Raw genomic sequence first — 989,790 nt, forward strand, 5'->3', positions numbered from 1 at the left:
TTCATCCCCCGCCTCAAAAAAAAGGATCCTGTTTCCTTCTTGGGCATTTGTTCACCTCTAGGCATTCATTCGTCTTGCTGTCATCGACGCCCTTTTCCAAGACGTTCTGTCCATCACTTCAAAATGGACCAATGAGGTGAGAGCTGACAGTTTCATTAAAAGGTGTTACGTTTTCATTGGAATGTTGCAAAATCACTCACTGAAACTTTTTACTTTATCGCCAATGAAGCGGACTCCTTTTTGCAAATGCAGCATGTTAACTCTGAACACTGCAATGTCCACAGCTATGAGAGGGTGTGCACACTTTTGCAACAACAGTTCTTTTTAATTCAATTGAGTTGTACAGGTTATTGTGTTGCATAGGGAACATGTTTTGTAATTTTTTATCTCATTTTTTTCCCCCCCATATTACCAAAATCTGGCATTGGAACAGCGAGGTGTGTGTGGAATTTTTTTGTATCCACTGCTTATTGACATTTGCTGAGTAGTAGTGAACTAGTTGCGTCCCTCTGTAGAAAAAGAAAACTGACATCCATAATTTAAGTAAAAGAACAATCTATTTTCTATCCTGCTGACAGCTCATTGGATTTCATTAGACAGTCCGTGTGTACCTAATGAAGTGTCCAATGACTGTTAACCACCGTCCACGGCAGATCGTAATACTGTACACGTATTCTGGTATGCGCTCCATCGAGCGGCCTTCCTCAATTTACGAGCGGCATCGCAAAACTGGAGAGGGATTTTGTTTACGCTCCTGCAATCCCACATGCTGTCTGCAACTGGATATTTCTATTCTAAATGTGTGACGCATGCACATAATGAAATGTAATGGTTAAAAGAAAGCGGCGGGTTGGTGGGGAAGCTAGTAAAAACGTGCCATAAAATCAAACAAATATCTGGTGGGAAGAGCTTAAGTGTGACGTCTAAATTTTTGCGCTAAATTTGAAAACGTTTTTTTTTTCTTTCCATTCCTGTATTTTTTTATCTTAGCGTTTTTCTTTACTTTACATTAGCAGAGCCGTAGTAACATGTTTTCCTCTCATTTCTTGGTACTAGCAATACATACTGTACGTTTTTGTAAGTCATCAAAAAAGAGTGAATTTATTTTGTGTTCAGAGTAAGTTTATTAAGTTATTAAAACAATTATTTCATACAGAGGTGCCCTTTGACACACAAACCTCTGCATAAAAAAACATACAGATATGGTGTACTTTTTCTGTTCATAACCATTTTACCACTTTTCATTCGCAAAGCTGTAGTCATATGTTTTGATAGCCTGCTATCAGCTACATGTAATGCAATTTTCTTTCCTATTCTTGGTACTCGCGATACAATATGTAGGTTATCAGAAAAGAGTGAAATTAGTACTTTGTATTTTGATCGGAGGAGTCATTTTTTCGTTGTGCCCAGAAAACAGGTATTTCATACAAGCTCCAGCGGTGTATACATTGTGTATCACAACTTAAAATCTGCTAGTTTCATGCTAACGCAAAAGGGAAACGCCACGGAAAAATGAACAAATAGCGTCTTAGGTCCCAGCTCATCGCTGAGCTTAGTGAGGATAAACTGTATAGAAAATGGATGGATGAAATCAATTAAAATGCTAATGAGTGTGCCAGTTATTTATTTATTTTTTTTAGGAGTTTATTTTGTTCTGCCGTGTCGAGTTGCTTTCAACCACAAGTATGGCTTTCCCGCCATCTCCCCAGCGTCTTAAATATTGCAGCCTTAAGTGGGAGGAATGGTGCGAACAACCTGGGAGGGACCCCTGGGGCCCAATGTAGTCACCTCAATACTGCAAACATTACTTTCTGGACTCCAACTAGGAATGGGAATAGAAAAAAAAGGTTTATTTTGGGAACCGATTCCCAGAAATTGGATTTCTAGGAGTTTGTTTGCTTGCCTGACGATTCGGTTCATTGATTCCCCTTGCAAGAAAATGTATCTTGGTTCTGAACTTTTCAAACATGACAGTATGGTAGTTACGGTATGAAAATGTCTGCCTTATGATATAACTCTCTGCTTCTTTTTAACCGAGTTTAATGAATTGATTTGGCAGAGAACCAGTCGTTGAAATAACAACAGTTGCATTAATTTCGTAAACCAAACAAACAAAATGAGGAAAAATAACAAAATAGTGTGCCGTCATCTAGTGGTCGACAGTGGGATTACACCCAAAATAAATGTGAGGCAGGAAAGTTATTCCAAGAGTTAAACTGCACCAAAAAAAATCTGCGAAATGGCAGCCACATGAACCCGCAATGGAGGAAGCAACCGTAAGCCAATTATTGAATTCCCATTAGAATCGGATCGGAAAGCATTATTGACGATGGAATCCCTCGACAAGGGTGACGCTACACTAAAGTAGGAAAGTTCATGTCATACGCATTTTATCAACATCTTATTGTTAGACAATTGCAAGATGTGCTACAATAGTGCATTTTATGTTCATCCTGAAATTTCACCCGAAAGTCCAATTTCTAGAACCTTTTTTTTTTTTTATTGTGGGGGTGACTGTTTTCTCCTAATAGTTGTACTCTGGTTGTATTAATAAGTCAAAAGTGTGTAAAGCTGCTGCGGTGCCATGCCCAGCAGCACAGTGTCACCTGCTCTATTTATATCTGCCGAGGAATCCTGGATTCACAGACTCAGCTGCCACTTCTATTATTACTATTAGCTAATGCTGTAAAAAGTACCCGGCTAACACGGACACTGTAGCTCCTTTATCCGATGCCTTACTGCCCACTACTAATTATGTCCTCACTGTCAATAGCGCTCGTGTCTTTCAATTCAACGTTTGCTCTTTGCCGGTCAATTTTGTTTGCGTCGCCATCTGAGGCAATGAAGCCTTCCTGTTCAGTCTTGACAGTCAAAAAGGCGAATACAAAATGAAAACACTCGCAAGGACCATTGCCGCAGATGCTAACGAGCTAGCTAACTGCAGCTCTTCTTGCCCTCTTAAGTGTCTTCTCTCTGACCGGCTTTTTATTCGCACGTTCTTCCATCCTAACTTCCTTCACTGCAGACTTGTTGCCTGCCTTGAGTCGTTTCCTATTTCCTTCGTTTCTTCCATCACACCTGCTTTTTGCTCATGCAACCTTCTGTTCCTTAAACCTTCTAGATTGCTTCCTTGCATCCTTCCACCTGGCTTCTCACCCCCCCTTCATTTCCCCTTCCTTCTTTGCTTCCTTCCTTCCTTCCTTCCTTAATTTCGCCATCATCCATTCCTGCCTTTCCAGTTCCCATTCTTCCTTCCTTGACTGAAAGCAAATGTTCTCCCTAGCCAATACCGACTCAAATCATTTGCAATTATTCACAGCAGCTGTGGGGGAAAAAAAAAGTGAATTCAAAAAGTGCATCCCCACTCTTGGCCCCACCTCTATAGTTGTAGTCTCGCACCTGAGCCTAAGTTGAGAAATGTGAGCTCTGTGGGGCCTGCATGGCTCACAATCTCCCGTTCTAGTCCAACTCAAATGTGTAATGGATTTGAAGTTGGGTTATGTAGGTCAGTCATCTCAAGTTCTTCCGCACCAAAGTCCTCCGAGCATGCCTTCACGGGCCTTGCTTGGTGCTCTGGGAACATGAAAAGCGACACTTGCCCATACTGTTCCCACTAGGCTAACTCACCAACACGCTCAATGTAGTAATGAGTGGGAGCCCTGCCCTTGTTCCTCTTTGAGCCCGTCCCACTTTGGGGTAATGGGAGACAGTTCCACCCAAGGTGTGTCACTCAAATCCAGTCTACTCCATAATTCAGTCGCCACCGGGTCAGAAAGTCCCGCTTCGCAAAGGTTTGAAATGGAAGCAAGGAAACGAGTGCTTTTGCTACCGCGCGGCGTCCGAAAGGGTCTCCTTGTTGGTCTCGTTTTTGCTTGTGCAAGTCAGCGGAGATGTTCTTCAGTTGCGTAACCCCGCCGTTCATGCAGCTGCGCCCCCCCCCCCCCCACTCCCCCTCCCCTACCACCCAACCACCCGCGCTACTTAACACTTGTTCAGAACTGGCAACACGGATAGCGCTCACGGATGATGGAAGGGCTGGGAGGGTTTGGCGTTTGGGGTTAAGGTGGCACACGGTAATCCCTCAGACCTGGCAAGATGTCCTGGCATGTTGCGCCCCAACGGGTGTCCCAGCTTGCACCGTGTAGCGACTTGAAGATGGAAGGGGGGTGCGGGGAGTCGCGTAAGGGGGGTAGGGAAACACTATCCTTCTGGGATATTGAGTTAAATGTCACTGCGCCGCCCTGAGGGAGACACTGACAGGCCGACCCCGATCTCAGCCCCCCCCCCCAAAATCTCAGAGGTCAGAACGCTTGTACAACAGCTGAAGACCAGCAGCAAGGTTCTTGGCCAAACACATATGGACTAAACGCCTCAAATTGTTAACAGCAATACATCCAAAACAATATCATCTGGCGCATTCATTTACGATTAAAGGATATGTCCAGCTAGCTAACTACAGGATGATTAGATAGCTAGCTAGCTACATGATCAGCTAGTTATATATATAGATATATAGTTATTTTCAATTGAACGTTTTAATGTATTAAAACGTATGCAATGTATGTTTAAAAATGTCATTTTTATCATGCGTCATTTACCTATGCCTCGATAATGCTGAATAGTGTAATGTACAGTACTGTAAGTGGGCGTTTATTGATGCGGCAACAAATGACAGGGCGGCGTCTTTTTAAACTGTTAAAAGCGTGTATAACGTCAATAGCACACATAGCTTGAATAACATTTCAAAATAAGCCCGGTGTAGAATTCAAGGCTGCACGGAGAGGCTTTATCAGTCCTAAAAGGCGACATCATCCCTTCACGCAATTATTTGTCACTCATCGAGGTATGAAAATGCAATGACACATAATTACAAATGATAAAAATACAACTTTCATTTGTAATCAATTTCACCAAGTCCATTCTGAGCACACAAGAAGTTAAATTGATTAAAAAAATAATGACCTTCATAAATCCTGATGGGGGGGAAAAAACGTGTCTAGAAGAGAAATAATGAGCTACGTGACACCTGATGTTTTATTGACTTGTAGCGCCAGCTTGAAGACACTCGAACGCCCCCTCGAGCCGCCCCCGCCTTTTTTACGAGACTTTAGTGCCGTTTAAACAAATAGTAAATCAACTTTTCATCTGCTTTTCCCTCCGCCCGTGTGACCCCCGCATAGGACAGTCGCACTCTCCATCTAGCTAGCTCAATTGAAAACTATGATAATACTGTACCTCCACCGTTCACATTTTATCATCACAATAAACGCTTATTTTTCTATCCAACTCTGGATCCCATAAAAATGTTGCAGCCGTGCCTAATGTTGTGGCCAATTCAATTCTGTGCCTCTGCCACAAGAGGCCATTGTGAGTCGCAGTGTGAGACGGGCCGGGTGCACCAAAGCGACATGAAATTGAATCGTTTCCCATGGCACAGCCTCTGATCTCCGAACGAACATTAGTGGGTGGGAATGGCGGCTTTAGTGAATCTGTTCACTACTGTATATCAACGGGGTAGTGCGGGGTTTTAAATATGCAAAAGACCTCCAAGTCGGCGCCGTCGATGATTCTCAAGCGGTGTTCTGTGGGAAATGATCCACTTTCACTTTCAAATGCTCTTCCACTAGGTGGCAGAAGGTTGACCTGTGTATCAACCTGTTGCCATTCAAACAACCGAATGGCTTGCGTTCAACTTGACAGGCCCAAATTTCACAATCACTACTGTTCATTTGTGAGTAGACTAAGACGAGATTATTATTCATTGCAGGATATACATGGCTCATAAAGTTAGCTTCCGGGTGAAATTTCAGGAGCATCCGGAGCATTTTCAGAATTCAAACAACCTTCCCTCTAAGTACTCCCAGGTTATTTCATTCAGATAAGAAAGGAAAAGTTCAGGGAGAAAAAAAAAAAAAAAAAAAACAGGACCCAAAGAGGCCCATTGAACAGATTAGAGAAAGTCAAAGTTCACCTGCAAATGTGCATTTTAAATTCATCCTGAAATTTATCCTGAAATCCCCAAATCGCTAACTTTGTGACTCGTGTATACTTTTGCGACATTTTTGTTTGATGCCATGAGATTATTTCGTCTCCCAAAAAATCCGCCCCTTTGGAAGCACTCCCGTAGATTTGATTGAAAAACTTTGGGGTTCGTGCATCCCCACGATTTGTTCTTAACACGTCTCCAACTTCCTCAGCAGAAACCAGTTGAGCTGTCACTCAATGAACGCCGCCCCCCACCCACCACCCCGGGAAAAAAAAAAAAAAAAAAGATCCCCTGCGTCGCTCTCTCACCTTCTCTCTTCGTCTTATTCCACTGACCATGCATGTTCCAAAAACAGATCCCATTTTCATCTGCGGTGACACCCCCCCCTCCGACCCACCACTAGCGCTTCACCTCCTTTCCCAAAATCCAAGTCTCCTTGTACCCCCTGTTCCTGTCTCACCTCCTCATCGCTCCACCTCACGCCACGCCCCACCCCGTCGCGAGCCCTCCCTGTCGCCATGTGCGCCCCCCCGCCCCTATGTTGGTATGCGAAGGCGTGTGCCGCCGCCGGGTGTCCACCAATCCCGGGGTCCCTTAGGTGGTATAAAACCCTGAGCAAGTATGCGCTTATTCGCTCTTTCTGTCAGACCAGCACTCCTGAATCGGAGGGTGCCACTTAAGGGCGAGGGCGGTGGATCACGGGTGCAGACACTTGTAGACGAGCAGACCCAACGAGAGAGCGCGGACAGGAACCGTCGTACGGCCCGTCCTTACCTATCCCAACAGGATGGAGAACGCACACACCAAGAACCCGGCAGAATGCCTGGCTCACTTCGGCGTCAACGAGCACGCGGGCCTGACCCCCGACCAGTTCAAGAAGAATCTGGACAAGTATGGCTTCAACGGTAAGACTGCATCCACTCTAGCAAGAGCGGGTGGGAGAGTCTCAGCTTGCACGGCGCTGGCTTTTTTAGCGAGGCCTTGCGACAGCTGCTTGACACGCGGCGAGACATTGAGAAGCGGAGATCTTTGAGGGCTTTGAGGGGCTATTTAAAGATAGCCAAAGAAGATGGCTGGAGAGCGAGAGAGACAGGTGACAGGCTCAAGAAGCTTCCTGGCTGATATATGGGCCCGGGGAGCTCGGGTAATTTTAGGCAGGGTTCAAAGGGGGCGGACCCTTGGATGGCTTTGGGTTAAGTGATATGTAACATGATTGAGCATTGATGACTAATTACTGCGCGCTTTGTTCTTCGGAGTCAACAAAGCGTTGTGCGCGTTCGCCTCGTTAAGGTGTAACACTGAACTTTTTCCTTGTCTTCCTCTTCTTCTCCTCCAGAGCTGCCCGCTGAGGAGGGTAAGTGTTTAAAGCCCACCCTCAAAACACCTCTCGAGTAGCACTCGATCGACATTCATCTTCACGCGTCCGTTGGGGATGCTCGATGATGGATCGAGGCAACCGGACTCTTCTTGTTTTGGTGAAAACGTTTGGCCGTACATCCAAAAGGCTTCTTGAGGTCTGAATTTTAAATGTGGAGTCTTCCAAAAGTTTGATTTGAAGTGTGAAATCTCTGGTTCTTCAGTTGTGAAGCCGGAGGTCTCACACTTGAAAAGTGAAACTGAAGCAGTCGTTTGCTGTTTTCAGATGTCTTCAGTTTTAGATATGAAGGGTAAAATATCCAGTCGTTCAGTTCTAAAACCAGGGATTTCACCCTTCAAATCTAAAACTGAAGCAGTCTTTTGGAATCTTCAGAGGTCTTACAGTTTTTGAAGTGAAGTGTGAAATCTCTGGTTCTTCACTTCTAAAACTGTCACACTTCAAATCTAAAACTGAAAGTGTTTTGGATCAATAGGTTTTCCTTAATTCCAGAACCAAAGACTCCACATTTAAGTTTTTGAACTGAAGAGGCCTTTTGATTTTTGGATTACAGGTGAAACATCTTCCCAGGAAGAGTCCAGTTGCCTCGATTCAAACTTTGCAGATTAATCGTTACTTCTTTTTTTTTTTTTTCTCCCAAGAGGTTGACTGCACAATCCTCACAATTTTGCATGCCAAAGACACGTTGTCCTCGTCAAACCTTTCCGTGCAAATACAGGCCGGATTTGTCCTTTGTTTGCGCATCTCAGGCAAGAGCATCTGGGAGCTGATCGTTGAGCAGTTTGAAGACCTGCTGGTCAGAATCCTGCTGCTGGCCGCCTGCATCTCGTTTGTAAGTAAACACCGGGCAGGCACTCTGCCCACCTATGTCTGTCAATTTAAATTCAGACTCAAACGCCGGTGGTGTGAGGGACAACAAGTCCTGTCAAGACTTCTTGGAGCCCCGCTCCCAAGTAACCCCCCCCCGCCCCCCCCCCATCCCGCCCTCCCCTGTTCGTCTTCCAAGACCCCTCAGTGTATTTTGGAAGATGACAACTTGAGACAAATTGCGTGTCGTAGGAGGAGGTGTATTAATTCCGGCAGCCGGCTTTCACCGCCAGCTGTCATGATGGCCTTAGAAGGCGAATATTGAGGGGCAAGAGGGAGGGTTGGGGGTCATGAAAGTGAAGAGGGGGGGGGTGTGGGGGGGTTTGACGGAGGGATGAGGGTTTTGCTGGGGTGGGGTGGGGGGGTTATTTTAAGGGCAGGCTGAAGCTGAGGAGAGAAACTGAATCCTTCGGGAAAGGTCAGGATTCAAGGAAGGAACGATGGGCTCTAAGTTGCAAGGACGTCCAGATCCAATTAATAATAATGATGTCACCTAATTATCTAATGGCTCCACCTGCCATACGGTGATAATGTGTCATTTTTATTACTCATTTATTAATGTTTAACATTACTTTTACGTCAATCAATTTACAATCTACACTAGGGAAATCCAAACTATTTCCACTGAAGGCCACAAAGAAGCGGGTGGCCTACGGATGCATATCGGTGCCATTGAAGTTTGAATTTCGAACAATGAATTTTCTTACTATCAAATTTCTAACTGAAATGTTTTACTTTACCAAAGTCCATTTTTATTTCTCTCTTTTTTTTTTTTACAGTCAAAATCGTCTTTAAATTCAACCTCAGGCTCAGATTTTTTTATTTTTTTACCATGAAACAATTTAGTGTCTGAGATTCAATTCACCTTGTGTTTATGAAACATACTAAAATCAATTCAGTATGCTAAGCATCCATCCATTATCGATTATCCTCACAAGGGTCGCGGGCGTGCTGGAGCCTATCCCAGCTGACTTCGGGCAGTAGGCGGGGTACACCCTGAACTGGTTGCCAGCCAATCGCAGGGCACACAGAGAAAAACAAACATTCACACTCTCAACCACACCGAGGGACAATTTAGGGTGACCGATCAACCTATCATGCATGTTTTTGGAATGTGGGAGGACGCCGGAGTACCCGGAGAAAACCCACGCAGGCACGGGGAGAATCGAACCCACGACCTCTCAACTGTGAGGCAGACGTGCTAACCAGTCGAACACCGTACCAGTATGCTAAGCAGTTACATAATTACAAAAAACTAGCTCAGCTTGCTGACTTTATTTGTCTAATAATAATAATTAGATATCATCAAAATAATGTAGTCATTTCGGTAATCTTCATTCAAAATAAAATGTGACAAATTTTGATCCATATTATTATTTTTTTAAATAAGTGGTGTCGAGAATGACATGACATTTAATAGAATGATTAAAAACAGCAGTTGTTGGTGCGACTTTTTTGCACAGTGCTTTTCTTGTAAAATACAACTCTTTACTTTTTTATTGAAAAATCGTTCACCAGTTTAACATTTTCTCATAACATTTAGAAATGGGTCATGTCTGACGATTGACCCTCACTTTGTCCTTCAAGGTTCTGGCTTGGTTCGAGGAAGGCGAGGAGACCATCACCGCCTTCGTGGAGCCCTTTGTCATCCTCCTCATCCTCATCGCTAATGCCGTGGTCGGAGTGTGGCAGGTCAGTGCTGTGGGTGGACGGGAGGGGCTTGGGGGTGCCTGGCACATTGGGCAATAACACGCCTATCCCGTTACGGTGATGTCAGAAGGCCCGCGGTCTCCGGTTACCTCCGCTTCATGCCCGACTGGAAGGCTATCACTTTTACAGCGGTGAGGCTCAAAATAGCTTTTGGCTGCTTGGGACGGTGGTGTTGCACCATTTAGCACAATGTACGTAAACAATGTCACACATGGCACTTTATATGCCACTAACAGGAAAACAAAATAACAGCTTGGTTGCATTGTTAGGTGACAAACGTGTACTTATTTCACGACTTTGCTCCAGTAAAAGAAAGGAAAAAAGCTTAGCTTAGCATTAATGCAGTATTTTTTTCCCTACCTAACAAGTACCCAAGATCTCAATCAACCAAAATTACCTATTTATTTATTTTTTGTACGTCATGTTGTCATCTGCAGATGTTGAAAAAAAGTAGCCTGCCTGCTTTGACAAAGTAAGGAGTAGAAAGTACAGGTATCTGTTTTCGAATGTAGGGAGTAAAAGTAAGAATTTGTCAGAAAAATATACATTCAAGTAAAGTACAGATACCTGAGAAATCTATTTAGGGCGCAGTAAAAAAGTATTTGCACTTGGGTAATTCCCACCACTGTGCATTGGACAGATGAACCGATGCACTCAAGTACTGCACTTTAATATCAGTAAAAACTGTAACTTTATTTCATGAGATGTATATATCTCAAAATAAAAAGAAATGAACAAGAGAAATACAGGTAATGTGAAATAATTTAAGTATATACAGTGCTTCAGAATTGTATTAGACAGCCAAAACCATGTTAGTTTTATGCTTTCTCAAAATTAGCTAATATTTTTATATTGAGCCCAGAATCTTCATATTTATGGTTTTGAAAATAATAATAATAATAATTAGGACATATTATTCCTTGATTAAAATGTCAAGCGACAGTTCTTTACTTGGATTCTTGAATGGAAGGAAATAGTTAAGTTGTTGAATGACATCCTGGCTGATTGTTCAAATTTCCCAGCGAGTCGAGAATTCACGTAAATTGAAAAGTCAGCATTGAAGCGCCGATGATGCTGGCTGGTCTCTTTCGAAACAGGTGGTCCAATAAATGCGTTAAGCCCGCCGTGCGTATGACAGATGTTGCAAAAGCAGGTATTGGCTGATTCCAATTGCGGTGCTATTCAAACACCTCTGCAGGCACGCCGTTAAGTGCTTGGCACCGCTGTCAGGCATTTGTCAGCGGAGGAACGTCATCACGCCCATGCCAAGGCTTTTTTCTGAATGAGAGCATTTATCATTCTTCGTTGTCAGCCGCAGAACAATGCGCGACGGAGGCGCGCAATAAAAGCACGCGGACGACCCGCAGCTTTTGTTTATATCCGACACGGTCGCGTTGACATCACTGTGGCTGCCCACCGCGGCTTAAACTAATCCGCGCCTTTTGTGACGCCCCGCAGGAGCGTAATGCCGAGGATGCCATCGAGGCTCTCAAGGAGTACGAGCCTGAGATGGGCAAAGTCTACCGTTCTGACAGAAAGAGCGTACAGAGGATCAAGGCCAGAGAAATTGTCCCTGGAGACATCGTGGAGGTGTCCGGTAAGATGCCGCCAGCTTCCTTTCGGGAAATACTGTCGAGAACAACCACTCATCCACAGGAAATGATCCAATTTCCTCTAAATGGGCTGTAAATTATCATTTATTTTCCTCACATAATGTATCATAGTTCATCTATCTATGCCAGCGTTTTACAGTGAAGGTAGAATATGCCTTAGCTCAATAATTGTTGGCGAACACTGGTTTGAACGCACAATGTATTCCCACGCTTAATAAATAATAATAATGATTTGGACCCCTGACCAAAAATATTCAAAGCAGCTCCCAGGAGGACATGACCGCCATTAAAACAAAACAAAAAAAGAGGAAGTAAATGCCTCCTTACAGAGGCAATCAGAACTGAGCATGTTTCTTTTTTCTTCTTAAAAATGTGAACTTCATACATTTATTGAAATATTAGAAACAGCTCTCTGTGATTTTGGTGTTGAGGTCAAAATATTGGAAACAGCTCCCCGCAGAATGCAACAACGATAATAAACAGTTAATTTTGAGCAGTTGAGTTAAATAACTACCTCGCTGACAGAGTCAATAGAAAGTTAAGACTGTTGTTTAATTTTTAAACATTCAACCTTATGATTAGATGAATATTGGAAACCGCTTTCAGTGTACAACCATAAAATAAACATAGTTAAACAAATATCTCTCCGACAGTGTCAGTCAAAGCTGAGCAGTATTAGATTTAACGTACAGTATTTTTTATTTTCAAATTTGGGTATGGGACTTTATTAGATTGTGCAGGTAAGTGCACCTAATGAAGTGTCCGACAACAGACGGATAGTGAAAGCGGGAAGCGAAGCGTCATGTCTTTTTAAGGCAATGCCAAGCAAGGGCCGCTGGAGCTGCCGCTGGCCTGTGAAAACATGCTGAGTGGAGGAAAACAAAATCACAAAGTATATAAATACCCTGACTAGCACCTGCCGCACCTCTTCTCCCCTCCCTTGTCCATGTACACCTGTTGCCCCTCTGGCTGACAAACACCCCCCCCCCCCCCCCCCCCCCGCCCCCGAAAAAAAAAAAAAAAAAACGGCGCTTCATTCTCACCAGGCATCGGTTTACCCTCCGCACCCTTGTGAAATCCATGGATCAAGTATAGAAATGCTGCGAGGGTCTCCCTTACAGTCACTTCAATATTATGGGGTGTGAAAATAATAAATGTTCTTGCAGAAGGTCATCATATTTATGCGGTACGTGTGCCTGGACACATTCGGGACACCTGTAAAATCCAATACAATAGTGTACGTATTGGTAAACTGGAATAGTTTGAGTCAGTCAAGAAATGGGGAAGGAGGAGGTAAATATGTGAAATATGATTTATAATTTTATCGGCGGACATAGTATATTTAATAATAAGGTCACAGCATCAGTCATATATGATTAGTATTATTGAATGGATTGTGCAAGTGTACCTAATGTAGTGGCCTATTTGTGTTTTCTGTTATGTATCCTATTGGCAAATGGAATGAGGTTTGAAGTTGATTGTGTTGATCCCCAGTTGGTGACAAAGTCCCCGCTGACATCAGGCTTGTTTCCATCAAGTCCACCACCCTGCGTGTTGACCAGTCCATCCTCACTGGTAAGCTGACAGCAAACATGTTCCGACGCTATTCACAAAACAATTTGGGATGAAAGTTCATCCTCCCCATTCATCCCTTTGTGCAAAATCTACTGCAACTTTGAACAGTCGGACATGAGCGTTAAGTTGACTTGAAAAGACTATCGTGCATTTTGTGTCTTTTGTACCAAACGTCCGTTGCCTCTGCCAGGTGAGTCCGTCAGTGTGATCAAGCACACCGAGTCTGTTCCCGACCCCAGAGCCGTCAACCAGGACAAGAAGAACATGCTTTTCTCTGTAAGCTTCCTCCCACCGCCTTGATTTCTTCCGTCCCCCTCGGCGTAGTCCTCAGCTTCATCCCCTCCTCCTCTCCACCGCAGGGCACCAACATCGCCGCCGGCAAGGCCATCGGTGTGGCCGTAGCCACCGGAGTCGCCACCGAGATCGGCAAGATCCGCGACCAGATGGCCGCCACCGAGCAGGAGAAGACCCCTCTGCAGGCCAAGCTGGATGAGTTCGGCGAGCAGCTGTCCAAGGTCATCTCTCTGATCTGCGTCGCCGTCTGGGCCATCAACATCGGCCACTTCAACGACCCCGTCCACGGAGGCTCTTGGATCCGCGGTGCCGTCTACTACTTCAAGATCGCCGTGGCCTTGGCTGTGGCCGCCATCCCTGAGGGTGAGGTGACCGACGGGCACAAAAAGTCTGCTGTCACGTTTGCCGCGCTCACGAGTTTCTCTCGCTGCTTTTCAAGCCAGCAAACAAGGCAGTCCTGAAATCGCTTTTGTAAACATGTTTTCCTCTCTACTGGGATAACTCCTCTTCATTGGGGACTTTGAGAACATCTCTACTCTTGAATTGACTGTTTTTTGAACATGGCCAAAATAGATAAAAAAAAAAACAAACAAAGAAGGTCCTCCTGTGCGTCTCAGGTCTGCCCGCCGTCATCACCACCTGCCTGGCCCTGGGAACCCGCCGTATGGCCAAGAAGAACGCCATCGTCAGAAGCCTGCCCTCTGTGGAGACCCTTGGCTGCACCTCTGTCATCTGCTCCGACAAGACTGGCACCCTCACCACCAACCAGATGTGTGTGACCAAGGTGAGTCCTTCCGGAACAGTCACGGAGGGCATAACAAGTTGTTGACCGCGCCACGTGACGCCTGATGAGTGCTGCTCTGCTCTGTAGATGTTTATTGTCAAGAACGTCGAGGGCAGCCACGTTGACCTTGACGCCTTCGATATCTCCGGATCCAAGTACACCCCCGAGGGCGAGGTGTAAGTTTTCAATTCTTTACCAGGATTTCTTACATTGTACAATATGTTAAGTCCGGGCCCTAAGAGAGACTTACCAGCCTTCATCCACCTCGTAATACCGCCACGACCACAACGCACTTTTAGGAGAAATCATCATTAAATACAAAGCGCACCTGGGATTTCTTTGCAATTCCTTCCTTGGTTTGCAGTTCCCAGGCTGGTTCAAAGACCAACTGCAGCGTCTACGACGGCCTTGTGGAGCTGGCCACCATCTGCGCCCTGTGCAACGACTCCTCTTTGGACTACAACGAGGTAAAGCCCGCGTTTTCCGCCTCGGAACATTCGCTTCCACCGTTGTAGCGACTCGACATGGAACAGTCGGGACCCACCGCCGCCTTCTGTCTTCGCAGTCCAAAAAGATCTATGAGAAGGTCGGCGAGGCCACCGAGACCGCCCTGTCCTGCCTGGTTGAGAAGATGAACGTGTTCAACTCCAACGTAAAGAACCTGTCCAAAATCGAGAGGGCCAACGCTTGCTGCTCTGTAAGATTCCTCTCGTTTCTTTCATTCTTTCCCCCGTGCACAGAATCCAACCGGTTGTAACAGATTCACGGCGTTCCAGTTCATTCCGATGGGGAAATAGTTCACACAATCCCGACATTTCTTCTCGACAGGTCGTCAAGCAGCTCATGAAGAAGAACTTCACCCTGGAGTTCTCCCGCGACAGGAAGTCCATGTCGGTGTACTGCACTCCCACCAAAGGTGAAGGCGGTGCCAAGATGTTTGTGAAGGTCGGTGCCTTTCCCTTGAGCCAAATGTTTCAACTTGCCTAGCGCTTGCGTCAAAGCAATCTGCCTCCGCAGGGCGCCCCCGAAGGCGTGATCGACAGGTGCATGTACGTGCGCGTTGGCACCACCCGCGTCCCCCTGACCAACGCCATCAAGGAGAAGATCATGACCGTCATCAGGGACTGGGGTACCGGCCGTGACACCCTGCGTTGCCTGGCCCTGGCCACCTGCGACAACCCTCTGAAGCCCGAAGAGATGAACTTGGAGGACTCCACCAAGTTTGCCGATTACGAGGTGAGGGCTCGATGACCTTGCTCATCAAATCGATGGTATCCCAGAGTTGACAAGGTCTGACGCCTCCTCTCCTTGGGGCCCTTTCGTCACAGACTGACCTGACCTTTGTTGGCTGCGTGGGAATGCTGGATCCCCCTCGTAAGGAGGTGACCGGCTCCATCGAGCTGTGCAGAGCTGCCGGAATCCGTGTCATTATGATCACTGGTTCGTATTCAGTTGTATTGGCTGTGAATGTTCCGCCCGCAACCGTCACCGAGTTCATTCCTGTCAATCTTCAGGCGACAACAAGGGAACCGCCATCGCCATCTGCCGCCGTATTGGCATCTTCGGTGAGGACGAGGATGTGGAAAGCAAGGCCTACACCGGACGCGAGTTTGACGACCTACCCACCCACGAGCAGTCCGAGGCTGTCCGTAGAGCTTGTTGCTTTGCCCGTGTGGAGCCAGCCCACAAGTCCAAGATTGTTGAGTTCCTGCAGGGTTATGATGACATTACTGCCATGGTAAGAAGTCCACCAAACGTGATGATGATGATGATGATGAAACTCAACCAGACGGCAAACACTGACTGGTGCTCTGACCGTAGACCGGTGACGGTGTGAACGATGCCCCGGCCCTGAAGAAGGCCGAGATTGGCATCGCCATGGGCTCTGGCACTGCCGTTGCCAAGTCTGCCTCTGAGATGGTCCTGGCTGACGACAACTTCTCTTCCATTGTGGCTGCCGTTGAGGAGGGCAGAGCTATCTACAACAACATGAAGCAGTTCATTCGCTACCTCATCTCCTCCAACGTGGGTGAGGTCGTCTGGTAAGCAGGATAATCGGGAACACAGTCTGCCCAAGGCATAAACCAACTTGTCGGGATTTGTAGACATGAGAAAGACGCTAGATGCTCTGTGTCTGGCCCCGAATTCAGTTTTGCTTCGGGAACCATGCCGTGACGCCACTCTGTTTCAGTTTCCGGTCTCCAGCTCTGCCTTTGCTTGATCGCTTGGTGTTTGTCTCGCCAGTATCTTCCTGACTGCCGCTCTGGGTCTGCCCGAGGCTCTGATCCCCGTGCAGCTTCTGTGGGTCAACCTGGTGACTGACGGTCTTCCCGCCACCGCTCTGGGCTTCAACCCCCCTGATCTGGACATCATGGGCAAGCCTCCACGTTCCCCCAAGGAGCCCCTGATCTCTGGCTGGCTGTTCTTCAGATACATGGCCATCGGTGGTACGTGGCTTTTAGAGTTCGTGGTCTTTTGTTGAAATGCTTTTTTTTTTTTCTTTTCTTGTTAACCCACACCGGAGCCTTCGTGCAGGATACGTCGGTGCTGCTACCGTTGGTGGAGCTGCCTGGTGGTTCTTGTATGACTCCACCGGTCCTGGAGTCACCTACCACCAGTTGGTAGGTGTTTGCCTCTCGATCATGTCACAAGCCCCCACGTTTCAGACATGCAGTTAACCCCAAATTCTCCTCCTCTCAGTCCCACTTCATGCAGTGCCACGACGAGAACGAGGACTTCAGCGGCGTTGAGTGTGAAATCTTTGAGGCCTCTCCTCCCATGACCATGGCGCTGTCCGTCCTGGTCACCATTGAGATGTGCAACGCTCTCAACAGGTACTTCCACAAATACAGGAGAAGAGCGAACAAGCAGTGTAGCAGATCTACGGAAGTAAATCCATTCTTTTTCATTCTTGTCCAGCTTGTCGGAGAACCAGTCCCTGATCCGCATGCCTCCATGGAGCAACTTCTGGCTGCTCGCTGCCATGTCCCTCTCCATGTCCTTGCACTTCATGATCATCTATGTTGACCCTCTGCCCGTAAGTTTGTTGATACAGATTGTTAGATTAATCCCGTTTGGCACAAATAATCAGACAGGTGACTTGATCTTAGGCCGTTGTATCGTCTGTGACCGCTCGCTTGCTTGGCTTCCTTATCGAAGGCAACTCTGCGGCACACATAGCCAGTTGAATCCAGTTAAGACCCTCGGCTCACACATTGGCACATGTGCGAGGCGGAACCAACCTCCTGTGTGGGGGCGGCCAATAAAATATAAAAGTAGAAACTATATTGGACAGATTAGACCTTCTTCCGCATGGGTCAGAAAAAAGGCTCCACAGCTGCGTGTCCACCTTTCTGGCATCTATTAAATGGTTTATCTGAGAATATCCAGTCTTCAGGTAGCTACTGTTAGTATAGTAGTAAAGGACTGGTAGAAGTTCGCCCGACTTTTCATTTTTGCCGTGAACCGGGCTTGCTGCTGTGGAGCCTTTTTCTGCCCTGTTATAGGGATTACTGCATTTTTAGATTTCAGTTTTTTCTTACGGGAATGTATTCTAAATCAAATCAAATCCAAGCCACACCGTCTCCTGTCACGGCGACTCGTGTACTTCCCGTTTCTGTGAGGCGTCGTTGTTGCTTTATGCGCCGCATCACTGACCCTCAACCCCTTCACATCCCCTTAGATGATCTTCAAGTTGACCCATCTGACTGTAGAACAGTGGCTTATGGTCCTCAAACTTTCCTTCCCCGTCATCTTGATTGACGAGGTGTTGAAGTTTATTGCCCGTAACTACGTTGAGTGTAAGTATTTATGCCTTCTGCCTCTTTCAAACAGCGCATAACAAAATGTGATTCCCTGATGTCTTGAAGAGAACTTTGACTTGAATATTTTAACATCATTAACACATTGTGATCCCGTCCTCCAGGTTCCGTCAGACCTATCATACCACTGACTTTCCATTCATTATCACTCATTAACCCTTTCTGTTGATTTCCAGGCTAATTCAGTTCAACATCACCGTTAGCCTGTAACTAAAGTAAGGTACTATATATCTGCCAAATACTGCTAGTACTTGTTGTTTTAATGCATGCCAGTGTTTCGTCCCACATGTCCTCATGCACATCCAATCAGGCACGTGCATAGTTTGCCTACTGTACTTTTTGAAATGTCTCTTGAGCCATGTGTTTGTGCGCATTCCTGCTGCCACATGACTGACGTCAGTGACTGTTGGTTTCCGCGGTTGGTTCAGATCCTTTCAGTTTTCTGCATTTGCATTAGTGCTCCTTTATGTCCCGCATTTGGAACGCAGTAGCAATGCTCGCTCTGTAGCGTTATTCAATACGGTGGTGCCTTGACTTGCGAGTTTAATGCGTTTCATGGCTACGCTTGTAGCTTAAAACGCTGGTGTGGATTCTTGTTGAAACAAAGAGCAGGACCGTCACAACTTAGCTGCAATAGTATTTGACATTTTCGCAGAGGATAAAGAATATCTGCCTGTGAGTATTGTATACTTGTGTTAAAATATAAGATGTTTAAAGGTTTGTAATTATCGCAACATTGGTGCTAGTTTCGTTTGCCCATTTATGGGATTTTGCATTTGCATTATCCAGCAGATAGTCGTCAAGACAAAGATGACATGTAATTCTCTTTGTTTTTAGTTTGAAAGTTATTTTTTTACTGGGGCTAGCAGTAAACAGTTTGAAGTACGCATTTTCTTTTTTTTTTGAGGGATTGTTCACTAGCTTCCAAAATGCTACTTGTGAACTTTGGTGCCACTATCCAGCCCTCGTAATGTAAATATCTGCTCTTAACTCAAAACAAGAAAATCTCAAAAACCTTGTAAATCGGGTCACTCTTAGGTTGAGGTACCACTGGAATTTTTTGTATTTTTTTTATATATGTATCTTTCTAGACTAGAACTAGCATAGTTGCTATAGTAGCTATTATTTTTAATCAAGCACATAATTAGTATAAGAAACCGCTTTACGTGTCACTTAATGACATATTTTCTGTCCTAAGTCGCTTGCTTTTATTACATTTGATGTGAGGGGGGGGAAAAAAGGAATTCACATCGATCCCCAATCATACAATGCATTGGAGAAAGCTTTTTTTTTTTTAACTGTGCTTTGATCATGTCCGTTTTTTGGCGAGAACATTCCCAAAAAACATTCGCCGAGCTACTTCAAGTCCTTGTCCCTCTTTTTTTTTTGTTTAGTACCGCAATTCTTTCCCCCTTTTTGACTGATTCATTTTCTCTCATCAGGTACAGAAGCTAAATAGAGATGTAGAAGAAGATCTTAAAAAGGTTGGATAGAAATAGTTGAAGAGCAAGACAGAGAGAAAGAGAGAAAGGAGCATCACAACCGTAAGGCCCAACTGAACCAACCAACAGAAGAGAGAAGAGAAAATACAGGGAAATGTGCAAAAAAAAAATCAACAAAATGTCTCAAAAAAATCTCTATAAAAATAGCCTCTATATAAGGAAGGAGATTGAAATTTACAAAAGGGAGCTGTCCCTGCAAATCCAGTATCAAAGTATTTAAGATTTTATTCTAAGAAATGATGTATTAAAAGTGACTTTTTTGTTAAACTTGGATTTTCTCAGCTGTTGTGTTTTTGTGTCCTCTGTCCATTTTCCAACGATAGATTTTTTCAGCTCATGACTTTTACTCTTTTAGTCTTTACTGCCTCGTGCAGGTGCCCTGCTTCAGGTGAGCTCTGCACAGTGTGCTGTAGGGTTGCATTAATGACCTCATAAAGGGCAGAAAAGTCAACAACCATCCAGCGGCCGGGGCTTCTACTCTCTAGGCTAGCTGCAGTCAGTGGTCTCTTGACATATGTTGGGCATGTCTCAACACTTTTTGGTCTTATATATTGTTTACGCGATGAGATGAAATAAAATGATGATGACAACCTCGTGTATCTGTATTGCTGAGCATATTTGATTATTAATGATTTTTTTTTTTTTTTTTTTTGGTATTAACCCATTTAGATAAGTGTTTTACATCCCAGACTTGAGAAAGGAGTCAAATACACGTTTATGTGATTGTTTTGAGATTCGATGAATGAATCACACTTTGCGTCTGTTGTCCTCATTTGTTCAGACTAATTCAGAGCTGTGATCTGAACCGTGTGTTTTCTTCTTATAACAACTCTGCTCAGGTGTAAAATTAATTTGCCAGTCACAGACTTCTGTTGAGGACAACAAAAAAGTAAGTGATGTACCTCTTTTTGTTAAACTGTGCTGATAAATATGAGGAAAATAACGGAAGCCTTAGCACTAGTGGGAAATTGCCCCTAAAAAAAAAAAAATCCTCCTTAAAGTGAAAGTCAACCCAAACATATTTTTTTCCAGAATATGTTCTATGCAGGCCTACTAGTTGAAACAAGGTATTCTGATAAGTATTGTGTTTGTGGAATAGGACTTAATCCACCTGTTTTTAGCCATCTCTGAGGGCGGCCATTTTGTCATTTCTGTCGACTGAAAATGACATCACAGTTGCTCAGGTAACGACCAACCACGGCTCACCTGTTTTCTGAAGCTGAGCCATGATTGGTCGTTTGCTGAGCCTTGGGCATTTGTGATGTCATTTTCAGTGGACAGAAGTGACAAAATGGCCGCCGCCAGAGGTGGCTAAAAACGGGTGGATTAACTCTTATTCCGCAATATTTATCAGAATGCCGTGTTTCAACTAATGGGCCTGCATAGAACGTACTTGAAAAAAATATGTTTGGGTTGACTTCCCCCTTTAAGGATAATGGATGAAAGTTTTTTGCTATCATAAAAATTGATTGAAAAATAAATGATTTATGGTGTTTACATAAATGTTTAAAGACATTTTCTCCAGAATTTGAAGAATGACTGATACTGTAAATCTGTTTTGGAAAGAAGCAGTAGTTGGCCATTGGAGTCTTCATGTTCTTAAAGGTGGTGGAGGGAAACTTCTAACTCAGGCAGGACAGCGGCTCTCGATGGACCGGAGTTGACTTACGACTGTTCTAACTCATAACTCGACACCAGAGGTGGGCAACACTGCCGGTGGCCGTTATGAAAACAACAAGGCTAAGTTAAAATTCCAATTATGTTTGCACAAACTCTGGGCGTGAATATGTTTGCTTAGTCAACCATGCTTCTTCATGAGGTAAATTCGGCAGAGCCAAATATTGTTTTATTGCACAATATTGGACTGAAGTACAGTGGTGCCTTGAGATATAATTTTAATGCGTTCTGTGACCACGCGGAAACAACAAGAAAATGTTGATGTAGCTCTTTCATTATGGTGTGTATGATGTCCTTTCTCCTCTGTTTGATGACATATCATATTCTAGGTCCTGTTGCATCGGTTTTTCTGTCTGGAGCCTTCTGATGAATTTGTTTAAGTTGAAGCCAAGTAGGAGCCACCGAAACGCCGCAAAGCTCGTTAGAACTGTGCTCTAAATGGTATGTTGACTTGCTTCATTTTCTTCTCGTAGTCCTCGTCAAACTCTGCCAACTGCTCAGGCGTGAAATGTTTTTTCCAGTCACCGATTTCTCCTGTTGGGCACATAAAGAGGAAGAGACATGCTAAATTGGATCCATACTCCTACTTAAAGACGGTTATGACTAGTTAATCGCCATTTTGAAGAACGTTTTAAAATCGCAGACCGTGCGTAGTAGCTTAATAGTTACATCAAAGTTGAATGACCTTTTCTCATGAATTTGGAGATGGACTGATCGAAAATGTCTTTGGCAAAGAAGCTGTAGTTGAGCATCGGGTTGTCCTTCATGCTATTGAAGGTCGTCAGCTCCACAATGCGGCTGATGACGTCGTCAGAGAGGCTCAAGTCCAGGTACCTCATGATTCGTTCAATTTCGCGCCGAGGATTCTGGGGTTGGGCGCACAGAAAATGGAACTGGTTATACGTGTAGAATTATTATTTCGACAGGATTCCGCTCCCAGCCGATGCAAGCGACCACGAGAGGCTTGACAACATATAAACCACCGAGCCACTGAAAATCTTATCGAGTTCAAAGAAGCCGGCGAATGACTTGGCAGAGGACTTAAGTCCCGACCTCTTTCATGTCTTCGTAGAAGAGGTAAAGGATGTTCCTCCTCTCTCGTTCCTCCCAGTAAAGTTTGACGTGATCGTACCAGGAGCCCCATCCCACTGCAGAGAAAAACGTTCAGGAAGTCGCTCAAATGGTCCAGCGGTCGTCATGTCACTCATACTTACAATCTCCACGCATGAACTTGTGGATGTATGCCTCCCAGGGTCCGGGCTCCGGACTGATCAGACTCATGTGTAGAAAGTGGTAGTAGCTCACCAGGGTGTCCTTAGCATTGCGCGCAGTGTAGATCGTCTTTAAAAAAAATGATTAAATGAGGGGACGGTTCAGAGTTGTCAACCTTGCAGGTGCTTGACCACGTCAACTTACTTTGCACTTTTTTTCCCAAAAGCCGGCCGGAACCAGCTGAAGGGGCAGATGTGTCTTTATGATTCTTGGTGGATCCATTTCCTTCAGTTGATCAAAACCTGATGATTCATAGCAAATATATCGTAAAGTAAGAGAAGGTCAACCCAAACATTTTTTTTTTCAAGAATATGTTTTATGCAAGCCCACGAGTTGAAACAAGGCATTTTGATAAATATTGCGTTTGTGGAATAAGAGTTAATCCACTCGTTTTTAGCCATCTCTGGCGGCGGCCATTTTGTCACTTCTGTCGATTGAAAATGACATCACAACTGCTCAGGGCTCAGGTAACGACCAATCACGGCTGACCTGTTTTCTGAAGCTGATCCGTGATTGGTCGTTACCTGAGCCTTGAGCAATTGTGATGACAAAATGGCCGCCCCCTGAGATGTCTAAAAACGGGTGGATTTTGCTGCTTAACTCATATCGCACAAACGCAATATTAATCAGAAGGCCGTGTTTCAACTAGTGGTGCCTGCTGGGAACATATTCTTTAAAAAAATATATGTTTAGGTTGATTTCCACTTTGAGTATCAATGTATACTATTACTCCACTGGGCACAAAGTTTTCTCCTATATTTGTTCAACCTGTGTCCTGTGCTGAGAGGGTTCGTCAGTTGGAGTAGCAGTTACAGTCTAGTGAGACCCAATCGCGGTCGACTTACCTGATTGTTTGCATAGCTTAGTGGAAGCCTCGAGGAAAGGATGTCGCTTGACTATTGAAGATCGCCTTGAGTTCTCAGCATCGCCGTTATGAAGGAGCAGGTCAACGATCTCCTGGGTCCACGTGGTCCCTTATCAAATGCACAAGAACGCGTGACATCTAGATCTAGAACACCTTACAACGAATGACGTCATCGTTCGGAAAATATTCACACGTACTGGTTATCGTTTTGCGAACCTTGAGTCAAATCATATGAGCAATCTGAGCTTTTTGAACCAAAATGTGTACGCTTTCAACAATATCCGTGTTTTCACAGTTTTCACAGTTAACTCCTATTTATGTGTCATCTCACAATAGCTCTAAAAAAAAAAAACTCTGGTACTGATTGTGAACTGTGCATGAATATACCTTTTTATAAAACAACTTAGGATCTAGAAATCATTTGAAACGTACATACATTTCCATTTGGAAATCTTCACAAGCAACAATGAATTGAAATGTATGAGCTGTCTATATAAAAATAAAATTTTATTGTATTGTATTGTATTCATTAGATGAATGCAAAATTAAACAGGCAGTGTTAGCTTAGCGTTGGGTGAATCCCCCTCCGCTGTCAATAAGTACCATTTAAACCGCAGCCTTTGCGATTGCATAATCAATCACATATATTGCAAATGCACTTAATCGTTAAGCCCTAGTCTACATGAACAATTAGAAACTCCCCTCCGGCTATTAGCATGCATCAAATTTGCTTGTGCATCTCACAAAAACATTTGAATAAAAAAACACCCCCTGTAACTTCACAAACTCATTTTTAACTGCACATTTGCACATGAAATTACTTGCCACACAACTTATGCCAAGTCAATATTATATCGGTGACAAAGCCCCGAGAACAAATATGCACTTGAATACTCAGAATGTCTCAAAAGGGAGAAATTCTGCCTATTTCCACGTTCCAATTCTGCCTAATAGATAGCTTTCCTCGTTCCGTATAGTAGGAACCGTTTGCATGCCCTGTATTGCTCTTTTTATCTCTAGGCAGCACGAGTTGTAGCATATATGACAAAAAGTCTGTTTTGTTTTTTTTCAAGCTGCAAACTCCCCCCCTTTAAGCCAAAAAGGTCGTTCGACGACCGCAAGAAGAAGCGTGACGATTATCAAACCTGATTTGGGATAGGTGGCGACGAGAATGTCCGACGGATCAGGAGAGAAATCAGACACGGCTTCAAAGGCTCCGGCGATGTGGTCCGGAAGAGAAATCCCTTTTACTTTGACAATGAGGGAGCGACGGATGACAGGCAGGTTGTCTGACATGGCAGCGGTCAATATGTGTTGTGGAAGAAGAAACACTAACTGCTGTAGCTATTTCAGTTTGGTTGTTCTGTATGAAGACATTTCTCCTCCGCACGTTTTATAAACATAAAAATATGGGTGTGTGTATGAATATCTTCCTCACAGCTCATTCGGATCTGTTTAAAATTCCATCAAACCCTCCGAGTGCTTTGTCAACAGCAACACATAAATTGTAAAGAGGAGACGCCTCAAGGTGCTGTTTGTCATTACGTGTTGGTAGGATGATTCATTGATCTGTTTGTTTCTAACAAAAATTTCACCTATTGGGGGATCGGAGCCAAAAGATCTTTGTTTTGTTTTTTTCTGAAATTTTAGAGATCACAAAGTGACCAAATAATCCAAAGCGACACACATCTTCTCGAATGGAGCGTTTTTTTATTTTTATTTTTTTATTGCATGTCATTGTCAACATATCGATTACATATTGATGGCTGTCAATAAATCAGGGAAACACTCAAATTGGTCAGGCTCTTGTTAGGTACAATCAGTATCGTGACAATCAAACATTGTATAATTTTTTTAAATACTTCCCAAAATGTGCTTGTATTACAAATTTTGGGCTACTGCTCCATTGAAGGATTTTCTACTATTAACCAAAGTGTAAATGTATTTGCATACTTTTCACGTGACCTCTTTATCTAGTGATCCAAATGACATCTCTTTTGCAGGCTTAACTGTAGATTTTTTGGGGGGAGAATTTGTTTCAACCAAGAAGCAAACACAACACGTTGTTGTGTAGCGTTTTAGCTAGCATCCCACAACCACGAAACAAAACTTCACATTTATTTTACTCTGACGTTATAACAAGAAGCAACGGTGAAATAACTCAAACCAATCAGAAGCCACTGGAATTCGGCACGCTATTACAACTGTGTTCTAAACTGTATGTTGACTTCCTTCATTTTCTTCTCATAGTCCTCGTCAAACTCTGCTGACTGCTCGGGAGTAAAATGATTTTTCCAATCACCAACTATTCCTGTTGTGGACAAACAAACGGAAAAGACACACCAGTTTGTTATGACGAACCTAGGTAGGTACCAACACACAAACACACACTTGGTGAGTCACTTTAAAGTGGAACATTTTTTTTTCCAGAGTATGTTTGTGTATTGCGTTTGTGGAATAAGTGTTAATCCACTCGTTTTTAGCCATCTCTGGGGGTGGCCATTTTGTCACTTCTGTCGACTGAAAATGACATCACAACTACTCAGGGTTCAGGTGAGCCGTGATTGGTCGTTACCTGAGCCCTGAGCAGTTGTGATGTCATTTTCAGTCGACAGAAGTGACAAAATGGCCGCCGGCAGAGGTGGCTAAAAACGGGTGGATTAACTCTTATCCCGCAATATTTATCAGAATGCCTCGTTTCAGCCAGTGGGCCCTGATAGACCATATTCTGGGAAAAAAAAAATGTTTGGGTTGACTTCCCCTTCAAAAGAAAATGAATGAATATTTATCGCAATTGTGAACATCAGTTGAAACGTGTCTATAGTTGCATTATTACATAAAGGTTTAATGACCTTTTCTCATAAATTTGGAGATGGATTGATTATACATCTCTTGTGGAAAGGTGCTGTAGTTAGCCATCGGATTCTCCTTCATGCTCTTGAATGTCGTCAGCTCCACGATGCGGCTGATGACGTCATCAGAGAGGGACAAGTCCAGGTACCTCATGATTCGCTCCACTTCACGCCGAGGATTCTGGCCAAGGGAAACGAAAGGAGAACAACAGAGTCAGTTATGCGTTCCGAAATATTGTTTATGTCCAGGCTACGATGACCCTCATGAATCCCCTGCCACACACAACGCAGCGAAAGTGCAGCACCGCAAACTCATCTCGAGCCCAAGAAGCTCCTGTCGAAATCAAAGGGCAGGAGGAGCCCATCTGGCACCGGCATCACCTCAAACAAGCGCCTTGATAAGGACCCGAATGCAAGGTGAGAGTAACAATGTGCTGCAAGCTCTTCCTTGCCCGATTTGCCAAAGCCACGTCGAGAATCGGACTTATTAACGGAGAAGTACTGATGTACTTGGGGGAGGTATTAGCTCACTACCTCTTTCATGTCTTCATAGAAGAGGTAAAGGATGTTCCGCTTTTCTTGTTCCTCCCAGTAAGCTTTCACGTGATCGTGCCAGTAGCCCCACGCCACTGCCGGGACAACATTTCGGAAGTCGCTCAAACGGTCCAGTTTTCATGTCACTCATACTTACATTCTCCTCTCATGAACCTGTGGATGAAACTCTCCCATGTTCCGGGCTCGGGACTGGCCAAATTCATCTGATGGAAGTGGTAGAAGCTCACGATGGTGTCCTTAGCGTTGCGCGCGACGTAGATGGTCTTTAAAACACACGTGGGCGTTCTGAAATGAGGCTTGGCTCTCAGTTGCCATCCGTGCAGGTTGACTTACTTTGCACTTTTTTTCCCAAAAGCCGGCCGGGATCAGCTGAAGCGGAAGATGCGTCTTAATGATTCTCGGTGGATCCATTTCCTTCAGTTGATCTAGACCTGTTGATTTACAGCCAATACATCTTCATGTAAGTGTCAATCTACGGTGGTACTTTCAAGTGTATTGGACATGCTTTTTTTTTTTTCTTTTTTACAAATTTTAATATGTTGTGTTCATTTCAATGAATTTTCCAATATATTTCTTTAAACTTCTCCCAAAGGTGAGTACTCGACAATTCAATGGTAAAAACTTGAACAATCTGAAGGAATTGAATTGGGGTCCACACACCTGATTTGGGACGTATTCGATTGGAAGCCTCGAGTAAAGCAGCTCGCATTGTTACCGGGGCTCGTTTGCAGCTGTCAACATCTCCGTTATGAAGAAGTAGGTCAATTATCTCCACGGTCCAGGTTGAGCCTTATTACCCAAAGGCACAAAAACATGAAATTAAATGCCTAGGATATGTCCGTTTTGTTGATTATGGCGACGCCATGTGCACAAAAACGGCAATGTTTTGACAAAAGTCAACCACATTTCCCTTTTTTTTTAATTATTTTTTTTTAATTAAGGTTGAATTCTTGCCCGGTGTTGCTTTAAAATGAATGATATCATGCATCGATCACATTCACAGGGTACATATAGAGAAACAACCATTCACACTCACATGTACATGTACATACTGTGCTACCCTAAATGGCATCATTCTTAAGTGACACATTAAGCCCCCCCAAAAATTGCCCAAGAACCACAAAAAGTTATCAAACCTGATTTGGGGTAGGCAACAATTAGGATATCCGACGGAAGAGGACAGAAAGCGGACACTGCGTCATAGTTTTGGGCGATGTGGTCCGGAAGGTGAATTCCTTTTACTGGGACCAAGAGGGAGTGAGGTTTAACAGTCTGGTTGTCTGCCATGACCGAGGTCAAAACGTTTTGGGGAACAACAGAAAATAGCTGCTTTAGCTCTTTCGCGAAGGTAATTCGGAATGAAGTCCTTTCTCCTCTTTTGGTCATATAAGTCCTGCGGCATCTGAATATTTGCCTTGGGTTGGTTTACAACCCACAAAACCCGCAATGAAAAGTGTCAACAGCACCACACCCAAAATAGAATCAAAAGAGTCGAAAGGTGTTTTTTCGTCCCGCCAAGGTGGCAGGCCGACTGCTTATCTGATTATCGGATTGTTCGTAACCCAAACCTTTCATCTCTACCCTACTCTTAACCGATAACGCTAAACTATTATCTGGGCTTTAAGATGGGACGGGCCCCTCATGATATGATCAAGACATTTACCTGGATTTGTATATTTTAATCACTTTTTCCTGCTCTTCTTTTTTTTTTTCTTTGACAAGAAACCTTCCCAACGCGTTCCTGCGCAGGATGATTAGTCTCGATAGCTTTCTCGCTACCGAAAAATTTTTTTTTTGGGGTGATATTATCCTCCACTTTTAACAAGCAACAAAAAGAAAGTAGTAGTAGCTCACAACGGTGTCGATATAGATAATCTTTAACTCGTTCACTTGTCTTTTTCCACAGTTGCAGCCATTCAATCCCAGGAATTTATTAATATTTTTTTTCTTTTTTTTTTTTTTTTAAACGTTCTGCGTTCATCCCTGCAGGTGCTCGGCAGCATCACCCTACAATGTTTGTTTAGTCAACCATGTCTTTCATGGAGTAAATATGTACAGTCAATATTGTGATAAGCCAATTACATTGCATTAATTCCTCAAATAATTCCTAAAGGACTGCGCCTTGCATAATTATGAAGCACAATGGAGTTAGCTTGTGCGTGAAATACGCTATATAAATCAAACTGCCTTGCCTTGCCTAATTTCGTCACGCGGCACTGTATTCCCACGTTAACCACAATCGTCCTATAAACTGAGGAGCCACTAGAGCAGTGTTTCTCAACCTTTATTGAGCAAAGGCACAAATTTCACATTGAAAAAAAAAAACCACGGCACACCTCTTAGCAAGACGATTCACAAAAAGTGGATATACGGGTAAATGATGTACCTTTTGCCTCTAATGGAAGAACATTTAATTGTTTTATGTTTTATGAGAAGCAACAATGGAGAAATCATAGGAGGCCGCTGAATGGACGCAAAGCCTGTTATAAGTGTGTTCTGAACGGGATGTTGACTTGCTTCATTTTCTTCTCGTAGTCCTCATCAAACTCTGCTGACTGCTCAGCTGTGAAATGATTTTTCCAATCCCCGACTTCTCCTGTTGAGGACCAAAAAAAAAAAAAAAAAAAAGAAGATATCCGAAAAATTATCTTCAAATATGTCAAATGTATTTGGAAAAAGCATCAGAGGAGCAGTTTTTAATTATCCCACAAATTCTTAGCAACTGATAATAAACGATTATTAGAATGTTGTGCCCTAATTCTTCATAAATTTATGACAGTCAAAACTCAACTCAACTGTATTTATAAAGCGCAAGTTCCCCACGCATGTTCAACAACTGCAGATGAAAATGTAGTAACTCTCAAGACCTCTAGAGGTCACCGCTTTCCTATGACTGGACTAAACTCATGTTGAATGACCTTTTCTCATGAAGTTGGAGATGGACTGGTCAAAAACAGTCTGGGGAATGCAGGAGTAGTTGGCCATTGGGTTCTCCTTCATGTTTTTGAAGGTCGTCAACTCCACGATGTGGCTGATGACATCATCGGAGAGGGACAAGTCCAGGTACCTCATGATACGTTCCACTTCACGTCTGGGATTCTGCATGAACAAGTAACACGCATGTGTGTGTGTGTATGAATTTATATATGTGCAAAGTATATACTTTTATATCTATATGCATATATGTATGCATACGTGTATCTCTCTCTCGCTCTCACGCTCTCTCTCTCTCTCTCTCTCTCTACTGTATATGTATAAATTGAAACTACCTCTTTCATGTCTTCATAGAAGATGTAAAGAATGTTCCTCTTTTCTCGTTCCTCCCAGTAACCTTTCACGTGATCGTACCAGGAGCCCCACGACACTGCCAATAGAGCACAAGTAGTGTGTGGCAAATCATCCAATTGCACGAAATGGATCCCAAACGTAATATTTTCCACAGGTTTATCTTGTGCCGTTATCCGTGCCAGCGATGCATTAGGACATACAGAACAATTAAATGCTGCTTGATGGCAGAAGGAACCAGTAACCTGTTACCATTTATAAAAAAAAAACCCAAACATTTTTACAAGTGTTAAGCTAAAAGAGGGTCCGATTTCCCACGGAGTAAGTACATTTGTGGGTACATTTGTATTTGAAATGGGCTGCACGATACTTCTCCACTTACATTCTCCACGCATGAATTTGTGGATGTAGCCCTCCCAAGGCCCCGGCTCGGGCTGAGTCATATTCATGCGATCAAAGTAGTAGTAGCTCACCATGTTGTCCTTTGCATTGCGTGCGACATAGATAGTCTGTAAACATGATAGAGAGTGAAAACCGCAATGCAAAGAACGCCGTCAATGAGAGCTCAAGTGGTTAGGTGGTTTTCGTCTCGTTACAGTATGTAATCCCTACTTACGTCAACTTACTTTGCACTTGTTTTCCCAAAATGCAGTCGGAACCAGTTGAAATGGCAGATGTGTCTTAATGATTCTCGGGGGAGCCATTTTTTCCAGAAGCTGAAGACCTGAGAATTTACATTGAAAAAAAAAAAAGGGGGGGTGGGGGGGGGGGGACTACAGATGTGACCTTGACATTTGCGATAAAGCAGAGGTCGACCGTATAACCTCGTCCACAGGTTACACTGGATTCATTGAAAAATACCGCCACCTTTTGGCGTATATGTGGCAGTGCAACTCCAGCCACTCCCAAGTTTTTAATCATCTAGTTCAGTTCAAATTAGCTCAGTATCAGTATTGTTCGGTATTTTGCTCACGGATACTTCGACATGGTTACAATGGCCGGGGATCGAACCCACAACCTCCGGGTTGGGGAAAACGACCACTCTACAAATTTGAATCAGAGATGGCTTTATGTATCCCGAAACCTGAATGGATTTATGATGACCATTTAAAAAAAAATGTCTTTACTTTTTTCTCAAGCACATGAGGTTTTTGAGATTTTCATTTTTTTGTTTTTAAGCTTGCGCAATATGGAATTTACCATGTGTTGTCATTTATAGCGATGACGTTTCAGAAAAAAAAATCCACCTGGTGCTGAACCTAACCTTGATTTAATTTAATTTTTTTTTTTTTTACAAATTTGTTGACCAGTGTTATTTAGGAACATTATTTAAAGGTTGTTAGCTCACTGCTTTTCTGTCCTTAATGTGAAATTACCATTTGCTCTAGCAGGACACAAAAGTTACTCAAATACATGATAGATTATCAAATCATGGACATCCAGTTCATAAACTGATGTTAAAGAATCCAGAGAATACAAATCTACCACAACTATTTGACAAGGAGTTGTATGCCTGACTGCCCATCAATAAAATTGTTTGCAATATTTTACTCTGACAATTGGTGACCCATTTGGGGAAAATATGACAAAAGCTCTCGGTATTATGAAGCTTATTTCAAAAGCACTTCCAACTACAAACGCAATACAGTACTCTTGTTAACAATATAATTCTCTTGTACCTATCGAGGAGTGACATTTAAGTAGTTCCTCGGCAGCCTTTCGCTTCTCCGGAATATTCAAATGTGTTTTCTCACAATCTCATCTTTCCTTACCATGTAAGAATTTTCCAATCGGGTTTGCCCATTGAAGTGAGAAGCACAAGAGAGCAAGTGCGGCTGGCCCTTTGTGGGATGCAGCCACGCTTCCTGCCTGGAAGGACCCAGATAGTTGTAGCTAAACAGATTGCCTTCCTTCTTGTGGCTGGCATGCCAATAAGCCTGCTCCTCCGTTTGATTGCAGTCACTTTCGACTGGAGAATGCAAAGTCAGGCTGCGCGTGTGCGCACATGTGCCAATTTGTCTTCCGGACAAACCATGAGGGGAAAAGCTGCTTTCCTACTATTTGGTATGTTTATGGTTGTAGCTTGCAGTGATGCGCTGCACCATGCCGAGGGCTGTTTTTCTATGCAAGGGTCATTTCAGTTTTTATAAAGTCAGATGAGAAAAAATGGAATCAAAACAGCAAGAGCGTTTGCTGTTGATTGTTTTGAGAATCGGCCGGCAGAACAGATCAAATGCTCTCGCCGCAGGACCTTGTTCGAAAATGTCCCCCCCCCCCCCCATCTAAGGTAACCAAAATGACTCTCACTATGACGTGGTGCAGAGCAGCATGTGTCCGGCGCCGCGGGTCCTGTTTGGGGTCGTGGGAAAGCTGGAGTCTTTACTTACATCTTCCATTGGTTGCCAGTCAGCTGCCGGGCAATTGTGAATGGGGGCATTGAGCGGGAACTGATCCCTGTATGTGAATCACTACACTACAGAAGGTCCAAAGTAAAATATTTAAAAGTGAAATTAAAACAATTGAATTGAAAATAAGATGTAAAAATACACGTTTGGTATTCGTATGGGCATTCGCCACCAAATGGACTCGAGTGGGTTACTCAATGTACTTTTGCTGAAAAAGACATCATCGTCCGTCAAATGAAACATCCAATTTGCTCAAAATGGAGTGCATTTATTTCGATCGTGCTTTATCTTGATCATACAAATCCATATTCACGTATCTCATTCAAACGTATCCGATTTTGCAACACTGATTCAATATCGATTGGCGAGCCGTGGGCAAGGAAATGTGCTAAAAAAAACAACCAAAAAAACGGAAGCGCCTGAACTGTCAAACGCCAATTACCTCAAATCTGTCTTAATGATTTCTGAAGCAAATTAGAGTAAATGAAGTGCAGTGCCTTTTATCATTATCACTTCAGAATAAAAAGGCTACGCTTTGTTTCATATCCAGTGAGACATATTTCAACAACACGCAGCGCATACCTGAGGGGATCGGTGGTGGGCTGCAGATCTCCAGGAAAGGACTGCGAACCGGCGTGGGGGCTCGTCTGCAGGCCTCCGCATCACCGTTGTGAAGAAGTAGATCGACTATCTCCTGGGTCCATGTTGTCCCTTCAACCCGCCCCAAAAGTACAAGAGCACAATTAATGACATCATTCCATCATGTGAATGTGGTGAGTAGCGGCACATTTTGTCGGACCCGCTTTTGGGTAGGTGGCGATGAGGATGTCCGAGTTGTCGGGAGAGAAAGCTGAGACGGCGTCAAAGTTTTTGGCAATGAGGCTCATTAAAGGAATTCCTTTCACGGGGATGAGCGGGAAGCGAGACATGGCGCTTTCAGCCTCCTGGATGGCATCGCGGTAGGAAAACTCCTTGTCCTTTGACATGGCTGGAGTCAAAAAGTTTCAGGGGACAGACAAAACTGCTGCAAAAAATACACTAAGCTGTTTTTTTCTGGAGTCCTTTCTCTTCTTCTGTCCGATATTCAGCTGGGCCTCGACTTTGAATCTTTTCTTGGAAGTCCTTTCCTCGATGGACTATCTCTTTCGTCAAGTCCACTAACATCTGGACTTTGCCTCTACGAGCTCCCGTGGGCTAGCCTTCCAGCCTCTCTGACATGTGAGTCTCAGTGGGCTGTCCCAACAGCATTTTGTTGTAAACAGAGTGCAGAGAAGCCTTCAGCTGTACTGTAAGTTCCCTCCTCTTGATACTTTATCAAGTATTTCCTGTGTAACTGGAGGGGAAGGACAAGGAGGGTCTTGTGTAAGCGCCAGGGCCCGACAAAAAGAAAACTTATGGTCACTGGCTCAATTGCACAATTTAAATGAAACTTGCGGTGGATTCATCAGCATTATATTTTAATTGGAGAGGTAAACTGCTTTCCTTCTATACTTTTGGCAACAAGTTAGGACTCCGAGTCAAGTCAAAGCATCTGTTTTTTTCCCCACGGGTCGCTGTCCTGTGTTGTTAAAGCATGACCACAAGACGGTTCGCAATGATTAAATCAAGATTATCAGTGCATAGTCTGGTTATGCATCAGGACAGTCTGCAGAATGAAAGTCATGTTGTGAGGACAGTCGGCCTCTGCAGCAACTGTTTAGAATTGGCGTCTTGTCAAAGGCTGGAACAATGTTTTCATTGAAAACAAGCTCAGAAAGATTTGGCCACAAAGCACTGTGTTATTAAACCCCCAAAAAAACCATCTGGAATGAGACAATGGACTCTTTGCATGTCTCTGTGTTGAGAAATGACACACAATGGCACACCAACATCTAATCTTAACTTCAGATCAGACTGTAAAAGACCTTTATTTTGTCACAAAAGATTCAGACAGTGGATAAACAATTACAGACCTAAAAGGAACGGCCCAGGGATGGATAAACTAATTTCTAATTACTACAAATCATTTTAGAATGCATCTTTTAACAATTCCTCTTTAAGTACTTTGGTTGTTTTTGTTTTTGCACTACCAAAGCTATACACTGAAACAGTTTCAATGGCCTAAAGAAATGCTACACTCGTGTGACCTGATCAAATTCTAATATAAGAAGCATTTATTTGTATTATACTGTTAACACCTGTCTATTCATTTAAATGTTTATCATTTTATTTTTTTCCATTTTGTTTAATTTAAGTCAAGTCAAAAAGTCAAGACACATTTATTTAAATAGTGCAGCCACTGCTTGATCACCAGAAAGTCTCATAGGGCTCCATGTGAAAAACACATACATCCGAGGTATATTTTTCAGTTACCGTTAACTCTATCAATTATTTGCTAATTAGGTGACAACGTTAGCATACTGTAGCTAATGCTTTGTTTTGATAGCGTCTCCACTGATGTTTCTCAATGAGCACTTTGTGAGTTAATAAAAGAGGGAAATTATTTTGTGTGCCAAAGTTTGTTTTCATTGTGCCAAGTTAAGTTGCTTATTTTTATATAAACAAAAAAATGGATTTGTATTAAATATAATTGATCTCTAAGTTTAAAAAGATATGCTGAAAAGGGATATTATTTTTAAAAAATCGAATCCATTTTTTGTTTGATTGCATAAAAGGAAACAAATGTGCTTGCTTCTAGTGGTATTTTTGCACAAGTATGAAACGCATGGGAAAGTCTTGCCTTTCTTTTATGGGATTTACGGTAATGTCTCCCCCAACACGCAGTCAGTAACCGGAAGTTGAATGATTCAACTTCCTTGGTAACAAGAAGCCCGTCGCAACCGCTCGTCTAGCAAGTTTATCTAGCTCGCTTAATATTTTATTAACATTTTTGATTTGGCCTTGGTTCACAGTGACGTTATGTTGAAGAATAAACGTAAGATGTCTCAAGATGCAAAATGAATAGCCAACTATAAACGTTGGCTATTTATTTGGTTGATTTGTGAGGAGATGAACAACCGTAAGTGGAGCCGTCTACGTCTCGCCTTCGTCCTGCTCTCGGTTGGTTGCTTGGCACAAACGCGAGCACAAACGGACGCAACGCCGACTGATGGGCAACCTGTGGACTTAGCGACCCCCTCTCCAGCCGCCACCGACGGCGTGAACTCCACCAGTCTCTCCATTGGCATCACAGGGTCGATAAATGATACAGTCGCCACCACGGAGTCGATAAATGATAGAGTCGCTATCACAGAATCGATAAATGATACAGTCTCCATCACAGAATCGATAAATGATACAGTCGCCATCACAGAGTCGATAAATGATACAGTCGCCACCACAGAGCCAATAAATGATACAGTCGTCACCCCTGGGACTCCTGAAGACACAGCTGCTAGTGCCCCAAATGTGGCGGCCCCCAAGGGTAATTTACAGCACCAAAACCTATTCTCTTTTTTAAAAAAAAAATGTGTATGTATGTAATTGTTATGTGTAGATTCTCAGTCATTATAATTGATCAAGCTTTGTCATTACATGTTACAAGTAAAAGGCAACAAAATGCAGCTCTGTCAATGCCAGGCTTGGAAAGTCTGATACTGAATATCTAAAGCAGAGTTATTGTACAGCGTGTGCCTGCGATTTCACTCCTGGTGTTTGCGACATCGGCTGCTGTTGTGACATTGCGGACTGTGGTGTTGCTGACCTGAGTACCATCTTCACGGGATGTCATCAGAAAGCCAAGTAAGAATGTGTCATTAGTGCATGTTTGGCAGTGTTTGAATGGCAACATTTATTATTGGTGTGTATTTTACAGGTTAGGAGACTGCATTGACAAATGGCTGATGTTCCGCGCCAATGTGGATTCTTCTTTAGTCACTGTGACCGAATCTTTGTTTTGTGTTCAATCAGCAGGTAAATGGTTGTGAATATATTCCAACAAAACAATTTACAGTGGTGCCTTGAGATAAATGTTGATTTTTTTTTTCCCTTTCTAAGTTAAAACAATTGTATCTCAAGTCATTATTCCCGATTGAAATGAATTAAAATGCCGTTAATTCGTTGCAGCCACCCCAAAAAATAAAAAGTATAATATAATGTATAAAAACACGATAAATAGCACCTTATAATGTGCTTTATAATAACATGCAGTGATGGCCTAATTAAATAGAATGTAAAGAATTAAATGGTTGCTGCCCCAGTTTTTGCTTCAGTGCAACGAACATTGTGCTGTTCCTCTGGTGTGCCTTGGCCATTTTGGGCAGCATAATACAGACAAAGATATAGATGGGGATGATCTCTCAGTAAACTGAAGTAATATCAGTCATTCTTTGCAGAGGATAAAGAACGTATGCCTGTGGGTGTTGTATTTTCTGTCTACATTAGATTACGGTGGCCTGGATGACTCAGAATCAACACATACATAAAGAAAAGAATTCTAGCAAGCACATTTATCTTTTGTTATTGAGACAGTAACTTAAAAATAACGTTCGCAATTATGCTATTAATATCAATTACATACCATGCAGATGATTATACATTTGACACGCAGGTTTCTCAAAGTGTGGTACATGGGCTCCCTCTAGTGATTAATGAAAGAATCTTTGCCTTAGTACAGTTGATTAACTTGATTTCACTTTTCAAGTTCAAAGTGCAAACTACCCACTCAGTTGCATCACAAGGAGACGAGCAGGACTGTTTTAACGTTGATTTAATTTTTCCCTTCCAGCAGTTGATCATTTCGAGGTCCCCGCTGCTCCTCTTCAACTTCCAGCTATCGGGGACTCGTATCACTTCGCAGCACCGCAACCAATCAGCGTCGGCCACAGCAGGCATTTTTATCGGGTAACAGAAACACATTTGTGACGTTTGCCGATATCTCCCACAGGCTTTGTATGCGGCGACTCAAAACCAGGTGCGTGACTCCCATTTGTTCTTCCTGTGTTTGTGATGATGAAATCCACCTTCTAGGCTGATGACGTCATCCAGACGTACTTCGGCAGTTCATCCGTGCGAGGTCTCCTCCGTCAGCCGTCTCCAGGAGTCGCCGGGGCATTCTGTCTTAATCGCAATCCCGCACGTAAGATGATGCAATCGTTAGTTGTAAAAAAACTCCACTGGATATACAGTGACCTTGTTTTCATTTTTCATATATCGCACCTTTCATTGCCTCTCCAGCCAGCCGCAACACTTCTAAGTGTTTTGCTCTTCTTGCAGGCTTCTTAAGATCAGAGTCTCGATCCTGTACTCGCGTGGTAACCCCTCAGTCGTGCACCAAAGACCCAAATCTCAGTGCGCTCTCCTACTTTTCGGACCTGAGTCTGATTAAAGTAAGCAAGTCTGCTCAAGTGTTCCCCAAAATGTCATTGAAATATCTGTTCTCTTACATCAACACAAATGTTGTTATTGCAGAGTCCAAAACCTGCAGAAGAAAACGTGTCCGGCCATTTGGTGAGAACACATTTGCCGCCGTTTCTTGCCGGTTTAAAAGACGGCGTCAGTGTCAAGAAGAATTGACTGTCCAATTAAGTAAGATGCTGAGCTTTTTTTTTTTTGCCCCTAGATCCCCATCTCCCCGCTTTCTGATTGGCCTGCACCAAGTGAGCGAAATAACCTTTGTGTTAATGTGACAAAAGAGGTGAGAGGCTTTCTTTTTGGTTCTCAAATGACGAGTTGAAGCGCAAAAGGCGAGGAGTTCCATTTCGCCCGAAATAGAGCCGCGCCAGACTGCCGCCGTGGCAACGGTCAATGTTGCGTTTCCAAACCCCGCCACGACAAACAACTCCGACGGAACAGCTCAGCAACAGAAACTACAATCACGGGCCCGTACCGTACAAACCTCGCCACATAATAGGCCACGTTTGAGATTACATAGTTGCAATAAACTCACCTGACATCAAGTCTTATTCACAAAGTATAATTTATCACTTCAGTGTAATTTTATCGCTGTGAAAAATTTTGGAATTTTTTCAGTAGTCTTTCATTTTTCACCCCAAATCAGCCTCTGAATTACTTGATTGACATGAATTTAGACTACCCACCTTAAAAAAAAAAACCATGAGGTTTAAACTTCACTGACTCAATTTGCAAAGAACTGAGATGTCTCCTTTTTGTGTTTCAACTCAAGTACTCCGCTCCCTATATTTTTGTTGTTACATTGCAGCTATGTGTCAATCCCTCCCATCTGTCTGGATGCTTTTGCAGGTGCACTTTGTCATTGTGTACACAGACAGAGGAGAGCTGGCAAGTGCGACGGTGAATGTCATTTTAGCTGACGTGAAGATGAACCAGTTGTTTCAACAAGTGCACTCAGTCCAATTCAAGGTGCTCACAGCTACAGGTGTTACCGCAAAACACAGATTATTATATTGCTTTCCCTTTTTTTTTTTTCTAGCTGGGGACACCTCGCCCGTCTCCAATGCCAGCAATTCCCTCAGTTGGACTGCGGGTGGGCTCGAGTGTCCTTGGTGGCTTTCACGGAGACGTGAAACCCGTATCCTGAACCGTGCCGTGAACCTCCCTCAGAACCGATTACATTGCGTCGTTTTGCCACTCACGCGCCCTCAGTTCCTTGACAGCGTGCCAGGTGACCATAATGGGGGCGTCGCAAGATGGCGAGTGCTCCTCTGACCCCTCCACACGGGCCAACGTCCTCTTCACGTACAACGCAATCACAGGCTGCACATTTAGGTGAGGCCGCGCAGTGAAAATAATGGTCTTGTAAATTTAACAGCGCACAGAGAAGAGTGCCGCGAAGCAGCGAACCTCTCAAATGGCGTGGCAGGGTCTTTGAATGTATTTGTGCGTTCCAAGTTCTCCTTCCAGGGACTGCGCCGAGCTGCGTTCCAACATTGGCGGGATCTTGCAAGGAGACGCTATTCCCGAGAGGATTGCCATGAGCTCGGGCTCCCAACCGGACTGGACCCGAGTCCTCAAGCAGGAGTGTCCCGTCAGCTCCGAGGTAGCAATCACGTGTTGAAATTGGATTAACTACCGGGATTATCTGAAGCCTAACCTGTGACTTGTCACATTTGAGTGTCATCTTTTCTGAAGTTCAGCACTATAATCTTGACGATCTAATGTTTTTCCCTCTTAGGAAACATGTGACTCAGGTTGTACCCTCCCACACTTGCTGATTGTGCAAGTGCTGTGGGCACGTATGGGCCTCCTAGACCTACCTCAGAGTTACATCCTGGGTGTTAAATATCTTTTCCGGTGTCAAAAGTTTCAGGTAGGCCAGTCCTTTTTTTTTTTTTTTTTTTTTTTCTCCCCCCTTCATTCTAGACTAGGGTGGCAGAATTTGGGGAGTGTTTACATTTGGAATGAAAAGGAATTGACAAAACTGAGAGTTGGGTACGAAAAGTAAACTGAACTGTCGTTCATATTTTAGCATATTATCGTAATGACCTCGCATATGGGCAAGGAGAGTTCTCCATTTTGCTTGGACGTCCGCTTTTGACAAAGCAAAAGGTGTGTGTGGGCCATTTTGCTGAATTGTTGTACCTAACAAATGTAGAGAATATTTCTTTTTTTTTTCCATCTCTAAATTTGATAATACACATACTGAATTACTCAAATTATGTATTGACCCATGCAGGCAACTGCATTATTTTTTTCCGCCAATTTTATTCAACTCAAACACCTCGCTTGAGCCACAAGAGTGAATTTTCAGCATAGCATTATCATATACATTAAATATAGCTTTTATGTTAATAGCATGTTGGTGACGTATGGCATTACAGTAGTTCGACAAAAATAATTATTTTAAATAATATATCAATGTATTAATACGGAATATTGCAAATGTTTCAGAGATTGTAATGTCTGCATAATACAACAGAGACATGACTAAAATGCACATTTTTTGTTTTGTTTTAAATAAACTCAAAAGTATAATTGTAATAAGGAGTAGCACAAATATTTAAAAAAAAAATATATGTCTGTCTTCAATGTGATGCTTCCAGTAAATGAGCCCCAACTGCCATGGAAAATGTCCAATTAGGAATATTTCCAAAATTCTCCATCTTAACTTGCAATAGGCTATTTGAAAATAACCCACCCCTTGTGTCTTGCAGTGTCCTCTGTCGTCAACCATCAGGCTAACCACCGAGGTCGCGTTCGCCGACATGACGGTTTACCGCAAACCGGTGCTGGAGTTGGGGTCGCCTTGACTGACGCGCTTTGATGTCGTCTTCACCGGCGGCACCGCAGACCTGGACGGACTCACTCTGAATGCAGTTAAGGTCGCTTAGAGTTGAGCGCTGTTCACGCTCTGGATCGTTAACAGGATTAGAATTCTTTAGGAACTCTTTAGGACAAGAGAAATTCTACACAAACACTGGCTGACAGGAGACTTCTTTATTGGAAGGTTAGACATGTCGTCAACGGTAACTTATTTTTGTACATTTTTAGTCAGGTTAGTTCCTGTGCATTTTTTTTCTCCTTCGTCCCCGAGCGCCGCACGTAGTTGAGAAGGTGGACAATTGCAGCCGGCGTTATTCCTTGCAAACGTGTAGCGGCACCCAGCTGAGGGACACAATCATCTTATTTCAAAGGATGCCACAACCGGTTGACAAAAATGGAGTCAGTTGCTCTTCCTCCTCAAAATAAAAATGGTTACGTTCAACGTGTGCTTGTCGCGGATGTTGTTGCAAAGCTGCTTGGTGGTAAATAAAAATTGGCGATTCAAAGAGCGTACTTATAAAGAAAAAAAAAAAAAAAGGTGGTTTTAGCGGTACTTTGATTCACAAGTTTAATTTGTTACATGATTGCGCTTCCTAATGAATTGAATGGAAATTCCATTTATTTGTTCCAGGCCCCGCATGAAAACAACAAAGGAAATTTTGTAACGTGCTCGTAATAAGAAAAATAGTTACTTACTCTTCTTCAGGTTTTTTTCGCCACAAATGCTAATAATTTATTTATTAAATAATTGACATCTTCTCATCACTCACTTTCTTAGGAATCACAGTTTTAAAAAAAAAAAGATGGCTGCTAGAGGTTGTGACGTTCACTGACATCATTTAGTGGTAGAAGTTCAACCCAAAAAATAAATACATCTGCAATCTCGTGCTGCCGCAGTAGGTAAAGTAAAAGTATTATAGTGGGGCGTTTCTTATTTTGGACTCACCGTGCTAGGCCGTACTCTGTCCAAAATCTCCCGAACCTCCTGTGACAGAGATGCGGGCAGGGCCAAATAGTCCAAGTCCTGTGGAAGAGACATGCTCTCCTCTTTTTGAATTCTCTCAATCTCCTTCTGCTGGAGGACGCAGTGAGGCCTGTACACCGCTACAAGGCACACATCCGCAGAAGACGAACGTCATGCTCCGCGACGGTGTTATCTTAAAAGAGCTTTCCATCATTTTTATAAAAGATCTATGCCGAGGCGCTTGTGGGTGGCACAAAGCCGTCGACTGCCATTTAACTTGAACTGAAAACAATATCGTCAATAGTTATGCAGCACCTTCTATCTTGAGCCTTTGCGAGAATTCCGCGTAGGGTGAAAGGCATTCTGGGAAGACGGAGGCCAACATCTCAAAGGTCGCGTCGTTGTACTGCAGCATTTCCAAGCCACTAAAAGAGAAACGGGAATGACTTCAAACGAAAAGAGAGGAGGAACGCGCGCGGGGGTTACCGCGCGTCCAGTCCCGACGGTTCGGAACTTGCGTCGGATTGGCGGCCTTCGTCTCGCTGATGCGCACGCGAGGCAGCTTAAGTCTCCATGCTGAGGCGGACATGGAGACATCCTCGAGAGCGGCAAGCGCATCCCGGAGACGGTCTCGGACCCGCGCAGTCTGCCGGTAGCGGCGGGATGACACGCACCCCACCTCGTCGAAGCCTGAAATGACACGCCTAACTTTTCATGTCCGCGCGGCGGAGTTGTCGGCCTTCAAAAAGAAATCTCTGAAATCTCATTTCGCAGTTTGAATCCATTCCCCCCCCCCCCCCCCCCCCCTTCCTTCCTTCACTGATAGAAAAGCAAATACAAGGTTGCTCCAATGACAGCTAATCTCCAGCGAGGCCCCGCAACGTTGTTTACCTTTCAGGGTCAGTCGCAGGTCAGCATTGTCCGGCCTCAGAGACGCCCGAAACTCCGCCCGGCTGGTGAACATGCGGTAAGGCTCCGTTACGCCTCGCGTCACGAGGTCATCAATCAAAACGCCGATGTAGCTCTCGGTCCGAGACAGCGCCACCGTGGGCGTGGAGAGCGCCGCGCGGGCTGCGTTGACCCCCGCCCACAAGCCCTGGAAGTGAAAGTGTCAGGGCCTTCTCCGCTGAAACATCGATCTTCATTTACAACGTGAAATGGTCATCTTTTCCAGCATGTTTTGGCGGCGCAGTGGGTTACTTTTATTTTATCCAATCAGATTGCAGCCTCTTCAATATGTTTCCATGCAACTATTATTTGCCCAGCGCCTTCACAATCACGAGTGCCGGCATCGACCGCATGCGCAGCGTTCAAATCTGAGTTTCTTTTTTTTCCCAAACAATCGCATTTTAGATTCTGTTCGCCTTCGCAAATCGACCGAATGGCGTCGGCATTTTTGTACTCCGCGCGCGATTGGTTCAGCTATGTTTATCCCTTTGATTGATTGGTCTTAAAACACGCACTAAGGAGTGAATTACAGGGGAGGAGGATGTCGGACATGATTAAAAAATCAATTTTCAAAGCATGCTTTTCAAGAAAATTAAGTTAATGAGGATAGATGCAGCGACATCATTGGCTAGCTTGTCAGAGCATTGTTAAATAGTATGGCTTAATATTTGTCGTAATACTTGATATAAAACGGCAATTTTTCTTTTTATATTTTTTTTCGGCGCCATAACGGATGAATGGCATTTCACTTGATATACGATTGTAAGTCCCACTTTATATCGATTTTTTTTTTTTTTTTTAATCCAAACGGCAGCTACCTGTGCAGCAGCCTCCTCGTACCCCGTGGTCCCGTTAATCTGCCCGGCAAGGAAAAGACCTTGAGTGCTTTTCACCTGCAGTGCAGGGCTCAGCTGAGTGGGGCACACAAAGTCATACTGCACGCCGTAGCCTAACACACGATAAAAACACAGACCTCAATCTCCACGTTTTGATTTGATTTTTGACGTTTTCAACATGGGTCGCAGCGCGTACCGGGTGTGTGGATTTCAGCCCTGTGCAAGGCCGGGATCTCTCTGATGAGGCGCAGCTGCTTGTCAGGGGGCATTGTCATGGAGAGACCCTGCGGGTAGACCAGGTCAGAGGTCAGCCCCTCAGGCTCCAGCCACACCTGATGCTGCCTGCCCGGAAAGCGAAGTACTCGGGACTCAATTGAGGGGCAGTACCTGAACAGAGACAAGGCCCTCTTATTCAGGAAGGGATTCTCAAATATCTCTCGAGTACATAATGTTTAGTTATCTTGTGATTTTTTTTTTTTTTTAAACCAAAACTTGCTAATTTAAACTATATAGGTAGGTAGGAATAAATCAAACATGTGCATGTTCACTAGTACGTGTGTACCTGGGGCCCTTTGTGTCCTGCTGTATGTGACAGTTGAGATGAAGACTCTCTTTCACCACTTTATCCACACCAGGAGTGGTTTTGGTCAAGTAGCATGGCAGCTGCTCCTCGGCCTGTTCAAAACTTTATTGAAAGTCGACCATAATAGGCTGCACTTGGCGTATTCACATGCGCTTGAAAGTACCTTGCAGTGAGTGCGGCTATTGAGGAAGCTGAAGGGACTCGGCTGACTATCAGGCGGGTGTAGCGTAGCCTGGTCAAAGTCCACCGAAGCCTTCACTATTCTGGGAGGGGTACCCGTCCTGAGTCGACCCATCTTCAGCCCCAGGCGCTCCCTCAGCGTGTGGGACATTCCGGCGCTGGACGGGGCGTCTCCGATCCGCCCACCCGGGGATGTGTTCTGACCCATGAAGAGGGAGCCGGACAGGAAAGTACCCGTGGTAAGAACCACAGAGTGGGCCGAAATCGGGAGGCTTGCACCTGCTGCCATCAGAAAGGGAATTTTTCATTTCTTTATTTATTTTTAAACAAAACAGCTCTTAAAGATTAAGTGCTTCCCACCTAAACGTATCCCAGTGACTCTGTGGCATCCAGGCTGTTCTGGGTTGGATTCTGTTACAAGAAGCTCCTCCACTGATCCCTCCAGCGCCGTCAGTCTGGGAGTGGACAGCAACTCGGACTACAGGCGAAAAAGATGAGTAGTAAAAATAATAAGCAGAAAGAGTGAGCTAAAAGATGACTTCTCGCTTTACCTGAATGAATTCACGGTAGCGTTGGCGGTCCAGCTGAGCCCGCGGCCCCCACACAGCGGGGCCCTTCCTGCGATTCAAGATGGAGAAATGGATGCCGGCCCAGTCTCCCGCTCGGCCGCACACGCCGTCCAAAGCGTCCACTTCCTTCACCAGGTGACCCTTCCCCACTCCGCCCAGAGAGGGGTTGCACGACAAGGCGCCTGGAAGGAACAAGATGGACGCCGCTTGGACCATGCACAGGACTTTCATTTCAAAGCTTGCTGCCAAATACTTGAAGGTCAAACCTTGTTCGCTTACCGATGGTATGAACTTTCTGTGTTACCAGGAGCGTCTGCGCGCCCACTCGGGATGCAGCCGCGGCCGCTTCGGTACCTGCGTGACCCCCGCCCACCACGATGACGTCATACTGCTGTCTAGCAAGGTGACTGGCACGTCTGATGACCAGCGAGAGGGAGCTCTCCAAGTTGGGAAGCGTCTTTCTCAACATGGACGATGCTAACCTGTGTGTGGAGGGCAAAGAATCACACTAGAATGGTCGCAGTCCAATGAAACGGACGTGCGTGTGTTTAGAGTGTGTAGTTCGCAGAGAAAACCCAAACACTAAGATCCGTACCCAAGACCTAGACGACCAGTAGACTAACCCTATGATCAAATCACATTTAATGACATTGTTTTTAACCTTAGTTTTTAAGTCAAAATGGAGTAAAACGACACATTAGGCTTATAGAGAACGAATACGTGAGTGAATGTTCACGAAAGTGGAGGAAACATTATAAATGTATTAAGTGTTCTCATGCCTTTCACCGCTGCACACTTAAAAGGACGAATGCATTGTAAGATTGCGGTTATCACAACCCCTAAAAACAACCTCCTTGTAGTACTTACAATTTCTTTAGTCAAATTCAGAGAATGGTTCTGGTTTCAGTTTTTTAAAAAGTAGTAATAAAGTCCCTGATGTAAGACAACGTTTTCCGGACATTAGGAGGCGGCCATGCTGTGTGTGGCTTACGGTCGTAATGTATGCACTAAAGACGCACACACAAATGTTTTAGCACTTTGTGTATATACCATTGTGCAAATGTGGAAATTGTTTAATCCTCTTTATTTACCACTCTTAACACAAAAAATATTACCTGAGTGTCTATAAGCTATACATTCACCCACTCACATAAAAGGAAAAGATTTGTCTACACATTTGCTACATTAATACACTTGAAACACGCAGACATAGCTAATGTGGTCAAAGCAAGATATTCCCCATCCACTGCCTTATTTGACAGAGTCAACTCCAATAATGATTCGTGGCGAATGTGTTGAGTCTTGCCCGAACATAATTAGTTTTAGCTCTTCAAAAAATCGTCTAATCTGAAAAAAAAACACTCGCACACACAGACAAGTAAGCATTTTTTTCGCTTGATATCATTACCTAACTAAGTTGTTTTTTTTGTCAGTTAACATTAGCAAAGCTATTGGAACATTTTGTTTTGATTGCGTGTAGTTTTTTTTTTAGTATGAGCGCTATGTAGGCTGATAAAAGAGAAAAATATTATCCAGATTTTTTTTCATTGTACCAAGTTCTCAAAATCGGTGTAATTTCACTGACAATATTATTTTACATTCGTACTTTTTTAACAACTTGTATTTATTGTTAGTTTTTCTAAAATAACTTGAATCAGTATTTCTACTTTTGCCGGGTTTTATTTTTCTTTTAGACAATTATCAGTTCTTTGGCCGCTTTTACGAAATCAATCAGAACAATCTGATTCAATCAGTCCTTCAGCGTGCCCCCGAGCGCAAGATCGCAGGTGCGCGCGCACGTCGAAACCGTTCCCCCTCCCCCTTTCGGACGTGTTTCCCAGTTAGCCGCGCGCGGATCGAGTCAAGTGAACCTACCGAGAGGTGGTGCTGACCGTCCGCTGCAGGTTTTCTCTACGAAACCTGAATCATTTCACTTTCGGGAGTGACTGACAAGCAACGCAAAGACCTTTTTTTTAATTGGGAGGTTTCGCTGGCACCGGAGTCAAGGTGACGCGGTTGAAGGAAAGAAAGTAAAACGCGGAGTGAAAGCGCCTGACTGCAGCTTGAGGATCAAAGCTAATGCTTAGCCACCTAGCCGTTGCTAAATAATTACACGAAAACGCGTGTCAGTTGAGCCGTCGTTTGCTTTGTCATAACCGCTGATATCACAAAGTACATGTTCGGGGAAGCATTTTGAGGGTGCACGCCACATTCGATTGAAATAGTGGGGTTTTTTGCTTGGACATTTTAGGCCACAAGCGACTGGTATTCGCTTAGCAAGATTAGCTACCATAGCCGGTACTACTGTGGTGACAGCGGCTCAACAACTAAAGATAGTTTACAACCGAGGCTACTTCGCGGCGGACGGTTAGTGTTGATTAGTTTCGATACTTTTGGTACTGTCCGAGCTCCCGTGCTTCGTAGCCATGCTGAAGCAACAGCAGCCCAGCTCCGGCGGGAGGAAAGCGTCAAATGGTACCACGGGCCCCGCCGGTATGTCTTCTCCAGTCAGCGGCAGCAGCGGCAACAGGACGCCGGCCGGGAGGTGAGTGAGCCCGGCTACACGCGTCAGGAAACTCCGGGGTGGGCCCTTTGCGACTAAGGCCTACCGGTTTTAAAGATCAGGGTGTTCAATGGGGCACGTCGCAGGCAAAGGGCTCCTCTCCTGCCCAATCCATTTCGTTTCTGTGAGATTGACAGGTGGGTTGAACCAATCGGATAGCTCGAGCGGAACAGAAAACGATTTGAAGGGGCGGGTTGAACTTTTGGGAAACCATTAAGTAGCAAATCAACATACAGGTGAAAGAAAGTTTATCTGGCCGGTCAAGACCCAGAAAGCGGACGTAGCTCGGCGGAAAACCAAATCTGTTTATTTGCAACGCTATCGTCAATGTGGCTCGTTCAACGAATCATCTTTGAAGAGATTTAATGGCTAACGCAAGGTCTGTTTTGCTCCGTTCTCGATGTTGTGGATGTGGTTGGTTTTGTTTTGGTCAGATTGGCCTCAGCCTTTGTTTTGCAACCGTGTATTTTTCTTGGCTTCGTTGCCACCTCATTGAGCAAGCCACATTTATCTGGTTGGGGTTGAACGTAAACATCGTTCTTTGTCCCCTTTTGTCGTTTATTTTACGGGCTTTTTTTGGTCGTTGTTGTTTTTGTACACGATGAGGTTAGTTTGGAATTTAAACATTAGCAAACTAGAGATATTAGCACCATTAGAAGGTCAAAGGGGGGGATTCAGAGCCTGCCATTGTCTTTGTCGAAATACAAAATAATAATAAAAAATATGCCAGGGTTTCTTTTGTTCAAATGTTTGTATTTAAAATGACTTTTATTGAAAATAGAAACAGTACATGCATGGCCTTGCATGATACATTTCTTTGTATTTAGCCAATTTTAAAAATGATTTGATAGTGTCAGCGAACTTTTTTTCCCCTTGTTTAATGTTTTATAATATATTAACATGTCGCGTTGTCACCCCTAAATAGACCATGCTTACATGTCTGTTTTTGTTCACTCACAGGAATCGAACTACTGCAAAACCGTCATTCCAGTCTTCTCCCGTGAGTATTGAGGCTCAGAACGTTTGGCTAGCAAACATAAAAAATTAAAATAATCTGAATAAAAGAGCAGCGAAGATCTAAACGTTGACTCTTTCTTAGCTGCATGAGCAATTGTGTCTCTGCAAGATTCTGTTGCTTTCCAGTCACCCAGCTAAAGTAGCAGCCTCCTTTCACCTCACTTCACCTGATATGATTAAGGTGGTTTGAGATTATATGGGCGCTGGCCTTTTTCTGTTGGTGAAAACAGGGTAAAGCCCGAGTCCCAAGCAAATAGATACAGATCCCATCTTGTCAGGACAGCTTGTTTGGAATGTGTTGCTGGAGTCTTGATGGATACTTTGTGTCTTGTCCCTTGTGCAGGTTTTTGAGGGTGTGTACAACAATGCTCGAATGCTTCATTTCCTCACAGCTGTTGTGGTGAGTTTTCGTTGCCGATTATCCATCCTCTTCCAGGGAAGTGTTGGCAGGTTCCTTGATAATTTTAATTTCCAAATCTTATCTTTTTCAGGGTTCCACTTGCGATATAAGGGTGAAAAATGGGAGTATGTTTGAAGGCATCTTCAAGACGCTTAGTTCACGGGTAAGGCTGCTACTTCTCTCTACATTAATTTTACTTGTCACATGCATGGAAAGGATCTATGTGAGCCATACTGCAGTGCTAACTTGATTTGTGATTTTAATTGGTTCGCTGACCAAAATCAAATCCATTTTCCCTATTGAAATGAATTCAAATGCCATTAGACCCACATCTACTTAACGCAATGATTCAGAAGTTCAATGGAACATTAAGAAAAAAAAAAGTGCAATTCTGAACAATCACACCCTAGGCCTACAATGAATCAACTTCCATGCAGTATAAATTTATTCACTGCCCAAATGTTCTTAGTGTGAGTTGGCCGTGGACGCTGTGCACAAACGAGAGGAGGAGGGCTCAACATCGGCTCCGCCGCGGAGGGAAGACATCACGGACACCATGATCTTCAGCCCTTCGGATCTGGTTACGATGATATGCAAAGACGTAGACCTCAACTATGCCACCAGAGGTGCACACTCCAGTGATTTTTTTTTATTTTTTATTTTATTTTTTCTCTTTTTCTATTTTTCTTCCCCCCCTTTTTTTTTTTTCAAAGCTACTGTTGTATTTGATTCACGGTCAATGGTTTACTAATCTCTGTGTAAACAATGATGAATGAAAGTGCACAGGGCAACTAAAGATTATTTTACCAACAGTGAGTTTGCAGTGTGTTGGTTTACAAAAATGGTTTACCAAATGAGCCATAAAAGACTAGGATTAAAAGCAATTTGCTATTGGTTGTTTTAATATTACATTACCTTGATTTGCAGATACCTTCACCGACACCGCCATCAGCTCCACGCGCGTCAACGGAGAACATAAAGAGAAGGTGTTGCAGAGATGGGAGGGCGGAGATAGCAACGGCGAGAGTTATAATCTGGATGCGGATGCAGTAAGTTCCTCGCAGTCTTTCATTTACAACATGAGCCTTTTAGCGCCAAATGTTGTAGGTTGATTACGCCACTGCACTTCTTTCCCCCCCCAAAATATTTTTCATAGCACTGCAATTGACAATTACTTTTGTACTTTGTTATAAAACAAGTTTGTTTCCCTATAGCCCTTTAAACATGTCATTTCAGTCTTTCTATAAACAGTGTTTTGATTTTTGTTGAATACAATTTGTTGTCCCCCCCGTAGTCCAATGGCTGGGATGCCAACGAGATGTTCCGCTACAATGAAGTGAAATATGGAGTCACGTCAACATATGATTCCAGCCTTTCGATGTATACGTAAGTTTTGATTGGAGTCTTTGCGTCAACCTTGCGAACACCGAGAAATCTTTTAATTGAGTAACTCACACATTTCCTTGTGTTTCTGTGAAGAAGCGCGTTGACCAATGGTAAAAACTATTGTCATATGTTGTGACGTGCATTTTCAAGAGGGAATAAGTAGAAATGAAAACTGGTCCCCCCCCCTCCCACTCAGCGTGCCACTGGAGAGAGGCACCTCCGAAGTGTATCGACAGCGGGAGGCCCGCGCCGCTCGCCTGGCCAACGAGATCGAGTCCAGCCCGCAGTACCGCCACCGTGTCGGCCTGGAGAACGACGAGGGTAAAAGCGAGGAGGACAAGTACAGCGCCGTGGTGCGCGACGGCACCGATCGGGACAGGGGCCACGAGAGCCCCCGTGAACGTGAAAGGGGCCGAGATAGCCCCGGGGCCAGGTGGGATCCACGTTCACAGTGGCGTCTGCACGCCGCAGTCAAACTAATCGAGTGGAGGTTTTACTGACAGTTGGACTGTTGTATTTTGTTGTTCAGGGAGGCCAAGTACATTCCTTTACCTCAGCGGCAAAGGGAGATGAACCGGGATCGAGCCGAGAGAGGTCCCGGCGGTCCCCCGCCTCACAGTCGTCTTAGCGGGGGTTATCGCTCCACCCCTCCGTCCTCCTCTTCCTCGTCTCCCAGACCCATGGCGGGCGGCCCCCAAACCGGTGTCTCCCCATCGGAGCGAAGCAGCCCCCTGTCGGGCCGAGGCGGGGCCTACGTTGCCCACCACCCCCAAGGAAGCCCCAGTCCGGGGCCCGGCTCTGGTCCTGGCAGTCCGTACACACCCGCTTCCCCGGGGGCGGCGCCCACCTCGGCAGCCTCCCTCTCTGCAGCCCCTTCCCCGACCAGCCCACCTGCCCCCCATGGATACTCAGTCCCACATTCCCACTCCCTACCACACTCCCTGTCAGAGGCTGGCAGACCTGTTAATGGAGGTAAAGCTCCGTTTTTGTCAATTAGGTCTTGTTTTTATCTTGGGCCCACAAAAGAACACAAGGGATGTCACAATATTGGCAATAATCGTGAAAACGCAATACTAAAATTGACACGATATCGTTGTCATAATGTTGTGATATTAATGGAAGCAAAGCTGTTGAAAAGCCCAAGTTGTTTTCCATTTGTGCATTTTCAGCACACTCTGGTGGTTCGTTTATTAGTGCAGTTTAATTTGACGCACGTTTTTTGCCACCAATGTTGAACCCGTTCAGGCCAGGAGCGCATAACCGCGTTTCTACCACTAGATATCGTGACATCTCTTAAGAACACACACATTATTGTGGTAGTGCTTGAAGTTGTTTTTTTTCCAATCTGTATTAATTTTGAGCAACACTAATTTTGAGCTTTTTCTTTACAGCAATGGAAAAATTGTTAAAATACCCCGAAAATCCAGTGTTTTTCATTTTTGGGGTATCTTAATATTCCCACCCCACAAGTTGTATATTATAATTTTAGGTTTTTTTTTTTTTTTTTAAACCATTACATCAAAGCTTCCTGTTAAAGGTGATGAGACAAATAGTTCAGGATTTAGGGGCGGCCACAGCATTGCATCCCACTAGAGTATTTCCACCCGCGCACTGAGCAGCAGCCAAATTCCATATGCACGTTCCGATCCAAAACAAGCATTCTGCTGTAAACTGACATGTTCCGATCAACTTTTACATAAGGATCTTTGTGATACGTCCACACGACCAGACCTTGACATGTCTATGCCACGTTTTTGCATGTGTAAATTGTCTTTATCAAGGGGGGCATTGGTGTGGGAAATGTTACTGTTTTAGTCGTAAACACTTTCTTTGTCTTCAAAAAAAAAAAAGCTCTGTGGAAAACTCGTTTATTATATTAAGCAGTCATATTAGCTGCGTGTGTCGCAACTCCCCCGACTTTTTCAACACTTTCCACGCCAGATCTGGGCACGTTGCTCATTCAATTGAAAACAAATGGGAATTTGTCTTTTCAGTTGCTGCCAGGACTTCTCCCAAAGCTCAAAGACCTCCACAGTCGAGCAGAACAGTGCGCACTCCAAACACACATGCTCAGTCCACCGGTACCGCCTCCTCCCTTAATAATACTTCAGCTGCTCAACAATGTAAATATAGTTTTCCTGCGTTTTGTATACTGATGAGTTGGACTCTGTCCTTGCAGCCACTCGCTCGCCGAAATCAGGCTCTTCCCAGGACACGCCTTATTTGGACACGTCGTCTATCTCCTTGCCTGCGCAGAAGACGTCGGGCCCCGCCCCTCTCTTCCCCGTGGACGGTACAGTCGACACTTCTACCTTCTCTTCACTTTGCCGAATAGAAAATTGGAAATTAAAGTTCATCCGCCAAATTGAGTCGGTCAACTCTCCCGATGAAGCGGCATGACTCATCACTTTGTCGTTTGTCTTGCCAGTGAATGAGATCCTTTGCGCCGCTGCAAAAGAACGCTCGGCCGAGAGCCCCGGCGGCACGGAGGAAAGCAAGAGCAGCAAAGGTGAGAACGTGACGCGATGACATTAAGCCGGAACACCACGACTCGTTTCCTAAAACCATGTTTTCATTACCGGCTGTTTCCCTGCTAGCGCCTTCAGTTCAACAAAGGTCGCAAATCGAGGAGCTACGGAAGTTTGGCAAAGAATTCAGGGTGAGCGTTTGCTTCCTTTTCAGTGAAATTGTCCTTTTGTACTCTGAGGACGCTTCATGACAATTATTTGGCGTAAAGATTTGTGCCTGATGAACGTTTTTCATAGATTTTTATCCTCCAAATCTGATGTGACGATACTTTGATTAAATGCGGCCCTTTGGTTTTCCGTCCAGCTCCAGCCGAGCGGAGGCAGCTCCAGCTGTCCCAGCTCGCCCGCAGCGGCGACGCCTCCTGCGGTCGGTGACGTCGCGCAGGCCGGCGCCGCCAAACCTTCGCCGTCAGACTCTCACGCGCCTTCCGAAGCCAAACTTCAGCCCGCGGCGCCCAGCCCGTCCCACCCTCAGCCGTCGCCGCTCCCGTCCGATGAAGCCTCCAAGGAGGCGGGCACGCCAGGTGCCCCCAACTCTGTTGCCGCGGGAGCTGTTTCGGACAGGCATTCACCAGCTGCCCCTCAGCCGGCCAGGACCCCGGGAAGTGAGGAGGGCACGGAGGGTGTGGCAGAGTAAGTTAAAAAAAAAAAAAAAAAGTAACAATGGATTTTGTTACTGTGATGGGAACCATTTTAATACCTTTTCTTGTCTTTGTCTAGCCAAGTGAAGAAATCCACCTTAAACCCCAACGCTAAAGAATTCAATCCAATCAAACCTCAGATGCCTATGGTGAGCTTTTACCTCCTCAAGTAAATGTAATGTAATAAGCGGTTTTATTCCAAGTAGCACATTTCTTTCTAACCCATCGCCTTGCTGCACAGACAAAACCCAACACGGCGCCCACCCCGCCTCGGCCCACCCCTCCAAGCCCGGTGGTCATTCAGCACCCAGGCGGGCAGGGTCCACTCTACAACGCCCCCTATCTGTCCTATGTGTCGCAGATTCACTCTGTACAGGTACACAAGCAGAAACCGTCCCATAAATAACAATTCCTGATTGTATTGTTAGACTTATTTTTTTTTTTCTTCCCCTTTTCCTTTAAATCCTTGATTTTTTTTTTTCTTTTTCCAGACCCCGCAAATGTACCAGTACACTATGTCTGCGGTCGGCCAGGGAAAGTACCCCAGGACCAAAGGTAATGCACGAGAAACCTCTTCTACGTAGAAGTTCAATCGCAAACGTATGGCGACCTCTCTATGCCCTCAATTAAAACACGCGGGCGGCCCGTGGCATTTCAGGCTCTGTGGTGGCGCCGCGCTCAGACCACGGCGCCTCGGCGCCCCCCATGCTGCAAGCAGCTGCGACAGCCGCCGGCGCCCCCCTGGTTGCGTCCCCTTACCCTCAGTCCTACCTTCAGTACAACCCGCAGCAGTATGGCCAGCAGCAGGTCATCCAGGCCATGTCACCCTACCCCGGACAGGTAGGAAAGGCCACTTAAGTGCTCATGTCTCCCCTCGATAGTTCAAATAATGTCCTTACGTCTCTTACAGCCTATGTACTCCATGCTGCAAGGGGGGGCTAGGATGATAGGGCAAGGCGGGGGTCCTCACCCACAAGCCCTCGGACCTCCGGGAGGCCCGCAGTTCCAGACACAGGGGGACGGGCCACAGGGACCTCAGCAGGGCATCTATGGTGAGCAACAAAGTGTCTTTATGCAGTTTAGATACCAAGCAGTGAAATTTAGCGGCATTTTGTATCAATTGTCCTTGAACCTGGCAAGCAGCAATCGTGTGGCCTCTGTCTTTTTTTTCTCTGCAGCTCCACAGTCCTTCTCCCACCACTCAGGGGCAGTACATCAGCCGCAGCCATCCAGTACCCCGACGGGCAACCAGCCTCCACCCCAACATGCTGCGCCCAGCCCCGGACAGGTGAGACCACCCCGAAGACTATGCAGAAGTTACCATAAAGATTCTCTGCAATGTAATACTTTTTTTTTTTTTTTTTTATTACACAAAAGCAAATGAATAGACACATCTTGGCCTAATAGCACAAATGGCCAAGTCATTTTTCAGTGTTTGTGGAAAACACGCAACAAATGAAAAAACAAAAGGCCAGTTGCCTCGATTCAACCTAAAACGACACAGACATAAAAAAAAAAAGGAAACACAATTTGTAGCCATTGTGTTTTGTCATGGTAGCAAAGTGAAAAATGACTTACATATATGATGCTATGATGTTTGCTTCCAGAACGCCCAATCAGGCCCACAGCCCCAATCCTTGTACCACTCAGGCCCACTGTCAGCACCGACCCCGCCCAACATGCCGCCTGGCCACACGTCCCCACAGGGCTCCTACCCCATTCAGGGCTACAGCATCCACGGCCACCAGGGCATCCCGCCCACGTACCCCCTGGGACAGTTGGCGCAGGTAGGAAACCATCTTCGTACCTCTCAAGTCCCTTTCCCTGTGTCACAATCTGAATTTGTCACGCCTCTTGTCTCGGTCAGGCCCATGTACAAGGAGCCATGTCAGGCCCGCACCACTCGGGGAGCCACGGTCAGCCCCAGTTAGTGATGCTGCAGCCTCCGCCGCAGCAGGGGCCCGGCTCGGTGCCCCAACACCCGCAGCACGGACCGCAGCAAGGGACGCACCAACACTTTTACATCGGGCATCCGCAAGGTAGGAACGACACAGTGAACCGCCGCCGACTTGAAAGTCAAATGTCCTGAACGAGATGGTGCCAAAGCACTACTTTTCAATTAGGCTTTTGGCACCATCTTGTGGCATCTATAAATAATTATAAACCTTTTCGGGGAAGTCAATTACACTCGGGTTTTTTTTGCCATTTGTGGTAGTGCTCAATCCCCATCACCCAAAAAATAGCTGAAAAACCGTTTTGTAATGCTCTTGAGATGCCATACTGATAGGAAAGTAGTAATTGGCGTCAAGAGATTTGTCCTGACAGAGATTGACATCCTTGTAAATCAGGAGGAGCTAAATTTAGTCTGCCTTGTCAGTGGAAGTTATGGAACATATTTGCCACATGTAGATGCACACTTCCAGGTGATTACAAAAAAAAAATCTGACATTCATTTTTAAGGGTCTAGTAAGATGAGTTCAAAATTATATGAATGTATTTTGCTTAGTTGGTGATACATTTACAATTTAAACTATCAGTATCGGGTGCGATAAATATTTTCACTATTCCAGGAGTTACTATCGTTTGGCCTGTTCACTGAAATCCACACTTTCTTCTTCTTCTTTGTTGACAGCAATGCAGGTTCAGACACACCCGGCCTCCTTCCATCCACCTGGAAACTAAACTTCTCTCTTCTGAAAATCTTCCTGGGATTGAGTGCCGACTGTCCCCGCGGCCTGCCGGATGACGATTCGACTGAACGTCCAAAAACAAGACTGACAGCAAAGCGCAGCGCGGCGGCGGGGAAGGACAAAGTCTCATGGCACCTTCTTGTTTTACTTCTTCTTCTGCTGTTACTGTTCATTGGCCCCAGAAGTGAAGGAGTGTTTTTTTTTTTTTTTTTTTTTAATGCATACGGAAGAAGCTGGTAAGACGATGACGAGCGCGGCATCGAACCTGCATTCAAATCCTGCACTCCTCTTCAACTTCTTCCTTTGGTTCAGAGAGGCAGGAGGCACCTTGCTCGCTCGGACCAGTCAGAGGACGAATGGTTTCACGTTCCAGCAAAGTGTTTTTGGCCTCCTCGGGTGTGTTGGCACACACACACAAAAAAAAAACAAACGGAATTAATACTTATTGCATGACAGGAGGCATTTGAAGAGGACGGGATTTTTAACAAATCATTTCTTTTAACTCGCCCCGGTTGTTTAAAAAAATAAATAAAATAAACCTCTGACCGTTCTTCTCTTCTTTAGGTAAATAAAATATTTAAAAAAAATGGACAAGACAAAAAAAACCTTTAAAAACAAAATGACCCAAAAATAAAGTTTTCAACTTAACTAGAACATGTGGTGCAATTTTATTCTATCTTTAGTTGCATAGGCTCAGTCACATTGAAGCACATTCATTCGAAAGCTTACTAATCAATTGTTGCATTTATGTATTCCATATAGCTTGAGGTCCATGTACTACTAGCATGCTCTGCGGCGTCGCTAGTAAAACATCAGCGCACTAGCAGAACTGATTTAATGGTAATGTTTTGTCCAATACAGTTTGACACTAGTCCAACAACTACGTCACTAGTGAGGCTAAACTGCACTAGTTGACATATGTGTGCTACTAGTACGACCAGTGACAAACGAAATTTGATGTTACTAGTAGTACACATTTGTCAACTAGTGCAGTTTTGCCTCACTAGTAACCTGCAGTTGTGACACCAAGGCCCTTAAGATGATTATCAAATGAAAACTGCACTTACTAGTAGCATTTTTTTTTCCACTACTGTGTGACATTTCTGCACATTAGTAGGACAACTACAAGAGGGTTTTGTTTTTTTAGTACGCTGAACTGTTTTGTGATGTACTTATAGTACATGGACCTTATATCGTTTGCAGAGTTATTTAAAACAGCCACTAGGGGGAGCCCTCTTGATACAGCAGCAGCCACGCTGTAGTAACATCATATGACAGCCGACGTCCTTGTTGCGGCGACTCTGCGGGTCAGTAGGACACGCTGTCCCCTCGGGGCGAGTGCGACACTAAACATGCGACAGCTCAGCTAATTCAGCTCGTCCTCTCCCGCGTCAACATGTCCGCGCGTGGCCTACTTTCCCCTCGCCGAGCGCCCGCGGTCAGTACGCCAGCGAGTAGAGCAGCTCGCCGCTCCGCTCCAGTCGCTGGCGGTACTCCAGGCTGCCGTAGTTGCCCTCGGGGACGCCCCGGGTGCCGTGGAGGAGACCCCAACAGCAGCAAGCGATCACGGCTGTGCTATCGCTGTCGCCTGGACACAAGGGAAAAGAAATGATCGTCACGCACAGTTTATCTAGTATCATTTGGGTGAAGCTGGAGCCTGTCTCAGGTGACGATGGGTCGCCCCGGACTGGTCTACAGCCGATCGCAGGGCGCATTTTGGCATTTTAAGGGCATGTATAGACAAAAGACTGGTCGCAAGTCAATGCCAATGCACGTAGAGAAAAACAAAATGACAGACTGACAGATATTAGCGGTTTTAAATTAGGCAAAAAATTGTGGATTTTTGCTGATTTAGTATTACTTTTTTGGATACATTAAGACAAAAATAATTACATTTAAGCATTCATCATTCTTAAATATCAGTAATAAATAAAATACTAAAATCACCAGATCAATCAGTTATCGTAATTATATTCAGCCATATGCCAGAATCAGCCTTTGCATTTTTTTAAAAATCCATATCGGTAGGGCCCTGGTATAAAATGTTGCCAGGTTGAAGTGTGAACCTCCGTGGAAGGCGGCTCTGCTCATGAGGTCTTCCCAGTCGTCTCCAGCAGCCAGCAGAGCGTCGAGTGCGATCATCGGAGCGTCGTGGCCGCTGCGGCCCGCCCAGCCCGCCAGGCTGAACGTTTTGTACTCTAGGTCTCTCTCGGCCGGCCCGTACGGGTCGGGCCAGATGACCGGACCCACGCCGTTCGAGATGCCCCTCGTATCCAGGTACCTGCGACAGAACAGTTTGAAAGGTACTTACAGTCTGTACTGAACTACTGCTGAAAGTAAAGACTGGTAAAAGTATAATGGGACAACATTTTCCTAGTTAACATCTAGCACTTAACTATCGGTACTAGTTGTGTGCTGATGTCAACTAGTGCACAGTTTCGTCTCACCGGTAACATGCGTTTTACGATTGTTAACTAGTAGAATTGTATCATGTTACTCGTGGTACATGTAGCATGCAGTTGTCAACTTGTTCAAGTTTGGCATCGCTACTAGCAACATGCATTCGCACCGTTAGTATAGCAATTGTTAGCTATAAAAAAAAAAGAATCATATTTTTCCCGTAATGCCACTGGGTATACGCTCATTACATTGTACGTCATCAAAGGTTGTGCGCACATCATTGGCGCAAAACGGGCGTCAGGTGCGCGTGCCTGTTAAGACTAGTGTTGTGTTTTTAATAGCATGAAGTTCCTTTAGTTTTTGGATAGTTTCAAACAATAGCAACATGCCTTGCTGTTGTGTGTACGAACCGATGTGGAAAGGAGTTGAAATATCTCTCAATTCCAAGAGGAAACCAGGCCATTTCAGAAAGACTGAGGAGCCAGTGGCAGCAAGCCGTTCAACGCACAGACTGGACCGAGAACATTATCAGGATTCAACGCGTTTGGAGTGCTCCTTTCATATCAGGTAAGTTGTCGTGGCCATTTGGTTGAACTTAACCTATATGTCTTGAAATGTCGAGTAAGTGGTCAGGAATTGTGGAACACTGGCGAGTATTTGCTACTAGTGCTAGGTCGTAGCTACTAACTCATTCCGTATCTTTTGTGCTTCGGTGCACACTCGCTCCATGTAACCGAAGCTCTGAAATCGTTCGCATTGTTGTTTGTATTGTTTTACCCGAGGCCGGTTTCCCTTGGGCATCCTAGAACACCTCAGCAACTTAAAAGTAGCGGTCCCACTGAGATCCCCTCTGCATTTTTTCCATAATGCCACAGGGTGACTTGCGCATACCCCGTGGCATTCTGCGAAAAATGCCGAACGGAAAAAAAAAACAAACATACAAATTACGAATAAACGATTTTTACTCACTCAATTTTTGATATAGCTTAGGCCAAGTGTTTAAAAACGAACATTTATTTTTACTTGCGCAGGCGTAAGTCTCCCGTGGCATTAGGAAAAAAAAGCTAGATTTTTAGCATTCAGCCTACAAATGCGTTCAAACGTATTTGCTATCAACAATGTTCAATCCACATTGGCAGTTCGACGCTTCTGTAAGAAGCCGACGATTTCGGCGACACGCGCGCCTCGTACCATTGCCACTTATCGCAAAAGTAGTTCCAGTCACGCTCTGTCTCGTCCACGGCAAAGCCCCGAGCCCGAACGAAGTTCCTGGCAATGGGGCAGGCCTCGTTGAGCAGGCCCACGCCCCACGTGGCCAGGGGTCGCCGCTGTGCCGCGTACGCGCTGAAAAGTGCCGAGGCCACGGCTCCCATGAAACCGGTGGGGTGAGGGTGGGTCATCCTGCCTGTCTCCACGGCAACGGCCACCAAGGACAACAGCTGGGCAGGCTTGGGGTACCTGGACAGAATGCCTGTCAGTCACCCCCATGGGCAAAATGTGGCTCATGATTTAAACCGATACCTATGCTGAGCTGATTCGTAGATGAGGAAAAAGTTAAAGTGCGTATGTCAAAATCCATCCATTCATTATCAGATCCTCAGTGAGGATATGCGGTGAGCAAAAAGGATGTATAGATCAGTGTTTTTCAAACTTTTTGGAGTTAAGGCACATTTATTTCATTGACAAAATCCCGCCGCACACCAGCACCTGAGATTGTGGGGAAAAAAGGTTATTTTAACAAGATTAGTGTTATATTGTTTATATAAGCATTTTTTAACATTGAAGAATGACGTTATATAATAACATCTTGAATAGGAATTAAACACAAAGAAAAAGGTATTTTATAATGTTTCATATTGATACTTAGTGTGAAACATGGGCCCGTTTGGATAAACATGCATCATTAATTCTCTCTAAAAAGTCTCTAAAAAAAAAAGACAATTGACTACCTGCTGCTGCCACCTGCTAGTATGGAAGAGTACTACAATGTAGTAAAGACATGATTACGCTGCCAGGCGCTAGACCGCACAGGCACACAAATTGATGATATATACCTTTACATAATTTTATGGAAAAAAAAAAAAAAAAAGGTAAGGGTATACTTTCCGCCTTTCAGCCTTACAACGCTTTTCGTAAAAAACGCCTTACTATACTCTTACCTCGTTTTTCGTAAAAAAGGTAAGGGTATACCCTTGCATCAAAAACGCCTTACTATACCCTTACATCATTTTTTGAAAAAAAAAAAAAAAAAAAAGGTAAGGGTATACCTTCCGCCTTTCAGCCTTACATCGCTTTTCGTAAAAAACGCCTTACTATACCCTTACATCATTTTTCGTAAAAAAGGTAAGGGTGTACCCTTACATCATTTTTTGAAAAAAAGGTAAGGGTATACCCTTACATCAAAAACGCCTTTATACTCTTACATCATTTTTTGGAAAAAAAGGTAAGGGTATACCTTCCGCCTTTCAGCCTTACATCGCTTTTCGTAAAAAACGCCTTACTATACCCTTACCTCGTTTTTCGTAAAAAAGGTAAGGGTATACCCTTACATCAAAAACGCCTTACTATACCCTTACCTCGTTTTTCGAAAAAAAGGTAAGGGTATACCCTTACATCAAAAACGCCTTACTATACCCTTACATCATTTTTTGAAAAAAAAAAAAAAAAAAAAAAAAGGTAAGGGTATACCTTCCGCCTTTCAGCTTTACATCGCTTTTCGTAAAAAACGCCTTACTATACCCTTACATCATTTTTCGTAAAAAAGGTAAGGGTATACCCTTACATCAAAAACGCCTTATACCCTTACATCATTTTTTGAAAAAAAAAAAAAAAAGATAAGGGTATACCTTCCACCTTTCAGCCTTACATCGCTTTTCGTAAAAAATGCCTTACTATACCCTTACATAATTTTTCGTAAAAAAGGTAAGGGTATACCCTTACATCAAAAACGCCTTTATACTCTTACATAATTTTTTGGAACAAAAGGTAAGGGTATACCTTCCGCCTTTCAGCCTTACATCGCTTTTCGTAAAAAACGCCTTACTATACCCTTACATCATTTTTCGTAAAAAAGGTAAGGGTATACCCTTACATCAAAAACGCCTTACTATATACCCTTACATAATTTTTGAAAGAAAAAAAAAAAAAAAAAAGGTAAGGGTATACCTTCCGCCTTTCAGCCTTACATCGCTTTTCGTAAAAAACGCCTTACTATACCCTTACATAATTTTTCATAAAAAAGGTAAGGGTATACCCTTACATCAAAAACGCCTTACTATACCCTTACATCATTTTTTGAAAAAAAAAAAAAAAAAAGGTAAGGGTATACCTTCCGCCTTTCAGCCTTACATCGCTTTTCGTAAAAAACGCCTTACTATACCCTTACCTCGGTTTTCGTAAAAAAGGTAAGGGTATACCCTTACATCAAAAACGCCTTACTATACCCTTACATCATTTTTTGAAAAAAAAAAAAAAAAAAAAAAAGGTAAGGGTATACCTTCCGCCTTTCAGCCTTACATCACTTTTCGTAAAAGACGCCTTACTATACCCTTACATAATTTTTCGTAAAAAAGGTAAGGGTGTACCCTGACATCATTTTTTGAAAAAAAGGTAAGGGTATACCTTCCGCCTTTCAGCCTTACATCGCTTTTCGTAAAAAACGCCTTACTATACCCTTACCTCGTTTTTCGAAAAAAAGGTAAGGGTATACCCTTACATTAAAAACGCCTTACTATACCCTTACATCATTTTTTGAAAAAAAAAAAAAAAAAAAGGTAAGGGTATACCTTCCGCCTTTCAGCGTTACATCGCTTTTCGTAAAAAACGCCTTACTATACCCTTACATAATTTTTCGTAAAAAAGGTAAGGGTATATACCCTTACATCAAAAACGCCTTACTATACCCTTACATCATTTTTTGAAAAAAAAAAAAAAGGTAAGGGTATACCTTCCACCTTTCAGCCTTACATCGCTTTTCGTAAAAAACGCCTTACTATACCCTTACATCATTTTTCGTAAAAAAGGTAAGGGCATACCCTTACATCAAAAACGCCTTACTATATACCCTTACATCATTTTTTGAAAAAAAAAAAAAAAGGTAAGGGTATACCTTCCACCTTTCAGCCTTACATCGCTTTTCGTAAAAAACGCCTTACTATACCCTTACCTCGTTTTTCGTAAAAAAGGTAAGGGTATACCCTTACATCAAAAACACCTTACTATACCCTTACATCATTTTTTGAAAAAAAAAAAAAAAAGGTAAGGGTATACCTTCCGCCTTTCAGCCTTACATCACTTTTCGTAAAAAACGCCTTACTATACCCTTACATCGTTTTTCGGAAAAAAGGTAAGGGTATACCCTTACATCAAAAACGCCTTTATACTCTTACATAATTTTTTGGAACAAAAGGTAAGGGTATACCTTCCGCCTTTCAGCCTTACATCGCTTTTCGTAAAAAACGCCTTACTATACCCTTACCTCGTTTTTCGTAAAAAAGGTAAGGGTATACCGTTACATCAAAAACACCTTACTATACCCTTAGATCATTTTTTGAAAAAAAAAAAAAAAAGGTAAGGGTATACCTTCCGCCTTTCAGCCTTACATCACTTTTCGTAAAAAACGCCTTACTATACCCTTACATCGTTTTTCGGAAAAAAAGGTAAGGGTGTACCCTTACATCATTTTTTGAAAAAAAGGTAAGGGTATACCCTTACATCAAAAACGCCTTTATACTCTTACCTCGTTTTTCGAAAAAAAAGGTAAGGGTATACCTTCCGCCTTTCAGTCTTACTTTGCTTTTCGTAAAAAACGCCTTAAAATATGGTAAGGGTATACCCTTAAATAACGTGAAAAACGTGGTAAGGCGTTTTTTTGTGAAAAATGTGGTAAGGGTATAGTAAGGCGTTCTTGGCCAAAACGTGGTAAGGGTATAGTAAGGCGTTTTTGGCGAAAAACGTGGTAAGGCGTTTTTGGCGAAAAATATGCTAAGGGTATACCCTTGAAAAACGTGGTAAGGCGTTTTTTGTGAAAAATGTGGTAAGGGTATAGTAAGGCGTTTTTGGCGAAAAACGTGGTAAGGGTATAGTAAGGCGTTTTTGGCGAAAAACGTGGTAAGGGTATAGTAAGGCGTTTTTGGCGAAAAATATGCTAAGGGTATACCCTTGAAAAACGTGGTAAGGCGTTTTTTGTGAAAAATGTGGTAAGGGTATAGTAAGGCGTTTTTGGCGAAAAACGTGGTAAGGGTATAGTAAGGCGTTTTTGGCGAAAAACGTGGTAAGGGTATAGTAAGGCGTTTTTGGCGAAGAAACGTGGTAAGGGTTTACCCTTGAAAAACGTGGTAAGGCGTTTTTTGTGAAAAATGTGGTAAGGGTATAGTAAGGCGTTTTTGGCGAAAAACGTGGTAAGGGTATAGTAAGGCGTTTTTGGCGAAAAACGTGGTAAGGGTATAGTAAGGCGTTTTTGGTGAAGAAACGTGGTAAGGGTATAGTAAGGCGTTTTTGGCGAAAAATATGCTAAGGGTATACCCTTGAAAAACGTGGTAAGGCGTTTTTTGTGAAAAATGTGGTAAGAGTATAGTAAGGCGTTTTTGGCGAAAAACGTGGTAAGGGTATAGTAAGGCGTTTTTGGCGAAAAACGTGGTAAGGGTATAGTAAGGCGTTTTTGGCGAAGAAACGTGGTAAGGGTATAGTAAGGCGTTTTTGGCGAAAAATATGCTAAGGGTATACCCTTGAAAAACGTGGTAAGGCGTTTTTTGTGAAAAATGTGGTAAGGGTATAGTAAGGCGTTTTTGGCGAAAAACGTGGTAAGGGTATAGTAAGGCGTTTTTGGCGAAAAACGTGGTAAGGGTATAGTAAGGCGTTTTTGGCGAAAAATATGCTAAGGGTATACCCTTGAAAAACGTGGTAAGGCGTTTTTTGTGAAAAATGTGGTAAGAGTATAGTAAGGCGTTTTTGGCGAAAAACGTGGTAAGGGTATAGTAAGGCGTTTTTGGCGAAAAACGTGGTAAGGGTATAGTAAGGCGTTTTTGGCGAAGAAACGTGGTAAGGGTATAGTAAGGCGTTTTTGGCGAAAAATATGCTAAGGGTATACCCTTGAAAAACGTGGTAAGGCGTTTTTTGTGAAAAATGTGGTAAGGGTATAGTAAGGCGTTTTTGGCGAAAAACGTGGTAAGGGTATAGTAAGGCGTTTTTGGCGAAAAACGTGGTAAGGGTATAGTAAGGCGTTTTTGGCGAAAAATATGCTAAGGGTATACCCTTGAAAAACGTGGTAAGGCGTTTTTTGTGAAAAATGTGGTAAGAGTATAGTAAGGCGTTTTTGGCGAAAAACGTGGTAAGGGTATAGTAAGACGTTTTTGGCGAAAAACGTGGTAAGGGTATAGTAAGGCGTTTTTGGCGAAGAAACGTGGTAAGGGTATAGTAAGGCGTTTTTGGCGAAAAATATGCTAAGGGTATACCCTTGAAAAACGTGGTAAGGCGTTTTTTGTGAAAAATGTGGTAAGGGTATAGTAAGGCGTTTTTGGCGAAAAACGTGGTAAGGGTATAGTAAGGCGTTTTTGGCGAAAAACGTGGTAAGGGTATAGTAAGGCGTTTTTGGCGAAAAATATGCTAAGGGTATACCCTTGAAAAACGTGGTAAGGCGTTTTTTGTGAAAAATGTGGTAAGAGTATAGTAAGGCGTTTTTGGCGAAAAACGTGGTAAGGGTATAGTAAGGCGTTTTTGGCGAAGAAACGTGGTAAGGGTATAGTAAGGCATTTTTGGCGAAAAATATGCTAAGGGTATACCCTTGAAAAACGTGGTAAGGCGTTTTTTGTGAAAAATGTGGTAAGGGTATAGTAAGGCGTTTTTGGCGAAAAACGTGGTAAGGGTATAGTAAGGCGTTTTTGGCGAAAAACGTGGTAAGGGTATAGTAAGGCGTTTTTGGTGAAGAAACGTGGTAAGGGTATAGTAAGGCGTTTTTGGCGAAAAATATGCTAAGGGTATACCCTTGAAAAACGTGGTAAGGCGTTTTTTGTGAAAAATGTGGTAAGAGTATAGTAAGGCGTTTTTGGCGAAAAACGTGGTAAGGGTATAGTAAGGCGTTTTTGGCGAAAAACGTGGTAAGGGTATAGTAAGGCGTTTTTGGCGAAGAAACGTGGTAAGGGTATAGTAAGGCGTTTTTGGCGAAAAATATGCTAAGGGTATACCCTTGAAAAACGTGGTAAGGCGTTTTTTGTGAAAAATGTGGTAAGGGTATAGTAAGGCGTTTTTGGCGAAAAACGTGGTAAGGGTATAGTAAGGCGTTTTTGGCGAAAAACGTGGTAAGGGTATAGTAAGGCGTTTTTGGCGAAAAATATGCTAAGGGTATACCCTTGAAAAACGTGGTAAGGCGTTTTTTGTGAAAAATGTGGTAAGAGTATAGTAAGGCGTTTTTGGCGAAAAACGTGGTAAGGGTATAGTAAGGCGTTTTTGGCGAAAAACGTGGTAAGGGTATAGTAAGGCGTTTTTGGCGAAGAAACGTGGTAAGGGTATAGTAAGGCGTTTTTGGCGAAAAATATGCTAAGGGTATACCCTTGAAAAACGTGGTAAGGCGTTTTTTGTGAAAAATGTGGTAAGGGTATAGTAAGGCGTTTTTGGCGAAAAACGTGGTAAGGGTATAGTAAGGCGTTTTTGGCGAAAAACGTGGTAAGGGTATAGTAAGGCGTTTTTGGCGAAAAATATGCTAAGGGTATACCCTTGAAAAACGTGGTAAGGCGTTTTTTGTGAAAAATGTGGTAAGAGTATAGTAAGGCGTTTTTGGCGAAAAACGTGGTAAGGGTATAGTAAGGCGTTTTTGGCGAAAAACGTGGTAAGGGTATAGTAAGGCGTTTTTGGCGAAGAAACGTGGTAAGGGTATAGTAAGGCGTTTTTGGCGAAAAATATGCTAAGGGTATACCCTTGAAAAACGTGGTAAGGCGTTTTTTGTGAAAAATGTGGTAAGGGTATAGTAAGGCGTTTTTGGCGAAAAACGTGGTAAGGGTATAGTAAGGCGTTTTTGGCGAAAAACGTGGTAAGGGTATAGTAAGGCGTTTTTGGCGAAAAATATGCTAAGGGTATACCCTTGAAAAACGTGGTAAGGCGTTTTTTGTGAAAAATGTGGTAAGAGTATACTAAGGCGTTTTTGGCGAAAAACGTGGTAAGGGTATAGTAAGGCGTTTTTGGCGAAAAACGTGGTAAGGGTATAGTAAGGCGTTTTTGGCGAAGAAACGTGGTAAGGGTATAGTAAGGCGTTTTTGGCGAAAAATATGCTAAGGGTATACCCTTGAAAAACGTGGTAAGGCGTTTTTTGTGAAAAATGTGGTAAGGGTATAGTAAGGCGTTTTTGGCGAAAAACATGGTAAGGGTATAGTAAGGCGTTTTTGGCGAAGAAACGTGGTAAGGGTTTACCCTTGAAAAACGTGGTAAGGCGTTTTTTGTGAAAAATGTGGTAAGGGTATAGTAAGGCGTTTTTGGCGAAAAACGTGGTAAGGGTATAGTAAGGCGTTTTTGGCGAAAAACGTGGTAAGGGTATAGTAAGGCGTTTTTGGCGAAAAATATGCTAAGGGTATACCCTTGAAAAACATGGTAAGGCGTTTTTGGCGAAAAACGTGGTCAGGGTATAGTAAGGCGTTTTTGGCGAAAAATATGCTAAGGGTATACCCTTGAAAAACGTGGTAAGGCGTTTTTGGCGAAAAACGTGGTAAGGGTATAGTAAGGCGTTTTTGGCGAAAAATATGCTAAGGGTATACCCTTGAAAAACATGGTAAGGCGTTTTTGGCGAAAAACGTGGTAAGGGTATAGTAAGGCGTTTTGGGCGAAAAATGAGGTAAGCGTATAGTAAGGCGTTTTTGGCGAAAAACGTGGTAAGGGTATAGTAAGGCGTTTTTGGCGAAGAAACGTGGTAAGGGTATAGTAAGGCGTTTTGGGCGAAAAATGAGGTAAGCGTATAGTAAGGCGTTTTTGGTGGAAAACATGAAAGATTTTTTTCGGTCCTAGTTCGGTCCTCAAGAGCCACAATCCAGCCTGTTCCAGGTTTAGGTCGGGGATTTGAACCGGGTTTCAAGCATGTACCACTCTGCATCTTTGATCACTCAGCTGCGGTGGACCTGTTCTCATTAAGAACTCGTCTTTGGCAAGCTGACGTCTCAAGGCAATCAATGAAGACAAAAGGATGACGAGGTCATTCTCTTCAGCTGCTCGCTGCTTGAGAGAAAAGCGTTCCGTTTTGTTTACCTGAGGCCCACGGTTCGATAGCTCTGTGCATGTATGAAACTTTAACCGAATCACTCTGTCCAATGTTTATTCAGTAGTTCTCTCGCTTTGAAAAATCATCACCGCTATTTTCGGACCAACAATAAAAAGCTGTGTATAAAGACAACAGCACAAATTTTATTCATTTCAAAACACCTTGGACCACTTTACATTGAAACAAATCTTATACTACTGCTGCTGCTGCTGCTGCTGCTGCTGATTGTCCTCCCCAAACTGCCCCTGGTAGCTGGGGTACCCCAACAGGGACATGTTCCCCTTGAGGAAGACCAGCTTCTGGAAATTGTGGCTCGCCAGGATGGCCCTCTTGCGCCTGAGGATGCCGCCGGCTATGGAGAACATCCTCTCCACGGCGGCGGAGCTCGGGAAGGGGGTGTTGTACTTGATAAACAAGTCCACCCAGGCCTCCCTGTGCTCCATGGGGAAGAGGGCCCAGGAGAGGGCTTCCCGCCGGGGTTTCCAGTCCTGCATGCTGGCCCTAAGCACCCGCTCCACATCCTGGCTGTTCACCTCCTGGTCAGTGCCAAACAGTTCGCTGTAATCAGCATTAGAAAAAAAAAAGAAAAAAAAAAAAGGGCATTTGTAGAAAAATGGCGAATAGAGAACGGCTTATTTTGAAAGTTTTCAAGATCGACATAAAGCCATACTTGAAAACCATGTCCTGGTGGCTCTTCACACCAGGCCGGGCCTGCATTTCCTGCGGCGACAGAGGCGCCGCCTCCTCCTCCTCCTCCTCCTCGGGCCGCACCATGGCCTTCAGCTCGCTGAGGATCCTGCCTTTGATGGCGTCGGCCTGGTCGGGGACGATCCTCGTCAGGACGGCAGGGGTGAAGGACGGGTGCAAGGCGGAGGCCATGAGCAGGTCTTGGTCCTCAAAGAGGGACCCAAACCTGCAAATCAGTTTGGAAAAGGTGAGAACAAAGTCAATCTATGTATACATATATACTATTAAAACTTTTTTTAATACGGACTTCAAAATGTGACAAATTGAGCCAAGTGTTGTTGGGTTTTTTTTCCCCACAGGACAGCACGAGCCTTGATATGGTCCGCGCACCTTTTGTCGAAGCCTCTGAGGAGGGACGTGACCAGGGGCTCCGCAAACTGCAGCTCGCCCCTCTGTTGGTGCTGCAGCAGCCACCTCTTCAAGACCAGCAGCGACGGGAGGAGGACGCCCATGTAGGCGTTGTCCTCCCCCTGCAGGCTGTCCAGGGTTTCCGCCACGGGGTTCATGACATCGCGGTACTCTGTCAGGACCTGAAAAGTTCCAAAAGGAAAATGACATGCGCGACTTGACTTTTGCCGAAATGAAATGAAGACGATTTTAAAAAAAAAAATTTTTTTTTTTTTTTTTTTTCATACCTTGATGTCTTGATCCTCAATTGCAGCTCCTGCCTTGCTTCTGGGCTGGTGCATTATGATGTTGTTGATGGTCTCCATCTGCTCAGGCACAGACATCACCTCCAATAGCATCTTCACGCTGTCCAAGTAGGAATTCCACCTACGGAAATGATTACATGGAGAAAAAAAAAAAAAAAAAAAAGAGAGAATAATTACAAAATAAAGAAATAAATAAAAGCACCAGTACATTATTAAGATATTAGCATGCAAATTTGTCCTGTTCCAAACGTGCCTATTTGCAACGGGAGTCGCCAGCTTCCTCTTGACGGCCTCCTTGATCTGATGCGCGGCAGTGGTGTTGCGGTTCTGGAGTTTCCACAGGTGCTGCACCTTGGCGGTGGCCCGGCACCAGGGGGTGTCCCCCTTGCTCCAGCCCACCACCTCGCTGACGTCCGCGCTGGCCATGAGGTTCAGCGTATGCCCGCTGGAACGAGGAGGTTGTCGCATTCCATCAAGTCCGTCGGGGAGCATTCGCTCATTTTCCGTCGGGACGCTTTCCCGATAAAGCGGCGGCGCGGGAAATCCACTTTTGCTTACCTACAGCAGCGGTGGGGCGGCAGAGCGATCCGGGGCTCGGCCTCCGCGCCGTTGTCGTCGAGCTGCCCGTGGATGTTGGCGGGCCGCCCCAGCACCACTTCGTCGTCGTCGTCGTCCTCGTCCTCCTCCTCCTCCTCCTCCTCCTCCGCCGCCGCCGCCGCTTCCCCGAAGGCGCTGGCGTCCGCGACGTAGTTGGCGCCGTTGTCCGTGGTGGTGGCGACCACCTTGTCGACAATGCCAAACTCCTGGTGGACCTTATGGATGGCTTCCCCCAGGAGCTGATGCGTCTGGCTGGCCTGAGAAAAAACAGGCGTGGCTTTTGAGCACCTCTTTAGGCTTTTGCATCCTGACACGGAAAATGAAATCATTCCAATCGATAAAGCAATATATTGTTCGATGAGAGCATGATCGCCTTACTTTCAACTCCCTGCATGCCAGGGTCGCCTTCTTCCTCTTCAGGCTGGGCCGGTCGATCCAGTGCACAGTCATGCCCAGGAATGCGCTGTGGGGGGAAAAAAAAAAAAAAGAGAATAAGATGAATGCATGAAATGTGCGGGATTTGACGACGTCGCCGTGGCGGCGCAGTTTTACCGGTTGTGCACCGTCCAGCTGTCAGCAGTGGTCGCCAGCCACTTCTGCTCCGACAGCAGCTTGTTGACCTCCAGCTTGGCCTTGTCCATCAGCTCGTCCAGGTCCCTGGACAGGGTCCGCCTGGACATGAGCTTGAATTCGGGGCTGATGTAGGCAAACAGCTCCCTGGTGTAAGGGTGCTCACAAAGGCTGGGGGGCGAAAGGGTCTCCACGAACCACCTTGCGAATGAAAATGAATCCAAAAAATCATTTGATGATCATAACCGTGCATGAGTACTACCAGTATTTTTTTTTTTTTTTTTTTTTTAATGGATTCGTCCTCACCTCGTGAACATCTGCCTGGCCTGGAACTGGCTGAACGTGCCCTGGAGGGATCCCTCCGGGTTGAGCCGGCGCTTCTTGCTGGGATGCTTTGCGTGCTGGCCACGCCTGCTGTTTCCGGCCAGCATCGCCATGAGCGCCAACTTCTTGCTAGGGTGCACCTATTTGAAGAGAGGAAAAAAAAAAAAAAAAATGCGGATTGAATGATTCTTTTCAGAATGAATTGTACAAGTGATTTGATACGTTATGTTTACTCCGTCGCTAAAGTAGGAAAGTCTCGCCTGTTTGAGCTCACCGTTTGATAGTGCATCCGAAGATGGGCCCTGGAAACGGAGGTGTAGGTCACGCCTTGGTTTTTGCAGCCGGGCTGCATGCACTTGGCCGTGCCGGTGTGCACTCTCTTTTTGCCTTCGCCTTCACTTTTCAAGAACGTTGAAAAGGTATAAAAACTACAAGAGAAGAATTTCAAGAAACAGTTGAATGTGTGACAAACTGGTGATTTTTTTTTTTTTTTTCACAGAAACAAACTTTTATTTATAAATTCAGGCGAAATATGGAAGAAAGAAAAAAAAAAAAAAAAAAAAGAGATTCTCTTACTGTTCGCAGTTCCGCAGGTAGCTTTTGAGCTCAAAGGTGGCCTTGGCTTCATCCGTCTCCTCAAACTTCCCGGCGGGCTGCTGGTCAAGCCGAGGCTCGGCATGGCGCAACATGCCGGCGTCCCTGTGTTGGCTCTGGTCCATTTCACTGTCACAGGTGAGCTGGCTCTGAAGCTCACGCTACTTAGCTCGCTATCAGTAGACACGCTCCTGTCTCTGCTCGGATATTTCCCCGCGACCAAGAATGGTGCGGTCGGACCGAACGCCAGCTTAGCGTTTCTTGCGACAAATGAAGTGAAATTTTTGCCGGCGGCGCGAACCTGCTACTAGGGCTGCATGGTTTTGGAATAAAAATGATTAAATCGATTTTTTTTTTTTTTTTTTTGGGATCGAGGTTGAAATCATGATTAATGAAACGATTTTTAATTGCCTTCAAAACTTTGTATTTATTCAACGACTAAAACACCCCAAACCATCGCCATAGCGCCACCCCCATTCACGCCTGCCCATTGAACTCTTTATTCTTGAACACAATTTTTTTTTTTCTTTTTTTGGGGTCAAATTCAAAATGAGCTTGAAAGTAAATGTGAAAGCCTGTTGCATTTTCATTCTGCTACACCCACACATTTGCACACATTAAAATAATTCACATATTTCATGCCATATCATGCAGAAATTGGTGTTTTTGATATAACTTGAAAGAACAACAAAGTAATAAGAAAGCAAAATAAAAATATGCTGAAATAATAGCACTTTAAAAAAAAGTAATAAATAGAAACAAATAAAGATAATGGATGGGTGGAAATAGCGGCTGTTCCTGCTATGCCCGCTTTGGCCTTTTAGGGGCAGTGTGGTGCCATGCATGCATGGAGTACACATTCACAATGACAACAGAAGAAATTGAGATGGAACTTAGTAATGCAACTCGTTTTTTCACAGTTTGGGAATACTTTGTAGCGCTATCTTGCCTGTGTGTGAATATTCGTTATTCGAAGGAATATGAATCCTGTAGTGGGATTTTACGTTAGCATTAGCGCTGGCAACGTTATTAAAATGAAACCTACACAATGAGTGCAATTCTTTTTGTTGTGTTTGGTTTGACAGTCTCCAACCTGGGTGTCATTAAAGCAGCTTAAAGCACGCTTAGGGACGGCAAAAATCACACGCTACACGCAAGCAATAATGTTGGGAACTTGGCCGTTCTGAACATTCATCGGGTTTCTCCGTTTTACATTAAAGAAGGGCCGGCGCTTGTAAAATTACTCGGTGATTGCACTTTGTCCCTTCAGGTTTGAAAGTTGTCAGGTTTTTGCAACTAAACTTGGTAGAAAAAGAAACTTTTATTTATTTTTTTATTTTTACCTGAGCCCTATGCACATGGATCTCATAGCGGCTCCGCAGCCCGTCGCCTCCGCGTTGTACGGAACTCTGCAGCCCCCTTCCTCGCCAGGCCTCAGCTGGGACACTCCTGAAAAGCAAGTGGAACATTTGGTTGTTGACGTATCACTGGCTTATTCTCGTAACATTCTGACTGAACTCTTAAAACTTTCTTTACAACTTTATTTGAATAATTTTTACCGACAGTGCATTCATTTTTTTCCAAAGAGACCACGTTGCGTTATGGTCCGTGTTGGAATCTTGATATTCTCTTGATAAAGGTGCAGCTTTTTATTTATTTATTTATTTTTTGAAGAAGAAGAAAATACAGGATTCTTGCTGGAAATATTTCAGCTCCAATAAGTAACTTTAGGACTTTTTTCCTTTTAATTTTACCCTTTGTACCTCTTTTCAGTGTGGCCCTGATGCATTTATATTTATGCGGGAATATTGAAATCTACTCACTGATATTTATTTGATTCAGGCTTTTTTCCAGGAAAAAAAAAAAAAGTTGAACTTTTTGTAACAATTCAACGATTCCCCTCAAAATAATCCTTTTACGCAATTTTACTGCTTTGTTTTCGTAACATTAGGATTTCGTCCTTGTAATTGTATCTCCTTTATTCTTGTCATTTGACATGTTTGCCTTTTTTTTTTTTTTTTTAGCTCACTTTAGATGCGCAATCGTTAGAATTGCGACTTTATTACAGCGAGACTTTGGTCAGACCTTTTTCTCGTGATCATTTTTATTTTGATGTTGACAGATTCCTACCTTGGATGCTTGAGGGTCCAGGTTTCCTCCCTTCCATGTCTTTCATTCCCTCCACATAGCGAGCGGCCACCTCATTCAGAAGCTCCTCCCCATTCTTGCCTGTGTCATGGAAAGTATGAGATCTTATTTCCGTCGTGACCCTTGGCATTCAGAAGCAGAATCAAAATCGCTTGATAGTCATTGTGTCACAAGTGCAACGAAATTGAATAGCAGCGTGCAGAAACAACAAAAGACAATATAAATACTAGAGGTGTAACCGTACACTAAATCATATTTTGGTTCGGTTTGTTTTTTTTGGGAAATTTCGGTTCGGTATATTTTCGGTACAAAAAAATGTATTTTTTTTTGTTTATTTTTAAAAGAAGACAAGTAAACGGTACATTTTTTAGAAAAAATAAATAAAAGCGAACCAGTCGGGTGATATTATAAGAAATTACACCAGAATAAAAATATACACACACAATAAAGATCTCTTAACACTTGGATTAATTACATTACAGTCAACCTCCGCCACTCAGCATTTGCAATTTTTTGGGGGCCCAATCTTCCAATATTTGCTGAAAATCTCAACTAGTCACTGTGTTTGCATTCAGGGCCAAAGCAGGTATAAATTTTTTCCCAAAACGTCGGCAAGGATGACAGCTAATAGGGTTAAAACATCAGCCGTGCTCCGTGTTACCATTTGCCCGAAACACGTGACACAGCTGTGAGGTTTGCAGCTTGTTTGCCTTCATCACTGTAAAGGTCACAGCTGGGCCTCCCATTTGCCCCAATAATGCCACAAAGGGCCGCAAATGCAATTTAACCTTCAGCCTTTATGAGGAGGGCAGATCGTGTGTGCGTGCGTGCGTGCGTGCGTGTTCCTGTCTGATGAGGCCTCATCACGACTACGCGGGCCCATCGCGCCAATCCAATCACGGAAAGGACAAGAGAGGCAGAAATGAGGAAAATGTGCCATTTAGAGCTCACCAGTGGCCAGTCCCTCGGCCGTGGCCAGATGCAAGACAGTGTCGTCGCTCACGGGCCAATCGGGCAGCTCGACTTTTACGTTCTTTAGCCCACCCAGTTCCTCTAGCTCCTGCAGGAGGAGAAAATGAAACTCAAACTCGAAAAAAAATAAATAAAATGGATCAATATTCCCACTTGTCCGATGTCACTTGAAGACTCGATAAAAGGGAAATCAGAGATTTGTTTCTAAATACATTTTGGTTTAGTATTCCGGATTTTTGGGGGGGCGTGGCTTAGTTATCGTTACTTTGGATAGTCCCCCGGCGTGGCCGCTTTAGAGCGCCTCGTTGTCAATAGTGAAATGCGGAAGAGCAACGGGTGGGAAAAATGTGAGACACAAAAGCGAGGGTGTGGACAGGGGCTTCAGGTTAGCGTGGCCACTTTAGAGTACCTGGTCAGCCGTTTTTTTTTTAATGTACAATGGCGTATACTCCTTGTCTTAATTAACATTGGGAAACACTGGCATACTGGATCTGACCTTGTGAATGTCTGGTCCAGACTCATTGTACTCCCACATCTGGTTCCTGTATCCCAGAGCATCACCTGCACCACTCAGCAACATGGCCGACTTGTAGTGGTCCACTGTAACAGTTCTGTAACAACAACGGTCATAAAAGATGCTTGATACTTCCATTTTTATCATTAAGTTCATAGTTATTACAAGCACATATATATTGGACACGTATGATGTATTTACTATTTCCATTTTGATCATTAAGTTCATAGTTATTACCAGCACATATATATTGGACACATATGAGGTATTTACTATATTGCGCTTGCTGCAGCACGGTGATCATAGACTTGAGCTTGCGCGTACTTTGTGGCATTATGGGGGGAAATGACGACGGTGTCTTAACTAATTTATGCATGTATTGGTATAATGCATGCCAAATTCTACAAAAAAAAATGTTTTTTTTTACTTGCGCATCTCAATACACCGTGGCATTATGGGAAAATGCTAAGAGTTAGTATCATTTCTCCCACAAGTACGTCATCTGCAACTAAATAAGTTCGAACGTACTCGTAAATAATTTCGAACGTCTTTGCCAGTCAAAAATATTTACTCCACATTGGCAGTTCGTGTCTTCAACAAACCAAATAGGCCTATGCATATTTTTGTGACGTCTGAATGCAGGGATGACATGCATTCAACACGGGAATAGATTGGAATCAGAATCACAAACCTCACAGTGAGGGAGACATGCTAGCAGCCACTATTCCGCTAGTTGTACTTTAACAACAAAAATGCAGACTGGCCAAGATATGACGCAGAGCTCTTTAACTTTACAATATCAAATTCATGCTTGAACATCGCTGAACACTCACCGGTCCATTACTGCGACTGGCCCAGCAAGAGTGCTAACAAGCTGGCTGCACGTAGTAGTCGAGGTCGGGGCTGTGAGGCCGGAAGCGGTGCTCCGGCGGTTGGCAAGAAACTGTCAGGTGCATTACCGCCACCTACCGGTAGGAAGTTTGATCCAGATATGCCACTTCCTCGTCCCCTGCGAAATTTGATCGTAAAAGTGGAACAGCAGCAACGGACCGACAATATTTTATTGAATGCTTTTGTATCTCGTCCTGACTCCAAACAAACGAGCAAGACTGTCTGGCAAAAATGCGGCCTAAAAAAGACAAGAGGGAAAAAAGACAACATTGCCACTCACTCGCTATCGGGAGAGGGAGGCCAACGGCGGCCATCTTACGTTGCCACTTGCTAAAACCGGCTTAGTTGAATACAGAGATTTGCCAGTTTGTATGGCATACCGTTGTACCAATAAGTCTGAGGGAAAGCCTACACACACATTTCAGTGGTAAGAACGCAATTTAAAATTTTCTCTCAGCAGGTATACAATCATAGATTCGTCTGTATTATGTTGTCAGAACCATCAACAATGAAATGAAAGCAAAGCCCATCGGGATAAAATTCACTGCGAACTAAAAATCTAAACTCCTTAAGGCACAATTCAAAATACTGAGAGAATATACTCTGACTGGTCAATGCAAACACTTTAGTTGTTTCTTTGAGAGGCTGTCATTACTCCATAGAGGGATCCTAGCCTGAAACACACACTTTTAGAACAGTGTTTTCAGCAAATAAAAGAAAATAACACAAGTTGTCAGTAACGGTGGCAACGTAAGATGGCTGCCCTCTGGCTCCGGTCGCAAGGGGCCTATTAATAGTCCATTCCTATGTAAATCCATGGTTAAATACAGACAGTTTCATTTTTTTCGTAAAAAACTTCACTTTTTACTGTCATAGGCTAATGTTACAAGATCAGGCTATGACTATTGCAAGATTGAATACCTTTTTTTTTTTGTACCGTCACAATTTCATGATACAATTTGGCTTGATCCTCAACTGAAACCCAAGAAATCCTCACCTTTTAAGTTCAGTCAACACAACATGAGTGCCTGCCACCTTTCCGCCACGACAATATCACCCTCTCCTCCCTCAAAGTGTCATCTGTGAGACAAAGGTTCCAACTTTATTCATCTCAAGGTAAAAGGAAAGTCAAACTTTGCTGAACTTTGACTGCTGTGACATTTCAAATCAGCTTTTGGCTCCTGAACAGCTCTTCAAACGGCTCCCGAGCTCCACGGGGCAGCACCCGCTGCCCACACAGCAGACGCACATGACTGCCGTCGATGATGGCCGCGAGCAGCTGTTGAACGGCGATGCCAGACTGATTCCCACAGCTGACGCGTCCACTTTTAGCCACCCTCAAAGCCAATGTGAATTTTGAAGCGGGCGTATCAGGTGAGAGAAGGATCATTGCACAGTTGGATGACATTTTCTGGCCCCAAATAAGAAATAGCTCTTGAGTATCCTCTAAAATGGCCTTTTTCCTCTTGGTGACCAACTTATCAAATGTAACAGATCAAGTTTTAAATTTCTTTTATTATTTTACTAATACGGCTTCCTTGTCATCGTTGATAAAAAGTAATTTATCACAGATATATTTTACATATTAGTATTAGGAATACAATATCATATATCACCTTTCAAGTAATTCAGCACAAAGTACTTTCCAAACAAATACAAAACATAAAAGATTATTTGTGTGCTGCAGGTTAAAGGTCAGATTAATGACATATGATACACCTGCTTTCATTTTCTTTAATCACACAAACCTGGCGTTTGATAACACCTGTAAGTCGATTCATTCCAGAGTTGACTGCCGGCCCGGCGAGACGCTTGACACACGTCACTGGAAATGCCCTCCCGACCTCGTCGCCTCATCCGTACCCTCGTCCGCCGTGGCCCACGGTAGCCGAGCGCTGGCGCCAGTTCCGGTGTTGCCTAGCAACTGGGCGGTGGAAAAAAACAAATCAGGGCCGTCATGTTGGGGATTGAACAACGAGCGGGATAATTTGTGCGTGCGAGGGGAAGAATTATAATCAGACACAAAGTACGCATACGCAAAAACAAAACGTGCTTGGGGATGACGTTTATTGAACATGGATTACCCTAACCCTAGCTTGAACACCCCTAATGGAAAACCTAATCCTAGTTTGAAACGCTACTTTCATACACCAACCTTAGCCTGTTTCTCAAATGAAAATATGACATTTTCCACCAAAAAACTCCTAATATAAACTTTCTCTTGAACAAAAAAATCCAACTTTTTATCTTAAAATGACAATTTTCCTCCCCACCAAAAAAATCTTGCATGGTTTTTAAGACTCCAAAAAAGGGGAAAAAAAACATCTCCGTCCTTACACAGAGAAGACCATTAAAAGGTTGTTGATATTGAAGGAGAAAATATTGGTATTGATTTCCTCACTTCACATTGGTTTGATGTATTCATTTTTCATCTATATCACCGCTGGGTTTTTGCTGCTTTGGGCTTTCAAAATCGGCCCCGCAGGCACAATGTCTGCGATGTTCATCCTTAAGACAAATGTCGAAATTAAATTGCAACAATTGGGTAGCAGATGCGTGCCTAATAAAGTGTCCGCTTGTGTCGGAATCCGAAGAGCAAGAGGCTCATTTGGTTGTGACCTTTAAATTTGGACTCGTGCGGTAAAGACAGAGAAACAACAGTCACACCATATGTGGAATAAAAATATGTTCATATTCATGTTCTCTATGCATCACTGAGCTAATTTTGTCTTTTTCGGAAGTGAATTTCTTCGCATTTCCTTACACGGAAATGAGACGCTTTTTCTTTCGAAAATTCTCCTCACATTAGACGAGAACGTCGGACCAATTTCAGCGTGTGCTGTTTGTTTACCCTGACAGGCCATTAGAGTCACTGGAGTGTTGTTTGTGTGGTTATCAAGTCTCACAAACACTAAAATGATGAATATTTATGTTCATTTTATCAGTGAGTAGAGAGCTGGTGCGCCCATTAGGCAATACAGTGCACCCCCATTATTCGCAGGGTCTGGGTCGGCCGGAAAAAAAAAAAAAAAAAAAAATCGCCAAAATCTTTGTCGAATTGATGGCCATTACAAATGCATTGGAATTGAAAAAAAAATAAAATAAAAAAAATACTTAAGAAATCAATGAAAAACGGGTTGCTTCCGCACCACCACAAAAAAAAAAAAAAAAAGATACTTTAAAAAAATATATATATTCGGGGAAAAAAGGTAACTGCAAAAAATCATGAGTTGAAAAAAAATCCAGATATAATTGAAAATAAATACATAAATTTAATCTATATTAATATTTATAATGATATTTAATAAAAAAATGCTGGTACCACAAAACAATCATTTTCCAGTAAGGACGTGGCTGTCCTCCCCAAACCATTTTTTTTTTTTTTTTAATCATCTGCGAAGACTTGAATCCTTGATTCTGAATTAAAGGCGTCATGGCCTTCAGGGGGCGCCACAAAAATGTAAAAATGAGCTTCCTTTTTTCTTGCTACTTTTTTTTAGCTTTCGACAAGTCATTCTTTTTGGGGGCGGGAGGGGTTACCATCTATATGATGAACATGCATGTACCCCAGCCCTGGGCGAAAGCCATTTTTTATTCTGACAATTTATTATCATTTTTTTTTTTGTTTTATCGTATTTGTAAGTGTGCCATTTGTATAATAGCTTCACCAAGACGCCAGACTGAAAACCTTTTTTGTTTCACTGCCCTTTGGAGTGTTTTTGCATACGAATGGCGGCTAGCCGCACATCACCCGAGGCTGCGCTTTTGCCCTTTTACGACGGCGTGCTCTCATTTGAAAAAGAACATTTTTGCAATTTAAACCTACGCTCGCATTCGGGACAAAGCCATACCTCCAAATTGCCACTTTGAGCATTTTTTTTTTTTTTTTTTACATGTTAGAAAACCGTTACTTATGAGCTGCACTTTCAATGCGCTTCACCCGTCCCTTTATTTTGATCCGATTCCTGCTGAGATGCGATGAAGTTTTATCGCAAATGTGAGAATAATGCCGTTCTTTTTTTTTTTTTGTCCTCTCACTGTATAATTGCACTCTTGTGGAGGTTTTTCTTAGCCACGGCAGTTATTGGCATGTGGTGCTAACGTGCTGCTAACAGGGCATGCATGATTGTGTTAGCACACTGCACAATTACATTATAAAAGTATTAAGACACATTTTAAGGTTCTATTTGAATCTTTTTTTTTTTATCTTTTACGGCGCATATTATGACAAGTAACTTGCATAAGTTGTGAGAGAGAGAAAAAAAAAATCGTATATATATATACGCAACCGGTACATGGTTTACCACAGATGGGGAAACAAACATGTTTGTGCTTGAAGGAGAATAGCCATTATGACTTGTAGCGAGCAGAAATTACAATCCATCCAAGCACTTTGACTAGTAAACGGCAAAAAGGCGCACTCTCGGCAGAATATTTTATGAGACTAATTGCTGCCATTTGTCTTTTTAAAATGCTTCAGCGTGTCGTGTGAGCTGCTGCAACACGCAAACAACCCTTAAAGAATTGACCACAGGACTTGTTGAACTATAGTAATGCCGCTCTCATAGCAAAAATGATATTAAAAAAAAAAAAAAAGAAAAATTTTGGCTCTCATTTCTCTGATAACTCCAACTGATCATGTTAAATAAAAAAAAAGGGGGAAAAAAGATGCCTTCTAATGAATTCTCTTTCTAATAATGCCCTTTGGGCTCTCTAAGGCCAATTTGGAATCTGATTGTTTAAAGAAACGATCCCACTGCTAATACAGTGGCGCCTTGAGATACAAGTTTGATTTGTTCTGTGGCCACACTTGTGATAACAAAACACTATTATCTCAAATCACCTTCCTCCATTAAACTGAATGGAAATGCCATTAATGCATTGAATTTATGGCATTTAACGGCATACTGCATTTGTGGCAAGTAATTCTTTTCAAGGTCTTTCAGCTAACGTTTTAAAATAATGCAAACACATTTAAACAAATATAGCAAGAACAATGGAAAACACAAAAGTATTGAAAGTAAACGAGTCCAATTTTTTTCCAAACCAACAAACCTATCAATAATCGTGGCCACATTATAAAATGAGCCGACAGCTGTCGTTTTCTGTAGGCGTAAAACGCAGGATTGAAGAGGATTTGATCATCTTCAGCAAAAACTAGAGTGAGCTAAAATACTTTGTTTTCATTCTTATTTCAGATTCAAAGTAAATGAAATAATGTCTCGCCATCTAGTGCTCGACAGTGGAATTTCACCCAAATGAACCAGGAGGCAGAACAAAATAGAGTTATAAACTATACAAAAAAACTAGATTAGATTGACATAGCATCTGAAATCATATTGGGGAAATTTTTAAAAAATATTTTTATTGGACGTTTTCCAGCAAAAGGCAGAATGCAAAAAGCTGGCCGGAGTTCTAAGTCACGCTTTCCATGTCTATTTTTTTTTCATCCTCTTCAACTTTCATCTCTGTTAAAAGGATGCACGGTCCTCTCCAATCGGTCACACTGCAACACAACAGCTTCCGCGCTTCTCATTTTCGATGAGGCTCTCCGCTCGATTCAGAGCGGGCTAATTTCACCGCCCCACGTTTAAGGGCAAGGGAATTATTCATTGCAACGTAGCGGCGCATCCGCGCGATATGATCACGTTCTGGATTACGGCGCATGGGAGCCCCACGGGAGACTTTTCTCCAGTTGCACCAAACACAAAGTCAAACAAACGAGGACCTGGAGAGCTCATCCATTACCGCTGCCCTCTAATGCAACCACTGTGCCGGGAAATTGTCCAATTCCTCGAATTTGGCCCCAAAACGATTATTTATTTATCATCCCACAACATACATCAATATTAATGGCCAAAGATGTACATTATAAAATGAACCTAAAAGCCATCACTTGATGTTGACGCAAAAAGCAGGATTAGAGAGGATTTGGCGTTCAATCGTTTTCAGCAAAAACGAGGACGAGCTGAAATAGCGGAGGAAGGTTAACGTCGTCCTTTTATGTCAACCCGCTCCACAAAAATGGCATTTTGTTACACTGAGCCCAAATCTGACGTCGACACATTAAGTTCCCTGAAAGTACGCCCCGGCAATACATGTACCGCTCGGAGGTACGGCACACGGTGCGCGCGCAGAAAGCGTTTGCTCACACGATTGCCAATTTGTTTCCTCGCAGCGACGCACAACAAGGCGTTTAGCCAACATTAGCCTCTTTGATCGCGCGCTCCCCTCGGCCAGAAAATCATCATCATAATTGTCGCGTTTTCGCTGTTGTGGCTGAAGCGCAGGTTTGCCGTTAATTGCCGCTGTGCGTGATCTCCATTTTTATGGCTTTTTGATGGCGGCCGATACTCAGGCGGCACTTGGCGGAGAGGGCGTAATTAAAAGCACACAAAGTCGGAGAGATTGCTGGGAGCTTTGTTCAATGTTTAACTGTTACTTTTTTTTTTTTTTTTTTAAAGGTCAGCCTTCAGTGAAACAAACAAAATATATTAAGTGTTATTTATTCATTGCAGCATTTTCTGGTGTATAAGACTTGACTGCCAGAGGGCAGCATGAAACAGTCATGCATACACAAAGGAAGAAGACTTTCACATCTACTATAAATGACTCAGGAAGCGGTAATAGTATAAGATGCTTTTGTGCAGAGGATAAAGAATATAGGCCTGTGAGTATTGTCTGTCTACATGAGTTGTTTGCTAGCCTGTCAAAGGTGTTGCCCATGATGTGTTAGCATTAAGCTAGCAGACGCTAAAGCAATGCTATGTGGTTGCTTTGAATACACATGTAATTGTCTTTGTTTTGGGGTTAGGTTGACAGGAAACTTCAACCAGGAGTGGAAATAAATGGCTTGAGGTCTCTTTTTTTTTTTTTTTTTTTTAAGAATTGTTTACTATCTGCCAAACTGCTGTGAAGTGAGTCGAGCCGACTTCACTGCCACCCTACGGAGCTCCTATCTGAATTTTTTGATTGCATCTCAAGGCACTACTATGTTTTGTTCATCATTTTGTATTTCTCAATTTTTTTTTTTTTTTGTCCTGTAAGGGAATGTAAAGTAAGTAATACACTAAGTAAAACAACGGTATGATTTGTTTTTTTACTTAGTGATTTGGATTTAAATAACACAAAATTGGCAGATTTTTTTTTTTTCCCAATTTATCATTACTGGGTATACATTATGTGTGTATGATCATCACATCGCTTTTTGTCAGCTATTATCCCCGAGCGAGCACCTTAACATTGCGTGCATTTGAAATCTTCAGTCGTCATAAGCGTAAAAAAAAAAGCGTAGAGACGTGATGAAGAAAAACAGCCACGAAAGGAGGCCGGCGAACGGCAAATATAAAGCACGGAGCCAATATGAACGTGCGGATGGAAGCGCGTGCGCGTCATCCCGCTCTGGAGGGTTTTTTTGTGCAATACGCCACCATGTTAATGCAGTCATGCATGACCGTGCCACGGCATCGATGTAATGCGAGCAAAGCATACATGACTGGCGTGTGTGCTACGCTTGGCTCGCGTGTACCTGCAGAGGAAGGACCAAGAGGATGGAGGAGCTGAGGAAGCCACTAAACGGAAGCATAAACACGTCTTCAAAAAAACCACAAGTGGAAAAGCATATTCATTGTTTTAGTACTGTTTTCCACCAGAAGATGCTATTAAAAGGCACAAATGAGTTCACAAAGACACTAATTGGTGTACGCGGGGACAAATAGCACGTTTCCACTCGTCTATGACCGACACTGACTCAAGAACGGTTAAGCCTAATTATAATGGAGGAACTATTGCTCAGCAGAGGAAGAAAGAGAGAACGTGCCTACGTTCGGTTCAAGACCAACGGGGGAGACGTTTGGCACCAAACAATTGCGCGCACAACGGACGGCTCGGTAAGTTACTAAGCTGGCGTTTTTACAGCAGAGCCGCTTCCACAAATGCTTTCTGATCCCCGAAGGGGCCGCCATACTCACAGTCTCCCAAAGTGGCACGCTAATGATCGTTAGCGACACCATTTTGTGAGAAGCAAAAACACGCTTAAGTGTTGATGAATCCTCGTTCCGGACTGCTAAATTGGCTCGTTAAAAAAGCGTTCCCTGCCAAACCAACCCTGTAAATTAGAAAACATTTCGATTGAAGTAAAAAATAATTGACCCTTAAATGATTGTTTAGGGTGACCGACTGGTGAGCACGTCCGCCTCACAGCGCAGAGGTCGCGGGTTCGATCCCGGCCTCCCTGTGTGGAGTTTGGGTTTTCTCCGGGTACTCCGCGGTATGGATAATGGATGGATGATTGTTTAGTTGCATTGTAATGTCTGTCGTCAAACTTGTATTTATGCCTCTCTGAAAGGAGATAGGCCAGACTCGAATAAGCGTGCGTATTAAATGGGATTTAAATGGGTAACTGGGAGAATTAATGAGGAGATTTTTTTTTTTTTTTTAAGAGTCCACTTAAGTCTAATTAAACATAACCTGCGACACTTTGCGGATAATTGCATTCTGGGGACGTAGCTCTCAATTAGGGTCAAAAAGGCTTCGGAGCAGTCGGAAGCTTAGCTGGGCGCTAAGGCGGCAATTTGGCTAATACGCAGGCGTCGGCGCAGGCAGCGGGGCTTCGGTTCCAAATGAGCGACGGAGATGTACAATGGTCACAGCCTCGGTCGATAGCCTCCGGCGCGGCGCCTCGACTACATCCCGTTAGCAACCCTTCGGCCGGCTTCGGCCCCTCTCCGCTACTCTCCGTCAACGTCGCCTCGGGTCGCTGCGCCCGCCCATCCGGCAGTGAACTTATCCGTGAAGACAGCTGAAGGCATGCGCAACTCTGCTCGAGGATGACCTAGCAAGGATCGTTGACCACCCCCCACCACCCCCCCCCCCCCACACCTCCCATGTCAAACGGCTGAGCATCGCACGTGTCATGGCTGCTCAAACCCAGAGCGGGCGGACGCCGTTTCAGGAACGGCAACAAGTGCCAGTTGGGAACGAATGCATGTCCGTCTCTTTAGGGGCCGGGCTCAAGCTCATCTGCGATTCTGAAGAGACGAAGCGAGGGGAAGACGGACGCCCGCATGGGTGTGGATTAGGCTCGGGTTGAGGGTTTGCTTTAGGTTTCGTGGCTCCGGTTTGGATTCGTTTGAATGGGTTGGAGTTTGGATTGGTTTCGGGCGAAGGGATCACGGGTTCGGATTAGGAGCCACATTCGGGCGTTACGGGTTGGTTCGGGTTGAACGGGTTTAGTGGAGCGTCAGCGGCCATTTGTTTGAATTTGTTTTAGGGGTTAGGGTTGGATTAGGGTTATTTCAAAGTGAATTTAATGTAGTGAATAATAAGGATATCATCATCATGCAGCATTTGAGCGAGTGAAGGTCGAGAGAGAGCATGCTTTTAGATTAATAAAAGAAATGTCCTCCCAAGCATCTGTGTGTGTTTGTCTTGTTGAATGAGAAGCCACACGCACACACTCCAGACTATCAAGGAATGACTCCCCGCTGTCTATTACGCCCCCCCCCCCCCCCTTTCAGTCCCTCCTCCTCCTATAGCTCTCATGTCGCCCCCTGCTCCTTATTCTCATCATAACGAACTATGGGCGCTTTTAATATTTCACCATAAACGCCGCGAGCCCCCGCTCGGGTCCTGCGAGCATCCCCCCCCCCCCCCCCCGTCCCACGCCCCCCCCCCGCCTCTTCCTCCCCTCCTCCTCCTCTTCCTCCATCTACTCTGCGCTCCTCTCTCCGCCACCTGTTAGTCCGTCTCCCTCGCCGCGCTGCGCTGGAATCCTCTCCTCCCCATCTTCTTGTCTTTTATGAGGAGTTTCACACTTAATCTGAGGTAAGGTCGCCGTCGCCTTGCACATGTCCTCTTTGCATGCATGCATGCATGCATGCATCATCATCGTCGTCATCTTGCATGCCCGGCCACTCGGAACAATATGAGGCGAGGGAGCCAACACAGATGCTGGCTGATGCTGGCTCTTGTTTAAACCGGTGCAACATGTGGCAGCTGTGCCTCACCTGCTCTTCCACATGCGCGCGCACGCACACACACACACACACAGACACACACACTGGTTGGAAGTTTACTCATCCCTGACTCGGTTCTAATTGACAGGAGCTGGCTGCGCTGTAGCTACAGTAGCGCTGCCTGGCGCTCAACTTGTGGCGCGCGGCTGTCGGCTTGTTATTTAAAGGTGAATACATGTGTGTGTGTTTAAGGGGGCGTGGGGGGGAGGTGTTGAGGGGATACCACAGGGGGCGAATGCATTTTCACATGTGCGCTGCAGGTGGACTAACATGAGTGACTGTCGCCTTAATGAGAGATATGGATTTAAAAGGAGGAGGGGAGTCATCCATGCTTGCGGTATGAGTCTAATTTAAAGTGAAGGTGCTAAAAGAAGAAGAGGAGGAGGAGGAGGGGGGGGCTTGTCGAGCACAAATATACTCCTCCAACCTATAACCTCGGCATCTATACAGTAGCGATTGTATAACTATAGAGCCACGGGGCCGCCGCTGCGCACAACTTGGGCATTATTATCCTCAGCCTGTCGGAATTCTGCTAAGTGGCTCTGATGCAAAGGGCCAGCCGACATCGTGGCGTGTTTACAGAGGAGAAAAACACAAAGTGGAAAATCTATACAGTCATGCAAGGAGTGACTGACTAGCGACCGATTAGACCGCTGGGTCTGTTTGCGGTCGGGGGGGTTGGGGGGGTGGTTCATGTTTGATTCAATCAGAGGAGGATGAAGTCAGACAAGACTATATTCCTGGGATGAGAAGAGAAAAATTGGTAGTTGGACACAGCAGAGGTGACAGGAAGCGCTCTGAGCATTTTTTTTTTAGATGGCCTTGATGGCCATGTAGGTTCCATGGATTAGTACACTCTTTGTCCTCATTAGTACGGACAATTCAGCGTACTAGCAGGGGTGTTGGCGAGAGGCAAGATGGAGGAACCATGGAGGAACCCCCCCCCCCAAAAAAAAAACAAATGGACTTTAAATTTAAGATACTGGTTAAAAAAATCACTGTCTTACTTTACTGAGTACTGGTACGTTAAAAAAATGCTGTTGGAATATAAACCCAGTGGGGTTCAAGGGTCAGCAGAATGGGGTGAATTAGTGAAGCCCAGAGTTCAAAGCTAACATGGCGCGTCTGCATTTAGCTGCTAGGCTGCATTGCGAGGGAGGACAAAGAGTGTACTAGTGCCTGGACCTTTCAGCTGGATATCGAGTACAAAAGAGATGCTCGGCTACGATTGTTGTTCGTCCTTCGAAAGAACGCCAAAATAATCTTCACCTTGATCTCCTCCATATTATTGAAGTCGTTTTAACTCTTAACAGTGAGTGAAGAGTTTCCACCCCCCCCCCATGTGAGGATGAAACAAAATTATGAAAGCTGGCGTCATGAGAGCGATCAATCAGCATCTCGCTGGGAGTTTTTTTTTTTTTTTTCTTCTTTTCCTCCCCGCCAGCCAACCGAGCCTGCGGCTGAATGTGTGCTCACAGCCACATGTGCCACTGACTGTGCCCGTCACGCGCACGCACACACACACACACACACGCACGCACGCACGCACGCACGCACGCACGCACGCACGCACGCACGCACGCACGCAAGCAACAACCGGCCGCAATGTCTGCGTGCGTGCGTGTGTGTGTGTGAAATAATGAACTGATGCAATCTGCATGTTGACTCGCATTTATGTGCACCTTCTGTCACGTTTTGCCAGAGTTCTATTTATCTTCTCTTCAGAGTAAATGAATCCTTCTGACGTTGCTACTGGGAATACCCCCCCCCGCCACCCCCCACGACTTGAAATTCATTAATGGGCTTCAACTTGACGTCGATGTCAGATTATTTGCTCCACTGGGCAGCTAGCGTGGTCTTTTTTTGGGGAGGCGGGGGAGAACGGTGAGATGCTTGTCGCGTGTGTTGATCATCCACTTTTATCCTTTCTGAAAACCGTTTCCCGTCGAGATGGGTCAGAACAGACAACAAGCTATTCAGATCCACCAACGGATGAAAATCAGCATTATGTGTGCCCTACACTTTTTCCCTTTGTGGTTTTACACCTAATCGCTTCAAAACACACTTTACAAAGTATTCCTTCCCGCTCGATCTCACTCTCTCGCCCGTTTGCTCAAATAAGAAGCGCAGCAGGCTCGCTACGATCTGTTTTGTCACTCAAGTTGAGGTTTTCTGTAAAGCTGGCGCATGAAACCAAAAGATGATTTTTCATTGTATATTTAAACTCCAACATGTTCAGGCAAACCACGCAATTTCATCTACTGAAAGTCCGCTAGCTTAGTGCTACTTTAACAAACATTGAGCAGCAATACATTGCATGTCCATTTTTTTTTTTTTTCTTATTTTTAAGTCGCGTTAGTGTTTCTTTTGGGCAGGCATGCGAAAAAAAACATTTGTGAGCATAGAACTCGGGTGAGAAGTGCGGCGGTAGCGATGGTCAGCCTTTTCGCACCCATTCATTGACAGGCATTCGGAGACTCTCCACACTTTGCTTTCGAGGCTGCGGCTGTCTTATCTGTCGAAAATGTAAAACTTTGAAATTCATTAGTAAAATACGCGGCGGGCCAATGACAAACGTGGAGCGGGCCGCAAATGCCGCTTCGGGGACTAAAATGGCCGTATATCATTTACGCCAGAGAAGAGCCAGTGGCCTGTCAACATGCTCTCAGTCAAATAAGTCAAAGAAGTTTTGGGGCTGGCAGCTGGCGCGCTGCCGTGTGCCTCTGACGATTGTTTCATCCTCAGCCAAGGAGACGCTGGCTGGGTGAGCTGTGATGCGCGTCGCCCGCTGTTTGCGCTCGCAGCGCAGAGACCGCTTGCCGCCGTGACAAACGACCCCGCCATTCTGCGGAAGGTCAACAATCACAGGCAAATATTTTTGGAGCCGATTTCCGGGCAAACGCTGCCGGGCTCCTCTCCTGATGACGGCAGAGGCTTCCGATTGAATGTGGTTAACGCGTTAATGATTAAACTCATTTTAACATATAGTTCATCCAAAAGTAAAGCGTTGAGTTTTTTTTTGTTTTTTTTGACAGTCTTTGGTCAAAAGTTTGTTGATTCACCTTTGGCAGCAATTACATCCTCAAGTAGGGGGTATATGGAATATTTACGGTAAAAGTTTGGCCCACGGCATAGTTTGGACCTTACTGACCGACGACAACGCTTTAAAACAAAGTTACGTCCACGTCAAACAGTCACCCACCCTCCCTGCGTTCCTCATTGCTCGGGAGCTACTGAATGCTAGCTGCTAAGCTAACCACACGAGCTGCGGCTGGCTAGCTATCGCGGCTAAACGCAGGTTGCTAATGCTCAACTTCGTGACGGCAAAAAAAAAAAGCCACATTTTCCGACAAGTATCGTCATCACTAAAGTAGGACAAAGTGTAGCTGCATGCGACACACAAAGCAAGATGAAGTCATGCTAACCGCTAAGCTAACATGAAATGTAGGGTCGGGAAACACTAGAATTGTGTGCTTAGGTGTATAGTCTACATTTTTCAGAAGCCTGTAAACGGCATTACTGCACAGTAACCAACCGTACAGCTTTGCCATGCGAATAATTTGGGGTCTTTCTTTAATCTAACTTAACCAATTAAAACAAAACAAAAGTACCATAAAGGGGCTTCTGACACCGCATCCGTTTTCCCAACTATCGTCTTGGACTGCACATCACACAGAGTTCGTTTTTGTCGGAATCCTTATCATCTGTATGCAAATCCTTCCCAAAAAACACTTGTAATCGATCACTTTAGTTTATGTAGCCTGAGTGCGCGGTGTTGGCTACTTGGACTGCTTCCATTATTTGATGCAAAGGCTTGCCAAAGCTGTGAGAAAGTGTGTGACTCACCTCATCTGCTCCAAGTCTCCAGCTTTTTTTTTTTTCTCTCTCTCTCTCTCTCTCTCTCTCTCTTCACACTAAATTCCAGAGATATAACACTCCTAGCATCTCGCTTCCAATCGATGGATGCTGCAGGTGGTCCAGAGGGGGATTTATCAACCTCCGAGGACAAAACGCCCCCATCGGGGCCAGCTGCGTTCCGTCTTTAGAAAACAAAAGCCGTCAGATCTTTTCCGCGCGGCCCCCTCTTATTTATTTAAGGTTGAGAACAGACGCACCGGCCCGGTCGTGGTCAACTCAGAGCTCTGCTAACGCAACTTTATATAACCGTCACGCCATTATGCTGAAGAGACCGCCGCTGTATGCAGGAGAATTCCATCCCATAATCACCTGATTGTCTGTGGAGGATTTAGATGACACGCTGGAATTTGAAGGAGGAGGACGGAGGCTCCAGGCGGGAGATTTGCTAAGCGTAATGCTTCATCTTTTATCCCAGTAGCCTCAAGTGAATTCCAATGTGGTCCGCGCAAATGCAAATTAGAGCACACCATCTGCCGTTTTCCGACAAGTAACTTCCTTTTTGCGAGATTGGCAATTGTCGCAGCCCATATCCTTACTTCCGCGCAAATAAAACCCTCATCCGTGTGAAATTCCCCGCATTGGGAATGGCAGGGAGTTGCCAGAGCAACACAATTACGGAGTAACTATCGCTTTCTGCGCTAACACAGTCATGTAAGACCTCACTAATCATATTTCTGGGAAGATTATACCGGTCGGCGGCACCATAATTGCACATACCTGGAGGTGGGAGTGTGATTAGGTGCCGACCGGTCCAGCGCGTAACCAGCCCATCGCCCAAAGTCAGTTGAAAAGGGCTCCGGCTCAGCCGCGGTCCTGAATAGAACAAACAGTGGAAAAAAGAATTCATACATCAATCAATTATGGATTTTACAGCCTCAGCAAAGCAAGGCAAGGCAGCTTTATTTATATATTTTTATAAGGTAGCTCAATGTGCTTCACATAGTTAAAAATACAACCATCCAAAGGCATTTATAAACCAAAAAAGCTTCATTATAGATATGGGGCGACAAGCATAGCATGTTTAACTTGGATTTGAAAGCATTTACGCTTTGGGCTAACGTCTAACTTAGGGCTAGCTTACTCCATTTGCATGCGAGATAACAGCTAAATGCTGACTCGCCATGTTTGTTTTGAACTCTGGGCTCCATTAATTGACCCCAGTCTAACTGACCTCAGAAGCACACTGGCAGATTTTGTTTATAAAAATAAACATCAACAAAAAAAAAACATCAGATGATTTTTGCAGATTTTTCCCTTTTATAAAAGGACAAAATATCATAAAACCGTTCAATGTTCTGCTTGTTGTTTGTAAGTGTTAAGGGACCAAAAAAGTTATTTTATTCGTTATATATTATTTGAATTAATCAGGTGATTAATCGGTTATCAGAATTTTATCCTGCCAAGAATCAGCATCACAAAAATCCTTATCGGTCGGGCCCTAATATATCGAGACCTTGGGGTGACCCGATGTTCTCTTTCTTGTCGACTCCGAATGAAATAACAGTTTTTGAATTCATTTGGGTGGGGAAAATTGAGTGGATGCACGGCATGAATTGAGTTGTGACGCGACGTTTCTTCTTCCCTTTCAGTCTGTCGACCTTCATCCCAATGACCGTGCGGAAAGGAAAAACTTTAGCCATCACCATCCAGGAGCACATGGCCATCGACGTCTGCCCGGGACCAATCCGGCCCATCCGCCAAATCTCCGCCTACTTCCCCCGCCTCTCGCCCACGTCCTCCTTCTCGGAGCCGCTCTCGCCCAATCAGACGGGAGCCGCCGCCGCCGCCCTCAGCCCTGGCGGCACGGGGCAAGGCGGAGCGAGCGGCGGCCTGCTGTCGCCCTTGTTGGCGGCGGGAGGCGGCGGGGGGGCGGGGGGCTCACTGTCCGCCATGAGCAGCATCGACACTTCCATCGAGGTGGACAGCTGTGACAGCGACGATAACAGTGAGTCACCTGGAAGTTGACGGGGCAATAAATAGAAAGCACCGGTCCAATACACCAGCGGCCCCCAATCATCGGTCAGCCGCCCCAATATATAGAATTTTTTTTTTCTTTTGGTACAGCAGAGCATATATTCCCCGATCGGTGATCAGATTCAACTCTGAAATGTACGTCTTCTACAAAAGTAAAAAATGACTTTTTACCTCTTTCTATTTACACTTTTTTTTTCTATATCATCAGCCGCAAAAGTTGAAAAAAAAAAGGAACTTTTAATCAGAGAAATAATAAATTCAAAAAAAAAAATCTGTATGAAAAAAAACATCTTTATTTATTCTCACTGCAAGAATCCTCCTAAATGCTCTTGATTAAGAACGTCACGGCCGCCGACATGATTTAACGTGTCACAATTGTCACGCGAGGCGCCAAAGAAGAACATCGCGGCTTAACGCATGATGTAGCCGACACGCTACTATTTTTGAACTGAAGAATTCGATCACGTTCAACCCCCGGGGACCTCAACACAGGCAACGTGCGTCACTGCCTTAAGTAAAAAGGGAAGAAAGAAAGAAAAAGAAAAAAGCGCGTGAAGGAGCATTTCACGCATTATTTGAAGTTGGAAACGACTGATCGCACGCAGTCCTTTAATAAGGCGCACATGTAGGTGTTAATAAGAGCTATTGCATGAATACAGAAAAGTTTAATGGAGTTTAAAGTAAAAAAAAAAAGTTTCACACTATGGAAGTATATTTCTAGATACAGTATGTGAATATATTTATTTTGATTGACATTGTGTATGTTTCCAATATTTTCCAACATGTGAATAGTTCACAAATCCCAAGATTTTTTATTTATTTATTATTATTTTTTTACAAGGCTTTACACAATCAGGGGTTTGAATATCAAATCTATTGACCAACTTGTTTATTAACTGCGGCAAATTCTCACAAAAACACCGATAAACATTCAATACATTCATATCCTCCCCCAAAACAACCAATATAATTGTTTAAAAATCTTGGTGGAAAAAAAAATAAATAAATAAAAAATCCATGTTCATAGTTGCATCTTTAGCCACTCGACAAGCGCACTTATGTCGGACCTACTTATTTGCCGGATCTGATCAATGATGTCGGTGATCGATCGGCAAATCATGACATAACAACGGATGCAATAAAATGCAAAGTATGTGCCGAACCGATCTGTGCAAAGTCATGATCACAGTATCGAAAGATTAATCGCCAGTCAGTTCCCAACAGATGACCAAATTCGCAACCTTTTCAGTTCATCAATTATTGAAGTATTCAATGAGTTTTTTTTGTTTTTTTTTTTTCAAAATGGTGCTTCCATCTCTCTCGTGGACACATTAATGGGCAACTCGGCTCAATTCAATAAATTCAATTCTATTCATAAAGCGAGCACAGCGAGCATAACCTCATTTCAAAACAATAAAAGACTAAGAAAATTGAAAACAACAACAAACAAGACACTAAAAATCAAATCGAATGCGCGTTCCAGTTAAAATCACTGCCAACGACACATTTTTCTTTTCACAGCCCGGCCATTTAATCCCAGGAATTTATTTATATTTTTTCCATTTTTTTTTTTTTTTTCCTCCCCAAACGTTAGGGTAAAAGAGGGTCTGAAAGTGTCTGGCATTGAATGAGTTCAGAGGTGAGGGGCAGCATTTCGAAATGGATGTTTGCTGGGCGACCGGCTTGCCCAAAGTCATTTCTGGCCTGCGTTGTCATTTCATGTCAAAAACCTCCAAATGTGATCCATTCACAGCATCTTTGGGGACCTTGGAGTTTGACCTGCTGTATGAGCGAGCCACCAGCTCCTTGCACTGCACCGTCCTCAAAGCAAAGGTAAGAAAACAACTCAATGATGTTGTTTTTTTTTTTAGGGGGGGCGGGCGGGAGCGGCTGCAAGAGATCAATGGCACTACAATTTCATTTCAAGGGGGAAAATTGATTCGATAGTAGTAATAGTAAAAGGTACATCTGCACGAGCTAAAATGGGACACGAAAATCAATCCATTCGGATTCGGGCACTCAAAATCAAAACGGAAAAATGGCATCAGGATCAAACGTGACTCTTTCCTATTATCTTCTTTTTCGGGCCGCTCGCGTGTCATCCGAACACATTACAAGCCTTGCGTTTGTTTGTTTCGCCGAGGGCTCGCCGCTTTGATGTTCGACGCCTTCAACAGAGCCGCCGGCGTGGCTGTAAAATGTCGATACCGGCGGATGAAGGCTTTGCGAACGCTTGGGAACGTTTGGAAGAGGCGCGTTGAAAAGACGCCCGCGTCAGGCGGTGGGAGCCGGAACAAACGGTCACGCGTCACCTGTTGCCGCTGTTGATGCGGAAACGTGTTAATCCAAAACAAGTTCAAAAAAAAAAAAAATAAATAAAAAATGGATGACTACGCATTTATTTCAAGTTTTACCGTACATCTGCAGTTTTGGAGAGAAGTTTGCTAACTCATGCTAACTTGCCGCGGTACTCACGCCATCCAGATGAGCGAATACTTTTAGGGCGAACAATCTTGTGTTTAATCTCAGTCCTGACGATGATACGAAGCTTAGAACTTGGTGTGAAAAGTTTGAGAAGCAATAGCCCCGGTCAAATCGCCGAGTGAATAATTCATGGCTTGACGTCCGTCCGAAGACCTTTTCATATATCCAGCGGCTGCGTCTCCATGGCGTAATTCGATCCCTAAACGAAGCCGCCACTTTTTCCGTCAGCTTGCCCTTAAACGGATCGCTCTTGCTCAAACGTTCTGCTCGACTCTTTTGTTCCCCCTCACGTCTTGTGCCTCCTCTCTCTGCGTCCCCGCAAGGGTCTGAAACCGATGGATTTCAACGGCTTGGCCGATCCCTACGTGAAGCTGCACCTTTTGCCCGGAGCCTGCAAGGTTGGAATTTCGCCGTGGGAACATACAGATGTTGTCATTCACCATTCAAGACTTGATCAAATTGAATGTTTGGAATCGAGTGGCCGTTCGTCATATCGAAAAATGGAGTGCACTACTCTACTAATTTGCTGTCTAAAGGATATTAGTGACGCTCGGATTTTGTTGTCGTGTGTAATTTTATTATTATTATTATTATTGAATGGAGAGCAGTGATTCTTTTTCCACTGCTAGCGCCACTTTTGGCCCACCCGCACGCAATTAAAGCCAGTAAACGGCTGTGCAAATGACCACTAGTGACCTGTGGCTGTCCGACTAGCATCACAAGCTGTCTTACTAGTGCGAAGAAATGTTATGGAATAAACATTACTAGTAAGACGCAGCCAGCGGTTCTACTAGTGCACCATCATTTTGCGACTAGTGCTCTGAATTGTGTGTGTGTACATCTGATATTGTTTATTTTAATATTGATTAATTTATTACTTGTATTTGTTTTTTAAAAAAAATACATGGGATGAGGTCCTAAAAGAAAAAAGAAAAAATTGAGAAGGGGGTGGGGTGGGTTGAATCACAATCAGATGCTCTTTTAAAATCGTTTTACCACTCAAGTAACGTGGTTGTCCCGCTAGTATGCAAAAAAAGATGCTATTAATTTCATAAGAGGTCTACTAGTGTGCCGAATCTTCGAGTCTTCCTAGTGAGGACAAAGAGGCGTGCTAGTACATGGATATGGGAGAAATGTCTTTGCAAATGTCTCCTTAACTTAGTTTGGCAGAGCGTCAGCTGGTGACTGTTGCATATTTTTCTTTTCTTTTTTTTTTTTTTCGGGGGGATTCTGCAGGCCAACAAACTGAAAACCAGGACGGTCCGTAACACTTTGAACCCGGTGTGGAACGAGACGCTCACATACTGCGGCATCACCGAGGAGGACATGTATCGCAAAACGCTGCGGTCAGTATCCCCGCCTCGCTCGCTCGCCCGCCCGCCCGCCCGCCGTTGACAGGAAGCGTCGCTCTGCTTCTCCCTTGCCGCCTATTTGGATGGCAGCCCCTCCGCGCGCTGCTCTGAGGCCTCCGATACCTTCTGTTAACAATGCGTTCCCACGCTCCCCGCCGCCGGTCAAGATCCCGGCTCATTCGCCCTCTCTTTGTCTCGCTGTGACAGATTGGGGTCACGCTTGAGCGCCACGGGGTGTTTTCATTTCCTAGACCCCCTGCCACCACCAAAGGTGAGAAAAGCTGCGGATGGTCACGTCCATGCGACCAAAACTTTGGCCGCGGAGGATTTAAACGGGATCGACGGACGATCCCCAGGGGGGGAATGGCTGACCTGTGACACTGCGGTCGGCGGAGGAGCTTTAAAGGGCGGGGGACGACGACGTATGCAATATAACTAGGGCGCGGCCGTTATGGATTTTTTTTTTTTTTTTTTTTCTGAGGCCGATGCCAATTCTGATATTTGGCAGAGTGAAATTCTGAAAACTGATTAATCGGCCACTTAATTAAAAAAAAAAAAAAAAATCAATGATTTTCAGCCCCGGACGCACTGTAACTGGGAAGTCATTGTCGAACATAGCATCGACAATCATTCCAATTAAAATCTCTTCAGAATTCTAAACGCTGCTCTTTACTTACTTCTTGACTTCTCAGCCATGTTGTTTGCTATGGCGTCAAAGTTAGGATTTTGATTGACATTGTCTTTTCTAAGGACAGCTTTGTTTCCAATTTGCATTCATATCAATTACAAATCTGTAGGTAATATGAATAAATTAAGGCAGAGTATCAAGGGATGTAAGGATACTGCATCCTTGTGACTCAGTGGCAGTCCCGGACGGCCCACCGGGAATTTTCACGGTATTCCAGATGGACCGGTCCAGGTCTGTATAATGACTAAAATATATATATATATATTTTTTTGTCCCTTAATGCTGACAACTGTCATGATGTGTGTTTTTGTTTTAAATTTGTATTTGGCTCAACTTATCAGTCGATTAAAGCGTGACAGGCTGGCTCAAATATGGGTACATCCAGTGCAATCAAATGCAAGATAAATGGAGGTTGACTGTGCCGTAACTGAATAAATCGTCTTAATATCCGACAAAGTCAATAACGTTCTGTATGCTTGACGAGCAAGATATAGACAGATATAGAACTGTATCTTAGATATGTTTTCTTGTAATAGCACCATCACTGTATCATGTTTTGCTTTAAGCCCAAAGGAAATATAATATCATATTGTGGGTTCGCTCCGATCCCTACACGTAATTTATATGTAGCATGAAAAGAATCCCGTTTTATTAAGAAGGGCGGCTTCAAATGAACCCGAGGACAGCGTTCAGTGATGTCTGTGAATAAATGAATAATAAGCATACGGTTACCATTAGTACTCTTTTTCTTTTTTTTCATTGCAAATACAAAAAAATGAATTTCTAGAGTTGGGCAAGTGCCTAATATTGTGGCCTAATGGTTTCCTGGAAAGATAAAACCCGGAGAGACACTTAATCTTTCCAAAATATGAACAGGCATCTTTTTTCCCGCCCCCAAAAGTTATAACACGAACACAGAAAGCAAATCATCCCATTTCTGCTCTGCTGCTTTATTCAAATGTGGCAAAAGAGCAGAACTCTATTTTCCTGTGATGCAATTTACTTTTTTTTTTTTTTTTTTTTTTTTCTTCCCCACCTACATGTTTTATCTCCACTGCTGAACAAAGCAGAGTCAGACGCGGGAATCTGCCAGAGAATGTCATTTAGAAATTGATTATGGTGCCACCTGTACATATCTTACGGGTATATTTTGGGGTATAAAATTGAAACATTGCAAGCAATATGCAATGGAAGCCCATTTCTAGCGGCTGGGGAAATAAAAACAAACGCAAGACATTTGTTCTGTCAAGTGAAAAAGGAACGTTTTTGCCACCATTTTCATTTTATTTTGACCCAGCCAATTGGGTTAAAGATTGATAATGTAGCACTGGAGCCAAGGCTTAGGTTAGCGATATGACCCCATTTGGGTTACTTTTGACCCAGCACTTGAACGACTGCGTGGAAGAATTGAGCATTTTACCGCTCGTGTTATGCTGCCGCACAGCGACAGCATTTTTTTTTTTTTTCTTTCCTCCCATTATTCAGACCCACGGCCTGACGACCCCTTTACGCTTTGCACGTCAGCGCCATCCATCATCACGTCTCGTTCCGTTGCCCTTTTCAAAGATTCCCAAAGTGTCCGTAATGTCAGAAAACTGGAGTTGATATTACCTCCGAGGTTCGTCACCTGTGTCCCGGAGCAATATCAGGCTCCCTTCCCCGCAATAATGTCTTTTAGCATCAGCGCGGACGGAAACGCTGCTGTGCCATCTGTCGCCATTCGTTTGTTTTTTTTTGTTTTTTTCAGACAAGCCGCAGAGGAGATCAAATGATCTTGCCTCATCCCTATTTTGGATTCTTTAAAGGCGGGGATTTCATTTGAAGCGCAGCGCTGCTTCTCTTCAGCGGCATGTCGCCTACTGCAAAACCTCTTCAGCACTGTTAAGATTGAAATGAATTCCGAGCCTCCGTACGGGCCCCCTCGCCTCGCTGTGTGCTTTGGATTGCAAAGATGCCTCGTGCGGGTGGCAGGTGTGAAACTTGGATAGATCCATAAATATGGATTGATTCGGTCCTGCATGATACACTTTTCTCTATCCCCGTACCAATGAATGCGGCTTTATGTGATAAATAGCATGTAGGAAGGGGGGGGGGCGATTTATAGCTGGATGAACAAAGTACAGTGGTGCCTTGAAAAACAAGTGAGCCAATGTACAAGTTGTTCAACATCCCGCCATTGTTTTGATTTTTTTTTTTTTTTGCTATGACTTGCGAGCAAAAATTTCAGATGCAAAGAGAAGCACTGTGACAGATCGTAATAATGGTTTGAAAAAGTAGAATCAAGCCACTCCTAGCTTGGGTTTACTGGTCAAACTAAACATAAACGTAAAGGACTTACACATGTATTTAACGCAGCACTGGGCAAGAAATCGACCTTAATAAATGTCATCACAACTCTTTTGATGAAACATTGACTTACACGTACAGTAGTTGAATGGGACTTCATGCCCTGAGGGGGTCCGTATCGTTTTGACTGGCACAAAGCAACTTTGAGCAGGATGGGTTCAACGCTGGCACACAAAAAAATACAAATGTCCTCAACACACATCCACATTCTCAGTCTTCATTCATCAGCTTCTACCTTGCATTCATGTGCTGCTCCTCCTCCTCCGTCAATTTCTATTTCCCTCTTTCTTCCTCTTCCAGGGTGTCCGTGTGCGACGAAGACAAGCTGACGCATAACGAGTTCATCGGGGAGTCGCGGGTGGCCCTGCGCCGCGTGAAGCCCGACCAGACCAAACACTTCAACATCTGTCTGGAGCACCCACCTCCTGTGAGAAGAAAATAACACGCTGAGAGGGACGGAAATACCCAAAACTCGACCTTGAACACCTTGCTGTGCCACGTCTAAGCATTTGAAGCCGCGGAAACTTTAATAAGATATAAGATAGATCATATGTGTATTGCAACGCATTTGTTTTTATTTTTTTTTTTTAATTAAATAACAGCTTTAAAGCAGAAGTCAACACCAACATATTTTTTTTCCAAGAATATGTTCCCAGCAGGCCCCATTAGTTGAAACATTCTGATTAATGCGTTTGTGGAATAAGTGTTAATGCACTCGTTTTTAGCCATCTCTAGGGGCGGCCATTTTGGTGAGCAGTTGTGATGTCATTTTCAGTCGACAGAAGACAAAATGGCCGCCCCCGAAGATGGCTAAAAACGAGTGCATTTTGCTGCTTGTTTTACATTCCACAAACGCAAAATTAATCAGACTAGTTTCAACTAGTGGGCCTGCTGGGAACGTATTCTTGAAAAAAATATGTTCGGCTTGACTCCCGTTTTAAATACACTCACATATTTATGTAAAACATCATCCGAGAAGTGCTTTAAGAATCTAATGCACCTACTTAGATAAACTTACTCGCAAATGATTATTCACTTAGCAATTCAAGTCACCAACGTATCGCATTAAGAAAAAGAAAAACACTCAAATTCTAATTGTATGATTATTACAAGCAGCATAAAAACTTTGAATTACATGGATAACTTTGAATGCTTTGCACAGCTACCGCCCAGGTGCAATGTGCTAGGAGTAATCTTGTATCACAATAATCATAATAATGTGATTATGTAGTAAACGCTATCCCCGCAGCATGACTTAAGAAAACGCTCAACACAGTGGCGCAAACGAATGAAGGCGTCAAAGTAGTTTGGCTCTCCCGAGGTCATCGGGCGTCTCTATCATTTCACGACACTGACGCGTGCCTCGTGGTTTTTCAAGCGGGCCATTGCTCAGGGCTGACTCGTCTCATTTTTTTTCACACCCCCCCTCTCCGCAGCTCCCCTCGCCCACGGCGATGAGCACGGCGCTCAGAGGCATCTCCTGCTACCTGAGAGAGGTAAGTTTGTTTTCTAGAGCGCTCACCGTGTTCAGCTCGGCATGCAAGCGGTTGAAGCTTTCCCCGGCTGACTTTGGCTGACTCATCACGTGGCAGTGGCGGCGAGTGACAAACAAGTAGTCACGCCCACGTTAGCACCCACTAGCAATGTGCGTTCTGCAATTAGCGAGTGGCGGGCTCCACTGGGGAGTCTGACGTTTTTTACGTAGGCGGCGTTTGGTTTTGCAAGGTTAGGAAACGATGTCGTGAAGGCAGCCTGCTGGTAGGCGTGGCTTTATTTTTGTCGAAATTTTGTCGGTTTTGGCGTCAGAACTACTACGGCACTGTACTTTCTTAGTCATAATGTTGGCGTTTGGAGAGGCGCGTACTATATATTTTTTTTCAATTTGGTCTTCATTTCACTTTTTTTTTTTTTTTTATCTAACTTAAAGCGGAAGTCAAGCCAAACATATTTTTTTCAAGAATATGTTCCCAGCAGGCCCACTAGTTGAAACACGGCATTCTGATTAATTTTGCGTTTGTGGAATGTAAATTAAGCAGCAAAATGCACTCGTTTTTAGCCAGCTGTGGGGGCGGCCATTTTGTCTTCTGTCGACTGAAAATGACATCACAACAGCTCATAACGACCAATCACGGCTGACCTGTTTTCTGAATCTGAGCCCCGATTGGTCGCTGTGAGCAGTTGGGATGTCATTTTCAGTCGACAGAAGACAAAATGGCCGCCCCCAGAGATGGCTAAAAACGAGTGCATTAACACTTATTCCACAAACGCAATATTTATCAGAATGCCCTGTTTCAACTAGTGGGCTTGCATAAAACATATTCTTGAAAAAAAATGCTTGCGTTGGTCTTTATTTCACTTTTTTTTAATCTAACTTAAATAGCGAAGTTAATTCACTCGCCTGTTTGCCACCAATCTGCTTTATTGATTCTAGTGATTGTTTTGCGTGACGTTCGCCCGCTCCCTCCCCTAATGGAAGACCCCCCCCCAAAAAAAACAACAACAAAAAACATTCCCATTGGTCTGTGGCCGTGCTGCGGCGGCCATCGACGCCGATTTGCTTCTGCCTCCCTAATGAGTTGCTCGCTATCGACCTGCGAAGGTCTGAGCTGTTTTATTAGCACACACGTCTATCAGTCAGACAAACGCCCTCACTTCCCATCCCCAAAATATGGGAACTTCTGGGGGATGGAATTATGAGAAGAGAAGCCGGGGAGACAATTAGCGAAGGCAAGATGAATGTGAGGCGTGCGGCATATTGATCACTCTACTCTGCGTCCTGCTCTCGCCTGGAGATGAGGCTTAATGAGAGATGGAACGATACAAAGGAGGCGAGAGGCTGGAAATACAGCTTCTGCTTTTCGGAGAAATTGCAAAGGGGGCTTTTCCGGCATCGATGGAGCTCCCATATATAACTAGAGCCGAGCGTAGCATACATGTGTAGATGCTTCTGGCCAAGCGGGTGAGTCACAGCCTCCCACTTCACCCCCATTTTCTTCCACCTGTCACTTTGGATCTTCTCTGTCGCCTGGCTTGTGTGTCAAAAGCTTCGGTGACAGTTTGCAGTCATCCATGTAAAAAAAAAGTAGTGAAGCCCGCAGCCATAAACAGCATTAATATGACTCGGGGCCGAGGCTGCGCTCACTCGGACTCGGACGGCTCCTCACCTCGTCCGAGTCGATTTTTAATGCAGGCGTGAGCTCAGTTAAATGTCACAAGGACCGTGGCGAGATTTTCAAGTCCCTGAAAAGAAATGTCTCGTAAACTTAACGCAGAGAAAAAAATTGCCAAGTATATCAAATGAAGCTAAAAAAAAATAGTTAGCTAAAATAGCTAAAAAAAAAACAACGTTCTCGCCTCTTTTGAATAAGGTGGGCGTGTCCGCTGAATGCAATGAAACCCCGCTCAACTGTCAATCAAATACCACTTCTATGATCTGGAAAAAATGGATGCTACTTCAACTAGCATAATCTAAAAATGTCAGATGAAAATATATTCACTTAGAGTCTTCGGTGGCTAGAATAGATTCCACTTTGTCGTTAACGCCGCATCTGCACGATTCAGTAGCATATAGATCTCAGTCTTTGCACATTTGCAGCAATTATCTTGAAACAGCTTTCAAAAACACATCTCGAGCTTCACTTTACCGGGCCTTTAAAGCAAACAAAGCCCCGCTTCCAAAACCATGTGCACATTTTTAACATCACCCAGGACGAGTTGCATCCATTCGTGTCGGCAGTGGACAGCGTGAAAGTGCTAATCAGGACGCGGTTTATGGCCACAAACTTTGCACACTCGCAGGAATTTGTCTTTGGATATATTGTTGCTGGCAATAAAACAGCCAAACGCGAGAAAACTTGCAGACTAAAGCGGGTAGTTGAAAAATGTTATTGCTCGTCCACAAACACACACGCACACAAAAATATACGTCACTATAGAATTTAAGCCTAACATACAAAATCCATTTTTCTTCTTTATTGACATCAAAACGCATCCCTGCAAGTTTGAGGACTGGACTCATAATGCATCAATACAAGTTGCGGCTCAGGCTACCTCATGCAATAAAGATTTGTTATTGTTTACAATAAATAGTTTTTCGCTTTCCAAACCACTTCATGAAATTTTGAGGAGGATGTTTTTTTCAAATACAAGCGTAGTAGCATAGTAGCAAGGACCAAAGTCCCGCAACTTTGACCTTTTGACCTCAGCTCCTTGATGCATCACAGATGGCTTATTAAAAAAACAATTTTAAAAAAAATAGATGGACTGTTGCTTGGACATTCGCTAAAAGATAAATTATTTGACAACAAATATAGAAACCACAATGTCTTACAATCATAATTGACTGAGCAAGTAATTTCGTTTTGAGGGAGGGCTGCGGCGCTATGAGAGTGGTCACAGCCAACTTCAGTCATGATCCTTTCATTCCCTTTGAATGCGACACGTTTCGCGACTCACTGGGTTCCTGCCACGGGTCACGACTGCTTCAACTAAACCGTGTTTTATCTACTTGACTTTGACGTCACGAGAGGACGAGGGCCCCATCTCATCTTTACGACGCATGGGGGAAATATAAAGCAGGAGTTACAGCCGCCGCCGCCGCCGCCTGTGTCGCGCGACTGCATTACTTTTGATTACATCCCGCCGGCTCAGCCGTCTGCTACTCCTCTCATCGTCGTGTCTCCTCGCCGTCCTCAGTGGGAGACGGAGCAGCAGAGGAGTCTGGAGGAGCGAGGCCGCCTGCTGCTGTGCCTGCAGTACATCCCCCCGGCCGATGCCGACGGCGAGGCGCCGGGCGAGCGGGCCCGCGGCGGGCTGTGCGTGGGCGTCAAACGCTGCGCCCACCTGGCCGCCATGGACGTCAACGGATTCTCCGACCCCTACGTTAAAACGTGAGCAGCACACCCGTGGCGTGGGCGGGGGGTGGGATTTATCAAGTAAATGACAGGGTCTCACAGTGGACCCCCGGACGGCCCCTGAATCACCTGTAGCCGCCAACCGTGAACGACCGCCCGATCCATCCAGATAACGACGACAGGCGACGGGCTGCTTCCACCCCCCCCCCCCACGCACGAGTGGGAGCCATCGCCAGTGCGTTCATTCATCAAGTTTAACGACGGCGAGCGTTGTGTGGAATGTCAGTCCGAAAAAGGGAGTGACGGACTCCGCGGTTTGGGTCGGGCGCCGTACCGGAGCCGACGCCAGAGTCTGCCCGGGTTGTTAGTGTCACAAAAGCCCCCCATCGTTTGATTACTCAGTGGCGAAAGGAAAGCAATACCGCGCGTGTCAGCGAGGTCAGCGAGGCTCCTCCGCTTGACTGATGCGCTGTGACAGCAAGGAGACAAATGAGCGGGGAAATGTTTTAATGCCACACTTTTTTTTTTTTTTTTTTTTTTTTTTGTTCTCCAGGGGCTTCCAGCTTGTTCCTGGAACGAGCGGATCGCCAAACAACCCGCGGTCACGCCCACACGCGAGCTCGCAAAATAAGACACACGCCGCACAAATTAAGGATGGGAGTCCGTTTTTTACGACTGTGAGGATTTGGCTCGATCGAACGTTGCTTGCGACGACGATTATGCTGCAAAGCTCCACATAGTTCGGCAAACAGTCCAAATAGAGATAAAAGAATGAACGTTGATGATGGATGATTAGATGGATCGGAATAAAGATTTTAAACAAAAATAAATGGAATGCGGTATGAACAAAAGTTATGAAACTATTTTAAACTGAATGAATTAAGAATGGAATTTGAAGATTTTTCTTCTTTTAAAAAAAATCCTTGAAATATATAAAGAGTTAAATGACTGTACAAAAACAAAATAATTTGTTGATTTGTTGTGGGATGGGATTCAACTAAAAATAAATACACAAATATGGAATTTGTTTTGTTTTTTTGTTTTTTTAAAAAAAAAGCTAGACAATCCATTTAAAATGTGCTAGTTAAAAAATATATTTTAAAATATACATGGAATTTTAGTAATTTAAAATTGTTGTAAAGGATAATTCATAATTAAAAAACAAACTCCCCAAAATATCTGGGACAATTTTTAAGTTAAATGAATAAAAAAATTTAGTTAAAAATAAATAATAAAATACATTTTAAACAAAACCAAAAATGTTTTTAAAAAGTTTACATAAAATTAAAAAAAAAAGACATTTTCAGGCCATTTTAAACTACAGATATTTGAGACTGTTGTATAGAAAAAATGCTGGACCATCTATAGCCCCCCCAAAAATGATGAAATATGTTAAAAGCCCTTTAAAAAAAAAAAAAAAAAAGAAATTGGTGTCATTTTGGGATCATAAAACTGTTAAAATTGTTTAAAAAAAAAAGAAAAAACTAGTGTCAACCTACAACCTGCTGCATTAACAAGTGTAAAGTACATATGAAACCCCTCAGGTGGTACTTTGTGCCGTTTTCCTTTTAAAACCAAACCAAACAAATCCCAACCCATCATTCAATTTCATCAACTTGGACCTTGAGGCCATTTCTTCCCGCAACTATTGGATGCACGTGTTGCCTTCCTTCAGCCGAGTGAGCCTCCGCATCCCACTCGTGCGCTCTGATGCGCCCGCCGCCTTGTTTCGTTCGACACGTACGCTCACATCGCTGGCCTTAAGCATCACAAGCAAGACGCTTTGTTGTGTCTGCGCGCGTGTGGGAACATACGCTCGCAGACACGACGAGCAGTGGGTGGAAAGCTCAAGAAGAGATTTCGCCGCGCTCCTTCCAACTGGCTCGAAAATATTTGCTATCGGATGGCAGCTCGCTGCTGACGGATGCTGATGCAATTTGTGGCATCTGTGAGACGACGGCACGCATCCCACAGGCAGTGGCGTGCAAAGACGATGATTAATATACCCCCCGCCCCCACCCCTCACACCACCATACCCGCTAAGTTGGGTCAAGTTGTTACTGTATGCGTGTTTGCCAGTACTGTAATTGGCCTTTAACAACATATGGACACAATATTCAAAGCTCCAAAACTAGCAACCAGAGATTTGCATAGCTAGCGAGGCTAGCTAGCGAGGCTAGCTATAGCTAAAGAGACTAGCTAGCGAGGCTAGCTATAGCTAGCGAGGCTAGCTAGCGAGGCTAGCTATAGCTAGCGAGGCTAGCTGCGATTCTACAACCGTCTTATTTTCTCAAACCAGCGCAGACGCATGTTGGCTGTGTCAAGTTGTTGGACGGACATTTTGTTGCTCCGCAGGACGTTACAGTCTAGCGACGGCACCAGACGAGCGAATCCAAAATGCAATTAGGCCGATTGGAAGACGAGATGGCAAAAGACATGTAATTAGCGATTCGGCGAACAATGGACTAGTCTCGTGACCTAATGGGTTCATCCCCACATTTAAACGATGATACCGCTCAGTTTTTGAGTTTTTAACTGAATAGTCTACGTAGCCGGTGTTTGCAGTGGTCTCCAACTGCACGAATCAGTCCCGCCTCAGAAAATCCAGGGATAACGCGCTTGGCTTTCCATACGAAATCAGCTTAGAGAAATCATTGCTATTCCTTGCAGCAGGTGGACAAGTCGCAGTCGACGATGACACTGTCACATTCTTTGTCTCAGGTACCTCAAGCCAGATGTTCAGAAGAAGTCCAAACACAAAACGGCAGTGATAAAAAAGACACTCAACCCGGAGTTTAATGAGGTACGCTGTCAATGTTCATACGCTCAATGCACAAACGCAGAGAAGGCTCATCTCGGCTCCTATAGGCCTCGGACACACTCGGCTGCATCCGGAGCCAATTACTGTTTGCGTATGATCATCATGCTGCCTCATTACGGCCGCAGCGGCCGCGCTTGCCGGAATAACGCCGCCACCTTTTGCTCCATCTTGTCAGGAGTTCTTCTACGAAATCTCCTTCTCAGAACTGGCCGCCAAGACGTTAGAGGTCACCGTGTGGGACTACGACCTTGGCAAGTCAAACGACTTCATCGGTGAGTCGAAATGCGACACGATCGCGACGTGCACGTACTTCCTTAGTTCCTTCTCCGATAGCGCCGCTAGAACAAGCCCTTACATGTCATTTGGCCAAGGCAGGGAAATTTTAAAAAGTGGGCTGCTGACTTTAACCTCCTTTTGAAGTGTCGTTTGAAAAGACAACCTTGCGTCGGGTAAATGGATCCCAAGCGAGACGGAATGCCAGTCATAATTTACGTAAGAAAATAAACGGGGTGGAAATTTAGACAGTAGTGAACATGATCGCTAAGGGATATTGGCTAATTAACTGACCTTTCTTTTGCTCGGACCCATGTTATCTTTTTGATGCTGAAATGGAAATGCTGGTCGTCGAGCCATTCTTGTTCTGATGGATTACTCAAAGCCAACCCCCAAAACATTTTAAACTCACCTGCGAGAAAATGTCTTCCGCCAGTCTCATGCTGGAGATCTGATTTGGGGGATGAGCAAGGAGAAGCGGCAGTAAACCAGGCCAAAATCCAGATATCTAAGGGGGAAAGACGGCGTAAAAGGCAGTTTGCGTACTAACGTGGTGCAAATAATAAACGTGAGAGTGTAAAAATAAGGCGGTGTCTCTGTGATGGGCAGGCGGCGTCTCCTTAGGTTGCCACTCACAGGGCGACACCCTCCAGCACTGGATTGACTGTCTGAAGAACAAGGGCAAGAAGGTGGAACGCTGGCACACGCTGACCAACGAGCTGCCCGGCTCCACCGCGCACGAATGAAGCGCGCCTCTCAGGAACTGGGACGACGACCGGCGGACGCCCCATCGCGGCGGCAAGAGAGAAGCGGCGGCGGAGGCTTTTTCTGCATGGCTGTCATCGGACTCCCCGAGCCTCACAAACGACTGCGTCATTTATGAAAGCAAAAAAAGGCCTGAGTGAGAGAAAAGCAGACACAGATCATGACAGGCCTGATCACCAAAGCTGTTTTTTTTTTGTTTTTGTTTTTTTTTCCTCTAAGTGGGATGCTTGTTGCTTTCTGTGAATTTTGGTGGTCCTAAAAGTCACATATTGGCAGATGTGAAAGGGTATTTAAAAAAAAAAAGGCCAAATTACTCAGAATATGAAAATATGAAATTAGAACGGCATTTGGTTTGTATTTCCTAACACTATACGTCTCTGGCATAGATATACGAGAAAAGATATTTCTACTCTTGCTAATTCAGGGGAATCGGATCATTTGCCACAAAACTCACCTGATTATCTCCAAAGTCGCAGAGGTCGGGAATCGCTGCTCTAACAGCTCTTCTGCTTTGACGTGAAACCGCGCAGGAAATAAGAACATTTTGCGAGACGGAGGATTTGTGTGCGCTATTAAGTTGGACCCGTTATGTTGAACAGAGAAAAGCGCATGCACGTTCCCGCTCGCGCCGCTACAACGCTTCCGCGGATCTTCAAATAGACATTTTGCATTTATTGGATTTGCGATGGATGGGGCTTGTCACAGCACGCGCCGCTGACAGTCTAATAAGCTGGAAAAGGGCAATCGGTTCTTCCACGTTAACCGATTTGTGGCAACTGTTTGCATGTTCCGTGTTGCTGGCGTCCAGTCGGATGAAGAAAAAAAAAACAAAACAAAAAAAAACAAAGCTGCAGGATGACATGCTCATCGTTATTGCCGGTTGCACTCCTTTAATGGCAAGATTATGTTCATGCTATTTGTTTTTTTCTAACGTGCTTCAAGTTGTGTAAAAAAAAAAAAAAAAAAAAAAAGTGTCAACGCGAATATCCCAAAGTTACAAACCTCGAGCGAGGTACACTCATTCAGATTTTTTTTTTAACTTCCAACACAACACAAATAACCAAAAGTTTGTTGTAGTACCAAGACTGACCTGTGAGAGGCAGCATGCTGCCACAGGGCATCCATATTGGTGGAAAATACACACAAAGAAGAATACTAGTAGTAGTAGTAGTAGTAGTAGGAGGAGGAGGAGGAGGAGGAGGAGGAGGAGGAGTAGTAGTAGTAGTAGTTGTGTGGAAAAAAAAAAAGTATCAGTAAGACAATTATTTCTACTAGCCATTCAAATTCGACGCGGTTCTTGGTATGCGCGTACCTCGCTTAAATCTGGTTGCACACTTCCTCATTGGCACCAGAGGAGATGCTGCACATTGTTTTCAGGAGGATGTTATGAAAATAAATACGAGAGGGAACCCCTTGCATACTCGTGGATGGCCAAAGCTGTCTCGCAAATAAAAAAAAAAAATAGTGCTTTGGCACCATCTTAATGCCAAAGGAGTATGTAGAAGTGAGGGGGGGCGCTTCATTTTAGTCTGGCCATAGCCTTGTCTACTTGGAAAAGACTGCGTTGCTGCCATCTTGTGGCATCTATTGGTAACTACAAACCAATTTCTTGTGGAAGTTTTGTGTTAATTTACATTTATTTAACAAAGCACAGAGCATTGTCCGCCCTTATTTGTGGACGGCGTTGAAGGGAAGCTGCACAGTTTATGTGTGGGGCATGCTAAAAGTACATTTAAAAAAATAAAATAAAATAGGTGTAATACATATATATATATTGTTGGGCGGGGGGGGGGGGGGGGGGATCTTGTCTTTTTGGGGTTGTCTTCTGGAAGTTCAAGTGAGCATGGTTTATTTTTTAGTCCATAAATTGTTCTTTCAGATTTGCTTTGTGCATCCCTCTCATTTCTTTCCATACGGCCAATAAATACAATACTGCCGCTCAGAGGCCACAATGAACGACTGCACATTCCCCCCCCCACCCCCACAAATCAAAAAGCTGATCTTGTCTGCCTTGTTGTCGAGTTTGACCTCGTTGACGTTTGTGAGTAATATTGTGTCAACACAGATACACACGCGGACACAGACACAGACGCGATGTCATAAAAGCGCAAATAAGACCGAGCAGCAACACAACAACAAGATCTTATCTGACATGTTACATCAACCAGCTGGACTCAAGGCCACTCGGAAGGCAAGACAGACAGATTTTAACAAGTGAGTTTAAATATAATATATTACACGTAACTTTATTCTTGTAATGTTATGCTTTTTATGGAAATGTTGACTATTTGGGCAGAAAAGTCCTGACCCCCCCCCCCCCCCCCAAAATATAATTACCTGTTCACATTTTCTTTTTTGTTTATATCATTGTAAATTAATGCTCACAAACTACAGAAAGTCCTAAATGAAACTTCCACTTTCAAGTAAGCTTGATGATGTGTTAACACCCAAAAATCAACACACATTGGCACTTAAACTTTGCAACAATGTTGCAAAAAATAAAAAATAAATTAATTAATTAAAAAAAAATGGCCACACTCGGATCAGAACGTCCTACATGGAAGAGAAATGTGTTTTGAACACATTTTCACATTAATAGAAAATTAGCCCAAAACCAAAGAGTCTCAGTCAGAAAAATACATTGGGGGGGGAGGGAGAAATAAACACTAGTCCCAGAGACGTGAACACCATACAAGCGTTCTGTTTACGACATCACAAAAATGACTTTGCTGTGTGTAAAAAAAATAAAATAAAAAAAATAGACACTGATGGCACTGAAGCTGACATCACAAATGCTGGTGAGAAAACGCACCGCAATGCCGTTTATCACATTTTCTTCAAACAATCTTTCGAAAACAATGTTCATTTTTTCAGGGTCGGCGCCCCAGGTGATATCATTAAGCCGGTAAGAAAGTAATGTTCGGCTCATATTCCATTTCAAATCGGCAACCTAGAGAGGACGCTACGTTCACTATGAACGAGTCCAGTGAGAGCAGGCAGCTCATTTGCCATCCTGTAATTGGGTGCATATTATAAACATATTCAATTAGAAGACCATTTCGTATGCGGACTGGAGGAAAACACCCTGCTCCCTCTTTTTCCACATGACATGTAATCAGTTCAAATGTGCAAACGGCAACGTAATTCTCTACGCACGAGTCACAATATTAGGGACACCAGCGCAAACAAAGTCAAAGCCTTTGACCAAATAATGTCCAGTTTTGGGAAGTATTTATTTAAGAGGACTGCACTGGATCATAAAGTGGATAGAAAAAGTCTACAAAGTCTTTAAATCGAGTCCGAGTATCCCTAATTAAAGCTCAGATGTTCTGCCAAGGCTTTTGTTTTACTATATCACAGAAACCTGATCTTTGACTTTAAATTCACTATAATTAGAGCTGTTGCCCACATTTTTGTAGTTGCACCTAATATTTGTAAAAACATAGCATTTGTACTTAGTGACTTTCACCACCGCTAATTGGTGACCAGAGAAAGACAGGCTAGCATTTAGCAAACGTGAAAGTGTCCAAAACATTGACACATATTGGTGAATTAATAAGTGCAGAATACCGACATATGGCTCCTCAATAAATTATTCAGTGGGCAGATTCACCTCATTCATAATGCACAACATCCTCGGTGGAGAGAGAAAAATGTAAATAACGCCGCAAAGAGAATGAAAGGCGACAAAATGTGATGTCATGATTGAACTAAAACATTCGGCAGTCTCACACTGGTGGGGAAACAAAACACTTTGGAAGCGGCGCGGTAGGTCAGAGCGTAACGTCCAAATGCGCGTGCTTCTTCTTCCGCTTGTAATTTGTCGTTATTGAGCCTGCCGAGCCACGGGATGCTGGCGGCCACATGCACCACAGAGTGGTTGCTGATATGAGCCAGCTGGATCTCATCCCACTGACCCACTTAGTGCTTATGTGGACAAATGCGAGCGGCTACTGTACAGTAGCTGCTGTCAAATTAGCTGACTCACTGCGCTGCACAGTATCGTTGCCTGTCAACATGTCAACACAGTGCAGGGGATTTAAAAAAAAAAACATTTTTTTTTTTTTTTTAAATGCTGCTCTGTTAGAGCTCCATGCTCCTCCTATGTTGTCGCACAAATGTATAGTTTTTAGACATGCACATCCATATATGGGTCTACGTGTTTTGCATATCGTCACTGTCCTGGGGAAAAATACTTGCGTGCAATTTTGGAACAAAATGTTAATTTTCACGTTAATGCGATGTCTCTAACGCGGAAACGCCATTCACGTAAAAATACGAACATTTTTTTTAAAAAAATGGACAAGTGTTTTTCAGGAGAGTGATGATATGTTAGCATTAAGCTAGCACTTGTTAGATGAAATTATATGGATTAGTTGAAGATTTTGTCATTTAAATAGTCCACTCTCTTTTGCTTTACGTGTCACTTTAGCTTTAACTTCAACTTGGGCGTGAGATATCTTGAAGCAAGCACTCTTTGCCTCTTATCGCAGGCGCTAAGGAATTTTTTAAAAATAGTTTTATTATGATTTTGCGAAATTTAGCAAGTTTAAATGTGTTTATAGTACTCGCCCATGCTTTAATTAGATTGTTGAAAAGCATTTGGTCTCTATAGCACTGATTTTCACATATTGTGGGGGGGGGGGTGTATTTTACCCTACGCCCCAGTGTTTCCTTCAACAAAGGTTGCGATAGACAATCCCTTAGCAGTAAAACAAGTACCATCCACCTGCATGCATTGTGCCTTTATTATAAATGTACTGCATAAGTATAATATTCCAAAGTGCCGACTCGTGGTTCATACATGAATTAAAAAAAAAAAAAAAAAAAAATCCCACGGCATGCCAGTCACCACAAAGACAATCAGAAGATAAGAAGAGTAGCCAGCTGGTAATAGGACGGCCTGGGTGACTACACCAGGTCAATTATTAAACTCATCACTATATCGATCAGTATATACACCTCTACAACTCATGATTACTAGAGCAAACATACAATTGGCCTCGACAGGAGTCGACCGAGTACAGTGTTGTTGTAAGAAGCCAGTTGGTTTGCATCACAGTGAGAATCACAGGCAAAGGGTACACAGGAGCACTCAAGAAAAGCCGCTTGTAAAATACACCGAAGAGGGAGTGAGCGAAGGCTTCACAAGTCTTTTGAAATATATATACACAACTCTAGAAAACATGGAGAGACCACTGCAAAAATGACCACTTTCTCTGACTTGGATTAAAATGAACATTTACTTATACTGTACTTCCCAAATTCCAAATGCATATATTGTCATTTACAGCATTTATCAATAGATTTAAAAAATTGGTTGAGTGTTTTGTTTTCACACGTTTTTTCCCCAAGCTGTATGTATACATATTTTAATTTAATTCATGTACTTGTGTATATAAATAATTTCAAGGGTGTCACTGTTAGCAATATGAATTTATCTTTCCCTAAAAGGCTACCTTGTGACCGAGCAGCGGCGCACGCAAGCTACGTTCACTACTTGGACGCCAGTCACCTGCTACTTTGTTGACCCCAAAGTACACACACAACACACACGCGCACACACGAGATCGTTTACAAATATTATCAAAAGATAACCTGTGACCGACACATTTGGAATCTTAAAGCGCACTCCATGGCCACTTCATTAGGTACACCTTCATAATTTCAGGACATCCAAAACAAAACAGGGTCATTTTATATAAAACAACACCAAAAAAATGGAATCGTGCACAAAACAACCCAGAAAGTTGAGTCAAACTGACCCAAATTGAAGTAGTGGATTGGTCCATTTGACCCAATGGGAATAATAACATTTTTTTTTTAAATTAAAAAAAAAGGGTCAAAAGGGTACCAACCCACTACTTGGGTCAATTTGACCCAACAGTCTGAAAAATTAACCCCCAAAAATTGGGTCATTTTGTATGGGGAAAAAAAAAAAAAAAAAATCACCCAGAAAGTTGGGTCAGTATAACCCAAGTAGCAGATCGGTCCATTTTTGACCCAAATGATGATTATTTTTTTGACTTGACTGTTTTTGGAGTGCTTGAGTGTATTTTCATCCAGGTGGAAATCTTTGCCGGTCTTGGATGTCCTTGGACTGCTGCAGGTGTCCCTAATGTTGTGTCCGGAGCGTGTACGTTGCTACACTTTAAATGGTGGAACTCACAGTGCTTCAAAAGGTGGCAGCATTAAGAAGATTGCGGAATGTTTTGGCCCTGTGTCAACAATTGAGACTTCAATCTTTTCATTTTTTTTTTTTTTTTTTTTTTTTTGGCACGTCGTTTGCTTTTTGACTTGCGTATAATCCCTTTGCATTTTGGCCCCTCCCCTTGGTAAGCCTCCGTTTGATCATTGGCAAGGCGAGGCACAGTCTCGGAACAAGGTGATGGAGACGCTTTCTCCTCTGGGAGCGAGATTGTGACGGGTGGGGCGGGTGGAGTCTCCGTGTATCTGAGGGGATTTGGCATGCCGCGAGCGCGTCCTGGGATCGCCGCAGTCGAGGTGTCCAATCCACGGCGACTTCAGGGACCAATCAGTTTGTCTCCATCCTCCTTCAACAATAAGCAGGTGGACGTTCCCAATCGCCCCCTCCCTCCTCCCCTTGTGACTCAGCAGCATTTTTTTTTTTTTTTGCATGTTGTCTTCCATGAGTAAAAGAGACTTCTGTAAGATCGGAGGGCTAGAAAATAAGTGGCTGCGGTTGGTTTTAGTCACACATCCAGGTAACAACTAGGTGGTAAAAAGACAGGCGGTGCAGGTGCGGGCCGGTCGGGATGCGGCTGCCTGATCCCGTTTCATGCCGGGATGAAACTCAGGTTTTCACATTGACTAAAAGAAGGAAAAGGAAGCGGGTTAGTTGGCGAGATGCTGCGCAACTCACCGGCCATCGTACAGTATAAGAGTGTTTATGACACAATGAGGGATACTGGATTAAGACCGATGTGGATATTTTGAGGCCAGAGCCGAAAAAAAATAATTCAGATAAGTGATTAATCAGCCGATACATTTTTTAAAATTATTTAAACAAAATAAATTATTCTTTGGTCACTGAATCCTTACAAAAATAAAGATGTGAATTACTGGCAGACTATTTGACCTTTTTTTTTTTTTTTTTTTACACAATACTTTGTCCATAGATTTTTGTGATAGTTTGAATGTCATTATCTTTGTCAAAGTATTCATTTGTTAATAAAAAAAAACGTGGCAAAAATCTGACAAAAGGCAGATTTTTCTCAATATTAAAGAAGCTAATATAATAATAATCATTATCACATTGCAACATTAAAAAATAGCATTTAAAATTTCCCCCCCAAAAATGAAGTGGCATGGGTACAGAACATATTAATCTCCAGGCATCACAAAAAAAAACAAAAAAAAAATCTCTCGGTTTAACGAGAAGCTGTGAGCAATTCCTCGACTAGAGGCCATCGCGGAAACGTGTGCAAAACAAACTCCGCCAAGGAAGATTATGCAAACTACTCAACCAAATTCCACAAAACGTAATCCGCATGAAGGTGACATTTTATCCGCGTTTTCCTTCATTTCTCAGGAAATGAATGAACGCGTCATCATGTCCAAATTCAAACACACGTGCGAAGTCATGACAATTTGGTGCAAACGATGCCTTGGCGGAGGTCTTCTGCACCGCTGCCAGTTCCATTCCAGGCTGATAAGTGAACTCATCACAGATGTGTTATGAGAATCCCTTTATTAGCCAGATACAAGAACATACATCATAGTCGGGTGGTACAGGGGATAGATAAGAGACTTCACGGCGTGTACAAGCAAACGGCACACTGCACAGCACTACAAACACACGCGCGCGCGCACACACACACACTAACATACAACTCTGTGGCATGCATCGTTTGGAGCAGGAGATCGGACGTGCAAACGATACGTCAGATGACGCCATGACAACGGGATTGAACACAGATGGAAACAGGAACCGAAGGTAAAATATCACTGAGATGGATTGGTTGCGTAGAAGAACGATGGAAAAAAATCTGGGAGTCCATATTTCGGTTCTCGATCTTTTTAAAAAAAATAAAATAAATTAAAAAAAAATGTCCTTGTAAACTGAAAATAAATATGTCTTCTAAATTTGACAGTGCAAAGTGTAAAATGTAGGTTGAAAACACGGGAGCGTGTGCCCATTTCTCCGTCTTTCCTACGTCCACACATCACCAAGGTTATTATAGTGAACGAACACTAAAGAAATAAGTCAAACTTACCAAAACATAAATCGTTAAATAAAATGTTGAAAAGAAAAATTGAAACGACTTCAATGATAAAATGTTCTCATTTTAATTGTTCTTAGAGGGGGTTCAAAAGTCTTGAGAAATGAAAAATATTATACCTATAACTAGTGCAACGTCATGTTTGAAAAATTCATATCCGGACAACGAGGCACTCTAAAAGAAAAAGCAACCACACGCCGCCAGGCTCATCTGACTTTTTTTTTTTTTTTTTCCCCCTCCTGTTCGCTCTTCCGACTTCTCCAAGTGACACGCGGACACTCACGGCCAACAATGAGGCGCTCTAAAGCGGCCGCGCTTAGCCCGTAGCCTCTGCCCGCATGTTCAGCACGACACTGTTCTAAGTCTTTGCACGTTTTGAGTAATTACCTTCAAGCATGCAATGCATTTAGGAAAAAAAATGTAAATACTGAAATGACTTTACACTGTTTTTGTCATGTTATGAGATGAATATTGATTCACACACAATTACGTTCTGTTGATCTGCATGTTTTTTTTTTTGCATAATATTGATGGTTTCTGAATGTGATAGTGGTGGGCATTAAGAGGTGGATTAAGTCAGTGAAATCCTCACTTAATGGGGCCTATTTATCAGGAGAATCTGTGTTCGGGGAAGGCGAGCATCTTTAGATCATGCTTGCAGCAATTAAAAAGGCCATTAGAAGGAAACGGCTTGCAGGGACTTTTAACACCAGGTGAACGGGTCAATATCATCAACACAGTGTCGGACATGGAACTATTAAATAGATGAAGAAATAAGGAAGAGTTATGTCAAGAAAAAAAGGGTGGAAACTGTTCACAGATGGGCGACAAGACAAAAGATTACATCACATATGAATGGCTGAGGGGGATAATGTGGCAATTCAGCTCTTTTGTTCTGTTTTTTTTGTGTGTGTCTGTGTGTAAGGGGGAGAGAGGCAGGGTCACTTTTATCCCTTTTAAAGATATATATATATATATTTTTTAAAGTTCTCAAGTGAAGAAAAAATTCATATGAGTGACTCAGCAAAAAGAAGGTTAAAAAAAAAAGGTGGGGAAGGAGATGGAAAGTTTAAAGGTCAGATTTGGGACACTCACTGGCCAGGTTGACAATGCAGGCGATGATAATGAGCGTCCCGCCCACTAGCGACACCACGGACAGCATCTTGGCCACGCGGCCCAGACGCACGGCGCCGTCCAGGTTCCCTTGCTCCAGGCTGTTCTTGGACTGGGAGGGAGGGAGGGAGGGAGGAGGCGGTGTTTTCCCAAATTGTGTAAACAGAGGTGCGCAAGGCACAGTGGCTGAAACGGCAAAGTCTCACCATGATGGAGTAGACGAAGCCCACGATGTTGATGGGCCACACGGGGCAGAAGCAGGCCAGCACGGAGAGCAGGAGGTAGTCCTTGACCTTGGTGCGGTCCAAGGGGGGGTTGGTGGCGATGCTGGAATGGCGGGACAGCGAGGGCCTGGGGGAGAAGGCGGTGTAGCCGATGGAGCCCGCCCGGCTCCCCTTCCTGGTCTTGGCGTGGTGCGGGTACGAGATGGAGTGCTGACGTCGGGGAGGCGACGAGACCACGGGGGAGGTGGCGTCGCCGGCGAGGACGCCGTTACCTGAGGGGCGCAACGGAGCGTCTCTGAATCCAAGCATCTCCAAAACCACAAATTCTCAGGGTTAGGGTTTAAAAAAAACAAAAAAAAAACAAAACGGGCACTACAGTGGACAGCTATTTACAAGTTGCTTTCGCCTATATGAATCCATCTAAAAAATATATTTATATTGTAAATAATAACATTAAATCATAATTAGTGCATGAAAGGGTTAAAAATATTTTTAAAAATTGTGATGAATTAATATAGGCGAAAGCAACTTTTAAATGGCTGTCCACTGTAGTAACCACTATGGAGCCAGCCAGCCAGCCCACACACAAACAGGTTGCCAGGTGGCTCAAATTTGGTATGATTTATGTCAAGACTCACTGCTCTTGAGCTTCTCGTTGATGACGATGACCAGCTCGCCTTTGGACTTGCTGCGTGGGGGTCCGGCGCCGGCCGGGCTGCTGTTGCTGCTGCTGCTGCTGCACAGGAGCTGCTCACCCACGCCTAGGGAGGGGCACGGCATGGCCACCGACACTTGGCTCAGCTCGGGCTCCTCCCGGTCCAGCAGGGACGGTCGCTCATCTCCGGGCCAGGTGGAAGGAGACGACGCGGGCATCATGTTGGCAGCCGTGAGGATTTTAAAAAAAGAAAATGGGGAAAAAAAAAAAAAAAAAAGACAGCAGGCGTATCTAAGGGAACAGAGGATGTTGCATCAGAAGAATGTGAATTGTTATTGCCATGACAACAAATGGTGCTGTAATGTGATATTTTTGTTGATGAAATGAGGAAAAATTCAGTGCATAATAGTAATTTTGTGTCCAAGCCCTAGTTTTCTTTGCCAGTCTTAAAGATTCATGACATAAATATGTATGATTTTGGTCCCAACATATTTACTATATTATAGTCGCTGTACATTGTCATATTATTTTCATTGATAGAATAGTAAGAACAATTATATATTGCAAATTACTCCATAATTTGTCTTCTTGCACATTCATCTTAAGAACAGGCTACTATACAGGTCCAGACCAAAGTAACAGGACATTTTAGGTGCTTTGACAGTTTATTTTCCACAATCAAATCCTCTAAATCAGTGGTCCCCAGCCACCAAAATCTGTGATTATGTGAATTTCCAAAAACCAAATACAGGGTTTGCTGTAGTGCTTTATTTATTTATTTATTTATTTGTCTAAGCCCTGGCATTTGTTTCTTTCAAGTGAAGAATTGACTTTTTTTTCCCCCAGATACCCATAATGCTTTGTTGGCAAAGAGATTGAAACAGATGAATGCTGCACAAATTAAACATTGCCATGACGACAAATGGCGAGATACAAACAAGCCAATAGAACACTCACATAATGAATATACAGCACAGTGCATATGATAAAAGCAGCAACGCAGGTGTGCACACAACCTATGTACACACAAACTAACAACACGAGAAAGGACAAAGCGGTGATGGGGGTGGGGGGGTGTTAGTGAATGAGGGTGAGGGGAAACAAAAGGACTAATCCTCACTAATTAGCTGGCTGCGTTGTAAACATGAGTCGCATTTGATTCTTTGGGGGGGAAAAAAAATGTGTTTTAAAAAAACAGCATGCTTATTTTAAGCCTCGCTCAATGCATACACAATGTGCCTAGTAAGGAAGAAACCCCACAACAAGAAACTGACCTTTTCCTTTTGTATTCAGGCGTTTTGTTGTCAACACAACAGCGGCGAGTCGAATGCTTGCATCGCACGTTAATGACCCGAGAAGAAAATAAGGAGAAATGGTGATGTTTTCGAGTGTGGGTGTTCGCGCATCCGAGCGGAGGGCATCCGTGTGTGAGGATGGGGAGGATGAGGAGGATGCTTGTAGGGAGGGAGGGAGGGAGGCGAAGGGTACCCCAGCACGCAGGGCGGGCCGAAGAGCCGGATGAAGGGTGTGCACAAGTGAAAGCAGACGACGTGCTGTTGTTTACAGAGATGATCGATAACATTTCATTGTGCTTATCGATCTGTGTCAAACTGAGTTTGGGACCGCCCGATTTTAATCATTTAAGAGCAGCAGTGTCAAACGTGATTCCATCGCGGTTATGGTTGCCCTCAGAGGGTCCGGACGGGTATCAGGGTTGTTTTATATATATATAGCAAGATACAACTGCGCACAAAATGCTTATGTGTGGCCTCAATTAAGTGTAACGAAATGGGTAGAACGTGCGTCCACGAAAGACTGTGTTTACAGTTTTATAAACAACGTGGACGTCTGGGTAAGCAAAAGGAGCGCACCTTCGCCAGAAATGAAGTCGTCTCGCCCTTGCTGAGGGTGCGTTCGATCTCTTATCCACGTGTCCAAGTATCATAATTTGAGAAAAAGAAAGAACTGGAAAGGGAGTGAGGAAAGGAGGAATAAAATTAGTTAAAGAGAGCTAGAGAAATAAAGATTTAAAAGGAGGGAAGGGGACTCCGGGCCAGTCAAACAACACAAGGAAGGTCGTTGTTGTCAGGATGCATAACATTTACTTCATGTCAAGAATACAAAAACAACCTCGGACGTGTTGGGATTTGTCTAAAAAAAAAAAAACCGAAAGAGATCGCACCATCTTCCGGCGCAAAAAGATAACTACAACATCAGCACGAAAGCATATGGTCACAAATCTACGTAAATTGTATTTAGTAGCCATTACTGAGTCGGGGGAAATTTTTTTATGTCCCCACATCTTACCAGTATATATATATATATTATATATATATATATATATATATTTGTTTAAGAAAAACAGGTAACAAAGCCTCATTTGATTTATTCAACTCAACCATAAATAGTTCCTTTTTACAGGTACCTGAAAACCTCGTTTAAATTTGGCTGGGGAAACCCTTTGTAATTAAAAGATAGTTCATTTTTATCTGAATGCCAATAATAGCATTACTCCAACTACTGAAATAAAGGTTGCAAATGAAAGCCAAGGTTAACGTTTTTGATTTATGCGTGTATACTAGCAGTCTAGGCATGACGCTAACTGGTCAAGAACACATTTTTGGGAAAAAAACAACAACACTGAAACACTCAGGGCTGAAAAATATAGAAGACTTACCAATCAGCATGGTGTCGTTCAGCTGAGTCAATTTTTCTCCATCTTCCTCTATGGTTAAAATGGATTTAGCAACAGGATTTTGTTTATACTGACAAAACGCCTTTTTTTAAATTTTTTTTTTACTACAGACAATTTACTACCGACTTCATGCCTGGTTTGTGCTTTCAAGGCACCGTCAACTGTGGGAGCGTACAGTATATAGAAAGGTGGATGCGTGCCATTCCAAATCCTGTCCAATCAGCTAATTTCTATAGTGTCGAAACTTCAAAGATGTAGCTACCGCTCAATTTGTGAACTTCTGGCAAAAGTCATCAATACTTCAACACAAAGTGATTTTTTTTTTTTTTTTTTTTTAATATCAAAGTTCAAAAAAAAAATTCAGGAAAAAAACTTTTGTAGAACTTTGAGGTGGTGGTGGGGGGGACACACTTCCATTTTCAAACAAGGCTGCGGGCAATGTGTAACAATTAATGCGCTTTGAAGACTTTTCAGGCGCCTTGTACGTCTATATATACACACACTGCAATATATTTGTATCGGCATCATAACCCAACCTCCCCCAAAAAACGAAGGGGATCACTTTCCCATCACACTCAAAAGGTTTGCCTGAAAACAGAAAGAGCAAAAGATGAGCTTGTTCAGCCGATACACTGGATTGGCCACTTGGTTCGGTCCACGTGCACAATACCACACAACTGTTCTTGACCACTTGCCTTCATGAAGGTGGAAAATCTTTTTTCCGTCATCCCCTCGACTTGACTTAGGTCTTCCAGCTGCGTGGTGACAGTCCAACATCACAAGCAGGAAGCGCGGCAGACCGTAGCAGTCGACGCGACACGTCCTGCACGTACCTTGGAGAAAACGCCGCGGACCTCCCGCCAGCCCAGGATGAGCTTGGCCTTCTTGTCGCCGATCTGCTGCAGACTTTTCAGCTCTTTCAGGGAGCCCGTGTTGAGGATCTGGAGAATCTTCTGCCTGGCCTGTTCCACAACAGACTTGTCCAGCTGGGACTCCCAGCCGCTCAGCATTATGTTCTCTTTGCCGTCCGGAAGCTAGACAAGGCGCACAAGTGCAACACACACTCTAATCATCATCATCATCATCATCTCTACAACTGTCAGGGGTGGGCGAAAGAGGAAAACAAAACAAACCTCCAGATGCTCCTCTTAGTATACTTCACTATGTAATTTGTATTTTTTTTTTCATGAATTTGAATTGTATTTCTCTTCATTTATTTCTGATCAATAACAGATCTGAAAGGAGGAGCTGACAGTCTGGTTTCTTTAAAAGGATGTAAAACAGAAAAGCAAGAGACAAGACGCCCATAGTCATCTGCGGCATGTGCGCGCGCACGCACGCACGCCGGTGACGAGCGGGACGCTGACCTCAGCCTTATCCGGAAGCGAGTCGGCCACTTTCTTCTTGACACAGACTGACTGCTTCCTGACGGTGAGCGGCTTGAGAGGTTGCAGCTGGGACGCTGCAAAAGGGGAAGCGAAAAGCCGGGTCACGTTGCGGCCACGCCGCCATGAATAATCCAAACTATTTTAGCAGTGACGCCGTCTTGCTCAGAAAGCGGTTTAGACCAAGAATGGGTCATTCAAGTCGGTAACAATGCTCGTCAGCATTTCGCCAAACGGGTGGCGGCCAACATGTTGGTCACTATATTAGGTACACTTGATCAATATAGGCGCAACATCAAACAGCATATATATATATATATATATTTTTTTTTTTAAAGGTCTTGGAGACAGGCGTGATAAACAGAATGTCAATCTGCAGTTCAAATAAACCGCCAAGCGGAGCACAAACTTGTTCCACCATGAAAAACTTACAGTGATCCTGCAGCGGTAGGACCATAGCTTGCTGCGTGTTGCCTTTGGCGACATTGGCCTGTTTTTGCTGCAGAGGCGCCGTGTTGCTCCTGAAGCCCGACTTCTCCTTCGGCAGCTGACTGAGGAGCAAGGCCTTTCTCGCAAACTCCCCGTGCTCCTGTTTGAGCGCCTGCACGGAGGGAAACAGAAAGAGCAGGTATCAGCGGCGGTTGCAAGTGAAGCACAACTACTTCGCTACAGTACTTCAGTTGATTTTTCCGTACATAGTTATCCTAGTAGCTAATCTATAAAAAAAATATATATATATTATATATATATATATATATATATATATATATATATATATATATATATATATATATATATATATATATATATATATATATATATATATATATATATATATATATATATATATATATATATATATATATATATAAATCTGTATTTGTATTTAAGTACAGAGTGCGAGTAATTTTGCCACCCCACGAACGGCATAAAATTGGTTTAAAAAAAAACAAAACAATGAAGTTACCTGGATCTCTTTGTGGGCCGCATCCTTCAGCATACTGACCCCGTCTTGGTTCTCGCAGCACATCACCCGCTTCTCCAGAGCAAGCAGCCTGTCCATGACTGATGGTTCGGACAGACTGAGAGCGTGTGTTGACAAGCAGAAGACACCAAAAAGTAGGCCGGCGGTCAGATCAGAGGCTTTATGGCTATACTAGTCACATGTGCACGCCTGCTGACAGATGGCAAGAAAGCAAGGCGGGGCGGGCAGATGGTTGCTTTTGCTTTCTGCATACGCGACCCAATCTTGGCGGAGCTCAACAATACGCAAATGTATCCGATTTTGCAAGACACCTGGGAAGGTCAGTCGATGGCGAGGTGGAGGCCTCCTGCTCTGTTTTCTTCACGTCCCTCTGCTTCTTCTTCTGAGGCTCCGTGCCAGACTGCCCCGGCTCGTGCGCCTCTCTGGCCCGTTTCACTGGAGACGAAGGAAGCGGGAGGGAAATGAGCAGTTTAGTATGCAGGGCACAAGACAGAGCAACACTGTTTGTCTGGAAAGATGCCACTGCATGATTTCAGGCCGCATTGCAGTGGCTGAGTGAAAGCCAACTTGAAGATCTGCAACTCTGACACTGCCTTCCAGACAACTGGGAAAGGTGTATTGGGGTGAACTTCACTTGGAAGAAAAAACAAAAATAAAAAAATCCGGTGGCGCTCAATGTGAATGTAAAACGTCACAAAGATTTCCTGAATTAAAGCGAAATGAAGCCCTTTTTAAAGACCACAATTAGACTGGCTTCAGAAATCCACAAACATCCTGCCATCTAGTGGTAGCACATGTAATTGTTCTGCCTGTCACTCCACATCGTTGGCATAGAAAAGAGGATCACAGATTTATTATTTGCAGTAAATGAGATTACTTTTAGAGCAATTAAATAAAACCGTTCTCCTTTTCAGACCTGCGAAGAACATGTTTGTGGGATCACAATTTCTTTTTGAAAAAAATAGTGAAAATCGTTCGCCATCACCTGGCAACACCGCCACAGTTTCACGTGTGAAGGGCTTGTTGACGATGAGCTTGGACTTGGCGGCAAAGTTGAGGGCGCTGACGGTATCGAAGCAGTACTCGTACTCGGGGGCGATGTTGACAATCATGAGCGAGTGCGCCGAGCCCCCGAGAGAGTCCTGCAGCAGGCGCGTCAGTTTGCTGTCCCTGTAGGGCACGCGCACCGACGCGCCCGACTTAAGCGAGTCCACCACCTTGCTGAGGGTGAAGAGCGACAAGTTGATGGCGCCGCTTTCTTTGAGGCGGATGCCCTGGTTGCCCGTGCGCCGGTTGTCCTCCGAGCCCGCCAGGTCCACCAGGTAAAGCTTGCCCGTTTGCTGGCGTCGGGGGAGGCAGCGCTGAGTGCGCACCACCTTGATGGACAGAAAGTTTGAGATTGGCCAGGAGCAAAAGGGAAGACGAGTATAGGACAAAAGAGAATGAATGTGAAAAAAAAAAAAAAGAAAAAAAAAGGATAGCAGACACCTGCTTGTACCTCTCCCAGAAAAGTCCCAGAAAGCCCAGCAGTTGCTAACGGGAGTGTTAGACGAGAGGATTGATTTTAGCACCGGCTACCAAATCCTGGCCTACTGCACAAAGGCCACGACCTGCTAAGATGCTCTAAGACCACATTCCTTAATTTGGACACCCCGTTATTGTTGAAGCCACCCATGAAGAGATTCAAAGAAAAACTATGAATGACAAAAACGCCAAGTGGTTCTGCTCAAACCTTTATGAGGAGGACCGCATGGCTGCGGCTGGAGCGCTGGTTGAGTTTGGTCGAGGCTGTGGTACGATTGAGGCTGGCCGGCATAAAATGGCGCTCAAAATCAGAGAAGGACGAAATTGTCGTGTGCGTGAGGCCGGGTATGAGGATGTTCTTGTCTTTGTCCTCCCGGATGGGCAAGTCCTGGCAGCTTGGTGACAGAAGATCCAGCACCTGAATAGTGCAGATAGAGGATGGTAAACAGTGCGACTGCGAACAACTTCCTCTCAACCAAGCTTGGCCAATTACAGTCAAACCTCTGCTCTATCGCAGTTCCTTATTTACGTCCCACTATAGCGCAGATGTGTATGGGTTTATACAAGGCCGGTTCCGATCGCATCATTTCCAGATCGGTATCCGTTGAAAAGAACCGGGTGGATTTGTAAGATATCACATGCAATAAACAGAGGTTGACTGTGCTATTCAAAAGGAGAACAACTGTGGAAGACCACCCATACCTTTTCATTGTAAATCTCTAAATAAGACATTCCAATGGAATAGTCCCAACCCTCATCCTCATTCTGAGCGTTGACCAGGTTGAAGACTTCCCCAACTGCACGAGGAATCACACCGGGTTGTGCTGAACTGCCCAACATGGTGTGCGTCTTGCCTTTAGGTGGGGGAAGGCAAAAAAAACAAAAACAAAAAAAAACAGCTCACAATCGCTAATTATAACACAGCACATTACTTGTATTGAGAAAGGCAACATACCAGCTCCTGTTGGCCCGTAGGCAAAGACGCTAGCGTTCTGGCCCCTGGTAATGTAGGGTAGAATGGGCTTTACCGATGTCAGGAAGACCTCTTTTTGCGTCGTTTGCTCACCGTGGAACACGTCAAAGCTGAAACAGGAAGTGCATCATTTTTCTGGAGATGTTTTATTGCAACAATATCACACATTTTGTCGGTTCTACAATGTTGCACTGTTTGAAACTGAGTCACTGACCATTACAGATCTTTACTTTGTTTCTGTAACAAGTGGAATTTCTGCTATTTCTTTTACATAATAGTTTAAAAAAAGACAACATTTCAAGTCAGAATATTTAAGTGACAATTGTCACTGGCCGGCCAAGGTTCTCTTCGTGGACAAATGTAACAATTCTTTTTATTATAATGTATTTTTGTTTTGTTAAACCAAGCATTTCGATGTAAATTTCAGTGAAATTGGACATGCGGAAAGGTATGCACGGAACTCGTTCGTAAATTGAGGACGTTCTGTATAAAAACGTGTCTGAGTTTAATTTACCATTCAAATGAGTATAATAATTAAAATGCACATGCCTTCTAAACTTTGGTATTGGTGATTTGAAGTTATTTGGCAAAATAAGTCCTGAATCACCTGTTCATTAACGCTTGTCGTGTGTATATTTGCTATGAAATTATAATCTAACAAAGATTTCACTGTAGTAGTTCACAAGGTAGTAGTTCAGAGACCCCTGATAGTTGATGTGCGGTTGATGGAAGGTTTGCAGACGAAACTTACTGGTATTTCAGCGTTTCTGTAGCATTCCTCCAGTTGACAATCTCCAGGTTCTGAGAGTCCAGGCCCCTCACACAAGGTCCCTCGCCTCGCTCGTCCTGTTTGTCCATGAAGGGTCGTAGACGAACAGCAACCCTCACCCGAGAGATTTTCTTGCGTCCGCGGTCTGAGACGGCCACGCGCTGGGCCATGTTTTGACTCCTGGACGATATGTGCAAAGTAAGTAACTGAGTAATACAAAAAAAAAATGCTAAAAATGTCACGGTACATAAAATTTTGACATATTTCAGAAAAAGCTCAAATAACGAGTCTTGTTAGCGGCTAACCGCTAACCCACAAGAGACGCAAACACCGCATTTTATGGAGTGATTTCAAAGCATATATCAATATGTACCCATCACTTACCGATGTTATGTACAAAATACCTGAAAGGATGCCTTTATTAATGTCTTAAATACCGTCCTAAACTCAAATTCAGCAGCATTGTGCCTGGCCGCTGTGGCCCTCTTTAACAATGGCGATCAGGAGCTCAAAACAATCTAACCGAAATCTTTTCAAACGAGGGCCCACGAACGCGGAAACGACAATCAGCCAATCAGAACGCCGGCCAAACGGGCAACGTGACAGTCAGCCAATCGGAACTCCCGAAATATTCGACACGATACTGCGCAACAATTGTTAAATAAAATATGCTCACCTTCACCAAAAACAATAGTACGTGTAAAATGTATATTTTTTCAAATTTAAATCAATCAATTCCCCCAAGTAATTCGGCTAAACACATTCCCGCCAGGGTCGGCCATACCGGAAGTAGATTTCCAAACACACTTGAAATGATTGGGGGATACGCAATATAAATATAATGTATGCACACCCCAAAAAAAAATTTGGACTACAACACGGGAACAGCGTGGCCATGAAATTCTAATTTGTAGTTTTAATGTCATTTCCATGGGGAATCACACAATAATGTGACCGTCTGTGTTGCCAAATAGAGCGCACATTGGGTATAAATGCCACACGAAATGCGCTAACCACAACAGGGTAGGTGCGCTCGATTTAGTTATTTATATTATTGAATTTGCATTTGGTGCGCACACAAAGCTAATTCGTGGCCACAAAATGACGACTTTGTTGGTGGTTGTGTGTTGCGCTTCGTACCACGAACCGTTGCCGCACTTTCGCCACAGCGCTATCTAATCCACATGATGTTGAAATCAGCGCGGGTGAAAACTCAGCAGGTTATGCTGTCCAAAATGGCGCTATGTTTACGTATGTGTATTGTCGGGTAGTTATAATGGAAAATTTCGCCGATTTCATTCTTCGTCGGGGATAACTTTACCTGAGATTTTAGCAACGACATCACCAATTAATCGGTAATGACGAACCAGTGCGCTAATATTTGTTGTGTGCGACTTTCCATTCATAACGTAGCATTTGCCAGGAAGTTAGTAAAATGAGGGTTTGATTCTTTTTGTGTCAATGCAATTTGCTTATTAAGACAATCTCCTCCTCTGTGCATGTTAAATGCATGATTTTCTTTCCAGCTTTTCCCTATTCTGGGGTCACTGTTTTGTATGAGCCTTCTGCAAATGATCCTTGGTAATTTCATTGGTCCACTGACATCTCGTTAAGATCTAATTTAATAGTATTTTGAACTATGTCATTTTACCTACTCCAGACTCAGCATTTACATTTCTCAAACAACAAGCCTCTTTTTTCTACTTTCTTGAGTGGTGCTCCTTTCAATCCACACTAAATGGCCAGAACATCAAAAATGTTAAAAAGTAGTGGGCTTAGACCGGAACCCTAATGGAGTCCAACACTTTCTTGGAAATGTGTTCTTAATGTGCCTAATTCCTATAGGATTCCACAATTATCCTCACATACACAGTAAATACAAGTTAAATATATACAACAACTGTGAAAGTTACTAACCTACTACTATAACATTTTTTTTTGCTTATTCCTTAGACTTTACCTTACTGAAGGATGCAGGCTGAGGCCCCAGATGTGTCCTTACATGAGGGCATCCAGGCTCTGGGTGTCAAAGAGACAGAAAGTAAAAATGAAGCGTGCAAACAGGAGGAAGAAGGCATGGAGCAACAGGATGCCAAGATGACCGTTGCACTGGTAGAGGAGACTGCAACCACGGACAGCAAAGGTCAAGAAAGTGAGGCAAATCGTACCACAGTTTGCATAACCGATTGCACCCACACAACTACAAACATTAAAAAATAATAAACTGCACGTAGAATTTTTAGTAGAAGTACACTTACTAGTGTAAAAAATAAAGGTTAAGGTAGCACTGATTTGACTCCTCAAGGAAAAAAGTACCATACTAACTCTAAATGTACTTTAGTTACAGAACTAAAAATGAATATTGATCGATGCACAAAATAAAATACTTTTGCTAAATTTACTGAGGTTTTGCAAAACTGAATTTTGCACAAATTCTCATCCATCCACTTAGTATAACACTTATTTCAATTAGGGAGGAGCTTATCCTAGCTGACCTTTGCCAGCCAATCACCAAGCAAATAAAAAGTGTCCTTTCCCCCCCACCCCCGGAGACCAAGATGCAGACGGGCTCGAGGAAGACAAACGCACAAACGCACCTCAGTCAGCGGCAGCCATCGAGGACGAGGAAGAGACACAGGCGGGGGACAAGGACGACGAATGGGAGCTGGTGTACAGCGATGAGGAAATGGAGGACCCCAAGAACTGGATGCCTCCTCCTGCCGAGATCAAGAGACTCTATGAGCTCCTGGCCAAGGGCGAGATGCTGGAGCTCAACTTCGAGCCCCTTCCCCGGAGGCCGCCCACGCCCGAACGCCCCCTGTCGCCCGAAAGGGAGGAAGAGGAGGATGAGGCGGAGGAGAGAGAGAGAAAGGAGAGGGAGCGCAAGTCAGTATGGCCACAATCTTTTCAGAGCCACTTTAGTCTTCAAGGATTATGGATTTCATGTCTTTTTGTTTTTTCCAAGGCCTCCAAGTCCAACTGAGTTTGACTTTAATGATGAGCAGCAATTGCAAGCCACCCCGAAAAATTCCTTCATTAACAGACGTAGAACACCAGGTTTGTTTATTACTCGGAAAAATTAAAGTGATATTTGCTCCTTTTTGTGAGTAGTGCATTTCATCACTTGCTTTTTCTGTGACCGTCATTGTCAAAGGAAACTTAATCCTTTTTTTTTTTGGTTTTCGGTAAAAGAAAAAAAAGTGTAATTCTAGTTTGGGTTACTTTGTTGCTTTTGCCCCTGCAGGGTCGTCAGCTCGCTCGTCCGTGAAAAGGGAGGCCAGGCTGGACAAAGTGCTGTCCGACATGAAGCGCCATCGCAAAATCGAGGAGCACATCATGCGCACGGGGCGAGATCTCTTCAAGAGCGACAAGAAGGTGGAGGCGGCGCTGTCGCCCAACAGCCAGAAGGAGCGAGACAAGGAACGGGAGCGAGACAGCAACCCCAATACCATCTTCTCACCCAGGCAGCGGAGATACTGAACACTTGTGACGCAATGAAAAATTTCCAAGAGGACCCCGTGTGTACATTTTCCATGGCGCTTTTGCTAAAGTTGGATTTTTTTTTTTTTTTTAATGTAACAAGCTTTGTATGTTTTCTATGTTTTTGTATGATGGCAATAAACATGTTAACCCCTGAGGACCGGTGACTTGTATTTGGGTGTTTTGTGCATGAAGAAATAAATAACATTTGCAAAAATTGGAAGTTAATCATGTGGTTGATTAGAAAAACTAAATCGTAATCATTTAAAACATTGTGGCGTTATAAGCGTCGAATCAAATGGTAGGGCAACACGTAGACAATCAAAAATACTCAGATATATATTCTTTCTCCTCTACAAAGAACAACTAATATTACTGATATTAACCATGTGCCTGTGTTAATACTGCCTCCAAGTGGCCAAGGCGCACACAGCAGGAGCAGCACAATGACCACTGAATTGAAGCAAAATGTATTTACATTCCATTTCATCAGTTGGTTGTTTTTACTTTCCCAAGTGAAGAACTCTATTTTTCACCTGAATTGTACAGGTTGGATTTTTTTTTTTTTTTAAATATCACAAAAACCTGGTATTTGAAGAGGCGTGTGTAGACTTTTAATATCCAGAGTAACACCCTGAGCGTCATTCCACCTCGCCAGTCATGACCTGACAATTTTCAGAAAATTAAATAAATAGAACAATCAAGAAACACGTGAGACACCATCAGGACAGATAAGTATATTTCAGATAAGTTTGAGTAACATTACAGCCTCCACATAAGGCTCAGAAGCATCGAGTATAATATGGATGCATAAATATGCATTCAGAACCACAAACCAAATAAATAAATAAATAAATAAATACTTACAAATAAATAACAAGCATTTGGTGGAATATACAGTACGTTCGGGTCGGGGTCAGGCTGGGGGCGGGGTTGATGGTCGCTCTGTGTTCGGGGTTGATGGTCGCTCTGTGTTCGACATGCCCGGTTCGCCGTCCAGATGTTTTGGCACACGCTTCTGTCGTCATTTGTTTCTTTTTTTTTTTTTTTCTTCAATTTTTTTTGTTTTTAAATACGTAGGTTTTTTTTTTTTTTTTTTTTTTTTTTTTTTAGCCATGACCCATTTCCAAGAGAGTGCAGCTGCAGCTTTAAAACAAACACATTAAGTGACAAAGCGAGCCGGTCTGTTCAACAAAGGTTCACAGAACCTGTGGCGCAATTTGCACAATGTAAAATGTCTAAAAGATAAAAATATTGAACTCAGTAAATTTTTTTTTTGTTTTTTTAAATGTTTAACACCAGGCTTCTTTGCTTTTGGCAAACACGCTGCATGTAAATTACGAGGGAATGTTTCCCACAATACTGTTTTCCCTTCAAACGGCAACATTGCAAGTCCCTTAATAATGCCCTTAACAATACTTAAAAAGAAAAAAAAAAAAAAAAAAAAAAAAAACAACATCTGTGAGATATTTTGGCCAACTGAACAGATATTTTCTTTTAAAACATCCGTCCTTTCAAAGTGTGCATTAACCTCCCTAACGTTGCGTTAGCCGTACATGGAATGAAGTCGTATCTACACTTAGCTGCGCGAGGGATTCGGGGTTCGATTGTGTAAACCAACTGAGGTGAGGTGTCATTGATAAACAAAAATGAAAATTTTGACACATTTAAAAAAAAAAAAAAAAAAAAAAAAAAAGGAACACCGCCCTAATACTGACGTGGAAATCGGAGCTATGTACACCTGTCACATTTTTCTCCTCTGAGGTTGGAAATGAAATAAAAAGCCAACTAACTGTGGAAAAGAGGGATAAGGCAGCAGAATACAGTCGTATGAAATTATCTCCCAGTCTGCAGGTTGCTTCTTACATGTTGTTAGAGTGACAGTGACTACATAGAGGATACAGAGAAACACTAACGAGCCGAAATTTCCTTTAGCCAGGATTTTTTTTTCTTTTTTTTTCTTTGTCTTCTTGGTTGCTATAATTGAATTCGGCCGTCCGTCTACAGCAAATGTTCTAACGTACAATATAATACATTCCTACGGACCTGCTCTTCCCGAGAGGTCGCGATTTGATCTACAATGAAGGAAATGCTCGCCTATGCTTGCTCTACATCCGGGCTAAATCCTCTCAGGTCAAGTGCGTGTTCCTTCCCGTCACAGTGCCCGATGACATCGTCAGAGTGCGACGGCACTCTTTTTTTTTTTTTTTGTTGTCGTTGTTGTTGTTGTTATTCCTACAAAGTGAGAAGCTGAAGTACTCGAAGGCACGCAAACAAAACTCCCGGCACGGACGAGGTTGTTGTTGCGTTCTGCCTGCAAAGACTCCAGCGCTACTTGAGGACATCGTCTGTAGCGTTTTACCCTTCGCCGTGTTGCTACTTGTTTCCCCACCTCGTGAAATTGGTACATTCGCCTCTCCTCCCGACGCGCCCCCCCCCCCCCCCCCCAAACTTCCGCCACCCAACCCCTACCCCCCCCCGACTCCTCTCAGTGGGTGGCCAAGTCGGGTTCCGTGGCGGGCGCTCGGTAGCCGTTGGCCGGCTGGGGCGCCGCCGCCGCCGCGCCGCCGTCCGTCGTGGCCGCGCCGGTGGGGCGCCGTCTCTGGGAGCGGGAGGAGCCCGTGAAGAGTCGCAGGGCCCCCCTACAAATGAGCGAGAACCAATAGAGCTGCGGGGCCATGAGCAGGGCGGCCCCGAGGTTACAGTGCCAGGGCACCGACAGGGGGACCAAGTGGAACGGAATGGAGGCGTACCTGCACCCCGACAAAAAAAAATAAAAAAATAAAAATAAAAAAAGGGGGGGGGGGGGGGGAGACATGAGGGGAACCGCGTGAGTAAATGCAAACGTCAACTCCCGGCGCTTAAGTAAGACTTGCGGGCTCCCAAGCTGAGCGGGAAGAGAAGAGAGGTGGGAAGAAAAGACGTACCTTCCATAGACGTAGTAGAGGTAAGGGAAGAGGAGGACTCGACAGATGAAAAAAGTGATCAGCATAAGAGCCCCGTTGACTTTGTGCAGGAGTGTGTGTTGCTGTTTGTACTGAGAGCGGGGGGAAAAAAACAGAGAGCAGAAAGAAACAAAGAGAAGCAAGCAGTTTGGTGTGAGTGGACTTTGCTCATCTTGGTTCTTTTTTTTTCTTCTTTTTCCTTGAAACCCTTACATACTGCGGGTGTCAAATTGACAGCAACATGCCAAATCAGTGGTTCCCAAAAACGTGACATTTCAGTAGCATAGAATACCGAAGTGCTCATTAAACACAAAACAGGTGTTTTATTTATATAAAAGTATATGCTCGCGATGAAGTGGAAGCTTCGCATGTCCAAATATGGTCACTTTCATATTTTTCCACAAAAGAGGTACTGCTGAACTGTCCCCACGTCTTCTGTTAGTTTTACGCTTTATTAATCGGCCTTACATGATCAAGATTTCGGAGCCGGTCGGCGGCTGTAATAAAAAACGATCAGCGATGCGATCAGAAGATGGACCATTCCATCCAATCTATTTGAAACAACGTGTTTATTTACGGTACAGTTGACCCTGCTCATCGCGGGGGGGGGGGGGGGGGGGGGGGGGGATCAGGACCCAAAAATACTCATTTGTTTCCGCCTGTGCAGATCCTTTCGAGGCTTGGTAATCCGCAAAGCTTTAATTGAGGCAACTCCACTCGTCTGATTTGTTCAATCGGTTGCGCCGCTTCTCAAAAACGACGACGGCAATCATGCTATCAGGCTAACAATTTAGCACGTGCATACTGTCTTGTCGGACGAGCTATTTATGTATTACAACATTTGGTCTGGCCTTCCGATGTGCGAATTCCTGACATGGGCCGTACGGTGACGTTGTGGAACAGTATGCAAGGGTTAATTGTGCCATAGACAACGTGACGTGTATGTGAAATGGACATCGAATGGAGAGCAGTGGCGAGCTAAGCGGCCTGCTTCGGTCAGATAACGCTGAGGAAACACTTTTTTTTTTTTTTTTTTCCCCTCCATCCACAAGAGCACATTGTTGTTGGAGGCATAAAAAAGATGCAAGAGGGCCTTTCCCACTTGATGTCACGGCCTTTGAGCTTATCAAACAAGCACACAGACAGCCGGCAGGGCCGAGCGCAGAGGGAGAGAGGCGATGATAATGTATCTGCTCGACATACAGTCGAACAGCTGTATGGTTGGGAGGGGGGGGGGGGTCAATGTTTACTTAAGCAAATGGCGTTACCAAGTGATGACTGGTGTTGTTTGAGAGGGCTGTTCGTGTTAAGAGACAGTCAACAGGAGCCATGTGCAAGGGCAAAACCAGTTGCATGCTGGGAACAAGCAGAGATTGTAGCATCGACCATGGGATGGAGAAGGAGAGAAGGCAGGCCAATGAAAGTGGGCAAAGCAGAATGAAGAAGACACGTTTCCACCAAATTCGGCTCTCCTTGATATGGCGTTCGAAAAGTCGCACCCTCCAGAACGGATCCGACTCGGAAAAATGGTTTTATTCAAAAAGGTGAAGCGGGATTTCCATTCCATTCCACATCCATGGAAATTACAGGAGACAGCTCTCCTTGCCAACATGTGAGGGCATCAGGATTTTATTAGCAAATATATTTTCCCTAACTACTTTTATTTCATAGCAGGGCTCAAGACTGAGACCAATTTAAGCGCCCAGGCAACCCAATTTCTCAATGGTACGCCTAAAAAAAAAAAAAAAAAAAAAAAAAATATCACTCTTACCCAAAAAAATGCAGCAAGTAATTTTGTTTTTCGTTTTATAAAACCACGGTGTTGAATGCTACGCAGTGGAAAATTTGGGTCCACCTAACTTAAGAAAAAACGAGTCTAGAGGCCTGCCTAGTAAGAGAAATGCTTCAATTTCAAAAATTCCTGGTTCAGCAGCAGTCACAGAGGACCGGGCATCTATTCGGAATGAAGCTTTTAATTGGGGTCTTTATTTGTACAAACACTTTTTCATAAATCAGGTATTTTTAATCACTATTTAGTGACAGCAGCTGTGGATGGCACACCTACCATTCAATAGAGTGGAGGTCATTTTTGGGGGAAAAAGTTGATCTTCCTTGTTTTTTTTTGTTTTTTTTTTTGAATGTCAGATTTGTCCTTCACGCAGTGCACTCGATGATGGAAACGTGGCTGTATGGCTGCAAATGCCTCACGCGCAGCAACAACATCGGCTTGGCCAGTGTCCACTTACCTGGATGAGAATTTTTCCCAGGCAGACCGACGGAGTGCTGAGCTCGGCCATGAACATGATGCCCTGGAAATAATCTCCCTTTCCTTGACGCACAAACTAGAGGAGGGAGAGACGGACAGAAACTAATCACCGGGCCAGAAAACAATTACACCTCGTGCTCCGCCGTAGGCGGGTTTGCAGAGTGCACCGCTTATAATTATCCTGCACTGTAAACACGCCTTTGACTGGAGTCAACAAGCAGTGTCTCTCGCTGACAAACGTGACGATCGAACCCATTTGGTGGATTATCTCGAATTTCTTCTGCGCCGCCGAACTATTACGCGTACATATTAGGAGAGTGCACCTAAATACAATTCTTTGCATCCAAACAACGCGGGCATTCAATTGAGCATTTCACACAAGGAGGAGAAACGGCAGTTACCACAGAAACGGGGAAGCAGACGGTAACCATGACGACGTGGTGCAGCACCATGAGGAACTCGCGCCGCAGGTAGCTGGTCAGCGCCGAGGCCACGTGCTGGGGTGCGGCCAAGGCCTCCTCGTGACCCTTGACCCTCAGCTTGTACCAGTAGCACATGAACATGGCGTAGATGTCGTACACAAAGTAGGGGACGGCAAACATGATGTACGTGCTGGTCAGCCAGTGCCTGAGGGGCGAAAGAAAGATTTTGCCCCACGACACAAAGCAAAAAAATAAAACAAACCATGTAGTGGTAATTAATAAGAGGTCAAACGAACCAAGCAACGGCTCCTAACTTATAAAACTTGTAAGGTGGGTCGCTATGAAGTAGGGCTTTTTTTATTGCGACTGCACTGAGGAAGTTCTTATTTGTTGACTCACTGGTCCTCGATGATGTCATCGCAGGAAGAAGCGATAATGTAGCCAGCTGAAGAAGCCATGACCGCCTGAACCGACGACACCAACCTAGAATGGAGACAACTGGCATGAAACCAAAGGCTGATTTATGGTCTTTAGCGCTTTTAGCGCCATGTTTCCCTATCTATATTGAGCCGAGGCACATATTTTACATTGGGGGGGGAGATCACAGCACAACACAAGACAAGACAAAAACGTCACAAAACTGTAAATGGGTTAATCATATATCTTCTGCCGTGTAGTGGAAACGCATTTATTTGCTGTGTCTGTCACTATATGTCCCTGACATAAATAGATGACCAAACACGCATTATGTGTTGTAAATAAAATGAATTTCAGACCAATGTAGTGAAATTGGATAATTTCCTATGGCACATCTGTCACATGACATAGTAGCTGGGAATCAAGAGTTTTAGGTTAATGTGGCTGAAAGGAAACAGCGTCTGAGGTCCAGAGAGTCTCACCTGGCCGACACGATGACGGCGTCGCCTTCGCTCCATCGCAGCGCCGGGATGGACTTGAGGCACTGCTTGGACAGAAGGAAGAGGCCCGGAAAGAACACAGAGCCAGCAGCGAGGATGGTCAGCATGGTCCCTGGCCGTCTGGCGGAGAGGCAAAACGTTGGGCTTGCAATGGGGTCCTGGAGATTTGGTGCTCTTTCTCCTGCCTGCAAGAGGGCAAAGAGTAAAAACAATCAGCCTGTATTGATCCTCCTTAGTCCAACAATAAGAACAAATCAAGAGAAGAAGTGTTGAAAGCAGTTTGCACGTGATGAAGTTAAGCTGGGCTTTTGAGCAGCTGATAATGATAACTTGATTTATATAGCACCTTTAAAAACATGTTTACTAACTTAACAGAACAGGAATAGGTACTCGTTAACAAATGTCTCAATTCACTTTAAAGGGTCTTTAAACAAAAACTGTACACAAATAAATGTTTTAAAACTCAGGAGTTCTAGAATATTAAACGCAAATGTATAGTACTTAAATACAACTGAACTGCACTGTAAGGCTGAAGACTAGCTCCTAAGGGGTTAATACTTCAGTTATGTAGCTTGGCGCCAGACCAACACGTGCTTAAAAAGTCATCCGCAAAATCCTAAAATCAATTTTAAGACTAACTGAAAGCCAATCGGTGATGTGACGTCAACCCCGCTGCTGCATTCTTTCTGATGACACTAAACCACACTTTCCAATTTATTTATGCCCAGTTTGCAAGTGGTTTCGCTTCCACTGGACAGCTGACTCATTAAAAAGTTGGGACTCCATTAGCAACATGCGCGTATTGCATCACAGGAAATGTGCTGAAATTCCTGGCAGCATTATCTTGGGTTGTGAATCTGAGCAACACGTTCCTACAATGTTGATTATTCAAATTTGACTGCAGAATTTGTGTATGATAAGCACTTTCCCATTTCATTAAATCGGTAATTTATTTTGGACCATAGTGTGCTTTGTGGCATAATGGGTCATACAATTTCACTTAAATTGTGTGGAAATTATTTATTCGAAAGTGTATTTTTGTTCTCCTATCTAGGCCAGCGACGTATAGTCACAGGCATAACAATTAAACGCTCTTCCATTAGATGGCAGAAGCTACTACTTTGTGTGACACTTTTGTTTGGTGGTGTGCTCTGAGATTTTTTTTAAATTAAAATGATTGCCTTAAGTCAAAGATTTGGAAACAATGCAAGAGTGCCGGTTATCTCAGCAATTGTGTGTTAACAATGACGCTAAACATGCCAGCTAACGTTAGCCAATGTCAACCACTAAGTCCCCGCCGGCTAAAGAAGCTTCTTACTTTGTAAGCAGTTTTTTTTCCTGAGAAATTACGGGGCAACGCGAAATACGAGGCGCCTAACACGTTAAAAGTGTGAAAAAATATATTTTGTTACACAGTGGCGACACTTTAGATGACATGTTATTTGTTTGTAGCAGTTAGCACTAGCCGCCACCGAGCTAACGCGTCGAGGCTAGCAGACAGGAGTTCAGTGCACATGTCTCGAGAGGGGGGGGGGGACTAGACAAAATAAGAGTGATATTTACACAGAGGCTTTGGTGGCGTCCAGTCAGCGGCCGCTTGAAACTCGCGTCCCGCGCAGTAAAGCTAGAGTGGTCCCGGGGGTCTCCGCCGCGACGATCCACATGTTTTGTGCGGCCACTTGGACGCCTGCAGGGTTAGCAGCCAGCCAGCTAACAGCTAGCTTGCAGCAAGTTAGATCGGAATCAGCAGCAAGCTCGCCTGCTCGCGCAAGTTTAGGCGTAGACTTGTACAAACGTCTAAGCAAAAGCACGAGATAAGCTTTGGGTGGTGAGTGTCAGTCGTCGAAGGAGCGGTCCGCTGCCCGTGTCATTGCATCTGTGTGTGTGTGTATGTGTGTGCGCGTCCGTGTGTGTGTGTCGCTCTCTTGCTGCTGTTGACTCAACAGTCAGCGGACTGCTGCGCCAGCTACTTGCTAACAGCAGCATCGAGTCATGACGAGGTTTTGCAACGCTCGCTGTCTCCCCTACTGCATCCTCTCTCCATGCATCCTCAGTTAACACCACCAGCTCTCTCGCATCGAGCCACACGGAGGGGTTTGCATCATTCTGCTCCATGGATGTTATTTGCACAGGTGGCAAAAGTACTCATACGCTTCAACTTTAGTACAAGTACTTATTAAACTCCTGTTCTTAAGTGTAAGTAAAAACAAAATAAAATAAAATACAGACTCAGAAATGTAGTTCAGGGGCAGGCACGTGTACACACAAATTCCATGGGGTGCTCAAGCATCTGTCCTTTTGCCCTGTAGAACAAAAGTGCCCTTAATTCTGCAGCCCATTTATTTGGGGAAAAATATCAGACAAATTATCGTCACTGCCTCAGGCTGACCAGTTAGCTTTGGTTTCTGGAGCTTTTCAGAAACTATTTTTGGAATATCCATCTCTGGAAAAAAAAAATACCATCCCTTGTTTAAATAATGTTTTCATCTCTCTATGTCAGTGACTTATAGTGACAGGCAGAACAAGGACAAATTCATGGTCTGGCATTGCAAATTTGCCTACTTTTTTTTGGGGGCATTAACAGCATTGCTTTGGTGCCATCTGGTGGCATGTTTGTACCAAGGGACTGTTGAGGTGAGTTGAGGAGGTTCCTTTCAACAGGAGTAGACCTTTGCCACCATTTTATGTCGAAGCTTTTAAAGCTAATCTTGTTTCATTTCAAATCTATTGTGGTTGTGAATACAGTCAAAAAGATAAGAATTGTTGCTGTGCCAATATTTATGGATCTGACTGTGTGGGCGGGCACAACACTACTCAGTAGATTTAAGACTTAATCAGAGATTCAAACGTTGCGGCTGGTTCAGGATACTCTTTCCCAATCCCAACTCTCATTGCTTTGCAAAATGTTGCATCCGCCCCAAGGAGATTGAAGACGAGATTAAGGCAAGATTACAGACAGAAAATCAGTGACGCTGTCCTTGTGCTTGTTAAAGATTCTAATCAGATTTCTCTGATGTCATCAATTTGGGGTCATTGCTATGAAACTGTTAGCCTCATCGTATAATCTTGTGAGGCATTTTCTAATTTACTATCACAATATTTAAAAAAAAAAAAAAAAAATAGTCCACCCATGAAGTTTGAATCAGAGCAACTGCACTCTTTGTGGAATCCTGTTTTTTTTTCTTATTTTCTAAAAAGTACTTCTAGGGAATTAAAATATTAAATTTAATGACTATTTTCATAAATTAAATCATCCATCACACCAAAACTGCCCAGTCTGATTTCTGCCTGACAAAGGAAGTTTTTTTTTTTTGTCTGTCTGTCTGGTTAAAAAAAATAAAAGGCAATGGGTGAGCAGATGAAAACACAACACAGTGCATGTTTACCCATTTTACTTGAAATTGTCCAAATTACAAAATAATCACATGATGTCTACCTCATCTACAAAAGAACCTAATATTTATGACTGTGATAAGCATTTTTTGTTTGGTTTTGCACTAACATTTTGGACATGCATACTGTTGAGAAATATAAAAATATAAATATAAATACATCCCATTAATATTCTTAATGAATCCCATGACTAAGATCTGATCATCATCATCATAAAAGAATTAAAATGAAGTTGAGTATGATAAGGCATTAAGATTTATCACATGAGCCGCACAGATGTCTAGAGGTATTTTTTTTTCTCTTTCTTAGTGTAAATGGAAGTAAAGTAAAATTATTGTTTAGTAAATGACAACTTTTCTCAACAGGGAGGAAGGAAGAACACATTTAAAACACAACAGAAAAGAAACGTGGCTGTAAATGTCAAGGAAACATTCGCTCAAAACTGAAAAAGAACAAAACCAGGAATTGTTGTTTGTCAACTTGCTGCGGCGCTTTTTTACTTGACTTTAAAGTCCTTTCTCAGCAACATACGTCCCGGATTAAAAGTGGATGCAACCGGTGAGATCCATGTCAAATTATAAAGATTAATATGTTAGGTGCTATACACACTAAATCTAATGTCTAACGTTTACTCATTGGACAGGCAGGTAGACAAAACAGACAAGAAAAAAAAAAAAAAAAAAGGGAAAAAAAAAAAAGACTATGGCAATGACGTTACAATCAAACAAATGGCCAACAAAGTTCATTTTTCAAAACAAAATCAACATGTATTATTGTTTAAAACCTTTAGTGAAACCACCCAAAAGTTCATTTTGCGCTGATAAGCTGAGCTAGCTTGCTTTCATGCAAAAGGTATTTTTTGTTTTTGAATCTTCCAGGTGCAAGAGTTGCAGTGTCAAAAGCTGAAGTTGATTCTTTTTTTTTTTTTTTCTTTCCTTTTTCTTGGCGTGATCCAGAGAGGAAGACTTTAGCGCAAGAAAACTCATTCCAAGCCTATTTTCATTTTGACTAACCAAACAATGACCGTGGAACCTCCAAAGTTGTTGGTTGTTCTCGTTTCAAAACAGGCTTCCAAACATGTTTTCCCTGGAGGAATTTCATTTCATTTTCATGTCAACATTCCTAACCGTCATACAGGTGTGAAACTGTGACACCATCCTTGACAGTCACACACGCATCGCTGTCAGTTTTGTTGGACTTTACATGGATTTTTGGTTGAAATTCACAAATTGTCCCACTTCAGGCGGGATAAACCTTTGAAGGTTCCACTTTACAGCATTCGGGCACTTACACACTGCACTTAAATTTGCCCACGATGGGGAAAGGGAGCCGAGATGGCGGCGTCGCCGTGCAAGGTTGCCCATATTTGGCGCTAGTTGCCAAGCAACCGAACAGGACGTAGCCTGGTGCTTTTACCCGCTGGCACTAAGTGCAGTGTGAAAGGGCCTTCAAAGTGCTTGAAACTCTATGGCGCCCTCGGCACCTTTTACCAAAAAGTACCTCCTACCATGCCTCATCCACATCCTGATCTAGAAACCGATAATTACTAATGTAACCACTTTGTATACAAACCATACAATTTGTGTTGAAACTCGGTGAACAAACAAGCTAACATGCTAAAGAAGCCCTGCCTCGTCCACACCCAACTTCCCTTCTAATTTACTTGTAGTTTTTTTTATTTTATTTTATTTTTTTCAGAGTGCTAATTCTCATTCTTAACACAAGCACTAAATAGTTTTAGTCAGTGACCTGCAAAATAAAAGAATAAAAATTGAAAAGAGGTTAAGATCAGCGCTGGTGTGATTTAAACAGAGCAGCCAATGCTAGAGGTGAGGGCAGAGACGAGACGACTTCTAATTACAGCGGACGTCCAGAAGAGCACAGTTGTCATCAGTCGAGCTGGATACGAGCATCCAGGATCAGTGGTGGGCCAGCAAGGCCTTCTCTGCTGGTCTAAACACCATCAAAAGCACTGACCTACATTTACAACATAAACATTTGTCCCATGAAATTGTCTGAATTTCTTCTCAACAGTCTATTCTCTCCATTTTTTTTAGTGTTTATTTGGCTGCATTGCTTCCAGTCAGTTTGTGGCTATTAAGATTTGTTTTGTCCAATCAGATTTCAGCCTCTGTGTGTTGCCATGTCAATCTAATCTGCCTAGAGCCTTCAGAATCAGTAGTGCTGACCCATGTCATTTCAACCATTTTAGTGATGGGACTGTTTTTCTTTTAATCCAATAAGATTTCACATTTTCCAAAAATGTCGGCATTTTTCTGTCCTCTGAGTTGGTTGGTCGGAAAAAGCCAAGTTCAACCGGCAACTCTTGTGACCCACACGCATTACTACATTTAATAATCAGCATCTCTGACGATTATTTTATTTCATATTTCATGTTTTTTTATCATGGATGAATATCAATAGCTGTTATATTGCGTTTTGTATAGTTTTTAATATCGCAAGGTGATATTAAGTCCCCGCTGAAGGCCCAGCTACCAAAATGCACGACCCGCCACTGTGTAAGATTATTAGGATGACACATCCAAGCTTGTTGAAATGTAACGCCTGTCTGATGCTCCGACTTTTGACCGACAACTGTAAACCGATTCGCATCTACGCATCTCTTCTCTTACCTTGCCCTCTTTTGATTTCAAGGACCGAGGTTATTGCTGCCGCTTCCGCTGCTGAACTTGGCTATCGCTAACTCTGCGACTGCGGCGCTGCGATGCTGGAGCAGTCCGTGACCAGGAGGTCCACCACCGTGCCGCCCGTGACGTACACGGTGGGCGCCGTCACCATGTTGCTGAGGGAAATGGAGCTGCTGGCGGCCACGTTGGAGGTGGCGGGGCTCTGGGCGCCCTGGCTGCTGCTGTGGGTGCCCATGTGGCCCTGGAGCTGGGTGGGCGTCTTGCAGTGGACGCCGCATAGCTGGCAGACGAGCACGCCGCCGGACGCCGTGCCGCCGAAGCCTCCGGGGCTGTCCTTCCATTCCTGGCCATGGTGCTTCTGTGCGTGGACGCGCAGGTAGGTCAGGGTGGTGAAGCCTAATGGGGTGGTGGGGGCGGGGGGGGGAAGAATCGGAAATCACCTTCAACACAATGAGGCAAGGGTGTCAAAGTCATTTTGCTAATTGCAACTTACTGCGGTTGCACAGATGGCAGACGTGGTGCTGCGACTGGTTGTGCACCCGCATGTGATCTGTGATGTAAGCGGCCGACAGGAGCTTGCCACAGATGTGGCACGGGACCTTTTCCTCGTGGCGAATCATGTGCGCGCGCAAACGGTCCTTTGTGGCAAAGCTGGATTCGCATGTCTAGGTCGGAGGAGAAAAAAAAAAAAAAAAAAAAAAGGGATCAATGTGTAATGTTGATTTTAATAAAAGTGTTCAAACTATCACGACTACTGTGCTAAATAGACAAATGAACTACAGCTTGATCAATAAGGTGAAGTGGAGCATGTAAATGGCGGATAGGAGATCACGTCAAATGTAAACAGGTGACCAGAGATCTTCATTCGGAATGATTTCAATCAGAATGACAAAAAAAAGTCTCCGTGTAAAACCGACTCGAGAGAACAGTCACCAAGGAATACTTTTAAAAGAATGTGACGTAAATTTTAATTAGTTTATATGCCTTTAATCTGTGTGAGAGGAATAAAACTTTTTTTCTTTCTTCTTTTAAATGTACAGTACCGGTCAGAAGTTTGGAAACACCCTGTAATTCTGCGTTTTTTCATTATTTAAAAACGCCCTGAATTGTGGATTATATTTAACGGGGATGTCAACCAAAAAAAAGGAAATAACATCACCATTTTTCAGGGCTCTGGTAATGACCAATCACAGCTCACCTGTTTTCTGAAGCTGAACCATGATTGGTCGTTACAAGAGCAACTGTGATGTCATTTTCAGTCGACAACAAGTGACAAAATGGCTGCCCTTTTTGCTGCCTACATAGAACAAAATCTTGTCAAGAAAATTTTGGGGTTGACTTCCACTTTAAGTCGTCGACATTATGAAGAAATACTGGTGGAATTTTGGGGCTAAATGAAAAAATGTTACTCAAAACCAAATGTTTTATAATCTATATTCTTCAAAGTTGATACCTTGAGACCAGATAACAGCTTTGCACATCTTGCAAAATATTTTCTCAGTCAGCTTTATGATGTGGATGACGCTTTATGACCTGGAATGACTTTCACTTGATAGCTGTGCATTATGAAGAGATAATATCTTGGATATCCTGACGTCGTAATGTGCTAAGAGACCATTAGGTGTTTCCAAACATTTGACTGGTACTGTGCGTCTCTTGATATTGCATATTTCCACCTATCGCTGGAAATATGCATGACTATCGATAAATAGTCATGAATATATAAAAGGCCATTTTTGGACAACTATAACAAAAACATGGATGCGGCAATCAATCGACAAGGCATACGCAATACTTGTGTTATTCTTATTCCATATTTCCATTACCCTTGTCACACAAATATTACCAAAGCCTAGTTGCCCTCAGAAAGAAGTGTTTCAATAACTAACCCCCCCCCCCCCCCCACAGAACTGCACTGCCAGATGGTAAGAGGGCCATATTTTCTGTGCTTTAAAAAGTTACACAGCCTTGACCTTTTGTCATCTGTAAACAGGATCATTGTTGTTGTGAATGAACTGTAAATGGTGGCCGTGTACAGCCGCCAAGTGAGCACAATATTACATACAATCGGCAACATGGACGTACCGGGCATTTGAAGGGCCGCTCTGAGGAGTGCACCTGTCGCACGTGGCTGTTGAGATGGTCAGGCCTTGAGATGGCAAAGAAAGAAAGGTTTTAAAAAAACAACAACAAAAAAAAACCACTTGATTTCATATGGGCCACGTTTGATTGATGTCAAAGCTCATCTGAAGAGGCTGAAAAGAAATTGTTGACTTAAATGCAGGAATTTATACAAGGCTTCATAGTGCTAAGCTGTGTTGGAATGTGCTCGGCAGACACAGTTGCAAGGTAATTATTGTACTTTATGAAAACTATGGAAATAACTAAAATTGAAAAACATTTAATGAAATCAAATGAAAACGAGAGTGCTTTTAAAAAACTATAACGGACTATAACGGCATTTTATGTTCATAAATGTGTTTTAAATGTATTGCTGTTGTACTGTACAAAACAAGGAAGGTCAAACGGTCATTTGGGAATTGTAGTTTACTTCATTACACAATAGTGACCTTTTTTTTTTTTAAATAAATATCGCACTCAACAAATATTCCAAACATAAAAAAACAGTACTAAAACTAATAAAAACAAAAAAGAATTAATACAAAGAAAAATCCAATACCATCACAACCCTGCAGTGTTGTTGATGAAACATTTAATTTTTGGGCAGATTAAGGATGGCATCCGATGCGAGTCATGTTATTCAAGAGTATCACCTTGAGAAGGCCTTGCTGCAGTGCGGGCAGATGTAAGGCTTCTCCACGCCGCCCTGGTGCGAGCGCACATGGTGACTCATGCGGTCCTTCCTCTTGAAGCGCTGCTGGCAGATGGGACAGGAGAAGGGCTTCTCGTCCGAGTGGGACAGGCGGTGGCGGTTGAGGTGGTAAACGTCGCGGAAGGCTTTGCCGCAGGTCTCGCAAGCGTGGTTCTTCCTCACTGGCGTGGGGTTCTGATTGGCGGGCCGCTGAGGGGACAGCGGGGGAGGCGGATAAAAACATGCCATAAAAATTCAAAGGAACAAAAAACAAGTCGGACTGTTGAAATCATGCAAAAACAGCCATGTTTAGTTTGGATTAAGAGGCAAACGTTGAATGGAAGGCAACTGGACTCTTTGTTGTTCAACATTATGCTCCCTTTAATCCAAAAAGGCTTCTTCAATTCTAAATTGACTTCTTTTACGCCTCTTTTCAAACACAGATTCCAACGATTCTAAAATTTAGAACTGGGGAAGCCTTTTGAATTTAAGGCGAAACGTCTTCAAAAACCAGCAAGTCGCATTGCCTCCATTCAACTTTTGCGGGTTACCATAACTTGCATGATTTACAATTAACACATACATTGCCATTTTATTACATGTGCTAATAGTCATATTAGCATACAGTCCCTTGTGTTAATAATATTTGCTCTGAACATTAGAAGACTTCTTTTTGTTTGCAGAGAACATGCAGGGGAGCGTGGTGGTGGCTTCTGGCACGTTTCTTAAACTTTACTACGGGGATGGAGTTGCTTATGGTCCCTCATTCCTTCACGGAGACTTGTACAGTGGATAGAAAAAAAAAAAAAATCAAGACACCCCTGTTCAAATGAGTTTTTTCGTGATATTAAAAAAAAAAAAACAGACCAAGATATGTGGCCTGTAACTTGTACTACCAAACAGAAAAAAGGAAGAAAAAAAAAGAAATATTTTAGCGAGAGGAAGTAAAGAGAAACAATTGAGATGTGGTTGGAAATAAAAAAATTGTTTTTCCCCAATTGAGCGTTAAAAGGTTTTCCTTCACATTGACGGTGGAAAAAGAAAATAATAACAAAAGCCTGGCATTTGTACAGGGGTGTGTTGACTTTTTAAAATCCACTGTGGTCAACGTAACACACGGGAGGTTTTCAGGCGACACACGAGAGCCAAACTCAACCATCCCTGTGGCCAGCAGCTCAAAAAACAACATGCTTGAAGGTTTGGGGTTGACAACAGCCATCCGCACAAGGCCCTGACCCACCTGTACTGTCGCCCCTGTGGCCATGACGACAGCAGCAGGAGGCGGAGCATGGGGGTTAACACTAGCCACTACATTGGGCATGGCGACCCCTTCACCATCCTGACTACCCAGGTGCGGCTGCTGGGCCCCCGCCAGCACGCCGGGAGGGGCGAGAAGGGGAAGGGCGGAGAGGTGCAGCAAGGTGAGGGGCACTCCGGGGGTCCTCTCCGCCCTCCCTCCAGCCCCCACCGCCATCACCGACGGGACCACCGCGACCACCTGGCCAGCGGCTCCCTCCTGCGCCCCCTCCGCCTGCTCTCTGGCCCTGTCCTTCATGCGTACCCCTGTGTGGACCGACTGGTGCCGCCGAAGGTTGTAGTTGTTCTTGAACTGCTTGTTGCAAATGGCACAGATGTGCGGCACGCGGGCTGGCCGGGACATGGGCTTCACTGGACCCAGGAAAGTGGGTGGGTGGGGGGGGGGAGAAAGAAAAGACAGAATATGAATAACTTCTCCAATGAGACACTGCTTAGATTTTTTTTTTTTTTTTGCGGTATGAAACCAGCCCAAAAATATCACAAATCGAGGGGAGGGGCGGGGGAAATTATGGTATTATACAGGGGGGTTAATTAAAAACAAACAATTTTCAAATGTTTTTAAATGTTTACCAGTACCTAGGGGTTGTAAAAAAATAAAATAGAATCACCGATTCAAGGCGTGTTTCATGCACAATGTAACTCAATGTGCTTTACACACTGTAATTAAAAGTAGGTTTAAAGGCAGTTACAAACGGAGTTCAAGAGATTTAAAAGCTAAATAGAGATTTTTTTTTAAAAATAGCTTACTAAAATTACTCATAGTATGTACAGTGCAAGAACGAGATTTTCGAAAACATGATTTCTGAAATACTTTGAAAGCCCTTAATCATAGGTATGGGAAAAGAGCATATTTTTTAAACCTGGATTTAAAAGCACTTGCACTTTATTGGTATGTTTATTTATTCATATTCTAATAAAGGATACGAGCAAATCAGGGGACCGTCTTATACACAAGTACAGAGAAAAAAATGCTCATTAAGTTGCATGTTATTCAGAGGGTTTTACGGTAATATTGATCATTCCTGTGAATATAGCAGGGATGCCTGATATTCTAAAATATATTAATATATATATGAATTGTTTTCCCAGCCCTATGTATTTGTCAAGGCCCCCCTTTATCCCCAGGAGAGAAAAGATCCCGGAGCCGTGCTTGGATTGTAGCATGACAGTGGTGGTTTCAAGAGGCGGAAGTCAGGTAACAAATGCACACCCGTCACTGTGTCCGTGTACCTAATGAAGTGGCAGCAGGGTGTGGATCAGCTCCATGGACCTCGATGGGCATGGGCTCCTCTTTGAGAGCGGTGGTGTCCACGGTGGAGGGAGGCTGAGCTATGTGCTCAGTGGGTGGGGTTTGGGGAGAGCTCGTGTGGACCGACATGAGCTCCGATTGGAGGCTCCCCTCCACTTGGTTTTGGGTGGGAGCATTCTGGAGAGACAAGGAGCCATCATCACACAAAGTGAACACAACTCGCCACCGCAGCATTGCTCGAAGCTGTTGCTACTGACGATGTGCGAGCAAGTCAAATTAAGAATAACAACAACAAAAGAAAGAAAGAGAGGGTCTCACCAAGCCTACCTGGAAGAGGAAATTGCTCCACGCAGCATCCATTTTGCGCCACTGAGATGGAGATTATAAAATCAGCTCCTGGTTGAGATCGAGGAGGGCAGCTTTCGCATGGTTTAGGTCGGCCCCCGGGGGGGAAAATGCTTGAGCCGCCACCCCCAACGTTTTAAAACAAAACAAAAAACGGTGGGTTTAAACTAAAAAAAAAAAGAAACGGTGACTAAAACGTGGGGATGTCACGGGGGCATGATGCAGTGAAACCAAATGGGTGCAGCAGTGAACGCACGCAGGCTGGGTAGCACCAAGGTCCCTTTCTCCCTCCGTACTCGGATTTTTTACTTGGATTAATTCAACGAGAATCAGGCCACCGCTAAAAATCACACCAACTCGATAGCCTGCATAAGCCCACGTCGGAATTTTACAACACTACTGTACACACACACGTGAAATAAAAGATTTTTTTTGTAACACGGGAGAGCTAATATGGGTTATTAGACACGTATCTGTCAGCCCGTCAAGTCATGCTTTGTTTTAATGAGTCAATTAATGAGTCAATCTCTGTTTTCCGAGCTCGTTCGTTAGGCCACTCGAGTGTTTGCCGAAGCCTCGTTGTCGGAGTCAAGCCGTGGCCCGGGCGAGCGGCGCTCTCGCCGGGCCGCGGCCCGTCGCCCCACCTCGGCCGCTCAGCCGCGAGGATGTCATCTTTCTTTTTTTATCGCCCGCTCTCCCTCCGCCCTCCCTGTGTCTTTCTTCCTTTTCTTTTTTAATTCCTCGTTCTTCTCCCCCTCCTCTCCTTTTCTCGCACCGCTATGTCCCACTCGCTTTTTAAAGGGATAGGGCTTCCTCTTCGGAGCAACCCCCCTCTCTCACTTCCGTCTCCCGCGGCCTCGAGTCCGGTCGGTCCTCCCCGTCCTCGCGGTCCTCCTCCCCCACCCTTCCTTCCTCTTTGCCCGGGCGTGTCGGCTCACACGAATTGCACTCACGGTTTGTTTTTCGCCTCCGTGCCAGCTGGATGGGACCGTGGGTCGGATTCAGACGGTTTCCCCCTGCCTCTCGGAACCAGCACCGCCGCCACGACTTTTTTTTTTTTTTTCATCAACGACCGAGCCTCGGACCCGTCTTAAAGGGCGGTGCGCAGCGATCCTCCCCGTCGGCCTGCAGTAATGATGTCAGAGTCGGATATAGCACAATGGAGGAGAAAAGGCGCGGAGCTATGGCGTATTTCGATCATGTACAACTCCGCGAAGAGGAAGCGATTTGTTATCAGGCTTTTTTTCCCACATTTACAGCCCCATGAACGAAGGCGAAAGTGTGAAATGACCGACAAAACATTTGGTACACACTAGCACAATCTAATGAGGTGTACTGAATCCACCTCCGAAAGTCGACCAGGAAGGCATTTTAAGATTCAAATTCCCTGCTAACCGCCATTTTAGAAACACCTCAGTCCGCCGCAATGTAATTTCACTGTACACAATAAAACCAAAACAGTAAACAAACCAATATTAAACCACTTAAATAATAAAACTTGCTTGGAACTTGGAGGTATTTATGTGTATCACTATTAACATCACATGTTGCTGTACTTTGAGTTTTTAAAACACTTACCTGCTTCTGTGCAGCGAATTATGTTGGCCACCATTATACAAGCACCTATGGACAACATAACCACAATGAAAAACCACAGTTAAATGAATACCTCTCAAAAACAATAAGAATAATAAGAACACAGGTATTCATATTTATCATTTTTTTCACTATCAATTCAGTTCATTGTACTATATATTTCCCTGCTTTTTGATTACCCTGACACCCTAAAGTAAATATCTATCCATCTATCTATCAGCTGGACAACGAAGCACACTTGGACATGACACAAGTGGCTGGAGGTTGGAGAGAGCTGAGTGGGAGACACGGAACAGGGCTGGCGAGAACAGGTGGAAAGAAAAACAGGGAACCATGACAAAACATTAAGCCAAACTCAATGTAATCAAAACAAAGTCAACAAAATCACAGAGGAATCCCGTTAACCTGTGACGTTCTGCATGTAGCGGATTATTTGCTCAGGATATGTTACATTCAATCATATAAACCTATTGTTTGATCATGATTGTGTGGTTTTGTGTCCACGTTCCCAAGCTACCTATTTATCTGTCCAGCTGGCTAATGGTTAACCACCATTTTAGAAGCACCTTTCGTATACTGCAGTGTAATTTTACACTGCACAATAAGCAATAATTACAGTTAAATGAGTTTAATAAGGCCAGTAAGCGACATTTTGAATACATATCTTGCATTAGATTACATCAGTGTACCTAAAGATGTGTCTTGTGAATATCTTATTGGCAATTGATTTTTTTTATTTAAAACATTACAAAAAACAAGGAATTCACCATAGCAGTACTATGGTTACCTCACTGCACGGTTAAAATCGGAGCTAAATTAAATCTACAGTATCAGAAGCCTCATGATAAGACTCCAGCAGTCAAATGCCAACAAAGAAAAATCCAAGCTATCATACGCCTCACTCCAGCAAGCAGCACACGAGGTCTCAATCGGGTTTAGACATTCACGAGTTACACTTGAACGCAGCATGACCAACGGTTCGCTTAAAAAAAACAAAAAAAAAAACGGTTCGCTCGCGAGAAATTCAAACTTTCCACCTTAGCCCCGCCCCCTGTTAAACTAGATAAGTACCCCTGCCTCCTTTTCCCCCACAGATCAGTTAACTTCTTCATCCGACTGCTCGACGTCTGCGAAGAATAACTACAAACATGGTCAGTAAGAAACTAATAACAATTACAACGTTACAGCGCTAATAAGAGGAATAATTTGCAAATGTGGGCAGCAGGTGTTGGTGCAGTGTCGTCGTAAGAAAACGCGGAACTTCGTCGTGTGTTGGGGTTATTTTACAATGGTAATGTCGATTTAAGAGTAATAATCCACAATCGGTTCAGATGATACAATTTGCCATTTCTGCGTTGAAAAAAAAAAAAAAAAAAGGGTGTCCTTTTGGTTGGGCGAGTGCGCGGCGGCTACAAAAAAACGTCTGCGCAGTTCAAATTGACGGGGGAGGAAAAGGGTTGTTTTAACCTAACAATGGCACCTCTTGATGTTTTGTTTTTTCTACCTGTTTAATGATTCTTTGCCGATTAATAAACTCGTTACGTATATAAGCCTTCCTGTTACCGCGCGGTGAAGCCGAAAGGTAATCCTCACCCACACAGGGCCTCAAGCAGAGAGCGCCATCAGATGGCCGCTTGCCCTTGAACGCAACACTATGACATGGGATTTCAAAAATGTACTGAATTACTTTACCTTCGAATATGACCAAAGTCAAAAGTACAGTCTTCTATAATTGCTCAAGTGTTCAGAGACAAAAGTACTGAGTAACGTTTTTTTTTTTTTTTTAACTGCATGAATCTGCAGAAAATGCAAACTCATGTTTCCCAACATGTAACTAGCTAGAATAATTTATCATAATGAAATGATACATTGATCTTAAACTGTAAATTAGTCACTTAACAACTTTGCTGTGCCTGGTTGCTTTTGATTGGTGGAGTGGAGTCACCACGGGTTACATTGGATTGGATGAAACAGTCACGTGACTGCAGAAGCCAAAGTAGATCATGGCTAGCATTAGATTGATAAAAAATAAAAGTAGCAAGCTGACTTGAGCTCAGTGTAACTAAGTAGCTTTTATCCTTAAAATATATAGCTGCCTGTTACATTATTTGTTTTTACTTTTTCAAATAAAACTTGACTAATTGTCTTTCCCACTTTTCCCCTCCAGCGTGAGTGTATTTCCATGCACGTTGGCCAGGCAGGCGCCCAGATGGGTAACGCCTGCTGGGAACTGTACTGCCTGGAGCACGGCATCCAGCCCGACGGCCAGATGCCCAGCGACAAGACCATCGGAGGAGGGGACGACTCCTTTAACACCTTTTTCAGCGAGACCGGAGCTGGCAAGCATGTCCCCAGAGCGGTGTTTGTAGATTTGGAGCCAACCGTCATCGGTATGAAGAATGTTTCACTACACCTGATGTGAAAAAGATTGTGTGAAAGGACAGTAGCGGGCTCTGCGTTTGGTACCTGGGCCTAGTGGGGGGGCTTGCGCAACGAAATCTCTACTATACAAAAAAACCCAACATCATGGGAATCTATTTTGATCTAATAACGTAAGACTTTAAAAAGACATCATACTCACCAGAGATGCTTAATGATTGTGTGCAGATAGCCACAGGCATGTTTTGCCAGTTGAATTTTAGTTGTCAGTGCTTCTGGTCGTGGCAAGGGTAATGATCTCAAAAATATTTTCTTTGCGGTCCGCGACAGATGAAATCCGCACCGGAACATACCGCCAGCTCTTCCATCCCGAGCAGCTGATCACCGGGAAGGAGGACGCCGCCAACAACTACGCCCGCGGTCACTACACAGTCGGAAAAGAGATCATCGACCTGGTCCTTGATAGAACTCGCAAACTGGTAAGTATTTTTGGAGTCTTTGCTTGAAGTAATGTTGCTGCGGTTGCACGCAACACAACTATTGGCAATTCACTCAACAAGCAGGCAAGCAGTTTAGCGGCCAGCCAAATGTACACTCGTTCGGTGACGCCCATGTCACTCACCAGAGCAGGCCCTGCCGTTTTAAAGCCATACACTTGCAACATCATAGATGCCGCAGTAGAATGTGAGGATGGCAAAGTAATACTTGCGCCTCACATGCTCGTGTTATTCGATGCAAAACCAGTTCTTGTTTGATTCTCAAATGTTTCCTGTTTTTGTTTTCCTCCTTTCCCTGCAGGCTGACCAGTGCACGGGACTACAGGGGTTTCTCATTTTCCACTCCTTCGGCGGCGGAACGGGCTCAGGCTTCACCTCCCTGCTGATGGAGCGCCTGTCGGTGGACTACGGCAAGAAGTCCAAGCTGGAGTTTGCCGTGTACCCCGCCCCCCAGGTGTCGACGGCCGTGGTGGAGCCCTACAACTCCATCCTGACCACCCACACCACCCTGGAGCACTCGGACTGCGCCTTCATGGTGGACAACGAGGCCATCTACGACATCTGCCGCCGGAACCTGGACATCGAGCGGCCCACCTACACCAACCTCAACCGGTTGATCGGGCAGATCGTGTCGTCCATCACCGCCTCGCTGCGCTTCGACGGCGCCCTCAACGTGGACCTGACCGAGTTCCAGACCAACCTGGTGCCCTACCCGCGCATCCACTTCCCACTGGCCACCTACGCGCCCGTCATCTCGGCCGAGAAAGCCTACCACGAGCAGCTGTCGGTGGCCGACATCACCAACGCCTGCTTTGAGCCGGCCAACCAGATGGTCAAGTGCGACCCCCGCCACGGCAAGTACATGGCCTGCTGCCTGCTGTACCGCGGCGACGTGGTGCCCAAGGACGTCAACTCGGCCATCAGCAACATCAAAACCAAGCGCTCCATCCAGTTTGTGGACTGGTGTCCCACCGGCTTCAAGGTGGGCATCAACTACCAGCCGCCCACCGTGGTTCCCGGCGGAGACCTGGCCAAGGTGCAGAGGGCCGTGTGCATGCTGAGCAACACCACGGCCATCGCCGAAGCCTGGGCCCGACTGGACCACAAGTTCGACCTGATGTACGCCAAGCGCGCCTTTGTGCACTGGTACGTCGGCGAGGGCATGGAGGAGGGCGAGTTCTCGGAGGCCAGGGAAGACATGGCCGCCCTGGAAAAAGATTACGAGGAGGTGGGCACCGACAGCCTGGCGGATGACGAGGAAGGCGAAGAGTATTAGAGGCGCGTCAAAGTTCGGCACATTCAAAAAAATGTCCTTTTATGTGTTCTGTTCGTAGGCCTGCTAAACGCACAAAGATCTTGTTGATTTTTGTGGGATCTGTCAGATAAGAAAAATCTGTCGTCTGTGTATCGTTCTGTCTCTTTCTATTTGTTTGTGCAAGCTAATAAACTCCAATTAATAACATTCATTGTCTCTGTCATTGAATAACAACGCAAGACCTTCAGAAGGACTGTCTGGTGAGTTTTGAACCTTGACCTACAACAGCTCAAACATTGAACAGCCATTTTTATGGGAATCCAATCCCATCTCAAAAGGGAAAATCAGGTTGTTGTTTTTTTAAACTGGTTAACTGTTCTCACATACTGTCAATGTGTTAAAATGTCAACTTAGCACGTGCGACAGCAAAATAATGAACATATACACTCAAGACTTGAACGGTGGTCATTTCAAACGCTTACAAACATAACTAATCGATTCTGTTGCAATAACATTTTCCAGACTTGTTAAACAGAAATTTGTCCAAAAATCTGCTTGAAGATGAATCGTGAATATGCAGAGGTCAACTAAATGTTTTTGAAGGAAAAAAAATGCATGCACATGCATGTACCTTTCAGAGGCGGGGCCTGGTGGGATTGTCATGACATCACTGGTTGAGTGCGGGAGCTGTGGTCGACAGCAGCTTCTGTTTTTGTGGTACTCTTAAGGTTGAAAAGTTGCTCTCCTACATGCAAACGCCATTAAAAACCACAATGCAGCAATCGAGTTCAAATGTTCACTTCTTGGATAAACTTTGAATGAAAATTCAAATTAGACAAGATATTTGCTCCAGTGCAATTGCTTAGTAATTCGATTTTTTTTTCTCTTGTGAAGATTAATAACTGAATAAAACACATCCAATTAAAAAGGGTTCATGTGTTAATATCAATTTATTATCTTTTGTTCAAATCGCCCCATTTCATTTCCAACTAAGCCCGGAATGCTTGACTGAAACGTTCAAAACAAAACCTTCATTCTGCCTCTGCCAAGTTGACACTGACAAGTCATCATCCACTGACACCGCCCCGCTTTCCTCCGGCCACAAACGAGCACGTTGACAGTCTTTGTTTGGATTGGGAGTCTTTTACGCATGCATGCACCGAGATCCCGACCGAAGCATTACACAGCGTTCTGTCTTGAGCTGGTGTTTCGGAGTCAAAACAAAACCACGGCGGCGATTGGATTTTCCTTTTCCGATTCAGATTGGTCTGTTTAGGCCTCCCGGGAGGGTTGTGGACAGGCCATGTGAGGAGGGGAAAGGACCTTTAGGGCCTCAGCGGCGTCACAGGCGCCTCGTCAACAACAAGCGCGAGCAAGCGACAGGCCGCTCCGGTCACCGCCGCTGGCTCGGAATCGGCCGAGCCGGCGGCTCAGTCGAGGCCTGGCCTGGCCCTCTCCTGTCCGCATGTCCTCGTTTTCAATGTCCCCCTCCTGTGCTTTGTGTGTGTAGTCCTGAATTGAAGTAAAAACACTACCCCCAAAAAAGCAAGAAATAAACATCATATACATTCCAGTGGCCAATTGTTTAAAAAAAAAAAAAAAAAAAAAAATTAGAGGAGGTCAAGAGTTCCCATGACTCAACTTGGCTTGCTATAAATATCTACTGTGTATATCGTATACATTACTAACACAATTTTAGGGCTATTCTGTTGGTGGATGAAACTTCAGGATGAACATAGAATGTAAGCTTGAAAGGTCAACCTAATTTAACCTTATCAATACATTTGCTGGTTGAATTAGAATTGGTAATTAACGAGATGTACAGGGAGTGGTCAATGAGTTTAGAATATCGGTTAACACATCGGTCACTCGCAACAGAGACTGGAAGAGTCACAGAAAAGCATACAAGTGGACACTCTTGTACATTTTCATGGATCAAACACCTGATTGTGTTCACGCTTAACTGTGAAGGTTATAGTGCATTTTAGGTTCATCCTAAAATTTCAGCAAAAAACAAATATCCCTTGAGTTTTTTTTTGCGTGTAGTGTATATATGCGTGTGTGTGTTTACAACACAATTCCTTTTTTTTTTTTTTTTTTTTTCTATTTTGTTTCAGGTATTATTCTGACAGACATGAGGCCACCAGCATTTGACAGCTTAGTATTTAAAAAAAAATAATATATATAAATAGCATATCATACCCTTGCTCATGGCTTGCCGTCAGCGTTGCAAATTGCCACCTGGAAAGAAGCGTCTCCGGCCCCCGACTACAGTTGAGCTTTATGGCCGCCACGCCTTTGGTTCTTGGCATATCGCGACCGATGAAAACAGCAAACTCCTAGAGCAGGCGCAGCCCAAGGGAAAAGCCCAGACGGCTTCAACAACATCTCAATTCGCCGGCACCTTTACCTGCACCGACTTGAGGTCGCTCAAGGCTTCGAGCAGACGATTGCCATGCTCCACAAATTGGAGCCCAGCTAAAGCTATCAAATGCCAATGGCCTCACGTGTGTCCGAATCACACCTGCAATGAAATGGGGAAAACGTATTAATGTATACGCAACAGGTTGCTGTAGTGTCTTTTGATTGGTCTTTCAAAAAAAAAGAGTGGCATCATAACTAGACTTCACTGTTCAACACACATACATAAATCATTAACAATTATCAATAATCCCTTATTAATAATCATTAATACCTCAACACAAACCATACCCGACAGTATTATTATTATTATTTTTTTTTTTCCTTTTTACAGCTTTGCAACCGCAGGTTGAAATAGTGAGAACATGATACAATGACAGCTACAATCAGGATTGCCTACGGTCATATTGACGACGCTAGAAAATGCATTTGGAGTCAGTTTGCTCTGAAATCTTGGAATTTCAACACTTATTTAAATACAGTACTGTATATCAAAATTACTTGTCGGCATCTGTGTAACTCTATAAAACCGGCTTATAATATTCCACATAAATATATACAATAGAGATCCCAAGAAGTGGCGCGGTGAGATGGCTACGTTACATTTCAAATATGTTTGGTGATGCTTCACGAACGTCTTTGCACATCGAGCTCATGCACTGAAGTGACGCCTACAGGCTGTTAAGATATTCAATACGTCATGTATGCCTGAATTATTCATATCATCTTCCTTATTTGTACACTGCTTTCGCCTCTTTACAAACATTCACTTGTGGTCATCAAGTACACCTTTTGATGACATGACATCCCTTTAAGAAACCCTTAAAGGCATTGGTGACGTTCCAAGCAACATCGTTTTTTTTTTTGTTTTTTGTTTTTTTTTAACCCCTACACTTAATACAAAAAATGAACAAAACATTAAATAAGAGTTGTTGTTTTTTTTTTTGTTTTTTTTAAACAGCCTAAAGTGGACATATTTTTAGCAACTCCTCTTTTGTTTTCTTCTTTCCCGGAGATTGAATTAGCGGCGCGTATATATCTGGACACTACATACAAGTACAGTGCGTACACCAAAAACAATGACAAAGTGGCTCTTGTCCTTCCTTTCCCACTGTCTTCTCTTTTTCTCCATTCCAACTTAGAACATCATAGAAGAAGACGTGCCAGCTCAATCTGCAGCTCTGATAGGGTAGAGAGCGAGAAAAAGAAAGTCCTACAAAGTATATCTATATGTAAAAAAACAAACAAAAAAAAAACCTCACACTATTTTGCTTGTTGTGTGTTTTTACATTCCTCTCTCCCAGCCTGAGTGGATAAAGGGAGCAGGATGCAGCTCAAAAATGGGCCTGGCTTTGCCTCACGTGTCCACCGAGGTCCTCGTGACGAAGGCAGGCAAGCTGACATTGGCATCGAGACGCAGCCTGTGATAGCTTCTGTCCGAAAACCGGGCTAGGACGCTTGTTCTCAAACTGGGGCTGGGGGAACCCTCGGGGTTCCGTTCCACAAAAATAACAACGTCAATATGATTGTGATGTACAGTGGTGCCTTGATTTAGGAATTGTATTCGTTCCATGACACATTTGTAAGTCAAAAATTCCCCCCCCCCCCCAATTGAAACCAACGCAAATGCAATTATTCCGTTCCAGCCCCACATTGCGCTCCTTGGCCACCGGGGGGCAGCATAACAAAAACGAACTCAATAGACCGCGCTATTAGCCATTTTCACAGAGGATAAATAATATATGACGGCAGTGTTCAAACATCTATTGCTTAAAGGGTTATAACTCGCAAGCTCCTCTATGGCGTTTTGAATTGTGCGGTAGCATTATGCTAGCAATCGTTTCTAAGGCAAAGGTATGTTGTTGTTTGACACGTGTAATTCTCTATTTATATGTGTAGTTTGACCCAAAATGTCAACTGGGAGTCACAATCAAGGGCTTAAAGCCTCAGATTTGACATTTGAAGAACTGTTGACTATTTGTCAATCCGCCACCAACTGGCGCTCGTTATCTAAAATAACGGCTGGCAATCTAGAAGCAAAAGAATCTGCCGAGCGACGGCTTGTATCTCAAAAACACATAAGTCAAAGCACCACTGTATTACCACAGTCATCGGAAGTGTTTCTTTTTTGGAACAAAATGGTCGTATCACACTTATAAAGTCCTAACTTTGAGAATAAGACGTTTTGGGGCGACAGTCCTATTTTTAGATACTAAAAAAAAAAAAATCACCTAAATGCTGTTTTTGTGCTCATGCCAAAGCCATGACTAGTATAAAATATTGCTTTGGCACTATCTTGAGCTCATTAAACGTTGACATGAGGGGAGGAGCCTCATTTTGTCAGGCCATAGCCTTGTTTGATCGAAAAAAAAAGTGCATTGCTTCTATCTTGTGCCATCTATTGGCAATTTCAAACCTTTACTCGCGGCTTTTTGGTATATACAGCTCTGTTAAAAATCACTTGTAAGAGACCACTGCAAAATCACCAGTTTCTACAAATTTGCTCTTGAGTGAAATGGCAAATTGTGTTCTATTGTATCAACCACTGACAATAGAGCTCCCAAATTCCAAATCAAAATATTGTCAAATAGACCAGTCGTTCTTGAACCATTTTACGCTGAGCACCACCTGAAAAGAAAAATACTTAGCTCCAAATGTGCCAACATAATGACAGATATTAAAATGCAGTGGGCCTCAAATACAAGACAGAGGTTTTATTCCTAAACAGTCGCAATTTAATATTGTCACTGTAACATTACGCAGTTTGAACAGTAGCACTGTCCTTAAATATAGGAAAAAAAAAACCTCAACTTAATAATGCAATTATAATTATTGCACATAAAAGTTAAATAAAAATTGTAGCTAGTTATAATACGTTGTATAATTTTGTATCTTAAATACAACGTTAAAAGTCAAATTACCATAGGCAGTGATTCTTTTGCGTACCACTAGAGTGAGCCTGCATACTACTAATGGTACTTGGCTCATTCAGAATGACAGATTTCTTTTGGTCTCTATTTTTCCCAGAGCTGTATATAGTGAGGCTTAACTGTATTAGCTGTATTGGATGAGTAATTGTTTTGTTAGTTTAACTAGCGTTCAGAATATGAGTGGTCCTTGTGGGGGGGGAAAAAAAAAAAAAAAATATCTCCCCTGTAAGGTGCCCCTGCACCCAAAAAGTTTGAGAACCCCTAGCCTAGGAGTAAGAGAGGTGCGAGCCGTTGGAGATGTGCGAGGTGACCGAGGTGCTCCGGCTCAGGACGGCGTCGGGGCCCGTGGCCGCTCCGGGCCCCCCGCCGGACGCCGTCCTCCTCAGAGGCTGGGGGCTGTTTCTCAGGGCCATCAGGCTGGGGGCGGCGCGAATGCCCCCGTAGACCCCCCCTTGCGAGGAAGAGGAGGAAGACGAGGAGGACGACGGGCCGGAGACGGACGGCGGGGCTGGGGGTGGTGGAGGTAGCATGGCGAGGGACTGAGAGGAGGAGCGCGAGGGCAGATGATGGGAAAAGGGCAAGGGCAGAGGGTGGACCAGATCCCCGCCGGGTCCTCGCACTCCGGACCAGTCCCTCTCCTTCTCCCGTTCCCGGTCCCGATCCCGCTCCCGTTCGCGGTACAACTGCGGCGTGCTCTGGTGGTGGTAGTGCTGGGGGAGATGGTGGCGCTGGTGGTGGGAGGAGGAAGAGGACGACGACGAAGAAGAGGAGGAATGGGACGAGTGGTGCACCTCCCTCCCCATCGCCAGCGCCATTGCCAAGTGCGAGGACGATGAGTCGCTCCTTCGCTCCCCTCGTTCTCCGCCGCCGCTGCTGTTGTGGCTGCGTCGCGACGGCTGTGGCGGGGGTGCGCCCTGGGGGTGCACCCCGTGGCTCCAGTGGCTGGTGGAGCGGGGGGCTGGGGGCGGCGCGTTAGGGTAACCCTGCTTGGAGTAGGCGTCGCCCGGGAGGCCCGTGAGGGACATGCCGGTGAAGCCCAGACGTAAACTCTCGGAGTCGAACGACTCGATCTCGCTGGCCTGACGCTCCAGGAGAGTGCGGATGCGCTCGGAACGCTCGTTCTGGAGGGACAGCATCTCCTCCTCGATCTGAGGGCACGAGAGGACACAATGAACGCTGTGGATCAAGTCCCAGTGACATGGAAGTAGTCTCGAGTCTTAACCTTCGAGCAAGACCCACCGCCGTTACTGTGGCAACAATCAAGCAAGTCAAATGGAGTCATCGATTCTTGATCGGTCACAACATATCAGAGGTATGACTCAGTCGCGGGTACCAGACAAAAACCTTTAATGCTACACAAACGCAAATGACTATAGTTACATCATCTCCCCAAACTTTTTTTCAAAGATCTTATAGCCATGCCGTTTTGGATAGATTAGACCATCTTGCGCATTTGGTAGAAAACGGCCCCACGGCCGCGTGTCGATATTTTTGGCATCCATTAAACAGTTCAATCGAGAATCTACAGTCTTCTTGAAGTTAACGATAGTATAGCGAGCATTGAAGATAACCGAACGGCAAACGTTGCCCCCGGCCGGCCCTTTTCACCAAAGCATTACAGCGAGCCAATTTTGATCGGAATCGGTTAACTCAAATGTATCTAACCAGTGTGTGACGTTATGGTGAAAAGGTCAACAACAAAAAAAAAAGAAAACTCTGACCCTCTGCTCCAGCAACGCGCGTCGGATGGAGACCCTCTGCTCCAGGTCCTTGACCTCCCTCTCATGCTGCGTGTCCGTGTGGATCTTGATCTTGCTCTGGTAGGCGTTGAGCAGCTCTAGTTCCTGCTGCAGCTGCATGCGCAGCACCTTGTACTCGGCCTCCTGCGTCTCGTCCAATCGCAGCTACGAGGAAGACAAAAGGACGGGCGGGGCCGGGGTTGTGAGGAAGACCGCAAACGTTGGGAGTGCGACGTTGAGGAAATGTGTTGTAGCGTATTACAAGAACTGGACATTTTATTAGGTCTCTAGATACGTTAATACTGTGACTCCGGGTCCTGGATCTACAAAGAGATGTTCAAAGAAATTGACTTGAGTGTCATTAGTAGACATTTGGGTGTTATGCCTGAGTGTGACCTGTGGCGTAAGGAACGCCAAACACGTTATATCACTGGAAAGGGACTTTTGTTAGTGGGATTTAAAATCTATTCAGGTGCCGCGAACGACTAATTCTGGCCTTACTCACAGCCTGCGTGGACAGCATGTCATTGATGGAGTGGTCGTACTGCTCGGCCAGGATGGCCAGCTTGCGGGTCTGCTCATCCTTCAGGCGCTTCAGCACGGCCTTGTGGTCCGATTTGGGCGTGTTCTCCAGGAGGTGGTTCCGCAGGGCCTTGTACTGGCGCGTTTGGATCTTGCAGGTGTCCTGGAACTGACGCTTTATCTGCAGCTCTTTGGACTGTGGGATCAAGGGGAGAGGAGAGAGAGAGAGAGAGAGAGAGAGAGGGAGAAAAGAAATCCAGGTCTCGCATGCATCAGTGAACATGGGGACGGATGCTAGATCACAGTCCCGCTGCATCACATTTTTGCGTTGTTGTAGTTGAAATGCTTTTGTTCTGAAGAACCTTTCATACATTTCGCTGCGATTACATTTGATAACTAAAGTGGTGAGGAGTATCAAATGAGGTGTAAAATCAAATTAACACCGTGAATGAGCATACGTGATGGTGGTTTGAAGGGACCATCTGTAGATAAACTGGCAAGGTTTTGTGCTCGAGGGCCACATTTGATTATTAAAATGCTTGGATTGACGTGCTCATTTGGAGATGAGGTAGAGCGTAAATCTCAAAAGAAGACATAAATGCTCATTCCTGTTTTTAAACTGTATTGTTTGGTTACCCAAGTATTTAAAAACATCTGTAAAACGCCACTAAATTATTAGTATTAGTATGCAGCATGTTTTTTTAATTTGACCAATATTAGGCATTTTATTTCCAATGAAATAAAATGATTGTGAATATGTAAAACTAATTTACTTTTGTTTTTACTTTACGATAAATCATTTAGTAATGTAGTAAACACTTAACTCTATATGTAAAACATTTTGAGTTTAAAGATGTTTTTGAATTGGATTAAACTAAATGCATCCAATTACTTAAGATAGATCAAATAATTATATGCAAAAAAAAAAAAATTCAACTTCATTTACAATAACATAGCCAAATATTTCATAAAACGTATTGAAAATGCCAAATGTATCTCTTAAATGGTTCATTTTACCACTGAAAAAAAATGTACTGAAAAAAAAGTAACCAGTTTTTAATGATGCAAAAATAAAAAACAATTGAAAGGGGAGGGGGAAAAAAAACTGATGCAGTAGATTAATGCCACTGTTGCAGGACTTTAAGCAGGGGGCGGAATTAAAGAATGGAGCGTTACTATTATGTATATTAAAAAAAAATACTAATCAAAGATGACAAATTATGGTAGTGGGGTCTTTGTTAACCATCGAAATAGAAAGTGTCCCGCAAATCATTAAAAAAAATGCAAATTGTTAAATGTATGAAGGGCCTTGACACAATAACCAAAAAGTGACAAAGACAACGGCTGGTATTAGGGGGAACAACAAATGAAAACAAAGGAAACTGAAATCATAAAAACAAACAAGACAATGAGTTCAACACAGCTGAATTTATTTTTGGTGTAAAGAAAAAGATGACAGCTTTTTTTTAAATTTTATTATTTTTTTTTTTTAAGCATGTGAGCAACACAGCCAAATGTGAATAAAAAGAACAAGAGGCTGCCAAACAAGGCAGTACTGTTCTTTAAAGAAATACTGCTTCAATTGGATATAAAAGTCGAGGTGACGTGTCAACAACACGATACGAACATGTAAACATACACGGAGGAGCACGGGACAACTCAAACACAAATGGAAATCAATGGCAAATAACTTACAAATTAAATATATCAAATGTCTCGTTTAAAGCAAAAAAAAAAAAAAAAAGCAAAGCTCAAAATGTTTCCCCTGAGGGAGTTTTGCCCCTTTTTTTTTTATTTTTAAATAACTTCTACTTCATACACTGTCCTTGCCGACGTGCATGACGCATTTGAACTCCTTTAGATACGCACCCTGTTGCACCGTAGACTTGAAATTAAGCATTTCAGCCTTCATTTCAATTACAGTGAACCCACACATATTTACGGAGCGGAATTTATGAATTTGTCCATTCAGAATGTTTTTTTGGTTTTTTTTTTTTTGGGACATATCTTCATTATTCGCTAAAAAACACAATTGCTTCACTTTGGCATTCTCTGGTGGCATCTATAGAAAATTACAGTACAACTCTTAAAGACCCAGTAAAATCAAAAGATATGTCTCGTAAATTCAAGAGTGTTCTTCAGTCCAATATTTTTTAGCCTCGCTCATCTCGTCGCACTTTATTCCAAAAAAAACCTCATGTGCAACAACGGGGCACTCTGAAAAGGGTGTAATCCAACTAACTGCAGGTTTTAGCCACAAAACAATAGAACGCTATCATCACAAATGAGTCTTAGATATTTTTCAGTCTTTGCATATTTTAAGCAATTATCTATGCACACTGATAAAGTATTTCAAAACAAATGTCTGAGTTCACTTTACCGGGTCTTTAAGGACGGGCGTCGATTGCGTTATCACTCTCAGCGGCAGGGCTTGGTCGCTATCCCCCACGAATAAGCGAGGGTTCACTGTATTTTGTTGCTTTTTTTGGTCCGACTTAATGGACGTTTGCAAAAAAAAATGAAATCCAAATCACTTTCACTTCAGACTTCATATAATTCACATTCAGGAATTTTGCCTTCCGACGCAATCTTCTGTGTAAAAGATTGTCTGCATGGCTTCATATAATAAAAACATTGAATATAGTTTGAATATGTTATGTTAGACTTTCCACTATTCACTTAAATCCCTCCCTACAATATTTGAAGGCATTTGTGCAAATATTCATTCAAAGGCACTCAATGGCTTTACGTGACTATTAATAAAAAACGATCTAAATGTTTACATGGTAAAACCTAACAAGATTATCGCATACACAGCAATAAAAAATTGAAATTGGACTCAAATATTATCTGATATCTGGATATTTATGTTGCACACTAGATTTGACTGTGATGTTTATTGCACGTAGTTACTGACCCAGGAAGCTCGTGTTCCATGTTCAGCGAAACGTTGGGACACATTGATTGTCCGCACTTAATACCGTCATATTTGTTCCAAGTATAAAGTAAGTACACCAAAAGAACAAAATAAAATTGCACACACATGGTAATAAAAGAAAAAATAAAAAACTTCAAATTGTCTTACAAATTAAGAACAAAGGGAACTTTTACAAAAAGCAAAATAATGAAATATTTAAGCTTGATTTGAGTTTGGGACAGTAACTGTGTGATGGAGGCCACAGTGTAGCAGCTAATAAAGGCGAGGCTGGGAGGGGCACGCATGGAAACTGACAATCCGCCAAACATTCCTTCTTTCAATTTTCAAAAGGGAATCGAAAATGTAGGTATGCAAAACAAAATCATCGGTAAGCTTTTCATTCAGATTTTCCTTCATGCCTACTGCTTTAAATATTAAAAGCAATTAGAAATGTTTTTTTTGGTGGGGGTGGGGGTCATTTATTTATGGGTTTTTTTCGGTATTTGTGGCAGGGCTTATTTGTGGCAAATATGTAAACACATTTTTTTTTTTTTCCATTTTTTGTGTCAAATTAAAAAAAACGGAGTCACTTTTTAATTTCGAATTGAGACTGGAGCGAAGGAATGACTCCCTTGTGCCACAAAGCCGCGCGGGCCGGCATCTCGACTAGCTGCACCTTTCCTTCTGCTCTCATCTCCACGGCCGAACCTTCCCCCTGACAAACCTCCCCGAGGACGTTCTCCTCAGAGCGCACTCCCACCGGGTGTCATCGCGGAGCACCCTCTCCCTCTCCTCCCTGCGCCGCCTCTCCCTCTCCCGCCTCACTCTCTCCCTCAGCCTGGCTTCCCTCGCCTCGCGGGGCAGAAGTCGGGGCAGCCGACTGGGCCGCCTCTTCTTCAAAAGCCCCGCTCGCCTCAACCAGCGATCAACGCTGACCGGAAGCCTCTGGACCAGTTTCCCGGCCAGATTCAGCACGAGTGAGTTTGCCAAGTCGGCGAGGACCCCTAGGGGGCGCCGGACGAACTGCTTCACCCAGAGGGCGGCCTGCGCAAGACGAGAAGCACGCCCGCTGCGAGCTTGCTGATTTAAGGGGAGGCTCTTGAGGGGGACGGGGATTTTGGAGCGCCGCACCCCCCAGTTGCGCCCCGCTTTGGGAAACATCTCGTAGAGGCTGCGCTCGGCCACGCCGCCGAGCAGCGACTGGCACACGGCGAAGAGCGGCCGCGGCAGGCGGAAGAGGACGCGCATGCACAGCCGGTTGACTCTGCGGGGGGCGCGCTGGAGGAAGCGGCGGGCCGGCCGCACCACCAGCACCACCAGCAGGTAGAGCGACAGGAAGAGAGAAGGCGAGCTGAGGAAGGACGCGGACACTAAAATCATGGGGATGTAGTACATCCCCAGGCTGAGGGAGAGCCCCAAACTCACGAGGCCGCTGGCCCACAGGCTGAGCGACAGGTAGGAGGAGAAGGAGAGCGAGACGCAGGAGCGCAGGAGGAGGTAGGAGAAGAAATGAGCCAGGAGGGCCAGCTCGGCGGAAAGGAGGAGCGAGCCGAGCGAGGGCGGCGGAGGCGAGCGGCGCAGGGACAGAAGGAAGACGCACAGGAGGAGCAGCGTGAGGTTGCAGGGCCGAGCGGCGGCCCACAGCGACAGGAGGAGGCACACCGAGTGAGAGAAGAGCCACGGGTAGGAGGACGGGGGAGGAGGCGGGGGAGGGGCGCCGGGGACGGCCTCCAGCTCCTCGGGGACGTCGGGGAAGTAGAACTCGGACAAGTCATCCGGCTCCGGCTCGCGGGCGCGTCTCTTTTCGAGGGGCAGCGGGGCGATGAGCTCGGACGGGCAGCCGTCAGCCACGCCTCTGCCTTCCTCCTCCTCCTCCTCCTCCTCCTCGTCATCCTCCCACTGAAGCCCTTCCACCTCCCTCGCCTCTGCCCAGCCCTCGCCGTCTTCAGAGCCTCTCCGCTTCAGCTTCATGCCGTGCTCAGGGTCTACATACTTGTTCGAAACGTCATCCTCTCCTCTCAATTCTGCCCCACTTTCCTGGTCTCCCTCTCCCCCGTTTGGCTTCATGTCATCATCAAGTACGTATTTGGTGCCCCGGTCATCCTTGCCCCTGGCCGAACGTTCACCTTCCTCTCGAAATTCGGCGCCGTTTTCCTCGGTTTGCCACCGAAGCCCTTCGACCTCCCTCGCCTCTTCCCAGCCTTCGCTTCCGTTTGGTTTCATATCATCATTAGGTATACATGTCATGCCCTGGTTACTCTCTTGGCCCAGTAGCTCTTTGGTCACATTTATGTTTTCTAACTCCGACCCATCGCGGTCCCTGCTAAGGTTGTCTGCCGTCTGAACTATCTGCCAGCCCTCTCTTCTGTTTGGCTTCGTGTCTTCATCATCATCATCATGTACACATTTAGTGCCTTGGTCATCCTCCTCCTCTCTCATCTCTATCTTTTCTAACTGGCTCCCCTCTCGAGAGCCCGCACTCGGGCCCTCCGCGCTCTGGTTGTCACTCACTTTGAGGCTCTTGGGCTGCTGCCGGACCTCCACGGCGTGCTTCTGCCGCAGTTCCTGCTCGCGCCGCTTGTTGTACTCCATCTGGTTGGTGAGCTCCGTCTGGTGCTGGGTGCGGATCAGCTCGGCCCGGGTGCGCTGCACCAGACTCAGCTGGCGGAACTCCAGCTCCTGCGTGGACTCGTGGTGGCGCAGCAGCATGGCGCACTCCAGGTCCTTCAGCGTCTGCTTCTTGTTCAGCTCCTGGGGGGGGGGGGGGGGGGGGGGGGGGGGGGGGGCGGCAAACACGGGAGAATGTTCGGAAATCTCTCAACGCAAAGTCGGCGTTCTCTTCAAGCCCGCTCCGGGTTACCTCTCGGAGGAGATCCTGCTCCAGGTTGTGGCGTGCCAGCAGCATCTTCCTCTTGTACTGGCGACTCTGGAGCTCATAATACTGCCTCTGCCTCCTCAGCAGGCCCGACTCCTCCTCGGCCTGGAGCTGCTGCAGACACTCCTTCTGGTGCACCAGCCACTCCTGCTTCTCCCGCTTTGGCGTCGACTGGTTCTCGTTCAACTCCTGCGGCGACGGAACCGAGGCAAGGATGAATTTGCGCTTCTGATTGGCAGAAAATGTTTTGACTACTGCTGACCTGACAAAAACAACGTGCGTTTGGGGGTCGCGCCACCAGATATACCCTGAAAGGTTCAATGGGGTACATATAAAAGATGCCGGGACATGAACTGCACCTCTTTGAGTTGCTCTTTGCGTTGTCGATACTGTCGTTTCTGCGACTCCAGCAGACTTGTCAACTCCTTCTTTTGCTGGCCGAGTATATGTTGCTGGAACTTCTTCTCCTCGGTCAGGACCGCTTTGGTCTGAGGAGACAAAGAAAGAAAAAAAAAAGTCTCAATTTCACATCTGGTGAATTTGATCAGGGTCAGATTGTCCATGAGCCAGAAATTTGTAGATAAATTTACAGTTTCATATAAGTAATTAGGAGCATTTTAATTGGGGGCGGGGGGTTACTTGCAGCAGGTCTCATGCCCTGATATAATTCGCATTTTTATGGTTTGCTCAGCAACGACAGGCACACTAGCATCCTCTCACTTCTGGAGCATTTATCAAAAATACCACACATGCTAACACCACATCGCACCTCCTTGTCCATGATGGCCGAGTGCTTCTTGCACAATTTTTCACCCTCCATAGAGAAGCTGTTCCTTTGGTTCTCCAGTTCCTTGTCCAGTCTCAGCTGGTGTTCATCCATCTCGGCTTTCAGCTTGTTTTCAAGACCCATCAACTGTTTCTGGTGCTGCCGGCGCATACGCTTGTACCTGCGCGTACCGAAAACTGGTGTTAGAGGAAGGACCAGCAACTCAAAGTAAGGTAGCGAGCTATAGTCTAACTCTGTTATTTGGACGTTGAGGCTTTCTTTCAACCTCACAATGTGTCGTTTTTACACATTGCCGCTTTACCCAGACATCTGCTCTCTCAGGGCCGATCCCTGCTCGTGTTCTTGGATCTGGCGGGTGACGAGCGAGGCGGTACGGATGGTGGCGAAATGGTCACGGCCTCGACGGCGCCTCCCTCCTCCTCCTCCTCCTCCTCCTCCTCCTCCTCCTCCTCCTCCTCCTCCGCCCCCTCCTCCTCCTCCTCCACCTCCCGCCCCACCTCCACCGGCAGATGAGGCATCTCGTTGCAAGTCCACCTCCGGCTGGTAGGGGTCATCGTAGATGTTATCGTGGCTCTGCAGAGGAAGACAACGGTGGAGAGGTGAAGTTCAGCTTCAATCGAAAAAGGACGGGAGTAGCATTATACAGGGCGGACCAAACATTTGTCCATTTAAGGCGTGCATATAATTTTGGCCCATCCCGAATATTAACGCAATGTGATTGTTCTGCTGTATCCAACAGCTGGAATGTCTCCCAAACCATGAGCAATGAGCATCTGTTGCAGTGACTTGATTTGTCCTGTAGGCGGTGCAAGCCTACAACTGAGTAACTTGTCTAGTCGGCCAAAAGTTAAAACGCCAAAGTGCCATTTATAATGGGACGCGCTTCCGACATATCGGGTAAAACGCGCCAGGGACTGACCAGGGGCTTGTGCAGGACGGAGCTGTTGGAGGTGACGGTGTGCTCGCCCTCCTGCATCATGGCCATCTCGCCGCTGTCGTCCGAGCCGTCCGCCAGGCTGTTGACCGAGCTGCTTTGGGAGCTGGCGCTGATGGACATGGACGGGAGCGAGTGGGAGCTTTCCATGCTGTTGACCGTGCCCGTGCGCAGCATGTACTGCTCCACGTCCTGAAAAGATGGGAGTCAAGTCAATTTAGTCGGCAAGGCTCGATGAAGGAAAAAAACATTTGCATGATGTTGACAGGTTTTTGTTTTGTTTCGTTAGGAACATGTAAATAGGAAAAACTGATTAGAGGAACGTGAACTTTGACTTGTGGTGAAAATCGAGCCTAAAGCGTGATGAAAACGACATCTGAGAAAAGTGCACCCCGACATTCCGCAAATTCCACCATTTCCTTTAGACGATGAGCCAAATGGCCTTACAAAGCCTTTTGTATGGAAGGGAAGTGGACTCGAGTCCACAATATATGCGGGGGTGGGGGGGGGGGGGGGTGGTCAGCTACAAAGGCAGGATGGACCAAACAAATGCGCTTCTTAGACTGTAGAGCAAGACTTTTTAAAAGGATTTTTACAGTACGCAAAGTCCAAATTTAGAGTTGCGTGCCTTCAGCAGTACCTCTGTTATGTGCTCGCTGCAAAAGATACCCCCCCCACCTACCTCTTCCTCATCCGCCCCTTCTGGCGCAGGTCCATTGTGTGCCTCGTGGAAAAGGATTTTCTTCATCTTCCTGTACTGAAGGTTGTCCAGCTCGCGGACAGCATCCTTGGTGCGTGCAATGAGGTCCATCACGCTGGTCATGGGACGCTCTCTGCATAGGAAATGGTGCTGCAGGGGAGAAAAGGGTTCAAGAAAATGGAGAGGTTGGAATAGCACACAAGGTGGTTAAGCCGTATGAGCTTTGTATGGACGTGCACCTTGAGCAGCACATCAGAGGTAGGTCTGTCCTGGGCAATCTTCTGCAAGCACGAGTCCACAAAATTGCGGAAATAATCGGACCTAAAAGACAAAGGCGGTATTTGAAGGAGCCAATCAAACATGATCATTTATCATCGAGACATGCTGCAAAATGGCCAACTGGACATTGTGGCCTGTTTTTCAGGGTTTTTTTTTCCACAAGAAGCAGAAATTCTAAAAGCGGTGTTGCCAGTATTTATTCCCTTTTTTTTTTTTTTTTTAAAACCTGTTGCCAATAAGAGAATGCGGGGGAGGGGGGCATCTCTTACCAGTGATTCGACTGCAACACGGGGCTCTCATTCTGTGCGATGTGGTATAAGGCACTCATAGCATTCATGTTGAACAGAGGAGGCTTCCTTTCCGCTGCACGGGAACAAAGCACAACAAAGTGTGAAGACGATGCATAGTGGCACATAAAAAAATAAAATAAAGCCGCAATTGGTTTCCTGTGCACTTTTTTTTTTTACCAATGGGTGTCCACCTCTTACCCAGCTCTATGCAGGTAATGCCAAGTGACCACACATCCACTTTTCCATCGTATTGACCCTCATCCATGGCCAGGATCACCTCGGGTGCCATCCTGCATGGAGGCGACAAAACAAACATTAAACCACTTCCTTCCTTGCCGACACACAACAGACCACAAGAGGCCATTCATGATATATGACGTCCTACCAGTAAGGTGTTCCTACAAAAGAGTTGGCCGGGGCGACGATGGAAGCAGAACCAAAGTCGCCCAGTTTGACCTGACCAGGCTCCGTTAGCAAGATGTTTCCTGCCTTCACATCCCTGAGTGGAACAATAAGAGAAAACGACAGCTCATCATAACAGCGACGACGGCAATTCCAATCCAGACCCGGACGGATTGACAAAGCAGCATACCTGTGGATCATGTTGTGAGAGTGAAGATAGACCAGTCCCTGCAGTGCACCGTGGGTAATCGCAGCTATTTCTACTTCTTGGAGGGGCTTCTTGTGGACTAAGTGAAGAGATGTCGCAAGATATCAAGCTTTGAGTACTAAGATGAAATGTAAACTAATGTAGCGTATCCGTTAGCATCACACATATGACAAGACCGCTTTTTTTTTTTTTCCCCCTCTTCTTACCTTCCAAAAGGTCCGAAGCTGAGCCCAAGCAGTACTCCATCACCAGCTAGCAGGGACAAAGTCAGTGTGTGAGTGCATAATGCTATTTTGGCTCATACAGAGCACCATGAACAACTTTCACACTTGAACCCGATGGAAATGCTCCAGCTACTCTTTTGAATGACAATATACCGTGACAATTGGCGGAGTGCTCGTCAGACACACGGGTTTCACAGCACTTACCCATGCCGTGTGCTCCCTCAAGTAGCAGCCATGGTACTCGACCGTGTTGGGGTGCCGCAGTTTCTGGAGGAACTTCACTTCCTTGATGATATCTTGCCATTTCTAAAACACCGGCAGAGCGCGGATGAGCCAGCATGGCGGACATTTGCGAGTTACCGAGGACCCCGCGTTACCTCATTGGACTGCTTGCCGCTGTAGGACATCTTCTTGATGGCCACCACCTCATTGGTGCGGATGTCATGGGCCTCATCACGAAAGAGATGATTACATGAATGCGAGTTTACGACATGTTAGCTTTTACATCCAATGTTTAAATCCCGGCTACGTTTCCACCAGTTTTGATCTGTTTACTAATTAGAGAAAAAGCACACGGAAACACAACTCACAAAGTAGACAGCTCCAAAGCTCCCATGTCCGATCTCCCTTAGGTCGGTGAAGAGCTTCTCAGGATCCTCCCTGCAGAAGAGCTCAGCCACCTCCGGGTCCTTCAGGCTCCCGGCCCGCACACTCGACGGCATGACCAGCGCCTGGCCAACAGGGGTGGAGGGACACAAATGGTGAGCGCGGTCGGGATTTCCAGGATCATTTTGTGACTGCAAACTACAACCAAAGCCATCTGACAACATTGTCATGGTTATCAAAAAGTTATCAGGTCTAACGATTCAAATGTGTTAATTGCTTTTGTACTCAGCTATCTGAAATAAGAAACACAATTAAATATAATAGCCCTGGCAGGAAGCAACTCGATTTTGACCAAAGTCCAGAATGGAAATAAAATACTGGCATATTACTAATGATCACCTAACGACATGAAATGAACAGACACCAGGCAGGAACGCTTTCGACGCTGCCGTTAATGAGGAAGCTTGTTGTTCCCTTTGAAGCGGACGTTTCAATTTTGCAACCGAGCCTAAAGTAAGCACTCAGCTCGATTATAAAAGGAAGCTATCCATCCATGGCAATGTCATTGCAGATATATGTTGCGCACACACCATCCAGTTCATTAAAAAAATAAATAAAAAAAAACACGAATCACAGCAAGCACATCAATCTTCTAAACTGCTTTTCCTCATCGGGGGTGAGCTGGAGCCAGTCCCGGCTGACTTTGGGCCAGAGGCGGTGTCCACACTGGAGTAGTTGCTAGATGCTCACTGCGCAGATAGAGGCAACCATTCACAACTCACATTCACACTTAGGGGCAATTTAGAGACTTCAAATCACCAAACATGCTTGTTTTTTGGAATGTGGGAGGGAGCTCATTTTGTATTTGAAGCAACAACATAACGTTGTCTTTGGAAATTACACTAATTTGATGCTAACAGACAATACAAAAAGCCATAGTAAACAGTGCAGCAAAGCATGTCGAGACAATACAACAATCCCTGGCATATATTCTTTATCAGGTAGGAAAACAACTAATATATTACTGCAGCATACAGAGCATTCGTGGCTGTCTCCTTGGTCTATATCCGTGCGGCTGGAATATACTAGCCCATGATAGACGAGGAGTCTTGCATAGGTAAAGGAGACGTGCAATTCATTAATCACGAGGCACAAATTGTTTAAAACTTAACATTTAATTTGATAGATTTAAGTAAGTAAAATACAATAATACTGTGCTGTTTTTCTTACTAAAAAGACATGACATTTTTGTTGGTACTTTTTTTCTGAGACTGGAATGGATTAATGGCATTTCCATTTATGTAAAGTCTTTTCTTCTTTTTGTTTTTTTTTACAAAACTAGACCACACAAACTTCAAACAGGAAGACCAAAAGAGGGATTACGCTAAAACAGCCACACTGTGTTACATAAAGCTATATTGCACCATGTGTTGTGTTGCATACAAAATATTAAACAAGTGACATTCAAAGTGTTCCTTTTAATCTTACTCTTACTAACATAGACTTTACATACAGGCGGCTGCAAAAATTAAGTATGCATTTTTTTTTCATTATGGAGGACCCCCTCCCCTCCACAACAACTTCATAAATTCATATTTAGAATAAGAGACAAATCATCATTAAATATGATCTATTTAAGTGCTGAATTTTCTAGCATTTAGAATTTTCACATATTGAGTTGTATATGGTTTTCATTGTCACAATGAACTTTATTGTCTTAATTCAATTTTTGGCATGCTTCTCACAAGTTTACAAGTTGTCAGAAGAGTGTGTTTCCCTCCTTTTATGTTTATGGTCATCCTTTTACTGTATCTAGACAAGCCCCTCAAAACCTAACAAGTGCATGTTTCTGCATGAACCTGTGCAAATGTGGTGGAAACAGACAGTTCAAGCGTTTCAAGTTCTCCCTTGAACACTGTTACAATTGTTACATGAAAAATACACATATGACATGTTCACTTTGACAGTTTCAAGATTCCTAATATTACCTTAAGTCAATTTTCCTTGATTAAAATTTAAGGGTCAAATCGGAAAACCCTGTAGCATCTGTAACTGTAAGACTGGATTTATCAATACAGTATTTTCATTTTCTGCATTTTTGGGCACTGCAAGTCAACAATTTCAGGATGAACTCGACTTTCATCTATTGCCTCCAAAACGGGTCAAATTTCCCCTGAAGAGAGTATAGGAATAAACGGTTTTTAGAGTGTCTTACCGTGGCTTTCGGGATCCACTGTAGCTAGCCAAAGCTAGCCAACTGGCCTGGCTGGAAAAATGTAGGTCTCACTCCCCTTTTCTCCCCACCCGCCCCCCCAGCGCTGCTGCAGTCTACTCAGCACGAGCAAACTGCATTCTGCCTGTCGACGCCGTTACCCAAACTCGTCGCCATCCCGACGCTGTCGGTGAATATCGGAGAGAATATTGCAGGCAACATGGATGAAAGCGGCCGGTCGAGTGCGCTAGTGACAGCTAGCAGGCTGTCAAGCTAACCTAGCTAGTGGCGAGAAGAGCGGCCGCTGTCGCAATCGCACGCTAATTATCGGCAGCGGTAGTTAGCGATTAGTGAGATACTAGGAGCCGAATGGCAAGTCCGCATTGTGGGATGGTGTCATAAATTCCCGCGGCGGCGCTCCATGTTCAGCTGGTCGCTGTCACTAGGTTTAGTGGTTTTCTTCCGCTGTCCGCCTTCTCCCCATTTTGATCGACATTGGTTTTTGTTCAGTGCTCCGTGATGGCGGAGGAGCGGGTGGGAGAGGAAAGGAAAACGGAAGTGGTCTTTTTCGCCGCAAGCAGTCTGTGACGCGTTCGGAGCAACACTGCCCCCATAAGGTTCCGCCATGTTGTGGCCGTACACTGGACCCCCGTATAGTCGCGGTTTGTCTCTCACGTAGTCACCTATTTGCCTATTTATTTTCAATTATATAAAAAATAATATTTAGATTTTTGAAGACAATCATCATTTTTCACGTGAAACGCTTACTGGTGGGAATTTGATGCTTATTCAAGAATTTCTGGTCTTAATTTTTTTTCAATGCAATATAATGGGTGTCAATTACAAGAGGATTTTCTTAATTTGCAGGTCGGCCCAGTCCTTATTCCCACTGTACTGTACTGTACTGTACCAGTGCAGTAGTGACTTGATTTATGAGTTAAATTCATTCCATGACCAAAATCTGCAACTCAAATAAACCTTTCCCAGTGAAATGAATGGAAGTGCAATTAATCCATTCCGGCTTCCCCCAAAATAGAAAACAAAAATTCTGTACCGTGTTTTTCAATAAGAAAAGTAGTGTATGAAAATTTTAAAAATCCATAGCAATTCATTTCTAACTATCTCTCTCTCATCCTGATACTACAGACATCCTTTTTACCCATTCCACATGAGACCTGGAACAACCTCTCAGCTGTCCAGTGTGCTGTGAGCGGGGGCTAAAAATCATCAGCGCTACTTCCCAGTGCATCGCCTAGCGGATTATGGCGCTTATGCAACAGATTGTTATTTATTTTATTTTATTTTTACATAAGAGGAAAGCAGGCAGAGGTGGAGATGTCACAGGGGGGATGACACTGAGCTCAGCCAGTTAATCAAGTCCAACATGTGGCTCCATACCGACGGAGATTAAGTGGATATTTCAGGGAAGGAATAATCGCTTTTATTAATTCGTTGAGTTTGCGTTTTTCTGACCAGCCACAACATTGTTTCTAATACTTAGGTTAAGCATACCTACTAACGTCTACCCACAAATGCCATCGGGATTAAAGTCGCCTATTTCCAGAAAAAAGAAAAAAGACAATGTTATGGTAGAAAACTCATATTTTTTTTAAAGAGAAAAAGTCATAATATTGTGAGGATAGTCATATTTTTGCTAGAACAAAAAAGTTGTAGTCTTTACAAGAACAAAGACGCACCGGGATGGAAAAAAAGGAGCCTATGAAGATAAAGATAATTCCAAAATAAAGTTGATAAAGTAAAATTCTGATATTAAAATCAATGCAAGGGAATAAAGTCAAAGTCAATTTTGACTATTCACATAATATTATATCTTTCATTATGTAAAACATGCCCTTGTTCTTAAGAAAAAAAGTTGTAACGTTACATGAATAAAAATGTATTCTTTCAAGAAAAATGTCAGTCTTTACATAAAAATGACAGGATTTTTAGGATAGATTAAATCATATTATGAGATTCGAGTCAAAGTTTAACAAGAGAAGAAAGTAATTTCAACATGCACCTTCCAAAAATACATGCATACGTGCGTTTAATATATATATATATATATATATATATATATATATATGTATACGGTATAAGTATGTTTTTAAATACAGTATTTTTCTGCATTTATTCTTTCTTTTCTCATGTTGTTTTGTGTGAGAAGCCTGAGATTAAGTACAATATTATGAAAGAATTATGATTGTTTTTGTACGTTCTTATGCAGTACCTAAAATGTGGAGCACAGCAAAAGAAGGTCAAGAGGTCATTCTAACTGACACAAGAGTATCCTCTTACTCGTGTCAGGTCCGGATGGCCGGAAAACTTCCACTGGATGACAACATGATGTCACCTTTCAGCAGTAACAAAGTACAAATAATTTGTTACTGTACTGAAGTAGATGTTTCAGGTATTTGTACTTCACTTTTTTTTTTTTACCGATTACTTTTTTACTTTTGGTACAGGTGCTGAACCAGTACTTTACTTACATTTACCCTTTTCTTTTTTAAACAACAGTATCTGTACTTAGGTATGGAGAGTGAGTATTTACCCTCCTCACATAAGACCGCCCTGCTGTCCCGCGGTCACTCTGCTGACTCCTCCCAGCACATGAACAAGACTGGACGCAGCTTCGGCACCCCTCATCGTCATCATCATCAACATCATCATCATCGCAGCATCCAGACGGAGTGGCGGACGTACTGAGAAACAGCGGGGATTTTAAACAGACGACCTTGCATATGATGTGATTGATTGGCTGAAAGCACAAGTCGAAGGTGAGCACAAATCAGATAGTTCCCAAACCTGTGAAAAAGTCACATCAGGCATCTTTTTGTGTATCTCGACTGAGGAATATTGCGACTGCTTCCTTTGACAGATATGAGCTTGGGAGAAGCGTGCATTTTCTTGCGAGGCGGGAAAAATATTGTGAGTACAACTAATATGTGTACTGTAATATCTGTCTCCATGTGTTGCTCCACATTGCGCGTTAGCATTTGTTAGCTTTCCTCGGGCAAAGCAATGTGGTTGTTTCAAATACGCAACGTGTTATCCTCCGTTTGCTATCTTTGTAAAGCGGTCCATCCCTTATTCCTACATTTCCTTATTCACATTTGACTTCCCCCATTTGACTTCCTCCCGTGCAGTCAAGGGATCTCGCAGATGATGAGATAGACGGTAAGCCGCATCAACATACTTCATGTTTCCAGCAGCATGTTTCCGTTTCAGTGGCTGTGTGCCCGACTGAGGGATTTGGTGTGCATTTCTGCAGAGCTGCGCGATGCGTTCAATGAGTTTGACAAGGACAAGGACGGCCTGATCAGCTGTAAGGACCTGGGTAACCTGATGAGGACCATGGGTTACATGCCCACTGAGATGGAGCTCATCGAGCTGAGTCAAAATATCAACATGAACCGTGAGTTCACCTGTGAAAAGCCACAAGGTGCTCTCTAAAAACAGTTGGGTTAAAAATAACACAATTTGGGGTCAAAAAGGGACGATCCCCTAATTGGGTCAATTTGACCCAACTTCTTGCCCAACTGTTTTTAGAGTGCATTTTTTTTTCACTGATTTGTTTTTCAGTCTTAGCACATTATCCACATACCTTTTTTTGTTGTTTTATTTTCTTCTCCAGTTGGCGGCCGTGTGGACTTTGAGGATTTTGTGGACCTGATGGCACCCAAACTACTGGCAGAAACAGCCGGCATGATTGGCGTGAAGGAGCTGAAAAATGCCTTTAAAGAGGTCAGACTGCACCACTAACTAGGGCTGAACAATTCATCAAATTCAAATCGGCAACATGGCGGAATACAATCTTCGACTTGCGACGACCACAAACGTATTGATCACACCCTGACCTCCTGCTCGTCTCGCTTTCTAGTTCGACGCAGACGGCGACGGCGAGATCACGACGGAAGAGCTGCGCTCAGCCATGACGAAGTTAATGGGGGAGCACATGAGTCGGCGAGAGATAGACGCTATCGTCAAAGAAGCCGATGACAACGGGGATGGCACAGTAGACTTTGAAGGTACAAACGTCTTGATCAACACAGTGGTACATTGTAGACTTGAGAGGTTTTTTTTTTTTAAATACAATTTAACTGAATATCACATCAGTTTTCCCTGTTGAAGTGAATTGAAATGGCCAAAATCTGTTCCGGTCTGATTTCATGGTGAAATCATTCTTGCTGTCTCCTACAGAGTTTGTCCGGATGATGTCGCATCAATGACAGCGGGGGCCGACCGGCGACTCACCTCTGCAAATGCGCAGCATTTGTCCATTCCCGTCCAAGCTTGCTTACTCTTTATTTTGTGTGTATTTAAAGGGCTAAATAGTGTGTGCTGATGGTAACCACAGCACAACCTGAAATCTAACCCAGATTAAATATCTCAAATCAGCCAAGATAGTTCTCACAGTTTTGGTCTTACTTGGAGCAAATTTAAGAAGTTTTTCTTTAAAAATCTAAAAATGTTGAGATTTTAGTTGACTACGTTCAGTTTAAAATAAGAACAACTGTAATTCTGTTGGTGCGGATAATAAAAACGCACTAGTTTTACGACATCTGTTACCCTTAAGGAATCTTGCCAATTCAAAATGTCCTCTTCTTTTGGCAGAAAATTTTGAAGGCCATTTTTTGCAGTGTACATGAAGGAAAAATGAATCTAAATTCCTCTTGCATTGCCTCAGCTATGCAACATAAATGATCATCATTAGACACTGCATTACATTAAATAGTAATCTGCTGAAGACTTTGAATGATGTTGCCAATTGAAACGGCAGCACCTACAAACAAAAACGACATGTTGTAAACAAGATCACTGTATACAGTATGGATGACTTAATAGAGTTCAACAGCACTTGTCACCATTGGCAGAAATACATCTGCTAAACATAGTACAAAGTAAATAACTTTCAGGAAAAAAAAATAATATTCAAAGATGTATTCTGCATGGGAAGCCCGCTGAAAAACAGCCAACTTGCATAACATCAAACTTGCCGGTTGTATAATAAAGCAGTATGATGATCTATGAATGTTCCAGAGATGGGATTTGGAAAATAAAAAAACAATGCAGTCAAACATTGTGGTGGATGAAATGTTTGGGATTAAGGAAACACGTCGGCCTTGGATTTGGAGGAGCGTCAGGATAAAGAGATTGCGCGGCCAAAAATGGAGAAGCCAGCCAGTTGATAAGAGTCTTTTTATACGTCCTCTAAAAAGTCATCTGACGTCATGCTTCCTCTCATAACAAGCTTTTGGGAGAGTATTAAGATATTTTTTTTCAAATTATATGCTTCTCTCAGAAATGGTTGAGCCATCACAGAATGTGGTTGCGGATTTGAAAATCAAAGACAAGATTAAGTAATGCAGTTTTTTCTTTTTTTTCTTAAAAGGTAAACCAGTTTTTCTCCAAGCTTTATTGAGCCATGGCATAAACTAAAATATTACAAAAAGTATCTTGAAACAAATACTGGTGGTAGTAGAAGAGCATTTAATTGAAGTGGCTGTCACTACTTGTGGAGATTTGGAATTTAGTACATCATTTTGTTCGGACCAATTAAAGACCGTGTAAAGTGAATTCAGAGATTTGTATCTAAATATATTCTAAAGGTTAAATATAATTGTTGAAAACATGGGCAAAAACTGAGGACCATGTAGTAGTGAATTATGGAGAAATAGCACCAAATTGTTTTCCTGATACTTTGGCCGTGGCTAAAATGGATGCCGCTATTCATGGGGGATAGGAGCCGAGCCCAACTGCGAATAGTGAAAATCTATGAATAACTAAAGAGTGAATGATAAAAAAAAAAAAATCCCCCAAAAATGCAAATAAGTAAGAAATCGGGTAAAAATATATATATATATATAAAAATAAGTGGGGCATGCACAAAGCCGCCAATAGGCGAATTTACGAAATCCAAACAAATATACAGAAGTCCTGTATATAAGAACTTGAGCATCTTCAGCAGTTATCCAATGTAATTACTATTTACTTAGTTATTATTACTATGCCCAATTTCAAACACTATAACATGCAGTTAGCTAGATAACCCAGAAACTGCACCATTCCTTGAGGCCATAATTTACAGAACAGTTTGGTGTCATTATTTGAATTCCCAATCGAGGAAGTGACGTCGTAGATGAACCCGCCGCCTTTCCGTGAAAGCCTGCTAGCTGGCTGGTGAGCTAGCTGGTGACTAGCACCTCACGTAAACAGAAAGGCAATGACAGAGAGTCTTAAAAGTGGATTTTGGAAATCGACCCAATGATATAGACTGAAACACAGATCCAAGTGTCATCATCTGCGATGGCGTGTTGAAACCACACAAGGTGACATGACCTGGACCAGATGGGCTGACCTTACGACACCGATGAAATCCAAATGAAGCCATTCACTTTCGAGCACATCTGTCATCCTCAATCTGCTGATTGGGTGGGCATTGACGTGACGGCTGTGTGCTAATACGTTACAAATCCTCTCTGATCAACTTTGACCGGTCATGTGAGGTCCATTTGCCAGTAGTAGGAAGTAATAAAAGGCTTTGTTACTGCACTTCGGTTGCTTTTTCAGGTATCTGTATTTATATTGAGGCGTTTTACTTTACTGACTATATTTGAAAACATATCTGTTGAGTTGAATCAGTACTTTGACACAAGTTTCTGCACTTCTACTTAAGTACAGGGTGTAAGAACTTTTGCCACCTCAGCCGTTTTGCTTATATTTGCTAGGAGTGACTGATTGGTGATGAGCAAACACCACATGACATAACATCGGACCTTTTTCCTGATCCTGCCCTGATCCATCCAACATCCAGCATCGACCTTTATCGCGTTAATCCCCAATAATCTCTCAGATTGGGCTTCAGTGCAGTCACTCTGGCCTCCCTGCATTTGACAGGACTTTCAGTTTCAGCCCACGCAGCAAGTCACCTCTAAACATTGGCAACCTTTCACTTTGTTTATGTTAAAGTGCACGGATCGCATGTGTTCACTGCAGATGATGCGATCATCCGTATCGTTTTCAGAAGAGCTGTGCCATCCGGCGGATCAGATGGCCCACACGCACAGAGTTGTCCTCTGATTTTCCCTGTTCACCCAATTTATTTATTTATTTATTTTTATAATACTTTACTTACAAAATGGTGTTACATAACGCCACCAAATTCTGCAATGTAATAGCTGCTACTCATCATGGGTTTTTTCATTAAATCCACCGAAATTGAGTTAAGCCTCTTCTCTGCATTGTCTGAGCCTCTGACCAGGGATGCTTCAGTCTAGAGATAGATGTATGGATGAAGGATACATGGATGATTAGATAGATATGAATAGATTATTTCAAAACTTTTTCTACCATTAATATGACCCATAAACTGTCCAACTCAATTGGGAAAAAATTAATCGTTTCAAAAGGGGAAGTGAAAATAAACAGATATAATGTGGTTGCAGTGTGCAGTTGTGCACACCCTCAACTCGGGCTGGGGCTGTGGTCAGAATTAACAAATCATATTCAAATCATGCTTGGTGGGAGTAAGAACACACCTACCACCATTTAAAGTGTTAGTGATTAACCCCAAATGTTCATGACATTTTTGTAGACTTCGCACACTGTTCAAAGGTATTCGTGAGAACGGTACAAAAGAATTTGAACAAAACATCAACGTACATAAAGAAATAGAAAGAAAGCTAGCTAGCAAGATAGGCAAACAGACACATTAATTCAGTCATTCACAAACTTACTGTAGTTTTTCTTAAATCACTAACACTTATGTATTTGGGGTTATTCTGTCCACCGTAATTCAGTTCCCAATTATTTTAGTCTGATCTCAACAATCAAGCGTCGTAGCGCAATATTATACGGACCAATCAACCGCGAGCGTGCGTTAGCGTCACCGGAAACCGGAAAACCAGCGCTCAACTTCTCATGTAAGTAAATATGTACGCGCGTGTCCCAGTCTGCTCATTAGCGTCATTAGAAATACTTTCATTAAAAATATCGATTAAAAATGATTATATGTGCTCAATAAGTAAGCGTCGGTTCATGTTATAGCTAGCAAATCCAATTCGCCACAGCTCGCTCCGTCGTGTGCTCACAATGTAGAAAGTGTGAACTAATGTTACGAGTAATATGTTGCACTAGAGCAAAAAAATAAATAAATACTGTAACAAAATATACAGCACGTTCAGGATATTAACACAAATGTCATTGAGCAATATGACTTGTCCAGTAGTGTTATTGCAAACAAATGCCCACCCCCGCAAAAACACAAACAAAAGTGTTTTTTTTTTTAAATACTAAAAATAGCAGTCTACAGTATTGTACTTTATGAAAACATACAGTGATGCATAATTACAAACAGACAGATTCAGGCATAGATTTGATGATAAAACAAAAAAGATTGTCGCATCTAGAAGATGCAGTAACAGTCGTTTTTCGCAGAGAATAGAGAATATATGCCATTGAGTAATGTTATATTGACTTGTCATGTGTTGCTACTGTTTGTGTTAAATATCTTTTTGAAGAATTGTTCACTATCTGAAACTGGTGCTCGTTGTAAAGTACCAATGTATTTCTGTCCTCGCAGGTCTCGCTTGATATTGACTGGTTGTAAGACCCTTCCAAAGATATTTGTATTGCAAAGATCCAGACGCGTTTGGACCAGGTCCATCCTTCAAATCGCATCAGCTCATTTCTTCTCCATCCTGCCCCGCTATCATAACACTCACCGCCCCAGTCCGATGGAGCTCAAGGACTTGCTAAAGGTTTTGGAGGATCTTGCGCCCCTCTCGTTGGCCGAGCCATGGGACAACGTGGGCCTGCTGGTGGAGCCGAGCGAGCCGCGGCCTGTCAAAACCGTCCTGCTGACCAACGACCTCACAGAGGCAGTGATGGAGGAAGCGCGGGCCGAAGGCTGCGATCTCATCATCTCCTACCATCCTCCGCTCTTTCGACCAATCAAACGTCTGGTCCAGAAGGACTGGAAGCAGCGACTGGCTATCAGAGCCGTGGAGGCCGGCATTGCGGTCTTCTCGCCTCACACGTCCTGGGACAGCGTTAGAGGAGGAGTTAACGACTGGCTGGTCGGAGGACTTGGTGAGTCGATGGAAAATGCTAACAGCTAAAGTTGCAAACGGTTGGACGATTTCTGGAATGTTTGTCAACCAAATTGGATAATTTCACTGAACGAAAGTCCACTAGCTTCATGCTAACATATAATGTGAAACGCCTTTGCCAGGCTAACAGAAATGAGCATAGATGTTAGGGTAATTCGAAAGCTTTCAAACTGCTACTTTGACACAGAGCAGCAACACATACAGAGTAATCATTAATCACAGGCATATATTCTATCAGCCCTAGCGAGAATTTTGCCACGTAAAACATGTTTGTGCCTTGGCACATTAAGTTTGGAGAGAACACTGACCTATTCTCACGAAGAATCCTCCATGTGGTTGTCTTTTTGTTGTCAGGTGGTGGTCAGGTGTCTGTGCTGAATCAGGCCAATGTGGACTTCCCTTACAGTCACATCGTGGAATTCCAATGCAAAAATGACATACTGGACGTTCTCCTGGAGGAACTGAAGGCTTTGGATCGAGTACTAGTTCAAGATCCTCTCAAGTTTGACACTATTACTAATACAATCAACTCAAGATGGGAAAACATGTTCATTGTTTTTTTTTGTTCTTTTTTAACAGATGTGATGCCACCAAGACTCAAGTCAGCCTATACTGCTGTGGTTCAGTACTGGCTCCAGTTTTTGATAAAGTGACACGATATATCATCGATATAGACAGGTCCCTCCGGATTCTTAAAGCAGAAAAGGTGAGCAACATATTCAACACCGACAGCTTCATTGGAATTATAAAATGAATTCACGTATTCAAAGCGACAGTGCAACCCGGAGGAAATAATTGTTTATGTATCACTTACGTTGAGTGAATTTGGATCATTTTCTATTACGGCACATAGAGCGGAAATAACTGATGTAGTTTTTCCATTGTTGTCTTTCCACTTTTGACCTCCTCTAGCCCGTTTGGCGGGGTCACGGTCAGGGGCGACTCAGTGTTTTGGACGTGCCGGTCACCGTGGCGACAGCTGTGAAGAAAATGAAGTCCCACTTGGGTTTAAGGCACCTCCGTTTGGCCCTCGGTCAGGGACACACGCAAGGTGAGGAGGCATACAAGCCAGGAAACTTTATAATGAGGACAAATGAGAGAGGTGGGGGGGAAAAAAAAAAAAAAAAAAAAAAAAAAAAAAGTTTTGCTCACTTTTTTGCATGATTCCCAGAATCGTTTGTGCGCACTGTGGCTGCGTGCGCGGGATCGGGAGCTTCGGTGCTGAATGGCGTCCAAGCAGACCTCTACGTCACCGGTGGGTGGGCCTCTCCTCTCTGGAAACTGGAAGTATCGCTATGACGACCACTTGACTGACAGTTCATTCTGATGATTATGGTTTTAGGTGAGATGTCCCACCATGAGGTGCTGGATGCAGTTGCCAAGGGAACCAGCGTCATCCTCAGTGATCACAGCAACAGCGAGCGCGGCTATCTGTTCGTGTTCTGCAAGAAACTAACTGAAAAGATTCCTGCCGATGTCGTCGTGATGGTCTCCAAGGCTGACAGGGACCCCCTGGAGATTGTGTGAAGAATATAATTACTGTGAACCCCCGCTATTCATGGCTGATCAAGACCCGACCCTGCCATGAATAGCCAAATTCTTCCAATAATTTACAGCCATCCTGTAAGGGCTTTGTAAAATAAATTCCACAATATGGCGCCAAAGCATTATTGTCGAAATGAAGCTCCTTCAGTAAGGATCTTACTGTATATCAGTGCTTGGTGTTACAGGACTTGATCCATACAGTATTTGCAGGGGACTACTGTCATAAAACCACATATTGCACCAATGATCTGCATGCATTGAAGGTTGTTTGTGTGTCTAAGATGGCCTCTAAGCATTAAACTGGCTTCTTTATCAATCCTCCTCTTTTTCCTCACTCATTACGGGTCCTTGTTTTAATAACACGCCAAAGTCACAGAGAGCATGGAAGCGTGCAGTCCAAATGTGTGTCCCTCTCAAATGAGTGCAGCGGATTTATTTGAGCAAGTTTTAATCCCGATAATCACTCACATCGTGTTGGCCTCTGTCCATCGTGGAGGGATTTTTTTTCTTTTTTAATGTGATGCAGGTTCAACAAGCCATTTTTTTTGTAAAACAAACAAAAAAAATCATCATTGGAAGGGAAACCTTGTAGAACTTTTTCAAAAGGGTCAAGGGAAATGGGTTGGATTGACACTAAATACAATGGTTGTAAAATATTACATCATTTAATAAAAATATATATATGTAGCAATTATTACTGTACAACATAATTATTAATTCTGCATCCAGCCTTAAAAGAGCAAGTTATTTTTTTCAGTTATCGTTTGCTAATGTAGGATTTTGGTAGCTAAAGTAGTCGTCTGACTGATAGGCGATGCCACAAGTAAGTATGTGTGGCACTGCTGCCACCTACTGTTGACAACAGAGCAGGACGCCAAGAGAATGTTTCTGTGCTGGCAGATTCATCTTCCAAGTGGGAGGGGTAGATCTGTCAAGTGAATCAAAATGTGATTCAAATGTGAAACAAACCTTAAAAGTGGGTTGCAGGTCGTTCGCGGCCAAGACAGTAACAGAGGACGGCTGCAGCGCTTGCGCCGCCGGGACAGGAACGGAGGCCTGCAGCTGACGAGGAGTCGCACCGGGAACAGGGACTTGCAGCTGCCGAGGAGACGGCGGGAAGTGGCCTGCAACCGGCGAAAATCTGACGTGCAAGGGGCCCTCCGATGAAAATCTGACGCGGAAAGAGCCTGCAACCGAGAAAAATCTGACGCGGAAGAGGTCTGTAGTCGCCGAAAATCTGCCGTGGAAGGGGCCTGCAACCGACAAAAATCTGACGCGGAAGGGGTCTGTAGTCGACGAAAATCCGGCGCAAAGGGGCCTGCAGTTGCAGGGGACGAGACAGATACAGAAACACTGTGCAAAACAAGAAACTGCAAAAAAACGAAAACGAAAAAACAGACCAAACATGACACTGAAAGAGCAGAAAAACTGTAAATAGGCATGTTTTGCAGCAAATAATGGATGATAGGTTACAAAATATCCTTTTTGTAAATGCACGGAAATAGGCAGGGTAACACAGAAGAGGTCAATCAATTTCCCAATATTTGTCTATTCAATTTTGTACTATGTGTGCTAAAATGTAAAGAGACGTTATAGACCACGTGTATTTTACCTCTAAATTTTACCAGACGTCTTCTTACCTGAACACAACATCTGCACTACCACGTCCTCAAAGTATTTGAGGTCCTTGTAAAACGGCACCGAGATCATGTGTTCCTCCGAGCCAGCGATGCGCAGTAAGCTGTCCCTCTGCACGTCCCCGACGCCGATGACAAATAGCAATACTCCATCCTCGCGTAACTTCCAAGCCGGAACCGGAGCGTCGCCACCACCCGAGCTGTCGGTCACCAGCACCACAGCCTTGTTGACGCCGGGACGGGCTCCCTTGGCCACGGTGAGGACGTCAGAGTGGACGTGGAGCAAGGCAGTGCCTGTTGACGCCACACCGCCGACATAGCTGGCCTGGGCCACCGCCTTAAGGATGGCGTAGCCCGTCTCATGGGTGTCCAGGTTGAAGATGGTGGTGGCTTTGCGGCCGTAGGTCACCAGCGCCACTTGGGCCACGTCGCGGTTGATGTCGAACTGGATGGTGAGGCTGCGCACAAAGTCGCGCACGGTAGCAAAGTTGTCACGGCCGACGCCACCAGAGGCATCCAGCGCAAACACCAGGTCCACCGCATGATTGAGACAACCTTCGAGGAAAGGAAAAAAAAAAAAAAAAAAAAAGCTTAAAAAATTATTAGAATTCCAGGCTATGACACAGTTTGTTTGCACTACCATTATTAAGCTATCATTTATGTTTTTTTACAGTATACAATTAAGTCTGAATTTAAGAGTGGCGTGCCCCAACATTCCAGGCAGCACTGAGGTCTACTGAAAAAGATGCGTAATTACAGAAAGAATAGGCGGCCAAATAACCTCCTGTAAGAGTCATTTGTTTGAATGTGTTGCTGTTTCGTGTATGTCAAAGTAGCAGTTGTTTATAATTACTGTAACATCTATGCTAATTTTCATTCACCCATCTATAGTGTTCCACATTATGTTCGCATTGAGCTAGCAGACTTTCGTCAGATGAAATTATACGGTTCGTTTGAACATTCTGGTGTTTAGATATACAATGGTTAATCCTATTTTGTATTTTTGGTCACATTGATAGTGAAATTAAACAGAGTGACTGACAAATTTCTTCACTTTTCAAGATGCAGTTGAGTGATTACGAACACAACCAATTATTTTTTTCTAAATGATGTGTCGTGACAATGTTGCACTCCAGTCCTGAAGGTGGCAGCAAAGCATGGTAGACAACTGCCAAACAAGTGAATAAGAAGCCATACTTGTTTTCACGGCAAGTAGAATGATTGTTAAAAGTCAACATTGGTTCTAAAAAACGTCTCTCATGACTGGTGATATTATTCCACAGCGCACATTTGTTTTTGCTTGACGTGCCCCTATTGCCATAATTATTTCATTGAGATCATTACAAGAAGTTTTTTTCGTAGCATATACAATCACAGAGCTCTACCTTGTGTATCCACACTGCAGATCTTAGCCTTGAGTTCAGGAATCTTGGAAGAGAGCTTTTCAGGAGAGGCATAGGTGAGGGTCCTTTGAGGGTTTCCTGTGATGTTGTCCAGCTCTCCTTTCAATCCGTCCGGTCCCATCGCGATGAGGAACAGCTCCATGTCCCGTGCGTACTTTGACGGCTCCACCACCGGGTCCACCGAGGGTGTGCCAGTCAGCAGCACTACCGCTCGTGGCAGCTCATCGCTGACGTCGGCAAACACTGGCGTGTTCACAAAGCCGTTGCGCGTGACGTATCTTAGTGCTTGGCCCGTTTTGGTCGGGCCGCCGATGGGTTCCAGTGCGTCCACGGCCTTAAGCAGACCCTTCAGGTCGCCTTTGAACTTCCCCACCTGAGCGTCCACCCGAGCCTCTCCGCCGAACACGGCCAGGCCTACTTTGCTGGGCGTGTTGGAGCCGATCACAGTCTGCAAAAAGCGATTCAGGAAAGACTTGAGGCGCAGGAAGCCTTCCAAGGTGAGCGTGGCAGACCCCTCCAACAGGAAAAGAAGGTCCACTGAACAATCCAGTGAAAAAGCTGGAGCTGAGGGAAGGACAGCATAAACATACTTATAGCAACAGAAAATGGGACACACGGCCATTACACCAGGTGATCTCAAACTTGTTTTTTCTTATTCCAATTAAAATAAATGCCATGTGAATTACAGCCATCCATTTTCTATTGCTTATCCTCCACATACGCAATCAATACATTTAATTTTATACATCGAGTGAATTTATACACACACATAGATACACTACCGTTCAAAAGTTTGGGGTCACCAAGAAATGTCTTTATTTTTTTAAAGAAAAGCAGTTTGTTTTAAGTTTTTTAAGATAACTTTAAACTAATCAGGAATACACTCTATACATTATTAACATGGTAAATGACAATTCTAGCTGCAAATGTCAGATTTTTGGTACAATATCTACATCGGTGTATAATGGCCCATTTCCAGCAACTCTCACGCCAGTGTTCTAAAGGTACAAGGTGTTTGTCCATTGCGTCAGAAGGCTCAATTATTAGAAAACCCTTGTGCAATCATTTTGAAACAAATTTTTGAACAGTAGTGTACATATATATTCTTCGTTAGTTTAAATTTTGTTCCCTTCCATTCATTTATTTTCTATAGTGTTTATCTTCATTACAGTCAATGGTGGCCATTGATTTTGCGAGTGTGTTTCGAAAACTTTTGACCATGTTGTATCTCAATGTACAGACCACAGTGGGGGTGTCCTCCATAGCCTGGCGGACACACACAAGTGTAATCCTCTCGACCTTCTGAGACGCACGTTCCTCCGTTCAGACATGGCCGCGAGTCGCAAGGGTCTGGACGAAGTTAAAGCAACAAATAATTAAAAACATTAAAATATGAGCAGCAAACGGAGAAGGAATTAAAACTCTACCAGTACAGATGGTCCGATGGCAGATGCTCGCCTGCCTCTTGTAGGCCTTCTTGTACCTGCCACACACAAATTCATTCAAGAGATTAACATGTAACAACTTCTTCTCAGTGCTTTGAGTCCATGTTTACTTGCCTGTAGTACGGACAGAGAGACACGCGTGGGAAATACCCTTTGGAGCCTTTCCAGCACATGAAATTCCCTTGCAGCTCCTTCACTGTCTCCAATGTCTTTCTTTCACACGGGAACGCCTCCACCTGGCAGCCTATGGGAAGAAGACAGGAGGTAATATGAGGGAGTTTTTAAAGTAAACAACTGAGATGGGGTTATACCAAATTGAACTGGCCCTTGAGCCACATTCATTTCACAATTCATCTTTATTGATTATAGATTTTTTTTTCTGACGGGGCATTGTCCTGCCTGCCTGCCCCCAAGTGTCCGCTGATAGGAAGAAGTGTGATGGTAACAAGGTGGCACCATGAAGGCACAAAAATGGCAAACAGATAAGTTTGCGAATATATGACAGATTTAAAAGAATAAAAATAAAAAAAGATGGCAAAATTGCAAATGCCATCCCACGAATATGTGGTGTTTCATTGTACCTGCAGGAGTGGCACTGCATAAGACGGTAGTGGTGAGCGTTGTGTACAAGCCATTGACGGCATCATAGAAATGCTCAGCAAAGAAAACGTGGCTCTCCATTGGCTCACTGGCCAAAGCATGAAGTTCCTCCCATCTGGAGCGACAAAAAGAGGCCTTAATGAATCATATCCATGCCAATTCGACCATCAGGCATACCTTGGATAGCGCAGGCCAACAACAAACAAGACCACGCCGCCTTCTTTGAGCTGCGTCGCCACCTGCGTGGCGTTGCCCTGCGACATCCCGTCGGATAGGAGCACGACGATGCGGGCCACGGCAGAGGCGTTGCGCCTGCCCAAAAAGCCTTTCCCAAGCGCGTACTTCAGAGCCAGGCCTGTCTGTGTGCTGCCACCTCTGTTGGCCAAAATACAAACTCTAATTGTAATTGTGACGTGAAAGGGAGTCTGCAATGATTGACAGCCAAAATAAACTCATGCTAATTCTTCTTCGCTGATTTCGTGTTTGAGCTTTTGAAATCGGTATGTGGGCTTGTCAGCGTGGTGACAGATTTTCATCACTTCATAACAGATTTTAACATTATTCTTGCTCAGAACTAACACGTGATATCATTTTCATCTATTTTGAAAGACAGTTTATATGGAAACAAGCTTGCTAATGTTGCTTCCAAAAATCTTGCACGTTGGCTTGTTTTCAAATATTTGCAGGTTAAAAAAAACAAAAAACATTGCCACACAAACAGCTATTGTTGTCTGAAGTGACACGATGGACCATGTAATGAAAATGATTTAGCCTCTTCTACAACGCTTACGTGTGAAAGCACGCAATTTTGCTGGTTCTCAGAATAAACCACACACCTGTAAGAAATCTTCTTCAGTCGTGTCTTCAGCTCATGTTTGGAGGTGCAGGAATCCAAATCGAACTCCAACCAAGGGACAGAACTAAACTGAACCACTCCTACACGCACCTGAATGGGACAGCGGTGGGACTCACAATGATTGCTGCCCAGTGAGAGGTGGTGTATGACAGGGAGAAAGAAAAGGGGGGGGTCAAACCTTATCTGGTCCAATGTCCAGGGCTTGACAGAGTTTCATTGCGAAACGTTTGGAACGCTCAAAGCTGCCCTTCCCTACACTGTAGGAACCATCCAAGAGGAAGAGGATGTCCATGACTGCAGAGCACTGCATCACTTCCAGAGGGAAGATACAAAAGTGTAAATTTAAGCTCAGTGGAAAACTATTATGGAGGAAAAACATGTCACCGCAAGCCCCAAAGAATCAAGCCCTTAATCACAAGAAAGTCTCAAAGGGCTTTACATGCCCATAATCTCAATTATTGCCTTCTTTAATGCATTTCATTCATTGAGCTTACTCACTCTCCCCTGCAGAGTTGATCTTTAGGATGTTCTCGTGGCTGGTTTGGATTTCCTGCACCGAGGCACCCTGCTGAACTAGGAGAGAACACACAGGTCAATTCAGATGGTGTAAAAAAAAATATATAAAAACTACAATTAAATAACAGCAATCACAATACAATACTCCCGTATTATATCCCGTAATATTCAACGTTAGAATATTGGGTGAACATGACCTGCTCTCCCGGGTTGTACCCGGATGTGGTCTATGCACCATTTGTCCATATTCCATTCCCCATCTCCCCATTTCAATAGGCAGAAAAGTGTTCCCTGGCAACCTAACACACATCTGTACAATTCAAAATTGAATGAATGTCTGTAAAAGATGGAAAAACGACCTGGAGAAGAAACACAAAATAGGTGTAAAATAGTGCATGGATGTACTGCACGAGGATTGCCGATTGCCGATGCTTTTTAAGTTCAAATAACTACACGATGTGACGGTTTACTTAGTCTACTAATGCAGTACAGTGAGCATTCTGCATTCATGTTTTGCTCTTCATGTTTGAAAGAAGGGCATTTTGACGAAGTGTCACAGTCCGGTTCTAAAATGGTGTGTAATAAACAGTTTATGTGACCACTGTTTTGCTGACAATTGACAGGAACATTTTTTTTTTTAAATGGAATGGATGAGAAAATATTGATTGAATTGAATTAAGTGAATGTAAAACAATTGCATACATACATTTAACATTTTTGAGTTGATGAAATAATTGGTTGATTCACTATACATTTTAAATGCAATTAAATGAAAATGAATAATTTTTATGAAAATAAAATACTCTACATATTTGTACTTTTTTACTTCATCTACGAATGACCTGGTCCTTCAGTCCGTTTTAAAAATCAAATGGCCCCTAAGTAGAAACATTTGCCAACGCCTGCATTAAACGTTTGCAAAGTGTCTTTTTGGGTAATTCCACTTTGCGATGTGAAAAGGCTGAGTATCATTAAAACTAGTGCTTGTATACGAGGGAGTGAAACGGAATGCAAAACAGTCATATAAAAAAAAAAAACTAAAAAAAAATTGTCAGCTGACCTTGAAGCAGTAACAGCACTGTTAGAAGAAAACCTTGATGGAGGTTAACGGGGAGCATGTTGGGACACCTGCAACAACAACGGAAGATCATGGTCAAGAAATATTTAACTTGAAGCGATCTTTTAGCAGAAGGAAAATAAAATTGCATACTTCTATTTGTGCTATCCCCCTGTCCTTTTACTGCTGCGTGTCAGTTACTTGGAAAACAGCTGGAAGAACAAAAAAAAATAAAATCATTCTCACAACATATATGTTCTTATAAATGTGACCAAAGAATACATGTTTAACTGGTTTTGAATGTTGAAAAACACCTATTGTGAAGCGCATGATTACAGAGAGCACTAAATATAGACTGTCAAGTGTGAAACAAGGGTGACTCACAACAGGCCATCCTTTTTTTCCCTCCAAAATCTAAAATACCGTGTCAATATTTTCAACGCTCCACCTATCAAAAAACATTCACATCAAATGAATTCAAAGACAAAAACTTTCTCAATCGAAGAATTTATACTCATGGTCCGACAAATACTGTATATTGCGACATTCCTTCAGTTTGTTTTGCACATAAACTCTCACAGTCAACATTAACTGTACCATTAACATTGTCAAGTTCATAGACCTTACTAATTACAATTAAGCATTACTCTTCTCAACTTTTTGATAACGCTCCTATGTACAGTGAGCTAAAATAACAGCTGATGTCATTAATGTAAAATAGCATAAAATAATGCTAGTCTGGTTTACAGCAAAAACATTGACTTACTTTAAAAAGCACAGTACAGTTAAACTCATTTGTCTCTACTTACCAAAGCTTGTCAAAGTCCACGTTCCGTGACCTCCTTGAGTCTTTTTCCCTCCTGCTGGCTTCACACACCTCTTCTCCCAAAGTGATCCAATCCACACGAAAACTGTTACCACACCTCCTCACCGTGCCCACCATTCATTCCACCAACAACGGTGATCCCCCCAGCGCACTACTTCTCTAATTTTGCTTAAAGTGGAAGTCAACCCAAACATTTTTTTCAAGAATATCTTCTATGAAGGCCCACTAGTTGAAACAAAGCATTCTGATCAATATTGCGTTTGTGGAATATGAGAAATCCACCCTTTTTTATCTCAGGGGGCGGCCATTTTGGCATTTCTGTTGACTGAAAATGGAATCACAGTTGCTCAGCTCTCAGATAACAACCAACCATGGCTCAGCTTCAGAAAACAGGTGAGCTGTGATTGGCCGTTACCTGAGCCCTGAGGAACTGTGATGTCATTTTCAGTTGACAGAAATGACAAAATGGCCGCCAGCTGAGATCGCTAAAAGCGGGTGCATTTTTCTGCATAACTCATTCCAGAATATTAATCAGAATGCCTTGTCTCATAGAACATATTCTGGAAAAAAATATGCTTGCGTTTACTTCCCCTTTAAGTGATGTACGGTACTTTGAAATAACACACTATACTATATGGACTTCTTGTGAGTGAACGTTTATGTAAAACGCAAAGGGACCACCTGAACGGGTGATAACGACCTAACAAAGGAAGCCATGGGCACAGCGCACTTACTCAACATAGGCAACTATTCAAACTTATAAAACAGAACAAACAATATTCTAACATGACTAAATGACCATAAAAACAGACGAGAGCTGTGTATGAGTACAACAATGGCAACAGCTGCTTTAAATCTGCAAGCGTTCAGTCAACTTTGTGAGTGAGGAAAGAAGCAGCTCCATCATGTGCTCCATACGCTCAATCATCCACTCCAAACGGCGCATCTATATTGGGGAAAATAAAGTTATTACTTATTTTGGGAAGTTAATTAACACATACAACAAAATAGTGAAATGCTACGATAGAATAAGAATTATATTCGTCAACGAAAGCAGCTCAGACCTCTGGCTCCACATTGGGGCAGCAACATGCAGAGGCATCTGGAAAAGACAATAGTGGTCAAAAAGAGGAATTGTATTTTGGGGTTTTTACCTGAGTTAGAGAAACATATTTGTCCTGTATGTCACGTGGAACTAATTACAGTGGTTATCAACACTGTCACCCTGGATCCATATTTTTCTATTGCTGCCAAGTTGTTAACAACATTTATAAGCGTTAATGAAGAAAATGTATTTCTCGAAAATAGCCTTGAAAAAAGAAGTCTACGAACCCCTGTTGAAATACCAGATTTTTGTGGCAAAAAAATGAGACGAAGATAAATAGTGGAACTTCAAAACTCGCTCCACCATTGCTAAGTGCAACCTGAACAACTCAAATGAAAGGGAAGAAATCTTTCTACTCGCTGTCCGCAAACCACCAGTTGAGAATGACGGATTTAGTAAATAGACGGAAGTACAATTCAAACTTGACCCACTCTTCTGGAATTCCGCTGCTATGGTTTTTCTCTGCTGTGGGCTTTGGGCGGTCTGCTCAACGCTTACAGCGGGCCCAGTTGCCTGCGCTGTATTTTCCGTAACCTTATTTACAGCAGGTGTCATTTTAGGCGGAGTGGTGCTGCTTCTCTCCATCTGCTGAGTCTTGGTGGCAGCGGACGGGCTCGGTGCATTATGGATTTTAGGGCTCTCCAGTGCATCCAGGATGAAAGCGCTGAGGTGGACCCCTCCCTTTTCGGCGGGCAGGCTGACAGTGAGGATGTTACTGAAGCCGTCAAAAGACAGCATGGTGGCAAGGATTTCGTCCAGCAACAATCTGAGGAACATCTGCAGCACTTCTTGCGGCCACTGGGCAGGGAAATGCTCCTTGCCTGCGGAGGAAGAGGAGGTGGCGTCAAGAACTAGGGATAGACCGATTATCGACCAGGCCGATTATCGGCACCGATATTTGGCTTCATAACAAATATCGGCATCAGCCTTTTTTGAAACTCTGCTGGATGATAATAAATCAATTTAAAACCATGGAAATCAAAACAAAGTTTAACATTTCTGTCATTTCGAAATTTTGATTTACTGTAGAAAACTACACTGAGTTATTGTTTAAGTTTTTCCTTTATCCTTTTTAAGACATGCTGAGAATCCAGGGTGCTCTCTGAACTTTTTGTTAGAATTTTATAACAGAAGTATACTGTCAAAAATCTATTGTAATAATGATTTTTTTTTTTAAAAAAAATCACCATTAAACCTGTAACATTGGTCAAACATGCTTAAAGACGTTACATCAAAGTTAAGAGTAATTTTTTCTTTAGATTTTGACGCCAATATTTTCCTTTTCACTGAAAATGAATATCGGCTCCAAATATTGGTTAACGGCCTCCTTGACTACTACTAATCGGTATCATATCGGCCCTGAAAAAAGCATATCGGTCTATCTCTATCAATAACGCAAAGTCGAGTTTATAAACGACGCCCTACTCTACACACCAGTCAGAGCACAGCGGGCGATGTTGAAGGGGAGCTGCAGCAGGTGCTCTGGGATGGGCAGAATGCGTGAGACAGGCAAATTTTCCGTGTTGCCATAGTCGGCGTAGACAACTGCAACATCATTGTCGGCAACCTCCACAACCACAGCACGGTACCAGGTGTCATCCACTGGTAGAGAAAAAATACATTTGGCTGAATATGAATGTAGCAAAATGAATGTATCCATCTATTTGCTACAGCACTCATCCTTCAGTTTTCCACACAATGACATGGTAAAAAATGATACAATGACAGAACTCTATCTAGATCAGACATTTGGAAATGCCCAATCACTATTTCGTATGTTTGGACACTTTTAAACCATCAGAAAAGTCCACAATTGGTTGCTGTATACATCATTGGATGAACATCAAAATAGAGTAATTTATATTATTTCCCTTACCATTCCTGTTGGCACACTATGAAGCATTTGTATCCCCAAATTTGCTTTGTTGCAAAAGCCGGAAACGTTCTACTTGACTTCACATTAGGCGCAATGTTACCTGCCTCTTCACGGCAGTGCTGTGAAAACTCCATTAAAGTGGACCCTGTTGTTAGCTGGCCAGAGGAATGCATGCCTGGGTGATTGCATGTCATGTTTAAAGGAGGGCCGCTCCTATGCTCGGTTGCGCGCACGCTGTGTAATTATATGTGCTCGCAGACACCAAATTACCTGCTTAGAGTACCAACTGCAGGTGGGGTCTTGAGTTAATAAACAGAAAAAAATGGATACATATCAAATGTCTTTTAAAGGACCAAAAATGTCATTTTGTTAAGCAGCAAGACTGAATGTGTGCTTTTCACCAGTGAACTGGGCGCAGCAGGCGGCCCCGGGGACGAGTTTGCTCTTGTCGGTGCATGAGGACAAAGTGGCCTGGTTGCTGCTGCAGAAGGCCGCCAGCTCCTGCATCACCTCCTGGAGCTTCTGCTGATCCACTGCAGCAACATCAGCAACAACAGAGAGTGGCAGATCAAAGCAAGTTTCTAACCGCTTTGTGGTTAGAATGACATGGAAAAATGTTCGGACCGTGGCTGGGGCCGAGCAGAAAGAAAAGGGAAGGGCTGCTAACAGCTGCGATGTGAGGCTTAAAGGATTCATTGATGGGAAACTCCACTGTCTTCCAGTCTGCTGGGAACGTCGGACCTGCAGGAGGAGGGTCACATTCTAATCATGTTCCTCAACTGTCAAACTTTCCTTTCATTCAAGATGTGAACTGCTGAGTCACAGACAGGTAGTAAAAAATGACAGGGTCTTCAGTCATAATTTTTTTTCCCTTATTGTTCTTAATAGGAAAGGGCTATTATAGTACAGGGTGACAGAAATTGCGAACTACTGATTTAGAGGATGTTGACACACTCGCTGACCTGATGGCAGCTTCTCCTCTGTGATCATCTGTTTGGAGGCCAGTGTTTGGCTGCACTCCGTCTGTCGTACGCCCACTCGGTGCTCGGCCTCCAGCGACAAGCGTGTATGCGCCTTTTGGGGAATTTCTCCAGGACATCTGGCAAAGAGATGGGAGACGAGGCCAGCTGCAATACTGCAGCATTTGCACTCCAGCTGCACGCGGTAACCTTGTTTTGTGACAGAGACGACGCGTGCGGAAAGCTTTTCGCCTTCCACTTGCGATCGAAACCACGAGATGGCTTGGCTGCTCCAATCTGAACCTATGGGCTCCACATCTGAAACAAAATACACACAAGAACCATTTTGTGGACGTTTGGAAAATCTAAACGATATTATGAGAATCAAACATTTGTGGCGGGCTACAGAATTTGTTGTACTGTGATTATCTTCCTATTCATCAATTCTATTTCACTCATCTGACTACAGGTAGCAGAGCTGCCATGATGAGCAAAATACAGCAGTTTCTGTATAAACTGCACCAAACATGGAAAGAGGGGGGAAAGTTGACAAGACATTTTCCAATCTTCTGAAGTAAAAAATACAAAGGCGGGATGCTGTCTGTGCGCAAAGTAATGACAAGTGTCTATTGTATAATTAAGGAAGGACATTTTTATGTACCTGAGAGGAAGCATCGAATAGCCTGGAAGGGCAGCTGGAGGAGTGGAGGCGTAATGGAGCAAAGGTTCTTTCGTTCCACTTCCATGCTGTAACCATAGTCCACAAAGTTCACAGCCACCTTGTCTTCAGACTGACCGCTGACCATCGCACGGTACCACACGCCATCACCTGAGGAGCCAAAGTGTGAGCAGAAACATTCCCAAGCATAACAAAGCATTAAAAATGCGTTTTGGTGGAAACACCTGGAAACATGGCACAGCAGGGCTCCCCCACTTTGGGTTCAAAAGCTGTCGCATCCGCCTTACAATGCTGCTTCAGCTGAGCTTCAAGATCCATCAGTCGCTGATTGTCTAACAAAAAAAAAAAAAAAAAAAAATATATATATATATATATATATATATATATATATATATATATATATATATATATACACACACACACACACACACACACACACACACACACACACACACACATAACCAAACATTACATTTGCATGCCTTGCCATCAAAACAATCTTGCTTCATCATCAGAAGTGTGCATACCCGCAGGATTGTCAATATGGCAGAAAAACTCTCCAGGGTTATTGATGACTGTGACCAGCACTACTGACTGGCCATCAGTGGGAAGCTCAGCTGAGGACCACGACAGAGGCTTGCATACAGGCAACAGCGCTGAGGATGACATCAATAAATCACAACAATCTCTAGTTTCCTTCCTTCTTTCCTTTATTTAATTTCATGGATGAGAAAAATGTCACCAACCCCCCAAAAAATATTAATGTATACATACCAAAAATGATGTCCTAAATGATTTTTTTTTAACACATTTACTTTAATATCATTCTGTTTTATAAATTGTAACAGGTAGTATTACTGCAGTAGTGTTACAATAAAGTCATAAAAAAAAGAAGTGACTCCACTGCATGTGTCTTACCAGGTGGTTCTGTAGCAGCCTGCTCAGCCTGTGGGGCCTTGTTGGCCTTATCCGGTCCAGCAACAGGAGCAGGGGAGGCATACCCGGCGGAGATGAGCAACTCAGCGATGTTGTCCTGGGGGTCGCTGGTCTCGTCAACCATGACAACCAGAGCTTTGCCCTCATGCGCCCCTTCAATCGCCACATGCAGGATTCTGTTGCACACTCTCCGCTGCAGGGCCAACAGGGACTCCTCGGACCAGCGCTCTCCATCAGGCTGTATCCCTGAAAGGATCCCGAAAACAGATCTAGTCTGAGAATGACTGCAAGGGGCACATTTATTGCAAAAACCTGACGATTTAAGCAGCAGCAAATTAATGACCAGCAGGGGGCAACATAACACCAGATTAAAGATTACAGCCAATTAAAAAAAGCTCAGGACCGACAATTTCTCTAAAATCAGGTTTCATAAAAAAATGGACAAGAACTGAAAAAAATCATAATACCTCCATCCATTTTTTGTACATCTTATCAAATAATTAATACCAAAACTTACCTGCGAGACCACAAGGAATGGCCTGCATCGGCAAGGTGAGCAGTGAAGAGTTTATGGGTCTCAAGTGGCGGATATCAACATCCTCAGAATTGCCAAAATCAATGTAGCCGACACACACGCGCTCCTCAGAGGAATACGCCAGCACTTTGGCCCGGTACCACTGCTTGTCATCTGGAAGACCATAAGCAGGCCACAGGGGAGGTACAGTCGCGAGATTATATTGAGCGTCACGATGTCTAACTCCAATGCGTCAAATTTACATGACGCAAGTTTGGTACCTGAGAACTGGGCGCAACAGACGGTGCCGGGTGCTGGTCTAAAGTTGTCGGGCGCAGGCATCTGATTGCAATGCTGCCTCAAACTAAACTGCAACTCCTGAATGATGGCTGCCAAGGAAGATCTCTCAGTCTCAAAATATCAAAACTCACTTGGTGCTCTGATGAAATACTAACCCGCATTCTCCACCTTCTGCACAATCATGTTATCAGGCGAATGGAAGTGTGTAATCATGACAGAGAAGGAGTCCCCCATAGCCTGCGTGAGCGGCTCGGGTGGCTGAGCCCAGATGTTGTCGTCCTTCCCCTGAGATTGGCGCTTATAGTTTTCCAAGGAAGCACTCAATATGGCATCTGAGGGGGGCCCCAAAAGGATACACATTACACACAGTCAACTTCTTGATTACACGTATATCTTCACTAATGCAAACCAGTGTGGAGTCAGCGAAAATAAAAAAAGTGAGTGATGCAGGCTTACTTATATCTTTCACTGTTGGTGAATCGACTGTTTTCTTCGCAAAACCGCGATCGATGAGAACTGAGCTCAGAAGCTTTCCTGAAAGAAAAGGTAGTGTCCTCTTTTTGCCATACAGCGGATGTACAGTACACTTGAGACGTGCCGTGCCGTACCCATGGGAAGCTCGATGTCCACGGCGTGTGCGTGAACATCCTTCAGTGTTTCCACCGGCCTCACAGTCACTACCTTGCCAGTCAGAAGTGCTTTCAAGGCCGAACAGCACTCAGTAGACCAGCTACCATCCAGCGGTTCCACGCCGATAACACAACACTCCATGGCCTGAGGAGAATCGTTTAGAAAAGTATTATCAACTTGGCAGTGTACCGTCACTACACACACAGACAAGCTGTATCACAAAATCCACCAATACAAAGATAGTGATGCACTGCCATTACGCATTTCATCAGGACTACATGTACTGTTACAGACGGGCAAGAGTAAGTACATCGGTTTAGCATTGTTTGGTGGTGTGCAATCAGATTTTTCTAACGTATGCACTGGCTCAAGAAAATCTGAGAAACACAACCCTAACAATATACAAAAGCTCTTTTTTGGGTACTAACACAAGGATGATATGGCTCAAGGTCGGCAGGCAGCGGCCTCATCCTATCCACGGGGACGTCTTCCTCATTTCCATAGTCGATATAAAGTATGCGAGCAGACTTTTTGTCAGCCAACTTCTGGACCAGGCCTCGGTACCAAATCTAGGCACGACGTAACAGAAGCAAAAATCATTACAGCAAACAGTCGTGTTGCTCTGCGAGTCATTGCCTCTTACCAGATCGCAAGAGAACTGTACAGCGCAGACCTCTCCGACGCAGGGGACGTAAGGGGGCACAGACGGACAGCTGGGGGTCTTTTGGAGTTGGCTGCTGAGACTCTGCAGAGTCTTCAGCAGCTCAGGGTTTTGGACAAGGAGAAAAAATCTTCCAGGGTTGTAGAACTCCACTATGAAGGCCTAAAATCCCCAATCAATCAAAACTTAACATGCACACAAATTCTAATTCTTGGCATTTAAGGTATAAGTACCTGAATATCTTCGCCCTTATTAAGCTTAATGGTATGCAAGTCCTTCAAATACACCCTGTGGGGCTTCATTGCATCTGCCTGTTTCATTTCACAGAGGGGGAGCAATCAGTAAGGAAATAAGATCAGTATTTATCCTACTGCGTTTCAGAAATGCATAACGCCAGACGTCTAAATAACCTTTGAATCCCGAAGGGTGGAGTTGTTTGCCAATGTTAGCAAAGAAGCAGTCTGATTCATCTTCTCCCTTCAAAATTGAATTCAAATGAATCTTTTACTTAGGAATAGATCGATTATCGGCCAGGTCGATTATCGGCATCAGACTTAAAAAAAAGAAAAAAAAAGAAATCTTGTCTAAGATTTTTTTTTTTTTTAAATAAAGGCTTCAAATTGGGCCCAAACATTGGTACCAGCCCTGAAAACCGTAACGGTCTCTCTCTACTTTTAGTGTTATGAAACTGTATGTTTACGGCTGTAGTTGGCTTACTTTGCGGGCTCCAGGACAGCGGGTATGCAAATCTGTCTGTGCCCATCCCAATCTTGCGTCTGGCACACCCCAGAGCAGTAGGTTGCCGTCTTGCAACGAGTACAACGGAAATTCCCTGGCAGATGAGCAAAACATCATGATTTAATATGTTGAATCTTATGTGCTCAACAAAAACAGCATGGAACAAGAGTAGGTATACAGTACACTCATTTTTATTTCATTTTTTAGCATTTACAAGTGTTTTGCTTTTGACCTCTTTCCTGCCTTATTTCCACTTAAAGAGAACTCAACACAAACATATTTTTTTCAAGAATATGTTCTATGCAGGCCCTCTAGTTGAAACACGGCATTCTGATTAATACTGCGTTGTATGGCTGCCGATGGCTGTATTTTTTCATTTATATTTTTTGAGTGCTTTTTGAAAACCGGCAAAACACTGAGGCCGCGTAACTCGAACCGCGAAGTAGAGAGGGATTACTGTATATATCTGCTTTTCGCCCAGCCTAAAAAAAGATAGGTATTTAATTGGATACATTACCTTGCTTACCACAAAAGTGGCAGAAGGGCACAGATGACTGCATGGAACCAAGTGCCTTTATGAAGGAAATATGACATCTTTTTATAGGAGTTAGCAGATATTGCCTGAGTGGTAATTAAATGTAATACATACAGCTGGTGTATCCCCTCTGGCCGGTGGCAATAGTGGACCTACAAACGAAGAACATTGGACTGACGTTGTCATTTGTAAAAGTGTTTGAGCCAATTAAAAAAAAAATGAGTTGAAGGTGTTTACCGGCTCCTTGTAACAACAAATCCGGCTCTACAGGGCTACCGGCCGGCAAGGCGAGCCCAGAAAACGTAGACACGACCGGGCTGGATGAAGGCTTCCGCAAGGGCTGGTTAGGCCTCACCGAGCTCAGGGAAAATGGGTTGTTCATCATGACAAAAGGCTTTCTATGATTCCTCCCCCCGAAAATAAAATAAAATACATATAAATACAATATTTAAGACTTAAGTGACAAGTAACTGTTAATAAGATTTGTATTTGCCATGACGAAGCAAAATTAGCAGTTAGCTTGACAATTAACTACTAATTGCTACTAATTGACAGCCGCGTGTTCGTTGGAAATAACGGAGCTAATACAATGTGACAAACACAATGTACAACCATATATCGCGTGAAAATTTTAATAATTCGTTACAACTCACAATATTCAACTAATAGTCCAACTTTTTAAGACGAATTGGCGCTTTCACCTGTATGAATCTGATGAAACACTGGAAGCCCACTGCGCATGCGCAAGTTGTTGCTTGGTAGAAAAGTCCAGAGGGAAATTGTCGATTGTGATTGGATATGCTGTAATGTGAAATACGTTTACGTGATTCTGAAATGGTGCTGAAATAGTTAAATCATAATATTTCAATAACATAACTTTATGATAAAGGTGACAAAAACCATCACAGTATGGAGTGATATAATTGGCGTTTTCAGATCTGTGGCTTTATCATTTCAGAGCACGAGTGTGCAAAGAGAGCTACATTATCTGGAATCCTGTAATATTTGTTGTCTTTTTTTCCATTTTTTAATTAATTCAAATGGATGTGTTATCCATCCATCCATTATCCGAACCGCTTATTCTCACGAGGGTCGCTGGAAAATGTTTTTTTTTTAAATTATTTGATTAATTGATCTAATTAAATTATTGCTTAGGTAATGTATTATAAAAAGTAAGATTTAAAAAATTACATTTGAAATGAGAATGTATTATTCTATATAAATTATTTTACGTATTTTACATGCATTTCTTATCGCATTTAAAAAAATCTTTCGATGACAGGGAGGGGAGGGGCTACCCTGCGATTTATGTCAGACGTCACAAAAAGCTTTGCTTTCATTGGTTCACGTCCTCTGTCCCTTAGCCCCCCAGCAGTGGCCATATTTGTTGATGTGTCATAGCAAAACGGACTTGTTGGGCTGATCAGCTGGGCAAGGCAGACAAGACTCAGGCTGCAAAGTTCACCATTAAATTAAATCCGAGCTGCTTGAAAAATCGTTCAACTATTGGATTTACCACACTTGGTGGGTGAATATAATCGCACCATTCTATCCAAACGCTTCTTTCCTTCACGGAAATAAGTCGTAATAGCTTAGCTGCCTGCATGTAGGCTAGCTAAATACTTTCATTAACGCTAGAAGCTAATCGAAACAGCTTAGCGTTACGTACGTATCACCTGGTATTGTTATATCGAAATACATTGTTCTGGCGTTTGTTGTTTATGTATATTTAATAACGGCGGTGTGGGTGCTTGACATGCTACGAGCAAGCTAATAACCTTGCGTGCTAACGTCTGCAGAATAGGCTCTATCTCGCTTTGAATGGCTACGAATTGAAACAAAATGTCAATTAACCCGGTTCTACACAATTAGTGTACAAGACACGGCTGCGACCAAAGGTTTCATAAGGGCTCGAAAGCCGACGTTCTGACTTGTTATCTTGACAGCTGACACCTGTCAAAAGGAACATCCACGCCTATTTCTACGTGAATACTGAGGATTTTTAACTGTGTCATTCATACGTTACAGACAGATGAAGTACTATTTTCATACTACATTTAACACCTTCAAGATCTGTGAGAAGACTAGCATAGCTTTCTGGTGTTCTGTGCCACATATCGGTAGCTGAATTTAATACAAGATGACCACACCTACCTTGGAGGTAGGCGAGGATAGTAGGCTAAAAGTCTCCTGACTGTTTAACAGACAAATGTGGGGAAATTGTTACAAAATTAGCAATAGAGTTAAGCCCTTTTTGCCTTATTTACTACTCCTTAATAAGGGCAGCATTCATTACATGAAGCATAACAAGACGTTACTCAATTTCATAATCATTGTCTTGATTGGCCAAACACTATGTGAACAACCCACAAAGAAGTTGTCTCTGGTGTGATACCAAAACAAACAAGCCACTATATCAAATGATACATTTAGGAATGAATGTAAGCGGTGCATTAGCGCGGTAATACAGACACGAAGACAAATGATGCAGGGAGTCATCGAGCAATAGAAAGTGTCCAGTAATGCTGATAAAATGACCGTTGTGCAAATATTGCACAGACTCATGAAACAATGTGTCCACTAGTGCGGTAACACTGATATTTTCGTGGCATGTTCATTGCAGCATAAACTCGTCAATTGTGGCGACAGTATCGGTGATCTTTTGCTTTCAGTCGTTGATGTTCCATATCATAGTTCAATACACTATACCGTTAATATAACATAGCCGGTGTGGAAATATTTGATTTAGGAACCGATACATGAAGTCTCCAATATGATTGAATTCTTTGAGTATCACTCAGAACAGAAAACAAATCTGATATTGAATTGCTTTTTAATATCTATTTTCCATTGAAAAGATAATTTTACAACGAATATTGCTGGGATTCTGTTCACAACCCGGCCGAGCATGTAGTCTGAGTTTATTCTAGGTTGAATAAATAGCCTAAAACAATATTTGGCGCCCTTCAGTCTCCCTTTGTGTCGTTCCTCTCCCTCTATTTGTCAGATGTGATGGTTAGAAAAAGGCACCATGGAGCAACCTGATCCAGCCTCGGATGCACACGTGATGGAGGGGTCCGACGTGGAGTTAATAGGTGAATTGAAGCTACTCCAAAACTGCACCTCTAAAGTAGAAAAACAAGATCCAACGTCTGGCGAATGTCCAGCAGAGGAATGTGAGCAGACAAAAGGTGACTTTATCAAAACTAACACAGATCATTTTGCAAAGACTAAGATAGAAGGACAAGAAGGAGGGGGTGAGCCAGCCTCATTTGACACCTGTGCTAGTATTACATGTTCATCAGAAGAGGAAAAGCCACCCCCTCTTTTAAATGAGGTGGCCCCAGGTGATGCAGGTGAAAGCTCCCCCTCTGTCGAAGCTGTATTGACTTTTGATAAAGGCAACGATTCTCCGAGCGTCAACGAGGAGTCGCCCGTCGGCACGGAGCCGACACCACGGAGCCAAAACGGATTAGCCGAGAGTCCGTCGTCCCCGCCAGTCCACAGCACTTCCAAAAACTCACCCACCGACTCCGCCGGCACCACATCCGGCATCTCCAACGGCCCGTCCACCCCCACGTCGGACACCGTCGGCTCCTCGCTCACCTCCAGCCCGCAAAGCGGCGCCAACATGTCGGCGCCCTCCGATTCGACGTCCAGCCCGTATGACACGGACTGCAGCCGCAAGCTGATTTCGCAGATCCAGCGGTCCCTGTCGCAGGAGTCTCTGTTGGACGAGCTGGAGTCGGAGCTGATGGCCTGTCAGCTTCCTGCAGGTGAAAGAGACGGCGGGAGGAAAGGAAGCCCGCCCGTCAATGGAGTCCCTTCGGAGCAGGAGGACTGCATGCTGGTCTTTGAGAAGTGTGTCCAGTACAAGTATACGCAGCAGGAAAAGTCCATCCAGAGGTAAACTGTCCTAAAATCTTCTTTTATTATGTTTATTCATCCTCTACTTTTTTTGACATACTATTCCCTTCGCACTTCTCACCCAATTCATACCCTTCTTACTTCCAAATCAGAAAATGAAGGATCTTCACTTTTCTCACAAGTTCTCCACCCGGGAACTAAAAAAAAAAAAAAAAAAAAAAACATTGCAATGAATGAGAGATTGAAAACAAAATGTTCCCCAAACTGTTCAGCTCATTCATCTTTGTAACTATTTGTCACATTGACATCGATTTAAGTACAATTGCTGATGTGTTGTGAAGGTTGCTGGAGGAAAACAAGAGGCATCAGGATCTAATCCTGGGCATCTGCTCTGAGAAGGACAACATGAAGGAGGAGCTGAAAAAGAGAGCAGAGACAGAGAAGCAGCACATGGGCACCATCAGAAATGTTGGTGCCGTTTGTTTTCTCATTTTCCTCTCGTTGGTTCGTCTACAGTCAGACAAAATTCAATTTATTTTCATTTGCCGCAACACAGAGCGTTACGGATATTATTTGCTAGTCACGAATTCCGTTGTTGTCTTTCTGCCTTTTTTTGGACTTCAAGTTTTAATTGGCTGAAATGCTGGAAACTGTTTTTATGATTTAAAAAAAAAAAAAAAAAAATTAAATGTCACGCTGATTAAAAAAAATTCATCAATTTGTCTATGTTTTGCAAACCATATCGCACACATTTTCCTCTGTCAATTCGGCGAGGACACAAGGACAAGATTGTATCAGCACAAACAGATTGACACTAATCACATCACAGCCCCCCCCCCAAAAAGGGCAGAAATTAAGGCAGACACAGGCCTGCCTCGACAATAAAAGAATTAAATTTCCCCGCTAATTCTCTGCACAGAGCGGCCGCTGTGTCGCGGGTTAGGTGCGGCCCAGGCCCGACTTTTTTGCCCGACGACACGCTCAACTGTTTACCATACAATCTGTGTCCGTGTTGACAGCTGGAGGGCAGGGTTAAGGAGATGCAGAGGGAGCTGAAGGAGACCCGGGACAAGCTCATTCAACAGGAACAGGCGGCAAAAGCTGGCCTGATGCAAATGCAGAAGGAGATGACCTACCGCCTGGAACAGGTAAAACAGGGCGCCGACGCAAAATGACTCTCTGATAAACGAGTCATGTTGGTCTGGTAATGCCTTTTTTGGCTCACTGGTCGGGCCGGTGCTCACGTGTAGCAGACACTACTACCTGCTTTTTAAAGAATTTGTCCCTCGGCTTCAAATATTGAGATGAGTGAACTGATTTGAAGGTCATGACTTCAAGTTGAGTCAACTCGATTAATGCTGTATTTCTCAAAGACAATATGTCGTACTTCCTCAACTTGTAGCCTCAGCCTTAAATATGAACCCAAACATATTCTTTTTCAAGAATATGTTCTATGCAAGCCCACTAGTTGAAACAAGGCAATCTGATAAATATGGTGTTTGTGGAATAAGAGTTAATCCACCCGTTTTTATCCCTCTCTTTGGGCGGTCAGCTGAAAATGACATCACAACTGCTCAGGTAACAATCACGGCTGACCTGTTTTTTGAAGCTGAGCCGTGATTGGTCGTTACCTGAGCAGTTGTGATGTCATTTTCAGTCGATAGAAGTGACAAAATGGCCGCCCTCGGGGACGGCTAAAAACGGATGGAGTTTGCTTCGTAACTCATTCCCAAACGCAATGTTAATCAGAATGCCGTGTTTCAATTAGTGCACCTTCTGGGAACATATTCTTGAAAAAAAAAAAAAAATGTTTTGGGTTTATTTACCCTCTAATAGCCACAATTAACATTTGATGCGTCCTCCTGATAAAAAGACATAATTTATTGCAAAAATATTTGTTCTTTTCTGTTAGCTCAGTGTTATTTTTTGTTGTTGATATTTGCACTGCGCTTAACTTACGCAACAAGAAAGGTGAGGTTTTAGCACGTCACACTTGTTATTGGATATAAAAACCTGGAAAAGCAAATAGACATTTTTTTTTTCATCCAGAACTGTGCACAGTGGGCTACCACATTTTCAATTTTTTTTTTTTTTTTTAATTTTCTCCACACCCGACGAGTTTTAATTTCACCGTCCGTTGAACAATAAGAGCTTGAGTAGCACCGCTTTTATCACGTACTGCCTCCGAGGGATTTAAAAAGTCGGGGATGAACACTTGGTGTCACAATCTTCCTCTGCTGTACAACAAGCTGATCACAGCCAAACGCCCTACCCCGAAAAATGAGAACGTGCCGCTGCTGTGAGCAATCGGCACGCATGCGTGAGACGAGAGTAGAAATGGCAGGCGGCCAAATGCTGTTCTTCGGATGTCAAGTCAAGTGCGACTGGCAACAAGGCTGATTCATTGTCGTTCTTAATGCTTTGATGATAAATAGCCTCATCAAATATGTCTCTGATAACTAAGATGCACTTGCAAAGTCAACGAGTGGCTCGCTTTTTGTTCCCTTCCATCCGGACCGACAAAAAAAAATAATTTTTTTTTAATCGGCCGAGCAACGACTTGTATCTTGAAAAACTTGTACGTGGGTGTACCTCCGTCATGAAATAAACCGCCCCGGCTCTCCCTACAGGCGAACAGGAAGTGTGAAGAAGCGCGCCAAGAGAAGGAGACCATGGTGATGAAATACGTGCGTGGGGAGAAGGAGGCCCTGGACCTGAGGCGGGACAAGGAGACTTTGGAGAAGAAGCTGCGGGAGGCCGCAAAGGAAGTGGACCGCCAGGCCCTGCGAGGGAACCAGCTGGCTCAGGAGAGAGGCCGCCTGCAGCAGCTGTGCGACGCCAAGGTCTTTTTTTTTTTTTTCTTTCCCCAAATGATCATTCCACCGAGCCAAGCCATGTTTGCACTCGCTTTGTTGTTGTTGTTGTCGTCGTCAGGAAGGCGAGGTCGGCCGGCTGACTCGCGAGGCGGAAAAGTTGAAGGAGGATAACAACTCCCATCTCATCAAGATCAAATGGGCCCAGAACAAACTCAAGAGTGAGGCCGATGCCCACAAGGCAGGTGTCGTTTTTTTTGTTCGCGGGCGGACGTTAAAGAGTTTTAACCGCTGAGCTGATTGGCTCCCTGCCCGTGTGCTCTTATGCGGAGATCTTGATGATTGGCGTTCCAGTAGGTATCGCCATCTATAGTTGGTGCAAATTTTTGGGCCGCCCAGAAAAAAAAAAAATGCGTTTGACTCACACACACACACACAGAAGAAAGAACAAGCGGAGCACAACAGCAATGCGGATGTTGAGAATCACTGCATTGATTCATTCAAGGTAAGGCGAGATACAGTTGGTAATTTTATACAGGCGGCGCATAAATCAAGGTCTCTAAAGGCGGGCTTGTCAGAGCTCAATGCAGACTAATAGGAAATTTATGTTCCCGTTTTTGCTTCACCTCATACATCGCTAATGCGCATGTGTTCCAATACTTTTGTCCAAATGATGTCAAACATGAATGAGGAAACGACAACCTCAAGTCAATGTAGATTTTCATCACCGGTGAATATGGGCATTTATGGTTAATGAAAGGTTATTCTTGACTGGCAATCAAGAATACAAAATGTTCAGATGGTTGATTAAAATCGACTCGGCCCGCATTTCCAGACAACATTTTGAAATGTTATTTTAATGTGTAATGTCTTCATTTGGATTCAGCCTTCTTGTTCTCAAGAGGGGAAAGAATAATTTTAAATTGCAGGAGCTCCTGACAAAAACATGATTAGTTGCGTGTATTTTTGATTTGATTGACAATGAAATAGGTTGACAATTACACAGTAATGAACTCGCGGGAAACAAGTCATTTAGGTTGGAGCCATTTCTTGATAATGACTGTTTCAAAAAAAAAAAAAAAAAAAAAAAAAGGTTTATTTTCAACTTCCCCCCCAGGGGAAAGCCAGTAGCAGCTTATGTGTAACAGGGCAAACATCCCTCTGTCTGTTGCACACACCCCCACAAAAGATCCAGAACCCATCATATCATCAAATCGCATCCCACTTTAAGACAAATTAAATGATAGCTGAACCAATTTGTTATGTGCGTCGCAAAAGTAAATCAAATGAGGACGAGTGTTTGGCAAAGGCTGTTCCTCAATGAATGAATCATGTTTCCATCTGTCACTGTGCGCAGGAGTCCAAAGACAAGCTGAGGGACATCACGTCCAAACTGACGCAAGCCAAAGAAGAGACGGAGCAGATCCGCAAGAACTGCCAGGACATAATCCGAACGTACCAGGTCTGACACATTTTCTATGATTCTATTCATTTAATAATATTTAATAATTTAATAATAAGGCGAATCTGTTCTCTGACGCTGGGCGACCGTCCAACTGAAGAAAATTCCCCTTTGCGCTCCATTATATTTGGATGTATTTTATATTATTTATATTTTGCCGGATAGTGAAAGAAATGTGCTGTAGTTTTCATATGCGCCTTGGGGTGGTGCTAAAGAGCTGCTTTCTCGTCTGTCGCATGTGATAGGCGGGCAAGACAATCAATGACCCCGTCTTGCTTTCTTACTTGGCCAACAGGAATCGGAAGAGATAAAATCCAACGAGCTGGATGCTAAACTGAGGGAGACCAAAGGAGAACTAGCCAAAAACAAGCAGGAACAAACCGACCAATTAGAGGTGACACCATTTTCCACACACAGAAATGACTCCCGCATCTACATCCTGGTCCCTTTTTTGTAACACTTTTATATTAAATGGAAATCAAAACCTGATAGTCATTGTCATTTATCGCTGGTTAACTGTTAATTTCGTCACTTTCACAGGCTTAATTGCCTTAGCAAGGGAACAAGTGATACGCATGTGCACAAGCATGGACTTAATCCAAACACAATGGCCTGTTTTTTTTTTTTTTTTTTTTTTCCGCTCATCCCCCTTTCTAAGAGGAAGAACACTTTAAAAATAAATGGCCTAGAAATAATCAATATGAAGCAGAGCATTCGGACGGCAAGCCCAGAAGACATCACCCAATTCCTGTCTTCCCACCGCCTCGCTCATTTACCCCGAAAGCCTCAAATTGAAACGCATAAATAAAAAGCTCTTAAAGCTGCTGTCGTTTTGAGTTGGACGACATTTCAATTTAGACGTGCCGCGCTACTTTGCCTTCCCCAACCTTCGCATTTAATGCCAACATAACATTGCTCTTCCTTGACTTTATAGTGTCTCCATTTTGACAAATGTTGCCACTCGCTAATGAACAAGTCATCCAAAAACCTCAGCGATGTTCTTCCTTTAGAGTAGTTTGCTATGCTCGAGAGACAGTCGTAAATTATACAACACAAAACTCCATTAGCATCAAAAGAAGCGGGTAAGTCATGAATTAACGGAGCAAATAGGAAATCCATTTTCCTCCATCTCATTTAGTGGCAGGTTGTCGTGGCTACCGCGGCCCACTAATAGCTTCTTGGAAAAGTTGACTCTCGCCAGTCCTGTTAATGGCTTTGTTTAAAAGATGAGACAAAACATCATTACACGCCGATTTCATGTTGCTAATGAGCACGCCGCGCCGCACAAACAAATTCACATGACGGCAACGCTGATGTAAATTGAGGCGGCTGTAAAATAAAAATAAAGCAGATGACGCTTTTTACTGGGCCTTTTTTCACAACCGCACAAATCAATTCAGACTATATTGCAAGTTGAGTTTTAGAATTGAGCAATATGTACCTTCGGGCTGTGCAATTAATGGACATTTAGTTACAGTTACTATTATGACACTCCACGATTACAACATTTGCATAATCGTAAAAACGATTATTATATGCATTCATATCCAAAAAAAGCAGACTTGAATTTATACATTTGCACCTTTTTTTTTGTATTTTATCATAACTCATTTTATAAATTTTGGTTGGAACTTTACATAATTATAGTGGTTCAAAGAAATGCATTTGTCTTTATATTTTATTTACGTTTCAACATTTTCTTAATTTTGTACCCAAAAACAAATGATCGTTTGAATAATCGTGATTAATCTTTTTTTTTTTTTTCCATAATCGAGCAGCCCTAATGAACCTTTCCATCCACAAATTATTGGTTTATTTGCTATCTATTCTTTGTTTTTTGATGGATCAATTTAGAGTCTGGATTATGGAAAGATGGATTTTTTTTTCCATTTTATTAATGAGTGAAATCCACTCATTGGTGGTTTCTAATATGAAAAAAAAGCCTTTGAGTATAATATGTAATACGAGATACGCTCGAAATTCCCATTATGGTATGTATGAAAAAATGTCGCAATAAAAGAATCCATGTTGAATAATCTTTTGAATGAAAAAAAAAAAAAAAAACATCTGACTGGTCTTTAGTTTTGATGTGCGCTATTATCAACTTCAATTTGCATAAAATGATATTCTTAAAAGGAGTCCCCATTAAAATTTGGCCAGATTACACATATTGATGGTGTCATAAAACATTTCAAACCTCAATAATCACAAAAGACATCTTTCGATCAAATTTCATCTGATTGGAAACGGACTTACAGATTTCACACCATCAGCTTCTCTTTGTCGTTCTTTTGTCGGATATGATGGTTAAAAATAGCTCCTTTTAGCAGACCCTCAAGTGCCCTTCCTTTGATAAGATTCCGAGGTTGAGAGCGTTGCGGCTCGTTGCAGGTGCATCGCGTGAAGGCCAAAGAGCTGGACGACCTGAAGAGGAGTTACAAGGAGAGCATGGATGAGCTGGACACTCTCCGCACCAAGGTTTGTGTCACGGCACATCGCGCCCTCACCGCCGCCGCCAACCGGCCCGCTTGTCGCGCTCCGCAGCTCAAGTGTCTGGAGGACGAACGGCCGCGCTGGGAGGACGAGCTGAGCAAGTACCGGGAGATCATCAACAGGCAGAAGGCCGAGATCGGACGGCAGCGGGACGAGCTCAACAAGATGGCCGCGCTGCAGGAGCAGCATCAACGGCAAGTTGACTGGCCTGCTGGATGGTGTCTATTCAAATCAAATATGAGCCACGTTCTAAGGTTACGTGAAAAAGTGAAATTGGTGAACCATAGCAAATTATTTTCGTATTGCATGCATGTCAATACAAAAAAAGTTGAATGTTACAAGATTTTTTATTATTTTTTTTTTTACATAAAAACTGATTAAAATGCCAACTGATTTTTTTTTTTTTTAAATAATTTTACAAGATGTCAGGGATGGCCAACTTGAATGCTCAAAGGGGCATGAACTTCCTAAAATACATTTCATTTCTGATAATACATTTTCAAGGCACGTCTAAAAGATTGACTACACTAACCCAACAACAAAAGCTTTGAGGCAAACAAAATAACCACATACTGTAATTTTTTTGGGGTTTTTTTTAGCACAAAGGGCTTTCTTGCATAAAAATTGCCATTCAAGGTGGAATTTTAATATTATGTTATGTTACGTAAAAAATTCGACCGACTCGCGTTGTTGAGTAAGGCCGTACAAGACTACGCAAGTCAACTAAGATGCCCGCCATCTAGTGGTGATTCGTGACATTACAACCTAAAACTACATGTCACGTCAAGCACTTTGTTGGCGTTGCCTGTATTCCGTGATCCTTCTCAGCCGTCTAATCCATTCAATTCAAAGCACCGCTCTCCCCAGCGGCTTGACGCCGCTCACGCGATTCATTGCAGGGACCGGCAAGAGCTCACGTCTCGCTGCGACGAGGTCGACTCGTTGAACAACCAGTTGGCCGACCTCCAGCGGGACGTGCGGGGGAGCCGGGAGCGCGAGGCCGAGCTGCTGGGCTTCACCGAGAAGCTCAGCAGCAAGAACGCGCACTTGCAGTCGGAGAGCAACGGCCTGCAGGCCCAGCTGGATCAGCTGGCCGGCCGCTTCGCCGAGCTGCAGGCCGAGCTGGAGGAGACCGGCGGCGCCCTGGACGACAAGGTTGGCGGCGCCGGCTGATGGCTCGCACCTCACGTAGCGCATGACCGGAACGGATTATAAGCATTTGGCCTCCGCCACGTGGCCGCTTTGTTTTTAAAAAAAAAAAAAAAATATATGAACATCGGAAACACTAATTCCCACTCCGTCGTCCGTCTTGCAGTCGCGGCGGCTCAAGCAGGAGGAGGTGCTGAGGCAGCAGGAGGTGCGGGCTCTGCAGGAGGAGAGGGCGGCGCTGCGGGGCGAACGGAGCCGGCTGGAGACGCGGGTGGACGAGCTGAGGGACGAGCTGGCGACTCAGAAGAGGAAACAGGCGGCCAACATCAAGGACCTGACGAAGCAGCTAACGCAAGGTCAGGAGGCCACCTTTAATTCCGGCCAATCAGGACGTCATTCACGGCCTTTTTGAATGGCGGGATTATCAACATTTTTAGATCCAGGGGATGGATTTTTTTCCAAGGGCGCCTCCATAAAGTGAACAAATGAATAGAGGAAATGCCATGTTAGGTGTTAAAAAGTTGACTATTTATTTTGCTACGAAGATTCCCTTCTCACTCATTCGTTAGCAATGCAAAAAAAAAAAAGGCTCTTGTTCGGTTTTGGTGTCAGCCCCGATAAAGAGCGAGGAATACCCCCTTAGCGTGCCAACTCCTGCTTGTTGCATCGGCCAAGTTCAGCGTCCCGATCGCGTATGCGGCGGGTAATGTGCACGCATGCTTGGAAGGGAGTTGACGTTTGCTGAAGGCCGCCGGTGATCATTCCTCACAGTTAATTCGACTTAATGGCAACTTTCGAAGCTTTCTGAAGTCTTTTTTTTTTTTCTTCTTCTTCCCAAGCTTTTCTCAGCTTAGCAGTTGGCATGCACTCTCTCAACCCGCATCACTTTTATCGGCGCAGACGCTTTGGCGTCGATTTACATTTCAGGATTTGAACATGCGCGTGAGTGAAGCGCGTTTTGAAGAATGAATACGGTCACGTGAAGGTTCAGGCAATTAGGTGAGGAATCAAAACGTTCGGGTTTGAGACCGAAATAGATTGCTGCCTGGAATGCTAATCGGTTGAGTGCTGAACAATAATCCTCTTTTGATTCGTACAAAAATTGTACACAGTTTCCCTGCCGTTGCCGTCTATTAATCACGCCCCCAATATATGGTGTTTCTTTGAAATAAATCTTTTTCATTTTTGTAAGCCTTAAAAAAATTAGCACTGTAGTGTAAAGTCTCGTTATATAAACAATGAACGAGAATTTAAAGAAGTGAATTTATAGAGTACGGTACAATGGCCTTTAGAGTGCCTTGTTGTCTCCTGCCCTCAACAAAATGCGGAATTTGGTCTTTTTCCGTTTGTATATGACGATTGTTGCAATAAGAAACGTATCCCCCACCCCTCCTTTTTCTTCCGCCTCAGCTCGAAAGCGACTGGACCAGGTTGAGAACGGAGGTTGCGAGCGCGACGGCGGCAGCATGGGCAGCCGCTCGAGTTCCTCAGGTGCTTCGCCTGGTTTGTTCCGAATCTTTCATCGCGCCGAAGGGGTTGAGCATTGCTTTGGACGCGAGAGCACTTCCCGTTAAAGGAGCAATGCCATTTGGTTTTGTGACTACTATGAAGCGTTAGCGGACTGCTTGAATTTTTTTTTTTTTTTTTTTTAAAAAAAGCCGTTACCTCCCCACAAGGCTCCCTGAACGCGCGCCACGGCGGCGGAGGCGACGAGCGCTCGCCCGAGATCCATTCGGCTCCTTCGGTGGTGGTCCTGGACAGCTTCCCGGAAGTGGACAAGGCCGTGCTGGTGGAGCGCATCGTCCGTCTGCAGAAGGCGCTGGCCCGCAAGCAGGAGAAAATCGAGTTCATGGAGGATCACATCAAGCAGCTGGTGGAGGAGATCCGGAAAAAGACCAAGTGAGTGGCAAAGGAAGCAGGGACAATCGATGGATTTGTCATGACATTGATATTTTTTTTTTTTTGGGAGGGGCGGGGGGGTTGTTTTTTGTGCATCCAGAATCACAAGTGTCACTTCTGTTCATAATGTGATAACTCATTAAATAAAAATTAAAAAAATGGTGGAGCAGATACTATGAAATTCATCCTATAATCTTAAGGAGCTTTTGTGAAAAACACTTTTAGGAGATACATTGCACTCCCCATAAAAGGTTAAAGCGGAAGTCATCCCATATTTAAAAAAAAAAAAAAAAAAAAAATGTTCTATGCAGGACCGATAGTTGAAACAAGGCATTCTAATAAATATTCCTCAGGTAACGACCAATCATGGCTCAGCTTCAGAAAACCGGTCAGCGGCGATTGGTCGTTACCTGAGCATCTGTGATGTCATTTTTAGTCGGCAGAAGTGACAAAATGGCCGCCCCCTGGGATGGCTAAAACGGGTGGATTTTCCTGCGTAAATCATTTTAATAAGGTTTCAACTAGTGGACCTGCATAGAACATATTCTTGAAAAAAAAAAAATGTTTGGATTGACTTCCCCTCTAAAAAACAAAACAAAAAAACAAAAGGGTCAAATATGTTGAACTGTTTATTTCACTAATACCGTTTAGAAATAAAAATGAGTAAATGCATTCTAAATCAGCCAGTATTGCGTAAATGGCGAAATGAACGCAACAGAATCCGACAAGCCTCTTGAGATGCATCGCATATCAATCGCCTCCTGATTAGCACACCCGTTGACCTTGAAGGACGGCATATGCTTAGACGCAGACACTTACAAATTCTTATCTATGCTTCGCCCTGTGCGCCAAGATTCATTAAAGCTATTTATAGCCGCGTCGCGGGCTTGGGAGGCCTAAGGATGAATTAGCATGCGTCTTTTGGCGATTCATCCTCGCGCCCGCGGGTGTCGGAGAAGGAAAAAAAAAAAAGGTGTGTGAAGGACGTCGCCCAAGTGGAGCGCTGCCAAGACGCGGGGGAGCAAGGGAGTCCCCTCCCCTCCCCTCATCGACTCTCGTAGCCGCGAAATCCATTTGAGTTTAATGAGCAAATCCGTGCAGTTAAATCCATTGATTAGCAAACGGTCTATGAAAACAGTCCACTTTGGCGCTCGACCCGATTGCTCTCAGCAAATATTTGTGAATTGCCATTTTGGCTCAACCGACATTACAATTCAGGACGGATCCCACGGTGGGGCGAGCTAAAAATAGCCTTGGAAAATTGTCAGCTGAGTGGCAAGGAGCATGTGGGGGCGGGGTGTTGCAAAGCACGGATAAGAATTTTTTTTTTTTTTGTTTCCCCTCCAACACGACATCAGCCGGCTAAACATTAGCAGGGAATGGTCATTAGTATCAATATGTGGGGGGGGGAAGAAATGTCCAAATATGATGAATTTGACATCGATTTTTTTTTTTTTTTTTTTTATACATCTGCGACCATATATTATGGTCACTGATCAATAAAACATTTTCAAGTCACTCACAAATAGATGACCTTTCTTCACGTTTTTTTTTTTTCTTTTGGGGCCAGTAATTTGTTGACACGGAAGAGTAGGGGGGGGGGCACGCTTTGAGGAAATGCGGCACGTGCGGGTAGACTATTGACACATTTAGCGCCGCTCAAGCGCGGGCCTTTTTTTTTTTTTCACCATTCACGTGCCGTCAGTACCAGCGTGCAGCCGCCTCTGTAATTTCTCCCACATTTTTGTTTGTTTTTACGAAACACGGCCGTGACGGAACCGGGGGTCCAAATACGGATCCCTGCAAGTCTAGTGTCAGGTAAGTGCTTTCAAACATTCACTTTAGTTAGCTCTTACTTTTAGTTTAGCCTTTTAGTTTGACTTTCTGGTGCGTAGGCAGAAGGAACAAATGTAAATGTAATTAAAGGATTGCACCTAAGGAGATATTTGCCATGATATCCTCTCGTCTTCGGTCAGCGTATTTATTATCTTCTTCCAGGTGAAACGCTGACTTCCCCTTTTTTGTTTCAGCTCTCGCTGCCGAAACTTTAGCGCCTTCATTTCAAATGAGTGCCAAGTGCACGCTTGGCTGGATTGTCCCTGGCAAAGTGAAATCTCGGCACTTGAAATGTAAACGGATCAGATTTGACATTTTATTTTGTTTACGTTTTACATTTGCCTTGAGAATCCTGAAAGGAATTACCAGTATGTCTGCTCCACCTTAAAAACAAAATAAAATAATTATCAGCACACTAACGACTGTCACTTTTAGGCCTCCTTGCACGACCTTAGGATGGCCGTTTAATAAACGCTGAAACGGCTTTCCATAAAGCCGTTTTGACGTCCGGGGTATCGAGTAACTGCCGAAACAGCTTTCCATAAAGCCGTTTGAGCATTTCTTCGATATCCTCGGCATCCCTCACGGGGAGGCCGACTTTGTCGGAGGACAAGCGCGCGCGCTACAAACTGGTTTCCCCTCTTCCTCCGCCGCACAGAATCATACAGAGCTACGTGCTAAGGGAAGAGTCGGGCGCCCTCTCGTCAGAGGCGTCCGACTTCAACAAGGCCCACCTGAGCCGACGGGGGGGCATCATGGCGTCGCTGTACACCTCCCACCCGGCCGACAGCGGGCTCACGCTGGACTTGTCGCTGGAGATCAACAGGAAGCTGCAGGCAGTGCTGGAGGACACGCTGTTGAAGAACATCACTCTCAAGGTGGCTTCAGTCTAGGGATATACCGATTCTCGGCCGGGCCGATTATCGCCGCCGATATTTGACGTTTGGACAAATATCAGCATCGGCCTTTTTAAAAAAAAATTTTTTTTAATCTGAAAGCCGTTAATCAATTTAAAGCTGTGTTGAAATCAAAACAAAGATATGTGAAAGTTTAACATTTCTGTCATTTTTTTTTTTTAATTTTGGAGGACACCACTTACGATTGTTTACTTTCACAAAGCTATAATAATAAAAAATATTGTCCAAAATGTATAATCATATTTTTTTACTCATTCACTCCCAGACATTTTTAAACTATCTTTTACCCTTACGTTTGAACATATTAGAAAAAATATACATAGGTTCCTGGGATTGAATGGCTGGACTGTGAATCGAAATAAATTCGGAAATGGCAGTGAATGAGTTAAAAATCAACATAACGCAAATCTGAAAAATTGTTCAATAAATCACATTAACGTGATTTTTTTTTTTTTTCCCCAAAATTGGACATAAGTGTTTTTCACAGGACAGCGACAATATGCTTGAAGATATTTCAACCAAGTTACATTTTGTTTTTTTAATTTGTATGCCAATATTTCCCTTATTACTGAAAATGAATAATCGGCTCCGAATATCGGTTATCGGCCTCCTTGGCTACTAATAATCGGTATCGGCCCTGAAAAAAAAAAACATATCGGTCTACGTCAGTGCATATAAAAAAGGCAAGGCTGCCGATTTGTCTGCATTTCAACATCATTTTCTTCCTTTCACACTTTGAGAATGTCCGATCTATGAAATTAGCATTCCGGACTGACGTCGGGGCTTTGCGTTTTCCAGGAGAGCCTTCAGACGTTGGGCGCCGAGATCGAGAAGCTGATAAAACAGCAGCGAGACCCCGTCGACGCTGCGAGGGGGAAGTAAGTGGAGGACTTTTCCAAGGATGCTCTCTTTAAAATGGAACGCATCTCGCATCCAACACATGAAGGACTCACAATTGCGCCAGTAGCATCTTTTTTTTTTTTTTTTTTTGGGAGACCACCACCTCTTCTTCGTCGTCTTCTCGTCACGTTCCGACTTACTTGAATTGCTTGCGGTACGACGCATCTTCCTCGCCATGAGCCGTGTCGCGATTCGTCTGTGGACTTTTTATGGCTGTGACAGGCCGTCATCCTGAATGTAGACTCACTCTTCTCTTCAGTGGAGATTCCTACAAAGAAAAATGGACCAAATGTGTGTTGGGATGGGGGGGGGGGGGGTCATTTTGTCTCCGGGTTGTGTGTTCAACAATGCCATCCGCCAATTAAACCTCAATGCCAAATTATTTTTGATAAGTTGAAAAGCTGCTTGCCCTCGACCCCGTCAAACCGTAGCACTCCGTGATGTGAAGCAGCAGCCATTTTGTGGCGCCGTGCCTGACCTTTGAACCCAGAAGCTCTTTAAAATGGAAGTACATGTACACAAGGCCAGTCTGAATGTGATTTCTTTTAAGTGGTTGTCTTTTTTTTTTCCCCCTTGTTCCATTATGATTTTATTTCTCCAAGTCTGATCGTTCCCGCCTTTTTTTTTTTTTTTTTTTTTTTTTACTTTTTCCCTCGCATAAGATATTTTAGAATATTGCTGTTAATTTAAATGGACTCTGGAAGGATTACCTCAAACATTTTTGCTTTTTCCTCTCACTAGTCACAACCAATTGATTTCAATCACCTAAAATTTCAATTTGGATTGGAATGATTCAGTTGAAGGTGACAGGAAATGGAGAAACGTTGCCATTCAGTGAAAATACCAAAATATATATATTTTTTTTATTGAAATCAAAAGAAACATTTTTCAACAAAAAAAGGGTTTTTTTTTCCTCTTAATGTTTATGCACAATTACTGTTTTCCCCCCCCACAAAAAAAATGCAGTTTTGCCAGTTAGCTCCTGGTTAATTAAGACACTAGGCTTGTTCCTGAGTTCACTCGATGCCTCCATTTCCTGTTTCCTCCATTTTGTTTCCCCCCCAAAAATAGATTAGAGTACATTTGGTGATATTGCAATTGTTCGACAGTACAGCAACTGGATGAGGTCAACAAATGCACAGCGTAACGTGAAAAAACACTTTCTATGCATTTTTTTTTTCAAAAAAGAAGTTAAACAATAAGGGTGTAGGCACACAGTACAGTGGTGCCTTGAGATAAAAGTACCTTGACTTGCGAGTTTCCCCAGATACGAGCTGTCACTAGACCAATCTTGTCTTGAGAAACAAACAAAATTTAAAGACACGTGTGCAATTCAGCCCCCCGCCGCTAGGTGGCGGCAGCACACGTCACAACGTCCAGCCTCGATCAGTTCACATTGGGTTCTGCTGGTGGCGCTAATGCGCCATTATACTGGTTTGCCAACTGCCACTAGACACCACAGAACAACAACAATTACAAATGGTATCTTTTTTTATAAAGTACAAAACTGTTCAGCACATTTTTCTTCTGCTAAAAACATTTTTTTAAATGAATTTTGGCTTTTTTGGGGGGGGGGGTGGAATGAATTTAAACTCTTATCTCAAGGCACAACTTAAAACACAATACTGAAGATCAGTCTGATGGTTCTAAGGAGAATTTACTGTGCACTGTAAATAGTATTTTGGTCAGGGAGTTGCTTTAAAAGCTTTTTTTTTTCCCCCCTCACTAAATCCACTTTAAAATGACACCTAATGATGCATTTTTGAGTCCATATTTGTCGAATTGACTTTGCTTTTCTTGGTGTGCTTCACAAGAGCCGATTTAAAAGCTTAGCGGGGAAATGGCTTAAATGTTGAGGTATTCCCGTCGTTCTTTGAAGTGTCACTTGAGACGACGTATCTCCTGCTTGGTAGCTGCACAACGTACAAAAAAAAAAAAAATCTATCGTGGGACAAAGTGCAATGCGTGTCCTTTCGTTTAGTTTGAATGTCGTTTGGTTCTCTGTGTTTGCCAGCCAACCCCGTGCGTGCGCGTACACGTTTGCTCCTCACGTCCGCGCTCGACCCGGCCGCTCTCATTGGCTCGGGCCACGTTGACTTTGATGATTGTTCCGTTCGGCGCCGTAATCGCTCTTTGCTTTTAGGTGGCACACGCGCATACGAGATGAAGGGAACGACGGCCGGGTCGATGCAAAAGGTCTTTATTTGATCCCATCTCACGCGGCGGCGCATGAAACTGCTTTGTGCGGGGCCGAACCCCCGCCAGGCTAGATTGTTTTGGAGAAAATAAGACCAAAATGGAAACGCTATGCCCTCTCTCGCACGGATGTCCCGCAAAATAGCCGCATGAGATTTCCGCGCCGGTGCTTTTCACACAGAACCCAGCGAAGCGGGTTATCGCCACTTTCACACGCTGAAATTGGTTCATTTGGAGCTGGAATTCAAACTAAATCACGGCGTCAACTCCGTCCTACTCATTTTGCCGTTTACGACGCCAAACAGCGGCGGCGAGTGGGCAACCGCCGGCTTTTAACGCGGAACCCAGCATCCTGCTCGTGCAGATTCAGAACATCAGCATCTGGTGAGAAGTATCAAATCCTTCAAACTATTACAAGGAGCGTGAAAGGGGCTTCGATGGGATTCCCACCCCTCGGATGAAACCTGATTAGGGTAGCTTTGAACTGACGCCACAAAATGTGATTTATGATTATCGTTTTGGGGGGGTTTTTTTCGCGATTTTTCTGGTTCTGTGCAATGATTTCAATGGGCTCTGTCAGTGTGGAATATTCAAACTGTGATTCTAATGCAACACTTGTGGATACATTTGTAAATACTGGATGATGTGTATATACTGTAAATATACAGTATGTGTGCGCATATATATATATATATATATATATATATATATATATATATATATATATATATATATATATATATATATATATATATATATATATATATATATATATATATATATATATATATATATATATATATATTAGTGACTCCAGGGAATAAAATGATATGCGTCTTAACCTTGTGGAAGGTTGTTGTTGTTGATTTTGCCGTTTTCCCCTCCAGTGAATGGCATAAAAATGGAACTGTGTGTGCCCGAGGTCGATTTAGATTCCTTTTTGTGGACGAGGCAGATTTTGAGTTACCCCCCCCCCCCCTCAAAAGGAGCACAGTCGGCGAAGCTGGAGGTCACACACCACAGCACAGCGCACGGTAAGAATTAAGCACGGCGAGGATTGCTGCCTAACATGGAAACGACGACAAGAGTCCGCACACCATCCGGCACATCATTCATTCATTAAATTTACTTTGACTTCATAATCCCCAATCCGCTGCAGCCGCAGTCACGGCAGGTTGGTACTGTGTAACCGTTTCAAGTCACCGGGAGGCTATTTTTAGCTGGCTGATAAAATGCCGACTCTCCTCCCGGCCTTGGATGACCACACTTGAAAATGGCCAAAGCCGACTTTTCTGATGGGAGCCCCCTGCGGAAAGAGATAACCGGCCCGACTGACGACAACTACAGCAGGCGCCATTTTCAAACGTGTTCATTTCATGTTTTAAGATTCACATCGTAATGCGATAGGTTCGGCGTTTTAGCGTGATAAATGATCACGTTAAGAAATGGTCACTTCCGTATTGCACAAAACAAACCGAAGCAATTCCTTCGGCTTCAGGTCAACGGCGGAGTCGGTTTTGTCTTACGAATCAAAAGTTACTAGCTTCGTAACTAAACTGTGGAAAAAAAATAAATAAATAAGGCCAAATGCTTAAAAATATTTAAGATTTAAAATTAAGACTCCACCAGTGACTTGAACCGGACGGAATTGCTCTGTTTTTATCACGTATTCATGTGGTAATTTATCACGTTAAAACGTAAAACTTATCACGTTAAAACATAAAACCTAGCGCGTTATAACATCAAACTTATCGGAAATGTATCACGTTACGTGAAATTTATCGCAATACAACATGAAATTCATCGCAATTCAATGCCAAATTCATCACGTTAAAACCTAAAATTCATCAGTTTAAAATGTGAAATTTGTCATGTTATGTCAAATTTATTCGAACGTCAAACGTAATCGCATTATAAGAAGAAATTTACCACGCCGTGACTTGAAATTGATCCCAATATAAATGTGAAATTTAGCACGTTGAAAGGGGAAATGTACCCATTTAAAATTGTGAGGATTATCACGTGAAATACATCAAATGGAAATCAGTACAGAACTTTATTTTTGTTCAAATGTTCCTTTGTATTATACTTGATTTAGTGTCCTGCCGCATTTCACCGAAAAACCACCCGTACGCGTTTTCCTCCATTTGCTGCGCATTCATTTGATCTATTTTCAAAAGGAGAAAAGTCAACAAGTCACGCGGAAGAATAACAGCCCCGCTGAATTAATTTCCCATTTATGCGCCGAGCTCGCTTCCACTTTGGGCACCTTTCAGCCGGAATTTGGCAGCATTCCCAAGCTTTGCAACAGACAGCAGCTACCGGCCGGGATTTAAAAAAAAAAAAATCTGTCGTTTGTCTAATGAGCTGTGAAATTGCGGCAAACATTTGCGTTAATAGTTGATGTGTTGTGGTGCGTGGCGGAGCCGCCCCGTGGCTGAACGCGACGACGCGTCGGTACACAATTGTTGAGCGGCTCGTGCTGCCTGCCGGCTGCTCTTTGAGCGTGCGGGAGCCAGATAAGCGCAAGAGGTCAAAGCCTGCGGCTCGCCGTTTCATGTGCTCGGCCGCTGGATTGGAGCAGAGATCATCATGGGCTGCCCTATTATGCAAATAGTGGAAGAAAAGCTGCAGCATATGAATTAACCATTCATATTCCAACTCATGTGATGCATAAGTGCCCCCATTTAAAGTGTATTTTAACTACTGATAAAGTGCAGCTGTTCACTTAAATCTGGCATTCGAACAGGGGTGTGTAGACTTTTAATGTCCAATGTGTAAGTTAGCCAAACATATATATTTTTTTTTCTGTTCGTGTTTTGTGTAAATCTTTTTGTTTTATTCTTACTTTTTACTGTTTTTTTTTTTTAATCCATTTGACATTTTTCTATTTTGGGCAATTTTCTTGACCTTTTTATCCATTTTTCTTTTTCCATTTAACTTTTTAATCAATTTTTGTTTTCTACTTTTCTTTTTGGATGAGTTGTTTGTCATTTCTGTTAATCTTTTAAATAATCTTAATCTTTTTCCCCTTTTTGTTTACTTTGTTTTTTTTTCCTTTTTAATTTTATGTTTGATCATTTTTCCTTCCCCCCCACACACTTGAATTTGTAAAATCTGTCTTCTACCCATTTTCTTTTTTATTTTCTGTGTATGTTTTTCTTGATCATTTTCTTTGCTCACTTTTTTTGTACCCTGTTTTAATTTTCTTTTTAAACCAACCAGCCTAATTGTAATGCAACACAGTGCACAACTGTAAGATTTCCGAATGAAGAAAACATTTTCTGAAAAGGAATAATAATCAAAAAATGTGTTTTTTCATTCACAATGATGATACATACTGACTGTATCATAGAGCATCCATTTAAAAAAAATAAAAAAAAAAAATCTGAGGATTGTGGCTTCATTGATTTGTTAGTGTGCACTGCCTGTTTCATTATGAAATGTGTTATTCCTCAAAATGCTAATGAGTGACTCCATCTGTGAGGGCGCTCTGTTGATCCCAGCACAGACATCCTGCCAAGAAAACAACCGTTAATAATAATCAAGCGCGCCTTTGTTTGCCAAGAAGTCATCTATGACGTGGGCCTTGTCCATTCACAAAGTTGCATTTGCCAAGTCTGGCTTGGTTCCATTCACAATTTTTGACTTGCCAAGCATATGTCTGGATCCAAACCCTATTGAGGATCTGTGGGACTGGAAAATAATTGCCATAAAAAAAAAAAAAAAAAATAGTGACACTGACAGTTGGGAGCCCAATTTCGGACATTTTCACGCGGGGGTGTGCTCACCTTTGTTGCCGGCGGTTAAGATATCATTGGTTGCGTTTTGGGTTATTTTTAGTAGTGGACATAATACAAGCTGTACACTGACTACTTTACATGGTAGCAATGTGTGGTTTCCTCAGTTTTGTCTTTGAATATTCCAAATGTCCAATCAGATTGCCCAATACTGCTCACATCCAATCGGGGGCTACTAAATTTGTTGCCGCTTGTATTCATTTAAAAAAAATGTTTCTATATATTCAACGCATACAAACCAGAAGAAATTAATGAGACCTCAAGAGACAATTAACAATAAATGTTTTTTTTATTTTTTTTTATTATTATTATTCCACGGGACACTCACAAACAGCATTCAAAACAATTTGGCAATTGAACCCACAACCTCGTGGGCATAAATAAATACGTAACATTTTCATAGAAACAATTTGTGCTGCAATTGCACTTGTTGACGGCTGTGAGGTAAAACACAAGGTGATCTTAAATACAATACGCACGCACGTACAATCTATACAACAACACATCCTTATCGTCCAGTTTGTGGGAACTATCGTCATCGCTTGACGTCATATCTGAAATTAATCAAAAGTGCACTCTTTGGACCTTTAGGGGCCATTTGGTAACTATTAAGTGGGTGTAAATAAAAATGCATAATTGAGCCATCTAATGTTATTTTTTGACATTTGTAAGGTAGTGTAAGTGAACGCTGGTGAAATACTGATGGATGGACATCGACCACTAAAATTTAATGGCAGCAGCCAGAAAACCAAATCAGTCTCCGGAAAAATGACAATGACACATTTCATTTTTGTACAAAAACATACAAAATTTTCATGGAGACGTACTTATTATAGTTTAGCTAATCAAGTGAAATATTTCAGGGTTTTATGAGTTTTAAAAAGGGAACAAAGTAAAACAGTTTGACTACATTCCAGCAATATAAGCCCACCTGCCCTTTTCCTCAATAACATTTAATAATACTTTATCAGTAAACCAAGATATGTCAGTGTTCTACTACTGTAAGTGCTTTTTTTATATATATATATAAAATCCTATTAAACCGATGTGGCATCAGGCTAAAAGGAGATTTGCCCCTTTGTTGTTCTCTACAGTACGACATCTGCATCGTGATTGAGCCCAAAGCGAATGAAAATTAAGTCAAACGTGCTTATTTGTTTACAGAAATGTACGGTGGACTGAATCAATCAACATTTGCCACCAAATGTAGATGGAAAGAGCCAATTTAACTTGCAAGAATTTTTACATACTAAAAATAATGTACCTTTATTCATCTACTAGTGGTAAGTGGGCTCCCTCAAGTGGTACCTAAAATAATCACTGCTTAAAGTACAGTTCAGTTGTATTTAACTAAGTTCAATACATTTGCATTTGATTTTTAAGTTGTTGTTTTTTCAAACATTGAGGTCAAAATTTCAATTTAAGCATTCAGTGTATAAACACTTTATTTTTCATTTTTGTTTGGGGGTATGCGTGAGCCTTTTCTACTGTAAAATATGTGCCTTGGCTCAAAGGTTTTATCCAATTTCACTTAATTGGTCCCCCTAAAATTACTCATGTCAAGCAATGCATCTTTGTTCATCTCTATGCCAGCGACACAAGCAGAGAAAATGAAATAAAATTGACAATAAATCTTCCAATCGATCAGCGATTCTCAAGTGTGGTATTTGAGCTCCCTCTAGTGGCACATGAAAGAATCACAGCCTAAGTAAAGTTCAGTTGTATTTAACTTTGAAGTTCAATACATTTGCATTTAACATGATAATTATTGGTATTTAAGATTTAATATTTTAGGACGGCGTGCCATGAGACCAATGTAAAATATGTGCCTTGGCTCAATAAAAGGTGTTCTCTAGTTTGAAATGTGGTATTCAGAACTTCAGGCTTTTAAATTGTACATTAGCTCCTTCGTGATCACACTTTAATGGGGAAGGGGGGGGGGGGGGGTTCATGGTTGGACTTTGGAGTCAGAAATGGGACTCAGAGCGAGGCAGCTTCCCGGTTCCGGCCGGGCTGCTGTCGCTATTGTCCATCACGGTACAGTCTGTCCACAGACCGAGCGCCCCTCCGCCTCCGCCGCGGCCGCGATCCAGCGAGGAGGCCGCCACGAAGCCGGCCGAGTAGCGGCTCAGGTCGCAGGAGCTGACGTGCAGCATGCGCTCCCTCCTCGGCCGGGGCCGGCAGCACAGCAGCCTCTTGAAGGCCCTGCGAAAGTCCGGACTCCGGCAGTAGATGACCGGGTTGAAGGCCGAATTGGCGTAACCCAGCCAGTTGAGGAAGACGAACAAGTCCTCGTCCACCAGCTCGGCGCCGAAAACGCGCACCACGTTGACCACGAAGAAAGGCAACCAGCAGAGAGTGAAGGTTCCCATGATGATCCCCAGCGTCTTGAGCGCCTTGTGCTCCCGGAGCGCGGCCATGCGCGGCGGCTTCCTTTTGCACCGCGCCCCGCTGGCGTGGATGTGGAAGCGGCCCTCGCAGCGGTCGATCTTCCGCAGCTGCTGCTTGGCTTCCCGGTAGACGCGCGCGTACACGAACACCATGACCACCAGGGGCAGGTAGAAGGACACCACGGAAGACGAGACGGCGTACGCGCGGTTGGTGACGAAGTCGCAGCACGCCGGGTCCTCGTAGCACGCCGCGTGCGCGCTATCGCGGGACCAGTGCATGAGGATGGGCAGGAAGGAGACGAGTCCCGAGACCCCCCACACGGCGCACACCGCCGCCTTGGCCCGGGCTCTGGTGAGCAAACTCTGGTAGCGAAACGGCGCCGTGATGGCCACGTAGCGGTCCACGGCTATTACGCACAGCGTCTCGATGCTGGCCGTGACGCACAGCACGTCCACGGAGATCCAGAACTCGCAGAAGAAAGAGCCGTAATCCCAGGCGCCGCGCAGCTGCAGCGCGGCTCCGAAGGGCACCACCAGGACGCCCATGATGAGGTCGGCGCACGCCAGGGACACCACGAACACGTTGGTGCGGGTTTGGAGACGCTGCGTCCGGGCGATGGCCACGATCACCAGCGCGTTGCCCAGCACGATGGCGAGCACGATGAGCGCCATCAGGAGGCTCATGCCCGCCACCCACTCCTCGGACGCGGACGGTCGGACGCTACCGCCGCCGCCGCCGCCGCCGCCGCCGCCTGGCTGCGTGCCGTTGCGGGGGTCCACGGCCCCCATGACGGGCTCCCGTCTCGGGCCAACTCCATCTGGAGCTCCGCGGCTGGAGCTCCAGACGACAGCATCGACCCAAGATGTCAATCGGTGGGGACGGCTGCGTCATGACCACGCTGGCCAATCAGAAGGCTCTCCTCACATCCCATACAACAGGAGCCAGGCCAGGGGCGTGCGGAGGGCACGGGCATCTGGAGCGTGGGCAGCCACAGTATGGTTTCAAATTACGGGTTAGGGTTTCAAACTAGGGGTTCGATCTTGGGTTCGGGTTTTCCTTCCCGCGTAGTGTCAGAAATTCTTAACAACTGTTACAAATTTGAAGTAAAAAAATTCAGGTGTGACCTCAGTACTTGGGGTTTTAAACTAAGGTTAGGATTTCAAAGTAGTGTTTTAACTGGGGTTAAAAATAAGCATTGACATAAGTGGCAAAACTGACATTTTAAAGAGTAATGAACTGCTCCACCTCAAAAGGCAGATTTTCACTTGCAAAGTAGTGGTTTAAACTCCTTTTCGATCGGCAATTATTCACCTCGGATGCTGACGCTGTAAAAACCGGATGACAAAATGAAAACGCGCGCGCCTCATCCCACGCGTGATTATATCACCACCCCCTCCACAGAATTACATTTCAGATGTCTTGGAAGGGGGTTGGCCAAGGCTGCTTTGCTTGTATACCATAAACAATTTTTATGTATGATCTGCCGCGGAGTTTGGATGGCAAAAAGGCACACTGCTCAAGAACAATCCAAATGAGTGCAATAAAGTTGACAAGTCAGAATGTTACAAGAAAAATCCTTACGATCCAAACTTCTGCTATAGGCCGACTTCATCCATTTCTATTTGTCATTTGTCACTGAATTTCATTCTGTAATTGAACTTGTGAGAAGCCATTTCCACAAATGATTAATACGCTTCGACTGCACAGACTACAAAGGTAGTTCAGTATTGTAAAAAAGTCCAACTACGGTGGCGTGTCATCACTGACCTTTATTGGAAGTCAAGTGTGCATCCAAACTTTGCTGCAGGAATGTGCGAGGGCCACAGATGTAAGATGACAAAACTGGCCAAATATAGTCAGTGTTATTTACAAATACATGCATATAGCAATATCACTTAAAAATAACATCTATGAAATTCAGATATGGCTAAAGTCGAATTTCAAATGTGACACACAGTCCACCAAACGAGCTTGTAACATTTGAATCGCAGCGTGTTGCATGCCAGCAAATCGTGGCATGTCTTGCCCCATAGCTAACAGCTAATGTACTAGCCTACCAGCTAGCGCAAGTGCATTACATGAATAGGTTTTACATAGAGCAATAAATCAAACGTAGAACATTTGCCTGAAGTCGAATTCAGTCTCCCACCCTCGAGACCCCTTGATAAAGTTTCAGCTCACCTTTTCAAGTCGTTGAGGCGTGGCACTTCGGTTCGTTTGCGGAGCATTCCGAATGAGAAAAAAATCCTCCAAGCACAACCAGTTTTTGTTTTGTTTGGTTTTTTTTTTCGTATACGAACCTCCTCGCTGCTATTTGACATGTTTGGTACACGGAACAGTCAGACGTCGTACGTCTGCACTAGTTTGAGTGTGGCGGGTTGTCATTGATTTGTTGATTTGCGTCACGTGCAAGTGCAATTAATGCATCGCTTACAAACGTGTCGGAATGTTCTACGTTTACGGTATAATGTGATATGTTTATACTTCTCATCCCAACACAATCAAAGTCACTTCATCTGTCCTAGCGCGATTTGGTGTTTTTCAAAAAAATATATAATTCCAAACTGGAATGAACACAATCCAAAATTAAATAGCAACGTGCGGGTTTTTGTGTTTAAGGAGTCCAACGTACGGATATTTGCGTAAAAAAAATGTAAGGAGTAAGTACAAACTAGGCTCAGAAATAACTAATCCATATATACCCCAAATATCTACTCAAGGTAACTAAGTATTTTTACATAAACGTACGAAAACGTCGAATTCTAAGGATTCAAGGGCCAAATGGCAGAAGATAATGTTCATTTTTTTGTCTTCTGCTGTCTAATTTATAGTTGCGATGTGCTTCTTCAAGTTTTCTCTATTGTATTCGTACCACTGTGTTTTCCATCTATGCACACTGTCCGTACAACACATTCATTCAAGTACAGGACAGTGATATGTCCAAAAAAAATAAAAATAAATAAAAAATAAAAATAAAAAAGTATGTGCCCTCTTTTCAATTGGGTACAACAAAAGTAGGAGTTCACATCTGTGCTATTTGGGACATGCGAGGTCGATGAAGAGACTTAAATTGACAAGCTCCTTTCGATTCTCTTCTCCTGGAAATAGGACCACTTTGTTGTGGTAATGATACTCACACACAGGTTATGTAACTGGCCACAAAACTGCATTCTGCCTCTTGACTGAATAGAGTTCACAGTAAACTTTAACATTTTTAAGCACTTTATAAAATAATAGCTTTGAGGCAGCTTTTAAAAGCCTGCCTGACCTTTGCACACACTGCTGCTTTTCAGACCGCAGAGGCAGTGCAGAGGTGGGGGAGAAAAAAAATGGAAAATATGTCAGCATTGTTTAAGGACAAAATGTTTTTACCGCCATGTGTGCATGTAGATAATTTCTTTAGCATATGCGTTGAAATACATACATGGGAGAAAAAGCATTTGGGACACGTGTATCAAAACGTCCCGACTTGATGATATGACCTTAAAATCTTCCATTTTGGCAGAAAAAACAACAAAATCAGATTTAAATACATTTTAAGGCCATATTGCCTTAATTTCAACCCCTTGAGAGACCAAAACTGTTTTAGGCATGCATTCTGTATTTTTTTTTTTTTTTTTTAAGTTGTTTTGACAGACAGAGTTCTTGCATATCGAAATCCCTCAGGAGGCAGAGGCACCACCATTCCGGACTGCCTGCGTGCTTACGTCACACAAAAGATAAATGATTCGGTCGGAGGGTGTGTCGTCCCCCTTGAGACCATCGCTGCGATTAGGACAAATTGAATAGCACCAAAAATCCACTGGCTTCTTGCGTTGACACAGCAGTGGTCCCTGAATGTTGACCTACTCGAGGGGGGGCACAGCTGAGAGGACACCAACCCCGCCCAGAAAACACTGCAGCCCCACCGAAGTGATCTGAGGCCCCACGGGCACCATTAGGAGACCCCATCCTGGAGTTATGCTATAATTCATCTCCCATGATATTATTACTTATTACCAGGTCCATAACTGGCCAGCATTGTCTCAAACAAGAAACAAACAAACAAACAAACAAGAGCTTCTTGAGAAGACTGAATAAAAAAGACTTTATTTGTTCTTTCTGTTCCATCTTTAAAGTGCGACGTAGACCTCTTAGCAAAGGGAGCCAACAAGATATAAAATTAACAACAAATCGCTGCCCTGACCCCCCCCCCCGCCAAAAAAAAGCAAAATGAATTAATTTTTTTGGAGGAATAGAGAAAAGTTTTAATGCATTTCAAAAAATTATTGCCAACCGTTTTTCAAGGCACTTTCGGGCCAAGGTGGGGTAAACGTGCTACCACAGCATCTTGTGACCGTTTTGTTCCTTTGGCCTGTTTGTTTGACGCTTTCAGAATTTCATTCAAGTTCTGCTCTTTGATATCAGCAACATTTCGCGCGCTACACTCGGAAACATAATGTTAGCTAGGGTGCCGACTGGAGCACAGTCGGTTTGTACAAAACTGCGGCGAGCGCTAACACAAACGACACGCTTCTGAACAGTAATGTTAGCTCTGATTTGAACTATAGTTGGTTCGTTCGCAATTCAAAGCAGTAGTTTTAGTGCTGATAACGCAAGAGCCACAACAATGTACACAACCTTGAACACTAACATTAGCTCTGGGTGCTAACTACAGAGTAGTTGGTCTATAAATATGAACAATGATGTTAGCTCTGATGCTATTGCTAACTATTATGACATCAACTAATTAGCCTTTAATGGGTACATAATTGAACAGTAATGCTCACACAAAAGAGATGCCAATCTATTAGAAGCCAGTGTAGCATAAACATGTCTTTTTCAAAGTATTTTTTTTTTTTCTCCGCTCCAATTTTGACATCATGTCACTTTCACTTTTCATCCCACGTAAATCCTGGCATAAAACAAAGCCTGGCGTTCATATTTCAAGCTGCAGCTCTCGTTCAAGGAGTGTTAGCGTTTTGATCTGTACCAATAAGCGTCCATTACGGCTGTGATGTAATGAAGTGCTTTTAGAGTGGTCTGTACAGCTTATGAAAATCGGGTTTAGAAGCGTCCCACTTTTACCCAAATGGACCAAGGCGGTTAGAAAGCATCTTCGGCTTCATCCGTCAGCTGGCTGACACAAGCCGGGTATGATGTTCGTTTGTGAGCATTTGCAACAACTTTTGGAGTTCCGTGCAAAAAGTTCATCCTGGATTTCATTTGACCGTAACACATTTGAGATGTTTATATCGAAAATGGATTGACTGATGGAAGACTGCTGTGAAAAGTTGCCGTAATAAAAACTAAGCTAGTGGTGACCTTTGACTTGTTCATTTTCTCCATAGAACCCTTTTATTTAACATTTACAGTATCGTATTTAGTTTTTTGTTTTAATCATATCGTACATTTACGGCTTTCTGATTTAAAAAAATTTTTTATTTTTTTTTAGAGAGAATGTGTCAGTGTCACAGTGACCTCGCCTGCGGCAGGAATGTCACTGAGCTGAAGAGGCTGATAGAAGGCCGCCGCTCTCATGGTGCAGGCCGCCCCCGCCGCCGTGCAGAAGTACAGCCAGACGCTCAGCGTGAGGCCCGCGCGCAGTTTCTTGGGAACCTCCGGAAGTTTGGCGGCGACGCGCAGCGGCTTCGACAGATCCGCGATGGCGCCGGTGACCGCCTCGGCGTCGAGTAGCCACTCGTCACCTAAGGCGAGGCCGAAAATTTTTTGGGGGGGATTATAATTATATGAAAATACATATATATATTTTTTTAAATAATCTAATTGGATGTCCTGAGGATGACACGTAAATTAAAATGGATGCCACACACCAAACCTCAAAAAATGTGACCATTGATAAAAGACTTTTTCATTTTGGATTGTCATACATTTGAAAAAAAAAAAAAAAAATGTGTAGGATTTTGAGGGGAAATAAATGACTCTTCATTTTTTGGGGAATAATCCTCCCCCGTCGGAGCGATATGGTTCTCACCTTCGGCGGAGAGCGCCCAGCAGCTCGGCGCCTCGTCGGTGAGTTTGGCTCCCTCGGGAAGCGCCAGCGCCAGCGACAAGACGACGGTCTGTCCGGCACAAACCGACACCGGCGGCATGTCGATCCTGACGGCCCCCCGAGGCATCTTGGGGATTTTGGCGGGAGCCTTCGCTTTGGCAGGTGCCGTGTCTGTACAGTCTACGGAAATAACCAACTAGGGGGGAGGGGTGTAAAATGTGAAAGTCAGCTACGGGAGGTGTAGCCGGGTGAAACGTCGCAAAGCGCCTCACCAGCGAGACGGCCTTCGAGCGGAGGTCCAGTACTTTGATTCGGTGGTTGTTGGTGTCGGCGACATAGAGGAGTTTTCCACCTGCGCCGACGCAGATTCCGCCGGGCTCGTTGAAGCGGGACGAGGCAAAATCAGGACCCACGGCGTCGCCGGCTTCTCCCGTGCCGGCCAGAGTGCTGCAATGCTTCGTCTTGGGGTCCACCACTTTAATCTGTGCACACGTTTATTTATTTATTTTTAATGGTACAATATGCTGCACATGCAGCCTCAAAAGCATATACAGGCTCGGCGTTTAACATCACAGGGAATCCATGGGTCAAATCGCTCAATGTGTTGGTGTGTGAGTTGCTGTCATTCTTCAAATGAAAAAAAAAAAAAAAAAAAAAAATACAAATAATAAAAAAGAAAAAGGTGAAACTCTAACCTTGTGATTGTAGGAGTCGGCCACGTAGAGCAAGTTGCGCTGCGGGGACCAGGCCACGCCGAGCGGATGCTGCAGCTTGGCTTCCACGCCTTTCCCGTCCACGTCCCCAAAAGCAAAGAGATTCTGGTTCAAAAATAGAAAACAGCATTCATCCAAGTCGTTCACATGCAAAATTCGACAGCAGATGAGTCATTGTAAGACTAATACACATAAAGTAGAATCGGCCCCAGAGATTCCCAACCACCGGGCCCCATCATAAATGATACAATTTCATTTCATTGGTCCAAAAATGATTGATTTACTACAACGAAGGCCTGGTTGTTAGTCACAGGCTTGATTAAACGCTCTTCCGTTTGATGGCAGAATGTACAATTGAGCAGGCGCAAATTTCCCACTAAGAGAATCTGTTGAGTGAATTGAGACGCTTGACAGATGAGGATTATTTCATCCGACGTCATAAAATGACAGCACATGAATATTTTTTTTTTTTTTTCTGAAAAAGGAAAGGAAGCCGTTCACTGCGTTTCACAATTATAGACCAGATAATCTGGTCGCAAAGCGCCACGGTTTGCTTGACGGATGCAAAGTGATCGCTTTGCGATTATAGCTCTCAGATTCGTAGAAGTGTTGTATTAAACGGCCAAATAAAAACTTCCAGGAAAGGCCAAAGGGGAGAAAGAAAAGAGAAGCCACTCAGTGTTAACATGAGTGTCGATTAGATAACGTTTTCCAAGGCACGATATTATTATGTAACGAGACTGCAATTTTTGTCAGACTTGCGTGTGAACGTGGAATGAATTATTTTGACAAATATAAAAAAAAAAAAAAAAAGTAAAAAAAGTGTAGTCCCCCCCCCCGACCGCACGGAAACAGACTGAGTGACCTTTGACCCACCGTGGGGTCTCTCTCGCCGCCAACCAGCAGCCTGACGGCGCCGTCCTGGAGCGCCAGCGTGCGCACGGTGCTGCTTTCGCTGTCGGCCACGAAAAGGCAGCTCCACGGCTCCTCGGGGGCGGCGGCCAAGCCCGAGGGCTGGGCGAAAGCCGCCTTGTGCGGGTAGGCGTTGTTGCGGTTCTCCTCGCTGCCGCTGCCGGCCCACCGCACGCACGTCCCCGCCTTGGACTCGCTGCGGACGCGATTAGCTCGTCATGCGCTGCGGACAATTCTACACTTCCCGCTTTGTGGGAACGGTTCGGGGGAAAACGCCATTTTCTGTCTGAGTGCACCAAGAATGTGGTGGTTAGCCCGTCTCACCTTCCTTTGGGCAGTTTCCCATCCGCTAGGAACAAAGCCCAAATCTGATGGGTTCCCGCCATGGCCACCCACAGCACGTTGTCCTCGACGCCGCCTTACACACAAACACGCGCACACAAGTTTGCTTACTCTCAAATGGAATCATTACAGTTGAATGCACAGCATTGACATTTCAAAGTTCAAAAGAGGGACTGAAGGGGTACTAATCGAATGTTCATGCAGCTTGGGGGATGGCAGGTAGAGACGGTTTGGAGCGACTAAGTAGTAGGGAAACAATTCAATCGACCGACACGCATTTTTTTTTTTTTTTAATTGCAAAGGCTGTCAGTTGGTCCATGTGAATTCAAAGTGTAACTTTAAGACCAAAACATTCACGTACAATAAATCTGATAGTCTATTGCGATATAGAATCATTTATTGCTTGTGTTTGTTGAAAAATACAGGTAAGGAAGGAAATAATAGGTAGGTGGGCAAGTAGGTAGGGAGGCAGACGGGCAAGTATCAGGACGCTTGGTAGTTCCTGTTTGTCAGTTCGGAAGCTAGGTAGGTCAATAGCTAAAGTCATTAAAATGTTAACGTCAAGGAAGGGAGAAAAGATAATGAGCGAGTCTGGAAGACATAGAAATAGACGGACGCAGCCAAGCAGTAGTGACTGCGGCGTCTTCCGAGTGGAAGTGGGTCAATATGCAGTTCCGAAGTAACGGCCACCTGCCCCATTTTGACCTCCAAGGCTGCCCCATATTAAAAGACCAAGCTCACTTGAAGTCCCTTTTGGATTACGGCCGTGGCTTGCCAGCGGGAGCAGGTCCACCCGAGGTTCGAGGCAATTACGTTTTAAGAGCCGCCACTCAAATCTGGGCTGGAAGACTCACCGGCCGAGCCAAGTGCGACATCCCAGGGAGAGCTGATCGGCTGCCGATCTCCCATCGCGCCGCCAGCTTTGTCCGTACCTTGGACGCCGAGGCCGGCGAGTGTGCTCACCCGCCCGTCTGCCAGGTCGATCTGCATTGATGGATGCACGCACATAAGCGGGAGGCACAAAATCCAGCAGAGTAGAAAAAGCGAGCGAGGCGTCTTTGTCTCGGTTTGACCTTTCGGATGAGGTGGTTCTCCGTGTCGGCCACATAGATCACGTCGCCCTTCATGGCCACACCCTGGGGGGAGTTGAAGGAGGCTTCAGACAAGCAGCCATCTTGCCTTCCACTTTCAGGCCCTGGACACAGAAAAAAATATATATATATATGTATAATAAAAAAAATAAAATATGCTCCGCAGTGTCAGTAGCCATAATATGAAGGGTGTGCAAACGTTTGCGCTCAAGAGCCACAGTTGTTGTGAAAAAGAAAAAAAGGATTTATTTTTGAAGACGTTCGTGGAGGAGGTGAAAGAAAATGTGTGTGTAAAATTTGTAAATTTTAAATAATAAATTGACAGACTACAACTTTTTGTAACAGTTTATGTTGTAATTGACCAATTGTTTAATATAATATAATAATTTTACCAACTTAATTAACCAATAATTTAAGGAGGAATTTTTTTTTTTTTTTTTTTTAAATGTTAAAATACAATTTAAAAAAACATTTGAAATAATTTTAAACATACGTATGTATCTTATACACATGTACGGATAAAACATTATTGTAATAAAATACAAATGAATTCAAATGTAAATGTATTATTAAAAATGATGTATTTATAATTAACATTGTTATATTTAAAAAAAAAAAATACTCCACTCATATTTTAATCATTTACAATACATGTTGAGGTATGATGATGAAAAATTAGGATTAAAAAAACAAACTGAATGTATTTGCAAAATATGTCATTTATAGATATATTAGCCACTCATTCTAAATAAAACATATTTGACTAATATTTTGCTTTATTGCTTACAATAAAGCCAATAAGAGAAAAAGGAATCCAAAGCAAATGTTTGGATTAACTGCACCAAAAGGCAAGGAGTCGAGTTCCTCCATCATGTGTTTGGAGAGCCCAAAGCAAACAGCAGCCGCCGAATGAGTTCAGCCGACAGAAATAAAAGTCCCACTGGGCATTTTTGTCCCCGCGATGGAGGTCGGTGCCAGTTCCCAGTGTGCGCATCGTGCCGCACGCTGCCAACTCGTGCGCTGGCCTGGGAACCGCAGCGGCGGCAAGGTGGCCCCTCGGAGGCTTTTTGAAGCATGGGAATCATCTAAAAATACCCAAAAGACCATGTTTTTGTTTTTTTTTTCTTCTATTTTTGCGAACGCACTTAAGGGTGTTAAATGGTAGCACTTTGTGGAAGGGCATGAGCCGAGCAAATCCGCATTCAGGTGTGAATCTGGAATAGCTTGACGGGTCACCGATTATATTTCTCTTAGCTATCATTTAGGGAAATACGGCACGTTACCTCCGATGGTGTGTAGCAGCTGATAAGTGGAGGACACCACCAGAATCCGGTGATGTCCCGTGTCGGCGATGGCCAGCCGGTCGCCGGCGTGCTCCGCGCAGACCTTCCCGGGAAAAGACAGGATGCTGGGAGGCAGCGAGTCCCGGTAGAGCTGGACACCCACCGGGTGCTCCAGCAGCAGCTTCTTCTCCCGGTAGTGCCGGAGGCTGACGTCGGCGAAAAGCGTCAACCTGTCGCGGTGGCCCTCGCCCACCAGCGCGAAGAGCAGGTTGCCGCGCGGGCCCACCAGCGCCAGCGTGGGCCAGCAGGAGACCTCCAGCTGGTGCCAGAGACGCGCCTCGCCGTCGTTCACCACCGGGTGGCGGATGTCGTAGCGGAGCACGGCGCTGCGGATGTTGTCCAGGACCTTGGAAGGGCACACACAGTAGGGCTGAACAATTTCGAAGAATAATAGAAACGTAATCCCCCTCCCCCTTATATTATATCAATATCGCAATTTCATACGCGATCGCTTCTTCCTTTGTTTTTACATGTTTTTCCTATGATTCTCGACCAATCTCAGCCGCAATAAGCTCCATCAAAATAACATTACAATACAACAGCTACAAATCTGTGTACGCTGAGTGTTGACTTACCTTTTCATTGGGGAATTTGGCCGAATGTACGCCAACAATAACCAGCCCATCTGAGATGACAAAAAAAAAAAAAAAAAAGAGACACAATGTTGTCTACGCGTAATTATTTCCAAATGTATTCAAGTTTTGCAGTATGTTTATTTTTGTTTGCAAAAAAGAACCACAATTAATGGCGTGGATCTAAGCCTTCCGTTTTGCACTCAACAACAAATTGTGTAAGCCGGCTCAAGAACAAGTTGTGCTTTCATGTTCTCAATGGCCCCCAAAGCACTTAATGTAACAACTTAGGTTGTTGTCAAAGGAAGCATCTCTATCCCGGTTAGAAATTCCGCATAACGATTTCCCTGAAATCAGCTGATTGCTCCCATGTTACACAACTTAATTGCTGTCGAAAAACAACATGTTTCGGAGCCTCGTGTTCGGCTGAGCGCGCTCCTTTTTATGCGAGAGAAGCCTGAGCCAGCAGATATCTCGATAGAGCTAAGTATATCTTACCAAACAGTTTTTACTACCATTTACAAGCCCGCCATTGATATGTAATTGGTTTGTTGACTTTTGAGACAAATTGTCCCATTTTGCGGCGGGCCAGACCTCAATAATCCTTGGACAAACAAAATATGAATCCGCAGTAGATGCTGCCTCTCTTCATCGTCTGCCAAAAACATATTGCAATGATGATGGGGAGAGCGGGGCCGGTTAGTATGGGAGTGACTGAAGTGAGCGGCTCCCACACCTCACGGAGCACAGCGGCAGACAGAATGTACCCGAAGCCGTGCCAAAGATAAGGCCGGCGTGATAGTGTGGCTGAGTACATGGCGGTGTGTGTGTGTGCGTGCGTGCCTCTGTGCGTGCGTGGCAGCCAGTGTCCGGTTGGACTGGCAGCTGAATTTCAAGCTCCGACATATTTTTAGGTACTCTTCCACACGCTGCACGGATGACAACGGATGTGGCGGTGGTGGCACAGAGTCACGTAGGGCGAAGTCTACTTGATTGAATAACACAAGGTGTCGTAATCACCGTGATGCTGGGAGCAATATACTGTCCTGTAACAGATCTTCCCAAATAGGGTCATCCGTGCAAATAAAAGAAAAACAAAATGGCTAACTTAAAATAAACAATTCCTTGTGCGTGGTTGTAATTACATTTACTATGGCATCCGAGGTATGTGGTCCCCCTGAAAAATAAACACCCCACCTCAAATACCCCCCTCTTTATTTGTTAGGTTATTACAATTACCTTTGCTATGTTAGCTCAGGTGTGGTTTGTTGCGGCATTGATGTAGATCTATAGAGCTGTTTTTACTCTTTCGCCCATCCCATTTGAATGTTAATGCCTTTGTACTTCAAAATACTGGACAAGCAGTACAGTACCTTGGACTGAGTGTCTCTGCTCAAGATGGTGAAGGTCCGGCAGGATGTGCATGCAATTGATGCAGCAATAGGTAAAGAAGTCCAGCAGCACCACTTTTCCCGCCAACTCCCTGCTGAAAGACAGCGGGCCCTGCGTGTTCAGCCATTCCAGTCCTGCAGTCAATCACAAAAGAAGAAAATCATCATTCATTATGCAACGAGGAGATCAAACTACTGATTGCAACACAAGCGGTTTTATTCGGGTTTAATGGTCAGCTCAAAATCACCACCCACTGGTGTTTTGAGGTACTGCAGCACTGCTCTCGGTAAACAAACACAAACTCATACTCTGTTTTGGATTCTTTATTTTAAAACCCAAATCCTGTATTGAAATTTTACAAATCCTTCCATGGAACCATGACACTTACCCTGAAACCTGAACTTTTTCTTAACACTAACACTTGCCTGATACTACTATAACTTGTGAGTTCATCTCGGTAGCTATATTCAAATTGATGCAGATGGATAAGCGGTTTGGATAATGGATTGATGCAGAGTTGAAGGAGGGAGGACTTTATTTTGTTCGGACATAGACTTATGTAATCACCGCTTTAGTTCACTGTATCACCTTTTCAGTCTTCTGTACTGACTGTGTATACTGAAACTCAATTAGACAACAATATCTGCTACACAGGGTCTTAGAATGCATTAACATGGATCTCAACAGGAGACAAACGACCTCACTCGAGAATCTCGAAAAGTGAAGCGACGAACGCGTCCCGTCTTGTTTATGCATGTAGCACTGCGAGCTAAACCCAAACATTGGCGTGTGTGCCAACATCAACAGCTTACCGGTGTCAAAGTCGGGCATCTTGAGGTCTTCCCTTTCGTCCATGTCTTTCAGATATTCATAGACGAGCTCTTCCATAGACTCTTGTGTCGCGGCATCATTTAAGGCGCCGTCGAGCACACTTTGAAGAGGAAACAGAGTTGATAAGCTGCACCCAGAAGCCATGTTTGAAACTTCAACTTCAGCTAGCCCAATTGGGTAAAGTCGTCATATAGATTCGCGCTGCTGCTTTCGTCAAAATTTGATAGGGTGGAATAAATCAAATGTATAACATCGCATGGGTCCATCTATCTTATTAAAGGAAAAACAATGTTGACTCTCCTGTATTTGTAAGTAAATTGTTTGAAAGTGCTGCTGCGTGCGCGTTTGAAGAACCGCATTTACTTACTTATGTGGAAAGTGGTCAAGTCGTCATGTAGAATTTACACAGCTGCTTTCGACAAATGTATGATCAATTTAAATTAACATTTTAAAAATTAAAATGTTTATATTTAAAATCATATTAAAGTACAATCATGTTTTACGCTCCTGTTTGGTGTGAAAGTGCGGCTGTGCTTAAAGTACTGCATTTACTTAATTCAACCTGACAGTTTGGCGGTGATTTACGTCAACCTGATTCAAATTCTTACGGTTAACAATGATACGCAGTTTTCGTAAATTGATATTTATACCTTATTATGGTTTACAGTAGTTGTCCGTATTATTTTTTTCTACCCGCAAATTAAACGGAATGGTAATACACGTTCATTCTCTTGTTGTTACGAGAGCTTTGTGCACGTCGTGTTGTTGTGTGACGCCCGGAAGGCTTCACTTTTGCTCCAAATGTCCCAGAAAACCGACACCGAAAGTGACATTTGGGATTATAAACCTCTCGCGAAGAAAAAGAAGAAACACGAGTCGTCGCCTGCTTGCAAAAATGCGATCAGAAGAAGATGCACGACGGAGAGAAAGTCTAACACACGGCATAGTACAACTACTTCGAGTGACGTCCCTGCCAATGTAAACAATGGACAATGTGATCCCAGCTCGTCGTCACTTGCAAAGGACGCACAAAATGTTGACAATGAAGTCAAGGAAGACTTTTGTCCCATTTGCCAGATGCCATTCCGTATTTTATTGGTGCAGTCGCACAGATGGCATGTCGCTGAATGCCTTGACACGCCAAGGGACACTTGCAAAGGTAAGGATGGGTCGGGGGGGGTGTGGGGTAGTGGCAATAAAACAGTCCAAAATACAGATGGTAGAGGGCCTGCCACTAACACAAAAAACAATGCTTCCCTCGTAGAATGTCCCGATGGTCTCGTGTGCTCGTCCTCCATTCCGAACCACTACAAGAAATTCAACCACACGCAGTTGGCCCAAGCTCGAGCCAACAGCCACGACACGCCGATCCGCTCACAAGAGAGTGAGCGCCATACTCCCAACCGTAATGCCTCCGGAGACCACATGGACGTGCCGCCTTCGCCGCCGCCATCCCAAGCCACTAACGGCCTCCTCCTCCTTCGCTCTCCGGGGCCTGACGACATGAAGAAGAAGAAAGGCTGGTCTTCCAGTGGCCGTTCGTCTGTTACCTCCTCACAAGGAAGTAGGACGGAGACGCCGGCGAAAAACCAAGCGTCTCAGGACAGCGAGGATTTAATATCCTACTCGCCTCTTTCGGAGCTCCCCGCTGAGGTAGACGCAGCTCATAAAGACACATCTGAAGACGAAGACTCCGTGGTTCACTTCAGCGAAGATGAGCCGCTTCCTGATTTAACGGATCACCTCGAAGACGCCAGCAGAATCTCGCCGACTGCTTGCGAAAGCCCAGTTCAATCCCCCCAGAGGATGGTTTTGGAACGCTTGAAGGAAAGTCTTCAAGTGTCACTTTTCGTACCCTCCCAGTCCAGCACAGTGCCTCCTCGAAAGGGTCAGAGCGGGGCGGGTCCAGGTTCCGGACTCAAGCAGACGGACATCGGAGTGTTTTTTGGCCTTAAAGCGTTGAAGGCAGAGAAGAAAGTCGAGGCTTCCGGGAGTGCGGCTAAGAAGAATTGGAAGAGGAATGCGGCTGGCGACGCTGACCAAGATGAGGAGGATGTTAGTAAAGGTGGCAACAAGGTGGAATTGGCAAGGAGGCAGACCAAAGAAAGGAGAAACAAATGGTGGAACAGAGACAACGACAATGGAGATGAACAACCACGGCGGTGTCCGTTTTACAAAAAGATTCCAGGTGCCAGCACCGTGGCTTCTTCTTCTTCTACATTTTTGAGCTCTTCTTTCTGTTTGTTTGGGGTTTTTTTTGTATAAAAATCCATTTCTAATGTCACTTTACCAGGCACGACGTTCGCCATCGACGCTTTCCGGTACGGCGCCATTGAAGGCGTCACCGCCTACTTCCTGACCCATTTCCACTCGGACCACTACGGAGGGCTCACCAGGAAGTCCACATTTCCCATTTACTGTAATAAAGTAAGCCAAGATGGGACTTTTTTTTTGGGGGGGGGTGTAATCTGATGGAGTGGGTGAGTGATGTTATTTTGGGCAGATCACAGGCAACCTGGTGAAGAGCAAGTTGAAGGTGGCGGAGCAGCACGTGCACATCCTCCCCATGAACACCAGGGTGAGCGTGGAGGGGGCCCAGGTCATCCTCCTCGACGCCAACCAGTACGTCAAAGCCATTTTTATTCTCTTGTCTTCTTTTGCAAGCCTCTTTTCCTCCTTATTTATAAAAAAAAAAAAAAAAAATAGTTTTAAAACATTGCGGAAAATGACCCGAAGGCTCGCGTGACTTTTTCAGCTGTCCAGGAGCGGCCATGTTGCTGTTCTTCCTGCCCAACGGACAGACCGTCCTCCACACGGGCGACTTCCGAGCCGATCCCTCCATGGAGGCTTACCCGGAGCTGCTGGGACGCAAAGTGCACACGCTCTACCTGGACACCACGTACGCAACGCTCTCGATGGGAATCGTGCAATAAATAAATCGGATTGTTAACCCACGTGGTCCTCGTAGGTATTGCGGCCCCGAGTACACCTTCCCCCGGCAACAGGAAGTCATCAACTTCGCCGCCAGCACCGGCTTTGAGTCGGTGACGCTGCATCCTCGCACGCTCGTGGTGTGCGGATCCTACTCTGTGGGGAAGGAGAAGGTCTTCTTGGGTGAGCGTCATAAAAAAAAATAAATTAAAAAAAAAAAAAAAGTGAAATAATTGGTTTTCTCACTCTAGCCTTGGCGGAGGTTTTGGGCTCCAAAGTGTGCCTCTCCCGGGACAAATACAACACCATGTGTTGTCTGGAGTCGGAGCACATCGAGCGACATTTGACCACCGACTGGAAGGCGGCGCGGGTCCACGTGCTTCCCATGATGCAACTCAACGTCAGAGTAGGAGAACACCCACTAACACATTATTATTATAATTATTATTATTATTATTTGGTGTGTCTTCACAGCATTGAAATGGGAATGATCTCTCCACAGAAGCTACAGGAGCATCTGGGGAGGTTTTCCAGCCAGTACGATCGTCTGGTGGCCTTCAAGCCCACCGGCTGGACCTTCAGCCAGCAGATGGCATCAGTGGAAGACATTCAACCGGTCGTCAGTGGCAACATCTCAATTTATGGTCCGCAGCCAGTGTAGCTTCTACTTTTTTGCCTTTTCTTGTGGCGCTTCTTTAGCCAGCAAAGCTTGTACCTATTATTATGCTAGCATAATTTCTTCTCATTCTTTTATCAGCAGAGCTTCCTCTTCTTTCGGCAGAATGATCATCATCATGAGCCCTGATTTGGTTCTGTTATCACAGCGTTTTTTTTTGTTTTTTTTTTCTAACTCCAGGAATTCCGTACAGCGAACACAGCAGCTTCGTGGAGCTGAAGCGTTTCGTCCAGTGGCTGCGGCCGCTCAAGATCATCCCCACGGTCAACAACGGCAGCTGGGCCGCCAGAAAGGCCATGGAAAAGCACTTTAGCGAGTGGCTCGGCGTAAACGCAAGCAACGTAAATAAATTTATGTCATGAATAAATCGTAGTTTGCACTGATGCATCAAGACTGCAATGGACGGAAACGAGTCAAGAAGCAGATCTGCATGCTAGGAGAAGCATGCTATGCAAATCTATTATGTCGCTGCACTTTTTATGATGCACTTGTCATTTTTTTTTTTTCCCCACAAAGTTCTCTAACAATAAATGTTTTACATTTCTCTCTGTGTTTGCTGTTGATATTTTAATTCCTTAGTGTTATTTAATTGTTTTCTTGGGCCAATGTTGTATGCGAATGAGGTCATGAAATCAGTCGCTGTAAAGGCTGCTGGGAAAATGCATTGGTAAACATCCTGGCTGACGCACTTTAAACGCGTGCGTGAGTGTGTACCTCGCTCTTGATTGACTTGTTGACGCACATGTTGAACTCCTCCAAGTCGTCGACGGCGACAATGTGGTCGCCTTTGTGGAAGCAGCGCACACTCTGAAGCTGGCCTGTTCACCTTGTTTTGTCGACAATAATTCAAGAGGCCTTAACAGAAGAACATAGTGAAAGATGCATGAGCACTTTATAATATCATTGAACTTAAAAAAAAAAAAAAAAACTCTAAAAAAAATCAAATGAAAGGGCAAAAAGTAGAGAAAAAAGGGCCGAGATATGGGCCGAGATTTGGACAGCTGCTCAATACAAAAAATAAATAAATAAATAAAAATTACCCCACACATCTCAATTTTAACTACTTACATACTGTACTCTAATTACTCAATTAGATTTGAAATGACCTATTTAAATAAATACAACAAAAATTAATAACAGAAACGTGATTTGGTATGAATTTGAAAAAAAACAAAACATTACAAATCCCCTGGTAAAAGTGTACGATAAAAATACGAATACGAAAAGTACAAAGTGACATAAGTCAGATTTACGCGAACATATTTTTACCTACCTCTATTGTGGGTTGCTCTTTTGACATGTACTTTAACATAAACATATATACATACATTATCATATGACTACAACATGGTGGATGTGAGTTTACCTCCACAGAGCCCTTTGTGTGCTTAAGCGCCTCAAAGACGCAGCGGAACCAGCCATCCACATCCTCGCTGGAAAACAAAATGACAAGAAATTATTTTCAGACTCCGCAAATAATTTCCCCAAAGGGAGCCATTATCACCTCATTTCCCTCTGACTCACCCAAATGGAGGAAATGATTCATTGAACAGCAATTTGAAACAACATTAACAGCTTTGCATTGACACAATTCGGGTTTCTATTTTGGCAGCACAAAAAAAAAGAAGGGAAAATGGGTTAAAACGTGTAAAAAAATAAATAATACAAAAAAAAAAAAATCTGCATACATTTATGTTATTTGTGCGGGGTAGGGACAGATCCAGAAAATATTTCAGCTGGTGTTCTTGCTCCACAAAATATCTTTTCTTCCAGGATTTCTGCAAGTCACACGTAATTAGTGTTACTCATGTAAAAATAATGTGCATTGTTATTTTATTTGCTGTATTATACTATGCATTTTTTTGTTTTTTTAAATGACCTCTGTCTTGCGATTTGAACAAATAAACACATCTTATCTCTGTCACTGTATTTCCACCTGCACGAGAACAATACTGAATTCTAATAATTTCTGTGTGCAAGAACGTACACTAGAAGAAAACAATAAATGGCATTTTGCAAGGGAGAATGACAACAAAATATATAGCCTTTAACCCCCCCCCCTCCGATTCCTGCTCACGGTGACACCAAAACAATCTCATTCAAACGCATTAGCTGGGATTAAAGTAGCAATTCAATCCCAAACACTTCTTATATCATTGTTATTAAAGGAATACTTACTCAAGTGTGAAGGGATGCCACTCATGTAGTCAATCTCTAAGACTGTGTGAGGAGGACTTCCTGAAGGCAGGACCACTTCCTTTATGCCATCCTTGACTTTCTGGATTGTTGACATCACTTGCTCACAGGATTAATAATACCAAATTTTGGTCTTGTCGAACTGAGGGTCGGAAGCCCCGCGGGTCATTTTTTCAATGGGCCGTCTTATTTGAAGTGTTAATAAACCGGTCTATGAGCAAAATAATGAGATGTGTTGAATATATGTAGTTTTTGTACATTTACGCACATTCAAAAGGAACAACCAATTATTTCACAAAAATAAATAAATAAAACGTTTTATTTGTGTGTGGTATGTGCGTGGTTGAGTACAGTATGTAGTATGTTGTGCTACAAACTACTCAGCTAAGCATAACACAATAAATTCATGTTTAATACAAGAAAGTTGTACATAAGCATTCTTCTGTTTCGATAATTTTTCTTTTCCTCCTTTTAAACAATCTTTACAATTTAAACACTGGTTCAGATTATATTTCCTTTTTAATTCATGCATGCATCCAAATTCAAATAAATTACTGAGGACAACAGCATTTAACACCATAAAGCATTTAAAATTGAACCCCTAAATAATCAACTTTTTTTCATTTTTTTTTTTATAAATGGAATAGTGGCGCAAACACTCCTTTCTGCACAGTTTGGGGCACCACGTCACTGATCAGAGATCCATGTGTCGAGAGGGATCAATACTCGGGTTTGGGTTTTTAAAATGGCAAGTTTGTCATTGCTCAGATGGATCGCACTTTCAGCACTGGTGTTCAGCATTCAATTGAGTGCTCAAATTCTTAAAAGACCGATTAAAAAAAAAAAAAAAAAAAAACGCAGACAACGTGTGAGGATGAGTGCGGCAACATGGAGAAAGTATATTGTGTGGTTCACACTTGCCATCGTCAATAGCTGCCTCTGTGATTGACACGACGACATACACAAACAATTGTCTTTTCTTTAGTCTATAGTTATAGAAATTCTATTTTTCTACAGTTAAATGGAAATGTTTGGTGTGTGTGGGTTTTTTTTAAGGCGCAATTTATAGGCGTTTCAAACGAGCTAGCGTTTGAACGGTGATATTTTCCATGCGCATCAACTAGATGAGAAAAATCAAAAGAGCCATTGTCACTTTGGTGAAGTGGCAAAATTATACAATTTTTACTTTTGGTGCTAAATTGGTCCATAATTGTATTTCCATGATCAATTATGATTTTTTTTTTCAATATATCAAATTACTTAAATTTTCACTTTATTCCCAATTATAGTGTCAAATTGGGTCGTAATTGTACTATCATCAATTAAAAAACAATTTCAGTTGTTTTAAATAACATTTTTAATGATATGTTACTTGATTTGTTATGTCATTATGTGACCAAATTGAGTCATAATTGTGTTCATATGATCAATTAAAAATTCTATTAAATGTTTAATTTACATACCAAATGAGCTGGTCCACATGTGCCAATAAATTGCCCATCAAAAAAATAAAAAATAAAAAATAAAAAAATTAAGGAGGTAGTTAAGCGTATAATCGGAAGAGACTTCACTTTCACCGTGATGTTAAAATTATTTTTTTTCTTCAATACAACAGATTTTGGTATTTTATTGTGCTCAGGTTCTTTTTACCGGAGTGCTACGGAGAAAATTCACAATTATTCTGAAATCTGATCACTATTGTGAGCTAAATTATAACCTGCAAAATTTACAGTATGCAAACATCGGTATTAATCTGAGTAATATTGTTATAATGAGTCGATATGAATATGATGCACAAAGCGGACCCTTTTCTTGCCATGTATGTACAGTAAGGAAATATTTCCAACGCTACATCAACCCACTTTACGGGACATGAATGAACCTGAGGATGGTAGTTTCAACTTGAAGTTTGCCGTTCTTGTCTTCAAATTGCAGCCAAGCGCATTAACAGGATTGAAACCACACTCTTGCGGTCGCCTTGCGAGTGAAAATAAAAAGAGGCGGACTAGTCGGACACGGAAATGGCAGCGACAAGTGCGGCAACAAAAGTGAAGTGGTAGTAGAAGAACATGCATATCTCACAATGCCTGCCGACAAAGATCCGATCAAACGTGACGCCACTGTTGTGAAGAAAAACCTGAAGAAGAGGGGTGGGGGGGGGGTGGGGGGGGGGAAGAAAAAAAAAAAAAAAGAGGTTTCACTATCAACACGTGAAAGCGGAGTGCCACTATAAAAAGATTTCCGTTTCGGGCCCAATCGACGTGCTGTAAAAAGTGCAGCGCTTTGTTCCCGCTGGGCCGGAATTATCCCTGAATGCTTCTCGGACTGCTCCATCCGTCCCTGAAGAGGTGGTGCCGGCGGCGGCGCTCAGTTGAAATAGAGCTCCTTGGTCAGCATGGAGACCACGCAGGGGATCTGCTTCTTCTCGCTGAAGCGCGGGTCCTCGGACCACGACTCGAAGCTGGTGGCTACCATGTAGTTGACGCGGGTCAGGATCTGCATGATCTCCAGCTGCTTGCCAAACTCGTTGAGCACGTTGCACAGCGCCTGCACGAACCAGGAGCCGCGCCCGGGGTTCCGCCAGGAGTAGTACCCTGCCCAGGTGGACGCCAGCGTGGGTCAGATAGGTTGGACTGACTACTCACCGGCACTAGCTCATCCGGTGACTCTCAAAGTGTGGCACGGCTACAATTCGTGGTGCACGAGAGTCACTGAATTGAAAATTCCAATGAATGAATTCATCTCATCTATCAATTCACGTTGTTTTGAATCCGGTCACGCACATTTGATGAAGGGACGGCCAGACGGCTTCACGGCGAGCCGAAAAATGGCCTCTATGGTCGATCAAGGTTTAATGATGCAAACAAATGAATTTACTCGGTATTGTTACCTATGGGAGGATTTGTTTTGAATTTAGAAATAAGTGGAAATCAGAATGCGTTCCACTTTGGAGGCTCCACTGAATTAGCTTCTGGCGGACCTAACGATGTGGCTCACCTGGCACGGTGGAGTAGGCAAAGAGGAAATCGGCCTCGACGGGGATCTTATGTCTTGGGTTGGCGTCCGTCTCCAGGGTGTCGTTGGGCGGACCCGAATCAGTCTGTATGCCGTCATCAAATTCGGAACCCCGGCAGGCCTGGTGACATCAACCCGTGCGGTAATTTAACACGGGAAGTATTCCATATGTGTCATAATGATGTGGGCCCGACCTGAATGAAGAAGAGTTTGGGCTTCCCCACTAGGCTTTTGCACTTGTCGCCCCTGAACAGCGAGGTCATGGTCTTGATGGGCATGGCGCCGTCCGTGCCGTAGATCATGCCCTCTTCGCCGTGGCTGAGCAGGATGCAGGCGAAACACGAGCTGTCGCTGTGGTCTTCCTCTGAAGCTAACACACACAGACACACTTCACTTGAATCCGTTTGGGACGGTGCCAATACTCAGGCGGAACGCTGGAACCAAATGGGGTCCAAAGGACCATGTATGGTACTAAAAAATAAACAAAAAAAAAAACGTAATATTCGCCTTTCAGGTCTTGCTTACCCTTAATTCATAAACATTCATAAAGAAATTCGGCATCAAGACTAGTTGTGCGAAAAGCACAGTTGGACCCTGCATTCAAAAGTTTAGAGAAGACCAAATTAAATTGACCTATTATAAAGGTTAAAGTGCATTTCAAGTTCATCCTGACATTTCACCTAAAATCGCCCAGGCCTCACCCTCTCTGAGGAGACGCTCCATCTTCTCGCAGGTCTGATCGTTGTAGATGAAGACGTTGAAGCCCAGACTCTTGAAGCACTTGAACAGCTCGCCGGCGTCGCGGTCCGTCCCGTTGCGTACATTCATCCCTGTTTTGGGGGGGACACGCGGGGGGGGGGGGGCGAGGACGGACACGCGGATGCTCAGAAGCCTCGCTTTTGACCAAACGGGCTCCCGTTGCTTTCGTACCTGTCTTTTCATCAAAGTTTTTGTTGTTGATGATGATGCACTTGCCCACTCGCCGGTGGCTCATCTTATACTGGAATGTTGGCGAGACAATTCTGTAATGGCTTTCAGAAGAGTAGTCCTGCTCCCGCGTCTGGCCATCCTTATTCTTCTTGCTGAGTACAGACACAGCGGCAGAGATGTTCATTATCAATATGCATGCACGCAACACGTTGTCCTCAAATGGTGGACAGTGTGCGCCGATTGAGTTCACTTCCATTTTTTTTTTTTGGGGGGGGGTGTTGAGCGGCCATTACGGTCACAACGACGGATGACCGCAGCGTGTTACAGGAGGTGTCGTTACCGCAACAAAATGCTTACGTAGCATGAAGTGGAATCTGTAAAGCTGGCATTGACGGCGGCGCGGATAAAGAGAGTTTTGACATTTGCAGCACAGCGGGGCAAAAATCATTTGAACATGACGGGGAGGTACATTTCCCTAAGCGATGGAGGCTTGTAATAAAACCTACTGGGACATATAATAAAGGATGTCCATGAAGTGCCTTTACAATTTGGACTTATTTAACACAAAAGCAAATACATACATACATAAAAAAATGAAGAGTTAGAAGTTGAAGATTTTTTTTTTTTCACTCATTTATTACAACGCTCTCTGGGTAGCAGCACTTGCGTCAGGGACATTAAGATGGTACTTGAACGAAACTGTAAAGAGACTGTGGTCTCAAGGATTATTCTACAAACAAATGCATTTTGTGTAACAAACAGTAAATGTATTTTTTTTCCTTGGGGTTTCAGATAAACTAACGACAATTGAAGTGATTGAATTAAAGACGGGTTATATCCGTGGTAAACATGTGTAAAATGATCATTTCCACACAATAATAATTGTCACACGCCGCAAACCGGGCAAAGTACTTACTCAGAGACCAAAAAGTACATAGGCTTTCCAATAAGGCATTAACGTGATGGCCAAATTTGGTCGCGGTAATCCAGCCTAAACTTGAATCCGATCCTCACACATTTTTAAAGTGTAAACAGCAAAATGGAAGTAGGAGTAGCGGTTTAAAGAATGCAAAGATTAGCACAGCAGCTAGAGCGGGAGGAAGCGTCCTTGTGGCTATTCCGCCGCGGCTGCCATGTTGGCATTCTTTGGCCGATCCATCCAGATGGGCGGCGTGTTCGAGAAAGGCCTGGCCACGGGGTCAACAAAGCCCTTGTTGCATAGCGCGCTCATATTCTATTAAACGTGCGATTTGACACGCTACCCCCCTCCCACTTCCAAATTGTGCCAACGCGCCGTACCGAACAATTGAGGGTTGGGCAGCAAAGAGCGGCGGTGGGCAGGGCGCGGCGGTGAAGAGGAGGGAGCCGAGGATCACGTGGCGTCGACTTACCTGGGTTCGTCATTGAGCGCTACGCCACTCTGCATCTGCAAAAGAGTTTGTTTCTCCAGCTGATTTTTGGGGGGGCTGAGTGCTAGGATACTGACATGCTCTCTGTGCTGGACGAAGAACCTGACTGGGGAGCCGCGTGTGCCCACGGGCCGAGAGGGGGGGGGGGGGGGGTGCCGCCGGAGGGGGAGGGGGGGCGGCGCGTTGCGATGACCCCCCCCCCCCCTCCATACCCTCCTCCTCCCTGAGTCAGCAACCTCGCCACCGCACCAGCGCTTTCTAAAGGCCTATTCAACCCGAGGGCCCCCCGAACCTCACGCCGCCGTGACCACACGTGGGGTCAACGGGGATAGCGCTCGGTTTGGAGGCGTATTAAGTCAACATCTATTATTGTGGTTGCACTAAACTGAATCTCATATCAATTTGTAAAATGTTAGCAAACACTTATTTTGGTTGTTTAATATTTTGTGTATGCCTAATAATTTGACTAATGGTACCTAATATTCTGACATTCTGTGTCCTCATATTTTGGTTGTACCTAACATTTTGGGTTTTTTATTTTTTTCATATTTTGGGTGTACCTCATAATATGACCAAGGGTGTACCTAATGTTTTGGTTGCACCTAATAATCTGGCCTCGGGTTTATGTAGTTTATGTATAATGGATAAAATATAGATTATGTAACTCATGCACCTTTTCCTAAATTAATTCAGCGTCATTGTATAGCTACACTGCTCTAGTTTATTTTTGTATTTGTATTTACAGTATGCTTATACTGTATGTACCTGCGAATGCATAAAGAAGTGTGATGAATTTTATAAACCGCACCAGGTTTTCTGACCTCACCTGCACAATATTTTCTTATGTTTGTGGCTATTTGGTTAGCCAACGTTGTGGTGACACTTTCTTGACCACATATTCATATCCCCTGCCCCACCCACTGTTTCTTGGGGCTGCAGAGTCGCACGTGAAGTGAAAGTACTATTTAATGGTCACTCACCCAAAGAGTAAAAACCTCCCCTTGCGGTCAGGTTTGGCGTCTGTTGTGTCCACCGACATCTCCTCTTCATCTTCTAAACATTCAAGTTGAGTCTTCTCATCGGGTTCTCCAGCCATCTGTTGTTAGCGCCCTTGTTAGCATCAATTCACTAAGCGTTCACGGTGTTTATTTGTTTATTTTTTTTTATAATACAACAACCGCACAATTACAATGGTTACTTTCACTCACGTTCAATTAAATTCTATTCATATTCAACCGGTTATGTGAGTAGCGTTACAATAGGTGGCTTTTAAACGCAAGTGTCATGATGACTGATTCCATTTTGCTAGCCTTTTACTTAGAAAAAAAAGTTTCACAACGCTTATCAAACTATTTTAGGTAGAAGTGGCTATGTTATCACAAACTCACGTTGTGTTGTTATAGTGGTATTACGCCAGGTCAACCAAGTTGTAAAAAAAATGTCGTTTGTTCACCAGCAACACGCTTTCACTTCCTCAAAAACAACAGCTGGAACTTCTTCGGTCAAGTTTGACTGGGGAATCTCGAAGGAGCGTCACGACGTCATACGTCAAGGCGTAACGTTGACGTAACCTACGCCTGCTACACTTCCTTGTCGTGAAGCGTGAGCATGGCAGCCATATTGGAACGGTACTGACCTGCATGGAACTACATAAACAAAGATGTTACGCTTAAAAAAATACAGTGACTTTATTATTATTTTGTGAAGTAATTTAACAAAATGATCCTTTTTTTAAGTTAATGTTTGATTACGAACAAGTGTTAGGACCACAATGAAGATGGGACAAAATATATAGTACTTTTTATTTAAAACAATAGTAAAATAATTATTCTTTATCTTACACTGATATCATTTTTAATAATATAAAATATTTTTATGAAAATAAAATGTTAATGAGTTTAATTGTGGTGTAAATTTAACAAATTACAACTGGCGATTGTTGAAACACTTGAATCAAAATGTAAAAAAAAAAAAGTCTATATATTGTTATTGTTGATTTTCATTTGTTTTGGATGTTTTTGTTTGTTTGTTTTAGATCTGCTCTATGTACAAAGTGCCACACACAACTTCTGTTGAAAAATATATGCATTGTAAATAAATGACTTGAAAATACTAAACGCAGATTTATCATTGTATGAATCAAGCAAGTGATACGTTTAAAGCTATTCCCATCGTTGGTCTAACTTCTATCTATAGCTATTGTTCAATGTGTAACGCCGTGTCACTCACTATGTGTCATAACAAGGTTGACCTAATTGTCCAGCAAGGGATCATTACACACCTACATTGACATGTCCTGCAGATAGGCAGCTGTGTCTACCAGTGGTCTAGCATGCTTTGTGACAAGGGTGGGTGGTCCATCATGGGACACCGTGTCAAGTAAGAGACCGCAGTGGTACAGTCACAGAACTAAGTTTACCACCAGCGGAGAAACACACAGGAGGGACTGCCTGTTAGTTGACTGCTTCTTGAAGTTTGCCTCAAGTTTTTATTTTTTAAGTGGGGGGAAAGCCAAAGGATTCAAAATGCAGTCTTGTGCAAGGTGTGGGTTTGTGGTGTACCCGGCGGAGAAGATCAACTGCATTGATCAGGTATTAAAAGAAAGCCTCTATTGATTGCTGTTTGGCAGATTTATTTTGTGTATAATTTGGTTTTTGTAACCAGATTTTTTGTACTTCAGTTTTCTCTCTTTGTAATGGGCCTTTCTTTTTTGTAATTTAGTATATCTTTGTTTTAAATCGATTGATTGTTGTTTGTCAGAAATTGCTCATTATTTATTCATCAGTTCTTTGTCATTTATTTGTAAGTTTGCAATTTACATTAAAAGCTGACATTCTAAAAATAATTAAAGCTATGGCAAGATTGACAACGTTTAAAGCAGTGGTGCGCAATCTGTGGCCCGTGGGCCATATAGGGTCTGTGATTGCGTTATACCAAAGTCTAAAAACAAACACAATCTCAGAGAAACTGTTCCACAAAGCTTAAAAACATAATATATAGTATAACACATAGGTAAATCAGAACTGGATGCTAATGGTCAGATAGACCTATAGATTTATGCTAATGCTAATGCTAAATTTGTGGTCCTACCCACATGCAAAACTGTGTGATTAAAACCAGATCCTGTCTGAGCTAATAATGTGATATTTCTTCGGCAGAACTGGCACAAAGCATGTTTTCACTGTGACGTTTGTAAAATGGTGCTGACAGCCAATAACTTTGTCAGCCACAAGAAGAGGCCTTACTGCTCAGTGTGAGTACTTTTAAACAATATTTGGTTTCTCCATTTTGACCCCAAAAAGTCCAAAGGTGTGTATTTCCCGCCTGCAGACACAACCCAAGGAACAACACCTTCACCAGCGTGTATGAAACACCCATCAACATCACCGCGAAAAAGCAGAGCAAGGCCAGCAGTGAGGTGAGATGATGTCATGATGGCTTTAGGACACGAGTTACTGTCTTTGCAAAGCATTTGGAACATGACACAGGTGGCTGCTATGCTTTCCTCAGGCTGGTTGTGCCCAGGTTTAATCACAAAAGCAGGAATTTGGTGGTCAGATTACTTCCCTTTTTTTTTGTTTTTAAAAAGCCCACCATGCCATCGTTTCCCAGAAAGGTAGCTATGCGTCTATAGTGACAGCAGCCTTATGGAATGGAGGAGTGAGTCTCAGGTTATTTTGGTGTTTCGCCCTCGTCGCCGACCAGCTTTATGCTTCAGCCGGCTAAAATTAAACTCCACAAAAAAGATCCCGGCATCGCTTCCTCTCCTCCACCTGTTCCCGTCTGTTGGATTCCGTCTGCGTCTCAGAGTCCACGCAAGGCCCCCGGCTTATATTAGCAGCAGGCTAGCGAGCTCATCAGCTACTGATAGATGCACCCAAAAAGACTGAGGTCTCCACATGTTGATATTTGATCCGACCGTTGACTTGCTTTTGCTTGCATGTCCCATCTTATTTTCCATAGTTTGTTTTTAACACATAACTTGTTTTACATTATTCTTTATTCGTTAACAGAGGCCTTCTGGCAGATTTTGCAGCCCAATACGTTCTTAATGGTATATTACCAACAAATGTGATGCACTTTCATATATATGATACCTACAGATTGTAGGTAAATAATATTACACAATACTGAAAACAGAAGAGAATCTAATACAGAATGGTGTGGTACTCCACAAGTAATCCAGTATTACTAATGCATTCTTATATGTTTTTCCTGTGTCACACACAGAAATATATTTTCATAAACTATTTTTGATTACTCCTACACTGCTTGATGAGATGACGTCAAATCCTATTGCATCATATTACAAACATATGGGGCCCTAATACGGACTCCTGTGGGACTCCACAGATCATCTTGCATCATCAGCGCAAATGCGTTCTGATTTCTTGCTGGAACTCAAACACTAAGTCCCTAAATCAACACATTCGGTAACATCAAAACATGATGTTTTAGAACTTCCAACTTCCCTTGAACAGCACCAGGTCAGGGTAGGCACATGTCCAGTGTTGCGCTTGTGCAAACTTGTGCTGGTCTTGGCTTTAACGTTTTGTCATCTATGTGCACTTGTAGCTGAAGTATCGCGAGGATGGCGATCGTTTTATGTCCACCTTCCACTATGACATGAAGTCCATGGAGCTGGAGAAAGCTCGTCTAGCCAATCAGATGGCCGGCCAGGTGAGCTCCCAAGTAGAGCAACTGGCCAAAAAAGGGACTTCCGGACAACATTTTATTGGCTACATCTTGAAATGTTGCCCGAAATGCTCAGAAATAAGTGACAGTGAGGAATTTTGTAAACCAAATCTCATTCTCTCAGATTTTGTGTCTTAAATGTCGTTTGAATGTCTTTTACATCCAAACAGTCCTTCCGGTCTCAGTCAGAGTTTTCCCAGCAGCAGACTTGGTACAACCAGGAGATGGTGACCATGTCACAAGCTCAGACAAACATCAGTGATGTGAGTTTCCGGAATATTTTGCCTAAATGGGTTGATTAAATGAGTGCTAATGTGACAGGCAGTATTATGAAGTAAAGTACAAATACTTTGCTACTGTCTCATAATGTTTTTTTGTCGAGTAAATGGAGTTGTATGAGTACCTCTACTTTCACCAGTGTCTTACGCAAGTATTTGTACTTCTACTTTTGCCACTTCTGATGACAGGTGAAGTACATGGAAGAATATGAGCAGTCCAAAGGCAAAGGCAGCTTCCCGGCCCTGATCACACCAGGATACCAGGCTGCTAAAAATGCCAACACCCTGGCAAGCAACGTAAGAGAACGTTTGCCAAATTTGGTGCATCATGACGTGCCCATACTGAGCTTAATTGTGTTCTATCCCTAAAAGCTTGAATACAAAAAAGGGCACGAGGAGAGAGTTTCAAAATACACCGCATTCGTGGACCCCCCGGAGGTGCTCCTAGCCAAGAAACAAGGGCAGATTGTCAGTGATGTGAGTCTTTGTCAATCTTTCATTTACACTCACACTTACGGAGATAACACTGCTAATGCTGTGGTGCAACGAGTCAAGTTACAATTCAACGTTTGATGGATTATTATTTTTTTTTTTGCTTTGAGTTTTTGAGCCAAAAGCGAGATTGATGGATTTACGGCATTTCAATTCATTTCAAAGGGGAAAATTGATCCTGAAGGCATCATTTTGGATCCAGTTCTTGTGCATGTGAGGCCGATATATAATATTCTTTTTGCAGTATGCCTACACAGAGCAGTATGAGCAGCACAAAGGCAAAGGCAGCTTCCCCGCACATCTCACACCTGGATACAAGATGTCAAAAAAGGCCTCTGAACAGGCCAGCAACGTAAGCATAAAAACACTCATCCGCGCATTGATGGGAAGTGACTAAGTGCAAACACTTTGTTAGCGTACTGAAGTAGATATTCAGGTATCTAGATTTGACCTGAGTATTTATTTTTCTTCTTATTTTTTTTTCGTTACTTTTTTTTTAGTCTTACTCCTAACATTGAAACAGATGTCTGTTCTTTCCATTCACAAGTATCTGTTTTTCTACTGAAATACACAGTGTGAGTACTTTCCCTAAAGTCAACTGGTCTGTGGTTTGTCGCAGATAAAGTATCGTCACGTATATGAGCAGGAGATAAAGGGCAAGGCCAGTGCTGACGCGGCCGCGGCCGAAATGATCCACGCCGGAGAGAATGCAGACAACTTCAGCCAGGTTACTCCTTTTTTTTTTTGGGGTGGGGCATCATGAAATTTAGTTGAACATTTGTAAGAGATGTAAGCACGAAAGGCAAGTCACTGGGCTTTCCATAGTGTTTTATGCTAATCTAAACGGACGCATTCAAAATGTATGCCTCGTGAATCATCTCCAGCGTTTTTAATCACAAAGTGCACTTTTTGTAGATCACCTACACCGAAGAGTACGAGCAGCAGCGGGGCAAAGGAAGCTTCCCCGCAATGATAACGCCCGGGTATCACCTGGCCAAGAAGGCTCAGGAAAACGCGAGTGATGTGAGTATGAAGTTCATTACGTGTTTTGGTTGTAGTGGGAATTTGGACGCTTCGAATTTGATGTCAGTGCTCATTGTGACTTAGGTTAGCAAAGACCACTGCTAAAAATCCACTTTCCTTCCTTCATCTGTTTTTCTTGCAGTTGAAATACAGAAAAGACTTGAATAAGATGAAGGGCACGTCACATTTCCACAGCCTGACCTCTGAGGACAACCTGGCCTTGATGAATGCCCGCAAGATCAACAAGCTTGTCAGTGAGGTGAGGCGGTCGCTTGGCTTTATGCCACCACGTAGACGCGACGCCAGCGGAAAGGGATGTTTAGCATCTCTGACATGCCGCAGATTACCTCCGAGGCCACGCGGCGCGTCCATCCGAAATGATGTCACCACACGAGCTTGCGGCTCTATTCTGATCAGTGAACATTTTGGCGTCCGTTACAAGTTTCTCGTGACGTACTGGTCACTTTATATTTAACGCAGAGCAAGGTTCTAGATCAGTGATTCTAAAGTGTGAATGTGAAAAAAAAAATCGGACATTTTTGCATAATGTCACCTGGTTCTAAATCCGGCACAGTACATTTGATGGGTGCAGTTCATGCATGATGTTGCTACTTGGAGAGCTATTATTTATTTTATTTTTTTAGGTGGTACTTAAGTGTCAAAAATGTTGAGAAACCACTGTTCTTGATCAAAAGTGTATTTCCTATACTGACTAACAGGTAGAGTACAAGAAAGACTTAGAGAACAGCAGAGGCCACAGCATCAATTTCTGCGAGACGCCCCAGTTTCAAAATGTTACCAAAGTAGCCAAGTTCACCAGTGATGTAAGTTCAGAGCAATTATCTATCATAGACTGGCCGCAATTCCAATTATACATTTACTGTGGTGATAGTGGAGATAACACGTCTGTTTTTTTTTTTTTTTGTGTGGTGTACAAGAACAAATACAAAGAGAAGTACATCGACATGAAGGGCCACTACGAAGGCTCGGGAATCGACAAGAAGACCATGCACGCCATGAAAGCCCGGATGCTGGCCAGTGACGTAAGCCTCGTCCTTTACTGACCGTAAACTAGCCTAGTGGCAAGTCTTAACCTTCACGTGCCAAGCAAGTCCCAAATTCTAAAATCAGCCATTTAAATCCGACTTGAGTCAAGTCATGTGACAAGGTCCCACGTCCTCTTCCGCGTTGACACGTTTATCTGTAAGGATTGAGAGACAATGATCTCTCTTATGCCATTCAGATTTCATACAAGCAAGGTCACGATCAAGATCAAGGCGAGTACACCTACCAAGCCACACTGACGCCAGGCTATCGCAGCCAAAGGAAGCTGGACCCACTTAAAGACGTGAGTTCTCGAAAGTCCGGTAACAGTACTCATTGAGTAAGTACCTAATTGAGGGATTAGCTCAGTGAAAAGGTCCGTTTTGTTTCCATCTCCTCAGAAGAACTACAGGCAGCACATTGACCAAGTCAAGTACAGTCCAGTGGCGGACACGCCGGAGATCCTCCTGGCGAGGAAAAATGCCCAACTTATCAGCAATGTGAGTCCAAGCCATGATCTCAAAAGTGTGGTTGTAGACCACTGAAATGTATGGGGGGGAAAAAATGGATTTTTAACAATACATTTGATAAAGAAAAATGCTCACAATTAAGCCATTACACTTTTATTCTGGCGTACCCCCTAAAGGACATTCGCACCATCCTTTTTTTGCTTTGTGTTGTGAGCCAATCTTGGAATTATGAAAACCCTTTTTCGCAATCATTCAGCTAAATTACAAAGCAGACTATGAGAAGACTAAGCATCTGTATACACTCCACGAGGACTTGCCCCAAATCAAAAAGGCCAAAGACAATGCAGCCTTGTGCAGTGACGTAAGTAGGCACCCATTTTTCTCCATTTTTAGCTACGTATATTCGCCCACTGACACTACACACTCTCATTCTAGATTAAATATAAGGAGGCGTGGGAGAGGACCAAATCCAAAGCGTGCGACATCGGTGTGGACGACCTCAGCGTCAAGGCGGCCAAGGCTTCCCGAGACCTCGCCAGCGATGTGAGAAAAAACAACATAGCCGAGTTATTTGTAACGCGTGATGAAACAAGTCACAATAAGCGTGATGTGCCCTAGCTCAAATACAAAGAAAACTATCTGAAGAACAAGGAATTGGCCGTGGGCGTCAACGTGAGCGACTCCAAGACTTTACATTCGCTTCAGGTGGCCAAGATGCGCAGCGACGTAAGTCACTCCGAGCGACCCCACTCGCGCGTCTGAATGAATTCACTCACACTGTTACGCTTTCTCCTGCAGATTGCATACAAAAAGGGCTCCAAGGAGAGCCAGGGTCAGTACAGCCTGTCTATGGACATGGTCAACCTAAGTCACGCAAAAAAGGCCCAAGCTCTGGCCAGCGACTTGGAATATCGTACCAGGCTGCACGATTACACCGTCATGGCTGATGACATCAAAGTCCAGCAAGCCAAGAAGGCGTATTCCCTGCAGAGTGAGGTGAGAAATACACACATGATCTTAAAATTACAGCTGAACTCGTGAAATCGCAGACGTGGTCCGTAGACATTTCAGGCCAGACCTCTTCTGTTTGTAGTTTCCTCCTGATCTGAAGGTTTACTCGTGATTGGAATACAGCATCTCAATGCAAGAACCCTGCAGATGTTATCTGTCACAGCAGGGTCAAATCAGTTCATGCCCTTTTTTTTTTAAGCGCGTTTAGCATTTCAATCAGTCTTCAAATTCCCATTCCATCCATCCATTTTCATGAGCTTCTAATTCATTTCAATGGGGATCTTAACTTAATACTTATAAATACATTTGATGATTTCATTCTTGTGGCAGCTGTTTTTCAGTCTGACTATACCCCAGTACGCAAAATAAGGTCCATAAGGTCCATAATAATGCGTTTTATTGAGAGGTTCTTAAAAGTGCTCTCCACGAACCAATCAGACATTTGAAACTAATGTTTTCCAGTCGACTGACCGATGACTTTTTTTTTTTTTCTTCTGCTCATCAGAACAAGTATCGCTCGGACTTGAACTGGATGAAGGGAGTGAGTTGGGATACCGAAGGTTGCCTCAACATCACCCAGGCCAAGAAAGCCGGAGATCTGCTCAGTGACGTCAGTTCTCTGCCATGTGTTTGATCTTTGAGTGAGCTCTGGATAAACGACACATTGTGTCACTGTCACTCTTTTGTAGAATAAATATCGGCAGAAGGTGGATCGCATTAAGTTCACCCAAGTGGCAGACAATTTGTCCATCAAACACGCCAAGAAGAGCCAGGAACTACAGAGCGATGTAAGGTCATGGCGATGAAGGCACACTTGCATTGCTGCAGCTCACCATTGGTCATCGGTTAACAAAAACTGCCCTTTTTTAGCTGGCGTACAAAGCAAACACAGAGCAGATGATCCACCAGTACACCATGACTAAGGACGAGCCGCTCTTCAGACAAGCAATCAATCAATCAATCAATCACATTTTATTTATATAGCACTTTTCATACATAAAAATGCAACTCAAAGTGCTTTAAAACATTCAAAGCAAAACATAGAATTCTCTTCAATCAAAAGAAAAGATAAATTATTTAAAAGTTGTTGAAAGCCAAAAGGGCAAATGCTGAGCTTCTCAGTGGGGTAAGTGCGCCGACCACCCTGGATATTATAACACTGACGACGTTAAAGGTCATGTTTTTACGACCTGAATGGGTAAAGTAAGGTAGCTTGTGTACTTAAAAGTGTGTTCCTCCCGTCATTCCCCTTCACTTTAGTGTTTGCTGGCCACCAATTAAGGCTGATAGTCAAAGAACATGTTTACCTAAACTGAAGAGTGACGTCGCTTATTGAAAGTAAAAGAAATTGGATTAGGATTGAAAATCTGCAGAATCCAGTTGTTTAAGGGGTCTTAACATCATTAAGACAGTACAATCTACAAAGATGTTCATTCAGGCTTTGCTTTCCTTACATGTTCAAATGCAAACACGTATCTCTCTGCCTCCACTTTCTTTTTCTTCTTTCAGAAAGTCTACAAAAGCCAATGGGAGAAACAGCGGGAAAAGGGCTTTGAGCTTCGATTGGACTCACTTTCGATACTCACCGCGAAAGCTAAGAGAGACCTGGCCAGTGATGTGAGTTTTCTTTTCTCAAGAAGGGTGGACAGATTTTGAAGACAGGACCTTTCATTAGTTTAGAATTCACGAAATAATAGTGTCCTAGGGCTTTCCATTATAAAACTTCTGCCTCGCTAACAAATCTACTTTCATCCCTACTTTTTCATAACTTACCGCTACCTTCTTACTCATCTACCTATTGGTAAATCAAGCTTGATACTCACACAAAAAGCTACTTAAATACCTAATAATCCACAACCCGTCTATGTATTATGTATATGTTATTTCAAGTTGGTTGACGTTCGAATCATTCAAGTTCTGTGTGTCCACTATAAACTGAACATCGTCCCATTGAGAGAGACACACTTTGGTAAAGGCTTGCTTAGGAAAACTTCATCTTGTTCCCTGGCAGGTCAAATACAAAGAGCAATATGAGAAAAACAAAGGCAAGGTGATTGGAATCAAGTCGGTCAGCGATGACTCTCAGATGGCTCACTCGGCTCTGGCCACCAAACTACAGAGTGGCCGCGACTACAAGAAACACTATGAGGACACCAAAACCCAATTCAAGTGAGGCCCTCAGCTGTATTTAGTGACATAACATGATGCATGGTAATCAGTGATCATGAGACAAATATTCCCAAAGTGCAATGACTTTTTCATATGTTCTGTTCCTCCGCCAAATGTTCTTGCTCTCCGGTTAAAGTTACCTCGAAGGGGGACACAGAGTCTGATACAAAAAATATTACTTCAATTATGTACTGTCACCCAGGAGCGGATTCAGCTTTTCCTTTTCTGACACTGGATATTGATATTGTAAAATAACACTACAATGTGTAAATCAATATTCTCTCCAGTGTTTCTCTGGACATGCTAAACATCAGTCAGGCCAAGAAGGCCCAAGACTTGGCAGCAGACTACAACTACAGAACATTCCTGCACGAGTACACCACGCTGCCAACTGACATGAATGTTGCCTGGGCAAAGAAGGCCTACGGACTGCAGAGCGACGTCAGTCCCATGGACAGAAAGTTTGAGAAACTTATCTAAGTACTGTGTGGTAAACAATTTAAGTCAACCACATGTATGTGTGTGTCTTTAGAAACTGTACCGATCCGATCTGAACTGGATGAAGGGCGTTGGCTGGGAGGCCTCCAAGTCTTTGGATGTCCAGCAGGCCAAAAAAGCTGGAGAGCTCTTCAGCGAGGTAATGTCCAACCATGTAACCTATAAGGCAATGCAGGTTATCTGATACAATTCCTTTAAATAAGATTAGCAAACTCACATACCAAATACCGAGGACCACTTGAAAAAAAGAGATCTATGAAGTGTACTGGAAAGCAACTACGGTAATGAGAAATTGATAGGTGCGATTGTGTAAAGCATGAGTGAAGGCATAAACTGACACAGTGACTTACTCGAGGTCAAAATTTATTTAAAGACCAGGGGACCTTTCACAAACTCTTTAAACTAGGTTAAGTGCCACGTCAACAATGGGCTTTAAGAAGAGACACGGCAAGAAAGTCCGGTGTCTGACTGCCTAATAACACTTACTCAAATGCCAAATTTTAAGTTTAATGGCCTGTGATTTTTGGATATAGTTGGGTCAGGGGTTTGTATGACACAGATTCCTTGACACTATCTTCTCCCTGGACTTGTTTTATTAGGGTTCGTAGGAGCGTAAAGGTATCAGCAATGAGCGTGACATGCTAAAAGCAGATACAGTAGGCAACTTGGTTAAAGTGGTGCCATCCCTGGAATAGCTCGACAGACAGAACGACAGACAGACCAACAAAATGAGAGACAAAGAGACAGAGATAGAATATAGATATGAACCGATTGTGCCACTAAAGTAACAAAACGGGTTCTTTTAGTCAAGGCTACCGACCATCAAAAACCCAGCGAAATTCTCAAGTCATGATTTAACCCCTCCTGGTTTAGAAAAAGTATCGCCAGAATGTGAGCGCCCTGAAGTTCACAAGTGTTGAAGACACACCAGAGATGGTTCAGGCCAAACTCAGCAACAAACTTGCCATTGATGTGAGTACTTCTGACCTCAGTAGAGATGTAATGAATGTGATTAGGTATGTTAATGTAATATGTTGGTTGATACTTTACAGAGATTGTACAGAGAGAAGGGAGAAAACATGAAGCACCACTACACCCTTAACGAAGAGCTGCCGGAGTTTGTCCAGGCCAAGATCAATGCCTTGAACTTGAGTGAGGTAAACGGACGCCCAAAAACAATCCGTCCCGTTTTTGTCTGACTTTTACAACTTAGAACTCTTCGATTTTAGAGTCGTTACAAGGAGTCTTGGACTAAACTACGTGACGGAGGATATAAACTACGTCTGGATGCTATTCCTTTCCAGTCGGCCAAAGCGTCTGCTGACATACTGAGTGATGTGAGCGGCCAGTGCTCTGGTCCTAGGAGGATGAATTTGACATTTGATGTCAAAGTCCTCAAAATTGTCATCATCTTGCCAATAAAAGCATTACATTGCCGTATTTGTGTCATTATAGCAAAAATACAAAGGGGAGTTTGAGAGGACCAAAGGGAAGATGATTGGACTGAAAGGGCTGCAGGACGACATAAACATGGCTCACTCCGTTTACGCCAACAAGCTGCAAAGCGATGTGGGTGCGGTTTCTCTCTTTTGCAGTATTTCTACCTCATTAAAAACACTTTTCTCCTACCACCGCCCAGATTACATACAAGAAGGAGTCGGCCAGCCAGCTCTCCAAGCACCACCTGCCAATGGATATGATGGAGGTGGCCCACGCCAAAAAGGCCCAGTCTTTGGTCAGTGATCACGACTACAGGCTCACCTTGCATCAGTACACCTCCCTGGCTGATGACATGAAACTGCAGGCGGCGAAGAAAGCGTATGCTCTGCAGAGCGAGGTAAGGCACACTCAACACTTATAAGGCATTCGGACTCACAACAGCTATGTAACGCTTTTGTCTATGTTGCAGAGGATATATCGCTCCGACCTCAATTACCTACGGGGTGCCGCATGGATCGCAACTGGGGCTCTGCAAATTGAAGGCTCCAGGAAAGCTACTGACCTTATCAGTGATGTAAGACTGTGATTATTTCTTAACTACCTACCAACCTACATATCTGCCTAAAAACATTTCAATACATCAATGCCTATAAACTGCAGCTTGGATGACTTGATATTTGTCCCGCTTTAGAAAAAGTATCGCCAGCAGCCATACAACTTCAAGCACACATCTGTGGCAGACTCCCCTGACATGATCCACGCCAAACTCAGTGGACTGATCACAAATGAGGTGAGTGTATGATTTTCTCTCAACGTGATAACACTGATATTTAAGGAACTTGCCTCTCTTCTAGCGTCTGTACAAAGAGAAAGGGGTGAGCGACCAGCACAGCTACACCGTCACGGCCGAGAGACCGGAGATCACTCAAGCAAAGATCAACGCGGCTAACTTTAGTGAGGTAAGACCGGCTTCTGCGGCCATGGCCTGTTTTCACCGGTGGACATTTTAAGACGGATGTTGCTTCCTCAGATACGATACAGAGACTCCTGGCACAATCTGAGGGCTCAGGGTTACAAGCTCACCATGCAGGACATCCCATTCCAAGCAGCCAAGAGCTCCACGGGCATCGCCAGTGACGTAAGATTACTATAACAAGACCAAGCGACAGTTTGCGACTGCAAAATCTCTTAACTTGGTGCACTTATCAGTCAAGTCAAAATAAAGGTCTTTGTATCAGTGTTAGCACAATTTCAGTATATTGTGTACCTCCCTCTCTGCAGTACAAGTACAAACACAACCACCTAATGGAAAAAGGCAAGCACATCGGCGCCCAAAGCGTTTCGGACGACACGTATCTGCTGCACTACATGCAGGCGAACAGACTGGCCAGCGACCAGGAGTACCGCAAGGACGCCCTGACGGCCAGCGGTCGCTACCACCTGACGCCTGACATGGTCCACTTAGTCACGGCCAAGAATGCTCAGGCCCTGGCCAGTGAGCAGGATTACAGGAAGAGGCTTCACGAGTACACGGTGCTTCCCGACGACATGAAGGTCAAGTGGGCCAAGAAGGCCTACGACCTGCAGAGTGAGGTGAGGCAAGGCGACGGAGGACCGAAGAACTCAATCACTGAGTTGGGAGGTCTGTTAAGTGATTTGACCAATTCCTGTCCAGACACTGTACAAGTCGGACCTGAACTTCATGAAGGGCGTGGCGTGGGATGGCGTCGGGGCGCCGCAGCTGGAGTCGGCCAAGAAGGCTGGGAAGCTTGCTAGTGATGTAAGTGTGCACGTTCAACTTTGTTTGTGTTTAAAAAGAAGCACATCACGAGAAGGCTAAACACAGCAAGGCACTTTTGGACAGAGAAAGAACGTCCCTATGGAAAAAAAAACGTAGTGGCAGTAGACCGCATGAAGCCGGAGGATCAGGAATAGCTTGGCCAATGTAGCAATAGCCTTTGCACAACACATTCATCTGAATGATGTCGTTAGAAATCAAGGACCAGATCTGGCAAAAGACGGTCTACGTATGTTCCACGATAACGTACAAAACATAAGAGTGGACTGCCTACCTACTGTACATACCTAAGTAGCTAGCTCGGTACCAAGCTAGCTACTTTCTTAACTACCTGCCTAAATCACTTAAACACCAAAATCATATAATTATTGTGATTATTATAACGAATGTCTGCTTTCTTAATGTCATGCAAAATTAGCACAGATGATGAGGCAATTATAAACATTCAAACAACTGCCAGTTTAACACAAACAGAGCAGCAACACATTCATACAATATAAACTACAACAATACTCACATACTGTCTATTATCTCTGCGATGTGGGAACAACTTAGTTAGAGCAGCTTGGTAGGGGACTTCCTCCGGTACACTGGAAAAAAAAAAAAAAAAAAACATAAAAACTGTCACAAAATGGGATGGAAATGAGTTGTCACAATTTAAAGAGAACACTGTACAATGAATGTATTTTTTTTTTGCCATGCCAGAAGCGATACCGTCAACTCCCGGACAGCTTGAAGTTCACCTCGGTGACAGACTCCCCAGATATGGTCCACGCCAAGACCAGCTACCAACAGTGCAGCGAGGTAACGTGAAGAAAATGACAAATGAAACGGTTATTGGCAGTATTTTTCCCACGTTTTGACACATGATTCCGGTTCTCCATCCAGAGGCTGTACAAATCGGGTAGGAACGACAATATGAACAGGTACACCTTACATCCAGATGATCCCGACTTTGTCCGAGCCAGGATGAACGCCCAGCACATTAGCGACGTAAGATCAATTCAAAACTTGATATTTAACATGAATAATTGGACCACAAGCAAAAAGTTTAGAGGAGGTCAAATGAAGTTTCGCTTGATCCTGAAATTTCAACTGAAATGTCTATGGATGGTTAGAAAATGTGACGATTTAACGATTTTTCTCCCTGGTGCAGAAAGTGTACAAGGCCTCTGGAGAGCAGCTGAAGATGCTGGGCTACGACTTGAGGCTGGACGCCATCCCCTTCCAGACGGCAAAGGCCTCCAGGGAAATTGCCAGCGACGTGAGTCTTGTCCGCTCTTCTCCCAGATTCGTCACACAAAGTTGGAAGCATAGAATTGTCCCCGCCCAAAAAGAAATTAGCGTTACGGAAGCGCTAGAAGTGGTGTAGTGTACAGACACACTATTTGTAGTCGCGAGTCATAATTTACGGATCAACTCCGCGGCACACGGTGGTGGGGGATCACTAACGATCACTTTCCCCTCGACCAGGTGCTCTACAAGGACTCTCACTTGCGTGAGAAGGGTCAACAGGTGGGGCTGCGCTGCGTGGAGGATGACCCGAAAATGATGCACTCGCTGGCGGCCAGCAAGCTGCAGAGCAACCTGGAGTACAAGCGGCAATCCAAGGAGGAGCGCTCCAACTACAAGATCCACGCCGACCAGCCCGAGTTCCTGCTGGCCAAGAAGAGCCAGTCGCAGGCCAGCGACCTGGCGTACCGAAGCAAACTCCACGACTACACGTGCGACTCGGAGCAGCTCCACGTCAAGCACGCCAAGCAGGCCTACAAGCTGCAGAGTGACGTAAGGCTCGCCGACTAGTCTCTGGACATTCTCGATCCAAGTCCAGTTTGCTCACTTTTTGCGAACTCGCCATCGTCGCGACGACGGTTCTGTAAGCGTTTGGTCGAAGTTTGAGCTGCTGTTGTAGGTGAACTACAAGTCGGACCTGAACCGGATGAGGGGAGCAGGCTGGACCCCCCCCGGCTCCCACAAGGTCGAGCTGGCCCGTCGGGCTGCCGAGCTGGGCCTGGCTGAGGGGGTGACCACAGATGAGGCCATCGCCAAGTACCAGCGCATGATAATGGTGAGATCAAATTGGTACACATGTCTATTGATTCACGCGGGGAAACGCCGTATACTTATTTAGGGAATTCATTACATAATCCTTCATTACACTGCATTTGCACTGACACGGCTAAAATAGTCCCTGGAAAGCAGTAATTGGCCACAAACGGCCAGCATAGAGCTCAGAGGGTTCAAAATCAACTTTTCTACCAACCTCTTCCCCGTCGCAGCTCCACTACCAGCAGCGGATGGAAGAGCAACAACAACAACAACAACAACAACATACGTCCGAGCAGGTGGAGACCAGCGAGGAGATCCGGCAAGGCATCAACATGGACGCCACGGAGGTGCTTCACGTCAACAGGACCAAGACCTACCAGACCGTGCAGAAAAAGACAACCACCACCACAACCACAAGTAGCGGCAGCGCCACCTTCAAATCCATGGAGAAGAAATCCAGCAGCACCTCATCGGCCGCCCGGCACAACACGCTCAAGACGTCCAGTCAGGCCAAAGCCATTAAAGATGCTTAGAAGTTTTGGAGAAAACGGGTCACACTGAACTGAACTGAACTGACGCTAGACGGATGATCAATGAAGGACACAAGCATGTTGAATGAAGACTGGATTTGTTATGTTGAGCAAAAAAAAAAAAAAAAAAAATCTTAACACAGTGGTGTGTTTATATGAGAACAAAAAAATAGATGGCACTCTAACCAAATTCGATTATAGCTATGAAAAGCCATTTGAGCATTTATTCGATATACTTGATATCCAGCTGAAGGTCCATGTACTAGTATGCTCTTTGGCCTCATGTTACTAGTACTACTTGAGTACTACTTGAGATATATCAAGGGTATGCCAGTCCTTTGTGCATACACTTGTTGCTAGGCAGAATCGAAAAATCGGATGTCAATGCAGAAAAAGTAGGATTGAAAAACAGTTATGTGATTGGAATTGTATTTATAAGCATTAATCCCGCCAGTATTCTGTAATATTTATAAAAATTGTATTGAACGCTAGATGCCGGTGGGGCACTCAACCACTTGCCCCGCTTTTAAAACCGCCACTGTTGTAAATGAGAAAGAAATGGAAAGAAATGTGGACTGTAACAGACACGTGACATTAAATATGATTTTAAGAACGGTGACACATGAAAGATTGTTACGATTGCTTTTAGGAATGTATTCACAGCAGGAGGTGGCCATTTAAACAGACATAGGCAGGCATATTTGATGCAACTTTTTGTTCGGTGACGATTTTTTTCCTAGCTCCGGCTTGATAGCGTACACTCGGAGCTAGGCATCAACTCTTTAAGACTGGCAGGTTCAGCTTTTGTGACGCAAAAACTCAAAGCTGGGCTCGGAGTAAATGCTCCATTTTACTGCATTCAAAATAAAAAATAAAAAATTCTCCCAAGAAGATCTGTTTTCGAGTCCTCTATATCAATTGTTCTTAACTGTTGTCACACTGGGACCTGACATCTCCAAGTTCGGGGACTTGAAAATTTTGCTCAATTGGTTCAGCCTTTACAGGTTTTGCTTGACTTTACCGCGGGGTAAAATACAGTTGGAAGCTTATTGCATCACGGTTCACCTCACCAAGATTCAGCTGATGTCGTGTGTCGAATCCAGTCAAAGTTGTAGACATCAACGTAGATACCGGACTTGTTAGGGAGTCCGCAGCCAATTCCCCAACTCACTAGTCCAGTCAGGTATTGTTTACCGTTGTGCTAGCATGCTAGAGGGCCTCCAGAGTCACCCTGCGCAATAAACCAAATGTCATGCACCACACAAAAAAAAAACTCCAAAAAAACAGGGGGCCTGAAATCGTGCCAAGTGGAACCTCCAAATGGTACAGTGGTCACAGGTGACTCGAAAAAGTATGACTTTTTCCACTTCCACGGGGAAAAAACTGTTTTGAAACAAGAACAACTTGGAAGTCAACCAGCATCATTTGCGTCCAAATTTGGATTTTAAATGTTCCTGGACATTTTGAAAGCAGAGCATTTTGCACAAGCAAAGTCTAAAGCACTTCAAAATTCAGACTTGTTCTTCAAGATATAAGACTTAATTCTTAAATACTTGAAAAGTCTTTTTTTTTTTCCAAGACATGACTTCACCTTCTGAAAATTACAACTTTTTCATTGACATACCACTTTATTCTCAGAAAATATTTTTTTTCTCCAAGATATAACTTTATCCTCCCTTTTCTAGATATTTTTCCTGACGTTAGAACACTTTATCCACCGAAAATTCAGAATTTTATGTCAACAATATACGTGCCTTAACTAACACTAACACTTTTTCTCAGGGATATAAAAAGATATGACTAAATTCTAGGAAAATTCTGACTTATGTCTCAATATTCTCAAAAAAATAAGTGACATTTTTTTAATGTGAAATATGTAAAAAGTATTACTTTCTCAAATATACAACTTTTTAATTGAAAATATAACATTTTATTCTCAATGAAAACAATGCACTCCTCTAGCATGTGTGTGTGCGCGTGTGTGTTGTCACCTAGGAAGCATTGCTTAACGTTGCTGTAGTCCCACTCCAACTTGGCCCTTTTTACAAAACACCATGGCTTGTTGTCCCCATCTGGATTCCTAATATTGCAACACTCAAATACAGTACTGAACACACTGAGCACAGTAAAAACTTACAGCAGTATATTTTTGAAAAAAAGTCATTCGACGTTTTTTTAAAATAGCATTCTATAATATACCTTATAAAAACAGTAATGACGAAATTACTTTTTGTCACACCTTCACCTTCAATTATGATGCTCATTCTGGTCTGGGACTTGGCCACTTGGGGGCAGTATAAGACATGCATACGCTGTGGCCCAGCTTTTGGTATGGCAGGAAAAGTAGTTGGTCACAGAGGATGAATAATATGCTTGTGGGTATTGTTATGATATGGTGTGACGACATGCACTGCCGCACGTTTGTATTCAAATACATGCCGCATGTGGAAACATCGCCACATAGATGCTAATTGTTACTGTGTGTCTCTGAGTCAGGCTGGCCGGTCATTTCAGAATTTCATACAAAACATTTCATTAAATAGTACCTTTAACACATTTTGTGGTTACTTTTGACAAATATTTTTCCTCCCATCTAGAAACGGCTAATTCTAGCTTCCCTCATTCCAAAAAGAAGGAAAAAATGCATGTTAGCTTCATTGAAGAATAAATTGTCCATAGGTGGTGAATGTGAGTCCGAATGCTTGTGTCTGTATGCGCCCTACGGTTGGCAAGTGACCAGTTCACATTGTACAAATGGCCTCTCACCCAAAGTTAGCCGGACTCTATTAAGGATAAGAAAAATGGATGAAATGGGGGGAAAAAAAAACAGTAAGTCAAAACAGTATTTCTCACATGGTTTTAATCAAAAAAGGTGTGATCGCACGCAAATATTCCATATACAGTATTACATACAGTATGTACACAGGGAGCAAATACGCTCTCCTTATTGAACCTTTTTTTTTACCTCATCTTAATTTCACAGTGTCACTCCATGTAAAAAAAAAAAAAATTTAAAAAAAAGGCAGGCCATTTAACGAACAGAAAAGCCAAGGAGTGCTGTTTTAAATCACTCTACACGCCATTAATCTCCTCAAACTGCAACCATAAGTGCTACACACTTTGATCGTTGCGTACAGATAGTCATAGCCACACCGTTCATCTGAAGCCAAATGGAGAAAGTGCAATGAACACAGTGGTCGGGTCAAAAAGCTTCCCTGATGTGCTATTTCTGTAATACTCAATGCTTCACAGGGTCCAATGGAAAGTACAAAAAAAAAATAATCTATAAATATAGGCATATGACGCTGGGAGCAAAAAGTCAGTCACTCCAAAAAATAAGCCGCTTGTTCGTGATTGTGTTGCGTACACGTAAACAGTCTCACCACCACCATGTCACAACCGCTCAGGTGTACTCAGATTTGCGGATGTAATTAGACGGCACGTAGCCTCGTCGGCCGCCGGCCTCGCCGAGCCACCACTCGCCATTGCCGTTCATGTCCTGGAACTCAAGTATGCGCAGACGCTGGTTGGCGGAAATGCTCAGTTCATTGGCGCAACGGGCGCTGAAGGAGTACAGGGCAAAGTAGATCTGAAAAACACAATTTCATGGTTACTTTTGATTGGTTTTCAATATGTCACCGTGCATTTTCCTTTTGGTATGAAAGTCAATATTTTGTCCTTGAGAAAAATGTGCCATTCTGGTTGTTAAATCAGTGGTGGGTAAACTTTAAAACAGACGGACGGGCCAGTATGTAGGTCAATAAAGTTTAAAAAAATAAAAATAAAACGAAAAAATGTGGATGTAAAATATAAATATAAACAACTGATCCATTATTTTAATAAAAAAAAAGTTGTTTTCAAATGGGTTTACCTTCTATTAATTTTAAGAAAATACAATAAATGGTTAAAAAAAACTAATTTTAAAACAGATCATAGAAAATAAATGAGTTGTATTGAATGAGATAAAAAAAACAAAATCAAAATCAGGATTACATTTTACTTAATTTTTTGAATAAATGGCAAAATTATTTTTTTTATAAATAAATGCTTATGTTATGTTAATAATTGGAATCAAGACATTTACACATTATCAATAAATTAACACAATTATAAATGAACAAAATATGCAAATAGGTGAGAATCGGCGAATTTCGTAACCACAAGCCCACCCTCCTGCCCTAAATGCAAACCAACCAAGGTAAACCTCACCTGGTGTCTGTCCAATTCGGCATCCTGCTCAGATTCAGGCTCGCTGAAGTCGTCTAGCGAGTAGGCGGACTTCTTATGGCCGCCGTTTCTCCACTGGTAAGAATTGCACGCTTTGTCGCCGTGTCTCTGCTGCGAGCCGTTTCTGCGCGAGGAATAAGAGTCTGTCTCCGACTGGTCACTTGGGCTGGCGTGACTGGCGTCGTACGGCTCCCTGTGGCGGCCTGAGTGCCGGTACGAAGACTCGACGCTCCTGTGACCGGAGGGGGCGCGGCGCTCGGCAAATTCCTTGCGGTCGTCGGAGGGGTTGCGTGGCGAGGAGTCGCTCTGACTGACCGAGTCGGGGTGAAGCCTTCGAGACGGGGTGGAGTCTAGAGACGGGTGCGGCGACGAGTGGCTTTGGGTTTGCGTCGCGGAGAAGCTGACGGCCGCCGTCTCGTGGTTGAAGGTCAGCGTGCTGTTGCTGTTCTGGCGCGAGAAAACGGGCGAGGAGCCGCCGTAGCCCGACTCGTTGGACGATTGGCTCTCGATGGACACGTCCGACTGGCTCCTGCGCGGGTTGTAGGGCTTGAGGAAGGAGCTGTACACGAAGCCCTTTGTGACTGCGGATCAAGAAACGGAAAAGTGAAAATGCGGTTCAGAAATATTCAGACATTTTCCTACCCGGTTTGTCAAATGGAGTTAACTGGACTCTTTGGTTGCGGAGAACGTTTCAAAGCTCAGCTTCGGAAACCAGCTGAGACGTGATTGGTCGTTATCTGAGCCCTGAGCAACTTCGAAGCGACAAAATGGCCGCCCCCTGAGCTAGCTAAAAACGGGTGGAAAAGTGAAAATGCTGTTCAGAAATATTCAGACATTTTCCTACCCGGTTTGTGGAAGTCAAAAGGAGTTAACTGGACTCTTTGGTTGCGGAGAACGTTTCAAAGCTCAGCTTCGGAAACCAGCTGAGACGTGATTGGTCGTTATCTGAGCCCTGAGCAACTTCGAAACGACAAAATGGTCGCCCCCTGAGCTAGCTAAAAACGAGTGGATTTCTCGTGTTCCACAAATTAGTGGGCCTGCATAGAAAATACTTTGGGAAAAAATCAGTTTGGTCTGACTTCCTCTTTAAGGTGAACCGTTTTCAAAAAAAATCCAGTTGCCTTAACATTTGCCGATCACCGTCACCTGGACTGAGAATCCACACAGGCAAACTTCCTAGCAGTCCGACCTACCGCCGTTATCAATCAGCCAGCGGTTGTTGCTACCCATCGGGTCCTGCTGCTTGATGATGCCCACCAGGTCGCCCTCCAGGATGGACACGTCCAGATCCTGGGCCGCATTGAAGTTCCTCTCAGCCTGGAAGAGTTTCTCGGGCCCGTAGCGCGTCATCAGGCCGGCTCGATGCTCATCGGTCTGCAAGATGCAGTCGGGCTGGACGGGGGAGAAGGACAACGTCCGAGGGTGAGGCGAATCTAGAAACTGTGGACGCTTTGAGGTTTTGCTTATTTACAATGCCGGACCAACATGTGAAAAGACGGAAAGAAACCCGACGGAGGACTTTTGAGCGTAAAATGGTTACAGTGGAGACGGGGTGGAATATTGAACTCACGGGTCCTTGGAGTTGCTTTTTCGAGCTCTGCTTCTCCAGGGTTTTCTTGTTGGGGTTAATGGTTGCGCTGGTTGCGGCGGTGGCGGCGGCGGTGGCTGCGGGCAGGTTTTCAGGGCAGAAGCTGAAGCTCTGCAGAAGCTGAAGAACGCGGCCATACTCTTCTTGGAACTGGGCTACCAAGTTGCCCTCTGTGGCCACCTTGCGAGAAAACTAGAAGAAAAAAAAAAAAAAAAAAAAACCCCACAGGATGTTGTTTTGAGGCCGTTTCCAGAAATCGCGGTCACCAAATTGTACTCACGACTTGAAGGAGAGGTTTCAGCTCCCCGAGGGTGGTCCTCATGAAGTCTTTCTGGGCCTGAGCGAAGGCCTTCACGCAGCCGCCGAAGAGCTCCTCGGCGGCGCCGTGGAACTTCGGCAGCTCGTCCAGGAGTTGGGCGTTGAGCGCCTCGTAGTTGCTGCGCGCCACCTGCAGCTCGTCTTGAACCCGCCGGTCCTTGAGGCGCTCGGCGCGCTCCTTGCAATTGTCGTAGTCCAGCAGCTTGTCGAAGCGCTTCTGGACCAGCTTGTGAGGCCCGGCGAACATGAGGAGCAGCTGGGTGAGCGGGTGGATGACCAAAGCTTCTGTGCGCTCCTTCTGCTCAACGAAAAGGGAGAAAGGGTCATACCTTGAAAGACCAAACTGAATCCGCCTGTTTTGATAGTCCGTAGTGACTCGATACTTGTCAATCTTTAGCTCAACTCATCCGTCCCCGCACCCGTTGTGTGTTTAAGCTTTGTTTTATCCACTTGCACTGACCACCTCTGGACAACGATCAGAGTGAAAGGTCAAACGAAAAAGAAAGTACGGTGGTCATTTCACTTATGAATTGATTTTTTTCTGCTGACTAACAATTTTGACTTTTGTATTTAAAGGGGAAGTCAAGGCCAACATTGTTTTTTCCAAGAATATGTTCTATGCAAGCCCACTGGTTGAAACAGGGCATGCTGATAAATATTGTGTTTGTGGAATAAGTGTTATTAATGCACTCGTTTTTAGCCATCTCTGGGGGCGGCCATTTTGTCTTCTGTCGACTGAAAATGACATCACAACGGCTCAGATTCAGAAAACAGGTCAGCTGTGATTGGTGGTTGTGAGCAGTTGCGATGTCATTTTCAGTCGACAGAAGACAAAATGGCCGCCCCCGTAGATGGCTAAAAACGAGTGGATTAACACTTATTCCGCAAACGCAATATTTATCAGCATGCCCAGTTGGGCCTGCTGGGAACATATTCTTGAAAAAAAATATGTTTGGGTCGACTTTCCCAAAAATATTTCCATTTCTATATTCATAACATTTGTGGAAAATCAACACGTTTTTATACATCTCAGGGGGCGGCCATTTTGTCACTTGCCGTCCACTGAAAATGACATCACAGTTGCTCAGGGCTCAGAGAACCAATCACGGCTCAGCTTTGGGGACTTCTACCAACCTCTGATCTACGCACAGGAGATCAGACATCCCGAGGCCGGACTTGACTTACAAATTCGGTGAACTCTTTGTCGCTGATGCAGCGATGGGCTCTCTGGAAGCGCTCCGGGTCGGGCATACTTCGCTCGGTGTAGATGTCGCAGAAGCTGATGGCCGCCAGCACCTTCACCGAGGCCGATTCCTGCAGACGATTCGAGATGGTCAGAACCTCACAACCCGCCTTTTGTCAATCGAGATCCATGCAAAAAGACCAGTACCCTGATATGCTGCAGGTACAAGGAAATATCTCGGATGAAAGACTTAATGAGTCTCTCCTGCAGCCGGAATCTCTTTTCAGCCTCGTCGAACGCCTCGTCTTTAATCTGAGCGGCAAAAGACGGAAAGTTTAGAGCGGCCCATTTCCCCCGCACTCGACACCGAGTCTCCAGCACCTGCGGGAAACCTCGTTTTTTTTTTTTTTTTACCTGGGGTGAAATTCCCGTCAGGTGCTTGATGTGACTGCTAACGCGGTTGGATTTCTTGATGATGGAATGCATGCTGAGTTTGGAGATTTTGTCAATGAATGTGTCCTCATCGCCCTTCCTGTACTTGACCACTGGCAAGAGGGAGTGGATGTGAGAATTGTTATTGAGGAGGAAGGAAAAAAAAAAAAAAAAATCCTACTTTCATGGTGACGCAAATGAAATTCTCACCGAGGTCCTTCCGGCGCTTGTATTCGTTGATGTTCACGTTGATTTCCTTGACGGCCTGCAGGGCCTGAGTGAGCTGCGGCCGGTCGTGGTGGCTCTCGGGCGTGGCCCCCAGTAGCTCCATGAGCAGCAGCGGGTAGCGCATGACCCGCTGCACCGGCTTGATGAGGAAAGAGCCCAGGTTGATGTAGTTTGTTTTGCCCCTGAACAAAAGCAAAGGGAGACGGATGAGCGCAAGCGGCATCGCTGACCGCGAATGGTTGCTCACATTGATAGCATCAAACGGCGCCGGACCAACACAATCAGGGGGAAAAAAAAAATGTCTAACACCATCAACGGGGACAAGAAAGCTCAACTTGAAAACAAAGCAGTGAAGCTGCGTCTGTTATTGAATTTGCCAGTTTTTAGTCCACATGATGGCGTTAGTTTCCCACTTCCCAGATTATGCCACACAGAAGCGGGACCGGCCATCTCAACGTCAACGTCCGCATGCAAAGATGGCAACAATTCCGATCAAAGGAGGGGAATGAGACACACACAGGCGAAACACGTACACACACACACACACACACACACTGGTCAATCAAAGGGTGTTAGCAATCTGGATGATTGACATGCTCATGGCAACACTCTTTGTGGAGACTTACCACTCTCGATATATGGCCCTGTGGAGTGAGGGGGGCGAGAAGAGATAACAGGATTCATGAGCCTATGAATGTTTACATTTGCATACATTCAGACCTGGATGGAGAGCCAATGTGGGTGGTCCTAGGTATTTTTTTACAGTGCGGCAAAATGGGCGAGTTCTCTACAGCAGTTACTCCCAACCCTGGTAAATTATCCAGTTCCACTTAAAGTCAACGCCATCTCTGGGGGCGGCCATTTTGTCACTTCTGTCGACTGAAAATGACATCGCAACTGCTCAAGAAGACCAATCACGGCTCAGATTCGGAAAACAGGTCAGCCGTGATGGGTCGTTGTGATGTCAAGACAAAATGGCCGCCCCCAGAGATAGCTAAAAACGAGTGGATTAACATTTATTCCACAAAGGCAATATTTATCAAAATGCCCTGTTTCAACTGGTGGGCCTGCTGCGAACATATTCTTAGACTTCCCCTTTAACTGGTCTAAAAAAAAAAAATTTTTTTAAATGTTCAAAGGAGATCATATCTATCTACGACAGCAAAATATAGTGACAATCAGGACAAGTAAATGCATGCTTCAATTAGCCTTTGCTCGAGAACAGGTTTGAAAACATTGCTTGACAGAAATGATACATTTTTGGTTTATTGCTTTTCTCAAACGAAGCGGCGGCCTTCCGCTTCGAAACCAACCCTGTGTGAATCTATCAACTTGTCGTGTCAACTCAAGTATCTGACTCATGCGGGCCAAACAGGTGCAACAAGGTAGGGCACATTCCCTAACTGCCCGACTTTTGAGCTCCGGCTTGCGCTGTCGACCAAAAGCCAAGCGGAAAAGTAGCAAAGCGTCTCTTCACGGGAAGTTTATCGATCCACTTTTGTGGTTTGTCTCATATCACAGTCTAAAGAAATAAAACAAACGTGACAATCGCTCAACTAGCTGCCGTGATTTAAGCAACATTACAGTTCCAACTCCAAAGTCTATCTGTAAAAAGTTACTTAAAAAAAAAAAAAAAACAATTGGCCCATAAAGGGAATAATGTAATTAGTCTGTTCTATGGAGATTCACATAAAAACGTCCGTTTTGACCAGAAAACGTACTTCAATTTTTGAGGCGTATTTTTCAGCAAGTTGGGGTTGAACTCAAAATTGTGCTAACTTTGGGGTATTCAACTGCCACTTCACATTTTTTTTTCCCCTCACCTCAGCCTCTCCAGACACTCCAACACATGACGTTGGATGTTTTCATCTTTCTCGTAGGTTTCCAGCAGCGAGATGGCGTCGTCGTGGTTCTGGCAATAGACGTTGTACACCGCCTCCAGCTCCGCTTTAAAGTCGAGGAAAACCTTTCCTGGAGAGTCACAGGAGTCAAAGATTTGAGCTTATGTCCGAGTGGCTGTAAACAAGCAAGCTACCAACAGAGACAATTTTTCGATTTTCGACGATTTTCTTCCTTCAAGGCCAACTGTGGTAGCTTACCTATCGAGTCCGTTTCCTCCAGCGATTCAAACAGCCGCTGCGACAGATCGATCACAGAGTTGATGTTGCCGAAAAGACCGTCAAAGTCCACGTTCTTCGCCTTGAAACAAAAACGACAGCTTAAAAACACTTGCATCCGAGACCACAGAGTCCGAGTTCCAGGTTGAAGCGTCTCCTTACCTGCTTCTTCTGCAGAGGCTCAACGATCTCCACCACGCACATTTGCAGGTCCTTGATGTAGTCCTTCTCTGTCTGCAGCAGCTCCTCGATCACCTTGGACCGCTTCTCCAGCATCCTCAGCTCGGGGTCCTCGGCGTCGGCGGCGGGCGCGGCGTCGCCGGCCGAGGCGGGCTTCGGGGGTTTGGGCTGCGACGACAGCTGCGTCATCTCTGAGAAGAGGAAAAATGAACATTTAGCGGCGTCGCATGGAAAAGCCGAACATTTTTTTCTGAGAGTGCTTTTAGAGGCTTCGTGTGGATGACGCTAATCAAAGGCCACGCCAAAAAATACCAACCAACAAATCCGTACGACGACTCCTCCCCTAGTCTGCCCGTTTGAGCAATGCGTCTCATTTCTCAGGGTGCCAAGGCCCAAAGGGAGAGCCCGGTTCACGCGCCACTGCTTTTCATGAATGGACCCAAAAGCGAGTGGACTCTGGCCCTTTGTGTGTGTACAATGTCCTGTGACAGCGAGCGAAGATTTGGTGGCTCACAGGGAGCCCAAGAAAGCAGAAGGGAGGGGAGATAGTAGAACCACAGTGATGGCACCGAAATAGACCAGTCCAGGAGGATCATTAGCATGTTTGTGTCAACAATAGCGGGTTGGCTATCATCTTCTCAGTTTGACCAGGGATTGTCAAGCCGGAGCCCGAACTTTGGGTTCAGCAAAACAATTGGTGACACTACGACTGAGTGGAACCTTGATTTAGAACGCCCCGTCGTTCATCCCATTTTTCATCAAGTTGCTAGCAAAAATGCACGTTACGACAGTGCTAAATGGTGGCGGCGAAGTTAAAAACAAGCAGCAGATAGTGACCAACTCTTCAAAAATGAGTTCAGTTTAATAAGTTAATGTTAAAATTTTTTTTTTTTAAATGATGGGCTAACAAAATCAGCATTGTCGTCGTAGTTATCACTGAAATGATTTAAATTAAAGTTCCTTTGGTTGAAATTCCCACGGATTGGGATTCTCCCTTGTAAAAAAGATCAGCGCACCCCCAAAATTTGAGAATGCCTTACTTTGGATGCAGATTGACCAGTGCTACATTTGACAGATGAGGGTGACATCACCATCAAGACTCCAACAGATGCTGTCGGACACTAATGACGTTAACACTGCTTATCCGCGCCGCAAAGCCATGCCAACACAGGAAATTATTATTGTACGATGCCACAAAATGGGATGCATTGGCTCGGACTAAATATCCATGAATGACATCAAAAAGCATAGGAAAAAAAAATCTGTGTGTCTACATAAAAGACACAGAACACACATGACACAATTTCTATTATGAAAACCTAATATTTGGTTATGTTAAAAGCTTTGGTAGTCTCAAATGTGCAAAATAAGTCATTTCCGATCCCTGGGGCCACCTGCTTTTTGTCTCCTTCCCAGCCTGACCTCATCCCTGTCGTTTTACCTTCACGTGATTTAGCTAAAGCTCAGCTCAGGGGAGCTTTTCTCCGCCCCAGCCGTCCGTCCACTTGTGCTCCGAGCCAAGCGTCCCCCAATGAGAAAGAAAAGTCGGCTAATGGTTTTGTGCCAGTCGGACAACAAGGCACAAAAGAGTCGCCAAACAAAAGAGTGCGCGTATAATTGGAATCAAATCGGCCCATTCCCACGTTTGATCAGCGGCACGTTTTGAGCTGACCCACTTTAATCAAGTGACACTTTTATTTGCTCCGCCATGTGGAATCAAAAGGGTCTGACACACGTATTTGCATTTGCACAATACATTCATTTACAGTACAAGTAGGGCAGCTTCCAAAAATACCTCCAGATACAAAATGCAGACCGGCCACTGCATTAGGTACACCTGGGATCCAATACGCAAGTTGCATCAAAATTTGTAGGAGAGAACTTTATGATTTCTCAACCACTTTCGGGAGATGGATCACTTCATCACCTTTCCAATTTAAAGACTACAATACACCTGTTGACAACTTCCGTAGAATACAGTGGGGTCCCTCAGAACCTCGAAGTCCAAGAAATCGAAGGCTGACAATTAAAATAAGAACGTTAACTGTTGCATCCCATCTGTACTTTGCAGTGTTTATTGTATTTTCTTTGACATTTGGATATCGGTGTAACATGCTAGAGGTAAATTCGCTCCAAGTTGTGAAATCAAACAAGCTCTGATTAATTATGTATCTAAATGTTTCTTCAAGTCTCTTTTCAAACGATTGCATGTAATACTGTATATCTTTTTTTTTTTTTTTTTTTGGCGTAAACAAATGGCAGTGCGTCTCGAAGTGTGGTACTCCCTCTAGTGGTACACCAAGAATCACTGAATTGAAATGTTCATAATGTGAAAATGTTAGTGGCGTCAACTTTGAAACTTTTATTTGTATTTGTTAAGCACACTTCAGTTGAACTAAACTTTTAAATACACTTAGAAGTTTGTTTTTACCTAAAAAAAAATATTTAACTAATGCAATACTTTTTGTTTGAATCATTTCAGTGTTTTTTGTTGTTGTTTTTTTTACCTAAATTTAGATGCAGTGTTCCGTACAAAACATTATAGCTGCTTACAAAAAAAAAATCATAATTTTTAGGACTAAAACATGGGCCTTGGTTTGATGGACAATTTTTAATTCCGTGATGACTGCAATATTGTAGAAAATCTCTCAAGAGAGGAAAGGATGTTTTTTCTACTCTTCAAACGATTTCACCTCAAATCTGAACATTTCACACTAACTTAACACAGCTTTTTAGAGTCACGTGAGTGGAAGGAGATGATGCAGTTTGACCCACCTGCTGCGAGCAACTTTTCTTCAAACCTCTTCCATCAAACAAGCACCACCGCTCCGACTCCCCCCCCCCTCCTTTTCCTTCTCATGCACTCCACAGTGGTTCAAACAACACCAGCCATTTTAAGGTAGTCCATTGTCAACATGAGAGTCCAGCTCACACGGCCGCTCGTCCAATGTGCGGAATCGCCATTCCACAGCTCCGATTACCATGAGAAAGGATTGCAAGCCACCGTAATTGCGCACACCAGAGAGGACGACCACTGTGGCGGACAATAAAAGCTGGAAGTGGATCGCGTTGATTACAGATTGTTTTTCCAACTTTTTTTTTTTTTTTTTTTTTTTTTTAGGCTGCACGTTTGAAAGGAAACTACTCATACCCACTTAATGCATGTTCGCATAATGTAGTATCGGACAGAATTAATGGCTGTAGTCCAGTCCAGGATTTGGATGGAACCATTTCATGTTTTCACAGACACCTGACCTGCTCCACCTCAAGATTGATATGCCAAAACTCCACATGAAACCTTAAATGCTCCACAGATATCTCAGAATTGGGGACTTTAAAAACATGTTTTCTTTTTTTTTTTTTGAATCAAACAAAACAGCCAATCAAAAATGAAAAAGTTAAAAGGTCAGGCAAAATCAAAGCATGTGAGTGTGCTTGCCTCTGAGGTTCACAGGAGACTGCACAGTCGCCCCGGCAACCGGGCCAGCAGGAGGGAGGGGGGGGCCCTCCTCATATCAAGCCAAAGTTTTTGGGAGAGAAGCGAGGGTGTGACTTTGCTTCCAGCAATCACAAAAACATTTTTTTTTTCTTCAGTTAGTACATGATATTACGTGAGAGAAGTTTCATGGAAACTTGAGCGAGTTCTAACTTGCAATTTTTCCTGAATGAACTGAAATGCTGGTAACAGACAAAATAACCCCTTTCACCCTATGACGTAATTGTATTTGTGACAATTTAGCACTTGGAGACAAGGTTATTTTATTTCAGTAACACTAACTAAAGCACTAAAACAAAAAGTTTAAAAAAAAAACATTTTCGGTGACAAAATAAAGCAACAAAATTGCTTATAAAAATTCATAAACTAATAAACTACATTTTACGTTTAGAGAGGAACTAGAACAAAGCTGTCCTTTGGTTTCGCAAAATGACACAAACAATGGCTGGAAATCTAACTTTTTAAAAGCACTTATGTAATTCATAATCTGTGGCATATTATACAGTACATGCATTTGATTTGTGGATGGTTGTTTTTAACATATTTTTAGAATATCTGTGTTGAATTTTTAACTATACAATACGTACCATAATGTTTTTAATTCTTACACGAAAAAAAAAAGGAAAACTAATACTAAAACTAATAGGCATTTTCAAAAGAACCTAAATGACTGGCTGCTACCTGCTACTTTTCTCCACGTTAATACAAAGTAGGATATTGCAACTGTAATGCCCCAAATGTGCCCTATCCAGGAAACCTGCACCCCAATCCCGACATTCTGACACCAACTTCAAAGCCTTTGGAGGTGGTGCGACAGAAAATCAGCAGTGAGAATAAAACATCTTTGAAGTGGTTGCATCCTATGGTTGTTGTCTAATGAGCTTGCACGGAGGGAAAGCTCATATGGTGACATCCCACATCCTGCTTATCTCTGAGGGTCAAATGTTAAAGGGTCACATTCCAGCTTGTGGCAGAATCTCACGGTAACCTTTTATGGTTCCGTCACTGGCAATACGTGCAAACAAACGCAGCTGCCACTGCAATGGGTTGACTAAATAAGGTGCTCGTGGGTAAAACAGGAACGTCCTCATTTGGCTGCAGTGCCTCATAAACAATATGCAGTTGATTGAAAAAGACGGCTCCTCTTTTGAGGAACCAGCTCATCTATTGGGGCTTTCACTCGAGCTATTTTTCATACGAGAAAGAAACTGCCTGAACGGTAAAGTACTACTTGCCTATGTGTCTGAAGAGCTACGGCTAAATCTGTTGTCATGCTAATTGTTGGAGACAAAGGATCCTTTTACACTGCACGGAAAAGCCGCCGTTTCTTCCGACGCCGACGCGGAATGGTGGCAAGACATTGATCCAGCAACTACGCTGTGACGTCAACAGAGGGTAAAAGTTCCAACAAATGGCCTTGAAAATGAACTCGCACTCATTTCAAGCATAACGCATAAAGTTTGGTTTCATATTCCAGTAAGAAGTAGAGGACCAACTCTGACATGGTCAAAGAGCAAGTCGATGCTTGTTTTTTCCCACACTTCAGTCTGCAGGTTTATCAGCGTGTCTATCAGAGCTGGCGCCGTATTTTGATGGATCAGTGTTTAAAATCCATCAACCCGCTTCTTGTTTTCACAAGTGGACCGCGTGCAGGGAAGACAAATTAAATCTTGCCACGTGAGACACGTGTGGAGTGGACCCCTGGAAGCAGATTTTCAAAAGTATGAACGCAAGGGTGGAGCCAAATGTAAATGGTGCAAAAATAGGTTGGATATTGTGGAAACACAAAGTTTGAACAACAGTTCCGTGGCAAAGCAAAGCTAGCATTAGGACTCGAATTGTTAACCGATACTCTCATGAAATGATATTGCGAGCATGTCAACAGCTTGGAAAATGTCGCAAGCTCTCATAAAGTGGCGTCACACGTGCGCACTGACTCACGCTGACTTTTGGACCGACAACGCGCTTAGCAGCGGGTGTGATAGGACTTTAGAACAATGTTGTGCTACAACTTGAAATATGGTCTCACGATTTGCTCGCTTAATTAACACCCCCCCCCCCCTACGTACCCCCCACCGCTCTTGCCCCGGGCCCAACCAGCCCGACAACCAACGGCAATGATTGTTAGCGGATTAGCGAGGACAACACAGCATATGCTGCTCGATCATAGCCGCATGACACAATGGCCGCAGACGCTAAAAAGTCTGAGTGACCATTTTGGTACTCAAACACATTTGTATGACTTGGGGATATAAATTACCCGTTCGATTTTTGTGATTTAAAAAAAATGAGACAATGAGATAAATGATTACTAATCTTTTTCTACCGTTTAATGTTACTCAATTGAATTAAAAAAAAAAAAAAAGTTGAGTCAAATAAACTGAAGTAATGTGTTTGCACAAGTGTGCACACCCTCATAATTAGGATATGGCTGTGTTCAGTATCAACCAATTCAATTCATTTGACAGTCAGCACACACATGCCACCATTAAAAGTAAAACACTTTCAGATGTTCTAGTGAGTTTTTTCCTGACATTTTGCTCTCAAGCAGAATCCTGAAGATTTTGTGCCAACAGTGACCACTATTTACAAGTCCTTCCAATGGCCCCAAGGCATGATGTCGTCACCACTGTACTTCATTCTGGAATTAAGACCTAAAAGTTCAACCGTGATTTCATTAGATGACAAATTTTCAAAACACATGTGGGAAATTGTGTTGGAAAATTCTCAACACAGCCTCATCCCAGTTATAAGAGGGTGTGCACACTTGTGCAACCATGACTTGTAGAGGTTTTGTGTCACATTAATGGTCGAAAAAGTTTTGAAGTGTTTTCATGGCATTTTAACAGGGGTGTGTAGACTTTTTATATCCACCGTAAGCAAATCCGCACCACTCATGGCATCTATTCTATCACTCAACAATAGCTGCGTCTTGAACTGAAATAGCAACGTAAAAGTCAACTAAAAGCCGTGAGATGTTCTTCCATTCGGTGTAGGATTATCAAAGACAAAAATCAATCCGTGTTTAAAAAAAACATCAAAATGCAACTCGGCCATCACCTCAATGTCAAAGAAATCCACTTGAAACCCGATACGTATCGGATCGGGATGGTCACATGTTTTTAGCCATGCAATCAAATACAAACTCCTGACAGGGCTGAAACACTTTAACAGGATTACAGGATGACAAGCCGGTAAATGTGCATGCGAGTGTTTTGAAAAATGGCGTCACCTCTCAAAACAAGGCCCCCCGTGTGCACACACACACACACACACACATGTGCGGTATCAGTCTCACGAAGGAGTCAGGAGTAGCTCTAGCCGGTGCCTGGCACCAGACAGACCCCCGCCATCCACTCGCCATGCTGACGCTAGGGATTAATACCCGGGCTCCTGAAAGGGGGCCGCCGCACAGACTTGTGTGTGCGGCAGTAGCACGTGTGTCTAGGTGACTGGGGGAGGGGTCTTGATGGGGGGGGGGGGGGGGGGGCGCCACCTGCTTCTTCTCAGACAATGCATACAAGCCAGAGTTTGGCTCTCTCTTTTGATCATTTTCATGACATACAGGCAGACTTTCAAATTGTTTTGATTCGCAATTTGTCAGGTCCCTGACGGGCGTGAATACACTCGTTTCCTCCTATTTCATAGCAACTAACAAAATATCCTGACTTTAGGGTGCTTTGTCCAAGATCATTTACGTGTGAATAAAGTCCACGACCTAAGATAGAATTGGTGTCAGTATACCAAGTTTTCCCATTCTGAAAAAAAAGCCAGAGCAGCTTTTGGTGCTATGTTTACGCTAAACGGACTCGTTACGTACGAAGACCTCTTCGGCAAACTCCACCACGACTACCTCAAGGGACAATGACAACAAAAACCAAGAAGCCGCTAAACTAGTTCCGCTGGTCCGTAGACGGAAGAAATTGCTCTCTTCCTGTGGGACAGCTGATGCGTATGCGCACACAAACACATTTGGTTCACGAAAAGACAGCCTGATGTAAAGAACGCTAATCTTTGTGCTTGAGGGCACTGATTGGAGGTCACGTGATATGGAAAGGGAGCTCACTTCTTCACCCTGTTTTATCTACGGTTTATCTTCTTCTATGTCTTCGGTCTTGTGGTGGTGAAGTTATCCGCGTTGCTTTTAATCAGTTTAATCGGTCCTTGTGATTAGTTTAGACAAGATGTTACAAACATTTGAAAAGACACTCAGAGAGAGGACATTCTGTCGCATTGACAACATCCAGGTATTTACCTCGGTTTGGCTTCCTGTTAGTGGCGAAGGGTGACTTTCTCAGGGAGCTGGGGGCCGTCTTCCTGTAGAAGCTATTGCGATCTAGAGAGCCCACATAAACAGGCTTCCGACCACGTTTGGGACCAGCGTTGCCGGCGCTCGATTCGTATCCTCTTTCCTGCTCCTCGCCGCGGCCGTATATGATGGGATCCTCAAACGAGCGCCCTTGCCTGAGCGCCAGCTTCTTGTTTTGCTCTTCCACCCATTCCTCGCAATGTGTCTTGCGTTGTTTTTTGGGGTATTGGTCGTGACACGAATCCACAGATAAAGAACGCAAATCTCGGTATTTGTCTCTAGGTTTGTGGTGGGAACGTCCATCTCTGGATTCGTAGGGTTCTGTTTCTGTCCGGTTGTGGCGGCACTCGTTCTCGAAACCGTAAGAGTCCCGGCGCTCGTACTGCTCCTTTCTGTCGTCGTCCCTCCGTCTGTGGTCGTAGCGCTCATCTGTCCTGTCATCACCTGCATCCTTGTACCTATAGTAGCGGTCCCTCTGTTGATCACTGCTGCGTTCATCCAATTCAGAGTCATACTGGACCCTTTGTCGATTAGAGTAGCTTTCTTCACTTCTTCGGTTGTAGAGCTCCTTGTCTTTGTAACTATGTTCTCTGCGGTCATATTCGTCCTCTGAACGCCGATCGTAGTAGCTGTCCTTGTATTTTCGCTCCCTGTAACGGTCCTCCTCTCTATATTGGTCTTTTTCCCTACAGCGTTTACTGTCGGTAGAATCATAATAGTCCCGGTCTTCGGCATAATAGCGATCACGATCTCGGTAGTTGTCTCTGCGAACGTCGTCTCTGCGAGCATCGTCATAGTAGTCTTCATAGTCATTGTCGCACCTGTCATGTTCCTTGAGATCATGTCTGCGATGTCTCCTTTCGTCATAATATTCTCTGTCATCATAGCGGTCATGCTTTCTTCGGTCATAATTATCCCTGTACTTGTATTTTTCCTTATAATCATAGTCCTCTAATTCTCTGTGACCCCGGTGGCCATAACCGTCAGTGTCACGTTGGCTGTCTCTACCTCGATTGTCTCGTCTTCTATCCTCACCGAATTTGGCATAACCTTCACGGCTCCTGCTGTCCTTTTCTTGCGGCACTTGGACGTAGTCCTGGTCGTAATCCTCTGGGCCTTGGTAGAAGCAATGTTTGCCTTTCCATTCTGATATCCTCACATCGAGGTGACCGTCCTGTGAACCTGGATGGTAGTAAACATTCTGTCCTTGAGAGCGCTTGTCTTTGTAGGGTGACTTCTGCTGTTCATCGTATTGCCAGCTTGTTTGGGTGCCCTGGCCCTGGTTATCCCATTGCACAGACCACGGAGCGGCCACATGCACAGGAGGCGCCACTGGGCCCCCTACAGCTATTGGGCCGCCCTGCACAGGCATCATTCCGCCATGCATTGGCATTGGACAAGCAGGAATTGGAACTGGGTTACCAGGAAGTGCTGCCATCATGGCTTGCTGCGGGTGGCCGGGAGGAGCTACTCCATAGGCGGGATATACAACCTGTTGCTGCTGAAACTGAAGTTGGTGGAGTTGCTGTAAATGTTGAAGATGAGCCACTCGCTCTCTTTCCTTAGCCCATCCAGCATCCCCCAGCTCTTCCACACTCTTACCCCTTCGTACTGGGGCCTCGGGAGGTAAATTCCAGTCCACAGGAGCAAACATGACAGGGTTGCCATAAACCGCCGGGCCCTTCATGCTTCTTGTTGTTCAAATCAGCCTCCCAGAGCTGATGCAGTTCGGTCTTCAATGGGGTTTATTCCTTCGCGCCAGATTCTGGCATTCCTTTACAACGCGCCGCGGTAGACTCCACCTGTCAGGCATTTTGTTGAGCAACTGTCTCCCACTTGTTTTCTCTGTCTCCTCTGCATGGACTCAGCAGGACTGCCTGGGCCAAGCACCTCCCAGCTCTCAGCGTAACTGAATCATCCACTCCCTGCTGTCATCTCAGCGAATTGTTGAAGGCAGAGGGAGGGCGACTGAAGGAGGGGCCTCCTTGGGTTAATGATTCAGTCGAGTCACATGAGCGGAGGATTAGCCCAATCGCCACTCCCATCGTTTCAATTGGCTACCACCACCGCTTGCAGGAAAACATCGTCCCTGGGGACAAGTCTTTGATGGGAGATAGACAAATTCCACAATATTACTGAGTAAGGCCGCAGACAAGTGATGTTTTTCTTCCACCGCTATGAACAATCCTCCATCCTTCAGTCTATCCTGTTTGCTTTGTTGTGCAATTTCCTGGTCACTATGTCATGCCGGCTGTAGTAACTTGGCAGTCCCTACGCCGATGCTGATCAACAATAAAGTTGACACACAGACAGAAATTCTCAGTTTGACAATTTGGAAGTAATTGTTTTAAGCACAAAGAAAGTAAGTAAGGAACTAATAGGTTAATCCATTTGCCCGAAACTTGAAAAAGTAGAAACCAGAGCGCACAATGAGCTATTGTGGAACACTGTCCTCACTCTCAGAGGCGACCTCAAACTTTTATGTGTGAGAAAAAACTGAGGCCTATTCATAAAGCTTGGGTATTATACATCCCTCCCCCTCTGCTCTCAATCTCATCTCTCTCTGACAAGAGGCAGCCACTACAAAGACTGGTTTAAACAACACAAATAGAAGGGAAATGAAGGCGTACCCGTGGGACAGTGTCAATTTACCAGCAATTTCAAACATCTCAACAGTGATAAGACACTGGCAATTGAAGGGGTTTTTATGTGATGACAAAATATTTTGCTGACAAACAATATAAACATCTTCACCGAGGCTCATTAAGAGATGTTTTACAGGGTATAAAAAAAATAACAACATCCTCCTGAAATGTCCTCCCTCTACTTGCGTAAGACAATTATCAGTCTTAGACATCTCAGCTTTCAGATCTAAATCACGACCGAAACTGTGTGTGTGTGTGTAATACAGCATTCCTATGGGGGTGTTAGCTTATGCAAATGAAGTTGTCGCGGGCTCACATGCAGTAAAAGGGTTAGTGATGCCCGTGTAATAAGATCATGTATCAAACTGTCTGCCGTCTCTAAGTGTCCCATTTTGTTTGGCTAAACAGTGTTGCCAAAAGACCTTGAGAACAGCGCTAAATACATCGGGCGGCAGTGTCATGGAAGCAGGGAGGGGGTGTTTTAATAGTGGGGTTTAAAGAATTAAAGCAGGCTGAAGGTCAAAAGGGCTTAAACACACGCACAAAAAAAAGAGAAAACTACGGTTTAGGAATGCCGTTACCATGCACAGTACACATTTACAGTAGTTTCATCTTGCAATGTAGCTGCAAGATATTAAAAAAAAAAAAAAAAAAAAACATTTATCAGGAGCGCGTATGCATGTGACTGCTTCTTTGCACTACAATGAGTGCCGGAGCAAACTTTGAAGTTGAACAAAAGCAGACAGAACTTAAGTTGCCGGCTGCGTAAGAACAACAAGCTGCCATTGTTTCACAAAATGTCTTTTTTTTGGGGGGGGTCCACGCCTTGCTGAAGTGCGGAAAAAACACTCACTCCTAGAGCGTGTGTTTGTGTGAATGACACACATTCGCTGCCACAAAGATCTCGGTTTGATGACAACAGACCTTTCTGGGAACTGAGCACGAAATGGGAAGTCTAATACAACTATTTTAACAAAGCAACGATCATAGTAAACAGTCAAATGAAAACCGATATGGGGAGGCATTATTAGATGTTATTGTTTCAACAGGAAGGCGTGAGAATTCCTGCCCAGTGACGAGTTATTGGTAACTATGTGGGCAATTGAACGGCTTCTTGCCCTGGAGCAGATTCCTGGCATTGACAGACAGCGTCATACATTGGCAGCCCTGTGAAATAACCTCTGAGATCCAACACAAGAGTTACAACAAAATATGGTCTGTCGACCTCAGAAAGTCGCCGATATGTCAACTTGGGTCCCTTATTTATCAAATTTGGTGATTAAAGTTAAAAAAAAAAAAATCAATAGTCTAAGGCTGTAATGTTTCATAATTGCGCTCTGAATAACTTGAAAGTCACATTTCAACAATGCTCTGAGTTTCCCAACATTCAGATTGTAAATGTGGCGGGAGTCCAAGCTCTACTTCTCCATCCTACCTGTCACTCGTCTGGACGCGGTCCCCACAGAGAGTCCAACGAAGCCAGCCAGGGGCCGTGCTACGATACTCCACAACCACACTTTGGATGCCTTTCCAAAGCGGAGCATGTCCTGTTCCCGCCGACACTAATGTGCGTCTTGGCTCTCTTTATTCCATTTATACAGTCAGTAGCGGCGCGGACAGCGTAAGGGGGGAAAAAAGGGGCCCAGATTGGCACTACGTGCAGGATTGCATCTGGTACCTAGGTGACAACACGTGGGTCTGCCTCATGAGAAGTTGGAGCCAATCGAACAAGAGAGGCAGCCACTAGGACAGTAGCGACATATTTAAGGGAAGTCAACCCAAACGTATTTTTTTCAAGAATATGTTCTCTGCAGGCCCACTAGTTGAAACAAGGCTTTCTGATAAATATTGCATTTGTGGAATAGGACTAAATCCACTTGTTTTCAGGCATCTCTGGGGGCAGCCATTTTGTCACTTTTTTCGACTGAAAATGACATCACAGTTGGTCAGGGCTCAGCTAATGACCAATCACAGCTGACCTGTTGTCTGAAGCTGAGCCGTGATTGGTCGTTACCTGAGCCCTGGGTATTTGTGATGTCAGAGGTGACAAAATGGCCGCCCCCTGAGATGGCTAAAAATGGGTGGATTTTGCTGCTTAACTCATATTGCGCAATATTAATCAGAACGCCATGTTTCAACTAGTGGGCCTGCTGGCAACATAGTCTTGAAAAAAATATCTTTGGGTTGATTTCTCCTCTTTAAGGAGTATTATTTTCTTTTTGATACGGTCCTTGTGCAGATAGTGCCCAATAGTGGACAATGAGCATGTGTTGTTGTCTGGCGTCAAGCCTTGTGACTAACACATCAAGACATGTGTCAAAAAAGAAAATGATGTACCGCAGAAAAGTTACCTTGAAGCTGCTGCTGCTCCAAGGCCAGCGTCTCCAGCGTGTAGTTGCAGAACTCGAGGTTCTCCATGACCTGCACGCGGGCCGCCTCCTCCTCTTCCTCCTCCAGCATGGCCCGGAGCTCCTCGGCGGTGTGCGCATACGCGTCCATGTCGCTCTCAACCTCTTGTAGCCGTAGCAACAGCTGGTAATCCTCCTCTTGCTCTCTCTGCCGTTGGCTCTCCAGCTCCGTCTCCAGATCTTTCTCGACTTCCAGCTGGAATTGGACCTCATGTTCCTTGGTGGCCGCGAGGTCACCGAGATCAGCTCGCTCCTCTGTTATTTGGTCAAAGAGGTTTACAGTTGGTTCGTCAGGGGAAAAGAAGACCGGGTTGTTGTTTTGGGAAGCGGTGGGTCTCGGGGTCGGTGGAGGCGGACGTAGGACGGGGCGGCCTGGTCTGCTCGCAGGCGCAGCTTGGGGACGAACGACTTGCGGACGAGGGGGCGGCGGGCGAAGGGCCCTGCGTCTCTCTAACGAAGAGGAAGCCGAGTCGGACCCCGGGGAATGCGAGGACCCCCGGATGATGTCGCTCTCGTCGCTGTAGCCCAAAATGGAGAAGTGTCTGGAGATGCGCGATTGCTGGCTGGGCTCCAGTGAAGCGCCGGCGGTTAGGCTTTTCTCAAATTCAAAAAGCTGTTGAGACAGTTTGGCCTCTAAGTCGCCGGCTGATGTCAGCAAAGCATCCAAGGTGAAGGATGACGGCATGAAGCCGTTGGAGCCGGAGCGCGCCCTCTGCTGGGAGCGACATGATCGGCCTTCGGCATCACTGACACTTGGCTTCCTCTGTTTGTGGTTCTCAACGAGGCTCATCAGCGCCTGTCCAAGCGTTGCACTCCGGCTACACGTGGCGGCACCGTTTCCCGTCGACCCGTGGTGGCTTTGACTGTCTTTTGACCAACCGGAATGTGTGCCGGGAAGAGTTAGGCTATGAGAGAATTTAGGTTGCGGTCGTGTGTTTCCGTTAGTGTGGTTGGTCTCTTTTGCATTGACACGGTTCATTTGGCTACGTGCGGGCAGGCTAGGCCGCGGAGGTGGGAGTCTAGGCCTGGCCGGTGGCATAGATTTGGGTCTCTGTGGTCTTTGATGTGTGGGGCCAACAGGTCTTTGTGTTTGAGAGCCAATCCCGCTGCCCGAATCGCTCTGCCTTCTGATTTCATTTCCATCAGTCTGTCTCGTACTTTGCCATCCCTGCTCTTCATTCCTCTCAAAGTAGTCCAGATCCCATATTGTATGATCTTCATGAGATGCCAAATGAAGGTCATTCCCGTTGGGCCACGAAGGAGCGGAGCTGGATTTAAAAGTGTTCCCCTTCTCTTCCGGTTCATCATGATTTGTTTCCTCTGCCATTTTCTGTCCAGAATCTTGTATTTTGACAAAACGATGTGGAAAGATACCACGCCGCCCTCTCAGTTCCCCCTCCAGCCAGCCATCTTCCATCGTGTTGACGACGCGTATGCGGTCGCCCACGTCAAAGTCCAACTCGCCGGGCTCCATGGCCCGGAATTCATATAGCGCCACTCCATAAACGACGCCTTCCACCTCCTCTTCATCTCCTTGGACCGACTCTTTCTGCTCCTCAACTTCCACATCTTCAACGGCATCCTCTTCCGTGGCCTGCGCCGCATCATCATGGTCATCGCTGACATACTGGCAGTGCGCGAGCTCCTGCGGTGACCGAAGAGGACTCAGAAGCTCCACAAACCCCTCCGGGAACATTCCCCTGCGGCCGTCTAGCTCCCCCTCGAACCAGCCCGGCTCAGGCAGCCCGGTGATGATGATCAAGTCCCCCTCGCGGAAATCCAGCTCCTCGTTGAGCTGGGCCTGGAGACTCATGAGAGCCCGGGCCTGGCCGAGGGCGTACGCTGGGAGGTCGGAAGCCTGAGCCTGGGCTGAGCGCTCCGATAGCTGCCTGGAGCGGCATGAGAGCTTCAGCTCTTTCACACAGGATGTGGGGAAGACACCACGGGCCCCCCAGGCGTTGCAGCCACGAAGCCAGGATTCTCCAAAGTCCATGGACTCCCCCGTCTCGCCAACGACCACATCACCTGTGGAAACACACAACCATGACGACTTCTTTCAACATCTACAATTGAGGTTCTTCATGACACCTTACAAATGTCTTCTTTTTTTCCAGACACATCAGGGTGGATCCATGTTCTCATTATTTACTTGAATTTTTAAGAACATCTCAATTCAATCTAGTTATTTATTTTATTCATTTTTCATTAAAGTGAAAATCAACCCAAACATATTTTTTCCAAAAACATGTTCCCAGCAGGCCCACTAGTTGAAACACGGTATTCTGATTAATATTGCGTTTGTGGAATAAGAAGAGCTAAGCAGCAAAATCCACCCCTTTTTAGCCATCCAGGGGGCGGCCATTTTGTCACTTCTGTTGACTGAAAATGACATCACAGATGTCAGAGGTAACGACCAATCACCATCTGTTTTCTGAAGCTGAGCCATGATTGGTCGTTTGCTGAGCCCTGAGCAGTTGTGATGTCATTTTCAGTCGACAGAAGTGACAAAATGGCCGCCCCCAGAGATGGACAAAATCAGGTAGATTTACTCTTATTCCACAAACGCAGTATTTATCAGAATGCCTTGTTTCAACTAGTGGGCCTGCAGATCATATTATTGAAAAAAATATGTTTGGGTTGACTTCCACTTTAACTGTTGTGTTCATAAGCCAAAGAAGTTACCATACCAGATCAATTGGTAGCAGAATTGCACTAACTTGCCACGGATAAGAAGTACTGAGTAATCAATATAAAACCTGCCATGCTTAAATTTGCTCCGCTTATTTTTCAACAGCATTTGGGATGCGCGGAATAACTGGCTAGCTCGAAGTTATGGGGGTCGCATTCCAAAGATCCTGCAGCTCCACCTCCCATTGTGTCTGCGAGCAGAACTGGGACGAAGCCAACAGGAGCATGGAAATACCTACTGGAAGTAAACATGCCACAGACAGCCAGTGCGGACGACTTCCTATTATGGAGGAAATGGCATTTGCTGTCTCTATTCAAAAACAATAACATACGGGGATTCTATATTATCATTGCTAGATATGAATGAACTGTTGTTTCAGCCACTACTAAGACTACAACTACGGTTAACACTTTAGAGTGTTAAATAAATGACAGCAAAATTTACGAGCGTGAAGTCCTGAGCGTGTTGCTAAAAGAATGACTCGCAAAAAAAGACTTGACTAAATAACACAGTATGACATTCCGTTCGAGTAATTCAGGGAAGCTAAAAAGAAAACAGAAAGCTAAACAGGTGAGTTCACTACAGTTTCAGTTAAGCATCTGAGGACATCTAGTGGGGAGTTTGGGGAAGTAGCCTGACAAAAATGACTGTACCTCGGTGCAGTGTCATCAAAAGTAGTGTTACACTGAGTCAGAAAACACAATTCATTAGAAATCATTTCACAATATGACCAATATATTATTATTTTTTTCAAAATAAAGTACAATCCAAAACATACTCGCATGTCACCCACATAAAATAATGAAATCAGGGCACAAATGCAAACGGGCGTTGTTTTTTTTTTTAATTCCATACCTCTCATTAGAGAAAGACTCCCCGATTGCGTGGAGCAGAAATCATTGATGCACACGTACAGTCGATCTCCAGGCTTGCAGCTGGGAATGGTAACCTCTTCCACAAAGGTGCTGGGAAACTGACCTGAGGACAGCACATATAGGGGAAACCCAACTTCCTTAGTTTTCATGATCTTTAGTCACTCTCGTCATATTTTATTTAAGCAACTCGGCATTGGCAGCGCACGGACTAATGTACGAATATCCCCTTCATGGCGTCCACACTGATAGCTGAAAGCTTCTCTCTTTGTTTACAGAAACCGTCGGCGCCTGTCGCCGCCTTACCGGTGACGCCATCTTTGTTGCCGAGCAACCAGAACTCATCCACCACGCCGAGCACCTCGATAACATCGCCGGTGAAGAGGGGCAGCTCCTCGGAGACGCTGGGGAGGAACTCGAAGACGGCGCGCACCAGCGACCCCGCTTCCATTACTCATAACCTGCATGGACAGGGAAGTCAGGTCACTATTTTGAAAGACAACCTCATGCGTCCACGTGATCCTTGCCAGTCCACCAGAATCACGAATAGCAACCATCATTTATAAACATTACCTTTGAATATAGGCAATTAGGAATGTACACAAATGGCATCGGTGACTGACTAATTCCAGGTGGGGATGGCCTGGCTGGACAGGAAATGAGAGAAGAGGGACGCAGTTTCCCAAAGAATCAATGAGGCCTCTGTTAGGAATGACGAGAGTAGCGAAAATGGAGCGGGAGGAACAGGACTCAATACCCATTAAGCGCTAACCTCAAAGGGGAGCTACCACAGCTCAGGTTAACCCAGATGTGCTTAGGAAATAAGAAGGATGGAAGCAAAAATAAACAGGTAAAGTAAAAAATACTAATGGTTGGAAGGATGGAGTTTTGCCAACATTTTTTTTTTTTTAATTGTGGATTCAGGAGAAAAATCTGTTGTAGCCCAAGTCTTGCTGCTTTTTTCTGCTAATCTTCCAAGAACAACAATAGTTGCATGCCAGAACATGTGACCATATAAACATGTCATGGCATGCACAAAACTAATATTTGGGTCTTATGAACAAGACTTGCAGATCATCCTGCAAGGGAGTGGACTACAAGTTGCAACATTTATACTTGACATGCCTAATGGGTTTGGCAAAAAAAAAAAAGGCAAGTGAAAGGAGCCAAAAAAATAAAATTAAAAAAATATATGACACAGACCACGAATATTTAGGCGGTGCCGTTGGCTCGCACGCTGCATTTTCCAAAACACAAGCTGCCCGAAGGACACCGTGGTTGTGTTCACCTCGACTTGCGAAGGGCCGCTGGGCTGCTGCAGCCGCTTTCTGCCGGCTAATCCACAGATCTGCATGCAGCCAGACAAGCTCCTTATTGTTATTTATGGGTCCGGGTGAGTGTGTCAAAGTGTTGCCTGGTGACTTTTATGCTAGGTCCAGGGAAATGATGACAACGAGGGGGAGGGGGCGGGGCAGGCGGATACAGAGTTGTATATTACAGATTGGGTCCGGTGGTCCATTGCAAAAAACGGAGCAGGGGAATATTGGAGACATATTTTAGGACATTTCAACTCATCTTTCAAGACCCACAAAATATTGCACCCCGTGACAATATAAGCACTGAAAAACCTTAGGGCAGGAAGAGGACAAAAATTTGCAGAGAGGAAATACTAATCAGTAGCATTTTTCAACCTTGGGATACACCTGTTCCTCTTTTAGAAAACGTTGGACCACACACAAAGGTTTTTTTTTTTTTTTCACTAAACTTGTTGAGTGTGTCAGATGCTTCTGACTCACCAAAAGTACCACATGAAGGCCAGTTTTATTTGGGTTTGAAAGAAAATAAGAGGGAAAACACGATCCTGGTTCAAAGACAAAACATTTCCGCACCTTGGTAGGCTTGTTTTGCTATGAACATTCAGGCTTGGCATCTCCTGGCTAGACCAAAACAGGTGTGTCTCCTCGAGGACGGTTTACAAGGTCCTGATAACGGGACGAACTTTGCACATTCTAACGTATCCTGGTGGCTCTCTTCTTGCAACACGGAGGAGGAAATTTCTTCCAAAATGGCCCACAGCGGTGAAAGAAGAGAGGGTGTAATTGTGGGCCACTTGGCACTATGACGGCGGACAACAACGTCAACAGCTGACACGCACACACGGCAGCTGACAGTGGGACAAAAACACAGCTGTTTATGTTCCAGGGACCACCGTCGTCATCATCACATTTTTACTAGGCATGCCCCGATACCATTTTTTTGGAGACCGAGTACAAGTTCTTACATTTGACGATTGTGCGATACCAAGTACCGATACTTAATGACGCCATTTTCGTCCCTGCGGCTTCTGATCAGGGTAATTTAGACGATCGTGACGAATTGCTAGTCAAAGAGATCGAGGCGTAACGGAGTGCACCTTCGGCTGCAAAAAAAAACAAAAAAAACAGATGTACTTGATACAGCATCAGAAACTTTGTGGCCACAAAGGAATGTATCCCCACCTGAGACCGACAACCGCACTGAACTCCTCCAGGCAGCGTTATTCTGCTCAACGCAACTCAGTTCAGAACATCATGAAAGGGCTTCTCCCGTCGCTCGATTGCAACCCTACACACGGTTAGGCTGGTTATGGCGCAGTTTGACGGCCATAAAAGCTTCTCAAACTGGTGCTGAACTGCAGTCAGGGACAGAAAAACATCATCAGATGATCACTTTAGCAGGCTGCTTCAGTGTCAATCGGCAAGAAGCAAAATAGAAAAAAGGAAAAAGTGACTTTGAGACCTTGTATTTTGTACTTTTTAAATGGGATGTTTAAAATAGAATTCACAATTAACAGCCTAGACTTGGTCAAATTCCCATCCCAGTGTGCATGCACAAAGTCGGCTGTTGCTGACGGTCTGCATCCTTTATTGACCCGATGCCAACAATGTAGACACACAACCTGCCCCATTGAGCCCCAATTCAGTGCGCCACAGTGGCAGACTGGCATAGACACGCATGCTGGCAGAAGCCTCTGGAGAGGGCTGGATATGTTTTGATACCATCTGTTGACTGCGTGGCTTGCTCATTCAGACTGCAGAGTCAGCTGCAATACGATACAATACGCAAACAGTTCTGACAGTTCTGGATATCAAAAAAAACAAACAAAAAGGTTCTCAGCACGTGCGATGTGAGGTGGAGAGTGAGGTGGGGTCGGGAGGAAGGGGGGGGTCATCTTTGGCGTTAACCCCCCCCCACCTGACAGCTGTCAAGCAGGCTGTGTGGTTTCCTTCATTTTCTTTCTTCTCAACTCAATTTTAACCCAACGCAGCTGCAATACAACAGCACACGCTTCTAACCTCCAATAAAACAAATGTTCATCCTTTTTGGGCTCATTTTAAATTTCGCTTAAAAGTAGCTATAATGACAGCTTCTTACAACAGTAAGACAACAACTCTTTTGTTTTGCTCTTTAGCTCTTTGGTGGTCGCAAGCTGATGATATTTAGCATCTCTAGCAGAGCAGCTACAGCCAAATGAACTATGCACGTTATTATACGAGCTCTTTGGCCTGATCCTCCACATCATTTGAGAACATCTCCGCTCTAAGCCGGAGTATTAAACCCGCATTTCAATGCGATGATGTCGCACTTTGTGACCTCAGCCACTTGGACAACACATCTGGCTGACTGAGTCAAATGCCTGCAATCAGTAAAACAACATTAATAAAGTCTGTTGTTGTGGTGTGCTTTCGTTAAATACTTTTGTTGGCAAACACTTTGGAAAATAAGAACGTAGAAGTGGGTGTGGTGAACCATCACGGACAGCAAGGCCTATGTTAACCGAAATTATATATTCCCCCCCCCCATTAAAAGGGGATCAACCCAAAGATATTTTTTTCAAGAATATTTTCCCAGCAGGCCCACTAGTTGGAACACAGCGTTCTGATTAATATTGCGTTTGTGGAACAACAGTTAATCCACCCGTTTTTAGCCATCTCCGGGGGCGGCCATTTTGTCACTTCTGTCGACTGAAAATGACATCACAACTGCTCAGGGCGCAGTTAACGACCAATCACGGCTCAGCTTCAGAAAACAGGTCAGCCGCGATTGGTCGTTACCTGAGCCCTGAGCGGTTGTGATGTCATTTTCAGTCGACAGAAGTGACAAAATGGCCGCCCCCAGAGATGGCTAAAAACGGGTGGATTAACTCTTGTTCCACAAACGCTATATTTATCATAATGCCTTGTTTCAACTAGAGGCTTTGCAAAAAACGTATTCTTGAAAGAAATATGTTTGGGTTGACTTCCTCATTAAATTGTATTAATTTATTGTAGCGTATTCAGCTTCCATTAGGTGAGATTTTTTGGGGACTAGTCGTGTACATGTCACAGTTGTACGATGTTCTATTGCATGTACGTATATTATTGATGGTTTCTATGATTGCAACATGATGGTGGTGGGATTAAGAGGTGGATTCGGTAAATCCCCACTGCAGGCCAGGTAATACAATGGCATTCGAACAGAGAATTCAGTCAAGACAACATGTCTTCAGTAATGATGAATCATTCTGTCGGCTGTCTAGCTGGAAATAACAGCTAAAGGATGTGTCAGTGAGGCTACAAGGACGTAGGAGGAAACTCTGGGTGCGTCCATTGGAAAAAAAAGGTTTTGTCGGCAGGACCGTCCAACACAGTTTTCATATTTGGTGAGCAAACGTCAGGGCATTCCACAAGAGAATGCCAGAATCTTGCACACTCCGCCTACTCTTTTCCATGTCCTTTCCCAAGCACGTGTTGAATATAAATGACAGAGTGAGTGGAACTGCTCCTTTGCATAAACATGAGAACAGCTCGGATGTCTGCGCTCACATCGCCTCGGAAACAGGGGGGATCGTGTTTGAAAAAGGCAGAGAGGGTTTTCCTCGAGAGGACCCAAAAGGGTGCCCGGGGATACGCCGCACCCTTGAAACACGCTGGAGGCTCTAATGGGTTGCATATGAGCTATTTTGTAGTCAACTCAACTCGAGGGGTGTAATCATAAAAAGACTGCGGAAGCATGATTGATCCAGGAGAAAAAAAGTGCCAACATGTAGATTGTGAGCTGCTCGAGCGCAGCTTTGTCCTGATTGACAAACCATTTGTCCCACTGGGACAAATAGAAAAAAAATAGAATGAACTATAGTCAGCATTTTAAAGGGAAGTCAACCCCCCCCCCCTAAAATTATTTGTAATAAAATGTTCTATGCACCTTCACTAGTGTTCACTGATTAATATTGCATTTGTGGAATATGAGTTAAGCAGCAAAATCTACCCGTTTTTGGCCTTCTCAGGGAGCGGCCATTTTGTCACTTTCTATCGAGTGAAAATGACACAGATACTACATTCACCTGCCTGCCACATACCTTCCGGGAAGGAACCTTGTGTGTGTGCGTGGAGGTATTTAAGGACACGGATGACGGCCCTTAGGCGACAGCAAATTATGCTCTGCAAAATGTATGAGGAAATGATATCCTCGGGCAGCGACGGGGTGAAACGCCCCGTGAGTTGCGGTGGCAAGTTTCGTCGCCGATAGTTCAGGAAAGGTTTTTTAATTACTTTGCGTTACTTGTACAACAATTTTTGTTGCTTTTTTGCTTTTTGGGGAAGGCTGGAACGAGAAAAGAGGATTTGCGATACAAGTGTTTTGAGACATGGGGTGAACACATATTCATCCCAATTGTAAGCCATAAAAACATGATCAATTATTGGTACTTTGTATCGGTGGGTACTCAAATTTAAGTCCTTGTACTGAAAAAAAGTGGTATTGATCCATCTCTATAAAATTATGAGGTACCGCAACTTGATGACTTAATGGAGCAGGATGGGAATAATCAGTCAGAGGCTTGACTATATTCCAAGTAAACTTCTGTTAAAGCTAAATTATTACAGTAGAAGCGACCCTCCCCACGGGTCCTGAAAAACATTAGGTGGTCAAAAAGGGGGAAGAAGCTGACCTTTTCCCACCACATGAATCGTATTAAGGAATGCACATGCCTTTACATAAGCCCAGCGTAACTGTCTGACATCATGTTAGATTCATTCTGCAACTTTACACAGCCTGTGCAAAGAACGCAAGAAAAATGACAGTTCCTCGCAATGAGAACCAACACTTAAGATCGACACAAAGTGGCCGTTTGTAGGCTTTAATCACAGTATTTAAATTACATGTTCACGCAGGACTTATTGGAACATGTAAAGCCAAAGTCGAGCATTTTAAAGCCAAGCATCTCCAGTTCCTTTATCAACGAGGGCTCAATATAACACGCCATTGTTGGCAATGAATAATTTAAACATGGCACTAAATACTGCAGTATGACATCCCTCACCTCAGTTGACAACTGCAGACATGGGCAGCATACACAGACAACAAGAGTAGGGTTTGCCAGGTATTCACACCTAGATTTTCATTTTTGGCCAATTTTGACCTATGACCTCAAGAGCTGTGAGTGCAGCCTGCGCCGAGGCATTGGCAGAGTATCTCAACAAGTGACAGGTGAGAGACAGCAGGCGGATTATTGGGTCTTGGGCACTTCTGTTCCAGGTCATCACTCATTTAAAGTAGTGATTTACAACCAGTGTGAGTATGCCTCTGGAAATAATTCAGTTTCACTTCAATGGAAAATTGTAAACAATGCATCTTTGTTTTTCTATCTGTGCCAGCGACATATAATGATAGGCAGAACAAATAAATGCTCTGCCACTAGATGGCAGAATATACGGAATTAATCGATGTGCATTATTTCAATGCATATTTTTCTAATTTAAATATATCCATAGGCTCAGCAAAGGTTGGGAATCACTGATGTAGACTGACATCTTATCATAGACAGACGTGATTGTTGTTATATTAAGCATGATCGCGTGTGTTATTACAAACGCACACACACCAAGACGCATGGATCCCCTACATTTTAAGGACGTAGCATTGTATAAATTCTCACCTATTCGGATGATCCAGCGACAAACGACGACTTTCGAGATCCAAGCAGACTCACGAGAATGCAACTTTTCCTCAGCTCCGCTGATGATGTGTTGGCACTCGTGTCCTCCCGACCCAACTTCAGCGGCTACACTGCGTATAGCTTGAAAACAATCATCATAAAGCGAGGATATACGCTATTCTTTCAGGGTAAAAACATGTTGGCGCAATCCTTCATGTGTTGCGGCCGGATCAGCTGTCATCTGGTCAGACGTCAGAGGCGCTGGACGGCGAGCTTGCCTTTTTGCGTGTCTACTCTCCATGCCTTCACTCACACAAACAGACCACCCATTTTTTCCAAAGAACTCCCGTTAGGTGCCCCACCTTGATGCCGGACTGAAAAGAAAGGGAAAGTGCACTTTTTCTAACAAGCTGTTGTAGCTGGCCCATGTAAAGCCTGACCCAAAATATAGTACGTACGGTACGTCTGCCTTTTTGCCTTTTTTCATGACGAATTAAACATCACTTTTATATCATTTAATGTCAAACAAAAGTTAATTTGTAAAAAATATATTTTGTCCAAAGAGCTTCCCAATGGAGCCTGGATGAAAAGAACCTAAACTTCGCCTCAAATAGTAGTGTACTGTACTGTAGTTACGGTTTCCCAATGTGTATTTTCCTCTCAATTGTAATACAAAAACGAATTAAAGGTTACTTTTATGTGCCTTCTAAATGTTAATACACTTAGCAGTGTTCATTAAAGGCACGAGGAGTTAGCTTCTGTCTGTTTCTGTCCAGGTAATGCTAATGCTAATAATCAGGTAAGCTAATAATAACAATAATGCTTAATTTCTTTTGACATTGTTATACACAGTGCAATTATGTTGAAGTCGTTTACAGTCACAATCCGCGAGTTTTTACTTCTCTGATGTATCTTTTAAAATACATTTATGTAATACTTGTATTATTTTGTAAGTTATTTCTGCATTTTGCTATTTTTAATGCTGTCCGTGCCTAGTTAGGAAGTGACTTATTCTTTTGATGAGCTCATTCATTTCCTTCATGATATGTTGCAAGCAATGACCACATCAAACTGATTGTTGAAAAGTATAATTCTCTTCTGGAATTTGCATTTGTTTTGCGTAGAACACAATTTTTAATCATAAAAAACATTGAGTTATATTGCAATTATTTTTACTGCAGATAAGATTACTGAAACCTCCTTTATTAGTTGAGCACATCGTCATGTGTTTGTGAAGTGAGAAAGGCTGTATGCATATTTTAGCTGATTCTGCATTACAGCTTCCTCATATGTAATCTTGTATGTGCAAAAACAATGGCAGGAAACTGAGACCAATCTCAAGTGTGAACATGGAAAAGGAATGAATTGAAGTGACACCAAAACTCGTGTGGGGAAATATACAAGGGTGGGTGGGGAGTCTACGGCTATACAAGGCCAGAAAGAGCATTTGATCTGACTCAAAGTGGGATATTGATCCATCTAAAACTTGTCGTACATCGCCATTAAGGTCTAAATACCTTGCTCAAAGACACTTATGTGCTTAAATGTACAAACTCAAAACGTTCCAGAGGATATACCACACCCACTGCATGATGGGATAGGCTCCCGGTTGCAGAAACTCTGCCTAGGATCAGCGCTAATAGACAACAGATGGCCTTCGATAGTAATACATTTGTTTGCAAAGCATTGCCTTTAACAAAATATGCTAAAGTACTTTGCCTAACCAGACCAGTTGCTTATATCTGCAGTTTATATTAAATCAATCTCATATTTCACTGTGCCAGTAGTGTAGTGGTTCATATAACGTTCATGATAATCAAATCATAAATTGCCAGTCAATGGACGTGCTTATGAAGAGTGTGGGAGATGCCCGGCAGTGTAGGTCCACATTAGGGCATTCGTGACGTCACTTTTTGTACACAAACGCAACACACACACACACACACACTGTATGCACACCAATGAGAATGCTCCAGAGTGTTGTGTCTGCATGAAACGCTTCCTTTGTGTCTCCTCTGGCACTGGCCAGTTTTATTCAAGAGTGATTTAGAGGTCCATTGTTGTCTTTTGAATATTTGCTGTTGCTCATTTTATGCACTGTAGGAGGACACAGTCGTTCTGTTGTGGAGACGCCGTGACCAGACTGGTCCTTCCGGTGGGTGAAAGGAGAAAGGTTCATCAGTACAAGTCAACTGCCACATACGATGAACCACCATAATTGCCTCACTACTTTTTTAAGTCCAGGTAAAAACTAATTTGTTGGCCGTTAGCCATTGAGAACCCCTTTTAGAATGTCACAGCCTAGAATGTCAAGTGTTCTTTTCCTCTTTCCTGTCCATGACAGAGGAGCTATTGTTACATTGTTTGCTTTGAGGAAAGCACCGGATAGTAAAATACCTTTCTAATGAAATGAGTCCATTGCCTTTGGACCTATTGGCTGTTATATTTGATGTGCATGGATGTAGTCCCAGTTTCAAGAGGAAGTCAACGCAAACATTTTTTTTTCAAGAATATGTTCCATGTAAGCCCACTAGTTGAAAATGGGCATTCTGATAAATATTGCGTTTGTGTTAATCCACTCGTTTTTAACCATCTCTGGGGGCGGCCATTTTGTCTTCTGTCGACTGAAAATGACATCACAACTGCTCACGACGACCAATCGCGGCCGTGTTTCAACTAGTGGGCTTGCATAGAACATATTCTTGTGAAAACACATGTTTGGGTTGACCTCCGCTTTAAGTATTAATTCACACCACTTTGTCACGGTTAATCCTCAGGAGACCATTGGGGAGTGTGAGGTATTTTATTTCGACATTTACGTACGTTTTATGTAACATCCAGTGCTATATAATTTCAACGCTGTCGGTTTGAGGCTTTATAACATATTGTCCTCTGCTGCCACCCTCTGGAAGAACTTACACTGAAGAAGTACTTCAGTATTAGAGAAAAATGATTTGTTGATGTTTGTTTTTTTCACAATTTACTGTAAAACAAATTCCAGATATCTTTAATGACATGTCTGCTATACTCTTTCATCCAAATAATTGAAACCATTTTTCCTGTCTCATTTGTCTGGCTGTAAGTGAGCCAGCCCTCATCATGAATTTATTATGGCCCAGAGGAGAAAAGTTTCCCAATCACATTTTCTACTAATTTGAAAAATATTATGAAAGAAAAACTACACTGATTTAGTCATGTAACAGCAGAAGAAAACACATTCTTTTATTTTTATATCCAGCAAACGACATCCCAAAAAAAGGACAGCCACCTTCATGTGCATCTATACTGTTACATAAATACTCAATTCTTGGAATAATTATTTGATAGAGACAAAAATGCGTATTAACAAACAAAAAGATCATCACAGGGCTACAAAGATAAAATACCATATTAATTTCTGTGCGTGTGTTTCCTAAATCACAGCCTCATCTTGGGCCCAGTTTTAAGGCGGACTTGGGAGATGACAGGTTCCTCCTGCCGTGGTGCTTCGTCTTCACGTTTTGTTTTGGCGCCTTTTTCAAGTAAAAATTATGCTGTCGTGGAGAGAGCACATGTGATCAACAGTGGTTCTCAAACTTTTTACGCAAAGTACCACCTAAGATACTTGACTCTCCAAGTACCATCGTCTTGAGCAATATTAAAATGCAGTAAATAGCCTAATTATAATTCAGTGGTTTTCTTTTACCACTAGAGGGAGCCCATGCGCCACTAAAACACCGACGTAAACCATTTTAATTTCAAAACATGAAGGGAGGCATATGAGGATGTTTTAAAAGAGTGTCTGATCAGGAACCCACCTGGGTGGCTCCAGCTGGTCCCACTGTGATGGTGCTCGAGGAGACAGTGTAAGCCGGGGCGGAGACTGTCACCGTGTACGTGCCGGGCAACAGAAGTCGGAAATAATCGCCATGCACTCCTAGAGAGCCGTTATCAATCTTTGAATGAAGTGGCACTTTGAAAAGACTTTTCAATTCAAACCACTAGAGGGAGGTGTCAGAGGAAAAACAACTGACCACTGGTCACATCATGGTTGATGCCTGACACTGAAATCTCAGCATTCTTGATCGGGTTGTTGTTTTCATCATACACCATGCCTTTTATCCCATGATGCACCTGTAATAGAGGGAAGCCCGCTGTTGATTGTGCTCGCTGTGCTAAATGTAATACACTCAGTTCATAATCGCTATTGTCCATGCGCGGATATCAAAAGCACCAACTATACCCCGCTATGCTAACCAAAACAGCAGCTCCTACCTAACATTCAAATTCAACAACATTGACACTCACAAGAGGCTTGAAGCTGTTTAGTCCCAGCTGGAGGTTGCTGTCAAACTAACATAAAACAAAGAGAATACCACTTTGTCTATACAAAGCTACCACATAGCCTCTGCTAACTGAATGCTAACATACAATGGGAAACTATAGTCACACAGGCTAACAATTAGCATCTATGTGGTGGTGTTACCCTTCAAGCAGCTAGAGTGAATCAAAGGCATCTCCATTCATTTCAACGGCGTCACTCTATTCCCAAAATTGCCCCTTTGCGGTTAAGAGAGATGGGCTTTTCTCAAAGATTCTGTTTCCACTCTCCCCGTGGGAATTGAAAATCGATTCATTTGGCCTTGAACACAATGTGCTTTTCTCAAGCGAGATTGAATGGTGCTCTGCTGACCAAGATTTGCTGACTTCCTAGTAACACACACACTTTTTTTTTTTTTTTTTTTTTTTCAGGTTGGGTGGCAACTCTTTTACCCCGTGTGACCACACATATTGCACATGCCAGAAACCACCGCTGGCCTCGCCTAAAGTCCCCCCTGAAATCATTGCTCCAGAATGCAAGTAAGAGTCTTTAATTTAGTAAACAAATGCTGTATTTTACTTCAGTCTGGTATGTATAATTACAACAAAAGGCGCTCGTCTGACCCTTCCATCATAGCTCTTGAAATCGTTTGTTGCCGTACTGTATACTTTGCTAAAGTGGACCGTGCACTTTTGCCTCTTTACCCTTGCACGCGTGCAAGCTGAAAGTCAATAGCCGTATCTAAAACCTTGTAGGCTCAATTTGAAATGTCAAATGTTTTTAGCGGTGCAGAATTGCGCTGAGGGTTTTTTGAAAGCATAACAAACCAACCTGTTCCACAAAGGAAACCAGCGCCTCGCGATTGCCCAGCCACTCTCTGGGCAGCGCAGACTCGGGAGGGAACTTGTCGCAGCTCAGCTCCAGCGTGATCTCAAAACAGTTGGTGTGCAAATAGTTGAAGTCCTGCATGCCTACAACACACCAAGATTGACGCAAAATGATGTCGTGCGTGTCGTGACATTCAAAATATGTAGCGCGTGCTCCACGGAGTTCATGTGTAACGTTCAACTGGCAGCAAATTGAGACATTAAAACAAATATAACACGCTCTTATCAAATGTGATCTTGCGCAAGCTCAAAGGCTTGCAAAAATAAAAACTAAAAAAAAAACTCCATAGCTTCAAATTCCAGACAAGGACTTTCAGCTCAAACAAGTCAGTATTTGGTGTTTTTTGCACACATGGATAAAGTGAGGCGAATACACGAGCCAACGATTTGATGAATGCGGAGCCCGCAGGGCATTTTTGTGCAAATGTATTACTGTAAATGTTCTACAGTACCGGTTTCGCCGCAAAGCACTTAGCCAAGAAGGATGAGGGCATTAGGTTTGCCGCCAGTGTTGAAGTTTGTATAAAAAGTCGTCTGATTGATGATACCCAGGAAATATTTCACTGTTTCTACTCTGGACGTGACCCCAAATCTATTTAAAACGATTCAAGGAGTAAAAAACTGGTAGTCAAGCTGCATACCGGGTAAAGTGCAGGATTGAAATTCGATGTTCTCTTCCAAATGGTAATACTAGACTGTAAATCTCAAAGACAACAAAAATGGGATGTGATTTACTATAAAACTTTATAACAGAAAGTCAAGTTCAAGATCAACAGAACTGCTTGGGTTCTGTCTTGTCTTCTTGACCACGTCACATTTGATTGGCCCCTTGTTGCTAGGCAGAATCCATGCCAATTTTTAATTTTAATTAATCACTCCAACTTCGCCATGGGCCCGGGAATAAAAGGTTCCCTTTGCCAGTCATACCTTCCCAACTTTTAAAATGACAATCTTGGGACTGACTGTGGCTCTGTATTGAAAAATAAAATCGATTAAAAAGTCTACACACCCCTGTTCAATTGCCAGGTTTTTGTGATGTAAAAAAATTTATAGCAAAGAGAAATTCAAACCTTGCCACCATGTGAGGTGCTTATGATTAACCACAAATCAAGTTCATCTGTTCTTTTCCTGTCATTTCCTTTGCTTTCTAGCAGAAGTGTGAAGATTTTTGTGATTCATGTATTGATGATTCATTAAGTGGCCTTTTTAGTATTCTGAACGCCACTTGTTCACAAGCAAATACTGTTTTTACACTAACTGTTTATTTACTGACCTTTGGACAGGGAGTACCAGCTGGCTCCGTTGGTGATACCCTCGTCAAAGTAGTCGCCGCAGTTCCAGCCCTTGTGCATCCAGCTGTGTGCGTACGAGTAAGTCCTCGCCAACTGACATCACACGCATATGCAAATGAGCGAAATTAGTTTCCGACGAGCCACAAGTTGTGTTGGTGGCTTACGTTTCTGAAGATTTTGTCATCCGGAGTGGCGGCGTAGGTGGTCCTCCCTCGGATGCGGGCGTCCCGCGACTTGTCGAAGGGGTAATTGGCCACCACGGCGCCGCCGTGGAGATTGGCAGACAGAATGAAATTGTGGTTTTGGCTCCATTTTATGACTGCGCGCGTCTCTGGTTCCACCTTTGAAGGACAGAGAGCCTGATTAAGCTACAACTACAACTTTAAAAAAAAAAAAAAACATACCATGGTTGAGTTTGACCCACAACATAACAGAAGGGTTAAAAGGCTGCTGTTCTGTTTTCTAAACACAGTCTGTGTTTCAACAAAATTGATTCATATGACTTCTGACCTTTTCTGCAAAAAATGCAGACCAGCGAACACATCTGGTTTTGTTTTTACCCCCATTTCACTTCTTGGCTGGTCAACCGGACAAATGTTCACTTTTGGTCAACTCGCATTATCTTCAGGCACGCATGCATGATTAAACCCACAAATTATCTTCTCAAAGCACTTTATGAACTCTTTGGCCTCGTCACCTGAAAAGATACTTAGCTCTCCTCGTATCACCGTTATGAGCAACGTGACAATCAAGCATGTTCCTTCAAACATTGCCTATAAATTTCATCAAGTTTTTTTTTCAGTTGTCATTACTTCATGTAGGAATTATTCAGACCATTCGGCCATTTATTTTCTGGAGCTGCCGCAAGAGCCGCGCTAGTGTGAGGTATGCGCAGCAATAAACACCGGCGCTCAGGATTACAGCGGCCTTGAACCAGGCGGTAGCAGTCTGGCAGCTATTTATTATGAGTGGCGCTTTGTTTAGCTTTGAAGCTAAATCCGTCGCTACGGCTTACATATGGGCACATAGGCAGCCGTATATGGCTGGGTGTTTCTTTTTCGTAAACACAAAGGAGAGCGGACCCCCGCGTGACCCAAAGTATGTACGTTTCAGTTTATTAGAGAGGATAATAGCAAGGGTGGGCAAATTTTGGGGCTCAGGGACCACATTTGATGTTTAAAAGAGACAAATGGGCCAGAGAAGATGTAGTTATCTTAAATATGTTTATTTTAATATATTAATTCATTCTCATTAAGCTATAAAGCATTAACCAATGATTTAATTAAATGTTTGAATAAATATATTTAGTAAAAAGTAAAATTGTTTATTTTAGTATTTTTATTCACAAAGCAATTAACTAAATGAATGTTTTTTTTTATCAAATCAATTAAATTTTGTACTTTCATATTTTTAATTATTATGATTAATTACTCAATTATTTAATAAAATAAAGAAAACATTTTGTTTTTGATACAAGTGTATTTAAAAAGTCTACACACCCTTGTTCACATGTCAGGTTTTTGTAATATAAATAAAAATACGTTAGTATTATATATTTTTTTGATTATTATTTTTTTTAGAGATGGGAGATAAAACAAAAGCAAAAAAATGTCAGGAAAGCCTATTTGAACATATGAACTTTTGGGGGGTGAATCAGAGGCACTTTAAGCGATAGTAGGTGTTTGCTGACTCACATTTAACATAAATTTGAATGTGATTGGTCAATTCTGACACTGCCATATCCCTGTTATAAGAGAGTGTGCGCACTTGTGCAACCACATTATTTCAGTTGCTTAGTTTTACCTCAATTTTTTTCCCCCATTAGAGTTGTGCAGGTTGTAGGTCACATTATTGATGGGAAGAATTTAAAGCTGATACCACAGTTAAGTCAATCTGAACAATGTGGACATTGAAGGCATTACAATTCAAACAATGCCCCCCCACCCCCCCACCCCCCCCCCCGACCGATAGCCCACCCCCCTCCTGTGTGCGTCTGACCTGTTGCTCCCAGTTGTCGGGCAGCGGCAGGTGGTGGTTCCGTCCGTTGGTCTTCTCGTAGTAATACATGAGCGCGTTCAGGTCCGGGAAGTTGCGGTTCAGGTCGATTTCCCGCACGTTGCCGCGACCAACCAGGTAGCCGTTGAACTCCGGACCCTGGTGTAGAGCCCAAAAAATAAAAAGTGATTTCACATGAATTCAGTGATTCATTAGGATTATGTTATTCTCATATTGGGAGTGTCTGTTACCTGTCTGGCAGCCACCTCGTAGCCGTCGGGGTTCATTGAGGGCATGATGTGGATGCGCGTGTCATAGATGAGCCTCATGATGCGCTGGTTTCCGGCCTGGAATTCCTCGCACAGAAATTGGGAGAACTTGATGAGCAGCTCGCGGCCGAGCACCTCGTTGCCGTGCATGTTGCCCACGTACTTGAACTCGGGTTCCACTGGGGAGGAAATGCGCAAGAGACAACGGGGTCAGCACGGCAAAACCGGTGCTCTCAGGCGCAATCTTTGAAAATGAATCGGGCAATCCTGTCCGAAGTATTTATTTTATCATTTGCGCATGGTGTCCCTCAAGGCTCTGAACACGAGCCCGTGCGATTTAGATGCATGATTTGACCAAAGTTGTAATAGTACTATTTTTTTTAAAATATTTTAGAAGGGAGGGTAAAGTTGTAAAGTTATAGGAATTTTTTTTTTTATTCCGCTTTGAAACAAAGCTGACTTGACCGATACTGTGGCCATCTATGGCCCACGGGCCCCATGTTGCCCACCCTTAGTTTAAAGGTTACAAGTAGACCGAGCCAAACAAGTCCACACAGGTCACTCCCTTGCGCAAAGTGCACGGTTCCTGTTTTTCTCCCCTGTGGCACCTTGCAGCAGAACAGCCACACATCCTTCAATTCTATTGAAGGAAACCCATGCAATGAAAATGCAAGATAAGCCCAAGTTATTCCTCTTAAAAAGGCACCAGTGGAAACGCTGGCCAACCCAAGCGGCGGCGGTTTCACATCGGTTGTGTGTAAAATAAACATGCAGCAGTCTTAATTTTTGTGGTCACGAGCAAGTACCTTAAATATCGTAACCAACCCCCTTGACGGTGATTTGAAATGAAATACAGATGTTTCTTTTCTTCCCCCCCCAAACGTGCCCATTTGTCTTCAAAAGTGACACATTGTGCATGTAAACAACTTTCCAGATGCCAAATCCAACATTCTTTGTTTCATTTCTTTCCCCCCCGGAAAAACCAACACGCTGCTCCGTCTCGTGCAAAAATAGAATGCACTGGCATGCAACCCGACCCAAACCAACCATGGGTTTCCCTTTGCCAAATGTGCTAAAACACATCATCTCTTGCCATCACGTTGACATATATTGTCGAGTGGATAGAAAAAGTCTGCACACCCCTTGTTCAAACGCCAGGTTTTTGTCATGTTGAAAAAAGGGGACCCAGATAAATCATTTCAAAACTTTTCCCACCATTGATATGACCTTTAACCTGTACAACTCAGCTGAATCTTTTTAGAAGAGACGTCAAAACAAACAACTGAAATAATGGGGTGGCACAAGTGCGCACACCCTCTAATAACAGGTGTTCAGAATTAACCAATCACATTCATGTTAAATCAGCACACACGTGCCACCATTTAACGTGCCTCAGAAATGGAAGTTTTGTTGTTCTAGAAGGTTTTCCTGACATTTTTTTTTTTTGCCTTCTAGCAGAATCCTGTAGGTTTTATGCTAACACTGACTGCTATCTATTTGGAACTGTTCATAACTCACAAGCTCACAAAAACGTGCCATTCGAACAGAGGTGTGTAGATTTTTTTTATTTTTTTAAATCCGCTGTACATCATGGCAAACATGAAATTGCCTTACCCTCAAAGTAATAAGCCGTAATTTCCTGAGAAAATCGGTTGTAATTTGTCAAAGAATTCCTTTAGTCCCTGAACCGTTTACCGTGACAATTGGCAAGCCGACGTAAAATACTGAGTGACCCATTTTGGCGGCGGAGGGAGGAGTTACTCACGCGCCTCGTGGATGCCCGGGTTGTCGCTGAACTCCAGCACGTATAGGTGACGCGCCTCCACGCTGCGGCCCACGCTGTAGATGCGCGTGACGTAGGGGCACTGGTTGTGCACGGCGAACAAAGCTCTCACCATGTCCTCGTAGCGGTGATGCTGGAACTCCGAGCCGGCCGCCAGCAACCCCGCCAGGAGCGCCGGGAGCCAGGGAAGAAGAAGAGCCCTCCCCCTGCAGTGCATGATGGCTGGAGTGGAAGGCGATGGAAGGTTGCCCCTTTTTTTTTTTTTTTTTTCCGCCTCTCTCTCTTACATGCGTTCGCCTGTGCACACAGCAAACATAAAATGACCGGGGCTCCTCTTTAGTCCCTCGCTGTGCCCCCTCCCACGCCAAGGAGAGCAAGTAAGGACAGCCCCCCCTTGCTCCTTCTTTGTCTCACTCTCCTCCTCCAACAGCTGCTTCTCCCTTTCTCCCCCCCCCCCCCCCCCCTCGTGGCTCCTTGTCAAGTACATGTTACTGGCTGTAACGCCGCAAGGAATGCTTCAAGGCCCACCTTCGCTTCCCCCTCCGCGCTTGTCGGGGTCTCGGCAAACAGGCAATTTTCATTTCGGGTCCCCCCCTCTCTTTTGTCCCCCGTGCTCCCTTCCTGGGAAAAGAGGCTTGTTTCCAAGGCGCTTGCTCCCTCTACAGCTTCCAGTCATCCATTCATTAACTCTTAAGTCAACACACAGTGCCACTCTTGTGTGTGTGTGTGTGTGTAGACCTGACCTGAAGATGAATCAAGAGTTTTCTTAAGCAACCTTTTTGTCAAGTTGGTTGCATACAGATACAGCTCAGTAGCCACAGATGTGTTATATCCAGATCGAACACTGCAAGGAAACTACTGAAAGACGCGCGGCCATGCCAAGACTGCCCCCCCTACCCCACCCCATTAGCCTCCCAACACACGCACAAACACGCAGAGACACACTCACACAGTGGACCAAGTGTGCAAGCAATGCTGTCAGTCGAACCTGGAGGAGGAATTAGGGGAACTTTTTCCTCACAGGGAATTGAGTAACTTTAGAAGTTAGGGGGGGGGGGAAAGCCAGGCAAAAGATTTTTCACAAGGACAATTGAGCAAGAGCAAGGCAGGAAGACAAAAACGGGGGGGGGGGGGGTGACTCTGAAAAGTATAAAGTAGTTTGAAAATGTTTCAGATTGATGAAAGAGTTGCGAAAGTGTTGTTTCGCCAGAATATCATTGCGATTTTACCAGAATAAAAACATGATATGCGGCCATGATGACATTCTAAATAAGTCAAGACAACCTTGTTGAAGTACTTCATTGTGGTGTCCCGCAAGGCTCTCACCACGAACACATGCTACTGTTTAGCAGTCGCCTTCACTATGATTCATTTGTTGAATATTTATGATGAGGTCAGCCTCAAACTATGCACGTGACATATAGAAATGAGCACACATTTGGCAATTTAATGCAACTATTATAATAGGCAACACTGTGAAGTCAAATGAAAGTGTTCCTCTTGTGACATCCAGTGGTTAAAATTAGACACTACAACCACTGGGATAATAATTCCTGTGGTCAGCTGCCACAGGAATGAAATAAAACAGAGTTCTTTTTTTTTTTTTTTTTTTTTAAGCTTTATGAAATTTAAATGAATCCCCAGAATTAACGCTTTCATTTTGACAGCCCTAATTAGAGTCCAAAATTGCATTAATGGACAATTTAATCTGCTATTTCCCCAATTAATAATTTGACATTCTAATGCAAAGGATTATTTGGGCCGGGGGAAAAAGAACAAACAAAACTGTGTAATCTTACATCGTCAATTTAAAAAAATTGTGTATTTTGGAAATGCAAAGTAATATACTCAGCACGTAATGTAGTGTTGCAAGGTGGCATTTTTACAATGGGAGGTAAAGGTATGAAATCAAGGGGAGCGGATTGCTGCCTGTTGGAGTCGTTTTAATTTTTGTGTATGTTTGAACAATATTCAACTGCTCTACCTCAGCACATGAGCGAAGCATTTTCTGTTGGAGGACTTTGAGGCCCTGCTCGAGCAGTCGGTTGAAAGGCCCAGGAGTTGCTCATTGGGTGGCAGGTGTGGAGAGAAAGCCACGGGCTGATTGCTCACACAGGTGCAGGATGTGTGTGGGCTCATTTGCAAATGTTAAAAGTGAAACTCTACCACCTCATTTCACCCGTAATACGACTTGAATCTTAACATAGGCGGTTCCAAAAAATGGAACTTTGATGTACAGAAGAGTGTGACTTACCGCTTTTGTTTTCTGCCTGACCAGATTTAAGGAGGAGGCTTCGTGCTCTAAGGTGCAGCCGGCGGACTTGTGGGGGGCATGCGGAAGGGAAGGGAAGGCCAAGCTGCATTTGGACCCGTGTGAGTATTGACCGGTGTCGAGCAGTGTCGTGTGCTCGAGGAGCTGATGTGTGATGTCACCTCTCACCACAAGGTGGACGTGAGTGCACTGAACTTCAATTTCTGCATCAACATGGTCAGACACTTCTGGACATGTTTTTTGAATGACAATGATGTGGGCCAAGATAGTTAAAAAAAATATTCTCATGAAAGGAGAAATTTCCACAATTTAGAGTTAAGTTGTCATTTTTTTTTTACATAAAAGAAGTTGCACTATTTACAAGGGAAAAACATTTCTGAAAAGTATAAAGTAGTTTGATGAAAATGTTTCAGATTGATGAAAGAGTTGTGAAAGTGTTGTTTTGCCAGAATATCATTGCGATTTTACCAGAATAAAAACATATGCGGCCATGTTGACATTCTAAATAACAAGTCAGACAACCTTCTGTTGTCTCTCACCGCGAAAACATGCTACTGTTTAGCAGTTGCCCTCACTATGATTCATTTGTTGAATATTTATGATGAGGTCAGCCTCAAACTATGCAGGTGACGTATAGAAATGCGCACACATTTGGCAATTTAATGCAACTATCATAATAGGCACAACTGTTAAGACAAATGAAAGTGTTCCTCTTGTGAAATCCAGTGGTTAAAATTGGACACTACAACCACTGGGATAATAAAAAATAAAAAAAGTTGCCCAGTGAATTCCAGTGACTCCCTTCTTAAATTTGACTGCAGGAGGTCAGCTGCCACAGGAATTAAATAAAATTGAGTTCTTTTTCTTTCTTTTTTTTCTAAGCTTTATGAAATTTCAATTCATCCCCAGAGTTAACGCCGACGGACTTGTGGTGGCATGCGGAAGGGAAGGGAAGGGAAGGCCAAGCTGCATTTGGACCCGTGTGAGTATTGACCAGTGTCGAGCAGTGTCGTGTGCTTGAGGAGCTGATGTGTGATGTCACATCTCACCACAAGGTTGACGTGTGTGCACTGAACTTCAATTTCTGCATCAACATCGTCAGACACTTCTGAACATGTTTTTGAATGACAATGATGTGGGCCAAGATAGTTAAAAAAAATATTGTCTTATTTAAAAAAAAAAAAATCTATTTTTGACTAACTTGGTTCACATCAGTATCATTTAAAGACATGTCCAGCAGTGTGTGATGATGGTGTTGTGCTGTACACTTAGTTTTAGCCCCAGTGTGCTCACGTCCCCCCTTTGGTGCCATCGGGCTAAGTGTGTGCGCGTCATTTCAAGTAAGTGACATCACACATGAGCTCGCCAAGCAGGCGACACTTAAGCTGTTTCCATCGTCAATGTCTGTGAGTGCAACTTGAGTTAGCTCACACAAACATTGACTGGTGAAATGCTTTCAAATTGTCATGTTAGCTTCTCTGTCCAATAAATTGTTCAACTTGAATTGGAGTCTTTGGGATTTATTGCTAAATCTCCCCTCATGCTTGAAGCTTGTCATGCGGAAAACTATTCCAAAGGCTGCTTGAAGTCTTGAGGTGACAGTTGCACGTCAGTCACGACTACTGTGGACACAAGTGACACATTACTAGTCCCGTTTTTCTCTTCATGACTCAAAACTCGATTGATCTTTAAATTCATCGAGCTTTGGGTCATGTGAGATTGAGGGGAATAGTAAAAGACAAGTGCAACTTTGACCTGAAGACTCATAAGTGCCTTCAAAAAAGCTATCTGCTGCTAGGACCGCCCCTAACTCCGCCCACATTTTGAATCCACCAATCACAGAGCGGCCTGAATTTGCATAGCCAATCAGAAAGCAGCAATTTGCATATCCAGGTCCACTTTTGCCATTCTGACCAATCAGAGTGCCCCAAATTTGCATAACCACACCCCCTCAGATCGCACCAATCACAGCACTTGTAATTTGCATAGCCCCACCCACCCTTTGGCCAATCACAGCCTTTTGTCTGCATTTCTCCACCCACTTCCAGACCCCTCAGCAAATCAGAAGGCCTTATTCCAGCCTTGCCACACCCACTTTCAGGAAAATTCTCCTCCCAGAAAAAAAATTTGGAAAAAAAAAAATTTGGCAAAAAAATTTTAGAAAAAAAAAATTACGAAAAAAAATTTTAGAAAAAAAAATTTTAGAAAAAAAAAATTTGAAAAATTTTCGATTTTTGTTTTTGTTTGTTTTGTTTTGTTTCTTTGCTTTAAGTAATTTTTTTGGTGATGTGTGTAAGAATGAAGTTGAGAGCTTAAGTGTTAGTTGTAATCAAGCTTTATTTCTTTTGCAGAGTAGACAATCGCAAACAAACAAGTCACAAGTTGGATGACAGTCTGCTCGTTGCTGCGTGCTCAAGTGGTCGGCCAGCCAGAAGAACGAAGACAAAGTCGCAAGTTGGGATGACAGTCTGCTCGTTGCTGCATGCTCAAGTGGTCGGCCAGCCAGAAGACAAAGTTGCAAGTTGGATGACGGTCTGCTCGTTGCGAAGTCATCTGCCAGCGAGAAGAACTTGGACAAGCGTGTGGACCTAAGACAAAAAAAAAAAAAAAACATCTGTGAGTCAAACGTTAAGTCAACGCCTGGTGCAGAAGATGTTTGGGGCTTGAAACCTACCAGCGATCAAGACTTCACAGGTGCGTTATCATGCAAGATGATGTTGTTCCTTGCTGCCTAGAAAGGGGAAGAAAAAAAACAAAAGTATTGGGTCAGAAAAGTTGTCATGATTGTGCATTGAAAAGAAATTCGAGAGCATACCGTCAAAGTGCAAATGTCTCCCATTTCTTCTCAGTTTGGCTTCGGCACCTCGTGGCTAAAGTGTTGCTGCTTGCCGCTGGCTGTGCGCAGGTACTCGATAGCGCGCCACCCTGGACACAAGAACAAAGCATTCAACTTTGTCGAGACAACTGGGACATGCTAGCTGAAATGAAATGTTCCTTTTCTTACTCATCCTCAGGCAGACGCACTTTGGAGTCAATGTTGCAGCACTGCAGTGGCGCCATCTGCTGGACAAGAAAAAAAATGTGAGTAGACAATTCTATTACCAACCTGAAATGCAGTTATGTTTAACAGTTACGCTTCTGCAGGAGCTCCTCATTGATGCAGTCATCCGGAACACGACGAAGTTGGACGACATGTAAAGACCGTCTCCTCGTCGCTGCACGGTGGAGTCGTCAGTTGGCCGGCGTGTGGACCTAAAGACAAAAAAGGTGAGTCAAAAGTTAACGCAAAAGCAACATGCCATCAATGTAGTGTTTCACCTTTAATGACAACATCGACTCATTTTTTTTAGTTGACTATAAAATGTTTTGATTCACTGCAGCAGCTGGTCGAGCTCCCGAAACTGGACCGGTGCAGAGACTTCTCCCGGATGGACAAAGCTGCAAATACCACAAACTACAAACCAGTCGAGCTGCTATTTTTTAGTACTTTTATTTGCGCGTCTTAAAATTGAAGATGTAGGCAGGTTTGAGGACCTTCCACATGGATGGAGAATTTTTCTTTGGCCAGCAGGTGGAAGAGTCGCTGACGGCACTTACTGGAAGCTGCAGTGCATGCCAAAGAAAAAGCAGGCCAGTTTTTTTTGTAGCCTGTTGAAACTGGTCAGCAAGTTGATCATAGCGCCACCTAGAACAAGAAAAAACAGTCAAGTAGTTTGAATTTTGCGACAGGTCCCAACTTTGACGAAGAGGAGCTCAACATCACGCGTTGAGCCATGCTGCGCTGGTCAGGTTCTTCAGCGCCATCTGGTGGACGAGCAGGACAAAAAAAAAAAAAAAAAAAAAAAAAAAAAGTAAAGCAACTTATTGACCAGGGTCTTCAATCCTTGTGGGTCGCCGTCCTGCCCATCTGCAACACACCCGATTCAAATGATCAGCATGCTCTTTAGGAGTCTGATCATTTGAATCTGGCGTGTCGCAGCAGGGAGAAATCATTCAGGTAAAGGATTGGAGATGCCTGATGACTGCAACTTTGGCGAAACTGCTGAGGAAAAAAAAAAAAAAAAAACTCACTTTATACACCATCTTGTTCCACAGCTCTCAATGAAGCTCTTGCCTGACTGGAGGAAAAGAGGGGGAAGAAAAACAAAAAAAGCAGAAGTTTGGAATGGACGCTGCTGTAAAGTCACATCAGCTCTCCCGACCTTCCTTCAGTTCCATCCTGAATCTTTGCTGGTGCTTCTTCCTGGAGTGATCCTGCAACAAACAAAGTTGACAAGTGTTTCCATTGAGTGCATTTCCCCCCCCCCCCCCCCCCCACCTGACTCAGGTGTCAAATCCAGGTGCGGAAAGTAAAACCCCTGCCGCCACAGTTTGCCAGTAGCCGCAGGTGCTTCCACTCAAGCGGCAGGTAAACGAGCTCCCCAGAAACCGCTTGAGTAGAAGCACCTGCGGCGCAAAGCAAACTGTGGCTAGGTTTTTACTTACCGGACCTGGATTTGACACACCTTTGCTGATTGATAAGATGGTCAGCACATGCTGAAATAATTAGTCAAACATTTTTGTACATGTATGAAAGAGTGTGTGTTTTTACAAGCGAGGAGAGCAGAGCTGGACGACTCTTCAACAGCATGGTGGCCTGAAAGACAAAACGTAAGGAACGTAAGCATTCCACTTGAAAACACTCAGCCTGACAAGCTAGCTTAGCAACCTGATATTTGGTAGACATTCAAAAGTCGCATGACGCCATGTCCCCCCCAAAAAAACAAAGTCAGCGATTTTAAGGGTCATTCTGTTAAAAGGATTTCGGCCTGTCAACAGAAATAATCAACACCACAAATACTTGATTTAAGTCTGTTTAATAATCATCTTTTGTATATAAAAACACAATTGTTTTGCAGTTGACCTGGCCGTTCTGTTCAAGGTGCAAGCCTGTGGACAGAAATGAGACAGTTAACACGCATGCATGTAAATATACTTGATTTATTCTGTTTAATTATGAAGTTTTGTCTACTTACCTTCGGCAAAACGGCACTTTGGTCCAGATGCTGGAAAAAGTTTGGAGCAAACGCTTGTTAGTCATCGTCACACAAAGTAGCTGCATTACTGTTGAATAAACAAATTTAACCATGAATAAATTTAACTTATTGCGTTCATCCATTTATATTAGTATTTACTTACCTAAAACGCGTTTTGGTGCAATTTAAGGTCGTAGGAAGCGTTAATTGCCAACGCTAGAGCAAACGCTTTAGCTTGCCATGTTAGCAAGGCGTGAGCACGCTAAAAGTACTACTTTTGTTCGAAGTGAGCAAAAGCAGTGAGTTTTAAGAGTATTAAAGATTGAGCACTCACCTTGTCAAAGTTGTCGACGGTCTTGTAGAGATGTGTGCGGAACAGCAGGAACACGACTGGAGGCTGGCAGCGGGCTGCGAAAGAATGAGTGTCTCTTTTTTCCCCGATTTAAATAGGTTTCCGGTGATGACGTCACGTTCAGAGGGGAAAAAAATAAAATAAAAACGTACTGAACAAAGCTTTACGCTCGCAAAGAAGTTATGTTACATTGAAATGCGGTAGCGAAATAATGAAAGCATTGTCATAAATGCTAGCTGGGATTCGAACTCGGGCTGTCCGCTAATGATGTGGGGTGATTTACCACTCGACTACCACCCTGTTGCAGCGTTTAGTCCTCGTTGTAGTATATATCAGATATGATGACGCAAAGAACCAATTTGTGGATTAATGCATATGTATATATAAAACCAATCGAACTTGATGCAGAAGGTCAGACTTAGTCGAGTGGTTAGCGTCGTGGATTGATCTTTGGGAGACCCTGGTTCGATTCTTGCTTTGGTCTCCATTTAATTTGTAAATGGAGCAAAGAGTGAGGATCGAACCAGGGTCTCCCGAACACCAAGGCAATTCTTATACCACTCGACTATCTTGACGGAGAAAATCCGAATTTTTTGGTTGTATTTATTTTGTCGAACGAAAAACGAAAAAAATGTAAATATCTATCTATCCAGCCATTACCCGAGCCGCTTATCCTCAGTTACATGCAAAAATCAAATGTAATTGGGGAGAGGGTTGGCATCCCTCGTGAAGTGGTCACTTACACCGCTAACATTCCACGTGGACATTGTGATGACACTCAAACCAAACAAACCCCCCCCACCAGTGTTTACTACCACTAACTTCATGATGTCATCCACCAGGACCGAGTTTGCAAAGTCAACTTGGTTTGAAATTGAAGACGAACATGACAAAGAGGCACTGTAGTTTATTACGTTGCTTTATTGGTGATCGTGAATAAAGCACATAAGTGTCTACTTGTCTGCTTCCGTCACAAACAGTTCGTGTTTTAGTTTCAAGATGCTTTGTCGATAAAGGGAACTCTGCTGGAAGGTTGAGAAGTCTCGTTGGTTGGGGGGGGGGGGTCGTACCGGTCCGACAGGTCTGTCGCTTTAACCTGCAACACACAACGAAACATGATGAAATCAAATTGAATAAGAATAACCATTGATACTATTGGGAAGTAAAAATGGGAAGACTTTGCGAGGGCCCGGCAAAGTATTACGTGTCATCGGGAATATACACCACCGCTCATTCAACCCAACTGTACCCCCAAACAGTGTCCGTGAAAAGATTAACGAGAAGAACTACGACCAATCGCCACCGAAATTCACGTGCACATCTCAACCTGTGCCCACATAAATCTCTTAAAATATCAAAACAAATCGCCTCACTGTCTGGACATGAAGCGTTTTTCTCTTTGAGTGCGCACCTATGGAGAAGAAAATTGTAATGTCCATAAAATCGCAAATATTGCTGCGATCCTTTTGATATTGACAAAACAAGTTTAATTTCCCGTTTCGTTTTGAAAAATGAATTCGGAATTCGGTTTTTACATTTTTAGTATCTGCTTCCAAACCCAATATTCAATGACCAAAAGCTAAACTCCTTAAACTTAAACTCCTGCCAGACCGAATCTGTTCTACCGTTTGACTATTGTACACCGACTTATTTATTGAACATACATATTTGACAAGATCGATATCATACCTCTGGTCAGTAATCCAGACTTCATGTTGACGTTTCTAAGGATCCAAATCTCCAATCACACCCAATTTCCTGCACACTCGCCTGCCTGTCTAAATTCTAAGTTTACTTCTCCATCATTACAAATCGTTGAAATTCACTTAAAACGTGTAATCGCGAAAACTATCAAAATATTTACACTCACGAGCTGCATTCGCAAAGGTGAGGCACGCCCCGCCGCATGGGATTGTGGGACAGAGGGTACCAACCTTTTTTTTTTTTCCAGGTTACAATAGTTCACGATATCGTCTTCAGGCGAGGAAGATTCAGCTCTGGACATGTCGCAATATAATTTATGCAATGCAAGGAAACACTTGTCCGTCAACAGGCCGCACACGGAACCAGATAGCTAATGAAGGTGACATAAAGACGTGAATCGTAACGTGCAATACATTTAATTCCACATTCAAATGTAGTCAGTCGCTTGACTGAACCACGAATGATGACTGACAACCAAAACAAAACAAAAACTTTATTCACAACACACATGTATAATATATAACAATGCAACAAAAAAAAAACAAAGTCCGACTACTAAAAGCTCAAATGTTACATTTCAATGCATGAGATTCCATTTTATCGTTTGTTACCTGGAACGAATAAGGAAAACTCGAATAACAGTTTAATTTGAATTTTTTTTTTTTTTATACAAGACAAAAATGGAATACAGCACGAGACACAATGAAATGGAGAATTACCCCTTGGGATTGCTGTTATTGGATCCCAAACCTTGAATTAGCAATCAAAGCATTTTTTTGCTGAATAAAGATGACGTGAAGGTCATCTTCATAAACAAACGTGCTTTTGGGCAAAAATAATCGTGTGAATAGCTGCTTTAAGTGGCCTTAAACATGCAGTCTACAATTGCGTCATCTTGAAACTGGACCCTTCATTAGGAACACTTATTGCATCTATTGAAGTGGCCAGTGAGCATTTAAAAAAAAAAAAAAAGCAAAGGACTAAAAAAAAAATCAAACATTCAAGCTGAATACACAGTTAGGAGATTCTTGTTGATTTTTTTTTTTAGGAAACTTATTTTGAAAAGGGGCAATATCGGCATGTAGAATCAGCTGACCGATTAATCGGTCGGGCCCTACTGTATATTGGGTTGCATATGATCCACGCGCAAAAGATACATTCATACATCAATGCATATTACATATGAGAGCAGGAGAGGCCGACAGGGCCTTTGCGCTACTTGCTGATATTTTAGACATATTGCCATTAAATGTGCGGAGGGCGGAGCATCAACAGCAGCATGTTGGTCATGCCGCGCTCAGTGACATCATCAATTGAAAGAAAAAAAGAAAAAAAAAAAAAAAGGAAGGAAGAGGGGAAAGATGGCGAGACATGAGAGCCGTGCACCCCCAAAAGGCGGGATGGTGCCTCAAAATGTCCCGCACGCAGAGTGAAAGACGTCTTTGTTTGTTTGGGACGAGGATCAAACGCCGGAAGATCTGAGGAGGAGACGAGGAAGAGAGCAGAAGAAGGAAAAGGAAAAGGAGTAGTGATCAGCAATAAGAAAGAAAAAAAAAAAAAAAAAAACGGGAAAAATGGTGATTTATTGTAATCGCATTTTCTCAATGTTGGCAGTCCAGTCGAGAGGTGAGCAAACCAGCATTTGATGTGTTAATACAAAAAAAAAACCCAAAGTACTTCAGCCACAAATGCTGAACATATATTACAGTGGATATAAAAAGTCTACACACCCCTGTTCATATGCCAGATTTGTGAGCTACAAAAAATTAAAACAAGAATAAAAACAATTAAAAAAAAAAAAATTTTAATTCCACCATGAATGAACCTATAACCTGCACAACTCTACTTTAAAAAAACAAAAAAAAGTGGTATTTGAACAGGCATGTGTTGACTTTTTGTTTCTAACATTTCTAAAAAAAAAACTGAATAGCAAAAATGACAAAGCAAGCTGGAATAATGCGGAATGTTAATAATATACGGCGGAATGGTAAATACAGCATACGTGTATGTGAACTATCTGAACTAAGTTCAGGACTCAAAGGCGGGGTCGTACCTTCCTCTCCGGATGTTTCTGGATCCGCAAGGTCGAAGGCAACAAGATGGAGAGAGACACAAACAGTTGAGGCTCAAAACAACGCGAGGCGGGATCATGCCACGGAGCCCAAGCACACCTGAACAACAATCTTTTAGAGCGCCACGAAAAATCGAAAGAGGCTTTGCACGGCATGCTGGGAATTCATCGCATTCAGACTCCAATCTATTCGCTGCCGCGGCAACAAGCAGCATTCCAGCACTCGCAGGCACTAAACTACATTTTGATGACGTTGACAAAATGGCGGCAGGTGCGCGTGCGCGCTCTTACTTGAATCCCCATCCGGTGCCTCCCAGAACAATGGCCGCCAGCAGGATGGCACCGGCCACCGAGCCAATGATGATGTTGGTACCACTCGGACCTGCAGAAATCAGCAATACAAATATTGAAGGATTGTGGGTAACGAGCCACATGCTGCGTCACCCTAGTCAAAATGATAAATATGTAAGGGGCGGGAATTTTTTTTTTTTTTATTATTGTTTTTATGTGGTGGGTGAAAGCAAATTACAGTAACTTAATGGTCGAACAAACCATTATTCTTGACTTTTGATTTCAAAACTAATTGTCCGTCAATTTGCTGTGTACTGTGTACGTGGCCCGCAGCAAAAATGACTTTTGACAGCCCTGCTTGGACTGAAAAGCGACCTTTGTACTTCTCGGGTCCCTCGGGTGGCGTGGGAACAGGAATGGGGTCAAACACGCTGCAGTCTTTCCCGGTGTAGTCGCGATCGCAGATACACTTCACCTCGTTGCTGCACGTCTGCAAGGGTTCAAAGGTCAAACGTGATCAGTAATCACAAATAAAATAAAAAAAAAATTGGAGGGTGTGTCCGTCTCACGCCGTGATGCGAGCAGACGCGCGCGACGGACGAGCCGGGACACATGCTGAGGTTGAAGGTGGCGACCGGCAGGCAGCGGCGTTCCAAGCACATCATGTTGGGCCCGCACGGCGTTCCGTCGTCCACGTAGCCCAGGTCCGAGCCGTCGTCCAGCACTGCGTGACCGCCCCTTTTATTGATCCCAAATCAAAGAAAAAGTCAACTTATAACTAGCGCTGACAAACGATTAAAATTTTGTAACAAATTAATCGCGACATTTTCCATAATTAATCGCGATTAATCGTGTTTTTCAACTACAATTTTTCACAAAGCGTGGAACCGATATTTACTTGAGTCAAATCTCGGAATCAATATGGAAAAAAAATTCAAAGTAGGTTTTGATTCAAAGAATGTTCTAATATCTTTGAACCTTCAATACGATTCTTTCCCTGTAAAATACAACAGTTGAACGATACACCAAAGACGTACAACTAATATGGCATTTGAATTTGGCTTTGCAAAGTGTGCAAATTATTTTGGATTTCTCCAACGAGCAACTTTTTAAAGTAAAACTAAGGTAAAAGCCCATCTTTGTGACATTGACTCTCCTCTAAGTTTGGCTGCAAAGTGAGCGGAGATCACAGACTGAATAAATTGAGTTAACTGAGTTAATTTTTTTAATCGATCACCTGCAGTCCAGGTATCTGTTGTGATGATAGATGGTCAAACTGGTGAGTTTGCCCTGCAGCTCGCCAAAGCTGGGCTTTTCCGTCACGTTGGTGCACAGCAGCAGACCGCACAGGACGTCCCTGAATTAAAATATATAAATAAATAAATAAATAAAAAACAGACCAATTTTGTTCGCCTTGCTGCAAAGTTGATCCAAGTTTTCCCAGTTTCAAAATTCTACACACAAGAGGCCACTCACTGCTTGTTACAATGCATCCAACCCTGGCCGCCGGGCTCGGGGCCGCAGTTCCCTTTCTCGGTGCCCTCGGAATTGAGCTTTTCGTAGCAGAACCTGTCAGCGGCGTCTGAGGGGGCGGGGGCGGGGATAATTGATGAAAAATCATTCTTGCAAAAGCTGGGCGTTTGGCTAAAACTTACTGTAGCCCCACAGGCTCCTGCACTGGCCGTCTCTGGTCTTACAGCGGCCTCCGTAGCAACGGCCCTGAGCGGGAGGAGGTCAAAGGTCACGGTGGAGGAAAGTGGAGGAGACGCCCGTTGAGCGGGGGCGACCTTACCTGGCCGGCCTCGCACGTGTAGCCGTCCAGTTTGTGGACGTTGTGAGGACACTGCCGGGCACAGAATGCACGGTGGACATAAAAAGTCGACACACTCCTCTTCTTGTGCCATGTTTTGATGTAAAAACAACTGATTAAAGCAACACTGTCATATGTCAGTTTTTGTTGATTTATGGCGGCGCCATGTGGACAAAAGCGGGAGTGTTTGGACAAAAGTCAACCACATTTCCAATAGTGTCGTGAAATCCTGAGCTTTCGCTCAGTCCCATTCAACTACTTGTAAGTCAATGTTTCATCAAAAGAGTTGGGAAATTTTGTTATTAAGGTTGAATTCTTGCCCAGTGCTGCTTTAATGTGACATTAATTGACAGAGAGAAAAAAAAATGTTTTCATACCTGGCTGGAGTCCCCGATGCACGTTTCAGGGATGTCACAGTCGTTGACGGCCTCACGACATGTCACGCCTCTCAGCTCATACTGGGAAGACAATGCGTAGGGCGATGTAGCGGACATCAACAAAACGTTAGCATGCTAGCATGAACTTAGCGACTAACCTTGCAGTCCCTGCAGCAGAGGCCGTTGCTGCACATTGCATTGTGGGTAAGCGTGCACTTCTTGCAGCAGTTGGCCCCGTTGCGGGCGCACCCCTGCGAGAGGCAACTTTACCGCGTGTACCCGATAACAACCGCTGACGCTAAATGGAGATTGAGCGGGTGGTTACCACGAGTGTGCCGCAGTCGCACTCCTCGCCCGGCTCCACGTAGCCGTTGCCGCACTCGGGCGGGTCCAGCAGCTGCAACGTTCAATGGCGGTTTTAGCCCCAAAAGACTTCTTTTCCCTCACAACTTTTTTTTCCTTTCCACAAGATGGCGCCAAAGCAATGGCTATTGGAGAAATTATTTGCTTTGGCGCCATCTTGTGGCATCTCGGTGTCAAGCAACAACGTTTCGAGTTTCAGGTTTATTGACGTGAGCGGCGGAGCTTTATTTTGCCGTCAGGAAAGTAGTTCTCAATAGAATAAATAAATAAGGAATAAAATAGCAATCATTGGACTATTATTTGAATGAATTTTCTCTCTCACCTTGCTGGGCTTGTTGAACAAGCAGCTGCCGCCGCCTTGCTGCAGAAAGCGGAGATATTCGTCGACACTGCAGCGAGAGAACTTCCTGGGCAGGTAGTAGCTGAGTGATACAAACCAAAAACACAACAGTTGGCACGTACGTTTGTGAGACGTTAGAAGACTTATTTGTACTTACCCAGTGTCCTCCATGATGCATCCCAACCACGGGTCTGGGCACCTGCAGTCTCCTGGCCACACAAATCATTAAATCTCAAAACTAGAGTAGCGGGTCAGTCCAGAGTCATTCATTAATTACGTAAATAATGGAAAATTTGAAATGAGATGGTGTTCATTAGAAAGAAGAATAACAGCAAGTATTTCACGACAACCTATATTTTGTTGAAAAACATTCAATGTTGTTCTCTACAATCCTGCTTTTTATGCCTACAAAGAAGAAAGAAAATTTTATCATCTATATATTTGGGCATGATTATTGATGTATATTGTGAGTAGGGGTGTGGAAGAAATTGATTTGCCAATATATCGCGGCCGCCCAATATAATATCGTTTTTTCAGCTTCTAATATCGATTTAATGATGATTTAATTCATTTCTCATCTCAACATGTAATTTTGATATTAACTGGCTAGAACATCAACATATCGTGATATCGCAATATCGTGATTATATCGTATCGTAACATCCTTGCCAATACGCACCCCTAATTGTGAGACAATAAATGAAGATTGTTAGTTTGGAAAAACAGGACTTGCAAATATTTGGGGAAAAAAATAAAATAAACATAAATAATAATGAAGTTGTACTACAGAAACATGGGCCACTAAAGTTCTTGCAGCTAACCTGCAGCAGGTCTGTCCTTGTTCCTCAGCATTCCGATGTTCTGGCCCAAGCTCTGGCACAGCGTGATGGCAACCGGCCCCACGGCGCCAAACTGAACACACAAAGCAAATTCGCGCTCGCGGGGGAAAAAATAGAAAATAAACAAGGAAGTTCGGGAGGGCCTCACCTCGTTGATGCCGCCGCCTCTGTTGAGCGAGCAGACTCCGCCGATGTAGGCGGCCTCGCTGCGGCCGCTCATGAACGTCCTCCCGCTGCGGGGACACGCGAAGCGTGAGCGGGCGGGCGGATTTTTTTTTTTTTGCGACGCCGGCGGAGGCGAGGGAGGGCGGCAAAAAAAAAAAAAAAAAAAAAACCTACGAGAGGAGGTGCACGGCGTCGCAGCGCTCGCGGACGCTCGCCTTGCGGTACTTCATGAAGTCGCGCAGGGTGAGCAGGGCGTCGTCGCCCACCGAGATGCGGTTTTCCGAGGACCAGGTTTCCATGGCGACCAGGACGATGCGCGTGTTGAGCTGCTCCTTGTAGATCTGAACGAGAGTCATGACAGCCTTTCATGATTTGATGGGTTTTTTTTGTGCTCAGGCCAATGTTGAAATGAGTTGAGGAGTTTCCCTTCGACATAAGTAGTGCTTTTTCGCCATCTTGGATCACTACACTCACAAATGGTGAAGACTTTTCCCTCTGAAACCAATTATTATTATTAATATTATTGACAGCTATATGTTATTGAGCTTTCGTGTGATATGTCAAGTCACGTGGTCCGCTGGCAGGGTGGGTGTCAGCCGGTTGCCATGGAAACCACTGAGCCCGCCATTGTATTTTCCAGTAGCAGCATCAACTATCATCAACGACTTGATCTTTATCTTCATGATGGTGTACTATATTTTTAAAACAAGAAGCCCCCTTTTGTGCGTGTGCGCAGGTGAAAAATGACTCACCGCATCCGCCATGTTGACGACCGCTTTGGCGAAGTTCTTCGTCTTAGAGGTCGAGCGACGCTGCTGGACGAACTGGAGAGGAGAACGTGCGCTGCTAAAAAGTGCTGCACGGTTGCCGAATGCCTTTTTTTTTTTTTCTAATAAAACAAAACGTTTCAGTACTCCAGCCGCTTGAGGGCAGTAGTGAGTACAACGTGGCTTGGCTCCGTACCAGTGAGGACGTGGCCCATCTACTAAGTCAATTATCTTAAATTCTCCCCGTTTGTCTCAGAAATGCATTAAAAAAGGGAGAAAAAGTAAGAGGGGCATGGTGACCAAGTACATTATTATTTCTTATTTTTTTTAATAAAACGAGTCATCCTCACCAGTTCATGGTCATTTACGACCATCAGCTCGATGTATTTGGTCTCCGTCTGCACTGTGCGCAGACCCCGACGCACCTGCCGGGGACAAAGACGTCTGAAAAGCAGGCCATGGTGGAAATGGCGAAAACCGACGATTGTACGTTCACAACTAAGTAGGGAAACTAGCTTACTGAATTTAAAAAAACAATATAATTGCAATTTCTTTCTGACTCGATATTGCAATTCAATATGCTTTTTATTTTTTTTCTTTCAAAGTCAGGTTTAAATTTGCTGCACCGGACAAAGAGAAATTCTGCATACAAATGAAAAGGAAAAAAAAAAAAACTTAATAGAATATGAACGACTGACTTGTCGTTTTGATCGTCTCGGGCTGCTGGCAGGCTTCTCCTTGGCCGCCGGCGCAGACCAGCCGTCTCCATCCCGCCTCTTCCCGTCCGCCTCGCCGCCACCTGTCTGCCCTTTAGGCCGGGTGCCGTTCACGCCGCATGCTGGGAAACGCAGACGGGATGGCGGGGGGAGGGAAAAGACGAGTGGGCTTAGTCATCAGCCGTGTATTTTTGGTCGACGGGAGAAATCAATAGCGAGCGCATGGGACGCGGAAGAAAACAAATGAAAGGGGGCGGTAACAGGATGCGAATGTGAGGACACGTCCGGATAGGGTAGAAATTGAAGACGGGGAACGTCATTTCAGCCGTAAGATGTAACGAGAAGAAAATAACGAAAAAATGATGATCGGGCTGGCTATGCAGCAATGCCTTGAGATACAAATTTAATTTGTTCCTTTCTTTCTTTCCTCATTCAAACTAATGGAAATTCCATTCATCCTGAAATCCCAACTTGTTTGCTATCGGCATCGGTGTCAACTCCTCCAAGCAGCGTTATTCTGCCCAATAAAACACTTGACGCGGTTCATTTTCCCCGTCGAGGAAGAAAAACGCAAATCATTTCATCCGCGGAAATAATTGACTTCCACAATCGGGAGTTGCAGGCCTACCCGGAGGTGGAAACAGGAGGAGGTCGATGCGAGGCGTGCGATACACAACGTGGTCCACCTGCAAAAAAAAAAAAAAAAAAAAAAAAAGCAAAAGTTAGATTGCACTTGATATAAAATATCCAAAATGTTCTAAAAACCACAAGAAAGGCTTCTGTGAGGAGAGCTGGGCTGATGCATAATTCATCAATCAATCACTCAGCGGGCGGTCATAATGGCACATAACACTCGCACACCGGAGCTGGGGATGAATACTTTATGAAAATCGGACATATAAAGCCAAGGGCACAACTATTAGTGGGGGGTGATTGTGAAGAAGGCCCGCTATTGATCCGCCTTCCCTCCTCTATGTAATTGAGCTCCATTACCGAAACAAGATGGAGCTCTTCCACTCTCTGCCATCACTTTTCACTGGTGCACAATCGCACCTCGCCAAAGTACTGGAAAGCACCTTAAAAATTTCCGGGGGGGGGAATTCCATCGACGATTCAAGCGCCTTTGTAAAGACTTCGCGACCGAGAGGGATTCGATGCTAATTCCATCGGGACTCACCTCGCCGCTGCCCGCGGGTTCGATCCCGTACGAGACATTCCCGTCGGAGAACATCCCCCTGGAAGGAGTACAACCCAAATTGTATAGGGGGAGGGGGGGGGGGGGGCGTCGCAACATGAGGTACAATGATTAAGAGGCTGTGCGCACTTATGCAACCACATTATTGGAGTTGTTTATTTTGGAATGAGTGTTTTTTCTCTCACCACAAGCCGTGGCAGGTGGAAACAGCCACCCAGGATTGGGGCAGCCCTCGCACGCGTCCGTGGTAGTAACAGTGTTCCCCTCCCTGGGCAAAGAAGCAACAAAGTCATAAATAGAGAGATAGATAAATAAAGAAACATTGCGAATAACAACAATTGAATGAATGCAATAAACCAAAATACAGCCAACCAAATCATCTTTCCCCACTGAAATGAATGGCAATGCAGTTAATCCGTTCCACCACCCACCCCAAAACTATATTTATTTATTTTTTACTGGTTTTTCATAAAAAATGTACTCAACAGGATTGTATTGTATAAAAACACTCAGTAAGAACATTTGATCTCCTCATGTTTTTTTTTTTTTTACACTTGCCAAACCATTTTAACGGTGCATTAGCGCCACCAACTGATATTGTCCTTCCGCTGCTAGGAAACCAATGTGAATTGATGTTGATCGCCTTTTAGGTTTGCCTCCACCATCTTGCGGTGAGAGTGTTATCTCAGATTTTTTGCTCCGTTTCTCATGGACGTCATTTCGATTCACTGCCAGTGGCATTCGTTGAGGACGAAAAATAATTTCCATCACACAAAGGGGGGGGAAACGGCGGGTAGGGGTGGAGGTGGGACGAACGAGGCGGCCTGCAGGACTTAGCGAGAGAGGGCTAATAAATAAAAAAAGGTGGGATAACAAGGCTTAAAAGGAGGCGCTGAAATTGCCTGACGCAGCACTCCTCGATGAACGTGGACGAGGAGACGCACCGTTGTCATATAATGGACGCTGGCAAGGGCAGAAACACATTACATCAAGATGCACAGTAAGCCCTCATCAATCTGTCAGAACATATCGTCAGTGGAGAGGACATTTGTCAGAAGTGCATTAGCATGTAGCGCAAAGACAAAAGCAACGTAACCGTGCTTGTATCCATTAGGGAGTACGTATGTCCTTATTGTTTCCCGGCCGTGAGCGACAATATATCTGCTATGTTGTCATATGTCAAAATGTTCATTCAACCTGACACTGACACACTTAAAAGGAGTCCTAATTCAATTCCTTTGACTTGTGTGGCTTGTGACTTGCAGTGGTCACCAGCTCAATGAAGTCGTGGCAGTCCACGGGGATCAATAAAGCAAAAGCGGGCACACAAAGCCAGAAGAATTTTATTGGCAGGTCATTCACGTGGAGGTAAATCAAGGCGGCGATGGCAGGAAGGAGAACAGCTGTGTACTTAACGTTCCCGGGAATGTCAGCGGGTTTGAAAGTTGCGTTGTGTTGTATACCGGATTTGTTTTTGAGCAGATAAGTACGAGTATGTGAAATACCCGAGTGGGCTCCGCAAAGGTAAACGTTAACAAATGTGACACCCTACATCCCTTAGTGTTACGACAAGGGCTGCCGTTCTTAAAATGGTGCCAGTTTGTTGGATGGCGTTCCACAGAGATCTGTTCTAGAGCAACGATTATTTACATATTATTATCTGACCTTGATATATTATTGAAAAAAAAAAAATCATTTCACTGACGACTTCAATAATTAACAAACTTGAATGTGGTACATTAAGTGACAAGACAACATTTTAAAATACAGACAAGGAAAACAATGGAATGCAAAAAGGAATTACTACCCCAATAATCAAGATATTTTACTCTAATAGCATAACTACCCAAGAATTTTTTTTAAGATACTGTCACAATTTCAATAAAAAGGGCCAATGTGATTGATAAATTGTGTTCTTTTCTTCATGTCTGTGTAGTTTCTCATTCATCCAGGTCATGATAAGCCACGAACGTTGAATCAAGGCATCTGTATTCAAAAATGACCTAGTCAATTATACTATTCGGCTAACAATATTGTTCAAATAATACAGTACATCTGATATTGTCAAAACGCTATCAAAACAGTTTGTTAATTCGTTTTTAATTAAAAGCAACAACAAAAGATACAAAAATAAATCAATATACTTTTTTTTTTTCAGATTTTTTTCCTGTCGGTTTTTTAAATAAATTGTATATTATTTCTAAATATATATTTTCAAATCCATTAGTTGCACAGTATAGCACAGTTTACGTGAGCTCAGGCTACGACTTCCCCTCCACGCCTCCGCCCATATCATATTGTATTTATTGTACTAATCTTTCTTCATTATCATTCCACTAATTCAAACCCTTTTTATACACCCGGAAGCTCCAGAGCTACTCCTACGATTTGGTTTAGCTCCGGAAAATGGAGCCTATTTGAATTCCCCTCACGCCACCGCCAAGCAGACACACTGTTGCTTGCTGCCGATTACCATGACAACCGTCCACTGATTGGTTCGGTGCACTGTGGCGGAGGAACCCGCGTGCGGCGACAGCGGGAAGACATGCGCTATTGTTTATTTGTATTCCGGAATACGACGAAGAATAACTGTCTGTTGGCCATTTGGCACAAGCGTCTAAACGTCCTTGGCAAGGGACACTTTGGCGTTACCTGAATCTGTGACGGCTGCCCGTCCGCTTCAAAGTGTCTCTCCACATAGTCTGTCGATAGGAGATGACTGAAGATGAGAGAAGGACGAAAACATGAGGGCCCGTTTTCGTTTTGATTATTGGGTATCACTTAACACAGTGTTGGCGACGGTGTCAGTGCAAAATAACGTCAATACTGGACACACACCGGCACACCCAGGACACGCAGTCGCGTCGATGGAGTGGCTTTACTTACTGGTTGAGTTCCAGGTCGAGGATAAATGAGCTGCCAAAGGCCTCCACTAGGAAGCTGCTCTGAGCCAAATGCACGGGCTGGTGGCAGAGCGAGAGAAAGATGGTAAACAGCAACAAAAATAGGCAGTCCATAAAAACTCTCAAATCATCTATTATCTAATTTTTTCTCAGTATTGCAATTTAGATTACAATATTTTTTTTCAGGGTCCTCTTCCCATGTATTGTGAACATTTTTGTGTAAGAGATTTAGAAAATTGAGAGAGGGAGTGAAGGAGGGGCGGGTCACCTCAGTCAATGTGTTCTAACAACATGGTATCCTTTTACGCTTGTGTCCCCTTGTAATATCGACCTCTAAAGGTCATTCACGTGATTGTTCCTACAGAGGACCGTCACATGAGGCGGTGAGACGGATGATATGTACTCATGTGCTACGTGAGGGGGATCTTGAAAGCACCCACCTGTGCCCCCGTCGAGTTCTGGACGCGAGTGTCGAGGCGGCTGTGGAGCAGCTCGTCCTTGGAGTGGATCTGTTGCAGGAGCCTCTTGGGTTGCACCAGATCTTCAGCGGGGGGCTGCAAAGCCTCGCTCAAACCTACAGGGACATCAGTGTACTTTATTTTTTTTACAGTGTGAAATGGAGAACCTACCTGCATAACTAAAAATGAAATACAACTTCAGAGAAACTGTGATAAAAAAAATGAAGATCTTCAACCCAATCTGCTGGGTCAAAATGATTAACCCAACCATGGGTAAAAGAAACCCAATCTGTTCAAAAGTAGGGAAACAACCCAGCATTTTTAGTGAGTATTGTGACAATTTGCCCCTGGTAATAGACATCGTTCATTCAATGCAACGACCACACCACAGGACTCGAAACTAATCACGCCAAGTAATTCCGTTCAAAATGCAATTCAAAAGCCAAGCTCACCCGTCACGGAGCACCGTGCAAACACTGCGCCGAACAGCAGGCATCTCACCGCCTGCATGGTGCTCACATAGTCCCGCTGGCGTCCTCCTCGGTCAAGCGAGCAAGCAGGAGGCGGGCAACCGGGAGCGTTGTGGACGGCTGCCAGACCGAACGAACGCGGTCCCCAGTAGACACCGTTCGGAGCGGTGTCATCCGGCGCAACACTCAGGTGGGGTCCATGGAAGAAGATTTAAACGGTTATTATATCTTCCTCCACCCGTGTCTGTAATTGTGTTTATGAGAGACAACGTGAGCAGAGGAAGTTACTTGGATGGTGCTTGGAGCTCCTTGTGGAAGTCCCCCGAGCTCCCAGCAGAGAAGCTGGCGCGTTTCAGTACTCCAGCCGCTTGAGGGCAGTAGTGAGTACAACGTGGCTTGGATCAGTACAAGTAACGACGTTGCATATTGACGTCAATTACTTTTAATTCTCCCCGTTTGTCTCGGAAATGCATTAAAAAAAGAAAGAAAAAGTAAGAGGTGCATGGTGACCAAGTGCAATGATTCCCAACATTACAACACATTGGTTTGTTGAAGAGGAGAAACTTAATTTCACTTAATTGGTCCCAAAAATATTTACAGCACATAATTTCTTTGTTCATCTATCTTTGACTGTGACATTTTGTTCAATTAAATGCTCTACCACTAGATGCACCTGTGCTGTTTCTGTAGATATCAGGAGACGTCGCACAGTTCTGTATTTCTAATATTTATTAGCCAACTTCTTACGTTACCGCTCCCGGTAACCGCCATACAACGTACTGCTCGCGCATGCGCTCAAGCCACTCTCTGTGTCCATCTCCAATTGGAGCAACCTGACTATTTGGCTATTTCAATGTACCTTCTGTACAATTAACTGTTTGGACTTTCAATGTTGTGGGGTCGCAGATTTCTTTCACATCCACTGTGGTGTTATATAAAGGCAAATACTAGTACTGTATTATCAACAACAAGGGACCACTGAGGAATAATGTTTACATCAGCTGACCTTCTCTTCTCCTGCACACCCGCCCTCACCGATTGCTGCTCTCCATTAACTCTCAAGCTGAGTCAGCCTTTATAACGCAGGTAAATCATTTCTACAGTCAGGGGTCATTTCTTGTAAAAACTGTGGGGAAATATTCGAGTTTAAAAACACTATTTATTTAAACGCAACACATGGAATTTTACTTCACATTCAGTCAGATGATTTGGGCCCGCCTCCAAAATGTCTTTTTTTCATATTGATTCCATCCTACAGGGAAGTGCGAGGGGGCTCCACCTTTCCAAGCGCTTTGCATGTCGGACCATCAAGACAAACTCAATTGGGATCTGCTCCAAAGCACTTAGAGTAATTGTATAATGCCCCTTTCAGAAAAAAAAATAACTCATTAAAGTCCCAGTGTGTGTTTCCAGACAGCTGATGAAAGACTGATGTCAGCACGATAACACTGGCAGCAGCTTCGCAGATGACAAAAATAACCAGATACGTGAACGTGAATTAGATTGTTTTTTAACAGGATCATTTGATGGCCCGTTGGCTGTGTGTTGCCCGGCTCCTGCATTAGCGCGTGAAGGTGTCTGGACGACTCACAAAGTTAGCAATATTGGGCTTTCGGGTGAAATTTCAGGATGAACCTAAAAAAAGTTTGCGCAATTATTTATTCACTGGCTTGCTTTGAAGCCTGCCCAGCTTGTTTAGTGAGGAGAGACGCGCAGCTGTAAACGCTTTTTTCCAAGCGAACGCACAGGGTCCAATGAGGTCATCATAACGATAGTCCATCAAAGTGCACCAGTGAAGTACCTCAACAATTTGCACCGGCGCCCGCGAGAAAGCCGCGGGCTATTCCGCGGGGTCGGCCGGCCGCAGGGCGCTGTGCAGCCGCGACTCGTAGCCGGCGTCGGCCATCCACACGCACGGCCGGTGGATGAAGTCCGTGTCCGGCTCGCCCGCCGTCACCTCGCCCGGGCCAGAGGGCGACCCGGTCTGCGTCGAGCCCAAGCCAGACAGCAGCTCACGGTCCCAGTCCGATTCGGACGAGGACGGCGAGAGCCGGCCCACGTCCGGTATCAGGGACGGCGAGAGCCGGCCCATGTCCGGTATCAGGGACGGCGAGAGCCGGCCCACGTCCGGTATCAGGGACGGCGAGAGCCGGCCCACGTCCGGTATCAGGGCCGGCTCGATGCACGCCGAGGTGGACTGTTGGCGGTCTTGACTGGGGAAGCGTGAAGGGACGTTTGAAGAAGGCGACCATCTCGTATCAACACCGTGACCCGACACTTTGAATGGAGAGAAGCGTCGTCGCTCTTCCACAGGCGGGCGCATTCTGTCTATTCGCGAGGCATTTCCATTTGACGGCACTACTTGAGCTGAGGCCCTCCCAGAAAAACACCACTCGTCCTTCGCCAAGATATGATTCTCGGACTTTGTGAGGTCCTTGCCTTCTGTCCTTTTCCTTTTCCTGCGGTTGTGGTCGCAGCTGGAATACCGACGGCGTTTTTTGGGGTTTGAAGTCGCTGGGTGAGATTGCTTAAAAGGACACGGGGCCTCCGTAGGGACTGGACGGGAGCCTTTCGCTTCTTCCGTATTGGACGCTGCCGCGGACGGAAATGGCAGGAAGGAGACGGGAAAAGGTCCGGACACACTTACCGTGCTCTCCATTTCACATTCGTTATCGTCAGTGTTGTAGTTCTGAGGACTGAGGATAGGCGGTTCCGAGTACAGACGACGGGGTTCCGTGTCATCGGGGGTGAAGTCTTGCGGGCTGAGGACCGGAGGCACGGCGTACGGGTCAGACGACAGATCTCGCGTAGCAGGCCAGGGGGAGAGCGATGGCGGGAAATGGACGGGCGGCGCCATGTCCAAAAGCGGCGAGGGCGCGCTGGCGGTGCGGGTGAGGTCATCAGGCTCGGGCCGCTGGGCGTCAGTCGATGTTGGAATTGGGACGGGCTCCATTTCCGCGGGTGACTTCCTGGACTGAAGCGGAGAATTCTGAGGAGGTATGGAGAAGGAGGATTGCCCTTTCAAGGCCTGGACTTCAAGTTGCGTCTCGGCGTCAGTCAGGGGCTCAAGTTCACAATTGTCTGGGATGGGCGAAGCGGCCGGCAGCCTACGAACGCAACATTTGGACAAATGAGCCGCAATTTATTTGACAAACAAGCTTTGTTGGCATGAGTGATGCAATTGAGATGTCAGGACAACACGAGTGAGCCAGGCTCACCTATTCAGGGCGACGTCAGCTTGCTCTGAACGATCGAGGTCAAACGCGGGCACCATTTTGACCACAAGTTGCTCCAAGGCGCTATAATTTGAGGTCTCCGCCGCAAAAGCGCGATGCTGATCAGACCCCAGGTGCTGCGACGAGACAAAGAAACACAAATCAAATCACGCAAGTCCAAAGAAGTCCGACAAAAGTGGCGGGGGAAAAATGCGCACCTCAGCCAGGTTAGCGAAGGACTGAAGGCAACATTCACAGTAAGAGATGTTCTTTTTGCGCCGTGGCCAAGTGGACAGGCTTTGAGATTTGTCCTTACTGCGGCTTTCCACTTTGCTCTTTGGCCTGATCGGGAAAACAACAGGACAAGAAAATACAACGGTCATCACATATTCGCGGTGGAATTCATCATGAGGCAGGCGAGCGAATTTGCCGGGCCAACCGTGATCGATTTTCTCCTCGCGCCGTCTTGTCAAAGCGAGGAGGGGGCGGAGACTCGAAGGGACTGAACCGGCCCAGGTAGCACAACGAGGGGAAGCTCATCGACTGCATATGCAAGGGCTTGTACTTCCTGGTTACATATAACAATAAAGTTGTTTTTTTTTTTTTGAGTGATGCAGCGAAATTACAAACGACAAAAAATACCACAGAGAAAGTTTTAAAAGGATCTTAATACGCAAATAAGCAAAAATCAAGGATAAACAAAAGCACATTTATTTCAAACCAGCAAAAGCGTTTCATCTGCCGAACAATTTCCCTCGTCTCACTTCACTTGCTTCTGTAATGTACAAGCATTTAGGCGAGAGCACTTCAATTAGCACAAATGAGAGGCGAAATGAAAAGAGTTGTTAGCGTACACGTCCCCTGCAGGAGCTCCACTTGGAAATGCGATCCGTCTGGGTTCGGGGGAGGTCTCCCCGGGGGGGGGGGGGCCGCAAGCTCATCATGTTACTTTCTGCTATTTTGTTAACGGGCGCAATAAAGAAAGTCAAAACTTCTCCACTCGAGCCCTGTGCGCTACACTTGCACAGTAGGACAGCCGGGCTGAGCTACTTTAATCCAAAATTGTTTTAGTCATCACACTGGCGGCAAAAGAAGCAGACTTGAAAGGGTTCCTTTCTACAGTGGATGCAAAAAGTCGACACAAAGTAGTCCTGTTCAATTATTTGACCTAACCTATCATCGGTAGTTGGTCTAATTTTTTTTTTTTTTAACATCACAAAAACCTGGCATATGAACAGTGGCGTGTAGACTTTTTTTTTTCTTCACGCTCACCTGCTGAGATCTTCAATTTTGAGGAAAGGAGATCTCAGAGGCGCAGCTGTCGGAAAAAAAAAAAAAAAAAAAAGGCACATAAAATTCAAGCAAATGACATCACAATATGAGCATATTTACGCCAACTTCACTGACCTTTGACAACATGACAAGAAGACTGCTTGGTGGAAATCCTCTGTGGAAAAGGCACAACATCCACTTAATTAGACACAGTTGCGCTTTTTAGCATTACATCCATGTTACAGATTTCAACTTTGAAGTTGTCCACACGATTTCCCTCTCTTACCTCGGCTCTGCTGGGTTTCGCGACACGCTCGCCGTTCAGCTTCTTCAAGTAAACGAGAACATCTGTGGCAGCGTTAAGGAACGGTACATTTCAAAGACAAAAGCAAACATTTATTAATCATCGCTCTACTTTTCTGCTTCAACCTGGACCAGGCCTTGAAGTCAGCACTCGCAAGGCGCCACCTGCTGTGAGCCGAGGGTCACTGCGCCGGGATCACAGCGCACACGTCACATTTCATTGCAAACTGCATCCACTTACAGTCCACGTATTGCAAACGAGTGCAAAGGATACCATCCACGTGGACAATGCTCACTCCCCATGAACGGGCGTTTGCCAACACGTTGCTCGCCTGCAGCCGCTCCTTACAAAATAAAATCAAAATACATTTCTGTTCAGGACAAACGGCAACGGAGTAAAAAGCCTGCAGATAACCCGACTCACATTGTTGCGAATGGCTTTTTCAAGCAGGGCTTTTCCTCGGCTGTCGCAAGCCTGGAGAAGACAGGCGGACAGTAGTAAATTGACGAAAACACTGACTTACAGTGCGCAACAGACTTGACATTTATTACCTGATACAGGTGGCGAGTGACCGCAGTAATTAACGATCTGTGTTGTACCACCGGCTGAGGAGTGACCGCTCGCCGCTTGCCGCTGTCAAGGACACTTTCTCGCTGCTTGACGGGCCGCTGAGGCTCATCGCTCGTCTTGCTTGCTGCACACGTTTTCTCCTCCAAGCCCTCTTGATTTCCCGTGACCACAAAGCTCACATCTCTGTGGAGGAAGCTTTCCACCCTCTTTCAAAAGAAGAAAAGATTCATTTTTTTTCTGGTGTCAACAGTCCTCCGTGTGGCTGATTAATATAGACGTATAACCTACCCCTCCAAGGAGAGAAATGGCTTCCAAAAGCAGGGCTGCAGGACGTTTCTTCACATTGTCCAGATAGAAGGTCTTCCCCTCTAGTTTCTTCTCCCCAGGATGAAGTTTTCCCAAAAGTCCCGGCTGCTCTGCACACTGCTGCAGCATGATATTCCTGTGGGTTCAGGGTTAAGTTATAAAACATAGTGTCACTTCTTAACCCTTGTGGCCTATGTGCTATGTAATACCCTTTGGACACCTCATGGGAATGTAGACAAATGACTAAAAATCAACATTTACAGTTTGTTTTTTTCCCCCATGTTGAATCCCTTAATGTCAGCCCTGATTAAAATCGTCAAATGTGATGACACCTCTAATATAGTGTTATCGTTGTTGTTTATATTTTATTATCGTTATTAATCGGTTGGTCTTTTAATTAAATACTAAAAAGAACTTACTGAAACATTTTACCATTTGAAATTACTTAATATTTGTCATGTCTCAGGTTGTAACAGTCAAAGTGGTCGTCGGATGAAAAATAACGTTTGAAGTACTGTACATTCGGCGGACATATATTTTCAAAACTCGTTTGTTTTGTGTGCATATGAGTGTATTGGATATTCTTGTGATTTAGTTTGAGATCTATTAACAGTGCATGTAAATGACTAAATGGCGTTAAACATATAAAAGAAGCAATGGGAGCCAACAAAGCCAGCCAACTCAGTGCTAGTTCTCAGAGCGGCTAAGCTTGTTAGCTGCAACTTGGACTAACCAAGCCGCGTCTGTCAAGTTTACTCGATGGAAACGTTCAATTTGGAACCCAAATATATTTGGTCTCACCAGGAGAAATCAAATCCCCGTTACTGACCTTTGTGAAGGTTTTATTTGATGATTTCTGGTTTAGTTGATGACTCCAAAAGGTTGACGGACGAGAGCTACCGCGGATTTTTTAAAAACACCGGCGGAGAACGGGTCACTTCCGGTACGATGTTGCATTCGAGTGCCCCCTACAAAACAGGAATTTTCACGACTTAGATGACATGGAAATACCGTAGTTATTCTTTGTAGACTTCAGGTGGTTTGTCGGCAGATTTACTTGATGCTCGAGGTGGTGGTCGTTGGGATGCCATTTCTATGAGTTTACGGGTGAAACGTTCAAAATTCATTGTACTTTAACGAACTGCGTTGTGATGTGCAGCCCAAGTGGGATGTGGTGGATTCAGGTGCAAGCAGTCACAAACTCAAAAATTCGAACTCAACGTCAGTCAGAACACACGGATTTTCGCAAGTGTTAAACTTCCCCTACTCGATTAAAGTCAAATTTCCAGCTGAATTCATCCTCTTCTTCAGCGTGATTCTTTCCTTAGGTGCTCACATACGAATGAATTTTCGTGGGAAAATTTGGTCCGATTATTGCCACTCTCTAAAAATAAAAATAAAATACTCTAATTACATTGAATGAATTAGAATTCAGTGAATTGAATGCAGTGGAGGACTGACATGCTATTTGGTGACCATAATGCTTGTAGGGTATAACTACGAATTGTAAAGTGGACCTACCTTACTAGGACCATGGGATCACAGGAGGCTGTGGAGCAATTCGTTGAATGGAGATGATGAAATTTTGCATCAGGCTCTAGGAAGAATAACAAGGAAAAAAATGGCAAAAAAAACATGGACAGTATACATTCATTTTAATAACAAATTGGCAAGAAAATAAGACTGAAATATTCCAAAATGTGACTCCAACATTGTTTTATGTTTACAATATTTATGTTCTTTAAAATGTTATTTTCATCAATCAGTTTTGGCACTGTATAATCTGTACAAAAAAAAAAAAAGGTAGCTTCTTATTGCATAGCCATATGTTAGTGGCACCAAAATGACGCAAAATAATGCGGCATCACTACTGAAAATAAGGCACTTGCGGTAACCTCACAACATGCAAAACTCTTGGCAAATTCAGTAATTTAAATGTCGATGCCTGCATTAGTGACATGTTCAGATCCAACCAGCATCCTTTCTCTTTTCGTCTCCGCCGGGGCTGCCGCTCCCGCCTCGGTTTGCCTTGCTGGGGCTACGCTTGGCGTGTCTGTGTTCACCGGGGTCACATTCACTGGGGGCTTTGCGCTTTTTGTCACTGAGGCTCTGCTGCCCGCCAGCCTCCTTCCGGGACTGAGGCGAGGTGGTCTTTTCGTGGGGGCCCCCAGGGGCCGAGGCCTTGAGGTCGTCTTTAGCGCTAGGTGGCGCTCTTCGTGGGACGCGTTGACGGCGTTCTGTTGGCACACTTTATCTTTGGTCAGTTTGCTGACCGGGAGAGGCTGGCCGTGGGGGTACATCATGAGGGGCTTGACGACCATGTTGTACTCTGGTGGGGCGGACGATGTGCTCCAATCGGAGCGAGACTTGTCCTGTCTCTCTGCCCCCCGTGTTTTCCCGCTTTCATAGATGGTGCAGATGCCCAGATAGATCATCTCCCAAACGTTGAGGGCCAGGCAGAGGAAGGAGACGGCGTACATGAGGAGCAGGAAGATGGTCTTCTCCGTGGGCCGCGACACGAAGCAGTCCACTTTGTGGGGGCAGGGCGAGGACGCGCACACGTAGGTGGCGGGCACCGCCAAGCCGTACAGGCAGAACTGCATGATCAGGAAGCCCACCTCCAAGATGGAGCGCACCAACAGCTGACTGACGTAAATACGCATCAGCCCGTCCTTTTTGATGCGTTGCCTGACATCTTGGCACGCCTTGGCGTCCGCTTTGGTAGCGCCTCCGCCCTTGCCCTCCAATTGCGCCTTCTCGCTGACGGCGGCTTCGTCGTCGTCGTCGTCGTCGTCGTCCGGCGCGTCCACGGCGCCGTGCTGCTTCTTCTCTGCCCGCTCCTCGGTGACGGCGATCCTGTTGAGGGCGTAGCCCAGGTACAAGATCGAGGGCGTGGCCACAAGAATGATCTGGAAGACCCAGAAGCGCTCGTGCGAGAGCGGCGCAAAGGCGTTGTAACAGACGTTCTGGCAGCCCGGTTGAAGCGAGTTGCACACAAAACCGCTCTGCTCGTCATCGTAGATGGACTCCCCGCCGACGACGGTCAGCACGATGCGGAATATGATGAGGACGGTGAGCCAGAGCTTACCCACAAATGTGGAATGGTAGTAGATTTCATCCAGCAACCGAGTCAAGAACCCCCAACTCATTGTCAAGAACACCTTCTGTTACCTCCCTGTGGAGAGAGTTTTATGATCAGCATTGACATAGAAGGCCTTTCTCAAACCTGAGACAAATTGCCATGGCGGATTTTGCGTGGGTCGTTTTTAGTTATTCTGTTTAATAACATAAACACTGCATAGACGCTGACTTGAAAGGGTTCCTTTGAAGGCATTTGGATTTCAGTGGATACAAAAAGACAACAACACATACCGTCAAATATCTGGGTTTTGTAAAACAAAAAATAGACCCAGATTTTAAATCAAGCTTGTATGTGACCTCTTGTTATTTAGTATTTTTTGGGGGTTTATTTTGTATGTCACTGATGTGTCACTTCTATGTGCTGATTTCTTTTTGTCCTTTTCTTTATTGTTGATGTTATTGTAATGTGGCTTCTTCTGACCTGCCAGGGACAGCAGATGGAAAATAGTCGTTGGCTAATTCTGACATATTTACATGTAAATATTCATTAATATGCACTGTCCCTTTCAAATAAATAAATTACAGATGACTCATAGCTTGAATTCCAAATTTCTACAATTTCCGAGGGTTCCTTTACAGTATTTACTGTCAAGTTGCTCATGATTTCGCTCTTACCTCGGCTCTGCTGGCTTTCACAATGACACGCTCGCCGTGAGTTCAGCTTCTTCAAGTAAATAAGAACATCAGTCCGGCAACATTAAAGAACAGTCAATTTCAAAGACAAATCAAACATTTCATCATCACCGCTCGAGTTGTCTGCCACAATCTGGAAGATGCCTCGAAATGAGCTCTGGCAAGGCGCCACCTGCTGTGAGTTGAGGTTCACTGCGCTGGGATCACAGTATGTGCATTCAGTAGTTTAAAACAGTCCATGACATATTTGGAAACCGCCTTCAAACTAACCTGAGAATTATGAGCTACTTACTTGAAATAATTTTTATTCTGCCTTTCTCGAATCATCGCGCCTCTTTCAAGGAGACCTCGAGTGATCTGTCAATCAATTGGGGTGGGGCTGGCTCCTGCCGTGTGACGTCACAATATTTTCCTCGGCGTGACCCGCTCTACTCCGCCTCTTATTGGATCGTCAGTCCTCTTGCCTAAAAAAGGGATTTAATATACTTTTTTATTTTTTTAATCAAACATTATAAAAAAAAAACATATTATGTATCTGTTTTTAACTAAGAATATGAAGTACAATACAGTGGGTTAATGCAGAAAAAAGACACGTGTGTTTTTACTGTGAGAATTAAACAAAAAATATTAAAAAACTACGAACTTAATGCAGCCACTATTTTTATGTTCAATAAGAAACATGAAGTTAAAAAAGTTAATAATTGTAATATTTCTATGTTAGAGTACAAATATTAAGGTGCATAAAAATATGAATGATCTTACTTTGTTCGGAGTTGTAAAATAGTGCATTTTATATGTTTGTGTTTAGAAATTTTATTTAATTTTAAATAAGTGCGTTAAATCTATAGCCGTTATGTGTGAATCAAGGTGTTTTGTGGCTGAGACTGGAATAACCACTCGAGAGGCATGGCGTATGACATGATGGCTTTTATATTCCTGTTACAATGTTGTGTTACATCCATTTATGAAATCCAAATAAAGCAAGTCAAAGGAAAGGAAAAGTCAAGCAGGGACACGCGCTCCTGAATTAAAAGCAAAAGCTGTAAATAAAAGAAAACAAAAATCACCTGTTTCCCTTATGTATCCTTGACATCGTATTGCGTATCATGTTGAATTATTGCACACGTTTCAATTGCACCCACATATATAAAAACACAAAGTGGAGACTTATGTCAATGATCTCATTTTGAGGACTTTAATGTAATATTCCTGTAGTGCAACAAAACAAAGTCTTCTCCCTGAGAAGCATCTAAAAGGGACGATTGTGGCATATTTCTAGAGTATAATGAACTCACTTAAAAGATATTTGCCGGTTTTCCTTTTTTATCCCCCACAATTGATTTGACCTCTCCCATACATTCTGCATTTACGACAAATCCAAGAATTTCGTTTAACTTAACACTGTCAGATTTGTTGTTTAAAGTGCGTTAGGGCAAAAGGTGCTTGCACTCTTAGTGGTACACAATTTTAATTTGATGAAAAATATTTGTTGGGAAATACTGATGAAATAACTAACACTGCACTTGTCCTTTAAAAGTGCAATTAAATATACAACGCACGTATCAAAATGGCCACGCAATAACAATACATGTAAAGCATTTTATTGTGAGAATTAGTGCACCCCTTCTCGGACCAAGAATGTGTGTTCACTTATATTTGACATTGCGGGGCCAAAGTGCAGAAACTGTAAACAGAGTTTCTTATATGCTGGTGTAGATTACAGCAGCGGTATCATCAAGACCTAGATTAGGTATCGCCTCTTTCCGTCGTCACCCGATCCGCTCGTCCCGACCCGATAGGCCGCACGTTTCGCACCTGATCCTATCACATTGAATGGCGATGGAAACCTGTTTGAGCGTCGACTCCCTGATATCTAGTTGAAGATGTACTAGCGCGCTCTTTGCTTTCACGAACAAAGTATTTCACACATTGGGAATTCTAAAGACAAGACGAGCTTCTGTTTTAAAACATTGCCAGTGTTAATGCTAAAGGGGATATATAAAATCCCATTGACATGCTAACGGGAAATTAGCATCGACTTTGGGAGTGATATTCGCGTTGATCAGGTGTTGAGATAAAAACAAAAGACGTGCGAACGGTTGGGGGTGATTGATCGCGTCACAATGAGCTCTTGACACGGGCTGATGAAGTCAAATCAATCGCTCCTTTGTGTCGTCAATACTGCATGTGACGTCCATTCGGAAGTGATTGTTTTGATCGGCGCTTGAACGCAAGCAAGACGGCGCAAAAACGACACGAGTGATTGCTGTGAAAAATGATACAATTCTTGTGTTTCCATTTCCCCCCCCCCCTCACTTCTTTCAGAAGCAAATTGTTTCACAGTGGAACTGTTTCCCCTGCCACAGAATTAAAAATGATACAGTGCAGTCGTTTGTAAACCAGGTAGTAGTCGGCTAGCTAACAAAACGTACAGACGTGGATGTCCACCAACAAACACAAATATTAATATTTCTGTCTTGAAGGAAGTCTGGAACTGTAGTTATTGTTATAATCATCATGAATGGCATATTTTCAACACTTAACACGGCTAATACACCATTTTGGTACCCTTGCAAAATAAGCATCCCGTTAGCCTAGCTTAGCATTAGCAAGAATAATGTGGCTCAGTAATACAAGTTAGTATTAAAAGAACATCACTTGAATATGCAGTGGGCTCCCACATATTTGAGGATTCACCTATTTGAACATCTCACAGAATTTTTTGCGGATGTTGACTAATTTTACACAGAATTTTTTAAGGCGCTGTTTTACATGATTTTTTTTTAATGGTCAATTGTTTCACACTGATTTAATTCTTTTTTTTTTCCTCAATAAAAATATTTTGATGCTTTCTAAAATTCAAAGTTTGCTTTTGAATGCGAGAGGTGTTGGAAATGAAAATTCAAAGTCAATTGGCATACATACGTAGATATATTTTCTTTCTTGTTTGGGGAGCGCTGGTAGATTGTTTGAAATGTTTAGGGTATTTCTCGATGATCTACTCTATACGATTACAGCACCTTTGTTAGGGTTGTGTTCGTCTCGCCGCTTATCATCTCCCCTCCACGATTTTCTCAAGATAGTCCTTGACGTCTTGGCCGCTGTTCCAGGGAACCATGTTGGCCTTGAACTCGGCGCCCTCGGACTTCAGCAGCGCGTGCATGGGGAAGCCCTCCCTCGGGAAGACTGTGTCTCGGGGCCCCAAGGCCAGCGAGGGGCACACGTCGTTGGCGCCGTCGCCCACGTAAAACACCTGCTGGAACGGCACGCCGCGCTCTTTTTGCCTGAGAGCCAGGTACTCCCTCAGAATGACCTGCTTGCACATGTTTGCGGGGCAACGGGGGCACGAGTGGGCGTGGAACGGCAGCAGCGCCAGCCGGCCGCCGGCGTCGAAACCGGCCGGGTTGCTGAAGATCTTCCGGAAGAGCTGGCGCACCCCCGCGCGCTTCAGCCAGGTGTCGATGAAGTACACGTTGGCGTCCGAGACCACCGCCAGCTCAAAGTCGTGCTGGTGGCTCTGCAGGAAGCGCAGCAGGGCCAGGGCGCCGGGCGTGGGCGGGATGCTCTCCAGGGCCGAGCGGATGGCGTCGCGCGACACGCCCTGCTCGGCCATGTAGGCCAGAATCTGCTGCATGTGCTCGTTGTAGTGGCCCTCGCGGTAGCTGTTCTTCAGCCAGTCGGGGAGCTGCTGCCCCGGCAGAGCCTGCAACACGGCGTCGTCGCTGTTCTCGTTCACGAGGGTCTCGTCGAAGTCGAACAGGATCAGGAAACGCGGTTGAGGCTCTGCGCTCATCTTCGCTCCTTTTTCGGCTCCCTGCAAACAAAAGTCTTACCGTTACATCGGCCGGAAATCGGTTAGTCAGAGCGAAGCGGAAATCCGTTGGCAAATGGCAGTTACGATTTTAGGACTATGAATTTGCCTAGCGACAACCGGACAATCAAATGTGCCCGGATATACTTTTACAACTTTATTACTATTGAACTATGTTGCTATGACTGTTAGAAAAAACAACATTTCATTTAAAGGGGAAATCAACCCAACACATTTTTTTTTCAACAATACGTTCCCATTACAGGCCCATTAGATGAAACACAGGATTCTGATAAATATTGCGTTTGTGGAAATATGAGTTAAGCAGCAAAATCCACCCATTTTTAGCCATCTCACAGGGCGACCATTTTGTCATGTCTGTGGGCTGAAAATTACATCACGTCAACTCGGGGCTCAGGTAACGACCAATCACGGCTCAGCTTCCGAAAACAGGTCAGTCGCGATTGGTCGTTGCGAGCAGTTGTGATGTCATTTTCAGTCGACAAAAGACACAACAAAATGGCCGCCCCCGGACATGGCTAAATACGTGTGGATTAACTCTTATGCCACAAACGCAATATTTATCAGAATGCCCGGTTTCAACTAGTAGCCTTGTATAGAACATATTCTTTCAAAAAATGTGTTTGGTTTGATTTCCATTTAACTAAGATTGAGCACTCTGAAGCCAAACATGCTCAAACATATTTTTACTACTTTATTACAGTTGAACTGCAGTGCGTAGCCAACATTTCATCCAGTTTTGAAATCCACTTGCCTTTGTGGAAGTTATGACCAAATCCAATGAACTTTGGCCTACTTTATCACACGCGTTCATCAGAACGTATACAAATGATTCCGTAATCCCATGATGCTGTGTTTACTAGACGGTTAAAAATGTAAATCTGTTGTGAAGTTAATTTGGCCTTCGGGAAAGTTGTGAGTGAGCCCTACAAATGCTGCCCATCAGCAAGCAGCCAATCAAAGTTGCACAAAAAAAACAACAACAACAACGACAATAAAAGTCTGTCATTCTTCTTTTCTGTGTATATTAGCTAGCTAGAATTGACTGAGCCCGAGCCACGTGAATTCTACCTCACAAGCAACGACAAGCCAATCAAATCTATACAGCAAAAAGAATTCTGTTGATCTACTTTTACAATGAATCACAGTTGTGTGATTTCATGACGGTGGAATTCACTACCCAACCAAGTGGTGCCATGTTAATTTAAAAACACCACTCCCCTGAACAAACCAGTTTATTATCGCTATTGCCTGAGGACAAAAAGCATTAATTAGAATGAGATGTTAAGTTAACACACAGAGAGGTGAAATGAGGTAATTTCGTGACATAAACTCTGTGTTTTAGGAAGGCTTTCTATGGAATGTTTTCTGCTAGCGCTTTGCATTTCCAACACAAATTAAGTCTTGCGCACAGCACACCCTTACAGAGGAGAGGGTGCGTGTTGCAAATGATTCTAGTTTCAGAGCTGTTTTTTTGCAGATAAGGTGAAAAGGTGGGGCAGGAGATCAAAAGATCAGGAGCAGAGGATCTCAACTCTTAATAAGGCGGACAAGAGGGGTAGATTGAGGGAAACATTTAATCGCCGATATATGCCACAAAATGGCGGCAAAGCAGTCTTTTCCATGAGACAAGGCTACGGCATGACAAAATGAAGCTCCTTCCCGAACTTCAACAGAGTTCCATGGCCCCAAGATGGCGCCAGAGTAACATTTCTATATTAAACAGGGCTTTATTCTGAGCACAAAACAGTGAATGGGTGAGTTTTTCAGCCAATAATGGGGGATAGGTTTCCCCACAAAATCCGCAAATACTCAAATCAAAAAATGCCGGCCTGCTGATATCAAATTTTTGGAGGCCAATGCCGATATTAGGAGGAACTCCGATAAACAATGAATAGGCCCAAAAATCTGCAGATTTTAAAAGACCTGATATCGGCCGATTAAATCGGGCGTGTGATTAATTGCTCGGTTCCTGCTCAGTGGACGTTTTATTTAATAAAGACAAACCCAAGATATCCAAAACACGAACAAAAATTACAGCCGATAAAAAGCATAATACCGGATGGGATATTAAGATAATTTGCTCAATCTAGCTAGCTATCCAATAACTGTGCATGTACAGTAATTGCTTTCTGAAAATAATGCTACAACTTTTTAATAAACAATGCAAAATGTTTGCCAAATTAAAAGAGGTGTACAAAAATACCAGAGACGTGATCCCAAAAAGCGTAACACAAGACACAATTTGTTGCAGCCCACCCTCGTTTTGACAACCCCCTGAGTGAATATAAGACATTCCACACATTCATAAATGTCCAGCATACACACGAAAGTATGTCCCGCACATATCTGCACACTCTAATTATAACACAGTGTTGCTATTTTGGCATACGAGGTCACCACTGAAAGTCATCATAAGCCGAACGTCGGCCGGTCGAAGTGAGGATTAAAAAGCTCACGTCACACACACACACACACAAACAAACATGATGGTTTTGAATGGACATGTTAAAACGAAGGCGGTTATAAACGCGTTCTAAACGCGAGAAAGAGGACCTTACCGACGAGGCAACAGCCGCATCCCAGTGACGACAGGATGTGTTCACAGACTTTTCACCACCGCTGCAGCAGCCCACTGGAGGGAGGAGGCGGCGACCGTAGATACACGCATAGAAAGAAATGCTTCATTGAGCGGGGGGGGGGCACACACAGTGCGTCAACGCGTTTGCCATGTTGGATGTGGCAAGCGCTACCCCCGTGAATAAGGTACAAGGCGAAATTATTACAACAGTGTTGGGCATGTTACTTGGCAAAAGCTAAGATACAAACTATTCTACATTAAATGTAGCGTAGCTACAATTGAGACTACAGAGCACTTTTGAGGAAAAAAAATCACTTACTGTATTGTCATTATGAAGACTTAGCCACAAAGTCAGGAAATTCTGAAGGCCAAATGACGTCCACATCAATCGAAAATCATTACTCCGTCTTAGCTGTGAAAGATAACCTCGTGAAATCCGGATTTAAGTGGAAAACGGTCGCTACATGAATGAAGCGGTATATCTTGTCCACTCGGCCACATCCAGGATGGCGGCGACGTCGACGTACGCTTCTGCATCAAATGAGTCGACGAATGTACGCCTATGATGACGCCCACGACTCACAGGAGGACATTCTCGCTTAAAGACACAGCGTCAAGGTGGACAAACAGCGGCAAGTCACTTTCGTTAAACCCTTTCAGAATTGAGAAATAAAATCCGTTAAACCCGTAAACAAGGTGATAACGTTTCGAGGGTACGAACGACGAGGGTTTAAATAGTTTGACGGATTTAATCTCGTCATTACAAAGAAATAACATCTTGAATTCTAATATTGGTTTCCCAAAATTGGCAGCACTGCTTCCAGTTCGTGAACACACGACTTTTACGATTTTTTTTTCCCCGTCCAAACAGATTTCAGCCTCTCTGTGTTGCCATTTCAATTTAATCTGCCCAGGGCCATCAGAACCAGTACCAATTTAAATTATATATACTATATTAGAATTTATAGGTAAATATATATTCCAACATAGCACTCACATACACATCTACTAGCCAATTTAGAAAAAATACTTTGTCTCTAATAACTGCAATACAATAAAGCCATTCAATACATTTTATTCATTAAAATACAAATGCTGCTAAAAATTATAGACATTGTGTGATAACTTGTTTACAAAAGCCCAAAAACTGTCAAAAGAAAAATCTTATACTTGATTAGTAGGGGAAAGCACTGAGAGGAAATCCAACATTACTCAACCCTTCAATGATGTCATTTCTTTCTCGTCATCTCGTTGTTCTGCTTTTTGGGCTCAGGGAGAAGGATGACCTTCCCGATATTTTGACGCTCTTGCATGCGCCGCATTGCATCTGTGACCTAAGGGGAAAGCCCAGAAAAACAAAAAAACGTAATTTTTCTAATAAATGTACACTCATTTGGGAATTTTAAACTTGGCACATAGAGCTGTGGAGGGTGAAATTTTGTACTCAAGAGCCACAACCAATGAAAAAAAAATCAATAGAAAAGATTAGGGCCCAACTGAATAAAACAATGTTGAGTGCAATTTTTATTATAAACAATGTTTAAAAAAACAAACAAACAAAAAACGATTTTGTTTATTTTTTCTCTTCAGTTCAGTGTGGAAAGATGCTTTGAGGTGCACGCTAATCTGCAAGTAACTGACAGCCACCCCCAAAAAGTTGCTAATAGTTGCCGCAACACGCCAGGGATTAACAAGCATCAGCGACAATCATCTTACATTTACACAATCAAGCACCCATGTTACATAAGCGACTGTATTCAGAAGGGTCACATTTCCAACAACCTTCACATGAGACTCATCGGTTAGCTAGTATATTGGCCTAAATGAGATATCACAAATAGCCTTTTTTGGAACAATGAAGTGAAAACGAATAATTCCCTGCGGAACACCTGATGGTCTCTCCCTGATGCAATCTTTTGAACATGTGTGTTATGTTCACCTCTCAGACACTTTTCGCCACAATACTTTTTCGACGCACCTCCTCAAAGCGGAAGCAGGAGTCGATGCGAGGCTTGATCTTGCCCTCGGCGTAGAGCTGCAGCAGCGAGGCCATGCCCGCGTCGATGTGCTTGTCATCCATGTAGCTCAGGTGGAAGCCGCACAGCGCCTTGTTGGTCTGCATCAGGTTCAGCGCGTTGACCGACATCTGGTTGTACCACGTCTTCACCAGGGCCAGCAGGCTCCTCTTCGGTCCCGTCACGCAGTTGGCGGCACCTGGTGCGGCGCAAACACGCACACAATATGAGATTCAGTCTTGAAATGAAAAAACAAACAAAGTGAGAAAAATATCCTCAAAATACAATTTAAAAATGAGTTTGAAAAAAGGTAACTAAGTGAAACTACATTTTACGCTGATAAAACTAAAACTAGTTATAGCGGAAATGTCCGTTGCGGTCTTGGTCAATTCATTTCATACATGAACTCTCAGCAGTACAATTAAAGCCATTTCATTACATATTTTGCTTACCAAATATAATGAGCGAGCCCAAAGGTTTCAACAAGTTGAAGCCCTTCTGTGTGTCGGCGCCACCGAGTGGATCCAGAACAATGTCCACTCCTGCAAATGAGAATACAATTGCACCCAAACAGGAAGTAAATTGAAATAAGATCATGTGCTACCTGCATCATCGTGGCTTTAAAAAGCAAAGGACAGTGTCTGACCTTTGGGACTAATTTTTTGAATTTCCTGCACATAGTCTCTGGTCCGGTAGTCGATGGGGTGGGTCACGCCCACCTGGGCGATGATGTCGTGCTTGGAGGCGGACGCCGTGCCGAAGACGGTCACGTCGGGCACCGTCCGACACAGCTGGGTGGCGGCAATGCCCACGCCGCCTGCGTGCATACACACACACAAGAGCAACGACGTAATGGCGTAACGTAAAAGATTGACTTTTCACTGGACGCTAGTGTGACTGCTTTATAAACAATTTTCCCTAATAAATCATCTCATAGGACTAAATACTGATTTAAATACAATGAGGTAGTCACATAAAACAAGCACCGGCATATTCATGGCACCTGCAAATGATTAACCACTATCAGTTATATTGGCAGCATAAATTCAAGGCCTAGTGGTTGTTCCAGGCTTACCTGCCGCCATGTGGACCAGCACGCTCTTACCCGGCGTGAGGTTGGTCATGTGGAAGAGCATCAAGTAGGCCGTCAGGTAGTTGATGGGCAGCGCGGCGCCCTCTTCGAAGCTCATGGACTCGGGCATGGGGAAGGCGCGGTTGGCGCTTACCACCACCAACTGCTGCCACATGCCGCTGCGGCTCATCACGATCACGCGCTCGCCAACCTGACGGGTTTGAGCAACAAAACAACATGAGTGGTTGATGGTTAGAGTCCACACATGGGTCGCAATATCAGGTAGCCTCGCACGATTGAAAAATCCTGCCGTTAAGATGCTGCAGGTTTTTTTTTAAAAGTGTAACAACGGACTAAAAATGAATTGCATCGTTCTAAAATCAACAATATAACATTTACTTATATTTCTAATCAATTGGTTCAATCCACATTTTAGACGGTAGTAAGTACCTTTTTTTTTTTTTTTAACAATTTAACTCATTTTAGAAACTAACTAATCGAAACTGAATCAACAGCGCCTCTTGCAGGTTGCATCCGAGTACTGCACTCCACACAAGAAGTAAATAAATACAATTTACAAGAGAAGTAAATAAGTGACATCAATTCCACGGGGGGATGAGGTCAAGCAACAATAACAAAACGCATGTACATCGCATGCATCTGGATCAGTTCAAACGTTACGAAACAATTACAAAAGGCGTGCGATGATATAACATAGGAAATAGCCACGCCCACATTTTATATCAATACGTCTGTAATGTGGAATGTTAACAGGAAGCAAACAACTTTGCAGGATGGAGCATGAAAGCCACAAAGAAAGACGGGCTGCATCTAATACCTGAAATTCAGCCCCGTGGACTGACACCAATGATGTCTCTCCCCAAGCACATATATTTTGATCTTACTTTATTACCTGAGATAAACACACCCGTCGACTTTGATCACACAGCACTTTTAATCATTATTATTATGTGACCTTAGTTCCCGCGAGAAGGGTCAGGTGAGGATTAGATGTGAAATAAAGGCAATTAACACCGTGTTTTTTTTTTTACCTGCAAACAGAAACAATCTTTAATCGTCACCTACCTGAAAATTACCTCTGCAGATTAATCAAAAACACAAAAAGTAACATTCTAAAGCACTTGATTTGAGTAAGCCTAAATTTTAGGCATACAAAAAGGACTCCAAATTTGAATATTACATTGAAGTGGAAGCAAGCGGTACATTCATTTATTCAGTTTTTTAAAATGTGACATGGTGGTGTACTATACCTTGACTCACCTTTCGACCCTGCACCCCTTCTCCAACCGCTTCGATGATCCCGGCGCCCTCCATGCCCAGGGTGACCGGCGGGGCAGGCAGCGGCTCGTAAAGCCCCTGCCTGCCCATCAGCTCGGCGAAGTTGAGCCCGCAAGCCTTGACCCGCACCAGAACCTCGTCGGGCTTCAGTCTCGGCTTTTCCAGGGGCTTCACCTGCAGCTTGACTTTGTCGTAGCCCCCGTAGCCGGTGAGCACCAGGGACCGGCACGAGAGAGGCTGTTCCCCAGGAGATGGATGCGGAGCCTCTAGGGCAGACATGACGACTTTTGGGGATGGATCCGGATCGATTGGTCGAGGCTGCGCGTGGCTCAGTGGGAAAACATGCAATCAAACTGGTTGTCAGCGTTCATGTGAGGTGAGGGTGGAGGAAGTCGGAGCATAAAAAGTTGGCCATTAAAGTGCACGGCACGATTTCACGTTAACACGCGCTCACAACAAGTGGTCGGTCATCAAAGAGGACGCAGTTTGAGCACCACTTCCGATTTTCAAAATAAAAGTTTTGAAAGATTGTCAAGAAAAACACGCATTCATTTATTTTCAAAACAAATATTGGCAGCGAAACAAACATTTTCCAGTTGCTATTCTTACAATAAAGGTCTTTTTGAAAACTCTCATTAATTCACTCCCATTAATTCCTGTGGGGAAATATACAGTACAGTACATTGAACACCGACTGTGGTGGTGATTTGTCAAAGGCATAACTAATAAATTACGACGATTGGAGAAAATTTCATAAAATTGCTCCCTCAAACAACTTCTGGTTGACATTATCTAATAAAGGTCCTTTAAAAAAACAATACTCAAGATTTTTTTCCCCTCATTAGAACAATTAAGCACAATGGTTTCTGGACAGGAACAGCTCAAATTTGAATATGATTACCTTGCTTTCCCTTTGACACGACTCACAAGGGTTCAGGTTACACATCGGCCAAGTTGGTTCCTCATATGTTTGTTGTAACATGACAAAATAAATGAATGAAATCTTAATGGATGACAAAAGCAACCTGAGAAGGGATCGTTGCCTTGCTACATTTTGGCACAAGAGGGCGCAAAAGGACACACCAAGACCGTAATAATGATCACAATAACGTAACTTAGCCGCCTTCAAAATAAAACAAAAAAGGCTATACCAAATGACTTACGCGTTTTGTTTTGAAGAATCGCTGTGATCCCAGAGCGGAAATCACGTAGCCAGGGACTCCCAGCTTGACTTTTCAGTGCCGCCTTGCTTTTGTAGCGCTTCAGAGAATGCAGCCCATCAAACCCTCCTCTTCTCCCTCCTCGTTCACAGTACACACCCCCTGTGTAGCTGAACAAGTTTGTTTTGTAAAGTCGTAACATTCACGGATGCTCGTCGACGCTCCACTTGTTTTTTGTTGTTGTTGTTGTTGATGTTTTTGTTGGCGACGGGCGGAAGTAGAAAAGCTTAAATGACAAGAGGCACACAGTGACACCCCGCACAGGACGCGCGATGGAGGGCAAAGGACCGCTCCGGTGTAAGATTGTGGTGGTCGGGGACACGCAATGTGGAAAAACGGCCCTGCTGCACGTTTTCGCCAAAGACTCGTACCCAGAGGTAAGCGTACAGGAACATAGAATATATTATTATTTAATGCGCTAATGAAGAGTTGGCGTCAAGTCCGTGCGCTTTTACGCGTGACGCAAGAGGAAAACGGGATTATTTGAGGTCATTTATGGACTACCGTTCAAAAGTTTGGGATCACTTTCTTAAAAATGACATTTTGTTTGATAGAAAAGCAACAACAGCCAAACTGTCACAGACCCCGCGAGAGAAGTTTTGTGCATCTTATAATACTGAAATCTTAATAGTTTTGACCCATTAGATGACATGAGCAAATTAGAGAATTGCAAAGTGCACCGATTTTAATTACACATCCGATTACGTTTGACCAATCAGAAAACCAACACTTTCATCAGTATTGTCTGATCCGTCTATTTTGTTCGTGTTTTGAAACAAATTTTGCAATTGAGTAAAAATAATATATACAGTATAAATACTTTTGACTTGCACATTATGTAATTTACTACCGCATAGATCTTCACTGAGGAAATTTTCCAGGTGCTTGGGAGACCTCGAGCTGACCTAATATTGTTTCTAATTTTGTCTCGTCTCAATGCAGAATTACGTCCCGACGGTGTTCGAGAACTACACTGCCAGCTTTGAGATCGACAAGCAGCGTATCGAGCTCAACATGTGGGACACATCAGGTAAGATGTTTGTTTGTTTGTCGACTGAAAGTCAACGCACACATTTTTTTTTTCAAGAATATGTGTTATGCAAGCCCACTAGTTGAAACATGGCATTCTGATAAATATTGCGTTTGTGGAATAAGAGTTCATCCACCCGTTTTTAGCCATCTCTGAGGGCGGCCATTTTGTCTTCTGTCGACTGAAAATGACATCACAACGGCTCAGATTCAGAAAACGGGTCAGCCGTGATTGGTCGTTGTGAGCAGTTGTGATGTCATTTTCAGTCGACAGAAGACAAAATGGCCGGCCCCAGAGATGGCTAAAAACGAGTGCATTTGGCTGCTTAACTTATATTCCACAAATGCAAAATTAATCAACTAGTGGCCTTGCATAGAACATATTCTTGAAAAAAAATATGTTTGGGTTGACTTCCGCTTTGAGGCCAGGGATTCTCCGGGTGTGTGTGTGCGATCAATGTCTGGCATAATTATACATTTACATCGTTTTTGCCGCTAACAAACAGGTTCGAAATGAGAATGCATTCTATTAAATGCAATTTTCAACTCATCAACAAACAATTCTGGACCCCAAAATGCAGTTCACCTACTGCTAGTTGGCCTGTCTAATATTTATTGATGCAGTTCCGGTTTAATTTGCCACTCAGGTCTTGTTTGACAGTTGTTGTTTTTTTTAGGGGTGGGCGGTGGTTGTGCGTGAGAGGAAGGGGGAGTGAGAGAGACTGACAGACAGAAAAAGAGCGTTTGGTGCGAGAAAAATTGTGAGTAAGAAAGAGCAAGTGGGTGTCAAAGTGTGTGTGTGTGAGAGAGAATTGTGAGAGTCTAAGTGAGAGAGGGGTGTGAGTGAGAGCAAGAGTGTGACCGAGTGAGAGATGTGTGTGAGGGGGGGGAAAAAAAAAAAAAAAAAAAAGTGAATATATGAAAACGTGATCGTGAGTGCACGTGAGTGGAAAATATGCATATTTGAGTGAAAGTGCGTGCGCAAAGTTTCCAGAGGAAGCATTTCACTTGGACTGATGTAGTAACAAATGGCTACCCAAAAAAAAAAAAAAAACCAACTGGTTTGCACACAATGAGTGTGCAGCGTACGTTTCATTTTTGTGTGCATCCTGCCAGACCAGCCTGACGGGCTTTTGACATCAATGCTGTGTGTGTGTGTGTGTGTGTGTGTGTGTGTGTGTGTGTGTGTGTGTGTGCGTGGGGTGACGTACATTGCGATGCTAACGTCGCACGAGGAAATCATCCGGCTCCTCTGAGCTTGGTAGAAGTGCACGCAGGGGGCAACCTAAACACACTCCCTCCCATACTCACTATTTTGATTCGGTGTTTTCTAAACTCGGGGAAATTTCATCGCAAAAGAGTCGCGCGGCGGCCGGGGGAAATGGAGAAAATGGGCGGATGAGTCACACGCACGCGTTTGCCGTGTCATTCTTAGCTGGCGTTAAACGCTATGTAATCAAGAGAATAGACAGTTCTGCCTTACACGGGAAAAAAAAAAAAAAAAAAAAAAAAAAAAGGCGCTTCTGCTACGACATATATCAAACGTGGCTGCTTTCATCCATCAAGCGGGATCATCCCAACAACGCATCCATCTTTCATGAGCGGCTCCGATGACCTCCGATTACTTCCCTGAAAGCCCCGGCGCCAGATCTGCTGTGTGCGCAGCATCAGGAAACGGGGCTTTTATTTTCTTTCGCGGTGCTTTTTTTGTTTCAAGCGCTGTTGTTTGCGAAGCGCTGCGAGAGCTTTGTACAACCAAAAATAGTGCGGAGACACTGGTGTCAAAGTAAAGTGCTGCGCTCTTAAGTGCTCGAGTGGAGGGCTGGCCAGGTTCTCCGATGCCGATCGGCTCCATTAGGAGAGTGAGGACACACTGACAATCAATGGAGTCTTCACGTCTAAGTCTCAATCCCGCGGGGGCTGGGGGGGCGTTGGGGGCTGGGGAGACGCGGGGGCTTCTGTAGCTTTCCTTTAGACGCGAGTGCAACTGTTGAAGAAAATGTTCTTGGGAACGCAGGCCGATTCAAAACCTGTGTAGTTGACAGTATAACTCCGACAATTCACTGAGCAGGATTGTGATTGACAGTAATATTTTCCGCTTTTGCAACATCTCCAACTATTATATATATGTGAAAAAACAACAACAACAATACCATCAAAAGGGCTCAAGTTGAACATTAGCGGCTTTTTTGCATGGCGTTCGTCATTCACTCCATGAATTGCGTCATCTTTTGCATGCGCTTTGGACTTCTTACACATTTGGACACATTCTGTTTTTACCATAATCTGTTCAAGTGTCATCCTGAATCTTGGCCCCAAATCCCAATAGCACGTTTTTGAGGAGTCTTGGGCTCAATAAGGGCTTTGAAAAAAGGGAACTTAATCTCCTCAAACCACAAAAATGTCAAGAACTGTCATCAAAGCAGACGTTAAGCCAAACATATATTTTTTTTCAAGAATATGTTCCCAGCAGGCCCACTAGTTGAAACACGGCATTCTGATTCATTTTGCGTTTGTGCAATATCAGTTAATCAAGCAGCAAAATGTACTCGTTTTTTTTAGCCATCTCTGGAGGCGGCCATTTTGTCTTCTGTCGACTGAAAATGACATCACAACTGCTCACAAGGACCAATCACGGCAAGCCTGATTTCCGAATCTGAGCCGTGATTTGTCGTGGCGAGCAGTTGCGATGTCATTTTCAGTCGACGGAAGACAAAATGGCCGCCCCCAGAGACGGCTAGAAACGAGTGGATTAACACTTATTCCACAAACGCAACATTTATCAGCATGCCCTGTTTCAACTAGTGGGCTTGCATAGAAGATATTCTTGAAAAAAAAAAAAAATTACATTTGGCTAATATGATACCACTATTAATTTCTTACTACTGAATAAAAGCGTTTCGCAAGAGTTATGGCGGTGAACAAACATGACAGGGACAAAAAAAAAAAAAGTGACATTTCAAGCGAGAGACGGAACATCATCTCTGCAGGTAATATAAAGATAATCATATCAACGCGCGGTTTGAGTCGGCGGAAAAACGGATCACAAAACACAGCGGCAATGTGTAAGAAAAAAAGAGTAGTCCCCCCCCAAAAAAAAGGACAAACACGCTTTTAATATTAATGAGAATTACTGCGCTGTGATGAAAGATGTCATCAGGGAGGATTAAAGGTGTGTGTGCGTGTGCCTAAGCGCACGCTCGTGAATTATGCAGAGCATCACCAAAGACGAAACGATAAAAGGGGCAGCCCGATTGTCTCTTATCAGTCATTTTACAGCTTTCAGCTCCGCTGACGAAATAAATGTGGATTTGCACTCCGAGCGGCGACTGAGCGTGAGAAGAAGTCGATAAGGGCGTTGAAAATTGCTAACAAGATTTTCTATAAATGTAGACTTAGATAAATAGGCCCCGCGGTTGTTTTTTTTTTTTTTTTTTTGGGCGTCTAAGAAGAGGTGCTCGGCAGGGCTCATTAAAAGGTGGTTTCAGCAGAGACATTCTGCCTCATTAAAAGTTTATATTCCACTTTGCTCAACTCTAAGTTCATGGTTACGCGCCCTGCTAGCAAATGAATGAGAAAATGTGAAGAAATGAGTGGGAAACGTCGCTGATACGCCTCGCGAGTGTCGGCGGCGGGAGATTGTTTAAGTGAGGGGAAAAAAAAAACAAAGAAGAAAAAATAAAAATCACTCAAAGTTTTTTTTCAAATTCAGAAAGATGATTTACGCTTCGATATCATGTTAAACGGAGCATGTGCCTACAAATAATCTGGCCAAATTCAAATTTTTTTTTTCACCCGTAACAATCCCAAATCAGATTCGATTATCCTGTGGTGTGAGGTGCGTCTTTTTCTCGCTAATCTGCTTGGAAAACTGCGAGGGGCCGACCGTCGTAAATGTTGAACCCGTTCAATATCTATGATCCGAAGACTGCGTGGTTGGGATGGTAAATCAATGATCTGATGTGCGGTGTACACACACTGATAATCAGTCCAAGTTTTTTATTTTTTTTCCCCCCCTGTCAGCGAATGCCCATTTGTCAACTGTCTCTAAAAGAAGATCAAGAGCGATTAATCGGAGACATTTTTTTCTGTACGATCTGCTTGCAAAATGGTTGAGGCCAACGATCGAAAATGATAAAACGGTTTAATACCTACGATATATGGAATCTGTTATTGAGATAGCAAACAAACAGGTCTAAAACTGAAATCTCTGAATTTGAGCATTTTTCCCACCGTTTCAGATCACACCCAGCGAAGGCCCGATAGTCGGGTGTATCGGAAAAGATTATCCAGAGCAATTATCCTGTGGTTTGGGGTGTGTTAAAAGTCATTTTTTCCCCGACTACCTTCACAGAAAACAGTGGCGGCAGACAATCATAAAAATTAATAATCAATATTTATGATTCATGGACTCGGGCTCACGGACTCACATACCGATAATCGGGCCAATTTTGAACAATAGAATGTTTGTAACGCCTAACAATTTTTGTGGCAAATTCTGCTCGCAAACACGGCGGTTGTGAGAACATTTCTCCGAATTTTCCGCCTCGGGTGAGTACATTATTTGTCACCCACTTCAATCCACCCAAAGGGCTCAAAACCCGGGTTTTACATAAGCGCGCTTTAATTGTGTAACATCGGCGGAAGCGCGTCAGAACAAAGTCGCTAATTTATTTATAAGTATTCTTGCCGCGCTCGCCTAATGTCCACTGACGTAGCGAAATGCCTGCTGCTCGCCGGCAACTGACGCCGGAGGCTCTTTAAGGGCCTTTATTTTGGATGGAGACAGATGGGCTGAGGCCTCTTAAAATGTGGCCTCCGGGGGCATCACACTACTACAGTACTACTACTGCTGTTACTATTAGTATAAGGACTCTAGGGAGTAGATTTTTTTTAAAAATGCTCCCGGATCAATACACATTAGCACAGAACATGGATTAGTGGACATCAGAGAAACCTTGAGACTTGAGTTGTTGCGCGGGTCTCTGCATGCTCTGCAGCAGGGTGAACTGTCTCTCCTCCAATCAGCTGCAGTCAACGTAGATGTTTTTTTTGTTTCTAATTCAAGAATATCTTCTATGCGAGCCCACTAGTTGAAAAATAATAAATGATAAATACTGCGTTTGTGGAATAAGTGTTAGTCCACTTGTTTTTAGCTATGTCTGGGGGCGGCCATTTTGTCTTCCGTCGACTGAAAATGACATCACAACTGCTCACAATCACCAATCACGGCTCAGATTCAGAAAATAGGTCAGCCGCGATTGGTCGTTGTGAGCACTAGTGATGTCATTTTCAGTGAACGGAAGACAAAATGGCCGCCCCCAGAGATGGCTAAAAAATGGGTGCATTTTTTTTGCTGCTTAACTTATATTCCACAAACGCAAAATTAGTCAGAATGCCGCGTTTCAACTAGCGGGCCTGCTGGGAACATATTCTTGAAAAAAATATGCTTGGGTTGACAACAAAAGCAAGCGAAAATGATCAGTCAGTGTTTTGTTTACTTTTAACAATTAGCTTTTACTGGCAGGATGGTTTCCTCTTTTGACAGTCATGTGATTTATTTCAAAAAAAAAAAGAAAAAAAAAAAAGGGAATTTATGAACACAAGTGATAGTTTGATCGCAAAATTAAACATTGGCTGTATTACATATACATTAGGGGTTTAACTCCCCCCCCCCCCCCCCATCAACCGTAATCAACAAATAAAAAGTGTGTATTTTTGAAAATCTTTAGACTAATGTGCCCGTTTGGCTCAGGCAAATACGGCATTACGTCGTGGAATGCTAGTGGAATCCTACGCTAATGTGCTGATGCTGTGCATTTTGGCCACAAAAGCACAACATGTTGCGGACGAGGATGCAAGCGGCGATGGAATGTTGTCACAATGCCCCTAATTCACCACGGGCCCCCTGGGAGAATAAAATAGCATTGTCAACTAGCAGGTGACCAGCCATTCATGATACGACGCTCGCTCGCCCCTCACTTGAGTAATGGAGCGCCCCCCTTGTTCATTTTCTAAAAAAAAAAAAAAATCACTTTCACCCACTCATCATTGTCATCCAGCAAGTACTTGAGAATCACATTTTATCAGAGTTATTAATGACTTGGCCATAAAAAAGTCAAATCCACAGCAAAGTAAGTGTCACAGATAGTGTCCGGGAGACATGATTCAACTGCCTAAGATAGAGTAAGGTTGAGGTTAGGGTTTGACCGATACGGATTTTTGGAGGTCACTGCAGGATAAAACGTCTTCTTTTTTGGCGCTTTAACGCTTACAACAATAAAGAACATTGGGCTGTTTTGCAATATTTTGTCGTATAGTATTTCAGATTCATGCTGAATGAATCTGAGAATATTGCGAGAGGTGCAGTAATCCATCTGTAAATGTTGGTTGGTTGGTCATGCCAATGTGTTTGTTTTTTTCCCGCCCTATTGACAGGTTCTGCCTACTATGACAATGTGCGGCCGTTAGCTTACCCCGATTCGGACGCCGTCCTCATCTGCTTTGACATCAGTCGACCGGAGACGCTGGACAGTGTGGTGAAAAAGGTCACTGTAGCATTCATTTCTAATTTTATTTTATTTTTTTATATTTTAGGGAAGAAATCAAAGATTCAAATATCGATAGTGTCAAAAATTTACTATATATGAACTGGATATATTTTTAAAAAATATTATTCCTTATTTTAGAATGAATTCATTTTTTTTGTCATTTCATCCGGGGCTGAAAAATGTTGAAAAATAATCAAATTGCGATTTTTACTTTTCCCCCATTATTGCGCGCGACTGCGATTTAATATGCGATTATTTTTCGAGAGATAAATTTGCGTCTTTGAGCACGCTTTGACTTGGCCGACATCCCTCATCAGTCACCATGTGACATCATCGGCAGAACTAAGAAAAAACAAACAAAAAAAACAAACACGCATCACAATGTAGGGTGGACAAATTCTTCAATTGGCTAAACTGAACTCTGCCCTCACGCAATGAGTTCAGACAGTTGCACAATGCATGCTGGGGATGCCAGAGTGACACATCGGGTGGAGCTTTTCAATTCAACGTCGAGCGCATAAAACAAAAACAAAAAAAAAAAGTAATTAAACGTGCTTGACTAATCCACACAAAGATGACAATGTGTTGTGATGCGTGTTTCACTGTTTTTTTTTTTTTTTTTTTTTAATCACAGCGCTTGACAGAGCGAGCCATCATGGTGCCCTTCAATTATCCTTTAACTCTCTCGCTTTTCCTCCCCAGAGTTTGAAAAATAGCTCCCGAGTTTTAATCGCTTCTATTTTTCAATTGCGTGCCCTTTGTTGTCTCGAAAATCTTTATTTTGGCAGAAATTACTCATCGGGCATCACGTGACGCGGGACCAAACTCCCTGTGTCACATATGATCAGCCACACTTGCAAAGTATTACTACATGGAAGCAATCACTTGGAATTTCACTGAGCTAAAACCAGACAAAAACAACATTTAAAATATTCACGATCTTAGTGAAAGCAATGACAAGCGGCGGGCAAAGCTAAAAATAGCAGAATCTTACATACAGTATGTGTCATATAGCATGAATTCATTAAATACTGCCAGAAGCGCTGGAACTCACTAGCTTTCGAAAGCGCCTCGAGGTCCACGTGTGTTCATTTGTGAAGCGCATTACGTGCACAGAACAATAAAATATGATGACAGTGAGCCCCAGTTCATCACATGGGACACACTCGGAACACGTGAAAACCAGCAATATACATCATATATATATTTTTTTCTTTTCTAGTGTTGTGCCTCCTAAGGAAACATTGTATAGTTCAACACACTAATGAAAGTCCGCTAGCTTAATGCTACCATGCGAAACGCCATGGCAGGGCAAATGGAGATTAGCATGAACCGTTACGGTCATTTTAAATCTTAAAACAACAGCCACCTTAAAGACACACACAGCCGCGACGCTTGGAAACAGAATACAAACAAAAGAGAATTCGAGCCAAAAAGTCAAGCAAACTGCATCATTTCGTCTTAGCTTAATGCTAACATACTGTATGTGCGCACAAATGTAAAAACGATTACAAATCCGTGATACAGTGTGGTTCACTGTACTGTACTATACTTTGAAGTAGTAACAATTAACAATGTAACAACTAACCAAAAATCGAATTAAAATCGATTCGATTAATCGAAAAATCGAGTTGATTAAAGTAATCTCGAAAATGATGTCTTGAAACGTTTTTTTTTCATTCCAGATGCATACCACGTTTTGATCGTGTAGATCAAATTACGCTTTTGCGGATGAACGCAGTACCATAGTAGTGCACAGAGACAAGCATGGTAGCAAATTTTATTTTTTTTAATTTTTTTTTTTTTTTAATCGAATTGAATCCAAAATCGCGAACTGAAAATCGAATCGGGGCTTGAGTGACTACATCCCTACTCTGAAGTGAACTAAGGACAGCCTTCATGTTCATCCTTTGATTAGCCACACTCGCAGCTCCGACAGCAGCACGCACACACACACACACACACACACACACACACTCTACCTCACAAAACGCTGATATTAGCGCAAGACAATAGAGCGCTTTATTCGCCTGGGATCTTTTGTGGCTCATCTCAATTGCTGCCATTCACCGGTTGCTCGGCGTTCGGCAAAGCGAAGCGAGCGACGGCGGCTCGTCGCGACGGTCCGGGAGAAAGGATCTCCTCGTAAAGAAGGCGAAAGGGTACAAGTGGAGCGTTTGCCAGTGCCAGGAGGGGAGGAAACAATGAGACATCCAACAGAGAAAGATTTGAATAGCGATGCTCTGTCAAAGTTACTGTCGCTCAACTTCTTTAACCCCCAAACGTATCGTGAACCTCATCTCAGATTGCTATTCAGGAATTCTTTGATGGTTTTCTAAGCTAATATCGTTTTGGTGATTCTGCAGTGGCAAGGAGAGACGCAGGAGTTCTGCCCCAACGCCAAAGTGGTGCTGGTGGGCTGCAAGCTGGACTTAAGGACGGACGTCAACATCATGAGGGAGCTTTCCAAACACAGACTCATTCCCGTCACCCACGAACAGGTGAGGAGAAATTCCCTCCCTCCATTTTCTTTCCCATTCCTACGTCAAACCCGTGCGCAGTGGTGACGCGGTTTGAAAATATTCCGCCACTCAAGACCGTCCCGCTGAACAAACGCAGCTGATTAGTTTGCGTCCCTCTGAAAAATAAATGTGCAAGTTGTGCAGCGGATTCGCTTCAACAAATACAAACTTGCAGGAAGACAAACACGGGGATGCGCACCAATTTGTTTTGTTTGTGTCTTGGAGGAAGGAGCAATGCCGTGCATACATTTTAATAGCCCATTTTCATGTAAATGTGAATTCCCTATTCTGAGAAGCCGACAAGTTATTCATTTTTTTTTTTTTTCAATTCTCCATCAAAGCAAAGGTAACAACCCTCATTGCCCTGACAGTAATTGCCGCGTTAAGCTTTTACATCCGACATCAAGCGACTTCAGTTGGAATTGGTCCTTTTCATTCAGACTTTTGGCAAGCCGACTTGGACTAACGGCTTACCGCTGCCCGTCTAAAAAGCAGCCCGGGCATATCTGAGCAGGCGAAAAGAGGAAAAAAGGGGTAAAAATGTGGTTGAAAAAAAGGTATTGTGCGAGGAAGCTTTTAATCCTGCCCACCAAGACAAAGGCGCACTACGACTGCGGTCACAGACGAGCTGAATCATATTTAACGGTGGGGCGAAATTATCTCCAATTTTCGCAACACGTCTAAATGCTTCAGGAAAGACTGACTGTTAAAGAAAAAGTAAAAGTAAACATTTTTTTTTTTTTAAAAAAGAATATGTTCTATGCAAGCCCATTAGTTGAAACAGGGCATTCTGATAAATACTGCGTTTGTGGAATAAGTGTTAATCCACTCGTTTTTAGCCATCTCCGGGGGCGGCCATTTTGTCACTTCTGTCGACTGAAAATGACATCACAGCTGCTCACGATGACCAATCACTGCTCAGATTCAGAGAGCAGGTCAGCCGCGATTGGTCGTCGTGAGCAGTTGTGATGTCATTTGTAGTCGACAGAAGACAAAATGGCCGCCCCCAGAGATGGCTAAAAACGTGTGCATTTTGCTGCTTAATTTATATTCCACAAACGCAATTAATTAATCATAATTAATTAATAAATAATTAATCAGAATCCCATGTTTCAACTAGTGGGCCCGCTGGGAACATATTCTTGAAAAAAATATGTTTGGCTTGACTTCCGCTTTAAAAATAGAGGCATAAGAAAACATTTGTCTAATCTTGGGCATTTACTGAGCAAAGCTAATACCGCAAATATGTTTGTGGGCTAAATTTTCCTGTGACAGTCTTTGGATTCCACTGAAGACGTACTACCTCTTTGATATCAAAGACGACCAAACTTGAACTTGAATTTGAATGAAATGTTCAGAGCAGTCTTACGGCCCCTTGAAAACAAACTACCATTTTTTAGGGTTTGGAGACTTTCCGCACAACGCCGCAACATTTTTTGATTATTTTTGACTTTATTTATAAACTCGCTCAATCTTTACCAAAGACTATAGAATCTTGAATGCACAAAAAGAGTCGATTGGGCTAAACTTCATGATCTTGACTAGGACATTGACACGCGTGAGTTGATCTTAACGTTCTTGGCTTTTATAACGGGGCCTTCTTGACCCGATTAAGAGTACTGCCTCGTGAATACAAACGAGTTTAGCCTTGGCACGTTATCTCCGCACTGGCTGACCACGGCTAGGGACATGTCGATCTTCACTTGGTTCGCCTAAAGACAACCTCACCAAAACAATGACTTTGATTGGTGGCTAGATTTTTTTTTTTTTTTTTTTTTTTGCTCAAGTTAATGTGAACTGACCCTTGAACTGAACCTCCCCCGGATGAGTTGCCCGCAGTCAAAGCGCCGAGATAAAAAAAAAAAACGGTGACGAGGGACTCTGGGTGACTCCGGGAAAAGGCAGACGGAGGAGAAATTCTATTCAAGGTGACAAACGATCACAAGCACAGTGAGTCGGACTGTTGTTGAACAGAGGGGGCAAGAGTACAAACACTTTGTACTTCTGTTTAAAAAAAAAAAAAAAAAAAAATGGCCAAGTGGAAGAACTGATTGAAATGCCGAAGACGAAAGCTACAGGCACGTCGTTTTAATATGAAAGGAGCTGCTGAAAGCAAAGAATTATCACTTGCCCAGCACTTGAATGTCCTTCGCCTCATTGTTTTGCTTCTTCATTCTTTTGTCAGGATGATTTATTTGAGGGTTACATTAAAACAAGACCTCCCCCCGCCCCCTCTTGTCCTTGTAGGGTACTCATCTGGCGAGACAGATCGGCGCCGCGGCCTACGCCGAGTGCACCTCCAAATATTCGGAGAACACCGTCCGCGATGTATTCCACGTCACCACCCTGGCGTCGGTGACGCGCGCCCCCCGGCCTGCGCTCAAGCGCGCCGGCTCACGGCGGGGGCTCAAGCGGGTCTCGCAGCAGCCCTCTCGGACTGACATTGGCGAGCACCCGCCCGCCATCAGGAAGGAGCGCGCCAAGAGCTGCGTGCTCATGTGAGCCGTGAGCAAACTTAAATTATTCCTCCAAAGTCTTTGCACTGCTTGAAAAGAAAAAAAAAAAAAAAAATTAAAAAAAAAAAAAAAGAGGACAATGTGAGCTAGACCATACAGTTTTGTTTTGGTGGAACTCCCGATCCATAACCAAGCACAACACTGGCAAACAAACCATCGACCTTGATAATGGAGACACACTCGATAAAGTCTACCACTAATTTCCTAAAACCACAAGTGCTTTGATTGTTAACATTGCATATTAATGTCGCTAAATATTGTTCTTTACGCTGGGAAGGTGACTCACAATGGAAGGGGAGACAGGTGGATGTTATTTTGTTCATGTGACAATAAAATTCAAAAAACTCAAGACTGGTGATTGACGGAAGGATTTTTGTTCACGGGTGAAAACGTTTCAAATTCCCCAAAACATTTGTTGTTATTATACCTTTTCTGGAAATCTGCTTTCTGCTGGTTTTTGATTATGGCTGAACAGTTTAAAAAAAAAAAACAAAAAAAAATTCTCCTCCGTATTGCAATTGCAATTTAATATGAAGTATAAAAAAATATTGTATATTCAAACAACAAAACGCAACCCACATCGGTTTGATGTTTCATGCTAACATACAATGCAAAACGCCCTAGACAGGCCAACAGAAATTAGCATCAATGTTATTGTAAACCTTCAAACAACTTCTACTACGACACACACGGACGGAGCAGCAACACATCCAAACCAGAGCATAAACCACTCAGGGAACACTGCAAAAAGTTCACCCCCTCCCTTACAATGCAATGGTGCACAAGACCCTTCCAGGGGGAACGCCAGATTTCAAGTGGAACGACACTCGGTATAATTATTTGTCAATTGCACACTTTTACTGACAATAAATGTGCTTTCCTCAATCCGTCCAAATTTCGGACTCTTTTCACAGTTGGAGGAAGCTGGAGGCGGACTCCAGTCGAAAAGGTGGCTACACCCCAGACTGACAGACTGATCCCCCAATCTAAAAAAACGAAACAAAAAAAAAAAAAAAAATTGGAACACGTGCATACATTATACATTCCATATTTCGCACCATCATCAAAAATGAATACAAAACTGCGGCGGCCATTATTCATGATCCTCGTTATGTGACCTTTAAGTGTGACTGTGCATCCGTGGCTAAAGGCTAAAGCGACCCCCCACCCCCCCGCCCCCAAGCTGCTGGCGCCGCTTCTTTGAGTGATAGCGAAGTGACATTTCGCAGTGCCACCACGTCGCCACGCGGAAGAGGTCACACCAGATGCCCAGAGCGAGACCCACAGTCCCGGGGATGGGCGCTCGCTGGTATAAGCTACCACGTGGAATGCTAAAAGAAAACAAAGAAAAAATAAATAAACGTCGCAGGATAAAAGTCCTAATTGCGTGACTGCTGAGGAGTGATTCAATAAATAATTCTCATCAAAATTCTTCCACTTTTCTCAAAACGACTCATCACATCACCCAATTGCCCTCATTTTCACATACAATATCCCAAATTAAAAGATATTTGACACATTTCTTGGCCAATCCAAACCATTCAAATCTGACATTCTCCACTTAACAATTCCAAAGTTCAGTTCCGCGCCAATTCTCTTCAGCACTCACACGCAATTCCAAATCTCTTTTTTTTTTTTTTCTTTCTTTCTTTTCTTCCGAGCCATTTTCGAATGCAGTGAATCAAGAAATGGCTCAAGGCAAAGCTCCAAAAGAAATATTTGTGGAGGGTAAGTACGGAGGACGCGAAACATGTCACGCTGCAGTCTTTTCTCGCCTCGGGCTTGAAAGGGGTTGGACGTGTTTTGTAAACAGTCATCCGTCATGCCCTTCTATCCTCTTCCTTGACGCTAACAGCTAGCATAACAAAAAGGCCACTCTGTAGTCATGTAAGCATGTTTCAGGAAGCGATGCTAACATCAAGACGGCGAAGTAAATATAACAAGGAAAATCGTCAGAAAGCTTTTCCGTTAAGGGGGAGGGGGCTAACACTTTCTTCTTCAGGTTGGAGGCTGTTGCGTTAAAAACGTTGACATGGCAACAGTAAAGTGTTGGAAGAAGGGAAGGCTGCAGCCTTCAAGGCGGCTTTATGAATGATTTTTGCCAGGGAGCTTTTATTCGAATAGTGAACGAAAACAACCGGGAAAAATTAGATGAGGCTAACAGTGTTGGCGACAGACTGTTGAATCTTGTGGATGAATGGATGCACATTTCAAAAAAAAAAAAAAATGACAAACAATTCTATCTTTAGGCAATAGTCTTATTTTTTGACAGAAAACTCTTTGAGTTGGTGAAAGAATGAATCAAAAATGCAAGAGACTTTTAAACAGCGTGTAGAACGGCACGGATTAAAAATATATGTGGCGGACAAAATGTGTGGGGTCAAACGCACTGACGCGGGCTGGCTAGAAAAAAAAAAAAAAGAAGAGGGAAAAAAAAAAAAAAAAAGTCTTGCTGAACAGTCGGACCAGAAATATGCAAACGTTAACATGGAAAAACGCTTGTGAATAAATGTTTTGAAGGACTTGAAATGATTTCCTGCTGGGAATCTCCCTTTCCAATTACTTGTATCTCATTGGATTGTGCAAGCGTTCCAAATGAAGATCACGCGAGTGTAAAAGCCCACGGTGCCGAGACACCGCGTGACCTTCAACAAACGCGCCCTCTCTCGTTACAAAGCGCTCAACAGGAACGAGCACTCTCCTGCCGCTGTTGCTGATGAAGAATTTTCGCCTTAGGGGAGGTAGTGCCTGGAAAAAGCCGCTCGCTGGCGTTTGCGCTCTGAGGCCGATTGGCCGGCCTACTACTCCGCCGGCGTCAATCGGCGCCGCGACGCCCTCGACCGCAGATGTCCAACTCGTGGGCTGATTCGCACGCGGCCTTAAACTCGCTTAAAGGGGACAACCTTGTGACCGACAAATTCCGCCGGCATTCCGAGCACTGTTAAAAAAAAAAAAAAAATTGCACTCATTTGAACGAGACTAGCACGGCGTTCCTTCCCATTCAGCGCTTGAACTCTACACTCCATTCATATTGACGCTATTGAACGTGGGGGGGGGGGGGGTGAAAAAAAAAACAACAAAAAAAACAGCTGACTGGAAGAAAGCGGCATCCTGGCACCAACACATCTGGCATTTAAAAAGAGCCTCCGAGGAGACGCGCTGACATTCCCGTTTTGTTTTCCCGTGCGTGCGTGCGTGCTCTTTGCAGCCAGCTGTTGTTCAAAACAAAACGCCTAATTGTGCCATTTCTGTACTGCGACCCAAAGCATGTCACTGTCATGTATGAACGCACTCGTTATTTCAAAAAGGTTATCAAACTATAAACCCTGGTGCAAAATGACGCCGGGGCCAATGACAATAAAGAGTCCTGACAATGAAACTTGAATGGCGAAAAAAATAAAATAAATAAATAATCAAATCATTTGCCTAGCTCGAGTTCCTCATGAAAAACCTCAGAACATTTCATTTTCGCTGCACTCTTTATTATTATGGTTTACATGTCTCCTAGCCTTTTCGTTGATGGACATTTTTTTACAGACTATTTAACAATAAAAATGTGGTCAAAGATGTCCTTAGCTCATGTTAGGTAGTTGGCGTACGCTTGGAGGGTGTAGGTGGCCACTGTGTCCAACAACCAACCGCGTCGCACAACTGTGGCCTGCTTTGCGAGACCTGTGCAGTGAATAACAATCTGGAGTCAATAGATCACATAATCACCATCATACTTCCGGCGCTTTCTTTTTTTTTTTTTTTTTTTAAAGATTTCTATTTGTTTGCTACTTTGTTTCAGCAATCATCCCCCTCGCAGACCTCCAAACCTCCCGTCTCACCCCTCTCTCTCTGACATTTGCTCTCGGCCATTTCTTTGCTGCCCGAGTTCTTTCACACTCGCTCTGCCTGGCGAATCCGTCTTGTCGGGGGGGTTGGGGGGGGGGGGAAAGAACGTCTGCCACCTTATCTGTCAGACTTGGTGAGAGTTTCGCACTAAACGGGAACACTAATTGAGTGTGAGACTTTCTTGTTTGCAAGGGGTGAAAAAGAAATGCAATTGTGGCAACTGTAAAGTTCACCAAAGAGGGGGATGACTATATTTACCCCCCCCCCCCCCCAAAAAAAATATTTTGCGGATTTTCACTTATTGCGGGCGGATCTGTAATATATCTGTGATACATGGAGGTTCACTGTGCGCGTGAAACTCACCGCTGTACGAGCATGGCTCTGATCCAGGCTGAACGATGACCAGCTGATTGGACGTCTGTGAGACACAAAACAAAGAGACTTGAAACAAATCAAATCAACACGTCTTGATGCTACTTTCAGCTTTCGTTTCTTTCGCATCTGCACGCGAGAGCGCTCGACTGCGAATCAAGCCGGAGGGGGTCATGAATAGTAATCATAATTGCGCTGTTGGCAGGGGGGGCAAGTGCTTCACCGACACGTACAACGTGGATGGTTGTACTTCATTTTAATAATACACCGGACTGTATATGAACCATATGCAGCGATGGAATCATTAAAAGTCAAACAGCCGCACTCACACCATTAGGCACATCGAATAACACACCGGCATTGCCGGAGTGGTATCATTTATTTAACCTTTGGCGATAGGGATGTAACGATTAATCGAAAATCCATTTCAAATCGGTTCATCTCGATGCGAGGAATTGAAAAATCGAATTAAATTGAAACGTTTTTTCAATACAGATGCATAGCACATTTTGAAAGCGTAGATCAAATTATGCGCTTGCGGCAAACATCAGTGCGTATTGCGTTTGTGGATGGCCGGAGAACCGCACGAGCAATTTTTTAAAAATCGAATCGAATCGGGGCTCGAGTGAATCGTTACATCCCTAATAGGCGATATAAGCAGTTTGTGATTTTCTGACACTTTTGGAAAGGTAAACGTGCCCCAAGTCAAATTGACCTGGGGACAATATTGCCGTTCCTGAGAAACAAACAAAACAGTTTTTGGGTCACACTTTCTCAAGAGCAAACAGCTGCAATCTATTTTCATTGCGACCAAATATCAACGGTAATTATTGCGACGACAGTCTCACCCGTTTACCGTCGAGCGCGAGCGGGTCTCTGGCCACCGTGGCTCCGCACAGCTGCACCATCCACTCCATTTCCTCTGGGAGACGAACAAACACAAACGCAGCAACATTAAAACGTATAAATGCAAATCGCAGGCGTCGAGGGCGACTCCGTAATTGTGTCTGACGCTACGATCCCTTTATTTTCTCTTCTGGCATTTCTGCTTAGCGGCAGCGTCGATTAGCATTCACGCGAGCGAACTTCCAGATAGCGCCGCGCACAACACAAAAATAACAAGCGTCTCCTATTCGATGCGCCCGCTTATCATTGTTACAAGCTAAAATGTGTGGGAAACTGTTTGGAAAAAAAAAAATCGATTTTTAGTTGATTGATTCTGCACAGTGTACAGAATGGTAGTAAGAGCTCATAGAGTGTTAATAATGTCCTGCGTATTCATACGCTCTTCGAGTGGGAGATGTTCAAACTTGTCTGACTTCCAACGTATTGGCATCGCTCTCCCTCAGAATCATGACAGTTGTGATTAAAACACCTGGGAACTGTTTCAAACAGCATTTCTGAGAGTGTTTACCTGTGGTCATGTTTGTGAAAGGTCCCCGGAAGCAGATTTTGTAGCCTTTCATGAGAAGCTGTGGGAAAAAAAAAAAAGGATTGGCTTGAATGGGAAGTCAACGCAAACATTTTCTTTTCAAGAATATGTTCTACGCAAGCCCACTATTTTGAAAAAAAAAAAAAAAAAAAAAAAAAAAAAAAAAGGCATTCTGATAACTATTGCGTTTGTGGAATAAGTGTTAATCCACTCTCCGGGGGCGGCCATATTGTCTTCCGTCGACTGAAAATGACATCACGACTGCTCACAACGACCAATCACGGCTCAGATTCTGAAAACAGCTCAGCCGCGATTTGTGGTTGTGAGCAGTTGTGATGTCATTTTCGGTCGACGGAAGACAAAATGGCCGCCCTCGTAGATGGCTAAAAAAAAAAAAAAAAAAAGAGTGCATTTTGCTGCTTAATTTATATTCCACAAACGCAAAATCAACCAGAATGCCGTGTTTCAACTAGTGGGCCTGCTGGGAACATATTCTTCATAACTTCCTCTTTAAACCTGGGATACGCTATCCTTGCGTGAAAAACAAACTAAGAGCCAACCGCGGCCGCCTTTGGCCTGCCATTATCATGCAAAATGAAAAACGAGCCCTCCAACAACAAGAGAGAGCACTTTGTTGCTTTCAGGGTCACCTCCGTTGGCTGTAAACAGCAATACTAAATGGCTTCCTTGAGCCGTGGCGGCCACATAAGTCACAAAACGTGAGGTTGGATGCATGCCGCACGGAGGGCCAAACGTGCGTGCAGAAAATTACCTTTTTTCTTTTTTTTTTTTTCCTCTTTTCGCCCCGGCGCTTGTCCGTTTATAATGCTCATCAGCCAGAAGTGCTTTATGTGATGAAAGTCTCCCTGGTGCAGATTTTCAATTTAGACAAGACTAATGTCCTACGGGGACATATTGGAGTGCCAGGTAATCGGCGGGCACGCTCATTTAAACGAATGCGGGGTCCCCGATAGCCGGAATGGACGATTCCGCCGTATAAAAGCCGCTGAAACACAACCTGAAATGCTTCCCTAATTCGTCTCAAAGTCGCGCACTCACATCGTCGTCGCCGGTGGTGCGAGCCCTCTTGGGACCAAGGTGATGTGACCCGTTCACCACGTCGCCTCTGACTTCAAATAAGCTCTGCATGGGGGGGGGGGGCAAACGCAAACAATGTGAATGTAGTGATCTCCATAGAAAACAATCCAAGCACGCCGCTATTCTAACATGGGCCGACGAGTGCAAGTTGGAAAAACACTTGCACGATATGACGGAGTTATTACCCCGGATGCCGGGAATGCCGAAGCAAACGGATGACAAATAATGCATGAGGGCTATCGTGGGGAAACGGCGTGGAAAGCTTCGTCAAGCGGCTTCGATTCAACATGGGAAATGTCACGCCGGGGGGTGGTGGGGGCGAGCGTACCTCATCCACGAGTTTCTTTTGCTTGAAGCATTCGGCAATCCCTGCGAGGAGGAAAATGAGAAGCTCGCTTTATTTTTCGGCGAGCCTCGCAATTGTCGGGTTCCAATTAGACGCTGAGGCAGGCGCAGCGTCGCCATAAAAATCACAAGCAACAGTGAGTAAGGCATAAAAAAAAATAAAAATAAAGACATTACTTACACTGGAAGCCCACCACCCACTTCCTGCCTGCAATGCCGAGGAAGTACTTGAGGGTGCGCTCGCATACCAGTTGTTCATCTAGGGAAGAAAAATGAAGGAGGAGGATTTTTGCGGGGTATTTATTATATATTTATATAAATATTTTTTATTTTTACTTTTTTTTTTCCCCATATTTTTTTATAATTAAGAATTCAATAATTCAAAAATATTTTTTAACATTTATATAAATATACAGATTACATTTACGAGACCTTATTATGTAACACAATTCAGCATTCTAATTACTCAGAAATGAACAATTAGGTTTTGGTGTTTTTGGCACGCCTTCCGCCTCCAGAATGAACCTAAAATGTGCGATAACCTGTCCAAGCGTTGATAAAGAGCATAATACATTTTTTAAAATGGTTGCAGAATCACACACACTGGCGGATGCGACTATTAAGTGAACAAGCATACCTGTGCACATGACAATGTGAGTCACCTCTGCGGTCACCTGGGAAACCACACGAGCGCCGACTCTCTTGGCAAACTTCCTCACCGCCATCTGCGAGACGGACGATTTGGCGCACGTCGGCCGTCACTCGACCCCACCAAACTGGGTAATTGCAGTCTCGCCGGATGAACGGGCACGCACCTGCTCGGCCGGTGCCAATCCAGACGACACCAGCACCATTTTAGCGCTGCCGCCGTCCCTCTGGGGAATCCTGTTCTCTTTGTCGTTGGAGGTTGACTTTGAATCGGCGCCGCTTCCCCCAGCTGGGCCTGCGTGCGGCGAAGGCGCTAAGCGGGAGGAAGAAGAAGATCATTCGGTCAAGTAATGAGTCGCAGGATGTGTGTTGGAGTGATAGCTAGGGCTGCTCGATTATGGAAAAAAAAAAAATGTGAATCGCGATTATTTTAGCAGTAATTGAAATCACGATCGCGCAAAGGGTCATTTATTTTTGGGTACAAAACAAGAACATTTTTTATCGTAAAAAAAAATACAAAGACAAATGAAATTCTTTGAAACACTATAATCATGTACGTTCCAAACAAAATGTATAAAATGAGTTATTATAAAATGAAAAAAGGGGCAAATGCATCAATTCAAATAGGATGTCATTGTGTGTAAACAAACATAGTGCTTTGGATGTAAATTCATATTAATAATCGTTTTTTTTTTGCGATTATGCCAATTTTGCAATCGTGGAGCGTAATAATTGAATTTCGATTAATTGCGCAGCCCTAGTGATAGCCTTACGCATCTCGACGGCGGGCTGAGGCAACCGTTCTCCATCATGAGGACGCTCTCGTTGCTCCTCTGTACCTTCTGCAAGGTCTTCCCTGCAAAATAATGGTGCAGCACTTAAATTTACCAATATTTTTTTTTGTTTAGATCAAGACAACACTGAAAAGACATCAGACAGAAGAAAAAAAAAAAAAGTACAGCCCTTGTTTTGCACACCATCATGCTTGAACAACAATTTGTCTCACTGAGGACGCCGCGTGTAACACCGGTTACAATTATTTCTGCCTGCTTTTTCACGTCCACAACAAGCTCATCTCGCTAAGCCCCTTTCACGTTATCGTCCTCTTTGCTCGGAGGAGAGCACTTAGAAACCTGCGAGGCGAGGGAGGCTGCGGCAGTCAAGCGGGAGAGATATATTACAGAGGCAACACAAGTTTCCCCTCTAAGTGCTCAGGAACGATAAAAGATACAGGCAGCAGTGACTTTTTTCTGTTTTAATCTCTCCAGAGCCGGAGCAGATTGGAGGTTGATCGTAGCGATTATTCGCCCATCACCTTGCCAGACGAGGGGCCGCCTTCCCAATTACCCGAGGCGGGGGGAGGTGTTATTGATAAAGACGATAGCAGTGTCAACAAACGCATACCGTATTTTAGTACAATTAGCGCAATTCACACGCGGGACATTTGAAGACTGTTGCTAGGCAAATCAGTAGCACATAAAGTGTGGAGTCTTAAACACCATGGTGTAAACGCAACAGTACACATATTTGGTTATGGAGAAATGGTTTTTCGAAGGCAAACTAGCATTCAAGTTCTGACATGTGGACACTCATCAATGTCGTACGCGTGCGTTTATGTTTCCGAAACGTTCTGCAATGACTAACCTGCCTCGTTCACGGCTCGCATCCGGGTCACACGGACCCGATTTCTGCAGGTCTGAGCCTGATGAAAACCACAAAGAGAAAACAAATGAAGAAACAAAATACAGTAGAGGACAAGGATTGTGTGAAATAAATGAATGTAATATTAAAGACGTTTTAAAAAGCTTCACTAAAAACTCGGGATGTAACGATTCACTCAAGCCCCGATTCGATTCGATTTTTAAAAAATTGCTACCATGCTTGTCTCTGTGCACTAGTGCTGTTCTGCAGCCATCCACAAACGCAATACGCAATGATGTTTGGCGCAAAAGCACCATTTGATCTACACATTCAAAAAGTGCTATGCATCTGGAATGAAAAAACGTTTCGAGGCACCGTTTTCTAGAATGAATTGAAGCAACTCGTTTTTCGATTAATCGAATCAATTAATCGGGGTGAATCGATTTGAAATCGATTTTCGGTTCATCGTGACATCCCTACTAAAAACTTTTACATAAACGTTACATGATACATTTGTATACTACTGTCTATTTGTACAGTGCACGGTGCTATATTGGCTAGATGCGTAAGTAGGTAGCTAGACAAACAGAAAGACTGTCAAATGGGTGACAATTGTGACAATTCTAGCACTGAACCCTCTCCGCTTATATTAAATGACAAATTTGACTGCTTTTCAGTCAAACGCGTGAGCCAGTGTGATCTGCTTACACGCGGCAGGATTGGCCTCCTTCTCCTGGAGCACCTCGGTCACCAGCGCCATCAATTTCTCCAGCCTCACCAGCTCCTTCTGCATCTCCAGCTTTTGCTGGCCAACCAAGGGAGGACAACAAAAGGAGAATTTACAATTGATTGAACGGAGGAGGAGGAAGCGGCGGAGAAGGAAAAGCTCGGAATGCAACCTTTAGTTGACACATGTACAATAATGAGTGTCAATCAGCAGGGGCGGGAATTAAATTTAGCTTGTTACACATCATAAAAAAATGTCATGGGTGTTTTTTTTGTTCTTGCTTTATGGTGTCATTTGAGTAGAGGCATGGAAGGAAAAAAAAAAAAAAGGGTGATTTATGCAGTATTTGCAGTCGAGTCAGATATGAAGCTAAATTTACTGAGGCGCGACAGTGGCCAGATAAAAAAAAAAAAAGGAGAATGCAGGATGATGGATGAGGAGAACAACAAGTATCGTCTCCTCTGCGGCCCATGTAAATAAAATGCAATTTAAAATTTGCTGAGAGGGGTGTTTGGTTTTTTTTTTGAAACAAAGCAAAGTCATCAGTCATTCTGGAGATGACAGTGCCATTGAGGACAATGAGGACACTGCCCTCTGTAGGATGTCGGCGACAATGCAGGCAGAGAAGCTAGCTTTTTATTTTGGGTACAAGGAAGACGAATGAGAGGAATACCTGCGTTAGACTTTTAGGGTTTTATTTCTATACCTATTAAGTCAGAAAGCCATTTTTGAACCTTGAACCTCCTTATTATAACAGGTCGAAATAAAATTGCCCTTGGAATATATCAAAAGGGGAAGTATAAATCTATGTCTTTACCTGTGTAACGGGAACCTCGCTTGCGAATTGCGACGACTCGGCAGACACGCTTGCATCGTTTACTGGCACGTCACCTGCAAAGAAGTATCCATCCAAAATTGAAAAAAAAAAAAAAAAAGCGCAGCTCATCGATGTAATCTTTGCAATCAGCCGAGCTCAACTCATGATTGGTATCGGAAATGACAGCATGAAACTAATAAACTCATAAAACCTTAACATTTTTGCAACAAATAAAAACAGAAACAAACCAGCTCTAAAAAACGAATTCAAACTGATTTTTTTTTTTTTTTTTTTTAAATGAAAAACTATTATAAGCCTGTATCTTACATTCATCTGGAGAGTCAAACAAGTCGACGGACGCCTGGCTGGCGGGGATGCAGTCTGGACTCTCATGCTGTTCAGCTTCGACGGTGTCCCGGACGCAGTCGCCCCGAAGATGCGGAGCGGCCCCGTGCGAGATTTGACTCAAAGCGCGCAACCCGTCATTGGAGCCGCTCAACGACTCTGACGAGTACTGCAGCCTGCGAGTCGTCCTCCGCGTCCTGCGGCAGGGGTTGCTGCGGACAGACCGGACGCTCGTCTGCGTTCCGTGAGGCGGTTGGACCGGCCGGACTCCGAGGCCGTCCGGAGTCAAGGAACAGTCGGCATCCAGGAATTGTTGGGATGTGCTTGCCGAAACGTTTCCAGTGGCGGCGGGGTTCTCCTCCGCCCGGCTCTGGGGTTGCTCCCTTGCGGCGGATTTCAACGGACTCTCTGGAATTTCCTGGCGCTCGTGAAAACGGAGGCCAGAATCCACAACCTGAGGGACGAAGGACAGGAGCGGGCTCTCCGTGTCACGCGTTGTCGCTTTGTTGGGACTGAGGGCGCCGCTGAGAGTACTCGCGAGGAGAACGGGAGCAGCCGCCGCTTGGGCGTCCATTTTTTTTATGGGCGATTCGTTCGGGGGGATCAAATCGCTACAAGTTGACGGGTCAGCGATGTCCGATCTCTGCGCCGTCTCCTGTTCGGCGCGGTGGAGTCCCGATCGAGTAAGTGTTCTCTTTTCTGGGTCTTCATCCTCGCTGCGACTCTTCTTCCCGCTTGAACGGGCGAGGCGGAAGGATTTCCTTTTGGTGGCTTTGAAGCTGCGCAGGATTTGGACAGTGTCCATCTCGCTGTCGTTGCAGTCCTCCTCCTTTTCCGTCAGAATCGAACGTGGGGCAGAATCTTCTGGAGCCGCCCCGAAAAGAGTCGGGGAACTTGGAACGGCAGGGGGGTCGCGATCTGCACCTGCTTCGTTTTCGGTGGGACGAACACCGTGAACAAGATTCTCCAGATGGGAGATCTCCATGTTTTCGATTGCACAGATGTCTTTGTCGTATATGCATCCGTTATTATTGCAAGCCTTTGCATCCGAAGTCTCCGACGTCCCGCGGTCTTTAGCGTCCTTTCCGAGTGTTTTCGCCCGGCGGCGGGCTACGGCTTTTTTGGGAGCCGGCTTGCGGAGGTTCTGGGAGGACAAGTGAATTCTCCTGGATTTCCTGGCGGCCGTCGTGACCGCCGCCTCCTGGTCCTCGCTGCTCGGGTAGTTCTCAATATGAACCTGAAGCGCCTCCGACGGAAGCTTACTCTTAGCGACGCCGTCTCCGTTTTGAACTCTGACGAGGACCAGGGGTTTCACAGCTCTGGTGGACTTCCCTCTCGCCGAGGGGCCTCGCCGCTTGTCGGCTTTTTCCCGAGCACAACTTTCCGTCCCCGCTTTGGCCTGCGACTCAGAGTCGACCTGCCGCAAGGCGATCCGCGACCTCTTTGTTGGCTTGCCTTCAGGCCGAAGGGCTTCGGTCATCTTGTCATTTTCCAGAGGTTTGTCCAGATCCGTCTCGGGAGTCTCACAATTTCCTACTTCTTCGGAGATGTCCATCATTGCGGGCTCGTGCAGATCTACAAGTTTCTCGTCAGGGCTGGTCATATTCTTTTTCTTCTTGGGTAGCTTTTTTGAGGAGTGGGATGGCGATGTGATGCTGGCACTTTCTCTTTGTTTTCGTTTGTAGGTGACCCCAAAAATGTGCTCCTCGAGCGTTTTGGCGACCTGCCCCTTCTTGTTGAACGTCTCGATGTCCAGCGTGGAGGCGGAGCTGTCGGAATCGTGGGAAACCCGGCCAGCTTCTGCGGGCTCCTCCAACTCGAGGCTCGCCTCGACGGGAACCTTCAAGAGCCACTCGGCGACCTTCTCCTTACTTTTCTTCTTCCTGTTCTCAAAGATCTGCTCAGGCTCCTCGTTCTTTTTCGGCTTTTGCCTGCAGGATCGCGTCAGAGGTTGGATTTCAGAAACAACCGGCACAACTTGGTCCTTTCGCCTTTTCCCTTGAGTTGCGGGTCTCGATGCTTTGACCGTCGCCTCCATCGATTCCATGCATTGGGACGTTTCAACTGGGACGTCTTGAACTCCGCCTTGTGTAGTCAAAGGATCGGAATCGCCGAATCCCATCACTCTTGCAAATCCATTGAGGGCTAAAAAGAGGACAAATTGAAAGCATTAAACAATTTTGAGCACAATATTTCCTGAATGAGGGGACCCATTCCTTCCTATTTATGAAGTAAATAAAAAAAAAAAAAAGAAAAAAAAAAGAATCAATGAGGGGTTGGGATAGGCCCCTCAGTTCCCTTTGAATCGCTGAGATTCCCTTTAATATTTCATCTTACCAGGATATTTTGGACAACTATAAGCTTCTAACTTTGTGCAAATATTTTGGGGAACACCTAATATTTCTTCTGCCCTCAAGCCCAAAACAAGGTCCCTTCACTTCCCGTAAGCTTTTGTCTATCATAGTGCACGTGAACATGCGCAACTTTTGTCTACCACCAAAATTTCACCTGCTATTGTTGATGAGTGAGAACTCGGAGGCGCCTTTTCGACACACTCCACATTGTCGGGTGTCCCGTCAACCCGTTGGTCATCATTGACCCTGCTTGGAAGGAAATGGATCAACAGCAGTCACACGACAAGCGACAATTACAATCAACTGGAATCCCGTTATGACTTTAAAGTCGCACTCACTGAGGTTGCCTTCCTTCCCGTGCCAGTCCAGTGAAGTCTGAATGGAGAAATCAAAGTCGTTCAGGTCTTTCCTTTTGAGATGGGCCACCTAAAATAATACAGTACTTACAATTCGTGCCAGTGTCATTTTCATAAGCCTGGATCATGTCTTGCAGTCCTGAGACGAGTCTCTGAAAACCCGGACTCTCCTGCAAGCTTCTGTGCGAGAGAAAAAAAATAATGTTTTGACTTTAGACACTTTTTGAGGCCGTGTATCTCTAAAGAGACTCATGCTTAATCACAAAGCCTCCTATTATGAATATTTTTGCAGAAGCTCTGTGCAAAAGAGACAGGTTGTTATTGTGAATATGGCCAACCTCTTGGTTATCTTTTCTTTACACACTGGGCAGTCGGCTCTGCTTAGCTTAGTGTTGTCCAACAGCTTCAGCATACAAAACCTAAGGTGGTGAATACAAATTGTTGAATACAACACTAATAAAAAGGACATGTATACAAGTACAGACCACAAAGCATTTGAATGGGGAAAATGTATTTGATAGATAAAGGTATGTGCTAATTAAATTACAAACTTGGGCATTGAATGTAGGTAATTCAAGGCGCCATTATATTATACCATTCTGCCACCAAGAATCACCCTAGCCACCAAGAATCACCCTATGTTTCCAAATATGAAAAGTTCTATTAGCAATAATGTTATGTTCAATCACAGTATTAAATGGTATTAGCACTACAAAACCAGTTATACTGTCGTGAAAATGATATGAAATGATACTTACTTGCAAAATCGATGGTCACACTTGGTGGAAACCGGTTGAGTCAATAAATCCAAACTATTTATGAAGGAAATAAACAATATTAGAACCACTTTTGGATTAAAAAAAAGAAAGGGTTTGTTTTGTGCAATTTAATTCCAAAATGGGCTGCTCAATGACAATTACCATATGGGACACTGCAGCGTCTCCCACAGGACAGCAATCCCCCTTTTCACCTCGGTGTCCTTGGGTGGTGCCATGAAGTGTTTTTTTTTCTTCTTTTTAATCTGAGCACAACAAAACGAACAATTACTGAGTTTTTACAACACGTTAGTAACATGTATTTAAATGAGGACTAATTTTACCAAGCGATGTCGTCACTGATGTAGTTAAGTGTTATGACATCACCCACTGTGATTTAGTAAGAGTGTGGCGATAACTTGACAACTTTAAAGACACTAAACATGTCGGAAATACACGAACGACACCGCCATAACGAAAGGACAACACAGAATGAAGGAATATGTCGCCGTTTACCTGCTTTTCTCGCACTCTACCGCTGTCACACACTTCGCTTTTCCCGCAAATCTTCTTCTTCTGTTATTTGTTGAACAGCGGATTTTTGTTTGCGTTGGCGCCTTCCACCTACTGGTGTATTGGTAGAACTACTACAGTCGTCAAACCAAGCGTGGGCTATTTGCATATACAAAAAGTTGTTTTAATATAAGTAGTAGTGGTAGTAGTGCAGTAGCAGTAAAGTAGTAGGAAATTTTTTTTATTTTATTGTGGCCAGCTCACAAAAGAGTCCATCTAGTTTGGAACACGACTCGGTTACGGTTAATGGCGTCATTGATGTCTCACGTTACCGGTTTTTTTTACTTACAAAGACGTGAACGCCGTAGTACCCCCCCCCCCCCCCCCCAAAAAAAAAGTTGTAAAAATAAATACAGTCCATTATAACGAGTTTGCTGCAATACAAACAAAACACTTTATTTTGATCTACTTGCATTACATCATCACGGAAATGGAAAATCATTTTTTGCATCGGCACAATGCATCGTGGGATCTGCTTTTCTACCATGCTCACTACCTCACTTACTTCATTCTTCTCTTCTGTCCTTCTATCCTACCTCATATAAATTATTTTAAAGTGTATCCTTACTTTTAGACCACCATTTATAATAAAATATTATCATATATAATAATATTCATAGGGCGGCACGGTGGTCGACTGGTTAGCACGTCCGCCTCAGATTTCAGAGGTCGTGAATTCGATCCCGGCTCCGGCCTCCCTATGTGGAGTTTGCATGTTCTCCCCGTGCCTGCGTGAATTTTCTCCGGGTACTCCGGTTTCCTCCCACATTCCAAAAACATGCATGGTAAATTGTTTGGACTCCCTAAATTGTCCCTAGGTGTGATTGTGAGTGCGGATATTTGTCTGTGTGTGCCCTGCAATTGGCTGGCGACCAATTCAGGGTGAGCGGTATCGATAATGGCTGGATGACATTCATCTTGGATCTGTATTATTTCACCAATCCATAGAGGGCACACTTATATTGTTTCCTACGACTTTTTAGAAAACGAAGAAGAGGACGTAAACATCAACACGGAAGTGGAAGGAGGAAGCGCGACCGTCACGCGAATTGGTTTATTTATTTGTATTTCTTGTTCCCACAGTGTAACCGTCGAAATAACTATGCAGTGACTGCAACTCGGGAGTATTCTATGAATTTAAATCGCTTTAAGGTAACCGCACATCTTTATTGACCAATGTCGCCGTTAGCCACGAGCTAACTTAATCACTGGCTTTGTAATAAATCATCACAGCGTTAAAATGAAACAAAGGATTTTGACATTATGCGATTATTGCAGGATTCGATTTTTTTCCCCCTTCTTTGTACTTGTAGTGAGTGATGGAGGGCTCCAAGACCTCTAGCACGACGATGCAGGTTAGCTTCGTTTGTCAGCGGTGCTGCCAGCCTCTCAAGCTAGACACCTCCTTCAATGTACTGGACCGGGTCACCATCCACGAACTGATTGGTATGGACTGTTAAACACAAAGATGTAATGCAGAGGTTCTCACGATTTGCACATCAAGTAACACCTACAAAAAAATACTCGAACTACAAGTGCTACCATAATGACCAAAAATATTTTAGCAAGTGCAAGGAAAACATACCAGTCCTCAAACTTGGCCGACAATGTGATGCTTCTGCATGGCTCCCCTCAGCTCCATTGGTGACTGTCACGCCCAGCAAACAGGCGGATTGTGGAGAAGGAGACACAACAACAGAGGTAATGTAAATGTACTCTACCGTGCTTCACTAATTTTAATCTAAAATAAATTAAAATGAATTTCAGGAGACCTTTGTTGAAAACAAGCAAGATGGGGTGTCAAGGAAGTACATCCCCCCAGCACGGTAAGCATTTTAGCATGTTCAAATTTGATAAGATTGACATTCTTTAAGTGTGTCTTTGTGTATATTTGAATGCAGGTTTTTATTATTCAGTAGATATAGATTAAAATGTTCATTAAATTGTTTTTTTTTAAACAAACATGTACATTCGTACATTAAATATATGAACAAAAGAGTAAAATAGCTAAATGCGTATTCAGATATTCACTACAGTATGGCTATTTTTCACTGTTGGCCTTGTCAGCAGGATGATGTCCACAGAGAGTGCCAACAGCTTCACACTGATCGGAGACGCTTCGGATGGCGGCACGATGGAAAATCTCAGCCGCAGACTCAAGGTGACGGGCCTCCAAAATAGACAAAAGAAACGACATTATGCGATTCGTGTTGATTTTAATTGATCGTATTCGACGCGGCAGGTGACGAGTGACCTGTTTGACATCATGTCCGGTCAGACGGATGTGGACCACCCGCTGTGTGAGGAATGTACAGACACCCTGTTGGACCACCTGGACACACAGCTCAACATCACTGAGAATGAATGTCAGAATTACAAGTGAGTGACAAGCAAAGTTGATGCTGAAAAGAGGCTTCGTCATGATAGACTGTAACTTTGGAATAATTATAGTTTCGAAATCATTTACTTGTCATTTTTGATATGTAACAAAATATTATATACTCTATTTTGATTTTTTTTTTTTTTTTTAAATAGCTGTAGTAAAAAAATGTCAATTTTGTGCGGTATGCTCAGGCAGTGCCTGGAGCTCCTGTCGCAGCTACAGGTGGAGGATGAGGAGACGTTGCTGGGCGAGCTGGAGCATCTGAAGGAGGAGGAGGCGGCGCTGGTGCAGCAGCTGGAGGCCGTGGAGGAGCAGCGGGCCGCCGTGGCCCAGGAGCTGACGCAAAGCCGCGGGCAGGCCCAGCAGCTAGAGACGGAAGAGCTGCAGTGAGCGGCCATTTTTATTCAGTATTTATACTCCGTGATGCGTTTGTCTTGCGCGAGGTTCACTGGAGTATTTTGTGTGTCAGGTACCAGAAGGAGTACAGCGAGTTCAAACGTCAACAGCTGGAGCTGGACGACGAGCTGAAGAGCGTGGACAACCAGATGCGCTACTGCCAGATCCAACTGGATCGACTCAAGAAGACCAACGTCTTCAACGCCACATTTCACATATGGTGGGTCCACTGCGTCGACATGTTGCGTCCGCGACACTTGTCAACGTTTGAATGGTTCCGGCCCGTCCAGGCACAGCGGCCAGTTTGGCACCATCAACAACTTCCGTCTGGGTCGACTTCCCAGCGTGCCCGTGGAATGGAACGAGATCAACGCGGCCTGGGGCCAGACGGTGCTGCTGCTGCACGCGCTGGCCAATAAAATGCAGCTGCGCTTCCAGAGGTTAGAGTTGACTAACATGGGCGCTCGCTCGGATTAATGCAAAAAATGCAAAACACTGGCCACGGGAGTGGAAGGGCCGTATTTTGGAACGTTTTTGTATCATTCATTATAATTCACCAACTATTTCATAAAGTACATGTATTTGTAAAACAATAAATATATTTTAATAAACCACTTTGAGCCGTCCCTAACGTGTCTGTTTTGTCGACTCAGATATCGCCTCGTGCCCTATGGAAATCATTCCTACCTGGAGTCCCTTACGGACAAGTCAAAGGTAATAGAGACAGTCAAATCGTCCTCCTGGTTCACGCTCTTCACTGTCTTATGTTTTTGGTTCCAGGAACTTCCGCTCTACTGTTCGGGCGGTCTGAGATTCTTCTGGGACAATAAGTTCGACCACGCCATGGTGGCCTTCCTGGACTGTGTGCAGCAGTTCAAAGACGAGGTGGAAAAAGGCGACACCGGCTTCTGTCTCCCGTACAGGTTAGATCATAACTGCCATATAATAAACGGGGAAAACTCTATTGCTAACCAAAACGGCAGCAAGTTAAAAGTCCCCGCAATGGACTTTTGCCTAATTGCGGCATGAGGTTTCTTAGACTAGAAACAGCCGATACTTGAGGAGCTACGTACTTACACGTTGTGATGGATGTGTGTGCGCGTGGCCGTCAGCATGGACGTGGAGAAGGGCAAGATCGAGGACATGGGCGGCAGCGGCGGCTCGTACTCCATCAAGACCCAGTTCAACTCGGAGGAGCAGTGGACCAAGGCGCTCAAGTTCATGCTCACAAACCTCAAGTGGGGGCTGGCCTGGGTCACCTCGCAGTTCTACAACAGATAAGAAAAGAAAAACAAAACACGGGAGACGGCGCGACATCGAAACGCGCAGGTGGACCTGGACCTGAATGTAAAACTGTAACACTTCCTGACCACAGTACCACTTTCATTCTATCACTTGGTACAGTCACAGAATTCCAGGAATTTTTAACGTTGGAAACTTTCCATGGGAATTAACAAGAATTTAGGGGAATAAACCAAGAATTTACAAATTTTAAAGGTTGGTTCCTTAATGGAGAACTTAAATGTACATACATTCGGAACTTATACTCCTGTTATTGTCTGAAAAACTACTTTTAGTTTCCAGGAACTATGTTGAAGCAAGTTGAGCTTTATTTTGACGATTGTGACACTTGTTTAACATTATCCTGACGCCGCTTGAGTAAATTGAAAAAATATGGAGCTATTTGACTGTCCTCGCACGTGGGCAATGAGACCAAAAGGACCCCAAAAAATGATCCATTAATGACTCAAAAATATGCTGTTAATTACCATAAATTGTCATTACTTCCCATGGAAACGGAGTGTAAATTAACCAACCCTTTGTAACTCCATGCATGCATTTTGTGTAGGACAGTTTTGTTTGTGTCATTAAAGCAGGGGTGGGGAAAACAAGCTCAAAAAGAGTTAACCCACAATAAACATGTTCATTTGTTTTAGGTCATCAAAAAATAAATAAATAAAGCGGTTCCCCAGCCCTGCATGAAAGAATTTACAAATTGCACTGAGAGCTGATACTTTAACTTACTAAACATATTCTTTTGAAAAAGCTGCTTATACGTGGACTATGTCAAAAATGCAACTGAATAAAATCACATGGAAACGAATATGCCCTTGCATGCCCTTCTGTTTTAGGAGACATTCCGATATCAAAACAATCAAAATGGGGTAACCAAATATTTCTTTTAATGGTTACATACTATAATTACTTCTTCTGAGAATATTTCCTCTCTTCATAACACTCATTCATTCATGAGAGCCCCCGGCCCCTCCCCTTAAAAACATTATTTGAAGCAGGGGTAGCTTGGTGGGATACTTCATATTCAAATCAGCTGACAACTTCCAGTTTAATTTAAATTAAAAATAATTTGCCCCCGCCCCCTCCCCCCCCACTTGTTCTATACTTTGGTCTTCAGTCACTGCCGTGTGAGCCCTTCCAATAAAATTCAATGGGGGGTTAATACTTGCAATGTCTGCTTTAAAGGTTTTTACGTCATACTCGCAATACGCCTTCCACAGAACAGATGCGTATCGCTTGTGCAAATTTGTGGGCGCTTTATAGCAGTGATTCCCAACCTCTGTGCCGCCGGAAATTTCAGAAAAGTGTCTACAAATAAATCTTTGTTCATCTATCTAGGCCAGCGACGTATAGTGACAGGCACAACAATGAAATGCTCTTGCTTTCTGCTTGGTGGCAATTCGTGAGATTTACATATCGCCCACTGCAAAATATGATTCCACGGCCCAATAAAAATCTGGAGATACTGCTTTATATAGCCCCTTAAAATGAGTCGTAGCATTAGTGCGCTTAGCGCCGCGCGACCAGAGAGCTGTCCTTCATTTGGACGACGCCACCCTATGTCCGTTTGACTTCAGTTGGAGGCGCTGTTTCCGTAGCAGCCGGAGGTGGAAGGGAAAGGAGGGGCGGCGGGCGCTGCGCCGGCGTTGCTGCCGGTGCCGCCGCCGAGGGTCTTTCGGATGGCGGGCATTAGGTAAGGCTCGCGTGATAACTGGAGCACGTCCACGCGGTCCTCCTTGTGATAAGCGAGGCAGCGACGGATGAACGTCTGCGAAGGCAGGGGATAAAATGGCTGCATCCAAGGTAAGGCTGGGAAACGCTGCTCAGCGTATTTGAGCGGCATACCTTTGCTTCTGGGGTGACAACAGGTTTTGGGGGGAACTGCACCTCGGTAGCTTTGAGTATGGTGTTCTCTTGGAGGATGTCCTGCTGGGATTGGTTGTGACCAAATGGCTGGAGGAAGTCAAAACCAAAATGTCACATGAGACCATCTTCGGATGTGCCATGAGATGCGCATTCTGCCCGTTTAGCATTTCAATGTTTAAATGTGCAAATATACAATGCGGTATATTTTTACAAGAGGAAACTACTTTGTACATACATTATGAGTTGATGACAGATTTTTATAGGAAAAAAAACTTCCTGTTACCTTGCGTCCGTATAAGCTCTGATAGAAGATGACCCCAAGCGACCAAACATCCACTTTGTTGGATATTTTAGGAGGCTCCTTGCCGACCACGAAACACTCCGGAGGAAGGTACCTGGAGGTTACAAGGAACGTCTATTTAAACATGACCGATCGCGTTCTCAGCATTGCGCCGTGTCGAAGCATTGTACCAGTAGGTGCCCGCCCCCTGCGAGGTCAGCTCCATGCCGTCTGACGAACTGTAGCTGTCGTCGTCCATGATCTTGGAAAGGCCGAAGTCTGTGATCTTAATTTCGCCGCAGGCGGAGCCGTTCACCAGCAGGATGTTTCCTGAAATGATAAATGATGACCGGCTGTAGCAGAACATAACAATCTCTTTTTTTTTTTTTTTTTTTTTTTTTTAAATGCATCTGCATGCTTCAACACAAATACTGAATACCTGGCTTGAGGTCATAGTGGATGATAGGCGGGCGGATCTGATTGAGGTACTTGAGCGCGTTGACGATCTGCATGACGACGGAGCGGCCCTCCTTCTCTGTCATCAGCTTGTTTTGCTTCAAGTAGAAGTCCAGGTCGTTGCCCTCGCAGTACTCCAGCACAGTGCAGAACCTGCAAGATAAACAATGTATCAGAAATTGACACGCTGCAGCTAGCTCATAATTTCAGCATTGAGTAATCTGCTTATTATCGTATCAATTTATCGGCGGAAAATTGAGTTTGCATCATTACAAGCAGTTATGTGTGCTTATCAGATGCAGTTATTTTTGTCCATTTGGGGTCGCCATCTATATGGGATAATATTTATTATTTCTTTGGGTTTTTTACTGTACTGTATCTTGGGTACAATCAAGTTCAATCAAGCAATCAATAAATTAGAAAAAAAAAAAAAAGAGCATTTTTATCATGAAAACTATGTGAAAGCACTTACGAGTCTGTGTCGAGAGAGAAGTAGTCATACAGTTTGACTATCCGAGGGTGATCCAGTTCTTTGTGGATTCTGTACTCTCGACAGGCATGCCTAGAAAAAAAAAAAAAATGCGGTCATTTAAAAAAAAAAAGGTTAACAAGGAAAGTAGTAATTGGTGTTTTTGCATTTTTATTTTCGAGTTGCAAAGGGTACTTGAACAGTATTCTTTGAGGTAGTACTTTGTGTAAAAAGGTTGAGAACCACTTACACTGGTATACAGGCAATTATTTGTGCAAATAAAAGCCTCCGCGTTAATGAAGCCTTAGCTTCGAAAACCTTTTTGCAGTTGAGTACAATAAACACCCAATAACAAATGAGATCTCCAAAATGGCGGCTTTGGACTCACTTGTGGTAGTTTTGCTTCTTCTCCTCCCGCCAGCTCTTGTTCAGCTGGTGGATTTTAACAGCCACATACCTTTGCTCTGTTAAATCAAAAGCCTGGTGGGGGGGGGGGGGGGGGAAATAAAATCATATAAAGATTAAACAAGAAAAATCGAATAATCGAAAATAATAGTAAAGTGGCCACTAAACCTTATAAACTTCACTGAAGCCCCCTCTTCCAAGTAGATGTAACAGCAGATATCTGTCGTTCAGCGTCGGGTGGTCTTTAAATCTACAGCGAGACGTCTTTGGCGTTAGAAAGTGCAACTAACCTTATGGCCAGCAACTCGAAAGATCAGCACGTACTGCGAATTGTCCTCGTTGTGAATTCTCTTCAGCTCCCGGATGTGCAGATTCCGCACTCGCTCCAACCGCTCCAGCTCCGTCTGGATCTCCGCCTCTTCCTGCAAAGACGCACGAATGCATCAATAAGCTGCTTTCACGCCCTGATTTGACTTGTATTTTGGCTTTTGTATTTCTTTTTTTTTTTTTTTTTTTTTTTTTTTTTTAATAGTGGGGAGGAGCCGAGTTACCTTTTTAAGATGACCAATCCGGAGTTTGAATATCTCCTCTTGCTCGTGATACTCAGCGAGTGACAGCCTGAGGAGGTGGAAACAGTGTCAGATTGAATGAAAGAAAAAAAAAAAAAAGTAAGACAAAAATAAAATTGAATTCACATGATTATTACAAATCATGAAATTTGATGACACATTGTAACAGCTAGCCCCCTAAAACACGAGCCCTACGCTTCATTTTCCTGGCCGTTGCTCCTGCTCTTTCGTTTATTGTGCTCAGTGCTGGGCGGCTGCATCTGGGCCACGGGGGGCGGCTTCCTTTTCCCCAGCAGCTTCCTCTGCCTCTCGATGTCCTCGCGCTGTGAGTTGATGCGCTCTTGTTGCCTAAAAAGTGCACAAACAAACAAATGGGCGACAAACGCGACGGCCGCTACGCAAAACGCAACGTGGGTGGCCGTGTGCTGACTTGATGAGATTCTGAAAGGCGATTCCGTCGGCCCACTGCTCGGTGAAGGAGGCGCCGTGTCGAACTGTGGTGAAGTGGCCCAGACGCAGACGATCCTGCATGCTCTTGTCCCGGCATGCCCTCTTTTCGTGCTTTGACTAACATTTGGAGAGACAAAACAAAAGCCAATATCAAGAAAGACTCAAGTGACATTGGAAGCAGGTACCTCGACTTTGAATTGGCGTTTTAAATCATTCCGTGACCAGACTCGAAACTAAATTCGTGGGGGCTAGGGACGGAGCCCTGCGGTAAAAATCCAATATTATGCGTGGGCCTTAATTGTTAAATTTTTTTTTTGTTCCCTTCACTCAAGCGGTGGCGAATCTGAAGACTATTCCCAGCGACCAAACAAGGGCATGAACTTAAAACACCTTATAAGTTGGATCACTCACAAGTCAAGGCATCGCTTTAAGCGCACCACAAACCTTTTCAATGAGGAGCTTCTTGCTCATGGTGACGCACTTGTTGAGACGCTCCTTGAAGCGCTCCAACATCTTCTGCTGCTCTTCCACCTGCCGCCGCAGGTCGCAGTTGGCCTGCAACAGCAGCTATTAATTCATTGGTTTTTTTTGTTTTTTTTTAAATACTCAATTGACAGGGGACTTCTCGGAGTATGAGGTCTGCCCTGTAAACTACCGCAAATAAATGGACTGAACTTATTAATAAAAGCCAAACCTATAAAACCTAAAGATGTATGTACAATAAATCTGATATTGTTTGCTGTAATACAGATTCATTTATTGTTAAAAAAAAACAATCTCAATCTTGAAAAAAGAAAAAAAAAAAATTACAATTGGATTATTTTTTCAAAATCGATCAGCACAACTTCTTACCCTCAGCAGGTCATCTATCCGCCCCTCTTTCTTCTCCAGGTCGGAGTTCTTGTTCCTCTCCAGCGCCGTCAGCTTCAGCAGTGTCAACTCAGACTTTGGAAAGGACAGCAAAAACACGTTCGTCATGTTCGGTTCAGTCATCGCGGCGTCCTCGATTCTGGACATGGCCTCATCACAACAGGTGGGTTATTTTAATGCACCGTAACAGCCAGTGAGAAGTATGTCATTAGGATTTCTGCTCACTCAAATTAGATTTTTTTTTATAGGGTCTTGTGTGTAGACTTTTGTGGGAAAATATTTAAATGATTCCAGTTGGGAATAAGGCTGTAAAGTAACAAGAGGTGGAAAATGTGAAGGCTCCGTGAATACTTTCTAGATGTAGTCCCATCATAATGGCTTGAAAAATCGGAAGAAAAGTCAAGTTCTGAACTCAATTGAGCAATGTTGTGGCATATTTTGGGGGTTGAAAATGCGACTGGTCGCCTGGTTACCTGCGTGGCTTTGTGGGAGCTGAAGTGCGCAGGGGCCATCTTGACAGAGCTGCACGACGACGAGTCGGTGTGGACCGAGCCTGCTGATGAAGGACTGCTCTGCTGCAACTGCAAAGACACAGAGAAGGGAAAATCTTCGCAAAAGATTGTTGACCAGAAAGAAATGATGATTTAAATACTGCCGTAAAAAATATTCAGCAGTAGTTTATAATCAACAAACCCTACGGAGAGGATGAGTCTTACAGGCAATAAAATAATGTAAATAATGTAGTATAACAAAACCTGAATAGTATTTACAATATTGTGATTAAAATAGTTTTTATTCATCCAAAAACGCCCAAATATTTTGTGTGTTTGACATGAAAATAAAATGTGGGGATAAATGCTCTTTGTTGGACAGCAACACGTTTTAGATTAGAATTTTAAAAGACATAAAAGGCAATAATGTACATACACCCAAAACAAATTAGTGAGAGGAAGGTAGAAATGGGCAATGACATTTAAAAAGATCATATATAGACCGTATCTCTGACACAACTCTTCTGACCCATGACGCCACCGCTGCTTGACGAATATCACTCGCGAAAATCTGAACTTAAAGTTATATTCGGTATGACCGCGAGGAGTTTGGTTTTTCAAAAAGGTAGCGATCCGAGTGGCTAAGCCGAGTCTCACCGAGGGATAAGACAGCGAGTGTTGGGAAGAGCAGCAGCGCACCAGCACGGGCACACCGCGGGCCGGACTGGTGCCGGAACCGCTGCTGCCGGCGAACTGGCAGCACAGTGTGTGCGAGTTTTCAAGTCAGAAAGAAAGAAAAAGAGAAAGAAGACAGGAAGTGTTTAAACGAGAGAATGTAAGTTAAGAGTTTGAATGTACGAGTGAGACTCGCACTGTTTTTTTTTTTTTTGTGCTCACCTCAAAATAGTCACTCGTCTTGTGTCCTCGTCCCTTTCCTGCAAGGCAAACAAGAAGATATGAAGGAATGTAATTATAGTTGATAAGTATCTTAAGTAAACTTGCTTATTCTATGAATATTTTTGTATTTAATTTTGATAAAATAATTCATGCAAATGAAAGTGATCTATAAATAAAGTTGTTAAGTAAAATTGCTTATTCTATGGATATTTTTGTATTTAATTGTGGAAAAAAAATAATTCATGCAAATGAAAGTGATCTATAAATAAGTTGATTCACCTATTTAAAATTGTTTATTTTACTAACATTTTTGTATCATCCGTAAAATGTCAAACTAAATAATTGATGTTCATTTTTATTTCATTATGTACAATTAATTCATTTAAGAATAAATTGGCCAATGATTTAACACAATAAAATACCAAACTTTTTCAAAAAGTAGAAACATTCATTTAAAAAAAAAAAAATTCATACTCATTTATTTATTTATTCATTTTACAATTTCTAATTATCCAACTAAAAAATGTAGCTGTAATATTTTTTAGTTGACTAATATTTTTCTAATTTACACACACCCCAAAAAAATATCAACCAATGTAAAAATGTGGCAGAACCTGTTGAATCAATGTAACAAAAGCGCCGGATTACAGAATGGAGCAGGCCCGTAAGTGGCCCGCTGGCCATACGTTGGCCAACTTGTGTTGGGGTGTGATTGGTTTACTCCCAGATTCCGTTTACCTTGACTGTTGTTGTCACACGTGTCTACTTTTCTCTTCCTGCTTCTGTGATCGGCCTTCTTCTCCGGTGTCTGAAAAGAAACATTGGCAACACACATGCAATAAACATTTTACATACATATGCAGCCAACCTCAACATTTAAGTTTATCTACCGCGTATAAATGGACATCATGCAGGCTGCCAATATATGACTGCCCGAAAAATAATACCCTAAGTTAAATGTGTCTCTTCTGTTTTCGTAATTGCATTCAACCAAGCAAAATAATAAAATGATTTTTTTTTTTTTTTTAATCTGAATACGCGATTATTCAATTAGAATTTTATTGATTTAAAAGTATCAAGAAATGTTGAGAATTTCTATGAATATGATTTGATCGGATAATTGGTCAAATAATCCGTTCAGAAAATGTTTTCTAGCTGCAGCCCTATTTTGTACCAACTAACATGGCAATGCGTTATGTAATCCTGATGACTAGCAAAGCCTTTTTGTAAAGGTCACTTGTTTTTGCTCTCACTGGATTGTCCGCATGTACCTAAATAACGCAGTCATCATACCTAATTTATGACAGACGAATAAGCGACAAAGTGCCAACTGAGGGTGACAGTCTGTAATCCTACAGTCCAAACAAACCTCCACTTCCTTGTCGCTAAGGGACCCCACGCTGCAAAGAGACTGGCTGGATGATTCACTGTTGATCTGGAAAGCAGAACACAGGACAAGATATTAGATCCATTAGTCATCTGCTACTTATACTTAGAACACAACAGATGTGTGTGATTCTATTTGCTGGAGTTATGCGCCTATATGTGGCTTCATTGCACCCCTCTCATGTAGCCAAAAAAAAAAAAAACAAGGTGACCAAAATATGAGGAAAAACACTTGGGGTGTAAGTGCGTAGATCAGGGGGATGTGTTAAAATGTGTAAAGGGAGAGTTTTAAGGCATATACCGGAATCTTAAGAATGTCGGTTGGAATTGTACATCTTCGGGAGGAGTGAGTCCACTGACCTTGGTCACGCCGACTCCTGCGAAGCGAGCTTCGAGCAATTCCTGCCTGCGAGGGTCCAAGCTTAGAGCCTGGCTGTGAAGTCCTTCCATCGTGCCTTGAACACAGTGGCCAAAACAAACAATGTAAGAAACGCGCACGTCGATTCGGCTTCCAAGTCAGCAACTTGCCGAACTTGCCCGTCCTGTGCAGTCTGACCAACAGTGTTGCCAATTGCATAATTTTCTAAATTGATGCCACTTACTTCCAACAGAAAACAAAAACAACAGCTCTTTGCTTCAAATGTGACATTATTCTTAGCACATTGAGCATGTATACATAGGATAGGCAGGAGAGAAAATTGATGAATGTATTATGAGTATTAACAGATGTCTCATACTCTGTACATACTGGATAGCATGTTTTGTAATTCAACGATATTATTTAACATCACTGACAATTGTACTTACCACTTTGCAGTAAGTAGACGATAATGTCTGTCTACAATCGATACAAAAGGTCAACACACCCCATGTTAAAATGACCGGAAAAGAATATTAGAACATCAGAAATTTATTTGGGGTTTAGCAGAGGTATTTCTTCTGCAGCCAGCTTTTTTCAGATACTTTTTGTGGCATTACGACTGTATTCTTGCAAAAAAAATTAAGCCTATTATTGTCACACTTGTGCAACTGCATTAACTCAATCATTTTTACTACCCCTGAAGAGATTTTTCCGCCATTGAGTCATGCATGTTACAGGTCACAGCTTTGACATGATTTATATCAGTCTCTTGTCACAATAACCTGGCATTTGAAAAGGGGGAGTAGATATTTTTATATCCACTGTATCGACAGTAACTGTCTTTCTAAATTCCCCTACAATGGCCATTAGATGAACTAATGATTCAAGAAAAACACAACACTGGACGACGACAAATCAGCGCGTGTCTGTACTTGTTGACATGAATTAATTACGTTTTAATGAGTGACATTTAATGAGTCAACGACAGCCTAAGTATGACCCAGATAGCCAGAAACTTTAATAAAACATTTCAACGCCCATTTAATGTAGCATATTGTTTCAGGTTAACAGAAACAACACCGTGACATAATTGACAAACACTCTTTGGCAAACGTTAGCCACTTGCTGTACAGTACGTGTACTAGTACAGTAACGAAATTTAGCATGCTAATTTACATCTTCGATATTGACAACAAACTGGAAAATATGTGTCCGAGGTTTGACGAACACCTAGCGCAAAGTTTAACAAGTGTTCGTAGAGTCCATGTGTATGGAGGTCACCGTTTAGTATCACGACGATGTTTTACGAGGTAAACCGTAACTAGTCCATGTTAGCATTAGCCGTCCAGTTGGTCTCACCTGGGGGAGCTTTTAGCTCTTTAAACTGTCAATCACGGCCAGAAGCAGTGCGGCTCCGCGGCGTCCATCCGGCGGCGAAAAGAACCCCTAACAAGTCCCGCACACTCGCTGCAATGAATAAACCCAACAAGCCATTTGCTACGTTTATTCCCAGTCCTTGGAAGACATTGATTAGCTTAGCGGGTGCTAGCTGAGAGGTTCAGTGTGGCCGGTGGCCGCCGGTGTCATCCGGGCAAGAGGCCGTGATCCTCGGGGTTTCCTCTGCGTCTCGGTGCCTCCGCACGGGTGTCCGGAGCCCCCGCGACCCCCACCATTGATGGCCCTGGTCCCCCCCCCTCCTCCTCCTCCTCCTCAGTGGCACTTGTCACATCACCGCACCGATCTTTAATGTCTCCTATATCGTCTGTCTTCGACAAGGAGCGAAGTTGAGGTCATTCCCGAGCGGCTGACAATAGATGACAAGCCCCGCAGAGTGAGTCGAAGCTTCCCTGGGAGAACAACGACGCCTCTCTCTGGTTCTCTTTTATCTTTTTAAATAAATTACACCCAAGAAATGTATGCCTGGCGTATTTTTTTTAAATATCCATTACTTAATCAGTGGTTCTTAAACTTTTTACACCATTCACCTAAAAAAAAAAAAAAAAAAAAAAAAAAAAAAAACACAAAAAACCATGCCTCTCAATCATGACCAACTTTAAAATACTGTGTAAAAACAAGACAGAGGTTTCATTCCATAAAAGTCTGTATGTATATCGTTTAAACATGAAAAAGAACGTTACTTACGTAATGATCCACTTAAAGTAACACAGTAAGGGCCGAGAACGAGACCTATGGTTAAAAAAAAATTACTAGGTTTAAAATCAATTAAAAAAAAATCAATGTGACAAATGGGAATAAATTGTCATTCCAAAATGGTATTTTAAGTAGTAAAATACAGTTGCTGTAATTATCTTAAGCATACATTTTAAAATAAATGATAGAAAATAGTTTGAAATACAAAATTTTAAAATTAATGATAGAAAATAATTTAAAATACAATATTTTTTAAAAGCTCTGCATAAATTAATTGTTGACGTATGTTTCCTGACCACAGTGCAGTAGCACTCTATGGTCAAGAGAGGGCAGTCGAGTATTGTAAGACTTGTATTACTGCGTACGTTAATGTGACATCACAATTACCGGTACCTAGGTAACTTTTAACTTACTGTCACAGTAAAAATACAATTTTGCTTTCTAAATATTGTGTTTTTTTCTGCGTGTCCAATTCCGCTTATGACTATGTCTACGTCACGATCATAACTAGATGAACAAAGGTACATTATTTGTAATTTTTTTTTTTTTTTTTTACTAATAGTGAAATTCCCTCAGCAAACCTGATGCTTTCTCGCAGCACACTGGTTGGGAATCACTGCTGTAGTGGATACTAGAGATACATATATTTTAATGAACTTTTAATCTGTATCTCATTAACTGAGCACTCAGCAAAAACAACATTTATTAAAGCCAGAGGGTCGTTTTGTGACAAATCCCTGATGATCAAGAGCCACACAGTCATTTCTACATATTTACAAAAAAAAACAATCATTCTCATCATGTATTGCTTTGTGACAGTAGAGACCTGCACATGATTCTGTGCCTTCCCAAAGTGGAAGTCCGTTTCACCCTTGAAATGTTTTCAGCCAGTGTCAGTCTTTTCCTCTGTATGTGATGTTTGTAAAGGTGGACGTGGCCCCTTTATAGAGTGGATTGTGTCCCTGTAAATGAAATACACACACATACACACGTCTATTAATTTACAGTATATTCTTCTGATTTCGTAGCGTTTCTCTTGTACTGTTTCCAGGAGCCGATTACCAGGAAAAGAGCACTTAAGGTCGGATAATTTAAAGCCAAGCCTTCCGCTGGCTGCCTTTTGTAGTGCTGCGGCTAACAGCAGGCCATGCAAATAATAAAAAGACACCAAGATGCAGCATGTGTGTGAGGCCCTGGCCCCCATAAGCTCCCTTTACACCACGGTGAAAAGACGACTTTTTTTTGCTGTTGCTTTTTACCTGTGACTGACTTGCTAAATGAAGACCCACCATGTGCTCATTAAATGCTTCCATGAGCCAAAAATGTCCACCCTGTCAGCAAGCTCACATATATTGAATGGGGAAGTCTCAAAGTAGGAAATGATGCATAATAAAGAGTTGTTGATGTGTAATATGACTAATTTAACCCTTTCTACAGTTAATAAACAACACGTACAATTCAGGACACTCCACCCACCGTGTCCCACTTGGCCCGTGCGCGCTCTTCCTCGAATTTGGCAAACTCTCGTCTGTCGTGAATGGTGATCAGCAGCTTCCAGATGAGCAGGGCCGCCAAGCCCAAGAACAAGATGGCCCCCGCCACCGACAGCAGCACCACCAAAACGTCCGGACCCTTGGGACAGTCTGAGGTGGGGGGGTTGGAGAAGGAAAGGGCTTCTTATAATGAACAGATGGACCAGGCCAATCGTAGGTGAAATGAAAATGTAGAAAAAATAAATAAAAAAAATAAAAAAGTTACACTGAGATTGTAAATAATAAACTTTTTTTTTCTGCCAATATTGCAACTTATTAGTGCATGAAGTGCAGGGTGCCCCCCGGGAGAGGCCACCTTTTACAAGTGACATCAAAGCTCCACTTCCTCCTCTTGCTTGCGCTTTTATTTTTGCTCTTTCCTGTCTTCCCATTGAGCCTTCTAACGCGTGCAGATCACATCTTTATCCAAATCTTGTAACGTTTTAGAGTGTTTATGTAACTTCAACTGTATTTCTCACTTTGGTGTCTATTGTGTTCTCGCTTTTGCTTACCTAGCTGTCTTAATGCTGAGTCAGCGGGTCCCAGAGGGGCTGGGCCGGGATGTTTTACGGCCCACTTTGCCTCGGTGGGGCGCAAACGTGTTCAAGGTAAACTTAAGTGTAGTTCCCTGCTTCAAATGTGCAGTCTAAATTAGACGCATGCCTTCATTAGAGGCAAGAGACCCCGGGACAGACTTTCTCTCCGGGCAATTGGGGCCCATTAAACAACCCCCCTTCCCCGCTCCACCACCACCCAACATGCAGATGACTTGAAAGAAGACAAAATGTATAGTGACCACGTTTATAGGACACTTCATTAGGTATACCGGCACAGATCCAATAGAAATGTTTGAAAATGTACGTGTATTTTTCATTGGACTGTTAATTTATAAGATGAATTAATAAAAATGCGTAAATGCATCTGATCTCCAAACAGCTTTTGTTTTTTTAGATGTTGTTGTTTTGAAATAATTTTTAAAGAAATGCTAACCTGCGTTGCTCAATATTTTTTTTCTATACTTTCTGTCTCAGAGCAACTGAATACACTCTAGAAACAGTTGGGTTCAAAATAACACAATTTGGGGTAAAAAATGAAGCGATACACAAATTGGATCAATTTGACCCCCTTTCTTGCATTGTTTTGTTATAAAACAGCCCATTTTTTGGGGGGTTGTTTTGTGCAAAACTACCCATTTTTTGGGACAGAAAGTTGGGTCAAATTGACCCAAGTTGTGGATCGGTCCATTTTTTACCCCAAATTGTGTTATTTTGAACCCAACTGTTTCTAGAGTGTATTCAGTTGCTCTGAGACAGAAAGTATAGAAAAAAAATATTGAGCAACGCAGGTTAGCATTTTGCATTAGCAAATTGTATGTGAACTAAAGCTAAGCTAGGTAAGATAGCTAAACTAACATAACAAAAAATTGTTCATTTTGTGCATGAAATGATTCATGTTCATTTTTAAAATTGTATTATTTCGAACTCACTTAATGCCAATGAATGAGCCAATTACTTGATTTAAAAAAAAAAAAAAGCAAACGAAGGGCTAGGTTACCTGGCTCCTTGACGACAAACAAGATGGACTTGCCGCTGGCATCCTCGTAGTATTGGAAACGTTGCACGCAGTCATCCTCATCCTTGTACGTGCAGTTCACCGCGTTTGTATCATGAAGCACTGGCCGCAAAGTCAAAACGTCGCTTATTAGACTTTGCCGCAAATGTGAGGCCTTATGCTTATTGTTAGCTTCAACATTTTTTTTTTCCGACGACATTCCCTCCACATTGATGACGTCTTGGGTCCCGAAAGCCCACAAACAGCGAGGGTTCCTCACCTAATTCCTCCTTGAGCACGATCTCGTCCTTGCAGATGCGAGCGCAGGTGTTGTCCTCAAACAGCTTGCCTCTCTTGAAATGTTTACACTCCACACATTCCCTGCCATTAAAACACACGCAAACACACACAATGAGTAAATTCCCGGTCGGATCCCAAAGTGGATCTGGTGAATGTTCCTGTGTACTTTTTCATGGTGCACGCGTCAGGGCAGGTGGGGCATTTGTCGCAAGTGGCCCCGTAGGCGCCGGGCTGGGTGCACTCGCAGGCGCCGCATGCGCACTGGCCGCGCCCGCTGCACAGCAAGCCCAGGTGCGACATGCAGGTGTCGGTTCGTGTGGAGCAGTTGCAGTTCTCCCCCTGCCAGTCGGGGGCGCACTGGCAAAAGCCGCAGTTGCAAACGCCGTGGCCTGGGGAAGGAGAGGGAACATTAGGAGTGGGGTCGTGGACCGGTGGTTCTTGAAGGGCTCCCTCTAGTGATAGGAAAAAAGAAATGCAGCCTAAGTACAGTTCCGTTATATTCAACTTTTTATGCGTCCGTCGACAAAACAAAAGTGTGAAACTAAACAACCCTGTGAATCTTTAGTTATCTGCCTTTTTACGAGACTGTGTCGGTGGGAAAGAGAACATCTAGAAAAACATCATCTGTGGCTCTGGTCATCTTTTTTTTTTTGCCATGTTTTTCCCATCTGTCTAAACTTAGACAATAGAGTGAAAGTACACAAAGCAGTCAGCATAACCCCATCAAATAATGATCTGTATTAATCACCACTCCGCCACAGAACCAACCTTTGTAAAGATGCTTGCTCTTCGTCAGACTTTTAAGGCAGCGACATTTGCACAAAATCTCCCGTTCTGCCCGCATTTTTTTCAGCCCAACCATTGCTTTATTTTTAGCGTCATGACACCATGCCGGGCACATGAGTAAGCGCAAAGGTATTTTCATGTTAATCTGTCCACTTGGGGGAATACGTTGCGCGCGTGTCGGCTCTGGGGAGCGAGGCAAAACATACCATTGAGATGTTAAGATGTAATGAGGTACGCAACCGGAAAGGAGACGACGACGACGCCGGCGCTTTATTGTGGTTCATGTTAGCATTACTGCTAAAATAAAAAAATAAATAAAAAACATCCCTGAGAAGTTTTAAATCACAGCCAAAATGGATGTACGGAGCATGAAGTTAAGCCGCCTATTTCTGATTCGACGCCCTAAGATGCTGCCCAAATATTTTTGCTCCTTTTATGGCGCAATGTTAGCGGAGGAGTAGCTCGGGTCACTGACGGCTAGCCGGCTTGATGGTGAACATCTGCCAGAGAAAGCAGGGTGGTAAAAACCGTGCCTTTTGTAGCTGTTCCACTCTATTGTCAGTTTCTCGCATTGGAATGTTGTTAGAACGAGGAAAATGACACACAGCATCTTGCCACAGACCATCTATTGTAACACCGACCTTACACCCCAAAAAATCCCCGGTTAACTTACTCATGCATGAGGCCTGACGTCATATTTTTCACTGAATGACGCTCCGCATTTCTGTGCATGTTGCCTTCAAAATGTTTCAAAACCCCTGCTGTGTGCGCGAATCCGGCACGTGTTGATTGTGAATGGAGCCCATGTCCCGGGCTTAGGAGAGAAGTGTTTTTAGTTGTAATTCTAACCAGATGAGGTGCATGGCAAGTCCGTATGCGGTAATGACGGCTGCCGACTCACACTTGCGGATGCATGTGTGTGTGCACGCTGTCTTCATTCAGTGTTAACCCTTGGTGGAAATTCCAAATGACTTTTTTTTTTTTTTTTTTTCCTCAATGGAGAGGGATTTCAATCAAATACTCATGCGTATATTTCACCCTTACAGCTGTTTTTTAAACAAACTCGTTGGCATCTTGGCCAATGACTCAGTTCATCAAAGACTCTAAATTGCCCATTGGTCTAGTCCGGTCGGCCAAAGTCAGCTGGGGCTATGGAGGACAAAAAGCACATACCAGAGCAGAGTTCTCCCTTGTAGCGAAGGCAGTTGAAGTCATCGCACTCGCATAGCTTCCCCCACACTTTGCCAAAGTCGCTGCTGTGGCACACGCACTGGCCGCACACGCAGTCGCCGCGCCCGCTGCAGACGCCCGACACGCCCGACTCCGTGCAGCGGTCCTGCTCGGCCGGCCCGTAGTCGCCCTCGGCGCATTCGCAGTGCGGGCCCAGGCGCCCCGGGTGGCACATGCAGATGCCGCACTGGAAGGTGCCGTTGCCGTGGTGACACTTGGGGCTGCTTGGCTGAGCCTTGTTCTGGCACTTGCAGTCGCATTCGATGGTGACGGTGATGGACAGCGAGTCCTTGAAGCCAACCGGCTTGATGACGAAAGTCTTCTTCTTCTTCTGTTTGGGGCAGGCTCGCGCTCGGGCCTCCACGCTGAAAGACACCTAGCGCAAAATCAGAAAAAACGTCAACTTTTTTTGCATATAAAATTGGCAGGCAGCTGATTTGGACGCCTCTGGCTCGAAAACCGCTGACATCATGAAAATATTATTCAAAGTGGAAGTCAACCCAAACATATTTTTTTCAAGAATATGTTCCCAGCAGGCCCGCTATTTGAAACACGGCATTCTGATTCATGTTGCGTTTGTGGTGTATAAGTGAAGCAGCAAAATGCACTGGTTTTTAGCCCTCTCTGGCGGCGGCCATTTTGTCTTCTGTCGACTGAAAATGACATCACAACTGCTCACGACGACCAATCGCGGCTGACCTGTTTTCTGAATCTGAGCCGTGATTGGTCGTTGTGAGCAGTTGTGATGTCATTTTCAGTCGACAGAAGTGACAAAATGGCCGCCCCCAGAGATGGCTAAAAACCAGTGCATTTTGCTGCTTCACTTATATTCCACAAACGCAAAATGAATCAGAATGCCGTGTTTCAACTAGCGGGCCTGCTGGGAACATATTCTTGAAAGAAATATGTTTGGTCAGCCGCTATTGGTTGTTGTGAGCAGTTGTGATGTCATTTTCAGTCGACAGAAGTGACAAAATGGCCGCCCCCGGAGATGGCTAAAAACGAGTGGATTTTTTAACCGGAATTGTGGCACAGTAAAACCCCGCCGCAAATCGCGCAAGTCGGCCCCTCGAGAATTATAATTGCCTGTAGATGCCATAGGATGGCAGCAAAGCACATAACGCATGGCAAACAAATACACTTATTTCAGAAAAAAAGTTAAAGACCAACAAAACACATGGAAACAGGAAAAAAAAAACTACTTTAGTAAAAAGTACGACAGCATCAGAACGCTATCAATTTTGCCTCAATTAAAACCCCGAAGATGTTTTATCTTGAGTTTTTTCGTATGCATGAAATAAAATAGCATTTAAAGGCCTCATGTAACATCAACTGCAATGGGCTACGTTGTAAAGACATAACACGAAGAATGCCTCCAGATGCATGTGAGTAATCATTCATTTGGCATTACATCGAACTGTGGTACAGGCAGAAAAAGGCAACGACGGCGTGTGGAGGGACGACCTTATAAGGAGAAAATGAGGCCCTGAGAAATTCATGTGTGCAGGCCAAAAAATGTCACCTGGGGTGGTAAGAAGAAGAAGCCAAATTTAAAAAAGGATGGAAAGACAAAAACAGGAAGACACAAAAGGCAGACCACAAATAGATACAAGGAAGGTTGGAAATGAAAAAAAAAAAAAAAAAAAAAAAGGGGAACTCATGAAGTTCTATTAGCATTTTAACCTTCGGTAGACAATCGCTCATTCCTTACTACCTCATCACTATATAGACATTTTACATCACGGACTAGACACGGTTCCCTCATTGGTCAAATGGAAAATACTTTTTGAACGCTACCCGGGTGCGCTGCTAGTTAGGCCATTGCTGTCGCATGAATACAACGTAAAGGATCATCGTCAGCTGGTGTTCCTTCCATCATAAATACTCCACAAATGAATAATACAAACACTACAAAGGGCAGCGATTTTCAAAGTGCGGTACGCATATCACTAGGCTCCCTCTAGTGGTACTCGAAAGAATCCCCTGCCTATGCACAGTTCAGTTGTATTTCGCTTTGTATTATCATGCATTTAATCTTTGATGCCCGTTTGTTTTAGGTCCTATTTACATTTAACTTTTACGTGCAATACATTTAAATTGAATTTTTTTTTTTTTACATACTGAAGCGCTATGCTCACACGATGCGTACTGTTACAGCGGCTTACAATACGCTACGGTATTTTTGTGCATGTCGTGACTGATAATAAGTATTATGTAGCTGGTACTCTGTAATATGAGCACCACTGATATAGGGGATAACCTCCACTGACGACACATTCGCACAGCACTATAAAATAGCAAACTCACAATAAGGGCACTATATAGTGGATAGGGAGTGAATCCAAAACATGTCTGTGGTCTGGAACGGAGCTTGATCCCTGTATGTTGACAGATGGTAGATGAATACGTTGCTGGAACTCATTTTTACTGCCGCCTTGGACTCACCGTGTCTCCTATCTTGAGTCCAGAGCAGGACTTGAGGCCTGGGATGACTTCTCCATTCAAACACGTGGCATTGAACGAGAGCGACAGTTCCTCCGGGACGCCCAGAACTTCCAGCTCCACCTTGGAGCGGATTTTCTGCAGCGAGAGTACAGCGGGGGACGGAGATGTTACACGCAAGAACGGACGAATGTTTTGACACACACAAGTCCCCGCCCGCCCCCTAAAAAAAAATCCCCACGGATGCTTCATAAGGATATTTCGGTGAAGGATTTGACCAAGACTGTGTTTATGAGTCACGCACGGTTGGTACAATATGTGTCAACAAACACAATACCAACCTCAAGCCACAAATGTGTTTCATGTGTGTGCAAGGAATACGTACGGCGTAGGCCTTCAAAATGAGCTGAATAACATTGCCAGAGTCGTTGGACAGTGTTCCCACCGTGGTGCCGGGAATCAGCTCGCTGTAGTTCTACACAAATAAATAATGCATTGTGTATGAAAAACGAAATGAAACATGAAATTGGGTATGGTATTATACCGCGCTCGACTACAATATATTATACAGTATTTTAATTGCATTATCGAGCAATTCCCACCGTGGCTATAAATTTCCAAGAATGTTCCCTTCATCCTGTCTAATTCCATTCACTTTTGTCTCTAACTGCAACTTGCTGAGTCAGGACCCTGTGCATGGGTGATAAATTTGAGAATTTCCATTCCTCCGCACTGGCGTTCAAAAAAAAAAAAAAAAAAAATGTCTTTTAAAAGCCAGTGAGGTTTGGAAGGGTTGAGGAACGCGCTGCATGTTCGGGATTAAGTAATACCAGACCGGTCAGAGCAGCAATTCTTCTCAGTTTGCGTTCGTGTGGAGGACTGCTGGTCTTGATTTCGCTTTTCACAATACAATCACAAAGGTGTGTTGAAAATAACCAGCAATTACAAATCTTTCAGATTTGAACGCTGAGAGATGTGAAAAGCCAAAGTGACAAAGGACAAATTGAATTGGAGGACGTCAATGCTATCCAACTGGCCGCTTGGTTGGGTCAGAACCTTATTGCTTTTCCATCCACAATTTTGCCGTAACATTGCTAAATATTTTGCCAGCGCTACATTTTTGGCGCATTGCCACAGCACTCATAAATTGCTGACCTGGTACAAGGAAACCACAGGGTTGGTGACAGCAAAGATGAGGTTGATGTTGTTCTCCGACATCTTCTCCGTGATGAGAGCGAGGGATGGGTAATCCTGTTGGAAGGATATGGCAACCGTGTATTTAGCCGCGTACGCGCACTCTTACCTAAATGCGAGTTGACAAACACACACCGCACGCTAACCATGACGGTAGACATGCTGTAGAGGTTGGCCGAGTTGAGGTGACAGCGTCCGTCGTTGGGCCGCACGATGCCGGCCAGGCGGCCGTCCAGCGCCACGTGCGTCTTGGCGTCGGAGGTGAAGATGAGGAGGTGGGACGCGCCGGGACGCCAGCCGATCCGCTCCTGGGTCACCGGCGAATCATAACATATGTCACGTGGATGACGTGTCGCAAATGGCGATCTTTGAATTTGCCCTAAAACGAGGTCGCGCACTTTGCAGACGGCCGCCTGGAGGATGGCGTCGAAGCCTCCCTCGGGCGCGTCCCGGTTCCTGGAGACCATCTGCTTCCTCACTTCTTCGGTGAAGCGGCTCACTTTATCCGTCAGCGACAGAACGTGCTTGTAGCCAAACTGGGGCCGGCAGGTGGTGTTGATGCTGTCCGTCAAGCAGAACTCACTTAACAGTTAACTGGACACTCTGCCTGTAGACTCGCGTTTGTCAATCGTCACTGAAGCAAGGCGGATCATTTACATTCACGTTTTTTTTCACGGTTCAGTATCAAACAAAAACGTGACAAAATGTATACTCGGTGAGGTGATTGCAGTTCACTCTTCATAAAAGCCCGGGCGAATAGGAAAATAGTCATTGTTTCAGAGTAATATTTTCTTGACTGAGAAAGAAATTCTTTATCTGCGGGGGAGGAGCTCATTTTAGCCTGGGTTGTTCACGGACGTTAAATGACCTAAAAGTGGAAGAGGATTCAATTGTTCCGTCTGCCACTATACGTCGCCGGAAAAGACAGAATAAAATAATAAATACATTATAGACTTTTTGCACCAATTTCAGTCAAATTTGATCATTTTCCGCTCTCGCAACACTAGCGGAATCACCACTTTACACGATCGCACCGCTCACCCGGCAGAAAATAATTCACCGAAAGCGTTTTGACTTTCTACCTGAGCTTTCAATGAGCCGCTTTAGGTGTCCTCGTGAAAATGACACCGTTGCTGTCAATAACAAAAAAAACCCACCCGTGCGCACCGGCTAAACACAAATGTTCACTATTTGTACCTGTAACAAGGGTTCTTGACGGCCTCCTTGGGGGAGATGTACATGTAAGGGGAGATGGGCTTGTCCACAAAGGCGCCAAAGCCCATGCGGAGGTTGCTGGTGGTGCGGTTCATGGCCTCGGCCAGGCCCTTGCCCAGCGTCCTCAGGCGGTAGAGGTCGTCGTTCATGGAGTAGGAGAGGTCCATGAGGTAGTACAGGTCCACGGGGTAGTCCTCCACCTGCCGCACCTTGACCGTAAAGCGCTTGGCGTCGTCTTAGAGGAAGTCAGACATAAAAACCCTCAATTTCCATTCCAAATAATCCACCAACTATAGTCAAAGCTGGTGAAAAATGTGTTTCTCTACAGCATCTCCACTGGCTCACCGGGTCTGAGGGTAATGTGGAGTTTCTGGGGCTTGATCTGAGTTACGTCCTGCGTGGCCCCAGCCGCCTTCTTGCTGAGGGGTCGGTCCTCTATCACCTGCATTCTGCTGTTTGGAGACTCCACGGCCGAGGGGGCGCAGCCTGCGGACACCAGGTTGGCTTTTCGGTCGCAGCGGGACGAGCTGGCTTCCCCGTGACCGAAATCCTGCGTCCAAGTTTAAAATGTGTCTTTTTTTTTTTTTTACATTTTTTTTTTTTTATAACATCAGTTAAATTGGGGAAATGGAATTCAGAGCCACCCACCTCTTGGACACACCATGCACAGCTGGGGTGCACAGCCAGACACTGCTTGCATGTGCTCGCACCCCTGGAGGTGCACACATTTGAACCTGGATCAGCAAAAAGTCATTAGAAACTCCAAACGGCAACGCTTTTCCAAAATCTGAATTGCAATGTTGTAAAAATGAGGGAATTCACTTTGATCTCAGTGCGCAAAATGAGTGGCAGATCCGTCACCAAGTGAAATCTTGCCAGTTATCTTAATGATCATTAAAGCAGGCTCCAAATTTCTCCGCGTTTTTGTTGTAAATCTGCAATTTGCTTGTACAGTATGCATATGTCAATGTTATGATGTAAGCATCCTTTGGAGGAAACACATTTCTAACTTGCATCTTGATCTTCAAAAAAGATAATTAGCTTAAAATTATATTTTAATCATTACGTGGGAAAAATATTACAAAAGAAAACTATTGTAATATCCTCCAGTAATTGGACAAGTGTTAAAATTTTGAATATGCAAGTTTTTAAATGAGCGCTCCATGATCAGATGATGACTCCCCATTCATAATAATCCCACAGACCAGGTTACATTAGTGTTATGTCATCACAATGTTGCTATATATTATCATAGTAAGTAGTTGAATATAAAACAGGTGACACTACTGTCAATTACATCTATTAACAACAAAAAAAAAGTAAATTACAAGATGTTGACAGGATGATGTTGACAGGCAAATATGAAATCATCACATTGCACAATCATAAACTGTGCCTCTTAACTGTTTCAAGTCAAGTCCAAACCTTACAAAATTGTACCCTACCATTAGCTGCAGTTATTCCCAAAATGATCCAAAGGCACATCCGAATCGCGTCCATCCTGCTGCCTGCATGCGTGCGCTCCGGGAAGACTCAGCCGAGTGCAAAGAATAATGACCAAAAAAAAAAAAAAAAATTCCACTCAAGTCCAAAAGTCTTGAAGCCGCCCCCAACTCTCACTATCAAGAACAGGGGGTGGGTATGAAACATCCCTCTTGAGTCCATGTGAGGTTTACTCAAGTGAACACTGCCCTTTAGTGGTTATTAAGTGCAAATAGAACAACGGTGACATTTGATTTTCATTTTAAAATATAAACACCAACATTTTCGTCCTTTCCCGTGCCCTCGTTAATAGTTATCACAGGAAAAAGATAATCATACAATTTTACACGCCAGTGTTGCGTGGAACTCAGATGACTACTACCGTTTGACTATTGTACGCGGACTTATTTATTGAACATACATATTTGACAAGATCGATATCATACCTCTGGTCAGTAAGCCCGATTTCCTGTTGACGTTTCTAAGGATCCAAATCTCCAATCACACGCAATTTCCCGCACACTCGCCTGCCTGTCTGTCTAAATTCTAAGTCTGCCTAAGTTTACTTCTCCATCGCTACGAATTGTTAAAATGTACTTAAAACTGTTAGTCGTGTAAACTATCAAAATATTTACTCTCACGAGCTGCATTCGCAAAGGCGAAGCACGCCCCGCCGCATGGGATTGTGGAACAGAGGATACCAACAATTTCTTTCGAGGTTACAATACAGTTCAGCGTCTTCAGGCGCTACGCTGTCGCCATCTCCTGGTCACTAGGAGAAATGTTTTCGGTGACAACTTTCGGGAATGTAAAACAGATATACGAGCCGTATTTCGATTTGTCACGTGCTGTATTCTATTGTCGTTTTATAATTAAAAATGTGAAAATAAAACAGTTTTTATACCTTTCGTCCCAGACAACAAAATAGAAAATTAAGCTGTATTTCAATGTTGGTGTATATATTTTGAAATGAAAATCAAATAACGAGTCGTTTTTCCATTTTTCCTTTCTGCTTCCAAACACAATATCCAATGACCAAAAGAGACACGGACCACAGACCGTGCTAGACATTACAGCACTTTATTGTGACGCCGGAAGTTGTTGTTTTACGGAAGCGCGGTGTTTTCTCCAGCTCGCTACCTTGACTTAAGACGCTTTTGCCCACTCCCAAAAAAGTCCGACATTCCTTCCTTGGAATCGCTGCTTGCTTCGGAGCCTACTGGAGTGTGTCCACGTTCGCAGCTCACACATCTGTGCACCGAGGCCTCTATTTTAAATTAACAGCCCAGTTATTGCTATTTTTGCTATTATTTCCAAAAGTTCTTTTTATAAGGACAATGTTTGCCTGTTGCATCGTCCCCGTGTTCGTCCTGTTCGTGTGTTTCGTGGAGTGCAACCCCAGCCCGCTTGGCGATGTAGTCGTGGACAGACATTTCATCCCCCCAACTTGTACGCGGCAAGCCCAAGACGGAGATCAGATTCGATATCACTACAACGCCACTTTTCTGGACGGGAAAACTTTCGATTCCAGGTAAGCGCATCCGCATTATTCTTTCTATCCCAAGAGTAGTTTTACTTAAAATTAGTTGGTCCTCAAGTTACAACCTTGTGCGGTAGATGGCGTCGTTGCTGCAATTTTCTGCTGGGACTTGACACGTATGATGTTTTTTTTTTTTTTCTTCCACCCCCTTGTAGCCACCAGCGAGGGGCGGCCAAGGTGGGCCTCCTCGGGGAGGGTCGCCTGATCGCCGGTATCGAGAAAGGGCTGCTGGGCATATGCGTCAACGAGCGACGCACCATCACCGTACCGCCGCACCTGGCCTACGGAAGCAGCGGAGCAGGTAGGATCGATTGCGATAGTAAAATATGAACTATTATTTATTAAAAAAAAAAAAAAAAAGTACATGCAGGTGCGTCGCAAAATCCTTGACTTCCTGACTGCAGGTGACGTCATCCCCCCGGACACCACGCTGGTCTTCGAGATTCTTCTGCTGGATTTGTGGAACAAAGCCGACCTGGTGGTCACCAAAACCATCAGCACCCCCAAAGACTGCAAACGCTCGGTGATGCGCAGCGATTTTGTGCGTTACCACTACAACGGCACCCTGCTGGACGGCTCCACCTTCGACTCCAGGTGAAGTCGGGCGCCATGCCGTGTTTTCACGCATACGCCACCATTTGGGAATGTGCTTCCCGTTCCGGTCCCATTGACGTTCTTGTGTTTGCTGTCTGTACTCTGTCACGCAGGGGTGTTGTCTGTTCTGTGTTTGACTTTTTGGCTTGTATGAGCCCCACGCAGCTACGTGCGGAAGCAGACGCGCGACTCCTTGGTGGGCGAAGGCTGGCTGGTCAAGGGCATGGATGAGGGCCTGCTGGGCATGTGCGTGGGCGAGATCCGGAATATCGTCATCCCGCCTTTCAAAGGCTACGGAGAAAAAGGATCAGGTAGATGCTGATGATGATCAGTGTGCAGTTAGAAGATGGAATAGTCCATTGCATGAGAAGGGAGCGAGGAAAGTTGAAACAGAAGTCAACCCAAACATATTTTTTTCTTTCCTTTTTTTTTTTACCCTATTTATCGATCAACTTTTTCAATAACATAAACAGTGACACTCAATTACAATCGACAATCAATTGAAATCAACTGCTATTAAGTTGACCATGTCACCCAACTCACAAAAAACAATACAAAACATACACAAAAAACAATAAAATAATACAAATATATAAAGTAAAAAAGTGTATATCAAGTTATACATATGTATCTATATATATTGTACTTATGCAGATTTCCCCATTAAATATAAATTACAAACATTGCAATACTTTACATACACAAAACGAACAAATACCTAAGGAGACCCCCCCCCCCAAAAAAACAAACAAACATATTTTTTTCAAAAATATGTTCCCAGCAGGCCCACTAATTGAAACACGGCATTCTGATTAATTTTGCGATTGTGGAATATAAGTTAAGCAGCAAAATGCACTCATTTTTAGCCATCTCTGACTGAAAATGACATCACAACTGCTCACAACGACCAATCACGGCTGACCTGTTTTCGGAATCTGAGCCGTGATTGGCCGTTGTGAGCAGTTGTGATGTCATTTTCAATTGACAGAAGACAAAATGGCCGCCCCCTGCGATGGCTAAAAACGAGTGGATTAACACCTATTCCACAAACGCAATATTTATCAGAATGCCCTGTTTCAACTAATGGGCTTGCATAGAACATATTCTTGAAAAAAAAAATGTTTGCATTGACTCCCTCTTTAAGCATTTTGTTGTTTAAAAAAAAAAAAAAAAAAGAAGAAAAAAAAGCTTGAAAAAGCTCAACGTGATTAAAAGTGACTGCAATTTCGGTCCACATTTTAGCAAGTAGATGCGCATGAGTGAATTCAAATCTGATCGAAGCAGGAGTGGAGGTTCCCCCCCACGCTACTTTGGTGTTTGACGTCCTGCTAGTGGACATCCACAACCCCAAAGACAACATTACCGTGGAGGAGCAGGTGGTGCCCGAGTCGTGCAATCGCAAGAGCGTGGCGGGCGATTACGTCCGCTACCACTACAACGGAACCTTCCTCAATGGCGTCACCTTCGACACCAGGTCAGCTTACCATTTTTTTGCCCCCCCCCCCCCCGTCTTTATGGAGCCAAGGCATATTTAACAAGGAAAATCCCAAATATATTCAACATACTCACTTGGGAATGACCGTTATGTTGATTTCCTCCGTGCGCCTCGTGGACAGCTACCAGAGGAACAGCACGTACAACACGTACATCGGGATGGGTTACGTGATCGCGGGCATGGATCAGGCCCTGCTGGGCGTCTGCATGGGCGAGTGGAGGAGGGTCGTCATCCCGCCACACCTGGCGTACGGGCAAGGCGGAGCAGGTACTTCCAATCGGATATCGGCTTGGACCAAGAGGGCTCTCAATTTAGTCCGACAGCATGGCTCGGAAATTGTAACCGGCGGATGATGGGGCAGCAAACGTTTAATTTCCGCTAGCTAATTTCATAAAACCATGATTTTATTTATTTATTTTTTTTAAACTAAAAACCACCATTTCCCCAGGCGACGTGATCCCGCCGTCCGCCGTGCTGGTCTTTGACATCCACGTCATCGACTTCCACAACCCGAGCGACCAAGTGGACGTGCAGGTGGTCCACCGACCCGACGCGTGCAACCACACCACCGAGGAGGACGACCTGGTCCACTATCATTACAACTGCACCCTGGTGGACGGCACGCGCCTCTTCTCCTCGTGAGTCCACGCCACATTTTGCCCTTTGCGGCCTTCGAACATTTCTGGAATTTTCATTAGAGCTACTTCATTTTGTTTGGAATGTTTTAAGATGTTTTCAGAGTGGGTTTGCTATGTTTTATTGGTTTGTTGTTTAAAAATGCTTCATTTGAGTTTTGATTCCATTTTTTTTTTTAAATTGTGTATTTCTTGTAGGACAACGCAGGAGTTTTTTTAGTCAACTACCATCCACACCCAGCCTTCGTATTGATTGCAATTACGATTTAATTTGTCTATCTATTTTTTTTTTTTTTTTTTTGACACGCACCAATGATTTCAATTTGTGACAGGCACGATTACGAGAACCTCCAGGATGCGGTGCTGGGCTCGGACAAGGTGATCGACGGGTTGGACCAGGCCTTGCGGGGCATGTGCGAGGGCGAGAGGCGGCTGGTCACCGTTCCGCCTCACTGGGGTCACGGAGAAAAAGGAGGTGAGCGCTTCTATTTGACCACTATTTTCTCCTCTTCTTTGGTCTCGTGTCGAGAAGTAGTCGCAGTAGTAGAAAGGTGACTTTTCGTCCGTTTCAGCCCCGGGCGTGCCGAGCAGCGCCGTGCTGGTGTTCGACATCGAGATGGTGCGCGTGCAGAAGGGCGTGCCGCCGGGTTACCTGTTCGTGTGGCTGCAGGACACGCCCGAAGATTTGTTCCAGGTCATGGACGTCAACAAGGACGCAGTCGTGCCCGAGGAAGAGGTGACGACACTTTCGTTACTACTTTTCGATTACTATGCAACACAGGTGGATAACGGCGGCCATTTTGACATTTCACCGGCCACTCGTCGTCGACTGAAAATGACATCGCAGTGCTGTGTACGTCACAGGACCAAATCCAGAAAATAGTTGAGCCATGTCGGTCAGAGAAAAAAGAAAAAAAAAAAAAAAGAAAGAAAAAAATGAATGAATACTTAAACCCAGAGGCACTTGTGCACACAGCCGCTATTATGTAAAAATGGCCGCTGTCTGAATTTTCACGTCGACTCGTTTCTATTTTCGTCTATTTGACAATGGAAGTGTGAACATCTCAGTCTCACGCGGGTGTTTCCGCAGTTCGCCGACTTCATCAAGCTGCAGGTGTCGGAGGGCAAAGGTCGCCTTAGGCCCGGGGTGGCCGCCGATCAGGTGATTTCCGACATGTTTGCCAATCAGGACCGCAACAAGGACGGAAGCATCACGGCCGAGGAGCTGAAGCTGAAGGTGGACGAGGACAAAGAGCGGGCGCACGACGAGCTGTGACGGGGGTCACGCCGCCGCCGCCTTTTCCTGTTGTTGTCTCAGGGACAAACGTCAACACTTTAAGGACACGCACGATAGACTTGTGTTTGTTTTTTTGTTTGTTGTCTTCTGTGTTGTTATTGTTTTGGAAGAAAACGAGCACCCTGAAAGTCACGTCATTTGAAATGTCTTTTTTCAGCCACACTTCAAATGTCAAATTAGAACAGATGAAATGTATTGATTGGTATTTTACATTAAAAAAAAAAAAAAGAAAAGAAAAAGTGTTCATCTCAATGTAGCATTACAATAAGGTTGCACTAAGAAAAACACTTTTGTCTTCATGTACAAAGCTTTTCTATTATTTTTTTTTTTATTTGGTGATGCATATCTTGATATGAACATGAGATTCCAAGACCATTTAATGCTCAGTTTTTTTTCTGATAAATGCAAATGAAATCCAAGTTTGCAATAAATAAAATGGCAACTGTTAAATTCACAGGCGGAGTGTACTGTAGCATCGACCTCTTCATTAGGTACACCGACACTATATAGTGGCAATGTGACGTTTGAGGGTTCTGACTTGATGATTGTTCTGATATTTTTCTACTGCGACATGTCGCATGATGACAATTCCATTTGATTCTCTTCCATTCAAAAGCAAATAAAATCCATTCCATTGTCAATCAATACCAATTCAATTGATTTGATTTGAATTACTGACTATTTCTGAATCAATTTCACATTTGATTGAATTTTCCATTCCGATTGGATTGTCACTCGGTACAGAATAGATCAAATTGATTCGATTCAACTTCATGCAATCATTAATAAACGTAATCAAATGTGAACTACATTGCATCCAGAAAGTACTCACAATGCTACCATTTTTCCACATTTGATTATACCGCAGCCTTATTCCCAAACAGATTCAACTACACATAGTATTTGAATATTTGTTTAAAAATAAATAAATAAATAGAATCCCTGTCACCGTGGTAACACAGGAACGCCATAAAAAAAAAAAGTGTAAATGTGGTTTGAGGAAACCTTTGAATGAAGCGCGTCAGTCTCGGCTGGCGTCTCCTGATGACATCACAAACCTGAGGATGGCGTTGGGGACGGCCATCGTGTCGTCCTGCGCCAGCACCACGATGTCAAAAGAGTTGACGTACGACTCCCTCCTTGCGTCCACCTTGAAAGAAAAATACACATCAGATGCTAGGGAGGGGTGGCCCACAGATGCATTCATGTATTGATGGTAAATAAAACTTCGACTGAAAACACATTTTTAATGTAACGGTAATTTAATAATTTTATTATTCTTTTTTTTTTTTTTACCTTATCGACCTGGCCCATTTATTCATTTTGAAAATCAGCAACCCCCTCCCCCCCCACACCCTTCGGACCCTTGGTTGTGTTCGCACCTGGTCGTTGAGGAAGCCCACGGTGAGGAGTCGGCGGGGCTCGGGCACGCCGGCCGCCATGTTGAGGTCGCCCAGGGAGTCCCCCAGCAGCAGCACGCTGCGTCGGGCCTGGAGTTCGGGGAAGCGGGCGACGTGCGACAGAGCGCCCTCGCGCTTGTTGAACGTGTGGATCAGGTCACCTTTGAAGGCCCGCAGGACTCCCTGGAGGAGGTTTTAAATTGTGCTCATCCTTAAGCCATCATAATTTTTTTTTTTTTTTTTTTTTTACATATGCATTGTACTATTTTGTTGAGTTTGGCCACTTGGGGCCGCCATCCTGACGTTCCAGGTGATAATATTGGTGATTTCGAGTGTGTGGGGCTCTAAAAGGAGGGGCCTGGTCTGGTGAGTGACGTGGGTGTCAGGGAATGAGAGTGTAGAGTTGGCTGTTCTGAGTGCAGATAAGCGGCTAGCTGCTAACTGGCTTACTGTTAGCCCGTCAGCATGTAAAATGTTTGGGTGTGATTCGATTAATCATTTCGGCCACATTTACTGTGTTACATTTACTTAAGTGATTTTTTAAAATGAATTGTACCTTTTAGAATAGCTAGCTTGTCACTTTTATTAATCTATTATTGCACCATCTATGTTTTGGGTTTGGCAAATAGACTAACACCTTGGACACTGTCACATGACCACACACAAATTCCAAGACGCCTCACAGAAACAAAGTTTTCAAAGTAAATCATTTTTGTGATAAAAATAAATAAATAAAAGAACTGTTGCGCAATCACGGCGGTACGTGACAACTCACAGCGTGGTCAAAGTCCATGTAGTTGGCGATGACGTGAATGTTGGGATGGAAGACGCCGTGCTGTCGGATCACTTCCTCCAGCACGTCTCCGACGCCGCCGGAGAAGATGAGAAGAGGGACGTGGCGACGGGCCAGATGGTCAAAAAACACCTTGTAGCCATCCCTGGAGACACGCGTGCGCGAGTCACACGACACGTGACATTATCGCGGGCAATTCAAAAAGCGGCAGTGTTCACTGGCTTTCAACCTGAGCATGGAGGTGACGGACGTGGTCTGCCTGACAGCCGGAGCTAGAAGGTCCCTCCTGATTTTCTGCTCCACCAGCAGGTGGTGAACTTTCGTCCACCTGCACAAACGCAAACAAAGACACAATGATAATTATTAGGAATGTTTTAATTGTCTTCTATTTCTTACCACTCCACCATGAAGGGCAGCTTCTCTTCAACTGTCCGGCTAGCGTCAATCTCGACGGGATAGTAAGTGTTCAACAGCTCCCTCATCTGGAAGAAAATGATAGCATCGGGGTTTGTATTTGTATTGAAAACATATTTTTTTAAAGGTTATTATTTTTTTGACTTAGTCACAAATTAAATACAATTGTAATTCAACAAAAAACATCCATGATAAAATAGGATTAATTAAAAAATAATCTGATACTAAACTCACGCACAAAAATACAATCTACAACTACACTTGCAACTACTGTTGTACCTTTTTGCCACACTCCTCATCAACCAATAACCTGTTGTCCAGAATGTCTGCAGGCGTAAACAAAACCAAAACAAAACAACACAAAACAAAGCGATAGTCATTACAGTCATAAAGCATTGTATTACAACACAATAGTTACGCAAGTACGCCTTACTGTGAGTTGTAGGAACTCTTTGGCCGTTGTGGGCGAATCTGGTCAGTGTCATGTCAAAGTCAGAAATAACCTGAAGCAACAACAAGTTTTTTTTGTTTTAGCAACTTATTAGGTTTTTTTGTAAGCCAAACACTCAGATGCCAGGTGTATCAAACCTCTCACTGTGATAACCTCCAGTTGACCTTCAACTCTACTGATATGGGGTTATCCTACAGGCCTACTTGACTTACGTGCAGGCCGGAGGCGCCTGCTTGTCGCATGGCATCCAGAGTTTCCTCCACTCGGTCGCGCTGCCTCATCAGCACCGAGCTCCTACTCAGCTCTGACATCACCTGAAGCATAGAAAACATTGTTTCAATTTGACAGAATATGTAATTATTAAAAAAAAAATATATATATATCAGCATAGAACATCAAGGCGAGTTACAATTTTTGGGGGGAGGTCACATTACCTTGAAAAACTTAACTCTTTCATGCTATCTATTATGAAGTCAACCCTAGATTTGTGATGAGGTCATGATGGACGATATACAATTTCACAATGGGCAAATAAATTCACATTCTCTTTTCTTTTTACATTAATTTCAATGTCAATTTCATTTGTATTGCACATATCATCTGGCAAGCATAAACCCCATGTGCATCAAGATAAAAAGCAAGATGACAAGACATAAAAAAAAAAGCATATTAAAACAAACAGTATAATAAACTAACAAATTTTAAAAAACGTTTCCGCTCAAAACTCCACACGACATAATGGCTACGTTAAACTCTTTCAATGAAATCCTCACCTCATTTTTTGTGAGCTGTGGCCATATATCCACTATAGTTCGCAATGGTGTGCATAGCCAAGGAATTTTATACACCTGCAAGGCAATATAGTATTGAATTACATAACTGTCAAGTGTCTAAATATACATTTCAGTGACAGATTAGCACAAACACAGACGGTACTACTTACCAGTTTTAAAAGCAACAGAGCGCTGTCGGCGGCGTGTTTATTACTTTTTATTCGGAACATCGCGTTGACATTGTTTAAAAAACAAAACAAAACAAAATTTATGCATTTAGACGTGTCATTTAAAAGAAAAAAGTGTCAATTTTTCGAGAATTGTGTTTGTTTACCGAGTGTAACACTCTATGTATGCCGCCTGGTGTACATAACATCAATGGTTCCGGAACACATTTGTTCCAGCATCACGTGGTCTTAAAAGTCACTTTTTTAACCTCCGACATACCTGATGAAATTGCGTTTCCGAATAAAATATATAAAATAGATTCTAATGAATGACAAAAGTATTGAATAATCTTATATTGATTTGAAATAAACAACCGTCATTTATATTAATTATTGGTATTAATTGAGCAGTATGTATAGACAGCTGTTGCTTGGAATACTGTTATTAAATATTGGCTACATCTGATTCACATACAACACAGTCGCCAAAGTGAACAGTAAAACAAAAAGCTCTTTATTAAACTACTATGACAGCATGTTACAAAACAATCAAAAAACAGTATTTTCACAGTTAAATAAAAGCAACACAAGGATCACACGAAGCAAGTTGTATAACATCTCAAGGTTATGGCAAGTTTAGGAATCATTCCCCTTTGCTGCACTTCATGTTTGTTTGTTTTTTTCATTTTGAGAGATAACAGTAGTCTACTTAGTCGTCACTCAGCAAAGCAATGATTTTCGTCGACCGAATTTCTTCGTAATAAACTGCAGAGGGCGTGAAAACAGGAAGGCATTTTGAAGAAAGTCTGTATAAACTAGACCAGTCGTTCTCAAACTCAAAAGTTCTGTCAATTTTTTTTAATGACCAACATGAAAACAAGTTAGTAGGTGGTAGTAGAATAGTAACTGTTCATGGAAATAAAATATTGCAAGTCGCCAACATTATGCACAGTGTAAATGTTAACATTGTGCCGAAATATTGGAAACTTGTACTAAAAAGTTACCTACTGAACTATACTCCTTACTACTGATTCTTTCATGTACCACCAGAGTGCGCCAGAGTACCACTTTGAGAATCACTGAACTAGACCTTAAATGAAGGTAGAAAACGCTTAGATGTAGCATCTGAATAAAGGCCTGAACCACCTTCAGAATAAATAAGGTGTCATGATAAATACAAACAACACACGGTATTGTATTTCACCTGATTCCATGCGGTCCAAATAAGAAGCAATTCCAATCCCGTTTCTTTGTGCTCTGACCACATTTGTTGTCAAAAACTAAATCTAAAAATATACTTCCCCTTTTCATCTGTTAAAAACTAGACTGAATGCTTCCACTCTGAACCGTCAATCACGATGTACCGTACTCCTGCCGACTTTTCCCAAGGCAGAGAGCGAGCGAGACGTGCGAGTGCGTCACATGGACATGTGCTCGGGAAGCACGTAGGAGATGTCGTCCCAGGGGTGACGGTACAAACCCTGCTTGAGCCTCTTCTGGTCCAGGTAGTGGCCTGTCCGGATGACAAAAGTGAAGCGGCGAGCTTTTAAAGTCTCGAAAAACAAAGACGTCAAGGTATCGCCGTACGGTTATTACTCACCGATGAAGCCCATACTCCGGCCGAGGACAAAGATGCCATTTAGCGCGCCGATCTCCACAAACTCGTCAGCCTCGTCGCTGGAAGTCACATGACAAATAATACTTGATGTGCCACACAAAGCTCCCGTTTGGCGCGGACGTTACAATTCCTCCACACCGTCACGTCACGCCATTCCAGTAGTGCTTTAGTGCTCCTATCTCGTCTTACCGGGTGAAGCCGCCACACGTCCTGAGCATGTCCACGAAGGCCACGCCGATAACACCGTCGACGTTGAGGATGAGATTGGGTTTCTAGGCAACAAAATATTGTGATTATTGATCCAAATCAGATATAGAGGTGAATTTATTTGACTTGCTGTCGTTGAAGCGTTCACTACACACAATTCTACCCAATAATTGTGGCCTAAAACAGACAATCAGATTACAACAATAATCCAAACAAATCCGTGGTTTTATCACTTCAATTTTTCAATGAGCAATGGTGTGTACACATGTGCGCTGTACTGCTTAAGCACTGAAATGACCTCGGGCGCACACACAATTATAAACAAAATAAAGACCACCAAGTGAAATGAAGCATTTCCCCCCCCTCCCAATGGTAGCCTTTGCCATTTGAAAACGACAGTCAAATACAAGGCGATGTCAATTTGAATTCGATTCATCGTTTCCGGCCGTACCTTTGAGGTGGTGATCTTCTCCACATCCAAGGCGTAGTCGAGCAGTTGAGTGGAAGGGAAATGCTGCTTCACAAAGTCCTTCAGAATCTGCACCCGCATGTCCGGGTTGTTGATCTGGAACGACGGGCAAACGTGAATGCTGAGTGAACTCCTTTTATAATGCTCTTAAATTGGGATTTTTATTGAATCTTGTCTTTAATCAGTATAGCGGAACCCGTTCCGATATGATTTATCTTTTCGTCTTTTTTTTTTTTTTTTTTTTTTAATAATCTACTGCACTTACCGATTTGACACGGTGTCCAATGCCCATGATGAGCTTGCCCTCCTTCTTCATCTTGTTGACAAACTCGATTGGCAGCATGCCGCTGTCGAAGGCTTTGCTGAACTGCTTGGCAGCGGCGTCGAGGGCGCCGCCAAAACGGTCCCCCTGGAACGCACCGGCAACGGCTTCAAACGGCGGCCCCGACCCGACAAAGGAGGCGCGTGGCGGGTACCGACAATGGTGAGCAGGCCCGACGTGAGGCTGGAGATGAGGTCTTTGCCGGCTCGCGCGCACACGATGGTGTTGTGCGCGCCCGAGACGGCGGGCCCGTGGTCGGCCGTCACCATCAGGCACATTTCGATGAAGTGGCAGGCGTAGCGAGGCAACCTGGAAGGCAAGGAACTGGTTCAAAACATCACTTCAACAACACTAGGAATTCACAATGTCCCATCGCCGGTAAAGTCACTCTTAGCCTGACTAGGATGCGGCCAGCTAGGAAAAAAACACCCATTCGTGTTTTTTTTAAAAAAACATTTTTTTTTTTTTTAGATCTGTGAAAAGTCGACAAACCTGCGTTGGAACCAAAGAAGTCCCAGCACTCCTCCTAAGCCCATTTCCTCTTTGAAGACCTCGGTGATGGGCATGCCGGCGTAGATGAGCTCCTGGCCTCGCTCGTCACAGATGCTGGTCATGAAGGAGGCGGGTTTACGGATCAGGCCCAATTCCTGCAGAAAAACCACCACGATAAGGCGCTACAAGAGCTCAAACTGGGTGACGATATATACGATTCAGTTCTTACCCTGGCCCAAGAGTAATCCATCGGTACTGTGGGAGGCGGAACCTCTTGGGCAGGGACAATGGTGCCGCTGGCCACCAGTTCTTCATAAACGGTCCTGTTTTACAAGAACAGGATTCAAACTTCTCACTTCGAAGAACTTGAGATGACCCTTCTCACCTGATGACATCACCCAGCTCGTCAAAGCTCTTGGGTACATACGCTCCGGCGTCCCTCAGGGCCTGGTTTTTAGCCACCGCCGTTTCTGACGCCTGGTTGGCGCATGCCCCGGCGTGGCCGAACTGGACCTGATGAGGAAGCGCAAAGGAAATTTAAGAGATCTACGACGAGATTTTTTTTTATCAGAGGCAGCTTGTGTGCAAAAGAACTGCAGGTGTGAAGTCTCCTTCCTCTCTTCTGTCCTGTTCTCCCGCCCTCTTTATTTCCAAAATGCAGCCGACATACCTCGGATGCAAACATGGTGGCGCAGGTCCCGATACACCAGCACACGAGCGGTTTGGTGATCCTGCCCTCCTTGATGCCTTGACAGATCCTGTACTCCTCCGTGCCACCAACCTGAACGAAGAGAGAAAATTGTTCAAGCCTCACTCGCATACAAATGACGGCAATCACGCAACACATAGACAAAATGCAAAATGTCCTCCCACCTCTCCCAACACCACAATCATTTTAATCCCTGGAGTGTCCTGGTAGCGAAGAACATGGTCCATAAACGTGGAGCCAGGATATCTAAACAGAAAAGACATGGGGTGAAGGAACCATACATCTTGGGGGGGGGCGGGGCAAAAGAGTTCGCGGGCGACCGCACCTGTCTCCTCCGATGGCCACGCCCTCGTAGACGCCGTCGGTTGTGCGCGAGATGATGTTGTTGAGCTCGTTGGACATGCCCCCCGAGCGCGACACGTACGCCACGCTGCCGGGCCGATAGAGCTTGGAGGCCAGGATGTTGTCCAGCATGCCGCCGGTGTTGCCGATCTTGAAACAGCCCGGCTTGATCCCGCCCACCTAGAGGAGGGAAAAGGAAACCGAAAATTGGATCACGTCCTCGCCGAGCGGACGACCAAAGTTGCTCACCGTCGCGGGCCCGATGATGGTGACGCCTTTCTCGTCGGCCATCTTGATCAGCCTCCTCGTCAGCGCTTCGGGGATGCCCTCTGCGATGATGGCGATGGTGTGAATCTGATCACGGCAAACGGGGAACAGGTTGACGCGTGCCGCTTGACGCGCCTTTGACCCCCCCCCCCCCCCCCCGAAAACCAACGCAAACCTGCGAGTGCTGCATGGCCTCCACCGTGCTGTCGAAGGCCGAGCGCAGCGACGCGAAGCTGATCATCACGTCCACCCCGGGGTGCTTCTTCATGGCGTCGGCCATGCTCTTGTAGACCGGCACCAGGATCTCCTTGTGCCCCCAGTAGAACTTCTGCTTGTGATCGCCGCTGTGCCAATCAATCAACGCGCATTTTAATCCGGTACGGCGGGCGGCGGCGCCAACAAGCCGCGCACGCGCGGCGAGGAACGCACGTGAAGGGGTAAACCATGGCGGCCACCGAGGGTTGGTCGCGGGAGCACACGTAGTCAAAGTCCAGCATCCCTTGCACGGCTCGCGTCTGCATGCCCCACACCACGGCCTTGGTGTGATCGCTGAAGAGTGTCGTTGCTTTGGCTGAAAAGCACAAGAAGTGTTTTTTTTTTTTATTTTTTATTTTTTTATTTTTTTTTTTAATTCCCCCCTCCCCCCCCCCACACTCAGTAATAGGAGGCGGTTAAAAGAGAAGGGGATCTAGCTAGGAGCCACAGCACAGCACAGAGGAAAATCACTCTGCAGACAGTTTGGAGACACGGGAGAAGGAAAAAAAAAAAAAGGCATTTATCACAGCGGTAATTTCCGATGTAATGAACTTCCTCAGATTACGTTATTTTGTCCACCCCTATTATGCAACGCGGTTAGAAATGATAAGAAATATTTATTTATTTTTATTTTTATTTTTTTTAAACCACGCTTATGCAACTGCCTGCTTCCCTCACGTTACCTGTGTGGCAACATTTTGCCTTCCGTGCAACGCCGTGAACATTTGAACAACAACACAAGCAACCACTAGATGGCAGACTGTTCGTCTGAAAGGGAGAGTACGTCCATCGAGTGCTAGAGCAGTTTTAACTTCCGATTACTTTTTCGTGAAGTACTTCAAAATAGAATGTGGCATAATAGCGGGCTCTTATGTTGTGTTTGGGAATACTATTGATGGTTTCTGTAATTGCAATGTAACGGTGAAATCAAGTGGATTAAGTTCCCACTCAAGACCGAGGAATTAGGAATTGTTTTTTTTTTAGGGCGGATACCGATACCGCTTATTAGTAGTCAAGGAGGCCGATAACCGATATTTGGAGCCGCTATTCGTTTTCAGTAAAAAGTAAAATATTGGCATCAAAAAATTAAAACAAAATTCTTAACTTTGTTGAAATGACTTTTGCATAATGTTGATGGTCTTATTATACATTTTTGACAATATGCGTCTTTGTTGTAAAATTCTAACAAAGGTCAGGGAGCGCCCAGGGCCATCACTTGTCTTCAAAAATTACGTGAAAACTTCAACAATTTCTCACTATGGTTTTCGACAGTAAATAAAGTTCTCCAAAATTTCAAAATGACAGAAATGTTAAAATTTCTCTCATCTTTGTTTTGATTTCAAACAAAACCAAAAGGTGCATAGTGTTCCTAGGGTCAGTTAGAATCTCTAATAAAAGTTAACTGAAAATTTAAACAAATAGTTCCCTGAAGTTAACACAATTTTAAGTTGATTTATTAATCGGCCATCAGATATTTAAAAAAAAAAAAAAAAAAAAAAAGGCCGATACCAGTGTTCATCTAAATGCTGATAATCGGTCTATCCCTAGCGGGAACCATATAAACTAGTCCACCACATTAGTAATACAAAGCGACAAACTGTCATAGCCACAACAAAAGGAGAAGGCTGAAGACAAAAAAAAAAAAAAAAAAAAAATGTACAAAAAAAAAAGACAAGGCAGACATGGAAAAGGCGGAAAGAACAAGACTGGGATAGTCACACCCTTTCATACCTCCGCTGCAGCCCGATGAGGCCTGCACTTCTGCGAGCCCACAGGACCCGACAATAAAAATCAGCACAAAAGAAACAAAAAAAAAAAAAAAAAAACAATGAGTGCATCTTGCTAGAATATTTTCTCAACGTTTGATAACAGGAGACGAGCGCATGCAAAGCTCGGCGTGTCTGTGCCGAGTGGAACCTTTTCACACTTTTCCTTCCAAAAACAGCAGCTTTACCGAGACCGCAGAGAACACGCCAGGCGCCAAACGCAAAAACCAAATATTCAGGCGCTGCGATGATGCAAACGCGCCTTTGTGTCGCGGGGAGGGGGGGCGGGGCACGCCCACGACTTACCTTCCCAATCACCTGTGACCACATTCTTCAGAGGCCACAGTAATGAATGAAGAGGGTCTTAGAGAAACAAGCACGGGGGGGGGGGGGGAAAGATGAGGGTGAGTGAGCGGACAGTTTGTGCGGCACAAAAAAAAAAAAAAAAAAAAGTGGAAGAAAGACATCACGCAAAGGAGAGAAAAAGGAAAGCAGACATGAGCTGGAGGAGATGTGAGCACTTTGGAGATACCTGCCGGTAGACCCGCTTTGGACTTTTTGCTCGGGGCGACGTCGTCGCACGGCCTGGCCTCCGAGAAGGACGAGGTCCTCGTGGCGGCTGGGGTCTGGCGCGGCACAGTAAAGGCACGTTGGCGCTTGTGACGCAAATAACGCTGGCCGGCCCTCAACTTCCGCCGCTTAGTGTGTCGAAAATACCATCACGTTGTTGCTTGAATTTAGCAGGAAGTTAGCGGTGTGAGCGTCCGTTGGTGGCTGGTTGGGGATGGGTTTCTGTCCCAGTGCCATGCCCACGATGGCGGTCATGTGCGTCTCTGTGCCGAACACGTGGATGGGAATACCTGTGGTCTTCCCTGGAGGGGGGGGGGAAAGAAAAAAAAAAAAAAAAAAAAAAAAAAAAAGACAATTGGAGAGTGGCTTTAAGAGCTCTTAAGATTTAAACAGATGTGCCTCAAGTGCATCTTTTTTTTTTTTTTTTTTTTTTTTTCCCCCCCATTTACAATTGGAAACCATCTTTTTAATATCTGGATGAAAATCCTTAGTCGAGAGCACATTCTCCAAATTCTACGTCTCCTCCCTTGAGATGCTTTGCCTCAAGGCCATTGTGGTGTGGAAAGGCAAAAAGTCATCAAATCTCATGTCAGCGCAAGGAAAATTATGTTCGGTTTAGTTTTACTCCTCCCGCGTGCATTAAACGCACTGGGAATGTTTATAAACCCCCCAAAAACATAATTCCAAGGGTAACATGCACAGAAAAATACAATTGTTGTGTTAAACATATGCCTTTAAGAGTGCGAATGTACTCATTGTCTATGTTTTAATGTTCTCCTGAAAAAAAAAAAAACAAAAAAAAAAAACGGATTTGTACGAGATCACTACTTGGCAAGGTACCAACAGCAGAAAAAAAAAACAAAAAAGAAAAAAAAAAACTCACCGACTTCTCCCATGACCCTGAGTCCCTCCTGATAGTTGGGCCCGCCCCGTCGAACAAAGATGGTGACCTCGTTCTCCTTGAGAGGAGCCTGGTAGTCCTTGATGGCCCTGACGATGCCCTGAGGACGCAGAAATCAGATGCTCGGAAATCCCAAAGTCTCACTCGCAGCTATGGGTGTTATCCGAATTATCTTTGTAAATGGACAACCGGGCGCGATCTGACCCCACGTGTGTTTCGAATAGCGCATGCACATCATTCACCTTGAATGTGGCTGCCACATTAGTGAAGTTGGCAATACTTCCTCCGATGATCAGCACCTTCCCTGCGGGAGAACACACGAGGAAGGTGGCGACTTGAAAGCGCGACTCCGCCGTCAACACGCTCGGCTTGCGACCACCGGCGAGTCTATAACCGGCACCTTGAGGGTGCTTCGCACGGGTCATGAGCGAGAGGATGGTTTTGGCGTAGTCGTACGTCTGCTGCTCGCTGGGCGCGCCAGAGTACTCGCCGTAGTTTGCCAGCTCGTCCACGCCGCCCAAGTCGCAGATGGTGTCACTAGATGGACGGGGACAGAGAGGTGTGGCGGTTTGGTGAAATAATCGTGATTCACCCAAATAAATAAAAAAGGATTTTTCATAAAGTGTACCTATATACGACAGAAGCTCCGCCCCCTGCCACCATAGTCCAGATCCTGCCACGAGGATTCAGTAAGGTCAGCTTCAGACTGGCGCCGCTCTTGGCATCCAAATCAGCGATGTAGGCCTCCTACAACAAACGGACCACGTAAGAGATTCAAAAATCCACATTTAGTACAATGTTGCCACCCATGCAGAGCTTTGAGATCTGTCAAGCTCGGACGTGTTACATCATTACTAACATTTTCGAACCATTTTCGTGAACGGAATAAAATAAAACGACAAGGCTTTAAAAATAACAAACCAAAAGCTAACTGAAGTAGTGCGTTTTTAAAACGTAGCGAAAACGTCCTTTGGGTTTGTCTGTCACTTAATATCATCCATACTACAAATACAACATATTTAAAAAAAAACTAAAACTAACACTAAAATGAATACAAACTAAACTAAGACAAAGCATTTTGGAAAAAATGAAACCATCAAACCTGCTCTAAAAAAAAAAAAAAAAAAATCTAAAGTGAATTCAAAGAAAAGTCAAAACAAAAATAGACTGTTTAGTTTGAGTGAAGGTTGAATAAACAGAATACATTTCAGATGCAAGAACGCAGTACAATAAGTTCATCACGTCTTTTTCCAATGACGTGGCTCTGTTCAATATGTACAGTAAGACCAACATGTTGACATAGGCTAAGGTTACTTCAGGTCACTTGAGTGGTACAGCTTATTTGGGATACTAATTTAAGACAAACGTGTTTTAACAGACAATAATGGAAATTGTGCAAGTAAACTTACTGCGCTCTGAAAATCGTTCAAACAACAACAACACAGCCAAAATGACAAGGAAAGAAAAAAACAACAAGTCTCAGTCCTTCGCATTCTCACCTCCGGATAAGCTTCCCTGCCGAAAGGCGGCGGGAATTCCACATCGCCCCACTTGGCCTTGCAGATGTAATCGGCCGTGGCGTCGATCTTGGCCGCCATGTCCAGGACGTAAACGCCATCTTGGACGACTGGTGCGGAAGATGCTCCAATTCACTCAGGTGATTACGACATGAAATTCAAATACGCAGCAGGCAGACAAACGCCTCCTCCCTCGTCAGCGTTCGCATTCGGGACAACCCGCGTGACGGCCAACTAGAGAGAATTACCTAAAGGGTTGATCTCCAGGTATGTGAAATACAGATCCGCGTAGAGGTTGAAGAGACCCACGATAAAGCTGGCCAGGATCCTACGAGGAGAGCATCAATCCGATTCAAACAAATACCAATCAGGCCAATCGCGCCGCTCCGAATGCTCCCCCGTCAAATTGGGGCTCAAATACACACTCTTTCTTCTCGTCAGGAATGTGTGTCAGCAGCTGCTTGGTCACTTGATCCTTGCCCAGCTTGTCGTCCACGGCGACCACCAGCCGCTGCGCTTTGGCGTCCACGTCGCCCACCTCCACGCCGCCCTGGTGGTGGAAGAGCACGTGATCGCCCTCGCGGGTGGCGTACACGCACACGTAAAATTCGTCCTCCTGGGGGCAGACAAAGAGGACGCAGAGACTTTTTACAGACTTTTTAAAGAATTTTAAGATTTTTAAATTGTCCAAGGTGTTCCCCGTCCCTTGCGAAGTCCGCTGTGATATGTTATTCTGACGGACAAATATTTCCGATATGGGGAAAAAAAAAACAAACACACAAAAAAAAAAAAAAAAAGATGCGTGCGATTACCTGTTTGTGCGGAACAAAAGGCTCAATGAGGAATTTCTTCAGCACGCCCTTTGCCTTGCCCACCTATTGAAAACAAACACTTCACATCACAAACCAGCGTGTTGGTTTAACCTTGCTGCGTGACCCAACGCCACCACACCCTGCGCACGTCAACGCGGCCGGACATGTTTGCATGTATAGGGGAACCAGAATAGATCACCCCCCCCCCCCCCCCCTTCGACAACTCTCACATTACATAACATGCGCCCTCGTATATGCGCACTCATGCCTGGGGTGGAAGATGAATGCTCTGCAACATAGATGGGCACATTAAGTCCATGTTACTTTGAATGCCCGATTTATAAATATGCAGGTGGCTATCGCCGCCTTATATCAAGCGGGTAAATATCGTCACAGGAAACGGAGTAATATTGACTTACGACTACAATAAAGTATAAAGGAACACGTGACATTTAAATAAGATGGGTGATTTTTAACACCATTTTTTTTTTTACCCCCTATCTTTTCCCTAAAACACAAAGCAAATTTAAATGTACTATTTGCGAGTGGAACCCCGAGGCGTGTGCAACGTCACACTTGCTCCTATTTTCCTGCACAATACTGCAACAAAGCGGAAAGTCCCTCTCTGTGATGAGGTCAACGACGCAGCGGAGCCATCTGGAAATTAATGCATCCCTCAGACTTGACTGGAGGTGCAGCGAGGGAGGCCACTTGCACAAAGTGAGCTTGAACAATTACTTTTGGACGCATGCAAATATGAAGTTTTCACTTAGAGAGAGCGAGAGACCGAACAAGCCACAAGTCACTTTTGTGTTTCTACTTTCGGGTCTGCAGTGTGTGACGTCGTCCACCATTTTAACTGAGAAAATCAGTTGAAAAAAAAACCTCAATAACTAATGGGGTATCTACTGCATGATAAATGTTACTCATTTATTCAGATAGAAGTGAATTGAAAATCATTTTATTCCTGAACTCACCAACCTTTAGGATCAAAGTCTTCCCAGCAACACAAACTGAGGCTTTGATCCAGAACGAAGACTGGATCACATAACGGAATTAGACTTCAAAATGCGTATTTGGTTTTCAAGCGCACATTTTCGATTTCCTTTGTACAACAGCGCCTTGATGGGGAAAAAAAAAACATGGAAGGGAATTGCGGAAGGCTGCCGTCTACTCACGGTGGTTTCTCTCATCAGGCGGCCTTTGAGCCACTCCTGAACGCCTGACAGGTCCAAGTTGACGCCCACCAGTCCCAGTTTGCCGCGCCGCTTGATCAGCTGATCGGGCTTCACCACCAGTCTCTGTGGAGAGACATGACGATGGCAAACAATTAAAAAGTATCCACAGCCTTTGACTTTATAACAATATTCCAGAATTGATTTTTTTTTGCCTTCTCCTTAGGCAAAACCCAAGTGTGTGTGGGACAAAAAAAAAAAAAAAAACATTCATAGCCTTCGCTCAATACATTGTTGATGCACCTTCTGGGAAATCAGTCTTAAATCGGAAAAAGCTCGAAAAAAAAAAAATCTTTCTAGCATCCATTGAATAGTTCTACGGTAGTTACTATTACCATAGCGCCTTTCAGAAGCATCCATGTTGCTTGCCTTACCTCCGTTAGCAGCCATGGGTGCTCCTGCGTCAGGCGGGCCCAGTCGGTCTCGGCGGTAACGATGGCAGAGCGGAAGCGGTTTTGCACGGCCGCCGAGGCGCAGATGTACTTGAACAAGAACTCCTTGGCGGTCTGCTCCGAGATGGCCTTCGCAGACATGGCAGCGGTGGATTGCACAGGACCTTTTGGGCGAGGACAAGTGTGCTTCAAATCATAACGCATGTACTGTCTCCCGGCGTTCGCTCTTTTTGAATTTTCAAAACAACACTAAATTCTACTCTAGACTCATCATTTTATTTAGAACGCAACCTTTATTGACCCACGGTACATAGTTGACATTAAAAAACATATTATGACAAGTTTATACTGCATGCTGAAATTATTATCTCAATACTACGACTATTATTACAAACAGTGGCCTGACAATCCAGTTTTCAGCGTTGCTCCCTGCATGCAGTCAGACCTGCTCAGCCTCAGCCCAACTTCCTCAAGAAATTGAATTCACGTTAGGAGGAAGCGCGACAAACTGACGGCCAGAGAAACCCGTCTGCACAACCTTTTCAACTGCTCTCGGACCAACTTTTACATGCAAAACAAACAAACAGAAACGCGGCCTGATAAGACCGATCTACATATTTGACTACAGATAAGATTTTTGATAGTGAATGTTTCAATAAACATCAAAAAGGTTACCTCAACGAGCGGTTGAAGTTTTCTTTGCATCAGTGAAGATAAAAATGTAAACTGGAAACCGAACTTTCTGCGACACAGAACCCGGTCTGACTAAACAACATAAATGAATCTCAAAATATCCATGCCATGCACACATTTTACCATAAAACGCCACTAGGTTATTGGTTTTCTGTTCCCTCACCATCGCGGGTACGTTTAGCGTCTTGAAAGAGAGAAATGTAATGAGGATTTAAATTTGACACTAAATGTTATAATATAACATACAATGTTAAACTGTAACCGACTAATTAACTTCACATTACTTTTGTTGTGGTCGACTTGGAGGTTCCACTGTATGTCAATTAAGGGATTTATCGTGGACTTTAAAAGCAGATGTCCCATAACGTCACAACAGTTGAGCCCATTGTTCTGAGTTATTAAGGCGTAAAATGCATGACGCTGTGGTGAAGAGATGAGATGGGAGCAAAAGGAAGGGGGTGCTGGCATTAAGGTGGCCTTAATAATGTTTAATGCATGTGAGCTAATTATTAATATAGGCAAGCTTTAGAGAGGGAAGTCCTTTACAGTATTTCCCCATTTTTACTGTTCGTGTCAAGGCTTGGTTCCAACAACTGCAAATAGAGTAGATTCACTGTATTACAAAGATTCACAGCACATGGGGAAATATTGCATCATATGCATGATTTGACTTTTTATCATTTGGGCACGTTTGAACATAAAAATTAAGTACGTATTGGCCTAATAAAAAACTTTTGTTTCCTCCTTTTTCCTTTCCCCCCCGTGTTATGAGATTCACTTTTTAGAACAAATCACTACAAAGGTCAACTGTGAGCATGTCCCAATTTTAAGTGACTCCAGGAACTATTTTAGCTCCCGTCCCTCAGTTTGGGAACTCCTGCAGCGGACGCACACGGCGTGCGTAGCTCGCTTCAAGTTAGCATTTTTAGGAACTTCAACGCTTTTGAGCGAAACGTGCTTTTATGTTACATAAAAGACACACCAACGAAAGAGGTGTTGAAAGCAATCTTTTTGGAGCTGTAGTAAACTGACATGAATCATCAAGAGCATCCCTCACGTCACGCGCACGCACGCCCGCTAACCTCGAGCTGTCACTTAAGCTAACTAGCTAAACGGCTAGGATGGCGTGTCACCAAAAGCTTCGGCGTGCACGCACTTACCTCAACGATCGAGTCAGCTGCTTTTACCGAGTTAAGACGAAGCCACCAGTTTGGGAAACGGTTCGACTAAGGCGACTTCTTTTGCTCGTTTGCCAGCCTGCCAGCCGCCGCCAAACTCGCCTGTTGTCGAACCATAATCTGGCGAGTAGTGTTAGACTACACGCGACCTCCTGATTGGCTCGACTCCTGTCACGTGGTGTCGCCGGCCGCGCCCACTCTCTCTCTGACCCGACACGCTGAATAGAAATGAAAGGGTGACGTCATAAAGGCAACTTTGTCCTGTACATTTCGAACTCTTCTTTTGGAACTTCCGATGATAAGTGAATTAAAGTTGCATTCATTATAAATTATACAGAATAGGAGTTAGTTTAGTGGTTAGCACATCTCACAGTTACCTGCCACATTTCAAAAAGGGAAGACTGAAGATCCATAAAGTCGTGGAGAAAACAATTTACACATCCAGCATGACAATAAAAGACGAATCTTTATTTGTAAGAACATTACCCTTGAGCATGTTAAAAAAAAGATACAAAGCACAACAGAATATTTTCCACCTACAGTATTAGTGGGCCTTTGAACTGGTGGAACAAGAAAGAGGTGTCAGTCAGAAAGATTAGTTTTGTTTTTCCTGCCATGCGAGTCATCTGGTGTATTTGATCATTGCATCATTTTTTTTTCTTCATAGATTTATTACGACCCTTGAGAGGAACGTACACAAAAAAGAATCCCACTGTAATATTTCACTTGTAACCAACTGTTGGGCAACATGGTCGCATCACTTCCTTTCGGTTAGGATGCATTTCAAATAAGTGAGTTCTCGGGCCACTGTCAAATTACTACCTAAAGAGGAACATCAGAACATGTGTTAAGCCCCTGAAAATACTCCTACAGATCCAAACTCAAGTATTTTACGATGATTACTGAAGAACAATAAATATAAATAGACCACAAGTAGGATTTAAAAGGGGGGGGGGGTGAGAAACATTTATGGGCTTTACATTCATGTGAAATATACACTGCAGCATGATGGAGAAGGAGAGGAAGAAGCCTGGATAGATTTGCATGAGACCTTTTGTTAGGATGTCCTGAGGTCTGGTACTGACAGCTCATCCCACAGGTCCCCCCCCCCTCAAAAAAAGAAGACAACTTAATGTCTAAAACTAATCAAATATAATGTTTCCATTTCATCTTATTGAGAGCACAACATAGGAATCAGTTGTTTTGATTTTGGCAATTTTGGCAATAGCAGCATGCTCGAAGGGGGCTCTGAACTGCATTGTTTTTATTTCATGTCAATTTGAAATTGAATCCAAAAGTCTCAAGAACAGTGGGCGAGTTTTCAGGTGACTCTGGATCCATCTTGAGGCTGTACACTGAAGAGCTGTGTTTTTTTTTCAATCCCGCGCTCCTTGTTGTCTTTAGCCAAACTGGAAGAACATATTTCCAGGTCCAGAGTCTTTGAGGGGATGCACAAGGAAAAGGTTAGTTTCGAGAGTGCAATTAAAATGTTGACAACATACAACGGAGCATGCGAGCCACAAAGAAATAATAATGAAAAAAAAACAACAACAAAAAAAAAAATGGTTTATAACTATAAAATTTTAATTTACTCGTCAACTTTGTGGGTTTTTAATTTTTTTTTTTTACCTGCACTGGAATCAAAAGTAAATCCTCCAGCATGGCCACCGAAGAAAGCCCTGAAAATGTTGTTTGCATCGACATCTGAACAGAAAAACAAAACGGGGGGGAAAAAAGGCACATTATTATATTTTTAGCATTTAAACTGAGGAAAGCCCAATGACAACAACACAAGAGCTGTCTCAAAAACGTTTTTTTTTCGTTACAAACAACACAGCCTGATAAGTAACAACATTACATAAAGCAAAATAAAGCAAAAAGAAAATGTAAATGTCATAAAAGATGACTTATGACGCCACCTAGTGGCCATTTTAATAAATGAACGCAGGGAGGACGTATTTACCTCCGCCGTCAAAGGTGCCGTCGTCACCGAGGTCGTGCCCGTTGTCGTACCGGGTCTTCTTTTTGGGGTCGGACAGAACAGTGAAGGCCTCGCCCACTTCCTTGAATTTCTTCTCCTCTTCCTTTTGCACCTCCGGGGTGGCCGCACTGTGGCGGTCTTCCGCACGCCGAGAGAAGCGGGCTCGTTAAAACAAGGCACGGCGACCCCTCACCCCCGTTTACCAAGGCGGATACCCGTACCTGGGTGGTGCATCAGGGCCCGTTTGCGGTAGGCTTTTTTGATCTCGTCGTCTGTGGCGTTCTTGCCCACTCCCAGCACCTTGTAGTAATCTTTCCTCTTGCTCTTCTTCAGCTCCAACTTGGCCGTCTTCAGAAGATGCTTGTGGTCTGGACGCCGACAGCAAGTTGTAGTAAGCGGCCCCGCAGGTCAATCGGGAAGAGACGCACCAAGGCTTACCTGAGGTTTTTTCAGTCTGGTACACTTTCTCGTAGTCTCGGACAGCCTCTTCGTACTGCTCGGTGTCCATGAAACTAAAGTCAGGCAGAGAGCGTGTCAGAAGAAGCACCAATGCACGCAACAGCAAAAGACATTTCTCTCAATCTGTTACAAGATTAAAGTCAAATTTTTGGGGGCGCCGAAAAAAAAAATTGGAATGTCACAAGAATAAAGCATAACATTTTGCCAGGACATGTTGACATGTTATGAAAATACGGTCACAATTCTTTCAGCAGAATCTGGAATATTTGGTAAGAAAAAAAAAGAAAAAAAGTCATTTTCGGGCATGTACAATTTGGAATTTTACTGAATAAATTTGCATTTTTTTGGGCGGCAAAAAAAAAAAAAAAAAAAAAAAAAAAGACGTACCACTGCGCTCTTCTCAAGTAGGCCTTGATGTAAGTGTCGTCAAGCTTGATGGCACTGGTGCAGTCTTCAATGGCCTGATTGGGTTTATTCATCTATGGCGGTGCAGGAAGCAAATGAAAACAATAAGAAGAATAATAATAAAGGAATAAAGCTGTCATTTACATTTCCTTATTGAGGGACTAATACATGTTATCTTCAAGCGTTACCTTGGCTCCTGCTGCGGCTCTGTTGCAGTAAAGTTTGGCGTTGGTCTTGATGTTGTTGGGGTCTATCCTGAGAGCTTCGCTATACAGCTGATAGGCGGCTTCATAGCTGTTGTTCTTGAACGTCACATTTCCTTCCTCCTTCTTGGCTTTTAAGGCTTTGGCATTCTGAAACACACATTTGCCTTAAACCCGCTGCTGGGAATCTTAAATGTATCATCGACGACGACAAAAGAAAAAGAAAAAAAAAAAAAAAAAAAACCCACTCTGCAGGCAAGCCGGGCCTTTTCGTGGTCCGGCGCCATGCGCAGAGCCTGCACGAAGAACTGCACGGCCTTATCGATGCAGTCCTCGTAGTAAAGACACAAGCCTCGCACGTAAAGCGCGTCTGCGTTCGTGGAGTCCATTCGCAAAATATCGCTGCGGAAGATAAAACGCAAATCGTATTCAACGTATGCAATCTGCCAACATAATAGGTGAATGTTGTCTACCTGGCGACAGACTGAGCTTCGGGGTAGCGTCCTAAGAGAGCCAGACATTCTGCCTTGAGGATTTTGAAGCGCTGGCAGGCAGAGGCCAAAGCCAAGGCTCGGTCCATACAATACACCACCTGGTTCGAGATGACACAACTTTTGAGCGTATCGCTTTGGTGGAATAATACGACACCATTGTGAGGACACAATTTGAATCACGGCATTGTGGTTGCATTAAATACAAACGTGTCATCCTCCACCTACAGTCATGTGTTGTGCTACAAGTTTGTTAGTAAAAAAAAGAAAAAAAAAAAAGACCTTTCTGAAGTCTCGCTTTTCAAATCCAAAATCCGCCAGTCGCTCAAACTCCAGCAGAGTTTCTGCATTCTTGTTCTGGAATGTGAGGCGTATGAGCCACGTCGTAGGAAATGCACATGACGTGATTTATTAAAAAAAAAAAAAGCGGATGTGGTCCCACCTCTTGCTGCGCCTCTCTGTTGCTGGGCTCCAGATCCAGAACCTTCTGGAAACAGCGCGCGGCGGCCATGGCGTTCCCCAGAGACAGGTGGCACTTGCCCTCGCGCAAATGACCCTTGAGGGAGGAAAGAAAAGAGGCCACCTTGTAAAAGGACTCCCGCGGTTGAGATTGGGAGCAGCAGGGCGGCGATTTGTTCAACCCACCTTCATGAAGCAGTCGTCCAAGCGCACGGCCTGCTGGGAATCTTCCAGGGCTTCCCGGAAGCGGCAGAGCATCATGAGGGTGGCTGCCCTGTTACCGTAGTAGCTGGCATTTTTGGGACAGGCATCTCGATGGGGGAAGAAACTCAAATTAGATCCTCTGATGCGCGCCACCACTCAAAAGTTTGGGAACACCTTCACAGTCATCGCGACAGATGATGTCACCTTACCGATGGCCTTGGTGTAGTAATTGAAGGCCTCCGAGTAGTCTTTTTTGCTGTAGAAGGCATTGCCCTGCTCTTTGAAGCCTTCGGCCTGACTGAAAAGGCAGAGCAGAAGCGCAAAGTCAAAGAGGAGTTCGTAACAGTTCCTTCGCCACTAGAATATTGGTCACACATTCAAGAGCAGTAAGTGACTGTTCTCTAAACTTAGAGGGGCTGACACTCACTTCCTGTAAACCCGTCACAGGAGTCAAGTCTTAAGTGGCAACAATGTGGACGGGACACCCAGCAGGAACGACCTGCTGTGCTGCTCCCGAAAATAGCTAACCAGCTTCAAAACTTTTCTAACCTAAATAAAACTATTCGCTGGACAGATGTCAGCAGCTAGTATTTTTTTCCCAACAGCTAAAAGAAGCGTGTTGTATCTACCCGTTCATATCTAAGGCTGTTGTTTATTCAGGCGCTGGCCGCGTGCACGTCTCTGAAACATGCTAAAACTTTGCCTTGCGATAGTAGGTTAGCTCAATGGTACCACGCAACGCAAAAAATGAAAAGACGAGCTAACCTGATTTGCATTAATGTCACGGCAGTTATGTTTTTTTTTTTTTTTGGGGGGGGGGGTCATTATCTTTGTGTTGTTTTAATGTGCCACTGTGTAAAAAATAACTGACAAAAATCAACAATTTTAAAACTGGCAAAGAAAAAAAACTTTTTTAGGCAATTTTAAAAGAGTTAGTATCAGCTGATTAATTCAGTCAGCCAATTAATAGTATAGACCCTAGTTATAACCTTTTAAGCAATGGGTATATGAAAATAAAAGGTGCTATAACATGTAAACAAACAATACTACAATACTGAAGGACATATATTATTTTCCTTCTGCTAACAACGACTAAGCCTTCTTGTGTTATGCCATCAAATTATACTGCCCTCGGTGGCGAAGGTGGGCACACCAGAGAGCGGTACATAGAATGAAAGCATGAATCATGGTGCAGAACGGGTTGTCTTCTATCAAATGATGTGGTTACTGTATGATTTTATCAACAGTATGGTACAGTGCTATTTTTCATATCAAAATATATTTTTTAATGGAGGTCTGGAACAGATAGGGTTCCCTGTAATGAAGATTTGGGTCCATAAACGTGTAGATGAGGCGTGTCGGCCATTACACATGAATGAAAAAACATGTCAAAATTACTGTATATATGTGATTTTTTTGTATTAAAGCATTTGTTGGTTAAATGATTTTTGATTTCCCTAACAGGTTTGACGTGTTATTCTGCAGGCTCCTCACTAGCTGTTGAACTAGTATCTAGCTACTACTAGTAGTAGCTGTTGAGTGTTTCGACTAACGAGTCAATGCTGCATTTCTCGTTTCACCAATATTTGCCTACCGTTAACTTCATTCTAAAACGACAGTAACGTACTCAGTGTGAGTGCAGAACGAAACAAACACATTCACAAAACTTCAATCGAGAGAGGGGGATAGACTTCTGATGTTTATAATGTACGATGGAAGATTTACAACATAAATGAAATGAATGTGTCGTTGGATAAAAAATCCACCGCGGTGAACACGTTATTTCAATTCCAGGGGCACGCTAGCTACGTTAGCTTCGAAGATAGCACTGTTGTGCCAGAAACTCGGAAATAAGCTAATATTTCTAACTATGAATATTCTCAAAACTATTATTATTTTTGAAGCGCAGTTAAAGGCAAATAATTTCCCATCTCACCGTTCCAGGTCGCCCGTATTGTGAAGCTGATTCTCGGCATCCACCGGCACGTCGATGTCAACAGCGGCCATTTTTTTCTAGAAAGGACGACCGTGTCATGACGTCATTAACGAGTGACGGCCGCATTTTTTTTAGGTCATGAAAATGTGGGTCGCCCTCTCGCGTATGTTTAGTATAAGAGATTCAATTATTTCTTTTATTTTTTTCATATTTATTGGGTCGTTACAGAGCTGGAGGAAATTTTAAGACAAACGTTTTTTCCCAAAACTGAATTTATTTGGAAAAACCTTGTTTTCTATAAAAATAGGCCATATAATCATTCATCCATCTTAACCTTCAATTGTACACTTTTTCTAAGACAATTGTACACTTGTTCTAAGACAATCTAGAGCTGTATTTTGCTCTCTGAGGTTTGAGAATTTCATGGCTGATCTCAGCAAATTTTTTCCAAAATAAATGTGTACACCACTACTGTATATACTTACAGCGCAAGAAATAATATCAATAGATTTTAATTTAGTGATTGTTTCAATGCAGGGGAAATAAACACAACCACAACTGTTTAATAATACTATTACATACAAATATACTATACACACTTGAACACATATATCACATTGTAGCCTACATTATTGCACTTGATGAACAGTTACGCCAGGACGGAAAAAGCTATTTAAAAAAAAAAAAAAATTCACAGACAGATATGACTCATGAAATTGGATTTTTCTCAGCTTGTGTCTTCATGTTGCGCAAAAAGCATCTCAAAGTACATAGCAGTAAAGTATTTGAAGAATTTGGAAAAAAGGTTCCCCAACCCTGCTTTAATGGCTCATGTCAAATATAGTTTACACTGTTATTAAATAAAATTAAAACACATCCACCAAGGATGGTGAAAGTTCTTGGCTTTGTATTATGGCACAAGTAATAGAAAGAGACAAACCGACCTTATGTATTTGATGAAGATGACCATACAATGCAAAGTGACTCTCTGCTGTTTTTTGCTTTGTGCTCAGTAAGACAAGTGATTTACAGTAAATACGGAAACTAATCCAGGAATAATACCGTTTTCCCAGAGTACAACTTGAAAGCTCTCAAATTTTGCGACGGAAGTTTAGCATGTGCACGCTCTTGTGTAATGGCAGATTGTTCTCATAAATAAAACAAAATATATTTACTATTATGGCTTCCAATAGGGTTCAAACCCCCGGGGAACATGTACTCAAACAGTTGAGTGATGGTCCTTATAGTGGTACCTTGACTTAGGAGTTAAAACTGCTTCATTTCGGTCGATCGTTCTGCGTAATTTTCTATCTAAGAAGAGGACCCTGAAAAAATAATTGCATGTTAAATCATAATGTTGGGGGAGGGGCGATCACAATAAGATCAAAATTGTTCAGCCCTAATTAAAACGAATTGAAAAGTCATCATCCGTTCCAGCCCTACCAAAAAACATTATTTTTCCATACGTTTTAATAAAGAATAGCATTGCATTATAAAACATTGTCTGCTCCATGCTCATTGCGAGTTTTTTCATTTTGTATTTGTGTGTTTGCCGGCTTGTCCCGTTCAATAAACATCTGAAAGTGCATCAGTGACTGGAGTTCTTTTTCTTCACTTCACTCGAGTGGGAGCATATCTCAGGTTCTCGAGTCAAAATTTTGCTTGCAGGCCCCAAAAAAAAAAAAAAAAAAAAAAAATGACCAAGTGACAACTCTTAAGTCGAAAGACTCACAAGTTGGGGCACTTATAAGTCAAGGTAGCACTGTATTTAGTTGGCGAGTGTGCATACTGTACTGATGGTGTGTCAAATGTGACATTTTGTCCTCATTGTCAATAAGGAGAAAAAATAATGGGCGGGTGCATGGGCCTGAGGGGTCCCGGGGCAGGCCTGAAGAGGGCGGGGCTTATCAGAGGACTGTGGAAGATGGCCGTGGGACCCTGCGGAAGCCGCAGGGCCAGTGGTGAGGCTGCCAAAGTGCACAGAGCAGCTGGATTGAGGGCGCTGGTCAGGAACCCTGCCGGCAGGGCCTTGGACAGCTGCTTCTGCAAGGCCAGTTTCGTCTGCAACACAAAGGACGTCATGCAAAATGGACAGCAGAGGGCAGTGGTTCTCAAAATTTGACACCACAAATAAAAAAAGAAAAAAAAAATCTATCAAGGATAAGTATCACAATATGACGCATAATTGTCATAATTGTTATCGTTGGCAGAACATTTCCATATATTAATAATTAGTTGTAGTCAGAAATAGGAAACCCACGTGTGTGTGTGTGTGTAAAATTCTTACCGCTAACGCAGTGCTGGGCTGCAGTTTATTATAGGGTGTGAATTTGGCCTTCACCTTCACAGGCTTCCCGGCCAAATGCTCTTTATGTCTCCTGCTGTTCATGTGCTGTTAAACACATATTGGAAGACATTCCAAAAAGTGTGACCATTTATGATGAAAATGGTGAAAATGACATCACTACATCACAGTGACATTTGAATGAGCCTAAAATGCACAATAAGCTTTACAGTCGAACTGAATTTAACAGTCCCGAAACTTTTGAATGCATATCCAATTGTTCAGTGTCTCAGTAGCCTTCTGCACAAATTCCTGTTCTCTCATGAGAAGACCCTTTTTGGGAGTAGTGCATATTTTACTTCTCTGCGCCACTTACCTGTTTGAGCTGTGATTCGGAGTTGACGGCCACTTGGCACAGTTGACAGCGAAAGCGCTGCGCGGTGACGCCCGCCGTCGCCCTGGTCTTGTTGGTGCCCATCCGCTGCTTAATTACGCGGCTGGGGCGTCTCGCCGAAGACGTCCTCTTTGCCCTGCGGTGCGACTGGCTGCTGTTGGGGCTGTGCAGCATCTGCTTGTGTTTAGAGCCTGGTGAGGAGGGACATTAATTGGTCCAAAATGTATTTATTTAGGATTACACAACCTTTATTTTGTATAAATACAGTCCAGATGTAATACACACCACTACAGTGAGCTTCCAGTTGGGAGCTGGAGTTGACTGTCACTTTGCATGTGGGACAGTGAAGCTGTTTTTTGTTGGCCTCCTTCTCCTCCACCACCTCCTCCTCCTTATCCTCTTCCTTGCCAGCAGGGGGCCCTTGAGGGTCGAGCTGCGCCTCCGAAGCGAGAGGTGTTCTGTCGCCTTCCATAGGTGTCTCCTCTTGTGTTAAATGGGGAAGCGGAGGGCTGTGAGGGAATTGCCGGGACAGATCAGGAGACTGTGTCGTAGAGGAGTCTGTAGTGGAGGGAGGTGGGGCCAAGGAACTCCCGTGCCCATTTTCCAGTTGTGGCGATGTGCTTAGTAAATCTGAAAACACATACACACCAGCATTAAGAAATATGACTGTCCACCACTGGTGTATTCTATACGATAAAACTCGCAAGTGACTGATGTGATTCTTCCAAAAAAGCTTTCGTTCCCCGCATCCATTTGTTATATTGTTCCATATCTGATTCTTGATTTGTGTATTTTCAGCCCATCAATCATTCCTGCCATCGCCGTCGTTCGCTCACCTCGCACGGCCAACGGCACATCGATCAAGCGCCATGGCAACCGCTGGAACTTATCATTAGGCAGTCGTTGGGAAATGGATGACAGCATTTTTTTTTTTTTTCAAAATGGAGAAATTTGTAGTCATCCGGAATGAAGAACAATTGAGAACTGTTTTCATACTGCACTATAAATAAAGATTCATTATAGAGAAAAAAATGTGTTACATGTTTATATTTTCATTTTCATGTTTTTTTAGTTGTCCTTATTAAATTGTAGAATGTTTATTTGCATAGAAATATTTATTAAAACACATTGTAAGTGTTTATTTAATATAAACTCTCTATTTAAATAACACTGTACTATTTCCGGGCATTTTGTTTATTTTTGTTTTTAATCATTCTGATCCCCCGTCCCTGCTCACGCGCAGACAAATTGTGTATTTCTTGAAATATTCCAAAAGTGTCAACTGACATTTTTTTCTTTCATTACACAATACATGCAGGTGTTTGCACCACCATTCAAAGCAAAATCAAGAGTGAGACAACAGCAAAATAAACAAGAGATGTGCCGATGATGAAAAATAAAAAGTGCATCGCTTTTCAGGTGCTTTTTGCGTGCTCTAATGCCTCTTTGCAGGGCGTTTGTGCTTGATGGGAGTAATTAGCCGTGTGACAGAGGCTGTGATTGCAGGGCAGGTAATAACTGCTAATCAGTCAGCGTGGCAGCTACAAGACTTAGCATCTCATAGTCGTCTGCCTCAATTACTACTCATCACCTAGAAGAGGGAGAGTGGGGTGTTTTGGGAAAATATGGATACTGGCTTATAATGCGGTTCGTTGCTCAAACCCAAAGCGTATATTTTGAATACCTGTTCTGTCGTTTGAATTCAAGTCCGTTTGTGTTCCACTTGCTCCCGCCGCCCGCTTCGCTTTCTCTGCCGCCGGTGCGTTGTGCTTGTTCTTCTGCCGGTTCCTCTGGTTCTCTATGGCTTTCAGCTTGCGTGTGTGCTTGTGACCCTTGTAGTGGCCCTCAGCCTGGTTCTGGACACACAAACACATTCACAGTTCAGTCGACAGAAGACAAAATGGCCGCCACCCAGAGATGGCTAAAAACGAGTGCAGTTTGCTGCTTAACCCTCATTCGCACAGGCTTTTATGCTATCAAAACAGCTTGTTCCCATAACTATGCTAACATTGTGACGTGACTAGCAAAACATGCATTGTAAAAAAATTCTCTGAATTTTTCCATCGCATTGTCTTCCTAGAAAGTAAAGCTGTTTTGAAATGCACAGAGTAAAAATAAAAATATAGCAGTCAAGTATAGTACAGACACATGAAAAGTACAGTCACAAAATATGTGTACTTTGTTACTTCCCACCACCGACACGTCAACACAAGAGCGGAACAAGCATATACTGGGGTGATTTAATTAGTGAGGGGCAGCCTGAAATCAGTTGAGTGTAATCGCTCCATCTGCTCCATCTCTTTGGCTTTGCATGCAAGCGTGGAGCTGGGAGACAAACGCTAATAGTCAGCGTTTGACTGCGAGCAAGCCCCCGCACGGCCATCCTCATCATCAATGTCCTCACAAATGAGCGCCCCGTTCGGAGTCGTGCCATCTCATGACCGTCCTCTTGAGCTCATTTGCTCATCTCTCCACCGATTCAGTGTGACACAAATTGCCCTCGCGTCTGTGAACGCTCACATGACCCCTGAGCTAATTTCTGCCATAGCATGCAGACACGGCACGGGCTGGAGAGCGCAAGAATTCATTTCCAGGCAGGATATAGAATGAACAAAAACAAAATAGACAGTAATCGTCTAGCCCAATGTTCCATCATAGTAACATTAACGCGAAAAAAACATGTCCCATGTCGGACTTGATGCCCGCCAGCTAGCAAGGAGGAAGGAAAGTGCCTATTAGCTGGGTGCTAGTCACACTTTAACCAGTGTTTCTTGGTTGTAAAATAATTTTTTTTTAAAAATAGCCAAAAAATGCTTCTTCAATATTTTGTATATTTACTTTATGTTTCTATTTCACGCACTTTAAAATACATTGCAAAAAATATTTAACAACAAATTAGCAACTGTTATATTAGTCCTTCCAGTCCCGTATGAAAATCACCAATAAATGTAAAGTACATTTTCCGAAAATCTAGACTACTTTATGCTCGCTGGGAAAGACAGCATAAAAAAAAAGAAAAAAAAAAGGAGGCATACGAGGACATAATCGCAAATGTGCCCACGCAAACCACAACTTGAAAAAAAGAGTGGCCTTTATTCCGCTAGCTAACAATATAAATGCAAATATGTATAAAAATGAACTGTGCAAAATTAATGTGAATAGGAAGGTGCGATAAGGAGCGGGAAGAGGAACACGCTGATTGGTTTCGTCTAAGAAGCCAGAAAAATGTAAGAGAGATAAGAAAAGGCTGCCTCGGGAATATTTTGGCATACAGCCCATGGGAAATGTGTAAAATCTGAGCAGGGTACTTACAGTGGAGTTAAAGCGCAGGTGACAAATATTACAGGTGATGGTCATTCTTCTCTTAGGTGGGGCGATGCCAAAGGTGTGGTTGATCACCGCCTTTTGCACCGGATCCATCTGTGGAAACACATTTTGGTTGGATTTTGGTTCAAAATGTGGGAATTTCTTTTTTTTTTGGGGGGGGGCGCTGGTTACGCACTGGATTGGTTGCCAGCTAATTCCATTAGAGCCCACATTATTGTCATCATCATTATTACTATCACGGAGTGGCTTTTGTTTCACAGGGGACTGAATCTCACCGTGTTGAAATTTGGGAAAAGGCTGAGAGGTGAGGAGGTGTTGTTGATCCTGAGGGGCAAAAAGTGCTCCAGGTGGTTGTGCGGCCGGATGCTTGCTCGGCCCGGCAGAGGCAGGGAACCCAGGAGAGGGTGCACCTGGTTGTGGGACGGCGCACCTGCAAAGAAACACATCAGCCTGTGCGGTTAAACTTTTGCCATTTCAGTCCAAAGCTACACAAGCTTGGAATACTTTGCAATAAAGTCAATAAAAAATAGCAACAAATGATAAGTCATTCCGCGTGACTATCTCGTCACACTTGGCTGGCCTGAGCACTATTAGATTGCTCATAATTTACACGCGGTGTGACCTTTGCCTAAACCCAAGGCAGACATTAGAGCGCTGACATTTACACACGGTGTGATACAAAGGTGCGGGGTCCGGGTAAATATTTAAGATGTTAGTCATCAGCGATGTACAAAAGAAATTCTATTTGTTTTAAAACAACCAAGGCAATCATTCATTGTAGGCAAAATAGAGTGTACGACTTGGAGGCAGCGAGCAGAGGCGCCACTGATCTAGTCTCGACTAATATGCTGGCTAAAGAGACACAATATAACAGCTAAGGTCTACGTTGGTGTTTCCCAAATTATTGTTGAGCCAAATTTAGCATATATGATAGCAAATTTAGCATATAGGCTAGCAAACGTAGTACACAGGGTAGCCAGGTTTGATCACAGGTAGCAAATTTAGCATACATGCTAGCGAAGTTAGGATACAGGCTGACAAAGTTAGTACACAGGCTAGTGAAGTTCGCTCACAGGCTAGCAAATCTGACACACAATTTAGCAAAGATAGCACACAGGCTGACAAAGTACACGTGCTAGTGAGGTTTGCTCACAGGCTAGCAAATCTGACACACAAGTTAGCAAAGATAGCACACATGCTGACAAAGTTAGTACACAGGCTAGTGAGGTTTGCTCACAGGCTAGCAAATCTGAGTTAGCAAAGATAGCACATAGGCTAGCAAAGGGAACATTTGTGTGTGTGAGAGGTTCCACAATCTCATTCAAAATGTTTTAAAAAAGAATTATCAATTAGTGACTGATGGTTTATTTTCCATATAGTCAAAGGAACTTCAGTTAAAACCTTTTTCAAATGATCAATAAATAGCAACACATTTTTCTGTTGCTTTCAAATGTGCCTTTCTGGATTTTAAGCAGGCTTCCAAAGTCAAGGACTAGCATCAGCATGTCAGTTAATGTAGTTTTATTCTTCACATTTGTTCAAGCGTCTTAAAAACCCGAGTCAGTAAAACGGCTTAAAGCTGTTAATGAAGACGGATTAATAAGAAGTCTTCAGATATAAGCGTGAACGAAGGTCAGATGGATCCACTCGCGCTTATCTCGTCAACGTGACGTTGGGTGGGTTGGCGGGGGTTTCACAATGACTCCCATTCAAGCACACATCTGAAATAGATCTCATTAATCTCTTTGGCCACATAAGAAATGAATGTGAAACGCTTGATTAATGGCATTTTGCACCACCTGTGGTTGCTCGCAACTCTTTTCAACTCAGCTTTTTTGACGAGACGGCACCGCGCCCATTAACTTTCACGATAGCATCATTGCAGCCTGTTTGGAACACTTGCACTAGGAATCTATTACACCAGCAGTCCTTGAGGGCGTTTTACACAGTGTTGCAAATAATAACTTGTTGTCGTAGAACTTAATTAGAGGCTCTTAACTTATAATGAAAGGATACAGTAGGATTTAATCAATCATCCAGCTCGGAAGTACGTCGCAACGAAGGGAATAAACACCAGTAGCTAAGAGGAATGGTAGAAATGTTTTCCCTACTTTGGGGCAAAACGTTAAGAACCGTATTACAAATTCTGGAACACTTTACAACTGTCAATGTATATAAATATACCAAACTGATCCTAACCACTAATCGGCATTTGTCCCCGTTTTCTATCCAGGAAGGATCCTTTTCACAGAGTGGAGGTCACAGGAGCCATCTTTCTCATTTCGAGTGGGTATAAAAGATTATGAGGAAAATAAAGTGCAGTGAAAAAAAAAAAACTGTGAGAAAGGCTTAATCTCTATTATTTCCAAGATTAGTCTCTGGGTGACTCAACGCCACAGAGGGAGAGATGGAGGAAATGAGAAGCTTTCATGGCGGCGTAGTGGCATCAGAGGAAAAGGCAGCTTAGGTTCTTTTCACGGTGATCATTTTTCTGAGTCTGGTTCCCTGTCAGCACTCTTATGGTGGCTCTCATTTCTCCATCAGCTTTTTCTGAGGGTTTTTTTAAGCGTGTATATAATTTAAGAACATAAATAGGGTTGGATGGAAAACAAGTACAAATACTGTAATTTGTTATGGTATTTATAGATTTTTCAGTATCTGTAATTTCCTTGAGTATTTATTTTTCACACCAAATTTAACATTCCCATCTCAGACCTTGCAACGCTAACAAGTCACATGACACCAGAGAGGAAAAATGGAAACTGTGGCCATAATTTGGACAGTTTCACGAAGGGGTGTACTCACTTTTGTTGCCGTTAATGACGGCAATGTTATTTTGAGGGGACAGTAAATTTACACAGTTAACAAAAAAAGCTGCACACTAATATATTACATTCCAGCAAAGTGTCATTACTTCAATGCTGTCCATGAAAAGATATACAATATTTCCAAAAATGGGTGAGGTGTACATTACCTGAGTAGAGTGTGAGTATTTTTACAAATCAGAGGGCAATACTTTTTAATTGCGGGCTAGGGCGTTACAAAAAGTTCTTTAAGCAGATAGGAATATGAAACTCAAACACTAAATTAAGCCTCTGAAAAGGTTCTGTGTTCAAACATTTTGTCATGTAAAATTGGTTTTGCACTCGATAATCGAATGAGGCTTAGTAGTTGTCAAAGTGAAAAGCCTCTGATGCCATTCAGAATCGGCAAAGCAGCCAGCAAACAAGGCAGGATGAATTAGCATCCACTAAAACTTCCAATGATGGCTCTTCTCAGCTCTCCACTGGAAACCAAAAAAAAAAAGGTAAAAACAGAGGATGCCTAATTTCAATGAGGGTTCAGAACTCCGTATGCTGTGAAGCACTTAAATAAATGATCGTCATTGTAACAGAGGACATTTTGGGCCAAGATCGTGTGGCAAAATGGTCCCGCTAGCTCTCGCTGTCCGCTTAGTCCCACACTCGCAGTAGGCGGACCCTTGAAGGGAGTTCTACCTGCGGGGCACCGCGCAGCCCAGATCAGGCTCCCAGTGGTAATCTGGCCTACTTTCAGGGAGCCATTTTCAGCCCAGGGGTCCGTCAACTGCTTCAGAATTTGTTCGAGGTGGCCAAAAGAGCACCCAGTAGGATTGTGCGTGAGTATTCTAACTCAACACAAGACGGCTGTCTACAGAACAATATGGAGATGACGCTCAAGACCAAGCCGACGGATTGTATCGTGAAAAATTCAAGGCACCACCATACACTCAATCTGAGTTAAAAAATAATAATAATAATAAAAAAATACTCAATGTATATGGCAACCCCGAGGTGCATGCTTTCTTTAGTAGCATGCAAAATGATGACTATAACAACAACAGAGCATTTGCAGCAACATTTGGGTGACAACTCAACCACCACGCTTTGAAAGCTAGTCTCAAAAGTGAAGGTTATTTAACACGATAACATCGTTCCACTTTTTCGGAGCACTCAAAAGGCCCGCTTTGCAAAAACGGCCATTTCGAACAACGGTGGCGAAACGCCAGAAGACGAGATTGTGATCTTGGTAGCACGTCAGCAAAGTGTTTGAGTAGTTTCGGTGGCCAGTTTTTGGAGTCGTAGTAAATCACGAAAAGCAAACGTGCAAGGAAATGAGCATGAAATGTCCTATCGGTGGTTGATCAGATGGAGCCCGTGCCCTTTCAAAGCGCTCCCTTATCAAGAACACTTAAAGTAAACGGCCGCCATCTGCTCGAATTGAGATAAGCCGGCCCAATCAAACAATGCTGCATGACAGCCCACAGATGTGTGCCACACATTTGTGCCATACTTGAAGCCTGCTCGGAAAGCCTTATCCTGGCCCATGCGTTGGCTGATCACGCTCTTTGCCGCAAGTCTTACGGCGAATCAGAACCCTCTGCTTACTGCTAAAGATGTTTATCAGAGCAGATTCATCAGCCGGGTTCTGCTACGGAAAGATTAGCTGTGTTCGGAATCATTCGCTCATTTATTTCCGGGAGCCTTTGTTGCTGGCTGAAAACCTCACCTACAGTCGCGTTATTTTGTGTTTGTGCTCAGGCCATAGCAATGTCTAATATAAAAAAATATTGCTTTGGCGCCATCTGGAGCAATTTAGGTGGCAAGCAAGAATGGCAAAGCCTCTATATAGGTCACTGTGCAGTATGGTGGACGGTGATTCCCTCAGATGTTGAAAGTCAAGCTAACATCCTGCGAGTGTTTGCGTATGCAAGTGTGAACTCCCAGCGTCGCTATCAGTCTGCCAAATCAAGATCAGGCTGTCAACACGCTGCATCATCTACATTTGATTGGCGCTTTCAGGGCCCCAAGCTGCAAGCAAGCTTAAACTGCAGAAGCACCAGGCGCATTTACAAGGAAAAAAAAAAAAAAATCGATCCCGCACTAGTTTATATGCAAATTGTATTCAAATGAGCTCCCGTAATCTGACTGCGTGTTTATGTACTGAGCTGCGCAAATCACAGTTTATGTAAGGACGGGGCTGGCGTGGCTTGCTCATCATGTTTTCGATCGGTGTCTTAATCAAAGATGCATCACAGTCACTATATGAACACATATTGATTCCTGGAATTAGCCTTGTATCAAACTCAAGTTCGGTCAGTGAAAAAATGGCCCTCATAGAAGTCTTCACTTAAGACGCATCTCTGCTGTCAACAGAAAAGAATATGAATCGAATTATCTCATTCCATACACACCGATTTAAATTATTTGTTCTATAGGGAGCCCATTTGTAAACCAAAACAGCAGCACCTACTGAGGCAAGTTCACAGTTTCAGTCTGGAGGATTCAAAGCAAACATGGTGAAGCGGCATTTAGCTGTTATGCTGCAAGCAAATGGAAAAACAGAAGTGAACTCAGCCCAAAGTATAAATGCTTGGATGAAGGTTTTTAAAGCAGTTTGACAATCAATTCCTCTATATGGTTTTTCACTTTATTTATTTTGCTTTTAAGTGTCTTCAAATCTTTTGTTTGTAAATGTCTTTGAATATAATCAATAAGTGTTAATCCACTCGTTTCTAGCCATCTCTGGGGGCGGCCATTTTGTTGACCAATCACGGCTCAGATTCAGAAAACAGGTCAGCTGTGATTGGTGGTCGTGAGCGGTTGTGATGTCATTTTCAGTCTACAGAAGACAAAATGGCCGCCCACAGAGCTGGCTAATAACGAGTGCATTTTGCTGCTTAATTTATATTCCACAAACGCAAAAATTAATCAGAATGCCGTGTTTCAACTCGTGGGCTTGCATAGAACATATTCTTGAAAAAAAAAAAATGTTTGCATTGACTTCCAATTTAAGTCATTTAAATAGTTGGACACCCTAAAAAACAAACCTGCCATCAATACTTTGAATCAAAACATGCATGAACATTAAAACTGCAGACTTGAGAACTCTGTTTAAAATGAAATTGGCCAAAGTGAGGCAGTTCTGAATATAAAAAGTCAAAATACAATCAGCATTCCATTGCAATTGCTGCAAAAACATACAAATGAATGACTAAAAAGCCCCATGCACGCACGCAGCTTTTATCTGTAACAGGCTTCAATTATGCGAGCTAATCTGGGCATATTTCCTCAGGGAGGCATTGGCATAATTGGCAGGTTTTTTTTCTTGCCTTAAAATGACTTGTCACATCTGGGGAACAGCAGGGTGGCATTGTGGGGTCGCCGCCCCCCACTTGGCCCCTATAAGAGGGGCCAATTAGTCCGAGAAACAGGCTGCTCGCTGGCAGAAAAGCGACCGATTGGATAAGCAAATTTTCCAAAAAACATTTGTCCCATCCCTGACAACCGCCGCATCCGAATGCGCTTACCTAAGAGCATCTCCGCTTGTTTTGGGATTTTTTTTCCCCCCGCGAGTCACTCAACTTGCGGCAGTTGAACTCCCATCAGGAAGTTTGAGCAAATCCCGAGCTCCTCTGCGTCTCTTTGGAGCGCCGCTGGTGAAATGGCAGTCGTCTAGTCAGCGTCAGCGACACATTGTGGCTTCCACTCGGAGTGGCGGGCGGTACGCGCGGCAATTAAAAAGCGCCATGCTCCGCTGGTCCCCATGCCCTTTTTTTTCCCCCCCCTCCTGAGACGGCGGAGGGAAAGTGGGGTGCTGAGTGCGCGTGAAGAGCAAATGCGTACTCGTCTGCGTGCGTGAATATAAAGAGGCAGAAGATGGAGCGAGCGAGTGAGTCAGAAAGGGGGAAGAGAGAGAGAGAACGAGAGAGAAAGAGGTTGGCTATTAACACCGTGAACATCCTTCATCTCCCCCCTCCTCTTCCTCTTCCTACTGCCAGCGCGGATTTCTATTCAGAATTCCCACCTGCACGCCCGCCCGCCCCCAAGGACATTCAACTATAATGTCTTTCCTTCCCGGAATTCCATGAAAACAATGGGAATGATTTATTAGCGTTCTATTATTTCGTCGTAAGATGCAGCGATGCTTCTTGGGGAAAAAAGGAATCGGGGCGGCATTTAAAAGGGAAAATGACTCATTGGTACAACATATGTGTTATTGTTGAGGTTCGTACAGTGGAGTGGGATGTAATTCATTCGAATTGATTATCGAATTAGCACTTTGTTAAACGAAAGTTGAGCGTATGCAGGTTCTGATTTTAGCCTTCTAGTTTGAATTTGCCGCTCACGAAGATTGGGGTAAATTGCCTGGAAAGGAGACGGAACGCCGGCCGGCCGGCCGGCCGTAGTTTGCATTTCAGGACGCGAGTTGATTCGAAAACTGACGTGTCAGAAATTTACTTAGTAAACACCATCATTGAGGGGCTGGCTAATTCATTGACCTTTTTCTTACTCGAATTAATGGCACAGAAGGGCTGAAATGCATAGCGTGCTGTAGAGCTGACGTTAGCTAGCGGGCTAGCTATTATGTTTTGCTAACTTACTCAGCCAACCCAACTAAATAGTTTTTGAACATAAGCAGTCTTGCCATCTTCTCTGTACAACTATTTACAACACCCACTCAATTTATCCTCATCAGACGATTTAATGAATCCGATTTTGCTTTGGTGTTTTTTGTTATCGGCTCCTTCAGGTTATCTGATTAATCGTTTCAGCCCTAAGTAACAGCCACGCATTTGTGCTACTAGACTATGATTTACATAGGTTGTGATTACACTGCTAAAAAAAGTCAATCTTTCTGAGCAGGTGGGAAGAGCACCATTTTTTCCTGCACATGATGGGACATGACTCAAGGGGCATGTTAAAAAAAAAAAAAAGGAGCCAATACCTCCTTTGTGGCCGCGGAGATTATCGAGAAAGCGGTTTGCCCCATTCCCGTTGAGAAAGGGGCCCCACAGAGAACAACCCTATTAAACCTCATTTCATTCAAACAACTGCTCCATGCAGCCAAATAAAAGGCCATGTTAGTTCAGCTGCTGGAATGGGTATTATTAGGGTGCTTTAATCGCAGAGCAGGCGCAATTACGGTAAACGTCACCTTAAGTGACTCGGCTCATCCTCGTTTTGTCTCGAGCAAAAAATAGAAACGCAGATTATAAAAGAAAAAAAAAAAAAGGATACAGAATGAATTGGGTCTGATATTTTACAACGAAAAGGCTTAATGAGTAGATTATGTATCATCTAACGAAAAATAAAACTTTCATAGAGAGAATCTTAGAAAATGACAGACTTTAAAAAAAAATATGAATACAAATACAAATCATGTAATTGGGAATTTTTTTTTTTTTTTTTAACTTGTAAAACAAAATACAAAGAGTAACTTGTACAAGCTGTACGACCCTTCCTACAGTCTCGCTGGCAAACTTTTAAGTATGACTGACCGTGGCTAAAGGTTATTATCTGACACGTGCAAAATGCCAATAAGGTTGTGATGATGACAAAATGAGGTTGGAACAAGCGAGACGTTAAACAGTGGCGACTGCATTAATTTAATATTACGCGGAGCGGCTAAATACGTGCGTTGAGCTCATGGAATGAGACAGCCTCGTACATCAACATTAGATGCGGCCATTGTATTGGATGGCGTTGGCTCATTACGGCTTTTTCTTTGGAGTAATGGCGGCCGGTGAGGGTGACGAATGGCCTCTTGTCAAAACAGGTGTGCAAGGGAACATTTTTTTTAAGCGTCTCTTCTGGAATAGTAAATATACGTCGAATGCATATCATAATGCAAACACATGGCGGACCAAATCTGTAAAGGAAGAGCAGCTTTACTGTCATTTGTGCTAACGATCAAATTGTAATTTGATTCAACTAATAAAATCTTATACAGGAACTGAATATGCATGACAATATTCCCACAAAAAGCGGCTTTGGATATTTATGTCCTCATCTGCATATGGAAGGAGATTATCTAATATACAATGTTAGCAGCATATTCCAATTTTTGTCAAGTGAAATTAAAACTTGATTGGCGCTTGTTAACTACTTAACGTCAAAATCGATTACACTTGCTACGTATTTCAATTCTTTTCATTTCATTTCCACTGGAGCTGAAGTATCTTTCTCATTCCATCGATTAATCGTATAACGTGTGCATGTGGGTGCATGCAGACGATTGTTTATTGAAAGAACGATGATAACCGTAAAATTCATTTCTATTCGCATGATTCACTAGCGCTGGCTGAAATGATCACAAAACTTGTATTCAACCACGTAGAAAGAAAAATGACAAGTGAAATATGAAAAATGAGCGCTACCTGTCCCGACAACCTTGGCCAGTCTGCGCAGTTTCCTCTGGTGCGTCTTGCCCTTATAGTGGATCTGGGCCTGGGCTCCCGAGTTGAGCCGGATGCTGCACACCTGGCACACGGTGGCACTGCCGCTGCCTTGTCGCCGCTCCCGCTTGAACCTCGGCGCCACCCTCTTCTTGTCTTCATTTTCCTCTTCTTCATCTCCCTTCTCCTCCTGACTTGTGGCAGGAAGGCAGGGAGACTTTACATCTGGGGTGGGAAAAAGGTGCATTGTTAGGACTATTTCAAGGGGCTTCCACTCAGCCTATATTAGCATAAATGCTACATAACATTGGACCAAGGGATAAAACATCCTAAAATACAAACATCCCGCCAGCACGACAACAGCTCGGCAAGTGTCTTGTGTTTAAATGAACAAAACGCTGCTGCATTTTAATGTCATGTTGCTGGTACAATATTGGACAGTTAAAAGTGGAAGTCAATCCAAACATACATTTTTCAAGAATATTTCTTGATAATATAGTTCTATGCAAGCCCACTAGTTGAAACAAGGCTTTCTGATAAATATTGCGTTTGTTGAATAAGAGTTATTAATACACTCCTTTTTAGCCATCTCAGGGGGCGGCCATTTTGCCACTTCCGTCGACTGAAAATGACATCACAACTGCTCAGGGCTCAGGTAACGACCAATCACGGCTCAGCTATAGAAAACAGGTGAGCTCTGATTGGTCGTTCCCTGAGCCATGAGTAGTTGTGATGCCATTTTCAGTTGACTGAAATGACAAAATGGCCGCCCCCTGAGATGGCTATAAGCGGGTGGATTTTGCTGCTTAACTCATATTGCACAAACGCAATATTAATCAGAATGCCGTGCTTCAACTCGTGGGCCTGCTGGGAACATATTATTGAAAAAAAATATGTTTGGGTTGACTTTTTTTATTTAGGTGTTACTTGTTGTAAAACGTTTGACAATGACCGCCGTACACATTTGAGAGAGGCGTGAAAGACATCTAGGTCAAACTAGAAAGCCTCGCTGCTTACAAAAATGTCCTGACACGTCTCCCTCAAAAAAATTGCCTCACTCCAAGGTTAAAGTGGCCAATAACAAGCCCTCTTGCCAACGGCCAGCTGAAGAACCAGTCGTAATACGGAACGGCCATTCACCGCCCGCACCTGACAACAACAACAACAAAGCCCAAAATCACCAAGACGTGACCACCGCGGGGCGCACACATAAATTGTAGAACTCCACACGGCAGATTCAGAAGTGAAAATAAATACCTTTCCCAGTTGAAATGTCCTCAACAACCAACAAAGAGCCCAGTTGCCTCGAATCAATTTTTACGGATTACCATGACCTGCTTGACTGACAATCTCCACAGACGCGTGTGTGGTATGTCACGGAAGTCTCCACAGGGGGGCAACATGACACCACGGGATTCAAAATATAGCGGTGTCATTACTATGATGGAGCATGCTCGCCGCTGACCATTCTTTTCCCAAACAGAGATATCACACAAGAGTGATTGCTTCAGGCCTAGATTTATCTGCTAATAATCTGTGGTCGGCGCCACCATGTGAACAAAGCAGCCAGTAGAATGAGCTGTACATTAAGTGCTAATAAAAGCACTATACAGTATCTCGGGCATGCGTCAGGGCCAATATATCATAGAGGGGAGCACTCCAGCGCCTTGAGCTTGTGAAGTTTGGAGCTTGACAAAAATGTTAAGGGGAAAAAAAAAAAAAAAAAAAAAAAAAAGCAAGTGAGCGTTCATATGCGCGGGCTGAAAAATGAATCAAATTCAAATCGACGTCGCACAGCTGTCGAATGCAGTTTGCAAGTAGCAAAAACTGCAAGTTGGAGAGAAAAAATATACCGGTATTTAAATATGATGTCCCGAGTGTAACTCAATTATTTGTTTGAGTACTCCAGCCGCAATTAAAACCCTGGCGTATTTGATATTTCTCCCCGCATCTTCGTTCACTTGCAAAAAAAAAAAAAAAAAAAATGTTTGCAGAATTTTCAATTTGTCCGTAGGAGAGATGAAAGCGGAATGGAAATCTGTTTCCGCTGGAATTTATCTGCCTCCGAGCAGCGACGCGGACTTCAAAGCCAGACATCCGTCACCGGGATTAATTTGAGTGATGCTGCGTCCCGCCATCAGGCAAGCTGCTGCACCGAGATGGTGACAGAGTAATGCTTGGTAGTTTGGCGTAAGCAGGTGAACATTCACACTTATATTCGCAAAGGGGGACACCTTAAAGTCTTCAACGAAGCTAATATAGAATATTGTCCCTTGTAAAAATTCAATAGGATTAAATAGAATGTAAATAGAATGTAAAGAATTGAACATGTTATATGCATATCAATAGACAAAGGAGACGGTCGCAAGCTGCAGTTATACTCGGCGTTTTTTTGCAGAGGATAAAGAATATATCCCGAGAGCAATTTTATATTGTCTGTCTACATGTGTTGCTGCAGTGTTTGATCAAATATCCGTTACTTAAAAGGTCATTCCACAGTGACGCCCGTGCTATTCGGCAGCCTGGCTATGGTGTTTTGCATTGGGTGTTAGCATTAAGCTCATTCTCAGCATTGGGTGTTAGCATTAAGTGTAATTCTCTTTGATCGTAAACTTCAACTGGGCATTGAAATAAACAGCTTAAAGCAAACATTTGAACTTTTTTTCTCGCAAGTCAAAGCGAAAAAAGCATTTGGGCAACGGCTCGTATGTTGAAAAACTCTTAAATCAGGTCACCCTTAAGCAGTAATGCCGCTAATGCGTTACCAATGAAAGAAGTAGAGACGTTCGTGTTTTCAAGCTGGAACTACAGTCCATGTGTTGAGTTGGTATCCGCTAAAGATGAAAATATTAAGGTTGGTTGTACCACTCTGTGCTGTCGACAAAGTGTTATCTAGCTTTACCAAAAAAAACAACAAAAAAAACCTAATTTGAAGAAACATTTGCAGCATGTTACAATCAAGTTTACAAAGTCCAAAAAGGTTGTGTGAAGTCGAGCTGCGATTAAAGCAGGAGGTCCCTGAATATAATTTTGTGTTGCTATATTTATAATGTACATTAAAGATGTCAAATGTTACCATTAAAGTCATAACAGATACAGTTAAATATGTCCGGTCAGAAAAGATTCCTTTATTTCATATCATATACTGTATACAAAATGATGTATTTTCATTTTTTTTTTTAAATATATATATTTAAAACAATTATTTATGTCAAGACAAAAGGCTGCCTTTATTTTATAGTAAAATCTTTATCGTTAAACATTACTGTTAAAAAAATGCACTTCCAATCCAGCATTGTCAAAAGCCGTTGCCATTTTTTCATGTTAAACGGGGTTGTCGGTGTCTGCTGACAGTAAACTCAAAATTTACAAACTTGGAATCTTGGTGACTTTGAAAAATCAAGTCATCAAAGTGACTTTTTCAAGGCAAGCGTGGCTACACTGCTCCCAAGTTGACGTAGCGCCGCACTTGTATTTTTTCCTTTGATGCCATTCGACCTTTGAGGCTCACATACATGGACCGGCCGCCTGCCGCCATTGTTATGTCCGTAAATACCAGACGCAAGCCAATCGCATAAAGCCCAGCCCATAAAGGCCGATTTATGTCTCTATCTGCCATTAGCCGGTGTGACCCGATAGCCGCCACAGAAACAGAAGTAGCCAGCACATCATGAATGTTGAATGCCACCTCGTCGAGTGGCACAAAAAACAAAAAACAAAAAAAAAAAATCCAATAAACGCACGCGGGACTTATTTCAACAAAATTACAGATGCTCCTCAAACCCGACTGTCAGAATGAATACTGAGAAGCTTGATTAATGCAGAATGACAGGTGGACTATAATTAAAGTTGTCGCTAGGCAACCGTGTGGCTTTTGTGAGCGCACGAGTTTGAAACCTCCCGTCACACACAAATGGCAGCTCAATTATGCTGTAATTTGGGCACAAAAGGCCAAGGAATGGGAGCGTTTCAGGCAAATACGACTCTTCCGGGAGCTGCTGTCAATACGAGACGGTGTCGGCGGTGCTGGAAAGTGACGGAAGAAAAACTTGCTTCATTTCACATTTGATGACAAAAATGACAATCGGAATGTCTTGGATAGATTGCTCGTTCATCCCTGCGAATCAATCAAGCACGTTTTGGAATATTGTGACGGAAGTCAGCTAGCTTAACGCTAACACACAATGGAAAATGCCATTGAAGGGCTGACAAAACTAGCATTGATGTCGAGGCCATTATAAACCTTTAAAGGGTTTATATTTGAATTCGTTACGCAAGCAGTGGCTGACTCCAGTAATAGTCGTCGTTTATTCTTATTATCGTTTATTATTGCTGTTATTCGCTCGTCCGTCTATGGCACATGACAAAATAGGTTAGATGACGTTTGTTAGGCGAAATAAACATCAACAGGGACTGGCAAACAATTTGGAGAACTACATCTTTTCGTTTCCTTCAAGTGATGTTGTATGCGAACAGGCGCGAAGGAATACTTTGAAAAGTGTGTTTTAATGAGTTTCAATTAGGGCTGAACACTTAATCGAAATCAAATTGGCATCGCAGTGTAGCAGAATGCAATTTAAATAAATAAATAAATAAATAAATAAATAAACTCTGCGTCATTTTGGGATAGCGTAAGCCGAACCTGAATGATCAAAACGTTTGTCTGATATTGTTCATTGTAATACAGATCAATTCACTGCTTGTGTTTTGTTTAGAAAAAATAAAAAAATAAAGACAAAAAAGGGAAGAGGACTTTGGAAAAAAAGAATCGCATATTAAATCGCAATCGCAATATTGAGGGGAGAAAAAACAATCGCAGAAAAAGATGAATTTTCAAAATCCTTCAGCCGTAGTTTCAATGTGTTTGAAGCATGTGGGAGGGGTAAAACTATATCCATGAATATTTATTATTATTATATATTTTTGAAACATATTGTCTTTAGAGCGCAGATTTTTAACCGATCTTGCTGTTTTTGGAACATATGCCCCCCCGTGACAAACCTGAGGTCACTGGATTTAAATTTGATTGTCGCTACTGTACTTATTTTTACTCCCCTATGAAGAGCATTAAAAAAAAATAAAATAAATAAATAAATCGCCCGTACAGTTAACGGAGCTTTCACAATGGCGACAAGTGGTCCTTGTGTCAAGGTCATTTGCAAACTCCAATGCAGCAGTGATTCGCACTGTTAGGTAAGTGAGTGGGAGTCGCTAAGTGGACTGGTATTTTTAGTCGCTCTGTTTCCACTGGGACTCTCGACATGCGGAAACGGTGCCAAATAAGTTGTTTACGTCTAAAGCGCGTAGACGGGACACACAGTCTTAAAGACTCCACGCGCGACTGTATCATGTGGTGGGATATTGGCGGTGTCCCACCGCACGCATCTGTCCCGACTTGACATCCATGCGGTGGACAACCTCGCCGTAATCAGCAGATAACGCGCAAGCGCTGTGTCGCTGCAGATTAGCTGCGGTGTTAAACAAAGAGCCGGAGCAGGTTTGGGACATGCCGGCTCTTTAATTAGACCCCTGCTATCTGACAACGTTCACACACGCACACGCGTGCAAACACACGCCCCTTTTTGCTTCAGTTGAAACAGTAGAAAATATCGAATCCCGCTCGAGTAGCGGGAATTTATTTGACGCAAGGCGAAAGGGGTATTAATGAGAAAAATAACACTGACTATTTGACTTTACAAAAACATACAATCATGACATAATTAAATTAGTGCTGTCAAAAGATTAATCGCGATTAATCGCATTTTTCAACTACATTTTTTACAAAGCTTTGAACCGTTATTGAGTAAAATCTAGGAATGAATGCGGGGAAAAAGGATATTTCAATTCAAAGACTGTTCTCATAGCTTTCTTTGATCTTTGAATACGATTCTTTGCCTGTAAAATACAACAGTTGAACGATACACCAAAGATGTACAACAAATATGGTATTTGAATTTGGCTGTGCAAAGTGTGCAAATTATTTTGGATTTCTCCAATGAGCCGTCAAGTAACTTTTTAAGCAAAACTACATAAAAGTCTGTATTTGCGATTAATCGCGATCAATCTTTTGACAGCCCTAAATTAAATGTAATGTAAAGAATCAAACGACACATTTCCAAGAAATCCTGAGCTCTCGCTGGCCTGCAAGTTGGACTGAATGACATTTCTATTTCCAGTGGCTGTGTGAAAGATGAACAGCGATGACGTAATGACTATCTTTTTAAACAATACTTTTTTTGGGGGGGTTTCGGGGCTTCTGCCATGACACCAGTAATAGCGCGTAGACCTTCGAATCGACTTCCGTCCTTATAGCGAAAGGAGGAAGTGAGTACGCCGTAAAGCAATTCAGGACATTTGTATTTCTTGTGTGTGCCAGGGTTGCTCCCATCTTCCTCAAAATTGCTTAGTGCCAGTAAAAACAATACAGACCCCCCCCCCACCCCCGCCCCGCCCCCCAGGGCATGACAAAAGTCCCATTCAACTACTTGTAAGTCAATGTTTCATCAAAATAATTTTTTTTATTAAAGTCAAATTCTTGCCCAGTGCTGCTTTAAAATATGCATTCATGCAGATATTACGCAGTCGTATCAGACAGGGTTAAATAGCACGAGAAGCCTTCCCGCCGTGCTGGCAAGCCAGGAACAGGACACACAGCGGGGGCTAAACGAGTGCACACCTTACGGCGGCGAAAACCTTTGGCGAGCGTCCAGCAGAGTAAAGGACGCGCGATTGAGCCAAGGACAGGAGCGGCGCGGCGGGAGATAAGAGGCCAGCGAGGCAAAGATGACCCACGCAAAGAGGAGGATGCGTTTGGAGGAGGCTGTGTTTGTCTAGTGATAAACATGGCCAGGGGGAAAATATTAGGACAAAGACTGGGAAGATGATTTATATTGCAACGCAAATATAATGGTTAAGACAATTTGAGTCAAAACCAGGAAAAGAAAAAGTGCAAGAAAAAGTGTAACATTACATTGGAGGAGGGGCGGGGGGTGGGGGGGGGGGTTGTTTTTAAACTGCAGGGAGGGACTGCAGTCCAACCAAGGACAACAGCAATTGTGGGCATCTGTCAGCGACCATCTGGGTGGACCCCAAGGCTGCTAAAGGAATGTGACCTCTGTTTCAAGTGGAGCACACAGTGCCTAAAGTGGAAGTCAAGTTCCAATTTTTATTTTATTTTTTTCCCCAATATGCCCTATGCGCCTTCTAAACATGGCGTTCTGATTGCATTTGTGGAATATGAGTCAAGCAGCAAAATACAACCATTTTTTAGCCATCTCAGGGGGGCGGCCATTTTGTCACTTTCTGTCCACTGAAAATGACATCATAGTTGCTCTGGGCTCAGGTAACGACCAATCGCGGCTCACCTCTTTTCCGAAGCTGAGCCACGATTGGTCGTTATCTGAGCCCTGTGCAACTGTGATGTCATTTTCAGCCGGCAGCAAGAGACAAAATGGCCGCCTCCCTGGGATGTAGACAAACGGCTGGATTTTAACTGCGTAACTCATATTCCATATTCATGTTTCAACTAGTGAGCCTGTATTGAACATATTCTTGTAAAGAAATTGTGGGGGGGTTGACTTCTTCTTTAAACTCTCACTGGCCACAATATTCGGAACACCAATACAAGCGCTGAATCTGAAATTTCAGTTTCTAGACAAAATATACATGATAAAATTCCAGCACATGTATCGTAAAAAATATGTATTATGGCAATTTAGCATATTTGGAGATAAGAGGTTTCCGCCAGACAGGCAGCGACTATTATCCAGTATTGCTGAAAACAAATTTGAAATCAGATATCGTTTAAAAGAGTGGCATGCAGCTATTGTTGAATTTATGTTAGTAAAGGATTTGGTGGTGCTTACTAGATCTGTTAAATGTAGGGATGTAACGATTAATCAAAAATGTATCTAAAATCGCCTCGCCCCGATTCATCGATTAATCAATTTGATTAATCGAAAAAATTGAGCTGCTTAAATTCATCGAGGAAATGATGACTTGAAACGTTTTTTCATTCCAGATGCATAGCACATTTTGAATGTGTAGATGGCTGCAGAACCACACGAGTGCACAGGGACAAGCATGGTAGCAATTTTTAGAAAAATCGAATCGAATCGAAAATCGGCAACTGAAAATCGAACCGGGGCTTGGATGAATCTTGGAAGAAATTTTCCAATTTCTGCTTTAGTGGGGCCGATAAAAAGTTCCCATGTTCCGGATCTGGCCCCAGGGGCCCCGAGTCTCGCACCTGCGGACGATACGAAGGCGAGACAAATGACACGGAAGAGCACCTTGAACGCACTTTTTTTTTTTTTTTTCCTCCTGAGTCATCCTCATTAGTCATCCCCGCCACCATGTTTGCTTCCACCCACCGCCTACCGCTCCACATGGAAAGCATACGGTCCGCTTGGCCTGCCGTCCCTGAGCATTTGTTACGAGTTTGAGACGGCGAGGAAATGCCTCGCAGCTGAATCTAAGCATCCGCTTTTTGAGCGGGATCGGAGACAGTGGGTCATATTGCGAGAAACGCGCGGCGTCCCTCGCCGAGCGTGGACGGGACATGTCACGTGTCCGCGGCTCCGCGCATCCATTATCAGCGTGGCACCGTTGCCGTTCCGGGAGCTGTCAAGGAGCGCAGACGAGGCAGGAAGTGTCATAACCCTGCTATGCCCTGAGATTGTTTCCAAATGTAAACGCACGTTCACACCCTTGTATCCCTGCCAAGAACACTTGAATAGTTCTTGGCTGGAATTCCACGGACGGCTTTTTATAGCCAACTCTCTCTGGGAATTACATATTCAGAACTAATAATGGAGCCAGCGTATTCGCTGCTTGGTATTGACATTTAGCAGTGTGATGTTTGGAGCGTTAATGTGTCTATTAATAATAGGATGTGTGTCTCACCGGCCGCAACATTAGGTACACCTGCTCAAGCCAATTAATTGCAAAGATAAAGCAGTACGCACTACAGTCAATTTAGTTGATTAGTAAGGCCCAAGAGATGTGGATTTTTTTTTCGGCGATTCCGATATTCGGCAGAATGAAATTCAGATAAGCGATTCATTGGTCAATTCATTCAAAAATATATAGAATTAATAAAATACCTTATTTTTTGGTCCCTTAACACTTACAACGATAAAGATATGAATGACAGGCAGAACATTTGACTGTTACAAATGACTTTGGGCTTTAGTATTTGTTTAGCTTCACGAAAACTTACCTTTAAAAAAACTGGCAAAAATCGGCTGTTTTTTTGGGGGGGAGGGATTTAAATACTCATTTTTGTCTTATGTAATAATCTGTTGATGTGTAAAAAAAAAATAAACAAATAAAATTGGAAATAATCTGAAGAAAGAAAAATAAATCTGCATTTTTTGGCAGAGTATCTAAGTTATTTTTTAACACACATTTTTTCTGGTTAAAACAATTTTTTTGGTGTGATTTTTTTTTTTTTTCTAAATTTGAAAAAAAAGAATGCTTTCTAGATATGGGGTATAACAGCCTGCTAAAATCACATTTTGAACATTTTTAAATCTTATTTCCCCAAATTAAAAATGATAAAAAATAAAAACATTCATTAAAAACACACACACACACAAAATAAAATAATGAAAACCTATTACTCCTGTAAAGGCATTTTTTTTCCCCCACTAAAATAGCCATTTAGAAGAACCTAATCTAATGGCCCGAGAGTGCACATATCGTAGCATTAATGAATTTTGCAAGACTGTGTGTAAAAAAAAAAAAAAAAAAAAGCTCCTTTCCAGCCAGCTAAAATACAATTAACATTGCCCCAAATTCCATTGTCTTGTTTCCTTGTCAGATTCGAACTGCGTGCTACACTTCCACGCCTGCAACACGATGCAACAGCAACCACATCCAGTGCCGGAACAACTCCTACACTGTCAGACATCGCTGAGCCAAAGTGACTCTTCCTTCAAGCCTCCTTGTTGTTCAAGCTATCCAAAAGCATTGTGGGCAAATGTGGGTCACGTCTTTATTTTGAGTGTGGAAGGAATGAAAGAAGGAAAGGAAGAGGCGGATGAAATGTGACTGGATTTCCTTGAATCAGCTCCCAAAGAATCGAATTCCACTCTATGGCAAAAATGATCACTGTCAACATGCTTTTATGGTTTCCTCGACACGTCTGTTAACATTCGATGCACCTGTCCCGCACGATATAATAAGACCAATTACTTTAGCCTTTGGCAAAAAAAACAAAAAAAAAAAAAAACTGCATCACAAAGATGAAGAAATGCAATACAGTATTTGTTATTTCCAGACCAACTGATAAGATCGGGCGCGTTCCCAGAAAGCCGTCCTTCCTGCAAACGTCTTATCTACGCCGACTCCATTCGGAGCCCTGACAGGAGAAATTGAATTGATTTTTTTAATTAGGTTCACTCTCTGGGTAAATGGGCTTAATTGCCTGAATTATCACACCGGTTTGGGTTAAGGACAATACGCATTGCTGCTCCAGTACACAAAGCAGTCGCATTGAATCAAATTCTTATCAGGAGCGAGCAGATTATTGTAATTAAAAAAGGCAAGTCGAATTTTTTTTTTTTTTTTAGAGTGGGGAGGGGTGGCTCATGCTGAACGTCCAAGTGACTCTTGTGGCGTCATTTTAGCTAAGCATAAAAAAGTAATAATAATAATTTTTTTATTTAATTTTATTTTTTAATTGGAGGAAACGATTTTATTATGCATCGCTTTCGGTCTTTGTAATTTTTCAGCAAATCTATGAATTGACTTGACAGGCTCTTTAATATGCGTTACTATTTATTCACAATTGTTTACTATCACGTTGTCACTGTTTTCAACACGCGGCGTTGTTTAGTGAATTCAAACGCAGTTGATGCAGAGATAAAATCTCTTTATAAAATCGTAGGCCAAGCCATGAAATCGAAATTGGGCACTTTGACCTGCAATGTAAATTCAGCCTTAGACAGGGGAGAGATGATTATAAGTGGCCATTTAACAAAATAGTCTACCTACAGTAGCTCCCTCAGTGTGTTTCAGTCATGACTGGGGGGTAGAGGGGGGGTGGGGGGGGGGTGGGAGAAAAAAAAAAAAAAAAGCGTCACGAAAATCAGCAGAGCAGTGAATGCCATAATGGCTCCCTAATTTAACGGCCATTTAATTTGGTCTGCAGGGCGAGTCTTTTGTGTCGGGCAGGGATGGCTTTTAAAAAGGCAATAGAACTCGACCATTAATGGCAAAATTAGTTGACAATAGAGGCCACCTGTCAATTTCTCTCACCACGTGCCGACGTTTGCCGTGTTTTTTGGTGATTGTTTTTCGTCTAAATAACAGACAAAAAAACGTTGCAAATTTCTGATGTTTTGAAAAAAAAAAAAAAAAGGCGCCCACAATTTGCATTCGTCGCGCCTCATTTTTCCACCCTGGGTTTCAGCCAGCTGCAGAGGTTTATTTGGGGGCGGGGTCCCTCTATCTTTGCTTGTGAGCAGCAGAATAAAGATCACAGTTATCAGTGCGCAGGCAGACTGTCATGTGACTTGTAATGACACAGCCCAAAGACGAGCCATTACAATCTCTGAAGGGAGCCTCGACACGAAAATCCATTTGGCCGTGTCTGAGGTGGGGGTGCGAGTCTGTCGCGATAAGCCGACGCGCCGTCTCCGTTTGTAATTTCGCCAGTCACACACACTCCATTTGAAATGTCGTTTTTGAGATAAAGACAAAAGGTGGATTTTTTTAAATTTTATTTTATTCGCCTTAATTTTGGTAATTACGCCCTATTTTTTTGGGTGTCCTACCATCAAGACATCTGGGCGGCTGCGGTGGGGGGGGGCTGAATTCGCAAAGCTGGCCGGCGGCGAAGCACACGCCATGACAGAAAATGGCTGCTCGAGGCACACGAGTGGATGCACAATCCCATCATCGTGTTTCTCCCACGCATATTTATACGTGTCGAGTCTTTGTTTGAGTCATTTCATTTCAATTCCCAATTCAGGTAGGACTCCACGGCAAAAAAAACATACGATGTTTTGCACCAAAAAATGATCAGGGTGAGTCTATATTCGCGGCGAGAGGGTTGGGGGGGGCGTCAAGGAGGGGTGGGGGTATACTGCGGCTCAAGCTGCTCCCATCGCAATCCTGTTCCACTTGGTTAGTCTCAATTTCACAGATGATGTTCTTCACCGAGACCGAGGCTGGAAGTCAAACGGCAAAAGCACAGACGAGGCACAGAGAAAATTCAACTTCATCACAACTGCTTGGCTTCGAAGTCGTCGGCGAATGTCACCTTTCGGTGGGGGCGGGGCTGCCAGGAATGCGGCGCTCCGCGGCCAACGCCGAGCAATGAGTCGGCTGGACACGAATAGGCGACTAATTACATGGTGAAGCTTTTTTTTTTTTTTTTAACAAAGAAAAATAAGAACATTGCTAGAAAAATGTATTTGTACAGTGAAAGGGACACTAAATGCCTTACTCCAAATAAACTCCTAGAATTGCAGTGCATATAAATGTGCATTTAAATTCGCCAAAAATGAGGAAAAAAAGGGCGTGACTTATGAACGTACAGTATATTTCATCACACAAAGGTCTGTGCCCTTCAAAAATATAAACGCCACACCTCAAATACAATAATGACACACCCCTTTTTTTTTATATCGTCACTGTGCTGTGGAAAACACTTATGTCCATATTTTTCGTTTTTCTTATGTTGACGTGAACAGTGTTGCCCCGTTACAGACATCGCATTAACGCAAAAATGAAAGAAAAATTCCAAAATATGACAAACGCGGTTCTTCACAGGACAGCGACGATATATCAATTCAGGTGCCACTATATGTACCTTTGAGAAACACAAAATGTGTTATTCAATCTTGCAAAATAAAAAAATATTTGCACTACTAAAGGCTTAATAAATTCCTTATCACTATGAAATAATAATGGCACGCGGTCATTTATAGAAAAGGATTTGTTTTATTTAATTTTAGAATAAAAATGCCATTGTCCAAATAAAGGCCTTCCACCTAATAAACACCTCTCCCCGAATACGAGCAAATAATATATAGGAAAATGCTGTAAATTATTTTAATATCTATACAATCATCAGCTGAAATGCTCAGTGACATCCCAATTTTTTTTTTTTTTTTTTTTTTTACCGGTTCTTCATCACAATCATCTTTTTAAATCATTGAAACCACAAACAGACTCAAGCTCCTATTGAATAACAATCGTGTTTCAACACAATCTCCAACACACACACACACACACACACACACACACGGTACAATTAGCAGCGTGAATTTCTCACGCACATTTTCACAAACCCATTTTGACACAAATGAGCTGGAAAAAGCCCTGCAGCAGGACTCAGAGATATATTTATGATTTCTGAGCAAAACAACGGCCGAGAGTATTAAATCCACAGTGGGGGATTCATTTGCGAATTAAACTCCCAGCTCAAGCTAAAACTGTCACAATGAAGCATGATAAGATATTCTGTGCTTTGAGAAAAAAAAAAATATGTATACTGTATGTGTCATCTTCAAGTGTTGGGGAGTAAGGCCCTCATGTGTGCACACCTACGCCCCAAAAGACGAGCGGCGGGCAGGTGAAGCAGCTGGTGAAAATGACAACATCGCTTCGAGGAGTGGGCAGCGGGAGGCGCGGGATTTGATGAATCAAGGACCTTTTGTTCAGCGGGGGGAAAAAAAATAAATAAAAAAATGACTGCTTGGCGAACATGGCCGGGCGTCATTTGGAGCCATTTAGCCAACGCGGAGGAAGACGGGGGACTGGAAGGTCATTTAAAAGAGGAGGATGATGTGGCCAGAGTGGGGTGTTTAGGTGGACCTTCTTGGCTTGAATTAATTGTGAGCTCATAGCAATCTTAACCACACTACATGTATGAAAAAATACAGTAAATAAAAATGTCTATTGTTGTATATGTCGTGCATTTGTGGGTTAAATATTTGAGGCCTTTGATCACATTTGCTTTCAGAATTGATCAAATGCCCTCCCGGTGGCCCACGACCCTTACGTTGCTCACCACTTCTCAACACAAAGCTTTGGTTGAAACTATTCTTCAATTTAACACACACAAAAAAAAAAAAATCATTTAGCTGACGAAAACATTAAGTTGAGCATTTTGATCGTTTTTGTGTGTTTGTTTTATGGAATTTAATGGCAAAAAAGTCATAAAACCCCAAGCATGTAATGAATACACTCCTTCAACGGTCACAATTGAGGCCCTAATTTTGCTTTTACCTGCCAAGGCGGCTTTTTATGAAGGAAACACAGCAGACAAATGTTACCTTATGAGTAAACAAAATCTGCAAAAATATAAGCAATAGATCTCCATTTTAAAGCAACGCGCGTCTTTACACAAAGAACGGCAAAAAACAGGGGAAAAAAAGTGTTTTAAAAGGTGGTTCGGTGATAGATTGAGTTATCTGACAGTGGTAATGTGCATGTCAATGCTGTTTTAAACGTATTTAAAATAGTTCTGCATTCATTCATCAAAAAGAAGGTTTTATTGATTAGTTTGTCAGAGTGCCATCAGTCTGTTTTACCTGACATTTGTGCTAGTTTTGAGAATATTTCAGTCCAAAAATGACCAACTAACCCATCTTTGGAGATATACTTACAAAAAAAGAAAAACACATATAGCCAATAAGAGAAGTATAAAAGGTGTCTCCTACCTGCGGGAGGTGGCCCCTCGGCTTCCCCGCTGCTGATGTCCATTTCCAGGCTCTCGACCTGACTGAACACGCGTTCGGCGCTCTCCTCCGCCCTCTCTCCCTCTCTCTCTCCCTCTCTCGCTCGCGTTGCCACATCCAATATGGCGGTGAGGTCGACGTAAGTTATCGCGCTCAAGGCGCTACCCGGAGAAGATTGTTTAGGTTGAGGTTCTCGATCTCCGCCATGAGCGCGTTGGTTTGTTGCTACGATACGTCAGCACGTCTGACATATTGCATGTGTCATATTTCCTCCGTAAACTAACGCAAATAAATGGACTGAGCACGTTTGTTCCACACAAACTAACACATTTGAGAAACAGAACAAAAATCAACTTACTTTAGTTTCAATCTGATTATTAGAAATGTTTACTTCTATATACAGGTAGACCATTAACAATACTGAAGGAGCCAGGATACAACTGGGTGGCTGCTTGCTTGAATAAAACGATGTGAACACTTGCCTTATATACCCCAAAAAGTTTGTGGTTTCTTTGATTTCCTTAAAAAAAAATCATGCTGTGAAACTCGCCTGTGAGTGTCGTAGTCACTTCTAACTGGACAGACTGGGAACTAAAGCCCCATCAATCGGTTCGTGAAATGTATTTTGAATTTCTCACAGGGATGTATGCAATGTTTGGTAGCATCGTCTTTGAGTAAGTTAGCAAAACAGCCTGGCCTGCTAGTAGAGGACACCTCAACATCAAAAGAACACTTCTGTGAACATTAATCCAAGCAACAGAAAATAATCATCCTGCTCCTCAATGATGATATCAACTATACAAAATCACTGCTAACACTTTACAGCATGCAACGTACATTATCGAGAACAATTCGGAATCAATTTGATCTAATTACACGACAAAAACATTAAAAAAAAAAAAAAAAAAAAAAAAAAGAGGAAAAAATAAATCATACTCACCAAAGATGCTGATTCAGTTAAAACAATTTAACGGAACAAATATTCAAATTGAGTTGGTAAATGTAGGTCAGCAGAACGCTCTTGAATGTCCACCACTGGCTACTTTGCCCCACATGGACAGATATGTTAACTGCCCTGCAACAATGCTATTACAGCTCAGACTTACGATCAATTAGCTGAGTGTCCGAAGGCAAAAGTCGCGCGACGCTGACACCTCAAATCCTCCCCAGCTGTCACTCGTATTGTCTGCTGTGGGAAGGCCTGTCACCAGTCATCCTTGGCTGATCCCACCCACTTGAACCCCCCCCCCCCCTCCCTCTATTAACATTGCTGGGCTGTGTTCAAAAAGCACATGCCATCAGATTAATTCTGGAGTTAACCTGCTTCGGTGTGTTGCGGCTCAGCTGTCAGCCGTTTAGTGATGGATGAACAGTGGAAACATACTTGGAGTTTGAGCTATGTCCTTCTTATTTAAGTCAGCGCATGACCCTGGCGTAAGGCAGCTTACCCTAAAAATAAAGGCGAACATGTGCAGGCCTACAAGCAGCGACAAGGTTCTCTGTATGGAAATTAAAAACTGAAATATAAGATTGCTAAAACCTGCATTCCTAGTGAGGTGCACCGAAACACGCTTGGTTGCATTTCAAGAAAGGCCAATCAGCACGTTCTTAGCATCGAATTGAGCAGCAGCACTTGGCTCCAACATTAGCATAAGTACTCTTATTAAAGTACAATTTTGTTTGTTCGCGCTTCACGCGCGCGGCAGGCCCACTACACGTTTCAATTAAGCCCGTCGCTGTAGCAACAGTTGCCTCAGCTCGAACACTCTTTGCAGCCGGCGCTCTGAAAAAATAAACGCCTCACCTCGAACGAATGCCTCCATTTCCCTTTTGGATAAAACCAACAACATTCGCAATTTCCTATGGCAGTGGTTCTGAAACTTTTTACGGCGAGTACCTACAAAAATACTTTAACGACAACATTTTGTAACAGTATCAGTATTTATTTGAGGAAAAATATAGACAATTATCAGAAAAATACTTTGGGACCTTAATAAAGGCCTTACCTCTAAGTAATCTAATTAAATGATCCTCCTAAGACAACTATTTTCGCAAATATGATAACAAACCAATGTCTTTCAGGTGACATTTCAGTGTCTATCCTAAATGAGTGACCTTTGACCTTTTCCAAACTTTTGAATGCACATGTCCAACCGTTTATTGTACACACTTTCTGTGACTCTTCCAGTCTCTCTGCATCTCTATTGCTCAGCGTATTTTCAATTGAGCGGCTCTTGTATATATAATTACGAAATGAATAATGTCGTCTCGGGGGTACTTTTTGCAGTCGCGTAAATAAATGCCACCAGACGCGCTACGCTTCCGTAGCGAAATAACCTATGTGATCATTTGTGTTTCTTGCTCATTTCAACATTGTCAGCGTCCCTTTTTAGACGCACGCAGGCCGTTTGGTGGCAACACCGTGCGATCTTTCATTATAGATAAGAGACAATTATTGTCGCACGTCGCTGATGGGATTGTTATCTGCGCACACCTCCGAGGGAGGCGCGCAGCGTGCAATCCAAACCCCGCGTCCTCATGCCCTTGCTGCTCACTGACAATTCTTTCCCGCCCCCAAAAGACAAACAGAATGCATTAGAAGGCACATTTCTCAAGTTTGTTATTCAAGTCTGAAAGAAAAATAAAAAAAATGCACTTCCCGCACAGGGGGGGGTGCTAATCTGAAAAAGCCTTGTTGTTATGACAACCATTATGGCCACTTTTCTGCTTTCATGTCTTGTGCAAATTGGACACAAACAACAATTATCAGCGGAGGAGTACAGAAGGGGGTGAAAGGGGTGCGCCGAGTCTTCCGCCGCTGCCATTCACACAGGCCAAGCACGAAACGAGTTCCTCTCCATGACGCATCGTGATTGACAGCGCCGCAAATGAGAAATTATTTACTGTGAAAAGAGCGGGCCGCCTGCACTTTGGCAGCGAGGCTGCATATCTTGGAGGCGAGTGATGATGATGATGCATCATCACAACCACTGCAGTACAGCGGATGGCAGAGAACCACAGTCATGATGATTCCCATGGAGACATGACTTGATTTTGGTGATGGATGTGTCATACGTTGGACATTTGAAGCATTTCCAGACATTTTATGAAGCTGCTCAATCACAAAACGTATTGGGACAGCAAGTTGGTACTGCATTTTGAAGCTATGACGGACATGAAAATGGAGATTCGCCATTGGATACTAGTTCTAAATAGCATAAATAGCACTGGTCATTTGGTAAAATAAGACTATTGTATATTTGCACAGTTAATCATGTCTTTTTGATGTAATTTAATGAAGGGGGCAAAGAGGGAGGTGGGGGGGGGGGGAGATATTCATTAAATAGGGGAATTAACTTAAATCGTTCTAACGTAAAAACGTTTGTGACAATCATCTAAAAATTAAATGAAAAATAATGTTCGGTTTAAGCACACACGCATTTTCTGACAAATGCAGCTTAATATTTTCAAATACATTTTTAATTGGTTTAGTTAAATGCATTCATAAAGACGCATTACTTCTTCAAAAATTTAAATTTAAAAAATGCTTGGACTTTTTCAGACTCATTTCCTGAAACAAATGTATTTTTCAGTACTTAATGGGAGCAACATTTTAACTCCTATTTATTTATTGGTTTGTTTTCTGCAAAACCTCCTGGATTCCAGTTAGATGCTGCCACCTAGTGGTCAAAGATGGATTAAAGTGGTTAAAGACTCATTTTATGTTTTGCAAAAACAGCCTTCATGCAAAGGTCTACACACCCCTGATTTTGTGATAAAAAACAAAAAAAGAGGAAGAAAGAAGAATTTCTGAAACTTTTCTCACCATTTCTGAACCTGACTTTCATACCCGCTGGTGACATGGCAGATGAAAAGCACAAACCATAATAAATGATCTTGCATGAGCTTTATTATATTTCATGTGCACAAATCATTTCCACCATTCTCAGTCAAATCAATGACATCAACCTTCAAAAGACTAACACTCGTGGAAACAAAATGTCTCTTTTCTGGTGATTGCTGAAAAGGGTAGTCAATGGAAGCTACTACACACGGTATGTATACAGTATATAATCTATATAGTATTCATGTGTGTATATAAATATATATATACTGTGTTTTTATATACACATAAACATACATAATATACACACCATATACCCACGCGAAAATGGGAAGACACAAAAAAAAATCCACCCCAAAAAAAAATCATTGAAGACAGTTTTGAAACAGGAAGTGATGAAGATGAAGAGGGAGGTAGATAGATGGAAGGAGACCAGTCAGAAGGAATCAGCCCACTTAGCTTTTGATTGTTGTCTTTTAAAAAAAGATGATCCAGATAATCTCACCTTAAATTTCAGTTTTAGAGCAGACGAGGAGGAGGAGGAGGAAGAGTAGGAGGAGGAGGGAGGGGGTAGTCGGGGGGAGGCGAAGGGGCTCTGCCTGTCCTCCAGTGTTTCTTTACGTAAGTGTCGTCCTCACCGAGGCTTTAGTTGCCGCCGCCCATGGCGCCGCTACAGCACCGACTGCTGCGGCTCTGAGAGGCGGTGTCGTGCAAATTCACTCCCGCGCCGGGCCGGCCGGCTTGGCCGGCGCCCGCCTGGGGATCATTCTTTGGTAACTTGTTGGCTGAGTGGAGAAAACGGGAAGCCGGTTATAAACAGTGCTAAAAAAAAATAAAAATGGATGCTTTCCATAAGAAATAACTGGACAACAGTCACCTTTTGCAAACACACACATTTCTTTGCGGAATTGCTTATTCTGAAGCACAGTGGAAAATTATTTAGAAATAAGTTATGCGACATGGACTCATGATGGTATTCTTGCTAGATTCATGACGTTGATGCTTTATGATCCTCTCTGTTTTAAGTGCTCTGCCGCCATCTTGTGGCATTCGCACATACCTACAAACTTCTTGTCAGTCTTTATTCCTTGCTAATAGCAAAAATGAAAGGCTTTGCCCGCTTTATTATATAAATACAACACTTACCAATAGCCAGAAAAATATCATTGACATTGAGTGCGGTCTTGGCTGATGTTTCCATGAAGAGAAGCCCATTTTCATCAGCGTATTCTTGTGCCTCCTGAAGACAAAAGTGTTGTTGGTGTCAACTGAAGGCAAAGTTGGCACATGCTTGTTTGCACAGTCAAATGCACGTCTCCTCTTCGTACCTGATGCTCCACCGCTCTCTTGTCTGCGATGTCCGCCTTGTTGCCGGCCAGAGCGATCACAATGTTGGGATTGGCTTGTCTCTGCAACTCCTTGACCCAGTTTTTAGCGCGCGCAAACGTGTCCTGAGGACCAACAAGCTTTACTTGCACCGCTGTCACTCGTACTGTAAATACGGCAGTGGTGCCTTTACTTGCGAGTTCCCTCACAAGTTTTTCCAGATATGAGCCATCGCTTGACTGATTTTTTTTGTCTTGATTTGAGAGCAGTTTCAAGAGCGTAAAAAAAAAAAATAATAATACAGTGATACATTTGGATTTGGATTTTTTTAGACCGATTCCAGTATTTGGCGGAATAAAATTCAGATAACCGATTAATCAACCGATCAAATAGAAAAACATAATGAATACAACAGAGAAAGGGGAAATAAATAGACATTCGGGTGGGGGCGAATGCCCCCAAAAAAACCTTGCAAACAGTAGACGCGGCAGGTGCGACTCACCGTGTTAGTGATGTCGTAGACCACGATGGCGGCCTGAGCGCCTCGGTAGTACATGGGCGCCAGACTGTGGTAGCGCTCCTGGCCCGCCGTGTCCCAGATCTCAAACTTGACCGTGATGTCGTCCAGGCTGACCGTCTGAGTCAGGAAGGCCGCTAGGAAAACAAAGTACACACACGTAAACTATGTGGACCTAAAATCTTATTTCGTGCCATGTCTATGCAAAAATATTTTTGGGGCCATTAGACAGTGGCCATATGAATGATTTTTCAGGGTTTTGTTTTTCTTCCTCTATTTAGCCACACAGACAGCAAACACTTCACCAAGGAGCTTAATTTAGAGAAAAGTAGTGCTTTGTTGCTATTTTAATTTCAAGAAACTATGTTGAGGAGGTTTTTCTGCCATCGTGAGGCATCATGGTGCCAAGGAACTATGTAAAATAAATTGAATTTGAACCACAAATGTTTACCAAAATGTAAGATCCTAAATTACCAAAAAACCCATGATCATAACACAAAAAAAACCACTTGTGATCTTACCTCCAATGGTGCTCTCCTGGAATTCGTGGAATTGGCCTTTGACAAAGCGCAGCACCAGGCTGGACTTGCCCACCGCAGACTCGCCCAGCAGCACCAGCTTGAACTGGAAGCTCTTGTTGGCCGCCGCCGTCGCGCCGTTAGGCCTGCTCGCACCGCCGCCGCCACGTCCCGCCATTGAGATGGATGAGGCTGTTTACGGAAGGGGCGGCCCCGGGCTGGAATGAAACCAGACTGGCCACTCAGGCACTGGTGGTGAGCGAAGTCTCGGATCAGACTCCAGAAGCTGCTGCACATTTGACACACAGGAGGGGAAAAAAAACTTGCATTACTGGCGTCTGTATATATATTTTTTTAAACAATGAAAACATTCCATTCTGTAAAAATGTCAACATCTAAAAAAATGTGTTGAACAACTGAACATCTAAAAAAACAAAAAAACAAAATCTATGTAAATTTACATGTAGGTGCTAGTTAGCTAAATTAAATAGTTTTACAGAAATTGTTTGACGATTTTGAATTGTTTTACACAGATTTTTTTTTGGGGGGGGGGGAATTGATTTCTTGGGCATGTTACTACATCTTACACGTCGTAGTTTGTTTTGTTGCAGAATCTCCGACATGTCAAAGTTTTATCTTGTCGCCCAAAAAAAATCTGTACTAGTTATTCAAACGGCACAGATATCACGACCGCATTAACGAATTTCCACGATTCGTCACATTGTTTATTATACCATACCAAATTATTTCCTCAATCTTTTTGGAAACGACGCTTCCACTGTTGTCACCTAAAAATAGCTTTCAAGTCGTAAACAAATACAAATGCGACCAAATAAAGGTATTTAAATAGAGAACCTGTCTGGTATTTACCGTGTGCTCAGTCCAGGACGTGTCTAAACAACACTGTCAATTAGCCGCGAGGCTAAATCCTGTTAGCAGCGCTACTACCTGTCATCTGACACGAAAAGTTCGCCCAAAATAAAACAATCACCGCGCCAAAGTTCTTACCAGTAACGAAAGCTTGGTCAAAATTCAACAACGACCATGTCAGTCCCACGTAGCAACCGTTTTTATCCTTTTCTTGTAGCCAAGTGTTGACAGGCACAACAATAATGTTGCACTTCCGCCTTGTGTAATGTCTTCCTCTGCGTCGGTTATCTTTGCCCAGACAGTGCGCTTCTTGTACGCTACTGCCTCTAACTGGTGAGTTTGGGTATTGCAAATACGAACCCGTTGATCATGATTTAATGTTATTAAAATAATTCTAATAAACGAAAAATAGTAGGATAAAAATTTGATTACATGAATGAATTTCAATTTAATTGAATTACAAATCATCTCAATGTATTCCTCAACTCCTGATCATCAAACAATTCCATGGACAAGAAGAAAGTTAATCTTTTTACTCCAACGGACGAACTCCATTGCCAGATAAATAAACACCTTTGTCTTATGTACTAGCACCATGACCGGTTTAACAGCCATTAAACAAAGACCTTCTTTATAATAAGCCCCACCCTTGTGCAAAAACTAGCCACTGATCTGCAAACCTGCTATTTGTTGCCACCAGATGGCAATACATGACAGGAAGATAAATAAAATATTTCAATCCAGTTACTGTAGTCTAAGTAGAACTATAGTAGCTACAGTATATTTAAAAACAAACGGGTTTAATTATTATTTCTATTATATTAAGACAAGGGTTGTCAAAGAAAAATAAAATAACTTTTTGTTGTCTAATTACTACAAATAGAAATGTGGCCCATACCTACACAAACAGCCCCTGACCAGGAAATGGCAAAAAAAAAAAACAACAAAAAAAAAGGCACTTTGTCTGGTCTATATCTGTCACTAAATTGCTTTCTTCCTACCAGGTGTCTACAAGAGATTTCTGGGTCAGGAGGCCTGGGAAAACGTCCATATTGTAAATGCAAATTGTTTGCATACTTTTGGTTTGACATGAATCTGGACCAGTAATATTTGCGTGGCTGGTGTTGAACATCGGATGTTAAAATGAAAATCGAATTAGATGCTGCGTGGGCTTCGACCTCTTCACAGCGATCAGGCCAGCCGAGATTTAGTAAGGGGGGGGAGCTGGGAATATTAATAAAGTTCACCTTGGGGGTGGGGATGGGGGTTGGGGGACTTTGATTTTGGAGCCACCAGGCTGGATGCATGCGGAGGCCGAGCTTCTGAAATGCCACTGGAGCACTAGTGGGAGGGTGACGGAACAACAGAACAAAGATCACGTTGGGCCCTGAGGTGAATATCACTCAGCGGGCCTCCGTTTGCATGACAACATCACAGCCATCCTTTTACTCATCATGAAAATAAAGATGGATGTTATGCTGGTTATTAGTTTGCTGTTAGGCAGGATTACAAAGAGTTATCTGGTTCAAAAGTCTACACACCCCTGTTCAAATCCCAGCTTTTTGTTACCGTAAATATACAAAAATGTGACCAAAATACCTCATTTCAAAACTACTTCTTGCTTTCTTCTCTACAACTCAATTGAAATATCGTTTTGAATCTTTTCGAGAGGTGACGTTAAAAACAAGCAACATACGGTTGCATATGTGTGCACACCCTCTTACAATTGGGATTTGGCTGTGCTGAGAATTAACCATTCCCATTCAAACTAATGTTAAATAAGAGTTAGCACACGACGATAAAGCTTAGATGTTCTAGTAGGCTTTTCCTTGGTTCATTTTCACTATCCATTCACTTAAAGCTGGCATTTGAACAGGGTCTAGGGTGCGACTTTTGGTTAGGGATTTGGCTTAGACACACACGACTGCCAGCAGGAAAAAAGTCGTATACATGAGGCGGCTTTTGCAATGACGAAGCAAGTGGGGAATGCTGGCAACAAATGAAAAGTAAACAATAATTGGATAACACTTGCATCAGGCCTCATTTAGCCTTTATTCATTGCATGTTTTACACCAACCCAGTTTTGAATAAGCAACTACATCTGTACCTGTTGCCACATAACATGTGTGTTATATTAAGCGTTCAGTGTAGAACATGTGATGTCGTTTTGGACATGTACAGTACTTAAGGGCCAGTCAGTGCTTGTTATTATGATTCTGCCGCTTATTTCCTCACACAATCCTCTATTATGGTCCAATTAGGAGCGTATTTTGAAAGCTCGTTAATGTGACGAGAGACCTTTGACCTCCACTTGCTTCATGTTGTCTTTTGGGTTTGAGTTGCTCTGTGTTAAGTGTCACCTTCAAGTCCAGCCAGGCGTTTGGTAAGAAGGCGCTCAGAATTACAATCAGGACATGTGCTCCGGTGCGTGTGCTTCATATGTTTCGAGACCTGCATTAAATGTCTTTACGACCGCTCGCTAGTGCCTTCTTTCCTCCATTTCTTAGTTCATCACCCTTTCTTTTATGAATATATGAACCCCTTATTCCTTGCCCCTTGTTTCCTACTATTCCTTTTTCACGGTCTTTCCTGACTTGTTTTCTAAAAAAATAGAGCTATGCCGAACTCAAACAAACGTCCCCGGTCAATGAGTTAACCACCAAAATGTTCAACCAATCCATATCATTTGGTCTCATGAAAGTCCGCTAATGCTAACAAATAGCACAGACAGGCTAACCAAAATTGTAGCATCAGAGCATACCACAATACTCACAAGTATGTATTAACTCTGCTCAGTGGGAATAACGACTATTACTGTTAGGGATTACAGTATTAGTTGGGGGCCTTCTCTGCCTCTTCTTGCCGTCAATTTACGCAAATCTGTATGCCCGACCGTTCGTAAAGCATTTTTAGGGTTAGACATCTGTTTTGTTTTTCCCTCCTTTCTTTTTGAACAGCAGTCCAAGCGCATGAAACGCGTCGCCAGTGTGGACGCGGGATTACAAAAGCAGGTGTTGGAAGGGGGAGGGCACCGGGGGGGGGGGAGGGAGGGGGGAGCGTGGGCGGCTGTATGGCGAGTCACCGACACTGCAGCAACGGTGTGGAAATGTATGTGTCTCGGTGTGCGTGTGATGAATAAGTAAACGAATAGTTTCCCTTTTAGTGGGGGCATCCAATAAATTAAAAATAAATAAATAAATAAAAAAGGGTGGTATCCGATTTGCACACGGTTGCCATGGCGACGGAAGAGCGACCGCCGTGATTAATCGCGCCGGCCTCTAACCTCCCCCCCTGATCACAGATGCCCCGCTTGCACTGATTGAGTTGAAACTATTCCGAAGTAGTAGTTTCGAAAAAGTTTGCCCCTCCGACTGAAAACGCATCAAGCCGCTCGTCATCCATCTTTGATCACGTGTGTCAAAGTCGTCGCTTTTCAAGGTTGCAACACGCCTTCCTCAACAGCCATAAATGCCTCAACGTACATTTTGTCCGACAAGACAAAATATGTCGGTCCTGGTTGAACATCAGAATTCATTAGCGACACTGGCGGCCGTCCAATCCAACGCACCCAAGTCGGCTTTTGATGTATTGTGTATTTCAGGTTATTAAATATGATTAAAACACTCTTTGAAGAGCAAAGCTGTCATTATATTTCAGACTTTCCCCCCCCCCCCCCCTCCCAATTATCTCAGACAGCGCCACTGGAAAGGAAAGGCGGCCTTCGCTATCTGCAGTGAGACTTACTCTTTTCTTTTTTTTGGGGCCATTAAGCAGCGACAGCACAGAGGTTATTTGCCTCTAAATTCCATTAAACTGAATTGAAGCAAGGCCTTATTAAGAGATTATGGCAGGCAAGAGGCTGAAGCCATCACTCTTCCACCTTGGTGGTTCTTCTCAGCCTGGAGCTGAGCGCAGAGGCGACTCGTTTAACATTCCGTGCGTGCACAGCAAATAAAACGCTTTCATCGGTAGTGCGGAGTAAGGCCAATTCATTTATTGTTTCTCAATCAAAATGTAACGCATACTGTATGTGGCCATTCAGCTTTTATTATTATATGATGAATTTATTCCGTGACTAAATTCATTCATTTTTTCTTTTTAAATAAAGGAAATCATTGAAGACATAACGCATATTAAAAAGGAGGGTAAAGAAATAAACAGTTTCGATAAAGTGTAGTTATTGTCGAGTGGTGTAGGGTACCACTCTGTATTATATACAAAACCATTTAAAAAAAAGCACGTTGGAAAAGTCCCGGAGAGCGCTGTGCTAAGACCGGCATCAAAACCTTTTGGTTTTATTTTTGATTTTCAGCATAGTCGCCATATTAAACAGAGAACAGCATGAGGCCACGTGTTTCCCACTTGAACCTTCATATTGGAAATAAATTGGAACATGATGCACCATCATCATCCATGATGAAAGTAACTCCTCGGAATGTCGAACTCACTTCAGCCAAACCTTGAAGAAGGAGTCAGAGGGTCAGATCGTCAGGAAGTGATCCGTTCGTGTGCGTGTGCACTTTCACGCATCTGCTTGAAAAGTCCGGAAATCGGCCACAGGAATCATACGATCCACTGGATGGCCTTCCCTTTTTTTTTTTTTTTGGCCTGGCGTCTCGGATTTGGATCGGAGTGGGCGAATTGAAACTTCAGTGAGCCAAGGAGCGTGCCAGTCCACCCACTGAAGAATCCAGTGCTTGATCATCTTCTACTTTCGAGTCGCAGATGGATTTATTTTTTTATTTTTTTCACAATTCATTCCGCACCACTTATGTGCAATGAAGCGGCGCATTTAATTTAAAGTGAGTGGAGAGCTCTTTGACTTGGCCAACTTTGTCTTGCCTCGGCTTGATGAAATGTCAAAAGCTATGCCGATGAACGCTCCACGGAGCTTCTCGCTCCCTCCTCTGCGCCCGAGGCGGGACGTTCCCTCCGCGTCCAGATAAAGTTCCGGGGACAACAATTTGGAGGGATGCTCAACTTTTTCTCTCTTGTTTTTTTTTTTTTTTTTTTTTTTTTTCATCTTATCAGGTGCTTGACTTCCCAAAAGGAGAGAGAGGAAACTTTCCCAGGCTTCCAGCAGACAGAGTGGGAGGAGATGGAGAGAAAAAGCGGATCTTGAACACTTCCCAGAGACTCCATGTGTGTGCAGCCTGCCTGCAGGAGAAACACACACCCACACACACACACACACACACACACACACACACAAGATTTCTTTTGGAGTCACCTGCCAGCGTCCAAACTCAAAGCTCTTTCCCTGCCTCTTCTCCCTTTTTGCGCCTCTCCCTCCCTCCCCGCATTTTTCACAGGCTGAGGCATCCATGGACCCTCTGGCTCCGCCGCTCTCATCAGCGACTTGGAAAGCTGGGAGAACTTTGTGAACTCTGCCGAAGAAAAGCAGTGAATGGGACGCGGCGCGGCGGAGGGCAGCAGCAGCGGCGGAGGGCAGCAGCAGCAGCGGCGGCGGCAGCAGCAGGCTCCTCAGGAGTCACCAGCGGGGCCTTTAACTGGAGAGTTAACACCCATTCCACCCCCCACCCCCCCGCACCCTCCCCACTCGGGTGGCGTCATGACGGGTCAGCGCCCCAGCCTCCTCTTCCCCCTGGTCCTGCTGGGACTCCTGGCGGCGCTGGCCGACCTCGGCCAGGCTTCGGCCGGCCATGACGAGGACTACTACATGCAGGAGCTGCTGACGAGGGAGCGCTACGCCCGGGTCCAGGTGCCCGAGGTGCCCGAGGGGCCCGACCAGCGTGAAGCGCCCAGGCAATACGGCAAGAAAGCCGCCAAAGGGAAGGGGGACGGCGGCAGGCAGGCAGGTAAAAGGCACGACTGATATTCAGCATGCTGACAGTTCTCAGTCGAATCTTTTTTTTTTTTTTTTTTCAGATTGCGAGATCAACAATAATGCACGTTTAGGGTTGTGCCTTTTCCCAAGGTCACGGTTGTGGTTAGAAGAAGGGTCAGGGGGAGGGTTTGGGCTTGACTCAGGGTTAGGGTTCGATTGTGGACCCGATTACCATTTTAGCATGAGCATCTATGAAGGTTTAGGGTTTGGAGTAAGAGTCGGTTAGGTTGTTAGAATAGTTATGGTTCGGGTGGGTTGGGGTTAGGGGTCAAGACTAGGTTAGGGTTAGGCCTGGCGTCTCAAGGATGTGGGTTATAAATTGGATTCGGTTTTGAGTGAGAGTCATTTTGGGTTCAGAATTACGGTTCCAGGGATAAAGTTCCACAAAGCATTACACTGAACTTCCAAAACAATTAAATTCTATTCCAAATCCATAATTCTAATCATCATTAACTAATCCTATAAACCGTAAGCAGCAGCAGCAGCAGCTCTAAATTACAAAAACATGCCTTTGTATATAGGGTATTAAAACAAATAAATACTGAAGAAAAATAGTCTTTATTTATTTATTTTTTACAAGTCCTAATCTTTTACGCTGCTTGATTAAGTCAGACAGAGAGTTGAGGTTTGCCGCTGAGTTTCAGCGCCCTCCGGGAATCCAGCGGACAGCTTAAATCAATTGACAACGTGATGGATGTGCTGGGAAAACGTACTCAACAACAACGTCCACCGCACTCCACTGCGTGGACATCCATCAAAGCCGTGCGCTTTCTGACAAGTCTCCTCCAAAACATGGGAACGAGAGCACGAGGAAAGCCTACTGTAGGTGAAAAATGTCTAAAATCACATTGTTTAATGAACGCGCCGAAACGACTCTTACGCAAAAGCAAAAGACGCATTGATTCGATGAAGGAAGCGTTAAAGACCTTATACTGCGGTATTACGCGACACACAGTAGCGTATCGAGCTCGAGTGTTTAAGTGGTTCTGTCGAGGTAATCGAAAGCAGCTGTGTACGCAACCTAACCTCACGTGTCACCTGTCTGTCTGCTTCTTACATCCAACCCAGTAAATGCCCATCCTGGAGATACTGACCGACTTGAATGAAAATATTTCCTGACAACCGTCTTACCCCGTATAGTGTCCTTTTTCCCTTCGACACGTTAATCCAATAAGCGTATCTCCTCTGTGCATCTAGAACCCGCCGAGCTTAACTTTCTGAACGCACTTTTGCGGCCGCCGATGATGATGATCTGATGCGCGAGTTGGAGGATAAAGACTTTCAGATGTGCGACGGATTGTTATCACATGGGTGCACTCTTGACGTTTAGCTGAATAGAGAAGAGAAAAAAAAAAAAAAAAAAAAAAAAAAAGAAGAAAAGAAAAATGTTCCCCTCATTCCATCGTCAGTGGAATGTGACTCTCGTGGGCTGTTTGATGGATGAGGGATCGGACTATTCCCCAGTTGAGGGTGAGAGCGAAATGCTAATGTCAGTCCATGACGAAAACGGTTTCAAGTCTTCAAAAGCATTCTAATTGCTTTTCGTTTCTCTTACGTAAAAACGGAAGCAAATCTGCTCACATGCCGATCTGCATTTTTCCCTTAGACAAAGCGTCCAACAAAAAAGCGGACAACAACAAGAAGGGTAACCCCAAAAGCCCAAACGGAAGCTCAGAAGGAGACGGCCAGCCGACACAGTTTAAAGGCGGTAAGAAATGATTAAAGCCTTCAATTTGTTTCAGTTCAAACCACTTTTTTTTTTTAAATGACAAGAGATCACCGAGGGCAATCCTGATCCTAATTTCCAACGATGTCGAGCGGACATGAAAGTGAAACAAAGCAACGACAGACCCTAGAATGGCTGCTTCAACCCAAAAAGATGGACTCCCTGTATGTTTTTGAACTCGGCTTCTTGAGACTTCTTCTAATGATGGACCAGTCGAACAAATTTCATGATTCGAAATCAAACTAAAATGGCCGCTTTACCTCAAAATGGCAGACTTCCTGTGTGTTTTCAGGCACGCCTTTTTTGCAACTTTCTTTGTCCATGGACTTACGATACATAGGCCGATCAAATTTTAGCTTGCCATGTGAAACTGACTAAAAGGCTTTAAAGTTTTATACCAGAATGAACATGGTGTCAAATGAGGTCCGTTTTTTTTTTTTTGCACCTTCAAAATGGCAATTGATTTGCCCAAATTATCCACAGCGCCCATCCAAAGTAAAGTTTCTCTGCAAATTGTACTGCTCAGTGCAAAATGGGCTTCAGTGTAAGATGGGAAAACAAACATTCTCCTGGAGTTGAAAAATAGCTTGGAAAGAGCATTGAGGGAGGGAATTATCCCTGAAAAGGAAATGTCGAGCAATAAATAAAACTCTCAGAGGTGAAAACACAGAGATGCTGACATCCTTTTAAATGAAACCAGATTCTAGATTTTCTTTTTTTTTTTTTTTTTTTTTAAATAAATCGCAGTCACGCGCAGGTGTACAGATCATGCGGCTATGCTAATGCCCCTAACAGCACATTAGCCGGATGTTGGGAACCACTTGGCTGGTCATGTACTTGACCAACTGCAAATTTTTGCAACATTTGGTTTGACTTCTGACATCTTACTAACAAAAGTTCCACTTCCCATTTACGTAAATAGAGGGTACGTTTAACATTTCCGGTGCGTGTTTCTGTGTTAGTGGCACTGATATGACCGCTACATGACTCATGAGCGCTCATATCAAACGCTTGTGTTACTTTTAGCCCCCGGGGCCGCATGCGACATGTGAGGCCTGGGCTGTCGGCTATCTTGTCGGTCGCTGTTCACGCCGACCAGATGTTTGTTTCCCACGTGGTACTGCTGGAGGATTGCATACAGATGCCGTTAATGATTTAAAGCTCGGCCGCAACCCTAAAGCCTGGTGGGCCCTCGCAGGGAGCTCTTAATGTCTTATGATCGTGACTCCGCTCAGACAGCCTATAGAGGGATTCCAAGTGGATTTTATTTGCGGTGTTTGACATGTTTTTGGCGGTGTTGGGCTGCTTTTAGTCCTTGGCCTAGCCTTTAGCCTGAATTCAGGCTTGTTGTGAGATTATTTCGACGTGCACTAGTTGTTAACCAATGACACTTTTTGGAGTGAATTTGAATGAAAACTAATGAAATAACTCAAACTAACATTAAAAAGGAATTTTTGTTCATTAAATAAAATAATGAGTTCTTTAAAAAAAAAAAAAAAACAATAACTAAGTGAAACTATATATTACGAGCAAAAATGTCCTTTTTCGTATATGAATTAATATCATACATGAGCTTTCGGGGTTCTTTTTAAATGTATTTATTTCAGTATGACTGTGCGGACGTACTGAAGAAGGAAGGTCCAACAGTCGTTTGGGAATACCACGTATATTCAAGAAATAAATAAATAAATCTAAAACTAATACTATAAAGATTAAAAACTAAATTAAAACGAAGCAAGTATATTGCGTCTTTTAGGACTTGATTTTCCTGATTTCGGCATGAGTACATTTTGTTTCAGATGCACAAAAGTTTTGCAGCAGGAATCAATTTAGATTGTTGTGCAAAACATAAATTGTCATTGGATGACAGATATGTATTTTCTCTCCAAAAAATGAGGGCACAGTTTTTGCCTGGTGTTAGGTAAACGTCCACATCTACAGTGCTCATAAAAAAAATATTTTTCTTTGCCTGGCTCCACGTACAAATGGTCTTCTCAGATGTTATGTCACTCTTGAGCGGGAAGAGCGCAGAGAGCTCCGAGAAAAAAAAAAAATCCTTCGGCTGGCCCCGACTCTCCGTCTCTTCCATCGCCATTATGGTGCCTAAAAGACTATCCAATCTTTCACTTCTTTTTGAATTTCTCTTCGCCTCTGCAAGTACTTAATGGCCAACGTCCGCTCCAAACTTCACTTCCAGCTGCAAAATGAAAACATTCCTCCATGATGTGCAGCTTTTTTTTTTTTTTTTTTTTCTCCCTCCGGATTTTTATTGTGGCTCTAGTTTTCCAAAAGAAGTGCATCCAGCACACTGCCTCACCCATGCCTGACTATTGATGTAGTCGACTCATCGGGCAGTCCTGTTTCTGAGAATGAAAATTGCATTTCCTGGAGACAATAAAACGCAACGGCATTACCACATCATATGTAAAGATGGATGAAATTATGGAGTTGGAGTGGATTCTTCCACACCGACTTGTTGAGATTTGTATCTTTGCAGAGGATAAAGAATACATTACCGTCAGTATTCATATACCGTCCACTATCTTCACGTCTACATGTCTTTGTCGCGCTACTTCACCCAGAGTGCCCTCCTATGGGACTTGAGACGCTGAAAATCGACGACTTCCAGCTCCATGCGTCCACCACCAAACGCTACGGCCTCGGCGCGCACAGAGGTCGTCTCAACATTCAGGTGAGGCTTGTGCTCGAAATGATACAAAGTATTGAGAGGTACGGAGTTTCAAAAGTGTTTTTGATGAGTTTAATTGGGTTGAAAGCAGGCAGGTGTAAAACGATGCCTCGCTAGCCGTGAAGTTAGCACGCTAGCTTCGGTTGAATTGGGCGTCCATCTGGACTTAAGCGCCGCTTCGGTCGCCCCCCTCCCCCCCGCAGGCCGGCCTCTACGAGGACGACCTCTACGACGGGGCCTGGTGCGCCGGCAGGGATGACCCGCTTCAGTGGCTGGAGGTGGACGCCAGGAGGCTGACCAAGTTCACGGGGGTCATCACACAAGGACGCAGCTCCCTCTGGTCGTGAGTACGCACGCACGCCGAGGCGCAGATGGTCACGCGGCGAGGATGAAAAACGTCCGGTAGCGCGCGCTCGCTTTGAAGGAGAATCACGGCGGGGGCAGGGGGACCGGCTTTTCTAAGCTGTACCAGAGTTAACATTTTCGGCCGGTTGTTTGTTTGCGTCTTGAGTCACGGCACATATTTATCACACAGCACACTGCCAAACACAAATGCCAGAAAACTAAATTAAAGATGATCTCATCTGACTTACTCAGCGTGAAATCTGTTTAGTTGAACATATCGCTGTTATTCTGTTGTATCCAAATATGTAACTTCTGCCATCTAGTGGAAGAGCATTTCATTTTTCTGCCTTTCACTATACATCACCAACATCGGTAGATGAACAAAGATACAGGATTTGTGGTAAGTAAATAAACATAGCAATACATGATGATATCGATATTTGACACGGCTGTATTGAAACTGTGTTGTGATCGACACAAAGCTACGTCGCAATATCAATAGTACAAAAGTGTACCTAATGAAGTGGCCCGGTGAGAGTGGATGATGGCATCCAGCAGGCAGCTGCAGACTCGGCCCCCGGCCGCCGGGCCTCTTCGTGCCACGGCTGCCGTGACACAGGCGGCAACAATCTAGCGGGATGGTTGTCAGATGATCCGTAACGCCGCCTCCTGCAATATCACAGCAAAGACAAATACACGGCAGCGGCACTTTGACCACGATTGTTCTGCTCAACAACAATAGAATAGAGCAGGATGGGCAAACGTTCGTGCTCAAGGGCCACATTTGAGTTTGGACACATGGCCTCATGTGGCTTGCAGGCCATACTTTGCCCACAAGCCAACAAGTTCTTAATTGGAAATAGACACATTGACTTCTTGAGGCTCTTCCTTTTGAGAGAGAAAAAAAAAAAAAAAAAGAAGAAAAAGAGGTGCTTTGTGTGCTGCTGTTTTCGCCACCCGAGGTCCACATATGAACGCACCGATGCCTGAGGCAGAATCTCTCGCAATTAGCTCTGCGGTCCGTGTAGCTGGCCTAGCTTGCGCCTTCTCTCCACAACGGCGCCTTAATTAGCCGAGCCGGGAATTCCTCCGAGGCCAGACCGGACGGGTGTTGATGTCTTTATCAGAAAACGCAGGAATCGCTGCCAACCCACAGCTCGCATGTTCACTACAACATTCCGAGGCATGATGGGACATTGCTGACCTACTTTACTGTCAGATTCCAAATCTCTGTGCTCTAAATTTGTCAAAGTTTCAGTGTGGTGCTTTGTACTTTCAAGTACTCGCTTATAACTTGACTATTGACTTGAGTTTGTTGGAAGGGTCACACATATACATCATACACACAAAAAAGGTCACTATGCAAGTTAGTTTCCTTGTTAGTTGGTTAATATGCTGGTTGGTTCATTAGTTTCTTAGCTTGCTAGCGCAGTTTAACAAAACAAAACAAGGTGAGTATGCTAGTTTTGTAGCTGGCTCATTAGTTTTTTAGTTTGCTAGTTTGCTAGTGGGGTTTGACAAAAAAAAAAACAGGTTAGCATGCTAGTTTTTTTTAGTTTGCTAGTTGGTTCATTAGTTTCTTAGTTTGCTAGCTTAACAAAAAAAAAAACGATGGAAAAGCGGGTCATATTAAACCCCAACAGCGTGTAATTGTTTTATATGTGTGTGTGTTTGGTGTTGTTGAACAGGAGCGACTGGGTGACCTCCTACAAAGTCATGGTGAGCAACGACAGTCACACGTGGGTTACGGTGAAGAACGGCTCTGAGGACATGGTGAGGAGCTTGCTTTGTTCCGTACCACAGTACTCCAAGCGTATAAGTAAGAATTAAGGTTGCTGAGCGTTAACAGTAAACACTGATGACCCTCGAGAGGAACGAGAAGCTCATCTCAGATCTTGCGACCAACAGGGACTCTAATGCGATCCTATAAATGTGATTAAGTGGCGATTCTGTGCCCTGATTAAGTCGTGTCGCAAGGGGAGTCATTCAGCCCCCGCCACGAGGCGCCAACCCGTGAGTCTTTTTGTGCCAAATGCCAAAAGCCACCATTTGTCTTTCTAAATGCCACAAGGTGCGACGGGCGTGGGCGTTAAAAACTTTAGTACGATAAACCTCCGAAAGTTTAATGACATTCAACGAGGAGTGTGTGAGAGCGTGCGCGATGACTGGAGAACTTTTCACTTAATGAGCTTTCTTGCAGTACAACTGTCTTTGATGGATTATGCACTGTGCATATGATCAAATGCACTGCAGTCTCCTTGGAAGTTTCCCAACAATATGCTCATAAATTATCGAGGGTTGGCCACCTACAGCACGTGGGCCAAACTACAGCCCAACATGCCGACCAACGAAAAACGATAGTTTGTTAGTCCATGATTATGTTAAGTTTGTTAGTTCGCTATTTTAGTTGTTTGTATATTTGTTTGCAGGACAGTTTGTTAGTTTCTTATTATTTCACTGGTTTGTTTTCTTGCTAGATAGTACATTCGCTAGGTATATTGTTATTTCACTAGTTAGCTCGTTAGTTCGCTTGTTCACCAATTCTCTTGTTAGTTCTTTAGTTTGTTAATTCGTATGTTAACATCAAAGCAACTGTTATGAAAAAATGACTGTTTGTTCATATGAACAGCATAACATCGCTGTCCAACAAAATGCATAGTTATTCAAGCGGGGTACATAAATCCTGATTCTTAACATGCTAACTCTTTTTTTAAAATGAGAGAAAACCCACACATGACCATTGGCATTTGTATGCATTGTTTTACTTCATGTCGCAATTGCTTGTACTGGGTGTTAACCACACCCAAATAAGATGGTTTTTTTTTTTTTTTTGGTAAAAACGGTATAGGTTTTAACTGTTAGCTTGAGTTAGCAGGGTTAAGCAACATTCTAGTCATTACAAAATAGGTTGGGGTTCTCCACCCCTGAGTCCTAGCGCTGAAAAATTGAATGTGTCTAATTTGTCCTGACTCAGCATCTTGTTTGCCTCAGTAGATCTTCAGAGGAAACAGAGAAAAGGAGATCCCAGTGCGCAACATTTTTCCGACTCCTTTGGTGGCTCGCTACATCCGAGTCAACCCTCAGTCCTGGTTCACCAAAGGCAGCATCTGCATGAGGGCCGAGATCCTCGGATGCCCCTTGCCAGGTGAGCTCGGATCACCCTACGTCGCCTTACGCTTGTTGCTGGGCAGACTTTGAGCGGTCATTTATTTCTACCCCACAGACCCCAATAATTACTACCACCGGCGCAACGAGGTCATAACAACCGACGAGTTGGACTTCACAATTCACAGTTACAAGGAAATGAGGCAGGTCAGTTCTTTGAGTGTGGGTTCGTTGACACTTGAGTAACTGTCAGCCAGAATCTGTCTCCCCTGCAACTTTGCCGAGGAAAAAGGGATCCTGCTCATGTTTGCTACAGTGACTCAACATAATTCAAGGAATACACAGAATAAGTCACTTGATGGTTAGGTTTCACCTTTTTGTGATTGGGGGGTGGATATATATATATATATATATATATATATATCGTAACAGTCTTCATGTAGTGAGGAGAACAGCTGCGTACGTCACCATGCACATACAATTATAGCGATTAAGAAACACAAGTGCGTCTGAGGTGCTCACAGTGTCCCAAACGGCTGTCGTGTACAACGGTGAACCCCTTTGCCGTGTTTTTTTTTTTTTTTTTGATGTGGCGCCTTGAAATGCTCCAGCGTAGCCATCAAAGTCAGCAAAATGGACCGCGTCCTTCTCGGCTCTGCGGCTTCAAGGGGAGGCCCTGGCAAAAGAAAGGAGGCGCTATTTTTAAACCTCTGGAGCCTTTTCACCTCCACTTCGCCACCCAGCCCCTTTGACATTTCTTTTGAGCGCCTTCAACCTCGCCGCTTTTACATAATGCACTGAACATGGCCCATTGTGGCTTCTCCAATAGAGAACACCTCCCACGCCATAGGAATGATTAGAGTAAAAAGATGAGCAAATTACCTCGTTTGCTGAAGAGGCAGAATAAGAATGTGGTCGACTGCTTCAAGATGAAGGTCCTTCAGTTCAGGAAAAAAAAAAAAAAAATGCTGGTGTCAGGGCCAGCAAGGCGTTCTCTGCAGGCCAAAATTCGAATACTTAAACTGTATGAATATATTCACAACTGTCTATTCTCTTTATGTGATAGCGTTTCAATAAGTGTATGTTTTTTTTTGTTTTTTTTTTGTCCAATCAAATTTCAGCCTATGTGCTGCCACATCAATCTAATCTGCTCAGTAGTGCTGGCCGATACAATAGGACTGACTGTTTACACAATCAGATTTCAAATCGATATTTTCTCATCCTCTAATTGGTTAGTCAAAGTAAAGGTGGTTACAGCCAAGGTCGAATAGTGAAACCAGCTGCACACACAATTATAATCAGCATCTCGGATTGCTTTAAATCGAAGAAAACTTTTTTTTTTTTTTTAGTCCGTTTTGGGGGACTTTACCCCTGGTTTAATGAAAAATCATCGGAAGTCGGTATGTGGGTTTATGGTGGAATGACAGGAAATAGTCAAGTTTTTTTATTTCTTTTTTTTTTTTTTTTACCCTGCACAGATGATGAAGGTGGTTAACGAAATGTGCCCCAACATCACTCGCATCTACAACATCGGCAAAAGCCACGGCGGCCTCAAACTCTATGCCATTGAGATCTCGGACAACCCAGGGGAGCACGAAGTGGGTGAGTGTGTTTGCACCCGAGCTGCTCATAATTCCTTATAGCTTGTCGAAGGTCCCGTTTCCAGCCCCAAACCAAATCTCCCCAAAAAATACATGGGTGAACTTTATGGCCATGATTCCAAAAGGTATTTATTTATTTTGAGGGCTTCTTTAGAAAAAGTGGAAAGAATTATGAACCGTTCGCACAAAGGTTTCACGCTTCAACTCTAAAGCATTAAAAACAAAAAAAATGTCAAGGAAAGCCTACTAGAACATCTGAAATTGATCTGGTGTTATTCAAAGTCACTTTAAATGCTTTCAGCCGTGCGCTGACTCCCATTTAGCCTGAGCTTGAATGTGATTGGTTAATTCTATAATAACTTGAAACCTGAACGTTGAAGACTTGAGACTTACTTCTTCTCCTGCCATCGACTCTGCGGTCATTTTCTTATCCTGTCACCATCCAGGTGAGCCCGAGTTCCGCTACACGGCCGGTTCCCATGGCAACGAGGTGCTGGGTCGCGAACTGCTCCTCCTGCTGATGCAGTTCATGTGTCTGGAGTATCTGTCGGGCAACCAGCGGGTCCGACACCTGGTGGACGAGACCCGCATCCACCTGCTGCCGTCCGTCAACCCCGATGGGTACGAGAAAGCCTTTCAAGTGGTAGGTTCCGCCGTGCTCGGCAGGTGCGCTTTGGGCCTGGTGGGCTGCGGATGCGCGTGTCGCTTCGTGGGCGGAAGGCGAGGGGACGTGCGGGAGGGCACGCGCGTCGCACGCCTGCAACGTGTCACCTCTAATCAAGAAAATGTGATTAATGACTGGAACAGAAGAGTCGGCAAGGCAGAACCTGCTGTGCTGTATCAAGGGAGGAACTTGAATATAGGTTGGGGGGGGGGGGGGGGCGGTGGGTGCAAAGTACGTCCCGCGGGCCCAACTGGCATTTACATTATCAAGCGTCCTGTATTGGTTACACTAGTTTAGATATATTTTTTAATTCATTTAATCAAATAAAAAAAATGGTTAATTCATTTTGGTGAAAAAAAATTAAATATCAGTCAAATAAATTTACATATACATGTACATTAAAATTTGTTAATTTGGAATTCAGAAAATGGGAGTTTTGAATACAGTCAACACACCTTATTTACTATTTAAAACCTTAAAACACAGCATCGCATTTTTGAGGGGGTCCAACATACAATTCAGGCTGTAAAAATGATAATGAAAAAATATGATTCCAAAAAAATTAATTAAACAGAGAAAAATGGATGAAGATTGTAGATTTGGACCAAAAACATGGCACCCTGACAAGAAAAAGAAGGCTTTTCATTTTTCTATGTAACTTTTTAAGTTACTACTAAATCAGGATCAAATCTGGATTCATTATTTCTGTTTCCACCGTGTTTACATTGTAACTTTAAAAAAAAAAAAAAAAAAAGAGAAAACTTCTCACCTCCACAAAGTTGTTGTTGTCTCCATGGAACTTGAGGTTGTCTCCCACCCTCGTGCGCAGGGTTCCGAGCTGAGTGGCTGGTCTCTGGGCCGCTGGAGCAACGACGGCATCGACATCCACCACAACTTCCCAGACCTCAACTCCATATTGTGGGAGGCCGAGGCCAAAAAGTGGATCCCGCGTCGGGTGGCCAACCACTACGTGTCCGTCCCGGATTGGTACCAGTCCAAAAACGCCTCGGTTAGTCCAGCTTCTTCTAGGTAGTTCCACCTTGGCGCTTTATTTATTGTAGTTTAGTTTAGTTTGCTGAAGAGCATTCACACATCATGTAAATTCTGCCAATTTTCCCCTACTTTCCTCCACCAATTTACAACCATTCCAGCATTTCAGTTCAACATCAACTCTTCAGCCTTCACACTCAATTTCTACAGGAAAGAAAGGTGGCAAATTACTTCATGACTCAGAGTCCTTAGTCAACCCTAAACAGTTTGGCAAATCCCACAGCGAGGGGCATGCATGCCTGGAGAGGATTTAGAAAAAGAAAAAAGGAGCGCGTGGGCGTAGAAGCGCAATCTATTTCGGGAGAAGCGGATGCGCCGTCGTCTGATAGTGACAAGCGGAAATAGAATCCGGCCGTCTATAAAAAGCTCATCGGCGGTGTTGTGACGTTGCCTGGTGTGAGTCACGCGCCGGGGGTGGGGGGGTTCCAAAATAGCCGAGGTGCGAGGACACCCCTCCCCTTGGCATCAGGATCAGCGTGCTGTTATCCGAAAGCTGCCTGACGATAACCACGACTGGTTAATATTGACCGAAAATCCCCATCAAGCCTCTTCCCCAACAACCGCGTCCGCAATTTGCAGTAAACGCCTCCCTTTCAATCCTCCCCCTATACTTTCTGAACCGCCACCTGTGTTTACCTTGCCGCAGGTTGCCGTAGAGACGCGGGCTTTAATCACCTGGATGGAAAAGATCCCCTTTGTGCTGGGCGGCAACCTGCAGGGGGGCGAGCTGGTGGTGACCTTTCCCTACGACAAGACCCGCTCGCAGGGCGTGACCCGGGAGCAGACGCCCACGCCGGACGACCACGTCTTCCGCTGGCTGTCCTTCGCCTACGCCTCCACCCACCGCCTCATGACGGCCGCCAATCGGCGGGTGTGCCACAGGGAGGACTTCGCCAAGGAGGACGGCACCATCAACGGGGCGTCCTGGCATACGGCGGCAGGCAGTCAGTGATCAAATTCAACCGGTCAAAAGTATTGGGACACATTGTGTTGAAAGCGACGTCGCCGAGCGGTCGGTCGATTCCGTTTTTTTTTTTTTTTTGTTTTTTTTTAACTCGCCCAAGGTGTCCCAATACTTTTTGTTTCATACGACGCACGGTTGACGCCGTTATGGAGACGTGTGCGGCGTGTTGGCAGGCATGAACGACTTCAGCTATTTGCACACCAACTGCTTTGAGCTGTCGATGTACGTGGGCTGCGACAAATTCCCTCACGAGAGCGAGCTGCCGGAGGAGTGGGAGAACAATCGCGAGTCTCTTCTCGTCTTCATGGAACAGGCAAAACAACACACACACACACACGTGCGCAAACATCACACAGATACGGCCCACGCACAAAAAAAAAAAAAAAACACAAACACACCTGACTGTGAGGCAAGTTGGGAGGTAATTTGAGGGTTTTCTAGCTACTAGTCAGAACAACGATCATACTAGTACATGGACCTTATATATATATATATATATATATATATATATATATATATATATATATATATATATATATATATATATATATATATATATCTCAAGGATATTGAATAAATGCTGGAATAAATGCTCAAGCGGCTTTATTGAGCATTTATTCGATGTCAACGGTATCCATCTTGAGGTTGTACTAGGGGCCCAAAAGTGGCACTGGTAAGGAAAAAATATCAATTGACCGCCCCCAGACGGACGCCGACTCTGGAGCGAGATGTGGAAAGGGGAAAAGATGATGGCAAAACTGGAACACCGGGGAACATAGTGGAAATGAGTATTTGCCCATTGTTCTATCCACAGGTGCATCGTGGGATCAAAGGCATGGTGAGGGACCTACAAGGCAACGGAATAGCCAACGCCAGCGTCGCCGTGGAAGGCATCGGCCACGACATTCGCACAGGTAGGCACGCACCGGTGAAGATTCGTATCTATTTATTCAATTACATTTTAAGGATAAAGCGTTGAAGTCAACACAGTCTTCAAAGCTGAAAGCTTTTTAATCAGAGCGTGAGCTTGAATGCGCCCCCAAAAAGTTGATTAGCTATTTCTTTTTATTGTGGATGTAATTATATTTAAGTCGACACGATGCTCTTTTAAATGAAGACGTTTGCAGGTCGATAACTTGACAATGCAATTTCTGGAGGAAATTTTGTGTGAATGCTGAAATGCTAAATGAAACAAAAACGGAAGCATGTGGAATGAGTCTGGATACGACACTGAAGGATGTGAAATGATGTGGAATGATATTGTATGGTATAGAATGAAATGAAAAGAAAGCGGAAGAGCATTGGCGAAAAATGTGGAAAGAGATTGGACAATTTGGAATGATGTGGAATTATATTGAAGGATATGGAATGATATTGATAGATATGGATTGATGTGGAATGACGTGGAAGGTTATTGGGGGAGGAGTGTGCAATATGCCGGTGAAAAATGTGGAATGATATTCAATGATATGGAATAATATGGAATGATGCGGAAAGATATTTGCGAGAAATTGGTAATGTGATGAATGATGTGGAATGTGTGAATTTCTGGAATACTGAAAATTGCTCTCAAGGTGAATTGAATGAGCTGAACATTTCGAATATTGAAAGAGAACGATGTGAAACTGGTATGTTGAATGTGCCTTTGGGAATGAATGGGGAATTACGGGGTGAAAATTTGGTGATTTTTGGGGGGGAATTACAATGTCTGCATTTAGCATTCGCGCAAATATCGAACAATTTCTTGAAGTACACTTCCCTGCTTTTCGTGTATGCCACTTGTAATGCTAACACAAAATCAAGAGCGGTTATTTTTGCGTACGTGCTCCAGCTGCTGACGGGGACTATTGGCGCCTGCTGAACCCGGGCGAGTACCGAGTGACGGCGAGGGCCGAGGGCTACAGCATGGTGAGCAAGAAGTGCGAAGTGGGTTACGAGATGGGGCCCACCCGCTGCGACTTCACGCTGGGTCGCACCAACCTGTCTCGCATTCGGGAGATCATGGAGCGATTCAACAAGCAAGGAGGCGGCAAAGCACCCGTCAGGCCGCTACAAGCCCGGCGCTCCGGTGACAGACGACCGGGGCCTTAACGGGCGGCGAGAAAGTGGTGAAGAACTGCACCGATGGGAACCAGAACCTAATCACGACTGTGGGGGACTTCCAAGATGGAAAACAATGTTGTTGGAAATATCTAAAAGAAAAAATAAATAAGACTCTCAAAGGCAGATCGACGGTGAACTCCCGTTTATAGCAAGCATATGTTCCAGACGCACCAAGCAATTCCGCAAAAATCATCGAAATGGCGAGAATAGAAGAACAGATTCAAACTTACCGATATCAAACTATTTTTTCAGTGTTACTTCGCAACTGTTCTCACTCTCTCACTTGCACAGTTCTCCAATGAAGAGGCAAAGCGTGCTTGCCTGATGAATTTTACTGCAAAATGGACACAGAACAAAAGCGAGTTAAACATTGTACATTTAAATCCCAAAATGTCCAACCAAACCACTTAATTTCGTTGACCGAAAGTCTGCTAGCATAAGATATAATAATAAACACTATAGACAGGCTAATGAATATCAGCTTAGACGTATGTATAGCGAGACGCGAATGATAAACCGTGATATAGCGGGGGGACAATGTATATGGCATATCACAATTCAAATTTTTTTTTTTTCTATGTAAATAAAAGACAAAACAGAATGCCTGAGCATCTAATCTCATGTATGTACATAGAGGACCTCTTAAATTATGTAAACCACTACAGAGGCAATGCAACCGATACACGCGTTGCTTCACATGAAATAAAGTCCAATTACTCCAATTGAGATGCTGTTTGGCTTTTCATTTTCCTCACAACAACAACAACAACTTGCCTTTATCCAGATTTGCACCAAAATTTGCGAAATTAAGGACACTCCTCCCCCATATTGGTATTTCGTTTCATGTATATTGTTACGTCGCTGAGTGTTTGTAACTTGACTTTTCGGCGTCTGGAGGTTGTCAAAACGGTCAGCACACAGTTGCGAAGTGTGGGGGGAAAAAAAATAAAATAATTCCCGTCAAGGTGTCCACTTCTCACTTTGGCAGCCGCTTTTCGGGGTGGAGGAATCAATGGACCCGACAAGCTGCGTGTTTATCTTGGCTCGTTTTCAAGGTGCGAATGTACAGCCCAGTCATTGGCGCCCACGCTGAGACGTTTTCCAATTTTTCGCTCGTCTTGTCGCGATACACGAGATGGGCCGAGATGCGGAGGTGTCTATTTGTACGCTTTTGGAATGATGTTAAATGAACGATGTTCGTGCCAAACGACAAGTCACAATGGATATAAAAAGTCTACACACCCCTGTTCCAATGCCATGTTTTGGACTTTAAAAAAAATATAATTTCTGAAACGTTTTCCACCATTAATGTCACTTATAACCTGTTAAACTAAAAAAAAATTAAAATAAATACAAATAAGATTATGCTTGCAGAAGTGTAAACACCCCTTTATAAATGGGATGTGGCTATGTTCAGAACCTATAAGTCACATATGTTGACTCTTTAGTATGAATTCATTTTTTGTTATTATTTCGCAATGAGCACTGCCAATACTCATCTCCTATTCATTGCTTGCAAACTAAATGTGGGCACATATGCTCCTATTTACTTAATGACAACAGCATCAGCCGCATTTGTGTTTACACTTTAATCATGGAGGTCACAAAATCTGAACCCGCCATCATGTTCTCCAGCCGCATTACAATTGTGGTAATTGTCGTCATCATTATCATCAATATCACATCATCATAATCATCGTCATCATCATGAGCAGCATTTAGCTGTGGATGTTTTCAACAGAGCAATTTAAAAAAAAAAAAAAAAAAAAAAGCGGTCCTAACAACAGAGCTTATTTGCATTTATATCAGCACAATGTACTTTCTACCAAAATAACCATTAGGAAACAACCACCAATCATGAGGTTAATAACTATGATCATGTAAAACATCTGCCGCACGAACATATACAGATTCTAGATCGTGTACACAGATGTGGTAATAAGGCAACAGTTACGTTTTCCTATGCGTGTTGGAAATACACTAGTCATTGATTTGAACGGAAAATAGTCTACGTCACCCATAGGACAGCATTTAAGGCATTCGTTTTCTTCATGTGTCATACAGTGAAGTATCCCACATAAGACTAACAGTTGTTAATAGCACAACTTAATGCATCGATTCATATTTACATAAAGAGTGGCAAAATTCCTACTTTATGTACCATCGTAAATTTTTTTCGTACCAAGGAATAGGCCGTGTTTAAAAGTAATATGTGAAAACAATTTTTTTTTTTAAATTTGTTGTTTTGAATGTTATGTTAAATTTATTCCAGCTTCACTAATAAAAAAACCCAGCTTCAACTCTAGTAACCCAATCATCTTAAAATCCACAGTTTACCAGCCATTGGGTTAGGAAAACAGCCCGGCATTTTTTTAGAGTACACTTTTTGTAATATTACAATATTCTTCTTGTTTATTAACACAACTACTTTCATAGTATAACATTAAAACTTTACTCTTCTAACATTGTGACAGTATTCTTGTTTTTTTTTTTTTTTTTTTTTTGTCCGAACTGTAGCATGTTTTTGTTTTGTTCCTTGGTGGTATCTTGATTGAAATGAATTGCAGCTACGTTATTCGGCTCACTGGACTCATTTTGGCACTGACATTAAGTCTGTTGTGTTGATGACTTATTGTACACTTCAGTCTGCCCGGTTCCTGACGTGGAACCAAAATGACGCGCAGTCCATCTACAAACTAAAAGCAAGCCTGCTCATTCCGAGCAAATGTGCGGATGCGGTGTGAAGCGAACGAGGCGAAGAATCCTTCAAACCAACGACCCCGCAGTTAATAGTAGTCTAACTCCTTTGAAATGCTGCACATTTGTCATCGGATTAGCAACGAATCTCGCCGCCGTTGCTACGACACAACCCGTGGCTCGGCCCCCCCACACAAACTTGCTTAAATAAGGATTATCGATTGATAATAATGGTGATAAACATTGCTCCCGAGCACAGGCGCCGTGAAATCAAGCGGGAAATTACTACCGTTGTTCAAACCGTTTTCGTCGGATTACGGATGAGAAGGAATTGCTTTCCATTGATGTTTTCTCACCACACCGCCTGTCTCCAAATTTGCTTAAATGACCTTTGATACTCACCTACGTGAAGACGCACATCAATAAGCAACACTACATTTCTAGAGCGCTGTATGTGATCCCTAGAGGCAGGCTCGTGCACACATAAATCCCGAGTGGTGCTCCAGCACCAGCCCCTTTACCCTGAATGTGGAAAAAAATGATATTTCTGCTGCAGCATTTGGGGGGAAAAAAAAAAAAAAAATGCCAATCATCAATTCCTCCTTGAGGACTAGTGAGAATTGTGCAGTTTACCTATTTTATTTTACTATTGACTGTGGTGTTAAATATAAACTACTGGTTTGTTATTATTTGTATGAATAATTTTGGCGATCGCATTTGTGGCACCTGCCCACAAAAAAACGTGCCTGCTTCGGGGCTGCCTGCTGTTGGTAACCCCTGTCCTACACCCCGCAGAACAAAGATGTGCGTTTCCTTCTGTGGTCCGTCATTCTTGGAGGGGGAGGGGGGGGGGAGCATCAAGTCGACCCCTTGAGGGCCCAGAATGGATCCAATCGGCCCATCACAAAGCACAATCAGTGGAAGCATCAAATAACCCAAATTGTGATTTTTCCATCCACTTGTAGAGGAATAAAAATCCTTGTCCCTGAAATAATCTGGATTAAGAAGCACTCGAGTACAATCAAGGGACTTGATCAGGAGCGTTCAGTGCTACATACCACTTCATGTCACTCTAGTAATGTGCCGGAAGATCCAGTATAGCTACCCTTGACTCCGTGAGGCGCTTGTGCACTTAATCCACGGCGCTCCTTGGTTGGAAGCCCATCCCCCGGACGGTCGCCACGGCAACCCGGCATCACTCCGCCCTGGGTAAGGTGACGCCTCGGCCCTCCGGGCCCGGGCCCGGTCCCGACTCGTTGGAGGAGCGGCTGCGTTTGAGCAGCCGGTCCACGATGTCGCCGCAGGTCTTGCGGTACTGGTGGCGCAGCAGCGAGTACACGAAGGGGTCGCAAGCCGCCTTGCTGTACGCCAAGCACTTGGACACCGCGCCCCAGTGGGGGCTGATGGGCACCGCCGGGAACAGCTCCACGATCCTGCGGGGCGGGAGACGCAAGCCTGATTGGACGTCCGGGTTATCTCATTCGCAACTAAAAATCGGTATTATAAAATACTTAAAGCGGAAGTCAACCCAAACATATTTTTTAAAGAATTTTTTTCTTATAAATTAAGCAGCAAAATGCACTGATTTTTTAGCCATCTCTGGGGGCGGCCATTTTTATCTTCTGTCGACTAAAAATGACATCACAACTGCTCACAACGACCAATCACGGCTGACCCGTTTTCTGAATCTGAGCCGTGATTGGTCGTTGTGAGCAGCTGTGATGTCATTTTCAGTCGACAGAAGACAAAATGGCCGCCCCCCAGAGATGCCTAAAAACGAGTGCATTAACACTTATTCCACAAACGCAATATTTATCAGAATGCCCGATTTCGACTAGTGGGCTTTCAAAGAACATATTCTTGAAAAAAAAAAAAATGTTTGCACTGACTTCCACTTTAAACACTTACTTAGGCCTACTCCTTACTTTCACACTTATTGCTTAGTTACGCACTTACACATTTGATTCCGTATTTAGACTCATACACTTATTTACACACACTTGCTTACTTTCACACTTACTTGCTCACTTATTTACACTTTCTTAGAACTGCTCACCTTGTGATGACGTAGGGAGCAAAGCAGAGCATGAAGGTGCCGATGAAGGTGCTGATCTTCCTGGTGGCTCGCTGCCGCCGCCGCCTCTGCTCCTCCAGGCAGCGCTGTCGAACACTGCAAAGGGGGAAAAGCAAAAAATTAAAAAGCGCCAGGCCCTATATTTGTCTAATAAATTAAAAGTCGCTGGACAATAGAGCTGCTGCTTCTAAATTGTTCCCATTTTAAAGTGACACAATTACAGTACCTGGTGGAGGTAGTGATGTTAATAATTGTCATTTTTGGATGGAAACATTTGTGGTTTATAGGTGATAAGAATGATAATCCCCCTCCCTCCAGTTTATTATCAGAACCGACTCACAATGTCTGTACACTCTAAAAACAGTTGGGTTATAAATACCACAATTTTGGGTCAAAAATGGACCGAAACACAAATTGGGTCGATTTGACCCACTTTCTTGCATTGTTTTGTACAAAACAGCCCATTTTTGGGACAACCAAGAAAGTTGGGTCAAATTGACCCAAGTTGTGGATTGGTCTTTTTTTGACTCAAAATTGTGTTATTTTTAACCCAACAGTTTTAGAGTGCATGCGCAGATAAAAAAAAAGTGCTGCAAAGGTGATCGTATGTCATATCCAATAGTGACTTGGTTACTCGCATCATTTAGATGAGATGGAAACTCCTCGGTAGAGTTTTTAAAAAAAAAAGGACTGTGGAGCTTCCCTTGGTGGACTTAAGCGGGACAGTCAGCGTTATTTTCATGATACAACCTCCTTGGTTTCGAATAATTGATGAAAATTTCTTGGTAGAGGTGGCAAAACTGATGGCGCACCTCCCTCAAAACGATCAACAAAAACAAAGGCCGTCCGAACACCGTTCAGGAACGATTTTTGTTGTTGTTGTTTTGTTCTACCTGGGGTGGATGTCCACCAGCAGCACCAAAGTTTGCATGGTGATGACGTCGATCCTCCTGCAGTGGAAGCGGGCCACTTTGAGCACTTTGAGGTAAGTGACGCACAGCACGACGAACGACAGCAGGAAAGTGAACGAGTGGAAGAGGACCGTGAAGACGACGAACTGCGTGCGGCCGCTCGCCCGCTCCCTCGGCGCGGCCAGCGTGCAGGCGGCGTACAGCCGGTGGTAGCCCAGCCACGAGAGGCAGGTGGCGGCCGTGGAGAAGCTGATGGAGTGCGCCCAGGTGTAGCCCAGCACCAGGGCGGCGTCCCGGCGGCGCATCTTGGAGTGGTAGCGCAGCGGGAAGACCACGGCGACCCAGCGGTCGATGCTGAGCGCCGCCATGCTCAGCATGGAGTTGCTGGACAGGAAAGTCTCCAGGAAGCCGGCCGCCTGGCACAAGGCGTCGCCGCCGGGCTGCGCTCGGCTCGCCAGGGCGGCCAGCGTCAGCGGCATGTTGGCCACGGTGAGCAACAGGTTGCAGAAGGTCAGGTTGAGGTTGAAGAGCCCCGGAGCCTGCTTGCGGATCTCGGGGCTGTACACGAAGCAGATCAGCACCAGCGCGTTGGAAAGCAGCGACACCACGATGATGACCAGCACCAAGGCGAACACCAACGCCTCCGCGGGGTCCATCGTCAAATCGCGAAAAGACAGACTTTTGGGGTGCTCATGTCCGTGTGGCGGTGATCCTCCGGCGGCCACGCTCGACTCCGTGCACCCCACCCGCCCTCCTCCGGGTGCATGGAGAAGCCCCCTGCTCTCCTTTCCACTACATTGCTTCAAAGACGAGCCGGAGAGAAGGCTTCCCTGCTTTTTTTTTTTTTTTTTTTTTTTTTGGGTGGAGAGTCAAGCAAACGCTGCGTCTAGCGGAGGGCTTTTGTGGTCCTGTGATGCGCTTCTGGAAGCATCACCCTTCCGCACACTGTGTGGGCTTACTCCAGCGAAGACCCTCAGACACAGATGCACACTTTGGCATAGGAGGGTGCAAGCCTGCAAGAATGACACTCCATTAGGAACACCGACTCAAACCTATAGCGTTAGTTTGATAGTCTATTATTGTATGCTTTGAAATACAGAAGTGCTAAATGTGGTACCTAATATAGGCCCCCCCAAAAAACTGCAATGAAAACATTTATAAGATAACTTCCGATCCAAAAACAGGGCATGTATCAAGTTGTCAAGCAAATATCTTGAGACTGAATAGGTGACATAATGATTAAACAACAAATATAAAGTTGAAGCTATTGGATCTTAAAACTAGGTAAAAATGTGCAAAGGTTTTAGTTAAAATTTGTTCTGGTGGTGCTTTATTCTTAAAAGTATAGTTACTCCCCAAAACGAAATAAACAGAATATTTTGAATTGACTGTTCTTGGGCTCCCCTAGTGGTCTTGGGTCTTAAAACATTCATCTCTCAAATCATCTTTCCCCATTGAAAATGAATGAAAATGACCACACCACCCCCCCTCCAAAAATGTGTTCAGTAAAAAAGCACTCTATAATATAGTACCTCATACAACATGCAGTAAAGACATAAATAGAAAAAATGAGACCATCCATGTCCCATTTTTTGCTTCAAATTCAATGGGCATTTTGCTGCTCCTTCTGGTGTGCATGCCTTGGCCACTTGGGGCAGTGTAACAGACGCTCACAATTGCTCAGTGAGCAACAGTAATATTAGTCGTTTTATGCAGAGGATAAATAATATATGCCTGTGAGTATATCCTGTTGACATGTATTGCACCACCGCATGTGTCCAAATACCCATTTTACTTAAAGAGTCATGCTAATTGCATCATTTGATAGAATTAAGCTAAACAGACTGTCATAATATTTGGTTGGTTATACACACGGCGTGTCATTTTCTTTTTTCGATTGAATTTGACAGCAAACTTCCAAGTGGGAGTGACGCTAAATAACACGAAGCCTCTTTCTGCTCCGATTTATCTGCCACGAGGATACGCCGTCATCCGCGTGACATTTTATCTCGCTACATGCCCATACAGCATCTCGCACTATTTGCATTTCAACCCAAGTGGATGCCGCATCCCATGTTTGGTCTCCCGGGACTCCCAATATGCTAATGGCGTCTGCTCCGTTGGGTTGTTAAGACATCTTGCATTTCCCTCCGGGGAGCTGCCGGATGACGCCCCCGCACTTTTGCAAAGCCAACCCCACCCCCCTTGCCACCGGAACACTGTGGACTTTCCTGTTCAAAAGCATGAGCCTCGGCACTGGGAGGGTGGAGAGAATCGGGGTGGCTGGGGTGAGTCTGAGTGGGTGAGGAAGTGGAGAGTTATTGGAGTTGCACTGTCCATGCATGAACGTGGATAGAAAGCTCTAGCACATATCACTTTTTGTATGATATTTTTTTGTTTCATTTATAAATACAAGTACCTAAAATGAAAAAAAAAAAAAAAAAAAAAAAAAAAAAGGTTTATCGGGGTTAGTCAAGTCAATGCATTTCCTTACTGTTCTATGTGCCCCCGCTAGTCTAAACACGGAATTCTGATTATTGCCTTTGTGGAATATGAATGACGCAGCAAAATCCACCCATTTTTAATCCAGATGGCGGCCATTTTGACATGATACCACCCTCTGGTCAACTGAAAATGACATCACGGTGCCTAAGGGCTCCAGCTTGCCAACGTCACATGACCAAATCCAGAAAACCGGTGAGCCGTGAGTGGTCGGGATGTATCACTTCAATGTTCTCCCTATAGGCCCAATTACAGGACTAATTTCCAATTCAGACAGGATTTTAGTGCCATTTTGTCGCACAAATAACAAAGTGAATAACCGAGTAACAAAAAAAAAAAAGCACTATGGTCATTCATCATAAAAAATAACCTTGCTAATGCACTTCTCCCTTTACGTGTAATGCCGCTGTTTTTGAGTCTAATTCCTCCTGTCAGAAGAGTGAACGAGCGCAAGGCTTGACAGCGTGCGAGAGGGCCCGCAGCTCTCCTCCTTTTTGCTGCGACAGCATCCGTTTGAACGGGCTGCCGCTTTCCATCCCACACTTGATTTGCCGCCGACTGACAGGCCCGCGCGCCTACTAGCTGAACGCGAGCCGCGGGCTGCGCTCACCTTTTGTGCGCAGATTTTTCGCACGTTATCTCCGGCTTCCTCTCGAGGAATTTCAACCTACAAGACGTTTACGAAGACTCCTTTTGAAAGGTGTGTAAAATGTCTTGACACGTTTTGGGGGGGCGGGAATGAGGAATGAAAGCGTTGAGACAGCCATGAGCCATCCATAATAAATCAACAGATGCAACTCAACAGTCTATCACAATTTTTGTAAGATTTCTTACCAAAAAAATGCTGTGGTATTCTTGGGGAAAATATGGAAACCTTATTGAAAGAATGTTAAGAGTGATTTGGTGATTATTTGGCATACCACTAGAGGGCGCCTGTGTACGACTCGTGGACTGCGGACTCCATTAAAAAAATATATATATAATAGGGGTACTACAGGAAAATGTATTGTCTTCTTTCATAACAAATGTTATGAAAACAACCCAAATCAAAGCCAATAAAAACGTAATTTAAACATACTGATTTTTTTTTTTAATTCTATGTATTTGATCCCCTTGACTATGAGATGATTCATTTCAAGGGGCTATGCCATCAATAAATACTTTTAAATAAACGTATAATTTTATTTGATTTATTTTCAGCACCAGTGTCCCCCATGTCGCATTTTGCACAATTTTTTTACAAAAATAAAAAAATTAAGACGGCAACTTCCAGTATTGCACCTGAACAGATGATGCTTATTAATTATTACAATAACGACACCAACGACACCTGACACACAGGTTTAATGGTGACGGTTTCAGCAGGACGTTTAGTGGCGTTCGACTCCCACTCCTGCACAGTCGAACGTTTTCAAAACACGGACATGAACTAAAAGGGACTGCGCTTTTTTCTTTCATCAGCTGAGTTTGACTGTAAAGGTCAAAGCGTACAACCTGTTCGCCGCATGTCCACTATGTCCACTTCGCGGCGCTCAAACTTGCCGGCGGCAAATTAACCACCTAGACGATGTTAACACAGGTGCAGCAAGCTTGTGGCTGCGTGCCATTATCATCTCGACATGGGAACCCGTTACTTTCTAAATGTCAATGAACAGATTAAAGGTGAAATAAGTAACCTCTCTTCAATATTCTACTTAAAAAAACATAAGTCAGTAAAACAATTAAATAGAAGTGTGCCTTGGCCTCCAGGGGCAATATAATTATATGAATACTTAACATACTACAAGTAGATCTGATGATGTAACACAGAAATCGACCATAGCAACTAAGCTAAATTCTTATCAGGCCATTTTCACAGAGGATAAAGAATCTACTCCTGTAAGTGCTGGTATAGTGACTACCTGCATTGCTGCACCGTTTGTGTTGAAATACCTGTTGAAATCGCTACATCTATGCTAGTTTCCTAAGCCCGTCTACGTTGTTTTGCCTTATGTGTTAGCACGTAGCTAGCGGGGCTAATGATTAGTTAAATATACACAATGCAAAATTGTCTTTAATGTTTAATTTGTCAAACGTTTAACTTGGAATGGCAAACATCTCCTTGTGAAGTTTTCTGCCACGTCTATAAGTGAAATTTTTGCTCACAACTCAAGAAAAAAAGTGGCTAAGCAATATTGGCTATGATGGTGCGGGTGTGCCTAATGTTGTGGCCGGTGAGGAATCATTGTATTCATATCAGCATCAAGACTGGAGTTATTTAAATAAATAAATTAAAAAAAACATTAATGAGCATGTAGCAGCTTAGTGGTAAATCCATAAAAACGGTTGCCTGGAGATAAGATTCTCCTCATTTTCAATTTGGGCTCCCTTGTTAACCTCAAATAGCAGAAAACATGATCACACGCTCATTTACAGCAATTATAATAAGGCTCCGTTTTGTTTTAAGATACGCGTTTAACAATACTTCTATCTATATATATCTTTTATATGGTGCCTTTACAAATAAGATAAAGCATTTATATATATATATATTTATTCAAAATGCATGACACAATAGTCTGACATATTTTGGCAACAAAAGACAAGGGAAGCTTCAAACCAGCCAAGATAATACAGTAATAAACGAGTCAATGAATTTTTTTCTATAGGATTTAAAAAAACAAAACATACAAATTAATAGTAATATTTGCAACATATAATTGGGTTGGTTGGACTTTTCCGTCAATGTTAGGAAATATACTGAAAGCCCTCCATCTTCCTAAACACTGTAATGGTAAAACTGTATGTGGACAATTTTAGTTCGACTTTCGAGTAGTGTCACGTCACATAACATTGTGTCATTCAATCACTGCTGCCCTCTAGCGAAACATTACAGCATTACCAGGATTAGCATAGAGCACAATGAGACAGCACAATTTAATCTGTGCTGCCCTCGTGCGGCAAAAGTTGTCTGTTTTAAAAAAAAAAAAATCAAATTCGTCTCAAATGCAGTAAAAAGCTTTTATCTGTAGGTGGCTATATATATATATATATATATATATATATATATATATATATATATATATATATATATATATATATATATATATATATATATATACACATATACACACACACACACACACACACACTATAGAATGATGTGACCCCGTACAAGAGTGGTATTAAAAATAGTTGCGTTTTTAAATACTGACAGCTGTTTTTAATATGAAGTAGTAATAGTAAGTAGTAAAGTAAAGTAAGGTAGCAAAGACAATAAAATTAACAATTCTACACAAAAGCTGTATATAGCAATTTTTAAAAGATGAATATGAAATACAAACCATTAAACACGATGCAATGATAAATAAAATATGAATACATATATTCCAAATGATGAATTATGGTGAGTGAAATTGAGTGAAAGCCTGAGTCAATATTTTTTTCTTGTTTTTTTCCCCCCTCTTCCTCAGTCATAAGAACAAGTACTGTATCAAAACCTCAGCTGCAACATCACAGTCTCTTTAATTAGCACACACAGGAAATTACCGAGTGAATGTGCTGATAAGAGGCCGAAAACCCGAAGCGAGCCAGGAGGCTTGACCATCTGATTGTCGTCCACGTTCATCGTTAATATATTTATCAAATTAACGATCGGGAGGGAAAAAAAAGAGACAGAATACCCGATTCATTTGCGGCTGGCTCATTTTTCTGCTAATAACGGCATTGTCCGCTCCAAAGTGGTTTTAGGAAAGAACGATGACGCAGGAACCAGCCACTAGGTTTGGTGAATTTCTATTGTATGAGAGCTCTGAAGTTAAAATAAAATATAGATTTGGAGAAAAAGCAAAGAACGACCCCCCCCCCACATCTGTAGTTTTGTGTTGCTTTCTGTCAAGAGGTCCCATCATCACCGCAAAGTTCTTAAGCAAAATCAAGACTCCAAATAGTCCCCTGGTCTTTTTCTACCACTCTCTCTTTTCTTTTTTTTTTTCACCCCCTCACATGAAAGGCCCCCTGAAAGTGCAGGTGATTGCGACCCGGTGACAATTTCAGGCCATTTGCTTGAGGTGGCCCAGCTGCCGCCCTCCTATTCCACCTCCCTGATCACTCAGGTTTGATTGGGCCAGTTAAGTTCTTTATAGTCCTCGATGTAAAATGAGCGCCCGCTGCTAGGGGGTGGGGGAAGTGGGGGGGGTGGGGGAGGGATCTCTCGTGTTAATAATTTAAGGAGACCAGCGCAAATGAATGGCGCTATTAGCCCACTTTGCCAAATGAGACACTTGGTTTAAAAGGATGGTTTAAAAATGGAAAATGGTGGGTTTAACATAGCGAGTCGCTGAGTGTCGGATACAGAAATCCATACGACTATTATCGCATCAATTACATTCATGTCATACACTCGCTCGCTGCCCACAATCTTAGGTACACCTGCCTGATCTCATGCGGGATGTGAAAAGCTCAAAGCTTTTTTGGCGCTCATCAAGCATGCGTTATCGTTCGTTTATGTACGATATACGAGGGTGTAGCTATTCCGCTAATATCTGAACTCCGCTAAAATGGAAAGTGTCCACATTGAAGCACTTCACGACGCTGGGTGCGCTCCGATTTTGATTCGTTTGTCCAACTCTAACAAATGTAACTTCCAATAGCAAAATGAGCCGCAAAGGTGCCGATTGTGAACAATATGAAAGCACGGCGCTGCTTTTGTCCCGCACCTCTGGCCGCTATCGCCTCTGCTTTAATTTAATATCTATTTATCTCCCTCCATTGTTTGTCTTTTATTGAGGTTGCGCCTGCATCGCGCTATCGGCGCCAATCTCCAAGCCAGAAGTGAGGGTCAGGAGGAGCAGAGTGCCCTCTTGTTTATTGGCTTCCATTCAGCCTCACGCACACCAGCTGATTTGGCTATCTGCTTCTCATATTAAGCTCTTCCACGCCCGTATTTGGGGCCACACGGATATTGTTTGTAAGCACATGGAGATATTTGCGACCGACGGCGAATTAAATATGCTACCCTCGCTTTTGTAATATCCTCTCGGCGGGGCCCCCGTGCAGGATGTGAGAATGCTGCTGATCTTTATGTTGACTATCAAGTTCAGGCGGGAAGAATTCAATCTTGATCTTCATCTCCGCCCCCAAAGTATATATTACATTGTAAAAGTGAGCGTGTACCTGGGGATTTGTATTTAGATTACTCGTCACGAGCAAATGACTAGAGTCTCGAGTGTAAAGGCTTCAAGGTTAAAAATTTGCTTTTTTCTTCTCCATACGTTTGATTAAAGTGCTTTAAACATTTTTATATCAGTTTCGCAGTAAGACATTTTTGTAATTTTAGAAACCTACTTTTACATTTTTTAAACTCTACTGTGTGTGTAAATGTTGTCAATGTACATTCTTTTTGTAATTTAGGTAAGCTACTTTTATTTTCTCAGCTTTGATTCTGAATGTCGTGAGCTGTTGTGTTTGTAAATGTGTTGTGTCTTTGCTTGTGTGAAGCACATTGAGTTGCCTTGCGTATGAAATGTGCTATATAAACCTGCCTTGCCTTAACATCCACAAAACTAGTTACACCTGTAAAACTTGTATCCAATATCATGTTACTACAAAAAATAATGCTCAGTTTTCTATTTTTTATCCTTATTTAGATCGTGGTAATGAGTGTGTGAAACAGATCAGCAAGATGTTGCAGAATAGTGTGCTGTTTTTGATTATTGTTTAAGGATTTAAATAAGCTAGCAAAGAAAAATGTAAAGCTATAATTGCAATAAGACTGGAAACGTCTTTTGTTTTATTTTGTTATACAACGGTTTACCTTAAGTCGTCGCCTTAATTAGTCAATTAGGACCAACTACGTATAAAGCGTTGCTTCGAGTACGTGGAGGACGTCATGACGTACGACCGTGACGTCAGGACGCTGGCTGCGAAATGTGACGCCGCGTATGGCGCACATGGTCGCTTGTTTACGTCCAAGGATGTCAAGAGAAGAAAGCGGGGGAGGGGAACGCTGCGAAACAGGCTTTGTAGGATTCTGTTTTGCTTACGAGACCGCGACGAAAACACACACGGACGGACTTTTACCGTTGTATTTGCAAGGGGAAAATGTCGAAATAATTGGTCTTTTTAAACGAGTGCGGGAGGAAATCGACGGTATGTAGTGGCTTTTGTTTTGTTTACCACAGTAGTTAGAGAAATGTAGTAGGGCAAGGAAAACGGCATCACACGAGGAATATTTTGTTTTGCCAACTAGCTGGTTAACTTTTATAAACATTTAATGGCATGTTGTCAGGAATAACAGCATGACTCTCTTTTCTGTCTATTTACACAGCAGTAAAAGACTATTGCCCAACCACTCATATCATTAATAAAAATACACCGACTTATTAAAACTCACTTTTTAAACACACTACAAACGTATTTGATCACAACAAAACAAATTCCAAGCAAAAAAATGTAGGCCTGTATTAGTACACACTATAGTGTGTACTTTTGTTTACAAGTGCCTTTAAGAGGCGGGGCCCGCCAGGGTGGTATGTGACGCCATCGAGTTTCTGCGTGTGAGTGTTTGGGTGAGAGCTGTGGCTGACAGCAGCTTCTGTGCACGTGCTCATTATGTTTTACTGTTCTCCGCATTCAATAAATGGCTGAAAAGAGCATCAGTGACTGCGGCTCTCCTTTCGCACAGGTCATAAAAAATTGCGGTCACAATAATCAAGCAACTCGAGTATTTGATCAAATAAAACACAAAATCTGTCACTCAACCTACATTTTACTTTGTCATTTTGTGAGTAAATTGAGATACCATTAGTGCCAGTTTGGTTTTGTGCATCACCTTAACATTTTCCTCATGAAAAATATGTGCCCCCACCTCAAATAAAGGTTGGGAAATACCACTATAGGATGCTTCAACTCCGAAGCCTGTTGACCCAGTTTCACATCAGCGGCTGCACGGCTCCAGAGAGTTCAAGACGCCACAAAGTGCAGCAAACGCAAACCGACTTCCTTCAACATGTCAGGCAAGCTCAACCACACTTGTGTCGCCGTAGTTTGGTAAAAACATTCACAAAGTGGCTATGTGAGGCTTAAAACGGACCCACCTTGATCTTTTACAGCCTCCCATCTGGGCTCAAATCTGTAAAGAGACATACGGTGGTGGTTACTGGCGGCTTGTACTTTTATTATGTTTGTGTATAAAGTCAACTCTGTCTGCTTTGTACTGTAGGAAACTCACCGGGTTGAGGAAGGAGAATGTCTACTGCAACCTGCGAATCCCCAACCAGCTTCAAGTTGTCAAAGACGACATTAATGTTGTGATTCTCACAGGTGAGAATCCATTAATCCATTTTTATGGCCCATATCCTCATTATGGGGTGACCTGGAGCATTTCCCAGCTGACTTTGCAGTCCATTACAGCTGTTGGACTTCATCCCTGCCCTGGTGAAGCATTTCTTGCTTGTTCTCTGGGCATTTTATCTTCTGTTCTGTTTTCAAGTGGAAGGCATGGTCAGTCGGATTCACGTCAGATGATTGACTTGGCCATTGCATAACATTCCACTTCTTTGCCTTAAACTATCGTTGCTTTCGCAGTATACTTCGGGTCAGTGTCCATCTGCACTGGGTAGCGCCTTCCAATGAGTCCTGAAACATTTGGCTGAATATTAGCAAAGAATATTGCCAGATTTTTTTTTTCAATCGTGACTTGTGTGAGGAAATGTGTTTTAATTATAGAGTTCCAAATGTCACTTCCTTCATTTGATCCATGTGTTTTTCCCTCCTTGCTTCCAAGGCCAAGGGATCTTCTGCATTGACATAAAACCTTGGCGAGGTCTCGTGTCAGCTCACGACCAAAAGTGGCACGTTCAAGTCAAAGAAAAGGATCAGAACTTGAGCAACACCTGCATTGAACAGATCGAAGACCCGCTCGAGGCCATCATGGTAAAAAAAAAAAAAAAAAATCTTTTTTAAAAAAACGAACTTTGCAGATAGCTTGTGTCAAACGGACACACTTGTGTCCGAGGTCCAAGCAGTTGTCCGGCAAATGGTTTTCATGCAAACCGGAGCCGGGGTTAAGAGAGTCACCCTGGCAATTTATATGTAAATTTCCGACACTTGTCGGGGGCTTCCAAAACTTCCAGAGTGGCTGCTCTTCAATGGAAAGGCCGCAATTATGTTCGTGTGGGGTGGGGGGAGGAAAGTGGGCAGGTGCCAAAAAACACAGCTAGCTCCTCGCGTGACCTGCTTCATCTCTGGAGAGGTTCGCTTCAGTCACACACGCGCGCATACAACATCATCGAAAATTATTTCAACGAGCCATTTTAACTTAGTTTACACAAAGTGCCTCTAATTGTGTGTGCCAATTGTAGATTGTGTAAGACGTGGAAAAGGGGGAGTAGGTTTTTCCAAAGTAGGATTATTGCACAGTGACTACATAAACCGACTAATTTAAACTCCTTCAAAGCAGAATTCCAATGAAGGTGAACGATTCTGTTTCAGATTTCTACACCTTAAAAAAAAATTTTTTTAAATAAAAAACCTTTTTCTGGATGTTTTATTTTGTAATTTTTTCATATAGTTTTTGTTTAGTTCATTTAAACAATATCTATATAATGTAAAACTAAAATAATACTTGAATGATCCAGAGCGGGGGATTTAGTTGTTACAGCAGATAGTTTGAAAAATAAACATCACTGTCACGTACGACAACTATCTTGAATTATTAATTGACTTGTTACTGTTCCCTGCTGTTCCCTTCCAGATCAAGACGTCTGACTTATGCAGCCATCTGAGGCACAGCGGCGTGCCCGTGCACCAGAGCCTCTTCTTCCCCAGGGTGGTCTTTCCATCGCCCGAGTGCGAGCTCGCCGAGGGGCTCCGAGAGCGGCGGGAGCTGGTGCCCCACGACCAGGTAGACCACTTCGCGAGATCCTTCAGGGAGGACTACGTGGCCTGGATGTTGGACGCCCTGACTCCTTCCTGGCTCTCTGGTTAGAGGACGTAATGTATTGAATCAGGGGTGGACAAAGTGTGGCTTGGGGGCCACATGTGGCGTGCTCTTTTCTTTAAATTGGGCCCACTGACCATTTACATCATCAAGAGGAGAACATTTTTCCACCCTAAAATTCGTTATTTAGAATGGAAATTCATTTTTATTCATCTAGCCCAGAAAAAAAAAATGTTAAACAGATTTCAATTTTTTTTTAAATAGATAATTATAAAAAGTATTGGTTAATTAATTACCTTTTCACCTTTATTCATTTACCTCAAATAATTTCTTAGTTGAATTGTTTTAAATGAATAAAATTCTAATAATTTCACCAAAACATTTTTTTTTTACTTATTGTATTAAATGATTATTTCATTATAGTTAGCATATAATTATTCCAATAAAAAGAAATGAACATTATTCAAATATAAAGCAATATTTGCGAAATAGTTTAACGGTGATTGTGTAGTTGCGTTACCATGAATAAAAATAAAATTTGCTAAATCTGAAAAAAAATCTACTTTTTAAAATGTTATTAAATTGGTTAAAATGTTTTGTTTTTTTAAATACTCATTTTGTACTTGGAATGTAAAATTGATTTATGTTTTTCCCAAAACTGTATGGGGATAATATACATATATATTTTTTTTTATAGAGCTGTTTTGTAAATAATAGTTCTTAGAATAATTAAATGATAATTAACACATTCAGTGCCGGCCATTTTCAGACCCTCCTTTATCCTAGGATGTCATTTAAAAAAAAATATATATAAATACTTACCTGGGGCTGTTGGACTGACACACTCACCTCATGCGTTCGCAGGTCATCTGTCGTACGGTCAGATGGCATTGGCGCAGAAGGTCTTGAGGCGTTCGGGCACGTGGGACCTGATGTGGCTTCACAGCGGCGAGCAGCTCCGAGGCGACTTCAAGGGGTGTGGCTACATCGCGCTGGACCGCAGCCAGACCGACACGCTGGAGTTCTCCACGCTCAAGACGATGTGGGCCCTGCTGGGACGCGCCCCTCAGGTGGGTTCGCCGTATGGGTTCGAGAGAGGGTTACCGCCAGTCACAACAGCAGCTATAAAGGCAGATTGTTGAGCAATGTACCTCTACAAAGTTATCTCGATTATGGAATAAGAAACGGTTGTCATTCAAAGTCTTCATTGGATTTTCCAGATTAAGATAAATTCGACAAGATATTGTTTACAAATCTCTCTCGATCTTTTAGCGAGCACCCCTACTTGGCCAAAATAATCCATCCACCTCCCAGGTGTGCCATAGGTTGTCCATAATGAAAGACCACTGTATAAAATGAGTTTTACTGTACAGTATTTGTGGAGTCCGGGAGGTCGGGAAACTAGTCAGTATCTCGTGTGGCCTCCATTTTCCTCACTCAGTGCAACACCTTAATTGCACAGGTTTGCCTTAGGCTGCCTAAAACAAAAGTCCGCTCAAAAATGTTTATGCTTTCTGTGATGAAAACCTAACCTCCTTGGTAGAGGTAATATGCCACAAAACCAGCAGGGGGCAGTAGCACTTTAAGCTTGGCTTAGTTTGGATTTTGACACGGCTGAACTTGACAAACTTTAGGCTTGATTTACACTGCATTTTTTTTGTCCGAAGCTCCACTTAAAAATGAATCATGGCAAGAAATAAAATGCCTTTAACTGGATGTCTTCAGATTGGAATCGGGCCTCTTCCAAAAGTGTATCAGATATTTGCCATTGAGAATGCAGCGTAAACATTCTATTAAATCCAAATTGCGCACTTGGACCTGCAGTTTAAATTAGCATCAATACCAATAGCATCATTGGTATGCTTTGTTTTATCGGCAAGCTGAAGGGAAACGCTCACTTTGTTAGTGAACTTGTAAAAGGTTAAACAGACAAAAGGTCAGCCTTGTTGACACTAAACTCAGGACTTTCTTCGCCCTCTCCTCCCCCTTCAGCCGCTACGTAGTTGATACATGACCCAGCGATCATTAAATGCTCGCCCTCGGGGCATGCGCTGACACCAAAATGTATGACACCCAGGGAAATATGTGTCACTGGAAGCGGGCTTGATCCGTCTCGCCTTATTCAATTCAGAGTAGGAGTGGCAATACTTTTGAAGCTCAAGGGCTCCATTTTGTTTTTAAAACGGAGAGATTGCGCAGGTCTCATGTAGAGGATGAAATGTACACATTTTCACCGGTTGCTTACTTTAATGCAGTGGTGCCTTGAGACACGAGCGACACGATTTATTTCCAAGCGAAACAATTATTATTGCAGCGTACTGGTAAGTTCTGACCTTCTCCTTTTATATCCGCAATTCTGTGTTACACTGCCCCCAGGTGGCCAAGACGCACACACCAGAAGGAACAGTACAATACTCATTGATCTTGCTCACGTCTACGAGCTGCCAAGGGAGAGCTGGAGGGGTTTTGTGACGGGGGTGGGCAGTTTGGGAGTCAAAGGAAACCGGATACCTCCCCCAGGGATATTTGGGAGAGGCCAGAAATAATGCCTCCTTTTGATTTGTGACTTGTAAACACACAGGCCACAAGATGTGCGATACGAGCCCCCTCGCCAGCTCACTCGGCCGCCGCTGTGTGTGTGCGTGTCAGCTCGAGGTGCGTTTTCACGGGGGCGCAGTCAATTACTCTGCGGAGGAGAAAGGGATGTCTACCCCCCTCCCCAACTCCCCCAAAGTGGAGAATGATTGAGTAGAGAGGCTGTAATTTATTAATTATGGTCTATATTCTTAGACCGCGGCTCTGGCTTCATTCAATTTGTATGGATTGAGCGGTAATTACTGTCTGTGTGTGTTTGAGAGCGTGCGTTTGGAATGAGTCAATTGCAGGTTACTTACAGTATGTTGTTTGTCCTCTTGTCATCTCCCATGTCAGATCGTTTGCTTTTCTCAAAATTTCCCCATTGAACAGACGCGTGATTGCCGTTGGTCTGTGGTTTCAAACAGAGCAGTTACAGAGGCAGTGGTGTGTCACATAAGAGGAGGCTATTATGGCCAATTAATTAGGACTCGTTCTAACTAAGGAAGCAGGATGCTTCTGTAGATGCTTATGAAGAAAATGAGAAAAAAAAATCCAAGAGTACTCTAAACCCCCCCCCGTAAATGTATAGAATTGCCTATATTAATAGTTTTAACCACACAAAAAATACAATCCAAAACAGTTTGATAGCATTTCACTCTTCTTACAACGTTACCCTAATAAACAGCTTCTAGATATTTTTTTTTTTTTTTTTTAGTACAGAGAGTCAGTGTCACTCCCCACTAACAACCCTGGCCAAACTTAGCTCGGCTCAGATTTCGCACTTCAACATACTTGTCGCCAATTATTCACTATAGTCACTTTTTGAGCGGTTTTGTGCATTTTTTTTCTATTTCTTCATACAGTGGGCTTAGGGCTACAAAACAAATAATCGGTGCAACGATTATTCAAATAACCTTGAAGCAAAATCTATTTCCAGCTTCCATGTTGCTATACCATTTGTGCTACCTGCCTCTAATGATAAAGTAAAACCAATGTAACTCTTTAATTTGACGCAACCGAACGGTTGGATCTCTGCGCCCTGAAATTAGCCTCTATTAGCTGAACAGTATTGCTTAACAAAAATAAATAAATGGAAATTGCGGCCAAAAGTGAGCACGACGCTCAGCTTTGTGTAATTGCAGCGTCGCTCTCAACAGGGAATTGGAAATAATAATTGGAAATAATTTGCCAGTGCGTGTAGGAAGCCACAGAAGGACGGCGAGCCGCGCAATTACACGCCGCGAAGACGCGGGATGACGCCGCCAACGAGCCGCTCGAGTGTCCCGCCGAGAGACGGCGTCTGTGTGTGCGGCGGTGACTCAACGCGATGTACGCCTTGCTCGGCGATGCCAGAGGGCCCTTATGGCTCACTTTTGTTAATTTATGTACACGCGAGGCGGCGAGAGTTCATGTTGGACACATTACTGCTTTGCTCAGGTTTAGAAAAAAACATTAATATTCATTGGGAAATAATTTATTTGACTGTGGAATGAAGTGAGTTGTGTCAAGACTCCCCCGTTTGAAATCATCGTGGGGTAATCATAATATTGGATTTTCTTTCTTTTTTTTTTTTAGCAAATCGCCCACTGTCAGTGTTGCCGGCTAATTTTTAGGATGTTGCTGAAGCGGGCCTATTTGTTGCTAGAAGTTGCTAAATGACATGACTATTGCATGATTATGTAATTGCGTAGACAGATTACCAAGTGACGTTACTCACGCGCGTATTTCTTGCTAAAATTTGCTAAATGACGAGACTATTGCATAAGAATGGAATTGCTTGGGCAGATTACTGAGTGGCATTACTCCAATTAACTGGCCATTTCAGCAAAAACTAAAATTGAGTTTTTTTCATTTCAATTATTAGTTTATCATTTTGTTTTGTTTGTAAAAATAATATAAAGCCAGCGCATAGCTTTATTTTTTTTGTCATATTTATCTTATACATGTACATCGAGCCATCCGTTCCGCATTCGAGAATTTTTTGCAGAAACCAATTATTCACGTCAAAACTCAAAACTTGTTGATGTGAGGGGAGGAGCTTTATTTTGTGAGGCCATAGCCTCGTCTAAAAAGGGAAAAAACTATTTAGACTGCCTCAGTCAACGTGTGTCCCTATCTAACTTTTTTGTGTTGTCTTCATAGAGTGGCAGCTGCGTGTGATAAGGCTCTGGCCACAGCCTCAGCTGCGAGATATGATCAATAGGCGGTCATGAATTATGAAGAGGCCGAGCGCGGCAGACACTTAATTACACTTTGGAGAAGCCATTCTGGCTAATTGAGGAGAATAAAGATGGCTCAAGTGGATGAATGCTGAATGAAAACTGAATTTGGTCTGTTTGTTCTCCAAGAGAGGCCTTCTGCTTTATTCAAGAAAATTGTCATTCTGTGATTTGACGTTCTAAAATTAGAGTTAGTTTTTTGTGCCTCAAGTCATTTCCTCTGACCAGAGTACAGTATTGTTCTTTTAATGTAAAGGATAATTGCCGCGCATCCAGACAGTGCCGTGTGCCTGCCATCTGTTGTAGTTAGGTGAAATTAGCGCTAAACTACTTAAACAGACACTTTGGCCCATTGTCTGCTGTTGTCATAATCACCCCGAATAACGGGCGGCATCAATACGGTCTTGAAACCCGATTTGGGAGTTAATGGAGTCAGATGGGGGGCAGTGGGAGCGCGCTTTGGGGTTAATGCTGTTAGAGATGTTGGCAGAGAGCAAATTAAATCAGTCGTAGATTGAGTCCTCTACACGCCAGGCAACCAGCGAAAAAAAGAAAGGGGAGAGACACCCCCTCCGCCGCTTCACAGACGCATGGAAATAAAAATCTGGATGTCAGTGGTCATTGCAGTCATTGAGTCTAATGTGCTTCCTGTCATCCGGGGAAGCAGATGCTATGACACGATTCCGAACTTGGCCGGCCCTCAAGTTGCGGTCATGGCTTGGGGCAAGCGCAGCCGTTGACAGCTGACGCAGACGGCTGTGTCACCAAGTAAAGGTTTGGCCATCTTGAGGGCTCTCAAAACCAGAGTTGATTTATGTCTTTAGCGGAGCAGGTGATTAATAATCGGAGGCTTCACACCGCGAGCGTTTTTAAAAAAAAATTTTTTTAGTGGATGCTCTTATGACAGCTACTTCAAACGTAGGTCATGCAAGTTTGACTCCCAGCGTCAGTAAAACTTAAGTCGCCCCTGATGGGAAGAGCACCAGTGTTGTCTACCCTGAAGCACGCTAAACATAGTGCCTCGTCCTCCTTGGACCAAAGTCGTCGTTCATGAATACGGGCAAAGGTACCAGGTCTTCTCAATCAATGACTCCATAAGTCAGGTTGAGACCTCTTAGTTTTTCCTTTAATTCTCAAAGAATTAAAGTGAAATAACTTGGCAGGTGCTGACATTCTGGGATGGGCTTAACTGGCCGTCCGGTTAATCGGTCGGACGATTAGTTCCAAGTAATCGAAATGACACTTTGACCGATTCCATCTCGTTTCGTGAGCCACGTTCATATCCGTATGGACGCTGCGAAAATGCCAGTTTGTGTATACGCTCTTTGAATCCAATGGTTGCGTTGCCTGACAAGAAGTGTACAAAAACAAATCCGAGTTTTCCGAGGGCAAAGTTGACAGCGAACCAAGGGCAAGATTTATGACCAGCAGCAGAAGATAAACAAGAGGATGTCTACTCGCAACGCCAAGATAGATGGCAATGCTAGTCCAGGCGACGCTAAAAGTGAGAGGTGGGCTTGGGCCAGACAGGGGTCACGCAGACCACTCAGTTTCAACCTTAGCCCCCCGAGGGTTCGATTCTCGACCATGACGTGTGGCCTTCGAGGCGAGGTAGTATCACCTCTCACTTGGCTTCATGCAGAAAACAGCAAGGCGCTAACCGAAGCTCACTACAGCCAACGGCTTTCACGCGATGACGCCCGCATCACCAGGCCACGCCGCACCTTTTAAAGCCATACACACTCAAAGTCACAGATAGTGTTATCAATAATGCAAAATCCATTCTTATCCGATTACTCAATGTGATGAGCGGTAGAAGAGTTCATTTTGAAAATTCCAACAGGTGCAGCCCCACTTGACAATATGGTGCACTTCTTCATGCCGCACCTCAAGTAGTGCACTCCGTTTTGCCTCAATAGCTTCAAGATGCAATTATTCGATTATTATGCCCATCCCTAGCGTAGATTCCCCAAATCAGGCCCTCAGGCGAACGAGGAAGGACTCGACTTTGGTGCCACTAATTGCTAATTGTCAACTTCTTTGCACAAGGCAGAGATCCACTACAACAATGTCTTTGTGAGACTGCGCGCTCCTCTCTGCCACCAGCTGTCATTATTTATAGATTTCTTTCCCGGCATAGCAAATTAACACACAATGGCCGACCTCTCAAGTGTGTGACGCTGCAAATGCAGCGCAACACAGGACACGATTGTCTCCTCTCTTGTCTCGCCTCTCTTTTTATTGAATGCTCACTAATGAGTAAGTAAATGGTGGGGGAAAAGGTGCGCGTGTGAAATGGTAGCGGCCTTTGTGGCGGGTCATTAGTAGAGAGGCGTGCAGGTGTTGAGCCAGGCCGCCAGGGGGGTCGCGTTTGCCGAGCTTTCCCGACTATTAAAATGGATCACTTTCAATAGCGGACAAAGGGAAGAGGGAGCATATCTAGCTGCGGGTATTTTCCCCACCTCTAATGCTTTATCTGCCTTTTGATGTGGCGCTCATAAAAGGCCTATTGGGCTCCCACAATGACCCGCGAAATGGACAAGGGCCGGCAGCGCGGGCTCCGACTGTCGCCGCCATTAACTAAAAGGCCCGGACATTATAAGAGAGAGCGGCGGATGAAAGAACCCGGAGGGGGAGAAAGAGAAGAAGAAAAAAAAAAAAAACAATAATTGAAAAATTGCCTAATGCTAAAGTGAAAGAAAATGGAGCTGTGAAAAGGCACTGTGATATTCCGTTATCTCCGGTAAATGCGGCCAAACAAGACGACGCGGCCGGGCATTCTGTTTGAAATGGATATGCTTCAATTACCTGCACGTCGAAATCTAGTTAGGCCGGCCATTGTCCGTAGCTTGGACGGGGTGTTGAGGCAAATGACACCCTACAACCCTCTACAAAAAAAAAAAACTGCAGAGATCTGCCAATGCCACAAAAAAAAGCAGTCCAAGTGAGGTCACAAGGCGCATGAACATTGGTTAGCTCAAATTTAACATCACTTCTTTTCTTAAATGAAATACAGCTCCAAAGTATGTTTGATACGATTCAAAGGTGGATTTAAAAAAATACAAATAAAAAAATAGGGTCGACTGTGCGGAATTGATTGTTGATTAAGCGTCTTTTTTGCCCCCCTCTGCAGGTGACTGTCAAAATGTACAAGCGTGGCTCCAACGGATGGTTGGGTAAGACGCTGTGCGCCACCGCCACCGTACCCTCCGACACCTTGGTGGTCTTCCGGGTCAGCGGCGAGAAGGCGGACACCAAGATCCCGGCCAACTCCATCCACAGCATCACACTCAGCATATAAATCACCCAGTTTGAACAAAAATTGTTGAGTTTATCTTAAAACAAAGACCTGAGTGCCTTTTAATGATATGTGTTAGAATGTAAATGCTATGTAAGAAAAGACGTTTCCAAATATCAACCTCAGTAACAATATTACGTTTTTTTTCCCCCCTCCTTTACAGGTTCTGATTAGTGTTTTGTAATCTGTAAATTCAATTGAGGCGCGCCTATAACCGTTCTAAACACTATTAACTACAAATAATGTATTGTTGTTCCATCTATCTATGCCAGCGACATACAGTGACAGGCAGAGATTTTCGTAATACAGTATGTGCCTTGGCTTAAAGGTTGGGAAACACTGCGTTACACTCAGGACAGTGAAATCATTAGGCATGCTTGGTCCCTTGAAAAATTCTATACAAACCTAAGTTATTATAATTATTAACTACCTCTGCATGAGATACTGTATGCATACATATGCTAATGCTAACCCATACAGCAATACTGTACACAAAAACTATTAAAATTGATTTAAAATTACAACGCCAACATGTGTATAAATTAGGTTTTCCTATACAGTGTACCTTTTTTCGGGTAAAAAAAATATATATATCATTAGCTTTTTCCAAAAACTTAAAAATGCCATCTTTCCACAAATTCTGTTTTTATACAAAATTTTACTAAATTCTCACGAGGGCTCTAAACCGCAAAACCACTCATGACATTGTACTCACGGTGTTCCTCAGGGACACGATGACACTGGTTGTTAGTGTCTGTGAAAATAACACTAGTTAGTCATTTGTACACTCTGGATTTATTATACAGTTTAAATGTAGTATTATATAATATTTGTTTACTTACCTCGGACTGAGCGTTTTCTACCCCAAGCAGCACTTGGTTTTATTTTTCTTAATGGTTTGGTATGGATTGTAGGACTTGTGGCTGGTTACTCAATGTAGTAGTAACATGTGGTGGGCGCATGCAAGTGTTTTTATTTGTACTTTTGTGAAATCATAATAAAATAATTTAAATCACCAGTGGGGATTTTTTATCCAGTTGGTTTACGAGTTCACGGTGTACTCCTTAAATGTGCGTCATCTCTTTTGTGCGTCTCCAGGACAGGAAATGGACAAAATGATGAGCCCAAGAACAGGGTGTGACAAGCTAACAAGGTAAAACTCAACCGACGGCTGCTAGTCCTCGCGGAATCGATGATGGTCAACTTCAAATGGAATATTGTATCGGCTTGAGGGGAAAAGCGTAGCGCAATGTCAGCTGTGAGCGTGCACTTGTAGATAGATGGTTATTCTTCATGTCTGACTCGTACTTCCGGGATGTCAATTCCGATGAATAATTTATCATCCACAATGGAAGAATGTGAAAAATCAGCCTGGACAACATGTCCTTGTAAAACGTCATAAATGATCGTGATAAGTTGCTTTTCTCAGCAAATGTGTTTACATTTTTGTCATCTTGATCGACATCTTGGCATTTTTGCCTTCCTGCGACTACATATATTTCCAGTTGAATTAGTACCAAAATAGAGACCGAATTGATTTGACATTGTCTGATCTTCCACCTGTGTCTAAACATGAACAAATCCATGCCTTTGAACGTCAGACACATTTTCACATGTGAAGTGTGTCTGAGTGCTCGGCCAGCAAATCAATGTCAAAAACTGAACGCTTTCATAAATAATGTCATTATTGGATGTGATTATTTTTTGGGGAGTGTAGCGGAGTCTGCAGATTAGGCGGGTTAATGCGCGAACGCGGATCAATGCAGCCCGTCGCTGATGTTTTGCGCCACTGATTGTTCGCTTTTCACACGCGTCATTATTGACGCCTCCGGTCCATTTAGCGTACGGCTTTTGGGACAGTGTTGAGTTGACAACGCCGGAGGCCATTGTTCATCACAGCTTGCCGATTATCTGACAACATTAAGTACTGAAATTCAAAGGTCAGTGCCAATTTTGAATTTTGTTATATGACAAACTATAAAAAATGATTTTAGTTTTTGGCAAAGCAAAATTTTACAAGGATAACAATTCAAAGTTTCAAATGAACAGATCAATCAATCAGATAAATCAAATGTTGGTTATGTAGCTAGGGAACATTTTCATTACCGGTAATATCTTAGGGAATAATAAAATGAAACAACAATTGGTCATCAGGCATATGGAGTCACTAGGTAAATTAGATAGTTCCTTATTGGGTACAAATTTGAACAATACTGTCTGCTGAACAAAGGGCAGCAGCGTAAACGCCATTTCATATTAGGCTCTGATCCGATCAGTCGTCCACTATCGTCGGAATGACAGAAGCGAAAAGCCAGCTAATCATTTCCAGGATGCAGCGGAGACCCATCGAGCCATTACAACTTAAATAGAATCATTGACTGTATATCTCCATCTTCTCTGCTGCTTTGGCTGAAGGGCCTCACAAATTCTATTAGGCGCAATTGAGAATCCAAACTGGAGGAGGAAGAAATTGGCTGCTGTTGGCCGGTTTTGTTCTGTATCTCAATGATCTAGAATGGAGCATCATCATAATCATCATCATCATCATCATCATCATTTTTGGTGAGAGTTGTTCTGTTCCCCGGCCTACCGGACGCAGACCGCCGAGATTACTTCCTCGCCAATAAAGCGGGCTCTGGTTTGGTCGGCTGATGTCTTATCAGCGTCAGGCCATCGTGTGGGTGAAGTGGAGGGACCGCTACACGTGCCAGAGAGAAGACCTCAAAGTAACCCATGGAAAATGTATCAAACATGATTTTAATGAAGAAATGACAACATTCGAACAAACAATAACAGAAGACCACAGTAGAAGAAAGCCAAACAACTGGGTGACAGAAATACAAAGACGTGGACTAGAAGTTTGACTGGATGCCAGTAGGTAAAGGCTTCGAAACGCGAGGCCACCTAACAAAGTTAAAGTCGGCGGAATTGGGTTGTGTGTTGCTGGTCAGATAAGTCAAACGGCGGATCGATTTGCAGCAGTTTGTCACTCTGGACATTGAACAGCGGAAAGGTGAGTCGCCAGAGGGTGACGAGGACTCACTTGGGCTTGGTCTCGGCGTCGGTCACCTGGCGGATGTAAACGGCGTCTTCGGGGTGGCTGATGTCGCCCATCTCGTGCATGTAGGAAGCGGCGATGGCGATCAGGCCACCGTCGCTGTTGAAGGCCAGCGACGCGATGCTGGTCGGGTAGCGGTGGAACTGGCACAGGCGCTTCTTGTTGAACGGGTCCCAGATGTTGACGAAGCCGTCAGAGCCGCCTGGAAGGAAAGAAGAGAGAAGGATTGATCGGTGGTTATTATTATCAGGGCTGTCTGTGCTTTTCACTCAAAAGTCAAGGCACCACTGTGCCACCCTTATTAAAGAGGGCAGCCAACTTGTAAGACAAGGCGCAAGTCTTGCTCAGACCCCGACCTGGATGACGTACCTGTTGCAAAGGTGTTGTGCACGCTGTGAAAGGAGATGGCATTGACGGGGTAGACTTGCTCAACGACGTCCTTCAGCCGGTGGCACTTGAAGGCGTACTTCTTCTTTTGGACCTCCACGCTCGGGTCCAGGTACTCCACGGCCACGCGGCCCTCGATGGAGCTCAAGACGTAGCCCTGCGCACGAGGAGAAAGGTTTGCGACAGCGATGTAGTTTCCAGATAAGGTGGCAGTTTTAAACATCATAAAAAGCTCTCTTCAGATGGGCACCTTCCCGGGTTAAGTGGTAAGGCCCCTTGTGAAGAAGAGCAACTTAAATTTGAACAATCTTGATAACTATCAACCAGTATTAAACTGACCATTTTAAGAAAAAGGGTTTTAAAAATCTATTATTATTATTTAGCTGATTGTACATTTTCTGAAAAAGTGTCAGTCCAGCTTTAGGGTAAATCACAACACAGACACTTGTTAAGATTTTAACTACGATATTCTTTTAAATATCTGTCTGGCCTGTCTGTTGCTATAGAAAAATGTTTTTTTTCATCCTACCTCAGAGAGAAGTGCCTCGAAGGTCGTTTTGTGTCTCAAGGTTCAATTTTCCGTCCTTTGTTTAATTTATACAGAATAAACTCCCTCAGGGTCATTAGGAGGCATGTAGTGAATTCCCACAGCTATGCTGATGACATACAGTGGTACATCTCTCTCTCCTGCTGACAACAGTCCAATGGATGCTCTTTTTTGTTTTTAACTCATATGAAGCACTGAGTTACATTTTTTTGTATAAAAAGTGCTACATAAAGTTTGATTGTCCCAGCTTCTTCCAGCATACTGCCTTTTGGCACCATGCTGCCTCTCACAGGTACTTGGTACTACGACAGACCAAGATGGATCATTCGTGAATTGAAAGGGTTCTTGTTTTCCTGGGCCGCACCTGCTTGTTGGGGAAGGCTCGGATGCAGCGGGTCTGAAACTTGAGACTGGACTCTCGCCTTTGCTGCACGTAGCCCATGTTTCTCAAGTCCCACACTAGCACACGTCTGCCCGCCGTGCCGACGATCAGCCGGTCGCCCGCCACTGACATGGTGTACACCTTTGGATGACAAGAGTCAATCTCTACTCAGACACACTCAGGCACTTTATTAGGTAGACCTGAACAATCCAATAATGACATACCCTTTCCGGTTGCGTGAAGGTGCCGGCGTTGCAGGGGGCCCTGGGATCCCAGAGTCGGACTGACCTGTCCCAGCTTCCCGTCACCATAACGTTCACCTCCGGGCAGTGTTCCACACAACGAATGGCGGCATCGTGCTTTCCCACTATGGTGTCTGTAACCAAAAAAGAAAACCACAACATATAATTATGCAACCTAAAGGATCATTAAAAAGTCAACACACCTTTGTTCCAATGCTAGGTTTGGGAAGAAAACTAGGCGAGGTAATGTAATAATGCCTAAGAAAGTATGGTTGACCTGATGAAACCCAGGTTGAACTTTTTGGCTATAGTCAGTGTTACAATAAAACATTTAGGCATCTGCTCGGAAAAAAATGTCAGGAAAAGCCTGCCGGGGATCTGAATTTTTTGGGGTATTGATTTAAATGGTGGCAGGTGTGAGCATGAGTTTGAGCGGGTTCTTTCATGTTAAGAAATCACAAACAATTACAACTTTGGTCAGCACATACCTTGGTCCGTGTTCAAGTCATGCATTTTCAAATTTGTATCCAGATCTCCACTCCAAGCATGTGTTGGGTCCTGGGGAGAAAAAGGGACATGATGTTCTTATGACAAACACGTTAAAACCCAAATATTTAAGTGACAGGGAACCTGCTACATACATAAAAAGCACAATCCAGAACCGGAGATGAATGTTGATACTTCATTCGCATGGTGTTGGCCACCACGTCGTAGAGGCGGACTGTGCAGTCCCAGGAGGATACCAGCAGAAAGTTTGAAGTGGTCGGGCTGAACTTGACAGCCGTGATGCCATCTTCTGGCCCCTGGTTCAATTTGTACTCACTTGTGACCATGCTCTGCAGAACACAAACAGATAACACACTTCAAATCACGATTGTTTAGTCAGCAATGAAAAAGAGACAGAGCTGGCTAAAGACATGGACCAGCTCAGCCATTCAGTTTGACGGCTCATTTTATTATGTTCAATAGTTGAATATTTAGAGAAGATGTTATGGATAATGCTTTTCAGACTTGACATTTATTTTCTATTTACCTGAGAAGTAAATAATACTTATTTCTGAGAGAGTTGACGCACATTGACGCATGGGGTCGGGGTTGCCTGGGTAGGGGGAAAATGGTGTTTCAAAGCTTTTTTGTATCAGGAGAAATAAAGAAAATCTCACAAGGGCTTTCTGTGTTATTGTCTTTTTTTTGTTGGTGGGAGTGGGGGGCGGTGGGTCAATAAGTATTTTAAGAACAAATCGCAGTATGATACACAAACAGCTTGCTTAACCCCAAAATAATTCAGTAAAGTGCAAAGCTGGTCGTGTAATTCACCTGACTAATATAAACTCATAGGAACGTGTTGTATGTTCAATAAAGCGATATTTATCCTTTAAACGGAGAACTCGCCCTTTCCACTAGTAAAGCACATTCACGAATTAGCCTTAGCCAAGAGCTAACCGACTGCTGTAATGCTAATGCTAGTAGCTGTGGTGGCGACAACTTTGCACTTACCATTTATGCTGGGTGGGAGGGCCACAGGTAATACGATATTTTATTCTCGACTCGAGTAGAGTTTTCCTACAATATTTAGCAAAGAACCTTATTGATATTTGTCGAGTTGAAAGAGCGAGCTAACTGCCTCAGTAAATAACGAGGTCCAGACGGCGATTGCTAAGAAGCTGTTGATTGGTTGAAACGAAATGTCCACGTTTCCCGCCTGCGTGTTGATTGGTGTGTTTGACTTAGCGGAGTACTTCCGGGTGTCTCCATGCGGTCATGTGACAGCGGACGGCAAACTGGTGGGTTGCTCGGGTTTGCGCATGCGCGTTAGGGTTAGCGTCGTCTGGTGTAGAAATTTGTACAATTACGAAAGTGCAAAGAATAAATGATTATATGATCATTGATGGTTTTTTTTCATTACAAGAAATTAGTGATTGAATGTTCGTGAAACAAGAAAAATAGTATTTTTAAAAACATAAAGTCAAGTCACTTTTTTGCATCTTTACTGGGAAAACATACAGGATTTCACTAACAAATCATATTTCGCTCCATAATTAATTTAATTTACCACAATAATGGTGCTCTAGTTTTGTGTATGCATGCGCCTTGTAACAGTATATTGCACAAGTAGGTAATATCAAAATATTTAATCCCACCATTTTACATTGTCACGAGCACAATTAAGAGTCTTAAAAATACATTCTGTACAATCTTGCACATGAAAATATATTCAAACACGTTGGACCAGCTGAGGACAATTATGCAGATTGTGCCTTGTAAAAACAAATAATGTAAATGCATGGGGTGTAGTAAGAGCACACAGGAAGGTCCAATCTACAAAATATACATTGAAATATATACAAACTTATTTTTCAAGTCGTACAGCAAATTCAAATTGTTAAACAGGCCTCAGTAAGGGAACCGGGTGAGGGTAGTACATGTGATGAGAAAAGGCCAGGATTGACGCCTGGCCGCCGGGGGAGCTTCCCGCCGCACTCCCGCTGGTCTCCGGAGCTCCGTTGTCGTGGTACAGGATGGGCACCCGCACGATCCTCTGCGCCGCGGCGTGGTTCAGGTTCGCCGCTTCCAGCTCGGCGGCCAGCTGCCTCTTCCACTTGTTCCTGCGGTTCTGGAACCAAATCTTCACCTGGGTCTCGGTCAGGCGCAGCGAGGCGGCCAGGCCGGCGCGTTCCGAGCTGCTCAGGTAGCGCTTGATGTCAAAGGTGGACTCCAACTGGAACACCTGGCTCCTGGAGAACACGGTGCGGGTCTTCTTCTTTCTGCAGGGCTTCCCGTCAGAGTCGTCGGCTTTCTTTTTCCAGTCGTCCTCTGCGGGCTCGGAATCCTTCTTCTGCTCCTCTGGGTCACTCTCGTCCTCTTCTGCGCTTTCTTCTTTGGGGTCCGGCTCGCTTTTGGGGAGGTCGGGTGAGGGTCTGTCGTGCGCCAATAGTTGATCCTTCTCTGAAGCTGCAAAAGTCACGCAATAAAGTTACTTAAAGTTACGCAAACGCTCAACAATGTATGCACCACTTCATTATTGTAATGAGGAACACAGAATTGATTCTTTTGCAAAATGTCAAATGTCACTCGTATTGCATATTCACAGGTTTTGTACATATAGCTACTGCACATTGCATATTTGTAAGGGATGGAATGCTGTCACATATTTGCCTCTTTACATTTTAGTTTTTCCTCATGTGAGTATATTCTCATAGAAGCCATTTCATTCTCATCGCATTGAGTCTATCACAAAGACTTTTGAAATGTATTACATAGTACATTATAGCTTATAGCTATATATGCTTTATTGCAATCTTAATTTTTTTAACCCCACAATTTGGATTAAAAATATAAAAGTGGTAATACATCTCATAAAATATTAATATATAGAAAGTCCGTCAAGATTTGATTTGTCATTAGGTGCTTCTGATTCTATTGTTATCATTAATACTATTGACCTTTATTCAAAATAAATGGTGTCCAAATTTATGATGTCCAAAATTATTTTTTATTCTTAAATACATATTTAAATTGAGTTTTTTTATTATTATTTTTTGTATATACCAAGGTATTAATTGATTCTTAATACATTTGTGACCATGCATTTTAAGATATTTACTCTGGTAAAATTTTACAATATTAACTACTTAGACTATTTTGGAGTGAAAACCTGCCACACTTATCTTATAATTGGAAGTGTCATCAGAGCCCTTATAACCATCGTACTTACACACACACACACACACACACACACACACACACACACACACCCACACAAACATAACGGTACCTCAGTGGTTCTCCTGGTTCTATATAGCACCATTGTACACCACCGAGGTTCTTCTTTCGAAAGGTGAGAGCAACAATGCTTCTCTATAGCACTAAAGAGTTCTTTAGGGGTTCATAGACCACACAAATGGGGTGCTAATATCCAAAAGCCACCTGGTTCTCATTTGCTGCTCCGTAGAAACATTTGATAATTTTTGCTACTTTAAAGTCCCAGAAAGAATGTGTGCCAAATAGAATCCAAAAGTAGTTCCACAAGCAAAAGAACCACATTTGGGTACTATGTGGAACATTTTTTTAAAAAATCAATTCATAATTCAATTGAAATATGATATACCTCCAGTTTTGAGATGTGCGCCGAGTGTGTAGGGATACCACCAAGGGGACGCTGAGGACAGACCAAGTCGCTGTGAGGGCAACTCCAGGCGCGGTAGAGACAAATCAGCAAGCCGGGAGAAGAAGCTGCCCTCCAGGAAGCTTCTGGGCCTGGCGGTCTTGTTGTGGTTGTTGTGGTGGTCGTCAATGCTGAGCAGGTTCTTGATGGAGAACTTGATGGAGTCTTTGGCGGACTGGCGCGTCTCTTGTTGCGCGTCAGGGTCTGCCATCACCTTTTAGTTCCACACCATCAAAATGTTAATTTGCAAGTGGAAGAAAACAGCAGTGGCCTTATAGGAAAAAAAGTCAAGAGTTCCAAGAAGTATCCAAATGTGCTTTCAGTGCTGCTGCAGAGAGGAATAAACGTGCTGGGGTTGGTTCTTTATGGAGAAGTAATGATGACATAAAAATGACAGCCCAGTTAAAAGACACTGGGTCCTTGTGATTGGCCAGAGCAGTGAGCAAATGGGCTTTGAGTCTGCAATAGGATGAGAAAAGACTCCAAAAGGAATACAAAAAGGTTTTTTTTTTCCTTTGGGGACAGTCACCACTTATCCAGTGAGAGCACAGGTGGGCAACCTCAGGCCTGTGGGCCACATGCGGCCTTCAAGAGCTTTTGGTCAAGTCAGTCTTGCAATTCTAAAAACAAATTGATCTTTTGAAAGAGAATCACCCTTACAAAACAATCACAACCAATGTTCCATCGTATTGTAATAAAAGCAAATTGCATGGTTCAACATTGATTTGAGATCCATTTCATAATGTGCATACCGGCTGACAATAAATAGCTCATAAAATTGCGATCAAGTCATGCTATTGTTATGAGACATCATGCAATCATTTATAAGTGTAATGATTAATTTGCATAAGCTTAACATGCCTAATGGACCGAGTGCTCATTAACTTGAACAAAATGAAATTTTTATCTGGTTTTCCCCTTCCTTTTAATTTAAATGTTCAGCCTGTTCATGGCAGATATTCTCCATATTTTGTCTTTTAGGCTACTTCTTGCTTTGCTATTTTTAAAGTTGTTTTAATACATTCTTGGTCTCTATTACTTATATTTTTGTATAACTGGGCATGTTATAAAGTTTGTTCAAATGGAGTAATAAATCCGTGAAACAAACATAAATTTGTACTTTTCAGGAAAGGATAAAAACGATGGCCTGTGCAAAGGATCCTTGGTTTAGGTTGCAACGTGCCATTATCTATCACTTACCTATGCTTGCGCAGGAGTAAAGTCATAATTGTAGTGAATATTCAAATGAAAAATAAGCGCTGCGGTAACAGCGTGCCGTTCACAACCGTAAAACGTCGCATGTGAGGACCGTCGTAAACTGAGGACCCCTTGTACACGGTTAATGTTCATCAGGTGTTCCTAATGAAGTGACTGGTCAGTCATTGTAATGTGTTTCACATGGAAATTGAATCAAGCCCCACCTGAAAATAAAAGATCAGTAAGTCAATTATTCATAATAGGCTCTTTTTAATGTGAAGTACCGGCGAATGATTAATATGGCAGGCAGCTCATTAGAGGTGACAGGCTGCACTCAGCGACTGTAATTGACTGCTGCGAGTTTGTGCGTTGTGAACTGAGAGGATGCTGCCATCTAGGGACAGCAAGGAGACGGACCTTAAGCCAGGGGGGTTGAGAAACTCTTTCCCTAGCAGTTTAGTTTGTTGAAGCACTCTCACAAAAATCACACAACTTTGATTTGCTAATTTAATTGCCGCCCTCTTCTTGAATCAGAAAGTAAAGTCCATTGCATAAGAAGGGAGCGGGGATCACTTGAAACACTTGTAATTTAAGATTTTTTTAATGTGTTTTAAGGGAAATCAATTCAAGATTAAAAGTATAGATTTGCTTTAAACCAAATAAAACTTTATTAATCATTTTTTACTATGTCTCTGAGGGTCCCTGGAAATGTTGGGACCTACAGGCAAGTCTGTCTGCCCCTTGCCAAACTACCTTGCTGCTTGTGCTACATACTGTTCTATTTACACTCACATCACAATTTTCTTTTCGTAACAGTGCCTCTATTGTTGTTAGAATTCAATAAAATGGTCTCATGCATGTTCCCCACTGCTGATTTAATCCATATGTACTGCTTGAATTACAATCCTTTAAATGGTTCGGTAAATAAACTGCAACTTCCGTGAATGAGTTTGGGGCACAGCAAAGGCACTCAAATAAAGAGAATCAATCGCTATGGAGATATTGTACATTTCTGCACGATCATAGTTGGAAAATCCATACAATGTGACAAAATTACACAGCAAAAAATGGACATTAGAAGTAAAACGATGTCTCGTAAAGATGCAGAGTGACGCCTGCATAGTCCTCTCACGCAAAATCAGGCGACACACAAGAATGGATGTAGGGAGTGTAACATTGCAGTCTTAGTAGTGCAATCCGTCAGGCTCCAGTTAGGTATTATATTAAATGTCATACTCCTTATCGATGAATTTGGCCATTGTGGACAGCTGGATGTTTGTCGTGCCCTCGTAGATGGTACCTGCAGAAGAAAAACATCTCAGACCTCCGTTTTGGTTCATTTGCGCCCAATTCCCATTGCGCAGTTTAGTACTGTGCCCACCTAATATTTTGTGCTCTATAACCAGCATTATAGTGCATGTACATACCAATTTTACAGTCTCTGTAGTATTTCTCAATGGGGTAGTCTTTGGTGAAGCCGACCCCTCCCATCCATTCGATGCATTTGGACGTGGTCAAAGTTGCCACCTTAGGGAGACCAAAACAACACCAGTCAACCATTTCGGCCCAAATTCAGTGGCCACACAGAATCATTAAAATAGAATAATACAAACAGAACTAACATAAATACTATACTAAGAGAAGACAAAATTATGCAGTGCACGTTGCACAATGACACAGTGGAGAGTCTGTGATTAGTTAAAACAGTAAGTGCATGTCTCAACACTTGATAAAGGATCTATTTCCGTTATTTCCAATGGGAGGGAAAAAAAACATGTTTTACATTGCAGGTCCCACTATAGGAGTCCATGATCAAACAATAGATTAAAAAACTGTCAGTGCTAAAGACTATGTGCCATCAACCTCTGCAGTGAAGTATTTGGCCATGCAGGCTTCCTTGATGAAGGGCCTGCCGGCTTCCTTCAGACGAGCGGCGTTGTATGTCAGCAAGCGCGCGGCTTCGATCTGCGTCGCCACGTGGGCTATTTGGTGCTGCATGCCCTGCAACGCATAAAGGGTAGAGAGACTCATACTTTGTTCAACCGCATTCCTTTCCAAAAGCTCATACATACATAAAGACATTGCACCAGGGCGGAAAGATTTAGAAGTATATTCTAATTGCGATTTTTTTCCCACTCAATATTGTGATTGCAATTTAATATGCATTTATTTATTCAAGGTCCTTTACCCATATGTATATTTTTAAATAAACACAAGCAATAAATTAATTGCATTACAATAAAGGATAAAAGATGTATTACATCTCGGCTGGATTACTGGATGCACTTTATTTTGGAGTCAACCAATCCTCCCTCAAGCATCTCCAGTTGGTCCGAAATGCTGCTGCTATCCTACAAACTGGTGCTTGTGTTTTAAATTCTGAGAGCAAATACATAATGTCTGCTTTCATATTTTGTCAAGGGAAAAAGAAGTATGGTAGGTATTTCATTTACCTGGAAGTCAAAAATCCGTTTTCCAAACTGCACTCTCTGTCTTGTGTAAGGAACTGTGTGGTCAAAGCAGCCTTGAGCAAGCCCCAGCATCTATAAAGACAATGTATGTTAAATGCAAGTCTTTTTTTTTTTTTTTTAAAAGGCTAAAACAACTTTTTTTTTTTTTTTTTAAACCTGAGCCGCAATTCCAATCCTGCCTTCATTCAGCATTCCGATAGCGTATTTGTACCCGTGACCAGCTTTGCCCAAGATGTTCTTCTCGGGTACCTGCACGACACAGACCACACTTTAGCACAAGTTACAAGATTTATTTGCACCCGCCGGCCTGGGTTCGGACCTTGACGTTGTCAAAGTTTAGCGGGCAAGTGGAGGACGCGCGCAGGCCGAGCTTGTTTTCCTTCTTGCCAATCTGCAGGCCTTCTGTTTCCCGGTCGACTATGAAGCAGGTGATGCCTCTGTAACCCTGTAATTCACAAATCATAAGAAGTGGTGAGCAGTCAAGGCCAGGAAGGCCTTCTCGACTGGTCTTAACACTATCAGACGCACTTAGATTTACAAACCAAATTCTACTATTTTCCTCAAATTGGATTAATTGATTTAGCGCTGCAGCTATCCAATACTTTCAGAAACCACTCTTAGTCCCGACTGAAAGCCTGGGTACCAAATGCACAACCCACTGCTGATCATAACTATGATGTCACACTTGAGGGAAAATGGCAGTCAGGAAAGTACTCACGGCCGAGGGGTCCACATTGGCCATCACCAGGAACACGCCGGCTTGCTCCGCATTGCTGATCCACATCTTGGATCCATTGATGACGTAATAATCCTTGTGCTTTTCTGCACGTGTCTTCAGAGCAAAGGCGTCACTGCCCGACTCGGCCTCAGACAGGCAAAAGCTGCCAATCTGTGTGCAAGACGTATCTGTGTAAACGTACCTCGTAATGTGCCCGCTTCAAACAAGGTGTTCTCAGAAGGAAATAGATGTTATAATGTAAATTGTCCCACCATGTCAGTCGACAGCCTGTTGAGGTACTTCTCCTTCTGAGCTGCCGTTCCAAGCTGCATAAAGAGTGTGTTGATCAGAGTGTTCTGGATGTCGCACAGCACTCCCACGGAGGCGTCCACCTTCGCCAGCTCCTCGATAACCAGGATGGAGGAGAAGAATGTCGAGCCGGTGCCGCCGTATTCCGCGTCGATCTCAATGCCCATAAGCTGTCCGGGGATGAGATAATTGCTAAAAAGCATTAGCCAACCACATAATTCCTCATTTTAGGAACAATTATGGGAGAAAGAAAGCTCTTACACCCTGTTCAAAGAGAGACTTGATCACTGCTTCATCCATAAATGAGTGCTCATCCATCTTCGCCACAAGAGGAGCGATACACTCTTGTGCATACCTTTTCACTGGGAAACAAACAAAATCAAATTATTTTTCAACATTTGAATGAATGGAAATCGCATTAATTTGTTCCCGCCTCCGCAAAAAAAAAAATAATTAGAATGTGTTTAATACTCACTCTATAATATTGTACTTTACAAAACATACAGTAATCACAATTCAATATAACGTAAAGATTTAACCAGGCTTTGCTGCATTTTTTGCTTCAAGCCAATGGACATTCAAGGACCCTAGCTTGAGAACCACTGCTACGAAGTATGGCTATAAAAATAATGTTCAACTGATGCATTGCTCCATCAATCAGTAAACAGCATCCACTGACCTGATTCCCTCATCATGTTCTCCTCCTCTGAATATGACTGCAAGGGAGGGAAATTCACCACCCCGGCCGCCTGGATGGAGTCCACATCTAGGGCAGACTTGGTGGACCTGCTCCTCCATCCTTGCTGGCATCCAACCCACGACCTAGTGAGATGTCTGCAAGACTAATAAAACAGAAAAAAAGACATTTGGGAATGCAATCATTTGCCAACTTGTAATATCTCAAACACACGTTGTGGCTGCTAGTTTGTACCCCAAAAGGCTGTAAACAACCAATCTTCACAAGAAAAATAATCTCCCGCAATGCAATGGGCCAACATATGAAAAGAAACACAACACAGATGGACACTTTGTGCTTTGTTTGTTTTCATTTTGTAAATTCCATCATAAAACTATCTAGTGTGTTGCATTCCCCCCTGGTTACGTAGTCAAACCACCTGATGTTGATCCGTTGTAATCATGTGACAGCAATTAAAATACTCCCGATTAGCGATCCAAAACTATATTCCATTTGGTTGCTAAGTGAACTATAAAGCCAACTATATATATAAATCCATATAAAGCCACTGATTAGGCAGTCTGGAGAGAGAGAATGATTCCAAACACAGGCTGTGATTATGCTAACTGTTAGCGGCCGCCGTGCTAATAACATTTGCGACGTAGATGTCGTAAAGGCGTGCAATGCAGCGGACAACATAACAGAAAGTACAAAACCAGACAAATTTAACATGCAATTACGTGATATCACCGATCGCCGTTTTACCTTCGACAAAGTCCTCACCAACACGGCAGCCATGATTTGTTACACAATGTTTACATGCGTACTCCCAGAGGCTGATGTTACATTGAGAAACATCGGGCATTCTGTCACTGTTGAACGTTAATGTTGACATGGACATGACAAACACCTTTAATTAGCATGGAAATTTAACAGTATTTTATTTTCAACAATATATACATATGCACGTAGTTTAACATCACGTTAGAGGTGGAATCGGAGATTTGGGTGAATATTCCGTGCAAACTGATGAGGGAACCATCATTTCCTATTCTAAGTGAATGCATCATTTCCTAGACTGACTACAATGGCGTGTTGAAACCAACCAGCAGCTGCTAAGCGCTCACCTGCCAACGTTTTTGTAATCGTGTCATTTGTAAATATTTCCAAGTAAACGTTACATTTTGGTAGACGCCATAAAGACGTTTAACGGACGACACTTTAATGGTAGTACCGTTGCGAGGGCTCGAAATGGCGTGCTAACGTTAGCCGAGTTGCTACCATCCGCACCGGTTGAAAGTGCTGTTTTAAGCACATACTGGATTTGACACACAAAGTCAGTGTCCTTTTGTGGGATGTTATTGAGGTCGCGGCGCTAAACGAGCACCATGGAAGAAATTAAGACGGAACCGGTGGATTTTGTGAGGGAATTCCAAGAGTACCTGACACAGCAAACGCAGCACGTCAACATGATCTCGGGCTCGATTTGTGAGGAAAAGGACCCAGGTATGGATGTATGCAAAGCAGTTTGAGCATCTATTCACAATCCTTGATATTATCCAGCTTCAGGTCCATGTACTGCTGGACTTTGCCCTCAGTAGTACGGTTAGATAATTAAGCGCACTATAATACCACTAACGCCCCCCCCCCCATGTACTAGTAGACTTTGCCCTAAGTATTACGGTAAGATAATAAAGCGCACTATAGTGCCACTAGTACCACCCCTAAAAGCATTTATTCAATATCCTCGATATCCAACTTTAGGTTCATGTACTAGTGCCCCTTTTGCTCTCACTTGTAAGACAATTAAGCGCTAGTAGAATGATTAGGGTACAATAGTAGAACGACTATGTGTAATTTGTAACGTTTTTTTCTACCACTAGTGCCACTTTTGGTCTAATAGTTCGACATAACCTGGATATTAAGGATAATCGATAAATGCTCGAATGGCTTTGTGATCCTCCTTTAATATCTTTGATATCCACCTTAAGATCCATGTACACTCTCTGTTTTCATTAGTAGGACAACTTTGGCATACTAGTTGGAGTTACTTCATGTTTTTGTCACCAGTGGCCCCAAGGAGTGAGCACAACGGTTTGGACGCCCCATCCGTGGAGGTAAGCCTGCCCTTGGAGGAAGGGTCGGACGTGCAAATGGACGGCCTGGAGAGGACGTGTGACGGCAAATACAAGTGCAGCTTCTGCAGCTACGCCAACAAGGGCATGGCTCGATTGATAGAACACATCCGCATCCATACAGGTGTACTTTATTCCTACTGTGATAAATACTCAAAGTACTTTGGTGTAAATGTCCCCCTCTACCTGTTCAACAGGAGAAAAACCACACCGCTGCCAGCTGTGTCCTTTCGCCTCAGCGTACGAGCGCCACCTGGAGGCCCACATGCGCTCCCACACGGGCGAGAAGCCGTACAAGTGCGACCTGTGCGCCTTCCGCTGCAGCGACCGCAGCAACCTGTCACACCACCGCCGGCGCCGCCACAAGCAGCTGCCCGCCAGGGTGGCACGCCCACCCTTCGCGGGCAAGCGAGGCCTGGCCACCCTGCAGAAGCGCAGCGGCTCGCTCGGCTTCGGCAGGCGCCTGCTCCTTAATTTCACGCCGCCACCGCCGCCCCCCAAGTCAGACTACGCCAATGACGTGCCTCACAAGCATCACCACCATTTGAACATGACGGAGCATAGGAACCCTCCCAGGCTGCTCCAGAGTGACTTCAACAGAGCAGCCAACGCTTTCAACAGCCCGCTAGAGCAGCTGGCTTCACTGCAGCCGGCCGACATCCACGCCGAGCCCCCTCACGTACCCCCAAATGGCGACGAGAAGCCCATAATGATACAGGAAGTCACGGGTGCGCGAGCCACCTCGTGTTCCAACGGCGTGCAGACCTTAACGCCTAAAACCGAATACCCCGCCTCGGAACACAGGAGTTCCGTATCCGGCCTCGGTTTGGACGCCCACGACGAGGCTTTGTGCGCGGGCAGCAGCCAGCCCGGCACACCCCTTGCTGCCGACACGCCGGAATGCGACAAGCCGCAGCGGTGCCCACACTGCGACATCCATTTCCCCGACAATGTCCTGTACACTATCCACATGGGATGCCACATCTACGAGCACCCATTCTGCTGCAACGTTTGCGGCCACACGTGCACCGACAAGTACGACTTTGCATGCCATTTTGCTCAGGGGCAGCACAGGAAGTGACTGACGGTATTCGGAATCACTCATAAGCCACTATACACTACTCGCGAAAAATTAGGGCAATTTGACTTTTGCGTGAAAGTTAGGGCTTAACAATAAATGAAATTCAAATTGACATTGCGATGTAGTAGAATGAAATTTCCAGGGGAAAAGAAATGCTTCATTTCGGTCAGTCGGTAGGCTTTTTAAAAAAAAAAATATATATGTATGTTTTATTTATTTATATAGTGTCCAGACAAGTTGTGAAGTGCAATCCACCTGTTTACATATCATTGTGTCATGAAACTGGAAAAGTTGAAGTGAAGGAACCACAGAATTGTTTGCATTACTGTTGTAATCTTATTTATGAAACTTGAAAAGTTAAAATGATAGAACCACAGACTTGTTTGCATTATTGTTGTAATGTGATTTAAGACTTACTGACTGAATTTTAAGTCCTAGTGAACACTTAAAAGACTGCAAGTCAAAGTGCTAAGTTAACAACTCGAATTGAAGTAGTGTAATTGCCTTTTCATACTAATTCATTGTTCATTTGCTTTGATTTTAGCGTAAGCCTAACCAATAAGTTCATGAATGTCAATCTCGAAAGGTAGTGAGCAACCTATAGTCGAGTGATGATATGGAATGAGTGAATGATTTTGAACACGGCCTTCGACTCGTCTTGCCTCTTGTTGTGTCAAAAGCAATTGTCGCTGTCTGGCAAGAATTTTGCCGGGCCGTCAATGTCACTATTGTTTCCTATCTTAGATAGAAGAACAAAAATACATGGTTGGGAATCATCGGATTAAACACATTTTCTTTGTGTTGAGTCCTACTAATGGCAATATTTAGTTTCTTTACCTCGTCTTTCCATTTTTATGGTTAACTTTGATGAAATGTTTTGAGCTAATTAAGCTACCATAGCCCCATAAATCATGTGCATTATTTCAATAGATGCCGATCACGATGCCTCATTTAATTTAAGACACCTAAAACTATCTGCAGTTGGCAAACACCCCTAATCACCGTTTTGAGAAAATATTTATTAGCAGGAATGTAGTTTTGTATAGGCAGCTGCACATGAAATTAAATACAAATTTGCAGTATTTTACATTCTTTGTTTTTTATATCATGGCTGAATTAGCTTGACACATTTTAACAGTGCCTATAATTTTTGTTTCATGTATATCCTGTAAATTGTAAGCCCTGTTATAATTTGTTTTTATTTTATTTTTACTGTCTACTTGTTTTGTAACTGAAGCAGTATAAAGGTGAATTTCGCAATTTAAATAACTGGTTTGACTTGTAATGTGTGTTCTGGACTAATATTCAAATCTTACCCGATAATTATTTTATTCCCAAAATAGACAATTCAGATCATGTACATTCAGTCTTTAATACATTAAATACCTTTTTTTTAAAAAAAGACTCACTGGCTAAAAATTGGAATGATTCTGGATTATTTTTAACACGATTTCTTGCTTTTCACTGTCAAAACGTGCTACCGCCGTCTTCACCACATTATCCACGTCGACATCCTCTCCTTGACTAAAGTTCAGGTCTTGAAGGAAGTGTCTGCGCAGATTTTGGAGGAATTGCGCTTTGGATTCGCGCAACTGAGTGGCCAGGGACCTCATGTGTTGAGAGGATATGCCAATTTCTGAAAATCAGATGGATGCCTCTGATTGGCTAAAAGTACATTAAGTGATATGAAAAAATAACAGTGTAGCTGCACCACTTCAAGTGGAGAGAAAATTACTTTTGAAAAAGAAAAAAAATGGCATAAATTCAAAGAATTTTAACCCTGTTTATAGCCCATGGTAAAATCTAAACTACTGTTATATCACACAAAATGTTCAAACTAAAACACATTTGATAAATCTGGAATGTGATGTACAGCTGACCTCTGGCTTTCTTCATAGCCTCGGAGATGAGACGGCGACAGGCCTGGTCGGCCTGGTGAACCACGCTTGCAGCACATCTTTGGCGGTCTGCCTCCTGCAGGTTTAAAGTTCACTACTTCAGTGCTGTATTTCTAAAGTTTAAAAACATTTTAATGGGACTTTTTGAGGAAAGCAGAGAAATGGCAAGAACCAAGAGACTGGTTGCGTAGGTGCTGCTGTTTTGGTAAGCAGCCGAGTTCAATCTGTCTTCCACAAACCTTTTGTTCGCTGTCATCCTCAACTGGGCTCAAAGGGTCGCTGAGTGCGGAGGAGATCAACGCCATCACTCTCTGACTGAACAAAAAGACTTATAAATATCAAAAGAGAAAAAAAAACTCACATATTGATCTTACATGTCACACTCTGACAAATAGTCTGCAGTGTCCACCGTGATGCTCTTTGCCTCCCAAGGATTTTTCCTCGGATTTGGAGACTCCAGACGCTTTGCCATCTCAGTGATCACCTCAGCTGGGACGGGACGAGGCCGGGTCCCGTTGCGGCTGATGCACAGATCCAAGGGGCACCGCACGTACACTTGGCAAAAGCCCAGTGAATCTGCGACACGGGCATGTAGAGGTCAACGGATGCATAGCACTTCCATTCATTTCAAGTCAAGGTACCATGTATGAGAAAGGTGCATTTCTTCCGTTGTTATCATCAGCAAATTTTGCATTTTATCCAAGAGTAACGGATCATATTCTTCCCAGATTGTGCAAACATGCCTACACTTTCTAGCCAGCTGGAAGACCTCATATCTCATGCTTGGGTAGTAGAAGTTGTCGTCCAGCAGAAACAAAAGAGGCACTGCGTCAGACCGGGTGGGGTCGAGAGCCGGAGTCAGCAGAGCGCGGGCGCAGCGTTCCCAGGCGGGCCCATCGATGCAGTTGTTGCCTGGAAGCTCAAGCAGCATTTCCCGTTTCTCCAGGAACTCCTCGATGCACTGCAACACTGCATTTCGGTGGAGCTTCCATTCTGTGCGCTGGAAAAGGTTAAAAATGGAAATGAATGCCAAATACATTCACCAGAATCTTTATTAGGACGACTGCAGTGTTCCCAGGCTATACTGCAGTTCGTTTATGGCTCTGCACGTCTTTTCTAAGTGATCTTTTTTTAAGAAAGGTTTTCAATGGTATTTTCAAGTTAATGCCCTCGCATGTGGGAAAGGAGAGCCACAGTCGCCAATGTACTTTTCAGCTGTTTATTGAACACTATTTAAACTTTACCGCCTCTTGTGACGTGACGTCCTCGTCTGCCCCGCGGGGATGAAAAGCCTGATCTGGGATCAGCTCGTCGTACTGCACTACAGCGGCTGTCCACCCGCGTTGTCTCGCGGCGAGACAAACTCTGCGGGACAGCGAGGACTTGCCCGCAGCGGGAAGACCGCAGAAGACGCACAGACATGCCCGAGCCCGGTCAACGTGCTCAGGCTCGGCCGCTGTTGCCATACGACCGCCGCGAAACTCGAAGGAAGACGGGTTACGATGTTACCGCGGCCATGTTTATTTACCCCGGGCAGCTTGCTTCCGCATTCGTAAAAGACCCGCCCACATCCGGTTGCAGGCGAGACGATTTATTTACATTTTTTAGCTTACATAATGCTTTCACCAGGCTCGTCAAACATCTTTTTCTTTGTCAGATTTAAGGTAAAGTCATGCTATATGTCATTTTATTTTAAAACCATATCACGCACCCGGCCAGTAAAGCGATCAAGCACAAGACAAATTTATTAGAATCCAATTTTCTTTAATTCACAAAAGCATTAAAAATGTTTGAAAAATATACAAATATATAAAGTATATTTCAGTTCAATTACATACATTCCAATAAATATTAAGCATTAATACACGTGATGGCATATTAGAACAATCAATCTCAAAGATTTCAGAGTGCATTTCTTTTTTTTTTTTTTTTTACACTTCCTCGTCAGATGTAAATAACTTCTCACACTCAATATACAAAAAAAAAGAAAAAAAAAGAAGAGAAAATCAACTTAGTTTCGTGAATGTGGGGAGGGAATCGCTTTGGGTACCCCCGGACCCTGCCTGGGAGCCTGGAGATGTGCAGAGGTAGTATTTGAATCTGTGTTCCAATAATCCAGTTCTCCGTACCTGAAACTGAAAGTATGTGCAAAGAATAGATAAAAATTGAGAGAGTAACGAATGTGAATGAGCAAAATCATTAATGAGTTCTTACCCAGAAATCGGAGCTGATGTAGCCGGTGGATATGGAAGCTAAATTGACAAAACAACACATTTCATGGACTGTTGATTACAATAAATGAGAAAAACCCTGTTCGCGCATCAGACTACATCCTGAGTCCTATTTACTAACGGCATTTCGGTGTAACTCAAAACCGGTTTTACCTACTGCTGAATACATATTTGATCAAATACCCTGCAACTATGACAATTGAGGAAACTATTATTTACCCTCTGTGGGGGGGCTTCTGTTGGAATATGAGTGGTAGAATGTGTCTCTCTATTGCGGTTTGAATGTCCATTGGCGCTGCCATGTCCAGAACGATGTGTCCTGGGAAAGTTCAAATATGCACACTTGCATTTTTTCTTTATACTATATTGTTTTTACATCATACAGTAAGATTGTGTATACCTGAAACGGCGGACTTGTTTGAGGCACGGGTTGAGCGCATCTCTCTTGAAGAGGAAAAGCAGCACCAGGATGAGAAGAACCAGCAGAGGAACGACGAGCAGGAAGAAGATCAACAGGCCGTCCCTGAGGGAGTAGTCTTGAGGCACACAATGTACAAGATCAGTGTTTCGTGAATGCCTTACAACATGCTGGCATCGGGAAAAGAATAAATCTCGACTGCACCTATCTTAGGGGGACCACTGTCAATGCTGCCGCCTATCCCTGCCCGGTCGCAGAATGGCGGGCCCCACCCGTCGTCGCAGTGGCAGTTCCCTTGGTCGTTGCATACCTAGAGACAGTGAACAACACAAAACACTGTGGATCGTGACGTCACCATGAGAGATAGGCAGAAAGCGTCATTCTAACCCCGTGGCTGTTGCATTTCCTCTTGGCGTCGCAGCCCAAGTTGGGAATCAGAGCTGAGGCGTTCACACACTTAAAATCCAGACAAGTCTTAAAAAGAAGAGAACACGTCATCTTGACCAAAGTGGGTGGGAAAATTCTTTGTGCGTTTCAGTAAAAAGAACTCGAGTCACAGTACAGAGATCACAACTGGATGACATTATGAGGAAAATGCTAGAACAGAGCAAGTTTCCTCGGCTGGTCGATGTGAAAAGGTTTCTTGTTACAGTTCTTCTTCTTACTTTTCCTTCAGCGCACGGGCTCCCAGAGTTAACATAGGCGGGATCCAGCACATCCGGACCCAGGTTGAAGTCGGCGTTGACGCAACTGGACCCGTTTATGATCTGGATACTGACATGCGCACCTGGAGGCGGGTGGTTGACATCCACGTTTGTGCACTGCACCTTCCCGCACATGGCGTCCCTGTAATATAAACATTCATTTGAGCTTTTCCCCACGCGGATTCATATTTGTAGTTCAAGCCGGAAGATAAAAATAACACTCACGCCAAAGCACATTTGATATAATCTCCATTGCTGGTGATCCCACAGTTCCCAAATAGGTTTCCCTGCATGTTTGCATGTAGAAAACAAACATCTGCTGCCTTCGTTGCTCGATCTGACAACATAAGAGGAAAACACACTCTGAAATCTGAAAACTTGCTGTACTACATTGGGACGTCTTAATGCCACCACAATGAAAAGGCCATTATAAAAATAAAAAAAATACGATAATAATACGCAGCATATAAGCACACAACTGTGCTATGGACAACATCTGAGCCCCGATTGGCCACCACTGACTTTGGCTACAGCTACAGATGTAAAACGTACCTGGTGCAAAGAGCCCTCGACATTGTGAGTCGTACGTCTGGCATCGGCCCTCGTAGCAGTACGCCGCCTTGTCCTGACAGGGCAGGCCGTCCATGATGTAGAAGTCATTGGGGCAGAAGGCGCTGGTGCCGTTACAGAACTCGGGAAGATCACACGCGTTGGCTGACCCTCTGCATGGCGTCCCAGCCACTTTGAGCTAGGAGGAGGACCGTGTGACAATTGCAATTTAAAACACAGACCTCCACAAAAAGGTGAACAAATCCAAATATGGATCAGAACAACATCGTACGCCGTTCATGATCAACTGCATCTATATAAAGTGTAACAAAAACAGGGTAGTTTGCGTACCTGACAGTCACTGCAGCAGCTACCCTGAGCACAGGCGGATCCAGAGGTGAGTTTGCAAGTGGCAGCGTCACAGCATTTATTCTTGCATTCCTGTGGAAAAAAACCCCCATCAAATTCAATGCAGCCCATCATGCAATCCTAAAGACAAAATTTCAGATACTGTTAAAAAAAACAAAACAAAAAAACACTCTCAAACATTTAAGCCACAAACACTCATATAAAAAAAATTATATATTATTTACAGTAATGAGAAAACATCAATCTATTTTCTATCCAGTTCATCCTGCTGAGGTTAAGATGGAGTCAATTCTAGCTGATTGAAAGCGAAAAACAGACTATAATGTGGGTTGGTTGCAAGTCAGTCCCTGAGAACACAGACAGACAAACATTCACATCATGAGCAAAGGGGAACTGAAACTAAACTGCGCCCGCAGTCAACCACTACCGTCAGTGGTTTACGAGATCCCAAAAACTTTAGTTGTGATTTATTTCATCCAAAAGCAACATGCGAGATTGTGCAATGATGGTATGCTATTATAACTATTCAATTTACATGCGTGACTTTCGTTCAGCAAATCAAAACTGTTAAAAAGGCAAGAAGATTTCCTTTGAGGGTGTACGTGGGGTGCACCAACTCTGTCTACACATTGAAAGCAGTGTGTGGCTTCAAATTGTTTTGTGAGGTGCTACTGTGTATCACAAAAGGTGCTACCTCTGGCGTGCCGCAGTCACACTCCTCGCTTTCTTCCAGCAAGCCGTTGCCACAATTGGCGGTGCCGACGACGTCCGAGAGGGAGGGCTGGTTTATCAGACACACCCCTTTCCCGCTGACGATGAGCGCCTCGAAATCTTCGCCGCTACAGCGGCTAAAGCTTGTGGCGCCGCTAAACAGTACCGTGGAAGCATCAGATGTATAAATAACACAATTACGTGGTGAAATGCACACGCTCTCCTGTTTTTCACCTCGCTGTGGCTGCCATGATGCAGCTTTTTCCATCACAGCTGCAACGGTTGTCGTCATGACTCATTCCTAGGTTGTGACCAATCTCGTGGGCCACAACACTGGAGGCGTAAATCAGCCCATCGTTTCCAAACTGTCAAAATCACAAATCAACGCCGTCAGCGACGATCAGAAAATGGAGGCGATATTTTCCGAATTGTATTTTAATTCCTTTAAAACAAGAGTAAAAAAGAACGGAATCAAGTCTCTATAATGTATTGGGATTTCAAATGTCAGTAGTGTGTTGCTTTTTAGCTATTAAGATCAAACTTTTTTTTTTTTTAATGTTGTATTAATCCAAACTAAACGACCTTGAACTGATCCATTTGAAGGCACCGCATTACAGGGGAATGGAAGGAATTTCACATATCTTAGGAGTCATTGGCGTAATCATAGCTCAGTCAAACAGGTTGGACTCCTCCTGGAGTGTGAGGCCTTCCTATGAATAATAGGAGCATGTTTTTCCACGCAAGAGGGCGATGTCAGCTGGCGTTAAAGGGGAGTTAAATTAACCATGTTGCTTTGTTAGACATTAGAGAAGATATCAAACCAACCGCAGAGATGTTTCCGAGTTAAAAGGGAATTCAATTATTATGATGGTGGAGTTAAAATAGCAAATGCAATGTCGTAATCACTGAAGGGAAGTTAAATAACCAGGAAAATGTGTTGGGAGTTAATAGGGCTTTAAACGAATCACAGTTGTGTTAAGGAGTTAAAATGACCTCAGTGAAGCGTTCAAACCAACTTATGCTGCGCGTTAATAGGGAGTTAAAAAGGATTTAACCTGACACTGTTACACATTGCAAACTCAACTACCATTATACTACCCCACTCACAGGAGTGAGGTGGAAGCAGTCAAAAAGAAGGAATTGAACTAATCATTGCAATGTTAAAAGAGCTAGCAAGCGTACAACTGTGATGAGTTAATTAAACAATTATTGTGATGATTCACATGATAATAGAGATAGGCAATACATTAAGAGGTTGAAATTCTTGAATGTGGTTAAACCACACCTGGTCCCTTGCCCCGCCTCACCCACAAACAAATGCATTTTGTCCTGTTTTCAAGCCACTTCTTATTTCACTTGTTGCATTATGGGTATTTTGTTGTTGTATGTAAAGTGCTTTGTTACAGCTGTAAGTGTTATGAAATGCACTATATAAATAAAATTGTGTTGTATTGTCAACTGTGGTCCCGTGATTATAGGGCTACATAAAGAAACTTGAACTGACTAAAGAAAACACAGTAATGTATAGCAAGTCACACCAAGCACTATCTTAGGAGTAAAATCAACTATGGTGATGGGTTAGGCGTCAAACTAACCACAGTGATTCCTCCGGAGCTGGTGGGCGAGCACACCGTGCCAACGAAAGCCATCCCCAGCACACCTCCTGGGTACGAATTGGGCCGACCGCTAAAAAAAAAAAAAATACCAACAACAAGAAAAAAAAAAACCCATTATAACGTGCAGATTGAATGTGTTCACCTGATCGCTGTGAACTCACACCACGAGTTGACCAATGTCGTGCCGGTTCCTCGGCAACAGGTCGGACTTCCTCCACTTGACGAAGCTGCGAAGTACGGTGCCCGCGGGGCCGTCAACTTGGAAAGGGTTTTGCTCGCTAAAAATCTCCAGGCCCACTAGCACCACGCGGATGTTCAGCGGCTTGTAATACTACAATTGACCAGATAGGATAATTAAAACTGGGGAAAAAAAAAATGAAAGGACATTTGTACATCGTCTTACCCCATCCAGCAGGTTGGCCATTTCCACCATCTCCTCTAATATCGCTGTCTCATTTCCTTGCTTGAACTGATACTGTCAATTAGAATGAATAAAGTGAACTCCAGCCTATTCGCCGTTTGCTATACACTAATTGACATTTTTTCCTGTGTAATGGGAGCGCGGGAACCTTGGCGAAGGTGCCAATTTTCTTCAGATTCATTTAAACTCACCCTGAGGTGATCCACAACCAAAACCAGTTCCACGTATCTGGTTTGAGGTAAATTGCGTTTTTTCTACAGAAAAAAAAAACAAGAACAAATGAAAAAGGACACCTAGAATCTCTTTGTTAACATGCACGGTAAACGTGAGCATTCAGACCCGCAGCAGAGCTGAGATGGTGTGTGTGGGCTCAAAAGGTTCATGGCTCGGGGCGGCCGTGGCCTCGTGGACGACGCCGCAGGCGACGGGTTCAGTCTGAATGTCGGCCAGTCGGTACAGAAGGTGATCGTTGTTGTGGGACAGCGGCACAGGCTCGAGTCCATAGCTGTCGTTTTCGAAAAGGATCACACCCCTGGACAGGAATGATGGGTAAAACATACGGGAATAGATCACATTTCATGAACCCAGGCAAAGGTGCCCTAAATGGGTTGCCAATTGTCATCCATGGGGTTTCTTGGGAAACTTTTGAATGAATGTTTTTTTTAATATAAATTCATGTCTTCTGAGCTCTTTACAGAACTGTTTCCCACCTTTTATGAAGACAAAGCACACATTCTAAGCCAGCTGCACACTGAGTGGCGCAGCCAGATGCTACTGACCTCTCATGCAATAGCATGAGTGCAATGGTGCTGGTTAGGAATTATTGATGTAAAGTACATGTTGGTATGTTGTGAGCAACCAAATTTCTAATTTGTGTATTCAACCTGCCAAAATGAACCAAATGATCATCATCAATCAAGGTTTGTCAACATGTCCAAACCTCAATCCGTAGCACGTGCTGAGTGCCACCATCGAATTCTTGTAGCCTTCCACCTCTCCGTGATAATAACAATGAACCTGGGGAAAAATTCAAGTTTATAAATTGAGTAAGGTTCATGAAATACAAAATGTTCCCAACACCTTAATTTAAGACCCTCATTAACTTACATGTTTCGGACGTGTTGTATGATTACCAGCCACGTTAAAAGTATTTTGAACAAAATCCGGATGTAAGAAGTCGCTGAGAATCAGGAAAGAACATTATAAATCATAACAGATTACAATATGAGATTAGGTTATGTTAATTCATTGTAAAGTAGTGAAATACCTGTTCCTTTTAAGATTAAGGATGTGAGGATTGTTGCCTATTTTTAGCATATACGATTTATCCTCCTCAGATTTCTGAAATTGTAAGGGGGAAAAAAAACATACTTTAAAAGTTTTAGAACGAAAAACTCTCTTTTACCTACTTCTGACGACGATTGACCGCAACTTGCCTGTAGAAGCAGCTGAGGTTGCACAATGGAATACTTTGTAAGTTTTAACCCATTAGTAATCTCTGAAAGAAGAGAAATTTAATGTCCAGAAAAAAAAGATATTACATTAATATTTAAATATGTCTACAAGCTTGGGCTCGTGTTTCTGCGTTATCACCGAAAAGTACGCCTTAAACAAACACGACTCACCTTTGCTGTCTACACGAGAAATGCAAAAGAGCAATACAAAAGCGACGATGAGGTATTCTTCGACCATATTCTCAACAGCAACTTGTGCCAACGACGCCAAGACGCCAATAGCAATATTTTTAGTTCGGTCTTACAATAATTGAACTGAGCGTCGAACCTGAGCTTCCTTTTGTTGAACAGGTGCGTCATAGCGGGTGTGGCCTAAGACATCCCTCACCTCTTTTAATCCTTTTCTTCTATTGTATTTGCCAAATTACAACTTCTTCAAACTATACAAGTTATTACATTTTCAGTCTGATATTTGAAGTCGAAGTAATATCGTAGAAATCTGATTTAATAATTAGTACGAATTAACATGTTGTTCTTCACTTTACGGAATTATTGTTTGTATTTTTTTCTTAAAATTAGAATAGAAATATTTTTAAAAATTAAGTTTTAATTTACATTTATACTTTTTACGCATTTATACATTTATTGTGCTAAAATACAAAGGGGATACCTTCTGTTTCGGCGTTTAACTATCGCGACAATATACGAGATCTTACGTCACGTAGCACGGAAGTCTTACAGTTTGAAGTTCACCACAAATCAATAACGTTGAGCAGTGTTCATGTTCGTTTCTTTGCGTTCCAACTTAATATCTCTCGTTTGGGCAGAAAGCGTTAAGTCTTTCATAATGTTTCCAGTTCACCTATGCCAAACCGGGTGTTCACTGTGTGACTTTGTTTTAAAGCTAGGTATGAGCTAGGTTCACTCACCTCAATGTCTCGGCTTTTTATTTACCTCAAGCACCAGCTAAATAAATCAGCCTAATTCTACAGGCCGAACAATGCTATTGTATCATATCGCTGACAAACTCAACAAAATGTCCGAGTAGCCTAGCAACGCGGTTAACATTTACCGAGACGTGTTCAGGACACATTTGTGTTTCATAAACTGTTCATTTGGCTGGAAACGAAGCAACTGGTCGTCGTCAAGTTTCCTTGTGAGTACAAATACTTGAGTGGGTCATCTTGTGTGACTTTGGAACGTGTTTCTTTACTGTGCTCATATTTGTTACTTTCTTTCGCGCATTTTACAGAATGACAGACTTTGAACCTTCAGTAAAGAGAGCCCGGATTGAAGCCTCAACGAATACATCAAAACCATCTCACCAAGGTACATTTCCCAATAATTCACTAGTTTACATTTGTTGTTGAAACAAAACGTGTATTTCTCTGCCACAGTGTCAACATTATGCAAACACAACAATAATAATGGGACATTAGATCGAGAACAGAATAGCAAAGAGATGAATTCGAGAACGAAGGCTGACATGGATGGTTTACGAGGCGTCAAGACAAAAAGTTCCCATCGCAGGATCGGCTCCAGGCAGCAACTGTCCAGAAACACTCTGGAAAGATGGTTACTGAAGCCCACCCCAAATCCAAGCACTTCTGAAGTGATGGTTGAAGAAGGCCCTCAAAGCTCCCGAGGTCACTCTCATGGTGGTCACAATGCTGTCTCGGACTCTGATGAAGACACACAACCTCTATCACCTCAAGACCTGGACTGCAGCGCCCTTGTCCCTGCCCTGTCAATGGATTCAGAAAGTCAACACATGTTTCATTCTGACGGTTCAGAGAAACGGGAAGTGGCGTCAGGCTCCACAAGCTCGGGGTGCTTTCTCAAAGCCAAAATTACAGACTTCTTTTCAGGGGCTTCATCCGCAGGCACGATACGAGACAAGCATGATAGGTACTGTGAAAATCAAGACACCGATGAGGAAGATGAACCCGAAGCCACCGTGCTCGGGACGCCGGTCGGCGAGCTACGGCGGATGCCCCAGTGCGGCGGACCACTTCCTCCGCTAAAAGACATTCCTGGCGTCCACACTGTGATGATAAGGGTTTGAGATGCTACATCATCACCTCAATGAAACATACATTACTCACAAAAGGTTTGGGGTATTCAGCTTTCGGATGAAATTTCAGGAGGAACCTAAAATGCACTAGAAACTTTAAAATTATTTCCATCTTCCAGTCTTTCAGTACCTCTGTTGTCACCTATTAAGCTTAATGTATTTTGCCTGAAAGCCGAATATCCCCACATTTTTGTGAGTAGTGTACATATTATTATTTTTTACAAGATGTTTCCTTTCCCTGTTTTTGACAGACAGATCTATTTGGTCATGCAACTGTTCCATATCCTGCCACATTTATTGATACTTGGGATGATGTTCATGTCAAAATGCCCTGTTCAAGCAGAAATCTATTTCCAGTGCAAGATGAGGTAATGTCACACTAATCCATCCACTCTCCCATCCATCCATTTTCGACAGTTTTATACTTTTTCCTCATTAGGATCATGGGTAAGCTGCAGTCCAATCTCGGGTCATTCTGTAAGAAAATTAGCCTACACACTGAAGGTGTTGCCAGCTTTTCACAGGGCACATACTGTCAAACAACCATTCACACTCACATTTACACCGATGGACAAGAGTCTTCAATGAAGCTAACGGGCGCATTTTTTGTCGTAGTACACAGAGGAATAATAATGTATCTTTAACGAATGTTTGTAAAATGGTCTTTTCAAGGCTCTTAGTATAAATGAATTGTATTATTGTTATTACACACCTCTAAGCAAGTTTCTCCTCCCTCAGGAAACACGAGAACTCCAGAACAAGAGTCGATGGGAGCTGATTAAGCAGACTTTGACGAGAAGAATTAGAAGCTCTCACGAGTTGAAGGTAAGTTTCTTGACCATCGTGCTGTTGTTGTTGTCATTACCACATTACGCCTTTAGGTGGCGGCCTTATTCTACAAAACGAGTCTGACTCGCTATGTTAGACTAAACCGATGTAGATTAGTTGCTTGTTTTTTTTCTCTTTGAATGATTGAAAAACAATCTTTTTAAAAATGTGTTGCAGAATGCATTATTGAAATACTGCGCTTCTACTGCCAAGAAGTGGGACTTCACTGCATTACATTTGTACTGCACTAAGGTAAATCATATACAGGTACTGTACGACAGTACAGTATATTGATTGCTTTTGACTACTCAATGAAGATTGATAGATTCTCTATACCACTTGTCGGGTTGGGTTGTATGGTTAGAAAATAAGATGGAGCCTTTCCCAGCTGACTTGCTGAGAGGCGTTGTAAACAGTCGACTGGTCACCAGGCACTCTCATTCACATCTATAAATTTAGAGTCTAGAGTTTAACCTAATATACTTTTTTTTTTTTTAGTGTGGGAGGAAGCTGGAGTACCTGGGAACTGAGCCTAATTATCTTTGTAAAGACAGATTAGTGGGTGCATTTCATGTCATCTCATGCAAAATGTTTTTTTCTTTTCTTTTTTTTTTTTTCCAGTTAAAAGGTAAATGAAATAATCACACAAGCCCACTCACAGCAAGTTGACGGACAAAATACATGTCAGTGTTTTCTTAAAGGCCATTCATCATGTGAGGGTTTGATGCACCCCTCCATTCCCCGCCCCCTTTTGTACATGCGTCACTGTACCACGAAGGGCTGCGCTGACTGTCTGACTGAAAACGTGGTGTGAATATTTCAGTTGTTCAGTCAAGACAGTCGCCTGACACTAGGTAATGGGAGAAATCTCTCCTGAACTTGTACACATGAGAAATCTTAGGTGTTATTTTCTCCAAGAGAGAGGCCATTCACTCACACTCATGCCTGCCGCAGCATCATGTACACATCACATTTTGATGCTAAAAAAGTACATGGATTTTTTTTTTCCCCTCCACATGGATGCGGTGATGAAAAATGTGTTGCTGTCAATCTGGGGGGAAAAAAAACACAAACTGTAATGGATTTCGCACGAGAAGAATGTTGCCACCCTTCACAAGCAAAGTGGGCGTGTGGAGCAATAATTTAATCTCTTGCCCAAAAGGTCACTTTTGGTAACTTGTCAAGAAGGAAAATGGCTGACATTAGGAAACGCTTTACCCCGCCCCCTTTTCAGTGTTGATTCAATCAGGCGTCACATGCATGTCATAAATCATGTTAGAATGGGGGGGGGGTGGTTGGGGGGAAATCTAGAGGAAAGTCTACACACCGTTGTTCAAATGCTAGGTTTTTGTGATATAAAAAACAAAACAAAAAATCCGACCAAGATATACATGTAGTTTCAAAACTCACCACCACTAATGTTGAGCTGTACAACCTTGGAAAAAATGGTGGTGCAACTGGGGCCTTAGACACGGAACATCCTACGAGAACATCTGAAGTTTATTTATAAGTATAATCAGGGAGCATTTTGTGTCAATATTTGTTTCTCAGACTACAGGAGACAGTGAAGCGGCATGCCTTTGAGTGTCAGAGCGAAGTAGACATGAGTGGCACGGAGTGACGGGCCCGGCGCCTCCCTTGAATATTCATCTCAGTTCGCACACTCTTCACGCATAACAAAAACCGTTGATGGACAGTTTTCCTCGGCCGTATTTACGAGCTTGCGTTTGTGTGTGTGTGTTATTTGCCGAGGCAGCCAAGCAGATTGTTTTACTGCTCGGACCTGTGGGGAATAGAAACAGAAGGCACACACACACACTCGCGTGCACGCAACCCTCTTGACTATTTTGTCAGTTTGGCGTGATGTACAGGCCTGCACAGTTAGTTCAGCTGATTTAATGCACAGCCTGGCTCTGATTTAAAAGGGCTCGGCCTCGTACCGGCTTGGCTCCATTCGCCGCCTCGCCCTAGCCAAGTGCCTTCATTCATCACAGCGAGCTCATTACTTAGGACAGTGTTTAGTCAGGCTTCCTTTGCCATGGTACAAATGTCCCCGGCCCCTCGGCCTGGCAAGTCCTCCACTACCCTTGGCCATTTGCATTTACACCACCACCACTCGAAAGAGTCTTTAATGACTTGGCTCGGCATAGCACTACTGATGAGATCGCTCTTGATTGATCTTTTTGACATTTGTGTGAGTGTAAACATGTCACGTATTTAATAAGACATGTCTCCCTATTTGGCTATCAGTTGTTACTCATTTGGTTTTGGTATGATCTTTACATTTTGGAATTGGGAGGTGTGTTAAAAAGCATTGGAATTATACACTAATAGCCTATTACTGCCTCTGTGAAAAGGACTGTAATCATTTTAATCATATGTAGATTTAAAATAATCTTAAATGCTTGGATTAGACAGTTTTTTTTTTTGTTGTAAAATTAGACATTTCATCCTTATCTTGCTAATAATGTCACATGTGAGTTTAGTGACAAGACGTAAACATAAACAGATATTCTCTCTTTTGCTTTCTCCCTCACTCTCTCCTTCCAAGGTCCTGGAGCCTGCCGCCGCGGAGCATCTGTTTGGCTCCCTGCTGCCAAACCTGGTGCAATTAGCGCTAAGGGCGTCGGAGCTGTGCACCAAGGTAACAGCCATCACTAACCACAAATTCACTTGACCGCAAAAGAGCCTGCATTCATGCACCGCAATGGCCGCGAAGTGACCCAGAGGGTCACACACACAGCATGACAGATAATCCCAAACGGCATTCGAAGTATGAGGTCGTGGAGCCTCGCTATTGACGTTCCCATGTTAACGTTCTTTATGGGCATTGTGGTCCAGTTTTGTGCATCTCAGGGGATTTGAAGATGATAATTCCTTAATTAAATTTACATAAACATGTTTCTAGCTGGGTTGATTAAACATTAAATCTGTCATCAAATAGCCCCTTTCACACTGCCTGTAAACGATAACATTTTTCTATTTGTGCCCCCCTCTAGTTTTTGATCCTCTGTATAAACAGCATAGATGTGGAATGGGGCGCCAAAGGTGTAGTTTCACACTTCTGTTACTTTGTGTGTGTGTTTTTTTTTTTTTTTTTTTTTTGCATGCAGCACAAGGGGACATACCAAGTTACCTTAAATTACATAAAATATCATACAAATATGTCTGATATGTAATGTAATTATTACTATAAATATAGTATACTACAGACTATATAGGAATGGAACTCCGTCATAAAATGAGGGCCCCCTGATGTGGCAATTTCTACATAATCGCCATGAAAGAGGCTTGTCTGTGAACCTATAAAGCTGAACAACAGCTGTACTTACTTTCTACTGTATATTTGAGGCCGTGTATATTTGAGGCCCTTGATTGTAACCATGATTCAAGAGGCGGGCAAAAGTGGCACCAAATTAGTCCCCTTACATGACATCCTTCAACATCTCATTTGGCAAATGGACTAAATCAATGATTTTGACCTTGCTCCGCGGTCGTGCCGCTCTGCTCCTTCTTTTCCAGCCTATACCCCTCCTCAAGAGGAGCACCAGCCACTCCATCAGCATGTCGCAGGAGCAGGTGGCCTGCTTGCTCGCCAACGCCTTCTTTTGCACCTTCCCGCGCCGCAACTCTCGTCGCAGCGAGTACGGCAACTACCCGGACATCAACTTCTTCAGGTAACGCTAAAGCCTGATAGCTGGCTGGAAGATGTCATGCATAATAAGTCAGTAGATTGCCGCACAGACATGCCCCCCCCAATCTCTTATGGCATTGCAGTGTAATTACCTTAATGGAGGAGAAAATTAGATTAGCATCGAGTCAGACGGAGAATGCCATTGGCTGTTTGCTAGGAGACAGTGACAGTGTGCAGTCGCATCACTACAGTGTTCATTCACGTCAAGGTTTTGTTCTTGTGATATGCAAGCAAACAAATCCTGTGCTTCTCAAATGATAATATGCAAACTTAATTAGAATTTTTTCTAAATTGTTTTTTTGGTGGTATAAATTATGATTTTTTTTTTTTTAATGTTCACTAAGCTGGAGTCCTGTGCGATCATCGTTTTGCTTGAGTTTTGAGGCATATTTTTTTTCCAAGGAATTTTGGTTGAACTCCAAATCGCACAACTTTTGTGGTTCCACTCTACATTATATAATCCTATGTGAATTGTACATTCCCCTTCAGACCATATTGCCTTCTGTCATCACTTAAAAGCCTGCTCTCACCAGCAAGTCAAGTCAAAGACACTTTACCCTCAGGACTGTACGACGCAGGATTGTTGCTACCGGCCTCTGGTGGAAACGCAAAATGAGACTCTGATGAATGAGATTTTCGCTCCGCTCAAGGGGCTTTCAGAACATCAAGCTTTTGTCATTTCATTTCCCCCCCCCTCACATGAAAATGCCTACAACATGCTCAGGAGTGAGATGGCGTCTTTAATGTGCATTCAAAACTTTGCCACTAGCAGCATTGTATATATTAGCTGTCAGGAAAGCAGGGTTGACCTCACGCTTCCGTGCTTTAAAAGCAATGCAGAATGTCCTCTTAATGTATCCCCAAGGAGGAGGCCCAGGCTCCAGCTATTGCTTTTTCTGTGTGTGTGAGCGTGCAACGAAACAGCACAAGTGATGGTGAGCCTGAAGCGATTCAATTGTGGCCACAGCGGAGGAAATCCTACATAATCGGCGGGTGACTGAAAGGGAAGGCTGAGTGAGGGGTGAACTAATTCTTAGCAAATGCTGAAGCATGACTGAACTCACGTGGAAGCAGTGGATAACTCTCATCTCTGTGACACTTTAATCTCCATTTACTAGTTGTCACCAACAACTCCCTTGCTTAAAAAACATTCTATTTTTTTTTTAAATAAATGAACATATGTCGAATGAAATGCAATGCAAAAGCTATATCGAAGATTCACTTTTGATTGACGCTGATAGCTAGTAGTTTACGTTGTGGTGTATCTGCTCTTGTAACGACTTCAATTGCATAATACATAGGAAGAAATGAGGCGAATATATTCAAAACATTTGAATACATTTATGAATAGAACAAATAAATACTACATGAAATCTGACATGCCATCATTTTGCCTCCAGGCTTTTTGAGGGGTCTTCATCCAGGAAGATTGAGAAGTTAAAAACTCTAATGTGCTACTTCAAAAGTGTCACAGAGCATAGTAAGTTTTTCTTTTATTTCCACTACCAATATGCTAAATGATACATGAAGACAAATGTATTCCCTCCATTTTGGTGCTTTTCAGAGCCTACTGGTTTGGTGACATTTACACGAAAAAGCCTGGATAATCTTCCAGATTGGGAAAGGTGTAGTTGATTTATTTTGATCATTTTCATATAAGATAATTTTTCAAATACAATATTTATTTATTTTTTGATTTTAGCTCAGAGACTCTGCTCACAAAGCTGTACATTGCATCTGACGGAACCATTGAGGATGATGGTTATGGAATGCTTCAGGTAAGATGGAGACGTAGCATAGAACAGGGATTGTCAAAATGTGGTGCGCCTGGCACTTGTGGTACGCAAGCTCTTTCCTGAGAATCACTAAATTAGATGTTGAAATGGTCTAATTCAGCGTTTTTTTTTTTTGTTTAAGAGGAAGTGAAGTCAAACATTTTCTTTGCAATATTATGTTCAATGCTCCCCCACTAATCTAAACACAGCATTCTGATTGATATTGCATTTGTGGAATAGGAATTAAAAAGGAAATTCACCTGTTTTTGACAGTGACAGTGCCTCAGGGCTCATGTAACGAGCAATCACGACTCACTTGTTGTCTGGGTTTGGTCATGTGATGTTTGCAGGCTGAGCCCTTAGGCACTGCGATGTCATTTTCAGTCGAGAACATTTTTGACATGACTTCCCCTTTAAGTAGAGTTCATTGTATTTATCTTTTGAGCGTAAATGCATTTGCAATTTTGCTTTTAAACGATTAGATATATTTTTTATTCATTAAAAAAAAAAATTGTGTGTGATGCATTTTAATTGAATCATTATTTGCTTTTCCCATGTTAAATGTCAAAACGGTGCCTAAAGTTTCAGTGGCTTACAATAATATAAAACATACCGCTTATGTACTCGTATCTTCCTGGATTTTTTTTTTTGTTTCCATTTTTGGACAATCTCCATTAGGGTTCATTGACAAATCCCACTTTTGTGGGTTGCGTATAAAAGGCGCAAATGGATAGTGAAATCCCCGGTCTGCTGCAGCTCTGATGCGGCACGTTTGTGGGATCTCTGTCTGAAACAGGCTAGAGTCACTACATTCTGTATCTTTTCATCCAAAATGCTTACCTCTGCTGAAAGGGCCTCCGAGGGGGTGCGTCGGGGCCGGGGTCGAGGTCTCCGAGCCCACTCCGCTTTCCACATCAGCCGCACTTCCTGCTCTCTTGTCAGGATGGCCCGCTCTGCTTTTCACCTTTTGTTTGCCTTCAGTCGCCACTAGCTGACAGCTGACGAGTGCCCATGACCAGCCCCCGGGAACGCCGCGGCCCAGATTGATGTCTGCTCCACCGGGGTGGGGGCGGGGCGGCTGGTGTGCTGACAGCCTGTCAAAGTAGACTTTGGCGGTCTGGCTGACTGTCCTCAGAGTTGAGTGACCAGTTTGGGGACATCCGCCCCGAAAACGTCTTCCTTCCAGGGGTTGTGACGGGGGTTGCTCCCGGCTGTCTGCAGGCCAATGAGCAACAACTGACAGTCTTCAAATTGAGAATTATATCTTCCGCATGGCTGCTTTCTGACTTGTATATGTCTGAGCAGAAACAACGGACCCTTAGAGCTGGTCCTACTTGAAACGCTACAAAAGATGTCAAATGCTCTACTCAGCAGCGGGTCGCTTAGGACCTGAGGACTCTAGCGCTATTCCGATGGGCAACAAATTGCAGAGACAGCCTACTTCTTCTGGGTTGTGATTCGTGTTTTTTGGGGGTTTTAGGTTGATTTTGCCAATCAGTTCGTGGGCGGAGGTGTCACCAGTTCAGGCCTCGTTCAAGAGGAGATCCGCTTCCTCATCAACCCTGAGCTTATCGTGTCTCGCCTCTTTACTGAAGCTCTGGATCATGACGAGTGTCTGATCATCACAGGTGAGTACGTTAGAACGATGTCATCGGCCTATGTGAAAATGATCATTTTATCCTGATTGATTACGCTGTTCTCGTCCATCTAATAACTGAAAAAACTTGTTCGGGCCTTCTGTTGACTCCATCTCCAGTTTTCTTGTCACACGTCCTACTCTTGATTGTCTGCGAAGAGCCTGATTGGCGGGGCGGAGTTGAAGCTCGCCTGATTGTTGTGCTGTGTAATTCCCACTGAATGTCCTTCAGGATTGAGTGGCGGCAGCATGGCGAGCAAGGGTCGGGACAAATCGACAGCGGCCGTGACGAGCGCGAGTCTCGGGGAGTCCCAGCACGAGATCGTCAGCCTCCTGCTGAGACTCCAATTTTTGTTTACTCAGTTTTTAGTCGTGACACAATCAGACTTTGGCGGCTGCTTGATTGCGTCCATGAAAGATGGACGCAATCAATATAGTCTAGAAGAAAACTGCACAACAAACTGGTGCTGCTATGATGAATGATGTCTATTTGTCCAATAATGCGTCAACGATCAGCCAGTGCAGGAAGTTGGGACTTAATTTAAAACACAATTCATAGAAAGAGGAGTAATGTATGCCGACTGAGTGAATGGAATCGTGGGTGATTTTAGGATTTGGCATGAAACGTTGCGGCAAGTGGGCGGGACTAAAACAGGAAGTACAGAACTAGAGGGCCCTCACTCTGACAGTACTCCATGAATTTACAAAGCCAAGTTCAAGCAAAAGGAGTAATATGTGCCGACTGGGAGCATGGAACCATTATTTGAAGATCCCAACATTGAGCGTAAGCACCAGAGGCGTCACCGTCACAGAAACCATTCAAGCCACAGCGTTTCCTTCAGGAAGGCACCTTCAAGTTTCTCCTGCTTACGCTTGCACTCTAGCCACCACTTAACTTGATTACCGGAGCCCGGAATTAAATATATCTGGAAGACCTGCCCAAGACCTGCTCCGCTAATGGACAACCCCATTCCATCATTTTTATTAAACCCCGCCTCGTATCTCTCTTGTCCCTGTTACGGCATGAGAGCCGTAGCTACATTGTGGCCGTGTAGTAAATCATTTTATCCTGTGATGCTTTTTGGCACACATAGGAGGGAATGTAATGGATTTTCCTGCCCCACTGAAATCTACAAAAGTGCTCAGGCCTAATTGAATTGATTAAGATTACTGGCCGACATCAGGGCGGTCAAACCTAGAAGTAGTACCAAGGAGAAGTTGTGTGATTCTCTCCATTGCAGAAATTACACTGGATTAATACGTTATTTTAAAATGCTTTTAAAAAAATCTTTAAATTTCAGATTAAACTGATTTTTTTAATGTGCAGTTATCCGTAAATACTATACTCACCTTATACTGCCTCCTTGTGGCCAAGGTCGGGCACACCAGAAGGAGCAGCACAATGAATTAGATTGCAGCATTAAATCATGATACACAAACGGTTCACCCGCACACAAACCATTCTTTACATTTGACTAAACTATGTTTTTATAAGGTTTAATAGAGTGTTATTTTTTTCTTTAATAAACTCGTGAAAAAAAAGGGTTCTTTGGGGGGTGGATGTAACAGATTAAATTTGCTGTCAACCTTCTTTATTGTTTTAATGCCTCCTGGCTAATGCCAGATGTTTTGCAGGCCACACTAAGTAACGTGGCCGGCCGAATCTGTCCCACAGGCCTCTTGCTCCAGAGATTCGCTCCCCCTCCTCGACGCGCTCTACTTGCAGACCAAGCCCCCACCGCTAATCACTTGGTTTATCCACTGCAGTGTGTGCAGCGTCTCAGCGAGTGCACTTGACAGCCAGTGTCCTAATGAGCTCTAATGAGAACTCAGCCCTTATGTTTTAACCATGAATACTTCAGATAACATTTCTATTTGTCCATCACCTTTATTACTCAGGTGAAGGTGGGAATTGTCTTTGACTCTGTCACATTAAAAAAACAAAAGCATTCAATTAATACCATGCCGAATGCATGTGTGCTTTTACTTTGCAGGTACACAGCAGTACAGTAAATACACAGGTTACGCACAGACGTACAAATTTGTTGGCAGCCATCAAGACACCACTCCCAGGTATTTAACCAAACCCCACTTGATGTAAAGACCCCGAAGCACTATTTTTATCCCTTGCATGTCAGGCTGTATTTGACATGCAAGCAATGTGGCGACATTTCTGTGATTTAGGTCCATCCGTATGACCTTGGCGCAGACTGAAATGCATCAACAAGTGTGTTGGATGGATTACCATGAAGCCGCAAATTGGAAAGATTTATGGTTTTGAGTCAAACCGTTCCCTTTAGTTTATGACCGTAGTGTATATACATACGGTGTGTATATATATATATATATATATATATATATATATATTTAAATGTATCCCCCAAAATTCAGTCCATCGTGCTTCTTGTTTTCTGATACTGAAAATTGGTTCTATGTACGCTAAATCACGACCAATTTTTTTCACTAGACATATTGCACGGTAATTTGTCATGTGCTGTCATAAGCTACACAGTTTCATGAGAATTTAGTAGGAAATCACACAAAAGTTTTTTTTACACAAGGTACATCTTCATTTTTTTTTTTTTACTAAATACTGTATTGTACCAAAAACTAGCAACAACGGAAAGAACTTAGGTTCCTTCCTATGTTCCTATGATAGTTAAGAAAATGAAATAAAAAAAAAAGGTCATAAATATAAAGGTGATTTCTAAACTTGCTGACAGTGATTTTTGCCTATTTTGCCACAATTTTGTTCATATGATGCAACAAAACATTCGTTTCAGAGACAACTGGCAAAGAAGATGCACAGAGATCGTGGCGATCGACGCTTTGCCGTTCAGGAACTACCTGGAACAGTTTCATCCAGAAGGAATAGAACGGGAGCTCAATAAGGTTCTTTTTGTTTGTTTTTATTTGCTGGTTTGGCCTTAAGCTTATAATCAGTTTTCTTCCAGTGCTGCTCGACATAATATTAGCAGTAGTATAATGTAGTGGTATAATATTTCCTCTTTCTTTTTTCCACAGTAGTGCATAGTAGCTTCGATGTGATCATTAGCAGCAGCACCAGATCATTGGCTCGTGTTTATGGTTCACAATGTAAATATTTGAGAAGCCCATGTGTTCCAAACAGATGGGATCATAACATGTGTATGCATTTTGAATTTAAAAAAAAAAAAAAAAAAGATTGTCTGTGAATGCAGCGGTCTTCCCAGGTAGAGATATCCATAACGGGAAATGAAGACATTGGTGATGTCAAGTCTGCCGTCAGACGGCTCGGGAGGTGTTTGACAGATCCGACAAGGTTGTGAGGAATGCACCAGCATAAGGATCAATCTCTTTTGGAATACTGTATTTTCCGGGTAGATGCCCGGCGGATTTATGAGCGGTCAAAAGGGCGGGGGCGGTCCATGCTGTCTCTTTGCTTGAAGTCTGGTGTGAAAACGAATGTGCTGAGTTCAGCCTGCTATTTGCAACTGGCCGCGCGGCCCACTCATGGTGCTGCCATCCGTGGCTGTAGAAGTGTAATGACATACGGTTGATATATGATGTAAATGTATGTTAGGCCTGGCTGATTAACCTGTATGTGCTCATGCGTTGAATGACTTTTCAAGCGCAGGCCTGCAGGCAAATAGAATGATTAATTTTCAGAATTGCTTCATCACATGTCCATTGACTTTGTGTTGTGTGGAACTGTAGTGTTTGGCACACATTTTTGATTGTCTTCAACATGTTAAATTGTGTATTGTATTTTTTTTAATATGTCAACCCTTTTTCTCTCTTGCAGGCTTACTGTGGCTTTGCCCGCCCCGGTGAGCACAGCGACAACCTTTCCGCAGTGGCTACGGGAAACTGGGGCTGCGGGGTCTTTGGTGGCGACGCGCGCCTTAAAGGCAAGTTGTGACGGAACACGGCTCAAATTCTCTCCTCGCCGATCGGCTCCCTGCATAGAAGGCAATAAATGTCAGGATGAGCGGCTCCAGCGCTCGAGTGCAGTCGTTTGTCTTGCGGGAATACATTCATTTACTTATGGCCTATTCATCGCCTTCCTCCTATTGATCAAGTGACAGAGCTAATACGGTTCATTAATAGTGAAATTGATCGCCAGCACTAGTCCATCAATCTGCGACTTGCTCTTTTGCCTCAGCTTTCCGCCATGAGGAGAGTGGATGCTGGAAGCTGCCATAGTCCGTGCACACCTCCATGCATATTTGTAAATCATGTGGAGTGACGTGCAGGCCTCCATAGGCCCGATCATCTACTGTCTGCTTAATGATATGCCTCCTGGAGAAATCTTTGTAATTGTGATGGCGGTTCTCCTCCCAGCTCTTCCTTGCTTTCTTGTAGTATAATCTAATTGGGCGGTAATTGAAGAAAAAGAGTGCAGTGCGGGGATTTATATTTTTTTTAACTTCAGCTAAACACTCACTTAAATTGTGTACCCCTGGGTTTTATGCATGCCTAATTTAATAAGATCCCTGACTGACATTGTCAGAGAGTGGCAGTATTAATTCAACAATTTATTACCGTGGTTGCAATTTACCATGGTGTATAACTCCACTGCGTCATATTGTGAGCTACTACAATTAATAATAATAAGGTATCATAACTAATGACTTGGCTGCTGAGTGTATTTTCCGTCTCTTTAAATATTCACATCTCAGTGGGAGTTAAAACCATTCCCCAGTTTACCCCCCCCTCGGCAGTGAGACTGTTGTCTTTTAATTTCATGTAACTAAACTAAACTATTCCGACAACCGCATACTTGCATATAGATTATACAAGTTGTTTCAAACTTTCTTGACATGTGGCGAAACATTTTGCGGCACCCCTAGCCGAGCTGTAAAACCGACTCCCTTTCTTCCCGACCCAGCGCTGCTGCAGATGCTGGCAGCTGCCGAGGCGGGACGCGACGTGGCTTATTTCACCTTCGGAGACAGCCAGCTCATGACAGATGTCCACGACATGCACTCGTTCCTCACGCAGAGGTGCTTCACTGTTGGTGAGGGGCTCGCCGTGGTGTCCCACCTGCATCTTGTTTATACACAACCTTTTGCTTTTTTCACCTGAAGGACCGCACTCCTCATGAAGAAAAATAAATAAATAACGTGCAGACCTCCCCCAAGTCCGAGCACTCCTAAACATGTCCACCAGACTCATTTGATTGAAATTCTGATGACCATCTGGGCTACCCTATTCCACTCCGGTCTTGGTGTTGGTGGTAATGTGCTTCAGGTCACTGAGTGAACTAAGCCTACACTAAGTGTACTGTTAGAAAAAATAAAAAATAAAAAACGCAACTCGTGAACCATAATTTAGTACTGTGTTCCTGCTAACAAACTAATAAGCCAACACATGGTGTTAAAAACAAACTAACCAAACCACTAGTCAAAATTGCTAGGTGTGTTTTGTTTTAATTTTTGTTTCCATTGCAGGGGAGGTGTACGATTTGATGCTCCAGTACTACAGCGACGTGTGCAAGGGCTGCAGCAATCGGCGCCCTGACGTCAGCCTCTACTCCTTCATCTACAGACAGGTCGGCTCCACCCCGCCTACCCAGTAACTCCCGCCAGACGACACGTCCCTGCGGATGACTCTTACTGTCAGGTGACCCGTGAGTCACTGTGCCTTTGGAATTAGAAATCACACATACGCAATTGAAACCCTTCTCACTTTGGAACACAGTCAGTTTATAATGGTAGTTCACGCAAATGTCTACCGCCGGCAGTCCAAAACTGAACTGGAGGAGGTGATTTGTGTGAATGATCTGGACGGTGTTTATTTTTTGCTGCTAATTTGCCAGTACAACAAGTGTGATTTTTGAAGCAAAGGTTGCCATCTGTCTTCTGTCATCTTGCCTTTTCTTTTTACACCCACACAAATCCAGCCTAATTGAATTGGCTGTCAGAAATCGAGTTAGAGGCTAACTAGAACGGGCATTAGAAAGCTTGGGAGTCATCCGGGGAGGGGGGGGGGGGGGGGGGGGGGCGTAAGCACTTGAGAATCAGAGAAATATGCTCATGCATTCATATTGTATACAAGTCCTTGATTGATTCTCAAGGAATAACTCAAACTGAGTAATTACAGTACTGTACTGCTTGTATTTTAAGTTGAGACATTTCTTCCATTTGATTAATAAATGACAGCTCGTCCTGTCCTGTCGCTGTGAGCAGGCAAGTGTGCTTCCTCGCCATTTATCCTTTAATAAGGTCATCCCCCCCTTTTATAAACTGTACATGGCACCTCGTTAAGAAACGAGCGGATCATGGAGCCAGTCAAAGGTAAGTGCCGGGCAGTGGGAGTAACACGGCTTCATTGAGGCAAGTAGACTTGACACTTAAGATATTTTGCAGAATTTATGAAAGGTTGACAGCAGGTTGTGTCGTGGATGGAGACAGGTATCAGATGGCTGACGGAGAATCATTCAGAGAAGGGAAAGCACCCATTGAGGTTAGTGCAGATTTAAAGTGTTACAAGTTGACAGAATGATAGTGGTGAGCGTGACTCGGGTATGCGTTTGTGAGCCGAGGAGCAGCGCCGAAGAAACCAAGCCCACGCGAAGGTCGCAACATTCCAAGCGCCAGGATCAGATGATCATACATGAGAATCAACTTGCAACTGTCGACCATTCAGGTTAGTTTTAGTGAACTTTGAAATTAATAGGAATTCCATAAATCCGTTCAAGACTTCCCAATAAACAGTTTTTGTCCTGTGTATTTTAATGACAAAAGTTAGCACGCAATACAACACACTTAATAAAAGGATACAGTAATGACAATTAAATAGAATGTAAAGAATTAAACTGTTCGTTTCACGTTTTTTTGCTTCAACTCAATGGACATTATGCTATTGTTCAGCAGTCACAACTCCTCAACAGTAATGTTAGTGGGTCTTCGCAGTCTACATGTGTTACTCCACTGCTCATGTTACAAATATCCATTGCTTGAAGGGTTATAACATAGCCATATCGAGGCTAATTATTAGCCTGTTTATGGTGTTTCTAATTATGTATTAACATTAACATTAAATTAAAGGACTTAAAGGCTACTACTCTATTTAGTTATTTTGAATACCCAAAGTGTAATTCTCTTTGTTTTATGTTTAGTTTGACAGTAAACAGAGCGGTGTTAACTCATTCACTGCCATTGATGAATTTACTTGTCTTTTCACAGTCCAGCCATTCAATCCCAGGAATTTATTTGTATTATTTCCACATTTTTTCAAACGTTAGGGTAAAAGAGGGTCTGAAAATGTCTGCCAGTGAATGAGTTAATCAGTTTGAAGTCTCTTTTTTTGAACAATTGTTCACAAACCGCTGATTGCTGAGAAGTGATATGAGCCACTGCCACCATACAATGACAAAAATGTTCCATACCACTATGACAACTATTATCAACTTTGTCACATTAATTAATGTGTCGTAATTAATATTCACCTTTGACATGCACGAGTGACATCCACCACAAATATGATGATTTGGCACATTACCAGCAGTATCCACTTCGCCTCTCCATGCGATGTGTCTTGTTAATGCCTAATTATGTCAATTTACAGATGAGCAATGCTTAAATAATATTTGCCAAAGGTTATCAACGATGTCGGCAGCGTTTGCCAAAAGGACACCAGAGGGGAGCCCAAAGGGAGTAAATGAGCTCAATGGGCTGTTTACTGGCATGGGCTCTAGGTGGGGGGGCGTGGGATCCGAGGGATGCATCTGTCTCTTTGTAGCCTGGTGAGTTCAAAACTAGCCAATGGTGGTATACCTGCGCATTGATCTGCCGATCGGGAGTCTGGTGTGTCATTGACCTTTGCTTGCCACCTGGACTCTTCCAAGTACACCAGCTTTTAATCCCGTTTGACCAAATCTAAACCAATGTAGCACGATCCTATAAACCTTATAGTTTGAATACTGCTTTCAAACGTTATTCGGTTGAGTGTACAGTATGTCTTATTGCTTATTAATGAACCTCAGACGAGAATAACATGCATTAAGCATTCATCAATACATTCTTTTTGAAGCTTTTTGCTACACCATCCAAGAAGGTCACCTCTGATAATGCAGCTTTATGAATATGAAGGCCTACTTTGAATGAATTACACTTATTTACCCCCCTTATTTAAAAAAAGAAAAAGAAAAATCATTAGCGTAAACCCCCCCCGTAGCCAAGAACCTCCTGGCCGCAGATTAAAGGCATTATCAGATGAATATTGATATGTTTGATGAACTCCTCCAAGCTGTGGTTTACATGTGTTTTGGTCTTTTAGGATTTCCAGTCATGAGCCTACTGATTAAGAAATTATTCAGCGGGTTCCTCGACAGAATTATTGTCTTTGAAAAAAAAAAGATGGTTCTGTAAAAATCTGCAGCCTTACAGCAAATTAGCATTTGTTCATAGGAATCACTTTGCATTTTACGCTGTTGGTTGAGTTATAACTAATGTGTCCAAAGTCCTCGTGTTTTGTGACACCCACCTGTATCACAAATAATGCACATGCCATTATCTCCACTGATAATGCGGTACACCGTATTCAAATTTGGGGTGATTTTAATTAGTGCAGGTGCCCTCTGTTTCGTCGCCGCTGTACACTGTCACCTGCAGAAGCAGAATTCAGTTTAATGGCCATCACGCTCCAAATAACCTTTCCAAAAAAATCTATGGAAAACATGAGTATTCATCTTCCGGGACATTTTGCATTGTCATGGTGCTGTTAAGAAATGGAGTGCTCCCTCCCGGGTCACGCCGCTTGTAGCTGCGAGCGTGTCTGAACCCTAAATGCTCGTCCACTTCCTGTGAGCGCAGCAGAGGCAGTGCCACGAACGTTTGATGGTAATTGCGTCTCCTCCCGAGGCTTTATGCATGCTGAGATGCTTCCTCGTCCGAAGGCGCTTCCTTTCCCAGCCACAAAAACTTGCTTGCATTGTTTTTTGTGTGTGTAGCATGAATGGCCTGCAGTCGAAAACACTCTTCAGTATCATCTTTTTGTAGTGCAAGGGGTACTTGGTATAAATCCTCCACACTGGCCATTATTTATCAGTGACAGCTATGGCCATTTTAGTTCAGCGTTTCCAGGGCAATTGATCCGAAGGGGAAAATCCATTTTTATGTGATAGCCGTAGCTTTTAACCAAACTGACTGCTGTCTCCTTAAGGTCAAGGATTGAGTGAGGGAAGTTATTTTTGTTCCCGGCATTCCTTGATTGCATATCTATCATTGTAGCTTCATGTGATTGATACTGACTCGCCCTGAGTAAAAGATGGAGCCAGGCCAGCAGTGAGGTGGAGCCCGATACTTGCTGTAAACTAACAAGATTGCAAACATTTCCTATTCTTTTATTTGTATTTTTGTCACCATCAGCATATTTCTGTATTACCACTTCATTTAAAAACAATACCACCACTGCTGACCGCATTATTAGCGTTCGTGCTTATTTCCTTATACCCCATATTAGCATCCAGCATGTCTACTTTTCCCAAATCACCAGAAATTAACTATTGATGTTTGCAGCACACAGCGGATTGGTTTACTCTTCCTGTTTTTGAACTGAAGGCATCTCCTAGGGCGTCTAATTGCACACGTGTTGCTCCTTCCACACACGGAGTTGCTGCAGATAACACCATCTGTTCGGTGTCCGCGCAAGAACCGTCGCGATTTCAAAAAGAGAAAAATATATGCTGCTCCTTGGCAATCAGTTCAAAGTTGTCTTCTAGCTGTGTGTCAAAGAGACACAGCTTTTAAATATTTTAGCAGTAGTAGTGATAGTAGCCATGAATGTAAACATTGATGGTGGCATTACGTTTGACACACGGTGTTCAAGCAGATGTCTGGGAGAAGCTAAGAGGCAGATGTTTCTGACTCATTTCAAAGGCCACATTTTACAGCCTTTTGGCGCCGATCAGAACGTGATTAGCTCCAACACATGGCAACATTCGTTAGCTAAGGTAAAAATCTCATCATTGAATTATATTCGGCAGCTTTTGATACAACTTGTTCCCGTATTCTGCTCAATCTCCAATGTTATATCAATTTCAAATCCATAGGAATCAATACAAATAATCAATTGAAGTAGCGATTCCCAAAGCAGCAGGCATAGAGGCAAGCTGGAAAGCACATTGTAACCCGGCAATCTAGTTAGCTGCTAGCGCTGGCTGCTAATGCTGGCATTGGATATTTCCACCCTACGGACATAAGAAAAAGCAAATCGTTCATTTGATTCTGGCTCAACTGAGATATGTGAGATATTCTTGGGTCTCGTGAGTTTTGTGGAAGTTTTGCACAGATTGATTTTTTTTTTGTGCTAAATTTAAGACGTTTTTTCACACGTTCAACCTTTGGGATTTTGATGCAGTTATTGTACCTGGCATGCGCACAGATTATTCTACACGGGAATTCATAAGAATGTCTTGATAATACTTTTCTTTGCTTAGTAGTTTAATAAGATTATCAAAATGCAGGGCCAGGAAAAGACCAGTCAGTATTCAAGTCTCCGTATAGCGGAGAGCTGTCTAACTGTGTCATGAGTGCTTTTTTTGCTCTGGGAAAATCTCTGGCAGGGTGGACCTGCAGGCTCCACCTTGCATCGGGGTTGTTATGAAGCTGTCACGGTTAGGGTGACAGCACACAATGTAACAGCCCACCACACAACCCCTACCCCCCCACACTTCCTAACATGTTAGACGGGATGTATTTGGAGCCCATAAAGGCAAAGGGCACAAATAAATGAGTGGCTCTCGGGCCTTGCCATGCGCCTCTTGACAGGTTTCACAGCTAAAGGAACCATTTGATTGTTGCACCGAGAAAACGTGCTTTAAAATCTGCATTGATGCCGCTGGTGGACATCCTGGGAAGAAAAATACGCCGGCGGGGATTTTATGGATTGTTAGTTGGAGATCATCATCTCCATGAGCTTTGTTACCATGATGACTAGGGCTTTGCGACAAGTCTAGTGACCAATCGTTCTCAAGAAGCCCTGAGTTGGAGTAGAGACTGGTGGATCAGCAGCGCTTCATCACCAAGCCGAGTAGCGTAATATGCATGTAGTTCATGCAGCTATGTGCCCGTTGTTAGAAGCTCATAATGATGATATCTGTCATTGGACTTGCTTTAAGATCATGCTAGATTGTGCTTTCAGGCCATTGCTCCAAAATTCCGGATCTTCGCATTGCGTAGCTGCCAAGTCATAGGTGGAGGAACTTGGTGCACGTGCAGTGCGATGTGAATTAGACAAATTGTGATGTCACAATCCAGCAAAATTCAGAACAACTTTCTTACAGTAACATTTGGAGAAATATTCACCTAACAAACGAGTTAATTTGTTGTTTAATTTCACACTTTATGGGACAAAGGTACTTTAAAAGTTACCATTTTTAATCCAAATAAAGAGTTGTCCATTCCTGGTACGCAGTTGGATTTGTGAAAAGTTAAACTAAAGAGGCCTTGACACAAGCCTTTTCGAGAAAACTCACTGAAGGATCTGTCGCCTCAACCAAACAATGTTCAGTCTATTTTGCGGCAGAGTAGGATATTTGTCACTTTGCGATATGTTGTTTTGTCTTTCTCTGTGTGGACACTAGAGCTGTCGGGCAAGCCAGTTTTTCTGAAAAGTGGACTTTGAGGGACCATAAAACCTGTCTGTGGTTATATATGAACCCGAGTCTAATCAGACAGGCTTATTTACACTGGGACACATGTTTCCTTGAAAACACCATCTTTCCCGAGCCAAGTGCCGCCGGTCCACACACAGATCTTCATGACAAACTAAGAGAGAAAGCCAAGCGGGAGGGGTTAAAGAGGATCCACCCATCATTTCATTAGGATACGCTTTCTTTACGGATAAGTGGATTAGACACTCCAGCTGTTCAATTACCCAAGCGCTCGTAAAAAAGCTGAAGTTGCGTCTCCCGAGTGAGATATTGTCACGCCGCCTGTAGCCATAATGGTAAGATTTAGGATCCGCCGCTCTTCTGTGACGAGAGTCTCAGCTGAGGGATCCTCTCCGTCACCAGATATTGCGCTCCCCAGCCGCTCATTAAAGATGGGAACCATTACTTTGGGCACGGCTCGCTTCTCGCCGCTGCCGCTTCATCTACCTTCACGGCCCCCTGGAAGTAAATAAACATAAATGAGCTCAAGAATGGGCAGACCGCACCTGGGCCAAACCTGTGAAGGAATTGACTTCGGCTGCGTGGTTCATTACTTTCTTAATCCGTCTCATTATATGTCTCGTTATATTACTAAGTGGTAGGGCTAAATTTATTGAAGTCCACACGATGAGCTGGGACAACATTTAATTTTCCCTTATACTACCTCAACGGGAGAGCTTTTAGCTAAAATTCTGAAATGATCTTCACGTTTTCTTTCTTTCACAAGTTAACCGAGATCAACTGGGAACAATGACTTGACTGAATCCGACTGAACTGTTGCACAGTGCGCGGCGTTCGGCAACTACTTTTCATGAGTTGCTAACGGTCAGCTAATGGTGTTGCGAAGATTCAAAATTGGAATCGCTGGAAATTGCAGATATAACAGCCAATCAAAAATGTACATGACATTTTCTACATACAAAAAACAAAAATTGGTTTTGGAGTTTTAAGCTTAATCGAGACCCAGACGGCCGCTGTGAATTGTGGCGAAGCAAAATATCCACTTTCTCTCTTTGCAGCAACCCGCTTCTTCCTTGACAGTAGTGCCATGTTTTTGTGGTTCAATAAAAGTAATATGGTACAAAATACTGTATGTGGAGCCTCAAAACCGACACAAGTTCGCTCGCATTTCTCCTAACAGCATTTCGATAGATGTGCAGGGCTCAATCACTCAAGAGTACGAGTGTGAGTTACCAACTGTAATTTTTTTCACGATTGAACATTCCAGTTGGGTTTGGCCGCGTCATGTGATATGCAGTGGGCCTTATTTTGTCTTTTACAACTTTGTCATTTTATTTCTGAATATTCAAGTCCAAACGGTGATCCTTAAGTCCCTGTGATTACTATATGGTGCTTTGCTGCCAGGGACAGAAAACATGAGACAAAGTATGTGTGTGTTTTCCGACAGTGTAACACTAAAAGGTTTGCTTTGCCAGACAAGTGACAGAGCACACCTCTGCTCTTCCATCTGCTGGACCAGCAGATTCTTAATCTAATTGGCACAGTCAGGAAACAAACATTGCTCCGCGGAATGCGCCTGGGTTTCCAGACTTCCCAGACTTCCCAGAGTGCGTAGTCACTGGCAGCTGTGGGCTCGAGGGGGCCCTCTGTTTTGTCACCTCTCGTCCTGAAAACACCACTCCACAGGGACGCCGATATGAGGACAAATGGCCTCTCGGGAGCGAGTGTTTGCTGAAGCACACCTCTTTAGTTCCCCTCAGTCAACCCCCGTTCCCAACGCCGATACTCACGCCATGTCGCATCTGGAAAAGCGGCTCGGACCAACTAATATGATTGCATGCTAACTCATGCCTTTTTATTTACCTCGTGACAAACGTCGCTATTAGCTGTCTGGTGGCGCTTTTCACTTGTCAACCCTGATAAGACGTCCCTTCACAAGCCATGGCCAGAGCATGAATTTCTCGCCGTTATCCGAGATGGGTTCTGTGGAGAGAGCGCGCCGCTCCTAATGAATTCATTGCATCTAACTTTTTCTCCTCACTGTCGCCTCGCATCCACTCATGTCGGATTCCGTCTCCAATGCTAACTGGGAGGCAGGCGGTTGGGTTAACGGTTGTTACGCTGATGCAAAGAGAACGTTTATGCTACTGCCTCTCTGTGGTGCTTTTGTGGATGATTGACTCTAATGTCAGAGATGAGTGCCTGGCACAACCGTTTACCTTGTCAGATCTGCACTTGCGTTTGACCTCCCACAACTAATTTTTACTTGCGACTGACCTCTCACAACTGATTGACGTGATGCGCAATCCGTCAATAAAAGTGATTATGATGATAGTTGTCTTTTTTTCCCCATTAACTCAATACCATGGCCCGTTCCCTTCCCTAGCCTCACTTTTCCCTCAGTAACCTCTTTCCCCGGGGCCTGTTAAATTAGCCCAGGTCTATTTGATGAGAGCCGGGGCAAGGCATGACGTGTCGCAGGATCAAGGGGGCATTAATCATTCCCAAGAGCGGCGGCTGTGGCAGGCCGGAACGTCGCATCCACCGGCCGAGATTTACGCCGCGCAGCGAAATATGGCCTCCGCAATCTGGATTCTCTTCCACCGGGTCATCTTAAAATTGGCTATCGATCCCCCAATCACAGAATGAATCATTGGGGTGCCAACTAGTTGCTACATTTACAGTAGCGAGGCTCATCTTACATCAGCGATGGATTGTTGTTTAGAGGCAAAAAAGTACCACACTTTCAGGGAGTGAGTCGGTGGGAAAAGTCTACTTTGAGATGAATGGGTGTCATATTGTCATCGGGAGGCTCATTAGAACAAATCAGAACAGCTGCAAATGCTGACAGCCAGCTGAAGAGTTTGAAGTTGTCTTCCATTGCAGGTGTTCTCAACATATTGCGATTGAGTCATTTTAATAGTTTTATTTGCAGATATGGAAAATGTCTGCAATCATAATGCAAGCTGATATTTCAAGGAATATGATGCTGAATTGTATGTTTTTCATTACACCACAAGGGAGTAAAATCTCAGCTTTTTCTCATGAAATGCTGTTCTTTCACTACATCGTCACATATCATTTAATGGGGCTTCACTTCTTGCCCAATTAGGCTTCAAGATGGTTTGTAAATGTATCTTCTTCCCTCGGAGTACTCCCCCGCCCTATAAATGCCAGGGTGGCTATTATCAGAATTCTTTTGTGAGTGAAAACAGACATCCTAATAATATAGATTCGGCCCTAATTGAATGATTGCAACAATGGCAGCGGCGCTTTCTTTGAATTCCCTCCTAAATGTCAAGATTGGAGAAACAAGAGCAAAAGGACATTTTTGGAAGCAAAATGTCAGGTTTTCAAAGGGAGCCGTATCATTGCTCAGTGGCCTCTCAATTAGCTGGTTCTCGATTTAATTCATGTTTTTGGGAATTGTCTTTGTTTAACTTATAGGCTTTCTCTTGTCTTCATTCCTTTAATTACCTCTTTACAATCCATAGTGTTTAGATCACTTGCGAAGATTCTTCTTGTCAAAAGTGAGTCTATTCCTCTCTTTTATAAACAAGTGACAAAATTTCTTGCACCCTTCGTGATAGAAAGACAAACCCAAATTAGTCCGTGAAATGATTGTGTTATTCTTAGCCATTCTTGTGTGTTTTGAGCTGTGTCTTTGGAGTTACTATAATTTTTCAAGAACTAATGCCCTGCAGCTGTGAACAGACTTTCTAACACTGTGCCTTGATAAACTTGATTCAATAGGATTGTATTGGTTCAAGCAGTCGGTACGTTAGTCTTCTCTTTGTATGTAAAGCTAGTTTCGTGCAACCTCCTTATGGCGTTTAAGCACAGTCTTTTTTGGGGATGCAAACAAGTCTAGAGGGTGCCTTTTGAGTCAATAGTGGTCAGCGTGTAAGGCTCCACCTGCCTTTATTGGCATTGGTCTCCAGGTGGGCATCCGCCATTGATCCCGATGTCGACTGCCACTCCCCTGTTGTCACCGTTAGCATTGGCTCTAGATGACCTGCGTTGATGCACTGTCGATAAACTCGAAGGTGCACAGCCAGCATTTGAACGGTGAGGTGATAGGAACAATATGTTTACCCCTCAGGTCTCTTCAATCATGACGTTCATGATTCCCAAGTCCCAAGACTCCCAAGACTCCCAAGCCCCAAAGTTCAATGGATGATTTGTCCCTGGCTAAAACTGGAAGTAGACCTGAACCAAATATTGACTGCTGAAGTCATTCAAGCCAAGTATCATTCTTGATGCCTTCTTTTCGAGATTTAACGCAAGAACAGACAAGAACACTTGCACACAGAAGGCTTTCTTTTGCCTCCCCAATGAAGCCAAGGACACTGTTATTGCCCCTTACAAAGAAGGCACTGGGAAATAGATGGTTGAATGCTCACTCAGTGTATGATTGAGTCATTTGTCCTCTTGCGAAATGGATTGCCGTCCAAATCCATCTTCTAAGCAATGGACTGTACGTTGTGTGAAGTCTCTCATATGAGCATGCAAATCAGTTTGGTGGATGGTAGCAGTGCAGTAATTAATTGTGTTTGCACTTGTATGCAAATCCAGTTTCAACCAGCCTGTTTTTTGTGTTTGTTTTATTGGTTGAGCGATGATGCGGTGATAAAACACAACATGAGCTATGATATTAACAATTAACATGCTGAGTTGTTTAATTAATAGGATGTGATTATGGATATGAATGATGTACTGTATACGGTTCCAAAGTCAGTTGGACCTCTTCATGGAAGCAGTGCGAGGCATTAAATAATTTTGAAGTCTAACCATTAGGCGATTAAATTTGGGCTTCTCCCAAGTGTCCGTGCTGCAAGCTGACAATGCAGTGCATACTATTCCAGTTAGATTTCCGATAATGATCATCACTTGGATTTTTATTTACAATCTGATTTTCTGCCATGTTTTAATTTTGTGAAACGTGGACTTTAACCTTGCAGCATTTGGTGTTGGCACTGTTAAGTGTAAGTTATAATAGTGTATAAAAAGAATATAAAAAATAGTACTGTATACTTTAGAATATAATAGGCCTTTATTTGTCGCACAATAGGGAAATTCCAGGTATAGAACAGTGCACACGGAAGACAAGCACACACAAATCAAATTCATGACAAAAAAAAAACCCCTTCCTTACAGATATTTTTCTTTTTCTTTCTCTGACTAAAATATGCATGTGTTATATCACATTTTAATTACATATTTAAGAAAATACTCTTAACTCCTGGTCTGTCACTGCACATTCATCACTGACGCAATATAATATTTATGGATTATTATTCCCTCTATACACAATCCATTATATACCAACACAAACAGTACATTCTTTAGTTTTCATCACTCAGAAGAAAACAGCACATGTAAAACTCCAATAGACACGTTTACTTAGTACATCCGGAAGATATTGTAAAATAGGTTTTGCATCTCTTAAGGCATATTTTTTTCCTGCATACTTTTAGAATAATATATTTCATAGCACATTATACGCTTGTGACATGTAAAACTACAGGTCCTCTACAGCAATAAACATGCTTTTATTTTTGTCCTATTTTCTTGATTGGATCATTGATTGATATATGAATAGAAAAAAATTCTACTATGTACGCACAGAAACAAATTGTATGTGTACACGTGTATGACAAGACAGGATGACAACACTGCTACATGTATCGTGACAGTCAAACAATTTAACAATTAAATCACATTACATTAAACTCCCATCAGAACTACCTTTCACAATTGTAAATATCACTCTAATAAGTACAACTCTCCAAAAAGTGCATGTAATTGCTTACTGAATAAGTTGCACATATACCCTCACTGCACTTTTGTTATTGCACGTTAACCCCACTTTACAACAACTACCTCTACAAAAATAATTTCCTGTACACATGAACACAGTGGTTTGCCTCATTCACCACACACAATATTTCTTGCATTAAAATATTATTGCTATAATCAAGAACACTCCTACATATACAGCTCAAGAACCCACACTGAGAGTCATTTATATTCTTTCAGCTACATTTATAGGAAAGCATGTGTGGCTTCATCTGCACACAGCATCTTTGGCAACTTTGGCAACATCACATTTACACAGAACTGAACTTTGTCACGTTTAAAATAGAACAAAATAGATTAACACAGTGCTTTCAACAGAATGGCACACACGAAATGAAATAGTTTGGCATGTTTCCTGCTCTACAATATATCAGTAATGGGCCGTGCATTTGGTGCCTGAAAAGGCAGAGATGGCCACCACTGCTGTATATGAACCACGACTATCCTAAAACTGGATCTGTACAATACATCAGAATAACTCAAGTCAGTCAATCTGACAGAAGACAACATGGCTTCGGTTTCCTGAAGGCTGCCAACTAGTTTATCTGCCAAGTCAAGCAGTCAAAAAACTAAGAATCACTTACTGTCACATGAAGTTCAGGCCTTGCTTTTTGAGGTGAAATAAACTATATTGCACAGACAACTAAGACCCACCCAGACAATAGGCTAAAATCAATGTATTTTTTTTTTTAAGATCAGTTGAGTGGGAGCATAGCTATGTCCCTGATCTGTGTGGCTTGCTAGCACCCTGGCGACCTTCTGCCATCTTGATCGCAGCACCGGTGCTGTAAGCATCACACAGGTCCCTGATTTCCAGCAGGCCCTCGTTCAGTGCTTTGACAAAAACAGCCGAGCTCGTCTGTGTGCTCTCCCAAAAACTGGACACGCAGAAGACGATGTGGTCTGGCTGTGGGTTGTAGCAGGCACCGTAGCCATTGGGCACCACTGGACCATAACAACAGAACATTTCCACCGTGGTTGGGACCTGAAGACCACAGGAGACGAGATGTACAATTGAAGAACTTCCTTTCATATGTACTGGATCTTCAATACTCCACCTCATTTCTTGGATCTGAAGAGATAACTGTACCTGACTGGTGGAGAGGATGAATTGGTTACTAGCCAGATATGTCTCATCGCAAAAGATCTCTGGACGCTCCATGTTGAGTTCCTTCGCGCTCTTCAGCAGTCCCAGAAGATGATTGTCTATTGCCATTCCTGTAATAGCCTTAACAACACATTTTGAAGTTTCAAATCAAGGGATAGTCTTTAGAAACCAATTATTTTTCATAGCGTCATTCCATGAAGGCTGTGTTCGGAATCAATCACTCAATGCCTACTCTCTGAATTCTGAACACAGCCTGTGATTTATTGACAGATTTGAAACTAGTAATTGTTAGCTGAAGCATTGTCTCACTTACTGCAATTGTATAATTTGTCTGGGCATTTATTGCATCCCTCAGTCTTTTCATTTTTTCAGTTTCCTGCAAGAAAATTAAAAAAAGACCAGTCACAGGTAGTTTATCATGTCATTGTTTTAATGGCTGTCTGGAGGGATCATCTGTTTGGTGTGTTGGCTGTGTTGCCCCTGTGAAGAGAGGGCTTGATGAACAAACATCTGGAAGTAAACTGGGAGAAAAAAGGTCTCACTGTGTAAGTGGTCCTCTCATCTGTCATGGACTTGACAAACTCCAAAGCTTCAACAGTGGCAGAACGAATGTTATCCACCCGTCCACCCCGGAACCTCCTGATGGAGGCACTCTCATACGTGGAAACCAGCTTTCCGCTGCACCTGTGCACAAGATGATTGGAGTCATCACATCGTCGTAACAGTGGTCGATAATTCAGAAGTGAATACTTTACTTGAAAAATGCAAGCTGTAGGGCCACTTGTACAAATGCGTCCGGACTCATTTTTTGCTTCTTGATAAACTCTTTTCCATAACCTTTGAATGTGAAAACGTCCATGTCCAGATTGTTCACCAGCCTGGTGGAAAACCACAAGATATACCGTATAAAACCTAGCCCCTCTGAAAGAAGCTTCCTTGAAGGTTTACCTCTGGATTCGCTCTCCGGATGCCTCAAAGAGACCCTGGATTTGGGCGTTACATTTCCATAGTAGTCTTCTTGGGGCCGGAAGCTTTCGACTACTGGCCGGCTTCACAGCCTCGAATGTGGTCCTGGCTCTGTTCAGAAGAACAAAACCTTTTTTTCCATTCAAGATTCGATGTCGTCTTTTTCTGCAGCAACTTACATGTGTTTAGTCAGATACTCTGAACATTGCACTAGAACAACACCCTCAAACGCAGAATGCTCGCACACCACTCCGCATATTCCGTCCCTTCCTACAACAAACTAAAACGGAGAGCCTTTAACTGATCTTTCAAACTATATTTGCAGACACTGAATGTGTCATTTCCCTTACCTGCATTGACTTGTCATACCAGCGATTAGCGCCATTCTTTTCCCAGCCGCCACCATGGAGCATCAGCAGAGCCCTGTTGGTATCTGTCGCTTTTGTCCCACTGGTCTCATCCAGGCATAACACACACAGGCAGGTTTCTATCAGAGCCAGAGAGTCCATGTTGGTTTGATCTGGAAGAGAGACATATTGGTTAGCGCTTGTTTGAATTATCGTAAAAAATGTTACGTATTTGCACCTTTTGCGAGAATGTCTCGGGCTTGTGCCCATTCTGTTCGGCCATCAGATGTCAGGATACCAAAAGGAGGAAACCTCTCTTCAGCGTTTCCTGCCATCGACATAATTTTCTCCAGTTGGGATAAAATCTCTGTCTCACTGAGCGGCTTGCTGTTGTTGACAACATCCAATGCGAAAAACTGTAATGGGGAAAAATAGACACCAGACATCAAGCATTTCGTAGCCCTTTGCCATTCCACCTGGCAGTTTTACCTGAACGAAAGGTGCACCAAACTAAATTTGACGCTGTACCATTTGGAGTATCGGCATAGTTTTGGTCTCTTTTGAATTTTTCTCCTCAACTGTCAGAATCCTTTTAAGTGCTACTAGCACTGAATTATGGAAGTTTGAAAACATAGAAGGCAGTGGGTCGTCTGTGGGTCGGCCTTCTTTTATGTATTCAAACTTCCATAATGGTTCAAGTACAGCATCAAATTTACTTTGGTGCACCTTTCGTTCAGGTAAAACTGCCAGGTGGAATGGCAAAGGGTTTTAGCAATCCCAGTTTGTTGCCTAATACTTAAAGGACACACAATGAAGATATGTTGTTTGCTGTAAGTGTAAATTACCAGAAATCTGTCTCCTGTGCTGTAATCAGGTAATGATGTGACTCAAGGAAGCTCTCAGACAAAGTGGCAGATTTAATCAGTTGTAATTCACTTTACTGGCGATATCTCCAAAGGGATGGGCCCTTGTGTGCTGCAGATTGATGGTTGTCAGAAGCATAGCCAGATGAAAACTCTGACTCTGCTGTACCTCACTTGGTTGATTTAAAATCCCAACACTTATTCTGAGGATAAATTCAGGACAGTCAGGGCACCCCAACAGTACTCGTGATTTTAAGTGAGTGAAAACTGGCTGACTTGGTGCATTTGTTGGGAAAGGATCACACTCTTAAATCATCTGCCCACTCACCAGTGGGAATCGAAACGTGCTTAATGGCTCGTATTTAACATGAGGAACAAGGTTGAGGGTGTAATTAATTAATTAGCTCTGTAGCCAACCATTACGCGCCAACGTTCTGTTAGTTTGAAAGCTCATTCTCAATCATTCAAACTCCCAGGGTAGCGGTTGATCCGTTGTGTAAAAGAGCCGTCTCTCCACTGTGTTCCCACATAGGATTTCATGTGTGCATGCACATTGATGCATTCAATGGTCACACAGTTTGTCTCACACATACCGGAGCCATGAATGTTAGTGCCCTGACCTGGTTCTTGCACGCCACGATGATGTGCTCCGATGCCGCGGAGGCTGCGTTCATGCGGACCTTGAGCGTGTCGGTCTTCAGGCCCGGGTAGCGGTATGAGGTAAACAGGCGGGAGTACTGTTCCATGCACAGAGGGGTCCCAGCCAGCTGGCCTCGGGCAAACTCCACGGGGAGCGCTTGCCTGAGAGAGAAAAAGTAGTAAGCACTCATATCGAGGCTTACTTCATAATTTCATCACAGCTTGAGTTGATGCGGTTTTAGGTGACTTACGTATCAATGAGAGCCTTGTACTCCAACACACCTGTGGTGAGACGTGCAGCGTATCTGAAAGGAGTCCGAATTAGAAAGTTGACGGTTCTGGCCAGCAATCATGATGAGGTGCACTCCCGCCTCTTTAAGGACCGGTGGTAATCACGTTAGTGGAAATTACCGGGCTACAGAGGGAAAGCTCGCATGTGCTCATCTGTGTTTATGTGAGTGGGCGACGTAGGCAACGAGGGGAAACACTGAGCCTTGTCAGCCATTATCCTGATAGTCATTCGTCTTTGGCGTTATTACGTTCCGAAGACAGATCAATGCAAAGGGGGAGTCCGCTGAGCACCACACCCCTAAATGAGGCCTGACTAGCGGCCTCGGTGGGGAGCTTAGCCGTGTCACTCCCAATCAAATAAGTGTCTGGGGCAGTAGATCATACCAGCTGCTTGTGGTGCTCTGGAAATAGTCAGTTAGCGCATCAAAGCTGTCAAAACCTAACGGTGCTCTGTACAGTGGTGAACATTTTGTCGACAAAATGTTTTCCATTTCTTCTGGTTTGAATCCGCACTCGTGTCAGTATCGATGTTATTCTGCACATTTGGGAACTTATTCTATAAGTTTTTGGAGCCTGTGTGCAGAATGTCCTAGACCTTTGAGTGTCAAATGGACCTTATCTCCAAACTCCAACTGAGTGCTAGCTCAGATTTTGCCTCAAAGTATTAAATGAGCCAAAGACAAATAATTCTGTGTGCCAGGCCGCAGGTTTCAAGCTCAAATTTGTGTCTGTTCTACCCTAGAAATGAACAATCTCTGTGGATTGCCGGTAGTATTGCAATAACTTTGATCTTGAGTTAATCTTGTTAGATGTTTTCTAAGTAATTATATGGTAACAAAATGTGAAAGCAAAACTGTGTCGCCTACCTCAGAGCATCCTTATGATCTTTAAATGCCTGCTTGGGAAACACCATGGCGGGGCTGTGGTTGACCGGCAGGGCCAGCCTGTTGCTCAGGTACATGTCCTCCAGCCAGTAGTTGTACACCTGGAGGATTTAAAAAAAAAAAAAAAAAAAAAAAAAAAAGATTCTTTACTTGAGGTATTATGTTCAAAGTGGAAGTTACAGTGCAGTCGAGTAAAACCCCCATTAAGGGGCATTTCTGCTGGATGCGAAAAGTGCGTGGGTGCTGCCCGGCCAGAGTGGGTGTTGTGATGGATATCACTGAGCTGGCTGAGTTGCGACCTGTCACCCAGAGTCTCTTAAGAGATATCGAGGCAGCAACAGCAAATAGAGCCTCTAATAAATCTTATTTACTTGTCCTTTTTAAGCCTCATTACATGTATCTATCATTGTAGGTAATAAATAGGGAACATGTTCAACTAATTGATGCAAAATGGCCACCGGCTAATTTGCTAAATCGATAGATTCAATACAGACGACTGCTGCTAAGGACTAAAGCAAAGTTAAATGCAACTCTTAAAGAGATGCTTAAATACTAACCGTACAATTATAGTCAATTTCTGTCATTTACTATTTTTTCAGATTAATTGTTGACTGCTTTATGTGTTTTCGGGACTGAAAAGTTAAGCATCAAGCCCAGGGTACAAAAACAGCTCATTTAAGCATAACACACCACTGACAACTTAGCTATTTTACCCCTGAAGGTTTAATAATGTACAATTTTCCCAAGTGTGCCCATTTTACTGTTGCTGTTACACAACTTAATGCACCTCTTGATACCACCACTATCTTCGCAATTATAGAAACCGTCAATGTGATATAAAAACACAATATAAAGGCACACAACTGTGCCACGCACATCTTCTGGAGCAGTTCACAATCAATATTTATCCAATAGCCTAACCCCAAAAAGTTAAATGAAATATATTATTCTCATCATAGGGCTGATAAGTATTACATGTATATGTGTGTAGAATGCTACAAATGTGATTTGCCAGTCGATATTGGCTTGCTCTGACCACCCAATCAGAAAGGATGGAAAAATGCTGATGTCATTGAGAGCCATCTTAGTGGCTTGCGAGGAAAAAATTGAAATCTGTTTGGTTAAAGAAACAGTTTAATACAGTCTAATTTCCATTAGCCGGTGTGACTGGTTCTGAAGGCCCTTGGCTGATTAAATTGACACGGCATCCTAAAACAAAAGATATAACCTGCTTTTATTATTACTACCCTTATAAATGAACACCCAGTTGCTGTAATCTCAACATTTAATACTGTCATTTGAAATAAAAAACAATGCTCTACAGTGAGGTATCCATTGTCCCACCCCTCATTTTATACCCAATTTTCCGTCTTGTCCCTCCTCTCCAGGAGCTTCTTCTGTAGAACCTCGCCAATGCCGCCGGGTGCTCCGAACTTCTCCACGATGGCCTTGGTTTTCCGGAACTGCTCGTCCTTCACCAGATGCCGTACGCACTTCAGGTAGGTGTCCAGCGTTTGCTTCAATGGGGGCACGGGAATCTTGGGCAAACCCTGAGGTAATCATACGGGAAAGCGCCACCAGTTGGATGGCAGCAAAACAGCTGTGAAATGTCATCATCCCCTCATACCCTTCTTCCAGTAATTGTTCATTAGTGAGACAGATGAAAGAGAGGTGTGTTTTACGCGTTAATTATTAGACAGTTCATTCATTGTTAAATGCTTCAAGGCCGATTAGGCGATAAATTACGACACCCTATGGGGAATACTGTATATAGGAATATGATCTTTAAAAAAAAAAAAAAAAAACGGCTAAATGCAAATGAATGGTCTTTTCTGTCTGATGTTTGATCATTTGCATGCGGTTGCCGTGGGCGACCAGCTGTTAAGGCTGACCCGTGCATTAGACTGCTCAAGTTATTGTCATAAATTGGTCTTTTTTTCTTCTTCTTTTTAACTACACAACCAGCACAAGGTGGCAGAATACAGCCACCAGTCACTAGAAAGATGTTTTATATATATATATATATATATATATATATATATATATATATATATTTTTTTTTTTTAAACTGCAAATACATATAAATACATATTACATATTTTAATTTGATACAGGTCTAGTGTTTCCCAATTCCTTTATTATTAGTTTATTATTATTTATTATTTTATATAGGAAAAATCTTACAATAGCACATATAAAAAATGTCACAAAAAGTGGATACACAATTTAATTATATACATATGTTTAATGAAAGCACATTTGTAATTGTTCCACCTGTCAGTCTACTGGCTTATTTGAACAAAGATACTGTAAATTGCAAATAAATAATTTTCGGGCCAATTAGGTGAAATTGGATTATTTCTGATGAGCTCTTCACACATACTTATTGGGAAAGACTGCATTAGACTGTGCAAGTATGTAATCTTATTTGTGGGTTAGACTGCAGGAGCTGTCCTGAGTGCTGATGTTGGAGCAGCATGCTAAACATGAAACTTAAAAGTGTATAAAAGATAAAATAAAAAGAATACAAGTATCAAAAATAAATATACCTCCGGGGCTGCTGTGGCCATGTCTCTCTCCAAACGAGACATTTTCACCGTCAAGACCAGTTGGGGCAAACGTGGTGATCGGCGGCTGCACGGAGCATGCAAAGGCAAAAGGAAGTAACATGAATAATGGCAGTGAGGACATATGCATTTGATTCATTTTCATCAGGTAATTTTCTACATACTGTGCAATAGTAAGCTCTGATTGGGCTTTTTCTTAATTTTTTTTTAATAGTGGGATCTCATGTTGATGAACTTTAAGTGCCGCTTTCTTCTATTTTCGTGCGAAAAATAATCTTGAAAAGGATATAATTAGCATGTGCCATCCACACTCATTCATTTAGATTATTGGTGGGAAACCTATGGATCGTGGGTCATAAGTGGCCCACGAGAGCATTTGATTCGGCCAGTCATGCAATTCTGTAAAGTTATCAAAAGAACTACTGTTGGAAAAAAAATGAATATGGCATTTCACAAAACTGAAATGATTTATCACCTGTAAAAAAAAAATTACCACCCAGTATAAGACGCATCATTTATCATAATAATAAAATAAAAAGTTACTATACCTGGTCAGGGGAGGTAGATCAGTGAGACCCCCAAGTCCACGCCGCCGTATCCCATAGTAAGACAAGTCCCCTGCTTGGAAGAGAAGGAAGAGCAGGAGGAGGGGGCAAAACCCAACCCGGGCTGTTCCACTATACTTGTCCTCATGCACACTGGCCGAGTGACGCTCCACGTGGAAAGGCGGCCGTGCAAAAAGATGCAGAAGGAAGGTGTTCTGAAGGACTATACCTATAGCCTCACTCCACCCTCCATCCCGGAGGCATGAAACTCCTCCCATCAAAATCTATTCGTGAGCCGCGTTATCTAACCCCCCCGCCAACCCAACTCATCCCCCTCCCCAACATCCGACAGTTAAATTATTATATAAATGAGAGATAGCTGCACACTTTTGCTTGTTCCATGCAATTTGCATGAAAGGGAAGCAAAACTAAACGTGAAGTTGCTTTTATTTACTGACTTCTTGTGCACTCCTTATTTAAAATGGGTTGGCGACCATGAAAAAAGAGTGTATTGAGCCAAGTTTTCAAGAGTGCATCATTCATTCAGATGAGAGGTGAAAACCATGGCTAATGAGCCAAAAATCAAAAATAGGGTCAAAAGGCCAAAAATAACCCCAATTATGCGTCAAATGGGTCATTTTGGACCCTATTTATTTATTTATTGCACAATACAACCCCTCCCAAAATTGGTTGTTTTGTGCTGAACAACCCGGATTGTTTTGTACAAAAAAGGGTCAAATCTTATTAATTATAAATCCTGCTCTGTAATTTCTCAATTTCTCTCGCATGTATCGATAAGAAATGAAGCCACAGCTAGTCTCACAGATCCAAACAGAGATTTATTAAACCCACAGTCAATAAATGAACACACAGATTTGTTTGTCATAAGGAGATCTGACTTGTCTTGACAAAATGCCCCATACTGACACCATACACACGCTCACACACGCACACCCACGCACACTTGAGCTTATTTTTTTGTACTTTTTTACATTGTGCATCTCGTTTTATCCACATATGTACAAATCCAGTTGTGCTGATACATTTAATTCCCAACAACAAGAAAGAAATGAGATTGTGGCAGGCCCTCTTGTTATATAAAATTAAATATCACCAACAATATACTAAAATCCGACCTTTTCAAGTAAAAACAAAAAGACTAAAAAATAGGCTTATTTTTTTTGTGCTAGTAGACGTGTGCTGTTTATATTTGGTCCCACATTTATCTACATTTTTTTCTTCGACAATAATCAAACTCACAATTAAATTACAAAGAAAAAAATAGTCACACTCACACAATCGTAATTTTGGTGATTGGGTGTTTTTTATATTGCACATGACTTGGAATTAGACAACTTGAGATCCACACAGGGGGGGCCCAGGGGGGAATGGGGTGTCTCGTGAAGTTTGGCCGCCTCAAGTGAACTCGGTGCCGGACGACTCCTCGGATTGCGAGCGCTGCGCTTTGAAGGCGTCGAAGCCGTTCTCGTCCACCGGCAGGCAGTTTCCCGCCGAGCTGTAGCCCTTCTTCTTCTTGGCTCGCCTCTCCTCCATGCGGATGGTGTCGTACAGCCCCTGCGGAGCCTCCTCCAGCAGGGTGTCCCTCTCCGAGTAGGACGGCCTCATTTGGCACACGTTGCGCAGCAGGAGCAGCGCCGGCGCGTACAGGACGTTGACCAGCCCCATGCCCAGGTTGAGCTGCACAAAGCCCAGGTTGTGCACGATCTGGCCCGCCACCACCGGCCCCATGGCGTACGCCACCGAGTAGGAGATGTCCGCGATGGCGTACACGCTGCCGTAGACGGAGACGTGGCGCACGTCCACCAGGAAGGCGAGCGTGGGCAGCAGCGCCGTGTCCACCAGCGCGATGCCGAAGCAGATGCCGCACAGCGGGGCGATGAGCTCCCCGAAGGTCTTGCACGCCGGCACCGTGCACGAACTGGCGCCGATGATGACCATGCCCAGCGCGCCGTAGAACCACTGCAGGTTGGGGTGACGCGCCGCCAGCTTGACGGTGATGTACACGCCGAAGACGTGCGGGAAGAAGGCGGGCAGCCACGTCAGACCCATCTGCCACTGCGTGGAGTGCATGGTGCTCTCCATCCAGTTGGCGATGGTGGGCTCCAGGAAGGCGAGCGGGATGTTGCACACCGTGAGCGCGCCGGCCACCACCGCGATGTACGGGTCGATCATGAGCCGGTAGATGGGGGTACCCACCGGCATGTTCTCTCGAGTCCTGTTGGAGAAGGGCCGGATGACGGTGAGGAAGAGGAAGCCGTCCGCCAGGCACACGAAGGCGAGCACCAGGAAGGGCACCCGCTTGCCGGCGAACTCGTAGAGCACCCCGCCGAAGGGAGGCGCCACCAGGCTGCCGAAGGAGATGAAGGCCAGCGCGATGCCCAGCGCCCGGCTGCGCTCGGCCTCCTCCGTGTACTTGTCGGCGATCATGGCGAGGCCCGACGTGTCCGCGAACGCCGAGCCCAGACCCTGCAAACTTCTGGCGGCGAACAGCGTGGCGTAGTTCTCCCCGAAGGCGAAAATGCACGTGGAGAGAAACATGACGGTCAGCCCGATGAGCAGCGGGATGTCATACCCAACCCGGTCGATGAAGGTCCCGCTCAGAGGGTTGACCAGCAGCTGCAGGATGGCTTTGGACGCGAACAGAACTCCGATTTGGACGTCCAAGTTGTTGCTTTTTGCTTGAGCGGCGCCCGTGCCGTTGCCGTACGCGCTGCCGTTGGGGTGCAGCACGACGTGGACGTGCTCCGACTGCTCGTTTTCCAGATCGGCCAGGTAGTCCGGGATGATGGGCACGATCACCATGTAAAGCATGTTGTCCAGCAGTAGCGCCACGCACACGATCACCAGGATGATGCGCCGCTGCTGGTGCGGGTCCTGCATGGCGGTGCCCAGCTGCTTGGTGCGCGCGCCCATCTCGGACAGCTTGACCGCGGCCGACCTGGCCAGTCCGGACGATCCGACGTCAGCGTTCATGATAATGTGCTTCTTCTTCTCCTCTTCAAGTCAAATTGTGCAGGATTCTCTCATCGGCGCGCTACCCTGACCGCTTCGCCTGTGCGTAAAAGGAGAGGAAATTTACGCACACCCCTCGGCTCCCTCCATGCTTCTCGGTGCGGCTTTTTCCCTTTCACGCGGCGAACTTGGCTGTAGCTTGCTGGCGCCGCCGAGGACGCGCAGAGTCTTCCATCCTCACCTGTGGCACGTTTGCGCTCGGCTCTGACAGCATCAGTGCTGGCTCCGTGGCCATCGGTGCACATTAACCCGCTATTTTTGGTGCCTTTTTTGTCCCCCTCCCCGCCCTCCTCCTCCTCCTCCTCCTCCTCCTCCTCCTTACACACAAATGTGACATCAGCATCAGAAACCTGCGCCGAGTGGATCCCTCCAACACTTGGCACTCTTTATGCTAATTTCCCACCCTGGCAGCACTCTCTTCAGCCAATGGGAGACACGATGCAGGGACATCATCCCAAATCGCCCTATAGGAAAGGAAAATAAGAAAAATATATTTTAATTTCCTTAACCACAAAGGTGGGACAAGTACACAGTAAAAAACAAACCACAACTTTTTTGGGGGACTGTAACTATGAAATCTAAGTTGTTTGATCCAAAATCTGCTGACTTGTTTTTGTTTTTGTTTCCTTGTATCTTTAGGTTGGGGGGACAATACACGGGATAACCGTTCTGCTCTTATTTCTAAATTGTGAAATGCAGGAAAAGCATTTTTCACAACAGCAAAACTTTAAATATTTAGTTGAATTGCCCATCTTAAAAGTGTATCGAAATTTCTCCCCCATTTGATGATTAAAGCATCTGTCTTAATTGCAGATAGCCCTACTTGTGTCAAAAAAGTACTGATTCAACTCCTTAAGTAAAGTTTTTTTAAGTACAGACATTGAATTGTATTAAACACAACTTGACTGTGAATTACCTGTACAATGCTTGTTTTGATATAATGTTGGTACAACGGGAATATAGGAATAGTAATATACAGTACTGCAGTGAACATCTGAAGGTAATTGACACTCACCCATACAGTAGCCCATCTAGTAATCAGCCTATACCTGAAAAGTAAAGTTTTAATAATGAGCAGGTTTAGGATCACCAAACTGAAGCTTTGGCCAAGATGAAATGTCATGAATATCTCTTCTCCAATCCAAAACAATGCATACACTTTTAAACGCGTGACTTTTCCAATCTTACCGTGGAAAAGTAGAAGTTTGATGAACGTCACATTGGCAACACCTGGTGGCATAAAATTGGAGATGCACATTATAGGTCACTATATAGCCAAAAACACACACGTTTTGTTGTAGGCCAGTAGGGGGCAGCAAAGACCTGAATTCTACAGCACTCCAAACATTCCATGAATTTTCCGAGCAAGCCAAGGCCATATTACAATTTTTATATGTATAGATTTTTAACTTGATAAGAGCTTTCTTTCCCAAACAATACTTAACATTGATGCACTGCAGCACGGTCTATTAAGCACATTTGATCTGTATTGTATAAAAAATTCTCTATACTGTACTGTAAAACATCTGATTGCGCTACTGTACATTAAAAAAATTCGTGATACCCTGTAACATTCTAATTTATGTAATTTAGCCACATGACATCTATTTATAGTGTGACACATTTCTATGAAACTTCTTTTTACATGGGAAAAATATTAAATTTAAACTGTAATTCGGCAAATAATGATTTCCAACGGCTCCAGATGTTTGTGGGAGTGACGTGCTGTCGTATTGCGTTTTGGGTTTCTATAATTGTGACATGATATCCCAGGTACGAAATGCATGGCCGGTCACTGACATCACAGAGGTGTTAGAATGTGTTCATTTGATGATTTCATGCAGGGCATTGCCAACGGGGGGGATTAGGACAGTCCAAGGGACCAGGCAGAATAGAATATAATGACAACAGGCCTGCCACGTGTTACATCGGCCACGTCGAGGGGACACTAAAAGGATCTGCGCAATATGACCGCCCTACGGGAAGGTTTTAATGAATATTCCAGACGACATGCTGCCATCACAAACCACTGACGCATGTGAACTTCTAATCCCATTGTCGCCTCGGTCATTTTCCAAATGATTTCAAGAAAAGTCCCCACGGTGACTCCAGCAGCAGCAGCGGCATTGCGTAATCTCTTTGGTCAACTGATCCAACCTGCAGACTCTGACGTCATTTGACCTTTGACACCTTTTTTTTCCCTGTTGCATAGTCCTCGCCTTTTGCCCTCTTAAGATCAAGATGTTTAACTAAACATGATTACCAACAAACAGGTTGCTCATTCACTTGGGTTCATTTGACCCAATTTTGTCATGCTTTTCACTTCATTAAAGCCATATTTCCACATTAAGTTCCAAGAAGTTTTAGCCATTGCAATAGTGGCCTAATATGCTAATGGGGGATGGATATATATATACAATGGCTATGGATTGAAAAGCAAGAGAAAGATGTTTGCAGTCTGTGTTGTACTATCCTCCGTCAGCATACGTACACGTACTCTACGTGTTTGCGGTCTGGCTATAACGGTCCATGACAGGGTGTCCTCCCTTGATTCCTATTAGCGTTCTTAGTACTGCTTCTAACTCAGGCTGGGGACCGAATTGGATCACTAGTCCAGCCGCTTGCTATGTGAAAGCGTTCCAAGAATGCCACATGCTAATCTCGCCACGCACTTGGTCAACTCTGTATGAGGATTATATTGGCGCTAATTTAACATTCAAAATCTGCTTTTCAACCTTTTCTTAGCCTTTTTAATTGAAAGTTTCAACATGATGCACTCTTTAAGCAGCTTTTTGATTTGAAGGCAATGCGATGGACTCGTGGTTAGCGCGTTTGCCTAGCCAGATGAGGACAAAGGCTAAATGGATGAATGATTTCAACAGCAACTAAATGAATAAACACTCATTGTCCACTTCATTAGGTACACTAGTGTTTCCAAACCTTTATTGAGCCATGCCATTTTACATGAGAAAAACATTATGGCACACCACAAAAAAAAAAATGCTGATGATGAGTGATAGTAGTGTTCTGCTTGTCACTGTATGTCGCTGGCATTGATAGATGAACAACAACTTTTGATCTGGCGTGGCACATCACATTGGTTGGGAATCACTGAGGTACACAATCAACTAGAAATTGGAGTGATTTTGTTCTCATTTAAGACAAAAATGTTAGTCGAGCAGTATCCTTTCCACTCCCACTGCTTTCTGTCTCGCAGGTTAGTGTGACGACTGTCTTGCGTCTCCTGGTGGCTTATTTATGGAGCAGGTTCGCTAAGCAGATCAGTGCGATGCATTCAGCGACCTCTCATTTGTGAAATCAAGAAATAAAATGAAAGAGAGACCATGCTCTTATGTAGCAGTCATGATTTAATTATTACAATGAATCACACCATTGTATTTATGGATTAACATGCCTGACTTTACAGTTAATTAATCACTTTCAACTACTTGGACGAACGTATTGGGATGCCTTACCATCTGTTCTCATTTTTGCCAAATGTTTTTGACAGGCTTGTTCTTGCGCACCCAACTCACTCACATACGACTTTATGAATCTTTCCCCAAATGGTTCCTCCAACGTTGGAACGGTACAGTCTTATGAAAATAGACAAAGAATCGACAGTCAACCAAACTCAGGTCATTTAAAATTTGCAAGTGACCATCTCAGGCTTTTAACTCATGGCTTCGTGAGGACTGTTATCTGACCAGCGTTACACTAGTTGGGTTGTTTTTAACTGCAATTGTGTTACTGTGTATCAGAAACAGTTGGAAGCCACTCCTAAAACCATAAATTGATTTTTTTTTTCCCTAGTGCTAATGTGTCAGGAATGATGTGTGCCTATATAATTTGTGTCAGGAAATATCTACTTGGGGTCCTCTGAGAAGCCTTGAAGCAGTTTCACGTTCATATAAAGAAGAAACTCGCAAGTGAACAGTAATGAAAACTGTACACACAGTTCCAAAAAAAGGTCATCGTTTCCACCTATTTGGACTTGGACTTCTTCAGATCTGGCTCAGCTATCTTCTGCCCAGTGAGGAAGTACCACACGCCTCCGCGGTAGAACTCGTTGCCGAAGGAGTAGAGCAGTGCGTTGAAGATGGGGTTGGTCTTGGCCACCACGGGAAGCACCTAGAAAAGAAGGAAAGCACGACCCGCGTGTGCGTCGGAGCGCTCGGAATGTTCAAACGTGACGTTTGAAGGGTCATTTCGCTCACCATTCGTAGCTTCGGAGATATAACCTTGACGTTTTGGAAGCAGGCGTAGATGCACATGAGGACGTAAGGGCCCCAGCACATTAGCATCACCCTCAATGGCAAACTGGTGTTGAACTGAAAACGAAGGAGTCCAGATTTGAATATACTGTCACAATGCAACCACAATTCAAAGTGTGTGCTGTCACTTGAAATGGGTTTCTAGGCACGCTTACCCGGTGGTGATGGACCTTCTTGAAGTGTTTGTTGACGGCGCTGTAGCACGACAGCATGGTGAGCGTCGGGAAGGTCAAGTAGAGCAGCACCAGGGTGAGCATGAAGGTGACAAAGTCCCTAAGGAGAAGATCATATACTGTTGTTCATGTTCTCTGCCGTTGTTCTATTTATATATTTGTGTCTCTAATACCTGTCTCCTCTGGTGTAGTCCAGCGTGCAGCAGGTCCGCATGGGCTCAAAGTCGTACACGCCCCAGCCCATGAGCGGGACTGCAGCCCAGAAGATGGACAGGATCCAGATGATGGCACTCATCACCATAGCCGTGCTCCAGAAGAGCTTTTGTCCTGCGTGGTGACAAAGCAGCACCAAAATGTCTGGCTTTGCTACGGTAACTACAAAAGCATGTCTGGACATCTTTTGGGTACAGAATTTCATCCAAGTAGTCAATATAAATACAAAAAAAATAACCAAAAAACTCTTACTAGACCAAGACAACAGCTGCATCAAAAATGTCCACTTTTGGCAAGGTTGGCATGATTCTTTTGGTTCAGCTCTTGTGTTTAATCTCATTCGATTGTTCTAATGTTGATGTGTTCATCTTTCGAGTTGAACTCACTGGTGCAGTACTGGTGATATCGGTCCCAAGCGATGGCCGCCATGAAGCTGATGGAAGCCAGGACGGAGATCATGCCCTGGAAGCCATGATAGGTGCATCCGTTCTGGCCAAAAGGCCAATGTCTACAAGGAGGGACGGGGACAAACACACACATGCGCCCAAAGATATGAGAAGAGTCAGGAAAATGGACAGAACTTTTATCTTTTTAATTTTCTCTTTTAATCTTACAGACTTCTAGATTAATTTTCCTAAATACAGACTTCAAGTAGCATTAGAACAGTTTTTTTATCATCTTAAGTGATGGGATTACATTGTTTGTCTTTTCTGTCAGCATTATCTTACACACAAACTTGCTTGCCCGCCGTACAAGAAACCCTAAAATGACCCTCATCGGGTTTAAGTAGTATATTATGTATTACTAGTACAGGTAGTTTGTATAATGGTTTTGATAGACATTATTAGGAAGCACCCTCAAAATGATGCGGAGTAATTCAATATCTAATTTGAATAAACGTACAGGTATTTTTTCAGTTATCCAGCTAATTGCCTTTTTAAACTTACATATACAGTAGTACATCCAGTACAGTACTTTTTTTTACTTTAACAAATGTAAAAAACATCTATTTTTACTTTACAGCGACAAGTACAAGTTTTAGTTATCGTTTGGGTGCAAAACATTTTAATTGAATGATTGCTTTGTTTACAGTTTTCTTTTCCTGTTTAGCGCTTATGGCTCGCGTGCCTCATTCTTGTTTACATTATGGTGGTAGTTACTAGCGAGCTAGATTTTTTTTTAGGTGCTTGTCCACGGAACTAGTTAAGAAATATGACCAAATGGTTCGATAAGGAGCCCTTGTGGATGTTCTTGGTTACCGGACCGGAGGTAGCTGGCGTAGGCTGCCGTAAGTCCGTTCACGTTGAGGCTAATGTCGGCTAGGGCCAAGTTGAAGACCAGGTAGTTGCTGGGGGTCCTCAGCTCCTTGACGCGCAGGAAGGAGAGGACGGTGACGGCGTTGAGGAGGAACCCGAGGATGCCTGTGGATGGACGGAGGACAGTCAGTCCAAGAGTATTAATAACCGACAACAACAACCGTGCTCCTCGTTTCTACATACCGCCGACAAACAGCGCCGAGCCGAACAAGAACATGTCGAAGTCGGCGAAGCCCTCAGGTAACGTGTACGTCGCCATGTTGTTGACCGAAGACCACAACAAGGTGTGGACTTTTTCCCCACGAAAACTTTTTGCTTTACCTCTTTCACTAAGTAGATAGAACCTTCTTGGCTATGTCCTCCCCCACAAAGTGAAGCTTTGTGTTGCTCTCCTGTCACATGAAGGGGAGGGTGGAAAAAGAGAACAATGAGCTTAAGATTTGTTACTCAGTGCTGCTGCAATCCCCCCAAGAATGTCCTAACAAGAACCCTTTGCTCTCATTTAGTCGGAAATGTGGGGGTCTTCATCTCTCATGAGTTCAAAGGCCCCCCCAGTTACAATATGGGAAGACAAAATGGACAATGTGAGCTTGTAATTAATATAAAACCTCCAAAGCAAATGTATGCATATTGCATAATCTCTGCAAAGTGATTTCAATTCCATATTTAGTTCTTCCATCCCTCTCCTATTCTCTATCCTCTTTAGGGTGGCCTTTCCTTGCTGACTTTGATGCGGGGTACACCCTTGACTGGTCGCTCGGGGGCTTGACCGATTAAGGAGGGCTGACAAAATTATTTATAGATATATTTTTAAAATATCAATTTAAATGCCGGAGCAGCCATAGCACCCCCTAGCCCCAGTTTAGCACCTGCCATGGAGCTTGCGCAGGTTTTCTCCGGCCTTCCTCCCAAATCCTAAAAAACATGCATGTAAGGTAAATTAAAAAAAAATGCTCATCAGTGTGAATATGATTGAGAATATGTGTCAATATTAAGTGGCATTCAGTCCTGGATGTACCCCACTTTCAGCTGGGAAAGGCTCCAACTCCCCTGTGGAGAACAAGTACTCTAGAAAATGGATGACTGTTTTGGGTAAGTGGAGCCTTTGCTCTCTCTGAAGCCTATTTTGGAATTGTGTGGCGAGAGTCTGATTGCAGATTGCATTAATCTGTTCACAGATTAACACCAACTCATCAACAAATTAATTTATAACAGCAGCTCCTCCCAAAAAACTTTAACCTTCAAAATATGGATTATTATTATTTTTTTAATGTGGGTTCATCCCTGTGATTCTGTGCAAATGATGTAAAAGTGCTCCTCTTGTATTTGCAGGGACAAAAGTGAAATCAAAGGGATGAAACATATATTAAGAAATTCTGCACCTGTAAAAAAAAAAAAAAGGGAAAAATGCATCTGACATTCAAAGTAGGTCAGTGAAAAATGAAGATTGTGTAAATTAATGACAGAGTAATGATATTTACAGCACCATAAAGACTCATAGCCTTTGTCAAGACTTTTAAATGTACAAGGTAAACTAATATCAGTCAATGTAACTACAGTAAAAGGATGATTTAGGGCAGTGAAGTGAAGAGTATCATATTTTAATGCTCAAAAAATAGCAGAAAATGCTCTTAAAGTAAAATGTCTTGTAATATCATAAAATAATTAAGAAAATTTGTTTGTAATGATTTTTAATATAATATGTATTTGTAAACGTTTCTGAAATAAACATTCATAGTAAATCCACATGGAATTTACAGTACAATACATTATGGGGAAATCTAATATCATAATAAACGACTAATGCTGCCAGCTAGTGGTGGGTCTGCACTAAGCACAGTCCTTGTTTGGACATCTAAACTTGAGAAAAAAAAGAATGAGAAAACAGCTGGACAAGTCACGAGTTGAGTTGTCCTCCAAAATCTGTCAAGAATTGTTCAATTCAAATTCCATTGCACATTACTAGAATTTAGTGACTTCCTGTGGGACCTGTTGAAGATTTTCCCCCAAGCCTCATCTGTGCGTCTGTGTAAAATGTCAACATTGGAAAGAAAATGAAAGTGACAAGTGTGCAGCCTATCAGCTTCCAGGATGGCCCTGGTGTAATCGTGTGAATGAAAATAACCCCAAAGTAAACTCCTCCCACTCCTCCTGCTCCTCTAATCCCAGCGCATCCTTTTTATTTGAGGATTGACAGCAGGCGGAGCAGAATGGAGCTGATGGACCACCATGCATCTCACGTCCCCTTAAGAAACAACTTTTTTAGGGATCTTATTTAGTAGTGAAATAGTTTGTAGCATTAGGTGCCCCGTGGGAACAAAAATGAGTCGACATTTTTCTTGTGCTTTTTGCGTGGCTTTCGTTGTTTTCCCCCTCATGACCACTTCATGTCCTGCACAGTGTAGCTGCTTCTTCCACAAACTGAGCGATGGTTCCAAAGCCAGGTAAAGATGAGTATTTATACCTTCTTCTATTTATGGATTCACCGTTATTGTATCTTGCGTGCAAAATTGACAACCCTTTGGTGCTTTCGTCAATTCAGTAGTGGAGGATTAACTTGGAGAGTTGCTCTTTAATCTGCTTTTCTTGTTACAGGACAATAGGCGACTACTTTTGCAGAACTGTTTATTTCAAATAATTTTTAATTTCCGATCTTGTTACAGTTTGTAAACTACCATGATATATTTTATTAAACGACTGTACAATCATGCATAACTCATTGATAATTACATTTTTGCAAGGTTAACAAATGGGATTTAGTTCTACCTTCGTTACAAAATATGTGGAAAGTTGTTCTAATGTTATCCGGCTAACTAACAAACTGCAGTGAAAGCGTACCTTACTTGAGCTGAAATAAGCATATTTCTAATGTTTTTAATACGTCATTATAAAGATTTCAACAGCTGTACTTTTTTTCCCCTGCAGAAGCGTCCTGTGCAATGATCCCAAGATCAGCGTCATTCCTACAAATTTCCCCACGGACACCTCCAAGATACGCATCGAGAAGACGGCCATCACGAGGATTTCTAGTGGCAATTTTCGCTACCTAGGCAGCATGGAGTTTCTGTGGATGTCTTTCAACTCCCTTAGCTCTCTCAGTGTGGACAGTTTCCGGGGTCTCACGAACCTGGATGAGCTGAGGCTGGATGGGAACGCCCTCACCTCATTCCCGTGGGAGTCTCTGAGCGACATGCCCAATCTGAGGCTGCTTGACCTGCACAACAACAAGATCTCCAGCATGCCTGCTGAGGCCCTAGTGTACATTAAAAACATCACCTATCTGGATTTGTCGAGCAACACTCTCACCACCATCCCGGCAGATGTCCTATCACTTTGGCTAAGCGTGAAACAGCTTCAGGATGCAGATTCCTCCAAGTTTATTCTTGGTGAGTTTCTTTAATCAGGAGGCCTCTTGTTCTTCGTTGCCATATTTGTCTTTCACCTTCACAAGGGCGGATTAGTCTTATTTTAGTAGTTGTGTGTGTGGTTATAATAGCTCACATGCAACAAGGTCTCAATGACGCACTTGGTTTTCAGGTCTCCATGACAACCCATGGCTATGCGACTGCCGCCTTAATGATCTGGTCCAGTTCCAGAAATCCCCAAGGTCATCAGTCGCTCTAATAGACCCCAGATTACGATGTGCCGACCCGGAGAGTCTGTCAGGGGTGTTCTTCACGGAAGCGGAGCTGCAGAGGTGCCAGGGCCCTCGGGTACATACGGCAGTTGCGCGTGTCCGGAGCTCGCTGGGCAACAATGTCCTGCTTCGTTGCGGCACTGTCGGTGTTCCAATCCCCGAACTGTATTGGAACCGTGCTGATGGCAAGAAAATCAACGGCACTAGTGAGTTCTCCTGAACCAAATACAGACGTTCTAAGATTAGAACGGCATCTATTTCCGCATGAGTGTCAACGGGATTAAAGTTATTCTCTTTGTGCCAATCTACTTAACCCTACCAACCTTTTCTTTATTTTCAGTTCAGCAAGAGATTTCACAGGAAGGCATCATTTGGTCCATTTTGAGTGTGCCCGCAGTCTCTTATAGGGATTCAGGAAAGTACGTGTGCAAAGCGACCAACTTTGTGGGTACCGCAGATGCCATCATCTCCTTGGTGATCACAGACACTTTTCGGTCTGAAGAGGCAGGAGGCGCAGTCTCCAAGAGACCCAGAGGGAAGAAGCCCGGCAGTATCGGGAGGGCCGCATATCAAGAAAAGCTTATTGCTAGATATGTCCCTCCCCCGACTGCCTCGCCAGGCAAGCCCATCATTGAACCACTCAATGGAAAAGGTGTCACCGGGAAGTACGAGGTCGAGAGCTACAGCGTCTCCTCTGGCTCCCGAGGACGAGGCCGGGGGTCAAACCCTCGAAAGCCGGTACAGGTTGCTTTAGGTAACATGGTGGCCAATGCCTCGTCTTTACAGCAAGCCCCTGAGAAAAGGGTCGTGCGTTCTGTGAAGGTCATTGGCGATACCGACCACACCGTCTCGTTGAACTGGCGAGCCCCGACAGCCACAAACATCACAGAGTTCAGTGTCCTGTACGCTGTGTTTGGCGAGCGGGACATGCGGCGGGTCAACGTTGGAGCGGGCAAAAACCGAATCACCATTGAGGGCCTGGTACCAAAAACAAAGTACATCGCTTGTGTTTGCGTCAAAGGCCTGATCCCGAAAAAGGAGCAGTGCGTAATCTTCTCAACGGATGAGGCGGCCAGCGCAAGTGGCACCCAGAAACTCATCAACGTGGTGGTCATAACGGTCGCCTGCGTTATCGCCGTGCCCCTCACTCTGATTGTATGTTGTGGCGCCATTAAGAAGCGTTGCCAAAAGCTCCTCGGGCGGCCGTCCAAGGAAATACAAGACTCCTATGTCACATTTGAAACTCTGGGCCCTGGGGCCAAAACTAAAGGGATGGAAGGTGAGTATCTTACACGGTTAAACCCTGATGAGTCCAACAGGCTGCTCTCTGCGAGGTCTAGCGTTGATTCCGAGGCCATAACAAGGACTGAGGGGCCACCTAATGAGTACTTCTGTTAGAACCCAACATTTGCCTCAACTTCTGGGAGATGCATTTTAAGACTGGAGTAGTGAAGCCTGATCCCATTGAGGGTTCTCCAAAGGACATTGGCTGCTCATTTGCCACTCGATGAAGTAACAGCCTTGTGGAAGAAATCTAAATATTATATATGCCAGCGAAAAAGGGAAATCATACACAGTGAAATGGTTATTTATGTGTTGTTGATGTACATAAATGTGTTTTGTGACCTCACATAAAAAGGTGACAGTTATCTTTTCAGCCTGAACAACATATTTTATCCAATGTAACCTCTGCACTGTGTACAAACCTTTACATGAATATATTTTATTTAGAAAGACCAACGACGGGTAGTTTTGTATGTCGTCATGTGCCAGGTTTTCCAAACAAAACTCAACACAACTTGCACAATTTCTAAACTGTAACTATATTGTCAACTGAAGCATCTGTACAGGAAAGAGTTGCATGTAAATAAAACATTTTTATATACTGATACGTGATTTTTTTTTTTTTATTGTTTGAAACATAAGTGGATATCATCAAACAAAAGCACATGCTTGGTCTTAAGTACAATAAACAAAAAAAAGACAGTTTTCGTTCAAGTCATGTTAGTATTATTGACACTTTCCTTTCCTCACAGCCTAATGTCTAAATCAGTTTGTATGCACACTACAATCAATCAGAACAAGAGTTGCAGAGGGAATTGATTTGTGCTGCCCAAAGTACAGCCTGCACTAATGTACCTTATTGGGATAATTACATGGTTTATTCAAGAGTACAAAAGCCATTGAGCCACAGAGGCAATCCATTGTTTCCCCCTAAAAGTACAAGGATGTATAGCAGCGAAAAGAATACAAAAGGAGACTGCAACTGAATGCTGATAGAACCACCTGCAGAGACGAATGGTATCACAGTTTATCGAGGTCAGATTACTGTCCTCTCTAGACATCTGTCGCCCTCTCTCTTGGCTCTGCTAACCGGCCCACTTATGCAGATGGGCCTCCTGTTGTGGCCCGTGGCCTTGTTACACTGGGTGGCTGACCAAGTCACATATCTGAAAAATCCTGAAACAACAGAACAGCTCAATCAGTGTTGAAGGAGTAGCCCCCGAGACAGAAATACACCTGAGTGCATCTCATGTCTCCTGCTGCCTTTAGTGTTACGTAAAGGAAGCTTAAGGTAATAGGCTTTGGTCACGTAGCCTGTCCTGCCCTTAACGTGCTTGTTTGCCATGCTCCTCTAGGAACATGGATGGCTTTTGTGTCGCATTACATATTGCTTTTTTGTTTTCTCTCATCACTCCTGGATGGTCGACTTGTCTGAAGGGCTGCTCTTGCGCCGATGATACCTTGGGAAGGTGAGTCGACTCTTGTTTGTGAAAGCGAGGTTGTATTTCAAGACTCCTCATTTCCCTTCCCGGTCATAACATCTAGGTCTTTGCTATGCATGGAAACCCCCATGAGACAAATTCCAGAGGACTTATCACACGATTTCACTAAGATCCGGGTGGAAAACTGCCACCTGACGGAGCTACCGCGAGGATCCTTCTCTAAAGTTGGTGCCTTGGAGTTCCTGTGGCTCAATTTCAATGATATCACCCTGATGAACATCAAAAGCTTACAAGGGCTGGCCAACCTGACCGAGTTGCGGCTGCAGGGCAACAAGTTGACTACGGTTCCGTGGACTGCTTTTCAGGACACGCCGAAACTCAAAATTCTGGACTTGAAACACAATCGTCTCGATGTCCTACCAGAACATTCCCTGAAACATTTACCTGTGCTAACCTACTTGGATTTATCCTTCAACCATCTTAGTATTATATCAAAAGATGTGTTCATGAATTGGCCCCTTTACCAGAAAGCAGAGAGAGTTTGGGCCAAGGAGGGCTCGGTCTCCAATGTGGTTTTAGCACTACACAACAACCCCTGGCTGTGCGACTGCCGCCTCAAAGGCTTCGTGGAGTTCATCCGAGCCGTTGGCCCTCCCATCATTCTCATGAACTCTTATTTGTTGTGTTCGGGCCCCGCCTCACAAGTGGACACATTTTTCCACAAGATTCAGTTGAAAACATGCACAAAGCCTGTGGCCTCTGCCCCAGAAACCAACATCAGCGTGCTTCCCGGAGCAAACGCAACTCTCTCATGCTTAGTCAAGGCCAGGCCTGGCCCAACCATTGAGTGGATGTACAGTCAGAAGATTATAAGAGGATTTACTGGTAAGATTTTTTTTTTATACCGTTGTCCATTAAACAGTTGTAAACCTGCTGTCGGAGCCCTCTAGCCACATTTATATTGAGGTGTATAGTTCAGTTCACACTCACATTCAGCTGGCTTGTATTTTCGTTGGGTGGTGGGTAGACAGAAAGGCGATAGCTATCGTATGTGAGCTAAAAAACACTAAACAGTGTACAGCAATATAATATAAGAGCAGTTTGACACGGTGTAACTAGTACAAATGAAGTTTGGTACATTAAGTTTGAAGATTGTTGTTACATTTAAACCCCTCTGATGGAAAAAATAAAACGGGCTGAAAGACATGTCCCGAAAACGGAATTCAGGGACCACTCATTCACTGTACTGTCAACTGAAGAGTGCAGTTATTGGAAGGCATGCTGCTCTTTATCATAAGATAAATTTAATTTTTGGACTTCTTAGTGACTGTTCTCTGTAGTTAATGGCCGACAACTTCGCCCCGTCGGTCGCATATTGCTACAGTTGGAGTGCCAAAGATTTTACTGTACAGAAACAACTTCAAGTCTTAAACCAAGAGGTAAAGATGCATGATCTTTTTCCATTTTGTCCATACAGCTACTGTGACTCCCGTTGACGAGGAGACCGTCAACTCCACTCTGGTAATCCCGTCGTTGCACGTAGTGAACGGAGGACTCTACACCTGCCTGGCCCACAATTTCATTGGCAACTCCTCGGTTGTGATCACAGTGAATGTCAGCGGTTTGAGTAACTCCGCTCCCCTTCAACCACCTTCGCCCATCCTTTCCCCGGACGAGAACACCTACATTGACATCCGCATTGCCAAGCAGACAGTTTATGGAATCACTCTGGAGTGGCGCGCTGCCACTGACAACCCGGCAGAAACCTGGTTCACTGTCCACTTTGGCAAGTATGGCTCTCTCAAAAGGGAGACCATCTACATTGGACCAGGCATCAACACATACTCAGTCAGCGATTTGCTTCCTGTGACCAAATACGAGGTGTGTGTGACCCTGAAGAACCACCCACCGCGGGAGGGCCAGTGTGTTGTCTTTGTGACAGGAAGTGATGTCAGCGAGATGGAGCAGAGGGAGCATCTGATCCACATTGTTGTCGTCGTTTGTGTCATGGTGCTGGCCGTACCGGTCGGCATGTACGCCTGCACCACCGAGGCCCACTTCAGCTGTGCTGAGAGCTGCGGTAATCTATGTAGGAAGCGTCATTTGCGGTCTCACAATGGGAACCTGCAGGAGGTAGAGTTTCAAGGGGAAGAAAGTCAGGGTCCCGAGAGTCAGGGACCAGATAGCCTGGGCAACTTCGACAGCCTGCAGGCGGCCAGCGATGAAGTCCTGTGCAGGGATTTGCAGGATAAAGTCAAAAAGAAGCACAAGTCTGATGAAAGATGCAAAGGAGGAAGTGCGGCCTATCTGTACTAAATGAACCACTCCATCCATCCATCCATTTTCTGTAACGCTTATCCTGTTGCGTATCATGTGGAACTGGAATCTATTCTGGCTGATTTTGGGTGAAAGGCGGACTACACCCTGGATTGGTCACTAAATCAGTCACAGGGTACATTTTGAGGCAGTCCACGATTCAGACCCACATAAATCAACAACTCTGCCTTTATTCTTTATTGTAATAAGTATTTATATTTACTTTTTAATGTACATAATGATTTTTATTCCAAGTTTTTTTTACTTTGATACCAAATGTTTATCACGTCATTCCATATTTGTCTTATGAATAATGTTCAGTATGTATCATTCCTGGATTAAAATGAGAGACACACAAATGCTGAGGCATTCTATTTTTTTTTTTTTTTTTTTTTTTAGCACAATCACTCAGGGGATTTGTTGCATAAGCGCTATATTCCCGTGCATTTATCCATACACTGCTAAGCAGATTAGAGTGATTTTTCTCTCTGAACCCTTGTCAGCGGGACATGATATTTCCATTTAATGACAGGTCCCATTGCCCATGTTCTGCAGATTGATTGGTAAGGCAAATCCATATAAACACTTAACTGTGTGCATGATTTTTTTCATTTGTTTCATTTTTTTTCTTTTTTTACCAGAGGTTTTAAATCCTGGTCCAGAAAGTAAAAATGCTGCCACAGTTTGGCTTTAGCCACAGGTGCTTCTAATCAATCAGCATGTAAATGAGCTCCCGGGAGCTAGTGAGGGTTTTTAATTTCTGTACCTGCATTTGACACCTCTGAATTTTACCAATGTTTTCAACTTAGACTTTTACAGAAAAAGCTGTTGCGAACAAATATATATTCAAATTGTGTTCAGTCACCGCCATAGATCTCTTCTGTCCTGTTGTGGTCTATTTATATTGTTTTAAAAATGTGGTCTATATATGACCAACAAACTTTTGATCAACATCCTCTCTAGATAATTTAAACACTAATTCATAGAGCATGCTAAAATCCTAAACTAGCACGATGCTCATGCTGTGGCTTCACTGCTGTGCTGATGCTTACTTGCATTGATATCAAGAAAAATCAATATTTCTTCATCTCACTAAAATTTAATGAGTCCTTTGTAATCCTGTTGTGTCACAGACGACATTTAAGGCTTTGCATTAATCTAATAATCCGATCGACTGTAGCCCCTGCGCACACACACTCACAAAGAAACGTAGCTAAAGCCCTATTATGTTGAAATATTTATTCAAAATCAATAAAATACAAAGACGTTACAAATGTCACATGCAAAGACCAGGTAGTATTTTTTATAGTTAATGTCATTTATCTCCCATGTATTTTACAAAGTCTGATATGAGCTATTACATTATAATACAATAATCACATTACTCTTAAATTGCCTACATTTGAAGGCATTGATGAGAAACACTAGAATGTGCATGAATCTTATATATTTTGATGTTGATTCAATTTGTTTTGAGTACCTCCAAAAAAAAAACAACATACATGCGGTTGAAATTCAAACGTGTCGACCATACATGTTATTTTGTCCGCAGAGTTACAAGCCTTATATTTGATATATCCAGACCCTTAGAACACTGTTTTATGCACACATTGATTTTTTTATTATTTTTTTTTTTTATAAAAGCATGTGTTTTAATACAACTAGACAAAAGCAACCTTGCGAGCGAGCTTGTTAGCGTGATGCGACCGTGGCACATGGTAATCGTACAAAAATAGCAAGCTTTCGGCGTGTTCTCAAGAAAATCTAGTTTACGTTAATGCCTATGACATGCTGACATGAACTTCTAAAATAAAATGTATTTGTTAAATAAAACTAATTGTAAAAAAGGAAGCTGCTGTGAGAAAGTAAATATTTTTGTGATAATCTGAGCCAGCTTTTAAGCATTTAGCAACATTAGCACTTCATCACAAACTGATATATGTGTATGTGTATATATGTATATGTACATATACATTTATATGTACATATATTATATGTAAATATATATACATATATATATGTATATACATGTATATGTATATATATATATATATATATATATATATATATACATATATATATGTATATACATGTGTATTATGTATATACATGTGTGTATATATATATATATATATTTTTTTTTTTAACGACCGTCACCACAAATATACAGTATAGTTAATTATTGTGTGAGTCCAAATTGTCGTATTTGCTCATAGAGTGGCCAGAGTGCATATTTCTACTCCACTGCACTCCACCAGTCACACAAACATAAACAAGTCTGTGGTTAAGATTATGTGATCCTCCTCAAGATGGCAGTGTGGTGATTATCTTTAGCTGTCTATAGTTTTCAGTAATCTGTACTTTACTGGAGTATTGATTTTTCTGAGGATTTTTTTCTTTTACTCTGAACAATTAAAGAAACGCTGTCGACTTTCTACGCCTTAAATCATTAAAAAAAGTTTTTTTACTATTTTCAACGTCCACATTAAAAAGATAGAAATAGAGAGAGGTAAGAGAGATCTTGGACTAATACCTTAAAGTTTTATAAGGTGGAAAAACAGTTGTTAGCTAATTCAGTATTTTTTGTTAGTCAGTCCACAAGTGACTGATTTCATTTTTCGTGCCAAGTAATCAAAATAGTTATTCTCAGTATTTTTTCATGTTTTCCTTTTGTACTTAAAGTCTGTAGTTAATTTTACTAAAGTAAATGAATCAGTACTTCTACCTTTACCAGAGTCAATTTTTACATAGGTAACTGTACTTCAACTTTGCGTAAGTACTGTACAATGTGATTACTTTTGACACTTTTGGTTAATAGTACCCTTGATTGTTTTCTATAATTTTCTGCTCCAGCCTCATTTTCAACTCGGAAACCAGTGCAGAGCTCATGTTGCCCTCCTTGCGACGACCCGATTTCCCTTTCTTTGAGCCTTTGGAGGCCAAGGCTCCCGATATGGTGGGGACAGCACGGGACCTCTCAGGGGGTCTGTTGTTAGTCGGGGCCGGCGGGGGCAGACACGGGGCACAGGGCGGCGGTGGCGGCCTCGTTCTCGGGGAGTCGGTTTCCTGCTTGGGGTTGCTCTCCTGATCGTCCATGAGGAACCTCTCGGAGGGGTTGCCAAATTTGAACGTGGGCATGTTGAAGGTCCAGGGCTGCTGGTGCCTGGATCGCCTCTTGATGATGCGGCGCGCAGGCGTCACCCTGTTTTGCGACTTGGCGTTGCGCATGTACATGGCTGTGGAGATGAGAACGGTCGCTCCTACCAACAAGCTAATAATGAACGTGAGCATGCCTAAAGCTTTCATGGGGTTGTCCCTACTTTTCATTAAAAAGGCCGCCATAGGCCCCTTGAGAGGAGTCTGCAAAAGAGCACAAATATTGGAATTGGAAAAAATTGGAATCATCCAAGCGTCATTCGAAGTGTGTGATAGATTGATAAGCAAAGCACTAGCAGGTGAGGCCCAAAAAACAACTACCCTACACACCACTGTATCCTCTGTACAAGGGGTGTCAAACATACAGCCTAAAAGCCCAAACCAGGTATAGTTATATGATTACGCTACGATTTTACAGGTGTGACCCCTTGACATCAACTTTGATTGTCGTAAATGGCCCCTGAACTACAATGAGTTTGACACCCCTGCTCTGCACGCTATGATACATGATATGTTTGGGAGTGCGTCAGAGCTTGGTGGATGTGACTTTGGCATGGAGCTGATGAGGGAAGACACGTCACGAGCCAATCAGAGTACAGGAGCATGTTTATGCAAGAAAAATTTGAAATGTTTAAGGCCAATGGAAAAAGGTTCAATTACTGACTTTGGCAGCAGATTTGTTCTGTATGAAAAAAGGTTCTGCGATTTGCGACAGTCATTCTTAATCCAAATTTTTCTGAACTGTGTAGAATTTGTATTTAACCCACAGTAACACAGTCCCAAATTCACAAAAGAATGTGCCCCGCAAATTCTGCCCAGAGACAAGCTGCCATTGGACTTGATCAACAATTCTGATTTGGTTCCTTTTGAGGATAAGTTCTATTGAAAAATGGAAAAATATGTTTTTATATGTCTTTCAAATATGCTCTAGTACTCTTTCACAAAGCAAACCAAGAGACAAACACAATGTGACATGGAGGTATGTATCCCTTCCCTCACTTGGGTCTGCGGACCACTTTGATATAGTTACTCTCCGGGTTGATTCTGGACTTTTTCACTGCGCTACAGTACCGGATTGTGGATATGCAGACAGTTAACAAAATGAGGGTAATGACAAGGCTGAAACAAATTCCAAAAACGGTCAGCGGACGCTTGCTGAGGCCCAGGAAGTACGAAACAACGCGTCCCTTGACCTAGAAAGCACGATGCACAACACACAAGACCAGAAACAGACAATCATCAACATGCCGAGTGGCGCAATGAAAATACAGGTGAACGCATATAGTTGCGTCTAAATGAATCGAAAAATGAATCCTCGGACAGTGAGCCCCCACCCATTCGTGATTGCCCATTTGAAAATGATTCTGAAACTCTTAACCAACAACTGTTCGCTCTAAACAAAATGAAGGGACTAGACTATTGAGATTAAATTAGTACGATCTCAAAATTGAAAATTTCAGTCATAACTGTAAGTCAGTACTTCTGGCAGGCATTTTTCTGTTACTGTATTCACAAATGTTCCCTCTTCGTGGGGCTTGGTCCCTTTCCCACGCGAATAGCAAGGGTTGACTGTATATCCTGTTTAATTGTCCAAATGTTGCTGGATGAGCCGCAGCATAGCAACGCAAGCAATTTATAAATGCAGAGTCTACAGCGAAGGTTAGTGCGAGCTGCAAGCATCCAGGGCTAGGACGCTCTTACCGCCTCTGTGATGTCGATGTTGACCACGGCGGTGGTACTGAATGACGGAGATCCTCGGTCTCGTGCCTGCACCACTAATGACCACTTGGAGTCCTTCTGCATGGTGATGTTGTGAACGATCTCCATGGATTTGATGTATGGCTTCAGTTGGATCTCGCCCGTCTCGGCGTCGATGTCGAAGGCGTTGTCGGGATCCGCCGTCATGATGTGGTACTCCACCACGTTGTTGGGAGACTCGGCGTCCTCGTCCACCGCCTACAAGTAGTGGTTTCAGACGTCACACTAACTCTTCTTGTCACACTATAGACCTTTTGTTACCTATAGACCTTTTCGGTTTGTAAACAATACGTGCCAGGATGCTTCCGAGTTTCAGAAAAGTGATTAGCTACCACTAAATTGAACTGGAAATAATGACAAAAACGGATACAATGTTAGAGATACCTGCCAGAATCATTTGATTTTGAGTATTTGCCAATACTGCGCCCCGCTCTATAATTTCGGCAACGCATTTAGAAGATATGGAGAATTTTTTTTTAAATTTTAACCTTACTTTAACTCAGGGGTGGGCAATTCCGGTCCTCGAGGGCTGGTATCCTGCATATTTTATGTCACCCTACTGTAACCCCCCTGATTCAAATGATCAGGATTGTCATTCAACTTCTGCAGACTTTGCTGATTATATGATCATTTGAATCAGGTGTGTTCAGCAGGGAGACATGGAGAACATACTTGCAAGTTTTAGCCGTGCAAGCAAGGGTTCGCTGTATTCCTTTTTGCACTAACACTACTAACTACTTGAAATGTCTCGTTGTACATCACGCACCTCTACTTTGATTGGTGTTCCGATGATCATAGTCTTCTCCAGCAGCGGGTCATCAAATTGGGGTGAGTGGTCGTTCATATCGAGCACAGTGACAAAGACCTCGGCCAGGCTGTACTTTCCCTCAGAGTCCTGCGCCTTCACGTAGAAGTTAAACTTGGAGCGAACCTCAGCGTCTAGCGATGTCCACGGCTGCGTGGAGATGACGCCCGTCGATGGGTGGATGGAAAACCTGCGGCATTGACACGAATAACAAATATCGCTAAAATACACAATTTACAAAATATATTCTGAAGTATTTGTTGCTTAGATTCGACATGTTTTATTTTTTTTTTTACCTTGTAGTCCTGTTTAGTGGCGAATGATTAGAAGCTAAGAATTTAGTTTTTAATCAATTTAACGCATAAGTTGGCAAAGTATGAACTGTGTGCTAGAAATGGCCCACTGACTTCTTTAATCCGGCAAACCAGGTATTGTATGCGGGGGTTCACGGTATATGGTTTTCATCAAACAACAACAAATTGGTTTCATCTATGGTGTATTTGTTTCAACACCACAGTTTTATTCGCTGTGATAACTCACAAGTTACTTGCAAACTGCTAACTTTCACACAATTAACTCAGGTGGCCGCCTGCAGAGGAGCATAAATTTGCACTTTCCCTTCGCCAGCCGCGCGTTCTCACCTCGCCTCGCCTAACCGCCACGTCTCGGGCTCCAGCTGTCACCCTGTATGTTAATTGGCTCTTGCGACGCGAGATGGGCCCCCACCGACTATTTTTAACCCTCCAATCCAATTAGGAGATGAGCAGCAGAATCTTGCAGCCATATAAAGGGTGAGGCAGTTTGTATAGTGTGATGGCGGAATCAACCAGTTTTCTGTTCTCATCTTTATTTGCAAAGCTAACTGTGGATTAGGACCTCCATTTCCAGATCTCCACGTGTAGAAGCAGGAGTTAAACATGTAATCGAGTGTTTACTTACAAATCTGAGCCTGATCCATAAATGCTGTATTTGATTTCACCCCAGGGGCCAGAATCAGGATCATTCGCCTGGACAGAAGCAGGACAAAATAGTGTTCAGAATGTGATGTATTATTGCTGCAGATGTGTTTTGTTTGTGGAAGTTTGTAAATTAAGCTTTGCTCAGACCAACCAATTAGAAGTCAGAAATATGCTGACATCATCTAGAGCCAGCCAGCTATCCAATAAAAAAAAATCTAACATCCGGACACATGCAGTGCAGCCAAGCAAAAAGATACTAAATGCATCAAATTGATTGTTGGGAAAAGATTAATACAATTTTAAGGAACAAATATTAGAATTTAGGTTGTGAGTGTAAATTATTGCTTGTGATCGTGTTTAGGTCTGCAAAGAGACTCACTGTAACAGTGGAAACACTAGTGCCCCCGGGGGAGTTCTCGGCAACCCTGGCGATGTAATACTCTGACGTGAATTTGGGAGTGTTGTCATTAGTGTCCAGGAGATTGATCACAATGTCCGCTGTCGCACTGAAGCGCTCAGGAGTGTCAAGCTCCACCGCCAACAGCTATAATAATAATAATCCATGTTATTTATAAGCAACTGTGTATGACTTTACTGACCAAACCATGGAGATGCAAATAATTTATCCTAATTCCATAATAATCTAATTTCAGCCCCAACCTTAAATGAGAGGGTCGGCCCCTTTTCGTAGTCGATGCCAGATGTGTCCTCCACGATGATGGTCACCTGGGCTTCGTTCAGGACCGTCTGCGGGACCACTCGGAGAACTCGGCTTGGCCCCACCAGCCTCAGTTTGAACTTGGCGTTTGCTCCCTTGAAAATAAACGATTACTAAAGGTATTGGGACCATATGGACTAAATGTAACACTTCTTTTGTAGCATTTGTCAAAAGCAATAACAGGCCATTAAAGTTTGCTACAGAGCGAACGTACTTGGTCAGAATCATTGACAGTGATCTTGAATCCCCGCAGGATCTCGCCAGAGGGAGGATGCTCGTACATGGTGACCTCGAACTTGCTTTGGGGCCCGTTCTCGCCGTAAAAGGTGGGCGGGTGGTTGTTGAGATCCACCACTCGTACCATCACAACGCCGATGTCGTAGTCCTGCAGCAGATCCTCGGCTCCCACCTCAGATGCCTGGTTGGGAGCGTTACACAGGTGGACTCTTAGGTAAGGACAAAATCACCCATTCATCCATTTTCAGAAGCAACCAATGGACTGGTCACCAGTCAATGTCAGCGCACATATAAACAAACAACTGAATAGTTGACAGTGTCAAGGAACATATAGATAAATAAGGGATTTTCCGCGACTCGCTAGTCAGTGTTAGGGCGCACACAGACAAACATGCCTTCACACTCAAGCATGGGGAAAAGCATGCTAACTCCACACAGGAAGGCCATAGTTCAAATTTGAACTTGGAACCTCTGAACTATAGGACAGAAATGCTGACCGCAAGTCTACCAAGCTGCCAAGCAAAAATAAGTGAAAGCAAAAAGCGCTACCTTGACTTTAATTTCGTAGAGTTCATTTCTGAGAAGGGAGGGGTGGGTTGTCAAGGTGATGCATCCGCTTGTGCTGTTGATGTCGAAGACGCCATCACTTCCTGGAAGATAATGTCTGTGTTATTGTGGCTAGACATACTTGGCCCCCCACAGGTCTAGAGTGATCCCAGTGCAAGATGGTCTTCAATTGCTCTTACCATCGATGATGGAATAATAAATGGGGTTGGGATTGCCTTGATCGCCGTCTCTGGCGTACACGGTGAAAATCTCTGAGCCCTAAATGACGAAAGATAGATAAAACTTGTGCATGTGGTTTTCTGGGATGGTGTGTCGAACCGGTGGAGAACTTACAGGAACGGAGACTTCGTAGATGTAGCCAAAGTAAGGCGTTCCTACGAAAGAAGGAGGCATGTCTTGGGCATCGAGGACGTGGACCGTTATGGTGGCTGTGGAGGTCAAAACCTGGTTTTTGCCCTTGTATTTCCCTCCTCCGTCCTGAGCAAGGCAGACAAGTGTGAGAAGGATGTTTTCAATTTCTTGGTGATGGAGCTTAGCCCAGCTGACTTTTGGCGAGAATCTGAGTACACCCTGGACTGGTTGTCAGTCGATTGCGGTGCACATCGGGACAAACAACACCTAGAGATCATTTAGAGTCTTCAATTAACCTATCAATAGGAAAATCTGAGCCTGGATTATTACAACTGGATCAGGCTTGTTGCTATCGCCGCAATCCTCCTTAAGGCCAATTAGAATAAGATAGTGGTGGTTAATGACAAAGTGAACTCATCAGCTGTTGTACGAATGAGACTGAAAGTTGATCCCCGACTAAACTTGCTGATTCAGGGCTCTAGACTGCCCCTAAATGGTCACATCTTGCACCAAAAATTTCCCATGTGTGATCGGTATATTTATCGATATTTCAAAATTGTTTTAAACTATTATTTTGTTGCTGACAAACTAGTGGATGTGTGACTTCACCAAGCTGAGGTATTTCAGAGAGACAATGAAATGCAAATTCTGGTGTCAATACCCACAACATGCAGTGAAATTTAAACTTTAATTTTCAAGTTAGAGGCCACTGTGCTTCAATAAAAGATAGTCTGGAGCCCTGGGATTGTCTTTTTTTGGATTTGATCAATCTCTTTTGGTCTGTGAACCTTCGGATCCCTCACCTTGGCGACCACTGTCACAAAGTGCGTGGCCGTGGTCTCGTAGTCAAGCCACTCGCCCGGTTTCACCCTCAGGATCCCGCTGTGGGTGTCGATGGTGAATTTAGAGAACGGCGTCGGCTGATGACAGAGACGTCACACAAGGGGTTCAAATTTTGGTTACTCGGCTCAGCGACAACATGGACGGACATTTGTCACTCACGTTGTTGGCTTGCTGGAACAGAGCGAACATAAGCCCTTATTAAGCTCTCAATGTGTTGCTCAAAATGTAATTAAAATTTAATCCACTCAAGTCACAGGTTTCCAGACTGCTCGTTCAGTATGAGATTAATCTTTTCCCTCCACATGCTATTCCATCACTCAAATGACCTTTTTTTTTTTTTATTTGGTGGGTGGGGGGTTTATTTCCATCCCAATGGCAGACCGGTCATTTCATGTGGTCATTTTGCAAACTCTTAGGAAAGATAGGAAAATGGAAATGAGACGGAGCCCAGGTGAATTTGGGCAAGAGTCGGGGTACACTCCGGATTGGTCGCCAGACATTCTCAGTGTACTGTTTCTTTTACAGTTCAGGCATTTGCACGCAGACAAGAGCTCTGCCACAAAATCCTAAGGCCCATTGCGACTAACTCAACTGCGCAATTGACCTCTGTTCGAATTCACAAATCTTGCTGTACCTCCCAGTCGAACTGGGGACTGGGAAGTCTAACTAACCCTGTGCCCTGTGCTTCCCCGCAAACTGAACCAAAGAAAAAAGAAAATCCAATTTCAAAAGGAAAAAAAGTAGCAGGAATCCGAGCAACACAAAAGCCTTTCTAAATGGATCTCCGCTATCTCGTTCTTTTCTGCCTCTGCAGTAGAGTAGAGCAGCTTTGGATTTCTTGAAATTCAAACGCAAAATAAATCCCACTTCACACTCAAATATCATCAAGCCGGGGGCTTAAATGTAACAGCTTCGCAATGGCGCATCATCTGCATAACACTGAGCTGGAGCTGGAGGTTCACCTGCAGGGAATAGGAGACGCTTCCTCCTGAGCCCATATCTTTATCCCGCGCCTTGACTCTGTAGATGCTGCTGCCTGCCACGACATCCTGGAGAAGAGCAAAACAAGACCATCAAAGGGTTTTACATTTTTTTTTTTACTTTCGGGTGGCAGAAGATGGCACACTCCACTATTAAACAAACGCTTCTACATCATTTGATCAAGGCAGAGTGGTTAAGAAAACAGGCTAAATGGCTTCAATGAGGATGTTAGCCTTCCACACCGAATGCATCAAGTGGCAGTCAAAAATAAGATGCTATGTGAAGGCAATTGATTGGAAGGGGAGGTTTGATCGATCCCTTTAGAAGGGGCTACTATACCACTAGGGTGTCTTGCGATCTTTCCTGTACTCGTTACAACTTAATTTATCTTCCTCACCCACAGATTTCGCTGGATTCATTTTTTTTTTAAAAAAAGAAGAATCAGTCTTTTGAGGTATATCTGGCGGCACAAACCCAAACCAAACAGTTTCAGTTCAACCCTACCTCTGGGATATCGACGATAAAAGGAAGGTTTTGAAACTCAGGAGGCTCGTCGTTGACGTCGGTGACAAACACTCTCACGTTTTCAACCACCTAAAAACAAAACACAAGACTACTAGAAACTGACGGCTTTTGAGTGACTCTGTCATTGCTTACTTACTTTATTACGCCCATCTGTGATGCTAACAAGCGCAGAAATCTCATCTTGTTTCTACAAAAAGAATAACATTTGTGTCAATTGCAGAAAACTTGATGAGAAACGATAATGCCGCCAGAGGGCTCGCCTCTCGATCCAGCTCCAGAATGAGGGTCACGTTTCCGGACTTGGGATCAACCCTGAAATACTCTTTGGAGCCCATTTGGTACGCCAGACCGTATCGTATGGGATCGCCCTCGGGATCGGTGCCGTTGAGGACATATATCTGCGTTCCTGGATGGGAATCATTGAAAATAAAAACAAGGTAAGACATGCGTCCATTTTCTACTCCACTTATCCTCATCGGTGTTGCTGGTCAACTGGAGCCTTTCATAGCTATCGTAGCTGACTTTGGGTGCCAGGCAGGGTACAAGTTGGACTGCTCGCCAGCCAATTGCAGGGCGCATATAGACAATCATTCACACTGACATTGGGGTTGAATCAATTAGTCAAATTCACTACCCCGCATAGATAATTTAGGCTTGAAGCCGACGAATCGCCTATCACGTTTTGTTTTCTTCCTTGCTATCGTTGCCGGATTATAATGTACTGCGGAGCAGCCAAAAGTCCGGCCAACAAGGCGACAGTCTTTAGTTCATAAGTACACAGCTGTTCCAATTACAAAGGGACTAGGTTCTTAGGAAGTTGCAAAATGTGCAAGTTTATCCTTTAATACAACAAAAGCACAAGTGAATTAGAAACAATGAAACAGAGAACTTTTTCTTTACAACTATATTCAGTGTGATGGTGAGTTGGATTTGTTTCTGTTCCAGTCCGTCCAAAAAAATGCCTTAATGTGAAATCGGTCCGCAATGCAAAAACGGTCGGGTGCCGCGGTACGATGCGGGAAAAAATATCCTGGACATAATCGATTGATTGATATCAACTTACCTTTCATCACATTATAGTCGACAACAAGAAATCTTTAGTCATGTGCTAAACACTCGTCAACCGTGCCGCCATGTCACAATCCATACGGTATTATTCGAGCCATTAGCTGCACCTTCAGTATGGTATTAGAAAATGAAACAACACTCAAGTGTAATTAAAAGAAAAAAACGAATCAAATGAAGCAGAAAATCTGGCTCATACCGACTGGTGTGTCCTCAGAGATGCTGAACAAATCCATATTCCCATTTGTACTGCTGGGTCCATTGTCGTAGAAATATGGAGCATAGTCTGATTGTCCTTCATCGGAAAGCCAAATGAGCATAAAATTAGCAACAGATACACCAATAATCTTTTGATTTGATTTTGTTGTGTTCCAAACAGAAACTTACTTGCTAGAAACAAGGCAGGAGAGGAAAGCAGCGGTGAGGAAAACAATGGGGACTAATTCATCAATGTGAAATGATGCTTTTAATTGAATTAGAATGCCAGAAAAAAAACAATTTAAATATAGAAGCGCACTCAAGATGGACCATCCCTGGAGGGATTAAGCACCTAAGAAGTCTTAACCACGCACAAAGACGCCAAAGAAAACAAACCCTACCCGAGCTGAAGTGCAGAAGAAGGACAAACGTGAAAACAGCCGTTTTCTTCTCTTTCGTCATCCTGGTGGGGCGACGAGGCCCGGCTGGCTCATGTGGAAGGCTTCTCGGGGGCGGGGGGCGGCGGACGGTTGGGCGGCGAGCTGTGTGACCTTCTTCAGGCAGCTCAAGAAGGGAAGGAGAGGCTGCGACTCACAAGGCGCTAATCCAGTGACGCATCCCTTCCCTCTTCCCACTACGCTGCCGATGCTTGGCTTGAGTTCACACTCGGCTCACACCTTTGTGTGTGAGCAAGAAAAGTCAATGACACTTTTCTTACAGTGCCTGAAATGTGGATACAGTGTGCCCCTATTTATCTCAGCGGGGGGTCGGGTGGTGGTGGTGGGGTCAGAGACTGTTGAGATACTTCGATAATCGATTAGTTGTCGATTAATGGATTAATTTTGACATCTCGATTTTCAACACATTTAAATAAACCTTCTTAAACACATTGTAAACGTATTTTCATGCCCCCAAAAATTGTATGCATAAAATGTATGGAACAGCAATTCTCAAACTTTATACGAAGTACCACCTATATGCAAACGTGTTGAAATTAAGTGAAATACAACTGAACTGAATGTTCCAAAGACCTGCTTCTGAGGTTAATTCAACATTCTAAATTGTCAATAGGTGTAAGTGTGAGTATGAATGCTTGTTTGTCTGCATGTGCTCTGACAATGACGGGCAAATTATTTTTTGTGTGTGTATACACTCAATGTACACAACCCTTTTCAAATGCCAGATTTTGGGGGGGATAAAAAAAAAATGGGGCCAGGATAAATGATTCCAAAACGTTGACCTACAATGTGTACGACTCAATTGGGGGAAAATAAAAATCTTTTAGTGAGAGGAAGTAACCCATCACATTCAAACTCATTTGAACAGCGGTGTGTACACTTGTAATATTCATTGCATGTGCCCTGAAATGAAATGAAATTGAGACCAGCCCATTGTTTGCCCTCACATTGACTGGCAACCAGTCCAGAGTGTACCCAGTCGAAAAAAATGCATTGATGGTTGTTCATGTATTTATGCCAGTGACGAATAGTGACAGGCAAAACAATTCCGCATTCTTCCACTTGATGGCAGAAGGTCCATTTAACTTTTGTATCCACGTTGCCATTCACAGAACAGAATCAAAGCTTTGTGTTCAACTAAATAGGTCCAGATTCAAAGGGATTAAGAGGAAATTAAAATGAGATCAATCCTTAATGTATTTATAAAGTACGTTTGTGACACATTTTATTTGGTGGTGTGCCATGAGATTTGTCTTCGTTGGCTAAAAATGTTTGTCCAGACTCTTAACGTGTGGGAACGACCCAAGCCTTAGAAGGGAAGTCAACACAAACAAGAATATGTTCTATGCAAGCCCACTAGTTGAAACAGGGCATTCTGATAAATATTGCGTTTGTGGAATAAGTGTTAATCCACTCGTTTTTAGCCATTTTGTTTTCTGTCGACTGAAAATGACATCACAACTGCCAATCACGGCTCAGATTCAGAAAACAGGTCAGCCGTGATTAGTCGTTGTGATGTCATTTTCAGTCGACACAAGACACAACAAAATGGCCGCCCCCGGATATGGCTAAAACGTGTGGATTAATTCTTATTCCGCAAATGCAATATTTATCAGAATGTCGTGTTTCAGCTAGTGGGCCTGCTGGGAACATATTCTTGAAAAAAATATGTTTGGGTTGACTTCCGCTTTAAGACGCAAAATGTTCCCAGCAAAGCATTTGCAATGTTTACTTTATTTTCCTATTCGAGCTGAGCCTTCTTGGCACAAAGTGTGTCAGCGTAGAGGACAACAAATCCCTCACATATCCATGAATCACAAGCAGACAAACAGAAAATCTATTAGGAGGGGATGCAGCAGAAAATTAAACGAGGGTGGGGGAAAAAAAAACGTGAGTGCAGAGTTTTGACATCCTGGCACAATGTTAACAGGTTAAATTGGTGTCAGGCAGGTTTGACAATTCGCAAGTGCTGAATAAAAAAATAGCATTTTACGTTCATTGATGTTAGCCAATCAGAATGCAGGATCTTTCAGGATTGGAAACAGACAATGCAGAACAATCTTATGCTTCCCCCCCAAAAATATTGGATACATATGAATTACAATTATACGTTGCATATTTTATGTGCCGTTTTCATTAGCATTATTTTGTTCTGTGATTTGGATGTGATATTATATTATTTAAATACTGTTTGGGTTTTAGTCCCACAAAATATTTGATTATATTTTTAGGGTTTATTTTTTATTCCTCATTTTGCTACTATATTGTTGTGTCATTGTGTGAAGTTGATGGTATGCAGATGCAGGCACCTGTGCGTTGAGCTGCAGTTGTTTGCATCTGCTGTGAGTGTCCTTGCTTGGTTGGGAGGGAGGCTTTAATTTGAGCCGAGCCACCAGATGGTGGACAAGAGGATTTGCGTGCGCTTTAAGCTTTTGTCATCTGCTGCAACACTCCACACCACACTGTATGCATGTGTGCGTTGCAAAAGAAAACCGCTTCTGGGTCACCAAGGAGTAAGGAACCAATCAACAGAGACTTTTTGTTTGTCAAAATACATAAAAAAACATGTTGAAAACCAGCCAATTAAGGTGAAGCATAAAGTGGTGAAAGTGATGAAGGCTGTCATGGTGTTTTTTTTTTTAGCTGATAGTTGGACACGTCTGTGTTGTCTAATTAAAGAAACAAAACATTTGTCTGTGTGTTTCAGGGTTGTGGGGGGACTGGACGAGCGCTATCAAGAGCAACTTGGACCAGGGCGATGAGTACATAGACAAATGAGTCATCCGCACATGACTAATAGTGTTTGTCTTTTTGCACTTGTGCATACTGGACGATGAGTCAAGTGGGCCAAAGAAAGTCAGGTAAGGAAATTACACAAGAAGCAATAAATTAAACGAGTGTCAGGCTTTAGCAAGGCGGCCCCAACGTCATATGTGAGTTTTGTTTTTCGGCTGAACAGCAGAGCATCGTACTCGCCACTTTCCTCCTGTCCGGCTGAATCGCGGGTAACCTTAACTTTCGCCACCTCCACGGCGTCCGACGCTCACCAACTTTGAGGTGTTGGAATGGGCGGAGATCACCAGCATGGACCCGCTGTGGGCGGCTCTGCCCATCTCGCACCCGCCCGATTGGCCATCAGGGAGCCTGCAGTCGACTTGAACCTTCATAAGATCTTGAGCCATGATGAGTCTTTTTTTGTTTTGTTTTAGTATGGTTCATATTTTTCCGTTCTTTCAATGCAATCCCCCGACCTCCCTTGATGACTTGCAGAGTAATAATCACCCAAGTGACAAGCGCACAGCATTTCACAGCTTTAAATTGCTTTCTTTGTTTACAGATGTGCTTCATTTAAAAGCACTTCATAGCATCACAACATCTGTGATGTCAAGCAACACCAATATCTTTGACGTTTGCACCTGAATATTTGCTATTTTCTGTCTCTCTCTTGCTGTCACCGATGGCCAAAATGAAACTCTAATGCCACCTAGTGGCAGAAAATGACCTTAACGCAATTCTATCAATGTTTTACATTCCTTTTAACTGTATATCTTAATTTCAAATAACTTGATGAATTACTAGAAAATTACTGTATCAATGAATTGAAAAGATAGCTCCACATTTGCATTCAATAAGCATATTCGTCCACTTTTATGTTAAGTGTATGTACATTTACTACCAGATATAAAATGTGCGGCTAGTTATGAGTTAATAGAGATCATGTAAATCAGGACTGTATATGTGTATATATACCCTAAACCACTTTTTTCGAAAAAAAAAACGCCTTACTATACCTCACCACTTTTAAAAAAAAAACAAAAAAACGCCTTATATACCCTTACCACTTTAAAAAAAAAAAACTATTCTACCCTTACCACATTTTTTTCACAAAAAACGCCTAACTATACCTTTACCACTTTTTTCGAAAAAAAAAAAAAAAGCCTCACTATACCCTCACCACTTTTTGAAAAAAACAAAAAAACGGCTTACTATTCCTTTACCACTTTTAAAAGAAAAACAAAAAACGCTTTATTCTACCCTTACATTTTTTTCACAAAAAATGCCTTACTATACCCTTACCACGTTTTTCGCAAAAAACGCCTTACCCAGTTTTTCGAAAAAAAAAACCCCCACCTTACTATACATGGTCATTTTTTTCAAACATACATATTAATGGCATGTCTGAGACTCGAACCAAGGCCCTCAGGTTTACAACTCCACGACACTATCCTCTCAGCCAGTAGAGAGCTGAAAGGGAAGACTGCTCATTGTCCATACATCTTCATTGGGAAAAAAAAATGCCTCAACCCTCACCATTTTTTGAAAAAAAAAAAAAAAAAAAAAAACAGCTTACTGTTACCACTTTTTTTTTTAAAACGCCTTACTATACCCTTACCACTTAAAAAAAACAAAAACAAAAAAAAAAAACTTTGTTCTACCCTTACCACATTTGTTTTCACAAAAAACGCCTTACTATACCCTTACCAACTTTTTCGTAAAAAACGCTTATTTTTTTGGGGGGGGTCATAAAAAACGCCTTACTATACCCTTACCACTTTAAAAAAAAAAAAAAAAAAAAACTGTTCTACCCTTACCACATTTTTTCACAAAAAACGCCTTACTATATATACCCTTACCACTTTTTTCGGAAAAAACGGCTATTTTTTTTTTTTTCATAAAAAACGCCTTACTATACCCTTACCACATTTTTTTCACAAAAAACGCCTTACCACCTTTTTCGTAAAAAACGCCTATTTTTTTTTTTTTTGGTCATAAAAAACGCCTTACTATACCCTTACAACTTTAAAAAAAAAAAAAAAAAAAAAAAAAAACTTTGTTCTACCCTTACCACATTTTTTTTCACAAAAAACGCCTTACTATACCCTTGCCACCTTTTTCGTAAAAAACGCCTAATTTTTTTTTTGGGTCATAAAAAACGCCTTACTATACCCTTACCACTTTAAAAAAAAAAAAAAAAAAAATGTTCTACCCTTACCACATTTTTTTCACAAAAAACGCCTTACTATACCCTTACCACGTTTTTCGGAAAAAACGGCTATTTTTTTTCTTTTCATAAAAAACGCCTTACTATACCCTTACCACGTTTTTCGCAAAAAACGCCTTACCACTTTTTTCGAGAAAAAAAATGCCTCACTATACCCTCACCACTTTAAAAAAAAAAAAAAAAAAACGGCTTACTATTCCTTTACCACTTTTAAAAGGAAAACAAAAAACGCTTTATTCTACCCTTACCACATTTTTTTCACAAAAAAATGCCTTACCACCTTTTTCGTAAAAAACGCCTGTTTTTTTTTTTTAGGGTCATAAAAAACGCCTTACTATACCCTTACCACTTTAAAAAAAAAAAAAAAAAAACCTGTTTTACCCTTACCACATTTTTTTCACAAAAAACGCCTTACTGTACCCTTACCACGTTTTTCGGAAAAAACGGCTATTTTTTTTCTTTTCATAAAAAACGCCTTACTATACCCTTACCACGTTTTTCGCAAAAAACGCCTTACCCCGTTTTTCAAAAAAAAAAGCCCCACCTTACTATACATGGTCATTTTTTTCAAACATACATATTAATGGCATGTCTGAGACTCGAACCAAGGCCCTCAGGTTTACAACTCCACGACACTATCCTCTCACCCAGTAGAGAGCTGAAAGAGAAGACTGCTCATTGTCCATACATCTTCATTGGGAAAAAAAAAATGCCTACCCTCACCATTTTTTGAAAAAAAAACAAAAAAAAACAGCTTACTGTTGCCACTTTTTTTTTTTTTAAAACGCCTTACTATACCCTTACCACTTTGAAAAAAAAAAACAAAAAAACTTTGTTCTACCCTTACCACATTTTTTTTCACAAAAAACGCCTTACTATACCCTTACCTTCTTTTTCGTAAAAAACGCTTATTTTTTTTTTATGGGTCATAAAAAACGCCTTACTATACCCTTACCACTTTAAAAAAAAAAACTGTTCGACCCTTACCACATTTTTTTCACAAAAAACGCCTTACTATACCCTTACCACTTTTTTCGGAAAAAACGACTATTTTTTTTTTTTTTTTTCATAAAAAACGCCTTACTATACCCTTACCACTTTTTTCGGAAAAAACGGCTATTTTTTTTTTTTTCATAAAAAACGCCTTACTATACCCTTACCACGTTTTTCGGAAAAAACGGCTATTTTTTTTCTTTTCATAAAAAACGCCTTACTATACCCTTACCAACTTTTTCGTAAAAAACGCTTATTTTTTTTTTTTTTTGGGTCATAAAAAACGCCTTACTATAACCTTACCACTTTTGAAAAAAAAAAACTGTTCGACCCTTACCACAATTTTTTCACAAAAAACGCCTGACTATACCCTTACCACTTTTTTCGGAAAAAACAACTTTTTTTTTTTTTTTCATAAAAAACGCCTTAATGGCATGTCTGAGACTCGAACCAAGGCCCGCAGGTTTACAACTCCACGACACTATCCTCTCACCCAGTAGAGAGCTGAAAGGGAAGACTGCTCATTGTCCATACATCTTCATTGGGAAAAAAAAAATGCCTACCCTCACCATTTTTTGAAAAAAAAAAAAAAAAAAAAACAGCTTACTGTTGCCACTTTTTTTTTTTTAAAACGCCTTACTATACCCTTACCACTTTGAAAAAAAAAAAAAAAAAAACTTTGTTCTACCCTTACCACATTTTTTTTCACAAAAAACGCCTTACTATACCCTTACCTTCTTTTTCGTAAAAAACGCTTATTTTTTTTTTTTATGGGTCATAAAAAACGCCTTACTATACCCTTACCACTTTAAAAAAAAAAAACTGTTCGACCCTTACCACATTTTTTTCACAAAAAACGCCTTACTATACCCTTACCACTTTTTTCGGAAAAAACGACTATTTTTTTTTTTTTTTTCATAAAAAACGCCTTACTATACCCTTACCACTTTTTTCGGAAAAAACGGCTATTTTTTTTTTTTTTCATAAAAAACGCCTTACTATACCCTTACCACGTTTTTCGGAAAAAACGGCTATTTTTTTTCTTTTCATAAAAAACGCCTTACTATACCCTTACCAACTTTTTCGTAAAAAACGCTTATTTTTTTTTTTTTGGGTCATAAAAAACGCCTTACTATAACCTTACCACTTTTGAAAAAAAAAAACTGTTCGACCCTTACCACAATTTTTTCACAAAAAACGCCTTACTATACCCTTACCACTTTTTTCGGAAAAAACGACTTTTTTTTTTTTTCATAAAAAACGCCTTAATGGCATGTCTGAGACTCGAACCAAGGCCCTCAGGTTTACAACTCCACGACACTATCCTCTCACCCAGTAGAGAGCTGAAAGGGAAGACTGCTCATTGTCCATACATCATACATTTTTTTTTTTTCATAAAAAACGCCTTACTATACCCTTACCACTTTTTTCGGAAAAAACGGCTATTTTTTTTTTTTTCATAAAAAACGCCTTACTATACCCTTACCACGTTTTTCGGAAAAAACGGCTATTTTTTTTCTTTTCATAAAAAACGCCTTACTATACCCTTACCAACTTTTTCGTAAAAAACGCTTATTTTTTTTTTTTTGGGTCATAAAAAACGCCTTACTATAACCTTACCACTTTTGAAAAAAAAAAACTGTTCGACCCTTACCACAATTTTTTCATAAAAAACGCCTTACTATACCCTTACCACTTTTTTCGGAAAAAACGGCTATTTTTTTTTTTTCATAAAAAATGCCTTACTATACCCTTACCTCGTTTTTCGCAAAAAACGCCTTACCACTTTTTTCGAGAAAAAAAAATGCCTCACTATACCCTCACCACTTTAAAAAAAAAAAAAACGGCTTACTATTCCTTTACGACTTTTAAAAGAAAAACAAAAAACGCTTTATTCTACCCTTACCACATTTTCTTCACAAAAAATGCCTTACTATACCCTTACCACCTTTTTCGTAAAAAACGCCTATTTTTTTTTAGGGTCATAAAAAACGCCTTACTATACCCTTACCACTTAAAAAAAAAAAAAAAAAAACCTGTTCTACCCTTACCACATTTTTTTCATAAAAAACGCCTTACTATACCCTTACCACGTTTTTCGCAAAAAACGCTTTACCCCGTTTTTCGAAAAAAAAAACCCCACCTTACTATACATGGTCATTTTTTTCAAACATATATATTAATGGCATGTCTGAGACTCGAACCAAGGCCCTCAGGTTTACAACTCCACGACACTATCCTCTCAGCCAGTAGAGAGCTGAAAGGGAAGACTGCTCATTGTCCATACATCTTCATTGGGAAAAAAAAAATGCCTCTACCCTCACCATTTTTTGAAAAAAAAAAAAAAAAAACAGCTTACTGTTGCCACTTTTTTTTTTAAAACGCCTTACTATACCCTTACCACTTTAAAAAAAAAAAAAAAAAATGTTGTTCTACCCTTACCACATTTTTTTCACAAAAAACGCTTTACTATACCCTTACCACCTTTTTCGTAAAAAACGCCTATTTTTTTTTTTGGGTCATAAAAAACGCCTTACTATACCCTTACCACTTAAAAAAATAAATAAATAAATAAAAATAAAAACTGTTCTACCCTTACCACATTTTTTTCACAAAAAACGCCTTACTATACCCTTACCATGTTTTTCGGAAAAAACGGCTATTTTTTTTCTTTTCATAAAAAACGCCTTACTATACCCTTACCACGTTTAAAAAAAAAACAAAAAAAAAAAACGGCTTACTATTCCTTTACCACTTTTAAAAGAAAAACAAAAAACGCTTTATTCTACCCTTACCACATTTTTTTCACAAAAAAATGCCTAAACACCTTTTTCGTAAAAAACGCCTATTTTTTTTTTTTTTGGTCATAAAAAACGCCTTACTATACCCTTACCACTTTAAAAAAAAAAAAAAAAAACTTTGTTCTACCCTTACCACATTTTTTTTCACAAAAAACGCCTTAGTGTACCCTTACCACCTTTTTCGTAAAAAACGCCTATTTTTTTTTTTTAGGGTCATAAAAAACGCCTTACTATACCCTTACCGCTTTAAAAAAAAAATAAATAAATAAAAATAAAAAAACTGTTCTACCCTTACCACATTTTTTTCACAAAAAACGCCTTACTATACCCTTACCACTTTTTTCGGAAAAAACGGCTATTTATTTTTTTTTTTTTTCATAAAAAACGCCTTACTATACCCTTACCTCGTTTTTCGCAAAAAACGCCTTACCACTTTTTTCGAGAAAAAAAAATGCCTCACTATACCCTCACCACTTTAAAAAAAAAAAAACGGCTTACTATTCCTTTACCACTTTTTAAAGAAAAACAAAAAACGCTTTATTCTACCCTTACCACATTTTTTTCACAAAAAATGCCTTACTATACCCTTACCACCTTTTTCGTAAAAAACGCCTATTTTTTTTTTTTTGGTCATAAAAAACGCCTTACTATACCCTTACCACTTTAAAAAAAACAAAAAAACAAAAAACAAAACCTTTGTTCTACCCTTACCACATTTTTTTACACAAAAAACGCCTTACTATACCCTTACCACCTTTTTCGTAAAAAACGCCTATTTTTTTTTTTAAGGTCATAAAAAATGCCTTACTATACCCTTACCGCTTTAAAATTTTTTTTAAAAAAAAACCTGTTCTACCCTTACCACATTTTTTTCACAAAAAACGCCTTACTGTACCCTTACCACCTTTTTTGGAAAAAACGGCTATTTTTTTTTTTTTTCATAAAAAACGCCTTACTATACCCTTACCACGTTTAAAAAAAAAAAAAAAAAAAAAAAAAACGGCTTACTATTCCTTTACCACTTTTAAAAGAAAAACAAAAAACGCTTTATTCTACCCTTACCACATTTTTTTCACAAAAAAATGCCTTAACACCTTTTTCGTAAAAAACGCCTATTTTTTTTTTTGGTCATAAAAAACGCCTTACTATACCCTTACCACTTTAAAAAAAAAAAAAAAAAAAAAAAAAAACTTTGTTCTATCCTTACCACATTTTTTTCACAAAAAAAACGCCTTACTATACCCTTACCACCTTTTTCGTAAAAAACGCCAATTTTTTTTTTTGGGGGTAAAAAAAAAAACGCCTTATTATACCCTTACCACTTTTTTTTCTCTAAAAAAAACGCCTTACTATACCCTTACCACTTAAAAAAAAAAACGCCTTACCACACCCTTACTCCTTTTTCTGAAAAAAAAAACCCACCTTACCCTTACCACTTTTAAAAAAAAAAAAAAAAAACGCCTTACTATACCCTCACCACTTTAAAAAAAAAAAAAACGCCTTACTATACCCTTACCACTTTTTCGCAAAAAAACTCCTTACTATACGCTCACCACTTTTGGAAAAAAAAAAAAAACAGCTTACTATTTCCTTCCCACTTTTTTTTCCTAAAAAAAAACACCTTACTATATACCCTTACCACTTTTTGAAAAAAAAAAAAAAAAAATAATGCTTTATTCTACCCTTACCACATTTTTCGAAATAAAACCCCACCTTACTATACATGGTCGTTTTTTTCGAAAAAACATGTAGATGGCATGTCTGAGATTTGAACCCAGGCCCTCAGGTTTACAACTCCACAACACTACCCTCTCAGCCATACGCCTAACTACACATGGTTGGGTTTTTTTCACAAAAAGTAGGGGGGGGGGGTTTCGGTAAAACGGCTTACTATACCCTTACCACTTTTTAAAAAAAACCAAAAAACTGAAAACCAAGACTGCTCCTTGTCCATGTTTCTTCAATGGCAAAAAAAAACGCCTAACCATGGTTCTTTTTTTTTTCACAAAATACACCTGACACTTCATGGTCATTTTTTTCCAAACGATGGGAAACGACCATGTATAGTACGGCTTTTATTTGGATAAAAAAACAACCAAAAAAGCCGGCCGCAGCGGGTCCATGCTGGTGATCTCCGCCCGTTAGAAGACCTCAACATTGGTCAGCGTCGGAGATGGCGAAAGCGCTTCAGGAGTCATCGGTGGTGGCTGGAGGTTACCTGCGATTCAGCCGGACAGGAGGAAGAGGGCGAGTACGATGCTCTGCTGTTCAGCCAAAAACAAAAATTGCCATGTTGCTAAACCCGACACTTGTTTCATCTCTTGCAGCTTGTCTACTTTCCTTACATGACTTTCTATGGACCACTAGACTCATCGTCCACCATGTACAATTGGAACAACAATGTACACGGACAGCAGAGTCTAACCGCTTCATGTTTTCCAGGAAATCCTGACCGAACAGTTGGAAGTGCACTAATTACAGTGTAATAGCAGCGAGTGTGCGTCTCTGTGGGCGTTTGGCCATTTACTCCACAGTTAAAAATGTAGCGAGATTCTACTAGAGTTGGACAGCAGCGCTGTTCATCTGAAGAAAAGAAAAAAAGAAATCATTAATGGACAAAACATCGCCCGCTAGAAAGAAATTCCCACGTGTGAGTTTATCAACTGACTATTTGGCATCGGGTCTGTATTGAGCCATGTGACAAAGTGCAAAAACATTTGGTTGGCTCAGAACCACAACCACAGGTGTGTAAACACATTGATATGAACTTTGAGTAAAAGGGAACAACAACATATAACTGTATCAAGATGTTCAATGCTTTGGTCCAAATATCAGTTTTGGATTGCATTCATTTTGTGTTATTCTCGTTTTCAGGGTTAGCAGAATTCCTCTTCAATGTGCTTTTTAATGCCGCCTCCAAACGAAAAGAAGGAACCCTATTGACCTTCGGTGGCGAGCCACACCCCAAAATAACAAACTGACCTATCAGCCCAGATGCAAATGAAATGAAAATGCAGAATGTGGATAAAGTTAAGCAACCTGTTGCTTAGTTTCAAAACAAGGCACGCTTTTTACCTGTGCCAAGGTACGTCCATTTTAAAGTAATAAAATAATGATGTGTTGTTCCAGAGCTATTGACATTTGTTTTTACGGCATTAATTTAGGGCTTTTCAATGATTTATCTGAATTTCTCCAGGGACTATGTTCAATCGCGTTCAAAATGGTGTTAAATAGGAATCAGCACGTACTGCCTTCTGTCCGAAAAGCCCACTAAAAGAGCCAAACTTGATTTAGTATTTGATTCTAATCCTTTTTTTTTTTTTTTTTTTTTTTTAACCTATGCTCAGCAAATTTTAGTGTACTGGTGTTTGAGAGTAGCGGCAAGTTTTATCTTTAAACTTTAACCAAATCAACCTCTGATCTACTCAGTTTGAGGCTAAAGCTCAAACTAAATGGTAAAAAATATTCTTGGTCGTTCCCCACCCCCACCCTCTTTTTGTGGTTTTCACCCTAATCTAATCTAACTACAATCTATTTTTACTGGCCTCTTGTCAGAAATCAGTGTTGCCAAAGTTTAACCTTTCACACGGGCAGACGTCAGACCGCCCAAAAACTACGTTTAGTTTTCCTTGAAAATGTTTCTTTTTTATGCAGAAGTTCTCTGCAATGCTTTAAATACCGTTACAGTTCATACATTAGTCACACTCCACACGACCTCAGACATGATGTCAGTTGTGTCAGAGCCGCAAATACACAGCCGGAATCTGGCAACCATCAATCATCATTTCACACTCACAAAAGCCCGACGCAAACGCTGCATATGTGGAAAATATTAACGAGACCAACGGTTACGCAGCAGCCAGCTGAAGTCTTGAAAATGGAACGCGTCTTGCATCGAACATGCAATTTGAACATGAATTAATCAAAGGACGTGACAGCGCTATCGAGTCAAGATATCCTATCGTTGGGCCTCCTCCCTCTCTGATTAGCCGCATTCAGATGGGACGATGTACATGAAAGTCAGCGACTTTATGCCGCTTCCTTCCTCCCTTGGCAACAAACACGTGTTACAATAGGATAAGGCCCTTTTGAAACACACGTCTATCTCGACATCTCTCCTTGTATCGATCCACACTGTAGATAGATCGGTGGATTTTGAGCCAAGGCACAGAGTTTAGAGATTAGATAAATGCACAGAAATGTCCAAAGTTCTTATATACAGTATACAGTATATATACTGTATATGTGTATGTATGTATATATATATATACATATATGTGTGTGTGTATATGTACAGGACATATATATATATATATATATATATATATATATATATATATATTTTTTTTTTATACACATACACATATACATACATGCATATATATATATATACATACATGCATATATATATATATATATATATATATATATATATATATATATAATCCTTATTTTATTTATTTATTAGTGACCTTTTTTTAAATTTTATTTCTTGCACTCCACTATTTTGGCATTAAAAGAAAATCTGAAACTAATACACAAACTAATAACTAAACCAAAAACTAGCATTTTTCAGAGGAAAAAAAAACCAACCTAATAAAAATCGACGAATCTACTCTAAAAAAAAAAAATACTAAAAACAGAAGTCAAAACTAAATAAAAACTAACTACAATGAGAAATTGCTGGTGGACACACATTAATTATAACCTGCCATCTTGTTTAAGAGCATTTAATCGGTCTACCTGTCACTATACATCACTGGCATAGATAGATGAAGCTACATAGTTTGTAATACATAAATAGCATTTTTGGACCAATTAAGTCAGATTGGATCATTTTCTTCCGTGCACCCAGCACCGTCTTGGTTGTGAATCATTGATAAACTTCAATATAAGATAAGATGTGACACCTGATGACATGTGACGTGACCCCAACACACACACGCGCACACACACACACACACACACACACACACACATTACACGGCAATATCCACGGCCAGTGGCGTGCGACCTACACCCAAGATTGGCTCCTCTAGGCTATCACAGTCCCTTCACACCTCACCGAATTCCATTAGAGGCGGAGAGACATTCAATTATTTGGCGATTGGAAGACTGCAGGACACGCGCAGACTTACACACATGCCCTCAGAATACAAAACAGCAGTAAACACTTTGTCAGTTGATAGATAAAGCTTTTATCACTTCCCACCTGCTGCTCTGTTCTCCAATTCAAACGCGATGACTTGTAGAACATATCAGCGCACATTGTAGACTAGAATAGATAGTCTGAACATTTGCACATGAGCACACTTGAAACCAAACTGTGAATAATCGTGACCCCGCCCCACAAACGTCTCTTAAACTTATTAGCCGAGCAGCTGAAAATCAGTTCGGGATGCACTCTGTCAATAAGTTGCCAGCTCGGTTCAAGTGTTTCCGTAGACATCAGCAAGTCTGCACAGATATTGCTAATCTTCAAAATAGGCGGCATAAATCTTTATGGACATCCAAAGGAAATGCTGGTCTTCTATTTGTGTGTTTTCAGTCCAAAGATAAGCCAATGTGACCGTGAACGTCTGATGGAACATGATAATAACTTGACCGCCTTGACACCCCAAAGAGACTGAATACTTCGCTAGGTTCTCCTTTCAACGGTTTATTTAAGCAGCGCTCGGTCACACCGCTCAGTCCTTTTTAAGAAAGTAACATTTGACTCCAGAGATGATTATTTTTGTGATCACCTGTGATGCACTTGAACAAAATGGACATGTTGAAGCCAAAGTTAAATTTGTGGAGTCATGGCAATGTCAAGGCCAGGAAATACTCAGGCTGACACGTGCGCTGTCATTGGTGGTATAAAGCAATAGGGCAATATTATTAGACAAGGGCCTGGCATGTGAGTGAGTGTAAACATTGCACGTGGACAATTAATAAAGCACACAAAGATGAAAGGAAATCATTGAACACGTGGTCATAATAATAATAATAATAATAATAATAATAATAATCACAGGCATATATTCTTTATCTTCGGTGAAGATCAACTACTATTACTGCAGCTTAGTGAGAAGCGGTTTGTTAGTGCATTTGCATTTATTCTGAAATTGTTGTTTTTCAACCATCTAAGTAATTTTTATTTTATCTAACATGTGTTCACTTAACATTTTTTAATCATTTTTTTAAACAATTTTATTTGCTTATAGTATTTAAGGGAAATGTTAATTCAAGTTCAAACTGTGAATATTGTCACGGTGGCTTACAATACTATTAAACCTGTCTCATTCTTGAGAACACTTTGGCTTACTATGCTACTAAGTATTTTTTTTAAGTGGTACTTAATGTAAAACGTATGAGAACCATTACACGAGTACTTTTTTTTTTTTCCCCGATTTCTCTTCTTTTACACTTGCACAACCACATTATCTTAGTTGTTCCTTTTTGTTTCCCGTCTTTTTCAGATATCGGCGCTGTTTTTGTTGTGCTGGAACAGGGGCCTTAGTCAACGGGGATGAATAATGAACAGTTTCAAATCACAGCCAACGTTAGCGTAAAGCCGTCAGCCGTTGTTAGAAAACAAACAAAAAGCCTACTAGAAGAGCTGAACTTTGTTTTGGGTTAATCAGAGGTACTTTAAATGGTGGCAGGTGTGCGCTGACTTCTATTTTAAAAGTTTGAAAGTAACTGGCTAATTCAATACAACACACTTGGTTATTTTTACTTCCCCTTTAGAAACTATTTTTGTATGTTATGGGTCATTTAATAGTGGAATAACTTTTGAAAATATTTATCTTGGTTTAATTTTTTTTTTTCATAGCACCAAAAGCTGAGATTTGAACAGGGGTGTGTAGACTTTTTTTTTTTTTTTTTAATCCACTGTATACATTTTTATATGTATGAGTCCTTTTCGAGGTGACCCCAAACTTTTGAATGGCTGTTTATATTTTTCAAAACCACTCGGGGCAAATTTAGGGGAAAAAAAGAGTGAACACCTCTTCAGTAAGAAGGAAAGTATGAAATTCAATTCTTAGCGTTTGTGTGCGTCTCACTTTTCTAATTTCCCCACAGCCCGTCATGCCTCTGCTTTCCACCCCCTCAATGACGACCCCCCCCCACCCCTCCTCCTCTTCTTTCCCCTCTGAGCCTGTGTGTGTGTGTGTGTGTGTGTGTGTTTGTACTGACAGAGGCACCAGAGAGCAAAGTATGCGCTGTCCCTCCTCGTGCCAGTCCGGGAGGCGCTGACAAGTCTCTTCTCGGTTCGGCTGCTGTGTCGTATCTTATCTCCCCGTGCTCGGATTGGCCTCCAGATGCTGATGCTGCCTGGCTGGAGGAAAGCAGGAAGGAGAGAGAGAGAGAGAGAGAGGGAGCGAGAGAGAGAGAGAGAGAGAGAGAGAGAGAGAGAGAGAGAGAGAAGTCAGGCGCAGTGGTGCGCGTTGTGTTCAAGGGTGGGGATTATGTTCGGTGTCGTAAAGGGGTGCAAGTGGAGCCTGCAGAGGCGTGTGGGTTGGGTCACACGTTCTTTAAAAGACACTTGCTGAGCTTGGTGACCAGTGGAGAGGAGCTTCAGTGAAAGGTGTTCTCTCAAGTGTTTTTTTTTTTTTTTTGAATTTTTTCCTCCGCCCCCTCTCCAAACTTTTTCTAATTTTTTCATTATTATTTACACTTGCTGCCAGGAGGCAGACATGGATAAATTTGCGTGGCCGGTTCTGTTAGTGCTGCAAGTGGCGCAGCACAGTGGAGCCCTGCCAGCCAGCTGGCTGCCAGGGGAATATTCCAGCACGGCGGCCGACGCAGTGAGGTTCCTCAGCGACTACAACAGCACAGCGGAGGAGGTTTTCTTCTACAGCGTGTCGGCCAACTGGGACTACAACACCAACTTGACTGAGTACAACTCTCAACTGCAGGTAGGAACACTCCTGGAATATCCAATCCGTTTCCTGCCGACGCCGTGTGTACGCTGCGGTGCGTGCAAACTGGGCACTGCCTGCTTTGGGGTTTTCCACGCTGTATTTACCTGAAAAATTAAAAGCAGCCAACTCAGCTTGAATGATGGAATAACTGAGGTGCAAATGTTTACAACGTACAACCTTTCACATTTATAAACACATGGTTAGTTTTTGTCGCAGCGGCTTTCCACAGGCAAGTCATAACATTTGCGGGAGAATGCAGGAAGTTGCCCTTACATGAAGCCTGAGGAGCAAAAAGGCAGCTGCCACGCCTCAATGAAGCCAAAGAGTCACCAAGAGAGATTCGAATGGTAAAAATAAATAAATAAATAAATAAAAAAAAAACCAAGAAAAAGAGGTACTTTGAGGCTTTTATTGTGATGTCCGTGCTTGTACAGCTGTCACAACAGGAATTCACTATAACATCCAGGCTCCGGAGAACAGGTGGAGATGCCGGCCCCCGCCATGCCGGAGCCGACAGGGTCACGGTGCACAATGGGTTTCGGGCCCTCCAAATGTGTTGAGCCTGTAAGGTGAACAGCAAAGTAGAATAGATCAGAAGCCATTTGGAAAGAGCAATAGGCTGCTGTGATGTAGATGACAAACGCAGGGAAGTGCACCAATTAAACGCGAAGCACATTAATTGCCATCACTGCCCGCATCAGAGGCAGGGAGGGTTTGGTTTCAAGGCAAATGAGGTTCCGGGTCGGCATGCGAATAAAAGCCATTAACAGGAAGCCGATGGATGACATTTATGAAAAGCTTCAAGGCTCACAAATAGACGGCGCCGTAAAATGGCCTCACAAAGATGAATGTTAGTTAATTGGCTGGTTACATCTTTATATTGGATGCTTTACGCTGTCAAGTGTATTTGATGGTTCATTTTACGGTGGCAAAATGAAACATATATTAATACATGCAAGCTAATGAGAGTCAATTGAAGTTTGCTCAACACAATTATCCATTTAACAATCTAATATAGTGCATCTTACAATAAAGTCACAAAACTAGAAATTATGACGATTGTGACACAGTGCAGTTCAACACAACCTTAGAATCCTATTCAGCCTCATGATAACCAACAATGGAAAACACCATAGACAGGCTAGCTAATAGCATCAACGGATGTTTGAACACAAACGGTTGCGCAACAGATGTAAACAGATACAATGAAAATACTCACAGGCATATATTCTTTATCCTCTGCAAAGAACGACAAATATTACTGTGGCTTACTGAGAAGCTGTGACCATCTTTATGTATATTTTTATGTCTGTAATGTACTTTCCCTTGCTGGCCAAGGCACACGCACTAGAAGGATAAGCACAATATCCAATGAATTGAAGCAAAAAAAAAATGTGCTCAGTTATTTACTCTCTATTGAACTATGTCATTGTTGCATGTTTTGTATTTAGGAGGAAAGACACCATTGTATCATTCTTAGCATTGAGACGGATCTTGTGTAACAGCTGTTTTTTTTTTTTTTGTTTTTTTTTTTTGCCACAACTCTTGTATTAAAGTTTTCAAGATTGCGCAAGTGTACTTTATGTTTTAGTCATTCAATGCATGGTCATGTGCAAGCTGTGTACATTGTGGTAAAACAAAAGGCAAATCCGCTTCCTTAATTTTTACCGTCCTACCGCAGAAGACGCTATGCTTGCTGGGTGGAGGCCGGTTGAAAAAAGTCATTGAGAAAAAGAGAGCAATGGAGGGGAAGTGCACAAAGGTTAGAGTTAATGCTTCAACTCAGCGTCGCCGCTTTTCCCTCCATCGGGCTGCTGAGAAAACCGCAGATAAGAGCCAGGATGGAAAGAAGCTGCGGTCCAACCTAATCACAATGTGTGCGCAAATATTTTCCCGTTTGTGATTGAGCCAGTGAGTGTTTGTCACTCTTGACCTTGAGTAAAATGGGTTGTAACATAGTGAAACGTTTCTTTGGGCCAAAAAAAAAAAAAAAAAAAAAAAAGGAAATACAGCATGGGAACGTACAGCGTATTGGACTTGTGAGAATTTAGGAGGGGATTGAAATATTGCACCTGCACAAGCTTCTTGTGCAACAACAATCCACTGCATTAACATTCTGGACATGCTGAAGTGAAAATGTTGTACACTAATCGCCGCCTCTGTCACGCAAATCCGAAGCGCCCCTGCAATAAGTGAAATCCGCAATATATAAGTACCCTATTTAAATACTCGCTATGCATGTTTTTATTGCTTTTAGGTTGTTTAATTTTTTTTTTTTAAAGGTCTCGACAGCGAGCAAAGAGTTACATTAAAAAATGAATCTATAGCCGCCGCTTTCTGTAGGCGTAAAAAGCAGGATTGATGAGCATTTGACATTCCACAATCTTCAGCAAAAACTAGGCTGACCCGTGCTTGTGGGACAGCGTGTACAAGTCGTTCCAAAATATCGTTGCCATCATTTGATAAAGGAGTATCTGAGTGACTAAGCAAAGAAAATGAGTTGGGCTTCATGTTCCAAATGACGATTTACTTATTAAAATTCCAAAGAAATATTCAAGTGCATTTCGCCAAGCTCCACCAACGTTCAACATGCACACTTATGGTTGCACCACAGGTTTTCCTTTCTGTTCCATGTCCGAATCTGCTTTCCAGCTGTATTTTCAAAATAAGAACCTAACAAAACCAACATCCAACTTTTAACTCAAATTAAATATTAAAAACAAGTCAAAACGTGAGATCATTTGAGCAAGAACTGGAATGTCATTAGACTACATTAAGACGACAAATTTATTTTTGGAGCCTTTGATTGGACCTTGTATATCGGGGCTGTCCAATTATTATTTTTTTTTCAATCAGGGCCACACACAAACAAATGAAAGAAAGTGGAGGACACTTTTCACCTTCTCTTCATATGAACTATACTGTATATTTTTTGTGCGTTCAGGTCAACGCATCCTTGGAGGAGCAGGCCTTCACCGAGGCCTGGGGGAAGAAGGCCAAGAAAGCGTTCCCTCCCGAGCTGCTTGCCACTCTTGACCCCAAAGATAAGAAACTAATGAGCAAAATCGTGGTCCTTGGAGCCGCCAACCTGCCCCTTGAAGAAAGAGCAGAGGTTCGTCTCCGTTGCTTTCGGGTCGTTCCCTCACGCAACTGCTAAGATGATTGACCTCTGATTTCCTCTGTGCGCGCGCAGTATAACACCATTCTCAGCACCATGGACAGTATTTATTCAACCGCTAAAGTGCATCCGCAGCCCAACGTCAGCTGGAGCCTGGAACCTCGTGAGTAAAATCCCAAACGATTGCGGTAAAACGGTCGTAAAGGGGGGAAGGTTTACGGAGCAAAACCTTGTAAAAACCCTTCTTATCGGTTCCCGTAAAAGTAACAGGATGTGCAAAGTGACTTCACAGAGGAAGTGTTCTGGAGGTGCTTGCGAGTGTTGAGTAAAATGCCGGAACAACAGTGCGCTAATTGCTTTTGACTGTGGGGTGCATTGGGAACAATGGCCCCGATGTTTTGTCTGCAACATAGTTGAGTGTTTCCCAAGCACGATGTCGTCCGTCTAATGTTTCCATTTCATTTTTATGGGGATGATTATTCACTGACTAGAAATAACACGTTTTCCTTGCCGCTGTTAGAACCGATCTCAACGATTCTATATAAAGGCACAGAAATTCAAGCCACGCGTATTCAGAGCTGAAAAAATACATAAGACATCGATAAATTGTTTGAAGCGGGCGTCAGTCTCATCTAGACTACTGATCATTTTGCTCCTGAAACCCCCAGAAAGTTTTCATTATCGCTACATAAGTGACTTTGTTTGCCTTGGATCACTTTTTTATTTATTTTGAAATTGACGCTCATTACCATACGGAGAAAACTTGTTCATTGTTCAAACAGCAAGCTGGTAAATACAGAACCGTGCTTTTCGGGGTATCATTATACTTGTATCTTGAATCATTGTAACCGGAAGGCAGAGAGGACAACTGTTACCGCGACGTGGTCTGTGATGAAAACAAGTTTGACAACGCCGCTTTCCAAAATGTCGCTCCCTGAGTGGGGATGAAGAATTTTGAAAAAACAATATAATTGCGGATTTGTTCCTCAATTTTGCGATTTAACATGAATTCACTTTTGTTCAGCCCAAATCACAAGTCGGATTTTGGAGGCAAAGGAAAACTCGGCCTGCCTGGCCCAAAGCTTTTCGTGTGTGGTCTCTTGCAGATCTCAGCGACATCATGGCCACCTCCCGGAGCTACAAGAAGCTGCTTTACGCTTGGGAGGGTTGGCACAACGTGTCGGGTGTGCCCCTCAAGGAGTACTACCCCAAATTTGTGCAGCTCAGAAACAAAGCCTCACGAGCTGACGGTAAGAAATTCACACTAAAATGCAGCAATATTAACGCTGCGACTTCAGGGAGTTGAATAGTCCAAGACAAGGCTTATTTGTATCTTTGTATCTATGTATGTATATCAGGGGTGTAACAAAAACGGATTTAAATTGGAAAATCGTTTTTTTTTTTCGTTAAAAATGCACCCGTATCGAATCGAATCGTTGCACTTGAAATATATCGAGATATGTATCGAATAGCTATTGGAGAGATAAGACAGTACACCTCTAATGGAGATATCTAAATGTCGTACTTTACAGGATTTAAGGACACGGGGGCTTACTGGCGCTCATTGTACGAGACAGACAACTTCCAGGAAGTCATCGAGCGGCTGTACAAAACAATCGAACCGCTCTATCAGCACCTGCACGCCTTCGTGCGCCGAAAGCTCTACAAGCAGTACGGCCCCAAGTACGTCAACCTGCGAGGACCCATCCCCGCTCATCTGCTGGGTACGGCAACACTTTGCTTGGAAAAGAATAAGCAACGGGCTCTCGCGGCAGCTTATCTGGCCACGGTGGACGCACGCGCTTCAAGCAGGCATTTCCTGGAGGAGGCCTCGAGCACGGCATCCCATAACGACGGATTGTTGCTTTAAGTGTGTTTTCTTCCTCGCCCTCAGGAAACATGTGGGCCCAGACCTGGAACAATATCTACAGCTTGATGATACCGTTTCCTGACAAACCCAACATGGACGTGACTGAAGAAATGGTCAAACAAGTAAGGGGGGGGGGGGGGGAGCCAAACGCTTCACCCGGGATGATCGATATCACTTTTTTTTTCATACCAATACGAGTACCTACTCTTAAGTATTCTAATCTAGTATCATTATAAAGGATTCCATCTATCGCTAATCTAGAATAATGTCCCCAAATTGAATGAAATGAAATGACCTTAACTGTTTTTCTCCCGTTTCCCGTGTTTGGCAGGGCTACAACAGTACGACGATGTTTCGTGTTTCGGAGGAGTTCTTTAGGTCGCTGGGTTTAGCCGAGATGCCTCCAGAATTCTGGAAGGAATCCATGCTGGAGAAGCCCCATGATCGAGAGGTGGTGTGTCACGCGTCTGCCTGGGATTTTTACAACCGCAAAGACTTCAGGTACCCAGGATTTGACTTGCATAGAAATATACGTTCAGGGTGTAATATCACACTCAATGCAACGACAGATTGTGTGTGTGTGTGGGGGGGGGGGACATTTCTACTGCTCTATTTCATTATCTGTGTCCTGCGCCGTAGGATCAAGCAGTGCACCGCGGTGACGATGGAGCAGCTCTTCATCGTTCACCATGAGATGGGCCACGTGCAGTATTACCTCCAATATATGGACCAACCCGTTGGCTTCCGTCGCGGGGCCAATCCCGGATTTCACGAAGCCATCGGCGACGTCCTGTCTCTGTCCGTCTCCACCCCCAAACACTTGAAGTCCATCGGACTGTTGGAGTCGGTGGCGTCCGACGACGGTAAAGGGACACTAGAGAACGTGCATTTTTCATGAAATGGAAAATGTTCAAATCAAGTTCCACGTGGTGTTGCTCCAGAATCTGACATCAACTACCTGTTGAAGATGGCACTGGAGAAGATAGCCTTCCTTCCTTTTGGCTACCTTATCGATCAATGGAGATGGGGCGTATTTGGGGGTAGCATCCCCCCAGAGCGATACAACTCGGAATGGTGGCACCTCAGGTAGGCAGGCAGGCTCTTCACTTACCGTATACAGAGATATCGAGACTTAAGATGAAGCAATTTTACAGTAAGACAATAGCATTTCTGTCTTCTGGTAGTTAGCGTGAGTGTAGCAAATGTTAAAGATAAAGGTTCAGCACTCCCACTGAACTTTTCAATTCTCAAAATTTGAAAACAGGTATCTGTCATTTGTCCTGCTTACGTTGTCAAAATAAGCATTTTTGGGGGGGGTGTTTGTGTTGCTGTCAACTTAATTCAATTCTAGCCCAAAAAAACAAATTCTTATATACTGAGTAACTTTCCATGACTGGTGTCTGGGTTGTATAATCCATGCAATCCATCTGTTTCTTATTCTTCTCTCAAGGACAAAATATCAAGGCATCTGCCCACCCACCAAGCGCACCGAGGAGCACTTTGACGCCGGTGCAAAATACCACATTCCTGCAAACACACCGTACATCAGGTAGCATCTTCTTTTATCCACAACCTTAATACCCAACAAAGCCATAAATGGGGGACTGTTATTCCAAATGTTAGGAGTGCGTGTACCCTTAAGGCATTTCACGATCCTACACACAAAAACACACTAGGCAAAATGGGAATAACACTAACAATGCATGTAAGATGGGAATTAAGGTGCTATTGTACACGCTGATCTTAATTCAGTCATCGGAATTGCCGGTAATGGGATTTTAAACAATACAATAGCAGGAAGCTTGCCGCATGAACACCAGCTGCACTTAGTTAACCACAAAAGATGACAAGTAGTAGGCAGACCATTTGTATTCCTACCTTGAGGGAGGTATTTTGTTGTGAGTTTGCGCATTCATCCCGTGCTCGCGGGCTGGGAGTGGGCCGGTTGAGGGCCATCGAAAGGCCTTCTCTGCTGGCCCTGATACTGTCACTTAGCCCTTCATCACTTGACCTCATTTGAAACAAAATGGACAATTAATTAGGTACAGTGAAATCCGACGAGAGAGCTACGCAAAAATCCTGCCTTGGCAAAGAGCGATACTCTCGGACATTGTAATTTCCCATCTCCAAAATTCAATTCCGATTCTTTCTCCGGCAGGTATTTTATCAGCTTCATCCTGCAGTTCCAGTTCCACGAAAAATTGTGCCAGGCAGCCAACCACACCGGACCCTTGCACACATGTGACATCTACCGCTCCGCAGAAGCGGGGGCTATTTTAAAGTAAGCTTGATATTACGCGGGGCCAAGCTCGGGAGAGGTGGCGGCGTCCAACCAAATGTCTCCGTCTTCCAGAAAGGTTCTTCAGGCCGGTTCCTCCAAGCCTTGGCCTGACGTGCTCCAAGAGGCTTTAGAGACAAACGAGATGGACGCAGGCGCGCTGATGAGATACTTTGACCCTATTATCAAGTGGCTGGAAAAACAAAATGTCAATGACGTCCTGGGATGGCCCGACTTTAACTGGCTCCCACCCGTTCCTGAGGGCTACCCAGAGGATATCGGTAAGACGAGCGTAAACTCCGGGAGCGCACTACATAGAACGGCTTGTAGGTTTTCCTTGACCCCGCGTCGCGGCTAACGTTGTCCTTGTCCGTGTAGATAAAAATACAGATGAGCTGGATGCCAGGAATCTTCTGGATGAGTACAACAGTACAGCGGAAGTGGTTTGGAATGCCTATACAGAGGCCTCCTGGGCGTATAACACTGACATCAATGAAGCCAACAAGCAGGACATGGTGAGACCTTCAACAAAAGTGAAAGTGAAAGTTTGGACTCACTAAAAACGTCCTTCTTTTTGAAAGAACTTGTTTTTTGGGGCCAGTGTCTAGACATGGAAAGAAAAACAGTGCTTTAACAATCTCCAAGTGACCCCCAAACTTTTGAACAGTAGATCCATGCGTCCATCCACTGACCCATCCAGCCATCGTCCATCCGTCACTTTCTGCATTCCACCAATCCATCTGTCCGTCCATCCTTTCCTATCAAATAATCATCAATCCACCACTGACTACGTCAATCCATCCATCCACCCATCACCCTACCATTTCTCATCATCTTGTTATACAAACACCATTCATTCGTCATCCAACCACCCATCTTATAATGTCCTGCATTCTGTCATCCATCACTAACCATTTTTTTTTCTTTTTTTAAATCACGCAGTCACTTCGGTCCACCCGTTGAGTCATCATCCTAACACGCAATGACACATTCATCCGCCGCGATCCTTTAATCACTCCCTGAATTCAGCCACCATCGCTAAATATTTACCAGTTGTCCGTCATCAGACACATCCAACTATTTCCCATCTTCTGCCTCCATCCACCCGCTGAATGAAAAGCCGATTTTGTTCACCAGCTTCAGAAGAGCCTGGAAATGTCAGCCCACACGCTAACATACGGCCAACGGGCGCGGCGCTTCGACACGGCCGACTTCCAGGGCGACGCCGTCAAGCGCGTCATTAAAAAACTCAGCGACATCGAGAGGGCCGCGCTGCCGCCGGCGCAGCTTGAAGAGGTGTGCAAACGTTTCTTTGCACCTGACAAATATTTGTCCCAGTCAACGGGAGCTGCCGCTAAATGAGCTGCAATCAAACAAATGTTGATCTTGACTCTTTTAGTACAACAATCTCCTGTCAAACATGGAGACCAAATACAGCGTGGCGGAAGTCTGCAGAGATAACGGCCAATGCCACCCGCTGGATCCTGGTAAGAACTAAAATCGTACCTTATGGCACCCGTGCTAACTGATGCCGCAATGAGCATGTTATGTCATCTCTCAGACCTTCAGAAGATCATGGCCGAGTCCAGAGATTATGATGAGCTGTCATTTGCCTGGAAGGGCTGGCGAGATGCAGCGGGCAAAGTACTTCGCTCCGATTACGAGCGATACGTAGAACTGGCCAACCAAGCTGCCAGACTCAACGGTATGACCCGAGGATGTTTTGCATCTCAGTTGATGCATTTTACGATGTTCCCGATCCCACGCTATGTGGCAGTTCCTTTAGCAATCGTTGAGGAGGGTTTACAGTATACTTACTGTAATGCCCTCGCATGTGGGAAAGGAGAGCCGCCGTTTCAAAGAGTGTGTGTGTTTAAAAGGGCTGCTATTTCACGGATTTGTTTTGTACGGTTTATCATTTTTTTTGTTCTGCCTCCTGTTTATTTGGGGTGTAATTCCCCGGTTGACCACTAGATGGCCGCACACTATTCTACTGTCAATTTGAAGGAAGAAGTGTGAAAACAGGAATTTTACAGCTCAAGACTAGTTTTGATTGAAGATTATCGATCGTCGTATCCTCTTTAATCCTGCTCTTTACGCCTACAGCAGGTTCATTTTGCAAAGTACATCTTCGGGCATGATTATTAATGTATATTGTGAGATGATAATTGAAGTTGTCGGTTTGGAATTAACAGGATTTGTTTACTGTAAACACGCAGAGGGATCAGGTCACGGTTATACCATTTGTACAACATTTTTGTCTTATCCATTGCTCTTGCTCTCTGTCAATATATGATATGCTTTTAAATGTATTTATATGATTTAAAGTCCCATAAATGCAATAAAAACATGCCTAGGGAGCATCTAAATAGGGTATTTCTATATCGCAAATTCCACGTATTGCGAGTGGGTCGGGAACGAATCCCCCAGCGATCGATGGGGGTTGGCTGCACTTTCTCTCCAAAGGTTAAATTAACGACACAGCTCTCAATTGATTGCGCAATAAGGAAGCGAGCTCGGGATATGATACGTTATCACCATCCATTCTTCTCTATAGGTCACAGCGACAATGGTGCTTTCTGGCGCTCACTGTACGAAACGCCGACCTTTGAGGAGGACCTGGAGAGCCTCTGGAAGGAACTGGAGCCGCTCTACCTGAACGTGCACTCCTACGTTCGCAGGGGTCTGTACAACAAGTACGGTCCCAAGCGCATCAACCTGAGGGGACCTATACCTGCTCACTTGCTAGGTGAGGCAGCGCAACCTGAATGGTCCTCGCAAAAGTCAACGACTTTTATCATTTGGCGCCGCGGAAATGTGTCGTTGATTTCATCAGACCGCGCGGAAACCGCGAGTCGGTTCGGACTACGCTGTGGAATTTGCGCCGACGCTCCTGCCAAAATGTTCCTTTTGTGCGGGGGCATACCCCACTAATATTCTACAGCTGGCTGCAGATGCCTTTAGAATGGGAAGGATTTCCTTTTCTTTCAGAAGTGTCAAGCGTGAGATTGCGTGTGACACTCGCGCACAGTCGGGAATGAAACCCGCTGCTCCGAGAATTCGGCTCGTTGAATAGACACAACAGAGCAGAAGTGAATTCCGACAGTAAAATCACACGCGTTGTGTCGTCCTCAGGTAACATGTGGGCGCAGACGTGGTCCGGCATCATGGACCTGGTCATGCCTTATCCACACGCCACGCAGGTTGATGCCACGCCAGCAATGGTGGCGCAGGTGAATCTCTCTTGAGAAAAATGTTCAATTTTCAAACTCAGTTTGAACGTGAGCATCGGTTGCACGTGATCAATTCATTCGCTGCCAGACATTTTCAGACCCTCTTTTAGCCTAAATGTTTGAAAAAAAAAAAAAAGTCAAGTCAATTCGTCAATGGGAGTGAATGAGTTAAAATGTGGTAAAATTGTTGTTTTATTTTGTTGCGGGGAAAAAAGTGGAAAAATCATGTCGGTTTACCGCATTTTAATCATGTGCAACCCATGTACAATACATGTTCAAAAAAACTTTCCCTTGTTTTGTTGTTCTTGACCTTTTTCCTTTGTATCCCAACTTCACTGTAGTAATATTATGAAATTATTCTGGTACAATTATAACTTCCTTCTTGCAACCTTCCATGTTTTTTTTTTTTTTCTTAATCCAAATTTTTCTTGTATTGACTCGCCCGAAAACCCCTTCATGAAGATAAGTAAGCAAAATATTCTGTTAGTACTCGATGCAAACAGCATGACAAAAACAGCGCTCGGCGAAGGTGGAACTGTAAACAAAAGGGGAAAAAAATGATGTGTAGCTGTACCTGTACCTGTGTTGGTTTGTTTGTCCTTGTATGAGCAGGCCACTACTTTGTGATTCAAGTAGAATGTCATCAGAAAAATGCTACTTTTTCATGTCTATTCTGTGGCGTGGGATCCATCGTGACTGAAATGACAAAAATATACTCCCGCATGCACGTTAGATGTGTGTTTGCACTTTGCACCAAAAACGTCGTAAAACAATTGGTGATCATGATGTGCACAATATCAAGCACAGTAAGCATGTGATGACTGCCTATTTGTTTTTTTTTTTAAAAATAAATTTTTTAGAAAGCTTTTACATTTTCACTGATCAATCTTTCTTTGTGTATTCTTTTTACCTGCATGAAGGGTTGGAATGCCAAAAAAATGTTCCAGGAATCAGACAAATTTTTCACCTCTCTGGGGCTGCTGCCAATGCCAAAGGAATTCTGGGACAAATCCATGCTGGAGAAGCCCACCGACGGACGCCAAGTGGTCTGCCACGCTTCCGCATGGGACTTCTACAACAGAAAAGATTTCAGGTAAAACGGCATGCCCCCCCCCCCCCCCCATGTTTGAAAATGTCTCTGCAATGTGACTAAACGTCACTGTATGTCACTACATCCAGAATCAAACAGTGCACTGTTGTGACCATGGATGACTTGATCACCGTCCACCACGAGATGGGCCACATCCAGTACTTCCTGCAGTATAAGGATCAGCCCGTGGCGTTCCGCGAGGGCGCCAACCCTGGCTTCCACGAGGCCATCGGCGATGTTCTGGCCTTGTCCGTGTCCACGCCCAAACACCTGGAGAGTATCGGCCTCCTGGACAAAGTGGAGAGCAATCACGGTAAATTAGCATAAAACGGAAAATCCTACAGTAACCACGTCATAATTGGATATGCGTATGGACATATAAGTACACGTATACGCGTAAAGTGCACTTATACACACACACACACATATATACAGTATACATATACGTTTCATATATGTACACATATACACACACACATTGATATACATATATATTGATATATTTTGATATACACATATTAGAGCTCCTTGTTTTGATGTTACAGAGAGTGACATCAACTTCCTGATGAACATGGCGCTTGATAAAATCGCCTTCCTACCTTTTGGCTACCTGATGGACCAGTGGAGATGGAAGGTGTTTGACGGACGCATCCCGCCATCTGAGTACAATAAAGAGTGGTGGAACCTCAGGTAAACTCAAACACAGATCGGGGGACTGGATCCCCGCTTGAGAACCACTGAGACAGATTAATGGGTGTGCGTTGGTTGTATTTAACGCAGAATGAAGTACCAAGGCCTCTGTCCGCCTGTCCCCCGTACAGAGGACGACTTTGACCCCGGTGCAAAGTTCCACATCCCCGCTAACGTTCCCTACGTGAGGTGAGTGCTGTTCGTTTCGGGGGGGGGAAACAAACAACCCATCTGAGAATGAATCACTGCCGAAATGATGATGGGATGGGACAAATAAGGCGGCTCGAGCTGTAGCTGGCGATGTTCTCCGTGAGACCCGATAAATCGATCCTCAGTCACCAGCGCGAGTCGCTTTTCACAAGCACATTTGTGACCAGGGTATTATGCTCATCGTCCCTCAGGTACTTTGTAAGCTTCGTTATCCAGTTTCAGTTCCACAAGGCCCTTTGTGACGCCGCCAATCACGCGGGGCCCCTGCACACGTGCGACATTTACCAATCGAAGAAGGCCGGGAAGCTGCTAGGGTGAGTGAACGCTCCACACGGGAATCAGGTCATGAATAAAAAGTCACGCGTGAGTCATTATCATATCACATTATGCAAACGTTTGGTGACTTATTACCCCCTCGCACCTTCATTATTCGACTACATTTTCACGAGTGATTCCGATGCGGACACCGAAGGCCTTTTATTGTCATCGTGACGCCCCGCTCGTGTACGCAGAGACGTGATGAAGCTGGGTTTCAGCAAGCCCTGGCCCGAGGCCATGGCCATGATCACAGGCCAGCCCAAAATGAGCGCCAAGCCACTCATGGAGTATTTCGACCCGCTCATTAAATGGCTGGAGCAAGAGAACGACAAGAACAAGGACATCCGCGGCTGGCCCGATTACGACTGGAAGCCTTTGGGTAAGTCTCGCATGTTGCTGCATTGAAAGAAGATCCAGTCACAAGATCCAGTCCCACATATGGGAAGCACATCTCAGAGTTTCTCTCCGTCCAAGAGGAAATAGTCAAACTATTTGCTGGAAGAATAACTTTTTCGGGGGGTGTGGGGGGGTCGCAGTTTACAGTGAAATCCTTCTTCTTCTGCTTGTTTTCCTGGTGAGATTCTGGTGAAAGGATGTGAACAGATTAGATTGATGGGAGTGAAAGAGAGCGCCAGGGAGGGACAACGGCAGCAGCTGTTTGAACAACACACACACGCGCAGTTTAGTCAGCTCACTCCCGTACACACTACCTTGACTTAGACACTTTGCATAATCAAAAGCGAAAAGTTTGTCATTTAGGGTGCTTACCACAAGTGTGTACATTTTCTTTTTTTTTTTTTTTTTTTTTTAAACTAACCCTACCCTAAACCTTCTGTTGGGTGATGTGTCAACCCGCTGCAGTGTAGTGCCAACGATTGGCCAAGAGGGCTTACTCCACAGCAGAATTTTGTTTTGCATTAAATATGAAGTCAACGCAAACATTTTTTTTTCCCCAAGAATATGTGCTATGCAAGCCCGCTAGTTGAAACTGATAAATATTGCGTTTGTGGAATAAGAGTTAATCAGCTCGTTTTTAGCCATCTCCGGGGGCGGCCATTTTGTCTTCTGTCGACTGAAAATGACAGCACAACTGCTCACAACGACCAATCACGGCTCAGCTGGGAACATATTCTTGAACAAAACGCGTTTGGGTTGACTTCCGCTTTAAGTATCGGCCGGCCGGTATCGGCAGCTGTCACCAGAGATCCGATACATTGAAGTACCTGGTATCAGTCATCGCCCATTCCGTCTTTAAGTCATATACTGTTGATGATTGTTGAGCCAACGTCTGAAAAGCTTACTTATTGTTCTTTGCACGCCCAGCGGGTAACCCCGAGGTCAAGACCGGCACTGTGGACTTCCTGGGAATGAACGTGGACAGTGCGGCCGCCATTGCGGGTCAGTGGGTCCTGCTGGTCCTGGGCCTGGTCCTGTTGGTTGCCACCATCTTCCTGGCCTACAGATACAGGAAGTCAAAGAGGTCCAACAAGTCGTTATCGACGATGGAGCTCAAGCAAAAAGACTAAATGGCAAGTGCGGCTTGCACGGTAACAAGCCTAATGTGAATATCAGTGTTTTGTCATTCTGTACAGTGCATCTGATCACATTTGTTTTAGGTTCGCCTCCCTATTAAGTCTTGTATATTTATTGTATACTCCAATTATATTTTTGTCTATGCAAAAACAAAAAACATTGCAATTTTGTAATTTATTTGTAACATGTTAATACGTAGGGAGGAAATATTTGTAAAGTCATTGTGTAAGCATTTTTGATTTTGTTTCTTATTTCTACAATAAAAAAAAAAACAAAAAAAAAAAACTGACTGACTTTGGCACGAGACAAACATTTACAGCAAATTCATTTGACAGATGTTATGAACAACGGAATTACATTAAACCTGCACAGGATAAAAATCAGAACAGAGTTTGTGCATTTTCGCCCTCCCCCCCACACCCCCCCTCGATCCTGAGGAGTCAAAGGGGCCTCTGTAAGGTTTGCAGTTCTCAGTGTCACAGCAGAATACCTGGCAGCTCTCAGGTAACATGAGCAAAAGCAGCGAGGCAACATTTTTGTCCCACCAGAGACGGCTGGATCAATGTCTTCTTAGTCCGGCCTGCTTTTTGGAGCCGAACGCTTCCCCAAAAGCCTTGGACGGCATCCCAAAAAAAAACCCGTACAAATACACACAACAAATGATATCCACTCACTGGCCACGACATTAGCACAATGGCGTCATTTTGGGGGTAAGTCGCTTGAAAGAGGCAACATTTCAGCAAAAGACATCAAACGTATACTTGCCATTATATTCGACGGATTAAGTGCCCAGTGAGTGTAGAGTATGTTCATTCAAATTGTGAATGCAATGTATGAACATTTACAACACAGTTCCACTTTTCCGGTTGGTCACAACGTGAAACATTGCTGAAACCAGTGTTGCGACTCCCTGCGTGAGATCATCCCGACATTATCTCCTGCTGTGTTTGCACAAGACTGTAATAAATAGGCATCAAGTCAAGGCCTTGTGATTCAAAACGGATCCAGCCAAGTGAGAGGAAGCAACACTCGGTTCCCTCATTAGTGCCGTCCAGGTGCGCCGCACCAAAACATGGGCTGCTGCATTTAATCGTCCCGAAGGGCCGGAAAAGGACCCATAATGTACCGATGACACGTATCGCAAATGAAAAATTTACAACCGAGGTGTCAAAACAAAAACAAGAACTGAACTCATCACGTTTTGCAAAGGAGGTCAGTGCAATAGACTGATTGTTAACAAAAATGTTTTTAAAATTCTGCAACCAGTCGCTTGCAGCTGAAAGCAATGACACAGAAGCACAAATACTGTCCAGTGGTGCCTTAAGATACGAGTTTAAGTTTTTACAGGACCACGCTTGTAGCCCAAAATCATATTTCCCCATTGAAGCGAATAGAAATGCCGTTAATCCGTTCCAACCTCGCCCACAAACTCAAAATGTTTGGAATGTGTTGCGGTTTTTAAAACGAAAAAGAAAGAGAATGTAAAGGATTTGTGCATGGCTCACAACTACCGGAAGTGGCTCAGTAAGCTATAGTAATATTAGTCATTTTTTGCAGAAGATTAAAAAAACAAAAAATGATATGCCTGATGCTCAACTGTCTATCTGCATTTGTCAATGCACCGTCTGTGTTATGTTTCCTCGCAATTCAAAACAATTCAAGCCACTTGTATCTCAAGGCGTCACTGTATTTAAAATCATTGAGAAAATTTGAGGCCGCTTGGGGTGAAATAAAAAAATTTAAAAAAAAGGGAAAATTTAAACAATGAAAGTGAAGCATTACACCATCAAAAAGCGCCAATATTCAATTCACAACACTGCAGTCAGTAAGAATACTCAACAATTACAATCTCTGAGACAAAAATGTTCAATATATTGCACTGAGAAATCGAGAGATAAAATCAAGACATTTTTTTTTTTATCCACAGTCGGTCCGGACTGGGTCCAGCGTTCTTTCATTTGGCCCGTGTCAGTCAGTCAGTCAGTCAGTGGCCGAGCGGCGTAAGCGACGGCCTCAGTAGTAGACGTGCTGCATCTCTGTCCAGTTGGTGATCCAATACTTTCTGTGTGGCTCCTCTGGCTCAAATCCCACGTTGAACTGATAGCGATCGGCCTTGCGAAGTTTCACCCCGCGGTGCTTCGGCATTATGCGGTAGTAGAGGGATCGCTCGAAGAATCCAAGCTGGGGAGAAAAGAAGTGACATTAGAGACTAAAGCGCAGCTAAGATTTAATGGCGGCTTGAGAACGACATTCAGGAGATTTAGATTCCTTATAGAGACGGAGCGTCGGGAGAGAGCGAGGGGGGGGCCCCCCCCCCCCCGCTGAGGAAGACGTGGAAAGAAAGCACGAGCAAGGCATACAAAACCACTCATTGGCATTGAAAATGCTGAGAGATTGTTTGTTATCAAGAAAGGAATCAACCGGTTAATTGAATATCTCATTCCATGCTATGATCTTCCAGTTTATTAGTGGGGTTGCAGATTACGGATTCAAACGACGCATCAAACTGAGAGCTGTCTCTAATTTTGGGAAAAGAAATCTCATGGCACGCATGTGAGTATTGTTATGTTATCCGGCGTCTACACCTGTTGCTCTTGTTTGCCAGCATCAAGTGCCTGTGCCTTTTCTTAAATGGGCTTTTACTTGCATAGCACTTTTTTACCGAGATCAAAAAAAAAAAAAATTTTCCGATCGATTTAGCTTTGCTTCTAGACAAGAAAATGAAGTTTGCTGCTTTACACCGTGTGAATGTAAGAAATGAAAACTTTTGATGACTTAAAACTGAAAACCATTGGTCCCATTCGTTATGCACCGTTGTCACATTTCTATTGTTAAATAAAACACTAGTTTCAGGACCTTGGGATTAACCTTGAAAAAAAAAAAAAAAAAAAATTGCTCCACAAAATTAGACCTCAAATGAAGTCATTGATTGGCAAAACTACTCTGCAAAGATTGTTTTTTTCCCCCCCCCCCTCCGCAAACTTTGGCCACCTCTCAGCACGATGCATTCCTCCACTAAAGTTGAACACTACAACCCCATTGTAGCACAAACGAGCACAAGCAATGTTTGAGCGCATCCCAGCAATACTCTCAGCATTCACGCAATCATAAAGCGCCAACGTCCCAGCCTGAAAAGCAAGAAAGGAGGTCGTGTTAGGCGTGTTTGCGCAAGAGTCAGAAAGCGAGAGGCCGCAACGTCACGAGTGAGCGCTGAGGTGAATAAATCCACTCATCGCAAGGGGTGTTGTTACCCAAAAGCCCCACTGGTGTGTGCACTTGTGCACCCATAGTGGCTCTCAGTAGTCCTCAGTCAGCCTCTCTGTCTCAGAGGGCTGAATCTTCATCTCAGCCTTCTGGGCTTTGGCCTCATACATCTCCCTCCTGCTGGCCCTCTGGAAGAAGCCACACTGCACGGAGGCGGAGGAGGATGTGAAAAAGTTACTCGATTGGTCAACGGGGAGTGACCGGGAAGCACGTTTTGCGTGGGGGGGATAGCCCGCGCGGTTACGTTTTTCCCGACGCGTCAATGGAAACACGCGGCGGGCTCACCTTCCAAAGTATAAGAATGATGATTCCTAGGAGTAGAACGCCTGCTACGATGGCAGAGATGATGATCCACAGCGGGAGCTCGTAGGGCGTCTCCACCCGGGCCTCCGGTTCGATATCCACCGTGAACTACGTGCGAGTGGAGGAAGCGGCCGGTTAAAGTCGATGACAAGCTGTCAATAACGGTGAACGATCCTCATTTGACGCGCGTTACCGTCGTGGTCTGGCTTTCCATTTTAAGGGTGGGTTTGTCCGTGATGAGTTTCAGTTTGGCTTCGCCTACGACCTTGATCCACAAAGCATTGGCAAAATCCTGTAAAGTCACACATAACAGCTTTAAATAGAGTCGACCGCCCGTTCGCAGATGTTTTACATTTTTGCCCCAGTTCGTCCCCGTTTTTCATAGAAAACGTATACTGAGCGATGGAAAAAAAAAAAAAGCTTCGGAAACACAGAGGGGGGACCGAAACTTGATGATGCCATTCAAAACCGAAACATTGTGAGCCTTGTAAATGCTGAATTTGTGAGACGGCCCTTAAATTTGCCAAGGAAAGATTCACTGCTCTTGAGTCAACGTGATTAGCCGCAGCGGATGGAAGCACCTCCAGCATGGTGCTGTTCCACAAACGGGCGCGGACGTGAATCTTGGCCGAGTTGCTCATGTTCAACAAAGGGCACGTGAAGGTCACGCATCTCGCCGTGCCCTTGGAGCATTCCTGCGAGCACAAAACCGAAACGTCACCACACACACACACGCGCGCGCGCGCTCGTTTAAACCAATCGCTTGCTTCCGAGCTCACCAACAGGTGCGATTCTTTCCGCGGCGTGAGCAGCGTGAGGGTCGCTTGTGGCTCGATGGTGCGAGGCGGCGCGGCGCCATCCGGATCGTCCGCCCCGATCTGCCTTTTCGCCCGCTTGGACGCACTTTCGGACAGCTGCGGTGGGAAGGCGGGGAAGGAAGCAGAGCAGACGGAGACATGACATCAGAGGAAAAATGAGTGGGAGTGATCAAGGCATCAGACGCTCGGAATAGCAGCGCCGCTTCTATTTCCGATTCGCGGCCCGGGGGAGGCTCCGATTGTGGTCGATCGGACATTGTTCCCGAAAGGACTTTAACACGGGCGTCGTTTCGCATATGAAGCACTTTCAAAACCGCCGCTCGGACGGTCGCGCCGCTGCCATTCGGACAGAAATCGGCGGAGCGCGAGCATCGCTTGCGGGCCACTTCATTAGGTACACCCGCACAATTTCAGGCGCTCCCGCGCAAGAGATGCAGTCAGAAAGGTCGCTCATTTAATACTATGTTGACGAGCGTGGATGCGGGGAGCGTGAAGGAGCTCGGTCGATTATTTGTGGCTCGGTATTTACAAATGCACTCCAGGCTGCCCCAAAATGCCGAAAATTCATTAACAAGGGTGATGTAAAATCAGCTTGCTATGTAAGTGTTTTGGATCATAATTTCTGGGATATTTATCGTATCAATACGGTCCCATTGTCATAGTACATTTGTAGTACTGTACAAAGTCCAAATGTTTTGAAAATCAACCGTGCTCACAATATGCTTTGGCGTCTCAAGCCCAAAACCGGATTAATGCACAGGCATAAGCCTCGGGTGCCATTTACGACGAAGGCCCCCTAAAATGGACATCGCGGACAAAACACAAGGTACCCTCGAAGCCCTTATTTGGCACCATTGGTATGAGGAGAATAAATACAATACAACCCTTTATTTCTGGCTATTAGCGAGAGTGGGAAAAAGTGCATGCGGTGTTAGCAAAACAAAGGCCAAAAGGAAGCTCACAGTTAAGTTCAACGGGTTGATGACGTCTCCGGGCGGTCGACATTCGCTCTGGGACTGTGCCTGGACGATGATCCGAGTCAGGTACAGGAGCCACTTGCCGTTGGACACCTCAAAGGGCCACTCAAACTCCACCGCCAGGGTGCCCAAGTCCCCTAAGGGGGGCCCCCTCATGTTGACCTAGTGACATGGGGGGAGGCAAGTCATGGCGTGAATAACCGGCCACAGTTCCTCTTTGGCTCCAAATAGCTTCCGCCCTTGCATACGGCCGCACCGCAAGCCGCGACTTGTTTCCCGAAAATGAACCATGTGACAGTCAAAGGCGTCGACGAGGGAGTGGAGCTGACTCACGTTGAAGGTGAACTCCAGCGGGCTTCCCACGTCGCTGCTGTTCGCCATGGCCGACTCGCCCATCACCGCCCCGCCAAATTTGCTCTGGACGAGCGCGTTTGCACTGCGCGGGGCCAAGGGGGGTGACAAAAGTCCCATTTTCAAGATAATATCGAAATGTCGAATGGGGAACTGTACACCGGTGTTCTTTTGGATCAAGGTCATGTTACTGTGTCAAAAAAGGTTGTTGCGTGCAGGTATTTAGTTGGAAAATGATTCACAATTCGTAAGGAATGGTGTGCTCATGATGGTGTTTTCAGGTCTGCGAACCACAAAAACTGGATATTTTACTCTTTTCTAATTGATGGAAATCCATTTTGTTGGGAAAACTTGTGGCTAAAGGGATGATTTTTGTTCATGATATTGTGAGTGAATGATGACGACGTCGACTTCATTAGACGATTCGAACGCAGGTCATTTCTGATTAATGAATGATTTTTTTTAAAAAAATCATCTCATCGATCATCAAGATGGGAGGTTCTAAATAAATGTTTAGGTCCGGATTAAGACTAATATGGATCTTTATTGAGACATTTTTGTTACTGTGTTGTCATTTTTGTGTGTTTATGTTTGTGGGATTTTCGTAATGTCGACTGTTTGTTTTGTGTCTAGTGGTTGTGTTTTATTTCCCCCTTTTGTTGTGTTCATATTAGCAACTCACATGGAGAAGGTGGGAAGGATGGTGTTCTCAATCAGCAGGGTTACAGGCACAGGCGACAGGTCGCTCTGCTCACTCAGACTGAGGGAGCCAATCAAACGAAAGCGCTGCATTAAAGTCATTCTCGTTGTTATTAGCGCGCACACGTTGAGAAGGTCAATATTTAACCCCTTACGTCGACAGGAGCAGCTGAGTCTGGATCTCCTGCGTGTACAGATCGATGCCTGACGTCTCCAACCTCAAGGCGAGTGACACCTGTTGACAAAAAAAAAAAAAAAAAAAAAAAACGCCACGTGTAAGTACATTATTTTTATTTTCAGAAGACGCCCCAGAAAAATACTTCAACTTTGAGGGAACGTCAGCGTTGGGATGCCGTACCTTTTCCTTGCCTTTGAGAGGATTTCCCAATTCACAAAGGACGGTGCCGTCATAGCGACATTCAACATCATGGTCCTAAGTGGAAAAAACAAAACAAAAAAAAAAACAGTTAACATACACTTACATAAAGGCTGGAAAGAATCCTAATAATTGTGTTAATCTATACACACTAGGGATGCACTGATATTAATTCCATAATTCCAATTCTCGGCATACAGGTATATTTTAGACAAAGGTTACATGGCATCTCTAACCCTATGTTTATGTCCACCATTCTCTCCTCTCTTCTTCCTCTCTTTTTATTTGAGAGCTGCTGTTCGCTGTTGTGTTTGTAAATGCTTTTTAAGTGCTGTGTTGTTGCTTGTGTCAAGCACATTGAGTTAACTCGTGTCTGAAACGTGTCGCCATCTAAATGAACACAAGAGCTACACTCAAAGTGAGGAGGGTTAGAGCGGGGCCTGACATTTGAAGCACGTCACATCGCCGTGCGTGCAAGTAGTGTCATCTGCTGCCCCCTGCTGACCGTACCTGGGACCTGACGCCGGAATATTTGAGCGCATCGGGAATGGTGACGTTGAGCATGGCCTGGTGGGCGTCCTCAGCCAGCTTCCCTCTTGTTGGAAAGTTGGTCACCTCCACCATCAGCCTGATTATCTTCATACTGCTGTTAAACTGGAGGACTTGGGATTTCTCCTGTCTGGGCACAGGGACACACGGTTGATATGATATTAGCCTGCTATTTAAATTGCTCTTTATTTTCACCTGGCGAACGGCTTTTCCTTATTGTCGGCAAAATGGGCCGTCAGCTGCAGGTTGCTGGTGCACTTGTTGTCCGAGCCGCACTCCTTATGGAAATTAATCTGGGAACGGAGCAGTTTGGACGTTGGGAACGCACGGACGCTTCATTAGGTACGGCCATGGCAGCAGCAGTAGTGTCATGTTGACCCGTTTGAACTTTTGAGGCTTACCTCACTTCTTTGGGTGAGTTTCTGGCCTTGGCTGAGGATGGGAAATGAGTCCAGGTTCTGAATGGAGCGTCTTGATTTGGGTTTTTGTTCATCTAAGGACATGTTGAGGGAGAAGACCACTGGCTCCAGTTTGTCCTTCACAGGCGCCTTAAAGCACATCCAAGAATATGATATTAGCTGCGCGTTGCCTTGATTTTATAAATGGCTCGTCAACACAATCATCGGCTCGACATGAAACAACACACTGTGTCATCTGTCATCCACATCTGTTGAGGATTCTCGAACTTTTTGGGTTGTTCCCTTCCCTATAATGCCTACATACCCTTTAAAAAGAAGACTATAGTATTTTTTTTTTTTAAAGCCCAAAATTAAAGAATAAATCCCGGAAAAAATAAGCCCTTTTGTTATTTATATATATAAAAAAAATACTAAGACTTAAATCGTGGCGGGATGTCAGATTTATCAGATGATACGTCACAATTATATCAGCGCTTTTAACTGTTTAAGGCACAGGGACAAGTACTTGGTTTATTTCGCTATGTTTTATTGGCAGCATAATTCATGTCAAATGACCCCATTTTGAGAACCGCTGCATATAAAGGACTTACCACAACATACAGTTTGTGACGAAGGCACTGAGTTTTAGCGGCCGGCAGGGTCAACAGGCCCGTATACGTGTTATCGGCGTTGTCTTGGAAACGAACCCGTGGGCTCCTTCTCCTATCAATGTCAGCCTCCACCGTGTACTTCACCGCTGCAACATTACCAAAAAGTACATGTGTGTTTTTGCTCAAGTGAGACACACAAATCATTGGATCACGAAGGACCGACTCACTGATGTCTTTCTTGAAGTTTTTGTTGCCGTTGCTTAGGGTGAAAAATACGCAGATGGTGGCCTCGATGCTGGGGAACACAAACTTATTCAAATAGACTCCAAACACAATTAAACGACCAGGACGCTCGCTCACCATGGCGCATTCCCTTGGCACTGATTCGGATCCACAATCTTTGGTTCCACATTAAAGTTCTTGGTTAAGTGGACGACAGGGCGACTTCTGTCATAAATCAAGACCATTTTCATTGAACCATTGTTCGGGATAACGGCAACATTTCAAAACGGGTTAGCCGGGTTCCTCGAGGCCACCAATATTTCCTACCTGAGCAGGGCGATGCGGTCGTCAAGGGAGCCCACCAAAATGTCAGGGTAGCTGTTGTCATCCATGTCCATGCCGCCGTTGATGGAGTAGCCAAACGTTTTGAATCCGCCGTTCTCCACCGACTTGCCCTCAATCACCTGAGGAGGGCAGACAAAAATGTCGACGGCGGTGACGAAGCGCTTGAAGTGATCCTCGCATCAGGAGATGTCTTACCTGGCTGGGCTCCTCTAAAATTCCCTCTTTACTTCCCATCCAGATGTAAACCTTGCCCGTGCCATGGAACGGAGCTCCCACGGCAAAGTCTGCGGATAGAAAGACGTGTAATGACAGTAAAAGGCCAGTAGGTGGCCACTTGACACTGTAAACCGCAAGGGTGGGTAAACATTTGGGCTACATTACATTTTCTAAAGCGACATTCCATTAAATATGCAAAAACAGGTTATAAATTCATACGATAAACAAATAACCAATCATACTTTGTTTAAGTAGTATAAAAAAATATATATTTTTACTATTATTTACAAGCAACTAATTGTAACATTTTGTTTTAATACCATAAATAATGAAATCCCTTTTTATATTGTATTATCAATTGAATTATGATCAACAAAAAAATAATCGAAAAGTGTTAAATAAATGTATTAATTTGAATTGTATTCTTTACAATAAGTAAATAAAGCCTGTGATTCTCAATCTGTGATACTTGGGCTCCCTCTGTTGGCGTGTTAAATAATTACAGCTGGGTCAGACAAAGAAACAGTGCAGGCTTTGTATGGCCCTGTGAACATACTTTGCCCAAGCCTAGTTTTGGATGGACGGATTTTTAAGAAGGAGGTTAAGGGTACTAAAGGAAGCAATGGCTCAGCTAATAGGTTCAGCTAACGCACATAAAATTCAGTCTGTCTGCTTGCCTTGGAATCCATCCTGGTTGATGTCACCAATGGCTGCCACTGCGTTGCCAAATGCAGACGATGCAGGGCCCTTAAGCACCACGGTGGGGCTCTCCTGGAAAGAGCCATTCTCGTTCATGTAGATATAAACCGCTCCTCCCTCATCCTTCATGCGGTCAAAGTAAAACGGGGCCCCGACAATTAAGTCGTTCCAACTGCAAGCACAGGAAAGGGGAAAATGGATCGAAACGCTGTAAATGTGAAACAGAAATCTGTCGTATAATGTCAACATTTCCCCTCCTGTCAGACTCCATAAAATGTCAACCATGCATGAAAGGGAGAAGCAGAATGTGACTGAGCCATGATATCACAGCAAACGCCTTGAACGGGCTTGCTGACAGCTTTTCAACTCTGCTTAGATGTACTTCAGTGCACATTCCACATAACACGACGGCTCACGGCCACAGAGCGTTCAAGCGCTGCGCCGGCTTAGAGTGCCAAAAGATAACACAGCAGCAAGGTCGCCCTTAGTCTCCCTCTGGAACTTTGTAGTTTCAACTGGAGCATTTTGTTGCATGTAGATCAAATATTGGGATTTTGGACAATGTAGACCAGGGCTGCGCAAAATGTGGCCTCTGACCTTTAATGTGGCCCAACTGGGCATTTATGTAAGGTCCTGTAATATATATATATATATATATATATATATATATACATTATTTTTATATGATTTATTTTGCATTTTTTCTTTTCAAATTGGTAATAAACATGCATTAATTTACATCACAAATAAGTGGTGAATTGTTTTATTATAAATGATAACACAAAATAAATATTAGTCCAATAAACAATTTTATACTAAACATGAACATTTTTTTTTTTTTAAATTTTGTGAAAAAGCGGTTAATTCACATACTTGTCATTATTGAGGTCCGTGACAGCCAGACTGCTCCCAAAATACGAGCCCACTTGTTCCCCGGGGATGATGAGCACCGTCTCGATGATGTTGTCAGTCTTCGCCCCGAGGACCACGGAACCCTTGGACTCATACCTGGGAGATCCTGTCACCACCGTGTAGTTGTCAATGCTCAGCAGCCGCTTCTCTTCAAGAACGGAATAACCTGAAGGAGAAAGATTTCAAGGTGAACTGCTATCCAAATCTCCGGGGTATAATAATAATGACTTCTTTGTATTCGATAGCAAACAAAAAGGGGCTTAGAGCGGATCCTTGATGCAACTCCATCCATTTCCTACTTCAGCAATAATCACAGACATTTCTATCTGGATTACATATGAAGACATATGAAATAAAAGAGACATTCACCCATGTAGTAGAGCTTATACTGTTTTTTCAGAGAGCCAAAGTCTTTCTCAATGGAGTCCCATGAATTGGCAGGATCAGGATTTCTCCATATAACATGTACATTTCCTATATGAAACAGAAAAAAAAAAGTCACTCTTCACGCATGACAGTGTGAGAGTAATCCATCTTAATCCCAGTGCCCACCTTGCCACATGTAGCTGCCCGGGCTGCCCATGTAGAGCTCGTTCTCCGTCATGCCGCCTGAGATGCCCATGTTGCACATGCCCTCGTTTCTCATATCGGAAGTGGGGTCGCACACCTCGTAGGTGTGAGTCTGCCAGTCGTCGTTGCGGTCGAAGGTCAGGTCATTGCTCCTCACGAAGCACTTTCCTATCATCCGCCGCTGCTCCTCCGCGCCGCTCCCGAAGATCTTGATGTAGCGATGGCCGCATGCCTGCACGCCACAGGGCGAAACGTTTTTCCAAATATCCTTTGATATTCTTCCACCAACATACATGAGGGTTAGCCCCATTAGCAGACCCCATGTGGGTATTTTTCGCAGACGAGCGCACGGTGGCGGCGCCGCGAGAGTGAGGACTGCGCCACTGTGGGAGTGGTCACAGATGACTCGCATGAAACGCGTGACGTCTACGAAAGCGGAGCCCCAGCTTAATCTGTTTGATGAGATCGTTAGAAAATGAATTTGTAGAAAAATAGGAATTGTTGAGTAGAACATTTTCGAAACTAAAACACACAATATGCACTGTAATGAGCCCCTTGAACGTGTGACTTTGCGTTAAACGGGAGACAAACATGGCCGCCCTCTCACCAGTATGCGTCCGGCCGACCGCGCTCTCTGGCTGGCCACAGTCACGCCCAGCCACATGCCCTCCACCATCTCGGACGGGTCGGCTGTAAATGCGTCATGAAAGGGACTTTTGTCAATTACATTCTGACAAAATGGTAAAAGACAAGACCCGAGCAAAGTGAATCCGCGCCCTTGACACACGACCGCAAAAATGCAGAGGCAACTCAGCTGACGATGGCGAGAAAGGAGCAAGGACTGCCTGGCAACTCTTTTTCTCACTCACTCGAGCTGACCAGGTCCATTCGGGAACAGTCCGAGGCATCCGTGGTCATCGGGCAGGAGTAGACAGCACCTGTTTCATTGACATTCGTCAGCGGAAAGGCTTTCTCTTTGGGCGCTCCTGCTAAAAGCCTGGACACACACACACACACAGACAGACATTTACTGGTGTATAAGACTAAGGAAATGGATGGATGGTATGAGAGATAATAGTCAATAAATGATTCGAAGCTCCCGTAGATTTCAGTTTTTTTGAATGCCTTTTATAGCTTTTTACATTATAAAAATACTGGACAGAAAATGAAACAATATAAGTATTGATTCAAAAATAAAGGGAAAAAAGAAAAAAAAAATGCTGATATATGCTTCGGGGAGGCCAGCGTAACGTGACCGTTGTATTGAGGATGCCTTATTTTCCCGTTATGGAACTATGATACTACTTATCACTCACCAATACGGCACAGTATTTCCTCTATATTTCATGTTTGCATTTGGACTCCAAATATATTCACAATATGTTTCACATATGCTTTTCATTATGTTTAAATGTTTTTTAAAGCATGTGGGAGGATTGAATATTAAAAAAAATTAAAAAGAAATAATAAGCACGGGACTGCAATACATCCCCCACACAGTAAACGGGGTTTCACCGTTTCTAAACAGAAAATCAGTCTCTAGAGAGGGCAGGCCACAGCTGGACCACTGGCAACACACATGAGGTTGTTGCCGGTGGCGGGCCTCCATCTTTTTGTCGGTCACATATTGACACGCCCGGTATGGGCAACTTTCAACACAGCGACCTTTGAAGTGGAAGGATGAGGGCGCGTTGCCGTGCGCTGGGACACACGATTGACTGTCAGCACCACATTTATTATCTGCGCTTGTAGGCAGAAGGTGAGGACAAACCTGTTTATGGCGGCTGACCTGTTTACTCATGCGCGGAGGAAGAAGAAAGTAGAGCAACCGCAGTGACATGTTTTCACTATATCCGCGCCGTGAAATTGCATTCATGTATTCCCAACAGTCTATTCTCTTCATTTTGTTATCTCTTAGCTGCTTCTAGTTCTAATTCATGTATTAGGATGTTACATTTGCTTTTCTGGTCCTATCAGATTTCAGCCTCTTTGTTGCCATGTCAACCGAATCTGCCCAAGGCCTTCAGAATAAGCTGTTTTTGACCTATTAAACCTCAACGATACTAGCAATGGAACTACTTATTTAATCAGATTTCAAATTTGTTTTCACGGGGCCAGAGTGCTGACCCTCGATGATGTCAGCATCCTTCCATCCTCCGACTGCTTGCTCAGAGCACGTATGTCAGGTTTTCGAGCATTCTGTCGCATGCTACTAATATTCTATCGGTCTATTTACAGTCTCAAAAAAGACTGCCCCCATAGACACCTGCAATCTTATCAGCAACACATCAACATGCAGCCAGACACAACTTCGACCTCCATGATGTCTCCCTCTGACAAAGCTCTGGGAAAAGAAGGATTTTTAAATTTTTTTTATTTTTTTTTTACTTTTTAGAATGAAAGTCAATTCAAAACCTAAGAGACTCCTTTTGCTGTAAACAAAAGGCCATCCTCCAGAACGTAACAATCATCCTGTCGCTCTGCCACTAGAAGGAGATTATCAGACCTGGATCAATTATCCGACCACGGTGATGACAACTCGCAGGAGCCAAGATGGCCTCGAAAGGGCCGCCGGTGGTGATTGGAGCATGCGATAAATGAGATTCCACAAAGGTTTGTAGACAATTACTGAGAGTTGCAGTATGCGGAGAATCAGAGCCACCGCCTATGCTTCTGTGTCGACTACATTTTTGCTGCACATTGCCATGTAGCGTATCAAGCCTTAATGAGGCGGATAGTAATTTGAGGCAAAAACGTAACACGCAAAGTAACACTAAAGAACACAGAAACTTAAATCGGTGAGCAAAATCATAAAATGACCTGGCCCATTTGTCTGTTTTCAAAATCAAAATGTTGGCCGCCCCATCTGAAGACTCATCAAGTTGTAAAGGAATGACTCTACTTTATCTAATCACAGACACATACCTTGTAAAACCATAATGATAAAAGACTAAGATGATCTCCTTTTTTTTTTTTCTTTTTTTGAAAGGAAAACAAATAAGCTTTTCCAAAGCCCTTTGTGGCAAGCCTCTCTCAACCTCCATAGAAGCCCTGACTCAGCCATGACAAGGCATACCCATATCCTGCTTGCTGTCGGGTCCAACGACGTGCGTTCACCTCCCGCCTCCTTGCCAGCTCATCACCTCCTCATAAAGGCGCTGACAAGAGCGCGCGGGAGGGATAGCGAGTGGGCACCGAGCGCCAGCATTCCAACCGAGTATACGGGACGTGTTGAAATCTGCCCTCTTCTACTCAGCGGGTGATGTGAACGGCTGCTCGTACTTATTTGGGTTTACGCACAGCCACGTGAGGTGAGAGTGGCTGCGCTCTTCACATCTAGAGTAAGAAGACTTACATAATGACACCATTTATAACAGTTATGCCCATATTACTACCGCGGCTGGACCTATCAATCGGCCAAACTCAAATGACAAACGGATGTAACCTCGATGATTCGCATTCAACATTTTTTTTCCCCCATAATATCGTAGGGCATTGACGTGCAACTGCGCATACCCCGTGGCATTATGGGGAAAAAAATGCCAAACGGAAATCATGCACTGCAAACAAAATAAAACCCCAAAATTCGGAATCAACAACGTTTACTTAATTTTTGAACATATTAGTGTAATGTAGGCCAAACGTTTAAAAAAAAAAAAAAATACAAAAAAGTAATGACGCACAACAAGCAAGTGCAAACAAGGAAAACCACAATAAATGTTCACACCCGCCGATACACAAGACTTCCACGCTTGATTGCGCTTGAGTTGCGTTTTATCAAGGACTCTCATTGGGCATATACATAGAATTAATAGTTATGTCCTTATAAATGAAGACAACGACTGGGGGTGGTAAGTATGGTTTCTGCGTGTGAGTCCCTAACCACTCTGTGTCCAGTGTGCTACAATGGCAAAGTGATGATTTGACTCGGTAAAGTCAGGAAACAGTGCCATAAAGCAGCAGGGGAGGCTAAATACACACATTGCTATCTGACTATTCAGAGGAAGCATGCCTCGCCATTGACTGAGCGTGCACACCTGACTCACACCAAGTGGTAATGGACAAACAATGACGCAGCAACGTGCACGGAGCAAAACTTATTAAAATTGCCCCGGAGCAACGGAAAATCAAGCATGGAGAGTATGATTAAATCTTCAATGTCATACTCGTTTATAAAAAAAAAAAAAGCATTATGAACGCATGGACAGCCGTCAAAACTGAAATTAGGAGTGGAAAAACTCAAATCGAGTAAATGACTAAAATTGAACACGATTTGATAGATCGTTTTGTGGTTTGAAATCACATCATTTATGATGACGTTACGTTACACCCCTATCGCCCATCACACACAAAAAGATCATGCTGATATATGAAAACTTGTCAACAGGAAGTTGGAAACCATACAAAAAAAAAAAACCTCCTGATGCGCAAAAGCCTCTTGGCTTAGAGTGTAAGATACAATCTTTATCGTAATTCAATTCAGTTGAAGGTCAGGTAAACAATAAGGGATTATCGCACAGACAGCTGCCCTCAACCACAAAAATGTACGTAATCTTTCCACTCATCCGCCGACAAAATAAACTGAATCAAGTAGGGGTATGAAAGTGAGCTTGTAAAGTGTGGATCCCCTTGTAAAACTGTCAGTGTCATCACAAAAACAAATATGGACAAAAATGACAGGCTGTAAGCGCGGAACTGAAGTTGTCTGCAGTCAGATTGTGTGACAACACGCCAGCTAGTGGTGGGACACAAGTTAAGTCAAGGCCAGCAGGCCCACTGGTTAAAACACGGCATTCTGATTAATAGTGCGTTTGTGGAATAAGAGTTAAGCAGCAAAATCCAGCCCTTTTTAGTCATCTCGGGGCGCGGCCATTTTGTCATTTCTGTCAACTGAAAATGACATCACAACTACACAAAATGACAAAATGGCCGCCCCCGTACATGGCTAAAAACGAGTGAATTAACTCTTATTCCACAAACGTTTCAACTAGTGGGTTTGCATAGAACATATTCTTGGAAAAAAAATAGGTTTGGGTTGATTTCCTCTTTAACAAACAACAGGTTTGGTAAAGAGGAAATCAATATATAGTAGTAATGAGCTAAAAATGAGCTACATTTTTGCTACTGCTATATGAACATACTGTGCTTTTCTAATCATTAATAATAAAGGTATTCCTGTTGCTTAACCCTACAAAAAGATTTGAATCAAAATGAATCACATTATACGGCCCCAAATTCAAATCGTGCAGTTGCGCAGCTGTGTTGTTGCCAGCTTCTCGAACACTATAGTCAAGCTGACATCTCAGCTGGCCAAACATCCTGTTTGCAGCCCACCACCTGCCACCGCTGAAACAGTAACAAGAGAACAAACTCATTTAGGCGACAAATGAAAACGTGGCAAGTTTCCCCTTGATACTCAACTAACTAGCTTTTCATTCGCAACTAGTAAAACCTTGTCCAACTGGGTTAGTTTACAGTTTTGGGGGGAGTCCACGTGCAAACATGACCAACGTTGCTTGTGTGTAAGGTTGACCAAATTCATACATGGGTCTTCCAAAGTACATGTATGCACACAAACGAGACACACACCGAAGTGTAAGCCAACACTTGTTTCCGCGTCAAATATGAAAAATGGTCCGAAAGCTATTGAAGCATCTAGTTTTTCTAGAGACAGGTGACGCTCATCCACCCGGAGGCCAGCCAACTTACACGAGCTTCTTTTCCGCACAGGAGCAAAAGGGAAAGGATCCGTTTCAGTAGTGACACAGTTGACTCGACAGGTAGTGGTAATGAAAGCCCCAGTCAGAGAGAATCTTCTCTGTGGAGAATAGCAGGAGGCGCAACATCCTGCTGGGATCCATTTCAACAGGTTATTAGAGGCCGTCATTCATTCGCTGCAACACACTGATTGGGCGTACAATAAATAGCTTTGAGGGTGAGCAGCGATCACCGTGGACAGACTTGCAAGTCAACCATTTGATTGGAATTTTTGGGGAACAAGTTGAAAATACATTCTACCGCACCGCAATGTTGATTTGATTGAGAATAATTGTTCCGCCCTTGTTCCTTCATTTAGTTTTAATTGGTATTTTTTTTCATTATTTGTTTCATTTAGTTTTTATTAGTTTTAGTATTAGATTTATTTTTTTTTTGGATATATGGAGTATCTGTCAAGTGCAAGATTAAAAAAAAAAAGGTCACTAAGTAACCGTTTGACCTTCCTTCTTCTTTACAGGCATGCAGCAAGACCGAAAAAATAAAGAACCCTGACCAAATGGATAAATTAAGGATAGTTAATTATAGTTAGTTTTTTTTTTTAACAAAAGATGTAGTTTCAGTCAGGTTTCTTTTTTTCTTTTCCTTTTTGGGAAAATGGAAAGAAAATTATTTTTCAATTTAAATGTTAGTTATTCTGTTAGTTTGAGGTTGAGGCGCCGCTTCTTGTTAGTTACATTTATTGTTGTTTTTTTTTTCTTCTTGAAAATGTTCAAAAATGACTTTCAGCACTTGTACTATAAAGGTAACATTTTTTTTTTTAAACATCATGACATTTAGATTTTGAAAGTATTTTTCAAATTCCAAAGTAAATTTGGCTAATGTCAGGCAATAGGAGCTCATATCAAGTCACGGTCACGTAAAACATGAATGACGGTGCAATGAACAAGAATGAATCGTTATCTCAGTGTTTCACTGAGCATGACAGTCGATCTCCGGTAGGCCTCCTGCTGCCACAAGGACCACCAGCAGAGTGGAGATAAAGAATGTTTGGACACATGCCATGCAAATCTGCATCATTGACGTCAGCGTGCGCGCCTCATCTTCTGATAAATCATAAAGGATGCAGTATGATAGTGTTAACAAGTTCGCTTCTGAGTTGGAATTGAATTGAAACTTCTTGATGCGAGAGGTCACACAGAGAGTTACTGCACATGTTGGAAATAGTCTGCATGAGCTTGTTTGTGTTTGTAAAGCTCACTGCATAGTTTGACCTGCCTAATCTGCTCTCACAGTAAAAAAAAAGTGGGGGCGTCACTACCTAATTAAATGGCGGACTTTCATGTCCTGGGGCTGATACAGTCAGACGGAGGTGGAAAAAAGCAGAAAAAAAAAAAAGTTCAATTTGGAATCATATTCACCAGTCGGAGTAATTTCATTTGAGGATTTTTGGGCCAATTTGAATCTTGCCTACAAATTGAATAAAGTGAACTCCAGATTTGGGTGGGTTCATGTGTGTTTCCCAACAGATCATCACCCTGACTCCTGTCTTGTCTCAACCTGAAACCTGGCAGGTTGTGGCTGCGCACAGAAAGCTAATACATTCCGCACATACCGTGGGGTCAGGGGACTGGAAGAGCCAATAGGTGGCCAGCTGACTGCCCAGTCCCTCCTCCTGGCTACAAAAGAGAACAAAAAAGCCCACCAAGGAGACTTGAATAGGCGACTGGTAGGGACCTGCACAATCTCGCCTCAGGTAGCTTTCATATTATGCTCAACTTTGACTTCAAGCTAGTCCCAAATTTTCCCTTAAACGGGTCCGACAGAGCCAAGATACACTACTAGATTCAGACTAATTGGTTAATGGCGTCAAGGGTTCACAAGTTTATTGCGTTTACTTTACTGCACAAGTGGGAGTGGCAATTGTCTCTTGACTTCCATCCCATCCTTAGTCTGACTCATTCCTGCATGAAAGAATGCCCACTTTAAGTGCCAGGACTTGTTGTAGCTGGTTCATATGCTTGTATTTTTCAAAAGCGCACTCGATAGTATTGAAAAAAGCGTGGGGCTAATCACTCAGGTGTAGCCAGAAGACATTTGTGAACCCCTTCACCAGATAAAATGAGCAGAAACATTATTAAACAGTCACACGCAAAGTAAACAAGCCAGTCCGTACATTCTAATGCTAGCACGTTAACGTTGTAGCAATTCTTATTGGACACAACCACCTGAAAAGCAGAAAGTCCTTACCAATGATGCCTTAGCTCTTATTTGCTATATAAATGTTAGCATACTAATATACTGTATGTTAACCTGTTAGCATTTGAGCTATAAATACTATATACTATAATACCTAATCACAGGACAGAACGGTAACACCTTATTGATCTGCCTTTGTGTTTTCCGTCCTCGGTTTGCTACATGTTAGCATATTAACTGTTAGCATAGTAACAAATTTCAGTCGGCTTTAGCTTTATAGCACATTGTTTTTGAGGGATTTAAAAATTAGCATTACTATGGGTCCATATAATTAAAAATGTCATTGGAATTTCTCAAATATTTTCATTTTCACAGAACATAAATATAGTTATTTAGAGGTGTTGACTAAGTCCCATATGCAAGTCGAAAGTCAGTCTCAAGTTTCAAGCAAGACACAGGTTACTGTGGCAAAAATCAAGCAGGTCAAGTTGATCCCCTTTAAAATTTCAAGGAAGTCGAGCCAAGTCTTGACTCGTGTTAAATCAAGCCATACAATCTTGCTCCGTCACAAAATATATTCGCACGTTAGCCACTTTGCAGTCAGTCTCTTTAATTGTGTTAGTTGTTAGTTCACATGACTTTTTATTAATTTTTCAATGGTCCCCAACCAATCTCTTCACTCTTTTCAAAATGAAACCAATACTGTTAACTGTGTTATGCAGGGTCATCGTCATTGCTTTTGTCAACACACATTTAGTAGGATGACTAGTGGGACCCTCCTGCGTGCTACTAGCATGTGGTCCACTTCTTGAGTGTCAGTCCACTGAGGATGACTGCATCTCAGCAGGGACTTGTCCAAGATGGCACATCGATCACATGTCATCTGGACACTGCTCTCCATTCTTTTCACACGAAAGCACATCTTTGTCCCTCTTCGCAGATATTACACTGATACTGATACTATTAAACTCCCACTCCGACGTGCGGCTGGACAGGAAGTGTGTCCCGGTTTTCCACTTTTTGTCACACTCGACTACTCAAAGCGGGGGCGGCACGCAGATAACAGCCGGGTGTGTGCTCACTGTGTGATCGTGGATGTCGAGGCTTTGGGGGGCGTGCACTGTAATTGGCTGGAGTTGAGGTGTGTGCGTGTGTGTGTCGGTCCTCACATCAAATAAACAATGACATCACTCATTTGGTCAAAGAGACTCAAGGAAGAATAGGGCGCATGTCTCTCACGCTTTAGAAAGTACGTTTCTCATTGCAGAGGATAAATAATATATGCCTGTGATTATTGTTGTATGCTCTGTCTGCATGTGTCCTACTGCTAGTGTTCAAGCATAAATTAATGAAAATAACTGGATTACAAAACACAAAGCCATTCGTGTTTTAGCGAAACGCCGGAGCGCAAGCTCGGGTGTGTAAAAAGTAGGACAGGTGACGCGCCACAAGTCTGTGGAGCCCAGAATGGCTGAATACGCACCAAGAAGAGCTAAACGCACACTAAAACATGTCGACACTCCGCTACGCCTCCGGCGATGCAATTTCACCCGGCCCAGCTGTTTTACCTGCAGCTAGAAAAACAATGCATTCTCTCCCAAATGAAGTCATTTAACCTGATTAAACCTCAGCAGTCGTGATTAGTGAAGCATTCTGGAGGAATTTGTTAAACTGAAATGCATTTCAATAACTTTCAGTGTCTTTTTTTAATGAAAATAAATCAATGGTGTGACCACATTCTAGGCTTGGAAAACTACATTAAAAAAAAAAAAAATCAATATATTGTATACCTGATAAAAATCACAAGTTATACTTTCTAAACCTTCACAACTGAAACAACATTGTTTCAACGTCTTTAAGGTGCTTTGCAGGTGGAACTAAAGCAGAAAACGTTTATAACTAGAGAACAGGTTTTGCAGTATAGCAGTACTGGAGGGGGGCTAGCTGCTTTTCTACGTGCTCAGTCAGCCTCTGAATGAGAATGAGTCCGCTGTAAGGCGGTAGGATCTGGTTCCGCCCACTAGGTCAAAGCAGGTGTCAGTTGTTTCCAAGCCACTAGCCATCAAACCAGAAAGAAGGGGGGGGGGGGGGGGGGGTAAGGAAAAGTAACTTACAGGTATTTCCTGGAGCCCTCCGTCTGTTCATGCATGGCCACGGACAATCCAAAGAAGCTGCCTTTGGTTTTGCCCTCTTTGATCACAGGGAAGCGCTCGTCCACGTTAAATCCGCGGCACGCCGGCGCTGCGTGGGAGAGAAGCAGCAGTGTGCCAAAAAGTAGCCCTGAGCACATTTTGTCTGTTTCTGCGAAGGAGCAGCAGATCCACCATCGGCGTGGATCCAACAGGTAGACACACAGCAGGGACCTCCCCACGCAAGAACTACAGTCGCCGCGCGCGCTCGCACACTCATTGAGAAGGTGAGCGCTCTCGCTCTCTCTCTCTCTCTCTCACTCGCTCTAACTCACGCTCTCTCTCTCGCTCTCCCTCCCTCCCTCTGCAGGGGTCTCCCCCAAGTCAAAACTCGGGTGTCCGTGCGAATTGATGCAAGTCAACGTATAATACCATTATAGCAATAAATTCAAGTTGGTAATAGTATTTCCTACATATGAGAACAATAAAGTCTCTTGTTGTATTAAATTAGAATTGAATTAGATTAAGTCAACAAAGCATCCAGTCTTAAACGTTTGTGTTGCATTTAGGTGAGGTCAATTCAAGGAAATCTACTTGGGTTCATATGGAAATTGGGAGTCCTGAAAACACTCCCCTAATCCCACTAATAAGTGGCCCACCTTCACATGAGCTTTCTTGTGACGCCCACCTATCGGCCGCACTCGTGGCCTGGAATCGTCTTAATCCCTCTACAGAGACTTTGAGAGTTCATGGAGGCAGCCAGAGTTTCTTTGGCTTTCCTTGAGTCCACCATCGTTTGCCCTATTTCCAGGCGCGGAAATAGACGATTACATAGAAGGAAGAAAAAATGGGCTTCCGACTCTCTTTTTAAATGTTCCCGTCTATCGTGTCTCGCCTACAAAATGGCCGTCCGTCAAAGGCGGCATGCCCAGCTCTGTCTGCAGACGGTTGTGAAAAACGTTAATAGCTGGCCAAACATTAACTCGGCTCTATGTCGGTTATGCTTGTAATTGAAACGACAATAAAGTAACGGACAATAGGGAGAGTGATTTGGGGCAGTAAAAAAAACAAAAAAACAACTATGGGATTGTGAACGTGTTAGCGAAGTACAGATACCGAGTGCAAAATGACTAATGTGCAAATATAACATACAGTATGTCTATGACTTGCTTAACCCAAGTAATGACTTGACTTGCTTGACATTGAGTGGGGTCTAGAAAAAGAAGTTATTTTCCAAACACACTTTTCAAATCAGAAAATATTCTCTGAAATTTGTATGGTTTTAATTCATTCAATTGTGGCTTATCAATTTTGCATACCCGTTACCTCCTTCTTGATTTTTACCTCTTCTATGCCTTGATCTGTCGGTGTTAAAAAAACAAATGTAGCCCTCAAGCACAAAGGCTTGCCAACCTCTGACCTTCAACCGTGATCATGTCTACATTCGCCTATTACCGTCCAGCTGGATGAGCGTGATTATCAGCCCGAAGATGAGTGCACAACATGCCAGTGTGGACAGTGTCAACATCCTGTTGCCTGCTGCCCTAATCGAGGCACGCATCGACAGCACTGACACTGAACAGAGCCAAGCCGTTGTCATTTCGACAGGGAGGAACTTTAGAGCTGGCCTTCCTCCTTTTTGTGAGCAACGATTGAGTTGCACGTTTGCCTGAAGGCTATCCGATTCTGAACCTGGGCTCGTCAGACCCTCATCTGACATTCCGAACAGTTTCACTTCGGATGGGCGACAGCTGGAACTCCCTTAAAACGATACCGCAAATGTAAAAGTTGCCATCCAGGAAGGGACAATTTTAACAATGCTTAAGACGTTGTTGAAGGCCTGATATGCTTCGTTATGGTCCTTTTACGCTCCACCCGGAATCGTCTTTGTGTAAGAATAGAGAAAAACAAACCTGCTTAATGTTGAGTACCTCATGAATTCTAATCCACAATAACCGGAGGAGGGGGAATAATAAAGCGAGGAGGACATTGGATGAATGCGAAACGCAAGCGCGCCCTCACTCACCGAGCCGTCGCTCCTCTGCGATGACATGGGCAGCCGTTGCCATGGCGCCGGGGGTTGCTATGAAGCCAGTATGTTCTGGACAGCAGGAAGACAGCGTGGCCTGTTTAAACTTCAACCAGGAGTCTCGCATGACCTTTTTCGCGGGAATCCAACTTGATCCTCCGAAGCGAGCCTGACACTCGTTACACTGTAATGGGAATCAAATGCGGGTCTAGACTGCAACGCAAACAGAATTTCGGCCCTACTGTAGTCGGTTTTCTGCCGTTGTAACTCGATCAGGCTGGCATGGATGAAATCCAATTGTAGGAGAAAATCATCAAAGATTAATGAGCTAAATCTAATAATTTGCCAGTTCCTTCTTGGATTGCAGGGAATGAGATTAAAGGCTGGGAGAAATGCATTTTGCAAGGTTCTCCAACTTTTTGGGACCCCTTAAGTGGAGAAATTATTCCCAGGACCGCCCATAAACGCCAATTAACCAAAAATACTGTGTACCCCTAAATGCCATGGAAATGATCTACCCATCCACTATCCAAACCACGTCTCCTCACAGGGGTCAAAGGTTCGCCGAAGCCTCTCCCAGCTGTCATCAGGCTAAATATGAATATGAATATTTCGATTGTGTTGAATAGAAATGAGCTTACCACAATTCCATTGAATGAAATTGATCGCCTCATTTTTTATTTTGAGTCGATTAACTTAAAAATCAAAACTTTCTATAACTTAAAAGGTTGGGCGATATCCAACAGCTATTTTGCGATAGGAAGGTTCTTACAAGCTTTCCGTCAAAGCAACTCAATTATACTAACTTCTCCAAATGGTATTTACGATTTTTGAGGGTCTCCGCCCACTGACTATTCTTAAATGTGTGAAATGTTTACTTGGGCTCGGCACATGAGATACATACAGTAAGTGTGTGTAAGTGTGGGTGGGGTTGCATGTCAGCATCCACATGGGCATTTTTTGTGCGTTGGTTTTTGTGTGTGGAGTAGGAAAGAAGCGGCAGCATTGGAATTTTGGGACCCTCGCAAGGTTCGCCCACTTGCTCTTCAGGTCTCGGGTTTGTGCAAAGCCCAGGAATGTATGGCCCGAGGAGGAAGGCGCGGCTCTGAACTCTCCCACTGTCCAGTGGCACCTGTCTTTTGGGTTTAGCTTTGGGCCTGACGGGGAGTCAGTGGGACGCACTCAGCATGTTGTGGAAACAAAACATCTCGGGTTATTATTACAATGAACAAGTTGGACCATAAAGCAATCTGGCTCACGGCAAAAAAAGTGTTTTTCATGTTACCAAGTGCCCCATCAATGCATAAACAAAACGATGTAAAAAGTAAGACAATAAAACATGACATCATTTTAAAAACTATAAAAGGGAAAAGATTGGAAACCAGGAAGCCAGACACATAAATGTGCAAAGGAAATCCAATGATTTCTCAAGATGAAACCCAGAGTCTGGAAATGAAGTACAAAAGAACAATGGAGCAAAAGAGTAGTGGCTCTAAAATGGAACCCTGTGGAACTCCCTAAGACAGCGGGCAAGAACGAGGCAGTTCGATGATCAAAGACAGTTTTCAACACTTGTAGAACAAAAATACATTCCTGAAACAAATTGCGGACCACCATATTTCGGCATGGATTGTTAGTTACTAGGTAACTTTCTACCGGTTCATTTTGAATGAGCTCAAACTGAATAAATTCCTCTATCCGCCTCCACTTCCTTGACTTTCACTGCATTAACAGTCTTGAGTTAATGATTTATCGCAAGCAAAAATAATAAGTGAACACCTGATGTGCTGACGGTGCATTGGAGGTGGTGTTTAATCATTAAAAAAAAAAAAAAAAAAAGGGAGTTGTTCAAGACCGAATTCCGCCCGCCTCTTGCTCTCAATGAATCACTGTCAGGTTGCGTTGCGCAGAGGAGTCACGGGTTTAAAAGAAAGAATAAATCCTTTCGCAACTCTTCACTTCATTGAAATTGGCTGCGGGTCAACGTCGTACACTCGTTTCCGCGGGACACGTTGCCTCAGAACGTGAAGCTTAACAAGCCCAGCATGAAGCCCACACAATGACTTGCGTCAGCAGTGTTTGCCAAAGGTGCAGCTTTACGGTTCTCTCTTAACTTCGCAAGATCAACCTGGCCACTTCATTAGGCATACCCGCGTCCTTTTCACAGGAAAGAAATCCAGCTTTCAATATAATTGTAACACACGCACCATATATGATAAGAGATAGTGTACTGTTCAAAAAAGTGCATTGTTGTTAATGAACATCTTTTATAACGAACGGTCAACTAGGTTAGAGTAAAGCTGAATAAAGCTGCTTGAGGGTTGGGAAGCCATTCTTTACAGAGAATAAAGAATATATGCCTGTGAGTACTGCTATACATTCGGTCGACATTTGTTGCTCCATTTCTTTTTTTTTTGGTTCAAATTCATTCCATTGCTTAGTGGGCAACACCAATGTTACTCATTATTTTTTTACTTAGGATGCACATTTTATGTGTTCTCATGGGTTTTTTTTTTTTTTTTTTTTTTTTTAATACATTTTCCTTTTTTTTTTTCCTTGCGCTGCACATTTTTTTTCGTAATATTAGTTGTTCTTTAGTGGTTTGTTTTTAATTGTCTTTAGTTCTTTTGTTTGTAAACCTTTTGAAATCTTGTTCTTTTAATGATGTGAAGCACATCGCCTTACCTTGTGTATGAGACGTACTATAAATAAAGCTGCCTGCCTCATAACAGATTGCCATTAGTTTCTCAGTGTCCCTTAAGTGGTTGGTGACAATTTGATGCACATTTTGTTCGAGTCCAAATGGACATGAGATCAGAAATCCTGTCGAATGATTATCACATTCCCATCGACATTCATCAACGGTAACTCGGTTTAAAAAAAAAAAAAAAAAAAAAAAAAAAAATCGCCCCCTGTGCCAAGCCTAATGCAACCTTGCGGACAGACTTGGAAAAAAAATGAGCACTTCATCAGTAAACACAACATCACCTTACCCCCACATTGCTCGTGCACCCTCCCGCGGTGAAGCGAGTTAACACGATTTACAATGCCGCCCTGTGAAGACCCCCCTTTACGTGTCGCGAGGGTCACATCCCTCAACACTCATCCTTCAGACCTTCATTTTCTTTCGTCGTCTTTGGAGCAGCCGTTTGGTTCACGAGTGGATGCGCACGTCGTGCAAACAAATGTGACCGTTGTAAAAAGACGGGGCTTACACTGGACACACACGTATTGCAGCAGGCTACCGGGAGATGCTTTCGATTTCACTGGTAGAATTCAATTCAGTGATTGATATATATATATATATATATATATATATATATACATATTACACACACACACAGTCACCTCATTTGTTAACATGGTGTGCTTCCGCTTAGGCACTGTGTGAAAGACGAACTTGGCCTTTTGTTACCTTCCTATGATAAGCGGGAGCGAGAGAGCGAGAGAGCGAGAGAGCGAGAGAGCGAGCGAGCGAGCGAGCGAGCGAGCGAGCGAGCGAGAGAGAGAGAGAGAGAGAGAGAGAGAGAGAGAGAGAGAGAGAGAGAGAGAGAGAGAGCGAGAGAGAGAGAGCGAGAGAGAGAGAGCGAGAGAGAGAGAGCGAGAGAGAGAGAGAGAGAGATGCTAGAGACGGACGGATTTTCCACTCAATTGAATGGCCTGCTCAGATCATTAAGCGTCCATTCATTAGTGAGGAACACTGGCAGGGGCTCAGCCGCAAGGCAAACATTGAGGGGCCTTTCGGAGGAGGGGGCACCGCGGCACTGTGGGTGGGAGTGGACTCTGAATCTCACCTGAGGTATTGCTCTTAAACCTATTACCTAACATCATTTATGGTCAATTATTTCTGGTCATCTTAATTGGTGGTTCTCAATAGGGGGTCGTTGGTTGGCGAGCCGGAGATTCAGGGGTTCGAATTGTTTTTTTTTTGTTTGTTTTTTTTTTACAGTAAGTTTTAATATCGTGTCATTTTATAAAAGCAGCAATAAAACAAACATACAAAAGCAGTTTCTTCTTCCGACTTTAACTTCGGGCCAATTAAAAGCTCTAAATAAATTATAAAAATAGTTACTCTGACTTAAATTGCTTTAGGAGCTCAAGTGCATTGAATGTCGTCAACGAATGCTTCATTACGTAATGTTTTGAGTTTAAAAAATTACAATAAATTTTTTTTTAAGGCATTTTCCTAAAGTATTCTCGAATTGTTTAAGGTGACTAACTTGACAAAATACAGCTTTTTTTCTTGTCAAGATTACAACTTTTTTCTTTGGAAAAACATGATTTTTTTTCCTCTAAAAAAATAAGATTCTTTTTCTAAAAAAATCACATTTTTTAAAAGTTTGACTGTATAACGCAGTGAAAGTTTGTTGTGTCAACTCTTTGCTTTCATTTGTTATTCTTGGATCAGACATTGACTTTTTTTTTTCCTCGACACCCCCTGTGAAAAGTGACTATTCAAGGCCCAAAAGTCATTAGTCCTTGATGGTTGTTTTTATCCTGGACAAGCACTTGAAGTCATCATCACCTGCCTGAGGAGAAGAGATGCTGTGGAGCTGATAAAAAAAAAAAAAAAAAAAAAAAAAAATGTGCTCACAGGTCCTAACATTTGAACGCATAACGCACATTCAGCAGCGTTTCTGCACACAAATGCACCGAACAGACAACATTTGCCGCTTCATTTCAAAATTGTATGTTTATAAAATGGAGATGACAAACCAAGCCGGGAGAAAAGAACGGGAACTCCCCAAATGGGTCAGGTCCAGACATGTGTAGATAGATTGCGAGTCTTGATGCTGTGTTAACAAGCCCACCAAATGACAGGGTGAATGTGTGACTCAAGTACTCAAAAATCTAGAAGCAATAGTCACTTTTCACTTACCCTGTATGACAGGCCTGTGAGTGGTATCGGGTCCGATAGTATCGGAGTGTTTTTACAATACGAGTGCAAGCATACAGGATCGATGCAGCCCTAAATTGCTTTTACTTTCATCCATTGCATAATTCATCCTTTTTTTTTTTTTTTTTAGAATGATGTTGTTTGTCCAACCATTTAACACTTGACTTTACGATGGAATATTTTGACTTGACAGTGCGGACAGTGTTGTCGAGATGTTCCCAAATCTCACGGGAGCGGTTTCGCCTGGTCCCCGAGTCAAAACATGCTCGGATTCAGGGTGGAGTTTCCTGCTTGAACCACGGGAGAGACAACATCAACACGAGTCCAAATGTCACCACAGTTACGCTTTTCTTTTTTTCCCTGTGATAATCCCCAAACGGGATGGTAACAAGCGGGTGAGGGGTCGAGATGTACTTGGGAACTACGAAGAAGATTAAATTAGCGCTGGAGAGAGATGGTTTGGAATTTGCAGAGGCAAATTTGTTCCAATAAAGAGAATTTGAAGAGGCATTCCCGCACTTAGCTGCAGCCGTGTTCTTAGGAAGCGGCCTCCTCACTGAATACGCAAGTGGATTGGCGGGTGGACAAAGACGGCGTAATCAAAGACGTCTCTCTCGGTCTTTTGATCAGCCCGGTGAACAGCTGTTTGTGCAGGCCGCTCCTAATCGTCCACTCATCCTGGCAAAGAGGAAGTGCAGAATAGAAGCATTCTTCCGCCCGGATCAACGCGTTCTCATGCGATTTCGTACGAAAGTAGAGAACGCAATTTGGAGTTCAGGGAATATTTGAAATGAATGTGGATTGGTAAAATGTGTCCATTCATATTCTCATGGAAAGCATGGGAAAATGAGACCATTTTTTTTTTTTAATATTACAAAAACACTAGCCAGAATGTCTCCATTCATTTGGGAATTTTGAAAAACAGACACATTTCAAATCCGGGGAAACTTGGAAATACCGTTGGGCCGGAAAAAAAAAATACAATAAAAATAAAAATCGTACTGCTTGGACAATTAGAAACTCCATCTTGGCTCACTGCCATCTCCTCTTTTTTTTTTATCTCAGGTCAGACCCAACGACAAGGGGGCGGTAAGAGAGTTGCGGGAGGGGGACGAGATAACGAGAGAGTCGGCAGTAAATAAGACTTGCAGCTCTCCCACTCGCCGGGGAGCCTGACTCCCATTCAATCAGATCAGCCTAAACTAGCCCGTGGCGCTTCATTATGGAGACTTGCTTGAAGTTTCCAAAAGGCCGATGAAATCGCGTTGCCGTTTGCAGCGGGGGCCGATGGGAAGCAATTCCTCGCAATTACAACACGTAAACATCCTCCGCTGTGGGATCATACGTAGTGTGTGCATTAAAGCTGGCTCGAGTCAAGTCACTTCTGCCATATACAAGTTTCCTACGGTGCCCGGATGGGTTTATTTACTCAACTCCTTACTATACCATAATGTACTTACAATTAAAGACAGGTGCAAGGCATTTATGCGTTTACCGGTATATACGTACAGTACTTCCCCATAATAACTCTCTTCTGTAATCCCTACATGCGGCGCAATAAAACCTGCTACAATATTCGCACCCGCAGGCTGTACAATACAGTCTTGGACGGCCTGGAGGAGACTCACTTGAAAGTGGAATGCAGAAGCTGGTATTTTGAAATAAAATGACAACAAAGGAATGGGAGGGGGGAGAAGAGGGAGAGAGAGAGAGTAAGAGTGGGAGAGAGAGATTTTGTTCCCCAGTGGAATTTTTGATAACTATAGTCTTTATCGTTCAAGGTCCTGTGAAAATGGTTGCACTGTGTTGTTTGGGGATCGAGCGCTATCCCAGGTTCGCTTTTAAATGTGCTCCTTTAATCACAATGAGAATGTAGAAGGAATATGCGAAAATCACACGCACGGTGATTCCCAACTTGTGCGCCAAAGATCATTAGTGGTGCCATAGAAATGATGATTATTATATTATCACAATTTTTTACAGTCTATGTCAGCAATGTCTATTGAGATGATGCCCCCAGTTGATGGCAGACGGCGCAATTAATATTTTTTAATGGTAAGTAAATGCATGAGGAAATTGAGACACGGTTGTCATTTTTTTTCCCCCGGATTTTTATGACATTTTTCTTGAGTGTTTTGCCGTGCTTTTTTATAGGGAACACCGGTGACCGCGTATGTGGTACCAAAACGATTTTTAAATAACTTCCTCCAATAAGTTTTAGTAAGAAACTCTAAGCAAGCTGAGCCTTTGTCCAAAGTTGGAACCGGGCCAGCTGTGCTACTTCAACCTACTGTGTGAATAAAGCACCTAACAATGTTCCCTGAAGTCTACTCACGTTACCGGGACACTGAGTTTTGATTGGTCAGTTAACTGATAATCAATATAGGAATTCAATAGGCTGTTCACAGGACTTTTTACCCCGCATGCATGTATTGTTAGACATGTGAAAGTAGACGTCTTACTTTAGTGCCTCTGCAACAAGCTGGAATCTTCTCATGGATGGATCCTGACAGCGGTGGTGGGGTGGCTACAAAATACAAACAAAAGGGAAACATTGTTATTTGTATTCCACTTGCACGCCTGCCCATTTTTGATACAGCTCTTTTTAGTAGATCTCATCAATGAAGTGCTCAGCGAGAGTGTATTTCACTCACTCGCAATGAAAGAGCCACTTTGAAAAAAAATGTGCTTGTTGAAATTGTAAACTAGACTCCGGCAGAACTAAAGGATTCACGCATTGTTTTGCTTGGCGTATTAGTGCAACTCCATATTTGGTCCATCTGCACCATCTACTGGATATGAGTGTGAACGTGCACTGAAATGTAATGAATGATTTCTGTGACGCAATAGTCTGTCACTACTACTGTATTTGTTCATTTTTATATATAATCAGTGTATTGTATGGTAATTACTGACTAAATGTTACTGAAATATGACATTTAGCGGTCATAGGCTGTGTCATCTTCATTAGTACAGAACAAAAAATAACTGGGAAAGGAACAAAAAGATTCATTTATTCAATTAAACTTTTGTTTTTAATGTTCCCTTACTCCATTTCGTCTCAATTCTTTTTTTTTAGCCCCCCTCACATTAAGAAAATATTTTGCATGTGCGCGGCATGGTTTTTTTCTTCAAAAGACCCAAAGGATGAATAATTATAGACTGATTATTCAAGTGTATTTCTTGCCATGTAGGTGCAGATCTGCCTCATGCAGTGAGCCAGCCCTCATACCGCTTCATACCCGAGCCCACATTTCTATACAGCCCTTAATGAAACGCATTAACGAACTGCACTGCGCAAATCTACCAAAAGGGGACGCCAAAGTATCAGGAAAGAGGATTGACCAAGCAACACAGGTTGTTGTGCTCTACCGGAGAAAAAAAAAGTCACCTTGAAAAAATGGATGAGATTAGGCTATTAAAAATATGCATGTAGTATTTTACATTAAGTAATAATCATTTTCACATTCAGCAGGAGGCGCTGTAGGTCATAATTTTACCCTCAAGTTAAATATACTATAAACGTTGAGAATTAAAGCTTAACATGTTATCACCCGAACTCACTCAAAGTGACATTATACATCCATTTTTTCCCAACAGTTTCACTCGTCCCACTACACCCCAGAAGAAGAAAAAAACACACACAAGCATAAAAACTTCGGAGGAATTCACCCTGGGGGGCTGCATCAGCTGAAGCAACCTTTTTTTTTTTTTTTTAAACCTATATCTTTCCTATCTCGCTTTTTCTCACCCTACAGTTAACTCTCCGGCCTCTAAACACTTTTGAATGACAATGGCAGGCAGCGGGGAGCCTTTTCATTTTGATGAATAAAAGTGTGATCTCCTGGCAAAACATTGCATCAAAACATTAAGGAGACAGTCTGGCGATGGGATTAGTCTCTAAAACACACACACAAACCAAACGTGCGCACACAAAAAGTAGAAGAAAGCAAGCTCCGGGCTACTATTGGAAAGTTGCGAAAATTAAATTGCAGTATTTCAGTAGTTGTAGGCTAATCTTGTTGGACGAAGTCCCTAAATAGTTCCTAGTTACTGTTTTTGTTCACCGCGCACAGGTAAATGCAAATGCATCATTAAAAAACTGTAATAAAATAAAATAATAAAAAAAAAAGGCGGTGAGGTTCGCGTGCGGGTGCGCTTTGCTTAAAGCCTGCAGGGAGGGAGTGGGGGTAGTGCCGGGGGGGGGGGGGGGGTTGCGCGCTGGAGCCAATGGGAGCGCAGCATCCCGCCCATTTCTCTATAACTTCATGTCACCGACACCAAGTCATGCCACAACCAAGTTCTTGCAGCTGGAAGACTTTAAGTGGACTTTTTCCCCCCCAAAAGAAGCCATCTTCCTTCATCCACGCGTGGATTTACCCCTGCGAAGGAGCCCCCACCCACCAACCCACCCACCCCCTTGCAGCCTTTCCCCCCCCCCTCACCCCCACCCAAAAAAAAAAAAGCATGAGTACCGAGCAGCTATACGAGAAGAAAATCGCCGGCATTCTAACCGACCTTCCTGGATCTATGAGCTCCCACCCGACCTCGAAGGACTCCCCGACTCTTCCCGAGTCCTCCGTGACGGACATGGGCTACTACAGCGCGGCGCAGTCGGCCCACGGCCATCACGAATATTACCAGGGCCAAGCGTACGGACAGCCCATCAACTCTTACCACCATCACCATCAGTTTAACCTGAACGGAATGGGTGCCGCTGGAGTGTACGCCACGAAATCAGAGTACCCTTACACGAACAGCTACAGACAGTACGGACATTACAACAGAGATCACCTGCAGGCATCACCTCCAAGCTCAGGTAAGGAAATGACCACTAAAAAATGCGCCTTATAGGACCTTCACAGGGCTAATGGACTTTGCCTTTAGGAACAAGGCACAATTGATTATTCTTTCTTTTTAAATGTTCTAGTATTTTATGTATTTCATTTGTATTAGCTTTTTTTTTTTTTTTTAATAGCAAATTTTTTTTTTTATTATTTTGTTCTTTTTAGTCAAAGAGGAGCCAGAGCCCGAGGTCCGCATGGTGAATGGCAAACCGAAAAAGATCCGCAAACCCCGGACCATCTATTCCAGCTACCAGCTCGCTGCTCTGCAGCGGCGCTTCCAAAAGGCGCAGTACCTCGCTCTGCCCGAGAGAGCCGAACTCGCGGCCCAACTGGGTCTGACCCAAACACAGGTACGAAGCGTGGACTGCAGAGTCCTTCATTTAAAAAAAATAGGGGGGAAAAAAAAAAAGAATTTTATTGGATGTTAAATGCACCGTAAAAAAACACGCAGTTTGTATCTTTGGGGGCTACAAAAGTAATTTAATTTGGACCAATTTTAAAACATAAATTATTAAAATCATGGCAAGAATGATAAGCGCGACAAATCAAGCAAACCAAAACGATTTTTCGAGTTGTTTTATATTTTTTAAGTTGGGGGACAGTACAATAAACAATCTGCAAACTTTGTTGTGAAATACAGGAAAGCCAATTTTAGCAACAGCAAAACTTAAATGGTTGAATATGATCGAAGTTTGTTGCCTTGAAATGTTGAATTCCCTTTTTCCTTTTTCTTTTTTTGTACGCTGTGGCGTTTAAAGGTGCGTAATTGCGCACGGGGCAAACTTGTTCTCCTTTCAAAGACTACAAAATCTCTTCCCCCGTGCAGGTCAAGATCTGGTTCCAGAACCGGAGATCCAAGTTCAAGAAGCTGTACAAGAACGGCGAGGTGCCCCTCGACCACAGCCCGAACGCCAGCGACTCCATGGCGTGCAACTCCCCGCCCTCCCCCGCCGCGTGGGACAACAGCACCCCCCAAAGCACCCCACTCAGTCGAGCTCAGGTGCCGCAGCCGGCGCACAGCTCGTCGCCGCCTTACATGGACGATTATAGCAACCACTGGTACCAGCAGGGATCCCACCTACAGCATCCGGGTACCGTGCACCACCCCGTCCCACCGCAGAGCGTGGGAGCTGTTTATTAACAGTGACTCCAAACCCTTTTTTTTTTTTTTTTTTTTTTTTTTAACGAGGTCTACCCCAAAAGACATTGAACGCGTTTGGACCGGGAACAAGTCTGAAGAGAATGTCATCCAGACCAGAACTTTTTTTTGTTCCATTCACAAAGGGATTTGTGATCACTTGTAACGACGTATTTAAAGGACATCTGACGTGTTTTTGTGCGTTTTTTTTTTTTTAAAATAATTTATCTCCTCTGTTATATTCTCTTTTTGTTAAAAGATATGCAACGTTATGTTTGTTAAACAGTCGCCACGCAATAATGGAAAAACTGTGCAGTTAATACGTTCAAATGATAATAATTCATGCCGAGCGTCACATTACTTAAACTCAGGTCATATTTATAAGGTTTTTGTACAAAGCGTCGAAGGCTGTAAATACGTGTTTATATAGAACCACTTTTATGATCATATTTGTTTGAACGACTCGATTGTGGTTCTCCATGCAGAAGTCATTTTTATATTCATGTAAGTAGCTCACTCATTGCCTTCCTGTCCTTTAAATAAAAGTGTTAATTGCACGTTGTGTGTGTCCAGCCCCTTTATCAACGCTGGTGCCTTCAACTCCGGAATGAACGAGAACCAAAACAACAGATTTTTATTTTTTTTTTAATTGGTAGTCATAATTTTATTAATTAATTTCAGTTGGGAAAATATTTTTCAAAAAAACGCATCTGAAGTAATCATAATGTACGCTATGGCTCGTATCGTATCACTTTTTTTGTGCAGGCGTACCTAATGAATTGTCCGGTGAGTGCGCGCTCTTTCAGACATCACCGAAGCCAAATTTGTTAACCGTTTTAATTTCTTATATTTGTTTCCTGCATGGTGTCATCAACCTGCCGATTGAACTGGTTGTTGACAGCGCTGAACAATGTTGTTGACGTCAGGAAAGGGTCGGCCACAAAACAAGTTGTGCAGATGGGTTTTTGGCAGCGTTGGCGGGCGCTGCAGTAGGATGCGACGCAATTGCAGACATGCTGGAGTCGCTCGGTTTTTATTGCGTCTCCCTTCACAGCTTTCGGCGTCGCAGCGTGTGTGCGCATGTGGGGGTGTTTGGGCCGAGGGGGTTTAACTCTTGCACACGGGACGATCAGCAAACGATCAGTAAAATTAACGATGGCGGGGAGAGGGGTTGGGTGACCAAATAGTGATCATTTAAAAAGAATCATTAAGGTGGACCGGCTACCAGCTCAAGTATTTGTGTTTTTAACCAAAAATGTCAACCAGGTGGTTTTTGTTCGCATTGGAATTCATAAAAGTACTTTAAAAAGTGATTGCTTAATTGTATTACTTTATATTTCGCTATAGATTCTGAACAGGTTATACAGTACACAGCAAAGGAGTCATTCAATTAGGTGAATATTTCAAGAAAAAGTATTATTTTACAACATATATTTCAGTACATAATCATTCATACATAATTTGCTATGTATGTCATCATATACCACACACTAGAGTTCAAAGGTTTGGGTTATAGAAAAAAAGAAAAATACAGTTGTTCAAAGATTTGGGCTATTTATGTATTTCATCATATATTGTAATGTCTAGAATTTCTAATTTCATTTTATCTCCAGAATTTTTTAAATAACATTTCAAGGTGATACGAACCTTTTAACACAACACTATACCGCAGTTAAAAAAAGATGAAAAAAAAGGACATTTATAAGTGACCATTCTGAATAGTAGCCTGTTAATATGGTAAAAAAAAAAAAAAAAAAAAAAAGTCAAAATAATTAATGTCCTATATTGTAGCGTCACATTATTGCTTTAAAAAAGCAAAAGAAAGGGTGCAATGATGTGCTCTCAAAAGAAATTGCTTGTTTTTCCTTGAGAAACCTGGAGGATTTATAAACGTCACATACAGAATGTTATATTTTGATTTGGAAAGGATTTCTGTTCCTTTTTGTATTGCAAACAGTAAACGTGCAACCTCACACACATTTCCCCGCTAAATTCCCCACCAGCTGCCTTCGTGTTCAGCTTTGTCGCCCTGTTGCATGCGCTTTCGCGGGCAGACGCGGTTTATTTGCATTCCTCCATCAATTCATTCTCATCAAGAGGTCATGTGATCTCCCCGAGTTTCCCCCAAACCTGCGTGCCGCACCGCCCGACATGTGTGGTCCTCGCCCACCCTACATCAGGAGAACCATTTGTGCCGAAGACAAACGCGTGTGAGTGTGTGCTCCCTCCAATGTTCACGTTATCTCTAAATATCAACAAGTGGAGGCAGCCATGAAGATGAACTATTGAACTTGAATGTGATGCTGTGCGGCAAAAACAAAACAAAAAAAACCACTTGGCTTCAAATAGAGGCGGCGCTGAGGTCCCAGTGAGGCCTTTACCTCGTTCAGCAGTCAGCAGGACGGCGTCGGCGCCGGTCTCTCGGGGGCAACAGCGAGGGTTTAGGTAGAGGTCGAGAGCTCCTCGCAGAGGCCGCCGCGACGACGGAAAGACTTCCAGCAGCTGTCCGGCTCGTAGACCGGGTCCGGGCCGAGCCTCGGCTGCTTTGGGATCAAATGGTGCGCTTTGCTGTAAACACAAAAGAAATATATTGGCGGACAGCTGCGGACATGTGAACCCTGGTTGACCCTGGGCGAGCGTACATGCTGGTCCAGTCCATGTCTGTAGTGTGACTTGACCATGAGCTTCCCTCTTTTATACCGATAATCCTGACTAGGGTCATAGGTTTGCTCAGTTGACTTTACAAAGAAGCATGCTGACTCACATTCACGCCGAAGGACAATTTTGACTTGAATGCATTTTCTTCCATCAACCCATTTTTCTCCTTATCGTGGAGCAGCAATACAAGCCGCCTTGCCTCTCCCCAACCGCTTCGTCCGGTTCTTCCGGGGCCATCCTGAGACGTTCAAGAGAGTGTCTCACCTAGATTTTCCCCGGCGGCGTCCTCCAGGTGCGACTTAACCTTAACACCTGCAGGCATCCAGGAGGCATCTTAAACAGATGCCCGAGCCGCCTCAAAAAGCACAAGGAGAGCATGCAAACTCCCCACAGGAAGGTCGAACCTGGAATTCAAACCCACAACTCAGAATTATGAGGCGGATAAACGAACCACTTAATCACCCCCAGAACATATATATTACGTTATAGAAAAGACAACATCTGATAAAGATTAACGAGGGTGTAAATGCAGCTATTATTTATGTCCATGTGGTGTCTGGCCTGAAAATCTGTCCAGTAATGATTTGTGGGTGCGCGCATGTGCGTTTGACTGGCTTGCCTCATTTATAGGGACTTGCTCACGATTTTCCGTGTAAGGTATGTCACTTGAAAAAAATAACATGCCTTCATCATAACAATGGAAAAATACAAATAACCAACTTGCCAAAAAAAAAAAAACCTGGCTTTGCACAGATGATCATTTGCAATATAGTGAACACCGTATCTAATATGTTGACAGGTATTTACTGTAAATCAAAATATTAGAAATGCCAGAGATACACGAACATACACATATATAAAAAAAAATATATATATATATATATATATATATATATATATATACACAAATGTATATGCACAAATACTGTATATATCGGCGATCACAAAAAGCGACCACCTGCAGCCTGCAGCCAACTAGAGACTATCTTTTTTGCCGTGTAGCATTCTCTGCCCCTTTCCTCACGTCAAACCAAACAGACATGCATGAATCAACATTTGGCCCGATTTTCTGACATGTGACAGACCAAACCAATAGCTGAATCATAGTATGTTTGCGCATTTTCTGCAATGACAATTTGAAATAATGTCCTGTTTTGGTGTAATAAAGGGATGGAAATTGGGATAGAATGTTTATTTTTCATTTAAGGAATCAATTTCTGAAAATCTGAATGATTAAGATTAAGGTTGCTCAGCCACGAGAGAGACTACAGAGCAAAAGGCACAACAACAGCCGCATCAACAACCGTAATACTCCCCTGATGACATTAACAATGACCGCAAAGCATATTGATAAATAAAAATTGAGCCTTTATTGCTGTTTAAATCTAGAATTGGGAGCACATGGTCATAACCTTGAGGCAGATCCGCATATAATAAAAAAAAAAAATTAACGTCGTTATGAATGCAACTCAGCGGGAAATCGTGTTGATTTTGGCGTGCCTTTTTTTTTTTTTTTTTTGTGCAGTGTGTGACAGCAACCCTCAGTGTTTTGGATGTTACGAACGCTTGTAAGCTATACTTAGCTTTTTATTGAATATCGTATGAATTACTCATAAGAATACAGCGCGTTGATCCACATCATAGTGACTCCAATCCAAGCCTTCCGGGAACAAAGAGCGAGTCTCCGTCGCATAAATCATTACATTTGAGGGCGAAGACTTGAGTTGGAGATGCAAAGTAGCGATTATGGGTTTTTTTTTTTCCTAGTCTCCGGAGAGTGAGTATAAGTCAACATAATGTCATCTGCAGGGATGTAAACACAATGGTGTGTTTGTGCGTCCTCCGCTCGCGAGCCTGACGCCTGCCAAAGTTGATTCCGCCTTTGAATCTCCGGAGAACGCCGCGTGGCGTCGCGTCCCGTGGAAGTGAAGTCAAGACTCGCCTGAGAGGAAAGCAAATGGCTCACTCAAACGCTCACATGTCACATCACTGCAGTTAATGATGATAATCACCCCCAGAGAGGCCTGCTTGGATTCTTGAGGATATTTTGACTCTTATTGCCACTGCACAATCAAAAGCGAGCAGACCTCGTATCGACACAAACTGTCCCCCGTCACTGTGCCTGCATGATAATTGCTTTGAAAGATTCATCTGCGCAACCCCGCGAGCCATTATTCTAATCTGGAGATGTGAAATTGCCTAGAATTTTCCCAGACGTCCAGTCGCAATGCTCAACAAGGCGCGTAATCATCATCAATGAGGAAAGGCCTTGCATATTGCGGTGCATATAAAAGAGTGAAGTTTTGGGGGCTCCAAAGTGACTTCCTCAGCTCTTCCTCTCCCGACTTGACTCAAATGGAGCGCAAAAACGAGGTGAGGGGATCCTTGAAGAAATTTGGGTTTAAATTAAGTAAAATTGAGAGGTAACATTCTGTATTTATTTTCTCTTAATTGCAATGGCGCATTGTTTATGATGTTAGTTTTGGCAACGAGTGTTTTCACTTAAAACTCACAGTATCGGTTATTATTCTTAATGGTCCCAATTGCCAGAAGGCATGATGTTGAATATAAACTGCTGCAACTCAACTTTTGAAGTGAGTCAAGCTATTTGTCATGAACATAATTACACACATTATAGGGAATTATTTCAGCCAAACATCCACCATTTAGCTGTAACAGTTTTGCATTATCTACGATTTTAAAAGGGTTGAGGTTTGAATGTGATCCGAATTGAAAGGAAAGGGAAGATTATAAACTTGCCTTTCCCAGCAAATTTGTGCGGTTTAATTGATGTACACCAGAATCAAACAACAAAGTGTGTATAGTGCAAACTAAATTGTCTTATGTGTGTATATAGATATGTGTATATATCTATACACACACACACACACACAGTTCACTTGTATAGTACATATATAATAAATAATAAAACGACTGGATTCATCACAAAGTCATAGCAGCAGTAAAAAATACCAATCTTTATGTGTTCATTTCAAAACAGAGACAGTGTGTTATTTGCAGCACAAACGCATTTGTTCGGTTCCGTTCGAATGTCCGCTCGCCGTAGACGCTGGTGCACTTTGCATTTTGCGCATTTGAAGGAGCCGTCCCCGCACTTACTCCAAAGTCACAACAAGGCTCATCAAACATCTGTTTGTTAGCTTAATACTCAGAGAATGTGTTCATTGGAAAATGCCTCTGTTAATAATCAAGCACGCGACGTGTACGAAGCGCAGACATCGCGCACACTAAAAGGTCCTCTTCGGTGTCTTTTCAATGTCCCGTCAAATGATGCGCAAAATTTGCGCGAAATCCACTCGGTGAATAAATTCGTGTCGTGGCGTTGGCAGTAAACATTCCGCTCACATCATCGGATGCCTGGACATGCCCTCCTGGTGAGGATGCTGGCTGGGGTACCAGTGGCCCAAATTGTTCATGTAATTGTTGGGGTACATCGGGCCACCTGTTTTATTAGCCTGCATGGATACGTCCCAAAGTTGGGGCATGCCGTGAGGCGAGCACGGCGAGGCCGAGCTGGTGCTGCTCAGATGCTCGCCTTCTGCTCCGCTCCCGTGCTTCATGATTTTTTTGTACTTGGAGCGTTTGTTCTGAAACCAGATTTTCACCTGTAAGGCGGAGGGGGGGAGGGGGAAAAAAACACGGCAGATTATTGTCCAATCAGCTGTGGATCCCCAATTAAATTCGATGTGATTGGTGAACATGCAGTGTAGTTTAAAAAAAATAATCAAATAAAATAACATTCAACACGTCTTTTATTAAATCAGCGACTGTCATCAAACGCTACTTCCACTTTTTTGAGACATTGTTTGGCTAGTGAGATTTTGGGGTTTATCGCTTGGTTGGGGAACAATGCACTCAATCATTATGCACCTTTACAATGGAACCCAAAACAATACATTAAAGTACATTTTTTTAAAAGTATTCACACACTAATAATGCTGTAATAATTTTGATTGGCACTGTTAGAAAGGTACTTATTTAACGATAAGTGTACTGCAGTGTACAGATAAAAGTCAAAATATTAGAAAGAGCTCCTTGGTGTCAACGCCGTCATTCAATTATCGTTACTAAAAATGATTATTACTTTCTCATTCGACTTTGCAGGCCTATAATCGCGAGAGGAAGTGCTATTTTTGGAGCGGGGGGGATTTAACTGCGTCTTAATGAGAAGATTTATAGCCTTGACGTTCTCACACGTCATCAAACTTAATGTTCACTTCATTCCAAACCAATTTCAGGTAGCGGCTTGCAACTAAACAGCGCCCAATTATCACACCATCTCATATCTAAAGTGTCGTGTATTAACCGTTTGTGTGTTTGTGCTTAACTTGTGGTTAGGGTGCTTTAATCAAACATCGTAATTAGTGGAGTAAATAACTCTGGCGTTATGAGATCCGGTTACAAATCACAACAATTTTGTTGTGGGATTTTTCCCCTCCCGTGTTTGATCTCCAGACTTGTCTGGAATGATCCGATCATGCATGTTAACCTGCAACAATTCGGTATTTTTGGCAGGGGATTTTTTTTTTTTTTTTGTGGACGTTTTGCTGCTCTGGCACTTCCAGTGTGCATTTTAATTTCATTGCATCTGTAATTAGCCTATGAGTGACAGTTTTGGACATCCACCTGAGTCTGAGTGAGTCCCAGTTTGGCCGCCAGGTCTGCGCGCTCGGGCAGGGCCAAGTACTGGGTTTGCTGAAAGCGCTGGTGCAGAGCCTGCAGCTGCAGACTGGAGTAGATGGTGCGAGGCTTTCGGATCTTCTTCCCTTTGCCATTTAAACGCACGTCCCTGCTTTCCAGCGCGGGGGACTTTTCATGATCTAGGAAAAAAAAAAAAGAAATCGGTTAAATATGAAACGTGACCATTTTTGTATGTTCTTGGACAAATGGTAAAAGTGATGGTGCAAGTTTGAGGTGTTGCACGGAGACAAAAGACATTGTTGCGTAAGCATGTACAATCATTTACATTAGAATACAAGTTCCTAACAGTTATTAATAACAAAGGTTTTCTTTCTGCTGTTGTGTTTACTGAGAATTACCGTTAAAAGAATGTGGCTACATCTCCCCTTAGCTGCATATAACAGGTGCCAAATGCAAGGCCCAGGGGCAAGATTCGGCCCACCCCATGTTTGGTGGCCCGCTGAACAAGAAAAAGTGCTCGCTGAACAAGAAAAAGTGCTTCATGTTTTGTTAAATTTGGCAGATTGACCGAAACTACATTTTTCCTTCATTCAATTTTTTTTTTTTTACCATATCTAACATTTTTTTTGCTTGTCATTATTTTCTATGAAATATTCAAAATTCAATGTATCGGTAATTTTAAAAAAATTATAATCAAATCTCTAAAAAAATAAAAATAAATGTGCAGATTCTGGAGTTCTATATTGCACTCCTGATTCGAAATGGGACTATTAAAGACTACTGGGGTTCTTTTCGGGTTCATTGCTGTTTTAGGTGCCAGTTCTATAAAGCCTCCATGATTCTAGTACCATGGAGTACTTTAGAACTGTAACCAAAGAATCATTTGGTGCTACACCATTTGATAATGGTTGGTTCCATATAGAGTAAGTAAGAGTGGGCACTAAATCGAAATCAAAAGCACAGTTCCTATATCTGTGTATACAAGCCAAAGAATCGGATTGTTGTCATTGTTTATTCGAGACTAGTGACAATTTGCTATGGTTTGAATTAGTGCAAACGCGTAATCCGTACGTCCATGCATGAAGATTTTTTATTGTTTTTTTTTTTTTTTTTTTTTGTGCATACCTGTGTGCTCTAATCGTCCGTGCAGGCTCAAACTGCTGCTGCCGGAGCTGCTGTTGTTGTGCTGGTAGGGCATGTAAGCCGACTGGGAGTGAGGATTCGCAGCGCCAGGGTAGGCGTAGCCCAAAGAGCGGCCATAAGGCGCGCTGCTGGCCGGGAAGGAGCCGTCGTGCTGCGAGTGGCCGGCAGCGTGGAAGCCGTGCACGGGGTAAATGTGAGGGAGCCCCGGGGAGCGCTGTTGGTGAGCCGGATGTGCGTGTCCAAACTCGAGAAAGGCCGATTTGGACGGGTCCGGGCCATTGAGAGTGTCAGGCATGAGAGCCATAGACATCATTAGAGCGTCCACGCAGGAGAGAAGATGGTTTCATGAGTTCTGAGCAGGGGGAACCTGTACACAATCCGCACGAAATATAGTGAGAAGATCCAAGTGCGCGCGTCCGCAGCCGCCACGAAAAAAAATACAATAACGCGTATTTTTTTTTTTTTTTTTTTTATATATATAAAAATCCTTTCCAGCTGATAATCGTCAAACACCTCCTGCGTGCAGAGCTTCAACACACTGCTTGTCTTGCGTCTTGCAAGCTCTCTCTCTCTCCCCCTGATTGGCCTTCAGCCGCAAACTGTCAGTGGAGCTGCTGGAACCTCATTAACATGCGCGCTAAGATGCAGCTCTGCACGGGCACGCTCGCATCAAGGACCTCCTTCCACACAATAGCAACGGATTCGATCATGTTCTTCATCGTGTCTTGTGATGACTGACAGAATTAAGCGCTCTTCGAGTCCGCAATAACGGCCGAATAGCGCCCCGAGCGCACAAAAACATCATTAGATTTCTTTCTCGTTTACCCATTCATATTTTACTCAATAGAATTTCCGCTCAGTAAATCGCCTTAAAATATTTGAAATGAATATTTGCATCCACAGGAATTTTAAGGAAGAGACAATACGAAATGTAGAATTTATGACCAGACAAGAGTTATTAATCGAAATGACTGCATAAAATACAAATCAAATCGAATGACAGCATCATGGCCAAATTCTTTGTATTTTTTTGCTTAATCATTATTCCATTGTTTATTACTTTTTAATATTGTTTTAATTAGCTGCAAATTAAAATCATTGTTTTAAAACTAATCACAGTGCCCAGCTTTTTACCATAATTTAGATACCACAAACTTTCTGATGTTTCCAGTTTTAATTTCGGATTTACGGATTTTTCTAAGAGCAGCTCAAATCATTTATTTCCCCAATATACGTGATGCTCAGGCAGCATTTGAAATGCAAAAATGTTGCGCAAATTCGTAATAAGCACTTCTTATTTGCAGTCTCGGGTCATAAATAACTAATTACAATGCATTTATTTTTACACGCGTTTGATCAATGATACCATTCTAAAGATTCCCCTATCGCAGAAAAAGATCGCGACAGAACAATGAGTGTGACTAAATGACGAGGTTCATCAAATAAACAGTGATGGGAAAAGTGGGGGGAAACGGATGTGGCAAAAGAGGACGTACGCGTGGTGCAGCCTCAGCGAAAACAAAAAAATAAAGCAAAGTAAAAGAGCCATCACGTGTTCGCGCATATACTATTATGTACGCTAAGGTGTCAGTCTAAAGAGCGTTTGGTGGGTTGAGCGTGTTGCTGCTATGCTGTCCAAACCCATCATTTTGGTCAGGTCCGACTAAACGCTGCCTGCAGCTACACAGCCATCGCGAAGGCCTGCCTGCTGGGGGCTGGACGGCTTCCCGATCGTCACTCAGCCAAAACCGGCCGCCAGAACAAAGCCACAAATTATTATTATGATGGAGCAATTTCATTCATAGCTAGAAAGTTTGAAGCCTACAGAAATTGAGTGTGAACACTCAGATATTCTGTATATGGAGATGAGGTGCCAATATATTATACTGTATATACATACGCGCACAGATATAGACGCAGACATACACATACAATACAAATTTATGACATTATGTTCATCCAAGAAAGATTTTGAACTGTGAGTGCCCCACTTTTTTTCCAGAATTTTAGAAATAAAAGGCAGCTTGGAAATGAGTCTACAATTTGACAGCACACCTTGATCAAGGCCAGGTTTCTTAAGCAGGGCTTGGACGACAGCGCGTTTAAAATGTTGGGGCACTACACCGGAAGACAGGCTGCTGTTGATAATGGCCAAAACCGATTCACCAATACTTGGGAGACCCTCCTTCAAGAAGTTCAAGAAGTGAGGAGGAACAGAGTCATAGGGGGAGCCAGATGGCTTAATACGGCAAACCACATCCTCCAAAAATGGCAAGAAAACCGCCTCAAAAGGAATCCAAAACTGCAGAACAAGGAACGCGGACACGGGCGTCAAATATGGCGTTGGAAACGAAAAACTGCAAAAATCGATCGCACATTTCAGGGGACGAGTCCGTGCAAATCGGCTGACGGGGGGGGCTTGAGCTTAGAATCAATTGTTTTAAATAGAGTACGTGGATCATGGCGAATGGTCTGAATGAGACTTGACAAGTGCTCCCTCTTGGACTCTTTCACCTTTCTTTGGTAACGACACGAGCGGTCCTATAGGATTTGATAAGAGACCGGCAGCCTGTCTCTTTTCCACCTGCGTTCGGCTCTACGGCATTCCTGTTGGGCTGCTGAACCCTCATTAAACCATGGCTCCGATCTAACTTTTGGCCGCTTAAGTTTTAATGGAGCCACAGAGTCCAAAATGTACACATGCATACATAGACATACGCACACAGAAATATATGCATACATAGACACATACACTTATACATATACGTAATACGTACATATACATACACGTACATATGCATACAGATACATATATACATATACACACACACACACTGTATACATATACCTGTATATATGTGATAGTTTGCAGCAGTAAAAATAATACTTCTCTGACAGTGTCAATCAAAGATGATTATGAAGGCCGATTTTTTGGATATGACGGTGCTTGTTGTGGATCTCAACGGATTATGTAAGTGGCTCTAATGTTGAGGTTAGTCGATGTGTTTAAACTGTCTGTTGTCATGATTGTAGATTTGACTGATAAGGTGGCGCGTACGTGAACATATGTGAGCATTCCCAACGGGATGCTTTGAAGTAGAGTATGATGAGAATTGTTTTACTCTCAGATTGTTACAAGATCTCGGTTCTGATATGGTACATTGCGAAACTACAAAAAAAAAAAAAAAAAAAAAAAGTGACAATATTAAATACAACATGGTTGTGAAGGGTATAGACTGTAATTTGACGCCTCCCTGAGGTCATTACACCAAAGAAGCTACACTGCAACCTCCTTTTAATTAATTTGCATAGTAATACTTGGCCACAGGTATGTGACGCATTGCTTTCGTGATAATTAAAAAAGAGGTGTTGGTTCAAAATGGCCTGGTCTTAACATCAAAGCATGCCAGTCAAAACGAGTACCCAGTTTTTTTTTTTTGGGGGGGTGGGCGTGACTTAGTGAGGGACTTGAGCTTCTGAATGAAGAGTGTAAAACAGAACAAAATAAGTGTTTTTAAAATTTTTTTTTTTTTTGGGGAAAAATGGGTTACGTTTCAAAAAGATTCGAAGGAAGAGACCTTTTCTCCTACACTGAAGAGAAAAGAAGCAAAGAGAGAAGAAATTGGCACTTTTACAAAAAGTAAAATAGCACCAAAGAGGTTAAAAACATTTGTTAACTTTTAGACTCCCACATTGAAGAGAAGAGCAGAGCAGAGAAGACAACACATTGCGCGTGAGCTAAGGTGTGTACGCACGCACGCACGCACACACACGCACAAGGAGGACGGGAGGCCCTGCCAGGCTTGTAATTACGTCTGTACAACGAGCCAAGAACAAAGGCGAGCCCTGCAGTCATGGGGCAAAGGGATGGGTCCACGCCATGTCTCTCTTAATACAAACATTTTCAAAAACATCAGTGCTCTCCAACGCAGCCCAGACTCGGTGGCGTCTCCCACGACGCCACACACCAGGCCTGCGTCGAGGCGTGTTCCGCGCAGGTGTGCGGCCTCAGCGCGCACGCAAACACACACCAGTCAAGTTTGTCCGTCACGAGGGCCGTGACGCAGATTGACGACATTCTTTGTGCCGAAAACCAACGAGCGCATTCCCGAGCAACTGCAGCAGCGCTGATCCGCCAAGCTGGCACGTCGTGTTTTACAAGTCAGCCTCTGTCCGGGGGGCCGAAAGCTGCCGGGGCACGCTCGCGCTATTGACAGGCGGCGGGTCCCCGCGAGAGAGTCGCAAACAGGTGGCCCACGTGGACCCATGTCAGCGCGGGGTTTCAAGATGGTGGACACTAATGACCTTGTCGACAAAGTGTGTGAAACTTGAAAGTGAACACAAAAAGGTGAAGGAAACGAAAAGGATCCGGTAACCGGAGATGAGACGAATCACAATCCTGAGCCGCTATTTGCGAGGAAAACCATCTGGAAATAAACTAAATAACATTTTGCCACAGCACCATAACAACTCACCATTTGGGATGGTTCACTTTTCCGCTTCAAAATAGCACCACTCCCAAAATAAATACGGCTTTGAATCTCTGAATGAGAACGGGCGATCAACAACAACAATGGGGGAGAACAAACGCCTCCTATACAGGACGTTCCACAAAAAAAAAAAAAACGTACTCACTCGATGACTGCCCATGACTTGTTCCACACGCAAATTACCTGAAATAATAGCAAAGACATGTTGTGCTTGAGTGTTACAGCAAGTGCACCAAAGTGCAGAAGACAGTTTCCAAGGGAACCACCAAAGTGACCGACGATTGCTCACCGTGTGTTTGAGGGAGATGGAAGTGTTCAAGTTGTCCGTAGGTGACGTTCTGGAAGACTTCCGACTTGACTGGAAACAGGATGACGATTCAAAGGCTTCCGGCGGGACATTATGATGATCATCAACCTTTTCTACTGGTAAAGCTCGAGCGTTCTCCCCAAGTATCCGCTCAGTCAAGTTTTCACTCATGCCGAGTTCCAATGCATTTGTTATGTTTCTGTCTGCTACCAGGGGCTGAGGTATTAATTATTTTGTAGGCGTTGAATTTCTGGGGAAGTTTTCAAGGGCAATTCCAAAGACGACCTTCGGTTTTGGGGAGCTGTTGAGACAGGCGCTTTAGGCCTTAATGGGTTAAAGCAAACCGGTGCTCAACTGCAATCAGGGACAAATAATAAAAAAAAATATATAAACAATCAACACTGCTCCAAAAGCTGTTACATGTTGATGGACTCACGTCAGTCTGAAAGGTACCTGAAACAAAATAGAAAAAAAGGAATTGTATAGTTGACTTTTGGGACACCTTGCACATACATACAGGTCATAAATGATCCAATGATATCATTTTACCTTATTGGTCTTCCCTCTTTAGGAAGACCTGATACTGACCAGATACCAGATCACTTGGTACTTGCCCAAGGCAAAATGACAACTTGAGACTTCCTTAAGGATCTCTGCTAAATACGAAGTTTTGATTTTGACAACTGACAAGTTTGAATTGTGATACCACGTAATGAAAAAGGGAGCTCATTTGGTGTTCATGTGGTGGAGACTAGTTGAAAGAACCCTAACAGGCATGCTGAGAATTGCTTGTCAGAAGACTTCATGGACCATGACCACGACATGGGTCCTTATGAACTCATTCACTGCCGGACATTTTCAGACCCTCTTTTACCCTGACGTATGAAAACATTTGAAAAAATATATATATAAATAAATTCCTGGGATTGAATGGCTGGACTGTAAAAAGACAAATACATTTGTCAATGGCAGATAATGGGTTAAGTTGTTTTTGACTGGCGCTACATAAAAACATCATTCATGGTTTTGCATCTTGGGATCAAGACATACAGGTTGAACGGGTTAAGCCAAGTTCAATTTCACTTTAAATGTGCTTTTTTTTTTTTTTTTTCTTCAGAAAACCTGATACACGCGAGTATCGAGTCTAGGGTCAACAGACTGTTTGAATTGTGAGCATGTATCCAAGCTCACCCCAACTTTTGTCCTATTGTGTCCCCCTTTCCGAGACGATGTCTCGCCTCGCTTGGCAAGCATTTGCGATTCGGTGTTTGCCTTTACACTACTTAAACATCCTCTGTGGCGCAAAGTGTTTATCTGTCTTTGTGCATCAACAAAGCCAACGCAAACAATAGGATTCGGGCTTTTTTTCTCGACTGTTTAATGCCTCAGGAAAGAGCAGGAGGAGGAGGAGGAGGAGGAGGAGGAGGCAGAGTATGATTGACCAAATCTTTCCTCCGGGCGCGCGTCATAAAGTAACACTAATATGTGCAGCGCCAGTTTGTCATTGCAAGAGTGTGCCTGTGCGCTGCTCGTGTGTGTGCGTAGGCAGAAGTCAGGCGTGTCACATGATCTCGTGTGAACGCGAGATGAAATATTGGAAAATATTTTTCATGAGGTTGGACAGAGTTTAGAATTTAAAGGAGGCATTTGACTAAGATTGGGGAAAAAATGTAATTCATTTATTTGCCTTGCTTTTAGCTTTTTTTTTTTTTTTTTTTACCCTATTTTTTGTTGTTGCTTGTATTCCAAATGTTACAACAATCTGCCAAGGGACTACAGACGGAAATTAGCCGAGAGCGATCATCTGTCATGTTTATCGTGATCAATATGCACTGTCCCTTTTTTAAATACACGATCAAATAAAATAATAATATAGTACAATAATGGTTAAATGCTGTTTGCTCATTCAAATAGCTCATTTGTTCTCACGGTTCCATGATTGACTTCTTAATTTCATTCACTCTCTAACAAAACAAAACGAAAAAAAAAAAAAACATTTGTCATTTGTTTTGGTTGCATTTCAAACCTCAACGGAAAAAAAAAGCACATGCAAGGTGACTAATGTGCTTATCTAAGCAAAGTTCAATCATGTATTATATGTTGTGGCTGAAATTTGATTCAATTAAAAGTCATGTTACGCAATATCTTTGGTTACATATTTGACTACATTTTTGGCACACTATTTAGATTCATTGGTTAGAAGTGATTCCCTTAAAAAGCAAAACGCTGTTGAAAAGATGTTTTAAGTGACTCATTTACATAATGACTGCCAGACGGCATCATCACCCGGTGTCAACTTTTAATTGATTAGTTGAATAACAGACTCCTGGAATCAATTAGGCACAATAAGTAAATAAACTTGTGCAATAATGAGTGTCGTCGTGTCACGTGGTCATGTGTGCTTTAAAGAGCGACAATTAGAGAAATTGCATCGCTTCCACTTTTGGACCAACGCTTGGGAGTGCACTCGGTGCCAGTTCGGACTATGGGGAGCTGGCACACTCGCGCGCCGTTTACGATACGGCGTCCAAGGCTCAGCTGATGGACAGGCGGTGGGACAGTAGTGCTAGTGTTTTGTGTTACTGCGCTTGCCAGAGTGTAGCTGCACTATTAGCACCGCCTCATGCAGGTATGCTCCACATCTGGAACAGAGCAGCCAGTCTGGGTCCACGCTGGGTGTTTACAGCTCTGTGCTGTTTTTTTTGTTGTTTTTTTTCGTTGTTTTTTTTTGTTGTTTTTTTTTCACGCTCCTCACAAAATCTTGCCAAAGCACACATTCCAGATTCACCAGCTCAACATGGGGGGGCGGGGGGTGGGGGTGGGAATAAATCAACTATGTTTTTCCATTGTAAAGCCTGGCCGCAGTGCCAGGGGAGGCGGGTAAAAACAAAAACTGGCACGCATCGCTCCCAAGGAGCGGGTGGGAGGTAGGGAGAACAGTGACCCGGAATCCCGCCTGCTGTAAGGCCTGCCAAGGTTTCATGAGACGCGATACTGATGGCTTAGTAATGGAGGGGAAAAAAGTGTATTACATGTAAAAAGAAATTTAAAAAATATATATTTACAAAATTTACATTTTTATTCTCTTTTTTTTGTTTTTTTACTCAAAGGAACTCTGAGATTAAAACAATTGAAACAACATGTTTTTACATGTGAAATAGGAAGACTTTCCAAGGGCTTGGTCATTTATTTTTATAAGCTGACAGATGGAGGTGGAAATAGCAAGGCAAGCGGACAATGATTTACCCCGGGGAGTCCCACATACAACCGCAGAAACAATAAAAGCAGACGACGAGTCCCGCGAAAGGACCGGTTTACCAGGTCCAAGGATTATCCTTCTGAAGTTACCTGCCCCCCCCCCCCCCCCGGGTAACGTGAACCCACCTTTGTGGTCTGACTGCCAACAATGTGCGAGATAAGCGTCAGTTTGAAATGCCAGAGGTGACGAGGATGACAAGTGGAGGAGGAAGGGGGCATCTGTCTGACCTTCTGGACAAGCGGCGGTTATGAACAACGGTGGGTAAGCAACGTTCCGACTCTTTGCATGGGAGTTGGGAAATGTCAAAACAGGCAAGGAGAGATCTCTCCAATATGAAAATTCACTCAACGGATGTTTTTGGCTTAATGTAGAGCAAAGTTGAGGAACCTACAAAGGGGGGAGCGATAGTATACAGCTGGAGGGCTCCCGGTTGTGACGAGAGTGTTAATATCTCGATGAAGTCACATCTCAGTCTTTCCCTCTTCGATGGGAACAAGTTGAGGGGATCAAGTTCAGCTGCTGAAAACAAAGCGTGGTTCTGTCAAGTGTTAAGTTCTGTTGTAACGTACAATGTGACACAAAGGCTCGGCGAGAGCCAGACTCAACTTCACGGCCGATCAAATGACAACAACTTTCATGGAGAAACACGGCGAGCGGTGGGTTGTGTGTCTTTTGACTGCTTTTCTTCTCCTAAGAGATATTTTAAAGCGACTGATAAATAAAAGCAATTGTTGTAAAAAATGGTTCGCAAAAGCACAGCTCATTTCATTAGGTGCTCTTGTATGTCCCAATTCAAAGATGACACAACAACATAAGTACAAAAGGTACAAACCACCACCCTGGCCGCCATTTTTGGTTTGCTCTCTTGACCCCCGACTTGGTCATGCGCTTTTTGCTGAAGCGCTTCAGGTGTTTAACCTTGTCACATTACAGAGTTTGTCACCGGAGGGCGAGGCGACCGGGGGCCAGGATGGGCCGGGGGCTTAAAAAGCGGCCCGCGCCGCTGCATCATCAGCCTGTCAGTGTTTGTCAGAAGCCTGAGAACCGACATCAAAGCGCCACGGACGCGTACGTCACTCCAGAACCGCAGCAAAACACGCCACCCCTTCCCTGCGCTCGCCCCTATTTTACTTTAAAAGCTTCACGCTGAGCCGGCAAACACCAAAGCAACAATGTGAGCGAATTGAAATTTAATGAAGAACACTTCTTACACATGTAGCTTTGCGTGTATGGCTGACACATCGGGCCGGCCCTCTTGTCGAGGCGAGGAGACGGTTTGAGTCTGAGCAAGCCCGTTCTGAGAAAGGCGCAGCCTCCCGCCCGTCAGCTCGGAGCCAAGATTGATGGCCAGGGAGGAGCTACCTGAGGCAGAGATCAAAGTCAGGCAGGATACATAGGCCTTGGCATTTAACTCTTTCATCTCCAACCTTTTCTACACGAGTCACGACCCCTCACCTGTCTATCTGCTTGGCCTCCCGCTGATGAATGGAATGGTGAAGCCTACTAGGCTATGAAAAGGTGATTTTGCATGCCGAGAAAGAGAGAAAAAAAAATCCAGGTATGACTGCACCTCCGCCAAGGCTTAATCCTAAACACGACTCCTTTGAAGAAGCTTTGGACAATACCGCTCCACTCCAGTCCTACAGGTGGCAGTAATGTGCACTACAAAGCCTCAGCTTTACTGCAGCTACACTTGCTGGATTGGAGAAGAAGAAAAAAAAAAAGGGAAAAAATGTTCATTGATTTCACCAATGTTTAATATTGTGCACACCAATGCTAGGGTCTGAACATTTTAAGAGACTGAAAACTATCCATGGGAATTCATGTGCATTTTTGGTTGTTTGCAGGACTAAACTGTTGATTTAGATTTGGACCGATCCATTTTCTATACCGTTTATCCACACTAAGGTTTGCTTACGTTTCGCTAACTCAGCTGCTACAGCCATAATGAGCAACATTAAAATACAGTAGTGTAGTGGGCAGAGGTTATATGACCAACAAAGTATATTCCCCACTACTGAGGGTGGGGGAGACAATCGCAGTCATTCTCTCACTCTTCACCAAAATAAGAAAAACTACAAAAAAAAAAAAAAAAAAAAACATGGTGCTCCTTAGCGTGGGGTTTTCCTCGCCGAGGAGGCTTAGCAGTGGAGGGCTATTTGCATTCCAGCAGTGAGAGTGAGGACAATTAAGCCATTTCCCCTCCAATCTATCTCCCTCCAGCCAAGCAGCCATCCAGGCAGCCCGGCACATCAATGAAAAGCGCAGCTGCTCGACCCATGTGTGCCAGCCAGGCTGCGAGACGGAGGAGAGCAGAAGATTGGGGTTAAAACCCTCCTGGCCCTCAGATTGGCTCCATACCTGAGTCAAAGTGCAGATGAATCAACAGCTGCCGCCGAGCGAAGAGGGGAAACGGAGCTTCTGAGCCCATCTGTGAAAGCGGCGAATGGTGGCTACCTCTGGCCCGATGTTTATTTTCCCCACCGCGCGAGCAAGGATTGTGCATCCAGCATCGTTTTGTATCACAAAGAGGGGATCATTTGACGCAGACGCGGTTTCAGTTTACCACCGCGGGCCCTCCGAACCGGCCACTCCAAAATCAATTAGCCAAATCGCATCTCACAAAAGTCGCTCCGTTGCGCTTTCAAGCGGTCAGGGCCCTCGGGTGTCAAAGAGTCGGGCTTAAAGGTGCGAGCGGCCAGCTCGGCTTTAAATTGTCTGGGATTAGACCAAACAAAAGGCCACGGGCGCCCGGTCACACCTGTGGAGCTCGCTCCTCAAGCCCCACTAATAGGGACAAACTTGGGTCCAAATGGCAGGTGCTCAAAACTTAATCTCCCATTTCACGGGACTGCACTGGTATCGCTTTCAACCGTACCCGGCAGCGAACTGGGGCATAATCACAGAAACATCTTTGTAACAAGGACCTCCATCTATCTTGCCGAGAGACCAGGTGATCAATCATTTACATGTGTAATTAGGAACGGGTGTCAAAATAGAAACTGTACACGTCGGGCTCTATGGACTGACATCAGACTTGGCAAAGAACAAGTTCGAGTGGGAGGGAGAAAAAGGGAGACAATAAAGGCAGAGAGATTTTTCAGCCACCCACGGAGCCAAGCGCTTCTTAAACTGTTGTGTCGTGTGAGCGTGCTCAAAACTAATCTGCAGCGCTGCAAACACGTCCCCAAAGAATAACAACTAAGAGACTTGGCTGCGGAGATGAAAATATGCTCGGTCAAAGCGAGCCGTGTTGATTCAGGCTTTACAATCTTAAAAAGCCTCAGAGTAAAAAAAAAAAAAAAGAAAACAAACTTTCTTAAAGCGCTATCAAAATACCAAGACAAAACAACGCGTGCCGAGTAAAGCGCATAGCGGGTCGTGAACAAATAGTGCTTCGCTTCATAAATACCTTCAACCGCACGGGTCAAGCGACTTTTGTTTCCCTCGAGTAGTTCAATGGCCTCCTGAGGTCATGACAAAGGATTACAAAGCAAAAACAAACACAGTGGAAGGAGTTGCTTTGAATCAACGATGAAGGGACAAACGACTATGAATTCAATCTGATTACAGGAGCGTTAAAGATTTTGACAACCGGGCTACATTTTTTTTTTTTTTTTTTTAGGTAGTCAAGTACCCTCCAAACATTGAAAAATAGCATTTGTTGCCTTTACTAAAATCAGACATTCTCTAGAAATGTTATCCAGTATTTGTGATACACCTAAAAAAAAGTTTAAATTTAGTCACGTCCTTGGCATCTCATTCAGAAAAAATTGGAATATAGTTTTCCGCAAGTCACATGCTCCAGAGGAAGTTGCATTATTAGAATCACTCAATTTTTACATTTCTTTATTTTTATATTTCAACTACGATGGGGAGGGACAAAATCTTGGCACAGTCCTGTTACTTTTTTTTTTTTTTTTTTTTAATTAATTTTTGTTGTTTTTAAATCACTGTGATATACTAAGTGGAAACATGCTATTAGCATAAATGCCATGTAGCTGTATTTCATGTACTTGCTAACTAAAAATGTACTCCTGCTACTTTCAGTCCTGTTACTCAAATTAGGAGTTTCAGTACAGTACAAAAAATATTTTTTTTAAAAATACAAAATTAAGTTGCCTGGGATGGACCAATACACATTTTGAGTTGTTCAATGAACTGTATTTATTATCAGATTCAAAGTTGGAAAAAGGATAGAAATTGAAGTTCATTTTGAAAGCGTTACACTCAGCAAATGGCGTCGATCAAAAAGGGGGTCTCCATTATTTCCTCAAATGAACACCTCACCTCAAGTACCTCTTTTTTTTTTTTTTTTTTTTCCTTTTTTTTTTGCACAAGTTGCCGCGAAACGTTGAACGTTGTCCACTAGGATCCAATGTACAGTGTCACAGTTGCAATCCAAGACGAAGGCTCAACGCCAGGTTTGCAGCCTACCCAAATCTTAAAAGGACGCCTTTCCCGCAATTAACGGGCGTGTTCCAAGATGGGCAAGGGATGCAAAAATACCAGTGCCCAATAATCCACCTGTCACCTGAGGGGGATAGGTGTGGCGCTGCGAGTTTTAAGGAAGGGGGGATATGTGCAGGCTACCGTGACTTATGTGGACTCATCCGGCCGCCACCTCAGCGCCCGGGGGGGGGGGGGGGAGGTTGAGTGGGTGTTTAAAGGAGCCTGTCTGGGATGTGAGTTTAGAGTTTCTCCATGCAGAGTGGCTGAGCTTTGAAGCGGCAGCTCCGGTAATGAATTGGCGTATTGTCTCCTCCGAGGGAGAAGAAGAAGCCTCTGGGTGGGACGTTACATCAAAGGCTCCTATTTTATTACTTCAAGCATCAGTTCAGGTATGCAAGTGGGTAGAGCACAAAAAAAAAAAAAGGACCCTTAAAAAGGACTTAACATAGGATAAACATCAATTAGCTGGGTTGGTTAGTGCATATTTAGACTGTGAGTAGAATTAATTGATCAAAAATTGGTTGTGATGTATAGCCGTTATGTAGCCAGTGAGTTCACTTAAAATCAGGATGAGAATTGGAGTTGGAATTGAAGTCGGGCTAGGGATCGGATTCGAGTCGAAGTGGGGTGGGGTGTGGCTTATAGGGAAGTGTGGGGAGTAAAGTTGAGTTGGGTGGAGTTTGCGTGGCGGCGGAGTCAAGTTCAGCTGGGGTGAGCTGAATTAATTCGGGGCGGAATCGAGTGGAGTGCATCTGTGTTGAGTTGGGATGCGTTAAGTTTATGTAAAACAGAGAACGCTTCCCAGTGGATTCTCATTTGTTTAGATGCTGTGTGAATTACGTAGACAAAAAATTAAAAAAAATAAAAATACGGAGCAGACGATGGCCTCGACTTTCTGAAAATGATCTACAACGGTGCGAAGGCTGCAGTCAGGAGAAACGGGTATATAGTTCAACTCGAATTATTTGTAGTTATTTGATCTAAAAGTCAGGGCGCTTCCAAAATTTCTCACATTTGAAACGTTTACATTAGGAAATGTCATTTCCTCTTATACTGATGTCCTCTGTAGCAGAAAGATATTTAGGACCTAGTGAATCACACTGAAGGTAAATGAGAGATTTTCAACCTGCAGCAATTCACTGCCGGATTAAATAGTCACAGCCCTTTGCTCCCCAAGGAGTGGTGTGGCATCACAACCCCCCCCCCCCCCCCCCTCCCACGCCACCGCCCTCCACCCCCCGAGGCACATCAACACAGTCTCCAGACTGTATGTGCTGGATTGCTTTCCGGTGGGAACGCTGGCTCTCTGCTGGCCCTTTTCTCCCTTCTGTTTCTCACCAGCTGCGAACGCCGCTCAGTCAGCCAGCCGTAATGTCATAATTGCCATGTTCCTCCGCTCCTCGTCAGCCACAATGCCCGTACGGCACCTTAGGCGAGGGGTGAATAGGAAGCCCCGGCAAACTGGGCGGGTCTGAGATTATTTCCACACCTGTTGCTCTCACCTCGGTACTGTCCTGTGCCACAGTTCAAATGCGCTTTGGTGGGAGGTTCGGGCTCAATTTCGTATTGCCCCCCACCAGCAAAAATCTTAACGTCTACATTTCGATTGCTCGCCAATAAGTGTCACCATCCCCAGGTTTCAATTAGCCCTGATGACTCACCTATGGGGCGCTTGTGTTCAAATAAAGCATTGTCATTTTTGCCAGGGAGGCAAAATAATTGATTCGAGGGCCCAGAACCACAAAGCAATTACCGATCACTTATTTCTGTTTGTCAGGTATCACAGCGCAGTTTTTCAATAAACCAAGTAGAGAGGAAAACAAAAGCGGTAGGGATCCTCTTGGGATCAGGTCTCCCTCTGGGAAAATCAAACTGGATTCAGCTTGCCTGCAGAAGATATACATAGAGAAGTAGTCGTTTTCTTTTTTTTTTTCAAATGAAAGTCTGCAATAGCAATAAAGTTGAAGTCCATAATGAAGAATCAATATACGATATATGAGGTCAACACGACCCAAGTCCTTTCTGATCCGATGAGTCGAATCAAACATGGTATCGGCAATACCGATTCTGTTCCAGATCATTTGCGCAAAGGCACCTAACGTGTCTGCTCTTAAAAACATTTGAAATTCAGAAGCAAAACATTTTCTCCCTCACATACTTGGAAGCGCATCTCGGCTGTTTGGAGCTGAAATAGCGGCACGCAGGACGCTCTGCCGTAATGCCGTTGCACAGAATCAGGCTAATCAGTGTAAGCGCAGAGGGCAAGGCAACGGCTGGTTATAATGTACCGTCCGGTTTGACGTACAGAAACACTGACTATCAATGAAAGCATTTGCGCTGCAAAGTTTTCCTTAACATCCAGTGAACATCTCCTTATAAGTCGATGGAGCTCGCAACATCTCGTGTCGGACGTGACCGGCGTCGGCAGTGGTGCACTTCCTGTGGGTTTGTCCACCGGTCCGGCCCGTGACGAGATCTCCCGATAACGTTTTGGGCCGGTTTTCCCGACAGCTGCCGCCTCTGTTCGGTCACATTAACTTGGAACTCATTAGTCATAATCAGCTCCCTGTAGGCAAGCTTTGAATAACCTCTGTCTGGCAAAGGCATCGCTCCAAACGCTCCGAGCGAAATGTGCTTGACCCAGATACAAAAAAAACCAAAAAAAAAACACTTATCTGATGCATGGAGGTTTGGAACTTTTCCTGTGCGGAAGCCGATTACAGATCTTGCTTCTGAGAATAAAAACTGCTGCTTTGCAAAAAAAAAAAAAAAAAAAAAATTGCACAGTCCCTCGTATTGGGCAGGCTGTTTTGCAATGAGAACTTAATTAATAAAAACAAACCGATGCATACATCCGCTGTTAGAATCGTGGCCTCCTCTCGCATTTCCACAAAGCCACAGAGGGAAAGCGATGAGCAAGCAGTAACCGCGGGACGGCAATTGGCTTGAGGAATTTGGCCCACGCTTCGCCGTGACATGACAAACGGGTAGCCATAATGCCGTCGCAATGACTGATCCCGCTCATACCGAAACACGTAACCTCCGAGCTGACTGCGCGCGGGCGAGCACTTCAAACACGTCCATATTTCAGTGACAGCAGGCTCCAGGGGGAAAACAACCCATCTACCTGTAATCTGTTTTAAAAGCCGCCTAGGAGAGGCGAGGCGGGCCCGCAACGACGACAAAGCTGTCTAAGGAGAGTTCTGCCTTAGGAGGCTCTCGTCAAGTGTTGAAAAATAGAAAGACGAGAGGTTACGTGAAGCTTCAATTGACCACAGCTTGACCCCATTTGCTCTGGCTGCACCCCTTTAGGCAAACTGCAACGTTGTTTTCGTGTCGCTCGACTCTGAGGCGCGTTGATGAACCCTAAAAAAATAAATAAAGGTTTGTAATTTTCAATCGAGGCGGAAGAGCCTTAGAGTTATTGACAAACTAGATGAAGTATTAGTATCATTTTCTCTGGCATTAAGATTCATGAATTATTTGCTGAATAAGGAGAACATTTGTGGAAAAATAACAGCCAAGTGGGGGGAAAAAAAAAAGCCAAAATATAATTCTCCCTTGGCCTTCTATAAGGTTTTCAGGAATTTGGTTGAGTGCAATCAGAGCACAATCAGTGGCTCACCGAAAGGGGGAAAAGGCAGCATTTCCCAACGAGATATCCTCGATCCCTTTCTCGTCCTATTTAACCGTCAATGTCATGTGATTTTTACTTTTTTGCTCAAGGTATCGCAACAGCGAAAATTGCTTCAGTGCTCAACGTCTATTGTTTCTGATAAGATTTTAAAGCCCGTCTTTTTAATGGTCACTCCCCCCCCCCCACTCGCTTCTGCCTTCCTGCTGTATAAACGGACTGTCGGGCCAGGAGGAATGTTGCATTAAACCCGGCCAACAATGACCACAAAACATCAACAAAAGCCAAAGGGTCGAACCCAACTTAGGTACCTCCCCTGGACACACAATGCCCTTGCTTACCTGCCCCTCCAATTCAACCCAACCCTTGCCCCCCTGCCAAGCCAAGAATGCTGGAGGACGGTCATCTTTTCAACCAAGAGTCCCACTTTGGTTTCTCAGGAAGATTACCGTAGGGAAAAAGTTTCAGGAACTGGGTGTAGCCCAAAATCCTGCTTGGAGAGTATTCCAGTATTCTGGAGGGTGGACCAGACACCGAATTAGGACAACTCATGTCTTGAATTTCATGCTGTATTGAAACAACCTTGCAAGCTTTTTTATCTTTCACTGCTTTGGCTATCATTCAAAAATGTGAAACCAATTTTGCAGCGAGACAGCGGGTTTCTATTACCAGCCCTTCCATTATGAAGAACCAAACTCAGTCTCATTTAAAGGGGCTTTTCCTCAATGGCAGCAGACATCACAAACAGAAACGCGAGTGGTGAGGCGCTGGGATATGTTTTCAAAGTTCCATTGACTTCTGTGTTGCTGTTGTTGTTGGACCGGTGCCCAAAAGCGTTTGGGCCGCCTGGGAGGCTCCTCTGAGGACAGAACCACAGGGGGCGCCGTCAGGTGTGTTGGCCCTGCTTCGGCGCTCATCAGGTGGCCCACAACAGATGTCCAGGTGGCAACAGTGATCCACGACCGGGGGGGGGGGGGGGGGGGGGCAATTTCCCCAAACACACACACATGCATATTCCCGGGAGATATCGCACACATAAGATTCGTGGCTGGTGAGGCACCAACATAAGAGTCAGGTTTACAAGTTTAGGGGACAAATAGAGTGGCAGCATGGCAAACTGACAACAAAAACGGGTGAAAAATAATATCGGCAATTCGTTTCATCAACATTAGAATCGGCCATTGGGGCATTTGTATTTCCAGCGGTTCAGAGACAACAATTTCTTACCTTTTCAATGGGCTACTCATATTATTAAGTGGTGTGCAAAAAATGAATACGTTATTTTGAGACCCGATATTTCAAGCAGCTCTTTAAGAGCCGGCGTTGGTCGTTGTTAATCAGTTCTTTGCACAATGAATCCCGTTTCATTTGGTAATCAAGTTTGATGAAATTCTTGGTAGATATATCTTCCATTCTGGCCTCCATGTGGAGCAAACCTTGCAGAGACGCTCGGGCTCATGTAGAAGAAGAATGGCAGCAACTAAAACCAGGCTGCCACTGCTTCTTGTGCAGTTTTATGCAAATGGGAAAGCTAGCCAAATTATGGGACATTAGATCAGAATATTAGCTGGACCTGAACATACTAGAGACATAAAGAGACAGAAACTTTCCAATACAAGCCTCCTTATCCCGCTTAGTCAGGGATTGCGCAATCTAAGGTGAGGCTCGGTTGCTTGCCGCCACATTTTGCGCCTCAACCTTCTATTTATACAGGACCCATGCAAATTCAGCATTTTTTTTTTATTCTATGAAATAATGAATATTTCTGTATTCACATCCCTTTATAGATGGGTGGCGGCAAAGAAAGTCTTTCACGAGAGACGAAGACACTAAAATCTCTTGTACAGCTGCCTGGCACATTGAAGGATTACCTCAACCACATAAAATCGCAGCAGCGGTAGAAGAGAAGCAGAAAAGACAAACAACAGCAAAAAGTGATTAGAAAAGCTCCCGAGACACTCCAGAAATTAGCATCTCGTCAACAGCTGGGTGTTACCTCAGCAGACCAAATCTAAGAAGAAAAAAAAAACCAAAACCTCTTTCCTCAATTCAAGCTTTCGCAAAGCAGAAAGTTTTGAAATTCCAGCGTTGGGATAAAAGCCTAATCCAGGGAGCTCAGTCCTGATAACCAAAGTTAGCAACCATTACTGCAAAGTGCTGCCAGATGCTTCAACAGCACAACCAGCGCTCGATCCTATCTTGGCTTTCACGTATTTGCATAAACAAACACGGGTTATATACAGAGAGAATATTAATCACTCAGATTAATATTTCAATGAATGAGTGTGACATTGTTTCTGCTGTGCAAATGTAGCTATACCCGAAGGGGGGGGGGTTAAGGTGCAACGAGGTCATAAAAAGCCTCCAGCTCCTTACATTGGCAAGGCGCCATTAACATAAATGAAACGCTGAAGCTGCAAAACCCACCTGTGCACTGCATGCTACCATCGTAAAAAAGCATCACTGACTTAATACAAGCGACAAAAAAAAAAAAAAATTGTATGTCGGTGCCAAACACGCAGTCACGCATTGGACTGTTATTCCATATTTAATTGGAAAAACAATCGGCAAATATTGTACAGACTTTTGCCCGTCCATTACAGGAGTGTTGCTCGCCAATTTCCGCAGGATTACAAATGGACTAAGAAGCAGCAGTTGCGGGATTTTTAAGTGTAGATTCAGGATCTTGCTTTTTAGATTCTCAGGATAAAGCATTTGACATGACTTGCGGATGAATCGTAATAAAATATACTGTAAATGCAGGAGGCAGGGATCTAAGGTCTGCAAATTAAATCCGTTTTTTTTTTTTTTTTTTAGTAAATACTGTGGTGCAATGACTAACCCTTTTGCATTGTCGTTCAATTTAGCCTTGTATTACTATTCAGTAGAGAAGATAAATACAAACTCAAGAGCATTATAAAGCCTTAACCTCGGCAAACCAATAAAGTGACGTTTTTTTTATTGATATATCCTTAACTTGTCACTGTTTCAGGAGTTTTTACCAATATAAATCCATATCCGAAATGGATGGTGAAACAGGTGTGCTTTTTGCCTTCCCTGAAGTCATTTATACGCTCAGGAAACATCACATCATAGCTAACTAGCAGGACTGAGAAGAAGCATAACGTATTGTTTTCTTTCACCCGGTGATTCATTTCTGCAGGAAGTTGCAGGTTTGAGGCGCGATGGAAACCTAATCCATCAGGGAAGATCGAGGCGGGTGGGCCTGCGCTGTCTGATACTGGCCAGACGCCTCGGTGACAGCTCCTGCTGCAGCACTGATGCATGCGTTACCCGGCAACATAGGCCGAAAGAGGACTGAGCCGTGAAAATTTATGGGGGAAAAAAATTCAAACTAAACCGCAACGAGAGAGAGAGAGAGAGGGAGAAATTTTAGGTCGAAAGTGGCGAACATTCATGAAAAGTCAGCACCCGATACTGGTGAACACATGAGGAGCTATATGAATACAAATTCAAACGATCGGCAAGATATAACTACTGTATTATTGAAGATGTCGTTTTTTTTTTTCTCCTGGCCGCTCATTCTCTCACAGCTCGCTAATCGTCAGATCGAATGTCCGCAGTGCCAAACAGAAGCGTGCGTTCTCTTTGTGCTAATCCACACAACCGGCTTCCTACTCCAATCAAACCTTTTGTAAACTTCACAACTTCAGCGCCACCGACACCTCGGCTGCTTTATTTCAAACCTCCTTCAGACCACAAATAGGCCCAAATCGACCCAATTACTTAGTGCCTCTTTAAATACTTGCACCACATTCACTGATCCTTTCCAGCAACGGGCTCTGTGATAATGTGCTCTTTTTTTATTTGATTTCCGCTTTCCAGCTGCCATCCAACATCGCTGGGACACATTACAAAAATCTGGGATTTATTTCCAATACATATATTGTAGTGTTTGCACTGTAAGCCACTGTAACAATGCAGAGTTTGAACATAAATAGCGCACCTCAGATATTGGAGAAAAAAAATCTTTACTTAAGTCATTTTTTTTTTAAAGTGTTGCACATCAAATTGAATGTAGCTTAATAAATGCTTAAAAGCAAACTGCTAAAGTTTAAATGAGCTTCAAAGTTAAATACAACTGAACTGTACTTAGGCAGTGATTTTTTTTTCACGTACCACCAGAGAGTGCCATACCACACTGAGAATCACTTGTACAACTTCGTATTTGTGTTTGGACTTTTTATTCTGTGTTCGCACAACCAAATCTGCAAATTTGTTAAGGATACTTTTGACCTTTTAATTTTATTGTGCAAGAAAATGATTCTAGATTTTTTTTATGCTTATTTATACTCAGTTATTTCAACATTGCTGTATTTTTTCACAATTTAAAAAAAAAATTTGCATGACACAATTTTCAGTATCACACAGACCGAACAGGTCTGAACACCTTTCTTATGCATGACGTGCTCAATACTTTTTTGATTCGAACCGCCTCAAAGTTGCCTGCCACTGACCTTCGCCCACATTACATACAGAAATAGGATAACATAGTAAGTGCTCAACTTTTGTCGACTCTTCTCGGTGAAATCCAACACGTCACTGATTCCAGCCCGCATTCGTAATAATGCAGACTTTGTGCAAAGTGCCATCCTGCCGCAACACTGAGAGACAGCGAAGGTGACAGACGAGACTGCGCTCTCTGAGTGGGCTGGCATGTGGGAGCAATCAGCAAAAGTGGGGGTCTGCCGGCCCAACGGTAATTAGCACACGGCCTCATGTTCATGTTTCTTATAATAGCTCAACACAGCCCGGTGTGGACTAAAAATAAACAGGGCAATTAGGGGCGGCAAGGAAGGTCGTCATTTGAGGGGTGTGACCTTTGAACCCGGGTCAGAACCCGTATAGAGGTGTCCATGTGGACCACCTGCACCCCTCTGGGTCGCTGGGGAAAGGAGCCATGTTGTGTTTATGTTAGGGGTCAGGCGCAGAGTTAGACGGTGCTTGGCCAAACTGGACGTGTGAGTAAACATTGTCTATTTATATCAGGAGGCTCAAAGCGGGCTGTGTTTTGGACGCAACAGTGGCACTCGTTCTTTTATGCTTTTGGCAATGGTCCATGTGAAGAGGATATGGTCAACACATTTGGAATTTGAATCGTATTAACCGGTGGTAAGATAACGACGACTTAATAACGAGTAGACTTCCACCAAACAAAACTGAACAATCCTATAATTTGGGTCAACATCAGATTTTAACCATTGGCAGTACATAGGTCATTAATGTCAATCTACTACTCATTTAGGAGATGATGGTAAAATCCCTGTAAAGTGAAAATAAATGTCTTCTAAATTTGACATACCAAATAGAAGTGTGAGGCTGACAACATGCTGAGGCGTGAAAATATACTAGCTTAAAGCCTCAAGTGGCTGGAATACAATGAGGCGCTCTAAAGCGGCCATGCCAGCATGAAGCCCCCGGTTGTCACGTTGTACAAGACCCAAGCACCCCAACCCCCCACACCCCTCGCTCTCCCATCTTTCGCTACATGATGTGCACGCACTCCCGGCCAACAATGAGGCGCCGTAAAACGGCCATGAGCTGAGCTTTTGTCTTTACAGGTAAATTGTTCGACTTTTAAGAATCTGCAAAAACCTTTGTTGCACATACCCCCCCCCCCCCCCCAATATAAACGACTCCACATTTGGGCTTCAGCACGAATCCTGCACCTCTTGCACTGGCTATAAGTTCGGCGCAGATGTTCGCATCAGAGTCCCGCCCAAAAAGGCTAAAAACCTTTCACACCTGGCAACTCTCAAACACAACTTGGCACCAAAAGAAGCAGCAAAGGTTGTCCCGCACTGACCTTTCACCTCTTGTGATGTCAATGAACCTCTCGTCCAATTAAACGATGGACGCGTCCCTTGGACCTGTCAGACGCAAAGACAAATGATTCTATTAGATTCATTTTTTTTTTTCTTAATGGCAAGCAGAGAAGCACAGAAATGTTTCTATTACTGGAAGCCATTTGTGTGTGAAGGTTTTTTTTTTTTTTTTTTTTTTTTGGTTGTTGTTGTTTGGTGCCTGAGTGGCTCCAGAAAAACAGCAGGACAAAAAGGCCTCAGTTTGTCAGCGCCGCTCTATCACGGACTCAGACGTGATTGACGGTGAGCGGAGCTGGCAAGCGGCAATGACAAGGAATCATATTGTGTTGCTTTGCATATGAAGCGGATTAATGGCGATATGTTGGGGCCTCGGCGGGCCAAGGGAAACAGCGAGAGCAAGCCGCACGTCCACAGGGCTCGCTATTTTTAAACCCACATTTGGCCTCGGAGCTGCGTGCCTACCACAGCAAAGGCTGCTCGATCCATCATGGAAGCCAAGCACAAAGACAATGTCAAAGGCTGGAGCCTCAAAAGCACCAACAAGGCCAAATCATGTATTTTTACTTTCCGGTTCTGGCCCGCCACTGACTTGCAAAAAAGCTTGACTGACTGAGCTGTGACGGTCTGAATACACCGACTCTCGCACTTTTGTCTTGTTTTTCCAGAAATGTTTGAACAGGCCGGCTAGGTCCGTCGTGAAGCTTCAGTTTGACCTGGTCAGAGAATTTGCTCCCCCCACCGAGAGAAGAAAGAACCCTTGCGCCGCTTGCAAAGTGTTTGTTCTTACTGTCAGCCTTCAATTGAGGATAATTGTCTCTTGTTAGATCTCGAGGGCCTGTGATCTGCCATCCATTGAGCCCAAAAGGAGGTTATGTTTCACCTAAGGAAGGGGGAATGTGGGGGGGGTTCAACAAGGACCGCCTTGACATTGATGTAAACGTAGCAAAAGGTTAATACGAGATTCTTAAGACAAATAGTCGTATCGCGTTTTGTGGAATGCTGTCAGTCGGTACGCCGCATATCGAAAACCTTTCTTTCCACGGATCAGAATGTAACGATTCGTGCACCGATGCCTTGAGATATGAGTGACCCAACTTACGAGGCTTTTCAACTGAATTGATTAACACATCCAGGGCTGGCGAAGCGCTAATGAAAACTCCGAAATTTTAGCTAAAGCTGGACCCAGTGAAATCTGTGACCTCACAAATGTTCTTCCAACGTCTTGTAGGAAGTCTTTCCAGAAGCGTAGTCACAAGGATTTTCATTGTCGGAATGTGTACCGGTCTTTTGTCCACTTCGTTCCGCCAGGTGTTATTCTCAGCCTCACATGTAGCCAAAATGCAAAGTAATCACTTCATAGCCTCTGCTGCTGTTTCCTGCCTCGTGCGGTACACCTGCGCAGCTGCTTGGCTCGCACACATAATAAGCTCCCAAAAGCACAGCTGTTGGGCACCAAGTGAACGCATCCAATTGAGAACATTTTGCGTAAAGTTGAAGTCACAACAGCAAAAATAATGGACTAAAAGCAGGGGCGGGACGTAATGACGTACACATATTTCATACCAGTAATCAAATTTCTGAGGTACAGCCTTCAACAAGTCCAATTTGTTCTGTGACCACATTGTGAGTGAAAAACACTCTTAAGGCAAATTATAATCCCCCATTTGAAATAAACGGGAATGCCATGAAATCATTTCAGCATCTGCCTCAAAATAGCAATTAATATTTTAGTAATTTGTCAGCTTGTACTCAAGGACCACTACTTTTCTTGAGCATTTTTCTGTCGACTTTTTACTTCTACTCACTGCACTTGGAAATGGATATCGGTACTTCCAACTTAGCGAAAGCAGGCTGGTGACTTTTTTTCCAACTTTCGCAGATGACGACTGACTGAATTGTTAAGACGCAACGTGAACTACGGATGACAACAGACAGAGAGACGTGGCTCCAAGAATAATTTGTGGCGTATACGTCTTGAAACTTTCATGATGAGCTGATTTTGCTTTTTGTATATATTTTTTGTCATGTTAAGTTATGGGAACACATTAAGATAGCGTATCATTTTTTTTTTTTTTTGGTCCCTTTCTCAGCAAGAGCACACGATGCACGTTAGAATGGGAATCTGTACTTCTACTTAAGTGCGGGTTGCCATCGAAATTTCCAAACTGTAGATTGATACGATTAAGGATCTCACACACGCTTACATTGTGACGTTTGCCTCGCCTTCCTACTATTTGTGCAACCTCTCCATCTCCCTATCTGTGCCAGGCTGTCACACGCGCTTCCTGGCTGCTGGTCCAGCGCCTCATGTGGGGACAATGTGTGCGCTGTGGTGCGGCAGAGGAGACAGCCGTCAGTCTGTAAAAAGAGGAAGTGGTGCTGTTTACCCCAGAGGAGTAGGAGTGTTTATCCTGACTCGCCGACTTTGATCTTTTACTGTTAATCGCTTCCTGCAGCGGCACTATGTGAACTACACAGAGGGCCCGGCCGCCATCTTGGGTTCTCAATGCAGAGGCGGCAAAGAAGCACTGTCCAAGTATCGGGTTTCCCTTTAATCATCACGCATTGACGGTTCCAACTGCTTAGAACAGAATGTGTTCAAATTTCAGCATCCTCAGACTTGGAGGAGCATTTGACACAATGTGTGGTTCCGGGAACAGCAAGCACAGATTGCCCTTGATAGGGTGATGTCCAAAAACAAATTACCACACTGAGCGCAGTTGCGCAACTTTGGCACAACTGTGACAATTCAATCAGGCTGTTTCAGTCGTCTGAATAAACAAAAGGCTGAGGAATTATTTCCGCTATCATACGCGGCATGACAACCTCTTTTAGAGTAGATTGACATGACTACGATCCAGTAACAAGCACATGCGGGAAAGTTGAATTCAAAGATGAGTCTTGTCCGAATGATGGCCATTCTGGGCAGGGACCCACTTCACCAAAGTCATCTTCCCGCAAGCACTTCATTTGGTTGACTTTCACATTATTTTAACCCAACGTCGTATCGTATCGTAATATGTGTTAAATGTTGCCCACTCGGCATCCATTGCAGCCTGATCATCCTGGAAGGGGGATTCCCCCATCTGTGGTCCCTTCTCAAGGTTTCTCGTTTTTCCCCCCCAGATGTTTTTTTTTGTTGTTGTTGTTTTTCCTTGCCCTCCTGGGGGGTTAAGATCGGGGAATGTCGTTAATATGATGTCAGCTATGGGCATGCGAAGCCCTTTGAGACTTATTAAGGGCTATATCAATAAATTTGACTTGACTTCAAAAAGGCCTGCAAAAAAATGGAACAGGAATAGCAGCTCGGAGGTGCCAGGAGTTGGTCAACTCCAAGCGCCACAGATGTGAAGCCGTTCTCAGAAACAGCGGTTATGCAAACGTTTGAGTTGCAGGGCCTGACATTTTTCAGTTTATACAGTAAATGTCTGAGTTTGTTTAAAAAAAAAAATTTGATTTCATCTTTCCGTCACGTTTGTAAAGTGCATTTCAGTTGTATTTAACTTTGAAGTAGAACGCAGTGTTTGTATTTAATTTTTAAATACAGTTTTTTCTCTATCGGGTCAAATTGATTTCACTAATGCGCAACACTTTTTGTGTGTAGAGTTTTTAATTTTGTAGTAGAGTATTCATGTTTACACTGTGCAAAATTTCACAGTGGCTTTCAACATAAATACATTTTTAGGAATAAAACATTCCTTGTGCCTTTTGATCAACACCGGCTTACTACACTAATATGTACAGTATATTTTATTGAGTTGCTGGTGGTACTCGGAGACCAAAATCTTTAATTAGGTAGTACTTGGAATAAAGATGCACAGAAATACTAATGAAGTGAATTCTTAATAGACATTATAGATCTCAAGCCTGATAAGCTTCTGATTACAAGAGTTTGGTGGTTTTTAGTTCAAGCCGTGGTCAGTCTTGCTTTCATTCTTCGTCCTGACTCTGTCATGGGCGCAAGCCCACTTTCACGCGCACAAACAAGCGCACACGTTTCAACCCCCCGAGCATCTGAGAGCATTTAAACGACTTTTGAAATCGGACGGTCTCCGCCCCATGACTGCAAAGTGAAATTTAGATGTGCACCCAAGGACTTTCTAATAAGACAGCATCTGACCTCTTGCTTAGACCCTGACACGATGGCTGGTCATGCATAGAAATGCACGTTTTGAAAGCCCTCCGTTGTCCAGCCCGCTATTGGTTGCTTTTTGAAGACAAGATGATGAAAAATGACATCGTTTGTGTATGCGTGAGCTGCTTGAATTATGCGTCTACAGTCAATGCCGTGCGGCCTGACGGCAAGTTCATGTGAAGTTGGCCGAGATGCGACTGCTGTTATTCGTTGACTGCGGGGTGGTGCGTCTTTCTATTTCGACGTTGAGCAATGAATGCCTTCCCTCTAGGTCGTTTTGAAGCACGCTGCCAGCTTCGCTTTTACTGCTTTGTTTTTGCACAATTTGGCAAGCCAGAATGTTAACATAGTGCCATCCAAATTAATTAATGCAATAGACACTGGAAGGACACTTTATTCGGCACACATGCACGACAGAAAGAGCCAACGTGAGTATTAAAGATTCCCCCAGTGTGAAGACAGCAATTCACTCGGATGAGAAATGGGTGTTCATTTTTAAAATGCTTACAGTGGTTGTAGTCTTGTGAGAGCTTTCGAATATTTGGGGTGAACACATCAGCGCTGTCCAATAAAAAGCACGACGCTCCAAATTAGGGCTGAACGATTTTGAAAAATAATCACCTCAATATTGCGATTTTGAATGTGATTATTTTTTTCAAGGTCCTCCTCCCACGTATTTGTAACGAACAGAAGCAATGTATTAATCTGTATTATAAGAAACAACAACAAAATTCCTTGACTCCCTATAGAATTGTTCTTCTATTTGTATTCGATTCATTGGATCCTATGGGTCTATCTAATTCAGTGTGTGCGCAGCGCATTTGAACACATTTGTACATTCCGGCATGAAAACGCATCCAAATGTCAATGCCGTTGCCGTTCCCTCACATGAAATGACATGGAATGAATCGCGAAGTCAATTGGCTGCAAAGCGATGTAACAAACACCAAGTCACCCACATAGTTGTAACAGTAACATGTGGTTAGAATTTCAAATAGCCACATAAAACACAAACACAACCGTACACAATGAGACTTCACCGTCCTGGCTTGCAACTCTGACTCATTCCGTTCGAGTGTGAGCTTTCGTCTGTGCGTTTTCCTGCGACTCCCCCATGTGTGCACGTACGTGTCTGCGTATATCGGTGTGTGTTTCTGACGAGGCTTGCGTGACTAGCGTGGAGTGTTCGAGCCGAGTGGAAAGGTTCCTCCTCTCCTGCCTAAAGGGAAATAGCGGTGTGTTGTGTGCATCAAACCTCTTTCAATCCCACACAAAGTTTTAAAAGGCTGTGTAAAACTTAGCAAACCCCCGCAGGAAACTTTGCTTAGCATACAGGTATTGTGATAACTCGCATGAACGTGGCAGTTCTAACAAATCCCCTACGATAAGGCCGTCAAGTGAATTAAATAATAAACTTGATTTGGCTTTAACTCGTTGCATGTTTTGAGGATGACTTTTTTTTTTTTGGTTCCAAGCCAGGTTGGGTGGAGATTGATGTGGAAGAATTTGGCTTGGTTAGCGTTACTAGTAGAACAGAGAGTGCGAATCAGGCCAAACAAAAGTGAACCAGGGAGGCAGCTAGCTTCTATAGCCGCAAAAGGGCGGGTCAAGTTGGGCCACCCTTCATAACCGCAATAATAATCGGAATTCTTTTCCAGCATGCACGTTAGCAAGGTAACTCAAATGACGTTTGTCTGCCAAACTTGCAGCTGTGGAGCACTTAAGGCGAGTCAGACTTGTCATCTCGCCGCCGTAACGCCGCTCGTTGCGTTGACTGGCCTCGTTTTGTTTTTCATGGTTGAAGCGAGCGTCCGCGGCCTGTTGCTCATCGACGCAGCAGCAGCAGCCCGGAGGGCTGTCGAGAATAAGCGCGGTCACGTCTTGCTCAATGAGGCAGCAAGAGCTCCAGTGTCACACGGGAAGGTGCCGTGAGGAAGCGCCAAGCTTGGCGGGAAGCCTCTCCGGCTGCAGCCAACAACATTACCATTAAACAGCGGGGACAACAATGGGAACATATTGAAAGTGATGGCAAGATGAAAGCACTAAAATAAGAGGCACTAAGGCCACAGTGAAAAGAAGAGAGTAAATCATGAAGGGGGGGGGGGGGGGGTTACAAGAATAAAGTGATTTTTTTCAAGAAGAAAATTTTGACAACTTTTGGGTCAACTACAAAATTCACGCACAAATGCAGATGTGCCATATATTAAGCTGGTAATATTTTGTTCAAGGCCTTGGCTGCTTTAGAGCGCCTCATTGTCAGCCGTGAGTGTATGCAATTAACGCGGAAAGATCTAAGAGCAGGGACTTTTTTTTTCCCCCCCTCGGTGTGTGGGTAAGGGCCTCACACTGGTGGGGCCACTTTATTAGAGCACATCGTTGTCATGACATGGAAAAAGCGCGGCGGGGTATATTCCAGTCACCCGAGGCTGTAGGCTGATATATTTTTGTGTCTTAAACATGCAGTTATGTGTGGACATAAGGACGCAAGGCAAAGTAGCATCCATTTTTTTTGCAGTTTGACAAACAACAACAACAAGAGCCAATTTCAGCGCGTGTAGTTCTTTCCCGGGAACAAATATTTACACAATCACATTCAACTGCTCACACTGATGATTGCATTAATGTGCCAAATCATTGATTAGTGCATTGTTTGTCTCAATACACTCAAGTCTATCCTCAACAGCCTCAGCCTCATAATAGCACATATTTATCCTTGTAGTGTTTTGACTTTCCGTAGAAACCTTTTTCTTTGAGTCTTTAAAAATTCATTTGACAAGGGAACCTTCCAATACGATGCTCAAATGAATGAATCAGTACTTATGAACGTGTCAAGGATTTTGCTAGGCCTGGCCCACAGTCAAAAGTCAAACAACATGAGAAAGCCCCAAACGGAGTACTGACGATTAGCCGCGGAGTCCTGTCTCGCATGATGTCACAAAGGATTCCGAGTCGTATATCATCGGAAAGAATCTATATCATTACCGGTCTGAAGTCTTGGAGCGGAGCATTTCTGTTGTTTATAGCAATGACATTCTCTGAGATTTCAAAGAGTTTGGGTGGAACAGTGGTGTCTTCTTGTGCTTTTCTCCACATGTTGTCCCTCTTTTATTTGTCTTTCCAAAAGTAGCAGATGTCACTTCTCATGCTAAGTGCCGTCACTGAGAAAGTGCGATGCGGAATAATCTTTCAAAGTCAATCCGGAGAATATTAGCTGCATTTTAGCTTCCGCGGGCAAAACTGGCTAAAAAAAAAAACAAAAGAAAAAGTTTGCTTGGTTTGGAGAGTGAATGAAATGAGTTAATGAACTGCCGTAGCCAAGTAGCTTCAAGTGGGATCTGATGCATTAAGAGTGGGTGTAACAGCAATAGAGGAGGGGGGTGGGGGGTGATTGCACCCTGCTGCTTCCCAATCCGAGTGACAATGTGACAGGTGGAGGGGGCTGGCCCATTTGGGTGTTCCAGGCAGGGCCTCGGGGACGATCTTCACCTGTTGCGCTCAAGCCCTGACAGGTACGACCCACCCTACATCGACCCCCCCCCCCCCCCGCCTCAATCCCAACTGCCGCCACCCGGTCCCCAGCACCCAGCAATCCTTTTATTCCATCCTGGAGTTCAATCTGTCCCGTTCAACCCCCTCGTATGCTTCAGCTCAGGCGCGGATGTGTGGCAGCTTAAAGATTCCCATCTGTTGTCCTTGAATCGGTGCCGGAGAGAAGCTGGGAAAGCCAGGAAGTGGAATTGTTGAGTTTTCTTCCATGACCAGGCCTAGAAAGCCTTCAATGATATTTGTGTTGGAGTAAGAGGGAAATGTTGATACTTGTCATTGCTGTTGGAATATCAAAAACTTGCCTGCAATCATTTCTTGGATGTGTCCGTTCTCAGTGTTGCACATGTCCCATAAAATAAGTGACACCAGCAACATGGAGTCAGTTATTGTCTGGCAGCTGACAAAAAAAGCTTTCACATGCTGTTGTGCATCAAAAAAACAGTAAAAAAGAAAAAAAAAAAAGCTGGTGTCACTCACCAGCTTTGAACAAACTTGGTAAGATGGCTGAGTAATTTGTTTGCTTGGCCCAAATATCATATTAGTTTGGGAAACGTACATTTTTGGGGACGTGTGTGTGTGTGTGGGGGGGGGGGGGGGGTCAAGACGACGTCATAGTGTTACCTTAACTCATTGTTTTCCAACGTTTATTGCGCCAAGGCACACGACGTTAGGAAAATCTCAAGGAACACCACCAAACAAGAATGTCACTAAAAGTTGAGACACAGGTCAATTTTGTACATAGAACTGTTTAAATGACATTTTTTTTGTGATGTTAAAAAAAAAAAAAAGGAAGACCAAGACAAATCATTTCAAAACTTTTCTACACCATGAATGTGGCTTATAACCTACGCCACGAAAATGATTTATTTTTTAATCTTTGAGTGAGGAAGTAAAAAAAAAAAAAAATGACTGGATGTCTTTGTCCAGAATTAACCAAACACATTCAACTCGTGTTAAATGAGAGTCAGCACACACCTGCCACCATTTAATTAAAGTGCCTCTGAATAACCCTACATAAATTTCAGATGTTCTAGTAGATTTGTTTTTGCTTTCAGGCAGAAACTTCAAAGTCTTGTGCTAACACTAACTGCTGTTTGGAACTGTTCATAATTCCCTCCATCTTAACTCAGGCCCCAGTTCCAGCTGAAGAAAAAAAAGGCCCGAAGCATGACGCTGCCAACACCATGCTTATTGATAAGCAGTGCTGCATTTGCAGAAAACAATCTTTTGGGAATTATGGCCAAAAAGTTCAACCTTGGTCTCGTCGGACCACAACACATGTTCCACGTGTTTGGGAGATTTGGTTGTGATTCAACAGAACATCTGACATGTATTTGGGGGCTAATGAGAGGAACTTTATTAACCTGAGTTTAAATGAGTGAGTGGTTAATTCTGAGCACAGCCACATCGGAGTTACTGTATCAGCGGGTGTGCAACCATTTGTATATTTCAGTTATTTTGACTTCGATCTCAAAATCTTTTTTTTTTTTTTTTTTTTTTTTTTTTTTTTACAATCAAAGTTGACCAGATCACATTGGTATGAAACGGTCTTGAAATTATGTCTCGGCCTCATTGTTTCTTTACATCACAAAAACCCGGCATTTGAACAGGGGTGTTTCGACTTGTTTCATATGCACTGTATTTAACGGAAGAGCATTTTAATTGGTCTGACTGTCTAGCATTGAATGTCACTGGCATAGATACTTTAACAAGGATAAATGATTAGTAAATCATTTTCATAGCAATTAAAAATAAATTGGCGTCTCGTGGCAGACCTGTTTTATCTCACGGCAGACTAAGTTTTACATCCTTCAATCACTTTCTTCCAGTCAATTTTCCTATATTACATGCTGCCTGCATGAAACATAGTCACAGGAAAATGCTGCACTTTGTTAACACACTATATTGTCTTCCATTTCTTGCTTTCTTTGAAATTTCAAACTGAATGCATCCCTCAGCGTCCGATTCATGACATAAATGTATTATTATTATTACTATAATCATTATCATTATTAATCATATTTTATATATATAATTTTGTTAATTAGATTCTTCTGTTCTAACTAAAATATGAGACATCATATATCATCGTATGACAAATGTGTTGTATCTAGAAAAACTAAAAATGTATAATAAGGAAATTGAGGATGACTTACAGATACACAATTAAAAAAAAGAAAGGGAAAAAAAAAAAAGGATAATGATCACATTATCATGCGGAAGGTGCTTAATCAAGATGTCCCGTCCGTTTCAGCGGTCTCCCTTGTGTAGGAGACATGGAAGTGGTGGCCTGGTGCCAGTAAACACAAGCGCTTTTGTTTGTGGGAATCGGCCTCAGGTGCAGTTGACCCCTGACCTCGAAGCCTGCAGGTTGAACAAAGGGCCATTAAGGAGAGCTGGGCATGTCTCCACTCCAGAATGACTGAGACTGAGAGAGCCACCCTAAAAAAGTGCGGAAGGGGTCAGAACTTCCACATATGGTAGACGTCTTTTGAGCTTTAAAAAAAGAAAACGTAACGAAATAATTAAGATAGTTGGACACTTCAGAATCATGTAAAACAGAGACACAGTACACAAAGCCTTCCTGTCTCCACCCCTGATTTCGATCGTCTATCAATCCGCTGGCCTTTAGGAGGGACATCCAGCATCAAACAAGCGCTGACAGCTGTCATCGACGCTTGGGAATCCTGAGCCGCTCACTTCATCATTTGATCAGGGAAACAAGGTTCCTCCTAGAAGTAGCCCCTTGTCCCCCTTGTCACTGGCAAAAAAGTAGGGACAGCGGCGTGTCCTCTGGGCTATTGCTGGTGACAGCTACGTCCCTTCAGACTTAGCAGCAGCGCACAATGCTCCCAGTCTCTCGCAAGGCCCCAGTGGGACAATGCTCTCATTCAAATCCAAAAGATTGTGTTGTGCAGGCATCCTGCATGCTGACTGCCTTTACACCTAGAACTGACAGGTGGCTGACGGCTGTGGCTTTTTCTTTTTTTTCTTTTTGCATATTCCCGGCAAAGTCACCAAATTTCTGCTGCTCAGCCCCCCCCACCCCCACCCACCCACCACAGGACAAGGATGCCAACTGGTAGCTTCAAGTTGCTTCATCTCATGCGGAACTATTTTGCTGTGTCTGCATTGGAGGTTTGTCCCCTTCCACTCCATTTCTCTCTTTCCTGGCTCAAGACTGCCCCCTAGTGACACAGCCGAGAGTATCACCAGTCTGCTGTCTCGAAGTAGACATCACCTCGGTGTCCCAAAAAGTAGGAGAGAATGGAGGTGAGACTTTTGATTGCGCCCCACAGGAGCTGCTAAATCTCACAATATCCATGCAGGATAAAGTAACAGCGTTCTAATGGAGGTGTTTATAAGTCTCTCAAAATGAGAGTTTTGTTATTGTTCACTAATAAAATGGGTGGAGATTGCAGAAAAGTTCACCCTTCCTGCTCGGATCTTCAAATACATTCCTCGGCGGTGACTGTAATGTTCCAGCTATGATGTGTATGAACAGAGTTGGCCGCGCTGGCATCAGAAAGTAGCTCAGCAAGTTCCTTTTCGGCGCCCTGCAGTGAAGGCAATTATCTCCCAACGCAAGCAGGGACAATTAGCCAAATGTCGCTTCCTTGAACGAATTTACTAATTGTTTCGACGAAAATGTCTTTAGGTTGAACATCAATGCAGAGCAGGGGTTAAGGATAATGACAAATGGCAATGTTCACTTATAAGCGGGGCTGTAATTTAGGCAAGAGACAGCGGGTAATTTGGGAGGCATTAACAAAATGGTTGCTCCTTCAAAGACTTATTACATTGTCTTTTGGGCTATTATCCTAATAGAAAACACTTCATTAGTGTGAAGGCAGACGAGCTGTCAGAATGTTGCTGTAATTAGTAACAGGGAGGAAACGGGAGCTGGAGGGGGGAGCGGGAGATGTGAGACGGTCAAGGTGGTTGAATTATTCAAAGTGGACTTGTGCTGATCTCGCCCTCCTCCTTTTAGTTTACAACGCGGACGGCATATAGCTACACATTGATTTCCGAATCGTTCGATGGGACTTGTAATCATCAGTCTGTGTGGTTCACTGACACATATTAGTTGATTAGTGGGCCAAAAATGCTGCTGAATTGACGACGTGCTTTTTATTGCATTTTTTGGACTCATTCCCATCTATGTAGAATTGAAAAAAAAAAAAAAAAAACAGATGTATGGAATTTGTTTTTTTTTGCATTGAACTTGGGACTTTTGTATTTGAATTAAATTTTTTTTTTTTTTAAATACTCGCTGACAATGCCATAACGTATTATTGTTTAATTTGAAGATCTTGTTGGCCAATACCTAACAAAAAGTATCGAGTACCTACTGTTGTTTATATGCAATTAAATTAATTGAATTAATGCACCGATTCAGTGAGCGCCAACTGGTGTGCCATGGGAGATCAGTGTCACGGGAAATTATTCAATTTTACCTCATTTGACTGGAATTTGTTATTTACTAATTACAAACACCTATTTGTCCGTCTCTCTATGCCAGTGACATATAGTGACAGCCAGAACAACGAAACACTCTTGCATTGGATGGCAGAAGGCAACAATAAAACTATCACCCTTTGGCGTTCGTTCACGCATGGCCTCCCGTGAGTATATCGATCGGCTTTGTGCTCACTTAAAGGCAGATTTCACACCGAGTAAGTCCATTTGCGTTTAAATGAAGACGTGACTCTATTTCAGAACTCTTCTAGATGACATTCTCGACACTTGGCTCAATAAACGATGGGAAAGACGGCACTAAATTCATCTCGGCGAAAAACACGCACGTGGTGGAATGCGTCCGGAAAACGCACTCGGGTCTCAGCGTTCTGATCTCCTACACCTCGTCGGGATTACAGGTGTTAGTTTTCTTTCCACTGTGCAAGGAAAGCCAAGGTCTCGGTCCCATGTGCCTGAACATTTCAATGTATACGAGCGCCAGCGGACACCTGATCGCCATTAAATATTCATCACAACTCCGAAACCCCTTCACCTGCGTCAATTAGTTCCTCTAAGACCTCTGGCCTAACAGTACTTTGTACCTTGTTGAAAACAAGCGAGCGTGCCTCCTCGCCAGCAGCATAAGGATGGCGTCTCGCTGCACTTTTCCCGCTGTTACTGACCGCGGTCATCTCGGATCACATTTCAAGCTCAAGACGACATTGCGGGTCGCAGCTACACTTGGTCTCAATTTTCTGAACTAATGTGCTCGTTGGTCAGAAAGACAAGAGGTATAAATCCAAACTGTGGCTGAGGAGGTGCGGAGTGAAGTGAGAACGGAGCCTGCTGATAAATAATGCACGAGGTAGACCTCAGAGTGTGACTAATCCAGACCTCTTGACACGCAACGGGCATGAGTCACATTCACCTTGACGGTGACTTCCTTTATTTTATTTTATTTTTCCTTAATCAAATACCCGAGGGGTGTTTGCCGTAAATGTGCACGTATTCACGCAAACTACAGAGCGGCAAGGGTAAAATCTTGAAACCATCGCGTGTTTCTGCTTCGTTTTTAAATTTGAACTTTGAAACCAGTTGATCCAACCAGAGTGACAAGCTGGCAGCACAACACAGGAACAGGCGGTTAGAACATTGCTTTAAGCAGCACGTCAAGTTAATGACACTCGGTTCATCCGAGGTAAATATTGAATTTCATTTTGTCGGCGTGCGGGCTTACCAATGGCGTGCGTGCCATCATCTTTTAAACTCTCGAGACTTTTAAACGGCCGGCATCATTTGTTTGAATCGGCCGTGAGCCGAGAGACGCAAAAAAATGATTCAAATCTAGCCGCCGCGTCTTTCTAACCAAGACAGGTTAGTCTGAGCTGCCGTCAGAAGTTAAATGGCCCAATTAAAGTTCTAACACTCAGGAGCGATCTCTGTCCACGCAACCCCTTGCTGGAAAGGAGGTTTCCCTTGATAATTGGGGCAATTAGAGATTCCCTACTCCACCGTGCCTGCTGCTGGAGGAGCCCTGCTATTACTGTGACACACTCGAACAGAAAGCTTCTCCTCGGGGGTCTGCAGACGGCTGATCTTAATTATCATATCAGTTTGCCGGAGTCGATATGAAAGAACAACTCGCGCTTAGCTAATGTGAACAACTGACAGGAGAAAGTCAAGCATTTACAGCGTAATGACGGCTTTCATGAGGCGGGTGGGGACATGAAAACGAGAAGCTATTAACCTACGCTAATTGGTCCCCCCCCATAGTTATTTGCATGTAGGCTCGCGTAGAAATATACGGCCTGAAATGCGCACGCACTCAGTTATAGAACAAAGCGTATGCGCCGGCACCCGTCTGTCACGCAGATTGGTAAAAGGCGGCATCAAAGGCAGCACATGTCTTTAGAAGTGACACTACTCAAACAGCAGCGGCAGGTCGCCACGCTCTCCATCATCCCGAGGCCCACGACAGCCGATTGCAATCATCGGCCTTTCTTTTCTTGCAACACAACCTGTCGCACAAAGTCGCCGCGTCAACCCCACCCCGGATTGAGAAAGAGTCATAATTTATTAGGTAATCTAGTGAGATCCAATACAAAAGCTGTATCAAAAATTTTCAGAGGTAGAACATTAAACCATGTGTATTCTTGTGGTTGTAGTTTGCAGTGAGGCAACATTCAAAGCACTGTTTCGATATGACCAAAGCCAACAACAAACATGAGATATGTAACAAAAAACTGAGGCCGAGATAGAAGCCTTGGGGTACCCCTTGGATCCAGTCTGCACCAAAGCTCTTGTTTTCTAGTATACAGTGACAGAGGGACAGCAAACACAGTATGCCAGCGTTTTGTCGAGCCGGGCCAAAGCCCCTTAGACTCTCCCAGTCCCTTGACGTCTACTCAGATTCCTCATGCGCTCAGGGTTGTGCATGTCGGTCCTTGGTGGCCACAGACACAAACGGTAATTGCGAAAGACGCAAACATGCATGTGAACGTAAAGGCGCGGAGCTCCGCTCTTGTTTTGCATAAAGCGAGCATCCCGTCGGAATGCTGTGGCGCATGTGCGCCTGACGCCACTTTAAGCCACCCCAGTCCTGCGGAGGAGTCTACTTTTGCAAGCCCTGTCGTCTAGAGTCTGGCCATCACAATCGTGGGCAAATCACACAGCGGCCTCGGGGCGCATCTCCTGGGTTACACGTATGCCTGTTGACACATGCCAAATACTCCGCTTTTCTCCCAGGTTGGTGGTGAGGAAAATGAAACGCCCCGTGGAAAGCTCAGACATCACATAGGCCGGGCAAGCAGGGCAGAACATGTCGGGCTACGAGCCGGAGCCAGTGGCTGTCTCGAGGCCTTCGCTGAGCACACGCGAGGGTGAGCCTGCGTGATGAGCGGCGCTCGTACGCATTTTGCACGGCTGATGCAGCAGGTAAGGTGATGCTGCCCGGGGGCTCACTGAGGCCTACACTGGGTCACATTTATGCCTGTTCTAGTCGTGTTGACGGATGAGAGCGCTGGAACATTCCACTGACAGGTGACGGGTGCAGCTCTCATTTGATCTGCCAGCGAGTGCTGAGAGAACAGGAAGAAGCAGAGAAAATAAAATTCCTGTGCATACATCTCTGGGGCTGAAGCTGTAAACATGGCTAGGCTGGAGGACAACAGTTAATGGAGACACAAGAGCTCAATAGGGATTCAAATAATTTTACAAAATGTGATTGATCACCACGGTCAGGTGACCGTACTACATGCGACCATTCTAGCTCGGATTGGCACCTAAAAATCCAACAAGGATTTACTATTTACAATATCAAAAGGCAGAATAACCATCCAGGATTATAACTTTGGCCACAAGGTAACGCAGGATTGTAGTTAAAGTAAGCCATTTTAAACTAAAAAGAAAAAACGTTTCGCTAGTTAGAGAATCTAACCGGAACTCATTGGCTGCCGTAAACAAGACTAGGGAATGATGATCTTGGGTGCGAGTCCGATCTCTACTGTTCTTGGTCTGGGTTTTTCTAAAATACATTTTCCCCAATAATGTATTTTGTACTTCCGGTATACTGCGGAATGACATGTTTTTTACTTCATCAGGATGCATTTATAATCCAAACACGGTACAAATACCTTAACAAAAAATGACTTTGGGAGAAGTAAAATCACCTTATAGAATATGAATATAGAATTTAAATTTTTGTTTTTAGTTCCTGAAATTTTATTTGAATTCACTTAGCTTAGCTCACTTCAGCAGCGTATGCAGTACTTCCAGGTCTGTGTGCTGATGTGCCCATATAAAGACTTCCTGATTACCTTGGTCTCATTTTCCTGATATCCCTCTACCACACCAGCATACTATCACCTAGTAACACTTAAGTGACACATAGAGCAGCTTTGCCAAAAAAATAAGTGGCGGCACATGTTGAAGGTGTATCTATCGTCGCCTGCTCCACTTGTTTGCTTTGCCCTTGTAAGTGTGTGTCATCGTAGCAGAGACAACAAGCATATGGCCTGCTATTGTGGCCGCTCACGCCCCTGGCGACGCACAAGCGAGAGCAAGCTGAGACACCGGGATAAAAGTCATCAGCAGTGAATCCGATTGAAAGTATCAAGGCAAAGGGCGTTATAATTAATGTTAAACTCTGGTGGCACAAGTCTCTCTGGTTGCAACAGTGGCCTGTACACAAGGCCGGCTTGTATTTCCCGTTGCCTGCCAGGCATGCCTTTTCCCTGGATCCGTTTCACTTTCAGGGTTCGTTTACAAGCAAACATATGAAAACGTTTTCATATGTAGACTGTGCCAACATCATTGTGACCTTCTCATTCTATCTAAAAGCTTATTTTTGCGACAATACTATTATATTCTCAGGGTGAGCTACGGGAGTAGTATGTCTTCACATACGTACACTTGTTTTTGGCATGCACACGATATGTGACGGTAAAGGGCGGCAACGTGCCCTAAAATAAAAGAAAAACGTTCCGTTTAATGTCTTAATATTGTGTAATGGCATCGTGGTGTCAATCCTTTCTTTATAAGGTAATTTGCCCTGTGTAGAAAAGATTCGTCAGTCCGTCATTTTTTATGACGGACTGAAATTGTAATCGTCAGTTAAGTCTGTCGGTTAGTCCGTCAGAAGTCCGTTGGTCCGTCAGTCGGTCCCCCCGCAAAAAACGTCAGAAAATCGGGCACCCGACTGTCACTGATGGACGCGGTTAGTGACGATTACACTGACGGATGAAAACCCACTTCCATCATTGGTCAGTGCATCGTTTTCAAAAGGCGTCTCGTAATTCGTCAATCGTCAGCAAAACAGGCGTCCGTCAGTGACGGACTGGTTCGTCTGTCTGACGGAATGCCCACCTCTGGAAATGAGCACGGATATAAACATTCAAACTGCTACTTGACACAAACGGATCAGCAACACATACAAATAGCACTTATATAAATACTCGCAGGCATACAGTACATTCTCTCTCCTGTGCGGGAATGACGACTATTACTGGAGCTTAGTGGGGGACCTTTTTAAATCCATTTGACATAATAGAATATACAGTATAATTACAATGCAATGTTTACTGTTGTGTAAACTCTTCCAGAAAAGGTGCCAAACAGAGATTCTGTCTGTACTTGAATGCTGTATTACGAAAATATGTGTTTTCACTTTAGTATGCCTGTGTGTACATTTGAGGAGTGAGGTGGATGTTGTGGAGGGAAGGTGGTTGCTTCAGCCACCGCCCTGACTGACTTCCAGGCTCCCCGGCGGAACCGCAAAATCCTGCTCCCCCCACAACCCCAACCCCCCACCCCCGCTCACCCCCACAGAGGCCGACGCCAGATTCAACACTGCATTTACGAAACAAACACAAACTGCCACTGATCTCCCCGATGCGGCTCGCAGCGGTTGCGCAAGACGTTTGGTAGAAATTCCTTGTTTATCTCGCAACCATAATACAGCAGGTCTACAAAGAGGCACTCCAGCCTACAAACTTGACCCATTCAAAACATTACTGACCACCCTTTAAACAAAGAAATTGAGCCTCATTGCAATGTAACGTTTTGAGGTTTGAGTCCGCCTGGAAACACGGCGTGCATGTGTTCTTATAACAACACATTTGAGTCATTTCTCCGGGTGATTTGTTTGCAGCTCTTTGACCGTACTTTATGCATACTTCATGATAATATATGAATGTGTGGCATTTGTGTCTATATGGCAGGTAGTAAGGGCCGTTTCCCTCATGTCCCCCTCTATAAACCTTCAGCAAGCCTCCCAGTCTAAGCACTGCCACTCTGTAATTGTGGAGAAACCACAGCACACAGCCCCATATATAAATACCCTTTTCTTCCAGCCTTGTCAAAATAAAGGTTGTGCGGGAAAGAAGGTTCCTTTCGGTGCCTATCGTCCCCATTTTGTTGCTATTTTGGAGCACGCTAACTTTGGGCCAAGTTGTGAAGATATGACAAATGAAGACATTTTTCAGGAGGTGACTTCCTTTTTTTTCACGCGTGGGTTAACGCCAAAAGATGTAAAAGAAAAAAAAGCATGTTTTGGTTCCAGGGTAATAAAACTTAACAAGTGAACAAATGTGGGTGGTACAAGGCGGTAGCGTATTTGACACTTTTGTCACGTAAGTCACAGGTGAGCTGATGCGATGCCCATATGGAGCAAATACTTGACAAGCGTGATGTGTATAGAAGGGCCTTAAGCGGCGGCGGCGGCGGGGAGTACACGAGATACTGTTGATGCGCGGCCTCTTTGATGTGTGTTTTTAGTGGGCTGAGACTTCCTTCGTTTTCATTGCACTTACCTGTCTGTGTCTACAGTGCGTGTCTAGTCGCCACTCAAAACACACAAAAATGCTTTGAAAGGGCTCGTCTCCTGCCTCTGACAGGTACACTTGGTTTAAGATGAAAACGTCATTGCTTTACTTCTACTGGGAGTAAAAAGCTTGATTCAACTGGCACTCAAAAATGGGATTTTAATGGTAATATATGTTCTCTTATACAAGTATGACATTACAGACAGGGGATATTGGATATTTTCTGGATTTTTCTCTTTTTACATAATACACAAAAGACTTATTCACTCATTTCAGTAGTTCATGCCCTACCTATTTTATTGACACTTTTTGGGGCCACTGTCCAATTTGTCACAAATCACCACTATTGGTCTGTCCTCACATTCTCTTATTTTTACACATTATTAACCAATTTAAAGTGTGGAAAGCAGCCTGAGAACAAATCTATTAGCCCAATGACCTAGAAAATAATGGTTGAGAAATAAATTACATAGATTTCAGTAAGCCTATTTTGTGAATAATGGACTGCTGTGCAGAAGGAACTGGTCAGGCACAAAGGTAAGTGCGTGCAGATTCCTTTTCTTCTATTAAATTGCTTATTGGTTTTCAGTTCGTTGCAAACATGCTCGCAAACTGTTTTTCTTGCCGCAAGCAAAACAATAAATTCATCGTTTTGCTAACAGTGGCTACGTTTACGTTTTTGCAAACGAAAAATATTTATCCGATTAGGAATTGCATGTTCATGCATCACACTTTCAACAGGAACGAATTATTTTGACGTGCGCAGATTGTCCAAATATACCGGAAATAGTAGTAGTACAAAAAGAAGAAGCCGTAGCGACTTCCATGTCAACAAAACATCGCCCGTCCATTTCTACTGTAAATGTCTGCCTTATTTTGCGTATTTTTCCTTTTTTTTCTTATTCGCCAATGCGAGAGACCACGTGACCGTGGTTCCAATATACTGAATATCGAGCCATTTTTACGCAAGCAATCACAAATCCTACCATTTTAAATCAATGACAGTTTGGTAAATTCGACTTTTTCTTTTTTTGCATACTGAATTAGCGATTGAACATGATTATGGGCTGGTGTTGTGATGACTCACTTTGGAGTTTGGTGCCTCTGTTGAAGAGCTGATAGACAAACCTAAAGCGTGAACCAAATATTTTCTAACACTTTTTCTGTTAAGGATCATGGGAAAATTGGATCTTAACCCAGATGACTGGGCGGCGTTTGACTACAGTTGCCACCTAGTCACCAAGCAGGAATTATTGAAAGTCAGTAGTATGTACCACTACTATACCAGAGACATCAGTACTGTTTTTGTTAGATAGTACCGGTAGGTATTATATTTTTGTACTTGTAAGCCACAGCAAGATGTGAGGGAAACACATTGAGATCTTGTGTGTTTGACTGGCTTGTGTGTTTAAAGCCTTAAGTGTAAAGTCACTCATCCGTACTGTTTGGTTACGGTTCATTACATACCTGGAAAGTCTATTTATAAAACCTGCTCAAAAAAAGTATTTTTAAAAAAAAAAAAAAACAACAACCCAAAAACAGAACAACCAGAATGCACTTGGCTGGTTGCCTTCCAAAAGCCACTCCCTGACAGCTGCCGTAACGATGGAAACAAAACAAATGTCACTAGTGGAATCACGCAATGCTCAGACATCCCTTTTTTCACCACACCTGCCTTGGAAGACAACATGACAGGCAGCCTGTTTGGATTTGGGAGTGGCGAGGAGCCAGTCTGACTGGCAGGTGAGGATGACTTATGAACAATAAACTATGACTTGAAGGTCCAATAAGCCGCCTAAATGTCGTCTGAATGATGCGGAGATGTGGGTCCATTAGATGTATTTTTACACCAAACCGAGGACAAATCCACCAATGTTTCTCCAACTCTAAATGAGAGTTGCCAATTTGCCAAAAGTGCCGACACTTACTATCCATAACTTTAAATACAGCTGCACAAGATTGGTGTCCAAGTAAAAGGAGATTTCAATAGAACCACCCACTAATTGTCACAGAGATTTAAAAATAAAGTCTGCCAAAGGTTGCGTCCAACATTGTCATCTGATGACACAGATGGAACAAACACCTTTAAACACAGCATGTCCTGATTAAACCTGTTTTGGAATATCTATCGAATTAAAAAGTTTTTTTTGTTACTTCATCATGACATCAAGATTTTTATTTTTTTATTGTCTTAAGCTCGCATTAAGCTCGCAATAAGTCCGCAAGATGTATGACTGGTGAAACATCGGCAAAAGTGAGTTAAATTGTCCAAAATAGTCTCTCATGACATCACATTGCATGCAAAGATGCCGCCCTGGGTGTAAGCAGCGATACATATGCACAAACATTGCATCTTTCACTCATTTCCTTTCCTTACTCGCCATTTCGCACACAACCCCGCGCACACATACACAGACAGGCAGCCATTGGTGGAGGGAATGTGAGGAATGCTCCAAACCCCAGGCTGGTGTTCTGACTCGTCCCAGACTTCATGCCGTCACCGCCGGGGTCTGTGGCCAGACCTCCCTGTGCCAGACCCACTGGCTCCAACACCCGCCCAGGCCAGCCGAGCTGCAGCTCGCGACCCATAATTAAGCAGCAAGCCGCATTGCAGTGCACATCCTCTACCCCACTCCCCACAGTACTGCGAGGGCCCCCTTTGAAACACACACATACACACACACGCACACGCACACACAATACTGTACATGGACTAATGCTGCAGCTTGCAGAAGAGGATGCTCTGGCCTCGTATGAGCGTTTGCACGGTATGGGTGCAGGCAAAGCGTCTAAGATTGTCATCCTACTCTCTTAAAGGGCACGGATTCCTTCGTGGCAAATTAGCATGCAATGTTGAACGTGTAATTACAGCAACGAACATGAAAGAGCTGAAGCGCTGGCGTATGATAAGAGGAGTTGTTTGTGTATTAAAAGCAATAATGGAGCACCTGGTGCGACTGTGGTTGAGATGTACTGTATGTAGGTGAGGTTTCTTAAGATCTTCATCACATCGCCTGCATTGGGATACCTTGAGCTTTAGTGCATAAAAGGTTCGTTAACTTGTTAAAATTTTGGCTCAAAATGCTGCTTTGGGCCCCCCCCTCCACCGGCTGCCTGTGGATCTTGGAATTCATTTTAAGATTTAAAGCTCTATTAATGGTCTAGTCTCATTTTACCTCTCTTGGATTCTCAATCCCTACACTTGGTGCCTCGTGTCAGCTAACCAGTTACTTCTGGAGGTCTACGCGGAAGCTCAGATAGGACTACTTAGGTTGGTGGAAGATATAATGCGTCCAACTTTAAGGGAAGAGTTTTGGGAAGACGCCATCTTGTTCTAGCATGACAGTGCAAGGTCCGTGGGGATATGCTCGGAGTAGTCCGGTACCGAAGAACTCGAGAGCCTCAACCCCGACCCTTCTGACTTCTGAATTTCTTCTGGATGAATGGACAGATATTCCCACAGACACACCACAATTTTATAGCGGAGCGGAAGCTGTTTTAGCTGTAAAGAAGAAAGGTACATCTCTATTTTCCATCCGTTTCCTTTGCTACGGGAGAAATTAGCAAGCGCAAAACTGTTTGTGTACGCACTGAAGATCTAAGCATCTCCATAAGGCACTCGATGTGAAATCATGAAGCGCCATCCCTGCTTTCATATTCCCTCGTCAGAGGAGCCTCCTTCCCGCTGATGTGGGGTCACGGCTTGTAAATTTCACAAGGCTTCCTCGAGGAATACCTCATCCTTTGAAAGAGAAACAGGAAAATTACATGGTGGACAACCCACTTAGGTTTTTCACCCCCTTTCTTGCACTGTAATTTGCTCCTGCAGTGGGTCAGCCTAAAATAACCTTAACCTAATATTCACAACATAGAGCGACTTTGAGAGACGCTGGAGGTCTCCCACTGGGTGGCAGTGGGCTGCGTCTTAAGACCGCAGGTCTTTCGGAGCTTGCTTACTTGATTACCTTTCTTATACATCGAGGGCATGTAGGTGGATTGCCCGTTGAACCGTACGCGAACCATTCTTAAACACAGCCTGTGATATGGCTGAGCGTGATCTACACAAGCATCGCAGACTCTCATTATGAGTCATGTTTGTATCCGCTCTAAAATGTGGTTCATCGCTGAAACATGGTATATAATAGACAGCAGATCCTCTGCGCCCTGGCCATAGTCTACCGAGCTCATGCAGAAATCCGCCAAGCCCAGCGATGGGTATCGCAAGAGAAATGCCCATGATCTCAGCAGAAGCAAAGTTTCCGTCGTGCAGGTTTCTCATTAATCAGAGGCTCCATATCCTCGTCTTATTTCCATCACCAGCAACCATGACGCCCCAGATATTTATACAGGCAAGTTTCGAAAAGGATCAACTCAGTCTCGGCTCCAGGAGGCGTGCTGAATAGTCAATATCCTGAAATGTGACAGTGATTCATGATGTGTCTTTCAAAGGAATACGAACTGTGGTTTCATGCTCTTATTGTGAATTTTTATGAGGGAGATCTGGTCTGTCGCATGTGATATGAGTATGCATTTGAGAGCCAAGCTTTTGCTTCCATTAGTTGTGATTAAAATGTGAGGGAGAGCTGGTATTTTAATGAAAAAAAAAATTAATGCTGATGCAAGACACAGCATGCAAGCTTCCCGACAATAGCAAAATACTCTTGTGTATTTCCTCATAAACTTTATGTGTACTCACACATGCACACAAACGAACCCTCCATCCCTCCCCTCCTTTCTTCTCCTCCTAAACCCCCAACAGTCTCACATACCACACCACAGGCACCACACACACAGCGGTTCTCATATGGAATATCGTGGGTGGCGCTGGACCGGTAGAAGGCTCTGTAAATAGCACTGGAGCAACCCCTCCATTTCAGCGACCCAAATTTCCTTTTCTGAGGTCTGCCGCCTGGCCTGGAAGTGCTGTACAGCAAGTCTCCAGTCGCCACTGAAGACCACAGTGGCCACGCTGAAAGCACTTCACAAGGACCACGGCATGGCAACGGTGACCAGATGGCCCTCGGCTCACATCGTATGCGCGCGGCGAGCCCTCGCCTTGACGTACGACGTTGACGACGAAGCATCCACGCGCTAATGCACTAATGAGCTGTCACGCATCAGCGACTTTCACCCACTTCAAGAGCACCGTACGGTGTCATGGACTCACTAAATGAGAAAGGGTGAAAAGTTATTTTTGGGGGGTAAACTGATCAGGTGACTTGACTTTTAAACCCTCAGTAAGCTTACCAATTACAACATTTTTTTTCTGTCAGTGAGTTGGCCCATTTTGTGGATTTACTTAAAGCGGAAGTCAACCCAAACATATTTTTTTCTAGAATATGTTCTACGAAAGCCCACTAGTTGAAACAGGGCATTCTGATAAATATTGCATTTGTGGAATAAGTGTTAATGCACTCGTTTTTAGCCATCTCCGGGGGCGGCCATTTTGTCTTCTGTCGACTGAAAATGACATCACCGCTGACCTGTTTTATGAAGCTGAGCCGTGATTGGTCGTTGCGAGCAGCTGTGATGTCATTCTCGGTCGACAGAAGTGACAAAATGGCCGCCCCCAGAGATGTCTAAAAACGAGTGGATTAACTCTTATTCCACAAACGCAATATTTATCAGAATGCCCTGTTTCAACTAGTGGGCTTGCCTAGAACATATTCTGGAAAAAAAAAATGTTTGCATTGACTTCCTCGTAGTTGGTGTAACGGCTTTTGATAGAATATCCATTTATCCATTTTATATTCATATCTAGGGTTGCGGGTAAGCTAATACCTATCCCAGCTGCCTTTGGCCGAGGCGCCAGGCAATCGCAGGACACGTATAGACTAACGACCATTCACACTCACATTCTGCGCTACGGGCAATTTAGAGTCTTCAATGAAGCTAACATGGATGTTTCTGGAATGCAAGAGGAAGCCAGAGTACCTGGAGAAAGCCCAGGCGAGCACGGGGAGAACATGCAAACTCCACACAGGAAGCCTAATATCAAACTCCGCAACCTCACAACCGTGAGGCAGACGTGCTAACCACTCGTCCACTGTACTGCCCGACATATCGTTGCTGTCCCATACAAGACAATGAATGTAAGAATATTCAATTCCGGTATGACCTCCTGGAAATGATATTCGCAAACTGTAACAGTAGATGGAAAACCTTACAACCGTGCGGTTGCCCCATGTCCTTCCTTCAAAGACTTTTTTGTTTGTCGTGAAAGGACTGAAGGTTGCCATTCATGTCGGCCATTTTAACTTGGTACAATATTTTACAAGCCCGTCAGAGAGGACCTTTTGCTTCCTTTTCCTGTGGTTTGGCCAGGGCTGAGCTGTCAGGAGAGGGGAACAGCCAAACCCAAATGTAGATGCTCAACTTGGCAGACTCTCCACGGAGTGTCCTGACCAGACAAAAGCAGAGAGTGAAATACAGCCAATTTATTTATATTCCCTGTGGTTTTGCGTGTTACGTCCTAGACTTCCAGACCCTGGGTGGATATTCCATCTGAGGATGGAGATGGATGGATGGCGCTCCATTGACATATATAATAAAAACGAACTATAAACCAAACAAACTATACAGGATTAATGTCACATTCATACTGTACGTGTTAATCGAGTGTGAGGTTTCGATGTGTGGTCCGTCCCGAATTTTGAAAATCTTTTTAAATCCGACCCTCAATCTGTCAGGCTATGATAGACAAACGGCCCCACTTTTACGACTTGACATTTTGTGTGATTGTCAAAATGGCGGCGGTAGAATATGCATGCAATTTGAGCATGGTCACAATCACAATGTTGAAGCTACTTTCCTTCGGGGGATGACCTCACCACTGTCAGGCGAGGTATGGAACCAATTTAGGGGAGCTCCCCGGAATCACTCGTGTGTTTAGCTCTGTCAAAACTAAGACATTTGGAGCCACATCCACTCTCCTGCATGTACACCCTCTGTTGCTGTGGATACAACATGAGAAGGGTACGGATTTTAGGGATTCAAATAAAAAATAGAAAAAAAAAAAAAAAGAAAAACCTGTCTGACTCACATCCAGGTACTGTTGCTGCGTGGGCGAGCTCATAAATGAGTCAACCAAAGCTATTTGGATATACTGTAGGAGGGTTTGGGGGATGCATATGGTCATGCACAAACGCACGCACGCACGCACACACAGAGTGGCTGCGGCCAGCTAGACCTCTCTGGTCAGGAGTCGCTGCCAAGAGCAAGCCGAACAGTGGAACACTGGGAGTCTTGTGCCTGATTTTGGAGACTCTTGTCTCTCTCCCGACCTTGCTTCAAAATATACTGCGGCTTCAAGGAACAGCACTCTCAGCAGTAGGGAGGCCAGGCATGGAAAATTTAGAGGCAACAAGAAAGATGTAGGGGAGGGTTGGTGGAGGGGAATAAAAAAAAAAAAGAGAGGTAGACTCAATTCATTCTCATGCTCACTCACATCTGCGGCCATGAGCGTTTTCTTAATGGTTTTAGCACATTAACTGTAAAAGGGAATGGGGCGAAACTGCACCACGGCAATAGTTGGTGACTATAACGGGATCACAAAATGATATGAATCATTCTTAATGAATGCATTGCTAATCAAATATTGCCTTTTGTCAACAGGGAGGATTTATACGCTTCTCTTGATTGTCGATGATGCCAAGAGTGCAGCAATTCTACGAGTGACATCCCATAATAACACCTTGTCTTGCTAATGTGAGTGTTAGTGCTGCACTACCCTGTAATCTCTCACTTTTCACATGTTGCTAATGACTAAGAAATATCAAACTGGCCCAGAACGGTTCAATCCGCACATGACAACACACGTTTGCACTCGTTTTTCGGAGATTGAATTATCAAATGAGATTGAATGCAAGCACTGTATTAAGACTTCTGCCTGTACACCGAGATACGAATGCTGTTGGAGTGAGAGCATTCTCAGTTATATTTGTGCATTGAATCATACAAAGGGCATTTCAAATATTTTCATGACTTTGTTTAGCCTCATGGAAAGCACGCATCCAGTGAATGCATTTCAGAGAGGCAGGGCTTTAGCTTTAGCTTTAGTTTATTTGCCTGCAGCTGGTCTTTCCGGCTCAAAGTGAGAGAGGGATAACTGAAAATGTGTAAGGTGCGTTGTCAGGCACATTTTTAGTATATTTGTAAAATGCAATTGTGAAATGTGGCAGTTTCTGTTGTCTCAAGATGGTTTAAAACAAACTTATTAGCAGCCACATATAAAGTATAGTTTCATTTCCGTCTGACACTCATCAAAGCCAAACGCAAACTTTTTTTATTTTTAAATGGCCACAGTAAAAGGCTTCTATTTTCCTTTCATCATTTTATGTGCTTGACTGTGAGAACTCACTGGGATCGCCTATGTACGCCAACAAAGGCCATACATGAAACCGAGCACATCTGAGAAGATCATGACTGTGTGGTCCCGGCCCGTCTGCCTCTGTGCAAATCTCATTGCTCTGATACTCAAATTAGCGCGCAAACTGTTAACCTCAAACTACAAGCTCTTTCAGGCACAAACAACACCCTTAAGACAAAAGACTTTTGAAAAAAAATTATGAAATCTTTTGCCGTTTCCAAAGTGTAAAAAGGCTGTTGAGATGATGAGTGAACAGTACTATAATCTGCATACCAGAGCAGTAGCAGTCGGGCATTTAAACTTTCACAGTAGAAAGGCGCAAGCGGTGAGCCATTTTTGGTGCCCGTGGGCCACCATGTAGTGAGAATGACGCATTTTCATATGCCGTGACTAATCGAGACTCAACAACCGTATCTCAAGTGTTCAGATGAAAATAATGCTTTTATGCTGTCTAATCTTTGCGTTTTCAGCCTCCAAAAAGCAGTGCCCGTGTAAAAGACCACAGGCTGAATTTTTTTGTCCATTCCAAGGAGAAAAGAAAAAAAAAAAAAAAAAAACGGTGGTTTTGACGACCGTGTAGTTTTAAGATCTAAAATGTAATCTCAGTGACTCAGCAAGACCGCTTCATGTAATTAAACAGCTTGGCTGTTAACACTGCGCATCGGGTTGGTGCTCTTCCAATTCAGTCACGTGGAACCAATGTCAAAGTTAAAACTATTCATTTGTCCAAGAAATTCGAGAAGACGTCAATGTTTATATCTAAAGGCTCAGGAATTGTAATGATTAACACAATGCTTGCAAACTAAGTGTCTCCCTTTTCGCCTGAATGTGAGCCTGAACCTCAAACACACACACACTTCCTCACTTGATTTGTGCAGAGAGTTGACCAATTTCCGCGCAGGCTCAACGAACTACGAAAGGCTAACGCCCACTGAGTGGCGAGTTGTAAAACATACTGTACACCCCATTGATCATCATCATCATCATTGTGGCGAGCCGATATCTCACTCGGTGGCGAATGCGTCGACATCTATTGGAACCATGGTCATGTGGTCTCTAGTATTGGTGAATAAAAAAAAGAACTATCCATATGTCTTACGGCTGTTTATAAACGACTGTTAGTTAAAGGGGGAAATCAACCCAAACATATTTCTTTCAAGAATATGTTCCCAGCAGGCCCACTAGTTGAAACATGGTAATCTGATTAATATTGCGTTTGTAGAATATGAGTTAGGTAGCAAATCCCACCCCTTTTTAGCCATCTCAAGGGGGCGGCCATTTTGTTACTCCCGTCGACTGAAAATGACATCACAACTGCTCAGGGCTCAGGTAACGGCTGAACCGTGATTGGTCGTTACCTGAGCAGTTGTCATGTCATTTTCAGTCGACAGAAGTGACAAAATGGCCGCCCCCAGAGATGGCTAAAGACGGGTGGATTAACTCTTATTCAACAAACGCAATATTTATCAGAATGCTTTGTTACAACTAGTGGGTGGGCTTGCATAGAACAATCTTGAAAAAAATATTAAGCAATGCATTGGCAAGGAAATTTTGATCAGGGTCAACATGGTTGAACTTGTAGCTAATAAAATACGATATTAACACGATATTAAAGCAAATGTAGAAATGCAAGAACCAAGTCAGAGGTAAAAGTACGCTATGTCTCCACTAAAAATAGCAAAAATAAATAGAGCTTGGACTTATATTGTACATAGCGTACTGTATATGTTTGCCGCACATTTTGTTCTTCCCCTCTGCACAAGGCTCCAGCGATGCCCAAAGATGTGAACGCCAACATGTTTTGTCTGCTGCCGCCCCTCCGTTTACACCTCACCACACCTCGATACACCTCAGCACGCTTCATCGCAGCATGAGTTACGATGCGAGGGCACGCCTGTGGGCGACAAGAAAAATTACGAGGGAAATTCACCTACGCCAAAACGGGCCCACGTTCAGAGCGGCGGGGGGTGGTGGGAAAGGTGGATGGTGGCTGACAGAGGGGAGTGAGTGAGAGAGTGCTGAAGGGAAGGGAGGAAGAGAGGAAGGGTGTGGGAAGGAGGAAGGGGGGGGGGGGGGGTTCGCTTCCTGTCGCCATTCCTGCCTGCCCACATAGACAGACGCAGAAAGAGTGTATCTGACGCTGACTGCGAGCCACATGACATTCTCTCCGGGTCCTTCGCTCGCCTCTGCGCCGAGTGATGTGCTCCCTCCCCTCCTTCCAGTTCCTCCCTCCTTCCCTCCCACCCGCCTCCCCTTCAAAGCTTTGACATGTCATCTCCCACCACAAAAACAGAGGTGGGAAGACTCGCTGGCGCTACCGCTGCCTCAGGGTGTCTGGCACTAAAGCTGCCTGCAAATACAGCGAGGGAGAGGAGGAGGATCGAGGGGACAGAGAGGATGACGGAAGGAGGGATCGGGAAGACAGACGGGGGAAAATGGAGGGAGAGAGAGAGAGAGAGAGAAAAAGGATTGGCGGGGAGGACGCTGCGCACTGAAGGGGACTCATAAAAAGCCGGGTGTCAGAAGAGCTGTTAGAAAGATGGAGGGCTTTGAGATGCGTCTGTTTTTTAATGTGACACTGCTGCAACCGCACCGTTGCCTCATGAGTCACACACACACACAGACTTGCAGCAGCTGTTTAGAAAGGGGGTATGCACAAAAGTGTGGGTGAAAGCTTCAGGGTCCAGAACCGCTCTCCCCGCAGAACCACAAAAACACAATGATACCCATAAAGCTCGGACAAATGAATTGTATCCAGCTAAATGAAAAAAATGTAGGCCAGCCACAATCCTATAATTGAACATACGGTATATTTTCCGATTCTAATGTGATTTTCCGAGACCAGCAAGGAGTATCTCTACCGACTTTAAACACAGCATGGACAGCCACTGCTTATGAATAAATGATCCCAGGCCAAATGTTTGCTGCTCGGATGCCACAAAATTTGCAGATTGACTTAAGGAGCAATTACGCACTTGGCTTCTGAGCCTCTGAGGCTTTGGGGATGAATTGGCGAGTGGCTCCCGGACAAAATAAGCACATCTGACCAAAGTGGGCCTTGCCATCAGCTGAGAGTGTCAAGGAAGCCACAAGACATATACAAACAACAACTCTGATAACATGGCCAAATTCAAGGCCCGTAGCGACCAAGCAATTTGACCAAAAGACCAACGGATGAAAATAAGACATGGATGATTTGAATGTAAGAAGAGGTGAAAATATCATTACGCCCTTTTGGATTATGCCTTGATGCTGCTTGTTCTTTTGCTAAGATAACTACTGAGGTAGTTTTAATCATTTATACCAAAAAAAACTTTTAAAAAAATACATGCAATTCTACACCACTGTGAATCACAACCACAATTAATATATCGTGCAGCGTGATATTGACGAGGTGTGTCAGCAAAGTTACAGAAATGCTGTCACAATAGAACCATTTCGAACCCAAACAACAAACTATATTTCCCTTCAATGTGGGACAGACAATCAACCAGCATCTGGCCGAGAAGAACATTGCTATCCCCCCTCCCACCCCAAAAAATGTTTGGACAGCGCATTTTTTGCACAATATTTCCTTCATACACATTACAGGCTATTAAAAGTACCGTAGTAGTGTCACCTTGGGAAAACAAACTGAAGCAGTACAAGTTTGCAGTGTCAGGCTCCGAAAGAATGACATTTTAATTAAGTGTGACGCCAAAGCAGTAGTGGAACACGAATGAAGTATGAAGAATCACTTCTCTGGGTATGACCGCATAGTCACAAGTCGACACACTGTGATTTACTTGAAGTCAGCTGCTTTTCAGGCCTCTGAGGGTGAGCTGTTTGCTGATATCGCCTCGGAAAAGCGTGACCGCTGATGTCTGAGCGTGTGATGTTGACGAAACTGCATCTCTTTCGGCCTTTGGCCAAGGGACTCAAAAGGCGCTTCCATCGCGGTGCGTGCTGATCCTTGCCCAGAGCGGATGGAAGCACCCAGTCAAAGCCAACACGCAAGAGCAGTATTTCACTCAAAAGAGAACACTGATGAGCCATTTTTTTTTTTTATTATTCTTCTTCTCAAGAGAGGACAAACCACAGAAAAGTGCCACGGGGCACCAAACGAGAAAAACAACTGAGGGAACAAGAGAGTTGGCGGCACCCGGGCAACAGAGGGAAAAACTACCATGATTTACGACGTCATGTCAGCGAGGCTGTACCGCCTACCATTGTACGGATGGAGTCTTCAACACATCATGTCTGCTCTAGTTTGGCATGTCAAACTTCCACATAAAACCAGTTATGTGTTGCAAACGTTTGCCTGTGATTTAATTGAATTCATGAGGAAATTAAACATTCACATGTGCTCATTTGCATTTGGGCCAAACTTTTTTCATTTGCAATCTGAGGCCTAAGATTTACCTGAAGATGATCATTTAAAAAAATTAATAAAAACATTGAACAGAGGTACCACACCATATGGAATCTCATGAGCTCATGTCCTCCATTTTGTCATTTGCAAAAATGTATTTGGGGGGGCAGGGCGAAACGTTTTGTGATATTATAGGAGAATATTCAACATTCTGTATCTATTGAATGGCAAACAGAACTTTAATGTATCAAAAAAAAAAAACATTGGCCAGTTAGAAATATATTCTGGACATAACGAACAACTATGTCATTAAAGTACCGGATGAAGGATTTAGTCCCCCCCCCAAAGAAAATGTAAATTAAATGAATTCATAGAGGGCTTTCTGTGTAGAGTGGGACAACACTGTCACCTACTGGAGTACATGTTCATTGTTTTCAGTTGCAAACCTTTTTGAAGCAAATGGCCTCTACTTTTTTGTATGCATGACCAAATCTTCCACAAAACGGGAGATAAAATATGCTTGAACCTTTAAATGAACCAAAATACATAGAGGGGTAATAATTATATATTTGAATTTGCAGAACTTTTAAGTTTGCTCACTTAAATATTCCATTTTTTTTATTGTTCGTCATGCTTACTAGCATCAGGCAAAATGTGCACGATAAATATATTTTTTAAAAGAACAGTATATGGACCGAGTGAAATTGGTATTGAATTCCCAAACAACGCACATTTAGTGCTCGTCTGCCACTTGGAAAACGGAAGCGTCCCCTCCACAGGTTTTCAACTGGGTTGAGGTCTGGAAGTTGACATGCTTCTTGAGCCACTCAGTTGCTCTGGCGGTTTGTTTGGTCATTGTCATGGTGGAAGACGCATGCACAACCCATCAAAATGTCACTGTACACGGCTCCGTTCAGTCAAGTCGCCCTTTACCCTTTGCACAAACACAGCCAAATACTTCAACTTTGGTTTTATCTGACCACAGCGCTTTCTCTCATTTAAATGCAAACTGGCAAGCTTTGGGTGACAACTTCACACCCCAAATCATATTTACCTACAGTGGAAATTATATTTTGAGTGGCACTGTCAAGAAAGGTACTGGCAAACATCGCCCCCTGGTGGCATCTACATATACGTCCCTCAGGCCGATCATTCCAAGAGCAATGAATATCAGTTTGTAAGAGGGGGGGGAAAAAGACTGAAAGGCTAGTCAAAGTGTAGAGAAAAGAAAATGCAATGTGACAGCAGTTAGTCATAAGACTGACAGGAAGCATTTATGTTTCATATTACTTCAAACCACAGACAAATTAAGAGTTGATACGCTGACAATTTCCCCAGCCCGAGGGATGACAATCGCAGTTGTACAGTAGGCAGAATTTGGAACAAAAGCCAACATTATTTCAGTGCACAAAGTCATAAAAAGATTGCATTCACAGTATCCACATGAGATGTTGACCACAAGTAATAAATCACAGAGATAAAAAAACAATATAAAAATCCAATTCTAACCATTTACAGTCAGCATCAAAAACTTGGGCCAGTATTTTTTTGGGGTTGGGGGGGGTGTTGTTTTGCTATTTAAGTTGCAATTTCAACCTCGCACACATTTGCTTTTGTTTATTTCGCAACAATCAATTCAACTAAAATATCACTTTGGGCATTTTAAAATCATCTGAATAACAGGATAATATTTGTGACGCTGCCGCGGCTTAAGGACCATTTCCACGTTTTGATGATTTCTCTGTCTGAATGGCCCTGGGACACCGCCAAGCTCGACCTATGCTTGTGTCAATATCTTGAGAAAGCAGTGCGATGAGCACATTCAAATGGCCTTGCTCAATTGTGTCGCATGCAAATGTCATGCTCTGTCATCACGGGAGGTCTTTGAGACGGGACTATTTGATATGCAAATACAGGCAGTATCTGCATATGCCGCTCATTTCTTTTGAGTCGCCACTCCAGGTTAAACTGTGCCCTACACTGCTCGGTCACGAGGGGCCATAATTGTCTTTCAGGCTTAATTGCCACGGCTTTTCTTGTTTCTCGAAGCACCTGCATTCAGATGAAAGCGCGTGATGCTTCACAGAGCGCACGCCGCGCAGTGATCGCCCCCCCTTTGGAAATGCCTGACGTGTTGAAATGAAATGGTTAGTGTTATATCCAGATCAGGAGAATAATTCGAATCATATTGATAAATATTGTTATACTGTCAGCTTCGATATGCCAATATCATTTTTGCCACCTTTATATGTGCGTGCCAAAAATTTGAAACAGACTTGAAACAGAAATTTTGATTGTCCAAAAAAAAAAATTAATTGTTTTCAAAGCATGTAGCTATTCCATCTTAGTGTTTTATTTACACACGTTATTTCATATTTAAGAAAACATGGATCCTCTAGCTCAAAAACTTGATGTGCGAGAGAAAAGGTGAGATCAGGTTTGCATTCCACACCTAAAAATAAGTTAAAAACAGCTGTCGGACCTAACTCGACAAAATTGAATTATTAAAAGTAAATTATGCTCCCTAGTGTAATCAAATGCAAGAGCAATTATATACATTGAAGTACATTTATGGTAAGGAACAAAAGTTTACATTTACAATTAGTGGGCTGCTGTATTACTTGCCTTTTTAATGGTATGTTTTTGTAAAGGCTTGACTCCACCCGTTAGTGTAATAAATTTGGAAATTTTGTGTTACCAACTAAAAAACTTTGAAGGCCACGTGCTTCTTCTGTAGTTTCAAATCTGCACAGACAAACACGGAGAATATCTGTAGATCAATGACATGACTGATGTCTAATAAACATGGCAAATTACTGTCTCAACTCTGAACTTCAACATGTAAGCTCCAAGGGAAATGAAATGTGCTAATCATAATTAAATCATTCATCCCTGACACATTTGAAGGGAGGGTTTGAATTTGGAGGCTTGTGCGTAATCCTGTCTAGAGGGGCGGGGTCAGGCAGCATGGGGTGTCGAGAGAGGTATAAAGGCAGCCGTAGTCATAGATGAGGGAGACAAGAGGGAAGTAGTAGCGCACCACAGCGTTTTCACACACTGAGCTGTTTTATTCTCAAACCAGGAGGAGAAATGGATAAATGGCGGCTTGTGTTCATTTTTGTGCTTTTTTGCACTTGGGTCCAAATCTATGAGGGAGTCTCACAACAAGGAAGAGGAGCAGCTGTTACCACATTACAGGCAGGTGAGTTTGTTTATGCTAGATTGCAAGAATTTTACATTGATCCCCCCCCCCCCCCCTTTTTTTTTTTTTTTTTGCTGGGGTATAGGGAGAAGATAAATCACTCGAGTTGGCACTGCTCCGGCCCATCGCAACCCTCGTGAAAAGAGCTAAAGCCTCTCGCTTCTATGGACTCATGGGGAAACGCTCAGGTGACCCTTCGCCTCCCGATAAAGCATAGCGTGCAGCAAGTATTAGTGCATGTCATCTTTCACTCCAAGGCAGCTTTTGTTGTAGATTGTAATCAAGATAAAGAGCACAGTAGAAACCTGTTTGTAGATCAGAAATAAAAATAAAAAAAACAAAGAGGCACTTTCAAACCTTGTTTCTTCCTCTCAGGCAACAAAGAGATGTTAGTGAGCCAATTGAAGAGGAACATCCCCAGAGGTGAGCAAAAATACCAAAAAAAAATGAATACAAACTGCTTGAATGCATTCAAAAATTGACGTCCATGTGAATACTTTAATAGATTATATAAGACATTTTGTTTTGTGCGTCCTACAGAATCTGTAACAGGAAGGGGCCAGTCTCCGACAACACATGCTTTAGATAAACCACACAAGCAGGATATGATTGTATCAGTATAAAAACCTGAGGTTGTTTTATTTGATTTCATGTGCATTTTTTTTTTTTTTTTTACAGTGGTACTTTGAGAATTTCAATTTGCAGCAAATCAGAAAGTATATTCTTTCACTATTAGGCAGGTTTATCAGAGGAATGGGTACGAATCCTGTATTGATGGGAGGGAGAGTGAAATATAATGACCGATACAATGTTACGCCAACCAAAGACGACACAGTGCTTGTGTCCTTCTCCTCTGCTTTCTCCAAATTCAAATCAATGACAATTCTTCTTTAGCGTCACATCAGGTGAAATGTTTAAAAAAAAAAAAAAAGTCAATAACTGCTCCCTAATGTATGTATTATAAGGGCAAAACATTCATGTGATCGACTGTCGTTTAACATTCAAACTCAATTTGAGATTCAACATCTTTTGATTTGAGTGAAACATGGACAAAATGGTTCCGATAAAAAAAGTAAAAGATCAGAAAAAAAAAAACGACAACAAAGAAAGATGGTCTGATCTAAACTGATAGGAGGTCGAGGCTACTTGCGGCTGGTGAGGCTGAAGGCGAGTTTATTGAGTAGCCTGAGGATGTGAGTGCTTATGTCCCCTTGGGAGGGGTCCATTTCAGTGAGCTGGGGTCAATGGTTTTGTTGCCGTTGCCTCTCTTGACCTCCTTTGCTTTCCACTCATCAATCAGGTCCTGTGTGGAGGAAAGAAACTGAGGAGTGAGTCGGCATATGTGGGGCGCCAGATCTAATTTTTTGAACACAAGACAACTACAGGAGCATGTGTTCATTTGCATTAGTATGAAATGAATAATCAACTTGCATGCTTAAGTAAACCTCACAGGCACATGTTAAAAGCCTACTGCAGATTAGTAGATTAGATTAGTTGAGTAAAATCTCAAAATGCATGGAGAGTCTACACAATCTTGACATGCATTAGCATTAACACAATCATGCTGGTATGTAAATCATGGCATGCATTAGCATCAACACAATGAGCGGGGACACTTGACTACACAGACAAAATCTACATGCGATGGGAATTCCAAAAGAGCCACCGGTAGAAGATCTTACCTGTCGCTTCAACACTAAGTGCTTCCCCTTCCAGTATTTGAGCATCTGAAGAGACTGTAGCGTGCTCACAATGTCCACGGGATTGACGGCAGTTTCCTGACTAATCTCTGTGCATCAAGTAAGACAGTACAACTTTGTTCAAAGCTTAGTGCAAAACCGTTTTTCTTTATTTTTGTTTTCATTTCATGGTTTGTTTGTTGTTGTTTTTTGGGAGGGGGGGGGTGTTTTTTTTTGTTTTTGTTTTTTTAAACTGCGCAAGCCGCGTGTATGTTTCAGTATATGCGGTCTTACCTTTGATAGAGATCTCCTTTCCTTGGAAGTTGTGCATGTATCGCAGTAACACTTCCTTCCAGTAGCTGCGGTAGCTGATGAGGCCGAGGTCCGACAGAGGCCTCTCCGGCGAGCCCACCTTCTCCTCCACTTTGGACAGCAAGTAGCCTTAAAAGAAAAGCAGACGGCAGTCAGCACAGACACTTGCCGACAGTTAGGACAACTATGGGGAGAGTGTGCATACTGAAGTCGATGAGCATTTTCCCAAAGCCCTGCCTCATGTACTGGGGCATTGTCAGAATGCAAGAAACATTGTAGTTGAGGAAGGAATTCTTTTCCTAGAAAAGAAAAGAAATCAGAGTGAGTTTTTCCAATTATTCACATTTTTTCCCGTGTTATATATTTGCTTATTGACGGCTCACTACATATTTTTGCTCTTTACGTAACGCCCTAAGGTACTACAAAATGGCACCCAAGCACCAGCTAATAGGAAAGTAGTAATTGTGTCACATGTATGATGAAATGATAACTCTCATCTGAAAGACTGAAAAGCTTTGTGTATATGGGAAGCACCAAGTTTAGCCCGTGTTGTTAGTGGCGAGTCTACTCTGCATGTTTTGTTTTGCTCTGCTGAGTGGTTATTAAAAAGCTTAAATCGAACAAATCACGTTGGTCTCGTTGATATTTTTACAAATTGTGAAGGCAACACAGCGTTTGGCGGGTTAATTTTGCAATTTCATATCTAGACTCTATTCACTGACAAACTAATTTATTGCCTGATTATGTGCTCAGGCCAACGCCCTGTCCAACAAAACTATTTCTTTGACGGGTGGCATTTCATGTCAAGGAACTAAGCTGACATTGAGGAGATGAGCTTCTTTTAATCGTTTACTCGCAATTGTTCACTATTCACAGCAGGGCTCGGTTCTGTACTTACTTTGGAAAAGTATCCCACTAAATGGCAGCCTGTGTTGTCCGCTTCAGTCATGACATAAAACAGAAAAGGCTCCACATCGTAGTATAACGTCTTGTGGTCCAGGAAGAGTTTGGCAAGTAAACACAAGTTCTGGCAGTAGATCTGTGGAGTGCCAAAACACATTTCATCAATTAGAAAAATGTTGCAGTTGTGTATTCATTTGCATGAGCCCACCTTATTTTTCTTGCCGTCAACTTCAAACACAGATATGCCACCTTTTCTGTACACTTCATCTCCTGGGGGATGCTTCCACACACATTTGGCCTGACAAAAACGCGCACTTTAAATCGTCCCAAAAAAATGCAAGAGCATTCATACTGTAAGCGTAACAGTAGTTACATTCTCACCATGTGTCGCCTGAGGATGGTCTGGCTCTTCATGTACTTGAGACAGAATTCACAAACGTAGAGGCGACCCAGGCGGGCGTACTCCTCGGGATAGGGTGAGTGGTACCAGGTGTCCAGCTCGTAGCGGCCAAACAGGATGGTCTTGATCATGTTGCTGCCCTCTGTGATCTGACCCTGGATGCGAAGCTTCTCCTGCGGCCATTCCAAAATCAAGAAGGAAACATTATGGTCATAAAGTGCTTGTAGCCTATGCTTAGTTTAGGGCTAGTCTGGCGTTCTGGATATTGGAACACAAGAATTGTTTTGTTTTCAATAAATGAAATATTTCTTCTATGGATCAAATATCTCTAATTGAATCCAATTGATGGAGGGGAATAAAAAACGGGATTTTTTACCAGGTCCTCAGAGGCACGAGCCTGCGCTTTCCTGAAAAGCTCCAAGTCATAATCGCTGGTGATGTTTTCCAGCAGAGGTTCCCTGGTGTTGCCGTGTGTCTGCCGATGCTCCTGCGGATCATGCACGAAGGAGAATCAATGATGAGACCGCATGACAAGCAAGTCAACTGCAAGTCGCTATGGTGACAGAGGAGGATAGCCACTGTGGTACCATGTGTTTATCTTTCTGCTCCTTCTGCAGGCCAGAATTTCTCCCCTTCCTCATTTCAGCCACCTGTTCTTTGTATCTGCTCTGCTTCGATGTTGGCGTCTAAATAAACCACAAAAAAAAAAAAAAACACTCTGGCAAATCCAGTTTACAGAGCCAACTAAATTTGCTTAAAATTTTGACAAAAACAGACCTGGTGACGGGTAGCATGGCGGGAATTGCTTTCTTCCTGTCCTTTCATCTCGTCGTCTTGCTTCTCACGGCTGACGGCTTTTACCTGATAATAAGAGCAAGATGTGAATGTTATAACAACAAATCGTGACCTGTGTTTTGCACACACACAAAAAAAAAAACTGGTGATAGCTTCCCAAATCATCACCTTGCACTCATCTGCAGACAGGTTGTGGTACAAGGGGCATCCTGACACGGCAAAGTGTCGTTCATGTTTTCCTGTGAGGTGCCCTAGTTGAAAGCGATTGAAATAATAAATACATTGATAGACATTTTCATCAACAACTTGAGCCAAGTGTAAGGCAAATTTACCCAGTGAATTGCATCCAGGGGTTGGGCATTTCATGTTAAAATTGTACGTCTCGTGGCATCGGCGACGTTTGGGTCGGTGGGAGAGGTCTTTGTCAGAGTCTCTGTTGACCTGATCTTTGGCCTGGCTCTCATCATGAGAGGCATTCGGGCTGGAGATATCTAGCTCAGACTCTGAGGATGGCGCATTTCCTGTCGGCGTCAGTGGCGGGGATTCGTCGTGATCCGCAGCCTGCTTCAAATCAGCCGTATCTGTCGTCAAAGAAGTCAAACCACAATATTTATTTCAGCTAATGGAACGAGAATACTATTGAGAATACTATAGTATTACAAGTGCACAAACCGTGAGAACTCTGGCTCAGGCGAGTGGAGGCTCTGGTGAGACGCTGTCTCTTGGTCCGGGTCCCATCACTTTCTGAACTATTGGTCTGTTCTCTTTCAGCAGAGGAGTCCGAATCTTCAGTTCCATCAGACCCACTCCCTGCCATATGTCTCTATTGGGATGAACAAATATGAATGTGAGGCAATGTTCCCTCAAAGGAATACGTTTAAGTGCAACAAGTTAAGACTGCCATGTTATTTTTTCTGGTAGATTTGAAAATTGGGTTTATCCCACAAAGCAATTAATTACGTGCAGTATACCATGTTATTTCTTTCTTACGAAACTTCTGTGGTCATACAGGCCATAATAAGCCGCATATGCTAAGTGACCAACAGAACACAAAAAATAAAAATACCGTCTAAATCACATTAAGGCTAATTTGTTGTGTCACAGAATCCCAGTGGCGTTATCGCAGGTGTGTTAGCGCCAGGTTTCGAACCCGCACGTACCAAACTCCATCAGCAAATTAAACATTTCAGACGTTCCACCCACTAATTACATTTCCAGCAGCCGTTTATGTAACAATTCCCTTGGAGAAAAATTGCCGTGGATCTTTTAGTCAGTTCGGCGCATACCTTTTTCACAAAAACACGCTTTTTCCCAACATTTTAACAACAAAGCTATAGATACTACTTAGCTTAATGTCAACCAGCTTGGCTATGAACGTGCGCTGATTGATTTGAATAATTACATGGCAGATTTAATTTGAAAAGCTAAAGCTTTTCTGTTACATATAAATACTTAATGAAATTAAAAATGACGAAATATAGACGTGTGGCGTAAACATGTGGAACATTCGGTCCACAAAGCGAGTTAAACATATTGCTAACGAGCTAACCCTATTGACATTGTTACTAGCACGCCTTTTTTTCTTACCTGTCGTCTGCGAGGCATATTCAGCTTGCTGAGGATTCGCTCGGAAGCGCGTTCAAAACTATTGGCACTATTCCGTTAAATTAAAGGTAGTCAATGGAACATAAAATCGTCCAGATATAAGCTAAATGCAAACAGTGTCGTCTGGATCTGGCGCCACATCGCCCAAACGGACTAAAGAAAAACCAACCGGCCAGCAGGAGGCGCCTTCGCGCCGTCTTCGGTTTTAGATTCTTCTTCGATGGTGTTTATTAGCGTTGGGCAAGATGACTTAATGCACATTACCGTCACTTAGTGGACGGGAATGTAGACTGAGCCCATGTATCATTCACTTGTTCTCATTTATTGTATTTCCATTTTGTTTCGTAGTCCTTAAACCTAAAAGTCTCAAAGGGTTTAATGTGCAGAAATTAGTTTATAGTAGAAGGCTGCATTACTGCTTTTTGTTAACGAGTCAATAAATTCCTGCCCAGTATCCCTAATCCAGATTTCTTTTATTATCATTATTATTAAGATGTATGTTTGATGAATATTAATGAATTATCATGATCTTCAAGTGTTCTTGTGCCCATTGTGGGAATAATACAGGTTAGCTGATCTGATCTTTAGTGAAAAGAAGATACTTTAATACGAAAATATCTAATTTTTTTTGTTCGCTTCCTATCATGTAAATCAGGGGTCACGGGTTGTCATGGGCCTGTTCTAAAAAAAATGCTTTTGTGGAATGCTGTAGAGGTGATCATTTGAAAATGTAAACACTTATAGAAAAAGGGCTGTATATGGATGATTATCTGTTCCTTACCTTGTTAAATTATTGCTTACAATGAGTCTACTTGCTTGTTAACCGGGTGCCATGTGAAAACAAGAGTAGTAGGGGTAGCAAGCCGTGTCTGCTCCGCACAGGTGGGGATAGCCATAAAGGATAATCCCGAAAATTAAAGTATCATGGAGAAATCCACTGGATGACCACAAAAGGGTAGTGGGGAACCACCCCCCAACAGCTGATACCAACTTCTGCCAGCTACTATAAATAGCATCTTCCAGGCCTTTCTACTGCATTTGAGCAGCCAACTTGGAAGAGTGAGCATTACTCAGTATAGTTGTTTCTGTTGTGGTTTTGCCCAAAGATTTACAATGAACAAACCTAAAATTGTTAGACCAGAGGAGAGGTAAGTGATGCCCTTTTCGTTTTTATTTATGATGTGAAAATAACTCTACATGTTCCTGTATTTTCCAACAGTCAGCCAGCACATGCGGTGTGGTTTGACAGGAAAAAATATGTCACCATTAATTTCAAGGTGCAGAAACCTAAAGACGTCCAAGTTGACATCCAGACAGACAAAATGATCTTGTGGTGAGTTTAAAAACATCATCCATTGTGAAATCGTTTGGAATTGTGAGCACATTGTGTTGTTGGATGAAGCTGTCTTGCTTTATCTTTTCAAACAGCTGCAAGAATGACACAGATGATGTGCTCTACAATGAAATTCACTTTTATGAAAAAGTCCAAATCCATGTCAGTACTCAGTTATATTCAATCAAATCTAACACGTTTATTACAAATAATGTTTGTATCCTTATTTTTCCAAAGGACTCCAGGGAAAGAGTGTATGACCGCACTATCAATGTCTTGCTGAGGAAAATAAAGCCCGATTATGCGTGGCCTCGTCTTCAGAAGGATCCAGAAAGGGTACATCTTTATTCTAATGTTTCATTTTTAATTGAAGACGGACCGACATTTGCAGTAAAGATAAAACAAAGGTGTCCATCCTTTTCTGACTTACGCAGCCCAGTTGGATTTCTGTGGACTTTGATAACTGGAGGGATTGGGAGAATGAAGAAGATGATGGAAGGGAAGAATATGAAAAATATGTAGATGTAAGGAAAGTCATTTACTTTTTAGTAGCATTCCTCAAAGCATCTGCTTTATGCTTTATGTGCATGGACATACTTCTTCCCCTCTAGATGATCCAGGACATGGCCACCACTAATAAAGGAGCAGCACCAGACATGGGGGATCTTAGTGATGTAAGTCCAGTTTGAGGCAAATATAAAATGCCAGAATTTGGGAATATTGCTGTACAATACATTGACCATTGATCCTCTCACTTGCGGCACAGTCTGACTGAGATTCACAGGGTCTTCTGCGGTTTGGAAACCACCACATTGTTCAATGCGTGTCTGTTGAGAACAATTTACAAATGTGATTTTGCAGAGGAGAATATTGTTTGTTGGTGCTTGCAATTTTGTTTTGAACTATTCAACGTTCCCTTTATATAAATGTATTTATTGAATGTTTTTTCTTTGTATGAAGTACTGATTAATCATTGTCAATTTTAATAAAAAGTTGCTCTGGTGTCAAATGCTATTTATGAAATACCCTGATATTTGTCTATCGGTAGAAATATTAATTAATAAAGTCATATCACCCCCACACCATGAAAGCTTCCATTAAAAGACGTTTAATATAAATAAAATAAAAATATATCCGTTTCTTTTGTGTGTATGTTTGTGTTGGTACACTCCCTATGACAAATAAAGTTCCGTTTTTTTCTCCTTGACCGATCAAAGTCGCTTTTATTAAGTTTGGCCTTCCCACTACCCGTAGAAAAATGTCAGCAAGCTAACTACTGTATACACTTCACCGTGCGTTTTCGGACATCTCATCATTTACGGCCTTTCTGCGAAATTAAGGCAGTATGGCTTTCCAGTGTCAGCGGGACTGCTATGTGAAAGAGGTAAGATCATGTTAGAAGTGGTATGTCAACGCTTAATTGCGTAAAACAATAACGCTAACTTATTTTTCTCTGCATAAGTTGTTAGCACGGTTGCTAACGGCTGCCAAGAGTAGTGACAGGACTGCACAGTATTGTAATAATAGTATTATTATTAGCGTTGGGATGGATGTGTTGCAGTTGTTGCTCGATTCTTTTTTGGGGGTCAGCCCACACAGATGCAGTAGTAAAAAATGACCTATTGTGCAAGATGATCAAAGTTGCCTTCATGGATCTACCTATGAAAAATGATCACGTTTCAGTTTCACTCGTTTTTTTTTTAAATATATAAGTAAACGATTAGATAATTACCACAACACAGTAGTTCAGTGTTTTGTCATAAAAGATGTTTGCTAATGTATCTGTATCAAATCTAGGAGTATAAGTAAAAAGTACAATTATATATGAAAAAAAATTAAATTGTACAATGTCATTTCCCAGCACTGCACGAAACTACGTTACATTATTTTTTGCAGGTGCACATTTTACTTTCATGTCTTTCTCAGTTTGTCACAACTGTAGCTTCCTGTTGCCCTGCGGAGCTCAAGCAAGAAATCGGTGGAAAGAAACAAACCGTGAGTGGATTCACTGTGAAGCTGCAAGACACCATCTTATTTCCTGAGGGAGGCGGCCAGGTATGTGTGATTTTGCGCATGCGTAGACGCTGTGGGCTACTGTATTGTACGGCATGATGATACGGCCTTAAAATAAAAAAAAACAGGCCAAAACACCAGCGAAGCATTTTCCGCTTGGAACCCTTATATTGTTTTACTCCACCAGCCTGATGACCACGGACTGATAGCGGACGTCCCCGTTTTGAGGGTGACCCGACAGGGCCAAGACGCCGCTCACTTCGTGGCCTCGCCCCTGGAGGTGGGTCAGGAGGTGCGGGTGAAGGTGGACTGGGAAAGGAGGTTTGACCACATGCAGCAACACTCAGGTGAGCCTCACAAAGATTCTCCCAAAACTAAGATGTACACTAATGGGTGTTTTCTTCCCCATTGTAGGACAACATCTGATCACAGCCTTGGCAGAAAACATGTTCGGATACATGACCACATCTTGGTATATTCACATGGTTAAAGCTTCTTTCTTGTAACTGTGTTCCGCTGCTATATCACGTTCATTGTTTGTGTCAATTATTTCTTGGTTTTGACAGTGTATGAATGTGGGAAAGGAGAGCCACATTCATTGATGCAATTTTTAGCTGCAGCTAGTAAAACAACACAGTGAGCACACCACAGATATAATTGTTTTGGAATTTTCATTATAGTTAGTTTTAGCGGGTACATTAGTTTATATTCGTTTTTGTCCTTTTTCAAAAATGCTTGGCTTTAGTTTTAGTATTAGCTGTGCGAGATAAAAAAAAAAAAACAAGTATTGTGTTGTACAAAAAAAAACATTTTTAAAACAAACATCCACAAATAAAATACCAGTAGCACAGTCTTTGAAATACAATTAGTGCAGTGCATTATACTGCTCACTCCCCAACACACTCGCACCGACTCGATGTCACATGCAATCTAGCAGGGATTTGCGCAATCAACATGTAGATACATTCCACACATTTTTTTTTTTTTCTTTTCTGCTATACTCACCCGCATCTTTGTTTTTAGGGAGCTTGGGCGTCAGAGAAGCAACATTGAACTGGACACCCCAGCTGTTAAAGCAGCCCAAATACAAGCACTGGAGGAAGCTGCGAATGAGAAGATCAGAGCTCACATCCCAGTCAATGTTAAGCTACTTTATAAAGACAGCCCTGAGGTGGAAAAGGTGTGTGTATGCCAGTGCTCAATTGTGTATTATAGTATTTGTGTATCTTTGAGTAATATCAAAAGTCATCTAATCGAATAAGGAATAAACACTTCAATTAGTCTGATTAAGACTGAGCATTCAAGTATTCCAGATCCTAATAAAAATGTAGGCTTGAAAAATTAAATGATCTGCCAACACAACAGGAAACTGACTTGGACTTACTCCAAACTTTAAACATAGCTAGCCTCAAAACTCCCCCACTGATGTTGCTTCGATATGTTTTTGCAGTTTGACTTTCACCAGTGTACCTAATGTCAGTGAGTGCTTATGGTTTTTTTTGTTTTTGTTTTTTTTTACCTTGCAGGTGAGGAGTCGAGGACTGCCAGACGACCACGCGTGGCCCGTTCGAATTGTTGATATTGAGGGAGTGGACGCCAACATGTGTTGCGGGACGCACGTGTCGAACCTCAGTCACTTGCAGGTACCTAATGAAGTGTCCTCTGAGATCAAAACACTTCTTTAATCCCACCCGATTTGCTTGGAAATAGACCGTTTTAGACTTTGTTAGCATAACTTCCAGAGAGTCCAGGAATTCACTGACCCCCCCCAACCAAATGTGGATTTTAGGTAATTAAGCTGCTGGGGACAGAGAAAGGGAAGAAAAACAAAACCAACCTGATATTCCTGGTGGGAAACAGGGTGCTGAAATATGCAGACAAAAGCTACAGCACCGAGCGTTCTTTGGTGGCTCTGCTCAAGTAAGATGATCCATTAAAGCGTTCAGCTATTTTTCCTGTAATGAGCCTGAAAAATATTTTTTTCCCCCTCCTGTCACGCAATGCAAGCACGACCATGAACACGGTTGTACCTTGTGACTTCACACCGCCAATCCAATAAAACCACTTGTCTTTTGTCACCAGAACTGGCCCTGATGAACACGTCGATGCTGTGGACAAGTTGCAGAAGTCGATGAAGCTTGTGCAGAAAGTGAGAACTTGTTAACTTTTCTCTTCAGGGGCTGTCGTGTTTTTGTTTAGAATTTGTAAACTTTTTTTTTTTTTTTTTGGGGACAGACCAACGTAAGCCTACTTCGGGACATGGCCCTTCTCATCGCTCACAACTTTAAGAATGACCCGCACAGAGGGAATTTCTTCAGTTTGCACAAGTAAGAAAAGCTTTCCACGTGACATGGTCAGCTTTTCCCAAAGCGTCAACAAAATGGTCTCCCCTGACCCAACAGGAAAGAAGGGGACCATGAGTTCATGAACATCATTGTCAATGAAATAAACACGCAGGTAAGAATTTAAAACCTCTTATATGGCATTTGATTATTTATTGGTAATCTCTTTGGACTTTTGCCAGGAAACATTGGTTTTCCTGACTGCAGGAGATGAAAAGGGGCCAGGTTTGTTTCTGCTAGCTGGACCCGGCGAACAAGTGACACAGATGGGACCGCGGTAGGAAAAAAAAAAAATAATAAAAAATAATCCCCTTATCACTCTAGCTGCACAGTATTTTTGTTCTCAAGTGACAATTATCCAATTGTTTGATATCTGTTTTAATAAACTCTCCCCCCAGGTTGTTAGAGCTGCTTGAAGGGAAGGGAGCCGGAAAAAATGGCCGTTTCCAAGGCAAAGCGAACAGCCTGGCGCGACGAGGGGAGGTGGAAGCTTTATTGCACCAACACTGCAAGCAGCTCAACTCACAAGAAGAATAAATCCAGCCATGGCTTAATAGTTTATTCACAATAATAATACAAAGAAAACAAAACATTTGTGGAAACATGTTAAAAATGTTTAGTTTGTAGCGCATCTGATTACTGATGACTATGTTAAAAAAAAAAAAAAAAAAAAAAAAAAAATTCATTTCTAATTTAATAAAAAAAAATTTAAGTGTTGTGCTTTTATTTCATGTTTTTAAACATTAAGAATAGAGCCCATTGAGTGATACGAGTGTTTGTGTGTAAAAGTTCAACACCATTCCTGTTAATCGCAATTGTGTATGTGTGTGTGGCTGAATGTTGAAATAGTGCAAACAAGCAAGCATCCCTTCCCATTGATAATTTTCTTTTTAAAAACTACACGCGATTAAAAAAGACGGCGATTGTTTGACGTTACTGCGTTTTGGTCCTTTACGACATTTCCATAGTCCTCTCCCAGTCGACTGCACCTTGTCCGCCGTACGCTTTATTTGAGCGGCTTCACTATCTTCATTGAGATGTAGTTCTGGAAAAGGCAAAAGAAACGGAATCATTAAACGTCACTGCAACATTAAGCACAAAGTCCCCTATTATTTCAAAAATAAACTTACTCCTAATCACTAACAAAATCTCAATAATCCCTTGAGGGTTTTTTTTTTCTCCCCCCCAAAAAAGGTGAAATGCTTTTACAAAAAATAAAATCATGACTTTTCATGTAGAGTGCAGGAAGAGTTTTACAATTAAGTGTTGAAGATGGATTTATTTTCAAGCCACTTTTATTTTATTCCACTGTATTAAATATAGAAAACCGTGTGGTGACACCTTAATTCAATTAGATAATTTATGAAATTGACCATATTTGGACATACAAAGTCTCCACCCAACAGCGATGCTATTTTGTCCTGTTTTTTTATTTAACCTTGGTTAGATTTGAGTTTTTGTGTTCAAGTTACAATAATATAGTTATACAAGACTGACAACGCTTACCGGCAGAGAGTACAACAAGATGGCGAGGAAGAGGAGCACGATGGTGAGAATGATGAGTGTGATGAAGAGACAGCGGAAGCGTCGCCACACAATGAACTTCATGGTCTTGCATGGGTTGGTGAACCAAAAGAAGGAGGTTTCTGGGCGCCTGTTGGTCATGCGGATGCGTTACAACTTGAAGTCCACGTTAAAGAACACACAAGCGTTTATTAACCGGCCCCTACTTGGGAGGGTCCAGTTTCGGGTTCATGTTGGGTTCGTCCCTGCCTTTTCCTGCCGGTTTTTCATCCACATCAGCCTCACTCACAATTTCCAAAGTCATCTCCACTTTGCCCTACGGACGTAGAACAACAGCTCAGAGGCTCATCTCATTTGTAGATATACAGCAATTTTGTCCACTCTCACCCCCAGGGCCTTGAGCCCGTTGCGCTCAATCGAACAGGGCCACCATCCCCTCACTGACTTCTGACTAAACAGACACTTGGCCGCTTCAGGCTTGTGTGGCACGTCCGTGTCCGAGTCATCCATCATGGACAGTGTACACTTCTCTGGTGTCTTTGCAGGGGGAATCAAGTTGTGCAAATAGAGCTCCAGCGTACCTGGGATCCAAGCAACAACACTTTGATTCAAGAATTCGTTCACAGGAACTGTTTGCCAACCTTTATGTAGGCCCAGGAATGAGTCTTAACATTTGAAAAATCTCAGAGCTCACATAACTGTCACTATACGTCTTTGGCATGGACGGATAAATGAAGACTATCTGGAGGACATCATTTTTAGACTAAACTAGATACGTAAATATGCCATTCTAGTGTAAACAATGTTGAAGTGTCTCACCAAGATAATCATCCAGTGAGAATTTGTCATTGTCCCATATTTGGATACTCAGCTTGGGTGGGATCCTGAACTCTGTTTTGTCCAGACTCCAAAAGTGCTCCTGTTGAAACAAACAGCTTGTGACTGTCAGTAGTTGTCCATTTGAGAACCGCTCGGTCTAAACTCCAGAGTCAGAAAAGGAGGGGTGCTCACCTTCTTGGAGACCAGGCAGAGTTGTTCAGCGGGAAGGTAGTCAAATTCAAAGACGAATCTCCAGTTGAAGTTGCCGTCTCCATCTAAAGACCTGTAGTGGACGTCCGTCCTCTGTTTGTCTTCCTCCATTCCGGGCATCCAACTGCAACAAATAAGAATCAAATTAAAAACTGACGGGAGAAAAATAAGTGTTCCGCCAAACATGCATGTTTTTTTTTTGTTTTTTTTTTACATAGGAAGAAGCTAACGTAAAATAACGGTAATTAATCACATGTACCCTTTGACGTAAATGTCACTCATGTGCTCTCCGGTGAGGCTCGTCTCATCCAGAGTCACGTCTGTCGTGTTCCAAATGACGGCGCGCAGGAAATGCCTGAAATGAAGAGAGGAAAAAAAAAAAAAAGAAAAAAAAAAAATCTGACATCAGCATTGTTGGCATGATTTGTGAACAGGACGGTTTAAGTGCTCTCACTTCTTGGCCTTGCGTGGGGTGATGTCAAAAGGGGGGCCGGGCGTGCCCATGCTTTTGGGGAAAACGTCCACCCACATCTGAAGCCTTCCCTGCGCACGCATCTTATTAGAATAAGCCGCTGAAAAGGTTCATGTGGACAATCTGGACAAACCTGGGACAGATTGGGTTGAAAGCTGCTGTAAAGTGTCCTGGTCTCCACATGCTCAGGCACCAGTCCCTGAGTTCGCAGGATGTGCAGACACAGACGCTCAGAGGCTGGACCCAAGTGCTCATGAATCTCCTTGTTGCCCTCTGGAAAGGGAAACGAGTCATGTAGTGTTCTTAAGTGAAACATGTCACGTTTGGATTACGGCCCACAAAAAACTCAAGCGATGAACTCACCAAACTGAGCTAGAGTGTATTCTTTCCCATTAAAGGTGAGCGAAGTGCCGTTGTCCTCACTCCTGGGTTTGGAAAAGCCTTTGAGACGAGCGAGGTTCTCCAAGATCTCGGATGGCTTCAGCTGGTCCCGCCACTGGTTGATTCCGGAACTGACAGCGAAAACACGACGTATGCACAGGTGGAATTTCTCACATTTTTAGTCTCATCTTGGAACCAGGAAATGTATCGGTTGCGGCGCATTTTAGGCTCATCTTGAAATTTCACCCAAACTCTTAAAATGAAATATCCCTAACTTTTTGCAAGTCCATTTTCCCGTTTTGTTTCAGGTATATTTGGTACGGATGTGAAGCCACCAGCATTTGACAGCGTAGGCTTTGCAGTTTTTGTAACCAAGCAAATCTGCCTCATCAGCTCGTCGCCTTACGTGCAGTAGGTCTGAGGCAGGCCGCAGTAGGAGTTGTAACGGGACAGGAAGCGGTTCTCCAGGTCGATCACCGTCTCCCCGACTTTCTCGTCGCGACTCAGGAGGTCGTAGTCGTACACCGAGATTTTCAGGTCCTTGTCTTGGGGTAGGAAACACGTCATCTCAAACATCCTGGGGACAAAACAAAATCCTCTGGCAAATCATATCGTATGAACCACGTGCCAATTACAAAATCCTCCACTGGGATTACGTACCTTCCGAACACGGGGTTGGTTGTGTTGGGGAGGTAATGGTCCCTGTCATCTATCGTGTTCTTTCCCAACGATATCTTCATGTATGGGTCACACTACAGCAAAGCCAGAAGTTCAACACATTGACTGGACCTTGTTACGAAAGTGTGTTTTGTTGCCAAGTCGTCCTCACTCTGCCGTTATTGTCTTTGGGCTGCAAATCGATGGCCCGGACCACATAAATCCTGACCAGACACTCCTGAGGGCCACTATCCGGCAGCTCGCGGAATTGCCGGGGAGGGGGGCTGACACCGGGGTCATCTGGCAGAGGGTAGACTTTAAACGAGCCCTGCAGGCGCAAAACCGCAAAGTCCACCTCACATTCTAGAAGTTCCATTTAAAAAAACAAAACAAAAAAATATATATATATACGTGTGATTGTGTCAAAGTACCTTGAACTCCCCGACTACGCTCGGGTCATCGTCACCGTCCTCGTTCTTGCCTCGTTGCAGTTTGAAAGTGCTGCAGAAGTCGGTCAGCCCTTTGAATTGTGCGATGTCTTCTAGTTCACAGTCATACACCTGAAAAGAAGCACAAAATCAATACGAAGACTCGGACTGTCTGGTAAAAAAAAAAAAAAAAGGTATTACATCATTTATTGAAATGCTTACAATGGCCAAAAAGAATAGAGCTCTTGTGTATTGTAAGAAACCAAAATATTAGAAACACCACTGGGTCAACCTTTATGCATGTGATGAAGCGGCATCTTACTTTGAGGGTGTCATATCCTTTCTTGAGATAAGGGCCACATTTCTCATGCTCTCCCAGTGAAACGTAGAATTTACTCCACCAATCCACCGTCTGCTTTTCCTAAGAAGTGGATCGCGCACAACTTTTACAATGGATCCATTTTGGATTTGAAAATAACTCCATCTGCGGTCATTTACCTTCTCTACGTGCTGCCCGTTCACCAAATGTTACGATGCATAGGAAGTAAAAAAAAAAAAGAATAGAATTAAAAGACATTTTTTCCTCAAAAGACAAATCATGTTGCGGCAGTGATAGTAAATTGTGAAAATGAAGTGGAGTACGATTTGAGATGTAGTTTCAGGACTGATGACTCTAGATGGCAACTAGGGGGCGGGGTAGAACAGCACATTTGTATCAGAGCACTTTTTTTTTTCTTTTTTTTTTTAATGGTTGCTGATAAATATGCCAGTCTTGTTGAGCGAGAACTTTTTTTTTTTTTTTTCTCCAGCTAAATGCATGACTTGAAGCTCAGCATTCAGTTTGGATATTTGGATCCAATTTTTCACTTATGCTACTGCTACAAATGAGGCCCGGTGGCCTTGTGTGCTCCAGGCCACGGTCACGCTACTCCTTCAGTGAAAAGCTGCATTAGTTAGCTGTGCTCATTAGATGCGATTTAAAAAAAAAAAAAAAAAATTGCAAAAAAATGTCCCATCTCCAGCACACATGAATGGCATTGTGGCATCATTAGAGCTGTGCTTTATCGGCTTTCCGGTGTCGTTAGTGTCCAGCTTTGAGAGAGAGCGACAATAGCAACAAGGATCGATACATACAAAGTAGGAGGTAGGGGGAGTCATTTTGTTGACGGCAGCTGACATGCTGCACATGAACTGCAAGCCAGAGTGACACCAGTTGTCAAATTTGACTCCGCAGGTCAAATTGTGACTTTTTTTTTTAGAACAAAAAGTTTTTTGTCGTTAAAACATCTGATGGAATATTCTTAGTGATACTTACCTGAGTTTCTAAGAGTAATCGACTTTCTTCCATATTGATGGAGACGTGTCTGGAAGGAGTCGCTGCCATGAGGGCCACTGCAAGGGGATAGCGAGAACGATTACAGCGTTCGGGGTCGATAAAACTTGTAACAAGACACCACTTGAGTTCGACTTTGTCACAGTCATTCGGAACTTGACGTTTAAGCGCTTTTCGACTGCCATCGGTGAATGCTCAGTCGCCGGGGTTACTTTGCGGGCGTACTTTTGGAAGCCATGGCTCCCTCGGCCGTGATGACGTAAGGGTCGCAGCGGAAGCGCTCCAGAGAGGTGATGGTGCACTGGCCCACCACCGGTTTCCTGCCAAACGGACGGTGGTCAATCACCTTCAGCACGATGGGAGGCGTGTACATCTCATCCTTTGGTAGAAGCTGGAAGGTTGGCGGGAGACGGAAATTAAACACGTTGCCACATGCAATGTTTGAACAAACATTAACCAAAACAGGTTATTGCTCATTGTTGACTTGAATAATGTGATATGCAGGAGTACCGGTAACTCAAATTAAAGGTCAACTATACCTAAAAAAAAAAAAAAAAAATTGAAGAAAGAATACATTTTATGTGCCAGCAGTTGTCGAGTGGGGAGGGAGAAAAAAAAAAAAAAAAAAAAAAGATGGCCACCATAGAGTACATGAAGACCATTGCACTGTCCTTCAAGAGGAAGTCATATCTTATTTCAATATGTTCTCTGCATTCTGATAAATATTGCATTTGTGGAATAAGAGTTAATCCACCTGTTTTTACCCATCTCAGGGGGTGGCCATTTTGAAAACGACATCACAGTGTCTCGGGGCTCAGGTAGCGACCAAACACAGCTCACCTGTTTTCTGAAGCTGGGCCGTGATTGGTCGTTACCTGAGCCCTGAGACACTGCGATGTCATTTTTAGTCAACAGAAGTGACAAAATGGCCGCCCCCGAAAAAGCTGGTGGATTTTGCTGCTCAACTCATATTCCACAAACGCAATATGAATCAGAATGCCGTGTTTCAACTAGTGGGCCTGCACAGAACATATTCTGGAAAAAAATATGTTTGGGTTGACTTCCACTTTAAACTTTTTTTTTTTAGAATCTTTGTATATTTAGGTTAATAGCAGCTAATAAAGAATCTCTGCACATTCAAAACAAAGTTCTGTCTAATTCAATGTAATGCCGCCGATTGGGTAAAATAACCTCACGAGCAGGGCGGTTTGAGCATTGAAGCACCAGAAAACGGAATTTCTTTTGGTAGGCGACCCTCATGGGGAAAACACGTTTCATGAAACGCGTCCATTATCACCAGCGTGCGTGGTTGTACGTTATTACCACTTTGACGAAGAGCACCGAGCTGGGGAAATTGGGGCTCTTTTTCATGTTCCTGATGACCGTCGATTCCACCCTCTGCCCGCCGCACTCCACCACCAGGCTGGGAGAGGACACTGTGGCCAGCTGATAGGGCTTCATGTTCCTCAGGCCCCAGGCGAGAATCTGCACGCGCCAATCACAAATGCGCATTTCAGCGACCTCGCGATCCAAGTTGTCAGAGCGACAAACCAAGCGTCACCTCCACGGCAGTGAGCTGCACGACAGGTCGGATGCCCTGCGGAACCATGTAGAGGTTCTCCGCCCTCTTTGGGGGAACAAGAGGAAGATCCGTCTCTCCTGACTGGAGGGACAAAGCCGGTGATAAATTGCGTGGATTCTTCGGGTCGGCACGAATTGAAAAGACAACGTCAATCTTAGACCTTATCTTTGAGGATGAGTTCAGCGGCCACAAGCGCCTGCCCTTCCTCACGTCCGCCCTGCACGATGGGGTGCCAAAGCAGTTTGGGGATCTGATCCACGCCGGGATTCAACTTGACCAGCGGGGCGCAAACACAGCGACCCAGCAGCTCATCCTTGCCCTGGACGGTGATGATCTCGTCAGGGGAGGAACATTTTCTCGGACTGGATTCACTGAATGACTCCCGTTATGTAGCGTTACCACTTGGTCATGGTCGTAGAACTCGATGACGACGTCCGGGGGGTGTTGCGCGAGAGCCTGCGGGTCCCCGTAAATTTCCACACGGTTGAAAATCAGGGTTTGGTCCCAGGTTGGGTTTAACGTCGCACGCAGCTTTTCCGTTGTCTTACTTAGGTGCAGGAAGGAGACGTGGGCGTAGGGATCTGTGAAAAGTTTTTAAAAAAAAATTGGGGGCCAAAAATTTTGAGAATTTATTTCACCCTAAGACGCCAACATACCAGAAAAACTGTCTTTGTCCATCGATGTCATGTTTCTTGCTTGATAGACATAAACACGCAGGTGATACATACATGACCCTGAAAGGGGGGGGGGGGGGGAGTGACACAATCACATAACCATGTTGGCAATCATTTCTATTTATGACTCCACCCGTGCTGAATATCACTCACTGTCTAAGGAGCAGGACACAGTGGGTGTGTTAGCGCCAAACATTTTCGAGACATCGCCCTTGCAGCTTTTCTCTTTCTCCTCCGTATCAACACCCTGTATAGTAAATCAACATACAAACCAAAGACCGCTGAGGGAAAATGGCACAGTTCGCACCTAAGACATGAGTAAATATTTAATACAAGAACTGGTTCATGATTTCAGACTTCCTCTTATTCAACAAGGATGGGAGTGTGTATCTGTGAAGTGTGCAGACAAGCTACCGTCGGGCCTCAGGAATCGGAATCAAACTGACGATTTGTACCCACCAGTGCGCCCTCCAGTTTGAAGATGGCCGATGCTCCCAAGCGGTCTTCTGGCGCCATTTTCCTCCTCCACCGCCTCCGACGAAACGTGTCTGACGACCGTTCCTTCCTGTGGAACTTCCAGCCGATCAGCGAAGAGAATTCCCAACCCTCCGGATCGCCGTGGTCCCGCTTCTGCGCGCAGAGCGAGATGTTGTTCGACCCGTTTTGCTCAAATTGGGGGGAAAAAAAAAAAAAAAAAAAAAAAAAAAAAAAAAAAAATCGGAGTAAGGCTGCGCTGACCTCGACGGTTGCGCCTGCGGGAAGCGCGGCCCTCTTGCGAGGTCGCACCACCCTTCGCCTACGGTGGACATGGTAAACCTTCTCTGCCGGCACCCAGGACCGAGGCTTGTCATCTGGGGGAATGGTCAGTCCATATTCCCACCCTGTGGAAAACACATTTTTCAAATACGATCAGATGCATTGACCTACATTCACAACCTAAATGTCAATTTGCTCCATGAAATTGTATTATTTAATTTCTCATCATTTCGTATGGCATTTTTTTCCCCCCAATCAGATTTCCGCCTCTGTGTTGCCACGTTAATCGACTTTGCCCCGGGCCTTCAGAATCAACATTTCTGGCCAATGCAACTCAAACGATAATCGCAATGGAAGTGTTTCTTTGAGCCATATTTGAAATCTGATTCGAGTCCCATTTTTTGTGTGAGCGTGGCTATTAACCATCGGTGGCATCAAATTAAACTGCACTAATAAACTAACCACCAGAGGGTGCTGGAACTGCACAAACGGAAAACGGGCTTTTAAACAGGATTTGCTGCTATTAACATCGTGATTTGACGACAGCGATGTATTCTGGCAATTTTAATATCGCGATATCACCGATATGACATCCCTAGTATCTGATGGTCTCTATATTTGCAACATGACACTTGTAGAATTCATTTATAATGAACCTAATGCCCGGCTGGCCCTCGCAGTGGATGAATGACAGCACCTTGATCATCCACAGCTCTGTTGTCGTCAACCGTCCACTCGTCCTCCCACGCCCAACCGGGAGGACAATCAAACTCGCCTGGATTTCGGCTCTTCTCACCATTCTGCGCGGCAAGACATTTTAAATCGACTTCACGGCGGCGTTCATGTCGCTGTGTGCACTTTCCAGCTTCCCAGTATATTTGCATGTCTGCGCCCTTCTCACCACGTCGGTGAAAGGCTCGGAGGCTGCTTTCCACTCTCCACCGGGGAAGCGGGTCTCATTTTGGAAAACCTCATCCATGAATTCGGTGTGTCCCGCGTCCGCCTCCGTTAAGAGACTTGAACACAAAAAGTCAATTTAGGTACACGGACACCACAACATGACAACATGGTTCCACACACACACACACAGAATCTAATGACACTGCCTGAAGGAAGAAATGTTCGCATGTTACTGGGAGGGACTGTAACTAAACCGGTGGGCACATTTCAGCCAGAACGTGAACACAAGTTAATATTCTTCTTCATGAGTTGATATTCAAAAATCGGAAAAGTAAACAACAGGCATCTCTCATTTGAGAATTTAAAATCTCTTCTAGAGACAGAGGGGTAAAAGTAAAACCCTTTCAATTATTTTCTCAAATCTCTATCTGTGCCATGCGAGGAATGTAAACAAACGGCTGACTTATTTCTCCTCTCAAGAGCAGAGGAAATGAGCATTCTAAATCACCACCCTGAAAGCATTCATAATAAGCGGTGTAACTTTTCTTTGCTGGGTCTTCATGGAGGATGAAAGCCTATTGGCCGAGCGGTCTGTTGCTGCACTCACGCTTTCTCCGGGTCAATAAACCAGTCCGATTCCCACTCCCATCCTCTGGGGGGCATGAAGTACTCCTTTTTCAGCTTGAGGTTGCCAGTTACGTCAGAAAATTTATGGCGCCCCACCAATCCTGTGGTCCCCCACTTTCCAAACATACTGGCTTGGTTCTCGTACTGCAAAAACAAAAAAAGGCATTATGGCTCAGTTTCAAATGCGGACTTGCTCGGGGACTAATAAAAAACAAAGCTAACAATGTCCTTTCCGCCTCCTGCAATTTCTGTGCCTGACATTTATTTGAATTAACCTACCAGCTCGGCAAACACACTGAAGGTTCCCTCGGAGAAGGAGTTGAACTTCTTTTCATGTGCGGACAAACCGAGCCACATGTTGACTCGGATCTGAACAGGCACCTTCAAGCCTTTGTTTTTGTCCATGGGGTACTGAGAGGAACAAGACAGCCTGCTTAGATGGACAGGACGGACAAGTCCAAGCTTCTCCATCATTCTGTACCTTTAAAAAGATTGTGCGCGTCTTGCCGCAGTGCTGCCCACAAGCCTGCTCACTGTACGTGGAGTAGAGGATTTGGTGAGCTGGTATGCGGCTGTAGGCCACCCTCCTCTCGCCGCGCAGCATCCAGATGATCACGTCGGGCATGCTGTTCTGGGGCTGAGGAGTACACAAGCCATGTTAACTCATTCACTGACAGACATTTTCACACCCTTTTGAAGACAAATACATTTCCGGGATTAAATGGCTGGAATGTGAAAAGACGAGTAAATGCGTCAATGGCAGTGAATGAGTTAAGAGTGGTGGAGGCTGGAGAATCATAAGATGCTACAAACGGGGGTTCTTTCCTACTACTTCAAAAAAAATTGAGGGACACACAAAGCCATCAGAACTCATCGACCAAACAAACGCAGCCAGATTATCGGCTATTTGCGCTTTCACCTCCTCCGCAAGCATCGCGAGTTTGTCCGCCCACGACTCGATGTCGGCCAGAGTGTCGGCCACGTCTTGGGCCTCCTCCCTCATGCGTCTGGCTGCCTGCTTGACGCTCTTCAAGCCGCTGTCTCGCAGCTTCCTGAGTTGGATGTCCAAGGACGTCAGGTTGGCGCGGCCCTCCAGCTCCGGTGTTGGGAAACTGGAGAAAGGAGACGACGTGGCAACCCTACTGTAGGTTCTTCGCCATCTAATGAGATCCAGTAAAGCGCCGCATGTCTCCCGCCCTTCACTTACTTTTCCAAATCTTCAATCAGCTGACTCAGCATCTTCACCCACACGGCAGACAGCTGGTTTTCCGGTGCTTTAGCCGAGACCGCCGTCCTGAAGGCCTCCAAGTTGGATTGCTAGCGCAAGGAATCCAATGAGGTAGCGTCACAAAAACAGGAACGTTTCATTCGAGAATCAAACGGCGCTTTACCAAGCGGCGGTAGATGTAGAGGATGATATTGACAGTGTCCATGCGGTGGCTGATGTCCTCCCAGAATGAGGTGACCACGACGACCGGCTTGGTGCCCGCCCATGGCAGGTAATAGTAGCGGTTGCCTTGAAACATAACATGCTGTTAAAAAAAAAAAAAAAAAACATCCAAGTGAGCAATCCAAAGCAGCCAATTGTGGCTCACTCACCATCAAACACGGCGCAGTTATACTGAGTGGTGGAGGCCAGCGGTTTGCAGGTGTTGTCCAGTTTGTTGCCGTAGTTACCGATGCTGACCTCAAACTGAATTGGCTCGCCTGGTTCCTGTATCATGGAAGCACTGTGGAAGACTGCACACAGACAGTACTTCCTCCTCCTCTGGTATTTCTGAAGCGAGAAAGAAAAATACGGGGGGGGGGGGGGTGGGGGTTACTGAGCGCAAGAATTTTCGATTGAGTGCCTTTTTGCATCGTTTGGCAATCAAGACTGAGTATTACCTGTACCACCAAGATGTCGTCGCTGGGGATGCCGTCCACTGCTTTGTCCACTTTGCCCTCTAACTTTGTAGACATTTCAACCAGGACCCTGCCCCTGTAGGCCACGCCTTCACCCTGTTCAAAAAAAAAAAAAAAAACATTTTAGTGGTTAAAAAGCCAGTGTACATTTCAACTCAAGGGAACACCGGATCAACTAAAAAAAATGAAATGACTATTACTTGACTGTTTATTTTCTGCAAAATGTTTCATCATTTCCATAAATGGTTGTTTGAGCTTTGAGGCGCACCAAAATGAGGCACTCTGCCTAAAATGGTTGCATGAAAACTAAGTTTGCGTTTGTCATCATTACCTTTCCCAAATTAAGATCTTCATAAGGATCGGGTAGTCCGGTGAACTCTCTGGGGCTGCCATAGAGGTTGATGTAGCAGGGCCCAAAGACGGGCAGGAAACCAACCTCCGACTCTCCCGTTCCGGCTTCATGCAGATGCAAACACAACTTAGACTTGGATTTTACGATGCAGAACACAAAACTTGTTAGTAGGCAGTGAAAAGCTTGTTAGGTAAGCAAAGTGTTTGCATGTTTTGATCAGGCAGGGGTGATGGAGGACATGATTGCACATCGCCCCAAAAAAAAAAAAAAAAGTAAAAAAAAAAAAAAAATCATGTTTGAGAACTAACGCACAAAAAAAAAAAGCACTCTCAGCTTTTGAACCACAGCGAACCCCCGTTCATCGCACAGCAGATGAATTGCAATTTGGTGGGGCAACACTGCTGAGCAATTAGCCCGCACGATATTAATAGCACACATGCAACACAGCAAAGGAGAGCTCGGGTGAACCTTCAAATGACGACAATTCCGCATTTCCCGCATGTTCCTCTATTCCGGGAAAAGGACAAGAATGAAGGCGCCATTTAGAAGTCAGGAGAAAAAGTGGCAATGTTGTTTACAGGAAATCATTTACGCAAGTCCAAGTCAAATTACAAAAAATAATAATAAAAAACAAAAAAAAAAATCAATCATGAGCCATACCTTCTATTTCGCCCCCAGAGGAGGCTATTTTGGCCAGGTTGAGGTATGTGGTGCCAACAGCATCATTCCCAGTCACGCGATCCCTGCACTCACACATAACTCACATTCATTAACACACAGCTCAGCGCACACATTCATGTGGCGAGAGTAACTCATGCATGTGCAAAGCCCACAATGTATTACCATGTTTGTTTTTAAATCGTTTGGTGGATCTGCAATCACCAGCCACAAGATCAAACACACCTCTACCTATCTTTTTACATGAATTTTGTAATACGGCTTTTTGATGAATAATGTGACCTGCAAGTGTGCTGATATCTGTACATTTAACTCTGGTAACAAAAAAAAAAAAAAGCTTTTTCTTGTTCACGTTCAGTAGTCAGCAAAGCATTTTGGGAAGCTTTCAGCAGCAAATCAGTCAAACGTTTTTCTTGCACTTCCTCTTGCACCTATTTCCCTCCTGCCTTATCAGGCGTATTGTTCGCTCAGGAGTACACGGTGATGAAAATGAGCAGGAAAACGGTGCCAACAGGATCACTGGGTTTGTTATTGTGAGGGAAGGGAGGGGCCGGCGCGGTCTGACTCATAGGCCGCATAATTCTCATACGGCTGGTGATGGAGCGCACCCGTGCGCTGTAAAAGCCAAGCTGACCGCAGGAACCGAGCACGCCGAAACCTCTCAATAGCGAGCAAGAGCGGACATTTCATTTGTGACTCACCAATCGAAGACCGTCAGTTTGACCCGCTCGCACATGGAGGGGAACTACAACAGAAAACGTTTTCATCATGGCGTACTTTGGTACGAGGTGACAGCCGTGGAGGTAAACCATGAAATCACCTTGACTTGAAGATTCAGCGCTTGGTTCCATTCTGGGTTTGCGTTCTTCTCTATGATCTGAGTACATAGCTGCACGGACAAGAGGAGTCATAAGTATCCTCTCGTGGGACCTTGCGTATAAATATGACGACTAGGAACCTTTTTGCCAGCAAAACGGGCCTCTATGAAAGGATCCACCAGGTTCTTCTTATTCTCGTTGCCCCCAAAAACCTCTTTCAGTGACTGGACGAAGGCGTCATCCACTAAAACAGAGGTTCAACTATAAAGTAACCCTCTCTTCCTTCAAGAGGAAGTCAACCCAAACGTGTTTTTTTCAAGAATACGTTTTATGCAAGCCCACTAGTTGAAAGGCATTCTGATAAATATTGCGTTTGCGGAAAAAGAGTTAACCCACCCCTTTTTGGCCATCTCAGGGGTCGGCCATTTTGTCACTTTCGTCCACTGAAAATGACATCACAACTACGCAGGGCTCAGGTACAGACCAATCACAGCTTACCAGTTTTCTGAAGCCGAGCCGTGATTGGTCATTATCTGAGCCCTGAGCAACTGTGATGTCATTTTCAGCAGACAGATGTGACAAAATGGCCGCCCCCTGAGATGGCTAAAAACGGGTGGATTTTGCTGCTTAGCTCATACTGCATTTCATTTTAATAATATTGCCTTGTTTCAACTAGTGGGCTTGCATAGAGCATATTCTTGAAAAAAAAAAAAAAGTGTTTGGGTTGATTTCCCGTTTGAATCAAATCGCTTTCAGCAAGGCGTCTTACTTTGTGGTATGTCTTCCGCCCTGAAGACCTTCAGTGATAACGTGGCCCAGCGTAAAGTGACGCCAGCCGGAAGCAGCAGGTTGCTTTCGATGTCATCTTGGTCATCATTAGAGTCTCTCTTCTCCGACTGCGGGAGGATGAGGAAGGCGGGGCAACACATTTATTTACACGACCGAGAGAGAGAGAGAGAGAGGAGAGCGCCTCAAACATACAACGAGCTGCTCTTGGTTCTTACCGGCTGCTCGTCGCCGATCCCGACCACGAAAAGGCTGACTTTCAGGTATCCTTTTGCTCCAGAGCTGGAGTCGTCCGGATCATTCAGGAGCAGCCACTTCCTCATGACACAGTGGCCTGCAGTTGAAGATAATAACACCGGATTGACTGCACGTGTTTTGAAAATTTTCTGTAACATATTCAGACACGAGCGAATAACTTTAAAATAATTAGCCGTCACATGATGCGGCAGTTTAACTCCATTCCAAAGTCCAACAGTAACTTTATTAAACGAATACCACTGACAGTGGTAAAGCCACTTTTGTAAACACTTTATATCGTTCTTGAATTGTCCCTGGCAAAAAAAAAAAAAAATGGTGTCCACACTACAGCATCAAACTCAAACGGAAATGTGCAGTTTGTCACAAGCTTACCTGCTTCATCATACACATATCCAACGTCAAGCTGCCGTGAGAAGACAAAAAAAAAAAAAAAAAAAAAACATGAGCCAGACTACCGACACACACACTCCAAATAACTTGGACAAATACATATAATTCTACCTTAAATTCTCCCATGAGACTGTCGGCCCTCAGGGAGTAGGAATTATAAACCTGCAGGGAACATTTATTCCAAAAAAAAAAAACGTTTTTTTTTTTTTTACAAAAGTTGACAACTCTATTCATCCATCACCTTCCAAATTAGGCAGTAACGCTCATTTTGGTCTACTTACCCGGAAACTGATGTTCTGCTCAAACAGGTCTGATGGAAGCATGTGGACATTATAGAAAAACATCTGTTCAAAAGCAAAAATGTGCTAAATGGTTGAAACATGGCCACGGTAAATAATAATTTAAAAAAAAAAAAAAAAAAAAAATCTGGTACCTCGTCAAAGAAGGGGTTGTTCCCTCGCTTAATCCTTGTCCTGTGGGTCTGTCCGCCCACCTGCACCTTGACCACCGGCTTGATGTTGTTGCCTGGCAACTGACGGGCCTCGATGATACGGATGCGGATCTGAAACAAACACATGGCAAAGTGTGAGTGGATTTATCATCCAAGAAGAAAGTGGGAAGCCGTTTAACTCATTCAATGCCATTGACGAAGATATTTGTCTTTTCACAGTCCAGCCATTCAATCCTTATTCAACTTTTTTTTTTTTTTTTTTTTTTTCAAACGTTAGGGCAAAAGAGGATCTGAAAATGTCTGGCAGTGATGAATAAATAGATTAGATCAATGTTTCCCAAACTTTTATTTAGCCAAGGCACATTTTACGTCTTAATTTACCCACAAATTTCATTTGAATGATATCCGGGCCCGTTTAGTTGAACACAAGCTATTATTTCTTATTATTTAAACCAGCACAAGGCCAGACTACCACAAATTCTGATTGTTTCAAAACTCCATTCGCAGTCCCACTCACCTGAAAGTCCTGAGGTTTGTTGACAAGCCGGTGTCGATTCTGTGACCTTGCCATGCGCCTGCGGAGGCTGGCGGACTGACCTGGTTTGGAGGGGCCGCTCGCCAAACCACCCGGGCCCCCGTCAGGGGTCGTCTCGTCACCTTGCTCCCCACCACCTGAAGGTGACAAACATTTGGGCGTTGCCGTGAAATCGAATGCCGTCGTTGATCGTACCAGAATCCACAGCGGAATCCCCGTCGTGGGATTCGTCTGCATTCGGGTTGGCATTGGGTGGGGGATCGTAGCCAATGACGAGGTTCATGGTCGCCTGCAAGGAAATGAGCATGTTTTAATGTTCGACAAATGTCGCCCTAATCAGAAAAATGTACTTACGCCAATATTGTGGCCGTCCTCGTCAAGCAAATGCACATTTTTGGCCGGTTGCGATCTAAGTTGACCAGAGGCAAGTTCCCTCAAAGGGATTCTTGTTGACCCGATGAATCTGCCACAAAAAAAAAAAAATACTCATCAACAGAAGCGAACTTCGAGTTCTCTGTGACACCTCTGCACTGATTTCCTGTGTCCAACATCTTCGTCATATGGGCCCCGTAGTCATGAACTGCTGCGTGCGTGCTCAAAGACGTCATTCACAAAAAGGGGCACCATTAAGGTCACCACCTTGAGCTAACAAGCCCTGCCCGCTCAGGCAAACACAGAAGCCAAGCAGTCACAAAGCTGTGAGTAAACGGCATTTAATTGACAATTTCAACACCCCCAGACAGTTTACCACAAGTTGAACAATTGAATCCCAATAATGCCAATCATTCTGGATTAGTGATGCAAAATGGAGTCATGACTAGCATTTTATCAAGCGAACATTCACACCGTGGCCAAACAAACAGCTGGACAAGAGACTTTTACAAGGAGGAGAGCATGTTGGGATTTTGGCAGCACTTTGCTGAGGGACGCCGATTTGTGTCAGTGACTCGACAGGCCTGGTATGTTTGCTCGGATGCGCGAGCGTCCGACAATATTTATGCCTGAGTCTAATGGAATCGTGCTTTGCAGAGGAGCTGCACTGCAGGCGACGCTTCCATAGAATGTCAAGTCAGCCATTTTCAGACAGAACCCTACTGTGTCCTTGAATATTAACGTTCTCGTCCCCTGTTGCTTTCGGACTAAAACGGATGACATCACAAAGTAGGACTGTTTAGTTAATAACCGATAAGTAATGACGCTGGTCTGATGATCTTCGGCGCTAGGTTGAACCATCGCTGGATTGTTTTCCTTTTCCGAGCAAATCATATACTCAACTCTTACTGGCCACACACTTGACTTATTGAGCAAAAATTTGGTTTGGGATGCACAAACTAACAGGAAGTGAAAAGAAGTTTGTCTTGGGGCATTTTCCTTATTTCCTTCACATTTGTGAGGTCATTGAAATCTCCGTTCTAGTTCTAGCTGAGTCCCTCCTTTTGTCACACAATCATTAAAAAGAACCCAATGTGTTCACTGAAGCACTGAGTCACAATAACAAAGGTTCTGTCATTTATGGATAAATGTTACCATCAAATTCTTTTCGTCATTCTTCAGCGATTTACTTTTTTTTTTTTAACTGGTATTAACCTGTTAAAGTCATCGCTGAAGGAATCCGCTAATCAGATGATGCGATCACGACAGTGCTGCTTCTGATTTGGAAAATCTAATCAGTCCATAGGGCAACGATTGACGTGTCCCCGCCCCTTTTGCGTTGCCATAACAATGGAGATTAAGCACAAAAACAGAGTGTGGAAAACGACTCAAGAGAGAGAGGGGGGGGGGGGGGGGGGAAGCCCTGTGCTATGACTGCGTACACCTTTGGGGAGTGTGTCAGACAAGCCAGTGGAAAACTTTGCTCAACACAGACGCTGGACACATTTGGAAAAAGCTCCTCCCCCAGTTGGGCTGTCACATGCATGGAGGGGGGAACTTGCTTGGTAAAAGACATGCAAAGAAACATACAAGAGAGAAAAAAAAAAAAAAATGTGATCATAAACTCAAGAGTTGCACGGCAGTAATTAGTGTGCCAGAGGAAACATTCCTTGCGGGCTTGTCTGAATTAGTCCCATATGTGATTCTGCATTTTCAACCAGAATCACAAGCTATGTTTTGGACTACACGCACTTCTTCTTGCAGCGTTAAACATAAACATGTCATATTGTCCCGACATGATTGAACTAGAAACCTGGAGAGAATTCGCCCCGTTCTCGCTGGCTGAGAGCACAAACAGCGATTCATCCGTCCACTGTTGCCCAATCAGGATCAGTCGTCCCACACGGCTCGGCAAGTCTCGGCATGGTAAGCGGGGTGTGAGGGGGCAGAGGCAGCCAACAAAACTTTTTTTTTTTTTTTTTCAAACTTATCACAGAAGCCACATAGATATATACAATCTATTTAGTCAGCTGCTTAACTTTATAGACTTTTTTGGGGGGGGCGGGGCAGTTGAGTCCAAGAGACAATTCTGTCATCACAATGACCCCCCTTGCACAAAGCCAGAGGCCAAAACAGGGAGATAAATCTGTGGGGTGGGGGTATACGCCACTTACTTATCTTTCCCAAAGGTCTCGGAGTCTTTCACAATCACGTCGATGTGGGAGTTGGGTTCTAGTGCGGCTCCGTTCAGGTTAAACTCAAGGACCTGTGAGGCGAGATGGAGCAAGCGTCAGCTAGAGTAACAAATAACTGCAGTGAGTCTTTGTGTAAAATGTAACCAGAAAATTAAAGAAAAGAAAAAAGTGGGGGGCTAAAATAGTAATTAATGTGACTCGAACATTCAACATGTAAATGTGTCAGACTCTTTAGAGGTGCTGATGTTAAAAATCTATTCAAATTTAGTTCTGAGTTCTGCTAGTCCAATTTGGTTTGCTCAGACCAACCAATGAGAGAATGTCAAAATACTGATGTTATATTTGGTGAGCTAGTAGAGCCAATTTGAAATGCGATTGGTCAAGAAACAGTCCCATTGCTTGGTTTGGGTTACATTGGCAGATTTGACTGACATGGCAACGGATAGAGGTTGACATCTGATTGGACAAAAAAATAATAATCATAAAAAAAAAAAATCCACTGTGTATCAGGCTGTGGGTGTTGTTGGACATAAACATTTACCTCGTTCCATACCGGATTCACCTCACTATCAATAGCGTTTGTTTTTTTCTTTTCATCTGAAAAGGAAAAATAAACCAGTGAGCTGCAGTTGTTGCCATATAAGGGGAAGCGAAAAAAGAGAAGCAGCCACACCTGCAGGCTATAGGTGACTGCTGAGCTGATATATTTGGAGCGATTGAAACCATTTTGCCCCTGGTGTCTACTTGTTTTACTATGAAAGCTGTGACCCAACTTGACAGCCATTTATAACTTGTCTCATTCCAACATTGCATTCTTTTCCCTGTCTGGCATCCAACTGGGAATGTTTGGACACGTATTGACAGATTGCTGGGGTTTGTCCTTATATGACATGACATCATTTTCTTTTGGAAACTTTGGTTAATTTAATTGAAAGACAGGCTACAAAGAAACAAGCACACATCAAAGCACAAATGGCGTTGAAGATAAAAAGTATTTAATGTTTTCGAATTGATGACTATTTTATTCTGCCTGCACTTCTCTCGAGTTTAAAAAAGTACCAATAATAAAAGAAAGAGCCTTACCTCTAAACACCACTGTCGTGATTGGATCAGGACTTCCAACCTTCTTTTTCGGCAGACCTGCAGCTGATTCTACCAAAATCCGCAACATGATCCAGTTTCCAAAAAAAGAAAGAAAAGGGAAAAAAGACACAAACGTTAGTTAATGAGTGAAATGGTCAATCCCTGGAGAAATAATCAACCCTGGCATCTTCACAAATGCGTCCGGGACGCAGACAAAAGTTGATTTCCAAGTGCAGTGTTGGGAAGTGGAAATGAGGGCGGACCACGGGCGTGTAATTATCCTGAGTGGGGACAGATCGGGGACAGCTGTTGCCATCCTGCGAGCTGCTGACACCAAAATGAATTTAAACTAGCAAATACATAACCGGGGAAGTTTTACATCAACTATTCATTTGGTAAAGCTGACTTTTGTCACCGCTAAACAATAATTAACTCCAAACCTTCACTTGAGTCCCCCTCCCTGCAACAAGCGTGTGAAAATATATTTTACTTTGTCGCCATCTAGTGGCCGTATTGATCTATACCATCAACCCATGAGTAGCGTACCTGGTGATCTCGCCCTTTTTGTGTATGATTAAAACAAAAATCTGTTCAAAACGTGGATATTAAAAGTAAACAACATGTATAATACCTTCCATTGTCGTTTTAACGCCGATTTATACCCGCCATTCGCATTCTGTTGGCTTCTACATTTCACTCCGCGGTGCCAAATTATATGCACCTGGTTCAGTGCTGCCTGGTCACGTGACTGCTCTCGTTTCCTATTTGCGTTTGTAATTAAAAAAATAAATATATAAATACATACATACATACATACATACATACATACATACACACATACATACACACATACATACATAAACTAACATGCCATCATCATCGCATATGGACGACTATTCATGTTTTTTTCTTCTAACCCCCGGCAAGTTTCGTTGCGCTTTCAAATATTACACATCAGTGTGAAATGACGTTACAAGACCAGCTCGTGTAGGCTGTGTGTAGCTTTGTGTATTTCCTGATATACACGTGAGAAATATCTCGTGTTCTTTTGCTGTTAATAGTTATTTTAAGAATAGATAAGTTATGTAAAGTAGTTGACATTTTTTTCTGATCTCTGGACATGGACAATAAAATAACACTGCACCTTATATGCCCCTCCACACACATTATGCATCCCTTGGAATGGGTTCTGTGTGAGAAGTAAAACATGATGCCCCTCAGTCACAGTCACATCCTGTAGTAAAGGCCACGATGCTGGACAGTGTGCACAGCGTGGACATCATGTTACAATACAGTACGTACATCAAATTGAGGGTGTGATGCCTTATTGTTCCACTTGGGGGTGCCAAAGTTGTTCTTTAAACCCGAATCCGCAGTTACTGCCTCTTTTTAACTGCTTGTGGGGTTTGCTTCATGAACTCACTTAACTTTAACAACACTCTAAATATGTATCCCACCAGTCGTTCAAATTGTCGAGTGGATGAAATCGCAATTCACCTGTAGTCATTTGAGACAAAATTAGATCATTTCAAAAACTTTTTTCCACCGTTACTCTGACGTATAACCGGCACAACTCAATAGATTTTTAAAAAATCTTTCCGAGAGGGGAAGAAAAAACACGTGTATGGAAACGTAACTAGGTAACGTGATTGAAGTGAAGTGTTTTGTTTGTCGAAAAACAAACTCTGACCAGGCTGCGGTCAGAGGGGCCTCTGTCAACGCGCTCTGCCGCATCGGGTGATCCTGACCGTGACGTCACGGGTCAACTCTTCCAAATCAATTTAAAATGTGTTGGTATACCTCCACTGATAATAGCTCGGGGGGTTGAAAGTGGACTTTTATAAGACAAAAACACTCAGCCGCCACAGCGTTAGGCACACGGATTCTGCCTTTATATTTTTTTCCAATATTAAAGCTCTGTTTTGATTGACACATTCAGAAAGGAATCCATTTGACAAATATCTTGATTATTGTGTTTGTAGTTCGCATTGGGGAACTGCACTGCATCACATTGAGAGCTGATTGTAATATTTGAACTCGTAGCAAAAATGAGGTCCCCAAAGTAATAAAAAAACTTACAAATGAAAGTAATACCTCTCAAACATTTAAAAACAGAGCATTATTGTCTTCGCAGAGGTACGATTGCAAGTACTGTGGATTGCGCAAGGGAACCGAATGTAGCCACTGGGCCCCATTTTATGCCGTTGTTGCCTCGACTCCAACAGAACTGCATTGCCCCAAAACGATCCCATGTTTGATTTATGGAAAACGCGGCCAGCGCAAATGTTGGTCGGCACAAGTTAAAACCTCCACATACTTATGTTACTTCCTGTGTCTTATCTTGCTATTCGGGGAGCCAAAACAAAAAGCAACAATGCCTCACGGCAGCTGGCGGGTGACATGAGGTGGCGGGCGAAAAGTCCGACCGCGGATTCGATAAGTGGCCACACGTGCGTTCCATCCCTGGTGGATGTTTCAAGATAACAACACGCTGTGTGGCTTCTGAATATTAAATGGACCTCTTGTCATACATATAATAATAAAGAGTATTTCTAGCAGAGTTCATGTCTGGAGTAGTTTCCCCGAGGAGTTCCACTCCCATGTCTTCTGTCCACGTCGAACGCAACGATGTACGAGCCAGCATAAACACGCAGGCCGGACAGTCTGGCTGTGCCGGTGTGCATATTTGATCACCTCCCGCTCTTGCGTTACGCCTCCTCCTCTATGAGGAATATTTCTTCCGCGGTTAGATTCATTCCTCAAAGTTGACCGTAGTTTTTGTGACAATCCCGAAACCTGTTTTTCATTAGCTTCTTATTCAGGACATTTTAAGGAGGCCTTTTAATGCCCCGGGAAGCGTGCAGAGGGTTAACTTTTAAGGTGATTAAGGTGATAAAATACATTTAGTGCTCACCCTTGGTGAGGCGGTGGAAGTTTGTGCTGAATCACACGTGCTGCAGTATTTCACTGGCATCTACAATGCTGAGCTTTCCAAGAGTCTGTTTTAAAAAGATGACTGCAACTTTTTAGCCCAGAGGTTTTAACTGCACCAGTGAATTGGGAGTGGGGAAAAAAAGCAGGCACTGTTCACACAGTTCAACATGAACTGATGAATGAATTCAGATTTTAGGCCAGTGCATGTACGATATTGGCATTTTATTTGGTCATTTAAGCCAGGGGTTCTCATATTCATATTGGGGAGAATTTTTTTGCCAATTAAACATAAAAGCCATGTGTAGCCCTAAATGCCATAGGTGTTTATTGTAATACCGATGAATGAATTGCTTTGTTCAAAAAATATATGGGAAGAGGACCTTGGTAAAATGATCGCAAATTAAATCGCAATCACAATATTGACAGGGAAAAAAATTGCAATTAAATTGTTTTTCGAAATCATCCAGCCCTACCTCATAGGTTATGAGCTCTTAAAAAAAATGACGAGATGTCGTGGACGTCCGGCGGCGTCTGCAAATCCGACACCCTGCTCACGTGCCACTGCCGGTGACTGGGGGTGGTTGCCATGGCGAGCCACGATGGAGAATGGAGACCCGAGGACGTCTGCATCGTCTATAAAGTAACACAAGTAAACTGGTGTTGTGTGCTTGACATGGGAAGTCAAGCTACAGTTGATTTCACATCTGATTTCAAGCTAATATACTGCAAAAAAAAAGACATCGGCCTCCATTTTCTAAATCATTATAGTTCCTTGCGCTATTATGGCGCACCTGCAGATGGGATGTGGTGGCACCTCGGTGGCTTGCGAAGCCTGCCCACTGCATCTGGGCCGTAAGAGCGGTGACACTTAGCCTGAACTGAACCGGTATAATTCCAGGAAGCCACAGCTATGTCCCTTTCCAGGACTGTGTTTAGCGGTGTGGTGTTGGTGCACTGTGACCAACTGCTCGTGTATGTGCGCAAGGGAAGTGGAGTAAACAGTGGCGTGCAAGGCATTTACGTTCCGAAAAACAGTATGAGATTGTGACAAAACAAAGCAAGTGCAAGGGTAGCAGTTTGTTTTGAAAGTCCAAAATATCCCGGTTTGTAGTACTGACTAAATCAGCTCTTCTATAAAAACACACAGTGGTGAAACTGATTTAGATTTTACACAAGGCATTTCGGGCGACACCGCAGGTTAGCTTCAGATTGGGGACATCTTCCATTATTGATTAGATATGAGGGGGGGGAAAAAAAGGCGAGATGATGTGTCTATTCTCAAAAGTTGAATCGAGGCAATTGGACTCTTCCTGGCGTCTTTAATCCAAAATCTTCCGTTTTGAGTCCCTGTGTGAAAATCCTCTACAGTCCTCAACAACCCAGAAGAGTCCAGTTGCCTTGATTGAACTTTTTTTTTTGCCAGTGTTTCATTGTTGGAGGCGAGGCGAGGCGAGGCGAGGCGAGGACAGTAAGTGCGGACATCCTTGAGGTGGCCGAGGAACACGTTTGTGCTCACGGCCTGCACAGATGGCTCAGTTGGACTGTGGACAACGAAGGGCGATCATGTGGGTTCTTCTGGACAGGACTTGATGTGGAACACGACAGAGCCAACAACATACCAGAGGTGAACCTCAGAAGTTTGTCTACATTGGCTCAATCTCAAGTAGGGAGAAATGTTTAAGGGCATAGTCAGAATTGCTGTGGTTGGTTCATCCATGGCCAAAGTGGGTATTAATCGTTAAGGGGGAAACAAAACTGACTGATGTCTTTATTGGGACCACTGAGGGTGAACAGTGTGACCCAACAGTGGTATACAAATTCCTCGGATGGTGTATGGTCGTAAACAAAGTCATAAATGCTAAAAAAAAAAATTTAAAAAAAAGGACTGAAAACACACAAAAGTTAAGGATGAAAATTTTACAGTCCAAATTCTGAGGACAAAAGGGCAGACTTTTTGGGGACCTAAAAGGAACTGGCATGTAAAAATGTCGGTTATTTCTTTTTACTTCCCCACTCTAAAATACAGCAGCATTTCTTTTTTTTCCCAATTGAGTTGTACATCAAGCTCACATTAATAGGGGAATATATATATATATTTTTTTAATGATTTGCCGTGGTCTCATTTTCTGATAACACAAAAACCTGGCATTTGCGCAGGGGTGTGTAGACTTTTGATAGCCCCCACAGGTCCAAAAGTGGACTCAACCGAAGTTGCATATTCATGACCATTGGGCCAGCATCGCTAGAATACGCTCCACACGCTCTCGCTCCTTTTTTGCAGAAGTTGAAGTCTGACTTCAGTTCATAAACTCGGGTTTGGCTTGGTAATTTCTTGGGACACGTGTCGGATATAAAAAGGGACCACAAATAAGAAAGCAGTAGTTGAAGAGAAAATGAGAAACAGCAAATGTTTGGCTGCATAGCGAGAGACATTCATGGCACCAGAACAGAGAAGCTTCTGTGGGTTCACGCAAACTTATTCACTTCAGGTTGTGTTGAAAAACTGTTTTTTTCTTTTCACGAGGTTCATCAAAAAAATATCCCCGTTCATAAAAATGCTATAGTATGCAAATCGATTGCAAAACTCCAGCCAGGTCTACATAGGAATCGGTATCAAGGAAATATGTCGAAGCGATACATTTCAAGCTTGATGACAGCAAGGCCACGAGTGAAATGAGGAGCTCCACTCGGTGGGACCGGACTTCACAGGAACAATCCTGTCCTGTCCTGAGGTGAGTTAATTTGGTGCAACGACAGATGTTTAGCAGACACAAACAAAAAAGACCTTTTTAGCCTGAGGAATTTGGTATATTGCAGAGGCAAGAACATCTGGAGGTGCAGCTGTTTTAAATGGCATTCAAACGGGGGGGGTGTGCACTTATTGTGTTTGCAAACACTTTGTTTTCCTGTCATGGAAACTTGTTGTGTGGAGAATAGCAATTGGGTGCCTTGCAAACCGCACCCTTGCAGAGACACGCATCAAGTCTGGGATTTTTTTAACATTCACTTTTGTTTTCATTTGACCCTTATTTTAGTTTATTTAATTTCTCATTTTTGCTTATTTTGCTTTAGTTTTGATTCGTTTTAGTGTTAGTTTTATGGCAATGTAAAGCGCCCGAAGGTATTTGTCTGCAAAGAGATTCAAAAGTATTTTGTCGTACAAATTCAACAAATGGTACCATTTATATTTTTTTTACTAAAACACAGGTTGACAGAAAATGCTAATTTTAATCAGAGATGGGTTTATGTGTTCCAAAACATATTTTTGACGCTGGCTGATTTAAAAAAAGAAAAAATGTCTTTCCTGTTTGTTTGTTTGTTTGTTTGTTTGTTTGTTTTCAAGTACAACAGGTTTTTGATCTATAAAATGCATAACAGATTTTACCATGTGTTGTAATTTATGGCTATGACATTAGAGAAAAATGATTCCAACTTTTCCTTCACTAATATTACTATTTTACATATCATATTATCAGTTATTATTATTATTATTAAAACCTGATGTGCTAGAGAAAAAACGAGGACAGATTACAAATCAGTGCCAAAAAAGAGAAAAGTTGCATCTCTGATTAAAAAAAAAAAAATAATGATAATAATAATTAATGACCAGTCAAATTATAATACTTTTTAATTAGTTTTGCAACCAGAATGCTGTTTCGGTTTATAGTCATCTTTTTAAAATATCTTTTTTCAATTTCAGTTTTCATTATTTGGTTTGTTTTAGGCAACTATAATAAACTTGTTGGGTTCTCAAATAAAAAATACATTTTAAAAAGGCCACTCGATAAATAGCATTTCATCTTCTTTCCACCAATAACAACCCCAACTGCATGGTGCATTTTCACAATCTCTGCCTCGTCTATTTTCTTTTTTTTTTTTTTCTGTATGAATAATTGCCATGTGTGCAGGTTTAGGCTTATGCACATCCAGCAGTGGTCAGCACAAGCGACTATAAAAGGCTCTATCAAGTGTGCAGGAATGCGCCAAACTAGTGGCCCACTCTTTTGGGCGAGCACTGTGGCTGCAGACTTCCACCGTTGCCCGCAAAGAAAGGAAGGAAAAGGACTGACTTAAATCCTAGGTGCGTCTGATGTGGCGAAAATCCTCCGATTGAGGCCGGTCACAGTATATTTTTCATTGTCTGGGCCGGGCTCGTCTAATGCACGCGTCTTCACGTGCTGCTTTCCGTTCAACTGTGATTTGCTGCCTCGCTCGTTGCGAGTTTGTGGCCAAGAGTGCCAGTCGTCTAGACCGACTGCTGTGGGCTTGTTAAAGATGTGAAAAAGATCTTCTGTCAAAGGGAAATGTAAGGAATGCTTTGACGGCGATGTTTCTCCGCTTCATATACTATTCATAAAACGCACGACGCTACCTTGACAGTCCAAAAAAGCTTCCTTTCTCATATTGGTCTTCAGGCGGGTGAAAATTTACCCACAGTCCCCTGAGAGTTGTCAAAAAGCCAAAGATAGAGAAAAAGTGAGCTTCCTGATTTGTGATTTGGAAAACTCTTTTCACACCCACCAGGAAATATTGGAGGTATAAATAATTCACGCCAGGGTCAAATGGTCCGCATTATAGAACGTAAGTGTCTTCGAAATTTGAAATTTGCCTACACAGAGCTGTATGTTGGCGGCCATTTTGTCACTTGCTGTCGACTGAAAATGACTTCACAGTTGCTCAGGTAGCTGAGCCGTGATTGGTTGTTACCTGAGCGACTGTGATGTCATTTTCAGTACAAAATCAAGTTCAGACTAGTGGGGCTGCAGAAAACATATTGACAAGAAAATATGGGGTTTAAAACCCGTCGGCTGCGATGTCTGCCTTTAGCTTCGAGCCTTCCAAAGCTGTCCCGTGCTTATGCCACATGATGAGTTTAGGTGGCACATTCTGCAGATTTTTTAAAAAAGTGTTTCACGTGATCAGCTAGCACCCGGAGCAGTGGTTGCTCCAAACAAAGTAACACTTTTTTTTTTTTAAAACCTCCCTTGGCTGCAAATGAGATTCTCCATGAGAACATAATATGCAAGAAAACAGCCTGCATGAGTTTCCCCTCTCTGTGGCCATGTAAACATTTAAATCACATAATGACATTTTAGATCTCATCTTTAATTAATGGGTAGCCGACGATAACTCTCTCAACACTGCAGGGCGGGCGTTGCCTTCAGATGCTATTTTAGCAACATATTTTCAAGCAGAAAGCCCGACCCAAATCAAATAGAAAAATCTGTCTCATCTTCATCTAATTATTTCACAATTTTAGAAACATCTTTTTGGTTCAGCAAAGGAAAAGGCGAAAGTGCGGAGGCTTTCTGGAAAGCGGCGACGAATACAAACAGACGCCGTGCCCGATGCACTCTTGACCCCTCAACCGCATCAGCTATTGACGTTTCTCAAGTCCTTGGCTTTATGTTGTCACTCAGAAGTCATACATATTCATAAGTAAATACATTTTTCTCTAAAGGGACAGTAAAAAATACAGTTCATTTTTCATGTCAACTTTTGCAAGAATATCCTAAAAATTATTGTCCATATCAAATTATGAAAGAGGCTTCCAAAACGTATTAATAGCTAGTCTAATATTAATATATGGATGATTGATTTTAACCATTTTTTTTTTAGAGAAAAAGGGAATTTGCAGATCAGTGTCAAGGCACCCTCTGCCCTCTATATGACCTCTAGATTATGCCAGTTTTTTTTTTACTGTTTCAAGATTCCCCTATGACCCTTCAAAAACCAAACAGGCGCAAAAAAAAAATTGCTGTCCTCAAACACTGTTTACACTGCTTAAATTAGAAACTGTCACTAATTAAAATTTAGAGCAAACATCTACCCACTCACTTTGTGTATGCATAGTGCGCGCATGTGTGTGTTTTTGCTGATCATATTTAATGGCATGCCGACAAAAAGCTCCCCACTTTGTTTTCCCTCCAGAAAGAATAAAACAACTCCCAGACACTGACGCGTGGCTTTTACTCCACCCGCGCCCACGCGAGCAGACGCGCAAACACCCAAACAGACGCCGCTTGTTCCAAACTACCACAACAACACGTGCGCGCGCCTCGCGTGAGATCTTCATTTGCTCGCTTTATAGGAAACGAGAGCGAGAAAGAGCAAACACAGCCAACAAGCCGACTGTTTTCACAAGAACCAGGCCAGGGAGGGTCGAGAAAAAGCTGGCTTGTGAGCCAGGCACCTTGAGATTCTCTCAATTCGTTGTTGTACATGAACTTGTATGTATTTTTTTTCCCCCAGCTTGCGGGCCTCTGGTAATTTTTTTTTTTTTGATGGATATGATGCAAGAATCCTTTTCAGAAAAGTGTCTTATTCGAAAACGCGCATGCATATGATGCACCCACGCCTCGCAGGCTCGTAATCGGTGTTTGCATACCTGCACACTGGCGCCTCCACCCCTTCCTCTCTCTCTCCCCTCGCTCTCCCACTCTGATTCACACACGCAGTGTCTCCCTCCCACCCGCACTCGCTCTCAGTGCAGCAGTTCACGGGAAGCAGCCCGACTGTCAGCGACTTTTATACGCTCACGCCCGCTCTCGGCTGTTGAGTGCCGTCTGACAACGTGCCGGAGAAGGCACGCACGCACGCACGCACGCACGCAGGGAATGAGCGCAGCAGTAGCCACGCAGTGATGCCTCCCCCGCCCCGGAGGGAGCCCCAATAGTCATCTCGTTCTTCTTGCCTTCTCAATAATGAGAAAAGACCGTCTCTTCTTGGCCGTAACCCTCACCGCCATCTTCTCCGCTGACCTCTACTTCATCCTCCTGCCAAAGCTGTGGACGGCGAGAGAAGGATCGGGACACTTTTGCCCGTGCCGCCGCAGCAACTTCAGCTTCTCCGGTCAGTTCTCCAACTGGACTTCTTTCACGCTACAGGACCTGGACCCTTCCGTGTTGAGCAATGGGAGCTCCAAGCTTGACGGGCTGTTCGCCCATCCTCTTTATAACATCCGGAAGCCCGCGGTAGGACCGGAGGAGAAGCTGCTCCAGGTGGATCAGCTGATGGACTACTACAGAAAGAAAGTGTCACGATGGGAAAGGTCAGCCTCTGTCTTCTTAGAGCTTTGACTCCCAACCAAATGATCCACTTTCACTTAAACAGTCTGAAAATCGTTTCATTGCGAAAATACTGCTCATCTATCTGTGTTAGCAACATAGCAAGCAGAACAATTCAATTTGGTTGATGGCATAAGGTACAATTAACCTGTGTATCCACCTGTTGCCATTGAATTGTGAGATCTTTCTTATGTTAACTCACTAAAGGTTAAAGTGGAAGTCAACCCCCCAAAAAATTATTTGCAATAATGTGTTCTATGCACCTCCGCTAGTGTAAACATGACATTCTGATTAATATCGTGTTGTGAAATATGAGTCAAGCAGCAAAATCCACCTGTTTTTAGCCATCTCAGGGGCGGCCATTTTGTCACTTTCTGACAGCACAGTTGCTCAGGGCTCAGGTAACGACCAATCACAGCTCACCTGTTTTCTGAAGCGAATTGGTTGTTACCTGAGCCCGGAGCAACTGCGTTGTCATTTTCACTGGACAGCGACTAGCAAAATGGCCGCCCCCTGAGATGGACAAAAACAGGTGGATTTTACTACTTAACTCATAATCCACAAACGCAATCAATCAGAGATGGAACTTTTTCAGTCGCTGGTGCCAAATGACGCAACGACCCCCCCGAGTCTTGGCACGCACATTTACCCAACCGAGTGTTTTATGCTACGTGCGTGTTTGTTATTTTAAGGTGTTTACAGAAGAATCCCTGCCACACATGTTGCATGTGAAACTGCATCGGGAAGCACATATTTGGTCAAATGCGCTCAGCGGCTGTGGTCAGGGGGCAGAGTCGCTGATTTCACGGCCGTTCAACCCAGCGCACACAAGACACCCGAGAATATAAACACGCTTTTGATAACAGATGCGCTCCCACAGCTGTAAAATCACACAGACAATAGTTGTTTGCTTTGGGGCAAAGCGATGAAGGCGACACCCGCGCGTCATTGGAGACCACACCACAAACGTGTTATTCTGAGATCCCACGTCTGGCGCGCGTGAAGGTAAACAGGCTTTTGCAAAAACTGCCGCCCGTCTCCAAAGCCGTCTTGGCTTGCGACGCTCGCCTGGCTGCTCGTTCAGCAAGATTGGGAGATTTTTGGACCCTCCGGCTGGAAAGGGAGAAGAATTATGAGCAGTCAGGCTCTACTTGATGGCTATTTCCACTTCTCGACTGGCGTTTAAAGCAACAATATGCGGTTGGGTCGACTTCAAATGACAACTTCAAAATCGGTTTGACGTAATATCAGAGCACATCCTCTTGATCGGTGACGCGGTGAGTCGAGAGCACCTTCTCGTGTTTCCCAAACTTTTACTGAGCCAAGGCAAACATTTCACACGCGAACGATCTCACAACACACCAAACAAAGTCACAAAATGAATAGTATGATGACATAACGACGATTTGGGTCATAAATGTGCTGCGTGTGAAATTCGGGCCTGTTTAGTCGAACACAATGAAGTGAACGTTCTGTTTTATGAATGGCAACAATCATGATTGTGCCTTCAGCCCTCTAGTGGACGAGAATTGAATTGTTCTGCCAGATGAACTTAGATATATTATTTGTTGGGAATAATTAAATTTCTAGAATAATATTATTTTTTTTTTGTTTTGTTTAAAAAAATAAACTGTCTTGATTTAAAAAAAAAACAAAAAAAAAACGGTATCAAATAATCATTTCCTGGACTTGTCCTCAGACACATGAAGTTATACAACGAAGCTGCAGCCGCTTCCAACATCACTGTGACCGAACACCGAGTGGCCTTCGACGCTGACGCCAGCTGGCTCAAGTTCCACGCGGGAATAAGCCGCCACGCTCTGTACTCCCGCCGCGAGCCCGCTATTTCTCGGCTGCTCCTGGACATGCGCGACATGACGGTGGTCAACGCAGGTGACGGACGGACTACGTTCACAAATTCTCTCTTCTTGCATGGGTTGAAGCAGCCACGCTTGTAACGATGCAAATTGTTCCAGATTACACTCAAGATGAGAAGGCCCTGAAAGGAGCGTGTGACTGCAGCCAAGGTAAGGTCAGTTCACATGGAAAGTCCACAGTCACCTCATGTCCATTTAAAGTTTAAACCGACAAGTCGAACCAGCTACAAAAATTCCCAGCTCCCCTCAGCTCTCACCGCGATATAGTCCCACAAATATCCTCCAGCTCCAACGCTTTCAAATACCGAGTATTGACACTAATCGGGTTTATCAGGTTTTCTGAAAGTGACCCCTTTTCTAAGACGTTTTAGGGTAATGGCTGCTGTCTCTCTATCCAGTGGTGAAGCCGAGCGGACACCACCTGAAACTGGCGCTGAAGATGCAGAACTTTGGCAAGGCCATGTTCAAGCCAATGAGGTGAGATCACGTCTGCCGGGGCTCATTCGCCATCTTCACGAGCGCACTTGCTAATGAGGTTTTCCTGCACGAGGATCAGGCAGCAGAGGGACGAGGAGACTCCGGAAGACGTCTTTTTCTTTGTGGATGTCCAGAGGCACAATGCAGAGATTGCTGCCTTTCACCTGGACAGGTAGAGGACCTGCAAACGCATCTTCACACTCTAGTTTGTACTTCACTTTATGGTAGCCACTTTATGTTAATTTCTAAGTTACAGTAAAGTAAACACATGGGGGAATACGAGTGGTTGAGGGTTTCTAATGCTAATCTAACATTTTAATTTAAAAAAAAAGTGAAGGAAAAAAAAATCCACGTTTAAGTTTGTGGGACCAAGCACTGCCACAAACAGAAAAAAACGCAATTGATGCCCTCTAAAATGTTTAATTGTCCATCTTAAACTATAAATATTCCAAAAACGGTCATAATTTGAGCGAACACGCTCACCTGGCAGAGACTCTCCGTAACACCCACCAACAACCCAGGCTAAACTTAGCTCACCCTCCGACATAGACAGCTTACGCTCTCATCAAAATGTATCACTTCAATATAGGACGTCGTTGGACCAATTACCGTACTACTTTCCTATTTAAACAGGGTTTTAGCGCCATCTTGTGGCATTTCAGAAAAAGCACCAATGCAATGAATTTGGATTGGTGAGTCAGGTGTAGGTTCCGCAGGGAAAAAAATGTGAACATATTAATTTGTGTGTCTACTAAACTGTAAATATGCATTATGGTGTACACAAAAATCTAATAGGTAGTCAACAAATTATTCATCAACGGTCCATTTTTCATACGGCTCATTCTGTTCAGTGCGTGTGGACTTGTCGATGAATTTGATAATGGACTGATTGTTGATTCATCGATTAAGTGTTGCACCTTTAACAAAAAATACATGCAATCCAAAGTGGCTCAATTGCAGAACACAGTCGACACCTAAAATTGCAACAGGGTTGCCAGCCTAGAATTTCCCAGATGAAGGTAACGAGCATTACACACGTGCACACACACGTGCACACTTCATTTTAACAGCATAGTAGTTGAGGCAGCGTGATTTACTTAAGTACAGTCATGTGGACTAGACATTATCATTAAGGCACTTTACGTAAGGATGTGAAATCAATTCGGCACCAGACAACAACAAAGATGTCCCTTTTTTTTTTTTTTTTTTTTTACACTGTTTGGCTATAATTTCAGCCAGACTGTTATTATGCTGCAAACAGCTCACTTAACACAAATGAGACGGAGACATTCCCTCTCTAAGACTCTTACTTTCATGTACTGTATTTTATTTTTCAGTCTTGCCCGAGGTCTTTCTCATTAACGCTCACCATCTCTCGCACTTTTCCAGCGTCACACTCGAATTGTTTGATCAATGACTAAAATGTGGCCCGGGGGGAGTACTTCCACAGCCCTTTCGATGGAATACAGAAGCGAACTCCGAATTACACTTAGTTACACTGAACAAAAATCTAAGTGCAACACTTTTTTGCTCACACGTTTCACGAGCTGCGATTAAGGCGTCGAAGACTTTTTTCAACGTCGGCAAAATGAATTCTCTAAACTCGCTAACAACAACAAGCAGAATCATTCAGATGAAAGCCCAAGTGGAAGCAATCCTGTAAACAAAAACACGGGACCAATTTGTGCATTGGTTGCACATGCAATGTCTTATCAATATGGTATAGTAAATAACATTGACATGTAAAACGTTGATTTGTTAAGAATTGTCATTGCATTGACAGTACAATGCACTTTAATGTTTCATCAGAGAACCATGGCCATTTGAAACGAGAGACTAAAACAAAGACACGACGGTCAACTTACATATTTGTTGTTTTATGGCTTTCTGTTAGGATTCTGGACTTCCGAAGAGTTCCACCGGTTGTTGGCAGGTTCCTGAACCTCACTGGCGAAGTGCTCGAAGTGACCCGAAATGACGACCTACGGACAGTCTTTTTCACCTCACCTGGTAAAAATAAATTAATTAATGAAAATAAAATAAAATAAAAACTCGTTTAGTGGTCTAGTGTATGCCTGCAACTGTAATATGTATGCATTTCGTTCTCTTTTATTCACATTTACTGACACTTTTGAACTTGGCTTCTACGACTATGCTGCATTATTCATCGTGGAATTGGCGCCACCTTGTGGACAGAAATACATCTAGATGGAATGAATGTCTTTCAGTAAGACAAATATTAGTAAAACAAATTTACTGTAAAAAATAAGCCAAAGAGCACCCGTCCTAGGTCCCGGCCATCCTTTGGAGATATTTGGACCGAAGAGGACAATGTGTAAAATACCTGCATTGATTTGGGGGAAAATAAAAATATAATAAAAAAAATGTTAAGTGCAGCATAACACACATTTGGAAAGGTTTAAGTGGAGAAATGTGGAAGGACGAGATCAATACGCAAAATGCCTGAACTGATTTAGTGGAGGTGATTAATTATAATGATAATGGACTCAATATTTCAACTCAGAGAAACATGTAAAGAGAAAGGCAATATGTAACATGTGGAATACACGTCTGAATGCTCTTCAGCACCGAAACAATAACAATCTTTTGTCTCTTGTCCTCTCAATACAGCAAACAACACTTGTTTTTTCGCCAAGTGCCTGTACGTATGCAAGACCGAATACGCAGTTTGCGGGAGCCCCGACCTACTGGAAGGTTCCCTCTCGGCCTACCTGCCCGGCCTCAGCATCGCCCCCCGCATCTCCATACCACACCCTTGGATACGCTCGTACACCTTCACCGGACAGGAAGAGTAAGAATCCTCCATTTTTTTTCAACCTCATGAACAACCAAACTGAAACATTTCTGATTGATTTCTTGTCAATTTTCTGGAAAAGGTGGCAGGTGAATCCCTCCTACTGCGACACCATAAAGAAACTTTATCCTTACAACTCGGGCAACCGGCTCCTCAACATCATCGACATGTCCATCTTTGACTTTCTTATGGGTACGTTATGATTGTGATAAATAATCGCCTATTTATAATATAGAAACAACAAAAAGTACAACAAACAAAAAAAAAAAAAAAGAAAATTCACATGTTGTGGAAATCTTTTTTTGCAGGCAACATGGACCGACATCACTATGAGATTTTCACCAAATTTGGTGACGAAGGATTTCTTCTCCACTTGGACAACGCAAGAGGGTAAGCAAAAAAAAAAATATATATTTTATTTACTACCAAAAAAATAAAATGTTGGCATGACCTTATGTGAACCTTACGCAATTGTAGATTTGGAAAGCACAGTCAAGACGAAATGTCCATTCTTGCCCCGCTATCTCAGTGCTGCATGTAAGTCAAATTCTAAAGTGCTTGCGAAAACCAAAATCCTGAATGAATGAATGAATGTCCATACATGCATGAGATTATTTGCTTTATGATTCTCGCACAGGATAAAGCGCTCCACCTTACTGAGGCTGCAGCTGTTGGCGCAACCACAGTTCCGACTGAGCGACGTGATGAGGGAGTCTCTGCAAAAAGACCCCCTGCAGCCCATCCTGACGGAAGCGCACCTCTCAGCCCTGGATCGCCGCCTGGTCAAGATCCTGCGAGCGGTCCAGCGCTGTACGCGCAAGCTGGGCGACGAGCGGGTCATCACCAATGACTTTATCAGAGCCACGGTCAAGCCTCGGGCCGAGGCGCGGAGCGAAAAGGCCAGGTAGCGGCAGGGGGTGGAAATCTACTCGGCTTTTTAAGACTTCGTGATGGAAGTTGCGGTCGTTTCGATTTTAATGGAACAAGCCAGGAATCAATGCGAGATGCTGTGAAGTCGAGTGAGGGAATCTGAAGAGGTTCCATATCAAAACGCATTATTGTTATTGACAAGCCTATTGGTGCACATACCATAAGAATGTTAAGGAAAAAAACTGAGAGCACATAAAATCTCAAGTACACAAAATCATTTTTTGAGAAAGGCAGCAATAGACTTCTGCCATACTCATTATTAGAATATATTGTTATTTAAGGATGAGAGAGAGATGCACTGGAATGGCTGAGCATTTTTGCTTGTAAATATGTTGGAATATTTAGTAAATTTGCGTCCAATAAACATCAAATAAAGTTTGGAGGCTGGGGTTTTAAAGATATATATAGTGGATGTAAAATGTCCGCAACACAAAAAATAAGTCCTATCAAAACTTTTTGCACTGTTAACCTGGACAAATCCGTTGAAAAAAAAAAATGTCACTGTCAGTCGTTTTTGAAAGCGACTTTTAATTTCATAACCTTGATTTCAAAGGCCTTGAAATCTTGTTTGCATTTAAATGTATGTTCTTTTGGTAATTCTTAGTGAGCTCATTTTTCTCTTTGCTTTGAAGTCTCTTTAGCGGTTTGTAAATCATTTCAGCTGTTGGGCCTTCGGTTGAACGACGCACATCGAGTTGCTTTGCGTATGAATGTGCTACATAAATAAAACTGCTTTGCCTTATGGTCCGATTGGAACCAAGGCCAAAATTCCAAAAGGCATGCTTGGCACAAACAATGCGGCTGATCACAAAGAGAACAACATACCTGCAGTTTTAAGCACGACACATTTTGGGGCTTTTCTTCTTCAGCTGGAACTGGAGCCTTCAGCAAGGTGAAAGGAGTTGTGATCAGTTCCAAACAGCAGTCAGTGATAGCACCAATTGTACAGGCTTCTGGTAGTGAGAGGGGGAAAAAAAAGTCAAGAAAAATCTAGAACTCAACTTTCTTTGGAGTTTGAATCTGTATGCATATCCAATTTTTTTGGTGTTTTACAAGTTACAGGTCACAGTGCTGGAATCATTTTTAATTACTTACATGGTCCCATTTTTTGGTCACCTCAAAAACCTGCCAAATGAACAGGAGGGGTGCGTAGACTTTCTAATAGCTTCATGTCTCCCTCTAGCGGCCAATGTTGAAAATGAACGTTTTCCCAACACACAAAAGGAAAATAGTAAAGGCACCTTGAAATTCATCATCAGTCTCGTGGCGTAAAAATATGCAAAATGAACAACGCTTGAGGCAGATTTGGTTTCTTTTTACTTTTTTATTGCTTAAACTGCCATCTGGAACAATCTATACCAAAAAGGATAAACATCTTTGCACACATAGGTCAAACTGAATACAGGGAGGAATAGAAAAAGAATGGTCCTCTGATCACCTGCAGCTCAGAGCGCTGCAGGCCCACACGGACCCGCTCGAAGGTCGGAACCAGCGGGGGTGACTGACGACTACTGTAAGCCCAGGAAAAGTTCAGCTAAGGCAAACCGGGACGACTGCAGTGTGGCTAAAACATTTAAAACCGATTGCTGATGTTGCTGCTATTTACACGGAGACAGCAGTCCGACAAACACCTTCGTCCCTATCGAGAATCTTTTTTTTTTTTCCTGTGGAGCGGGATGGACAGGAAGCGACTAAAAGGTCCGCCTGAGCGGAAGGGCAACACATGGTGAGGACGATCGGGATGTAATCGAAAAAAAAAAAATACACTTGCGACTACACTGCAAATCATCATCAAAATGTTATCTTTTTAGGAAAAATGACGCAGGAATGAAGGTACGCTCACTGAAATCACTTTGATAGTATACTCGTGTGGTAACAAATCAAATATTCAAGAAAGTTGTCGCTTCTGCACAAAGCTGCTGTTCTCGTGCCGAGGATGTGTAACAACATCATGCCGAATAAGCGCAGAGAACAAATCACAAGCAGATGAAAAGCCAGCCGGCGTTTTCCAGTAGGCAACAAAGCAAAAGTTTTAAATAAATAACTCGCTCTCGATACATAAATACTTCAGATATCCCGAAATAGGTTTCCTTACTCTATTTCATTTAGTTGGGGGAAGGGGAAAAAAAAAAAAAAAAAAAAAAAAAAAAAAAAAAAAAAAGGTCAGAAACCATTATTACACAATACAATTCCATACTGTTGCATCGATTGACAAGAAGCATTTATTTACTTTGTGGCACTGGACAGCTAAAATAGAATTTATGGAAAAATAAGTGTTTACAAAAGACAAAGAGAAGATATCTTTTTTTTAAGATTACCATCACTCCAAACCATAAATTTAAGAAGAATAATAGTCATTGAGTCATGGATCATTTAACTAGAACATTTGGATAACAAACCATAGCATTAGTGACCAAGTTATTTGGTGTATATACTAAAAAACGGAATACTGAAATACACAATACTTATGTTTTTTTTTGCCCCTTTATATATATTTTCTCTGATTTCTCTCTTCGAGTAGAGGTGTTCTACTGATTAGGGCAAAAAGGGTTTGAGCAAAAAAACAAAAAAAAAAAAAGGAAAAAAAAATCCTATTTATGGTAACTCTCAGAATAGAAGGTAACATTTTATTTGGCACCAGCCTGGAAGCTGCACACTAAAACTCAACTTTTAGACGTCTCGACATCGTCTCGTCCTACCGCTCAGAAAGCAAAAAAAAAAAAAAAATTAAAACAGGAGCCGTCTCGTCCGACTCACAATTGGCGCAATCGTCTCCTACGCTCGTGAGCTTCTGCTGCGGGAGTCGAACGGGACTTGAAATAGTCGAAGAAAAAAAAAAAAAAATCCGTCTGTAACAAATTCGCCATGTGAGGTTTTTGATTGTCCTGTCTTTTGAGAGCCCACATCTAACAAATGTTGCTTTGCGTTGAAAAAACAAAGCAGAACCAGCGGATATATGACATTGGTAGCGTGATGCAACTGTGCCTACACGGTAACGTTACAGCAGCTGGTACAAGCGCTGGTGAACGGCTAAAAGTCACCTCCGGGTGACGGGGTGGCTGGGAAAGAAAAGAGGGGAACTCAAGAGGGAGGCGCCGAAGAGAGGGAAGAAAGTGACGGAAAAGCAAATTGCGTTGGTGGACCCAAGGTCGAAAAGGAGCAAAAGGGGTGGGGTGGGGGGGGGGGGGCGCGAGACCCTTCAGACCGACAGCGAGACGAAGCTGTTGTACTGTTGGATGTTGCGTTTGAGGATGTCCGAGCACGGGCCCAGGACGCGCTCGAAGCGAGGCCGGTCCAGCTTGACGCACTTCAGGGGGCCGCGGGCAACCACGGTAGCGGCGCGGGGGCGGTTCATCAGAAGAGCAATCTCACCTGCGGCGAGAGCGCGATCAACAAAATCAAATATATTCCGATGACTCTGAAAACAACATTTGGTCACCTCCTCCCAACGATGTGAAATTAAAATATTGTTTTGTTGCTATTGGGCGGAAACCTCTGTCCAAGTTTGGTCAACTTAATATTTTAAGGGAATAGAAATGCCATAATCTGTTCCAGCCTTCCTCAAAAAACAAAACACATTTTTGCCATGTTTTTTTCAAAAGACCATTCTATAATATTGAACTTTATAAAAAGATAAAATAGAATGCAAAGAAATAAACGTTTTTTGCTTCAGCTCGTCCTTCTGGTGTGTGCATCTTGGCCACATGGGGGCAGTATAACACAGACAACTGGGTTGCTGGAAAATTAGTAACTAAGAGTAGTGAATAATAGTAATAATATATTTTTTAAATCACCCACAGAAGCACAAACCTTTATTATTATTATTACTATTATTATTTTAAATTCATTAAATGAATTAAAGAAAAGCGTAGTGCATAGCACCAGCCAGATTCTGGACGTCTTCATGCAAACTTTATACTCTTACAAGTGGACAAAAGCACAGTAATGATTAGTGTACCTAGCGGGGAAAGTCACTGTCAGTTTCCATTCATCTTAAACCCCCTTGAAAAAAAAACTTTATACATTTCTTAAAAAGGAAGTAGCAAGCATTGTAATCAATACCTAAAATGTCAACACTTTCCCAAGAAAAAAAGAAATTGAGAGTCCCAACTAGGAACGGCTCGAAATCCAAAATCAGCTGGAGGGACGCAATAAAATAAATGAATAGTTTCTTTACCAAAGTAGTCCGACGGTCCTAATCTTCCCACTTCGACAAACTCCTCGTTCTCTGAGCGCCGCTGCAACACCGCAGCAGAACCCTGAAATATGCACAAAACACATACGCACTTCAATTCCATCCGATGCCGAGCGCGCCTTCATCACTTCTGCCGTCGAGGCGCTTGTGCGCACTCCTCTTCGGTGGGTGCAAGGGATCGGGCGTTTACCTCCAAAATGATGAAGAACTCATCTCCGGGTTCTCCCTGCACCACAATCTTCTGGCCGTCCTCAAACTGGACCGGCTCAAGGGCGTCGGCGACGGTCAGGCGCTCCCACTTGTCCAGCGACTCTGAGGGAACGAAGAAAGCAACAAGCCGCCATGACACACAAACGTTTAAAAGGCTTAACTGACTAGTTACTAATTGTTTTACTTCCCGTCGGTTTTGTTTTGAAGACAGGAATTCTCAAAATGGGCTATGTGGGCTTCCTTCAGTGGTAAGCAAAAGAATCACTCCCTAAGTACAATTTCAAACTGCATATAATGCCACATTAGCTTAAAAATAATATTGAAAACGCAACGCTCAAAATAAGCCCTTCGGCTGATTTAATGATGCCTGAAGGTGGAAAAGGAAAAAAAAAAACAACCTACCTAAGATAGACACTTTCCTGAGAAATTCCTCATACATCTTCCTCTTCCTCAAAGTGCTTCCCTACATTCAAAAACAAAAGCATGCTTCTGTTAATATTTTGAGCAACCATGTGATTTTGTCCCAAGACGCGAATCCCGACATCTCCTCACCATGAGTATTCTCCTGTAGCTGTCTCTGTCGATGCCCCACAGCTTGACGTTGGTCTTAGCTCGGACGGTGGCGGCCCTCGGGGTGCCGTAGATCAGCGCCAGCTCTCCGAAGCTGCCGCCTTCGCCGATGCTTGTAACCCATTCGTTGTTCACGTACACCTGGGCAATTAAAAGAGGCGGCGCGTTTTTATATCGGACGTTTGCGTTAGTTCGCTGGCGGTTTACCCGATGACTATTTTGCAAATGAGAAAATACTCACGTCCATCTCCCCTTGGTCAATAACGTAGAAATTGTCACCTTCATCACCTGCGGACAGAAAGCAATTCACGATTGACAGTCATAAAGCTGTGCCTTGATTTGATCGGGTGTCATTTTGTCAAAACACACCTACCCTGTAAAATAACGGTCTCCCCGGCGATGTAGGTGACAGGAAACATGGCATCGAATATGTCACTGCAAAGAAACGTTTATTTGAGTATTGTGTTTGTGGAATATGAGTTAAGAAGCAAAATCACCCCATTTTTAGCCATCTCTGAGGGCGGCCATTTTGCCACTTGCTGTCGACTGAAAATGACATCGCAGTTGCTCAGGGCTCAGGTAACGACCAATCATGGCTCAGCTTCAGAAAACAGGTGAGCTGTGATTGGTCGTTACTTGAGCCCTGAGCAACTGTGATGTCATTTTCAGTCGACAGAAGCGACAAAACGGCCGCCCCTAGAGATGGCTAAAAACGGGTGGATTAACTCTTACTCCACAAAGGCAATATTTATCCGAATGCCTCGTTTCAAATAGTGGGCCTGCATAGAACATGTTCTTGAAAATAAAATATGCTTGGCTTGTCTTTAAGGATTGAGCCCTTAAAATAAAATAGCAAAAAACTGCAAAAATTGACCCCCCCCAAAAAAGGGGTTTTAATTGCCAATCGATACTACAAAATGACAGTCAAGCACTATATTACCTGTCTAAATTAAACTTCTCTTACTTTAAAATAGTTCCTTGGCACCAAGGTGACACAAAAGCAGTACTTGCACTTGCATTACAAAGTGCTTTCGAGGTGCACATGGTATGCTTAACTGGTGTTAAGATTCTCAGGGTCTCCTTGTACATTTGTTCTCCCCGGACGAAAAAGGTTTGAGAACCTCTGCTTTAGAAGGAGGGGAAAGAAAAAAAAAATCAAGTTCCCGCCAGGTTACCTCCTCTCATTGTCGTCCAGGTGAGAGAAGAGCACGTTCTTTTCAATGGCTTTGGCTAAGGCTGCCATTGTTTTGTAGTCCTTCGGAATGACCTGGAGAAACAACATGTGTCACTATGGGCCGAAGGAAGCGCTTCGACCAAGCATGTCGCTGAACATGTAAATGTTCGTCGTGTACCTTTCTGACGTAGGAGGCGGCGTCCTCCTCCGTGTAAACCTCAGCGCTGAAGGCTCCCCGCCGCCTGCGGCCCTTCACCACGGGGTTCATGGGCGGGGACACTTCCTCATCGCGGGAGTCGGAACGCGAACTGCTGGCCTTCTGCTGATTCTGGATCTGCTTGGCCTCCTCCTGGCGGGGAGGAGGGATGCAAGTCAAGTCAAGAGAGAGACTGCTTCCTAAAGCGCGGAAACAATTTCCAATGCAAGTTTGGAGGCAAGAGGATTGTCGACTGTACTCCCAAACTTTTATTATTGTGTGTACTTTTGTGTAAAGTACTACTGTGCATATTTGATTGTTTATGTGTGATGCCAAGTTAGTTTGTGCTAGTGTGTTATTTAGGCTAGTATGCTAACTAATGCCATTGATGAGCCTCATGTGAAGGTGGTGTTAGTGGTGAATAATTTAGTGATTGAATACTGCGTTGATGCTTTATGATCATCTCCCTTTTAAGTACTTTCCTGACACTCAATTGTTATATTTTAGAGATGGGAAGTAAAACAACAACAACAACAGAGAATTATAATTGGGGATGTGGCTTTGTTCAGAGTCAACCAATCAAATTCGAACTCATCTTAAGTGGGAGTCAGAACTAAGGATAGACTGATTATCGGCCAGGTCGGTTATACTATTATTATATTACATTCAGCATTTTGACGAACATCATCCTATTTTTTGAGATGCTGCTGGACCCTGGGAACTTTCTGTAACTTCTGTTTTTGTTTTACTTTAACAAAGACGAATGCACGTTTAGCATTCAAGTTATTTTCAAATTTTGGAGAACTTGTATTTATCTTAGAAAATGATAGGGAGCTATTTACTTGTTTACGTTTTCATGTTACTTTTAAGAGAGCTACTGACCCTGGGAGCTCAATGAACTTTGAAATTTAAAACAAAGATGTCTATTGTCTAAGATAATACGCTTCAAGACATGCAGACTTTTCACTTTATAATAGCTCTCCTTTCTGTCCAGCGGGCAACAATCTCACCGAAAAGTGCTTGTACGCACCTTCTCAAGCCTCTCAAAGTACTCCCTGAGGAAGGCCATGGGCCGGTCGGGCCTGGAGGTGCACAGCTGGACAATGCAGTCCTTCAGCAACTGTTGAATGTTGTGTTTCTGCACGTACTGCTCGCACTCCCTCAGGCTCCGCTCCTCCTCGCTGCTCGTGCTTCCAGAAGCCATGACGACAATCGCAACCTTGCTCGATGACCTCTAACCTTGGGAGTGGGTTAGAGCGAGCCAACAGGAAGAAGGAAAGAAAAAAAAAACAAAAAAAAAAAAGAAAACAAATGATGAGATCTTCACAATGCCACAAGAAGTTACAGGATTATAAATGAGGGAAGTGGCGCTTTTAGTTTCCGTGCGACAAATGGACAAAAATAACAAGAACGTGAGAGAAATAGAACCGGAGCGAGAAGGCGAAGAGACGTTTGGTGTTGTGTAGCAGCAGGGCCCGAAGACAGTCATATGATGTGTGTCTTCAGACCTCAACAATTTTTCATCTCCAGTCAAGATTGATGTCACAAAGACTGGCTATGAAAGTGTGTCATGCACAACGCATGCGCAATTTTGCTTTAAGTCAAGTCACAAACCAAAAGCGTGACAGGCCTCTCGCTTGCGGTTCCATATGAACAGAAAAACACTTTTCAGAGAAGCTGGTCATGATCATATGATCAAACTCATAGATGACAGCAGACTTTATCAAACAGGAAAGTCTCTAAAGCTATGTTTCGCAACCGCAAGTATCTGTAAACCACATCCATCCTGTGTCTGCAACACTATCACGCATGTGTGACATTTAAATAAAATTGGAATCACAAATAAATACCCACAACCACTTAACATTCCGTTTTCCATCAGATACTTAATGTCAGGTGATCAACAAGCCCAAAAACTATATTGTACACTTCTTTATAGTGAAAATAAATACAGTGGCAACTTGATTTCTGAATGACTCGACTGATATTTTTTTTTGTCTTGCGTTGCAGAAAAAAAAATGTCACAGGCGGGCCGACAAAAGTAGGCTGATGTAGTGGTAATTATAAACTATATATATATATATAAACCACACAAGCAGACAAACAATATAACAGTACTTATAGGCATATATTATTTATCCTCTGTGAAAAACAATAGAAAACAAATATTGAAAAAGAAAAAAAGTGGTATCAAACATCCCTATTTAATTTTTTACACCTGATTCAATTATGCTGTCAACGTTAATAGAGTTCTATTTTAAACACCCTGTTTATCATCAAGCACTAGAATAATCTCAGGTGATACTAAGCAATTTATTCAGAAAACTACACAAACCAGGCGGTATATGTACTTTAAGTTGAGGCACTATTTACCATCAGACGCATTAAGAGTTACCAAGTGAAATGAACTCTAATACATTTAATTAGTCTACGATCCTTTAGAAAGATAATGTATACAATTCTAGCCGTCAGTTATTTGAAAGAAATCATTAGATGCTCAGTGACCTTGCTTAACAAGCGGCAGTTGAATATGCAGTATAGAAAATACTGCCGCTGGCCAATCTAAATCTGAAATAAATACTGTAATATGAATCTTTGAAGTTAACATTGCGTGCAGTATGCAATGACGTCTAGGTCAGGGAGCGCTTGGCCAAAGCAATGCTTGACCAATCGTTAGACATCGCATATCCTACATTAGACACTAAAACGCCGTCGTTAGAATTTATTTACTTATGGCCTTGTGTAAATTCCGCGTTAAAAGCGCATTGGGGCTTTTGATGTATAGCTTGCTAGCTCTGTGCAAAGGCAAAGCCCTCTTGACGCCATCTTGGGTTCCATCATAAACAAACGCGAGACAAGAGAAAACAAATTTCACCTATGCAAAGGTCATGCTGTGCGTCGGCGTAGGGAAAGAGGAATACTCACAAGATGTCGTAAAATCCTACCGAGCCCTTCGACAGCGACTCGGGACGGGTGGCGTTTGTCAAAGGCAGTAACCGTTAGCAGCTTGAGCACCCTTCGATCTTTTTTCCCGAGCCCTGGACCGCTGCCCCACCGGATACGACTGAGAGCCAATCAGCGGCCTTCACTGACGTCAATTCTCCTCGTTCTGACATGTGAGCCTGTAACCCCTGGCAACCTTAAAGGAGCCGCATTCACGCGAATGACGTCAAGGAGCTCAGTTTGAACTAGGGGAAGAAAAAAAGCCACACAAGTTATCAGTCACGGCGGGTCAGTTAAAATAATGTATTTTATTTGGAAATGCATTAACTAAGCATGACACATGGTGGCCATAATAATTTTGGGGGGGTTGAATGTCAACGAGGCTACAGCAACGCCATTAGGAAGTGAGTCCATTTTATTCTTATAGCATTTTTCACAGAAGACTCGCAAAGTGCTTCACATAATCTAAAAAAGTAGTAGTAGTAGTAGTAACCCACCTCTTAATAGCAACATTGTGTCACAATTACATAAATCATTCAATACTAGACAAAAACACAGGATTCTGCGCCCTGTGCACCGGACATTGCAGAATCAATATTGATCTAATAACATGACCATTTTAAATCACATACATAAACTCACCAGGGATGTGGATTTTTAAATGTAATAATGTGTGCGGCTCGTACATGTGTTTTGCTAGCCCATATTTGTAAAAAGTTTTGCTCTGATCAACCAATCAGTGGACAGAAACATGCTGACATCTTCAAGGGCCAGCGCTCTGGTCCTGTGAGGATGGATTTGATGGGCACTTTGTAGTAAATTATATGTTGTGTTATTTATTTCCTACAAAGAGCGTATCTTTGTTTAGCTATCTATGCCTGCGACGTAGACAGGCAGAGCAATTAAATACTCTTCCACTGAATGTCAAAAGTTAACAGTAAGTAAAAAATCACTTTAGCAGATTACATTGTAGCCTCGAACCATTTTATGTATGTAAAAAAAAAAGCAAACGCACAATACGCCATTTTAGTGCTAAAGGGGTGCGCGTTTTTAACGCTCCCCTTTAAAGTTTGAGATATAAAGATTTGAAAGATAATGTGCTTGTTTGACGTTTGAGTCTTGTGACATACTTTGTGCAGGCAGGCGATCAAAAGCACAGTACACAGATTGATAAGACTGTTAGCCAATCGATTCAACAAACCAGTCCATCGAGCGTGTCGTTGACCAATCAGTGGATTGCTACGTAAACTTACTCGACTGACAGTTGCTTTGACGAATCGCCGACATGTGTAAAAACATTTGCGTACGAAAACACAGAAGGCGGGGCTTATCTGATTCTTCCAGCCAATCGGAACGCACTTTAGAGTAACGCTCCCTCCCATCAGTTGTTATTGTTTTGCTGTATGAAGCCTGGAAGTTAATATTCATATAAACAGTACCGTCGTTGTTTGTCACCGCCAAACGGAACGATCAGTATCGTTTATCTCATTCACAGTTTAAAGCGATCGAAGACTCGTTCGCTGTCGGTGCTTGCATGCGTACCATCCGGGGCTAGTACGTCTGGACATTCCTCTCCCCCAGGACTGTGAGCGTGGCGTTTGGAGTCGGGGCAGAGGAGGAGGGGAAAGCGGGGGGTGCCCCGGTGTGCATCGAGCCGAGCCCGAGGCCTCTGAGCTCGGCCAGCGAGAGGACAAGGGAAACTGGCGGCTCGGATGGATTCCCAGGACGAAACGGACGGCGGCCCCGAGATGCTCCGAGGCTTCCTCTGTGCCTCGTTTAACCAGGACACCACGTAAGCAACCTGAGGGCCTTCCTTGCCCTGCACGAACGCAAGCTCCTTGACGCACCTGCCTGTTGTATAATTTCTTTGATAAGCATTTAGCAGAGCCCTAGATTTTGTGGCTCTCCGTTTCTGCAAATAATATTGATTATTGATCATTTAGACTCCTATCAGATACATACTTTAGTCATGTTGAGGCCAACGGCCAATCCAGTCATGGGGCACATCTGGCCTTACAAAGATTTTGAATACAGTATTAATGTTTATCATCGTCAACAACAAAAACAGGAATCAACATTTACAGTAGTCCACTCCAAAAGTATCGTAACGGCGAGCTAATTTCCTTTATTTTTGTTTTATACTGAAGACATCAAAAGATGAACATGAGACATAAGTTCAGAAGACCTGATTTTATTTTATGGTATTTACATCAAGATGGGTTAAAACAACTACGGACAAAGTGCCTGTTGTGTGAAGCCACACACCTTTAAGGTGAGCAAAAGTAATGGAACAAACATTGTTAAATTAACTTAAAGTGAATAACATTTAATACATAACGCTTACTTGCAATAACTGCACCAAGCCTGCGACCCATTGACTGTTGCATCCTTGATTTGAAATGCTTTTCCAGACCTTTACTGTGCCTTTTTTAGATGTTTGTTTATAGGGGGGTTCTCCCCTCTGTCATCAGAAGGTGAAATACATGCTCTATTGGGTTAAGGTGCGGTGATTGACTTAGCTGGTCTAAGCCCCCCGAGCTTTTGTCTCATATTCATATTTCGATGTGAAACCCAAATGCACCCTATGATATCAAATTAAAATTAAAAAGCAGACTGGAAATGATTTCCACATTCAAAGTTAATAAAGCGCTAACTGGGATTACTGAATATCAGGCCTACTAAAAGTGACAAAAATAAACCGGTATAGTATGCAGTTACTGTAAAAGTGTCGCTGTTACTATTTTAAGTTTCAAAAATATGCAACAGCAATGTGCAAGAATAATTTATAGTGTGGGAACAATAAAATGCAGCACCCCAAAGCTTAGATTGATAATAACAACCTGCAATGTAAAAATTAAATTAAAATTAAATAAAATGTCAAGCAACTAACTACATAAACTGTACCCAACTGTGATTTTTTTTGTTTTTTTGTAATCATTACAATTCACCTCACATCCAGAGCAGCACGACCTCTTCATAAGGTTTCGGTTGTTCCTCCTTTAAATAAATATCTTACTGGCACTGGTTGTAAAAGGCAGCAGGTGGCCGGCCCAGCCTTAGTCGTCATGTTCTTGTCGTCATCTGATCTGAACAAAGTAAGATTTTCAGAGGTACAGATGGTACTGCAGGCTGTGCTTATTTTCTGTCCGACACATGAATGAATCACGCACCATACATGATGTCTGAAAACAAAAGTCATCAGTGAAGGTAAACCCAAATGACGCATCCGCTCTACTCTTCCCTCCAGTTTTGGGCATGAATTTTAAACATGCCGCTTTTAAGATCCTTCTGTATGTGTGTGTAGTTCCCTGTCGGTGGGCACCAAGACTGGCTACCGTCTCTTCTCAGTCACTGCTGTGGACAAACTGGACTGCATCCATGAGGGAGGTGAGAAAATGCCTCTCCTCATGCATACAAAATCGTTAGTATATACAATGAACTCCCTCTATTCGCGCAGCACAGCATTTCAAATGGAGACGGTCAGGAAGCACAAAGGCCATGCAGCTAGCGCGCGCGCAATTGTGAACCCACGTTACATAAACGACAACATTCAGTGGTTACGTTATTCAAAACCAACACCACCTTCACATGAGGCTCATCAATAGTATACTGCAACTTGAAATACCTTGCAGTCCATTCTATCTTACGTTTTTCCTCTCACCCAGTGGAGTGTCCCGATGTGTGCATCGTGGAGCGGCTGTTCTCCAGCAGCCTGGTCGTGGTGGTGAGCCAATCCGTGCCGCGGCGGATGAACGTCTATCACTTCAAGAAAGGGACGGAGATCTGCAACTACAGCTACACCAACAACATCCTCTCCGTGAGGCTCAACAGACAGGTAAAATGCTTGAATCATCCCTACCGGTGTTGCGGGTCGGCGACAGGGTTTCTCGGTATTCACGCGCTGTTGGGAAATTGCCATTCATAGTTCGTAGTTGTCGGTTTCTGTGAGTCAACACACCTGGTCGCTAACTTCGGCGTTTGTCTCCCCGCCAGCGGCTGGTGGTGTGCCTGGAAGAGTCTATTTACATCCACAATATCAAAGACATGAAACTCCTCAAGACCCTGCTCAACACCCCCACCAACCCGTCGGGTAAGCGCTGGTTGTGCTTTGAACGGGTGGATGTATGAATGAATCGTTTTGTGCTCTTTGATGTGCCAAGTTTGCTGCAAAGCCCCAGCTGGTGGGAAAGTAGTAGTAATTGGTCAAGGCAGTATGTAGAAGTGACGCTCTCGACTGAGGGACACATTTTTGTTTGTTGGGGTCGAGCTAAGTTTAGCCGGGTTGTTTTGATTGGTTGTTAGCTAAGCCCTGAGCGACTGTGATGTCATTTTCAGTCGACAGCAAGTGGCAAAATGGCTGCCCCTGGGATGGATCAAAACGGGTGGACTTTTTTGCTTAATTCATATTGCACAAACACAATATTAATCAGAATACCGTGTTTAGAAATTTTTGAGTTGACTTCCCGTTTACAGGACCCTTGTTTGTGTAAATGCTTGGTGGGCTGGATTATAGAAGGGAGGCAGTAAAAAAAAATCTCATCCTCCCTCCTTCCCAGGTCTCTGCGCCCTGTCCGTCAACCACGGCAACTCTTTCTTGGCATATCCGGGCAGCGCCACTCTTGGCGAGATCACCGTATACGATGCAAACAACCTGGTGAGGCCTCAGTCACCATAAAAGCAAAGTAACATCGCAGTAAGCAATTACGCTGATAACCTGATTGATTCCCTTCCAATTAGAGCACTGTGACGCTGATCCAGGCCCACGCCAGCCCCCTGGCGGCGCTCACCTTCAACGCCTCCGGCACCAAACTAGCTAGCGCTTCGGAGAAGGTGAGTCCTTCTCGTCAACTTCTTCCTTGGCATCCGCCGGCGTGGCCCACTGATGTCTGTCTCTCGCCACAGGGCACCGTTATCAGGGTGTTCAGCATTCCAGAAGGACAGAGACTGTTTGAGTTCCGGCGAGGGATGAAAAGGTTAGCAATCGTATTGTAGCAGACAACGTAATCCGGCAAAATAGCCAAAACACTGCAGCGTTAATTGATCATTAACTAATGTGTTAATTAATTTAAATTCATAGTCTAGTTACAGAGACTGTAATATATCATCCACACAAGACAAGTAATCAAGTACACTATGTAAGAAGGTTTTATTAAGTCAACTACTGATGAAAGCGTGAATGGGGGACTGACAAAGCAACAATATTGATAAATAACATCCTGAAGTATCTGTATGATTTGGCAATGACAATGAGGCTTGCATATGGATATCCGCCGTATATTCTAATAATTAAACATATCACATATCAAAAGAGAAAAGTTAAAATTTTTAAAGATAAAAAAATACAAATGGAACAAAAGTTGTGTTACATTACATCAGGTTTAAATTACATTAAAAAATTCAGTGAAATTGTGTCATTTTTTTAAAATTTAAAAATAGTACCCTTGAGAAAACCCATGCAAGCGCACGAAGAACATGAGAACGCCACACAGAACTGTGAGGAATTTGTTCACTAAATGAAAAGAATCATTATCTTAATACTGTTTTGTTCAGTTGGTTTCCTTAATGTCTAGTCATTTGTCCTTCTCGTTTTCAGATATGTTCGCATTAGTTCACTGTCCTTCAGTGCCGATGCGCAGTTCTTGTGTGCCTCCAGCAACACTGAGACGGTTCATATCTTCAAACTGGAACAGCACAGTCCCAGGTAAAAAAAAACAACTAAGAGATTAATACAAACTGTATGGTTATGTTGTTATTATTGAGCCCTGCCGAGAAAATCCGAAACTAATTGACGCCCACGCAAAAAGGGTTTGGTCTTCAGATGCCACATGATGGTAGCAAAAGACTATTTTTGTATATATGAAGTTCCTCAACTCACTTCAAATTGTTCCCTCGGCACAAACATGCCACCAGAGCAAAAAATGTTTTTGCTTTCTCCTCTGCACAGAAACAGTGATTTATAATGGGGGATAGGTTCCTCACAAAAATACTCAAATAGGCTAAATCACACCAAACCATGAGAATGAGGTTTTCTCCTTTGACTTGTGTGGCTATCCTTGACTTTTTAGCCAGGAGGAAGAGTCTCCCACATGGTCTGCGTATGTGGGCAAAATGTTCACAGCTGCCAGCACTTACTTGCCAGCTCAGGTGTCCGACATGATGCATCAGGACCGAGCCTTTGCCACCGTGCGACTCAACATGTTCGGGCTGAAGAATATCTGCGCGCTGGCTACGTAAGACAGATAATTAGTTTCAGTGAAAAAAAATAAAAATAATAATAATAATATATATAAATCTTCATATCTGTTTGGGGGTGTTTTGTACGGCAGGATTCAGAAGCTGCCTCGCCTGCTGGTGGCGTCCTCGGACGGGCATCTTTACATCTATAATGTCGATCCACAGGATGGCGGCGAATGTAAGCTGGTCCAAAAACACAGGTGTGTCTTCAGCGAAAACATTTTTACCGCACACAAATCACTGAGCTCCATTTAATTTAGGCCCCACTCTCTCCGCCTGAACTCAAATGCAGGCAGAACAATTGAATTCTCTTCCACTAGATGGCATAAGTTCATAACCAAGATTCAGAGTCAATTTGGGAGTGAGAGTGATATTTTTCCAATGTAAAATATGTGCCTTGGCTCAATAAAGGTTAGGAAATGCTGATTTCGAAAATACAGTACTTATTACCGCATTAACTCTGTGTTTGCACGGGACCCCGGCAGTTTGTTCGATGGCAGCGAGGAGCAGGCGGAACAGAAGGAAGACGAGACACCAGCAGAGGTCTCCAACCAACCAGCCGGCCAATCGTACGCAGCCACCGTGGCTCTTCCTTCCAGCCCGCCCTGCTCTACCACCCTCCTGGGTGAGTTACCCGGGAATTGAAACTTTGCCGAATTTGGGGTGTTTGGCAAGAGAGTCCTGACCTCAATCAATAAATCTTGTCGGCCTCCTTTCTTCAATTTCCAGGATACTCCGAGGACGGGGGAGCGCAGAAGGGGGACGTCATCCCAGAGCACGAGTTCGCCGAGGGCCCCGTGTGTCTGGATGATGAAAATGAATTTCCTCCAGTCAGTAACTAGATTAACTCGCTACTGATTCTTCACTGTTGGACGCAGACATTATTGGAAAAAGAAAAAACATGAAAACCAGCCGCTTCTTCCTTCCACACATACCCCTGCAGGTCATGGGGACTCATCTTACCAGAAAGTTCCATCCTGGAGTTTCTGGATTCTATGTAGTCCTAAAAACACATTGACAAGGAGCGGACATTTTACTCGGTAGGAACATCTCATGTTCTTTTGCTTTGACAAAGTCTACCTTATCACACCGCAAAATACAGTGTTCGAATTTGGGGGTGACGTTGCGTCATCATCACAGGAGCAAAACGCAGGCTACGTGTAATGTAAGGCCGCATTTGTTAGCAGGTGTTACTTTCAGCCTGATAGGCCATCGGGTGTGGTAGGCTTCACTTGCTTCCGAGCAGGTTTGAGATAAGCGATCAAAACATACGAGAAGAACCGACCTTCTGACTAGGTCAACATTCCCGAAAATGGACCTTGTATGTTGCTCTGCTTATGTTACGAGACTTAGGACCACACTGAAAAGAGAAAAAAAAAAAAGTACTTTTACAAGAATAGTTTTTTTGTCCCCTCCTTTTCAGAATGGCCCTATTTTACGTTTTGTCATGGCCACAAAGTAACTGCTCAGTATGCATACAGTCATAGTACTAGAGTAGTATTATTTTATCAACAGTTCCCGACCATCTCATAAACAGTAGGCATGCATGCTGTAAAATGCATACCCCTCAGCCAATGCTCATTAGCAGGCCCAAACTACACCCAATAGCACAAAGTTGACGGGGGGGAAAAAAAAGTAGCTTCTGTGTACACTAATCCCGCTGAAAACAAACCAAAGGAAGTGTGTGAAAATTACGTCTAATCTTAATCGAGATGTCTTTGTTTTTTTTTATATTTCTACCCAAGAGGCTTCTTTGCAAAGAGTATTGTTGCAGTTGAGTCTGGATGCTTGAAATGTTTGTTTCTCTTTTACCTTGAGATCCACAGTAAGGGCATTATCATTTGTGTTTTAGTTGCCATCACCTCCAAATGAGAGTATTTCAAATAAGAGCATTTCAATCATGCACTTTGAAGTGTTACGTGACCTAAGGATGCAGCTGTGATACTAATTCTAGTAGCAGTAGAAGCAGAGACACTTGTATACTCACTCGTGTGAAATGAGAGTACATCGTGTGAAGAAGCCAATGGTTAAATGTGAATCGCTTAATGGCACATGACAAAGCGACAGACAGGTCCTTGAATTTCAATATGGTTATTTTTACGATGGGTCTTACACATTAATGCAAACTGACCATGCGTACCTATATTTAGATTTTTTTTTTTTTTTACTGTGTACAATGTGTATATAACACATATTCTACTCACAAAAAGTTTGAGATATTGAGCTTTTGGGTGGAATTTCAAGATGAGCCTAAAATTCACTACAACCTTTACAATTAAATTAATTTGGCGTCAAATCTTTGTAACGCACATGTCCAAATGGTCAATGTTTCCGTTCTTTTTGCACAAGTGTTCTCGGCAACATGCGTTTGATCCATAAAAATCTCCAAGGACATCCGCTTTTATGCTTTTCTGTGACTGTATCTGTGACTGTATCTGTATTCCTGTTGCAACTTGCTGATTGACAACAGATCAATTGCTAGCTGTTGTCTTAGTGTCATGATGTCAAAATGTATGTATGTATGAATGTATGATGAAGATTCAATCGTAACTTGAACCACGAAACGTCAATTCACGGATGAAACGGCTGTTATGATTTTTCCCATAGGATTTTTGACATTCCGTTCCTCGTTAGAGAACAGCAAGTTATGCAAAAAAAAAAACACTGAAACATTCAACAGTTGGACATTCAAAAGTTTAGAAAAGATCAAAATGAGTTCACCTATAAAAGATCTAGTGCATTTTAGGTTCATCCGGAAATTTCACAGAAAGCCCGATATGACTAACTTTGGGTAATAAGTGTATATAGATGATACATTGAATTGCCAAAAGGTGGTGCTGTTGGGACACCTTACACTACATTGAGCTGTTGCATACTGACAATGAAGAAACAATAAAGCTGATTAAGAATCAATTCCCCCGGAGTATTATTTTGACTTTGACAGTAGTGCATGATAAATATATTTTAAAGAAACGATTGCGCCAGAGCAAAAACAACTAATCAGACGTGATTTAAGAGGTGTCACTCACACTGTCAAATCAAGACATTTACCGGGTATTTTTTTTTATTTTTTTTTATTGCACACTCTCTGAGTGCCCAACAATTGCTGAGCAAATATTTTCTCTTTGCCTTATTGATCTGACAGGCGACTGCCTCTCTGACCTTGTGTCAGCCACCTGCTCCTCTTTTCCCCTTTGCTCTTTCTGATTGCTTGTTTGTTTACACGCCTCCTTGTCGCATCTGGACATCGTACCTGCAAACAGCACGGCGGTCCCCACAAACTTCTGAGCGCACCTTCAAAGCGCAGTTGTGTTTCTGCGTCCTTGTCCTTGAAGGCTTCCTGCTGTCAGCTCACTGAGAGGCAACGGCAAACCGGCCGCGTGGATTCGCAGCAAGGCACGGCCGAGTCGTCCGTGGTGTAGTCGGCCGCAGACACGGATGGGTCGTTGGCGATGTCCCATAATAACCGCTCCCTCCAGAGAGCAACTCTTTCGGCTGTCACTTGGTATTCAGGTGTCCCAACCTTTAAGGGTGTTTCCTCAGCCTCGTCACGCTCTAAGTCAAATATCAACGGTGGGTCGTGGAGCTCCTGTGTTCCTATGGCACCGCCGCATGCTTCGGCTGAACCTGTTGCATGTACACGGGGGGGAATTAGAACAGTATAAAACAAAGCTTTTTGGGGGGGGTAAATTCAGAATTTTAACTCAAATGTATTTTTAAAGCATTTTAAGGACACCGGCAGCTGTAGCAAAGTGCTATCCGTGAAAATTAAAACAAGATGATAAAAAAATAGTCCTTTCAAATTTAAAATGCTCAATTGAAGTGTGTAGAATGAGGATGCCGAAATTGTAATCTGGCAAGCACAGCGCGCATGACGTCACTCACCTTTGCTGCAAGCAAATGTAAACAAACTGCAGATTTCTATCAGCCGATAGTTTGTCCGTTGTGACACGTAAGCAGAATGATGAGTTCACTTCTCCTGTTTCATTTAGCCCTCTTTCTTGCTTCACTTTACCTGATTGCCGCTACCGTCTCTGTCCATATCAGTTTAGATTCCTCACATTCCAAAAACAAGCATGAATTGTCTATAGGTTGCGTTTGTTTGTCCATACCAGGCATACTCTTCGTGGCCCCTTGCTTAATTCTCCTCCCCCCCAATTTTTTTTTTTATATAAACCCCAAAAATTCTTCATAAATCTCTGACAAACATTCAATATGTCTTCCGCGAAAAACACACATGTTTATACTGTCTGTAAAAGATTGGATGGATAGTTTGCAGGTATTCGCCAGTATGTTATGCCATGAAATTGTCCATCATATGATAATATCCCCATTTAAGCAGAACTAACGCAATTGCGTGACAGTAACACAACACTGGCAACTAACTGACATTCCGCTTCTAGTTCACCCGGTGTCATCTGGGCGTGAGCTCATAGTGTGATGCCCATGCTGACACACTGTGACTAAAAATGAGCTGTGCGGCCCACTTACCTGTCATGAAGAAAGCTTTGTATTTCCCAGCTCGCACTGTCTGCAAGTCACCAAACCGCCCTGCGGCACCACCATTGGGATGGAAGAGAACCTAAAAATAAACAAAAGACATCTATATATCCGCTCAAACTGGCACTGTCTTTCGTGCTGCTTCTTAACCTGTTGAACTGGTTTCTCCAAGGCTTCAAGCCTTGCTGACTCCAGTACGGTACACATTTGTAACTTAAGCATGGCTTGTAATTCTGATGTGGCATCAGCTCATCCGTATGCATATTAGCTTTCTTAGCGGGTTTTCATGACCGAACGACAATCTCTGAGGTCCAAATAAGACACAAAGCTAACTCACTTGATTAATCCATCATCAGTTTGTAATTATTACGTTGTCGACTTAGAGCCTCTGTACCATGTGACCAGTCTGTTGGCCGTGCAGGAGGACACTTGTGACATCAATGCCATCGTAGCGCCGGTCAGAAGGTGGCGTCACCCCCGCCAGGGAGAGGAGTGTCGGGAAAATGTCCATGCCACTGTGAAAATGTTTTTTCAATTCGAATTATGAGTCCATTTATATTCAACTAACACGGGAAAGGTATGATGTGATTGTCTATATAATAAATAAAGTTTGTGCGCAGCAGTAAACAATGGTAACAGCAGGACCTCATTACGGTTTCAAGTGTCAGAGGAATTTAGAGCTATAAGAAGCCAACGTGCCTGAGTAGGGCCGCGCTGGTGACGTTTTCAGGGATCACGCCCGGCCAGTAGGCCACAGATGGCACCCGGTGGCCTCCTTCCCAAGTGGTCTTCTTAGCTGAACCTCCACCTTACCAAAAAAAAGCGAAAATTCTCAAACTCCACGTTCCACTCGACTGTTACAGTTGAGTTCATCATGAAAAGCTTTTGAGTTTTTTTATTTTATTGAATATGAAGAATGGCATAATTGAGGTTGTCTAAGGAAGATCTGAACTTCTTATTATTCAGTTTGTCATTTTATTTCAATATACGATGTGTCGGGACTTGAGGATCGTGCTCAGCGAGAAAAATTCAGGTGCACCCTGATTTTTCCAGGCCCACCCATTAGCCACGTTCTGGCTCCGCCCCTGGTACCAAAATACAGTAAATAATATTGTTGGAAGCTAAACTGAACCCAACTGTATTGCTAGGTGGAAGGAAGGCTTTTCATTGTGTCCAATAGCTGTTGTGCGTTCTACCTCTTTCAGTCTGCCACTTTCCTTTGAATGGTCCCGTACTTCCTGCGTACTGACACTTCTGCTCCCAAGGACCATTGTCACCTAAATGTGAGAAAGGCTTTTCAGATCATGCGTGTAATCAAAAGCAGTCATAATCGGAGCATAAGACTTACCAGTGAACCAGATGAGCGTGTCATCTGCGTTTGAAGCACTCCTGATCGAGCCCACGAGGCCATCCATTTCTTGCAGGCTGGCAGCGTACACTTGGCTGTCAGGTGGCGAATGGGTGGCGGTGGGTGGAAGGGGTGGGGCCAAGGGTACGTGCATGTGAGCTAGCGCTATATAAAGAAAATAGGGCTGCCCTCGCTCTCTGCAAGGACGTGTTGGACACAAAAGATATTACAATGAATGTCAACAGTTGCAGTTTAGATTGACACTGTATGACACAACTTCATTTAAGGAGCACTTTTAAGACAACCACAGCTGTAACGCAATGCTGTACATAAGATCAAACAATACAGTGGTTCCTTGAGATATTCCATTCCGGCCTTCCATCCAAAAAACAACAACAAATGTTGTGATGAGCATTTTAAAGAGGAAAATAGCATTTCATATTGTACTTCATAAAAAACCTACAGTAATGACAAATTCGTCTAGGATTAAAAAGAATTAGACAGTTTTTGTCACACTCGACTCCTCTCTCAGCTCATCAGTACAGAACAAATATAAAAGGTTCCGCGCAGAGGATAAAGAATAGAATTGTGCATGCTGTTATATTGTCAGTCTACATGTCTTGCTGCAAAGTTTGAGTTAAATCTGTTGCTAAAATAATGAAAGCATACACAGCAACATGGATGCTATTTAGCATTAGCATTAAGCTAGCGGACGGAAAGGCTAAGCAGGTGGTTCATTTAAGGACACAGAGTGTAATTCTTTGTTTTACGTTCAGTTGGACAGTGAACCTCAACCGGCCGTTGTGATAATCAGCTCAAAGCCTCTTTGTTGAAGAAGTATTCATTAATTGTATTTGAAAAAACTGCTGCTTGTTGTGAATTCCGTGAGGGGAAAAAAAAAATTGGTCAAATGACAGCACGACCCTCTGGATCTCATATTGTGTAAGTGTTCCTAATGTTGTGGCTTTGGAGAGTCTGTCCTTAGCACTGCTCATGCAACACTTACGTGTTAGTATTTTAGTAGCCTCCAAGGTTTTTATAGTCCAGTACTACTTTGAGCATGCAGTTGTGTTCATAACCACAGCTTTTCACACTGCATCGGTATAACATAATTATACTCCTCGGGAGTAATTTCACAGGCTATATGAAATAAGTGTAGTTTTGTCAGTGCATGGCCGCCACTGATATCTTTCACATCACATAACCTTGAATGATAAGAATGTTTATTCTCACAGACAGCTGCAGACAAGCAGGGTTGACGCTCCTCTCTACCCTCGCCGCACTCACACCGAGGTATACACAAACACATACACAAGCGCCTAAGAATTTAGCAGCCTTGCTCATGTTTTGCCTCAAGATGATTTCCACATGTCCGGAGTTGAACTTCACCTCGCATCGCGCATCGTTCTCAGCGCAGCAGACTGGTACTGTTGCGTGAGTGTCCACAGGTTGAGTGGCTGCTCCACAATACTGCTGTTTTGCATCAGAGGAAGGCCCACTTTGGAATAGCAGTCCGTCTGTTTGTGTTTTCTCCTCTTCAGTCTGCCATAAAAAATAATTACATACATAATGTATGACATCCGTTTTCAGCTAATGTGTTCAACACCAAGTTGCAGAAGATGCAGCAGCGCAGGAATACAACAATACTATCAACTGTCTTATTGTCATTTGCGAAAATATTGTACTGAGAAGACTTGGGTGAACGTTAGCGACACAAGGAAATATAGACCTCGCTGAGTCGTTTTTAATCTTTTCAAGGCCCCAGCAAATCCACATTCTGATAGAAATTGAGCCCCACCCACTTGATTATTTGCGGTCCAGATGAGTCACAACGGAGACACTGGGGAAGATCATATCCAGGGTTGTCAGTGCATCCCATGTCATTGCTGTAGGGAATTCCCAAGTAGTAGTCGAAACCTGTTCAGGAGACAAGAAAATGGTTAATTTCCATTTTGTACACATCAATACATTGTATGAAGTTTCTTTTTAGGTTTGAAAGACTGAGAATCCTATTGCGCTGTGCTTGTGTTCTCTTTTAGAGGAATGCACATGGATGACTCAGTGTGCTGAAAATACTACATTAATTATGAATCTATTGGCTTGTTTACTTTTAAAATCCTCATTTCCTATTTCACTCCACCCATCCATTATCTTGAACCGCTTGCTACGCACGTGACCGTTTTGCATGGGGTTGATTTTTCTATTTGAGCAAACTCACACGGCCATCACTGGTCGCATTTGTCAATTATTGATAAGAAACCCAAAGCGATGACGCTGCAAAGCAGCATCTGGAAAGAGGAGCGGAGACGGGGGATGGGAGTTGATATTAGGTGAGGAGTCAAAAGTCGAGATCCAGTGGCATTGTTTGGTGTGCCTGTAGCCTGAACACAAACACGAACCTGAAAAGACCCAATGATGGCATAACGCCGAAACACATGGAACAAATTTTCTTCTATTGTTTCAAGGGCAAACTATTTCATACAAGGGCTACATTTGATTTTTAAAATGGACAGATGGGCCAGGTTGTTGTTGAGGTATTAAAAAGAAAAAAGGTGACATTAAAAACAAGTCTATGCAAAATAGTTTACGTTTGATTTTTTTTCTCAATTTTATTATTCAGAATTTATTTTTATTATATTATTTACAATGGATCAATTAAAAACAAACACTGTAAAAAAAACAGCCTGCACAAAAGTAACTACACATAAGTTACATTTTCTTAAAGGCCTAAATAATGTAGCATACAGATACTCAATATGAATTAATCATTGAAACTTTTCATATTACAGTATATAGGGCCACCTCAACATGGCTCATGGTGGCCCGGCAGTGCAAGTCAAATCCCACATTTGTATAGTTGCTAGCCGGTAAGGTCAAAGTCCTCCTTACCTCTTTTTGTTGGGCCATATGGTCCGTTATGGCCGAGATGCCATTTCCCAATCATGGCAGTATAGTAACCCGCCTGCTGTAGGAGCTGTGGCAAGGTGACTTCGGACAGAGGCAGACCGCCCACGGAACCCACGGCAAAATTGTGAGTGACCCCATTCCTGAGTCCGTAGCGGCCGGTCAGGATGGAAGCGCGGGATGGGGAACAGGTTGAGGCCGGAGAGTGGAAGTCTGAGAATCTGGAATGCATGATGATGAGAGCGAGAGACTTTACAGAACACTTCCAGTGAGTGCGCTTTAATAATTCAATTCTACCTCAGTCCTTGCTCTGCCATCAAGTTAAGATTTGGTGTGTTGTTGGCCTTCAGCTCAGGCCGGTTCACGTCCAAGTCACCCCATCCTATATCGTCAGCCAGTATGAGAATGAAGTTGGGCTTCTTGTTGGGCTTTTGAACCCCAGCTGCCCGCTCTGACACCATGTGGAAAAACAGGCCGCACAGCAGCATCCCACAGACAAGCAGCGGTGTAAAACCCTCCAGCATTTTGTGACGAAGCCTGAAAAGAGTAAATATATGTTTTGGAGAGAAGTTATTTTTAAAATCCAAAACAAGTTTTTGCATCAAATAAGTGGTTAGGATGAGGACATTTGTACACACACAAAAAAATGCTGTGTTTCTTCCTTACACCACTGGTTGGGTAGCTAAGGATGTTCAGCATATTGGGTTACTTTTAGTCAACGGGTTAAATATTTAGTAACACACTTAAGGACCTTCCCATTCATAGAATTATGTTCTGCATGTATTGTTTACAGAAACTGGTGTTTACCGCGTATCAAATTAAAACAGCATATTGTGCCTACAGCAATACGCCCCTGTCCACGCTTTCCCACGTTCTACTTGGTGGAAACGGCTTCAATAGTGAACACACAACGCTCTTGAGCATTTAATGACGGAATTAGAGCTCAACAATAACATCCACAGCCCGAAGAGCGCCTCCACACCCTCGAAGGGTTTACAGTTTGCAAGTTGGCATGTTGTTTGAGCGTCTGTGCGAGGAAAACTGGCTGGAACCAGATCTGTCTTTAACCCTTTGTTTTCCCATGAGGGGCTGGGGGAAGCGCGTGTGTGGAGAAAGTAAAGCGGCTTGAACACTTTAGACACGAGGACTCACTTCTATGCTGGAGAGTTAGAGCGTACAGGTGAGACGCAACTTTACTACCGCTGCTATTTTGACAAGGACGAGCGAGAAAAATGATATGGTGTCGGGTTTTGTTCTAAAAAAAAAAAAGGAAAAAAAAAGTCTAATAATAGAGCGGGAGGGTACTCACAGTGTGATCGTGCGGTGATTGGAGTCACTGTGGGCTACTGAGAACCGGGGACACGCGCGGGGGAAGGGAGCATTGCGTCAGCCGCGCGGACCCACTTACTACCCGCCTTCACTTTACTGCACTGCCGGAGCTCCACCATTCAATTCAATGTGCACTACTAATAGAAAACATTTGCAACAACGCAAAGGGCTCCCCAGCCGTGGAGTGTAATATTTATGGACCCCCCCTAAATATGCATTTGGTAGTGGGGCATTCACTGTGGGTGGTTGTTTCATACAAGTGTATGATTACCATGGGACCAGAATTTAACTTTTTATGTTTGTTTATTTATGCATAACACGCTGTACAGAAGTGGGAGTCATCCTGAACGGGAGCAGGATGGGGATGGGAGTCATTTTCACTGGGAGGGGACAGGACAGGGTTTTTTTCCGTTTTTTTTTTACGATGGTCCGGAACAGGACGGGACAGGATTTTTTTTGCGGGAGTGGAATGGGACGGGAGTGAAAATCCACTCTAGCGTCCCCAGCTGACCCTTGAGACTCACTGAATACAAAGCGGATGAATGGATGTCTGGTCGAATTAAAAAGGGAACATTCAGGAATATTTTATTCGGTTAAAGTGTGCCGAGGTGTGTTTATGTTGTTTTTTTTTTTCCTTCTCATTTCCACCACAAGCAAATTTAAAGCTAAGCCAAGCCACAAATATTTGACCTGACTTGTAACAGTATATACTCAAAGCATCGCACGTTTTTGATGATTGTTTCACTTTTTTCTTTTTTTTTTTTTTAAGAAATGGTGCTGTGCGGACTCGAGAGACCAAATTTCTTGGGGCCTAACGTATACGCCGAGCCTCCAGATGGAGGCTGGGGATGGGTGGTGGCTGTGGCCTTTTTCTTGGTGGAGGTCTTCACCTATGGCACCATCAAGAGCTTTGGTATCTTTCTCCAAGAGCTGATGGAGGAATTTGGGGAGAGTAACAGCCGGGTGTCCTGGATCGTTTCCATCTGTGTCTTTGTCATGACCTTTAACGGTGAGTGTTCGTGGATAAGCTGTAGTATTGAAAGATTTTCAATAATGCATTTACTTTACTGTTGCTACTTGTCCAAAGAGCTGCCAACTAAATTGCAAAATCAATTCTCAGGAAAAAAGGAAAGTATCATTGCACCTTGAAGGGCACAATCATAACATATTAGAAACTCCAAGGTTGACCGAAATCCCTTCCGGGGTGTTGGTCAATCTCAGATTTGTTCGGATTTTGAAATATGCACAAATAATGATTCCATTGGATCAACTTGTCGTCATCTTGCAACTGCACAATGTTTAAAAATTATTTATGGTAAAAATGTGTGGATCGCTGCTAATAATACAATTTCGGTAATAATAAACTCTTACAACTGAAGAGGACATACTGCTTGGGTGATTGCATCACAGATTTTTAACATGAGCCCAAGGAAGTGTCAAAAGAAGTTAACCACTAATGTAATGCATAACATAAACTTGACACAATGTCTGATGTACACAGGGTGTCCCAAAAGACACGATATACTTTTGACGCATTTGCAAAGCTTAGGCGTTGCGGTTTTTGTCAACATATCATTCCCCTTCCCATGGCTCGCCAATTTACATTGGAGCAGAGCTACAAAATTGCCGCCTAGCAACAACTTTATCTTATCTAGTCTGAGAAGATTTATGACCCCCCGCACAATTCTATAAAGCTTGCCAGTAACACAACTAAATAACAAACTCCTATAACAGGCGTTGGTGCAAAGCTGCGAAAGTCTATCCGGTGGGCTGCACTGAAACGCTTCAGAGAGCGATGAAGCTTGACCTATACCGACTTCATAATTTTCGGAACAAACTCAAGTCGGCGGCCAGCAGTGTGATGGATAGAAAGTTCCTCAATCCGGTACAGAAACTTTTTTTTGCAGCACTGCCCTAATGTCAATGGGTGAGCCATAGGGAAGCGAAAGATACAATTCCAACAATTGCAATAAAGCCGAGGCAGTCAAATGCTGGTGGCCTCACGCCCGTCCGAATAAAACCTAAAATGAAATTGTTACACAACACTTGGTGAGGCGGGTCCTTCATTTGGAATAAATATAGTAAAAAAGCCACAAAAGAGAGAAACACACAAACATGCTTTTAACTCATTCTGGATGAACGGATGTCTGATAAAGTATGCTGAAGTCTCATGAGAATTTGTTCCACCTCAGTCAGTGTGTGACAACAGAAGGAAATATTTTTCCAGAATTTTACCCTAGAGACATTTAAACATTGAGCCAAATAACTTTGAAGTCCAATAATTGGCCATATGAAATACATGAATTCCAATTGCACTTTGACTGCCCTAAACTGAACTTTTACGACTGCGCAGGCCCTCTTTCCTCCGTGATGACCAACCGCTTTGGGTTCCAACTTGTTGTCATGATCGGAGGCGTACTGATCTCCTCAGGGACCATCGCTACAAGCTTTACCACCTCCATCAATCAAATGTACATCACCTACGGCATAGTGGCAGGTTTGAAATGACTCTTTCTGCTTTCTGAAAAACGTGGCTTTAAAAGGGGAAATCAACCCAAACAAATTTCTTTCAAGAATATGTTCCCAGCAGGCCCACTAGTTGAAACAGGGCATTCTGATTCATTTTGCGTTTGTGGAATATAAGTTAAGCAGCAAAATGCACTCGTTTTTAGCCATCTCCGGGGGCGGCCATTTTGTCTTCTGTCGACTGAAAATGACATCACAACTGCTCACAACCACCAATCACGGCTGACCTGTTTCCTGAATCTGAGCCGTGATTGGTCGCTGTGAGCAGTTGTGATGTCATTTTCAGTCGACAGTAGACAAAATGGCCGCCCCCGGAGATGGCTAAAAACGAGCGGATTAACACTTATTCCACAAACGCAGTATTCATCAGAATGCCCTGTTTCAACTAATGGGCTCGCATAGAACATATTCTTCCCGTTTAAAGACGATTTGGGGTTTTGAGCGCGTCTCTTGTATTGCCGCTTGCAGGTCTTGGCTACTGCTTGACATTTTTACCCACGGTGACGATCCTATCACATTATTTTACACGCCGCCGCTCACTGGTCACCGCCATCGCCTCCACCGGAGAGGCCCTGTCCATGTTTGCTCTCGCCCCGGGTAAGTTTCTCATGAATGGCGAAGGACTGTCTCATCCTTTGGGTGACTTGCTATCTGCTGTTTGTCTTCAGCCTTTTCCTCTTTGAGGGATCTTATGGGCTGGCGTCACACCATGGCTGTCATAGGAGCTTTGCAAGGCACCATCATTATTTGCGGTGCCCTGCTTCGGCCAATCATCATCCGACCCAAAACAAGCCAGGAAACCGAGGCGGACAAATCCTCCCCGAAGAACGAGGAATCCCAAAGCGCGCACGGCAACGCGGCGCACACCACCAAAGACGACTTGATTACAGATGAGACAAATGGAGATTTGGTTCGGTATGAGGTCAACGGCAACCCAGGGGAGAGGACTTTACTCACAAAGGAAGTAGCAGAATGCCCTGTGGGTGGAAATAATGACTTAGATACCGGTGAAGGACAGAAGAACGATGTCGAGAAACAAGTTGGTGGGAAACCCGCAAAGAAGTTTAAGCTTCTGGATTTCTCCATACTTAAAGAGCGCAGCTTCATCTTCTACTCGCTCTTCGGGCTGTTTGCTACTCTGGGCTTCTTCGCCCCTCAACTCTACATCATCGAGCTGAGCGTCAGTCGCGGCGTGGAGCGGGATCGCGCCACCTACATGCTCTCCACCATGGCGGTAGCTGAGATTCTCGGTCGCTTTTTTATCGGATGGGTTCTGACGCAGAATCGAATCCAGAAGAGGAAGCTGCACGTCCTACTGGCTTGTGTCATTTCCATGACTGTGGACCTCGTGGGGTTTACTCTGGTCACGGAGTTTTACGGTCTAGCGGTTTGCTGCGCCGTGTACGGGTTTTTCATGGGGACCCTTGCGTGCACGCATATTCCCATGCTGGCAGAGGATGACGTGGTGGGCTTGGAGAGGATGTCCTCCGCCGCGGGAGTGTATGTGTTCATACACAGCTTCGCTGGCCTGGCTGGACCCCCACTCGGAGGTGAATTTTATCTCAAGTCTGGGAAATCTTTCCAAGTAGGGCTGAAAAATATCTTTTTTTAAAAATTTGCTGAATTAAGAAAACACGGATGAATATTTTTTGTTTACTTAAATCTGATCCAATGCAAAATGTTTGCGTTGACTTCCCCTTTAAAGGGGGAATTGCATTGACTTCCCCATTAAAGTGGAAATCAACCCAAACGTTTTTTTTTCAAGAATATGTTCTATGCAAGCCCACTAGTTGAAACACGGCATTCTGATTAATATTGCGTTTGTAAAATATGAGTGAAGCAGTAAAATGCACCTGTTTTTAGCCATCTCGGGGGGCGGCCATTTTGTCACTTCTTTGACAAAGATGGCTAAAAACTAGTGGATTAAGTCTTATTCCACAAACGCAATACTTATCCCAATGCCTTGTTTCAACTAGTGGGCTGGCATAGAACATATTCTTTAAAAAAAAATAAAAAATGCTTGCGTGGACTGCCTCTTTAAAGTGGGAAATCAACCCCCCGAATTTTCTTTCCGATAATATGTTCTATGCGCTTCCGCTAGTCCAAACACGGCATTCTGATTAATATTGCACAATTGAATCTTTCCTCACCTCTCATGTAGTACACCCAACATCTTATTAAACCCCTCATTTCAGTTCCGTGCTATTTAAACATCACAAGTGCACAATAACAAACATTGTTATGCACAACTTGGTGTGTCCCTTTAAGCGCTTAACACTTTGACTTCTTTTCTAGGTGTGTTAGTGGACGTGACTCAGAACTACGGGTCAGCCTTCTACTCCTGCGCAGTGGGCATGGCGGTGAGTGCCGTGTTCCTGGGCTTAGTCAGACCTGCCAAGAGAGGACGACTTTGCAGGAAGAGGACGTTAAGACTAAACAAAGACACGCCTGATGCTGTGAAAGGGGACTTTCCGGAAGACGCTGACGTCAACAAAACAGAAAAACCAACAGACAGTACTGAGGTTAGCTCAGATGCACACAAAGGACAGGAACCAAATCGGGACAAAAGTCATGTCGCTTGAGCTGGTCTTAAAAGTGAAGAATATGCTGGCAAAGGTTATCTAAAGGTGGACACTAAGTAAAAAAAGGTGGGTAAATTTGGTTAAGATGCTAACCTGGTTGCTTTAAGGGGCTTTTAAATCTACAATACAATTGTGAATTGCATACCTAAAGTACCGAAAAGTGTTCATTTCTAGAGCAAGTTAATGTTGTACTGTTGAAATGGCTTTAATTTACAAAAACTTTTGAAATGTCTTCAGGGAATCAGGGTCAGTGTTGATAATTAGCTGACCGTCATCTAATAATAGCCGGTCAAACTGTGAAGCCGATGTAGCAGCAAATACTGTACATGAAATTGCACAACTTCTGTAACATCAACTCTTGCGTTTGTGTTATAGAACATCCACCAAGCTCAGGAGAAATGCGTGTTTGAAACGCTTCATTTTTAACCAAAGCGCACATGTTGTCAGATGTCAAAGATGTACTATTTTTGTAATGAAAAACACAATCATTAGCAGTGCAGCAAGAGTGTTTGTCATCTTTAAATTGGAGGTTTTACTCTATACTGGACTGCGTGTAGTAACACGATAAATATAAACGTCAACACCCCTTAATGTGGAGATAAAGCGAACACCCTAATGTTTTGTCTTTGCTCCAAACTAAGGGGATAGGAAACAGTTTTGGTGAAAGGGCCTTTTTTGTTTTAGTATGACTAACAAGGCAAGCGTGGATGAGTTCATGGTCAAAAAAAATCTCATTCAATCACCTTTGGAATGAACCTCGGTGTTCACCTCCCATAAGCGTAATAGCCATTGGCCAGGTATGGCAAAGACTGTCACGTCAAGATGTTCATTTCTTTGAAACAAAAGTGAGATGAGGTATGCTATAGAACTCGAAACCCCAGCGCACACTGATATCTTATCTCTGTTACCGTTTATTGACTTTCAGTAAGTCTCGGCACCTGTGCAGCCACAGTTTGGCTGTATGAAAGGCTTCAGTAGGTTTGGGGAAGGAGGTCTGTGCTGGTGGCGGCATTGGCTCTTCTTCCATCCAGTGTAGTAAGGCCTGTGGAGCACAGAAGTACAATGCTAATATGAGGAAATCAAACACCTACCTCAAAATTGACATTTTTTTTGTACAGAAAAAAAATGTGTTTTTGTTTTTGTTTTTTTAAGGACCCTCAATTGCCCAGTTCTAAACACCCTTACTGTGAATAAAAGATAATCCAAGGTGACACCCATGTTTTACCTTGTATCTCTCGGCTATGTTAAACCCCACTGAGATGTGAAGTTTGCGTAAGCAGATGGGACAGAGATTGAGCGGCCGTCGGTCGGACTCTTCCAGGTGATTGGAGCCCTGCATGACACAGCTCAGCCACTGGCAGTGCCTTATCCCAAACATATGGCCGATTTCATGCGTCATTGTCTGGTGAGAAATCATTCCATTCGTTTCTGTTTTGCGAGATGAGAGGAAGAGCAGGTTCATACAACCTTGCAGGATCGCAGAAGCAGAGTGCTGGTGATGGGGGGAGTGTAATGCCCATCAAAGGTGGAATAGTCTCCCTGCTTTACTTGACGCTGCTTCACTCTTCCTGCATAACCTTTGCTGTAGAAGCTATCATCGTACCTGGCAAAGCTGAAAACACCAATTCCTGCAAAGAGTGCAATTAACCTTCAGTGGGGCTGAGAGCTATCACGTTATTTCACTGGAGCGCCATCGAGTGGTGCCTCAACCAAATTACACGCTCTTCAGCGTATTAATGTTACAATATCGCTGACAGTTCCAACCAAAAATGATCATTGCTGTCTTTTTGAAAGTGGAATTTTTGACCCAGCTTGTAGCTTGGAAATTATTAGAATTGTTTTACTTACTAATTCAAATTTTGATTTACAAAGAACTTTTTTTTTGTCTCTGTACGATTTATGAATTACAAAGTAAAATCTTACCCCTACGAAGAGATGCTTGTCCGAATACAAAATTCCAAGAGTCTTCTGGGTACAGGTCAATCATTGTGATTCCAACAACACAAAAAGCATCTTTTGGTTTCCGGTTCCACAAAAACTGCAGCAGGTCACCTACCAGAAGAAATGGCAATAGTGTGAACAGAGCATAGATCAAACAAAATTAACCACTTTATTCACACTGGCGTGGTTCATTGATGTGTGATGCCTACTAGACTTTAAATGGATATTTCCAATTACCAGTGAGCAGCTGAAGGTTTTGTGAGCCATGGTTAATTCTGAAAGCGCACCCTGTTTGTGCAACTGTGACAGCTGGTAAGCAACAAACAGGCAGCCCATAGAAGAAGGCTTGGCAGTATTCTCGAAGCCATTCCACGTACTGCTCTGTCTGGGGCCCGGCCTCGCCAAAAGAACCTACAACAAAACATGAGGCACAAACTACGACTGACAAACACTGTGATCAATGAATACCTTTCTATCATCAAAATCATCACAGGTTCTCTACTGTTAAAAATGGAAACAAAAAGACAACTAACCTATGGTCTGAATGTAAATAGTGCCACAGCTTGCACTTGGGGTCTTTCTGTGAGGGTCTCTATAAAAACCCTCAATATCTTGAGGCTCCTCAGGATGAGAGGGAATCCAGTCCGAGTCTGAGTGCACAGTAATGGGCTGGAAAACACAACCAGGTTGTCCTGGATGCAGTCCTTCTTCTAAAAGGTGACGTTCTTCTTTGGTGTACTGTTTGTAAAGTTCAGCTAAGTCCTTGCAATTGGAAACCAATGCTGTTTGCAGGGTCTCCACAGAGTGGTAAATCACCTTCATCTGTGAAGGAAAAAGTCAAGAAATGCCTGTAAAAACACAGTGACGACACCACCACAGACACATTTCTACGGAGACCCAGACATGTCATGGATACATAGTGTACCGTGGATATATATATATGAATAGAAATAATGTGCTATCAGAATGCTAATTCACGTTTGAGCTCAGGCCAAAGCCCTATGCAATACAAAAGTATTTCTTTAGTGCACCATGGTCAAGTGAGTTGAGAAGCTTGTCATTTTGTGACATGTAAATTCAAATGTGTGACATTTGAATATTTATCAGCGTTTTTCAAAGTTATTTTTTTAGGTTTGTAAAACTCGATATATAAGCAGTTTGGATATGGGTGGATACAATATTGTTTTATATTTCCCAATGAGTTTCAAAAGTTGTCATTTACACACGTATTTTCGCTTTATTTTTCCAGGTAGAACAGATTCTCATTTGCAATGCCAATTGGCAAATTGTTTTGGTCCTCCATAAAGCTATAGCTTTAAGTGAGTAAGGAATTAAATAGGTCAAAAATAAATTTGTTATTTCGTGGGTACAGTACAGTAAACCTATTAGGTGGCCTCAAATTAGTATAATGTAGAAGAAAAAAACAACAACTATTTTGAGACCACATACTGTATTAAGATTTTGTTTTAGGTATACTTCAGATTACAGAACAGGTTAGCAGTAGCATTTTACTGCCAGTCAGAGACTATCAAAACAGTATGAACAGTAAGAAAAAAACTGCCTAGATAAGCGATGAAAATAGAGGGTAACAAGTACAAATAATTGAAATAACACGCACGTTAGGAAAATAGAGTAAATAAAAGGGAATTACGTGGTGAACCGAAAGCTACTTTTATGCTACGTCGCTATTTCCGCCTTTGGTCGATGACGTCAGGACAACAGTGGGGCGTGGCTTGATGACGTCAAGGAAACGTTCGGGACTACTGTAGTTGACACGAGCTGGCGAGCTCATGTCATTTCAAAGCTAAAATGTTGCTTGTATGACTCGACAACCTAACGTTGTATTGTTTTTTTAAACATATTAATTTAAACATTTGGACGTTATTAATTCTTTCCGAAGAACGGCCAGCTCCCATCTTTTTTTTTCAGCAGGGCGAGCGGAATACGACAGCGGAAGAACTTGGTCACAGTGCAGCGTTTTTGGGGTTAGTTAGCTCCAACAGTTAGCCGTGTCACCGTTAGTAGTCTTTGCTGTCATGCCGATATCGGCAAAAGATTTCCACTAGGGTTCAACTGTAAGCTGTTCGCCACTTAGCAACCGAGCAGAACGCTACGATTGGAAGTGTGATCTTGCATCTTCCTGAGCCGGCTGGAGCCACTCATATACGCACACATAAACGTCAAACAAGGAATTAGAAGGAGTATGTCTTCCGGTGTAGTTGTGGAGCTATAGCCCGAGCCAGAAGCATTTTACATTCAAATTCAACTCACTGGGAGTGTCCACCTTTCTCTTTGCCACATCTGCCAAGACTGCAGCAATGCTGACAGATAACAGGTATAGTAAATGCATTACGTGTGAATTATCTTGACCATTCCATGCTAATGTCATGTTATCAACTCCTTAAAGAACTTAGCGAATCGTCAGCGTCCCTATCATAATGTGTGTGATCATGTAACTGCCGTGATTGTGTGTAGCCGTAGCTATTTTTGGTTCATCTCAGTGCTCTTTTAGATGCACGCCCCCAACACTCCCCCCTCCTTTCCGCTCCTCACTGCATCATTCCTTCCAACTCACACACCACATTTGAACATTTTCCTTTTTACATGTTTCCCTTTGTACAGGAAGCGCCATCGGAGCAGTGACAGTGAAGAGAATCAACAGCTGAGTCCTCAGGCCAAGAGGTCAGGAAGGGGTCCGTGCCTGCTCGTATCTGATTTGGACTCCGAGGTACATGCGCTGTGTTGTACAATGTTTTATTTAGCAGCCTAGTAAAAGCCAGTTTCTCTTTTGTGTATTCAGTCTTCAAGCAGTGACAGCAGCAATGGCATCTGCAGTACGGAGAGACCGATGGTGGTCACGAGCAGGCCGTGCATCCACAGCCAGAGCAACCGCATCCTCCAGTACTCCCCCAGCAGCAAGCCCAAGGACTCGGCGGTCTCGGCGCAGCACGGTTTCCATGGCGACGGCAGCGCTTTCTCCTACGACTCCATCAACAAGGTCCTGAGGGAGGCGCACTTCAGCAGTCTACAGACGAGAGGGCGCCCGGGTTCGACATGACCGGCGACATCCCTGACGCCGTTTCATGTCTTGCGCCCGGGCCGAGCGGAACCCTCCGGGTCCGAACGGGGTGAATGACGAGTGGGGACGTTTACATATTATGGGCTGCAAGGCTCATCCCCACCCCTGCCATATACCATTTGTGAAGACCATAAGCACATTTGCCTTTTCATGGCCCAGTCACTGTGGTTTATTGTGCAGTATTGATATGCGTGTGCGTACGCACGTGTGTGTGTGTGTGTGGACGCGACCTGTGCACTTTATAAAGAGGTGTCATTCTCTTGACATGCGTGCATTGATGTGTGGACATGTTCATTGGTGCTAATCACGAGAGAAGTGGGATCCAAAGTGCTTGCAAAAGTAAATAAAGCGTTGCACTTTACTCCAAAATGTGTTTGTCCGTTTGTCCACTCTTCAACCGTCACACCACATTTATATAAACCCAGGTGTTCCCATGTACAAAAATTACGGTACTGGGAGAAGCGCTACATGCACATTTCCATCTATAGGAATGCGATTACAAATGTTCTCTTAGAAGCTACATCGCCGAGTGCAACCATCAACAATGAAATGAAAGCAAAGCCCATCAGGAATAGAAATTGCTGCGAAATGTAAACCTAACCTCTGTAAGTCACGATTCACTATATTGATATAATATACACTGAACGGTCGATGCAAACCGTGAAATTCATTCTTTGAGAGTCTCTCGTTGCTCCATACAGTGATCCAGAAGTAAAACATGCACTGAACAGTGCTTACAATGAAAACCAAACAGAAGTGGTCAGTAACAGTGGCAATTGCAAGATGACCATTTGGCGGGGGTGCGTTTTCCATGATTGGACATGCAAGCTTACTGTGTTATAAAATTAAGACAGCAAAGATGATCTGCTTTTATTTGTTTACATGGCAGACTGTCATTGTTGCAAATATTTTGCGCTACTTACTGACTCCAAATGTCACTTTGTTTGACTAGTTGCTTCACTGCTTCCCCCCAACACATTTTTTAAAGTGTAGACATGCACTCTAGCACCTCTTGCGTGTTATTTGTAACACAATCATAGTAACATCATGATATATGATATGATATACATATATATCTATAAAAAAAATCATCTTTCATATGTTTACATTAGTATGATAGCAAACAAAGGAAGACAACGCTAGGATAGCAGGTCTTTAAGAAAAGGTAATTTAGTGCAAACCAGAGTACGAATTTGGAGGTTCAGGAGGTTGTTTTTGTTTCTGAAAATGAATCCTGAGATAAAACAACTCAAGAAGCCACACTGTATCTCCAGAACTGAGCCACTCAATACTTGACAGAAGAAAAAAGATTAGTCCAACAACATGCGCAGGGTTGGACGTGACCGCTTTTGTCCCCTGCATGAGGGGACATCCAAATGAGAACGGTGGAAATTCCCGACCAAACGAATCAGCGTTCTACCAGAGGTGGGCAAACTTTTGTAGTCAAGGGTCACACTTGATTTTTAAAACGGAGGGAAGGGCCAGGTCATTCGTAGAAAAAAAAATAGTGTACGTAAAATAGTTTTGCAGGATAATTCTCAATTTTGTGTGTGTAATGCAAAAATACATTTAAATTTCACTGATATATTTGTTCTATTATCTACAATAGATCAATCACATATTTAATGAGATAAATGAATAGAAAAATATTATATGAATAAATACATTTCAATAACCAATACCTAATTTTAGAGTAAAAAAAAGCGACAAAATCAAAGCAAAAAATATTACAGGACTACCAAATGTAAATACTTTGCCCACCCCTGTTTTAAACTAACGATTACATGTACTTTTTAATCCCTTCTGAAAACGATTACTCAATGACATCCGTGTAACAGTTTTAAAAGGCGCAAAGTGTCTCGCTAGGGGTCAAGAGTTGAGAAACGAGAAGGCGGACGACTCTTGGCTGCAGTCAGACACAACCGAAGCTGGGCTGTCAGGTCGGTTCTCTTTTAGAGAGTCCTCTAGTGGGTCTGGGTCCACGTGGGAGGCGGTAGTCTCGCAAGGAGGCCCCGCCCTGTTCACCAGCTTCATACCACTGAACAGGGACAGTCTGCCGACACAAGGCTGAGTGCACTCCTCATCTTTAGAGGTCGTCACCTCAGTCCTAATAGGCGCCAGGAGCAGTTGGTGCTCAGTAAGGGTAGGTTTCTCACAGCTGTCCACAGCGAATGGCGAGGACGGACGATGAACGTGATCGTGACGAGGAGAAAGTGTGGGCTCGAAAGAACTCGAGTATGTGGATGGAAGAAGTCGGCTGGGTGTGTGGTTGACCTGATGACTGCTGCTGGCTGGATCCTGTTTGGCAGCATGGTGAACTCCACCCATCAGGGCCTTGAACTGTCTCAGGATCTGGTCGAAGCAGATAGGACAAGAACGTAGTATTATCTCCTGCTGGCTTATCGCTTTGAAATAGTTAACGTTCTCTACTTCCACTACCTTTGTGGATTTGTTGGCCACAGGTCCTGGAGGGCCCTCACTGAGCTGACGGAGCCGACGTTGCGTGGCGCCAAAAATTTGCTCAAGAGACAGAAGGTCAGCGGTCATGAGGCAGGCGACAGCACACAATGACCTCTGTTAGTAAAAATGAGAAGCACAATCTTTTGAGCAATTTGAGCTGAGGAGTGCCATCGAAGTCAATTGCCGTCAACTACGTTTTTTTTTGTTTTTTTTTCAATGGGAATGGGCGGCGAAAAATTTTGGCCAACTGTGGTTTGATCATTTAACTGAGAAGGTAAAAAGTAAACATTAACTATGGCCGGCATATGATCTCTTTTAGATAAGCTTACACCGTGTTACAACAATGCGTAAGGTTCTAAAACATGTGAGTGTTACAAGCATCTTATGATCGACCAAAGCGTTTGTCACGTTACATCTCCTACAAAGACGATCACAAAAAAAGGTGACAGAGATGATTTAAATTTAGAAGTAAAAGCGATCACATATTGAACATATACACTCACACATGCATGGTACAATGCATGCACACACACACTACTAAATACTACTACTAAATAGCATGCCAATATTTTTTTTAAGTTTGTCAAATTACATTACATTATTTTGCTACCAAAGGCACATTTTCATTGTCACTGTTGGTATTTTATGGAAGAAAAGGACTGTTCAGACGTTTGAGGCATCACTAAAGCAAAAATTATTAGCATCAAAGTGTTTTCTGCATTTTTTTTCCTGTTCCAAAATAGGTGATTTGTGTGAAAGCAACCCACGTTCTACTGCTGATGAAAAAAAAAAATGGACAGATGGCTGCTCAATGGTTATTACCATGTTAACAGTGTTGGAGGGATCTTGTAGCTTGCTTGAGAGCAACTCCACAACAACCTCACAGTTAAGAGTGGAGCACCTGACAGGATTAAACAAAGAACCTGAAGTCAAATTTTTAAAAAATACTGTACGCACGTGCAGCTCAACAAATACAACATTGTACAGGGGAACCTCTCAAGGCACTGTCTGTTCTTCAATGAGAAAGGAAAACAAGCCTGCTTAGTTGATCCTTTCATATTCGCCGTGCATGACGGTGCTTCCAAGTTTAGAGCGATTTTAGATGCGTATCTTTCCTAGTATTGAGGTTCTACTGTATCCCCGGAGTGAGCTGAGCACAATTGAATGAAGCTGCTGTACTCACTCTTTGATAAAGTGCTGGCTCTCCTCATTGGACAGAAACACTCTGGATCCTTCCATTAGCTTGCTAGTGAGCGCCATCTCCTGGCCGCAATCCCCCAACTGCAACGCTTCAACCCTGACGAACAGAGAAGCACCTATTGTAGCTCAGTGATTTCCAGTCCTGTCATCTAAAGTTCAGATATGGTCAAGTTAAGCTAACCTGAATAGGCAAATCTTTAAGACATTATAAAATAACAAAATAAAATAGACATGCATATGAAAAAAAAACTGAAATGGGCCTCGCCACTCACCGCTCCGATAGGTCCCCGCTGCTTTCCCTGCTGGCCCCTGATTGGCTCCCGGTGCACGCCGACTTGCTTCCCGCAGACGCCCTGCTATTGGTGGAGATGTCCTGAGATGAATTGTGAGAGGAGTTGTTGCCACTGTCAGTCTCTTCCCAGCCCCCTCCGACCTGCCCTGGACAACGCTGGGTGGATCCTGTCGTGAACATATGTGGGTAGTAAAGCCGAATATATTTACAAATACATGTCAACCAATCAATAAAACTGATTGAGCCCTAAAATGAGTCATTTTGGACCTTTAAGTCTGCGAGCAGGCAGACTGTAGGCACATGCTGGTACAGCCACTTCTACTGGTGCAGATGGTGCCACTACAGCCCGGTAGTGGTTGTCATGGAGACGGATGCCCTGGTGCTCCGTTGGGGGAAGGACGGCACTGGCTACTACTTCTGCAGCTTTCTGGATCTTATCCAGAAGTGAGTCGCTGCCTGCTAAAAACACAGATGTGAGGAAAAAAAAAATGAAGAAAAAGCTGCACAGGAGAAAATGCGACTTGTACAGACAGTGATTCACCTGTCCCCTGCTTCCCTGGATTGTAACCAAATCCCTGCATTCCTACCCTGTGGGAGGCTGCTGATCCCATTCCTGGACAGAGCGACACCAACTCAACAGAACTTTAATATGAATTATTTGTACAATAAAATCATACATTATTCATACCCTTGCAAATTTGAGTAAAATGAATAGTTATATCTTGAACTGGTATTTTCTAATTTGAAATAGTGATGAAGTTGTATTGTGCTAAGTTGTAAAAATACCCTTTGGTCATTACTCACCCATGGTTGAAGTTGCCACGTTTAATGGCAGCACACCACTTTTTACATAAAATGTATCAGTGAAAAGTAGCCGTGCAACTTCCTGCAAACAGGAAGAGGCATTACGTTTTTTTTTTTTACCTTGTGTATGGGTGTGTGCATTTTATTTTTTTTACCTGTGCTTTGTTTCTCACTTTCTGATACAAAGCTGTTCCGTGGATGGGATCAGGAGGTCCGCTGTATACTAAAAATTAAATGGTGATTATTCAGGTTACAGTAGCTGCAGAGGGAGAACTTCATAGAAGAGTTCACAAATTTCCAACCTGATGCTTGCTGAATGAAAGTGGAATTCCTCCTGAGTTCGGTGAGGAAATGTTTGGAGCCGTGGCTGCACAGATGAACGAAGATCTTAAGTACCTGAAACACAAGAGACGAGGATCAAATCGTTTAAACAAGTGTTTCCAAACCTCGATTGTATGAATTACAGGTGGCTATATAGACTGCAGATATATACATTGACTCACCTTGAGTTTCACATGACAGGATTCGACTTGAAGCCTTTCAAGCAGGTACTCTAACAAACACTGATCACTCGCCAAAGACTCGTGGGAGATTTCTGCGAAGGGGAAGGCAGTTAAGGGCTTTCAATAATATGTGCATATCAGATGATTTTAAGTTCCTGCAGCTAAAGTGGAATGCATAAAGGGAAGCCAAAGGATACTTCCAATTTCTTGGAAAAGGTAGCCAGGACAGGGGTTCTCATCATCTGCTGTCGCCTTCATCAGAGTCGGGACCTTCAATAGTGTATAGAGAGAAATTGTGTTTGTTTATACGTAAATTAACCGAGGAGATTGTTATATCGTGTTCTACCCGAACCACATGCTACTTTGGAGCTCTGACAACAAGCAATGATGAGTAAAAATGACAACAATTCATACTGTGAGTTTTAGATAGCAGGCTATATTGCTAGTCAGCTAATGGCAAAGCCACATAGCTTCTGTGACACGTAGACAAAAATTCCAAACGAGTCATACAGCATTCTGCAAATGTGTGATTTCATAACATATAATCAAAACAACTGTCACTTACTTTCTGAAGGAAAGCTAACCGTTCCATGAATGTAGCCATGATTTAGCAATCCTAGCTGCGGGTTACTCATCTTTCAGTGCGCCCCAGTGGAGGCGGGGCTGGATGTGACAGCTAGCCAATCAAAGGACAAGAACTGAGCACTACGAAATAAATTCAATTGGCTGTTTAGGAACCACAACAACCAATTGCTGAACGCAAAATTGGCAATGTTTTTGGTGTAGGTATTTTTTTTTAAATTTGTATTATTTCTTAATTCATCCACTTTATAAAACGTATTGACGCTGAATGAGTGGCTACGAAAATGCAACGACAAAAAATGGTTACTTGGAAACGCATAGTAAGATGAAACAACCAATCACTCAACGCAAAACTGCGTTGTCAATTGATTGACAAAACAACGAGCGAACCACAATGCAGAATATTGCGCCACTGTTCTTTAATTACGTAGCCAGCGTAATGGCGCTGTCCATGTAGTTATGAAGTGTTACCCTCAATTGGGTATTTTTGTGTTTCTCCACATTTAAAAGACATGCTTGACACATTGAAAAACCTGAGGAGTGAGCAAACTTTCCGGAACCCTCGGGTTCTTAATATTTTCAGACTGAGATAAAGCAATTGCAGTTTTAGTCATAACAGCACTATCGACCATGTCTGGGTCAAATGTTTGGCATCGCAGCCGGGAGAAATTGAGACGATTTCCAGAATTCTTTGCACAATGTACAGAAGAGGTAAGCACTGAAAGCCCAGATTATTCACATTTCATTCTGGGCTATCTTTAATACGCATTTGAAAACCAGCTCACTGAGAGGTAACGCCATTGACGCAGGTTTAAAATCCTCACACATTACAATGAGATCAAAAAGCTCTTTACACTACAGACTGTAAAATAACGAAGTGTGTGTACTTAGATATTTCCCACCGCAGTTCTAAATGCAGAATATATGACAAAATTGGTGTGTTGTCTGTCGTCCTGTTTTAATTCAGGCAACAGCCTATGGCAAATGTGTGGCAGCTACCACAACAAGCAGGCAGGAATTGAAGAAGGACCATTGTGCTAAAGAATTTGCTGCCCTGAAGACGTGCTTTGCAAACGCTGTAAGTAACTTGGCTGGAAATTGTTCTGCAGGGCCCTTTTAGTGATAGCTGTCCTTTGTTGCAGGCCAAGAAAAACTCCAGATGAATGGAAAATCACGATTTTGTTTTGAGGACGCAATTTAAGTCAACTGAGAGGAACACTGCTGCGAAATCACAAGCTGACAGGGAATGTACTGAATGTTATATATCCAACCATCTATTCTGAACCGCTTATCCTCATAAATACAAAGACTATCGAGTACAGTTTATGAAAAACATTTCTGTATCAATGTTAATAAACTGATGGTGAGTAGAGCTGCCTCACAGTTCTTGGTTCAAAACTCATCCTATGTGGAGGTTGCATGGGTCTAAAATGCCCCATAGGTGTTAATGTGTCCTGATTGGCTGTTGACGAGTCCAGAGTGTACCCTAGAGAATGATTTACACAATTGTGATGGAGCCTTTATTATCTGAATACACATACAAACATTGTAAATAGAAAAATAGTCAGAAAATACCTCTGTACAAAAGCAACGCAGTGTGCTAACAATATGGTCTGCACTACATTTTTGATACAATACTGATGCTTGTTCAATATTACTGTAATTCTACAGCAAAAATACCTGACATGACCACTGCTACACATGGATACAAGGCACGGAAATCAAAGGGGAAAATACAATATCTTCAGTCATGGATGAAGAACCTTCATTAAACAGTCCCAAAAAAATAATTCACCTACACTATACCAGGCAGCTCCAGCATTACGTTGAACGGAGACTCAAAGTAAGACATTAACACATCAAGATTTACAGTATTTACACCTCAACTTCAGGGGAGGAATGCAGAAAACAAGAATGGGAAGGTATATTCAGCCCAAAAATAAAGTGACTTATATTCAGAAGATATTATCCACCCTCGATAGAATCTATTTGCATAGATTTATGTACATTTAAACAATTTTAAAATTACTTCAGTCCCGCCCCACAAGACAATAAGTTAATATGTACAAACTCTTTGCTTAATTTATAAGGACAATTTTAAACTTGCACAGCAAAAAGCCTCTAAAGCCACTATTCACAAAACTTCACCTGACAGCTGAGTAGCCCAAACATTTTTGTGAGTGGTTTACAGTGGTGCCCAGAGATAAGAGTGACCAAATTTAGTTTTTCATGATTTCAGCCGTTGTTCGGATGTTTTTGCTTTGACTTGCGAGCAAAAATGTGAGAAAGGTGAATTGAACTCACAAGCAGCAGTGGTAGATAGCAAACTATCCTTCAAAGAAGCTTCAAGATATTTTTTTTTCTTAGTCAAACCAAACATTGAATTCAGAAAATTTGAAACATATTTAAAACAACCACACTAGCTTAATGCCAACCTACGAAGCAATACGCCATAGATGGGCTAATGAATGGCATCTACGTGGTGGTGTTGTGGCCCTTTAAGCAATGTATGTTTGAACACAATCAGTGCATCAACACATGTAGACAGACAATACTCACAGGCATATATTCTTTATCCTCTGTGAGGGGGGAAAATAGGACTAATTCTACTGCAGCTTACCGGGGGGAGAGAGCCTGCAACGGACTAAGGGCATTCATTCCGTTCTTTTATTTGAATTTAATTTTAAGTGAGTGCTTTGTTTTGTGTGTGGTCAAAATGAAACTCAAGGCGCCACTGTATTTCTGTGTAGCAATCCTTGAAGTCCAAGCGAGTGTAAGGCAACGACGTCATGGTCTCCTTGTAAAAATCTGGAGGCTGTCCAGGTAGAAATGTAAAAGAGAATGTGAGCGATGTGTGTTATTTGATCTCCTTGTCCTCTGAGGCCTGCTTAATTTGCCGCGAGTGCACCAATGCCCCCGCTAGCAGCTTCTCCTCGAGGGCTACGTGCAGGTCGGGCCCCCCCAGCTCCAGCAGGGGCTCCAGCCCGTGTACGGCCCTGGGCACGCCGGGCCCCTCCGGAGCCCCCGCGTCTTCGCCGCGTCCCAGGGCCCTGCGCCTCCGCTTTAGATCCAGCTCTCCCTCGTCCCTCGCGTTCTCGTGGGAGCCCCGAGGGCTAGCTTGGGCTTTGACCGGCCCGTCTTCGCCGTCCTCTCCCGGGTCCGCCCGAGCGGCAACTTTCCCTTTGAGGTCTCGTCCTCCTTTCTTCAAAGCTTCGCCGTCTTCTTTCGGAGCCCCCTGTGCGGCGTTGCCGGCGTTTTGGGCTTCTTTGGCTCGCTCCAGCTGAGCTAACCGCTCCTGCGCCTCCTTTTCTTTTTTCTCAAGCGAAGCTTTGTCTGCTTTTTCAATCTCTGGCTGGCGTCTCTCTTCGGCGGCCTTCTCCTGCGCTAATTTCTCCTTCAGCGCCTTCTCTTTCTCCAGCTTCTCTCGCTTTTCCCTCTCCAGCCGTTCCTTTTCCACCCGAGCCTGCACTTCTTTCTCGATCTTCTCCCTCTCAAGCCGCTCCTGCTCTCTGGCCAGCTTTTCCTTCGCCTCCCTCTCCAGCTGTTCTTTTTCTAATCTTTCTTTTTCCTCCAACGCCGCTTTTTCCTTTTTCTCCCTCTCAAGCTGTTCCAGCTTGGCTTGGGCCTCGCTCTCCAGCTTCTGTTTTTCATCATCTAGCTTGTCTTCCTCATCTCTGACTTGAACGCTTTGCTCATTTTTAGCTACCGGCTGATGGATCTCGGGTATTTTCCTCATTAGAGGCACTCCTCTTGCCCCCAGCTCACTCTGCTGATGGGACTCAACTGGGTTGTTCTCTTTGTAAGGCGCCGGAAGCGCTACCTTGGCCACCTCGGGTCCTTTATCATCGGCCTGAGCCGGATTCGCCACCGCAGCACGAGGCTCGGCGACGGCAACTTGCAGAGCCCCGGCGGCTGCTTGCTCATCGGGCTGCTGCGCATCTGAGGCCAGGCCTGAGTCTCGGGGCTTCGCCGCTCCTCCTTCTGCTTCCTCCTGGAGGTCTGGAAGAGCAGCACATTTATTTATTCCATGGATGAACACTTGGTTGCACGGTTTTAGAAATCGAAATACACATACCACAGTTATTAGTGGGGGATGGCAACCAAGCCTTGAATAATTGCTCCTCCACCTAGAAGTATTTATAATTGCCTATAATAATAGTTTAATCTGTGACTAAACTACAAACTATGATCTACACTTTCATATCATCGCAAACTTTTACAACTTTGCCCTTACTTTTTACAATGAACCCCCACCTATTCATGGTTCACTATTCACATGTTTCAGTGGAGCCCATCCTTAGCACGTTCTTTTTGAAATACCCTAACAAAATACCCTTTACTAGATCTCATTTCATCATCAAAATATCAAAATCTGCCAAATAGTCTTCATACCGCCTGGCTGCTTCTGGTGGATTTCCTTGTGCTGCTCTTCTATGACTGCCAGAAGTTTCTCCTGCTGGTCAAGAAGTCTCTTCTGTTGCTCCTGCTGCTCCTTGATGACCTGCAGCAGTACCGCGTGGTCCAGTTGGCCTTCTACGGGGACAGCGCAATTCATTTGACGAATAAGGAGACCGTACAAGCCCTTTAGCATGACCGAGGGTCTCAATGGGAGAGGGGGAATGGCAAAGGACTATGCACTTGCTGGACACTTTCTAAATGTCGCAAAATGTTTGCCTTTAAAAAAAAGATAATGCTCATTTTACAGTGACGCTGTCAGAAAGGTATTCATTTAAAAATATGTCAATTATTGTTGATTTTAGTAGGCAGTGGTGCATCCATTTTATTTGGGTATTTTATACAATAATCCCCCATTCATCGTGGGAGTTACATTGCAGACTCACCCGAGAAAGGTCAAAATATGCAATACGGAGAGACCGTAATTTTTTTTCCTTCTAAATCCATGAAATAGCAGTGGCTCAAATAATGATCCATGATATAATAAGGCGATACTCACGGTATTTGGGATATTTTGCTGTGTAACATGACCGGGCAAATTACAGTGGTGAACACATTTTTTGTTGAATTAGCTCTGACAACTGTTAACTAATTTTTTGGTGCAGATTCCAAACCTGATCCACATTTTTTACATTTTTGAGCTTTATTATCTCAATTTTATCAAAACATATGAAATTAATGTGTATGTATACCAAGATGCAATAGTTACACGCTTTGACAATGTAAAAAAAAAAAAAACAGCATAAAAGAAAATAGAACTTACAACGGTATGCCCATTGTTACAAGGTTAAGAGAAACTCCTGCACTAACCCTCTTCATTCCTACTATGATAGCTTTCTGTTTGCAGATGTTGATAGTACTGACCTAGTGGGAGGCTCAATTGTGACCGCACATACATGTTGCTGAAAGTCAGTCCAATCATTTTTTTGGAACTTTTAGAAAGTCAGCTTTTCTTCCTGCAGCTAATCAGTGGAATTTTGCTCAAATGAAGGGTAAGATGTGGAACCAGAGTAAAAAAACAACAACAACAGTTAAATTCATACCTTTCTGGCAATGTCAACAAAACTGAGCATTCATTATATTACTTTGTTCAGGCAGTGTCCAGTGAGTGTGTGTGTGTGTGTGTGTGTGTGTGTACAGAGACTTCTTTAATACATGAATACATTATCTATCTCAAATCAATGCTAACACATATCTATACACTACCAGAACTAGTTAACGAGAACTATGTTAGACGAGTGGTGATGGTGAGTTTAGTAAATCACACAAGGTGCTATATTATTACAATGAGTACATCTGTGAACATACATGGGTAAATGGTGTGTTTTCCAAAGATTTTTAGTAACGGACCAAGAGAGGATGGAGCGAGAGGGATGTCATACCTGCAACCAGCTTTTTTATCACTGTGATCCGGCAGAGAAAGGAGCAAAGAGGTAAACATTCAAGAGGAGAGAGGGGGCAGAAGTCAACAACAGAATGAGAAAGTGCCAAAATGAAAATTAAAAAAAAATTGCCAAGCCTGTATCCCGAAATGTTGGAAAGTCAGAGAAAGAAGCTCTGCTTCACTCCACGTTTTTATCTTTAAAGAGTGCAATAAGCAAGAAGGGATCACAGCGATGATAAAAAGACGTAAAGTGAGATTAAAAGTGGCACGTGGCATATACGGCTGATCATTGCTCACATTCTTGGTTACACAAAACTTCTGCAATTTCCTAAAACCTATGAGATGCATGTATTCCTAACTGTAACCTATCTTTATGTGATTGCAAATTCAATGTGAATTTCCCACTCACCGTCCATTTTCTCATCTCCAGCATCTTTGCTGTCCATGGCTTGGGCTTCTTCAGCAGCAGGTGGCACTAAAATCACAATAAATATCAAGCTTGGACCAGTGCTTTCCGTACATTATTTTGCTTATGAATAAATCTCATGGTACAATACCAAACAAAAATAAAAAAAAATGTCCCCTATTTTTTTTAAACAAGCCGTGACGTCTGCTTGCCGGAAACAGAGCTGCACTGTTTATTTCTAGTCGAGACATGCAGCTACAGCTAGAGCTCGAGTAAGTGACGCTCCTTCATCTCTTACCTAATAGTGTCAGAACCCAAATAATCACCCCATCATATTGCATAATTTTTATGGCTAGTACAAGGCTCAAAATGTTTTTTTTTTCTTTTGCGGAGCAGTTTTGCGAATCAGTGATTTCATTTGAGGAGCTACTTTCTAATTTTGCGCAGCTGTTTTTTTTTTTTTTGCAAGTTAATTCCTGGGACCTGAAACAAGGCTTTTGATAAACAATAACAATATATCAACTAAACTATTGATTTACTCTTATATGTCATCTGATCTACTGCGATGTAATTTTGAGAATATTTGCTTTGCAGAATTCAAAAGTCAAAATGAGATCACAGGACTATATTGTGAAAACAAACAAATAACATAACCGACATTGTAAATATTTTATACTATGGGAATTACCGGTCTAAATCTATATATCGATCACTCACGTTTCCCTGCGGCCTCGGCAGCTTTGTCCGCTCGCTCCACAGCAGCCTCATCAGCGTGTGCGGCGAGTTGGTCTTTCGCGGCATCTAGCTTCTCCACTTCTTTCAGGGCTGCCATTTCTTGATTCTTCTCCGCCACCTTCCCGAGCACCTCATTGGAGTGCACTTCACCTCCGCCCAGGTCCACTTCCTCTTTCTTCACAACCACTACCGCAGGCTTCAGTAGGTTTTCCGCACGCTCCTCTATGTTAGCGCCATCCTGACCTCCGCCTGGCTCCGCATCTCGTTTGTGTTCTTCCTCCACCATTTTCTTGTCCTCCTCCAACTCTGCATTGTTCTTCCTGGTGTCTATCTGGACCTCATCATGCGGGATAGGCGGTTCGTGGCGGTGGGCTTCTCCCTCCGGCACGGCCACACCTGTGTGAACAGACGAGTTGGATTCCACAAGGTCCAATTTAGAAGAAGGTGATGTTCTGACCCTGGTTCCGTTTCCTTACCAGCATCGGGGCGGTCCAACTGCACCTCTTCCTCCTTCTTGCTCTCAGGCAATCCCACTGCTCCTTTCATCTGGAGAGATTCCACCGGCCTTTTGTTAGGTTGCAGTTCATCCACTGCTGGGACGTCAGGTTGGTCGATGTCTACTGGTTTCCCATTTGGAAGATTCTCTATGTACAGAAAAATAAAATACAACGCGCGTTCCGTGAGGCAATGTGTGTTTATTTACTCCTCCAATTAGGCATTCCTCCTGATAGCAACTTTTGGCAACTTAAATATGAAACAGTACATTTCACATGACATCTGTTTCATTGGTTTCTTCTAGTCAAGAGTCGTAAAGGTCCAGCAAAATTCCTAAAACTCTACTTTGGAAATTTTGGACATTTAGGAATTAGCTACTAGCTAGTGATTTGGGTATTATATTGTTTTGTGATGATGTAAATGATGAAAATTATTTCAAATATATATTTTACTACATGAGATATGAATTTATTGGTAAACAGTATAGTATAAATATTAATTTCTTTATTGGACAACTTAAAATGTGTTGAATGTGTGGTCTCAATAATTATAGAAACTGTGATACAATTTTAACCAAAGTTATACTGCAAGATATTTTATACTGTTAAAGTTCTCCATTATAAGCATATTTTCTGGTTATTTATCAGAGGTTTAGATACACTGAGAGATTTTGTGAAATATTGGACATTTTTTGATGACTAAACTAGAATGTATTGAATTCTATTAACATAAAATAAATGGGAGTAAACTGGTACATATCTTACAAATTCTGCTAGGGTGATATGCAAATCGAGGAATACAACTATATGTTAATTCCTGTATATATACACCGGTATACGCATATTCTCATTCGTTGCCAAGCAAAAGTTCCAACTTAGAATCATTTTGTGTAACTTTCGCTCGTCCAATAGAACTGACTAAGCTTTCAATGCAATATCGATTCTTCTTTTTAGGAGCTTGTTAATTGCTCACGTTGTGAAGTAAATCTGAGCAGCTCATTTTAACGGCAAAATCTCCACTAGGTGGCAGCCCATGCTGACAAGAACAATGCATGGACAAAACGCAGATTGCATCAATGGTAATAAGATGAAATGGAGGTGACATACAGGAAACTGGTGGAGGACTCAAAGAGTAAAAAGGGGTGTGGGGGTGGGGGGCAACAGATCTGAGCAGGTATTTTTAATACTATAGCACGAAGTGTTGAAGTGAACCTATCTGGATACACATCAAGGTTCTGCTTTTTTTTTTTCTTCTTAGCTCCAGTTGCTCCCTCCACCAAACTAATATTACCTCCTCTCCTTTATATAGACGCAGCTTAAAGGCCCTTTTGAGGTGCCCAGGGAGATATTAGAAGAAAGTGGGTAAAGACAGAATTTGGCGGTGGAAGGGTGTCAAGAGGAAATGAGGAAGAGGGGTGTTGAGAAAATTACCTGTGTGAAGGGCATCACTCTTGCTCCATCAATGTCACACGTGCAGAGATGCTCAGAGATACTATCAAAGTCTTATCTTCTTGCCCTGCCTGTCTCCCTATCAGTCATTCTATTGGGCATGGGATGAAAAATGTCGCTTTATTTCTTTTCTTTTTTTCCTGGACCCTTACTATGGAATCACATATTCCTTATATTGCTTGTGGAGGACATGGGCGCCCTTGTTGAAGTAAACGTTAGCCTCATAATTTAAAGTCATGTGTTTTACCACGCAGCTCAATGATGTCTGGTAGCTGTATGTTGCTCTTGTCGGGTGCCGGAGGAGGCGGAGCTTGGACTTTGGCGTCTGGGCCCTGGGCTGAGATGGACAAAGTGGTGAAGGTGCTGATGAGAAGGATGCCCAGTCCCACGCAAAGCACGAGCTATTGGCCGGTGAGAAACAGAAGACATGCTGTAAGTTGTCCATATCTTTCAAAGAACGGGCTACGTTTTGGTCTAACTATGGCACCTGAGCTATGACGCCATTCTTCTGGATCTTCCTGTAGATAAGCGCGGGGCATATGAAGCAGATGAGGCTACCCATGGTGGCTCCAGTCAGACCCAAAATGGTTTCCACTAAGGAGACACAGCAGACAAGTTCACTTTTGTAGTGCCACATCATTAAACCGATCAGATTTCATATTTGCCTTACAATAATGTCGGAATTGTTTTCTTTGTTCTATTGGTTGGTTAGAGCAAAACGTGTTACAGCCAGGTTTGAAAGACAAAACATCTGTCAGGATCTGTATGCATTAATTCACTTAATAATCAGCAACTGTGATTAGAATAGAATGTATTTCCATTTTTAATTTGTTTGCCAAATTATTATGTCAAGGTACACTCTGAACTGTGGAAGATGACTTTTATGGCACAGCTGTATGTTTTTATATTGCATTTTGTATAGTGGTATTAAAAGCTTAAATTTTGGGTTAAGTCTTCACTGATGCCCGGGTCCCAAAAGCCCCACCCACCGCTGATTAAATATTGAACAGCTGACATGGTTAGCTTTGCACTTGGTACACGTTTGAGGGATGACACTCCAAGCGGTTGTAAACACAAAGTCACCTGATTTTGTCACAATGCACAATGGCAAAGTGGATTTGTCTCTTGCTCCCCCGAATGCATGCCTCCTTATCTGTACCTCCATTCAACTGCCATTCATAATCAGCTGCCGCCCAGCCCCTCGCTCTGGGCTTGCATCCCTGGCATCCCGCTCCTGGCGGCGGACTGCCCTCGGCCCATCCCCCCCCCCGTATCTGTCGACTTGAGTTGGCTGGATGTCAGACCCCGAAAAGCATTGCTTATCCAGAGGACGGACACCATATTGTCTCCCTCAGATTTAGTGTCTCTTCTCCCCAGGGTCCTTACCTCCCTTCTCATCAGTCTATTAGTCTGATTAGATACACAAAGAGCCAAGTGCAGTGTGTTTTTGTTTGTGCGGCCGACCTATCAAAGGTTTAACACGCAGTCCCCATAAAAGGGAGGAATGCAAGAAAACTCATTCGAACAGTTACAACTCCTCCACTATTTTGGAGCTGTGAGTGGGACCAACGCGCGCAGCGATGCAGAGTCAGCAACATGACAGGCATGTGTATGTGGATCGGTTGTGTGTGCATGTGTTTGGTCCAATGAAGGTCTGCGGGAATAACAGCCCCCCCACACACCCTCCGTCTACCCATCTGAAAGGAAATAAAAGTTAGAGCCTTGATTTAAGGACTGCGTTCCGGTGTGACAGTCACTGACTCATAAAGTCATATTCACACGGGTCGTTAAAGTGTCCCAGTGACTCTGCCCACACAAAGAAAAACGTGCTCCTTTGGAGACCTCCAGTCAACGAGCCGCACGCACGCACGCGCAGCGACTGTACCGTTGGGGATGAGAATGCCTCCCAGCATGGTGCCAAAAACGATGCTGAGGGTGATCATCTTGAAGCGCAGAGGAGGCATGTAGCCACCGGCAGCAAATGTCCCATCTTTTTGCTGCAGGGGATAAAAAAATAAAATAAAAAAAAAAAGACAATAAGGGAAAGCAACACTTGGAAAAAGAAAACAACAGAAATTCGGTTCATTACGACTACATTGGATTTTTCTTTCTGCGGGTTACAGACAGTTATGCAATATCCTCCTGCTATCGCTGGCGTATCACTTTTGAATCATCTAAACCGCCCAAAAGAATACAAAACATGCTCGCGCACATGCACTAATCAAAATCCAAATATTAGTCTTCTGCTACAGGGTTTTCTGAGCTGTCATCCTTGCAAAAGCAAATTCCACACTGAAATCATACATGGATATATTGAGTGAACCTCATTGTAGAAAGAAAAATTCCTGCATGTCTTTTTGGAAACTATTTCACGAGGAAAAAAAAAATATTGACTACACTTAAACTTCAGAGTAGGTGTGTGGGAAAACACTTGAAGAGACATTTTTCCGATTTTGAGTGTCAAAATCAAATTGACCAAATTTGGACATAGCAGGATTCCGCCCAATTTTGATTTGGTTAGACCCGGAAGACTGAGAATCTACACAGACAATGAAAACAATTATAATTTTGGGTACAGATTTTGCCATGAAACATGTAGTAGACGCACACAATTGTTTTAAGATTGCGACGAGAAATGATGTGGCATGCCAGATCTGGCCCACGAGCCTTGATTTTGACACCTGTTTGTGTTTGATGTTCCTCAGCCCTGTACGCCAAATGTATAGCACTAAAGTCAGCTGTGTTTGTGCACCAAAGCTCACGTGTGGAAAAAAAAAAACTATACTGAAATTGAGGTCACGACAGAGTTCCTTTCCTGGTTTGTTTGAGGAGGACTGTGCTTTCACAGATCACGCACTGAGAATGACTCAGCAGTTTCTAATCAAGCACAGCAAACATACTGACGGTCGTGGTAGCGGAAAAGAACTTCCGAGATCACCTGCTGCTCGAAGAGCATGGTGTTGATGGCCTGGCGGCACGGCAAGATCATCATCGGGAAGCCGACAGCCACGGACATCATGAAGCCCACCCGGATCACCTCGGTCACCAGGTTGGAGGGGAAGTTCATCAGCACGTTGCCTGCAATGTTCTCCGTGAAACTGACATAGCCAAAGAAGCCCACCTGGAAAAAAAAGATGGTTCGGTTGCATAGTCATTCACACACTAAAACACAATTAAGTGTATAGAGATGTGACCACGAACGGAAAAGCTAAAATGAAAAAAAAAAAGGCAATATTAGTTTCATGTATAACACAGTCCTCCAATACCAAACATCTGCCCTTGATGAATGTTGTGGAGCAATCTGATTAAACACTTATGCGTTTTGAGTCAATTCTATAGCACCATTGCTGCATTATTACTTTTCTCATCTTTGATCTTCTCTGCAAGGCTGAGAAAACTAATACTTCACATGTCTGGAATGGCCGTCCCCGATTGACTTGGCTATCTGTACGGCCATCAAGTGCAATAAAAACAAGAGCTTAATAATGATGTTTTGGATGGACAACAGCATTAGACTGAACGCTTGCCCCGCCGCACTCACACACAATTGGGAGACGGAAACGTGGCGAGCGGGGGCGCGCCTCCACTTACAGTGATGTAGAAGACGGTGACGACATTGAGAGACGAGGTGAAGATGGTGCTCATGCGTTTGACGGACGGCTCGTCCAGGCTGTCGTAGGTCGGCAGCACCTGACTGCGAGAGACAAGCGTGAGAGAGACTGCATACAAACACCAGGATAGAACCAAAACACGGAGGGATGTTGCTGCATTCATGTGCCGTCTGTGTTACCAGACAACGAGAAGGTATAAGCGGCACCATGAAGTACAGTTGATGTCAATTTCGTGCTTGCACTTATTAAAGGGGAAGTCGCTCCCCAAATTTTCTTTACAATATGTTGTATGCGACCTCACTAGTCTAAACGCGGCATTTTGATTACAATCGCGTTTGTGGAATATTAGTTAAGAAGCAAATCCAACCTGCTTTTATCCATGTCAGGGGCGGCCATTTTGTCACTTGCTGTCGACTGAATGTGACGACCAATCGCAGCTCGCCTGTTTACTGAAGCTGAGCCGTGATTGGTTGTTACCTGAGCAGCTGTGATGTCATATTCAGTTGACAGCAAAGGACAAAATGGCCGCCCCCCGAGATGGATAAAAATAGATCGATTTTGCTGCTTAATTTGTATTCCACAAACGTATTCCAGGAGTACAAGTGAGCACACAAGACCGGCGTTGCCAAATCTTTGAAAGTAGACCATCAAAAATAATCAGTTAGGCACAGACTGCAACAAGTTTTCCCAGGCGTGTCAGGGTACAACTCTCACATCGGAACTCATGTTAACAGTAGCAAAATGTGAGCACATAATAGTAACAAAGCAAATCAAAAGGCAGCGGATGGAAATGACGGAATGGCAGTTGAGGGGCTGTTGTGGGAAGTGTGTGTATGCGTCGTGTGACAGAAGGAGGTGACAGTAGTCAAGGCTGTCGGAAATGTCTGCCGGTTTACAACATGTCTGTGTGTCTCATTTCCCACGTTTTTTTCTATGCCGTGCATTCTGAGAAACTTTGGGGGGAGTCGTCGCGTGGTTACACGAACCAGTGAATTTAAAGGCTGATATTTAACTGCCAGTACCTGGCAGATTGAAGGGAATCATAAACTCCTACTCTCCTGTAGGTACAGTATGTGAAAGGGGCCGCGCGGCCGTGACTTTCATTGTCTCTCGTTCTGCTTTTTTCTGTTTCACTTTCATACGCTTGGACGTTTATGAGCAAGAACTGTCCTGTACTCCCACTCCATGCTTAATCCACAAACCATTAAATCTCAACGCCAAGGTCAGATAAAATGCCATACTGTAAGTGAGGAGCCAAGGTGTGTAATTGGTCGTCCATAAAAAAAACAAAAATACCACTTGCATCACAGAGGGACAAATACATATTGAGATACACCTCTTAATTGATTTAACAAAAAAAACAACAACAGTGCATACAGCAAGGTCCTTAAAAGTAGTAGCTCTGAAACCAAGCGCAACTATTTGTCCAAGTATTTGTCCGTGTGAGAGCTGATCGCCCGTCAGCGTCCGAGCCTTTAGCCAAAAAAACAACAATGCCAGATCCCATTCCGTCATAATGGCAATGTTAAGTAATGATGTAACGGGGAGTAAACACGGTTCATGAATGTCATAAAACTCCAATGTGCTGAGAGCTATTTAATCAGCCTGTGAATGCATCAGTGTGTGTCTGTAGGAGGGCCGCAGTCCAGCGTGTTGATTAGTGGTTTGGCTTCAGCTGCCTGCCATCTAACGGCGCTCCTGCCTCGCTCGGCCCTGACAACCGGCCAAATGCATCATCCTGCCAAATATCACTCAGCGGCACTAGTGGGACCTGGCGCCCGGACACACGAGCATACAAGCACACGAGTAAGCGTCCTTCCCCTTTAAGCGTGTGCGCACCTCATTTGTTAATCAACATACCCGCTTATACGGTTAAATTTGGTTAGTTTTGTCCTATTATAGTTACTAAAGGCCCCCTGTAAAGTGAAAATAAATGCGTCTTGTGAATTCGACACACCAAAGAGAAGCGTGTTAACAACCCTGCCTAATTTAAACGTTGGAAAAAATACAAAGCATATAAAATGAGGCTTCAAAAAATGTGAAAAATAACGCCCTTGCATGCACTCTCGATTGCTGTCGGCAAGTCCACTGAATGCGATGAAATCACGCCTCGTTCACCTGTCAAATACCATTTCAAGGACCTATAAAAATAGATGCTAATTCATCTAGCATCTTTCTTATGCCTACACTTTTGAGCCGTGAAAATAAATCAGCCTTTCTCGCCGTGAATCGCATGCACTCAAGGCCGACAATAAGGCGCTCTAAAGTGGCCACGCCAGCACGAAGCCAAGGTCCACAACCTGACAGCAAAGTCGGACTCCAAACCCCGCACACACCCTTTATTTTCCGCTCCAGGTGCTTCCACTTTTCTCACCGTGATGTGCACACACTCATTGTGGACAACAAGGCGTTCTAAAGCTGCCACCCTGAAGAGAGGATGTATTTTTTGTGAAAGAAGACACTCGAGTGCATACAGTGGGGCAGGGACTTATGACGGAATCCAAAAGTGCGTCACCAGCAATGTTTTACCCAAGTCCAAAAACTAAGGAAAACAAATGGTGGAAAATTGTGTTAACGCTCCTCTCTACTTGAGTCCGACATAGTTCCCAGCATTTGCACGTTTTCACCAATTACCTTCAAACATGTAGAATGTATTTCAAAGCAAATCTCTGAATTCACTTTACAAGGTCTCGCTTCAGTCCCGGGTTTGCAGTCACCCCCTGCTGTCACTTACCTCTCTTTCTCACTCACACACACAAACGTGCACGCAGTCCAGATCCTGCCGACCTCCCAACAACACTCCCTAAAGCTATCTCCAACTTTGCATTCAAATTACATTATTTGAAATAACCCAAAGCAAGGACTGAAGTAGGAGAGGACAAAGAAAGAGAGAGCATGCACATGGGTGTGAGAGAGGAAAAACTCTGACAAGTTGTTTTTAGCGGTTAGAATTGAAACACGGCGACGCTACTCGGAAAAAGTGGGATGAGAAAAAAATGGAATGAGAAGATGGGTGTGAAACTCCCATTGAATATGATCTAATATAACAGCCGTCACGTGCAAAAATACTAGCAACATAGCTGGCTTTTATTTGCTTCGATTACTGTGTGACTGTGAGATGCACGTTAGCAGAATCGACAGCCCCTTTGTGCAATTAGCATTCTCTTGCACCGTATATTGTTGGATTCACACCCCCCCCCCGTGGCTTTCAGGAATCATGCAAGGATAGAGCGTGACCATTCATCCACCGGTGGGTCGACATGGACCGCTACATGTCAGTCACTGAGCTTGTGAGACGTTTACAGTCCAGTCCCGTGCAAGAGGTGTACTTACGACTGACAGGCGAAGGCCATCCCACAGATGGGGAGACAGCGAAACACCCCCTCCCAGCGCACCACATTGACCTGCCCTAGCCACCAGCCACTGAGCAGCTCATGTTTGAATGAAGACAGCACCATCTAAGGGGAAGGAGGGGGGGGGGGAGTTGGGGTTATAGCGCAAACCAAATCAAGACGGGTGGAGGAAAGGGGGGGGGGGGGGCAGAATGCTCCCATGCATTTAATAACTTATGAATGAGGAGAGACAACCAGAAGAAATGCGGACATGGACACACCATGCTGTACAGAAACCTGCCAGAATCAAAAAGATGGGCGTGAAGAGCATGGCGATGAAATAAAAAATGGACTCATACACTGAAGAAAAATAAGAAAGGAAGCATGTTGCAACTATATCCAGCCTGTTCAACCTGAGGGATCCAAAATATTTCACTTGACTTGACACCCCTACTGCCATCCAAACACACACACACACACACACACACACACACACGTGACGTGAGGAAAAAGCCGAATTAAAAGGTGAGAAATGAGAAGCTGGCCAAACGTTAAGCTTTTGGGGGAGAGCTTTTTGACAGGGGGAATGACGTTCAGGCTCCTTCACCCACGCCTCCGTCACTGCCCTCCTGATGGTGTAAGATGCCCGGACTGGGTCCCATGGTTTACTTACGGGTGACAGCAGAAGGTGGTGGCGATAATGGGCAGGCACTGAATGACGCCCTTCAAGCGCCACAGGTGAACTCGCTCCAACCAGGAGCCTGAGACTACGCCGTGGCGCAGGGACGACAACACTATCTACAAACATGAGCAGCAGGGAGAATGGCAGGAGAAAGTAGGAAAGGGCGTCAGAATGGGAGTGTGGGAGGGTGGGGGAACACAGGAAGTCAAAATGAGGGGAAAACAGGACACAAAAGGTAAAAAAAAGGAAAGAGTGGGAGGGGTGAGAAGGAGATTTGTGATTGTTAGAGGGTTGAGGGTTCTAAATGGACCAGGCTGGACCTGCATGTACTAACAGAGCAGACGCATCACAAAACTTATTTCAGGTTGTCGCCATGCCATAGCACTTAAAAGTCACGACCGACAGAGTTACTGTAAGCTGCAGTGAGAAGTCTGTGGAAGCAGGCGTACATGTGAGTACACAAACACACAGATGAGTTATTGTTACAAAAGGCAGAAAAGAGTTGCTGGGCTCCAGATCTCCCCAGAAATGTTGGAATTAAAAAAAAAAAAAAGGAAGAAAAGCTTAGCACTGGTTGTCATGTCAATGTATACTTCTCATGGGAGCGCATCTGCTATCAAGCAATAAAAAAGTGCAGCAATTGTAAATGGGAGCGAACACAATCGTGTTTAATAAGTGGAATATAACAAAGTCATATTTAGGGCTACAAATTGGGGCTGAACAATTAACTAATTTAATTCGACATTGCAATGTACCGGTAGTAGAGCGCAATTTTCAAATCACAAAGGCTGCAACTTGGGAAAAAAATGCATAATTAAGGTTGGTCAGAAGGTTTCATTTTTTTTATATATGTATATTTTATTTATGTATTTATTTACAGTATATAGTCTGGCTAATTTCAGTGCTTCGGCAGTGCAGTCCACATTTACGCCACTGTTACATGAAAAAGGAAGTGTTGTTGAAGTGATAAAGCCACAGATTTCCTTGCATTAATGTTGCAACCAGATTTATGACTGACTAACTTATGTTTACGTCAACTGGAAAGAGGAGCTTGATAAAAATAAATGCATGTTAAATTGCAATATTGGGAGGGTAATAAAATCGCAATTCGATTACTTTTCCAAATTGTTCAGCCTTACTACAAATGGCATTTAACATCTACATCATTTGCTTTCAAATAAAAGAATATAAATTGTACATATACATTCTTAACCATGTAAACATGCTGATAATACCTGTAGCAGTCAATCAATAAATTACTGACGAGCCGCTCTGCTTTGTACGTTCAAAATCGGCAGCACAGAGAGAGATGCGATTGGCTCACCGTGAACATGAAGAAGGTGTAGAACATGAGCGCCATCGCCGAAAAGGACTGAATGGAGGACATCATGTTCCTCTGCAGACTCAGAGGGAGCACGATGAAGAGCGACACGGCGATCAGCAGCACCACCCGAAAACTGCCCGTCACCTTGAGAAAGCAAATGAGGATTCATTTCAGAACCAAACAGTAATTTGCTTGCGGTACCTTCGATTCTGGTGTTGAGATGATTAATCAAAATCGCAAACCTGTAAACCCAACAGCTGAGCAAAGAAATTGGATCCCAGATCTGCAATGACCACATAGAAGGCAATGCACGTCCCCAACATCAAGCCGATCATACTGCAAGGACACAAGGTATATTTTTTAAATGTTAAATATTGGTTATGTTTAAGGTGAGAAAAATACTCTTGAGGTCTATAGATATCAGTACAACACATATAATGGACATAAATGTCTCAAATAAACACTTACCTGGTTTCCACCAGAGTTTTTCCTGGTTTTCCATAAGCGTGGAAGGCTGCAAAGACAAATATGACGATAGCGTGTGAACAATCTGAGTGCAAACACATGGCCATGTCCAAAAATAGTCGTTCTGTTTTGATAGGAGCATCAGCAAAACAAAGCACATGGTGCACTAAAAACACACTGGACATACTGGTTTTGCTGTGTGTGTACTGTGTACTTAAGTGTAAACATAATATGATATATTTCTTGATTTTGTTATGGGATTAATTGCCAGTGCAGTGATCCTCCGTCAGAGTTGCATTTCATCCCACCCGCGATGAATGTGCTTATAAGTTATAACCTTTTAAAAGATACACTTACAATGGTAAATGTATTTCATCCCGATGTAGTCTTATTTCTTCATATTGCGTCATCGATTAACTTTTACTGCAAAGGTTTTGAACTACATTTGTAGCTCTGTAGATCTCACCCAATCCGGCATAGGTCCTTCGCTTGGTATTGCTTGCGGTGTGAACAAGGAACATGCATGACTTGTGCGTCATCCAGGAGCAAAGGAACAACAGGAGCGTTCCCAGTACGATCCCACACTGAGACAAAAACAAAGTGAAGTCAAAGCGAGGACATGCGTGCATCCATCTTGAAATGTACTTTGCGTTACATGTAAAGTTAAAATACCGTTGCAAGGAGTCAAGGGTACATTTATAATGCCCACCAGTAATAGAAAATATATTACTTCCAATAAGGCATATCAGCCTGCTGAGAGCATATAAAATAAGTGATGTATATGTCATTTCCACTGCTATAGACCTTATATTTACTCAAGTTCTTGTTCTTCTGCCATTGAGCTTCCTTTCTACTCATTACTTCAAGTCACACACACGAGAGCAGAAATGAGGCAGGAAATGACCAGCAAATAATGATCAGTAAGACATCCTGCTGCAGGGGATTCTTGGTTTACAGCGCAGTTTCATACCTACGGTGGTGATGTAATCCCAATTGGTACGTACAGTAAGCTTTGTATGTGTGGAAGAAGTACTGCTGGTGTTCACACCGGATAAGACAATATTTGAGTTCAACAAAGCACCCATTGATCTTAGTGTTGACAGATTAAATGATGTTTTTCCTTCGGCAAATATACATGGGTATGCACAATTAAGCACACGAAACACATTTAATAACACAAAAAAGAAGATACAGTACACCCTTCCATACTTTCGTTGGCTTGCTTCTAGTTTTGACCACAGCATTGCATTGTTTGTCACAACATAACATTAACAGTTAATACTGTTGCATTAACTGGTCATCCTCTATTAATGATTCGCAATGGGCTTCTGCTTCAGAAAGCAAACTTTTCAAACTAACCTCATTCATAAGTAATCCTGCCTCCACTTTTATTTGACACTTGAGCAACTACTGTAAAAAGGATTTGCTGCACCTTGGGCTATGTCAGTGACTATTACTGTTTTACGACTGAGAAGCTACTAAGCTTCATTAACTTGTTGGCAAGTGAAACAAGACAATCACTGCAGTAAATATCCAACAGGATATTTTGTGTGATTAAATCCAGAGGCAAGGTTCATTTTCTCCCACAAAAACAATGTTTATTTACATGATTAGTGTAGAATAAGTGTTGTTTCTTAGAAACTAACACCGATATAATGCTTATTTTGTCAGAACTACTTTGCTAGGTGGTGAGATACTGATGCTTTTCGTGAGTATTCGGAAGGATCTTACTGTACAAGCCTATGCAACATTTGCCTTTTATTTCAAACAGCATGTGGGTCTATAATGATAAACAAGAAAGGGAGCGTTTGCAAGGTGTTTGTAGTGACACAGCCGTACCCAAGGAAGAACAACCTATCACTGAAAGAAGGTGAGACCAACGAGGCGATATTACACAGTCAATTTCTCAAGAACCATCATCAAATTTTCAACATTCTTGTTGCATTGCACTAATGTTGATTCCAACCAGGTGGTGAGTACAACCAGACTCAACATTTTGACAAAATCCCATTTTGTCACGTTGCCAGTTTTAAGTGTAGCAAGCACACATTTTCAAAAATAAGCAGCTAATTCATGGTAAACTTGGTTGTTTACTTTCACACTTAATGGGTGGGCGGGTACTCCAGAAAGGCAACTATTTCAACACAAACATCTAAAATTTCAATCTTAATAAGCAGGGATACAATGGCGGGCTTGAAACGCGCGTGCCCGCTCGCACGTTAACCTCATTACGAGCGCGCACACGTCGCAGGTAACGCACCTGTTTGAAGCAGAAGGGCATGGTGAGCACGCTCACGCCGACGATGCTGTTCACCACGTTCATGATGAGACCCCAGTTGGACGCCGTCATTTTCGGACAGGTGACCTTTTCTTTCCCTTGGTAGGCAAATGTTAAATAACACGAAGAAAAAAACAAAACTAAACCGCAACACGCAGAAGCAGGGGAAAACGTCGAAAAGTATCACTTGGCCACAGCGGGGTTCGTCTCAGTTCCGGGGTTCCTCAATTCCTTTTAGTGACGTGGCGCTGTGGTGATAGTAAACATTTGTCACCCAGTGGATAAATACTTTTAACCTTTGTATAAAAACATACTATCACGCGAACATCACAAAGGAAAATTGATTAAGAAAGCGCAAAGATAGCAACTTTACCGTTTAAAGTTCATCATTCACGAAGCGCAGCGTCGGCCTGTTTATGTAATCATGGATGGCGTCATGTTATAAATGTGTAGATTGTCTGTTGGAGTAGCGTCGTCCTTTAAAAAGCGCGTAAGCCGTAGTTTTAAAACAACTGTTCGAAATAGTAAATCAAATGCGCCCTAACTGTTTTTTTTTCCCTACTGCTGGCTGTCGTAACCAGGAAGTAGCGATTGTAGTCGAGGAAGTGAATAAAGACAGCCCAGCCTGCACTATTGCCTTTCCATGAAACACTCGTACGCCTCCTAGCGCCTCTATAATGGTTGCACGTTTGATGTCATGAGGCATTCTCCCACGTTGTTTCACATTTACAGTGTATGTCCATTCCAGAGATGGCAAAAAGTACACGCGCACACACTCACACTCTGGTCAAAGCTGAATTACTTAGGTAAAACTAAAGTGCAGAAACTTAAATGTACTTAAGTGCAAAAGTGTTTATTTAATTTTTTTAGTTTAACGTCAGTTATATCCATTGCCCATTCTGATAACTTTTTACATCATAACATCCACACAAAAAAAACAAACAAACAAGGCTATTGAGCCAAAGTAAGCCGTACAAAGTACGGATATCGGTTTTTAAGTTGTAAAAGTATATGTTGTCAGAAAAATTCTCAAACTTTTGTTTTGACACCATGTACCACCTCAAAAATACTTAGCTCTCCAAGTCATCAAAAACAAGAGTACTCTTTCCTAAAGGTTTATTGAATTAAACTGTACAAAGTGAAACAAAAAAACTGTACCTAAATGTTAAAACGAGTCAATACAAATGCCTTGCACTAAAAAGTTAAATACAACTGAACTGTTCTTGGGCAATGCTTGCTTTGCATACCACTAGAGGGAGCGGTACCCATGCCATATAACTGTAGTATTTACAATTGAAATTATTTGTACTTCATTACTTCCCACCATGCCTACATTATTCTATACTCAAATTACAGAGAGTTTTTAACCATTCTAAGTATGTTTGCATTCATATATTTGCATTAACGCTCTTTCATAACGCAATTCTGGCATATTAAGAATCTGTGATTCTCAAACTGGGAAGTCACCTGGGGGGTATGCAAAATAATTCTAAATTAATGTTTGTTTTGTGTTTGTTTTTTAAAGGGATAAAAGTGTGTCATTTGATTACATTTATTTGGGTTGAGTTCCTTGCTATTAAACCGGTCATGAACACGTAGGACAAAACATTTAAAGCTGATTAATTCCTTTGGCATGAATGATTTTGGCAAGTGGATTTTGTTGCCATGTACTCGTGACGGGTAACGACAATAAAGTTTAATCTAATCATTTGTTTCCTCAGCCTTTCATCTCTTCATTTGATAAGTTGAGACGCTGATGCCATGTTTCAGATGTCTCGGTTGAGAGTGACTGACAGCAGATAGTATCACTGAAACCTCCAAGATGGGGTTTCATTTATCAACAGTTTCAAGGATTTATTTATTTTTTCTCCTTTCGCCGTTTATATTCAGATAGTCATATGTTCAGAACTTTTGATAAGCGCATTTTGAAAATGTAAACTTGTTTGGGTGTTGCTATATTTACAGATGGGCCTCCGTTTACGATGATCCAGGCGTTCGATGTTTCGTGGTTATGCTATCAACTAGGTCGTTTCCAGTGTGCAAGCCAGCAAGCAATAAAGGTAAGAGGTGTTCTCTTTTTTTTAAATGTAATTATGACTTTGCATTCGGGACTTGTGTCCAAAACCCGCTCATGTCAGAGTCATAGGAACGGAACATTAACGTCATAAAACCGAGCACCCCTTGTACTCAGAAAGTGCGGCCTACTTCCTTTTACACTGATTGGCTTTGTAATCATAACAACACTAATATATCTATGTATTTAAGTGGATCCTGTTTTTCCAGCCTTCAGATTCCGGTCAGGAAAGGGAAACAAGGGGCGGGGGGGGGTTGGGGGGATGCAGGGGTTATAGGTGTGAGGGTTAAAAAAAAAATAATAATAATAAAACATACTCGTGGGGGGAACATTAAACTCCAGCACCTTAAAAGTAACTTGTGATGGTTTATTCCTGCTGCCTGCCTGGTGCCCTCTCAGAGAGAAGACTATTGTGTTGTTTGACCAGGAAATGGAAGAAAGGCTCGCGGAGTGGTGGGTGGGGGCAACCAAGAGTGTTTTGCCCGAGAAGGGCTGCGCTGTGTCTCCAAGGATCAAGGTTATTCAGAGGCTGGGATGTGATGGTTTGGGAGGCAGCTGGGGGATGAATGGCAATGTATGTCGGATGGATTATCTATTTTTTTGTTGCCCTGCCGCAAATAGGGGAAAAAAATGCCATTGTCGCAAACTTAAAGGTTGCATTTGCAATTAAAACCACACCCGGGAAAAAACAACAAATCAAAGACAGAAGGCGCGGCCGACAAGATGTCAATCATTTGCCCCCGTAGCCTCGCACTGACTTGTTACCTTGGGCTTTGGGAGCATTGCAAAAAATATATATATATGTATATATGTATATGTATATAAGATGAAGTGATGTGAGGCTACATTCAAATCTTGCTAACATTTGAACAATACAAACAACCCCTTAAATGAGACTCTACTTCGCCGTAGCGCTCACGCATGTCAGCTCCAGTCGCGCTGTTGAGGCAGATGCATCAATGCTAAGTGGGTGAGGAAACAATTAGTCCTGCCTCTAGCTGAACTGCATTATTTATCAGAGCTAAGCATGAAAGACTACAAACTGCTTATGTTTGGCAGTTACACATTCCGTTATCATTGTGTGTGCATGGAAGTGACGACTTAGGTTTTTGTTTTTGTTTTTTTCTGGGTTTTTTTTAACTTGCGAGCGTAAATGCAACGTAAGAGCGGTGTATGGTGACAGTTTCAGGTAGAATTAGTAAATGTTGTTCAAAAAATAAGGCTCCGCTGTTTATTGCCATTTACGATTTGTTTGTAAACAGCAAACAAAGAGAATTTCACATTGTGTATTTAAAGCAGTGTTTTAATCCGCTAGTTTAAGGCTAATGCTAACATAGGCAATGATTAGCATCTATGAGGCTTTGTAATAACCCTTAAAGTATCGGATATTTGAAGACAAACGCTGCTCAGTATTCAGTCATACTGTGTTCGTTATCGTCTGCAAAGAATTATATGATTACCACTTGAGCTGTAGGCAGGACATGCCCCACTGCAATATGATTGGCTCTTGCTTCCATTGGCCTTTGCCCTGCGCTGTGGTGACCAGAATCAGCAGCACAATGTACATTGGATTGAATGAGAACGTGTGACGAAAACAGATGAATTCTTTTTAATTACATTGAATGATGTCATTACGGTATGTTTTTTAAAAGAATAATATTGTAGAATGCCATTTTTAGATGATTTGCGGTTTTGAGCGAATGGTCAACACTATAAAAAAATAGTTTGTATTTTTTGGGGCTTAAAAAAAAACAGTCATTTAAGTTGGAGCAACTTGAAAAGATCAATCATTATCTGATAAAAATCTGGTCACTCAGTAAATACCATTTTATTTTGTGCCTCCATCTGACAACATTTGACTCCCTTTACGACATAATTGTCATTTAGATGACTGCAACGTCTTATCATTGTGTGTGTGTGTGTGTGTAAGCGTGCATATGTGTGTGATCAGAGAGGTTAAGACAGGAAAGCCCTGCTCCTTGTGCACCAATGACCCCTCCAAATCAATGTGACAGACCAGTTGATTGGCTGGAGGGTCCTGTCTTTCTGCACCTAATCCCTCAAGGTAGACCCTCAGCCAGGCCTGCTGCGTTTTACGCGTGCATGTGCGCATGCGCGCGTGTGTGCATCCGTGCACTTGCATGTGTGTCTTTCTGCACCTAATCCTTCAGGATAGAGCAAGAGCCACGGGTTGGGGTATTGGCGCAGTTATAGGGGTCAGGCCCGTGTGTGTGTATGTGTGAATGCTTGAGTTCTTCTCCCCGGTAGTCCAATTAACAGTGCAGAGTAGCGATGTATATTCCAAAGGGTCAGTCATGTGCTTGGAAGTAGTAGTGGGCTATCGGGGCGGGGGCGAGGGGCACATTTTAGGGCAGATTTGGACCGATAACCCACTTTGGGCGAAATTAGACGCAGGCATCTGGATTTGACCCAGGGTCCTCGCCGTGACCCCCGAGTGACCAAGGGGGTCACGGGGCACAAAGCAGAGCGGTGACCCTGCACAGGTCAAGCATGCGGGCGGCTGAAAGGACGCCTTTGTGGGGCCTGGCATGCTCACTATTTCCCATGAGCGCCAGGGGACCGTGTCTGCCCAGGAAACGAGAGGCGGAGAGACGAGGTGCGCGCGCGTGCGTGCGTGCGCGGAGGCCGTAATTGATTTTTGTTTGGATTTCAAGTCGCTTGATGTGTGATTATCCCTGACAAGATGCCCTGATTTTTATTTGCTACCTACCGTGTGTGTGTTTGATTTCCGTGCACTCTGGGAAGGATTTAGTTTGTGCGATGGAAACTTTGCCACTCCGATTCATGTTTTATTCCCATCCAAATAAGCACTAACTCCTTGATGGTAGGGAAAGGGAAAAAAAAAAAAAAGAGTAAAACAAAGCCAGCCATGGTCTTTTATACACCATCCAATCCTGAACCATGAACATCCAAAAATCTTGTCGAGGAGTTCTTTCTTGCGCGTGTTTATGTTTGAGTGCGTGCGTCAGCCAGAGAGATTCGAGGTCCGCCTGTGGTCGCCGCTTGTGTACATCTGTTAGCGGCTCCTTAATGAGCGCGCGCACGCCGCCTCCAGTGCTTGTGTGTGGCCCTCGGAGAGGCAGAGAGGAGCCCTCTGCTCCAGTAATCACATTTAATTACACACCAGCATTAGACGGCCCATGAATGGGGTTTTTAGGCAGGCCTCTCACACTGGAATTGGCCACGTCCCACCGAACATTGCCCACCTTTGTCCCGGCCGTCCCCTCTATCTTCTATTAAGACTTTGTCATTTGACAATCAGCAAAGCACTACAGTCGAGCACTAACAACTAATGCTGCACATTAAGAACTCCAAGGTAAAGGGGACAATAGGCGTTTTCTTGGCTGAGCGGCGTGTGTCAGTCTCATTAATGAGGCAAATGGACCACACATTAGACTCATCAGCAATCACGTTGGGCTCCCAGTTCGGGGGAAAAAAAAAAAAAAAGGCCGGCGGAAAACGCTGCGTGCATGTCTGTTCGCTGTAAGCTTAAGAAAAATTGAGAGGCCAAGTGTAGTCTGTTCTTCTCCAAGGGAGGGTGCGGGGGTAGGTGGTCGCACTGTGAAATCAATTTTTGAGAGCGGAGCGTTTGGAAGATGACGTGCGGAGAGAAAGATGCCGGGTCGCCATCTGCACGCCGCGCACGCACACAGAGCAGCGTTTACGTGTTAATATCGACATCTATCAGCGTGTTTACGCGTGAAATGATGCTCTCACCCCTCCGCCCCCAAGAAAAACCCGGTTTTAGGTCAACACATGTAAACGGCACACACTCTAATGGTTTACCTCCAATGTAAACGCGCCGCTGTGCCATGAAAACATTTTTAGTGCCTTCACTGTATAAATGCTTGCGAAAACAGCAAAATCCCCGTTAACAATTTTGTGTAAATTTTTCCTTTTTCCATTTGAAGCTTTGCGATTGTGTTTTGCTTTTTCTTCCTTATAAGGAAAATATATATAAATAACAAAGACAGACATCAGAAGGACATAAGGGAGAAAGCAGGGAAAGCCGTAACAATCGTTCTTCGCAGAGCATTAAGAATATATGCCTGTGGGTATTGTTATATTGTCTGTCTACATGTGTTGCTGCACAAATATCCGGTGTCTTAAAGCGTTATAAGACCGCCACATAAATGTTATTTGTTACGCCGGCTATGGCGTTTCCTGTTGTGTTAGCATTAAGCTAGCAGACTTAAAGACAAGGCAAAGACTTTGTGTTAAATGCACAACTTGTCAATCTCTTTGTTTTATGTTTAGTTTGACAGTAAACTTGAACTGGGAGTGGCCTTAAGCAACTTGAAGCCCCTCTTTAAAAAAATGGCTCACTAGCTGCCAAACCGCTGCTTAGTGTGAAGTCATCTGAATTGTATCTCAAAACGCCTGCTTGCAAATCAAAGCAGCAAATCTCAAAAATGACCACTCGGTTCACTCGTATCTCAAGGTGCTACTGTACTGTATTTCCCCCCCCCCCATGTCCTCACAAATTTACCCCGCCTTCCCTCCTATTTTCTGTCACACACGCACATGCACACACATGCACACAGTCTCGAACTGACCATAAATCCAGTTTGTTTTTCAAAGGCCAGACTCATAAAGAGAAGAGGTGACAGAGCAGCACTGATGGGTCAATATAGCCCCTCTCGCTACAACACACACACATGCACGCACAAGATGCCCTCTCATACTAGATGCATGACCCCCGTGCGGCATACGTACGCACACATGTATGTCGAATGTCGAATTTGCATGAGAACGCACACTCGGTTTTATTCACATATGCACATTGTACACGTACATACACACACATTTACAGGGGCAGTGTGTTGTGAATGGTGTGTTTGAGTGGAACAGAATGACTGCGGGAATTCATGCCGGCTTTCCTCTATTAAATCTGCTATAAGGCTTACTGTGTACGCGAGCGCTGACGTTCCAACCCACTGTGATGATCTACAGCCTGTGTACGTATGTGTGTGTGTGTGTGTGTGTGTGCGTGTTAACGTCTACCTGTTGCCAGTGATCTATCGCTCGGGGCGGGGGGGAGGGGGATTTTTTTTATGTAGCATATACCAACATTTGTGCCCATTTGTGCACGTTTAAATCAGCGTTCTGCGAGTGAGCGTGTCCGTGTGGGCGTGCAGCTGCATCCTCCATAGCTTCCTTTTTGCAGCGTTTAGGGTTTGGCACACAGAGGGTGGGAATTCCTTCACATCAAGACAGAGGAGGGTCTCACAGGCGACTCGGCACTGCTGCAAACCTCACACACGGGGGAGTGATAATTTACTATCCGAGTGGGCTGCAACCGGAGGGGAAGAGGTGCCAACAGGACGGCGTGTATACTGTACGTGAGGTGTGTCAGAAAAGTGCAAAGACTGCAAAGAGCTTATGTGTGAGAAGAAGCAGAAGCTGTGGCGAGACTTCTGTCTGCTCACAATGTCCAGAGCATCTGACAGTTCCCGATCAAGAAGAGCATCGCTGTTCTGGAGTAGCCTACCTACTCACTTGAGCTGGCTCTGTGTGATTTGAAAAAAAAAAAAAAATTTTTTTTAAATTCCCCACCTTTTTCTCCAAGCTCAGTCAAGTCATCAAGTGGACCCGTTTTTTTTTTTTCGATGTGGACGACATCAAGATGGCTGTAATGGTGGAGCTGTGGAGGATCCGGGAAGGATCCTTGTAGGAGAGCATGAAAGGGTGGTAGAGATGGCTGGAAAAGTGCATTCGACTACAGGAGGATTACTCAGAAGGGGGAAACCTATAGTTTGCAGAAATTGCTATTCCTGGAACTTGTCTTACACACCTCACACATCTCCCTGTAAATGATACAAAGTTAAATAATATATTTCTTAAAATAACAATTTAATCAAATATATATTTTTTTTAATCAGAGATGCAAGTAAACTTTTTTTAGCTGAATTTTTGCACTGATTTAGAATCTGCCCTTATTTTTTTGCCTAGCACTTCTGGTTTTCATAATAATAATAATAATAATGTAATATTTACAAATGGAGGGTTAGGTTCAGCAACAGGTAGATTTTTTGTCTGAAATGTCCTAGCTTTTTTTTTTTTTTTTTCCAAGATATTTTTGTTTGGTAGTGTGAGGTGAGATTTTTGTGATGTGAAATACATGCCTCGGCTCAATAAAGGTTGCGAAACATTGTTTTAAAATACATTCCACGCGGCAAAGGCTTGACAGATGATTCAAATATTAAAACGAAACTGCTTTTGACAGTTTAAAAGGGGAGTCTTTCCAAGTCAAGGCTTTTGAGAATGGAAAGCCCCCTCAAATTTTTTTTTTTAAAATGCCGTTATCATTGAGTTAAATAGACATGTCTCCCATGCAACAAAATGCATGATTCATTCTAAAGAATTTTGAACCATTTCAGCATTGGGTCTTGCGAGACTCTGCGACACTCACTCCGTTGTCGACATAGCTTTCAACATTCCTCCCATTTCTTTTTCTTCCTCCCCCGTGCGGGATATACTATCCTCCCCTCTCCCTTTTTCACATGCCCTCCCCGCCTCTACTTGTTCTCCCTTCCTCTTCCTTTCTTCTGTTCTCATCGAAATTCAGCCCTCGCCGTGGACACCATTGATCTCGCCTCTCGCCACTGGGCGGGCCTAGTGTGTTTTTTTTGTGGGTGTGTTTTTTTTTTTTTTTTGCGGCGGGGCAGATATTGGGGAGGATAAGGACGGCAGAAGTGGACTGGACGGGGGACGCAGGGAGCAGAAAGGGAACGCTGAGAAGAGAAGTGGGGCGGAGAGAAGAAGAGGGCCTTTAATAGCATCGAGAAGAAGAAAAGACACGGGCTCTCCTCGTGATCACGTCTTCCGCCTCTCTTTTGGAGACACAAGAGAGCAGCTATTTAGTGGAGCCCACACATAACGGCCACTTTATTTACTCTGCTCCTTTCAGCTTGTGCCAAGCTGTCGGCCAAAAACAGTAAAACGAGATGTTTGACAAAGTACTAAGCCCCCGCCTTTTCTATATGCTGTATGTTATTTACTGGCCGATATGACAGCTAAACATTTAAAACCCCTGTCTATGACAAAGGTGGCAAAGTACCCTGTGTACTCATGTACTCAAGTACAGATGCATGTGTAAAAAGGACTGATAAAGTTAGAAGTACTGGTTCAGCTACTGTAGTAGTTCAAGTTTTTTGTTTTTTTTAAATGCAGACTGAACTGTACTACCCTAGTGTAAATGTTTCCAAAAAATCTTTTACTATCACTTATTATCAGTGGCTGGTATCGGCAGCCTCCGAGAGTACTCAATATCTTAAATTAAGGCCGCGTCGGCCAGATGCAGATGCTGCTATCGGTACTCGCCCATCCCTATGAATGAGACTATAAAGTATTTCATTTGTTAGCCACTGTAGCCACTTCATTGTGCAAACATTAACACTGCACTTAAAGGAAAATAAAATGCTGTACTTAAATAATGATACAATGAACACGACTCACGTAAAAGTTCAATTAATTTACCAAAATAAATGTTTGAAAACAAACCTTTCTCAATGGTTAAATGCAAGTGTATTATACTTTCAAGTCAAATACAACTGAACTGTACTTAATGAAAGCATTTTTGTCAAACGTTGGATTCTATGTAGCATGCACAGTTTGAAACAGTGACAGTGGGCTTGTATGTAGAAAGATAAAACTTGAATTAAAGTGTATGGCAGATAAGTTAGATTTTACCTAAATGTTTGAAACCAAGTATTTCTAAATGATTTAATTAAAAAAAAATACTTCAAACTTAAATGCACTTTTTCCCTCCTTGAGACCCTAAAATCTCAATCAATCAAGACGTCAACCGTCGTTGATAGTTTCGCCTTTTTTGACATCGTGTCGTCATCTGCGGGGGATGAAAAAGTGACAAAGCTTTTTTTTTTTTTTTTTTTTTTTTTTTTGATAAAGTAAGAAATCGAAAGTATCCCGATATCTGTTTTCCAACATTGGGAGCGGAAGAAGTATATGTACTTTTGTTTCTTCGCCCCTCTGCTAATATGGACAATAGATGCCAGTATGCACACTCTCTTCAACATGTGGGCACATTTAGATATGACCCACCTTTAATCCCCCCTCAGGCCGCACACATTGGTCCACTCTCCACATCTAGAGCAGCGCCAACATCAGAAAAGGTCAGCAGGCCTACCCGGGCTGTCCCCAGGCCAGGCTGGCGACCTAGCAGTCCCCCACAATGCATTTCCCTCTCCGCTGACTCCCCCGCTGACCTTTAAGGAGACTCTCATTGCTACCAGACCTCTGACAGACTGCAGCTCCTTAGAAAAATCACCGGGGAATGTTTTTTTTTGGGGGGGGGAATTGTACAAAACACCCTGCAGTGTTCGGGATTAAAGAACCGTTTTGTATTTCTGCTAAATTGAGCTTTGTGAATTCAGTAAGGAAATCAAATCTGCTGACTGTTTTATTTTCTAATGGGTAATTTTCCATTTCAGTTTTTATCTTGGATTGCAGTTTTTGACCAGGTTGAGATGAAACATAACATCACAAACAAAATGACTTCAGTTTTGTTACTAATTGCTATTTTCTTTGTCATCGTCGAGTGGAATTAGAGTTCATGTTTTCAACCTTACTAAATGTTATTAAAGGAAGAAATAAGACTGTTGGTTTCACAACAGCCGGTACCAGCATCTGTTAGGATTTGGAAATAATATAGCTCAACATTCAAATGATTTGATTTAAAGTCCCTCGTGGCAAAATTGTCTTTATTTCCTATGGGATTAATTTATTTGAGCCATCGTCAGACAGGTAAATACAGAAATTGTGTTAGCATGTTATTGGAAGGAGTAGACCGGTCAAAATCTTTTGTCCTTTTTCAAATGTAAAATATCGCTTGAAAAGATCCTGACTCATAACCGGCTGATGATACCTTGGGAATTTGAATTCCTTGCGCGTCCTCTCAAGTGACGCTCACGAGGGCTGATCACAGGCCGGAGCAAGTTGCATGCGTTCGTTTTGTGCGACTGCTGACAGTACAGTCGGTGATGTGACGCCACGTCTTCTGGCGCGCCCTCACCAACACCCCCCAACCCCCCCGCCCCCCAACCTACTGCACTCAATGCCTCTCGTTAGGGGCCTCTGAACTTTGTGCATTCAAAAGCAAATAGGCTGCCACATAAAGATCATCCCTCATTTCTTCTGCAGTCACTCAGAGCCACACACACACACACACACACACGCACATGCACACACAAAGAGGCACCCCATTAGAACATGCGTCCCCCCATCCTCTCCAAAATACCAGTCAAATAAGATTCCAAGTGTTTATTCTCATATGAGACGGTAGGGAAACTTCTCCATGAATTTGAATGCCAACATATAATTAAATAGAGAAAGATGAATGATAATACAAAGCAAAAAATATATTTACAAATTCACATATAACAATATGTACAAGAGTGGTTCTCAACATTTTTACACCTCTCCAAGCTCGCTCTCCAAGCACCACCATAATGACCGCCATTAAAATACATTCAGGCCTATGTGTTCATCATAAGCGAGGAAGAAGTTTAATTCCTAAAAAGTGTATTTATTATGCATAATAAATCATTGAATATGTTTAGCCACGGTGACATTATGAACAGTTTGCACATTAACCGTGTGTTTAGAAATTGTGGAAGAAAAAAACTGTTCTTAAAAAATCGATTCAATTAAATGGTGCTGCGCAAAAGCTAAATAAAAATTGTACATAAACAACAAATGCTTGAAAAGAAACTGCGCTGAAAGATTAATCCAAATGAATTGAAAAATATGGGCCATTTGTACCCCATGAAATAGAATGAATGATTCATGACCAACATGACATGACAAATATTATGTTTTTTATTTAACAATTCTAAATTCAGACTCAAATGATATTGAAAAATTAAGTCAAGATTGGCTAATGTACATTTTGTGTAGCTCAATACGTTATCAGAGTTTAAGTTGAAAAAAAGACGGAACACGAAATCTGAAATAGAATAAATGTTATTCTTTTAATAGTAAAATAAGTCAGTCCATGCTCATTTTTCCATTTATTATCATTAATTTACTTATAATGAATCAACCAATGATTTTAGATTAAAAAGAATTCATATAGATGCAGAATTGTTTATTGTATTTACAATAAATTAATTTCTTTAATGAGATGAATATTTAAAATAATATAAAAAATAAAGCAAGTTGAATAATAAATATATTTTCATGGGCCAATTTTAGGGAAAGAGGCTAAATTAATACGACAAGGTTACAGAACTCTTGATAATGTAAATGCTCCATGGTTTGAATTTAAGAATGGAGGGGGGGTCGTATGTGGCCTCGAGGCCACACTTTTCCCCCCAGGGATAACATCTGCAGTGGATTTGTACAGTGAGACGATACCCAATAGTAATGTGAACATTCAAAACTCATTTCAGCGCCCCTCTCAGTGACCTTAAACAATGAATTGGCGCGTGTGCGTGCACGTCCACAGCGAATTTGTATCATCATCGTCGTATTCATGCATGACTACGACATTCCCACAGGTGTTCCCTATTCACGGTTACCACGGCAACTCCGCCCCCCCGTGTCCCCCATCTTAACCTCGTTCCAAAGTTTAATCACGAAGACTTTCAGGATCTGACCTCAGCCGCCGCCACTTTTCCGTGCGTTTGCGGTTCAGCGTGAGGCCAGCAGGGGGGGCTGTGGCTCACCCTTTTGCTCTCGCACTTGTCATTCCCCCACAACATGAGACCAGCTGATCTTAGGGGTCAAAGGTCGGCACCCGCCCTTGCAAGTCGAGCTCACTCGGACGGGAACCTGCGACGGCGCAGGTGTGGAGTCGTCGTGCGCGTACGTCGACTATAAGGACGCGACTCCTCATCTGTCCTCCCCGTGCGACCTCTGACCTCCTCGCCGTTGACAAGTTGTTGCATATTCGGTAGTTGCCATGGCGGCGACGGTTTGTTTGAGGCTGCCGCGGGATCATCTGTTATGTCACCTGACCCCATGCTGAACCCGTGCGCCCACTCGCGCAATTTGGTGTGATAGCATTTAAAACAAAGGCCTTGTTTTAAAAAAAAAAAAAAGAAAAGGGGGGGGAGGAGGGGAGGAATGACGAAAGGCTCAGCTGTGGCTTCACCTCCTTTTAATTTTATGAGGATGAAAAGTAAGTGGTGGCTTTTGACATGTATGACAGGACGTGAGGGGAGAGGCACATGTGACCCTGCGACACACCCCGCCGCATAAACACACACGCACCGGCACACACTCTCACATCTGCTTTGGCCATCGGCTCCAGTTGACGTGCCCCTCCTCCCAAGGCACACACATTAATTCTCCCCGTAGTGCTGCTCCTCATAGCTTTCTCTATCACTGGCAAAGTAAACCCACCATGTGAGAATGATGAATGGGCCATCCTGCGCCGGAAACACACGTTAAAACCTCCTGCACACACACACACTCGCACACACACCCACACAGCCCTTCACTTTCTCCCGCACTCTCCCTATCTGACGATGCCTCTCTCCTCTTTCCTGCCGAGCTCCTAACACACAGAGTATAGTGTCTTGTTGATAGCGTCCTGTGTCGCACACACACACACACATGAGTTTATGTAACACACAAGGCAAAAAATGTACTCACACTCACGCACAAATACAGACAAAAAGGTCAATAAAACTGTTGGAGTGTACTAGAGTGCGGGTGGTGGTATGTATGGTGAGCAGGGAAGAACAGACAACATGAAATTGAAGTGCATTTGCATAGTTATGTGTGAGGTACTGCACAAAGCCAAATATTCGCTCTGGTTTTCTTTCATGCTGTGAGAAAAAATACATGCCGTTGCACTTAAAATGTATTCTCTTGGTTATAACCGCATATATTCTTTCGCAATTTTGTGTGATCATTTTGCTGCGGGGACAAAGCAAAATCTCTGTGGTTGGGGGGCGCCAGTTGCATCAGGCAAGATGATAACTGCCCGTTCATGTGTGTACATCCAGTATGACCTCACCAAAGGACAAATTGAGACACACAGGCGCAGATATTATTTAAAGACATGTCCAAAGAGGAAAAATACTCTGTTTTAATTGAATCTGTCAGAGGTATTTACTTAACTATAGTTTATTTTTGTGTTTAAACTGCTTGCCACAGACCATTGCCCAAAAGGTCGGCCATGTGAAACCAATTATGATCAATGGCCGTCAACCTATAATGTTAATTTTTACATCTTGGAGTTGCAACGTGATCTTTTCCACCGACTCAATTCTTTTATTTGAAAAGCCTTAATTGTAATTGACAGAAAACATTGCCCTGTTTTACAGATACAGTCATTTCCAACCATTGTGTTGCCTCGTTATATTATTAGCATCCGAACAGGGGTGTGTAGACTTTTTTTTTTTGGTACTCACTGTATATAGATTTTGTGACATTTTTGATGGTGGTGTGTTGTGTGATTTCCCAAAAGTAAAATATGTTAAAAATTTTGCTCCATAAAGAGGTGCTTCAAAAATCCAACCAGGAACAATGCTCAGCTTTGTTGGACACTGTCAGAGAAGTATCAATTTAACATAACAATTCATTGTTGTAGTTTTAATCGTGCGCCTAAAAATGCCCAAAAAACGAACGTACCTAATATTGTGACCAGTGAGGCCAGTTCCTCGCATTAAATCGAATTAATGGCGCACCTAATAATAATAAATTTAATCCGTTGTTTTCTTTTGCGTCGTTGGCGGAGTCTGACATCAGTCAGGGGAGACGTTCGAACTCCAGGTGGTCCATAACTAATTAAATAAAGCATCACTGTGAGAGAAAATCCCTTTAGATGCATGGAGAAAGAAGGGAGGGCGAAAGAAATCCCCACAAACCTGAAGTAGGGGGTGGAAAAAAAGAAAAGAGTTTCATTTGCTGTCAAAACATTTGTAGTGGAATTAAACATATGGATGCCACAGGCAAAGCGAGGGCTGGAATACATTAGAGCTGCACAATGTTACACTAACCCTCCAGTATCTTACACAGCTCAGAGATTAATGGAATAAAGGGAAGAGAATTGTGTGTGTGTGTGTGTGTGGGGGTGCGTGTGTCTGTCTGTGTGTGTGTGTGTCAGTCAATCCACTGCAAAAATCAATATTCCTCTATCTATGATAAACCTCTTTTGCTGTTGGACTTACCGGTACATCGCCATCAGAACTTAAATTTGTCGCAATCTGAACTACAGTCAAACTTCCCAGTTAATTAGCCAAAGCCGCTTTGAATTGTCGTATTTGACTTGTGTGTGAATCGGCTCCTTTTCATCATTTCCGCGTTTACTTTTTGAAGCCCAAAAAGACTGCACAACGCTTTGAAATCGTCTTTGTGCTCCGGCATAGAGAAATTGCTCATCTGCCGCAGATTCTAATGTGCTAATGTGCGTGGCCGTCATAAACATGGTGGCACAATGTTTCATTGATTTCTCTCTATACAATAGAATAAGTAAAAACTTGCTACTGATCATTTACCGGTAATTATAAATGTGTAAAAAGAAAAAAGAATGCAGTCCTGCAGTATGTCCACAAATGAATCGCAGGCTTGTTGTTTTATGTCCACTGGTAAAATGAGAATGGAATTTATGACTTACCAGCTAGATTTCCTTACTTTAAAATATGTATTTGTTTCATTAGGACTATAAAGTCATAATCATGCGAAAAGTCGTCCTTGTTTTCGGGCGCATTCCAAGCGCTTGACTGCCATGTGGTGGGTTGACCCCCAATGTATTGACGGACTCAGCAGGTGGCTGCTTACATTTCTATCAATTGAGTTTGCTTACTTTTTATATTCAGAATTTTACATAGTCACATGATCATTAATGTTGTGAAAAAACAGGTAGAAAATGCTTGCTAAAAATTGTTTTTCCTTGTGTAGCTTCTGCGCAGAAGTCGTGCGGGTTACGGTAATCTGCAAAGGTTGAATCGAGGCAACATGGACTCTTCTTGTTTATTGATTTTATTTTTTTCCCCCCTTAATTCCTGAAAACAATCGAAAATGACTGAGGCAGTTATGGTAGTAGCCTCACGAAATGTTTCTGCATGTATGTCAAAACTGAGAGGAAACCAAATTAGTCATTTTATAATAATGTGCAATGTGCATTTTAGTGTTCAAATGAATTTGAATGCAACTATGAGGGGAAAAAAAACAACAACTACTACTACTGAAGAATAAATGACTACATTCGCAATGCACATCTCAATTTTTACTCATCACTAATCACTAATCATCCAAACAGGTTGGAATTGTTTATGGCCACCTCCCTTTTTTGTCCCCCCCCCCCCTTATTATCCACACTGTTTATTTGTAGAACATCTTTTGCCATTTACCAATGTCATGCCGTGAGCTTTCTGGACATATTTGGACACAAATGAGAAATTTAACCCACTTTCACCTAAAATACAACATGCAAGACAAACCTGGTTATTTGAGCAGTCATTTTGTAACAAAGGCACACACACAAACAGTTGCCCCTCCTGGACTAAATTTGGTAAACCGTGCGGGTGCCTGAATATTTTACCTAATATATTTCTGCCCATGATTGCAAATTCGGAGATCCCACCGTGTGAGAACGACGGCCAATTTATCATTCATTGCGGTAAATCGCAGCGGAGACTGCATTTAATTGAGTTTATATTGTGTTTCTTAGCTGGGTGCCTTCTCGCTATAGGGTGGGGGAGTTCTCCCAGGCTCTCCCAGTAGCAGCAGCAGGGGCTGAGGGGAGGTGGTTGGGAGGGGGCGGGGGGGGGGGGGGGGATGAGACCCCACCACCGCCACCTCTTGACAGCTCCACCTCTGACTAACTACTAGTGAAAACCTCTCATGTATAATGTGTTTGCATCCGCAGCAATACGCTCACAGGCCACTTGCACGATGACAAACCTACATCTGAATGTCTACTTTCACACAGGTTATGTTTTGACACTGTAAAGGTGTCAAAAATTAAAAATGTTTAGTATCGTGGTTGTTTTCACCGTCTAATGTCGGTATGGGTAATTAGTAGTAAACAGTGTGATGTAGTTTGGTTCTACGCCCAAACTACAGCTTAATGTTGTTAGCTGACATCTTCCAATACAGTTCCGGTAGATCAGATTAGATCGTGCCGGTGTTCCTAAAATTGTGGCGGGCTCGTGTATATTAGCATAAAAGTAACTTTTTAGATAAAAGACCTCCTCTGAAGAAAATAGTAAATGGTAATGGTGTGCCATTTTACCATGTTTTCATTTAATTAGCTTAATCTGACTCATGTGTTTAAAATGGGGGAAACAGCATGAAGAAAACAGAGGACGTCTTATTCATCAAAAGCAAAAGTGAGGAAACTGTTGTGTTGCTATTAGCAGCATGTAATGAAAAAGGCCCGCTCCCCAGACTTAATGATGGTCTCTTATATTCCACTTCAAAGCTTCATCATTTAGTTCATTTGCCTCTCTTAATGGGCTGTGATGTCATTATAGGACACTGGGTATGGATCACGTGATTGTTTGTCTGGTCAGTCAGTTCCAGATGGGCCGACAGAACCTGCAGACTGGGCCCGGTTCTTCTTGGTACTAACCCAACATGTCCATATATAACCCAGAGTACTCACATTCATTAGAACGCACACGCACACACACTACCAGTTATTCTTGAATACATTTTATTAATTTTTAACTCTCCCCACATCACAATTAAGTTGAATTAAAAAAAAAAAAGTATGAAAACACCTATTCTAATTTTATTGCAAATGAAAAATATTATCATATCAAACAGCTCACTGTACATTTATATTATATGTATATACATATTAATACACACACACACACACATAGGTTTTCTACACGGATGTATATACTTGTATATTCAATAATTATTACAAATCCAATAATATAAGTGCCAGATAACAACAATCCATGTATTAATACAATATGAAACATGTTTTTAACTATACAGAATATGCAATTATGCTCATAAGTTTACATACCCTGGCAGAATATGTTCGACATCTGAGTAATCAGGCAACACACATTATTTTGAATAGGGTTCAAATCAAACTCAAACGTTTAATTTATAAACGGCACATTTTTCAACAAAATTGCACATATTTCACAAATTCTCAGTGGGTATGTAAACCTTTCAGCACAACTGTCGTATAAAAGTAGGCATTTATTATAATGATCCATATAAGTCAAGTACAGTATTGTTTATCTTAAGATGTTTTTTTTAGTATATCATGGTAGTTTTTTTAATGTTTAAATCAAATTAAATAATTAAACTTCATTTGATGTGATGTAATCAAAAGCAAATTAATGGTTGAGTTATTTGCATCGTTATAATCACTCAAAAATTGCACGGTATTTTATATTTATTTATTCATCCAAACAGACGCAAGCAGGCTGTGTTGGGATTTTCAAAATAAACTATCAAGCCTCCACGCAGAAACACGAACACGCGTGTTCTCATTCTACTATTCAACAAAGCTGCCACCGATCGCTTGTGCTCGAGTGTGAAATAATCCTCTCACACACATGGAGAATGTGGATTTTTTTTGGTCTAAAATGTTACATTGAATCCCAAACTGCGAATAAAATAATAAGGATAATACTTGTGCATTTTAATAAAGCGGTCGTGTAGGTTGTGTGGGGATTAGTAGAACTAAAAGCGTGTTCTTCAAAGTGAATCCACTCTGTGTAATTATGTAAAGTGCAGACAGCCTGTAATTTCACATTTTCGAAAGGCTGTTGAATTTAGACGGCGATGCAACATCAAATGAGACAAAACAAGGGGAGGCTACCCCCATCAAAATTACATCGTTTTGTTATATTGAAGAAAAAAAAGATTAAAGTTTCTCTGTGGCGCTTTATGAGCCTTTGCCGTAAAAACACGCGCACATGCGCATACACGCACACACACACACACACACACACGCAGGAGATTACGTTCTCATTCTGATGACAAGAACGTTCAAGATTTTAATTGCAATTTAGTTTTCGTGTCCTCGTTTATAATCAAGGCATGTCCATAAGAAAATAAAATGTCAAGTCAATTATATTTGAAATGGGACACACACACACACACACACACACACACACGTGCGCGCGCGATTATGTTCTCAATCTGTTTCAAATTATGTTTCAGATTTTAATTAGAATTTAGTTTGATTTCACTTATTTAAAATCAAGACACGTTTATGAAAAAAATAAAAATGTCAAGTCAATTAAACTTGAAATGAAAATAGAAAGGTCACGGTAATACTGCATGTTTTTGGGTACACACTCTCACACACACACACGCAGGAATGATAAATAGTGATTGATTCTTAGTTTTACTACTTTTGCTCATATGCACCACGGTCACCCTTTGCCTGCTATTATTAATTTATTTACATTATGTATACTGTTAAACGATATCACACAAATAAGTCTTTGATTGTAAAATTTCACTGTTATACTTCATCATTATATCTTGTTATACAAATCAACAGTTGAAATAATAGTGACTTTTATCTGACATTGTAAACATAATTGAATTAATTACACAGCATAGCTAATTGCAATTTGTAATTATAAAACGAATTTTAAATGGACAACTATATTTAATCTCGTAGGTGTGTTAAAATTGTTTTTATTAAACAGCAACAACAATGAAATGGTTAGCTCTCTCACCTGTGCAAATGCAAAAAAAGAAAGAACGAAACGAAAGAAATAGAAGCTGGATCGTCCAGTTTGCATGCTGCTGTCCTCCCCGTCCGTTCACATTCTTGGCCAAAAGTGTAACATGAAACCGCAGCGAAAGAAATCTCCTCATGCAGAAAACGGCGTTCGAAAATGGCGCCGTGCAGCAGAGGGGGCGTCTGTGGGAGGAGAAGCTGGAGGTGGCGAGGCTGGTGTGGGGGTTGGGGGGAGGTGTCTCCACTATGGAGCTGCAGTCTCTTCTTCCACCCCCAACCCCCACACACACGCAGAATTTTCAAAACCGTCCCCGGAATTCGTCACCCAAACACGGACAGCCACCACTTGACGTGTCGCCCCTGCCCTGGAATAGAGGGGGGCACCGCGCGGAGGTGTTACGCCCCTGAGAAAGGCTCGCTTTTCGGCTTCGTCTCCCGGGCGTTCCCATCCCCCCCCATTCCGGTTGTTTTTCTTCCTCGACAGCTTGAGACTTCTCCAAACGCGTCCTTTCGTCGTCCACCCGCCACTTTCTCTCTTTCGTCCGCCTCGGAATCATCTCTTCCTTGCAACGTCGTCCCTTCCTGTAGCGGGGCACGGAGCCCCGTTGTGACCGCGTCTCGTGGTAGCCGGGCGGGATGTAGTGCGGGGGGCTTCCGCGGGAGAGCTGTGAAGAGGGGATCGCTCGCTCTTTCTCTCCCGCCACGGAGGAGAGAAGAAGGGGAGGAGGAGGGGAAGGAGGGGGAAGCCCACGCCGATAGCTTGGAGGGAGCCCCTGCATGTTGCGTGTGTGTGCGCGCATTATAATGGTTGCTAGGAAATCCTTTCTGTCTGTGTGTGTGTGTGCGTGTGTGGGTGTGGGAGTGTGTGTGTGTGTGTGTGAGCGAGGGAGGGGAGGATCTACATGCAGGATGAGAAAGAAGGCAGCTGCAATATTAAAAAAGAAAAAACCATCAGCTCGTTTCAAATATAGATTTTGGTTTGGTTTCTTGGTTCTTATGTAAGGATTTGGTGCACACTATATGTAGGGCGTGTATAGTGTGTGGAGAGCTTTGTTGTGTGTATTTATATGTGCACACAGGCTTTGAATAAATCTACACTTTGGGACATTGCATTTTTGAAGGCATGAGAGTGCTATAGAAAAAATCTCAAGGCACACCAGCCAAAACACTTTCCCAGAAATGTCCCAAAAAGTATATAACTATGCTATACATGACCTTTATATATACTGAAATAATGACCTTTACTCAATTTACTCACAAATTTTTCAATGTTATATCTGGGCCTTGTTAGTTGAACACAAAACTATTTTTCAGTTGTATAAATGGCAACAAGGGGTATATTTGTTCATCACTATCGATACAAAAAGTCTACACACCCCTGCTCAAAGAATGTTTTTTTCCTGTAATATAAAAAAAGTACCAAGAAAAATCTGTCAACATTTTTTTCAACTCATTTTGAAAAAAAAAAAAAAAACGTTTTAGAAATTGGAAGTAAAACAAACAACTGACATAATGTGGTTGAATAAATGTGCACACCCTCCAATAACTATCAAGTGGCCCGTGTTCAGAATGAACAAATTACATTCATGTGAAATGGGAGTCAGCACACCTCCGCCGCCATTTAAAATGCCTCTGATTAACCCCACAAAAATTTCAGACGTTCTTGTAGATTTTCCTGACATTTTCTGTTTTCTAGGCGAGGCCTGAAGGTTTTTGTGCTATCATTGACTTGGAACAGTTGATAATTCCCTCTATCTTGACTAAGGCCCCAGTTCCAGCCCCAAAGCACGACGCTGCCACCATGATTGACTGTAGTGTAGGAATTGTTTTCTTTTTGTGATCAGCAGTGTTGTGTGTGCCAAACATCCCTTTTGGAATTCTGCATTTGAACAGGGGTGTGTGGACTTTTTACATCCACTGTACATAGTTTATCTGACATTTTTGTTTGGTGAGATTTTCCCAATGTCCAAGATGTGCTTTGACACAGGTTGAGAGACACCTAGACTGAGTGCTTTTTGGTGTGTGTGTGTGTGTGTGTTTGTGGTGGTATTTTCAGATAAATCACTCTCTGCTTGCTGAACCGCCAGTCCCCACCTATGTAAATGCACCCCTGAGGGCCAACAGATTTATCTGCTTCACCCCCACACTTGCATAAAGACACACACTTGCCCCGCACCCCAACTCACCTCACCCTCCCCTCTCTCTCCGTGCCCCACTGTAACCTCCTTCGCCTCGCATGGAGATGGATGGCCCATATCCCCTTTGTTTGGATGCAAATAGCCTTTCACCCCAAATTAATGGATAACTCCCCAGAATGGATTCTAATAATGCACCACTCAAATGATGCACACACACATTCACCTTCAGCCACATTGTCATATTTAATTATCAAGTGAATAAAGGCAGAAAAGGGAAGTTTCATTTTTTACATTTGTGACTGGAAACGTTCAGGTCTAGCCATGTTGAATTTTCCCATAAGAAATCATGGAAATAGAAAGCACCCGTAAAGATTGTATTGTATTTTCCCCCGTAGAAGCAGCACTTCATTAATAAACTGCGGAAATGCAGTACATTTGTAAGTGTAGCGGATACCATCTGTACATTGGAGTCGTGCAGTAGAGACTTGACCGACTGTACATGACTTGACAAGTCTTGGCTGTTTACATCTCTGAAAATATGCATTTTTTAGATAGTGTTCCATTTATGTTGCTTTTGAAAGAGAATTTACTATGTGATTGTGAAGATGTTTGTACAGTGTATTAACGCAAGAATGGATGCTGAGTGCTCAGTGGCTAATGTGTGACTATACTGCATGACAAATGTTTGCAATTCCACACTCTAAAAACAGTAGGGATAAAAATAACACAATTTTGGGTCAAAAATGGAACGATCCACTAATTGGCTCAATTTGACCCACTTTCTTGCGTTGTTTTGTACAAAACAGTCCAGTTTTAAGGGTTGTTTTGTACAAAACTACCCATTCTTTCGGTTGTTTTCTACATAAACAACCCAGGGTCAAATTGACCCAAGTAGTGGATCGGTCCATTTTTGACCCAAAATTGTGTTATTTTTAACTCAACTGTTGCAGCTTTTTTTTTCGTGGTACAGTATTTCCATCTAGATGTGTTAAACAACTCAAGACAGAGAGCCTTTTGTTTGAAGCACTTTTCAAGTGAGTCAAAGTATTGGAATGGACATTATTAAATGAACTCAATAACTGACTAACATTTATTTGGTAAATAACTGTAACAAGCCTGTGACCCATTGACCAGACGGTCGCATTCTTCATTTAAAATGCTTTTCCAGGCCTTTACTGCAGCCTATTTCAGTTTTTGTTTGTTTCCGGGGGTTTCGCCCTTCAGTGTCCTCTTCAGGAGGTGAAATGCATTCTCTATAGGGTTAAAGTCCGCAGATTGACTTGGCCAGTCTAAGACCTTCCATTTTTTTTCCTCCTGATAAAGTCCTTTGATGTCTTGTTGCCTGATGAAGCCGCTGATGTCACACGTCTGGTCAGCCTCAAAGCTTTTTAAGACATATTTTTTTTAATTTTATTTCTCTCTGTGATGAGTGTTCCCAAAATCAAATCAAAAAGGAAGAGAAGCGCAAACAGCAGGAAAAAAAAATATAATACTGACTTTCTTTGCCAGCATTTATAGTTGAGGACTATCACATTGTTGTAATTCTATTTTCATTTTATGTGTGCTTGTTTGAACTTTGGCTCCTTGTTGGATCCTGTGCCAAGTGGTGGGGGATGATGACAGGCGCTCGGGGTTGAACATGAAGCGGGGTTGTAGGAACGGCGATATAGATATGATCCCCCCATTAGCTGCGGCGCCATGCTGCTCTACAACATTTCTGCAGCACTAAAATTTTATTTTAGTCGACCCGCTCGCTCCGGTTGATCACGAGGAGAAAAAGAACGGTGTGGGGGTGGCTTTAAGGTGTGCATCTGTATCCATATGCGATATTTTTCTTCCATGTGTACCTGTCAGCCCTCTGAGCACAATCAATGACCTCCCCCCCTTGCCCCCACCTCCCCTTTCTCGATCTGCCTCATGTCAGCGTCATCGCAGCAGACGGCATTATGTCAAAATTCATCTCGGGAAGAGGCCACTTGTTGCTGGAGATGACGAAAGCTGGCTGAAGGAAGCATTGAGAGGGGGCGGGGGGGGGGGGGGGATCATTTCATACAAGTAAGATGGATGCTTTATGCTTCATGTAAAATTCCTCCTACAACATGTCACATAAACAGAGCTGTTGTTAAGGACACATCTGTCTGGATGAAAACGGAGGCTAGTTTTGCAGATGTGGGTAACGGTAGCATGTTTTTCATGTGTCACGTGTGTTTATTTGAAAATACACTCTGTGGCCACAACATGAAATACACCTGCACAAATTAATGACACTTTGACTGACAGTGAGAGAGATCGTCATTGAGTATTGTTTATTATTGTGGTAGCTCTACACTCGAATGACGTAAAGGTAAACCACTACCCTAGTGAGACGGTGAGAGTGCATTTGTGGTTAGTGTTAATGTCACTAAAATAGTTTGCAATCAATTACTGCCATATGATTTGAAAAAGGGGAGAAAAAAAAAAAAAGTCTACACACCCCTGTTCAAATGTGACGTTTTTGTGACCATTAAAAAAATGAGCCCAAGATGAATTAGTTCAAAATTATTTTCCACCATTTAATGTGACCTAGAATCTGTACATGACAAGTTTGGGGGGGGGCATGAAATATTTCAAGATTAGGCAAAAGGAAAAAGTAACAGCTGCGAGCTGCGATAACCTCTTATTAATGGAGATGTGGTAGTGTTCAGAATTAACCAATCATATCAATCTGATTAAGCTCAACATTCAGACGTTCTAGTAGGCTTTTCCTGACACAAAGACTGAAAGGCGTATTTACTCATGAATGCTTTTTCTCAAAAAAACTTTAACTTTAATATACAGTGGTCTTGGAAACAAATGACCTTAAAGTACCAACTTTTCTTTCTTAAAAAAAAAAAGAATTTTGTCGCTTTCAACTTTTTTCTTGAATGCAGGCATTTAAAAAAAAAAAACAATTCATATGGCTTTTGAGGAAACATGGTAATTATGTTTAATTGTTTTTTTAATGCACTTGATGGAGAAGCACTTGATGGAAGCAATTTTGCTGCCATCTTTACAATGACAATAAAATAGTGATTCTGATTCTAGTTACGATTATAAGGGGTCTGTAGAAGAAATTCTACCTTAAGTGGTCCCTGGACCCAAAAAGTCAAAAAGTGTTAGGACGTACGCACAAATGAAAAATAAGATTTACCATGACATTTTGGTCCCACACTGAAGAAATTACTGTAAAATGGAAAATGAGCTAAGTTGGTGTTTTGAGAATAATGTCGCACTACCATAAGAAAAATACACCAGATTTTTTTTCTTTTTGTAGAAAATATAAATGGCATAGCACTTTGTTCAAAGTTTTCAGGTTAGAATGTATGGATTTAAGGTTAGTTACATTACTACATAGACCACTTTTTTTTTCTCCTTTTTTTTTTTTTTTTTAAACATTGGTATTGGAGGAGGTCCGTTCTTCATAGAGTGCTTGTGAGTTTTATTGTTTTCTCATGTGGGTCAATGGAATACTCACACATGAACATTTGATCCTCTGAACTCTCTCTCAACTCATAGTCATTCGTCACTGCTCGTATCATCACATTCACTTGGTCCCATGATCGGCAAAGGTTGTGCGCTCAAGTGAGAGTTGTTCTTTTTTTATTACACACAACAATTATCACATTTGGTCTGACTTTGATCTTTGTTGTTTTCACTCAGGTGGTCTGTGCAGTTTGAAGTAGCGTATAACTGACCTTAGGCTAACCTAGAGGTGGGCAAAATATGGCCTGTGGGCCACATGTGGCCTGCTCTCCTTTAATCCAGCCCACTGAACATTTCCATTATCAAGAGTCTGTAATATTTATTTGTCCATTTTCCTAAAAAAAAAAAATCAAGTATGCACATTTAGTCTGTTTTGATTCGTGGTCATCCAGGTCGTAGTTGCCCTTCTTGTTTCTGGAACTCAAGATGAGTCCAGCTCCCTCAATTCAGCAGTTCCGCACAGTTAGATAACACGAGACACGGCAACAGGAGTAGAGTAAAAACGAGTTGACCCGCTTTTTGAGTCCAAATGATGCTATCAGACTTGAGTTGACCGCTGACCTCCCATATGTCCACTGCAACACACACTTGTCTTTTTCCCCGGCGATACCGTGACCGAGATCGCATGACCGGCCTGGCCTGGCCACGGCCGCTCCGCGTGACTACGCTGCAGATGTGGAGGGCAATGGCGGGGTGAATTCTAAAAGGGAGAAATCCCTTTTTTTTTTTTTTTTTTTTAATTGAAATGATTGGAAGACTGCTAAAGCGGGCCGGGGGGGGGCCCAAGGAGAACAAGTGGACTCGTCAGTAGACAGCGAGGAGGGGAGGGAGCTGACAAAGCTAGCTTTGTCTCTCTTCCGGCTGCTCCATTAGCAGCTGCAATGTAAAAAAAAAAAAAAAAAAAAAAAAAAATTGGAATGGATGGACGATGGCATGGATTGTGGAGAAGGGTTCTCATTGGCCTGGCTTGACGTGAAAGTGATGTCTCTGTTTGTCTCCTGAGTACAATGCATTTTAATGCCGCTGCGTGGAATATGCATATACATGCCACATAACTCACAGAGACATACAGTGTGGTCGATCAGCTCTAAAAGGAGCCACTGTGCGTCCAGTGATGTCATCGTCTTTTATGACGGATTAGAAAATGTGTGGGAAGACGAGCAATTTTAGTGGACTGGCAAGAAGTCACATCCCAGGATGCTTTGCTGTCTTAGCTCACCCCTTTTGGGGCTCTGGCAACTCACCTACGGGGACCGCTATAAACGTGAATGAGGGCCTTGTGTATGTGTGGGTGCGTGTTTGTGTGTGTACGATGCACACTTGCCTCTGAGGCAAACATCCGACGCTCTCCAAAAATCGCATGACCGTGTAAAAACCGTAGAAAGCGGCACCATCTTCAAGTCCGGTGCCACCTTTAAGTGTTTTCCATTTGCCAAAAAGAAGCTGGAAGCTAAAATTGGAACCAGAGGCAAGTTTAACGTCTGATTCTTAACATATCACAGCTGTGTCACACTCACATACACACACGCACGCACGCACGCATATCACGTGCACACACATTTTCTCAAGGTTAGCAGCGGTGTGACAGCATATAGCAAATGACAAGCGTCAGATGTAAATCCCCCACATTTGTCCAAGTTTATCATGATTGAATTTTACCGACTGAATGGTGGCAGTGAACTCAATTCAACTCACTCCACAATAAGCTGCAGCTTGGCAAAGAGTGAACAGTTGTTGTTTTAAAAAAAAACAATTTTTTTTTAAAAGAGGATTCAAGTTTACTGTCACACTAAACATTAGGAGAATTACTCATTGTGTATTTCAAACAACATAGGCGCCGCTTGCCGTAATGCTAACAAATCAAACGGGATTGACGTGCTAACGGTTGGCATGGATAGTCGCGGGTTTAGAAGCAACGTATATTTACAGGCATACATTCTTTATCCTCTGTGAAAAACGATTTCTATTACAACATCTTGCTCACTTACAGTAAAAGTTGAAAGCTATTCTTCATCCTTTGTCTTCATAACTGTACAGCATTATACTATTTAGACTAGAAGGATAAGCACAATAAATTGGATTGCAGAATTAAATCCTGATGTACAAAGTGTTTAGTTTTTTACGTTTTATTTATGATATTGTGCCATGCTTATATAAAGTAAAATATTACCGTGCTTTTCCCCCCTTTATTCTAACAGGAGGCTAGAACAGAATAATGGTATTATATACAGTATATATTAGTGGTGTGCATTTCTCCGATGAAAGACGATTCCATACGTATCTCGATAGATAGCGACACGATTCAAGGACATTATGATTTAAAGCGGTACGATTTTATTCGGTTTGATTGGATGCACTCACATCTTTTAAATCAAAAGTGATTCTGAGATTCAATTGGGTTTTTGTCACACATAACATACAGCCCTTCTAAGTAATATTAAGTGTGCGGTGTACCTAATGAAGGGTCCAGTAATTGTAGAATATAATGTATTTCGAAACAAATCCCCAGACTCGCTTTGCTTTAAAGCTTAACCCACAACATTTTATTTTAAAACGGCGAACAAGCATTGTCTTCTCAGAAGCTAGCTTGTTGTGTGATGAATATTACAGATGTTTCCTGTATACATGTGGTTGCCGCATAATGATAAGGCCCACTGCGAATACACTGGACATGTGACTATTTCAAGCCTTTCAAAGCAAATTCTTTCCTGCCCTGAGAAAAGGAACGGATTTTACAAATATGTATTTATGTATGAGAACAGCCAGATGTGTAGGACTATTCCACTGAAGTATGTTTAGCCAACACAGCGAGAGAAAGAGAGAGGACTTCAGCGGTAAACCGGCCTTGGTCGGTCGGGATTGTTCTAATGAGGAGCGAAGGGTCGAGTTTCAGGGCTGCAGGCGTTCCGAGTTTGACTGAACGCACCACAATTGTTCCTCATCAGAGTTGAAATAGATGGATGGGGTGAGTATGTGGATGGCATCTATTTAACCATTCAGTCAGGGGTCAGCTTGAGCGCGCTCTCCTGTTACAGCTCGGTTGAAAAACAAGGGTGGTGGTGGTGGGGGGGGGGGGGCATTCAGATTATGACAGGAAGAAAACATGAGGAGCTTCCGTGAGCTCCGGCAGAGGAATTTTTAAATCAAACAGATGTCTTACAGGGTCTGTCTGAAACACTTGTCGAGTTTTCTGTTCTCGTGAGTTGTCGATTTCTTGCCAAAAAAATCTGCAAAATACTAAATATGATGGGTACCTGAAGATTTCTGAATTGATTTTTTTTTTTTTTTTTTTTTGCTATATCAGAAATGTTGCCGAGTTTGTTTTAGGGTGATTGTAAAGACAATGGAGTGGGAATCGGTGTTTGTTTCAAGTGTCCACAAAACTAAACCAAAAAATACAGTGTAGCCTCAAGGGTCTAATACTGTCTACTAATCTGTTCTGGGAAACTGGTCGACCTCCCATTTGTCTTCTTCCATAATTTTCCCCTTAGGAAATAATGTGATATTTTATCTCATACTTTAACATTCCCGACTGTACAAGTATAAAAAGAAGTTAATTGAGTTGAATACGTGAAATGCCAACTAATGCAAACTAAAATAAAGGACATCAACAAACCTTGTGGCTGCTTGACAGAGGCGTAGGGTCGAGAAGACGAAATTACGCTGCCCATCCCTGGCTGAGGGACATTCGATTTTGGTGGTACGTCTGTATACTCACCTAAATCAGTACAACTTAAACGTTTTTTTTGTATTCAATTTATGAGGCAGGAGTGATACTACCTGCGTCTTCTGCAATGTGGTGGTAGGCGAGTATAGTCAAATATAAATAGGCGTCGGAGTGGGTGAGGTCGATCTCGACACCTTCCTCTCCTTCTCATCAATCATCACGACGCAAAAGCATTCAGGATGGTGTGTGCGTGCGTGGGTGTGTGTGTGTGTGTGTGTGTGTGAGAGAGACACAGCTTGGGTATGCAGAGTAGTTTCATAGTTTCAACACAGAGAAAGGGCTGCTTTGCAATAGAACGCCTTTGCTTGAGCTTGGCAAGTTTATTTGAACAGAGTTGCCTGTTGGGGCTTGTAAAGAGCTAATCTTTTTGCTGGATGTTATGCGGTTAGATGTTTTTTTAAGGCCCCCTTTAGCTATGTTATTTACTATACCAAGCTTGATGGGCCCGTAGTCTGTGAGCTGTCAATTGCTCGGTACTTTACTTACAGTAAAGTGGTACCTTGAGATACAGGTTGAATTTGGTCATGTTAAATCATCTTTTCCCATTGAAATGTATGGAAAGCTCATTAATCCGCTCCAGCTTCACAAGAAAAAGTATTTTTAATAATTTAATAATACACATTTTAATACCAACGTTTTCTAGACTGACTGACATGAATGAAAAAGCTTTTCCCTGTCATTGGTTGCCACAGCAAGTCACTCACTTGATATGTTTGGAAGAGTTTTTACACTGCATGCCCTTCCTGATACTGAAACTCAAACCTACCATGACATCATCCTAATATGCAATCTGATTAATTCAGAGGAAACCTGTTTCTTTTCTTTTTTTTTTTTTTTTTTTTTTTTTTTTTAAATTTAAGTTTTATATTTGAATGGGAAGCCCATCCCATCCTCCCCCCATCTTAAATGAGTTTACACCTCCCCGGCCTCTCGGTACGCTACCGTGTTCTAGACGTGGCCACGCAGGGGTTAACGTGACGGTGACGTGGTGCTGTTGTAGCAGTGACCCGCGGGGGCAGTGCATGGAGGGGAGGACATGGGGGTGGGGGTACTGTTTTGAAAATGCGGGAAGGAAGAAGAGAGGAACAACCGCCTCGTTTCTTGCAGTTATTTCCTCGCTGGTCGTTTGTTTTACGCCTCCACTTATCCGGCGCGTAAAACTGACCCACGAGTGGAAATTGTTTACGTGTTTTTTTTCCTCCATTTTTAGTTAGGTTTTTTTTTTTTTTTTACGGCGTGCCTGTTTGCAATCATTACGACGCGGCAGAGCTGGGGTCGAACTGCCATCATCTCTCTCTCTCTCTCCCTCCCGAATCGTGAGGCAAATTCACTTTTACGCACAAACTTGTCGGGACGGCTTGGAAGTGATCAAAGGCTGCGGGGTTGCAAGTGCGTGGAAAATGCCGTGGACTTTAACGCCCGTGCTAAATGTTTATAGTTCTCCTCCAATTGGACCAGCGTGTGCGCATCTGCGTCCAAAATGCTTGTAAAAGCTCAGCAATGTATCGGTGGGTTTTCTTTTTGCTTTAACGGCGGCTGCACTCTGACCTCCAGACGGAAGTTAGATCTATTATTGGGTCAACTATTAATAAATAACATACAAATGACATATGGAGTGACTTTTCTTACAAAGAGCGATTGCCCACAATGTAAAATATAAATTGTAATGAGCCTCGCCAATTTAGTTCCGGACTTTAATCATATTTGCAAACAAAACACTCAGATGAAGGTGTGTGCGTATTCGCCGACAGGAGTGGAGGTGGGTGTAACTCGCACGATGATGTGCCTTTGCCCCCTCCCATGATTAAAAAAAAAAAATCAAGAAAGCTACAAGAAAAGAAAGTAGAAGAGGGCAGGCGAGGTTGCTTCTTTGCCATTGAGCTCCTGACATAAATATACACGACGTCACGGAGCCTCGCGTCCACAGGATCCGGTGCTTGTCTGAGGGGAAAATCCCACGGCGTGTCAATTCAACACAAGACGTAAGGATGGGCAACTATTTGACTTTGTGGCGATGCGCACAGGCTTTGCGGATAGTTGAGCAACTTTAAAGTTCCGTAAAGACAAGACGTTGTGTGTGTTGTACGTTTTTTTATTTAATTAAAGTATTATATTTAAATTAGCTGGCGAAATTACGACATTGTGTGCTTCCAATAACTAAACAGTATGTGTGTTATTCATTTGTTGTATTTATTTATTTTATTTTATTTTTTGTAGTTGATCGCTTCTTTTCAATGGCTGCCAATTAAGTCAATGCAAATGGACGGATGGATGTTTTATGGCTCTTACGTGACAAATTTGTCTTGGGAATCGAGTAAATGTTGGAAGCTTTGTCAATTTGAGGCCTCTCGAGGGCAATGTGGTGTCACGGAGTGGCGCGTACACGCCGATTCAAGCATGTCAAATAGGCTCTCCCTTTTTAGTTCACATCATATAGGCTTGGCTCGAGCTTGGGTTACACCAATCTGTTTATTTGCATCGCGCGCACGCGCGTACACGCGCACACGCACGCACCCCCACACACCCACACACACACACACACCGCGTGTTATCGTAACCATCACGATGCATGCCACTAACCCCTCAGCCTAATTTTGACCTTTAAAACCAGCTAGTCAGCATCACTTCATGTTTGTTCTTAAACTAGAATAATTGTCCCATCCAAAATAGGAAATACAAACAGTTGCTTACACACACATTTTTTTTTAACATTTATTTGAATGAGGCAGTTAAGACAGAGCACAGAACATGCAAAACTATTGTACCATACAATTTTGCAGTAATAAATTGAGCGTTATGTTGATTTATTGGTAGAATATTAAAAAAAAATGACCACAAGGCAGTCTTAATGATGCTTATATTGCAGGAATAATAATGTGTTATTCAGAACTGTATTGCTTAATACGGGGATAGAGAAGTGCAAAATCCGATTAATTTTGATCCGACCGGTGGATTTTGGTCAGACCAAATACCCCGTGCTACATTTTTGAAACTATATCAAACGTTTTAAAAGTTCCCGATAAATTCATTGAGGATTTTCAGATTATTTCTGATCTTCTGTACAGTCAACATGGTGACTGAGCAATTTCCTTTCTTCCATAGCGCAGATACATTTAACTACAGTTCAGTTGTATTTAACTTGTTGGTGCAACACATTTGCATTTTATTTTATTTTTTTTATAGCTGTTTGTGTTCAAACACTTCTTATGAAATATTTTCTTTTGTGTATTACATTTTATTGAATCATTAAGTACTGTTTTAAATGTAATGTTCATTCTGCGCATAATGTTACAGCGGCTACAAGTTTGTTTGTTTTTTTTAGGGTCCAGTACAGCACATTTGTTAATTACAGTTTATTTGTATTTAATTTTTAAGGACTTGGATATGATCTTTTAGAACAGTTTGTTTTCAAATATTTATTGAGGTACAATATTTACTTAGGTGCATTTCTGTTGGTATTCTAAGGTAAGTATTAATTATTTTCTTATAGTTAAATGCAGTGTTAATGTTCACATTGTGCACAATGTTGCAGTGGCTTAAAGTTTGCTTTTAATCCAGCACAGTTCAGTTGTGTTTAACCTTGTGTGTTTAAGCATTTACTTTTTTTAAATTGTTTTCAAATATTTGTTTAGGTACAATATTTACTTATGTATATTTTAATTGAATCATTTAAATTTTTGTTATGTTCAAACAATGCACAACGTTACAGAGGCTTCAATATTGAATATAGCTTTTTAGGGATAAAACCTCTGCCTAGGTTTTCATTAACACTTAAGATTACTATGCTACTGTATTTTAACATTGAGCACATTCGTGGTATTTGGAGTGCAGAATTATTTTTTTTTTGGGGGGGGGGGGTGGAACTTGGTGTAAAAAGTTTGACAACCACTGCTCTGTAGTCAAAGTTTCCTTAAATGAATTTCTAATGCATTCACTGAAGCGAGTGTTTTATGCAAAGAGCTTTTGTTGAAATAATTTAAAGAATCTTCCAAAGATGAGTGTTGTGTTGCACGGGGTCATGTGACCTTTTGACCCCATGGTGGCCTACAGAGCCACTGTGCTAAACCCAACCTAAACATTCCTGGACATTTTAGAGTTCAGCAAAACATGTTTGTAATCTTCAGTTAAGATGCCTGAGTGAGTTTTATTTTCTTTACATTTTCCCCCCGGTGAGAAAATATTTGTGAAATTTCAGGAGTGGTCCGAGTTGGTGCGTCGCTTTATGCCAAACATAATGAATCACATTTTCGAATTGAATGTAAAGATTAAAAATAAAAATGGAAAAAAAAAAAAAACGTTTAAGCGTCATTACAAAACACGTACGTTTACCATGTAAACACAAGCAAGACAACATGCTATGGACATAAATCCTAATGATAATTACAGCCTCTACCTGCATGTTTTGATGGCCCATAAATAGATGCCGGTGTCGTCTCCACACAGGCCTGCAGCTGATTACTGTCGGATATATATCTACGTGACAGGTACTAATTTGGCGCCCAACCATTCCCCACGTTTTACCACCATCTATCTTTTCTTGGGTGTCTTGCGTTTAGTTGCCATGAGCTTCTCTCCGTTTCATTTGTCTGCATGATCACAAGCACCAGCAACAATCCCAGGAAAGGTCATGTTGTGTTTGCGTCCAGTATTGCCTTTTCATTCTTACGTGTGGTGGGTGACTGATATTTACAGCGTTGTCCACCAGAATAGAAAAATAATGCCATTTAGCATTCCCCCCCCCCCTACACACACACACTCAGACCTTATTTTCAAATGCGTCTCTTTTGTCTCACGAGATGGCCGCAGGACCTTAAGGGCAGCCCTGCTCCCAAATCACCGGCTGTGTTTTGTAATTCTATCAGAAATAGGGGACGGCTGTCTTTCCTTGAGTGGCACCCGTGGAGACGGCTTCCCCCATTTGGAGCTCGTTTAAATCCGGCACGTTTCCCGTTGGTTATGAATTATGACTTTGCAAAGGGGACTTATTTAGACGTTTCAAAAAGTTCGGTCATTTCATATTAAGGTAGCTGGCATGGCACCTTTAGGTTAATTTCGCCACTTACTGGTAATTTGCAGGAAATATTTTATTCGCCTACTTCCAGAATGTGAAGTTGAATGGCTCAATAGGGACTGTGTGTGTTTGCTGTATTGCATCATACTCAGAAGCGTTTCTAATATCTTGATTAAAACCTATTACAGAGGCAAAATAATTTTATATATAACCTTTATTTAATCATATTACACCCACTGGTCAAGATCTCTTTCGCAAGGGTGACCTGGCCAAGAGCTCAGCAGAACACATAAAAACATTGAAAAGTAAAAATATACAAGTTTGAACACCAAATTTTGATCTTAAAAAAATAAGTTGGGCAATTCAACAAAATATGTGAAGTTTTGCTTTTGTGAAAATTAGCTTTCCTGCATTTTCAACAAACAAGAGTTTACACAACTAATTGTAAGTAAAAACAACGCCGCAAATTGTTTAGGCACAAATAACTTGCTTGCTTTGTTGTGCTGACCAACATTGTTGCCATCAATGTCAATAATGTCTTTTTTAAAGTTGTTCCAAAACAAGCCACTGTTTTAGCCCAAAATGTATGTACAAAAGTTGCGTTGTTTTTATTTTTTTATAACAATGCATGGATCCAGCAACTTCATGCTTCAAGATAAACCTTCACTGGCAATGTTTATGCACCAGTCACTTCATTAGGTACAGCAGCACAATCTGATCCAATGTTAGAGACTCATCAAGCATTGTAATGATTCTTTTGTCGTCGGACTATAATGTGATTAGAGTCGAGTAACCGATGACGTCGATATTTTTTCGGCGCATCGCAGCCACGTAAAGACACATTTCAACGGAGCGGCGTAGAAACAAATAAAAAAGGATGACAAATGCAACCTACCGTTGCGCCAGGTGCAAAGACGCCAAAAACATGTGCTTAACAATTAGCCGTCTGAGCTTTTAACGTTCATGTGGAGTAGTACAGTCAACTAGTTGGGGCAAAATTATATGAACACCACATGCTTCATCATGCTCGTATACAGGCCTACTACCCTCACTGGCCGATTTATTAGGTACATTTGCATAATCTGAGACCCAACGCACGATAAGGCTAGATTGTTGTACTGAGAGCTGTCAAGATGGGCTTTATTATATTTGTTGACGTAAACTTTTCTTTGTATACATCTCTTGAATTGGATGCCATTATGTAATTTAAGATGCGGCCATTGGATTTATTGATTGTCCAGATCCACTTCTGTTATGGTTGCATACAACACCAAACTACTAGACACACCTCTTAGTAAGATGTGCTGTTTTGCACCGATGGAAGCTACAGTAGGTAAAAGTCACTTTTAGAATTATGTTTTCATTCAAATGTGCTGTATTGAGTAGCCCGGGACATGCAGGGGAAGGAGCCTTGCACCAGGCTAGAGTGAGGAGGAGACGACGAGCAAGGCCCCTATAGAATAGAAAGCCGCGAGGGGAAGGCGGAAAGTGTCAGTCAGGGACGCTTCACTGCTTGAGGACAATCCTAGTGCAGGACCGCTCTGTTTCAAGAGCAATCAGTCAATCCGCATTAATTATCCCCCCTCCACCCCCCCACAAACCCCCACCCCACTCCTCAATCGCCCAACCACCCCCATCCTCGGCACGCGGGCTCAGGGAGGCGGACACACACACACACAACCCCCACTTTTGAGTGAAAAAGAACCTAGAATAGCTATTAAAAAATAAATAAAATCCAGACCACAAATGTATCACATTTTCTTTTTATTAAATGCTTCAAATGAGGAGGACAACTGGAAAAAGGACACAAGCACATTTCGTAACCTCCTGAGACCTTTAAAATTTAGGATTCAGTGGTTATTTCTCATTTCGGGGATTAGTTTTGGAGCATATCATCATGTAAGGAATAAAATGTTCAAACGGCAGCCACAAAAGAATATCACTGTTCTTTCAGCAACATATTTTGTAATCACTTTTTTATGTGGTAATTCTGTAAATGAGCAATTTTGAGGGCAAAGCAAACTTTGTGCTGTGCTCAATTCTTATCGGCTACCCCGCAGTTGGCATGGTGAACAGTTTGACTGATATGCAAATGACATATTGTAATGTTTGTGCATTTTTTTTAACCCTGTGAGACCTACAGTATTCATGTGATTTTTTTTTTGTTTTTTTTAGGATTATATTTTGACCAAATCATCATCAGAGAAGCAAGAAAATGTTCAAATGTAAACAAATATGTAAGAATATCTACTAGAGTACCATTCATATATGATCAGATTTTAATAACCTCCATAAAAATATTTAAAAAAATATATATCATATTGATTTTCGTCCCCCTCGAGGAGGACTTCAATTTACACTCTGCTTGTTGTTGTTGTTGTTGGCACACACAACCAAATCATTCAATGAATGGATGAAGTCAACTTTTTTTAATATATTTTTCACCTCTGACCTATAAAATTAGGATTCGGGATTCAGTGTTAGTTTTTAAGGATTCAGTTTTTGACCAAATCATCAGTCAAGTAATAAATGTGAAGAAATATGTAAGAATATCACTTTCTCCAGCGTATATGCAATAACTCATTTATTTAACATTCTCTTAGCATGCAGTGAAAAATAAACAACCTTGGAGAGGAGAGAAGTCAACTTTATTTTCCACATATTTAAGTCAATACCCTGCAGTCGCATTTATTTATATATAGCAAATTATATACACTGCAAATTACATATATTATGCAGCTTTATATATGTGCAACGTTGTGGAATTCTCAACAATATTTAAATAGGCAAACATGGCAACAATTATCTAATTACAGACCTAATAAATCAACTTTTCCCCTTAAAATTTTGTTGAAATTACAGGTTCATATTTAATGAATTCTCCTCTAAAGTCTTGTTCTCTACAAGCAAGGCGCATCGAGTGTGTCTAGTCACTCATCTTGTGGTCTGACGGACATGTCGTGTTTTGTTTGGGCCCGGACCAAAGCAAGTGAGACGTTCGCGTCTGCCTCGACTATTTCAGGCATTTGTATTTCCGTTTGTCAGGACATCAAATATATAAATATAAATGAATTATATCACTGTGGTTAAAATGCCCTATGCTGTTGTTAAGAAATATTATTTGAGGTGCAAAACAATAAAAAAGTGAACACGTGCACTTTCCTAATCTTGGCGGATCTAAAGCGTAAAATATACAAAGCGGTTGAAGAACAATATTAAGTTTTTTTACATTATCGATCGAGCACATTTAGAGCGAGAGAATCTCAAGCAGGCCTGCATGACTCACTTAAAATCGGAAATCCTTCATCCGCTAGTATAAAGTTTTGGTGGGACCCCCTTTGCGCTTGGCGGCTCCTTCCCGGTTCCGCGTCGTCGTGCTTTCCTCTTCGTTTCCTCAACACAAACTTCTTGTTGTTGCACCGAACTCCTCTACGTTTCATTCGGCGTGTAATTTGCGCCCCCCCCGTCTTTTTTTTTTTTTTTTTTAAACCGCATTCCCTTTGATTTAGTCACTCTTGACTCCTTTTGCTCTGGGGGCCAACGGGGGAATGGGGGCGCCTTGAAACCGCTCCTCCTTATCTCCTTTCATCGTTCGGCGCGGGTCGCCTTGAAACCGCGGGGGCAGTAATTGCTTTTTTCAGGCAGCCCAGTGCGGACTGGCCAGCAGCCAATCAGAGCCTTGTTTACACTCGCTGATGGACAGCGCTGTGGCAGCGCGCCAGCCAATCACGAAGCGCGTAAGGGGCCTGAGTCGCGTTAACCCTTCAAGTGCCAGTGTAAACAAAGCCGGACGGGAATCGTGTATTAGCCCGTAGCAGCTCATATATTTCGACGTGGAAACGTGCAAGGCCGTATCCTTTCACTTTTAATGGGCTAAATTACTCAAGCATAGGGAAAGCTAACCTCGAGGACAGTCGTGGAGAAGGCAGCTTGTGTGTGCGTGTAGCCAGACAGAAATCAAGCCATAAAAAAACAAAATTAAAAATATATGCTCAAACCTTACAAATGCAGACAGACCCATATATCGCTATCAGATCTATTAAAGTGTAGAGAATGTAGAAATCTTGTGTCCGTCTATACAGACAATGACATGTCCTGAATTACAAAAGTAGATTTTTTTTTCTTTTGCTGTCAATGATTTACAATATTAGTTTTGATGACCTGGCATAATGGGGAAAAAAAAATCTGAACCCACAAAGCTGCCTTCTTTTATTTACTTAGATAGTACGTGTACCCTGAAGAAAATTAAAATAGCAAGTGCTAGGCTTTTATACCATCAAATAACGCTGGCGTTTCTACATTATATTCGCTATAATAGCAACAAGTGACTATATGATAAATTAGTTAATGATAACTAAAAAAAAAGAAAAAAATCATTTGATTTCAAGCTAGTGGGTAGATAATGCTTCCACCACAAATTATTCTTGAAATCAACAATATTAAACAAGTCTCTTAAATAATGTCATGAAAAGAGAATATCTTGCTTTTCTGAATCAGTTGCATCACCAATGTTCATGATCCCAGGTTCACATTTTTTTCACCTTGTAAGTCCCCAATGACCCAATCAGTCAAGATCCCAAGTGTGCTTTATTTACATTTTTACATTGTGTCATCATCCATGGAGGTTGTGAAAAGGAAGAAGCCCATCTCGTAATGTAACTGTGAGTAGAAATGAGAGGTATGTTTTCAAATGTACGAAGTCGTCGTCCAAGCGGGGGGAAAAAACAACCCTAAAAGTACAGTAACAAATGTTCGCATAGCAAATACCATTGTTGGTAATGTAAATACAGTTGCTTAATTTGCAAACTGTACTGTTGAATTTGTCAACATACACTTAATACAGTAAACCTGTCCACTTGAATTAGATCCTACAACAGTAAAGCCATTTTTTAAATCTCGATTTTCAGAACCATCTTTATAGGGCGTATAGGTTAAAACAAGGCAAGGAATTTGTCTCTAGTAGTTAGTCACTTTAGTAGGTGTCAAACTTTGTTCCTTCTAAACAATTGTTTCTTGATTCTGCTCAAAATTAGTTGTATGATGCTAACCAAATAGAAGGGGGCAACCAGGACACTAATTACATGACAACGGTGTTTCGGTACAGAACATTTGGTGCGATACATATACGTACAGAGTTCCCACATAGAACATTTTGGATATGGTTTGGTTTTGTACCAAACTGGGATTATTGTATACAGTTACACCACTAGTGATTATATATTCCGAGGTTTTCCCAGTTATAAATGGTGCGCTGGCTGCAACGATGAATGGAGTACAGTAAGATTATCACGTTTCTTGATATTCAAAGTTCATTTAATAATGAAGATGATGCAGAGAAAGGTCTGGATGTCTACTGCACCATCATGCTGAGACTGAAGCAGTTTCTAATAGTCTGCTGTATTTGGATTACATAGGTTTTTTTTTGTGGGGCTAAAAGAACCCCGCTGTTCACATACCAGTGTGAAGCAGTACACCACAGGAAACACAAACTACAATGATGAACATAGAGTATTGTAAACTAATATTTTTTTTTTTTAAAAGGCATTATTTTATACTCAGGGAATAAAATTGTCTCATAGTTGATCATTTAATTGCAACTGGCATTTTTACTGGAAACCTTTAATTATTGAAATGTATACATATAGTATACAATCATAGCAAATTACAGAATGCTATATCTCTTGTTACCTTATTAAGAACTTGTAAAAATGTCACAAAAAGTAATTGTTCGGCTTGGAATTTTCAAACCAATTAATAGAAGAAAAATAATGGAATACAACTTTAATGTTATTGTTACAAACTTTAATGTTATTGTTACAAAGACGGTAAAAAAATCAGTTGGAATTTCCTCATACTTGGCAGTATTGTACGTAAAAAGAAAAGATCCAAAACACAATTGTTCACAGGATGCACCATTTTCAAGTTTGGCAGTGTTTACATAATTGTGATGTAGTAGTAACCTATGGTGTTATTTATTTACATTTGAAATCTGAGTTAAATGAAATTGCATAATTTACCTCAGGAGACCTGATGGAATCGCTACACTTATGTCTTCATTTAGTGTGAAACTCGTTTTTATTGTGGGCCACATCATAGTTCTACATTTTTTAACAAAAAAAAAGGAATATGAATTCAAAAATCATGTTATAGTGGCAAGCAAATATTTTCGTAAACTGTACAACTAGTGTCTAATTTATGATTTGAAAAACTCAACTCAAGGTATTTGGTGGAAATGCAAATTGGGTTAAGGTGGAAAAAAATCTATTTCCACACAGATATCCTGCTAGAAAAGAAAAAAAAACAGTTTAACATTTTATTTTACTTTTAATGGGCCACATAAAATGATATGGTGGGACAGATCTGGCCCCCGGGCCTTAGGTTGACACACGCTCTACATTATATAGTCAACACGCAATAAAGCGAGCTTTATCTGAAACCCAATAGACGAACATGCGATATTAGAATTGTAAAGAAGTGAGCGGGCCTCGTCGTACTCGTGGCCATGCAGTGCTCACAGAAGGACTTGAAATCAAACCCTGAGCCATTTCCCTCCTCCACGACAGCAGGATTCTCATAGGCTCGGATGGACAGCCAATGGTGACGCGTGTTTACCCAATGACTGGGAGTGGAGGCGATGGGGGGGGGGGGCTACATGTATATGTGTGTGCGTGTGTGTGTGTGTAGAGAAACCTAGGGTGGGGTAAGGGCGGATGGAGGAGGGGGGGTTAGTGGTGCAGGGGGGTGCCTCACGGGCACGCTTTCACATTGTCGTCCTCAAACCAGTAGGCGCGCGCGTTCACCCTCCCCGTACACAGACTCCCCACTCCCCACCCCCCACCCTCCTCCTCCCGGCGTGTCTGAGTCCCCGGCTGCATGAACGAGTCTCGATTCACTACAAGCCCGAACTTCTACGGCGCGTCTGTGCCATACCTCCAGTGAGTGCACAGCACAGTGTGCAGCAGCAGCAGCAGCAGCAGCAGCGTAGGATGTAATCAATCCCACATGTTTCATCTCGGCGACTCGGGGATTTTCACTTTGCATGATTTTTGGGGGTTCGTATGTTATACTCTTCCTTTTTTGGTCAGCCACCACTCGCCAGACAAGGGATATAACTTACTAGTAAGTAGCAAATGTGTGTTTTATTTTATCTTTTTTTTTATTTTTTTTTATCATCACTAATATGTGACTCTTAGCTGGCTCGTCTGATAGAAGCCTTCGAATGCGTTTTTTGAAAGCAGACCAGGATGCATTGTATTTGAAAATCTGTGAAACACAATATGTAGTTCTAGATTAAACTTATTGACCTTAATAATTTTTTCATTGTGGTTATAATGACTACAAAACAGAATGTACAGTAGATTATTGCATATTTCTCCTGATGTGCCACTTTTGCACTGTTTCGACTTTTCAATCTTTTCTATTTCATTTATTCCTTTTTTTTTTTCAAGAAAACGCTAGGTTGTACTTATTGGACATTTTTACTTGCTTTTTGTGTGTTTTGGAAAATAAAAGTCCTACTCTAAAATAAATGCTCCCCCCTCATAGCTCCATCCAAACCCCGATGCAAGGGCTGTGCTGACGCCGGGCTTCCTTCACCTCGGCTGGGCTTGTGTCTCCCGTTTAACCGGCCCCCTTGAACGCCCTGGATTTAGTGTCGCGGTTACGCGTTGTGACATGACTTTATTGCCGAATTGTTGCAAGTAATGGGTTTACATTTTAACCCGGGACACTTGGCATTTTAATGCATTTTCTACCGTTTTGTCCAAAGGTTCAGTATATGATCTTTTTTTGCATTCCCCTTTCGTTCATGTGGATGATTGTGTACGGTACTAGATACCAATTTTTGTCACTTTTACTCATCTTGTCGCATGTCAACTTTTTTTGTTGTAATTTACTCATTTATTTGGCAATAGTGTAATAGCGGAGGTGTGTGTGTGAGTGATTGTGACGGGGAGGCGTGTGTGTATGGAGTCCGTGGCAGTCTGTTGAGTCTTCCCGACACACGCATACGCACACACACGCGTACATTGCTTCCAAATGGTCATTTTCTTTGACTCTTCTATACGAGATCCACTCACGTCGCTGTGTTTGCGTGGCCGTGCAATAACACGACACATAGATTCCGCTTGTTCAAATGTAGCCCGAATGGCTCTCTGTTTACGCGGAACGTAAACACGAAGACGTGTGTTTACGGCTCGGAGGAAGAAAAAAAAAACCCTGCTAAATGTATAGAGCGATGTCAGAACAGAGTTGTTTATGATCGCTGTCCCGCGGAGAAAGACCATTGTGTCGAACCCACGCAGGAACAAGCGAGAGTCCATTTTGCTCTCCTGTAGCGCGCTTCATTCAATAAGATCACGATTCTCCTCTTGTGATCACATCGTCGTTTTCCGCATGCAAATAACAGTAAACAATTAAAACGTGCTTTTAATTGAATATTCCAAACGTGCGCCACTCGAGTAGGTTTTTGCACTTGCATGCACGTACTGACATGCGTTAAGTTGCGCAACTTTAATAGTGGCCACCTCGACCTAAAAAGTTGTCCTGTGCATGCTTATATTCTTTAGCATAAAACATTTGATTCGGTCAGGAAACACATTTGTTTTCTCTGTTCCTCTGTTCCTGGGGGGTTCTATCAACAGCTCGAGATGGACACTGAAAGGCCCAATAGATGACTCCCCATCTGAGCGTCACAGGGAACCCTATTTAAGTAAATGACCCGGTCTATAAGGCATACATATAAAGTCGATGATTTCCTACTATTTCACTGTTTATTGCCACGCTCCCCATCGCACCGAGGCATAAAGGTGATTTGATTTGTGATTGCACTGCTTGCTGCGTGTGTGCTGCACACACATGGCATTTGCCACCACGTTGATGGAAGTGTGCTTTTCATTGATGTTGCCATACAAGAAACAAGCACAGCGCATCTACTGGAAAAAGAAGTGGAATGTGTTTGAGAGAATACGTCATAAATAAATTCATAAATTAAAAACAATACAGAAAGCAACCCCCGCCCCATTTTATGGCAAGTAGGAGAACAAATGCAATTTTATCAGTGTAAATAAAATTACGTCTGAGCAACGATGATGGTGGTGGGGAAGTTTGCAGAACAATGGTCATAATTTAGACGATTTTCGCCATATTTGCACGCTGGCCCTGATTGTTTTTCCATTTCTGAACAATCTAAGGGGTTGGGGGGCGTTATTTACATGATGGATGTACGCAGGAAGCGTACAGTGTGCAAAATAAGGGAGGGGGCTAAAATAGACCTTGCATGCTGGGACCAAATGTTGCTCACTGGACATCAGCTCACCTTTCTCCTCCAACAAGATGTTTCTCATTGAAGATGGCGCGTGTAGCGTGTAAATGTACTTTTTTCCCCCCCGTTCTAAAAGTGATATCTTTTTCATTTAGTTTACCGCGTGAACACGAGCAGCGACTGTATGTCAGTCGAGTCTTTTCTGCATGGCTCCATCCCAGCTTGACTCATTATTGTCAGAGCTTTGACGTGTCTCCTGCCTTCTCCTTTGTAGGAGATGACGGGGACTCACTTTCCACCCTGCCAAGCCAAAACTCCGCTCAATGCGAGCGGATCCCGAAGTTCATAAAGGGGATTATTTGCATCTGGGCGCCTGAGACCTTCGGTGCCTCCGGATTTGACTTGGGATTTGGGATTTATCGCTTCTCGGCCGGATGGAAAGCCGTGATTTCGCTCCTCCGCACCACCTCCTGACGGAGCGGAGCGCGCTGGTGCACAGCGCCGCGTCTCGGATGGCGCCAGGCGGCCACGGCGCCGTGCAGCACCCGGCTCACTTCCAGGCGGGGAAGTACTACTCATCCCATCTCTCCATGGCTCCGCACTCAGGTCAGTTTTGCACGCAATTGTTAGCTCCTCGAAGTGAATGCAAATGAATGAATGAATGAATAAATAAATAAATAAATTTAAAAAAAGGGATCGAGGGAAGAAACTTTAGGAACGCTAAAGACCTTCGACAGAAAAAGACGCAACTGTTTGTTTGACTCTGCCGTCAGTCTGTTGGAAACGCGACTCATGTATACTTTCTAATTCATTCATTCATTCATACCACGCCATATTTTAGCCCATTTCCAAAACACCAATTTCTCATACGCGTGGATAAAAAAAAAAGGGTTTCCACTGGCATAATCTTGTCATACATTTATATGATTCATCAATTAGTAAAGTACTCATCATTGTCATTCGATGTAATTAATTAAGATTGGGTAATTCCACTGCTTACACCTCCCATTAAACAATAAATTAAGGCTATTAACCGTGCCCGTCCCTGTGCACGAGGAGCTCATATGAAGGTTTTGGTTCGGTTCTGGTGGGCAAATGTGTTTGTAAGTGGGGGTGCTGCCGCTTCGAGGGGTGCCCTGGCTAATGGTGGTGCGGGTAATACCAGAAAATCCGGTTTCTATATTGAGCGGCGACGTGACGGGGTGCGAATGGGTTGACAGTGCATGCATTAGATTTAACAAGTAGCTTTGGTATCCTGTCTCAATGGGGGGCGGGTGGGGGGATGGGAACGTACCTCCTGTGTGCTCATATCCGCGTGTAGAGGTGCTGGGAGAAAAAAAAAAACTGACTTCAAATCATAAGCGTTTAAATACTGCGATTAACTGGATGTACGTGAACGTGTCTGATGAGAGAGCTCATTAATTACCGTTTGCAAATGCAGCGGATTCTTTAAAATGGACCAAGACACTCAGTCGTATAGCTCTGCTGTACACAACGCACTTAGCTAATCTTATTTGCATATTCATTAGCTGTAAAGACACTCTAAATCATATCTATCTATCTATCTATCTATCTATCTATATACATGGCCCATGTTATTCAATTAACCATATTTATATATACACATATTTGTACATTGTATGTGGGTGTAAATGTGAAAATATGTATATGCAAATGTGTGTGTATGTACAAACTATATGTATGTGTGTGTGTATATATATATATATATATATATATATATATATATATATATATTCATATATATATATTCATATGTGTGTGTTTTAAAGAAATATCTTATATCATTTTTAAAATCTGACATATATGTTCAAATGTATTGCAAGCTGTGTGTCACCGAATATGACACTAAAGTGACATGTTTTAGTTTAAAAATAATGTACCTTCAATTTATGGCCATGTCTGTTTAATTTTAATGTATGGTGAATTAAATATAGTTTTTACATTATGCATTGCTCTTATGTAAGACCCACGTCATGGTGTAAATATGGAATTATAGGTCTAGTTTAGTAACCATATTTGTTGAATAATTTCATAAACTACACCATATGGATTAAATGTGTGGCATATTATTATAAAATGTATTATTCAAATGTACTGTATTTCTCCTGTTTCAACTGAAACTACCCCCCCACCCAAAAAAAAAAAAATCCCAACAAAGCATTTATACATGTAAAATGGGCTTGTTTAAAGTAACACACTTCTAACCTGCATAACGCCTTAACCAGATTATTCTGCACAAAGACTGATAGCGCTGCTCGCTCACTTGCATTATGGTGCAATTTAAACCTGATTCTGTAATGTCGGAGGGGGAGAAAGCATAGTAATGCTGTCTGATAATGCTATTGAAATATATTCAAGGGGGCCTCTCGCTGGGTCTCAAGGTGCATGACACTGTATTGAGCTCGCAGATATTCAGACTCTCCATGCATGTCTCTGATGGGCTTTTGACTGACATGACGGGCATAGAGGATTGCTGTTTTGACGATGGGGGGTTGCTATATGTGCGTATTTGCTTGGAGGTGAGGTTTTTTTTTTTTTTTTTTTAGGTGTGGAGGATTGGGGGGGGGGGGGCGTTATACCTTTTGTGCCTGTCCCCCTTGGAGATTTGCATACAAGCTGTATGCCTGGCTCCAGGCCTTGACCAAGGGGGTAGATATGATTTGGAGTTGGCCATACTGGGACAGGAGGAGGAAATGCCGTGTGTGGAAAGCATGAACACAATTCCTCCCATCTTCCCCCTTTTTTTCTAAAAACATCTAATTGAGTCTATCGAAAAAATGGATCCCACCCCTGGAAAAGCATGCAATCCATCAATTCCTTCTGAAGCCTCTTATTTAGATCAGCATGGTGTCTGCTTGAATATCGACGCGCTTGACAAGGTGATGGAATGATGGTCGCATACCAGCGCCCCCAGACCCCCCCCCCCACCAATTTGATAAAACCCCATAATGATATTACACAGGCGTTCTGATTACTGATAGGAGCAATGGGAAGAAAGCCTTTGTCTCTGTCTGCCTCGCTGCCCCCTCATTTTTTCCCCTGTGCCGTTCTTCCAGTTTCTTTCTTCCCTTTTCTGTGTGGTTAGCCCTGGGCATTGGCTGTGCAAGTGTGTGTGGGTGTGGATGTGTGTGTGTGGGTGTGTGTGTGTGTGTGTGTGAAGGTTTAGCCTGAAGTAGCACAGGTGTGCAGTATTATGGAGGGCGTGGCATAGCTTGTCATTGAACAGGTGTGTTACTTCCCAGACGGCAGTTTTGTTTACATGTCCGTGGATGTGTGGGAGAGTGTGTGCGTGCGCATGACCTACTAAGACACACACACACACACACACAGACACACACACAAAGGAAAGCTTTTTGTTGCAGCTGCACACACAGACGCACATCCGCAGCCACGTGCGCGCTTTGAAAAAGTAATAAACCATAATCGCAATGTTTCTGTAGGAGCAGATAACCTCTCCATCACCTCTCTCGTTTTTTCCCCCCCCCTCTCTCATTCTTCCCACTGAAGCTCCCCCCCACCCGTCCCTCCGACGCGCACCTTCGCTCCTCTGCCGCCTCTTCGTGCTCGGTCATGTTTGAGACGCGCTTCAATTCACCGTTCCTCCACGGCGAATGGAGGTGTCCATTGGTCTTGATCCCAGTGTCTCATTGGTACTAGTTTTCTCAGCTTTGATCATCAAGGCAGCACAGATGAGACACACCCCGTTATCCTCCTACTGACACACACACACACACACACTATAAAAAAGACAAAAAAAAGTTGGCTGAATTCAAAATTTCAAGGCAACAAACTTCGATAAAATTTTAGGTTGAGAAATCAAACAAAATCTTTTAAGTTTTCTGTTGTGTGTCATGCAAATTGTTTTTCCAGAATATGTTCTGGGCAGGCCCACTAGCTGAAATAAGGCATTCTGATTAATATTGCGTTTGTGGAATATGAGTTAAGGAGCAAAATACACCCCTTTTTAGTCATCCCCGGGGGCGGCCATTTTGTCACTTCTGTCGACTGAAAATGACATCAAAGTTGCTCAGGTAACGACCAATCAAAGCTCACCTGTTTTTTGAAGCTGAGGCATGATTGGTCGTTATCTAAGCCCTGAGAAACTGAAGTCATAGATAAAAACCATAGGAAACTCCACAAATGCAATAGTAATCAGAATGCCGTGTTTAGACTAGTGGGCCTGCATAGAACATATTCTGGAAAAAAAAATGTTTGGGTTGACTTCCCCTTTAAAGTCGGTCCAAATTAAATGACTCTTGTAGCCCCAAAACATACAAATTCTGATTTTTTTTTTTGCATTACACTCAAACCACATGACTTGGGAGTAGCGCACAATGCACGTGTTTTGTTTGTAACTATGAGTCAGCTAAATTGCACAGATGTGTACTAGTAGCGTACAAAGGCTGGAAAAAATGAATGGGAATGCCAATGAGGGAGGGATGGCAGAGGGAGTGAGGATGCTGAATGTTTCCACCTGGTTGGTAATCCAGTCGGATTACAATCGCCTGACGGCACCCACCGGCCGCCACCCCCGTCTCCTCAGGCTGGCGTCTCCGCCGCCTCTCAAGAGTGACAGGAAGTGAAAAGAGAGAGAGAGAGAGAGAGAGAGAGAGAGGTGTATATGTGAGATGAGTCAGCAACGGATGAGCGTCTCAGGCAGACCGGGCTCGTCTCGACTGCGCCCAGGGCGCAGGGGGCACTTCCCGGGTGCGGCGCGCAAGACGACCCCCCGTGGGGAGGAGACAGCTGGTGGAGGCTGCAGCCAGCTGAGCCGCCATTGGATGCGGCAAACTGTCAGCTCACTTCTGTTCAAACATACTGTACATATTTGTTTGTTCGTTAGCAGGCTTATGCGTAAGCTACTTAACCAATTTCAACAAAAACTTTGTGGAGTGTTGCGGCGGGAGATGAGTATATGGTGGTGTACAATCTGCTGCTTATTCAAATAAGGATTGTTGAGCCTTATCTATTGTGTGCTGTCTATTTTCACACCGCTATATGGTGAATTTTTGGTTAATCGAATTCAAATTGATTATTATATATTGTTATTATTATTATCTAAATACATGCATCTGTACATGTATATATGTGTATCTGTATATACATGTATATATGTGTATCTGTATATACATGTATATGTGTGTATCTGTATATACATGTATATGTGTGTATCTGTATATACATGTATATGTGTGTATCTGTATATACATGTATATGTGTGTATCTGTATATACATGTATATGTGTGTATCTGTATATACATGTACATGTATATGCAAGTATATATGTATATATACATATACATATGTGTATGTATGTATGTATATCTGTGTAAATAAAATGTGGTTTTGCTGTATCCTCCTGTTTTGTAATTTTGCCTATAGCGGGTGGAATACACATAGGTTCACTATATCCTCACAATTCATTTACACAAAGAAAAAATAATCAACCCCGAGTTTCAACATAAATCACATCGCATAATGTGCCACTTATGTGTATCAAATCAAGATGAGCAGGGTAATAACGCCACCAACAGAACTGTCAGCCCCCAAAGGGTCACATGAATGAAAGCCCACTGAAATCCAGTTCTATATTGAGTGAAAGCCTTTTTGATGTCAAAGTCTTGAGTGAAGAGCATGTTTGTTCCCAGGCACGTTTGCTTGGAGGACAGAAAGACTTTTGTCCGCCCTCCAACTCTCATCCAACATGTGAACAGCTGCTTATTGTCTGTGGTGGTGATATGAAGGGAGTCGGGCCCGCTCGGTTTCAACATCTCGGGGCTGTGAACGCACGCCGCCATCTGATGATTTGGCATGTGAATGGAAAGTGCCAGACTCTTTCTGGCCATGTGCTCCTTTTCCGCTCTCCTCTTCCCCCGTTTTCCCCACTTCTCTCGCGGGCCGGGTCTCCCCTCCGCCCCGTTCCTCTTCCACCACATGCTCGCCCTTCCTCCTCCTCCTCCTCCTCTTCCTCTCCTTCTGCTTCCCTCTTTCACTTCCCCTTCGCCCGGCATTTGCTCCTCTCTTTCGAGTGGTCCTCCAGCCTCCCTGCTCTTGCTCCTTCACCTCCTCCCCGCACCTCCACACGCTGCGCTCCGCTGTCACTCTCTTTTCTTCTCAATTGAACCCCCCCCCCCCCCCCCCCCCTTCAAACCACACACACATGCATCTCTTACATGTGGCTCATCTCTGCCTAACCCCCCACATGCCCGCGGTCTCCTCCGGTTGTAAGCAAATCGGCTTCTCTCAGCTCTCCTCCGATTTCTGTCTTGATTTCAAATCACTTCCTCTCCTCTTCCGCGTTGCCTCGTTTTATTTTCTCTGTGGTGGATTTGCAGCGCTAAATGGCACGTGGCCACTGGTGGAATGTAACAAAGTGCACCAAAATGCTGTAATTAATTTTGAACAATTTGATCTTATTCGACATGTATGTGGGAGCACTTTGGGGAAGTTCCTCTTGGGTTACAATTGGAATATTCTCCAGTGTGCAAAGCAAAGTCATTAGTGACATGTTTGGGTGAGTTAGGTGTAGGAGAACACCATTCAGGGAGAATTGGAGTCCTGATTTTTTTTTTTTTTTTTTAAACCTTAAAAATTCCCTTCTCGATGAATGGATGAATAAAAAATTAAAAAAAATTATACATAAATAGCTATATCTATCTATATAATCTATCTATATATAATATATATATACACACACACACATATATATTTTATATATATATAATATATATATATATATGTGTGTGTGTGTATATGTATATATAATAATGTGTATATGCGTGTGTATTTAATACTTTGTAATACATTCCTGATGACGCCTGAAAGATACAAACTTTCAAAGACTATGCTAATTGTTTATTTAAAAATGCAATATGTTTTTTTTGTATGTGGCTGCTCTTTCTGATATGAGAGTGCCACAATCAGTGAAAAGATTTGTGCGTGTGTGTGCGTGTGTGTGTGTGTGTGTGTGTGTATTTGCAGTCACTATTTTATGGGCTCTTGTCTTTGTCACAGGGGTCAAAGCAATCCCCCTGCTTATGCTACGTGACCGAAGGACGACATTACTTTGCTGGGGGGGGGGGAGTGCAGAGTGGGTTATGATGTCACAGCCTCCTCGCCACACGCACTTCCGTCTTGAAAAGCGCGCGCAGCCCCCCCCCCCACCGCAAAGCGATCGCCTTATCTCAGTCGGACGACACCTGAGCCTTGCCGGCCTTTTTATCCATCTCGGGGTCACATTTAGGGGCCTGACTCACGGACCCTCGAGTGGACTTGTTTGATGCTTTTCTTGTGTTCCGCCTCTCTCCTTCATTCATTTCAGCTGTTTGCCCCATTCATATTATAATGGATTCCATTCAGGCGGGTCTATGTCCAGTTTGTTTTGCTGTCAGGGGCTCAGATGGATGGAGGTGGGGGGGGCGAGGGGGTGGCTTGAGGTTCATCCGGAGGTGAGGATTAAAAAGCCTCCCCGATGCTGGAGGTTTCTTCATAGTTGTACCGTCATGCAGACGGGACAGATTGGTGTGACAGACAGGTAGATATTAAATAGGTAATACGTGGCCGCGCGCGCGTGCGTGCGTGCGCGTGTGTGTGTGTGCGCGTGCGCGTGCGTGTGCGCATCAGTGTTGGTGGAGTCTGAAATAGAGAGAAGCAGCTGTGTGGAACAGCATGGATCGTTACACAGGACACACATGAAAGCATTAAGTATATTCAGGAGCCTTTGTTGAATATACATGGAGCCGTGCGTGCGCGCATGTGCGTGCGTGCGAGTGTGTATCCCCTCCCTAGTTTTCGCACAGGCTGCGACTAGTGAGGGAAAAAAAACAACTAGAGAGCGAGGAGGGAAAAAAAAAAAAAAAAGATCAACAACAACAAAGATCCGTCATCAGTCATTCATGGCTAATCAGTCTCGCGGGACGCACACGCACGCACACGCACACACACAGCCGAGGTCCTAATCCCACCGGGGCTCCTTGTGCCTCTACGTGTGCCTGTCTAAATTTCGGATTGGGGCTGATTAAAAGCGAAAGTCTCCTCTTCTGCATGTGTCTCGCAGCCTTTCCCCTCTTTTTCTCCACGTCTTTTCTGGTGCGCGTTTTTGAGTGCCGCTAAAGTGTCTCTACTTCTTCTTCTTGTCTCTTTAATAACCGCCCACTGTCTTTCTCGGTCGTTTTGATCTGTGTTTTTGTAATGTCTGGGAAGCGTGTGCGCATGCTTGATGTATGGAGTCTGATTTTGCCTACATACACGCATGGTTTGTGTGTGTGTGTGTGTTTGTGAAGAAGTGCCTATACTTGATTAAAATCATCATTGCCTTGTTTGCAAAGCCGACTCAAAGTTGAGTTCGATATATTCAAAACATGGATTGAAAAAAACAAGGTCATGCCAAGGTATTAGAATGAAGAAGTGTGGCAAGCGGGAGAGTATTTCACAAGCAGCGCATCTGATTTGCTGATCTGCGCTAAAAAGTGGGGAAGTTTACACTATTCTTTCTTTTCGCGGGGAAATTTTGTGACGCTCAAATTGCACATTGCAAATGTTCTCTTAAATCTGTTTAGTAGGCAGTCTGAGTGAGGACGTGAAGCTCTCGCCGAATGACTTGCAGTGTATAGAAGAGCCCCTTATCACAGTATGGATGGGGATAAAAATATCAAGAACATTACTTTTAATTTGCATATATGACAAAAAGTCAAATTTTGTCCTGTTTTTTTTAAATAGCGGTGCTGAAAAAAAAAAGTACTGACGTGTTTTTTTTAATTAAATAACTTATTTGATGTTTTTCCCAACGCATCCTTATCTGTGAAACGAGATCTTGATTAACCGGTTAATTGTTAAAGTAGCGTAAAGAAACTTTGGAAGGACGTTTGCTCTCCGGCTCTGGCGCAAAATGTTCAAAACAACTTGGCGCGCTATTGCATTACCCCAAACAATATTGCATTGTTCGGTGAATTGTTGCTTGTCATCACTGAGCGTGATTATTTTTCGAAAGGCATGAGATGTTGTTTGAGTCTTCAAGTGTGCCTAATTTTGTGGCTAAGGTCGATTGTTCAAGGCTTTGATAGGGCATGAGTCCTATTATATAGCCAATGTATCACTATAAGTTGAATATGTACATATTTTTTGCAAAATGCAATTACCGAAACACATCTTTTGCTAAAAGAGTTTTTGGGTGACATAAAATTGCACAATTAGTTCTATCTAACTCATATTTCTTTGTTGTGAAATGTTGGAAAGCCAATTCTCACAGCAATATTTTGTAGAATCTCCCTACTTAAAATTTTATCCGTTTGTCGCCTTGAAATTTTGCATGTGCACACAGAATTCCAACTAGTAATTTACTCTTTGAATTGCTATAATTTAGAATTCATTTGTCCCCCCCCCCCATTCCCTTATTCCTCAGTCCATCTTTAATTTCATCTGGATGACTCTCTCCAATAATCTTTTTTTCATTCCTGTGTAAATATGACTGAAATGAAGGAATATGAGAAGAGGAGGGAAAGCCGCGCAGAAATAAGGTCACACGAGGTTATTCTCATCTCTCTGTCTTCATCACAGCCTCCAATCCTCTCCCTCTCCGCTTGCTCCCTTGTTGCGCTCGCTGTCTGCCGATCCTCTGTCTTGTTTAGTCTCCTCGCTCGCATCGCGCGCGCACCCTCGGCACGCGCGCAGGTGCGCGCGCGCACACACATGCGTGCCGAGGCTGACACCTGCGCGTGGAGCCGTTGAGAGTCTAATTTAAGTAAAGTGCTTCTCTAGGAACCACAACCCCTCAACTCGCGATGGTGGAGGTTGACGCCGAGCGGTGTGGTTAAGCACACACAGGCATGTGTAGACACACACACACACACACACACGTGCAGTGATACCACGCTGTGACAGGGGGTGTAGGATAGGTGGAAGTGGCGTGGATGGCTTAGAAGTAGTATTCTGTCATAATCATAATGCATATTTGATCCCCCCCCTCTTGGTAATTGACCTTTGCAGATGTGGCACGACGTCTTGCCCAAGGACACTTAAGCTGAGTGGATGCTGCCAGGCATTGGCACACTTGTTCGCCCGCCCCGGTCGAAGGGGGGGCCGGGGGGGATGTCTAGTTCCTCACTGCCGTGCGGCATAGGCGTTCCGCCGGAGAATCACGATTTTATTGCATAAACGACCGGTGCGAAAGTAGTGTGGCAGGTGTCTTCATTAAGAAGTCACAAGGTAGGCTAGAAAATGATGTCGTTAATCCTTCAACTAACCCTCTCAGATGAACTAGAGTTAGGGAGTGGTGTAAAAATCGATTAGTTGCTCGATATTCTTCAGTTTTTCTGGAAAACGGATTTTTGATGAATTATGTCTTGAGTGGACTACTTGGCTGCCATATTTGCAGAAGAGTGGAAAATAAAGCTGGACTAGTCCATATTCTACAATTTCCCCTCTTAATTCCTATTTGTCCCTATATCTTACCCGTGTAGTACAGTGGATATAAAAAGTCTACACACCCCTGTTTGAATGCCAGGTTGTTGTGATACTGTTAAAAAAAAAACACGAGAATCGTTTCAAAATCATTTGAAAGCATTGTTTGGACCATAACAAAATCTCCCAAATAAATGTTTGAATATGTGTTGCGGTCCGATGAAAGCAAGGTGGATCTTTTCTCTCCTTTGGGGAAAACATCACCAAAAGAAAGCATAACTACACTACTGTGAATCATGTTGGTGGCAGCATCATGTGTTTGGGGATGTTTTTCATCAACTGGAACTGGGGTCTTAGATGTGGTAGAAGGAATTATTTACGATTTCAAATGTCAATTAGTGTGAGCACAAAACTTCCCGGTTTTCTGTTAGAAAGCAAAACAATGCCAGGAAAAGCCTACTAGAGCACCAGACATGTATTTGGGGTTAACCAGAGGCACTTTAAATGGTGGCAGGTGTTTGTTGAGTCCCGTTTAACATGAGTTTGAATACAATTTGTTAGTTCTGAACACAGCTTCATCTCAATTTTAAGATCTGTGTGTACACTTATGCAACCATGTTATTTGAGATTTTTTTTGTTGTTGTTGTTAACTTCTTGCACACATCTTGAAAAGCTTGAAAAAAACGTCAATGGAGTTTTAGAGGTTAGTGGTCACATTGATAGAGAGCGAATGAGTTCAGTACTTTGAATTGGGGTGTGTAGACTTTATTTTTTATTTTTTTTTTTTTGAATATGCACTGTATACGCAAATGCCTAACGTTCACAATAAAACACTCACTCGTATAATCGAGCGCTTCCAAAAGGAGACCAGACTTCACCTCAAAACATTCGACGACACTCTTTGGTACTTGTAATGTTCTTGTACTACTTCTTGTACAAATCAGCTCTGCGAATACTTGTCCCAGCTGACCCGGCAGCATCTTTTTTCTTTTTTCTTTTCTTTTGTGCGTGTGAAAATGTCACCGAAAAATGTGAATCTGTTATTCGAAGAAAAGATTCCCGGCTAATGTTTGTACAAGAAAGAGAAGAGCAATTAGAGCGATATTTTCACACCAACTTCCAAAGTTTTTCAAGCTGTAATTGTAACGAGGACCACATGTTCAAGCATAGGAGCGACGTAATCCAGCACCAGAGGACATGGCTTTAAATAGGGATTGTGCACTAATTAACTTGAAATGTGTCAAACTTGGATTGGGCCGACCGGTGCTGTTCAGCTCTGGCTCTGCTCTCACCGACGGCTTTGCTGTTGGACCTCCAGGTGTATCTCATCCGAGGCCTCTCTCACAGCTGAGTGCGTTTGAGGGTCTGCGATCGGACCGCAAGGGTGTGGCGCAGGCATGTCGGACCGGAGAGGGACCAGAACTCCCCGAGCAAGCTCGCACACAGGCGCTCCAGATGAAATTGCATTATTGACTCTTACCAAGCCATTCCTAAAAATATCTGTAACCTTATACGTCTAATTCATGTGTGTGTGTGTGTGTGTGTGTGTGTGTTTGTGCGTGCGCATGCATACCAATCCGATCCGGTCTTGTATGACCTGTTCTTTCCAAATTCCCCTGATGTACTTTGATACCCCCCCCCCCCCCCCTACAGTACCTCCTTTTGCACCCACCTCCTTTTTAACTAGTGGTGAGCATTTTACAATCAAAGTTTTAATATTATTTCCATGAAGTTATTTATATTTCTCCCCAAATGTCTATACTCTCCATTTCTGTAGTGTTTTTCTTGGCTTGCACTGCTTCCGATACGTGTATGTGGATTTTAACTCATTCACTGCCACTGACGAATTTATTTGTCTTTTCACAGTCCAGTCACTCAATACCAGGAACTTATTTTTATTTTTTTATTTTTTATTTTTTTTTTCAAAGTTAGTGTATAAGAGGGTACTGATAATGTCTGGTAGTGAATGAGTTAAGGTTTTTATTATTATTTTTTTTTGTCCAATCATATTTTAGCCTCTATGTATTGGCGAAAGTGCCCGGGGCCTTCAGAATCAGTCCTGCTGGCTGTTGTAACTCAAACTATATTAGCAATGGGACTGTTTCTTTCACCAATCAGATTTCAAATTGGCCTCACAGGGTCAGCTATCCGGCCCACAGTACCAGAAACATTTTGCCTCACTTCCAATTGGTTGGGCAGAGCAAATCTTGTTACGGCCAAGCTTGACTAGCAAAGCTTGTCTGTTGGATGATGTAGTTTAAAAAATAAATAAATAAAAATACTTACAGTTAAGCATGGTGGTGCTGGCATCATGATTTGGGGCTGATTTTCTTCAGCTGGAACCACGATCTTAGTTAAGGTGAAGAGAATTGCAAAAAAAGCGTTACACGTCTCATGGAAAGCAAAACAACAAAAAAAAAGCCAGGAGAATCCTACTAGAACATCTGAAATTTCTTTGGGGTTCATCAAAGATACTCGATATGGTGGCAGGTGTGTGCTGACTCCCATTTAACATGACTTTGAATGTGATTGGTTATGTCTAGTGCTGCAACCAACGATTATTTTAATTATTAATCAATCTATTGATTAATCTTTTGATTGATCGATAATCAGATCAAAAATCTTTTTGATTTAGATCCCTTTGTTCAAAAACAGGACATTGTTTCAAATGCTCAAATCTAAATTATGGTTCCATTAATGGTTTGGTCAGTAACATGTCAGAAAATGGGGATTTTTTTTTTTTTTTAATCTTTGTTTTCCCCAAGTAAAAACAAGTGTTTTATTTTGATTCAACATAAAGATAACACTGGTAAACACACATTTTCAACGGTTTTGGGGTATTTTGATGTCACTAAATGACAAAACAAAATGATCTTTTCAGAAATTGTCCAGAAACCATTCAAATATTTTTGGCACTCGGGGGAGAAAAAAAAAATGTTGACCAATGTAATCAGTCTGCGTTCATGGAAGACTACAGAATTCCGAAAATATTAACTGTTGAGAAGCTGAAATTCCGAGCATTTGAACGTTAAAGTAAAAAAGAGATCCAAACAATGAATCGATTATCAAAAATCATGATCGATTAATTTGATTAAATGTCAAGTAACCATTGCACCTCTTGACTCAATTCTGAGCACAGCCACACCCTCCAGTTCTAAGAGGGTGTGCGCTCTTGTGCAACCGCAATATTTCGATCATTTATTTTTACTTCCCCTTTCGAAAAGCTTTTGAACCAGGCTCTGTAGACTTTTTAAATCCATTGCATGTATGTTAGGTCCTGCTGAAAGTGGTTGTGCGTGTCATCCAAAACGTCTGTGGTGAGGAACAAGAACTTTTTCCTTGCTCATATTTTGATGGAACATTTGGTCGGTCATCTTTGTCAAGGGAAGACATTTTTTTTTTTTTTTTTTTTTTAAAGTGGCCTTTTCTGTTCATTGAATGCGGCCTGCTAGTCCGTTTTATGATTGATTCTTTGCTTTGTGTAATGACCAGGCAGTCCCAGCCAGCAGGTGATGCGTCTTGTAGGGGAGCCTGACGTCAATGCTGTGAGATCGGGGATCTTAGTTGGGTGTGTGCGCGGAGAGGCATTAGTGTGTGTGTGTGTGTGTGCGCGGCGAGACTCCGGTCCGCAATCTGGGAGTCGGGCTTTGAGCTGCTGTTCATAGTCTGCTGATTTATGCGCCTCGCAGGGAAATCTCTCATTTGTTGCTCTTTCATCTCATTTTTTTCCCCCCTCCACTCTCTCTCCTCCGTTCGCCGTCCTGTCTCTCTCCCCCTTGCTCTCTCTCTCTTTTTCCCGTAATGTGATGCAGTGCAGCCGCTCGTCCCAGATGACACGCCATGCTTTGCCTGCGCGCCTCTCTCCCCGCTTACTCCGACATGAATGAGTCAAGAGGAATAGTTGATGAATAATAAGATAGAACGGAAGGGAAAATGCGATGTGGATGTCGCCGAGCAAAAGAACTCCTTTTGCCCCCCCCCCTCCCCCCCAGAACATATTCTTTGTAAGCACTGTTCAGTCCTTTATTGACACACTGAATGTGTTTGCATCCCCAGCGTGCGCGTGTGCGCGTCGGTCCTGGAGCCTTCCGCGGCCGCCTTGTTTGAGTAGCCCTGTCACTTGTGCAATTCTGGGGTGTCAAAACAGATCAGAAAGGTCTGGCTTGACTCCTGCCACTAAATACAAACACACGCACACACACGCAGGCACACAGTCATACACACATAGTCAGACACACGCGCTGGCTCAAGGCTCAATGCCAGGGCCCTTGGTGGTTGGAGGCTTATGAAAGGGTCGGAATGGCGAGAGGTTGCCAAGTGTACGGCAATAGGCGTAGCGGCCAAACTAACGAGAGTCAGAACCTCTGACACACACACACCCACACACACACGCACTCGCACTGGGACTGTAATGACTGACTGAGTCTTTCAGTAGTGTGTCAAGGCATGTGTGTGTGTGTGTGTGTTTATTGATTAGCAGCAGTCTATTCAATCTATTGCTCTGTTTTCTTCACTCTCCGCTTTGGGTCAGGATCTAACTTTTTTTTGTCGACTTGAAAAGACTTTGATTTTATAAATGGATTCAATTTAGAAAGAAAAATTGGCCGGTTTGAAACGAGGGAAGAATGTTAAGTTAGTTTGTATGTCCGCGTCGAACAATTAACCATCCTCCCTGCTTTCCAGCTACTCGGGAACTACCGGAGGAACGCTATTCACTAAGCTAACCTGTGCGAGCTGTGGCCGGCTAGCTAGTGCAGCTAAAGCACGTCCTAGCGCTATGGGGTTCATCTTGTTCATCTTTTTTAGATTTTAAGGAGGTTTTAACTTTCTTTTCTTCAGACAATTGTTTTTTCCAGTCGAGACCGTCAGCAAATAATATTAATTTGCTCTGGACTGGAAAAACCAATTACCTGAATGAAAAAGAAACTTAAAACCCAAACGCTGTCCTTCCTATGTGCGGGGCCACTCTTCTCAGTCGCTAATCCTCACCTCCGTGGTGGAACAATAGTAACCCTTCTGACAAGTCTCGTTATCTGGCTGGAACTGCATTACAGCGGAAAGCCACACAGCAAGCGTACTGGGCATGTCGGAAAACAAATCAAAATGTTAATATATATCGTTTATTAAACATTTATGATAACAGAATTGTTATTTACACTATTGCCACATTTCAACTTTGAATTGTGAGATCTGTGCAATAAACATCTTCAGTCAAGTTTTTTTTTTTTTTTACTTTTTGTATTTTCTTTTTAATTAAGGAAGTCTAAATCCATTCAGAAATACTCGAATTAGCCAGTTGAGACTTAAGTTTATATTATGATATGTACTATTACTATAAAGAGATTTAATTTATACCGTAGAGTGATTTATTTTATTTATTTATTTTTTTGCTATATCGCCCAGTCCAGTTGAAACATAATATAAACTGTGGCTTAACATTTAAGATGTTGCTTTGTGATATCAGTTTTATTCCTGTTTTGTCTTCCTTCTCTCCTCCTCTTCCGTGGTTCTGCTCCTCCCTTCCCCTCTACAAAATAGTGAGAAACCTTGGGACGATTGGGCCTGCTATCTTTCATCTCGCTGTTAGGTTTCACCTTCGATCTTTGCTCAGACGTGCAACAGGCAGGTTATTATTTTTTTCCCCGCGCACCTCTGGTTTTTTTTTTTGTTGTTTTTTTTTTTTTTTGTTTCATGTCGCTGCAAGCAACATTCTGCACATATTTTATATGAGTAGTTTAAAATAAATGCGAGAATAGATTTGTTCTCCAAAAATAAGACGCTAACCTTGGCTGCTTTTCATCAGTTGACACCTTCTCTCGATTTTGCGTTTAAAACTTTTATCCTTCTACTCTTTTTAAACTGACAGCCTGCCCTCATTGAACCATGTTTAATTAAAATTGCCACTCATAATAAAAGGCTGCCTTGTACCTGTGAAATGATGAGGGCACTTAAGTACAATGCGCCCGATGTTCTAAAGTTTCTGAACAACCTTTTGGGTCACAGTCAAAAAAATCAAATTTGGCATTGACATATTCCTATAATGATGCATTTTTGATTGCATCAGTAGTGGCCCTAATTGTGTTGCAGCTAATTTTCTTTTTTTTTTTTTTTTTTTTAAAGATGGTTTTATTACTATTTTTCTTCAAGCGCATAGATTCATCATTAGTTGACCGTTCCAAAAGGCCGTGTCAGATGCTTTTGATACTTTTACAAAATGTACAAATTCTTGGCACCGAACTCCACTCAAAACTATCTGAAAACATTGCGGGGAAATCGATAATGCGATGACACCAAAAATATGCTCAGCGTTTGAACCTGCAGGTCCACAACTTTTCCTCCCCAGACTGTACGAGCTTTCGTCGCTCACTGTCAAACGAAAACCAACAAATCAAACTGTCAGTACAGCTGAAGGAAATCAAGTGAACAGAACGTCCTAATTTTTGCTGTCTCGGATTGTCAGCATCTGATGCGAGGATTCAACGAGACGGTATTGACACGCTTCCATCACATGATGCCATCTGGGAGAGTGGGCCGCACACAAGCGGCGTTTTCGACTTTAATCACCACTATGGAAACTGAATATAGCATCTTCCTCAGACAGCACTTTCCGTTTATAGCAAATAACATGTATAGTAGCGTGCACCACATAATCTCAGGTTCACTCGGGTCACGGTTGCATTTATTTATTTTTTGATGTGCATGCATGTCTGCGGTTGATGTGAGGAACAAAGCCTGGCTGAGTGGGGTTTAGGGTGCGTTTGTTTAGCTCGTCTTTGCGTCTCACGCAGCCTTCCTCTGACACATCTCGTCAGTTCACGCACGGCGTTTTTCGCGTTCGGCGTTTGGGCTCGGGGGAAGGGCGAGGGGGGGGGGTGGGACAACGGGAGGATGTAACGGTGACAGATGGAAAGGGAATGCTGGGATCGGGATAAAACAAAGGCAGAAACAGAGGGCAGGAAGAGAAGGCGAGGAGGAGGGGGGGGAAGCAAACGGACAGGAATAAGGTTTACGTTAGCGGCTGGCCCCTCGGATGATTTTCCATATCAGCGGGCCAGAGGAAGCGGGCAAATGTGATTTTCCCCGCAACTCGCCATGCAGCATAAAACAGACTGAGCGGGCAGGGAGGGAGGTGACAGGAAAGAGGGAACGGGGGCAAAACAGGGGAAATGGATGGAGATAAGTAAATGGAAAGAAGATGGAAACCTGGGGGAAGGGTGGAGCTGCGGCTGAAGAACAGCTGTGGGAGGAAGGGGCCACGGTGGAATGCTAAGTATTTCAACTCAAAGAGCGCTAATCAATATCACTAAGTGTTTGAAATAAAACCTTTTATTGACTTATTTAATCAACATGAACTTTTATATGTTTTGACGACGTTTTAAGATGGCCGTAACATAGAAAATGGAGTGCGTAGCTTATAACGGACTTTTTTTTTTTTTTTTTTCCTCTCTCTTCTGTTGTATCTCATAAAAGATAGGTACAGACAGACCAGTGAGTCTATCATTTTCTCCTTGACTCGGATGCGCGCGCGCGCGCGTGTGTGTGTATGCCCACACTGCCAGGGGGCCTTGTGAAACCAGCCCGAGACGTACTGTATATGAGCTGTGTTTTATTATGACTGGCTGAAAGGCCACTGATCTACTGTTGTACAAGTGTGGTTTGCAGCTTAAAGTAGAAAAAGCAACACAAACAGAACAATCTTCCAAAATATTTCGCCATGGCGAGGAAAAATAGAACAGAAAGTGGAAAAAATTAGATCAAGAAGAGAAGGCTCTGCCAAGTTCCTTCTTGTCTTATGCTTAGACTTGTTACAGGAATTACATACTGTGGACAAAAGCAATGAGGCGAGTCTTTTTTTTTTTATCAATGGATGAATCAATCAGATAATGATAATAATAATAACTCAATACAGCACTTTAGAAACATGTTTACAAAGTTCTTTGACAGAAGAGGAACAGATAAATAAAACACATTGAGAAACAATCGCAAGTAAGCAAACATGAATACTAATACATATCTATACCAATTACAACAACCCCAAAACACAGACATGGCAGTATAGTAACTAGGGCTGCAGCTAGTGAATATGTTTAGAACCCATTATGCTATAAATTATCCCATCAATTAATCAAATAATCAGATGAAAACTGAGTTTTGCATTTTTAAACACACGCGAGTTTGTTTGAGTGTGTGTGTGTGTCCTGGTGAGTGACATGGGAGCCAGGGAATGCTCTTGTGCACTCAAGTTAGTGGCTGGCTGTTAACTGGCTCTTTAAAATTACCAACAATTGGCTGATTCTTTTGAGATTTTTTTTTTTTCCTTATTTTGTATTTTATTTTTTTTTTTTTTACACATGAACACATCACAACATAAGACAAAAATAATGACATTTAAATACCGCCCCCAAAAAAACGAAATATGCGATTTTTCTCCCTGTTGTAAAGTTAAACAAATACAAAGTATTGTAAAACAGTCAAATATTTTGCCTGTAATTAATATCTTAATTGTTAATTAGGACCAAAAACGAAGTTATTTTTATTCATTATATGTATGTATTTTTGAATTAAACAATTATTGGAATCTAGACTGATTTACTGTATCAGGACAAAGAAAAAGACAGAGCTGCCTGGGTGCAGTGTGTGGTGGTGAGGGTGCGTTGGAGGCACCGCACACGCAGGCGCACGCGCGCGTGTGCGTGCTCGGAATATTGTCGTAATTGTCTCGGCGAGGCAGTGTTTATGGGTAACGACCCAGCCCACCGCACTTGCTCCGTCTCCCCATCCAGCGACTAATTACCTGACTCCCTGTGGATTTGTTTCTTCCTTCCCCGACAACTGTTCAGGTTGTTCCACCAAATGAGAGCGCGCTGATAAGTGCGGATACATTCAAACGAGCCAAACTAAACAGAGCCCGTTCGCTCGCCGCTCCGACTGTTCCGCTGGCGCTAGTCGTGTGTGCGCGCGGTGGAACTGTACCGCTGAGTCCCTGTGTGATTTCTGTTGGAAAGACTTGTCAAGCACTCAGCATGTTTAACCAGCAGTGGCGGAGAAATGTGGTGAAAAATATCATTATGCTGAGATTCTAAGTGATTCCAGTCCAATGGAATGATTATGATCATTATTATGATGCCCCCCCCCCCCCCCCCCTAAAAATAAATCTTTTTCTGTGGGGTGTGGGATGGGCTGCGGTTGGAATGTTTTTGTGGTTGACATGCGTCTTTTATATTGCCTAGACATTTTGCTACCCATTTTCTTTTTTCATCGACGGCGGGTAGGCTGTGGACGCCCACATTTAAGCGGCTGCACGGGGCCGCCGCCCCATCGGCCCCCCCATTTTGCGCGCCACTGATATGAAATGATTTGCACATACGTTAAGATAATGACTTTAAATTTAATTTGTTTTCACTTCACCTGAGCGCAAGGTGTGTGAAGTTTGAATTTCAACTTTTAAAGAGTTCCAAAGTGAACACTTTTTGTCATATTACATCAGTTGACAGTATTACAGTTGACCTCCTCGTTTGTCAAGTCATGCTGGTTGTTTTAACTAATCTGACAAAAAGTGTTTTTTATTTATTTATTTTTTTATATTGCAAACCCCCCCCCCCTTTAAACTAAGAGTAGAGAATAATTGTGTTGCCCCTCCACCAATAATACAGAGTCCAAAAGTAAGTGCTCCAGAGTTGCCATGGTAACGAAAGTGACATGATCTTAATTTCAAACTCATGTACCCACATACGATGATGTTGAAACTATTACTTATCTTGATTAATTATGCATTGGTACTTTAATATTCACTTTGAGTTAATAAGGGGAAAATTTGATGTGTAGGTAAAAAAAGAAAAAGATGTAATTTGGGACATCTGCGGTACAAGTCTACCTTGAACAGATGAGTTTCTCAAGGGCGGGTCATATAATTTCATTTTTCACCAGCGCTACTGTTATGAATATAACAATACTTTACTACCAAACCATTATGCTGTACTTGATTTTATTTTTCACAAAGAATAAATGCCATGTACTTCTATTTCCAGGATGAAGCGTAACGTTTACAATGACGCATTCTGTCATTCTTTAGGCTTTAGAGGAAGTTTGTATGCACATCTGTTGTCCTAATTAAACATGCTTTCATTCTTCTCCAGAGCCAAATTTAATCAGAACTGTTCAGAAATGTCACCTCTAACCTTTTTTTCCTCTGTCTTTCAGGTGCTTCCTTTATGGGTTCCTTCCTGTCCAGCAGTTTGGGGTCGCCGGCCTCCCACCCGCCGCACCCCTCGGGACCCGTTTCCTCCCCATCCTCTCCCTCGTACCGGACCGGACCCCATTCGAACGCCTCCCCTATCTGGTTCCCTCATTCACATGAAGGTAAGACGCACACACGCGCGTGCGCGCAACCGCACGTGTGTAGCATTTGGTCCCTGGTTAATCCAAGGTTTTTGGTTTTGGGATTAGATGGCGATGAAGCCATTAAGTGGTTTAACCAACAGTGAGGCCAAACACACTGTGATGCCTCAGATGACGCTACTTACAACACACACGCACGCACACACACATGCTGAAGTCATCTGGCACTCGAAGCATGTGGCTTTGTGTTTCGCGCTGGTTTTGGCGGAGTTTCAGTACCCTGACCCCAAAAAATGTCTTCTAATATCTTCTTGAACATGCACACTCAAAAAGTCAATGTCATAAGTAAATATCACTCTTTTCAACATATACACCCCCTCCCCACCCCCCACCCTTTTTTTTTTTTTGCATTGACTTCCTTTCACCCATCATCCTTCGCCCCCTGACCCACTTTGAAGGTTTTATGAGGTCGTACACCCTCGTTACGCACACACGTATACAATTTCCATCGCTACAGAGGAAATTACATTGACTTACATTCATTTCCTGAGGACGGCATTTAACCGCAAACCGAGACTTGACCCTAAAACATAATGATATACTTTATGGTAGGCTTAATTTTCATTCCCAAAGACAGGTGTGCCCTCGCTGGTCCGCAACGCCTTCTTCGCAAACCATCCAATTTGAGAGATGTGTCATAAATAAAAGATAATTATGGTCAGTATTGCTTAATATAGTTGGAGTTGTATTAATTTAACAACACAATTTTTTGGGGGGTGTTTATGGTGTACTAGTGATGTGTGGAAAGCCGTTTGAGCAATTATTCGATATCCAGCTTCAGGTCCATGTTCTAGTATGCTCTTTAACCTCATAAGCAAGAAAGTTCAGCACACTAGTAGAACAACTTTCATACTAGTATATGTATATGGGTATATGTATATATGTGTATATGTATATATGTGTATATGTACATATGTATATATGTGTATATGTACATATGCATATGTGTGTATATATATATGTATGTATATATATGTATGTATATATGTATATATATATAATGTGTGTATTTATATATATATATATATATATATGTGTATTTTTTTTTTTTTAGAAAACCTCACACACTGAAACTTTAACCCTACTCCCAGCATCCTCTTTCGGGGCAGCCCCCCCACCCCTGTCCAGAGGCCCCACCTCCAGGGCCCCCCTGCCCTGTGGGCTAACCGACCTCCAACGGCCCCCTTCCTGATCAGAATGATCTACACACACAGTGTCGTCTTTTGACAGTTAACCGTTCGTGGTCAAACATTGAGTTTGACATCGTTATCTGTACATTTCAGTGTGTGTGTTCAGTTTGTGTGTTGTGCACAAACGGCTGTATAATGCCTGACTGATCTTTTTTTTTTTTTTTTAAATTCCACTTCAAGTGCACCCAAAATGTGTGAAAGTGAATAATAAAAAGGGAAAAGAACCCTCGACATGGCAGCTCCTGTTGCCTTGGTTTCAAATAGAACCTATTCAGCTATCTATCAGTTGGTGTTCTTAATAACCAATATAGTATTGATGCATGAAATCAATTTGATAACCGATGGTGCTCAAAATGAGCTGTGGGGTCGATATTGACTTTCACTGGCTACTCCGTATTGGAAACTTTGTGGTTGTTTTTAATATACAGAACCTGCAATCTCGAGATACGAGGTTCATTCATTCCGTGACCGTGCTCGTAACTGAAAACGCTCTCACCTGGACGATTAAGCGCAGTCTTCCCCCAAAAAAGAAGTAGCAGTATTTTGTTTTGTTTTGATAAAAGAAAGAAACTACTCTATAATGTTGTACTTTATAAAAACATAGCAAAATAACTTGAATTCATGAAAGTAAAGAATTAAACCATTTGTTTTATCAGAATTTAATATATTCTTCAGTATGGGTAGTTTTGACCCAATTTTGGGTCAAAACTTTGACCCAAAATGCTGGGTCAAATCCTCAACCCATTGTTGTTGGTATAAATAACCCAGCATTGGCTTGGTCCCTTTTGGACCCGGTTTTTACAGTAAACCCCGACTAATTCATTTATTTTCAACTGAATGGCTAATGACAGAAAAACGGAAAGCAATGTGTGACTCTTTCAGAGGGAGGAGGGAAGCCACATCGCCATATGCACGTCGACGCTTCTCAGAAGGGTATGGTTTGAACATTTGGACAAATTTGGATAAAACTGTTGGACCACAGAAATGTGATTCCGCGTTCCAGGTCTGAAACGAGACAACCGGCTCATTTGTAGCTCATCTGGCAATAAATAGCAACATTTAAGCCCTGGAAATGAGCACTAAAGTCTCCTGGAGTGGCTGTCTTATAAATCAGCTTCATAGAAAGAAGAGGCGGCGGGATGGCAAAGGAGCAGAGAGCAGCGGCAGTCAATGGAGAGCGCGCATGTGTGTGTGTGTGTGTGCGCGTCCGCCTATCAGACAGATTTTGTGTCTGCAGTGGCTCAGCTTTTGATGTTCCCAACACGTGTGTGTGCGCGCATTCACGAGCACGCCGCCACACTACAAATGATTGTTTTTAAGAATTCAAGCCAGGGAGCTCCACCAGGCGCGCTGCCAGCTGGCCGCTGTCCAGAGAGTGGAGTGTGGAGCCAGCACAAAGAGGAGAGACCTGGCCGATACACACACACACACACACCCCCACACGCTCACACACAAAAAAGCCACAGTTGTATGACATATTTCCACACACACACGCACACACACCTGTCCTTGTTTCATGGCTCCCCTCCTTACTTTCTTTGCCGCCGCCCTCTCATCTCTTCCATCTCAAAGCTCCCCACTTCCCTTTCACTCCTCCCTTCATCTTCCACCCCAAACAACGCACACACATTTGCCTCCCTGAACGGCTCGCGGCAGCAACATCGCATTACGGGCTTTTCATATTGACAGGCCCTCTTCTTTTGGTGTCTCTTTTACTCGCGCTCCCGCTTTGTCATTTATTCAATCTCTAACCCTTCGTCCTTTTGGTCCCCCACTTTGCTTCTTTTTTTTTTTTTTTCCCCCCTCAACGGTCTTTGTTCCTCTCTTCTTCCCACCCTCCTGAATTTTATCACTTGTCATTACTCGGGGGATTGGCTTTAGATGGCTGATAGAGCCTTTTGGCTAATTGTCGCCATTTAGATTCACTGGTTGTTAACCATTCAGAGTAATCACGCATGCACACACACACAAGCACAGTGTAGCGTGCGCGTTGGTGCATTTACATGGCCACATGAACAAGTACCGAGCCCTCCGCAATGGCCCCCGCCGCCCCACCAAACGCAGACACACATGCCGGAGCAGAAAAGGGGGTGTCGGCGGTTTTGCAGTGCGACTGTGGAATGCGTAGGATGAGTTTTTATGGAGTGCTGTTTACTTTGGCCACCACCATTAAACTTTTAACGGCTGCCAATTAACGGGCCAGCAAGGACACTCTGTGGGGCATGAAACCAGCTGCTGAAGAACAGAGCGCGCAGACAAACGCAATTTGGTCCCCTCGCATGGAAACGGTCGCACCTTGCGTAGGTTGCGTCGCTGGCATTTTGGCAGTTTGCTTTTCACGCGCGACGCCGCCAGAGCGCTCCCAACCCAATTCAGCAGCACTACCAAGACCTCCGCAATTCCACAATGCAGTTCAACGTCCTTGAAGACAGGGAAGAGAGTGGAACGAGCATTTACCTCCCAGAGACCTCCTGGGAGCCTTGTGTGTGTGCGTGCGTGTGTGTGCGTGCGCTCACTGTGAGGGTTCATACTATTTGTCTTGGTTTGGGGTGAAGAAATGTGTTTTGGAGGAAAGCAAATTCCATCGGGTTAAATGCTGCAAACGTCTGGCAGTAACTGCCTGCTGTGGTTTTTGTCACCACTTTGTCCACTGTAAATAATGTCAAGTCATGTGGCATGTTAGTGCAAAAGTGAATGTAACCATGTTTTTTTTTTTTTTTGCTGTTTTACAAAGCGGCAATTTCATGATAGATTGAAGAAATAAATTGTATGTTTAGAGAGCTGCTGAATGTCAATGCTCTCCCCTCCTTCTGACAGGGTACCCCAGCTATTCAGGAAGTCTTGCCTCCCCTTTTCTTCCCATGAGTCCCTTGGATCACCATAACAACAGTCTATATGGACAGCACCGCTTCTATGAAACTCAAAAAGGTACGTTTTGCACACCACTGCAGGCTTACTCACTTGATTGATTGATTCATGATGACATGAATTGAAATGCCATTAATCCCCTCCGTCCCCGCAAAGACTACTGCAATTTTTTGTTGAAATGACGAAAAATAGCACTGTGTTGTATTAAAATGACATGAGAGAGAATGTAAAAAAACAAACTGGTTTTATTAAGTGTAGTTACAGTGCTGTACGCACTGCAGTACTGCGGCCCTCCACTATTGAATATGAATAGTGATAATCCGCAAATCATTCATGCTATTTATAATTGCCATGACTGAAAAAAAAAAAAAAAAGTTTCTTAGAAAAAATGAATACATTAAAGAAATATTGATTGAATAAAAAACTAGTAGGGCTCTGAGGTCTGCAGACTTGGATCAATTGGTTGAACCCAGAGTTCAAAAGCCAACATGGTGAAGCAGCATTTGGCTGTTATGCTGCACGCGAATCAAATAAGCTTCCAAATAAAGTCAAATCAAGAGTGTAAATGCTTTCAAATGCAGGTTGAAAACGTTTTTTCCCATAACTTTCAGCATTTTTAAATCAATTTCACAATCCGGTCCTTTTGCCATTTTAGAAACCTACTTTTATCTCTTTACCTGCAGCTGTTTTTAAAGTTTGCTTTTAATGTGTTGAAATGTTGTCAATGTAAAATATGTTGTCTTTGCTTGTGTGAAGCACATTGAGTTGCCTTGTGTATGAAACGCGCTACAATTAAAGTTGCCCTGCCTTGCCTTCCAATTGACTAACGATTCCTATTTTTCCCTCTTCTCCCAGATCACTTCTACCTGAGAGGCCTTCCAACCCAGCCCCCTCTGCTCTCCACCAATCACAGCCTCCCCCCACTCGCCAGAACCGCTTCTGGCCTGCCGCTCGGCTCCTGCAGCCGAGAGACGGACAGCGCGGGAGGAGGTGGCAAGAGCGCCAGGGACACGGGCGAGAAAGTCGTCGCGTCCTTATCAAAGGAGAAAGAAAGATCCGGCAGTAAAGAACGCCACCAGGAAAATAAAGACAAACATCAACTTCATCATCATCATCATCATCATCATCATCAAACAACTGCTGCCCCTCCGTCAAGCTTCCATCATAAAGCCTACCCGCACCCCTCCCATGCTCCCTTGCTTCACCTCACTCCCCAAAGCAGGGAGGAAGATTCCAGACACCTTCTGGAGCGTCACAAGGAGCACAGAGACGGCGACGGCCAGGGAGGGAAACATACGAGTGCCTGTAAACTTTCCGGTGTTTCTAGTGCGGAGACTGTCTCCAGTGAAAAGGGGAGCACATTAAGCAGCTGCAGTGGGGGCGCAGTAGGTAGAACTTCTGGAGGCAGTAGGCGTTGCTATAAAGAACCCATAAACGGGGATATGAGGATCAGTGACTCTTCAAGCGCTTCCTCGGAATGTATAAGAAGAGGCGCGGCTGCAGCGGCAGCCATCTTGGCACCTCCGCACTCTGTGGCCTCTTACTCCATGCCTCCTCCTCCACCTCCGCCACCCCCAACTCATACCTTGCACATGGGCTCAGCGGTGGTGGGAAGCTGGCTTCACCCGCATCACCATCCGCACCCGGAGTTTTATTGCCCCCCGGCGCCTATTACCATCGTACCCTCCAAAGATCCACTTCCTGCAGGGTCTAGCAGGGAGGCAAAAGTCATCGGCGCGACGTTTGTCCCTTCTGCGGCACCGCTGGGGGATCTGGCAACCCCCGAGTGTCGTGGAGCAGGAACTAGTGGCAAAAAGGGAGAGGACAAGAATGGAGACGGCTCTCACGAAAGTCCCTCTCATCACCTCGGTCGCCTTAGCAGTTGCCAGAAGAAAGACAAATCCCAAACACAATTGCAGCAGCTGGGATACGGCAAGGCTGACAAACCGCCCGACTGGAGCCAACAAACACAGCACTTCCAAAAACACAATCCCGGTGCGAGCTCTCAGCCTGAGCTGCGATCCTGCGGCCTGGAAACGGCCTCGTCCCTCAGAGACGTGGAGGTTGTGGAGGATGTTTACCGGCCCTCACTTCCACCAGATGCCCAGGGGACGTACCTCGGGGCCGGACGGTGGTCCGCGTCCAGGAATGGCTCTCCGCCTTTCAGGGACTGCTCTCAATCGGGATCTCGGTCCGATGGAAGGGTGGGGTCGGCGGTTCAGAGGGAGGGACAAAAGGTTGCTCGGATACGACACCAGCAACACAGCAGCCATGGTACAGAGGAAAAGGGAAGAGATGGCCAGGTGACATCTTGGGGTGCTCGAAGAGGACCGCACGAAGACCAGAGGAAGGACTCCCGTCATGCGTCTGCTAGCAATAGTGAAATCAGGGGACTCGGTACCGCAGCCTCTAACAAAGACAACAACCAGTCCACTCCTCTATCCCATCCCTCGCCGCAGAACACAGGAGGAGAGGGCAATGCCATGAAGAACTTAATGAACTACAGCTCCCAGCAGCCTTTGCTGCTGCCCCAACGGAGCCCCTTTGGAGGCTTGGGCTGCCTCAAACAGGGTGGGGAGAGATCAGAGAAGGGGGAAAGAGGCGGAGGCAAAAGCAGCTCCTTACAAGACCCACCCAAACACTCGCTCCCTCCTCGCAGAGGCTCCTCTAACGAGGGAGAGAAGGGCGACAAAAGCGGGAGGGAGGCTGGGGAGGCAGGAGAGGGGGAGGTAAGGCAGCCTCCGGTGGGTATTGCAGTAGCGGTGGCCAGGCCCCCCCATCGTTCTCCAGACAACACCCCTGGACACAGCAGACAGGGCAGAGTGCTACCCAGCATGAAAGGTCAGACGTGGTCTATCTTGGTTGCATTGCGAGTCAATTAATGCTATTTTGGGGCTTTGGGCTATGTTACAAGAAGTATGAGCTGTTGGTGTATCCTCCATTTCGCGGTCCGTTTGATGTTAATTGGGGACTCGACAGGCCAGCCAATTATAACACGGCAGACAATTTTCCCAAGCGCACCAGAATCAAAACCGAGAACGGCTTCTATTTCGACATGTAATTTTGCACTATAGATAGATGAGATGAATGCCGTCATTTTATTGCATTCACAGACCTTCTAAAAATTGAAGTATCTCTGAAGTCACAGTTTTACAAAGCGTTGTAGTTCAGTTCAGTTCCCAAGGGTTTTCAAGATGAGCTTTGTTTCAGGAAAGGCACATTTCATGTACTTTCCATGCCCATTGTAGTGCGGAAATCACTCTGGCCAAGCAAACAAATGCATGCCACACAAACACACACTCCTGCGAGGCTGTTAGCATCAAAATGGCACAAGCGCGACCATTTCCACTCAAAGGAAGAAAAAAACAAGAAAGCATAGTGTTTGAATGTTCTTGTTCATTTGTCCGTGGAACCCGTTGTAAGCATTGAGCTACACTTGTGTTCTAGGAGTGTCCCGACCTATGTATCCACTTGGCCGTGAGGCAGAGGAGAGGAAGAGGATGGCAGAGGATCAGATCGGTCTCCATCACCTGGACAGGGACAGAGAATTGATGATTAGGTACTTAAACCAAAGCATCAATGAACACTTCTCGACATACACATTCTAGCATCTGTTTCCTCTCCTTGCAGTCCTTTTCTTCTTTGTCCGTGTGTCTTGGTCTGAGTCTCCCCATCTCTTTACGCCCCCTCACTCACTCCATTTACTCCACTCAGCCTTTGATGTAGTCTTTCTGTACCACCCCAGCACATGCAAACACGATCTCCTAGCCTGCCTTTTTTTCTTAAGATAAATGTGATGCCTTAATGTTATGGAGGCTAATACAAATGCTTCTGAAGTATCACACTTCTATTAGGTAGCTCTGTCATGGGTTTAAAAAAAAAAAAATGTAAGTAGAATTCATAGACCAAATGTCTAAGATGACGGCAGGCAGCCGCTGTCGCTGTCACTCATCCTTGATGAATGGAATGGTTGTCGTGGTAATGAACATCACTGGGATGACAATGATCATAACGGCGATTGTGACGGCACGAAGCGAGACGAATGAGGATAATTGACAAAAGTTGTTTCTGCCCACTGTTTGGAAAGGGACAGCAAGGAGCGCATGGAGTTTGCCAGGATCCACCCTTCAAGTAGTTGCCACGGCGACCTGACCTCTCACCTCCTGGTGCCCGGAGGCGCCAGCCAGTTGGGGGCGGACCCCACCGCTCACGCTCACCCGGCTCACCACCACTGGATGCAGAGAACAGGAAGCCCCTCCCTCTGGATGGGACATTCATATAGTGAGTCTGACGAAAGTTAGCAAAGCTTTTATGTACGCGCTTGCCTGCTCGCAAGCGCCTCTTTGAAGTCTCAGGATTTAACAAAAAAAAAAAAAAAAAACGTGTTTTTGGTTTCATGTCTCTCTTAGTGGGCGTAACAAAAAATAAATGATTTGAATTCTGATTTAAAAGATGTGAGCGCACGGAATCCAACTGCTTTTCATCGTCTCGAAGCGTCTTTTATGAGCAACTGTTTTGGACGAACGCATGCTGAGAGCACTATTGCACCTTTTGTCGCAGGTCTCAACCATGTCGGGATGAGTGCCAGTTTCCCCCCAGGTTTACCCAGCCCTCTGCAGCCTGTGCTTGGCTCACTCACCCAAGACCCCAGCTCCCCGCTGATGGTCCTTCCTACAGAGCCCGGGCCTCATCATCACCTTGGTACATCCCAACACACACACACACGCGCGCCCGCGCAAGTACGTATGAAGCTCTCATTGCCGTCCGAGCACCACCTCCCGTCTCCCTCCTTCTCTCCATTTGCTCGAATGGAGCTGCTGCCATTTCTCTCCCAGAGTTTTAGTATCATTGGCTAATCATAATATAATGCTCAACTAAGTCCCTCTGTCAGTGGGAGCGTGTTTTACGGCTTCGTTAATAGGAGCAGCTATTTCCATTGCCCTCAGCGGCATGGGCCCGGCATTATGCAAAGCATTTCAACCGACGTTCATCTCTCCCGCGACAGGATTCTGGCGCGGGCGCGCGTGTGCGTATACGCGTCTAAACTAAGTTGTGTCGTCATGTCTGGAGCCAACATGAGACGTTGCTGTTTTACATCTTAGCCATGCTATAGAAGAAAGAGTGTGTGTGCGCGCGCGCGCGCGCGAGTGTGTCTGAATGCTTCTTTGCAAACAGGCTGTGAAATTTAATTATCTCCCGCCTCCCTTGCTCCGCTCCGTGGGAGTTCCTGCGGAGAAGGGAAGTGCATCCACTGAACCCTTCCCCTGGGAAACATTAGCCCACTCAGGCTAATCTCACAGAACAAAGGTTCCCAGTGACAAAGCAGCCAAGGAGGCATATGTGTGTGAGCATGTGTGTGCGTTGTGAGGACACGGCGGAGCTGCTCAGAGTAAACGCCCGATTCCAAATAGTTGGGGAAGGGGTGGTTTGCGGAGGTTTCGGGGGAAACGGCCTCGGCCGGCCGTCCACAAAGAGCACCTTTGTGACACACTTGTCTTTGATGCTGCTGCTGCCCGCACATATGGCCCGCTTCTTCATAAAGCGACGACGTCCGCCTTTAAAGTCAATCTCAAGAGCCGCTCTCTCTCGTCTGTCCCGCAGACGTTCTAGAGCAATCGGGTCTGTGGCCTCCTGTCTACGGAGCCCGCGGGCCCCCTCCTCACCTGCAGCATCACCCCGTCTACTCGCGCTCCTCATTCCTGCGGCAACAGGAGCTCTACGCACTGCAACAGCAACGGGCCATGGAGCATTTGCAGCGCCATTCCTTGGGACAGGTACCGCATGTTGTTTTGACTTGTTGTCGGGCTGGGCCCAAGCGCAAACTTGTTCTTCTCGCTGGGGTGAAACCAATTCCAAAGAAAGTGGTTGCAACATAGCTAGTGAACGTACAAGTTACTAGCCCAAGACTATACATAACAGAACAACTTTATAGTGCTTATGGCTTTCTATAAACAGCCCTGCTCGAATGCCAGGTATTTGTGATTTGTGAGACGTGGATTAGGACAAAAGCCGGCGAGTAAGTGAAGTGAGACAGACGACTGAATGAGACAGATTTGAATTGTTACTTTTTTTGTGCGTGTTACTTGGCAACGGCTGCTAGGGAACTGCGGTTGTTTGTTTACATTCAAAATTGAGCTCTGACAGCCATCGCAAGTGACGTCAGATAAGAAGCGATATACAGGATTACAATTTCGGCATTCCCGCACACTCATGCTGATCGACCGACAACTTCGCACAACATGTAGGTAGACTGTGCCAAAACTTTGGACAACCTGTATGCCAAATGCAAATGTGAAGGGAACTACAATATTCTTGTAGGGTTTAATAATAGATTATTGTTAGAATTATTATGAGAAGAAAAAGATGATTGTTCTCACATGTACAGTACTTAAACAGCCAGTACTTGCCAGAAATTCCTGCAGCTTCAGCTTGTATGAATGTGATTATTTAATTGTGAACATAGCCACATCCCCAGCTATGAGCAGGCGCAACCGCATTATCACAGATGTTTTTACTTCCCCCTTGAAAAGATTTATCTTTTGAGTTGTGCAGGTTATAAGTCAAATGAATGTTTTGAAAAGTGGAGAAACATTTGATCCTCGTCTCATTTTGTGGTGTCACAAAAACCTGTTAATTGAACAGGGGTGTGTAGACTTTTTATGCCCCCTGTGGATGAATGGGGGGATGGATGGACGGACGGATGGATGGACGGACAGGGACATTTGAAACAAATTATGGATGAAGAAGACATGCAGAAATATTAGCAGCAAAAATCAAATTTGATCATTTTCAGCACTAGATTGTAGTAGCCTTTTTTTTTTCACCCCCAGCACACTTTCCCTGATCTTTTTTTTTTTTTTTTTTTAACAGCATTTGCATAATAACTGCATTTGCTAAAATGCATTTATGATAATGACTTTCTCATTGGCAACAAAGGCAAAATGAGAACGCTCTGACATTCTTGATGATTACAATCTCCATTTTCTTCCCTCCTGTGTTCACAGCGGAAACACGACGAGCACGCCGCTCCGTTTGAAGACTCCCCTTCGGTATCGAGAACCTCGTCGTCCTCCACCACGTCCTCTCACGTGGCCAAACCCTTCTCGCACACGCCTCCCCCTCCAAAGACGTCGGCCCCGTCGCCGGGGCTGTGTCCCAGCAGTCGTCGGTCTCCATGCTACCATTCCCCCTCCAGGCGCACGCACCCGCCCAATCCTCTGACCCCCGCCCCCAGCCCGGCTGCGGCGGCCCCTCGCTCGCCAGCACTCAGCCCTGCGCCTTCGCTCTTACCCAAAGGCCTGGAGAGGACCAGCGACCGGGGTGAGGGGCAGCCACCTCAGGATTACCCACAATCCCTAGAGCCTGGTGAGTGGGAATGTTAATGATTAATTGATAAATGCTGAAAGCTTTGGTGAGGGAATGAATGAAGGCAAAGCGGTTGGGGGGGGGGTTATCTGTAGATCTAAGTGAATATTTAGCATTAGTGGAAAATAACAAGATGTCCCTGAGAAATCCCTGTGAAGTGAAATGTCTTCTAAATTTGACATACCACATAGAAGAATATTATTAACAATCCAGACAAATTTGAATGTTAAAAAAAAAAAAAAAGCCAAGTATATAAAACGAGGGTTCCAAAATTGTGGGCCATTGCAGGTTTTTTTTTTAACAGCATGACAACAAATCACTCTAAAGCAGAAACGCCAGCGCTGAGTCCCTGTTTGATAGTTGGGTTAAAAAATGTACTTAATTTTTGGTAAAAACCCCAAAAATTGATAATTTTGTGTAAAGCAACTCCAAAAAATGGGCCGTTTTGTACAAAACAACGCAAGAAGCTGGGTCAAATTGACCCAATTAGTGGATTGGTCCATTTTCGACCACCATTTAAACCTGTTTTTAGAGCGCATGAAAGCCTGGTATCGGCCGGATCCTGGTACTATTGGCACCGCTGTGGCTATTGAGACAAAACTATTGACTTACGGTCACATTTTTTTTTTATGCATCAAAATCATCCGTTGATATCTTTGGAAATGCATTTTGACCAAACCTCAAATTTGACACGGACCACATATCTTGGTACAGTTAAGAAATAACAGTCATGGGTAACCGCATTGTCTTCCGCAGGCCTTAATGTATGTGTGTGTATATGCGCAATTTTTATGCAAGCTAAAGAGGGTCAGCGGTCAGGCCAGCTATTAAGGTCAGGGAAAGCATATGGGCCCTCAGTGCGTGCGTTTGCGTGTGTGTGAGACCCGCCCTCCTTACCCTTCAGGGGTCCTTGAGAAGTACAGGCGGAAGGATATGCATTCATCTGGCTGCATTGTCAGGGGGTGGAGGGATACCATCAATAATAGGAGCGCATGGGTGACAGGGCCGGTGCTGCAATCACAGGGAAATGGCAGAGTGTCATCAATATCCTGCTCACACTCCGCTCACACACCGAGTATACAATACTGTAACATTCACACACGGTTCCATCTGCACCCTGCTGTCAAGTGTATTATGCCAACTTTAATCACATTCTTCATCCTGTCTGCCAGAGCTGAACGGCCATACATTTAAAACAAAACCTGAAAAATGAACGCATGATACAAATCCCCCCCCCCGTTCTCCCTAAAGATTGTTCAATATCTTTGGAAATATTCAATGCGCTAGTTTGTCCTCTTTTGTAAGAAAAGTTCCATTCCCCTTTGTCTTCTTTCCACCAGACTTGCCACCTGTTTACGCCTTCCCTCCGCTCTCCGTGGGTTTCAAGGCCGGGCCCTCGCCGCCCGAAGCCCGCTTGGCTGAGCGAGCCTCGCAGGAAGCGCAGCCGGCGGAGCCTGACTCAAAGTCTCTCCAGCCTCTTCCCCGCATCCCGCCTCTCACTAAAGATGAGACCAGGAGGGAAGAAGAAGAGGAGGAGGAGGAGGAGGAGGAGGCGGAGGAGCGAGACTGTGAAGTGGTGGAATCCCACAGTGGACCCACAGAAGAAAAGGGGGAGGAAAGTCAAGGGGATGGATGCTCTGTTCCGGAGCATGAAAAGACCACTTCTGGCCCGCTGCCTTGCCCTTCCCCGTCTTCTGTCCCGGATCCAACCAGCCCTGCCACGGCCGCAAGCAAAGCCCTTAAGCAAGCCGACATATCCAAAGACGATGAGGTTGAGAAGGAATGCGGAAAAGAGGAGCTTGGAGGAGAAAAAATGGAGCGTGAACCAACAGACTCCACCGTCCTGGGAGAGCCCGCAGAAGAGAGGAGAGAGGAGGAAGGGGAGGCTAATCGACACGAAGAATTGGACGTCATCGGTGAAGAGGAGGAGCAGATTGAAAGGAGTCCAGAAGAGCTGCGGGTCTCCCGCTCTCCTCCTGCGCCTCCCCCTGCAAGCACGGCGGCCCAGCAGCAAGGCGCCTACATGTGGAGCCTGGAGCTTCTCATTGCCGCCGCCTTGTGCGCCACCCGAGACGCCTTGCGCGCACCCGTACCTGCGGTCAGGGCTCCGAGTCCTCTGGTCCACCACGGTATGGAGATCCTGGGAGAACTGGCCGAGCTGGAGATTCAGCACAGGAGTCTGGAGAGCAAAGAGAACCAAGACGAAGGTGACCACGTTCAGCTTGACTTCATGTGGGATGGGATTGGTGAAAAAAAAACAGTCGAGGAATACTGTACATTCGTTTCTACATTCCGTTTTTACGTTTCTTACCTCTCACACTGTCAACGGTCAACTCAGTTCAACTCACTTCACGTTAAGCAGCAGTTGCGGTTGACTGCCAAACCAAACGTAAAACAAGGAGAAACACACATTGTATATTCAAAGCCGAACTACATTTTTTTAAGAATAGCCCACTAGCTTAATGCGAAGATCCCAATGACTTATGCTCACATGCATACATTCTTTATCTTCTATTAAAAAAGACATATTACAGCAACTTACTGAGGAGAAGAAGTTTATTCTTCTTCGTGTACATGACCGCATTGTGCAGTGCTGCCTCCCAGTGGCCATGGCAGACTAGAAGGAGCAGCACATTGGATTGCAGCATTAAATCACGATGCACAAACTTTTTAATGCTTTACATTCTATTTAATTAGCTTAGCACTCTTTTTATATAAAGCACAATATTAGAGTGCCATTTTCCTCATTAAATACAAAAATGTACGTTTTTTTTTTTTTTTTTTTTTTTTGGAACAACCATTCATTTCAAAGGCAGAAGATGAATGTAGACGCTGGTGTCTTTTTGACTTCATTTGCCCAATCAAACGGAGGCAGTCAGGTCACATTTTGTACTTACTTGAGTCATATTGTTCGAAGGTAACCAATCCAATTTGTCGCCACTCTACGCACCTCTGGAAATGAACCTACGCACGCGCGCAAACACGCGCGCACACACACACACACACACACCATCGTGTCCCCCAGGCTCTGGCGTCTTGCTTTGCTAATTAGACCCTTTTCCTTTTAAACACTTCTCCTGTAAGCGCTCCTATTTTCCTCGTGTCCCTCTGAGAGAAAGTGTTTTTATTTTTGCCAGCGCGTGCGTTTGCGAGCTCGCGTGTGTCAGCGTGCGTGCGTGCGTGTGTATATAAGCTGTTAAGTAATCCCAGATGAATCCCCCGCTCTCTTCCATCAGACTCTGTGTCTCCCCACAAGGCTGTTTCCCGCCTCTCCGCTTCACTCTTTTTTTTTTTTGTACCTCTCACCACCTCTCTTTTTTTAAATTATTTTTTTTATTTTTTTATTATCAAACCATTGTAATCTCGTCCATAAATCCCTCGTTTTGTTGACGGGATTAATACGTGTAAAAAAATCATAAGTCACTTTCGTACACGCGTGCGACAAGCTCCAGAGCGTGCGCATTGTTTACAAGTGTGCACGACGCACATTTCACATGCATGTGTAATAATAGGTGTGAAATCAATAAGTCTTGTCACGGCTTGCAAAACGTTTGTCAGATCACAGCGCATTTATTTTAAAAATCTGCGCTGGCTTCCCCGCGCGGAATGTTATTAATACTGCTGATGGCAATTTTTGTCATCGCAACTGTGCTTGGGAGATGAAAGCGATTCCGGGCAGATGCATTCACACTGCTCCTTGGTGCGGAAGAATATCGCCGACGTTGGCTGCAGATCGCAATTACAGATAGCGGCGGAATCAAGATACCTTCTCCTCTGTATAAATTAGCACCGTTTCTTTTATTGGCACACATGCAGGGGCTTTTGTATCAGGAGGGTTTTTGTTTTCCTTCCTTCCTATTTCTTTTTTATTAAAATTCGACTCATTAAGTGCTCTTATGATAAGTAGACAAATGGGTTTTTTTTCACAGTTTTTCCCCTTATTAAAAGACGGTGGTTTATCGATTAATTAGTAGGATTTCATCAAAGAAATAATGCAGGAATGAGGCACTGCAAAGTATATTATACATGTTTGATATACTTGGTGATTTTTTTTTTTTTTGTGTGTGTAGTAATCTTTTGAATTTTGCTGGGTTGTTAACACAACCCTTCTCTGTGATTTGTCAAAAATAGAAGACACATTTATTTTTGTTCTATAGGGACTCTACGCCTTCCTAACTTCCAACTTGAAATTCTCGCAAGATATAGTGCTTTTGTGGCCCAAAAAAAAAAAAAATCTGAAAAAAAGTCAATTGAACACACAGCTTAAAAAGTGGCCTTTAAAAAGCAAGACAAATAAAAGTATGGTTTGTCGGTTTGAAACATTGGCTTCATACCAGGCATTAGTATCTCCGTACTATACGGCATCTCATGTCTCCTCTCCCGTGTAGAAGAGTCCGTGATTCTCCACTTTGGGCTCCTCCAAAGGCGAAATTGGCTTCTGTCCATGTCCATAATGAGGAGATGTGGGAGAATAAATAGATAGCTCAATAAACACTTTACCTCTTATTGCTTCCCCTCCCTCCGTTCTCCACACGAACCCCCCCCCCCCCCACCCCCTCCCTCACGTCTGCTGCTCTCCTCTTCAGTCCTCCTCTGCACTCGCATGCAGTTGGCACGTCTGCACGGCTCAGCAAAACTACTGTACGTGCGTGTGTGTGTATTTCATTTTTATAGGTGTGTGTGTGGACGGTCGCATGAATATTCCGTTTCACGTGCTGGCGCTGTGACAATGACAGAGCTAATGACATTGACAAATGTCGTGATTGCTCCCTATACATATCCACCCACCCCCCCCCCCCCCACCCCCCACCCCCGACGCGAGCGTGCGCGCACGTGTTGTTTGTGTGCGCGATTATGCGGGAACAGCAGTATACATCAAATAAACTACACGGCTAATATCATAAACATCACCACTCTTCGAGGCACGGCTACGGCGCCAGCAAAATAAATCAGCTGGCCGCGCGCAACATGTTGTAGAACGCCGTCAGCCGTCGTGTCACCGAAGCGATGTAACAATCTTAAAACCCCCCCTCCCCTCCGTCCGCCATCCGTCTCTCCGCAGGTGAGCGCATGCTGACCTTTGACCTGCACAGTCTGGCAACGCTGGCGGCCGCCCGGGCCTTGGAGATGGGGGGAGGGGCACCCCGCGGCGGAGCCGAGCAAGGATGTCAAATTAGGGAAAGGCTGAATTTGCGCCGCAAGTGCAGCTGGGCGCCTCGTCATGAGCCGGTGAGGTTTTGCTTGAATGTGTTTAGGGTCTGCCGCACACTTTTGGGGTCCAGGGTACCAATCGGCATGTCTGTTTATTTGTTGGGTGTGTTTGTTAAAAATAAAATGGGAAGAGGACCTTGAAAAAAATAATAATATATGAAATCGCAATATTGAGGGGAAGAACTCACACGTCATTTTTCAAAAATCTTTCAGCCCGGCCACTCGCCCGACTTTTGAGCTCATTTTGTGTTCTGCCTTAAAATTCCCCTGCTTTGTGTGTGCGCGCATGTGTTGTCAGGTGTGTCCGGTGAAGGGCTCCATGGAGACGATGGGAGGGGAGGAGCTGGCCATGCGTGTCCAGCTGGCTGAGCTACAGCGCCGCTACAAAGAGAAACAGAGAGAATTGGCCAAGCTTCAGAGGAAACACGACCACCAGTAAGCGCGCGCACGCACGCACACACACACACACACACACGTACGCACGCGCACCTTTTGCACTGCTGTGCATTTCAACATCCACAATGGCGCCGTCATGCTGCATCCTCCTGATCCACGATGCCCTCTCCCTGCTCGTACCTCAACACAGTTTGACCTGCAGCCAGTACAAGTTCCCCCTGTAATCGTCCCGCTCTGCTCGTTTAATCTCTCATCTTTTGCCTTCCTCTCTGCAGGAAAGAGGAGACGTCTCGCAGCCCTGCCCGCAGGGGGCCGGGACGGCCCCGCAAGCGCAAGTCCACCCCCGGCGCGCCGGCTCCAGACTCCTCCAAAAGACTCAGGTGAGGTCCTGCGACGTGGCGCCCGCGCAATCAGCCTGATTGGCGAGCTGGGGCTGATTTGTGTTTGTGTTTTTTAGTGAAAGGCGCGCTTGATTTGTCAAGAAGTTCTACTTGTTCAAATGAATTGATTTCAACGCGCCTATAGCTGATGATTTGCTTGATTGGGCGCTGGAAGGCGCTGCTTGCACACACGCGCGCGCGCGCTCATACGTTGGGAGTTAGTCTTCCCCCGCTATGTTGCGGTTCATCCTTTGGCGCCGTTTGGTGGCATGTTGGTGGCAAGGAAGTACAGTCACACTCTTATTTCAAACCACCTTACCACATCGAAATGAATAGAAATGCCATTAATCTGTTCTAGCCTCCTTAAAAAAAAAAAAGAACACAATTTGATTTTGAATAATAAAATAAGAATGCAATAATTCTTCGCAGAGGATAAAGAATATATCCCTGTGAGCATTGTTGTTTTGTCTGTCTTGGGTCACTCCACTGTTTGTGTTCGAATTTGTGTTGCTTTAAGGGTTCGAAAAAACGTGACTGCCGATGCCAGCTGTTAGCATGTCAACGTCATTTTGCGCCGTTTGTTCGCCTTAAGCTCAGCGTGGGGGAACTCGAAACGGGGGTTTACTTTATGTGCTCGGCAGGATTTTTAAAAGAGGAGTCCCGGTGAAGGCGATGAGGCCCTTCATTAGTCATCGTTAATCACTTTTAATCATATCTATCACTCGCATTGATTATGTCCTGCTTCCCAGTGAACCATTAGCATGCATTAATATAGCCGGGCAAAGTCCCGATGTACAGTTATTACAGTGATAAACGACTCGACGCCAGCCGCGCCCACTGCAGCACACCATCGCACATGACTTGGCACGCGCGTATTGGCGCTAACACGCATTCATACGTGCGCGCGCGCGCGCGCACACTACAAACACGCCCTCAGTATTCCACCCCACTTAATGATGAATGTGTTTTCTCATGCCGCCCCACCTTTGCTGGCATGTGCCCCCCTCGCCTAGATAAAATGATTAGAGAAACTCAAGGTTTGTCACGGTTACCATTATTAGAAACGCTAATGGGAATGCCAATGAAAGGCTTTACTCACACATGCCTATGCAATTCTCGCGCACGTGCTCAAGCAGAGTTTAATTGCTAAAGCTGCCTGCTACGTGCCTGAACAGCGTTTCCTTTGTTATTAATAAGCAATTTGTGTATGCTTTCCTCTTGTTGGTAGCGCCGTGATGATGAAGCCATGGAGGGAAGGAGCGAAATGCTCCTGCGCGTTTGCGCGGGGCAATTTGCCGGCAAAATTCTGTTTAATGCGCATGTGAGGAAATATTCAACAACTGGCGGGCCCTCTTCACGATGTCACTCGTTGCGCGTTGCTGATGTTGAGAAGTGCGAATGCAAAGGGCTGCCAGTTTGATCCACGAAAATGGCACATGCCATGAAACCAACCATACTCAAAAATGACTACGCCGTACCTTAAGGTTGTGCTAACTGTTTGCACATACCTCAGGTCAAAAATGTCCGCTATGTCGATAAGTCACCCGCGTTTTTGCAACGTGTAAATTGACATGTCTTTGTGACAATGTTTAGCACGATCGACTCCCGTGATTGCCGTTCACCGGGCTCCTTTCTTGTCATACACTCGGTTTCATAGCAGGAATTAAAAGTCAATAGTCGCTTTTTGGCAAACTTGTCTCGAATGGCAACAAGTTGGCAACACCGACAGTGATTTTGTAATCTAGCTCCTCTTTGTTTGCAGCCGCGTTGTTAGTGGGAGCACATCAGCTCGGGATTATGGATAAAAATCAAATTGAATATGGTTACGTACATTCCTATTAAGCTTGTCATGAATATTTAGGCTGCAACGTTCAAAAAGAAATCATTCCCAAGGCGTTTAAGGCTGCACATTTGTTACCTTTAATTGGGGGGGGGGGGGGGTCTCTCTAAGGGGTACCTGGACCCAAAAAAGTTTGAGAACCCTTGTGCACTGAGCCCCGCGTGTCAGCGTTCCGCTTCACGCCAGAAGTTGTTGCTAAGGGCCGAGGTCAAGCTTTGTGCACAAACTGCTTTCCAAACACTTGTGTGCTGCGGCATTAAAATTTCTCATAACTGGGCTGACTTGATGCTGAGGGCCGGCGCTTCCCTCTGTGGGAATATAAGATTCCCATGCCTCAGACAGCAGCTGCTAACGCCGCGCGCACGTGCGTGCGTGTGTGCGCGCGCGTGAAAGCGCCAGCATACAATGAAGGAAGGACCCGGCAAGAGAGGCGGGCGGGGGCGGAGGCACCGCGGTGTAGTGTTCAATAGATGTTAGTGTTTATTGATCGCGCCCCGAAGCTCCGGTCAACGGACAGACTCCCTGGAGACTGCTTCATCTCGCCTGGTCCCTCCTCTGCCAACCATCCTCCTCTCACACACACACCATCATCATCATCATCATCATCATCATCACCCTTTTAATGTGGTGACTCAGTAGAATATTTTGCCTCATCCAAGTTATGAGACAGGGTCGATTGAGAGGAAACGGAGAGTGGATAACGTAACAGTGACGGGAATGACGGGTGTACACATGCAATCGTGTGATTAAAAAAAAAAAAAAATTATTTATTTTTTTTAATAAATCACACCTTTTCTCTATATATTCCCTCTGGTGTGTTTTTCCAGGGCTGGTGTTAATTTACAGGATGAAGAAAGAGTCAAGAAGAAGCATGACTTCAGCAGCCTCAGCGCCTCACAGGTCAGTCCCACAGACACGGACGTCCATTTTCTGCTGCTACATTTCCATTAGTGGGTGGATATTCGTCAACTCAACATGGCAATTACCTCAGAAATGGTCTGTTAATGCAGCTAAAAAAAATAAAAAATAAATAAAAAGCTGTCGCCGAGTCCAAATATGATATGTAGTCATGGCAATCAGCGGATAGTGATTCAATCCAATTTTTCTTTATTGAAAGAAAAAAAAAACGCAAAAGATATACGCAAATAATGACGATATCGTCTCACGTTGCTAACAAAACAACTTGGAAGAACAAAAGTCAAAACTAAATAAAAAGGAACTGCAATGAAAAATGCCAAACTCAAATGGCAAAAAAAATGCTCAATAAGAAGCCCGGCTTCCACAGTTGAAAGCGAGCTGCAAGCACAGAGGTCGGCCCGGCGCCCTGAGTTCCCGGCTGGCCAGACGGGTCAACCAGCTGAAGCAGAAGGCCGCAGCCCGGCGCGCCGCCCCCTCGGCGGCCGCCCCGCACTGCCGAGCCGCCGCTGGAGCGGAAGAGGGGCCAAAGAGTCGCTGCGGACACGGAGGAGCAGGTGGGTGGCTGCGTGGACTTCATCAGCAAGCACCCAAAGAAAGGATTTTCTAGCAGAGGCGCTAACGTCCCGCTGCTGCTCTTTTCTCAAGACTCGCAACAGGAATGGGAGGCCAGTCAGACCGTGAAGCGGAAAAGGGGCCGGAAACCCAAGGCCTTGATGAGCGCCGACCCAAACCAAGCGCCGAGCTCAAACCGAGCCTCTGAGAAGCAGGAAGTCAGGGAAAGGAGTGACAGCGAGAGTTCGGCACATGGTGAGTAGAGCGACTTTGCTCGAATGACCCGTTTTCCTTTGTTTGAAATTTTTGAGGATTTTCAATTTTTGAAAATGGGGGGGAAAAAAATGGACACAACTGTTTTTCACAGGACAGCGACGATATGCAACCCTTTATTTCTATATGTCGATGCCAATGTTTATATTTTCAAAAGTATCACTGCAGATCACTTCTACGACATTCCTAGAAAATTGCAATATCACGTCACTGATGAGCTATTTTTAGAACGGGCCCACATAGGGCTGCTCGATTACAAGGAAAAAAAAGAAATAATAATCACGATTTATTTTGGTAAAAACTGAAATCGCGATTATACAAACTATCATTTGAATAAAATAAAAAAGAAATATAAAGACGAATACATTTCTTTGACACACTATAATTACATAAGCTCCTAACAAAATTTATAAAATTAGTTATTATAAAATAAAAAAATCAAGTTTGCTTTCCTTGGATATAAATACATATTAATAATCGTTTTCTACGATTATGCCGATTTTGTAATGGTGGAGTGTAATAGTGGTAATTGTAATTGAATTTGGCTTAATTGCACAGCCCTAGGCCCGCGGGCTACTCATAGTCCTTTTGAGGTTACCTGGGCAGGTAACCTAAAACGGACACTTTGAAGTAACTTTTTTTTTTTTTTTTAGTACCTATAGTTGTCTGTAAATAGTTGAGTTGGATTACAGCGAAGACATCAGCAGCCAGGCGCTTGTGGAATTTCATCCCGAGTGCGTGTCGGGTCCTCGTTGGCACATGGCGCATCCGTGAGTGAAATGTCTCCCGTCATTAGTGGCCTCTTCTCACTTCGCAGCTCTTCTGTCACAGCGTTAAAACCGTTAACGACTTACTTGCCGAGGGCATGCGCCGCCGCTCCCCGCTTGTCGCCCAAAGCCTCCCGCCCCCATCCGCCGGCACCCCGAGGCCCCCCGACACTGTACGGTAACACGATCTCGTTCTGGCCCTGTTCAGAATGTCGCACCCGTGTCCTCGTCGCTCCTCTTCACCCCCGCGGCTTAGAGAGAGGATTCCCTCCTCGTGGGGCCCGTGAACCGAAGGGGGACAAATTCCTCTTGTGCACTCGGGAGCCTTTTTTTTCTTCTCGCTTTTTTTTTTTGTTTTTTTTTTTACCATGCAGGATACAAAACTTTCGGGAAGAAAGTGTTTGACCTTGCGGCCTTTTGATGACACTGGCATATAATGGCTGAGCGAGTGTGTATGTGTGTGTGCGTGCGTGGCTGAGTCCGAGTGTCGAAGGCGGCGGCGTGAGTGACAAGTGTGTCGGGGATGTGTCGACGCTCGACACGACCCTTGAAGCCGGTGACACGCAGCTGCCAATAACTATCAGACGCGAGCGCGCCCGCCCGCGTGTAAATCAAGGTCGGCATATGTGAACGTGTCCGAATTGGTTTGCCGTCGCAGCGCTGCAGTGCCAGAAGGCGCCAATATTAGGATCCAAGCGTCCCGGGAGCTGTTCCACTTTAATACCTTCAGCGGTGCTGCCATACTGACAGTATGCAACATTAGGTACATCCATACAATCTAATGAGAGCCAGTACGAGAGCTGTGTAACAAATTCTGTGAAGATGGGAATGCCTGTCCAAAAGCTAATAGCCAATCCCAACTTTTTAAAAATATTCATAATTAAGAGATTTGAATTATTTCCCCCCCCTCCTTCCACATTTGTCAAGTGCTTCAAACCATGCCAACTTTGAAATGTTCAGCCCATTCAAGACGTATATGGAAGTATTTATCACATTCCCGTAAAGGGGAAGGCAACCCAAATATATATTTTTTCCACAATATGTTCTCTGCAGGCCCACTAGTTGAAACAAGGCGTTCTGATTAATATTATGTTTGTGGAATATAAGAAATCCACCCGTTATTAGCCATCTCAGGGTGCGGCCATTTTGTCACGTCTGTCACAGGTGAGCTGTGATTGGTCATTATCTGAGCCCTGAGCAACTTTGATGTCATTTTCAGTCGACAGACGTGACAAAATGGCCGCCCCCCTGAGATGGCTAAAAACGGGTGGATTTTGCTGCTTAATTTATATTCCTCAAACACAAAATTAATCAGAATGCCTTGTTTCAACTAGTAGGCCTGCATAGAACATATCCTGGGGGAAAAAAAAATGTGTTTGGGTTGACTTCCTCTTCTGGTGGCTCCCTTTAAAGCTTCGCCGTGCGTGGTGTGTGTCCGCCGAGCGTACTTACTAATATGGAAGTTTTTCAGCGCGCGGGCGCTAAAGGAATATTGAAAGTCGGTCGTCGATACGTTCTGTCAAGCAAGTCCCCGGACGTAGTTAATGGTGTTTGCATTCAGATCATTCAAGCCTTATGCGACTGATCCTATTGATGTTGCGCTTCCGCAGAGGATGAGGACGACTGCAGCTGCAACAGTGATGAGGGAGCCGGTGACATCAGGATTAGCTCATCCTCCAAAGACGCTCCCTTCAACTCCACCGGCTCGTTTTCGGCCCAGTCATCAAGGCTCCTCTCAAACCAGAAAAACGCCACGAAGAAACCAGGACCTCCAGGTGAGATCTTAACTGCGCAGTTTTCGTCAAATCCACCTGCACGGTTGATATTTAACACCTCAAATTTTGTTTTTGGAAATCTCATCTGTCATTTCCTTGTGTCCTTGTCACCCTCAGCAAACACGGCCACCCCGGAGCAGGTAAAGGCCCACAGGAAGCAGTGCCTGGCCAACTGCAAAAGTGAAGATGCAGGTCACCTCGGTTCGAGGAGAGCCTCGCTACCCGACTGGGCAGCCGCATCTTCGGTGAGCTGCACTTTTGGGGACGGCCGGGGGAACCATGGAGCTCCGGGAGACGATAACAGGAATTGCAAGGAAGCGACGAGGAGGGACGCAGCTCTGCACAGTAATCTGGCAAAGGTGAGCGAGGCTGTTCTATACGCTGGCCGTTCATTCTTATCGGACAATTGGGAAGGGGCGGGATCCGTATGATGAGAAACTAATCTCCTCTTGCTAAAACAATCATTCTCAATTTTGATTGCCACTAGCGTCAAAGAGCTATTAATGTGGTTGTTCTTTATAATGGTGTAGAACTGCACAAGATTATACTGAGAGGTGTTTCTAATATTTTGACTCTCCCATGCATCTAAATAAGGCAAACTGGCCTGTGGGCTACGTACCTGCTTTGTTCTTTAATCTGGCCCACCGAGCAATTACATGAATGATATCATATTTGATATATTTCTGGCTTTCATTTAGCCATGCTTTCATAAGTATTTTTTTTTTTAATTTATCTTACTGTATATTCATTTTATATATGTATAATATATTTCACATTAATCTTTTAAAAAAAAAATGTAATTTTTAATCATATTAAATAATGGCTTGATTATTAATTATCTTAATGAATTATATATAATACTAATACTAAATAATAATCGCAAATATTTTTTTTATTATTAAGATAAACAATTTAGAACAATTTTAGAATCCTTTTGTTGTTTTTTTAATGATATATGATCGACCTCGCTTCACAAATCGAAAGTGGCTCCAAAGCACAAAGGTTTGCCCAACCCTAGAACCGAAGTCATACGATACAACTGCTGTAAACTTTAACCACAATAAAAAAAAAAAAAAATCTATACGGCGCCTCTTTTGGCAGAGGCGTACCTTTTGATGATGACGTGTTGAGGAAAAGAAATGTTCCCAGAGATTACTAGCGCCGTTGAAAGTAGATATTTCATGTCTGTTTTGAGTTGCCAACAGAGGCTTAGCTTTGAAATAAATGCACGAGCAAGAATTCTAAATTGTAGTTACGTTCCATTCAAAGGAAACAGGCCAAAGTTTTAGTCCAGTGAAAGGGAGACAGATTAATATCACTGTATGAAAACAAGTGCAGAGAATAAGAAAAGCAGTGGGGGGGGGGGGGGGGGGGGGAAGGTTCACCTGATTGCTTGTGAAAAACTACACGCCCTGACAATCTACCAATAACTCCTCCACTTGTTTTAATGCTTGAGTCACCATAACAGCATGTCAAAAGCGCATAATAGCTCATCTTTTGGGCATGACCTGGAACACGCCCATGTAACACACACTCGCACACACGCGCACGCACACACACGCGCGCTATCAAGCGCTGAGAGTGGGAGGATATGCACCCGTTGCCTCCGGTGACGAAACGTCTGCCACCCCCAAAAAATATGCGATCGTACGTAGACGATTCAACCTAAAGCTGTACATTTAGCGCGGTGTGGAAAGACGAAATGCAGGCACCAACCTGTTGGGCAAGGTGACTTTTCATCATCACTCATCAGTTGTCTTAGGATAGGGACTAGCCTAAACCTGTCTGTGCACGGGTAGTGTCTGAGGTGTGGGTTACTGAAGGTGAGAACAATAAATTAGACTTTGGGTTTCTGCGGAAGCAGGCGGTCGGCGCTGCTGCGCACGCGCTAGGAACGGGGCCCTCTTCACATTCACCCTAATTGCTAATATTCAATATGTAAAACATTTTTCTTCTAGAATATGTTCTATGCAGGCCCACTTTGTTGAAATATGAGTTAAGCACCAAATTCCACTTGTTTTTAGCCGTCTCAGGGGGCGGCCATTTTGTTACTTGCTGTCGGCTGAAAATGACATCACAGTTGCTCAGGGCTCTGAGCAACTGCGATGTCATTTTCAGTCGACAGAAGTGACAAAATGGCCACCATCAAAGATGGCTAAAAACCGGGTGGATTAACTCTTATTCCACAAACGCAATATTTATCAAAATGCCTTGTTTCAACTAGCGGGCTTGCATAGAACATATTCTTGACTTATTTTAAGATCAAAGCATTCTAAAGCTATAGGCAAAGAGCTTTAATCTTTTTGTCTAATGTCGAATCTTAACAAGTTAAAGTAAGATTTTGAATATTAACACAATCTCCTGGCCTGCAGGCAATACCCGATGACAGTGAGGCAGGCCCTAGTCAGTCAAGAGAAGATCTCCCAGGCGTCAGCACAAGGCTGCGAGAGGAAGGACAGACAGAAGGAATAGAGACAGACGAAGCAAGGACAGGACAAGCAGAGACAGGAGGCAACACAAAGGGAGACCAAGTGGACGTGATCATGACACAAACAAAACCAAATCAGCCCGACTCTAAAGTTGAACAAAAACAGATGCTCAAAAACAGATAGTGACGTTCCAAACAGCATACTTGGCTGCATGTTAGCATGGGCGCTGATGGCGTTCCGCCTTTCACTGCTCTAAAATACTTCCAGACAGGCAAGCCCAGAGCATAGATGTTGATGGGTTGGTCAACTATCGGCAAAATTGCACATGAGATCCTTACCAGTGTTGCAGTATTCAGTTATGATGGATAGAACGAGGGACATCTCAGGCGTTGAACCTATGTTACGTTGACGAGAATTTGCTGGTGGTTTTATGCAGCAGCTTCCATAACCGGTCAACGCCTTGCCAGGATCATTTCCAATGTTCTGTTGAGGCTGAATTTGCCAATATCGGGCCTCGGAGGTCAGGCATATGACGGAGTTTCGAATATGGCTAGAAAGTACTTGGATGCTCAAGTGTGGCAGCTTGTCACTAGAGCCAAGTGTTCCACCCCCGCAGACAAAGGCTTCATAAAACGCAGTCTGGATCAGGCGCAGATTTTTTTTTTTTTTTTTTAGGAGAATTCTACCATGTCTTAGACACAACTGATGCACAAATTACCCAGAGGTTGACGCAACCAGGCCTTCAATCATTCAAAGAACTGGAAAATTCACTCCTGACTCCCAGTACAAACGATGCAGCTGTTCGCAGATATGCCGAACTGAAAGTGGAAGACTTGAGAGTCCGACTGGCCACGTTTCAAAACAAGTCCAAGGTCAACACAAGTGCAGACGCTGCACACGCTTTTGAAAGGAATGACCGCCGTACTCCGTGCTCTGTTTGATCAGGTAGAGACACTAGTGAGACTGTGGACGGTGGTTCCCATATCATCTGCTGAAGCCGAGGGCAGTCTTCGCCGGTTACGCAGATTGAAAACTCGGTTGCGCTCAACCGCGGCTCGAAAAAGACTCAATGGCGTCGCTGTGTGCCGCGTTCACCAAGAGAGGCTTGACAGACAAGAAATCGTCCAGCCCGTTCAGGTCGATGAAAGGAGGAGAAATGTTTTTGGGTCCTTCACCGAGTCGTCTTGGAATCTGAACTTTACGCATGTAAATATGTTGTTTACAGTGCAGTTGATATACGAATGTTTAAATAAAAATATTTTGCTTAAGGTATGACCTTTTGGTGAGTCGTTCCAGACAACAACATCATGTAGGTTTGTTTTGATCAGGTTGGTTTAAGCCAAAATAAATCTCTTCTTCTCGTCCGTTATTACATTTTCTTTTCATTTTTCCACATTTGAATGATTACATACAGTAACCCACATTGCGGACGTGACAACAAGGCACTCTAAAGCAGCCACGTCGGCGCAAAGCTCCTGTCTGCACTCTGGCTTTCAAGAAAATTATTTTTCTCTCCCTCTTTGGCTTCTCTGTGATGTGCGCACACTCATGGCTGACAATGAGGCACTCTAAAGCTGACATGACAACTCAAAAGCTGCAGTCCACATGCTGGCTGGCTGGCAAGTCTGACTTTTTTAAAATAACAAAACGTCACACCTTCTTGCTGTTCTGCCTTTCTCTGCATGAAGTGCACTCACAGCCAACAATGAGGCGCTCTAAAGCAGCGAGAGAGGGAGGAGCCACTCAACCGGTGCCCAAGTGTGTCACTGGGCCTCATTTTAGCCACGGCCCCCCAAAAAAATCAGGAAAACTGATATGGTGAAAAACAGTTTAACGATATATCTCTACAAGTGAGTACTTGGTAGTTGTCCTTTTATAATGTATTTAAAAACACATCTCAAAATGAACTGAGTTGAAATTATTTGCCTATAAAAAAAAAAATCCCATTAAAATCTTATTTCTGACCACAGACTGTTAGTCTAAATACATAGAAAGTTTTTCCGGTGGCTTCCTTTAACTGCCGTTTTCCGCATCATCAAGATCAATACATGTCTTTCAGTTACTGTTTTTTTTTTTTGTTTTTTGTTTTGCGTTCACCTGCCACGACATTAGGTACAGCAGGACTCTTTAGACAAACATTGGCTACCAAACCTGCATCATGCAATGCAAGCTCCACATGACTGAAACTAATGAAACCTTAAATTATAGATTGCATTTTCCTGCAAATTTGCAAGCGAATCGCATTATTAATCATCGCAATCCACATGCAGCGCGCGCACGTTTCCCCGCAGGGGCGCTCTGCGCATTATAGGACTGACATGGGACCAATCCGACTGGATGCTTTGTAAGTGCTTTGAAGCCGTGCTATGACATCATTTCCTGCATCACTGCTTTTCCGTCCACCGTTAAAAGTAATAGCCAAGCCTCCCTAAGTGAAAGATGCATTACGCTCTTTGAATTGGAATCGTAAAGAGAGGTGGGAACAAAAAGCACGAGTGGAACAGAAGAAAAATAAATTGACGCGAATATTTACACCACATTCACTCAAAGTAAAACCGAGCGCCATTATTTTCGCCTAGCTGTTGACGTATCGTAACTATGTATGTGTGTGCGTGGGACTTTCTGACCCGCCGATGTCAAACGTCTTATTTCCAACTCCAGGCCCAGGGTCACGCGGTCAGCCGACTACTACAGAGCTTCACCGCCGACGACGGCTTTCGCCTGGATGAGGAGAGCAGCTTCTCTGAGGGGGAGGAGGAGGAGGAGGAGGAGGAAGAGGAGGAAGAAGACGGCAGCAAACAGACGACGGTGCACCTTCCTCCCAAAATGCCTTGCAAAATACCAGGTCGGCCCGCCGGTGACACATCAACGCAAATTCCATATATATTTCCCTCCCGCTCTCTCAGTATGTCTCATTCCTCATCCATTTTCTCCACATCAGCTCTGCCCAACTGTGTGCTCAGTAAAGAGATGCTAGTAGATGGCCTGAAGATTTTGATCTCCAAGGAGGACGAGTTGCTCTACGCCGCCCTCGTCCAAACTCTGGACCTGCCCGATATGTGAGTTGCGCTCGCACAGAACACTCGTTCGAACTGCGTGGTGCAACGAAACGGTTGCATCGTCATGTACGTTCCTCCTTTTGTGTCCTCTAGATTTAGCGTCGTCATAGAAGGGGAGCGCGGGAATCGCCCCCGGATCTATTCATTGGAACAAATCTTACAAGAAGCTGTGAGTTGCAGTCGTGTGATCCCACAAAAGCATGACTAGCTATGTTTTTGTAAAGTGCAATATTAGAGAGGGATATTTCTTCTCACTGGAATAACATATTTGTTGGTTTTTTTGTTTGTTTTTTTTGGTCAAGGTTTTGGACGTGCGGCCCCAGACTGAGGCCATCCTGACGGCCGGGACGCGGGTTTGCGCCTACTGGAGCGAGCGCTCACGTTGTCTTTACCCCGGTTATGTCCACCGAGGCGAGTGTGACGCAAATCCCCAAATAGCGCCCCGCAAGAAATCATGCACAATCCTCATGTGCTCTTGCCTCGGTGCTGCAGGGGGCGCAGGTGAAGAGAAGGAGGGAAGCGTGATGGTGGAGTTTGATGACGGGGACAGAGGACGGATTACGCTGGCCAACATCAGACTTTTGCCACCCGGATACCAAATCTGCTGTGAGTAGACGTCTTTGGGCAGGAAGAAGTACCGAAAAAAAAAAAAAAAAATCGAATCCAATCGTTTAACGTGGCTTCCTTGTCAGGTGCGGAACCATCGCCAGCGCTTCTGATCACACCGGGCCGGCGATATCGACGTAGCTCTACACAGGAGAAGAAAGACACGCCCGCAGAGAAACCAGCCAATGAGGAACAAGCGGGGAAACTCCAAGAGAAGAGACCAGGTGAGAGAATCGTAAATAGTCCAATTATGAACACTGTATTTTTTTTTCCCCACAAAAATGAGAGCAAATTACTTCCATTTCATCTGAAGAATCGATGCACGTCTTTGTATTTTCCAGACATACCTGTCTAACTTTGTTTGTACATTCCGCACAGACACAGACAGCCCTTCGGGTCACATTTCTGACTGTCAAGCAATTACGTGACACCGAGAGGCGCGTGCTGTCAATTGAGATATATGAACAAAATTCCTTTTATGCTCACGATAACCGCATTAATCATGATTTTTAGGAGGTGTCGTCAGTGTTTTTTGTGTCAGTAAGAAACATGCGTGTCACTCATCGCGATAATGCTCCAGGTAGAGACAGGTATTGGATATGTGGAAACCCACCTGGCTCGGTGGAGATAATGGTATTAAATTTCTCCGGCGCTCGTACTTCCACTATTCATCTCGGTCCCTTCCCAAGAACTGTCACGTCATATTGATTCCAACTCCTCTCTGCTGTCATCACCTTGCTCAGTTGGCAGGCCCAAGAAAATCCACTCAGTGCCTAAGACTGCCAGCGCAGCAACATCAGAGTCGGACTCTCGAACCAAAGGCAGCTCTTCCTCGGTGAGCTGGTCCGCGCCCAGGAAGAGACCCCCGGTCGACTTCTTCCTCTTCAACGGGACTTCTCGTAAGACCCAGAAGAGATTTCGAGAGCGAGACATGGGGTTTTTTCATCGCCCTGCCTGCCACTCTCTCGCACCCACAACCCCGCTACGAGGCATCTTTGGCTCCCCTTTTGCAGTCGACTCTTTTAGTAGCATTGCCAACGGCTACTCCGCCTTTGGTGGTGGCGGGAGCTCCGGATCGGCGAGACATGCAAGCGCAGGGTCCTCCTGCGGGCCCCGGGACATCTCTGCTGGCACCTCAATTGTTGCCACGACCGTGACAGCAGGAAGCAAGAAGCCAATTAGTGAACGAGACAGGAAACAGTTCCTGGTGAAGCTTGATCACGAAGGGGTGACCTCGCCCAAAACAAAGAATGGCAAGGCCCTGCTTCGACTGGGAAATGGAAGCAAAGGAGGTCGAACTTTGTCCTCTGCGGGCGCGCCGCTCCGATACATTCACCCTGCCGTGCTGGTCAAGGACGAAAAGAAGGGCGGAAGGGAGAGAGAGAACCGAGGAGCCCGGCCGGACTCCCTTTCGAAAGGTGAGGCCCCGCTTCAGAAGGATCTACCAGCTACCAGCCATGGGGGCCAAACTGGAGATTACACTTTAGACTACCACAGCGACGGCCCGAGTTCTTACTCCGAGCTGGACGAGGATGACGAAGATGGCGGTCGAGAGGCCAGGCCGCGCAGAAGGGGCACAGCGGCCACGCCGCACCGCAGCGGCCGCTTTCTCTCCCGTCTCTCGGTCTGCTTCCCCTCCTCGTCCTCGTCCTCGTCGACCTCCGGCTCCATATCCTCCTCGTCCCTTTGTTCCTCGGACAACGATTCCTCCTACTCGTCCGATGAAGAGTCTTCATCTGTTCTCCTGCGTCGTGCACTGCTCCAGCAAGACAAACACAAACACAGACAGAACCTGAGCTCGGAGTCAACCGACTCCAAGCCTTCAGCCGCAGTCCCGGCTCATCCCTATGCGGCCAAGGCTGGTGTGGCCCACTCTGGGTCAAAAGGCAGGACGGAGGATAGGACAGAGTACATGTCCAAAGGAAGTGTGACAACAAACAGTAGTTCGACCAAGACCCAACTGAAGAGGAAGGAAGGAGTTCCCAGTAGCCACCACCAAGGTGCGAGTGGCCCTAAACCTTCCTCCAAGGACCCGACGGCAGCCAAAAGGCAGAGGATGTCCTCACCTGAACCTCAAGCCAGCATAGCTCCACTACTGTCCGGACGCCAGCTGTGGAAATGGTCCGGTAACCCGACACAGGTAAGACAATAATCACTCGAGGAGATTTTTTTTTCCTCTTTCTATTGGCATCAAGCTTATGAGGAGATCCATGAAAAAAAAAAAAAAAAAAAAAAGACCTCCCTCTAAGGGATTCCTGGACCCGAAAGAGTTGAGCGCGCCCGCCTTAGTGTTTAAGTAGTCTTTGTTAAAGCAGTTTTGCCAGTAAATCAGATCAGACACCCATGAATTACATTTACAAAATAAAGACTCCTTGCTCTAAGCACGCCTTAACATATCCACAGGCACCAGATCAGAGCTTTTAATATCCTGTCCGAGATGCCTATTCGTATTTTCCTTCCGCCCCTAGAGGAGAGGTCTGAAGGGTAAAGCCCGCAAGCTATTCTACAAGGCCATCGTGCGCGGCAAGGAGAGCGTGCGGGTCGGCGATTGCGCCGTGTTCCTGTCGCCCGGCCGGCCCCAGCTGCCTTACGTGGGCAGAGTGGAGAGCCTGTGGGAGTCGTGGAGCTCCAGCATGGTGGTCAGGGTCAAGTGGTTCTACCACCCGGAGGAGACTCGCCTGGGGAAGCGACACTGCGACGGCAAGGTAAAGACTTTAGAGTACGAGTGGAGTTTTTGGGGTTGTTTTTTTTTTTAGAACGGAAATAGCCATGAAATGTTACATTTCATTTTTGAAAAAAATAACGATCTGCTCTCAATTTACTCACAATTCGACTTACCCGTTGTGACATCTGGATCTGCATGAACACCAAAGTATTCATCTGTCGTATCAATGGCTGCGAGTCAATACACATTGTTCTGCCTGTCACAAAATGCCTCTGGCACAGATAGATGAAGCAAAAATTATTTTCGTATCAAAAGTCTTCATTTCCCGCCGCGCTATGATTGGGGATCGCTTGTTTACAAACCTTCTCAAAGGAAAACATTGTGACCGACTCTCTGCCCAGAACGCCTTGTACCAGTCGAGCCACGAGGACGAGAACGACGTCCAGACCATTTCGCATCGCTGCCAGGTGCTCAGCAGGTCCGAATACGATCACGTGACCCGCGAGTACAAATCGGGCGCCACGGCCAACGATCTTTTCTACCTGGCCGGCACGTACGAGCCCACCACCGGCCAACTGATTGGCGCCGACGGCATGGCTATCGTGTCCTAGCATCCGCAGCTAGAGCGACCAAAGCTATCGAGCCGACCGCTTCCGTGACGCTCCGTCATAACGGACGCGAGCGGGCAACGGGATACATCCCAGTGGGAGAAAAACCCCGGCAGTATCGGGCACTTAAAGGAGTCTGCTTAGTTCTTGGAAGCCCGCGTCAACTCGAGCATGGGGAGGCGTCAGTTTTCCCCGCCCGACTCACCGAATATCTCGCAACAAAAGAACAGGAACCACAGACACGAGCACTTTGAAGGTCGGTAACTCCGATACGCTACGGCCGACTCTGCTTTCAGAGGCAAAGGCGGACTCGGAGAGCGGGAGAGGAAGGAAAACTCCCTGTAAGCCACACTGGTTTTGGACGGTTGGAAAGGTCTTATACTGCTTTTCTCCTTTTGTTGAGATCCAAAACAGGACCAAAAAAAAACAAAAAAAAAAAACATGGAGACTCCATCATTTTGGACTGCGCGCAAGAGCTGATTGGTTGCAAGCCAAGATGATGTCGTGACTTTAACACACATACAAATGTTTTCCTCCTGTCAAGCCATACACATCAATACCTCTCTCGCATCTTTTGTATTCGGGTGCGAAGACACATGTACAGGTAGTCGGATTGCTTTTTTTGAAATGTGTGGGCGTGTTTGGCTGAATGATGGCTTTAAGTAGCCTCGTGTGTGTGTGTATAACAATGTAAATATTATACATAGATACGTGTCCCTTTTTTGATATTCCTTTGCAGAGAAGATGCTTTTTATTTCGACGGCTTTGTGGAGGTTGAATTGCGTTTCTTTGTATGCACTGAACATGATCACAGTTGAGGTCAAAATGTACACCCGGTGTGGTTGTAAGCCCCGCGTCGGGGGGGTGGGGGGATGGGTGGAATCTGTCGAAAGAGCAGTCGGAACATGTCTAACTTGCGATTGTTGCATTTCCTGTTGGAACCTTACTGGAAAAGAAACCAAGTTTCTGCTTTTCACTGATCCGGAAAGAATCCAGTCGGTCTGTTTCAGCCTGTATTTCTATCTATGTAAATATTTATCCGGAGTCTAAAAGAAATATACCAAAGCACCTGTGAGTTTACACTTCCATCACATTACAAGATAATTATATGAGAATGATTTAAAAAAAAATTAATAATAAAAATGAAAAAAAGAAAAGTTCAATCAAATCTGAATCCGGGACCCCTGCAATCACCGAGGTATTTGAAGTAGAGTTCCTCTCGTCTCAGTGTTGCTATGACAGCCTCGGAGAGACGTCGCGGCGACATTGTCTGCACACTGCCCAGCTGATGCACTTGAGGTCTCTATGACAACCAGAATGGCATCACGTGACTGTGAAGGACAATCAGCGCCAATCAATGGGACAATGTTGAGAGACAAAAAAAAAAAAAAGAAAAAAAAAAAAGGATCAAATCGCAAATGATGCTTCTTGTCACTTTTATTCCTGCTTTGCCAAAAATGTCTGCGTGTGTGCGCGCGCGTGCGCCGGTTTTCTTGGTTCACCATGGTCTTACGTTTATGCAAGCCTGTGATGACTGTTGTATAGGTTGTACAGGGGAGAGAACACAAATGCCTTTTTTCTTTGTAGGGCTTTGACTGACTTTTGACAACTATGTTGACAACACTTTTCGAGATGTGAACATTTTGTAACGAAAAAAAAAGAAAAAAAAAGCTGATAAACACTGGATTCACTTCTTATCATCCCATTTTGACGGAAGCGACAACATTGTGTTTTTTTTTTTGTTTTTTTTTGTTTGGTTTGTTTTTGTTTGTTTCTTCTCCCCACTGGAACCCGCTTTGTACGGTTGAGATGGAAAATGTATTATTTCTCTCATTCTTATGGAGGTATTTCTTACGTATTTCCATATGTACAAAAAGAAAGAATATTTATCTTAATTTTATTGCCTTTTTGTGTTTCATTAAAAAAACAAAACAACAAAAAAAACAGTTGTTACGAAAAGAGGTAAAAACAACAAAAGCATCCGGGATGTTTTATTTTGCTGCTTTTTTTTTTTCCCCTTTCCCCATGGGCGTGAGCTCTGTGAATAGCGCCTTGTGTTCATCAATGGCGATCATTTGTCAGCTGAGGGAAAATGGACCACGGGATAAAAGCGTGCAAGAATGAGAAGGAAGAATGGTGTGGGGCTGGGGGGGGGGGGGTGTTGTTTGAGAGAGGAACAAGCCATTTGAAACTGTAGCTGTAGTTGATAGATGGCAGGGGGGGGTGGCGACGGGGGGGGGGGGTTGCGAAATTGTATCCAGCCGGCAGCCTGTACAGGTGGGTCAGGTCTACACGAGACTCAAAACGGAACGCGACCATTAAACGAACAAAGGCCGGGATATCAACTTTCACCGTGCATAGATTTCAAACTCGCTTAAATCAGGAGTGACAATTGCGATCTTTGCTCCAGTGCTCCCCCTACAGTTCTGTAGTGTTATTACCTTCAAATCGCATTGAAGCATTCATTGTTTGTTTCCAAATATTGTACACGATAATTGCTGACACCATTCTCAAACGTTGAGAGCTATTACTGTTGACAATTTTTCACTATTTTAGTTTTTCAGATTTTTGGGGCGTGGCTAATACAGCACCCAGTGATGCACATGGGTTCCAGCATGAGTGCCCCCCCCCCCCCCCCCCCGTTATATAAGACCTTGATTGCCTTCGTCGGCATTAGCGGGTACCCGGTGCAATTTGCAATGTGCAATTACCTGGCTAGCTTCCGTACACAAAAATGCATCTCACCTTCCAATAGTCTGCTGGGTTGGCCGCTTTAGAGCGCCTCATTGTCAGCTGTGAGTAAGCAGCAGAAGCGGAATATCGAGGATGGCAAGGAGAAAAACAAAAAGTCAGGCTTTGCAGCCAGCAAGTGGACCATACCCGCTTTAGAGCGCACCATTGTCACCGCTCGAAAAAGCTCCGCCAAAGGTGCTTGACCACGGAGCTTCCGTTTTTTTTAGGTCGTATTTGATTGACGGATGGTTTCAGCGGACACGCCCACACCCTTTGAGCATGGTGAGTATGGCTTGATTTGTTACAATTTTTTTAATTTCAACAGGCTTCACTTCCACTCGCACGTCTAAAAAGCATCCAGACTTTCAGTCTTGAGGTGACATAATGCTGCATGGCTCCCGTCGAGAACGCAAAAAGGCGAAGTTGTATGACGCTTTCTCAGGCGGTTTAAGAAAGTGAATAGATGTGTTTTCACATCGATTTTCAACACTTCAAATCGCCAGCAACAGAATGTGGGAACACGCCGATAGTGTTGATTTGTGCAGAATTTTGAAATTAACCATATTTGGGCAGACATGGTTAGGTTACTTCTCCTTTCAAAGACCTTTATTTACACAATATATGTAACTGAGAAGCATTCCTGCACTGCAGTGTGTTATATGTTTGTTTTTGGACGAATGTGTGTGTGTGTTTGTGTGTTCAAGCAGGGCACTGGGAGGAGTGTTGAGATTATCCCCAACAGGGTGTGGATTTCCTGGGACAAGGTGAGCCAATTTACCCCCATTTTATTTGAGACTTCCTGTGACATATTCACACATTTAAAAAAAATTTTTTTAATGGCACTGTAACCAAAGCCTTTGCGACACGGCTTATTACAACATTAATGTCTGGATGGAGGCTTGACCTTTGACCTCAAATTGCAGTCTGCTTGCCGTGTGCCCACCCCGCCGCATTAAAACAGCCGGACAGTGTTGTTTTAACGCTGGCCGTAAACATCCATTTCATTGCCTCTCCTTCAACAAGCGTATTTGCTTCTCAGTAAAGGTAGAGACTCAACCATTTTTTTTTTCTTTTCATGGGGGGGGGGGGACAAAAAAAACATTGCTAATGATCCTTAGCGACAGTTTAAAATCACTCACACATTCACATGCTTTTGTCCAATGGCATGTGTGTGTTTACTTTCCATTTTGTCTACCGTGTTTTAGCTATTTAGCTTGTTATTACAGAGATACGGAACACCACAGCCAGCCAACCTGACCGCACACGCACGCGCGCACGCACACACACACTGCAAGCGCTCCTCATTGGCTCCCCAATCAACCGACAACTTGAAAACACACAGACGTTAAGTGCAGTCTTTGACTCCTTATCAGCAGGTTTGCATTGAGCTTATCTCGCCTGACATTGTTAGACTACTTTACCCAGAATGCTGCGGGAGATAGTGGCACAATGGGAGGCTGAGTAAGGTGGGGGGCGGGAGGGGGATGAGGGCGCCCTCCGGGTTAATGAGGGAGAGCTTTTCATGCAGTCAGAGCAAACATGCCGCGGGCTCGATTATGTGTGCGTGTTCAGGTATTCATATCTTTATGGGGGGTGAGGGGGGGGGGGTTAATGCAGTCACATCACCTTTCACAGTGTGCCGAAACACAGAGGTTTTTTTTTTTTTTTTTGCTAGGCCACGCCTCTTAAAGGCACACACCCAAAACACAAATACAACAGCGCGTACAATAATTACGAAATATCCTATTTCGGCGTACAACGCAGGATGATAAAGGAATGAGATCTCATCAGCAAAAAACGAGGCTGCGCTTGAAACGCTTCCCGTTTTCTCTTCTTCTTCCAAATCACAGTGTTAAACACAATGGCGTGTTGCCACCTGGTGGTAAAAGCGGAATTGCATCCCAAAACGAAGACCCAAATTGAGTTGCAACTGTAGAAAACAAAATCCGGGAAATAGCGGGGTTTACTGTACTTGTTCATGTGGTGGCCTCCGCGCCAGGAGTTGAACCGATTAGTTGATGAATCGACATTAGTGAGCCACATTGACGTTTAAAACTTGAAGTCAAACAATCACTAATCGCATTGATTCAATTGATTTTCGACTTTCCCGTCTGTTGCCGTTACCAGACCATAACATTCTGCGGAGCAGTGTAACGTGATTGTGGTTATTTATTTCAAGATCCCCTTCCCATGTTTTTTTAAATTTTTTTTAACAAATACAAGCAATAAATTGATCTGTATTACAATAACCAATATCATATTTATAATTTTTAAATGTGTTGCTTGTATATTAAAAAATAAAAACAAAAAAAAAAACGAAACCAATGGCACACTATATTGAAAATGCAAATTGTATTCGTGCAAGACTTGTCAATCATTCAAGTTCAAGTCTTTCATTTTAGCCAAGCGAGTCGCAAGTCTTAAATTTGGAGTCTAAAGTCTGACTCGATTCAAGTCATGTGACCCACCTCTGCGCGCTATTCTGAAACAAGATTGTAGCGCTCGCCCGTCCGGCATGTTTGCCCGTCGCGAGTGTGCCCGCTGTGTCAGACAAAAGGGGCATCCGTTTGCATTGTCCTGTTGTCTTTCGGGAGCCTTGCGGGACGCCACATTTGAGACGTCGCCTGAAGAAGTCCGTAGCTTATTCGACACGTGCTGCTTGCCGTGTCAATTTTGTGTTCGTCATGTGCTTGTGTGTGTGTGGTTGAAGAAGCTGAGTGAGAGGTGAAATAGTAACGCGCGTGTGTGTGTTGGGCTATGTTTGTGTCGAGTCTGGAGTAAGCACTCCATTTCGACACAGGCTGAACCTGTCACTGAGGTAAATAAATGGTTGCCAGCTGCTCTGAGATGCAGCACGTGTTTGCAGATAGTTTCAATGTGTGCGTGGTTTGTAGGGGTGTGTGTGTGTGTGTGTGTTGGGGTACATTCAGGTCACTGAGAGTAGCTGTAAGAAGATCAGCTCTTTTCTCCGCATGGCCTCATCTATCGTTCATATGAGCCCGCATGAGCTCGTCACTAGTATCCATCTTATCTGTGTGTGTGTGTGTGTGTGTGTGCGCGTGTGTGACAAAAGTCAGTCTGACTCATTGGTCGTTGCGCAACGTGTTCTGTGCTAACAGATGGTACACGTACATAAATCATGGCTTCTTGGCTGCGTGGAAGTCATGTCCATGTTCTTCTACACGACGGCGCCAACATAACCTCCGCTCTTCCTTCCCATTTTTTTTTTTTTTTTTAAAACAACTTGTTTTTCTCTCTGGCCCATTACACACCATATTCGAGGGAGAAATGTTTTGAAATGAATTTTGCCCACATACTTCAGTGTCGTTATTGAGCGTCCTTACAAACCTGCAATTTAAATCAATATTTTATTTTGGGGTTTTTTTTTCAACGAATCCAGCAGCAGTACTCCAATTTGATTCTTTGTCCCAAAAGATTTGTGGAGCTAGGTTAAGCAGTTTTTGTATAATCGTACGTAGCGACATTTATTTTATCGTCCATTTATCATAGCTTACAGCCAAGAGCGGCCTTTTCTTTCGACATTTTTTTAAAAGCAGTTAACAATCCATATTTTTGGGGAGGGCATTTCAGTAAGACTTGATTGTGTTGAGCTTGCTTATCTTGCTTATCAACAGTATAATGTGTGCGAATGTGTTTTGTAACCCCGCGAAGCGCTTTGTGAGTCCTCTGTGTGAAGTCTAATAAATGAAAAGTGACTCGTTAACTTATGAGGTCGATAGAAAATTGGATACTATTTAACATGCTCCACCTAAAAACAAACAAAAACATCTTGTCACTTTACTAAGGTCCTCCGCACATGGACTGAACAGCAGTGGGGAAAAAAAACAAAACAAAAAAAAAACAGGCAAGGAATAAAAAAATGTAAAAAAACTGTGATCCAGCAGATTGGGTTGAAATCCTCAACCCAATGCCTTGAGTCCGAATAACCCAACATTTGCTCTCTGTCCCATTTGGGCCCACCCAGCATTGGGTTCGCTATCCCACCCAATTTGAGTGAGCCGGCATTTTTTTTTTTTTAAGACCGCTTTGGACTCGCCAAGTTGAACTGCAAACGTACAAGTAAGCATGGCACGTATGATCCTATCTGCCAAACCGGCCACATCCACCCTGGTGGCAGTGCGCTGTATTTACATGAACTAATGATGCATCCGCCTCGATGTGCACGCGCACGTATGCATAAACCTTCACTTGCCCGCATGTGTATTCCTTTCCCTTATACACAGCGGGGATGATTTAATGGTATACGCCCGCCAGCGCGACACATAGCATATTAGCGCCGGGCGACCGTCTTAGATGTTTTTTCTAACTTTTATCGTCAATGTGCATTGGACGCCTTGCCACAGCTTTTCCGTACATTATCTCAAACATTTTCCGTACAAAGCCAGAGACGGCAATATCTCCGTGTTACACAACCCAATAAAAAAAAAAATTGAAAAAAAAATGCTGGGTTGTTTTCCAAACCTGCTTGCTGGGTAGCGGATTTGAGTTACTTTTACCTACGTTTGGGTTGATTATTTTGACCCAGCTGATTGGGTTGAAGATCTTATTTGGGGAGGGGGGTGGGATACTGTCGCCATTTTTTGACAGTATGGTGTATGAGGTTGAAGTAACCTTAAAGCGGAAGTCCACCCAAACATATTTTTTTTCAAGAATATGTTCCCAGCAGGCCCACGAGTTGAAACGCGGCATTCTGATAAATATTGCGTTTGTGGAATAAGTGTTAATCCACTCGTTTTCAGCCATCTCCGGGGGCGGCCCTTTTGTCTTCTGTCGACCGAAAATGACATCACAACGGCCAATCACGGCTGACCTATTTTCTGAATCCGAGCCGTGATTGGTCGTTGTGAGCAGTTGCGATGTCATTTTCGGTCGACGGAAGACAAAATGGCCGCCCCCGGAGATGGCTAAAAATGAGTCCATTTTGCCGCTCAATTTATATTCCACAAATGCGATATTAATCAGAATGCCTTGTTTAAATAACCCGGCATTGTTTTGGATATTGATGGACAGCGCTGCGTTGGCTATTTCACCCAATTTGGGTGACCTTTGACCCAGCGGTTTTGGGATCATAGGTCCATGTTAGCATGTCATCTTTTGGAGCGTTTATTTTCAATTGCGCTGAAGCCTGCAAGTGCCATGACCAGATGTTCTGTCTTCAAGTCTTTGATTTTTTTGCACGTACTCGGGATATAAATAATTCTATTATTAAGCTTTTGATTCAGTGTATAAAGTCTTAAGAATAGTATCCAATGGCAACATTCCAATTCCAGGCTCCAGCTCACAATCAAGCGTAATGAGGAAACGCGTGATAGAAAAAGCACATATGAAGTCAGACGATATTTTGACGGTATCGCGAGCAGTCAAATATTCATTTTTGACTTTTTTTTTTTTTTTTTTTCAATTTCAGAACAGCAAGCCTAATAGCAATCTACCGCAATATTTATCCACTGTAACAGCACACATGTTGGAAAAATTCCCCATTACAGATGGCGAATTATTGACTTTCCATACTTGAATGAGCTTTGTGCACCTGAACCGAACATTGAAGCTCCTGATCACAATCGACATGAGAGAAAAGCGCCGGGACCTTGTCTTGTGAAAGGAATCGTAATTAATGAGATTCTTCACGTTACCCGTTGACCTCCGTGCATTGCAAAACCAGACTTTGCGCATATTGTACGCGTTGGCGCCATTCAAACGAGGTTGACGTCAAGTTGCGGTTACCGTTGTGATACATTTCCAGAAATGTAATTAGAGGCGGTGTTGACGGAGGCGCCTTTGTCACTTTCTCATGGTGTGAAGACACACAAAGAGCGCGATGGGGTAAACACGAGCGTTTCCCCGCAAGGTCGCGTACGCGCTGTCACGTCACCTGACTTTGAGCCCACCGGATTAAGATTAATGCCGTCGCGTGAGCCAACACGCCGCAAATGCTGGTGTATAGAACTCTTCACCTTTGGGGGGAAAAAAAAAAAACAACAAAAAAAAAACGTGGGGTTGTCTTCCCCTTTAATGAGGAAAAAGTGCCATCAAAAATGAACGGATGCGTAAGAAAAACATTTTTACAAGGGGCGTGTTTATGAGGGCCGGCGGAACATTTTATCGGCGATCCCGTCAAGTGTTCAAAGGTGTGCGTGTGTGTGTGTGTGTGTGTTTATTATTTTATGATGTGCTTCTACTCCCACTAGCCACATCATTAGGCACACCGGTACAATCTATTGTTGAGATAATAAATCAGCTCAGTTATGACATGGGAACCATTTTTTTTCAAGCAGGGCGCTGTTACGAAAGGTGATTATGCCTAGTTTTTTTCTTTTTTTAAATAATCTCACTCTTTACATTGTTTTATTTGACTTTTTTGAAGACTTATGATCGTTCAAGTATAAAAGCCAATGTCGGGTTATTTATACCCGGAGCTTTGGGTTGAGAATTTGACCCAGCACATTGGGTCAAACCACCCATACTGATGAGTTAAACCTATCAAGGTTATGGTTAAAAAAAAAAATAAAAATTTTTTTTTTAATTAACCTTTTTTTTTTTTTTTTTTTTTTTTTTTAAACTTTTCCCACCCTTGTTCCCCTCGTTACTTACAGGTGCACTGCCGCCTCATGAACTTCTGAGGCCTTAGTCATGGCTTTGTGCCCCGAGTGCAGATAGAACGCGTGTGTGTGCGTACGTGTGTGTTAGCGCCTCGCTCTTTCATCTCATCAAGTGTTCATCGGTCCGTCGTTCATCAATCACACCACGCAGCAGATCGCTCATCGACTGCTTTCAAATGATAACATCTCTCCGTCTCCCGGCATGCTGGGCCCGTGAAACGCGCACGCGCACGTACGATGACGCGGAATGTGATCCTAGCCGGTTTCAAAGTCTTCCTGCTAACGCGGCAGGAGGCACCTACACATTTCATCCCGCCCCCCCAACAACACCCTCACGCAGCTCACTGTTGGCCACCACGCCGCGTGCAAATGTACACACACGTACAGTTGCCATGGTGACGGCGAGGCAGCCATGCAGAATGAGCGCACAGTCCCTCGGGACGTCTCCTTTGTCCATCTTTCCATGGCTCTCCGTTAGCGATGACAAGACGTCTCCTCCGTGTCTGAGCCCCCACCCCTGCACCTTCCTCATCCTCCTCTTCCTCACCTCATTACGCATAATGCGTGCGTTTCTCAAATTTTTCACGCCGGGCCCATCCGTTTCACTTTCCACATTTGTTTCTCCCCCGACCCTTTCGCCTCAATTTGGAAAAAAACGGCGTCGCTCGGCGGCAAGATTGCACGCGGGGATTCGAATCCCAGTCGAGCCGAGCGTGTTGCAATAACGCTGCGGGTTGGTCGGAGCCGTTTTGAGTGGCGGCTCCTTATTATGACGGAGAGGCTGCCGAGTGCTTGCGCTCCAAAATTGCACCCGAAAAAAAAAAAAAAAAAAAAAAAAAAGCCCTCTGGTTGTACTAAATATGATGCCTTCATTTCCCGTGCGTCACCAGCACTCTGCATGTTTGGGCTGGACAACACCTCGAGCCATTATGGAGGTGTTTTGATCAAGTAAAAGGGAATACTACTTTATATATGTATGAGTGGCATTCCATGTATATGGTTCAGTGGGGACTTAATTCCACTTCCCAATTCCACCCGTATCACGTCGCAGTAATACAAAAAAACAGCAATACACTACAAAACTGCATTAGAATTGTGTGCAGATCGCTTTTTCTTCCAATCAGAGGACAGAAAAATGCTGTCGTCATCGTGGGCTAGCTAACTGGCTAACTGAGGAGAATCTGACATCTGATTGCTGATATATTATATTTACATCTCCATATGACCAATAGTCAACTTTGTTTTCAATACTTTTATGGTTCAGGATGTTGAAATATTACACAGGGCATAGAAAAGTCTACACCCCCCCGTTTGAATGCCATATTTGTGCAATGTAAAAGATGCATCATTTCACCTATAGCCTGTACAACTCAATCGATTAAAATATTTCTTTAGAGAGGGGAAGTAAAAATAAACAACTTGCCAATTCTAATGGGGTTGCACAAGTGTGCACACCCTCGACAAGTGGGGATGAGTCACATTCAAACTCATGTTAAACGGGAGTCAGCACACACCTGCTACCATTTATAGTACCTTTGATTAAGTCCAAATAAAGGTTTAATGTTCTGGGAGGCTTTTTTTTTTTTTTTTTTAACTTTTTTTGTCGTCACGCTTTACACTGTAGTTCAAGTTCAGGTGAGATTAACATGGCAGCACATAAAGGCTCGAATCTCATTCGAGGCAAAAAAAAAAAAAAAAAGTACTGTACTACAATGTAATGTACTACAAGAGAAAGCTACAAATTGAGGAGAATAGACGGAAGGAATACATTTCCACGTTTTCATGGCGCAAATATTAGAATTTAATTTGTAACTGATGGCCCACCACTGCTTTATTCATGTCACATTTTATTCACTCCCATAACGGCAATTTAAGTTACATTTTCCTGTTCTATTGGCAGATCATTTTGCTTAAATTGAGTAATATATATTCCTCCTTTTAGTCCAGTTTTTGCCGTATGTATTATATGACACCTAATGGAGTATCCAGTGCGTTGCGCAAGCTCGCTTGCGATTGTTTCATACAAGACCTCCGCCCGGTTGTGTTGCTCAAGACTCGAAAGGACAAATTGCAAAGTTGCCGAATGTTTCAACGGCCGCCCCTCCCCCCCGGGGGGGTGAAATGTTGCAAATTTACCGATGGGAGACGCAAATGGGGGGGAAATGTCAAGACAACATCCTCTGCTTTTAGCCTGCGAGGACGCCCTTCCACCCAGTGACTGATCACCCGCACCGCATGACCCCTAATAAATAATGGCGCAACTCCACACCTCCCGTTTATTGTGTGTAAGTTTACGTGTATGTGTGTGTCAGCCGCCTCCCCCTCCCCTCCGCGTGTCCCTCGGCGTGCGAAACATTGCGCGCGGCTGTTTTTACAAGCCTGGCGTTAAGCTGTCCGTCAAACGGCGGAAAAATCCCCCCCCCCCCAAAAAAAATAAAAATAAGCGGCCCGTATCATCCGCACACATGCAGAGACGCTCTCTTTACAGCCTTCCCTTTGACACCGCGCTGCCTTCTCTTTTTACACAGCTCCCGCTCATCCGTCTTCCTCACCATCATTCATCTTCTTCTCTATCTCTCCCTAAATATCCCGCTCTGCTCAGATACGCGGCGTGTTTGTTATAAAGTCAGCAACTGCTGACTGGCTGGGCCGCGATATGGCCGACCTCAACTTGTCTTACCGCCTCCGATTTGCACTTGTGCGTGTAAAAAGACCATTTGGGATGCCGCGTGATGAGGTGAGGTGGGGGCTCCAGTCAGACTTTTGTCGCCAATTTTAAGACTCGCGGCTTGTTTGGCTACATTTTAGGAAACGGTCCACTTTGGCATGGTTTTTGTTGAGACACACCTTGGCTTGGAATTGAACAACATGACTTGACAAGTCTCGCCTGTTTCCGTTTGAAAATGTTTCAATTTGTTCGTTTCCACGTGTTGCTTTTCAAAGTGAAGCGCTTTTCTGGTGTGGTACGCGCAAACCTAGCTAGTAAATCGCAAGTATGCTAGGATGCGGGGTGCAGAGGTCACTTCATGAAACATTGAGGTCGCGCCCAAGATGATTTCATTTGATTGTTTTTGGATTCAATCGGGAAAAAGAGAAAGGCCGTAGTTCAAACTCAAATATAATCGACTTCAAATATGACAGCTAACATTATCGGTCACTGCAGAGCCCGCAAAAGCAGACCGGCTAAATGAATGTTACAATTTAGCTCGGGGTGGCTAGTCAAACATGAGCTAAGCTTCATGTAACTAATACGTTGGATTTAGAAGACAATAAATTCAGAGACAATACCGAGGCTACTTTTGGACCATTAAAAAACGGTGATTGTGAATGTGTACGGATAACAAAAGCTAAGCCACAAAACAACTTATTTTTCCTACTCTCATGGCCGCATGTGAAAATTTGTCGCTTTGCTGGCAGAGTGCCAGAGTCCGACGGATGATCGTTCGCCAACAACCGTAGCGGAACGTGCGAGTCGTAAATCTTCTGTAAAGTGGCTGATGGGAAGACGAGATGCCCAAAACCTGATTAGCAATCCGTCAACTTCAACTTTTTAAACACGGAGCGGTAAAGTCATCGAGTCTGCTAGTCGGTTCAGCTCCTTGTTGCGAATGAGCAAAATTGTACCGTTTATGACTTTCTTCACCCGCGTAAGGGCTCGACTCAACTTTTGTGATTTCTGTTTTCGCAGTTGCTTGAGATCTGCTTCGAAACGGAAGGTTAAGGTTCGAGACCGTCGTACAAGCGTGCGCACGTGACTTACTCCAGCCTCCGGTGATTAGCGTTCGAGGTTAGATCGTGTTTATTACATGGGACTGAAATGATCTTTTGATATTGAATATTGCGGCAAGAGCGCGGGTCTTGAAGTAAAGTTGCAACCTTAGATATCTACCACGGGGGTTGTCTCGGTGATGAGTGACTGCGATGACCTCTTGAGGTTTTTCCGCGCTGAAAAGTGATGAGAGGCAACCTTAACGTCTCTCAAGAGAGACGTGCAAATAAAGACGTGGCGCCATCGGGGAAGGAAAAGCTCGGATCATTCCAAGATCCCAAACAGACCGGAGCTTCAAAATACATGAGATATAAACGGGTTTATTGATGGGGTCCAATAACCTCGCGAAGGCATGCAGATTGGCGGCAACACAGCTATGTGAACTCCAATCATGCCAAGCTTCAAACTGATACTATTATGTCCGCTCCAGAAACCAACAGACCAATCAGTGTCCTTTAAACAGGAAATCAACCCAAACATTTTTTTTTTTTTTCCATGAATGTGTTCCTAGCAGGCCCACTAGTTGAAACACGGCATTCTGGTTGATATTGCCTTTGTGGAATAAGAGTTAATCCACCCGTGTTAGGCCATCTCCGGGGGCGGCCATTTTGTCACTTCTGTCCACTGAAAATGACATCACAACTACCCAGGGCTAATGACCAATCGTGGCTCGGATCCGGAAAACAGGTGAGCCACGATTGGTCGTTATCTGAGCCTTTAGCAACTGTGATGTCGTTTTCAGTCGACAGAAGTGACAAAATGGCCGCCCCCAGAGATGGCTTAAAAACGGATCAACTCTTATTGCACAATATTTATCAGGATGCCTTATTTCAACTAGCGGGCCATTTTAAGGACGCACAGGGGGCAGTTTCATTCAAGCTTTAGAGATTGCGAAAGCAAAAGTGCAAGTTTGCAAAGTGGTCACAAAAGCAATCGCAGAAGTTTTATTGGAATGGGTCACAAAAGTAGATCACAAATACACGGCGTGTAATTCTCTTCATTTCTTTTTCGTTTGGCCGTCAACTTAAACTGCGGGTGGCTTGAATGCTCCTTCCTGAAGAATTGTTCACTACTGTCGCTTGTTGTGAAGCGAGTCGGCTTCGCTGCCTCCGCTTTGTTATACTCCAGGCCTGTAGGGGGTGCTATTTGACAAGTTGTCTTGATTTGGCGGGTCACCGTCCAACGATGAACAATGAAACAAACCGTGCGCTAAAATCCAAACCGATCCCCCCCTTGACCCGTTTAACGAAATAAACGACCCAACGGACGCATAAAAAGCTGCCGCATTTTATGCCTGACAGAGGAAATAACAAATCGCATTGTTCCACTTTGCATATTTCCCAGCGGCTTTCGGGAATACATCCAAGGTAATATCATCGGGTTTGCGCACACGCTCGCCGTGTTGACGCGTACGGCGTCCATCGGCGGCGTTGCTTTTTCCAAAACACCCTTCAGCCCGTAGTCTGTGTACGCGCGTGTCGCCGGGAGAGTGCGTTACCTGCGGAGGGAGCACAAAAGGTGGGAGACAAAGGGAAAAGCTAAAAGGAAGAAAAGCATCACAGGGGCCTTGATGGAAGGGGGAAAACATGGATGGTCGGGGAGAGAGGCAGAGAGAGAGCTCGGCCGGGGGGAAAGAAGGAGGCTTGAGCGTGAAGAGGGAAAAAGACTAAGTGAGATTATTTTGTAGAGGTCGAAGACAATGGGAGACGGATTCGCTGAAAGCCACAAAGGGAAGAGGAGAAGGCCGCAAAGGAATCATTCTCTTAGATGTGCTGCACTCAGAAAGCTCTTCAGCTTTCCTTTGAGGATGGACATAAAGGATGGACTTCCATTTGTCATTAATTAGTCAGTCTAATTGACACCTTCTTTGTACATGCTTATGCATAGGCGGCGGTCGGCCACAATGACCTGTGGTTTGAAAAACGGATGATTTGAGTGATTTAAAAAAAATTAAATACATTTTTTTTTTAGTATGGATGAAGATGGAAAATCTCTGTTGTAGGTCATCAGGATTCTCAAGCAAAACATTCAAACGGCCCGAAAATATCTTCTGGATCCAAGATGTCGCTTTTCAATTGTTTCCCAATTCAAAATGAGTGAAGCTGCAATCGCCATACTTTATTGAATGCATCATGGGTCATCACTGATTTTTGACTTCTGCTGTGTACATTAGAAAACCGATATCCGTACTTTGACTTCCATTTCAGTCTGTACTTTTTGACTAAGTAATGGAGTTGAATCAGTACGCCGGACTACCTTTTTGAATGTGCATCGGTAGTTGTGCGCAGTGGAAAAGGAGCGTACAGCAGTTGCCTTGATTGAATAATTATTCAAATCCTCATCATAATCCTGTATTTTTTTTTTTTCCAAAATTTCATCGGCCTTTAACATGCCAGTAATATGTGGGCGCATGAATGACTCGGTGAAGGGCTGGTCACGAAAACAGTGGGCGATGCACACTTAGTAATTGCGCCTCATTAGCCTCTGCATTCTGCTCACGCCAGACGACCCCATAGGACGAGTGCCACTCACCGGCAAGTCATCAACCAATCAGGGGGTGGCGTTTGTCGTTCAAGGGTGGGGGGGCCGGGGGGCGTAGCGGGTAATGATAACTGTAATCCCGGAGATCTCCCAGATAGCTCGTTTATTTCATTTAAAAGCCAAATTACCAAACCCGAATGCAGCCGAGGCCTCGTGATTGAGTTGACGTGTCGCCGCGTTATTAAGCGAGGACCCGGCGTGCAATTAATGCGCCATCACAGCCTCGGCGCACACACTTACACACGCGCGGGATGAATGGCGGAAGACACAGCAGAGCGCTGGGGGTAGGGGGGGGGGGGGAACTAGCATCCAGCTTCAGCTATGAGGAAGCCTGATGAGGGACACCTCTGATTCGCTGCTTTTTATCTCCAGCACAAACGCGCAAGATTGGGAATATCTTGATTAGCAGGCTTAGGTGGTCCTGGGGAAATACACTCATCTCTTGCCCCCCCCCCCCCCCGTTCCCCCCCCACCTAAACCTCCTCCGTCCTCGTCTCTCTGGCATGTTGTTATCTCCAGGGTCCAAATGTTTGGAGATATCTTCACACACACCTGATGGCAAACAACCTCAGTTGTCTCCCCCCCCCCCTCGCATGTCCTTTCTTCTCACAGCCTTGACCGGACCGCGCGGCCTGTTTACAAAGAGTCGAGCCCCCCACCCCCCACCCCGCCCCCCGACATGCCGTTTAGTCCCCTGTTAGTCAAAAGGCAGAAACAGGGGAGGGGGGAAAAAAAAAAAAGTAGATGCCTTCTTTCTCAAATCCTTTTTCTGGAAAATTGGATTTCTTACCATTTGAGTAAGCACATTTGCATTTTTGTACCGATAATGACTATTTCCTCCATTTTCGCCGCCCCGTCCTTGTTGCCGCTTTATTTATTTATTTTTTTCCCACGGCACCTATGCGGGATAATTAAATTAATCTCTCCAAGCTCAAGCAAAGGCATCAAAAAGAAGCCGCGCGAGATGCGCCGTCCCGCCGAGAAAAGTGCCAAGCGGCGCTGCGATGACGTGGCGCGCGCTTGCGCAACGGCCGAGGAGGAGGAGCCCGAGCTGGCTTTTGACAAGGCCGCGGTTTGTGCAACAGGGGAGCGAGGTTAATTTGGGCTCTTTTTATGACAACGTCCGTTATATTTTCAAATCTTAAATACCCGAAGCCCCGATCGATGCATTTGGAATGACAACGACGTCGCTCTTTGTGCCAAGCCGTTCGTCCTCCTCAGGTGGGGGAGGAGACCGTCACAATAGATCACCATCGGCGACTACGCGGAACAAAAGGCCTCCTATGGCTCATATTTTTAATCAGTTTCACTTGTGACTAAATAGGAGGTTGACTTCACGTGGGTGGCTTTTCAAGCAGTTGAAGAACAAAGACGAACCTTTCCGAAACACTCATCACAGAAACAATAGTATGGAAAGCAGTTTCAGCATTCATCCTAAGTCCTTTAAAGAGAAGTCAACCCAAGCATTTTCTTGATAATAATATTTTCCCAGCAGGCCAAGTAGTTGAAACGAGGCATTCCGATGAATATTTTGTCTGTGGAATATGAGTTAAGCGGCAAAATGCACCCGTTTTTAGCCATCTCCGAGGGCGGCCATTTTGACACTTCTGTCGATCGAAAATGACATCACAGTTGTTCAGGGCTCAGGTAACGACCAATCACGGTTCACCTGTTTTCTGAAGCTGAGCCATGATCGGTCGTCACCTGAGCCCTGAGCAGTTGTGATGTCATTTGCAGTCGACAGAAAGTAGAAAATGGCCGCCCCCTGAGATGGCTAAAAACGGGTGGATTAACTCTTATTCCACAAACGCGATATTTATCAGAAAGCTTTATTTCAACCAAGGTGGCTCCAAAGCTAGACTGTAATTCAACAAATTTAACCTTTTTTTTTTTTTTATTTTATTTTTTTTATTTTAATCTCTTAAATATCTTACTGGTACATTGACCTTATGATGGATATGAAGATTGTCAAATAAATGCTGAAATGGCGTTCCATAGAAGACGAAAAAAACGTGCCCCTCAGCAGCACACTGTTGAATTTCCGTCGGCAGGACGACGGCGGATGCGTCCGAGTACATCCAAAGCGTACCAAACAGTAGCTTGCCGCCTCTCGAAATGACTTCTAATTGTGGTTTTCTATTACAGGAGTTTGCGGGCTGCTTCGACCACGCGTGTCAAACTTATTTTCGGGACTTTTTCCAGATGAGAGCGAAAAAAAGGGTAGCTTGACATTTTTGGGGTCTGGATTTGAACACACATGATGTTTTCATTTTGTATCGGCTTCAAATGAAAGACTTGGAATCGAACCACCATTTGGGGAAAATATGTATTCATAACGTCACTTGACAATTGAACGCGTTTGTTACAAAACGAGGAGTCTTGTCTCTTATACCAAATATGGTCGGGGTAAGAATCTTAACACTCACCTTGTTGCATAATTGCCTCTGGTTTGACACAGCTATGACCCATCTTGATCATTCGACTGAAATTCCAGCAGTGGACCTGTGGAAATGAGATAACTGACGTGAGTACATGATTGTGCCCGTCCACCGGCACCTTTACCCTTAAAACCTACGTCTTCCTTAAAGAAATTAAATGAACTCTCCTTCAACCCAAAAAAACATTTTGCTCTATGTTACTTCCCTCCTTCCCTAGCAGAGCAGGTCGTAACAACACACACACACACACACACACTCATTCACACGCAGGCCTCTGATCTGGTTGACTGGGCTCTGTTCAGCACGTAATGAGTGGACTATGCGCTTTTTATTTGTCTTAGTCCCCTAATGTTGACTCATGCTCAGCTGCCTGGCACATGAGCGCGCGTGTGCTTTTTGTGCGCGCGTGGATGTCGACACGCTAACCAAATTCTTCTTCGGATATTCACAATAACTGCTGATGAGGTGTGATCAGCGACTGTAACCAAAAACGATTGCGGGCATGTAAAAAAAAAAAAAAAAAGAGCTGCGGGAGGAGATGTTCAATTTTTCATCTGACTGGCCGCTGACAGGCGGCGCTGCCTGTGCAAATACACAAAGTGTATACAGTATGTGCGGCGGTCAGACTGAAATTTAAGTTACTGATTAAAATGTAGCCTAAACACACATGACCTCCATTGTTGTTTGGCTTCACAAAAAAAAAAAAATGTCATCGGTGTCATTTTCACACCCCAAAAATAGCATAAATAACCACGTGTGCGCACACAATGTGCTAGGAATGTGTTTGAGAGCCGTGTGTTCGCAAGTAATTGAAAACAGGGCCGTGTAATGTGGAAAAATGACAGCTTTGAAAGATTCTGTGAAGTCAAACATTACCGCAATTAAGCGTGTGAGCGCCGGAGTATATCTCCGTCTTCATAGTCCTCTTTACAATGACAAGATTCCGCGAGCCACCAAGTTGCGAGCCAGCAAGTCCTTAACACGATCAAAAGCGCTCACTGACATTTACAACCTCAATTGTGAGACACTATTTGTTCCAAGAAATGATTTTCATTTATTCCCAACTGCCTGTTCTCTTCATTTTGTAGTGTTTGTCTTGGCTGCACTGCTTCCAGTACATGTTATGGAGAGGTAAGTTTTTATTTGTCCAATCACATTTCAGGCTCTGTGTCGCCATGTCAATCTAATCTGCCCTGGGCATTTAGAATCAATCGTGCTTGCAAATGTAACTTAAACTATAATAGCAATTCGTCCACCCAACCACCCGCCCCCGAACGCCTCACTATACACAGTCATTCACCCCCCCACCCCTCCCTCCAAACACCTGACTATACATGGCCATTTTTTTCAACAAAAAACGCCTGACTACACATGGCGTATTTTTTTCCACAAATAAATGTCTTACTATCCATGGTCGTTTTTTTTTTTGTTTTTTTCCCCGCAAAAGACGCCTTACTATACCCTTACGATACATGGTCTTTTTTTTTTTTTCACAAAAAAACGCCTTGATATACCCTTACTGTGATTTTCACAAAAAACACCTTACTATACATGGTCGTTGTTTTCACAAAAAAACGCCTTACTATACATGGTCGTTTTTTTTCACAAAAAACGCCTTCCTATACCCTTACGATAATTGTAGTTTGTTTTTTGTTTTGTTTTTCACAAAAAACGCCGTACTATATATGGTTGGGGTTTTTTCCCCAAAACTCCTTACTATACATGGTGATTTTTTTCACAAAAACGCCTTACTATACATGGTCGTCTTTTTTTCACAAAAACAGCGTGCTGTATATGGTTGTTTATTTCCCCAAAAACGCCTTACGATAATGGTCGTTTTTTGTTGGGTTTTTTTCACAAAAAAACGCTGTACTATACATGGTTGTTTTTTCCCCAAAAAACGCCTTACTATACCCTGATTATACATGGTAATTTTTTTTTACAAAAACGCCCATGGTCGTTTTTTTTTCTTCACAAAAAAACCTTACTATACATGGTAGTTATTTTCACAAAAAAAACTTATGGTCGTTGCTTTTCACAAAAAACGCCTTACTATACATCGTCATTTTTTTCACAAAATATGCCTTACTATATATGGTGGGGGTTTTTTTTCGACAAAAAACACCTAAAGATACCCTTACTATACATAGTTGTTATTTTCACAAAAAAACGCCTTACTAAACATGGTGGGGTTTTTTTTCACCAAAAACACCTTACTATACCCTTACCGTGTTTTTCCCCAAAAACACCTTACTATACCCTTATTGTACATGTTCGTGTATTTTTTCACAAAAAACGCCTTACTATATGCCCTTACTATACATGGTTGTTTTTTTAGGTTTTTTTTTTTTCACAAAAAAAGCTTTACTATACAACGTTTTTTTCACAAAGACGAAAAAAGAAAAAAGTGGTAAGAGTATAGTAAGGCAATTTTTGTAAAAAACGTGGTAAGGTTATAGTTAAAAAAAAAAAAAAAAAGGAGGTAAGGGTATATACCCTTACATTTAAAAAAAAAAAAAAAAAGGAAGGTCAGAGTATACCTTACCTTACCTTTTTTTTTCAAAAAACGAGGTAAGGCAATACCCTTACCTTTTTTTTCTTCAAAAAAGAGGTAAGGGTATGCAAATGGTAGGTAATGCGTTTTCGAAAAACATGGTTAGGGTATAGTAAGGCATTTTTTTTTTCCATAAACGAAAGCTCGAGCTGAGAGGAGAGTGTTGTGCAGTTGTAAACCTGAGGGCTCAGGTTCGAATTTCGGACATGCCATTTATATATATGTGATTGAAAAAAACGACCATGTATCAGAACTAGTTTTTTTTTTTCGAAAAACGTGGTAAGGGTATAGTAAGGTGTTTTTTAAATTTTTTTTATTTAAAGTGGTAAGAGTACACTAAGGCGTTTTTTTGTGAAAAAAGAAAACCATAGGCGGGTTTTTTTTTTTCTGCCTTAGAAGATATGTGGACAATGAGTCATGCTTTTCAGCGCTCTACTGGCTGAGAGGATAGTGTCGTGGATTTGTAAACCTAAGGGCCTCGGTTCGAATCTTGGACATGACATTTATATGTATGTTTTAAAATAACGACCAACGTAAGGCGTATTTTTTACCTCGTTTAAAAAAAAAAAAAAAAAACGCCTTACTGTACCCTTACCACGTTTTTCCTAAAAAACACCTCACTATATACCCTTACCACTTTTTTTGAAAAAAATACGTCTAACTATAGATGGTCGTTTTTTTTATAAACATTCATATAAATGGCATGTCCGAGATTCGAACCCAGGCCCTCAGGTATACAAGTCCACGACACTATGCTCTCAGCCAGCAGAGAGCTGAAAAGTAAGACTGTTCATTGTCAATATACTATCTTCAATGGCAAAAAAAAATTTCCACAAAAACGCCTTACTATACCCTTACCACGTTTTTGGCAAAAAACACCTAACTATACACTTACCACTTTTTTCGAAAAAAATATGCCTTACTATACATGCACCTCGTTTTTCGAAAAAAAAGGTATACCCTTACCTCGTTTTTCGAAAAAAACGCCTTACTATACCCTAACCACATTTTTGGCAAAAAACACCTTACTATACCCTTACCTCGTTTTTCGTAAAAAGACGCCTTACTATACCCTTACCTCATTTTTTTGTAAAAAGACGCCTTACTATACCCTTACCTCATTTTTCTGAAAAAAGACGCCTTACTATACCCTTACCTCATTTTTCGGAAAAAGACGCCTTACTATTATACCCTTATCAAATTTTTCGTAAAAAGACGCCTTACTATACCCTTACCTCATTTTTCGTAAAAAGACGCCTTACTATACCCTTACCTCATTTTTGGGAAAAAAAAAGCCTTACTATACCCTTACCTCATTTTTGGGAAAAAAAAAAGCCTTACTATACCCTTACCTCATTTTTCGGAAAAAGACGCCTTACTATTATACCCTTATCAAATTTTTCGTAAAAAGACGCCTTACTATACCCTTACCTCATTTTTCGTAAAAAGACGCCTTACTATACCCTTACCTCATTTTTCGTAAAAAGACGCCTTACTATACCCTTACCTCATTTTTCGTAAAAAAAAGCCTTACTATACCCTTACCTCATTTTTCGTTAAAAGACGCCTTACTATACCCTTACCTCATTTTTGGGAAAAAAAAGCCTTACTATACCCTTACCTCATTTTTTGGAAAAAGATGCCTTACTATACCCTTACCTCATTTTTTGGAAAAAGACGCCTTACTATACCCTTACCTCATTTTTGGGAAAAAGACGCCTTACTATACCCTTACCTCATTTTTGGGAAAAAAAAGCCTTACTTACCCTTACCTCATTTTTCGTAAAAAGACGCCTTACTACCCTTACCTCGTTTTTCGGAAAAAGACGCCTTACTCTACCCTTACCTCATTTTTCGGAAAAAAGACGCCTTACTATACCCTTACCTCATTTTTCGTAAAAGAACGCCTTACTATACCCTTACCTCATTTTTCGTAAAAAAACGCCTTACTATACCCTTACCTCATTTTTCGTAAAAAAACGCCTTACTGTACCCTTACCTCATTTTTCAAAAAAAAAACGCCTTACTGTACCCTTACCTCATTTTTCAAAAAAAAAAAGCCTTACTGTACCCTGACCTCATTTTTCGTAAAAAGACGCCTTACTATACCCTTATCTAATTTTTCGTAAAAAGACGCCTTACTATACCCTTACCTCATTTTTTGGAAAAAGACGCCTTACTATACCCTTATCTAATTTTTCGTAAAAAGACGCCTTACTATACCCTTACCTCATTTTTCGTAAAAAGACGCCTTACTATACCCTTACCTCATTTTTCGTAAAAAAACGCCTTACTATACCCTTACCTCATTTTTGGGAAAAAAAACGCCTTACTATACCCTTACCTCATTTTTCGTAAAAAAAACGCCTTACTATACCCTTACCTCATTTTTGGGAAAAAACGCCTTACTATACCCTTACCTCATTTTTCTGTAAAAAGACGCCTTACTATACCCTTACCTCATTTTTCGGAAAAAGACGCCTTACTATACCCTTATCTCATTTTTCTGTAAAAAGACGCCTTACTATACCCTTACCTCATTTTTCGTAAAAAAAACGCCTTACTATACCCTTACCTCATTTTTGGGAAAAAAAACGCCTTACTATACCCTTACGTCATTTTTCGTAAAAAGACACCTTACTATACCCTTACCTCATTTTTCGTAAAAAAACGCCTTACTATACCCTTACCTCATTTTTCGGAAAAAAGACGCCTTACTATACCCTTACCTCATTTTTTGTAAAAAAACGCCTTACTATACCCTTACCTCATTTTTTGTAAAAAACACCTCACTATATACCCTTACCACTTTTTTTGAAAAAAATACGTCTTACATGGTTGTTTTTTTTTTAAAACATTCATATAAATGGCATGTCCGAGATTCGAACCCAGGCCCTCAGGTATACAACTCCACGACACTATGCTCTCAGCCAGTAGAGAGCTGAAAAGTAAGACTGTTCATTGTCAATATACTATCCTCAATGGCAAAAATAATTTTCCACAAGACGCCTTACTGTACCCTTGCCTCATTTTTCGGAAAAAGACGCCTTACTATACCCTTACCTCATTTTTTGGAAAAAGACGCCTTACTATACCCTTATCTCATTTTTCGTAAAAAGACACCTTACTATACCCTTACCTCATTTTTCGGAAAAAAGACGCCTTACTATACCCTTACCTCATTTTTCATAAAAAGACGCCTTACTATACCCTTACCTCATTTTTCGTAAAAAGACGCCTTACTATACCCTTACCTCCTTTTTCGTAAAAAAACGCCTTACTATACCCTTACCTCATGTTTGGGAAAAAAGACGCCTTACTATACCCTTACCTCATTTTTGGGAAAAAAGACGCCTTACTATACCCTTACCTCATTTTTCGTAAAAAAAACGCCTTACTATACCCTTACGTCATTTTTCGTAAAAAAACGCCTTACTATACCCTTACTTCATTTTTCGTAAAAAAACGCCTTACTATACCCTTACCTCATTTTTCGTTAAAAAACGCCTTACTATACCCTTACCTCATTTTTCGTAAAAAAACGCCTTACTATACCCTTACCTCATTTTTCGTTAAAAAACGCCTTACTATACCCTTACCTCATTTTTCGTAAAAAAACGCCTTACTATACCCTTACTTCATTTTTGGGAAAAAACGCCTTACTATACCCTTACCTCATTTTTCGTAAAAAAAACGCCTTACTATACCCTTACCTCATTTTTGGGAAAAAAAACGCCTTACTATACCCTTACCTCATTTTTCGTAAAAAAAACGCCTTACTATACCCTTACCTCATTTTTGGGAAAAAAAACGCCTTACTATACCCTTACCTCATTTTTCGTAAAAAAAACGCCTTACTATACCCTTACCTCATTTTTGGGAAAAAAAACGCCTTACTATACCCTTACCTCATTTTTCGTAAAAAAACGCCTTACTATACCCTTACCTCATTTTTCGTAAAAAAACGCCTTACTATACCCTTACCTCATTTTTCGTTAAAAAACGCCTTACTATACCCTTACCTCATTTTTCGTAAAAAAAACGCCTTACTATACCCTTACCTCATTTTTCGTTAAAAAACGCCTTACTATACCCTTACCTCATTTTTCGTAAAAAAACGCCTTACTATACCCTTACCTCATTTTTCGTAAAAAAACGCCTTACTATACCCTTACCTCATTTTTTGTAAAAAACGCCTTACTATACCCTTACCTCATTTTTCGGAAAAAAGACGCCTTACTATACCCTTACCTCATTTTTCGGAAAAAAGATGCCTTACTATACCCTTACCTCATTTTTCGGAAAAAAGATGCCTTACTATACCCTTACCTCATTTTTTGGAAAAAGATGCCTTACTATACCCTTACCACGTTTTTCCTAAAAAAACACCTCACTATATACCCTTACCACTTTTTTTGAAAAAAATACGTCTTACATGGTTGTTTTTTTTTTAAAACATTCATATAAATGGCATGTCCGAGATTCGAACCCAGGCCCTCAGGTATACAACTCCACGACACTATGCTCTCAGCCAGTAGAGAGCTGAAAAGTAAGACTGTTCATTGTCAATATACTATCCTCAATGGCAAAAATAATTTTCCACAAGACGCCTTACTGTACCCTTGCCTCATTTTTCGGAAAAAGACGCCTTACTATACCCTTACCTCATTTTTCGTAAAAAAACGCCTTACTATACCCTTACCTCATTTTTCGTAAAAAGACGCCTTACTATACCCTTACCTCATTTTTCGTAAAAAAACGCCTTACTATACCCTTACCTCATTTTTCGTAAAAAGACGCCTTACTATAACCTTACCTCATTTTTCGTAAAAAGACGCCTTACTATACCCTTACCTCATTTTTCGTAAAAAGACGCCTTACTATAACCTTACCTCATTTTTCGTAAAAAAACGCCTTACTATACCCTTACCTCATTTTTCGTAAAAAAACGCCTTACTATACCCTTACCTCATTTTTCGTAAAAAAACGCCTTACTATACCCTTACCTCATTTTTCGTAAAAAAACGCCTTACTATACCCTTACCTCATTTTTCTGTAAAAAGACGCCTTACTATACCCTTACCTCATTTTTCGTTAAAAAACGCCTTACTATACCCTTACCTCATTTTTCGTAAAAAAACGCCTTACTATACCCTTACCTCATTTTTCGTTAAAAAACGCCTTACTATACCCTTACCTCATTTTTCGTAAAAAAAACGCCTTACTATACCCTTACATCATTTTTGGGAAAAAAAACGCCTTACTATACCCTTACCTCATTTTTCGTAAAAAAAACGCCTTACTATACCCTTACCTCATTTTTGGGAAAAAAAACGCCTTACTATACCCTTACCTCATTTTTCGTAAAAAAAACGCCTTACTATACCCTTACCTCATTTTTGGGAAAAAAAACGCCTTACTATACCCTTACCTCATTTTTCGTAAAAAAACGCCTTACTATACCCTTACCTCATTTTTCGTTAAAAAACGCCTTACTATACCCTTACCTCATTTTTCGTAAAAAAACGCCTTACTATACCCTTACCTCATTTTTCGTTAAAAAACGCCTTACTATACCCTTACCTCATTTTTCGTAAAAAAACGCCTTACTATACCCTTACTTCATTTTTGGGAAAAAACGCCTTACTATACCCTTACCTCATTTTTCGTAAAAAAACCGCCTTACTATACCCTTACCTCATTTTTGGGAAAAAAAACGCCTTACTATACCCTTACCTCATTTTTCGTAAAAAAAACGCCTTACTATACCCTTACCTCATTTTTGGGAAAAAAAACGCCTTACTATACCCTTACCTCATTTTTGGGAAAAAACGCCTTACTATACCCTTACCTCATTTTTCTGTAAAAAGACGCCTTACTATACCCTTACCTCATTTTTCGGAAAAAGACGCCTTACTATACCCTTATCTCATTTTTCTGTAAAAAGACGCCTTACTATACCCTTACCTCATTTTTCGTAAAAAAACGCCTTACTATACCCTTACCTCATTTTTCGGAAAAAAGACGCCTTACTATACCCTTACCTCATTTTTTGTAAAAAAACGCCTTACTATACCCTTACCTCATTTTTTGTAAAAAACGCCTTACTATACCCTTACCTCATTTTTCGGAAAAAAGACGCCTTACTATACCCTTACCTCATTTTTCGGAAAAAAGACGCCTTACTATACCCTTACCTCATTTTTCGGAAAAAAGATGCCTTACTATACCCTTACCTCATTTTTTGGAAAAAGATGCCTTACTATACCCTTACCACGTTTTTCCTAAAAAAACACCTCACTATATACCCTTACCACTTTTTTTGAAAAAAATACGTCTTACATGGTTGTTTTTTTTTTAAAACATTCATATAAATGGCATGTCCGAGATTCGAACCCAGGCCCTCAGGTATACAACTCCACGGCACTATGCTCTCAGCCAGTAGAGAGCTGAAAAGTAAGACTGTTCATTGTCAATATACTATCCTCAATGGCAAAAATAATTTTCCACAAGACGCCTTACTGTACCCTTGCCTCATTTTTCGGAAAAAGACGCCTTACTATACCCTTACCTCATTTTTTGGAAAAAGACGCCTTACTATACCCTTATCTCATTTTTCGTAAAAAGACACCTTACTATACCCTTACCTCATTTTTCGTAAAAAAACGCCTTACTATACCCTTACCTCATTTTTCGGAAAAAAGACGCCTTACTATACCCTTACCTCATTTTTCATAAAAAGACGCCTTACTATACCCTTACCTCATTTTTCGTAAAAAGACGCCTTACTATACCCTTACCTCCTTTTTCGTAAAAAAACGCCTTACTATACCCTTACCTCATGTTTGGGAAAAAAGACGCCTTACTATACCCTTACCTCATTTTTCGTAAAAAAACGCCTTACTATACCCTTACCTCATTTTTGGGAAAAAAGACGCCTTACTATACCCTTACCTCATTTTTCGTAAAAAAAACGCCTTACTATACCCTTACGTCATTTTTCGTAAAAAAACGCCTTACTATACCCTTACTTCATTTTTCGTAAAAAAACGCCTTACTATACCCTTACCTCATTTTTGGGGAAAAAAACGCCTTACTATACCCTTACCTCATTTTTCGTAAAAAAAACGCCTTACTATACCCTTACCTCATTTTTCGTAAAAAAACGCCTTACTATACCCTTACCTCATTTTTGGGAAAAAAAACGCCTTACTATACCCTTACCTCATTTTTCGTAAAAAAAAACGCCTTACTATACCCTTACCTCATTTTTGGGAAAAAAGACGCCTTACTATACCCTTACCTCATTTTTGGGAAAAAAGACGCCTTACTATACCCTTACCTCATTTTTGGGAAAAAAGACGCCTTACTATACCCTTACCTCATTTTTCGTAAAAAAACGCCTTACTATACCCTTACCTCATTTTTGGGAAAAAACGCCTTACTATACCCTTACCTCATTTTTCTGTAAAAAGACGCCTTACTATACCCTTACCTCATTTTTCGGAAAAAGACGCCTTACTATACCCTTATCTCATTTTTCTGTAAAAAGACGCCTTACTATACCCTTATCTCATTTTTCGTAAAAAGACACCTTACTATACCCTTACCTCATTTTTCGTAAAAAAACGCCTTACTATACCCTTACCTCATTTTTCGGAAAAAAGACGCCTTACTATACCCTTACCTCATTTTTCGTAAAAAGACGCCTTACTATACCCTTACCTCCTTTTTCGTAAAAAAACGCCTTACTATACCCTTACCTCATGTTTGGGAAAAAAGACGCCTTACTATACCCTTACCTCATTTTTGGGAAAAAAGACGCCTTACTATACCCTTACCTCATTTTTCGTAAAAAAAACGCCTTACTATACCCTTACGTCATTTTTCGTAAAAAAACGCCTTACTATACCCTTACTTCATTTTTCGTAAAAAAACGCCTTACTATACCCTTACCTCATTTTTGGGAAAAAAAACGCCTTACTATACCCTTACCTCATTTTTCGTAAAAAAAACGCCTTACTATACCCTTACCTCATTTTTCGTAAAAAAACGCCTTACTATACCCTTACCTCATTTTTGGGAAAAAAAACGCCTTACTATACCCTTACCTCATTTTTCGTAAAAAAAACGCCTTACTATACCCTTACCTCATTTTTGGGAAAAAAGACGCCTTACTATACCCTTACCTCATTTTTGGGAAAAAAGACGCCTTACTATACCCTTACCTCATTTTTCGTAAAAAAACGCCTTACTATACCCTTACCTCATTTTTGGGAAAAAACGCCTTACTATACCCTTATCTCATTTTTCTGTAAAAAGACGCCTTACTATACCCTTACCTCATTTTTGGGAAAAAAAAAGCCTTACTATACCCTTACCTCATTTTTCGTAAAAAAAAAGCCTTACTATACCCTTACCTCATTTTTGGGAAAAAAAAAGCCTTACTATACCCTTACCTAATTTTTCTGTAAAAAGACGCCTTACTCTACCCTTACCTCATTTTTCGGAAAAAAGACGCCTTACTATACCCTTACCTCATTTTTCGGAAAAAAGACGCCTTACTATACCCTTACCTCGTTTTTCGGAAAAAAGACGCCTTACTATACCCTTAACTCATTTTTGGGGAAAAAAAAAGCCTTACTATACCCTTACCTAATTTTTCTGTAAAAAGACGCCTTACTCTACCCTTACCTCATTTTTCGGAAAAAAGACGCCTTACTATACCCTTACCTCATTTTTCGGAAAAAAGACGCCTTACTATACCCTTACCTCGTTTTTTGGAAAAAGACGCCTTACTATACCCTTAACTCATTTTTGGGGAAAAAAAAAGCCTTACTATACCCTTAACTCATTTTTGGGAAAAAAAAGCCTTACTATACCCTTAGCTCATTTTTCGTAAAAAGACGCCTTACTATACCCTTACCTCGTTTTTCGGAAAAAGACGCCTTACTATACCCTTATCTAATTTTTCGGAAAAAGACGCCTTACTCTACCCTTACCTCATTTTTCGGAAAAAGACGCCTTACTATACCCTTATCTAATTTTTCGTAAAAAGACGCCTTACTATACCCTTACCTCGTTTTTCGGAAAAAAGACGCCTTACTAAACCCTTACCTGATTTTTCGTAAAAAGACGCCTTACTATACCCTTACCTAATTTTTCTGTAAAAAGACGCCTTACTATACCCTTACCTCATTTTTCGAAAAAAAACGCCTTACTATATCCTAACCACATTTTTGGCAAAAAACACCTTCCTATACCCTTACCTCGTTTTTCGAAAAAACGCCTTACTATACCCTTACCTCTTTTTCGGAAAGAAAAGGTAAGGGTATCGTAAAAATATGCCTTACTATACCCTTACCTCTTTTTCGGAAAGAAAAGGTAAGGGTATCGTAAAAATATGCCTTACTATACATGCACCTCGTTTTTCGAAAAAAAAAAGGTAAGGTTATACCCCTACCTCGTTTTTCGAAAAAAAAACGCCTTACTATATTCTAACCATGTTTTTTTTCGAAAAAACGCCTTACTATACCCTTACCTCTTTTTCAAAAAAAAAAGGTGAGGGTATTGCCTTACCACGTTTTTCCTAAAAAAACACCTTACTATATACCCTTACCACTTTTTTCGAAAAAAATATGCCTTACTATATATGCACCTCGTTTTTCGGAAAAAAAAAGGTAAGGGTATACCCTTACCACTTTTTTCGAAAAAAATACACCATACTATACATGGTCGTTTTTTTTCAAACATACATATAAATGGCATGTCCAAGATTCGAACCCAGGCCCTCAGGTATACAACTCCACGACACTATGCTCTCAGCCAGTAGAGAGCTGGAAAGCAAGACTGCTCATTGTCCATATAATATCGTCAACAGCAAAAAAAAAAACGCCTTACTATACACAGGCCCTCAGGTACACCCTTACGTTTTTCGAAAAAAAAAAAACGCCTTACTATATGCCCTTACCTTTTTCGAAAAAAAAAAAAACGCCTTACTATATGCCCTTACGTTTTTCCAAAAAAAAAAAAAAAACGCCTTACTATATACCCTTACCTCTTTTTCGAAAAAAAAAAAACGCCTTACTATATACCCTTACCTCTTTTTTGAAAAAAAAACGCCTTATTATATACCCTTACCTCTTTTTTGAAAAAAAAAAAAAAACGCCTTACTATATACCCTTACCTCTTTTTTGAAAAAAGAACGCCTTACTATATACCCTTACCTCTTTTTTGAAAAAAAAAAAAAAAAAACGCCTTACTATATACCCTTACCTCTTTTTTGAAAAAAAAACGCCTTACTATATACCCTTACCTCTTTTTTGAAAAAAAAAACGCCTTACTATATACCCTTACCTCTTTTTCGAAAAAAAAAAACGCCTTACTATATACCCTTACCTCTTTTTAAAAAAAAAACGCCTTACTATATACCCTTACCTCTTTTTCGAAAAAAAAAACGCCTTACTATATACCCTTACGTTTTTCGAAAAAAAAACGCCTTACTATATACCCTTACGTTTTTCGGAAAAAAAACGCCTTACTATATACCCTTACGTTTTTCGAAAAAAAAAACGCCTTTCTATTTACCCTTACGTTTTTCGAAAAAAAACGCCTTACTATATACCCTTACGTTTTTCTAAAATAAAACGCCTTACTATACACCCTTACGTTTTTCGAAAAAAAACGCCTTACTATATACCCTTACGTTTTTCAAAAAAAAAAAAACGCCTTACTATATACCCTTACGTTTTTCGAAAAAAAAACGCCTTACTATATATCCTTACGTTTTTCCGATAAAACACCTTACTATTTACCCTTACCACTTTTTTCGAAAAAAAAAAAAAACATGGTCGTTAAAATGATGCTAACAATAAGCTAGCATTAGCAATGAATAATTACATGTTGATCATCAAATTTCTGACTGAAATACTCTGGATCATAATTTGAGTCATGTTAGCATGCAAACATTAGCAGGCTAACTCTAGTAGCACAATCTAGGAACACAACTTAATCTAGAAACATAAGACCACACATTAGTATAAATTAGCATTTAAGATAATGCTCATGCTAACAAGTGGAAACATCAAACTCACCAGTTTAGTAGTTTTGGGACAGTTCGCATAAAGAAGTCTCCAGCTCAGGAAAAACACGATCTGGTTCGAAAGATTTTAAAACAACAATTTAAGTACCAGATAATCAGGTATAGTTGGAACAATTAAAGTGAATGAACTGACCTGCAGCAGCTGATCCTTGGCTTCTCTCCCATCCAACTGAAGAGTGAAGCCAAGGCAGTTTATATAGTGCCTAGCTACTTGGGGATTGGATAATTGAAACCAGGTGCTAGGGTGCGTTCAGGTACTGATAAAAATGTGGGGGAAGACAACACTGGAGGCAAAATTGGGAATTTAGCATTTTTGCTTTGTTAGCAATAAACATTTGTTTCAATTGTAGTTTTCCCGTTAGTTTTAGTCAACAATAATGACTTTTCTTACACATATAGTCTTTAAAAGAGAAAAGTTCCAATATGTGCCATTTTAGTTTCATAAACAAATAGCAATTACACCCAATATGGTCCAGCTGCAGCCACAAATTCCGATTTTTACGGAAACGCCCCGTTCTGAGAACGGGAACGCCCCCTCACCTCAAGGGTGACGCCACTCTGGCAGGAAGAAGCCTGTTCTCCAGTATTAAGTTTCCAATCCTACATGATTTGTTTTTAATAAAACATAAAAAAATATTCGTGGGTTGCTGTAGCTTTTATGAACATGGCCGCGACATTCGTCTTGGTTCCGTACACTGTTTTTCTCCTTCTCAATGCCACTGCTTCTACTACAAATAGTAGGTTACTTTAGCATAGACAGCCCCCTGCTGGAGTAGCTGTACTCACTAAATAATTTCTAATCAGCACACTCCAAACATTTAATTTGGAACGTGGTTTACAGTCAACTACGTGTGAATTAGATAACATTGCATTCCTGAGCAATAGAATGTCTTTTTTTTTTTTTTTTTTAATGTTTGATTTAAAGAATGAATAGGACGTTGTGACGTTGCGAGGACCCACTGCGCGTCCCCCTCACCCTGTGTCGAGTGGGGAACACCCCGGCTGTAACTGGATCCTTCTCATTGGTCGACAAAACGCGTACAGGAACGCCCAGTGGGCGTTATTGTACCTTTACAGGAACGTCCCGGCCGCAGCCGGACCCTTCTCATTACACCACCAATCAAAAGCTTTTTTTGGCCACTTGGGGGCAGTAGAGGGTAGAGAGTATAAGGTGTCGTTGTTTTGATCATGTGCGTACGCATGGTAACAACGAACCTGCGTTCGATTAAAATAGCGATAATGTTTAAGGCCTTTAGGGGCAGTGTAGTCTTGAGCGCGAGCTAACAATAAATATAGAACGTAATTGAAACGGGTAAATCTTATAAGGTCAACCATTACAAGGCTTTAGAGCTTAATAGACTTAAATCGAGCTGACTAAATCAGGCGATTATTTTTCATATAGTAGACGCCGGTGCACGCAAAGGCTTTTTCTCCGGATCGGAGAAATCGGTCATGTGTTGCTGAGGTGCCCACGTGAGTGCAAATATCCCACAACGGGTGGCGCACAAATTTTTGAGGACGTTTCATTGGCGAGTGCACAAAGTTCCGCATATGTATATTGTGTGTCGTCGCGCATTTTGTTATTTTAATTGCCAGATCATTGGAATCATCTTGATTCGACGTTCCAAAGTCATGTACAAAGTGTGGCCGCATACAATAAAAAAAAATTCTTTTTAAAAAAGATTGTGACTTGATCGTTCATTGGTTTGGATGAAGTGGTGCATTAGTGGATGTAATTGTAATTAGATGGATGGGCTATGGGATGGATGATTAAATGAAAGAATGAAAATACAGCTGGATTGGAAGTTACCAGGGTCCATGGATGGATGGCTGAACAAATAAATTCATTAATGGATGCATAGATGAATGGATGGATATTTGAACGGCTGGATGAAGTTACTGCAATAGATGGGCAAATGAATTAATTAGTTGGTAGAAAGCATGCGTGAATGAATGAATGGATGGATGCTGGAATAGATGTATATTTGAATGGCTGGATGAATTTAATATACATGGGGGGGCTAAATGAATGAATGAATAGCAGTAAGCACACGTGAATGGATGGATGGATGCGTGCACTGGTGAATGAATGAATTGAATCACGGATGCCCATGATGCAGACTAGGATGGATGACGGATGCGTGGATGGATAGTGAAAAGAATATTTGGATGGATGGATGGATCGATGAATGAATGAGTGAAAGAAATCATGGATGGGGCATGTTCTGATGGATGGATGATTGGTATAAACTGGTAGTTAGAAGACGTCATGCATGGACGACGGATGGATGGTTAATAATAAAATCGTATAATTGGTGACAGGATGCCCGAATGGATGGATGCGGTGACTATAAAGTCTAATTGGATTAAGTTCTACTGCCTGTTCATCTTTCCTAATATAATGACCTCATTAAAGGTTAGTCGTGTCACTCCGTGTGTGTGTGTGTGTGTGTGTGTGTGTCACATCTACATGATGTCACACGGACATAAATCATCCACTAAAACTGCGCGAGCTTCCTCGGGTCAGGTGAACACTTTGACGTAGCAGAGGAGAACGGAATACCGGGACACGTTGACTCCGTGTAAAATATCACGCCGTAGTCGTGTTTTTCGTACTTTGTCGCCGTTAAAGGGGCTCGCTGTGACATGTTGATAAATATTCAGCGAGACCACGGCGGCGGGACGAGGAAGCGCGAGCGAGCCCACGGAGCTCACGAGAGGGATCTTTCCCTTCCTCGCGGACGGAAAACAAGGCGGGGAGGGGCGCTGCGCGGCGGTAGGGCCAATCGCGGAGCGAGGTGGGTTTCGAGTTTGTAGTCCTAGCCAATGAACGTTGGGATGAGGGGTCCCAACCCCACGTGGGCTCTGATTTGCCAAAGGACGATATCAGGCTTTGGACCAATCGCAGCCGAGCAGGGTGTTAATCTTGGCGCCGATTGGCTGTGCGCTTGTCACGGTCTCCCTCACTCATCACGTTTAGCCCGTTGAGATTAACTCTTTCCTGTCACCCACGAAGGAACCGCTCTGCCCATAAAACACAACCCCGCGCCGTAATAGCCAAATGTGAATTAATGAATGATCCAGAGGCGGTTTGTTTTTAGAAACGCAATGTATCAGTTCAGCCGGACCGCGCCAGCGCCTCGTTTGGGACAGATTTAAAGAAAGGAGAAGAGAACTGTCGTGAGACCCTCCTGGACAAACCAAGACCGGCTTTTTAAACCTCCCCCTAATCATAATCAAATTAGCATGCGAGAGAAGCAGAGAGATTAAAAGCACATGAGAAACGCAAGCGTAGCAGCAGTAAAGAATAAGCCATAACATTCAATTCGCACATATCTTGGTGGGTCCCGTTTGTGCAACCGCGACAGCCTTGTTTTAATTGCGTTGATGTTTCAGGTTTGATTCGCTTCTGTAAGACCCCCACCTCACCCCACCCGCACTAAAAAAAAAAAAAAAAAGAAAAAGCCAAGCGTTAAAAGCAGCCATTTAAAAAGGGGGCTTCTTCCCTTCTCGGGGCTGTGCAGCCACACAGGCACCAACAGTAACGAAACAAGCATCAATCTTATTTCGGTGTTTTTTTCCACCTCCAACAGATTGTACAGTACAGTACAGCGAACCCCCCCACGCATACAGCTGATGGAATACAAGGCGGATGGCGCCTCTTAGCGGTGGCTCGAGGTACTATCATCTGCGAGGAACATCCACACGGGATTCAACTTGCTCGAATTTGAGAGCATGGATGCATAGTCCCAGTTTGACGGGAAGAATAGCTCTACAAGGAGAAGGTCCTATAAAATATTTTGGAAAAGGGAAGTCACTTTGCACCCGGTCCACAAAACAAGGCCAATAAAAACATGGTGAGTTTGGTGCGGAAGAACATCATCAAAGGCTGAGATGAAAAGAGGAAAGAACTACGACAGGGATTCACAACCGGAAACAGGAAATTATCCAATTTCACTTTGTTGGTTAGCTTGCAACAAACCCACTTAGTTGTTTCCAGGGGAAACCTATTCTCAGATATTTGAAAAACTCACCTATTGGCATACTCTGCGTAGTTGTGTGCTCTTTCTATGACAGCCTAAGAAGGTGCCAAGTCGTTTTGCGGCAAGGACGGGAGGATCTACAGAAAGAGGAACATAATCAAGCAGAGTGTGGGTTCTTAGACTAAATTAAAGATCGTCTTACATTACTTTCTTGAAGACAAAAAAATCGATTAAAATATTGAATAAAAAATAAATATTTGGAAACATAAGATGAGGAATGATGACTAAAATGTCCTTTTATTCATCTCTGTTGTCGGTTTTTGTGACATCCATCCATCCATCTACTATGCGGTGCAACAATCTTTAAAATAGACTCTCAAAATCTTCACCTGCCCTGCAGCTGGTCTCCGAAGCCATAGATAGGACCAAGGTGGGGAGCGAACATTCCAGCACCCAAGCACGAAACGCCACATCTCCGAATAATGGATGGATGGATTGAGAGGAAAGGCCAAGGGGAAAAGAAAAAACAAACAAATAAGGATCTGATCTCCCCTTCATCCAGTTGACAATTTGGAGAAGGCGTGGGGGAGGTTACGCGTGCGTGCGTGCGTGCGTGCGTGCATGTGTGGGGCGGCTGCCCGTAAAAGTATAACGTGACGCTGCGGGGTGCGAGCCAGCCTCCCGCAGTCCCACGTAATGGCGGAATAGACGTTAATAGGGGAGAAAAAGGGGGCCTGTAGGCTGTTAAC

General features: G+C 43.3%; 77 protein-coding genes, 8 long non-coding RNA genes and 1 pseudogene across 197 annotated transcripts; 34 read left to right on the forward strand and 52 right to left on the reverse strand.

Annotated features, from left to right (window-relative positions):
• The first annotated feature begins 6,633 nt into the window (after positions 1 to 6,633).
• atp2a1l (ATPase sarcoplasmic/endoplasmic reticulum Ca2+ transporting 1, like) lies at positions 6,634 to 20,124 on the forward strand. Its single transcript, XM_086017316.1, has 23 exons — positions 6,634 to 6,891; positions 7,323 to 7,340; positions 8,111 to 8,193; positions 9,816 to 9,920; positions 11,397 to 11,535; positions 13,046 to 13,126; positions 13,317 to 13,402; positions 13,486 to 13,783; positions 14,038 to 14,204; positions 14,292 to 14,380; positions 14,569 to 14,671; positions 14,770 to 14,901; positions 15,033 to 15,149; positions 15,222 to 15,440; positions 15,533 to 15,644; positions 15,719 to 15,942; positions 16,026 to 16,246; positions 16,449 to 16,651; positions 16,740 to 16,825; positions 16,905 to 17,038; positions 17,124 to 17,241; positions 17,887 to 18,004; positions 19,468 to 20,124. Exons 1-23 carry the CDS (start codon positions 6,774 to 6,776, stop codon positions 19,482 to 19,484), a joined length of 2,988 nt encoding a protein of 995 aa, XP_085873442.1. The 5' UTR covers positions 6,634 to 6,773; the 3' UTR covers positions 19,485 to 20,124.
• A 1,281-nt stretch (positions 20,125 to 21,405) lies between these two features.
• On the reverse strand, positions 21,406 to 24,684 carry LOC147128956 (sulfotransferase 1 family member D1-like). The gene is made up of 7 exons (XM_086017319.1): positions 24,487 to 24,684; positions 23,322 to 23,450; positions 22,621 to 22,718; positions 22,419 to 22,545; positions 22,258 to 22,352; positions 21,890 to 22,070; positions 21,406 to 21,738 (listed from the first exon to the last, which is right to left on the reverse strand). The coding sequence occupies exons 1-7, from the start codon at positions 24,635 to 24,637 to the stop codon at positions 21,626 to 21,628; spliced, it is 894 nt and encodes a 297-aa protein (XP_085873445.1). The 5' UTR covers positions 24,638 to 24,684; the 3' UTR covers positions 21,406 to 21,625.
• LOC147128957 (uncharacterized) lies at positions 22,154 to 26,603 on the forward strand. The gene is made up of 4 exons (XR_015082671.1): positions 22,154 to 22,281; positions 25,592 to 25,706; positions 26,244 to 26,338; positions 26,443 to 26,603. It is a non-coding gene; the product is annotated as an uncharacterized LOC147128957 (long non-coding RNA).
• LOC147128958 (sulfotransferase 1B1-like) lies at positions 25,129 to 28,068 on the reverse strand. Its single transcript, XM_086017321.1, has 7 exons — positions 27,885 to 28,068; positions 27,409 to 27,537; positions 27,082 to 27,179; positions 26,885 to 27,011; positions 26,728 to 26,822; positions 26,194 to 26,374; positions 25,129 to 25,652 (listed from the first exon to the last, which is right to left on the reverse strand). The coding sequence occupies exons 1-7, from the start codon at positions 28,033 to 28,035 to the stop codon at positions 25,540 to 25,542; spliced, it is 894 nt and encodes a 297-aa protein (XP_085873447.1). The 5' UTR covers positions 28,036 to 28,068; the 3' UTR covers positions 25,129 to 25,539.
• A 948-nt stretch (positions 28,069 to 29,016) lies between these two features.
• LOC147128959 (sulfotransferase 1C2-like) lies at positions 29,017 to 33,749 on the reverse strand. The gene is made up of 7 exons (XM_086017318.1): positions 33,238 to 33,749; positions 33,021 to 33,149; positions 30,660 to 30,757; positions 30,416 to 30,542; positions 30,018 to 30,112; positions 29,667 to 29,847; positions 29,017 to 29,344 (listed from the first exon to the last, which is right to left on the reverse strand). The coding sequence occupies exons 1-7, from the start codon at positions 33,422 to 33,424 to the stop codon at positions 29,232 to 29,234; spliced, it is 930 nt and encodes a 309-aa protein (XP_085873444.1). The 5' UTR covers positions 33,425 to 33,749; the 3' UTR covers positions 29,017 to 29,231.
• A 1,466-nt stretch (positions 33,750 to 35,215) lies between these two features.
• LOC147128960 (tectonic-3-like) lies at positions 35,216 to 41,040 on the forward strand. 2 transcript variants are annotated; one of them, XM_086017612.1, is made up of 14 exons: positions 35,216 to 35,841; positions 36,044 to 36,158; positions 36,232 to 36,329; positions 37,144 to 37,259; positions 37,386 to 37,494; positions 37,632 to 37,744; positions 37,827 to 37,865; positions 37,978 to 38,052; positions 38,619 to 38,738; positions 38,809 to 38,907; positions 39,001 to 39,104; positions 39,228 to 39,375; positions 39,511 to 39,645; positions 40,490 to 41,040. In XM_086017612.1, the coding sequence occupies exons 1-14, from the start codon at positions 35,427 to 35,429 to the stop codon at positions 40,583 to 40,585; spliced, it is 1,782 nt and encodes a 593-aa protein (XP_085873738.1). In that variant the 5' UTR covers positions 35,216 to 35,426; the 3' UTR covers positions 40,586 to 41,040. The 2 variants fall into 2 exon arrangements, with proteins under 2 accessions (XP_085873738.1, XP_085873739.1); XM_086017613.1 differs by having other exon boundaries at positions 37,147 to 37,259.
• On the reverse strand, positions 40,758 to 47,355 carry mto1 (mitochondrial tRNA translation optimization 1). Of its 3 annotated transcripts, none has more exons than XM_086017610.1 (13): positions 47,070 to 47,355; positions 44,958 to 45,160; positions 44,661 to 44,860; positions 44,470 to 44,587; positions 44,093 to 44,391; positions 43,909 to 44,021; positions 43,543 to 43,733; positions 43,329 to 43,459; positions 42,454 to 42,658; positions 42,081 to 42,252; positions 41,878 to 41,987; positions 41,545 to 41,702; positions 40,758 to 40,940 (listed from the first exon to the last, which is right to left on the reverse strand). In XM_086017610.1, exons 2-13 carry the CDS (start codon positions 45,145 to 45,147, stop codon positions 40,827 to 40,829), a joined length of 2,001 nt encoding a protein of 666 aa, XP_085873736.1. In that variant the 5' UTR covers positions 45,148 to 45,160; positions 47,070 to 47,355; the 3' UTR covers positions 40,758 to 40,826. The 3 variants fall into 3 exon arrangements, with proteins under 3 accessions (XP_085873736.1, XP_085873737.1, XP_085873735.1); XM_086017611.1 differs by lacking the exon at positions 47,070 to 47,355 and adding an exon at positions 45,546 to 46,007 and having other exon boundaries at positions 44,093 to 44,388; XM_086017609.1 differs by lacking the exon at positions 47,070 to 47,355 and adding an exon at positions 45,546 to 45,992.
• Positions 46,430 to 56,557, forward strand: atxn2l (ataxin 2-like). 2 transcript variants are annotated; one of them, XM_086017599.1, is made up of 23 exons: positions 46,430 to 47,223; positions 48,202 to 48,241; positions 48,602 to 48,658; positions 48,750 to 48,821; positions 49,128 to 49,284; positions 49,586 to 49,707; positions 49,953 to 50,044; positions 50,241 to 50,477; positions 50,574 to 51,016; positions 52,039 to 52,125; positions 52,224 to 52,337; positions 52,473 to 52,553; positions 52,642 to 52,703; positions 52,877 to 53,205; positions 53,293 to 53,362; positions 53,455 to 53,589; positions 53,705 to 53,768; positions 53,872 to 54,053; positions 54,124 to 54,265; positions 54,392 to 54,501; positions 54,821 to 55,000; positions 55,081 to 55,252; positions 55,846 to 56,557. In XM_086017599.1, the coding sequence occupies exons 1-23, from the start codon at positions 47,105 to 47,107 to the stop codon at positions 55,893 to 55,895; spliced, it is 3,117 nt and encodes a 1,038-aa protein (XP_085873725.1). In that variant the 5' UTR covers positions 46,430 to 47,104; the 3' UTR covers positions 55,896 to 56,557. The 2 variants fall into 2 exon arrangements, with proteins under 2 accessions (XP_085873725.1, XP_085873726.1); XM_086017600.1 differs by lacking the exon at positions 46,430 to 47,223 and adding an exon at positions 47,310 to 47,620.
• adprh (ADP-ribosylarginine hydrolase) lies at positions 56,548 to 100,019 on the reverse strand. Of its 8 annotated transcripts, none has more exons than XM_086017603.1 (22): positions 99,852 to 100,019; positions 98,565 to 98,754; positions 98,409 to 98,493; positions 90,203 to 90,298; positions 77,300 to 77,475; positions 76,549 to 76,631; positions 75,494 to 75,669; positions 74,643 to 74,757; positions 74,126 to 74,234; positions 73,157 to 73,255; positions 72,370 to 72,475; positions 71,009 to 71,155; positions 70,707 to 70,860; positions 70,415 to 70,572; positions 70,091 to 70,309; positions 69,917 to 70,001; positions 69,500 to 69,795; positions 69,195 to 69,386; positions 68,924 to 69,062; positions 68,619 to 68,818; positions 68,212 to 68,454; positions 67,579 to 68,099 (listed from the first exon to the last, which is right to left on the reverse strand). In XM_086017603.1, exons 7-22 carry the CDS (start codon positions 75,499 to 75,501, stop codon positions 67,736 to 67,738), a joined length of 2,634 nt encoding a protein of 877 aa, XP_085873729.1. In that variant the 5' UTR covers positions 75,502 to 75,669; positions 76,549 to 76,631; positions 77,300 to 77,475; positions 90,203 to 90,298; positions 98,409 to 98,493; positions 98,565 to 98,754; positions 99,852 to 100,019; the 3' UTR covers positions 67,579 to 67,735. The 8 variants fall into 8 exon arrangements, 7 of the variants coding, with proteins under 7 accessions (XP_085873734.1, XP_085873729.1, XP_085873727.1 ...); XM_086017601.1 differs by having other exon boundaries at positions 98,403 to 98,493; XM_086017602.1 differs by lacking the exon at positions 98,409 to 98,493.
• Positions 85,260 to 108,815, forward strand: LOC147128964 (double C2-like domain-containing protein alpha). Of its 3 annotated transcripts, XM_086017616.1 has the most exons (12): positions 85,286 to 85,376; positions 85,656 to 85,734; positions 91,075 to 91,430; positions 93,213 to 93,292; positions 94,267 to 94,341; positions 95,180 to 95,289; positions 98,630 to 98,756; positions 99,766 to 99,825; positions 103,025 to 103,218; positions 105,904 to 105,985; positions 106,179 to 106,275; positions 106,886 to 108,815. In XM_086017616.1, exons 3-12 carry the CDS (start codon positions 91,094 to 91,096, stop codon positions 107,020 to 107,022), a joined length of 1,299 nt encoding a protein of 432 aa, XP_085873742.1. In that variant the 5' UTR covers positions 85,286 to 85,376; positions 85,656 to 85,734; positions 91,075 to 91,093; the 3' UTR covers positions 107,023 to 108,815. The 3 variants fall into 3 exon arrangements, with proteins under 3 accessions (XP_085873741.1, XP_085873742.1, XP_085873743.1); XM_086017615.1 differs by lacking the exon at positions 85,656 to 85,734 and having other exon boundaries at positions 85,260 to 85,376; XM_086017617.1 differs by lacking the exons at positions 85,286 to 85,376; positions 85,656 to 85,734 and adding an exon at positions 89,459 to 89,876.
• A 2,950-nt stretch (positions 108,816 to 111,765) lies between these two features.
• prrt2 (proline-rich transmembrane protein 2) lies at positions 111,766 to 120,147 on the reverse strand. 2 transcript variants are annotated; one of them, XM_086017002.1, is made up of 5 exons: positions 118,551 to 120,147; positions 117,260 to 117,567; positions 116,604 to 116,893; positions 116,380 to 116,509; positions 111,766 to 113,872 (listed from the first exon to the last, which is right to left on the reverse strand). In XM_086017002.1, the coding sequence occupies exons 1-5, from the start codon at positions 118,856 to 118,858 to the stop codon at positions 113,856 to 113,858; spliced, it is 1,053 nt and encodes a 350-aa protein (XP_085873128.1). In that variant the 5' UTR covers positions 118,859 to 120,147; the 3' UTR covers positions 111,766 to 113,855. The 2 variants fall into 2 exon arrangements, with proteins under 2 accessions (XP_085873128.1, XP_085873127.1); XM_086017001.1 differs by lacking the exon at positions 111,766 to 113,872 and having other exon boundaries at positions 113,887 to 116,509.
• A 139-nt stretch (positions 120,148 to 120,286) lies between these two features.
• On the reverse strand, positions 120,287 to 126,156 carry kif22 (kinesin family member 22). The gene is made up of 13 exons (XM_086017000.1): positions 125,992 to 126,156; positions 125,590 to 125,787; positions 124,821 to 124,948; positions 124,568 to 124,719; positions 124,074 to 124,283; positions 123,327 to 123,717; positions 122,653 to 122,776; positions 122,324 to 122,438; positions 121,789 to 121,957; positions 121,339 to 121,433; positions 120,805 to 121,005; positions 120,667 to 120,726; positions 120,287 to 120,559 (listed from the first exon to the last, which is right to left on the reverse strand). Exons 2-13 carry the CDS (start codon positions 125,775 to 125,777, stop codon positions 120,530 to 120,532), a joined length of 1,863 nt encoding a protein of 620 aa, XP_085873126.1. The 5' UTR covers positions 125,778 to 125,787; positions 125,992 to 126,156; the 3' UTR covers positions 120,287 to 120,529.
• Positions 126,157 to 126,462: 306 nt separating this feature from the next.
• Positions 126,463 to 129,254, forward strand: pagr1 (PAXIP1 associated glutamate-rich protein 1). 2 transcript variants are annotated; one of them, XM_086017554.1, is made up of 5 exons: positions 126,463 to 126,630; positions 127,561 to 127,759; positions 128,160 to 128,493; positions 128,573 to 128,664; positions 128,852 to 129,254. In XM_086017554.1, the coding sequence occupies exons 2-5, from the start codon at positions 127,579 to 127,581 to the stop codon at positions 129,085 to 129,087; spliced, it is 843 nt and encodes a 280-aa protein (XP_085873680.1). In that variant the 5' UTR covers positions 126,463 to 126,630; positions 127,561 to 127,578; the 3' UTR covers positions 129,088 to 129,254. The 2 variants fall into 2 exon arrangements, with proteins under 2 accessions (XP_085873680.1, XP_085873679.1); XM_086017553.1 differs by lacking the exon at positions 126,463 to 126,630 and adding an exon at positions 126,813 to 126,962.
• A 2,304-nt stretch (positions 129,255 to 131,558) lies between these two features.
• On the reverse strand, positions 131,559 to 137,698 carry tlcd3bb (TLC domain containing 3Bb). The gene is made up of 7 exons (XM_086016010.1): positions 137,201 to 137,698; positions 135,620 to 135,822; positions 135,120 to 135,203; positions 134,700 to 134,925; positions 134,279 to 134,374; positions 132,015 to 132,124; positions 131,559 to 131,840 (listed from the first exon to the last, which is right to left on the reverse strand). Exons 2-7 carry the CDS (start codon positions 135,742 to 135,744, stop codon positions 131,576 to 131,578), a joined length of 906 nt encoding a protein of 301 aa, XP_085872136.1. The 5' UTR covers positions 135,745 to 135,822; positions 137,201 to 137,698; the 3' UTR covers positions 131,559 to 131,575.
• A 1,314-nt stretch (positions 137,699 to 139,012) lies between these two features.
• Positions 139,013 to 149,215, reverse strand: mazb (MYC-associated zinc finger protein b (purine-binding transcription factor)). Of its 5 annotated transcripts, none has more exons than XR_015082420.1 (8): positions 147,375 to 148,315; positions 147,038 to 147,233; positions 146,052 to 146,158; positions 144,453 to 144,700; positions 143,764 to 143,827; positions 142,172 to 142,343; positions 141,664 to 142,074; positions 139,013 to 141,007 (listed from the first exon to the last, which is right to left on the reverse strand). XR_015082420.1 is itself a non-coding variant. In XM_086016007.1 (8 exons), exons 2-8 carry the CDS (start codon positions 147,414 to 147,416, stop codon positions 141,731 to 141,733), a joined length of 1,173 nt encoding a protein of 390 aa, XP_085872133.1. In that variant the 5' UTR covers positions 147,417 to 147,425; positions 148,980 to 149,215; the 3' UTR covers positions 139,013 to 141,730. The 5 variants fall into 5 exon arrangements, 4 of the variants coding, with proteins under 4 accessions (XP_085872133.1, XP_085872135.1, XP_085872132.1 ...); XM_086016007.1 differs by adding an exon at positions 148,980 to 149,215 and having other exon boundaries at positions 139,013 to 142,074; positions 147,375 to 147,425; XM_086016009.1 differs by adding an exon at positions 148,980 to 149,214 and having other exon boundaries at positions 139,013 to 142,074; positions 147,384 to 147,425.
• Positions 149,216 to 149,979: 764 nt separating this feature from the next.
• Positions 149,980 to 153,335, forward strand: LOC147128970 (tubulin alpha chain-like). Its single transcript, XM_086016002.1, has 4 exons — positions 149,980 to 150,148; positions 151,165 to 151,387; positions 151,707 to 151,855; positions 152,175 to 153,335. The coding sequence occupies exons 1-4, from the start codon at positions 150,146 to 150,148 to the stop codon at positions 153,147 to 153,149; spliced, it is 1,350 nt and encodes a 449-aa protein (XP_085872128.1). The 5' UTR covers positions 149,980 to 150,145; the 3' UTR covers positions 153,150 to 153,335.
• Positions 153,336 to 154,059: 724 nt separating this feature from the next.
• On the reverse strand, positions 154,060 to 175,884 carry taok2b (TAO kinase 2b). Of its 4 annotated transcripts, XR_015082419.1 has the most exons (21): positions 173,178 to 173,762; positions 170,947 to 171,087; positions 170,734 to 170,805; positions 170,561 to 170,662; positions 170,339 to 170,384; positions 170,115 to 170,211; positions 169,908 to 170,021; positions 169,721 to 169,812; positions 169,502 to 169,595; positions 169,193 to 169,274; positions 168,936 to 169,103; positions 168,239 to 168,445; positions 167,621 to 167,892; positions 167,302 to 167,479; positions 166,892 to 167,020; positions 166,518 to 166,721; positions 166,169 to 166,408; positions 160,724 to 160,936; positions 160,201 to 160,383; positions 155,331 to 159,627; positions 154,060 to 154,659 (listed from the first exon to the last, which is right to left on the reverse strand). XR_015082419.1 is itself a non-coding variant. In XM_086016000.1 (20 exons), exons 2-20 carry the CDS (start codon positions 171,076 to 171,078, stop codon positions 158,746 to 158,748), a joined length of 3,507 nt encoding a protein of 1,168 aa, XP_085872126.1. In that variant the 5' UTR covers positions 171,079 to 171,087; positions 173,178 to 173,762; the 3' UTR covers positions 154,060 to 158,745. The 4 variants fall into 4 exon arrangements, 3 of the variants coding, with proteins under 3 accessions (XP_085872126.1, XP_085872125.1, XP_085872124.1); XM_086016000.1 differs by having other exon boundaries at positions 154,060 to 159,627; XM_086015999.1 differs by lacking the exons at positions 154,060 to 154,659; positions 155,331 to 159,627; positions 160,201 to 160,383; positions 160,724 to 160,936; positions 173,178 to 173,762 and adding an exon at positions 175,726 to 175,884 and having other exon boundaries at positions 162,154 to 166,408.
• Positions 175,760 to 178,252, forward strand: cabp5a (calcium binding protein 5a). The gene is made up of 7 exons (XM_086016011.1): positions 175,760 to 175,951; positions 176,053 to 176,102; positions 176,321 to 176,351; positions 176,446 to 176,589; positions 176,809 to 176,918; positions 177,055 to 177,202; positions 177,375 to 178,252. The coding sequence occupies exons 2-7, from the start codon at positions 176,055 to 176,057 to the stop codon at positions 177,401 to 177,403; spliced, it is 510 nt and encodes a 169-aa protein (XP_085872137.1). The 5' UTR covers positions 175,760 to 175,951; positions 176,053 to 176,054; the 3' UTR covers positions 177,404 to 178,252.
• On the reverse strand, positions 176,668 to 184,792 carry LOC147128973 (uncharacterized). The gene is made up of 3 exons (XR_015082421.1): positions 183,641 to 184,792; positions 183,437 to 183,565; positions 176,668 to 183,263 (listed from the first exon to the last, which is right to left on the reverse strand). It is a non-coding gene; the product is annotated as an uncharacterized LOC147128973 (long non-coding RNA).
• On the forward strand, positions 181,063 to 184,145 carry nif3l1 (NIF3 NGG1 interacting factor 3-like 1 (S. cerevisiae)). 2 transcript variants are annotated; one of them, XM_086016004.1, is made up of 7 exons: positions 181,063 to 181,096; positions 181,756 to 182,264; positions 182,639 to 182,786; positions 182,864 to 182,990; positions 183,197 to 183,335; positions 183,456 to 183,539; positions 183,627 to 184,145. In XM_086016004.1, coding segments are annotated over exons 1-7 (1,194 nt in total). In that variant the 5' UTR covers positions 181,063 to 181,094; the 3' UTR covers positions 183,812 to 184,145. The 2 variants fall into 2 exon arrangements, with proteins under 2 accessions (XP_085872130.1, XP_085872131.1); XM_086016005.1 differs by lacking the exon at positions 181,063 to 181,096 and having other exon boundaries at positions 181,649 to 182,264.
• A 449-nt stretch (positions 184,793 to 185,241) lies between the features above and the next one.
• On the reverse strand, positions 185,242 to 192,484 carry vwa2 (von Willebrand factor A domain containing 2). Its single transcript, XM_086016001.1, has 14 exons — positions 192,153 to 192,484; positions 191,728 to 191,791; positions 191,497 to 191,555; positions 191,347 to 191,414; positions 190,269 to 190,343; positions 189,949 to 190,082; positions 189,751 to 189,860; positions 189,092 to 189,289; positions 188,896 to 189,029; positions 188,429 to 188,558; positions 188,297 to 188,352; positions 188,112 to 188,219; positions 186,852 to 187,433; positions 185,242 to 186,021 (listed from the first exon to the last, which is right to left on the reverse strand). Exons 4-14 carry the CDS (start codon positions 191,402 to 191,404, stop codon positions 185,444 to 185,446), a joined length of 2,163 nt encoding a protein of 720 aa, XP_085872127.1. The 5' UTR covers positions 191,405 to 191,414; positions 191,497 to 191,555; positions 191,728 to 191,791; positions 192,153 to 192,484; the 3' UTR covers positions 185,242 to 185,443.
• A 325-nt stretch (positions 192,485 to 192,809) lies between these two features.
• On the reverse strand, positions 192,810 to 201,842 carry tdrd1 (tudor domain containing 1). The gene is made up of 25 exons (XM_086017596.1): positions 201,756 to 201,842; positions 201,340 to 201,509; positions 201,217 to 201,254; positions 201,085 to 201,139; positions 200,547 to 200,661; positions 200,240 to 200,306; positions 200,063 to 200,143; positions 199,812 to 199,991; positions 199,597 to 199,737; positions 199,147 to 199,312; positions 198,995 to 199,072; positions 198,694 to 198,870; positions 198,520 to 198,627; positions 198,242 to 198,412; positions 197,707 to 197,970; positions 197,316 to 197,444; positions 197,013 to 197,120; positions 196,771 to 196,938; positions 196,113 to 196,427; positions 195,775 to 195,891; positions 195,552 to 195,683; positions 194,709 to 194,876; positions 193,706 to 194,095; positions 193,234 to 193,271; positions 192,810 to 193,115 (listed from the first exon to the last, which is right to left on the reverse strand). Exons 2-25 carry the CDS (start codon positions 201,485 to 201,487, stop codon positions 193,020 to 193,022), a joined length of 3,450 nt encoding a protein of 1,149 aa, XP_085873722.1. The 5' UTR covers positions 201,488 to 201,509; positions 201,756 to 201,842; the 3' UTR covers positions 192,810 to 193,019.
• A 637-nt stretch (positions 201,843 to 202,479) lies between these two features.
• ccdc186 (coiled-coil domain-containing protein 186) lies at positions 202,480 to 220,344 on the forward strand. Of its 4 annotated transcripts, none has more exons than XM_086017092.1 (16): positions 202,480 to 202,626; positions 204,110 to 205,008; positions 205,311 to 205,437; positions 205,989 to 206,117; positions 207,600 to 207,812; positions 207,904 to 208,023; positions 209,140 to 209,244; positions 209,540 to 209,638; positions 211,636 to 211,722; positions 211,789 to 211,931; positions 212,637 to 212,892; positions 213,053 to 213,242; positions 214,297 to 214,389; positions 214,545 to 214,785; positions 217,280 to 217,499; positions 218,337 to 220,344. In XM_086017092.1, exons 2-16 carry the CDS (start codon positions 204,134 to 204,136, stop codon positions 218,418 to 218,420), a joined length of 2,982 nt encoding a protein of 993 aa, XP_085873218.1. In that variant the 5' UTR covers positions 202,480 to 202,626; positions 204,110 to 204,133; the 3' UTR covers positions 218,421 to 220,344. The 4 variants fall into 4 exon arrangements, with proteins under 4 accessions (XP_085873218.1, XP_085873220.1, XP_085873219.1 ...); XM_086017094.1 differs by having other exon boundaries at positions 214,563 to 214,785; XM_086017093.1 differs by having other exon boundaries at positions 214,297 to 214,377.
• Positions 203,941 to 211,955, reverse strand: LOC147128978 (uncharacterized). The gene is made up of 3 exons (XR_015082624.1): positions 211,752 to 211,955; positions 211,501 to 211,668; positions 203,941 to 205,166 (listed from the first exon to the last, which is right to left on the reverse strand). It is a non-coding gene; the product is annotated as an uncharacterized LOC147128978 (long non-coding RNA).
• adrb1 (adrenoceptor beta 1) lies at positions 218,510 to 229,249 on the reverse strand. Of its 4 annotated transcripts, none has more exons than XR_015082622.1 (3): positions 229,007 to 229,249; positions 228,593 to 228,667; positions 218,510 to 218,706 (listed from the first exon to the last, which is right to left on the reverse strand). XR_015082622.1 is itself a non-coding variant. In XM_086017098.1 (3 exons), the coding sequence occupies exon 3, from the start codon at positions 227,611 to 227,613 to the stop codon at positions 226,402 to 226,404; it is 1,212 nt and encodes a 403-aa protein (XP_085873224.1). In that variant the 5' UTR covers positions 227,614 to 227,798; positions 228,593 to 228,667; positions 229,007 to 229,234; the 3' UTR covers positions 224,733 to 226,401. The 4 variants fall into 4 exon arrangements, 2 of the variants coding, with proteins under 2 accessions (XP_085873224.1, XP_085873227.1); XM_086017098.1 differs by lacking the exon at positions 218,510 to 218,706 and adding an exon at positions 224,733 to 227,798 and having other exon boundaries at positions 229,007 to 229,234; XR_015082621.1 differs by lacking the exon at positions 228,593 to 228,667.
• A 1,636-nt stretch (positions 229,250 to 230,885) lies between these two features.
• nhlrc2 (NHL repeat containing 2) lies at positions 230,886 to 240,333 on the reverse strand. Its single transcript, XM_086017097.1, has 12 exons — positions 239,995 to 240,333; positions 239,164 to 239,316; positions 237,794 to 237,843; positions 237,159 to 237,564; positions 235,858 to 235,979; positions 235,639 to 235,768; positions 234,767 to 234,860; positions 234,407 to 234,638; positions 233,513 to 233,635; positions 233,090 to 233,299; positions 232,800 to 233,013; positions 230,886 to 232,512 (listed from the first exon to the last, which is right to left on the reverse strand). The coding sequence occupies exons 1-12, from the start codon at positions 240,155 to 240,157 to the stop codon at positions 232,256 to 232,258; spliced, it is 2,154 nt and encodes a 717-aa protein (XP_085873223.1). The 5' UTR covers positions 240,158 to 240,333; the 3' UTR covers positions 230,886 to 232,255.
• dclre1a (DNA cross-link repair 1A (PSO2 homolog, S. cerevisiae)) lies at positions 240,072 to 244,172 on the forward strand. The gene is made up of 9 exons (XM_086017096.1): positions 240,072 to 241,172; positions 241,278 to 242,201; positions 242,307 to 242,440; positions 242,517 to 242,635; positions 242,769 to 242,912; positions 242,982 to 243,127; positions 243,196 to 243,350; positions 243,447 to 243,588; positions 243,801 to 244,172. The coding sequence occupies exons 1-9, from the start codon at positions 240,815 to 240,817 to the stop codon at positions 243,980 to 243,982; spliced, it is 2,304 nt and encodes a 767-aa protein (XP_085873222.1). The 5' UTR covers positions 240,072 to 240,814; the 3' UTR covers positions 243,983 to 244,172.
• casp7 (caspase 7, apoptosis-related cysteine peptidase) lies at positions 242,718 to 252,695 on the reverse strand. 2 transcript variants are annotated; one of them, XR_015082623.1, is made up of 15 exons: positions 252,559 to 252,695; positions 252,151 to 252,266; positions 249,762 to 249,913; positions 249,533 to 249,661; positions 249,026 to 249,201; positions 248,814 to 248,952; positions 247,899 to 248,410; positions 245,799 to 245,915; positions 245,309 to 245,398; positions 245,145 to 245,220; positions 244,987 to 245,053; positions 244,335 to 244,475; positions 243,191 to 243,365; positions 242,969 to 243,100; positions 242,718 to 242,871 (listed from the first exon to the last, which is right to left on the reverse strand). XR_015082623.1 is itself a non-coding variant. In XM_086017102.1 (7 exons), the coding sequence occupies exons 2-7, from the start codon at positions 252,264 to 252,266 to the stop codon at positions 248,184 to 248,186; spliced, it is 939 nt and encodes a 312-aa protein (XP_085873228.1). In that variant the 5' UTR covers positions 252,559 to 252,695; the 3' UTR covers positions 246,121 to 248,183. The 2 variants fall into 2 exon arrangements, 1 of the variants encoding a protein (XP_085873228.1); XM_086017102.1 differs by lacking the exons at positions 242,718 to 242,871; positions 242,969 to 243,100; positions 243,191 to 243,365; ... (3 more) ...; positions 245,309 to 245,398; positions 245,799 to 245,915 and having other exon boundaries at positions 246,121 to 248,410.
• A 1,000-nt stretch (positions 252,696 to 253,695) lies between these two features.
• nrap (nebulin-related anchoring protein) lies at positions 253,696 to 269,515 on the forward strand. Its single transcript, XM_086016809.1, has 44 exons — positions 253,696 to 253,761; positions 254,329 to 254,423; positions 254,501 to 254,588; positions 255,746 to 255,850; positions 256,036 to 256,128; positions 256,333 to 256,440; positions 256,516 to 256,620; positions 256,880 to 256,987; positions 257,255 to 257,362; positions 257,551 to 257,658; positions 257,801 to 257,917; positions 258,378 to 258,482; positions 258,597 to 258,701; positions 258,902 to 259,006; positions 259,104 to 259,202; positions 259,429 to 259,533; positions 259,608 to 259,715; positions 259,791 to 259,898; positions 259,971 to 260,168; positions 260,689 to 260,793; positions 260,873 to 260,971; positions 261,054 to 261,130; positions 261,282 to 261,309; positions 261,693 to 261,800; positions 262,195 to 262,352; positions 262,640 to 262,793; positions 262,885 to 262,989; positions 263,724 to 263,822; positions 263,903 to 264,007; positions 264,080 to 264,187; positions 264,306 to 264,419; positions 264,490 to 264,687; positions 264,760 to 264,864; positions 264,982 to 265,080; positions 265,145 to 265,249; positions 265,321 to 265,428; positions 265,572 to 265,883; positions 265,966 to 266,070; positions 266,794 to 266,892; positions 266,977 to 267,081; positions 267,245 to 267,352; positions 267,562 to 267,873; positions 268,001 to 268,156; positions 268,368 to 269,515. Exons 1-44 carry the CDS (start codon positions 253,696 to 253,698, stop codon positions 268,668 to 268,670), a joined length of 5,409 nt encoding a protein of 1,802 aa, XP_085872935.1. The 3' UTR covers positions 268,671 to 269,515.
• Positions 269,516 to 271,509: 1,994 nt separating this feature from the next.
• On the reverse strand, positions 271,510 to 302,684 carry dnmbp (dynamin binding protein). 5 transcript variants are annotated; one of them, XM_086016025.1, is made up of 18 exons: positions 302,315 to 302,684; positions 297,858 to 298,030; positions 295,666 to 295,820; positions 295,343 to 295,465; positions 291,742 to 293,823; positions 278,923 to 279,131; positions 278,743 to 278,842; positions 278,467 to 278,614; positions 277,270 to 277,287; positions 276,626 to 276,825; positions 276,398 to 276,528; positions 276,191 to 276,295; positions 275,986 to 276,114; positions 274,763 to 275,098; positions 274,465 to 274,674; positions 274,088 to 274,286; positions 272,877 to 273,475; positions 271,510 to 272,256 (listed from the first exon to the last, which is right to left on the reverse strand). In XM_086016025.1, exons 3-18 carry the CDS (start codon positions 295,808 to 295,810, stop codon positions 272,071 to 272,073), a joined length of 4,920 nt encoding a protein of 1,639 aa, XP_085872151.1. In that variant the 5' UTR covers positions 295,811 to 295,820; positions 297,858 to 298,030; positions 302,315 to 302,684; the 3' UTR covers positions 271,510 to 272,070. The 5 variants fall into 5 exon arrangements, with proteins under 5 accessions (XP_085872151.1, XP_085872150.1, XP_085872152.1 ...); XM_086016024.1 differs by lacking the exon at positions 297,858 to 298,030; XM_086016026.1 differs by lacking the exons at positions 277,270 to 277,287; positions 297,858 to 298,030.
• On the forward strand, positions 302,541 to 320,912 carry LOC147128985 (uncharacterized). 6 transcript variants are annotated; one of them, XR_015082433.1, is made up of 13 exons: positions 302,541 to 302,773; positions 304,418 to 304,558; positions 307,046 to 307,153; positions 308,785 to 308,871; positions 312,966 to 313,084; positions 315,119 to 315,213; positions 316,022 to 316,094; positions 317,464 to 317,806; positions 317,962 to 318,017; positions 318,127 to 318,193; positions 318,257 to 318,379; positions 318,493 to 319,109; positions 319,208 to 320,912. It is a non-coding gene; the product is annotated as an uncharacterized LOC147128985 (long non-coding RNA). The 6 variants fall into 6 exon arrangements; XR_015082435.1 differs by lacking the exon at positions 312,966 to 313,084 and having other exon boundaries at positions 302,542 to 302,773; positions 318,496 to 319,109; XR_015082434.1 differs by lacking the exon at positions 312,966 to 313,084 and having other exon boundaries at positions 302,542 to 302,773; positions 317,469 to 317,806.
• cpn1 (carboxypeptidase N, polypeptide 1) lies at positions 305,103 to 315,296 on the reverse strand. Of its 2 annotated transcripts, XM_086016031.1 has the most exons (10): positions 315,095 to 315,296; positions 312,823 to 313,137; positions 311,040 to 311,236; positions 310,792 to 310,947; positions 308,958 to 309,134; positions 308,775 to 308,886; positions 307,446 to 307,585; positions 306,328 to 306,427; positions 306,112 to 306,230; positions 305,103 to 305,847 (listed from the first exon to the last, which is right to left on the reverse strand). In XM_086016031.1, the coding sequence occupies exons 2-10, from the start codon at positions 313,055 to 313,057 to the stop codon at positions 305,740 to 305,742; spliced, it is 1,344 nt and encodes a 447-aa protein (XP_085872157.1). In that variant the 5' UTR covers positions 313,058 to 313,137; positions 315,095 to 315,296; the 3' UTR covers positions 305,103 to 305,739. The 2 variants fall into 2 exon arrangements, with proteins under 2 accessions (XP_085872157.1, XP_085872158.1); XM_086016032.1 differs by lacking the exon at positions 315,095 to 315,296 and having other exon boundaries at positions 312,823 to 313,195.
• On the reverse strand, positions 317,438 to 320,735 carry LOC147128987 (uncharacterized). Of its 10 annotated transcripts, none has more exons than XR_015082429.1 (13): positions 320,462 to 320,731; positions 320,128 to 320,157; positions 320,016 to 320,041; positions 319,704 to 319,748; positions 319,315 to 319,366; positions 319,184 to 319,230; positions 318,710 to 318,916; positions 318,431 to 318,550; positions 318,247 to 318,364; positions 318,117 to 318,172; positions 317,928 to 318,037; positions 317,787 to 317,843; positions 317,438 to 317,700 (listed from the first exon to the last, which is right to left on the reverse strand). XR_015082429.1 is itself a non-coding variant. In XM_086016034.1 (12 exons), the coding sequence occupies exons 7-10, from the start codon at positions 318,787 to 318,789 to the stop codon at positions 317,983 to 317,985; spliced, it is 312 nt and encodes a 103-aa protein (XP_085872160.1). In that variant the 5' UTR covers positions 318,790 to 318,916; positions 319,184 to 319,230; positions 319,315 to 319,366; positions 319,704 to 319,748; positions 320,016 to 320,041; positions 320,128 to 320,157; positions 320,462 to 320,735; the 3' UTR covers positions 317,438 to 317,700; positions 317,787 to 317,843; positions 317,928 to 317,982. The 10 variants fall into 10 exon arrangements, 5 of the variants coding, with proteins under 5 accessions (XP_085872160.1, XP_085872162.1, XP_085872159.1 ...); XR_015082428.1 differs by having other exon boundaries at positions 318,647 to 318,916; XR_015082426.1 differs by having other exon boundaries at positions 318,431 to 318,566; positions 318,647 to 318,797; positions 320,462 to 320,724.
• Positions 320,913 to 322,662: 1,750 nt separating the features above from the next.
• Positions 322,663 to 335,962, reverse strand: LOC147128988 (disintegrin and metalloproteinase domain-containing protein 11-like). Of its 3 annotated transcripts, none has more exons than XM_086016392.1 (27): positions 334,931 to 335,962; positions 334,461 to 334,594; positions 334,004 to 334,080; positions 333,770 to 333,836; positions 331,303 to 331,385; positions 331,100 to 331,157; positions 330,551 to 330,608; positions 329,905 to 330,044; positions 329,557 to 329,631; positions 329,192 to 329,263; positions 328,614 to 328,780; positions 328,423 to 328,507; positions 328,257 to 328,347; positions 327,593 to 327,644; positions 327,418 to 327,517; positions 327,058 to 327,129; positions 326,891 to 326,983; positions 326,733 to 326,813; positions 326,338 to 326,388; positions 326,201 to 326,264; positions 326,022 to 326,127; positions 325,783 to 325,902; positions 325,115 to 325,283; positions 324,921 to 325,035; positions 324,546 to 324,636; positions 324,237 to 324,354; positions 322,663 to 323,661 (listed from the first exon to the last, which is right to left on the reverse strand). In XM_086016392.1, exons 1-27 carry the CDS (start codon positions 334,986 to 334,988, stop codon positions 323,470 to 323,472), a joined length of 2,589 nt encoding a protein of 862 aa, XP_085872518.1. In that variant the 5' UTR covers positions 334,989 to 335,962; the 3' UTR covers positions 322,663 to 323,469. The 3 variants fall into 3 exon arrangements, with proteins under 3 accessions (XP_085872518.1, XP_085872520.1, XP_085872519.1); XM_086016394.1 differs by having other exon boundaries at positions 323,503 to 323,661; positions 324,237 to 324,254; XM_086016393.1 differs by lacking the exon at positions 322,663 to 323,661 and having other exon boundaries at positions 323,672 to 324,254.
• Positions 335,963 to 336,087: 125 nt separating this feature from the next.
• dbf4b (DBF4B-CDC7 kinase regulatory subunit) lies at positions 336,088 to 340,751 on the reverse strand. Its single transcript, XM_086016395.1, has 11 exons — positions 340,598 to 340,751; positions 340,291 to 340,515; positions 340,163 to 340,213; positions 340,013 to 340,082; positions 339,722 to 339,783; positions 339,571 to 339,610; positions 339,436 to 339,481; positions 338,603 to 338,731; positions 338,382 to 338,505; positions 338,167 to 338,300; positions 336,088 to 338,055 (listed from the first exon to the last, which is right to left on the reverse strand). Exons 1-11 carry the CDS (start codon positions 340,742 to 340,744, stop codon positions 336,789 to 336,791), a joined length of 2,295 nt encoding a protein of 764 aa, XP_085872521.1. The 5' UTR covers positions 340,745 to 340,751; the 3' UTR covers positions 336,088 to 336,788.
• Positions 340,752 to 342,253: 1,502 nt separating this feature from the next.
• LOC147128990 (gap junction gamma-1 protein-like) lies at positions 342,254 to 344,521 on the reverse strand (annotated as a pseudogene). Its single transcript, XR_015082516.1, has 2 exons — positions 344,372 to 344,521; positions 342,254 to 343,790 (listed from the first exon to the last, which is right to left on the reverse strand). The product of XR_015082516.1 is annotated as a gap junction gamma-1 protein-like (transcript).
• Positions 344,522 to 344,705: 184 nt separating this feature from the next.
• On the reverse strand, positions 344,706 to 351,475 carry LOC147128991 (putative phosphatase phospho1). 2 transcript variants are annotated; one of them, XM_086016397.1, is made up of 4 exons: positions 351,122 to 351,475; positions 350,783 to 350,856; positions 347,410 to 348,203; positions 344,706 to 344,853 (listed from the first exon to the last, which is right to left on the reverse strand). In XM_086016397.1, coding segments are annotated over exons 1-3 (837 nt in total). In that variant the 5' UTR covers positions 351,123 to 351,475; the 3' UTR covers positions 344,706 to 344,853; positions 347,410 to 347,441. The 2 variants fall into 2 exon arrangements, with proteins under 2 accessions (XP_085872523.1, XP_085872524.1); XM_086016398.1 differs by lacking the exon at positions 344,706 to 344,853 and having other exon boundaries at positions 345,302 to 348,203.
• Positions 351,476 to 352,958: 1,483 nt separating this feature from the next.
• On the reverse strand, positions 352,959 to 384,610 carry LOC147128992 (uncharacterized). 8 transcript variants are annotated; one of them, XR_015082492.1, is made up of 25 exons: positions 384,270 to 384,610; positions 383,919 to 384,019; positions 383,757 to 383,810; positions 383,337 to 383,417; positions 383,090 to 383,178; positions 382,981 to 383,017; positions 382,797 to 382,888; positions 380,271 to 382,433; positions 379,944 to 380,017; positions 379,108 to 379,204; positions 378,403 to 378,460; positions 377,532 to 377,614; positions 376,926 to 377,071; positions 376,748 to 376,835; positions 376,292 to 376,369; positions 376,094 to 376,134; positions 375,727 to 375,810; positions 374,650 to 374,707; positions 374,084 to 374,157; positions 373,227 to 373,281; positions 355,171 to 355,506; positions 353,923 to 354,100; positions 353,464 to 353,634; positions 353,270 to 353,359; positions 352,959 to 353,016 (listed from the first exon to the last, which is right to left on the reverse strand). XR_015082492.1 is itself a non-coding variant. In XM_086016255.1 (23 exons), exons 2-22 carry the CDS (start codon positions 383,990 to 383,992, stop codon positions 353,919 to 353,921), a joined length of 4,047 nt encoding a protein of 1,348 aa, XP_085872381.1. In that variant the 5' UTR covers positions 383,993 to 384,019; positions 384,270 to 384,610; the 3' UTR covers positions 353,489 to 353,634; positions 353,893 to 353,918. The 8 variants fall into 8 exon arrangements, 5 of the variants coding, with proteins under 5 accessions (XP_085872381.1, XP_085872382.1, XP_085872384.1 ...); XR_015082490.1 differs by having other exon boundaries at positions 382,797 to 382,891; XR_015082491.1 differs by lacking the exon at positions 384,270 to 384,610 and adding an exon at positions 384,098 to 384,238 and having other exon boundaries at positions 382,797 to 382,891.
• Positions 356,424 to 369,375, forward strand: LOC147128993 (rho-related GTP-binding protein RhoN-like). Its single transcript, XM_086016261.1, has 5 exons — positions 356,424 to 356,785; positions 357,351 to 357,438; positions 363,876 to 363,985; positions 366,355 to 366,489; positions 368,758 to 369,375. The coding sequence occupies exons 1-5, from the start codon at positions 356,681 to 356,683 to the stop codon at positions 369,010 to 369,012; spliced, it is 693 nt and encodes a 230-aa protein (XP_085872387.1). The 5' UTR covers positions 356,424 to 356,680; the 3' UTR covers positions 369,013 to 369,375.
• A 559-nt stretch (positions 384,611 to 385,169) lies between the features above and the next one.
• On the forward strand, positions 385,170 to 389,209 carry becn1 (beclin 1, autophagy related). 2 transcript variants are annotated; one of them, XM_086016440.1, is made up of 12 exons: positions 385,170 to 385,478; positions 385,640 to 385,772; positions 385,963 to 386,027; positions 386,094 to 386,152; positions 386,394 to 386,487; positions 386,569 to 386,705; positions 386,901 to 387,095; positions 387,179 to 387,325; positions 387,396 to 387,545; positions 387,759 to 387,819; positions 387,886 to 388,028; positions 388,218 to 389,209. In XM_086016440.1, exons 2-12 carry the CDS (start codon positions 385,646 to 385,648, stop codon positions 388,384 to 388,386), a joined length of 1,347 nt encoding a protein of 448 aa, XP_085872566.1. In that variant the 5' UTR covers positions 385,170 to 385,478; positions 385,640 to 385,645; the 3' UTR covers positions 388,387 to 389,209. The 2 variants fall into 2 exon arrangements, with proteins under 2 accessions (XP_085872566.1, XP_085872567.1); XM_086016441.1 differs by having other exon boundaries at positions 385,171 to 385,478; positions 386,397 to 386,487.
• A 57-nt stretch (positions 389,210 to 389,266) lies between these two features.
• On the reverse strand, positions 389,267 to 398,780 carry LOC147128995 (serine/threonine-protein kinase tousled-like 2). Of its 2 annotated transcripts, XM_086016438.1 has the most exons (21): positions 398,261 to 398,780; positions 396,901 to 396,995; positions 396,524 to 396,589; positions 395,893 to 395,962; positions 395,155 to 395,192; positions 394,915 to 395,010; positions 394,240 to 394,347; positions 393,749 to 393,841; positions 393,341 to 393,451; positions 392,877 to 393,013; positions 392,642 to 392,794; positions 392,429 to 392,495; positions 392,202 to 392,299; positions 392,046 to 392,127; positions 391,861 to 391,952; positions 391,476 to 391,565; positions 390,987 to 391,156; positions 390,739 to 390,877; positions 390,551 to 390,662; positions 390,247 to 390,354; positions 389,267 to 390,169 (listed from the first exon to the last, which is right to left on the reverse strand). In XM_086016438.1, the coding sequence occupies exons 2-21, from the start codon at positions 396,988 to 396,990 to the stop codon at positions 389,975 to 389,977; spliced, it is 2,115 nt and encodes a 704-aa protein (XP_085872564.1). In that variant the 5' UTR covers positions 396,991 to 396,995; positions 398,261 to 398,780; the 3' UTR covers positions 389,267 to 389,974. The 2 variants fall into 2 exon arrangements, with proteins under 2 accessions (XP_085872564.1, XP_085872565.1); XM_086016439.1 differs by lacking the exon at positions 394,915 to 395,010 and having other exon boundaries at positions 398,261 to 398,777.
• Positions 398,781 to 399,738: 958 nt separating this feature from the next.
• itgb3b (integrin beta 3b) lies at positions 399,739 to 411,508 on the reverse strand. Of its 2 annotated transcripts, XM_086016299.1 has the most exons (16): positions 411,231 to 411,508; positions 410,748 to 410,921; positions 409,951 to 410,036; positions 409,648 to 409,852; positions 409,285 to 409,537; positions 408,486 to 408,648; positions 408,234 to 408,395; positions 408,049 to 408,144; positions 407,279 to 407,368; positions 406,897 to 407,031; positions 404,395 to 404,827; positions 402,602 to 402,824; positions 402,416 to 402,516; positions 402,139 to 402,258; positions 400,529 to 400,695; positions 399,739 to 400,014 (listed from the first exon to the last, which is right to left on the reverse strand). In XM_086016299.1, exons 2-16 carry the CDS (start codon positions 410,800 to 410,802, stop codon positions 399,946 to 399,948), a joined length of 2,358 nt encoding a protein of 785 aa, XP_085872425.1. In that variant the 5' UTR covers positions 410,803 to 410,921; positions 411,231 to 411,508; the 3' UTR covers positions 399,739 to 399,945. The 2 variants fall into 2 exon arrangements, with proteins under 2 accessions (XP_085872425.1, XP_085872426.1); XM_086016300.1 differs by lacking the exon at positions 410,748 to 410,921.
• Positions 411,509 to 411,960: 452 nt separating this feature from the next.
• LOC147128997 (peptidyl-prolyl cis-trans isomerase FKBP10-like) lies at positions 411,961 to 417,151 on the forward strand. 2 transcript variants are annotated; one of them, XM_086016313.1, is made up of 10 exons: positions 411,961 to 412,315; positions 412,480 to 412,625; positions 412,729 to 412,918; positions 413,084 to 413,229; positions 414,200 to 414,392; positions 414,535 to 414,680; positions 414,862 to 415,051; positions 415,381 to 415,523; positions 415,621 to 415,784; positions 416,139 to 417,151. In XM_086016313.1, the coding sequence occupies exons 1-10, from the start codon at positions 412,122 to 412,124 to the stop codon at positions 416,322 to 416,324; spliced, it is 1,698 nt and encodes a 565-aa protein (XP_085872439.1). In that variant the 5' UTR covers positions 411,961 to 412,121; the 3' UTR covers positions 416,325 to 417,151. The 2 variants fall into 2 exon arrangements, with proteins under 2 accessions (XP_085872439.1, XP_085872440.1); XM_086016314.1 differs by having other exon boundaries at positions 414,203 to 414,392.
• On the reverse strand, positions 416,551 to 420,737 carry LOC147128998 (7-methylguanosine phosphate-specific 5'-nucleotidase-like). Its single transcript, XM_086016315.1, has 10 exons — positions 420,347 to 420,737; positions 420,177 to 420,251; positions 419,616 to 419,717; positions 419,386 to 419,455; positions 419,232 to 419,278; positions 418,935 to 419,020; positions 418,768 to 418,866; positions 418,521 to 418,683; positions 417,728 to 417,928; positions 416,551 to 417,495 (listed from the first exon to the last, which is right to left on the reverse strand). The coding sequence occupies exons 1-10, from the start codon at positions 420,404 to 420,406 to the stop codon at positions 417,367 to 417,369; spliced, it is 1,032 nt and encodes a 343-aa protein (XP_085872441.1). The 5' UTR covers positions 420,407 to 420,737; the 3' UTR covers positions 416,551 to 417,366.
• A 99-nt stretch (positions 420,738 to 420,836) lies between these two features.
• On the reverse strand, positions 420,837 to 434,258 carry LOC147128999 (ATP-citrate synthase-like). 3 transcript variants are annotated; one of them, XM_086016310.1, is made up of 30 exons: positions 434,071 to 434,258; positions 432,200 to 432,381; positions 431,769 to 431,891; positions 430,591 to 430,653; positions 430,204 to 430,394; positions 430,027 to 430,106; positions 429,761 to 429,888; positions 428,890 to 429,008; positions 428,662 to 428,798; positions 428,504 to 428,565; positions 428,244 to 428,361; positions 427,508 to 427,662; positions 427,323 to 427,416; positions 427,097 to 427,153; positions 426,756 to 426,785; positions 425,199 to 425,340; positions 424,945 to 425,113; positions 424,752 to 424,856; positions 424,486 to 424,682; positions 424,325 to 424,406; positions 424,122 to 424,232; positions 423,837 to 423,964; positions 423,681 to 423,774; positions 423,452 to 423,606; positions 423,118 to 423,268; positions 422,903 to 423,046; positions 422,620 to 422,733; positions 422,151 to 422,233; positions 421,944 to 422,020; positions 420,837 to 421,856 (listed from the first exon to the last, which is right to left on the reverse strand). In XM_086016310.1, the coding sequence occupies exons 2-30, from the start codon at positions 432,356 to 432,358 to the stop codon at positions 421,762 to 421,764; spliced, it is 3,363 nt and encodes a 1,120-aa protein (XP_085872436.1). In that variant the 5' UTR covers positions 432,359 to 432,381; positions 434,071 to 434,258; the 3' UTR covers positions 420,837 to 421,761. The 3 variants fall into 3 exon arrangements, with proteins under 3 accessions (XP_085872436.1, XP_085872437.1, XP_085872438.1); XM_086016311.1 differs by lacking the exon at positions 427,097 to 427,153; XM_086016312.1 differs by lacking the exons at positions 426,756 to 426,785; positions 427,097 to 427,153 and having other exon boundaries at positions 434,071 to 434,257.
• Positions 434,259 to 434,535: 277 nt separating this feature from the next.
• LOC147129000 (dnaJ homolog subfamily C member 7-like) lies at positions 434,536 to 440,361 on the reverse strand. The gene is made up of 14 exons (XM_086017482.1): positions 440,227 to 440,361; positions 438,500 to 438,588; positions 438,273 to 438,397; positions 438,070 to 438,183; positions 437,910 to 437,984; positions 437,610 to 437,728; positions 437,385 to 437,538; positions 437,122 to 437,286; positions 436,916 to 437,007; positions 436,508 to 436,581; positions 436,291 to 436,437; positions 436,052 to 436,207; positions 435,718 to 435,792; positions 434,536 to 435,526 (listed from the first exon to the last, which is right to left on the reverse strand). The coding sequence occupies exons 1-14, from the start codon at positions 440,295 to 440,297 to the stop codon at positions 435,489 to 435,491; spliced, it is 1,494 nt and encodes a 497-aa protein (XP_085873608.1). The 5' UTR covers positions 440,298 to 440,361; the 3' UTR covers positions 434,536 to 435,488.
• Positions 440,362 to 440,769: 408 nt separating this feature from the next.
• On the reverse strand, positions 440,770 to 470,164 carry LOC147129001 (zinc finger protein 385C-like). 2 transcript variants are annotated; one of them, XM_086017624.1, is made up of 9 exons: positions 470,103 to 470,164; positions 455,410 to 455,652; positions 446,507 to 446,661; positions 446,217 to 446,324; positions 444,589 to 444,760; positions 443,190 to 443,534; positions 442,887 to 443,095; positions 442,514 to 442,618; positions 440,770 to 442,287 (listed from the first exon to the last, which is right to left on the reverse strand). In XM_086017624.1, the coding sequence occupies exons 1-9, from the start codon at positions 470,143 to 470,145 to the stop codon at positions 442,057 to 442,059; spliced, it is 1,611 nt and encodes a 536-aa protein (XP_085873750.1). In that variant the 5' UTR covers positions 470,146 to 470,164; the 3' UTR covers positions 440,770 to 442,056. The 2 variants fall into 2 exon arrangements, with proteins under 2 accessions (XP_085873750.1, XP_085873751.1); XM_086017625.1 differs by lacking the exons at positions 455,410 to 455,652; positions 470,103 to 470,164 and adding an exon at positions 452,560 to 452,872.
• Positions 470,165 to 474,012: 3,848 nt separating this feature from the next.
• LOC147129002 (ras-related protein Rab-5C-like) lies at positions 474,013 to 477,498 on the reverse strand. 2 transcript variants are annotated; one of them, XM_086017249.1, is made up of 6 exons: positions 477,334 to 477,498; positions 476,329 to 476,611; positions 475,793 to 475,944; positions 475,293 to 475,415; positions 475,111 to 475,204; positions 474,013 to 474,749 (listed from the first exon to the last, which is right to left on the reverse strand). In XM_086017249.1, exons 2-6 carry the CDS (start codon positions 476,501 to 476,503, stop codon positions 474,610 to 474,612), a joined length of 684 nt encoding a protein of 227 aa, XP_085873375.1. In that variant the 5' UTR covers positions 476,504 to 476,611; positions 477,334 to 477,498; the 3' UTR covers positions 474,013 to 474,609. The 2 variants fall into 2 exon arrangements, with proteins under 2 accessions (XP_085873375.1, XP_085873374.1); XM_086017248.1 differs by having other exon boundaries at positions 476,329 to 476,614; positions 477,334 to 477,493.
• Positions 477,499 to 482,043: 4,545 nt separating this feature from the next.
• On the forward strand, positions 482,044 to 498,012 carry cpxm2 (carboxypeptidase X (M14 family), member 2). The gene is made up of 15 exons (XM_086016016.1): positions 482,044 to 482,337; positions 482,508 to 483,014; positions 484,650 to 484,751; positions 487,352 to 487,461; positions 487,662 to 487,801; positions 489,492 to 489,576; positions 490,798 to 490,948; positions 491,027 to 491,115; positions 492,387 to 492,510; positions 492,956 to 493,152; positions 494,003 to 494,182; positions 494,870 to 495,167; positions 495,361 to 495,500; positions 496,002 to 496,101; positions 497,019 to 498,012. Exons 2-15 carry the CDS (start codon positions 482,603 to 482,605, stop codon positions 497,276 to 497,278), a joined length of 2,388 nt encoding a protein of 795 aa, XP_085872142.1. The 5' UTR covers positions 482,044 to 482,337; positions 482,508 to 482,602; the 3' UTR covers positions 497,279 to 498,012.
• LOC147129004 (uncharacterized) lies at positions 490,638 to 495,612 on the reverse strand. Of its 2 annotated transcripts, none has more exons than XR_015082423.1 (4): positions 493,943 to 495,612; positions 492,903 to 493,282; positions 491,791 to 491,846; positions 490,638 to 491,584 (listed from the first exon to the last, which is right to left on the reverse strand). It is a non-coding gene; the product is annotated as an uncharacterized LOC147129004 (long non-coding RNA). The 2 variants fall into 2 exon arrangements; XR_015082424.1 differs by having other exon boundaries at positions 491,791 to 491,903.
• LOC147129005 (G protein-coupled receptor 26-like) lies at positions 496,350 to 524,546 on the reverse strand. Of its 3 annotated transcripts, XM_086016020.1 has the most exons (11): positions 523,204 to 524,463; positions 517,289 to 517,380; positions 515,244 to 515,516; positions 512,685 to 514,434; positions 512,551 to 512,585; positions 503,104 to 503,985; positions 502,955 to 503,011; positions 502,044 to 502,157; positions 501,093 to 501,420; positions 497,521 to 497,624; positions 496,350 to 497,379 (listed from the first exon to the last, which is right to left on the reverse strand). In XM_086016020.1, exons 6-10 carry the CDS (start codon positions 503,626 to 503,628, stop codon positions 497,545 to 497,547), a joined length of 1,104 nt encoding a protein of 367 aa, XP_085872146.1. In that variant the 5' UTR covers positions 503,629 to 503,985; positions 512,551 to 512,585; positions 512,685 to 514,434; positions 515,244 to 515,516; positions 517,289 to 517,380; positions 523,204 to 524,463; the 3' UTR covers positions 496,350 to 497,379; positions 497,521 to 497,544. The 3 variants fall into 3 exon arrangements, 2 of the variants coding, with proteins under 2 accessions (XP_085872146.1, XP_085872147.1); XR_015082422.1 differs by lacking the exon at positions 496,350 to 497,379 and having other exon boundaries at positions 497,603 to 497,624; positions 502,955 to 503,985; positions 523,204 to 524,546; XM_086016021.1 differs by lacking the exons at positions 496,350 to 497,379; positions 497,521 to 497,624 and having other exon boundaries at positions 501,039 to 501,420; positions 502,955 to 503,985; positions 523,204 to 524,545.
• LOC147129006 (uncharacterized) lies at positions 511,417 to 523,506 on the forward strand. 2 transcript variants are annotated; one of them, XM_086016022.1, is made up of 7 exons: positions 511,417 to 511,603; positions 512,333 to 512,474; positions 512,681 to 512,776; positions 513,240 to 513,388; positions 514,209 to 514,437; positions 515,259 to 515,464; positions 522,324 to 523,506. In XM_086016022.1, the coding sequence occupies exons 2-7, from the start codon at positions 512,354 to 512,356 to the stop codon at positions 522,489 to 522,491; spliced, it is 969 nt and encodes a 322-aa protein (XP_085872148.1). In that variant the 5' UTR covers positions 511,417 to 511,603; positions 512,333 to 512,353; the 3' UTR covers positions 522,492 to 523,506. The 2 variants fall into 2 exon arrangements, with proteins under 2 accessions (XP_085872148.1, XP_085872149.1); XM_086016023.1 differs by having other exon boundaries at positions 512,353 to 512,474.
• A 223-nt stretch (positions 524,547 to 524,769) lies between the features above and the next one.
• bub3 (BUB3 mitotic checkpoint protein) lies at positions 524,770 to 528,815 on the reverse strand. Of its 2 annotated transcripts, XM_086016017.1 has the most exons (9): positions 528,602 to 528,815; positions 527,746 to 527,940; positions 527,593 to 527,662; positions 527,087 to 527,238; positions 526,845 to 527,003; positions 525,916 to 526,090; positions 525,532 to 525,748; positions 525,079 to 525,186; positions 524,770 to 524,998 (listed from the first exon to the last, which is right to left on the reverse strand). In XM_086016017.1, the coding sequence occupies exons 1-9, from the start codon at positions 528,602 to 528,604 to the stop codon at positions 524,920 to 524,922; spliced, it is 1,158 nt and encodes a 385-aa protein (XP_085872143.1). In that variant the 5' UTR covers positions 528,605 to 528,815; the 3' UTR covers positions 524,770 to 524,919. The 2 variants fall into 2 exon arrangements, with proteins under 2 accessions (XP_085872143.1, XP_085872144.1); XM_086016018.1 differs by lacking the exons at positions 524,770 to 524,998; positions 525,079 to 525,186 and having other exon boundaries at positions 525,227 to 525,748; positions 528,602 to 528,812.
• Positions 528,816 to 529,399: 584 nt separating this feature from the next.
• Positions 529,400 to 532,545, reverse strand: hmx3b (H6 family homeobox 3b). The gene is made up of 3 exons (XM_086017036.1): positions 532,470 to 532,545; positions 531,213 to 531,483; positions 529,400 to 530,056 (listed from the first exon to the last, which is right to left on the reverse strand). The coding sequence occupies exons 2-3, from the start codon at positions 531,478 to 531,480 to the stop codon at positions 529,488 to 529,490; spliced, it is 837 nt and encodes a 278-aa protein (XP_085873162.1). The 5' UTR covers positions 531,481 to 531,483; positions 532,470 to 532,545; the 3' UTR covers positions 529,400 to 529,487.
• A 777-nt stretch (positions 532,546 to 533,322) lies between these two features.
• acadsb (acyl-CoA dehydrogenase short/branched chain) lies at positions 533,323 to 538,244 on the reverse strand. 2 transcript variants are annotated; one of them, XM_086016655.1, is made up of 11 exons: positions 538,083 to 538,244; positions 536,644 to 536,806; positions 536,226 to 536,326; positions 535,928 to 536,134; positions 535,656 to 535,826; positions 535,257 to 535,382; positions 535,094 to 535,186; positions 534,920 to 535,009; positions 534,330 to 534,467; positions 533,894 to 533,993; positions 533,323 to 533,766 (listed from the first exon to the last, which is right to left on the reverse strand). In XM_086016655.1, the coding sequence occupies exons 2-11, from the start codon at positions 536,657 to 536,659 to the stop codon at positions 533,690 to 533,692; spliced, it is 1,119 nt and encodes a 372-aa protein (XP_085872781.1). In that variant the 5' UTR covers positions 536,660 to 536,806; positions 538,083 to 538,244; the 3' UTR covers positions 533,323 to 533,689. The 2 variants fall into 2 exon arrangements, with proteins under 2 accessions (XP_085872781.1, XP_085872780.1); XM_086016654.1 differs by lacking the exon at positions 538,083 to 538,244 and adding an exon at positions 537,406 to 537,530.
• Positions 537,499 to 540,543, forward strand: LOC147129010 (zinc finger protein Pegasus-like). The gene is made up of 3 exons (XM_086016656.1): positions 537,499 to 538,146; positions 538,711 to 538,899; positions 538,973 to 540,543. The coding sequence occupies exons 1-3, from the start codon at positions 538,029 to 538,031 to the stop codon at positions 539,854 to 539,856; spliced, it is 1,191 nt and encodes a 396-aa protein (XP_085872782.1). The 5' UTR covers positions 537,499 to 538,028; the 3' UTR covers positions 539,857 to 540,543.
• Positions 540,544 to 541,160: 617 nt separating this feature from the next.
• On the reverse strand, positions 541,161 to 543,397 carry pstk (phosphoseryl-tRNA kinase). Of its 2 annotated transcripts, none has more exons than XM_086016658.1 (6): positions 542,999 to 543,397; positions 542,502 to 542,754; positions 542,164 to 542,330; positions 541,994 to 542,065; positions 541,737 to 541,830; positions 541,161 to 541,492 (listed from the first exon to the last, which is right to left on the reverse strand). In XM_086016658.1, exons 1-6 carry the CDS (start codon positions 543,218 to 543,220, stop codon positions 541,269 to 541,271), a joined length of 1,032 nt encoding a protein of 343 aa, XP_085872784.1. In that variant the 5' UTR covers positions 543,221 to 543,397; the 3' UTR covers positions 541,161 to 541,268. The 2 variants fall into 2 exon arrangements, with proteins under 2 accessions (XP_085872784.1, XP_085872783.1); XM_086016657.1 differs by having other exon boundaries at positions 541,994 to 542,069; positions 542,129 to 542,330.
• Positions 543,398 to 543,497: 100 nt separating this feature from the next.
• Positions 543,498 to 550,583, reverse strand: adam9b (ADAM metallopeptidase domain 9b). The gene is made up of 22 exons (XM_086016653.1): positions 550,399 to 550,583; positions 550,210 to 550,271; positions 550,041 to 550,114; positions 549,881 to 549,953; positions 549,714 to 549,790; positions 549,113 to 549,305; positions 548,965 to 549,027; positions 548,756 to 548,827; positions 548,514 to 548,683; positions 548,332 to 548,422; positions 546,971 to 547,101; positions 546,720 to 546,891; positions 546,008 to 546,097; positions 545,660 to 545,855; positions 545,333 to 545,444; positions 545,069 to 545,249; positions 544,791 to 544,877; positions 544,608 to 544,713; positions 544,386 to 544,521; positions 544,205 to 544,304; positions 543,969 to 544,006; positions 543,498 to 543,889 (listed from the first exon to the last, which is right to left on the reverse strand). The coding sequence occupies exons 1-22, from the start codon at positions 550,463 to 550,465 to the stop codon at positions 543,766 to 543,768; spliced, it is 2,415 nt and encodes an 804-aa protein (XP_085872779.1). The 5' UTR covers positions 550,466 to 550,583; the 3' UTR covers positions 543,498 to 543,765.
• A 354-nt stretch (positions 550,584 to 550,937) lies between these two features.
• Positions 550,938 to 566,189, forward strand: LOC147129013 (poly(ADP-ribose) glycohydrolase). Its single transcript, XM_086017509.1, has 17 exons — positions 550,938 to 551,383; positions 551,480 to 551,556; positions 551,625 to 552,286; positions 552,553 to 552,669; positions 553,040 to 553,126; positions 553,307 to 553,381; positions 555,681 to 555,773; positions 556,652 to 556,806; positions 558,224 to 558,303; positions 558,388 to 558,448; positions 558,526 to 558,601; positions 560,079 to 560,226; positions 562,229 to 562,307; positions 563,018 to 563,126; positions 564,019 to 564,124; positions 565,105 to 565,233; positions 565,667 to 566,189. Exons 2-17 carry the CDS (start codon positions 551,481 to 551,483, stop codon positions 565,792 to 565,794), a joined length of 2,181 nt encoding a protein of 726 aa, XP_085873635.1. The 5' UTR covers positions 550,938 to 551,383; position 551,480; the 3' UTR covers positions 565,795 to 566,189.
• A 39-nt stretch (positions 566,190 to 566,228) lies between these two features.
• On the forward strand, positions 566,229 to 593,463 carry LOC147129014 (uncharacterized). Its single transcript, XR_015082585.1, has 3 exons — positions 566,229 to 566,864; positions 584,179 to 584,289; positions 593,355 to 593,463. It is a non-coding gene; the product is annotated as an uncharacterized LOC147129014 (long non-coding RNA).
• On the reverse strand, positions 576,874 to 586,118 carry chatb (choline O-acetyltransferase b). Its single transcript, XM_086016730.1, has 15 exons — positions 585,906 to 586,118; positions 585,340 to 585,424; positions 584,149 to 584,340; positions 582,773 to 582,891; positions 581,867 to 581,920; positions 581,597 to 581,777; positions 580,352 to 580,529; positions 580,117 to 580,286; positions 579,946 to 580,046; positions 579,749 to 579,877; positions 579,556 to 579,678; positions 579,343 to 579,484; positions 579,114 to 579,176; positions 578,783 to 578,920; positions 576,874 to 578,677 (listed from the first exon to the last, which is right to left on the reverse strand). The coding sequence occupies exons 2-15, from the start codon at positions 585,379 to 585,381 to the stop codon at positions 578,408 to 578,410; spliced, it is 1,902 nt and encodes a 633-aa protein (XP_085872856.1). The 5' UTR covers positions 585,382 to 585,424; positions 585,906 to 586,118; the 3' UTR covers positions 576,874 to 578,407.
• Positions 586,722 to 589,192, reverse strand: slc18a3b (solute carrier family 18 member 3b). Its single transcript, XM_086017702.1, has one exon. It carries the CDS (start codon positions 588,894 to 588,896, stop codon positions 587,319 to 587,321), a length of 1,578 nt encoding a protein of 525 aa, XP_085873828.1. The 5' UTR covers positions 588,897 to 589,192; the 3' UTR covers positions 586,722 to 587,318.
• Positions 591,852 to 595,405, reverse strand: rgrb (retinal G protein coupled receptor b). The gene is made up of 7 exons (XM_086016731.1): positions 595,095 to 595,405; positions 594,860 to 595,016; positions 593,982 to 594,103; positions 593,556 to 593,709; positions 593,365 to 593,482; positions 593,153 to 593,266; positions 591,852 to 593,066 (listed from the first exon to the last, which is right to left on the reverse strand). Exons 1-7 carry the CDS (start codon positions 595,168 to 595,170, stop codon positions 592,920 to 592,922), a joined length of 888 nt encoding a protein of 295 aa, XP_085872857.1. The 5' UTR covers positions 595,171 to 595,405; the 3' UTR covers positions 591,852 to 592,919.
• On the forward strand, positions 595,006 to 647,540 carry ace (angiotensin I converting enzyme (peptidyl-dipeptidase A) 1). 5 transcript variants are annotated; one of them, XM_086016719.1, is made up of 32 exons: positions 595,006 to 595,151; positions 610,922 to 611,105; positions 611,240 to 611,437; positions 614,711 to 614,927; positions 618,919 to 618,973; positions 627,450 to 628,092; positions 632,192 to 632,580; positions 632,681 to 632,911; positions 635,862 to 636,029; positions 636,111 to 636,198; positions 637,142 to 637,285; positions 637,568 to 637,759; positions 637,930 to 638,027; positions 638,237 to 638,406; positions 638,545 to 638,768; positions 638,847 to 638,991; positions 639,356 to 639,454; positions 640,064 to 640,186; positions 640,259 to 640,464; positions 640,562 to 640,698; positions 641,321 to 641,479; positions 641,583 to 641,670; positions 641,745 to 641,888; positions 642,741 to 642,932; positions 643,319 to 643,416; positions 644,337 to 644,509; positions 644,596 to 644,819; positions 645,052 to 645,196; positions 645,287 to 645,385; positions 645,598 to 645,720; positions 645,919 to 646,103; positions 647,048 to 647,540. In XM_086016719.1, the coding sequence occupies exons 8-32, from the start codon at positions 632,690 to 632,692 to the stop codon at positions 647,248 to 647,250; spliced, it is 3,849 nt and encodes a 1,282-aa protein (XP_085872845.1). In that variant the 5' UTR covers positions 595,006 to 595,151; positions 610,922 to 611,105; positions 611,240 to 611,437; positions 614,711 to 614,927; positions 618,919 to 618,973; positions 627,450 to 628,092; positions 632,192 to 632,580; positions 632,681 to 632,689; the 3' UTR covers positions 647,251 to 647,540. The 5 variants fall into 5 exon arrangements, with proteins under 5 accessions (XP_085872845.1, XP_085872842.1, XP_085872843.1 ...); XM_086016716.1 differs by having other exon boundaries at positions 627,450 to 627,751; positions 627,882 to 628,092; positions 632,192 to 632,911; XM_086016717.1 differs by having other exon boundaries at positions 627,450 to 627,657; positions 627,882 to 628,092; positions 632,192 to 632,911.
• On the forward strand, positions 595,023 to 603,949 carry LOC147129019 (leucine-rich repeat, immunoglobulin-like domain and transmembrane domain-containing protein 2). Its single transcript, XM_086016729.1, has 4 exons — positions 595,023 to 595,151; positions 601,188 to 601,301; positions 601,378 to 602,159; positions 602,752 to 603,949. Exons 2-4 carry the CDS (start codon positions 601,192 to 601,194, stop codon positions 603,588 to 603,590), a joined length of 1,731 nt encoding a protein of 576 aa, XP_085872855.1. The 5' UTR covers positions 595,023 to 595,151; positions 601,188 to 601,191; the 3' UTR covers positions 603,591 to 603,949.
• Positions 595,151 to 600,437, forward strand: lrit1b (leucine-rich repeat, immunoglobulin-like and transmembrane domains 1b). The gene is made up of 4 exons (XM_086016727.1): positions 595,151 to 597,355; positions 597,837 to 598,297; positions 598,449 to 598,754; positions 598,889 to 600,437. Exons 1-4 carry the CDS (start codon positions 597,234 to 597,236, stop codon positions 599,944 to 599,946), a joined length of 1,947 nt encoding a protein of 648 aa, XP_085872853.1. The 5' UTR covers positions 595,151 to 597,233; the 3' UTR covers positions 599,947 to 600,437.
• Positions 604,815 to 616,381, reverse strand: LOC147129021 (cadherin-related family member 1a). 3 transcript variants are annotated; one of them, XM_086016726.1, is made up of 18 exons: positions 616,155 to 616,381; positions 615,755 to 615,850; positions 614,751 to 614,896; positions 614,627 to 614,677; positions 614,470 to 614,559; positions 613,947 to 614,033; positions 612,945 to 613,061; positions 612,124 to 612,267; positions 611,970 to 612,048; positions 611,773 to 611,873; positions 611,201 to 611,404; positions 610,929 to 611,081; positions 610,648 to 610,812; positions 610,249 to 610,316; positions 609,271 to 609,499; positions 608,448 to 608,702; positions 607,746 to 607,939; positions 606,774 to 606,950 (listed from the first exon to the last, which is right to left on the reverse strand). In XM_086016726.1, exons 1-18 carry the CDS (start codon positions 616,213 to 616,215, stop codon positions 606,917 to 606,919), a joined length of 2,274 nt encoding a protein of 757 aa, XP_085872852.1. In that variant the 5' UTR covers positions 616,216 to 616,381; the 3' UTR covers positions 606,774 to 606,916. The 3 variants fall into 3 exon arrangements, with proteins under 3 accessions (XP_085872850.1, XP_085872851.1, XP_085872852.1); XM_086016724.1 differs by lacking the exon at positions 607,746 to 607,939 and having other exon boundaries at positions 604,815 to 606,950; positions 616,155 to 616,374; XM_086016725.1 differs by lacking the exons at positions 607,746 to 607,939; positions 616,155 to 616,381 and adding an exon at positions 615,943 to 616,125 and having other exon boundaries at positions 604,815 to 606,950.
• On the reverse strand, positions 647,417 to 684,557 carry itga3b (integrin, alpha 3b). Of its 3 annotated transcripts, XM_086016723.1 has the most exons (27): positions 684,444 to 684,557; positions 683,903 to 684,089; positions 677,999 to 678,063; positions 659,437 to 659,564; positions 659,175 to 659,257; positions 658,550 to 658,799; positions 658,367 to 658,471; positions 657,959 to 658,163; positions 657,064 to 657,257; positions 656,366 to 656,454; positions 656,153 to 656,289; positions 655,964 to 656,050; positions 655,831 to 655,898; positions 655,604 to 655,749; positions 654,996 to 655,142; positions 654,790 to 654,887; positions 654,556 to 654,724; positions 654,028 to 654,102; positions 653,825 to 653,904; positions 653,653 to 653,730; positions 652,953 to 653,055; positions 652,605 to 652,781; positions 651,604 to 651,738; positions 651,406 to 651,519; positions 651,018 to 651,116; positions 650,807 to 650,932; positions 647,417 to 649,438 (listed from the first exon to the last, which is right to left on the reverse strand). In XM_086016723.1, the coding sequence occupies exons 3-27, from the start codon at positions 678,031 to 678,033 to the stop codon at positions 649,271 to 649,273; spliced, it is 3,096 nt and encodes a 1,031-aa protein (XP_085872849.1). In that variant the 5' UTR covers positions 678,034 to 678,063; positions 683,903 to 684,089; positions 684,444 to 684,557; the 3' UTR covers positions 647,417 to 649,270. The 3 variants fall into 3 exon arrangements, with proteins under 3 accessions (XP_085872849.1, XP_085872847.1, XP_085872848.1); XM_086016722.1 differs by lacking the exons at positions 677,999 to 678,063; positions 683,903 to 684,089; positions 684,444 to 684,557 and adding exons at positions 650,509 to 650,664; positions 668,596 to 668,907 and having other exon boundaries at positions 649,291 to 649,438; XM_086016721.1 differs by lacking the exons at positions 677,999 to 678,063; positions 683,903 to 684,089; positions 684,444 to 684,557 and adding an exon at positions 668,596 to 668,907.
• dlx3b (distal-less homeobox 3b) lies at positions 679,977 to 682,078 on the forward strand. The gene is made up of 3 exons (XM_086016777.1): positions 679,977 to 680,355; positions 680,549 to 680,733; positions 681,210 to 682,078. Exons 1-3 carry the CDS (start codon positions 680,004 to 680,006, stop codon positions 681,522 to 681,524), a joined length of 852 nt encoding a protein of 283 aa, XP_085872903.1. The 5' UTR covers positions 679,977 to 680,003; the 3' UTR covers positions 681,525 to 682,078.
• A 2,576-nt stretch (positions 684,558 to 687,133) lies between the features above and the next one.
• Positions 687,134 to 714,233, reverse strand: dlx4b (distal-less homeobox 4b). Of its 7 annotated transcripts, XM_086017579.1 has the most exons (11): positions 714,177 to 714,233; positions 711,954 to 712,017; positions 699,496 to 699,736; positions 699,252 to 699,402; positions 698,432 to 698,559; positions 695,175 to 695,234; positions 694,764 to 695,082; positions 694,460 to 694,657; positions 689,967 to 690,351; positions 688,827 to 689,020; positions 687,134 to 687,805 (listed from the first exon to the last, which is right to left on the reverse strand). In XM_086017579.1, the coding sequence occupies exons 9-11, from the start codon at positions 690,295 to 690,297 to the stop codon at positions 687,542 to 687,544; spliced, it is 789 nt and encodes a 262-aa protein (XP_085873705.1). In that variant the 5' UTR covers positions 690,298 to 690,351; positions 694,460 to 694,657; positions 694,764 to 695,082; positions 695,175 to 695,234; positions 698,432 to 698,559; positions 699,252 to 699,402; positions 699,496 to 699,736; positions 711,954 to 712,017; positions 714,177 to 714,233; the 3' UTR covers positions 687,134 to 687,541. The 7 variants fall into 7 exon arrangements, with proteins under 7 accessions (XP_085873705.1, XP_085873704.1, XP_085873703.1 ...); XM_086017578.1 differs by lacking the exon at positions 698,432 to 698,559 and having other exon boundaries at positions 694,764 to 695,135; positions 695,218 to 695,234; XM_086017577.1 differs by lacking the exon at positions 698,432 to 698,559 and having other exon boundaries at positions 694,764 to 695,234; positions 699,252 to 699,398.
• Positions 714,234 to 746,168: 31,935 nt separating this feature from the next.
• Positions 746,169 to 747,447, forward strand: LOC147129025 (uncharacterized). Its single transcript, XR_015082734.1, has 4 exons — positions 746,169 to 746,352; positions 746,442 to 746,540; positions 746,728 to 746,775; positions 746,893 to 747,447. It is a non-coding gene; the product is annotated as an uncharacterized LOC147129025 (long non-coding RNA).
• kat7b (K(lysine) acetyltransferase 7b) lies at positions 746,959 to 752,241 on the reverse strand. 3 transcript variants are annotated; one of them, XM_086017484.1, is made up of 14 exons: positions 752,029 to 752,239; positions 751,114 to 751,264; positions 750,774 to 751,022; positions 750,610 to 750,692; positions 750,424 to 750,507; positions 750,234 to 750,332; positions 750,023 to 750,133; positions 749,628 to 749,819; positions 749,455 to 749,544; positions 749,242 to 749,382; positions 748,549 to 748,642; positions 748,326 to 748,472; positions 748,035 to 748,141; positions 746,959 to 747,655 (listed from the first exon to the last, which is right to left on the reverse strand). In XM_086017484.1, the coding sequence occupies exons 1-14, from the start codon at positions 752,044 to 752,046 to the stop codon at positions 747,554 to 747,556; spliced, it is 1,668 nt and encodes a 555-aa protein (XP_085873610.1). In that variant the 5' UTR covers positions 752,047 to 752,239; the 3' UTR covers positions 746,959 to 747,553. The 3 variants fall into 3 exon arrangements, with proteins under 3 accessions (XP_085873610.1, XP_085873611.1, XP_085873609.1); XM_086017485.1 differs by lacking the exon at positions 752,029 to 752,239 and adding an exon at positions 751,602 to 751,716; XM_086017483.1 differs by having other exon boundaries at positions 750,424 to 750,692; positions 752,029 to 752,241.
• A 292-nt stretch (positions 752,242 to 752,533) lies between these two features.
• Positions 752,534 to 754,388, forward strand: ptges3l (prostaglandin E synthase 3 like). The gene is made up of 7 exons (XM_086016415.1): positions 752,534 to 753,194; positions 753,266 to 753,379; positions 753,475 to 753,541; positions 753,617 to 753,715; positions 753,814 to 753,903; positions 753,991 to 754,053; positions 754,146 to 754,388. The coding sequence occupies exons 1-7, from the start codon at positions 753,160 to 753,162 to the stop codon at positions 754,152 to 754,154; spliced, it is 477 nt and encodes a 158-aa protein (XP_085872541.1). The 5' UTR covers positions 752,534 to 753,159; the 3' UTR covers positions 754,155 to 754,388.
• Positions 754,389 to 754,616: 228 nt separating this feature from the next.
• On the forward strand, positions 754,617 to 758,401 carry aarsd1 (alanyl-tRNA synthetase domain containing 1). The gene is made up of 12 exons (XM_086016414.1): positions 754,617 to 754,763; positions 755,306 to 755,434; positions 755,580 to 755,739; positions 755,807 to 755,864; positions 756,416 to 756,572; positions 756,919 to 757,035; positions 757,182 to 757,312; positions 757,475 to 757,541; positions 757,628 to 757,719; positions 757,795 to 757,849; positions 757,917 to 758,011; positions 758,133 to 758,401. Exons 1-12 carry the CDS (start codon positions 754,725 to 754,727, stop codon positions 758,269 to 758,271), a joined length of 1,239 nt encoding a protein of 412 aa, XP_085872540.1. The 5' UTR covers positions 754,617 to 754,724; the 3' UTR covers positions 758,272 to 758,401.
• On the reverse strand, positions 758,279 to 778,176 carry LOC147129029 (myoferlin-like). 3 transcript variants are annotated; one of them, XM_086016410.1, is made up of 54 exons: positions 777,921 to 778,176; positions 777,379 to 777,434; positions 776,817 to 776,908; positions 774,625 to 774,733; positions 774,466 to 774,559; positions 774,253 to 774,407; positions 773,718 to 773,846; positions 773,566 to 773,628; positions 773,396 to 773,446; positions 773,267 to 773,297; positions 772,855 to 772,970; positions 772,620 to 772,746; positions 771,991 to 772,094; positions 771,853 to 771,921; positions 771,734 to 771,777; positions 771,015 to 771,097; positions 770,823 to 770,861; positions 770,334 to 770,458; positions 769,985 to 770,098; positions 769,697 to 769,874; positions 769,489 to 769,613; positions 769,305 to 769,414; positions 769,017 to 769,209; positions 768,579 to 768,734; positions 768,377 to 768,508; positions 768,078 to 768,241; positions 767,472 to 767,586; positions 767,268 to 767,370; positions 766,553 to 766,695; positions 766,274 to 766,444; positions 765,968 to 766,061; positions 765,797 to 765,874; positions 765,540 to 765,721; positions 765,301 to 765,459; positions 765,120 to 765,221; positions 764,882 to 765,043; positions 763,784 to 763,949; positions 763,541 to 763,617; positions 762,724 to 762,735; positions 762,548 to 762,646; positions 762,229 to 762,357; positions 761,970 to 762,125; positions 761,801 to 761,892; positions 761,547 to 761,717; positions 761,123 to 761,271; positions 760,893 to 761,032; positions 760,742 to 760,830; positions 760,547 to 760,642; positions 760,270 to 760,411; positions 760,078 to 760,177; positions 759,646 to 759,839; positions 759,465 to 759,574; positions 759,241 to 759,388; positions 758,279 to 758,779 (listed from the first exon to the last, which is right to left on the reverse strand). In XM_086016410.1, exons 1-54 carry the CDS (start codon positions 778,006 to 778,008, stop codon positions 758,741 to 758,743), a joined length of 6,165 nt encoding a protein of 2,054 aa, XP_085872536.1. In that variant the 5' UTR covers positions 778,009 to 778,176; the 3' UTR covers positions 758,279 to 758,740. The 3 variants fall into 3 exon arrangements, with proteins under 3 accessions (XP_085872536.1, XP_085872537.1, XP_085872538.1); XM_086016411.1 differs by adding an exon at positions 763,360 to 763,416 and having other exon boundaries at positions 766,274 to 766,695; XM_086016412.1 differs by lacking the exon at positions 770,823 to 770,861 and having other exon boundaries at positions 762,724 to 762,728; positions 763,537 to 763,617.
• Positions 778,177 to 787,346: 9,170 nt separating this feature from the next.
• Positions 787,347 to 794,421, forward strand: fam20a (FAM20A golgi associated secretory pathway pseudokinase). The gene is made up of 11 exons (XM_086016682.1): positions 787,347 to 787,905; positions 789,621 to 789,814; positions 789,898 to 789,948; positions 790,197 to 790,275; positions 790,355 to 790,447; positions 792,170 to 792,285; positions 792,907 to 793,087; positions 793,173 to 793,282; positions 793,399 to 793,480; positions 793,568 to 793,627; positions 793,728 to 794,421. The coding sequence occupies exons 1-11, from the start codon at positions 787,559 to 787,561 to the stop codon at positions 793,996 to 793,998; spliced, it is 1,584 nt and encodes a 527-aa protein (XP_085872808.1). The 5' UTR covers positions 787,347 to 787,558; the 3' UTR covers positions 793,999 to 794,421.
• Positions 794,422 to 796,224: 1,803 nt separating this feature from the next.
• On the reverse strand, positions 796,225 to 801,569 carry prkar1ab (protein kinase, cAMP-dependent, regulatory, type I, alpha (tissue specific extinguisher 1) b). Its single transcript, XM_086015711.1, has 10 exons — positions 801,396 to 801,569; positions 800,348 to 800,518; positions 800,171 to 800,262; positions 799,369 to 799,430; positions 799,237 to 799,283; positions 798,978 to 799,136; positions 798,828 to 798,888; positions 798,406 to 798,527; positions 798,198 to 798,279; positions 796,225 to 797,392 (listed from the first exon to the last, which is right to left on the reverse strand). The coding sequence occupies exons 1-10, from the start codon at positions 801,567 to 801,569 to the stop codon at positions 797,220 to 797,222; spliced, it is 1,143 nt and encodes a 380-aa protein (XP_085871837.1). The 3' UTR covers positions 796,225 to 797,219.
• Positions 801,570 to 803,516: 1,947 nt separating this feature from the next.
• On the forward strand, positions 803,517 to 812,455 carry LOC147129032 (WD repeat domain phosphoinositide-interacting protein 1-like). Of its 3 annotated transcripts, none has more exons than XM_086015707.1 (12): positions 803,517 to 803,712; positions 804,804 to 805,100; positions 806,613 to 806,695; positions 806,974 to 807,143; positions 807,302 to 807,398; positions 807,865 to 807,962; positions 808,046 to 808,281; positions 808,902 to 809,009; positions 809,374 to 809,538; positions 809,635 to 809,742; positions 810,028 to 810,167; positions 810,272 to 812,455. In XM_086015707.1, exons 2-12 carry the CDS (start codon positions 805,021 to 805,023, stop codon positions 810,382 to 810,384), a joined length of 1,398 nt encoding a protein of 465 aa, XP_085871833.1. In that variant the 5' UTR covers positions 803,517 to 803,712; positions 804,804 to 805,020; the 3' UTR covers positions 810,385 to 812,455. The 3 variants fall into 3 exon arrangements, with proteins under 3 accessions (XP_085871833.1, XP_085871834.1, XP_085871832.1); XM_086015708.1 differs by lacking the exon at positions 803,517 to 803,712 and having other exon boundaries at positions 804,648 to 805,100; positions 808,046 to 808,138; positions 808,211 to 808,281; XM_086015706.1 differs by lacking the exon at positions 803,517 to 803,712 and having other exon boundaries at positions 804,648 to 805,100.
• Positions 808,440 to 828,397, reverse strand: LOC147129033 (arylsulfatase G-like). Of its 9 annotated transcripts, XM_086015697.1 has the most exons (20): positions 828,324 to 828,397; positions 827,206 to 827,494; positions 826,910 to 827,083; positions 826,655 to 826,783; positions 826,199 to 826,359; positions 825,957 to 826,133; positions 825,640 to 825,773; positions 818,592 to 818,831; positions 818,280 to 818,515; positions 817,193 to 817,307; positions 816,780 to 816,932; positions 815,391 to 815,587; positions 815,239 to 815,319; positions 814,742 to 814,850; positions 814,437 to 814,557; positions 814,034 to 814,124; positions 812,796 to 813,169; positions 810,506 to 810,545; positions 810,229 to 810,345; positions 808,440 to 809,725 (listed from the first exon to the last, which is right to left on the reverse strand). In XM_086015697.1, exons 2-17 carry the CDS (start codon positions 827,492 to 827,494, stop codon positions 812,889 to 812,891), a joined length of 2,688 nt encoding a protein of 895 aa, XP_085871823.1. In that variant the 5' UTR covers positions 828,324 to 828,397; the 3' UTR covers positions 808,440 to 809,725; positions 810,229 to 810,345; positions 810,506 to 810,545; positions 812,796 to 812,888. The 9 variants fall into 9 exon arrangements, with proteins under 9 accessions (XP_085871823.1, XP_085871825.1, XP_085871818.1 ...); XM_086015699.1 differs by lacking the exon at positions 808,440 to 809,725 and having other exon boundaries at positions 810,239 to 810,345; positions 825,670 to 825,773; XM_086015692.1 differs by lacking the exon at positions 808,440 to 809,725 and having other exon boundaries at positions 810,239 to 810,345; positions 828,291 to 828,375.
• On the forward strand, positions 819,301 to 829,400 carry LOC147129034 (monocarboxylate transporter 7-like). Its single transcript, XM_086015705.1, has 7 exons — positions 819,301 to 819,474; positions 820,393 to 820,632; positions 821,977 to 822,120; positions 822,618 to 822,746; positions 822,818 to 823,699; positions 824,445 to 824,797; positions 829,295 to 829,400. Exons 2-6 carry the CDS (start codon positions 820,395 to 820,397, stop codon positions 824,729 to 824,731), a joined length of 1,680 nt encoding a protein of 559 aa, XP_085871831.1. The 5' UTR covers positions 819,301 to 819,474; positions 820,393 to 820,394; the 3' UTR covers positions 824,732 to 824,797; positions 829,295 to 829,400.
• On the forward strand, positions 827,453 to 830,112 carry LOC147129035 (protein VCF1). The gene is made up of 3 exons (XM_086015714.1): positions 827,453 to 829,007; positions 829,295 to 829,400; positions 829,473 to 830,112. Exons 1-3 carry the CDS (start codon positions 828,991 to 828,993, stop codon positions 829,728 to 829,730), a joined length of 381 nt encoding a protein of 126 aa, XP_085871840.1. The 5' UTR covers positions 827,453 to 828,990; the 3' UTR covers positions 829,731 to 830,112.
• Positions 830,113 to 830,596: 484 nt separating this feature from the next.
• On the reverse strand, positions 830,597 to 835,756 carry tepsin (TEPSIN adaptor related protein complex 4 accessory protein). 3 transcript variants are annotated; one of them, XM_086015704.1, is made up of 13 exons: positions 835,576 to 835,743; positions 835,208 to 835,280; positions 835,011 to 835,102; positions 834,810 to 834,903; positions 834,663 to 834,730; positions 834,508 to 834,589; positions 834,245 to 834,316; positions 833,971 to 834,159; positions 833,684 to 833,870; positions 833,395 to 833,508; positions 833,034 to 833,112; positions 832,191 to 832,325; positions 830,597 to 832,103 (listed from the first exon to the last, which is right to left on the reverse strand). In XM_086015704.1, the coding sequence occupies exons 1-13, from the start codon at positions 835,612 to 835,614 to the stop codon at positions 831,621 to 831,623; spliced, it is 1,707 nt and encodes a 568-aa protein (XP_085871830.1). In that variant the 5' UTR covers positions 835,615 to 835,743; the 3' UTR covers positions 830,597 to 831,620. The 3 variants fall into 3 exon arrangements, with proteins under 3 accessions (XP_085871830.1, XP_085871829.1, XP_085871828.1); XM_086015703.1 differs by having other exon boundaries at positions 833,971 to 834,162; XM_086015702.1 differs by having other exon boundaries at positions 830,597 to 832,325; positions 833,971 to 834,162; positions 835,576 to 835,756.
• Positions 835,757 to 835,994: 238 nt separating this feature from the next.
• On the forward strand, positions 835,995 to 836,962 carry ndufaf8 (NADH:ubiquinone oxidoreductase complex assembly factor 8). Its single transcript, XM_086015715.1, has 3 exons — positions 835,995 to 836,303; positions 836,560 to 836,670; positions 836,735 to 836,962. The coding sequence occupies exons 1-3, from the start codon at positions 836,223 to 836,225 to the stop codon at positions 836,753 to 836,755; spliced, it is 213 nt and encodes a 70-aa protein (XP_085871841.1). The 5' UTR covers positions 835,995 to 836,222; the 3' UTR covers positions 836,756 to 836,962.
• Positions 836,963 to 837,098: 136 nt separating this feature from the next.
• Positions 837,099 to 856,825, reverse strand: slc38a10 (solute carrier family 38 member 10). Of its 4 annotated transcripts, none has more exons than XM_086015689.1 (18): positions 856,581 to 856,825; positions 856,190 to 856,455; positions 854,396 to 854,513; positions 853,933 to 853,978; positions 853,707 to 853,800; positions 853,465 to 853,608; positions 851,460 to 851,584; positions 848,107 to 848,209; positions 847,454 to 847,636; positions 846,401 to 846,512; positions 845,003 to 845,109; positions 844,763 to 844,916; positions 843,049 to 843,216; positions 842,555 to 842,968; positions 841,841 to 841,906; positions 841,430 to 841,450; positions 839,985 to 840,125; positions 837,099 to 839,591 (listed from the first exon to the last, which is right to left on the reverse strand). In XM_086015689.1, the coding sequence occupies exons 2-18, from the start codon at positions 856,277 to 856,279 to the stop codon at positions 838,450 to 838,452; spliced, it is 3,228 nt and encodes a 1,075-aa protein (XP_085871815.1). In that variant the 5' UTR covers positions 856,280 to 856,455; positions 856,581 to 856,825; the 3' UTR covers positions 837,099 to 838,449. The 4 variants fall into 4 exon arrangements, with proteins under 4 accessions (XP_085871815.1, XP_085871813.1, XP_085871816.1 ...); XM_086015687.1 differs by lacking the exon at positions 851,460 to 851,584 and adding an exon at positions 852,132 to 852,256; XM_086015690.1 differs by lacking the exons at positions 841,430 to 841,450; positions 851,460 to 851,584 and adding an exon at positions 852,132 to 852,256 and having other exon boundaries at positions 856,581 to 856,824.
• On the forward strand, positions 856,124 to 955,197 carry bahcc1b (BAH domain and coiled-coil containing 1b). Of its 5 annotated transcripts, none has more exons than XM_086015682.1 (29): positions 856,124 to 856,289; positions 858,173 to 858,267; positions 899,857 to 900,188; positions 920,203 to 920,361; positions 924,408 to 924,518; positions 925,314 to 927,299; positions 927,906 to 928,017; positions 928,546 to 928,739; positions 929,019 to 929,159; positions 930,060 to 930,232; positions 931,463 to 931,823; positions 933,164 to 934,030; positions 936,886 to 937,052; positions 937,333 to 937,469; positions 937,706 to 937,810; positions 940,478 to 940,550; positions 940,936 to 941,122; positions 941,214 to 941,375; positions 943,771 to 943,935; positions 944,053 to 944,294; positions 949,026 to 949,209; positions 949,306 to 949,423; positions 949,517 to 949,592; positions 949,726 to 949,834; positions 949,916 to 950,029; positions 950,116 to 950,253; positions 950,773 to 952,169; positions 952,498 to 952,734; positions 953,096 to 955,197. In XM_086015682.1, the coding sequence occupies exons 3-29, from the start codon at positions 900,017 to 900,019 to the stop codon at positions 953,303 to 953,305; spliced, it is 8,097 nt and encodes a 2,698-aa protein (XP_085871808.1). In that variant the 5' UTR covers positions 856,124 to 856,289; positions 858,173 to 858,267; positions 899,857 to 900,016; the 3' UTR covers positions 953,306 to 955,197. The 5 variants fall into 5 exon arrangements, with proteins under 5 accessions (XP_085871808.1, XP_085871810.1, XP_085871811.1 ...); XM_086015684.1 differs by having other exon boundaries at positions 856,186 to 856,309; XM_086015685.1 differs by lacking the exons at positions 856,124 to 856,289; positions 858,173 to 858,267 and adding an exon at positions 887,137 to 887,291.
• A 12,148-nt stretch (positions 955,198 to 967,345) lies between these two features.
• On the reverse strand, positions 967,346 to 988,460 carry LOC147129040 (uncharacterized). The gene is made up of 3 exons (XR_015082593.1): positions 985,051 to 988,460; positions 971,392 to 971,467; positions 967,346 to 967,922 (listed from the first exon to the last, which is right to left on the reverse strand). It is a non-coding gene; the product is annotated as an uncharacterized LOC147129040 (long non-coding RNA).
• Positions 988,461 to 989,790: the final 1,330 nt, after the last annotated feature.

The sequence above is a fragment of the Filicampus tigris genome, chromosome 19, assembly GCF_054856515.1.
Source record: "Filicampus tigris isolate MCC_2025a chromosome 19, RoL_Ftig_1.0, whole genome shotgun sequence".
Taxonomy (NCBI): domain Eukaryota; kingdom Metazoa; phylum Chordata; class Actinopteri; order Syngnathiformes; family Syngnathidae; genus Filicampus; species Filicampus tigris.

Bases quoted from the DNA above. Each gene is read 5' to 3' on its own strand.
- mto1 (XM_086017610.1), bottom strand. From the start codon at position 45,147: ATGTTGAGAAAGACGCTTCCCAACTTGGAGAGCTCCCTCTCGCTGGTC. The intron at 44,392-44,469 runs GTGGGAAGCACT...TTCTGATGGCAG, and splicing joins AGTCACTGGGATACGTTTAG to CAGGTGCAAGCCTCCCGATT. The intron at 43,734-43,908 runs GTACACACGTAC...GTCTCTGTTCAG, and splicing joins CAGGACACAAAGGGCCCCAG to GTACTGCCCCTCAATTGAGT.
- LOC147129006 (XM_086016022.1), top strand. From the start codon at position 512,354: ATGCTTCAACTCCGAAGCCTGTTGACCCAGTTTCACATCAGCGGCTGC. The intron at 512,475-512,680 runs CTCAACCACACT...ACTGTAGGAAAC, and splicing joins CCTTCAACATGTCAGGCAAG to TCACCGGGTTGAGGAAGGAG. The intron at 514,438-515,258 runs GTTAGAGGACGT...ATGCGTTCGCAG, and splicing joins GACTCCTTCCTGGCTCTCTG to GTCATCTGTCGTACGGTCAG.
- ccdc186 (XM_086017092.1), top strand. From the start codon at position 204,134: ATGGAGCAACCTGATCCAGCCTCGGATGCACACGTGATGGAGGGGTCC. The intron at 205,009-205,310 runs GTAAACTGTCCT...TGTGTTGTGAAG, and splicing joins CAGGAAAAGTCCATCCAGAG to GTTGCTGGAGGAAAACAAGA. The intron at 211,932-212,636 runs GCAAGTTGACTG...GATTCATTGCAG, and splicing joins CTGCAGGAGCAGCATCAACG to GGACCGGCAAGAGCTCACGT.
- ace (XM_086016719.1), top strand. From the start codon at position 632,690: ATGGATAAATTTGCGTGGCCGGTTCTGTTAGTGCTGCAAGTGGCGCAG. The intron at 636,030-636,110 runs GTTCGTCTCCGT...GTGCGCGCGCAG, and splicing joins CCCTTGAAGAAAGAGCAGAG to TATAACACCATTCTCAGCAC. The intron at 637,286-637,567 runs GTAAGAAATTCA...CGTACTTTACAG, and splicing joins CAAAGCCTCACGAGCTGACG to GATTTAAGGACACGGGGGCT.
- LOC147129010 (XM_086016656.1), top strand. From the start codon at position 538,029: ATGGAAGAAATTAAGACGGAACCGGTGGATTTTGTGAGGGAATTCCAA. The intron at 538,147-538,710 runs GTATGGATGTAT...TTTTGTCACCAG, and splicing joins TTGTGAGGAAAAGGACCCAG to TGGCCCCAAGGAGTGAGCAC. The intron at 538,900-538,972 runs GTGTACTTTATT...CCTGTTCAACAG, and splicing joins ACACATCCGCATCCATACAG to GAGAAAAACCACACCGCTGC.
- LOC147128958 (XM_086017321.1), bottom strand. From the start codon at position 28,035: ATGGCAGACAACCAGACTGTTAAACCTCACTCCCTCTTGGTCCCAGTA. The intron at 27,180-27,408 runs GTGTGTGGACCC...GTAAATCAACAG, and splicing joins TCGAATACGTCCCAAATCAG to GTCTAGATCAACTGAAGGAA. The intron at 26,823-26,884 runs GTAAGTATGAGT...TTGTCCCGGCAG, and splicing joins CAGGTTCATGAGAGGAGAAT to TGGCGTGGGGCTACTGGCAC.
- tepsin (XM_086015702.1), bottom strand. From the start codon at position 835,614: ATGGCTACATTCATGGAACGGTTAGCTTTCCTTCAGAAA. The intron at 835,103-835,207 runs GTATCCTTTGGC...TCCCCTTCGCAG, and splicing joins CCTTTTCCAAGAAATTGGAA to AAATCTCCCACGAGTCTTTG. The intron at 834,590-834,662 runs GTAAAAAAAATA...TCCTGTTTGCAG, and splicing joins AAGTGAGAAACAAAGCACAG to GAAGTTGCACGGCTACTTTT.
- cpn1 (XM_086016031.1), bottom strand. From the start codon at position 313,057: ATGCACTGCAGGGGGAGGGCTCTTCTTCTTCCCTGGCTCCCGGCGCTC. The intron at 306,428-307,445 runs GTTGGTTTGTTA...CCTCTATTACAG, and splicing joins TGGTTTCCTTTGTGGAACAG to GTGCATCATGGGATAAAAGG. The intron at 306,231-306,327 runs GTCAGTTGTTTT...ACGGCTCTCTAG, and splicing joins CAACCATGATGTGACCAGTG to GAGTGCATGGCGATTATTTC.
- LOC147128997 (XM_086016313.1), top strand. From the start codon at position 412,122: ATGTTTGCCTGTTGCATCGTCCCCGTGTTCGTCCTGTTCGTGTGTTTC. The intron at 412,919-413,083 runs GTGAAGTCGGGC...AGCCCCACGCAG, and splicing joins GGCTCCACCTTCGACTCCAG to CTACGTGCGGAAGCAGACGC. The intron at 415,785-416,138 runs GTGACGACACTT...GTGTTTCCGCAG, and splicing joins CAGTCGTGCCCGAGGAAGAG to TTCGCCGACTTCATCAAGCT.
- kat7b (XM_086017483.1), bottom strand. The intron at 749,545-749,627 runs GTGAGAATGTAA...CGTTTTTGTCAG, and splicing joins CCATCCTCAGGCGACACATG to GCCAAATGTGTGTGGAAGCA. The intron at 749,383-749,454 runs GTGGGCTCATGC...GGCACTCCACAG, and splicing joins TTGACGGCAAGAAAAATAAG to ATCTACTGCCAGAACTTGTG.
- LOC147128956 (XM_086017319.1), bottom strand. From the start codon at position 24,637: ATGTCAGACAACCTGCCTGTCATCCGTCGCTCCCTCATTGTCAAAGTA. The intron at 22,546-22,620 runs GTAAGTTGACGT...TTTTTTTTAAAG, and splicing joins TTTGGGAAAAAAAGTGCAAA to ACGATCTACACTGCGCGCAA. The intron at 22,353-22,418 runs GTAAGTATGAGT...TTTTCTCTGCAG, and splicing joins CAAGTTCATGCGTGGAGATT to TGGGATGGGGCTCCTGGTAC.
- tlcd3bb (XM_086016010.1), bottom strand. From the start codon at position 135,744: ATGCTGACCATCCTCGCTGCTGGCTCTGTGTTCTTTCCGGGCCTCTTC. The intron at 134,926-135,119 runs GTGAGTCAACAA...TTCGCCCCTCAG, and splicing joins GATGACATCATCGAGGACCA to GCACTGGCTGACCAGCACGT. The intron at 132,125-134,278 runs GTAAGTGGACAC...CCCCGCTCTCAG, and splicing joins TGGGAAAAATTCTCATCCAG to TACAAACAGCAACACACACT.
- LOC147129034 (XM_086015705.1), top strand. From the start codon at position 820,395: ATGGTGCTGTGCGGACTCGAGAGACCAAATTTCTTGGGGCCTAACGTA. The intron at 820,633-821,976 runs GTGAGTGTTCGT...ACGACTGCGCAG, and splicing joins CTTTGTCATGACCTTTAACG to GCCCTCTTTCCTCCGTGATG. The intron at 823,700-824,444 runs GTGAATTTTATC...CTTCTTTTCTAG, and splicing joins GGCTGGACCCCCACTCGGAG to GTGTGTTAGTGGACGTGACT.
- dclre1a (XM_086017096.1), top strand. From the start codon at position 240,815: ATGTCCCAGAAAACCGACACCGAAAGTGACATTTGGGATTATAAACCT. The intron at 242,202-242,306 runs GTGCCAGCACCG...TCACTTTACCAG, and splicing joins GTTTTACAAAAAGATTCCAG to GCACGACGTTCGCCATCGAC. The intron at 243,589-243,800 runs GTCCGCAGCCAG...TTCTAACTCCAG, and splicing joins TGGCAACATCTCAATTTATG to GAATTCCGTACAGCGAACAC.
- tdrd1 (XM_086017596.1), bottom strand. From the start codon at position 201,487: ATGATGAACAACCCATTTTCCCTGAGCTCGGTGAGGCCTAACCAGCCC. The intron at 200,144-200,239 runs GTTATTTAGACG...TGTGAAATGAAA, and splicing joins CCACCCTTCGGGATTCAAAG to CAGGCAGATGCAATGAAGCC. The intron at 194,096-194,708 runs GTGTGTAGAGTA...CTTCCTCCGCAG, and splicing joins CGCCCGCTGTGCTCTGACTG to GCAAGGAGCATTTCCCTGCC.
- dlx3b (XM_086016777.1), top strand. From the start codon at position 680,004: ATGAGTACCGAGCAGCTATACGAGAAGAAAATCGCCGGCATTCTAACC. The intron at 680,356-680,548 runs GTAAGGAAATGA...TGTTCTTTTTAG, and splicing joins GGCATCACCTCCAAGCTCAG to TCAAAGAGGAGCCAGAGCCC. The intron at 680,734-681,209 runs GTACGAAGCGTG...TCCCCCGTGCAG, and splicing joins TGGGTCTGACCCAAACACAG to GTCAAGATCTGGTTCCAGAA.
- prkar1ab (XM_086015711.1), bottom strand. From the start codon at position 801,569: ATGGCTTCTGGAAGCACGAGCAGCGAGGAGGAGCGGAGCCTGAGGGAG. The intron at 800,263-800,347 runs GTACACGACGAA...TTGTTTCTCCAG, and splicing joins CCGCCTCCTACGTCAGAAAG to GTCATTCCGAAGGACTACAA. The intron at 797,393-798,197 runs GTAAAGAAACTA...CTCTCGCCGCAG, and splicing joins AGGACCGTCGGACTACTTTG to GTGAGATTGCTCTTCTGATG.
- LOC147129000 (XM_086017482.1), bottom strand. From the start codon at position 440,297: ATGGCCGCTGTTGACATCGACGTGCCGGTGGATGCCGAGAATCAGCTT. The intron at 438,184-438,272 runs GTGGGTTGAACA...TCCTCCCTCAAG, and splicing joins TGGACGACTGCTTCATGAAG to GGTCATTTGCGCGAGGGCAA. The intron at 436,582-436,915 runs GTACGTCTTTTT...GCCTGACTTTAG, and splicing joins TACTTGAGAAGAGCGCAGTG to TTTCATGGACACCGAGCAGT.
- LOC147128964 (XM_086017615.1), top strand. From the start codon at position 85,351: ATGAGGAGTTTCACACTTAATCTGAG. The intron at 94,342-95,179 runs GTTGGAATTTCG...GGGATTCTGCAG, and splicing joins TTTTGCCCGGAGCCTGCAAG to GCCAACAAACTGAAAACCAG. The intron at 98,757-99,765 runs GTGAGAAGAAAA...CCCTCTCCGCAG, and splicing joins GTCTGGAGCACCCACCTCCT to CTCCCCTCGCCCACGGCGAT.
- kif22 (XM_086017000.1), bottom strand. From the start codon at position 125,777: ATGGCCCAGCGCGTGGCCGTCTCAGACCGCGGACGCAAGAAAATCTCT. The intron at 123,718-124,073 runs GTTTGAGCAGAA...CTGTCCATCAAG, and splicing joins ATGCGGTCCTCCTCATAAAG to GTGGTGCGCACTCAGCGCTG. The intron at 120,560-120,666 runs GCAAGTGGTCAA...TTCTGTTTTCAG, and splicing joins GATTTTCCACCTTCATGAAG to GCAAACCTTTTGAGTGTGAT.
- LOC147129032 (XM_086015707.1), top strand. From the start codon at position 805,021: ATGGATTCCCAGGACGAAACGGACGGCGGCCCCGAGATGCTCCGAGGC. The intron at 806,696-806,973 runs GTGAGAAAATGC...CCTCTCACCCAG, and splicing joins GGACTGCATCCATGAGGGAG to TGGAGTGTCCCGATGTGTGC. The intron at 809,010-809,373 runs GTAAAAAAAAAC...TTGACTTTTTAG, and splicing joins CTGGAACAGCACAGTCCCAG to CCAGGAGGAAGAGTCTCCCA.
- LOC147128998 (XM_086016315.1), bottom strand. From the start codon at position 420,406: ATGTTCCGAATAAAAAGTAATAAACACGCCGCCGACAGCGCTCTGTTG. The intron at 420,252-420,346 runs GTAAGTAGTACC...ATTGCCTTGCAG, and splicing joins CTCTGTTGCTTTTAAAACTG to GTGTATAAAATTCCTTGGCT. The intron at 419,021-419,231 runs GTACAACAGTAG...ATTTTCTTCCAG, and splicing joins ATGAGGAGTGTGGCAAAAAG to ATGAGGGAGCTGTTGAACAC.
- hmx3b (XM_086017036.1), bottom strand. From the start codon at position 531,480: ATGGCAGACCCTGACGCGCAACAAGAGACGCGCCAGTCCGCCAAAGAC. The intron at 530,057-531,212 runs GTATATCATATT...TGACTTTTGCAG, and splicing joins CGCACATCTCAAAACTGGAG to CTTCAGAGAAGGATCAACTA.
- fam20a (XM_086016682.1), top strand. From the start codon at position 787,559: ATGAGAAAAGACCGTCTCTTCTTGGCCGTAACCCTCACCGCCATCTTC. The intron at 793,088-793,172 runs GTAAGAATCCTC...TTTCTGGAAAAG, and splicing joins ACCTTCACCGGACAGGAAGA to GTGGCAGGTGAATCCCTCCT. The intron at 793,628-793,727 runs GTAAGTCAAATT...ATTCTCGCACAG, and splicing joins CCGCTATCTCAGTGCTGCAT to GATAAAGCGCTCCACCTTAC.
- taok2b (XM_086015999.1), bottom strand. From the start codon at position 171,078: ATGCCGTCGAGTGTGCGGGCCGGGAGCCTGAAGGACCCGGAGGTGGCT. The intron at 170,385-170,560 runs GTAAGTGCTGTG...TGTCCCTGCTAG, and splicing joins TGAGGGAGCACACGGCATGG to CTGGTGATGGAGTACTGCTT. The intron at 167,021-167,301 runs GTGCGATGTGGT...TTGTCTCCTCAG, and splicing joins CGGCCATCATGGACAAGGAG to ACCAAAGCGGTCCTGACCGA.
- LOC147129001 (XM_086017624.1), bottom strand. From the start codon at position 470,145: ATGGACATCAGCAGCGGGGAAGCCGAGGGGCCACCTCCCGCAG. The intron at 446,325-446,506 runs GTGAGATTCAGT...GTGTTTCCACAG, and splicing joins TTTTCCCAAATTTCAACACG to ATGGATCCGGTGCAAAAGGC. The intron at 443,535-444,588 runs GTATTCAAAATA...ATGTGTTTTCAG, and splicing joins GAATTCAAACGACAGAACAG to ATTTACTAAGCACATCGCCA.
- LOC147128987 (XM_086016034.1), bottom strand. From the start codon at position 318,789: ATGATCAACTTGCTGACCAGTTTCAACAGGCTACAAAAAAAACTGGCC. The intron at 318,365-318,709 runs GTAAGTGCCGTC...TTTTGTCTTTAG, and splicing joins GGCATGCACTGCAGCTTCCA to GTCCACACGCCGGCCAACTG. The intron at 318,176-318,246 runs GTAACTGTTAAA...TTTCTTGTCCAG, and splicing joins TGAGGAGCTCCTGCAGAAGC to CAGATGGCGCCACTGCAGTG.
- cabp5a (XM_086016011.1), top strand. From the start codon at position 176,055: ATGAGCTTGGGAGAAGCGTGCATTTTCTTGCGAGGCGGGAAAAATATT. The intron at 176,103-176,320 runs GTGAGTACAACT...CCTCCCGTGCAG, and splicing joins TGCGAGGCGGGAAAAATATT to TCAAGGGATCTCGCAGATGA. The intron at 177,203-177,374 runs GTACAAACGTCT...TGTCTCCTACAG, and splicing joins TGGCACAGTAGACTTTGAAG to AGTTTGTCCGGATGATGTCG.
- LOC147129013 (XM_086017509.1), top strand. From the start codon at position 551,481: ATGACAGACTTTGAACCTTCAGTAAAGAGAGCCCGGATTGAAGCCTCA. The intron at 556,807-558,223 runs GTAACGCTAAAG...TTTTGCCTCCAG, and splicing joins CCGGACATCAACTTCTTCAG to GCTTTTTGAGGGGTCTTCAT. The intron at 564,125-565,104 runs GCAAGTTGTGAC...TTCCCGACCCAG, and splicing joins TGGCGACGCGCGCCTTAAAG to CGCTGCTGCAGATGCTGGCA.
- nif3l1 (XM_086016005.1), top strand. From the start codon at position 181,736: ATGTATTTCTGTCCTCGCAGGTCTCGCTTGATATTGACTGGTTGTAAG. The intron at 183,336-183,455 runs GTGAGGAGGCAT...CATGATTCCCAG, and splicing joins CGGTCAGGGACACACGCAAG to AATCGTTTGTGCGCACTGTG. The intron at 183,540-183,626 runs GTGGGTGGGCCT...TTATGGTTTTAG, and splicing joins AGCAGACCTCTACGTCACCG to GTGAGATGTCCCACCATGAG.
- cpxm2 (XM_086016016.1), top strand. From the start codon at position 482,603: ATGGGACGCGGCGCGGCGGAGGGCAGCAGCAGCGGCGGAGGGCAGCAG. The intron at 487,802-489,491 runs GTGAGTACGCAC...GTTGTTGAACAG, and splicing joins GGACGCAGCTCCCTCTGGTC to GAGCGACTGGGTGACCTCCT. The intron at 495,168-495,360 runs GTCAGTGATCAA...GCGTGTTGGCAG, and splicing joins CTGGCATACGGCGGCAGGCA to GCATGAACGACTTCAGCTAT.
- prrt2 (XM_086017001.1), bottom strand. From the start codon at position 118,858: ATGTTATCGATCATCTCTGTAAACAACAGCACGTCGTCTGCTTTCACT. The intron at 117,568-118,550 runs GTCAGTTTCTTG...CTGTTCCCTTAG, and splicing joins CCTGAATACAAAAGGAAAAG to ATACGCCTGCTGTCTTTTTT. The intron at 116,510-116,603 runs GTGAGACTTTGC...CCTCCCTCCCAG, and splicing joins GCTTCGTCTACTCCATCATG to TCCAAGAACAGCCTGGAGCA.
- mazb (XM_086016007.1), bottom strand. From the start codon at position 147,416: ATGGATGCTGCGTGGAGCAATTTCCTCTTCCAGGTAGGCTTG. The intron at 144,701-146,051 runs GTACGCATGAAG...CTGTCCCCTCAG, and splicing joins ACCAGTCGGTCCACACAGGG to CGGCCCGCCAATCAGAACCC. The intron at 142,344-143,763 runs GTACGTCCATGT...CCTCCGACCTAG, and splicing joins AGCGGCCCTTCAAATGCCCG to ACATGCGAATCCAGCTTTGC.
- LOC147128960 (XM_086017612.1), top strand. From the start codon at position 35,427: ATGAACAACCGTAAGTGGAGCCGTCTACGTCTCGCCTTCGTCCTGCTC. The intron at 37,866-37,977 runs GTGAGAACACAT...TTTTGCCCCTAG, and splicing joins AAAACGTGTCCGGCCATTTG to ATCCCCATCTCCCCGCTTTC. The intron at 39,376-39,510 runs GTAGCAATCACG...TTTCCCTCTTAG, and splicing joins AGTGTCCCGTCAGCTCCGAG to GAAACATGTGACTCAGGTTG.
- adrb1 (XM_086017101.1), bottom strand. From the start codon at position 227,613: ATGGGGGCCGTGGACCCCCGCAACGGCACGCAGCCAGGCGGCGGCGGC.
- LOC147128959 (XM_086017318.1), bottom strand. From the start codon at position 33,424: ATGTCAAAGGACAAGGAGTTTTCCTACCGCGATGCCATCCAGGAGGCT. The intron at 33,150-33,237 runs GTCCGACAAAAT...GGCGGGTTGAAG, and splicing joins CGCCACCTACCCAAAAGCGG to GGACAACATGGACCCAGGAG. The intron at 29,848-30,017 runs GTAGTTTCAATT...TTGTTCATGCAG, and splicing joins TCTATGAAGACATGAAAGAG to AATCCCAGACGTGAAGTGGA.
- LOC147128992 (XM_086016255.1), bottom strand. From the start codon at position 383,992: ATGGCACCACCCAAGGACACCGAGGTGAAAAGGGGGATTGCTGTCCTG. The intron at 377,072-377,531 runs GTAAGGCTATCA...CCTCCCGCTTAG, and splicing joins TCAGCCCGCCGTCGAGATGC to CGCCTTCGCCGCACGCAGGC. The intron at 376,135-376,291 runs GTAAGTAATGTC...TCCTCCTCGCAG, and splicing joins GTGGGTGGTGGGCTTCCAGT to GGATTGCCGAATGCTTCAAG.
- slc38a10 (XM_086015689.1), bottom strand. From the start codon at position 856,279: ATGACGGCGTCCAACTGGGGTCTCATCATGAACGTGGTGAACAGCATC. The intron at 853,979-854,395 runs GTGAGATCTACA...TTGTCTTTGCAG, and splicing joins AAGGACCTATGCCGGATTGG to CCTTCCACGCTTATGGAAAA. The intron at 853,801-853,932 runs GTAAGTGTTTAT...GTGTCCTTGCAG, and splicing joins AAAACTCTGGTGGAAACCAG to TATGATCGGCTTGATGTTGG.
- LOC147128995 (XM_086016438.1), bottom strand. From the start codon at position 396,990: ATGGAAGGACTTCACAGCCAGGCTCTAAGCTTGGACCCTCGCAGGCAG. The intron at 394,348-394,914 runs GTGAGACTCGGC...GTGTCTTTGCAG, and splicing joins ACTCGCTGTCTTATCCCTCG to TTGCAGCAGAGCAGTCCTTC. The intron at 391,157-391,475 runs GTAAGTGCTTTC...TTTATCTTGCAG, and splicing joins TTCTCTCTCGACACAGACTC to GTTCTGCACTGTGCTGGAGT.
- LOC147129033 (XM_086015697.1), bottom strand. From the start codon at position 827,494: ATGAAGGTGATTTACCACTCTGTGGAGACCCTGCAAACAGCATTGGTT. The intron at 825,774-825,956 runs GTAAAACATGGG...TGTGCTCCACAG, and splicing joins ACATAGCCGAGAGATACAAG to GCCTTACTACACTGGATGGA. The intron at 815,588-816,779 runs GTGAAGTTCAAC...ACGTCCTTGCAG, and splicing joins AGAACGATGCGCGATGCGAG to AGAGCGAGGGCAGCCCTATT.
- dlx4b (XM_086017577.1), bottom strand. From the start codon at position 690,297: ATGATGTCTATGGCTCTCATGCCTGACACTCTCAATGGCCCGGACCCG. The intron at 689,021-689,966 runs GTATGCACAAAA...TTTTTTTCCTAG, and splicing joins CGGACGATTAGAGCACACAG to ATCATGAAAAGTCCCCCGCG. The intron at 687,806-688,826 runs GTGGATGTCCAA...TCCGCCTTACAG, and splicing joins TGGGACTCACTCAGACTCAG to GTGAAAATCTGGTTTCAGAA.
- LOC147129035 (XM_086015714.1), top strand. The intron at 829,401-829,472 runs GTACATGCGCTG...TTGTGTATTCAG, and splicing joins TATCTGATTTGGACTCCGAG to TCTTCAAGCAGTGACAGCAG.
- LOC147129005 (XM_086016020.1), bottom strand. From the start codon at position 503,628: ATGGACCCCGCGGAGGCGTTGGTGTTCGCCTTGGTGCTGGTCATCATC. The intron at 502,158-502,954 runs GTAGAACAAAAC...CCCCCTTTGCAG, and splicing joins CTGGTGGACATCCACCCCAG to TGTTCGACAGCGCTGCCTGG. The intron at 501,421-502,043 runs GTGAGCAGTTCT...CCCGCCCCGCAG, and splicing joins GCTCCCTACGTCATCACAAG to GATCGTGGAGCTGTTCCCGG.
- LOC147128993 (XM_086016261.1), top strand. From the start codon at position 356,681: ATGGAGGGCAAAGGACCGCTCCGGTGTAAGATTGTGGTGGTCGGGGAC. The intron at 356,786-357,350 runs GTAAGCGTACAG...GTCTCAATGCAG, and splicing joins CCAAAGACTCGTACCCAGAG to AATTACGTCCCGACGGTGTT. The intron at 357,439-363,875 runs GTAAGATGTTTG...CCCTATTGACAG, and splicing joins CAACATGTGGGACACATCAG to GTTCTGCCTACTATGACAAT.
- LOC147128991 (XM_086016397.1), bottom strand. The intron at 348,204-350,782 runs GTAAGGTCCTCT...TTTTGTTTGCAG, and splicing joins ATGCGGCTGTTGCCTCGTCG to GGAGCCGAAAAAGGAGCGAA.
- casp7 (XM_086017102.1), bottom strand. From the start codon at position 252,266: ATGGCTGGAGAACCCGATGAGAAGACTCAACTTGAATGTTTAGAAGAT. The intron at 249,914-252,150 runs GTGAGTGACCAT...GTCTGTACTCAG, and splicing joins GGGAGGTTTTTACTCTTTGG to CAAGAAGAATAAGGATGGCC. The intron at 248,411-248,813 runs GTGAGCCACATC...CCACCTGGGCAG, and splicing joins TGCCTACTCCACCGTGCCAG to GGTACTACTCCTGGCGGAAC.
- LOC147129019 (XM_086016729.1), top strand. From the start codon at position 601,192: ATGGATGGCTTTTGTGTCGCATTACATATTGCTTTTTTGTTTTCTCTC. The intron at 601,302-601,377 runs GTGAGTCGACTC...CATAACATCTAG, and splicing joins GCCGATGATACCTTGGGAAG to GTCTTTGCTATGCATGGAAA. The intron at 602,160-602,751 runs GTAAGATTTTTT...TTGTCCATACAG, and splicing joins GATTATAAGAGGATTTACTG to CTACTGTGACTCCCGTTGAC.
- itgb3b (XM_086016299.1), bottom strand. From the start codon at position 410,802: ATGGACGCGATTCGGATGTGCCTTTGGATCATTTTGGGAATAACTGCA. The intron at 408,396-408,485 runs GTGCGCGACCTC...CCGGTGACCCAG, and splicing joins TCCAGGCGGCCGTCTGCAAA to GAGCGGATCGGCTGGCGTCC. The intron at 400,015-400,528 runs GTGGGTGGAGTG...TTTCATTTACAG, and splicing joins CACGGGCCAAGTGGGACACG to GGACACAATCCACTCTATAA.
- LOC147128970 (XM_086016002.1), top strand. The intron at 151,388-151,706 runs GTATGAAGAATG...GGTCCGCGACAG, and splicing joins TTTGGAGCCAACCGTCATCG to ATGAAATCCGCACCGGAACA. The intron at 151,856-152,174 runs GTAAGTATTTTT...CTTTCCCTGCAG, and splicing joins TTGATAGAACTCGCAAACTG to GCTGACCAGTGCACGGGACT.
- dnmbp (XM_086016024.1), bottom strand. From the start codon at position 295,810: ATGGAAGCGGGGTCGCTGGTGCGCGCCGTCTTCGAGTTCCTCCCCAGC. The intron at 293,824-295,342 runs GTATGGAATTAA...GTGTTTCCACAG, and splicing joins GAGTCTTTCTCTAATGAGAG to GTGATGTGGTCGTTGGCGAG. The intron at 276,529-276,625 runs GTGAGAATTTCA...CCCTCTTGCCAG, and splicing joins CAAGCGCCGGAAGGACCTCG to TGGTCAAGTACAGGAAGGGC.
- nhlrc2 (XM_086017097.1), bottom strand. From the start codon at position 240,157: ATGGCTTCTGGGTGCAGCTTATCAACTCTGTTTCCTCTTCAAAGTGTG. The intron at 235,769-235,857 runs GTCAAACCGAGA...CCATCAATGCAG, and splicing joins AGAACCACCTCATCCGAAAG to ATCGACCTGGCAGACGGGCG. The intron at 233,636-234,406 runs GTGGGTCAAAGG...TTTTTGAACCAG, and splicing joins GCGGCGAGAGAGACCCCACG to AATCTCTTTGCTTTTGGGGA.
- chatb (XM_086016730.1), bottom strand. From the start codon at position 585,381: ATGTCTCGTTTGGAGAGAGACATGGCCACAGCAGCCCCGGAG. The intron at 580,047-580,116 runs GTAAGGGAAATG...TCTCCGTTTTAG, and splicing joins GGTATGACAAGTCAATGCAG to TTTGTTGTAGGAAGGGACGG. The intron at 578,678-578,782 runs GTACAGTTATCT...TGTGGTCTTCAG, and splicing joins TCATCCTCTCCACCAGTCAG to GTCCCAACCACGGTGGAAAT.
- adprh (XM_086017602.1), bottom strand. The intron at 71,156-72,369 runs GTAAAAATAAAA...CACCTGTGACAG, and splicing joins TCCATGTGCATAGGGCTCAG to TGAAATGGACCAGAGCCAAC. The intron at 70,310-70,414 runs GTGAGGACGAAT...TTCATTCGCAAG, and splicing joins GCCAGGCAGATGTTCACGAG to GTGGTTCGTGGAGACCCTTT.
- LOC147129002 (XM_086017249.1), bottom strand. From the start codon at position 476,503: ATGGCGGGACGTGGCGGCGGCGGTGCGAGCAGGCCTAACGGCGCGACG. The intron at 475,416-475,792 runs GTGAGTCGCACC...GTTGGTCCTCAG, and splicing joins TCTACGACATCACTAACACG to GACACGTTTGCGCGCGCTAA. The intron at 475,205-475,292 runs GTACGAAGAGGA...TTTTGTCTTCAG, and splicing joins AGAGAGCGGTGGAGCATCAG to GAGGCACAAGAATACGCTGA.
- aarsd1 (XM_086016414.1), top strand. From the start codon at position 754,725: ATGGCTTTCCAGTGTCAGCGGGACTGCTATGTGAAAGAG. The intron at 755,865-756,415 runs GTATATTCACAT...CTTTGTTTTTAG, and splicing joins GGATACATGACCACATCTTG to GGAGCTTGGGCGTCAGAGAA. The intron at 757,720-757,794 runs GTAAGAAAAGCT...CTGACCCAACAG, and splicing joins AATTTCTTCAGTTTGCACAA to GAAAGAAGGGGACCATGAGT.
- ndufaf8 (XM_086015715.1), top strand. From the start codon at position 836,223: ATGTCTGGGTCAAATGTTTGGCATCGCAGCCGGGAGAAATTGAGACGA. The intron at 836,304-836,559 runs GTAAGCACTGAA...GTTTTAATTCAG, and splicing joins TTGCACAATGTACAGAAGAG to GCAACAGCCTATGGCAAATG. The intron at 836,671-836,734 runs GTAAGTAACTTG...CCTTTGTTGCAG, and splicing joins AGACGTGCTTTGCAAACGCT to GCCAAGAAAAACTCCAGATG.
- dbf4b (XM_086016395.1), bottom strand. From the start codon at position 340,744: ATGCTGCAGCAGTGTGCAGAGCAGCCGGGACTTTTGGGAAAACTTCAT. The intron at 340,516-340,597 runs GTAGGTTATACG...TTCTTTTGAAAG, and splicing joins CCATTTCTCTCCTTGGAGGG to AGGGTGGAAAGCTTCCTCCA. The intron at 340,214-340,290 runs GTAATAAATGTC...TGTCTTCTCCAG, and splicing joins TCACTCGCCACCTGTATCAG to GCTTGCGACAGCCGAGGAAA.
- LOC147128999 (XM_086016310.1), bottom strand. From the start codon at position 432,358: ATGTCTGCGAAGGCCATCTCGGAGCAGACCGCCAAGGAGTTCTTGTTC. The intron at 430,395-430,590 runs GTAATCGCACGC...GTCTGCCCCCAG, and splicing joins CTTTTGTTCCGCACAAACAG to GAGGACGAATTTTACGTGTG. The intron at 423,047-423,117 runs GTCGGTACCCGC...GGTGCGTTCCAG, and splicing joins CGTCGGGCCTGCTCACCATT to GGGGACCGTTTTGGCGGCGC.
- vwa2 (XM_086016001.1), bottom strand. From the start codon at position 191,404: ATGCTCCCCGTTAACCTCCATCAAGGTTTTCTTCTAACAGTGCTGTTA. The intron at 189,030-189,091 runs GTATGCCTGATG...TTGTCGCTCCAG, and splicing joins GTTGGCCTGCGCTATCCAAG to ATGGGAGGAACTTCATGCTT. The intron at 188,353-188,428 runs GCAAGTAAACAT...TGTGTGTGGCAG, and splicing joins TCTCTCTGTCCGTACTACAG to GTACAAGAAGGCCTACAAGA.
- LOC147129021 (XM_086016724.1), bottom strand. From the start codon at position 616,215: ATGACGAAAGAGAAGAAAACGGCTGTTTTCACGTTTGTCCTTCTTCTG. The intron at 614,897-615,754 runs GTATGAGCCAGA...ATTCCCATCCAG, and splicing joins CTCTGAGGACACACCAGTCG to GAACGCAGATATATGTCCTC. The intron at 612,049-612,123 runs GTAAGTTCTCCA...TTCGTCATTTAG, and splicing joins TCTACGAAGTCTCCGTTCCT to GGCTCAGAGATTTTCACCGT.
- LOC147128988 (XM_086016392.1), bottom strand. From the start codon at position 334,988: ATGCAGGCGGTGAGATGCCTGCTGTTCGGCGCAGTGTTTGCACGGTGC. The intron at 331,386-333,769 runs GTAACGCCAAAG...TTCTTTGCCCAG, and splicing joins GGCAGCCGTCACAGATTCAG to GGAGGGGAACACTGTTACTA. The intron at 325,903-326,021 runs GTGAGTGGCCTC...ATTTTAATTCAG, and splicing joins TGGATGCATTGTAACAAGCA to GGACGTCCTGTGCGGTCTGC.
- itga3b (XM_086016721.1), bottom strand. From the start codon at position 668,771: ATGTGCTCAGGGCTACTTTTTGGCACACTGCTGCTTCTCTCCCACGCA. The intron at 658,164-658,366 runs GTGAATGTCTCT...TTTCTCCTTCAG, and splicing joins GTATAAGCTCTACTACATGG to GTTATTCCGTTCTTGAAGAG. The intron at 655,750-655,830 runs GTGAGTCGGTCC...GTAATGTTGCAG, and splicing joins AAACTTCAAGAAAGACATCA to CGGTGAAGTACACGGTGGAG.
- pagr1 (XM_086017554.1), top strand. From the start codon at position 127,579: ATGCAGGCTGAGGCCCCAGATGTGTCCTTACATGAGGGCATCCAGGCT. The intron at 127,760-128,159 runs GTGAGGCAAATC...CCACCCCCGGAG, and splicing joins GGACAGCAAAGGTCAAGAAA to ACCAAGATGCAGACGGGCTC. The intron at 128,665-128,851 runs GTTTGTTTATTA...TTGCCCCTGCAG, and splicing joins TAACAGACGTAGAACACCAG to GGTCGTCAGCTCGCTCGTCC.
- pstk (XM_086016657.1), bottom strand. From the start codon at position 543,220: ATGGCAACAGCGGCCGAGCCTGAGCACGTTGACCGGGCTCGGGCATGT. The intron at 542,755-542,998 runs GTAAAGTTTAAA...AACCTTTTCCAG, and splicing joins ACGTCACGTCACAAGAGGCG to CGCACAGAATGGAAGCTCCA. The intron at 542,331-542,501 runs GTAGGCATGTTT...CCCGTGTCGCAG, and splicing joins CTTCCAGCTGGCTAGAAAGT to ATTCACTGGGCTTTTGCCAA.
- nrap (XM_086016809.1), top strand. From the start codon at position 253,696: ATGCAGTCTTGTGCAAGGTGTGGGTTTGTGGTGTACCCGGCGGAGAAG. The intron at 254,424-254,500 runs GTGAGTACTTTT...TCCCGCCTGCAG, and splicing joins AAGAGGCCTTACTGCTCAGT to ACACAACCCAAGGAACAACA. The intron at 264,420-264,489 runs GTGGGTGCGGTT...ACCACCGCCCAG, and splicing joins CCAACAAGCTGCAAAGCGAT to ATTACATACAAGAAGGAGTC.
- rgrb (XM_086016731.1), bottom strand. From the start codon at position 595,170: ATGGCGACGTACACGTTACCTGAGGGCTTCGCCGACTTCGACATGTTC. The intron at 593,710-593,981 runs GTGAGTTCAACT...GTCACCACGCAG, and splicing joins ATATCACCAGTACTGCACCA to GACAAAAGCTCTTCTGGAGC. The intron at 593,067-593,152 runs GTGAGCGAAATG...CTTCTTTTCTAG, and splicing joins TATCTCCGAAGCTACGAATG to GTGCTTCCCGTGGTGGCCAA.
- bub3 (XM_086016017.1), bottom strand. The intron at 527,004-527,086 runs GTATGTCATTAT...TGTCATCCAAAG, and splicing joins CCTTCACGCAACCGGAAAGG to GTGTACACCATGTCAGTGGC. The intron at 524,999-525,078 runs GTAGGCCGGGGA...GCTCCATTCTAG, and splicing joins ATCTCGGCGGTCTGCGTCCG to ATCATTGAGATACAGAACAA.
- adam9b (XM_086016653.1), bottom strand. From the start codon at position 550,465: ATGGTCGAAGAATACCTCATCGTCGCTTTTGTATTGCTCTTTTGCATT. The intron at 549,791-549,880 runs GTAAGTTAATGA...ATTTTTCCCCAG, and splicing joins ATACAACACGTCCGAAACAT to GTTCATTGTTATTATCACGG. The intron at 548,828-548,964 runs GTGAGTTTAAAT...TCTAATTGACAG, and splicing joins TGGTTGTGGATCACCTCAGG to TATCAGTTCAAGCAAGGAAA.
- bahcc1b (XM_086015682.1), top strand. From the start codon at position 900,017: ATGGAAAGCCGTGATTTCGCTCCTCCGCACCACCTCCTGACGGAGCGG. The intron at 941,123-941,213 runs GTGGGTGGCTGC...TCTTTTCTCAAG, and splicing joins CTGCGGACACGGAGGAGCAG to ACTCGCAACAGGAATGGGAG. The intron at 950,254-950,772 runs GTGAGAGAATCG...CACCTTGCTCAG, and splicing joins ACTCCAAGAGAAGAGACCAG to TTGGCAGGCCCAAGAAAATC.
- acadsb (XM_086016654.1), bottom strand. From the start codon at position 537,438: ATGGCTGCCGTGTTGGTGAGGACTTTGTCGAAG. The intron at 536,807-537,405 runs GTAAAACGGCGA...CTGTTTTATTAG, and splicing joins TGGTGAGGACTTTGTCGAAG to TCTTGCAGACATCTCACTAG. The intron at 534,468-534,919 runs GTAAATGAAATA...TATGCGTTGCAG, and splicing joins AACGGATTTTTGACTTCCAG to GGCATGCAGCACCAAATAGC.
- atxn2l (XM_086017599.1), top strand. From the start codon at position 47,105: ATGCTGAAGCAACAGCAGCCCAGCTCCGGCGGGAGGAAAGCGTCAAAT. The intron at 52,554-52,641 runs GTGAGAACGTGA...TTTCCCTGCTAG, and splicing joins GGAAAGCAAGAGCAGCAAAG to CGCCTTCAGTTCAACAAAGG. The intron at 55,001-55,080 runs GTAGGAAACCAT...TGTCTCGGTCAG, and splicing joins CCCTGGGACAGTTGGCGCAG to GCCCATGTACAAGGAGCCAT.
- atp2a1l (XM_086017316.1), top strand. From the start codon at position 6,774: ATGGAGAACGCACACACCAAGAACCCGGCAGAATGCCTGGCTCACTTC. The intron at 15,943-16,025 runs GTAAGAAGTCCA...CTCTGACCGTAG, and splicing joins ATGATGACATTACTGCCATG to ACCGGTGACGGTGTGAACGA. The intron at 16,652-16,739 runs GTACGTGGCTTT...GCCTTCGTGCAG, and splicing joins CAGATACATGGCCATCGGTG to GATACGTCGGTGCTGCTACC.
- becn1 (XM_086016440.1), top strand. From the start codon at position 385,646: ATGGAGGGCTCCAAGACCTCTAGCACGACGATGCAGGTTAGCTTCGTT. The intron at 386,153-386,393 runs GTAAGCATTTTA...TGGCCTTGTCAG, and splicing joins AAGTACATCCCCCCAGCACG to CAGGATGATGTCCACAGAGA. The intron at 387,820-387,885 runs GTAATAGAGACA...TTTTGGTTCCAG, and splicing joins CCCTTACGGACAAGTCAAAG to GAACTTCCGCTCTACTGTTC.
- slc18a3b (XM_086017702.1), bottom strand. From the start codon at position 588,896: ATGAACGCTGACGTCGGATCGTCCGGACTGGCCAGGTCGGCCGCGGTC.
- LOC147129029 (XM_086016411.1), bottom strand. From the start codon at position 778,008: ATGTTGCGGATTTTGGTAGAATCAGCTGCAGGTCTGCCGAAAAAGAAG. The intron at 777,435-777,920 runs GTAAGGCTCTTT...TTTCCTTTTCAG, and splicing joins CACGACAGTGGTGTTTAGAG to ATGAAAAGAAAAAAACAAAC. The intron at 760,178-760,269 runs GTGAGCACCCCT...TTGTTTCAACAG, and splicing joins TCTGCCTGGTCTCCAAGAAG to GAGCACTTTTGGAGTCTGGA.
- lrit1b (XM_086016727.1), top strand. From the start codon at position 597,234: ATGAGTCGACATTTTTCTTGTGCTTTTTGCGTGGCTTTCGTTGTTTTC. The intron at 597,356-597,836 runs GTAAAGATGAGT...TTTCCCCTGCAG, and splicing joins AGCGATGGTTCCAAAGCCAG to AAGCGTCCTGTGCAATGATC. The intron at 598,755-598,888 runs GTGAGTTCTCCT...CTTTATTTTCAG, and splicing joins CAAGAAAATCAACGGCACTA to TTCAGCAAGAGATTTCACAG.
- ptges3l (XM_086016415.1), top strand. From the start codon at position 753,160: ATGAACAAACCTAAAATTGTTAGACCAGAGGAGAG. The intron at 753,380-753,474 runs GTGAGTTTAAAA...CTTTTCAAACAG, and splicing joins ACAGACAAAATGATCTTGTG to CTGCAAGAATGACACAGATG. The intron at 753,904-753,990 runs GTAAGGAAAGTC...CTTCCCCTCTAG, and splicing joins AATATGAAAAATATGTAGAT to ATGATCCAGGACATGGCCAC.